The sequence below is a fragment of the Lissotriton helveticus genome, chromosome 2_2 (genome assembly GCF_964261635.1).
Source record: "Lissotriton helveticus chromosome 2_2, aLisHel1.1, whole genome shotgun sequence".
NCBI classification, from domain to species: Eukaryota; Metazoa; Chordata; class Amphibia; order Caudata; family Salamandridae; genus Lissotriton; species Lissotriton helveticus.
The window spans coordinates 253,258,812-254,300,672 of record NC_136060.1 but is presented as its reverse complement, the minus strand read 5'-3'; the positions used below and the strand labels follow the sequence as shown (position 1 = coordinate 254,300,672).

Here is a 1,041,861-nt window from a genome sequence, read left to right as displayed (position 1 = left end):
TCCACGCACAGCACTGGTTAACATACTAAGCAGACGAAAGCGGAAGAGTCGTAATCCAGTATGTTGAGTCAGTGCGACACTGACCCCACTGACTTGAATACTTATAGAGATTAGTTGTTTTGTCTCAACCAAGAGGGTTGGGATTTACTTTATGGGTGGTGCTTTTATATATGTTTTTTATTAGGATTCACTTGCTACCAGCCGCTTGTGTCTGGAATCTATGTCTTTTCATTTTTTCCTCATTGTACAAGCATAAGGCGCTTACACATTGGCCTAGATTACCAAGACTTCATTTGTTTTCTTCAATTTCCCTTGTTTTTCATGATTATTTCATTACCTTCACAGCAGGTGTAGTGTTTCTTGTTGATTGGTGGATGAACACATCATTAAATCTTCACATTATCAATTTTAACTTGACTCAACTGATGTTAGCGGTCTAGAATACTGGTAACCGGAAGTGGTGTACACGCAGGTAATGTGATTGAGGTTAGGAAGTGGTGTGTACGTTGGTTACGCTGGTAACCATGCAGACGCTGACCAGCTTAAATAGATTCCACAGCAAGCGGCAACGCGACCTACTGGAAAACGTACACTGGACCGATTTGATGACCTTCTTGACAACTCTTTCAGTTAGTAACGTATTGGGAAACGTCTACGGCGTTCTTTTGCGGGGACTAACACCCTTTGTGGCGATTTGGCGCGGGGGCTTACACGCCTTTTGACTGGCCATTTTACCATTACTATTTTAGCTATTAGAACGCAGCGTCTCACTTAATATGCTCATCTTCTTTGATGGAAACGTCTGTCGATTTTGTTGGGGAAGGTTCACACGTTTCATGGCAATATCTTGCGGGGGCACACAATCTTCCTGGTCGAATTTATCAACACCAATTGTCAAGCTACTGAAATTCTATGTTTGCTTAATGTGTTCATCCCCATGGATTTTAAATGCTATTGAGTTGATACACGTAACTTTACTTTTACCTGATGGGCGCAACTATTACTCATTGTGCTCCTTTGCTTGCTGCATGGGACTCTAGTATTGGCATTTCACTAATCTGCTAACGAAGTGAGTATGATTTTATTAACTCCTTGTGAGTACGAACATTGGATAATCCTATATTTTTGGAACACTTGTGTGTAGATAACATTATGTTGATTAGATACTCCTCAAATTACCCACTTTTAAGAAACGTTTGTTGTAGCTTCATGCTCTTTACGGACTATGAACGCAGTGGCTCATGGGCTAGGTTTGATTGCGTTAGGACGCTTTCGTTTCTTATCGAGAAAACCTGAAGCATTAACGTTGCATTGCTATTCATGATTTTAGACTGTTTTACAGCTCTAGTACAACTGGTCTCCCTTACCTCGCCTTATAGGTATATTTACCAATGACTCTGAAGGCGCCGGGAATTGGTAACACACTGAGGCCTTATGAGATACCTTTGTCACAAAAAGTCGCCTTTGTTGATTTTATCCCACTTACACAATGGAGTCTCTAGTATTTATGGCTTCGTACTATTTAGGCTGCATGATTGAGCAGTACTATTACTCGTTCAGCTCCTAGGACTAATTGCCTTACCTTTCTGATTGAACACTGATTCTTGATAATCTAGGCATTTCATTGCGATGGCACGTGCCATACCTTGCTCACAATATCTCCATTTTTGTCTAGGCCTGGGAACTTTGGAGATATCGTTTATCACTAGTCACTTCCTCACACTGTGGTCACCTTTAGCGCTCCTCATTTCCGTTTGGGGATCCTCATTACAGGTTTTTATCAATCTTAAGTCTTCTTAGCAAGACCTTTGGGTTTGGAACTACTCATATGCTGCACTTTCACAGATCACAATGAGGTCACTTTCATACAGTTTCAATCCACGCGGTTGGTTCTTCTGACGCAGATTTTGCTTTTTCATTTTCCTTTCTTTGGGCATAACAGTCCAAGTTCACTTCACCCATCTCTTTAGCGTTCTTCTTTCATAACGTTACTGTTTAGTAGGATTTAAAAACAAGCTATGTTATATGTATTAACAGCCCTGAAGAAGCCCTCTTGAAGGGTGAAAATCAGCTGTATCTTAAAGGATTGTTTCAAATAAAGGACTTGCATCGGAAACCAACGACACTTGCAAAATAACTCCTTTTTTTGTGTCTTAACCCATTGTTGTTCTTTTGTGTTGCCTCTCATCAGCTCTGTTGTTCTTTTGTATTTATCTGTGGTCATGTGGCAGCTGGCCATTTGAGGTGGGCAATACTAGTGTGGAATAATTTTTGTGACTAGCCTAGGTTGTGCAGTTGCCGCTAACCCTGCTGCCTTTGGTTATGTGGAAGGCTACGTTCCTTCCTGTGTACATCTAATAGAAAGAACAGTACTGTTTCTACCAGGGATAAAACTGCACTTATTTGGGATAAGTACATTTAGGCATCAACTGGGCTATATGGACTGCCAGCACCAATGACAATACATTAGCGTGTACCTTTGTTGGCGACAGAGGTATGAAAGACCCCCACACAATTACTTCTTTGCTCCTCTTGGGGATCTCTATCTAACAAGACAGAGCCACCCAATAGTCCCACAAGGACTGGGTATGATCAATAACACAACAAATTGTCCCCGTAGGAGTTATTTAAATAATATTCTTCAATATATGTTAGTCACCAAAGTGATCTTGTACTTATACAACAGCAAGGAGGATACAGTATGATACAGTTATTTTATTTTCTCAACAAAAAAGTTGTATCTTGTGTTTTGTATGGCAACAATAATAATACTACACAATGTACATACTTTTTTCTGTAGTATTAGACACCTTATGTTTTTACATGGAGAATTGCATTACCATGTGAAAAGGATGAAATTTATAACATATTCCAATCATTGTGACATATTACAAACAATGATACAAATGAAACGGTGTCATGCGTCGATGTTTCGGTCCCTCGTCGGTTAAAGCAAATCCATCGGACCATCATCAGGACCAGTTGCACATTTGAATCAACAACCTCCAGCCGGAGGTGAAGAAAACCAAGAAAGACAATGTTGTTCAATCAATAAGAACAGTTTCCAATCAAATGCCTAGATGGCGTGTCCAAAGTACTATTCTGTCCACATGCAGCAACTGAATCACTAGTAATGAAAGACGTAGTGTCCCTGAGTCTCACTCGGACAATCGTAGTGACAGCTTCAGAAATGCTTTTCAGTGCACCCTCAGCGACTCAATCACTGGTAACGGAAGCGTCCCTGAATTCCACTCGAACAATCGCGGTGAATTCCACTCGAACAATCGCGGTGGATCAGCACCACTAATGCCTCTAACATGATGTCTGGTAAGGTTACCCTGGGCAATACTTCTTTGAAGAGCTCTTGCTAGCCGGGCGCAGGCAATTCAGTACATTCTATATGGAATTCAGTTAGCATACAGTCAATGCAAGGTGCCTTTAATATGCCCATGTCCCTGATTGCACCACCTATTTTTTCCTGTTTTTGGAAGATTTAGAATTCTCAAAGCTTGTGTACTATAACAGGATATCCGGACTCCCCAAATTAGTATTGGATCTAATGCCTATCAAGTTGGCTTTCTTGCTCCTTCACAACCCTGAAATAGTCAATGATCACCACCTTGCCTGTTCAATCTGTGAGTAGCTATAGTAGCCCAGATGCCACACTTGAACCACCTACCTTCAGCAATAAATAACCTACGCAGATATAGGCAATACACTGCTCATTACCTCACTAATCTTTCATTTGCATTCAGAATAATTCACAACTCATTAACCCAAGTGTTACAGTGACTTGGGTGTATGGCAGGTTTTGTCAGTTGTGAGTCTTTTTCTATATAGGCCATCTGCTTAAAAGTGTAGAGCATGACTGTGGCATGAGTTCTGGTGATCATTGTGAGTCGCACACCATAATTGGTGAATATCAGGTCTGAACTGAACTTTAACAGATTTTTTTCAGTGAATTGCATTTCTTTCATTGAATTGCATGCGTTATTTATAATGTACCACATTCACCTGGCATGTAGCCTTTCTATATTGCATGGCCTTCAGTCCGGCCCGGCTCCCAGACCACTTCAGCTGTTTGTGCAGCAAGGGTTGCTTAACACCAGACTTAGGGACCCTCCCAATGAAGCACAGTTTGATAATTGTTAATTTCTTTAAAATTTTTATTTTTATGGCTAAGAAAAATAAAATATTTGAATAAAATAGCAGTTTTTAAGCATTGGAAAAACTGCAAGCTTGCAAAAATAAATCACACTAACCAAAATGTACTGGGAGGGCTATTGAGCCTGGTGTTACCTCAAACTCACAGTTGAAGGGTATTGGCGAGTGTCAGTCGTGTTGCGAGTGCGGCCACATGGAGGTTCTTATATATATATCTCTGAACCCCTCAACAGTAATTATGATTTTATGGTTGTGTTGATCTTCATTACCTTCCACTCCCAGAGTCTTAGGAAAACCTGCCAGTTGAGCCAGTAGCATACAAGTTGTGTGCTTAGTCTTTCAGTTCTATTGAGTCCCAATCCTTAGCAGGGTCCTTGAAATTCCCGGATTTACCCGATATGTTTGGCTTGGATAAGTACCATATATTTGACACCAAATTCTCTCAATCTTCGTTTGCATTGGGTTATGTTTAGTTGCTTGGAGCAATAGAGTGCAGTATTCAACTGTTCCAGCGGAAATCCCATGGTAATCTTGCTTTGGAAAATCTAGGAAATGTGGCACCATTACCTCTGATTACCGTTACCCTGATTTCCGCTAAAGGTCGATGGATCTTTGCCACCGTTTATGACCAGGGAGCTTCTAGATGAACATGAGCAATTCATAAAATGCAAATACACGTTTTAGCCAATAAAGAGAGTTATGAGCAGTTTTAAAGGGATTTATTTTCCAATCAAAATTTAAGAATCTCTGACTCTTCATTCAGTAGTCAGGTATCAATCAGGTTACAGAATTGATAACAGAAAAATTAGGTTAGCACAGAGCATCATAATTTGCAAACAGCAAGTTCCATAAAGGAAATAATCCCTATTCTAAGACAATGGGGCTCAAATGATGTCAGTCAGAACTCCGGAAAAGTCCCAGAAGCAAGAGTGAGTTTGCATAAGCCAATCAATAATTAATAATTGCAGAATCTCCCATGAATGGAAACAAAGAATGAAACAAATAAGCCTTGGCAAAGCCAATTAGTCAAAGCACAAATCAGAATGGAACTAAACCTGCAAACTAATCTGCCTACGTCTGCCTACATTCTGCTCTCCATCAAAGGTCTGCCTTCTCCTTCACTGCATCTGTAAATCACTTCTGCTCTCTCCCTTTCTGCATCGGAGTCTGAAACTCCCTTACAGCCTTGCATCTCTAAATCTCTGTCTGTCTCAAAGGGCTACTAAAGTCTTCTGCCTGTGTTCTGAAAAGCATCCTCTCGCATCCTCTTCTCTCTCCTCTCTGCTCTCTGAACGCGTTTATCAAATAATAATGTTACAAAGCATGTAACGTGACTTTCCTTCCTCCAACTGCAATCCAGCATTCTCCAAAAAGGATGCCTCCACCCAACTGCAGATTTCATACAGTCATCTCAGACAAGCAAAGATCCTTCCCACGGTACATTCGGCATTTTATTTAATACAATTTAATCTCCTAACCTTCCTTTTAAAAGACATTTTATTTCTAACTACACGCAGAACGAGAACTGCAAAATAAACTTTTTTTTTTTACCTGAGCAAGAAACATTAAACTTGGTAATGCACTTTTAAAATACGTGATTTTCTACTCTCACTAAAGCAAAGAATTAAATTAGGCTTTGTTCAACATTTCCAGCAACTACAGAGATAAAACTCAGACCAAGGCCACAGCTGCAAATCATGCCACTGTTCTCACACAGAGAGCAACATTTCTTTGCTTATCTTTAAGGTTGACAGAAACTAACAGAGCAAGCTGAATCACGAGCTGAATGTCGTGCTAATTCAAATGCAAGTTATTTTCTACTAATGCACATTTAACAGTTTTCACAAGTTAGAGTCACATTTTCATAGTGAGAACAACATCTAACTAAACACATTTAAATCAAGCTATGCATTACTTGCACATGGGTTACATAAATTGCTAAATATAAGTGTCTGGCTGAATTCTGTGAATTTCAAAAGCTCATGTTTTCACTCTGTGGCACAGCATATCACGTTTCAAAAGCAGCTCTTTATTTCTAATGCAAAGGCAGGTTTTCCATTAGTAAAGAAAGCACAGGTTTAGGCTCTTCCACAACCATCACCTCCTTGCCTGCCTTCCTCGTCGCAGTCCTTACATAACATGAGAAGTTCTCCATACCAAGTACTAGTTACACTTTGGAAGTCTTTATTCCTTTTCTAACGATATGACCTACCTCACTCTACATAATACCTTTTTTTTGCGTCAGTAGATACTATTTTTACTGCTGTCTCACTTCAGAGACAGCATCACACACACTGCAGCTTTAAATGTATTTTAATGTACTGGTTTTGTTTGTTTTCTTTTCTGTACTTACTCTCATCCCTATTTCACCCGGGATAAAGATTCAAGGATCCTGTATGCACTAGGCACCATGGAAGCCCCGCTCTAGTGTGGTAGGTGGAATGAGGTGGGATCCATCTACATGGTCTGGTTCAATTGAAGGCTCAGCAACTAATGAGCACTTCCCTCTGTAAGAGAAATTGGTCATCTGTGAACAATCCTTATGGAGTCCACCCTTATGGATCTCAGAGGTTGCTACAGACAATGACTGTTAGCTGACAGTGGGCTTTTTAAAGACAATTTTGCTTTGGGGAGGGGGGGGAGAACTCTAAAAACAACAACAGAGGTGAAGAAGTGTGCAGCAAAGTGGCACCATTTGGAAGATGATGAGTCAACAAATTAAGCTGGTAACCTTTCCATCTCCAAAGTGGACATGCAAGGCATGATTGATTCTGCAGTATCAGTTGAATGAATAAAAAAAATCCCCTTGTGAACACGCTGCCTACTTATTCTCCTGGATCTCTCCCAAGCGTCCAACACGGTAAAAAATTATAACCCCATCCTTTTTTCAAGAAGGTTATCAGGCCCGTTTTAAATTGGTTTGCCTCATTTCTACACAATAGATCACAGAGAATCAAAGTCGACCATTCCCTTTCTAACAACACCCCGGTCACAATTGAGGTGCCTCAAGGATCTGCACAATCACCCACGCTCTTCAACGTGTACATGGAACTACTAACTGAAATTGTGAACCGTTCAAACATATATTATCAATTGTAGGCAGACGACATTCATACATACCTAAACATTTCCTCACCTGATGATATCAAAACTCTTAATTCTGCTCTTGTGAAAAGTCAACATTGGCTAACTCACAATCACCTTATGCTAAATACCCTCAAGACGGAATTCCTACTGATTTGCCCCCTCAATCATCCTACCCCCATTTAAGACTGGCTCAAACATCTGTCTTCAATTGCGCTACATGTGTTGTGGATTCCACCAGATCTTTAGGCATAACGCTGGACAAACACCTGAGCATGAAAGACCACATCAGTGCAACAACTAGAGGAGATAATCACCAACTTAATACTTTAAGGAAAATCAAACCATTCCTGCCTCCCAACGACATGCAGCTAGCAATCCAGTCCCTTGTTATCTCTCGCTTAGATTATGGAATTGTGACCTTGGCTGCGCTCCTCAAAGCTAGTTTGGCCCCTTTAATCCATCCCATTGTCATGACGAGCTCAGCTCATCATGAGCCACGGTTGCTCTGTGCTCATGACGAGCTGAGCTCGTCATGACCGCCATGGCGCTCACACGCGGGGATAATTCCCCTGCTGTGCTGAACCTTCCACGAAAACGAGTGTGGTCACGACGAGCTCAGCTCGTCATGAGCACAGCGCCACCGTGCTACATGACGAGACGAGCTGGTCATGAGCACCGGGGCGCTGCACGCACCCCCCTGCCCCAGCACAGCAGGGGAATTACCCCGCTGAGCAGCGAAGGGGTTAAGGGCTACCCTGAACTCTGCTGCCAGACTAATCACAGGTTCTAGAAAACGTGATCACATCAAGCAAGACCTAATTCAACTCAAGTGGCTCCCTTTCGAAACAAGGATTCTTTTAAAGATAGCCTGTCTCCCACACAAAGCACTATACTATAACACTCCAGTGTACCTGGCAAATAACTTTAACTATCTAGTTTGAACCGATCCCTAAGAAGTTCGAATAATCTACTGCTGAAGCCTCAAAAATCCAACAAAAAGAGAACTTGCAACTGATCCTTCTCTGGTCTTGCTCCAAGAATATGGAACTCTCTATCTCCCGAAATCAGAACTGACCCCTTGATCGCCACATTAAAAAAATAAGTCAAAGGGTTGCTCCTGAATAGCTACTTGCAATAATAGTCCTGAAGCCACCCAAACACACTGTATTTCCTGTTTACTGCACTGTTTGTAATGTCCTACAATGCATTTTATACTGCATTTACCTACCATGCCCATGGCTATTCTTGGTTATATTGCTTGCTTTCATGAACAAGCGCCTCTGATACACTCATGGGTCATATCCGTGCTTTATAAATCCTTTCAAATAAATAAATACAAGAACAGGCGATTCAGAAAAGGAGAGTGATCCTATCAATATGTGCAATGTGCGAATTTGGAGGAGGTATTTGGACAGATAAGAAGCTGGATTTTCAGTGAATTAATAGGTGAAATCCACATCCAGTATGATGTGCCTGCTACAGATTCTCTACCTATGTATAAGGCAGTAAAATACATGTTGTGAAAGGAATGGAATGACCTGGATAAGTCAGGTTTCTTTGTTTCCTGTCAAAAACGATACCACTTGGACAATTTTATGTAGGAATTTAAATTCAAAAGGTAAAGTTAGTTCTAGCGAGTATGGCCTCTTTGGCTTCAAAAAGAAGCTCCATTGGGTAAAAAAAGGTGGAAGGTGCTCTAAAAAGAGAATTTGTGGCCTCTAATTTTACACTGAGGGTGAGCACTTTTACTGCATACATGGCTCAGACATTACTGAAGAACTTACATTTGCAATATAATCAAATATAAGGAAAGAATCCTCCCTCTTTGTTGGTGTCAATGAAACTTTTCTCTTGTTGTTTTCTTTCAGACTTATGGTATGTTTTATTTTATTTGGTCTTCAGCTACTACAGCTGGTACATCAACCACTGCTTTCCAACATATATGGCTGTGGAACACCCTTTTAGAATTGTAACTGCTAGACGAAGATCTTTTATAAGAAGACGTCCTGTTCAAGCCTTTCAAGATACTAGACATCCCTTTCAAAGCCAGGCCTGAGGTCAGGGGCTTGCTTTGTCAGGAAAGTCTCGGCCAATTTAGAATTCCAAGCAAAATCCAAAAGCATGAATATATGTGTATGTATATGGTGTTTCAATAGCAAAACCTAGCCAAAATGCAGCGGAGCACTGTACATGGTCAAAGACGGGCATAAATGCAGCACATAAGAGGAGAGGAAGGTGGGTTAAACATGGTTTATGTATTGTGATGTAGTATACTTTAACAAGGTGAGTCTTCAACTCTTTCCTAAATTGGAGCAGTTTTGGGGTGAACTATACCAGATAATCCCTGATTCCAGTAGTAGAAAGAAACTAACATTTATAACCTATGTGGAAAACATACATAAAAGGATATGTATCTTGAATTTAATAAAATATGGTAAATCCTTATCCTGAGCCTCAGTTTCTAATAACCCTGCTTACCAGACAAGATCTACATCATTTGGCCTCAAAAGAGGGATTTCAGTCTTTATTGACGAAAGTGGCAAATGGGCAATAGCCCCAGTGCTTCTGCATCAGTGGGAACAAGGAGTCTATTGTTTTCTTTTCAAGCTGGAGGAACCTTTCGCTCTGGTCTCGATTTAAAATGGATCAACTTGCTTATAAGATATGAAACATTTGAAATAACTTTCCAGATGGTAATCAAATTACTCAGAAGGGGACTTTAGGGTGACTTTGGACTTGCAGGACATGTATTTCCAGAAAGATCATCTGAGATTTACTGCGTGTTCCGGCTTCTTTCAGTTCCAAGTCTTTCCTGCTCTTCAGCCTGTCATAAGTGCCCACAATTCTTCCAAAGGTTCTTGCATCTGTGGCATGCTGTCTTACAACTGGAAGGCCTTCCGATACATCATTTAGATGAGTGGTGAATAGTGGACAAGGAGAAGGTGTGCTGCAGATTAAGCGACATGGGACTTTCAATGACTGTGAAAAAGTGTCCGCTGTCACTAGCCTAAGAAGGAACCCTTATATGATCAGTGTTCAGAACAGATCTGGAGCTATTCTGAACAATTCAATAGACCGAAAATAACGACAGTATATAAGACTCCTGTAAGGGGCTAGCTCACAGGACACATCAATTATCCCTTGGGCTTGACTCGATCACAAACCATTAATGCAACATCTGGTGATTCACTGAGTTCCTTGATCTGTGAATTACAAGTTGCAGATTCAAGTGACACAACAGACTGCACAGTCCCTTCTATGGTGGTTAAATTCATTCAATCCAGGTAGAAAACATTGTTTGCCAGCCCCGTTACCAGCTATTTTGACTAAGGATGCGAGTCTAGCAGATTTGGGAGTAATCTTAAACAATCTGCACATGCAGGGAAAATGGGCACAATCAAAAGTCCAGCAGTCCTAAAATTGGACGGAATACGCCGATTTTGGGATCTCAGAGGTTTCTCACTCCTACCTCAGGAGAGGAGAGTATTCATCTGCACGAACAATCAAGTGACGAAAGTGTGTGTGAATCACAATGTACTTATGGCCAGATTTATCACTTTCACGCAGTGCAAGACAGCTTGCTGCGCTGTGTGAGAGGGCAGGAATGTGCTATATTGAACATTATATGGTGCATATCTATCCTTTCCTTGCTGTGGCACATGATGTGCTGCCTTGCGCCAATGGAAGCACCCTTGCAACATGGTGCAAGGGAGACTGTGTTGAGTTTTTTCCTCTTTCTACGGGTGCTGCAGAATGCATTACATGTAGAAAGAGGTAATAAACAAAGAGAAATAAAGATATTTCCCCTTGTTACGCATTCCCTGGGAAGGCGTAGCATTTTGATGCAGTCCCGGGTCTACCATTAATGGTAAATCTTGGAATGCATCAAAATCCATGGGTTGATGCATGGAAACACCCACGTTGCACCCAAAGAATACCTCCCTGGGTCAGAGTAATGCAAGGCAGCAACTTGTGCTGCCTTTTATTACCCCAGATTTACCAAGCACTACAAGGCCGCGTAAGGTGGCCTTGTGTTACTTGGTAAATCTGAATTTAGTGTTGGTGTTGCTCTTGCATTAACTTACGTTGGTGTTGCTCTTGCATTAACTTACGTGACTTAAGGGCAACACAACACTATAATAAATCTGGCCCTAAGTGTTTGAAATTAGACTCTGGTCCAGAAGGGGAACAGAATCTTACATCTTTGAGGGCAGCAAACATTCCAGGTCATAAGAAGATATGCTGAGCTGGGTTTTTCCTTTTTCAACAGATCATGTGTTTTTTCTCAGGGAACATTTCAGTTTCTCTGTCGGAGATTTCCAGGCTAGGCTATATGCGTCACTAGTAAACGCCATGCTTGCCCTGTTTTGTATTGTCACGCATTGTCATGAGGCAGAGTTACTATATCCTTCAGATGGCAATACGACTAATAAATGCCTTTTCCCTATTCCTCTTCTCCTGAAGTTGTTAAAGATGTTTTTGAGGTGGGGTTGGCGAATGCAGGCAATGTAATAACTCCATTTTGGCCTCTATCATGGCTTCCCCCTCTAAGGTAGCTGGCAGTAGACCCTGTAATAATTTTCCCAGTGTCCCCATCTCCTCTAAGATTCTCTATTCTTTTACATCGGGCGTTGAGCCGCCTTCGCCTCATGCGGCGTGGGTTGAGAGAAGGGGACTGCAGGAAAGAGGATGTTCCAGGGAAGTGTCAATCTTCATACAGTCTTCCAGAAGGGAGTTCACAATGTCAAGTTATCTAAACCTCTGGTCTAATTTTTGGAAATGTTGTAAGAAGATCAATATTTCTCCAACGTCAGGGCAACTAGATTTGTTGTGGGGTGCTTTTTCAAAGTGGACCAGCCCTTTCTTCATTAAACTCACAGTGGAAGACCATTAGGTGTTTTAGAGAAGCACGGGGATTGCTAAATTGTATCCGTGGTAACACAATTGTTCAAAGGTTTTCATTAAATCTGAAACCCACTGCCTATTCCCCAATGAAGATTTCACCATGCCCAAGCAATAGGTCTTCTTGTTCTTCATTCAGGAATTAGAGAGATGGTACATTCTTCAGACACCCACTGAGCTTTTTTCCATTTACCTGAATATGGCGAAGGATTTTAGGGGCATATTATCAAGGGGGGCGATAGGGAATTATGGCCGCTAAGCAGCGATAATTCTATCGCCCTATTAGCAAGCTGTCGCTAACAGCAGTTAGGGACAGCTTGTAGGCGATAGCAAGCGGTTTGGGGCCCACTTTGCATGTCAGCGATATTTATCGCTAATGACATGCAAAGTGGGCGTACCCAACCTGTTAGCGACTGAAAGCAGTCGCTAACATCTCTATCGCCTATTACCAACACAGGCGTAGCGATGGAAATATTCTCGCTAAGCGCGAATATCTCCAAAAACTAACGCCTGCTCAGACCAGTTCTTAGCCATTATATCCAATGAGAGGTTGATATAATGGCTAAGACCCTGTTAGCGATAAGGCATGAATATCGCTGTATTCTCAGCGATATTCACGGATTTTGCCGCTATCGTCTGGAATTTTATCGCTTTTGAGATAAACGTTGCTAATAGCACGTTATCTCAGCGATAAATTCCGGTGATACGTGGCGATAATTTTTTTTCGCTAAGCCTACTTAGCGATAAATATCGCTATTTGTGGATAATATGCCCCTAAATTTATAAGATTCTTTCCCTGTTGCATATGGTCCTGTATGGAAGGGTCTTAGATTGGCAATAAAGTGGGATTACCAGTCGATTTGGGAGATGATTCCAAAAGAAATCCCAATATGATTTGTCTGTGCAGCATCTACATCATGGGCAGAAGCAAAAGGGTATCTATACAAAAAATGTGTACAGCAGTAACTTGGGCCACTCCTAATACATTTGTTTTACCCTACACGTTAAATGTTCAATAACCTAAAGAGATGCTTCTCTGTTCGGGTGTTATACAAGCTATGGAATTAGTTTTTCTTTTGTTCACATCTAAAAATAAATGTAGGGGCATATTATCAAGGACGGGCGTTAAAATTATCGCCGCTTTAGCGGCAGAAAACGACTGCTAAGGCCGCAGTGCTTTATAATGTGCCCCTTAGTTTCTTCTGAGAACTATTACTGCCTTATGTCTTGTGCATACCTTTGTACATCCTTATGTCATGTGAGGATGGGGACAAGGGAGACAGACGAGGAGGTAATGTTCATATTACTTACCAATAACCTTCATTATTCCACGCCTAAGGGCCCGATTTTGATATTGGCAGATGGCCGATTCTCCATCTTGTCAAGAGAGTAAATTACTCCGCCGCCCTTACAGAGGTGCCACCTGACAATTTTTGAAATGTCCATCTCCCCTGCAGACATTAACCTTTGACAGAAAACACTGTAGAGGCAGTTCCTGCCAATACTATGCAACTTTGCCAGACGGCTACGTCCTGCAAAGCTACAATTTTTTTTATTTTCAAAAAAAAATCTCAAAGCGAGATTTTCTTTTTTTATAATAAAAAAAGAATAACGCTCCCTCGCCATTGGGGTTTCCTCTTATAGCGAGGACGGCATTGAGCACTTTGCAGTGCCCATGCTTCCAGGTTTTTTTTCTGGCAGTGATGGGCATTGAAAACGGCTATGCGTCCACCCATCTAAATTAAGTGGGCCGACGTATCGCAAATCCTCTGTCAGCCCTGAAGATACAGGGATTAATAAGCTTGGTATGACCAAGATGTGCTTGGGCAGGGCAAGGGTATTGGAAAACAAAAAAACCTTGTAAAGTGAACCTAGAATTTGGTATAAGATCTCTTGCGAGGTGGAATGTACCTCTATGTTATGTTATGTAAGGATTGGGGCGATGATGATGAAGGCTCAGAGTAATGACTCTCACTGAGTGCCACTATTATAAATAATCAATTCTAAATGTGGTTATTCATATCTATGACAGAGCAACAGTGAGAAACAAGAGTTGTTTCCCATTGCTGGTACATCATAAAGGAATTTGAGGGCAGTCTGAGAGTACCACATGGTGTTGGTGTTGTCTGTGAGTTCCTGAATCCAACCTCACTTTAATGGACAGAAGGCCATCAGCGCCAGGCATAGCCCACAATTCCAACAGGTTGACATAGACACAGGTCTCCATGGGAGACCAGAATCGTCCCTTCTCCAACTTTCCTAGATGACCTCCCCAACTCACATGTTACTTGCAGTGTCACTATCTGCAACTCTGAGTGGGGCAGGGAGAGGGGTCTGCTGCTGTCAGGAGGTTTTCAGGTGCCTGGAGGTAGTCTACAACTGCCTGTGTTAGGCCCACCTTCAACCGCCAGTCGTCAAAGTAGGGTAAAACTGTTAGCCCCCTACCCTCTGATACACTGCTGCAACCACCACTGCCATTTTTGTGAACACTTGAAAGGCGCTGTGCCAGAAAAGAGTCACCTACCTCTGGCATGTGGCGCCTGGCAATCTGTCTGTTTACCGGAACATGGGTTAGATCTCTTCCTCAAGAGGATGTCAGTCAACGCCTCATTAAATAGAAGTAAAGGCTCAGAAGAAGTTTGAACAGGTTGTAAACCTCTGCTAAAACATTAGTTTTGACTCCCAAAGTGGGCAACTGCATGCCTAAAACCTCTGCCACATGTCCCACACCTATAGCACAGGAGGCACTCTCTTCTGTTGCTGGTCCAGGGGGAACACAATTGAGTGTCTGGGTAAGTGTCCAGCACAGTGGTATTTTGTAAGTCCGGATATAAATTGCCATACTCATAATGTTGGGAAAAATACTCACCATTATTATCCCCAAAGGAAGACTGGCCCTGGGCAGAGTCTGAACCGAAAAGTTGTTAGTGCAGCACCAAGATAAGGGCAGTGATCTGTCTGAATCTGAATGGACTGGGGCCTGGTGCATCAATATAGTGTCTAGCAACCTCGGTCAAGACCTAAATGGATTTAGTTAAAAGATAGCAAGGATTCATCAGAATGGAGTTGTCCTCTTGCAGTGGCAGCATCGGGACTGGCATTGTTCTTGGTGCCGGACTGGAGGCCTGCTCCAGCATTGGAGCGTAACCAGAGGAGTGTTCTGAAGGCACAAATGGTGCCAAGGCCCACACTCCACCGGTTACCCCAATTGAGACCTCTGCTGAACTGTGAGCCCGAAGGCGTACTACAAGGGGCCAGACGGATTATGAAATGTCGCAGTGTGGTCTCTCGAAAGACCTCAATTTGTTGCATTAATAACTTTGAAGAGGAGAGTTCAAAACTTACAATGGACTTCACATAGTATATATGCTTATCTTTCAGACATTGTATTTTGTCTGCAAGTCATTTTATTAGTCGTGGTACAGTTTTTGTCCAAATAGCAAATCACAATGCACTGTTTTATTTACAGTGTGTACTCATTCATGAGCAACACTCATGTTCTTAATAATCCTTCTAGCACCCCTAAAAGTAGAGAATGTCTTGTAAGGGTAGTTGTGATAGCGTCCCTCCCACCCCCTCCCCCATTAATAACCACCATCCAAGTGGTTTCCCGGGTTTGTTTGGAAGCTGGAGATTAAAGTTTTGAGGAGCTGGGGGGACATAGAGATGATTGGCTGGTTTAAATACTTTCCGATTCATCAGATAATAGGTTCAGCCCCACACAATTTTTTGATCAAGTACCTGCTTACTCTCATATTCTTTTCCTCAGTCTACTTCAATGATTTTGGAATGGTTTCTAAACGCATCTTTGGATGATACAATTTAGGCAATTTAGAGCAGAGGGTGGATTTTCAGTGATGCTGAAAGTTCAAATTTGACTTTGATTGACATTAAGATCTTATTTTTTGATTAAGAGCTGATAAATTTGGGTTTAAGTTTACAATTTCCTCACAATTGTAGGTGTTTGGTTGCCAGCCAAACATTGTTTCCAATTGTCTAATCGGACTCCTTAGAACGCTTCTTATCAGTGTAATATTATTCTTAAGTTTTGCTTTAAATATGTGTCTTTTTGCCCTCTTTAAAGTGTTATGAATATTATTTTGATGTACTTGTACTGTAGAGTGCTTTGACAGTACAGACTATTCAAAGGGTAAAATCTTTTAATGGAATCCACGGATACAATAGAAGTTGTATCAACCTGGGGTGGTGTATTTTGTCTTGTACACAATTCTGCCAACCAAAGATTTTTGCTCCAGTGTTTCCCTTTTTGAATTGCTAAACATACCAGTTATTGTTTGGTTTAATAGCTCTGTGAAGATCATAGCTTGAGGATGATAACTAGGGAATTTTCCAAGATCAGCATTTATGGTTTTACATACATCATGCCAGAAGTGGGAAGAAAATAGTGTACCTCTTTATTTATTGAGGACTCTAAGAATGCCATCTTGGGCGATGATATGTCATGCAAAACGGTGAGCCAATTTTAAAGCCTTAGGCACCTTGCCAACAGTATAAAGTGTCCTATTTTAGTGAGGTGATCAATAACCACTAGAATTACTGTATGATTATTACTAAGTGGCATTTTAACGATGAACTCCATAAAAATAGTGCACCATGGGGTTGGTGATATAGGAATGGAATGTAGAATCCCAACCAGCTTTTGGTGATCTGATGTGAATTGTGCACAAATACCACAAGTTGAACAATGATTAATTACATGCTTCTTTTACCCTTGGCCACCAGAATCTTTTAGACTCTAACATGACTTTCTAGGTCTGTGTCAATCATCCAAGTAAAGAATTATTGTGGCAAGACGACTAATGGGACAAATAAAGTTCCACCTTGAAATGGCAGGCCATCCGTTTCCGTCGTTTTCGCCGCCATATTGGGTGAGGGTTACAGGAGGCGACGCAGTTCAGGCGCCATCTTGGTGGAGGCGCCAGTGGCTTGCCCTCACAGGACGTCCGCGCTCGAAGGTGGAGTCCATAAAAGGTGGGTCCTGCCTTGAGAAAGGGTGACTTGCTAACTTGCGCACTTGCGCTGCTTTTTAAATTTATTTCATACTCTGACTGGCATCTGGTTTGCTTTTAAAATACTCCTACAGCTAAATTGTTGTTGCACTCGATCTATAGCGCCGCGCTGCGCGATTATTAGACACAGACGCTTGTCGGCACTCTGCCTTACTAGAAATACCGGGCATCCCTTGTTAGCACTTACCTGCACTTTAATAGTTGTTCACCCGCATTTGCAGGACAGAGGGACTTCAGGGAGGGTGGGTCTGCATCGCGCCGTCGTTTTCACCGCCATATTGGGTGAGGGTTACAGGAGGCGACGCAGTTCAGGCGCCATCTTGGTGGAGGCACCAGTGGCTTGACCTCGTCCGCGTTCTACGGTATAAAGGATGGTGACCTCTCAAGCGCGCAGCGTAGGCACGCAGCGGGCGGGACGTAGGCGCACTAGACGTGCGCCAGAGGTAAGCCCGTTTGCGCCCGTTCGCGCACAGGTCGCGCCGGGCGCCGGTGATGCTGCCTCCCAGCTTCCCCCCCTTATTACCTACACGAGAGACGAGCTTCTAAGTATGGACCCTTCTCTAACACCGAGCTGTCAGGCTCATAATATTGTCATCCGTCAGGAAACGTTATCTTGTGGGTTGCTGAACGTTAAATCGCTCAGCAGACACCACGATGAAATCGCATTACTTATTGAGTCACATGATTTAGACTTGCTCTGCATGACAGAGACATGGACTACAGCAGACAGTTCGGTTGAACTGGGTCTTGCCTGCCCTCCGGGCTATAAAATCAGACATAAGCCTCGGGTAGGGACTAGAGGGGGGCCATAGGTCTGATTTACAGAGAAAGTCTAGATGTCTCTCAGCTAGAGATAAGAGAAGTCCTGGGGTGCGAACTAATGGGCTTCTCTTTAAATGGACAATGAGGTGTTCTGTACTACGGGTTGCTGTGCTACAGACCCCCGGCTAATGCTCTGTCTGCTATACCTGAGTTGATTGACTTGATCTACGAGCTCTCCAACTCACACACCAGGATTTTGGTCCTGGGAGATTTTAATCTGTGGCCGGATGGATCCATGGATCTAGCTTATACAGAGCTGGTTCAGTCCTGTCGCAACATCCATCTGCAGCAACTGGTACTCACTCCGACTCATTCAAAGGGTCATGTATTGGACATGATCCTGGCAGATGCCAGTCGGGTGTTGGTACGGAACATCATCCCTCAATGTTGGACGGACCATTCTTTGGTCCTTTTCTCCCTGTTACTGCCTGCTGATTCTTTGAAGAGGGGCAGGAGAGGAGCCACCTCAAAGCTGGGTAGGCAATGGTCTAGGCTCCTGAAACAGTCGAGTCTGCCAACCCTGCTAGCGGAAGGCTTCTCTCTGGGAGACAACGTGGAGGAGAGCTATCTGACTCTCTGTCAGAAAATCTCCAACTCACTGGACGAATTGGCTCCACTACGGAAAATTAGAGACAGGACTAAACTGGCGATGCCTTGGTTCTCTAAGGAGCTTTTTCAGTTGAAACTCCAGTGTAGACGCGCGGAGCGCCATTGGAGGAGACAATATCTTGAGTCTGACAAGGTTGTCTTCAAACAGGCGCTATTGGTCAACAAAACTGAGATTAAGTGCGCCAAAGCTAGTTTCCTTGAGGAAACACTGCTAACAGCGGCTAATAAATCTCAGGCCCTGTTCAAGATTGTTAGGGATCTATCTCGCCCCGCATGTGCCTCTAAGGACATCTTGGCCTCCCAACTGCTCTGCGATTCTTTGGCAAAGGCCTTTGAGGACAAGATCTCCCTCATTCTGAGTAATCTCGGGACCCCGGTCACGCCATCTCTCCAGGCTACGCCTCACCCTGTAGGGGGGCCCACTCCTGATATCTCAGAGCCGGATGATAGGCGGGCTCAGCTGAACAGCTTCCCTCTTCCCTCTTATGAGGATTTCTGCACTGTGGCGGATGGGATATCGTCGGGTTCTCCTCTCGACCCATTGCCACATAAATATTGGAAATTGTTCCATGAGGAGCTTTACCCCCCTCTTCATGCCATCTGCTGTCAGTCCTTTAGCACTGCTCAAGTTCCGGAGTGTTGGAAGCTGGCCGTGGTATCGCCACTCCTGAAAAAGGACACTCTGGACCCCACCTGCTCAGTGAATTATAGACCTATCTCATTGCTCCCTTTCCCTATCAAGATCTTGGAGAAACTGGCGACAAAACATCTGTCCAGTTTTGTGGAGACTAACATCTGCCTGGACACGGCCCAGTTTGGTTTCAGGCCAGCCCACGGTACTGAGGCCGCATTGGTGACCGCCTTGGATGACCTTCGTTCGCTTGTCAACCATGGTCGAGCAGCCTTTTTAGTGCTGCTCGACATGTCGGCCGCGTTTGATACGGTCAGCCACGCCATTCTGATCAGGAGACTAGAGGAGATTGGGGTTTCTGGCTTGGCCCTTGACTGGTTGGTCTCTTACCTTGGTAATAGACACCAGATGGTAGCCTTGCCGTTCGGACATCAGGAGGGTAGGGCAGGGCATGCCTCAAGGGTCGGCCATTAGCCCTATTCTATTCAATCTTTACCTCCGTCCCCTGATCAGTCTAATCAAGTCCTATGGCATTGCGGCGATCAATTACGCTGATGACACGCAACTTATCTTCTCGTTTGAGGGTAAGGATGCTGTGTCACAGGAGACTTACCATCGCTGTATGTCAGCTACCGCAGAATGGCTGAGCCTGGACTCGCTGCAATTCAACAGCTCTAAGACCGAGGTACTGCACTGCTCTTCGGACCGCGTCCCTCGGCCTCTGCCACCAGACTTCTGGCCTTCCTCCTTCCAGAGCACGGGGGCAGTGGCAGTGTCCACTCGGAACCTGGGGGTGCTGTTCGAACCCAATCTACAGCTGGACGCTTTTGTCAATAAAACTTTGGCAATGTGCATGCTGCTGCTTCGAACTTTGCGGAAGATTCTTTCTTTTCTCCCGGGGCATGCCCATCCAGAGGTAGTGCGTAGTATCATCTTAAGCAGGCTCGATTACTGCAACGCGCTACTTCTGGGCGCGCCAGCCACCCTGATGGGAAAACTGCAGCGGGTGCAGAACATGGCTGCTAAGCTGGCCCTCTCCAGACGGCGTCTTGATTCATCTTCCTTGGCGCTCATGGATTTCCACTGGCTGCCAATTGCCTAGCATATTGATTTTAAAGCACTATGCCTTGTTTTTAGGGCTTTTCATGGCCAGGGACCATCTTCGCTGCAGACAATGTTCTCTTGGTATATCCCCACCAGATCCCTCCGCTCCTCTTCCGCCTGCTTGGTGGTCATTCCTAAAATCATGAGGATGCGGATGGGTGGACGTTCCTTCAGGTTCACTGCAGCTAAGTTGTGGAATGCTTTACCACTGCCATTGAGAAGTAAGGAGGACCTTTCCTCCTTTAAAAAAGGATTAAAAACATACCTTTTTCCCAGGTTGCCGTAAAGTCTAAAGTAGCATAAAGTTGTGAATGGTTGATCAAGTCAAGCGCCAGGATACCCTTTGGGTGACAGTTTTGCGCTATATAAGTATGCCATACAATACAATACAATACAATCCTTCAGGATCTGCCTGTAACCACTAATCAGCATTAAGGGTTTGCACCTTTAATTTCAATAGGAAATTGTCAGACTAGCCAATTACACTTATTTTGATTTCTTGAGGCTTTTTCTTGAAGTATCAAAGAGGGTGTCTTAGTCTAAATCTACTGGATTTCCTATTCAGGAAATGGCATCTGCCTTACCATTTTGGCAGTAAGTGATCAAAATCAGAGAAAAATAAAGACCAGCATCTGTCACGTGGGGTGAGGGCTCTAGCTGACAGTAAAAATTGCAGATTACAGTGGTCTGCGTAGATTTTTCAGTTATGCTTAAACTTAATTAGCATGGTGTAAATGTTCATGAATAGTACACCACTGGGTGCAACTAGCCAGTTTCTGGGTGTTTTTGGTATAACGCATCTTTTAAGGCGTAATAAGAGGCATCAGCTTTTAGCAACAAAAAAAAAGGCGATTTACATGAGGATGTCTTTCCACGGAAGCATGAATACAGGTTCATTTAGTTAAAAGAAAACCTTTTCTGCTTCCTCATCCCAGATAAATTGAGTTTCCTATGTTTATATGCGAGTAATTAGTTGAAAAGTTGCCAAAAAATACTGATTGAATAGCTTATAAAAATTAGCAAAACCTAAAAACCTTAGCAGGGTCTTAATGTTAGTGGGAGTAATACTTGTAAATCAATAATATAGCCCACAAATTCTACGTTGGCTATATGCAAAAATCAGGTTTCCAGTTTTGCAAACAAGTGATACTCCTTTAATGTTTTTAGTACTGCCTTCATGCGACCAACATCGTCTTGCTCTGAATTGGAATATATGAGGAAATCAAATATAAACAATACAGAAAAGATCCATGTATCCCCATAGAATGTCATCCACAAAGAATTGGAACGCTGCTGGCGTGTTGCAGTGTTTGAAAGGCATGATTGGATACTCAAACAGTCAAATTTGGTACTTAACACAGGTTTTCGCTACCAACGTTAGCTAGAGAACTGGTTGTTTTATTTGGTGAATAGTACTGTAATGAGGGGTAGAGGGTGAGGTTTGTTTTATAATAAACAGAGTTATGGCTCTGTAATTATCACAAGAGCACAGTTTTTCTCCCTTCTTGGATACAAAAAGGAGAGACGATGTGGCCAGGTGTTGTGAAGGTCTTATAAATCCAGTAAAACAAGTTACCTTCTGTATCGCATTATCTGATAGAGACAATATCTAGCTGTAGATTCCTTACCTTTGAATTTCCTAGGCGTCAGACTGGATCCGGAAACATTTGTGTGAGCAGTACCCTTGTGTGCTGTCGGGTGGTTCCGTGTGACGTCGCCGGGGTCGTTGGCATTGGTTGTGACATCGCAGTCATCTATATAGGCACCACCGTTTGACATCAGCCCCTTTTCACTTTTTCCATGTCAGAAGTGCAGCGCCATAAAGTGAACTGACCTGTGTGTGTCACAACTAGGGGTCTGAAAAGAGAGCAAAGCTAGCCCTATCAAATGAGTCCTAAGAGAAAGAAGGCATTGTTTAGTCTTTAAGGAGTCTGCAGCTAAATATTGTCTCTACCAGATAATGCGTTACTGAAGGTAAGTAACTTGTTCACCTTTGAATAAATACCCAAGCCATACCATCCTGGCGGTGGGCTGCGGACCGATTTTCTACACTAAAAAGTCCTGCAGGACCGAACGGGAAAAAGGCCTGTCCCTGCAGATCCGACTGTCCAGGCAGTAATGCTTGGAAGACATGTGCAGAGATGTCCATATTGCAGCCTGGCAGATATCCAGGACAGGGACACCACAAGCCAACACCGTGGTCACAGCATTTCCCCTGGTAGAATGGGCCCATAAGCCCTCAGGAAGCTGCTTCCTAGCCAGAGCATAGCAGAGTTTAATACAGATAATGACCCAGCATGAAATGGGCCATTTCTGCACTGCCCAACTTTTTTTTAGCTCCCATGTAACCCACAAAGAGTTGGCCGTCCACCCGGAAATGTTTCTTGGGTTAAAGGAACAATGACAACGTTCTTTATGGGTCCAGACAGTGGAGATGCTCTTTTTTCTTAGAGGGATGCGGGGGTGGGGGCGCGCAAAAAAGGAGGACACCGTGACTGATTGCCCCAGATTTAATGGGGTCACCACATTTGGTAGGAATGAGGCACAGGTGCAAAACACCACCTTATACAAAAATGTCATCATGTAGGGCGGCTTGCACAATAAAGCCTGCAATTCACTCACCCTCTGGGCAGATGTTATCGCCACTAGAAAGGCTGTCTTGATGGTAAGCAGCCAGAGGGGACAATTGTGCAAAGGTTCAAAGGGAGCACACATAAGGTATGTGAGAACCAAATTAATGTCTTAATGTGGCATGATAAAGGCCGTAAGTGGAAACCTATGTTCAAGACCTTTTAAGAACCTATTTACAATAGGGGATTTGAACAAAGAGGGTTGGTCCGGCTGCCGCAAGAAAGCGGACACAGCAGAAAGATAACCGTTCAGAGTACTCAAAGCAGAGTTCTGCTGGGCAAGGGCAGGAATAAAGAGAAGAATATTAGATAGAGAAGCAGAAAGAGGGTCAATAGACTTTTCCGTCTAATATTTTTATAAATTATTGCCAACAGCAGGCACATACCATCTTGGTGAAGGGCAGCCCAGCCGCCAAAATAACTTTACGTACTTCGGGAGGAAGGTTGAAATCTATCAACTGTCACTACTCAATCTCGACGCAAGGAGGCGGAGAGGGACAGGTTCGGGTGGAGGACCGTTCCCTGCTGCTGTGATAGAAGATCCTCCTGAAGGGGTAGCCTGATTAGAGGATCGATGCTCATTCAAAGAAGCTATGAATACCAGACTCTCTGTGCCCAGTCCGCAGCCACAAGAATGACTTGTGCCAGGTCGTTCTTGACCTTCTTGAGAACTTTGGGCAGAAGTGGTATGTGCAGAAAGGTGGACAGAAGGCCTGATTGACAAAGAGTCTCCAAGCAAAAGCTGCCTTGGAAACTTCAGGGACATTGCACGCTCTCTTTGTAGGCAAACAGATCTAACCAAGACTCTCCCCACTGCTGAAAGAGACCTTGCACCACCTCCAACTGGAGACATTATTCATGATCTGCTAGGCACTGATGGCTGAGTTTGTCCGCGTTCAGAGAACCTGCCAGGTTTTAAACCACCTGGATTAGGTCCTGCTGTTCCAGTCATGACCAGAGACGCAGGTCCTCTTGACAAAAAGTCCACGACCCTACTCCGCCGAACTTGTTGCGGTACCACATGGCGGTGGTGTTGTCCTTGAGCACTCCTCTTGACAGAGGGAAGAAAAGCTTTCAATTCTAGCTGGATCACTCAAAATTTCAACAAATTGAAGTGTAGCCCTCACTCCACCGAAGGCCAGTGGCCCTGATCTCCACCTCTTCCAGATGGTTGCCTCATCCCATCCTACTGTGAGATGTGGTTGGGGAAGTGAGAGGGGTCTGCCTCTAACCCAATTGCGGTTTGTCAATCACCACTGCAGGCCTTTCGCAGTCCCTTCTGAGATCTGAACAACATCAGTGAGATTTCCCTGATGCTGTGCCCACCGGAACTTGTCCCACTGCAGAGCCTGCATATGCCACTGGCATGCTTTACTTACAGGATGCATGAGACACAACAGCCTTGGAGTTAGTCTCACCGAAATCCAGGACAGAGGCTAAAATATCAGTATCATAGCCTGAATATCCTGGACTCACTGCTCAGGAGGATAGAACCGAAACTGCACTGTGTCCAGAACAGCTCTGATGAAAGGGAGTGTCTGAGAAGAAGTCAGGTGTGACTTTGGTATGTTCATAGAGAACGCCAGCGAATGCAGGAGGTTCGCCATAGTCTGAAGGTGGGAGACGACTGCCTGGTTTGAGGACACCTTCGACAGCCAGTCGTCGAGGTAAGGGGAAGACTGACACCTTTAACCAGCGTAAATGAGCTGCAATCACCGCCATCACCTTGGTGAAGACTAGAGGGGCGCCGGTTAGGCTGAAGAGGAGCACGGTTAACTGAAAGAACTGGCGGCCGACCTTGAACTGCAGGTAACGCCTGGGGCCTGGTCTAATGGGGATGCGAAAATACACATCCTGCAGATCCAACGCTACCACCCAGTCAGACAGGACCTGAGCCAGAGTGAGCATCTAGAATTTCTCCTTCTTGAGGAAGAGATTGACAATCTGAAGGTCTAAAATGGGTCGTAGTCCCTTGTTCTTCTTCGGAATCAGAAAGTAGCGGGAATAACAGCCACTGCCTACTTCTGAAACCGGACCCTTTCTATAGCTTCCTTGGCCAAGAGAACTGTAACTTCCTCCGGGAGCAATTTTAAATGATCCTTGGTGAGCCATTCCTGATTTGGCAGAATGGGAGGAGGAAAGGAAAGGATGAAAATAGCCCTCCTGAATGATCTGCAAGACCCACTTGTCCAATGTTATGACTTCCAGTTGGGGAAATGATGATGGATTTTCCCGCCAACTGGAGTGATGTGGTCTTGCAGAGTCAGACTGGGAGAAATTGGAGGCTGTGGCTGACGAGGGCAGAGAGGCCGACAACTTCTGGATTCCATTCCTAGGTCAGAATGAACAGCGTCCACCTCCCCCCACAGCTTGGGAAGCCTGCGAAGGATGGTGGCTAGGATAGGGCTGATGCTGCTGGAAACCCCTTCCGTTGCCACAAATCAAGCGAAAGGTAGACTGGCCACAAGGAGTAGTACAGAGGCCAAAGGATCTGTCCGTAGCTCGAGAGTCCTTGAACCTCACTAGGGCAGAATCCGCCTTTTTCCCAAAAAGGCGTGTCCCATCAAAGGACATGTCCATCAGATTTGCCTGGACATCCCCTGAGATGCCAGTTGTCCTAAACCAGGCGTGGCGCCTCCAGGCCACTGTTGTGGAAATGGATCTGCCCAGCGAATCCATCGTATCAAGGCCACACCTGATGGTGAATTTTGCTGCTTCTCTACCATCCTTAACAGCCTGAAAGTGAACAGCCCGGTCTTCCTCCGGGACTTGTGGCAGCACTTGTGCAACCGTCTCCCAACGGGAGTGGGAGAAACAGCCCAATAAGCACCCAGTATTAACCAACCACAATGCCAGGTTGGAAGAAGAAAACATTTTCTTCCCAAATGAATCCAGCCTCTTGGATTCCCTATCTGGAGGGCCGTAAGGGAAAGCGTCCTGGGATGTAGAGACCTGCACCACCAAGCACTTCGGTCAGGATATTGTCCTGACCTCCAATGAGGGCAACTCCAGGCCCTTAGCTTGCGGGCAACAGAGGATCGTGTATACTGTCGGAGGGCGCACGCCTGTGGCTGGTCAGACTGGAGTGGTCATCTACCCGAGGGGGCTGGGTGAGTCCTGGAGGCACCGCTCCTCGCCCCCCCCCCTCTCCTGGCACTACTACCCTGGAGCGGCTTGAATACTACGGTGAGCACTGGGGAGGCCCCTGGTCCCTGAGAGCTTTGTGGCTGTCTTGGCGAGCGGAGCGGGGCAACACGCGGAGGGAGGAAGCCTGAGGTCCCGGGCACTTGAAGAGACCCCCCCCTAATTGATACCTGAACCACCTGCGATATCTCGGGGGAGAGCCCTGCGGACGGCCCCCATTCCCTCACGCTTGCACGTGAATTGATAAGACCGCCCTTGACTGCTGGAGGGAGTACCCAGCTTTTCAGTTGGTCTGCGCTACCTACATCGCATCCAGAGTTGATCCAATTGACCCTGTTTAAAGGCCGGAGTGGTGACCCTACAAGATCCGGTGGAGAGACTTGGCGGAGGGCTAGTTGGTGCAGCACTGCGCAGTGACTAGCTACTGGAGGCGGAGTGTGTGGGACCGCACCCTTGCGGTTGACAGGGGCAACATGGGCAAGGGAGACAAGACACAAACTAAGCTCCCCTTTGAACAGCGCAGAGCGAAGGCCCCAGACTCACAGCAGCCCGAGCTAGGGCAGCAGAATAGGAGCCCGGAGGGCTCGATCTACTCGGACATAAAGGAGCTGCTAGTTACCATGGAAAAGGGTCTTCAGGACAGCATGGCGTCGCTGGGAACAAAGATGGACTCCCTAACATATCGAATGGAGCGGATGTCAGAGAGAATGGACAAGCACGCGGAGCGATTGGACATGTCGGAGCGACGCCTGACCGAAGTGGAGGAGGCCCAAATGGAACTTGATAAAGATCGTAAACAAATTGGCAAGCTCCTACAGGTTATACAGGACAGGTCAGAAGATTTGGAAGCTCGCTCTAGGCGCTCTAATATACGTATCACAGGGGTCTCGGAGACAACGCAAACTGGAAAAATGGAGCTGTTTGTAGAGAAACTGCTGATCACGCTGCTGGGAGATGATGTCTTCTCGCCCATGTTCATAGTGGAGAGGACCCCCCGAGGCCGATTATAGCAAAACTGCTAAACTACAGAGACAGAGACACTGCGCTAAGGGTGGCCAGAGAGAAGAGGAAGCTACAATACGAGGGAGCAGCCATCTCCTTATATCCGGACTTTACTGCGAAGGTGCAGGAGGAACGCAGGCACTTCGCCCCATACAAACAACAACTTCGAGACGTGGGTCTGGACTACGCCATGCTATACCCGGCCAAACTAAGGATCAACAGACAGGGACACACTCACTTTTTCACCGACCCAAAAGACCTTCACAAGGCCCTAAAACCTTGGACTAAGGAGCAGAGAAACAGCCCTAGAAGTCAGACTGGAGAGCAGGAAACCGCCAGTTGCCTGGAGGAGCAGGAATAGGCACAATGCTCCCCTGTGATCTTTGGTAGCCTTGCCAGTGGATGAGCTGAGGCGGGGATTGTGAGTTGATGTGACGTTGGGTGCCAAATTGCGAAGCTCGCTGCTCGCCAGATGGCTGGGAGAGGCATGCAAGCGAGGGGCTCACGAGAGCGGCGAGGCCCCGAGTCCTGGTGAGATCTTTCCAAGTTACTTACTCTTGTGTGCGGACTGGTGTCTTCACTTAACAGATACTGGGGGGGCTGGGATCTCCTTATGTGCGTTACTGGCGAGCGCCGTGCTCAAACACGAGTTGGGGGGATTGGATGTATAATGGTGGGGGGCTACTGAAAGATGCGCTATGGCCCATTGCTTAAGGCTCACGTTGGATGACACAAACGGGGTGATGACGTTAGGAGCGAAACTGAGGATCGCTTCTGTCAGAGATCGTTACTAGTTATTGTTCTGGCGACCTCTGCCCTAGCGCTGTACGCACTGAGTCCCGCGTGGGACACTTTGGGATGTTTGGGAAGTTTCCGGGGGGGGGGGGGGGGGGGGGGGAGTACAGAAACGCGGACCCGGGAGGGTACACACATTACTCAGCCTACCACAGGGTGCACACTAGAATAGATTATTGGTTCGCCACCCCGGGGACGAACCGCAGCATTAGGAACTGCTCGGTATTACCGCGTACGCTGTCCGACCATTCCCCCATACTACTGACACTGGAGGCCCCGGCGAGGAGAATTCCCCCATTTACATGGCGGTTTCCGCCATATTCGCTCCTGGACCCAGTTTTTCGCGGAGAACTGGCATAGGCAATAGAAATATTTTTTGAAAAAAATGTAGGATCGGTGGAAGACTTCCAAACTGTGTGGGAAGCAGTCAAAGTCTATATACGAGGCATTGCGATGTCTAAACACTCTAGTGTCCTGAAGGCGATAAGACGCCGATTGACGGAGCTGGAAGCAAGGCTGCAAGCCCTTGAGGAACAGCAGCGAACCCGACCGGACGTGGCTATGGAGGAGGAAACCAAGAACCTTCTAGTAGAGTACCATGACGAAGCCGACAGGGAGGTCAAACACATGGGCAAATATGCCACGGCACGCACATATGGAGAAGGTGAAAGACCTGGCTCAGTACTGGCTAACATCCTTAAAGGCAGGAGAGGGAAGCCATTAGTCTTGGAAATGAAGGATACGGATGGCCACAGTGTCACCGATGAGGCGGATATAGCAACTATCTTCAGAGACTATTACTCGGAGCTGTACTCCTCGAAGTGCGGGGACCTGTCAGCTGGAATTCTCGACTACTTGGAGCACATAAAGCTCCCGTTTCTCACCGACTCTCAAAGGGAATTCCTCATGTAACCTATACAGAATGACGAAATTAGGGAAGCCCTGGCCTCAATGCGGTCGGGGAGCGCGCCCGGCATGGATGGTCTGACAGTAGACTTTAACAAAACATTTCTGGAGCAGCTATTGCCGCATATCTCTACTTTGATGAGCGATATATGCATCCAGGGAAGCATGCCGTGCTCCATGAGAGAGGCAATGATTGTCACAATACTTAAACCGGATAAGGTACACGACGAGTGCGGGTCATACCGACCCCTGTCGTTGCTGAACGTAGACACTAAGCTTTATGCCAAAGTTCTAGCGACTAGATTGGCACGGCTCGCCCCCGAATTAGTGGCCCCGGAGCAAGCAGGGTTTATCCCTAGCAGGAATTTGACATATAATATAAGAACTGTACTAGGAACGATTCAACATGTCAAGCAGGACGTGACGGCAGCGGCTATATTCCTTGACATGGAAAAAGCCTTCGACTCGGTGGAATGGCCGTTTCTGCTACAGGTATTGCGAAGGATGGGAATTGGGGAGCCTTTCCTGCAAATGGTCGGCGCCCTTTACAAAGGACCCTCGGCTAGAGTGACAGTAGGTAATGCTATCTCGCGGCCCCTCTACATAGGCAGAGGAACCCGCCAGGGATGTCCTCTATCCCCATTGTTATACGCTTTGGCGGCGGAGCCATTGGCCTGTGCACTGAGAGAATACCACGGCTACAAGGGCATACGGTTCCCAACCTACAAAATAGTAGTGTCCATGTACGCGGATGATACGCTGCTATACGTGCATGACCCCGCTGTGAACCTCCCCCCGCTGCTGAGAGAGGTGGTCCACTTTGGAGCATTCTCTGGACTCAAAGTCAACTGGGCAAAATCTATTGTTTTCCCTCTTACGACTGTGACAAGGCAGATGGAGACGGAGTACCCCCTCCAGTGGTCTGAAGACCCGATTAGGTATCTCAGAATAACAACTACACACGGACCCGGACCTGCTCATCAGCCAAAACTACGGTCGAGCGATCAGCAAGCTGGAAGATGATATAGCGATTTGGAGTAAATTTCCTCTCACTCTGATGGGCCGCATAGCCATCATGAAGATGGTGGTCTTACAGCGGTTTCTGTTCCTCTTTAACGCCCTCCCGATAGTGCTATCTAAGGCCTTTTTTCAGAGATTGACGAGTCTCATGATCAACCTGGCGTGGGCGGGAAAGCAGCCCAGGATCAAGTGGTCGACACTCACTCTGCCTTATGGCTTGGGTGGCCTCGCAGCCCCAGACCTTGAACTCTATTATAGAATAGTTCAGGCGTCGCATCTGCACACCTGGGTCCACGGAGACAAGATGATCCCGCATGTTCGCATGGAGCGACTGTTTGCGCATCCGCAGCCGCTCCCGGCCACGATCTGCATGCCCCTGGACCATAGAACTGGAGTGCTAGACTCCATAACTGCCACTAACCATGCATGGCACTCGCTTCTACAACGTCAGGGAGGCGCGTTACTATACTCACCAGATATGCCGCTGGATTGGGTGCTCTGGCTCCCTTCTATGGGTGAGAAGGGTGTCATGAGAGAGCTGGCGAAGCTAGAACTTCAACGAGCCGGCGACCTTTTCCAGGACGGGGTGGCCAAAACTTGGGATCAAGTGAACGGCGATTGCAGAGAGATTCCTACGCTGCAACGATTTCAATTCCATAGGGCGCGTAGTGCTCTTTCGGAGCTGCTCGGTCCGGACATGGCGGAACCCCCAGACGTCCCTGAATTGACATATGTCATCAAGACCAAGGAGCCCCGGAAGCTCCTTACGAATCTGTATAAGATAGCTAGTTCGCAAGGGGAACACCAGCTGATGAAAGCGAGACTGGCATGGCAGAGGGACCTGGAGACCACGTTAGACGACACAATATGGCGATACTGCTGTGAAAGCACGAAGCGGATATCGCTTAACGGACGACATAGGTTAATCCATTTCAAGTTCCTGCAAAGGGTGTACTACACCCCGGAGAGACTTCACAGATATGGGCTGAGGCAAACAGCGGACTGCGGACGTTGTCACGCTGCTAATGCAGATTTCATGCATTTGGCGTGGAACTACCCGGGCATCCAGACTTTCTGGTGCGACGTTTTTTCAGAAATGAGTAAAATCCTAGAGGTGGATTTGACACCGGAGCCGGGTTTGGCACTCATTGGTAATTCCAAGCGGCTCCCAGTGGCGATTCGCAGACTTGCGGACATGGGCATGTTAATGGCTAAGAGAGTAGTAGCACACTGTTGGATGAGAGGACCGCTTCCAACCAGAAACAGATGGGCGCGAGGCATGATGTACTGTAGCACCCAAGCGGAGACTTATAGCGAGTTGCTGCCCCGCAAGAGTCGCCCTAAAAACTTTTGGGCTCTGTACCAAACTTACCTGAGTGGGAGGGAGTGGGAGGAATCTGACAGTCTGGGGAGGGGGCCACAGAGATGCACGGCGGGCAATGACGCGGAGCCTTAGGGGGGATCCATACCTGATCCAGGTATTGCTTCATGTAGTGAGACAGGGGCGAGGAGTGGTGCAGGTACTGATTAGATAGGCGGGGTGGAAACGCGGACGCACTGTACATTCCAGGGCGGGCTGGATCACTGCAGCAGGGACGGACATTCTGGATGGGTTAGCACAGATGGGAGGTAGACACTACTTGGAAACACGTTGAGTGTAGTGGTGGCCGTGAAACAGACCTAAACGACACTATGGAAATTACACCCTTAGTACACACGGTGAGCGCAAGGAGGGAGGGGGTGGGGCGGAGACAGGGCTATTGAACGAGTTGGGAGTTAGTTTTAGTTCAGTTAGGGCAAGAGCACACGTGTTATTAATCTAAGCCGTAGAATCAAGGAAAGGGTACGTAGGGATGTAATCTTGGAATAAACAATGAAAATATGCATGACAATCGCACCCCCATATTTTACTGGCAGTGATGACGGAGTATTGGTCAGCTCCCTTGAGAACTACGCCGCCGGACCCCCGGGTTGTCGGCTGATGGGCTGTGTAAGCATGTCTATTGTAAAAGTTGAAATGAAAATGAAAATAACGCGGCCGGCCCTTGAGGTTGTAGGCCCGGAGAGGTGTAACTGAAGCTCGTGACAATAAAAAAAAAAAAATCGATGTCGGAATCGGCATTGAGCAAAGTCGTTCTGGCTCCGTGTCATCGGGATGAGGATGGAGTTAGCATCGCTGATGGGCACCGGCGGCACCATAGGCATCAATTTTGGGTCCGATGCCGGAGAAGGTCGTAGCGGCATGACCAGCGTCAACCCAGATCGGATCCTTGAGGCTCCACCGGCCCCATGACCAGAAATGATGGCGTAGAATCAGACAGGGCCCCTCCCAGCCCTGCGGGCCTGGAGGCTCACCGGAGGGGTCGGCCTGCTCAAATACAAGGCACATGGCCTCTTAAAACTCCTTAATCTGAGTGGAGGTCGTACTGGCTCCCGGAAAGGGGGGAGGCGTGAAGTCGACCCTGGCTCCAGAACTGCAGAACCGGGCCTAGAGCATCAGTGCCCTTACCTCCTTTGTCAACAGACAACATTCGAGGCGAAGACGAAGTATATGCATGGTGATTTTACAGCATGCAAAAACCATCATCAGAAGGGCCTCCCCTCTCAATCTATCGGGATGTCTATAATTTATAATAAAAATTAACCTTTGCGATGTGCGCGGTAGATTAGTGATGATATGGATATGTAGATAGTGCTGTTGCCCCGTGGATAAAGATAGGACAACCTTTGTACCTAGTGCGTAGAGAGGCCTAGTCCATAATGTTCAAGGCATTGTTATAATCTTGTGCGAAGCTGGATGTGTAAACAAAGTAGATTCAGAGAAACTAATCAACACTGTCGCGCATGCAAATGTGTGCAAAAGTGTACAGCTGAAATGTATTTTTCTAGTAAGCAATGTAAGAAATAAGCTGCTTCGCTACATGGCCTAACTAGGGGATATAACCAAGGGGTATATGTCAAGGGTGTCCCCTTTCTCCAATTTTGTTTACTTTCTTTATTGAACCCCTTGTGGAACAACTCCTTAAAGTAAATATATGGGTACTAATAGAAGGGATAACTAGGCTTAAATTATTCGCAGACAATATTATTTTATATTTACAGCCTGACAAGGACAATATTAGGGGAGCTAATTAGGGCAGCTATGCAGACAATAGCAGATTTCACTAAAATTGGAGGATACAAGATAAATCAAAGTAAAACAGAAGTTCTGCTTTTTAATGTAACATTTGCAAACCTTCCAGACTCATTTCAGTCACAAACAAGGTCACAAAACCCAATAAGATGTCTGGGGATACCAGTCATAAACAGCTTTTTCAGCCTGTTTCACTTGAAGTATGAGAAAATGCACCCACAAATAAAAGGGTTGCTTGAGAGGTGGTCACTGCTTCCCTTGACGATAATAGGGTGCAAAGCCATGATTAAAATGTTGGTGTTACCATTGCTGTTATTCCTTTTCTCTAATTTTCCAATAAAAATTCCTAACAGTTTTTTTCAGGAATTAGATTCAGTATTATAGAGTTGGAACAAGAAATCATCCTAGGTAATGTTGGGGTCATTCCAACTTGGGAAATCACAAGGTGGGCTAGCACTTTCCCATAGGCAAAGTTACTATCAGGCTGTTTTAGTATTAAATTACTTTTATTGACAAAATACAGAGCAAGAAAAGACCCACTGTCAAAGTCGCCTACAACCCAGCAGGCCGGTGGTAGAAGGAGCAGTTGCACAGGCAAATCAATGACCATGAAGGGGTATCAAACATTAAACACAGCAAGCCACCTACAATCCAACAGGGCCGTGTCTTAAGGAAGGCAAAAAGCGGAGAAAGGGGCTGCTCGCTATCACACTTATCACTAAGGCAGCCAAATGCCATCAATCGTGGCCCACCCCAGAGAGGTAACCTCTCTACTAAGCAGCCCTAGTCCACCCCAAAGCCCCCTCAAGGAAAGCACGGGGGGTCAGTGTAGCTAGCCTCTAAGTACATACCCCAATACTACCCCCTGGACCACTCACCCAAGTCGGGCCAAGGCATAAAAGGACACCCATACTGGATCCCTTCCGACCAACCGTAGGCTAGGCTCGCAATCTTATCGAACATTGCCAAGAAAAGGAAACCAAAGAGCCCCCCGCAAAACCAACAATCTACCCCCTTACCATACCCCTCTTCTCCCCCCCCCCCTCACCGCCTCCCTGGTCCATGTCCACCGGACACTTTCAGCTACCCAGCAATAGTCCCTCTACTCCCACCCTCCCCATCAGTAAACTCCTACCCCGTGTCCGTGAGGCGCAACAGTTTGAGGTATCTGGGGCACGTAACCACTTGGAATTCGGAGGCCAACAGAGACAGGAAGGGCCGCCACAGATCAGCGTATTTGGCACTCTCCCCTGCTCTGGACAACGAGAGTTTTTCCATTCCAAGCACCATCCAGAGGCGATGGAGCCACCCCTGGTAAGTGGGGACTTGAGTCGAGCGCCAGAGTGCCAGTATGTTTATCAGGCTGTTTTAATGGATTTTTTATATAGGTATTTAAATGAATGTAGAGCATGAGATAACTTATTTTTAATTAAGATGTTTCAGGAATCAGAAGTATGCTATTTTAATAAAAGCTTTTAGGCTAAACTGCCAAAAAAGACCAGAAATAAGTTTCTACAGGACACTTTTGGGCAGAGAGCACTTTGAGTATTCTTTTTAAGTCTCCTTTTGATGGATCTTCGCTATTGCTTCAGGAAAGTAGGTTTTCTGGCTTTTTTTTATAGCAAATAGTGAGGTCAGATTCTGGAACTCGATAGGTTTTAAAACCTTTGCCGATTTTATCTTGCGGGGAAAATCTATTTCTTGGGAAGAACTACTTGCTAGGAGTGGCCTACAATGCAAGAAACATTTTTTAAGCTTTGGCCAGATTAAGCATTTTTTGCAGGCTAATATTTAGAGTGAGAGCCATAACCGCACCCGGAACTGCACCCGATTAGCAGGGCTCTGGTAAAGAGTAGACTGTTAGGAATAGGAAACTGGTATAGACTGCTGCATTGTCTATCCTCCCAGGTAGACCTTACTAATTTTCTTTCCAAGATAATGTAGAAAACACAGTCACCTGTCAGAATGTGACTGGCATTCCATCGCCGAGATGGGGAATAAATCTCTTCATGCTGCAAACTTTAAAATAAGGTAATTCCTGTCCAGATGAGTGGCATATTACACCCTAGAAACTCTTCATAAAACGTATGCAGCAGTACCAGATAATTGTTTTCGCGGTCATCAACATGGTGCAGGAGGTTGGCTCCATACGTTCTGTACATACCCGCATCTGTCTAAATTTTGGCATGAACTGTTTTAGGCTATTAGTCAGTCCTATATTTCCAGAGGCAAGTCTCATGTTATTTGGGGTTTCTAAAAGAATCCAACAATTAAACAAGGTAAACAATACTTTATATCCATAGCTTTGACGATTACATGCTCCTTTATCCTCCAGAATTGGAGAACTGATAAGATCCCAACAGTCCAGGGCTGGAAGAGCAAAATGCTTGGGACTATGAATTTTGAGGAGGTATATGCAAAGCGTGTAGGGGGACTTAAAAGGTTTAATGCCACATGGAAATACTTGGAATAATGTTAATGTATACTCAAAGCTTTACACTTTATTACAAAGGGTTGGCCTCTCAGTTTATCATTAATATACTAGAATTTGGCCTTTCAGTTTTTATTATTAATATACTTGAACTTGGCAATTAATTAGAGGAACGGAAGTTGAGCTATCGAAACGAGGTCTTGCATTTAGATCTACTTTATGCATTACACTTTCGACGCACGAATGCACTTTTTCTTTAAGGCACTGTAATGTACTAGGAATGTGATTGGACATTTAAAATACGACTAGAGAATCAAGTACAAATGTTGCATTTTAAATTGCCTATTTGCACATATTGTAGATGATGATCAACAGCTTGGAAAAAGATCAGACTGGTGTTATATTTATAAGTTTTTTACCCGTATAAGGAAATTTGTTGATGTCATTTTTTGTTCTATTTAAAGAAGCTTAATGTATTTATCTATCTCTGCACTATAAAAATGGATTCTCAGTCTATATCTTTCATTTTCTAGAATATGGCCTTTCAGTTTATATCATTAATATACTTGAACTTGGCCATAGATTAGAGGAGCTGGGGTTGAGCTATTGGAAAGAAGTCCTGAATTTGGATCTACTTTATGTATTGCACTTTCAACGCACAAATGCACTTTTTCTTCAAGGCACTGTAATGTACTAGGAATGTAATTGGATATATAAAATTCGTCTGGAGAAACAAGAACAACTTGCACTTTAAATTCCCTATTTGCACATATCTGAGATGATGATCAATGATTTGGAAAAAGAGCTGACTGGAGTTATTTTTATAAGTCTATAATCTGAACCAGCAGACTTGTTGATGTCATTTTCTGTTCTATTCAATCAATCAATCAGGGTTGCTAAAGCGCAGGTACTCACCCGTGAGGGTCGCAAGGCGCTGGGGGAAGAGGGTGGCTCCATTGAGTGCTGGGGTCATGCCAGGTCTTGAGGTCCTTCCTGAACTGGGGCTATGTAGGTCATTGCCGGAGATGGAGGCAGAGGGTGTTCCAGGCTTTGGCTGCGAGGTAGGAGAAAGACTTTCCTATCGTTCTGGTCTTGTTGATACATGGGACGGTGGCCAGAGAGCTGGGCTGACTGGAGGTGTCTTTTGGGTGCGTCGAAGGAGGCGGCTGTTCAAGTATGCAGGTCCGGTGTTGTGAAGGGCCTTGTATGCGTGGGTGAGGAGTTTAAAGGTCATTCTTCTTTCGACAAGGAGCCAGTGGACATCGTGGCAGTGTTGGGTGATGTGACTGTGAAGGAGGATGTCGAGGATCAGTCAGTCTTCGGTGTTGTGGACAGTCTAGTGTTTGAGAAGGAGTTGCTTGTTGATTCTGCCGTAGAGAGCGTTGCCGTAGTCCAGTCTGCTGCTGATGAGTGCGTGAGTGACAGTTTTTCTAGATTCAGATGGGATCCATCTGAATGTCTTTTGAAGCATGCGGAGGGTGTTGAAGCAGGTTGAGGATATGAGCGACGAGTCTAGTATGATGCAGAGGTTTCATAGGTGGTCCATCAGGGTGGGGGGATTTCCGAGGGCACAGGGCCACCAGGAGTAGTCCCATGCAGAGGGGGTGGAGCCAAGGATGAGAACTTTTGTCTTTTCAGAGTTGAGTTTCAGGCAGCTGTTCTTCATCCAGGTGGTGACCGCTTTCATCCCCTATTGGAAGTTGTTTGGTGATGTTGAGTTTGTTGGTGGGGGGAGAGGATCAGCTAGGTGTCATCAGTGTAAGAGACCATGTGGAGCCCGTGATTCCAGATGATGGTTGTGAGGGGCCATGGGGTATGAGCCCTGGGGCACTCCACAGTTTGTTTCTGTCGGTTCCGAGAGGTACGGAGGAAGTCTGACCCGCTGAGTTCTGCCAGTGAGGAAGTAGCGTATCCAGTCGAGGACCTGGCCACGACTGCCTGCACTGTGACGTTCGGTGGATAGGATGTGGTGGGATATGGTGTTAAATGCAGACAAGAGGTCCAGGAGGAGGAGGGCTGCGGTTTTGCCCTGGTCGAGAAGGGAGCGGAAGTCATCGGTGGTGGCAAGTAGGGCGGTCTCGGTGCTGTGGTTGCTTCAGAATCCGGATTGGGAGATGTCAAGAACATTGTTCGTTTCAATGAAGTTTGCTAGCTGGGATTTGATGGCCTTTACGATGATCTTGGCTGCGAATAGAAGCAGGGAGATAGGCCGGAAGTTCTTGTGGTCCATTGGGTCCGTGGAGGGTTTCTTCAGGAGGGGGTTGACTTTGTCGTGTTTCCAGTCATCAGAGAAGGTGGTGGTCTCAAAGGGGGCAGTTGATCGTCCAACATAGTTCGGGTGCGATGGCAGAGGCGACACTGTGAAAGATATGATGTAGGCACGGGACTGTGGGTGCTTCAGAGTAGATGCTTTTCATGGTCTTCAAGTTTTTTCTGGCGTGAGCAGGATCCATTTGAGCAGGGTCTGTTGGGTGGCGTCGCATAAAGGGAGAGCTGAAGGGGTGAGGTGGTTTTGGTTGTCAAAGTTGTCGTAGATCATCTTAATCTGGTGGAAGAAGGTGCTGAGTCTGTTGGAGAGGTCTTGGGATGGTGGGATGCCTGTTGTTTCGCTGCAGGGTTTGGCTAATTCCTTGATGATTGAGAAGAGCTCTTTTGTGTTGTGTGCGTTTGTGAGGATTCTGTCATCATGGGATTTCTTCCTTGTGGATTTGATGAGATGTTGGGGTGCGGTGGTGAATGCTTTGTAGGCAGCGTGTGTTTCCAGGGTTTTGTTGTTCCTCCATGTCTTTTCAAGTCGTCTGCAACAGTGTCTGGTTTCTTGGAGTGCTGGGGTGAACCAGCTTGCTTTTTTGATGTGTCTTCCGGTGGCTTTCTTTTTATTTAAAGAAGCCGATTGTTTTTATTTATTTATGCTCTATAAAAATGAAAAAAAAGTTTCATGGCTAAAAAAGGGAATAAAGACCTCATCCCCCAAAGGAAGAGAAAAGAAGAAATAATTCCTCTAATCAGACAAAATTCACAAATAAAGTGGAAATTGTATAGCAGACCTTTGAGCGATCAAATCTGTACCCCATCATTTGAGGAGGAAAAAGAACCTTCGTGAAAAGGATGGAAAAGAAGTCCTCAGCCTCCTCAAAAATCAATCCTTAAAAGAATGGAATTATAACGTCAAAGGAACACACTAAGGAAACTCTTAGATGAAAATTAGCCACAACACCAACCAAAATGAGGAGTGAGGTGGTGGTCTCTGAAGAACAACCAGAGAGTAAGAAAAATGCAGTGGTTGTAATCAGAATTGGTAAATGAATAATGCCTATTGGAAGCAAGGAAAAGAAAACTTTCCAGATAAGACAAGACATCACATCCTCTCAGAGATTAAGTAGAGAGTGGGTGACCAAGACAGAGTCACCAGACCACAGAAGTCTTGAGGTAGAGGTAAGACCCGAAACACTGCATTAGACGGACCTACGCTGAGTCATAATCTAACAAGGAACTTGAGAGAGCCGTGGCAGGAGACCTTTCTGTCAAAGCAGAGTAAAATATGAACAGCAAGAAGGGCTATGCACCATAAAAAGTCATAGCTTCAGGCTACAATCCTGCCCAGGCCATATGTCTTGACCTCCTTTCCAATACTTCCTATAGGGAAAGAAAGCCACATGAGAGCCGCGGGGGAGAAGTTTCCATCTCACTGGTGCGCTGCGGAAGCCGCAAACACTTTTTGTTCCAACACAGTACTGTAACCCCTATAAGGGACATTAAGCATACACAGGAAAAACGTAAAATGCCCACAAGGCATCCCTTCAGAACAAGCATAAGCACAACACAAATAAAATAGCCAAAATAAACTCTAGTTCCAGCAAGAAACCCATGAGTACGGGTGTACATAAAGTTACAAAATAAAAACAAGAGGTTTTGCGCTAGAGAAAAGCAGGGCTGCATACAACTCCATCAAGGATTACAGCTATCTTTTCACTGTGGAAATGTGGAGAAAACACACTTGCTTAGCCTTGACCACACGGATGAAGTTAGGCTGATTAATACGTTGCAGAAGTGGAGCTTCAACTCGGGCACCTTGATTTCTGTTGAGGTTGAATTTTTGTGACACTGACCTACCCGGCACCAACAGCGATCAGCTTGTGCACCAGGAACGTCCCGAAGACAATGCTGATGTCGCGTTTTGTGTAGCAACATCAGCCTGAAGCCCCGCCCACTGTAAATCGTGCTTGTTGACCACAGAGAAGCATTAATTTTAAACGGCATACACTTCAGGACAGTAATAATTCAACGTCCTTACCCACAGATGCCTCGTGACCGCCATTGCAGACGGACCCGGAAGCTCTTGGCCGGCCGGCCAATCCGCTCGCGGCCGACCGGAAGTCCCGCCTCCCCAGGTCCGCGAGCTGCCGGCGCATGGAGCACCCTGCCGTCCGGTGTAGCCCGGGTCCCCAGGAGGGGGCCGGGGAGAAGGAGGAGTGTGGCGCCTGTTGCGGGGCTCCTCTGACCTGAGGGAGCCCCGATTTAGATGGAGACGCGCCGTGAGGAGCCCCGCCGGAAGAGCGCAGTTGGTGAGTGGGGCCCAGGGCTGATGTAAAGTGCGTGCGTGCCTGTTTGTATGCGTGGGGGGGGGAGTGTGTGCGTGTGTGCGCGAGGGAACGTGTGTGCACATGCGTGACTGTGTGTGATTGAGAGAGAATGCGAGGTAGGGGATAGTGTGCCTGTATGTGTGCCTGTATGGGTGCTGTATGCCTGCGTGTGCATGCGCGCGCCTGTGTGTGTGTGTGTGTGTGTGTGTGTGCGTGCGTGCATGCAGAGAGGTGGGGGCTGCCTGTGTGTGAGCAAGGGCTTTGCGCATGCGCAGCTACCAGACGCTCGCTCCCGAGGTCAAATCCGACACTGAAAACGCTCGTAACACTTTGGTGTCCACTCTCCTAAATACGGATCACATTAGTTGTCGAGCTGACAGCATTCATGCTTCGCATGAATGCTAACGTCAGCTCGACCTAAAAAAGTACCTGCAGCAAACAGGAATACCTCACTCTGGGCCAGATGTAGGTAATTTTATTTTACCACCTCTTAAATACCGAATCATACCGATTCGGTATTTAAGAAGTGGTAAAATAGAAGTACCGAGATGTAGGTAAATACAGATGTGCATTTACCGAATCGGTAAAATTCGGTATTTACCGATTCGGTAAATACCGACCGGTAATGCCCATTCATTCCTATGGGCTTTGAAGCCCATAGGAATGAATGGGCATTACCGATTCGGTAATTACCGAATCGGTAAATACCGAATTTCACAAGGGTGCAGGGGGTGTCACTTTGACACCCTCTAGCACCCCCAAAACAGGTTCGGGTGCCATGAGGCAGGCATACCTGCCCTAAGGGCAGGTCTGCCTGTCATATGGCACACATGTGCATGCACACCGGAATCGGTATTTTACCATCAAATAGGATTTGATGGTAAAATACCGATTTTTTAATGCTTGTGGGACTCAGAAGAGTCCCACCTACATATCAATTTTACCGAATCGGTAAAAATACCGACTCGGTATTTTACAGAATCGGTAAATTTACCGATCGGTAAATTTACCGATTCTGTAAAATACAGGGCCCTACATCTCAAATTGCATTTACCGGTCGGTAACGGCCGAATTCGGCCGTTACCGACCGGTAAATGCCTACCTACATCTGGCCCTGGGTATCACCCTGGAAAGGGAAGTCAGAAAGAAAAACCCAATGGGCATCGCCCTTTGAATGGCTCATATGGTCCCCAAAACACACAAGATGATGGACGGAATGTTGTACAATGGCAAAACATTCACACCCAGTCACAGATCTGGGTTTAACCCATCGTTATTTTGCTCACCAAGCCACCCCAGTTCAGACATGGCCATATGCAAATCAGTCTTGACCCTGTGCCTCATGGGAACAGTCCAGACCGAACTGCCAAGCCATGTCTTCCCTGGACCGGAATCAAGCATCCTAGGACCGGTTTCTGGCTATCAGCCGTCTTCAGCCAGGATAGCTCGACTCCAGTGGCGTAGTGAGCACGAGACCCACGTCTGGGCATACCCTTCCCACATAGGGTGAACACACAAGATGATGGACGGAATGTTGTACAATGGCAAAACATTCACCCCCCCGTCTCAGTCTCAGATCATATGGTCCCCAAACCAACTATTACAAGAGAACTAAGAAAGCAGTCAGCAGAGTTAAGAATCTGCTTCACCTGACTATCTCTAAATCTCGGCAAAGCAGAATCAGCCTTTCTGTCGAATAGCTAGACGCCATCAAAAGGCATATCAATCAAAGTGGCCTGGACCGCATCTGAAAACCCTGAGGTGTGCAACCAGGCCAGATGACGGAGTGCTACTGAAGAAGCCATTGCCCGACCTACAGAATCAGTGGTGTCCATACCACAGCAAATAATCAGTTTAGCCGCCTGTTGCCCGTCACGTACTAATGGGACAATAACGGTCCCTGTCTCTTCCGAGCAGCAGAGCAGCAGGCACTCCAACGGATCCCATAATGCAGGGACAAAGCATCCAAGGACACAGCAAGTATTAATAAGCCACAGTGCAGAACAAGTGGAGACGAAAATATGCCTGCCACAGGTATCTAATTATCTGAAAGAGACAATTAGTTATTGATTGCGTACCTTGTGAATTACCCCCAGGCGTCAGACTGGATCCGACGAATTTTTCATCAGCAGTACCCCTGCACGTCGAAAGGTGGCGTCTGTCGGCTCCACATTCGTAGTCAGCTTTGTGGTCGCTGGGATGACGTTGCAGCAGCTACGTAGACGCCGCCCTCGCATGCTGACGTAAGTTCTTTCTTTTTCCACGTCTGCCAGCGCAGATCCGGAGAGAGAGGTACCTCCAATTACTTTTTGACTGACTTTTTTTAGCGACTTTTGTTGACACAGTTTTGAGTCCTCGACTCCTGGTGCTTGTAGGGATGCCCAGTTTCTAGGCTTACAGGTCCTGCTGACGTTTGATGTCGGTGACACATCCGCACAGCGTGTGCATGTTTTGCATGCAACACAACTACGACTCCAAGTCGTGTTCCGACTGACAGACCATGAATCAGGTCTTTGCGGGAGCGGTCCCGAAAGCTTCTCGATTCCCGGCAGGCCGCTACACGCCATTCAAGTTCTCGGTCGCGCAGGAGGTCGAGGGACCAATCGCGAAGCCACCACCACCAGTCCTCTTCGAAGTCTTCGCACTCCTCAGGTAAGTCAAAGCACAAGAAGAAGTAGAAGAAGCATCGTCGCTCTTCAACTTCTCCCCATCCATCGGCCAACGCGACGAGGGATGCGGGCAGTGCCCCTCCCGCGGCTCCGCGAGCAGAGCCTGCTTGGTCAACTTAGAGTTTCCCTCCCTTCTAGGGACCCGGAGCGACCCCTGCCCAGCTTCGAAACTTTTACGAAGCGATGCATGCCATCTTTGGGCAGCCTGACTCCACCCATGCCCCTTCGGGCCCAGCGGACTCAGCTGGGGGTCCTGGGCCTACGATACTGGCGGCTCTGGCCCTAGCACCTCCGGGTGCCCTTGGATCTAGGCCTGGATCCGGATTGGCGTGGGTCGAGCATTTAACACCCCCCCTGGCGCCGATTCTTACGGCGCCGATTCCACCGGCGCCGCTTCCACAGCCGACGCCGTTTGTGTCCCCAGCCGGCGTCGGCCCGGCCTCCACCCTGATGTGGACACAGAGCCGGACCAGTGTCAAGCGACACCGGATCCGGCGCTGACGGGTACTTTTGTGCCCTTGTTTTACCCTGGTGTCCCTTTCACGCCAGTTTGGCAACCAGAGGAGGACTGGGCGGGGTCCGGAGACCCTTTGACTGACCAGTTGGATTATGACCCGGACTGGAGAAAGGAGCTGGGGGAAGCCAATGGTCTTGGCATGTTGTCTCGTCCTACCGTGGCTACGGAGGAAAAGTCTTACACAGTGGTGTTGCTTTGGGCGGCCGAGGCTCTCAACCTCAAGCTACCTAGGACTAACCTCTTGACAGAGGCGCTTCAACCGGCAGCAAGCTCTTTGGAGCTCCTTCTGCCGTTTAATGAAGCCCCAACCAACATCCTTTTGGGCACCTGGTCCAGGTCCAACACAAAGGCTCCTGTGGATAGGATGATTGCCGATGCTACCGCCCTGCCCAGGAAACCCCACTTTCCTCTCCCAACACCTCACTCCTGAGAGCTTGGCGGTCCAAGCCTCAACGTCCAAAGGCGCATTCCCTAACGCACCACCTAATAGGGATTCCAAAAAGCTGGACCTCCTTGGGAAGAAGATGTTTTCTTCCTCCAGCTTGGGAATGCGGTTGGTAAGTATGAGTTACTTACCTTCGGTAACAATGTATCTGGTAGAGACATTGTCTAGCCGCAGATTCCTTAACTTAGAATATTCCCAGGCGTCAAGACTGGATTCGGAAATTATTTGCAGCAGACCCTGCCCTGACGTCGTCCTCGTAAGTGATGTCAGCGAGGTCATATAAGTCCGTCCCGGCGCGCTGACGTCAGTTTCCTTCCTTTCCGCTTGCAACGCGGATCCGGAGTGTGCTCCTCAGGCCTGTTTACAGGCCTCATTATCGACGCTTCGTGTCGGGAACAGTGTGCAATGCCTTCGGACTTTAAATCTAGTAATTCCTGTTCGGCGCAAATGTCCGCAACGGACCCTCATCTTATTTGTATGTGGCGTCTAGGCGAGCACCATAACTCCACCAACAGTGAAGCCTGCCATGGTCTTGAAACCGAAGTCTCGGCGGGAGGGCCGTATGAAGCGTCTTTCGGCACGGCTGTCCCTGTCGGAGTCGTCTCGCCCCCGGCCTCGTCGTCGACTGCAGGTCCCTCTACTGTTAGGTTCCGCCATCGATTGCCCTCTGGTCCGGGGCCGTCGTTCTCCACTTGGTAAGTCAAGGCGCTTGTCACCTAGGTCATCAACCTCACCCTCTTCTGTTGTCAGTGGCACTGGTCCCCGAACTTTCCGCTGACATCGTTTTCTTCGGAGAAACTTTTCTGCGGCACAGCGCGGAGCCACCAACAAAAAACTGTGAAAATATGAGAACAGTGTGCGAGGGATGAAAAATCCACGAACAAAGAAAGAGGATGGTGGAAAACACCATAATAAAAGACAGATTTAGACACTGCCTACATATAAGTGAAAACTTGTGTCAAAGAACTCCGCAAGCTAAGCGAAGACCCTTCCCCAAGTGCAACAAGGGAAGAACATCTCAACAGACCGAGATAGACTGATATTGCCATGTAGAACCATGCTGTTTAGTAAGAACGGAGCACAGAAGAACAACAGTCCGCCGTAAGTAGGTATGAAAAGACTGGCCCTTTCCCTTTAATAATGGAGGTTGAAAACAGAGCACAGCCAACGCCAAAAGAGGACGACCAAGAGGAGACCAGGACCCTGAGTCAATAGAGAAGACGGAAGGAAGGGAAGGTAACTGGAGAGGAAAAGGAGCTTCCTCATGGCATATTACAGGAAAGAAGACCCTCAGCAGAGGTTAACTGTATATGGAAACACTCAGAGAGTAGCCACATCCTGTGAGAGATAACCCAATGGCAACTGAAGAGGCCAGTGGAGAACACCACTCGTCAAGGTTCTTTGCAGAACGGGGAGGCTGGGTGGGCGTTAAGAAATCTGCAGCTAGGCAACGTCTCTACCAGATACATTGTTACCTAATCTAAGTAAGTTATACATCTGATAGAGACATCTAGCCGCAGATTCCTTAACTTAGAATAGATACCACAGTCATACCCCAAAGGGAAGGTGGGTCTGCGACAGAACAACAGAAAGGGACAAGCATCCGATCGGCAACAGAGTGACGGATAAAGGGGGGAAAGCTGTGGTGGAAAAGCCAGACAGCAACCCAAGCAGCTCGGGAGATCAGAAATAACGGGATGGTAGATATCCTAAAAATGCAAGAATGACACTACACCATACCCGTATAAAAATGACAGGTAGAACGGCATGAGCCATATACCAGAGCAAAGAGAGAGGAAGAAGGACCACTCTCCGCTGAATGGTGCACGATGAGTACACCGACCCAAGCTCGAAAAGAACTTGAAGAGATGCAACCAGAGCCTAACAGACGAGCCTATAGAAGGAAGCCGAAGATGCCTGTGTCAAGAGCCCAAAGGCAAGAGGTAGAACCTGAGCAATGCGTTGGGAATAGCCAGCGGGGCAAGAAACACGCCAAGTGCACACCCAATCCCAAAAAGGGGAAAAATAGGGGCAAATAGCATCAATTCTAAACCCGCTGAAGTAGGAAGAAATATGCAGCAGGCAAACGGCCATAAAGACCTTAAAGTGGCTTACACAAGAAGCATAAGAGTGCCCGACCGGGCAGTATGAAGCCAAAGTGAGAAACAACCCACAATATAGACTTGCAGGCAGTAGTCAAGAACCACTGCCATCAGAAGAGCTGTCCCGTAGGCGTACCTTGAACAATAGTAGGTGATAATTTGGAAAAAAGCATATCCGAAGGGAGTGGCCAAAAAACACCAAGTTAACGAATAGTGGGAAGAGTCTCAGAATCCGAGACCAAACACTCTAGAAAAGACACATACATCATCGAACACCAAAAAGGGAGCATATGTGCAAATTGGGAAATCACCCCATTAAGCAGAAGCAAGGAGAAACCTATGGGCAATTTGCAACAACTCAGAAAATCTCCCCCAAATATGGAGATATTGGTCCAGACCTCGCAGCCTCTAAAAGAGGTGGCGACGTAGGAAGAGGAATACCCAGGCAACCGGCACGTATACATAAATGTATAAACATATAATTATGTAGAGACAGAACCAGCCAGGAGCATGAACATGTCCATACCGGCTCATCCCTAGTACAGTAAGGGCAGGCAGGAGCCATTTTTTAAGAGGAGACCATGAAACCTCCCAACGAGGTGGATGACCATGGCGTAAGAAGATGGCCCAGGGGAAACATAGAACACCGTCCAACGGACCACCAAGCGAGGTCTGGAGCCCACAGGATCCCCAGGCCCAGGTGAGATAAGCAGCGCTATATAATAGCATAGAAGTAACCCACATGGAGTATGCATTCTCCAAACAACGGGGAACACCTCTTAAGGCAATAACCGAAGCCAAAAGAGCGCAGTAACAAACCGAACCCCTGAACATGAGTTCCGAGCCGTATGACATTACCGAGCTGAGCCACCGGCTCATTACCACAGTCAGAAGACACGGCAACCTGTGGAACACGGCCACAGCAGGCCAACAGGCAGCTCAAAGCAAAACGCATCCAAGGGATGCCAATAAAATGATAATCAACCTTAATCCACAGAAACTGCCAATGTTAAACACAGAGGGCATCTAAAGGATGCGAAATGAAAAAGTACCACCACGGAAGACAGGCCTAAGAAGACCTAAGTGGGAGGACGAAAGCCCGCAAGGAGCCGGCGAACCCTCGATTCGGCCTGAGCATCAAACAGCAAAACCCCATCAAAGGGTAAGTCAACCAGAGGCTCCTGGATATTTTCAGGGAAGACGCTATCTAGCAACCAAGCGTGACGCCTTAAGGCAACAGAACTCGCCATGGCTCGGCACAAAGAATCAGCAGTACCTAAAGCTGAACGGATTGTGAATTCGGCCTGGTCACGGCCATCATGGATGGAGTGAAGGAGATCAACGTGAGCACCTTCGGAGGTGGCAGTAAGTAAGGGTCCCACAGGGCAGAGGTAGCCCGAGCTAAAACACACACTGTATTTAAGGACCAAAGGGCGGCACTAGTGGATGCAAAGCTGTTCCTACCCCAGGATTCAAGCAATCGGGACTCCCAAAGGGAGGAAGCGTTAGAGGGGGCAGAGAAGGAAAGGCAGTCTGCAACACAAACCCCTGCGCATCTGGGGCTCAAAAAGACAGACCGGATCATGTGTAGCTGGACGGTGGCGGTGCAAAACTGAACGAGCCACTGGATCACCTGAAACAGGTCGAACCCAGGTACCCAAGAGGGCATCATAAAGCAAAGCCTCAAAAGGCAAAACCGGCTCCACATTGCCTGACCTATGGTGGAGGACCTCAAGCAAGGGGTCCACAGACAAGGGGGCAGAGGGGGTTGCATATTCAAAATGCGGGATGCCAAAGAGACCACTCTCAAAAAAGCTGCACACCATTGGTAGCCCTTCGTGGAGGGGAAAACAGCTCATCAGTGGGAGAGGGTTGTAGGATGACCCTCCCAAAACACTGAGGGTGCGCCCAATGCCCCACAGAAGGGAGCCCCATGGAAGAATGAGGATCCTGAGGTGGCTCCTGGGGAGGCGAACAGCCTGCCGGAACTGGGAGGGCCTGAGGAGGCTCCACAAATTCCAAGGGGGCACTGGTAACACTAACTCTGGTGACGCTGGGCCGGAGGGCGGCGCCAAACTCTCTCCAGAGGCCTCTATAGACGAAATGACAAGTGTCGACGCCAATTGTGCCTCGTCAGACGCCGACTCTGCAGTCTCCGGCGTTGAGTCGGTGCTGAAACTATGACAAGCTCCCCCTCTCAAGAAGGAGAGGGCACCGGGTGGAGCAAGGCAATCTTCTGGTGCTGCCCTGGCACCGGCTCCGCCTCATCCAGAGTGGGCTCCGATTCTGGAGAAAGGAGCCGAGCCGAGCCTCCGGTGCCAGGACAGCGCCAGCTCCGGACAGGCGACCGCCTGCCCTGAAGGCTGGTGTGTGCTCGTCAGGGCTATGAGCAAGGGCAACCACCGGCGGCGACACAGGGAGCCCCGTGGGGCTATGCGGCGCGGTAGAGGCGCCGGGGGTAGGAGAGGGGGACCCAGCCTGGCCGCACCCTAACAACACCACATCTCCAATGTTCCTGGGAGGCAAGGGCTCAATTGGCGCCGGATGTGAACCCACCGGCGAGTCCTTCGGAGACCCCACAAGAAGCGGAGGTCCTGAGGACATCCCAGGAACGGCAGAGGACACAAGGGAGGCCTGCAAGGCCGTAGCATAGGCCTCCATTTGGGCCCGAGTCACCCCCACACCCGGAAAGGGCAGATCGAGCGTTGGGAGTGCACGCACGGAAAGTTCGGGAACCAGTGCCCCTGACAACAGAAGAAGGTGAGGTCGATGTCCTAGGGGACAAGCACCTTGACTTACCAAGTGGAGAACGACAGCCCCGGACCCGAGGGCAATCGACGGCAGAACCCAACAGCAGAGGGACCTGCATTCGACGACGAGGCCGGGGGGGGGGAGGCGACTGCGACAGGGACAGCCGTGCTGAGAGACGCTTCATACGGCGCACCCGCCGAAACTTCGGTCTCAGACCTGGGCAGGCTTCACAGTTGGTGAAGTCATGGTGCTCGCCTAGACACCACATACAAATAGGATGCGGGTCCGTTGCAGACATTTGCCGTGAACAGGAATGACAAGATTTAAAGCCCGAAGACATCGCACACTGTTCCCGACGCGAAGCGTCGAAATTGAGGCCTGAAAACAGGCCAGAGGAGCTCACTCCGGATCCGCGTTGTACGCAGAAAAGAAGGAAACTGACGTCAGCGTGCCGGAGGGACTTATATGACCTCAATGATGTCACTTACGAGGACTACGTCAGGGTGGGGTCGTGTGGCGCCGCCCCCTGGCACGCAGAGGTGCTGCTGCAAAAGATTTCCAGATCCAGTCTCACGCCTGGGGATATTCTAAGTTAAGGAATCTGCAGCTATATGTCTCTATCAGATAACACAATGCAGGCCCCGTTTGTATAGGAAAAAGCTATGATCGACCTCAGACACGGAACAAGTAAGGTATAAAAATTAACCGAGTAAGTTGGCGAAAGGTTATCTACCGGGTATTGATTTACTGAGCGTAAAAATCCAATGCCAGATCATCCCAGTACCTGCACATCAGCCAACGTTATAAGGAAACAGTATGAATCCACTCCGAAGTCAGAAGTGGAAAAGCACAAATGGACGGATGGCGAATAGCAAACAGATAACAAAGGTCTGTCCGAACCACAAGATTAGTGGTGTACCTTGATAAGCCTGTAAAAATATATTTTTAATTACAATACACACGATCGATAAAGAATAGCCGACATAAAATGATGTATAAAACAACTGTGAGTAGCCGTAATGTGAGCAGTACTAACTCACCTTGGCATCAGTTGGGACAGGGATCATGCAACGGCGGGGTATCAATATCTCACAGCAACGCGCCTCGAGAGACGCCGCATTTATGCAAGTTGCACGTGTACGTTCATGGATTGTCATAAATGAAAATGGGACCAGTGCAGGGCAGTTGTTGCAAAAAACTAGGCAAATGAAGGCGTCGCGTTTGTATGATATGAACAAACACGATTTATCATGGCATTTGAACAAGATGTGGCATAAAAGCATCAAGAGGGAAGTAAAGTCCACAAATTGTAAAAAAAGAAACTAAAAATAGGACTAGTGCAGGGCATTTATGGCAAAAGACTATGGTTTCTGATGCCACTTCACAAGTATGCACCCGGCTTCCCTGGTGTAGGTATCCTGGTTCCTGGGGTATTCACGGGTAGGGTGGCTCTCCAACCTTTTGTCTTCCACTGGATTCTTTCAGGGTCCACTGGGAAGGGTCCTTCTTTTTTGACTTACCAATTGAGTTGAATTGAGCACACAGTCGGTTTTCTGCTCTGCGTACGACCTCTGCGGTGTTCCTCAGGTGGTTCCTTGAGTCCCCAGCACTTCTTTGTTTTCTGGGTACAGTCTTGACTTGAGTCGTGGTTCGCATTCCACTATTTTAGTATATGGTTTGGTCTTCCCCTGGAGACACTTGTGTATTTATGCTACTTACATGTTTTAATTGCTAAGCATTATGTGCATTGTGTTATATCTCCAGATAGGAGATATTGTTATGTGTTAGTAGGTGTATTATAATAAAGACCTATAAATGCACTGTGTGGTTCTTTTTCACTTAATCTGTACCAATAAGATTAGGATCTGGTAAAACAAGCTGCTTTACACTCCTGGACCAAGCCTGAATTTTGCTCTCCACATCTACCACTTAAAGACCTTTCTAAGGTTGTCTAAGACCACTAAAATCACCATAAGGGTTCTCTAGATTAGTGCAGCGTGCTACACTTACATAAGTGAACACCATATACAAAGCCAGCCTCTCACAGCCTGTCTATTCATACCAAGCTACCGAGGGGTGAGCAGGTGTTTCCTAAAGTGTTTAACTCCCTTATCCCGACTAGAAACCAGGGTCCCTACTTGGACCAAGATGTATACATATGTCAACTAGAAACCCCCATTTCTAACATTGATAATGCAGCTTTGTTATGTACTTGATATTATGATGGCCATGCAAGAAGGGGTATGTGCCATGATTGGAACTGCCTGCTTTATTTTATTCCAGCTAATTTTGCGAATAATGGAACTTTGCCAGAGGCCATACAGACTGCACAATCTGCAGAAGAAAATGGTAGACAAAGGAGGTGTCCCAGATAATTGGTTTAGCGGGTGACTATCATTGCTGCAATCCTGGATGTCGGGTTTGTTAAGAGCCTTGTAGCCAACTAGTGTGGTCCTATTATTAATTTATTGTGCAATACAGTTAAACTTAGCATGTTGTAGAACAATAGGTGCATAGGCGGGAGGGAGGTTTCCAGTTAGGACACCAACACAAGTAGTAGATTCTCAGGGCAACATATAACTTCTAGTGGCAAGTGTAGACCAATGCTTAGATCCATTAGTTGAAATATCAATTAGAGGGGGGAATGCTGTGGAAAATATGAAAGCATAACACCACAACAGAAAGTGTCACACAGTTATACGTGGTAAAAAGGCAGTGAGGCTAAAAACGTGTGTTGACAAGATAGGTGAAGAGTTCACTGAAGACCATGATAGAATCAATAACTTGAAAAGGTTGCAGGAAAAGACCAACTCATGTTTACCAAGTTTGAAGGAATTTATGGCTTTAGCACATTAGCTCACCTGCACATATTTTGTGTTTTCAAATAGACTGAAACTTGATTAGACAATAGGAGCAGGAGATTCAATTAGCCAAGAACACACACAATCTGATAAGAGGTCTTAGGTGCACAATGATAAAGCGCACCAGTCACTAAAAATGCATTTACCACAAATATACATGATTAAAGAATAAATAATAGTTGGTTTGTTAAGCATTATTAGAACTGCAATAAAGTATGTGTAGAGAATTAGGTTTAAGTCGAGGGTCACAGGTGACCTCATATTCTTTATGTTTAGTATGCACCAATGTATAACTGTCTGACTTATTTTCTGAACTTTTTTAACTCCCATTGTTTAACTCTGTAGTCTGTGAAGCAGCAAATTGTGACTGGCTGCTTGCCTGGGTGAAGACGGTCTATCTGCCTGTCGTGACAGTAAAAAGCTGTTTTTACATTGCCAAACAGGGGTCTGTCTTTTCTTCATTTTTAAGTTACCCTGCAACAAAGGATGGCTCAAGCAGTGTGAGGACAAACTGTTAGATACACTGGGGCATCTTGAAAGAATATTTGATAGGATGGAAGAAGCATATTTAAAAGTAACTGACTTGGACCTCAATTTATTGAGAGGAAGGTGCCAGCATTCTCTATGTTTTTTGGGTAATGCAAATGCAGGGTTGATTACGGAAAGACGCAAGGCAGTCCTCCTGATAATAAATCCTAGTGAAGCCTAGTGAAGATGCTAAGGGTTTGCTGTTTGAAGACAGAATGATTAAGGCCTTAGGTAAGATTGCACATACGTTTACGGCTTTGAACAATGGGTAAGGTATTTGGAGGTACCAATAGTTTTTATGGCAGGGGTAGGAGGAGAGGGCCACCTCCATGCCAAGGATCTGGTAGAGGATGTTATAGAGGATCCTGAAGTAGTTATGGATTGTATCCTCAAAAGGGAAGAGGGTCCTGAACAAGACCATCTAGATGATGTGGACCAGCTCCCTATATTGGAACTGGTATGAGTTTGAGGATTATTTCTGTTTTTATCCAGGAAAAAGTGGGAGGAAGGTTGAGACTTATTAAGGAACAATGGAGAAGGCTCACAAACGATGTTTGGGGTTGGAGACGGTTTCAGGTTACCAAATAGAGTTTAATTCAGAACCACATCAGTTGCAGGATCCAAGGAAACTTAGTTTCAACAAAGATTAGAAAGAAGTGGGTATGAAGGAGATGAAATGTATGCTAGAAAAGCGTACAGGTAATGAAATAAATGACAATCAGATTGTGTTTGTGAGCATACTGTTTCTTGAGAAGAACAAGGGTTGGAACCCCATGGTACATTTGTGAGGAATTAATTATTATGTGACATACAGTTATTCCAAACTAGAGAGTGTACATCTTTTGAGAAATGTTACAGGAAGCAGATTGGTTGGCAAATATGGATCTGAAGGGTTCATTCTTTACAATACTGATTGCAGTAGGAAGACAACAGTACTTGCAACTCAGATGGAAAAGCCAATTATATCAATTTCTTTGGCCACCTTTCAGGTTGTCATCAGGCCAAAGGTGATAAGTTCAATAGTAGAGTATTTCAGCGAGACAGCGTAGGACGCTGGCTTAGTATATGATGCACACTTATATAAGTGTAGCACCCTGCACTAATCCAAGCAACTCTTATGGTGATTTTAGTGATTTAGATAACCTTAAAAAGGCTCTCTAAGTGGTAGCTGTAGAGAGCAGCCTCCAGGCTTAGTCTAGGAGGAGTATAAAGCAGCTTGGTTTACCAGAATCCAATCTTTAGTATAGGTTGTCAAAAAGAACCACACAGTGTACTTATAAAAATAGATATTTATTACAATCACTCACTAAAACTATACAATATCTCGTACCTGGAGATACACTGACAATGCACACAATACTTTAAAATAAAAGAATAAGCAGCACCAATACACAATGGGAGACCAAACCATTGATCAAAATAGTGTAATGCAAACCACGACAGTAGATGAGACTGGACCCAGTAGGAGTAGTGAGTCAGGCCCCAAGATACCACCCCAGGTGAGAGTCGAGGTATCCCACGATAGTCGTATGCCAAGAGAATACACAACCGTGTACTCAATACTACCCAGGGTACGTTGCGGTTGCAGTCTTGAAGAGGAAATGACCCTTCCCAATGGACCCCGAAGAGATCCCATGGAAAACAGAAGGTTGAGGATCCACCCCACCCATGGAAACCCTCGGAATCAAGATACCTACAACCACTGTCGAGCACAATCGAGGTCTTCAGGACAAGACCGCTGTTGAAGAAGGACAAAAGAGTCTGTTGGAACCCGGGTGCGGGTCCGTGCCGAAAGGTACCTGTAAGCAGAGGGGACAGAGTCTATGCCACACACCGAGACATCCAAGAGGCACAGAAAACGAAGGCCACTCTAGTTCAATGAAACAGTTCAGTTGATGAAGAGGCTTCAAGTACGGGGACACCGAATCGGTAGCTCTGCCCGAGCAACTGTAATGCTGAAGATGACAGAGACCGTCCAACCAACCGTATCGGCACAGGTCAGGTATAGGAGGGCCCAGACTCATCGACAGGACCTTTCGATGCGTCTGACTGCGTTGACACAAGTCGGTTGTGGTAACCAATGCGGTTACCATGTGATGAAGCGATGCAACAACGCGATGCACAGGGGTTTGATTGCAGGGCGTTCTACGAGGGATGCTGGCCTCAAGTCAACGAGAGCACAACTCAGACCTCGAGAGAAGGCAGAACCACCACATGTGTTGCTGAGCCTTTTGGAGTCCGTGGGAGTCCAGGCTCGGCAGATCGGTCGATCGTGTTGCGGTGCCTGCGGATGCAGGGGATTGGCTCCTTCACTTCAAGGGAGATTCCTTTGGATGTCTTTAAATGTCCACAGGCCCAGGATGGAACCTGTATGGAGCACAGACACTAATTGTGCAGCGGGTTTGCAGGACAATGAGGCCAGGAGCAAAAGCGAAGAACGATGCAATCAGTCTGGTACGGTCAGCGCGACTCGGCCAGGATGTCCAGATGGTCAAAGATGAAGTAGAGTTGTACGAATCTAGGGTCCCACTCTCAGGTAAGCCCTTAAGTACACACAGGAAAGGGTTGGGATGATTCATGGGTCCCTCCCAGAGGGGCTGGACAGTGAGCAGGGTACTCCTATGTCCTTTGTCCAGTTTCGCACCAGAGCAGGAGCCAATGGCTTCCTGAGGTGGTTTGAACTGGTGTATGCAAGGAGGGCACCAAATGTGCCATTCCGGCAGACTATGTGGTGCTGACAAGTGCCGCCACCCCAGCCTAATACACTAAATCCTCCCTGAAACCTATTGTCCTACCTTCTCCTGCTTGGGCTCGGCCCAGCAGCAGGAGGGCAGAATCGTGTCTGTGGTCGGCAACAGCTCTAGGTTGCTTTAAGGCTCGGTAAGATTGGTTATGGGGGCATGGCGGGCTCCCCAAAGGGGCCCTACCGCGGATGGAATCATATCTCCAACACCGGATATAGTGTTGGGGTATAATTCCAATATATTTGACGTCATACATGTCCAGGTTCGTTCCAGCCAGTTCAGAGGTGGTCATTGTGTAATGACGCATGGCCTCTCTATATCATAATGGCTGATTCACTTACAAAGTCTGGACAATGGACTCCGGGGTTTGTAGGGGTGGTCCGCTCATTCAGGGCCACCCTCACACTCGGAACCAAGCCTTTGGGACTAAAGACCAAGTTACTTACCTTCGGTAACGATGTATCTGTAAGAGACCTAGGTTAGTTATAGATTTCTTACTTTAGAATTTACCATAGGAGTCAGACTGGATCCGAATAATTTTTTCTCTTAGCAGTACCCCTTAGAGTCGGTAGATGGCGTAATTCATCTCCGCATCCGTCGGCGGCATCGTGGTTCCAGGATGCCCCTGCACGCTGTCAGTTCTCACATGACTTTGAACGCCAGAAGTGCAGAGCCATCAAAGACAATGACCACTTGTGCACCAAAACTAAGGCCGTGTAAGGGAGTCCCTATCCCTAGAAATCAGTTCGCAGAGCAGGGAGAATAGGTGGGTCGGTAAGGAATCTATAACTAACCTATGTCTCTGACAGATATAACGTTACCAAAAGTAAGTAACTTGTTCAGCTGAAAGACACAGTTCTAGATTCCTTACCTTAGAATAGACACCCCAGCAATACTGACCCGGAGGAGGGTCTGCGAACCAAGTTCATACCGGAAAGTCCTGAAGGACTATCCAGGCAGCAATGTCTGGTGAATGTGTGCATAGATGCCTACGTGGCCACCTGGAGGATGTCATTAAGGGGGACTTCACGTGACAAAGTAGTATTTGCTGCGGTAGCTCTAATGGAATGAGCCCGCAGCCCCACTGGAGGCTCCTTTTACGCTTAAGCGTAACAAATCTTTATATAAAGGCCAACACATCTTGAGATGATATGCCTATGGACAGCCCGACCTTTCTTGGCACCCACGTAGCCAACGAAGAGTTGATCGTCCACTCGGAAATCTTTAGTGTGGTCAAGGTAGAAGAACAGCACATGTTTTGGGTTCAGATGGTGGAATCTCTCCTCTTTGGAAGAGTGCGGAGGTGGAAAAAAGGTGGGCAGAGGGATAGTTTGTCCTAAGTGAAAAGGAGTAACTACTTTTGGAAGGAGCGAGGATCTCGTCCTAAGCACCACGTTGTCCAGGTGCACAGAGAAGAAAGGGAGCTTAGAAGAAAGAGCCTGAAGCTCACTCACCCTGCGAGCAGAGGTGATGGCAACAAGAAAAGCAGTCTTTAGAGTAAGGAGCCTGAGAGGACAGTTGTGAAGAGGCTAGAAGGGAGCATATGTAAGAAAAGTAAAGACAAGGTTCAAGTCCCACTGAGGCATTAGGAAAGGAGCTGGAGGAAAGAGGTGATAATGCCCTTAAGAACCTATTAACAATAGGGTACTTGAACAAAGAGCACTGATCTGGTAGCCGAAGAAAAGCAGAAATGGCTGCCACATAGCCTTAAAGAGTGCCCAGAGCAGAGCAATGCTGGGCCAACTAAAGAAGGAACAAAAGAACCTCAGAAAGAGGGGCGGAGAGGGGATCCAAAGCCTTTGCTGTGCACCATGCCACAAACTTGTTCCATCGACAGGCGTATACTGTCTTAGTGGAGGGACGCCTGGCTGGCAAGATGACATTACAGACTTCAGGTGGAAGGTCAAAAGCTGTCAACTGTCACCGCTCAATCTCCACGCAAGGAGGTGGAGGCTAGATTGGTTCGGGTGGAGGACCGCCCCCTGCTGCTGCGACAGAAGATCCTCCCGAAAGGGCAGTTTGATCGGAGGATCGATTGCCATGTGAACAGCCTTTCTGGGTACCAGACTCTATGTGCAGAGTCCGGGGCCACATGAATGACTTGGGCCCTGTTGCTCTTGATCTTCTTCCGCGCTCGGGGCAGAAGTGGTACAGACTAAATGCGTATAGGAGGCCACAGTTTCACTCGGGACGAAAAGCTCCACAAAGCGAGTGCCGCCTTGGAAACTTCAACGCGCAAAACTGCTGACATTGGGAGTTCTCTATGGTCGCAAACAGATCTAACCAAGGCTGTATAGAGTTGGTAAAACATTAATTTCCTTTCCAGTTTATCTGCTCATACTAAAACATACATTTCCATGTGGCACATGTAATCAATCGGCATAACCTTTTTATCGACAGCACAGTGCCAAAGTTCCAGGTTCATCTTCTACAGTACATGTTCCTACCATACCCCTTTATTTCAATGACACTGATATGTTGATGAGAGTCTAACAAGGTCCAGAGATCCATGATGCTTAGTTTACCAACTAAGGCTCCAAGCTCTGTGGGATCAGTGGTAATAAACACAGTTTGGCCTAGCTCTGAAAAAGTGCCTGCCCACAGATATATTGTGTTTGTTTCATTATTGCTGAGATTTCACACCTTGTAGCATACATCAACAGTTCATCCTACTTGTGACCACTGACTTCTTGTATTGGACATGCGTGTAGATATACATGTGATATCAGATGTAGACAAGATGTCAACAGTTCATTGCTATCTCCACTGTAAGAGAGTAAGTGTGTGGTCAAGGATGGTAAGAGTTCAATAATGCCCAGATCCTCTTAATTATCATAGTTGTTATAGCTTCCATTGTTATGTGCTCCCCAGACTTTTTATTCCTATTCTGTTGTGTGGTGTTTGGAGAGGACATTCATAGTCTGGCTGTGAATCCTAACAGGTATTACACTTGTATGATGCTGCATTTGCTGTCTGGCATTGTTGAAAAGATTTTCCATCACCAGACAATTAATGATGTACAGACACTCATATAGTTTGTTGCCTTAGATACTCTGTCACAACGGACATAAATTTTGTAAACACGTTTGGAACTGGCTTTATTCAGAAAGAGGAACTATGAATAGATGTTTGCCACCTATAAGAAACCAGAGATGCAATATTTTTACATATAGATGTGAATACATGGACCTATTTAGATGTGAAAATTGAAAAGAGGTCTCAGCAAATATAGGGAAAGTGGGAGAGCAGTGAGAAATCTGCAGTAAAATAGAATAAACACCAGAAACCGCATTACTGAAGATGAGTAACTTGTTCTTCTGATGGATACTTTTAAAAGTAGATACCTCACATTGGAATAGATACCAAACCAGTACCTCTCAAAAATGGAGACCAAAATGTCTTGCTGGACAAAGACAGTGGAATGTCCTTCCTGCCGGACCTGGCTGTTAAGTTAGTGCTTCATGAACATATGCACTGAACCCCCCCATATCACAGCCTGGTGGATGTCAAGGACAGGCACTCTGTATGCCAAAGCAGTGGTAGCAGTGTTAGCCAGGGTGAAATAGGACCTTCTGTATACTGCTTCTTCACCAGTGCTTAGTATATCTTAATGCAGAGGATATCGACCTTTATAGGATCCTCTTCTACATAACCTTCCCTTTCTTTGCTCCAGAGACCAACTTAAAAAGGTGATCAACCACTTGATGGTCCTTGGCGTGAAATGTAATATAGGGTCTAACTGACGGAGCCACTCTTCTCCTTTTGAAGGGTGTGTAGGAGAGCAACGAACGCAAGTAGATTGATGGATTGCCCAAATTGGTATGGAGCCATGACTTTTGGCAAGAATGTGGTCTCCATCCTTAGCATCATCTTGTCTAGAAAAGGGTGGTGTAGGGTCTGAATGTGCCTGAAGTTCACTCAGGTGTGAAGCAGACACAATTGTAATGAGGAAAACAGTCCATGTTGCAGTGAACAGGTATGTATCAGCTCGAAGGGTGCACACATGAGACATAAAAACCTAGTTACGGTCCCACTGTGGCATCACAAATGGTTTGGGAGGGAACATATCTTTCAAACCTTTAATGAATCTCATCACAATAGGTGACTTAAACAAGGATGGTTGGTCTGGCAAAAGTAGAAAGGCCAAAAGTGCCAACAAGTAACCTTTAACAGTGGCCACTACAAGGCCTTGCTAGGCCAAAGATAAAACAAAGAAAAGGATATCTAACAGTTTAGCTTGTAAATGGTCAGTCTTACAAATGCCACACCAGGACATACATTTGTCCCAGGACCAGTAATGAATGGATTTCATGGAAGGGCACCTGACAGCAAGGATGACATCCACCATTTCAAGCAGCAGCTTAAACATATTCAGTTGCCACTGATCAATCTCCACACAGGTGTAGATTGTGCAGGTTCGGGAGGAGAACCTGGCCCTGTTGCTGATTCAGAAGGTACTCGCTAGGAGGTCCTGGTACCACACACTCCTGGCCTGATAGTGAGCCATTAGGATGAAATGGGCCTGACTGCTCCTGATCTTTCTCAGAAGTAGGTGCAGGAGAGGGAAGGCGTACTGGAGTCCTGTGTTAAATTCCAGCCAGAACACACCTCCTATCAAACAAAATACTTACTTTCGGTAACGCTTTATCTGGTGGAGACAATATCTAGCTGAAGATTCCTTACCTTTGAATTTCCCAGGTGTCAGACTGGATACGGAAATGTTTGTGTGAGCAGGAGCCCTGTGCGCTGTCTGGTGGCTCCATTCGGCTCTGTGTGGCGTTGTCGGCACCCGATGTGACGTCATGGTCACCTATATAGATGCAACCCAGGCGTGCGAACATCAGTTACTTACACAACTTTCCATGACAAAAGTGCAGACCCATGAAGGGACATGATTGCTTGTCCAAACTAGGGCCCTGAAAAGGAAGCAACCTTAGCACTATAAATGTGCCCGCAGAGCTACAATCTATAGCTAGATATTGTCTCCACCATATAATGCGTTACTGACGGTAAGTAACTAGTTCATCTGACAGAGAATTCTAGCTGCACATTCCTTTCCTTTGAATAGATACCCAAGCCATAGCATCCAGGCAGTGGGCTGCAAACAGAATGGCTAAACTAAAATGTCCTGCAGGACCAAATGGGTGCGATGCCCATCCCTGCAGACCTGAATGTCCAAGCAGTAATGCTTGGCAAACGTGTGGAAGCACGCCCATGTTGTTGCATGACAGATGTCCAGGACTGGAACACCATGAGCCAACTCCATGGTTGGAGCTTTCCCACTGCTGGAATGGATCCGTAAGCCCTCAAGCGGCTGCTTTTTAACTAGGGCGCTGCTGATCTTTATACAGAGAATGACCCAGCGCAAAGTGATTCGTTTCTGAACTGTCCAACGTTTTCTTAGCCCCTATACAGCCCACGGATGAGTTGGTCGTCCACCCGGAACTCTTTTGTGCGGTCAAGGTAGAATGACAACACTCTTTTTGGGTCCAGACAGTGTACTCAGTCCTCCTCTTTAGAGGAAGGTGGAGGAGCATAAAAGGCAGGCAGGGTGACAGATTGTCCCAAATATTATGGGGCCACAACCTTAGGTAAGAAAGAGGCCCTGGTGCAAAAGCATCACCTTGTCCGGGAATACCATAAAATAGGGAGGCTTGCATGATCAAGCCTGTAGCTCACTCAACCTCCGGGCATACGTTATTGCCACTAGAAAGGCTGTCTTGATGGCAAGCAGCCGGAAGGAACAATTGTGTAATGGCTCAAGGGGAGCACACTGGAGGTAAGTGAGAACCAGAATCAGATCCCAATGAGGCATTATGAAGGGCGAAGGGGAAACGTGTACAAGTTTCTTCAGGAAACTATTTACAATATGGTACTTAACCCCTTGGCCGCGGCGGTAATTCCGCCGCGGTGCTGAGGTGGAGGGGGGCTGCGTGGCCCTGCCATGCTCATGACGGAACCACTCCGTCACAAGCCACGGGCGCGCTGTGCTTGTGATGGAGTGGTTCCATCACGGCCCGCCCGCTCGATAAAACTGCCGCGCAGGCGCGGAATTCCTGCAGCGTGGTTGGGGCGGCCGCGCCGTGACGGAACCACACCGTCACCAGCACAGCGCGTCCGTGGCTCGTGACGGAGTGGTTCTGTCACGTGCACGGAAGGGGTTAAATAAAGAGGGTTGGTCAGGCAACCACAGGAATACAGACAGAGCAGAAATATAGCCCTTGACAGGGCCCAGAGCAGAGCCCTGCTGGGCAAGGGTAAGAATAAAGAATAGAACATCAGAAAGAGAGGCAGAAAGAGGGTCAATAGTCTTTTCTGTACAATATTTTAAATTTTTTTTGCCAACAGCAGGCATATACCGTTTTGGTGGAGGGCCACCTAACTGCCAGAAAAACTTTACACACTTCAGAAGGAAGGGCAACTGTCGCTGCTTTATCTCCACGCAAGGAGGCGTAGAGTTGATGGTAGGGGACCTTCCCTGCTGCAGTGATAGAAGACACCTCCCAAAGGTGGTAGCCTGATTGGAGGATTGATGTTCAATTTCAGGAGCTCGGGATACCAAACTCTCCATGCCCAGTCCTGAGCCATAAGAATTACTTGGGCCCGGTCATTCTTGATCTTCTTGAGAACTCTGGGCAGAATTGATATGGGCGTAAAGGCGTACAGGAGGCCGAGTTGCCTCCTTGGAAACTCCACGGCGCAGAACTGCTGACACTGCACGTTCTCTTCAGAGGCGAACAGATCTAACCAAGGCTCTCCCCACTGCTGACAGAGGCAGTGCACCACCTCAGAGTGGAGCCGTCATTCGTAATCTGCTAGGCATCGACAGCTGAGCTTGTCTGCCCTAGTGTTCAGACAACATGCCAGGTGTTGAAACACCAGGGTTATTATGCCCTGCTGTTCCAGCCATGTCCAGAGATGCAGCGCCTTTTGACAAAAGGTCCACGACCTCACCCCGCCCTGCTTATTGCGGTACCAAACGGTTGTGGTGTTGTCCGTGAACACTTGCACTAACTTCCCCTTGACTGAGGGGAGACATGCCTTTAATGCTAGTCAGATAGCCCAGAGCTCCAACAGGTTGATGTGGAGTCGAATTCTGGCAAAGACAAGATTCCTCTGTTCTCTACCTCTCCCATATGGCTGCCCGATCCCAGGAGTGACACATCTGTCACTACTGTGAGATCTGGTTGGGGAACAGGGATGGGTCTGCCTCTGACACAATCACGGTTTGATAGCCACCACTGCTGGTCCTTTGCAGTTACCTCCGAGATCTGGAACACATTGGATATATTCCCCTGATGCTTTGCACACTGGAACTTCAGTTCCCACTGCAGAGCCCGCATATGCCATCTGGCATGATTAACCAACAGGATGCAGGAGGCCCAGCAGCCTCAGAGTCATTCTCACCAAAATCCAGGATAGACTGAAACATCGGTATCATAACCTGAATATCCGGGACTCGCTGTTCAGGAGGATAAGCACGAAACTTCGATGAAAGGGAGCATCTGAGAAGGAGTCAGGTGTGACTTCAGCATGTTTACAGTGAACCCCAGGGAAAGCAGAAGGTCCTCCATAATCTGGTGGTGGGAGACAACAGTCTGGGCTGAGGCAGCCTTCAACAGCCAGTCATCGAGGTAGGGGAAACACTGAAATCCCAAACCTGCGCAAAGGAGCTGCTACCACCATCATCACCTTGGTGAACACCTGAGGGGCGTTGGTAAGGCCAAAGGGGGAGCATGGTGAACTGAGAGTGCTTGTGCCCACCTTGAACCGCAGGTAACGCCTGTGGGTTGGCAGGATGGGGATGTGAAAATACACATCTTGCAAGTCAAAGGTTACCAGCCAGTCTTCTCGGTCTATGGCAGACAAGACCCGAGCCAAAGTGAGCATCTTCAATTTCTCCTTCATGTGGAATCGTTTGACGGTTCAGAGGTCTAATATAGGTCGAAGACCTTTGCTCTTCTTGAGTATCAGAACGTAGCAGGTTTAAGAGAGGATGTGGCCTTCCTGCTAGAGCTGCTGACTTGGCTAAGCATCCTGTGATTCTGGGCAAATCACAATCTCTCTGTGCCCAACAAAAATGAATGTGTCCTTGTGTAACGTAACTGGTGCTCATGTAAAGCGCTCCACTACCTTCGGGTCGAGTTTGCGCTACATACATCTGCAAAAAAAACAAAAAACGCTGCCTACTACTGATATCGGAATCCTCTATAGCCCACCTGGCCAGGAGAGCTGCAACTTTCTCTCAATGTACGAGCAGATGAAACTCCGCCAGCTGTTCTTGAGTGGCCGGTAAAGGAGGAGGAAAAGATTGGAAAGGAAAAGATTAACTATTACGAATACAAAGCCCATTTGTCTGATGTAAAGGACTGAAAATAACAAAGGGAGAGAGAGAGAAAAAAGGGTGAATTCATTCTCACTGGCCAGAATTTTATAAACAAATGGAATCCACTAGTGGGTGTGTGTGGTCCCTACAATGGTGGGGAGCACGTAGTGTTCTTTAAATACCCCTCACACACCAAAAGGACCCTTGGTGTCATGCTTCATCATTGGGGTCTTCGCACCCCTCTACGGGATGCGGCGTGCTGCGACCTACGACTACCCAGTGGCTCTAGGTTGATGCCTGAGCGTTTTGAGGAGTTTGCAGGCACGGGGGAACCTGGATAAACCTCCAGGAAGACCCATCGTCTCAGGCATCGGTTCCATTCTGGAACCTTTGTCTAGATTTGCAGATGCCTTCCTTCGACTTCTAGTACAAACTACGGACACATATCTAAAAGATACCAAAGCCGTCCTGCAATTACTGAACAATTTGCCCTTTGATCCAGAGACCCAGTTACTACTAAGCCTCGATGTGGAGAGCCTGTACACAAGTCTGCCCCACGATGAGACACTTTCCATCATCGAGGAAGTGCTTTTCACCACCCCCTGGAAATACCAGACACCCATGGGTGTTGTACTAGAATGCATCTCCATAGCACTGACAAGGAACTTTTTCGAATACAATACAACGCTGTACCTCCAAAGCCATGGGACCAGCATGGGCAGTACATTTGCTCCTAGCCTGGCCGGCTTGTATGTACATCACCTGGAAACCAACAAAATCCTACACACAGACAATCCATTCAGAAATAACATCCTGACCTGGAAGAGGTATATAGATGACATTCTTGTCATCTGGCAGGGTGACTTGCAATCCGTTACTGATTTTATGGCATGGCTGAATACTCAAAACACCTTCTTGAAATTCACAAGTTTAGTCTCCAAAGAGTGTTTCTGGATCTTAATATCTATGCAGACGGCGGAACACTGAAAACCACCACTCATTTTAAGCCCACCTCCAGGAACTGCCTTTTAAGATTTGATAGTTTCCATCCGCGACATCTCCGGGAGAATCTCCCATATGGCCAATTCCTCCGCTTAAGGAGGAACTGCACTGACATTGGCAAGTACAGAGCCCAGGCCCTAGAACTCAAAACGAACTTACAACAAAGACATTACCCGGACCGGGTGATCACCACTGCGATGAAACGAGCCCGTAACAATAATAGAGAGGCCCTACTTGAAGACAAGGTCCATAAAGAAAAGGACCAGATGAGACCTATCTGTGTGACAACATACAGTACACATTCTAACGAGGTCTCAAAAATCATTAACAAACACTGGTGCACACTGGTCTGTGGAGAACTAAAGTTTGAGAAACCCCTCTTTGCACACAGATGAGGGAGAAACCTAAAGGACATCCTAGTCCACACCCGGCCCCAATAAAACAGCAAGAACTAACATTACATGGCATACAAGGACACCACCCCTGTGGTAATTGCAGAAGCTGCCACTTGACCAAAATAAGCAAACATCTCAATTTCAGAAATGGGACCAAATGGGACCAAAAAACATTTACGAACTGCAACAGCAAACACGTGGTCTACCTCATCACCTGTCCCTGCGGTTTGGAGTACGTAGGGATGACCACCAGAGCTTTCAAAATCAGAATAAGTGAGCACAAGAGCAATGCGAGATGCAAGAAGAGTACTACTAAAATGGCAACCCATTTTTTGATGGAACAATACTGCGTGAATGATTTAAACTGGACTGTAATCAAGCAATTGCAGTTAGAAAATTGATTGTTTGAAAAGGAACAGCGCTGGGTGTTCCGCCTGGGGACACATATCTCCGGTCTCAATGATGATATCCCATGGGGGCAACTACGTTGACCTAGGGACATTGATCCCCTAGACCTCTTTAAGCATAAGGAGGGTTACGCCACAACAAATCCTTACACCCCTTTTTTGACCCCGGAGTAAAGAGCAACACAATCTGAACCCCACCTTTCTTTGGCACCCAGAAATCGAGGAGGTCATCCAACCACGGTTAACCTCACCATAGGGGCTCAAACACCAGATTGATACCCACTAACAAGCAACCCTTGATGATTGGAGGGGGTAGCAATGGACCACCTGGTCCTCAATCCTATTTATTTATGGACTTTCCAGTGGGTAGTCTATGTAATACCAATCGGTCCTCAACCAAGACGGGGCCATAAACATGACTCCACACCGCACACGGGCATGCCAGGAGCAGTGGACACGTGTCCTCGCATCCGCACATGCTCTCTAGCAAGGGCGCTAGCCATTGAGACCGGCACATGCGCATAGGCATCGCGCTAGAAGGGATGCTACCTATTGAGATTTGCGCATGAGCGTTGACATCGCGCTACTCACTCACTACCTGAAGGGTACCGAGCGCGGCAATTCAGAACAGATAACCATGTTTGGGCATAACTTTACCTTCCGGTCTCTAAGGCCAATTAGTGCTAAATTGGTCAGATAGTCGTGTATATAAGCGCGAACCCCGACAAAACACTCATTTCCAGCGGAGCCGCGTTCGGGGCAGCAAGGCAGAGACTCTTCCTCGCAATCGTGAGTAACAAAGAGGGTAACAAGCAACAGAAAGTCCAAACCTGTAAGTAAGCAGTCTGAGGTGTACTTTTTCTTACAGGATAAATAGTGGCTCGATATCTTCCCCACGTTAAGAGGCTCATGAGGCACATCATACCGTGACAATAAGTATGCATTTATCAACTATTCTAAAACCAGTGCATCATTCCCCCCATAGTACCTGATCACCAGAACCATATTGGTCAAAGTAAATAGAGCGTGTGTTTTATGTTATGTATGTCATGTCTTTGTCCCCATTTTTTACAGGGCGCACATCCACTGTTAGCATGACAATATTTGTCTAGCAGCTGCTGCCCATACACTTTTTTCTTAGGTCACTGAACCTGGAGCAGTGTAATCACCTATGAGTAATGAGAATGAAATATATTGTTTCTATCCATGTCTCTTTTCTAGGTTTGCTAATCTCGGATACCTCCTTGAGAAATTGATTTAGGTACAAATTAACCTTTATTTATAATTTTCACTTTTCTATAGAATACATATTTTGTATAAAAAAAACGTGAGTAAGGTGGGGATTTGTGCCCCCCGTCCTGAAGAAGGAGTTCCACTCCGAAACATGTTGACGCACACATGAGGTGATGTACATTGTATTACATAAGAACCTCAGAACACACTATTTTAACAGTACCAGCCCGGGGGCCCATTAACATTTTTTGAGTACACCCCACGAGTCAGGTACTTTTTAAACATCACTTAATAAACACTCCAAACCCCACCACTCACCTACGATCACAAACAAACCTCACACACACCACACATAGATTAAAAAAAGTGCTCCCGCGTAGTCGTAGGTCGCAGCACGCCGCATCCCGTAGAGGGGTGCGAAGACACCAATGATGAAGCATGACACCAAGAGTCCTTTTGGTGTGTGAGGAATGATGTCAAGGACTGCCAATGAAGGCAATGATGTTGGATTCTGCCTCAAACTGGTCACCCATGGTCTTGCAGAACCCAACTAGGAGGACTTAAGCAGCTGCAGCTGCCTGAGGGTTGGTGGTGGAGGACTTCTGGCTACCATCCCCATGCAGGACGGTGGCTTGGGTATGGCTGGCGTGATTGAAAGCACGTTCCATAAACACAAAAGGGGTGAAAGGCAGACTGGGTGCAAGGTGTCACTGGGAGGCCCAAGGACTTGGTCGTGCCATGCAATTCCTTGACCAACAAACAAAAAGGGTTTGGCTAGAGCGCAGTAAGGCCGCGCCTCAATACTGATCAACAAAACAAAATGCCAATACTGCTCGGTGATTTATCTAGTTTGGCAGAATAATGGAACCACAATTATCCTGAATTAATTTCAGTCCTGATTTAATCTTGAAACTGTTTATTTATTTATTCTTAGTTATTTTGTATCAAAGTGCCATATTTTTGACAATTTTTCAAGTACTCAAACAATTGAAAACATCATATTTACACGGGGAGCTCCTATTTATGAAATTAGTCTGTAAATCTATGTACAAGAGATCAGAGAAAAAAAAGAAAAAAATACAATGTAAGTGAAACACTCTACATCCGTTACACAACAATTGAAACACCTCACATTCCGTCACACTCGTAAGCAATATTCATTCAAAAGACAAAAATTAAAGGAAAAGAGAAAAGAATTTTGTGCGGGTGTCCCTCACCTACAATTCTAACAGGTGGGGAGGCTGTCCCTGAGCTAGTTAGTCAATTTGTTTGAACAACTAAACATAGGCCATCATGGATGATCTAATTTTTCTATTTTTTGAAAATACAAACACATGTATTTGATTGAGCTAACAAAAACAGGGGGGTCGACGCGTTTCAAATCCCCTTAGATGTGGGGATTATCCTCAGGACCACGTGAAGAAAAATCTGGAAGACAAAAAAATTACCATTCTTACTATCTTGCCCTATTATGCCTCCTTTGACTTTCACTCAGCCACTCCAACACTCATGCTGTACCTGTTAATTTTCGAAATCCATTTCAAGTTCTGTTTCTGTAGAGATTAATACCACGTGAAGCAATGTTGTCTAAGAAAGAGAAAAAGACCCAAAATCGCATGTCCTACATCTAACTAGCTAAAAAAAGCAATCCACCAAAATTGGCACCTAGTAAAAGACCTTGATACTCAATTCATGAAGCACCTCTGTTCGCTTTTTAAAAAAAATAAGAGCATTGCGAACCAGATTGTACGAGCCGCACTCCCAAAAACAAAGATTCAAACCTTAAGAGATTATGTCAACCTGCCGCCAATTGTAGGACACCACAAATGTGGAACATGCATCTGCTGCCCGTCAACCATAGAAGGAGACCTTTTTCAGCATGACAGAGTGTCTTGGAAACATGAAAAATTTACAAACTGTAAAACGAAATACGTCGTCTATGGGATTTTATGCCCCTCTAAAAAACTTTACATCGGCAAAACAAATCAAGAAATCAGACAACGTATTACCCAACATAAATCAAGGATTCGCAAAAATGTCTTGACAGCACCCTTAATACAACATTGGAAGGACTGTACTCATACTGAGAACGATCTTAAATGGACAGTGATTTCAAAAATTGAGTCAGACCCTAGGGGCGGGGACCTGGAGGCCAAACTATCAAAAAGAGAGACATTACTTATTCTGAAATACAACACTGCAATCAATGGGCTCAATAAAATGTCGGAACTTTATCATCTGTAAACCAGCTAACATGGCAGACACAGAAGATGAGATTTAAGCGTAACAGGTACTTGACAACATTAAAACTTAAGCAGACTCGTGAACAAACTCCTTTCAACAATTGTGAACGACCAAATAGTTTACTTATCATAGGGCAACCTTTTAATCTCCCCCTTGTTTTGATAAAGTGAATCTGCACTCAAGACACCTTGTCATAAGAATTAAGGTACTACATTTATATCCGAGGAGATCAGCCTCGGATACAGACTGTCCGACATGTTATGCCAGCAGAGGCTTTAAATATTTACCAAATCATTTTATCCATGATGTACACTTTGGCACAATTAGGACAGCTCAAAGAACGACTTTGCTGTTGGAATTAGAAATATATCCGCACCAAGACAAATACTAGTCCAAAGAATTGCCATCAATTTGTCAAAGAAACTGACAAGGAACTACATTTCCCATCAACCCCAAAACATCGCTAACGCTTATTACATGCGCCGGAATCGAAAAAAGTACTGACATGGCAGACTATGGACTAAGATGCTGCCGATAGGAGCTCTTTTCTAAATCTGACGGTAAGAGCCTTGAAATATATTCCTCGCAAAGCGTTCTTCATAAACCAGACGGGACTTATTCAAACATAGCGGCTAACGTGGCTGGGCCGATCTGTCCACCCCGGTCTCCGTCCTTTTGATAAAGCGAGCGCACTCACGCCAGTAGGAGATAACATAGCACCTTTCCCATAACAACGGCACTTGTTTCCGAATATATGTTTAAAACAAGAGTCTTAGCCTTCTTCTGTTTTCTTCAGGTTTCACGGAAAAGAAAAAATACGGAATACAAAGTTTTTTCAAAACAAGAAGCGCTAAAGGTAAATACCTCTTGCTAATCACTAAAGAGTAAAAGAGTTTGCTCCACATTGATAACGGTTATTAGATACACGTCTCTGCATTTTTGCAGCTTGTTTTTCAAATCCCTGTGGACTTCACACGTCCAAAACGAACATAATCAGTGCAAATTCCTCAAAAAATTCCTGCCACCATTAAGTGAGTACAATATCCGATCGACAACTGCGAAATGCTTGTTTAACAACTTGAAGTGTATATATTTACGTCCATGTTTTATTAATCTCTAAAGAAACAGAACTTGAAATGGATTTAGAAAATTGACAGGTACAGCATGAGTGTTGGAGTGGCTGAGTGAAAGTCGAAGGTGGCATAATAGGGCAAGATAGTAATAATGGTCATTTTTTGTCTTCCAGATTTTTCTTCACATGGTCCTGAGGGTAATGCCCACATCTAAGGGGATTTGGAACGCGTCGACCCCCCTGTTTTTGTTAAGCCAATCAAATACATGTTTGTATTTTCAAAAAATAGAAAAATTAGATCATGCATGATGGCCTATGTTTAGTTGTTCAAACAAATTGACTAACTAGCTCAGGGACAGCCTCCCCACCTGTTAGAATTGTAGGTGAGGGATACCCGCACAAAATTCTTTTCTCTTTTCCTTTAATTTTTGTTTTTGAATGAATGTTGCTTACGAGTGTGACACGGAATGTGAGGTGTTTCAATTGTTGTGTAACGGATGTAGAGTGTTTCACTTACATTTTATTTATTTTTTCACTGATCTCTTGTACATAGATTACAGACTAGTTTCATAAATAGGAGCTCCCCGTGTAAATTGGATGTGTTCAATTGTTTGAGTACTTGAAAAATTGTCAAAAATATGGCACTTTGATACAAAATAACTAAGAATAAATAAATAAACAGTTTCGAGATTAAATCAGGACTGAAAGATTGGTCCATTCAGGATAATTGTGGTTCCATTATTCTGCCAAACTAGATAAATCACCGAGCAGTATTGGCATTTTGTTTTGTTCATGCAATTCCTTGAGGCGCTCCAGTGCTGAATCAGCCTTCTGTCCGAAGAGATCAGTTCCATCGAAGGGCATGTCCATAAGTTGGCCTAGCCATCACCCGAAAAGCCAGATGTTCTCAGCCAGGCATGGTGCCGAAAAGCCACTGTCGGCAAAACCGCTCTAGCAAGCGAGTCAGTCGTATCCAGACCACACTTAATGGTGAACTTTGCTGCATCTCTGCCATCTCTCACTGCCTGGGAGAGGATGGCCTGGGCCTCTTCCGGGACCTGGGGCAGCACTTGCACAAACATTTTCCATTGGGTATAGGAGAAACTGCCCAAAAGGCACCCGGTGTTCCCTGACCACAATGCTAGGCTGGCGAAAGAAAACATCTCCTTACCAAGAGCCTCCAGCCTCTTGGATTCCCTGTCTGGGGGAGCGGCAGGGAACGTGCAATGGGAAGTCGCGGATTGGACTTCCAAGCTCTCAGCGGTGGGGTTTTGGCTGAAGAAACTAGGATCACCCGGGGCAGAGCAATGGTGTTCACAGAAGCCCCTGTGCGATGCTTGGGTCAAGTCCCTAGAAGGACATACGTCAGTGCTTCATTGAAGGGCAAAAGGGGTTCAGACGAAAAAGCCCCAGTTTGAAGCACTTCAGTCAAAAGGTTAGTTTTGACCTGCGCCGAGGGCAGCTCCAGGCCCAGGACCTCTGCTGTCCTCTGCACCACCATTGCATAAGATGCTCCCTTCCTCCCTAGCCACTGTAAATGGAGAGAGCATACCAGATTCTGGAGAGGTGTCCAGTCCACTGGCCAATGCTAGTTCCTCTACCTGTCTGAATTCTCACCAGGGTTGTACAATTGGAGTTTTAAAGGACCCAGTGCCCCTGCACTCTTCCCCCATGCCTGCAAACTCCTCAAAACGCTCAGGCACCAACCTAGAGCCACTGGGTTCCATCAGCGCCAGAATTGGCATCGACTGCTTCCACTCCAGCTCAGAGATGTCGGGGATGAGAATGGAGCTTGTGGCCCTGGGGGCATCGACGCCGGGACCAGAGTAGGTCCCGTTGGCATGCTTGCCACTGATCCGGACCCATGAGACCCCCCTACTGATCTGAGGCGTAGGCTTGGAACCAGGTGGGGCTTCCTGTGACCCCAATGGGCCCAAAGACGCACCAGAGGGGTCAGCCTGCTTTGATACACCACGCATGACTTTGTAAAACTCTTTAATCTGAGCAGGGTCACTCCGCTCCAAGAAATGAGGCAAAGTTGAAGTCTGCCTAGGCTTCTTTTTGTGCTGCTTCTTCCCCAAGTGTACTGAGGATCTCAAGTGCAACAAAGACGACTTGGGGCTCCAAGAGCGGTCCCATGACCATCTTTTCTTCGATCGGGACAGAGAACTCCTACGATCCGTGCTAGCTGGCGTCAACTTGCAGGCCGGAACGAGCTTTAGCAACTGCTCCCTCAAAGCCTTTTGGGCCATGGCCCAGCAATCCGAGCACAACTGCAAAAACCCCGGATTGAATTGGAGACGCTAGGACACCAGCACTTTATCAGAGTGAAAGTATCAGAAAGCACGCACACGTGCATCACCGGGACTGATCCAGGGTTTACTATCCTTTTTACATGTGATAGTTGCAGTTGGGAAAATTTCCCTTTGTGTACCCATCTTGGCGTCATGACCTACATTATACTTTTATTAGCTCGTACCTTTTATTCTTGAAAAGCAATTGCTTCGCCAAGACTTATCATACCCTACCGGGTTGGAATTATCACCGGCTTTGGGATGTTACTGACTTTGGATTCAGCCACAGAGCACTGAAGAGTCTGAGAACACTGTTTCTCTGATAAAACACGTGTCGGCTGGCTGTGTGTTTTTTGTTAGATGACCAATTAAAGAAATCAAAGACTTCGACATTGGATTGGTTCCATTTGCTTTCAAATCACGTCGACCCGATGTATTACTATACTGTAGGAGTGCGCAGGACTGTTGCTATATGTATTTGTGCTTGGATTCTCCTTCACAGATTAAGGGGTTTGAGGGTCTCCCCTTCCCTGTCAGCACCATACCAAATTGTTTCTACCTTAATACTTTACATTAATATTGGCTGAGCGCCACTACTTCCTGTCTACGAAAACCCTGTCCGCTTTACCCACAACTGCAAGTAGTGGTCGTGCTCGAGACCCTATAAGCACACAAGGTGCTGCTTGGTTATCAACTTGGCGCAGTGACAGGTGCCACAAGGCTTGAACCCTGCCTTTCTAGAGGACATTCCCTTGAGACACAAGAAAAAATCTTTGACTAAACGTTAGAAAAAATCTGTCAAAAAGAGACAGAGTGATAGCTTTTCTCCCGATCACAGCTAACTGGGATGGAAAGAAAAGAACCGACATGTGTGCCTGGGTGGAGCCTATCTAGGGCACCGCAACATCACATCTGGCGGCATGTGGAGATGAATGAAGCCATCAGATTGCACGTAGGGGTAGTGGTCATGCAAAAGTTTCTGGATCTAGTCTGATGACTGGGAAATTCAAAGGTAAGGAATCTGCAGCTAGAAGTCGCTATCAGATAAATGTTCTTGTGGAAAATCCAACATGCAAAACGTACAACTTTACACGCTCTTGACAGTGGTGAGATTTATCCCAGGTTCTCCCTACTATTGGAAGAAACCCTGTGCCACCTAGGATTGTACATGCCACTCGTCATAACTTGCTCAGTTCATCCACTCTGTCATTAGAGGGACCTTCCCAGGTGCTTGAGGCAGTACCATATGGCAGTGGTGTTGTCTGTGAGACCCTTCAGCGTCCTTTTCTTGGTAAACAGGAGGTAGGCATTCAGAGCCATACAAATGTACAAAGACTCTAGCAAACTGTTGTGGATCCTGCCCTCTGCTGGAGACCAGAGTCCTTGGATCTCCCAGATGATATCCTTAGCCAGGGTCTGGTGGCTTAGTGGACTAATGCATCCACTTTATGGGCCTGTGTTCAACCTCATGATCACAGGCTCAAATCCCGGCGGATTCACTCAGCCTTTCATCCATCTGAGGTCGATAAAATGAGTACCATTGAGGTGGGTTACAATAAACATGTGTTATTCAGCGCCAAGATACCCTTTCTGGGTGATAGTGCGCTTTACAAATACACATGTTATGTTAAGTAGATAAGTGTCCATCACCACCGTCAACTCTAGAAGGCATGGGAGAGGTGCCTGCTACTGAACCAATTGTGTTCCAGCAGTCAACACTGCAAATCTCGAGCGGTCTCCTCTGAGACCCGAGTGGCATTGGTAAGATTGCCTTGAAGTGGGCCCATTAAAACTTCAAATTTAATTGCAGAGCTCACATTTGCCACCTGGCATAGCTGATGAAGTGGATGCAAAAGGCTAAGAGGCAAAGAAGCCTCAGAGTAGCTCTCACTGTGATTCATGTGCCAACGCAGTGGCAGCAGCTTTAGCTCTGGTGCACTAGGCTCTAGGATCTGATGGAATACGCTCTCAGACCTTATGTAGGCTGCTTCTTAATCAAGGCTGAAACCTAAAGATGATAGCCTGAATGTCCGGGACTTGTCGCAGTGGAAGGAAAGCCCTGAGCTCTGGTCAATGACCATGTCTTATAGGGCCCGTTTGTAATTATCCAAACAAACCGCATTTTCGGATTGCAATGCAACACTGAGATAAGAAAACATGCTGCGAAAAGCCTCAGTATCCGTATTCAATTATGCGGATGACCTCCAGCTCATATGCTCTCTATCCCATTCCCCTGACTCTAAATCTAATTTTCAATCTACTATGATCTTTATCCGGGACTGGATGAATTACAACCACCTGAAACTAAACCCAGATAAAACCGAGCTGGTTTTGACAGGTGGTTGCTCCAGTCCCTGGTCCCCCCTCTTTTGGCCCTCCTCCCTTGGTCCCCCTCCAGCCCCTTCCTCCTCCGTCAAAACGCTCGGCATTAAGCTCAACAACCAACTCACTTTGCACTCCCAGGTAAGCTTGGTGGTTTCCTCCTCTTTTCTTTCCCTCCGTACTATCCGCAAGGTCTCCCGCTTCTTCTCCTTCACTGCCCTAAAACTAATCGTACTAGCTATGGTCGTCTCTCGTTTAGATTATGGCAATGCCCTTTGCTAAGGCATGCCTGCCTATAGCGTACAACGACTACAGCTAGTTCAGAACCAAGCCGCCCGCTTGGTTTACAACCTGTCCAAATCCCATCACGTCACCCGCCTCTTAAAATCCTTGCACTGGCTCCCCATCCGTGAGCGCTCCCAGTTCAAGGTGGGTTGCCTCACTTTCCAGGCTCAGCTAGGCTCCGCTCCTGCTTTCATCTCCTCGGAGATTAAAGCCTATGCCCCCGCCAGGGAACTACGCTCTTCCTCTCAACACCTTTTGATAGTCCCCCGCTTTCGCCGTAAAAAATGGGGAGGCTCAAAATTCTCCACCATTGCCCCCACCCTCTGGAACTCCCTCCCAGCCCACCTTAGATGCTCTACCCAATACTCTCTTTTCAGAAAGGGGTTAAAAACCTTTCTGTTCTCTAAAGCCTTCCCCCAATAAATCCCCCCTTGTCCCCCTCCCGTTTTGCCTCTCAAGGCGTCAGTAAACTGTAGCGCCATGAAACCGCCAGGTGTACACGCGCTTTAGAAATAATTTAAAACTCAAACTCAGTCCGCTTGGACTCCCTATCAGGAGGAGTGGTTGGGTTGTAAATGAGTTAAGAATTACCTTCCTGGTTGAGGCCTGTATGATAAGACACTTTTGGCTGGGGTGCATGATGAGAAAATCTGGCTCGCCAGGAATTGGTTTGTAACTCTAGCCACCTGCCTATTCACAGATGGTAAAGAACAAAACTGTGACCAAAGTGTCCGTGAATGCTTTGTTAAAAGGAAGCCAGTGCTTAACTTGCCAAGGCTGGAAAATCTGTTACAACATTTTATTTGGTCTCATCTGAGGGTAGCTGCAATTTAGTGTCTCAACTGTTTCCCAGACCACCACCACACGAGGCACTGTCTTCTGTTGGAGCAGTCTAGGACTGCTCCAATGAATAGAAGCCTCTGCGTAGGAGTTAGGTGGGACTTCAGCTCGTTGATAGTGAACCCTAGAGATGTCATGAGGTTTGCCATCATCCAAAGGTGGTCCACAATTTAATGTTGCAAACCCACAACAAACATCCATTGTCTAAGTACAGTTATCCTTGACCTCCGAAGATGGTAACGACCAGTGCAATCACTTTCATAAACACTTGAGGAAGGTTGGTGAGAGTGAAAAGGAGCATAGCAAACTAAAAATGCTCCTGGGCTACTTGAAACACAGGTAATGCCTGTGAGACTGCAGTATTAGTATATGATATTCATAGATACCATCTGGACACCATCTAGTCACCCGGATCAAGAGCCGACCGAATTTGGGTACCATTATCATCTTGAATTTGAAGGTCCAGAATAGGCCAGAGGGGACTGACCTTCTTCGGAATGATGAAACAATGAGCACAGCAACCACATATGAAACAGGCGGCAGAGAATAGCCAGTTCAACGATCTCTAAGACCCATGTGTTGGACATTATGGATTGCCAGCCTGGGTTAAAATGTTGAATCTTGCCTTCCACCACTTGGACATATGCCACTAAGACCAACTAAAGTGATTTGGTGACCAGTGAAGCAGGAGAAGAGGAAATGGAAGACTGATGACCCCTACTGCCCACCCGCTGTTAGAAAAACACACGTCCACAGCCTCAAAAGGACTGGGCTGCCTGCTGCATTAGATGGTAAGGCTGCTCGTCTATACACCAGTCCTCTTGAACATCCTCTAAACATTCTGAATTGATGCAGAAACTATATGTCAACAGTCCTAAAGACCGTGCTGTAGCTCTCCTGTTCTTAAAGCGCTCCAGCACAGTCTGTCTTCTCACGGAAAAGGCGAGACTCATTAAAGTCTAGATCCATGAGGGAGGCCTGTACATCGGTCGAGATTCCTATGGAACACTTGTCCACAAGGTAAACACGGATACGGACTGCTCTTTCTAGGTAATCTGTAACAGCCAGACCTATGCGGATAACATATTTGTCTGTGTCCTGTCCATCACGAATTGTCTGGCCCAAAGAGGCCCTACCGTCTTCTAGGACTGTTGGCAATATCTCACTGACCATGTCTTATAGAGCCTGTTTGTAATAATCATGCACTTGCTAAAAGCCTTGGTCCGCTTGGACTCCCTACCATGAGGAGTGGTTAGGTTGTAAATGAGTTAAGAATCACCTTCCTGGTTGAGGCCTGTATAATAAGACACTTTTGGCTGGGGTGCATGATGAGAAAATCTGGCTCACCAGGCATTGGTTTGTAACTCTAGCCACCTGCCTATTCACAGACGGTCAAGAACAATACTGTGACCAAAGAATCCGTGAATGCTTTGTTAAAAGGAAGCCAGGGCTCAACTAGCCTAGACTGGAAAATCTGTTACAACATTTTATTTGGTCTCATCCGAGGGTAGCTGCAATTTAGTGTCTCAACTGTTCCCAGACCACCACCACACGAGGCACTGTCTTATGTTGGTGGCCCAAGAGGAGGGTCAAGCTTTGTCTCAGGTGAGGTGTTAAGCCTACTGGGATTCAGTAAACCAATGCAGAATTATCAGACTAGTGAAGAGGAGGCAAATCTCCTCCCATAAACAATCATTATCATCATCATCCTGAGGAGCCCTCTGTCATAGGATCATAGTCGGAACCAAAAACATAATGGCACATCTGCTGGTAGGTGTGACAGGGCGGAAGCAATAGTTTAGAGTCAGGTTGCATTATGACTTGTGGCGCTTTTGTGATTTCATAGTGCAATATTGGTCCGGCTCAAGTCAAAGTAAGTTTGGGGTCCAACATCGGCATCAGCACCAGTTACCCTTCTGGCTCTGGCGGCGTTCGTACTAGCGTTGATGTAGCTGGAACCAGCGTGGATCTTGGGCCAGAGTAAAAGTCTGTATTGGCATTGTTATAGGCCCGGTAACAGCTCCAGAGGGCACACACTGTGCAGGGGATGGACCCACTGGCAGTAACAAGTCTGGAGGCCCCTATAGTTCCCTGGGGCCAGGAGGCACGCCAGAAGGAGCTGCAAGTCCACTGATAATTTGCATTGAAGGCTTCGATGTAATGCAGGGTTAATGATGGCATGGAAAATTCAGGGCACATTCGGACCAACTGAGTAATTGGTTGTGTGGACGTGCACCTAGAAGGGATGCAACATTCTCTTTGGAGTTGAAGTGGTGGGATTGGTTAAGTTCTTCTTTGCTTTCTAATACTTGCGCTTGGAGTTCAACTTACCGGAGGATTTAGAGTGCAAAGAGGACACTCATGGGTGCGGCCTTGGGACTGAGCGTGTGCCCTTGACAGGGACTTACAGCTTCACCTCCTGGTCTTGGATTGCCTTTAGGTGCCTTTATCACTTGACTTAGAGTCATGGTCCTAGCCCAGGTACCAAAGACACCCATTGTACAGGCCAGAGACAGACATCTGCTTCCTGCAGTTGTGAAATGGACTTGAAACCTGAAATTGTTGTGAGGTGGAAGAGGGAAGGGTTCTTTAGCACACTGGTTGTTTTAGAAGCCATTGAGTCCTAGCCCAGGTACCAAAGACACCCATAGTACAGGCCAGAGACAGACATCTGCTTCCTGCAGTTGTGAAATGGACTTGAAACCTGAAATTGTTGGGAGGTGGAAGAGGGAAGGGTTCTTTAGCACACTGGTTGTTTTAGAAGCCATTGGAAAAACTGATGTAGTTGGGTGAGGAGCACCGGCTCCACGTCAGAAGGGATGTAAAAAAAGGAACGGACGTCAATGTGCAGGGTTGTCACTTGGAAGTGGCTCTGCTCCATAATTCAGGGGCTGTGTGAAGTCAGCACGAAGGCGCACTGCTCCACCTAGTGGCACATGGGAGCAGTCCAATGGAGAACGTTTTCCAGATCCAGTTTGACACCTGGGGAGTAATTTAAGGTGAGGAACCTGCAGTTAGAAGTATACATCAAAAAAGCTGGTATATATGCCATCACTCTCTTTCAAAAATAGTAGAGTTATTTTGCATTCATTATCAGGTGGGGGTGCTGTTGTTGGAGTAGAGCGATTGGATCTTTTGGGGAGAGCAGAACAAGCAGGGCACTAGTACAGCTACCATTTCTAGTAACTTCTGTGCTGTTCTGTCCTCAAGTGGGGTTGAACCAGCGGATGTAGGTAGGTTCTGGCCCCCAAGTACAATGGATTATTTGATAGGGTTGTGGAAAATGTAGTAATGAAGTTTGTATTTACTAAGAGGTTTGCTGACTGAAAGCGCATTTCGTCGTCTACTCGAAGGTAGCGATCTCTTGAAAATATTTAGAAGTTGTAATACCGCACCTTGTGTTCTGAGCTTTAATGTAAGTGGTGTTTTCAACAAATATGTAGTATTTATTAAATGTGAGTGGTGAATTCCTAATGATTTAGGAGATGGTAGCTGACCAGTAACATTGACAAACACAATATAAAGCAGGTATTACATTTCCTATCATCCTTCAAAAAACAGGGGTTTTCATTTCACATTAATAGGTCCTTCCACTCTCTGAAGTAAATATAATTTACATTTCAACTTTAAGAATAGCCAAACTACAAACCTACATAAACAGAGATTTATTTTTCATTTAAAAAAAAACACAGCAAAGGGCTGTATTTGTACCCACAAGAATTTCAAAACTCGTGAGCAACGATACACACCTTACCAGCGCAAAGTAATACATTTTCTCTTCAACAAAGATGAAGAGATTTTCTTTTCCATTTTGAAAAATATATGTAGTCACATACTTGATGGTCACAAGAACATTAATGTAATGTTATTAAATAAGCATGAGGTAACAAGACTCGAGCCACTTAATTGCTACAACGATACAGGAGTAGTGACCAAAAGGATGAATGCACCCTTATATAACTGGTCAAGAATCTAGACTAGATTCATTTTCTTCATTTTCTTCAGCTGCATCGAGTGCACCACTGCAAGTGCTATCTTGGTTAACTGCAGATTGATTCAGCTCTTCCTCTCCTCCAGTGAAATTATGAGACACTTCCTCCTCCTCCTCTTCTTCCTCAGCCTCACCATCATCCTCTGCATCCATCTCGAATACTCTGACATGGCGGAGATTGGAACTAAGCTGAAAACAGAAAGCAGTTCAAAGAATTAATAAATGTACCACTGAGTTCATAAAAATATGTACCACTGAGCTCTTATAAAACAGGATTACAAATTAAAATATTTGAGTAGGACGAAATCAAAATATTAATACCCACATAGATGTTTAAAGTTCAAATTATGAGTTTAGACTAGTTTATAAAATAAGCACCAAAAGGTTGCGCACCTCCAACTGGATACAGTGACATACAACCCAGGCAGAATTTGATCCAAACAGTGATGAAATTACGAGGGTCATCAAACTTATTAGTTGGAAGCACACACCATGGTATACTAATCTTGCGTCTTCCACCTTTAGCACCACCAAGAGACATAATTGCTAAATTTTATTGGTTAATGATGAATGCAGTCTTGCAGGCAGCAATGCAAACCGGCTTGATAAAATATGAAACCATAAAAATAAAAACTATTTCTGTCTGTAAATGAAATCTAGGGTTGAGTTTTGACCGTGTCCAGGGAAAGCTATGTGAAAGCAACCTGAAGAACAAAAGAATTGACTCGATGCACAGCGAATTTTAGCAGGATATATACGGTATTTTTGGGTGCAGTCACAGTATCGTCGCGTATCCCACGGCGTAGAACTATAAACTAAATGGTAGTGGGATCAGTGGGTCACTGTCCCATCCTGTGGCGCACACACTCGTTCCTCTTCTAAAGAAAGAGGTTCCAAAGTTTATTCTGCAGTTTCAAATGTGCTTTTATTCAGCAATATTTAGTTAATTTCTTCTAAAATAACTCATTTGTTCATTTTTGCAGCATTTTTACAAATGTTTGTTACTTATTTAACATATCAGCACTGTCCTTTTGTTAAGCATCTAATGTATTTCGAGGCATATCCGCCTCTTCATCAGGGAAAGGATACTGTTTAGATCTTTCTATTATGAGAATCTTATTGGTGGATTCCTTGATAATTTCTTGGGGGTATCCTCTTTGGTGAAATTTCTGGGCTACTTCAGTGATTCTCAACATGGATTTGTGGGAGTCTGATGTTATTCTTTTGGCACGCGCCATTTGGGAAAATGGAAGGTGTTTTCTGAGGTTAGGTTCATGAAAACTCGAAAAATGAAGCATGTTGTTCCTGTCTGTGGGCTTCGTGAATAGATCTGTCTCAAATCCTTGAGGGTTGACTGTGACTTTGACGTCCAAGAAGTTAACACTTGTGTCAGATATTTCCCAAGTTAATTGGATCCTTTCATCAATCAAGTTGAATTCAGTTAGCAGGTTTATTAGTGTCTCTTTGCTGTTTTTCCATACGATAAAAATATCGTCAATGTATCCAGTTAGTAATTTCAGGTTATCCGTCCATTCCGTTTTTGAGAAAATGTGGGTTTCTTCAAATTGTTGCATGAACAGATTAGCATATACGGGTGCTGCCGAGTTGCCCATAGCCATGCCCACCAGTTGTAAGTACCAGGTATCTTGGTATTTAAAGTAACTGTGGTAGAGAGTGAACAGCATTAAATCCATCAGAAATGTTTGGAATCCACTTTCTATGGAGGAGTCTAACAGGGTTTACGCTTTAAAATGCCCGTGTGGAAAACTCTACGTCGGGAAAACCGAACGAAAAATTAAGACAAGGTTGATTGAACATAAATCGAACATACGATTAAAGAACAGTAAGTCTGCTGTAGCAATGCATTTTCAAGAACACACCCATAATGTTTCCCAATTGAAATTTATAGTATTGGAAACCATCGTGAAAGTTGAAGGTAGAGACAATACCAAATATCTCTTGCAACGCGAAAATGTTTGGATTCAAAGACTATCGACCCAGAAGCCATCTGGGCTCAATGAAAGAATTGAACTCTTTTGGTATTTATGATCATGAATGATGTTATCTCATGAATGGAGCTATAATGGGACACCTGTGTATACCCACGTTAAACCATGGATACTTGTTTCCCACTGTTATTTTTTACTGTGTTTAAGTTTTTATTATTATTTTTTTACCTTGCCCGTTATATTTTTATCCGTATCTTTTTGACAACTATATTTGGTAAATCCATCGATATAGATTTCCACTTTGACATTTACTTATAGGCTACTTCCCTAACACACGACCTAACACGGCCACTCGGAGGCTTTCTTCACTCTCCATGACCACGTGATCGTAACTATCCCACATGACCCGATCACTAAACCGACACTAACATTCCCGCTCGGATCACCGCGGAAGCTTGGAACACCCTCGGCGAAACCAGCACTTACTAACAGGTCAGTCCCCAGACACCCCGGCAGCCTCACGGCGCGCTATAACTTTGAGAGTCTTCACCTAAGAGACACGTATTTTCGCTCTTACAAGCATTCTTTGATTTACAGATTGCATGACTATATGGAAAAGCGGCGCACGTAAGCATGACGATGATAATCTCCTACCACTTTACACAGGTTCTGGGATAATTTTTTTAAGGTGCTACCATAATACAACACGCTTCCAATCACAATTCCCTCTCCCCCACCCCACGTTTATACCCCAAACATCACCCACACCCCACGAACTAAGTCCAACATTCATCTCCACCCATGTTTTATATTTTTCAGTATCCTTTCCCTGATGAAGAGGCGGATATGCCTCGAAATGCATTGGATGCTTAACAAAAGGACAGTGCTGATATGTTAAATAAGTAACGAACATTTGTAAAAATGCTGCAAAAATGAACAAATGAGTTATTTTAGAAGAAATTAACTAAATATTGCTGAATAAAAGCACATTTGAAACTGCAGAATAAACTTTGGAACCTCTTTCTTTAGAAGAGGAACGAGTGTGTGCGCCACAGGATGGGACAGTGACCCACTGATCCCACTACCATTTAGTTTAAAGCAACCTGAAGAACATGCCATTTCAATGAAAATTAAGAAGTGGCAGCAGACGACTAAACAGTTTACTGCGCTGATTTTGAGGAGGCGAGGGGACTGGCAGAAAGTGTGATGCCTTGCCAAAACAGGACCTTCAGAGCAGGCGTGTGACGGAGATCCGATGGAAGTGTACAGGGAGCCAACATCAACAGATGCGAACAAGCTTTCACTGATAATACACAAACGAGGGGGCAGAATTAACCCACACAGAAACACTGGGAGATCTATTATTAGGTCGAGCTCTGCAAGATCGGTTATATCTGTTTAGTAGGGTTTTGGCACACCCACCAACTTCCATTAGTTATCTGTAGCATTCAGAAACGGTGGCTTGCAATTGGTGCTTTGTTGTAAATGTCCCTACTTTGTGTGCTTGGATCATTCCCTGGCGATTTCACTAAGAGAATATTTAGGTTGGACATCAGACTGTACAGTTGTGAAGGCCCCCTCCTTGTTCCTCTCAGCTGGGCATTGCAGCCTTATTTTCTAGGTGGAGCCTCGTATTCAGGTAGCGTTTGTGTGCTTGTTCAGCTCTTTGCACAGTACAATGGCCCGTCTCCCATATGCGCATCGCAGCCTCAGAGTTCCTTCTGTTTTTTTTCAACTATGTTAGATAAGAGAGCGGAAGGCACCAAGATAAGGCTGCAGCGGGGAGGGCACATTGGGACAAAACAGCATGTCACCCCCGGGCAGGTTATGTTATACCACACTCCTCTTTGTGTGAGCCGAAGACAAAGCTACACAACTGAGACGCATCCTTTTTAGGTCTCGTCTAGCAGTGTTCATGCGCTGCTTGGAAAAAGACCTTTAGCCATCGATGCAGTTTGTGTCCCAAAAACGTGCACGCGTTGCATTGCCTTCAATGGCAACGCGGAGGGAGGGTGGGTCACGTGCACTGCTGGCCTGGGCACCTCACAGGCAGGTCTTTTTCACGTGCAATGCTGCCCAGAGCACCTCACAGGTGGGTCTTTTTCATGTGCACTGCTGCTCAGAGCACCTCACAGGCGGGTCTTTTTCACATGTACTGCTGCCCAGAGCACCTCACAGGCGAGTCTTTTTCACGTGCACTGCTGCCTAGAGCACCTCACAGGTGGGTTCTTTTCACGTGCACTGCTGCCCAGAGCACCTCACAGGCAGGTTTTTTTCACGTGCACTGTGGCCCAGACCAGCTGTCGGGCGGGTGACGTCAGCTCTCTCCTATCGCATCCTCAGCTGACTTCCAAACTCCTGCAGCTTTCAGAGAACCGTGCCAAGACCCTGATCTCCGGACTGCTCGCCTACTTCCCACACAGCACTGCTTTTGTACTCCACCTTCCCACCCTCCGGTGATTCATTCTACGACCTCTGGAAAGTGCTTCACCTCCCGAAGTGAGTGACAGGTAAAGCAATACAGGCAAACAATGGCAACGTAGATAGCAAGCAGTCGCACTACAGAAAATGAAGAAATGATCTGATATTTTGATCTATGGAGTAGCGTAGGATGAGATCTGATCACCCCTGTGTAGCCCAGCAAAAGCCAACATAACAGCACATCCTCGGCAAGGTTTGGGATCGATACATCCGTCAGGCGGGGAGCCCTGTGACACTTTGAGAGAACTCCAAAGTACCCTTGTGGAAGGGAGGCCATCTCCGACGGGAGCTCTCAGGTGTAAACACTGCTCCTCACTCACAGACTCGTTTTGTGTGTGATCCCTAACCATGATGAGATGCACAGACATTCTTGGCAGACAACAGTGAACATTCACTCAAAGCCTAACACCAACTTACTCAGGGCCCAAAGTAGACCATTTACTACAAAGCATGGCAAAGATATGTTAAAATCACAAAGCATGCTGGTGTGTAACACCAGTCATTATACTGTGTGAATAAAATTTCACACACAAAGAGCATTACCTACATCTTGTACTAAATACATTACGTACATCTTGTACTAAATACATTACCTACATCTTAGGCACTTCCTCAACCCTGAAGATGTAACCGAACCCTAAACTTAACTGTAATCCATCCCTTACCCTAAGCTATAACCGTACCTTTAGTAGCCTATCTCATCCCTTATTCTAGAACCTTTAACTCTATCCTTACCCTAGCCCGCTTTACTATAACTTTTAGGCCTAACTTTACACCTGTCCACCCGTTACCCTTACCCTAACCTTACAATTATTGTAGTCCACCTCTAAGCCTAATCTTTAACTGTACTCTTACTCTAGCCCACGTTACTATAAGCTTTAACCGTACCTTTACACCAGTTCATCCCTTACCCTAACCTTTAACCATACCCTTATGTTAGCCCACTTCTTACACTAACCTTTAACTCTATCCCTACATTAGTCCAACCCTTAACCCGAACCATTAATCCTACCATTACTCTATCCCATCCCTACTCCTACTCCTTATGTGGACCCCTATGCCTATATTTTACTTTAACATCCGGCACAGTCCCATGCAACAAATTGCAATAAAGACATTCTTTCGTTATCATTGAACACATACTATCAGTAAATGGCTGGACTGTGTTCTTTGCACTAGCTCGGACTGGTGTATATGGCCAGAGTTTGTTTACAATGACAACACGGAGGTAAATGACTGAGACAAGACCCAACATTCGTGTCCTGACAAAAACTGAAACCCTCCTCTTAAAGCACCCATAGAGGCTTACAGAGCCCTGGCTCAAATCACCCCCTTTTCCTCTTGGCCAATAGTTTGCAGTAAATCAGATAAGAGAGAGCACGATGTAGGCGAGCAGATTACAATGGAGGTCAGGGAGCAGAAAGAGAGCACCACAAATGCAACAGAAGGGAGATTACATGAGGGAAAAATTGTAAAACACCTGCACTCTTGTGGACTGCTAACACAAACAACAAGCATTGGCATAGCCAATAGGTCTTGCCTTTGGGACCTTATAAGTATTTAATTATGCAGCACAATATCCTTGGTGCAACATCAACTGCTGCATGGCTAAACACTTATAATGTCCCAAAGGCAAGACCTATTGGCTATGCCAATGCTTGTTATACTTGAGAACGGCCTGAGTGTCAAAAGTCTTTAACTTTTGGTACACTGACATCTCTGGGTACATTTGCGGTTGGGGGGTTGTGTCATGTCTGGTGAGGTGCACACATAAGACCCAGGCTACCTACACACAAATTGCCACCAGGCCAGTATTATAGCAGTCCTACTGAAGAATTCAGGCTAGAGGCCAGCGCCGGCAATGATGAAATAGGGCAGTGCACTGACGGTCTATATGTGTACTTTCCCATGTGCGATGACGTACCCTGCTGCTGATCCCCTTTTAGACGAGGCGGGGCTGCTGCTGGAGCAGCTTCAGGCCATCCATCACATTAAGTACTGATCTCTATGTCCAACGGGGACGGAGTGGTTACATACCGACACCCTGAGGTCTGCGGAAAGCTGGGGCTGCTAATACTCACAAAGGGCTGGAGTACAAGTGAAGTGTTGATCACCCAACCTACCTGGATAGTGCTCTTCTCGTGGCACTGGTTAATAGCAGATTTAATCTTAGGGAAGGAGTGAACATACTATTTTAAATGATTGTGATATTTCAAGCACATCACTAGCATTTATGAATGACAAAGGTCACCCGTTCTTTATAAATAAAAAATTTTACAGACGCTTTTGTTCCGAACATGTCATGTTAAAAGCTTTCTCATAATTTCAATAATAAACATCTGAGCTGGAGACAAATGTTACCAAGAGAGTCCCACCTAGATCCACATATGTGTTGGTCTGCATCAGTGTGCTTCGTTTATAACATGTCAAATTATGCTAATTTGTCAGGATCACACAGCGCAGCAAAAGCTCTCTCTGTGACTCTTAACAATTTCCACCAACTAGTTTCTTTTTCATTTCAACCGCCTCGTGAAATTTCAGTTTGTGTCTTTTCTTTTTTTATTTCAATATACTTTTTCTTTTTTTCTATCAATGTTTATCACTGCTGAGGCTAGTGCCTTTGCTTGGGTGGTGGGGAGTTATATGGCGGCCTCTAAATATCTGACATGTGCACCATTCACTCATTTGCATCCAGGACAGTAGTAGTCTGTCTGTAGGTCACATGATGTAGGCAGGTATTGCAACGTGTGTCTTTGGGATGGCCTACAAACTGAATATTTATTTTTCGATGTCTGTGCAGTCTGTGGAGAATTATAGATATTTTTAGACTGTGCTTTTATCAGTCAGGGTTGATAATATTTACATCCCGCAACCACTCCTCAGAGCGTTTCCTCTGCAGGCAGCTCGAGCTGATAAACAATCCTATTTATCTGCAGGGTTCTCGGGGGCCTGCACCTCGAGGAGAGAGGGAAAGGTGAACAAGCTGCCACATCACATCTCCTGGTGGAAATTGCGCCATTTAAGCAGTGCTTCTCAGGAGATGAGGTCGTGGTTTCTGAAAGCACATTGTACTAAAACGCTGCTTGTGCCTGCTAATCAGTGGCAGCTCCTACGCTAAGGCGGAGGAGCATCACCCCACTGCTCAAAAGGAAAAATAAAATAATAACGTATTGTTTTATTGTTATTATCATTTTTTTTCCTATTGCAGTCAGTGGCTTGCGGACGGCGCTGGTCAGATCAGGGGCAGGAGTGGTTACACTCTGTAAGTGTGTATGACTGCTTGGACAGCACTCTTGGGACGGCCAAACATTCTTGCGCATCTTGCATCTTCCTCATCAGGGAGGAACATGCGAAGGCTCCCTGTCCCAATCCGAGCGCTGAACCACAGCGCTCAGACCAATCACAACGCTCCAGCGTTGTGATTGGCTCAGGGGAGCCCAAGTGCTACCTGCTGCCAGGGGAGACAGGAAGAAGGAAGAGAACGGAGGACATGTGGCGTTTGCAAGTAAGTGTATTTGTCTCCATTTTTTCACCCGTCCCTTTACCCCCGTCGGGTAGCAGTAGCTACTGCTGCTAATCGATGTGTGTGAACAATGTCCCCACCGCAGCAGGCAGGACTCTTACCCTTTGATCCCCAGCTGTGCATACGGCATTTCTAATGACCTGAGAGGCAAGGGAGGGCTCATTTGGCAGGTTCTGTTCAGATGACGATGAGGCTGGCCCACTGTTTACTGTTATAATGCATAGAACAAAGATGAAACTGGGTCACATGCAAGGGTGTATTTTTGATTAAACATACAGTGCCATAAGGGTGCTATCATTACATCACCGTAGTGTACATAGGCAACTCTCTTCATTGCACATCCCAGAGAAAATGGCTATTACACATGGAAGGTATAGCCACATATTAATATTGTATATTCTGAAATGCATTGTTTATGCAAAATACGAGGTGATCAGTATTAGAACAAACTCTGCACCAAATAATGAATGAACACTTTAGTCTGGTACTACACAGGCATAATATCCAAAGATGCAAGATTAGGTCATTGTCCTCCCATGTCCTTCACATCCACTTTTCCCCTCCCATACTCTCCCTCCCTTACTGCCGCCACTCAGCATCATTTATTTTTAACCGAACTCTTTGATTGTCCCCTGCACAGAGTGCTTGCTCTCAGTGGAGTGTCATCTGCAACATTAAGATCCATCTCAATTGTGCTTACTTTTAGCCAAAAGAGTGCACTTATAGAGCCCTGTTTTTTAAAAATAAATAAAAATATGACCTGTTTTTGTCTGCAGCTATAGTTGTAGCTTGTGTTACATCGCCTTCATATTTTTCTGTGAAATTAGGTGTGAATATGAAAAATTATGTTCCAGTGCAAGATGTGAGCGTGCACACTTTATAACAGTATGCATTTCGTTCTTAAAGTGTTGATTTCCATCAGGAACAGAGAGTGTTGAAGAATTCATGTATTAGTTCTTTTACGTCCATAACAATATAGCGATGCATTCTTTTCAGGTGGACTTTGCCCATTTACATCATGTATTGGGTAATTTTAAAGGAAAATTCTACTTACCCAGTATGCATCTGTTCTTGGCATATAGAGCTGTAGAGTCATATGCTTTAGCATAGCTCGCCATCTGGTGTTGGGTCCGGATGTTTGCACGTTGTTTTTGTTCGAATAAGTCTTGTAGTCACGAGGTAGGTGACTCCTCCTTTCGGTGATAGTGCGCATGGGCATCGACTCTATCCCCAGATTGTTTTGTCATAAAGGGTGATGATGGAGTTAGTAAAGTAATAAAAGAGATGTCCATGGAGATTGTATCCAAGTAAGATATCACTGCAACAGGTAAGGTACCCGGGGAGATGGGTGGATGAGTACGACTCTACAGCTCTATATGCCAAGAACAGATCCATACTGGGTAAGTAGCATTTTCCGTTCGAGGCATATGAGCCGTCGATCATATGCTTTAGCCTTGACTATGAAGGAGTTATTTTTAAGCAGTGTCTTAACCTGTAGCTGTTGCAGTGTTTTGAAATAGTGTTCTTAAAACTGTCTGGCCCACACTAGCCTGTTGTTTTGCTAACAAATCCACTCACAATAGTGTTTTGTGAATGTTTGTGGTGTCGACCATGTTGCAGCTTTGCAGATGTCATCTATGGGTATGTTTCCTAAGAATGCCTTAGAAGCCCCTAGTTTGCGTGTAGAATGCGCCCTAGGGGGAATTGTTAGAGTGCGTTTAGCTTTGATGTAGTATATTTGAATGCACTTAACTATCCACCTTACAATGCCTGATTTTGAAGTGGGATTGCCTTTATGTGGTGTAGCAAAAGCCATAAAGAGTTGTTAAGTTTTCCTAAAGGGCTTTGTTCTTTATATGAAGTAAATCAGTGCTCTTTTGAAATCTAATGTGTGAAGGGCACGTTCTGCCACTGAATCTGGTTAAGGGAAGAACACAGGCAACTCAACAGATTGGTTGATATGAAAGGCAGATAAGACTTTAGGTAAGAATTTGGGGTTAGTTGTAAGGACGATTTTGCTTTGGTGTATTTGCAAAAAAGGGTCCTCTATGGTTAGTGCCTGAAGCTCACCCACGCTCCTTAGAGAAAAGATGGCTAAAAGAAAGGCTACTTTCCAGGTAAGAAATTGTATTTCGCATTTGTGCAACGGCTTGAATGCTGGGCCCATGAGTCTTGTAAGGACTATGTTGAAGTTCCACACTAGAGAAGGTGGAAGTCTAGGAGGAATGAGTCTTTTGAGTCCTTCCATAAAACCCTTAATAGCGGGCACTCTAAAAAGACACAAGTGCTGTGTATTTTGCAGATATGCCGCTATTGCAGCGAGATGTAAGAGTATGGATGTGTATGCTAAGTTAGAACGTTGCAGGTGCAATAAATGACTAATGATGTTTTCTATTGAAGCATCTAGTGGATTGAGACGATTGTTGTTACAAAAAACAAGAAATATTTTCCACTTTGCTGCGTAGCATGCTCTTGTGGTCGGGCGTCTAGCCTCTTTGATACCATTCATACAGTCTGGCGGAAGATTAGCCAAACTCTAGGGTTTCAGGTGCCAAATCGCAAGGTTGTGCTGAATGGGATCTGGATGTCTTATCTCTCCATAGTTCTGAGTAAGGAAATTGGGGGAGGGGTGTAATTTTTGGTGGGGAACTACTGATAGTTCCAACAGAGTTGTGAACCACTGTTGTCCGGCCCACGTGGGAGCAACTACGATAATCGTCAGGGAGTATTGTTTGAGTTTCCGAACCACTAATGGAATGAGTGGGAGAGGTGGAAAAGTGTATGCAAATATCCCTGAACAATTCATCCATAGTGCACTGCCTTTGGAAAATGGGTGTTGGTGCCTGGATGCAAAGTTTGGGCATTTTGAGTTTAGGTAGGTGGTGAACAGGTCTATGTCTGGGAAGCCCCACATTTGGAAGAACGGGAGAACTTGAGGGTGAAGTTCCCATTCGTGTATCTGCTGTCGTTGATGACTGAGCAGATCTACAACTTGGTTGTGTACTTCTGGAAGATGTTATGCAAGGAGATATATCTTTTGAAGTATGGCCCATCTCCAGATGCTCTGTGCTAACTGTGACAGCTGTAGAGAGTGCGCCACCCTCCCTGTTTTTGTATGTAGTACATGGCTGTCATGTTGTCTGTGCGAACCAGGACAGCTTTGCCTACTAGATGAAGTTGAAAGGCTTTCAATGCTAGAAAAATTGCTAGCAGTTCTAGCAGTTCTAGATGGTTTATGTGGAGTTGTTTTTTCGCAGAGTCCACATGCCCTGAATGGTATGTGCTCCTCAACCAGTGAGGGATACGTCTTCTGTTATCACTATATGTGGAACGGGATCTAGAAATGGCCGTCCCTTGGAAATGTTTAGTATGTTTGACCACTGCAGAGAGCGTTGAGTATGGCCATCTATCAACACCAGATCGGATAACTGACCTTGAGCCTGGTTCCACTGATGTACTAAGCATTCCTGTAGGTGACACATTTGCAGTCTTACATATGGAACGATTAAGATGCAAGAAGCCATCATTCCAAATAGTTGTATGAACACTCTGGCTGGTAGTAAGTGCTGAGGCTGAAACTGTGAAATTAGAGCTTGCTTGTTGCGAATCCTGACTGGGTTGGGGTACGCTGGAGCTTTGCAAGTGTCTATTGTGGCCCCTAGATAAACTTGCGCGTTGGATGGTTGGAGGTGAGACTTGGTGGGGTTTACGGTGAACCCCAAGTTGTGAAGCAATTGGACTGTCCTTAGAGTGTTTGTTGTGATCTGGCTTTTATCAGCCAGTCGTCCAGGTAAGGGAAGACATGAACGTGCGGTCTTCTTAGATAAGCTGCCACTACTGTAAGGCACTTGGTGAAAACCCAAGGTGCCGTAGTTACTCTGAATGGGAGGACTTTGACTTGGTAATGCTGTCCGTCCACTACAAATCTGAGATATTTTCTGTGAGCAGGGTGAATGGGGAATATGGAAATAGGCGTCCTTTAGGTTTAGAGTGGATAGTAAGTCACTGTGCTGAAGCAGTGGGAGCTCCTGTTGGAGTGTGACCATGTGGAAGTGGTACGACTGTATGTAGAGGTTCAGCTGCCTGAGGTCTAGTATAGGCCTGAGAGAGCCGTCCTATTTGGGAATTAAGAAATACAGGGAGTATACCCCGGTCCCTTGATGTATTAACGGAACAGGTTATAGCGTGTTTTGGTAACAGAACTTCTTATTTTAGGTAAGCGTGATGTTCCGGTGACATTGCATGTGCTCTTGGAGGAATACTTGGTGGAGAGTTTGTAAGCTCCAAGCAGTAACCATGTTGGATAAGTTGTAGTACCCACTTGTCTGAGGTGATTGAATTCCAGACAGGAAAGAATTGGAAGAGACTTCCCCCGACAGGAGTGGGATGATCATGGGGCAGTGGAGGGAAGTCATTGTTTGTGGGGGAAGAGCGTGTGGAATTACCTCTTCCTCCTCCTCTATTATTGTTCCTTCTATAACCTCCTCTAGAATATCCTCTGGGCGGGGGGATTGATTGTTGCCCTTGTAAGAGGAGGAAGCATGGTCAGTGGAGATATTTTTTGAGCCACCCCTGTAAAATGAGCAGTGAAAGGAACCTCTACTGGCCGGCAACTGTAAAGCCCCAATGGACTTTGCGACCTCCGTGTACTTCTTCATCTTTTCCAACATGGTATCAACAGCTGGGCCGAAAAGATGCTCTTGATCAAATGGCTGGTTAAGGATGGAGGTTTGCACCTCTTTCTTAAATCCAGAGATCCTGAGCTAAGCGCGTCTGCGTAATAATACACTTGTGTTGATTGCACGAGATGCTGTGTCTGCTGCGTCCAGTGCACATTTAATGGAGGTGTTAGTAATAAGTTTACCCTATTGTATAAGGTCGATAGCTTTAGATTTGTATTTGTCAGGCAGGCGTTGTATTAGTTTTTCTAGCTCATCATAGTGAGCCTTGTCATATGGGCTAGTAGTGCCTGTGACGCTATTCTTTCGCCTGAGGCACCGATAAGTTTGGACTCCTTGTCAGACAGAGGGGTGTCTCCTACTCTAGGAGTGATAATTCTAGCCCTTATGGGATCCTTAAAGACCTCATCTGTATGTTTTAGCATACCTTTCAGCATTGGCAAGGTATGAGTTGTTATTTGGGAGAAAGAAAGTGTCTCAAAAAGAAAATCCTCTTCTAAAGTTTCTTTGTGAAATACTACCCCATGGTAATGAGCGGCCCTCTTAAGGAGCACAAGATAACCAATGTTGTCATCAGGAGGGGAAGGTCTAGAGGGATACAAATCAGGGTCATTGTCTGTATTTGGGTCAGTGTGGTAATCATCCCAAGCATCAGTGTCCTCATCCTGATCCTTGTCCCCTTCATCCCGTGGTTCAGGTGTAATAGGTCTACTTGGTGAATTGATAGGTGTAATGAACAAGTTAGGATTAGGAGGGGGGAAGGAGGTGGATTGTAAGGAGGAGAAGGGTTAGTGCCCATATTCTTCTTTTTAGGAGGGGCATGGTGGTTGTCTGGCAAGTCAGTTTTTAGTTTCTTTGAAATGGTTGCTTGAATATGTCCTGTTTTAGGATTTATAACCATTTTTTCTGTTTTGGGTCAAAAATTGGCTCATTAGATGGAAGCTCTTTGAGGGAAGTGCCTTTATCTTTCCTTGGAGATTTCAGCACCGAAGATTTCGGCTCCGAGCTTTGGGTGTTGGTAATTTTGTCTCAGTGTGTTTGGGCTTGCCAGAGTCCTTGGTTTTCAAAGATTTCGACTCCGAGTGTTTGTCTTTGGAAGATTTCAATTCCAAATCTTTTGTTTTGGAGGATTCAGGCACGGAGTCTTTGGCTTTGGATGGTTTCGGCTCAGAGTCTTTGGACTTGGGATGTCTCGACTCCGAGTCTTAGGGCTTGGAGGGTTTTCGGCCCAAAGACTTTTGGCATAGCAGGTGGAACCTTCGGTTGAAGCCGAAGGTGTCGGTTCGGCTTTGGAGTGGAACTGGCTCGAGCCAGAGCCCGAAGGTGGGGCATCGAAAACGTGTTGTCGGTGCCGACCTGAACCAAAAGGTGAAGGAGGGACCTGAGCCTTTGTCTTTTGTGGAATGGGCTCTGGGGGATCTGTACTAACGGTACACTGCCCCGCAGTGATGTCTTCCTCTTCCTCCATGTCGGAGTTGGCTTTGGACACAGAGACCTGCTCTTCTCCCTCTGGCTCCGAAGCTGGAGGTTAGATGCCATAATCTTCTCCGAAGATGTCCGGAATGGAGTCGCTCTGGTGCTGCATTTCGTGGCGTCGAGCCGTACGATCACGAAGTGTCTTTTTCGATCAGAAGGATAGACACACGTCGCAGCTTCTTTCATCGTGTTCCAGGGACAAGCACAGGTTACAAACTTCGTGCAAGTCGGTGCATTTAAATTAAGCACAACACCCAGGACATAGTTTAAATGGAGTCCGTTCCATTGACTGCTGACGCGGTCGGCAAGGGTAGGCCCAGCGGCCTGCCTCGAGGATTCCAATGGAAAGTTTTCCGAAATAAGATGATGCATGTCAACTGATGGGTCGCGATCGATAACAATACCGTCAAGGGTAGTGAAACAAGGGTCGTTGGTGAAACATTACCAAGATATCCATGATCTTATTGAGAACAAATCTCCTGATATCTTTTGTTTGACTGAGACCTGGCTACAGGAGGCTGATACGGCTAGTCTTAATCTGGCCTTCCCCTCCGAGTACTCGGTTTACACGCTTAATCGCGCCACTAGAGGTGGAGGAATAGCGCTTGCTGTAAGATCCTGCTACCCTTGTGATTGGAGAGGTCTAAAAATCGCAGGCTGTGAAAGTGCCTTATTTAAGATTTCCATCACCCCCCATTTTTCCTTCTCTGGCATGTTGATTTACCTCCCCCCAGGCAGCGACGTGGCATTCAGGGAGGCCCTTCCAGACGCTATTAGCACGCTGGCTGTAGGGTGTGCCAATTTCTCTATTCTTGGGGATTTGAATCTCCACTTTGACAATCCGACAGCGCCCGACGTGAGTAGCACCTTGGCCGATCTTGAGGCCTTTCAATTGTCTCAACTGATCACTTGTGCCACACATGCAGGGGGACACACTCGGGATCCCTTTTTTACGAATCTTGCAGAAGCAAGGGTCTCAACCCCTTCTCCTTTGGCCTGGACGGATCACTTCTTAGTGACGATCCAGTGCCCATTGTATGAGTGTCCTCTCAAACCCATGATCCGAGTTGTACCCAGACGACACTGGAATAAATTAAAACTTGAGGATTTCCATCGCCTTCTGTCTGAGGACCCGTTGGGCCCGCTAGACACTGTGAAAACGGGCTATGACCGTTTCTGTGAATGGGTCACCCGGGCCCTTGACTCCCTCATTCCGGTGACTTTGAGCAAATGCGGATCAAGGGACCCCAGTCCTTGGTATGATGGATCTCTGCGTGTACTGAAGAGTACGTGTAGACGTGCAGAGAGAGAATGGCGTAAAACTTATGACACCAGCAAAAAAGCCCTGTATCTGGCCACCATTAAATCCTACCATCGCGCTGTCTGTAGAGCTCGTGCGGCATTCTATGCTCTTGAATTCCGCAACAGCATTAATCCATCTAAAACTATTTTTAAGGCTCTCAAAGAGCTGGTGGCAAAAAAGGCCTCTGTGAATGCAATGTGCTCTACTTCACATTGCGAAATCTTGGCGGCCTTTTTTCTTGGGAAAGTCCAAGCCATCTACCGAGCCTTTCCCACGGCTATGTCCCTTGGCGGAGGGCTTTTTAGCCCTCCAGTGCAGGATGTTTTACACTCTCTTCCCTGCCTTCCACCTGAAAGCTTCAAGAAACTGGCTCAGCAAGTTAAGTCTGGATCTCCGGCAGACCCTTTAAGACCGGCTTTGTTTAGAGATCCGGCATCCTTCGATCTTTTGCCGGTCTGTTCCTTGATTAATATCTCGCTTGCATCAGGTGTGGTTCCCGCCAAGTGGAAACAGGCAGTGGTTATGCCCATCTTGAAGAAGCCGTCTCTGGACTCTGGAAAACCTGAGAACTATCGTCCAATATCGCTTCTTCCGTGGCCGGCAAAAGTAGCGGAGGCGCACGTGAACACTGTTCTCTCAGACCATCTTACGCGGGCCAACATCCTGGACGTCACGCAGAACGGCTTCCGTGCTGGGCACAGCACGGAAACGGCCCTCCTCTTCATGGTGGAACACCTGCGCACTGTGCTGGATTCGGGTCAAACGGCGGCGCTTGTTTTGTTAGATCTTAGCGCCGCCTTTGACACCGTCTCGCACAAGGTTCTTTTGCAGTGCCTGGAGGAAGCTGGCGTCGTTGGTCCCGCACTTCAGTGGTTCCGCTCTTTTCTTGCTGATCGATCTTTCTGCGTGGCCGTTCCGCCCCACCAGTCAAAATCTTACCCTCTGGATCTTGGGGTTCCTCAGGGATCTTCGCTGAGCCCCACGTTGTTCAATCTTTACGTGAGGCCGCTGGCTGAGGTCGTCAAGCAGTGGGGTATGACCATGGTGTCATACGCTGACGACACTCAGCTGGCGGTCACACTCAGCGGGGATTCTTGTTCGGATGCCCCAAGATTCCAGAATGGACTTCGGGCGGTTGCCAGCTGGATGAACTCCAACTGTCTCCAGTTGAACGCAAAAAAAACGGAAATCATGATCATCGGCAAGCAAACGGCACTCTGGGGTGATATGTGGTGGCCCTCAGAGCTTGGTGCCACCCCGACTCCGGTTTCGGAGATAAAAAATCTCGGGGTGTGGTTAGATCCGGCCCTTAGCTTTGTCTGCCACACAAAGAGAACTGCTGCATGCTGTTTCAGTATCCTGCGAGGCTTAAGACCTGTGTTAAAAAATGTTGACGCCTCGACCAGGCAACTTGTGGTGCAGGCGACGGTGATCTCTCGGCTTGATTATGCCAGCTCCCTCCTGGTAGGGATAAACCAGGCCGAAATCACTCGCCTTCAACGTGTGCAGAACGCGGCCGCTCGTGCAGTGGTGGGCCTACCCAAGTTCTGTTCCACTGCCAACACTCTGCGCTCTCTCCATTGGCTGCCGATTAAGCAGAGGATCCAATTTAAAGTGCTCTGTCTGTCATACAAGATCCTCAAGGGCTCCCCTGCCCAGATTCTTTTGAATCTCCTGTCTCCCTATGTCCCGGCCCGCTCTCTACGTTCGTCGGACCTCGAACTTGCAGTAGTCCCCAGGTTCAAGCTTAGCCGTGCTGGCGGCCGCTCATTTCGAGTATGTGCGGCGGCTCTGTGGAATTCCCTTCCTTCAAAGATTCGTGCCCATGATGATCTTTTTTCGTTTCGTAGGGCCGTCAAGACTTTCCTATTTCTCTAAAGCGCTGTACTTTTAGTTTCCCACTTTTTAGCTGTGTTATGTTGTTACCTTGTCTGGCGCCAGGACACTCCTTCGCTGGAGCAGCTGTGCGCGTAATAAATGTACATAACATAACATAACATAACATAGTGGATTGCGCCTCGAAGGAGTCCTAAAATGGTACAGAACGGAAGTGCAGCAACACAAATCCGAACCAGATGGCGGGAAAAAAACAATCTGGGGATGGAGTTGTTGCCCATGCGCACTATCACCAAAAGGAGAAGTCACCTACCTCGTGACTACAAGACTTCTTCGAACAAAAACAAAGGGCAAACAACTGAACCCAACACCAGATGGCGATCTATGCTAAAGCATATGATCTACAGCTCATATGCCTCGAACAGTATTATTTATAGGCATTTGTGTGCCATAAAAGGCAGCACTCCACTACATAATACTCCACAACACAAAATTCCATTCCACATAATTACACTCCAAAATACACAATCCCACGCCACATAATTCCAGTACATTCAATACCACATAATTGCTATCCACATAATTCCACAGCACACCATGCCACATAATACCACTACACAAATCCACTCCACACAATTCCACCCCACACAATTACACACCTAATCCAATGTAACCCACATAATTACACTACACACACCATGCATACACTCCATAATGCATAAGTAAAAAACATTGCCATTTACAATGCCAATAGCTCCAAATCCAACAAATGAGATACTGATTGCATTACCAATGCTTATTTAGTCTGGTGTGATAATCAGAGCACTTAAAGATGAATAAGCAGAAAGCAGGAGGAGTAATTAAAATAAAATGTACTAAACATCTGGTCATAGTTGTCTGACCCACAAATCAAGGTAAGAATTAACAGGAGACATTCAATTTGAGAAGGGATAGTACCAAAACGGGAAGGCAGGAAGGGTATATCCTTTGAGGTAAGTAGTGGTATTTAAAAAACAGGGAGGTACTTTATTTGGTGGTTGAGTTTGAGAGGTGTAAAGGGTCTTCAGGTCTTTACAAGAGACAACAAGGCTGGTGATATATGGATGTTAATCTGGAAAGCGCAATGGGGGGGGTGTTGGAATTCTGTGTGGGGGTTCACTATGTTGTGATGCTGCAGATCATAGCATAGACAAAGAAGGGACATACATTGGTATATCAAAAAATAGCATGATGCAAAAGCTTTTAAGGGCATGGATTTGGCTGACAAGTACAACAGATATGAGGGTAAGGTGAGGATGATGACAGATGTCAGAAGATCGAACACTTATGCACAAAAGTACAAGCATATCTGGGCAAGGTTCATTAGGCGCTTTTGTAACAGATATATCATATGACACATAAACACAAGAAACTAATCATAGAGTAGAGGAAGCAGACTTACTGCACACAGACTCGAGATGGATGCCAATCTGGCTGGCCCAGGGATCCCACTGCAGGTGCAGAAAGGGGTCTGATTTAGGGTAACGCTATGGGTCTGACTCACAAAAAAGTAGTAAATCAGCACCAGTAGCTTGAAAAAGTTTGCACAGGGAGAATAGAGTCTCCTGTGAGAATGCACACTTTTGTCCTCCTGGTCCTCTCTATGGAAAAAATATTTTCCCCCGGTGCGGAAGGCCTTTACCCTTGGCTCCCAGCAACTGTATGGGTGATCCGTTTCCCTACAATCTTGGAAGGAGAGTTACTCCAGCCATTTATGACTCTTTCGAGGGTGGAAAGAAGATGGAATGAGTTTGTTAATGTCGACATAGGCCTACGTACGACTTCTTGAGTGGGATTTACGAATGCAGTGTTGTGTTGTTTCCACTGATCAGCAGGAACTGCACGTTAGAGGATAACAAACTTAGGATGGTGCCAGACTGATTTCATGCACCCCGTGGGATATGTTGTCCCTTGCACCATCTAGCTCACAGTGCCACCATTAGCCTCCGTAACCTGGAGAGGGAGCAAACAGTTCTGGCAACCACTGAACATGACAACTCTGTTCCCTCAGGAAACGTGGTGATGGACTTAGAACTTTTTGCTCCGCCACTAGTGCTCTTTTTTGCTCAGAGAAATACAAAGAATACACGAAAGGGCGTTTTCAATATTTATTGAACCATAGTAATTCTTGCATAAAAAATAAGAGCTGTGATGATTAATAGACAGAAGCAGAGAAAAGTTATAATAAGTCTCAACATAGTGAATAAAATGGAGTCCCATCTAGACCCCCGCCCCTCCTCACCACCTTACCTAGGGCCCCTCCTGGAAAGACTCATAGTAAAAAAGAGCTTTCCACAAACTGCATGCTTATTAACTGCAGATCTGCCTCTATGCATCCAACTGAACTAGCAGGACATAGACATTGCGTTCATTACGGAGACTTGGCTCAATGATGAACCGGGTTTTACCATCATTAACAAAGACAGAAAAGATCAACGAGGGGGGAGGTGTAGCTTTCATTCATAAGGACAACATCGCCATCATGGAAATGGATTCTTGTAAGTGCAGCTCCTTTGAATGCCTTACTGTCGAAGACGAAGGATAATGGATCATTACTCTGCCAACTCCTCTGCCCCCCACCAGGCAACACCACTGGATTCGGGAAACATTTGGCCGACCTGATTGCCCTCTGCGCACTAAGGGACACTAACAACCTAATTCTTGGCGACCTAAACCTACGCAAGAATGAAACAAACAACCCGTTAATTCAAACGCTATCCAACCTTCTCCGTGACAACAACTTATCACAACACTGCTCAGAGGCAACACACTTTAAAGGAGCAACCTTGGATGCCTTTATTGCTCAACAAGACTCAATTACGATCAACCACATACTCCCGGTGGGACTGGTCGGACCATCACTTGATCTTATCCCACATTAACCAAAAAATGCTTTCTTAGCCACCCGCGCAAGACCTCCCCCTCCCCCCCCCCAAATGGGCTAGAAACCTTACCCTGAGTCCCATGGCCGCCATAGAAGAAAGGATACGCTCGCTCCTTCCCAGTGACAACGACCACATCACCACAACCAAACTCACCTCACTCTACAACTCAAATTTGGAGCCCATGCTTGACCAACTAGCCCCCCTGAAGCTAAAAAAAAGCAGTGCCATTCCGTCCAGATCATGGTTCAACAACGACATCAACTCCGAAAGGAGAGAACTAAGAGCCACAGAAAGACGCGGGAGGAATAATCCTACAATCACCCTCCGAGAACAACTCAAAACAGCTTGCAGGAAGTATAACAACCACATCAAGAACAAAAAAAACTCGTTCTTCTGTTCCGTGCTGGATACTGCAAAAATAGGCCCAAAGAGCTATACAACATCATCAGGCAACAAACCTCTAAGTCCGCTACTTTTTCAATACAGGCGTCCAAAGAACTTTGCAACAACTTTGCCAACTTCTTCAACGACAAGATCACTAAGATTGAACTCTCACCAGACAACAACATCACGCCCTCACAAAGAACAGCTCGTCGGATGTAGATGACTTCGCCCCTTTCCCTCTACCATACCCTGGCTAATCTTCCGCCCCATGCAGAAAACCGAGATAAGCAATCTCATCTCCACCACCAAACCCTCATCTCTTATCCTAGACCCCATCCCACCCCAACTGACTAAAAAGCTGAAGCTCTCCCTTGCACAGCTCTGGTGCACAATCATAAAGTTGGGCAAGTCACGCCTCTCTTGAAAAAACCCAGCCTTGACACAGAGATCTAAATAACTTCAGACCGGTCTCCAACCACCCTCTTCTGTCCAAAACCCTTGGACCATATCAAACTCCTCGACTCCCATCAGTGTGGCTTCAGAAAAGGCTGCGGCACGGAAACCGCGATCCTTAACATCATCGACGACATCCACAATTCACTCGACTCAGACCAATGCTGCCTCCTCATTCTCCGTAACCTATCGGCAGCATTCGACATGGTAGACCACAAACTTCTCATTAGGACTCTCCAAGAAAGAGCCGGTCTTGGCGAGGTGGTCCTCCTATGGTTCTCCTCTTTCCTACACAACCGCACCCAAAAAATCGAAATCAAAAACTTTACATCAGACCTGCATCCAGTCAATAAGGGAGTTCCCCAGGGCTCAGTGCTCTCCCCGCAACTCGTCTCGAACAAAGAGGAGAACCCACAAACTTCTGAATGGCTACAAGCTATTGATGCGCTCAACGGCAACCTTACCATGGCCGGCTCTGTCAAATCTCTAGGCATCACGCTAGACCCGAAACTCGACATGTCCATACACATCAAGAACTCAGCTAAGCGCGCATTCCTTAACCTTAAAATTACTGAACAAGATATAAAAATTTCATCCCGTCCAATGATCTCAAACAGGCCACTCAAGCATTGGTATTATCAAGACTGGACTACCGGAATGCAGTCCTCTCAGGAATAGCAAAATCACATCTTGCTCCACTCAAAACAACGCTCAACGCGGCAGCCAGAATGGTCACCGGAACCAAAAAATTCAACCACATCTCTCCTGCACTCAGAGACCTCAAGTGGCTCCCAGTGGAAATGAGGGCTAGTATCTGAACAGCCTGTCTCACTCACAAAGCCTTGCACACGGGCAAACCCGAATATTTGGCGGCTAAACTCAAAAAAGCCGGTCAGGCCAGAAACCTCAGAAGCTCGAACTCTCTTCTACTAATCCCGCTGAAAACTCGAAAACAAAAAACTGTGGCTCGATCCTTCGCCGGGAGTGCGCCAAAATCTGGAACTCCATTCCCCCTCACATCAGAACTATCCCCTCCTTTGTAAAATTCAAGCGTCAACTCAAAACCTTGTTCCTCGACCGCTCCCTAGGGAAGATAGGAGCAGCCAGAGCCCGAAAACAGGCCCCATGTCAGCAAGACCTCGAAGCAGCACTCTCCGCCACCTATTATTGTTTTATGTGATTATCTGCATTGTATCTTAAGTAAAGCGCTCCTATACCCCCCGGGTCAGGCCAGCGCTATATAAACTTCTTAAATAATAAAAAAATAAATAAAAATCTTGTTGAGACAGCTTATATATGCATACCGATAAAGTATTATAACAATCTAGTGTACTCCTACGGTGCTAACCCTAACCTACATGTCTAGGGTGTGAGTGTATGATTTGCCAAGAAAACCCCCTTTTGGATGATCTAACTCCTTTACCTGGTGGGTATGAGTGTAGGACCCGGTTGTGGTCTCGAACTGGACATCCCTCACAGAGAAGTCAGGCAATTGCTAGTCGAAACCTTTTTTTTTATATACTTATTTTCCAGTTATTAAAATATCATACACACATAACAGGTCATCAAATATACTGCATGAATTTACAAATATCCAAATACATATCACAGACATTTCAGCATTGGTAACATTATATTGCATAATCCATAGTACAGAGATCATAATGAAAAGAAGGCAGAGATGTTCCCAGTTTTTTCTGCAATCTCTTATAATGGTTCATAAAATGGTGTGGTCATACACGGGAGATAAATTCACAATGAGTGAGTGTTATCTGAAGTGTCTACTGTAAGGAGATAGTTCCTCAGTGGTTGGCAAATATCACTGGGTCTGGATGTGGGTGGTTGCAGAGTCGCATAGAGATCACTGTTTGTGTCACTGTACATCAGGCTTTTGATCCACGCATCCATGGTGGGTGGGTGTTTACTTTCCCAGTGCATGGCAATCTGTCTTTTGGCAAGAAGGAGGGCAATAGCTACAAATCAGCGTGATGATGTAGGTACATCCCGGATATAGCCCATAAGGGCCAATAAGGAGTGTTCAATAGTAAATTGCATCATATGGGCGAGTATAGTGAAAATTTCCCACCAGTATGATGCAATCTTGCTGCAGGTCCAGGTCATGTGGGCAAATTCTGCCAAGAGGGTGTGACATTTGGGACACTCAGACGATCATGTTTGGCCAATGTGAGTTCGTTTGGAAGGGACAACACACAAGATGACGGACGGAATGTTGCACAATGGCAAAACATTCACCCCCAGTCACAGATCTGGGTTTAATCCATCATTATTTTGCTCACCAAGCCACCCCAGTTCAGACATGGCCATATGCAAATAAGTCTTGACCCTGTGCCTCATGGGAACAGTCCAGCCCGAACTGCCAAGCCATGTCTTCTCTGGACCGGAATCAAGCATCCTAGGACCGGTTTCTGGCTATCAGCCGTCTTCAGCCAGGATAGCTTGACTCCAGTGGCTTAGTGAGCCCAGATCACTGTACTGGGGTGAAAGTATGACAATGTTCTGCATTCTGTCCATCACCTGTTGTTTTTGCATTTGTCACCCAGAGTGGGACGGGTATGCTCAGACGTGAGTCCCGTGGTCTCCATGCCACTGGAATCAAGCTATCCAGGCTGAAAACCCGAAACCGGTCCTTGGATGCTTGTTTCCAGTCCAGGGAGGACCTGGATTGGCAGTTCGGGCTGGACTGTTCCCATGGGGCACAGGGTCAAGACTGATTCGCATATGGCTGGGTTCAAACTGGAATGGCATGGTGAGCAAAAATCGATTAATTTAGGCCCAGATCACTGTACTGGGGTGAACGTATGACAATGTTCTGCATTCTGTCCATCACCTGTTGTTTTTGCATTAGTTTGGCAGAGATAACACAGACTCGCTGTAGAAAAGTATAATGTAACTTTTTGGGACAATGATTAAAGGACACCAAACGGTCTGTACACAGCTTGCATACCGTTTTTGGTCGGGCAAAGAGTATCCTAGATCCTGCTCCCAGGCATCCCGCAACCCAGAGTCCTGAGGAGGAAGCAGTGCCAAACTAATGCAGTATAACTTGAAAATTAAATGATCCCCATCAGTGTCTGAGATAACCAATTTCAAAGGTGGGAATTCATCCGGCTATAATGGGTAAGTCGGAATCTGAGCCCTGAGTGCACCTTGAGGCCGCTGCAAGATAAAGTGATCCATATGGAAGGCAGTGTGGAAGTGTGAATCCTCCGTGTGTGTGAGAATACATGACCATTAGGAAAAGGATCACCAACCATACTCAAGCAGCATCTTGAAAGGGTGCGTTGGACCAGCGTTTCTTGTGTAATCGGCAAACAAGGGTTAGCAGCAAGGGGAATAGCAGTGGAGTACAATAAATTCCCTCCCGTCATCCCAATCAGTATTTTACAGGCCAAAGAAGTTGTGGATACTGTTTGGTTATCATGTGGATCTCGCTGTAGTCTATTCGGCAACAAAGCTGCCAATGGCGTTGGGGCAGCTAAATCTATCTCCGTCCTAGCATATGGAAATCACACATCTGGATGATACCACTGGCAGGCAAAGCTGCACCGAGTTACCAAGTAATAGAGAAGTAGATTGGGAATTCCGAAGCCAACCTGTTCATACGGGAGGATCTTGGTATCCCACTCAATGCACGGCTGCTTGCCCTCTCCACCCCCCAGATAAGTTGTGTTAAAATAGTGCGACCTACTGCAAAAAATTCATTGGTCAATGGGATAGGGCTATTGTGAAAGAGATAAAGAACTTGGAGAAGCACTACAAATTTAATAATAGCTTTGCGGCCCACCATTGAAAGGGGGAGTCGAAGCCATTGCTCAACCCTGATGGTCAACCTATCCACAGCTCAGCCGTAGTTTAGGCATATGATTTGTCCCTTATCCCTGTGGATATGTATCCCCAAGTAACTGGCAGACGTGTCACACATTGAACAGTCATCATTTATTTGTTTCGGCGTTTCTGTCAGAGGGAACAGGACAGATTTACCCCGATTAATATGCAGTCCTGATAAAGCCCTGTGTCATTTTATCATGAAGAATTGGCGTGCTATGCCAAAGCTTCAGCATGCAGGGAACTCTCGAAGTCAGCAGAAGTGTCTCCTCTAATTATGTTAGGAAATCAAAGGCTATATATGGAAAAGGGCATACTTGCCTTGGGCCGAGATTGTGATCAGGCTACATTGTTTGTATTCTACAGATAGCTGGGTCGCCATATGAATGTAATAATAAACACATTTGCATCACGCATGTGAGGGTCTTGTACCGAATGCCAAGGCAGTGTGATAGAGTTCTCATGAACTGTTCGGTGTCTGCAAGGTAAGTGCTTTCAAGAGACTAGTCCAAGTGTCATGAATGCAAATGTGTGGCAAAGAGAAGGCAACTTTAGGAAAGGATCGTGTACATGTAAGAATGTAAGTATGGCACTAATTCCTACTGGACCTAAGTTGGGCACATGACAACAGATTTCTCCAAACTCAAGGCAGAAATGTCTGCATTCATAAGTGCATATATGCTGCAAGTAAACCCTCTGGTTATCCCTGGCAGGCATAACATAGTTAATTTTTGTTGTAAACTTGCATTCACAAGCAAATTTATATTTGTAATTATAGCACTATTGTCTGATTGCTAGTCAGCTGCTTGGTGCTACGTTGCTGTGGCTTATGAAATTTCAGGAATATGATAGATTTACTCCGACAAAATCATTCTGAATCGCAAACTCTCTCCCCTAATCTCCCCAAGATTGAGCATGTCTTACTGGTTAAGTTATACCTAGGCTTAGAGTAACACACAACTACTCACAGAAAAGGTTTTGTGAGTCTGGCCCAGATATCCAGGTGTAACTTACATCTACGGTGGGAATAAGTCACAGATACTCATGGAAAAAAATGTGTAATTCAGACTCAGATAGAATGGCTGAAAAAGATAGACCAAAACGGTGAAAGAGATTCATATAGAAAAGGAATGAACAGCACCTTTAGAGAAAAAGTTTTAAAGAGACTGAATGAAAGAGAATACAGGATATCCACATAGGTTGCACAGGAAAAAGGGTGAATAACAACAAGCAAGCACAATTCATACCCGGATGAAACTGGTTAAGGCCCCATGAAGAGGAAGGGCAAATGAGGTAAACATGGTAAAAAATGGATTAGACAGATAAGGAGATAGCGAGAGATGAAAACAAGCATTTCCAATGCAATAGATCTCGCATTTACGCGAGTTTGAGCTATTGGCATTGTAAATGACAATGCCTTTTATTTAGGTTTTGGTTTTTAAAACATAAATAAACAACAGTGAGATTTACAATGTCAGTATTTAAAACTCGCTTAATTGCAAGAACTTTTGTACTGGAAATGCTTGCTTTAACTGCGGTTTAGTTCACATAGCATGTGTTTTCTCATAATAATGATGTACAGGGTACGGTCTGATGTCACGGAATTAACAGGGGTGATAGTTTCACTTTTGCGGCATGTATCACAGTCACATGTCACATTTTTTCACATGACAGTTTACATTATGTTAATCTAATTTATCCGTAACCAGTGTAGATTGAAGAATGCCTGTGAAAAGGTCAAATACATTTTACCCAAAAGATTGGGTCAAATTAATACAGCTCCACTATGTGCATAACACTTACTTAAAACCCATGAATGTATCGGGGCAATCCTTCAGCTTGTTGGCGATGTGGCATTACAAGTGCAGATATCCCACATAGGAAGGGAGTTTAAGGGTGGCTGAGACCGAATGGTAGTATATACATACACACTAAAGATGACTACCTAACAATGTATATTAAGGATTTTCCCCACTAGAAAAGCACATAAGATGAAGATCTGGATGAAAACATTGGGTATAATATTAGCTAAAGGAAGTATTTGGTGGCTCTGAAATATGAACGATGGGAAAAAACATTGAACGCGATATAGCTGATGAACAAACACCAGGAGAAACTAAAAATAGACTAACAGAGTGGACAGAGAAACCCACAAAATTGACAACACCCTCCCCCAAATGGTAGACCATGATGACTCAATTAACGTAAAGCAATCATTACCAACATTATTGAATTGTATAGAGATGTGTACAAGGTCAACACAAGCAGTAAAACGCATACTACTGATTCTGTATAGGTGACCGTGGATTAAAAAGAAAAGTCTCTCCCGGGAATCCGCCAACGGTTACTCATTTGTCCTAAAGTAAGCTGTATGTGTAAGATGCCCCCAGCAAATATAATGGAAAAAACGTACCACTACCACGAGGTTTAATCACAAAAACATCTATTGCAATGCCTTCATACTGCAACAAGGTCGCCATTCCATTATGCCATCTCGGCAGGTTTATGCACCGTGTGCATTTAAAGCTTCCGTAGTACGTAGGGCAAGTACCACCTGCTCCTTACAACAGTACAAAAAGTATGAGCTCCAGCGCAGATCTCCAGCACAGCGCATTGTGCGCTCTGGAAATGTATATAAAAAGAAAACATATTCAACTCCTCCCCTCGCCCACACTCCTTTCTGCTTCCTCTCTCCTGTACGCCCATTGGCCCCTCCCTGCCCGGCAGTGTGCTTTCTTTGTCCCCTCCCCCTTTCAAGGCATCTCCCCAGAGGGGGCTTGAACAAGCAGCTTAGTCTCCCAAAGCCAAAATACTGCAACATAGATTCCAAGCAAGGGCTGAGCCTTAGGGGTCAGTCAAGGTCAGCTCAGCTACATGAACTGCTGCCCCCACCTCAGCCCCCTCCTCAGCCCATTCATCGACGCTCCAAACCAGTAATGCACAGGGTTAGAATCAAAGGACAACTTTTTAAACTCAACAAGTGTGAAAAGCGTGTCTCTTTTCCAACCCTCTGGGTCTTCAAGCTCTTTGAAACAGATTAAAGGTGGCATAAGCACTAAACATGCGGTTACTATAACATGCCTATGGTCCATTTGCGAATTTGCCGGATTTCTGCATGCACCCAAAACAGTTTCATTTCTGGAGATATGTAGGACTAGAATGTTTTGCGAGAAACCAGGTTAGAAAATGGTCAATATAACAAGCATTTGCAATGCAATAGGACTCACATTTATGCTATTGCATTGCAAACAGGAGTGCGGGCGGGCAGGGGGGCAAGAAGGCACGGACTGCGGGGGGAGGGAGAAGGCACGGGCAATAAGAGAACCTCATTAAAGAAAATAGTGCTCACAATCTAAAGAACACATACCGTGCAACACTCGAAGTAAAGGGGCCAGTAGCCATGGCCGTCATAAGGAAGGACTAACAAGCCTATAAATCAATCGGAAAGCAGCATTTAGGAAGGACAAAGACACAAGCCAATAAAAAAGATGGGCAGGGCTTCTGTCACGTAGTGAACTACCAGATATCAACTCCAGAGCAGCTTGCTGGCTCAGGGCCCAAACTAAAAAGGGTAACATTGAAACTGAGCAAAATAAAGTTTTCGATAAGTATGCACATGTGGCTCCACTTTGTTGATGGTGAAATGCAACCCAATTCTTAGAATGATTCTTAACTTAATAGCTTTTCTAATCATGATTAAAAAACTTACAAAGAATGTAAAGTAAAATGTTTCTGTAAACACAAACTTCTCTTTTCCATGGAAACACTGATCTGGATGTAGAATGAAACATAAAAAAGCTTTCCCATATTACTTACCACACAGGCCACTTTTCGAATTCCATTAACCGAAACATACTGTGCTTTCATATTTTCCAGGACTCTCCACTGATTCCCCAGAAAAACTGTGTTCGTAGGAATATCATCTGTGTGTTCATCTACCCTACATAAATGTATTCAATGAAACAAATTAAGCTGAGCCTCTGCATAGCCTAAAAATGCTAAGTCAAGATCGCACGACAATAGAATGATTATAAGAATAAACATTGCAGAGTGATTTTAAAACCAGTTACTTAAGTACAGTCTGTAAGAACAATCTGCCTGCTAGTAGTGAAGAATCAAAACATGGAAGAGTAAGGTAATTACAATGGCAGTAAAAATCTGCAGTAATCAAGGTCTGGCGGCTGTGGAGTATATTATAGAAGGTTAACTGAGTCATAGTTCCAAGTAAGCAAGATGATGGTAAAGCCCCACTTAGCCCATAACCAACTGGCATTCTATTCCACCAACACTCTACATCCACGATCACCTCACACTCTGGCTGAGCAGCAGGGTCATGGAACTCTGGGGAGGTTGCATAGCAACGGAAGTAAGTCACAACAAAATCCTTCACCTTTAGTTATAAAATTAGCCTGTTTCAAGTGTGAGGTGCTCTTTTGAGTTTGGGAGAAACTATTGCACCCTGATTTAAGGCACTTAGATCCCTGATGATATCTCTGGCATGGGTCGGGAAGCAGCCCAGAATTTGTTGGGAGATGCTCACCTACCACATGAACAGTGCGGACTGGGTGCTGTAGACTTTGAGCTATTTTACAATTACACACAGGAGCAATTTGCCCATTTCTGGCTGCAGTCTGCGCAATATATGACACATGGCAGTGGAACGAGACACAGCAAATCCATATACACTACATTCGATAGTGGACCGGGCCCCCCAAGTTAACCGTACAGAAATAAATAGGGTGAACTGCGCGGTGTGGTCCTGGGATAGGATTAGTCAGTGCCTGAAGCACCAGATACTGTCCTCTCCGGTTCGATCCTCACCCACGAGCCATTTGTACAACTCACGGAAAAGAAGCAGGCACTTCATATAATCCAAGACAACAAGGCTGGAAACATTTTCCAGAAGGATTAGCTACTTACCTGTAATCCTAGTTCTGTTCCAGGGGTATCCTCGTCAAAGTCATAAGCACATAAACATTCCCACCCATGTGCGGGACCCCGGAAACACAATCATATAACTAACTAACTAACTAACTAACACACTAACTAACTAACACACTAATTAACTAACACACTAACTAACTAACTAACTAACACACTAACTAACTCACACACACACACACACACACACACACACACAAACACCCCCCCTTCCATACCCTAGAGCTGCCTAATGCTGTACGGACTTCCCTGTATATCTTAAGCAATACATTAAAAACCAGGGATAAAACAACAGCAAAGCATGTTTGGAACGGTTTTAATGCTTAGCACAATCCCATAGATAGGGCTGAAAGCATTGACAGCTCACAGGCTGCATTGCAGAAAACATTTCCCAAAAAGGCTTAAAAGCTAACTCATAGCAACATAGCAATAAACTGGCACCGTGTCTTTAAGGCAGCCATGACCCCCAGCTTCCCATCATGCCTCAGGAGTGACAGTTAGGTCCGTTCTTCTTTGCGGAGACTCAAAAGCCATGGCACAAAGAGCTGACAATTCCTTAAAAAGACAAGGTTCCATTGCCCGGGGAGGCGGAATGGTTGCTTATGACTTTGATGAGGATTACCCCTGAAAGAGAACTAGGATTACAGGCAAATAACTAATCCTTCTCTTCCAGAGGATCCTCATAAATAATCATAAGCACATGAATAGAATAGCGAGCCTCACCTCTTCCACCTGCGGGCAAAGGAAAAAAAAGGCCCTTAATAATCAAGCTCAGATAGCTAAACTTGGAAAAACACAGATATCTCATTATCTGAATAGATTCCTCAAGAAGGCTTGGCCTACTGGAGTATCCGCCCTGGAATCGGATCCAACAAAATAATGTCTTGTGAAAGTGTGCACCGATCTCCAGGTTGCAGCCTTACAGATCTTTGTTATTGAAACATCAAGTAAGAAGGCTATTGTAGCCGCTTTCCCCCTAGTGGAGTGTGCTTTAGGTGACAACAATAGGGGTTTATTTGACAACTGGTAGGCCAATTTTATACAGGACACTATCCATCTTGAAATGAACCTTTTGGAAGCTGGGAAGCCTGTCCTCAAGGTACCATCATTTAAAAACAATTGATCTGATCTGCTTATGGTCTTTGTTCCCTTCAAATAGAACTTGAGCATTCTCTTACGGTCTAATGAGTGAAGGGACCTTTCTGCAGGAGTGGCAGGATTGGGAAAAAAGGAAAGAAGAGAGATTGACTGATTAACATGAAAATCAGATACAACTTTTGGCAAAAATTCAGGGTGAATCCTTAACACTACCCTGTTGTAGTGAAAAACAGTATATGGTTCTTTGGAACATAGCGCTTGGATCTCATTTACTCTGCGCGCTGATGTTATTGCCACTAGGAAAGCGGTCTTTCATGTCAAGTGCTGCAACGTGGCCTTATGAATGGGTTCAAAAGGAGGACCCATTAATTTAGAAAGGACTAGATTCAACTCCCAAGGAGGAGAAGGAGGCAAAACAGGGGGATAGACCTTCTTCAACCCCTGTAGGAAATCCTTAACCACCTGCAGTTGAAAAAAGGAAGGCTGGTTGGGAGACTTTCTGTAGGCAGTAAGGGCCGCCAAGTGCACTCTGATTGATGGATACTTCAAACCTGCTTTGGCTACATCAAGGAGGTAAGGAAGAATTACCTTTTCCTGCAGGATTAAAATGATTACCTGTACACCACAAGTAGAATCTCTTCCACTTAAAAGAGTACAATGCCCTTGTGGAAGGTCTCCTTGCCGTTTTCTGAATGTGCATACAGTCCTGCGGTAAATTCAAGTGTCTATAATGCAGGACCTCAGGAGCCATGCTGCCAAGTTCAATGAGGGAAGGCTGGGATGGGGAATCTTCCTGTCCATCTTGGTCAACAGGTCCGGTCTGTAAGGTAGCCTCTTGCGGGGGAGTACCGACAACTGCAACAGGTCCGGGTACCACCACTGACGCGGCCAATCCGAAGCTATCAAGATCATCGTCATGCTAGATTGCATGAGCTTGACACCACCTTCGGGATCAGAGGCAGAACGCAAATATTCTGGACCAATCCATCAAAAGCGCATTCCCCTCGTCCCAGGACAGTGGAACCTGGGTGCGAAGGCGTGGCATTTTTTGTTTTGGTCGTCTGCAAACAAATCTATGGAAGGTTGACCCCATTGATGGAAAATATCCGCCACCACCTCGTTGTTTAGCACCCAGTCTGGCTGATCTTCGAAGTGCTGACTGAGTGCGTCTGCTCGCACGTTTTGCTCCCCTGGTAGATGCACTGCCGTGATGGAGAGGACTCCGGCCAGTGCCAAATCGTTTGAGCTTTCAGGGAGAGCGGGCAAGAACACGTACCACCCTGTTTGTTGAGGTAATACATGGTGACCGTGTTGTCTGTTTGGATCAGAATCGAGTTGGCCTTGATTGAGGGCTGAAAAGCTTTCAGAGCTAGGTGGACTGCTCGCAGCTCTAACATGTTTATATGATAGGACTGTTCTTTGATGGACCACCGGCCCTGCATCTGCAGGCAATCCATGTGTGCTCCCCATCCTTGAAGAGATGCGTCCGTTATCAAGGATTGCGCCAGAACTGGTTGATGGAAGGAGACTCCCACCAACACCAAGACGTTCTTCGGTCGAGTTCACCATAGAATGGACGACCTCGCTGTTTGAGAGAGCACAATACGGTCTTCCCAGTGACCCGATGCTTGGTTCCACTTGTCCTCTAGGTCCTGCTGCAAAGGCCTCATTCTCAGTCTGGCGTTGGGAATGAGAAATATTCAAGAGGCCACTGATCCTAGCAGAGATGCCACTTGCCGGACCGTTGGGTGATCTGTCTGAAGAAGAGTCTTGCACTTCTGTTGCATCGAAGCAAGTCTCTCCTCCGAAGGAAACAGTCTTCCTATGTTTGAATACAGAGTGGAGTCCAAATAATGGATTGTCTGGGTAGGCCGGTGAACTAATTTTTCCATGATCACATGAAGACCCAGCCTGCGGAGAAGCATCGGGCAAACTTGAAAATCATTCCTTACATTCCCAGGAGATAGCCCTTTCAGGAGCCAATCATCTAAGTAAGGGTAAACAAACAAACCTCTTCTGTGCAGAGCAGCCGCCACCACTGCCATGCAGTTGGTAAAGCCTTGTGGGGCAGATTTCAGCCCGAAGGGCAAGACCTTGAATTGATAATGGTTGCTGCCGACTACGAATCGTAGGTATTTGCAATGACGTGGCACGATAGGTATGTGGAAGTACGCATTTTGGAGGTCCATCAAACACATCCAATCTCCTGCTTGCAGATGTGGACATATTTGATGAAGCGCCAACCTGCAAAACATTTCCTTCAAGAAGAGCTTGTTCAGCAGTCGAAGGTCCTGGATAGGTCTGAATTTGTGCTCCTGATCTCGTTTTGGCACAAGAGAATACCTGGAATAAACTCCCTTCCCTTGCTGAGCGGGAGGAACCTCTACTATGACCTTTTTTCGTAGAAGGGTTATCACCTCCTACCGAAGTAGCTTTAGTTGGTGAGGATGAGATCTTTTCGGAGGAATGTCCTTTGGAGGCACACGAAAACATAGTGCATATCCATTGCGCAGTATACTGAGCACCCAACGATCTTTTATTATGTTGCACCACTCTTTCAGATGATGTGATACACCTCCTCCCACTGGAGTGGGCAACGGCGCCAGAGGAAGCTCCTGCCGATTGCTTCCCTGCTGATCTGGCCGTGTTAGAGGGTTGCTGCTGGTGACCTCCTCTACCTCTGTTCGACTTACAGCCTTGGAACTGTGATTTGCCTTGGTTTTTGCTTTGGGACCATTGAGGGGTTTGAACCCTCTGTTGCTAGCCCTTGCGCTGGTTGGGTCTGTATCTCCATTTGAATTCCCTCTTCTTTTCTAATCCCACCGCCTTGAGAGTGTCTAGTTCAGCTTGCATCTTAGCCATCTCCTCATCGGTGTGAGCGACGAACAGGGAGGAGCCAGACAAAGGAAGGTTAAGAATCCTCTGTTGTGCATCTGGTTTAAGAGCTGTCAGTCTTAACCAGGCCGACCTCCTAGCGCAAATCCCATGCGCATATGAATGTGCCGACAGAGTAGCACCATCCGCTGCCGTGCAATCATCTGGTTGGCCACAAGGGATCCCTCTGTGATGACCTCCTCGAAATCCTTCTAATCTTCTTTAGGAAGCTTTTCCTTGAAACGTTCAAAGGAGTCCCATAAAGCTCTGTCATAGCGGCCTAATAAAGCTGCTGTGCTAGATACTTTTAGCGATAATGCTGCAGACTCGCAAACCTTCCGTCCCCAAGAGTCCTCGGACCTAGTATCTTTGTCCAGAGGGACTGACGAAGACGCCGCAACTGCGTGCGTTTTTCTTGCCGCTGCGATGATCACAGAGTCCGCAGGCGGATCTGATTTAAAGAATACAGGGTCTGTTCCAGCCGGCTTGTACTTCTTCTGAATTCTTGCCGGTGCAGCCTTAACTGTGGGCGGAGTTAGGAAAATGTCCATTTCTGGTTCCAGAAGACCAGGAACCAGAGGGAGCAACGGTCGAGACACAGATTTTTGATGTAACGTCTCAAAAATCACCGTTGTTGCAACCTGAGGAAATGACATCTCAATGTTCAGTTTTTCAGCTCCTCTCTGAAGCACATCATGGTATGTATTTATGTCATCTATCAGAGATACTCTTCATAGAGGACTATCCGATAGAGTGGGTGAATAGTCCCTTTTAGAGGAGCGAGTGGAGGAGGAAGACCATGTAGGAGACCTCCTTTTGTGACGGGAACTGGACGGTCTGCGCTCGTGATCTGCCAGCACGGTCCCTACGTCTAGCAGAAGATGATCTATCCACCTCTTGCACTAATCGTTGCAGAGGTGATCTGTGGAGAGGGCTGGTATATTCCTCTTCTCGTCGTGATACTCCTGTAGGATTTTTGCTCCAGTGATGAAGGGGAAGGAGCCATCTTGAAGATAAGTGAACAGAATTGGAGGCCCCCTGTGATGTGAAGGTGATCTTTGTTGCGACCTTTCTGAATGCCGCTCTGAGGATACAGATGGCGAATGTTCTTGTGAAGGGCGTCTCGAGGAGTGAGAGGAAGAGTGCCGTGATGTTGATTCTGCCACCAAAACCACAGCACCCTCTACAGACCTTACTGATGTGGGCCTTGACGTCGAGCGTATGACCTGCTCTGACGGAGCCTTTCTCGACGCGGACCAGGACCTCGTTCTCGACGTTAATTCCCGCCAGGCTTGGAACCGGTCTCAACGTCTATTCTCTGTTCCTCGATGTCGATTGTCTCGCCGCCGACGTTGGAGTATCTCTGTGTCTCGACGCTAAACATCGGCGAGCCGACGACGGCCGAGGACTTCTGCTCTTCGACGCGGATCGTCGCCGGGTTGACGACGGAGGAGGGCTTCTGATCCTCGATGCCGATCGTCGTCGAGATGACGACGGCAGAGGGTTTCTGATACTGTCGCAGATCGTCGCCGAGTTGACGATGGCGGAGGACTCTTCGACGCCAAAGGGACCTTCGACGTCGAACGCTGAGATGATGACGGCGGTGGACTTCTGTCCCTCGTCGCCTGGTTGACGACAGCGGAGGGCTTCTGATCCTCGATGCCAATCGTCGCCTAGATGATGACGGCGGAGGGCTCCTGATCCTCGACGCCGATCGTCGCCGGGTTTTACGACGGCGGAGGACTTCTGATCCTCAAAGCCGATCGTCGCAGAGTTGACGACGGCGGAGGGCTTCTGCTCCTCGACGCCGATCATCATCGGGTTAACGATGGCGGAGGTTCACGATTCTTCGACGTCGAATGTACTGACGTACTTGAATGTTGGTGTTCTCTCGACAGCGAGCCCGCCGTGGACGGTCTTCTTTTGGACATATGACCCACCGGTGGTAGCTTTTTCAGCGCCGAGCCCGACACTAAAGAGGAAGAGTGATGAATCCTGCTCCGAGAAGGAGATCTAGCCCTTTCGGAGCCCTTCCTCACCGGTGACCTGCCTCTGGAAGAAGTTTTCTCTTTTTCTGCCAGTCCAAAAAAACGTGTTCTTTCTGTCTTTCAGAGTCCTCTTAGATAAAGACTGGCAATGAGGGCAAGTCTTGGGAACATGGTCCTTGGGTAGACAAAGTATACAGAAGAAGAGCAGGGGTAAAAAAGAGATGGCATATATGAGTGGAAAAAGTGCCATATCCTGTCAAAAAAAGACAGAACCTTACTTCCTAAGATGTAAAACGTCGAAGTAAGGCACAATTTCCCAGAAAAAGTGAAGATTATTTCTGACAAAAATCAGAAAGAAGTGGAGCTGTGTAACCAGGGTCCTTCCTGAAGGAGCCGGAAAGAACAACTGACCTGTCACCCCTGAGGCATGATGGAGAGCTGGGGGTCATGGCTGCCTTAAAGGCACGGTGCCAGTTTATTGCTATGTTGCTATGAGTTCGCTTTTCAGCCTTTTTGGGCTATGTTTTCTGCAACGCAGCCTGTGAGCTGTCAATGCTTTCAGTCCTATCTATGGGATTGTGCTAAGTGCTAAGCATTAAAACAGTTTCAAACATGCTTTGCTGTTGTTTTTTCCCTGGTTTTTGATGTATTGCTTATGATATACCCCAAACCAGCCTGGCTACTTGCTTGGAGCAGGTGAAGAGCTGGATGACGAAGTCATGCCTGAAGCTCAACGGGGATAAAACTGAGCTCATGCTTCTTGGCCCCTCAGCTCCCTCCACCTTGGAGCTGTCATGGCCTACTAGTTTAGGTGCACCTCCCACACCGAAAGAAAATATAAAAAGTCTTGGGGTGTGGCTGGACAAATCCCTGACCTTCAATACACAAGCAACTAAATTGTCAGCGACTTGCTTTGGTCTCATCAGGATGATGAAAAAAATCCTCCCGCTTCTACCTTTTGACGCCAAGCAGGTCGTTTTTCAGGGCCTAATCCAGTCCCGCATTGACTTCAGTAACGCCCTGTACCTAGGGGCGCATGAATACTGCCTGCAAAAATTGCAGCGGATCCAGAACTGTGCAGCACGCACACTCCTTGGAATCCCACGCAGAACTCCGATAGAGGCTGGGCTGAGAGCTCTACACTGGCTCCCTGTCAGAGAAAGAATTAAGTTCAAATCCATGTGTATCACCCATCAAGCTTACTGGAAAGTTGGCCCAACAATCAGCCATTCTCTGATCACCCCTTACTATCCAAAGAAAGAGCTTCGCTCCTCCCATGCCTTTTTGGCAGCAGTTCCCCAGATCCGGAGATCCAGGGCAGGAGGCCGGTCTTTTTCCTACAATGCGTCCAAGCTATGGAACTCACTCCCCCTAAATCTAAGTTCCAACCCTAACCTGCTGACCTTCCGAAGACAGCTCAATACCTTTCTTTTTAATTAACTAAGCCCACCCATGGACCGATTCACCGGATGGCTCAATCTAGTTCCTAGCGCCTGGACGCCTCAGGGCAGCTGCTGCGCTTAACAAAACCTCTTTTCATTTCATTTCATTTCATATACAGGGAAGTCCTTACAGAATTAGTCAGCTCATGGGTATGGAAAGCTGCATTTGCTTTTTTATTATATGGAGATACATATATGTTTATCAAATATAAGATTGTGTTTCCGGGGTCCCGAGCATGGGCGGGAATATTCATGTGCTTATGACTATGGATGAGGATCCCCTGGAAGAAAACGGCAGGTTCCTTGACTGTCCGGGCAAGGGGGAGAGGAGGCCTTGACAGTTTCATTTGTGTACCTTAGACACCGGGCTTTGTGTAGAACTAATTACCCTTCCGTTTCTGCAGGAGCCCCAGGCTAGAAAGGCACTGGAACTACTAATCATCAATGCATCTAGCAGATACTTGGTTATAACACTCTACTGTGCAATACAAACAGAGGTCCCAGTAGCCCGCTCATCCACTGTAAATATTAGCATCAATTATATCATACCCCTGAGTTTTGGCAGGCGTGGGAGAGTCGGACTCCTCACATCGTAGATGCAGAGCACTGGGATAAAGTATTTAGCCGAAATTTGCAAATGATCGAGGAGCTGCTGCAGGCATCCGTGAAAATGGAATGGTTTGGATGCACCATAGCACTGAGGAAGGACTCGCAGCAATTTGTTTCCATTGCTCTGCTTTTGTCAAAACATCAAGTGGCCTGCATCTGGAGCAGGGAGAATGATCCTACAGCAGAAAAATGACTAAAGGACATGGTTTACTGCAATGCCCCAATGGAACTATACTACTCTACGATACCAGTGGCCAGCAAGTACAGTGATATTTGGGGCCCGCTACAGATGTATTTGTAGAGTGAGTTAACCCAGGCTGCATAGGAGTGATGGTGATGGGAACCAGAATGAGGGATTGGCTTCTCTGCTCAGGTCTGTTTCTTGTAACTTATTGGCGTGTTCGAATCAGAGCTAGAATTGGCTTGCTGCTGTCTCCAGGGAAGGGGGGCACTTTAAAGCGAAAACCCATGAAGTATTGCACTCTGATGGTTTTGGTCAGGATCCCATTCTGTCGATATGTGCATTGGATATGATCTCATTGTCGTTTCCTTTTTAGGGCTCGCCTAGCGACGCATCACATGCGAGATCTATTGTTGCCGCTTTCTTGCCGAAGGGAGACAGAACATGTGACGCGCCCGGACAGGCGATGTGCACGTGCACGGCGCGCGCCCGGACAGGCGATGTGCAGGTGCACGGCGCGCCCGGACACGCGATGTGCACATGCACATCGCCTGTCTGGGCACGTAACATGTTCTGTCTCCCTTCGTTTCAGCACAACCCTCCTATCCTGCTCTTTCACAGCAACAGCTTGTTTCGATTCCTGCACAGAATTGAAGACTCGGGAGAGTCATATCGCCCCTTTCCTCCCTCAAGACTTGGAATAATTAGCCTATTAAACTTTGTGCATTTGCAGTTTATGCCATTGTGCTCTGTCATGGATTTGGCTTTTTTCTTTTTTTAAGGTATTTTTTAACCCAAACCAGGATGCAATGGGTTAAATTTGTGAAGTTAGGGAAAATCATATTGACATGCTCTCCTGGCGGTTAGTAGATGTGTTTCCCTATGCAATGCCTTTGCCGTATGCCAACTCTGAGGCAATAAATTGTGGTTTTCTAATGTCAGTGCTGTTGAATTGTGGAGTGATCTTTGCCCTATTGTAACAAATGTGCGAATACGGTTCCATAGCACTGTTGCTTTAAATAACACATTGGGTTACTTTTTATTTTCACTGGTATAGCATGAAAATACTTGCACAGAGGTCCTGCGTGGTCTGCAAAATGCTGAGGGTCAGAGCGGTGCAGTTTACACGCGCTTCTTAATTGCACAGAAGGCTGGGGCATAGCTGTGAGCTGCCTTGCAGGCCAAAAAGGCAGAGGGACAGGGGCAACCTGCAAAACAGTTTGCATTGAGTGGGTGAAGGGCTGCTGGCAGTGGCTTGACTGTCACCTCATGGAATGCGAAGAGGGCACTTTTTTTGTAACACCTGTCCCGCCCAATGACAACACCGCACCACCCTGGGGCAAGATAGCTGGGGGGCGAAACTTACAGAATCGGAGATGTGTGTGGGCAAATAGTCACTCCCAGCCCTAGGGCAAAACGAAGAGTTAATGTAAAAACTCGCCCTTCACGCATTTGAATTAAGGAGTCAATAGTTCCGAGGGAGATAATCTAATTCCCCCGCACTCTGTGTAAATGAAAGCTAAGTTAGGGGAGAAATATTCCTTTTTGCCCTTTGGCCCACACACTTTGACGTCAAATTATATAGTTCAAAGTTACACCCACAACAGTTTAGTTTTTCCCACAAAAGAGATATATTTTACTTGAAAAACCTCTGACTGCATGCTGTTGAAGACCCGGTGCTACAAGTTCATCACAAGATGAGACAGAAGAGAAATATAGATGGATCCTCAGCATCCCTAAATAGTGTCTCAGGAATGATTTGCATTGGGCATCAAGGCACCAGCCAAGCCACCAGAAAGACAAGAAGACCATCCTTTAAAGAACTCTTTTGGAACATCCAAGTCACAGAATGGCCATATCCCATTTGCATGAGAGTTAGTTACCAGTAGCCTGGACATGCCAAATCAAGACCATCAGAAGCCCTAATCACGCCCTCCCGCCCTCCAGCTGGGAGCAATTTTCACATTACATCCTTGAATAAGTGAACTGACCAGCACAATAAACTAAGGAACTATTGGCAAATAGACAACATCTTTTAAGGGGGTTATCATGAAACAAATTTGCTGCCTGAATAACTGCTATGACCATCCTCCGTTTAGCACTTTGAAGTGGGTACAAGGGTATGTATTATTTCTCTACCAAATTCCTAACTGATGAAAGAAATAATAAAGAAAGAACGGCAGCAGTGAAAGCTGTATAACTTTCGAAACGTCACATACTGATGAATTTCCCTTAATGTTCCATCACTTTAAAATCTGTATGACCACCGTTTGAGCACCCCATCACCTTAAACAAGCATTTGCAATGCAATAGGTCTCACATTTGCAAGAGTTTGAGCTATTGGCATTACAAATGACAATGCCTTTTATTTGTGTTCGTTTTTAAAACAGACAAAAGCCATTGTCATTTACAATGTCAATAGCTTAAACTCTTGCAAATGCGACACCTATTGCATTGCAAATGCTTGTTGTTTCTTTCCATTTGTTATGCTTTTTACATAGTGATGTTCTGGATTTCACAATATGGCATACTTGCAATTTTGAATAAAATAAACGTTAAAAAAACAAAACTATTGCAACCGGAAGTTTAAATGGTGGGCAGCGCTTGATTCTCATAACTGACAAGATCTCTTCTGAAATCAGTAGTCAATTGAAGTGCAAAGTATGGTCGACCATGTAGCAAAGCAGAGGTCACTGTGGGCAGGATCTGTGGGGCACAACATGTCCATACTTTTTAAAGTTGAAAAAACTGTTACAACCATTCTGGAACAGTTAATTTCAACAGTTAGGATGCCCCAACTGAAATGGACGGAAGGGAATCTCCTGGGCTGTGGAGCTGAGGAACAGCTAGCTAACAAGAAATTAGCTTTCTTACCAGGGTAACTGCAGCCTCAAAGAAATGTAAATATATCCTTCTGATTAATCTGCAAATATAAAGGCTACTGGGAAGCCAGCATTGGCTATAACTGATGAAGGTATGTGCAGTCTGATTGTGTTACTAAAATCTAGATTTTCCAAATATTTTTTATCTTATAACTACTTTTTTGGACATTTTGTGAACTGCCTGTTTTATACTGACTTGCATATTCATAGTGCTTTCTGTCACAAGCTGCATCTTCGTAGCACTAAATATCCACAAGTCACTCTTTCCCACTGCCTCAACCAAGATTCAGTTCTGTGGTTCTCTTGTTACTCACACAAACAGCCATCTGCAGTGATCACATAACCAATAGAGATTTCATAAGGTATAATAGTGAGTTTCTTACTTATTAGTTTTATATGCAGTTACCTGAAGATGGAAGTCCAACAAAAAGGTTACAGAATAGGTTGTTCTTTTTAGCCACGCCTTTGGCCACACCCTCACTGACACCACACCCATTGCACTCAGGATCATAGTTCCCATACAATTTTAATGTACTTGACTGCTGGGCTGAGTGAGGAACTGGGTAAATACCAAGGCTGCAGACTGATGCGAAGCCACAAGGAGAATCTGGATTACTTTACACAATAAGTAATAGAATCTGCTGGGCCTCCTCCAAGCATGAGAGAAAAAGCACATTCATGTACTTGACTATTTTGAAGTAGATCCAACACAGCTTAACTTGTGTGGCAGTGGAAAGAGAAACCGGCAAACTATGTCAACACAAAAACCCAGACAGAAACAGCTTGGTCAAACCCACGGTTATCAAGCAGTGCAGTCTTGTTTTAGCTCTACAGTTTGTACTACCAAACAAAACAATTTTCTGGCAGTAACCTTGACACACACATTCTCTCCAAAGGCCATTGATATATGTTAACCTAGTTTCTACCAGTTTATCATCATCCTTTATTCGTTTGCAACAGTTTTAATAGTTTCACTTCCATTTTAAGGAGGTCGAGGAGACCATAGAGTAAATATAATTAGAGAAATGAGAGGGATAACTTCTTATACACAGCCAATCCAAGGCAGCTCTTTGTCAACAATTATTTTCCAGAGACGCAAAGCAAAAAAGCATTATGGTATTCACATTAAAACGGAGATTTAACTTCAAAACTAACACTGCTTCGGATTATATTTTACTCTGGTCATTCCCAGTCTGCAGAGTCAAATAAGCGGTTTTGGGAGCACTAGAGGCCAGTTTCCTCACCTCTGATTACTCAGGGAGATTTTGATGACCAGAGCCTCTGCTGCCAACAATTCGGTTCAGCTCAGAGACCTTGATTATGCCTCTCAGAATATATCTGTGCCATGGCAGATGCTAGCATTATCAGTCACAGCTGCAGGTCAAATTGTTCCTTATTGTAGTAGGCAGAATCTCACAGGGTTGCACTACAGGATCCACTGGTGCAGTCAACTGCGTCACCTTTTACATGAGAGATGGAAGTGTGGACAGTACTTCACTGCTCTTCATAACTATTCAAGCCCAAATCCAAGTATGTACTCCAATAGACAGATCAACTGAGTTTCTGAGGGGCGACAGGTAACACTGCCTCCCTGAAGGTCTTAGAATATCCCTTCGGGAAACATGCAGCAATGGAGCCCAAAACACTGATGTACACAACATCTCAAATATGGGATATGGTTTTTGATTGTTAACAGGTGACCACTACAATTCACATCAGCAGTTGGTGATGCAAACATGGAATTATGTAAGGAGTTGGAGGAAGGTAATTGCCAGCAGTTAGTTTCAGAGTCTTATTGTCTCAACAAAGTAGGTCTTCTCACCAATGCATGCTTTCTTAAAGGGTGGAACAGGCAGAAGAGGTGGCTATCTTGGGTGGAGAGTCCTCTTTACACATATCACATATCACCAATGTTCCACTTACATGCAGCTTGAGGGAGGAGACATTGACAATTTATACCGAGTTAGCAGCTTTTAGGGCTAGAGTGATGCAGTAGTAGTTTTTATGTACATTCTGTATTTCCCATAGTCTTCGTATTAAGAGAAGAGGGGCTCCACAGTAACGTCAAATGGCATTGTCCAGGTGTGACTGCATGATTACACCTCATAGGCGTTCCAAGTTCCTGTTAACAGAGGGTAGTAGGCAAATTATTTTATTTCCCATAGGCGCAGAGGTGAGTTCCAGATATTAGATCATAATCCACTGGTCTACACCTCAGATTTTCTTGCCAAGGGTACTGTTGTTTTAACTCTCTATCCAAAGGGGTTTGAAGGAATTGCACTAGAATTGACTTCTTGATTTCCAAAGTAGGTAATTAGAAATCTAGCACTTATGCTGATCTTCACACTACTACAGCAAAAGAGGGGCTTCATTCAGTTGGTAGCCCAAGTGACAAGTCATGCTCTCTCTTTGGTGAGGTATCTAGTTCACTGCCATTTTGCAAGTCAAAGTACAGCCCTCCATCAGTACAATGAGGGGGGAGAGGGGGCAGAATGTCTGCCTAATCATCAGCGTATTGAGGGTCCTTAGGAGTGTAATTGACTGCATTGGAATCTAAGAGGTTCTATAATCTCTGTTAGTACTGGCACTGAGGGAGAGGATGAGGGTCTGGCCGTAAAACCACTGGTTGCGCCTTAGTTCTTTCATAGACCTGGCAACCAATGTGTGTTTGTGGTCAGAGACTGGAGTCTCAATTGGATCCGGTACTAGCACCAGTGGAGTTGATATTGCCATGAGTACAGAAGGAATTGGTGCAGATCTGGGGCCGGAAAGGGAGTCTGGACTGGCTTTGATACAGGTCAGGAACGGAGTCTGAGGGGACAGTCAGCATCGTGCACACCGGGTTAAGTCCATTTAGATGCCCATTCGACTACTTGAGGCTTAAAGGCAAGCCCGATGGAGCTGATAGCATCTGGAAAATTTTGCAGCATTGCCCCAATATTCTGCAGGGTAGTCACCAGCCGGGAAACACTTTGTGCATCAACCTTGCAAAATCTCACAAGAGCTCAAGTGGCAGGATGTGGTTGAGTCTTACTTGGCTTTCTTGTGCTTGTGGCACATTTTCAACTTGGACTCACTTAAGAGTTTGAGGACTTCATGTGAGACCAACCTTGGGACCGTGAACGGCCAAGTGACTTCAAGCAAGAGCAAGACATATGTTTCAAATGCTGCCTTGAGGGTGGACTTATTGCATGGCTTTGATTTGTGACCGGAACCCAAGCACCATAGGCAAACATTGTGTGGGTCTGAACCCAACATCTGCTTCCTGCATCCACAGTACAGCTTAAATTGTTTTGTTTAAACGGGCAATATCTGCACTGGCACACTGTCTGATTCATTTTGGAGTCATTAGAAAACCAATAAAGTCGAAGCTCGGATCTGCGTCGAAGCGCACCGAAAGAAAGGAACTAAGGTCAGAACACAGGAGTAGTTAGTTATATGAGAGTCTGATACATCACTTCTGGAGCAGTATGAAGTCATCACAGAGCCATTTGGTGATATGTACTGCCATTTGGGAACCACTTAAGAAAAATCTCTGTATCAGGCCTAGGAACACACTAAGGATCAGGATTCTGCAGACAAAAGTATACATCAGAAATAAATTGTATGGATGTTCTGTCTGATTTTTCTCTTCCTCATCTAGCCGCCCTATTATTTACCAATTCATTAGCACCTGGAGAGTTGTGTTTCGCCTTCTCTACTGGACTTTCCTCCGTTTCTGAATGGTCTCTCATTTCTGCTTAAACACACTGACCCTTGTTCATCAGGACAACATTGTCCTCCAGGCCTGCATTTAATAATTAGTTGTTTATCTTCTTAAAGTCTTACTATTGTTCATCTTTAATTTACCGCCAAATTCAATGGAATCCCCCTTTGTGCTGCCTGAACTGCTTTGGGCCCTCCATTTCCAGCTCTTAGAATGCATCCATTGTGGTTTCTTGGATTGCAACTCTCCAGCATTTATCTATCACTAACAAATAAAAGGCTCTAATGTGGAAGGAAATCTGCTACCAGATGAAGCAACAATAGTGAACATTACCTCCAAGATTATAGGTCTTAAGTACAAAGAATGACCTTAAAAACCTTGCAAGAACATTATGTTTCACAATTACACTAGAGTTTACACAGTAATACACAAGAAATGAGAAGAGCCAGTGTTCTGGAACCTACTTCTCAGAGCAGTTTAAGGAACTGAAGTTCTTGGTTGTGTGAAAGGGACAGAGCAGCTTTACCTCTATGTAAGGTGGTGTGTCTACGGGAACAGATTCCTTTCTCTTGCTTCTCTTTTAACAGTAACAAAACAAAAAGGGTGTGTACAGCAAAGCTGCTATATGTGAGTCTAACTACATTTTCTAGTGTTTTAATGTATTTTTATATTAGAAAATAACAAAATGGAAAGAAAAAGCTTGTAAATTAGCATTATATCTTCATAGATAAAAATATGTATTCCTCAACGTTGTAACAGTGCTAGGGGACCCACATTAGCTCAGATACCCGGATAGTGAATGTTCATGAATATGAATGAATATTCCATGTCGGAGAACCTGACCAGTAAAAGAGACCAATTAGTTCTCTCAATTACTCATGCACTAAACATCTGTTATTCAGTGCTGAAATACCCTTCTTGCTGAACGTGCGCTTTACAAATGCACAGTATGTAATGCAAGTTCAAGGTATGAGCGAGGTTGAGACCACATGACTTCAAAGAGCAAACTTTAAAGTCCTCCCTTAGGGTATGGGTGTGTGAATCTGTTATCAATGCCATTCCTGCAAGAACATCTGAAAAAAGAGCTGCACATATGGGTGAACTTGTGGTTAGACAGGGATTATTATCTTATGATCTCTACCAACAAACTGCAATATGCCAATATAGCTAAAGCACTTGTCACAAGCCTCCACTTAAGAAGGGGTGTAGACGCACACAAAAAACGTTTGACAATGAATTAAAATAAGTGTTAAAAAAGCAAACTGAAAACAAATGGGAGACAACAGCTTATCATTACAGCTCTCATTACATACAATTTTGATTGGGAATATTAATCGTTGTACCTTTGATTTGAATCCAAGTTAAACTCCTTTTCTGCGTCTTTCTGGATGTATACTGAAGATAAACTTAGCTGAGAAAGAATTCGGTCTTTTCCTTCTTGCTCAGCACTGTCCTTAAGAACTACTGTTATGGTTTCATCATCGTAGAAGTGAGCATCCAAACAACAGTAAAAACTGAACACAGATAAAAAGGATTAATGAGTAATGAAATGCAAAACAATTATTGTAGCAGCACAAAATCTTTATGTGAAACATTAAAGTGTAAATTGAGAAGTTAAAATAAATTGTAGGTCTTTCAGAGCCATTCACACACCCACATCTAAGTCATATTTATAAAGGTTTACCATGATGTTTTTTAAACGTATCTACCTTTTATAAGGTGTATTTATTTGTTAGTGGCAGCACCTGGACTCTCAATTGAATCTTTCAGCAAACCCTCCTACAAAGCGTGGCAAGGCATCACAAGGTCTGATGTGGTTGGGGTGAGCGGGAAGGATTTGTTTTGCTTCAGCACCTGTTGGACTTGGTACTTTCTGCAAGGTCATACTTTTTGCCTTCACTCTCCCGTTTGCTGAACCGTTTTGTTTTGGCTTTTAGAACTCTTTGCTCTCTCCCTAAAACATGGTAGAAGAATTCGCTTGTAGCCAATTGGCATATTTATTTTACTTGTAAATCCCTAGTAAAGTGGCTCTACCTGTGCCCAGGGCATGTATACTAAATGCTAATAGTGATCCTGCAGCACTGATTTTGCCACCCACCTAAGTAGCCTTTTAAACATGCCTCAGGTCTGCCATTGCAGCCTGTGTGTTAAGTTTTAAACTGCCTGTTCAACCTGGCAAAACAAACGTTTTGCCAGGCCCAAACCTTCCTTTTTAATACATATCACTCCCAGAGTAGGCCCTGGACATTGCATTTAAAAGTAAGACATGAACTTTTCAATTTTACATGTTATGGTAGCAAAAAACCCTATAATTCCTTTTTCATTACTGCAAGTTGACCGGTATGCGAAGGAGGCACTACAGGTTCAGAGCAGGCTCTGCCCAGAAATGCTGGCCAACCCCCTGCCACCTCTCAACCTTGAGGCAAAAACTTGCTAAAACTAGCATGTTCTTGAGAAGGGAATCCCTCTCTCACACATAGATAAACACCTTAGGGCGTGTAGACACATAGTCTGTACCACACACTCACTAGTTTAATTGCACTCACATTTTTAGGTCCTGAAGAAAGCCAGCATAGATATAAGGCACTGGCTGAAACATGTTGACCCATAGGATGTGGGAGGTCGTAACTCGCCTCTAACATCCAACAGCCTTATTTTTAACCGCTGACGGAGGCCCAGGTATTAAAGTCTAATTTACCCTCGGGTACTGGGACCTCCGCCTAGCCGTTTTAAAATTTCACTTTCATAACACTCTTCACTGCACACTCAGCAAAATACCTGCTCCGCTGTAATCAGGCGTCGAAGCACACCCGGGACACGCTAGGTGTCACTGGGTGGGGCCCGATGATGAAGCATGCCACCAACTAGGTTGGTGGGTGAGGGCTTTCTGAACACACTCACCAGGTGTTCTCACTCCATGACAAAACATACATGAGTCTCTTTATTTATTTATTTTCTTAATTATGAGCTAGTCGTCTTTTGATTAAAATCATATATGATCTCGGGGATAAGGACTAGCTATCTGGTCCTCTCTCTCTCTCTTGATTACGCATTAAGTTTTAAACTGCCTGTTCAACCTGGCAAAACAAACGTTTTGCCAGGCCCAAACCTTCCTTTTCAATACATATCACTCCCAGAGTAGGCCCTGGACATTGCATTTAAAAGTAAGACATGAACTTTTCAATTTTACATGTTATGGTAGCAAAAAACCCTACAATTCCTTCTTCATTACTGCAAGGCCCATAGGTTATCATTGGAGTTACCGTATTACAATGAAGCAGTGATAATTCCAGAATGGGAGCTGCTCATGTTTGGTGTCTTTGGAATATTATTGAAAACGTCTCTCCTATAGTGAAGTCTGATTTTACATTTGAATTTTGAAAATGCCACTTTTAGGAAGTTGTCATTGTCCTGCCTTAGCCATTAAGTGCCTGCAGCCTGTCACATGGGCACATGCCTGGGAGGACCTGACAGTTGGGCTTTTTGTATTCCTCCTGGACAGCCACACACAATAGATCGCTTAGGTGTGCCTGGATTGGCCATTGCTGTCAGGATGGAGGGCGAAGCTAGGCACAGCCCCATTTACACTTGAATAGGCTGTGTCCCATCTCCATACAAAGGGATTCATACCCCTTGTAGTTACAATGGAGCCACGAAAGGGAACGCAAGATGCCCGGGAACATCAAAGGGAAAGCTCTAGAAGTTTCTCACATTTCAAAGGAAGGCCCAAGTATAACTATTGGACTCTAGATACCAAATCTTCAGAACCTGTGGATACTCCGCCAGGAAGGACTGCTGTGCTGCTGAAAGCCTTGTCACTCTGCTGCTCTGAAGGACTGCTGCCATTCTGTGCTGACCTGCTGCCCTCTTGCTTTGCCTAGGAGAGAAGGACTGGACCTGCATCTGCTATACCCGGGACCCCAAAGTGACCCCAAGGGCTACTTGGCTGGCCTCCTGACTAGAGCCTTCAGGACAGAAGGCTCCACAATCGTGAACCCAGCACCAGGACTCCACCACCTGTGAGTCCTACCCTGCAGAGGGACACCACCCCAGTCTTGGAACCTTGGAAGTGGCCTTGAAGGTTCTAAGCTGGCAGAACAGACATCTCCTCTGCGGCACCATCCCAGAACTGATACATCACCTCTGTCGTGGAGGGTTCCCCAGATGCAAGGATCTGCATTGACCTCACAGCCTGCCTCTGAACTGGGGCCTGTGTAAAGCTCTCCCGCTTCAGGCCCTCACTTCCCTAATTTCTTGTTGATGGCAGGCTCAACGGTGACTCAGTTTCTTACATCGCAACCTTGCATCGATTCCGAAACTGGCACATTTCCTCGACTGTGCCATACATCATCGACAACAGACTTCGCATCACAAGCCCTCTTTAACAGCGACGCAAAACTTCCCATCACTGCACTCATGTTCAGCGGGCCTAACTGGGCCACTGAGGCCAGCCGGTGCTCTATCACAGTCTGCCTGAAATTGTAACTTTGTACGAGTTTGAAAGTTGCACATATACTTTACACATTGCCTACAGGCTAAGCCTAACTGCCCGGAGCCAATCTTCCAGAGGATTGAGCACAGGTTCATTTGGGGTTTGCTTGTCACTTCACCCTGACAAGGATTGTGGTTGCTGCCCGAGTCAGGTTTCACTCCCTCCCCCCTGAACCCCTCACCCCCACCAACCAGTAACCCAATTTCTTACAGGACTGAAACTATGGAATGCTATACTGAATAATATTCATACAAATATGAAAACTAATTCATTGCCCAAGCTGGCAATTTGTTCAGAAAGCCTAATTAAAATGTATCTATGTTGTATGAACCTTCAACACAATAACCCAATGTGTAGGTCTGTTCTGTGAGCTTAAATAGCAAGTTACTTACCTTCAGTAAAGCCTTTTTTCTGGTAAAGAATTTATCTAACCATAGATTCCTTACCTTAGAATATTCCCTAGGCGACTGACTGGACCCAGGAAATCTTGAGCAGTATCTCTGCGTGCTGACAGATAGCACAGACTGGTTTGCATCTATGTCGTCCACGCCGGATGTGACGTGCATGGGATGCTTATATAGGCACAAGCCTGGCAAGGTGACATCAGTTTCTTTTGTGACACATTCTGCTCTCACAGACGAAAGCCACATCAGAACAGGTTACCAGTGTGCTGTGTCCAAGAGGACCTTCCATCTGAGGAAGTGCAGTTCGCAGAATGGGAAAGAAAGAAGGATGGTAAGGAATCTGTAGTTAGGTCGAGTGTCTACCAGAACAGCATTACCAATGGTCAGTAGCTTTCTCTTCTCCAAGAGAATTCTAACTGCAGATTAGAATAGATATCACAGCAATAACGTCCTCGGTGGAGGGGCTGCAAACAGACAATCTAAGAAGTCCTGCAGGATCGAGAGGGCAAAGTGCTCTTCTCAACTGACCTGTACTTCCAGATGGTAGTGCTTCATGAAGGTAGGAAGTGGTGTCTATACAGCTGCCTGGCAAATATAAAGGACAGGAATCCTGCACATTAACACAGTAGTCGCAGCCTTGGCTCAGTTGCAGTCAGCCTTCAAGTCGTCTGGCGGTTTCTAATGCGTAGTAGATCTTTATGAAGAGTATAAACCATAGAAGAGATGTTCCTCTTTTGCCATTCTTTACTCCAGCAAATCCAATTACTTTTGTAGGAAGCATATTATTCCTATTATGCACGTCATGTGCAGGGGACTTAAGATATGATGTGAAGAATCCTCATGCATAATAAATGAGGCTAGTTTCAAGGAAACCAATCAATATTTAATCAGCACATAACTGGGTAAAAGGTTATTGCTAGAACATCAGAGCAAGGTAGGACAAATGTAGGTAAAAGGTGCCTTCTCTACTTATGCCTAAGTTAAGAAACATAAAACTTTGCTAATGCGTAGCTGATCTTTATGCAGAGTATATATCATCGAAAAGATGTTCCTCTTTTTTATAGCTTTGCCCTTCTTTGCTTCAGCAAATCCACCTTATAAGGGTGAGGCGGAGCAAAGAACACCGGAAGGGTGATTGCTTGACTGATGTGGGAAGTGGTCACCACCTTGGGTAGAAAGGAGGCACATGTGCCGAGAAACAGTTTGTCCTGGAAGAATGTAGTACATAGTGGTGAACCGAGAGAGCGAGATCTCACTTATGCCACCAAGAAGACCATTTTGAGAGCCAGAAGCAGGGGAGGACAGCTTTGCATAGGCTTAAAAGGGGAACCCATAAGGAAGTTAAGAACCAGATTTAAGTCTCACTGGGACATAATGAAAGGAGAAGGCAAAAACGTGCTGCAAACTTTTCAGAAATAAGAGATAATATACAGGGACGGCTGATCTGCCCAAGAAAGCAGAGATAGCTGCCAAATAACCTCTACCAGTGCCAGGTCTTGACAGGGCAAAGAAAGTACAAACAGCAAACCTTCAGACAGATGTGCCTGAAGAGGGTCAATGCACTTTTCTGAGCACCAAGCCAAAAATCTGTGCCAAAGGCAGGTTTATACTGAATTTGTTAGGGGAGGTCTGACTGCCAGTATAACATCCACAACCTCAGAAGGAACTTCAAATGTGCAGGTTGGAGTGTAGTACCCGGAGCTGCTGCTGCAACCGGAGATCATCTCAAAGGGACAGCCTGATCAGAGGGTGGATGCTCAGGCCCAGAAGTTCCAGATACCTGTTAGACTTGGCTTTTTCCGCGGGTTCACCCCCAGACTTTTTGGCCTCCTTTTTTTGACCTTGTTTTTGTTGGTTTTATGACTATAGGCACTTTACCACTGCTATTCAGTGCAAAAGTGTATATGCTCTCCATGTAAATTGTGTTTATGATTTGGTGTTTCCATAATTGGCTTGTTTGATTTAATACAAAGTCTCTAGTACAGTGCACTGTGCGCGCCCAAGGCCTGTAAATCAAATGCTACTTGTATTTGTAACGGTACAAAAGGGGGTGGTGATGGACGGAGCATCTGAACCAATCAAACACTCACACCCAGTCAAAAGATCAGGGTTTAATCCATCACCGTTCTTTAGCCCACTCTGCCACCCCAGTTCAGACATGGCTATATGCAAATCAGTCTGACCCTGTGCCTCATGGGAACAGTCCCGCCCGAACTGCCAAGCCATGCCTTCCCTGGACCGGAAACAAGCTTCCGAGGACCGGTTTCTGGTATTGCAGCCGTCTTCAGCCCAGCTTGCTTGAATCCAGTGGCAGAGTGGGCTAAAGAACGGTGATGGATTAAACCCAGATCTTTTGACTGGGTGTGAGTGTTTGATTGATTCAGATGCTCCGTCCATCACCACCCCCTTTTGTACCACTTGTATTTGTAAAGCACGACATTCATCCCAGAGGGATATCACGGCGCTGAGGTATAGTGGTGCCGGGGGTCGGCCCTGATTTCAGATAAGGCGATAGTTTTTGGGGGAAAGGTGAGCTCTAAGTTTTTTCCTGAAGATGGAGTAGTCTTTGATAAGCCTAAGTTCTGCTGGAAGTCCGTTCCAGTGCAGTGCCGGGAGATACGAGACGGTGAGTCCCCCTGCCCTGGTCTTTTTTATCCTTTTAGTTTCAGCTAGCACTTGCTGATGTGACCATAGGCATCTGAGAGGGACGTAGAATCGGACTTTGTTCTGGAGAATCTTAGGGCCAGTGTGATCGAGTGCTTTGTGGGTATGCCCTAAGAGTTTAAATTGTGCTCTTTGACGCATGGGCAGCCAGTGAAGTTGTCTCAGGCAGTCTGTGGCCGAGCTGTATTTATCCTTGATGCACACCACTTTGGCTGCAGCGTTTTGTACTACTTGCAAGCGTTTGAAGAGGTAGTCTGGCATGCCTTGAGTGGAGTGGTGTGGCTCACTGGTTAGAGGCAGCAGACCCGGAAGCAGAGGACGGCCCGGGACCAGGGTTCAATTCCCGACGCGGCAGGGTCGTGGACCAGGGTCAGCGGTCTCGATAATTCTCGCTTCGGTGCCTACTCTAACCAGGGATCACACTCGGCAACTCTGGGCATTAGCTTGCCTCATCTCCACAACGGCCCCCACATACATCGGGGATGCCTGGTTTCACCTTGGAGATACCCAGCAGGGATCATCTCACAGGGAAAGCCAGGACGGGTTGCCCAGTGGTCTACAGCGCTGGGACGCCCCATTGCTGGGGTAGCCATGCGCTTTACAAAATAACCTAACATGCCCACGAGAAGGGCATTTCCATAGTCCAGCCTGCTGACAAGCATGGCCTGTGTGACAGCTCTCCTGCTTTCCAGGGGGATCCAAGGGAAGAGCCTTTTTCGAAGCTTTAGTGTAGCGAAGCTCTTTCCGCACAGTATTCGTACATGGTCCTGCATAGAAAGTTGGTTGTCGATGTGAACCCCTAAGTTTTTTGCACACTGCTTAGGTGCTGGAGCATCACCAAGTGAGTGGGGCCACCATGATGCGTCCCAAATATGATTGGCTCCACAAAGAAGCAGGATTTCGGATTTGTCTGCGTTAAGCTTTAAACAGTGATCCGCCATCCAGTTTGCCATTTCGGTGAAACAGTTATTGTGTTTGGTCCTAGTGTCCTCTTGCCCGTCTCCTATGGCTATTGTTAGTTAGAATGTGGCCCCTTATTAGGGAACTACTTTAAAATTGTATTTTCAAAAAAAGAACAATTGGATTTATTTGTCACCTGAATGAAGTTTGTATTAATTTTTATCTTTTTCACGAACCCCTCCACATCACTACCCCTTTCACTTTCCCTTTTCTCCTTTGTACTTGTGGGTACATTTATTCTTAAAAACGAAAAAAAAAATCTGAATATATATCATACAACCAGTAATAAGGTGTGTGAATAAAAACATTGTACTTTAGATTTGTTTCTTTTCTCCTTTTTTATGCTATATATTGTCTCTAATTTCTCTAACTTTTTCTCTTTCCCAGTCCGGGACCCCTATATTTCTAACAATGGCTCCACCAAGGAGCAGGATTTCGGATTTGTCTACGTTAAGCTTTAAACAGGGATCCGCCATCCATTTTGCCATTTCGGTGAGACAGTTATTGTGTTTGGTCCTAGTGTCCTCTTGCCCGTCTCCTATGGCTATTGTTAGTTGCGTGTCATCTGCATAAGAGAAAACTCCGAAGCCCCGCTTCGTCACAATTTTTGCCAGGGATGAGACATAGGCATTAAATAGAGTGGGGCTCAGGGATGCTCCCTGCGGGATGCCATAGCTCTAAATTGTTTAGCTTGATGAGAAGGCACCCAGTTGCACGGTTTGAGTTCTGCTGTTCAAAAACGAGCTAAGACATTGTAGGGCTTTACCGTGTATCCCTTTTCTGTGCAGATCTTCTAGCATCAGCTGGTGGGAGACAGTGTCGAATGCCGCCGACAGGCCTAAAAGGATCAGGGCCACTGCCTTACCCTGGTCTAGTAAAGCTCTTACGTTATCCAGGACAGCCAGGAGGGTTGCTTCTGTACTGTTAGTGGCCCTGAAGCCCGCTTGGGAGGGATCCAGCAGGAAATTGTCTTCTAGATAATTGGACAACTGTCCGTTGACCAGTTTCTCCATTATCTTGGAGAGGTATGGAAGTTGGGAAATTGGCCTATAGTTGGCTGGTTTGGTCACATCTGAGCCCGCCTTCTTCAGTAAAGGGCTCACTATGGCCTGTTTCCAAATCTCTGGGAAGACTGCGGTTTCTAGAGATTTGTTGAATAATTGCGTTATGAATGGGCTAAGGGTGGGTATGATCTGCCTAAAGATGAAATGTGGACAAGGGTCAAGGGGGGATCCCGATTTAACTTCTCCCATGGCTTTAACGACTTCCTCTTCAGTGAGCGGGGCAAAGATTTCCAACTGTGCATGGGCGTTGGGATGAGGGTCTATGCTTTCCCAGTTGTTGGGGTCAGCTGAGGCATTGGTATTGAATGACAAGTATATTATGCTTATTTTGTCCTTGAAGAAGTTAGCTCTCAGCCGATGGATGAAGGGTTTGGGACATGCAGGTTGGTTTGCATAATTGTCGTACAATTTTATATAGCTCCTTTACTGAGATGCTGTTTTTGTTTATTCTTTGTGCAAAATATGTCTTTTTGGCTTTCTTAATGGCATGATTATAGTTACGGATGTCTATTTTGTAGGATAGTTTGTCAGTATCTGATCTGGACATTCTGTTCCAATGCCTTGCATTTCGTTTTTAATGCCTTGAGTTCTAATGTGTACCATTTTGCCGTTATAATTATTTTCGTGAATTTAGATTTAATTTTGGGAGCACACAGATCCAGTGTCTTGGAGATCTCTGTTTCTAGATTTACTGCACTCCTGTCAGTGGGAAGGGTGCCTAAGGCCTCCAAATTATTGGGGGAGAAATGTAGCTGGAATGAGTCAGAGGTGACTAGTTTCCGGGATCTATATGCTCCATGCGTACGTATGGGAGCTCTAATTACAGGTAGGGTGAATGAAAAGGTGATCAGTGAGTGATCAGTCCATGTGACAAGTTTGATCCCCTCGACCATGGTGGACTCAATATTGGTGAATAATAAGTCCAGGGTGTGACCTGCATTGTGTGTGGGTCCTTTGATCCATTGTTTAAGTTGGAGGATCAGCATATCATTATCCAGGTGTGTGGCAACCGTGTTGTTGGGTTTTTCGAAGTGCACATTAAAATCCCCAACCACCATAAACATTTTATATTTTAGGCATGCAGGAAGTAGCTGAGTGAGTAGCTTTGTGCTACAGTCTGCTTGGTAGCCAGGTGGATTATAGATTACGGCTCCACCCAGTAAAATGTGATTTCCTTTGGAGACTTGAAATGGAAGTAGTTTATGCTCTCCGATCTGGGTTACTGTGATGGGGAGACAGTTAAGGCTATCTTTAAATAGGGTGGCGATTCCCCCTCCCTTCCGTCCCTGACTGTCTTGCCTTGGTATTTTGTATTCGGGGGGGGGGGGGAGAGGTGGAGGGGGGGGGGGGGGGGTTTGTAGGGCGCTTGCAATGTCGGGGCAGTAATTTCCGTCCAACCATGTTTCGGTAATAAAAACTAGGTCGGGATTTATCTCCTTGATGGTGTCCCAGATCTTGAATGAGTGCTTGGGTACTGACCTAGCATTGAAATATAAGCATATAAGGTTCGTCTGGTCGCCCATTTCTTTGTGTGGTTGTTCAACTCGTGCTAAACTGCACCATTTGCAGGTTATACAGGAGAATAGCCCTTCCAGGAATTCTGGAGACACTTTTATACATGCTGTGTGCGCGACAGGGGGAAGTCTGGTAAATGCCATAAGTGCGTCTCTTGTATAACTTAAAGGGCTCTTGGAGTCTTTGTTAGAAGGAGCAGGGGTCCTGGCCCTGGTCCCGGCCGGGCACAGACGGGCTTGCCTTAGGCGCTCGCTGCGCGCTTCTGCTGAGCACACATAGGCACATCGGTCTAAGTAGGAGGGCAGGCGGAAGCACTACTCTGCCCCCTCTTGACCAGAAGTGACCTGCGAGTGGATTGGAATCCGGTTACCACGCCCTCCACTCGAACAGTAATCAGCTGCGGGGACCGAGGCGGGAACCAGAAATCAAAGCGCTGTTTACACTGCAGCACTGGTTTTGGCACCCACACAAGTAGCTTTTCAAAGGTGTCCTAGCCCCTGCCACTGCAGTTTCTGTAGCAGTTTTTAACTGCCATATCGGCCTGGCAAGTGCACCCACTTGCCAGCCCCTTCCCTTCCCTTTTCTTTTCCTACATCTAAGTCACCACTAATGGAGGCCCAATGTAGCCCCAGTGCAGTGTATTTAAAAGGTAGAACATGTAGTGGTGTATTTGTTCATCTCCTAATAGTAAAATACTGTGTATTTCATTTTCACTGTTGAAAGGCGATCTCTCTCTCCCATAGGGTAACATGGGAGCTGCTTGGTAACGCTTTAACAAGGTAGCTTGCCAGTGGGAGCCGATAGAAAAATAGAGTTTAGTATGCCTTTACTCAGGATTTAAAAATACATCTTTTAGTAAAGATGATTTTTATATTGTGTTTTTGAAAACACCACTTTCAGAACATGGGTAGTTTCTTGTCTAACTATCCTGTGTGTCTCTGCCTTTTGTGTATTACCCGTCTGGGTTTTGAGTGACAGGAGAAGGGGATGGGCATTCACACTAGACAGGAGACAACCAGGGGACAGGGGGTGATGGGGGCAGGGGAAAGGTGTGTCCTGCCTTTCCTGGGTGACTCTTAGTCAGGCTGCATAGACCTGGCTGCATTTAGAGTAGCAGGAGAAGTTGTTGCTTGCACCTGAATGGACTGTGGCTGCCTCTCACAAAGCTGTCTCCACCTCCTGTGGTGAACCTCACCTGAGCAAAGGTAAACTGGTTTATGTGTGCCAAAGGAAGAACAATAGTTACTTACCTGTAATCTGCGGTTCTCCAGTATTGGTGTCTTTCATAGATTCACATGCCTGAATCATTCCCGGTCATCTGAGTGGGAGTCCCACGGTATATAAAAAAGCAATAAATGTGCCCATAATAACGAAAAACCTTGGTAACATGAAAACCAGGAAGTAAAATAGCCCAAAGCTACCAAGAAAAAGTTCCACATCTATGACTATCATAGTCATTATACATAGTCCAAACCACAGCCAATCAGGCGACAGCACCCACCAGAATGTTCTCCTCAGAGGCTCAGGCTTTCAGATTTTCTCGCACAAGAGTGTAACCAAGAGATAAGAGCATAAACCAGCCTCTGAGGGGAGGTGGGCGGGTTGCATGTGAATCTATGAAAGACACCAATACTGGAGAACCAGAGATTACAGGTAACTATTGTTCTTCTCCATTATTGGGGTGTCTTTCATAGATTCACATGCCTGAATCAGAGTAGATAGCAGTACCCAAATAATGCTTGGAAGACGCTATTTGTGACATAAATCTGCTTAAGAAAGCATATGTAATCACATACTAGAAATGCTAATATGCATAAATACATGAAAATTTGCAATCACATGAGCATGTACTCAATATTAGACAAGATAATAAGCATCTGAGCAGCAGTACAGAGGGGGAGGGAAACAGAGGCTCACCTTATTTGAAAAGATTGCGGAGAACCGCCTGCCCCACTGATGTATCAGCATTGCTGGCAGCTTCCAAACAGTAATGCTTGGTGAAAGTGTGTCTGCTGGACCAAGTTGCTGCTCAGCAGATTTGCTGAAGAGGAACACCAGCGAAAAGAGCAGTCGAAGAAGAGACCGCCCTCGTAGAGTGCGCTCTTGGAGTTGTCTGCAAAGGTCTTCCAGCTTGTTGATGGCAAAAGTCAATAGCGGCAAAAATCCATCTAGCTATGGTCTGTTTAGACACCACCTGTCCTTGCCGCATTCTTCAGTAGGCAACAAACAATTGATCGGATTTACGAATGGCAGAGGTCCTTTGTAAATAGAACTTAAGACATCTATTAATGTCAAGGGTATGCAATGCCCTTTCCGCAGGGGATTGCGGGTTAGGAAATAATGTTTTTAAGATGACTGGTTTGTTCAGGTGAAAATCCAAAGGCACCTTGGGCATAAATTTGGGATTTGTGCGTTGCATTACAGAATTGGACGTGAATTGCAAGAAAGGTGCATTTACAGTGAAAGCCTGGATGTCACTGACTCTTCTTGTCGAAGTCAATACTAGCAGCAGAGAAACAAACTTATTTGGATCGCACTCTGATAGGAGGAGAAGTTCGGTGAACAAGAATTGGCGAGGCCACCTGGGAGCGATGAGAATTAGACACGAAGGTTCTCTCTTCATCTTCCGGAGAACCCTGGGAACCAACGGTATCGGAGGAAAGGCGTAAGCATATATTTGAGACCAGTTCATCGAAAACGCATTCCCCTGAGAATCCTTGTGGGGAAGCCAGCTTGCAAAGAATAGGCATTTGTTGTTCTTCTTGGCCGCAAAGAGGTCCAGATCGGGTTGACCCCACTGTTGGAAGACTCGATTCACCGTAGGTTGATGCAGTTCCCATTCGTGCGTGGACACTGTGGACCTGCTGAGGGAAATCGCCAGAACATTTGAAACTCCCGGCACGTGAACTGAGAAGAGATTGATCTTGTGCCGTATCGCCCAATCCCAGATTTCTTATGCTTCTTGAGAAAGAAGAGCCGATCTCGTTCCTCCCTGTTTGTTCAAGTAATGCATACTTGTAGTATTTTCTGTGCGAATCAGCACTGTGGCTCCTAGAATGATTGTCCGAAACGACTTCAGGGCTAAGAAGATGGCTCTTAGTTCTAGTAGATTGATATACCACTTCTGTTGTTGAGGGCTCCATTTTCCGCTGACCTTTAGCCCTTGAAGATGTGCTCCCCATTCCTCGAGGGACGCGTCTGTGGTGATTGTAAAATTCGGTGCGTCTTGAAGGAATGCACATCCCTTCTCTTCATTTCTTTTTTGAGTCCACCAGAGGAAGGCCTCTCGCATTCGAGGCGTGACTTGAATAAGAGCTTAGAATGATCCTGAGATCTGTAACCATTGCTGGTTGAGTTCTTCTTGTAGGGGCCTCATCCTGAGGCCGCAGTTGGGTATCAAGGGGATGCAAGAAGAGACCATTCACAGAAAGGACTTGAAATGTCGGACTGAAACTGACCTTTTTGATCTTAACTTGAGAGCCAGCTTGCAGATCCTTTGCTGTCTTTCGTCTGATACAAAGGCTTGAATTAATTGGGTGTCCAAAGTTGCTCCTAAGAACGTTTGCCTTTGCGAAGGAACAAGATGCGATTTGTCGAGGTTGGTGGAGAGACCCAGCGACTGAAACAGAGACAGACATCTTTGGACATGTGCATTTGCGTCTGAGAAAGAACTCGCCTTGATAAGGCAGTCGTCCAAGTAAGGAAATATTTGAATCCCTTCCAGACGGAGGTGCACTGCTACTGGAGTTAGGACCTTTGTAAATACCCTGGGTGCCGCTCGTAGTCCAAAGGGAAGGACTTCGAACTGGAAGTCCCTGTCAGCCACTCTGAAACGCAGGAATTTTCTGTGCCTGGGGAGAATGGGAACATGGAAGTACGCATCCTGAAGGTCAACGGTGAACATGTGATCCCCTGCCGACAAAAGTTGAAGAATTTCTTGAAGCGTTAACATCCGAAATAACAATTTGTTGTATTTGTTGAGGGATCGAAGATTTAGAATGGGACGCCATTCTCCAGATTTTTTCTTTATTAAGAAAAACCTTGAATTAAATCCTGTTCCTCTCTGCAATTGAGTGACTTTTTCGATCGCTCCTTTTTGTATCATCAAATTTATCCGGGAAAGCAGCTCTTTGAGATGAGCTAGAGGTGGGCCTTTTAGAGGGAAATTTGGAGGAAACTTTTCAAATTCTAGAGCATGGCCTTTGGATACAATGTCTAGGACCCACTTGTCCGATGTCATTGAGGACCAATTTGTATAAAATGTTGAGATTCTTCCTCCAACCTTTACATGGGGCTGCGGCAAAAGCGGTGGCAGGTGGCGATACTCATTGTTTCTTGTTTTAATCTTTTCTGCTGTAGGAAGGCTTCCTTTTGTTTTGAGAATAGGGAGTGTTGCGCTGGCCATGCCAGTTCCGGACCGGATGTGGCTAGTGCCTTGCCATCCGGCTATGTCATTGTCAGACAAGATAGAGACACTGGGAAAGGTGGCAGGATAGCGATTATTTTTAAGGCCACTCACTCCTGTCAATTGGAAGCCCTCCCATTCTCGGATTGCGAAGCCGCACTGTTTAAACTAGCGGTCTCCCCCAAATGACATTATCAGGAATGCTTATCTAACGTCCTCCTGATAAATCCACCCAGTGGCTATCATCGTTTGCTGAGCGAGTAGCCCCATATGCTCTGAAGTCAGCCAATTTCACCATCTTGGGGGATTTGAACCTCCATTTAGAAGACACTCAAAATAGCTTAAGTATAACGTTCTTATCCGACTGTGAGGCCATTAATCTAACATTACGTAACCAAGGTCCAACCCACCAGGCTGGTCATTTACTGGATCCTGTTATTTCTAAAATCTCGCTAGATTGTAATATCCCTGCTCTCCCCCTTGAGTGGTCCGACCACTTCGCTATTTACTTTAGCCTGGTCGCAGAGACTGCTAAGAAAGCGACTTTCTCTGGCGCCATGGGTAGCTATAGAGCCTGGACTAAGCTGAATATCCCCGCGTTCAACGCCTCATTATCTGCTAGCCGCCCAGATACTAAGCTATTGTGCACTTCTTTGAATCAGGAAGTATCCCACTGGCTGACCTCTAACATTAACCGCCATTTGACGTTATATTCCAGACGACCTATCTCACATCTTCCTCCAGCCCCATGGTTCACGGACGATTTGAAAACACTGAAGTCCAAATGAAAACACCAGGAGATATCTTGGAGAAAAACATATGCCCTAAGTGATAAACTGACATACCGATCAGCACTCAGGCAGTACCACCGAGCCTGCAGAAAGGCGAAAGCCTTCTTCATTTCGGAGTCCATCAAAAGTGCCACTAGTCGGCCGAAAGTTCTTTTTTCAATGGTGAAGAAGCTATTAGGCTCAAATACTTCCCCTACCAGGGCCTACCCCACCTGCTTTAGGGGAAACTGAATGCAATGAAATCGCATACTTTTTAATATCTAAAGTTGAAACAATTTATAACTCCCTCTCATCGGCTCCCTCTAGGACACTTCATGACCCTCCCATTCTGGGTACACAGGGTTCTCCATCTTCGGTGGTACAGATTTCAGAGTGGCCCTTGTTAGATCAGAGTTCGTTTCTCACCTGTATGGCCAAGGTAAACTCTGGCTCTCCCCGGGACCCAATTCCTATGGACATTCTTCGACAGCTATCTCCTGACCTACTTTTGGTCATTCAAGAGCTCTTGAATTCTTCACTACGGGAATCCACTGTCCCGGACTAATGGAAAAGAGCCATGGTAGTTCCACTCCTAAAAAAACCTGGCGCAGACCCCAAGACGCTTTCTAATTTCAGGCCTTTTTCTTTGCTGCCTATGTTCTCAAAGATCTTGGAGAGGCATATTAATAAACATCTTACCACCTACGTGGAGACTACAGGATTTTTACATCCGTCCCAGTCTGGGTTCCGTACCCACTTCTCCACGGAGACCATCCTCTTGGGGGTCACTGAGAATCTACGCTCCCGCCTCGATCAGGGTGAAACCTCGGCGCTTATTCTTTTAGATTTAAGCGCCGCATTCAATACGGTTTCGCACCTTGTCCTTTTGAAAGCACTGAAGGCGGCCGGGGTGACTGGTCCTGCTCTGGTCCTCTTTCTTGAGTTGCCGATCATTTCAGGTCGTTTCTTCTAACTACTCCTCCTCTGTTCGTTCATCTGCGCATGGGGTGCCTCAGGGGTCCTCACTGAGCCCTATGCTCATCATCATGGAAGATGCCGGTCTTCCCCTCTACTCATGCGCAGACGACACTCAGATTATCTTTTCTCTTTCCTCGGCTGAGTCAGGTACTCCGTCTGTTCTTAAACAGGGTCACAGCCGAGTGGCGGAGTGGATGCAGACGAACCTCTTATAATTGAATGGAGACAAGACGGAGGTGGTTATTCTGGGCAAGCATAAGCATCTTTGGGGCCCCCACCAATGGCCGCCGGAAATGGGCCCTCCACCCCTTCCTGTTGCGCAGGTACGAAATCTTGGCTTTGTTCTGGATGATTCGCTCTCCATGCGGCACCAAGTGGTCAGAGTGGCGGCCACCTGTTTCCATCTTAGGGTGGCTTCGGAAAATCCTCTGGATGCTTCCGGACTCGACAAGGCGCACCGTAGTCCAGGCTTTGGTCACCTCTCGCCTGGACTACAGCAACGTGCTTTACCTTGGAGTTACTGTGGAGATCCAGAGGAAACTCCAGCTTGTCCAAAACTGGGCCGCGCGCCTTTTATGTAAGGTCCCGTGGAGATCTTCCATTTCCCTCTTTCTTAAAGACTTACACTGGCTCTGCATTGAAAGCCGAGTCAAATTTAAGGCCCTCTGCTTTATGTATAAGATGAAGCAGAGGTTAGCTCCGGCCTATCTTCAGTCTCTTGTCCAACAATACTCTCCATCTCGCCTTCTCAGATCCTCATCTCAAGGGAACTTTCTGATTCCACGCTTCAAATTGATGAGAATGGGCGGACGCTCCTTCTCTTGTTTGGCTCCAAGGCTGTGGAATTCTCTCCCAGTCGCGCTGAAACTTGAGCCATCTTTGATGAAATTTCGCAGAGACCTCAAAACCTGGCTCTTCCCTCAATGATAATTGTCGGATTACCTTAATGCTACCTTAAGCGGCGCCGGGAGACCCCATGTGGGTAGCTGAGCGCCTTATAAATGTAATTACAAATACAAAATATGATTAATATCTTTGTGATTGGTAGCGCTGATTTCCTTGAAACGATGTGTATGACGTCTGTTGACTATAGTTTCCTCGATTAAAGAACGATCCACGTCCTTTCGCACCCCCAAAGGGCGGCTTACGAATTGCAAGGTATCAAGAGATCTGGCTGTTTCTGTGTCTTTCTGGATGGTTTGCAGGGCTTCCTCTACTTGTGGACTGAACAAAGCCTCTCCATCGAACGGCATGTCGAGTATCTTTGCCTGTACCTCCTGGCGAAACGAAGTAGCCTTCAACCAGCCTTGCCTACGTAGAACAGCAGCACCCACTAGCTGTCTAAAACCTGTGGAAGCGACATCTACTGCCGAATCAATAATCTCCACAAATATTCGTTCTCCCTCTTGTAGTATCTTCAAAGCTTCAGCCTTTGATGGCTCTGATAGCATATCGATATATGGTGAAATGTCTGACCACATTTGTAGGTCGTACCATCCCCGAATGGCTAATGAATTGGCCGCACGGACCGTTGTTGCTGGCATGGTGGAGACTCTTTTTCCAATTGAGTTCACCCGCCTGCCGTCCCTGTCAGGCGGGGTTGTGATCGGAGAAGATGGATTCCTAGCCCGCCTTTGAGCAGCCTGCACAATAACGGAGTCAGCCTTTGGGTGTCCTATGAGGCATGCTGGAGACTTGTCGGGCGCTTTATATTTCTTGTCCAATCGGGGCAAGACTGGAGGAATAGACGCAGGAGTTGACATCACTTTCAACCCCTCCTTCCATATAAAACCTATAATGGGAATTGCCTGTACTTGTTTCCAAGGCTGATCCTTAAAATCATTCAGGAAGCATTCTTCTTTCTTCGTCTCCATAGGAATGAGGAATCTTTGGGTAGCTCTTTCCATGAGGAGGTGTAAGCCTCCAATGTCCACTGGAGGAGAATCAGCAGGTGCCAGAGGTGATGGAGAAGGTGTTTGAATTTGGTACTCATCCCACTCCGGCAAAAGAGATCTCTCGTGCACTTCACCTTCTTCCCTATCTTCATCATCCGATGAATGTGGTTCAGGAGAATGATGCAAAGCCACCGGCGAAGGTGGTCTAGGAGATCGGAATTCTGAAGTGGAAGCTTGAGCAACCGGTGTAGGTGGTAGGGACCGATTCAGATGGCGGGAACCGGCGGTAATAGTCGTCTAGCATATGTTGAAAATTATTCAATAAGGCTATAAGCATCTGAGCTTTAGGGATATTATCAGTAGGTGAAGCCACAGGTTCAGGAGAAGGTTGGTCATCCTGATCATCTTCCTGGAACTTTATGAACAACTCCGAAGGGATTCTAGCTCTTCAAACCCTGTCATTCACCTCAGAATCCTCTTCACTTTCATCTGAATCCAGTAATTTCTCAGGAACCTGTGGAGAAAGATGTAATGGAGATATGGTACCAAGCGTGGAACCACGTCTCTGCAACAAAGAAGGTGTCATAGACGGCGTAGATTTTAAGGCCGTAGATGGTGACCAGACTTGAAGCTCCGTACAAGACAATTTTTGCGTCAACGGGAGTCGTCGACGGGCCAGTCGATGATGGAATCGTCACTGAAGGAGAAAACGTCGACGAGGAAGTGTCTGTCGACGAAGTTGTCTTAGACGACGAGGAGGGCTTCGTCGACGATGTGGTCTTCTTCGACGATTTGGTCGTCGACGACGATGTAGTTCTCGGCAATGAGCTCGCCATCGACGAGGATGAAGTGGCCGTCGACGAGGCCATTGTCAATGAGATTTTTCTAGTCTTGGTCGTCCATGGTACGCTGACGATAGGTACAGACTCTTTCGTCGACGAGATGGGTCTCACAGAGACGGAGACCAACGTCGACGGGGATGACGCCAATGACATAATCATCTGAGGCTTAGGTGAGGAGAAGGTCATCAACGATGTCGATGTTGCGTCAACGGGAATCTTCGTCGAAGGGGTCGTCGACGACATAGTCGATGACAGGGTCTTCTTCTGATGGAGTTGGCTTAGGAGGTAACATTTTCACTGACCTTCTCGGGGGCGTGGAAGGCAAAGGTTTGCCCTTGGCAGGTGGAGTAGCCTTCTTAAAAGTGGCAGGCCCTTCAGAACCCTTAGAGGGTTGTTGTTTCCTCACCACCTTGACCCCAGGAGAAGATAAAATCTCTTCAGCAGCCCTCTTCCTAGAGGACACAGATGACCCAGAGGCAATACTTCCCACCTCAGTAACTGGATTGTACTGATCTTTAAGCTTCTGTAGCCACAGAAGTAGACGGCCCTCTATGTCCCTGAGGGTTTTCTGAGGGAAGGTCCTGCATATCTTGCAGTCTTTCACTTGATGATCCGGGTATAGGCAATAGATGCATTTCTTGTGGGGATCTTCAGAGAAAAGCCGGAGCTTACCACAAGGTTCACAAGGCCTGCATAAGGATTTCTTAGAAGAAGACATCCTAAAAGTAGAAATTCCTGAAGAATTGAGAAGAACTGAGCAGAGCTCAGGGAGACTCCCTTCACACGACGTGCGGTAGAAAATCAGAGTCTGAGCCTCTGAGGAGAACATTCTGGTGGGTGCTGTCGCCTGATTGGCTGCAGTTTGGACTATGTATAATGACTATGATAGTCATAGATGTGGAACTTTTTCTTGGTAGCTTTGGGCTACTTCACTTCCTGGTTTTCATGTTACCAAGGTTTTTGGTTATTATGGGCACATTTATTGTTTTTTTTTTTTTTTATAACGTGGGCCTCCCACTCCTACGACGTGGAATGATTCAGGCATGTGAATCTATGAAAGACACCCCAATACTTGTTTGTACCACTTTCAAAGGAAAATGTGGTATAAATATTGAAGCCCTGACCCCAGAACTTTAGATTACTGCTGGACTAAGGAACCTGTTAGAAGGAAGAGCTATGAGAAGAGACTAACACTTAGCTGGGTCGGCCTGCAGTTGCTGCTTCTGTGTTGGGTGAGGAAAGGGCTGGACTGTTCTTTCTGCATACTAAATATCTCCAAAGACTTGATGTAGAGCTTGCCTCCTGTTGAAGTCTCGAGAAAATCAAAGACTTCAACATTTTCTGGGTACCGACTTCTGGAACTGGATGTTTTATCTGCCACAGAGGAAAAAGTTACCAGACGCTATTAACGACGAAGCAAACGCTGCCACCGAGCCTCTGCTTGAACAGTGACCTGTGGGCACTGCACTCTCAACCGCCTCACTTCACACTGCCGCCCTGGAATCCCCGCCAATGACACAATTCCATCACAGACGCCGCTGCCTGCACCGTGATCTGTGGACACCCCTTGTGGAGAACACAGAGCACCGTCCCACTTCACACCACAGCCCAGGTCTCACCGATGTCGCTGCCCGCACCATGGTGTGGGGGCACCGCTCATAGGTTACTCCATGCACCGCCCCATCCCACACCCCGCACACTGCATTGCCTCGCACCGCAGCTTTGGGTCTACTGACGGCAGCGCTTCAGCAATGACAACGCCGCTGCTTGCACAGTGACCCGTCAGCACCGTAACGAGCACTGAATCACTTTGCACCACAGTCCTGGTCTCACCTATGCTGCTGAAAGACTGTCTTCAAGCCACTGCCTGCACCGCGACCTGAGGGCACTGCACATCGCACCGATCCGCTTCACATCGCAGCCCCAATGCCTGCTGACGTTGGTGCTCCGACTTCAAACTCAGAGTTTTACCTGCAAAGTGTGTGACTTAAAGTTCCCGATGAATCCTGCACAGACTCCAGGAACAGACGCCTGCTGACGCCGCTCCTCCGTAGCTCACTGCAAGGCCCAACGGCCTGTATCTCCAAAGATACAGTTTTTTACGGGCTTCCTCGGCACCATAGCTGGCCTGCGACACTGCGGTAAGCCAGAACTGTTGGACTTGTTTGCTCACTACACTGTAATAGCCCCGGACGGAGCTATCGACTTTAACCCCTTCCGTGCTCATGACGAGCTCAGCTCGTCATGAGGCACGGTGCTCGTGTGCTCATGACGAGCTCAGCTCGTCATGACCACACCCATTAACATTATGGTCCAGCACAGAAGGGGGAAGTCCAAGAGCAGCCAAGGTGTTAAGGAACTGTATATAAAGTCTATTTTTGCTTTACTGGTATTTGGTTCAATGCATGTTGAATTTGTATCATTTTGGGTCTTATTTAACACCGATTAATATTTGATATTTTTCTAAAAATGGTATGGTGTCCTTTTGTAGTGTTTTCACTGTATTACTGTTTGTTATATGCAACTGTTATCTGCTTTACAGATTGCCTCTGACATAAGCCTGAATGCTTGTGCAAAAGCTACCAAGGTGGTGAGCAGGGGTTATTTTAGACGTGTAATTCCCTTATCTGGGACTAGATTAGTGGATTTTGAATGGATTATGTGCATACCCTAGCAAACTGGAAAACCTATTTCTAACAATACTAATGTCTCTGTGCCCAATCTAGAATCACTAGCATGGCAAAAGCCCAGTTGGTCTTGATCTTCTTGAGGGCCAGAGTCAGTAGTATCGTGGAACTGCGTACAGGAGTCCCATGGTCCACTCCAGGTGGAATGAGTCTCCTTGCGAGAGCAGCTTTGGAAACTCCAACATGCAGAAGTGCTGACACTGTGCATTCTCAGTGGTGGCGAACAGATTAAGCCATGGCTCTCCCAATTCTGGTTATAAATAGTTTATTAGTCAATTAAAACCATAAACAAGATCATACAGTACGTAAGGTTTAAAATTACATACAAAAAAGATTAAAAAAGGGATTTGTCATACATCTATTACGGTCACTGAGCATCGTGTCACGAGTCCTTTACTCTCTTCATCTTTCCCTCCCTAGGTATTTAAGTAGAGGTGCCAACTACGGATATAAATTGGATAAAAGTGTCTGATCAGGGAATGGTCTTTTCCCTAGTGTATAAAGTGTAAGATTGCCATACAGGCGGCAGAAGTTCCCTTAAGTAGATTAATATAGATAATTAAAGTACTTATTTGCAGGACTGAGGCGGGGATATATACGATGCCAGATGAGCTTTGGTTCCCCCAGTAAAAGTGCAAGTGTGCTATACTTCGCATCATTAAAATGCCAGGATAAGGAATATGCTACTTACCAGTATGCATCTGTTCTTGGCATGTAGGGCTGCTGACATTCATATCTATGCATAGATCGCCGCCTGGTGTTGGGTCCGGATGATTGCACATTGTTGTCCTGGAAGAGTCTTCGAAGTATCACGAGATAGGTGGCTCCTCCCTTGGACTACAGTGCGCATGGGCATCCTCTCCATCCTCAGATTGTTTTTCGCCATTCTGGCAGAGGTGGAGTATGATACTGTAAGTGATGACCATGCCTGAGAATAATTTTGAGTGCTACAGCTGCGACAGGCACCGGGGAGGAGGGCGGGCGATATGAATGTCAGCAGCCCTACATGCCAAGAACAGATGCATACTGGTAAGTAGCATATTCCGTTCGAGGCATGTGGGCTGCTGAATTCATATCTATGCATAGAATAAATAGCAGTTTCCTCCTTAGCGGTGGTTGCCCGTGCCAGCTGCAGCAGTCTGAAAAAGAGTCCTGAGAACAGCCTGACCTACAGCAGCTTGCTGTTTGGAGTGTACATCCACGCAGTAGTGTTTGGTGAATGTATGTATGGTGGTCCATGTGGCTGCTCTACAGATATCTTCTAGAGGAATGTTACCTAGGAAAGCCATGGATGCCCCTAGCTTGCGTGTGGAATGCGCTCTTGGGGGAACTGTTAATGTGCGTTTAGCTTTTTGATAACAGATTTGTATGCACTTAACAATCCATCTGGCTATACCTGACTTGGAAATGGGGTTGCCTTTGTGCTGTGGAGAGAAGGCAACAAACAGTTGCTTAGTTTTCCATAAATCTTTTGTCCTGTCAATGTAATACAGGAGAGCTCTTAACATCTAGTGTGTGCAGTGGTCGGTCTGCCACTGACTCTGGATTGTGGAAGAATACTGGCAGTTCTATTGTTTGGTTAATGTGGAACTGTGACACCACCTTAGGCATGAATTTAGGGTTGGTACGCAGCACTACCCTATTAGCATGAATCTGTATGAAAGGCTCCTGAATAGTTAGGGCTTGCAGCTCACTAACTCTTCTTAGCGATGTGATCGCCACGAGAAAGGCCACTTTCCATGTTAGAAATTGTATGTCACAAGAGTGAAGAGGTTCAAAAGGTGGTCCCATTAGTCTGGTGAGAACTATGTTTAGATTCCAGACAGGTGAAGGCGGGTGTCTGGGAGGAATTACTCTTTTGAGTCCCTCCATAAAAGCTTTAATGGCAGGCACTTTGAAAAGGGAAAGGTGCTGTCTGTTTTGAAGATAAGCTGCCATTGCAGCTAAATGTATCCTGATGGAACTATATGCCAGATTGCATCTGTGTAGATGCAACAAATAACATATAATGTTTTGCGTTGATGCATCCAGCGGATTTATGTCATTATTGGAACAATAAATGACAAATCGCTTCCATTTTGCCGCATAGCATGCCCTGGTTGTAGGTCTTCTAGCCTCCTTGATAATGTTCATACAGTCAGGGGGCAGGTTCAGGTAGCCAAACTCTATGACCTCAGGAGCCATATTGCAAGGCTCAACTGTTGCGGATTTGGGTGCTGAATGTCTCCACGGCTCTGAGTGAGGAGACTGGGTGTGAGTTTTAGTCGTTGGTGAGGCACCACTGAAAGTTCTAGGAACGTGGTGTACCATGCCTGTCTTGCCCATCTTGGAGCAACTAGGATGAGTGTCATTGAGTGCTGCTGCAGTTTGCGCGCTACCAGCGGTATGAGCGGTGCTAGAGGAAAAGCGTACGCAAATCTGCCTGACCAGTTCATCCATATCGCATTACCCTGAGACTGCGGGTGTGGGAACCTGGCGGCGAAGGTTTGGCATTTTGCGTTTTCCTTTGTGGCGAATAGGTCTATTTCTGGATGACCCCACTGTTGGAAATACGGTTGTAGCACTGAGGGATGTATCTCCCACTCGTGCATCTGATAGCTGTGCCTGCTGAGCAGGTCTGCTATCTGGTTGTCTTTGCCTGGGAGGTGTTCCGCCATGAGGAACATGTTGCTTTGAATGGCCCACTTCCACATGCCCTGGGCTAGGTGTGATAATTGTGGAGAGTGTGTCCCTCCCTTCTTCTGGATGTAATACATGGCAGTCATGTTGTCTGTCCGGATCAGCACAACTTTGTTGCACAAATGTAATTTGAAAGCCTTCATCGCCATGAAGATTGCCATCAGTTCCAGCAGGTTGATGTGCATTTTCTGCTGCTGCGTTGTCCATAGTCCCTGTACTGTATAATGGAGGACATGCACTCCCCAGCCCTGGAGAGATGCGTCCGTCGTCAGCACTATCTGTGGTACAGGTTCTTGGAACGGTCGTCCCCTGCAAAGGTTTTGTGTGTTCCACCAATGCAGAGAGTTGTATGCACGACCGGTCACCAACACTAGGTCTTTTAGATGTCCCCGAGCCTGATTCCACTGTCGCGCCAAGCATTCCTGAAGCAGACGCATGTGTAGCCTCGCGTGAGGGACTATGAAGATGCAGGAGGCCATCATGCCTATCAGCTGCATAAACACTTGCGCTGGGAGTGAGTGTTAGGGTTTGAATTTCTGAATCAGCAACTGCATGCTGTTGATTCGTGCTGAGTTTGGCCGTGCTGTTGCTGCCAGAGTGTTTATTTCCGCTCCTAGGTACTGTTGTACATGTGCGGGGTGAAGATGAGATTTTGGGTAATTGAGTGAAAATCCTAGACTGTGTAGGAGGTGAATCGTGCGGGACATGTGGCTGGCACATTGCTGGTTCGAATTCGCTTGGATAAGCCAGTCGTCCAGATAAGGGTAGACATGGATGCGTTGTCTCCGAAGGTGCGCAGCTACTGTCGCTAAGCACTTGGTAAACACTCTGGGGGCTGTAGTGACCCCGAAAGGCAGGACTTTGAAGTGGTAATGCTGGTTGTTTATGGTGAACCTGAGATATTTCCTGTGTCCTGGGTGAATTGGAATGTGGAAATATGCGTCCTTTAGGTCTAGGGTTGCTAGGAAATCTCCCTGACTGAGCAATGGTAGAACTTGTTGCAAAGTGAACATGTGAAAATGTTCTGACAAGATGTATTGGTTCAGGGGTCTGAGGTCTAGAATGGGCCTGAGAGATCCGTCCTTCTTTGGGATTAAGAAGTACAGTGAGTACACCCCTGTACCCTGTTGTTCTAAAGGCACGAGTTCTATGGCCCCTTTTTGCAGCATACAGATGACTTCTTGCTGCAATAAGTGCATGTGCTGTGCGGACATAGGATGGTGCCTTGGGGGTTTGTTGGGTGGAGTGGAGGTTAGCTCTAGACAATAGCCGTATTGTATAAGTTGTCTCACCCACCTGTCTGTGGTAATGCTTTCCCAGACTGGCAGGAACTGCTGAAGTCTTCCCCCGACCGGTGTTATATGGTCTGGGGGCAGTGACAAGACGTCACTGTTTATTGGTGGCTGAGGACCTGGCATTATTATTTCCACATCCTCTGCCCTTGGTGCTGTTTCCACGGTATCCACCCCTATTGGTTTTGTTATAGGTGGTCTGTGTTCCTACCTTGTTGTATTGGCCTTGCTGTGATGCTTGACCTCTAGAGGCTCCCCTGTTACCGGAGCGATGAAAGGAACCGCCCCTGAACTGTTGTGACTGCAGAGCTCCCATGGACTTTGCTGTGTCCTTTTGTATTTTTTCTAGTGTTGTGTCTACATCGTGACCAAATAGAAAGTCGGGGTTAACTGGCTGATTGAGGATAGTTGTTTGGATCTCTGGCTTGAAACCAGAGATGCGGAGCCAGGCATGCCTTCTGAGCATCACACTTGTGTTGATGGCCCTAGCTGCTGTGTTTGCTGCATCTAGCGCACATTTAATGGATGCATTTGAAATCAGCTTCCCCTCCTGTATTAGCATTTCCGCGCCCTCCTTATAAGCATCAGGCAGGTGTTGTAGTAGCTGCTCTAATGTGTCGTAATGAGCCCTATCATATCTGGCTAATAGGGCCTGTGTATTTGAGATTCTCCAAATATTTGCCGCTTGAGCCTCTACTCGTTTGCCAGAAGCCTCGAAGATTTTGGATTCTTTGTCCGGAGGAGGAGCATCACCACTTGTTTGAGAGTTCGCCCTCTTACGAGCATTAGCCACCACACAGGAGTCCTATGGGAGCTGGCCTTTGATATACGTAGGGTCTACAGGCGCAGGCCGGTATTTCCTTTCAATTCTTGGGTTTACAACCCTTGCCCTTGTGGTTTCTTTGAAAATGTCACCAGCGTGTTTAAGGACACCCTTTAGCATAGGCAATGTCCTCACTGATCTTTCTGATGTTGAGAAAGTGTCAAACAAAAAGTCTTCTTCTACCGAGTCAGCATGCATTTCCACATCATGGTTAGTAGCTGCCCTTTCAATCAATGCGTTAAACGCAGCAGTATCTTCAGTAGGCGAGGTTTTGACTGTATAGGACTGAGTGTCCGGCGTGGTGTGTGGCTCACCAGGGTCAGTCCAGGGTTGAGACTCCTTTTGATCTGTGTTTATAGGATAAGTAAATTCTTCCTCATTGTATCCTTCCCCCACATCTTCATTGGAACGTGTGGGAGAATAGGTGTATTCCTGTCCATAGGACTCTACAGGTTCAAAAAGAACAGGTGAGGTGGCAGAGTCCCTTTTCTTTTTGAGTGGGATCTTGTATAACTCCATAGGATTCTCTGGAAAGATCTTTCTTTTATAAATAGTGAGTCTTCCAGTATCGGAGTCGATGAATAGTTTTGACTGATTATCATAGGATGGCGCTTGGGCTTGGAACACAACGTCCTCTTCTATGGGCTGAGTCCTTGAGGCTAACGACACCTTTGTGGCTGTGTCGGTGCTTTTTTGTGGGTGGAATGCCTTAGGTCGTGCGGTTGGGGGCAGTCCGTACTTAATTGGTGACGTAAGCATAGTAGACGGACCGACCTGCTTCGAGGGTGGCCCCGCCTTTGATTCGACCGACTTTGTTTTACCACTAGTTTGTTTGTGGCCATGCGTCGACTCGATCTCTTGGTGCGCAGCAGGCACGCTCTTTTGCTTCGATTTGACATGCTGTTTCGGGTCGAGTTTGGTCTTCGACTCGAAGGCCTTGACCAGCAGTGGCTTGGAAGCTGGAAGCTTCGGATCGAGAGTCTTGTGAGCCTTGAGTCCCTTGTTAGTGTCGCCATCTTTGGACGTCGACGTTGACTGCGTCAGTGCGACATGTTTGACCTTAGATACAGGCTTCGGCGCCCCGATGTTCGGGCCGACACCTCCTTGTGACCCCGAGGGGTCGATGACACTTTTCAATTTGATTGGATCCGATGAATCCGAGGTTGTCGATCCGATGACTGTCTTTAGCAGCTTCGGTTTCGATTTAGCGTCTGTTGGTTTCGGTTTCGATTTCACCGCTGATTGTGGTTGATCAACTGATGGCTCCTTAGAAATATTCTTAGCCGGGCCTTGACGCGGGCTATAGAATGTGGATTAAGATCTTGGCTAAGGTCTTCCGGCGATGCCTCGACCTGAGCCTTTGACTGTACAGTGTCAATATCGGGCCCCGCGCTTGCGGTTGGGTCTTGCTCATCGCTGGAGTCGTCATCGACGGCTCCGATGGCCTGTGCGTCGTCTCCTACCTCGACGACGTCTTCATCATGGACGTAGACTTCTTCTTCGCCTTCATCATAGTTAGAGTTTTGTTCCGATGCAGGATCCGACTGCTGCTCAGGATCCTCTCGTTCAACGCCCACGTCGTCTTCAGCCTCGAAGATGTTCTCTAGGTCGGGCGCTGTTTTCTGCGCCGACTGTCTCGCGGCGCGTCGAAGCCGAAGTGTTTTCTTTGACCTGAACCGAGAACAGGCCATGCAGCTGGCCTTGTCGTGGTCCGGTGAGAGGCATTTATTATACACCGGGTGCACATCGATGTGAGGGTATTTAGAGTTGCAAGCGGGGCACAGTTTGAACGGGCTCCGTTCCATGTTGATCGTTGATGGGGCCTTTGGTGTCGAAAAAGGCAAGCGGCCTTCGACGTCCGGCTCGAAGAACTGGAGAAAGTACATGGAACCGAACAAAAGACAATACCGACGCCCCGAAGGCCTTTTGGCCGTGTGAAAAAAGTTTTATATCGATTCCGAACTGGAGTCAAGAAAGTACATCCGAACCCAATGGCGGAAAAAAACAATCTGAGGATGGAGAGGATGCCCTTGCGCACTGTAGTCCAAGGGAGGAGCCACCTATCTTGTGATACTTCGAAGACTCTTCCAGAACAACAACGTGGAATCATCCGGACCCAACACTAGATGGCGATCTATGCATAGATATGAATTCAGCAGCCCACATGCCTCGAACACAAAGTAGTTGCCTAAGCTTAATGGGATAGGGAACAGCTGATTATGGCGATCCCTAGCAACCCGTCCTTGAAGATTATCTACTCATGTTAAGTTTGCCTTGGGGGGCTACTTATTTATCACATTTTAGAGTTAGAATTGGGAACCCCATCCAGATTACTCACCGCCCAACCTATAAGCTGATCATCTTTTTGAAAATATTCAACAACTGGGTTAGTCTAATGTTCAGCATTGTATTGCACGGGTCCATAAACTCCACCAGTGCAGGCCTACATGACCTAATTCCCCGTTCAAGGAACTCCCGTCTTAATAGAGATCTTCGTTGAACCATCAATACAGGACAGATGCATACAATGTGTAGCAATGTTTCATTCCCCAGGTGGCATAGATGGCAGGATCGATCTTCACTTAAACCAGCCATCCTCTATTTTGGCATGAGGTCTAGTGTGGGTATTTCTCCCAATCTTAAAGCATGAAATGACGGTTTGTTTTTCCGGTTGAAGGGTGCTGCCAACAGGGATGATTCTCTTGGAGTGGAATATAATTTCAACACCAGCCACCCATAATGACGTCTAGACAGGCTTTCCTTATCTGCCATCGAGCTTTGGAGCTTGGTTGATTTATTTACTAATTTCTTAAATGTTTGCCCAGAGGTATTAGAGGTCCATAGGTCACCCAATTCAAAGCATCCTAAAGCTATTTTCAAGATATTTCGTGTGAGCGCCATTAACCCCTTGTAAATTGGTTTTGGTCCAGACTAAATTAGCCTGGGTGTTTTCAACTGCTGCTCGCAGATTATGACAAAGCTTTACAAACGCCGACGGCCTAGCAAGTGTCTGGTTTCTAAGTAGGAATTCTAACCGGAGCTGTGCAGGAGAGGGCGACCTAGGGAACCTGAAGGATTGTTTATAGGATCTTACCAATTTGTCTAGCAGAATAGCCTCATCACCTAGCACTATCTCCGATCCGTATGCGAGGGTTGGCAACAATTTGGCTTTCATAACTGATCCCTTGGGTTTCAGATCAGGGCCTCGAATGGATCTGGCCAATGACAAGAAGCCATAATTAATGGCCTGCACTTTCTCCCTTATCACATTCTTCTGGGAGCCAAAGTAGGTGTTCGTGTCTATTTTCACTCCTAGGTATACGTAGAGTTATGTTATGTTATATGGGAATTTATGTAAGTGCACATTCACCTACAGGTCTCTTGGCGCTGAGGAGTCTGAGCAGAAAAAGAACAGAGACAGGCGGGCAGAGGATCAGCTAGTTGTAGGCCAGGGTGAATGACTAGGTTTTTAGAAGTTTCCTGAACAGCATGTAGTCAGCCTCAAGCCTAATAGGAGTAGGCAGTGAATTCCAAAACTTCAGGCCCAGATAAGAAAACCGGGTCCCTCCAATTCGTTTCCGTTTGATTCTAGGCACCGTCAAAAGATTCAGATGCTTCGATCTCAGATTACACTGAGGCAGGTGCTTATTGACGCACGAGAAAATGAAACTTGGGCCAGTTTCTTGAATGGCTTTAAAGAGAATACAGCCAATTTTAAACATCGCACACTGCTCTACTGGAAGCCAGTGGAGATCTTTAAGCAGGGGGGTGATGTGACACCTTCTGTCCTTAAGATGTATGATTCTAGCTGCTTGGTTCTGAATCAATTGAAGACGGTGTCTCAGATATAATGGAATACCAAGATAGAGGGCATTTTCTTAAATGATTCCATAATCAATTTTTAAAAAAACAACATTTTTATTGTTTTTACAGCAAGAGAGAACATACAATAAGCATTTCAACATCGAGCCACACTCCCCCTTTCCACCCTCCCCACCCATTCCACCCCACTCACGATTCAGAACCCAGATACCATCTCCCAAGTGTTCAGCCAGTGCAGTCTTCCAAGTCCGCTGCAGGAATGGCTCCTGGTCCCATTAGCCCATACCCCCTTAAGCAATCACACGCAGAAATGTTAGCGACCCCCTAGAGCCCTCCATCTAGCCCATGATACTGTCGCCATTTTCCCCACACTTTTCAGAACTTCTTCGGGCACCCTCTGGATTTGTATGTGACCCTTTCGGCTGCCATGTAGAGGTCCATACCACTCCTCCATTCCTCTATCTGCGGTGTGTCTGGCGCTCCCCATTTCCTGGCTACATCCCGTTTGGCCACTACCAGGGCAAGCACCAGAAAAATCAGCAATGGGCGGACCAAGTCTACATCATTGGTCATCCCCAGCAGTATCAACTTTGGGTCTGATGGGATGTCCGCCCCTAATACCTATCCTAATTCGGTTAGTACGGCTCCCCAGTAAATTTGAATACGAGGACAGGACCAGATTGTGTGGAAAAAATCTTCGCTATCGTGGCCGCAGCGTAGACAGCTGGGGTCAGGTGTCCTCCCCATCTTATACAACCTCACTCTGTCAAAATAGGATCTGTGTAGAATCTTAAACTGGATCAAACGGAGACGCGATTTAATCGCCACCTCCCTAGGGTGCATCAGTACTACGCCCCAGTCCACGTCATCCATGTCTCCCACTTCCCGTTCCCATTGTGTTTTAAGGCCCTCTAGTGTGTTTGGTCTGTTATTCATGATGGTTTTATATGTTAGTGATACTGCCTTCTCAGGGATCCGTTCTTGTAGAAGGCGACCTTCCAGTGGGGCGTATTCAGGGAGCGGCTCTGTCAATGTCCCCTCCAGCCATGTCACAGTTGCATATATTTAAAAAATTGGGAGTGTTGGAGCCCAAATTCTGTTTGTAGGGTTGAAAAGTTCTTCAGCGTCCCACTTTTGATTATGTCTCCTAGCGTGGAGATGCCTATGGTGTCCCATCCCTGAAACCCACTCAGCTTGCTAAGTTCCTTTAGCCATGCGCAGTCCCACAGCGATGTCTGCTTTGTTGGTTTGCGGGCCCAGTTAATTGCCTTCATCGCCCTTTTCCAGGCCCCCAGCGTTATTCTAGTCGCCCGCAGTAGTCTGGCCTGCCCTTTTCCTTCATATATGTAGTATATACACGTGTGGGTACCCATAGTGTGCCTTTCAAGTGCATAAGTGGGATGTGTGGCGGGTGCATGTATCCATTCATTAATGGGGGCCAGGTGTTCCGCCCAGTAGTAGGCCTCCAGATCCAGCAATGAAATCCCCCCGTCATATTGGTGCCTCTGTAGGGTCGATAGTGCCACTCTCGGTTGCTTACCCAGCCATAAATAGGACCGCAGTTCCGCATGGACTTCTTTGAAGACCTTGCATTTCATGGGGAAATATTCATTTTGAAATGCATATAAGAACCTAGGGAGCAAGACCATTTTAAACATAGCTGCCCTCTTGAGAATCGTCAGAGGAAGCGATTGCTATCTGTGGGCGTCCTCTGTAAAGTTGCGTACGACGCGGTGAATGTTTTGTTTATAGGAAAGGTTACCGTCCGTCGTGATAAAGATCCCCAAGTACATAAAGCCTTCTCCAGTCGTCTGCAGTCTTTCTGGCAGCGTGGGCCATTCGTCCCTTTCCCGGGGGTCATAGAGTGTCGATTTGTGCCAATTGATCTGATACCCGGACCTGGCTCCGTAGTGGTCCAATTCGGTAAACAATGCCGGTATGGTGGTGTCCGGTTGCGTAACATAAAGAAGGACATCGTCCGCGTATAGGGACAAGTTTTCCTCGTGTTCCTCCGATCCCCCTATCCGGAAGCCAGTAATCCCTACGTTCTGTCTGACCGCGCAGGCCATCACTTCAATTGAGAGGGCAAACAATAGGGGGGACAGTGGACATCCCTACCTGGTTCCCCGTTGTATGGGGAAGGCCCTCGACAGTACCCCATTAATCCTAACCCTGGCACTAGGGCCGGTGTAGAGAAGGCTAATTGTATGCCTATACTTGGGTCCAAATCCCAAGCGTTCCAAGACACCTTCCAGAAAAGGCCAGTGGACAGCATCAAACGCCTTTTCTGTGTCCAGGGACAGGAACCAGTGAGGCTTCATCCTATCTCCTACTTCCTGGAGCCAATTATGGGTCAGTCGTAGATTATATCTAGTTGCCCTCTCTGGGATGAACCCCGTTTGGTCAAGATGTACCAACCCTGGGATTAACCGTCTCAGGCGAAGAGCCAGGATTGTTGCATACAGTTTCACTTCTACATTTAAGAGGGAAATGGGGCGGAAGGACGAGCAGTCGTCTGCTGGCTTACCCTGCTTATAGATTGGGACAATTGTGGCTTGTCTGAGGTCTAGCGGAAACTGTCCCTCGCATTCAGCGTCCAGGAAGAGGCCTAATAAGTGGCGAGTCAGGCGATCTGCCGTTTTCTTAAAGAATTCCGCGGGGAAGCCGTTGGGACCCGCGGCCTTGCCCGTGCGGAGCATGGCCAGTGCCACCCTAACTTCCTCCTCAGTTATATCTGTCTCCAGGTCTGTTTGATCAGCCTCTACAAGTTTCGGAAGATTGATATTTGCCATATATTGCAGCGCCTCCTCTTTAGTCCCGTGGTCTCGTGCTGCGTAGAAGGCCTCATAGCACTCTGCGAACGTGTCCGATATCCTGGCATCTGTGCGGGCCCACCCACCGCGTCCATCCTTTACCTTCTCCACCCCATCGATCATCTCTCTCCTTCCTGCTTAGCCACGCCAAGAGTATCCCGGATTTATCTCCTACATCATAGATACGGTGCAGAGTCGCCTGCGACTTTGCCTCCCCTGTCACTAGTTGTTTATACTGAATTTGCAGATCAGAAAGGCCTCTGAGTTTCCCCGGGTCCCTGCTGCGCAGGTGTTCACGTTCCATCACCAGTATCTGTGCTTCCAGATCCTGGATTTCAGCCTGAACTTTTTTCCTATCTTCTGCCAATCTACACTGTGCCCTATCACGGAGGACCACTTTAAGAGCCTCCCACAAGACTACCCGCGAGTCCACCGAGCCTATATTCTCTGGCAGGTAGACCTTCACATCCGCTCTTAGTCCCTTCAGGATCGTCGTGTTTTGCAAGTCCCATGCCGACAGTCTGAGTGTCTTGGGCCCCTCCCTCCTTTTCCTGCCCACCTCTAGTATTAATGGGGAGTGGTCGGACACCCCACGGGCACAGTATTCTGCTGTATCAGATACCTGTAATGTCTGCCGCGCCATGAAAACGTAATCTAGGCGCGAGTATACTTTGTGTGCTACGGAGAAGAAGGAATATGCCTGGACATCCGGATGGAGCTATCTCCATACATCTAGCAGGCCAAGCGCAGTCATAGATTTGGCTAGCGGTGTGACAGTCTGTGGTCTGTCGCGGTCTCCCGATCTATCTACCAAGGGGTTCATCACGTCATTAAAGTCTCCCCCAAGGACTTGAATCATGTCTGAAGTGTTAAAGATAATATCAGAGACTCCCTGTAGCGTACCTGCCTGAAGTTTAGGTGGTGCATAGGCTGAGATAAACGTGTATTCCCTCCTACCCCAATGGCCTCATACTCCTACATATGTGCCCTGCTTGTCCGTCCACACCTGCGCTACTCTCATAGGTGGATACTTCTTAATTAAGATTGCCACTCCTCTAGAGCCTGAGGTAAACCCTGCATGAGCCAGGACTTTATATTGCCCCCTTGCTAAGAAGGCGCATTGAGTGCCCTGTAAGTGCATTTCCTGGAGGAGCAGTACATCGGCCCCAGATCGTTTCACATAGATGTTGACCAGTCCCCGCCTGATTTTACAACCTAGGCCATTTACGTTCCAGGTTAGTACTTTAAATCCCTCCCTGGGCGTGGTGTCTCTGTCTGGGTCACCCATGGGCGTGTCTTTGGATTGAGGTCTGACTGCATCCCGTGTCCCCTGGCGTGAGTGTGAGTGTGGTGCTCGTGTGTGCTCGATAAGACATGAAAATGAACAAACCTCCCTCCCCCCACCCCCAACTCTCCCCCCGTAAACGTACACCATTCCCCCCATCCCCTGTCCCCTTCCATTTCCTCAACTCCCCCCAACTGGAAACAACCGCAACTTCCTCCCCTGCCCCCCCTCCCCACCACCCCCTCTTCAGTCTCATCTTCCGTAGAACCAAGACTGTTGGCGGAGAGGGTCTGTCGCCCTCCCTCAGGACCCCCCTTCTTAATCTACAATCGCAATATGTGTTGCGGGTACGTGCTCCTTCCCCGCCCAGTTAACCTGTCATGTCTATGAACATCAGAAAAATAAACAGCAAACAGTAGATAAAAGGGGTGTGTATAACTTGCGTGTCCCTCCATCGACAGGCTGCTTCTGAGGTGCCAGCCCGATCCCCTCTCAGGAATGTGAGTCCTGTGTTTCGTTGCCCAGTTCTGCGGCCACGCCTGGCGTCTCCTGTTCCAGTACTCGAATGGCAGTCACCAGCGGATGGTGGTGCCTCAAGAAATGGAAGTGTGCAACCCCACTGTACAATCTGTAACACCCACATGTCTGAGGTGACTGTTTGCCATGCAGGAAGAAAGTGCCGTATCCCACCAACGAAAGCATGACAATGCACCAAGGAGGGTGCACTAAACAGATTATGCGAGGTGATAGTGGGAAGGGTATGAATGGACAGGACAGAGCCCTTGCCGTCCACATGGCATGTGGGAGCCTCTACCTCGGCAAAAAACAATCTGGGGCCCATGTTGGCCTAAGGGATATGGGTGGTATTGGCGAGGCTACAAATGCCCAACCATAGCAACAAGAGGGATGAAAGGAGGAATGCTGGTGGTGTGGGGCAGCGGTCAACCCTAAAAAGAGGAGCCATGACTCTCCTGTTCTTTAAGCGCTCAAGCACTGCATCCGCCGTGTCGTCAAAAAGGCTCGAGCCATCGAACGGCATGTCTAGAAGGCTTGATTGGACAAATCCCGAAAAGCATGTGTATCGTAAATAAGCAAGGGGTCAGAGCCACACTAGCACCTACTGCCCTGCCAATGGAGTCAGTGCTGTCCACTTCACACCGTATTGTGAATTATGCTGTGTCCGGGTCATAGGCAATGGCCTTGGTAAGAGTCGTTCGGGCTTCGTCAGGGACCATAGAGTGCATTTGCGCCAACGAATCCCAAAGCATGTATGAATAGCGGCCCAGAAGACAAGTGGTATTAACCGATAGGATAAAGTTGGTGGAGGAGAAGATTTTTATTCTGAACATGTCTAGCCTTTGACTCTCTGTCAGGAGGGGCAGTGAGGAAAGCCCTTGGACTGACTGCTGAGGAGGCTTGCAACACCATACTCTCTGGAGTGGGATGCTGGGTCAAAAACGTGGGGTCCCCTGGAGCCGGACAATGGTAGCTGGCCACTTCGCCGTTTACTGGGCCCCCTAAACAGGGCTTGGACCAGGCCCCCAGGAGGACGTCCGTAAAGGCCTCATTAAACTGAAGCATGGGTTTGGAGCTTGTCTGTCCCACTTGGAGGACCTCTGTCAATAAATTAGTTTTCACTTTATCCACTGGTAGCTGGAGGTCAAGGGTGACAGCTTCTCCTCTGATCACCATTGCAAAAGATGCGCTCTCCTCAGTGGCCGGACCAGAAGGAGTGACTAACCCAGTCAGGAGAGGTGTCTAGCCCATTGGCATCACCCAATTCCTCATACCAGTTCCCTTCAGGGAAACCTTGGGCAATAATGTTGGCGGAGTCAAAGACCCTGTACTCCACTCCTACTTAAATTCAGCCTAATCAGGGCAGAAAGGTTGCCCAGGGTGCACCAATCTCAACATCAGACAGCCTCTATGTGGCACCATTTTGGAGTTGGAAAGAATGACTGCATCGTCACACAGCGTCGGCAGCGCAGGAGGATCATATGTCAGCAAAGGTCATGGAGCCAGAGTGGGGGAAGTCTGGGCCGGGGCGGGTCCAGATCAGAGGACCATCCAACAGTAACCGGATTGGAATGCTCCCGACTCCATGTGGCACGAAGGAGCTCCAGAGGGAGTTGGTTGCCCGAAGATCAGGGACATTGCTATATAATACTCCTAAAGTTGGGCAGGAGTCGCTCTGGCGCTTGGAAAACCAAGAGATGGATTCGATGCCGGCTCCACAGAAGTGGTGTGGAGCGGGCCTTGAGGCTCGGGGGTGGTCTGGCGCTTCTTTTCTGGATTTGGGAGGGTGTGAGAAGTCGAATGGCATTTCGACGTATTCTTTCTTCTTGGGCTTACCCAACGAAGATTTGGATTTCGATGAAGACCTCTCAGGGAATTACTCTGTGAGATAGCCTGTGAATAACAACAGGACCAAGACGATCGTTGGGAGCGGGAACAACATGGATTTTTTTGTCATGTCATGAGCAGCTTCATCACTCCCTCACGAATCGCCTTCTGGTGCATCAAAAGACATGTCTGAGCAGGCTTTGGAGTTGTGACCGAAGTGGGGAACCAATAACAAACATCTGTCTGTGGCCACCCCCGCAAGATTTGAAAACCATAGGTTTCTGAGGGGTCACAATTCCCTACTCACTGGCAACAGTAAAAAGAAAGCTTGACAAAAGTTGAGAGAAAGCTCGTCAATGACCAAGGCAGCTCTCCATATCAGTGACAGTTGGTGAGGAAAGAAAGGAACTGATGTCAGTGTGGTGGGGTGGCACATATGTAGGCTTCACACATCACATCTAGCGTTAACGTGGTGCCGTTGGCACCATTTGCCTGCAAACAGAGGTAATGGTCAAGATTTTCAAGATACAGTCTGACGCCTGGGGAATGTATAAGGTAGAGAATATGCTGTTAGAATTCTCTTCCACAAATATACAATTTTTGTTTGCAAACATGTAGACTTTTTTAGTTTTCTTTATCGAAATATGTTATCTACCTGAAAAACCTATTTTATAGACTCATTGGGCCCGATTCACAGAACTAACTTAAGACAAAATCCTAAACTTACTACCATTTTGGTATTCACAGAAGGCACTTACTCATTTTGGTATTTACAGAAGTTAGGAGTCCTAACTTTAGTACTCCTAAATGCCTTCTGTGAATACTGAAAGTCTTAAAGTTAGGATTTTTCTTAGTTTAGGAGAAATAAAGTTAGGAGTCCTAACTTCTGTGAATAACAAAATGAGTAAGTGCCTTCTGTGAATACCAAAATGGAAGTAAGTTTAGAATTTTTTCTTAAGTTAGTTCTGTGAATCGGGCCCACAGTGAGCATCTTTAGACAACACAGAGGTAGTTATGAAGAACACATCAAGAGACATTCTGTCTCAGTGAATAAATAGCAACTATAATCAGAAACAATTCTAATACATGGCAATTCTAGGAGGCTGGCTAATGTGCTACCAGCAATGATGCAAAGGGCTGAAGAGGCATCAGCTTGCCACCAAAACATCAACTCGAGCCAGATTTCAAACCTGGCAGCAGCAAAATGTCATTTTCCTTGGGCACCAAAAACTCTTTCCCATGCCCTATCCCCTATTAGTTTCTTGGCTTTCTTTCAACATTACATTTTTCATGTATTTCTTGCCTTTTTTTAGATTTTACTGTGTTTGAAACGGTCATGTCAGATAGGCATAGGAAGTTCTTAATTTCAATCTTACTGAACCTGCGTTTCCCTGGTGACAAGCCAGAAGCGGGTGGAGTAACAGGGAGTCTGGTCTCGCCTGGGTGTCTGGTTCCCAGCAACAGAAATGTATAATTCTAGTAACTTCTGTTATAGTGCAATGGGTTGATCAGAAGGACAATTTCCTCTACTACCAGATGGAGCAAAAACTTGGGTGGAATATTTATTAAAAAACAAGTTGCTCACCTGTACACTGTGATTCTCCAGTATTGATATAGATTCATGTGCGGTTCCCACCATGACGACGGAGAAGATAAAAGCATGTGAAGCTATGAAAGATTCAATACTGGAGAATCATGTGAATCTGTAACTGACATCTGCTGTCGGCAGTCACAGCACAGTCAGAAGACTAGTCTTTGTGAGAGACATTTCCTCAGCACACTATCTAGAAAATAAGTATTTTGAGATGGTAAAAGCCAAAGCAAAGGTGCGAGTGGAGCTCTTAATTTCCACTGAAGGGCGTGAAAAGAAATGAACTGATATCAGCATGCAGGGGTGGCACCTCTGAGCGGCTCCAATTCGTTACTTCATAGGACAGTACAAGGTCTCATAGGACCCAGTAACGCAACCTATCAGCGCGCATAAGCAGTTGCTTTGAAAAGGCCTGGATAAAGTTTAGCTTCTAGGTTAAATTCATAATTTGAGAAATCACTCATAAGGCAACCTTTTTCTGCCACTGGATGACATGAACATTATATTTTAGAATCGTCATTACCTGGCCCATCGTTTTATGAATGACTAGTATATAGTTCAGTCCATGATGTGCAGGGCCTCAAGAATTGTGATCCCAGCCTTCCTTCATTTAAGGGGGAGGGTCTCAGTCAGGGTGCCCAGAGCAGCCACTCAAAGGATCTAAACCCTACTCCCTTTGGTGTCACCACCTTATAGGCATTCGGAAGGCATAGCAGGAGAATCTCTCTTTTCCTCGGGGGGGGGGGGGGGTGGAGGCAGTTAGTCCCTCTGTTCGAAACAATCCTGGGGAACCTGACCCTGCTAAACATACCAAGTTAGATCCTACCCACCACATACCGTTTAGGGACACAGCCTCAGGTCCAGTCTCCTAAGGGGCACAGTCTGACGTTACCTGATGGCATGAACACACACCTTAAATATATACTTGATACTAGAGGTTTTAGCGTGTGTCAGCGAAGCAAGAAAGGTCCCTAATTTCTCAAAGGAACCAGTGGTGGTGAAATTCAGTAAGTCTTTCAGAATCTCTCAAATTCTTATCCAGCACAGGGCTAGTAGAAGAGAAGGGTAAGCCTCACCTTGTCAGGGTACTTCTTGGGCAAACTGCATCTGAGGAGTCCTGTGCACTTGGAGAACAACGGGTTCTTGTTAACGCTTGGCTCAGGGTCTGAGGGCTAACTGTAAAGGAATGCCTATTTGGAGACCACTTTACCAGTAACCCTGAGCTTGTTTCCTTACAACCCTCAGATTAGGGCACCTGGCCTGGGCACACTTAATTGCTCCACTGGAAGGCCCTAATCAGCCGATGATTCCTGTAGCTCTAAAAGTGAAAAAAAAATCCAACATGTGCTCCCCATCAGGTGACAGGTGATACCTGGCCACCATCAGGTGACAGGTGATGCCTGGCCACCTGCCTATTCACTGGCGTGGCAGAGAAGTGCTTTGACCTAATGCCCATACAAGCATCAACGAGGCCTCGTTAAAGGGAAGCACTCATGCATGCCTAGATACTGCAGACTGCCTGGTGGAGGTGAGTTGGGTAATTCTAGACAGGACATGGCCAAGTACGTTATTCATGCTTGCCTAGATTCTGCAGACTGCCAGAGGAATGCACCAGCTTTGTGCTCCACTGTCATGCGTGGATGAGTTCCCCCTCGTGTGCTCAGTATGCTTTTTTCCTTGAGGTGGTGTTGGACCTTGATCCTGTGCTGTCTCGAAGTCTGGCTGGCTCAGACATCTTGTCTTGTCCTTCTGAGTTCAGCCTCTTCACGATGTACCACTTTAGGGACAGGAGGTTGTCCGGTAGCCTGTGCTCTGATGAATAAGCTGCCACCAATCTGGGTCTAATGAGGTTACTGCTCCAAAAGCACTTTATGACCCAATGTCAACCGTGGACTTCTCCCTTCATCGCCATCTACACCTGGGTAATGGGTTAGTTGAAGTCAGTTCCACGAAAGATTTCTTTAGAAAGAATAATTTTGTGGGATCTAAATGCACTCTCTCTTTCTACCAAAGTTCTATAGGACTCACTCTCTTACGTTTTACTTTTAACATGAGCAATCAGGACAGAACAAAAAAAACGGGGATGCTTCCCAAACATCCATGTCAACCACTGGCAAATCTACTTGATCTACTTTAGAACTTTCTGTGGTGGCAACAATGAGGGTAGAACTCACCAGGTCCTTCACTGTACATTTCATCTTAAAGTGACATTCCTCGTCACACCTAAGGCACGACAGATCTTGGGATTGGAGAAAGAAGTTTCACTTCCATTCCCTTTCTGGCCCTGTCAAGAGGACATTTTGTCCTTGGGCTTCTGGTCTGCCTGGAGGCTCTGGGAATTGTTATTGCCAGTGCTCCCAGGCTTTTGGCTAGGCATCTTGCAACTTTTGTTTCCCATGGAGCTATGAGACATCTGCCCCTTCTGCCCAACACTTTTGACAATCCACACGTCAACAGTTATTACCCACTCCTTGTGGTCAAGTTAGCAATATATTGCTTGAGAACTGGTAAACACTCCTCCCAGAGTTGTTCAGACAGACAAATTATGGTTAAATAATTCAAGTCCCTTGGACTTCAATAATTTCACCCAGGGATTCCTGTTGCGTTCTGCTGCCTGCAGCAGGGCCTCAAAACAAACTTCTTCTTTCTTGCCATTATACTTGAGATTTTTTCTTTACTTGGCTGGCGGCAGTCCAAATCTCATTATCCCAAGATCTGGCATACCTCTATGCTGCAATCTCTCCATATCACCGAAGTCTAAAAATGTTTTGTACCTACTTATGGGAAGTTGACTTTGCATAAATGTCTCTTGCTTATTATAACCCACGTTCTCAGATGCTCACGCCAATGTTACAGTTTTGAGACATGCCCAAATATCTGCCCAAAAAGCGCAGGAGGGCACAACCTCATTTGCTGGTTTTATAGCGCTTGAATCGACTCCAGATGGAGTATCTCTGCGCTTTTGGTGCCGGTTAAACAGGAGGTGTAATTTGAGCAGAAGTTAGATCTCATTTTTAAACAGAGCGGTTTTCAATTGTCTTCTGAATTTTAAATGTTCAGTACACTGTCTCAGGGACAGAGGGAGTCTGTTCCATAATGTGGGTCCTGCAATTGATAACGCTTTATTCCCAAGCCTCGCTTTCCTGGCACGGGGCACCACTAGGAGCAGATTATTGCTTGACCTTAGTGGTCGGGTTGGAATGTAGGGAATACATTTGTTTTCAAGATATGCGGGCCCTTGTCCATGTAGACATTTGTGGATCAGGCAACATATTTTAAATTTCGTTCTTTGCCGGATTGAGAGCCAGTGCAGTTGCTCAAGGAGGGGTTTAGATGGAGTTCTTGGCGGAGCATTAAGAACTAGGCGGGCCGCTGTGTTCTGAATGACCTGGAGCTTAGCCAACACGCCTTCATTGGCAGAGAGCAGCAGGCCATTACAGTAGTCGATCCGACTTAGAACAAGTGCCTGAACTAGCGTTCTCCTAAAGGAATCCGGCAGCAGAGGGAAAACCTTACGCAACAGGCTGATGGTGTGGAAACAAGAACCCGAGATGTAGTTAATGTGTTGTTTTAGTGATAGTTCTTGATCCAAACGGACTCCTAGGTTTTTCACTATCTGTTTGGGTTCGGGGGCTGCTCCCAGGTCCTGTGGCCACCAATCCGGGGCCCATAGCATCCTGGCTTCTCCAAACAGCATGACTTCAGTCTTGCTGACGTTGCACTGAAGGCAGTTGGAGGACATCCAGTGTGCCACTGCCTTCATACCTGATGAGAAGGAGTTTCTTACTTCAGCGGAGAGGGTTTTGAAGGGGAAGAGGAGCTGTGTATCATCAGCATAAGATACTGGGATGAAACCATACTTGCGCATCACTCTAGCCAGGGGTGCCACATAAATGTTAAAAAGGGTCGGGCTTAGACAGGAGCCCTGTGGCACCCCTTTTGATATCTCCACCTCCGCTGAACGATATGCACCCATGGTGACACTCTGGGTGCGATCGGATAAGAAACTCCTTAACCAGGCAAGGGCTTTGTTCTTGATACCAGCGTTCGACAACCGCTCAGTCAGGATGGAATGTGACACGGTGTCGAACGCTGCTGACAGGTCTAAAAGAACCAAGATCACTGAGAAGCCCTTGTCCTGGTACATGTGCAAGTCATCAGTGACTGACAGAAGGGTGGACTCAGTGCTATGTTTAGGTCTGAAACCTGACTGAGAGTAGTCCAGGCCCCCAGCAAGTTCGATATAGCTGGACAGATGGTGGTTGACATGCTTCTCAGTCAGTTTCCCTAGAAAAGGTAATAGGGAAATGGGCCTAAGATTTGCTAATTCGGTCCACGGGGTCGCAGTGTTTTTCCTAATTGGTCTAACAATGGCTCGTTTCCATTCTCTAGGGACATTGCCTGTGCCAAGAGAGAGATTTACCAGTTCCTCAATCATGGGGCAGAGCTGTTCAGCTAGGGCGGGCATTATTCTAGCCGGGATAGTATCATCTGGGCTACCACTTTTGATCTGCGATATCAAGGAGAGGATGTTTCCGGAAGAAATAGGAGGGAAGATATCAAGTGAATGAGTATCCTGCTTCAGTTCAGCATCTATTTGGGGAAGCGCTATATCTGTAGTGGTAGTCTTGTTAGCGCTAATTATTTTCTCTTGATTTTGTCTATTTTGTCGGTAAAAAAATTGGATATTTCATTACACAGCTGTTGTGATGCTAACTCAGATGATTCACATGCTGTTGGTTTAACAAATGTTTGAAGAATTTGATATAGGACCCTGGGTGAGTTCCCTGCAGCTGTGATTTGTGAAGCAATATGGGTTTTTCGTGCTACACGGATGGCTTTATGGTAGATGGATAGTGAATCCCAATATTTATTCTTGTCCTCTGCCAGATGAGAGGTTCTCCACTTCTTCTCTAACTTCCTGGCGGTTAGTTTTAGCGTCCTTAGATGGTCCGAGAACCAGATTTCCTGTTTCTTTGCAGGTCGGGGTTTGAATAGCTTCATAGGGGCAATTTTGTCTATCGCATCCCTAGTTGCACTTTCAAATTTTTCAAGTGCGTCTTCAACATTTTCAGTGGGGAGGATGGGGAGGGGTTTGAACTTTCCTTTGAAGGAGTTAGCAGTAACTTTGTGCCATTGTCTGCGTACACTAGGTAGGGAGATCGTGCCTGCGGGGGTAGGGTTAAAATAAGGAGTGTAGAATTCAATAATAAAATGATCAGTCCAGTTAGCCTGAATTGCAGGTAGGCATGAAACTGACAAGAAATTAGATAAAATCAGGTCTAGGGTGTGTCCTGCCTGATGGGTGGGCCCAGAGTTACATTTTGTGAGTCCTAATAAGGATAGATCTGTTAATAGAGTTTGCGCTTCACTACAATCCAGCCTTTCGCTGTGTACATTAAAATCCCCTACTAGTATGAAGTTGCTCTCATTATTTATATGAGGGGCAAGTAACTCAATCAACATATTGGAAAAGTTTGTGCAGGGCCCGGGAGGACGGTATACTAGGGCACCTTTTTGACTTTCTTTGGGGGACAATATAATTTTGAAAACTAGTAATTCAATTTCTGGGGTACTCAGCTCATCTAGAATTGAGATGTTAATATCTTGTTTATGCACAATAGCTATCCCACCACCTGTTTTTATGGGGCGGTCCAGTCTGACTATTTTGTAGTCATCTGGGATTCCTAGGGTTATAGCAGGGGTAGAATGTGGTTTTAACCATGTTTCTGTGAGATAGCACAGGTCAGGTTGTTTTGAGGAAATTAGGTCCCAAACTTCAGCAGTGTGTTTAGAGAGTGACCTAATATTACAGAGGATGTTTTTCCTCCCCGAAGGAGTATGGTTATAATCAATAGCAGCATTGCTAGGCAGTTGATATAGTTTATGATATTTAGTATTGATATTGTCTCTCGTTTGAGTATAAAACTGATTGTGGCAGTGGAAGCAGGAAAAAGGCCCTTCTACCTCAGGGAAAACATCCCTTCTGCAGCCCAGTAGCGGCGCAGATTTAAGTTGCAGCAGTACCTGAGGTGTGTATGTAAGCCCTCTTGGAGGATGCCTTGGTAAATCGGTTGATGCAGCCCCCATGGCCCCTGTGCCCCGTCCTGTCGCGGACGGGCGCAGACGGGCAGGTCTTTGGCTTGTCTTAGGCGCCGTCCAGGGCGCCCTGCTGCGCGCTCGTACCGACGAGGGGCTAAATAGCCCTCAGAATTGAGCAGCTAGAGCGCTAACCGCTCGACTTTCTGTGGGCGGCTGGCTCTTGCCTGCCCCGCCCTCCGCACTACGGTATTGGCTACCGAGTCGGACCGGGGCGGGCAGGCTGGAATATTGAGCACAGACGGCTGGGAAATGTTATGTGAGCCCTTAGCGGCACCGGCGAAGTGCAATGTGCAAATGGCAATACAAAGTGCAAAGGTACAGTTAAAATTATTATTCAACTTTAGCTGCTATCCGCCGCTAGTGCTAAAGTGCTAGGCTCAATTAAAAGTGTATTTTTAAAATTAGTAGTCAATTTTAAAATCAAGCAATTTTCAGAGGGTTAAAACAGTTTCCCTGCAGAGCATCCGCTCTAAGTATGTTTCAGGCGCCAAGCGGGGTCAGGAGATGCTGCCACCATCGTCCCTTACCTCATTTGGATTTAAGAATCCAGGAAGGGGCTCAATAACTCCTGATATATGCTATAGACGTGGCTGTGGATAAACATCCTGCTTCCTAATGTATTGATTTTAAGAACACTGGCTACCCTCTCCTACTTTAGCTCTAACCTCCCTTTTTATAGCTCTCAGCACCCTTCAACCATGCACCTTCTCTTTACCAATTCTTCCCATCTCCTTTTCCCTTCCCCACTCACTATGAGATAGCCTAATTTTCCCTTACTAAAACTGCCTATATATCTCATCATCATTGGCCTTTTATTGAAGGAAGATTAGTTTAATCTTCTTCAGAGTTAAAGCATCTGAAGTGGGTGGCATGCTAGGGTAGAAGGATTACAAAAGAAAAGAAGAGGGTAAAGAATCAGGGGACACTGTCCTAGAACACCCTGCACTTGGGGATGGCAGGGTGAGAGGGGAGGATGTGGGGTGATTAACTACTATCCCTTCAACCAGGCACAGCAGTACTAATACTAACTGGAACCAGCCCTGAGTCTTCAGTGGTGACTTGTCTAAGAGCTCATGCTTAGGGCAAAGAGCTGACCTTGTGTAATATTTTTGAGCTGTAACCTCATGCCTTTGTTAAGCACCTTCATTTCAGCTACCTTCATGGCCTGCGGCTCACATTATCTCCAGACCTTAGAAAAGATATTTTATATATAAAATCCTTGAATTATTACTGGTATCAATCCTTCATACTAGCCTATCAATTCAACAGCTGACACCAATGTGAGGACTTTTCTTGAGTTCCTACACAAAGCAGTAGACATTACTGATTGGTAGGATTACTGTTGTTTACTACTGCTGCTCTCAAACTCAATTTTAGCACTTGATTCTCTCAGGGCTGAGCATTCAAGGCTTATTTTAAGAAGTTGTTTTGGGTTAAGAAACTCAGGAAGTTCTAACACTCCAGATAACAGTTTGTAAACGGACTGTCTGGTCAGTTTTTATCTTTATGAAGAAAACGTCTATTACAAGTAATTAAATTACAGTACACTTCAAGATAGATGCACAATTTTATTTGCGCATCTATCCAGTGTCTAACACCTTCTGGGGAACAGAACCAATCCCAAAATGGAAAGAACCTCAAATGTTATCAAAGCACCATCTCGCTAGGCCCTCAAAAACAGTTTAATATTGAGCCCTTTGGTCAATGTTATTCTAAGGAGAATATTTTTAAAGTACATGGCCACCTTTGTACAGATAAGTTTGAGTAACGGCATGCAGGCAAGGATACCGGTACTCAGAATCCCATTGGATTCTTAAGTTAGTGAGAGTTTGTACGCAGATGTGGTAGTTTCCACTACTTGCCCCCAAAGCCAGCGTAAGTACCGCAGAATCTACCAGCCACTGTAAAGGTTTTCCATCTCATAGAGGGATACCCATTTTGGTTGGTAGCACTTCACTGGATTAGTGGCCTGTAGCCACTAATCCAATGGAAAGGACAGGTGACCGCATCTTTGACTGGCAACATCTGTGGAATCAAAATTGCAAGTATGATGATTCTGGGTTCAGGGCTTCCTATTCTAGACTTCTCCCTTTCATCTTTTACAAAGATTAGGCTGCGTAATTTATATTAGTGAATCAGGATCCTAAGGTTACAAAAGGAGGGCTCGAGATCTGATTTTAAAGAAAACTGCATTTTGGTGATAGTGAAATGAAATCCAAATCAGCATATTAGAATTGGGTCACATGGATGATCTTAGGGCAAGAAAATGACTTAAAAAACCCAATATTCGTCTCATTTATGGGGCTTTGGAGTAGTGCATCAAAGTGCAAGGGAAAGAAAGCACAGTATTTATATATGCGTTCCTGTCCTTTCCTCCTGCGCGGGCACTGTTTCGGCAGTCTTGTGCTAAGGCAGGCACCCTTGCACCATGGTTCAAGGGTGCCTCTGTTGCATGCAGGATTGTATTGCACAGGAAGGGGCACCCTCCTGCATAAAACAATCCTGGGAGGCTTTTTCCTCTTTCCACTTGTGCTGCACAATGCAGAAAACATGGAAAGAGTACTTAACGAGGAGAAATAAAGTAATTTCTCTTTGTTGCTCCTCCCCTGGGGAGGCAAAAGGTTTTGGCACATACCCAGGTTTACATGGTTTTGTAAATCTGGGGAAGCGTAAAAATCCATGGCTGTTGTGTGGGAATACCCAATCCAATGCGCATGGAACGCCTCCCTAACGCAGAGTGACGGAACACAGAGATTTGCGCTGCCTTGTCTTACTCCATATCTATGAAGCCATTCAAAGCCAGGCAAAGTGGCTTTGCGTGATCTCATGAATATAATTTTGCAGTTTGCGCCGCCAGAGTGTCATAAAAAATGAAGCTCTGGCGGTGCAAGGGGCTCATAAAAATGCTCCTATGTGTGGATGAGGACATTGATCATAACACAAAATGGTGACATTATTACCATTCCGTTTCTCATTCTGCTATCTTGTTCACTCCCTCTGCCCCGCCAATTCAATGTAAAAGTAAAATAAAAATATATATATATATATATTTCCAATTGCTTTTATTTTTTTTAAACGATGTGTGCATCAATTCGGAAACAGCAAAACGGATGATGTGTAAATTATAAGAAACACAGTGCTGGCCAAAGGACCTCTATATTTATACATGATTGTATACAGGCATTCATGACAAACATCTGCAAAATAACTGCAAGACAAAACATTTGGAACTACATTAAACACAAAAATAAAAGAATTAATTAACATTAAATCACCTTTCGTTGGAACTTTCATCTGCACTGTCCAAGGAGTTTCCAAACTCAATTGCTAGTAGCCCATTTGTAGTAGACCTAAGGGAGAATGTTATGTTAGTCGTTTCTTCTCTCCAAATGCAAAAGATATTCGGGCACATCTGATGCAATATTCCACAAAACATACTCAAAACAAATTACAAATTAGTGCATCATAAGCATGGATGATAACAGATGAAATTCAAACTGAAATAAGTATTTATTTGTGGTTTTTGTAATATGCTTATGCAGTTAGGTGGCCTCTTTTTTAGTATTTACTTATTTTTACAGGTGCACAAAAATATTCTTATTGCGAATAATATTCAATTCATCATCAATTCCATTTATAAAGTGCACGTGCGAAGTCTGAAATAGGGCAAAATATAGATCATAAAACAGCACCTAAATCAGTTCCGATAATATTGTTTCAAAAACGAAACTAATATAGAATGCCGGAAAATGTTGAATACTAAACTTTCCTCCTCCAAAAGACCAAAATGTGCATCAAGATACTGTGTGCAATTACAATTTCACAAGTGTCATATTATAATAAGCTCTTCCTCTAAAGTGCCATTTCTGAACTCAAAGTGCTCAGTGCTAAATATATAAATATCCACATATAGGTACAAAAGTGCAAGTTTAGCCCATTCTAAAGACAATAAACAATTTCAGAAGCAATCAAGTGGCAAGTGCTGAAATATACAAAAATACAAATCACGATGCTACGTACTCAATACAACTTCTAAAAGTGATGTGGTAACAAATTATTTCTCTAAAGTGCCAACATAGAGATCATAATACTAAATACGATTTCAGAAGTACCGAGTGATAAAAACATCTTTCAAAAAAATTCCCCTTTCAAAATTGCAGTGCTGAATTCCATGTACATAAATAGTCACCTATATTTAAAGTACGTTTGGTTCGTACTAAAGACACTTATCGTCTTATTTCAAACCTGTATAAATAAGGCAAAATATTTCCATATTTTTGCAAAGCTGCTACCTTTCCCCACGAGCTTTGCATAGAGCTGCTCCCTTAAATATACTTTATTAACCTTATCTATCTACATTTGCAACTTTGGTGGTTCCACAGATTTCCACATTGCCATAATGATTGATCTTGTGAGCAACATTGCCACCAACGCCGAGCTGAAGCGGGTCAAACACATAAATGTTTTGAGCAGTTGACACAAAACAGCATTCACATTCACTAAATACACTTTCCTAAAAGAACTGCACAGCCCTCTCAACACCTCTTCCCAAAAAGTTTGAACACTATTGCATTCCCAAATAATATGAATCCAGGTGCCTGAACCAGTGCATCTGGGACACTGCTCCAATATATTGGCATTCCATTTATGTAACAAGGCAGCGGTATAATATACCATCCACTGGAAATTCAGTTGCATTTTGCTACAATTAGGAGCACGTAATACTCCGAAGTTACGGGCTGACACTTCCAACCACTGAGCCAGAGTTAAGTTCACCCCATTCTCTCATGACCACTTGGGTTGCATACTTAGATAACTGGGTCTGAAGATCTAGGTTAAGCCATTTTACCCATTGGGTCTGTTTTGTATAAACCTGCACAGAAGAACAAGCATTTGCAATGCAATAGGTCTTGCATTTTGAGAGTTTGTGCTATTGGCATAGTAAATGACAATGCCTTTTATTTATGTGTTGATTTTTAAACATAAATAAAAGGCTTTGTCATTTACAATGCCAATAGTTTAAACTGTGGCAAATGCAAGACCTATTGCATTGCAAATGCTTGTTTACTAATGCACCTTCAGAATCACCCTGGGAAGGGCGGAGGGGCAGAAACATAAACACAAGTCCATATTATGATGTGCATTAAGTTAAAAGATAGAATGTAGCTTCTACCGATAACATGGAGGAACTTCTCAGCTTGGAAACCACTGCTAAATGCAGCACGGTGTCTTCTATCTATTTGTTGGTATATGCATTGAGTGAAATCAGGTGTGAACGTGTGCAGTGTGAGATGCCCCCTCCCGTCCACCCTCCAGCCTCCTCGGGACGTCATACAATGAAACCCACCTAGCATGTCAGACCTGGGAAAGAAATGATTTCTCTAATGTCTCTAGCACAGGCGCATAGAAGGACGCTCATTATTCATCTCTAAGCCATGTTTAATCATTGTCCAATTAAGCATCCATTTCGTTCAGAAATGTACTTTGTCTTTCCTTAAACATTGCTTGTATTCAGATCCGCAGAATCCATTGTAATTAGTTCAGTGCTTTTTCTTCCCCATTGTACTTTGTCGGGAACAATTTGTTTCTATTTAAACATTTGAAATTATTATAGTAGCCAAGCAAAAAGACTCCCTACTACCCCTGATGGAAATGTAATCAACGGGGATTAAGTTACCCCAATTCACAGATGTTCGTCACAAGTGGATAGTGTGTGGTAGGGTCTATAGGTCATCCAGCTTGAAATACTAAATAAAGCAATAGAAAGCATGTGGGCTCTGCTGAACTTCTGGGGTCTTATGACAGCGAGCTGCCACAATAGGGGGCTCTTGGGCCAATAACCTAACAACTATATTCACAACCTCAATCCACGTCGTGCTCTGCACCCCAAACTGTAGAGAGTCACGGTATCATGGTAGCCAAGACCCAGTCTCATTAAAGAACCACCTCCTGGTTCAGTGGATACGTTCACGCGGTTACATCTGATTTCAATATCCACTAGTTTTTAGAACTCTACTAAACTGGTCCTGGTAAACTTCCAGTTGTATCGTGGGACTGGTTATTTAGTGCGTATTTATCTTTTGTGACGTGCTTCTGGTGGGCGCGGTACAGACAGGTAGAATATTTTATTGCGGATTCGGAGGCGAGGGGGTAACTTTTTTGCATGATTAAATCTTGCAAACTTGGTCTAACGGCATCGTAGCTCTTTAAATGAGCACCAGTCACATTACACAGGTTCGGATTCATGTATTTGTTAAACACGGGGAAAATAAGTGATGTGCCCAGAATCACAGGATGTTGGGCGACGCCAGGACTCAAACCTGGTTCTCCAGTTCTAAAGTTGTAGTTAATTGCTCTAGTCCGGCTCACACAGTTAGGCCCCTCCGCCCTTGATTCGAACTTTGTTACTTGTGACCCTGGTGTGTGTAGAGTGGTGCAGGTAGCCATACAGCTCGCACAGGCGCAGCCGTACCCCTGCATCCCGGGAGATCTCAAGTTCAAGTCAACATCAGGATATATCACACTGTCGGGTGGGCGGCAGTATGTAATGGGGTGGGTGATGAGCTGTGAGGCTTTCAGTGACGTGCACCAAGAATACTCGATGAGGCATCTCTGAGCCACGCACGCTGTATTGATAGCAGCGCTGCATACAATCTAGTGCATAGACGCAATTCTGTAACTCGAATTTTGGATTACAGAGCAAGTGAGGAGGGTGTGTTTTAGCACGCTCCTCTGTGAAGTAAACCTTCTAGTGGCACGTCTAGGTTAACAAGCGCAGGCCAGGCAGCCGCTGTAAACAAGCAACTGTGTGTCTGAGAGACAGACGGAAGGGCAAACAAATAGTGCTTCCCTAGTAATTAAAGGAATTAGTGTAACGCCGTGGGTAAAAGAGCCAATCCCACAGGGCGTAGATAAATGGAGACAGGGTGGCAACAATGACGTGACTACTGTTACGGATCGGGTTCGAGAAGACGGTATGGCGGCAGGAATCGTATAGAGAATAGGCACTGGTGAAGCATGGCGAACCTGTCAGATTACTGTTTTGGACTATTAGCATAACGAAGAGCGGAGACGCGTTACGGAGCCGTATAAGAAGAGATAGGCTTTACGATTGTTTTATTCGTGTTGCACTTAAACAACCACACTTTGAGTACAGAGCAGATTTCCAAACAAACCCTGATCTGAATTGGAACCTACAGCACTGCTTCATGTTTCATCTGGCAACTGTATACTATTATAACTTGATTGTGAAATTTAACCCCTGATGAAGGGTTCATTGTTGAACCCGAAATGCATTGGGTACTTCTTTAACTTTCTGTTTTTGATTTGTTGAGAAAGTAATGTATGAACAAGAAACTCAGGAATTGAATTTTTCACTGAATTTATTAGTGTATTGAAACTGTGAATATATATAAAAATGAGTTCTATCGATATTGCAATGATATGATAAACCAGTATTTATGATGAGAAAATAATCTGGAATATGAGAAGAGTAAAATAAAAGTTTCATTTTGAATATTTGATTAACACAGAGGCCTTCTGCCCATAGCTGTGCGATAGGCAGCGTAGGGTATCCCCTACGCTCTGTTTAAACAATGAGGGAGTGACATGCCTTCAGTGCAATCATTGCACTGACTTTGGCATAATTTGTGACGCAAAACAACGCGCATGAATCAAAAGTTGAGGCGGAGCTAGGACGAGGCTTTTGGAATCATATCGATTCCAAGAAGCCTCGTATGACGAGAACAGCGCATGCGCTGCTTAAGTCAGGCCGAGGCCTAAAAAAGAGCCTCAACTGCCTCTTGAGTTGTTTAACTTTGCAGTCGCTGGAGTTTCTTAAAGAAAGACCTGATTTTGATAGTTTGCCAACTTATGCCCCTTTAAAATTTTCGGAAAAAGCAGCCAAGCACTCACCCATCCATTCACCGACTATTCCCAAACTATATTTCTACGATATTGCAGCTCTCCCTTTCTGCTCCACTGGGCACCAACACTGAATAAAGCTTTCGGCAAGAGTAGTTGGGACTTTTAGTCATCAAAACAGTGGTTTCTGGCTAGTTCTACACCCTGTAACGTCCAATACCTAGCTTTTGGGATTCTTCGCAAGAGAATGTGGAGATATAGACAGAATGAAGTTTCATCAGTCATGGCACAAAGAAAATACCTAGCACAGTTCAGCAAATGTGCTGCTAAATAATATAATTTGAAATCTGGTAGGGCTAAAACCCACCTTTGTCCCTCAGCGAAGACAGCCTTGACATACTTATTCTTGGACTTCTCTTATTCCATATAAAAGCAGTAACCAGTCATTTGAAAAAAGTTATTATGCCGCATGCAGAGAATAGATGTACATTTTTTTAATAAAAACGTAAAATATGCATTTTAACCATCACCATCCTACCGATGATTGAGATTGGCATCTTTTCCCACCTTTTCAATAACGTCTGGGTCTTACAAAACAAGGCAGGGTTATTTAATTCATACAAATCCTCGACCCTTATACCCAGATACGGGACAGGCTTTTGCTGATACACCTTCTGAAGATCTGAAGGAAAAACAGAATCTCTGTCTTTAGACATTTATACGGTATGCTGAGAGCCGTGAAAATTTGGAAAAGTTGCTAAATAGTTATTGAAATACCCCTCTTTCAAGTGCTACAAACAGCGCTAGGACATCCGCATAGTTTAGTTTCCAAGTTCTAGGCAATGCTGCCTTAACTCCCACACTTTAGCAAATGCAGGAAGCAAGAGGCTCAGTACAAAGAGCAGAAAGCGTTGGGGAATTGCCTAGTGCCTCTAAAAATGAAAGGGTTCCAAGACCTTACCATTAAGGGATACTGCCACAAAAGCTCCCCAAAACAAAGACGCTATCAACCTTGTGAAATGGAGTAGAATCCCCATAGCCTCCATTTCCAAGTCGAAAGCCTTCTCTGATAAACAGGACCACTGCAGGAGTCTTAATGAGATTAAAATAAGCAATTGCTTCTGTTAAAAAGTGTGTATTATAATATAGTTGATGACCAGTAAAAAATCCAGTTTGATCTTTCTCAATTAACAAAGGCATCCCTTCCGCAAATCTTGCTGCTAAACTTTTCAGCAAAATGTTATAGTCTAAATTCTGTAGAGTAATTGGACAAAATGAGTTAACTTCCTCTGGGTTTTTATCCCTTTTAAGAAAGCAATTTAGCAGGCCTTTTCAAAAAGATGGTGGGACCGAGTCGCCAGTCAAGATATTCTTAAATAAGGCAATCAAAGGTGCTGTCACTTCTAGAATCGGTGCTTGATACCACTCTGCAGGGAACCGATCCTCTCCCGGTCCTTCCCTCTTGACAAGGATCCGACAGCATCTTCTTCTAATTGGGATATTGGACGCACAAGATTTAATATTGTATTGTCCGGAAGCTTTGGAAGAATGAAACCATCCAAAAACACCCCCACCGTTCTACCATCCGTCAATGGGTCAGCTGCATATATACTTGCAAAATACCAGCAAAATACCCTCTTAATTAACAAGGCTTCCCTAACAAAGGCTCCCGTTAATGGTTCTTGAATTGCATCTACTGTAATTTTAACTTGTCTGGCTCTAGCCCGCCCGGCTATCATTTTTCCACTTACTTCAACCTCCTCATACAATTGTTGCCTTAAAGTTCTAGCAGTAATAATTTGCTTCTCCAGAAGAAACAGTTGCAGCTTATTCTTAGCCTGCTTTCTCTTTTTGAAATTAATTCCATTAGGGAGCCGAGATAATTCATTTTCTACTATTTGAAAATACCAAGACAAGTCATTAGCCTTTCCCCATGCCAACTTATTTGAGAAAATTTGAACGGCAGTGATCTCTTCCGTCATAGTAGCTTTAAAAGCTTCGCCGATTTGATCTGACGAGGAACTGTGTTGATTTTCATAAAAAAACAAAGATGCCAGCGCATTCATTTTTGCGAGAAAAGATTGGTCTGCAAGTAATGCCCTATTAAAAACCCACCTCTTAGTCAAAGGAGTCCTATTATTGGGTCCCAAATGAATGCTTATAGCTGCATGATCCTCTCCTTCAGATGGAGACCAAAATGTTTCCATAGAGGACGTCCAGTATACCTTGGGATACTTCAAACTAACTGTGCTGATGCGCGAGTGCTGACTACCAGCATATGATTTTACACAAGACCGCACCAAGCGGATACTGTACGTTACCCGAGTACTCCAATGGCGTCTCCTGACTCAGCAGGGGACTGCAGCTTATTCCTCAGCAGAATAAGTAATCCTTGGCAACAGCAGACAGAGCCTCCGCAACTCAAGCATTCCTACCAGTGACCATAGCACCAAAGTCTACTCTTCTGTTACTCTGCTCCAGAATCCTGCAGTCATGCAGACTTATTGTTGGAGAATTGTTATACTTCTTTCTGCCCTCTTCAGGCACTCCCAGCCGTAACCCCTGCCTCAGAGCACAGCACATGTGTGGGCGTCAGGTGTAGAATCCATGGAAGGGCCAGAGGGGGAAACAACAAAACTCTGAGCTCATCTTTGGCCCCTGCTTTTCAACAATGCTGCCTGCTCAAAGCCGCTAATAGCCAAGCCAGAAAAGACAGACAGCTATTGAACGCTGAGCATGGATCATCACGTTGGGTGGGGGAGGTGGAATTAGAAATGATTGTCACACGACCGAACAACATATCCTCACCAGGTGGCATCTTCAATGTATTTTTTGTAGAGGTTATTACTAGTGTATGAAATCTCTGGTAAAACGAGGGCTGGCAAAGTCAACAGGTCTGGCCTTGCCATGCATTTTTTTTAATTATATTTTTTACAAGCATATTTATCAGAAACTAACAGATTAAAAGTAAAAATACCATCATATAAAATTGTCAGGAATAGGCTTGAATAGAAAATAAGTAAGGAATTAACCATTGCAGCAGGAGGCCATCATTCAGTGGTATTGTGCTTACTTTACACTTATGTTTTCATTTTGTGATAGAATCTGACTTCTCGTTACAGAAAGGTTTCAGTGCAAAATACTTTCCTTAATTCTGTACATTATAAACATTCTGCAATCTGGATTATGTCACATTTACAAATAAATGTAAAATACTGAGTATTATAGCAGCCTTTGATGCTTGAAGGCACGAAGATCACCACCAGGAATTGGTTTATTACCTTTTGAAAACGTAGACCTTATAATAAGATAATCAATAGACCAGCACCACCTAATAAGACATTACATGGATAGATATGCCTAGGATAAGATTTTCTCTAGATAAAAAGAACTTACATTAAGACCATATGAGTATGTGTTCATCACACAATAGACCTTTATAAAAATATATCTCCTACCACAAAATGCATTACAGGTATATGTGCCCTATAATGATATCCTCTACACACAGCAACAGACACACAGACACACATTATGTTATTTCCCTGCAAGCCTCTGTTCGTTGCTTGTAGTGCAGATGGTTCACCTTCTCTGCATACTCCTGCCTTCTAGTGCTCGGATGTTCGCAAGCAGTTTTTCTTCAAAGAAGACTTTTGAGTCACAAGGTCTTGATGACTCCTCCTCTGGTCGTAGATGCACATGGGCACTGACTACATTGTCAGATTGTATTCTCCCAACGGGTGAAATTAGTAATGTAGTGGGCAGGAAAAGAATAGCATCCGTGCATGTTGAAAGTTAAAAAAATGTAAGTCAAAGATATCTGTAGCAGGGGCGTGGCTTGCCCGCCATCGAGAGAGGACGGCTTCTTCGTGAGCTCCGCTGCGGACAATCAGCGCGGATGCCGTGAGAGCCGGCTGTCTGGGTTGCAGTGTCGGCGGAAGGTGCGTGGACCAAGAGGCTACAGATGTGCGGCGTCTACATGCGGCGGACCGGCAAATATTTGCTCCGGTAATTTCAACTTCTCCCGTAACACGGGCGGCCGCCTGTTTTGTATGCCGAACTCGCGCATGCATATATTCTAATACGCTGCTTCACTTCATATGAATACTATCTAACTCTGAGGGTGACACCTGGCCATATTGTTCTCTTTTTGTGCAAGTCTCCTGATGCTCTTTGCCACGTGCCTCTTACCTCTCAGCTCTTGCTACCCTACATTTGGTCTCCGTGAGGAAATCCGGCCGCCATTTTAGGATTGCCGATTTTGAAGTGTTCTCCTTTCCTTCTCTACCGCTGTTTATCCTTCCTCGCCTCTTACTTGGAGGAAATGCCTGATAATATTTTTTGCTTGTGTGCAACTCTTGTTGTTCCTGACCTCTGGCCTCTTGCTCCTGCGTTGGTAATGTCTTACCCATGTCCTGTGAGGATAACACGGCCGCCATTTTAGTCACGCTGGATTTGGAATATCATCTCCCCTCTTCTTGCTGTTTATGGCGCAAAGAACCTTAAAGTGACAACGTTTCCACATTGTATTACTAATATATCTGTGCTGGCTTTTGTGGATGTTCCCTATATGGTTTGTGGTTTTTATTTCCACAGTATAGCAGGTCTTTTTGCCGTTCTCACCACTGTGAGTGACTAAGCTCTTAAGTGACGTGCATTCCTTTGCCTGCTTTTTTTTTGCTGCCACATTTCACCACTTTTGTGTGCCTCTATTACTACTTAAACATCTCTGAGCCAGTGCTGTCTCCTCACCTACATAGGTTCCTGCTGTTTTCTGTGGTGCTCACCTTTTTCCTACTTTCCTATGAAGCGCTCTTTGGTAGGATTTCATCATCATGGCGAATGACTCTATTACTCCAAAACTGTCACATACTGGAACCAAACCTAAAAGGCCTAAGAGCGACCCGCCTTCTCCCATCAAGTCATCCTCTAACCCTGTCTTGGATACTATTCTTGAGGAAGTGCGTGGCCTCCATCCATTCATGATTGCCACCAATGCGAAGCTTCAGCAGATTGAGGAGCGCTGGGTTATCATGGAAGGCAAGGTTTTGAATCTGGAACAACGTGTGAGCGATATTCAAGACGCCTCATCTAAAATCCCATTATTGGAGCAGGAGATCCACAAGCTCAAACTCCACACATAGGATTTAGAAAATCGCAATCGTAGGAACAATCTACGCGTTTATGGTGTTCCGGAAAATGTGGAGGGTTCTGACAATGGTGTCTTTCATACGGAAATTTCTACAGGAACTCTTGGATCTTCAGCCAATGTTATATCCTCTAAATATCCAGAGAGCCCATCGTCTTGGCCGTATTAATTCCAACTCTACCAAACCACGTGGCATCATTATGCTTTTCCTCAAATTTACAGAGTTAATGTCTGTTCTGAAGGCCGCCAGGATCAAACGACGTCTCCAATGGTCTGGGCATAACATTTTTATCTCGCAAGATCTTTCATCTGCTACGAATGCCCGGCGCAAAGAATTCTTGAATCTTCGTCCTCTAATGAAACAACTGAACATTCAATATGGAATCCTATATCCATGTTTTTGCAAGATCACACATGATGGCCGTACCAGATCCTTTGATGATCGGCAGAAGCTCCACACTTATCTTCAGAGTGTTTCTCCTTCCAATATGGATACTAATATATAATGTCTCTCCTCCTTTGTATTCTTCACTGTAACTCTTCTTATTTTCTTTTTTGACCTCTTTTGATCCTTTCCTTTATCTTGATCCTCTTCTTGAGGTTTTGCTCTCACATTCTTATTTCTTCCTGTTATGTATATGTCCTTTTTTTTGGTAGCTCATGGGGTATGTCCTTTCTCTGGTGTATTCTCGCCTCAAATGTTTTGGTCACTCTCTTTTTCTCCGATCAGGCCTTTGTGCCTTGATCTGTTCACTCTTTTTCTTTTTTTTACTTGTCTCTTTTTCCTATTCCTTCCTCTTCTTTTTTCCTCCTTCTTCTTGCCTTCTATTCTTTTTCTCCCTTTTTCAGTTCCATTCTTTTCCTAAGCGGTCTCTACTTCTATTTTTGTTCTTCATGTTGTTATTTCTTGTATCTATTGGTATGTTTGGTCTCAGTATTGTGAAAGTTCTGGGTGTTCCCTTTATCAATCACTTATGTATTTTTTGTCTTCCCTTTTGTAGTTATCTCCTTGCCATGTGTCTGCTCCATTTGTCGCCCATTCTCCCTACCCACCAACATGTTTCTTGGAACGTGCGTGGTCTTGGTCATCCTGTCAAGCGTCAAAAGGTATTGTCTCATTTATCGAAATTTCATTCACAGGTTGTTTTTCTTCAGGAAAATGTCGAATCTGTTAAGTTGAAGAGGCAGTGGGTGGGTCAAGTTGTGTTCTCCCCTGCTGTTAATAAAAATGGAGGGGTTGCTATATTATTTCATAAATCTTTAAATGTTCAGATTATTTCTTCTCAAAATGATGATGAAGGACGTTGGGCAATGGCTAAGGTTGTCATACAAAATAAGACGTTGGTATTACTCAACATATATGGTCCAGTACGCCCTGATCCACAATTTTGGAAAGACATCAAAGTCCTGATTTCGTCCATAGATTGTCCTGACTTTGTCATAGCAGGTGATTTTAACCAGTGGTTAGACCCTTTTTCAGACAGATTATCCTCCAGTAAATTTCAACCCGATAAATCTCATAAGAGTTTTCAATCTGCTATTGCCTCTCGTCCTTTATATGATTCTTGGAAAATGTGTAATCCGGATTTGCTAGAATATACTTTTTTTTCCAATGTACATCATACACGCTCGAGAATTGATAACATTATGATTAGTAAGTCTCTTTTGCTCCCCATTCAAAAATCTGTCATTGGTTCTATTTTTATTTCTGACCATGCTCCTGTTTATTCTACCCTAGATCTCTCCCTTATTTCTTCTAAATTTAGTCGTTGGAAATTTAATTCTTTTCTTTTATCTGATGCCAGTTTTATGAAAGAGAGTGTGGGGTTTTTTACTGAGTTTTTCTCCTTTAATAATCCCTCGGACACCTCCATTCCCAACACTTGGGATGCCTTTAAGGCTGCTTTCCGAGCATTCACTATATCCTACGTTTCTAAAAACAAGAAACTTAATAGACAAAAGTACGAAGACCAGCTTCAGGTGATTAAGCGCCTTGAACATTCCTATTTTTCCTCCAAATCCTCCTCTGCCCTTCAGGAATTAATCCTTGCCAAAACAGACCTAAACAAAATTATCACCAATGAAGCTTGTCACACCCTTCTCAAAATCAAATCTAAATTCCATGGTGCCAGAATAAAGCAGGGAAAATGTTGGCGAATTATTTAAAAATCAAATCCGAACGTAAAACTGTTGGTCCCATCTTTAATGATTCCACAAATAAATTGGTTATGTCTGATGAGGACATTGCTGAAGTATTTCATAACTACTACCAAGCCTTATATACTGATGACACCCACCCCTCTGAAGTACACTTAACGTCATTTTTTGAAGACCTCCCTTCTCCTCCTTCCCTTCCAGTGGACTTTGCTCACTTGGAACGGGAAATCACTCTTCAGGAAGTCACTACTGCCATTAATTCTCTCAAAAAGTCAAAGGCCCCTGGTCCAGATGGTTTACCTGTTGAATTCTATTCTTCTTTTCACTCCTTTGTTGCACCAAAACTCCTTCAATTATTTAATTCATTCATTTTAGATGCCAAGGCCTCTGGATCCTTTTTGGACGCTCTAATTGTCATTATTCCCAAACCTGACAAAGATCACTCACATTGTAAAAACTATCGCCCTATATCTTTAATTAATTACGACTGTAAAATTGTTGCTAAAATCCTCGCTTCTCGTCTTGATTCTATTATTCCCCGCTTAATTAATACTGACCAGGTGGGGTTTGTGAAAGGTAGACTTGCTGCTGACAATGCCTGCCTGTTTTCCAATGTCATTTCACACAGTAAAAACATTAAATTCCCGTTGGCGGCTCTGTCCTTGGATGCTGAAAAAGCTTTTGATCGTATAAATTGGCAATTCATGTTTCATACCCTCAAATGGTTTGGTTTTGGTCCCTCTTTCATATCCTTGGTTAAACTCCTCTACTCTTCTCCCCGTGCCAGTATTTTTGTCAACAACCAATTTTCTAGATTTTTTTCATTGTCTAGAGGCACGAGACAAGGATGTCCCCTTCCCCCTTATTATTTATTCTCTGTCTTGAGCCTTTCTTAGAACGCATTCGCTCTATTCCTAATATTACTGGCCTCAAACTCTCTTCTACTGAAACTAAACTGTCTGCTTATGCAGATGATGTCCTGATATACATGTCCGATCCTGAATCTTCCCTCCCACACCTTTTGAGTGAGGTGCGTTTGTATTCCTCTATATCAGGATACAAACTCAATTTATCTAAAACGGAAGTTCTGCCCCTAAATTCGATCTGTTTCCAGTATATGTTTAACAATACGGACTTTGCATGGTGTCCTTCCAAAATCAAATACCTTGGTATATGGTTTTCTTCATCCTTAACGAACACCCTTAAATTAACTTTTGACTCACTTTTTAAGAAAATTCAATCCCTTCTCAAATTTGGTCCCCCTTATTCCTTTCCTGGTGGGGCAGACTAGATACCATCAAAATGATGATTACTCCACATGTTCTTTATACTGTCTCAATGCTCCCTTTTAAAATTCCCAAATCCTATTTTTCACGTATTAACTATTTGTACCAAAGTTTTGTGGAACAACAAACGCCCTTGAATTGCAATGCACAAGTTAATTCGACCTAAACCTGAAGGTGGTGTTCGATTTCCTGATTTTAAAACTTACCACTCTGCCTTTTTGATTAAACAGTCCTTTTCTTTGGCATATGACTTTGCAGAGAACCCTGTTCCTAAATGGGTTCTCCTAGAACGCTCCCTTTTGAAAGATTTCTTATTTCAACATATTGTTTTCATGTCAAATTGTTCTTTTCTAACCAAATATCCTATTTTGAAATACTCCCACTCACTGTTACATACTGTTTTCTCCTCTACTCTATCTCCTCTTCAGTGTTTCTTATCCTCTACTGTGTGGTACAACAAATTCCTTAGATATAAAGGCAAATCCTTTTACTATAAACATTGGAAAGAAAAGGGTATCTTTTTTGTACATCAATTTTTTGATGGTCCATCTCTCATTTCCTTTTCAGTAATGCAAAATTCATTCCATTTACCTTCATCGTTTCTTTCTGAATATACCATTATAACGTCTGCCATTCAGTCACATTTATCTTCCTTCTCCTTGCCTGTTGATTTTCCTTCTTTTATCCCTACCACCCCACTGTATTCTTTATTTTCTATTCACCAACCCAAAGCGGCTCTTGTTTATTCAATTTTGTTATCAAATGTTTCTGAACGCCCTAAATCAAATGTAGAGATCGCTTGGGAGACTGACCGAGATGTCTCCCTATCTGTTGCATTGTGGGATCGGTTATGGTCCAAACTCTTTAAAGTATCTAATGCTGCACGTATTACTCAATCTTTATTCTTTATATATCATAGAGTTGTTATTACCCCGGTTAGTATCCATAAGTTTTCCCACACTTCCTCCTCATTATGTTGGTCATGCTCTAAGGAAACTGGGACTCTTAAACATCAATTATACGAATGTTCCTCTGTTCTATCATTTTGGACTGAAGTATGGAATATCTGCATGCCAATGTTTTCTTGCTCCACCCCATTATCTTTATTGAACTTTTTTTTAGGTTCTTTATCTGATGATATTGTTATTGTATCCTCTTTTGCTAAACTATTTGGACCTGTTTATTGCGCTTCCATTCAAAGTTATTTTCTGTCCCCCTAAAAATCAAATCTGATCTACTCTGGCTTCCGTTTACCACTTATCTTTCTTCCAATTCTCCTACTTCATTACTTTCTACTAATCCCACGTTTTAAATTCTTATCTTCTCTTTCTTTTATTCTTTTCCTTCTTTCTTCCCTTTTCCTTTCCTCTTTTCTTTTCCCTGATCTTTCCCTATCCTCTTTCTCTTTTCCCCTCTTACTTATAAAATTATCCATGATTACATATGTCATGTATACTTGTCATATGTATTTTTTCCCAACATGTACGACATGTTTTTTGTATTGTCTTTCAAATGATAAATAAAAGTTTCTAAACTAAAAAAAAAAAGATATCTGTAGCAAACACTGACTTGCGGGGAGGTGTGTGGGAGAATGTGAATCTACAGCACTACAGATGCTTACAAGGTAAGTAACATAATCCATTCGTACCATGTGTGGCTATGAATACATATGCTCTGCATCAACTGTAAAACAGTACTTTCCTAAGCAGTAGCTAGCCAGTGGATGGTGTAGAGGTCTGAAACAGGGTCCTGAGGACAGTGTACCAACTCTGGCCTGCTGCCTTTCAAGGATGTCCACACAATAATGTTGTGTAAGTGTGTGTGGAGTAGACCATGTGGCAGCTTTACAAATAACTGCTAGGTATGTTCCTCAGAAAAGCCACAGTCGTGACCTTCTTTAGTACTGTGCGTGGGAAGATCTGGTTCTTTTAGTTTTAGTGTAACAGGTTTGGATGCAATTGACAATTCATCTGTCAACCCTTGTCTTAGTAATGGCATGTCCATTATGAGCCTGTGAAAACACTACAAATAGTTGTTGCGCTTTTAGGAGTGATGTGGTCCTATCTATATAATACATAGGAGCACTTTTAACATGCGTGGGAGTGCTCTTTTGACTACTGAGCAGAGCTGTGCATAAACAACTAGGAGTTAAATTGTCTGATTAAGGTGGATTCGTTCAAAGAACCACTCTGTCGTCATTGTGGACCTAAAAAAAACGGTTCCTGCAGTGTGAAGGCCACAAGGAAGGCAAACTTCCAAAAGAGAAATTGCAAAGGGAATGAATGAAGTTGCCTGAAAGAGGGCTCCATAAGTCTCCATACTGGGGCTAGTAGCACCCTGGGTGGAATAAAATGTTTAAGGCCATTCATAAATGTTTTAACTACATGGATTATGAAGGTGGAAGAGGGTTTCCTGTTTCTCATATATGCTGCAATGGCAGCTATGTGTAGACTAATTGATGTGTAGGCTAACACCGACATTTGTAGAGTAGAAGGTAACAAATAGTGACTAGTACTAAAGAGGCAAGAGGGTTTATGTGGTTTGGGGTACAACAGGGGATAAAACACTTCCACCTAGCAGCGTAGCATGTGCATGTAGTGGGCCATGGGCTTCTTTCAGTAGGTCTATGCCCTCTTTAGGTAAACCAAGGTAACCCAAATCTAGGGACTCAGGTGCTAAATCACCAGGTTGAGGTGTCTGGGGTCTGGGTGCCATGGTACTGTGTGATAAGGTCAGGCCTGTTGGGGAGCTTCTCTTGAGGGGCAATGAAGTTGAGTTCCATGGTTGTTTGTCCCATGTTGGAGCCACCAGGATGAGGGTGGAGGAAGAGGGAAAGAGTAAGCAAAGACCAGGTCAACCAGAGAATATTGCCCGTGGACTGGCGGGTGTGGAAACATGGTGGTGAAGTCTGGGCATTTGCGTTTTTGTACATGGCGAAAATGTCAATGACTGGGATGCCTCATAACTGGAAGTAAGTGAGTAAGACTTGTGGGTGGAGTTTGCATTCATGGACATGTTGCAGCGTCTGAGCCCATCCGTGTCCAGTGTCAGGAATCCTGGCCCAATCACCTCCCAGTGATACTCAGCAGCACTCCATAGGTCGCTAGACCCCAGACGACATTCTCCCAACTGAGGTACTGCCGCACCGCACCCCACACCACTGCAGGAGCTTTCGCCAGTACCCACTACCGGTTCTCCAGCAGCCACACCCCTCAACGCAAATACTAACAACGCCCTCAACACTTCTTCCCAATACACACGCCACACAAGCACCAGAACCTTCAACCCCACCACATGCCACAGCAAACCCGTGCGTCAACACTCACATGCATGTATGCTTATCAACACACAATCACTCAGCGAAAACACAACCGAAATATGAGACCGACTGAGTAGAGGCACACCCAACATCCTCTTTATCACAGAGACCTGGGTCAACCCCTCATCAGCTCCAGACATTGCCACAGCAATCCTAGATGGCAACAGGATCGCTCGACAGGACCACCTTCACAAGCCAGGAGGACTCACTATCATCTACAAGGAATCTATCAAATACACAGCATCCACAGAGAACGGCACCCCATTCATGGAATACCAGCACTTCAAACTGCAAATCTCAGAAATCTTCACCCTGAACTTCACCCTGGCCTACTGACCACTAAGACCATGAGCCACCTCATCAGCAGCCTTGTTGCCCCGTTCACCATTGACTTCAGAGCCAACATTCTCATCAGGGGCCTCAACTTTCATCTAAAGATCGAAAGGACCACTGCTCCACATCACTCCTTGAAAGCTTGAGAAAAATTCGGACTCACCCAGCTTGTCCCAGTACCGACACAAAGCAGTAAACACTGTACCCCATCTTCACCACAAGCGACCGCATCAAACACAACTCCCCACATCGCTCATATGGACCGACCACTCCATCATCCACTTTCAAATCAACATACTTCAAGTCAACACCCCTACCAGATGCAGCATTCAAAGCTGCATCTAGGGCAAAATCACACAAGTAGACTGGCTCAGTGCCCTCCGCATGGATCAACCTAGCCCCACAGACAAGCTCGACAAGGACATCAACAACTAGATCAAGAACAGTGCAACTTTCTTGCACACACCAAACCTAACAAGCATAGTGGATCATACAAGCAGGCCAGCTGGTACACAGAAGACCTCCAAGACTCTAAACAGCTTGAAAGTAAAGAGAGCAGACAACGCCACCGACAGGACTACGGAATAACGGCTGTACTCAGACGTTATCACCAGCAAATAAAAGACACTAAGGGAAAAAAGCACTGGGAAATCTGCAGAAATCAACGCCCTCCTCAAGAAGCCCACAGCGACCCGAATCAACTGAGCAACTTCCAACCCATCTCCCTGTCCTGCCAAAGGGGCTCTATATGACTTTTCAAAGGTGAATATTTTAGGAACGCCTCTAGGGTTCAAGGTCCCAAGTATCCAATACTCCAAGAATAAATCCAGAGGAGCCCTCTGCCCTCCGCAGAAACCCTGAAAACACACTTTGTGACAAGTTGTCCAATCACCGCCTTCCACCCTTACCTCGAGTGTTCATGTAGATTCCTGCAAAGCTAAGAGACTTCCAACTTAATTCAAAACCGGACCAATTTTAAAAGGTGGTCCGCAGTTTTAAGCGTTTATCGCAACTGTTCTCTGTATGTAGGCTTTTAGGAGAAATCGCTCAGCTGATTTGTAGTGTTTTCTCATTCGAGCATTATTGGGTACTTGTGAGAAAGTGCCCTCTTTCTTGCATGGTATGCTCCTTTTTTTGCTGAATTGCTTATGTTCTTCGACTGAGTGTGCCCTGGGCTCCTGCTAATCAGGTACCCAGGGCCTATGATCCTTCCCTAAAACTGCACTGAAGCCTAAACCCAATTGGCATCTCTGGCCACATGTCAGCCCCTGGTAAATGATACCACAGGTACCCAGGGCACTGTGACCAGAGAAGGCCTCTAAGGCTGCAGCACTTAATGTGCCACCCTTAGAGGCCCTGTACCCTGACACTCACACACTGCCTCTGCAGGCTGCGTGTCTTGGTGTATAACAAAGTGAAGAGTCGACATGGCACACATCACTGTGTGCCATGTCCACAAACGACTGTCCTGGCATACATCAGTCACCCCTCTAGCTGGGTGCCCTATGCCAGTGGTGAGGGTACAGGTGCATGAGCCCTGTACCCCTACAGTACCCCTGAAGACTGGTAAGTTTGGAATCAAACTTCTCAGCACATTAAACCCACACTGATGCTAGTGTGGGATTTAATGTAAAATGCACCACAGAGGGCATCTTATAGATGCCCCCTGAAATTCGACCAACTTCTAGTGACCTGCCTGAGTGGCCGCTTAAGCTGCCACCACCAGACATGTTTCTGGACCCCTGGGTCGAGAGCTGCTGCTCTTGGGGGCCTGAAACAATGCACATCCTGGGGCGAGGTGCCAAGACTCCTCCCCCAGGATGGGCAGGGTTAACATAGGAGAAGCTTCAAAAGGTATTTCGCCCTTGTGAGCCTCTTCAGACCATTTGCTGCTCTCAGCAACTGGCCCCCACTGGTTCTACCCCCCACTTTGGGCGGGAGAACCGGCGGGAAAAACAAGTGAGGAAGAGAGGTGTGCCCACCTCTGCCAACTCCACCCCTAAGGTGGGGGAGGCGAGGTGAAGCAATACCTTGAGTCCCCACCATCTTGAGGATGGGGGGGACCCAGCCAACCAGGGACAAGCTCCTGCCCCCTCCCACTGGAGAGTGGCAGAATAGGGCACCCCAGGGAAGGGACCCATTGGTCCCTACCCTTTACCTACCTGTAACGCCCCTAAATTTAGTATTCAGGGGGCACCCTGAACCTTCCTTCCTCAGATCCAGAAATGACAAGATAAGAAGAAGGACGTAGAGCGTACAGAGCTAACAAGAGGATGACGCCCACTGACTTGGCCCCAGTCCTACAGGCCTGTCTCCACTAGAACCTGCTCCTTTGAAATCCTGGTTTGTCCTGCAGCCAGCAACCTCAAAAACCCTGGAGGACCTGTCTGCCTTCACTTCAAAGATTGAATCTCCTGTGAACATCGGACTTGTTCAAACTGAAGCTTCTGGTGCCAGCCAGAGACCACAAATCCAGCCCACTCTGCACCGCTGAACATGGTCGAGCTCGAGTAGAAAAACAACACGAGGAGGTCCCCCCGGCGATCATGACCTGAGGTCCAGTGACCCCTGACCTGCCTCGATTGGAAACAACAGGGCACCCGACCTCAAACCAGCACCCTGCACCCGGCCGCCCTAGTGCCGCTGAGAGTGCACCTTTGGTGGTACTTTGGTCCCCAACTTGCCCTGAGCTAAACCCTAGGAGCTTTGCTCCCACAACCTCGTGGCCTGCTTGCCAGCAGCCACCAACCGCAGACCCCCTATCCTCCATAGGATAACATTGGGCCTCAACACTCTGCACCCGGCCGCCCTGGTGCCGCTGAGGGTGCATTTCCAGTGCATCACTGACCCTGGGAGACCTCTGAGTCTAACCCCAGAACCTTAACTCACACAGTCATTTACTTAACTGCAAACCGATAATCTGGTTTTCCTTCATAGGATAACATTGACAATTTTCCCTCCAAAAAACGACTACGTGTAGAGTTTTGAAATCTGAAAATATTCTTTAAAAATCGCACAAACAACAAAAACGTAGTTACTCACCTGTTTCCAGGAAATGTCCCAGTGCTGAATTTAGGTGTCCAGCACTGAGTAAGAAAAAGTAACGTAAAAGTAACTTACCTGTAATTTACAGAAAAAGCCTATTCATTCCAATGGACTGTATTTGCTAAGTGTTGCATACTACTGCTCCCCTGTAAATCAAACAAAGTACAATTTCTATTGCCTTTTCAAACTGTTCTATATCCAGTAACTTATTACTGAAAAGTATTTAATGCTTACCTGTGCCAGGCTTGCTTGGGTCTAAAAAAAAAAAACAACAGTATATTTTTATACAAAAATAATTGGCCTAGAGTTCAGTTCTTGAGTGTCTGTATTCATTTGCTGACTGTGTGTGAACATCAAATTCTTAACACTGTCCTCTGATACTGCCTTACTGCTCGACCAAGCTACCACTATTAGAGAGTATGGTTCTATCCTCTGCCTACCTCTGGGGACACTTGGACTCTATACACACACTATACCTCATTTTGGTGTAGTATATATAGAGTCAGTTTCTTACAGCACTTTAACTTGTGCTTTTTCAATTATCCAGAGGGGATGCTAATCACAAACAGGGAAGGGAAATCTAACTCCCTTTTTAACAGTAGGCTGTCCATCGCATCCTAGAACATAGCAGGAAAAAATAAAGAGAAATTGGCATTAATCCTGGAGGATTCCCCAGCGCTGGTCACACTTCCAAGAAACCTGGGCAACAAAGCCCTTTGATCTAAATGATTATTTTGTTTACGACAAAGTAGCAGAACCGGTGACTCTGGGTCACCTTAAAGGAGGATTAGCAATTTTGCGGCATGAGTACCACTTTTGGAACAACGAAGAAATCCCCCCTGATCATAAAAATATCCAATGCATAAAGGTTAAAAGCTGGCATGTCGGAACGGACACTTCACCTGACCTAATAACTTTTTAACGCTTATATTCCACCAGATCCCTCAAACGATGGTCTTATGGTAAAAGCATTTGTAGAAATAAAAAAGGTGGTGGAAGAAAGAGGACTCCCTCCTGTTTTCGGTTTAGGAGGCTTTACGGGAAAATATCTAATGATCTCTAAGACAAATGTGAATATGAAGAACAAGTATAAGCTCTAACAAAGCCCTACTCCCCTATTCCCCCCCGACATCGAGGCAGACAAACAAGGGTAAATCTTATTAACTTCTCTGCCCATAGTAAAAGGTGTCATCCTAAATGGACGCACTGAAGGAGACATACCGGCAACATTAACTAGAAAAGGCAACTTCACCACTTCTATTTTAGGCTACATGATCTGCAGTCAAGATCTGTTTGTTAGAGTCGCAAAATTAAGTATCAAATTCCAACAGGGAAGTGATCATGCAACACTAAGACTCGAAACTGAAATAACACTGCAAAGCATCTCTCCGGGGTCCATTATGCATCTACAAATTTCGGTACTCATAAATCACGCCCAAGGGCGATTATTATAGGCATCCACTGCCTTAAACAAAATCAATTATGCAATCGACAATGCAAAAGTACTACAATTCACGTATTCCTTGGACCCAGTAGCAAATTTTGAATTATTGCTTAATAAAATTATGCACGCTCTACAGGCATCTCTAAAACATAAGGACTCTGGAGCAAAATCTCACACAAGAAAGAACCCAGACATAAGAGCTACCGCGTTCAGCTAATTTAACTGCAATTTCTACAGTTTTCAGAGACAAGAGATCAAGAAATTAAACATCTAAAAAAATGCTGGAGGAGGGAAAACAAAAAATTAGAAAATCGCAACAGGATAAAAACTGGGTCGAAATTCAAGTTGCAGCAAAACAAAACAATACTCGGGTGAACTGGAGCTTAATAGCCAAAGAAACAGGAACTAAGAAACCCTTGCAAGCTTCACCAGTTCCCCCGACGGAATGGGAATTATATCTAAGTAATCTATATAAACCAAATCGGAATCAAGAAAACCGGAGTCAACCAATAAGTAAGCAGCGGGAAAATATTCAAAATACTTCTCCCCCTGTAGCTCGCCAAATAGAGTACAGTATAAAGAGAGCAAGATTGTCTGCTGCAATGGGCCTGGACCAAATTCCGATGAAAGTACTACAAAGTAAACCTGAGGAATGGAGTAAGTTTTTAGCACCACTATACATTTATTGCTACTCTACCGGTAAGGTAATATTTTTAATGTTTGGTTAGTTAAAACCTTTACAATTTCCATGTAAAAAACGTAATAGCAGCAAAATTATTGTTTCTAAAACCATGTAAATAGAACATATAGAACTTTCATGAGTTATATTAGCATTCACAGAGCAACGGCAGCGAAATTCATATTCTAAAACCATTTAGATAAAACATATAAAACTTTCTTAAATTATATTAACAAGCACAGGGCAGTTGTCAGTAAATGTTTACACAGTCCGTAAGTTAAGAAAAGCGAGGCTCAATTCACAAAGAGAAAGAGAGGGACTGTTCAATCATCAGTTAGTTATTAACAACAGTAAAAAAGAATTTGATGTTAGCTTTAAGGGGCCATGAGGCGCAAAGATTAGGCAGTCTGGTCACTTGACGCAAGAGCTTTTGCCCCTGCCGCTTCCATGAATTGAACAACGCAACATTCTAGTTGTACATCTCCACCTCCAAAACATGCCTTCACAGCTTGTCTGCAGGTTCTTATCTGCTTACTTTCAAAGAGTGGCTTTAATAACTGTCGCCGTTCGGCCTGTAGATTTCTGCATATACATAGCAGGTGTAATACACTTTCGATAGCGTCCTCGCATAGGGGGCATATTGACTGACCCTGAAGTCGCTTCCATGGGGGAAGATGCGGTAAAGATGGTAAAATGCCCAAACGAAAGTGAAGATATTTTCTTTCCTCTTTCTATTAAAGCCCGTGCCTAAGTATGGTTGTGGAGAGGATTTATCATAGCTCTGAACCACAAACCATCCGTGGGATCTTTCTGTGAGTGTCCCCTTGTCTTCTACTAGTGATAGTTTTTTCACTGTTTTGTTGACAATTTGTTTAAAACAAGGATAGGACCCTGAGGCGGCCCAGAGTTCCACGAGTCCCAGACGATCTATAGATGCCGTCAAATAAGACCTTGCTGCACACTCCCTCTTTAGATGTATTTCATACCATAAATGTGAATTCAGTGTGCCTGCTACAGATTTTTTTATCCTATACCAGGTCTTAGAATAGGATCCTTTACGGGCTATTTCCTGACTTTGCATGCAGAATTCTAGCCCTATTTAGGCTGGCGAGACGTACTTTGGTAATTTAAATATTATTCTGGCAGCTCTAGAAACAGTTCTGTCCAAAGTCAATGCATCTCTTTTCCTCAGACACTCACTCCCATAAGTGATTGCCGGGATAAGTTTCGCTTGCCAGACTTGTAGCAGTGGGATAAGGCTAGGGCCGGCCGTTTTCTGGTTGATCGATTTTATGGCTACCGCGATCAAGCTGCCTCTTCTTTTAATTGCTTCTTTTTGCAGATTGAAAAGTCCCCTTATTATCCAGGGTCACACCTAGGTACTTATACTGGTCAACTACTTCAATTGGTGAGTCTGCTATATGCCATCAGTATTTGGAAGTTTTATTTTTCTGATGTATCCTGATAACCTGCGTTTTGTCATAGTTGATGGTTAGTCCATTAAATGTAGAATATCGACTAGTTGTGTCCAATAAGCATTGGAGACTAATGGGGGTCTGGCTGATCAGTACGAGATCGTCTGCATACAAGAGGTTGGAAAGTGAGAGCCCACCCAGCTTTGGCGGATGAGAGTTGCAAGTATCCAGTTCTAATGAGAGGTCAGACATAAATAAGTTGAAGAGCATAGGTGCCAGAACGCACCCCTGTTTTAGCCCCATGGTTGATGGAATTGGCCTGGACAAGTACTTTCCATCCCCGAGCTTTACTTGGTCCCAAGTATTTGTATGAAGGAGTATTAATTGATTTAGGAAAGCAGATGGTATTTTCATTTCCTTGAGTTTGTGCCAGAGTTTACTTCTATCGACTTTGTCAAAAGCTGATGAATAGTCGATGAAGCACGTGAATAGAGGTAGTTTTGCTGTCTTAGCCCTGTCAATCAGTAGGGATAATGCCAGAATATTAGTAGATGTCCCCATGCCCTTGCAGAAGCCTGTTTAGTTTGTTGGTATAAATGATTGATCTTCGATCAAGGCTGTTAGGTAATCCAGAAGGAGGCCAGCATAATATTTCGTCTCAATGTCAATTAAGGCTACAAGCCTGTAATTCTTTACTAAGTTCTTGTCCCTTTTCTTGTATAATGGGGATATAATTGAGCCCCGCTAGGAGTCCGGGATGATGTCTCCTTCTGCTATTTGGCTGTACAGCGGCAGTAGAGTGGAGGCCCATTATTCCGGGTCCAATTTGAATAGAATCGGTGGAATCCCGCTTAGGCCTGGGGCGCCATCCCTCTTGCCCTTGGCTATGCTATTCTTGATCTGTGTAGTTGTGAATGTAAGATGATCGTTCCTAGTTGGAGATTTTAAATGTGGATAGGATGGCTCTAGAGTGTTGGAGATCTGCCTCCGTGTAGCATTAAAGTGTAGGTGCAGATGCGAGGCCCAGGCTTCTTCTGACAGGTGGGAGTTTACTCTTTGCACATTCTGGTTGGCTAAGCTATTTATTGTTCGCCAAAATCTTGCGCTGTTGTTAGTCTTGGAATCGTGCAATAGCCTCGCCCACAAGTTGTCATCCTTTTCTCTTTTTGCCTGGCAAATTTCTTTTTTGCTTTGAGTTGCGATAACTTCCTTTGTAAAAGGGGATCATGGCCTGTACGCCGAAGATTACGCATTAATTTATTTATTGAATTATTGCGCTTACGGAGGTTTGAAGTTTTGCAATTTAGAAATTGGGACTCCTGACGGACTGGCAAACTGTTTGTAATTGAAGAAGGGGTAGCGCTTTTCTTATTCACTTCTACCAATGTTATGGTTAGATGTACCCAGTATGCTATCATATTTTCATTTACGTCTGTCCGTTACTGTTGCTCCCATAATGCCTTTGCTGTTGATAATAGTTCCTCTGGATGATTAGTTTTAATTTTTAGCCTCCTGAAATTGTCCGTGTAAATGGACTCTAGGTCCTCTACTGGCATTTCTAATGATGTTCTAGATAGACTTGTAGAAATTTCTTGTGGCAAGTGATCGCTTTGATCTTGGGCCACATCTTTAAGTCTTTTACAAGGTTCTTAGCGTGTGGTGTTTGTCGCTTCTTGGGACTCGGCTCCTGGCAAGGAATGTTCCAGGCGAGGTATTGCTCATAGAGGAGCTCGTCCCTCTTCTGTGGCCCCATCAGATGCATGTTAAAGTCCCCCGACATTAATAGATTTGTCATGGATTCTTCTGCCAGTAATCTAGTTAATTCTGCCCCTACTATTTTTGCTCCTTTAATTTTGTCGCATGGGTGTATGTAGATGTTGTTGTTTGATATTTCATTCCCTTATGTCCACTCTAAGTGCTTTAATTGCATTAGTTGGGGATGTGAAGGTCTCTACATCCTTAGTTGATATTATTTTCTTTATTGAAGAATAGATTGTTAATCCCCCCTTTAGATGTTCAAATTTGGAACTTTTCACTGCTGGGCTGTGATGGGTTTTAAATCCAAGTAAATGAAAGGGTTCTTCTAGCCATGTCTCTTGGAGTAGAATAAGGTCAAAGCCTTGAAAATAATCCAAAAGCTCTTTGTCCGATGCTTTATTGCCCAGACCGCTTATCTTCCAAGAGCAAATTCATAAGTTAGTGTCCCCTGGCAGTGTTTCGTTTGGCCTAAGTCAAGTTCTCTCGACTTGTTGATTTATGGTCTTAGCTAGCCATGACCAGTCTTCAGACTCTAGTATTTGCTGTTGGTCCTTCCTTTCAGCTGGTCAAGCCTCTGTGCTACGGGTGCATTTCAGCGCAGATTGCTGTTGTGTGCCTTCCGAAGTAGGAACTAAGTACCCTTGCTCTCTTATACTTGGAATTAATGGATCCGGGTAGCCAGGCTTTTGTTCAAGTTGTATTTTTATCCCCCATACTTTTAGTTCTGTTTCTTCTGCTAAAATCCTCCTTGTTATTTCCTCTGAGACCCAGGATGTCTTGGTTATTACTCTACCGGGAAAATCCCTAAATCATGGAAGGGGAGCATTGTGATCCCAATCCACAAGAAAGCATCTTGGCTGCAACCAGGTAACTACCGACAAATTGCATTGTTGGACGCAATAGGGAGGATTTTCACGGCAAGTGTCATGGACCATCTTAAAGATTAGGCCTTTCCTTCTGGAGCGATCCCTTTCAATCAGGCTGGGTTTAGACAAACATTCGGTAACAGATAAAATAGCAGTTTTACAGACAATTATCAACAAATACGTGGTCTTAAAATCGCATGTCGTTTATGCCGTCTTTGTCGATTTTTCAACAGTGTTCAATAGAGTGGACAGAACGACACTCTGGAACAAACTCAGAAATCAGGGAATCCCGGAAACTCTTCTTCATTTAATTATCTCACTACATTCAGAAACTTGGTGCCAAGTACAGATTGGAAAAGAAAAGGGACTTACTCGCCCAATAGCCACACCAAATGGTCTCAGGCAAGGTTGCCTACTGGCTCCTCTCCTTTTCTCATTATACCTCAGTGACCTCCCGCACAGTTTTTTGCTGGTTGTCAATTTCCCTTAGAAGATTGCATCATCTAACATACACATAATGATTTATGCCGATGATGTGGTAATTCTCGATCTTACCACATTCGGATTACAAAGGAACTTAGATGTGCTAACAAGATATACAAGAGAAAACTTCTTGGTTCCAAATATAACAAAAACGAAAGTAGTCTCATTCAGAGGGAAAACATTACACAAAATTCAGCTGGACATTGGGAGGAGAAACGATAGGAGTGGTCAAAGAATATACCTACCTGGGGCAAATATTCACTCAATCATTACTAAAGTCTCCTCACCTGCAGCACTTGAGTCGTAAAGCAGACATTCATGTGGGGGCGCTCCAACGATTATATTCTTCTTCCGGGCAAAGGCACTTATTTTCCTTACTACAGGTTTATAGCTCTAAGGTTCTCCCTATCTTATCGTACACTCTGGAATACATTCCAATTGCCCAGTGGTTTCAAATACAAACAAAAGAAGGGAAAATCCTTTGCAAAATGGCTAAGGTCCAACAAGCTGTCCCTGCACAAGCACTGCGTTTGGAATTTTCTTTAGTCACTAATATACTAAGATGGGCTTACAATATTTTACATGCAGATCAAGGCACTTTAAGATTTTTACTAAAAATGAAGACATTCAAGCCCAAATCTACAAAATATACTTTTAGCAAAAATCGGATTATTGCTTTGAAATTATCAAAATGCACAACCGTACTCTTGAAATATTGGACTCCTGCCCAATAGAAGCTTTTCCTGAAACATATGACATAGAGGATCAGCTTCGAATTGGACATTTTGCACTGTTCTAAATTGCACCATTTTGAACTTTATGCAGAATCAATTGTATACAAACAGGTTCAACAATATATTCATTTTTCCTTTGGGCATGGATTCCGGCATTGTATAATTTTATTGCGGCTTGGGATACTCCCTTTTAATTAATTGACTTTTAAATGGACTCATAAAGAAAATGCTACCAGTATTTGCGATCTCTGCAATGGAGGAGTGCAACTTGAAGCGCGTATTGTCGGTGAGCCCGGACTCAAAATTGGTTGAGGCTAGAAGGCGCTATTTAAAAACAATCCAATTTAGATATAACAGCGCATCCGTACAGAGCATAATCTCGCTTTTTAAATCTCCCCCAGATGAACTTGTGTGTTGTACCCTGTTAACATTTTTTAAAACCTTTTAAAATGTGTATTGATTGTTTTTGCGTATATCGTTATAACAAATGTTTTGCTTGAAATTTGTTGCTCTCAGCAGAGAACTAAATCAAATAAATTTAACTAAGAGACTTACAACTTAAAACTGCAGACCATCTTTTTTAATTGATCCTGTTTTGAATTATGCATTTATCGCAACTGTTCTCTGTATGTAGGCTTTTAGGAGAAAGCGCTCAGCTGATTTGTAGTGTTTTCTCATTCGAGCATTATTGGCCATTTTAACTTGTGCTTTTTTAAATATCCAGAGGGGATGCTAATCCTTCTTGTATGTTATGTGGATACACCGTATAAATTGATTTGTATATTACCACAATGTTGCATCTCTCTGACACAAAATATTTAGAATTCAGACAACTGAGGCAAAGCATGATTTTTCTATTATTGTCTGTCTTCGGAAGATACCTGCAATAAGCTGTCCTATTAAGGAGGAAGTTTTTATATTACCCAATAACTTCAGAAACGTATTCTAATTAAACCCATGTAAACATCACAATATCAAGTATAAGTTAACATATACATTATGTTTATCAATATCCATAATTTTATAACTAAAAAGTATGTACAATATGATAATTGATATAAATACTTCATAATCTAGCAATCACTTGATTGGCTATGTCATAATCAATCTTAGTGGTTCAGAGCCATGTGAATGTTAGGGTGACTATTGAGGCAGCCCAGGTTTAGCTTTGCCTTATTTAGGCTTTGAGATGCCCCTACATGTAGGTCTCATTTGTACTCTGGGAAGAGGGAATTCAGGAGAATATTCTTTTCTGATTCTTACAGTCTCAAACATCACAGCAGACAGATTGGAGTATGGAGTAAAGCTGGAAGGAAAATCTGGCTCACTAAAAATGTTCACTGAATACCTACTGAACTGCTAAGAACCTAAAATAAAGAGTAAAATAGTAATACAATAGGTAGGAGGAATGTGCATTATTCGTTGCCAAAAGATTTGGAAACCCCTAGTTACGTGACTTACATCTATGACATCAAGCGAAGCAGAATTTGGGTATGTCAACAACTCTCCTATCTGGATTTATTTTGTCTCAAGAAGAATTTTGCAGACTAGACATATGTTTGACCTCATACCTATAATTCTTCAATCTCCCTACATTCTAAAAGTATTGGACCCCTTAGACATGTACTTTGACTCTGAGGTTGAGGATGTAGATATTGTTAGTGACTCAAAATGAGAGCGATTGATTGGATGGAAGTTATGGATACTGCATACTGGATGATTTATTGCTGATAGGGGATTGTATGGGGGGTGCACAGTTCGCCTCACAAGAGCCTGGGGAGAAACTGAATGTTTTTATTGATATTTTACCTGATTATACTGAATCACCAGAGATGAAAATTTGATGCATTAATTTCTCTGATTTCCCTAGTGTATTATTGAATGTTTTGAAAATATAAATGAAGGTATAAAATCTATACTAATATTATAAAGAGAGCCCTAACCTTTGAGGCGGGTAATCTCAGTAACCACAGCACCAATCACAACACCCAATACCGCATTGGAAAGGGCGGTTGCAGCAGAAGGACATAGGCTATACAGATGGCCACCATATACATTTGAAAGGTAAAAGAACCTTGCCAGCAAAGTAGTCCCTTGTGGGCGTGTGCGGGGCGCGGCATGACGACACAAAAAAGAATTCCTTAAACGTGTGCTTTGTGCTTGGGGGCGTGACAAAGGCTGGGGGCATGTGCTAGGGGTGTGACAAAAATGGGTACGGCAATTGCGCAAGAGCAAGGGGCAAGACAAACGACAATGGGCGCGGTAATTGCGGAATTGCACGGGAGCAAGGGGCGTGGCCAATGGGCGCGGAAATGCACGGGAGCAACAGCGTTCAATGGGCGTCTGAGATCAGCTGGAGGCGCGCCAATTGTGCAGGAGCAAGGGCCGTAACAAATGACAATGGGCGCGCCAATTGGGGAATTGCACGGGAGCAAGGGCCGTGGACAATGGGCGCGGCAATCAGCCGCAACAATCGCGCCACATTCCTAAATTATGATGCCAATCGCGCACCTGGGCATATGCGTTCAATGGGCGTCTGCGTTCAGCTGGAGGCGTGGTAAGTAACCGTTCGCTCTACTCACTTGTGGGCCTGCACGTTGTGCTGGCACACATACTGGGGCCGAATGCAGTGTGTGCCTTGTGCTTGGTCCGTTTCAAACAGACTGGGGCCGAATGCCGATGGTGCTTTACTAAATTGCCTTTACGTTCCTGCCTTCTCACCATGTGGGTCCTAAATAAATAATAACACCTGGAAATAACTTTCAAGGGTCACATAATTCGCATTGTAATATGGTCGCCGCTGGAGCCGGGCCTCAAGCGGGGGCAAATGCCAGTGAGCGTGCCTGCGGGGACAATAACTGCAGTGTCTCCTGCGCGCTGTCATTCAACTCTCTGCATAAACAAATTTACACACGGCGCCCAACATCAACCAGGGCTGAAGCCGGCCTCGAGCAGCGGCTGACGGCACTAAGCGGCCCTGCTGGCACACTAACCTTGAAACTGACTGCACTTTCCCACACGCGTAGGGTCTCTAGCGCAACCTGTCACCCTCTCAACTCTTCATACCCGGACAACGTCGGGACGGGCTGTGTGTGTGTCATATATATATATATATATATATATTACCTACTGGCGGTCGCCAGTAGGTATATATAGTTAGGATTTTTTCTCTATGGGATTTTTGAAAATTCTATGTCTAATAACTTTGGCGTTTGTGGACGGAATTGGCTGAAATTTTCAGGAAAATGGCACATTTTGTTTCTGAGCAGCCCTTGAAAATTTGGGGGGGGGTTCGTCAAGGGGGGGCCGAGAAAAAAGGGGGGTCCCAAAACGTGTTTTTAACATTGAGTTTTCCATAGGGCGGTTGGCCTCACTTTTAGCCCGAACGGCTGAATGGATTTGCACGAAACTTGGCAAAATTGTAGGGACTGGTAGCCCGATGTGCCTTTTGTAGGTCTCAATATATGTGCTCCAGTGGATTTTGAGAAATTAACGTTTAAAAAAAGATATATATCTGTAACAGCGGACCGGGCAGCGTCCCAGGACGCGTACTTTGCGCGCAACGGAGCTTTGTGAAGCGAAGCTGATTGGTTCTCTGGCGTCTGTCAACATTCCAAAAAGTCCGTAGCGGCCGCCATCTTGTCTCTCGGTAGGATCGAGAGACAAGAGGAGGCCAAAACGAAGGGGGAAATGACCATAAGGGGGCATAGTAGATCCTCGCTGACCCCCTAGGTTTGATGTGGAGGTTTTAAAAGGGCCCCGCGGGGCAAAAAAAATAATAATAATAATAATCGAACGGCTGAATGGATTTGCACGAAACTTGGCAAAATATTAGGGACTGGTAGCCCGATGTGCCTTTGCTAGGTCTCAATATATGTGCTCCAGTGGATTTTGAGAAATTAACGTTCAAAAAAAGATATATATCTGTAACAGCGCTCCGCTTCGCGTAACGGAGGTTTGCGAAGCTGATTGGTCATTCTGTCACTGGGCTATAGTTGGGCTACATCTGGCTGATATTTGGGCTACATTTGTTTTTTTGTGTGTCTGGCGGCCATCTTTGGGCTACATTGGGCTACATTGGGCTTCATTGGGCTACATTGGGCTACATTTGGGCTCCAACATATATATAGGCCAATGTAGCCCAATATATATTTTTCAAAGTTAATTTTCGTAAAAACCACTGGAGCATATATCTTGAGACATAGCAAAGGCACATCGGGCTACCAGTCCCTACAATTTTGCCAAGTTTCGTGGAAATCCATTCAGCCGTTCGAGCTAAAAGTGAGTCCAACCGCCCTATGGAAATGAAGGAAATGAATGGGTAATTTGTAATTAGCAAATAGCTAATCGCAAACTAGGAATGGTAAAGAATCGCTATTTATTCCTTAAAGTTCGCTATTTAGGAAATGCAAAAAACTTTGATGATACATATGGCGGTTCATCTCTAACAAGATAAGAAGCATAGGGATACATTTATGATGACTGGCGCATCACCAGGGATGTGTTAGTCATTCTGTGCCGCTGTTCCGTCATCTATGGTGTGCTGCATTTACAATGCGGCGCATCATGGGGCAAAAACAGCACAGATGCGTGATGTATCTGTGCCGTAAAGGTGGCGCATTGCTGGAGTTGTATCGCAAGTGTGATGAAGCTCCAGCAAGGGTCGGGGGTGCCCCTGTCGCAGGGTTTCTGTTCTCACACAGAACTGTGGACAGAGGATTGGAACCTCGGCGAATTAGGGTGTCCCAAAACTCACGTTAGTAATCAAAAACCCCTTAGCAAGCTAGGTACAGTGTCACATTGGATATAACAAACTCTCAATGTTTAGACAATCCAGAATATGAACTTATAGTACCTCAGGATACGTGGAACTCATGAACAGTCGGTCGTTATATATTTCTTAGAAACCAGAACATGGAGTTAAGAAGAACACATGTGTATTTGAAATGTTTATTTACTAATGCCGTCTTCTCAGGCGTAGTATCTTAGATAATACAAGTACACATATTATCAGTAGCAAAATTACCAGCATAGTTACTAGTACATAAAAAGCGAATGGTGACAGTATGTTAACATGCTGTAAATGAATAAGAGTTAGCAACACTTATAAGCAGCCGCGGGCCGTGGAGGGAGTTACGGTGGGGCAGGGAGGCGGGGAGGGGGAGGGGCAGGGTAGAGAGGGCTCCACCCTGCTTCTCCCCCTCCCCGCCTCCCTGCCTCACCGTAACTCCCTCCACGGCCCGCGGCTGCTTATATCTCACCCTCCCTAATACACATATTATATTATTTGCTAAGAAGGTCTCTTTGTGTTGGTTTAGGGCGTGCCCATACTTTAGTGTCTTAGATTTGAAGGAATCACATCAGCATACACCAGCTCTCTCTTCATGTGAACCGCATCAACTGTTGTGTATGTGTGTTTGGCAAAGCAATATAAAACCCGCCTCATGCCCAGAATTGGCAGAAGTTGCACTTATGTTATGAGTATGAAGTCGTGGAGATCAGACCTCATAACAATTCTGTATCGTGTTGTTCTTGAAACTTTAGCACTCGCTGTACAGATATAGTTTAACAAGCAAAGCAGATAGTAGAGCAATAACATATTATTCTCATGTAAACCACGATGAACTACTAGGTGGAAAGCTAAAGCAACAACTAAGTGTCGTGTGCAGAAGTTGCAAAAAAGGAAAAATGGCGTTTAAACCGGTAATGAGCCCATGCTAACTTAACACGGTGTAAAGATATCCAGGACCTAGATGACACCTCCCCATGATCCGGAAACGAACTGAATAAGATAATAGAAGTGCCATCTCATGAGAGCAGATTGCAAGTTTATATGTGGACGGTCCGCAAGGTAAAGCATTAAAAACTAGGAAAATTTAATGCTAAAGAAAAATAAAACAGCCAAGTACTTTATCGAGTCTTAAGCCAATAGGCAAGGTAAATAATAAAAACTTGAAAAATAAGTCAATGAATTGTCAATGAAATGCTAGTACTCAGCATATCAAACATGAAAAAGGTCTATGACATAACTGTGTATGCAAAATAAGCTGCAACAGCCTCCAATAGGAAGTCACCGTCTTCATCCGAAAACAGTTCAGCCATCCAATTTAAAAGCGGAAAAGAACATACGTGCTCTCCCAGCACCGGATCCTCTATCACCATCAGAGGACAGCTCGGTGGGTTTTCAAGAAAGCTCTGTTCCAAGAAAGACTGTGCTGCCGCCAGTAAATTCCAGGGACCAAGTAGTCCATGCATCAATGCCACAGCCATAATCCTTTCGCCAGGACAAACCAACTCGTGAGTAATGATAGGAGTCATCAGCTGATTAAAGTCGACGTCAGGAGAAACCGGTCCGCAGAGACACAAATCAATGGCCCAATCGAAATCACAGGTCAGGCAGTGAAATACAGGCTGGACACAGGTGAAGTAGGAGAATCGAAAAGATAATCCATATGCCGTGCTTAATATCGCCAACGGCATTGTGCCATAATATTCTAGCATGCGATTGCGGAACAGTGTCAGCAGCTGCAGGGTGGGAGGTTGCATAGGAGGGACATCCATATTTAAAAATGTAAAAAAGCACAAGAGCGTCCGCTGGTAATGCAAGTAAAAATGCCAATCCACGAAGCAGAGTGGAGAAAATAGAATGAAAGAAAGCAGGGATGACGCCAAAGATTTTCTCAAATGAAGTCACGAGACCACTGGTAACAACTTTAAAAAAGTGCGCCAGGGCCTTTGTGGAGGATGCGTTAAAGATAGTCCGAACCATCTTGCTGAAATTGAAAGGCAAATCTGAATTGAGAAGGGTCTGCACCTCTGTACGGGTGTTCGCTATGTGAAGCACGAAAGTTTCACGGGCCGAACTCAAGGCCACCTCTCTCTGAGACAAAAGAGCTCTTATTCTTGCCATGCCGTTGAAATCTCTCCCAAGGTTGGTATTTGTGGCCAAATTGAAAACTCCCTATGTTCATGTGTGGGAGGAAATAGAACATTTCTGCAGCAAATAACCCGTTCACTTACTGTTACGATAAAAGGAATACTTTTAATTAACTCAGAACAATCTTCATTATTGAGCATCAAATAACTACCATTTTCCAACAACTTGAACGTGGGGATGATAGCAGGAACTGGCGTGCCTTGCAACACGCAAGCCATATTTGGTCGGTGTTTGTTGCATGAACCGTGTAACTGTATGTGCCTACACATTAGTGAATGATCTGGCGTCTCAGTGCATTCCTCTCCATTCAGATAAACTTCTTGATCATCTTTGAAACATCTGTATGTGTATGGAAGCGACCAGACCTCATGAAGAAAAGCACTACCTAAAGGTTCATAACGACCTATTGGTATATATTTCATACAATTTGAAAACTTATATAAAGCAAAAGGCAGCGTTATTAAACCGTGGATAAGGCACGTTGTCAAAAAACCCGCAATCCTCTGCTGATGATGTCACTGAGCATGTCATGAATGATGTAATATGTGACATCATCAGCAGTGGATTACGGGTAATAGTATCTCTAGTTTACTCCCCTATAGCTGTCTTTCTTTTAACATAAGTCTCTGTTTCCTTCCCTTATACTTACTGTTTTTGGTTCGCTTCCGGTTCGCGTACCGGCGAGCGAACTGGGAAGCGAACTAAGAGAAATAGAGGTTGGCACAGTTCCAAATATTGTACCAATTTTTTAATAACGGGGAGGTAGTTCTGAAAAGAACTTTTTTTTTTTTTTTTCTGAACATTTTTTTACTTTTTTTGAATTTTTCTGAACAGTTTTATATTTTTTTGGGTTTTTCTTGGAGGGGGCAATGAAAACGATTCATTGTAAAGGGCTCAACAGGAGCAACAAAACAAAAAAAAGTATTTATTATTTTGGGCGTTTCGTACAAACTTGCATATGATAGTCAATAGCTCTGTTGATCAGAGTGATGCTTCTTTCTCCGTAGCAAATGAATCCATCGCAAAATACGCAGATGTGTTTTACTTCACCAAATCTCATTTGTATATTTGGCACCATCTCCCTGCCCTCTGGTCCCGTTACTTCCGGTACAACAGATCTTCTGGCCATAATAGGGAGATTATCTAGGTCGTTCCGAAACTGTGCAGCACTGTAGTTGTTAGGATGCCACCTAGTCATATGGCGATGCATTGTGTAGTTTCCGAAACTGTATTTTTTCTCGGTTCCTCTGGACAGTCTATCTTGACATATAAGGCAAGTTACGTATCTTGCATTTACTTTTTTCTGACCTTTGGGAATTTTAAAAAATTGCCAAATTAAGTTTTCTTTCCGGTGAGACGTCCTGGGCTCCTCAGGCAAAAACTGCCTCTCTTCGTGCTCGTCGTTCTGTTCCTCTTCTTCCTCTTCTTGTTGAATTATAACTTGAGCAGGTGGTCCACTCTTCCTTGGAGGTGGTGGAGGTGGTGGGGAAGCACCAGCTGAAGCTACTAAAGAAGCCATTGCTCAGTGATCACAAAGGGTCTTTCTCTCACAATGATGAAAGTCAGAGTGAGGAAAGAAGGAGGGATTTTCATCATTTGGGAAAAACAAGAGTTCTCAACCAATGAAAAGTGTTCATTTTAGATTATATGACCTAGTCTTACATCATTAGGAAACCAAAAGTGAAATGAACCAATGAAAAGTGGTATTACCAAGTCACATGACCTGCTGTGTTTACGTTAAGCGCTTTGCAGGGCCTCCCGGTTTGCTTCCAGAAACCTGCGCTTTGCGACTCGCTTCGCGTACCAGTTCGCTAACGTAGCACGTCATATGACGTATCACGCGACAACGTGAAACGTCATGCGGACGGGAGGCGTCACGATGTTGTTTTCTAACGCGGCACTTGCGGTAAAGAAACGTTTACCGGCTCGCGGTCTATTTCGCGGCATCAAGGTCAGCTAACGGGAAGCTTCCCGATTCGCGAAGCGGGAACGAAGAAAAAAAATTATAAAAAAAAAAAATTATTCATAAACATATAAAATATATTTTTGGATTTAAAGAAGAATACATTTTACAGCTACAGATATTAGCTGTTAAAAAACCAATGAAATTCACTGAAAAAACCATAGGTTATAGACCATATATAGTTAGGAATTAGCATTTACAAAACCTTGAAAATTCACTGAAAAAACCATAGGTTATAGACCATATATAGTTAGGAATTAGCATTTAGAAAACCTTATTTTACTCACACAAAACCATTGAAATTCCATATATAGTTAGTTGCACTAACTATATATCGCGCATCCGCAATCCACTGCTGATGATGTCACATATTACATCATTCATGACATGGTCAGTGACATCACTGATGACATCACTGATGACATCTCAAATGACATCACTGATGACATCTCATTTGACATCAATGACCACATCACTGATGATATCATTCATGTGACAATACAATGCATCTCCTCACATTTTAATATAACCTCTGTTACAACCAGTGTTAAATACAGAGTATAATTTTTGAAACCATTGACACACCAATACTAGTTACTACATACGCACTCACTGATTCCTACGTCTACACACACATTCACTCATTCATCCATACAATCATTCATACATACAATCACTCATCTTTACAACACTATCATATGCACTCATACACCTATACAGACATTTACACTCTGTTGCTCATCCATGGAGTTACTCACACACCTAGTCAGTCATGCAAAGAATCAATCACACCTCCATTTTCTAATCTATACAGTTAAACATAGAGCACCTTACATTTTCAAACATATACTAACACATACTTACTCTCTTATACAATCACTGATACAAGTACACATTGATCTGCACAGAGTCACACACCTCCCAACCAGCCACACACACACTCAGTCTCCCATACAAATACTTGGCCAACCAATCAATAACCCATATAGCCACTCATATAGCTACTGATCAACACATGCAGCAGCTTGCACAACAACAGACATACTGATGCAAACTTTCACACAGTTTAGTCACTAACCTATGCATTCAGTAGGACGCATTTAATCACTCACTCATACAGTCAACCACGCACCTACTAAAACCTTCATTCAGACACTTATACATCTACTCATTCTTCAATATGTAAAACATATTTTAACTTTACAGAAACATACAGTCACTGGATGTTGTCATCAGTGATGTCATCAGTGATGTCACTGACCATGTCATGAATGATGTAATATGTGACATCATCAGCAGTGGATTGCGGATGCGCGATATATAGTTAGTGCAACTAACTATATATGGAATTTCAATGGTTTTGTGTGAGTAAAATAAGGTTTTCTAAATGCTAATTCCTAACTATATATGGTCTATAACCTATGGTTTTTTCAGTGAATATATATATATATATATATATATATATATATATATATATACATATACATATACACTAATATATATATATATACATATACTAAAGTATTATATATATATACCATGACTACTCTAAAACAGCAGGGGTCTCCCCTAGCCACTAATGAGGTATTGGACCCATTTAACCCCTCCCACACTGCTGATATTTCAACTACCCTGGGGATCGATACTGGAGAAATTACCCTCACTAGTTTTAAAGCTAAATTGAGATATGTTCCAACCACGGTCAAAGACCATATTGATGTCTTTAGCGACCTGGTAGCCCAAGATCTCCTAGATCTCGTAAAAAGACTACACGCAATGGGAATCTGAGTAAGGCAGTCAATAATTTACAAAATTACCAGGAGCTTGTTATCAAACCCTCCGACAAGGGAGGTAATGTAGTTCTCATGACTAAGGATATGGATACCAGAGAAGCACTACGCCAACTTAGAGACTCCACATGCTATGGGAAAGTTGATAAGAAATACCTTGCAGATCTGAAGAATGTGTATCCAAACAAGCTCCAGGCGTGGCGTGAAAGGGTTTACTAACATGGGACGAGAAACAATTTCTCAAAAAAAAACAAAAAACAACACACTGTACCTTCTTCCCAAGGTCCATAAAAAAAATGCCAACAACCCACCAGGAAGACCCATTGTGTCCTGTAAGAACAGCCTCCTCGAGAACACCAGCACATATGTCGATCCCTTCCTTTTCCCTTTTGTGAAAGACCTCTCGTCCTATCTTAAAGACACCACAGATATCCTACATAAAATAAGAGATGTAACATTGGGGAAGAATCACTGGCTGGTGTGCCTTGATGTAGAGGCGTTGTACACAAGTATTAGGCATGACAATGGCAATAAGGCTTGCAACTTCTTTCTCAAAAAAACACAGGGACGAGTTTCTAGAACATACTCTCATGCTCTAGGATATGAATGAATGAATGAATGAATGAATGAATGAATATACACTTATAAAGCGCATGGCTACCAAAGGCTTCCCAGCGCTAGAGACAGAGCCTAAACCGAGAAATGTCGGGAGATTCAGGGGAACAACAGAGTCTTCAGACGTTTGCGGAATAAGAGATGGTTGGCCTCAAGCCGAATATGATCTGGTAGCCGATTCAAACATTTCGCTGCGATGACAGAAAATAGACGGCCACCGTTGCGGACTCGGTTAACTCTGGGAAAAGGAGCAAGATGTTTCTTCTCAGAGCGCAGTGATCTTTTTGGGAGGTATGGGGAAATGATGGATCGGAGAATCGGCAAAGCACTACCCGAAAGTGACTTATGGGCGATGCACAAGGTCTTGAATTGGACTTTTTTGTCCACTGGCAGCCAGTGCAAAGAGATAGTATGTGGCTTAGCAGATTCACGATTATGAGCATGCATGATAACAATATGTCTGAAAGAGAATGATTTTGTCTTTGAGAGGGAACATTACAAGCAGCTACAGGGGACATCCATGGGCACCTGCTTCGCCCCCAGCTACGCCAACCTCATGGTAGGCTGGTGGGAGAAGCAGGTGCTCTGGAATGACCAAACTGAACATAGGATTTTTTGAGTGTTGAAATGGCTGCGGTACATAGAGGACATTTTCTTTGTGTGGAAGGGGTCTGAGAATGAACGAAATCTCTTTGTTGACTGTCTAAACTCGAACAATGTCAACTTAAAATTCACGGTACACTACAGCCAAGAATCCATTGACTTACTAGACCTTAAACTAAGTGAAGAAAATGAAAGAAACCTGTTCAGGAAGAAAACTGCAGGAAATTCAATTCTGCACGCAGCCAGCTTCCATCCGCCCAGCTTCAGGTGGGGTATCCTTTACAGTGAATTCTTTTTTTCTAATTCTTTTTATTAAGGTGAAAAAACCAAAGCAGTGGTCAACAAAGTCCCACCTAAGACTTACATGGCGCACAGTGGATCGCACAGGGAATACAACATTACATCAGTTGCATGGCATTTACATCACATCATTTTACATCCCTTAGATTGCTAAATCAGGTAGTGAGCTGCGAGGCTGGGGTGGTTCACAAATAGCACCTCTGTATTCGTTCCATTTATCCCATACCGCCCCCATTTTTTGGGGCATCTCCGGGCCATGTACACTGTCCTCTCCTGGAGCATGCACCAATCCATGTCTCGTTTCCACTCAGTGAGTCTTGGAGGTGCGACTGCCCCCCCAGTGTCTCGCGATGTTACGCTTAGCTACCACCTGTCCAAGCGTCACCCAAAGCTTCCCTCTCGCCGGTAGATCCGTTGGCTCCCATATATTCAATATGCAACGTTTCGCCTCTGGGCGCAGTTCCACTCCCCAAACACCCTGCATACACCGCACCACTTTTGCCCAATATGACTGTAGTATCGGACATTCCCATATCATGTGAAAGAAGGAGCCAACCATTCCGCAGCCCCTCCTCCTACACCCATCATCCTCGCTCCTACCCATCCTCTTTAGCCTAGTGCTGGAAATGTATACCCTGTGCAGAATTTTAAGTTGGATGAGCCTTAGCCTGGACGAGATTGCCACCTCTTTAGGGGAGGCTAGCGCAGATCTCCACTCCTCCTCGTCGATCTCCAGACCGTCTCCCCTTCAGGCCCAGGAGTAAGTCAGGTAGGTTATTGATAAGCTTCTTATAGGTGAGTGAGATTGCGTGTTCCTGCATGGGACCATCTAGCAGCCTATCCTCCAAGGGGGAGGCCGGAGGGGGCACAGTACCATGTGGAATGTTCTTTTGAAGTGAATGACGGACTTGCAGATACCTAAAGTAGTCAGTGATCGCGAGTTCAAATGTGTTTTGTAAGTATACGAAGGATTTAACCCCTCCAGCGTCCCAGAGGTCCTTTACCTGAGAGATACCAATGAGGTCCCAGTTTCGGAACCCCTTGGTGCGGCCCAGTAGGCCTAGTCGTTCAGAGACCCAGGGTGGGGTGGCCATGGTGAGAGTGTTGTGCTAGCCCATGTTGCGTTGGACAGCGTGCAACAATTGTACCGAGTGAAGGGTCGGCCCTGTAAGTGCATGTCTGACAGGCCTGGAGTAGAGCGCTGCTTCGTGATTCCCCCCCGGCAAGAGCCACCTGTCCTTTTCATACCCCGGATCGTTACCATCGCAGTAGGTACCTTGGTTAATAGCTGAGAGATGCGCAGCCCAGTAGTACCTGCGGATATCGGGTAGGGCTATCCCCCCATCGTACCACCCCAGAGTCAATTTCTGCAGAGCAATTCGGGGAGCACCGGACCAGAGAAGGTTCCTCTGCGCTGCCTCAATAGCCGCGAAATAGGAAGATGGCACAAGATCCGGGTAGTTCTGCAGGGCGTACAGGAACCGGGGCAACGCCATCATTTTAAACAGAGCCGCCCGGCCCAACAGGGAGACCGGGAGCTTCTGTCAGGTGCTGGCATCTCGCTTAAGTCGTTGAAGGGGCGGGACCAGGTTACTATCGTACATTATGGCCTTGTCCTTGGATATAAAGATACCCGAGTATGTGAAGCCCTCAGTGACCACCTTAATGGGACACTCGCGTGGTAGCACAGGGGGGCTACCATGCAGGACGTAGAGGAGAGACTTACTCCAGTTGATGCTATATCCGGAGTTCTTGCCCAAGTTCGTAAAAATGTCGAGTGCTCCTATTAAAGACCTCCGGAGCCGCGTGATATAGAGGAGGATGTCGTCAGCGTACAACGAGTCCACCCAGCCATCCAGCCATCCGCCCTTCGAAGCTCCTTTAGGAATACATCTTGTCTGATCCAGGTGGCCAACGGCTCAAGGGAAAGGGCAAACAGGAGGAGTGAGAGCAGGCATCCCTGGCGTGTCCCTCTCTCAAGGGAAAAAGCCTTCGAGACCTTGTTGTTCACGACCACCTGGGCGAGTGGGTCCGCGTAAAGGAGCCACACCCAAGAAATGAAACTGGGGCCGAAACCCAGTTTGCGGAGAACTGCCATCATGTACGGCCATTCGAGGGTAAAGAAGGCCATCGCGGCGTCGAGAGATACCACAACCGCATCCTCGCGTAACGTATGAACCCTCCCAACACACCGTTGAGTCGACGGAGATTTAGTGCCGTGTTGCGGTGGGGCATAAATCCAGATTGGTCTGGGTGGACCAGTGTGGTGAGGACCGGTTGGAGTCTATTTGCCAGGATTTTTGCTAATATCTTGGGTTCTGCGTTCAGCAGGGAGATAGGCCTATACGAGGCACACAACTCCCTGGGTTTCCCCTCTTTAGAATTGCCACGATTGTGGCCAATCTGTGGTCGCGAGGCAGTATCCCTTTGGACTTACATCATCAAACATTCGTTCCAGATAGGGGCTGATGCCGTCAGGTTTGAGCTTGTAGAGCTCGATCGGAAGGCCGTTAGGCCCGAGCGCCTTGCCGGGATGGAGATCCCCGATAGCGCGCTCCACCTCTGTCGTGGTGAGTGGCGCCTCCAAGAGATCGCGTTCTGCGTCGGAGAGGGTCGGCATCTTGAGGTCCGCCAAGAGTGCAACCGAGTCTTCCTCTGGACGATCAGACCCCCGTTTGTAAACTGTCTTGTAATGACGGGCAAATTCAGCGACTATGTCGTGGGGTTCCGTAACTATGGTGCCGTCCGCTGTATGAATCTCAGCCACTACTTTACTAGCCTGATGCTTCTTATCGAGCCAGGCCAGGAGCTTACCCGACTTGTCTCCCTGGTCGTAAATCCTACCCTCCCTAGTGGTAGCCATCTTCTTTGCTGCCTCTGTAACCATTGCCTGGTACTCAGCGGTTTTCAGGACAGCCGATGACGCGCCCCGGGCGTGTCCTCCCTGCGCGCTCTCTCTTCCAGAGACCCAAGGTCAGCCTCAGTCGCAGCCAGCTGCGCCTCCCTTTCTTTACGGCAGCCAGCAATCGCCGATAGGGCCTTACCTCTGAGGACTGCCTTAAAGGCCTCCCATAATGTAACCGCCGAGTTCACAGAGCCGTCGTTGCTATTAAAATAGTTGGCTATCGAGAGGGTAAGTGCCTTACGGAGGTCTTCACTCCGGAGATGCCAGGCATTGATGGGTGTAACGCATCCCTCCCGCCTATTCCCAACGGTGAGGTGGGCCAGAACTGGTGAGTGGTCAGAGATACCTCGTGCCAGGTGTGTTGTGGTGCGGACTTCTGTGTCACGATGTAAAGGAGTGAGGATATAGTCCAGGCGGGAGAAAGAGTGGTGTGGCCCCGAAAAGAAAGTGTACGGGGTGTGCCAGACGTCTGAGGCCAAACGTCTCTAGGAAGTCCCCAAGCCAACCCTGCCCCCGGGGCATTTCACTGGGCGGATGCCTGTCCAATGTACCGGAAACTACCGCGTTAAAGTCCCCCCCTACGAACAACTACCCTTCAGGGAGAGACAGGAGGAGTGTACCAAGGTCTGTGTAGGCCTGTGTTTGGAGACCCGGTGGGATATATGTGGAGACCAGTGTAAGCCTGCGCCCTTCCCATTTCCCCGAGACTGTGGCAAAGCGACCATGCGGATCTGTGTCAGTGTGGTCTGGTAGGAAGGGGAAGCCACGGCGGAGGATACCCACACCGCGGGACCTCGTGGTGAAGCCTGAGTGTACTGCCAAAGAATATCCACACCTATTTAAGGCGTGGCAGGTGTTTCCTAGCAAGTGGGTCTCCTGTAGCATCACAGCATCGGGCATGTTTCGCTTGATGAATTGTAGTTCCAACCCGTTAACGTTCCAGCTCAGCAATTTGAGACTCTTGTCCCATTTCTCAGCCATTTCCAAGTGTCACTGTCAGCTCTGACCATGGGACCTCTGCCCGCCACATAACCTTCTCTAATTCTTCCAAGTGCGAACAAAAAACCAACTCCCCCCTCCCCAAAACTCCTCCCTCCCTCCACCCCTTACCCCCCCTGCCCTCCCCCTCCCCGTCCCCAAACGACCAAGCATCTACCTCCCTTCCTAGTCCAACCATGTCTCTGTCCCCGCCCCAAACAGGTCCCCCCCCACCCTGCTCCCTGCTCTGTAGGTTTCAAATTACCCACTCCCCAATTAGCAGAGCGCCTTTCGCCCAACCCCAGACCCGGAGTAAGGGAACCGCCCCCTCCCGAGGAACTCTTGTAGGGAAAACGTGCGCCGTCCCCAACTCCAGCTGCCGCACCGGGGCTGCCCCCACTCTGGTTAAGCCCCCGAAGCTGTGGAGCGCCCATAGTTCGGCAATAGAGCCTTGGAGTCACTGGGCGAGTATAAGCGCCCCCCCTATAATGGAATCAAAGATCATTAACATCACCCATTCAATGTACATTACAGTTCAGCAGGGCATGGTCCCAACATCGTAGTCTTCAGCGTGCAGCCGTGTCTCTGAGAGGGTCTCCCCGGGGACTGGCCGATCTGGAACGCCACGAACGCTGGCCCTGTGCGACCCTGTCAGCAGCGGATCCAGGGGACGGGCCCGACTCTCCCTCCATGTGCCACGTTCTTGTTGCGTTTGTTCGGACGGAGCTGCCGTGTCAAGCCACTCTTGGATTGCGCTGGCGTGGTGAAGAAGAGGGACTTGCCCCAGACGATGATCCTTAATTTTGCTGGGAAGAACATCATGTACTTGATGCCATGTTCTCGTAGCGCCGCCTTTACGCCCAGGAAGGAGCGCCGTTCCTGTTGGACTTGCAGCGTGAAGTCAGGGAAGAACCGGATTGTGGCTCCCTCATACTGCAGGTCGCCCTTCTGCCTTGCCACCTGGAGGATAGCGTCGCGATCCCTATAGTTCAATATTTTGGCAGTTATCGTCCTGGGCGGAGCCCACTGGTTTGGGTCTAGGTACCTGTGCTCGGTGCGCCCGTTCAATCGTGAAGATCTTGGACAGCCGTGGAGGCTTCAAGTGGTGGAGGATCAGGTCCTCTAGAAACAGTTCCACGCTTTGCCCTTCCGTTCCCTTCTGCACACCTACCACTCGGATGTTGCTACTCCGGGCCCTCCCTTCCTGATCCTCGAGCTGGAGGGCCATTTGGCGGTGTTGGTGCACAAGCTCATTGATCCGCCCTTCCAGCTGTTTTTCCGAAGCCTGCAGCGCTTTAATATCCGTCGCGTTTGTTTTAGATCTCTCCGTGATCTTACCCAGGTCCGTACACAATAAGATCACTTCAATGGAGATCTTATCCATTTTAGTCTCCAGGTTGGTGCCTAACGAATGTATCGCGGCCATGATGGAAGTGAGGGATGGCTCCGTCTGGCCCCTCTGGTCGTCTGCCGGCGCTCCCGACTGTCCTTGACCCAGCGGCACCGCATACTTGTCCAGTTTATTGACCTGGGTGGCCGCTCCCCCTTTAGGCCTCATGATGATATAGTGGCACCCCCTTGGTCCAGCTACCGGACGAACAGGAGCCGAAGGTCCGCAGGGTGATGGTAGAAAGGTCTGGTGAGGTCGCCCCCCCCGCTAGGCCCGTTGCCTCCCGCAGCAGGGAGGCCCCCGCACGCCACAAGCACACGAATCCGCGGCGGCACAAACAACCTCTTTCGGGACCCCACCCGCCAGCCGAAGTTCAGGGCAACCTCGTCCGTTCCTCCACCAGCACAACTTAGTACCTCTGTCCACATGCCCTGGATGTCCCGGCCTCGGGGAGCGTCCCACCGTGTGCCCAGATCCACACCACCAGCGCTGGATCTCTACGGCGCTCTCCCACGGGGTCCCCACGCTCTCCTATGTTATGTTATTGCAATTTGTAACGCGCACAGCTACTCCGGAGTGTCCCGGCGCGATGCTACAGGAGAGAGAAAGAGAGACCAAAAGAAAAAGAACAGAGCAACCAGATTAGACAAACAGATAGGTCTTCAGTTTCCGTTTAAACAAAACTGTGTCCTGGATAGAACGAAGCTCAAGAGGGAGAGCATTCCAGGCCGCACTGGCCTTCACAGTAAAGGAACTGCCTCCAAGCCGCTGAAGCCTATAACGAGGCACTCGAACCAGGCGAAGGGACTTAGAGCGGAGAGCCCGTGCAGGCAGATACAAAGAGAAGCGTCTCTGGAGGTATAGAGGACCAAGCTTATGTAAGGCACGATGTGCCAAGACCAAAGCTTTGAACTTGACTCTGTGCGCCACGGGGAGCCAATGAAGAGAGTGCAGATGGTGTTGAACACTAGTCCTAGACGAAAGGCCTAGCAGCAGTCTGGCCGCTGTATTCTGCACGACCTGGAGACGCTTGAGCAAATAAGCCGGAATGCCGATGTAAAGGGCGTTTGCATAATCTAAGCGAGAAAGAATCAAGGCACAGACTACCGTCTCTTTCGCCGCTTGCGGAAGCAGTTGGAAAAACCTCCTCAGGGATTTTAAAAGACCAAAGCAGCAGCCCGTCAGTTTGTTGATGTGAGTCAAAAAGGAAAGAGACTCATCAAACCACACCCCCAAATTGTTTGCAGGCTGCCCCGTGGAAGATGGTGGGAGTGAATCAGGTGGCCAGAGGGATTGACGAAAGTTAGACGGAAATTTGCCAAAGAGCAGAATCTCTGATTTTTGTTTGTTGCATTTCAGCTGGGCGTCCGCCAACCAGCTGAAAACTTCAGCGAGGCAGTGCTGCGCCGTTGAGACAGAAAGCAAGCTCTTGTCCCAGGTGAAGAGCAGCTGTGTGTCGTCGGCGTAAGCCATGACCTTAGCCCCAAGCCCCTCAGCCAAATACATCAAAGGTGTAATATAGATATTAAAGAGGAGGGGGCTGAGGACAGAGCCCTGTGGTGCCCCGGTTGTAACTGGTTCAGGCTGGGAAGAACACGGGGAGGCCAGATCTGCTCTATACGGCCCTCCAAAAAGGACTTAAGCCATGCCCACACTGTGCCGGAGATACCAATCCCCGCAAGCGGAGCCAGGAGAAGGTCATGCGGCACAGTGTTGATCGCTGCGGAAAGATCCAATAAAACAAGAGCTGCTCTTCCGCCAGCGTCCAAGCACTCCCGAATAGCTTTCCGATACCTCCACTAGCACCGTTTCAGTGCTATGGGCGGAACGAAAGCCAGACTGTGCAGGATGTAATAATGCCTCACTTTCCACAAAGTCTGATAATTGTTTATTAACAATTTTCTCACAGACTTTAGCAATGGCTGGGAGAAGAGAGATGGGACGATAGTTTGCAGGATTACTATGATCCAGAGAGGGTTTCTTCAATAAGGGCAGAATTTTAGGCTATGGCCCCTATGGCCCCCTCACCTCCGGTCTCTCCTGGTCCATTGGGCCCGCGGCCCGCAACGTCCGGCAATACGCTGCTCGGGCCCCGGCCTCCTGGGAAACTCTTGCGGGGCACGTACACTAGGTCTCCGGACCTTTGCCCCAAACCTCACCACTGCGGCAGGGATAGGAGGTGCAGGGATATAATGTCCAGTCTCCAGGGCAGCGCGTACCTCCTATATCCGGGGGCACTCCTCTTTGCCACGTGGGCCCGCTGCACACTATCTGCCGCTATAGTCCAGTGGCTCCCTCCGCCATGTTTTCCGGCGCCTCCGGGGGAAAGCGGCACGTCCTCCTGCCCCTATGGCTCCCAAGGCCCAGCGGATGTTCGAGCGGGCCGCGGACCAGGCGCCGAGCAGGCAGCAGGACCCCTGGTCGGCCCGCCTCCGCAGGCCCAATCGCCGAATGCAGGCCCCAAGACGGGGCCTCGATTACAAAGGCTCCCGGCCTCGGAGCTCCAGGCCGTTCGGCACAGCGCCGCCGCGGTCAAAGGAAGGGCCGTATCCTGGCTCCACGGCGGCCACAGACTCTGCTCTTCGCCCCAGACACGGGCGCCACATACCAGGGTGCCAGGGCGCAGATGGAGAAGCGCCCTGGCTAGGATTTATGCCGGATCTTTGCGGGGACAGCTACGATCCCGGCAGAGCTCGGGTCTTAGGCGGCCATCTTCGCTGGCGCCTGGCCACGCCCCTACAGTGAATTCTTGAGGGCCAAACGCAAGTGTAGCATCACCTCAGCGTATGAACACACCAAGCGGGAAATGAAGGTAAGATCTAGAGAAAGGGGATACTCCAGGAAAGCATTGGCTCAGGCAGAAAAGCGAGTGGAAAGAAAGTCAAGAGATGAGATCCTAGATAAAGTCAGGATCACCAAGATCAGTAAGAATACCGCCAGAAAACTAGTCAGATTCATCACCAGATACTGTAGCCAATCTAACCAGATACGCAGTATCCTCAGGAACAGATGGGACATCTTCAGGCAGGATCCTATCCTGAGGAATGAGGTAGGCACCACACCATTGATAACATACATGAGAAGCACATCCCTGAGAGATATCCATATACATAGTCATCTTAATCCCTCAGGCAAGCAAAGGGCTTTTGCAAGTGAGGGAACTGCAAAGCGTGTACAAATAGCAGTAATGTACTGGAAGTCACACCATTGAGAACTAAGATCCTCTGGAAAATCCCCAAACGTATTACTGGCAGTACAGACTTTGTGGTGTTCGCCATAATATGCCCCTGCCATCACTGGTATTTTGGATCCACGACCTTCCCAATAAAAAAAAAGCATCTTAAGAGCACTGGCGGGCGATCACCAACCGTGACCAGAGCTACAGCACAGCAAGACACTTCTCAAGGGAACACGGGGCTGACTGGACAAAAGCAAAGTTCTTTGGACTGGATACAGTCACAACCAACCCAAGAGGAGGAAACCGCATAGCTGCCCTATGCAACCAAGAGTCATGTCTCATCCTCCTAGCAGCACTAAGGTCCCAGATAGCCTGAACCAGGACGAAGAATTGCATTCTCATCTGTAGTGTCACACTCCCCACAGAAGCATTAAGGCCTTGGCGTATCTCTCGGCCCGACTTCTTCCTCCTTCTCTTATTTTAACCACACTTTTTCTTTATGTCAAACACAGGCACAATGTTATTTTTTTATAATACTGTATGAGTCTCAATTCAACAACCTACTGTAAAAGTTCATTAATGCCATGAACAATTGCAATCTGATATGCTATGCTATGTCGCTAATGTTACTGTATTTCTGATTTTACACACGACTGCTGCTGAGAGTCACCTTGAACTACACGTTCGTGATAGGATTAGGGTACCGGAGTCTATCGGGGGATTGTGGGGCGGTAAGGAATCTAATACTAACTACTGTTTCTTACAGATATATCGTTACCGAATGTAAGTAACTTGTTCATCTGAAAGAAACAGGTTAGTATTAGATTCCTTACCTTAGAATAGATACCCCAGCAATACCAACCCCGGTGGTGGGTCTGCGAACCAATAATCACACCAGAAAGTCCTACAGGACGGAACGGCCAAAGAAGCCATCCCTCCGGTTTGGCTGTCGAGGCAGTAGTGTCTTGCAAACTTGTGCAGAGATGCCCACGTAGCTGCCTGACAGATGTCCTGCAAGGGGACTCCCCGGCCCAGGGCAGCGCTAGCCGCCGTGGCCCGAGTGGAATGGGCCCTCAGCCCAAAAGGAAGCTCCTTCCTCGCCAAGGAGTAACACGCCTTGATACACAAGACGACCCACCGAGAGATGGTCCTCTTGTGCACCGCCCGTCCCTTCTTAGCGCCCATGTAGCCAACAAAGAGTTGGTCATCCACCCGGAACTGGCGTGTACGATCTAGATAGAACGAAATTGCACGTTTAGGGTCCAGACGGTAGAGCCGCTCTTCCTCTTTAGAGGGATGCGGTGGCGGAAAGAAGGTGGGCAAGGTGATGGACTGCCCGATATGGAAGGCCGTGACAGCCTTGGGCAGGAAAGATGGCCTAGTCCGCAACACAACCTTGTCCAGATGGACAGAAAGGAAAGGGGGTGTAGATGAAAGAGCCTGGAGCTCACTCACTCTCCTGGCAGAGGTTATGGCAACCAGTAAAGCAGTCTTCAGAGTAAGAAGGCGGATAGGACAGTTGTGAAGTGGCTCAAAGGGAGCGCACATCAGAAAGGTAAGAACAAGGTTTAAGTCCCACTGAGGCATCACAAACGGAACAGGAGGGAACATGTGTGTGATGCCCTTTAAAAAAAGAAGTTACAATAGGGGACTTGAACAAAGAAGGTTGATCAGGCAGCCTCAGAAAGGCTGAAAGGGCAGAAAGGTAGCCCTTGATAGTCCCCAGAGCAGAGTCCTGCTGGGCAAGAGAAAGAAGGAAGAGAAGAACCTCAGAAAGAGGGGCAGAAAGTGGATCCACAGCCTTTGCTGTGCACCATGCCACAAATTTGTTCCACCTGCAGGCGTATACCGATTTTGTGGAGGGACGCCTGGCTGCCAGAATGACATTACAGACTTCAGGAGGCAAGTCAAATGGCCTCAACTGTCGCCGCTCAATCTCTAAGCATGGAGGTGGAGACTGGACAGGTTCGGGTGGAGGACCGTCCCCTGCTGCTGCGACAGAAGGTTCTCCTGAAGAGGCAGACGAACCGGGGGATCGACTGACATACTGAGTAGCTCGGGATACCAGTACCTTCGTGCCCAATCCGGAGCCACAAGAATGACTTGGGCCCGGTCGCGCTTGATCTTCTTCAGCACTCTGGGCAGAAGTGGTATAGGCGGAAAGGCGTACAACAGACCGCAACTCCACTCGCGACGAAAAGCGTCTCCGAGCGAGTGCCGCCTTGGAAATTCCAACGCGCAGAACTGATGACATTGCACGTTCTCTTCGGTGGCGAATAGATCTAACCAAGGCTCTCCCCACTGCTGAAAGAGGCCTTGCGCCACGTCCGAGTTCAGACGCCATTCGTGATCCATCATGCACCGACGGCTGAGCTCGTCCGCCCTGGCGTTCAGAGAACCTGGCAGGTGTTGAACCACCAGGGTCACGCCCTGATGTTCCAGCCACTGCCAGAGGCCAAGAGCCTCCTGGCAAAGGGTCCACGACCCCACCCCGCCCTGTTTGTTGCAGCACCACATGGCGGTGGTGTTGTCCGTGAACACCTGCACAACACTCCCCCGGACAGAGGGGAGGAATGCCTTCAGTGCTAGACGAATCGCCCGCAGCTCCAAAAGGTTGATATGGAGCCGGGACTCCGCCGGAGACCAGAGGCCTCTGATCTCCGCCTCTCCCATGTGGCCTCCCCAGCCCTGGAGGGACGCGTCCGTCACAACTACGTGCTCCGGTTGGGGAAGGTAGCGGGATCTGCCGCTGACCCAATCGCGGTCCGTGAGCCACCACTGCAGCTGTCTCGCAGTGCCCTCCGAGATCAGGACATGGTCGGATAGGTTGCCCTGATGCTGGGCCCACTGAAACTTCAGGTCCCACTGCAGAGCCCGCATCCGCCACCGAGCGTGATGAACCTGAAGGATGCAGGAGGCCATCAGCCCCAGAAGCCGCAGCGTCAACCTGACCGAGACCCGGGATAAAGGCTGAAAGATCGGAATCAGAGCCTGAATATCCCGAACCCGCTGTTCGGGTGTATAAACCCGAAACTGCGCCGAGTCGAGAACCGCTCCGATGAAGAGGAGCTTCTGAGAGGGCTGCGACCACCGCCATCACCTTTGTGAACACCCGTGGGGCGCTGGTAAGGCCGAAGGGCAGCACGGTAAACTGAAAGTGCTCGCGGCCAACCGTGAACCGCAGGTAGCGCCGGTGGGCCGGCAGGACGGGGATGTGAAAATAAGCGTCCTGCAATTCCAACGCTACCATCCAGTCTCCTGGGTCTAGGGCAGCTAAGACCTGAGCCAGTGTCAGCATCTTGGGGAGTCGGAAGAGCGATGACGTCTCTTCGACTTCTTGTGCTTACCTGACGACTTCGACCCTGAGGAGTGATGTCGACTCCCGGAGCTACGTTGGCTCCGCTCCCGCGACCGGTCCCTCGACCTCCGTCCGGACCGGGACCTCTCTCGGCGCGGGGCCGACTGCCGGAGTTCGAGCCGCTTGCGGGACCGCTCCCGCCTAGCTTTCGAAGTCAGGGCCCGGCAGTCGGAACAGGTCTTGTCGTCGTGGTCGACGCCGAGACAGTGGAGACACAGACGGTGAGGGTCGTGACCGACATCAGTCGGTCGCAGTCCTCACAGGGTTTAAAACCTGGCATCCCTACCGGCACCGTTCGGAGTCGAAGACTCGAAAAATGATCAAAGAGATCAAAAAAGTTTAGTAAAAAAATTACTAAGGTACCACTTTTTCCGGATCTGCGCTGCTGGCGCGGAAAAAAGAAGAACTGACATCAGCACGCGGAGGCGGCGTCTAAGTACTCCGACGACGTCATCACGGCGCCCACGACGCCGACGACGGACGCGGAGCCGCAGACGACGCCTACCGACGCGCAAGGGTACTGCTACGCAAAAGTTTCCGGATCCAGTCTGACGTCTGGGGATATTCTAAGGTAAGAAATCTAATACTAACCTGTTTCTTTCAAATCTCCCAACTTAAAACGCGCCACGGCGCGCGTTCGCACAGTGCCAAAGGTAGGGGGCGGGGCCTGAGCTGATATGTGTGCAAACACGCCCTGTGGCGCCTTCTAAGTTGGGGAATTAATTCCTCTTCAATCCTGAGGTCCCCTGGGGGCCAATTAGCCCACCAGGTACCTCCAGTAAGGGCCACGGAGCTGCGTTGCAGAGTGTTGTAAAAAGGGGCGTGGCCTCTGAACACCTCTCTGCAACGCAGCTCTCTGGCGCATACTGGAGGTACCTGGTGGGCTAGTTGGCTAGATTGAAGAGGAATTAATTCCCCAACTTAAAACGCGCCACAGGGCGTGTTTATTGACATTTCACCTCAGGCCCCGCCCCCTTCCTTCACCATTATTGCAAACGCGCCCTGTGGTGCCTTTTAAGTTGAGGAATTAATTCCTCTTCAATCTTGAGGGTCCCTGGGGGCCAACTGATAAGATTTGTGAAAAAATCCTCTGAAATTCATCGGTAAGTATGTGGTCTCATCAGAAAGCATAAATTCTACCTTTGCTTCGTAGAAGCTCCGGTCCATAACCACAAGCTTTTGAATCAAGACCCTACCTTCGAGTTTCAGGAGCTTTTCTCACAAATCTTATCTCATGCCAAGGACATGGGCTGGATCTCTGATAAAACGTTTGAATTTCTATACTCCAGGTTCCACGTAGGCCTTTGCCTGGTCTTATTTGTTACCCTGATATACAGGGCAGTGAATATTTGCCATTAGGAACGGGCAGTTGACCCGACAGAGTTTTTATGCGTCATAGTGGAGGTATTGTGTCCGGTTTTGATTTTTTTCATTTTGTGTTCGTCATCAACATGGGTTGTCAGCATGTCACTTTTAGGGGTTGATTTAGGCATGTACAGTTGGGTTCAATATCTGCGGATGACTTCGATCTATTCAGTCACATAATAATTCTATCTCTCTTTCCTAATCACGCTATATTCATGTCATATACCCATGAAATTGGTAATTTTCGGTTAAACACCACTTGTTCAGCACCAGTTACTTTCTTTAAGAGCCGTAACTACTAACCATCCATGAGAACAAAGGCCAATGCACGCACTATTGTTCTTGTAACAGATAACAAGGTTGCTTTATTGTACATATGCCATTTGTAGATTTCCCCTGACGAAGGGTGATTGTACACCCGAAATGCATTGGGAGTGATGAAATCCACGTCAGAATGTATTACTTAATTTATGAATCAACAGGAGAGTTTGTTCAAACTTTCATCTGTGAAGTTGAAGACGCGCATCAATATGAAAGTCATTCTATTTCATTTTTGTAAAATTGAAGAATTTTTTGTGCAACTGATAACTCGTTAATCTTGGGTGTCACTAGTGGTTTAAAGTTATTGATTAACATTGTGTTAAAGCACTCGCTTGGAGTGCATTAGGTAGTGCGCACTCTGTCTACGACTTACAGTCCTAGATTTGTTGTTTCAATTTGGAATGGGTGGCAGGGTGGAACCACCACAGAGGGCGCACACCAACTTTGAGAAGTTTTGATTCAATGGTATATTAGGTTTACCATCAGAACATTGAGTGCATCACCACTGTTGTATGATTCACAAATAGAACACATGCCATTTAAAGCTCAACAGCTTGGCAATTAACACATATGATCAACCACAATACACCAAAGAGAAGCCATGGGAGTGATGGCGCTTAGGGGCAAAAAGGAGAAATTGAGACAGAGGAAGCCTGGTACTAATCAGGAACTCATACAGAGCAGCAGAAGATGTGGCTAGAATTCTATCAAAGCCACATGGCACAGTTGCTCATGCTCGCCTTTCTAGTATATAATATAACATAGAATGAGACATATGTGGCCGTCACTAGATAAAAACTAGTATTTTCGTAATACACTGGAGAGATTCACTGACAAAAATGGATTTACGTTCTCCTCTGATCCTAATCTTCACCTATGTTCTCCAATGCTTCAAATATTTTGTTTTAATTCGTGCCCTGTTCTTCCTCCTCTTTTCCTAACATTTTCCTTTTAATCTTAGTTCGCAACTCCTCGTTCAGCAAACAAAAAATGATCACTTCAATCATAATTTAGGGCCTGATTAGGATGGCGGTGAGACTGCCACCGTCAGCCCATCGGTGGCGGTGTCACCGCCACCCTAAGCAATATCCCTGCCCGCCACTTTAGGATGGCAGGTGGTGTGTTGGCAGTCGGAAAGACCAACCGCCAAGCATTTGACGGGCTCCTTGCGTTGGGGGTAATTGTATTTCTTACAATGGTGGCAGTGCCTGCCAGGCACTGCCGTAAGGATTACAATGTCCCTTTCCGCCCGCCTCTTCATGGCAGGTAAACCGACACGAAAAGGCAGGCGGAAAGGGACTTTGGGGGCCCGTAGTAGACATGGGGCCAGCATATCTCTGCACCATGTGGCAGGGATATGTGCAGTGTCCCCTTTTTGGCTTGCGGCGTGTGCTGCAGCCAGCAGTACATGCTGCAAGACCAAATATAGGCATTGTGACCGCCGTGGTGGCGGTCACATTGTTATGTCTAAGTTGGGACTGCCGACAGACTGCCGGGCGGTCCTGGTTCTGATACAATGGCGGATAGAAGTCCGCCCGCCATCGTAATCAGCCCCTTAGCGTGGAAAAATATCTTTATTTTACATTCCTTGTGCTTGGCTATTATCGAACACAGCATAGGAGATGAAACTAGTTCTGCATGTTATTAACAAATAAGACTTAGTATTCCTTTCACGTGTCAGCACTTGCACAGAAACCACAAAAAAATAAAAAGCTTTAAGCCCTATTTGAATAATGAACTGAAAAGGTGTCTTGGGTTATTACAGAAGAGGAAAAAAACTTGGGTTTTAGGAATTCAAGCAATGAGGTAAATATTACAAGTTTTCTCACTGGTAGCACGACCCTCTTATACCAATAGGTATATACTGAATTTCACTGTAATCTAATGGGACAACCCAGTGCAGTCCTGGTATTTGAAATTGCTCATTTGCCATTTAGGAATCTTAAAAAAAACAGTATTCGCAAGATATTTCAACGGAAACTCAGCCCAAGCATAGAAAATATGAACTCTTAAAAAAAGCCTATTAAAATTAACCAGGCTTGTTGAGAAGCAGCATACCGGGCAAAAATGTATTAATCATTTTATAATTTGCAGGAAGACTGACTCGTGCACATTTTCAGATTATGTAAATACGTTAGACGATTGCAACAAGGGAGGATCATGTACAAACATACTCTGCAAGAGCGGACAAATGATAATAAACTCCTCTATGTTGCTGGACATCAAGGTTTTCTAATGCATTATCTATATTGTTTTGTTCCCTCCTCCATTGATAGCTGTTATAGAGTGGAAAATATAAAGGAGCTCTAAATTGAATGGTGCGTCCGGGCCCAAATGAGCTTCCTGCTTTGCTTAAAAAAATTAAAAAAATAAGAACGCACCCATGCACCTTTGTTTCACCGTAGTACAGATGGAGTGAATTCTGGATAGCTTCAGGGGAGAAAATCTTCTTCCAATGTACAAGATGTCCTCCATTCAATTTCCTCCAACTATCAGGTTTGACAATGTGGGCAAATATTTTTTATGGATTTTTCTGGTTGAATTAAAGCACTGGGTAAAAATAAAATAAACATGCACCCTACTACCAGACAGGCTTCCAGCTGAACTGTGAGGCAGAAGGTAATATCATAACTCGTTACGGTAACATATTCTACAGCCTCACCAAAGACACTTACTGTATATGTTTGTTTTAGGGACATCCTTTCATGGTACAGGCAAGGGTTTGTTATGGAGTCGATGGCAGGCTATCTTATTTCACAGACCTCCACTGGGAGTCCATCCATACCTGGCGTTTTTTGGCGGTTCAGAGATTTAATGGCTACTCGTATTTCCTGCTGGGTAATGGGGCCCTCTAGTTCCCGTCTAGCATCAGCAGTCAGGACTGGGAATGGAAGGTCAGTCAGGAAAGCAGCAATTTGCTCAGGGTCAACTTCTGTGGGTCGGTCGTATAAGGTAGTCAGGTGGTCCCGAAAGGCTTGGTTGATCTCTGTTTGCGTACCCACTATCTGACCATCCTGTGTCCGTATCCTAGTTATTACCGGGATGTCCGGATGCTCCCGAACCAGGCGAGCCAGCAACACCCCCGACCTGTCCGCCTCTGGGTGCTGTCGACGTAGTTATTCCCTGTGGTCTATGACGCACAGCGTTTCAAGAGTGTCGGCATGGTCTATGTTCGCTAGTTGTAACTCCTCCCTTTTAGTCGGGTCTAGTCCCACCTCGCTTTCCAGTTTCTGTAATCTATCCTCTATATCCCGCAGTTTCCTGAGGAGTTCCCACCGGGCTCCCACTAATTGTCCAATCGCTGCCCCACGTATAACTACCTTCATTGCATCCCAAACCATCAGATTCGTAGAGGCAGTGTCCCAGTTCTCTGTGAAATATCTATCTAGTGTCTCGGACAAGGAGGTCCTGAAGGGGCCATCCTCCAATAGGAGCGGGTCCAAGCGCCAAGTAGGAACCGGGGTAGGGACCCTGCCCCATCGAATGTTAAGCGTCAGGGGCCAATGTTCCGAAAAGGTTTTCGCTAAATTTTCTGGGCCTTCGATCCTGGCAATCAGGGCGTCTGAGCATAAAAATCTGTCAATCCTCGTGTGAAGTGCGTGTATATGTGAGTAGTGGGAGTTCTCCTTACTCTCAGGGTGTATGGTCCGCCAGGCATCCTTCAGTCCCCATCCAGTCGCCCATCTACAGAACACGTCTGTCAGTCTGGAGACCCCTGCCACTTGCAGGGGAGGGTGCGATCTGTCTTTGTCAATGTCCATGATCATATTCCAGTCCCCCCCCAATACCCAGGGGGTGTCTGACCAGTCTGCTAAAGCCAGACCTAAATTCTGCAGGAATTTGTCTTGATCGAAATTCGGAGCATATACACATCAGAGTACTACAGGCGTATTATCTAACGTCCCCCTTACTAAGATGTACCTTCCTTGGTCGTCCACCCTCCTTTCCACCTCCAAGAACGGTGTGCCATGTCTAATCCAAATGGTCGCCCCTCTAGAGAAGGCAGAGTACGTCGTGGTGAAAATTGTGCCCCTCCATTTCCTCCTCATCTTTATAGCTTCCGAGGCCGTGAGGTGTGATTCCTGAAGAAAGGTAATCTGCGCGTGGTGTCGCAGCAGAAAAGCGTGTATCCTATGTCTTTTTTTAACCGCCCCCAGCCCCCTCACATTCCAGGTCGTGATCGTGTACTTCCCCGCTGTGTCAGCCATAGTCATGTGTGTACTTGATGTGTGTCCTCGCCTGCCCGCCGACGTGGACCCTGTAGAAACTCCACCAGGAGACTACCCCCCACCCATCCCAAAACCAAAAAGGAACCATAGCGGCAAGCACCATTACAGTCTTTACTCTCAGCCCTTCGGGCTCCGCCAGCTCTACAGCACCGTCGTGGGCATAATTACCAATAATTAGAGGGGAGCCAAAATCCCTGATCGCCCGTGCTTTTCGTATATATTTCAGGAGTGATCTTGCCCAAACAGGTATAGCGGCAGTGTACATTCCTAGGTAGCAGTGACATTCACTCGTGTTACCCCTACCTCCCTCCTCAGAACCATTTGTAGTAACAGTATATTATATAATCAAAACACATAGGTAATACACTACGGTTCGTGCGCCAATCATCCGCTTCCGGTCTGTTCCTCCTCCCCACAATTGTCCAACACATCATCTGCCGTGCTGGGCGTGACAGTGGGAAACAATAGGACACTGTGGTCCGAGTCTGAATGAACCGTACTGTCCTCAGAGTCCGTCAATATCTTCTGGGTGTCCTCTCTGAATGTGCCTGCCACCGCCAAAGCGTCCATTTGTTTCTCCTTTTGTTGTGTTTTTGATGGTCCGCGTCCTCTGCTGCCTCGCCTCGGTTTGGGAGGCCCTGCCCCGCGTCCGTCTCGGGTCCCGCTCGATCCTTCAGCCTCCGAGTCCTGCGAAGGGCCTTGACTCCCGTCTATACCCATCACCTCCAGCCATTCCTTGGCATCAACAGCGCTCTCAAAGAAGTGCGTTTTCCTGTCGTGTGTGACTTTTAAGCGGGCCGGGAATAGCAGAGCATACTTGAGGTTGGCCTTTTGTAGCTTCTTTTTCACCTCTAAGTGGGAGGAGCGTTGTTTTTTAACCATGTTGGTGTAGTGCGGGTAGAGAGAGATTTTGTGATTGTCATACCGGATGAGGGATTTCTCCCGGGCCTTTTGTAGCAGTACATCTCTGTTCCGGTAGTTAGAAATTCGTACTATCAACGGGCGGGGGGGGGGGGGGGGGGGGGGGGGTGGGATGGGTGCTCGTCCAGGGTCAGGCCTGCCCGTCGGGATCCTGTGCGCTCGCTCCACGCAGAAGTGTGGTGATAGTCCCTCCTCCGCTACATGATCTCTGAACAATTGTTCCATAAAGTCCGCGGCCCGGGACCCCTCACATCTCTCCGGAAGGCCTATAACGCGGATGTTATTCCGGCGGTTACGGCCTTCCGCGTCCTCCACCCGGTCCAGAAGAGAGGTTACCTGCGTTTGGAGTCGTTGAATGGAGACCGTGTGTTCTGCCACAACAGGTTTGATCTTGCCGAGGGAGAGGCCTTGTTCTTTCACTCTATCCGCTAATTTACCGTTGTCCGCCTTCAACAGGGATAAGTTGGTCGTTAGGGTGCCCATCTGTAGCTCTAGGATCGCCCTGGAGTCCCTGATCTCCTTCAGGATAATGTCCAATTTGTAAATCGGCAGCCCTTCCGCCGGACGCTCCGCCACGGACTGCTGAGATGCCCCCTCGGCGATGGCTGGCGTCATTGCGGTGGCCGTCGCCGGTCCTCCAGAGTTTTCCGCCATCTTCACCCCGCTTTCGGACCATTGGTGCGGGGAGGGGGGGCGCGACTCGGGGGTGGAAATCTCTCCACTCTCAGGGCTGGTTTTGCGGCACTGTGCATCCGCCGCTATCGGCTGCACGGGAAGCCGTTCCCCAGTGCCTCCACGCTGGCAATTCTCTCCGTGTGTCCCGCACCACTCCTCCGCTCAGCACCCCCCCACCTGCCTCCGGGGACCCCCCGGTGGGCTCCGATCACGCCTCAGGGCCCCCAGCACCGACCAGGCGAATGTGAGTCCGGGCTTCCGAGCACTTCCGGCGATCCCTCCTCGCTCCTCACTGTGGGTCCCGGCTTTCGGCGTCCCTCCTCTGCTCCTATCTCGGTGGTGCGGGCCGATTTTCCGCTCTTTCGTCGGCCGCAGAGGCGGCAGGGTTAAGATCACGCCCCCGGTCCGTTATTTCATCACCTCGGGGGTTTCCGAGGCAATTTTCAGCAGGATTTTGGCCCAATCAGTGCCGGAGCTCTAGCGGCACGCGTCCGTGCTCATGGCCTGCAAGCCACGCCCCCCACACCGTAGCACCTTTAACTTCAAGTCATAAAGGCAAAGTTCTTGCTTCGGCTAGCTGTTTACCCAAGCAAAGTGAACAGACTTGTATCAGTACTGCACTTGCAGAATAGTTTTTAGCCTCCTCCTTGCAACTGTACAGGTTCATATCAAACTGGAATTTGGTTTAAATATGCATGTCAGAGCACAAAATAACATTAGCATCTGAGGCCTCGCTAAACAGCAAAAACAGTAACAGAGTGATGCAAAACGAATCCTCTATTTACAACACTTGATGAGCTTACTTTGATGAAGCACTGGACAATATGAATGTCATGGCAGAATTAAACAAAAAGGTTTTCCAAATCAATTTCATTTAAGGAAGATCATGAGTCCTTAACCGCATGCGTGCGGGCGGAATTCCGCCCGTACGCTGGGTTTTGCGGATTCGCATGTTACGTGACGAGCTGGGCTCGTCATGAGCGTGCGAGGAGGCTACGCCATGACGAGCCCAGCTCGTCATGAGCGTCGAAGGGGTTAAGAGGGCAAAAAGTACACTTGGCTTGTTAAAGGTTCATATAGGATTGGACAAAATCAAGCTTATAGGTATCTTAATTAATATTGATCAACTATAAATTTCTAAGATTAAGGTATAACCTCTTTCTGTGTGGGGAAGTTTGAGTCGGGTGGAAAACTGGCTCACTAATCATGAACTGTCAGCTGTCAAAACTAGGATTGTTTAATGCATAGGTTATGTCTTTGTTCAGCCCTCAATGGAGAGTAGAGGATAGTGTCGGTTCCTTGGTTATAACTTTCAAGTAGTGTCAGCGTGCAGCTGGAAAGTAGTTTTGTGATATATTTGGATGCTGCTGTGAGGTTTCTTTGACAATCAAGTTCATGAATTTGTATAGCACACAACTCACCCAGAGGGTCTCAAGGCGCTTTTGGGAGGGGGAGCGTTATTTATCGAATAGCCAGGTTTTAAGTTACTTTCTGAAAGAGAAGTGGTTCTGTGTGAGGCGGAGGTGAGTGGGGAGAGAGTTCCAGGTCTTGGCTGCCAGGTAGGAGAAAGATCTTCCTCCCATGGTGGATCTGTGGATGCGCGGAACTGTGGCGAGCGCTTGGTTGGAAGATCTTAGTTGTCGGGTGGGTGTGTAGAAGGACAGTCGTGTGTTGAGGCATTCGGGTTAGTTTGTAGAGGGCCCTGTGTGCGTGGGTGAGGATACGGAACGTTATTCTCTTGTTGACGGGAAGCCAGTGGAGGTCTTTCAGGTGGCCGGTAATGTGAGCTTGGCGAGGGATGTCCAGTATGAGTCTGGCTGATGCATTTTGGATGCGTTGGAGTTTATTCTGTAATTTGGCTGTGGTTCCGGGGTAGAGGGTGTTTCCATAGTCCAGTCGGCTAGTGACCAGTGCGTGGGTGACCGTCTTTCTTGTTTCGGTGGGGATCCAGCGGAAGATTTTTTTAGCATACGAAGTACGTTGAAGCAGGAAGATGAGACGGCGTTAACTTGTTTGGTCATCGAGAGGGAGGAGTCAAGGATGAAGCCTAGGTTGCGTGCGTGGTCCGTGGGTATGGGAGCTGTGCCTAGGGCCGGTGGCCACCATGAGTCGTCCCAGGCAGAGGGGGAAGATCCTAGGATGAGGACTTCTGTTTTGTCTGAGTTGAGTTGTAGGCGGCTGTTTTTCATCCATTCGGCTACTTCTTTCATGCCTTCATGAAGATTGATTTTGGCGATGTTAGGGTCTTTGGTGAGGGAAAGGATCAGCTGGGTGTCGTCAGCGTAGGAGATGATTTTGAGGTTGTGTTGTCGAGCGATGGATGCGAGGGGACTCATGTAGACGTTGAAGAGGGTGGGACTGAGTGATGATCCTTGTGGTACTCCGCAGATGACTTCGGTGGCCTCTGATTTGAAAGGGGGGAGGCGGACTCTCTGGGTTCTTCCGGCAAGGAACGAGATGATCCTGTCCAAGGCTTTTTCTTGTATTCCGACGTTGCTGAGGCGTTGTATGAGGGTGCTATGGCAGACTGTGTCGAAGGCGGCGGAGAGGTCGAGTAGGATGAGGGCAACTGTTTCTCCGTTGTCCAGTAGCGTTCGGATGTCGTCTGTCGCTGCAATGAGGGCGGTTTCGGTGCTGTGTTTGGCTCGGAAGCCGGACTGTGAAGAGTCGAGGGAGTTGTTGGATTCCAAGAATGCGGCGAGCTGGTTATTGACGGCCTTCTCAATGACTTTGGCAGGGAATGGGAGGAGGGAGATGGGGCGGTAGTTCTTAAGTTCAGAGGGGTCTGCTGTGGGTTTCTTCAGGAGGGCGGTGAGTTCTGCGTGTTTCCAGCTTTCTGGGAAGGTAGCGGAGTTGAAGGAGCAGTTGATGATATCACGGAGATGGGGTGCGATGATGGAGTCTGCTTTGTTAAAGATGTGGTGGGGACAGGGGTCGGTAGGCGAACCTGAATGGATGGAGTTCATTAGGCGGATGGTGTCTTCAGTGGTGATTGGGTTCCAGGCGCTAAGGTTGTTAGGAATCGGTTCAGGTTTGGAGGTGGGCGGGGTGGAGTGTTCTATGGAGATGTTCTTAAAGCTGTTATGTATGTCGGCGATTTTGTTGTAGAAGAAAGAGGATAACGAGTCGCAAAGGTTTTGGGAGGGAGTGATGTCGTTTGAGGCAGCGGTGGGGTTGGTAAATTCTTTGACGATGTTGAAGAGTTCCTTGCTGTTATGGGCGTTGTTGTCGAGTCGATCCTTGAATGCTGATTTCTTGGTGGCTCGGATCAATTGGTGGTGTTTGTGGGTGGCTGCCTTGAAGGTGGTCAGGTTGTCAGTGGTTGGGTTTTTTCTCCATGTTTTTTCGAGAGTGCGGCATAGTTTCTTGGATTTCTTAAGGTCATCGCTGAACCAGGGGGCCTTTTTGTTACCTTGTTTGATCTGGTGGTTTTTCAAGGGTGCTAATTCTTCAACACTGTGAGTGATCCATTTTTTGAGTTTGGTGGCAGCTACGTTTGGGTCCGATGGGAGGGCGGGAGGGTTATGGTTGAGCGATGTGAGGAGTTGGTCGGTGGTGATTTTGTTCCAGTTTCTTCGAGGAATAGGATGTGGGGTGTTGTGGATCGTGGTGGTTTTGTAGCTGAAGTGAACACATCTGTGGTCTGTCCAGTGGAGAGCTGTGGTGTGGTCGAAGGAGATGTGTTTGCAGGAGGTGAAGACAGAGTCGAACGTATGTCCGGCTACATGGGTGGGGGTGTCAACAAGTTGTTTGAGTCCGAGGTTAGCCAGGTTGTCCAGGAGGGAGGTGGTGTTGCTGTCGTTTTTCTTTTCCAGGTGGAAGTTGAAATCTCCCAGTAGAATGTAGTTCTCGGAGGGGAGGGCATGTGGGCTGATGAAGTCAGTGATGTCTTCGCTGAATTGTTTGCGGGTTCCTGGTGGTCTGTAGATGAGGGTGCCTCTAAGTGTGGTCCTGGGGTCGGTGTGGATCTGGAAGTGGAGATGTTCGGCGGTTGCAAGGTTGTCGTCGAGGCTGGTCGTGATTCTGATGGTGTTCTTATGGACGATGGCTAAGCCTCCTCCTGTTTGGTTGGTGCTGTCTTTTCGGATGATCTTGTATGCGTCCGGGATAGCAATGGCTATGTCGGGTGCTGATGATGCGTTCATCCAGGTTTCTGTGAGGAAGGCGATGTCCGGTGACGCAGTGTCTAGTAGGTCCCAGAGTTCAGTGGCGTGTCTGTGGACCGAGCGGGTGTTCAGCAGGATGCACTTCAGGTGCTTAGAGTCGGAGCTGTGTGTGGAGGAAGAGGGTTTGGTGTAGGTCTTGTTGCAGGCGAACTTGCAGGAGTGGCAGGCGAAGGGACCATGGGTACGTCCAGGGGCGGCTTCGTAGCATCGAGGAGTGCGTCTGGGGTTAAGGGCTAAGAGGGTGGCGGCGTCATACGTAATGCGGGAGGAGTGCGGTTTGCGGGGGCCTGGCGCTGGGCGCGGTCCAGGCGCGGACGGGCACAGACGGGCTTACCTTTGGCGCGCATGGGGCGCGCCCGCTGCGCGTGAACGCTGCACGTAAATGCATCTGTCATAAGTGGAGAAGTGGAGGGGCGAGGGAGGGTCAGCTGGGAGGCGGGTGCGAGGTGTAGGGGACGGTCTCCAAGGCAAAACAACAACAAAATGGCCGGAGCAGCAGCAAAAACGAAACTAGAGAGAGGCTGGGCCAAAATCAAGCAGCTTCTGCGATTATTCAATAAAGCGCTACAGATATACAAAGCACAATTCAGTAAAGCGCTAGAAAAATTCAAAGCACAAACTTCTGCTGAATAAGAGCAACACAGCGAGCGCTGAGAGTATAAATATTAATGCAATTCGGCAGGGCTTATCGCAGAATAGCGCGATTGTACACAGCAGCCAGCACAAGAATACTTATCTAATGAGGGCAATGCGCGCAGCCTAACGATACCAGGAGTAAAGCAGGGAGCCAAACGATGCCAGGATTAGAGCAGGGAGCTTGGGGAGCGACCGCTACTGAGAGCGTCAGGACGGTCACAATTGCACTTTACTTCTGTGTGTTTTGTTGAGTTTTGAACTGGCAGAGCTTAGTAATAGTACTAGTTTTGTAAGGACCTAAAATATTGCTTTTGGTAAGAGTATGTCCTATAAATGCTGGCCTTAGGCTCTGCAAGAATAGTTTAACGTTTTTTAAAATATTACAAAAAGCTTTGCATATAAAATGCAACAACCCAGAAGTAAAAAACTAATCCCAATCTTCACAAAACAGAAGAATTATAAAACAGAACAATTAGAAGCTGGAAATCAAATGAGCAGGACACTGTGTTTTCGCTCACCTTGACAGATCGGTTGGCCGCCTCAAAACGTAGACTTTAGACTTTGAGCTTTCTAACATGGTAAACATCACATAGTGCAGGCCAGCTCGTTTGTCATTCCAGCTGTAATGAGAGATGCAAAAGCATGAATTATGAGACAATGACATAGGACAAGTGACTACTAGATTATAAAAGAAAAATACTTACAGAAAGGGTAATTTGAGCAGTCTTGGTAACGATTCCTCACTAAAACAAAATAACAAAAAATGTTTGTTAAATGAAACTTCACATTCCTTACAGCTCATCATATTAAACAACCAACCAATACCCATTGGACCAGAAAATGGTTAATACTAGAAAAAATGGTTAGGGGTTCTACCCACCTCACCCTCCCGTACCTGAGCAGGAGACATCCAAAGATGAAAAAGTAGAAACAAATGGTACTGAAGGGATCAATCCACTTTTAATTATCAAACAAGATACAATTAATTGTCTTGTGATTTGCGAATTATACGCAGCGTAAAAATATATTAATTCATATATACATATAAGAGTGAACAGCCAGAGAGGCACAATGTAAACAAATAACACAGTCTATATACAACACATCACATGTACATTATATACAAATACACAAAACACTTACAATACCAAAGACACTTCTCTGTACCCTTGAGACAAAAAAAATGTATATATACACCAATTTACATATGTACCTCCTCTTAATTTGGGGTGGAGTACACAACAAAGCACCAGGGGGTTGACTTATCAACCTAGCCTACATTTGTGTTGGTGCACCTAGGAAAAAATCAAATTTTCCTTAAATTTTTACAGGGGACTCGGTGTCGACGCAGTCGCGGTCGCGTTTCAGCCAGATGATATAGGCTTCATCAGGACATGGGTACTATTCTTCACGGCCCTGGCTAAACCTCGGGCTGGTATCGCCGGCTCCCTCACAACCACCCAAATGGGTGGGGTAGGAACCACCGTCTTGGGTCTCTTCCCGTAGACTCTTTATATCTTCACAGTGTCCGCCCAGATAGAGAAAAATATCTGAAGTGGCTCAAGTCTCGCAGTCTTCCTTCAACATCCAAACAAGGTCCGCGGCACGTATAAATGGTTAATAGCAAGGTTTGAAATGGAGGATAATTATAGGTGTACAGGCACATAAATGAAGCTACAAGGTACTAAAATTAAAGTTAAACACTGAACTTAAATCAACATGCATAAGGCTTGAGAATTCAAAGGGTTCCCATCATTAAGGGATTTTATAAATCAAAGGGTGAATTCCCAGAAAATACACAACTATGGCTCCATCATAGTGGCATGGGCTTTTACAAAACCAATGGTCTTCCATAGAACCAAGCATTACATTTAATTTAATCCTCTACGTCTTTTCTTAGAATAATTAAGTGAAGCATCTGGTACACAGAGTTCGAATAAAGTAGTTGAGTTATAACCTAATTCAAAGAACAGGTCAGCAGGACAAACAGTTTTAGGAGCAGCACCAAGCTGCAGGACAAACAGTTTTAGGATTAGTCACAAGCCCTTGCTATGTGATGAATTTGTGGTTGATGATGGTTCGCCTAAGGACAGCTGCGAGATCCATAGGAGGGCATGATACACTTTGTTTCAGTTCACAGGTTAGACAATGAAGGGGTTTCCAGTGTGTCACAACAGTTGTAAACGTCCGACCCCTTTAATATTTTTGCTTCGATTTCAAGTAAGTTGCCGCTTTGTTCTTTTAGATTTGCAGGTTTAGCTCAAAATGCATACCTCACCTTACAAAAGGTGAGGTATGCATGAAGGCTTAAATCAGAGATAGAAAAATGCAGAAGAAAGTTTCAAGCTATCACTTTCACCTTGAGGACAGATGACAGAAGTAGCCATGAAATTAGACTTGTCAATGTGTAGCTAAACCTTCTCGGACAAAGGGTTTGGGCAGGGGATTTCCAATGTGTAAGGGCTGGCATGAGAGTTATGTTATGAGCTTTTAAACACACTTCAATGTGCATTGACGTAGGCTGTGTCAGAGTAAACCGGAAAAGGGGGTGTGAAGTTTGTTTACTTTCAACAGTCATTTTCCTCCAGGGAATACCTTTATAGGTTTTCCTCGCCTGCTCTAGTCCTCGTTGCTGATGAAGGAATAGGCATCTGGGTGAACATTCTTCTATATTCCAGTCATATGTCCATATGGGCAAACTGTATGTGCTCTGAAACCATGCAGTCGAATTGCCATCATTACCTGCCCATTACCAATACAGAATGGGTGAAAAATTACGGAGAACAATCTGTTTTAACCAAGAGTTGTAGCCATTAGGACAAGTGTGTCTAGCTCACTCTTGCTCTTGATGTTTACTCTAATAGTGTATGCTGTGGCGACTCTGGTTATTAGTGCCTGCTATTGCAGAACCAGTATTTCTTGTTATTCTTTGTGGCAAAAATTCTATGTCTGGGTAACCCCAATAATAGGAGACTTTCTGCAGCTTAAAAGGATTTCCCTCTTTATCTACTCAGTGTGGCTGACCATGTGTTGCTTACCCATGGCAAGTGATATTCTGATGTTGTGGACTTTCAATTACTTCTACAGTATCTCAGCCTCTTTGGATAGGATGGGAGATTTAATTTCTTCTCTTGTTGATGCAGAAGAAAATGAAACTTTCCAATTCTAGTTCTCCTCCAGGGGGTATCTTCATGGTAGAGAATAACGGAGGAGAGAGCCCCTTAAATGCAAAGGCTCTTTAGTACATCCTAATAAATGGCTAGAAATTAACATTTCCAAAGGCTATTTGAATAGAGGAAACACTTTACTGCCAGAATTTAACAGATGAAATCACATGAATGTAAGACTTTACCATGATATTAATAGTCAGTTGATGGTGGACTAGGGCCACTATTCTGGTTCTGCCTGGATACTGCTTATGATAACGTGAAATATTCAAAATGGTTTAATGAGAATGTTTTAGAAAATGTTGTTACAATTAGGTCCTACTCACAATCATCATTTGGTTAAATAACTAGGATGACAAAAGGTGCATTGGTGAATTTGTACTGAATGTTATTTATATAGTGTCTAGTTCAATCTGAGAGAAGCACTTCAAAGAGGTCTGAAAACCACATACTTAATTAGAAGGAAAATGCTACTTACCCAGTATGCATCTGTTCTTGGCATATAGAGCTGTAGGGTCATAGATCGCCATCTAGTGTTGGGTCCGGATGTTTGCACTTTGTTTTTGTTCGAAGAAGTCTTTCCAGTCGCAAGGTAGGTGACTCCTCCTTTCGGTGAGAGCGCATGGGCATCGACTTTATCTTTAGATGTTCTGAGTCGGAACTTCGCCGAAGACGTCCGGTGCGGAGCCGCTTTGGTGATGCATCTCGTGACATCGAGCCTGACGGTCACGAAGTGTCTAGTTCGATCGAAACGATCGACACACTTCGCAGTCTTTCTAGTCCTGTTCTGGGGACAAGCAAAGGTTGCACACTTCATGCAAGTCGGTGCGTGGAAATTTAGCACGACACCGGGACATAACTTGTAGGGAGTCAGTTCCATCGACTGCTAATACGGTAGGCCCGACGGCCTGCCACGAGTTTTCTGATTGAAGTTTTTTCGAGGTGAGATATGCGACAAATAGGGAACTCAAATCGATAACAATACAGTCCAGGGTAGTGGATTGCACGTTGGAGGGGTCCGAGAAATGGTGCTGAACCGGAGCACAGCAATACACATCCGAACCCGATGGCGGAAAAAACACAATCTAAAGAAGGAGTCGATGCCCAAGCGCACTATCACCGACAGAAGTAGTGACTTACCTCGTGACTGGAAAAACTTCTTTGAACAAAAACAAAGTGCAAACATCCGGACCCAACACTAGATGGCGATTTATGCATAGCATATGATGTACAGCTCATATGCCTCGAATATGTAACTCTCCAATCACCCATAAATAATATATCACAACAGAATTTATTTCTGCTATGCTATATATCAATTCAACAGGGAATTCTAAATAATATGAACAAATAAACAAAAGTTAAAAAATAAAATAGTGAGAAAATAAGATTTAGATGGCGATTTATGCATAGCATATGATGTACAGCTCATATGCCTCGAATATGTAACTCTCCAATCACCCATAAATAATATATCACAACAGAATTTATTTCTGCTATGCTATATATCAATTCAACAGGGAATTCTAAATAATATGAACAAATAAACAAAAGTTAAAAAATAAAATAGTGAGAAAATAAGATTTATTTTTTGTTAATACCTCTTGGATAATTTGTACAATTTCAGACAGGCTGCTTGCTGAACTGATTTACCAATGATATCCTAAAAGAAAAGGACAAAATGATAAAAATATGTAAAATAAAATGATAAAGTAAAAATATTTCGGCATGCGTTTTGTAACCAACCTATACAAATGAAGAATCACTGCATATATATCTATACACATTTGCTGCCTAATTTCACAATACAACATAGAATAACCATCAGAAAGAAAATCATACATCATGAAAGGCACACATTAATATAAGCTAAATTTGTATAATAGGATAACAATGACAATTCATTACTGGGTCTTGGCAAAGAAAAGGAAATTCAGTCTAAGTTTTAACTTGACAGCATTTTAACAAAACATGTAACAGAGTCAGTCACATAGTACTTGAGGACATAAACGATGGGTTGGTAAAAATTGTAATTCCTCTCCGCAAGACAGTTTTTAATGAATCTGAGAATGGTTAGAAGAGTTTTGGGAACAGAACACAGATTCTACTTATGCCGATTGACTTTCAGGGTCTTCAAATTACAACGATTAGCATGATTACATATGCAGCCCCTAGCTATGCTGGCACCGCTGAAACAGTAAACCTAGATAGCCTATACTAATTTTTCCGATTTCCATTTGGATCGCTTATCAGACACTTTTCATTCTTCTTACTCTGCATCATAGGCTAACTTGATTACATTTGTATATCTAAGGCATACAAAGAAAATCTGTTCTTTGCCACTTTTCTCAATTTCTTCATCATTCTATTATCACTTTTTCTACACCTAAGTTCCCTCCCCTTCATCTTCATCTTCTAATCCTCGTTTAGTCCTACATTGGCAATACAGTCTATGTCTAGCTATTCCTAGATGTTCTCCAGTGCTTTACACCTGAATATGCCCATATCTACAGCATGGGAGCGGAATCGTTATGGGATAGTATAAAGGTAAATTGGAAGTTCCCTGGCTGCTATCACTGAGAAGGCTCTGTCACCAAAACATTACAGTTTAGGTTCAAGAGATGTCCAGAAAAAACTGGCCACATAACACTGGGCACCACTGTGGATGATGAAGATGAAATTTAGATGTTACGAAGTGGGCAGCTTTGCCATAGACAACCCAAAATAATTAAATAGGATCCACTTCATAATGGGCAATCGGAGGATGGTTCGAAAATAAGTGAAATGTGATCTGGAGGGTACAAGTAATAAGCAGTGCTGTGGCATTCAGCAAAAGTTTGATACGTTTTATGAGCTTCTCAGGGATTTCTCTGCTAACAAGAGTTACCATTATCAAAACAGGACTGTACCAAGGCCACAGCAAATTGTGTTGACAAAGTGCAAAACGGTCTACGGAAATTTAAGTTGCCAGAAATTCACACTGGGGATCTTAGTGCGCTAACGTTCTAAAGAGATCTCTGAATCCATGTAATGCCTAGACTGTGTACTACTTTTGGGGACACAGAGGGTGGGGTGTCCATTATCATTGCCAGCTGATTCATTTCTATTTGTTTCTGGTGAAAAGAATCTCTGTTTTGGCAGGATTACATTTCGAGAAATTTGCAACCATCCAGTGCTGTACTGTCATAAAAGAGCTGGAGATGGGGATCTGAGCTAAGGTGGGATCAAACTGAATGTCCTGTGAGTTTGAAATCTGGAATAACAATTGTATGTCATCTGTATATAAAAGTCACATGCGTACGATCAAAATAGTCTCATTGCAGGAAGGAGCTGGGCCTATGGAGTCATATGGATGTTAAAGAAGTGAACTGCACCCTGCGGAATGCCACAGCAGATGGATTTGGAATCATACTAATATGGAAGAAGAAGAATACTCTAAGTATGCGTGGTAAGAAAGGACCTGATCTACTTGATGGGCATAGACTAATCATGGGGAGGAGTATGGAATGGTGAACCATATCAAAGTCCACAGATAGTTCCAACAGGACCAGTATGTTGGTGCCTCAAGTGTCCACTACCAACTGATGGGAACCTAAAACCGATGTTAAAACCAACTCTGTACTGCGCACTGGCCTAAAGCTAGTTTGTAAAGGATGGAGCAAGTTGTTTGATTGTACAACTGGTTATAGCTGTGATAAATTCACATTTCCTAGTGTTTTAGCAAATATTGGCAACATGGATGTACGGTAGATGTTGTTGGTAATCGAAAGTTAAATGTGTCTTTTTTTAAGAGAGGCTCGACTATGGCAGATTTCAAATTCTTTGACACCACTCATTGGGCCAAGGAGTGTTTGAACAAGATGATCGAGTTAGAAGCTAGGAAAGGAGCAAGCTGTTTTACAATTCTAGCAGGACATACATTTGCCAATGCACCAACTAGTTTAGAATTTGTGAGTTTCTGTAACCTTTGAGACTGAAACCAGACAAAAAGAGAAGGTTTTTTGTTTTTTTTACACATCTAGTGGAGTAAGAACAGCCCAATTAACTGAACTGGTTTGTTGGAGAAGGTATTGTCTAATACATCAAACAATCTATCAGTTTCTAAAGCTATCACATCTTCCAGTATACACTTATCTGAACAATTTGGGAGCTTTTTAAAAATACAATGCATTCAAGCGGTTTGCGCAGGTTGAAACAATCCCTAGACTGAAAGCACTTTACAAGTGGATACGACTAACCAACAAAAGGGTTAGTAACACTTTTCTGGTCGACCCTATTCCAGAAACGCTGGGGTGAAACATTTGCAGATGCCTACAGGGCTTTCTCCACAGGAAAGTAAGGGTTCTAAAAATGATCTGTCCATATTTTGTAGTTATTCGCAGTTTTTTGTAGATTGGATTAGAACCAATGGGTGGAAGGGCAATTTACTAGCCCATGATAACAGTTGACAGAGTACATACATATTGCAGGACAATAACTACAGCAAACATGTCCCAATAAAGAGTGTGGCACACTGTATAAAACCTTAACCAAAATGATTAGTGGCATACTGAAACAAAACATCCAAAAGAGTATAAAAAACATATGGACATAATTCTACCAAGAATTACAAAGAGTACACTGAGAATCAAAAACAAATGTCAATGCTGCTTGTCTCTCTGTAGTGATATGATGTTGAAACATATATTTACATTTTTCTCATTGATTGTTTGACCCGCTTAGGATGGCCTGTAGATACATCTTTTGAGGAAACAAGAGAATAGGGGATAAGGAGGTGATTTGACTAAACAGGAATGTGTGTATCTGTAGGAAGCTGGCTCTGCATATACTATAACAAAGTGAGGTATAGTGTGCACAGAGTCCATTGGAACCCCAAAGGTAGGCGGAGGTAAAGTTAGATAGCAACTCACTCTCTATTTGTGGTAGTGTGGTAGAGCAGTAAGGCAGTTTCAGAGGACAGTGTTAAGCATTTGTTGAACACTCTCAGTCAGCTAATGAATTCACACACTCAACGACTGAACTTCAGACTAATAGTCTTTGTATAAAAATATTCTTTTAGTTATTTTGTTTTCTAGAACAAAGCAAGCCTGGCACATGTAAGTGATAGGTACTTTGCAGTAAATATACAGTTGCAATACAGTTTGGATTTGTAATAGTAAATGCACTTTGTTTTGACTTACAGTATGGTTTCAGAGAAATGCAATACTTTGTAAATACAGTACATAGACTTGAATGGGCATTTCAGTAAAACTACAGGTAAGTTACTTTTGAGATTACTTTTCTTACTCAGAATAGTATACCTGGATACTACTTTCGGACATTTCCTGCAAACAGGTAAGTAAAATCGTTTTTGTTAGTTACTGCAATTCTAAAGAATTCCTTTAGATTTTCAAACTCCAAACTTTTCCAAGAAAAACAGTCAATGTTATCCTATGGAGGAAAATAGTGTTATCAGTCTTAGGTAAGTATTTGGTAGTGGGAGTTGAGGTTCTGGGGGTAGACTCAGGGGTCCCCCAGTGTCAAGGATGCACTCTTGTTACACCCTCAGAAGCACTAGGACAGCAGAGTGCTGAGGCCCATTGTTAGCCAATGAGAGATAGGGGGCTCCGGTTGATGGCTGCTGACGAGCAGGCCATTTGGGTGTGGGAGCAAAGCTCCTGGACTTTAGCTCAGGGCAAATGTGGAAACAAAGTAGAAACAAAGTAACACCAAAGGTGCATCCTGAGCGGCACTAGGACGGCCGGGTGCAGGGTGCTGTTTCGACTTCGGACGCTTTTGTTGTTTTCAAAGGGGAACCTCCCATTTGCAAAGGCACTGCAGGCTTGGGGACGAAGGTCTTCTGAGTGCGACCACCACTTTGAGAGGTAAGTTGGGAAGTTAGGGCCCATCGGTTAGGGCACCCAAGGCCGTGGGGCGTCAGGTGCAGGGGTGGCTTTTGGGGGTCGGATCTTCTTACCAGCTCCTGGTCCCGGTTGGGGAAGCCTTTTGGATTTAGGCTGCAGGTGTCGTATGGAGGCTTGAGGTAGGTCAGGGGTTGCCGGATCTCGGGTCAGGATCGCCGGGGTGATCTCCTCGTGGTGTTTGTCTACTCGAGCCGGGCCATGGACGGTGGGTGCAGAGTGGTGCAGATTCGCTGTTTCCGGCCAAGGCCAGAGGTTGCAGATGAACAAATCCGTTGTTAATGGGAGACAAAGTCTTTGTGGTTGAAGGCAGGCAGGTCCTCCGGGGTTTTCGAGGTTGCTGGCTGCAGGACACACCGGGATTTCGCAGGAGCATGTTTAAGGTAGAGACAGCCTGGTAGGGATTTGGCCAAGTCAGTGGTCGTCTTCCTCTTAACTGCAGCACGGCTGTTCGGTCCTTCTTCTTTCTTGTAGTTTCTTCTTATCCGAGGAAGCAAGGTTCAGGGTTGCCCTTATATACTAGATTTAGGGGTGTTACAGGTAGGTAAAAGGCAGGGACCAATGGGTCTCTTCCCTGGGGTGGATACACCCCCTATTATGCCACCCTCCAGTGGGAGGGGGGCATGAGCCTGTTCCGGGGCGGCTGAGTGCCCCCCATCAGCAAGATGGCATGGACCGAGAGTTGTGCTTCACCTCGTCTCCCCCACCTGAGGGGTGAAGTTGGCGGAGGTAGGCACACCTCTCTTCCTCACTTATTTTTCCAGCTGGGGACCAGTTGCAGAACCCTGCCCACCCACCCTGGGGGAGGATGCTTGGCACCTCGTCCCAGGATGTGCATTATTTCAGGCCCCAGAGAGCAGCAGGCTCTCGCCCCAGGGGTCCAGAAACATGTCTGGTGGTGGCAGCTGAAAGCAGACACTCAGCCTGAACACTAGTGGTAGGATAGTTTTCAGGGGCCATCTCTAATATGCCCTCTGTGTGCATTTTTCATTAAATCCCAACTGACATCAGTTACATAAAGGTACCACAGAACTACTCAACCAGAAACTTTGCTTCCTAGATGTCTCTGGACCCCAAAGATTCAGTGAAAACATTATCCTTAAAACAGCAGTCATCACAAAGCAAACTCCAAAGCAATCTATTTCTGCAAGTGTCCCTAGAACTCAATACCTCCTGACATCAGGACACTTGTGATTAATCATTTGAAATATATCTGAAAAACCCATTAATACAGAGCCACACCATCACTTAGCCATCTCAAATCAATGAAAATTGGGTCACAAGCTAAAACTGCTCCATGAAGCCCAAAATCTGTCAATATGGATACACTGATCTGTAACTTTATTTTTTACTTTGCTTAATAATCACCACTCCTTTCTATAACTCTTCAATCTATATTGTTGCAGATACCTTTTCTACTGCAAAACTATTATGGGAAATTTTAGGAGAACTGTAACCTTCCTGTTTTCTTGGCCATTTTCTCCACTACAGAGCGCTCGGCTATCCGCTGGCTTTGACAGCGCTACTGAAAACTGCCAAATAAATGAACAAATAAGTTCAATAAGTTATTCCACAAATATAGTGTGGTTTTATGGATGAGAGACAATGTACTTTAATGGGGTTTGGGTCATCCTCCTTTCCATGACTTTTGCAAAAATGGGAAGGTTAGAGACCAGGCAAAAATTATACAGTTTTATGTTATTGGAGTCAACGAACAATATTATATTCGCGGGGCGAAGTGCTCGATGAAGGTTTTCATATCCATGCCCTGTCCAATTTCTGACTGGACATTGTTAAGTCAAAAAGAGAAAATAAATGCAGAATTGGAAGAAATACTGGCCAGGAGAGGCAGACTCTAGGCACACACACTAAAAGGAAGTTAGACACACAGAAAATAAGAGACGGAAACTTTGCAAAAGAAATACTATAGGATGAATAGGGCACAGAGACATAATAATAGAGGACAAGTGGAAAGAAACTCGCAAGAGATGGGAAAACATGCTGTGCATACACACTGATGGAGCAGTCTCACAAAGCAGGTCAAAGGAAGGTGTTTGTGGCATCTGAGACTATATTCACATTAGGAGAGCAGCAAGATATTTTCAAAACAGGCGATGGAAACTAGAAGGGAAACATTGGTGCATAGATGAATGTAATTTACTGTGAATTTTCATATTAAAACAACTACCACTGCAGAGCCACTGTATAAAATAATGTTTTGTTTCTCCCTAAATTCCCTAAATAGCTGCAAAAGCAGTACTGCTGAAAAGTTTAAGGTACTTTGCTAGTTAGGGCGAGTCATGGCTACAACGCCTCTGGTACATAAAAAATGAGGAACACAAATTAATATGGTTCACAGACTGCACATACCTGACATACAAATCACACTTAGCATCTATTTAACTATCTCTGAACATTCAATACACTCATATCATTTGCGAAAATACTTACAGCTGGTTTTTGCAAACACTGATCAATAATTCCCTGCATCTGCCTTTTAACAAAGTGTAATGATTTCTGAGGATGATAAGGAAACAGCAATGGACTTTCTGCAAACAAAAACAGTTATTTGTAGCAGGAATTGAAAATAGATTGTGCCAAAATAACGTGCACAGAAACAGTTGACCAACACCCTTCGGCCACAAGTTAATTTTAAAAGAGTGCCTTTAAAGGGCTCCAAGAACCTGACTGTATTGGAATCAATGTACACTTATCAACTTTATTTATTTAACTTAAAAACAGATTCAAAAACCATCTTAACCTGTACTCAAGATTACCTCCCAAAGTCTATCATGGCCAGTGTAGGAAATTTGGCCTTTCTGCGTGGTCACCCCTAATTTTAATCCTTTCACTGGACCCTATATTATTACTGGTTTTTAAGACTCTGTACACTGCCCAGTGTGCATGCTGTGACCCTTAAAACATGGAAAAACTGGTTAATCCCTATTGGCATGGTTATGTTTTCCAACAGCCTATGGTGGCGAAATACACCCATATCATGAAAAGTTAACTGTCACCTGTGGAATGCAGCACTTATTGTGCCAGTGTGACTAAAGAAAAGATAGATTCAGGCCTAACACAGAAGCCTGACTGCTGCAGTGTGACCTGTTAAAATAATCCTTTCTGACAGGTAACCCTCTCCCCCTTTTAAAAATTAGCAAGTCAGCCTTATGAAAGCCTTGAAGCCCACAAGTTAGGGTGCATGGCAATTAAGTTTGGGGCACGTAATATGGAAAATATTACCTACACTGTAAGCATGTGTTCGTAGTGTTTAGTGCTGTAGATTCACATGCTCTGCATAGTGCGGACATCCATTGATGGGGTCAGACATTTGCAAGTTGTTTTTCTTGGTAAAAGTATTTAGATTCACAAGGTGTAGTGACTCATCCCGTAGCTGGCCACACGCACAGGGTTAACTCTATGTTACATTGTTTTCCGTACAGCGAGTGGGAGTAGTATGGCTCTGTGAGTGAACACTATATAATGCACATGTGCATTGCACAAAAATGATAATGGATTAAGGAGTAAAGAGATATGTGTTCACAGTCAAACATGTCTAGGAAGGAGAGTGGGCATCTAGGAATCTACAGCACTACATGCTACAAACAGATGCTTACAGGGTAACCAATGCCTGTTGTCTGGCTAGAACATCCATACAATAGTGCTTAGTAAATGTGTGGGAATTTGACCATGTAGCCCCCTTGCATATGTCAGTTATGGAAATGTTCCCTAAGAAGGCCACTACTCTTTCAGGTAGTGAGCCCTAGGAGTAATGGGGAGAGCTCTCTTGGCTTTGAGATAGCAAATCTGAACACACCCCTAGCAATCTAGCAATTCCTGCTTAGGGAATAGGCTGCCTCTTGTGAGGCTCTGCAAAGGCCACAAACAATTGGTCAGCGTTGAGAAAAGGTTTAGTTCTAATACATGAGAACACGCTTCACTTCTAGGGTATTGAGCACTCTCTCAGCTACAGAGTCTGGCTGGGTGAAGAAGACTGGGGACTCTATAGTCTGGTTACGGTGTACTGGGGAAATCTTCTTAGGAAGGAACTTGGGGTTTGGCCGGAGTACTACCCTACCCTGTCCTTGTGAACTTGTATGAAGGGATCTTGCTGACAGAGGGCCTGCAGCTTACTAATGAGGAGTAAAGAAGCTACTGTCACATGGAAGGCTACTTTCCAGGACAGGCACTGGAGTGGGCAAGAATGTGAAGGTTCGAATGGGGAACGCAGGAGCCTAGTAGGCTAATAAGGTTCCACAGTAGCACTGGGGAAACCCTAGGAGGAATGACTCTGAGATCTTTCACAAATGCCTTGATCACAGGGATGTGAAGGAGGGAGGAATGCTCCCTTTTTTGCAAGTATGCAGCTATAGTCACTAAGTGGAGGCGTACTGAAAAGTAGGCTAGGCCTGACCTCTGGAGGTGGAGAAGATAGCTGAAGAGATCTTGAACTGCAGGTCTTAAAGGATCTAGCTTCTTGGCAATGCAGTAGTAGACAAATCTTTTCCACCTTGCGACATAGTATGCTTGTGTAGTAGGTCTCAGGGACTCATGCAGGCCATCCTTGCATTCTTGAGGTATGCCCAAGTAACCAAATTATAGACCCTCAAGGGGGCTAGATCAAGTTGTTTGGGACCTGGATGCCTGATCTGGCCTTAGTTCCTGGTGAGTAGGTCCAGCCTGTTTGGGAGCCTCTCTGGGGGCCGATCAACATCTCTACTAGGGCTGAATACCAGAACTGCCTTGCCCAAGTGGGGGCTACCAGAATGAGAATTAGTTCATAGAAGATAAGTTCATTAGAATGAGTTCATAGCATATGTGTTTGATGCATAGCATAATGATAGTTTATTGCATCTTCCACATCACCAATGGAGGTGGAAAAGCATAGACAAATATCCCTGACCAGTTGATCCATAGTACATTGCCCATGGATCAAGGTTGTGGGAGCCTGAAGCTAAGTTGGGGCATTTTGCATTCTCGTGGGTGGCCAACAGTTATATGCGCTGTGAGTATTGGTGCAGGACCTGCGGATGGAGTTCACACTCGTGGACTTTCTGACACATCCTGATTAACAGGTCCTCGGGCACTCTTTGTACTGCCTCTATGGTCAGTAACGACTGAATCTGTTTGATAAAGATGCTCTGCTTCAGTCTTGCTGAAAATCCACAAATGATAAATATTTTACTTAATATTTGTAAACATAGTGTTTCCATAAGTTGGATAATAGATACATCTAACTAGAACGCAAGGGAGGAACCTAGAGTGAAGGCATTTAGCCGTGATGATCATCATTTTGCCTCTCAGCGTCAGGTATGTCTTCTCATTTACTGTACTGATCTTTGTAGTTGTTTAATTCCCAACAGTGAATCCTCTGTATTGTTGACAGGTATTTGACTCATTTGCAATATTTACCTTTTAAATAAACGCTGCTCTGAAGAAAATTAAACCACTGGTTTCCCTCAGTGTTAGGTGGTGACATCAGGTGATCATCTTCATCTTTCAAATACTACAACAAACAAATCACACTCAGATTAGTCTGTGTAATACAATTGAAATGGAAAAAAGGGCACAAAATTACTTCAATTGGTCTTTTTTGTTCTCAATCTGTTTCTTGATGGATGTAATTTTGTTTGCTGTGTTTTAAAAGGGGGGGGGAGTTATCTCTTGTGGGAGCCTTTCCTTTGCTATTCCATGCTACACATTTTTCTGAGCTCTTACTTTTTTAGCTTCTTCATATTTAGATTTTACTTGCACATCTAATATTTTTGCATTGCACCTCCCTGTTACTTCTAACCAGGCATGCTTATGTAAAGATTCTCTTGTTTGTTTTCTCCCAAGATGCAACCTTTTTTGGTTATAAAGTTACATTTTAATTTCCAAACATGTAACTTATTGTTATCTGTCTTTAATTCACATGTTTAAAGTGTATGCAATTAGATCTATGTCGTCAATACATCCTTTTCAAATAGTACAGCTAGGATATGATGGAAACTCTAACCAGTAATTTTGTGGTTATTAATGATGGATGAATCAGATTCTACTCGAGATATTAAATTATAAAACTAAGCTCATGAAAATGTGCTCAAAAAAACTAAAATAAACAAGGTATGCTACCTTCGCAGTAGATTAAATGCTGATTAAATTGAGTCTGCAAGTTAAAGTTATAGGCTGGTTACACTATCTGTGGTGTTAATCATTACTAGGAAAAAACTCTATAAGAAATGGCAAAAGGCACTTATCTATAGCCTTTTTGGGAAGTTGGTTAGACTCATGTAGGCTGTTATCAGATATTGGAAAAACTCAAAATGCCCTCTAAGAACATCATCGGTAAGAGGAAATACAGCATATCTTTCCATATCTTACACTGAAAATAATGACACTACTTCATAATATGTCCTGGACACAAGTATCCAGACATTGGCAAAATTAAATAAAATAGCACGCTCCTTTTTAATTAATCTTCTCCAACAAGTATCTCGAGAACTACGGGTAGCTCTTCTGTGAGCAGCCAGGCTGCTAATATAGAAGCTTTTGCTTGGTTGAATTAATATATGTATACCAACATTAAAAAATAAGTTACTTACCATCGGTAAAACCTTCCGTAGTAGCAACTAGATCTAGCAGCAGACTCTTTTCTTTAGACTTATCCCACGGCACCAGATTCAATCCGGAAATCTTTCTACAGCATTACCTCTGTACGTCGGTAGAGGGCGCTGAGCAACTCGGTAATTACATCGTCCACAGTATTTGATGTCATTAGAATCCATAAAGGCCCTCCCCTGATGTGCGGACGTTAGTTTCTTCTGCAACTACCTTCTGTGCTAAAACGTGGAGCCACATATAGAAACTGCTATGGAGAAAGTGTGCCAAAAAAGAATACTCTTTTTGAAAGGCGCTTACATCAGTATTATCGGTTGTTTGGTGTGTTTGATATTTATCTTTTTTTAACTACTTTTTTACCAACGAAAAGCAAAAGGGTGTATAGAAGGGATCTGGAAGAAAAGGAGAATCATTTCGCAGAGCAGGGAGGATATGAAGGTCAGTAAGGAATCTGGGGCTATATCTAGTCTCTACCAGATAAGGCATTCCTTACCTTGTAACAGATACCCAAGCAATACCATCCCAGAGAAGGGCTTTCTAACTGTTTCCAAGAAATATCTTCAACTAGGTTATCCGGTTTCCATAAGAAAAAGAGAGACCACATGCCAAGAAGGGAGTGGTGGAAGAAAATCTCAACCCAGAATACTCGGGCAGAACCCTGCACGGAACTGAATCTGCAGCTGCGCAAAAGCACGGGAGAAAATGCATGTCAGAAGAACAAGACAAGTGGGGAGAACACTCCATATGAACATGGCACTATAACGCCCCCCGGAAGAGCAACTGGACCAAGAGACCGAGGCGGAAGGAAACGCAGCTAAAACTACAGGGCCAGCCCCCAGCCATAGAAGTAGGCATGGCATAGGGCTCCAAAAATAACTGTTAAAGCATCGTGAGCAATTTGCAGAGGCTGCTCCCGTAGGGGGCTCGAGAGCCGGCGCCATAACCAGCGCTGTGCCCTCCCCGGCAAACTAGTGGGGGCAGTGTTTGGCGCGAAAAAGACAAAGAAGCCAGAAGAGGCCCCCCTACCCTGCCCCCCGCGGCAGCTTCCGGGATAGCGCCGACACCCCCAGCCTATGGGGAGGCAGGGTGGGATACAAACCCCCCAATGGAAGGGGGACTCCCTGGAGCCGAAGGCGAGTCGGGGGGCACATAACCACTGCTCCCCCTGGCAAGCTCCTATCTCACGGAGCGGGTGGAGCAGCAACAACGGCGGAGCCCAATCTTGTCCCAACCACCCACACCTAAGGAACAGCAATGTCGCAGTGCTGAGGAAGAAGCAAGGCGTGGCGAAGAACTACGCCGATAGCGGTTGGTACGGAGGCACACCGGAGGGCGGTGTGCCAGAATAGGTCCACTCACCTTCAGATGCCGCACGGCTGGGTGAGTTGGCCTAAGGACAGGTGGGTAGGATCACCCACTCTGGGATGCCTCACGGCTGGATAACGTGGCCTACTGAATGGGGGGGTAGCAGACGGAGACGGCGCTCGCAGCCCAGCACCCGCCGGACGGCAGGGCACAACAAAGTCGGACAAGGTAGCGAGATGGCCTAACTCCGGGACAGAAGCTACTCCCTACCCGTGCAAACGGGGCGCAAAAAATCCAACCTACCAAAGGAAAAGACCCAGAAGGGCCAAGAGACAATGCCAAGGAAGTTTTGGATGACATAGCATGATTGATGCAAAGTATATACATGTTTCCTTGTATTCCTAATAAAACTGCGGCCAACAAATGACCACCACAAGATAAACGTGTGCGTTGGCTTTCTTTCATGATAAGGAATACAGTATGGGGATATATACAACATGCAAGAGGGAGTGGGACAGAGTGCGAGGGTTAAGCAACAATCATGGCCATAGACCACATTAGGCAAAGGAAACATTTCAAGAGAGAGGAGGCTCTCTGGGACTATGCAGGGTAGAATCCCAAGAAAAGAAGTTATAAAATACATATTTAGAGCGGTATGAAATATACATATACCAAAAGCAAAGGAAAGTTCTCGTATTCATGGGACAAACCGAGCCAGGCCCACAAGCTAGGGAACAACGTAGGTGAGGATCCTGATTTCACCCATGATCAGTCTTAGTAGCCCATAGTACAAGAGAGATGAGCCGCCAAGGGGTGAGAACTGCAACCGCGCCCACAATAAGTGGAGAACCCTCCCACCCCCCTGAAAAAGGATCCTAAGGGGAGCCCAACAAATATTGGCCATCGAAAGGCATGTCCACCATGGCGGACTGAACAGCTTCAGCTAACCTGGAGGCATGTAGCCACGCACGTCGGTGAAGAGCTTCAGAAAGGAACATTCCCCCACCCAACAAAATATGAAGTATCCATGCCACCACAAACCAGCAATGTAGCTGCCTGATGGCCACCCTGGTTTAGAGTGTCCTGACAGTCATCAAGGACAGAGGTGAGAATGCGTGAGACTGAATCCCACTAGACATGAGAAAAACAGCCCAAAACACAAGTCGTATTAAGGGACCGCAAAGCAGAGCTGGTAGCAGAAAAGATATATTGGCCCAAAGCGTTCAGCCCTTTAGACTTCCTGTCGGGAGGAACGTCAGGCACAGCACCAAATGCAAGGGAGGATGTAGCAGACTGAACAGCAAATCTTTCTGGAGAAGGCGAACAAAAGAGGCAGGATGGTGCCTATGACGAACAGACTGGTCCACAAATGCCCTGGAAACGGGCCGAGCCAAAGTGCCCAAGAGAATATCAAAGAGGGTTTCACTAAAGAGAAACACAGGCTCAGTCCTCAGTTGAAGAAACCTTAGTAGGGGATAAATGGTCACTTCCACAGAAGAAAGCGGCAACCCCAGAACCATATCAACTCTCCGCAAAAGCTGATCTAAAGTTGAGCTAGCTTCCGAAGCGAGGTGAGGAGGAGAAAACAGGCCAGAGTATGGGGAAAGAGTGAAGGCCACTAGCATCACCAAGGTCAGAGACCCAATGAAGCTCATGAGGGGTCTCATCTATTGGAGAACGCACATCACCAAAATACTCCTATGACATTGAGAAAAAAGCAGGGTGCTCCCCGAAAAGTGGAGGAAGGTAGTCAGAAGAGGACTGATCTACCGGTTCCGTTACTAACATCGGCCGGCATTGGGAAGACAACACCTCGGCATTGGGGAGAAGAGACAAAGTAGGGGCAAGCAGTGTTGACGCTGGACTCTGCGCCGACAGATCCCATATAGGCGCCACAGGTGGGAACCCCGAGCCAGAAGGAAGTTGAGCACGGACTCGGAGGGCTTCGCTGAAACGGAAGAAAGTCCCATCGGCGTGTAGTCAGTCGAGGCATCACCGATCTCTGATGGGCCGAGAGGCGTGCCATGGGGAGGTTGAGAGCCAAAGATGGCATGAAGGGAGAGATAGCATTCCTTCATCTGAGCCACAGTCACCAGGGTGCCAGGAAAAACTGGAAGGCGTGGAACAGACACCCGCTTTGACTCCGATATCGGGGGAATATGAGCGAGTCAGGGACACTGCATGTACGTGTAAGGTCGGGGAGGGCCGCATAGCCGACCGCCCACAGCGTGACTTACTGTACGGATATGGAGTGATAAATTGACCATTGCCTCCATTTGGCAAACTTGACTCCATTTTCTGTGCTGACTCCATCTTGTGCAACAGACTCTATTTTCTGTGCTCGCACGTAGCTGCAAAGTGGGGAGGGCATGTTTTTGCTCTTCACTTGTTTTTCGCTCTTCACTGTTCAGAGTGAACTGGAACATGATGTGTGGGATGTGTGCTTGGTACCTTTCAGGGAATGTGCGGAATGTACAGCTCTGTCTCGGAGTCAAAATACAGGCGCCTGGCCAGCTTCTGTCTTGATCTTGACACAGACCAGTACAGCCAGCTCGGTTTTCCCAACAGAAGGGGGCGAGGTTTCTAAAATCTTCGCCTCACGTTGAGTAAAGGTATTAAAACTGGAGAACTTCGGGGGGAAGAGGGGGCAGGTAGAAGCTCATCACAGAGTAGACGTACTGCTGTGAAACTGACGGAACTTGGGTCCCCATCGAACTCCTTCCTGGGCTGTCGAAGGGCTTCTCCAGCTTGAGTTGGCAAGGATGTTGCATGATCGATCGGTGAGGAGTTCCATACTTTATGTACATCATTTCTAAGTTTCTTTGCTCTTTGCTACATGTATATATGCTGCATTTTATTCTGGTTTTGCACTTGAATTACTTGATATTTGGGAGTCTGCATTAACTGATGTATTTTGCTTTCCTTTTTAAAAAATTGAATTAATAAATGTGTGTGTTTCACTTTAAATGCACCTGAATGTGTCTTCTTGCCTCGCCTTAAGAGAGTGCTGGGTTTTGGTTTATCGCCTCGTCTTTTGGAAGTGCTGTTTAACGTGTGTAGTTTAAAGGTGGAGTGGTGCATTTGCCTCCTCTTGGGAGTGCAGGGTCCAGGTGTGTCCTATTGTATCACTACATCTTGGCGTCACTTGTCAGGATTCGAAAAGAAAATTAAAAGGGGAAAGAAAAATGTTTTCCAGAAAATCGAAGGCAGATTCCCATATACCAGTTGAAATACCTGGATGGGAGGTAGTTCCATATGGTATGCTTGCCCATGAATGGGCTCATTGCGCTGGTCTGAGTAAGAATTGGAATGTGTGTTTAGCGGACGCTAAGCCAGCACAAGGGTTGTGTGTTTGCAAAAAGTGTCAGTCGAGAAAGAAAAAGAGTTTAGCATTTTAGGACGAAGGGGTTGGATCCTCTTTTGTGTTTATCGTAAAATGCTTGAAAAATGTGTTCGGCAGCAGCATGAACATAAAAAAATAGAGAAACTGTTTGTTGAAGTCAAAAATACCTCTACGATGTTAACCTGTCAGAATAAGTTAATGCAAGACAAGTTGGAAACTTACGAGACTGTGGCAGAAAAGGCTGTGGTTTGTATCGCGCAATACAAGTACAAGAAAAGGAGGGGAAGGGTTAACAAGAGAAAAGTATGCTTAGCTATTGCAAAGGTAGGAATTGACTGGGACCCTGTAACGTGGGATGGAAATATTTCGGATTATTCAGAGTTTTCAGACTTTGGAGGAGTGTGCGGTCAAGCTGGCAGCCAGGGTGAGTTGGAAGAACGCAAAGTGGTTCAGGCGCAGCCCATATATCGTCGGAAGATACAGGGTGGTCCAAATTATCCACAGGGGATTGCGGTGGAATGGATGGAGGATTTTACTCAGCAGGAAATTAATGACATCTCAGACAGAATCTGACAAAGACCTGGAGAATCTCTGCTTAAATGGATGGTGCGGTTGTTTGATATGGGCGCCTCTGGGGTGATGTTAGATCATGGAGATGCAGTCAAATTGTGTACACTCAGCACTGATTCTACAGTGCAGGAGCAGTTTAGGAATTACAGTGATAATAATCATATCAACCTGTTGCAATTGGCTGTGGTTGGATGTAGTCATAAATACCCAACAGAGTCAGACTGGCCAGTAAATGATAAACCGTGGTATACACAGAGATACTATACAGAGGCTTGAGGAAGAGGTGATGAAAACTGCTGTTTTCCTGGATAATGCACATAGTTTGATGGATGGGCTGTTGAATGCATCTGTGCGAAATAAAATAATCTGTTTGGCTCCCCCTGTTTACAAACATGTGATGATGACTTTGCTAATTATTCAGACTGGTAATACTTTGGCGCAGGTGGTTGAGGCAGTCCGTGGGTTTGGAGAACTGGGGGACTGGATAAAGATGGAAAGAGCTTCGAGTTCTGATACTCGTACAGACAATAACAGGCTGTCTAGAAGAGACATGTTTTTGGGTTTGTTGAATGATGGAGTGGAGAAAGAGAAGATAGATGGAATAGAGACTAAAAGTCTGTGGGAGATGTATCGAAAAAGAGGTTTGGATAAAAGCAGGAGAGTGAATAAACAAAATAAAATGCGAAGAAAGCCAGAGGTAGATGAGGAGGAAAAGGAGGGTCAGAGAGATGCCCATTTGAGCACGAAGGAAGGGAGAGATTCAGAAACTGAATAGCTCAGTGAGTACCGAAGGGAGGAGGAATTCCACCCTCGAGGATATGACAGGTTGTACCCGGATTCGACCTGGGCAAAGGCTTACCGATTTAAAGCAGATTAGGATATAGGTCAAGCTCCTGTACAGAGATGGCCTCGCAAAGACAATAGACCTTATGCTGACATAGAACTTCATGGGAAACATCGTAATGTTCAGAGGGCCCGAGCCCTAGTAGATACCGGATCGGAGGCCACTTTGATCTATGGAAATCCCAGAAAGTTTAAAGGACAGTATTTCACAATCACAGGCTTAGGCGGAAAAGAGACACCAGCAGTTCAGACAAAGGTCCAAATGAAAATAGGGAGAATTCCAAAAATAGAGTACACTGTATTGATTGTACCCCTCTCTGAATATATTATTATTATTATTAAGTATTTGTAGAGCTCCTGGCTACCCTTATGCCTCCCCGCGCTATCAGTGACAAGAAAAGTCGGAAGGGAGGCTGATTATGGCAAGATTTTAAACAGCTAAGTCTTCAACTGTCTATGAAAGGTAAGGTGGTGTGGGGTGGAATGTAAGGAAACGGGAGGGCGTTCCAGAGCTTAGCTGCATTATAGGAGAACATGCGGCCCCCAGATCGTACTCTTAATTTTTGGGACCACTGACAAAAATTGATCTGCAGACCAGAGGCGTCTTGTGGGTTGGTAAAAGGCCACCAGAGATTGATTTATCTTGGGACCAGTTCCACAAAGTGTTTTATGAGCTATACACAAAACTTTGAACTTGATCCGCTCTGTAGTTGGCAGCCAGTGAAGTTTTTAGCACAGGCTTCACTGACTCACCTTGGGGCACAGGCGAGAGAAGCCTAGCTGCACAGTTTTGTACCACCTGTATTTTCTTTATAGTGGCTTTTGTAGTGCCCAAGTAAAGGGTGTTCCCATAGTCCAGCCTTGAGAGTACCAATGCCTGTACTATCACTCTTCTAGCCTGGACTGGGAGCAGTGTGAGGATTTTCCTTAACATTCTGATAATTCCAAAGCATGTGGAGGCTAGCTTAATTGCTTGGCGGTTGAAGTTAAGAGCTTGATCTAACCATATCCTAAACTTTTTATCTGCTCTTTGGGACTTGGTGGAGGACCAAGGCATTTGGGCCAGCTTATTCCTGCTGACTCTATAGCCACCCCGGGTGGTTACTTAAAATAATTAGCTCCGTCTTGTCTCCATTGAGTTTGAGACAAGACTGATCCATCCACAAGGCCACCGCTTCCGTACATGCTTCAATATTGATCCGTGACTTTATAGGGTGCTTTAGGGCTACTACCAATTGCGTATCATCCACGTAGGTGACAATTTGAATCCCATAAGGTAGGACTAATTCGGTCAGTGATTTAAGGTATATATTAAAAAGAGTGGGACTCAATGACGAGCCCTGAGGGACTCCACACGAGAGCTGTAAACATTTTGAAGTACACTCCCCACTCGAACACCTGGACAGTTCCATCCTTCAGGAATGATGTAATCCAAGACAGAGCCTTACCCAAGACTCCGATCACTCTGAGCCTGTCAATCAGAATATTATAATTGGCATTGTCAAATGCAGAGCTCAGGTCAAATAGGATGACCGCCACTGTCCCTCCTTGATCAAGAATCTTTCTGTATTCCTCCACAACTGCTAACAAAGTTGTTTCTCTCCCACGGTTTGAGCGGAAGCCTGTCTGGGCGGGATGCAGAAGAGAGTGGTTCTTCAAGTGCTCAGAGAAGAGTTTATTTCCATATTTTTCCAGTATTTTACTGGTCACCGTAAGTAAAGAAACCGGTCAATAATGCTCCACACCTCTGGGCCGTGGGTAGGATTTTTCAGGAGTGCCTTTATCATGGCTTGTTTCCATGTCAGCGGTACCTGTCCACTCGCTAACGAAGAATTTAAAACCTCCAACAAGACCGGGAGCACAGTTCCTTCTACCTTACGGAGTTTTTGAAGGGGTGCCGGATCAAGGTGGGAGCTTGATTTAACCTGGGCAAAGAGTTGTGATAGTGTGGTCATGCCCAAACCTGGAAAGGCTACCAGGCTGGGCGTGCTACTGCTCACGAGGTCTGTATTCTGCTCCCGCTTATCAATACTTCTACTTTGAGGGAATGTATTATAAATATATAAAAAAATTATTAAAAAACTCTGCAAGTTCATCGCATTGTACTTCTGCGGTTCGTGGGGGGGTCCGGTGCGCAGTATGTGGTCAGTTTTTTTGTGATTTGTGCATTTGCTGCTGCGATTATTTTTTCTTCGTAGTATAAGGCTTGGGCTTTGTTTATTTCGGATTGATACATTTTTATGGCCTCTCTATATGTCTTTTTTTTTGCATTGTGATCTTTTATCCATGCTCTCTCTAAATTCTTACAGTTTTGTTTTAATTCTCTTAATTTAGGTGAGTACGATGGAGTATGTTTTTCCTTAAATTTTCCCATGATCCATTTATGTGGGATCGTAACATCCAATGAGGATTTGATCCAATGGTGGTAGTTATCAGAGGCTATAATTGTATTGGTTTCTTCCACTGGTCTGGATCTCGCCAGCATCTTGGACCAAGCCTCTGTCGATAATTTTGCCCAGGGGCAAACCCACGATTTGTACCTTTATGTCCCCACTCTTTGAAATGAGGGATTTCAGATCATCGGAATTAGGAAATGGTCAGATCATGGCATTGAGATTGGGCTTTCACTGTGGAGCTGTTTGTCATTTGAAAAAAATGGGTCCAAAATATGACCCTTTTCATGTGTGTGGCTAGCCAAGATTTGTATTAGCTGAAAGGCCTGGAGACTACGTAGTAGGTCTTCTGCATCCCCCTTGAGGGTGTTCTCTACATGTAGATTCAGATCGCCTAATAGAACAAAGTTAGGTGTTTTACATGCTAATCTGGTGGTGGAATCTATTAGTGTTTTTATAAAGTCACCACAAGGGCCCGGGGGATGGTTGACCAGGGTACCTGAAAGGGAACAAGTTGCTGTAAACAAATTGAAAATGACATACTTTCTCAGTCTAAAATAGTTCCCGTCTCAACATGTCCCCTCAAGTGATTTTTCAAAATAATGGCAATTCCTCCTCTGTCTGATCTTAAAATATGATAGCTAGGTGCCAGCACTTTTATTACATCTCCTTATGCAGCCAAGTTTCTGTGAGGAACAGGATCTCTGGTTGTTCCTCCGCTAGTAGAGTATTGATTTCTCCCGCATGTTTCGTGAGAGACCTACATAATATAATATATTATTGGAATTGATATCTTGAAGGGAATGACTCTGTATTTGGAGGATGGGTACTATCAATTTGGATAAAAAAAGGTACATTTCAGTTGGTCCCAGAAGAGTGGATTACTTGAAGATTCCTCCCGTGAAGGTGCCCCAGGCAACTAAGGTGATTAATTTGAAACAGTACCGAATTCCAGGGGGGCATGAGAAGATCAGTGCAACCATACAGGACTTGATAGAGGCAGGAGTGGTGACTAGAATCACTACCGCCTGGAATAACCCAGTGTGGCCTGTGCGCAAAAGTGACAATACTTAGCGCATGACAGTTTATTATCGCAAATTGAACAAGCACACACCTCCTTTGACTGCCGCTGTCCCAGATACTGTTACTTTAATTGAGAGAATACAGAAGCATCCTGGGACTTGGTATGCGACTATTGATATTGCCAATGCTTTCTTTTCTATACCAATAGCCCCTGAATGACAGGAGCAATTCTCATTCTCATGAAATGGCAGACAACTCACGTTCAGAAATTTGCTTCAAGGGTGCTTGCACAGTCCTACCATCTGTCACTGGCTGGTGGCGGAGCACTTCGATGAGGTGCCAGTTATTCCAGGGGTACAGCTATGCCATTACATTGATGACGTGATGATACAGGGAGAGACACAAGAGCAGGTGCAGATTCAGCTGGAAAGGATTGTGGAGCATTTTCAGAGCAAAGAATGGGAGATAAATCCCACCAAATTACAAGGACCCTTCCAAAGTGTGAAGTTTTTGGGCATTCGTGGGAACTGAATGTGGTGGTGTTCAGGCTGATGAAAGAACCTTTCGAGCCTATTCACAAGGCTTCACTGCAGCACCTGTCTTGGAAGGCGGCGTTCCTCGTGGCCATTACATCGGCCCGCAGGGTGAGTGAAATTCAGGCATTGTGTTGCAAGGAACCTTATACTGTGTTTCATGCTGCTAAGGTTGTTATGCGTACTCACCCTAAGTTCCTTCCCAAGGTGATTTCCGATTTTCATGTTAATCAGACTATAACATTACCAACATTTTTCCAGAATCCTTCCACTCCAGCGGAACGGTCTCTTCATTCCCTGGATGTCAGGAGGGTATTGAAATTCTATCTGGATAAGACCAAGGATATTCGTAGATCCGACCAATTGTTTGTCAACTATGGGTCAGTTAGGACTGGTCTGGCTACTTCGAAGCAGTCCATGTCTAGGTGGATTGTGTCATGTATCCAGCTTTGTTATCAGAAAGCGAATACGACCTTAGGGGGTAAGCCTAAGGCTCATTCTAGCAGGGGCAAAGCAGCTACAACAGCTTTGCTTCGAAATGTTCCCATTGCAGAGATCTGCAGGGCGGCCACTTGGAAGTCGGTCCACACCTTTGCTAAGCATTACTGTCTGGACTCTGATGCCAGAGCAGATGCTCAGGTCGAACAGGCTTCGCTGCGAAATCTGTTCGCATAATAGTGGTGTTGTCTATTTTTCTCCACCGCCGGGTTGTTTTTTGGATGGGCTTGCCATTCTATTCACTAGATTATGACTATACACAGAGATCCCCTACTACAGAAGAAGTAGTTTCTTACCTGTAACTCCAGTTCTGTGGTAGGGGTATCTCTGTTATAGTCATAAGCGCCCGCCCTCCTCCCCGGTGGAGAAAATGGTACTGTGATGCATGCTACAGGCCTTGCTTTATGCACCTTCAAAAAGAACTGAAAGTAAAAGGAGTGAGCTGTGCATGCTGGGATACCGAGGGTCTCTAGAGAGTTCCTTAAAGGCACGGTATCCTTTTTCCAGACACATAATGGCAGCCTATGGAGGCTTGTCTGTCCATCCCTTCCTCTCTATCATTCCAAGGATTTGGTGAGGGGAGGAAAGTTTCTCTATGGGTGAAATTTGACAGATTGTGTTGAATGTGTTATTGGTGTAATATCCTTGGCATTTCTAGTTGAAGTACTGGACAGTGTAGCCTTGTAGGTACAGGCTGCATTATTGTCTTGAATTTTCTCTTAAGTGTCTATGCAGGACTGCATTGAAGACAGCTTAAGAGATTATTTTTAATTGCTCCGGGATCCACGCACATGGGCGGGACTATTCACTAGATTATGACTATATACAGAGATCCCCTACTACAGAATATAGGGATACATATTCCCCTAAATCGGATTAAAACTGCGATCTTACAATGTCCTGTTTGCCAACATGCCAGACATAGACCAGTCCCACAGATAGTGAGAGGCCAGTTGGCAGAGGAAAATTACCAGCACAGATCTGGCAGATTGATTACATTGGGCCCCTGCCAACTAGTTGAGGATGTCAATATGTGTGCACAGCTGTAACACATACTCTAGAAATTAGATAGCATTTCCATGTAAACGTGCTACTCGGTTGAACACATTGAAAACGTTAGACTTGCTGATTTTGTATTATGGAATTCCATTACAGATTCAAAGTGACAATGGGTCTCATTTCAAAGGCAATTTGTCCAGGATTATTATGTACAACACAACATTGAGTGGGTCTTTCATAGTCCGGATTACCCAGAGGCTGCAGGTCTGATTGAGCGTATGAATGGATTGTTGAAAGATCAATTGAGAAAGTTGTCTGATGGGTCATTGAAAAATTGCGAGATCATTTAAATGAAGCACTGCAAATACTGAATAATAGACCCTTAGCAAATGCAGAAACCCCTTTGATGCGAATGCTAACCCCAGCCATGCAAATTCAGCCTCATGTAGCCACCAATACCATTCTCTACTGGGAGACAGCTCCTGGAGCTTTGGCTCCGTACCGGGCAACACCGGAGTCTGCAGGTCTTGATCTGCATGCTTTAAAACTGTACAGACTCAAACCAAGGGATATAGCACTCATTGAGACAGGAGTGGGAATCCAGATTCCCCCAGAGCACTTTGTCGTAATCTATCTGGTTTGGCTCCTAAGGGCATTCAAGTGCTGCAAGGGGTCATTGATGCAGACTAGCAAGGTGAAATCAAGTTCATCCTACTTAATAGTGAAGACGCTAGTTTGATAATACATTCTGGAGACAGAGTTGCTCAAATAGTGATCATGTTAGTATACGGAGGGATAGTCAAGAAGGGGACTGCCCCATCCCTTCTCACCACGCGTGGGGAAGGAGGGTTTAGCTCTACTGACAAGAATCCAGGAGCCAAAGTGTGGGTAGAATCTCCAAATGGTCCCCCCGAACAGGCAGAGGTTATTGCACCAGGAAAGGACAACGTCCTGTTAATCATGAAGTCAGGGCAGGAAAAATTAGAACATGTACCTGCTGATAAATGTTACTTGGGAGATGGAATAATACCTGTTTGTTCTCTGTTCTTTTAGATCACAGCATGGCGTATCTATGCTCTGCTTGCACTCGCTGGAGTGTGTTTGGTCGTGTTCGAGTGGGGCCGGCAGGGACTGGGTGCCCCTTACTCCGAAGTGGCCAGCCGACCAGGCAAATCAATGGCACTGCTGACTCGGCCTGACAATGCTATCCTATCTTGCAAAGACAGTCCTCAACAGGACATACTTTGGCATGACAAATATGAAAAGCAACATGGATATTATTTCCACGTGCCTCGTAGCTATACCAACCCTTGTTGATGTGCTGTTGCAGACATTCAATGTCACAAATGCAGACTAGGCAGTGGAGGAACATGATGTGAAAACTCACTTGTCACCTAATGAGTTTTGCCGATTTTGTCCAGAAACTACTGATGATGATTGGAAAAATCGGACACAAGTGGGAACGTTCAACATCTCTGAGGGCGACATTTGCTATAACTTGATTTGTGACCCCATTACCATTGGTAAATGTGCACAAATACGGCTTGAAGGAAGTGAATTGCGAATGATGTGGGAACAACAAACTCTATGCAGAAATAAAAAGGAAAGGACATGCAAAAATGTGCAAAACCACATGATGTGTAAAAATTTAGTATCTGCTGCCTGTCATTTCAGGCATGTCAAATTGCCTGTAGGATGGTTATTCTCATGTGGTAATGTTACATATACATATATTCCAGCAAATATCACAGGTCGACAGTGTGCCTTTACTAGATTAGGCCTAATGATGTTCCCATTAGTTCCATCATCACATGTTCGGAATACCAGAGAAGCTGCTCAACTCAGTGAACACTGTGATTCAGAAATTCATTTATTATCAAGTCTGATTATATTACTTTAGCTGCTTCAATAGTAGGAATCCCAGGTATAACCATTTATAATTCTAGGGCCGTTAGTGAATTAGCATGTTTGATGGGGAAAAATATTAATCATACATCAGTTGCTTTAGCAGAATTATTATTAGATGTGCGAGGGGCAAGAAAAGCTATATAACAGAAGAGAGCCGCAATTGATTATTTACTCTTAGAACATACAATGCTTGTCCTATACACACGCTGGTGTCCAGAAGATATGTATCTGGTATTATATCTTAAATCATTTGTCACAATATATGTAGCACACAACACAGTAGAATCAATTCCTGTTGCTTTTTCAATAATCAGTCATTGGATGTTCTGTTCTTCTTTAATTTCACACGAAAAATGCCCAGCCAACACGTGTTTCGTCGTGGGGAGTATCCCACATGACTTCTTCAGGGCTACAAGAGAGAAAATTGTTTAAAGGATCAGCCGATCCCTTACCAATCTCTCAGAAGGGGGCGAGGTTTCTTCGCCTCAAGTTGAGTAAAGGTATTAAAGCTGGAGATCTTCGGGAGGCTGGTAGAACCTCACCACAGAGTAGATGTACTGCTGTGAAACTGACGGAACTTGGGTCCTGATCGAACTCCTTCCTGGGCTGTCGAAGGGCTTCTCCAACTTGAGTTGGCAAGGATGCTGCATGATCGATCGGTGAGGTGTTCCTTACTTTAGGTACATAATTTCTAAGTTTCTTTGATCTTTGCTACATGTTGATATGCTGCATTTTATTTTGGTTTTGCACTTGAATTATGTGATAATAGGGAGTCTGCATTTACTGATATATGTTGCCTTCCTTTCTAAAATATTGAATTAATAAACGTGTGTGTCACTTTAAATGCACCTGAATTCGTCTTAAGAGAGGCTGGGTTTTGTTTTATCTCCTCATCTTTTAGGAGTGCTGTTTAACGTTTGTTGCTTAAAGGTGCAGTAGTGCATTTGCCTCTTGGGAGTGCAGGGTCCAGGTGTGTCCTATTGTGTCACTACACTTACCAGGCGACATCAAGGACTAAGGACTTCGGTGGTTGGCCCTCGACTGGATCTTGGAGAAAGAAGATTGTGACTGACCACTGTGTCGCCACTAGCATTATGCAGCTCTCCTACAACACCGATGGCTGAAGACACGAGCAGTCACAGAGGCCACCTAGACACCACATGCTAGCAGGATGAGGGCTCGACATTGCAGACCCTAGGACCTCGAAGATATCCAGAAAAATGCACACTGTGTCATAGACAGTGTCGAAAGAGGCCAAAAAGGGCCAGCAGTACTTCCTTCCGGATCAAAGTGGAAAAGAAGAAACTGACGTCAGCACATCAGGGGAGGGCTTATTTGGACTCCTGCGGATGGGGTCATTACAGAGTCGCTTGGCGCCCTCTACCGACGCCCAGAGGTACTGCTGTAGGAAGATTTCTGGATCCAGTCTGGCGCCTGGGGATAATTCTAAGGTAAGGAATCTGCAGCTAGACATCTCTTTTAGATAAGTGTGTATTTGAGATGAAAATGTATGCATTTTCAGAACTCATTAGCTTATGTTTAGAGAAAAGTGGTTGCGTTTCTGAAATATATTTAATGCTTATATTTGAGTGATAAATCATGCAGTGATGGGTAGAATTATTACAACTATTATTACCTTGGTGTTAAGTGCACTGCAGCTATGGTTGATATATATTACCCTTTTAGAGGCATTCCAAACTGATAAAATGTTTTTACATTGCTGCTGACAATCTTGCATGGGGTGGCTAATAATGTAATCTTCTCTGATGTGGACCCTTTTACACCACTAAGAAAATTAATATTTAAGGATGATTTCCGATGAACATATGTATCTCTTATTACAGAAAAGGATGGCGGCCCCCGATATGCTTAGCGACTATGATTTTACTCAAATAACAGGTGTCAAGTACCAAGTTTGAATGCTATACTTGGCAGGAGACATTCATCATTATGGGTCATCAGAGAAAGTTCATCTAAAATGTATAAACAAAAATGAAGGAATTTCCGACTGCCACCATTTAATAAGCTAGTGCTCGGATCAATAGACGATAACTTGTTTAAAGTGTGTTTAAAGCGCTGCTAAAAAATGGGAATGAAATTAGTACAATTGCATATCTGGAGGATATCAGTTATTTCTGCATTTAAGCACAGACTTTACATTCACTCACTCTTGATTAAGCAACATGCAGTCTGCCACTGGATTATGGCCTCTTGCCCAAGTAGTCGACTGCAGCTGGGTATTGTCAACTTACATTTGGTAACTAACAATTGTCTAACTAAATACAGTTTCCACCAACAAGCTAAGTAAATGTTGAATCAGAGAGTGATCAATCATGATTGAAGAAAATGGCCCACTGCAAGGAGAAGAAGAGTCATCGGAGAGAGATATAAACTAGTTAAGTTAAATGGCACATATACCCCAGGCAGTCCACGTGCTGGTAAATTACTGTTTGGCCCTTTGAGTATTTAGGGTTAGACAGTATTTAAATAAACTATTGGCACTTTAACCTAGGATAACACCTCTATATGCAGATTATATGATGTATATGATTTTAAAGAACTAATCGTTTTACATCAACATCCAACCAGGTACACAAATATAGAGAAAGGGTTTGCTATTCTAATATCTTTTGTCCAGAGCCTGAAAAGATTTAACAAATGTATGAGGAACAAAGAAACGTGCAGTAGAGGAGGTATGAGTGTGCCAAACGATAACACTTCTGCTTTACCTATGCACTGTGGAATCTAAAGAATAGTGTTTTGTGATCAGCAACCATTTTGAATTAACCACATCGGAATGAAGGCATTGATGTAGCATCTTTAGGAGTTTGTTCTAGTTTTAACATACTACAGTGGGAACACCTATCAGAATCCAACATGATGGGATCAGCAAGTGAGATTACATCCCTTAGCAAATGGCAATATTAGCACTACAGTTCCTTTTCAGTCATGAGGATTAATGCAGTAACCAACACAAAAAAAAATATAAACCTCACCTGACCAACTCTTTCAACGTTGAAATATTTTCCTTTCTGATCATAAAGATCAGGTGCCTGGGAAAAAAAAACCACACACAGAATGCTTAATATCACTTTAGTTTCCACTCAATATAGATATATATAAAAATAATATGTCCTTATTGTTTCTTTTAAAGGCTGGCAGTATCTTCCAGCAAGCCTGGCCACTTTACTTCCCAAGATTAAAACAATCAGATTAAGGAAGTTTGCACTTGTGACAGTGGACCATTAAAGAAGCCTTTGATAATAACTCAAAAAAATATTCAAAGTTGAATAGCTCCAAAGAAACACAACTGAGCACAGGTGACACTGTCACGTAAGAACACAATTAAAGAACTGAATTTTAGGAAAGCACTATACACCCAAATGAAAAAGATGCACAGCACTTGTCATATCACAACCCTACTTTAAGTTCTCAATGCCAAAGTCTGAGGCTGTGAAAGAGCTTTTTGTTGGCAAGAAAATCAGCCACTACTTCTATGTGGGCTGCAAGATGCATCCAGTCACACTTAAAATTGTCCCAAAATGTGAATTACTTTTTTACCTTCATAGTTGGTTTGTGCAGCAAAAAGCAGAATTATATGTAGATCCATAATTCCAAGCAAATGTGTCTAGGGTGATTACTACAGTTTCCCAAGTACTGGATAATACTTGTTTAAATGTAAAATTCAAAACAGTAAGCCATAGATTGTGGGTAATACAGCCTTTTCTATTAGTATTACCCATCCTAAATATGAGAACTATTAATTTATAAATGAATTACTTAATTCGGATAGATAAATAAAACGACTAATGTCAAATATAGGCTGTGTAAAACTAGACTTTGGAAATTCGATCTTACCTCATTGAAGTGTTCAGTCAGGAAATCAGCTACAAAGGTAATGTCTTTCTGAGTCATCTATCAAGAGAAAAGGTCCTGTTACTTGAAAAATAGTTATCATTTCAATTGTCTACAGGTAACCAAGTACCCAAAGTTTTATTGTGCAGGATTGAATGCTCCATTTTTGTCTTTTCTAAGCTGTGTGTTAGTATGCTGATAAAGAAGAACTACAAACATATTACAGCCCAGCAGGGGTGAACTTTGGGCCACATCCCTGGTGGTGTGCAATTACTGCAAGCAATTATTGATGTGCATTGTTAACAGATACTCCACTATGCTGCTACTCAAGGTTTGCAAGACTTAGCTGGTGACCAGAAACTGAGCTTTGAGGTGAATCAGGCACTCATAATTTTGGAGGCAAAAGGCAGTGCAGGTCACGGATGACAGAGGCGGTTAGGTTAGGGTGGGATTGGGAGGGGGGGTGAGGGAGTTTTCTTGAATTGATATGCACAATATTGTAGAAGTGAGCTCTACACCATATGTCAATGTACAGGTTTAAGGCCCAGGCGGTAAAGCAACTGGAATTGTACAATGGCTTCATCAGGAGCGTGGGACAATGCACAATACTTTATTGTAAGTGGTTTTGTCTATGTGACGTTGAAAATGCTCAATAAAAACAATTTTCAGAAAAAAAAGGCAGTGCAGCAGTTGGAGTAAAGGCAGGACTCAGGTGCTCTCTCTATATCAGACCAAGGTTGGAAAAGCCCTTACATTTTTTTTTAAAACCTCAAATTAAAAATCTTAAACTAAAGTACTGGCCAAGTAAAACAGTGAAAATATAAGAGGCTCAGCTCTAAGACGATTTGGACACAAATACGAATGAGGAAGGTTTCCCTACAATCAGGAAAACATGTATTTAGGGGAGGCATTTTTAAACAAAGTACAACCACCTTCTATTTCATACAGACAGTACTTTGATGAAGTGGTTCTTAATCTGTGGCCCAGAGGCCTGCGGACCCAGAGACATCCGCAATGCCTACTCAGCGGTTCAGCGGCTACTTAGAAAATTAAATATTATCAAAAGATTAATAAACTATATATAAATGAAGAAACAAAACGTAAAATTAAATTGTTTTAAAATATTCTGTAAATATGAGGGAATTTGAAATTGGAGGCTAAAAATTAAGTTGGTAGCCTTAAATTGATTTGTGGGAGCAGTGCAAGTGCACCAAACAGAATGCAGCATGGACGATGGGTGGCCTCAACTGAATTTAGAAAATCTCCAACCTACCCATTAAAATTTTAATATTTATTTTTTTATAATTGTGATTTAAATAACATGTAATTTTTGTATTTGTTTGATGAATGCTTATTTCTGTAGTTTTGTGTACTGTTTTGCAGTTCAAATCATAGAAATTGCTTAGGCAGGAGTCCTTGGATCCCAATAATGAAGTAGTAGGGATTCCTGGACTCTAATGATTCAATGAGGGTCCCAGCATTCCAATAATGATTACGCGAGAGTCCACAGAAGTCAAAAGGTACAGAACCACTGCTCTAAAGCTCAAACCCTGCATCTTAGAACCAATATGGATAATATAGCATTATTAACAGTTTTATCAAAACAGGGATGAGGATGAATATGTGTGATAGCCAGAAATAGGCAATCAGCTTACCCAACAGTAATTGAATCATTCACGTAAGGACTAAAGAACTGAATAAGGAGAATATGTGCCCTTGAATTGGCCTATCGCCTTAGATCGGAAAGGACTACTAGAACACATGGGTAAGTTAATATACATAAAGCGTATTGCTCGTCAGGTAAGTCAAAGCTTCATTTGACAGATATTTCTAAGTGAGGGACAATACACACATCTACTAATAAGGATATTTAAGCATTTTCTATCCAACATAACATTTTAGTTGTTACGACTATACCACCATTTGAGAAGAGGAGTCATTAGTATAAAAGTTAACTTTCCAATTCATATACAGGTTATGATCTGAAAACATGAACAACGCATTTTAGTGGATTAGTCATCTGTGTAATATTAGCCTTCACGTTTTAGGCAGATCTTTGTTTTGCAACCAGTCATCAGCTTTTCACATTAAATGACATTATTGTCATCCTGCTACATCACACCCCCTGTTTCTCACCTGGACGCACAGTCCACAAACAAAAAGGTAGCCACCAAGAACCCAATTTTGTCCAAACCTTGCCCACCTCTGAACGTTACGTTAGGATGCAGGATTACCATTGAATTCTAAGACACAAGAACATTAGAGAAGTGTGGAACGTTGAGAACACAATAGCTTTGATAAGGTGCTACTGAATAGAGGATGAATGTAAAGAAAGCTTATAGGGGGAGCGTTAGCAGCTACATACAATTTATGCCTAGGATCACTTCTATCCAACACCAAATAGCTAAAAGGTGGTGTGTAACTTTTCTCCTGGCAAGAAATGTTTGCCTTAAACTCATGAAGAGGTAGTCCAGGAGTGTAAAATGGTGATATACGAGAATGAATAATATATAGGGACACTATACCCCTCTGCCTCAATACAAATTATTAACATGGCTATGAGACCACATTTTGTGAAAAAGTAAACTATCATACAGAAGGCAGAGGTGGGCTGTGGTCTGCGTTCTCACAAAAGGAAAATAGAAACATCTGGCAATAGCAGGGCAATTGAAATTTAGTGTGAAACATTCAAAAGGAACACACAAACAGCTATAGAAATACAAGGAACATAATGTTCACAAAGTATTCATCAGCAAGCTTTACCTTATTGAGCTCTGGAAGAACATGATCCTCTGACATTCTTAGCATAGCTGTTGAGCAACAAATATGTTTAATGTGTTTCTAAAGTACAATATCATTTTCATAAAAGGCGAATGAAGGTTAAGAACAATGGCATAAGTCAAACATTTAACACGCTTCTTAGCTGAAGTGCTATGTTACTACACTATATTTCCTTGCAATGAACTTAACTGCTGTGACCAAAGCAATATTGCATAAGGCCAATAGGTACAAATAACAGCAGCAGTTAAACAGAAATAATGTTTAGTTTATACACTACTCTTTGCAGATTTCTAACTCTCTAAATTATTCACTGGCACTGAAATAATTTGCCTTTGTTACATGAGAAGCTAAATCTAAGAGGGCATTATGCACCAAAGCCCAATAAAAACCTGTGCAGCTATGACAGGCTCTACCATTTTTTGTATTCTCCTAAAAGTCATCATCACCTTCTATTTGGCAACAGATTGTGGAGCCTTGGTCCTGAAAGATGTCTCAAACTGTTCATTTGTTGGCTGTAGCCAAGTGTATCCCTGCATCAGGAAGGGGTAGTCTCTCCTTGTTCTCCTTGAGTTGACGTTCCAGCACGCAGAGTCTCTGTCTAATCTATTTCAAAACTCCTGCCTGTTTCGACATACAACAGCCCCGTATGACCACTTTGAACGCCTCCCAGAGCGCACCCACTGTTACAACTAAGCCTTAATTTTCGCAGAAGTAATTACTAATATCCTGCCAAATCTCTTCGCGAAACACTTGGCCTAGCAGGGCCTCGCTGGTGAGCCTCCACGAAAATGGGTGCTCTGTGCCCTGGGGAGCTCCAGCTGTAGTAAGTATGGGGCATGGTCTGAGAAAGTTCTGGGAAGAAGAGATACCTCCGAGGTCCACACCCCAATGTCGTGGGACCACACCCAGAAATCCAGCCGAGATCATGCACTGTGCTGCGTGATAATGCAGGGTCCCTCTAGTCTATCCGGGTGTCGGTGTCTCCATATATCTACGAGATCATTAGTGTGGATCAGTGCGTTTAGTACAGCGCTCGCCCTGGGATGCAAGCTACAGGACGCTCGGGTCTATCCATGGAGTCATTTAGGACGGCGTTAAAATCACCCCCCTACATGACTGTGTCACATTTTAAGCAGGCTATGATTGCCCAGATCCTGCGGAAGTAATCGATGTTTGGCCCGTATACGGCCGCTAGAACCAACTCAGTTTCACAGAGAAAGCCTTTAAGAACAATAAACCTGCTCTTTGTGTCAATGTGAGTGTGCGTTGCTGTCCAATTCAGTCCTCTGCGCATCAGTATAGCGACTCCACATGAATAATTGGAGTAACCTGTGGAGTACGTCTTGTTCCAGTGGCCATGTCATAATTTAATGCTTGACACATCTAAGAGGTGCGTCTCTTGCAGTAAGCAGCAATCCATCTTATGGCGTGTCAAGTATGCCTGTATTAACCTTCCTGTGGTCATCCAGACCTCTGATGTTCCAAGTTAGAAGCTTCAGGGCAGTCATTTTACATCATTGGGGTGGGTATGGTGTATATCATATTCCCCCCTATCGACAAAACATATGCTTTGCATTGCTGTGTTGCGCCCCCTCTCCTGCCACCCCCCCACCCAGTCCAACCCCCCAACTAGGTTGAGTACTAGTATCCCACCTTCCCCCCCCTTCAAAACCCCCAAAAAAGGCATGTAACAACTGAGTAAACTTGGGAGATCTCCCTTGGGGTGAGGTGGCGCCGGCTAACACCCTAGTTAGAGACCTGGTGGCTGGGGGTCTCCACGAGAGTGTGACTTAGATTAACAGAAATACATCAATCTGACCCGCCGTCCGGGGGTATATAATCCTGTGAAACAGCAACGGTCAATGTATTTAAACAATGGCAATGATGCATCTATTTTTCCATAACCACCTCCCTGCAGTGTACTGAACGGAGTGCAAAGGTGAGTGGGCACATGTTAATCATTTTTGCTCAGTGTTCCATCAGTGGGACTTGTGGATTTCGCATGTCGATTGGTTCCCGCAGCGTGTTTTGCAAACTTTAAAGCGTATTTCACATCAGTAAAGAAGTGCTGTTTTCCATCATGAGTGACTCTGAGCTTGGCCGGATAAAGAAGGGCATATGTGATATCGGCCTGTTGGAGGAGACGTTTGACTGGGACAAACTCCTGCCTAGCCGATTACACCGCAAGAGTAAAGTCCGTGAAAATGGAGATTTGGTTTCCTTGATGTGTGATCTGGCCCATTTCTCTGGCTGCCCGCAAGATGGCGTCTCTAACCCTGTAGTATAAAATGCGGGCTTGGGTAGGCCGTGGCGTGCCACCTACAGGAGGCTTACGGGCCAGAGATCTATGGGCTCTCTCCACTATTAGAGGAAATCCGCAAAAATGTTGCGAAGAAGCTTTTCGACAAAGTCCTGCGTTTTGCCCATGGCTGTTGTCGCGGGAATTCTGGTAATGCGCACGTTATTGGGGGGGATCTGGCCTCCAAGTCCTCATTCATGGGCTTAATAACTTCCAGGACCCTCTCCATGTTTAGTAATTGTTCGCGGGATTCAGAGTGGACCTCATGCACATCTGAAACCCAGTTTCAAGTTGGTCAAGTCGGAGCTCGTGCGTGTCCAATTGTTTTTTCAGTTGATCGAGAAGGTCAGTGAGTTTGTCAATTTTATTGTCTATAGTTTTAAGGCTGGAACCTACGTCCTGGAGTATGGAACGCATGTCATCGCTGCCTCCCGTCGCCCCCCAATCCCTGCACATTTTCCGGTTCAGGCTCTGAGTCTGTAGTTCTGGTGCGCCTCGTATTTTAAAAGGGAAGCTTGGGCTGTCTGGTACCTGTCTTCTCCATAGCTTTATTAGTGCATGTTACCAGTTTTCGGGGGAAGGCCTCTTGCGCTCGCTGGAATCCCTGCTGCTCAGTCGTGACGCACACACCAGCCTCACCTAGCGCGGGGTCCAGCAATGAGATTCTGTGGTAGCAGGGCGTACGGCAGCAGAGCCAGCAGCAGCTTCGAAGGGCGGGCTATCAGGGATTGGAAACCCAGGAGACCACCTCGGGACGTTGGGGGTGCTAAAACCTTTTTGAGGGGGGGGGTCAGGGGGGGGTTATTGCTCCAGTGTGGTTGGTGCACTATGTACATAAAGGTCCTAGTGCCAGCAACGCCGTCGCAACTGCGGAGCCCTGGAGTGCCTCAGCGGCACATCAGCCCTCTCGTTGCCTGTGTGGTGTGGGCCCCCTATGCAAGTCCACAGCTGAGTCACCCGACGTCATGGGACCCACACACGCTTCCGGGCCGGGGATCCAGCCAACACTTACAGTCATTGCACAATGCGGAAGCTGGAGCTCCTCTGTTCCGCCCCAGTCGTTCCGATCACAATCCCTGCCGGCGAGAGGATTCTCATATGCAGCACGGCCCAGTCGGCAGAGATGGAGTCACTCGCAAAAGCTCTCCACGCCTCTCACCATCTGAATGATGTGTCTGTAGGGCTCGCGGCCAGCACCACAGTCATGGAGCAGCCACCGTACTCAATACTTTATAGCCAGTCCGGAAGGAGGGCAGGCTGGATCTCTCTGCTCATTGGGGTATCCCCACTGTTGCGTGTCAACATACACACCAAAGCGCCCCGGGCACGCAGCGTGCGCACTCCGGCCGGGGTGCGGGCCAAATATCTCGTAGCTTTTGAATGGCGCCTGTCCCGGCCTCCAGACTCGGCACAGTTGGTGCCCCATTAGACGGAGTCTCTGTTGCAGGTGAGTTTCAGCAGTCACACTCTCAGTATTAAGCAGATTGTTCACGGATATTGGCCCAGCCGGCGGAGCCCTCTCAAGCAGCGGCCATTTCGCTGCTCGGCTAGACCACGCCCACCCGATCTCCTATATACTTGCAAACTTGCCGTGCAATTGAGGCGAATTCCGACGAGCCAGTACGATGCACGTGTCGGACAGACGGATTAAGCCGAAGTTTCCGGCTCGCAAAACACCCGGGAAGCTGCCTTTGGGGGTCCGCGTCGGACCCCCTGTCACCCAAAGCCTTACGATTCGGACACAGGGGGAGACCCAAGGCTCTGCGCGTACCCACTGTAGGGGGTGCCCTTGTGTGAGACGTACCCATTCAGTCAATGGGAGCCCATGTACGCATAGTACGACTGGCTCCCAATGACTTCTATGGGAGTCTGACCGAACCGAGTCCGGCAGCATGCGGCCACATCGTACTTGCTCAGTAGGACTGCAGGAGTCCGGTCCGGTCGGAAAACACTCCGAATCCGGCTCATTCGGAGTGCTTTCCAACCCAGATCGGCATCGGCCCCTTAACGGTATACAGTTTCAGTGTTAATCTAGATTTCATCCATGAGGTATCTAATTTAGGGCGTCTACCAGATCCCATCCAACAAGGGCTACGATCAGGCTGTTTAGCCATTTTGCAAGACCTGGAACACATGCAAAGAAATTGCACTCGTTTTTCCGTGCATGCATCTATCCAAAGAGGAGAATACCTGGCCACACCTTCAACTCAAGATGGAAGTTGCGAGTATATGGCTTAGTATAACAATCATGTGGGACGGAATATAAAATGAACAGAAAATCACTAATGAGTACTTTATGGAGTATATGCCATCCTTTACAGGAGACATTCTTAATCTGCATATGCTTCTCTACTCAAAGGCTGAACTGCCTTACTGCAATGATTTGTGGAAGGGCCAAAGAGACAGCGAATAAAAGAAGAAAATATTACTTCTCAAAAGGGCATTTAGCATTAGTCACACAACACACATAGAAAAGCATGCATCCATTTTTTTTTATTTATCATTTATTTATTCAGTTTTATGTAGCGGGGACCATACGTAAAGCGTGTCAAATAGATAGTTTAAAATAAATAAAAACCTTTGCTTCTTTGCATTATGTTTTATTGAGGACAAATCATGAGTTACTAACAAGCAGGACTCTTATCTATTAGCTAGTTTGTGTACAGGTTATTCAGGCCAAAATTGTAGTGAGTGGCTGTTCAGCCCACCTATTTTCATGGACATGCCACAGATCTTGCAGGTTATTATTCAAAGTACCTATACAGGAGCACAGAAGACAATATTTATGAGTCTCCGATTTGTTTGTTATTCTATATGCTGACCTGCACAACACTATTTTGGTGCCATGCAAAGCAGTACATTAAGATTTGAGTGAAGAGGTCAACACATTCTATGGTCCTTAACATTGTCTGAAGTGCTTGAAATGGACTTTCTTCTCAGTCTCGCACTTGCTAGCTTCTAAAATGAAAGGAATAGAAAAACGCTGCAGGTTTTTCAGCTGTATATCTATAGAATAAGCGCTACTCTGTATTATTAGTAGCTTCTATGTACGAGGTGTGGACGGAGGTCCTTGGGCTGAACCCTATCACTCAAAATAGGTTAGAGACAATGTAGGAGAGTTAAACAAAATACAACATACCCCTCGTCAATAAAGTGGCTCCATACACAAATGATCATGTAACAGTTCTTTAATTACTTAGGGGGCGATTCCGATCTCGCTCGGAAGGTCCCCGAATGCGATCAAGCCGTAAAAAGTACGAGCCGTACGAGTGTTCTCCGCCAGACTCGTAGAGCTGTACGAGCGAGCAAGTACAATGCGAGAAACGCAAAATTGCTGACCGAATCGTTTCCGGGTCCAAACAGCTCAGTACGCCTCGTCTGTAAGCAAACCTGCCGGGCAATGGAGGCGAATTCCAACCGAGCCAGTACGATGCACGTGTCAGACAGACCGATTGAGCCGAAATTTCCGGCTCGCAAAACACCCGGGCAGCTGCCTTTGGGTGTCCGCGTCGGACCCCCTGTCATCCAAAGGCTTACGACTCGGACACAGGGGGAGACCCAAGGGTCTCCCGAACACAAGCATGTACGGTGCGGATGGCACCGACGCGTACCCACTGTAGGGGGCACCCTTGTGTGAGACGTACCCATTCAGTCAATGGGAGCCCATGTACGCATAGTACGACTGGCTCCCATCGACTTCTATGGGAGTCTGACCGAACCGAGTCCGGCAGCATGCGGCCGCATCGTACTTGCTCAGTAGGACTGCAGGAGTCCGGTCCAGTCGGAAAACACTCCGGATCCGGCTCAGTCGGAGTGCTTTCCATCCCAGATCGGAATCAGGCCCCTTAACGGTATACAGTTTCAGTGTTAATCTAGATTTCATCCAGGAGGTATCTAATTTAGGGCGTCTACCAGATCCCATCCAACAAGGGCTACGATCAGGCTGTTTAGCCATTTTGCAAGACCTGGAACACATGCAAAGAAATTGCACTCGTTTTTCCACCCATTTTTCATGGAAAACGGGACCCTAACTTATTTCAGTCTGTGGCTCCTCCCAACAAGGCAGGCGTTCAAAATCTCCATTTACATAAAACATTTTTATGAAGACTTGCAATGTTAAAATCACTCCTGAGAGCCTCGTGTATACAACATTTCTCTGTACACAACTTCACTTATACGGCAAATTGTTTGATAATGAAATCTAAAAAAAGTTTTTTAATCCTGTATGTGAAAATCTAAGGTATTTATTTTTTCTTACAATATGAACAATAGTATGGCATTTCTTCCATACTGTCCAAATACTCTCACAAAGACGCCAACACTATGATGCACATATCACAAGTAACTATTGAATAAGTAACTACTGAATACAACCAACATGCCAAAATTAATGTTGATGGTGCTGTGCCATTTTAAGAGCACTAGGTAACGAGAACACACATTGATGTTTCTTTCTGGAGACAGTGCGTCACTTAATGTACATATCCATTCTCTGATTTCTTTTAAATCAGTGTTTGCGTTTAATACCATCAACAACACGATGGTATATCCAGCATCTTACTACAACATACAACACTACATTATCTGAAGGATGATATTAAGAGCAACACTAAATGAACCATGAAAGCATGCATTTATTTACAAATGAACGATAAGATATGACCCAAAGGTAATCGGAAAGCTACTTTATACAAGGAGGGACGAACAACAATGCATATGCCTGACCACATAATGTGGTCAAGCATATGCATTGTTGTTCGTCCCTCCTTGTATAAAGTAGCTTTCCGGTTACCTTTGGGTGAAAGTGTTGTTGATGGTATTAAACGCAAACACTGATTTAAAAGAAATCAGAGAATGGATATGTACCTTATGTGACGCACTGTCTCCAGAAAGAAACATCAATGTGTTTTCTCATTACCTAGTGCTGATTTTGCCTTACGCACATATACATTTGATATACATCTTTAGACACTCAAGACGTAACCTGGACCTCCTCTATTTAGTTATGCTATCTCTCTATATATTAGACCCAAGAACGATACTGAGAATACATCAATAAATAATTTAAATAGTATAAATCAATATAAATGAGAAGATTTGAACTGCAAGCTCACAGTAAACAATTCTAAAGTGCACAATGGGGGACATTTGTGTCAGATTGACCGACCTACTTGATTAACTACACCTACTTCAATTATAATCCAGAAAGTGCGCAGGCCTAACAAACCTAGTTCGACAGAATGCTGGAATTTCCATATATATTGCACTTTATCTAGTACAGAAATGGTCACTCATAATTGGATTTTTCTTTGGATCTTTTTAGTATATGTATAACCCTAACCTATGGGACAAGCTTTTCATATAAAAAGGAAAATGCTACTTACCAGTATGCATCCGTTCTTGGCATGTAGAGCTGCAGAGTTGTACACTTAGCATTAGATCGCCACCTCGTGTTGGGCTCGGATGATTGCATGTTGTTGTCGTCTTGGAAGAAGTCTTTGTTGTCACGAGATAGGTGACTCCTCCCTTGGACCATAGTGCGCATGGGCATCGGCTCCATCCTTAAATTGTTTTTTTCCGCCACTGGGTTTGGATGCAAGTTTTCCGCTCCGGCTAGAAAGACACTTTTCCAGCACTTCGAAGCGCAAAACACTTCCTAAAACTTTCCAAACTAATTTCGATACGACTAACATCGTCTCGACTCCATCAGCTCGATTCCGGTCGTCGACGCGGGTCGTTGGGCCTATCCACGCCATGAGGCCTACACCTCATGGAAAGGACGCTATTCAAAAGATGCCCCAAGTGTGCAGCAAAGTTTCCACGCAATGACCACCACGAGCTCTGCAATCTCTGTTTATCGCCAGAACACGACGAATCCAGCTGTACAGCCTGCGCGTCCTTTCGATCCAAGAAAACCATCAGAGATCGGAGGGCCCGTCGACACAACATGCAGAGATCAGCTGCGGAAGCGGTGGATTTCTTTGACGAGGAGGTTCCGCTCATTCCTGAAGAAGATTCCGATGATCTCCAAATCGTATCAGAGGCAGACGACTCAGATGACTCCATTCCATCGGGTCAGCGCGTGAGTACTACTGCCCCTGCACCACACACTGCACCCAGACCGAAGGCAAAGGTCAACATTCCGCCTCCGGTGCCCAGTCGCGACCGAAAAACCCCTTCGACAGCCCCGCCATCGAGCCCGTCTCCGGAGAAAATAACTAAGCCCTCCGGTAGCTCGGTACCGAGCAAGCCGCACGTGCCGATCCCACCAGCTCCATCGGTACCAAAACCGAAAGAAGTCTCGGCTCCGAAACCGTCGACTTCTAAAGACAAGGGTACGAAGCCAGCGTCCGACGCCTCAAAGCCGACGAGACTAGCTTCCACTCCAAAGCCCTCGAAACAGCCTACAACACCGAAAACAACCTCTTCGGTACCAAAAGCTACGCCAAAGGACACTAACAACTCCTAAGGCTAAAGACAAGCAGCAATCTCGTCCGGTACCGAAAAAAACGGCACCGACAAAGGTTCCACAAGAAGAAGAACTTTTTCAGCCAGATCCTCTGCAAAAGAAGATCTACATTGACCCAAAAACAGGTCATGTGACCACTACACCACACAAGAAAAGGAAGGCAGATGAAACACCCACACCTGTAGTTCCTGCCAAGAAGAAGGACTCTGCCACATCCCCTATGCACCCTTCTTCACATATACTTCCTACTCCTTCATCTCCTTCTCCTCTTAACAATTCACCACAAATGTCTCTTTCACATTCTCCTCCTTTATCCTCACACTCACCTCAAAATGTTGATGAGTATAGTTTAGGAAGAGGGATAGACACAGATGAGCCATTCCCATTCCCTATAGATGATACAGACTGGGAGTACCCAAACCCACAGGATACACCAGATATTCCTGACCCACAGTCATACCCATCAAAACCTTCTCCCCCCAGAGGATAACATTGGCTTTGGGCACCTACTAAACAGAGATGCCATTTACCACGGAGTCACTATGCGTTCTGATGAGGCAGAGGAAGATTTTTGAACAATCCCAAAGATCTGTGCAAATTCTGTGCAAATTCTCCCTATGATCAAGGGGGTCATTAAACATGCTCCAGAAATGTTTAAAGACCCTGTACGTACTAGGATTTTAAACCCTAGAATTGAGAAAAATATAGGCCTGCACCTGCAGATCCAACCTACATTAAAGGACAACTACCATTAGATTCACTAGTTGTGTCAAATGCTAGGAAGAGAGCAAACTCACAAACTTCAGGCAAGGCACCCCCACCGGATAAAGAATCCAAGGTCATAGATGCCTCAGGCAAAAGAATAGCTGCGCAAGCTACCAACATATGGCGAATAGCTAATACACAAGCCCTCCTTTCCCGATATGATAGGGCTCATTATGATCAGTTGGAGAAACTGCTGGAACATCTACCTGACCAATATAAAACACAGGCAAATGATCTTATACAAGAAGGCAAGCTTATTTCTAATGCCTCAATCAAGTGCGCACTAGATGTAGCAGCTACTGCATCTAGAGCTGTAAATACTAGTGTCATACTTCGAAGACATGCGTGGCTACGCATTTCAGGGTTTAAACAGGAAGTACAAACTACCATTTTAAACCAACCATTTAATCAGAACCAATTATTTGGACCAGAAGTAGACACATCACTTGGAAAAAATGAAGAAGGATACAGACACTGCCAAATCTATGGGAGCTTTACAGTCCACACAAACTAGAGGTTCCTTTTGTCGCTCCTTCTACAGAGGGGGCTCCAAACACACAATACAACGTCCTTCAAATCCAACACACAAACATCCTCTAACAAGGGATATTTTAGAGGAGGATATAGAGGGAAAAACAACAAAGGAAGAAGTCGGGGTAACAACAGTAATCGAACCTCTTCCACCACAAAACAATGACTTCCCTCTGCTCCCCCAACAGCATTCCACTCCTGTGGGGGGCAGATTAACGCAATTCCTGCCTGTCTGGAACTCCATCACAACAAACAAGTGGGTAAGACAGATTATCCAGTATGGCTACTGCCTAGAACTTACAGCAACCCCTCCACACATACCACCCAGGCAACGTCCAATGTCTACAGAACACCTTACTCTGCTCAAACAAGAGGTTCTGTCACTTCTACAAAAGGACGCAATACAAATAGTTCCTTTACAAGAACAGGGAACAGGGGTTTATTCGCTGTATTTTCTAATTCCCAAAAAGGATGGGACACTAAGACCAATTCTCGACCTCAGGCCCCTCAATCATTACATACAATCAGATCATTTTCATATGATCACTTTACAACAAGTGCTCCCACTGCTGCAACAAGGCGATTTCCTCACCACACTAGACCTGAAGACCGCATATTTTCACATTCCTATACATCCTGCTCACAGAAAGTATCTAAGGTTTGTACTAGAAGGACAACATTATCAGCTCAAAGTCCTTCCATTCAGGGTGACAACATCACCACGAGTATTCACAAAGTGCCTAGCAGTAGTAGCAGCACATCTCAGGAGACAACAGATACATGTCTTCCCATATCTGGACGATTGGCTCATAAAAGCCAAGTCAGCCAATCAATGTGTTCAACGAACACATCAAACAATTCAAACATTGCACGACTTAGGGTTCACAATCAACTACACCAAGTCGCACCTGCAGCCCTCTCACATACATCAGTATCTAGGGGCTACAATAAACACGTCTACGGCTCTAGAGTATCCCAGTCCAGCAAGGATACAGAGCATTCAAGCCTTAGTCACAACCTTTCAACAACAACAAGCTCTGCAAGCCAGAGTGTTCATGAGACTAATAGGCATGATGGCATCTTGTATCTTCATAGTACCATATGCAAGACTCCAGATGCGTCCATTACAGGAATGTCTAGCACAACAGTGGACTCAGGCTCAAGGTCAACTAACAGACCTGGTTTTGGTAGACAGCCGCACACATCGCTCTCTGCAGTGGTGGAACACCAAAAACTTGACAAAGGGGCGGCCGTTCCTCGAACCTGTTCCACAAATAGTGCCCCCAGCAGACGCATCTCTCACAGGATGGGGAGCCCATCTCCTACATCATACAACTCAAGGACCATGGAACAGTCAACAAAAATTGTTCCATATCAACCATCTAGAGCTGCTAGCAATATTCTTAGCACTCAAAACTTTCCAAGTACTAGTACAAAACAAAGATGTCTTGATCCGGACGGACAACATGGCAGCCATTTATTATATACAAAAACAGGGGGGGACACACACTCTCTACAACTGTCCCAGCTCGCACAGAAAATTTGGAGATGGGCCATTCCACAAAACATATATCTGTTGGCAGACCACCTTCCAGAAGTTCACAATCAGATAGCAGATCTGTTGAGTCGGCAGACACAACAAATTCACGAATGGGAACTAAATCTGCAGGTTCTTCAACCATTCTTTCACAAGTGGGGTCATCCAGACATAGATCTGTTCGCCACACACGAAAACGCAAAATGCCCAACCTTCGCCACCAGGTTTCCACACCCGCTGTCCAAGGGCAATGCTATATGGATGAACTGGTCAGGCAGATTTGTGTACGCTTTTCCGCCACTACCACTGATACCATTAGTAGTACGCAAGCTCAGACAACAGTATCTCAAACTAATCCTAGTAGCTCCCACATCGGCACGTCAACCGTGGTTCACCACACTACTAGAACTATCTCTAGTTCCACACCAAAAGCTACAACTGACTCCATCCCTGCTAACGCAGAACCATGGAGACATCCAAGATCCAGACCCAAAACAACTTAATTTGGTGATTTGGCTCCTGAGGTCTTAGAGTTTGGGTATCTTAACATACCACCAGACTGTATGAACATTATTAAAGAGGCCAGGAGACCTACTACCAGAGCTTGTTATGCTGCTTAATGGAAAAGATTTGCCATTTATTGCCACAATAACCAAATTGATCCCCTGAATGCTTCCACCCAGAATATCATTTGTTACCTTTTACATTTACAAAGGTGTAATTTGGCATACTCATCCATATGTCTGCACCTTGCAGCATTTGCAGCATATTTACAAAATAGACAACATCTGTCCCTTTTCAGAGTGCCTGCAATTGAAGCATTTATGGAAGGATTAAAAAGAATTATCCCTCCCAGGTTGCCACCTTCTCCAGTATGGAACCTAAACATTGTTCTTACAAGACTCAGAGGACCCACTTTTGAGCCTTTACAAAAATGTGAACTGCAATTCCTCACGTGGAAAACAGCTTTCCTTATTGCCATTACCTCTCTGAGAAGAGTGAAATACAAGCATTTACAATACAAGAACCATTTTAACAACTACATCGTAACAAAGTGGTCTTAAGAACTAATCCAAAATTCCTTCCAAAAGTCATTACTCCTTTTCATTTAAACCAATCCATAGAGTTACCTGTGTTTTTTCAAAACCCAGACTCTGTGGCAGAAAGGGCTCTACAAACATTAGATGTTAAAAGAGCCCTTCTCTACTATATAGATAGGACTAAGTCTTTTAGAAATACAAAACAACTGTTTGTGTCTTTCTCTCCATCTCATAAAGGCAACACCTTCTCTAAAGGTGGGATTGCAAGGTGGATTGTAAAATGTATACAAATATGCTTTCAAAAAGCAAAGCGCACATTAACAGTTCCTCCTAGAGCGCACTCAATACGCAAACTAGGAGCCTCTATGGCTTTCTTAGGAAACATCTTCCTAGAGGACATTAGCAAAGCAGCAACATGGTCTACAACACACACCTTCACTAAACACTACTGTGTTGATGTGCAAGCCAAGCAGCAAGCTGCGGTAGGCCAGGCTGTCCTTAAAACTCTCTTTCAAACCACTGCAACAGATACAGGTGACCACCGCTAGGGGAGACACTGCTACACAATCGATGCTAAGTGTACAATCTGCAGCTCATATGCCTCGAACGGAAAATGCTACTAACCAGTATGCATCTGTTCTTGGCATGTAGAGCTTCCCCGGCCTCCCCGGGACCTGTATCTGTTCCAGTTTTATCTTACTTAGATGCACACGCATGGACATCTTTTTTCTTTACTGCCACTAACTCCATCATTTCCCACCATGGCGAAAAACAATCTAAGGATGGAGCCACCAGGTGGCGATCTAATGCTGAGTGTACAATCTGCAGCTCATATGCCTCAAACATATTTTTTCTTTTTTTGGCACATAAGAGGACCTGGTGCTGTTCGATAAACACATAGTTCAGATTTTCACTCTACATGTGGGAACAAATTACTCTATGGCTCAAAAGCCATCTTGCCACTGGTATACCTCTTTTCTTTGGTTTAGGGCTAAAATGATTTTTTCTTTTTTTTTACATAACGGTACACACTTAACCATCATATAGATTTTATATTAAGAGCTTTGAAGGTGCGTGGAAGACGGAATAAAAAAAAAAGAGCAGAGTGCGCAGCTATCGTCGCCTAACAGAGTATGAAAAGTAATTAGCAAAGGACCTAAGACTCCGAAAGCACTCCCCACCAGCATTTAATCCTTTCAATTATATAATATTGAGTATAAGACAGTATCCCAAGTGGATAAAAGCATTTGACAATTTGAATGACAGTGGCTCAATACTAAGATTAAGCATTTAAGTCTCTGCTGAAAACAAGAGATAGCACAGCCCGTACAGTCAAAATCAGAGACCTAGCACTGCTCATGGGGCTGTGTGACAAGATATTGCCCACTCTTGTGCCTCAGGATTACCAGGTTCCTGGAATTGAATTCTAAAATATATTTATTAGACCTGTCAACGTTAGGGTGGTTCTCCCCCAAACCTTCTGCCTTACTCCTTCAAAGTTTTGCTGATCTCGTTTTTGTTTGCCCTAAGTGCACTTTACAAATGCTAACTAGTGCTAAAGTGGGTGTGCTTATTCCCTAAAACATGGTAAAAATGTCTTATACCCAATGCACATTTAATTTACTTTTAAGTCCCTAGTAAAGTGGTACTATGCATTCCCGACACAGGACTTCACATCGCAAGCCTTCATCGATGACCTCCTTGACGATGATGCAAGACCTAGCACCTCGCTGTGTGGTGCATCCCAGAAGCAGGACCTAAAATCGCAGCCCGCAGCTTCTAAGGACCGCCGCTGTGCGATGCATCTCCAACGCAGTACTTTGCAATGTTCCCCAACCAGGCTATAAGGTACTTTGTTCAGCTGACTTAACTTTGTCCCTTTATCAAGCCCATGCTCCATCACAGTTGGCCTGAGCTTGTGACTTTGTGCTGGCCTGGTGCAAATAGAAAACTACAGCTGGCACTTTGTGCTTTTAGGCACTAATTTCACTTAAATCTTTAAAATTTCATATCACCCGTTCTACTGATTGGATTGTCGTACTGTTCTCAAATAACTTTTTGTAAATATACTTTATAAATTGGTTTGAGATTTTTCTTGTATTGTGTTTTCACTTTATTACTGTTTGTAAGTGCTGCATAACGTCTTTACACATTGTCTCTAGGTTGAGCCTCAGTGTTTTGTTCCAAGCTACAAGAGGGTTAAGCACAGGTTAATTTGCTTGTGACTTAACTCGGACAGGAATTATGGTTGCTGCGGTCATGTAGGTCCTACTAATCCATAGGATCAGCGCATTGTTTGGACAACAAACTAGGGGCTTGGTGTCAAGACTGATTCCGGACACCCCTGCAGGATATGTTGGCTCATAGACCAGGTAGCTCACAGTGCCTCCGTAAGCCCCCACTAACCTACCAGGGAGCAAATGGTTTCTGGCAACCACTGAACATGACAACCCTGTCCCCTCGGGGATCGTGGAAATGAACCTTTCGCTCAGGAACTCGTGCTCACTTATTCTCAGAGAAGTATACAGAGAATACACAGTGGGATGTTCTCAATATATTTATTGAACCAACTTTAGTCTCGTACAGAATACATGTGCTGCAATCATTAATAGACAGTACCAGATAAAAGTGATTACAAGCAGCAAATGCGTGAATCGTAGATATAGTTCCACCATGGTGCTAAAACAATGTATATATGCAGGCATATTAAACAAGGCAGTAATTGAGCGTACTCCTACTATGCTAACCCTACTCTACTCTGTGTAGGTGTAGAGCCACGAATCCCCACAAAGGACGATCTAACAGCATTACCTGGTGGGAAAGAATGAAGGACCCCATCTTGGTCACAAACTAGACACTCCTCATGAGAGGCCAGACTCCTGTGTGGTGATTTCTCAGAAGGCACAGACCCAAGGTGTCTCTGGAAGTGTCTCCTCTGCTAATCTCTCAGGAGGCTCATATGTTATAATATAAAGCAGCCTTGTGATGTGCGTATAGATATGTGATGTTATGGATACGTATACGTAGATAGACGTGTCGCCCAGTGGATGTAGATAATGATGACATTTGTACTTAGTGCGCCACAAGACCTTGTACATGATGTTCAGGGCGTTGTGATAATGTTATGTGAAACTAGATGTCTAAACAAGTTTAGTTTTAGGGAAACTAATCCCACATTGTCGTTCACGCAAATATGTGCAAATGGTCACAGCTGAAAATGTTATTTTGTGAGGACAATGTATGAAATAAGCAGCTTCGCAACATGGGCCTAGCTCGGGAACATAACACAGCTTGAGTAGGCTTTCATCCCTCCCCTCCACTCCCCACCCCCAAACTAGTTACACATTTTCCTACAGTATTCTTTAGGAATGAGCATTATAAGTTTAAAGCAATCAAATCTAGGGTCAAGAATAAATTAATAGTTCTAGCCACAAATGGCAAAAAGGTTAACTATCAATCCACAACTGAATCTAACTTTGCAAACACAATACTTGTAGTTAAGGAGGTAGTACATTAGCTCTGCAACCTGTAGAAACCACTACCTTCTGGCTTAACCATTATGCTAAGGCTTCAAACTGATCTTTTTCTCACCTTCCAGAGCAAGCAATCAGCTGCACGACAAGTGGGGGCAGTGGTGCAATAACACCCTAATAACGAAAATCCCTCACTAATTCATAAACAAAATACTAAGCTACAAATAAAATAGCATGGTAGCAAAACCAGATACATGAATACAATTATTTTCTGTCCAATAAAATCTAGGAAAATCAATAGATTTGAGAACATTATTATGTGGTACAGAAAAATGTACAATTAACAGGAAAAATCTGATTTTGTACCACCATATGTGTCTTGGTGTATAGAAATATATCAAAATATATAATAAATGAAAACAAGATAAGAAGAGATTATTTCACCTACCAACATATAACCATCGGAAAAATGCTTTGAAATTTTTCATACTACTGTCTATAACTCTGTAAAATAAATAAGGTAGATTAAGAAGAGAATTAAACAGGTGAGACAATGTTTGCAGGACACATTGATTAAAAGATACTTACTGCAGAAGTTCATTTGCTTTCAGTATGAAAGAACCCACAGCAGTAATAGCATCTGTTGAACAGAAAGAGGTGGGTAAAGGATCTGCTGAATAATCACAGCTGCATTTGCAATCAGTTAGCAAGAACAACAACACTAACAACTACTTGCATATCACATATTACAAACTAAATTGTCATTAAAGGCTCAAATAGTACGTTCTACCAACCTAAGTGATACTTCTGGTACCCACCTTGGATGGATGAAAGTTTGAGCAAGCCTGATGGCTTCAAAGGCGTATCTCGAAGAACTCTGAACAGGTGGTGGGTCCACTAAATGCTCTTGCTATTCTACATGTAGAATAAGGATAATTTTTTACAAATTGTTTTTAGATGTAGTCGCCGGCCCACCCATTTAGTGAGTAATGTAGAATGCTACTTATTTGTTACTTTCACAGCAGCTTTCATCTAGCAAATGCATATTTTTGTAACTACTTCGGCTACCTGGATAGACATTCTCACTTACTGTAATGTGCATTGGAACAAATGTGGTAAAAAGATACAACTAGTTCCATGGTGGAATTAGATCACAACTGACCTCCAAAAATAAAGTCTGACAATGCAACATCTTCACACTCCACTTCACTGACCCCCTTCATCTTCCACAAGCTGACCCACCATTTTTACTTTTGATGCCAATGATGCATCTCTTCTTGTACACTAACCTCTACTCCTATGCATCCCACCTATCTGTTCATTTTATGTAAACGAGAGCTGCCTCCTCAAGGTCTGCTCCACATTCTCTGACTTCCTCTTCTACTAATACCTACCTAGAAGCAAATATCTGACCGCCTTCTTTGACAGCTAGCTACATTTTATCTATTGTAGGAAAGTGCCTCTTTTTGACAAGGTCACCCACACTTTCTGCCTGGTATTTGATGTGATTTCAACTTGAAGTGCACTGGGTCCCTGCTAACCAGGTCCTCAGTGCCAGATCTCTTTCTCAAAACTGTACAATTATTCCAATGTGCAATACCTTTTGTACTCTCTGTAAGTCCATAGTTAATGGTACCCCTAGTACCTAGAGCATGAGGTACTAAACAGGGTCCCTAAGAGCTGCAGCATGAATTGTGCCAACTCTCATCAACCACATGCAAGACTGCCATTGCAGGATGCGTGTTTTGGCGCAGACAAAAATGAAAACACGACATGACACCCTTCATGAGTGCCATGTGCCCTACACTGCATGTAATATTTTTAAGTCACTCCTACAGCAGGCCTTACAGCCCTGAGGCAGGGTGCCTAATATTAAAGTTGAGGGCAAACTTGTATGAGCAGATATACCCCTGTGCTGGTCAGTTCCGTCACTGCCAATGCAGTGAACAGGGAAGCCATTTAGAACATGTAATGGACACAGGTGCAAACGAGTTCCCCAGCTACATGATGACTTCACTGAAGGTAGGGATATTTGTTATCAAACATCTCATATTAATAAACCCACACTGATTCCAGTGTGGGATTTATAAATACATGCACCCTGCTGGCACCTTAGAGGTGCCCCCTGAAAATCTACCAGCCAGTGGTGTGTTGGCTGCCTGGTTTCTGCAAGCCTGCCACCAGAGACGAGTGAGCCTTTGCTCTGCGGAGGTCAGAAACAAAGTCTGCACGGAAAGAGTTTGATAACACCCCCTCCCACAGGATGACTTGCTAATTAGCAGTCCAAGGCAGGGGAGCTTCAAAGAAGCTACTGCCTTTGAAATAAGAGTCTGGCTCCCCTCACAGGAGAGGCAGCCAACCTCCTTTGTCAAGAGCCCTTTGGCCACTGGACAGGTGGGAAATGAACTAGTCAGGTAGGCGTACCACCCCTAAGGTGGCCTAATCCAAGGTGGATATGACTTTTTGGAAGTGGTCATCTTTGTGATGGCAAACTTAAGGGTTCTGGGAGTGGGTTATGCCTACTTCCCACAGGAAGTAGCTATATAGGAGGCCCAATCGTTAGTAGCCCATTGGGTACTACTATGCACTCTCCTAACGCCCCTTAACTAAATTGTACTTACCTTCGGTAACGTGATAGCTGGTAGAGACACAGTGTAGACGCCGATTCATTAACTTTTGAATTTTTCGCAGGCGCTATTCTGGATTCTGACATTTTTCAGCAATACCTGCGTCATATGGCTCTGCGATGATGTAGACTTCAGTCATGATGTCAGTGAAGCCATACAAGTCCCCCCCGGCGTGCAGCCGTCAGTTTCTTCGCCAGAATGCGGAGCCACCATAGAAACATCAAATGGTATGTTGATACCAGACTTGAATTTTTTATTTTTATTTTAAACAACAAACTCAAGAAAACACAGGGCTACATGCAACCCTGCACCCTGTTGAATAAACCCTATGTAAGGTAATAAAACAAAACACTCTATAGACCATTCATAAATAGTAATGAATGGCATGGTGTAAGAAAGTGCCCTCTTTTTGCATGGTGCCCCCACTTTTTGCTAAACTGCTGTTGTACTTTGAGTGTGCCCTGGGCTCCTGCCAAACAGCTACCCAGGGCCTATGTTTTTTACCTAAACTGCATCGAAGACAAAACCCAATTGGCCCTCTTTGACCACAGGGCAGTCCCTTGTAAATGGTACCACAGATTCCAAGGGCACTGTGGCTAGGGAAGGTTCCTAAGGGCTGCAGCACTTATTGTGCCACCCTTAGAGGCCCAGTACCTTTATACACACACACTGCCTTTGCAGGCTGCATGTTTTCGTGCAGAACAAAGTGAAGAGTCGACATGGCACACATCCCTGTGTGCCATGCCTACAACCCACTGTCCCGGCATAGGTCAGCCACCCCTCTAGCTGGGTGCACTATACCAGTGGTGAGGGTACAGGTGCATGAGACCTGTACCCCTACAGTGTCTAAGCAAATTCTTAGACATTGTAAGTGCAGTGATGCCATTAAGAGTATATGGTGCTGGGAGTTTGTCATTACGAACTCCACAGTACCATAATGGATTTACTGAAAACTGAGAAGTTTGGTATCAAACTTATCAGCACATTAAACCCACACTGATGTCTGTGTGAGATTTAATGAAAAATGCACACAGACGGCATCTTGGAGATGCCCCCTGAAAAACGACCTAACACTTGTGTCCAGCCTGAGTGGCTGCTCGCCAGCTGCCACCACCAGACCTGGACCCCGGGTTGAGAGCCTGCTGCTCTCGGGCATCAGAAACAATGCACATCCTGGGATGAGGTGCCAAGCCTCCTCCCCCAGGATGGGCAGAGTCCACGAAGGGGAAGCTTCAAAGGTTTGCCGCCTTTGTGAGCTTCCCCAGGACCAGGTGGGGAGGCGAGATGAAGCACAACTCTCAGTACCCGCCATTTTGCAGATGAGGGGGATGGAGGGGCGGAGGGGAGTCATATACCCCTCTCCCAGTGGAAAGTGGCATACTTGGGGGTGTACCCACCCTAAGGAAGAGACCCATTGGCCCCAACCTTTCTTTACCTGGAACACCCCTAAATCTGAATTTAGGGGTACCCCCGAACCTTGCCTCCTCATACAAAAAACAACCAAGAAGAAAAGGAGAGGGAGAGGGGTTGGCCTAACGGCTAAGGCGCTCGACCTCGGAAACTGGGTTCGAGTCTCGGTAACGACGCCAAAACCCCCTGTGATTCTGGGCAAATCACTTAATCTCCCCGTGCCTAAAAAAAAAAAAATGAAAGTGTGTCCTCATGCAACGTAACTGGTGCTATGTAAAGCGCTCAGATAACTGATTCGGTTCGGTTCTAGTTCGCGCTATATAAAACTCCGAGAAAAAAAAAAAAAGAAGAAGTAGGAGGACTGAACAGCCGTGCTGAAGCTAAGAAGTGGAGGACGCCCACTGACTTGGGCCTAGCCCTAGCGGCCTGTCTCCACCTTGAAACTGCAGAAACGAACCTCTAGTGTGTCCTGCAGCCAGCAACCTCAAGAACCCTGAGGACCTACCCTGCCTTCCAAAAGAAAAGACATTATCTCCCGTGAACACCAGATTTGTTCACCAACAGACTCTGGCTGCGGCCAAATCACCACACCACACCACGCACCACACTGCACCTGTCGCCCTTGCCCCGAGTTTGAGTGGCCCAACACCACAAGGAGGTCTCCTGGCGATCCTGACCTGAGATCTGGTGATCTCTGACCTGCCTCGAATACCCCAGCAAAGCCTGCAGCCTCTTTCTGGAGGATCTCCCCAACCGCGGCCGGAGCTGGTAAGAGAAACCAGACGCGTAAAGACACCCATGCACTCGAAGCCCGGCCTTGGGTGGCCCAATCGATGGTGTCCCAGCATCCCCAGGCATCCCAACTTGCCTCTTCAACCGGTGGTCACCTCCAGAAGATCTTCGTCCTGCACCAAATTTAAAACATCTTGCCACAAAGATGTATATATTGGCATAGATATATATACACAAACATAAATGTGTCGCCAGATACTCCATCTGGCCCGGCAATCCACGATTTCACTGGCCAATAACTACTGCCAGACTGCAAGGATGTATAAAGCTTGCCCTCATATGGCCGTAGTCTGAAAGACTAAACACTACTTCTTGACGTAGATAACTTGAAATATCAAGGCAAGCGAGAAAAAGGGAATCAACCGCATCTTTGATTACAACCTGTTTCTTTTCTTTTCTTTTTTGAAGAAAAAAAATTGTATAACATATATGACAAAGCCATGTATATTCTGTATACCTAATAACAAACTAGAACTGAGAAACTGTTCTAAAAAGCACTTTACAATAATGTTGAAATATGCCAACGCATCTATTAGTGAACTTGTCAACAACAAGCACATACAACCACATCTGTGATACAAGATAAATAGGATTGTAAGTTCAACAACTATGTGAAACAGCAGCACATTATATCATGCATACCCTGTATATAAAAAGCCACTCTGAAATGAGAAATTCAGCAAAAATACGCAACCCAGTGAAAAAAGGTTACTACACCACCAAAACAACATCGTAAGAAAAGGCTGCCTGTCAAATGGTGGTATAAAGAACTGATACCAATAGAAACAATAATCATGATTCCTCACGAAGTGAGGAATGCAGAAAATAATAGGTACATCCTCTCCAGAAGACAGGTAATGCCGATCAGACAGAACCACGTATATCAACAATATAATAGGACGAAGAAAAACTTACTATAAAGTCAAAATAAATAGGCAATATTGTCTGAGTTCAAGCACAACAAGCCATCAAATTTACATTGGTCTTGGGACAAGTTGGCCCAACCCGTGCATCATAAACCTTTTGCTGCCAATTTACAGCACCACAAAATGGATCAGGGATAGGAATTACCTGCAGTTGAGGTAATATTTATGCCTTCACTAGACACTGTTCCTTTGCCATAAAGGAAGAACCTGCAAGCAAACAGCATTCAAATAATGCAAGCATATGCTCTGAGACAGAGCAACGCATAAACTTTCTGAAGCACCCGATTACTCCAAGAGCAGAACCAAAGAGTCATTAAACACCAGCCTACAACTGGCAACTTGCATACTGAACTGCTTCATAGAAGCATACAACGATCCGCCTCCATACAGGAAGTCACTTCAATTAATGATAGCCTCTTGAGCAGAAAGCTCATCCTGGAGTACACATGGTAGTACTGAAACCGAAACTGGACATATACAACGTTCTAATAAGGCTACTCCTTGATCAACAAAAGCATATATCCCAAGCCTAGTGACAAGCAAAGCAACACAGTGACAGAAAATGTAGGACTACGACTCTGTAGTTCTTCGTTTTCCATGGAAGAGCCTAAACGCAGCATCTGCCTGGTCCCCAAAAAAGATGGTCACCATCAAATGGTATGTCGGCCAAAGCAGACTGGACAGCTTCAGAAAAACCCCAAAATGCCAACCAAGCCCTACACCTTAGCACCACTGTGGATGCCATGGCCCGACCCACAGAATCCGTCATGTCCATGTCACACCTTATGGTAAGCATAGCAGCCTGCTGACCATTTCTAATCAAGTTGCCTACCTCAGCACTGAGGGTATCCGGAAGAGATGGGCACATGTTTTGTAAAGAATCCCATAAAATCTAGGAAAAACGCCCCATCACATAAGACGTGTTTGTAGCTCACAAAGCTAAAGCAAATATGTTATTACCACAAGTATCACGACCCCTAGAATCATTACCCACCTGGGTCTTTGGAGTAGAATATACATCCTGAGAAGACATTGCAGCCATAGTCACTAGGCCACTAGTAGAAGGATGTCTATACAAACAAACTAGGTCCCCAGGTACAGGCAAATGCCTACATGAAATATCACGGTCCACTGACACCCCCGACTCAGGCTTGGCCCAAGCACCTAACAAAATGTCAAGTAGGGCCTCACTATACAGAAGAACAGGCTCTTCTCCAGTCTGTCCCTGGCAAAGGTGTTACGAACAAAGGGTCTGTACACCTCTGCACCATGGGCAGTGACACGTCTAAAACTGCAGCCACTTTCTTCAGTATGTCTGCAAAGTAGGAACTTGCCTTCGTGGCAAGACTAAGGGGGGGAAAGCAACCCAGAGGCTGGCGAAAAATCCAGCACACTAACTTCACAAAGAGCTGTAAGCCAGCTCTCCACCACCTGGAACATGCTGGAGTCGGAAATGGGCTGAAGTACTGCACCAGTCGATAGAGTTGGACCTCCCAACGTCTCTTCCTGAAAAGGGGCCACAAACTGTACAATCCCCTCAGGTTGCATAGCAGACTCCACATCCGATGCTGTATGACGCCGAAGTATGCCATCATGGGGTCGACTGGTGCCGCTGACGACAATGTCGGAATCGGTTGCTCAAAGATCGACCTCGTAGGCAAAGATCTTGAAGGACTTTGAGCCTGAGCCAAAGCGACGCCAGCCGACGGCGACCGGTGCTGATGCACGAGTTACTTACCTTCGGTAATGATATATCTGTAAGAAACAGTAGTTAGTATTAGATTCCTTACCTTAGACTAACCCCCAGGCGTCGGGCTGGATCTGGAAAAGTTTGCGTAGCAGTACCGCTACGCGTCGATAGGTGTCGTCTGCGGCTCCGGGTCCGTCGTCGGCGCCGGGATGATGTCATCAGAGTACTTAAACACCGCCCTTGCGCGCTGACGTCAGTTCTTATACACAGCTTTTCCGCGCCAGAAACGCAGAGCCATGATAAAAACCAACACTGGTGCCTTAAAAACTAGGGCCCTGAAATGGGATGACCTTAACCCTCGATATCGGTTCGCAGAACGTGGAGGATGGGTGGGGCGGTAAGAAATCTAATACTAACTACTGTTTCTTACAGATATATCGTTACCGAAGGTAAGTAACTTGTGCATCTGAAAGAAACAGGTTAGTATTAGATTCCTTACCTTAGAATAGATAGCCCAGCAATACCAACGCCTGGGGTGGGTCTGCGAACCAATGATCACACCAGAAAGTCCTGGAGAACGGAACGGCCGAAAAAGCCATCTCTCCGGACTTGGCTGTCCAGGCAGTAGTGTCTTGCGAACGTGTGCAGCGAGGCCCACGTACCTGCCTGACAGATGTCCTGCAAGGGGACCCAGGGCAGTAGTAGCCGTCGTGGAATGGGCACGTAGTCCCACAGGAGGCTCCTTTTTCGCCAGAGAGTAACAAGCCTTGATGCACAAGACGACCCATCGAGAAATGGTCTGTTTGTGCACCGCCCGTCCCTTCTTAGCGCCCACATAACCAACAAAGAGTTGGCCATCCACCCGGAACTGACGTGTGCGATCCAGATAATATGAGAGTGCACGTTTTGGGTCCAGACGGTGGAGCCTCTCTTCCTCTTTCGAGGGATGCGGAGGCGGAAAGAAGGTGGGCAAGGTGATGGCCTGCCCGATGTGGAGGGCTGTGACTACCTTGGGCAGGAAAGAGGGTCGCGTCCGCAACACAACTTTGTCCGGATGGACAGAAAGCAAGGGAGGTTGAGAAGAAAGAGCCTGGAGCTCACTCACTCTTATTATTATTATTATTATTATTATTAATTAAGCAGTTTTATAGCGCGCTCAATTACTCCGGAGTATCCTGGCGCGAAAAGAAAGGAATGGAAAAGAGTTGAACAGCAAAGCCCTGAACCGACCTAACAAACTAGACAGCCAATCTAAATAAATGGGTTTTTAGCGCTTTCTTAAAAGCCATGAAGACAGCAATACTACGCAGAGAAGCCGGGAGCGCATTCCAAGCGCGCGCGGCCTTCACTGCCACAGAGTGTCCACCCAACCGGACACGCCGAAAGCGCGGAACCTGCAGCAGATGTTGAGCTGCTGAACGCAATTCTCGATTGGGGGAGTACCGCACGAATCGTTTCATCAGGTAAGCGGGACCCCGCCCATTGATGGCCTTATGGGCCAGAGTCAAAATTTTAAAGGTGATCCTGTGCGGCAACGGGAGCCAATGCAGACCCACCAGGAAACTCCTAACGCTGATCCGCCTGGAGATATTACCCAGTAATCTGGCGGTAGCGTTCTGGATAATCTGGAGCCGCCCTATCAGGTAGGCCGGAGAGCCACTGAACAGAGCGTTGGCATAGTCCAGTCGCGAGAGAATTAAAGCTCTCGCGACTGACTCGCGTGCAGGGGCAGGCAAAAACGGAAAAAACTTTCTAAGAGACTTCAAGGTCCCAAAAGCAGCCTCCAGTAAGCCTCTTAATATGCCCCTCAAATCGAAGGTCTTCCCCAAACCAAACCCCAAGATTCTTGGCCAAGGTATTTGAGGTACTTGGGATGGAGAAGCCGTCCGGCCACAACAGGATCCTAAAATCAGGAGGGAACTGGCCGTAGAGCAGGATTTCGGTCTTGTCCTCATTACACTTCAATTGAGATGATGCTAACCAATTGAAAACAGAGGACAGACAGTTCTGGATCTGCTTTGTTTCCAGAGCCTCTCCAGGCCAGGTGAACAGCAGCTGTGTGTCATCAGCGTATGCTATAATTTTGGCACCCAAATGTTCGGCTAATTCAATCAGGGGGGTCAGATATATATTAAAAAGCAGAGGGCTCAAAGTCGAGCCCTGAGGGACCCCAGTCAAGAGAGGTCTAGCCGATGATGAATGAGGAGGGAGCCATACCTGTTGGGATCTTGCCGTCAGAAATGAGCTCAGCCAATCTAATGCAAGATCACTGACACCGATATCGGCGAGCCTGGCCAGGAGGTGTTGATGGGGTACCGTATCGAACGCGGCAGAGAGGTCCAATAAAATCAGAGCCGCTCTGCCGCCACCATCCAAACACTCCCTGACTGCCTCTGAGATTTCCACCAGGGCCGACTCCGTGCTGTGAGCAGCGCGGAACCCGGATTGGGCCTCGTGGAGAGCTCCGGATCTTTCCACAAACTCATTAAGCTGCTGGAAAGCCAATTTCTCACCAATTTTTGCCAGAGCAGGCAGCAACGAAATAGGCCGGTAGTTGGTCAGTACCGCAGGGTCGGCTCCGGCCTTTTTGAGCAAAGGCAGGAGTTTAGCTTGTTTCCACTCTGAAGGCAAACTGGCAGATTTAAAGGAAAGGCCGACTAAGTGGGTCACCTCCTGAACAACCACATCGGCAACCGCAGCCAACACTCTAGCTGGGCAAGGGTCAGATGGTGAACCCGATTTCAAAGATTTGATCACAGCAAGAGTGTCAGTAGTTGTAGGCAGGACAAACTCCGTCAACCTGGCCGATGGAACCCTCAGAGGGAGAAAGATATCAAGCGAGGCTGTTAAAGGACTGATGGCAACAAAATTAGATTGAATAGCAGCTATCTTGTCCTCAAAAAACCCGGACAGACTCTCGCACCAGTCTTTTGAAGCTGGAACTATCCGCTGCTCCGCGTGAGGGGCAAGAAAGCTATTCACAATCGAAAAAAACCTCTCGGCTGCTATTTTTGGCATTGGCGATTCGATTGGCGTAATAGATACCTTTGGCCTTTTTAATACAAGCATAATAATTTCTCTGTTCCTTACGTAGTATTTCCTTGGCCAAAGGGCAGTATGATTGACGCCAATCCCGCTCTAGTTTTTTGCAGGACTGTTTATGGACACGCAACTCCGGGGAAAACCAAGGTTTAGAGGGAGTGGCGCGCAGTCTGCCAACTCTCCCTTTGGAGGAGGCTGCAACCCCTGCCGCCATCCAATCATTGAAGGACGACACCGCTATGGTAAGGTCGCTTCCCATCGCGGGCCGGCTCTCGGTCAGGGTGGCCGCCAGAGTCTCATTATTAATTTTATTGGCACACAGTGTTTTGACCCTCTCATTGGAAGTACCCAAAGTTGACCAAGCAAATCTAATTAGCTGGTGGTCAGACCACGGCAGAGGTTCCGGGGCATCAATCTGGAGAGAAAAATTGGAGCAAATCACATCCAGGGTGTGCCCACCCGAGTGCGTGGGTAGGGAGACCCACTGAGACAAGTGCGCCATATCCAGAAAATCGAGCAAACCTTTACTCTCTGGAAGATGCGCTTCCTCAGTGTGAATGTTGAAGTCGCCCAAAAGTAGAAAGCTGGGAAATCTGAGGACACGGGGGGTAATAAGATCACTCAAAGCCGTAAGAAACGACCCAGCCGATCCCGGAGGCCTATATATTAGAGTGCCCCCAAGAGTAAAGTGAGGGGAAAGGACCACTGAGAAATTCATCCCTTCGCCCCCTTCAAGCATTACCGGGGGGTCAACATGAAGAGTTAGTGAGTCTCTGAGAATAATAGCAACACCTCCTCCTCTCCCCAGCGCTCTATCCCTCCTGTATATTTTATAGCCGCGGGGAACAGCTAACTCGACATCCGGAGCACTGGCCGCAGTGAGCCAGGTTTCCGTCACAAACAAAAAGTCGAGCGAGCTGTCCACAAGAAGCTCGAAAATATCTGCAGCATGCTTACACATCGAGCGCGCATTAACTAAGGCAGCCGAGAAAACATGGGAGGCCGGCTCCTGGGGAGAGGGGGCAGGGAGTGTTTCCACACAACAAAACCCACAGATCGAACAAGGGTTAAGCCATGGACGGTTCCCAGTGCCACCGCCAACATTCAGACACCCTACAGAACGCAAGGATAGCAACTGCTCTCTCGTGTACATAAATGTGTCGCCAAGCTCAGTCCGAGGCTGTAGGGCAGCCCGTCCTGCGTCCGTCACGGCCGAGGCGCGGACGGGCGCAGACGGGCTGACCTTTGGCTTACCTTCGGCGCGCCTAAGGCACGCCCGCCACGCGTGACCGCTGCGCGTCAGAAAAGGCATGATGTTTTTATAGGAGCGCGTCACTCCCCCGGCTAGACCGCTGCCACAGGTTCAGCCGGGGAGAGGACTCCTGGTAAGATGGCCGCCCGCCCTCCACACAAACGGCACACAGCCGCGATGGAACGGGGCCGGGTAGGCTCACCTCAACACACAGTAGAAGTCAGGTAGGTCTGACAACGAGCCCCAAAACGTTTTTACTAATTTTAAGCAGCCCCCAGCAGTGAGACAAACTGACTCGAAGAGCGAGTCCAAAGAATGTAAAATAAAACCAAAAGTCGCAATCACAGTTGGTTCAAGCGCAGAATAAAATTATTAAAAATTATCACAGATGCGTGCACAGACGAAAAGCGGTTCAGCATGAGCGCTGCCACCACCCACTCTCACTGCCCAGCTCTTTGTCCAGCAGCTGATTTTATAGGAGCGCGTCACTCCCCCAGCTAGACCGCTGCCACAGGTTCAGCCGGGGAGAGGACTCCTGGTAAGATGGCCGCCCGCCCTCCACACAAACGGCACACAGCCGCGATGGAACGGGGCCGGGTAGGCTCACCTCAACACACAGTAGAAGTCAGGTAGGTCTGACAACCAGCCCCAAAACGTTTTTACTAACGTTTTTACTCTCCAGGCAGAGGTGATGGCAACCAGGAATGCAGTCTTATTAGTAAGGAAACGAGGAGGGCAGTTATGAAGTGGCTCGAAAGGAGCGCACATCAGGTAAGTCAGAACAAGGTTCAAGTCCCACTGAGGCATCACGAAAGGAACAGGAGGAAACATATGAGTGATGCCCTTCAAAAACTTATTTACAACCGGGGACTTGAACAAAGAGGGCTGATTAGGGAGCCTTAAGAAGGCGGAAATGGCAGAGAGGTAGCCCTTTAGAGTGCCCAGAGCAGAGCCCTGCTGGGCAAGAGAAAGAAGAAAGAGGAGTATCTCTCAAAGAGGGGCAGAAAGGGGATCCACAGCCTTTGCTGTGCACCATGCCACAAATGTGTTCCACCTGCAGGCGTATACCGATTTTGTGGAGGGACGCCTGGCTGCCAGAATCACATTACAGACTTCAGGAGGCAAGTCAAATGGCCTCAACTGCCTACGCTCAATCTCCACGCATGTAAATGGAGACTGGACAGGTTTGGGTGGAGGACCGTCCCCTGCTGCTGCGACAGAAGGTCCTCCTGAAGAGGCAGACGAATCGGGGGATCGACTGACATGCTGAGTAGCTCGGGATACCAGCATTTTCGTGCCCAGTCCGAAGTCAAAAGGATGACTTGGGCCCGGTCGCGCCTTATCTTCTTTCAGCACTCTGGGCAACTCCACTCGCGACGAAAAGCGTCTCCGAGCGAGTGCCGCCTTGGAAAATCCAACGCGCAGTACTGATGACATTGCGCGTTCTCTTCTGTGGTGAATAGATCTAACTAAGGCTCTCCCCACTGCTGAAAGAGGTCTTGCACCACGTCCGAGTTCAGACGCCATTCGTGATCCATGCACCGACGGCTGAGTTTGTCCGCCCTGGCGTTCAGGGAACCTGCCAGGTGTTGAACCACCAGGGTCACGCCCTGATGTTTCAGCCACTGCCAGAGGCGCAGAGCCTCCTGGCAAAGGGTCCACGACCCCACCCCGCCCTGTTTGTTGCAGTACCACATGGCAGTGGTGTTGTCCGTGAACACCTGCACTACACTCCCCCGGACAGAGGGGATGAATGCCTTCAGTGCATGCCGGATCGCCCGCAGCTCCAGAAGGTTGATGTGGAGCCGAGACTCCGCCGGAGACCAGAGGCCTCTGATCTCCCCCTCTCCCATGTGCCCCCCCCAACCCTGGAGGGACGCGTCCGTCAAAACTACGTGCTCCGGTTGGGGTAAGGAGAGGGATCTGCCGCTGACCCCATTGCGGTCAGTGAGCAACCACTGCAACTGTCTTGCAGTGCCCTCCGAGATCAAGACATGGTCGGACAAGTTGCCCTGATGCTGGGCCCACTGAAACTTCAGGTCCCACTGCAGAGCCTGCATTCACCTCCAGAAGGATGCAGGAGGCGATCAGCCCCAGAAGCCGCAGCGTCAACCTGACCGAGACTCGGGATAAAGGCTGAAAGATCGGAATCAGAGGCTGAATATCCCAAACCCGCTGTTCGGAAGGATAAACCCGAAACTGCGCCAAGTCTAAAACCGCTCCGATGAAGAGGAGCTTCTGAGAGGGACACAGGTGCGACATCGGCACATTGATGGAGAACCCCAGCAAGTGCAGGAGGTCGGCCGTAGTCTGGAGGTGGCTGACGACTGTCTGGGGCGAGCCCGCCTTCAGTAACCAGTAGTCGAGGTAGGGGAAGACTAAATCCCCTAACCTGCGCAGATGAGCTGTGACCACTGCCATCACTTTCGTGAACACCCGTGGGGCGCTGGTAAGGCCGAAGGGGAGCACGGTAAACTGAAAGTACTCGTGACCTACCATGAACCGCAGGTAACGCTGGTGGGCCGGTAGGACGGGGATGTGGAAATAGGCGTCCTGCAAGTCCAACGCTACCATCCAGTCTCCTGGGTCTAGGGCAGCTAAGACCAGAGCCAAAGTCAGCATCTTGAACTTCTCCTTCCGGAGGAAGCCGTTGACGTTCCGGAGGTCAAAGATAGGGCGTAGGCCCCCTATGCCCTTATTGGGAACCAGAAAGTAGTGGGAGTAACAACCACACCCTACTTCTGGCCCAGGAACACGCTCGATGGCCCCCTTGGCCAAGGGGGCAGTACCTTCCTCTTGTAGAAGTTGCAAGTGATACCCCGACATGCGATGGTACTGCGGTGGCATGGCTGGAGGGGTCGCCTCGGAGGGGAGGGTGTAGCCCCTTCGGACTATTTGCAGCACCCACCTGTCCGATGTGATGGAGCGCCAGTGGAGGAGGTGATGGCGAACACTGCTCCCCACTGGCGTTAAATAGGCCTGAAAGCTCGGACTAGGAAGGCTTTGAGGCGGATGCTGCGGGGGTGGATGTGGACTGGCCGCGCCTTTGTCCCGTTACCGCCACAACGGTAACCACGTCCGCCACCGCGCTGAATGTTAGTCTGCAGCCCGTGGCTGGCAGGACATGTGGGAGCACCCCTTCCGTGGCCACAAAAACAGCGCTGGGCAGACGATTGCTGGCACGGGGCAGACAGGCCCAAGGACTTGTCCGTAGCCCTGGAGTCCTTAAAGCGTTCCAGCGCATGAGCTGCCTTGCCACGGAAGAGGTGGCTGCCATCGAACGGCATGTCCATGAGGGTGTTTTGGACATCGGCCGAAAAGTTGGCGGACCTCAGCCAGGCGTGGCGGCGAACCGCCAGACGTGGAAATCGCTCTTCCTAGCGAGTCCGTGGTATCCAGTCCACATCTGATAGAGTACCGCGCTGCGTCCCTTCCCTCTGCAAGGGCTTGAGCTAGTTTCGCCCGGGCTCCCTCCGGGCACTCAAGCAGCACGGCCGCAACCGTATCCCACAGAGAGTGGGTGTAACGGCCCAAGAGGCACGCGGTGTTGACTGATCACAACCCCAAACTAAGGGAGGAGAACATCTTCTTTCCGAACTGTTCATACCTCTTGGATTCCCGATCTGGTGGTGCCGTCGGGAATGCGGATTGGGAGGTAGAGGCCTAGATAACCAGACTCTCGGAGGTGGGGTGGGTGGACAAGAAACTAGGGTCGCCAGGGGCTGGGCGGTGGCGCCTAGCGACGTTCCTATCTACAGGAGGACCTGTAGTGGGCCTGGACCAAGTGCCCAACAGGACGTCTGTGAGAGCCTCATTAAACAGCAGTAGAGGCTCTGGGGAGCTTACCTGCGGTTTAAGGACCTCTGTGAGGATGTTGGACCTCACTGTTGCGACGGGGAGTTCAAGAGCCAAGGCCTTGGCTGCCCTCGTCAGCACCACACTATAAGCTGCCCCCTCCTCCGTAGCCACGGTAGGAGGGGAGACAAAACCAGTGTCTGGGGAGGTATCCAGGCCACTGGCGTCCCCTAGTTCCTGTGTCCAGTCCTCATATGACTGGCACTCATGTGCCAGAGGGTCCTCAGTCACCCTCGCCGTCCATGTCCTGAAATTCAGGGATAAAGGATGGACCCAGATCCTCGAAGAATTTTTCTTCGGACGGCGTTGAATGCGGCGTCGAGCGACGCCGGATCCGGACCGAGGGTTGGAGCAGGGACGTCGCCATCCAAGGACAGTGCCGGGGGTGACACCCTAGGGGTCGACGCCGGCGGGGTCGTAAGGTCGACCAGCGGCGACCCGGATCCGGAACTGGATCCGGTGGGGCCTTGCGGCGTCGGGACCGAAGTCGCCGACGAGGCCGGGAGACGCGGAAAAGTCTTGTGTACGGCTTCCTTAGCTGTCGAGGGGGAAAGAGCCATGGGAGATGGAGTCTCCACTCAGCAAAGTCCAAGAATGCCGTGACTTCAACCGTCCCTTACCTTTCAACTTCCCTTGAGAACGACGTCCTCCAGACCGGCTCCGGCTCTTAAATCGAACCTGTAAATGCTCTTCCCGGGACGACGAAGTCTAAGGCTAGGAAGCCTCCAAGGATTGCGATACACATGCTGCCATCAACTTCAAACACAGCTCCTTCAATGACTTCAGTTTTAGTTTCCTGCAGGAACCACAATTCTCAGCGTCGTGGTGCTCACTTAAACACCACATAAAGGTTTGAAATCTGCCGACATTAGACAAAAGCACACTGTCGCACCGACACCAACTGTTGAAGTAGGTCGATCAGAGGAACCGCTTCTCTGGATCTGCGTTAATGCACGGAAAGAAGCAAATGACTTCCGCACCCCAGAGGAAACTTATATGGCTCCGCAAACTTCATGACCGAAATCTACGTCATCGAAGAGCCGTACGACGCCATCCCCTAGCGCTAAGGGGTACTGCTGAAAGAGTTACAGATCCAGACTGGCGCCTGGGGAGAATTCAAAAGTTAAGGAATCTGTGGTTAGAGGTCTGTATGAGATGTCAGCATTTAGGGGAGCGGCGAGCACCAGAAAATCAGATCCTACTGACCTGAAAGAAGCAGATGGACGTGAAGAGTTGCAACTGCAAGAACAGAAGACCCATCAACTGACTTTGTGCCTATCCTGCTGGCCTGCCTGCTGACTTCGACATTTGCACCAAAACACAACTTGTCCAGCAGCTGCTGAGTCCCCAAAGCCCCGGAAACCTGCTAGTACTTCACCCAGGAACCAAGACCTCCTGTGAAGCAGTGGAGCTGCAGGCACCCCAGTGGACCTGCTTCCCTGCATCCTGCAGGCACCCCAAGACTCCTGAGAGGACTTTGTGACCGCAAAAACCCAATGTCAAAAACCCAATGTCAAAAGACATCACTGCATCCAATACTCCAAGCCAGAGTTGAAGTGGGCAAATGGTGCCATTGTTGTTCCCCAGCCCTTCAGAGACCGAGTCCACCGTGGTTTCACCCTTAGTGAACTCTCCAACATCGCCTGGAGCAAGGTCCTGTCTACCACGACTGTTCCCAGTAAGAAAACCCAATTCCTAGGGACACTTCTGCACCAGTCGCCTCTGGGCTGTGGAGAAGAGTGCCAAAGGTGTCCCTATGTCCCTAAGCATCGTGAGGCCAGAGGCCGGTGTTGGTTCAGCCCAACTGGCTCCCCAGTCAAAGACTGCATACTCTTTACACCGCGACCTATCCCCATAGAGTAAGACTGGGCACCCAATAATATTTTACACCCCTGCACCCGACCACCCTAGTGCCGCTGGTGGTGTTCTGCTGGTGCTGCCTTGGACCTTACCATCACTCAACCGAACTCCTGGAAACTGGTCCAGTAAGTCACTCTACTGTACCTGAATGCCACACTTGCTTTTATTTATTTTATTTATGTTCTTGTATAGCGCAGGACTCGACCCCCTGAGGGGTATCTCCGCGCTTGCGCTTTTACCAAAGAGCCTAACCATGATCATAGACTGTGAGGGAATCAGTAATTAATATTTTAAGAGGCCGAAAATAGATATGTTTTTAGGGTCTTCCTAAAAGACTGAAGGTTGGTGATTTGTTTCAAAGTAGGGGGGAGTGAGTTCCATAGGATGGGGCCTTTGTAAGAGAGAGCTCGACCACCCTGCCTAGCTTTCCTAATCCTTGGAACCTGGAGCAATTGCTGACTACTAGAATGCAAAGTGTGTTCGGGACTGTAAGGGTTGAATTTTTCATTCAAATACTTGGGTCCAGTGCCAAACAGACATTTATGTATTGTGCAGCAGATTTTGAATTTTACACGTTGCCTAACCGGCAACCAGTGGAGTTTGTCCAGGAGCGAACGTGAGGCAGTCCTTGGCTGGGCATTGAGAACAAGTCTTGCGGCAGTATTCTGGACCACTTGTAATCTTTGTAGTTGTTCCTCATTGGCCGAGATGAACAGGCCATTACAGTAGTCCAGCCTCCTGATTACCAACGTCTGGACAAGTGTTTTCCTATGGTTATCAGGTAGGAATGGAAAGACACGTCGTAGCAGTCCGATGACACGGAAACAAGATCCTGCAACTTGATTTGTATGTTCTTTAAACAAAAGTGCCTTATCGAGCCGCACACCGAGATTTTTTACGGTCTGTTTGGAGTTTGGTGCTGGTCCCAAATCCATGGGCCACCATTCTGGAGACCACAGAAGCGTGGCCTCCCCGAACAGCATGACCTCCGTCTTGCCTACGTTGCACTGGAGGCAGTTTAAGGCCATCCAGTCCGATATTTCCCTCATTCCGTCCGCAAAGGATTTTTGTATTGCGGGCGTGAGGGTTTGAAAGGGGAATAGAAGCTGAGTGTCGTCAGCATACGACACCGGGGTGAACCCATGTGCTCTTACAATGTCTGCCAAGGGGGCCACATACACATTGAAAAGTGTGGGGCTTAGACATGAGCCCTGTGGCACTCCCTTGGTGAGCTCCCTTGAGATGGAATGATGGGAGCCCAATCTGACTCCTTGTAGGCGGCCCGAGAGAAAGCTCTCCAGCCAGGACAGAGCCACACCTCCTATGCCCACCTCCCTCAGACGACCGAGAAGTATCTCATGTGACACCGTGTCAAAGGCAGCGGATAAATCTAACAGCACCAGAATCATGGAACTCCCTCCATCCAGTGACATCCTGATGTTATCGGTCACTGAGAGGATGGCAGACTAGGTGCTGTGATTGGGCCTAAACCCGGATTGAGAAAAGTCTAGACCCTCCGCTGCCTCGATGTACTTAGACAGATGGGTGTTTACATGTCTCTCGGTCATTTTGCTAAGGTAAGGCAGGAGGGAGATGGGTCGGAGGTTTGAAAGGTCTGTCCATGGAAGTGCCGCGTTCTTTCGGATAGGGTTCACCACCGCTTTTTTCCACTCCGTGGGCACATGTCCTGCCCTGAGAGAATGGTTTATTACTGCTTGGATGTGAGGTCCAAGCAGAGTGCTCAGGGAGGCAACCATTTTGGCGGGCAAGAAATCATCGGGAGACCCCGATTTTATGTGACTAATAAGGGAAGGAAGATCTAAGTCACTGACTGCTGGAAATGTCATAAGTGAAATATCTCCATGTATGGGCAGAGTAGAGGGGATAGAGATGTTACTCTTTTGGCTGGGAGCCCTCATGATTTTATCATAAATCAGATTGATTTTATTTTCAAAAAACAAAGAAATTTCATCACATAGGGATTGGGAAAAATCATCTGGGCTTTCACATGCTACTGGTTTTACAAACGCCTGTAGTATTTTATATAGTTCCTTGGAGGAATTGCCCGCCTCTGCGAGTTGCTGAGTGAGGCTGTTCTTCCGTGCCAGTTTGATATTTTTATAGTAATTAGACTGGGCTTCATGATGTGCTTTCTTAGTTTCCTCTGTTCGCGTTTTCCTCCATTTCTTTTCTATCTTCCTACACCCCTGCTTCTCTATTCTGAGTGCTTTGGTATACCATACTTCCTGCTTGGAGGTAGGGTATTGTTTATGTAGCTTCAGAGGGGCTAGTCTATCAATTGCCACTGTGAGAGAGTTGTTAAATTTGGATAATGCAGACTCTACATTATCCTTTTCTATGCCCCCATAGGATAGCATTGCAGCTTCACTACCTCCTAGAATTGCACATTGGGATTGCTAGAACAAACCTCTGTCCATTCATAAGGGAACCCCTGGACTCTTTGCACAATATTTTGATACATCATATAAGGTGTGAGCTTCCTACACCCACTAATGCAGCCACATCTAAAACCTCTAAGCTAACTTCCACCAATCTCCATTTTTTCTTCAGTGTCATAGTGTATCCTTCACTGACCCACTTGCCAAATCCCCACCCACATTATGGAAAAGACCACTACTTGCAGTGAATGCCACTATCAATCTCAGTTGAAACTTTCCTTCTAAGCTCATACACACATGAATAGATACACAGGAATGGCTACCTGGCTTGGGTCAGGGTCCAAACTCTAAACCAACCTGATCTACTCATCACACCAGAGTCTGGAGCGCAAAGTCCATGCCTGGTGCTAGGGGCGTTGATGCACAGAGCCCAGGAAATTCAGGGTGGGAGACCTATCTCCAGTAGAGGGCCTGGCGAAATGCAACCTAGCAGGTCAAAAACATGAATATATAAAGGGCAAGAGAGCTTAGCAAACATGAAGTACAAATGATTACAGGGTGAAGCACAAAACACAAGCCCAAGAATATTCTATTACCCAACCCACGCACACCCACTCCGTAGAAGTGTTTTTTGATTTTACCTTCAATTTTTTTGCTATCCAGTCCCAGTGGCTTATATTTTTGCTTCCACAAAGCCATCCCTTTCAGCTCACTCAAGTGATACAATAATGCCTCCGAACCACTGCAAAAGCACAAAAGAAATCCATAATAGATATTTCTTCACCATGTCATCTAATTATGTGTGTTCATTTATTTATTCAATAGTAGTGCAATGAAAACAAATATACGTTTACCGTTATTATTAAATCAAGTTAGATACTGCATTCTGGGTTGCCAGGTGGGAGGTTTCCAAGTAATGGGGTAGAGGTACTTTAATGACACATTGGGGCTGGATTAGGGCTGGCTTAGACACTTAACTTATTGCAATTAGCAGCAAGAACAAGATGAGAAATCCCTGCCTTAGAAATCTACACTCAAAGACATCTGGTGACTCTTGCGAGGGGGGATACAACATTTATACTCATGTTACAGGTGATGCATTGTGCCAATACATATGATTTTACAAAAATGATAAAGTGTACTTCTTTAGTATTTCATGACTTCTAAGACGTTTATAGTTGTCAGTGTGTATACTTATCAAACTTCTATAGTTGGTAATAAACATACGCAGTGGTATGTAGTAAAATATGCTACCCATTCATTATAACATATTGTCAGTATTGTAATTTTACAATATGTTGTATTACGTGAAGGAAAAAGATTAATAAAAAAATGTTGAATCAAATTTCAATGTAAGAAAAAAATTATTCACAACTAAGAAATGCTTGAAAGTAATTACTTAATTTGATTAACTATGCATGCAAATAGGAATAATGTGCTTTTCAGCTGAAACACATTAAGAAGAAAAGAAACATTCTTTAAATTAATTTAAACACCTTTTATTTTCTGCTGCACTCTATTAAGGATAGCTCCCTAGATTCTACATCTGTGCTGTGCCAAATTTGATCAAAGCCACTGAACTCGAGTCCCAATAAGGGTTCTGCCTCGCCCCCGCAACAAACAGACTCTCTCTCTCTCCTCCAGTTGCCGGACGCCGACTACAATCTGGGAAGCCAGGTCCACCAGTTTTCCTCCCCGGACTGGCCCTTTAACTTTCCAGAGGACGAGGAAGACCACGCCCCCAAGAGGACGGACAACTGCAGTCTATGGCAGCATAAGAAGGAAGAGGCCGGCGAGAGGTGTGTCATCGTCCAGAAGGAGGAAGCTGAGGAGACCTGGATGACTGAAGACGCGAGAGGAGCTGGAAACCATAAGCCCGGAAACCCCACAGAACATCTGGAGGACGATGCGCCCTGCCACGGCCCTGGAGGGACGTGGCTACAACAGGTGCTTGCCAGGATTCAAGGAGTTAGGAGTGGGGAGGGGAAACTTGGTTCTACCGGTGAGGTTGGGAATCGAGTGAGGGTGGGCGGAGCTGTTCTGGGAGGCCCTGCACCTTGATTCTTCCACCTCTCTGCCCTGGTGTCGGTTCTTCCTACCCCTCTCACACAATAAGTTGTACTCGGGTGCGTGTCCCTCACTCTCCGTTCCCCTAGCTGGTTAAAACCCAGCCCTAATATTGGTTCCTTTCTTTTATTTATTGGCCCGAGTGGAAAGCAGAGGAGAAGCATAACCCCTGAAGAGGAAGCCATTGAACTACCTCCTTGAAAGTGCTAATTCCCTACCTATCTACCTACCTACTTACTTGAATGAAAAATAAAGTACACTAAAGCAGCAAAGAACCGTGTTGTGTCAGTTTCGTCCCTTCTGCTACCGACACGTGGTGGAGAATGCAGGCATAAGGAGACCATTGTGAGCCCAAAATGGAGGCCCTGATCCAACACATTGTGGAGGCCAGAAAAAGCTCGAGTGGGCGGTAGATAGACAAATGTCCTCTGCCCAGGCAGATAGACATGCTAAAGGAGATGATGAAAGGCCAGTTGGAGGCTTTACAGAAAGCGGGCAAGGAACCGACCCAGGGTGGTAAAGGACTCAAAAGCTCGGAAGGAGTTACCCCTCCGCCCCCACCGTATCCTTGGAGAAGTATATCCCTGGGGAGGACCCAGATGCTTTTCGGTTGAACTTTGAGAGAGCCGCAAGAGCATCAGGGTGGCCTGTAGCCAAATGGCCTTTCTTTTTTGGCCCAAGTGCTGACAGGAGAGGCCCATGCGGCCTACCAAGTGGCCAATTCAGGGGGAGTGACACCTTATGAAGAAGTGAAAGAGATCATCCTAGATCACCTAGGTATGGATGCCGAAACTTACAGAATGCCGGTCAGGAAAGAGAAGGGGGCTCCTGGGGATAACCCAAAAACTCCGTATTTGAAACTTAAACTGGCCGTGGATAAATGGCTGAAACCCACAGATCGGAGTAAGGAAGAGATTATGAACTGCAATTAATTGAAGCACTCCCGTATCCAACCCAGCATTGGCTCAGGCAACATGCGAACCTGACACCCGAACAGGCAGTAGACATGCCTGCATCCTTTTCACGTGCCCAACCCTGTGGGTCCTTTTGGGAAACAGAAAACCCCCCATGAAGCATACCAACCCCGAGAAAACCCCTACGCCCCATAAAAGAACCAGAGAGAACCAGGATACCAAAACTCGATACATCGACTCCAAGTGGGCCGCAGTGTTTTTATTGCAGTGATTGGGGTCACATCGCTCGGGCCTGCCCCAGAAAAAGGACAGAGGAACCCAATGGATGTGAGCTACGTCCCGAGGAACCTGATGTACACTGAGGAAATGGGAGCTTGTTTTTATGTAAGTCTGTCGCTTAACGGGGATCCCTTCACTGCCCTACTTGATTCTGGCTGCAGACAATCAGTGATCAGAACAGAACTAGTCAGACCTGAACAACACCTCCGGGGGACGAGTAAGCACATGGTACATCCATGGGGACATCAAAGCATATCCTACAGCACGAGTTCCTCTCAAGTGCCCGGGGTGGGAGGGCGGGGGGGGGGGGGGCTTTCAGTAGTAACCGTTTGGATTCTTTCTACCCTCCTAATCTAATCCTAAAATAATCCTCGGTACAGATAACCCCAAATTTATGTCCCTATTTCTAGGCAAGGTACGGGAGGGACGAACCAAGGCTACCCATACCAAAACAAGTGTCTCAAGGGCACTATTTACACAGGAACCCTGGCAGAACGATAGGGATTTCAAGTGGGCACAAACTAATGACCCTACCGTAGCGGGGGCTTGGCAACAAGCCTGCACACCACTTGCCACTCCGACCCTCATATATCCCTCCTTCCAGCAAGTCATGGGTCTAGTCTATCGGATTGAGGCGATCAATGAAGAACCAGAGTTATTGGTACCCCGGGATTTCCGCCAGCAGATTTTGTCTTATGCCCATTACGCGCCGCGTCTAATCAATGTCCCCTTTCCCTTACAGACTGTGCGGACCTCTGTAGCGGCGCTCCCCTTTCTTTCCCGAATCACGACCGATACAGTGAAACTCACATGAGTATTCTGGGTCGCGATGACACGGTATTTAATTTTTTATACCCTCTGTCACGAATTAATGCTGTTTCCTCCGTTTTATGTACCTGGTTTTTCTAGTAACTTGCTGACCTACACGGCGGCCTCATTGTTCTATGCGAACTAAGTCACGATATCGCCCAGATATTATGTGAGTGCTAAGATGTTTATGAATTATTACTTTTCGTGAATTTAATTCCCATATAGATGTTCGATAACTTTACACACGTCCGTTCTGCTTATTTATTGTTGCGGTGTACAGTGTGTTCTCCTCGGATTGGAGCCGGCTGGCCCAAACCTTCATGCCTTTTCCCATGGTATACGGCCTTTCGGTGTTTCTTATTCCAATTTTAATTCTCCTTGTTTGTTTAAGTGTATCACTCACCACACTTCATTTTTATAGATAACCCTGCCCCTCCACACCTCCCACGTCCTGATACCTAATTTCCAGTTGGGGTCGAAACGTCGACAAACCTAAACCCCTACCAGCTTGCGCAACTAGCATTCAAGATATCCATACAAGCGCATGGAGCATGGTTTTGTTCTAATTATGCTATGAACATTAATGGTCCCTGTTGTAGCTGGCTCTATGGTGAAGCCAGGGCAGATTATCCTATTTATTTTTGAATTTAGGACTAGCATTGTTCACAGTATAAAACCTGCACATCCTTTTACCCACCTACTCCCCTATCCCACTCCTCCACTCCCTGGGGTACTTATGTAATTGTATGACTAAAATGTAATGTATATATGACGCATTGCACCCATGTGCACCTTGTGATTAAATAATATAAGCCAAGCAGCAAGCTGCTGTAGGCCAGACTGTTCTTAAAACTCTCTTTCAAACTACTGCAACCGATATAGGTGACCACCGCTAGGGGGGAGATACTGCTGTATAGTCTATGCTAAGTGTGAGATCTCCAGCTCATATGCCTCGAACGGAAAATGCTACTTACCAGTATGCATCTGTTCTTGGCATGTAGAGCTGCAGATTCTCACACGCCCACCCACCTCCCCGGGAGCTGCATCTGTTCCAGTTTCTATCTTAATTATATATACATACATGGACATCTTTCTTCTTTCTACTCACTCCATCATTTCCCATCATGGCGAAAAACAATCTAAGTATGGAGTCGATGCCCATGCGCACTATCGTCCAAGGGAGGAGTCACCTATCGCGTGACTACAAAGACTTCTTCCAAGACAACAACAACGTGCAAGCATCCGAGCCAAACACCAGATGGCGATCTAATGTTAAGTGTGAGATCTGCAGCTCATATGCCTCAAACCCCCAGCAGTACCTTTACAGTCTTTACCAATAGTTGGGAAACCCTTTGAGACAGTCGGCATGGACCTCATTGGCCCATTAACCCAGTCCACGAGGGGGTTCCAGTACGTCCTCGTCGATTACTGCACCCGCTTTCCCGAGGCTTTTCCTTTAAGAGCCCCCACCACCACTAACATCGCAGACAAACTCCTTGAATATTTATCCCGGGTAGGATTTCCCCAACAAATCCTTACAGACCAGGGCACCCTCTATATATCTAGGTTCTGTCACAGGTCTTCCGGTTGTTGGACGTGAGACACATAAAAACCTCGGTCTATCATCCGCAGACCGATGGCCTTGTGGAGAGATACAACGGGACGTTGAAGCTTACCTTGAAAAAAAGATGCTGATAGAGGAAGGGAAGCACAGGACTGTTCATCCTTCGAGATGTTATAGGGCAGGCAACCCCGGATTGGGAATGACCTAGGAAGCCTGGTAGAAGGAGTCCAATGGTACCACCAAGCTTCTCAAATATACCCAACATCTTAAATCCAGGTTAAGGAAGCTGCGGGAACTGGCGCATGCTAACCTGGAGAAAAGCCAGACCCAACAAAATCGTTACTACGAAAAGGGAAAAAAGTGGAAATCTCTACAAGTAAGCGACTGGGCCCTGGTACTCCCACCCAGCTCGTTAGCCAAAGTCCAGAGTGAATGGAAGGGACCCTATAACGTAGTGGATACTGTCTGTAACACCACCTACCGGCTCCAAATGGGGCCCAACCGGTTGCAGACGTTCCACATTAACCTTCTAAAAAAATGGTTGGGCTCTCTGCCTACCACCAACCAGCTTGCCCTTGTTCCGAATGGAGAATTATGCACCCTAGAACACCTTGTAGTTAATGAACATTTGACAAGGGAACAGCAGGAATCCCTGTTAGACACTCAAGAGGAATATGCACCCCTCTTTTCTGACCTCCCGGGTAAAACCTCTCTGGTGGAACACCGTATCTAAACCCCTCCCGAGAAGGTGGTACCCTTACGGCCTTACAGGATACTGGCCGCCCGAAGGGAGGCGATATCCGCAGAAATTAAAAATATGCTGAAGATTGGAGTAATACGCCCCTCTCAGAGCAACTGGTCTTCGCCCATAGTCTTAGTACTCAAACCAGATGGCAGTGTCAGGTTCTGTATTGACTTCTGACACGTGAATTCCATCTTCAAACTGGATGCCTAACCCTTACCCAGTGTTGATGAGCTCATAGAAAGGCTGGGGTACGCCAAATAAATTTCCACCTTAGACCTGACCAAGGGGTACTGGCAGGTTCCCTTACGTAACACTGATCAAAAGAAAACAGCATTTACCGCTCCGGACGGTCTTTTTGAATTTACGATATTGCCCTTTGGCCTTCACGGCGCCCCCGCCACGCCACATTCTAGAGGCTTATGAATAGAGTCTGGTACTCACATCATGCATACACCTCAGCCTATCTGGATGCCATCATCATCTTCAGCCCAACATGGGAGAAATACCTAGAACATTGTCATCTTATATTCCGTGAGTTAGGAAGGGCAGGGCCCGCATGGGGTTTTCCAAGGTAAAATACCTGGGGTACTTACTAGGAAATTGGTGCATCGAGCCACAAAAAGAAGAGAACAAAGCTATCACTGAGGCTCTGCTCCCATCACAAAAAAAGAAGTTAAGGCGTTTCTGGGTCTGTTAGGATACTACAGGAGATTCATCCCTCGGTACTCCGACGTAGCTGCCCCTCTCACGGACCTGTTGAAATAAGGGACCCCAAAACCCTCCTAATATCCCCCCGTTCATCATCAGTCATAGCAGCATTTCAAAATCTGAAGGACGCCATCACCCAGAGCCCTGTCCTCATGTCACCGGACCACACACGCCCCTTCATACTACAGACAGACGCCTCTGATAATGGTATTGGGGCGGTTCTCTCCCAGGTCTCTGAGGATGGATAGGAGCATCCCGTCCTGTTTGTCAGCCAGAAGCTCTTCCCTAGAGAACAACACTATCCTGTCCTTGAGAAGGAGTGTACGGCTGTCAAATGGGCCATCGAGAAGTTGAGATACTATTTGGAGGGAAACAGGTTCACACTTTATACTGACCACGCCCCACTTGTGTGGATGAGCAGGAACAAAGGGAACAATCCACTGGTGATGCGTTGGTTTCTCTCTTTACAGCCCTTTGCCTTTGACGTGCGCCATAGAAAAGGTGCTCTCAATTCTAATGCGGATTTTCTGTCCTGGTTCCCATTCAGCCATGAGGGGGAAGACACTGGGGGTGGGATGTGTCGGAAGTCACTGACTTCAAATCCGGATAAGGGTTCTGCCTCGCCCCCGCAACAAACAGACTCTCTCTCTTTCCTCCAGTTGCAGGACGCCGACTTCAACCTGGGTAGCCATGTCCACCAGTTTTCCTCCCCGGACTGGCACTTTCCCGAGGACGAGGTAGACCACACCCCCAAGAGGACGGACTGCAGTCTATGGCAGCATAAGAAGGAAGAGGCCGGCGAAAGGTGTGTCATCGACCGGAAGGAGGAAGCTCAGGAGACCCGGACGACTAAAGACGCAAGAGGAGCTGGAAACCAGAAGCCCGGAAACCCCACAGAACGACCGGAGAACGCTGCGCCCTGCCACGGACCTGGAGGGCCGTGGCTACAACAGGTGCGTGCCAGGATTAGGGGAGTGGGGAGAGGAAACTTGGGTCTACCGGTGAGGTCAGAAATCAAGCGAGGGTGGGCTGAGCTGTTCTGGGAGGCCCTGCACCTTGATTCTTCCACCTCTCTGCCCTGGTGTCGGTTCTTCCTACCCCTCCCACACACTACGTTGTACTTGGGTGCATGTCCTTCACTCCCTGTTCCCCTATCTGCTTAAAACCTGGCCCTAATATTGGTTCCTTTATTTTATTTATTGGCCCAGAGTGGAAAGCAGAGGAGAGTGAGCGCCAAGGAGGAGACGCATATCCCCAGAAGAGGGCACCATTGGACTACCTCCGTGAAAGTGCTAATTCCCTACCTACCTACCTACTTACTTGAATCAAAAATAAAGTACACTAAAGAAGCAAAGTACCGTGTTGTGTCCGTTTGGTCCCTTCTGCTACCGACACTCCACTACTGGTAATGAAGCAGCTGGAATTCCATCACTAGCTCATTACTGCACAGGACTAATCGCACTGCAGCACCCCATCAAATACAAAAGAGATCTTTGTCAAATAGAAGATGAGAGGCTGAGACCTGGGCTGCAAGGAGGAATAATGAACGACAGAAAACAACAGTGAGGGCATGGGAAAAAAGGTGAGATTCCTGGTGGCAATCAGACCTAGGACCCTCAAACACTCCCTCCGACCACGATATAAACCTCAGAATCATTACTGACAACAAGCTCACCATAAAATCACAGATCAATGCCGTCTCCTCTGCCTGCTTCCTCAATCTACACATGCTACGTAAGATCTTCAAGTGGCTACCCCTACACATGAGACACACCGTGACACAAGCCCTCATCCGACTGGACTACGGCAACGCCCTCCACGTAGTAGTCACAGCACACATCCTACAGAGACTTTAAACCATACAGAATACTGCAGCCAGACTCATCATTGGCCTTCCCTGACAAACCCACATCACATCCCACCTCAGGCAACTCCACTGGCTTCCCATACAGAAGAGATGCCAATGCAAGCTGCTGACCCATACACAAAAGGCTCTACACAACCAAGGACCTGCCTGCACTTCCACCAACAGTCTAGAAAACTATGCTCCACCTCAGTTTCACTTGCTATACTCCTTGCATCCACTGAAGCAGAAGTGGAGGACACTCCTCCTCCCACATCACTGCATAGACCGGGAACAGCCTCCTCACACCACTCCCGACCATCACCTCACTTCCGGGATTCCGAATGGCCCTCAAAACCTGGCTGTTCGAATATGCCTATGGAACCTGCAAGCATCTGGATACACTATCGGGCGATTAGCCGCACTTTATAAATCCTGATTGATTGATATCAGATGGATGCACCCTGGGCAATGAATAAAAAAAAACTAAAAACAGACCAGAGGATGAGCACAGACTAAAGGGATGAGGAAATGAGGAACTTCGCAGGAAAACGTGGGAAGGTAAATGAGATTATCCAAGTGCAGCAGCAGCAGGAGATTTTTAGCAGGTTGTGTCAGGAAAAGGCACTATGCCATCACAAACAGAGTGAAGAAGCACTATTGGCCTACCACAGTTGAGTATACCCAATTAATGGTTGTTCTGCTTTTCTGTAATCCACTTTTCCTTTTTGCTCCCTTTTGTTACAGTGCCTTAGAACCTGTAACATTTCAAAAACTTACTTTATTATACATTTTATTTTTCCAATCATTATCTTGTAATTAGCATGATCACTGTACTGTACCAGATTAGGAAAATGTGGGCGAGTCAATTCGTAATTCTTAAGTTAGCTGTGCCTGATCTCTGGCACATTTACAACAGTTTTGTGCCTAGATGTAAACTGTGGTTTTTATGAAGAATCCGGAGCTCACTCTTGACAGATTGGCTCTGCATTAATGTCTGCCTTAAAAACATATGCAACTGCAGTGACAAAAAGACGACAGTTGGTAAATATCCAAGACAAAATTTCCAAACCAAGTTAGCTATGATCAATGGATATCAATCAAAAAATCTAATGTGCATATTTTGTACACTTAAAGCAGTTTTTGAAATTGAGAAATTTACACAAACCCGAAGCAGTGCATCTCGAAAATCTATACTGGGGAGCAGGAGTGAATTTTGTTTTGGTAATAAAACTAGCAATTTCCCTCAGTTCAAAACGGATACTTTTTAGAAAAATACTTTCATTCCGAACACAATCCTTGGCCATGGAGTGGAAAGTGACCTACACTCACTGTTGTAGGTTCAAGTAGAATAAAGATGTGTATCTGAAGTAGTGGTTGCTCCCTCTGTATTGTCTTTTTTCTGCTGTCGTCTTCTCTATCTTTTTAGGTAAATAATACTCCCTCTGACTCTTCTCTATTGCCCAGTCCACACGTTCTTTTCCACATCCTGATCATTTGTATTCTGTTTCACCTCCCTGCTGGTGCGTCATGATGTGCTTTTAATGATTAGTTTACCGTTACATGGTTGCTTACTTTGGTTACATATAACAATACCATGCATATACTTTGGTTATATGTAACAAATACTATGCATTCTACTGTTCTGCGAGGGGATACCTGTAGCTTTTACCAAGGACGCTGTAAAATACTTTTTCCTTAGGACTTCTGCTCGTTCCCAGCGTTGGGAAAAGTTGAAACACAGCAGCAAAGCCCTTCCTCCTATTATAACCTCAATCTTTCTTCTTGCAGGGGTAGCAAGGAGCTATCTGTCCAAGCTTCAAAAAGCAGCCTTTTATACATGTATATATGTGGTATTTGTTTGGTGTAAACATAGTTGAAAGACATAGGGATGGGGTGCTCTAGACAGTTAAAGGCAAAGATACAGTCAGAGTGTGAATGGAGGAGTAGCAGGTTTCTAAGAGCAAGTGTAGACTGTTACAGCTTCGTGATGTAGTGCTGTTTATTTAAGGTGGCAAGTCTTCACTTGTTTCCCAAATTAGATTTGGGCTAGGACAGTCTTGGAATGTCATTGCAGAGCCACGTGGCATAGACAGGAAGGCCTGTTGCCTTACTTTTATTTTGTTGCAATTCTTTATTTCCAGTTTGAAGGTGTCATGACTATGGGTGTAACAAAAGTCCCTGGTAATGGTGAGCTTGTAAGGTGTGCTGGTTACAGAGGCTTTGTGGATTTTTTTTTTGTGTCAAAATCTTTTATTGAAAACACTTATAATAAATACATAAATATAAAAAATATAATTGTCAATTTACATTTTAAGTATATAGATTATCACATAAAACAGAAAATTAGAAATTTACAGAAGGTATCATGTTATGAAGAAGGTGCTAAAAAATTAATAAGCTATAGTAAGTTAATAAGTATATGTAGTTCAACATACAAGTATCATTGAGATAATAAATGTAAAGATATAGAAAAAAGTGTAAAGTGGGGAAAAAGTGGAAAGATAGAAGGGAGATTGTTAGAGAATGAAATGTAAATAGGAGAAATAAGCGAAAAGGAAGTATGAACATATAGATAAGTAGGGAAAAGAAAAAATAAGGGTAACAAATAAATAAGTATAACTAAGTAGAGGAATACATAGGTGGATATTAACATAAATAAAAGTATACAAATAAGTAGAATTTAAATAGATATACGTTTATACAGAGCTATATATATGTAAAAATAGATAAAGATATAGATATAGACTCCTTGTCTTAGCATAATGAGGTAGAAGGTAAAGAATATATGAAAGTAGAGAAAGGATGCTTAGGGGTCTTTAGGAAAGAGGTTCCATACCTGTTCATTTAGAAGTCGGTATATAATACGTTCATGAGGCGCTGTTTGAACCATCGTTACAAGCCATTCTTTATTCGAGGAAGGTTTAGATGATTGCCAGTGTCTTAAGATACATATTTTAGCAGTAAAGAGTGCAGTGTGTAAAAGGTGACGTTGTGGACGTGTAATGGAAGGAAGAATTCTAAAATAATGCAATAAAGGAATAGAAGTGATAAGTGGAAGACGAAGGGATAAAATAGTTTTCTGTAGTGTAGTCCATATGAAAGTCCAATAATTCAATATAGAGGGACAATCATGAAGTAAATGGGGAAGATCACACCTAACTTCTGAGCATCTCCAGCATTTAGAGTGCAACAATAATCCTGCTTTTTGTAATTTCATAGAGTTTCAATACCAGTCATGCAAGATTTTAAAAAGACAGAATTTCAAGTGCGCTTCTCGGATGCCTTAATCAAGATCTTCTAATATATCCAACCATACATTATCTTCAATAGTAATGTGTAGGAGTTCCTGCCATTTCATTTGAAGAGTTTTAGCAAGTAGTTGTGAAAATAACATCATAAAAGCCTGACATCACTCCCTTGTGTCGTCCCCATACACAGAGATAATCCAATATTGGTGAGGGATTTAATATCCAGGGAGGAGAACATAAACATCTTCTTAGACAGTGCTGTAGTTGTGAGTGTTGTGGTATTTGATGTGATGGAAGATCAAATTCTTCATGAAGCAAGTCAAATGATTTTAGTTCCCCATTTGACAAGACCTGATCAAGTGTATGGATGCCACATGATATCCAAATAGGCCACTGAAGTGCTTTACTATTTATTCGAATACTTTCATTATTCTTAAGTGCTGCTTTATATGCAAGCGGTGTGATGTTCGTATCAATCGATGTGCTCAATGCCATGCTTGATAAGTAGCTTGCATCACCGGATGTGGGGCGGAAGAACGTGGATATCTAAAACCATAAAGAAAGTTAAGGCCATCGTTTAGATTAAGAAAAGTATGTTCTATTTGAACCAACTGTGGTGGGTCGGTATAGTTTGGGAGTAAATAAACTATGAATATGTTAACCAACTTGGATCCATTTAGCAAACGTAAAAAGCTTGGATATTTTATGGCTTACCCCATATATTTTTTAACTCACGTTTTTGTATAGATGTTAACTAGTGTATAATTGTTTTATGTTTCACCCTTATCCCTGAAGAAGTCTTAATGTATGAGACGAAACGCGTCGGCTAAGAGAATCCATTTGTGATCTTGGATTTTTCCTGACTTGTATTTTCACAATAAAGAACTTTGGAAAAAGCAAATTTCACTGAAATCCAGATTTATTTTTACAAGACTATATACTTTGGCACATATTATGGACCTTTGAAATTGTACAAGAAAACACTTTTGGATGGGTGCCGATTCCTTATCGTTGATAGTTGTGAAAGGTGTAAGGCTAAGGAATAATGTTCCAAAGATGGTAAACCCAAACGTCGAGCCATTTGACGTCGAGCCATTTGTTTGGTGGCAACTAAATGAGGACGGATAGAACCCCAAACAAAAGACCTAATACGATTATCTACTCGACGTAATGAAGATAAGGGGATAGCTATCAGGAGCTCTCCTAATATGCAAGTAAAACGAGGCTAGGTGACCATCTTAACAGCCTGTACCCTTCCCCACATAGAGAAGCCTAAAAGAGACCATTTAGCAAAGTCAGTTTCCATTTGTGTTATAAAAGGATTGAGATTATCTGAGACCATATTGGATAGGCCTCTATTAACTAGAACGCGGAGAAATTTCAATTGTGATGATTTCCAACAGAAGGGAAAGCTATCTATTGAAGCTTTTGTGGTACCAGGAGAAAGTGTTAGAGCCGTGCTTTTATCCCAGTTCACTTTGTAACCGGAATGATACAAATAATTGTTTTGTCTTTCTAAAGGATTTAGTCAGGGCTCTCCTTACATCTAAGGTGTGGCAAAGCCCTTTCTGCAACAGAGTCTGGGTTTTGGAAAAACACAGGTAGCTCTACTGATTGGTTAAGGTGAAAAGGAGTGATAACCTTTGGCAGAAATGTTGGATTGGGCCTGAGAACCACTTTGTTAGGATGTATTTGAAAAAATGGTTCTTGTATTGTGAATGCTTGTATTTCACTAACTCTTCTGAGAGAGGTGATGGCAACAAGGAAAGCTGTTTCCATGTTAGGAATTGTAATTCGCACCTGTGTAAAGGTTCGAAAGGGGGGCCCCATAAGTCTTGTAAGGACTACGTTTAGGTTCCACACTGGAGCAGGTGGTAACCTAGGTGGGATTATTCGTTTTAATCCTTCCATAAATGCTTTAATTGCAGGTACTCTGAAGAGAGATAGGTGTTGCCTATTTTGTATATAGGCAGCAATTGCAGCTAGGTGCAGGCGTATGGAAGAATAAGCCAAATTGGACCTTTGTAGATGTAAAAGGTAACAAATGATGTTTTGGATGGAAGCATCCAATGGATCAATGTCATTATTGTTACAGTATAATGCAAATCTTTCCCACTTAGCGGCATAACATGTTCTGGTAGTGGGTTTTCTAGCTTCTTTAATGGTGTTCATACAGTCTGGTGGTAGGTTTAAGTAACCAAACTCTAAGACTTTAGGAGCCAGATCGCCAAATTCAGTTGGCTTGGTTCTGGGTGTCTTATTTCTCCATGGTTCTGTGTTAAGAGAGAGGGTGTGAGCTGTAACTTTTGATGTGGAACCAGAGAGAGGTCTAGTAGTGTGGTCAACCACGGTTGACGTGCCCAGGTGGGAGCTACTAGTATTAATTTGAGAGACTGTTGTCTGAGTTTGCGCACTACTAGTGGAATGAGTGGGAGAGGTGGAAAAGCGTACGCAAATCTGCCTGACCAATTCATCCATATGGCATTGCCTTCGGACCGTGGGTGTGGAAACCTGGCGGCGAAGGTTGGGCATTTTGCATTCTCGTGGGTGGCAAACAGATCTATCTGTGGGTGTCCCCACATTTGGAAGAATGGTTGAAGAACTTGTGGATGTATTTCCCATTCGTGAATCTGTTGTGACTGTCGACTCAACAGATCCGCTATCTGATTGTGAACTCCTGGAAGGTGTTCTGCTGCCAGATGTATGTTTTGAGGAATGGCCCATCTCCAGATGTTCTGTGCGAGCTGGGACAGTTGCAGAGAGTGTCCCCCCCTGTTTTTGTACATAGTACATGGCTGTCATGTTGTCCGTCTGGATCAGGACAGCTTTGTTTTGTACTTGTAATTGGAACGTTTTGAGTGCCAAGAATATTGCTAGCAGTTCTAGATGGTTGATATGGAACAGTCTTTCTTGGTTGTTCCATTGGCCCTGTGTGGTAGAGATGGGCTCCCCATCCTGTGAGGCAATGCGTCTGTCGTGAGCACTATCTGTGGAAAAGGTTCTAGGAACGGCACTCCCTTTGTCAAGTTTTTGGTGTTCCACCATTGCAGAGAGCGATATGTACGGCTGTCTACCAACACCAGGTCTGTGAGCTCACCTTGAGCCTGATTCCACTGTTCGGCTAGACATTCTTGTAATGGGCGCATTTGCAGTCTTGCATGTGGAACTATGAAGATGCAAGACGCCATCATGCCTATTAGTCTCATGAACACCTTGGCTTGAAGAAATTGCTGGTGTTGAAAAATGGAGACTAAGGTCAGAATACTCTGTATCCTGGCTGGACTGGGATACGCTGGAGCTGTAGATGTGTCTATGGTAGCTCCTAGATACTGATGAATGTGCGAAGGCTCTAGGTGCGACTTGGTGTAGTTTATGGTAAACCCTAAGTCGTGCAATGTCTGGATTGTCAGCTGCTTTGTGTGTTGTACACATTGGCTGAACGATTTTGCTTTTATGAGCCAATCGTCGAGGTAAGGAAAGACATGTATCTGTTGTCTTCTGAGATGTGCCGCTACTACCGCTAAGCACTTTGTAAACACTTGTGGTGCTGTTGTCACCCTGAATGGAAGGACTTTGAATTGATAGTCCTGTCCTTGTATGACAAACCTTAGATACTTCCTGTGAGCAGGATGTATAGGAATGTGAAAGTAGGCCTCCTTTAGGTCTAGTGTTGAAAGGAAATCGCCTTGTTGTAGTAGTGGGAGTAGAAGTTGTAGAGTGATCATGTGAAAATGATCTGACTGTATGTAATGGTTCAGTGGTCTGAGGTCGAGAATCGGTCTTAGTGTCCCGTCCTTCTTGGGAATTAGGAAGTACAGGGAGTATACTCCTGTTACTTGTTCCTCTAGAGGAACTATTTATGAGCCAATCGTCGAGGTAAGGAAAGACATGTATCTGTTGTCTTCTGAGATGTGCCGCTACTACCGCTAAGCACTTTGTAAACACTTGTGGTGCTGTTGTCACCCTGAATGGAAGGACTTTGAATTGATAGTCCTGTCCTTGTATGACAAACCTTAGATACTTCCTGTGAGCAGGATGTATAGGAATGTGAAAGTAGGCCTCCTTTAGGTCTAGTGTTGAAAGGAAATCGCCTTGTTGTAGTAGTGGGAGTAGAAGTTGTAGAGTGATCATGTGAAAATGATCTGACTGTATGTAATGGTTCAGTGGTCTGAGGTCGAGAATCGGTCTTAGTGTCCCGTCCTTCTTGGGAATTAGGAAGTACAGGGAGTATACTCCTGTTACTTGTTCCTCTAGAGGAACTATTTGAATAGCATCCTTTTGTAGAAGAGCTAGAACTTCCTGTTGAAGCAGACCTATATGTCTGTGGACATTGGACGCTGCCTGGGTGGTATGTTTAGGGGGGGGGGGTTGCTGTGAGTTCTAGGCAGTAGCCATGTTGGATAATTTGTCTTACCCACCTGTCTGTTGAGATGGAATTCCAGATGTGATAGTCTGCCCCCCACATAAGTGGAATGCTGTAGGGGAAGCAGAGGGAAGTCATTGTTTGGGAATGGAAGAGGAGCGGTTGTTGTTATTACCTCTACCTCTTCCCTTGTTATTATTGCCTCCGTATCCTCCTCTAAAATAGCCTTTGTTAGAGGAGGTTTGTGATTGTGTTTTAAAAGATGATGTTGTATCTGCGCCGGTTTGCTTAGAGCCTCCTCTATAAAAGGAGCGGCGAAAAGAACTTCTAGTCTGTGTTGATTGTAATGCTACCATAGACTTAGCTGTGTCTTTCTTCTTTTCTAGCGTGTTATCTACTTCCGGCCCGAACAATTGGTTCTGATTGAAGGGCTGGTTTAAGATGGTAGTTTGTACCTCTGCTTTAAAACCTGAAATACGTAACCACGCATGTCGTCTGAGTATTACAATAGTGTTGACTGCTCTGGATGCTGTGTCAGCTACATCTAGTGCACATTTAATTGAGGCATTAGAAATTAATTTGCCTTCTTGAATGAGCTCTGCTGCCTGATACTTGTATTGATCTGGGAGGTGCTCCATAAGCTTTCCTAATTGGTCGTAGTGAGCCCTGTCATAGCGTGAGAGCAGGGCTTGTGTGTTTGCTATGCGCCATATGTTAGTGGCCTGCGCAGCAATACGTTTCCCTGATGCATCTATAACCTTAGATTTCTTGTCAGGTGGGGGCGTATCGCCAGAGGTCTGGGAATTGGCTCTTTTCCTTGCATTAGACACTACTAAAGAGTCTAGTGGCAGGTGTCCCTTAACCCCTTCCATGCTGGGCTGATTCTGCTCCTGTGCTGAAGATTTCAGCGCGGGTGTGGTCATGACGGCCCCCAGCCGTCATCAGCACACGAGCACTGTAGTCATCAGCATGGAAGGAGCGAATATAGACTGGATCAGATGGTGCTGGTTTATATTTCTTTTCTATCCTTGGATTTAATACCCTACATCGTACTGGGTCTTTAAATATTTCTGGAGCATGTTTAATGACTCCCTTGATCATGGGTAGTATTTGTGTAGACCTTTGTGACTGCTCAAGCGTATCCAGTAAAAAATCCTCATCAATGGCATCAGAGTGCATTAAAACCCCGTGGTAAAGGGGTGCTCTATTTAATAGATGATTAAACCCAATACTATCCTCTGGAGGTGAAGGTTTAGTTGGGTAAGAATGGGGATCAGGATTGTCGGGCACATAATCTGGATCTACATCTTCATCTAAAGGGTATCCTTGTGGTTCTGGTATGTCATGCCCCCCACCTAAATCATACTCTTCATCAGTGTGGTGTTATAATGCAGGAGATTGAACAGGAGAATGTGTAGGTTCAATGTAAGGGGGATAGGAGAAGAAGAAGGTGAAGGAGAGGAAGGGTGCATTGGAGAAGTTGCACAGTCCTTCTTTTTGGCATGAACCACAGGTCTTAATGGTATGTCTGCTGGGCTCTTTTTGTAAGGGATAGCTTCCACATGTCCAGTCTTTGGATTGATATGGACTTTTTTTCTGTTTAGGATCTGGTGTAAACAGTTCTTCCTCTTCTACAACCTTCTTCGGAGTCGATTTTCGGTCGGTGCTGATAGGGGTTGTTTTACTTTTTTGCTGTAGGAGGCGTTATTGAGTCCCGTGGCAAAGTTTTCGGTGCCGAAGGCGATTTCGGCTTGGTAGGAGTCTTTGGTACCAAGGATGGAGATTTTGAAGTCTCTGGCTTTCCATCTTTATGTTTGGGACCGGAAGGCTTTGGAGTGGAAGCTCTTTTCGGGTCCGGTACAGTCTTTGGCTTCGGTACAGATGCCTCTTTTGGTTTGGATGCCGAAGGGTCTTTGTCTTTGGGCATCGAAGGTCGTTTCGGCTTCGGTGTCGAAGAATCCTTCGGTGTCGAAGGATGTGTGTGCTTCGGTGCCAATGGAGGAGGTGGAATTGGCACATGTGGTTTTGTCGGTGCCGAGGCACCGGAAGGCGTAGCCGTTTTCTTCGGAGCCGAGCCAGAGGGCGGGGCGTCTGAGGGGATATTTCGGTCTCGACTGGGCCCCATTGGCGGAGTGCTGACCGTCGCCTTTGGTTTGGGTAGTGTCTGTGGTGCAGGGGCAAGGTTACTCACAGGTTGTCGAGATGGAATCGAGTCGTCTGAGTCCTCTGCCCCCGATATGATCTGAAGATCAGGCGAGTCTTCCTCAGCGACGAGTGGAGCCTCGTCCTCCGAGATGTCTTCGAGTGGATCTTCGTCCTCGGAGACGTCTTCTTCAACGATCTCCTCCTCAAAGATGGCCTCGAGTGCTGGCGCTGATCTCCTCATTTCGTGTCGACGTGCCCTCCGATCCTGAATGGTCTTTTTCGATCGGAAGGATGCACAAGCTGTGCAGGTTGACTCGTTGTGTTCCGGCGATAGACAGAGGTTACAAACCTCGTGATGGTCACAATGAGGGAACTTTGCTCGACATGACGGGCATCTCTTTCATGGAGTTCTTTCCATGAGGCGTAGGCTGTACGGCGCCGGTAGGCCCAACGGCCCGCTCCGATGCACCGGAATGTAGTTGATGTCGAAAGTAGTTTCTTCGATGTCGATGGTGTTTGTATAAAGTTTTTGCGCTTCGAAGTTGCTGAAAAGTCTTTTCTAGACGGAGCGGAAAAATTTCTTCCGAACCCAGTGGCGGAAAAAAACAATCTAAGGAGGGAGCCGATGCCCATGCGCAGTTGTGTCCAAGGGAGGAGTCACCTATCTCGTGACTACAAAGACTTCTTCCAAGAAGACAAGCATCTGAGCCCAACAACAGGTGGCGATCTAATGCAAAGTATACTATCTGCAGCTCATATGCCTCGGACCGACACTTTGAAATGTTTTCCATATTAAAATGAATACGTTTCAATAAAAATGACACAATGTAAATTGAATGCTATCATAACTAGTTTCCTTGAATTTCCTTTCTTCGGAGATCATAGCAACGCGCGACGGGTAAGCTAGTATAGATATAGTTTAGAATCACCGTTTGGCATAGGTGTGCCTTGTATTTGTGGCGAGTGGCGAATTAAAGAGGCAAGAGTTTCTATTGCTAATAGAAATAAAAGAGGAGGAAGGGGACAACCTTGACGGGTGCCTCTACGAATTGGGAAAGGGTCTGAGAGAAAACCACCACAGTTAACCTGAGCTATTGGGTTATCATATAGAAGATGAACTTTGGAAATAAATGAATCACCTAGACGTTTCATGGTTCCAAACAGGTATCTCCAGTCAATTTGGTCGAATGCTTTCTCTGCATCTAATGAGAGAGCAACAGAATCCTCGGTCAACTCGTTTGCAGGCCATAAAGTATGGGCCAAGGTTCGAAGGTGGTTTCTAGATGAACGACCACGAACAAAATCCACTTGTGATCAGTGTATAAGAGAGGGGATAACTTTGCGGAGGCGAGCTGCTAAAATACTTGCAAAGATCTTAACATCAGTATTTATTAATGATATAGGTTGATTACTACTACAGACTAGTGGATCTTTACCAGGTTTTGGAATGACTGCAACTAATGCTCTATTAGAAATAGTATCAATGGCGGGGTCAGCTAAATCAGCATGTAGCATACATTACGAGGAAGGAAAGAGGGCGACTCACGCAGTTTTTCAAAAGTGCACATGGCATCATATATTTAGTAAAGAAGTTTTTAGAAACAATACAGTGGTATCAGCACTGTGGCATGAATTGCATAGACAACCCAATTTGGACTTGGTGCACAAAGGTGCTCCTGACACATATAAGTGGCGACGCAAGTGACAAAGTGAAATCGGAGAAAAGGCGTGTAGTGACATAAGGTGAACATATGTACAAGTAACTGTGTGGTTCAGCACAAAACGATTCACAATAGTTGCGTAGGAATAGGTGGAGCGATTTAAATAGAACCACACGGAGTAAGGGCGCCTTCAATTGCACAGAGAAGTCGACGGCGTTTCGATCCTTTGGACTCGGGATCCACTTCAGAACAGGGCTGCTGTTTCGGAAGTGCTGCACAGGAAGGGAAGGAGAAGTGTCAGTATAGTGGCGGCAAAGGGCTGACACTTCTCCTTCCCTTCTCCTTGTGGTTCTATTTAAATCGCTCCACCTATTCCTACGCAACCATTGTGAATCAAGGTCCGCAGAGCAACATTCCAAAGTTTTACAAAGGCCTCTCGAAGCTCGAGGGGATTTAAATCCCCTCGAGGTTCGAGAAGCCTTTGTTTTATTTGTTAGAACATTCTGCCCTCTAGTGGCAGAATGTTCTAATAGCCTTATAGCCCTTCGTATCAGGGCTATACCAGTTATTAAAGTCCCGTCCCTTGTTAAAGTCCCTCGCCTTCGGCTCGGGCCTTTAACACAGGAGCGGACCTTTAATACCCGGTATATAAGGCTATATTAATTGAAAGCCTTTATTATTAGGGTGAGTGCTATAAGTAAGTGTTGTACGCTCCGATTGCACTACTGACAGTGGTTCCAGAATAAAAATGTGTACACACATTTACAGAGTTTAGCAATATGAGGCTATGTATAATGCTCACAGAATGCTCTCTGGTTTCATGCAAGTATTTACAGAAGCTTGAAAGAAAGACTGATGATAGTTTGCTTTCAAAATAAAAATGTTCATAAACAAATCAAAGCAGGAAAAAAATATTTAGCTAAACTATTGTAAAATTTCAGGTGCCAATTCTTAGCATCATCATTTAGTAACATGTGTTGATGCATGCTAGTATTTAACAAAAATATTCATAATGGAAAATCGGTGTAACCAGTTTCAATAAGAATATGGGAAACAAAAATAAACAAGCATTGGCACAGGCAGTAGGTCTGAAATTGGTGGTCAGCCTTTTAGTTTTGTCAATGTGTGACTTGTTTTGGCATGGTTCTTGTAAAACCTTATTGATGTGGGACCTGCCGGGCCCTCACCATTATAACAAACATTGGCAAAAGCAAAAATAGTTTTTTGGTCTCAAAAAGCACACACTGCCACAGTAGTTACTGGCATTGAACAAAACTACTTTGTGTGCCGACATGCTCCTTGAAAGTGCAGAATGCTGTCACTCACAGTGAAGCCAGCCGATACAGAGAGAGACAGAATTTTAATAAACACAAAAGCTCACAGTCAACACCAGACCAAATTAGGGTCCCAATATTAGAGAAAGTCTTAAAAGTGCACCCATTATATACCCACTAAGTGCAGCTGTATGACTTTCGGGAATTCCCAATAATTTTCAGAAGTAGGAATAGAAATAGTACTCCTAGAAAATATTGGTTAACTGCATTTTAGCATGAGCAAATCTGCATATGTAGATTTGCTCATGCGAAAATCTGATTGTTTGCAAGTTCACTTTCCCTCCAACCACGTTGTTCCCAACTCTGGAATAAGGTTTATGTCTACCATTGTCAGGTACAGATTTCGAACATTTCTCAGTATGGGAAAAGATTAGAGAAGAGTTGCTGAAAACCGTTAAAACATTGTAGGTTAGTAGGTTTGCACAGACTCAGATGGGCATTCTAACCGTGGAACTGTTGCTTACCGATACCTTCAGCCCTAGTATGTAGATCTGTTAATGTTATGTTATGTTAAATTGATTTGTAAAGCGCGGCTAACACCATTAGGTTTCTTGGCGCTGCGGAAACATGGCAGCATAAGGGGATTGTAAGTATTCAAACACTACTATGGTATGAGCCCTGGCATAATCAGAGAGGCTATATCAGAGTTCTTATATACTGAGATGGCTGCCATAGTTTTCGCTGAACTACAAGGCACCGAAGAGGCAAGTGGTTTTGGTACAGGACAAGTAGATTTATGAAGCAACCTGCACCATGGACAAGTAGATCTTTTATTAAATTCCACACCCCTGTTAAGCTTTTTACTTTGCAGGTGTTCAGAAATGTGTTTCGCAGGTCCTTGAGCAATACTCTGACGTGTTTTTTTTATAGTTAGACAAGTTGCAAATCCCACCCCATCATAATTATTAATAAGTCAAGCATAAGTAATTTAAACTGTGAGTTTTAGCGTAGCTGACATTATTCAGAGTCAGAAACATTGAAGATGATCATAAGTAATGACATTTACAGAAGGGAAACCTACTCACTGAAAACGCATAGCAAGCTAGTATGTTATATATTGAATACTTTACACATGTGCAATTCCATACCTTTGCAAGTGGCTTATGACAAGCTTCTGTATACTAGAGTAGGAGGACTCTATCGACTGACCAAGTTTCTTTAGGCCCTGACAAAAACAGTAAAATAAGACTTATAAAATACATCTCAGCTACAAAACTAAATCAGTAAAAGTCTGAAAGGTGACCGATTAACCTACCTTAACAGTTAGTTGACTCATTAATAATGCTTGAAGCTCAGGGCTGCAACAAAAAAAGTGTCATATTCATATTCTTTTTCTTCATCACGATATTAGTAGCAAATACATACTGCACACTTTACATAACTTAGTTTTAGTGAACCGGTTTAAAGGAAATAGGGGTTTAAACAATCTATTGCACCGATCACCATTAGTTAAAGCTCTCACCAAATTTTGTAACGCTTTCAAAAAAGAAGTAATAAAGGATATGAAGAGGAAACAATATGTCTGTTAGAGATGTGAACAATTAACTTTTTTTCAACAGAAGGTTATCTACTGGATCACTCTGAAATAATGTGGAAACGTGAGGTTGTTAACAATAGTACATATTTACTCCATTGGAACAGACAATCATTTATGGTGATGTTTGCGGCAAAGTACCCCACACAATTATATTGTGGAGGAAATGTTTCTGCCACATGGAAACAGCTGATTTGGTTGGCAGCCGTCTTAAAGAGCAAAACATTACAGCACTGCAATTCTTATACACTAAAGGAAACACACATATTAAGACATGTAGCAACTGTGCATGCAAAATGTGACCAGCTTAGAATGCGAGCCTGCGTTGTTGCCACTAATCACCTTTCAACTGGAATTCAGTCATAATTTGTATGCAAACTAAAAAGAAGGATACAATGTTTGCATTGCAATCTAGAGCACCATGACTGTGTGGAAGAACACATAAGCACCGTAGTTTATAATAGAACTCTGCAAGAAATTCTCCACAAATGTAATTGTTAAAATGGTTTCATGTTGAAAATGTATTTTAAAATAAACTTTTTTCCTCACAGATGGTGGAGATTCATTCCCGGAGAAAATGGCTGACACTTTCCTACAAAACAATGTATGCAATGTAGAAACGTACAGCAAATACCGATTTTTTCGCAACACTTTTGCAAAATTATGATGAGTTTACCAACTACATTATGATCACAAGCTAGACTCCCCGCTTCCCACAAATACTACTGGTGAAGCAGAAAACCCTTCACTTACTTCAATGGAACTTGCAGGAAAATATATTCGTTATAAATTGGTTACCGGCATTATCATAACATTTCATAAATCTTGGATGGAATTTCTGCTCTGGCTCTAGCATACTGCAAACTAGATCAGATTTTGAAATGCATTTATTATAGTGGAATCTGTATGCCAGGACTTCCAGATTCAAGTGCCATACAAACTCTCTCTATATATATATACATATACATATATATGCAAAAAAGAAGGAGAGAACTCTGGGTAGGTCTCAGTTTAGGTGGAAAGCAGCTCCTTTTAGAGCACTCTCAACACCAGCGACACTCTAGATCTGCTCACCTCAAATGTCTGTTTTTCTATCAAAGTTTTTAAGCATATGATTAGACAGTGCTATCCATGCCGAGATAGAAAATGACAAAGTCTTTCGCCATTTAAACAGCAAAGTCTTTAAGCATAGGACTAGTACAGTGCAGTCCTTGCCGAGCTGTCAAATAACAAAAGCCATTTATCACTCCAGGCACAATATTACAGCTTTGAATTGGTAAAATACCAACTCAAGCCAACCTGAAATGATTAAAAGCAACCCCTGACACAGTGTTTCGCTCTAATTAGAGCTCTTCAGAGAGGTATAGCTTTGTCCAGACACAAGGGAGCACCCAGTATTAAGTCAAAACAAAACCCTTTCAGGCATAGAGTGACGCATAAATTATGCAAAAAAGAAGGAGAGAACTCTGGGTAGGTCTCAGTTTAGGTGGAAAGCAGCTCCTTTTAGAGCACTCTCAACACCAGCGACACTCTAGATCTGCTCACCTCAAATGTCTGTTTTTCTATCAAAGTTTTTAAGCATAGGATTAGACAGTGCTATCCATGCCGAGATAGAAAATGACAAAGTCTTTCGCCATTTAAACAGCAAAGTCTTTAAGCATAGGACTAGTACAGTGCAGTCCTTGCCGAGCTGTCAAATAACAAAAGCCATTTATCACTGCAGGCACAATATTACAGCTTTGAATTGGTAAAATACCAACTCAAGCCAACCTGAAATGATTAAAAGCAACGCCTGACACAGTGTTTCGCTCTAATTAGAGCTCTTCAGAGAGGTATAGCTTTGTCCAGACACAAGGGAGCACCCAGTATTAAGTCAAAACAAAACCCTTTCAGGCATAGAGTGACGCATAAATTATGCAAAAAAGAAGGAGAGAACTCTGGGTAGGTCTCAGTTTAGGTGGAAAGCAGCTCCTTTTAGAGCACTCTCAACACCAGCGACACTCTAGATCTGCTCACCTCAAATGTCTGTTTTTCTATCAAAGTTTTTAAGCATAGGATTAGACAGTGCTATCCATGCCGAGATAGAAAATGACAAAGTCTTTCGCCATTTAAACAGCAAAGTCTTTAAGCATAGGACTAGTACAGTGCAGTCCTTGCCGAGCTGTCAAATAACAAAAGCCATTTATCACTCCAGGCACAATATTACAGCTTTGAATTGGTAAAATACCAACTCAAGCCAACCTGAAATGATTAAAAGCAACCCCTGACACAGTGTTTCGCTCTAATTAGAGCTCTTCAGAGAGGTATAGCTTTGTCCAGACACAAGGGAGCACCCAGTATTAAGTCAAAACAAAACCCTTTCAGGCATAGAGTGACGCATAAATTATGCAAAAAAGAAGGAGAGAACTCTGGGTAGGTCTCAGTTTAGGTGGAAAGCAGCTCCTTTTAGAGCACTCTCAACACCAGCGACACTCTAGATCTGCTCACCTCAAATGTCTGTTTTTCTATCAAAGTTTTTAAGCATAGGATTAGACAGTGTTATCCATGCCGAGATAGAAAATGACAAAGTCTTTCGCCATTTAAACAGCAAAGTCTTTAAGCATAGGACTAGTACAGTGCAGTCCTTGCCGAGCTGTCAAATAACAAAAGCCATTTATCACTCCAGGCACAATATTACAGCTTTGAATTGGTAAAATACCAACTCAAGCCAACCTGAAATGATTAAAAGCAACCCCTGACACAGTGTTTCGCTCTAATTAGAGCTCTTCAGAGAGGTATAGCTTTGTCCAGACACAAGGGAGCACCCAGTATTAAGTCAAAACAAAACCCTTTCAGGCATAGAGTGACGCATAAATTATGCAAAAAAGAAGGAGAGAACTCTGGGTAGGTCTCAGTTTAGGTGGAAAGCAGCTCCTTTTAGAGCACTCTCAACACCAGCGACACTCTAGATCTGTTTACCTCAAATGTCTGTTTTTCTATCAAAGTTTTTAAGCATAGGATTAGACAGTGCTATCCATGCCGAGATAGAAAATGACAAAGTCTTTCGCCATTTAAACAGCAAAGTCTTTAAGCATAGGACTAGTACAGTGCAGTCCTTGCCGAGCTGTCAAATAACAAAAGCCATTTATCACTCCAGGCACAATATTACAGCTTTGAATTGGTAAAATACCAACTCAAGCCAACCTGAAATGATTAAAAGCAACCCCTGACACAGTGTTTCGCTCTAATTAGAGCTCTTCAGAGAGGTATAGCTTTGTCCAGACACAAGGGAGCACCCAGTATTAAGTCAAAACAAAACCCTTTCAGGCATAGAGTGACGCATAAATTATGCAAAAAAGAAGGAGAGAACTCTGGGTAGGTCTCAGTTTAGGTGGAAAGCAGCTCCTTTTAGAGCACTCTCAACACCAGCGACACTCTAGATCTGCTCACCTCAAATGTCTGTTTTTCTATCAAAGTTTTTAAGCATAGGATTAGACAGTGCTATCCATGCCGAGATAGAAAATGACAAAGTCTTTCGCCATTTAAACAGCAAAGTCTTTAAGCATAGGACTAGTACAGTGCAGTCCTTGCCGAGCTGTCAAATAACAAAAGCCATTTATCACTCCAGGCACAATATTACAGCTTTGAATTGGTAAAATACCAACTCAAGCCAACCTGAAATGATTAAAAGCAACCCCTGACACAGTGTTTCGCTCTAATTAGAGCTCTTCAGAGAGGTATAGCTTTGTCCAGACACAAGGGAGCACCCAGTATTAAGTCAAAACAAAACCCTTTCAGGCATAGAGTGACGCATAAATTATGCAAAAAAGAAGGAGAGAACTCTGGGTAGGTCTCAGTTTAGGTGGAAAGCAGCTCCTTTTAGAACACTCTCAACACCAGCGACACTCTAGATCTGCTCACCTCAAATGTCTGTTTTTCTATCAAAGTTTTTAAGCATAGGATTAGACAGTGCTATCCATGCCGAGATAGAAAATGACAAAGTCTTTCGCCATTTAAACAGCAAAGTCTTTAAGCATAGGACTAGTACAGTGCAGTCCTTGCCGAGCTGTCAAATAACAAAAGCCATTTATCACTCCAGGCACAATATTACAGCTTTGAATTGGTAAAATACCAACTCAAGCCAACCTGAAATGATTAAAAGCAACCCCTGACACAGTGTTTCGCTCTAATTAGAGCTCTTCAGAGAGGTATAGCTTTGTCCAGACACAAGGGAGCACCCAGTATTAAGTCAAAACAAAACCCTTTCAGGCATAGAGTGACGCATAAATTATGCAAAAAAGAAGGAGAGAACTCTGGGTAGGTCTCAGTTTAGGTGGAAAGCAGCTCCTTTTAGAGCACTCAACACCAGCGACACATATATATACACACATATATATATATATATATATATATATATATATATATAAAAACACAGCTAATAAGAACATTTGTTACTTACCTGTAAACAGGTGGTTCTCCAGTATTGGTGTCTTTCATAGATTCACATGCTTGAATATTCCCCGTCGTCGAAGTGGGAGTCCCACGGTAAATAAAATAGCAATAATGCTAATAAATATATATATATATATATACATATAGTATCATATAAGTAATAAAACAGATAAAATATGTACTGAAAAAAACCTTTACAAAGGTTACTACATAGAAATGCATTAGAGAGAAAAAACTCATTTGCAACATATCAGTGTCATTATGTTAGTCCAAACTGCAGCCAATCAGGCTCAAGCACCCTCTAGAACCTTCTCCTCAGAAGCTCAAACCCTCAGATTTTCGTAGCACTAGTAATAATAGCGCATGAGGAGAACAGAGCCTCTGAGGGGAGGATGGGTGGGTCGCATGTGAATCTATGAAAGACACCAATACTGGAGAACCACCTGTTTACAGGTAAGTAGCAATTGTTCTTCTCCAGTATTAGGGGTGTCTTTCATAGATTCACATGCTTGAATAGAATAGATAGCAGTAACCTCCTAGAGCTGAGATTGCAATATTTCCAAACCATTGAAGAACAATATATAGCATAAAAGCAAGGCAATCTCAAGAATGGAGGAGGGAAAGAGGCTCACCTTATTTGAAAAGATGACGAAGCACTGCTTGCCCCACTGCGGTATCCGCTTCGTTAACAGCTTCCAAACAATGTCTGGTAAAGGTGTGCCTGCTGGACCATGTCGCTGCACGACAAATCTGGTGTAGAGGCACTCCGGCAAACAATGCGATGGACGACGCCATCGCTCTCGTAGAATGTGCCCTCACTGGAGTAGGTAAAGGCCTGCCAGCCTGCTGATGGCAAAATGATATGGCTGAAGAGAGCCATCGTGTTATTGTTTGTTTAGTCACTGAGTGTCCTTTGCGCAGTAGTCCATATGCTATAAATAGCTGATTGGATTTACGGAAAGGGGCTGTTCTTGAAATGTAGAATTTTAGACAACGTTTGATGTCTAAAGAATGTAGTCGCTGTTCCGCAGGGGATTTAGGATCCGGGAAAAAAGTCTTTAAGAAAACTGGCTCGTTCAAATGGAAGTCCGTAGGTACTTTTGGAAGAAAAGAAGGATTGGTACGAAGTGATACTCCATCTGGTTTGAACTGTAAATATGGAGGTTTGATAGTGAAAGCGTGCAAGTCACTTACGCGACGAGACGAAGTCAAAGCCAAAAGCAAAGCCACTTTCCAGGTCAGAAACTTGAGGTGTGAGCGATGAATTGGCTCAAATGGAGGTTTCATAAGTTGTGATAACACCACGTTGAGGTGCCACGCTGGAGGAGGGCGCCTTAACGGAGGGAACTTCCTGAAAAGTCCTTTAAAGAACTGTCGAATGATTCTGGATGAACAGAGAGACGTAGATCCATCATGACGGTAGCGTGAGATAGCCGCCAAAAAGACTCTCAATGTGGCATGTGAAAGACCAGACTGAGCAAGACTTAAAAAGAACGGTAACAGTTGGTCTGGAGTGGAACTGATAGGGTGTACGTTGGATGCTGCGCACCAATGACAGAAACGTTTCCACTTTAACCTATATGTCTTGATGGTTGATGGAGCTCTAGCCGACGCTAGAATGTCTCTACAGTCTTGAGGTATATTTAAAGAGGCAAATTCAATGAATTCAGGTTCCATGCCCACAATTGAAGCGTTGATGGGTCTGGATGACAAACTTGTCCGCTGTCCATTGTCAGAAGATCCGGACGTGGATGGAGACGAATGGGTTTGCATTGGGACATTAGAAGGAGTTCTGAAAACCACGCCTGTCTGGGCCAACGTGGGGCGATTAAAATCAAGCGGTAGGGTTGTCTGCGCATCTTCCACAACGTTCTTGGTACCAATGGGAGTGGTGGAAACGCATAGGCAAATAGGCCGGTCCAATCCATGAGTAGGGCATTGCCGCTGGATTCTGGATGTGGATGCCAACTGGCGAAAGTCTGGCACTTCCGATTCACTGGAGTTGCAAAGAGGTCCATCTTGGGATGACCCCATTGGTGGAACACGAGGTCCAGAGTCGGCTGGTGTAACTCCCATTCGTGAGTGGATGACGCAGACCTGCTTAGGGAATCTGCCAGTATGTTTGACGCTCCCGGCAGATGGACTGCTGTCAAACAAATGTGATGACGAAGTGCCCATTCCCAAATCTTTTGGGCAAGACGAGACAGGGGCTGAGATTTTGTGCCTCCCTGTATGTTCATGTAGTGCATGCTGGTGGTGTTGTCTGTTTGAACCAGCACCGATTCTCCGTGCACCACTGGTAAGAAAGCCTTTAGCGCTAGGAAGATTGCCAGCAATTCTAGTCTGTTGATATGCCAGGTCTTCTGAGTCGCTGTCCATTTTCCTTTGATGGAAAGGTCCAGGAGATGGGCTCCCCATCCGTCCATGGACGCATCCGTGGTCAATGTTAGATCTGGAGGCTGGGCAAGGAAGGAGGCCCCTTGGATCAGATTGGTTCGTTGCTCCCACCAGAGCAGACTGGTCTTCATGCAAGATGTGACTGTCACCTGGTCGTTGAACGACCCCGACACCTGTCGCCATTGTAGGTCCAATTCCTCCTGAATGGGGCGGGTACGTAACCTGCAATTCGGGATCAGTGCGATACAAGATGATGCCATTCCCAGAAATTATTTTAACATTCGCACTGAAACTGACTTTTTTGATCTGATGGTGGAGACCAGATGAACTATCCTCTGTCTCCGCTCGGCAGAGATGAACGCTTTTGACACGTCCGTGTCTATAACAGCTCCGAGGAATGTCCTGTGTCGCAGAGGTGTGAAATGTGACTTCTTTACATTGATGGTCAACCCTAGAGAATTGAATAGGGTGAGGCACAAACGTGTGTCGTGATGCAGCTGGCTTGCGGATTGGGATTTTAAAAGACAATCGTCCAGGTAAGGAAATATTTGGACTCCTTGAAGACGCAGATAAGCCATGACCGGGGCCAGAACCTTCGTGAACACACGAGGAACTGATCTGAGGCCAAAAGGTAGGACTTTGAACTGATAGTGATTGTGTCCCACTTTGAACCTCAAGTACTTCCGATGCTGAGGAATAATTGGTACATGAAAATAGGCGTCTTCCAGGTCTATTGTCGTTAAAAAATCGCCGCTGCAGAGAAGCCGCAAGACTTCTGACAACGTTAACATCCGGAAGGACTGTTGTTTTAGGAATAGATTGAGATACCTCAAATCCATAATGGGACGCCACTCCCCCGTCTTCTTTAGAATGAGGAAGAACCTCGAATAGAAGCCTTTCCCCCGCTGAGATACAGGAACCACTTCGACTGCACCCTTTGTTAATAAAAGTAGAACTTGATGTTGCAGTTCTTCCAGGTGGGGAGGTGGCGGACCCGAAGGTGGAGATGGAGGAGGAAACTCTGTGAATTCCAAGGCGTGACCCTTGCGCACAATGTCCAACACCCATTGGTCCGATGTTATTTGAGACCACTGAGAGTAAAACTGCGAGATTCGACCTCCAACATCCTGCTGAACTGGCAAGTCATTGCCGCTTGTTGGCGTTGTTGGCACCTCTATAATTGGACTTTCCTCTATAGGGTCTGGATTGTTGTTGACGAGAAGACTGCTGATTTGAGTACCGTTGGTTTCCCTGATTGTACTGGCGGTACTGTGACTGTCCTCCTCGGGAAAAATTGGACGAGGTGCCCCGTCCCCGTGCTGCACGAAAGGGCTGTTTCTTAAATTGTAAGGATCCAAGCGATTTTGCCGTGTCGGTATCCTTCTTAATGGTTTCCAAAGAAGCATCGATTTGGGAACCGAACAAAGATTGGCCATCATACGGCATATCAATTATCTTTGACTGAACCTCTTGCCTGAAAGATGTAGATTTTAACCATCCCTGGCGTCGGAGCGCCGCAGCACTGGCAAGGATACGGAATGCAGTATTCGCAATATCCACAGCACAGTCTATAATCTCCTCCGAAGCTCTTTGTCCATCCTGAAGGACCTGGAGCGCTTCCGCTTTGGATGACTCTGGAAGCTGTGCAAGGAAGATGGACACGTCTGACCACATTTGTCGGTCGAAACGACCCAAAATAGCGAGAGCATTCGCAGCACGGGCTGAGGTGGATGCCATGGATGAAAACTTCTTTCCGATCGCATCCAATCGTCGACCCTCTCTATCGGGAGGGGAAGTGACAGGCGCTGCAGGATTGCGCGCACGACGTTGTGCTGCCTGAGTCACCACAGAGTCCGGCTTTGGATGAGAGAGTAGACAAACAGGCGAGCCTGTTGGAGCCTTGTACTTTTTCTCCAATCTAGGTATTTGGGCAGGCAAAGAGTTAGGAGCCTTCATAATCTTTTGCCCTTCCTTCCAAATAAATTCTATAATTGGTATGGTATGCACCTGCTTATAAGGCTGATTCTTAAAATCATACAGGAAACATTCTTCGTCTCGCTGGACCCTTGTCAACTTGAAGCGGTCCGCCGCTTTGTCCATAAGCTTATGAAAACTAGCGATGTCCACAGGAGGTGAATCACTTGAAGTGCCCTGTTCTGGCGAGGGTGTTTGAACTCGCTAATCATCGAATTCCGCCATATAAGGATCTTGCTCACCATCTGTATCTGGATAAACCTCTCCTTCCTCTCTCTCTGGTTCTGAGTCAGTGTCCATATGTGGATTAGGAGATAGAGGAGCGCTCAAATGTATTGACGGTCTAGGTGGTGATTGTAGAGGTTGATGCGAAACTGCTACCTCAGCAGAATCTTGAACCGGAGTACCCTGGGGGGTAGGTGGAAAGCGTCTATTGTAATCGTCCAACATGTGTTGGAGGTTAGAGAAAAGCGTCATTGGAATAGACGTCATCGGAATTTGCACGCATTGGTCTTCGTGCTGATCTACGTGCTCATCTACTTCTTCTTCCTCCGAAGTAGTGTCCTGGCATTTAATTATCAAATCTGATGGACTCCGGGCGTCCCCATAAACAGTGTCATCCGGAACTGACTCAGTCTCATGGTCTGATACAAACAACTGAAGTGGTGGTTGTGGAGCAGGGGATTGTAGATGGAAAGCAGAATCTTCCTCCCTATTGAATGAGGACTGTACAGCAGAAACTGAAGTGTCCAAGGGCACTAAAGGCATGTTGGCGTAGGATGAAGAACCAGAAGTTGCTGTCAACGCAGATCCCTGCGTAGACGATGACGATTTGGAAGCAGTCGTCGTAGACGGTGAGTCTGTAGGCGTCTCCGTAGACCTAGAAGGCTTAGGCACTACTGTAGCTGATGTGCTCGTCGACGAGCTCGTCAACGATGTTTTCGTCGACGATGTAGTTGACAGCATCTTAGATGTCGACGGCGTCTTCGTCGACGGCGCCTGCGTCGACGGCGTCTTCGTCGACGGCGCCTGCGTCGACGGAATCTTCGTCGACGGCGCCTGCGTAGACGGAACCTTCGTCGACGGAATCTTCGTCGACGGAATCTTCGTCGTCGCCGTCGACGGTAGCTGCGTCGTCGACGGGAGCTTCGTCGACGAAGGTAATGACGACGATGGTTTCTTCGTCGACGATGGCTTCTTCGTCGACGATAAGATAGGGATCGTCGACGGGATTGAAGAGACAGAGGCTTTCGTCGACGTGCAAGCCGTCGTCGAGACTCTCGTCGACGATGATGACGCCGACGTCGTCGTGACTGTAGTCGTAGACGAAGCCACAGCAGCCAATCTCGTCGTCGGAGTGGTCGTCGACGAGCCCGTCGACGACCGCGCTGTTAAAAGTGTAACCACTTTAATAGAAGCTGGAAAAGGCGCCTGAGAGCCAGGTCTCGTGGGCGTAGTTATAACAGGCACAGAAGTAGTAGGTGGCGCTGCAGCCACAGTTAAAGCCAGCTTTCTTTTCTTTAGGAAAGGAGATGGTAACTCCTGAACACTGCCACGCTTAGAAGCCACAGAAGAAGGAGCTGACTGAAGGCTTTCTGCATCAGAAACAACGTCTTCCTTATCTTGAAGGCGCTTAAGCCAAAGTAGAAGGCGACCCTCCCTGTCCTTAAGGGTTTTAGGATTGAAAGTTCTACAGAACCTACAATCAACCGCTTTGTGAGCAGGATACAGGCAGTAAATACATTTGTCATGAGGGTCCTTCTCAAATAAACGCAATTTCCCACAGGAGGAACAAGGTCTAAATAAAGACTTCTTACTTGACATCTTGTGAAAAACTGAGAAGAGTAGAAATGTGGAAAAAAAACTGAGCAGAGCTCAGGGAGACTCCCTTCACACGACGTGCGGTAGAAAATCTGAGGGTTTGAGCTTCTGAGGAGAAGGTTCTAGAGGGTGCTTGAGCCTGATTGGCTGCAGTTTGGACTAACATAATGACACTGATATGTTGCAAATGAGTTTTTTCTCTCTAATGCATTCCTATGTAGTAACCTTTGTAAAGGTTTTTTTCAGTACATATTTTATCTGTTTTATTACTTATATGATACTATATGTATATATATATATATATATATATTTATTAGCATTATTGCTATTTTATTTACCGTGGGACTCCCACTTCGACGACGGGGAATATTCAAGCATGTGAATCTATGAAAGACACCCCTAATACTGGAGAACAATACATCCCCAAGATAGAATACTTGGATGCCGAAGTAATAGGAGTCCTCTTGTTCTGATCTTAAATGAAAACTCTTCAGGTTTTCTTAAACCTAAAAAAGTTAGTGATGGTGCGAAGACAACGTAGTGTAGCTCCTTTTAAGTGTCACCAGTTTAGGACCCTTCGAAGAAAGCAATATTCCCAATGGTTTAGCAAACTGAAAACACCTAGAAAGATACTTGGGTAACAGGCCATATAAAAAATTTCAGCACAATGCACAGTACTTTGAACTTTACCTGTGAGCTACTGTAACCCAGCCTAACTGTTGCCTCTGGTTAGAAATATCAACCTTATTGGAAAGGCCAAATAATAATCTAATGGCCCTCATTTGGGATTGTGGAGCATTAAAATAAATTGCTAACCAATAAATATTCTTTGAAAAAAAGTTTCAGAGCTAACGCAAGAACCGTTAGTTATTACACTTCTCACTATTTCCACAATACAAAGAAGGCTTTGCAAAATATCCAAAATTTCAGCACAAGTTTTCCCTAAAAAACAAATGTTGTTTTCCTTGCGTCATCTGCCCCAGACGTATTGTTTAAAATACTTTTATTTCTTTTTTTTTAAATTAAAGCTGGTGGTGTAATAGAAGTTCATACACTACTGCAGCCCCAATACCCTGCCAAAAATTCTACAATTACTCAGAGCAACTAGAGTATCAGTGAGAAGAAAAATACCTTGCTTTACCCCACAACAGCAACTGCATGAACTCATCCTGTACAGACGTTTCAGTGTTTTTTTCCTATAAAAAAAAAGAATTAATCACATGTACTCATTTAAAACTATTAATTCTGTAAAGTAGAAAATGCAGTTCATATTTTACAGCTATAACTTGATACCATTACAATGAATTTCAAACATATTGGCATTCAATAGAGTACATATATATGTAGAAAAGAATGCAAACCTTTATCAAAAGTGTCAATTGGTCTTGCCATGCAATTCTGTTAATACTTTATTTGTTAGATTATAAAGAAATTAATTAATTTTGTCACTCATCTAATTCTGTATGACATTAACCCATTTGACATGATCCACATTTACACGCACAAACATGAACAGAAAGAAGGACTGAAAAACAAACAATTATATGTTTCCACAGATAATGATTGTGTCGGTACAGATTTAAAATAACAATAGTGGTTCTTAAAAAATCATTTAGAACATTTGAATAAATATAGTCTGTAATAAGTACTATATTCCGCAGTGTCCAGCCGGACACACAATTTTAATTAATTAAATGTTTCCAGTATTTTCAAGAGCAACCAACAGTACAGTGGGGTACAATCCTACATCCAGTACATGAGAACACGACAAACAAACAAACATTAGGATTTTCAGGCAAAAGAGAGAGGAAGCTTTTGGTCAATGTAAATACAAAACAAGCTATCCATAATAGTCTGTGTGAAACTATTCAAGAGGTCGACGACGTTTCGATCCGTTTAGACGTATAATGGGATCATCATCAGGACTGTTTAAATCACATGCTTGAATATTAGATCTGCCTTGGCTCTGATGGAGTCTCTGGGCGTAGTATCTGCACCTTGAAGAAAATTCCTCAAAATCGATAACTGCGGGAAAAGTATCCAATAATGCGGGAATCGTTCGGGGGACAATGCCTCCTACACCGGCGTCTGTGACCATGTTTGGGTTTCTGAGTTCTAAACAGCAGTGTAAAGAGTAAAAGTTAGCCACACTGCAGTGGGCTAACTTAGGTATGCCCCAAAAACCTCTGTTGCAGTTAGCATACCCCTAGTGGAAATTACCCTAATGCCAAAAGCAGCATTCTATTTTGCAAAGCATAAAGTATCTCAAAGCAAAATATGATTCATGAGGAAACTGTTGGACACGGGACAGGTAGAAACTAAGAATCCTATGAGATTAGAGTCTGTGCAGCCTTTCCTCTTTCTTAAAGGAGCAAGAAGAAAGAAAAACTGCAACAATAATGACTGCAACAGATTAAATTCTGATAGAAACAATGGTCTCAACTGTAAAACAATTTTTACAGATAAAAACATGAATATTACTTTGGTTCAGAGAAAAGTGTTTGCACATTGTCTATTGATTAAGCAGAGTAATGGTAGTAACGGACCTGAGAGAATAAGAAGGATAAAAAGATGCGACGGGCTAATACAGTGTTCTAGAATATCAGAGAAGCAGGTCTTCATTTCTCGTTCTGATGAAATAACAATTGTCTCTTCAAAATGCATTTTTGCACTACTGATCCACATGACAGAACTGAGAGGGAGGGGGTTAATAGTAGAGGTGAAAATCCCAATTTATAAGGAACCTGTTTCCTCTGAGTGGAAGTTGCCACCTGTAGGCTAAGATATACATTTGTCTTACCTCCTGGGAAGCAGAAATTATGTACACAACCTCCTGAAGTTCTAACTAATGTTCTGATGATGTCAGTCAGCTCACTCTATCTTGGTTTGTATTTTATCTTCCTGGCCCGGTGAGCAGGAAAAATATGCTCCAGTTCCCTGAACCATATCTTTACCAATTCACAGAAAGGTTTGTCAGAACCTATACCCCCCTCGATTATTGACATAGTGTAAGGCACTAGGAGTAAGGAACTGTACTACACAGAGAGAAGAAAGCCCTCTATGTGAATTCACAAAGCCCTCCTATAGGAAAGTGCCCCTTTCTGTCATGGTCATCCCCAATTTTTGCCACTAGTACTCCTGTTTTTCGACTAATGTACACTGGTTCCCTGCTAAACCAGGCCCCAGTGCCAGTGCTCTTTCCCCTAAAAACAAGGTAAAATGGGCTAATTGGGACACACTTTAGGCCCCCTGCAAGTCCCTAGTAAGTGGTATCCCTGGCACGTACGGCCTGGGTACTAAAGAGGGTACCCCAGTGCTGCAGTATGTATTATGCCACTCTAAGGGGTCCCCACCTACACAATGCATGCAGGCTGCCATTGCAGACTTCATGTCATAGTGCACATCATGAGTGAAAACACAACATGGCACACTCACTGTGTGACATGCCAAAGTTACTGCATGTAATATATGTAAGCCAACCCATAGAAGGCCTTGTAGCCATAAGGCAGGGTGCATTATATTATATGTTATATGCATTTATAGAGTGCAACGGTTACCCGAAGATGTCCTGGCGCTTAGCTCAAACAGTCGGTATAGCCTTACATTTGAGGGCATAGCAGCATGGACAGCTATGCCACTTTGCTGTCTAGTTCAATTACTAGATGGTACAAGTGAACAGGGAGGCCATCTTAAGTATATGTACTGGACCCAGCCATTAAGGATTCCCCAGCTACATTATGCCTTGAAACCTATGGTGCTTGGTATCAAACACCTTGACTTAATAAATCTGTACTGTTGCCAGTACTAGATGTATTATGACATGCACCCAGAGGGCAACTTGAAAGGCGCCCCCTAAAAACCTACCAATATGTAGTGTGCTGGCGGATTAGTATCGTCCAGCCTGACACCACAGACAAGTTTGACACACTGCAAGTGACAATCCACACTCTCTGAAGCCCGAAACAATGCCTGCACTCCCATTCCTAGTAAGAAGTGGGCGGGGGGGGGAGGGGGGCGGGGGCGGGAGGGTCAACTAACGGGCGGACCTTGGCACACCCAGGAGCCCCAAGAGTGTTATCCATGTGAACCACCTTAAACTCTATCATGACAGGGCTGATGTGACCATGCTGTTGGTAACTGATGAGGACCAAGAACTAGAGAGTGCACCTCTCCATGACCTCCTCTCCAGCAACCCTCAAGATGGATATGTTGAGGGAGTTGTCTTCTCAGACACCTTCCCTGCCCAACAGCAGACTGACTGCAGGCAAGTCCTAAGGCAGTATGCTGGGCTCAGTTTTCTTTGACCCCTGGTCAGACAACCTGGTGTATACATGATGTGGACACTGGGGACATTCTACCTGTCAAAAATAAAATCTACAGGCAGTTGGGCCAAGTAGGAGAAAGCATCAGAGTGAAGTCAGCAAGATTCTGGAATTAGGGGTCGGGTGACTGAACCATCTGATAGCCCTTGGGACAGCCCAGTGGTCTTAGTCTCCAAACCTCATTCCAAGGGATGAAAACCAGAGCAGAGTTTCTTTGTGGACTACGATAGATGCCTCAATGCGGTCACTAAGACAGATGCACACCTCATTCCAAGAGCAGAAGGGTTCGTAGTCAGATTAGGGACAGCCTAGTTTCTCAGTACTTTCGATTTGACATCAGGGTACTGGCAGACTAGGCTGACCCTAGGAGCAAAAGAGAAGTCAGCATTCTCGAAACTAGATGGGCTTTACCAGTTTACTGTGATGCCTTTTGGTCTAATGAATGTTTACCAGCCTTTAGAAGGTGGCAGGGCGAAGTACTGGCTGGGTTAAAGTCTTTTAATGCAGTGTATCCTGATGATATTGCGGTCTATCGGGATCACCGACCCCCCCTTGGAAAGATCCTGGAGGCCCTGCAGCATGCAGGACTCACTATCAAGACAAGCAAGTGACAGATAGGGCAGGGCTCTGTTATATACTTGGGCCACGTTGTAGGTGGAGGCCAAGTACAGCCCTTCCAGCCCGAGATCAGATTTTGGACTCCAACAATCCAGACTCAAGCCAGTGCATTCCTTGGCTTGATTGGGTACTACAGGAGGTTTGTGAAGGGGTATGGCACCCCTCACTAAACTGACCTCAAAGAAGCAGTCAAAGAAAGTAAATTGGACAGTGAGCTGTCAAAAGGCTTTTGACACTCTAAAGGAAGCAATGTGCTTGGTACCCTTTCTAAAAGCTCCGGATTATACAAAGCAGTTAATTGTGCAGACTGATGCCACTGTGCATGGGATAGGGGCAGTTGTATCCCAGACCAATGATGATGGCCAGGACCAGCCTGTTGCCTTTATTAGCAGGTGGTTCCCCCCCCCAGGGAAGCCTTTGCTGTGGTTCGGTCCCTGAAGAAGCAGAGACCCTTCCTTGTTCAGACTGACCACAGGCCTCTTGAATGGCTTATGCAGCTGAAGGGAGTAAACCCAAAACTGTTGAGGAGGTCCATCTCCCTACAAGGTATGGCCTTTATAGTGAAACACAGACCTGGGACTGACCATGCCAATGCAGATGGCCTTTCCAGGTTTTTGACTTAGACAATGAAAACACCCTCTTGGGAAAGGTTAGTGTCATTCTCTTTCATTTAGGGTGGGCGGCGCAGGGGGTTGTGTAGGTAAGTGACCCTTTTGGTCATGGTCACTCCATTTTTGCCTCTGGTACTTTTTCGACTGGACCCCTGTTAACCGGGCCCAAGTTCTAGTGTGCTTTCGGACGGACTGTGTGATTCAACGCTCGGCTTCCCGCTGCCTAATTCACTGCAGTTCCAGCTCACAGTTTGCAGGTTGCAGAGAGCCAGCCCGGCAGGAGTGAGGAGCGAAGTGCACCGGAGGCGCTGGTGGTTTGCCCTGCTCTGCCGTGCTGACCGGGGCGGTGGGGCAGGGTCCGGCTGAGTCACAGAAGCCGAGGGGCTTGCCTGCCCGAAGTGCCCGCCCGCCCGTGTTCAGCGTTTAACCTGTCCGCCAGCCTTCTCCCGCCAGCCTTCTCTCGGCAGCCTCACCCTGTGCCTGGACCAGCGGTGCAACAAGCTGCCCAGCGGGAGCCGGGACAATCAGTGGCTGCGGCAGGAAACATAAGGAAGCCAAGCAGCCAAAGTAGAATCACAGAACTGAACCACAGAACCACCGCAATCACCTTGCATCACCCCGGGCAAGGGGGTCGCCTCACCGGGGGCCACGGTGTGGAGAGAGAGAGAGAGAACCAGGTGAGGCAGTCTCATCGTTAGCACTGAAGCTGTTGCTCCCAGGGCCGCAGAGAAAGAATCCATCAGGCCCCGGGCCCCCCAAAGAGCCGAGCTCCAAGCCCCAAGCACCGTTTTCTCTTTGTACATACTGCAAGCCTCCCCCGAACCCCCTTAAGCGAACCACACCCGTAGCGGTAACCAGGGTGGCAAGGGGGGGAGCTGGGGTCGTGTGCTCCGTGAAGGAGAAGGGGCAGGAGGAAGGAGGCGAGGAGAGAGGCGTGGGCGTTACGGCCTGCGGTTCAGGTCCCACCACACTTTGCTCGCAGTAGTGGTGGCACGGCCAAGACCGCAGGGGCCCAAGCAAACGCCTCAACTCCACCTGCCCACCGATCCATCAACCTGCTACATAGCCCCCAGAGCAAACTTGTTAGCCTATTGAAATATAAAAACGCTCTAAGGCCAAACAAAAAAGGGAGCGCAATGAGATCTGGCATGATCAGGCAACAACCAAAACCCAACTCTACATTGAGATCGCGGAAAAGAAAACTGGGGAAACCTGAGTCAACATCTCCAACAAACTCAAATAATCCCAAGGAACTCAGTTCAAGTACAAGCAACAAAAACATAAATAACATAAATAATACAGAGGCCTCACCCCTTACAGTAATGGAAACATCAAATTCACCCACAACCCATCCGCTAAACAAAAACGAACAAGTCAAGGTCCTTGCTGCCTCACCCTCCCTAATTACTGCCCTCCAGCTACCACAACAGTCACAAAGACTTGTACAGCCTGTACTACCTCCAATACCGCCAGAAAAAAAAACTTGCATTAACGGATCCAGTCAATCTTGTAACGATCGACGGAACGCCAGCAAAGAAAAGGATATGTTCACTTCAACCCAAGATTTATACTAAGTTCTCCTTTCTTAAAGACCCTGGAACAGCTATATTCTCTACGACTGGGAACATTAGAGGTCTTCAATCTCCGCTTTTAAGAGACGAGCACGACTCCAGCCGCACGATTAGCAGCCAAGTAGGCTTACCCAGCCCAGGGGAAATTTTGCACCCACCCACTACTGAGGTAGTGACTATCATCCCTACACCAACTTCGCCTAAAGCAAGAAGAGCGGCAGCATCCACCCCCCAGGTAGAACACGAATTAACCAACTCCAAGACTTGGGAACTGGCGTCTGCCAGTAAAGCCTCCAAAAAAGACTTGAGCATACCACTGAGGCCAAGTCTCCAGATATAGTGGCAGACCCAGATCCAGTACAGCAGGGTGAGATCCACCCTAGCAAGATCAGCCCCCGTCACTTCGGTAAACAAGACGCGACAATGGAAATCAAGGCTTTGATACACAAAGAGGATGAAAGGGAAGTTCTACCACCGCCCCAATTAGTTAGCAGTTCCCCAAACTCAACAAAAGAAATTAGAGACATTCGAGCAAAACCATCATCAGCAATTGAAGAGCAACAAAGCGATCCCAAACTATCGCCAATGCTTAACACCCCATCGACTCTACCCAAGTCACACCAGTCAAACTTCAGTAGCATCACTGAACAAACAACGGCGACCAATGAGCCTGCAGTGCAAGGGGCCGCCCAGGGCGGCACTTTCCTACTGAACAATGATTCCCTGCCCACTAAGAACTTTCCAGACAATGACAATGACATGTCCTCTATAGCGGCACAGGAGTGGGAAGAACTAGTGGCTACCTATAACCGTCACCCATCTGAATGGAAGCCCACTGCCGACGCCTTACCAAGTCCCGAGAGAAGTTACAGCCCAGGAAAAACAGTTCCCGAATCAATTTGGGTGACAATCTTGAACACTCTGCAACACTCGGCTACAGCCCTGGACTTTCAATCTCAAAAAATGGACATACAGCTTTGTGTTTTGCAGACAATGGCTTACTCAATTGCAGGAATTGACTGGAAAATCTCGGAGCTAAATGGCCTCATAAGGAGGGGCCAAGATGCCATCCTTGCGGCCCAACCAACTCTATCCCAACCACTACCTTGTGACCCAATTTTAGACAAACTATCATCCTTACCTACGATGTTGGGGGCACTGATAAGTGACCTAAAATCAGCAGTTCTACCAATCCAAACCTCGCAAACTTCCGATCCACCCCCAGATGTCCCAATGACACCAACGAGCTTATTGACCGAGCACCCAATCGAGCAGAGGTCAGATATCATTGTATCCTCAACCGAAACATTAACGTCCAGACCATTGGCAACTGAGCTAACCACCACGTCTGCGACTATAGTCGCATCTTTCTCAACAAACGCTCAGGAATCTTCTAAGACTCGGAGAAAGAACAAAAGGAAAGGAAGGAATCGGGCCCCAAGAAGCTCAAGTAAGAAGATAGAAATATATTCTAACTCCTCTCCTCTAGCAGCAATTGTCACTGGGTCTCCGACAGCCGATGAAGTACAATCTCCTCAGTATAAGGCCTCCGAAACTGCATCATCAGCATCCCCATCGGTACATTCAAAATTGACAACTATCGTTACTAAGATACCTGCACAAAAAAAAAACGTAAGCAGAAAATTTTACAATTCACAAGAACTGAGGCGGCACAAAACTCTATTAACATCGAACCAACACCACCTGAGCTTGCTCCAACAAGAGGAAGAGTGGACACCGCCACGGCTTTCAATACAGAGTCCTCTCTACATTTGACACCTATACCGACTAGCATCACCCGGAACCTGCAGAGAGCCACCAACCAACGCGAGCAGTTAAATGCCTCAGTCACAGCAGGCCCAAGCAACCCTATTCAACCTATTCAACAGGGTGACAAGAGACCACCGCCGGATCCAACCAAACCACAGTTTTTGAACAGTCCAACATCAATCCTTTTCATTCCAGAATACACATCCCGCGGCAGAAGTGATATACTGAATAGGGGAAACATACTAAGGCTCATGCACTCACTAACAAATTTATCAAACATCAGTTCATCTGATCTCTTGGAAATAGAGTTCCAGTCAAACACCGAACCTCATCGCCCAGACATTACAAAAGCAACTTGGCACTCACTTGAGACAGCACATAAAATCATGGAAGAAACAGCGACGTTTCAGCAATGGGGATAGAGCTGATACTCGAAGAAAGACCTCGCTACCCTACTCCTTTTCTTCCTGTAGCCAGACCTCTAGTACAAAAAAGTACTACCTCAATATTAAGAGGAGCGAGAAGCAGCTCGCCCGGGCCGTGCTCCCGAGACTTAAAAAACCCCAACTCTGAACAACATCAAAAGCTAAGCAGCTGTAGTTACGAAAAACTGCTCACAACTGGAACTCAATTCAACGCACATTCGCAAGTTCAACTGTCAACAATTGACAGAAAGGGAAAGAACTCACCAATCCATCAGAAGGATATATGGACATTAGAATTTGCTCCTGGAACATCAACGGTTTGGCGAGTAAAAGAAATGATCCCGAATTTCTAGAATACCTGACCACATTTGACCTTATCCTGCTCCAAGAGACTTGGGAAGAAAAGGCATTTGAGCTCCAAGGGTTCACGTCCTGCTGTATTCCGGCAATTAAAAACTCAACCTTTGGCCGAAGATCAGGCGGACTGATGCTTTTCTCATCAATATCGACAATAGGCGAAATTGAGGCAATGGACCTGCACATTCCTCCCCCAAGCGTCATCCAGGTGGCAAAGATCCCACTTCGGTTATAGAAGCAACCCCAAGCTGTAACTATAATTAATACATACATTCATCCCAAAGACAAACAAAAAGGTGCGAAAGACCTAGCCAAACTGATGAAAAAAATAATGGAAGAAAGCGTGTCTGATTCATTCATCTTGACAGGCGACTTCAATATGCTTCTAATTAATAAAGAGCAACTTAGCGACCTTACCCAAGACCTGAACGCAGCATGGGGTGTGCCGACACAAGGCCATATAAAAAACAAGAACCCAACGAAGCACTCAAAAATCCTACTTCGACATCTGGAACAACTTAACTTAAGGGCCCTGAACGGCCGCTACCCTGACGATGATCCACCAGTTGCCACCTTTCACGCGAATAAACAACCCTCCCATCTTGACTACATGTTCACATCTCTAAACATGCTTTGTCGGGTAAAGTCCTTTAGAATAGGTACGAGCGACCTCAGTGATCATCTGCCACAAGAGGCCATAATAAAAACTACTTCCCACCTGGAAACCGAAACCTTTATAGGCTTCGACACAGATACTGTCCCAAATTTAAGACGGCTTCGCTGTAACGCCAGGAACATTGATTCAATTAGCTCCATGGCGACAAACCTCTTCTCCCAAGCTACCAGCTATGCATCCAAGGCATCGGATGTCTGGGACATCTTCATCAAACCATTAGGGAGAAAATGGTAAAAAAGGTTCCCAGCAATCCACGTCACCATCAGACGCCCCTTCGTGGGAATCACTCATGTCCAGAAACGAAACTTCAAAAAAGATTAGTAAATCAATTACCGAGACAGGTGCGAAAGGATCCAACAAATTACAGCTTGCAAACTGCCCTACGGGAAGCTAAAACAAAGTTGAAACGGACAAAATGGGGCAACCAGAAGCGAAGTAACGAAGAACTATGGGCGAAGCTAGTTTACGAGGGGAAGCAGAAGAACAGCTCCAGATTCTGGCAAATGGTTAAAAGAATACAGAATCCTGACCTCCCTAGTCAAAACTCGCACATAACTGAAGAAGTATGGTCGAAATACCTACTGACGCATTTTAATAACGATGGTACTATTGACGAGGCTGCTACAAACAAACCTTGCTTAAAAACCACAAAGCACAACATAGAAGCAAACCTCAACCACTACACTCCCACAAATCCCATTGAAACGGGGGAGTACATCGCCATGAATACACCAAAATTCGAAAAATCAAAAATGGAAAAAAAGTCAACAAAGGCATTTGAGTCAAGGCCAAAGACAATCCTCCCACCAGACATCCAACGACAAATATCAAGGGGGAGACCAACCGGTGCTCCTGGGCGGAACGGCCTACCACCCATGCTCTACAAATCAGATGTCGAATTTTGGAGTGCATCTTTAGCACCAGTGTTCAATAGTATCAGACTCTCACAGACCCTTCCTGAGTCCTGGCACGGTTCAATTATCAGCCCAATACATAAACAAGGTAGCAAGAGGCTTCCAAACAACTATCGCCTTATTGCTCTCCTAGATGTGGAGTCAAAATACTTTGCTGGCCTTATCTTGGAGGAGCTTACATCATGGGCAACTGAAAATTCCATCATGCCAATCAACCAAACGGGTTTCTGCAAAGGCCAAGGGACCACAACTAATCTCATGGCACATCACTGCTGATGGAAGCAGCAAAAGAAACTAAGTCATCCTTATTCTTTTCATTTATTGACTATACCGCCGCATTCGACCACGTGGTCCGAAACAAACTTTGGCTGAAACTGGACAATTTGGGAATACCTAAACACCTACTAGACCTCCTAATACTGCTCCACTCAAACACCTGGATCAAAATCAAACTTGGGGCTGGAACACACCTTTCAAAACCCATAAGGACAACAAAAGGACTAAAACAGGGATGCCTACTTGCACCGATCCTATTCAATCTTTTTCTAGCCGATCTACCGGGCCAACTAGACAAATTCTCCAATCATGCACCGAAATTAGGGAAAATCACCCTCTCAAACCTGTTATATGCGGATGATCTGCTGTTGATAAGTCGGACTCCAATGGGCCTCCAACACCTTTTGAACACAACCCATGCTTTTTCAGTAAAGAATGTACTACAAATAAACTTCAATAAATCAAAGGTGATGGCTGTGAATTACAGGAAAAAAAAGAATCCTTTCTGGCACTTGAATGGCAAAAAGCTCGACCAGGTCATTACATATAAATACCTAGGAGTAATCCTGGACTCAAATAATACCTCTAGGGCGCAGCTCAAGTCCTTGCGAGGGAAGGCTATAATGACCTATTTGGCACTAAAATCATTGAAGGTCAAACTACCTGACCTTACACTTAAACCTCTTCTTGAAATCCTGAGGGCCAAATTAAAACCGACTCTCACTTACGGGAGTGAATCACACCACGGTAAGGACGCGGCGTTGCTGGACACACTCATAGCCAACTCATACAGGGCTATCTTTAATCTTCCCAAATACGTCTCCCCGGCTCAGATTCGACTGGAATTCGGTATCTTGAAACAAACCCTAGAGAGGCGGAGTGTTTATGCAACAAACTGGCATAAGATTCGCAATGCAGATGCTGGATCTTTATGTGCAAATGTATGGGAAGAATTACTTCGGCACCGCAATTTCGCGCCGAGAGCCTACTTATACGAATCACTCAAAGTTTTAGGCCTGACTGACATCTGGGAAACATCAATAGATCTCTTGTCTTTTAAAAAAGTAGCCAAAAAATCAGCTAGTATCATCTCAGCGATGGAAGACAAGAAGGACCTAGCAAACAGAGCACATGGATGGCTAACGGTGGGTGACTACGAAAAACTGCGGCCACAAGCGTACTTCAGCATCGGCATGAAAATAAATGTTAAAGAAAAATTCTTAAAATTATGCCTCGGGGTAATTCCCATACTTCCACATCTTCCGCCTTGGGAGAGAAACAACCCTTCACAACAGTGTCGCATGTCCAAAACCGGCAAGGAGGACATAGTTCACGTGATTTGCATCTGCCCTAGCGTAAAGGACTTGAGGTACAATCTCTTACGTCCTTTCTTCAACCTACATGCCGTTCGGACCTGCAGACAGGCAGTCAAACTGTGCTTCTCTACTAGTGACATCAAGTTGAACTGTCAAGTTGTGAAGTTCTTTGACATAATAGGAAATAGACTTAACCACGCTAGATGAACTTTTTAAATTCCTCGAGGGTAATCATAAAACTGTTAACAATACTGTAATTTTATGCATCCTAATTGTGTTATGTTTAAGTAACAACAATTATTGGACGTTTTACAATTTTGTAAAGATTTTAATTAATCATATACAAATAAAATATTTTCTTACTTACCCCCTAAAAACAAGGTAAAATGGTCTAATTGGCAAACACTCCAGCAGCCCTGTGAGTTCCTAGTAAGGGGAATCCCTGGTACCTAGGACCTGGGTACTAAAGAGTGTCCCTCAGGGCTGCAGCATGTATTAGGCCACCCTACGGGCCCCCCTCCTCTCCAAATTGCTTGTAGGCTGCCATTAGAGACTGCGTGTCATGGTGCAAACCATGAGTGAAAACACAACATGACACACCCACTGTGTGCCATGCCAAAGATACTGCTTGTCATATATGAAAGTCAACCCTACAGCAGGCTCTGTAGTCCTAAGGCAGGGTACATTATAGTACATGTGAGGGCATATCTGAATGAGCAGCTATGCCCCTGTGCTGTCTAGTACAGTTACTAGATGGTACAAGTGAATAGGGAAGCTATCTTAAGTATATGTACAGGGCACTGGTCATTACGAGTACCCCAGCTACATTATGGCTTTACTGAAACCTATGGTGTTTGGTATCAAACACCTTGTCTTAATAAATCTGTACTGTTGCCAGTACTAGATTTATTATGACATGCACCCAGAGGGCACCTTAGAGGTGCCCCCTGAAAACCTACCGGTCTCTTAATGTCCTGGCTGACTGGTATCGTCCAGTCTACCACCAAAGACATGTTTTGACCCCGCAGTTGAAAGTCCACGTTCTCTCAAGCCAGAAACAATGCGTGCTCCGGAGGAAGGTGTTCACACTTTCTCCCGCAAGATGGACAGAGATTTAGCATATCAAGGCTGGGGGCTTTAAAGCCCTGCAGTATTTGATATGCGACCCAAGCTACCACTAGACCTGGGAGATGCAACCCTCTACCCTGAGGCCCATTTGGCACCAGGACAGGCAAGAAATTAGCTATGCAAGTAGGCGTGCTGCACCTCCAGGCTAATGCAAAAACAACAGTTGATGGACAGAATGCAGAACAATGTCATACATTCACCTCAGTACAGAGATCTGAGCCTAAATCCATCAATTTTTGCTCACCATGCCATCCCAGTTTGAACCCAGCCATATGTATATCAGTCTTGAACCTGTGCCCCATGGGATCAGTCCAGCCCGAGCTGCCATGCCAGGTGTATTTCTATCTAACTCTCCTTATTTTTACTGGAAACAGAATTGATTACAGACATCTTCCAACAAACAGCAGCCAAAACTTTCAACATACAGGGTACAAAAATTTGTAAATTAGCTTTAGCATTAATAGGATTGGTCTACCTGTACAAATTTGGTTAGTCTGGAATCCATTTGCATCAATATTTCTTCCCATGCTTCACACATGCATGACAATGACAACTTCAGATACTGAAATGACAAAATAAAATGGTTAGTTCACAGAGTTTTCCTAATGATTTTGGGAACAGAATGTATATAAAAGTACTATCTCATCAAATACTGATGCCAATATTTAGGCAGCATCTCTAGTACAACCTGCGAGATTTTTTTTTTACCTCTAGCAGAACCAGCTTTCTCATTTCCCCAACAGTGAAATTTTGTGGCTATTTCCCTAGTTTCTACCACTCAAGCCTACAGTAATCACATCAAGCGGATTGTGAACAGGCATTCAGAACTGGATGATAAGCACATAATTCGAAATGCATCAGAGCAATCAGAAAAATAAACAAGCACAGGCATATTTATGCAATGTAGAGTAAAATGGCAATTAAATAGCAGTCCCCATTTTGAATGATACCAAACTTTCAAGATCTAATTACAGCTATAACACAGTGTGGCAAGCAAAAAACATGACGGAGAGATACTTAATCAAATATGGGCTACTGCTAACAAATTGAACATGCAATTGGCAAGTCTACATTCCAATTATACAAAGCCTGTGTAGTTTAACAGCACCTGATTTCAGAGACTAATTTACCAGTACTTCACAAGTCGGGAGGTTAAAAAAGTAATAACACTGCAAATGAGGCATTACTAAACCCAATGTTTTAATGAGTTCTAATTCAGTTTGTTAATGGATAGCTATTCCAGAAGGAAGAAAAACGTATGGCAGTATCAACCACCAGCTTTTGCCTGATTACTAGATCACCTGATTCATATTTACAAGACAAAGCTTACTGGCTACCTTAGCCTCCAGTAAAGAAAATGCACATCCACACACCACCAAATTATTACATGGCCTGGAAAATCAGCTATGTATGGAAATCATAACTGGTTGCACCAAACCATAGCAATGCTATACTACACTGCCAAAATAAAAATACATAAAATTTCAACCACGCTCTTCCTGTTTGCCAACACCTTAAGCATGGGGAATTTTGAATTATTGTTGAAATGACAAAAACACAAATCCAAAATATGCATGAGTAGAGTGGTAAAAAAGTACTTCAATGAACACGTTACCTGTAAGAGAGTTGAAATATGTGTAAATTTCCGGGCCATCCGGGTGACTTCTGGCAAATAGTTTGAGAGTAAACTGGTATCTAGCTGAAACATAAAAGGAAAGTTTGGTTTACATTCTGGCCATTTGCGCTTTTTAATACTATAATGTTTACTAAGTAATCTACATTAGATTGTGTGCAACATATGTGACAATATCTAATTAAATATCCATCTAGTTTTGTATTTGTTGAATAATGCGGATATGTTAATATGGTAGACCTTTGGTATCGAAGCTCAGCAGTCCAGCAATGTACTTATCAAATACCTAGAGCACAACCCAGTGGTTACTATGGACATTTGGATGGAACACTTGAGCATGGAACATAGAACATTTCTGCTGTTTGCTGAGAACTGTCCTTATATATTTGGATAATGTTTCATCATAGGATGTTTCATATTCATGTCACATGTTTTCCATCATTAGATTGCACTGGCATGTGAAACATCAAATGACTCCACATCGCTGCCAGTAAAGGAGTCATTCCTCCTAGAGGTTCAGTTGTACCTAAAATGGTGGTTCCTTATAAAGCCATCACTGGAGACTTAAAGGGATATTTAGTTGCAGCGGTGGGTCACTCAAGAATGTTGGTACTTTCCATGATGTCCTGGCCATGGGCCCAACTATACCCATCATCCCCAGTGTCCACAATACATGGAACATTCTCAGTGACCCTAAAAATACTACAATACAATACTTAATTGAATCAAGTTCTTTCGCTCATCGGAGCTTCACAGAGCCATTTTTGGGAGATTTCTGTTTCACTGTCAATTGCTAAAGTGGCTAAACATTTACCTTTGAGTTTCGCAAGGCGGAATAATTTTTTGTCATGCAGGCCCATTGTAGCACTGAACTGTGTTGTTCAAAGTTTTGAGCAGGGCTAACCACTAAAATATAGACAGGGAGATTGTGTCTTTTTAGGTTTCGCCTCGCCGAAAGGCTGCGCAAGCGAAAAACTTTTGTTTACAAGTATGGGGCTTCGTTCCGCCTCTCTGTCCCATTGGCTAGCTCCATAAATGGAGGCTAGCCATTGGAACAGAGATGCGTCACTCATTCCCCGAGCAGATTCGTGGGCGTTCCCGCGATTTTTACTCATCCCGCCCCCTTGCTATCATCATGAGGCGGTGGGCGGTGTTTTTTTTTTTCTCCTTCGGTTTGTTTTGTTCATTCCAGGCCGACCGCCGCCGGAAGAAGTCCAGGTGAGTGCCCGTTCCCCCCCCCCCCTCCCGCTGACCGTGTGCCATCCATCTATAGGTGGTAGAGCGGTTTATCTCACGAACAGTCTGGCCTTGTTCGGGTGCCCTCCTAGTGTCACGGGGTAAAACATCTTGTACACATTTTCTCAAAAGAAACACCTGTCCCTCCCAGCAGTGCCTGCTACTACTGAGCCGGAGGCGCTCACAGATGCAAACAAGGGTTATATTCTAGACTGGGAGAATGCTGCATTCCTCGGTGGGGATAAAGGGCGAGGTGGGCATGTTCAATTAGTTTTGGTATTCTTGCACGAGTGCGTCAGGAATGGCAGGAGCGTGCCTAGGATCAGTTATAGCAAGCATGAACTGGTTGTGGACTTTAACACAGCCGTATTTTGTCTACCCTGTGTGTTTCCAATGCCGTTGCCCCAGGCCAGCAATCCCACAGTCACTTTGCTGCACTGTGCATTCCTGCCCATGGGCGGAGGCGGCGGTATTGTCCGCTCCATTAGCGGCTGCAGCCTCGAGTGCACGAATGGTGTCAGGGCGGAGGGCGCCAAGAAACGAGAGGGATGGCAGTCACCGCACTACCCTTCCAGGTGTTGTAGTTTTCTAGCGGCAGCTTCTGCACCCTTCCTGAACCTTCCTTCCTAAAAGTTAGGTATTAGCTTTCACTTAATTCCCACTGGGAGCTCACTGCCCTTGTACTCACCCCAGTATTCTGCCGCCTCTCCGCCGACATCCTTCTGGGTCTCCCAGTGGCGCTTCGCTGCCGTCCTGTCTGCACACTTCCACACAATCTCCCGGCTTATTCGGGCCTCGGCTGTCGCTATACTGCAATACAGACCTGCTACAGAACTCCCCAAAGTTACTGAGATAAACAGCCTTAACCGTCACCTTCATAGGCATCGCTGAGGCAGCTCTGGGTTCTCAATTCATTGTCTCAAAGAGGAGTTTTGCGATCTGTGCAGCCCGCCTCAGAGGTGCCACTCCGGATGAATTGGAGTAAGTATCACTGGTTTGGAGGCGAAGCCCAAGACTCACTCCTCTGTTTCTTCGTAGCCCGGCGGCTTTTCACCAGCTTGTCCGTGCGCTTCAATTCTGTGTGGCATGCACCCCGGCTCTCCTCGCGGTTGTTTAATTAGGCTTTTTCGCACTTGCATGTCGCAATAATCACGGAAGAGACCCTGCTACGAGGTGAGGGTGCCTGTCTTCAATGGACTCCCACTGAGAGCGAGGGCCCCCAGGGGAGGCTACGGCAATTACCCCGTACTTTAATAATAATTTATCAATCACTGTGCTTTCATTTACTTGTAAGTGATTTCCTCCTGTTTGATTTTTTAGGTTTGTTTTTCAGCGGGGAAAAAATATCCGCTAACACAGGCTGTTTTACCAGTTTAATGTTTTTTTTAAATGTGCAGCACAGTCTGATCTGATTTTGTGAACCTACACCACCAGAGCAGCTGCCAGCTGGGTCTTAATTTTCATGCGTAGTCTGTGTTTCAGGGCCTATGCTCATACAATCCTTGGCTTCTGTGCCGATGCTTTCAAGAGCAGCACAGACGTATTATCACTCAACCAAGCAGCACTAGTTTTATTGAATTTCTTATTGACGACATCCCTTATTTGACATCCCATATTTGTTGAAAGATGCGAACCTGTAGCCTCCAACTTGGCTGCATAGATGTTTGCAGCAGGCTAAACCCACTGAGCTGTCCTATTAGAATTGGGTTGGCGGCGTATTGCAAAACTAACCACCCTTCTCCCGCAGAATGTGATGAGGTGCCCGAGTCTCCACTGTCTCACAGATGTTAATTGACATTGGGTTGAATGGGGGCCCTTGAAGAGTTGGGGGACTGGGGCTGTGTTACGCTCCTAAATTAGATCATGTAACCAACACGTTACATAGAAAGCTCTACAACTGTAGCTTAAACCTACTGAGGTGTTATTGTGGGTTTGACCAATGTAACTTGCAAAGTGTACTCCAGGGGCGTCCAATGTAGGTCTCGGAGGACTGCACTATGGCTAGACTTGGTGTGCGAGTATCTCTGTAACAGACTAATATATATATGCCCGTTTCGAGTTCATTGTTTTCATATATATATTATTCTAAACAGTGGAAATCGGCTATGCGTTTTACCTATTTTGGGCGCCTACGTTTAACACAGACCTCTGCCGGGGGTGTTTACCCCAACTGAGCTAACGGAGTTTGACTGAATCCTTTACATTGAATTTGTTCGGTCAGACCAGGTACTTAGAGCTGTCAGCGCCATAACCTTGTAAGCAGGGGCATGACCTCTGGGTATGTTTCGAAATCGAGATGCTTAGTCTGGGGAAACCTGATTTTATCATGAAACGCTTTAGTAGCTGCTTCCGGCTTTAGGGGCCAGCCCAGCTCTGGACTTTTATCTTGAAGTGTATATTTGTAGATATATGCGCCTGCGAGGGGGGGGAAGCATTTGCAATGCAATAGGTCTCTCATTTATGCGAGTTTAAGCTATTGGCATTGTAAATGACAATCCCTTTTATTTACGTTTTAAAAACCAAAACATAAATAAAAGTCATTGACATTTACAATGCCAATAGCTCTAACTTTTCCAAAGGGGAAACCATTGCATTGTAAATGCTTGTTCTAAAAAGTTTCCCATCTTGTTTTCCCTGGTTCTCCAGAAGGCTTCATACTTTCTGAAAAGTCTTTTTAGACCGCAGCATGGGTTAAATGTGCATGAAGGCTCCCTAAAACTGTATCACATGTCAAGAGCAAAATGTTCAGCTGCAACAGGTTTCTGGAACTTCTCTGCAGCCCACAGAACAGTCAACTCCCCCAGACAAGTGAAGTGTCGCATAGACAGCAAAACGTAACCGTCTCGAAGACACAGATTACAGTTTTACTAAAGTACGGCTAAAACTCCCACAGGGCTCGAATTGCAATGAAGAGTAAGGCAATCTCTCAATCTATATTGGGCTGGAGTGGTGATGCATGAAAAGGAATAAGGAAATAGAAATTTATAGGACTCTCCCTTAAAGAGGCAAACACATTTGGTACGCAACTTGTTGCACAAGTACCTTATAGGGCAGAGAGATCGGAAGTCAGCTGTGAAGACAGATGTTATATCTGCTTGGATTAACACAAGTGAAATCGTTTTTTGTACCTATTCACAGTATTACCAAAGCCTTTGCACTATTGCACAATAACATACACAGCTATTTTGTATTTCAGAGTTATATGTTGCACATTTAATAAGCATAGATTCGCTTAGAAGTTGGCACAGACAAGAGAGAAATGCAGGTTTAGTTAACTCAGCTTCCTAGCGTACCCCACTGCATTTTCTTTCAAAAGTATTCTCTTATCTTCCCACAAGAACAGCTAGGCACCTTGCTCGTTGGTATCTATCTTGATTTTAGGTTTAATAATGCGTTCTTTCCTCCACAAACTGTATTGAAGATGATGTATAAACGTAGAATAAAATGTACTGAAGTTAGTATTATATGCTCCAATGGTCAAAGAGGTGAAGCGCTAGTCAGTTGCCTTTGCGTAACATTTGCGTAACACACTTCTAATACTTTTGCTGTTAGCTATATTTTTGAAAATTAATCATGATAGACTTCTAGGAGCTTTAGCAAGTATCTTTCACAGCTACTGATACTTTTGGGGACAAGATATTAAAATATGAATGGAAGTGTTACAGCAAAGATGTAAACAAATATCATTTTGACTTCACCACAGCAACTCACCTGAAAATAAGTGACATCAGGCGCAGTAGTGTTCATTGCAACTTCGGTAACCACAGACAAGGATTTCAAGTCGTTAGACATGCACAAACTAAGGCAAGAGCCAGTAACCTGGAAAGGAAAATGTTGTGACTTGGGCATCATTGGAAGAATGCATGTGGTAAAAATATTTTCAAAACTATCTACAGTGTTGGCCAAGAGATTTAAGTGTTCATTCACACAACGCAAATCCAAGAGATTATGCAAGTGTTGATCTGGCAAAGCAGGTCTTTCCAATTACATTCCGGCTTTCACAGGTTAACCCACCCATTGATATGATCTTTGACCAATCTGCCCACCACGCCATTAAGTATAAACAGAACCTAAATCGTACATCTTTATATATTAATGAATTAAGTCCTTTCTAGTAACATGTTACTAAGTACTTTCTAGACCACATGTTAAACTGAGACAGAGGTTGTGGAAGTGATTCGTTCACATTTTAAAGCAGTAACTCTGACTCAACTGTCTTTTGACAAAGATGGGGAAACTGGAAAATGGGTATCACTTTGGGGGTTACCAAAGATGGTTTCTTTCTCTATCACCCCGTATCAAAAACTAGAAATTCTACTTACCCAGGCAAAATCAAAACACAGTATTCCGGCTTGAGCTCTACATCAGTAACACTTTGATCCAATGACACTTTCATAAGGAAGAAGGCAACAGTCATGCAATAATAAAAGTTACGTACTTGAGTAATGAAACAAATAAAATTAAAAGAACAAGTGTATGGGAAAAAATCAAAGTAAGCTGTGTCTACACAGTGGTGTGTAATGCATACCCATTCACTCTGCAGATTTGGGCCTCATAACATTGGTTGCCCAATTCATTGCTGGAGGTTCTTGCTTTACTAAGAAGGACAACGAAAGATACCACTAAGTCTTCTGCCCTGCTTAGGGCCACCTAAGCGACACTCTTTCCAGGTCAGAGCGGCTGAGCTTTGGAATTCTCTTCCTGTTGAGATGCGATTGCTTGCTGATCTTCTAGCTTTTCGTAACGCTTTAAAAACCTTTTTGTTTGAATAATTTGCCTTTGTCTTCTTCATTGTTATGTTCCCTGTAGGTGTTGCTTATTACTTGCCATGCGCCAGGACGCCCCTTAGCTGGGGCAGCTGTGCGCAGTACAAAAGTCCATAACATAACATAACATAACTCCACAATTGTGCTGTGTGACCCAGCACATTCTCTGCTATGTTTTATGAAGTAGAGTTTGAACAAAGAAGTACGGGTATAGGAGAGAAGGTGTGGCTGGTGTAGGAAGCTAGCTCTGTATATGATATTGCCACTAGGTGTTAATACCGTGCACAGAGTCCAGGTGTTCCCCAAATGTGTACAGGGCTCAATGTAAAACCCAAAGTGCTCTATAGGTGGTACTGTGGGTGAGCAGCCTTAGGCCTAACATAGAGGCGAGTAAGACATTTATTGCACAACAATAATCAATAATGGACGCACAACTCAAGGAGACCCAGACCAATTTTAGCTATAAATATACTTTGTTTGTATTTTATTTTAAGACTAAGATTTTCGTAATAAGGTAAGTATGTTTTTAATTTTGTCAGGACCAGAGGCTCAGATTATGCTGAACTCTTTCCATTTATTCCGCTCAGCAGCCTTAAGAATAACATATTTGAAAAAAAGACTACAAATCCCATGAGTCTGAAAATATTAAACAAATAACCACAGAGATAGTCCCATATAAGCAACATCAAGGCATAGCACTTCCTCTTTTTCGCTGCTCAACAGCCAGATAAGTGTCTTCCTTAATGTTGCTTCATTGGGCCTGAGGGCTATATTGCTGTGTGGTCATTATTATTATTAATGTTACTGTTTCCTTTGGGGAGATTGGATAATTGTTAATGCCCGACGGCGTTTGCTTTTGTGGCCGGGTCATTTCCTTCCATTTAGGTACCAGGCGTTCTCTCCACACGCGCTATCTGCGCGGGCTCCTTTAGTCTCTCCCGAGTCTCCTGTTTCACTGGAGGCTCAGGGAGGGGTTTCCCCAGCACCATGCTGTGCGGCAGAGATCCCATATATCCCTGCAGCAGGATGCAGACTCAGGACGGCTTTTCCTGCGTGTCTTTTGGCTTGGGACCCGTGGCGCCCCAGTGACCCAGTAGGAGGCGTGAAGCACGCACTCGCGTCAGGCGAAGAGGCACGCCTTTCCTTTACAGCATTCCACGATCTTCAGTGCGGACAGCTTTCCCTTCCGATGACGAACAGCAGAGCCGGACTGGCCGTAGCAGGCACCGGGCAATCCCCCGGTGCGCCGCACGGGCGGGGGCCGGTTTTGGGCCACTGGGGGCAGTTTTTGTTACAGGGCCGTTTTTGCAGCATAGCTGGAAAATCGTTCCTGTAACAAAATCGGCAGAAAACCGGGCCTGGCAAAGAGCTCGGCGGCATCCCCAATCCCCCGTGGGGGGGGGGAGGGGGACGGGCGGCCAAGCACTTTGCCAGAGCCGGTTTTAGTTCCCAGGCCAGACCTGACGAACGGTCCTTAATTAAGCTGAGCGCGCCGAGGCAACGAGTCACTCCCTTATCGCTTCCAGCAATCTGTTTTTTCTTCATTATACACGTGGTCCAGTGAAGTGGCTAGACTGCAGAGCTTCTCCCTTACACAGCCAGTGTATCTAGAAGTAGGTTAATCTATAATCCAACAAGCTTTGGCTAAGGCAAATCGTCTTTCTCCGTTTCCTTACACAATACTGCATTGATCCATCAGCACACTTATTAATTGGTTTACTGGTTGCCTGACCTCTAGATTTTTCACCTAATCAACCATGGCAGGTGAGTTTGAGGCATTTTGGGAGTCGGTGGAGAAGCATTCATTGTTCCCAACCTATGAAGAACTAGTGGATGCCATAGATACATCTTTGGAGGACGGCATCTTCAGCCCTTGAACACCTGAGTTCACGAATAATTGAGTTGACGGTGAGGCGCAGTGTTGGATCCACAACTGGCGAAGGTTAAAGGCTAGGACCTCCTACGGCCGCTGTGGGGAACTCCAAGGGCAAGAACAAAGCCAAGCCCAATCTCACCACTAAAGCGACCGCTCCGGTGTCTGATGCATTTGAGAGGCTGTGCCACGCCTTCTTAAAAAGGCGACAGGACGAAATGGCTCAGGCCCATTCTAGTTGGGTAAAACCCCAGAGGACGATCCCTACCCTCAACAAGGGGTGGATGACACAGAGGATCCGGATGAGGATTCGAGCGATGAATCAGGCCCAAGCAGAACCTCGCGACCAGAAGGGGGCACCAAAAAAAACCAGACTGGATGATACTACTGGCCACAACTCCTCGGGTATACGGGGCATGCTCAACCCAGAGAATATTTACCATCCCCACTCCGCAGACTCGGTTCCCGCGCCAAAGGAAGCGTAATACATTGTCAGCCGCACTCGGAAACCCATGGACCAAGAGGTCCGGGCCGCTTTAGGGCGGAATGCCCCAGACCCTCCCTGGCCAATAAGGTGGCGAGCACACAGGACATCGATCCACGAATGACCACCTTCATAACTACATTTATTGAGGCCCCTAAAAAAGGGTTGGACCGTTTCTGGTGGGATTTTGCCTAATCTTTGCTGGAGTGCATTCCTGTAATCTTCAGTTGTGAAATTGGTGTTCTATACACTATTGTTTTATCACTCAATTTTCATATATTCTCAGATTTGTTCTAGTGAATTGTTTGAGGAGGGAGATGTGTGGTAATCACATGTGCTCTGTTTAGCACAGGTATGAGCTTGGGTACTAGGATGTCACTAGCTGCAGGTTGCCCGGGTGATGGAATGTGGCTCAAGACTCTGGGGAAAGGAAAGTGACAGTTAAAGGAAGAGAGGTCAATGGATGGATGGGATTTTCCATCAATAAAGAACTTAAACTCTGGCAGTTCTCTGCGTCTTCTTCTACCACCCTCTTGCCGTGTGATGATTGAACTTGAACTTCCACACCATGGTTTCAAAAAAAGTCCTGGATGAGGTTGCAGAGCATTTTAAATATTTGTACGTGTGAAACCTTTCCTTAGATTGTGCCACAAATGCCTGAAGTCTCAATTCAATTGTGATATTCCAATATGAATACTGAGGAGAGGGAAGACATGAGTAGACTATAAGGTGTTTGCATTGACGAGCTTATGATATGTCAGTTTAGTTTTCTTTTAACAAAAATTAATTGAAAATAGCATACCTCCGTTATAGTTGCAATCTTGTACATTCCATAGGCATAGATCTCTATGGCTCCAGAGTTTCCGCCAAGAACAAGGACATTAAGCCTAAAATGAAAATACATTGTAGCGATAAAATAAATGTAGGCTCAGTCAAAGTGCCACAGCAGTTGCTACAAGTTTAGTGTGTTGTTTAAAACAACTTTATGAGAGAGGTCATCCACGCCATTAGGATTGTTTAGCTTTATATGGAGTGCAAATGTTTGTTGAAAGAGCACCCTTTTCAACATTTAAAAAAAATCTCCTGCTAAAGCAAGCTTTTTTTTATCACAGCTGTGTAGAAACTTAGTTACAGCTTTTATAGTGGTACATTTTTTCACTTATCAAATTTGTAAATTCGGCTAAACAGACTGTATTTTGGGCAAAACATTCCTTTTTAACTGGCTTCAGTAAGTGGAAGTCAATAAAAATGATCTACTCCGAGGAGTTAGCAGTTGCAGGGAAGCCAATGTAAAGAAAAGCAGCGGTAGCAAGAACAATGAAGCTGTGACTGTTCTAGGAGAATCATGGGTCAAGGTATACATAGAAAACAATAATTCACAAACAACACATTTTAGAATGATTTTAGAGCACTACCATCAAATCCTGTGAAACAAAGCTAGCCAATATGTAAGCATGTATTACAGTTAACACATAGGTCTGACTACTGAAGTGCTAATTGCCCACAGTGATACACATAGCTGATGAGTGATACAGTGAATATAAAACACATTTGACTCAGTTCAAGGTAGAAATTCGAAATCCATAAATGAAGGTAGACTGGGTCCCACCTCGATTCTTAAGTGATTGTACTGTCTGATTGTTTCAAACTCTTTAAATTAGCTGTAAGACATAGTCGTTTATAGGGTACCTACACATTAATGCAGGGATGAATCAAGACTGTGCCAAAGACCAGGCCCAGAATTTCTACTGTTTACAGAGCAAGATCTCAGATGTCATTCTGTGTTCAGAACTAAGAGCACCAGCCTGCGCAAACCATCAATGTCAATGGTGGGAGGAATGTAAAGAAAGCTGCAGTTTTTCACAAACCTAGATTTTGTACGAGGTCCATCTCGTTTTCGAAACCTTGAGTTAGCCTATGCTGAGTTTGCCTTGGTACAACCCACCCATCACCACCCATACATTGTATGACAACATACACCCTACACTCTACACACTGTTCACCAACACTACACAACTTAATTGTAAGATAATTAAATAGGGATCGCTACTTCGAGGTGACCTCTACGTTGTCTGGCATCACACGATAAGTTAAGCATTTTAAACAAAAAGAAAAGTGAGTTTAATTCAGAGTCAACACATTACAAACAAAATGTGTAACTAACTTAAATATAATATTTATTATAATGACTTATTCTATATATTATCACACAAAGTCATACTTATTTATTTATTACATTAACATTTTATTTTCATTGGCTAAAAAAACATAAGAAAGGATGGAGGCAATATTAAATGATAAATTACAAATATTTTTTTTAATTACAGAAAACCAATAAAATGAAGTGCAAGTTAAGGAATAAAGGCTAGAATGATTATGGGTAACTAAATTTTAACCTTGGGTTATCATGGGCGAAAGAGCACATCTCCAGTCTTCCTTCTCAAAGAGCAGGGCAGGCCTCAAGCAGCAGGGCAGGGCAGTCATCTGGTGAACAAGTCTGGCCTCAAGCAGCACGGCAGTCCTCAGGGGAACAAGTCAGTCCTCCTGTAGTGTCCACATGTCCAGTAGTGTACTGAAGAGTAGCTCTGGATATCCAATATTTATAAATAATGTCAACCTTTTAAGTGAGGGATTCCCTATACTATCCCCACATCTGGTTATGGAAAGTGGTTTCCTTCCTTTGTCAAGGCTCCATGATGCTTAAGGTGCCAAAAGACCGGTGTCAGGTTCCTTTGTGTGTGCAGGAGGCAAAGCCTTTCAAAATATAAGTGAGGCTGGGAACAGCTCCACTCCAAATTTCAGGTAGGATGGCCCATCCTGAAGAAACCAAGGGCTAGATGTAGGTAACTTCAATTTACCGACTCAAATACCGAATTTTACCGATTCGGTATTTATGAATCGGTAAATTAGAAGGAGGGAGATGTAGGTAAATTCTTTTTTTGAATTACCGATTCTGTAAAAATCGGTATTTACCGAATCGGTAAATACCGATTCGGTATTGCCCATTGATTCCTATGGGCCTTGAAGCCCATAGGAATCAATGGGCAATACCGAATCGGTATTTACCGATTCGGTAAATACCGATTTCTGCAAGGGTGCAGGGGGTATCACTTTGACACCCTCTAGCACCCCAAATACAGGCACGTGTAACATGTGGCACACATACATGCCCTAAGGGCATGTCTGTGCGTCACATTGCACAGTGTGCATGCACAGATGTGCATGCACACCTGTATTCGGTATTTTACCACCCAATAGGATTGTGTGGTAAAATACCGACTCTTAAGGGCCTGTGGCACACTGTGAAGTGCCACCTACATCTCATTTACAGAATCGGTAAATTTACCGATTCTGTAAATGAGATGCCCCCTACATGCCAAATCCTAAATACCGGTCGGTAACGGCCGAAATCGGCCGTTACCGACCGGTATTTGGGCTCCTACATCTGGCCCCTAGTCCCCTTTGGTATCACTGTCTGGAAGGAATAGACAAAGCCCAATAGCAGAGCCATTCAACGCGCTGCAACCCAGAACAGTGACAGAAGGCACGAATGGTTAGGACAGAAAAATCACAAACACAAATGGGCAGCTAGGATAGAGTTGCCAGAAGGGACAGTCATGGGGGAAATCCCAAAATTTTGGAGTAGAAGTCTCATCCACTTAATAGTGACATGCTTCATCATCGGCGCTTATCCACGTCCTGTAATAATAGCACACCAGGGTGGACTCAACCAAAAAGAGTTCTTCTATAAATTGTAACTGGATATGTGGCAGGGATCCAGGAGGTAGGCGGTACAAATGTCTCAGGGTAAACCCAGGGAAATTTCCTTTAATAAGTGTGTGCCTTAGACATAACTAAAAACAAAGATGTGGTCTTGTAGTTGAGTTGCAATGTCTCAAAAAAACCCTAGTTAAGCCAACATGTTTCGGCCCACCTTAAAAGCTCGAATTGGTCTAGGACTTCCGCGTTACAAATCTGAAAGTGGGCTATAAGATGCACTGACTAATGGCCTATTATCACAGGAGGATATTGTAGTGTTTATTGTCAAAGTATGTGGAGATTGTTTTGTGAACCCTTTGTGAACTCTTCGACTTTGAATTTCAATATACATTTGATATAAATACATATACCAGTGCTCTGAAATTCATTTTCTTGAACAATGGAGTGTATAACCTGTAATTGAGTTATGATGCCAAGCTTAGACATCCCATATGACTGACATATTAATATGTTAAAATTGTTCCTTCAAACAAATCCCTTGTTGGTACTGTTACCTACCGACGTTCTAAAAGTATCATTTTAAAAATTGTGGCTTAAAATCCGACTTTACCATTAAAGACTTTAAACTAATATTCAATTGAATCTAAACATGATATTTCTACTTTCTCCCAATCAAAGGTTAGCCCTCATTAAATTTAATAAGTTCACCTTATTTTATCCAAAGGAAGAAATAGGCCTTACAGTAGTGAAAAATTAATTGAAGAGTTTTTTTTACTGCTAAGGCATGTAGAACTTAAGAACATATGTCCTACTTTTTTTTAAATACAATGCACCCTGCCCTATGGGCCTTTAGGGTCTTGCTTAGGGGTGACTTATATGTATTAAAAAGGATGGCTTAGGCATGGCAAAAGGGCTTAATTTGCCAAGTCAAAATGGCAGTTTAAAACTGCACTACAAACGGCAGAGGCAGACCTGAGATATATTTCAAAAAGCTACATCAGTGGGCGGCATAATGAGTGCTGCAGGCCCACTAGTAGCATTTAATTTAAATGCCCTGGGTACATGTAGTACCATTTACTAGGAACTTATAAGTAAATTAAATGTGCCAATCAGGTGTAGACCAACTGCACATGTTTTAGGGGAGAGTGCTCAAGCACTTTAGCACTAGTGAAGTGCACAGGGTCCTAATGCCAACAAAAATGGGTCAGCCACAGAAGGGAAAATCTGGCGGAGACCTTGCAAAAACAGTCAGGTCCTACACAGATACTGATTTGACCTTTCACCACAACTTTTGTCTCAAGTACATTGTAGGAGAGTAGGGTCTGCTTTCCTATTGTCACCCCATTTTTTGCTTTTTGCTTCACTGTTTTCGACTTAATGTGGCTGTGGGCCTGCTAATCAGACCCACAGCCCTGCTGTTCTCTCTCTAAATTTCACACCATTTACTTTAGGTACATCACCAATTGGGATTTGGGTCACTCTTATGAGTCCCTGTACAGTGTACTATAGGTACCCAGGGCATAGGAGCACCCAAGGCCTACCAGGGGCTGCAGCATATCTTTTGCCACCCCTGGCTGGCCATCCAAACTGACACAACTGGCTGATCATTCAGCTGGGGCAAGGTTGTGAATTCACCCCTTGCTTAGATATAGTATACCTAGGTCTAAACTTATATCTAGACACATATACACCTATAAGTCACTCCTATGGCAGGCCTTAACAATCCTAAAGGCAGAGTGCTTGGTTTTATGTGAGATGGTGCTCTAGCATGAGCTGAGCCTGTCTGCAGCTTTCGGAACCATGTCCTTATAGCTGTTCTAGGATATTGCCATACCATATACTCTTATGTGCATTATGTAACTCGCGGTCAGATGCTAACTTTGGTTTGGCTTTATCAAAACATGTCGTGTAAGGTGTCATACGCTTTGGAATACTACCCCCTCACCAGTCCTGGCGACGGGGGTAGCATTCCACCCTTCTAGAGGGAGAAGACATGTTACTTCCATTAATCCTGGTTAAAGTTAACCAGAGCCTCAGCATCACAAAATGGATGCTGCTGCCACAGACACAAGTCTGACCTCCTGCTGCTGGGAGTCCTTCCAGCGAGGAAGGCTTGGACAATATGTTTCCTGTCACAGGGAGGTGCTAGCACCACCCCAGACAGGCTATAGTATATTGGGACAGGGAGGGCTGAATAAAATGACACTGCCTGGGGCACACAAGGTGTCCCATGCACAGTCCAGTTCAAACCGGTGCTGGGGCACTCCAGCCCCAGCTCTGGCGCGAAACTGGACAAAGGGAAAGGGGTGTAACCACCCCCTTCCTGGGTCCCACCCATAGGAGGGACCCAGCAGGTAATCCAGCCCCTAGATTTGGTATATAGGTAGGAGCGGAGTCCCAAGACTTTAGATATATCCTGACAAACTCTGATACGAAACTCTGGACCTTCGACATCCTACTCGACGTAGAAGACTGAAGAATCTCCCTTGTGATCAAGGAGTGACCACCCTGTGCAATCAGGCACCGTCAAGCGCTCAATGGTTTGCTTTGTCGTTGCTCCCGCCGGAGCTTGAACACAGAGCCTGACAAGACCCGGACTTCCAGACATCCAACAGCCCGATCCACAGCCACAGCAAAGCTGAGACCTGTGGAGGCGACGAGAGACGTGGGACCGGCCATCTTGGAAAGCCAGCGAATTGCTTTCCGTGCAACTTCTGAGGCACCATCGAAGTTGTGCATTGGGGATTGAGAAGCCCCAGCCCCGAGCACCAACTGCACCGAAGATCACCTCTCCACACTCACCGAGTGCTGCGTGGGGCCCTTTTGCCTTTTCCTGCTCGACGCGTCTGTCCGGTTACTTGCCCGTTGGCTAGTTGCCGCTGTGACGACGAACCCGAAATCTAAACTGCTGGTTGGTTGCTCCAGACTGGCCCTTGCTTCCCTGCGAAGGAGAAGCCCCTCAGTCCTTGCTGGCCTGAGTAAGAAGTCATCTTCGATTCCTGTGTGGGTTGCATTTGCCAAGGCCTGTTGACTCCGAATCGAGCACCGACACCGCCAACAGCGAGAGCCTTCGTGGGACAGTCCGTATCCAGCTCCTGGTCGTCGTCGACACCTCCTGGTCCACGTGGCTGCAGAGACAAGCTTCACAACATCACCTGATTGCTTCCCGACATCGCCTGGTTCCTTCCTGGTCACTGGCTAGTGACCCAGACTCTGTCCCCTCTGCTTTCAGGTACTCTTCATCCTCGATCCGCCCTTGGATCCAACCGGACTCTTCTCTCCTGGTCGCCTGCAGCATCTTTTCTCCAAGGCTCCATAGAACTCCACGACGAAACCCAACACACTTTGGGACCTATGCACCCGCTTCCTGTGGGTGAGGTAACGCAAGTACTGCGGTGCTCCTTTGAAGATTAACTCTCCTAGTGTCCTAGTTTCAAGTGGTTAGCTTCTAGTCCAGTCGGAAGACTCCTAATTCTTTAACTTTGTAACTTTACGCACCCATTGACTTCTATGTGTGCACGCGTGCGCAATTAGACACTGCACACGCATCCCGTGGGCCTCCTGCTCCCTAACAACTGTTAGTCCAGTGTAGCCCCAGCGATTCCCAAGGCCCTAGGCCTTACCATTGTTCGTGACGTGGTTCTTATACCACTATTTTAGTATATGGTTTAGCGGGCCACCAGGGCCTATCCGTATTTGTGCAACTTATTGTATGTTATATTAAGTTACTTGTTATGCGGTTGTGCCTCTGCCCTCATTAAGAGTTCAGAGAATTGTTTTAGAAATAAATACATATATATTTTGAATATATAACCTGTGTGGTGTCCTTTCATTTGGTATTAAAGGGATTGCATATGGTAAAACAGCTAGCTTCATATGCCCTCTTGAGTTTAGCCTAAGACTGCTTTTGTCCATGCTACCACTAGGATAGCTGGTCTATAAGGTTGACTTTACAACCATCACCATAAGGGTTGTTTGGACTGGTGCAAGGTGCACACTAGAATAGTGATCATCATATACGAGTCCAACTTCTCACATACATCTTAATGTTGAGGTCAGTAAAGAAGACCAAGAGGTCCTCAAAGTTGGCAAGTAAATTAAGAGCGTTCCCAAATCATCATTGTCTTGAATGAGGAGACTTCAATTAATCTTACTACATGAGAGAGTAGCAGTGAAGCCAAGAATAAGAACTTGAATACTGATGGAAGTGAGACGAGGTTCAATCTTTAGAAATAGACACTGCAGAAGGGATATCAATGCTTTCTATCCTCATTATGAAGAGCCCTGAGGCAAACATCCTCCCTAGACCTCATCTGGTTTAGCTGTGTAAAAAGTTGGCGGAAATCCATGCACATATGGAATTCATTTTTGTTTATTTTCCCACCAAATTATTACTTGGTGAAGAGCGCTATCATCCTGACTGATGAGACAGGAGAAGGTAAAAATAACTGAACAAACGTCCTCCTTATATCTATCATACCAGAAATAAATGATTATAAAAACAATGGACTAAGACATTAAGTGAAAGAAAAAAGAAAAATTTATAAAAGCATAGTGGTCTGAAGCCACTTTTGAAAAGCACTCTTCTAGACTACCTTACACAAATGTAAAAAACAGAACTTCTTGCCTCCTCTTGTGTTTTCGGCTCGAAATTTAATTTGAAATTTAAATAATACAAATATTCGCAAAACATGTTTTCAGGGCCGGCATAAATACTACTGGTATTAATTTCAGAAAGTACATACTGCATTTAATTATTAATATATTTTCTAAATGTTAATGTGAGAAGGTAATCCATTCCATTAGCATGTCTCTCAAAGGGAGCCATGAAGGCAATTTAGCTGAACACATCAAATGCACCACATACAATGTAGCTACATAGGAACATCATTCTAAAACTTAACAAAAAGAACAAGATGAGTGTAGAAAAGGTGCTCTACTGTACCCTTTTAATATCACTATTAAATATGTTGCAACGGGGGGATGTGGGGAGGGTTAGGGTTAAGCATGAAATGTTCGAAAAGTCGTCACACTGCAGTTACATTCAATAAATGCTGCAGCATGCAATACACCTTCAGTCTCTTTACTATATATACTGCCACGTTTTGACTGATTTCAGTCTGATTCATGGCACCTGTCAATAAGGTAACTTAAAGTGGGCTTTTCCATAATTTTTGGATTGTAATCGATAGGTGTTGGGGAACCCAGGGCGTAGTTCGCGTAGTAGCGCTACACGAAGTGCACTTCGCACTACGCAAGTTACGCGAACTGCATAGTGCACTGTGCAAAATGCTGTTCATACTGATTGCACAGTGTGGACAAGCAACGGGCACTGTGCAATCAGTGTGCACCGCATCTTGCACAGTGCAAGCGTACCGTTCGAGTAGATTTCTACTCGAGCAGCAGCTTTCTCAACGCGGACTGGTAGTTTTTCATCGCGAGGTCACTAGCATACGCAACCACTCGCAATGAGAAACCTGACCTCTCCGTGTTGAGAATCTCGCCAGGAGGTTTATTTTTCACGCTCACGATCGGCAACTTGATGTTGCTGATCGCAAACGAGGAAAAAGTCTCGCCGGGATGTCATTTTGCTCGCTCGCGGTCACCAACTTGACGTTGAGGACCTCGAGCAAGCAAAAAATTACGCTACGCTATGCGTGTTTGCACTGTGCTACGTGCAATTTGCGTAGTGCGAAGCAGCGCAAACTTTCAAACTACGCAAGCATAGAGTAGTACTTCGCCCAGGGTTAGTGTTGGGATTTGAGGTTAAGGAGAGTTTCCTTGCTAATGAAACACTCTACGCTGCCTATTAAATAAGGCAGGGCTGGATAAGCCAGACGAAATAAAAAAAGCACAATCCCTAAAGTAGCACAATACAGAGCGACAAATCACTTGCCAACAGAGTATGTCCCTTATATGCAATGTCAACGTTCTCACATGCCGCCACAATTCGACACAACGTACACTGTACATAACCTTGAATATCTTTTTATATAAAATATCCTATTCATACAGTGTTAGTACTATACCATGGATGATCTGAAACTATTTACAAACAACTTCTGTAAGTGGATACGATAAACGGCCACAATCAATTAATTCATAACTTATGACTAGTTATTTACCTCACGTCACCCAAGAGTTTCAGAATTTCATCAGCCTTTTCTTCACTGAAATTGAAAATATTTGTTTAACTATAACAAGATAAATCAATATATGATTAAAATAGTCACATAGAAAACACATACATTTGTGATCTCACCTGAAGATCTTTGCTGTAGCACTGTAGCTGAACAGAAAACAAAGGTTTCAGGAGTTAGTACTTTAATTTCGGGAAATCAATGAGAGGTGTAAGCAGGTCAAATGGTTAAATACGTCAACAGCTCAAAGGAAGTAAAGGATCTCTGGTTTATTTATGTATTTTAAACATTTATAAAGCGCACTGTGAACAGACTGGTATCCTGGCACTGAGGAGAAAGATGTTTAGAGGGAACAACCATGAATGGCGTACTAGTGCTGGTATCTACTTCTTTGGAAACAACCAGGTCTTCAAGGCTTTCCTGAATCGCAATAAGTAAGAATGCGCTCTTAAAATAGGTGGAAGTTCGTTCCACAGTTGAGCAGCTTTTATTGAAAAGGCTTGTCTGCCTTGTCAAACCTTTTTGAAATCTTGGTACCTGATGAGATTTGCAGTGGTAGATCTTAAAGATGTCCCCGTAATATAGCGCTTCAGTCTATGTTGCAATGTCACTGGGACCCTATCTTGGAGGTCTATGAACACGGTGCACATAGACTTAAACAGAATCCTCTGTTCCACAGGGAACCAGTGGAGTTCTCTAAGGGCAGCATATGTTGAGGAGCTTCGGGGTCCATTTAAAGTTAACTTGGCAGTTGCTGTCTGTGCTCTCTGCAGTTTCAATCAAATAATTCGGAGTTCCAACAAGAAGCGCATTACTATAGTCAAGTCGATTAAGTATAATGCTCCTCGCAATTAAGGATTTAGCATGCACAGGTAGCACCAGGAACACTTTTCCAAGACCACAAAGTTGTGTGGGGCAAACCCCTGCCATCCTGTTGATGTGCATCTCAAGAGAGAGATGTTTGTCAAAGGGACTCTGAGATTATGAACATCATCATAAGGGCTAATCTCAGTCTTTGTAGGTAGTGGCCAAAAATTAGGGGGTTGGAGCATTGGAACTTAACATGGCGAGCAACAGAGGAATCCTGTCTTATCCCCATTTAATTTGAGGGAGTTTGCATTAATCCGCTTCACCATATCTACCATGCAGGACTGAAAAGAATTTAGCACATCTTGCTGATTAATAAGAGACAGGGTCAGCTGTGTGTCACCAGCACAGTTAATTAACGTAATAGGATGTATTTTTATTAGAGAGATTAATGGCTTCATATATACACTAAACAATATCGGACTGAGAGCAGAACCATGTGGCACTCCATGTTAGATACATCTAAAGGCCGATCGATAAAGGGGCAAAGCAACCGCCTGGCAATGGTCCTGCAAGTAAGATTTTAACCACTCTTAACACAGTACTACCCACACCCAAAGACGCTGGTGTTGTCAGCAGGGTGTGGTGGTTAACAGTGTCGAAAGCTGCTGACAAATCAAGGAGGATTAACACAGTGGACTGACTACTGTCTGCCCTCAGGCGTATCTCATCCATGGCACTCAATAAAGCGGTCTCTGTGCCATGGCAAGGCCTGAAGCTGAATTCCTCCAACAGGGAATACATTTCCAAATATGAAGAGAGAAGCCTACTCACATGATATTCTAGTATCTTCACTGGAAAAGGAAGCAAGGAAATTGGCCTATAATTACTTAAGACTGCTGGATTTATTTGATCCAGCAGTCTTAAGTAATTATAGGCCGATTGGAAAGAATTACACACAATCCTTGGTCAAAATACAATAATTTAAAAAATCATACATCAAAATCTATTTCTATTTAGAAATCTATTTCTACACAAGAAAGTGAATCACATTATTCACAAAGTTACACAAGGGACCTGCTTATCCTGATGGACAACACTATTTAGTAATTAAGGGGGCGATTTAAGTCTTGTTGGACTGGTTACTGTGACACAATGGTGATGGATATCCCACCCGCTGAAATAATAATCCCATAGGATATAATTGGATTTATATTTTGGCGGACGGGATATCAGTCACCACTGTGAAAGAGTAACCCATCCACCAATGAACTAAATCAGGCCCCAAGGCTGGCTGCTTTTCATGTATGTATAGCGTTTGAGATGTGTGCATAGTGCAAACAATAATTAATTTGGAACAGGCAGTATAGACTGAAAATGAAGAACAATTTCCATGTTGTTAATCCCCATTCTCTGTATTTTCATTACTGATGATGGTCAGCAACATTCTGTGTTCACTGTGCATGTGATGTTTTAACCTTTAATATTTATGTATTTCTATTGCTTTAATGATAGAATATATTTTGGCAGAATGCTCCTGGCCTGCTGGTTGCCTTTTGGCACTTAATTCAGAGTAATTCAGTGAAATAATGTATATGTAATAGCATTTTTTTAATCAACAACCAACAGAGCAAAGTAACGTTAGTTAGGATTTATCAATGATACAAAGGGGACATAGACACATTTTCTGTAATACTTACTTTTTCGGCAATGCTGGTAGCTTGGGTAAAAGGAGATTAGATTCATCTTCTGTATTATAAAATGATGTAAGGGCACTGAAGGAAGAAAATAAAACAGTCAAAGATGCTTCTGGCTATGCTTCTCAAAGACATCTGGGGACAGCTCAGATTTAATTTTCTTGTACACTTCTAAGATACATGTTGATACTGTTTTACAAAGGGGAAACCTAGTATAATTAATGACGAAGCTATAGCTTATTCCACACAACACATTCTGGTTACCTCCAAGGACATTCAGTGCCCATTCACTGCGCCCTGAAGCATGGGACACATGCTGACTTCTGCACCACGAAGGACAGAGTAAGCGAATATATTTCTCCATAAAGCATGGCACACATGCTGACTTATACACCACGAAGGACATAGGATGCTCATGCATGAAAAAATGTCTAGCCCCGACTAATCATGTCTGACCCAGGACAGTTCAAACTCGCTCAAAATACCAGCTGCTCACTCTGTCAAATTACTCATCACACTGTGAGCCTCAACAAACCCACCTCATGTACCAACCTCTTCATCCTCCCTCACTTCCTGGTCTTTGGGGACGCTGCCATGCACAGCACATACCAAAAATATACCCTGCTTCACTGCTCGTCACTTGGGTAAGTCAACGACCTATTTACATGCCAACGCCTCACCATGCACAAATAATGGAGGGTGAGGGAGTTACTCTCACAAGTGTGGGATTGGTTGTAATAGTTTTTTGGTGCATTTTGAAGGGGGAATGATCTGCATCTTTCATCCAAAACAAAGGACAGTGCTTCAATGTCATAACTATGAGTTGGCCAAGAAATAAATAAGATTAGGGAGTTGGAAAACACCATTATAGAGTGGAAAGCACCAACTACCTCAGCTGTAAACAGTCTGGAGCCACATTCTCAGGCTCACACTTTTGTTGGTTACACTAAAACTAGCACTAACCAGATAAAGCCATTGGAAGACAAAAACGTAATCACTGCGACCAAAGTAAGTTAAGGTCCAGTACTCACCAATGTAACTGCTAAAATCTTTACAAATACCAATAATAAGCACAGAAAGCAATCACCCTTTAATCTAGATGTGCATAGATGCAATGTTTCATCTGGCAAAAGAAACGAGGCAATATTAAGAATCAGACGTTCACCAACATGAGCCACGCTGAGACAAATGCAATAAGTAACATTCCCCAACCTCTGTATAAGCACACAACACAACCTAATACTTCAGCCCACTTCACAGGAACATGCAGCAATAATCATTATTCTTGACCCAGAGACACCCGACTGTTACAAATTCTATATGACTGCCCCAACAGCCCCATTCCCCATTGATAAAAGTATATTATTTTTACATCCAACAAACCTGTTTTCTTCAGTAATTTCCATCCAGTGCATGCAGGCAACCGGTGAGCTCACCGTCAAGGTGTGCAAACTTTCAGGTTTTTCAACGTCACACAGTATAACTCGCATGGTGTCAGAAAGTCCAAATGCCAAGACTGGAGAAAGAGGAAAATTGGTACTAGGTATTCTTCAACAATAAGTGTATTAAACTTAAGCAAAGTGTGACTTTTTTTGGATAATTGCTAAACATTTAATAACCACGGACCATGAGTCTTTTGATCCTTAAACATTTCCTAGAAAGAAAAGACTTCATGCTGATGGCAAATATGCATTGTTTACAGTATGTTTTGAATAGCAGCACTGGATATTTCTAAAAAAAATAGACAAGTTAAAAAAAGAAAAACTCTCAGAGATTAATTTGTACTAGTGGTAGCAGGTGGTGGGCACCGTCACTCCAGCACTCATTTTGCATCATCAGACTTTCACTAGCGCAAGAGAAAAAAGGCAGACAAGAGAGAAAGAAGGAAGAATAGGATAATCAAGCGGTCACAAAAAAGGCTAAGCTGGGGTGATGGGATGATAACCGCAGGAGTGAAATGAAAAGACAGAGCATAGGGCGTTCGTTGGTAGAAAAGGACTGAGATATGATTAAGACTTGATATTCTGCAGGACAGGCAATCAACAGTGCCGGCACCAGGCTCCTCTCAGAAGCTCTAGACACCAGCATTTGTGTTAAGAAAGGGCACTAAACAAGCAATACAAATGTACAAGTCATCTACAGTTCTTACCACTGGTCTAGAACTCAATGGTTTTACTGGTTAAAACTCTCACACTTACATTGGTAATACAAGGGACCTTGGGAATTCTCTCAAACTCATTACGGCACAGTGAAATGAAATGATAATAGTGTACGGTGTTACTAATCAAGGTATTAATGAAATGAAACTGTCCAGAAGAGGTCATCAAGGAAATATAAAAATACTGATTCAGAACAGATTTTACTGTTCATAAAAGTTTTACACCTTGTTACATGTGTGTGGATCATTGTGGAAAAGTCACTACCTTCCAATGACTTGTGACTCGAACTACGAACTGATCAAAAGAACAGTCACATATCTATTCCTGTGGGCTATAGTATACCGGGGAAACCCAGCACTATCACAAAGGTCCGTTACAAAGAATGCACACTTTAGAATTAATATTTTCAGCCGGCAAGAGATCACTTACTTCCACATTTATTTTTATGTTGTTTTTATTTGTGTCTTGGTCTAGAGTGATAGAGCAGTAACACCTTTTCACCTAAGCTAGGGCTTTTAACTTACTTTCTACTGCGTGTTTGGCATACTTACTGATGGTCTTTTTTTTTTACTCAAACACATGGTAAAAAGAATTTACTCTCTTCAAAAAATGTATCATATTTTACACAGTAATTGATGTCTAACCAGTACACCTTCATTATCAAAAATAGATCTTTAGTTTCATGAGATGTCTTTTCTTCCATATGGATGTGCAAACGCAGTTTCAAATCAAGAATAAAGTGCTTTACCGCATGAGGACTAATCTGGAAGGGAGAGATTTCTTCTACTAAACTGAGTGAATGGCTTACTTGCCTTTAGCTCAAGTTCCAGACGATTGGGCTTTTTCATAAACATGTAAAACTTTGAAATAATTACCATATGCTCCATATAGGATTCCAATGCAAAGTTACAATATAGTCGTAAGACGGCTGACAAGTAGTAGAATGGGTTGGAGGTTAAGCTATAAAATATATTAATGCTAAATAACTAATGTTACAGTTAACATACTTTTCTCCATTACTGAACGTATTATAGGTTTGCAAAGGATTGTGAACACTGTTCCAGGCAGTGAGAACCAAACAGGGTAAGGGGTGGGGGGGAAGGGGAGGGGGGTAGCATTGACTTCATCTAGACTGGACCTTAATTAGTGGCCGGCTAATTTGTATTTCACACCCTTGTATTAATGACTAGGCAATAGAACTCACAGAAAATTGTTTCAAGTGTAATCTGTAGTTTTAAAAGTTGTGTACGGCACCCAAACACCGACCTCAGTAAAGGCTTCATGAGTCTTTGACTAATGGAGGAATTATTTCTAAATGTCAAGATGCTCAGTTATTTTCCACATCTCAGCAGAGAGTCAGGCTAATAGACAGGCAAACAGGCTGACAAAACCAGACAGTGCTGCTGCTAAAAATGACATTTGAACAAGGTTAACATACAAAGGAAAAAATAAATAGGAAGCCTACTTAAAAATAGACATGTTTTTGTTCTCTTGAATTGCCCTGATAACACAGGAGTTATGGTATTCTGAAGCGCTTGAATTGAATGAACAAGTTTGTTTTTGAGGAGCCATCACACATCATATTACAATAATTGATCTGTGTCCTGCCTACCATGGGTGCCCTACCCTAAGATAATAATATGGGTTAATCATTTTAGTTTGAGTTAACAATGGGGAGAATAAATTACATAAATTGTTTGCCTTCTTTTTTTTTTAAAAATCTTTTTATTGACAATTTTTACATAATAAATGCATTCCCCCCTCCCCGCCCCCCCCCTCTCCCTGACCAAGAACAAGTAAACAAAAAAAAAGAATAAGCGACTTATTATATACATAAATCAGAAATGAATCCAGTATAGTGTGCATTTCCTGAGAATACAAAGAAAGATAAATGATAATAATATATAGACTTATTATATACATTGATCAGAAATTAATCCACTATAGTGTGCATTTCCTGAGAATACAAAGAAAGATAAATGAGAATAGTGATATATAGACAAAATACAATCATGCATGTCTCTGGATCCACAACAAGAGCGGTGACCAGATACGCATGCCCCTCAATCTTTTTTTAAGCACCTTTGTTTCTATAAATTGCAACTTCCAGACTACAAGTCGCTAATAGCCTAGCCCTCCATTGTTGAAATGCAGGTGGATTAGGATCTAGCCAGGCTGAGGCAATAGTAAGTCGAAGTATAGCCATGGCCACAAATATCAACCCCTGAGTGTTTGTCTGCAGTTCACTATTTGCTACCCCCCAGCATGATTTCCTCCGTTGAGATTTCGATTCTTGTTTGACATACTTCTGATAAAAATTCCGAGATATCTTTAATCAAGTTTGTGAACGTGTTGCATGTAGCAAATATATGTGTAATATCAGCTCCATATAGTGCACAACGAGGCCAGGTCGTTCCCTTCCCTGTTCCCCATTTGGCGATTTTCTTAGGGGTGTAATATAGGAAGAAGAAAGTTTTATAAAATTGTGCCTGTAGCTTTATCGACATTAGCGAGTTAAGAGCTAATATTAAATTCCTCATGCAGATCTTCAAACCTCTTAAGACCGCCTTGTTTATAAAAGCAGCCCAATTGCACCATCCCTGCCGAGACCCATCTGTTTATACCGCTATCATGAAATATTAGAGGCAGATCATTATTACTGCTCACTGGTGTGTAAAATGAAAATCGCCCAACCCCCAAGATCTTACGAATGCTGCTCCATACTTTATAAGCCCCTACAATAGTCTTAAACTTTACTTTCTTAAAGTAGTTATCGTTTGTATGTCGCCAAAAGCAACCAGCACAATCTTCTCCTAGTATAAGTTCTTGAGGGGAAGGAATCTCTTGATTGGTACTGTCATTCGAAATCAATTTGGCACAATATTTTAGGACAGTGGCCCAATAATACAATTTGAAGTTCGGTAGGGATAAGCCTCCCTTTTCCTTTGGTAGTACCAATCGTTTAAGGGCCCGTCGGGGTTTCTTATATCCCCAGATAAAACTTGAGAGCATAGAGTCAATAATCCTAAAGATTTTGGGGGAGAACTCAAGGCAAATAGTCCTAAAGAAATATAAAAATCGGGGGGAAAAAAGCATCTTTATCAAATTACAGCGGCCCCCTATAGTCAGATGTAAATTATCCAATCGGGCCATCTTCTTCTTGGTTCGAGAAATCAATGGGTTTAGGTTAATATCAATAATATTTTGTATTTAGGCACTTATTGTAACGCCTAGGTATACGGCCTCCTCAGTTACTCTTGAATCCCCCATCACAATCTTGTTGTTTAGCACAATCTGGGTTTTATTAGAATTCAATTTATATCCACATACCAATCCAAATAGGTGTGCTTCCTCTTCTATGACCGGCATGGCTAGATTAGGGTCTCTAGTGACAAGCGCGATATCATCGGCGTATGCCAAGGTTTTGGTATTATGGCTACGTAGTTGGATTGGTAATATAGCTACACAATTGTCCAAACAACGAATGAATGGGTCGATATATATCGCAAACAAAAGAGGTGAGCAGGGACATCCCTGCCTAGTTCCTCTCGTGATTGCAAAGTTCTCTGACAGGAGCCCATTGACCAATACTCTAGCACTCGGTTTATTATATAATCCTCGAGTAGCCATAATGAATTTGTCGTTAATTCCACTATGAGACATTGCCATCCATAAAAATCTCCAGAAGACCCCATCAAACGCTTTCTCTGCGTCAAGGAGGATAAGCGCCATAGGGTCTCCTGTTGACTCTGTATAGTCAAATAGCGAGATCACCCGTTGAACATGGTCAGTTGTTGACCTTCCTGGTATAAAACCATGTTGATGTTTTGATACTATTTTATTTATTATTGGTGCCAATCTGGCCGCCAGAAGTTTCGAGTAAATTTTTGAGTCCCCATTAATTAGAGTAATTGGGCGATATGAACCTAAATCAGGAAGACCACAATCTTAGCTTCTGACCAGGAGGGGGGGGTTCCTCCCTCAAAAATGTGGGCAAACAAAACCATCATTATTATTATTTTTTTTTTATTTTTCCAAAACCTTTATTGCACTTTGCATATTACACAGCGGAATGCCTACAACCCAACGGGCCGGCCGCTATTTCGTGGTCGCTATTCACAGTGCAGCACAGTAACATGGCCCATAAAGCAATAGATAAATAATTGTGCGATGGAGCGTGCTGAAAAGTAAAAGTGCAGTTCGAGAAAGCAGTATCAGCGATAAATGCGGTTTTGATGGCATTTTTATAATTTTCTGAAAAACAATAAACTCTCAACTTAAACTGATAGGAATGACAGTACGGTCTGGCATGAATCAATGCAGTTCGAAGTGTAGATGCCCCTCTGAAGAGGCCGTTTGCAACCTCAAATCTCAGCAAGGCCACGTCCCCGCCCACCTTGTGATTCCCATCGTCTCCTGTCCCACCTTTGCAACCCAAGGGGAGGAACGCGTGTAGTGGTTATGGCCGTCCCCACACCCATCCACCCCACCTAATTACAACCCACTTCATCTTCTTCACCTGAGTCTTCCTGATCGTCCTCCGACAACGGATCACAAATGTCCCCTCTATACTCATTCCATTTCAACCAAATCTTGTTCCATTTTCTTGGGCAGGCTCGATTGGAGTATACTGCCCTCTCGGTCAACATCACCCTATCCATATTCAGACACCATTGGGACTTAGTCGGCAGGTCTGCTGCACCCCATCGCTGTGCTATGTCACGCTTTGCCACCATTAACCCCGCCGTGACCCAGAGCTGTTCATATCTGGAAAGGTCATTAGGCTCCCATATATTTAGTAGGCACCTCCTTGGGTCAGGGAGCAGGGACCTGTCTAATGTTTGTGAAAGTGTGCGGAGTATTTGCTTCCAGTACTCCTGGATCTGGGGACAGTCCCATATGGTGTGGAAAAATGTGCCCTCCTCCCCACACCCACGAAGACAGTATGGATGAGACACCCTATGTATGCGATGTAACATGGTCCTCGTATAATAGACCCTGTGTAGGATCTTGAATTGCACTAATCGCATGCGCGCTGAGATGCCCACTTCCTTGGGGGACCCAAGTGCTTCATTCCATTCGTGTTCGTCCATTTCGTGCACGTCCCCCTCCCATTTCCCCTTAATGTGGAGTGTAGGATCCGGGGCATTATTGAGTAATTTTCGGTAAGTGAGCGATGTTGCCTTTTCCAACATGTAGTCAGTGAGGAGGCGATCTTCCAGTGGCGAGGACTCAGGTATAGGTGTATCGGGGGGCAGGCCGCGAGCAATGCATGCCGAATTTGAATGTACCTGTAAAGTTCCCTGTCTCCAAGTTCATGTATTTCTTTTAGCCGGGCAAAGGGCATCACTGCGTTTCTCTCCCACATATCCCCCACCGTGGTAATTCCTATCGAGTCCCAGTGTGTAAATCCCTTAGTATTCCTCAGATTGCCCAGCGCCCGAGAGTCCCACAGCGGAGTCATCTTGGTGACCTTCCCCTTCCAGCCCAGCGCCGCCGTTGCCGTGTGCCACAACTGAACCGTCAATTTAGTGGGGCCCAGTAATGTCCGTACCTTGCGGCGATCATACAACGGGCCCAACAGACTGTTTGTGCCCAACTGTGCCCAGTCGGACTGGAACGCCGGCTCAGCGTGCGATGCGTGGATCCATTGATTAATTAGTTTAAGGTGTGCTGCCCAATAATACAGTTTTAGATTGGGTAGCGCAATACCCCCGTCATACCAGTCTCTATGCATCTTGGATTGCGCCACTCGTGCCGGGAGGTTCCCCCATAAGAGGTTGGAAACTAGAGCCGCCACTTTCTGGAAAACCCTAGGGGGCACCGGATAGGTTGTATTCTCAAGGACGTATAAAAAACGTGGCAATGCCATCATTTTGTAGAGAGCCGCCCTACCTAGGAGCGTTAGCGGAAGGCCTGACCAGAACGTGACATCCCGTTTAAGCCGGTGTAGGTGAGGTTTCAAATTTTTATCTATAAATTCCGCCGGGTCCTTAGTGACATGGATACCTAGATATTTAAACGACGAACCCGCCACCTTCAGCGGGCACGTGCTGTCGAGGGTCGGGGCCGGACCCTGCAAGACATACAGTTCCGATTTGGCCCAGTTCAATGTATAGCCGGAAACCCTGCCATATGTGCAGTAAAGCCGGTATCCCATCTTCGGGGTCAGTTAGATAAAGCAGCATATCGTCTGCGTACAGGGACAGACGGTCCTCCCAACCCCCGGTCCATGTTATACCCCTGAGGAGGGGCGAGGCCCGTATGAGGGTCGCAAGAGGTTCCAGAGAGATAGCAAACAGCAGGGGTGACAGAGGGCATCCCTGCCGCGTGCCCCTTCCCAACGGGAACGTGCGTGAAATATGGCCGTTGGCCACCACGTGCGCCATCGGGTCAGTGTACAATAGTTTGACCCATGCGATGAAGCGCGGACCAAACCCCATGTGTTTCAGCGTCTCAAAAAGGTACTCCCATTCCACCAAGTCAAATGCCATTTTGGCGTCAAGTGCTAAAATTACTGCTGGCGCGTTAATAGAGTCCGCTCTAGCCAGTACACCGTGCAGTCGTCTCAGGTTCAGCGCCGTGTTTCTGTGTGGCATAAATCCGGATTGGTCCGGATGTATAATGGACGACAGATGGGGCAAGATTCTTTGCGCCAGGAGTTTAGCCAGGATTTTCACTTCAGCGTTTAGCAAGGAAATGGGTCGGTAAGAGGAACAGTCCTCCGGCAGTTTGCCTGGCTTGGGGATAGTTACGATGGTCGCCGCGCGCTGGTCCAGCGGAAGTGAGCCCCTCTCTAGACAGTCCCTGAACATCCCTAAGAGATGAACACTGAGGGTCTCTGGCATTGCCTGGTACCATTCAATGGGTATTCCATTCGGTCCCATTGCCTTACCCGGGTGCAGGGCTTTAATTGCCAATTGGATTTCATCGGCAGTGATGTCTACCTCCAATTCACTTGACGCCTCCGGAGACAGTGTCCGGACTTCGATCGGAGCCAAGAGTGCCCTGGCTCTCTCGGGTGTGATCACACATTCCGGGGTGTATACCCGTTCAAAATGATCCGCAAGGAGCTCTGTAATATGCCTTGGGTCAGTATGTGTCACCCCACTCTCATCATTCAGACGGTGGATCCCCCTGGAGTTGCCCTCACGCTTGTCAAGCCACGCCAGCATTTTCCCCGCTTTGTCCCCCACCTCGTAAATTCTATTTTGGGTATCGGCTATGTATCCCTTTGTTAGCTGGCGCAAGTGGTCATTATATAGCTGTTGCTGGAGGGAGAGGGCGTGAAGGGTGGAGGGAGAGGGGTGCTGCTCACGAGCCGTGGTTCGTTCCTGTAGTGCCACCTCCAGATTAGCCAGCTCCTGGGATTGTTGCCTCTTGTGCCCAGTTATGGTGTTGATGGCCTGCCCCCGCAGGACTGTTTTATAGGCCTCCCAAAGTGTTTCAGGGGAACGCACTGAGTGTACGTTTTCATGAAAGTAGTGTGTCGTTGTACGTTTGAGAGCTTTGCGAACTTGTGGAACTGTAAAGTAAGTTGCATGAATGGGGTAAAAGCGCTTACGCACACTAGTCTGTATGGAGAGTGTCAGTGTGAGTGGTGAGTGGTCCGAAATCCCCCGAGGGTGAATGGCCAGTGCATCCACATACCGGAGGCCCTCTCCCAACGACAGGAAGTAGTCAATACGGGAGAGGCTGCCATGTACCGCGGAGTGAAAAGTGTAGTGTTTCAAGCCGGGGTGTAAGTGCCTCCAGATGTCTGTCAGTCCCATGGCCGCTGTGAAACGCTGGAAGTAAGTACTTCCCCCCGTCGGGGCCGGTGTGGGGTGTTTATCCAATTGCGTGTCCATTACCGCGTTGAAGTCCCCCCCCAGAATGATCTCACCCTCAGGAAGAGTCAGAAGGAATTCCCCCAGTTTTGGGAGGTGGACCGAATGTAGTGCTGGTGGAATGTATACTGACACTAAGTTAAAGAGTGTCCCTTCCCACTGCCCCTGCACGGCCGCGAAGCAGCCTTGATCATCAGTCTTAAAGGATAGGGGCAGGAATCGCGAGTTGTTCTGTATGAGAATGCCAGACCCCCTGGAGCCGGATGTGAACTCAGAATGGACCCACATTTTGTAACCTCGCCTATCCAAGGCCTTTGCAGCCCCCCCTACCAGGTGCGTCTCTTGCAGCAGGACAACGGTAGGACGTTGCCGCTTGATGGCAGTTAGTACCAACCCCCACTTAATTTTATCCCCTAAGCCTCTCACATTCCAGGACATCAAACTCAGGGGTGGGCAGCGTGAGTCAGGTGGCGCTACTCCTCCTGTCGATACAGAACCGTTAGCCATTGGGGATTACGGGGTGTGTGATGCAGCGACCAGGCAATGCAACTGGACCAGTAGCCCTGCCGTCGCACAGCAAGGAATTCAGAGACATCACGGGGGCATATCATCGCTGTCCTTCCCCACTAGCGTGCATTGACCCTCACATACCTTGAGACATTGACTGCGACCGTTTGCGTACATTCCTAACATGAACATTGCAAAACAAACCCCCCTCCCTGCCCCCCTGCTCAACGGACTTAGAACTGCCCGCCACCCCAACTGTGCAGAGTGCTTTTCCCATCCCACAACCAGAGTACTTGCGTGTAGGGGGGAGAGCGTCTCCCCGGGCGGGCGGCCTCCCTGTAGGCTTTCGGGACAGCCATGCCAGTGTCTACGTGCAGCAGTTAAAACGATAAGTCAGTTTGGTGATCGGCGACTGCATAGCATGCAGAGTCCAGGGCCGGGATTAGTCTTCCTCGCCTCCCCCTTCGAATCCATGGGAGGGCGAGTGTTCCACTCCCTCCACTCGACCAGATGTTTGTGAGCCGGTTCTGCTACCTCCTCTACGGTCTCGATCGGGTCCGTGTGGTCTGCGCTGTCGTCCAACGGTGCTCCAACCCTCAAGCCAGTCCCGGGCAGCACCGGGGGAATCGAAAATCCACACTGTTTTGTCTGCTACCACCCGCAGCTTAGCCGGGAATAGCATTGAGTACGGCAGTTCTTTCTCTCTCAAGGTCTTTTTTACTTCCAGGAACGTTCTCCGTCTCCTAGATACCTCTGCCGTATAATCCGGAAAGAAAGCAATCTTCGAGTTCTGGATTTGAATGGCCGGCGCTACTCTGGCGGCTTGCAAAATGGCGTCCCGATCTCGGAAATTGAACAATCTTGCCAATATCGGACGCGGCGTGGCTCCTGATTTGGGTTTTCCCCCCGGAACGCGGTGGGCCCTTTCGATGGAGAAGAAGTTCGAGAGTCCCTTGGGCTGGAGCCGATTTTTGACCAGGTCTTCCACGTAGAGATCCAATGCTCCCGTGTCCTCCGATTCCGGCACACCTATAATTCGGACATTATTGCGCCGGGAGCGACCTTCCTGGTCATCCAGTTTGTCCCTGAGCAGTTTGTTATCAGTTTGCAGACGTTCCACTGCCGTTTGCAATTCGGACACATCCTCAACCAGCGATTTAGTGACCACTTCGACCTGCTTGACCCTCTCGTTCATTTTTTGGAGATCCGCCCTTATCAATGTGACTTCAGTTGCCGTGGCACCCACCGTTGTTTGCACCTGAGCCAATGCTGCCAGGACATCATCCAGCGTAGCCTTTCTTACCCCCTCGGAGTCGGTCACTTTTCCGGCGGCCTTGCGCTGGTCCTGGGGCGGTGAATGCCTCTCATATGCAAATTTGTCCAACTTGGCCTGGGTTGAGGTGTTTCTGGGGCCCCTTTGGGACATGGTACTGCCGTTAGGAAAGCAGCCAAATGGCACAATCGACCGTGTCCGGATTGAGCAGGGCCGCCCCTTCGTGCTTCGGCGGCTGGTCGCGTCGAGGTACGTGAGCACCGCGGGGGGGATGGTATCTCCCCGCAGGTATGCCGTGGTGTAGTGCTCACGTAAAGTTAATGCACAGGCCAGTTACTGAGTGCCCACCCTTGCAATGGGGCCGTCGGGAAACCTGGTGGTGTGCTGCAAGTGGCGACCAGCACCGGCCGGTGTCGCCGTGGTATGTCTCTCTCCAGTGCCCCCTCGATGGAGATGCCGCCCAGGTACTCGCCCCTCTGGTGGCGCAGCCTGCGTATGGTTCCCGTGCCTCTGCTGGGGATTCCGCAATCACCACTGTCTGTGGACCGCCGGGGCCTGGTGCACTCCGCGGGTGGGGCCGGAGAATGGCGGCATCGGGTCCGACGTGCGCAGCGCCTTTCGCGCCGTCGGTAGACACTTGCGTGGCCGGGGAGTGCTGTCGGGCGGTGTTGTAGCGCGCCCACGCTCCTGGGGTACCGGGGGGAGATCCGCGGTGTAATCGGGGTGACGCGCTCGGCGAGCCGGCGCTTCCTGTCACTCACCCCCGCCTTCAGGACACTTCCGGCCGGATCCGAATGTACTGCGGCTCCGCGGCTTCACGGCGGAAGGCAGGCCCGGCTCCTTCCCCGTCTCCGGTCAGTGATTGTATGCCCATTCGGGCCGTCGCCGCACCCAGAATTGTAGTACTGCTCGCCGCACGGACTCTGGGTCCGGTCCGCCCTTTTCCGCCAGCGATGATCAGGATATTTGCACGGATTGTTGCGGAAAGCCGCCTCTTCCCGGGAGCCTCCCTAAGCTGCGGCCGCCATCGTTGGCTGCTAGCCACGCCCCCATCATTATTATTTTTAATAGATCTGCAAATTTCTAATAGAAATCCGATGGTATCCCCTCCAGTCCTGCCGCTTTCCCACTATTTAATGCTTTTATAGCTATCAGGATCTAGTCCCAGTTAGGTAATTCATCCAGCATTTCCTGATCTTTCTTCTCAAATCTAGGGCCTGGATTTACATCTAAATATAGATCTGGATCCCCCAATCCACTTATAGGTTCTGTATAGAGATCTTGATAAAATCTCTGAAATGCGGCCCTTACTTCATCTGGTTCTGATTTTAGGCCTAATCTGGGGTCTTGGATTTCTTTAATAGTACTTGCTGATGCCTCTTCTCTAGTACGCACCGCTAGCTGGTGCCCAACCAGTTAGCTCAGCTCATATACTTTTTCCTTATTAACTGATGCTTTGATGATGGCTTTTCCCACTATTATTTCTGTAATAAGATTTCTTGCAACGGCTACCTGAGATAATGCATTATCCAGCCCCTGGCCTTGTTGAGCTGCAACGATCAGGTCCTCCTCGGCTTTACCCAAGTTATGATGTAATGCAGCTAGGTGGTATTTCCCTTCCTTGTTAGACCTGAGCGAGAATTGTAGTGTCTTGCCTCTTATGCCCGCTTTAAGAGCGTCCCATACGATTGCTACAGGTGCACTTCCAAGGTTATCTGCAATAAAGCCCGGAATCCACCCCTTCATGTGTTCGCAATACTTTTCATTCTTTCACAGAGCCCTTTCAAACGTCCAGCTCTTAATTGGGTGATTATTCAAAGTGTATGATAACTTTAAAATTAACGGGTTATGGTCTGATAATAGACGCGGTAATTTATCTATCATACATACACTTTTCAATGAGTTTGATATAAGCATGTAATCAAGTCTTGCATGTCGCGAGTGTGGGTATGAATAGAATGTGAAACCAGGGTCTCCCCAATGATTATGTTGCCACCCATCTATTAGGCCGTGTACCATACACAAGTCTTTTAGAGCCGGAAAACTCTAGGTTTCCTACCATAGTATTTAAATTCCGGACCCGTGGTCCAGTCCCCAGGGAGATGTAGGTTAAGATCCCCACACATGATAAGAGGTAGGGGCCAATGAGCGAGCTCATTGGAGACGTTTATTAGCGTCTCTGGTTCATCACAGACACTCCCATAAATAGTGCAAATTGTTATTTTATTTAAACCCTTATTATACTTGCATTCGGCGATTGCCCATCTTCCAAATTTATCAGAAAGTATTCTGTCAAATTGGAGCCCCCCACCTTTTGCTAAAATTGCCACCCCCTTAGTTCGGACTCCCTGTGTCGAAGCAGTGATGAGGTTATACCTCAATGATTTCAATAAATAATGCTGAGATCCTTTGATATGAGTTTCTTGTATACAGGCAATATTAGCTTCCATTAATTGTAGTCCCACCGCCACCTTCTGTCTTTTTTTGATATCATTGAGTCCGCAAATGTTTAATGAAACAATTTTTAAATTAGCCATAATGTAGTAAGAATTATTGCTATGTGCCTAGCGTCATATCCATGTCTTTGTTTCCTAGTCATTGCACGATTGTCTGTGACTACAATAATACAGTCTTTTTCACCCTTCATGTGATTGACATTCCTTGGTCCTATCCCCCCCCCTTCTCCCACATCCCACCCTTGGTTCCCCCCACCACCCCCACCCCTTACCATCCCATGAGGCATCCTAGATCCCGGGTCCTAGGTGCGGGCGCCCGTATGGTCAGATCGCCAGAGCGCACCCCGCGGCCTGGACAGATTTGTAGAGATTGAAGTTACCCAAAACCTTTATACATGTTCAGAATGAAGTTACCCAAAACCTATATACATGTTCAGAAAGTGTTTCAACATATGAATTTTAAACTTAAACTAATGATATACTCCACCCTGCTTATCCCTTCTAGTAATCCCCCATACTTTCACAAAATGATCATTTCCTTCTATTGCTTCTTTATATGTTATTTAGTTATTTCCCCGAATTTCGGGTCTCCATCTCTGAAATTTTTTTTAAGTATTCTTCGGCTTGTATTTCACTCGTAAAGCTTCTAGTTGAACCTTTAAATATAATTTTCAGCCGTGCCGGATTCTGTAGAAATACCTTAGCTCCAATTTTTTCAAATGGTACAAATAATTGGTGCATTTTCTACCTTCGCTCTACGGTGGTGTGAGCGAAATCTGGTCTGACAAAAAATGTAAACCCTTTATGTTCCCTTTGGCTTGTGGGTCTTGCAAGATCATAGATTGCTTCCCTGAGAAGGAAGTTCCCAAAGTGAATCAGCATAGCCCTGGGATATTGGCGTGGCTTGTAAGAGTATTTCGGTAGAGTCAGAGGGAAGCGATGGACACGCTGGATCTCTCTATCCATATCCCAAGCCTTCAATTCCGGGAATGCTGTTTTAATTAAAGTAATCATTGACCCTCTAGCTTCATTTCCTTCAAAACTTTCTGGGATACCAAGAAACCTAAGATTATTCCGTCTGGATCTGTTCTCGTGATCCTCAACTTTCGCCATAAGATCTTTAATTATTCCATCATGTTCTTTTTCTGTCTTTTGTAGTTTGATGACGTCGGTTTCCAGGTTTTCCGTGCAAGTTTCTACTGTGGGCATTCTCTCCGAGATCTCAGTACAAATATTGTCGACTTTTTTAACTGCACTTTGCAATTTATCAATGGCAGCACGGTTCCTTTGGCTATCTTTTTTGACATCCCTATGAAAGTTCTTTATTGAGCTCAACACATCAATTAGTGAGGGCTCGCTTGTCGTTCCAGATCCGCAGCCGTTTTCTTTTGGCCTCCTTCTTCTATCTCAGCCCGAGCTGCGTTTTTGACGTGGTGTTTCTCCCATTGATTTTACGATCTGGCTGTGTCACTTAATTCACTTGACTCACTTGATATGGACATCCCTGTTTCATATATATCTGAGTCAGAATCTTCCTCGGAGAATGATTTATTTTCTAGATGTAGATCTTGCCCCAATGGAAGCATCTTACTTTGATCCAATTGCTTAGACATCATTGCTTTTATCATTGTGGGTGCCCTAGACCCTTCAATGCTCACACTTGGAGCTACGATCTGGTTACCGATGTTCGGATCTCGCCTGTCATTTTCACCCTTCATCGATGTTCTCTTGGGGCACACCAGGGCTATCTACACAAGTTCCGCTTGAGTGTTTGATCTGTGATTTTTCATTCTTTAAGGCGTTAGTCGCGCCATCCTTATATAGGGGGCTGAAGATATTAGAAATTCTAGACTGAGAAGTAGTCGGGGAACCTGTATTTTTTGCGGTAGCCTTTAAATTTTTTATTGTCTGTAGCGTCTGAGCTTTCTTGGCCATTAGCTCCAATTTGGCGTTTTCCTCGATATCTCTCCCCTTCTCGAGTTCTTTCTCTTTCATTTTTCGTTTTGCTTTCTCCTTCTCTAGTTTTTTTTTGTTGCATTTTTCTCCGCATTTTTATTTTTAATTCTCCCACTCTCGTGAAGTTCATTTCTTTCCAAATCCTTTTCCTTTGCTTTGGACCCTCTAGTTTCAGGGCCTCTCTGTCTCTCATTGGTTATTTGTGAAACATATACCGTTTCCGTTTCCACATTTTGTGGGGGTTGATCGCTTTCCAAATTCTGAGTGTTTTCAGGATATTCCAGTCTTTCTGGGGTTTGTTCCTGGGCCTCACATGTTCTTTGCTGGGCCATAGCTTCCCTTTCCACCTTTCCACCGTTAAGTTCAGCGTTACTCAGCATAGTTGCTTGCATTCCTGTTCCGACATCTCCGATATCATCGGCAGCAGCATCTCTTTTTTCTCTTCTCTCCATGTCTTGCTTTTGGCTGAGAGTCTGAGCTTTTTTTTTTTTTTTTTTTTTTTTTTTTTTTTTTAGGTACTGTGTCTGTGCCTGCAATTACCACCAGATTTGGAGTTGTGCTGTTTTTTTTTTTTACCTTCTCTGCTCCTTTTGATATGCCAATAGATTTGCCTTCCCGGTATTGTTTGTGGTGCTTTAATTGCCTTACTGGCTGTCCAAGCACCCCCTTTAAAGGTGCTGTGATGTATACATGAACTTTGCCAGTCTATTTTAGGGCCATAAATGATCACTGATATTTCAATATCAATAGCAATCTCGGCTGTAGCTGTTGCCGATTTAATTTCACAATTCCTTTTGGTTTCTCTAAGGCTCTCCTGAGAGTCCCATCGCTCCTGCCACACCGAGCTTCCAACAATCCTTTTACGATACATTCACTGCTTTTTGCCTTCCTTTTACAGCCTTTTACCGCCCCCTTCTGTTTGTTTCTGTTTGTTTGTTTGTTTGTTTCTTTTCTGTGCTGGACCTCTACGTCTCTATGTTACCTCGGCAACGAGAGACGCAAGCTACGCAGTGCGCGTGGCATTTACGGCACCCGTCCCGTGTATGCAGATGACGGTGCCGGTGATCGAGTAAAGCGCTCCAGCAGTCGGAGGTCACCCGGTAAGAGTGAAGAGCGAAAGGAGATGAGGGTTGCAAGGTCTGAATGAAAGAGCAGAACAGAGCAGGCTAAGAGCGGGCAGTCAAGCAAGCGTACAGGAGGAAGGGAGGAAAGTAAGTTGTTCGTAGAGTCTTCCCTAGCGTTTTTTCCCTTAATCAGAGCTAGGCTCTATTCTCCGCTCCTCCCAGTACATGGCTTATAGCTCAGGAACCTCCCGCCTCGACCCAATTCTTTACAGTTCCTTACAGGCAAAGTATGCAGCCCACATTCCACATCCCAAAGTTCCACATACGTGATATATGAAAAAGTTTGGTTCAATCAACTCACAGTTTTTTTATCCTTTAGTTATGAGCCCCCTGCCTCTGGACACAGAACCACAGCTACAATCCACAGCTATGACCCTGTTACAACCCTGCTACGATCCAGGAGCAGAGAAAAAAGGGGACATCTCCAATCTTATCTCCAAGTATGTGCTCCGATACCAAGCATCACGACAGATCATGTCCGATCATATCCAAGCGACGGTTACGGCAGGATAGTGATAGGGTTGTGTCAGGTACTTTTTTCACTCAGGCCTCTATATCCTCCTTATGGATGTCGTCTCAAGTGCTCCAGGACCAGAGCCAGAGTTAGAGCCAGAGTCAAAATCTCATATAGGCTCATATACATCCGACATCTGGGGTTTTTTCTCCGAGGGCCATGAAGAGTAAAGCAAAAAATATGATGTCCATCTTAAACACAATCTCCTTCTCATGCGATCAAGGTTGTGGGGTTTAGAAGTTTTACGATGGAGTCTGCCCAGGCTAGCAGAGCGCTGCTGATGCGACCGCTCACTCAGACGCCATCTTGCCTCTCCGCGCCACCTGCGAAATTGTTTGCCTTCTACTGGTGAACAAAAAGATCAATGTGTGGTGCCGCAAACCACTATCACCATCCTATATAATACTTTGACTACTCAAAACGAACATGAACCTGCTGCGGGGTGACAAAAATCTAGTAGACATTTTAGCTTTTTATGGAGTGTAATGAGATCATCCAAGTAATCAAATACTGAATATAAATTTAACAGATAAGCATGACAGGCTGCCTTTAAACCTAGGTATTCAGCAAACAGCTTTTGGAATACGTAAGGGTCGTACCTGTCCCACTGCCAGTTTTTAGTTCTTACTTACAAGTGCTTTTGAGATGCAGTTTTCTCTTTTCACATGAACCGTATGGAGGGACCTCTCAAATACTTTGGAAGACTTATGAAAAAGTTTGTTAAGTATCACAGACGGTGTATGATGAAAATATAACACTACTATCAAAACTAACAAAACGAAAAAAAATTATTGCTGTGGACCCCAGGAAAATAATGCTTGCATTTCATTAAAATAACTGGCAGCTAATGGGACAAGAGAATTGAATTTCTAGAATACAAATGAGATGTACGTATGTATGGCTTCAAAAGAAGCATTCACAAGTGTGCTAAAGAACACTAGCTTTCCATGCCATGCTGAAGCAGACTGTTTCAAATGTGGGGATTTCTAAGCAGCTACTTCACCTTGAATAAAAAGCATCAAGCTCAGTTCCCTATGGAATGTCGAAATGCTCGCTGACTTGAAACTTTCAGATAGCTACTGAACACCTCCTTTTTCAATAAAGTGCAAATAAAAGAGTGTGATGACAATCTACTTTGTAACTGTTAGTCTTCATACACTAAATGCGAAAACACTAACTTTTTGAGCATATATACCCCTGTTAGAAGTAGATCTGGATTCCTTCAAGTTAACATGAATTCACTACTCAGATGGGGATTCTCAAATTGTTATCTGTAACTAGCTAGCCAGGCAAAAGAAGGCAGACATATGGCATAGGGCATAGGGCATGGCCCTTATGACTGCTTAAAGTTTCACGGAGGTGCTCATGGCACCCTGTGAAGGGCTATTATTAAACAAATTAAAAACAAAAACAGGTTTGTGGCCTTTGGTTAGAACAATGACGGAGACGCGCGAGTGCGCGAACAAAGATGGCCGCCGCGCTCCTACTCTAGGGCGTTTTTGCGCCCATTTTATCGATTACAATGACGATTCCTGTCAGAGCACACAAAGCGGTCGGAAAGTTTAAGGATTGCCTACCAGTATTGAGTAGCGAATTTCGCGGTTTTTGGAGCCCTGGAAGTTGCTTTTTCCACAGACCCAGCCCACCTCCGAGGTACAGCAGGGTTTCTCAGTCAGAGGGGCGGAGTGCGATTCTAGGAAAGGGCCTGGCTTAGGCCTAGCCATGCCCCCAGCCCATTTTAGCTGCTGCACCAGTTGTTTTTCCATTCATTTCCACAATATTTGCTGCATTTTGGATTGGATTCTTTTATTTCTGCTGTTTCCATTTTACTTTTTGAGAAAATGAAAAAAAAAGTTACTGTTGATAATAAAAGGAGGCAGCAAGTTTCTACAGTCCATTGCGTCAGAAGTTAAAAATGTACGCAAGGAAATGGCTAGTTTATCCATGAAAAGTTCAGATAATTCAATTAAAATTCAGGATAATAAGGCTAAAATTGACTCTTTCACTCCTCTAGTGGCAAAAATGTCACCTTTGTGTTCTCAATTGCTGAATTTGGAAAATCGCAATAGGCAGTACAATATTTGCATTTTTAATTTACCTGAAGATGTTGAAGGAGCTAACTGCAGATTATATTTGGAAAATCTGCTTCCAGGTCTTTTGCAGCTTAAATTTCCTGAAAAATTTGAAACAGATAAGGCACACAGAATTTCTTCCCATCGAAACCCTCATCACTCCAAGCCACGACAAATGATCTTTAAGGTTCTTCGTCACCATCACATGGTTTTAATTAGAAAAGCAGCAAGAGAAATTCCTTCACTGGTGGTTTATGGAAATAAGATCTTTATTCATCAAGATTTTGCCAAAGAAACTGTCGCAATTCGCAAGGAATTTTCTGCTTTCCATCCTCTTTGACGTCTTGGTTTCAAGTATGGACTTTTTGACCCTTCGACGATGCGTATTTGGAAGGATAATTTCTCCAAATCTTTTCAACGTCCTGAAGATTTGAGACATTTTATTAAAAACAGTCTCAGCATTCAATGGATACTCATGACTCCAATACTGGAGTTATAACAGCTCTTCCTTTTCTGACAAGATACTAAGACTTTCCTCTGTAGGGCTCCAGCGGTTCCGGTCATACTTGCAAACCGTGTGTGCGTTTCACATTTGACATCTATGTATTCCGTTTGTCGTTTTTTCCATGTTTTTTCTTTTTTCCCTATCCTTTGGTTTGTTTTGGAGCTACTTTTTTTCTCTTCTTTTTCTCATCCTATATCTCCTCTGCTTTTCTTGGTTAATGTTCATAATCTGAAAGTAGTGTCATTAAATGTCAAAGGATTGCGTCATCCAGTTAAGCGTACAAAAATTCTAGATTACTTAGGAAGGTATAACGCTGATATTTGTTTTATTCAGGAGACTCATATTGACAACACAATTTTAAATTATATGAAAAAGAAATGGGTTGATATGATTGTCTCTTCTCCTGCTACTGGTAAGAAAAATGGCGCGGCTATTCTGTTTGCAAAAAATATTACACTGTCAAATTTTAAGCAAACATTCTGATGCTGATTGTAGATATATATTAGCAAAAGTTAAAATTCATGATACACTCTTATTTGTATTAAATGCTTATGGTCCTACTGCAGATGATCCTAAGTTCTGGTCCACTCTTGCTAAGAAGGTCTTAAAGGTTGGAAATGTTCCTTTAATTGTTGGAGGGAATTTTAATATAATTTCTGATCCTTTATTGAATAGACTTTCGCTTACTAAATTTCATCCTTCTAAAGTGTATTTCGCGTTCAAAGCTTTTATTCAAACCACTAAATTAGTAGATATATGGAGATTACATTTCCCCACAGAAAAAAAGTTATACTTTTTTCTCCAACCCTCATAGCTCCCATTCTCGAATTGATTGCTTATTAATTTCTAGACACTTAATTAATTCTGTTACAGATCCTCGAATTGGTAACATTGATATCTCTGACTACGCCCCGATTTCATTACTTTTGAATTTAGAATCAATATATACTAAACAATCTAGGTGGCGAATGAGCACTGGTATTGTATTAAATGAAAACAACAAACCAAAACTTTTATCAGCCATTAAAGATTATTTTTCATTACCTCTTTGATTAACAGATGGGATATATTTAAAACTTATATAAGGGGGGTAGCGATTTCTATTATGGCACATGACAACAAAATCTTCAATGCGTCCATTAAAGAATTACAAAAACAAATTGCGAAACATGAAAGACTCTTTATTAACACTAATGATCCCCAATTTAGGTTTACACTTCACAAATTGCAATATGAATTTAACTCCATCCTTAGTAAGAGAGCAGGCATTCAAATTTCTAATGCTAAATCCAGATTTAGTTTTAACGCCAATCGATCTGGCTGACTTTTAGCTAATTATTTACGCATAACAAAAGGACACAAATCAATTCAATTCAAAGTTCTCATGGAAGAATTGCTTTTTCTCAAAATGATATTGTTAATGAATTTTTGAAGTTCTATTCTACATTATATAACAACTCTGATTTTCATGATGAATCTTTAATTGACTCCTTTTTTAACTTCCTGTGATTTACCCAAGATTTCCCAATCTAATAAAAATGGACTTGACTCTCCCATCACTAAAGATGACATTTTATTAGCCATTAAATCCCTTAAAAAACACAAATCTCCTGATCCTGATGGGATACCAGCAGAATTTTATGAAGAATTTCAATCACACTTGTTACCTTTTTTATTTCAACTTTTTACGTTTTTTGGGTCCACAGGTACGACTTCTGGTTCATTCACAGAAGCTTTAACAATTGTACTCCCAAAGCCAGATAAAGATCCCACTCTCTTCTCTAACTATCGCCCTATATCTTTGATTATTCAAGACTGTAAATTATATGCAAAAATACTCGCTACTAGATTAGGACCTATTTTAGATTCCGTTATCTATCCCAATCAATCTGGTTTTATGAAAAATAGATTCTCTGCTAAGACCAGAACTTTACTTCCTGTTATTGAATAAAGTTCTACTTTACCACTCCCCTCAGGTATTCTAGCCTTAGATGCTGAAAAAACTTTTAATAAGATTCATTGGCAATTTTTATTTCATACGTTATCATCTTTTAATTTTGGAGATTCTTTTATACGTATGGTTTCAGCTCTGTATTCTGCTCCTACTGCTCGTTTATTTATCAATGGACACATTTCACATCAATTTTCTCTTTTTAGAGGTACGAGGCAAGGATGTCGACTTTCTCCTCTTTTATTTTTAATTGCCATCGAACCTTTCCTCTCTTCAATTACAAAATGTGATGAGATTAAAGAAATCACTATTAAGGAAGTTCTTGTTAAATCCCTCGCATATACAGATGATGTGCTTTTATTTATTAGTGACCCTGTGTCCACTTTCCGACCTTTACTTAATATTATAACAAATTACTCTACAGTTTCTGGTTATACTTTAAATACAAATCAAACAGAATTTTTCCCTTTAAATATATATTGTACTCCTGACATGCTTCCCATGAATGGTATAATTTGGCAAAAAAGTAAGCTGAAATATGTCGGGAATTTATTTTCTACATCCATAAAATCAACAATTACTTTAAATTGTGATTTTCTCTTTAAATTATATTAAAGACAAAACGCCTAAATGGTCTTCACTACATCTCTCATGGTGGGGTAGATTGGATTCTATAAAAATGACTTTAGCGCCTAAAATCTTTTATTCCCTTGCAATGCTCCGGACTCCATTCCCACTGAAGTTTTATAAAGATATTGATACATTTTTGTCTACGTTTTTATGGAACAACAAATCGCCTCGTATTGGTCACAAACTACTAAAAATTACCAAGCGTAACGCTGGTTTTGGTATTCCTGATTTTTTTCTTTATCATAAAGCCTTTATTTTAATACAAAGTTCACTGTGGTTTAATCACTCTTCATTAAATAACCCACCGGCTTGGTTATCTATTGAGAAATCATTAGTAAATCCTCACCCACTTCCTTCTCTAATAATAATGTCTAATACCACATCATTTTTCCATAAATCAGTCATTATTAAATCTACTAAAATGATGTTTAATGATTTAGAGTTAACTTTTCTCTCCCCCATGAATACTACTGCAGATATTTGCCTTTGAAATGTAAATATTTGGTCTTCATGGATTAAAACAGGTTTTTTTTTTATCTTAAACATGTGTATACCAATAATACTTTCATTTTGTTTGAAAATGTACAATCCCGATTTGGTTATCTCGATCCCATGTTACCAAATACCACTACTTATGCAATTCAATTTTAGATTCTTTTCCAGATGCTATTCCATCTAATGTTGCTGCTGACTTATCAATCTACATTCAAACGGTTTCTTCTTCTTCGCATGGTGTTTCTATTTTATATAAAAAGTTATTGGACACTCTTGGTAACAATATAGATACGCTGTCAACTTTTTGGAATAATGTACTGTCACTTTCTCTATCTACTGACACATGGAAAGATATATGGTGTAATGGCATATCTGGTTGGCTTCCTGTTTCCCTCTATCAAACTAACTCTTATATTTTACTTAATAGATTATGGACCCCTTTACGGTTCTTCCGTGCTAAACTCCTCCCTTCTGCAGACTGTTGGCACTGTAAATTAGAATCTGGTACATTGCAGCATATGTTATTTGATTGTCCTTTAATTTTTAAGTGTTGGTCAGATGTTTGGGCAATTATAACTAAGATTGTAAGCATTCAAGGAGATATTTCTTATAAAATTGTGATTTGCAAATCTATTATTTTATCACAAAACTTAAATGTTTTAGAATGTAAACTTTTCAATGTTCTCATTTCAGCAGCATTGAAATCTATTACTTATTGTTGGAAAGATAGTTCCTCTTTATCTGTTCATGCATGGTTTTCGTGGGTTCTTTTTACTAGAAGAGGTGCTCAATTATCTATGAAGGGGCTCATTCATAATTCAATTTCTTTTCAATCTATCTGAATGCCTGTTGATATATATTTAGATATTAAGTAGTGTATGAATATTTTTGTCATCTTGGTTGACTTCATTTTCAATTAATGTGGTTTTTCTCTATTATAGTAGCTCCGTTCAATATTTATGCTCCCCTTTTTATTTTCATATGAAAACGTTATTATATTTACCTAATGCAATTTCTTTATATATCTTGATAGTTACATTGTAAGGTGCTTTAGGTATTTTCGTCCTATGGTAATTTTTTCTGTATTGTCTTTATGTATTACCTGCATATAAATTTCAATAAAATATTTTGAACAAGAGAACAATGACTACCCTCATGAGATGGAGATTTATTTTCATTCTGCATACTATTCTAGGACAATGTTTATTGGATATTCTTACCATGGAAATTTCTCTCTTGAGAATTTATTTGTCAAATGTTTAATTAAAAAGATATTTTTCTAACTCTTCCTCATGAAATGTTTTAATCCGCTCACTGTTTTTTGTTTTTACTTGGTGTGTACATGGCTAGGAGGCCTTAATCCAAAAGCGTGTTTATGTCCATTTGTTGTCTTCCAGGGGATCTTCAAAACAAAATAGAATAATTGCTGAATTTCCTATAGGAGGAGGAATCCTAACACAAAGAGCATAAAGAACCATTGTGCCATATATTAAAACATGCATAGAACAAAGTAGTATATACATCGAACCGGAGAATCAGAATCAACCCTGAAAAATGTTTCATAAAACATACTTCCTTTTCACCTCACAATATATTTTCATCCAGGATTGAATAAGTGCAGTGACTCAATGAAGCAAAGCCAATAGTTATCGCCCATGAGAGATCTATTAGCTTTGTCTATGTTTTTTTAGATTTGTTAGAGCATTATGGCAGAAAGAGAAAAAAAAAAAGGAGCTATGGCGTGGTCCACGTGTCAATCATGATGGCTGTGTGCATAAGTTCCTAGTATAACATTTTCATTAATGGCAGCAATTAATGTTATTGCAAGCATGCACATGAATAAAGTGGTTTACATTGTAGCGATATAAGCCTAATTATCGGACGTCGAATTTGTTGCGCTGTCTGCAACGTTGCAGCATTTGTTTTGACTTTTTGTTTTAGCGGCGTCACAGTTTTAATGATGAGTGCATGTGATTGACTTTCAAATCTCATACTTAACACCTCCATTGCGGCGGCAAATTCGCCGCGGTGCGGGCGTTCTAAAGGGTGGGCGGGGCTGCGTCGGCCAACGGTCGTTCGCAGCACCAGGGAGGGAGTGCTCCCGTCGGCTGTTGGCTGACGGGAGCACGCAAGGTGTTAAATCATACTTCTGTCCCTACAATGGAAAAAACACATTTCAGGGCATGTTTACAAAGAACATTAAGTGATTTTGATTTGTAGCTAAAACATCAGTTTGAATGCTAACTGTGCGATTTACTTCCAAACCATGTACGTGTTTACACTGCTTTTTATGTTTATTAACATGCACTTATACATACTATTTACAGTGCAGTGATAGGAGCGTGATGTACAAGCGTGTTTTAAAACTCATTCATAGGCACTCGCAGGTAAAAGTAATATGGGCACCTAGAAATAAAGGTATAATATTGAATGTAAATACAACTCTGATTTGCCAAGGCAACCTTACTTTTAATTGTGAATGGGCGTGATTTTAGTCTGATGATGCGATGCTGAACAATGTCAAACATTCACCCCCAGTACATAGATCTGTGTCTAAATCCATCATTTTTTTGTTTACCATGCCTTTCCAGTTTAGACCCAGCCATATGCAAATCAGTCTTAAACCTGCTCCCCAGGAGAACAGTCCAGCCTGAACTGTCAGGCCAGGTCCTCCCCAGACCGGAAACAAGCATCCTAGAAACAATGGATTAAAACTCATATCTCTTGAATGGGGGTGAGTGGTTCAAAAGTTTCAGCACTCCATCCATCATCTTGCTGTGTTTGTGAATACTAGCCAAGCTTCTTTGTATAGAACTACAATTTTAAAAGGCAAATACATATCAAATCTTTATTCTCACTGAGACTGCAGTTTGTTGTGGAGATTTAGGCATGAAGTACTAAACACAAAAGAAGTAGGTAGCTAACAGTTAATGTAACAGCAGTGAAAAAAGCGGTCCGTAATGGAGAACCAGAGATAGTGTGTTATGTTAAATTATGAAGGAGGTCTAGAAGTCCATCCTTAATGGAAGTGGATGTCTCACACACAATATTTTGTCATGCTTCATCATAGACATCCTCTCCCCACCCTGGTAAGATGGTACTACCAGGGCGGACTCAACCTCCGCAAAGACTTCTGGTGGTAGTTCTTGCATAAATCTTACAGGATAAAGCGGGATCCAGTTTAATTAAAAGTGCCATCAGGTTCCTCGGTTATCACCTTTATTAGTGAGAAACTGAGGTATATTAAAAACAAAAGCAGTCGATGGACCTTACAGAGAAATGGTGTCTCTGATCCATCTCTCAAAAGACCAACATGTTTCTGCCCATGCAAAGAGCCATAAAGGTCTGGGGCATTCGTCAGGGCTGTTGGATCCCTAAACCTAACATAAAAGTGGTGTCCTCAACGTCCTACATTACTAGGGAAAGGGGATGCATCTAAGGTGTGCCCAATTGAGACCTACCTAAGACAATATCATGTGTAGCTCTTCATGTACCCTTGATTACCATCCGGCAGGGAGCGGACGTATTAGATGGAGCAGGAAAGCGGTCCTTCTGATGAATGTGTGACTACGAAGGCCACCACCCCTCCCTTTGACCAAAAAAAACCCCTTGTGACGCGGCTAGTGTTGACCGTGTCACAGCTTCGCTGCATAGGAGCAACGCTGCAGTATAAAAAGGCTAAAAAAATTACAAGTAATGTTACGCCGGCAAATATTTAAAGGAAACTACTATGACTAACAAAAGTAATAAAGCAATGTTACACCGGAAAAGGATGGCATGCGCCTAGGGGCATAAGTGAAGGTGGATATTCGTGGCCAGTTCTCAGAGTTCATGCGCGCGCAGCTGTACAGAACGCTGGAGTAGTTTTATTACAATATGGGTTCAGAGGTGTAATTTTCCGGTATAACACTACTTTTATTAGTGGTGGGACATCATTTGAATGTAAACATACGCGTAAGGAGCTTACACTTAAGCGATATAGGCGTTATTACCCGCTATCGCATTTGTTGCACTGCCTGGCCGTTTTTCATTTTTGCTGGGTAACGTTACTTTTAATTGTGAGTGCGAGTGACCGACTTTCAAATAAGCGCTTAAATCACACTCCTGTGGGACAAAACTAAATGGAAAATTGGAGCTTAAGTCACTGCAATGTAAAAAACTTATGTATGTGCCTGTTTAGTAAGAAAAACAAGCGACGTAAAGGCTTTATGTAAGCGCCTGTTTTCAAAGTCTAAAGTCAGTAAAGCACACTGACAATTAAAAGTAATACTGAACAGGCAAAGTAGGGTAAAAATCAACTCATGCATGCCATCTGCAGCCTACAAATCTATAGATAGCCAACTCCACTAAGATAGTTCTTGATATCTGGGATCAAATAGCTGTTAAAATGGGCCTCACGACGTTCCCATCCCCTAGTACCCCGAATGCGGAGAATCCGGATTTCACACCTGCGATGGCTCCAACCTCGTTCCCCGAATGGGAAAGGGCGAGTGCAGGACACTGGGAGCTCTTGTCATGAAGGGCACCTTTAAATCCTGTGAATAATGTAAAACTGAATATCACCTCACCAAATCTTCATGCCTCCCAACATCTCCAATTATGACACTGGGCCCAACAAGCCTCTTATGCCCTGGCCGCTATGCAAACCCTTACACCATTTGAGAAGATGATTCGCTCATTCAGCGACACTTAAAGACCTCTAATAGGTGCTACGAAACTGTAAACCCCTCAAAACCCATCCTACTCAATCTAGAAGGGAAACAGCACTGGGAACCCCCATAACAGGTAATTGTACATTGTACAAAAAGGTATAGTGGAGTTCCAGAACATTGTAGTAGATAGCAATTGTACATAGAGGAGATAGTACGAGTACTCATCATTGCATTGCAATTGTACTCCTTTTCCTTCCTAGCCTACTATTTGCTGGTGAATGTTTTGTGTATATACGATGCCGGAGAAAATATCACACATGTACCTCAGCAAATAAGATGTGAGCTGTAGTTAATGGCTGCAATGATGAGTACTTGTACCATCTCCTCTATGTTCAATTGCCATCTACTACAATGTTCTGGAACTCCACTATACCTTTTTGAAAACGTAATAAACAGATCTGAGTAAAAGAAAGTAATAACATACAGGACAATGTAGGAGAAAACAAAACCAAGCATAGAAAAAAATGCACTCTAGTACAGTGCTCAACTGCGAATAAAAGCAGCAACAGGCTGGAGCGATGACAGCAACAAGAAATAGAGCGGGAGGAGTGTGGGAAGTAGAAAAAAAGTACCTCAATCAGAGAGAAACAAGTGGAAGAACATTAATTAAAATGAAGCAATAGGTACTTAGCCATGCTTCAGGGAAGGCCAAAATGAAAGAAGAGAAAGTGAGATTGGCATGAGCTGGCTAATTAGGAGGCAGCAAATGAGAATGACAATGAAGCCAATGAATGGTAAGCAATGGGCAGTCTCCAAGGCCCTTGTTGAATACAATATCTCTCGCAAGCAACAGCACACGTGTGCTGCCGCAGGAGAGACCTAATAATTCTACAAGTATACTTCAAGATACTATACTGTATAACATCTGTCTGTATGACTGGCTGTTTTTCAGTCTAATCTATCCACACTATAGGGGTAATGTTACTGTAAACCATCCCAGACATAAACCTGAGTACCATCAATATTGCCAGAAAATTACATTGTAAACAACAGAAACATTACTTTTGCCATCTGGTCTCCAAGCAAGTGATGTGACTTCCTTCCCAGTATTTTCATTAGGGGGTAAACTCCACACTCTCTGAAAGTTTGCAAGTCGATGAAGCAAAACCTGGAAATCCGATTTAAGTGAAAAACATTATATCTGACACAAATCTGTGACATAAAACATATGTTGGATCTTATTTCAAAGAATTAAATATGTAGACATGAATCTCAGTAAATGCAGTAAACAACAAATAAACATTTCTCCAGATGGACTACCCACAAGAAAATACACATTGTTTACAATTCCCAAAACACAAAGAACTGTTAGCCTCGTTTTCCTGTGAAGGAAATCCACAGTTCTGTTTTACTTGTGATGCAATTTTCTACGAGATTATTGATCTTACGTCAATAGACTTAAAAAAAGTTCATAATACCATATATGAAATTCATATTTATGTACAAATTATACGGATTCATATTTAACTGAGAATTGTGGTTATTACTCTTCATACTTTCGGCTGCAGTTTTCTGAGTAACAAGTCCAACTCTTTCCAAAATTCTAAAAATTATCAAAATACTCACACTTCAAAAGCTTGCTATATATATATAAATAATGACTGCAGAGCGCTTTTGCGTTATCGCTAGGTGCGTCAGAATCAAGATATAGATATATCAGGTCTTCTTTCTCACTGCCCTATGTCGCTATTGCACTTTTATGTAAGGCTTTCCTCATTGCATCCTTTGTACATTTCAACCACACACAGTGACATATTAATGTAAATCATATGTTCTATCCCGGACTACACACTATGCACTTAAGCAATGCTGCCTAAGTCAGGCTCTCTAGTCTAGATAATCACACACACCAAATGCTTCGCACATAGACAACACTGCAATTCAACAACCTTACAAACACTTGCCTATGGCATGCTACGGTAGAATATTTATTTATTATTAAATGGAAATGCTTTCAACTTAGATTTAAGAAGCCGAGGGGAGTGCTATGCTTCAACATACGCTTTTGTTTCTGCACGGCGCCGGCCAGCGAGTGTGGATATACAGACCAGACCCTCCCCCCTCCTCGCACCCCAGGCCAAGGAAAATCGTTCAACAAAAACAGAAAACAAGCATTTACAATGCAATAGGTCTCGCATTTACGAAAGTTTAAGCTATTGCATTGTAAATGACAATGCCTTTTATTTATGTATTTAAAACCGAAACATAAATAAAAGGCATTGTCATTTACAATGCCAATAGCTCAAACTTGTGTTAATGCGAGACCTATTGCATTGCAAATGCATGTTTTATCTAGGTCGAAGTCTTTTCTCCAGTCCTTTTCTGCTCTCTTACTGACCTTTTTTAAGGAGAGCAGATGCTCATTAAACCATGGTGCTTTCTTGGTCTGGTGTATTTGAGAGGGCGTTTTTTTCAAAGGAGCTTTAATGAATAATAATAATGAATGGCTAATAATGAAAGGGGGCGGTAGCCTGACATGTCACGAGGGCCTCTATTCGGTTTGGGGAGGGAGGTAACTATCGCTTGCATAGTTGTTAATGGAAAAGTGCGCTTCTCAAAAGCCGTCTTATAGAGGTTCTCTAGGCATGGGCCAGTTTATCAGCATATGCCGAATAAAATTCAGCCGGTAGTCCATCTAAACCTGGGGTCTTATTTGTGGGAAGATGCTTGATGGCTTCTTTTATTTCAGTTTAAGTAGTAGGGGCTTTTAAGTCTGATTGAGAAGCTGCTGTCAGTTTAGGGTAGGTGAGGTTATTCAAAAAGGTTGTAATGTGTTACTGCAATGCAACAGCTGGAGCACTGTACAGGATTTTATAGTAGGTACAGAACGCAAGATTAATCTCTTCCTGCGTAAGCACAACAGTACAATTTGGGAGAGATATTTCCGATATCGGGGCTGGGGGTGGAGGAAGCATTATGTAGGAGGTTAGCCAAAAGGGTGCCCGATTTGTCTGCCTCTTTATGACTGTACTGAGTGTATGCGGTGTAATCTATCAGGCAAAGTTGTTAAAGAAGTTCAGCGTGTTTAATTCTGGCTTCTTGTAGTCGTGCTTGGTTAGTCAGATCAGTGATAGCTGCATTTTCCAAATTAATAAGGGATTCTTCCACCATGATAAGGCTCTTGCGCGTTTCCTGCCGCGCACCTACAGTTACCCCTAATGCCGTGCCCCTAATCACTGACTTAAAGGCATCCCATTCCACTCGGGGGGAAGATGCAGAGTTATAATTTTCTGAAAAATAATTAGTTATTGTTGTACTTACTGTATCCTGAAAATCCACATCCTCCAGAGTTCGTGGCCAGAGTCGCCAGGTTGGGACCGGGGTAGGCACCCACCCCATTCAAGAATTAATTCAAGTGGGTTGTGGTCGGATAGCATCTTTCCAAGATACGTGGAGTCAAAAATTTGGGATACCAAGGACATTGAGCAGAAAATCCTATCTAACCTAGTATGTGGCATTGGTGAATGGGTAGCGTTTCAATGTGCATCTGTGCCTCGTCCGAGGTAAAAAGTGCTATGTACATGGAATCCCAATGCAATACTAGAAAGGTCTCTCACTGTACCTTTGTGATATCACCATTGCATTATGTTAAATCTTATCAACTTGGCTTCGTGAGATCATTAATAAAGCAGATTATCAGATCTTCCTCACAGTCCTATTTCACATGGTTAATGGTGCTTTATAGCAGGTCTTATACACTGTACACTTATGTAACATCATCAGTGATGGGCTGTAGCAAGTATTCTGCACAAGGCATGAATGGAACATGATTGCAGATTAATTTATAGTGGTTTTTTTTTCACATGTTGAGGCATCAATACTGTTGCATTAACCTACTTCTCACATTGCCCTGTATATGTCTCACAATTCCCATCAGTTAGGTATAGCTTGATTTCAGTGGCGCAGTGAGCACGGGACTCACATCTGGGCATACCCTTGCCACTTTGGGCAGTACATGAAACATACAAAAGGCAATGCAAGGAATGCTTACAGTTTGTCTAACCACATGCAGTTGTTTGGTGTAGCATCCCAACTCATCGTTCATTTGCTCCTGCAGGTCAGGAGCAGGGTCAAGGCTGATTTGCACATGGCTGTGCCCAAACAGGGGTGGTATGGTGAGCAAAAGAATGCCACTGTGGCAACCCTCAGGGGTTTGCTATATTACCTCTATTATTTAACATCTACCTAACCCCCTTACCAAACGTGTTTAGATCATTCAACCTCATTTATCACAACTATGCAAATGAGACCCAAATTATTTAAAAAATTGGATAGCCCAGAAGGTCTCTACAATTCAAAACTGGATGACTGCCTTTGTGCCATAAACAAATAGACAATGAATAATAATAAACCGCAATACTGAAGAGAAAGACATTACGACCTGCGGACTTTGGCAAAAATACCAGCCTACTGCCACATGGCCTAAGGAACCCGAAGCCCCTCCAACAACATCAAAAGAAGTCAGAAACATAGGGGTGACCATGAATTCAGATCTATCCTTGATATGTTAACATCACAAACAGTGCCTTCTACACAATAACACTCTGTTGCCTCTTTCCATACTTGGATACCAATATAAACTGCAATCTCCAAGCCATCCAAAATGCTGCAGCAAGACTTCTTCTCTATCTACACCCAAGAGAATTCAGGCTTCAGTCATGCAATCACTCCACTGGCTACCTATAGCTATGCCAATGTTCAAAGCACTCTGCATTGTCCGCTGAATCTCCCAAGGAAAAGGACCGCTATACCTACAAGTTACATTCAAACAATACAAACAAAACAGAACACTGCACTCCAGGCTTGCACCACTCCTCACCATACCTCATCATAAGAAATCCTAAAGAGGCACAGCTTTCTAAGCACAAGACCCCAATCTCTGGAACGCACTACCAACAAGCATTAGAAGCATCCAAGTGCATATACACTTCAGAAGATAGTTGAAAACATGGCTATTTTCAAGATAAGTACACCATCCCACATCACAGCAAAGAACCCAGAAAGACAGCCACCCCCTCAAGCGCAATCTTTAGCTTACAATAAACTCAGAGACTGGGTCAAACAATCCAATCAGCAAACTGCTTTCAATTTGCTGGTAAGCTAAGTAGCGCTGAACTACGGTTTGCTGGAGCATTATATAGTTATGTAATTTCATACATAACATTTATGGCCCAGGATAATACTAAGACCATAATGCTCAGTAGTTGGCAGCCAAATGTAACTTATACCTCTTACATCCACATAAGCCATATCTTTTACGAGGTTGATCATAGCCAATAATAAACAGCCCAAAAACAATAATCACCAAATGAACATGCATGGACTAACCAATGTACACTGCCAGACAATTTGGAGGACTATAATCTAGTCCATTAATACAGGTCCCAAATCTCTATTCATTCTCACCACTTCTTTACATCTCACAATGACACTCAGATAGGGGATGATAGTAAAAATGCCCATCCCAACTATACACAAAATCTCAGATCAGACATCTCAGTGCAATAACCAGCTAAGCAGACTACAATCAAAAGAAATATCATAAAGTGACCTGCAAAGCTTTTCAAAACTGCCAACACACTGACAATCGTAAAAATGTGTGCGTCTCTCTCACACTTCATAAACCACCACACTGATACACGCTCCGCTCCATATTATGATAACTGCACCTCAGTGGTCCTTACTTACTACATGAAAACATTTCCACATAGGATCTTACGTTTTCTATGATCCTATGTGGGGAGTGTTTCCATGTCGTGAGACACCCTTCCAACCACTCATTTTACATGATGTGCAATGCCCACTGGACTAAAAGGGCTTCAGCCCCAGACCCCCACACCACTCCACCCATCCTCCCACCCCCATCCTCAACCATGTGCCTTAGCCCAGGATGCTGGAGCTTCCAATACACAGAGAGTTCTTTAGCTGATTTGTGCTGACCTGTGCTGCAGTTGGGACCTAAATGACATCTTCTCATTTTGCAGCTCATTCAGAGATTCAACTGCATAAAACAAATTATAGAACTGTGATCCTGAGTACAGAGGGCGTGGGTCAGACACTTGGTTAAAAGAGAACAAAATATTCTTCACTATTTTGTTGGCCTTTCACCTTCAGATAAATGCATATGAAAAACAACACACACTTTAAATAAAAATAAATGCAACTTAAAATAACTTGTGTGACATGCATTCCATATGTTGGAACATCTCAATTGGTTAACGTGATCGCTGGATATGTCTGTGTGGGAACCCATAAAGACACAAAACTGAACCCTTGTAGGTGCACTCTCGAATAGTGCCACGTGTATGTAAAGTGCTACAAGGTCCTGGCCCGTGACTTAAAAACACTATGAATATGCAAGTCAATTCAATTCAATTCAAAGAATCTTTATTCGGTGATTAAAAATCACCATAAAAGCACACACATATATACATAGTAAAAAGTCATTAAACATTTCCAAGATCCTTTGTACAGAGTATAAACAAAGCATAAGATACAAACAGTGAAACAGTGTAAAACACTTAAAAGGCATAAAATTTGAGACATTTCATTCTTCTCCCCTGGTATGTCTTAAACGGACCGCTACCTTAATAAAATTCATAATACTACATAATGTTAAGGGGTCCGAGGCTTTCTGTAAAAATACTAATGCCTCCCTAGCGTGGGTCAAATTGTTTTTTTTTAAGAGGTTTACAAGGAATCTGCGTCTGGGCATTGTATAAAAGGGACAAAGTAAAACAAAATGAAGGGAGTCCTGCGGAGACCTGTTGTCGCAGCCGCAGGGCCCCTTCTGTTCAATTGATGTAGCAAAACCTACTGGTGATGCCAACATGAATGGGAGTAGGTTCAGCCTGAAACGGCACATCAAGAACCTGTCCTGTGCGTTATACATGAGGTACAAGTATGGTCCCATACCCTCTGCGCTATTCACTAGGTTATGGGCCCTCACTGTCTTTTTACACCCTTCCGCCTCAGCTCTGCATAGGTTTTTCCGCTCTAGAAAATTTTTCCCTACTTGCAACTTATTCTGGGCTACAATTGTTGCAGGGTTAGTAAAGAGGTTCCCAAAACCTAGTTCCTCTAAGGTGTTCTTCACATAATGGAGCCAAGGGATGCGCATACATTTGTCCCTCCCCAAACAATCTGATAAGATTTCTCTACTGAGTGACGCATCAGGATTGACCCAGATTTTTAACCAGGCTACTATGGGCCTCAATTTTACCAGGTCTTCTATATATGGCCTCCCTAACTCCCTGTGGGCAATTAATCCAGCGGTGCTTTGGGGTACCCTCAAGATTGATTTCAAGTATTTGTTTTCTTCCCGTTGGATTCTTGTGGTGTTAACGAAGCCCCATACTTCTGCCCCATAAATAACTTTGGAGCATGATACAGAGCTATACAAGTTCATCACCTGTTCCGGGGACCATCTTCCTAGCCTCCTGCCATATCTAGCTATTGCCCCGTTAGATGCGATCATTTTACCACAACGCTCCTCCACCAAGGAATCAAACTGTAAGGCGCCATCAAATGTTACACCAAGATAGGGAAACGTTTTGACCTCTTCTACAATGTGACTCCCTATTGTGTAAGTAAATTTGGAGGTAGATTTTTTCCCCGCCCGGAGCACATAGGATTTACCCAGGTTAACAAAAAGGTCCAGGGCACCCATGAACTTAACGAATCCATCGATCAAGATTTGTAAGCTCTTGGGTGTACGTGCAATCAGCACCGCGTCATCTGCATAAAGCAGAACAGGAATATGACGCAACCCGACCCTTGGGCAATCAGCTTTTAAACCTAACAAAAACTGCTCCAAATTATTAATATACAGGGAAAACAAAAAAGGGGCAAGGATACAGCCTTGCCGAACTCCACTCATACAGGGGAATGAGTTAGTCAATCCCCCCTCCCTATTGTAACGGACCATAGCCGTAGTGTCACTGTGCAATTCCCTCAAGATGTTAATTAGGCCACTCTCAATCCCCGTACTAAACATCATGCCCCACAATTTCTCCCTATTAACGTGATCAAATGCTGCTGCCAAATCCATGAAACCCATGTAAATGGATTCATCACTAGCCATGGTATATTTGGCAGTCAGCATGTAAAGGTTCAGGCATTGGTCACTAGTGGACCTCCCTGTCCTAAATCCGTATTGAGTGTCCGAGAAGATGTTATTTTCTTCGGTCCACTCGGACAGTCTGTTAAGAATTGCCCTTCCCAAGAGTTTTGCTGACACATCAATCAGGGAAATCGGGCGGTAACACTTGGGGTCGTCCCTATTGCCCTTCTTAAAAAATCGGCATAATTACCGCTTTTGACCAGGACGGAGGCAGGCCGCAGGTAATAGCAGTGTTAATGACCCTTGTCATTAAAGGGGCCCAAAGTTCAGTGTTACTCAAAAACAGATCTGGGGGAATCCCGTCGGGCCCCGGGGCTTTATTTTTAGTCAGACCCTCAATCCCTGCGGTGATCTCCTTAATAGTGAATTCAACCGGTGGAGCCTGAGTTGAGGTAGCCAATAACTCTACAGTGGTACCAGACTTGTGGTTATACAGACTCCTATAATGGGTAACCCACTGTTCTGGGAGGATATTAGCCCCTATCTCCGGGGTATCTTTTTCCTGGAAAGTTGGGTTATTGATAATCCTCCAGAAACCCGCTTAAACACTATGAATATGCAAGTCATTATTTAACATTTTTATTAAACTAAGAGTGAGCAAGCCACTGAAGGTTCATGCCAGATGCCTGGCTCTGGCTTAGTTAGAGGTCCTCTTTGAACCTGAGCATAAACAAGCCGAGCTTACATGGGTACTCAAACTTCCTGTGCCAAGAATTAAAGACAAAGCATTAACCTTTCATCCTAAACATGAGAGAGAAAACTATATCAGGCCTCGAAAAATCTCAAAAAGTGTTGCCAGACCTGCAGTTCTAGTGAACTGAATAATCTACCCAACCTAACTCTAATGCTCTTGACCCATAACTGGTCTCTAATTGTGTTCTCCTTTGAAAATAATATATTTCACCGAGCCGCAAATTTCTTCATTATTATATTCGAGAGCACCTTCGAAAACGCGAGTTCAGCATGTCTGCTGTACAAAAAACTTGTGTTAATTTAAACCTTTGCTCCATGTAGAATGTATAAGAAGGTACTTGCAGCATTCAATTTAAATGAAATGTGATGATTTTAATGTAACTCAACGTATGGAGTTTTTTTAGAACCTGAATAAGAAGTTTGTTTTAAAAAAAATAAAAATGAGAGTAATATAAACCTACGTGTGTGGAAAAAATATGTGAACAGGTCATTGAAATCCTAGATGGTTATTAATATATTGTTGTGGGATTGGTCAGAATCTAATTGAGAAACACAGAAAGGAATTTTTGTTTATCAGCTGTTCCATTGGCTCCACGGCAATTGTAAATCAGATTGGAGGCAGAAAGCAACCCTGTCATATTCCTTGGCCTATGGTAAAAGACTTAGAAATCAAACTTCCTATGCGTAGTCGAGATAAAGTGTTCATGGATGGTAACCTTGTATTAGCTAAGAGGCGCCCTCCCAAGACCATGGCCCTCAGCACTTCGAATAAGTAGTCCCAAGATAACGAATCAAAGGCCTTTTCAATGTCTAATATAAGACAAGGATAGGGCAGAGAGGTCTGATCCATAACGTGAAAAAAACCTGATGTTATTAGATGTGTTGCCCCCTGGGACAAATCCATTCTGATCCGGATGGATCAGTGTAGGTAATAACTGCACATATCGCTCCGCTAACACCTTAGCGAGGATTTTATAATCTGCCCATAATATAGCTATAGGCCTATATGAGGAGAGGAGAGTCGGGTCTCTGCCAGGGTTAAGCAAGGGAACGAGAAGAGAAGCTGGGAGTGAACCTGTTGTAAGGGCTTCCTTGTAAATTTCAACCACTAAAGCAGGATGTGATTGTAAATGTGCACTATCAGCACATTTTCTATTGAATTTGCCACAACATTGCCCACTGAGGTGCAGTTTTACTGATAAAGCTATATAGATATAGTATACATTACAAAATTCTCTAACTTTGCTCTCATAAAAAGGAAGTAAATATCAGTCTTTGGGATAAAATAAACAGTATTTTGTAAGAAGACATAAGCTGACATTTGACCAAGGTGTTTTTTTGTGTGCAATTTTAAGCACTATGGGGCACATGCATCAAGGGAAATTGCTTTCGCATATGGTGTGAATCGCAAAATTCGGACGTTTGCGAATGCAATACCCACTTTTGGGATGCATTATCATTTTTGTTATTTTCGCAATTTAAGAAATCGCAAAATTGAGATTTCTTAAATTGCGATAGCATTTAAGGAATCTCAAATTGAGATTCCTTAAATGCAATGCATCAAACTTTCAAAATTTGCGAATTCGCAAATAAGGGGTGCAAATTACCATGAAGTTGACCTTCATGGTAATTTGCGAAAACTTTGAAAAATGCACTAAAGTGCATTTTTCAAAGTTTCTGTGTGTGTGCAAAATGTACTAATGGGCACATTTCAGGGGTGCAACAGGGTGTCCTTTGGACACCCCTGCACCCTTGAAATTGCATTCTTAATTTGCGAATTTCTAATGGTGAATCGCAAATTAAGAATGTCATTCCCATTCATTCCTATGGGCCTCTAGGCCCATAGGAATTAATGGGGAGCTATTCCTTGATTGCGATTCGCAATTTGCGAGTCGCAATTAAGGAATTTTAAGAAATCGCAATTTATTTAGCAATTTCTTCATGCATTGCCATCTGCAATTCCTTATTTTCCGCAAATAAGGAATCGCAAATGGCAATGTTGATGCATGTGCCCCTATATAGTGTAAAATACAATCCCAATTATGACGTGGTAGAAAAGGAACACGCAGGTATAGATAGCATCATAGCAGGATCATGCAAGCATACATTATTGTGTAGTAAAACGTGGCGGCAACAAAGTGCAGCTCTGAGCGTTTGCCCTCTCCACTCTAGTATAACATTGGAGGGGTCCCAAGTCTCGTTATGTTCCATCACGCATCTCTTTCTCCCCAGATGATGCGAGATCACTCTTTCTACAAGGCAATGTTATGTCATCTGGTTGTTGTCAAGGAATCTGAGATGCAGCAGGAAGAACTCTAATAGTGCTTGAAGTTCTCTCCAGGTCAGCCTCCGGGCCTTTAGGTGCAGGGTTTGTGTGGTCCGGCTGAGCCATCTGTTTGTAGAGTGATAAGTAGGTAACAAACAGAACTCAGATATCTGTTGGTCTCTTCCAGAGTGGCAGGAGTATCCAGTGGCTGTCTAATTGTTCATGGCAGTATATGGTGTCCTGCATCCAGCCCTTGATTTGGAGAGAAGGTCGTCTCCCCCAGTGCATTGCCACTTGGCAATGTTATGTCATCTGGTTGTTGTCAGGGAGTCTGAGATACAGCAAGAAGAACTCTAATAGTGCTTGAAGTTCTCTCCAGGTGTGCCTCGGGGCCTTTAGGTGCAGGGGCTGCGTGGCCCGGCTGAGCCATCTGTTTGTAGAGTGATAAGTAGGTAACAAACAGAACTCAGATATCTGTTGGTCTCTTCCGGAGTGGCAGGAGTACCCAGTGGCTGTCTAATTGTTCATGGCAGTATATGGTGTCCTGCATCCAGTCCTTGATTTGGGGAGAAGGTAGTCTCCCACAGTGCATTGCCACTTGGTGTTTAGCCAGGAACAAAGTAGAGTTAGTGGGATAAGGATGTTTACAACTCAAGACCTGGCTGTTCGAGCAGTAGCATACCCCTCCCCCCAAGCGCCTTGAGACCCTCACGGGTGAGTAGTGCGCTATACAAATGGCATGATTGATTGATTGATTGAGAGCAATCAGGTGACGCACCCCTTTTCGGAACAACTCTGACATATCCTAATATTACTATAAGCAAGGCCCTGGGTAGCCGGAGGTCGATGACCTGGTCAATTGTGTTGAGAACCATCAACCAAATGCAGCCACGTCCGTGCACTCCCATGCTAGATGAATACGTTCTGTGTTGAGCATGCCACATCACCTGCATCTGGTGTCCTCGGCTAACCCTCATTTTGCATAGTGAAGCAGGGGTGCGATATAACCGGTGTACGTAATTGAAATGTATCAGTCTCAGCCTGTAGTTTGGCGAACATGGACTCATCAGCGAGCAGCGGTATGACCACTCGTCATCCCCCAAGATCGGTGTCCAAGTCTCGCTGCCACAGGGCTCTTGCCTTGGGCTTACACACAGGGGTATTTTCCTGCATGATGATGACGTATAATAGGATGATAAGCTTGCGCTGGGTTGACACCTAAGTAGTACATCAAGGACATGAAGCACTGAGGGTGTGAATGACTTGTACAGTGCTCTGCATGCTGCTCTAAGCTAATGAACTAGGAAGACGTCCAGATGCGTGCTCCCAGGATCTGCACGCACATTATATGTACTAACAAATGTGCTGTATGGGAAGAACTTCTCCATAGTGGTGAGGTGCAGTTTGCCCAGTTGCGCACTAACCAGTCGGCCTTCTGTAAGTGGCAGAGCTGGGTTGGATATAGTGGGGGATTGCATCTGCGTACAGATGGTCCTGATGGGCTCTCCACCTTAGGCAGTGCCTGGTCCATATTGTACAGTGCACTGTGTCCACTTCGGTCCTGGGCCGGGTCACCAGTAGGCAAACACCAGTATTTAAGGGATCATCATGCTTAACAATGACACGAGACCTGAACTGCGCTGCACTGTACCAGTAAAGGGCAAACTTGGCTTGAGCACAGTAATAATACAACTGCAGACGAGGCAAAACCAACCCGCCCTGCCCAAAGGGCTGCGTCAGTACCTTTCACGAGACTCAGAGCTGCCCACCCACCCACACAAGACTGATTTGGTTAGAGAGTATGCAGTTGAAGAAGTGGCGAGTTAGTGGGATAAGGATGTTTACAAATAAATACAGGAATTTTGGCAGAATCACCATTTTAGCAATGGCAACTCTGCCAACTAAGGAGATCAGCAGCCTGGTCCATGCATGAATTCTTTCTTCCAGCCACGTTAGTGCCATTCCAAGTTTATTGCAACATTGGTCCTCTATCTCTCTCCTACTCAGTATGCCTAATTATTTGACAGATGTGTCAGTCCAATTCAATGGGAACTCAAGGGATGCCCTGCGATTGGGGGAACACAACCAACTAGGCCCAGTTGATTGTTATTTTTTTTAAATCATTGCAACCATGCTCATCACAGAAAAGGTTACATCAGGACTTGGAGAATATCTCAAGACATACATGGCATGTGTAACATGGCAGTATCTCAAAGCAGAACATTAATCATAGCTGTAGGGGAGCTTTTACAACCCATCTCTTATAGCACAGCAGTCGCCCCTCCACCCACCCACATTCAGTCATCGGTCCCCCTAGTTCTTGATCCTTTCCTATCAACACCCCCTGTAGGTTTGCAGGCTCCCTACACTTTTTCCCACTTCCTGGGACAGCCCCGGCTTTAATAGACCACATTTTCTGGACTTTAGTACTAATTTAGATTGGATTTCCAGTCTGTTAGTCTGGGTGGATGTGCACTGTCCCATGTTCTCGCTATGTTTTGCATGGCCACCCCTGCAGCCAGCAACAGCCAGATCCTCTGATATTTGAGCCAGCTTTCTTCTCCCAATATCGTTAGCAGAAACCACTTTGCGTCCCTGGGGACCTCGACAAATGTTACATGGGACATAACCCTAGTAACCTCCCTCCAGTACTGCTGTATCGCCTGGCATTCCCACAGTATGTGAAAAAATGTATCCTCTTGGCCACATCCCCGGAGACACTCAGACGAGAACGACCTCCCAATTCTAGCGAGTCTGGTCCTTGAACAATAGGATTAATGTAGAATTTGAAGCTGGACCAGGCAGAATCTAGTGCTTATTGCAATCTCGCTTGGGCTTTGGATAGCCTCCCTTCAGCTGTCATCTTCTAAATCACCAAGGTCCCCCACCCAGACCTCCCGCAGGGTCACTAGAGGATCTGGGGAGATGTTGACTAGTTTCCTGTATATGATGGAAATCACCTTATCTGGGATGTGATCTGTAAGGAGACGCTCCTCCAGAGGCGAAGCCTTTGGTAGCGGTTCCCTCTCTCATATTCCATAATGGTGCTATATTTGTGAGTCTTCCAATCCAGTCCAGGAACCTTCTGGCCTCCCTCCATACCCTGACTACTGTCTGAGTGTGGTGCGATAGCCCTCTCTCTTTCCTCTTTTTTAAAACAGATTTTATTTGCCAAAAGATCACAAACAACGCAGATCTCTGAGCCCCAGAAACACCTGCCGCATTCAAGATACAAGAATTGAATTTGACCATTTTTCATGAAAATAAGGAGAAAATAAAGGCAATACAAATAAAATCAACCCTTAACACAACAACCCCCCCCCCAACCGCACACACTGCCATCTATTCCGGAGCAACATATCTCTTGCACAGCTGCCACTGTACAACATAGGACTTCTTCAACCAGTGACACCTATCCCGCCCAAGGACAATGAATGAATCACGAAACGAACCAGTACAATAAAGGAAATAAGTAGTCCAGGCGTGAGAAGGAGCCGTGGACCGCCGAAAAATAGGTGTATCTCTGCATTGTACCATGCAGCCTACGCCAGGGGTCGACCCAATCGAGACTCGTCAGTAGGGAATATATTTGGTGGGATGTCTGACCTCCAACTGATGTCATTCCAGTTGCCACTCACAACCGCCAAACCCTCAGGTACATCTTCCCATATGGGCATAATTTTCTATGCAAGACCCCAGGACAAAGGCGGGGGCATAAACGTTCTCCAGGACCAAAGTACCTCCCCACACCATACCCGGCACGAACAAATATCTGCCCTGTATGTCTCCCGATAACTTAACATGTGTGTATGCAACTCCTCGATGTATCAAAATAGCGACACCCAGTACCCCTAATAAACCCAGCGTGGAAGACATGGACAAATTCAAAGCACTGGAAACGCAATGCCTTTGTTCCCATGAGATAGGTCTCTTGCAGCATTAGCATATCAGCATTGGCGTGCTTGGCCAATTTCAGGATTGCCCCTCGTTTGATCTTATCAAGCGTCCCTCTAACATTCCATCTGAGGACCCGGAGGACCCCAGAGGTCTCCTGTGTACTATCTGTCATTCCTGTCCTGTGCGGGCCCCATGTAACTCAATGGCATATACAACAATTCCATAGAAACTGACGAGCTCCGGAACTCTAACGGGCAGTGCAAGAACACAAACCCCCCCAACCACGCCCCAACTGACCCCTTCCCCACCCTGTACCTCAAGAACTGCAAAATACCTGTCGCGGCAGGCTGAGCAGGCTGACCCCAACAGGAGGTCCCACCCCTCTCCCACCAATGGATCCCCATGTCACACCCCATTGTCAGTCCCCACAGAGAGACCAGCCTTCGTATGTGCCCCTCCGGTCAATGCGAACAGTTAAGGTGAAGAAATTACGCAGTCCCACTGCGATCAGTCTGCCGAAACATGTTGCCTTGAAGTCGACCTCTCACGTGCAGATGCACCCACCGACTGGGAACGACGCCTGGACTTTGAACACTTGCCACCTCTCCCCCTCTGCTTGAGCTGGCTTCTGGCAGGTCCACTGAAAAAGGAGTCGTACTCCCTCCCAGGTGGTGTATGAGGACGCAGCCGTACCGTCTCGTCGGTCAAGAGGAACACCTCCTGCGATGTATCAAAGAAGTGTGTACGAGACTGGTACACCACACGCAGCCGCGCCAGATACAGCAAGGCATAGGGGAGCTTGAGCTCCCGGAGGCAGGCCTTGGCCGCCAGAAAGGACTGCTGCCGCTGATGCACCTGTCGTGTGTAATCTGGGATGATCAATATACGTGTGTTATCAAATAGCAACGGCTCCTTGGCACGGGCCTGCTTCATGATGACATCCCGGTCATGGTAGTTAAGAAGTCTAGCAATGAATGGCCTCGGGTAGGCTCCCAGAGGGGGTTTCTGCATCAGGGCCCTATGTGCTCGTTCCACCACAAAGCACCTCAATAGCTCCCCGGCGGGAAGCCAGCCCTCTAGCCATTCTGTAAGAAACCGCTCCACGTTGCCAGTCTCGCAGCCCTCCAGGAAGCCCACAGAGCGCAGGGTATTGCGCCGCGCTCTCCCTTCCGCCTCCTCCGCCCTCTTCGCTAGGCCCCTTTCTGCCGTCTCGAGAGATGATATCTTTTGCTGCCGCTCAGTAACCGCATCTACCACTCCGAGACCCTCGTCTCCATCTCTGTGATACAGGTAACTGCGTTCCACAAGTCTTGGAGCAGCAGCATGACATCGGAGCCAACCGCCCTGATTTTAGCCTCTAGGGAGTCCCTGGACTGCGTGAAGGAGGCCATGAGGGCAGCATTGTCTGGCACTGTGCTCGAGGACCCCCCTGTCGCTGCTGCCTGGGACCCCTGACCCGTGAATTTGTCAATCGTGCTCTGCTTGGTTGGGCCACCGCCCTTCTTATCCCTAGTCATGATGGCCCACTCACCCCCACCAAAGCCTAGGAGAAGGCCGTCAACGATCACAGCTCCCCGTTGCAGGCAAGAAAGGAAATCGCAGTCAAATAGAGTCCGATAATACGTATCTCTTCTGCCCCCGCCGCCCCTCTTTCAGCAGCTCCAGGGACCCAGCAATGCACCCCACAACAGAGCGGGCGGAGTCCTGGAAGGTATACCCCAGTCCATTTGGCTCAATGACACATCAGGAGGACCCCCAGCAGGGCCCCCAAAAGACGATCCTACATACACTCCTCCTCCTCCACGGCCAGACCGCCAAACCCCCAGCGGATGGACACAGGAAGAGCTGGGGGGCGGTATTGAAGCCCAGAGAAAATTAAGGGGAGGAGCAGGCCCCAGTCCAAGCCCCAAATGCTGTGTTGGGCTTTCATCACAACCCGGGTTCAACCTAACTACCGCCACTCAGCAATGTGACAAGATGACGATCATTCGACTGCGCCACTCCCACCCTGCACCAAAGCGGCCCCGTAGGGCCGCCGAGCCCCACTGCACCTCGCACAGGAGTCTTGATCTCAGAGGGCCGCCCGCCCCCTGCAATGTCGCCCGCACAGCCCGGCCGGCCGCTGGTCGACGGCGCCTGGTATGTAATATAGGAGGGGGGGGAGAAAATGAGGCAATGGGTGCGGGCCCCACTAGAAAGCTGATGGGCCGCCTCTCGAAATCTCCATGCACCCTCAGGTCCCGCTCAGTAAGGCAAAGTAGCGGACATCCCCCCCACTGCGGCCCGACCAGACCGCTGAAACACCAAGCACTATGCGATGGGAGGCGGGGGAGAAAGAGAAAAGGTACCAGGGCATGGGGAGGAAGGGGGGTGCGCACCACTGTCCGGTCGTCCCCCAGGGGGACTCGCAGCTACTCACGAACACCATTCCCCGATGGATGAGGGGGCTCCAGACGTTGCACCAAGCCCCTGTGCCTGGAACCTCCAGCCGGGCCTCCGCCATTCAGGGACTTGGATTCAAAATGACAGCCGGCCAACCGTGCCACATTATCTCCGCATTCACTGTGGCCCGATATGGCCGCCGAGCCGCACCACACCTCCACGGGAGATCCCAGGGCCAGTCCACCCCGGATTGCGGATCTCCGTTCCACTAGCCCCGCGTGGTTTCAGAAACCTCTGCTGGGCGGCCCACCAACACTGACGCCGCTACTCTGTCCCTGCACCTCGGCTGAGGTGCCAATCGACAACCCGGCTGCACTTAGGGCCCCATCTCCTGACTGGCCGCAGCCCTCTCCAGGCGCCGTACAGCAGTCACGGGGCACTTCTGCGATGCCGAAACCAACTCAGGCGTCGGACTGTGGCTTCAGATCGGCACAGAGCTGCACAGGATTAGAAACGGTGACTGGAGACGCAGGATAAATTTAGGATATCAGACGGAGCGTTCTTAGCTCACGTCCGCCATGATATCTCGCTAAGCCACGCCCCCCTCTCTTTCCTCTTTTGGTAGAGGAGCATTTAGTGACTTCCGCGTCACATCACTTGTCTATCCACACTATACGCCGGTTCTCTGCGGTCTGCGCAGTCCCAGTCATTTATCACCCGCAACTCAGTCACCCAGTAGTATTTAATGATACCTGGAATTGCCAGTACGACCTTATAGACCCCTCTCTGGAGTTTAAAGAGCGCTATTTACGATGTCCACCTTGCCATAGAAACGTACAGACCACATTCAATTTAAAGAACTCCTGTGGGCCTATATAGGGAGTATTTTGGAGCACATATATCAACCATGGGAGCGCCATCATTTTGTACAATGCCGCTTTACCAATAAGGGATAGCAGTAGCGTGCCGCAGTGTTTAACATGTCCTCTCAGTCTCTTCAACAGTGTAAGGAGGTTTTTGCTCATAAATTCCTTGGGGTCTCTAGTTACATGGATCCCCAGGTATTAGAAACTCCCCATCGCAAGAGCTTCCATACACGATTGGAGGATCCTCACGTTATCACCCGCTAGCGGGAATACCAGCGACTATGATCAGTTAATGCGTTATCCCAACCCTACTGATTGAGATGGATTGAACAGACATAATATAATGTCATCCGCATATAATAATGTACGCTCCTCCCAGTCACCATCATTCTCTGCAGTAACAGGTCCTGCCGGATCCAGGCGGCAAGTGATTCAGTTGATTGTTATTCTTGACAGTCCTCCAAATCAAATGAACACCCGGAGCACCAGCGATACCTTAATTGTGAGGGTGACATATACACAGTGTGTTATCGTCAGCATACATAAATATAATTAATTGCATAGATGTGAAATTTAACCTGCACTGCACTTCATGGTGTTGCAGGTGAGCTGCCAGGGTTCCACATCTGTTTCACATAACTGAGGCGATAGGGGAAAACTCTGCTGAGTACCCATAGTGAACATTTGAGTGAGTGCACCGTTTATGTAGTAGCCTTCTTGTAGAGCAGTGTGATCAATTTTACAAAGGTACAGCTCATGCCAAGTCTCTCCAGCAGGATGATGATGAGGAGGAGGAGGAAACAAGCACAAGCGCAGGTTAACGACTGCAGAGCGCCCCAGTACAAGTCCTGGCTGGTCAGGACGTACGATATCTGGGAGCAGTCGATTGTCAAGCCCTGGCTGGTCAGGACGTACTATATCTGGGAGCAGTCGATTGTCAATCAGCTTAGCTAGATTTTCCATTGTTTACATTGATCATGGAGAGTGGCCTGTAGGAGACACATTACTCAGGGGGCTTGTCAGACTTCAGTATGGTGACTATTATGGCCTCTCTAAGACTAGGTGGGGGACGACCTAATCTAAGTGCCTTCTCATTGACCACCATAGGTGTGGTGCTAGGATATTTGTGGGTATTCTTTACAGAAAGAGGTTGGCAGAACATCAGAGCCAGGCGCCTTGTCTCCAAGCATGCTGCTGATGACTTGTTCTATATCTTCCACTGTGAAAAGGCATGTCATGTACTGCCAACGTGAGTCATCTAACCACAGTGCCTGTAGGAAGTCTAAGTAGGTATGCAGTTGTGCCAGGGTGGGCGTCACAGTGGTCCCGGAAAAGGAGCTGTAGAAGCGGAGAACGATTTGAGATAGGGCGTCATTATTGGTGTATATCTCGAATTACTCGCTCTTAACCCGTTCGATGCGTCGGACGTCCGACATCACGGTGGGCGCCCGAGCCACGCCCACTCTTTATTCCGCCCGCACCGCAGCGGAATTTGAGACACGTAAAAGGGTTAATCTGAGGGACATGTACATTGGCCCATGGTCTACAGACAATTCTGGCCAACGTCTTTCGCCCTCCCCATACATCGAGCGGCGGCTTCTTTGCTAAGGTATCTGATTTCTCTGTCAACTAAGCCACCATATTCGATAATTTTGGTCTTGATGCTTCCCAAGACCGTACTATTTGTTGTCACATAGTGTTGTAATTCTAGAGTTCGGATTTTCCTCTCCAAGGAGGCCATTTGAGAGTGGAATGCCTTTAAAACTCCCATCTGTTTAGTCAAGCAAGTGTCCCGTATCACCACTTTGAAAACCTCCAGCAGAGACAGATTGGGAGTTAAGGGAGAAGTATTCAAGGATTGCAACTCAAATTTCTTCGCAAAACATATGGTCTCCGATGCGAATAGCGGGAGCCTCCAAGCGAACTTAAAAGGGAGTTATATACTAGATGCTAATGCAGGGAGAGTCTTTATAAACAAATGGGATTAGAGTAGAGATAGGTGGTATACAGTGAAATCATTTTATTTCGAAATTAATACTTTTTCTTTTGACCTTTCTATTAGTTCGTATTTAGGCCTCTGAACAATGCTAAAGACTACACTGCACGTGACTCTTCGCGCAGGCACAATGATGACAAGCCAGACGCAGTGATTTCAAATCTTGAAACCCGTCCAAGGCCGTTCTTGGTACATGACCTGGGAACCAGCTGGACATCCTGAAAACTCAATGGACAACTGTAAAATGTATACATTGTTGTTGATAAAAATTGTGTCGGTAGGAAATAAAGCTTGGGAAAACAAATTAATGGGCGGGAACATAAAACAAAGAACTAAAGAAAATTATTAAAATTCAGCATGGTGTGATGATCATCCCTTAGCTTATCCAATCAGAAGTAGGAGTTTCATAAAGTTGAAACATTTAGGGGTGGTACATGCCATTAGAAAGGTAACATTGAGGTAGTTTAGTTAGAACAGTGCGCAGTCGCAGCTAGACAAACGCTGCAAGACCGGGATGCTGTCCGAATGCTGATCGAATATTTGAAGAAGCAGACTTAGAATTTTAAAGACAAATAATTAGAAGATCACGGAAGAATCGAGGAGGTAATATAATTAGAAGACGATCGCAGAAGAATCGAGGAGGTAGTCTAATTAGAAGAAGATCACAGAAGGATCAAGGAGGAAGTTAGTGTCAGAGAGGGGTGAGACGCAGGCCTCGAATCCAGAAGATGTGATCTATCCTGAAGTCCCCGTCACCTGATCTTTCCCACGGGACCCATTAATCTCTTGGCCAGAGGGGTCTGATATCCACACCATCTTAGGTAAATATATTTCTGTGTATTGTGTCAATGTGCTGCTCTCTCTATCCTCTTTTTCCTGAGGTACTGTTGTTGTGAAAATCTCATTGAAATAGAATACTAAAATTGGGTAAACTGATCTTACTTCCTCGGAGAGATGGAGTTCATACTGTAAATTGTTTGGCTTATATGATTTTAAGATAAAACATTTAAACTTTTACAGAGTCTGTGGTTATTTAATGAAATAGAAGATAAATTAACCTATGTCATATCACCATCAACTAATTCCAACTAAACAGGTCCATTGCCTAAAGAAAAGGCTTTTTGATCAGTGAAAAGATTAGTTAGATGATATAGGTAACTGATCCTAATTAAAGCATTTATAAATTTGTTTACCCCCAGCGGTGATAACCAGCCTATATGAGTGAGTGTGTTATGGGCCCAGATGAATATATTGTATTGTATTGTATTGTAATTGCATTTATATAGCGCTTACTACCCCTGACGAGGCGTCTAAGCGCTTTTTCGGCGGGTAGCACGCTACTCCGGGACCCACAGAGGATTAGTATAGTGAAACATGCAAGTACATTTTAAGTGGTGACCTGACCTGACTCTGGTCGGTGACGGTCGCTCCACCTGCCGCGCGCCTCCCCGTGAGTGTGCCCGGTCCACCTACCTGCCTGTCCCTGCTCGCTTCCAATGCTTGTTTTCTTTCCCTGTGCTAGTTTCGCTTCTCGCCGTCTTCTCGCCCTCCCCGCTCCCTGCCGCTGCTCCCCTGCGGCCCTCGCCCCCCTTTTGCCTGGGTACCCGATCCCCTCCCCGCGCCACCCCGCTCCCGCCTCCCAGCTGCTCCTCCCTCCCTCCGGATACTTAAGTGGTTGTAGCTCGACGGGGAGCTGTAACCTGACTCTGGTCGGTGACGGTCGCTCCACCCGCCGCGCGCCTCCCCGTGAGTGTGCCCGGTCCCCCTACCTGCCTGTCCCTGCTCGCTTCCAGTGCTTGTTTTCTTTCCCTGTGCTAGTTTCGCTTCTCGCCGTCTTCTCACCCTCCCCGCTCCCTGCCGCTGCTCCCCTGCGGCCCTCGCCCCCCTTTTGCCTGTGTACCCGATCCCCTCCCCGCGCCACCCCGCTCACGCCTCCCAGCTGCTCCTCCCTCCCACTCCGCCCCTCCCACTACGCCATTTATGGCGGAGTCCGCATTCACGCGCAGCCGTCACGCGCAGCGGGCGCGCCAAAGGCAAGCCCGTCTGCGCCTGGACCGCGCCCAGCGCCAGAACCCCCGCAGATGCCAGCACACCGGCCGCACCTACGACGCCGCCACACTCAACGCTCTAAACACCGGCCCGATCCCCGGCTGCTACCGAGCCACCCCTAGACGCACCCACGGACCCTTCGCCTAGCAATCCTGCAAATTCTCCTGCATCCGGAACCACATCGCACCCGCCAAGCCGAGCACCAGCTGCAACCTACTAAACGCCCGCTCCGTCCACAGACACGCCGTGGAACTCTGGAACCTGCTCGACACCACATCTCCAGACGTCGCCTTCCTCACGGAAACATGGATGAACGCTTCCTCAGCGCCTGACATCGCCATCCCGGACGGACGGATACAAGATCACCCGGAAGGACCGCGTCAACCAGACAGGAGGGGGCATCGCCATCATCCACAAGAACACCATCCGCATCACGACCAACTCAGACGGCACCCTCTCAGCCGCCGAACATCTTCACTTCCAGATACACACCGACCCCAAGACCACCCTCAGAGGCACCCTCATCTACAGACCCACAGGACCTCGCGCACAATTCAGCGAAGACATCGCAGACTTCATCAGCCCGCACGCCCTCACCTCTCCCGACTACATCCTCCTAGGGGACCTCAACTTACACCTGGAGAACAACGACAACACCACCACCACCACCACCACCACCCTGCTGGACAACCTCGGACTCAAGCGACTGGTGAACACCCCCACCCACTATGCCGGACACACGCTGGACCCTATCTTCTCCTCCAGCAAGTACATCTCCTTCAGCCACTCCACCGGACTCCACTGGACAGACCACGGTTGCGTCCATTTCAGCTTCAGAAGAACCACGACTCACCACCACCCGCAACAGGTTCCCCGCAGGAACTGGAACAAGATCGTCACCGACCAGCTCACCACATCCCTGAACCAGAACCCTCCCCCCAGCTCAACGGACCCCAACCAAGCAGCCAACAACCTCGCACAGTGGATCACCAACTGCGCCGACGACCTCACACCCCTGAAAAAACATCCCAGCAGGCCCGGCAGCAAGAAAGCCTCCTGGTTCAATGACGACCTCAAGAAATCCAAGAAGAACTGCCGTACCCTCGAGAAAGCCTGGCGCAAAGACCCGACTACTGACAACATGGCCGCCCTCAAGCACGCCTCCCGCAAACACCACCAGCTGATCCACACCACCAAGAAGACGGCATTCAAGGAACGACTAGACCACAACGCACACAACAGCAAGGAACTCTTCAGCATCGTCAAAGAGCTCTCCAACCCCAGCGCAGGAAACAACGACATCACTCCCTCACAAGACCTCTGAGACTCCCTCGCCTCGTTCTTCCACAGCAAGATCGTCGACATACACAACAGCTTCGGACCACAAACCACGCACCCAGCCACCGAGCCGATGCCCCCCACCAGCACCCTCCGCGCCTGGACCCCGATCAGCACCGAAAACACCATCCACACGATGAACACCATTCACTCCGGATCATCAACCGACTCATGCCCCCACCACATCTTCAACAGGGCCGACTCCGTCATCGCACCCCAACTCCGGGTTATCATCAACTGCTCCTTCAACACCGCCACCTTCCCGGAGAGCTGGAAGCATGCCGAACTCAGCGCCCTCCTGAAGAAACCATCAGCAGACCCCACCGACCTCAAGAACTACCGCCCCATCCCGCTCCTCCCTTTTCCTGCCAAGGTTATCGAGAAGACCGTCAACAGTCAGCTTGCCGCCTTCCTCGAGACGAACGGACCCCTCAACCACTCGCAGTCCGGCTTCCGAGCCAACCACAGCACCGAGACCGCCCTCATCGCAGCCACTGACGACATCCGAGCCCTACTCGACAATGGGGGAAACAGCGACCCTCACCCTCCTGGACCTCTCCGCAGCGTTCGATACCGTCTGCCACCGCACCCTAGTACAGCGCCTCAGCAACATCGGAATCCACGAGAAAGCTCTAGAGTGGATCATCTCGTTCCTCGCTGGAAGAACCCAGAGAGTCCGCCTCCCCCCGTTCAGATCCGAGGCCACCGAAATCATCTGCGGCGTACCACAAGGATCATCACTCAGCCCCACCCTCTTCAACATCTACATGAGCCCCCTCGCAGCCATCGCACGCCAACACAACCTCAACATCATCTCCTACGCCGACGACACCCAACTGATCCTCTCCCTCACCAACGTCCCAGCCACCGCCAGAACCAACCTACACGAAGGGATGAAAGACGTAGCCGAGTGGATGATGAACAGCCGCCTGAAATTGAACTCATTCAAAAGGGGGTGGTGATGGACAGAGTATCTGAATTAAGCAGAACACTCCTACCCAGTCAACAGATCAGGGCTTGATCCATCACCGTTTTTTAGCTCGCACTTGTGGTGGCCGAAACGATTCAAAAGGGGGTGGTGATGGACAGAGTATCTGAATTAAGCAGAACACTCCTACCCAGTCAACAGATCAGGGCTTGATCCATCACCGTTTTTTTTTTTCAAAACCGTAAATCCATCACCGTTTTTTTTAGCTTGAAATTGAACTCAGACAAGACGGAAGTCCTCATCCTCGGATCATCACCCTCTGCCTGGGACGACTCCTGGTGGCCCCCTGCCCTGGGCAGGGCACCCAAACCAACGGACCACACACGCAACCTGGGTTTCATCCTGGACTCCTCCCTCTCGATGACCAGACAAGTCAACGCCGTCTCATCTTCATGCTTCAACATCCTACGCATGCTCCGAAAGATCTTCCGATGGATCCCCACCGAAACCAGGAAGACGGTGACCCAGGCACTCGTCACCAGCCGACTGGACTACGGAAACACCCTCTACACCGGAACCACAGCCAAACTACAGAAAAGACTCCAACGCATACAGAACGCCTCCGCACGTCTGATCCTGGACATCCCCCGACACAGCCACATCTCCGGACATCTGAGAGACCTGCACTGGCTCCCCGTCAGCAAGTGAATCACGTTCGAACTCCTCACCCACGCACACAAGGCCCTCCACGACCTGGGCCCCAGGTACCTCAACAACCGCCTGAACTTCTACACTCCCACCCGTCAGCTACGATCAACCAGCCACGCCCTCGCCGCCGTCCCACGCATCCGAAGAGCCACCATGGGAGGAAGATCCTTCTCCTACCTGGCAGCCAAGACTTGGAACTCCCTCCCCATCCACCCCCGCCTGACCCAAGATCACCTCTCCTTCAGGAAGTAACTCAAGACCTGGCTGTTCGAGCAGTAGCAGACCCCCAAGCGCCTTGAGACCCTCCGGGTGAGTAACGCGCTATATAAATGCCTTGATTGATTGATTGAAGTGGTGGATAGGTTAGTCAGTTATTTGGATTTGGAATGATAGCAGAAGGATAGAGTAGGACAAAAGTTTGTATTTATTTATCGCTCGCTTGTTAACGTATGCTATTCAGGGAGCCTATAAAGGGTTTAGTGGTGAATTAATATGTCGAAATATGAGGTAATTTAAGTGGTGGATATTAGTCTGTTATTTGGAATGAGAAGGATAGCGGATGGATAAAAGGGGAAGAAAGATTTGCATTCATATAGCACTTGTTACCCCTGATGGGTGTTGAAGCGCTTTTTTGGCAAGTAGCACGCCACTACGGAACCCATAAAGGATTAGTGTTGAAAATTAGAATAGTACAAATATGAAGTAATTTGAGTAGTAGATATGTTATTCAGTTATTTGGGCAGTATATTAGTATAGTTGAATATGGAATATGGAATTTGAGAAGTGAACATGTTAGTCAGTTAATTTTGATTGAAAAAGGATAGGGGAGGGATAAAAGAGTGAAGGTTGTTTTTTTTTTTTTTAAGTCAACTGATGGAAGGATCATTATATATTTGTTAGTGATAAAAGGTGGACTGTTAGGTGTAATTACAGCAGGGAGAGTGTGTCTGAGTGGGATGTAGTTATTTATGGTTTTGGTTGGCGTGTTAGTAATGAGTGTATTTGTTAGTGGTATAGGATAGAGTTGTGTACTGTTTGGGGGTGCTGGTGGATATGTGTGGTAGTTGGGATAGTAGGGTGTGTAGGTGTGGTTGGGTTGGTGGTGCATGCTGGTACATTAATCTGTACATAGTGTTGTGCGTGGTGTATATTTGGTGTGAGTGTGTTGCTCTGTTTGTGGATGGTGTGGGCTGGGTATTGCTAAATGAGAAAAAGGGCAGCATTTCTGGCCCTAGTCCCGACCAGTCTTGAACAGGCTCAAACAGGAAACTGCCCTTGTCCTCTCTGCCCTTAAAAGGCTCAAACAGGAAACTGCCCTTGTCCTCTCTGCCATTAACAGGCTCAAACAGGAAACTGCCCTTGTCCTCTCTGGCCTTTTTTGTAGCCCTAGTAATCAGGTGACCCCTTCAGCCAATGGGAACCCTAGCCCTAACACTATCCAATCACAACACTAGCCCTAACATCTAGAACCAATAGGAGACCAGGACCTTGCAGCCAATCTTAACCCTAGTCCAAGCACCCAATCAGTTCAAAAACCCTGATCTTTACGTCCAATAAAGGCCTTAGCCCTACCACTAGTCCCAACCCAAGTCCAAGCAGCCAATGGTACAGTTAGCCCTAGTCCCTACTTCCAATAGAAAGCCTAACCCTACTCTTAGTCCCACAACTGGTCCAACAACTAATCACACCAGAAGCCCTAAATAGATACTTCCAATTAAAGGTCTAACCCTAGCCCTAGTCCCACCCTACTCCCAACAACCAATAACATAGGAAGCCCTAGTCCCTCCTTCCAATAGAAATCCAAACCCTAGCCCTAGTCCCAACCCTGCAATGATTGAATCACAGACCGAGAAACCAATCAGAACCCTCAAATACACAACCAATGAGGACCCTAACCCAATAGAAACACAAGATACAACCACCATTCAGTGTACACATGTGCCAACCACTACCACATCATATAAGGTCCCAGCAACCTCAGACAAGGTTTACTGGCCAGGGACTTGGATGCTTGCTCCTGTTCAGAATCTCCTAGGAGACAGACAGGCTCAATCCACAACTTTGGACTTCAGCAGGTAAAGGCTTCACTAACTCGATATTTAACAATACTGTTTGAATAAAGCTTTATTCCCCCTGCTGGTCAGAAAACGAAGTGCACAGGCCCCAGTAAATACAGTTTAAACAGCTCACAGCTGATGTAGAAAATCCCTGTTGGGGGGGGGGGGGCTGGCCTCACTGGCTTGTGAACACAAAATGGTGGCTGGGGGTGCACTGTTTGAGCACACAGGCCTAAGCACAGAGCAAAGGAGAAATTTGGAGGGAAAACAGATTTGTCACCAAGGAATGAGAGGGACAAACTACAGAGGTTGGACTGCAAATCCCACAATTCAACACACTAAAGGAAGGCAATCATGGGCAGGGAAAACCACACATTTAAAACACAACACTGGTGATAAAATATGCAATTACAGGCAGGCTAAAACTACAATTTTTAAACTTTGAGGCCCTGCTGATAAGGTCTGAAGAAGCAATCTTATGTAGGACTGAAGACTTAAATCAACAAAATGAAACATGGCTACTTGGTTGAGAAATTGGAGCAAACTAAAAGGGGGCATTTACAAATTAGTAGGAGTTTGTATTGGTTCTTTGGTTTTCCACACATCCACCTAATATGTCACTGTTATTTGGAGCTGTCCAACCAGAGCCTAAGTAACCGTGCTTGTGCACTAGTCGCTGTTCAATCCTAGCGTCACTGCTGCATCCATTAAAAATGCTGAGGACCGCCAGCATACTTGCTTAACATTCTGCAGACTCGAGATGGCATGGCCAGCCAATCAACTGCATGAGAGCACACAGTGCCGCTTTTCCCTCCTCCCAAACAAATGGCAGTTGTCTCTTACCTCGCCAACCTTATTGGCCAGAGCGATGAGATCCCGCTTGGGGGACCAAGCCATAAAGACGATCTCATGAGGAAGCTGCTTCTCTCCGACCTGCCGAAACGACGCAGGCATGATGTGCACAGCAAAGCTAGCAACAACTTTCCGGCACGGGAAGCAGCGTAGCCGTGACGCTCACGTCACGTGACGAAAACTTGCCACTAGCATAGCGAGCACATGTGCGCGGAACCCCAGTCCCGCCCCTTCAAGTGACAGCTTCTTTCCTTGGTTTATCATTGGTGCAGAGAGTAAAGGGGCGGGTCGAGGATCCCAAACAGTTCAAGTAAAGAAAGCACTGGAGTTTGGGTTTGTTGATGCCAGGTTACCCTGAGGACCCGGGAGTGTGGGAAAGCTGCCGAAGACAGGCAGAGCTGTTATAGAGAGATCATTTAGAGTTCTGAGGAAATAGTGAGTGCGCCAGAGAAGCAGATTGTGGTGAGACTGACGGCCTGATGAGAGACCAGGGGCAGGGAGGAGAGTTCGTTCAGGTATATATTTTCACATCCTACTAATGAGCATTCCTCTTTCTTGTCTTCTTTGAGCACCAAAACAGGACAGTTAGCGGCATTGGTTCTTTTAAAGCCATAATTGAATTCCTTCCTACATTTCAGACTTAAAATTCCAAGTCCCAAAACGCACCCAGAACGGCCCTAACAAACCAAGAACGTTTGGGGTGGCAGGTGCAATGGGGATCTCTGTCTCGAGCTGCAAAGCTGGATCTCTATAATGACATGGCAGGATAGCCCTCTCTAATCTTACTCATCAGTGACCAGCCACGTTTGTTTCCTATTGGTCGAGAAACGGGAGTTACTGCAGCAGTGATATCATGCATAGCTGTCAAGGTTTCTGATTGCTTATTTGTGACATTTTCAGAATTTCAGTGTATAATGAGTGACATTCAACGTCTATGAGTAACACTTTCTTGCGAGCAAAATCAAGCAACAAAGCACAGGGAAACATATGTTAATATCAGAAATTACACCCATTTGCGCAAGGAGAAACTAAGAAGATGTTAAAACTGCTGCAAAACTAACCTAGTGCCCTTATATAAGCGTGTTGCCTGGAAGCAGTGCGTCATTATAGCCAGGTCCCAGGTTCTGGGGTTTTTAAATGGAAGGGGAAAATGTGAGAAGGCTACATGCATGGGGTGCTACCTGGAGGTTGTGTGTCACTGCAGCCAAGCCTCCGATTCAGCGTTTTTTAGGGGAAAATATGAGAAGGCTACATGCATGGGGTGCTACCTGGCGGTTGTGTCACTGCAGCCAAGCCTCCGATTCAGCGTTTTTTTTAGGGAATCAGAGGGGTGTGAGAAAGCTCCATACGCCCAAAGTAGCACTAAGCATGGTTCAGCAGCAGGCAGTGTTACCTATGCTTTAATATCATCTTCTAAGAATTACAAAGCATTAGCATGCAATATCAGAAATGGATACCCATCTATTGATCACATTGTTCAGTGTAAAACTGGTGTCACCAAATTGTGTGATCCTAGACAAACTGTTGATTTCACAGAACCTTCTTTATGTTCATTATCACATATGAGAGTGCCTTAAAATATGTGTCATACAAAAACATGTTTGTGTAATTTGGGATGTTTCCAACTAATCATGCAATAAAGTTCCTTCATATATTTGAGTTTAATTGTACTCTGCACATGTATAACATGTCGCAGATTTTGTACAAATGAATCAGAGGAAGGACAAGCCTTCTGCGATTACTAAATATTTTCTAAATAACACCAGGGCTAAATGTTGTAAGTAAATCACCTCTGCACAAAATGCATGCCATCAATTTGTTTGTGAGGTGCAAATTGGAATACTGTTGGTTGCTTTTAGTTGCAGTTTTATATAGCATGCATTGGAGCACTTCCCATGAGCACCAGTTATATTAGAGAATGTCAGATTTGGTTTTAGGAACAGGAAGAATAAGTCATTTGTGCATATTCTCACGATGTTGAGCCAATGCTCAGACTTGAATCTGAGTCCCAAGTTCAGAAGTCTATAGCTCTGGCGGTAACATCACATCCTTTCCCATGTCTCATGTTTGATTTAATGGCCTATAATGATACTACAGTTGTAACGGGAATAAAAAATTAGCTAGCTATCACACCAAGAATTTTCAATTCTATTAAGGACACGTAGGCGAGGATTCTGCTTTCTCTTTCATTTATTGCTACTCACAGCAGCCAATGAAACTTTAGTATTATGTAAATAAAACTACATTTCCCATGATGCACATGAAACACATCACATCCTGTCAGACCCCATAAGAGCCACCATGACCGGAAATCCACCTCTTTCTTTGCTTCGAACAATAAAAGTCCATCAAACATAACTCAAGTCCAATAATAACATCCTCCAACGTGGAAGAACAATCCATCTGGAAATAACATCTTCTTAACAGGAAGCATATTTAACCCATCTTCTTCTCAGAACCTGGAAGAATGAGAGACAGGAAACCCGTAATTTCTTTTTATACAGAATAAAAACTAACGGGTGGGTAAAACATTACTGTACTGTAATATAACCAGGTGGAATAATCCTCGCCTCCGTGTCCTTAATAGAATTGAAATTCTTGGCGCGATAGCTAGCTAATTTTTTATTCTATTACAGAACCGGAGGCTTCGTATTATGCTAGTTTAACGCTGATCAAATACTACAGAGGAAATATCACCCATCGGTTTATAATAAAACTGCTTAAAGGTAGATTCGGAAGACCAATCAGCAGAATGCATAATGTCCTGAACAGTAGAACCCAACATAAAACTTTTAAAGGCCATGGCGCCACAAACAGAATGCGCCCCGAACACCTGGGGGTCAACACCCACCTCTTGCATAACAGATTTCAACCATCTGGCTATCATAGCCCCAGTGACAGCTTTGTAAGGTTTCTGCAAAGCAATTAATAATTGCACTACAACAACAGGCCGAATGGACCTGGTGCATTCCTCGAAGGCCCTAAGACATTGAACTACACAAAGTTTAGCGTTGCTAGGAAAAGCATGATATTCCACACTCCGAAACATTGTCTTAGTTCTGGAAGTAATGTTAAAAGAAACTCCTTCAGGAGTAAATACTCTACCTGTAATGTTCAAAGCCTTAACGTCAGATGACCGTCTACATGCTGCGGGACAAGAGCATGGCCAATTTGAACGAAAGTTGTTTCCTGGTTAACATATAATTTTGCGGCCATTGATTAAACAAGGAAAGAACTAGCGAGACGTCCCATAAGGAAGTATACTTGGGTTTGGGTGGATTCCCTACTCTAGTACCCTTAAATAGTTTACATATTAACGGATGCATCCCTACTGGTATGCCCTCAATCTGGGAGTGACCTGCCGAAATGGTGGAACAGAAATTATTAATGGAACGATATGCAATCCCTCGGAAGCCTTCTGAGAAAGGAAATTTACAATGCAGGGTAAGTCTACCCCCACGGGATCCATGTGCTGTTCCACGCACCAACGAACCCAGCCCTTCCAAGTTGAAGAGTATCTCTTCCTAGTTGAAGGGGCCAAAGCCTGGTTGATAAAGGCTGAAGCTTGTTCCGAAAAGCCAGGCATTTGCCAACATTGCCATAAAGTCTCCAGGCCATCAGGGACAACTTCCCCAACATTACCATCGGGTGCCTCTCTCCCTGAGGACCCTGGAGCATCGTCGGGGACTCCGGAATCCTCCTGGGAGAGTCGCAGCTCGCCTCCAATAGCATCGGGAACCAAGGCTGCAACTTCCACAGGGGAGTCACTAGGATCTGTTGCATTACCTGCGAGACAACCCTGGGAATCAATATGAACGGGGGAAAGGCATAATTCAGAGACCAGGACCAGTCCAGAGTGAAAGCAACTGTCACCAGAGCTTACGGATCCGGTCTCCAGCTGAAGAATCTGGTAATTTGACGATTCAGTCTGGACGCAAACAGGTCGATCTTGCATGTCCCCCAGATCGCCTGCAGCCAATGTACTACCTGGGGTTGGAGTTGCCAATCACTGTAGTCCTTGAGATGTTGGGAGTTCCAGTCCGCCGCTACGTTCTACTGGCCCGGAATATATTCGGCTATGACCGATATTTGGCGACTTAGGCAATAGTTCCAAAAGTCCTTAGCTATCTGTACTAACATGGAGGACCTCGTGCCTCCCAGTTTGTTGATTTAACGAACTGCTGATAAGTTGACAGCAAAAGGATGCAACACAACACTTTCTTGGGTGACAGAGTTCGGATCGCGAACGACCCTGTGAGAAGCTTTAAGCAATTGATGTGGAAGTCTAGTTTGCGAAGGGACCAACGCCCTCCTGTGGAAATATTTCCGCAGCGAGCCCCCCAGCCCCAGCGGCTGGCGTCAGACTCTATAACGACCTCTGGAAGGCAGCCGAAGATGGCTCTGCCGTTCCATGCTTCGATGTAGGCTAGCCACCACTGAATCTCCTCCCGACCTCTGATGAAAGAGGTACCAGGTCCGTGTAGGAAAGTCCCTTCTGCAGGTGTTGAATCTTCAACCTTTAAAGGGCTCGATAATGAAGAGGCCCTGGTATGATCACTTGTATGGATGATGCCAACAGGCCCACTATTCTGGCAATCACTCTCAGAGAGACCGTCTGTTTGGATAACAGGGAACGTAACTCTTTTTTGATATCCCGAAGTTTGGAGCGTGGAAGGCTCAACTGAGCCGTGTGAGAATTTATGACGAAGTCCAGGAAGTCTATCATCTGGGAAGGACACAGTACTGACTTGGCTTCGTTGACCACGAATTCCAAATCCTGCAACATAGCAATGGTCATGCGCAAATGTTGAACCGCCACTGTCGGCGACTGCGCCATGATCAGTATATTGTCTAAACACACTATCATGCGAACCCCTTGTTCTCTGATGTAAGCAGTCACTGGCTTCAACACCTTGGTGAAGCACCATGGTGCCGAGGAGAGTCCGAAAGGAAGGACCAAATATTCGTACCATTGGTCCCGCCATTGAAATTGCAGGAACCGGCGATGTAGAGGAAAGATCGGAATGGATAAATAGGCGTCCTTCAGGTCCAGACGGACCATCCAGTCCCCTTGTTCCAGGAGATCCGCCAACAGATGGATACCTTCCATCTTGAAATGCTTGTAGGTCATGTAATGATTGAAATCTTTTAAATTGAGTACCAACCTGTAACTTCCGCACCAGAAAAATATTGCTGCAGAAACCGCGATGGCCCTCGTCGCAACACGCTATGGCGTGTTTCTGCAGCAATTTTTTTGATTTCTGAATCTATAAAGGCGCATTGTGTTTGGGGAAAAAGACAGCTGTCTGGGCTGTCTTTCCTGAAAAGGAATCTGAAATAAATCCAGATGAAACCCCTGAACTGTCTGTAAAATCCAAGCATCCTGAGATAGTTGAACCCAATTGTGAAAGAAAAACTGAGTACGACCTCCCCAAGGGAAGTGGGAAGGGGTCTTGAGCACTCAGCTGAAGATTCTGGGGCACCTCTTGTTAAAGCGTTGCCTGGTGGGGTAGAAAGTTCCCCCACGGGTGGAATCCCAGTCACCCCTGCCTCGACCGAAGTCACCTCTCTGAGGACCTTGCGAGAACTGCGGGCCAAATGAGCGTCCCCGGCCTCGTCCGGCCCTGTTAAAAACACCAGCCTGAAAGACTCTCTTGATCCCCGACTGGGCCTTGTAGAGAGTCATGAAGGTACCAACGTACTTGGCCACGTCCTTTACGAAACGTTCCCCGATTAGGTTACTGTCCGCCAAAGGACCTGGTTCTGCTGCCGCCAACTCCGTGAAGTTGGAATCCATCCGCATTAGGAGGGATTTTCGGTGTTCCGTGGAGATGGCGCAGTTTGCATTACCCAAGAGGCATATCGCCCTCTGGGTCCATCCCGCCAAGACATGAGGCTCCATCGCAGTACCAGATTCCTGTGCCTCTAGCTCTTTTTCCAATATCTTTGCCAAGGAGCCCACCACATCCAGGAGTTTGTCCTGGCACCCACGCCAGGCGTGATCAATACCTTTTTTCGGGTATTTAGCAAACTTTTTTAGGAAAGTGAAGAGACTGCAGTCAATGTCCGGAGTTTTAGCTACTTTATCAGAGGTATCTGGTCTGGGACACTCAGAGCAGAGCCTATTCCGCACCTCCTTGTCAAAGCTTCTGCGGAGGTTGTCATGCAGGTATGCAGCAACCTCGGGGGCTGGCAACCAGTCCGAAGACCTTGGGTGAACAATGTCAGCTGGATTGAAATTGAAGGGAGTGGACACAGGTTGTGGAGGATCCACATTCTTGGACTTCCTGGTCCTCTTCTTAGGAGCAGACTCATCCGGAGTGTCAGTAGACGTGGTGTCCGCATCAGTATCAGTAACTGGGTCCTTGGATCTGCCAGTGTCAGGAGGAGGCAGGGAGGACAAAGTATAAGAGTGAGGCCAGGTCTTAGATTGAGGTTCAGGAGCCGAGACGTCCTTGTGAGTACCTGCAGGAGCAGTGAAACCATGGCGTTTAGCGAATTTTTCTAATTGTTTAGTGATAGGTTTCAATGCAGTAGCAAGCGCCTGCTGCACAGTTCCCGGAACTGCTTTCTCCAGGGCCTTGTTGACCGACTCCTGGAAAGAGGCGTTCAGGGCCTCAACAATCTTGTCTTCCAAGGAAGGATTTGTAACTTCCTCTTGATGTATGGTATCATCCTCCTCATAGTGGACCCAGTCCTCCATTGTGGGGCAACATTTCTAAATGTATTTGCTCATAGGCAAAAGGCAGAGAGGAGTAAGGGGGGAGCCAACCCACAGAACAAAAAGACAAAGGTACCTAGCTCCTCAGCATAAGCTGTAGCACAGTTCTTCCAGCCCTCTGGGCGTAGTTGGAGCCAAACGAGCAGTATTGTATCCAGGAGGTGTGCACCCTCCAGGCCCAAACGTTTTTGAAGCCATCCAGGCATAGAATGCTGCTCTGTGGGGAATATAGGGAGAAATGAGGAAAGAAATGACAAAAAACGGGCAGTAGCGGTGTGCGTAGCCCAAATCCTACCAATTATAGCCCAATTGGGCTACACACATCGAAACCTTGGTGAAACCGAAGTGGAAGGCTCCATGCGCTTCCGGCTGATCTGCGCATGCGGTATTAGAAATTAACATCTGCTGTCGGCGGAGCTGTACTGGGAAGCTCCCTGAGTGGGAGAGAGTGAGACTGCAAGAGGGGTGATCCCCGACAGCAGCGGTAGAGTCGCGTTCAAACCAGAAACAAATCGCGAAGTCTGCGCTATTAACCCAGCAAATACATAATTTGAACCATACAAATCACAGTAACAGCCTAGATAAACAAAGCGCGATAACGCGCTGCAATGCAAACACAGCGCGTGCCTGATACAAACAATAATTTTCATATGGCAAGCATTAGAAAACGGAATACACTTATTGTAGGAAGTGGAATCTGACTATATGGTTACCCCCACTTTTTGCCTGGTGTTTTGCTATTTTTTGACTTAGTTGGACTGGGATCCTGCTATTCAGGGTCCCAGTCTATCTGCTTTCTCTATAAAATAGATTCCATGTACTTTAGGTACATACCAGATTGGTTACTGGGCTACCCTTGTGAGTCCCTGTAGATGGTACCTTAGGTACCCAGGGTATAGGTACCCCAGAGGCCTACCAGGGGCTGAAGCATGAATTATCCCACCCCTGGGAAGCCTTCCAAAATGGCACCACAGGCCTGCACTTGCAGCTTGGGTAAGGTGGTGTAAGCACCCCTTACTTAGATATAGTATATCTATATCTACCTTTACATATAGACACATATTAACCTATAAGTCACTCCCGTGGCAGGCCTTGACAATCCTGAAGGCATATTGCTTGGTTTTGTGTGAGAGGGTGCCCTAGCATGAGCTGAGCCCCTCTGCAGCTTTCGGAAAGATCTCCTTATAGCTGTTCTCTGATATAGCCATACCATATACTCTTAAGTGCATTATAATCCTCGGGTTAATGCTAACTTTGGTTTGGCTTTATCAAAACATGTCGTGTTTGGTGTCAAACACTTTGGAATACTACCCGCCGCCAGTCCTGGCGGCTTCGGTAGCATTCCACCCTTCTAGAGGGAAAAGACATGTGCACACTGGTATACCCGGTTAAAGTTAAACAGAGCCCCAGCATCACAAAATGGATGCTGCTGCCACAGACACGAGTCTGTCCTCCTGCTGCTGGACGAAACTCCGGCAGGGGAGGCCTGGACAATAGGTTTTCTGGCCAGGGAGGTGCTAGCACCTCCCCAGACAGGCTTTAGTGTATTGGGGCAGGGTGGGTTGCATTCAGGGAATGATTTTCAGACGCTGCCTGGGGCACACATGGTGCTCCATGCATTTCCAAGTTCAAACCGGTTGCTGGGGCACAGTGCACCAGCTCTGGTGCGAAACTGGACAAAGGGGAAGGGGTGTAACCACCACCTCCCCAGGTCCTCCCATAGGTGGGACCCTAGAGTTAGTCCAACCCCTAAACTTGGTATTAGTATAGGAACCCAGTCCCTAGGACTTTAGATTACCCTGGACGTAACTCTGAAGAAGAAATCTCGGACCTTCGACTTTTCATTTCAACTGAAAGGCTGAAGAATCTCCCTTGTGGTCAAGGAGTGACCTCCATGTTCAAACAGGCACCAAAGAAGCATCTTTGCCGGTCTGCATTTTCGAGGCTCCCGCCGAATCCCGAAGAATCTGCGACACAGGACACAGACTTCCAGACATCTCTGAACCTGACACGAGTTCCCAGGAGAGCTGAGACCTGTAGCTGATAAAAGAGATGTGGGACCGGAACTCCTGGACATCCTGCATTTTTGCAACTGCACCTACTTACCGAAGTTTCCCGAAGTTGTGCATGGGGGTATTTGAAGCCCCTGCCCCGAGCACCTTTTGCACCGAAGTACAGAGGCCAGCACTCCACGAGTGACCCGTGAGTTCCCTTTCTTCACTGCAGCTCGAGGCTCCTTCGTGGTTCCTAGTCCATTGGCTAGTGACCCCTCACGAAGGCCAATCCTTTGTTTCTTGAGCTTTCCTGATTGCTCCAGACGTGCTCTGACTCCCCTCCAAAGGAGGAGTCCCCCAGACCTTGCTCGTCTGAACCGAAGCCAATCTTGTCCCCTTGCGTGGGTTGCTGTTGCCAAGGCTTGTTGGGTCCAATCTGGATTCCAACGCTGCAGCACTCGACATCCTTCCTGGGACAGCTCGAATCCAGCTCCTGGTCATCGTCGTCGCCTCCTGGTCCTCGTGGCTGAAGAGTCAAGCTTCACCTCTTTCACCTGAAAACACCGACGTCGGCTGGCATCTCCTTGTCACCATCCTGGTCACTGGCTAGTGACCCAGACTCTGTCCCCTCTGCTTTCAGGTTCTTCACATCTCCGATCCACACTTGGATCGACCCGTACACTTTTCCTCTGGTCGCCTGCAGCAGCTCTTTATTGGAATCGACGACGAAACCCGACACCAAAAGACACCTATGCACACGGCATCCCTGGGTGAGGTAACACGAGTACTCCGGTGCTCCCCTGGGTCTTGAATCTCGAAGTGTCCTCGTCTAAAAGGGTTACATCGTAGTTCACATCTAAGTGCCTTTATTCTTTAAAATTGTAACTTGTTCGTTCTCTATAGAAAGTCAATGGTGATTTGCGGCTTTGTTTAGACAATGCACGCTTCCCCCGTGGGTCTCCTGTGTCCCTACCTTGGGTGGTTCCTGGTTGCCCCAGCGGTTCTACAGGCCCCAGGCTGGCTTTCTAACCCTCACATGGTTCTTATACCACTATTTTAGTATATGGTTTTTGAGGCCCCTAGGGCATAAGGTATACTGTGCAACTTATCGTATGCTAATTAAGTTCCTTGTATTGTACTTTTACCTCTGACCTCATAAAGAGTCCAGAGGGGTTGTGTTTAGAATAAATACATATATATTATACCTTGTGTGGTGTGCTTTCATTTGATCATTCAAGAGATTATAGACTGGTAAAACAACTTCTTAACTCGCCTCTAAGTCTTAGCCTGAAGGCTGCTCTCCACAGCTACCACTAGGATAGCTTTCTTTAAAGGTTGACTTTAAACCTACCATCAATAAGGTTCGTTTGGAGTGGTGCAAGGTGCCCACTAGAATAGTGGACATCATATGCCAGGCCAACTTCTCACACTTATCTTTCTGCGTGAGCAGCAAAGAAAGAGAAGGATTTCTGGTCATGGTTGCTCTTATGGGGTCTGACAGGATGTGATGTGTTACATGTGCATCATGGGAAATGTAGTTTTATTTACAAAATACTAAAGTTTCATTGGCTCCTGTGAGTAGCAATAAATGAAAGAGAAAGCATAATGGGAAGCCTCCGGTCCTGTAATAGAATCTAGTGTGCATATAGGGTACACATGAGAAATAACTTGCCTCTCAGCAAACAGCCAGTAAAAAACATGTCATGCAGATTAAAAACAGTGCTTCCTGAAAGTGAATGCTTCTTTCCTGGTGTTCCTTCTTTTAATGACTGCTCCCCTCTGTGTCATCTGCTGCTGCCTCTTTTGCCATAAGCTCGATGTGTGCTTCCCACTGTCGCCATCTGGGCACAACCCCACTGCCTTCCTCACAGGTATTGCGCCGTAAAATCATCCGACTGCATGATGCCTGCTCGACCATCTCCACACAGTACACTGTGAGGGGTCACTCCACCTCTTCTCAGGCACTGCAGGATACAATGTTTAACAAGGTACAGGCGACTCCATTTATTAAGGATCCTTCTTGGCGTGAGGTTTGCTGTTTTATCTGGACATTGCCAGTGAAACCGGAGCACCAGACCAAATCAAACAGGCCTGCAAACAGCCTAGCCAAGATAAATCACTAGACACACTGTCCTGCACATCTACCCCTCAGGACTCGACTGGACTGGACAGGCAGCAGGCTAGTAATCAAAAAGGAAGCTGCCGCTGTGAAGTAATTCCTTTCAATGTAAACTTGAAGAAGCAGACAAAGCAAAGGATGGAATTTGAACCAGTAGGTTTATTCTTCAGTATAAAACAGCATTAAACAGGAGCACAGCTGTCCCAATGAAAGTCCAACTGCTGAATGACCTATTCAGCAGTTGGAGTTTCGAGGGAGAGCATACATCACGAGCGATGCACCTTTGAAGGTAATCATACCTGAAGGTGCACACGCCGTGGAACACTACAATGACAAGCATGAAAGTAATAAACATAAAAGAGGAACAGCACTCTAAAAACATATGATAATACTAGAGCTCACAGGGTATGGGGGAAATATGACCGCACCTATCCTCTAATTAGGTTGAGGTAATGTATTTGGGTGCCACGGACCTGAGACGCAATACCCCTATGTCCCCTATGGATTACTCCTCAAAAACAGTTATAAACAAACAATAATCCGACACACCATTCAGTAATGCAAATGTTATAAAGGACAAATTTTTCAGAAAATGAATCAGCAGGTCGTTGTTTAATTTCTATATTCAAAACTCTTCTTTAAAAATGACACAAAATAGCCAACGCGTTTCGTCCATATGGACGTCTTCAGGGCAAATGTATTCTTGCTCAGTCCTTTTTCCAAAATATGAATGTTAAGTTTTTCAAAACACGAAAGGGAGTGGAGATAGCGATCTATCAATTGTTTCCAATGATTTCCTCAGTTTATATGTGATGTCAGATCCCAAGCGCTATAGTAGCAAGTTTGATATTCTCATCCATCAATGATGACGGTACGGTTTTTAAACCTAGTTTAACTTGTAAAGGTAACCATGTCGGTCCTCGGCTGCAAACGTCCTGCCGTATTTTGCCACTTCTGGGCTCAGTGCCACTGCACCTGCAGTTGTCTGCACGGTAACTGCACTTGTGACTGCCTGTTTAGTAGTAACATGTAGCAATATTAGGTGTTTAGTGGGGTTCCTGGAGCTTTTGGTCCTGCTGCTACTGCACTGACTGCATCATTCAAACCATGACCCTGTTGTCTGCAAGGTAACTGCACTTGTGGTTGCCTGTTTAGGAATAAAATATAGCAATATTTGGTGTTTAGTGGAGTTATGACAACTTGTGGCCGCTGTGCCACTGCACCTACTGCACCATTTAAATCATGCCCCTTTCAGTTGCAAGTTAACTGCAGTTGTGACTACCTGTTTAGTAGTAAAATATAGCAATATGATGTGTTTAGAGGAGTTCTGACAATGTTTTGGCCCAGAGCCACTGCACCTGTGGCACCATTCAAATCATGACCCCTATAACTGCACTTGTGACTTCCTGTTTAGTTGTAAAATATAGCATTATTAGATGTTTAGAGGAGTTATGACAATGTTTGGCCCTGGTGCCACTGCAACCGCTCCACCATTTAAATCAGGCCCCTTTTAACTGCATGGTAACTGCAAAAGTTGTCTTGGGTGTGAAAAGGTTCACATTTTTTAGGACAGCCTTCTCAAAAGTTAGGATCTCACTGGGCATCATGGCCATGGTAGGAGTGAATTTGGATGGGTTTCTAAGTCGGGAGTCTGACACGTTGGTACTTTCGCTGTTGTTGAAAAAAGAGTGTAGTCTACTCTTCCTGAACAAGGTATGGAGTTCTCCAGAGAGTCTGAATTGGTCTTCCTTGGTGTTTGGGACAAAGCCTAATGCTTTGTGGAGGACTGCTGTTTCATCCGGCTTCAGCTGTCTGTTGTACATGTTGACAATTAGTTTTACTTTGTGGTCCGACTCTTGGTTTGTCGTTGGTTCCCTGGGTCCATCTATTGGACCTGTTTGTGATTGTTTCTTCTTCTTCCTCTACCTTTGTGCACTTCCTCTGTTGCAAAAAGGTTGAGGGGTTTGGTGTTAGAAGAAGGGTTGTGTTGTAAATTCATACTTAGCTCTATATGGCTTCTTGATGTCTTTAGTCCTTTCTTTGTGTTTCTATCTTCTTACCTAGCTGTGTTCTATCTGGTGTGTTGTGATTCTAGCCTGTCAATAGACAAAAACTAAGTAGACTGGCTCTTCGTTTTTGTCTATTGAAGGGGGGAAGGTGGTCATAGTGATCTTCATCTTATTTCACTTCTTGATCCTGATTCTTTTCTCCCTGTTCTGGAAGTTCATGAGGTCTTCGACCTCCTAAGTGTTTTACGTTTTCTTCTTCGGGTTGTCCATGCTTTATCTTCTTATGTGTTTGAGGTTTTCATATGTGTTGTTTGTAAGGGGAGAAGATGTGTTGTAAATTCATACTTAGCTCTATATGGCTTCTTGGTGTCTTTAGTCCTTTCTTTGTGTTTTTATCTTCTTACCTAGCTGTGTTCTATCTGGTGTGTTGTGATTCTAGCCTTGGCAGTTGGTCTGGTCAGCTGTGAGATTTTGTGCTCTGTTGTCTTATCTTATTCCTTGTAACTTAATAAATCCAACTTAACTACTGGAAGACGTGTCCTGCTGCCTACTTAATTTATGTACAACAGGTTGGAAAGGTGGTTGGGGACCGGAGAAGCCGGGATACCATAAAGGTGGTGCTCCTGTGTATCCTGGTGGGTGGTAACCAAATATGGGTGAAGCTGGTAAGAGTTAAATAGTCTTCTTTTCTATAAGTGTAGACCCTCTCTCTTTCGAAATTCTTAATATCCTTCTGAAGTTAGTTGATCTTTTTCATCAGGTAGTCCTTGTGCTCATTTGTTTCCATATTGATCTCTGTTAGTCGTGATTTGAAGGCAGATATGTTAATGCTGATTTTTAGGCCATTCTCGGCAATGTTGATTCTGATGATGAGTGCCTCAGAAAGTCATTTCGCATTGCTGATGATCAGAATAAACCAATCCTGCCTGCATTTCCATGCAATTTGTCTCCATTCCTGTCTGAACACAAGGTCTTCTAAGAAGAGGCGTGGAGCCACTGTTACGAGAAGACCATTGGGGCTCTGTTGGCTTGTAGATATTGTCCCAATGGCCCCTTGCATAGCTATTGTGACTTGTTGCTTCTTGAGTGCAGAGATTGAGTTCCAGTCTCCCTGTGGGGTACTAGTAGTAGGTTTACCATCTGCCCCAGTAGAGATGGTGTTCCTAGGATTTCTGACACAATGTCTTCGCCAAAACTAAGCCCCAGGACCTGGTCCATATTAGAGGCGAGTAAGAGAAAGGATTTCAAAGGAAAGGAATAGATATGTACCTCGGCTGAGCCACCGTGCTAACATAATCAAGAAAGGAGAGGGGATAGGGAGCTGGATGAATGTCCAGCGACTCGTGCTCCTGAATAATTAATAATTTATTAAAGAGAGTTGCTGTTCCTATGAGAGAGATGTGGTAGATGTTGTTTTTCATACAGAGGAAGTCAGAGAGACTTTTACTTGATGCTTTATCAGGAGGCGGTGCTCCTCGTTAGGCCGGTGCTGCAATGTCCTACGGGTCCCCAGAAGGGTCACTTTATCGGAGATCTTTCGTTTATCAAGCCGTAAGGTGTTAGGGGGTCAGTATTGATTTGTAATGGGTGGGCGGTCAGTGGTGGGTTAAAAAATGACTAGGGAATTTTCAGATTGAGTAGATTGAATCAAGAGGATCCCTCTGTCATGGTTAAAAAAACAATGGGTTAAATGCTGCTCAAGGATAGTTATGACCCTCAGTAGCTGAAGTGATGTTGTGCTATTTATCAAAGTGAAATGCAATACGTCGACATGTTTCGCACTTCACATGGTCACAGGAGGAGATCTCTAGCGCTTCTTCAGGACCAAAATGGGGTGATAAAGGATTTTTAACCGCATTTTTCTCATTTTTTAAATAGGTAGTTAATTTGTATGTCTGATATTAGCCAAGACCTTTTGGTTTTTTTTCTTCTTTAAAAAAGCATATTTATACATACATACATAGAGAGAGGGACTTTCAGCCATCTCTCTTCATCCATTGGTCTTTTGTAGTGTTGCTGACATTTTGCTTATTCCCAACACAGCAGACAGCATAGGACATGGGCCACCCCTCTGCAGCCAATGCCTCCCTTTGCTATGAGTGACGGTTTTTTGCTCTTTCACTAGTATAAATCCGCCTAGGTAAAAGTCATCCTACAACCAAAAGTGCATCTGTAGTCACTACCAGAGTGAAGTAAGAAGGAAGTTCTTAAAGGAGGGGCTGCAGCATCCAGCAGAACTATCCAATTGGTAATAACAAATGTTCTACTGCTCTGTGCCTTCCTCCCCAAGTCTCCCGATAAAAATGCTACTTCACTTGTATTGGTAGGCCTAGTGTCCACAACAGGAAAGGACCAAAACGCAACGTAAACACATGACATTTTTCAACTAATTTCTCCCTTTTTTTGCAGTGTGGGTAGCTTGTGTCTCCCCCGGTTTTCCTACCCAGGAACCCTATTAAACCTCAAACTTTGTCTAAAAAAGCACATTTTCCTCCAATTCTGCCAGGAGAACCTCTGGAATCTGTGAGCAGCCCCTAATTTCCTATCACTCAGCGTTCCTACACGTCTCACTAGGAGACTTCTATGGACATTAGTTTTATCTGTTCCTCTTTGAAAGAAAATTAATTGTCAGAATCTTACACTCTTCAGAAGCAGACTCAGTCCTAGAGCCATGTTCGGCAGCAGATTCAAAAGGCAAACCAACAACCTGCTGGGCATTTAGCCTACCAGCAGCCATAACGCTTACTAATAAACCTGCCATAAAAACCCAAACCACTATAAACAACACTGCATCAATTTAGAACTCAATAAGCTGTGGCTGTATCAAATAGTAAGTACAACTATTGAAATATAATAATCTGGAAAGAAACTATCCATGCAAACCACAAAATGAACTTTCTACTATAAAAAGATACAAATTTCTTGCTACAGACAACTAAACTGAAGATCAACTGTGCATACTCAGTATGTACACACCTAACCAGCAATGTCTAAATGGTACTCCCTTCGGAGGCCTAACTTGTATATTATAGCATCATTTGCTTAATTTAGGAGCATCAACATCTGAGGAAGTGGATCCTGTTCTTAATGGTGATCTTACTAAATGACAGTAGTCAATCAAAGCTTCAACTGACTCTCTTTTTTTTAGTACAACAATTGTGGCTAGAAGGCTGGCAATTTAGAGTGTCAGGTGAAGCCTAGGACTACATTTCCTTGACATAGAGCTTTACTTTGTTAAGGTGTATACTTTCTTTCACTGTATTCTGAATCCAGGTTGAAGATCGTTGCTGCAGAGTCTATGGGCTGGCTTAGTGCATGCTTTAACTTATCGAAAACTTCATTAAAATCATGGTATTGAATAGGCACAGTTTCTGTGCAATATATCAGAAACAGCACTTAAGGATGATATTTGAACTTTGAAATAAGAGCAAGAGCATGTGCTGAATCATTATAATATCCTTCCTCCAGTGAATGTTAACATTGGGATGACTCTACCAAGCTATCCCCAATATTAAATGAAATGTGGCACGTCTATCAGACAGAAGGCAAGGTTCGTTGTATGTTCAACCTAAAGGTTCACCAGAAGGGTTTGAAATGTAACGGGTCCTAATGGCAGCTAGTCCAATTGTTGCAATTTTTCTGGAGCTGTCTTTGTGGAGGCAGGCCTTGGACTGACTCAGTTTAGTACAGATGTGAACTAGTGTCATCACCAATCCAAACATGTTCTTTTAAATGTGGATAAGTGAGAAATACAACAAAGAAGCAGCTGACACACCCACACCCATGAAATTATAATGTAATTTAATCGATAGCAGTACTTATTATATAAATATTTCTGATCCTTAACAGTAAAGGTCCACGTGTCACATGAATTCAGATAATAAACAGTGCTTCACATGTGTGTGCAGGTAACAAAGATGACATCCCTTGCGTCCCCTAAAGTGATGCTGGATACCACTTCCTGGCTTGCCCAAAGAATGAAGGAGAAGGGCCAACATAGTGACATACTGTATTCTGCATGCAGAGTCTCATAGATTTCAAGAGACAGTCTTTTACAGATAGTAAGCTGACAATCATTCTCATTGATTCAGTGTGCAAAGAGTTCTAGACTTGGTGTGTCTTTCAAACTGAGCCAGAACCGCAGTCCGCAAGGGCATGGCAGCCATGTGTGGTTTATGACCTAGAAGCATTGATGAAGGTCACACTCCTGTAGCGCTCTCTAGGCTCCAAGGCCACAGAGGAACACTCCTGGATGATGTGATGTATTTGTTTCCGCAGTACGTTTAGTAAAAACATCTTCCTGTTCTCTGGATGTCAAATTTTGATGTCAAACCATTAGCAGATATATTTCATTTTTACGTTTTTACATTTCTACCATCATTCTCTTATAATGTATGTTTCTTTTGTACATGTTTAATAACCTGCTACCTTGGCTGTTTTCAGATTAGGGAATTTGGGCCTGAGTAAAAGTTATATCCACCTTATTCCAAGCACTTAATTTATTTATTTAAGGAGTTGTATATAGCGCTGGCAAGACTCTATGGCATTGAAGCCCTTTACCAACATTGTTAGAGGTAGTGTTAGATAACTCTGATTACAAAATAAAATCTTGTTGAAAAATCAATCAAACCATTTCCTGTAGACGAACAAGCATAATGTACAGCTCAGGGGGGAGATTCCAGATGAGATACGAGTTGTTTGCTAAGCATTGGTAAAAGCAGTGTTAGATAACATTGATTAAAAGTAAAATCATGTTCAAACATCAAATAAAGCAATCCCACTAAAGGAACAAATTTAATATCCAACACAGGGAAGAGATTCCAGATGAAATACGAGTTGTGTGTGAAGGATTTTCGCCAGAAGGGCTAGGTGCCAATTTAAGAGAAGATCTTTTAATTGTCTGATGAGTCTTTCGACAGAATGATTCATCCTGATATATACGGGAGGACGTTCCAGATTTTGGGGGCATTGCTCGAGAAAAAGTGATTAGGGTTGTTTGTTTTGGGGGGCTGGGTGGGGGCAGGGGCAGCGAAGCAGAGTGTTGGTTCTCCTTAGATTTCTCTTCTGGCCTGCCTCTGTGAGTTCAGATGCAAGGTCGGCTGGTTTCTCGGTTGAACGACTTTGTGAGTGAGGCAAGCAGTTTTGAAGTAGCAACAATCCTTCCCTCCCTCTCCAGTAACCTTCTCTCCCCTTGCCTAGTTTTTTTCCTCACGTTTATGCTATGCTTTTGTACTCATGTAATTCCAGTAACTACGCTCCAGTAACTGATGTAACTTTGTAACCATGTTCCGAAATAATGTTTCTTCCTCATGTAAACCGCTCTGATACCTCCGGGTCTAGCCAGCACTATATAAAACTCAATAAATAAATAAGTAACTAAAATAACAATCTTTCCAGGGCCATTTTTGATTTTTTAAGGAGGGTGAGATGTGATTGTGTATTTTTACCCCAGTGACCATCCTTGCTGCAGCATTTAGTGTGGCTCTTAGGGGTGATGTTGCGTGAGGGTTGCGTTCCCATAGTCCTGTCTTGTCAGAACCATAGCTTGTATGGCGATTTTTAGATCCTTCCAGGGGACGGTGGGCTTGATTTTATGAAGGAGTTTTAGGTTGTAGAATGCACTCTTTGATGTGTTTTTTATGTGTGGGGACTCATGCTGAGAATTGGGTCCAGAGTTCAGATTAGGATATGATGCACTTGTAATGAGGTGTATGGGATATCCGTCATATTTGCGACAGAATAACCTGTCCGCCAAACTCTAAATCAGGCCCTTAAATTAGGGAGTGGGAGCACCTTGATGTTTCTTTAAGTTGATGAGTTCCCCTTGGGTCCTAGTAGTTTCTCTTCTCTTCAAAATTAAGTGGACCTGTTTAGCCTGCTTGCCAAAGTATGTTTCTCCATTTGTATTTTTCCCACTACAAATATAATTCGCAACTCTTAATCCCTAGTCTGCTATTGCACCATGCACTTAACACCACTACTCCCTAATATATAAATGAATCAGTGAAGGCCTGTACAAAGTTGGGTTGCTGGTTGACTGGGGTGTGAGCTCTTGTCAAGCAGCAACCATAACCATTCTCAGGGTGAAGTCACAAGCAACCCTAAATTAACCTGTGCTCAACCCTCGGATAGCTTGGCACAGAGCAGTCAGGTATAACTCAGAGGCAAAGTGTAAGGTATTTGTGCAACACTTCAAACCATAACACAGTGACAACACACCACAAAGGGATGCCCACATCAGTTTACTAAAATAGAGTCTTTTTTAATAAATATAACAAGATCGCAACAACAAAAATCCAGTCAGTATAACTGGAGGTATTCAATGTGAAAGATTTCAGTAAAAATAGGGCCAAAAAGCACAAAGCACCAACTGAGGATATCTGGTTGTGCCGGACTGGCACAAAGTCACAAGTTCAGAACACCCACAATGAAGCACAGGTTGGCTACAAAGACTCAAGCTCGCCGAACAGAGTACCTTAAATCTTGGTTTGCAGAACGTTGCGAGGACCCGCTCTGAAGATGCGTTGCTAAGATTCTGAGATGCAGCAAGGCTGCGTTGTGAGGTTGTGTGTCTTTGTCGAAGATCCTGTCTACAAGGGCTTGCGATGCAAAGTCTGGTGTCAAGGATGCGTCTCACAGTCGGGGCAATGCATCGGTTCTGAGGAGCTGCAAGGCGGTGATTCGGAGTCCGATGTCATCGTTGGGGCTGCCGTTGATAAGGGATGCATGGGCCATGCACAGAGAGTCTGTCGCGCAACGGTGGTTCCAAGGAGGCGACGGACAGTGAGAGGGTCTTTGATGCAGTACTGATCATGGTAGCAGCGGCGATGTGTCGGTTCTGATCGGGGTTGCGCTGCGCAGTAGAGGAGATGTGTGAGTTCCGCTGGATCCACAGAGGCTGGCAGAGCTCATTAAGCCCGCTTCCATGGGTCCAAGACTGGGGCGGCACCACTTGGTTGGCAGGGTAGACTCACAGATGGCAAAATCTGAAACAAGGTTGTTGGAAGCCTGTTGTATCCCTCAGGAGGCCAGCGAACTAGCCCTTGGAGTCACTATGGGGTTCTGGGTTCAAGGGATGCAGGTCCACTCCTTCTCACCTAGGCACAAGGTCAGCAGGTCATCACAGCAGTCCAGCAGAGTGGCAGTTATTCCAGCAGCACAACAGTCCTTCTTTCTGGCAGAGTATCCACTGGTCAAAAAGTGTATTAAGAGGTGGTGTCTAAAGTCCAATATTTATACCTGGTACCCGTCCCCTGGAAGGTGGGAGAAGCTTCTAGAAATTACCTTTAAAGTCCCCAGGCATCCTGCTTTCCCTGTCCTGGCTTCCGACTAACTACATTGGGTATGCTGCCCTTTGTGTGGAGGCTGGACAAAGCATATTTAAGTGTAAGTGGGGCTGTGCCCGGCTCCTCCCTTCCATCCTGCCAGTGATGCCCCATCCAGGCACACATATGGTCCCTATTGTGTGTGGCTTTCATACGACGTATACATAAAGCCCAACTGTCAATTACACCTTGTCCTGCATCAGATGCACCTTCTCCTTCACCAGCACTACAACCATCACTTCGCAAAGCACCACACCGACCTCTTGCCACACCACACAAGAAGCGACCCACTGACTCCCCTGCCTACTCCTCAACATGTGCTCTATTTGCAAGCACGCCACACGAGTTATGGGGCCTCACCACCAGCCTTGCAGCCAACATCATTTTCTTCACCAAGACCTAGCTCAATCCTGCATCTGATATCTCTGCAACAATCCCTGATGGATATAAAATCATTCACCCAGACCGCTTCAACAAATCAGGAGAAGGAATAGCCAAAACCCGCAAAGAAACCATAGAGTGCACCACCACCACCAAAAATAACACCACTCCCATGGAACACCTCAACTTCAAGCTCCACATGAGCGACAGGACAACCATCAGAGGCACCCATGCATACCGGACCATGCTCAATCTTTAGCAACACTATCGCAGACTTCTTTGCACCCCTAGCCCTGGACCCCAAGAACTACAACCCACAACACCAACAACAACACTCCCCACCTCCTCCCCTTGAAGCATCTCCATCCCGGTGTAATGGTTTGGCCATTTCTTTCCAGAAAAAAGTCTGAATATATATGACACAGTTCATTTAACACACCAGTCTGATATCTTTTCTAGGGAAAACGTTGCACCCCTAGCCCTGGACTCAAGGACTACATTCCACACCCATGACACCAACGACAACACCGCCCACCTCCTCCCCTTGAAGCATCGTCGGCCCAGTGTAATGATTTGGCCAATTTTTTCCAGTAAAAATTCTGAACGTCTATGACTTAACCCACCAGTCTGATATGAACTTTCCTAGGGAAAATGTGGCAGCTGTTATCAGTCGGGTTCTTTCAGAATTCCTCAACAACTATGATATTTAGCACCCCACACAGACAGGATTTTTTTCATATCATGGCACTGAAAACGGCCTTATTGGCAATGGTAGAAAAGGCCAAAACGCATGTAGATTGAGGAGGATCAGCTGCAATTATCCTCCTTGTTCTTAGCTCAGCTTTGGGCACAGTAAATTATGATATGCTGGTGGAGAGCTGGCGTAGTGCTGGAATTGGGGGGTCAGCCCCAACCTTTCAAATAAAAAAAAAGATAGGGATAATATCTGATAGATAGAGCCTGTCAGATATTTGATTCGGATTGTACTTCAGAGAGCCTACCTCATAAATGTAGAGTGCCCCAGGGCTCTTTGTTGGGCCCTATTCTTTTTAATTTATAAATGAGACCACTGGCTGCTGTTGTCCTCCCTTTGGGGATTCCATTGATCTTGTATGCAGGCGACAAACAGCTGGTCTTTTCTTTGCCACAGACCAATGACCTTGCTTCGCCCTCTTATCTCTCTGCCTAGAGAAGGATGCCCAATGGATGGAGAGCTCATGCCTTAAATTAAATGGGGAGAAAACAGCTCATGCTCTTGGGTAGCAACTCTGACCCACTTTTATATCTGCACAGGCCAAACCACTTGGGCCCTCCTCCAAATCTAAAACCTGCCATTAAGAGTTTAGAGGTGTGGCTGGACTAGTACTTGAAATTCGACTCACAAGATGCAAAATTAGCGGCCACATGCTGTGGTATACTGAAGATGCTGCGTGAAGTCCTTACTCCCCTCTTTGTTTCTAAGAGATTGGTAGTCCAGGCGTTCACCCTCTCTCATCTGGACTGCGGCAATTCACTTTATCTAGGAACTCCTGAATCTACTATAAAGAAACTGCTGCATGAATCATATATAATATACTAAGAAATCAATTGGTGCAACAAGCCCTTCACATCCTTCATTGACTCCCAGTGGCAGAGAAGATAAAATTAAAATCTCTCTGCATTGCCCGTAGAACACTCCTTGATAAAGGGCCATCAATCTGTCAGCCTCTGCTTTCCTCTAATTGACCGGGTAGATCCTTGCATTCCTCTAACACCCATTTGGCTAAGAGCAACAGGAGAGCAAAATATGAAAGGAGATCCTTCTCTTTTAATGCAGCAACGCTGTGGAATAGCCCCCCGCCCTCGCTCTGGAGAACTGTCTTTCCATAAATCAGTAAAAACCTGGCGTTTTCCTGAACATTTCCCTTAATTCCCTCTGTGTGGCACGATTACCGACGTCACTGGGACGTCTTCTGGTAGCCATGAGCAATACAAGTGCTCATAGAATAGAATGGACCTCCTCGACAATACGAGCAGGCTTGGACTGACCCAAGTCATCTGCAACCCCACCCACACCACAGGACATACGCTGGACCCCATTTTCACCTCTAACAACCGTGTCAAATACAACCGGTCACAGAACTCAATTAGGCCTATCACTCCATCATCCTCTTCAGAATCTCCAGCCCTTGCACTGCCACCCCAAAGACGCCCACCTCCCTCACCGCAGCTGGAGCAAAATTTCAGAAACCAGCTGGACAAGCATACTCAACATCTCCAACCCAGGTGCCGCCACCAACCTGGAAGAGAGAATTAAGAACTTCAACCCCTGGTTCACCAACTGCGCCGACAGCATCACCGCCATCAAGAGCAACAATCAAAGAAGAACCTCCAAAATGGCTAGCTGGTACACCCAAGAACTCAGAACAGCAAAATATGACAGCAAACAGCTGGAGAGGAGATGGTGAGCCAGCAAGGACGCCTCCAACAGGGCAGCTTTAAAGACCTCCCTCAGCCTCTTCCACTGCCTGCTGAGGGCAACCCGGGGATCCTGAGATGCAGAGCGCTGCTCAGGTGAAGACGCTGTGCTGACCATTGAGGTGATACGGATTCTACCCTGGGCGGAGGTGTGTGGGTCCCAGACCGTGCTGCTGTGGAGTGAGATCCCAGCGAGCTGCCCATAAACCCGGCAACCTTGGCCCCTTGCAGCCGATTGGGATTGCTCCCGTGCCTCGGTGCGGGGACTGGTGCCGGGCCGGCAAAGATGCTGAGGGATGGCAGAGGAAAACAGCACCTCTCAACCAGCCATAAACCCTGACCCTTCCTGCAGTCGCAATAGGGAGAGAGCTGGCGGCAGAGGTAATCATATCTGCACTCACCATCAGAGCTGAGGAATCCTGGCAGGCTTGAAACTGAAGAGGGCGAGGAGGTGAGGCCAGGCTGATCTACGCATAGGCCGGGCTGTGCTGCTACTGGGTAAGGTCTAAGCACACCATCCATAGACCTTGCATCTGCCGCCTACTGTGATCTAAGGAAACCTCTGCAGCGCTTCACTATGAAGGCCAGTGCCGGGTTGGCAGGACTGCTGTGTTACAGGAGCAAAGACTGACTCATGCCAACCCGCTATCACACTAACAGACTCACTTTACAGATACCACTGGGAAGAGGCTGAGCTGCTGAGGCAAATGAGGCTGCACTCATACTCTGGCCTAGACCTTGGGGACAAGGCTGTTTCACTCGCAGTGCGGTGTGGCAAGACGCCCCCCTTCTGGGACCCTCGTTCACTCCCCTGCTTGGGCGCACTCATACCAGGACCGGCAAACTCCAGACATACTATATCGCTTCAGCCCAATTGACTAGGATAATACACAAATGCCTACTGTCCTCCACGCTCTTGCTCAGATGGGGATCCTCTCTTTGATGTCACTGGTCCGACCTTGTGGAAATGGACAGGACTGAGGCCAAACAGGATAGACTGCCTTTTGAACCCCGTAAATCTGCGTGAGCCCCAACCGGGGATGCGGAAACCACCATGGCAGATAGACACCAGCCCCCCCTCACAATCAGAAGACACATATATAAAATCCCAATTGCTTACAATGAAAAAGAGCCTCACTTCCATTGAGTCCAAGATGGACTCCATGAGCATGCTAATAAACTTTACCACGCAGCGTCGCGAAAAGCATGATGGGCGCATCAGTGAGACGGAGCAGAGAATATCCCACCTAGAAGACCAGGCTCAGGTAAGGGAGAGCAACTACAGGGCATGAAGCCCCCTCTGAAGGTCATCTCCAACAAAAAATGAAGATTTGGAAGTGCGCTCGCGTCAAAATAACATCCGCATTCTTGGAATCCCTGAGTCCACAGCAACCGGGCGCATGGAAGACTACGTAGAGAATATGTTGGTAGAATTATTTGAGGCTACTTCTTTCTCCAAGCAGCTGGTTGTGGAAAGGGCACATCACACATTAACTGCTAGACCTCCTCCTGGCTCTACTCCCAGACCCATTATTGCCCGCCTCCTCAACTACAGGTACCGCAATACTGCACTGAGACTGGCGCAGGAGAAACGCAATTTAAGCTATGGCAGCAACTTCATCTCCATATACCCTGATTTTACAACGGCGGTACAAGAGGCCCACAAGAAGTTTGAAACGCAAGCTACAAGAGGCCAACATTTCCTATGCCATGTTATACCCGGCAAAGCTCCGCATATCCTTCCATGAAAGCAATATTTTTTTCAATACTCCTCAACAGGCCCAGGAATTCTTGAAACGAGCGACTCGATGTACATCCTCAGAGTCGGCCAAGGAAACCGAATGCAGCTCCAGATCTGCATCCCCATTTTCGGACATTGGATGGGTTGATTTGTATGCCTTAGATACTTTTACATATCCCCCTGAGCCTGAGAAGAAGGATAACTACATGGAGGAATGACATTCTATACACTTTCTCCCCTTTTTTTTTCTTTTTGTCTCTTTGCTCTCCTCCCCAGACACATCTCCTCTCACAGTACATAGCTACCCCAGCTGGTACCTCTCTGCAAAGGAACACACCAATTAATCCGATCAGAACTATCCAGATGCTGTCAAGGCAGGGGCAGACTTTGAAGTCTATTCTGCTCCTGGGCACCCTCGTTAACATGAGGTGACCTGCCAGGAGCTCCGGCGAACACCCCCAGCGGGAATTCCCTTTGACAATGCCATGGGCTTAGTTGTTACTGCTTTGCTTTCTATTTTTCAATAATACAACTTCTCCCAGCTTTCTCCTTCTCAACTTCTCCCCCTCCCCTTCGTTCTCAATCACACTAATTCTTCTCCTTTATCGCTCTCTCTATTCTTTTCAAACTGTCACATTTTTGGCACCTACTTATTGAAGTGCCTCACTGGCTATCCTTAGCTGGAATGATCTTTAAATGTTTGTTCCTGTTGGGCATTATGGCAGGATTGGGCCGCTGGTGTGGGAGGTGTGAGGGATGGGGTTAGCGTAACTAGTTGTTGGAGGGTGCTAAATTTTTATCCATGTCCGTATACATGCTCATTACTGCACCCGTACTACATGCAGGCCCCCATGACAAATGCACATGCCTAATTGGCACCAACAATCAGACCACCATGCGGGCACCACCAGACCCCGGGATAACCCATCTATTCATTTGTTGACCTGGAATGTGCATGGACTACGGGATCCCTGCAAGCGCAGACATATTCTCGGATACCTCGACAGGACAACAACTAATTAGCAATGCTACAAGAAACGCACCTTGATCCCTCAGCACTGGTAACCTTTGCTATGAAATGGGCTTTCTACAGGTATTTTGCCTCATGCTCCATATATGCCTGAGGGACAGCTATACTGACAATTCTTACGTTCAGTATCTCTCATCTGGCACCATACAAGAGCCCTAAGGTCGGTATTTCGTAATGTGGGGACACACAGCCACACGCTCTGGCACACTGGTAAACTGCTATGGGATCAATGTAGATGATGCTGATTTCTTTAGTAAGCTCTGTGACTCATATTAGACATTGGCCTTACACACTTAATATGGGAAGATGACTTTTATACCATGCTAGTTCCTAGTATGGACTGATCATGCCGCAGTTCAGGCCCCCACTCCGAAGAAGGGAAGCATCTTGCTGAAATCATGTCGGACCAGGTATCAGATGCATGGAGGACTTTACACCCCATGCGACTGAAGGGCACCTTTTATGCTAGTGTACATTCTAGTTGATCTCACATTGATTACTGGCTATTATCATAGGGGACTAGGCACTTGGTTAGTCAGTGCAGAACATCTTGCACAAACATATTCGGATCACTCCACGGTGCTGCTGCAGTTAAGGCCCCCAGGATAAAGTCTGCCCTACCAGTTGTGGTGGCTCAAGCCCACTACTCTTCTTGACGACTGTTTTTGAGCAGAGCTCGGGCAGGAAATACCTGACTTCGTTCCCAGAAATCTAGATTCAGTCCCAACACTAGCCAGCGTCTGGTAGGCCTTTAAGGTAACCATATGTGGTACTTGCATCGCAAAGGGCGGGGGGATCCTGCGAGACATTCGAAAAACTCTCAAGTAGATAGAAAAAGACATTAAAGATATAGAAACCCAAATCGCAGGCACACCAGACGGACAGAGATGGGCTTAAATTGGAGAACTGACAACGGAATACCAAGCCATGGCGGAGGGGGAAGACCTCTTCAGGTCTAAATACCGGTGAACCTTCAGGTGTGGGAGGGCACTGGTGGAGGCAGTAAGCTTTCCATGGTTCTCCAATTAAGTTCTCACAGTGGAAGACGCCAACAGCTCATTACGAAGAGACATTGAAGAGATTGTCAGTGCCTTCTCAATCTTCTATTCATCCCTTTACTCCACACGCTGGACCAGGCATATAGACGTGACCAGTTACTTTGAGGATAAAGCCCTTGGATGGCTCAGTGATGCACACAGATAATTCATCTCCACGGATATTGAGGAAGAGGAAATGCAACTGAGTTCCGGCAAGGCACCGGGGCATGATGGCCTACCGGCTAACTTTTATAAATGCTACTTGGAAGCTTTAGTTCCTATCCTAAAAACAGTATGCACGAAGCATCGATCATCGCCATTCTCAAACCAGGGAAGACTGCCACCACATGCAAGGCCTACATAAGTCTATTTTTATCAACTCAGATGCAAAAATTCTGGCTAAGGTATTAGCCAACAGGCTAAGCTTACTAATGGAAGGCTTGGTCCTCCCGGACCAAGAGACTTCACACCGGGGCGTGCCACCTCCCTTAACTTATCCACCTCCCATAACTTATGCACTCTATTCTCCCTGATCCAAACTTAGAAATTAAATGAAATGAAAAGGCGATTTATAGAGTGTAAACTATTACCCAAAGGTGTCAAGGTGCTTACTCATTTAAGGTTGAAAGTTTGACAGACCTAACAGCTAAACAGCCAGGTCTTTAGTGCCTTCCTGAATGTTAGCAGATTATTCTCATGTTTCAGGTGCAATGGGAGGGAATTCCACAGCCTCATGGCACCCCACAAAAAACTTCTCCCTACCCAGGAGCATTTGCTCACCCTGGTTACAACAAGATCGTTGGACGAGGATGAGCGAAGATTGCGCGCTGGAATGTAAAACAACAAATTCCGTTTTAGAAAACCTGGTCCAATATCCTGAGTAGTTTTAAATACAATACATAGCGTTTTAAACTCTATACGCTTTTTTATTGGCAGCCAGTGAAGATCCTTCAAAGCCGAAGAGACTGATTTATATCATGGGATATTCAGTAAAAGCCTGGCTGCAGCATTTTGAACAACCTGAAGTTTGGCGAAGCATTTTTTACGAAGATCAATGAAAAGCCCGTTGCAATAGTCGGCTCTCGAGAGGACCAGTGTAGATACCACCAGCTTACGGAGCTCAGCTGGAATAAATGGGAGGATTTTACGAAGAATTTTCAATGTGAGAAAAGAAAGGGAGGTAACCTGATTGACATGATGGTCAAATGAGAGTTTAGAATCAAATGTGACTCCCAAGTTCTTATCCTTGGTCACAGGCGTAGGAAGTGGTCCCAATTCCAGGTGCCAAAGATCTGGTGACCAAAAGCTAGTATGAGCCTCAAAAAGTAGTACCTCCGTCTTACTGGAGTTCAATATTAGCAATTAGTGGCCATCCATTCTGCCACCTGGTGAAGGCAGGAATGGAAATGCATCACACTATCAGTGGGAGATCCTGACACTGAGACAATAATCTGCGTACCATCTGCACAGGAGACAGCAGAGAACCCCAGCGATCTAATCAGTTTCGCCAATGGTGCAACGTAAATATTAAAACGTGTGGGGCTCAGGGATGATCCCTGGGGTACCCCACAGGGCAGCGTAAAATTTGATGACCTAAAATTATCCAGAGCCACAAACTGTTCTCTGCCAGAAAGGAAGGATTCCAATAAAGTAAGAGCCTTCCCTTTGATACCGATCCCCCGCAGAACTTCCAAGAGTTTCTGATGGTTCACGGTGTCAAATGCCGCTGAGAGGTCAAGCAGCACAAGTGCTGCACTGCCCCCTGAGTCAACAGTTTGTCTAATCATTTCAGAGGCTGTAATTAATGCCAATTCAGTGCTGTGATGTTTACGAAACCCTATTTGAGTATCGTCAAGGAAATCATTCTTTTCAATATATTCAGATAGATTATTATTCATGTCTGTCTCTGCCATTTCAGCCGGTAGTGGAATCTAGCAATTGGATGATAATTCTTAGGATTGGTGTCATCGAAATTAGATTTTTTCAATAGGGGGAGCACAGAAGCCAGCTTCCAACAGGTAGGAAAGATACCAGATAAGAACATTTTATTAAAAATAGGCATCAACTGAGACGCCAATATTTCAGGTAAAAGGTGAAAATTCATGGGAGGGCAAAGATCCAATGGGGAACCTGATTTAATAGATTTCATCAGATTAATTGTTGCTTCAATTGTCAATGAAGGGAAGATTGATAGTTCAGGAGTATTGCTAATATTGTTGCCCTCCACACGACTGCCTGACGCCGTGCAGCCATTCTTAGATTTTACTAGGTCTACGTATATAGCCGTTGTTCCATGAACCCTTGGCTCCATAAAGCTATCGTAGACCTCCTTCACTTTCTCCTGAAAGTATGTAGCCACTTTGTCACAAAACTCCTGAGTTTTTGGAGAGTCAGTGGTCACAGCACATTTAGCTAGTTTTTTCACTGTGGAAAATAGCTCTTTAGAAGAGTTTTTAGCTGTCAATATTGCCGTAGTAAAATAATTAGCTTTTTCTTTGCCGATAAGTTTTTTATATTCCAATAAAGCTGATTTATTATTTAAATCGGTGCCTCCACTCCCAGCCCCAGTAACGATTACAGTATACAGGTGGCGGTGTGTGTGTTGGTCGCTGTATTGCCATATTGTTTTAAGCTGTACCTTTGCTGATTTTAAAGCATTTATGATGAACATGTAACTTTGCCTATTTGCACATTCACTCTTCAGTCCGCGGCTGATTTTAAAAGCGCGCCGGACTGATCACTTTTAAACGCTTATTCTTACCTTTTGTTTGCAATACCGCATTTCCTACACTTGATTGCCCTCGTGGTCCCGGTCCGCCCCGGCTTGTGCCGTTTGTTGCGGAGGACCAGTCCGAGGTGCGCACTTCCTGGAGCCTGACACCACTTCCGCCCTGCGCTAGTCCTTGCAGGTGAGCGGTCTAGTGGTGCCGAGCCCGCTCTATTATTTAAATCGGTGCCTCCACTCCCAGCCCCAGTAACGATTACAGTATACAGGTGGCGGTGTGTGTGTTGGTCGCTGTATTGCCATATTGTTTTAAGCTGTACCTTTGCTGATTTTAAAGCATTTATGATGAACATGTAACTTTGCCTATTTGCACATTCACTCTTCAGTCCGCGGCTGATTTTAAAAGCGCGCCGGACTGATCACTTTTAAACGCTTATTCTTACCTTTTGTTTGCAATACCGCATTTCCTACACTTGATTGCCCTCGTGGTCCCGGTCCGCCCCGGCTTGTGCCGTTTGTTGCGGAGGACCAGTCCGAGGTGCGCACTTCCTGGAGCCTGACACCACTTCCACCCTGCGCTAGTCCTTGCAGGTGAGCGGTCTAGTGGTCCCTCGCCCTTACTACTTAATGGGGGAATGGAGGAAGCGCTGCGGACGAGCGCAGCGGGAGCGCCGACTTCGCGCCGAAGTCGCGCACAAGTCAAGCCCGTCTGCGCCCGTCCGCGCCAGTGCGTGCCCAGGGCCCAGCCTCGCTGCCCCAAATGGTGTCACGTATTCCCGTACTGCTCTATTGCGGCTGCGGCGTCCCCCATGTACCTCGCACCTTGTGTTTAACTGTCACAATGCGCCCATTTCATGTCCTTCCTGCAATCTGTCACTGGAATCTTCATCCTCGCGGATAGACTCTATGTCTTCTACCTTTTGGAACCCTGCCCCCCCGCGCAGTTCTCTCCCTTTTAATCTACCCAAGCCCGGTCCCCTCCTGAAATTTATTAGTATTAACTGTCGTTCTCTCGCAAAACACAAGAGAGACATTTTTGATCTTCTACAGACAGTTAGCCCAGCGGCCATGTTTCTAACGGAAACATGGTTAAATGACAGCTCTGGCCCTGACATCGCCATGGCTCTCCCCAATGACTACACCTACGTTGGGCGTAACCGGCCTCTTAAAGAGGGCGGGGGAATTGCCATCATTTTCAGGAGAGAATTCTCCTGTAAATGGGAAGACCTTGAGTTCCCTAACTGCGAAGCTGGTCTTTTTAAATTATCACTTTCCCCACACTTCACTCTAACCGGCACGCTGATTTATCGTCCCCCTGGTGCAGCGAGTAACTGGGCTTCTTCCCTCCCGGATCTTGTTGCCCCACTCCTTGCACAATCCAATAATTTTATGGTTATTGGAGATCTTAATATTCATTTTAATTCTGCTTCATGTGCCATTTCCACACGTCTTTTACAGGATCTGGCAGCTTTAGATCTCCATCTCCACAACTCTGACCCCACTCATAAGGCCGGCAACCTTTTGGACCCTATCATTTCTAACCTTTCGACCATTTCGTATCAATCCTCTATGCAGGTCCCTTGGTCGGATCATTTTATTGTAAATTTTTCTATTGAAATGGCTTCCTCTAACCCTTCCATGCCCACCCATCCCCATAAAGACAGTAGGAACTGGAAACGCCTGGATACAGACAAACTTAATCTGTATCTCTCTAATTCCAAGTCTTCATTGTCCACTAACTTGTCTACCAAGGAGCTACCCTCTGTTAAACGTTGGTTGACTAATGCTTTGGATTCCTGTCTCCCAACGCAAAAGAACAAATTACATATTCTTCATCCACCTGCTCCCTGGTTTACTGACGTCCTTCGCCTAGAAAAGTCCAAATGCAAAAAATTGGAACGCATATGGCGCTCCAATTATGATGCTGGTCAGAAAGCGGAATATAAGGCCGCTCTTAAAAACTACCATGCGTCATGTGATAGTGCCAGAGCTTCCTTTGCGAACACCACGCTCCTTACGGCACAGAATAGACCTAAGGCTCTGTTCAAAATCGTGAAGGAGCTGTCAGGTGCATCTACTGTACCCAAGGCCCCTACGCTCGATACCCCCCAGTGTGAAGCTCTGGCCAATTTCTTTGTCGAAAAGATCGAGAAGATCTATGATTCCTTTAATTCCTCTCCTGCTGTGTCTACCCATGTTGTTTTACCTACATGTATTCCCCCACTTGTCACCTCTGCCTATTGTACTTCCTCGCCTCCCCAACTCCTTGCTTGGGATCCCATTTCCCCTCTGCTTCTAGGGAAATATTTACAGGACATAAAATCTGGGTCTCCGCTTGACCCCATGCCCCCTCAAATCCTGAGCTCTTTGGACCCTACCCTACTCCTTATTATTTTGAAGGTCTTGAATGCTTCCCTTTCTGAAGCTATCGTGCCCAACGAATGGAAGCACGCCATGGTGGTCCCACTATTAAAAAAGGCCAACCTAGACCCTAACAACCCATCTAATTTTCGCCCTATTTCGTTACTTTCATGTTTCTCTAAAATCTTGGAGAAACATGTTAATTCTCTGCTTAATTTTCATGTGGAATCCTCTAACTTTCTTCATGGCTCTCAATCCGGGTTCAGGGCTGGCTTCTCGACTGAAACCACTCTCTTAGGTGTGTCAGAATCCATCAGGCAAAAAGTGGACAACGGGGAGACTGTGGCACTCATCTTGCTTGATTTGAGTGCCGCATTCGACACCGTCTCCCATTCCATCTTGTTGTCCACCCTGAGAGAGGCGGGTGTTGATGGTGCTGCCCTGGCCTGGATCGCTAACTTTTCTATCTAATCGCACGGTTCAAGTCTTTTCCTCTACTTCTGTTTCTTCTACCTTTCCCTCTAATCACGGTGTTCCACAGGGTTCTATTCTCAGTCCTCTTTTTTTTAATTTATATGTGAGACCTCTTGCTTTTTTGGCGGAACAGGCAGGTCTCTCTATATATTCCTACGCTGATGACACTCAAGTCATCTACTCTCTCTCCACCAACAAGCACCTCCCTTTCTCTTCTCTTCAAGCTGGACTTAAACAGATTTCGGCATGGATGTTGGAGCACAAATTAAAATTAAACGGGGAGAAAACAGAACTGCTTCTGTTTGGCCCTGACATCCTGCTCTGGGGCCCACAACATTGGCCGCCGGAGATGGGCCCGCTTCCCGCGCCTACTCCTGCTGCCCGTAACCTTGGGGTCCTCGTGGACAACCAATTGTCTTTCAGGCAGCACGTCGTGAAAGTCTCTGCCACCTGTACTACCATCATCAGGTGGCTTAGGCAAATCTCATGGATGCTGCCGGCTGACACCTTGAAATCTGTAGTCCAGGCGCTTGTCATCTCACGCCTGGACTATGGTAACATCTTACTTTTGGGTGCCTGTAAGGAGGTCACTAAGAAGTTCCAGGTAGTACAAAATATGGCTGTTCGCCTTATTTGTAATCTACCCGCCAGATCCTCAGCCTCTTTCCACATGCGTAACCTACATTGGCTGCGGATCGAGAGCAGGGTTAAATTTAAGGCACTATGCTTCATGCATAAAATCATGACCGGAAAAGCTCCTCCTTACTTATCTAGTTTGGTGCAGCAATATCTTCCACCGCGCACACTTAGGTCTTCCACCCAGAATAAGTTCAGGATACCACGCATCAAGAGATCAAAAATGGGAGGTCGCTCATTTTCTCTGTTAGCTCCCTCTCTTTGGAACTCTTTACCCCTCCCTCTGCGTTCTGAAATGTGCTTCCTTACCTTCCGTAAGGGAATCAAGACCTGGCTTTTTAATATGTAAGTTCGCTGATTTGACTCCATCCCCATTTTTGGCATACTGTTTTATACTCCCAGCGCCGGGAAACCCACGGGTAGCTGAGCGCTTAAGAAATGTAATAATAAATAAAATAAATAAATAAATAAATATAATCAGCTTTATTTTCCGCATTGGAAAGTAGTCTCCACCTCCTTTCTAAACGGCGACATTTCTGTTTTTGTATCCTGAGTTGTTCAGTAAACCATGGCTCAGTAGGTCTAGACCTATGGCTGCAAATACATTTAGCTGGAAGACATTGGTCAATTGATTTAATTAACCATTTGTCAAAAGCCGCTACAGCTTTATTTGGATCAACTACTGGTGGTAAAGTATTTTGTGCTAGGGTGTCATAAAGCACACCCACGTCTAATTTATTCCACGTACTAACAGTTTTTCGCTGTCTGATTGTATGATTCTTTGTATGGTGGCTAGGGGTGGGGAATAAAAACATAACAGCTTTGTGATCCGACCAAATGACTGGTATTGGCGGAAAACATTTCAAATGGTCATTGTTAGAAAAGATTCCATCCAGAAAATGCCCAGCCAAGTGTGTGTCACCAGATACCCGCTGGGTAAGTCCCATACTATTTGTTATATCTAAAAGGTTTACTGCATCGCTATCCCGAGGGTCTTCGAGGTGAACATTGAAGTCACTCAGAAGTGTAAAATTGGGTGATTGAGACAAGACATCCAGAGAGGTGCCAATATCCTTCAAGAAACTGGCCTGTGTGCCTGGTGGGCGGTAACATAATAGGGCATTGAAGGTATAGTGGTTACCAATTAGTAATTTTAAAAGTAAGGACTCCAAATGCGGGCCATTATGCTGGGAGGTAAAAATCCCTTTCCAAGTACATGGAAACAGAACATCCAGTCCTCCGCCTCTTTTACCCACTTGATCGTGCTTGGGTAAAGAGTACCCGGGAGGAACTGCCAGTGCTAGGTCTGGATCAGCAGAAGCATCTCCCCAAGTCTCTGTGATAAATGCTACCTTGATCCCCTGTGCTTCAATAAACAGGGCAAATTCAGCCGCATGTTTGCACAGTGAGCGTGCATTTATCAGACACCCTAATATAGACATGGTGTCATTACTCCCAGTGGATAGTTCCCTAATACTTCCAGATAACTGTGCAGAAATTGGGCTATTGACTAAGCACCCACAGGTTTCGCAGATAACGTGAGACTTTGTGCAAAAAGTATTAAAATCAATAAGTGCATTGCACCTACCCTATTTGTTCAAAACTCGTAGTTGTTCACCAGTGTACGCAATCCTGGAAGCATGTTTGGGGTAGAGCCTTACACCGGCAGCGTCCCTGGCCCTAGGCACGGGCCAGGCGCAGACAGGCTTGCCTTTGGCTTGCCCGCTGCGCGGCCGCCATGCCGTCATGCTTGTATCCCCCCGAGGCACCCTCCGAGACAGGAAGGCACCCTTCGAAATTCCGGGCCAGACAATGTCCTGATGGCCAGGCGGAAGTGCAGTCTCTCCGTAATCGAACCTTGTGCCCAGCCCAGTGATGTGCAAGTTCACTAGGGCTGAGTGCGGGCGGATATAGAAGCAGCAAGACAGGTATAAAAAATCACCAATTCAAATTCCCCCATTAAACAACAACACCAGTTCGCAGAGAAAGCTACCACAATAAATTTCCTAAAGATCCTAATTGCAGCGATTCAGCCCCCTCAATCAATTCCCACAAAAGTTTAGTAAAAAGATTTTGTTTTTTGTTTTAAAAAAACCACAAATAAAATAGCAATCAGAGCAGAGATTCACAGGTTAGGCATCATGGCCGCCAAAGCCCAAATGAGCAGGACTCGCGGGCGCTTACGGCCGTACTTAAATCCCCCCGAGGCACCCTCCAAGACAGGAAGGCACCCTGCGAACTTCCGGGCCAGGCAGTGTCCTGATGGCCAGGTGGAAGTGCAGTCCCTCCGTAATCCGACCTTGTGCCCAGCCCAGTGATGTGCAAGTTAACTCAGGCTGAGTGCGGGCAGATATAGAAGCAGCGAGACAGGTATAAAAAATCACCAATTCAAATTCCCCCATTAAACAACAACACCAGTTCACAGAGAAAGCTACCACAATAAATTTCCTAAAGATCCTAATTGCAGCGATTCAGCCCCCCCAATCAATTCCCACAAAAGTTTACTAAAAAGAATGAGTTTTTTGTTTTTAAAACAGAACACAGATAGAATAGCATTCAGAGCAGAGATTCACAGGTTAGGCATCATGGCCGCCAAAGCCCAAAATAGCTGCGGTGAAGGTCTTTCTAGATGCCACCAAAGCCTTCGATTCGCTTGAATGGGACTATTTGTTTGCAGTACTGCGGAGAATAGTATTTCCCCCATTTCTATCCTGGATCGCCCTACTATACATTGAACTGCGTGTACAGATCATTGGTGGTCGATATAAAACATTCCCAGTCTCGCGAGTCATCAAGCATGGGTGCCCCCTATCAACCCTCCTGTTCACGCTAGAAGTTGAGCCACTTGCACCTAAACTCTGACAACACCACAGAGAATATGCGCTGCAATACCCTACTTGGCGTCTACTAGTGTCGCTCTTCGCCGATGACATAGTGCTCTACATCCGAGACCCACATGCCAGTTTGAATCCCATACTCAGAGAATTCATCCGCTTTGGAGAACTGTCTGGGATAAATATAAACTGGAGCAAATCTCAGATATTTCCCCTCACTCCCAATACCCCGCAATTTGCATTAGATTATTCACTAACGTTGTGCGACTGAGAGGTAAAATACCTGAGGGTGATAATCTCCAGGGAAAGGGAGGAAACACTGCGAGCAAGGTACACAATCTAAATATCGAGTTTGTAATATCGACCTACAGAAATATCGAGTCTGAAATATCGAAGGTACAGAATATCGAGGTCAAGAATATCGTTGGACAGAATATCGACCCTAAGGTAAGTAATATAAATTTTTTTTATATCGATGTAAGTAATATCGAAGTCAGTAATATCGATATCAAATATATATCAATGTTACTAATTTTGATGTTACTAATATCGATATTTGTATTATTGTCATGTATTTTATTATGTATTTAATATGTATGTGTTATATGTTTTTTGTTAAGTATTTTACTTGTTTTAAAATATATGTGTACTATTTTTATATATTAATAATGTTATTTTCAAGTCAATTTTATGTTTTAGTACTGGAGCGAGTTGTGGGTTTATAGGGGAATAGGGTGGGAAGTAATTTAAATATATTAAATACATTCTTTTTTTTTTTAGGAATTACAAATTAATTGTAATTAATTTTTGCGTTTACGTTTTGTAGCTGGTAGTGTGTTTATAGGGGAATTGGGTGGGAAGTATTTTAATTGTAATTAAGTAATGATTTATTTTAATTTATTGGTATTGATAATTCATTTTTTATTAATTGGCAATTCATTATTTTAATTGTTAATTTATTTTTTAAATTGGTAATTAATGTTTGTAATTGGTAATTTATTTTTTTAATTGGTAATGAATGTTTGTAATTGGTAATTAATGTTTGTTATTGGTCATTATTTTTTAAATTGGTAATTAATTTTTTTAATTGGTAAGTAATTTTTGATAATTGGAAATTATGTTTTAATAATTGGTAATTAATGTTTTTTAAAATATTTTTTGGTATAAAAATAATTTTATTGTTTAAAGTTTTTTAATTGCTAATCAATTTTTAATAATAAATGTTTTTTGTTTTGAAAAATATTTTATTGTTCAATATTCATTTTTTGTAACTAATATTAATTAATTCATATTTATTGGTATTTATTGTTAATTTATTGTTAATTCATTATTCAATTGTAATTATGTTTTTATTAATTATTAATGGGTATTTGTAAATGATGTTGTTATTTAAAATTTAAATTATTCATTATTTTAAATACAAACATTATTTATAAGTATGTTATATTTAATTTCTATGCTATCCAACGCATCCCTACTGTTGCACTCTGTGGAGTGGGAATAGTCATTTTTACCCCTACGCTATCCAACGCTTTTCCTACTGTTGCACTCTCTGGAGTGGGAATAGTAATTTTTACCTTCCCGCTATCCAATGCTTTCCCTACTGTTGCACTCTTTGGAGTGAGAATAGTAATTTTATCCCTAAGCTATCCAACGCTTTCCCTACTGTTTCACACTCTGGCATTGGAATAGTAATTTTTACCCTCACGCTATCCAATGCTCTCCCTACTGTTGCACTCATTGGAGTGTGAATAGTAATTTTTCCCCTACGCTATCCAACGCTTTCCCTACTGTTGCACTCTCTGGAGTGGGGCTAGTAATTTGTAATGTGACCCCAAGCTTCTCCTGCTATCAGGAGCAGGCCCCCTTCCTGTCTCCCCTCCATTTTGGCGAGATGACAGGCGGGAAAGGTCAGAACAGCCCAGAAGGTGTGCACATCTGTCAATACCACCCCTCAGGTGGGGGAGGCGAGGTGAAGCCTACCATCTTGCAGATGGCAGGCACTCTCCAACCAGGATTAGGTATAGTGCCTACTTCCCCACGTGGGGTGAGCATATCAAGGGTGTAGTCGCACTAAGGTCACCCCCTAAAACGCCTCCTAAATACACTATTTAGGGGGGCAGCCCTGAACCAAGAAGACAAATTCCCACAAATTACAAGAAGGATGAAAGAAGACACCCAGCAGAGGAGACTGCAGAGAAGAACAGACTTTTTCCCAGCCCAACCGGCCTGTCTGCAGTGTTGAGAGATCCTGCTCCAAAATTCACCTTGTCCTGCAGCCAGCAGCCTCCAGAACCCTTGGTAGGACTGATAACTTTCATCAAAGACCAGATCTCCTGTGAACAGCAGCACTGTTCAATAGAAACTCCCAAGACAGACTCTGACACTGCTGAGGGCAACCAAACCCGATGCCTGGAACCACCACTGCACCCGACGCCTAAGACCCGAGTCAGAGTGGCCCACCGGTCCCAGTGAGGTCCCCCAGTGCTCCAGTCCACCATGGGTTGAGCCCCCCCAGGACTCCCCGATGTTGCCTGTAGCCTCTGCATGGAGACCCCCCAACTGCGAGTGGTCCAGTAAGGTGAAATCCGACCTCAAAAGACACCCCTGAATCCAGCTGCCCTGTGCCATGAAGAAGAGATTCCAAGGTGCACCTACGTCCAACAAGCCCTCTATCTTACCTGCTTAGCTGTTGGTTCCTTCTGAAAGTCGTACTGGACCGAGCCTGCAGCCTGCAGCCAAAAACCAAAACCGGCAATCCCAATTGAAAACAGGGCACCCAACGCCAAAACAGCACCCTGCACACGGCCGCCCCTATGCTACTGTGGGTGCACCTTGTGTGCTAACTGGATCCCTATTTGCCCTGAGCTTAAGTCCAGGAGCTTTGCTCCTACTACCTTGTGGCCTGCTAATGAGCAGCCACCAACCGTAGGCCCCCTAACCCCCATTGGATAACATTGGGCGTCAGCACTCTGCTCCCGGCCAGCCTTGTGCCGGTGAGGGTGCTTTGAGAGTGCATCCTTGACCCTGGCACAACCCTTGTTCTAACCCCATCAAAAACCAATTATGGAGTTTGTTTGTATAAAACTCTAAGAAACTGGAAACATACAAAAACTGATTTACTTACCAGTGTGAGATCTAGGTATATCACACAGAGTAGAAAAAGTAACTTAAAAAGCAATCTGAAAAGTAACTTGAAAAGTAATCTGTAAAGTAACTGAAAAGTAATTTAAACTGCTTTACTAACAAATGACTTACCTGGGACCAATCCAATTGCATTCACATTCAAACTGTATTAACCTGCATTATTCTTGCAAAGTGATTATACTTACCTGTACGAGGCTGGCTTTGTTCTAGAAAATGCAATATAACTAAATAATATTTTTATGCAAACAAATTGGTCTGAGTTCAGTCTTTGAGTGTGTGACATAATTTCTTGCCTGAGTGTGTACAATAAATGCTTAACACTACCCTCTGATAAAGCCTTACTGCTCGCCCACACTACCACAAATAGAGAGTAAGGTATTATCCACTTTTACCTCGGTCTACCTTTGGGGCTCCACTGCACTCTGTGCACACTATACCTTACTTTGGTATAGTATATATATAGCCAGCTTCCTACTGCAAGTCTCTTCAGTTATCCGTTGCCTGTTCCGTTGATGATGAGTGGTTTATTGCTGTGGACCACTGCGGTACCAGCTGATGGGTATGACCCCTTGCACTTTAGTCCATATGAATGTGAGGGTGTCAGTCAGTATAAGGGTATTATTATGCAGCCTGTATGAACTACAATCGACTTTCTGACCACTGAGTGTTATAGGATTAGTATCAGTGTGAACCAGGATGGATACCTATTTATATTCTATTGTAATTGCATTTATATAGTGCTTACTACCCTTGACAAGGCATTAAATCGCTTTATGCAGAGCAGCGCACTGCTCCAGAACTTAAGGTTATTGTTTGTTTCTCAGTGGGTATTAGGATTAGTTAGTGCTGTTAGGGACACCATTCTATTAATTAGCAAAAGTTTCTACAGGGTAGATTGGGTTAATAGGAGGCATGTGTGATCTTTAGTGGGAGGGTTATGAATTCATGCAAAAGGTTGGCGGTATTAATAGATGAGATTCTGAAGTTTAGGTTTTTTTGTGTTGCAGGAGTGTGACTTTAAAAGAGAGGTTTTGATCTTTTTAAATGGTGTGTGGGCAATCTGCAGAAATACAATTAGTATTGAGGCAAACATGCATTTTATTTGAAGTAGGCCGTGCTCAGAGAGAGGAGGCAAGCTGAGGATGGACAGCAAGGAGAGGTTCATGTGAAAGAAAAAGAGGCAGCCACTGGAATTTTAAAGTCAATGTCAGTTTTGATGGGAACACAGAAAATGTTTTGAAATTGCATGCAATTTGAGAATACAAAACAGTAGAAACATTATTTGTATTTGAGATAGCTATATTACGTATGTTTGAGTACTAGATTCAGGCATACAATGCCCTTGAAAAGACTACCACTAGACCATCGCTTTGGCAAGAATAGCTCATCTGCTCAAGGAAAATATTGAGAGGTTTAGGCTGTGCCTAAAGGCAGCACCAACCTTCAACACCTTGTCTGGAGTAGTAGGCGCTATATAAATAAAACTACTATTACAATATCAAGTGAGAGGAATATACAGGGCAAATAATACAAACATCAAAAAGGAGATTATGAAAATGCTGGAGCGGATGCCTTTTGATGTGCACCTTTATAGTTTGGCGTACAGTAATAATTATGAAAGTGAAGTGGGATCCCTTTAGGATGCCCCTGGTTGTGGCATGGCTCAAAATGGGAGGGGTGGGGTGTGGGGCAGATGGGGATAGTTTCCCAGACAGTGGAAGTGTATTGCATATTGTTGTATTTGATTATTGCTTAGTTTTTGTCTTGCACTTTAAGAGTCATGTTCTATGTAGACTCTTGGTGGGGACAGTGTTCTGTGGTTCTGTTCTTGGCTGACAGTTGCCTGCTAGCCTTTATGGGAGCACCAACTATTCTCTGTTACTTAAAATAAATACCAGTTATTGATTCATTAATTATTGCGAGTAGCTTACTTCCCTTACAACAGATGGCGACGATTGGCTAGTAGAGCAAGGAGAAGTACAGAGTGAGGTTGAACCTCTGTTGGTGGAGAAAAGAACAAATACGCGTGAGAAAGAGTACATTTCCTGGAGGAGAGTACTAATTGGAACAAGGACTGGAGCTGCGTTTGGAAAAGGAAAATATCGGCGAGTGGCACGCTTAGACAATATCGATGAGTGGAAAGAAGATCTAAGGAAGAAGACAAGTCGAAAGGACGGTAATTTGGAGGTTGCACTTGTGGCAGTGTTTTTATCTCTATTGAAAGATCGCTGTTGGTTGGAAGTGTGTAGCGATTTGGAAGAAAAGAGATTTGGGCTGCAGATGCGAGTTGGAGCATTGGAAGTGGAAAGATTTTAAAAGATGCTTACCGTGATGTTCCGTTGAACATAGAGCGTTGACCAGCGCGCGTTGAGGCTCGAGTCAACCCTTGTGCCTGTTCGTCTTCAGCGGCGTCTAGAGTGCGGCGCAGCACGTAGTAGAGCAAGACAACGTGCGAGCTGACCGAAGACGCAGAGGAACGTGCGTGGTGACGCTGAACGTAGTGGTCATTTTGGAAACTAGGTGTTACCTAGCAACGCGGAGAGCTTCGCAAGAGCCGAGGAGAGTATCGTTGCGAAGGAAGAGTGCGGACACGGTGTACCAAGTGTGACCAAAAAATGTACTCAAAAGTAATTTGTTGAATATTGGCATTCCGTCGTGTGTTGGGAAGGACACGAAACGACGTGGAAGAAAGAGGAGGTTTGAGAAAGTGCAAAGAGAAGAAGAGTTGTGTTGAAGGTTGAAGTACTCTACACTTTGCGCATAGACTTCAGTGCCTTACAATACACTATGCGCAGTTTCTTTCCACAATTCGCGTTGTGGTTTCTGCTGTTTGGAACTGATATTCACATATTGCTTGCTGATTAATAACTGTATTTACTGTGATTACACGCATTGCTTAGTGCTGTGATAAGGATGGAGAACCAGAATGTTATAATGCCACCTTTATTTTTACAGCAGAGTGGGGATCCGCCTATTGAATGGGACGAATGGATTGAAATTTTCGAGAATTATATAGAGGCGTTGGATGGGAAGGAGTTTACTGCTGCAAGAAAGAAAGCATTATTGTTAAGCACTTTAGGTAAGGAGGGCCAGCATGCTTTTAAGTTTTTGCCAACTGGAACTAATGCTGAAGGAAGGGTGATCACTAATGTGTACCTTGAGGCGAAGGCAAGGTAAAAAAACCCTATTCGAAGGAAGTAAATATTGTTATGGTTAGACACAAATTTTATACACAACCACAGAGGCAGGATGAGAATATTGACCAGTTTGTAACGTGTTTGCGTGAGTTGTCGATAAAGTGCAACTTTGGGACAATTAGGGATGACATGATTAGAGACCAGCTTATCGTTCAGTGCAGGAATAAGAAAACGCAGGAGAAATTGTGGGCAGCGAAGAATCCTTCTCTGCAAAATGCAATTGATATAGCTAAAGTTGTGGAGGAGTCGAGTGCATGTATGAAATGGAGAAAAAGGAATATCAGAAGGAGAATGGGGGCGCAACAGGTGTGTCTTGCGTGGAACAGGAGGAGAAGGTAGCTGCAGTGTCTGGTCGGAAGAGTGGTGGGAGAGGTGACAGGAGTGTCAAGAAGTATAGTGTGAGTACTTAGAATAACCCAGACCAGTACAGGAATCAGGAGAGAATGTGTCCTAGGTGCGGAAGCACGTACCATACGGCTGAGTATAAGATGTTTTGCATTAGACAAGGAGTGCAAAAGTGTGGAAAGAAGGGACACTTCTATAAGATGTGTAAATTTAGTGGTAGAGCGAAAGTGGCAGTTGTACAGAAGGAGAGTGTGTGCGTGACATCGGGGTGTAAGGTTGAAGGGGCTAACAAGATATTGTGCATAAGTGATGAGGAGTTGGAAGTGGAAGAAGGGAGAAGGATGAGGCCTAAGGCTATGTTTGTTATTGAGGGGAAGGTGATTGAATTGATGGTGGATTCTGGTTCGTTTTGGACGATCATTCCCGAGTACTTGTTTAAGGAAAATTGGCCTGATGTCATTTTGGAGCCTAAAGACATAAATCCAAGTGGGTACCAGGGTGAGAGGATTGATATAATTGGATACATGCTAACTGATATTGTTTTCCAAAGTAGGAGTGTGAAGGGTAAGGTTTATGTGGCTCATTCTGGATCGCCGATTTTAGGGTGGAGGCATCAGTATGACCTGCACATTATAATAAACCCAAGGGCGAAAAATCAGGTCATGGTTGTGAACGAGATGACGACGGAGTCGATTGTGAACGGTATGTCCAATTTGTTTAAGGAAGAAATTGGCGCACTGAAGGGGTACGTGCATAAAATTATGCTCAAGCACAATGCGATTCCCATGCAGCATAAGGTTAGGAAGGTACCCATTATAGCTAGGGATGAAGTGAAGAAAATGTTGTGTGAGATGCTGGAGCAGGGTGTCATTGAGCAGATAGAAACCACGAGCTGGATTTCACCTGTAGTTATTTCGACTAAATCGGATGGGAAATATAGGTTCTGTGTTGATTTGCGCACGCTAAATCAGAATATAATCGTGGATAATTATCCTTTACCGATTATCAATGAGTTGATTCTGCTGCTGAAAGGAGGGAAATTTTTCACGAAATTGGATTTACGTAGCGCGTATCACCAGATTAGATTGCACGATGATTCCAAGCCGTTGACAGCGTTCATCACTTCAGAAGGGGTGTTCCAGTTTACGCGCATGCCTTTTGGGCAGGCGTCTGCCGCTGGTGTTTTTCAGCGTATGATGGGCTCAGTTTTGGAAGGGATACATTTTTTTGTCTATTTTCAGGATGATGTTTTGTTATTTGGGGAGACAAAGGAAGAACACAATGTGATTTTGAATGAAGTTTTGAATAAAATGGAGCAGGCTGGTTTGACTTTAAAGAAGGAGAAATGCAAGTTTGCAGTTGAGGAGGTGGAGTATCTGGGTTATACTTTGTCTGCTGAACGGGTAAAACCTAAACGTGATTTATTGGAATCTATTAGAAAGGCGCCTGCACCTGTTGACAAGGATCAGTTGAGATCATTTTTAGGACTCATAGAATATTATGCGAAGTTTGTGTGAAACTTTGCTGATAAGACGGAAAAGATATGAGTGTTATTAAGAAAGGGTTGTAAATTGTTGTGGGAGGAAGAACAGGAGATGTTTTTCAATAATATTAAGAGGGAGATTTGCGAAGCGAAGATTTTAACCCCTTTTGATACCAGATTGAGGTCTGTGTTGACAGTTGATGCGAGTGCCGTTGGGATAGGCGCAGTTTTGGCACAAGAGCATTCTTCTGGTGTGAAGACTGTGGCATTCGCTTCAAGGTCTCTCACTAGTTCTGAGAGGAACTACTCAATTATGAGAGGGAGGCGTTGGCAGCTGCGTGGGGCTGCGAGTATTTCAGAATGTACTTGTGGGGATTTCAATTCAGGTTACAGACAGATCACAAACCTTTGTTGAGGATCTTGTCGCCGGGTGGTGCAGGGAAGGGCTCTGCTAGGTTGGCGAGATTGGCTGCACGCATGCAGGATTTTTTGTACAAAGTTGATTACATATCGGGGTGGAAGAATGGACAGGCTGATGGGTTGTCGAGTCTTCCTCTGCCATGGCAAGATGTGGATAAATCTGGTGTGGAGTTATCTTTGTGTGAGGGTTCTGTTGCAGCTGTTGATGAGTTAGTGCGGGTGTGTGCGGGTGCCATTGAGAAAGCACAGTGGAATGAAAGTATGGCTAAGGATGAGATGTTACGTAGTGTAAAAGACTTGATTGTGAAAGGCACAAGACGTGAGAGTACGCTTGCTGTTGCTGTCAGACCTTATTTGAAGGTTTTGGATGAGTTGTCCATTTATGATAGGGAGGAAAACATAGTGATGATTTGAGATTTTTATTGTTCAAATTGGCGCATGAGGGACACTTCGGGCAGTCTCTTACCAAGAAGAGAGCAAGAGAGTATTTTTGGTGGCCTGGGATGGATCAGCAGATATCTGAATGGGTTGAGAGGTGTGCCGAGTGTTTTGAGAGTGAGAAGAGATTGAAGGTGGGCAGCCAGGTGTCTCATGGTAAGATAGATGATCCAGATTCACCTTGGCACACGGTGTGTATGGATTTTATTGGGCCTTTTAGCGGATTTGGGTTGGAATTAAAGTTCGCACTTGTTATCATTGATGTTTCTTCAAAGTGGTTGATTGTGAAGTTCTGTAGGGAAATAACAACAAAGAGTACTATTAGGATTATGTCTGAGATTTTTGGTGAAGAGGGATTCCCTGTGAAGCTGATTACGGATAACGGTACGCAATTAACTTGGGAAGAAATGGTGTTTTGTTTGAAAAATTGTGGGATTGTACATTGTAGGACATCACTGTATAACCCACAAGGAAACGGTATCGTGGAAAGGGCGAATCATATGGTGAATGGTGCTATTCAGATGGCTCTTATCTTCTGGTAGTAATGTCAGAGATATGGTCAATGAGTTAGTGTGGACGTATCGTACCACTGGTAACAATGTTTCGGGGAAGGTGCCATTCAATTTGATGAAAGGGCGATCTGCAGGTACAAAACTTGTACCGGCGTGAATGAAGGATTGTATTGGTTATGGCTGATTTGGGTGCTCATGGTTTGGATGATGGAAAAATTGTGGGTGGTGATACTAAAATTTCAGTCAATGATCTTGTGAAGGTTAAACCAAGGCCTGTCGTTTGTGGTTTAATTAAGTTCAGAGGTCCGTTTAAAGTAAAATCTGTTCATAATAGATTTGTGATTTGTGACTTTGTACAACGGAGAGCATTGGAACCTGCGAAGAGTTGCATTGTACAAAAAGCATATGAAGAATGTGGATGGTGAAACATGTATCCCGGGGGAGGTAGGAGAGAGCATGGAGGACAGGAAAAGTACCCAGGAGATTGTATATGACCATGCACCTATTCAAAGATGCAGACGTGCTCCAAAGTTTTTACGTGATTATTACTGTGGGAGTCCTTGAAGTGTTTGTATCACTTTGGTTTTATTTCTTTGTGCAGCTGGGGTTCTTAATATATTGTTATCTTTGTTTGTGTTTTTTTTTCACTTGTTTTTGTTTTTTGTTTATAGTTTATGTATGAAGAGAAGAGGATATGTTGTATTTGATTATTGCTTAGTTTGTGTCTTGCACTTTAAGAGTCATGTTCTATGTAGACTCTTGGTGGGGACAGTGTTCTGTGGTCCTGTTCTTGGCTAACAGTTGCCTGCTAGCCTTTATGGGAGCACCAACTATTCTCTGTTACTTAAAATAAATCCCAGTTGATGATTCACTAATTATTGGTAGTAGCCTACTTCCCCTACAACACGTATATTCCTGTAGCTGGAGAGTGGGGACCCAGACAATGAAGGGAGGACGATAGAGAGAGAGAGAGAGAGAGAGATACTTTTAGAAGTTCCATGAACCTTATTAGCTAGAGACTGGTGATTAGTTCCTCCTGAGCACTGCTATTTAGTAGAGAGTAGGGATGAAGGGGGGGAGGGCTCTCGCTTAGAGCCAGCCCCAGTGCTGCCAGAGATCGAAGAAGCTCCCAGCTCCCAAAGAGGCCGTAAGGCAATCTTTCACACATGGGGGAGGGGGTGGGGTGGACGAGTGAGAAATGTGATCCTCCAGCTCCTGACCGGAGGGTAGTGAAGGTGTGACGTCTTCTGTGGCATCCTTGACACTTAAAAAAGAACCAAACCTAATAGGGTTTGTCACGAGACATTGGTTGTTGTGTCTTCCTTACTCAAATTGGCAATGGGAGAAACAGCTAATTTAAACTGAACAATCCACTATGAATAGTAAAGCCAAATATGCATTCTTAAAAGCAGGAAAAACAATCCTAAGCATAAATGTTATTCAAGCAGTACTAAAAATATGTAGCAGTGTGGAAGCAATATTTTAGCTTCATCAGAAGTAATCCCTGTGCTCTTAACATGAATTGGAACAATGAACACTGCAAGTGTGTTCTAGTATTGGGCTCTCACCAAGTGACATCATGTATATGTTTTATTGCTTCTGGTTTTCAATGAAATATTCATTGAAAAAATACCTTGAAATGAGTGATTTGAAAAGCATATTACAAACCTTTTTCGAGTGGAAACAAACAGTAATAATTTTCCAAATCAAGAATCACTTCAGACCAAGACATTCATCGTGAAATTTCCATTGTACAATTCAGAACCATCATTTGCCGTGTCTACGATGGCAGGTGTGCATGCAGGTTTAGAGCCAATTTTTGGTTAAGCATGTACTACCTATTTTCTTTCCTGTAGTTTTATATAGCGTGAACTTGATCCAAACTTTTTTGTTAGGCACGGGAGATTAAGTGATTTGCCCAGAATCACAGGATGTTGAGCACCATTGCCGAGACTCGAACCCGGTTCCCCAGATTTGAGATTGACCGCCCTAGCTGTGCCAACTCACACAAGAAATGAACAGTTTATTTTCATACTGATGATGCATGGCATTCTGTTACTCCAGAGCTTAGTACATTGATGAGTTTACAGACAAAGCATTTCAGTGTGGCGCATCTATTGGGGATCATGGGAGAAGAAACTAGGCCCAGAGTGATGCTGACCAAGAGGAGGTCAACCCTAATATTTGCAAAGACAGAAAACAAGTCAAAAACAAGACAAAAGCAATGGCAGATGATTGAAAGTGTACCTGCCAAGGAATGGTAAAGTGTCTTGAAAGTTCAAGCAATGCATTGACTGGTTCCAGGAGGGTAAGCTTACCTTCTGAGTTCAGGGTCAGTAGTGTTGATTAACAAAATCGTGATATGTCACTACATAGTTACCCTAAAGTCTCTGGGTCAGCTCTTCCACTCAGGGAGACCAACTTTGGAATTCCTGACCCGTTGGATGTAAGCCACAATGTAAAATGGTGTCTTGCATGGAATGCAGACTTCGGTTGTGCCAGCTAACTGGCAAGACAGTTGAGTGCTGTACTCCCCAATCACATAGAGACGAATACAGAAAAATGAAAATAATAAACAATGGTGCAAAGAGTGAGTGTGCACATAAGGCAGAGTAATCATTCAGCTCACCTGCACTTTCAGTAGTCTTTCTAGGGCAGCCCTCTTTTGGTCTATGATAAGTGCTAGACAGTGCTTCAATGTGATGCGTGTGCATCTTTGGACTCTCTGGGCAGGTTCGGTGCTTCCATGCAGGAAAGATCAACAAAATCGTCGAAGCATGCCATCAGACATTCAACAGGGATTGTCAGTTAGGGGTGGGCGGAATTTGCGTAGTTGCGCTACGCAAAGCTCCACAAAACAGTAAAAAATCTCTGCGAGCATGCAAAAGTTCAGCGAATACGCGGAATTGCTTGTTCCGCCCGTTTGCAATGCTTTTTCCCTGTTCGCGAACGCTGTTTGCGTGCTTGGGGAGAAATATCTTGCGAACACGCATTTTGAAAGTGCGAACAAGCACAAAATTCCGCAAAGCTGCGGATCGCGGAATTTTCGGCAATTCCGCGTTCTCCGTGGAACGCAAATTTACCCAAATTCCGCAAGCGGAACAGGATTTACTGCCCAGGCCTACCGTCAGGCTTGTTCCTTGCCAGGAGGAAATAAGTCACTCGGCTCCTTGCTTTCAAAACTGAAAAGAAGCTGCAGTGCCGACATAGGTCTAACTCCAAAAGGTGTTGAACAATCTTGAAGAAAGCTCATATTCATATGTCCAAACTTAGGTAGTTTACCAAATCTGGCTGCCAGTCAGAATCAGTGCATGCTCCAGATTCAAGCCATTGAGCTATTCAGAGAGGAGTCTGGGAAGATTGTTTTGCTAGAATGCTATGCCTTTGTTCCTGTCTATGTACAGATGACCGTGTATACCTTTCAGTGAGCTTTCCTAGTGGGCAACCCTGTGCATTCCTTTTCAGACAACCCTGTGTGGGGTATGGGGTTGCTCTCTTTAGGCAGCACCCATTCCAATTTTGCAACGCACATTCTTTTAAAAATAAGTGTTTGCAAACAGCTACAGTAACCCCAATGATGGATGCATCTGTAGTGAAATCGTAGCATATACTGTACGCACATATATGGGTAAATGTAATCAGGCATTGCACATGTAATGCACTTAATATTTGGGAATATGTTAAACACGCAAATAATAATAAACACCCCTTACTGGCTCAAATCTCTGGTCTTCATTTTGCATGTGGAAACAAGCATTCAAACACCCCCTCCGTCCCCCTGCATACACCCCAACTACAACTCTGTATCCTAATTGCTGTAAATATGTCTGCTACCAGCCAGGTCTCACTCAGGGAACACCAAAAAGTTATATCCAAAGAACACTAATTTGCAGTTTGAGGGGGACTTCGGGTTCAGAGGTCACACAAACGGTAGCCATAAAAAGCCAAATGAAAATGTAACATTCAATAATTAATTTAAAGAAAATGGTGGGAAAGGCACGTTGTGTCTGAGAGTTCCTTTGTTAAACCATCTCTGTCAATTAACAAAAAAAATTGGGAGAAATTAATTTCTCCATTAACGTGCATGCAAGTGGAAAATTTTCCGAGTGAGATAAAGGTAAAATAAAAGCATTCTGTTGCTTCAAAAATTGAGTTTCCTTCCTAAAGCGGGAATGTTGACTTGTATACTCACAGGTCCACTGTATACCCACCTGGGGCCTTATGAGGTCACCAGATCTAAGCCTGATAAATCTGCCCTTGGAGATGTACGAAGGGGCAGGTCGCAAATTGTGCACTGACATTTTGAGCCCTGTCTCTAATTTTTCAATATGTCTTCTGTACTAATATGCCATTTAGCAAAATCCTCAATCGCAGTGGGTCGGGGGCAACCTCCTTAATGAATATTAATTAGACCAAGGTCAGTTGCTATTTGCAACCCCCCTACGATTGGCTAAAGGATTGGCACAAGGATGATGGCTTTCAAAAAGCAGCAGACCACCATCACTGTTTTCTCATTCCCAAACCGTAAACTATTTTTTTTTATTTAAGAAATTAGCTTGTGGTCCTTAAAGGAACCAGTGCTGCTTTAAAAAAAAAAAAAGTTTCCTGTTTGGCAATGTAGCGAAGAGCGGGGGGTTGGTTAGGAGGAGGTGAAGGTGGTCCCCTGGACCACTGCTTGCTGCCCCACGATCGCCCCTTTGAAATGAGACGAGGTACTAGGGCAAATTTTCCTCTTTTCAAATCAGGTACCACTTCCTTTGAAGTGTTGGTATCTGTTCTTGTAGTTGCAGACCATTGACACATTCCATACCGAATCACATTTAATAAATACTTCCCCTTTGTAACCCCTTCCTGGTTGCGTTTTGGTCTGAATCGCTCAACCCATTTTTGAGTCTGAAATGTATTTCCAACTCTCAAAATGAGTCTAGTACATTGTTAAAAAACACTTTTTTTTGCCTACCCAGTTTGCAAATTGTGAGCATGACTGCAAAAACAGAAAAACACTTCTTGGTCTGGGTAATAACTTCAAAACCACAAAGTGCTTCTGTTAGAACTGGGGGTCTCTAGTTGGCAGAGGGAGGTACCACTGTCCTAATAGGGACCCTTGCTTCTAGTCAGGGTAAGGAGAAAACACTCTTATATAACCCCTGCTCACCCCCTTGGTGGCTTGGCACGAGCAGTCAAGGCTTATCAAAGGCAATGTGTAAAGTATTTGTACCAAAACCCGCAGTAACACAGTAAAAACACCACAAACTGACTCCACAACGGTTTGGAAAAATAAAGGTATTTAATCTAAACTACACAAGACCAAAACGACAAAAATCCAACATACACAGTTCAAGAATATGGTTGCAAAAGAGTTCTTAATGTTAGCGTTAAAATAATCCACAGTTGCTTGAAAAGTTCACAGTTGTGTCACGCTTAGCCAACAGTACCTTGAAATGCGACAAAGTTCCAAAACAGAAGCTGGTGCGGTGGAAAACAAGTGATGCGTTACTCCTGAGACCCTGGGGTGGCACTAGCGACAATTCAGCTGGATGTAGCGGCGTGTAGTTGACGAATCCGATCTGTATGACGAGGAAGCGATGACTTGTATGGATTCCGGTGTGGACATTACGTAGTGAAAAATGCTCGCAAAGGCACGATGCGATGATTCTTGGGTGCTACGACGATCTCCGGGGCGACAATGCGCGGTCCAGCGGCGATCTTCCTTTCGCAGCTCCTCGATGCGATGGCTCTGAGACGATTCTCGCAGCGACGTGATGCGTTGATCTCACCCAGCGGCGACAGGCTCTGCGATGATGTTTGCAGCGGTGGAAATCTTCCCGCTAACGAAGGATGCAACGTCTCCGGGCAGCGGCATCGCAGCGTAGCGACGCCTGCCACGCAAATCCAGGAAATAAGGTCCTGCGGCATCTGCAGACGGTGCCGATAATTCTTGCCGAGTTCTATGGTGCGGTTGGTATGAGAGGGAGTAGCGGTACGATCGTGAGTAAACTTTTCCTTTGTGTTTGACCCTGAGGCACCCGGTTCTGGTTTGGGTGTGGTTCAAGCTTGATCCGTTCCTGTGTACATGCGGCTGCGTGTATCTTGCAGTCTCTCTTCGGTCCTAGCTCTTTGGAGCCAACGTTCGTTTTTCCCTGTTGGAGGAGAAAGGCATCCGCTTTCTCATTGCAGGGAGAATCCTGTTACCGGTCCGACCTTATTTGGATTTGAACATTTGGTACAGTACTTGCTTTGGTTGTTCATCATCATTTTCTCACGGATGTCAGAGCGGTTTGGGCTCAAACCGTTATGTGAGTATCTCGCTTGTTTCTTGGTCTATGAAGGAGTCACAATGACTTTTGTATACGTTTAGACTTAAGAACACTTCGATTCTGGGAAGGAGCTATTTGAGGGTGAATTAACCCAATGTGTTCTTCTTTGATTTCTGTCCACAACGTTTCTTCATTATTTTATTCAGTTCAGGAGAGAAACAACAGGGGGGATCTGATCAGAGGGAGTGGTGCAACCCTAAACAGAACACAGAACTATTGTGGTATGTAATGTACGTTTGTTGGTGCATATGCGACCCTTATATAAGTATAGGATTACATTGTGATATTCATTGTTTCCTTCTCGTTGGTTGCAGTCCCTGGTATCACCCTGTGCCTATTCTCCTGTATTCAAAGACTCCATTATTTTCCTTTTCAGGTAGGGGTTTAGAAACAAACAAACGTTCTCAGTATAAGGAAGGTTGCTAGAGGTTAACCATGTGGGGTTAAGGGGGGTGTTTTCTAAACAACTGTCCTTGTCATTTCAGATCTCCTTCCCCGCTGTCCCCTTCCTTTCCCGCCCTCACGGAACTATTCTGGTAGTCTGTGTTTATTACTTCAGGCTCCAGGATCGTTGTGTGAGAGAGGGTACAGGCCATTTGACGCAGCCCCGAGGAGCATAGGAGACGGTGCCTGACATAATTATCGGCCCAAGAATACTGTTCTCCTCTTGGCTGTGTTGAAACGGAATGGCCACGTTAGATGACGTTATGGCAGCCCTGGCCTTGGTTCAGACAGAGCTGGCAGCCTCCAACAGAGAAGTGGCGGCTTCTAGATTTGAGAACGCGCAATTAAGGGCCAGAATTGATCGTTTACAAGGGAATCCTTTTGACGCTGGGTCTAGCCCTACACCTACCACCTCCTTAGTAGTAGAAATGCCAACACAAATACCATTAGCTCCCCCTGAACGGTTTTATGGGGACAACAAGAAAGTCCAGGTGTTTATGACCCAAGTGTTACTGCACTTCATGTGCAAACCGAAGATGTTCTCAACCAATCAGGCCAGGGTGGCTTTTCTAATTTCCTACCTTGGGGGGGAAGCAGCACAGTGGGCGGTTCCTGTGGTTAGAAGAGACGACCCCCTACTCTATGATTGGGATGAGTTCAGAGTAGAATTTGAAAAAAACATTCGATCGCAGGGCAGAAACTTTTTCAGCTGAAAGAGAACTGCTAGTCCTTAAACAGGGCAACACAGAACTAGTGACATATTTGAACAATTTTCATCGCCTGATGGCGGAAACCGATTAGCCCGAAGCTAAACAATCTGCTTTGTTTTATCAAGGCCTGAATGATGAAATGAAGGATGTGTTGGCACACATCGATCCGCAACCCCGTACCTGCTCTGCTCTTATTGAACTTGCTCTACGTCTGGATCACAGGATGAAGGAGCGAAAAGGTGACCATAAGAAAAGAGATCCACCAGTGATGGCTTATGATCGAGGAGGAGTAGGAGAAAAACCCGCCTCTGCGCAAGACTCGATGGAGATAGGAGCGGTGAGGGCTTCCTTGACACTCAGTGAAAAAGAACATCGTAGGAAACAAGGCCTCTGTTTATATTGTGGCAGAAAAGTGCATTATCTATGGGAATGTCCGGTGAAGCCTAAAACCGGAAGATAAAAGACCGGTCAAGTCGCAGCAGGAGCTTCTGACGAGAAGTCGGAAAACCCCAATGCTTGAGGGTGGAAGGTGGGGAACCCTCAAGCAGGAACATCATTCCTTCGATTACGCCTGGTTGCGATCAGGAGAAGAATCACTTGTTTTTGGCTATGTCTTTGTTTGTTGAGACAGGAGAAAAAGAAGTCAACGCTATGGTGGACTCCGGGGCGACCGGATGCTTTATGGACTATGCAGAAGCCGAAAGGCTGGGAATACAACTTATCACCAAGAAAAAAACAGAAATGGTATACGCGGTGGATGGCAGTGAATTGGTAGCCGGGCCCATCAAATATCACACACCTGAATATAAGCTCATTCACAACGGTACCCACCAAGAGATGTTCTCTTTTAACGTTATCCAAGCTCCACAATACGGCATCATCTTAGGGCTTCCCTGGCTCCAAAAACATGAGCCATATATACATTGGACATCTAAAACGATAAGTTTTGTATCTGACTTTTGTAAAGAACAGTGTATGTCGGTGTCGGAGTGCCCATCCCGGGCCTTGGCCTCGTTACACAGTATTGCCACTGCTGCGGAGAAAGAAGTGGTATTGCCTTCCTGTTATATGGCTTTCGAAAAGGTGTTCAGTGACACACAAGCCGAAGCTCTTCCCCCACATAGAGCCTACGATTGCCAAATAGACCTTACTCAAGCATCAGTTGTTCCAAACAGAAGACTCTATGCTCTTACGGTGCCCGAGAATGAGTACTTACGTGCTTATCTGGATAAATATCTGGCAATCGGGTATATACGACCTTCAAGATCACCTGCGTCTTCGCCTTTGTTTTTCATCCCTAAGGCGAACGGAGACAAGAGATGCTGCATTGACTACTGAGCCTTGAATTCCATCACGATCAAGAACAAGTACCCATTGCCGTTGATCCCTGTCTTGTTGGAACAAGTAAGAGCAGCTAAAATATACACCAAGCTTGACCTGCGAGGCGCGTACCATCTCGTCCGTATAAGACATGTGGATGAATGGAAGACGGCCTTTAAGACGCGGTATGGGCTCTTTGAATATCTGGTGATGCCCTTCGGGCTTTGTAACGCCCCAGCCGCCTTCCAATTTTTTTTGAATGAAGTACTGAGGGAATTCTTGGATCGTTTCGTAGTCGTGTACATCGACGACATCTTGGTGTACTCAGACACAACGGATGATCATATGACACACGTGAGCCAGGTGTTAAGGGCCTTGATGCTTCATCATCTCTATTGTAAAATCACAAAATGTGAGTTCCACGTGACCACGGTTGAATTTCTAGGAGTGATACTTACACCATCAGGTCAGGTTATGGCGGAGAGAAAAGTTAAAGCTATAAAAGAATGGCCCCGTCCTTGTAACATCAAAGACATACAGTGCCTACTGGGTTTCGCCAACTTTTATAGACGTTTTATATGTGGTTTCTCTGCCTTAGTGACCCCTTTAACTCGTCTCACAAAGAACGTTCCGTTTCTCTGGGATGCTGAAGCACAGGGTGCGTTTGATGGATTGAAGGATGCTTTTACCAGAGCTCCTGTTCTGACTCATGCCAATCCTGAGTTACCCTTCTTGGTGGAAACAGATGCCTCCGAAGTTGCGTTAGGGGCTGTTCTATCTCAAAGGCATGCAACAACCGGAAATCTACACCCTATTGCTTTCATGTCACGGAAACTCAGTCCAGCGGAGATAAATTATACCATAGCGGAAAAGGAGTTGCTGGCCATATGGGATGCGTTCTTGGAGTGGAGACATTGGTTGTTAGGAGCTGCACACCAAGTTACGGTCTACACCGACCATCGCAGTCTACAGTTTATACGAGCAGCCCGTCATCTCACCCTCAGACAGTTACGCTGGATGTTGTTTTTTGAGGAATACAGATTTGTAGTCACCTACAGACCCGGAGTCAATAATAAGAAAGCGGACGCACTGACCAGGCAAGAAAACCCTGCTATGCATGCCATAACAACAAGCAGATCCATCATCGATCCCTCTAAGGTGGTGTGTGTTGCTCAAACAGGAGACTTTTTACAGGCTGTACGATCAGGGATACAATCCTGTGTCTGGATAACCTGGCTTCGACACCATCCCGAGTGGAAAATGAAACGTGGGGTAGCCATGAGGGGGGTTCAAGTACTTGTACCTACAAAATCCCTGCAAAGAACTGTGTTTTCCTGGTGCCACGATACACCTAGTGCGGGTCACATGGGACACGTGAACACCCTTGTGAAGGCTTTGAGACAGTTCTGGTGGCCGTCCATACAAATCGATTTGTGTCGATGGGGGAAAATGTGTATGCAGTGTGCCCGAATGAAGTCTGACCGTCAACAACCCCAGGGATATTTACAACCTTTGCCCACACCAGAAGCGCCTCGGGAGAGCTTCTCGGTGGATTTTATCGTTGGACTCCCTAAAGACCAAGGCAAGACGGCCATCCTGGTAGTGGTGGATTATCTTACAAAGATGGGACACTTCATCGCTTGTGATCAGGTCCCTACAGGGGGTCGCCTAGCCCATCTTCTGTTGGTGCATGTGGTAAGGTTGCACGGACTCCCGAGGGTGATAGTATCAGATAGAGGGGCCCAATTAACTGCTCGCTTTTGGAAAGTCTGGTGTTCTGCATTACACATAACCTCTTCTTTGTCCACTAGCTTCCACCCCCAGACCGATGGCCAGACAGAGAGGCTGAATCAATCCCTGAAGCAATATCTCCGTTGCTATGTACAGACCAATTCAGACTTGTGGGTGGATTGGCTGTGGGTGGTGGAAAGGGCTTATAACAGCACTCAACATTCATCCACGCGCCATTCCACTTTTTTCTGTTCGTACGGTCACCATCCTAGGGTTAATCCCTTGGTGCTCCCGAACGACACGGTTAGGCTGGCAGACGTCAAAACAAGATTGTTGCGCATTCGCCGGATACTTCTGGCGACGCGTCGGAATCTTGTTCAGGCCAAGGAGAGGTACAAAGCGCAGGCGGACAAACACCGTAGGCCGTGCCCTGAATACAAGAGGGGCGACCTAGTGTGGTTGTCTACTAAGCACATTAGGTTTAGGAGACATAGTGTGTTTAACCCCAGGTTCATTGGCCCTTACCGGGTGGTGAAACAGGTGAATCCCGTGGCGGTGAGGTTGCGTTTGCCTGCGCATTTCAGAATCCATCCTGTATTTCACGTGTCACTGTTGAAGCCCTCTCTTGTTCCTGTTCGCCGTGCTCCCTTGCCTATCTGGGTGCAGCACGATCGGGAATATGAGGTGCAGAAGATTCTTGACTCTAGATGGGTGAGAGGGCGCCTGCAGTACCTGCTTTCCTGGAAGGGTTATGGTCAGGAAGAGAATTCCTGGGAGCCGGCGGGTTCGGGGCACGCACCTAGAATTGTGTCGCAGTTTCATGGCCTGTATCCTGATAAGCCGGCTGCTGGACAGCACCCCTTGTGAGGGGGGATGTACTGTCAGGATTTCAGCCATAGTGCGCCGCTGTCCGCATTATGCGTGGCATTTAGTGACTTTCGACATCAAAACTACGTTACCCAGAAAGCCGAGCGGCAACGCAGCGTAGCGAAGCCTGCCAGGCAAATCCAGGAAATAAGGTCCTGCGGCATCTGCAGACGGTGCCGATAATTCTTGCCGAGTTCTATGGTGTGGTTGGTATGAGAGAGAGTAGCGGTACGATCGTGAGTATACTTTTTCTTTGTGTTTGACCCTGAGGCACCCGGTTCTGGTTTGGGTGTGGTTCAAGCTTGATCCATTCCTGTGTACACGCGGCTGCGTGTATCTTGCAGTCTCTCTTCGGTCCTAGCTCTTTGGAGCCAACGTTCGTTTTTCCCTGTTGGAGGAGAAAGCCATCCGCTTTCTCATTGCAGGGAAAATCCTGTTACCAGTCCGACCTTATTTGGATTTGAACATTTGGTACAGTACTTGCTTTGGTTGTTCATCATCATTTTCTCACGGATGTCAGAGCGGTTTGGGCTCAAACCGTTATGCGAGTATCTCGCTTGTTTCTTGGTCTATGAAGGAGTCACAATGACTTTTGTATACGTTTAGACTTAAGAACACTTCGTTTCTGGGAAGGAGCTATTTGAGGGTGAATTAATCTAATGTGTTCTTCTTTGATTTCTGTCCACAACGTTTCTTCATTATTTTATTCAGTTCAGGAGAGACACAACAGGGGGTATCTGATCAGAGGGAGTGGTGCAACCCTAAACAGAACACAGAACTATTGTGGTATGTAATGTACGTTTGTTGGTGCATATGCAACCCTTATATAAGTATAGGATTACATTGTGATATTCATTGTTTCCTTCTAGTTGGTTGCAGTCCCTGGTATCACCCTGTGCCTATTCTCCTGTATTCAAAGACTCCATAATTTTCCTTTTCAGGTAGGGGTTTAGAAACAAACAAACGTTCTCAGTATAAGGAAGGTTGCTAGAGGTTAACCATGTGGGGTTAAGGGGGGTGTTTTCTAAACAACTGTCCTTGTCATTTCAGATCTCCTTCCCTGCTGTCCCCTTCCTTTCCCGCCCTCACGGAACTATTCTGGTAGTCTGTGTTTATTACTTCAGGCTCCAGGATCGTTGTGTGGGAGAGGGTACAGGCCATTCGATGCAGCCCCGAGGAGCATAGGAGACGGTGCCTGACCGCGACGATCTCGACCTCTGTAGCGGTGGGAATTTTCTCGCTAGCCTGTTTGCGATACATTTTCTGTAGCAAAGTCTCTCAAATCTTGGTTTCCAGCTTCCCAACACAGGTACAACTTCCAGAGGCACCACACATGGGCCACGCACTCCAGGAATGACACAACTCTCTCAGTAGAGTTCAGGGAAGTGGGGGTGAAGTCCTTTTGTTCCTGGGACTTCATAACAGGGAGCCAGCTCTCTCTCAGGCCCTTGGAGATTCCTTCAAGCAAGGGGACACAGCACAAAGCAAAGTCCTTTCCCTCCCCTTGGCAGCAAAGCAACAGCAGGTCAATCCAGCAGAGCAACAGCAGGACAGTCTTTCTTCTTCAATTTCAGCTTTCTCCTTGGCAGAGGTTCCTTCTTGATTCCAGGATGATCTAATTTTCTGTAGTCAGGGGTCCTGTCAGGGGTCCTGTACTTATACCCCTAAAAGTCTTTGTTCCCTTTGTGCAGGAGGGCTCTGAGCCCGGTCTGAACCAGTTCTGGGTGTTTCTTGAGCACTTTGTTTTCCTGGTCTCTTCTTTCCTTTCAGGGAGAGGGGCAGGGTCGTCAGCCGCCCAGCAGGAGGTGGAGCCAGCATTGTGGCAGGCAGGCCCAGCCCTATTCAAGTCCAGGTGCTGCCTCCCCCCCCACCACTCTAGATGCAGATGGAGCTATTCAGCCCAGGGATGGCCCACTCAGACTTTGGCAACCACCCAGCCCCTGTCCCTCACAAACCAGACAGTCAATTCACAAACAGGCCAAGGCACACAGGAAGGTCAGACAAGAGAACAGCAACTTTCTAAAAGTACTGTTCTCAAACACAGGATTTAAAAACCACCTTTCCTAAAAGATGTGTTACTAAATTCTGAGTTCAGGGATACCAGACTTTTATGTCATACCTTGCTCCTATGGGAAGATATGCTGGTAGCCAGCATTCCCCTTCATAGCCTATGGGCAAGGTAGCCTTACAATAGTGAAAAACAAAAATGGCTGCCATTCACTACCAGAGCATGTCACCTGCACTAGTAAATGTTCTACCTTTCACATACACTGCACCCTGCCCAGGGGGGGTACCCCGGACCTTCCATAGGGGTGACCAATGTGCACAGAAAGGGAAGGGTTTGGCCTGGACAGTGGGGACACTGACCAGGAAGACATGGCAGTTCACAGACTGCACACAGGCACTGCGGTGGCAGAACTGAGACGCCATTTTAATGATTCTCATGTGGGTGGCACAATCAGTGCTGCAGGCCCACTAGTAGCATTTGTATCACCAGCCCTGGCACACTCAGTGCACTTTACTAGGGACTTCTTGGTGAGACAAATATGCCAATCATGGATAACCAATTACAATCACAATTTACACAGGGAGCACTTGCACTCTGACACTGATCAGCAGTGGCAGAGTGCCCAAAGCATCTAAACCAGCAAAAACGAAATCCAGCACAGCATCAAAAATACAGGAGGTAGAGGCAAAAAGATAGGGGGAAACCACGTCCAGGATGCCAGGTCTAACAGCTTCTCATTTCAAGCTTGGAAAGCAGCCCAAGTGGAGGCACTGAACAGCTGCCTGTGCAATTCCAGCATGCCACATCTTTCTACCCCAGCAATGACTAGCCAAAACCCAGCGAAGGAGGCAGAGGTAAGAAAAAACAATCTGGCCGGGGATGCAGCAGAAAATCAATACTGTAGTTGTAACCCAGTACTCCATCGTCAAAATCAGGAAGAGGCAGTGTCGCCTCAGGTTGTGCACAAATGAAGGTTGCTATGCAGCTGAGCGAGTCCTGAGCTACTGGAAATGGCCCCTCTACTGTGTTCCCACCCACCACACTGGAGTCAATGAAAGAGATGTGTGGGATTTGCAAGTATTGATACATTAGCACCTGCAACACTTCAAAGTCAGTGTAAAAGGTTTTGTATTTTAACATCTGTTACCCTAAAACTGTCTTCTATGTGCATTAATCAAGACACATAATGCAGAGATTTTAGTAGAGTCGTAAAAAAGCCCATCATAGTGCATTAAGGGACATGCAGTAAAAAATTAAATCACTGTAGTCCGAATTAGAAACGTATTAAACAAATGATAGTAAAATAAAAGATGGGATTTTCCCTCATATCAAATTTAATTGTAAGTCCATTTTGTAAACAGATCAACCTGAGGAAAACGAGGATGACACAAATGTGGAGGGACAGGTTGACTCGCACATGGTAGAGGAAGTTACCATATTCCTAAACAGTCAGCCAACCACACCTCATTCGCACCGTAGCAGTGCTTCATACTCCCTACAGGCACCATCGATGGATGAGGATGATGTTCAACAGCCTCATAGTCCAATCCTGCAGTCAGTTGTGAGGCCATGACAGCAGCGTGTCCAAATGCGTGCTTGTAGTCATTCAGGCCCAGGTAGACAGACGGAGCAGTTCTACAGTCCTCGCGCTGCATCGGCACGCATTAGAGATCTCGATTTATTCTTCAATTCAAAGATCCATACACGTTCCGACGGTACCATCGTGTCCTCGGTACAAATATTACATGCGCAGGCTGGAGCGGATGCACAGCCTGCGCACCTGGCATTCCACCTGACATCCACTCGTACTGCTAACAACCCGAGTCTACAGTTGTTTTAACCGTATCTAGGACCCTAATTAAATATTCCCGATTCATGCCCTTATGTGGTTATAACAAATAATATCCTTATAAAGGCATAAGAATCATATCCATATTTAGTCATAGCCAATTCAGTCCAAATACGGCAAGGCTACTCCCATAGACTCCTAGAAAGTACAACGCGTTCTTTAAAGAAACCAAGCCTCCAGCAGCCTGGGAATACCCCCTGCTTTTGTTTTGATTTGTGCAAGAACTCCTGGAGTCCAGAAAGAACTGTAAGTTCTTAGTGACGTCTTATGTCCAACCTTATGTCAAACCCGGCACCTTTCAGGTATAAATATACCAGCATTTGCCTTAAGCAAACACACAGTGGTTTGGAGCAGAGCGGCTATCTACTTGCCCGACGCCCAGCTGATGCGAGTGCTGAAGGAAGCCGACCCTCCCATTTGACGCACTGAGAGAGACGCTGTCTTTTCTCCTGCCGAGAAAATCAGCTCTAGTGTTTCCAGTCACCCTTGCAGGTTGCTGGGAGATCGAGTCCTGAGAAAGAGATACCAGACCTCCTTCATTCTATAAACAAGGTACGGAGCCGGTTAGATCCTTAAGAGAATTCTTGATGCAGATTCTTGGCAAAACTATCTTAACTTACTTACTCCTTCCCACGTATTAGGCTTAGGTCAGGTACACCGGGGTAGGCGTATTTTAGAAACACCAGTTGAGCACGTTTAGTCAACCTTTTATCATTGTATGTATTTTATCCGTTTTAAGTATCATATGGCTCAGAAACCATATCAATGCTTTTACAGTATTATTTCATAATACTCCTTTTACTGTACACACTTTACTTTATGACAAGTATTGCAATTGTGGCAATTCACTTCTCTTGCATGAGAAAGAGGACTGCTGAATGAATAACAACTTTTATTGAAAACGCCCGTCTCTCTATTTCTCTGCACTCTGGTGAAACTAAGCATGCACGATTGACTGAGTGAAATAGCGGTCTATTGTTTTCACACGACTCTGGAGATATACTCCTTATTCTGGAGGGAGCAAAGTTGTCATGTTTATGCGGTTGTCCGAAGCTAATCCCTTCTTGTCTATTCAGGGAAGTTAACACCTCCTTGTTCACTCGAGAAAGTTTTTAGTGACCTCTGAGCTAGCTGGCATTCATAATTAAGTCTAACATATTCAGTAGAGACCTAGTCGACCTCAGTCCTACGTCTAAACTATTGTTTGTTATTCCAAAGCGCAGAGCCTATTGGGAATATAGGAACTACACTACATGGCGCCCAATGTTTGGTAAGGCGATAATCTAACGCAAGATACTAGAGTAACTCAGTCGTGCTTTTCACACAGACCCCTTTCTCCCGTAAAAACTCCAATAGACGTCTGGAGTGGGTAAAAGGTTAATATCCGCCGGAACTTAGTAGGATGAGAATCCTATGTATTAGTTTTTGGTTTAGTCAACGTTGAAGGATACCGTGTTCCAAAATATTGTGCACCTAATCTTTGTTTCCTTGAAACTTGCTCTGCAAAAAAAAACAAAAAAACCTTTCTGTCAGTAAAATGGGGGAAAGTGAAGATGAAAGGGAGAGAGCTAGGATAGCAGCTCAACTTCTAGCAGATGACACAAGTCTCCAAAATGAAGACCCGAATGCTATAATCATTCAGGTAAATGTAAGAAAAACTATAACTATGAAACTTATAGAAAATGGAGTATCATCAAGAGGTGGTACAGTCATATTTGTGGTAGAGGCCCATGAATATCGGCAGACAGAGGTATTCTATTCATGGATACATTTTCCTGAAGCAAATCCGATAACCCACGATTTCCACTATTACAAAATAGAGGAATCTCCAGAGGAATACGCTCCTTTCGAGGATGTTGAAATTCCACTAACATACCAAGAGCACCCGCTCTGGTTTAATGGCACCCTAAAACATCAAAATCACATCACCAGGCTCGGTCTAGGTAGACCAGGAGCCACATGGCCGGTTCTAGCCAGCTATACACCACATCCCGACATTGGAAAAATGTCAAGCGAAGAACTTTTAGTTAAACTAAAAGAATTAACAACAGCATATAGAGAATTAGTTCAATTGACAATTGACGGTGTAGTGAAATTGAAAGAAACAGATATAGCAGAACAACCTTTTGAACTTGCCAGAATCATAGAAAAATACTATGAAGAACTAGGTAGAGATAGTTTGGGTGGGAAACCACTAAAACCCCAACTAACTGAAAATCCTGAAAAAACTCTTAATAAAAATAATCTCAATACTCCAAAAAAGAGGTGGGAGGGTAATAAACAAACCACTCCCAGAGAAAAACAGTTTCAGTCCAGAGGAAAGTCTCCTCAACGGAGAGACAGATCTCCAGAACGAGGAGGCAAGTCTCCCCACAGGGAGCCCTCTGAAAAAAGATGCAACCTTAGAGATAGGGATAAAATAAGAAAACCTGATAGATATCAAGATATTGATACATGTCCCTCTCGATCTTTTCAGACTTCCTCACAGAAATCGGAAAAAAGAGGACGGTCAGAACACAAAGAAGAGCACGTCAAGTCCAAAGACAAGGAACCTGCTCATCAAAGTAAAAAATTACAATATCCAAGAAAGAAGGTAGCTAGTATTTAAATAAAACATGCCGAGAATTTTGAGGACACAACTGAAAAACGGAGAATGGGCCCAGACAATGCTAGACAGCGCAGCAGAAGTGAGCATAGCTCGCAAGATCCTGATGAATCTTCTGGAGACAGTGGACACGAATGAATACATTCAAGTGGAAACTGCAGACACCAGAGTTAGCATGCCCCATAAATTATACGAAATAACAATACGCATAGAGGGGGACAAAACTAGGAAAATAAGAGGTCTCTTTTGGGATAACTTATCGAAGGGCTATGATATCCTTCTAGCAGAAATAGACTGGCCACCAGAGTTTATCAGGGAGTGCCCACATGGCGAAGAAATGATTATGCCTGCCTTCTCAAATCAAATTCCAATTCATAAGAAATACACATTTGCAAGAAAATGGGCAGTAGCCCAAGCCCCTGCATTATATAAAAATCATGTAGGATGGGATGAGGATTCTCCTCACCACAAAATTCTGTTAAAAAATCAACCCACTGCACAAAGTCAGTATCCAGTTAAGCAAGAAGCTAAAAAACAAGTCAGGGAGATCTTAGATCAACTTGAATATCAGGGGGTGATTGAAACATGCACCTCACAAATGAACAATCCTTTGTTTCCTGTCTCCAAGCCAGACGATTCATATCGTCTAGTTTTGGACTACAGACACCTAAACTCTTGTTGCAAAACATTTGCAGTACAAAACTCGCACAGTGCAGCACTAATGAATAACATCGTGCGCAAAAAATATAAAATGACATTAGATATCTCAAATGGCTTCTTCTGTCAAAACATTGCACCAGAAAGCAGGTACTTGACCGCTTTCTCATGTATGGGGGCACAAAAACAATTTTGTCGTCGCCCACAGGGATTCAAGAATAGCCCAGGATTATTCTCAGCTAGGATAACAGAGTTACTACAAATGTATGATGATGAGGCATTATCTTATGTCGATGACATCTATCTTACAGACGACGACCTGGAGACACACTTGAAAAGAGTGAACACCATAATACTTGGGTTCGCAGCTGAAGGGTACAAATTCAACTTTAAAAAGTCACGAATTGCCCATCTAACTGTCCTGTTTTTAGGATATGAATTATCAAGTGAAGGCAAAAGCTTAGCAGACAACTTCTTAGAGAAGTGTGCAGTACTCCAAGCTCCAAAAAATGCTGAAGAACTTACAATCAATTCTAGGTTTCCTGAATTTTGGAAGTACATACATTCTAAATTATGCAGAGGGGGTTAAACCTCTCTACGAATTAATAAAACCTGATTTCAAACCAATTAATTGGACTAAGAAACACACAGAAATTTTACGATCATTACAAACAGACATGTTAACTAAAACAAAACTTCAAACACGCGCAAACGAACGCAACCTTGTAATACGAGTCATCCCAGAAAGATGCTTATTCACATACCTGACCTCTAATGAGCGAGAAACGGTACCAATAGCTTATAAATCACACTTGTACACACAAGCTGAAATGAAATTCAGTTCTACTGAAAAGATTCTAACTGCGGTTCAAACTGCTATAGCAAAAGAAAGAGCCCTCGCACAAGGTAAACGTATAATAATCGTTACACCGGTACCTGCCCTAGAAGCAGTAACAAGAGCAAGCATTCCCAATGCTAAAGCTTTACATCCGAGATGGATACAATGGGTTAATTCTCTTGCTGCATCAGACGTATAATATATACAGACGGTTCAGCACAACCCGCAGTTGGGGGTAAACAAGCATACAGTGCTGCGTGCGCAATTGTTAAAGGACATTGGCACGAAGAAAAATTCCGACCGATGGTCACTAAAACTGAATCACTCAGAAACTGTACAGCTCAGCGAGCTGAAAAAGGATCTTTAAAGATGGCACTTGAAAATGCCGATCGCGAATTCCTGACACTTATAGTGTGCGATTCACATTACTGCGTCCGGTCTTACAATAACGACATGCAGACTTGGATCAAAAATGGTTACAAAGATGAGACAGGTGCCACAATAAAGCATAAAAAGCTATGGGAACAAGTAGTTCTTTTAAAGAAAGAACTACAAAAGACTCACGTGATACATACACTGAGTCATCAACGTGATGGCGTTCACGTTGCAGGGAATTCATTGGCTAACAAAGCCACAGCGGCAGCTATCAAACCAGCTTCCGTAGCCACAAAAAAGCGTTCTAAAAAACAAATAGACGGTGAAACGCTGCTAGCAGTAAAAGCCTCATTAGAAGGCAACTATGCGGCGTTACCTCTAAATTATCCACTCGGAAATACATACATAATTGATGCAAACTCCATTCCTTTTGCTCGAATCCCTGGAGTGGGGGATAGAGTAATTCCAAACACGAACAGGAGAGCTTACTTGATTCAAGAAGCACACATGGGAATGGGTCTGAGGCACCAAGAGATCTTGAAATCTCTAATAGAATTACAATCACAATACTGGTGGCCGGGGATGAGAGTGCAAATTTATAACTTTGCAATGAATTGTCAAAACTGCAATAGAGATCGCAGTTGTGAACCGGACCAGACAATTGCCAGGACACCTTTATTAGAAAGCATTAGGCTATCTATACGCAGAAATCCATACAGAGAAATACGATCCCATAATTATTAAGACGAGATTCATTTAGATTTGCGAGTCTTTATCGGCACATACGCAATTGGCATGCTACATTCTGACCAGGGTCCTGCGTTTAGCTCTCGAGCTTACAAGGAGGCCATGGCCAGCATGGGCATTGCATTGTGGTACTCTAGTCCATTCCATCCCGAGTGAAATGCAGTAGTGGAGAGAAAAAACCGGGACATAAAGCAATCTATAACAGCGAGGGTATTAGGTTTGGGTGACGGTGGGTCAAACATCTAATAAGTGTCCAACGTAGTCTTAATAATCTGCCAAGAAATTCTCTAGGAGGTATCACTCCTTACGAACTTTTGTTTGGTACTAGAATGATCATCCAGGACCTAGATTGTCACACTTCAGTGGTGAAACAAAAAACCTTTGATATAAAAGATCGTTTGGCTGTTTTACAGGACTTAAATGAAACAAGGAGAAGTCGAAGTAACAAAAAGGTAAAGCCAACGGCCACTGAAGAAAAAACACTTGTCCCAGCAAGAGCTGTCTGGATTCCAAAGATTGGGGATCTGGTCAGAGAAAAAATCAAGGTGAAGAAGGAATTTGGGCCTTCTTACAGAAAAGCAGTACCTGTCTTAGCTGTCAGCGGAACAAGATCAGTTGTACTACCGCCCCTTGCTGGTAAAAAAGAGAACAGAGTTGTATCAATCGACCTGGTAAAACCACAATCATGTGGCCAATAATAAGTAGTAGGCCCAGTGGACTCCCAAGAAATAGCAGAAGACAAAATCTTGCTACAATACGAGAGGTTCAAACTGAGAGACTAATCACATTTGATAAACCTGCAGTAAATAAACAAGCATTTACAATGCAATAGGTTTCGCAGCATTAAAGTTTGAGTTATTGGCATTGTGTATGACAATGCGTTGCATAAATTTTTTAGCAAACTTTGAATTGGTGAGCAGTGAGAGTGTGTGCAAGAGTATACTGTTGCTTACAGCTGTTATTATTCACACAGCTCTGATGATGCAACTCACGCACGGGGCTGACGCAGTTATTATTCACACAACTCTGATGATGCACCTTAGACACGGGCTCACAGCTGTTATTATTCACACAGTTCTGATGATGCACCTGAGCACGGGGCTGACGCAGTTATTATTCACACACTCTGATGATGCACCTCAGCACTGGGCTGACACAGTTATTATTCACACAGCTCTGATGATGCACCTCAGGCACGGGCTCACAGCTGTTAGGCCGACGAGTGCATGCGAGGTGGGCGAGTAGTACAGCGGGTCTCACACTATAGGAGGCACGGTTAGAGGGTAAAGAGGCTGGAAAAGACAGTGGCGTGGAATGAAAGTGGGAGGGCTCGGTAGGTGCGAAGAGAGGCTGTGGCTTGAGGGAGATGCGTTGTTGAAGTATGCGCACTGTGCAAAAGGAGGCTGGTATAATGTGTGAGAGATGGGCTGTCAGTGCCAGTTATATTCGGGGGGTGGTGAATGGCTTGCGATGCATTTGCGGAGGGTGGAGCTCGTAGTGTGGGTGGAATAGCAGAGGAGGCGGGCTATGCTGTGGCTTGGGGGCAGGCATTTTTAGGAATATGTGAAGCGCTGTGGTTAGAGGAGGGGTGGTTTGGTTTGTTGATCTGTGAGCGCTAAGGAGATGGGTGTCTTGTGTAAGGAGGTGAACAACGCAGATAGCTTGGAGCTTCCGTGTGAGAATGCCTGTCACGCCATGGAAAGGGAGAGAGGGCGGGAAAAGACAAGCAGTGATGCAGTACTAGTAAGACGCCCCTAGAGGAGTCCTCTGGGAAGCCGTGAGAGTTTTGAGAAGGTAAACAGCCACTCCCGCGGGGGCGAGAGAGTTAGGATTGAGTCTGGGTCAGTTTTAGGGTGTCAGAAATAGATGGACAGGTCTGTCTACAGACAAAGACAGGACGTTATCGGAAAGCGAGAGACGTGTAGCAGAACGGACTAGGCCTGGACGGACAGAACCTCTTCTTTCATGACAAACTCACCGTTAGCACCAGTACGGCAAGCTACTTCCTGGTAGACGGAGATGCGCATCGTGACGTTGCACAAATGGAGCTAGGCCGAACTTATGTGACGGCTACCAGAGGCCGGAAGTCGTTGCGTTTTCGGCAGCGGTGGTGTGGAGCAGCAACAGAAGATGGCGGAGTATCTTGCATCCATCTTCGGTACCGAGAAGGACAAGTAAGAACCCCAGAAAGAATTACAGGCTTTTGTAAAGGATGTGAATATGGTACTGGTGGCTCCGGAGACCTTGGGGTGGCTAGGAGCTCACAGGACAGAAACGGGTATGCGTGTGTGTATGCGTGGCGGCGGCGGGGGGGTTCTCTACGTGTGTGTATGCGCGGTGGCGGGGGAGGAGGGGAGTCTGTGTGTGTGTGCATGCGTGCATGCGTTTCTGCTTCCAAGGAGCCATGGGAGACAGGAAGCACGCGTGACCTGATCTGTTCACGCGCGCGTGCACATCACTTGTCTCCCTTGACTCCTTGAAAGCAGAAACTATTGCAATAGGTTTCGCTGCGACGATCGCGAAGCGATCGGTTCGCAGGTGCGAAACCTAAAAAGGACTATGCAACAAAGCCATGGAACTTGTGCCTCTTGAAACCCAAATTGCAACAGTTTGTCAAGAAACACCAATCTACAAAGATGTAGCCTCTGAACATACAGAATCAAAGATTAATGACAATCCGGAAGCAATTCCAACAATTGACAGAACTGTATCTGGCTACTTCATCAATTTCGATGACTTTTCTGATGACCCAAGTGAACATGAAGAAACTCCAGCAACAAAAACTTTCAAAGAAAAAATGACTGAACTCTTTCATCAACTCAAAGAAACATATCTGATTTCACCATGGATTGAATTATGGATTGTGTTAGGTGTACTTTTCCTCCTTCTGTGGCTCATCTTGGTTTTAAGTTTGGGTAGCTTTATTGATGGAAAATATAGTGCAATGGACACAGCAAGTCAGAACATCAACTTGGTCCTAAAGCCTCACAGATCTTCTCACATTGAAAAAAGAGAACTGTCATCAGTGAACATCACAGCCAATCCTATACCTGGGGGTGTAGCATGGGACAAAACTGATTACGAAATCTATGGCCCGATTGAGCTCTTGAAATATCCACATCAATTCAAGGTTTCCTTAAGTGACTTTGTGACACCAAGTACTTTCTCTGATGATTGGGACTTTGAACATATTAATAATATGATGTCAGATTTAGAAATGTCAGCAACATTTCCTGCTGTTTCTTTGTCATGAAAACATGTGAGTGGTCAACTATAAATAAGGAATGTTTGCCTGAAGCATAATATTTGGTATAAAAAGGGATGACTGGCTTTGTAAAATTAAGCAGTCTCCTGAGAACATACACCGTGTTGTACTTCTAGGGATCTCTGTTACTGGCTGCAGCTAATAAATTTGATCTTTGACGTCACCAAGAAGTACCCCGTGTCTCTGTACTCTAAGACAGGTGGACCCGGAGACTAGGGTGTTTCCCCTGGCGCCGCTGGGTTCTAAAAACCCAGTTCTTCATTTGGCGCCCAACGCAGGGCGACTTCAGCAGTACCGGTCCAAGCCTGAGGTTCGTGAGGAGCTTCGTGTGAAAATTCTGGAGGAAGGCCTGCCACTTCATCGACCCCTGTATGTCGTCGTGGTCCGAAAGTCTTTGCTGCAAGGTTCCCCGCTTTCCGACGGCTACAAAGGACTGCTGCCCTGACTGTCGCCCTGTCTTGGACCCTTTGATGATTTGTAAAGCGAGACGATAGACGGGTCTTCTGGTGCCGACATCGATACCTCAATTAAGTATGAGTGGAGCGTCTCCCAGTCCTTGGTTTTTGGGTATTCCCTTGGGATCTTTTGATTTGGAACTTGCAAGTACCAAAGCCGAGGGACTCGTGTATTCACGAGATTATCGTGTTTGATATTCCCTTGAAGTTTGAAGCTAGACTAGTGAGCGAAGATGCCTGGTCTTAGCAGACTTGGAAATTTGTTTTGTTGTGGTCGAAATAGGGATTCCCGATTGGAGGACTCGTGTCCGGTTACTCCGATTGGAACTCCAACCTATGAGCTCTATGTGAAACACGGCGTGGGCCCCATCACATATAATGAAGTTTGGATCCGATACACTAGGAAGGATGGTGTCCTAAAGTGGCCCCAATATGGTAGTTACGACACGGAAATTTTAGATAATCTAGAGGTTAGACTTTTTAAGAAGAAAGCCCGCCCGGCGATGTTTGACTCTTTCCGCCTATGGCGGAAGGAAGCCAAACAGAAAGAAATTAAATTAGCGAAGAGGAATAAAAGAGAAAAGGGTATCACGATAATGCAAGCTGCTATGCAGTATAAAGATAACGAAGAAGAACAAGCGAGTGAGCAGTTGCACAGGCAACGTAAAATGGCAATTGATAAATGCTATCCGGTTCTGCCGCTTCTTCAGCAAGATGCAGCGAAGGAACTTGAGAAAGATCCTTTAATGTCACATCTGTTGAGCTCGCCACCCCCATATGCGCAGAGTGCTACAGCACCTCCGCAACCTTTAGTGGCGCAACCCTCTTGCTATTGCACAGCCGCCAGCGCCTCTTCAGCTGGCTCCTACTCCTCTGGTGCAGCCTTCTCAAGGGCCGCCAACTTTGCTACCTGCTCCGTCTTTAATTCCTACGACTTTTCCACCTGTTCTCGCTGCCTCCTCTGCTACTGCTCCTACATTAGCTTCCTCTCAATCCGCGTTATCTCCTGTCCTGTCAACTTCTCCTTCTGTCCGACAGAGAATGACGGATACTGTTACTAGTCTTTTGTCTCCTTTCTTTGGGTCATTAACTACGACCCCCGTTTCAGAGCGTAAACAGTTGCGTTGCCTACTGCCTGATTCTAGAGAGAAGGAAGTATTGGATCATTTGGCGCATAAATGAGTTACTGACCCTACAAGATATGAGTTAGAGTCTGTTATGGATGTCTTCCGCCAATGGGAAGTACCGAAGCAGAGATATGTTTTCGACAAAATGTGTGTTTTTCTTTGTGAAGAATTGGAAGATGGTGATTTGGGACCCAATCCGCCTAAGTTGTGCCGTGTACGGTTCGAGTTTGCGAAAGGCACGATTGTGGGTCTCGACGTTGAAAGAGCGGTGGCGACACTGCTTTCATTCAGGAGCTAGTCTCCTTGTCGGCCGTTGTTTGAGCCTGATCCTTCTGTTAGGAGGAAAGTGAGACAGTACCCAATGAGGGAGGTTCCTCCGGTGTGGAAGGAAGCAGTTCAAGCTGATGCTGTTAATAATATTGAAGCTGCACCGGCTCATTTTCAGCGTGTTTGGGTACATGTTCCATGGAAGAGAGCTGAAGTCTTGGCTCTTAAACAAACCTTACCTGACCCCCGTAAAAATCCTGCAAGGTATTATAAGGAATTATCACAGACCGCAGACTCATGTGTTATGAATTTAGCTGATATAGACATGTTGTTTGGAAATGTGGTCCCACAGCCTTTATGGGGATTGATTCGTCACACGGATCATGTGCAAGAGTTAGGTGATACCTGGGTTAATATTGCTGCTGCGGATGGTCGACAAGTTGGTGGTGCTAAACCTGAGCCTGTAGTTGCAGAACTCCCGGGTAAGATCGTTACTTACATTAAGACTTTAATGCCTGCGATGCGTGTAAATTGGGAAAAACTGTCTGCGTGTAAGCAAAAGAAAGATGAAGGCGTGTCTGATTTCTTCACCAGGTTGAAGAAACATTCTGTCATACTCCCGCTGAGCGCCGCTGACTTGCATGGGACTACATCTCCCAGAATTCCAAGGGGAAGCAGGAAGTGATAAAGGAGACCTGCAACCTGAAGAGGGCGTCGGATATTCGTGTTCCTTCCAGGATTGTTGTGGCTTGCCTTTGGATGTGCCTGTTGTTCCTGCCATTCTGCCTAGCACTCATCTGTTGTGGCATTCAGACGGCTGTCTGATTCTTTGGTCTTATCCTCGAATTGCCCTCCGTTGGGGAGCCGTCTTGGCTCATGCGGAGGACGATTGTTTTTGCTTCGTGAAGGGTTAGTTCCTTAACCCACTCTTTACCGCTGTTTGTTCTGCGCCTTTGCTTCCGTGGAGAGCGCAAGTTATCAGGGCGGACTCCGCTGTGTTTCTCTTGTCTCGGCTCTTGGTTGGAGCGCTAATCCTGGTCTCCACCTGCCAGTGGGCTGTTGCTCCTTTGCCCTCCGTTGGGGAGCCACTTTCCTTGGCTCATGCGGAGGACGAAATCTCTACTAATTCCCACCGTCGTTACCAGGCTTGGTAACCCCTCTGTCGGCTGTTTGGAAGCCTGACGTATTGCTACCCCGGCTGGGGTTCTTTCTTTGGAAGTAATTTGGAGAACGGATTGGAAAGGTCAAGTGGGTGACATAACTTTCATTGCTCGGTTCTTCGTGCTTCTTGCCAGAGAATCCACAAGGTACTGTCTTGTAGAGTTTATTCAGGGTGCCTTTAACCCACCATTTTGTGTTGTTTACACAGACATTACTCTTGGCTACACCTCTCAATTTTGAAGCCCCTTATACGTGGTGTCTAATAAGAAGGGGGTACGTACGCATTATCTATATATATATACATTGGCTCATTCAATCACGGTATGTGCATGTATTCATGAAAGTGTGCTTGTGTTCACAGGTGTGGTTGGTGTGGTCCCTATAGATATATACGCTGAAGTGGCTAAGGGTGAAGAGACTTATCTTCCCATGAGACCTGGTGTTCTTTATTGTTTACAGGTACATGGATATATGGTCATAGTTTCTAGTATTTATTGTTTGGTTCTTGTGTATGAAAAAACAACAGAAGAAGAGGTTCTTACTTTCCTTTTCTTTGTCGTTTCAGATCTCCCTCCCTGCTGTTCCCTCCCCTTCCCCGCGGGCTTTATTGCCCCCGTCTCATCCTTCCTTAACCTTTGGCTACTGTAGCATTCAGGGTTTGGATAGATCAGGAGGTGGCCTATCTTTGCATCACGCTGATCCTGAGGACGTATCCGGATAACAGAATATCCGACCCACGTATTCACGTCCTCCTGTTCAGCGGGTGTGAGAGATGGCTACGTTAGATGATGTGTTAGCAGCCCTTGTAGTGGTGCAGTCTGAACTGCTCTCCTCCAGACAAGAAACCACGGAACTGCGCAATAGAGTGGATGCGCTTCAGCGAAATCCTTTCAATGCGGGGACTTCTAGCCCCGCTGCGTCCAGCCCAGTAGTAGTGGAAATGCCTGCTACGGTTCCTCTGGCTAATCCGGAACGGTTCAAGGGTGATGCAGGGTCAGTCCAGGTTTTCCTATCTCAGGTGATGTTGCATTTTACATGCAAACCTCGATCCTTCCCCACTAATCAAGCCAAGGTGGCTTTCTTAATCTCGTACTTGGCAGGGGACGCGGCCCAATGGGCAGTGCCATTGCTCCAAAGAGACGACCCGGTTATTCATGACTGGGAAGCATTTAAAGATGAGTTCATTAAGGTCTTCGACCGGAGGGCGGACTCTTATGCTGCAGATAGAGAGTTGTTGCAGTTGCGTCAAGGGAATCAGGATGTGTTGACGTACTTAAACTCCTTTCGGAGACTTGTTACAGAGACGAAGTGGCCTGATGCCAAACAAGCCTCTCTGTTTCATCAAGGTTTAAAGGAAGAGATGAAAGACATTATCGCCCAGATAGACCCTCAGCCAGCCACTTGCGAAGATCTTATCAATCTTGTTTTGCGTCTTGACCATAGAATGAGGGATCGCAAGGGGGATACTAAGTTGCAGGGGAGAACAGTCCCTTTATCCGGGTCTTCAAAGCCGGTGGACAAGGATACAACGCATGCGGCTGAACCCATGGATGTGGGGGCTGTTCGAGCAGCTCTTTCAACCACTGAGAAGGAATTGAGGCGTAAGCATGGGTTATGTTTATATTGTGGAAAAAAGGGACATTTTGTAAGAGAATGTCCGGTGAAACCTAAGACGTCCAGATTCCGCAATTTCAAGGGTGTTTCCTCCGCGGTCGAAAGACCGGCGGAAAACTAGAAGGCTCTGGGGTGGACGAAGGGGTTCCTTGGAGTCAGGCATATATCCCTTCCCTGTATAAGAATATCGTAGGAGGGCAGCATTTGTTTATTGAGGTGTTGCTGATGGTACATACCAGGTGGACCCCTGTGCACGCCATGATAGATTCGGGTGCTACAGGTCTGTTCATGGACTTGTCTGAAGCAAAGAGAGCCGGAATAGTGTTGATTCCCCGAAAGACTCAGGATGTGGTGTATGCAGTGGACGGTAGACGGCTGGATTTAGGTCCTGTTGGACATCATACCTGTGAAATGGAAATGAGATACGGGGATCATAGGGAGAACGTTCAGTTCAGTATCATTAAGGCCCCTCAGTATGGTGTTATCCTAGGTATTCCATGGCTCAAGAAGCATAATCCGGTCATTGATTGGGCGGGTGGCACCATAACGCTAGAGTCCCCGTATTGTAAAGACAACTGTTATGAAAGGTCTGAAAGACCTTCGTCGGCATTAGCCTGTATCGAACTCGTGGCTACAGCTGCGGAAAAAGAGGTATGTTTGCCTGAGGTGTACCAGGAGTATGCGAGTGTTTTTGATGAAGTGCAAGCAGAGACACTCCCCCCACATAGGCAATATGATTGTCAAATAGATCTGGTCCCTGGGGCGGTTGTTCCTTGTGGAAGGTTGTATGCACTGACTGAAACCGAAAACGCGCATCTGAGAGAGTATCTGGATAAGTTATTGGCACTGGGGTTCATACGTCCATCCATGTCCCCTGCGGCATCGCCCCTTTTCTTCATCCCGAAGGCCAACGGGGAGCTGAGAGCGTGCATAGACTTTAGGGCCTTAAACGCTGTGACAGTAAAGAACCGGTACCCCCTTCCTTTGATCAGCGTGTTGCTAGAACAAGTCAGGACTGCAGTCATATACACCAAGTTGGATCTAAAGGGTGCTTATCATCTGGTAAGAATGAGGAAAGGGGACGAATGGAAGACCGCTTTTAAAACCAGGTATGGGCTCTTCGAGTACACAGTAATGCCGTTCGGACTCTGCAACGCCCCTGCGGCGTTCCAATATTTCCTGAATGATGTTTTGAGGGAGATATTGGACCGATATGTCATTGTGTACATTGATGACATTCTCATCTACTCGGAGTCGGAGGAGGCTCATGTAAGTCATGTGCAAAGAGTGTTATCCATCATGAGAGAAAACAATCTGTATTGTAAATTGAGCAAGTGCGACTTTCATGTGTCCACCGTTGAGTTCTTGGGGGTCATGCTCAGCCCCCAGGGACAGGAAATGGCAGAGAGAAAAATCAAGGCTGTCAAAGAGTGGCCTGTTCCTATGAATGCGAAGGATGTGCAATGCTTCATAGGCTTCGCCAATTTCTACAGGCGCTTTATTCACCAGTTCTCCAGAGTGGTGGCTCCCATCACTCGCTTGCTACGAAAGGCACAACCTTTTGTGTGGGATCCTGCTGCTCAGGAAGCGTTTGAGAATCTGAAGGAGGCGTTTGTTTCTGCTCCGGTGCTCGCTCATCCTAACCCGGAGAAGCCCTTCATCGTGGAGGCGGATGCCTCGAGTGTAGCGTTGGGTGCAGTGTTGTCTCAGAGACACGATCAAACGGGCCAGCTTCATCCTGTGGCATACATGTCTAAGAAACTGAACGGGGCGGAGTGCAATTATTGTATTGCCGAAAAAGAACTGCTTGCGATCAAGGTGGCATTCACGGAATGGAGACATTGGTTGATGGGGGCGAAACATCTTGTCACAGTATATACAGACCATCGCAACCTACAGTTTATGACCGCTGCCAGACATCTCACTCCCAGACAACTTCGGTGGATGCTTTTCTTTTCTGAGTTCCATTTCGCTATCACGTACAGACCTGGGGTGGCCAACAGAAAGGCGGACGCCTTGACTCGCCAATCCTCCTTACGTGATCAGGAAACAAGAGAGGGCCATAATCGCGCCAGCACAGAGATTGTGTTCCATTCAGCCCGATGCCTTTCTGGAAGGGGTACGGAAAGGGGTGAATACGTTCTATTGGAGGTCCTGGTTGCGGAGCCACATCGAATGGAAGATGCTAGATGGCTTTCCGGTGCATAAAGGACGGCTTTTGATCCCTACCGTGCCTCTTCGAAAGCAGGTGTACGAATGGTGCCACTGTTCCCCCACTGCGGGTCATCTAGGGGTGGAAAAGACGGTGGAGTACATCAATCGTAGGTGTTGGTGGCCATCTTTGAGGAAGGACGTAGCATCCTGGGTGTCCAAGTGTGTGGTCTGTGCGACGGTCAAGGCTGATCACCGTCGCCCGGCGGGGCTCCTCCAGCCATTGCCCACGCCTCGTGTGCCTTGGGATCGGATTTCTATGGATTTTGTGGTGGGCCTTCCTAGAGACCAGGGGTGTACCGCCATCATGGTGGTGATTGACTATCTGACGAAACTGGGTCATTTCATCGCTTGCCCTCAAGTCCCTACTGCAGGACAAGTTGCTCACCTGCTGATGGTCCACGTGGTGCGTTTGCATGGGTTGCCGTCTGTCATCGTTTCGGACAGAGGCGCTCAGTTCACAGCGCAGTTTTGGAAAACCTGGTGTTCGTCTTTGCATATTCAGACAGCGCTGTCCACCAGTTTCCATCCGCAGACGGATGGACAGACGGAACGTCTGAATCAGACATTGAAGCAATTCCTGAGATGCTATGTGGATCAAGGAAAAGAGAATTGGGTGGACTATCTATGGTTGGCGGAAGTGGCCTATAATAACGCTACTCATAGCTCCACTCAGGTGTCCCCATTTTACTGTACTTATGGTCGTCATCCTCGATTCCTTCCTTTTCTACATCCTGTATGCGAGGAGAAGGTACCCGAGGCGGCTAGAAGGGTAGTCCACATCAAGGAGACTCTGGCACGGGCACAGGGCAATCTCGTTGCTTCCAAGGCAGCGTATAAACGTACTGCGGATAAACATCGCCGTCCGGGGCCGTTGTATCAAGTGGGTGATCTGGTGTGGCTGTCTACTCGGAATATCAGATTCCGCAAACATAGCGTGTTCAACCCTCGCTACATCGGACCATATCCTATTGAACGTTGTATCAATCCGGTGGCGATGAGGCTGAGACTCCCGAGGCACCTGCGAATGCATCCGGTGTTCCACGTGTCATTGCTGAAACCGTCTGTTTCCTCGGTGCGTCGTCTTCCTCCGCCTTTGGCTGTTATGGGCGGTTTTGAGTATGAGGTGGAGGACATTGTGGACTCAAGGTGGCATGGTCGTGGTCTTCGTTATTTGGTCTCCTGGAAAGGATATGGTCCGGAGGACAATACGTGGGAGCCGGCTTCTGGAGTGCATGCGCCTCGTCTGGTTGCTCGGTATCACAGGAAGTATCCGATGCGTCCTGGCCCATTGCGGCGCTCTTAGTGTGGAGGGGGATGTACTGTCATACTCCCGCTGAGCGCCGCTGACTTGCATGGGACTACATCTCCCAGAATTCCAAGGGGAAGCAGGAAGTGATAAAGGAGACCTGCAACCTGAAGAGGGCGTCGGATATTCGTGTTCCTTCCAGGATTGTTGTGGCTTGCCTTTGGATGTGCCTGTTGTTCCTGCCATTCTGCCTAGCACTCATCTGTTGTGGCATTCAGACGGCTGTCTGATTCTTTGGTCTTATCCTCGAATTGCCCTCCGTTGGGGAGCCGTCTTGGCTCATGCGGAGGACGATTGTTTTTGCTTCGTGAAGGGTTAGTTCCTTAACCCACTCTTTACCGCTGTTTGTTCTGCGCCTTTGCTTCCGTGGAGAGCGCAAGTTATCAGGGCGGACTCCGCTGTGTTTCTCTTGTCTCGGCTCTTGGTTGGAGCGCTAATCCTGGTCTCCACCTGCCAGTGGGCTGTTGCTCCTTTGCCCTCCGTTGGGGAGCCGCTTTCCTTGGCTCATGCGGAGGACGAAATCTCTACTAATTCCCACCGTCGTTACCAGGCTTGGTAACCCCTCTGTCGGCTGTTTGGAAGCCTGACGTATTGCTACCCCGGCTGGGGTTCTTTCTTTGGAAGTAATTTGGAGAACGGATTGGAAAGGTCAAGTGGGTGACATAACTTTCATTGCTCGGTTCTTCGTGCTTCTTGCCAGAGAATCCACAAGGTACTGTCTTGTAGAGTTTATTCAGGGTGCCTTTAACCCACCATTTTGTGTTGTTTACACAGACATTACTCTTGGCTACACCTCTCAATTTTGAAGCCCCTTATACGTGGTGTCTAATAAGAAGGGGGTACGTACGCATTATCTATATATATATACATTGGCTCATTCAATCACGGTATGTGCATGTATTCATGAAAGTGTGCTTGTGTTCACAGGTGTGGTTGGTGTAGTCCCTATAGATATATACGCTGAAGTGGCTAAGGGTGAAGAGACTTATCTTCCCATGAGACCTGGTGTTCTTTATTGTTTACAGGTACATGGATATATGGTCATAGTTTCTAGTATTTATTGTTTGGTTCTTGTGTATGAAAAAACAACAGAAGAAGAGGTTCTTACTTTCCTTTTTTTTGTCGTTTCAGATCTCCCTCCCTGCTGTTCCCTCCCCTTCCCCGCGGGCTTTATTGCCCCCGTCTGATCCTTCCTTAACCTTTGGCTACTGTAGCATTCAGGGTTTGGATAGATCAGGAGGTGGCCTATCTTTGCATCACGCTGATCCTGAGGACGTATCCGGATAACAGAATATCCGACCCACGTATTCACGTCCTCCTGTTCAGCGGGTGTGAGAGATGGCTACGTTAGATGATGTGTTAGCAGCCCTTGTAGTGGTGCAGTCTGAACTGCTCTCCTCCAGACAAGAAACCACGGAACTGCGCAATAGAGTGGATGCGCTTCAGCGAAATCCTTTCAATGCGGGGACTTCTAGCCCCGCTGCGTCCAGCCCAGTAGTAGTGGAAATGCCTGCTACGGTTCCTCTGGCTAATCCGGAACGGTTCAAGGGTGATGCAGGGTCAGTCCAGGTTTTCCTATCTCAGGTGATGTTGCATTTTACATGCAAACCTCGATCCTTCCCCACTAATCAAGCCAAGGTGGCTTTCTTAATCTCGTACTTGGCAGGGGACGCGGCCCAATGGGCAGTGCCATTGCTCCAAAGAGACGACCCGGTTATTCATGACTGGGAAGCATTTAAAGATGAGTTCATTAAGGTCTTCGACCGGAGGGCGGACTCTTATGCTGCAGATAGAGAGTTGTTGCAGTTGCGTCAAGGGAATCAGGATGTGTTGACGTACTTAAACTCCTTTCGGAGACTTGCTACAGAGACGAAGTGGCCTGATGCCAAACAAGCCTCTCTGTTTCATCAAGGTTTAAAGGAAGAGATAAAAGACATTATCGCCCAGATAGACCCTCAGCCAGCCACTTGCGAAGATCTTATCAATCTTGTTTTGCGTCTTGACCATAGAATGAGGGATCGCAAGGGGGATACTAAGTTGCAGGGGAGAACAGTCCCTTTATCCGGGTCTTCAAAGCCGGTGGACAAGGATACAACGCATGCGGCTGAACCCATGGATGTGGGGGCTGTTCGAGCAGCTCTTTCAACCACTGAGAAGGAATTGAGGCGTAAGCATGGGTTATGTTTATATTGTGGAAAAAAGGGACATTTTGTAAGAGAATGTCCGGTGAAACCTAAGACGTCCAGATTCCGCAATTTCAAGGGTGTTTCCTCCGCGGTCGAAAGACCGGCGGAAAACTAGAAGGCTCTGGGGTGGACGAAGGGGTTCCTTGGAGTCAGGCATATATCCCTTCCCTGTATAAGAATATCGTAGGAGCGCAGCATTTGTTTATTGAGGTGTTGCTGATGGTACATACCAGGTGGACCCCTGTGCACGCCATGATAGATTCGGGTGCTACAGGTCTGTTCATGGACTTGTCTGAAGCAAAGAGAGCCGGAATAGTGTTGATTCCCCGAAAGACTCAGGATGTGGTGTATGCAGTGGACGGTAGACGGCTGGATTTAGGTCCTGTTGGACATCATACCTGTGAAATGGAAATGAGATACGGGGATCATAGGGAGAACGTTCAGTTCAGTATCATTAAGGCCCCTCAGTATGGTGTTATCCTAGGTATTCCATGGCTCAAGAAGCATAATCCGGTCATTGATTGGGCGGGTGGCACCATAACGCTAGAGTCCCCGTATTGTAAAGACAACTGTTATGAAAGGTCTGAAAGACCTTCGTCGGCATTAGCCTGTATCGAACTCGTGGCTACAGCTGCGGAAAAAGAGGTATGTTTGCCTGAGGTGTACCAGGAGTATGCGAGTGTTTTTGATGAAGTGCAAGCAGAGACACTCCCCCCACATAGGCAATATGATTGTCAAATAGATCTGGTCCCTGGGGCGGTTGTTCCTTGTGGAAGGTTGTATGCACTGACTGAAACCGAAAACGCGCATCTGAGAGAGTATCTGGATAAGTTATTGGCACTGGGGTTCATACGTCCATCCATGTCCCCTGCGGCATCGCCCATTTTCTTCATCCCGAAGGCCAACGGGGAGCTGAGAGCGTGCATAGACTTTAGGGCCTTAAACGCTGTGACAGTAAAGAACCGGTACCCCCTTCCTTTGATCAGCGTGTTGCTAGAACAAGTCAGGACTGCAGTCATATACACCAAGTTGGATCTAAAGGGTGCTTATCATCTGGTAAGAATGAGGAAAGGGGACGAATGGAAGACCGCTTTTAAAACCAGGTATGGGCTCTTCGAGTACACAGTAATGCCGTTCGGACTCTGCAACGCCCCTGCGGCGTTCCAATATTTCCTGAATGATGTTTTGAGGGAGATATTGGACCGATATGTCATTGTGTACATTGATGACATTCTCATCTACTCGGAGTCGGAGGAGGCTCATGTAAGTCATGTGCAAAGAGTGTTATCCATCATGAGAGAAAACAATCTGTATTGTAAATTGAGCAAGTGCGACTTTCATGTGTCCACCGTTGAGTTCTTGGGGGTCATGCTCAGCCCCCAGGGACAGGAAATGGCAGAGAGAAAAATCAAGGCTGTCAAAGAGTGGCCTGTTCCTATGAATGCGAAGGATGTGCAATGCTTCATAGGCTTCGCCAATTTCTACAGGCGCTTTATTCACCAGTTCTCCAGAGTGGTGGCTCCCATCACTCGCTTGCTACGAAAGGCACAACCTTTTGTGTGGGATCCTGCTGCTCAGGAAGCGTTTGAGAATCTGAAGGAGGCGTTTGTTTCTGCTCCGGTGCTCGCTCATCCTAACCCGGAGAAGCCCTTCATCGTGGAGGCGGATGCCTCGAGTGTAGCGTTGGGTGCAGTGTTGTCTCAGAGACACGATCAAACGGGCCAGCTTCATCCTGTGGCATACATGTCTAAGAAACTGAACGGGGCGGAGTGCAATTATTGTATTGCCGAAAAAGAACTGCTTGCGATCAAGGTGGCATTCACGGAATGGAGACATTGGTTGATGGGGGCGAAACATCTTGTCACAGTATATACAGACCATCGCAACCTACAGTTTATGACCGCTGCCAGACATCTCACTCCCAGACAACTTCGGTGGATGCTTTTCTTTTCTGAGTTCCATTTCGCTATCACGTACAGACCTGGGGTGGCCAACAGAAAGGCGGACGCCTTGACTCGCCAATCCTCCTTACGTGATCAGGAAACAAGAGAGGAACGGGCCATAATCGCGCCAGCACAGAGATTGTGTTCCATTCAGCCCGATGCCTTTCTGGAAGGGGTACGGAAAGGGGTGAATACGTTCTATTGGAGGTCCTGGTTGCGGAGCCACATCGAATGGAAGATGCTAGATGGCTTTCCGGTGCATAAAGGACGGCTTTTGATCCCTACCGTGCCTCTTCGAAAGCAGGTGTACGAATGGTGCCACTGTTCCCCCACTGCGGGTCATCTAGGGGTGGAAAAGACGGTGGAGTACATCAATCGTAGGTGTTGGTGGCCATCTTTGAGGAAGGACGTAGCATCCTGGGTGTCCAAGTGTGTGGTCTGTGCGACGGTCAAGGCTGATCACCGTCGCCCGGCGGGGCTCCTCCAGCCATTGCCCACGCCTCGTGTGCCTTGGGATCGGATTTCTATGGATTTTGTGGTGGGCCTTCCTAGAGACCAGGGGTGTACCGCCATCATGGTGGTGATTGACTATCTGACGAAACTGGGTCATTTCATCGCTTGCCCTCAAGTCCCTACTGCAGGACAAGTTGCTCACCTGCTGATGGTCCACGTGGTGCGTTTGCATGGGTTGCCGTCTGTCATCGTTTCGGACAGAGGCGCTCAGTTCACAGCGCAGTTTTGGAAAACCTGGTGTTCGTCTTTGCATATTCAGACAGCGCTGTCCACCAGTTTCCATCCGCAGACGGATGGACAGACGGAACGTCTGAATCAGACATTGAAGCAATTCCTGAGATGCTATGTGGATCAAGGAAAAGAGAATTGGGTGGACTATCTATGGTTGGCGGAAGTGGCCTATAATAACGCTACTCATAGCTCCACTAATGTGTCCCCATTTTACTGTACTTATGGTCGTCATCCTCGATTCCTTCCTTTTCTACATCCTGTATGCGAGGAGAAGGTACCCGAGGCGGCTAGAAGGGTAGTCCACATCAAGGAGACTCTGGCACGGGCACAGGGCAATCTCGTTGCTTCCAAGGCAGCGTATAAACGTACTGCGGATAAACATCGCCGTCCGGGGCCGTTGTATCAAGTGGGTGATCTGGTGTGGCTGTCTACTCGGAATATCAGATTCCGCAAACATAGCGTGTTCAACCCTCGCTACATCGGACCATATCCTATTGAACGTTGTATCAATCCGGTGGCGATGAGGCTGAGACTCCCGAGGCACCTGCGAATGCATCCGGTGTTCCACGTGTCATTGCTGAAACCGTCTGTTTCCTCGGTGCGTCGTCTTCCTCCGCCTTTGGCTGTTATGGGCGGTTTTGAGTATGAGGTGGAGGACATTGTGGACTCAAGTTGGCATGGTCGTGGTCTTCGTTATTTGGTCTCCTGGAAAGGATATGGTCCGGAGGACAATACGTGGGAGCCGGCTTCTGGAGTGCATGCGCCTCGTCTGGTTGCTCGGTATCACAGGAAGTATCCGATGCGTCCTGGCCCATTGCGGCGCTCTTAGTGTGGAGGGGGATGTACTGTCATACTCCCGCTGAGCGCCGCTGACTTGCATGGGACTACATCTCCCAGAATTCCAAGGGGAAGCAGGAAGTGATAAAGGAGACCTGCAACCTGAAGAGGGCGTTGGATATTCGTGTTCCTTCCAGGATTGTTGTGGCTTGCCTTTGGATGTGCCTGTTGTTCCTGCCATTCTGCCTAGCACTCATCTGTTGTGGCATTCAGACGGCTGTCTGATTCTTTGGTCTTATCCTCGAATTGCCCTCCGTTGGGAAGCCGTCTTGGCTCATGCGGAGGACGATTGTTTTTGCTTCGTGAAGGGTTAGTTCCTTAACCCACTCTTTACCGCTGTTTGTTCTGCGCCTTTGCTTCCGTGGAGAGCGCAAGTTATCAGGGCGGACTCCGCTGTGTTTCTCTTGTCTCGGCTCTTGGTTGGAGCGCTAATCCTGGTCTCCACCTGCCAGTGGGCTGTTGCTCCTTTGCCCTCCGTTGGGGAGCCGCTTTCCTTGGCTCATGCGGAGGACGAAATCTCTACTAATTCCCACCGTCGTTACCAGGCTTGGTAACCCCTCTGTCGGCTGTTTGGAAGCCTGACGTATTGCTACCCCGGCTGGGGTTCTTTCTTTGGAAGTAATTTGGAGAACGGATTGGAAAGGTCAAGTGGGTGACATAACTTTCATTGCTCGGTTCTTCGTGCTTCTTGCCAGAGAATCCACAAGGTACTGTCTTGTAGAGTTTATTCAGGGTGCCTTTAACCCACCATTTTGTGTTGTTTACACAGACATTACTCTTGGCTACACCTCTCAATTTTGAAGCCCCTTATACGTGGTGTCTAATAAGAAGGGGGTACGTACGCATTATCTATATATATATACATTGGCTCATTCAATCACGGTATGTGCATGTATTCATGAAAGTGTGCTTGTGTTCATAGGTGTGGTTGGTGTGGTCCCTATAGATATATACGCTGAAGTGGCTAAGGGTGAAGAGACTTATCTTCCCATGAGACCTGGTGTTCTTTATTGTTTACAGGTACATGGATATATGGTCATAGTTTCTAGTATTTATTGTTTGGTTCTTGTGTATGAAAAAACAACAGAAGAAGAGGTTCTTACTTTCCTTTTCTTTGTCGTTTCAGATCTCCCTCCCTGCTGTTCCCTCCCCTTCCCCGCGGACTTTATTGCCCCCGTCTGATCCTTCCTTAACCTTTGGCTACTGTAGCATTCAGGGTTTGGATAGATCAGGAGGTGGCCTATCTTTGCATCACGCTGATCCTGAGGACGTATCCGGATAACAGAATATCCGACCCACGTATTCACGTCCTCCTGTTCAGCGGGTGTGAGAGATGGCTACGTTAGATGATGTGTTAGCAGCCCTTGTAGTGGTGCAGTCTGAACTGCTCTCCTCCAGACAAGAAACCACGGAACTGCGCAATAGAGTGGATGCGCTTCAGCGAAATCCTTTCAATGCGGGGACTTCTAGCCCCGCTGCGTCCAGCCCAGTAGTAGTGGAAATGCCTGCTACGGTTCCTCTGGCTAATCCGGAACGGTTCAAGGGTGATGCAGGGTCAGTCCAGGTTTTCCTATCTCAGGTGATGTTGCATTTTACATGCAAACCTCGATCCTTCCCCACTAATCAAGCCAAGGTGGCTTTCTTAATCTCGTACTTGGCAGGGGACGCGGCCCAATGGGCAGTGCCATTGCTCCAAAGAGACGACCCGGTTATTCATGACTGGGAAGCATTTAAAGATGAGTTCATTAAGGTCTTCGACCGGAGGGCGGACTCTTATGCTGCAGATAGAGAGTTGTTGCAGTTGCGTCAAGGGAATCAGGATGTGTTGACGTACTTAAACTCCTTTCGGAGACTTGTTACAGAGACGAAGTGGCCTGATGCCAAACAAGCCTCTCTGTTTCATCAAGGTTTAAAGGAAGAGATGAAAGACATTATCGCCCAGATAGACCCTCAGCCAGCCACTTGCGAAGATCTTATCAATCTTGTTTTGCGTCTTGACCATAGAATGAGGGCTCGCAAGGGGGATACTAAGTTGCAGGGGAGAACAGTCCCTTTATCCGGGTCTTCAAAGCCGGTGGACAAGGATACAACGCATGCGGCTGAACCCATGGATGTGGGGGCTGTTCGAGCAGCTCTTTCAACCACTGAGAAGGAATTGAGGCGTAAGCATGGGTTATGTTTATATTGTGGAAAAAAGGGACATTTTGTAAGAGAATGTCCGGTGAAACCTAAGACGTCCAGATTCCGCAATTTCAAGGGTGTTTCCTCCGCGGTCGAAAGACCGGCGGAAAACTAGAAGGCTCTGGGGTGGACGAAGGGGTTCCTTGGAGTCAGGCATATATCCCTTCCCTGTATAAGAATATCGTAGGAGCGCAGCATTTGTTTATTGAGGTGTTGCTGATGGTACATACCAGGTGGACCCCTGTGCACGCCATGATAGATTCGGGTGCTACAGGTCTGTTCATGGACTTGTCTGAAGCAAAGAGAGCCGGAATAGTGTTGATTCCCCGAAAGACTCAGGATGTGGTGTATGCAGTGGACGGTAGACGGCTGGATTTAGGTCCTGTTGGACATCATACCTGTGAAATGGAAATGAGATACGGGGATCATAGGGAGAACGTTCAGTTCAGTATCATTAAGGCCCCTCAGTATGGTGTTATCCTAGGTATTCCATGGCTCAAGAAGCATAATCCGGTCATTGATTGGGCGGGTGGCACCATAACGCTAGAGTCCCCGTATTGTAAAGACAACTGTTATGAAAGGTCTGAAAGACCTTCGTCGGCATTAGCCTGTATCGAACTCGTGGCTACAGCTGCGGAAAAAGAGGTATGTTTGCCTGAGGTGTACCAGGAGTATGCGAGTGTTTTTGATGAAGTGCAAGCAGAGACACTCCCCCCACATAGGCAATATGATTGTCAAATAGATCTGGTCCCTGGGGCGGTTGTTCCTTGTGGAAGGTTGTATGCACTGACTGAAACCGAAAACGCGCATCTGAGAGAGTATCTGGATAAGTTATTGGCACTGGGGTTCATACGTCCATCCATGTCCCTTGCGGCATCGCCCCTTTTCTTCATCCCGAAGGCCAACGGGGAGCTGAGAGCGTGCATAGACTTTAGGGCCTTAAACGCTGTGACAGTAAAGAACCGGTACCCCCTTCCTTTGATCAGCGTGTTGCTAGAACAAGTCAGGACTGCAGTCATATACACCAAGTTGGATCTAAAGGGTGCTTATCATCTGGTAAGAATGAGGAAAGGGGACGAATGGAAGACCGCTTTTAAAACCAGGTATGGGCTCTTCGAGTACACAGTATTGCCGTTCGGACTCTGCAACGCCCCTGCGGCGTTCCAATATTTCCTGAATGATGTTTTGAGGGAGATATTGGACCGATATGTCATTGTGTACATTGATGACATTCTCATCTACTCGGAGTCGGAGGAGGCTCATGTAAGTCATGTGCAAAGAGTGTTATCCATCATGAGAGAAAACAATCTGTATTGTAAATTGAGCAAGTGCGACTTTCATGTGTCCACCGTTGAGTTCTTGGGGGTCATGCTCAGCCCCCAGGGACAGGAAATGGCAGAGAGAAAAATCAAGGCTGTCAAAGAGTGGCCTGTTCCTATGAATGCGAAGGATGTGCAATGCTTCATAGGCTTCGCCAATTTCTACAGGCGCTTTATTCACCAGTTCTCCAGAGTGGTGGCTCCCATCACTCGCTTGCTACGAAAGGCACAACCTTTTGTGTGGGATCCTGCTGCTCAGGAAGCGTTTGAGAATCTGAAGGAGGCGTTTGTTTCTGCTCCGGTGCTCGCTCATCCTAACCCGGAGAAGCCCTTCATCGTGGAGGCGGATGCCTCGAGTGTAGCGTTGGGTGCAGTGTTGTCTCAGAGACACGATCAAACGGGCCAGCTTCATCCTGTGGCATACATGTCTAAGAAACTGAACGGGGCGGAGTGCAATTATTGTATTGCCGAAAAAGAACTGCTTGCGATCAAGGTGGCATTCACGGAATGGAGACATTGGTTGATGGGGGCGAAACATCTTGTCACAGTATATACAGACCATCGCAACCTACAGTTTATGACCGCTGCCAGACATCTCACTCCCAGACAACTTCGGTGGATGCTTTTCTTTTCTGAGTTCCATTTCGCTATCACGTACAGACCTGGGGTGGCCAACAGAAAGGCGGACGCCTTGACTCGCCAATCCTCCTTACGTGATCAGGAAACAAGAGAGGAACGGGCCATAATCGCGCCAGCACAGAGATTGTGTTCCATTCAGCCCGATGCCTTTCTGGAAGGGGTACGGAAAGGGGTGAATACGTTCTATTGGAGGTCCTGGTTGCGGAGCCACATCGAATGGAAGATGCTAGATGGCTTTCCGGTGCATAAAGGACGGCTTTTGATCCCTACCGTGCCTCTTCGAAAGCAGGTGTACGAATGGTGCCACTGTTCCCCCACTGCGGGTCATCTAGGGGTGGAAAAGACGGTGGAGTACATCAATCGTAGGTGTTGGTGGCCATCTTTGAGGAAGGACGTAGCATCCTGGGTGTCCAAGTGTGTGGTCTGTGCGACGGTCAAGGCTGATCACCGTCGCCCGGCGGGGCTCCTCCAGCCATTGCCCACGCCTCGTGTGCCTTGGGATCGGATTTCTATGGATTTTGTGGTGGGCCTTCCTAGAGACCAGGGGTGTACCGCCATCATGGTGGTGATTGACTATCTGACGAAACTGGGTCATTTCATCGCTTGCCCTCAAGTCCCTACTGCAGGACAAGTTGCTCACCTGCTGATGGTCCACGTGGTGCGTTTGCATGGGTTGCCGTCTGTCATCGTTTCGGACAGAGGCGCTCAGTTCACAGCGCAGTTTTGGAAAACCTGGTGTTCGTCTTTGCATATTCAGACAGCGCTGTCCACCAGTTTCCATCCGCAGACGGATGGACAGACGGAACGTCTGAATCAGACATTGAAGCAATTCCTGAGATGCTATGTGGATCAAGGAAAAGAGAATTGGGTGGACTATCTATGGTTGGCGGAAGTGGCCTATAATAACGCTACTCATAGCTCCACTCAGGTGTCCCCATTTTACTGTACTTATGGTCGTCATCCTCGATTCCTTCCTTTTCTACATCCTGTATGCGAGGAGAAGGTACCCGAGGCGGCTAGAAGGGTAGTCCACATCAAGGAGACTCTGGCACGGGCACAGGGCAATCTCGTTGCTTCCAAGGCAGCGTATAAACGTACTGCGGATAAACATCGCCGTCCGGGGCCGTTGTATCAAGTGGGTGATCTGGTGTGGCTGTCTACTCGGAATATCAGATTCCGCAAACATAGCGTGTTCAACCCTCGCTACATCGGACCATATCCTATTGAACGTTGTATCAATCCGGTGGCGATGAGGCTGAGACTCCCGAGGCACCTGCGAATGCATCCGGTGTTCCACGTGTCATTGCTGAAACCGTCTGTTTCCTCGGTGCGTCGTCTTCCTCCGCCTTTGGCTGTTATGGGCGGTTTTGAGTATGAGGTGGAGGACATTGTGGACTCAAGGTGGCATGGTCGTGGTCTTCGTTATTTGGTCTCCTGGAAAGGATATGGTCCGGAGGACAATACGTGGGAGCCGGCTTCTGGAGTGCATGCGCCTCGTCTGGTTGCTCGGTATCACAGGAAGTATCCGATGCGTCCTGGCCCATTGCGGCGCTCTTAGTGTGGAGGGGGATGTACTGTCATACTCCCGCTGAGCGCCGCTGACTTGCATGGGACTACATCTCCCAGAATTCCAAGGGGAAGCAGGAAGTGATAAAGGAGACCTGCAACCTGAAGAGGGCGTCGGATATTCGTGTTCCTTCCAGGATTGTTGTGGCTTGCCTTTGGATGTGCCTGTTGTTCCTGCCATTCTGCCTAGCACTCATCTGTTGTGGCATTCAGACGGCTGTCTGATTCTTTGGTCTTATCCTCGAATTGCCCTCCGTTGGGAAGCCGTCTTGGCTCATGCGGAGGACGATTGTTTTTGCTTCGTGAAGGGTTAGTTCCTTAACCCACTCTTTACCGCTGTTTGTTCTGCGCCTTTGCTTCCGTGGAGAGCGCAAGTTATCAGGGCGGACTCCGCTGTGTTTCTCTTGTCTCGGCTCTTGGTTGGAGCGCTAATCCTGGTCTCCACCTGCCAGTGGGCTGTTGCTCCTTTGCCCTCCGTTGGGGAGCCGCTTTCCTTGGCTCATGCGGAGGACGAAATCTCTACTAATTCCCACCGTCGTTACCAGGCTTGGTAACCCCTCTGTCGGCTGTTTGGAAGCCTGACGTATTGCTACCCCGGCTGGGGTTCTTTCTTTGGAAGTAATTTGGAGAACGGATTGGAAAGGTCAAGTGGGTGACATAACTTTCATTGCTCGGTTCTTCGTGCTTCTTGCCAGAGAATCCACAAGGTACTGTCTTGTAGAGTTTATTCAGGGTGCCTTTAACCCACCATTTTGTGTTGTTTACACAGACATTACTCTTGGCTACACCTCTCAATTTTGAAGCCCCTTATACGTGGTGTCTAATAAGAAGGGGGTACGTACGCATTATCTATATATATATACATTGGCTCATTCAATCACGGTATGTGCATGTATTCATGAAAGTGTGCTTGTGTTCATAGGTGTGGTTGGTGTGGTCCCTATAGATATATACGCTGAAGTGGCTAAGGGTGAAGAGACTTATCTTCCCATGAGACCTGGTGTTCTTTATTGTTTACAGGTACATGGATATATGGTCATAGTTTCTAGTATTTATTGTTTGGTTCTTGTGTATGAAAAAACAACAGAAGAAGAGGTTCTTACTTTCCTTTTCTTTGTCGTTTCAGATCTCCCTCCCTGCTGTTCCCTCCCCTTCCCCGCGGACTTTATTGCCCCCGTCTGATCCTTCCTTAACCTTTGGCTACTGTAGCATTCAGGGTTTGGATAGATCAGGAGGTGGCCTATCTTTGCATCACGCTGATCCTGAGGACGTATCCGGATAACACATTCATTGACCACAGTGGTCAAGACATGAGTACTGAAGGTGGCCAACAGTTGTTTGTTGGTAAGTTTGTACATAATTTGCTTCCCGAGTTATGTACCAAGTTGAATGATTCCGAGAGTTCGTGGGCTGTTTCCTCATCAGCATAGATATTGGCTACTGCACAATACTACTAAAATAGGGATAAGGATGAGAAGGATAGAGCAGAGAAAAAGACTAAAGAGTTGAAGACGAAGGTTCTTTTACAGCAGGCGTATCCGCCTCGTGGTAGTCAGCGTGATTATCAGCAACCTCAGCAGTTTCAGAGAAACTCGCAAAGGTTCGAGTCTTCTCAACCACGTTTTCCTGTAGGCCCTAATCAATGTGCATATTGCAAAGAGTAGCTGCCCTGTTTTGTTACAGCGTATGAATGGTGTTTCTGGTACAAGAGGTCGGGGTGTTCCGCAAGCTTCTAGAGGTAGAGGACGTGGAGGGTTCCCCCAGAACGTGCGTTCCTTTACTCCTCAAAATTCAATGAATAGTTTTGATCAACAGAATAACGCGTCTGGTAGGACGACTCAGTACTATACTGATGACTACTATGTCGAAGGTGAGAATATGGAGGGTAATGATTGCTAGGACAGCCATAGACAAAGAGAGGGAGTTGTTTCAGTTCCAGTAGATCAGAGTGGACCTTATGTTGAGGTGATTACATCAGGTGTGTCAGAGCCTTTTCTGTTGGATACTGGTGCTACGAAGAGTTCTATTATGCACTCTAAACTCCCTGGCGCACCTTTGTCTGGCGATACAAATGTTTCAGTAGGTTTTTCTGGCGCCCCGGTTAGGAACCCGATTTCTAGTCCTATGTCTCTTTCTGTTGGACCTTGTGAATTCGAAGCACCCCTTATTCTGACGACAGTTTGTGGTGAGAACTTGTTGGGATTGGATCTGTTGAAAAGATTGTACGCGACATTGTATTGTTCTCCTTCGGGAGTACAACTTACATTGGGTAAGAAAGTGGTCTCCCAGATGTATTTGTCGAAGGATAAACTTCCGACAGAATTGTCGTCTCTTCCTGATATTTTGTGGGCTACTGGTCCTAATGATGTGGGTCTTTTGGAAATACAGCCATATGTTGTGACGTTGAAAGCGAATGTTAAAATGCCACGCATTCCCCAATACAAGATCTCTAGTGATGGTGAAAGGGCGTTGTTAGCGATCATTCATGACCTGATTGAGAAAGATGTAATTGAAGAAACGAGAGGTAATGTGTGCAATAGTCCGGTTTTGCCTGTTCTAAAAAGGACTGATTCCTCACAACCACCTGTATATAGGTTCGTGATCGATCTTCGCAAAGTGAATAAGATTGTAGTTCCGCAATTTCCTGTCGTCCCAGATATTACTGCCTTACTGCACATGATTCCAGCTTCAGCCCCGTGGTTTTCGGTGATCGATTTGAAAAATGCTTTCTTCAGCATCCCAATTGCCGAGGAGAGTAGAGATATTTTCGGCTTCTCTTTAGGAGGTCGAAGCTTCCGGTTAAAGCGCGCTCCTCAGGGCTATTGTGAGAGTCCATCAATATATAGTCAGGCTTTGAAAACAGCTTGATACGATTGTTTTACCTGATGGTGCTGCTCTTCTTCAGTACGTCGACGATTTGTTAGTCGCTGTCGATACTGAGGAAATTTGTAAGAAAGCCACTTTGTCACTGTTGCATCGTTTGTCTGATTTCCATCACAAGGTGTCTCCTTCGAAATTACAGTATTGACGACAAGAAGTGACCTACTTAGGTCATCTCTTATCGAAGGAGGGAAGAAGACTGACCCCAGAACAAATTCAAGCGATTGTAAAATTGAGTCTGCCTATTACACAAAGAGAAGTGCGTGCTTTCTTGGGTATCACGTCATATTGCAGACAATGGATACCGAATTTTTCTCTACTGGCCAAACCTTTGGTGGCATTAATTTGTAAAGATACACCGAATCCCCTCCCGTGGTCCGATGATTGTCAGAACAGTTTTTCTGAATTGCTCGATGCATTGTGTTCGGCTCCTGTGTTGGGTACTCCCGACTACAGTAAACCCTTTACTCTGTATGTCCAGGAGAGAGAAGGATGTGCGTTGTCAGTGTTGACACAATCTTTTGGGGACAAGCAGCGTCCATGCGTGTATTTCTCGTCGACTTTGGATCCGGTAGCTAAAGCGTTGCCGAGTTGTCTGAGAGCTACAGCGGCAGCAGCTGTTTCTATTCGACAGTCTGCTGGTTTGGTGATGAATAATACGTTGATTGTAATGGTTCCACATGCAGTGGATACTTTGCTAAACAGGACCAAGACACAGCACTTAACTAGTGCTCGATTGTCGGGTTATGAGTTGACACTTTTAGCAAGTCATGTGCACATAAAGAGATGCAACACATTGAATCCAGCTACGTTGTTGCCGATTGTAGCAGAGACAGATGTTTCTGAACAGCATGATTGTTTTCTCAGGACGGAAGAGGAAACGAAAGGGAGAGTAGATCTTAGGGACACTCCTCTTGTGAAGTGTGATATTGATATTGATATTGATATGTATTTATTAAGCGCTCGTACGCCCGGGGGCTTCATGGCGCTATAGACAGGAACACAACGCGTCAGTTAAGAATAGAGAAAGAGCGGCTCAGCAGAACGCCTGAGAAAAAAGCCAAGTTTTAAGGGAATGTCTGAAGCTGAGAATGTTATCGCACAGTTTTAAATGAAGGGGGAGAGAGTTCCAAAAGGTGGCTGCAAGATGGTCAAAGCAGCAACCTCCGAGACGCTTCCTCTTGTAAGAAGGGACAGTCAGAAGGGATTTATGCATAGAGCGGAGGTTGCGGGGAGGATTGTATCTATTGAACAGGTCTCTAATAAATAGAAGACCAGAGTCATGTAGAGACTTAAATAGAATACACCCAGTTTTAAAAGCTACCCGTTGCTCGACAGGCAACCAGTGTAGCTGTTTTAACCCTGATCTAACAGACTGCCTTTTAGGTAGGTTAAGAATGAGTCTGGCTGCCTGGTTCTGAACCAGCTGGAGGCGCTTTAACTCTCCAGCCTGGAGCCCGAGATAAAGGCTGTTGGAAAAGTCCAATCTGGACAGAACCAGGGAAATGACGATCTGTGTGAGGGCCTCCAAGGAGAAAAGGCAGGCAATTTTCTTAATTTTCTTCAGCTGGAAAAAGCTGGAAGACACCACTGCGCCGACCTGCCTTTTCAGGGAGAGATCCTCACTGATAAAAATTCCTAAGCTCTTAACTGAGGATGACTTAGACGGAGGGACTCCCATGCTGACTGGCCAGAAGCTAGGATTCCAACTAAGTGCACTCTGCCCAGGCAAGACCAATTCGGTCTTGCCTGGGTTGAGTTTCAGGTGACTGTACCGGTACCGGTAAACAACGTTTACAACGAAACTTTTACCACGCACTACCATTACAACGCAGGCATTACAACGCAAACCATTACAACGCATTGTGCTGGGGCGCGCTCTAGGATAGGGAATACGTTTAATTTTCTATCCAACACCTTCCCTAGTGTCCACGGGGACTGGAGTTGGAATAGAAAATTATACTTACCACTATCCAGCACCTCTAAGCGCTATGCGTTGTAAAGGTTTGCGATCTAAAAACCGCGTTGTAAAGGTATGCGTGGTAAAAGTATGCGTTGTAACGTCATACATCCGATGGTACCTTATGGGTGGATGGTTCATGCTTCAAGCTTCCAAATGGTGATACGACTGCGGCATATGCTGTTACGACTTTGCATACGATTGTTGAAGCTGCACGTATCCCACATAATTCAGCTCAAGCAGCAGAGTTGATTGCACTTACGAAAGCGTGTGTGTTATCAAAAGGAAAGAAAGTTACCATATATACTGACAGCCAGTATGCGTTTAGTGTGGCTCATAGTTTTGGACGATTGTGGAAGGAACGTGGGTTCCTCACTTCTCATGGAACTAAAATTCAGCATGGTCAGTTGGTGAATGAACTTCTTGAGTCACTTACTTTGCTGTTGCAAGTTGCGATTGTGAAATGTAGTGCACACAAGAAGATTACCGATGATGTTGGTCGTGGTAATGCGTTTGCTGATGAAGTTGCAAAAGAAACGGCAAGAGATGTAATGAGTCGAATGTATGTTGCGGGTCCGGCGAGATGGGTTCCGGATTAAGGAATGTGTGAAGATACAATAGAGAGTGTGAAGTCTATTCAAGCTGAAGCTACAGAGAAAGAGTTGAGTGTGTGGAGAGAGAGTACGGGTAAATTAGACGCGAATGGTTGTTGGGTTGAATTGTCAGAGCATCAGCGATGGTTGTTACCCGATTCGTACGTGCTTGCAGTGGTTACAATGGCGCATGGTATGGCCCATATCAGTGCGAAAGGGATTTGTAAGTTGTTGGCTCCAGTATGGCAAAATGCTGGAATTCCTAAGTGTGCAGAGAATGTGGTCAAAAATTGTATGGTTTGCCTGAAGTACAATCCTGGCAAGGGAACTCCAACTCCAGCTGGTCATTTTGCGCCTCCGACGTATCCGTTCGAGGTTTTGCAGCTAGATTTCATCCACATGGAGAGGTGCAACAATTTGAAATATGTACTCGTGGTAGTCTGTGCCTTTTCAAGATGGGTAGAAGCATATCCCCTGAAAGATAATACTGCCTTGTCCACAGCTAAAGCCCTTGTCAAATAATTTTTCCCTAGGTATGGTTTGCCGAGAATGGTCTGGAGTGATAATGGGAGTGAATTTGTGGGTCAAGTGATGAAGAGAGTGTGTGAAGGCCTAGGAATTCGACAAAAGTTCCACGCTGCAAATCACCCCCAATCAGCTGGTCTAGTGGAGTGCTATAATGGCACCCTCAAATTGAAGTTGGCCAAGATACAAGCGAGCTCTGGCCTTAAATGGCCTGACGCTTTGCCATTAGCACTCTTGTCGACTAGGATGACTGTGCATTCACGAGTGGGACTTAGTCCTTACTAAATAATTTTTGGTCGCCCGGCAAACATATGGGGAGTGCCGAGGCCGACGAAATTTAGCGAGATTGAACACCCTGTATTGCTTGACTATTTGTATGACTTGACGGCTAAATTGCGTGTCTTACACCAAGAGGTTCATGATACACTGCCTCAGGCTTCTGAAGATCCAGGGCATGCAATCGATCCTGGATCGTGGATACTGATCAAGAACTTTCAGCGGACAAAGAACGATCAACCCCGCTGGATTGGTCCCTTCATGGTGCTTTTATCCACGAGAACTGCAGTACGAGTACAAGGGAAGAAAAACTGGATCCACGGCGTGCATTGTAAGAGGGTTCCTTTGCCTCTGCCGTATGACCAGTGGGTCCAGGAAGGCATTCCTGATTCTGAGACTGAAACTGTGCCTCGTTATCTGCCTTTTAGCGATGCACGTTTAATTGGGACAAGCTCTGAGCGTAAAAGTGACGATCTTTTGCAAGAAGCCGTGCCACCATCAGTTCGACTGGACACTACGGAGCCTGAACTCTTATTCCGCTATCACACAACACCTGGCAAAAGCCGTTATAATTTGCGACCAAGAGTCATGGGACTAATAAAATAAAAATCCTTTTCTTTACTATTTTTGAAAGCTCAGCTCTCCCATCTGAGAAACTGTTTTGACCGATTTTTGTGTTTCAAACCGCCATCCGGGTTCAGCTGTATCGCGGCGTCAAGTCTTTGGAGTGCAAACCAAAGACACAAGGTCGACGGTTCTGGTTGGTCCTAGGGCGTTTCCCTGGACTGACAGACGCATTCCTTAGCACGGAACACCCTACCCCCGTGAGCAGCACGGTTAGAGGATGGAGTTTTTTGAGATGGAGAGACCTGTTGAAGAAATGAATTTTAGAGCCAAACTATGTGAAATAATGAGTAGAAAATGTTTTTTAATACTGTGCCTTTTCTTGTTGTTTAGCTTAATGATGTTTTTAATGGTGTATGTTCTATTCTCTTTTCAAGTGACGTTTGCACCCACAACACAGCCCGTACCTTCTTCTACTGTTTCTTCACATTCTTTTCATCCTCTGCCTGAACATGAGTCCATTAGGAGATTGGAATTTGTTAATAACTCTTTCGTTCAGCTTCTGCACCAACACCAATTAGTAGTGAACACGACTAACTGTTGGGTGTGTGGTCTTATGCCTCCTACTACTGATAAAGGTATTCCTTATCTGGTCCTGCCATTCAGCTACAATGGTTCTGTATGGGCATACAGAACGATGTTCATCTATGCTCGTGAAGTCCACCCCCTACGTTCTGTGAAAGATAATCTAAAGAATAGTGCTCTAGTTAAGGAAATAGTCGATATGATTAAGGGAGCTAGTTCCTATGAGACTATCCCGAAAGGTGAAACACTAGCGTATATTGGATGGAACGTGACTGGATATGGACGAGTCTGAGCGAGAACCAGCGAGCGAAAAGATCCTCTCCGATTTGGATTGTACCCCATCAGGGCCTTCTATGTCTGCAAGGTAAAGGCAAGAATCCGAGAGCTCAGTTAGGGAAAAGTATCTGCACTGAGACGTATGTTTTTGCGTCCCAGACTTCCCCATCGTTCCTGGCAACTAAGGGTACCTATTTCATCTGTTATGATAGAGCATACACATGGTTGCCCCCTGATTTCTCGGGCACATGTTTTGTCTCGTTCCTGTTGCCTCCCACCTATACAGCTGCGGCAGATTACCACAAGACAAGAGTAGTTAGAGGTGTCCTCAGTAAGGAAGATACTGCAGGACAAGAATTAGGAGATTTCTTGAAGGGTTTTCTGCCGTTTTGGGGACCTATGGTAAACAGCAGGAACATACGGCAATTGACGAGAGTGGTTGAGTCCACCGTAGTTGAAACTGCCGGTGCCCTTAGTAACTTGACTGCTGAGCTCCAGTCGGATCGTCTTATTACTCTTCAGAACAGAGTTGCGTTAGATGTCATACTTGCAGATCGAGGTGGGGTATGTAAAGTGATCCAATCAAGTTGCTGTGTTTTCATTCCAGACAATGCTCCGACAGTGTACCAGGCCATTTCCAAGCTGCACAAGATCTCGGAGTCTATACATGTGGACGAAGGAGATTGGTCGTTGATGGGATGGTTCTGGGAACTGTTATCCACATGGGGATGGAAGATTCTGATGGTCATTGGGATGATCTTAGCCATCCTTTTCCTGTTCTGTCTTTGTGTACAGTGTGCTCCTGCTATATGTGGTCTCTGTGCTACATCGTGTGTAAGGAAACCTGTATCAAGAGACGTGCTAAGTAATAGGATGATGCTACAGCAACATCTTGATGACCTGATGAGTATAGACCTGGACTCAGACTGACATGGGTTTAGGTTATTGCCTATGTAAGGGCAAAAGGAGGGTCTGAGGTACTGAGATTCTGAACCCGTTTCATAAAAGTCGTCGTATCATGACGATTTTGGTATCAGCGGACCGAAAATGGCGAGTGTAAGATGTACGAGTGTTTTCGTCATGTTCGCGTGATGGATTCACGACGAAATATGGGATTTCGTTCTGAACCCTCGTGTTCCATTTTGTGTATGGCAGCCATTTTGTGGTTGCCCTCACATAGGCCGATGACAGTGGCCGGACGAGTCTTCAAGCACACGTACACTTTAGCTGACTTCTGAATGACCTGAGCGAGCGACCCTCTTGCCCGAAGCCAAAACTTGTTAGGCCAGTTCCTTTCTCAGTAGCTGATCAAGATTACGAAGTAAGGCGCAGGACACCATAAACCTTTTCATTGCACACAACTATGTCTTATCTTGCTCACACCTGTCTCTGCTCCTTTCTTTATGGTCCGTTTACGAGGGGGATGTGCCCGTTTTTATTATGGGTTCGATCGACCTGTCTGATGAAGAATGTTGGGTTTGACCAATAATTGATTATGGGCTGGACAAACTGAGAAATGGGCCTGTCATCATGCTCCTGCTGTTTCTTTGTCATGAAAACATGTGAGTGGTCAACTGTAAATAAGGAATGTTTGCCTGAAGCATAATATTTGGTATAAAAAGGGATGACTGGCTTTGTAAAATTGAGCAGTCTCCTGAGAACATACACCGTGTTGTACTTCTAGGGATCTCTGTTACTGGCTGCAGCTAATAAATTTGATCTTTGACGTCACCAAGAAGTACCCTGTGTCTCTGTACTCTAAGACAGGTGGACCCGGAGACTAGGGCGTTTCCCCTGGGCCGCTGGGTTCTAAAAACCCGATTCTTCAACACTACCATCAGCAGTACCTATGGATATCGATACTTTGCTTGGTTCGGTAACGGCTCATGCAACGTGTTGTCCCCAGCGGCTACCTATTCTGATGACGGCATTCGTGAGACTTCACCATTACCATTAGGTGGCGGTGAAGTACGAGATGAAAGCAGCACCACACAGGTACAACCTTCTGTGAGCACTGCTGATCCAGACATCGATGACCACCGAGGACACAGCCCGCACGATGAACACCATCCACTCCGGAACACCGACCGACCCCTGCCCACACCACGTCTTCAACAAGGCCGACTCCACCATCGCACCCCAACTCCGGAACATCATCAACACCTCCTTCAACACTGCCACCTTCCCGGAGAGCTGGAAGCACGCCGCGCTCAGCGCCCTCCTGAAGAAACCAACAGCGGACCCCACCGACCTCAAAAACTTCCGCCCCATCTCGCTCCTCCCTTTTCCTGCTAAAGTCATCGAGAAGATCGTCAACAGACAGCTGGCCGCCTTCCTCGAGACGAACGGATCCCTCGACCCCTCGCAGTCCGGTTTCAGAGCCAACCACAGCACGAGACCGCCCTCATCGCAGCCACCGACGACATCCGGACCCTGCTCGACAAGGGGGAAACAGTGTCCCTCATCCTCCTGGACCTCTCCGCTGCGTTCGTCACTGTCTGCCAGCGCCTCAGCAATATCGGTATCCAAGAGAAGGCACTGGAGTGGATCATCTCGTTCCTCGCCGGAAGAACACAAAGAGTCCGCCTCCCCCCGTTTCGCTCCGAGGCCACCGAAGTCATCTGCGGCGTTCCGCAAGGATCTTCACTCAGCCCCAACCTGTTCAACGTCTACATGAGACCTCTTGCAGCCATCGCACGCCAGCACAACCTCAACATCATCTCCTACGCCGACGACACCCAGCTGATCCTCTCCCTCACCAGAGACCCCGACACCGCCAGAACCTGCCTACACGAAGGGATGAAAGACGTCGCCGAGTGGATGAAGGACAGCCGCCTGAAACTGAACTCGGACAAGACGGAAGTCCTCATCCTGGTATCTTCGCCCTCCGCCTGGGACGACTCCTGGTGGCCCCCAGCCCTGGGCACCGCACCCAAGCCAACCGACCACACACGCAACCTGGGCTTCATCCTGGACTCCTCCCTCTCGATGACCAGACAAGTCAACTTCGTCTCCTCATCGTGCTTCAACACCCTGCGTATGCTTCGCAAGATCTTCCGCTGGATCCCGACCGAGACCAGGAAGACAGTCACCCAGGCACTCGTCACCAGCCGACTGGACTACGGAAACGCCCTCTACGCCGGAACCACAGCCAAGCTACAGAAAAGACTCCAGCGCATCCAGAACGCCTCCGCCCGACTCATCCTGGATGTCCCCCGACGCACCCACATCTCCAGCCACCTGAGGAACCTGCACTGGCTCCCTGTCGACAAGAGGATCACGTTCTGGCTCCTCACCCACGCACACAAGTCTCTCCACGACCTGGTCCCCTAGTACCTCAACGACCGCATGACCTTCTACACGCCCACCCGCCAGCTACGGTCCACCAGCCTCGCCCTCGCAACCGTACCACGCATCCGAAGAGCCACCGCCGGAGGAAGATCCTTCTCTTACCTGGCTGCCAAGACATGGAACTCCCTCCCCATCCACCTTCGGCTGACCCAGGACCATCTCGCCTTCAGGAGACAACTCAAGACCTGGCTGTTCGAGCAGTAGCATACCCCTTCCCCTAAGCGCCTTGAGACCCTCCCGGGTGAGTAGTGCGCTATACAAATGGTATGATTGATTGATTGATTGATTAATGATTGCAATGATTCTCACATTTCCACTATTTCAGCTTTTTCGAACTTGGTCGAACTTTCACCTAGTGTTGTAGACCAATTTTTCGCAAGCCTGTCTGATTTGATGTTCTCTCCTAACAACGAGAATAACTTTTAAAACAACGAGCACACAGCGTTCCCTGAACTCTGAATTCGGCCGTCAGTTTTTGATTAACAACACTACTGAAAACATTTGGAACTATTTTTTCTCCTGAAAGCGAAATTATATTTCCATTTCCAAAATATTTACTTGTTTTTTGGCACATGGTACTCTGCTTAAAGTAGAACTATTCTTAGAGAACAGAACTTCTATTCTTAGAGACTCTAGAGACAATATTTTGACTTAGCCTCTAGCACATGTACAATATTGTATAAATATGTGATGAAATGGTCTCGACCTTCTCTTCTGTATTAAGAGCCATTTCATAAATGTAATTTTTGCAATTCATTCAGCCGATATTTATATATGCATTATCTGAATGATACCACTGCTTGAAAGACGTACAGTATAAATACTCATTTTCGTGTATATACCATATACCATTTCAAATACAATTTATGTATTTTGGGGTGGGTTGGAAAACACATGCATCGTTATATGTTTAGTATTGCTTAGTATTTAGTAATGATGGACATTATATGTGGAGTGGGTGTTGTAAACGTATCTAGGACCCTAATTAAATATTCCCGATTCATGCCCTTATGTGGTTATAACAAATAATATCCTTATAAAGTCATAAGAATCATATCCATATTTAGTCCTAGCCAATGCAGTCCAAATTCGGCAAGGCTACTCCCATAGACTCCTAGAAAGTACAACGCGTTCTTTAAAGAAACCAAGCCTCCAGCAGCCCGGGAATTCCACCTGCTTTTATTTTGATTTGTGCAAGAACTCCTGGAGTCCAGAAAGAACTGTAAGTTCTTAGTGACGTCTTATGTCCAACCTTACGTCAAACCCGGCACCTTTCAGGTATAAATATACCAGCATTTGCCTTAAGCAAACACACAGTGGTTTGGAGCAGAGCGGCTATCTACTTGCCGACGCCCAGCTGATGCGAGTGCTGAAGGAAGCCGACCCTCCCATTTGACGCACTGAGAGAGACGCTGTCTTTTCTCCTGCCGAGAAATCCAGCTCCAGTGTTTCCAGTCACCCTTGCGGGTTGCTGGGAGATCGAGTCCTGAGAAAGAGATACAAGACCTCCTTCACTCTATAAACAAGGTACGGAGCTGATTAGATCCTTAGGAGAATTCTTGATGCAGATTCTTGGCAAAACTATCTTAACTTACTTACTCCTTCCCACGTATTAGGCTTAGGTCAGGTACACCAGGGTAGGCGTATTTTAGAAACACTAGTTGAGCACGTTTAGTCAACCTTTTATCATTGTATGTATTTTATGTATTTTATCTGTTTTAAGTATCATATGGCTCAGAAATAATATCAATGCTTTTACAGTATTACTTCATAATACTCCTTTTACTGTACGCACTTTACTTTATGACAAGTATTGCAATTGTGGCAATTCACTTCTCTTGGATGAGAAAGAGGACTGCTCAATAAATAACAACTTTTATTGAAAACGCCCGTCTCTCTATTTCTCTGCACTCTGGTGAAACTAAGCATGCACGATTGACTGAGTGAAATAGCTGTCTATTGTTTTCACACGACTCTGGAGATATACTCATTATTCTGGAGGGAGCAAAGTTGTCATGTTTATGAGGTTGTCAGAAGCTAATCCCTTCTTGTCTATTCAGGGAAGATAACACCTCCTTGTTCACTCGAGAACGTTTCTAGTGACCTCTGATCTAGCTGGCATTCATAATTAAGTCTAACATATTCAGTAGAGACCAAGTCGACCTCAGTCCTACGTCTAAACTATCATTTATGTTATTCCAATGCGCAGAGCCTATTGGGAATATAGGAACTACACTACACAGTCTCTTCATCTTCCGATACACAGCCAATAATGACATTGTGCATATCCATGGTTGCCCGCCCTTTCTCCTCACAATAGGCACCTGGCTGGGTCCCTTGTGAGTATTCTCTCTATCCTTTTTTTTCATTTTACTGGTGGTGCACATCCTTCACGAGGCTGCGCAACCCCCTTGACAGATGTCCCTATACCCCTAGGTCCTGATGAGACTCTACAACGCACACAGGATCGAAAAGCTGTCGACAGCTAATTAAAGCGAACTATTCCAATCAGCTCTGACCATTTCGTCCAGAAGCTGGGATTTTTGTTAAAATATTGATGGTCGTCTTTAACTGTTGTGGAAACCAAGCTTTATATGTCACGAATTTAACACTCATGTTTTTAGATTCCATTAACACAAGGGACACAGATCACTATTGTATTTCGTCTTCTGTACATAATTCGTATAATTTTTGAATGATATAAAATAATCATTGTAAATACAAACAGAGGTGTTCATGGTCTCCTTTCCTTCTGACATCATTTTTACTCTTTAATATTGCGATTGTGCATATTATTATCAATATAGACTAGTAGTTTTTTCTACAGGAACCATTGTTTCTGCTACACTTATACTCCATACAGGCACCATCGATGGATGAGGATGATGTTCAACAGCCTCATAGTCCAATCCTGTAGTCAGTTGTGAGGCCATGACAGCAGCATGTCCAAATGTGTGCTTGTAGTTGGCACAGTGAGACATCTCATGGCAACCAGGCACCCTTGTTGTAAGTTACAACAGAAAATCCCCAGTTGTTTGGTGGCCTTGAGGGTTCCATCCTGCAAATTCAGTGTCTGCAACATAAGCAGATGAAAATAGTGAACAAAACACTGAAGAACATTCAGCAATACATTTCATTTGGTTTCAATAATGTGGCCAATCATTTGGCAGAAAACCAAGCAAAGTTGGACACTAAAATAGACAGCTTCACCAATGCCCTTGAAAAATTATGCCAACAAATGGTGGTGGATAACGCCAATCAAAGGCATGGAGAGAGAAGCACTGCAGCACAAATGAAGGTTTAACCCATGCATTTGTGACGAATGCCACTTCAATCTTATCAAGGCAGACAGTAACTCTCCAGGTGAAATGGGCCACTTTAGTGGGGAACTCTCAAGGCACTTAGGGCAAATTACTTCTGCAGTTAAGGCACTGCAAATTTCCCAGATAGCTAGGGGGTAGTCGCTGTGTATCAAGACAGTGAGGAAATCTCCAGTGCTAGCAGCATCACTGCCACAGATGCACACTTAATGTGATCAGGGCCGTGCTGGGAACCGAAACCGGCCCTGGCAAACTAATCGGCCGCCGCCCCCCTGGAGGTGAGCTGTTTGCTAGGGCCTGTTTTGCTAATTTTGTTACAGGGGACCAATATTGTCACCCCCGGTAACAAAAATGGCCCCCAGGGGCTCAAAACTGGCCCCTACCCTGGTGGCCCACTTGGTAAATGCCCGGTGCCCGCTACGGCCAGTCCGGCCCTGACTGTGATGCAGCAGCAGCCATACTCCTGCTGCTCAACATGTGGGCACAACCCATTCAGGACGCAGCCACAAGAAGCAGTGAGTGGCACAGTGCATGAGGTACCAATAGTGCTGTACATTTGAGCTTTCGGTGATGTAACCCACATTGGATGTGGACATTTTGTTACATACATGTGACAGTTAAAAAACTGCTTTGAAACATTTTAAGAAAATCTGACAATAAAGGTTGCTGTACTTTGAAGCATCAAACAAGTGTACAATTTATTTTGCTTGTACTTTGACATATGACTTACCGTGAAATGTAGTTTTTGGCAATATGGTCCTGTCGCCATCTCCCCTCCACTGCTCTACTCTCTGTAGGCTGCTAAACAGGTGGCTCAGGACCTTCATCCTCCGAATCTGAGTCTGACAGAGTGATCTGTATACCTCTCCTAGTCCTAATATTGTGTAGTATGGCCTATGTTCCCACTATCTTGCATGCGGTTTCAGGAGCATACTTAAGGCATAGCAAAGTTTATGTAGGTGCAGGAAACAAGTTTACAGCAGCCCAAATGTCCTCTCAATCACAGCCTAGGTGCCACTTTGTGCTGTGTTGTATCACCTTTCATTTTGGGTTGTGGGAGAGAGGCATGGTGTCAAAACCCAGAACTGTAGGGCCTATGCACTATCACCTGAAACAAACAAGCATATAATTGAGCCTTCTTTCATTTTTCATTTGATTAGCACACACATATGTGTCACTACTTTTAATATCATCATCTAATAAATAACCATTATCAAACTACTCTCTTTCCATCCGTCTGTATATTCCACTGTCCATAAACATGAAGGAGTCATGGGTGGTTTCTGGGTATTGTGACACAATATGAGTTATTAAATTGTTTGCATCACACACCACTTAAATATTGAGGGAATGTGTGTTTTTCTTGTTTCCCAAAAATATTCAAATTTTTATTATGTTACGGACCCCAACAGAGATCCACATAAAGAATACGGTAAATCAACCTTATCTTCAATTCAGCAGTATTAAACAAAGACACTACAATCACTACAATCAAAAGATAAATGATTTCATCCATTCAAAATTGGCACACTGGGATTCATGGGTATAACCTTCAGATGACCTAAATCTGCTCAATTGACAAATCTATTGCAACAAACATTCACAGGGAATATATACAACCTCATTAAGTACAAATATTCAACATCAATACGAATACAATGCTCTACTATAAAGTGCCAAGATTTAATATAGTGCAAGTACTCAAAGAAATCAATGTAAGCAGTTTGATGCTCCAAACAGTAAAGATTGCAGTATACTCAATATCTAAATACAAGAAATAAAAAGTACAAATTAACAGGTAAAGTGCTCTGGGGCAAAACAATTAACACATTTGTCTGCTCAGATAATACAGTACCTAAATCCCATTACATCTGTCAAGCATCCAACTTAACACATAGCATGTAACGTACTGAATAAACTTGTGATTGCATTATAACATATACTGCCATCTGCGGTTTGAGTAAAAGATAAAGGATAAGTGCCTATGTAATCACATAATGTAAAACACATTTTAAAACATTTAAAAAATGTAACACATTTAGTGCAAACCATATCAGTTGGGGGCGGGAAGGGGGGTAAATTAAACACTGGCGAGCCTCAACTGCTCAAGTTATGTAATGCTTCAAAAAGATCAGTCTCAGAAAGTGGCGAGTTGCAAGATGAAGGGATGGGCATACAAAAATCACATGGTTTAAGTTATGAACATGGCTCAGGCAACTATCCCAAAACCTCTCCTCCCTTGCTATGCCTTCCCATGATCCAGTGATAGCTCGTAATGGAAGCAGATTTAACCTTAACAACAGGATTATTCTCCATACTCATGTGGGAGATTCTATAAAAGATATTAAAATTAACAATACATATTCAAGATGGGACGGAGGGCAAAAATTAACATGTTTTCCATCTATACACCCTATGTTGAGGAGGAAAGTTAGTAGTCCTGTAAAATTTGAATATTGTGCCTTGAATTTCCGGTGCATTTTTGGGTAGGCATATGTAGCGGTTGATATAGAGAAACATGGCATCTAGACACCAGGGAGGGAAATATGCAAAAGTGCTCTTTGAGACACCACACCAGCAACAGCAATCACACTTTGTTAACTTCAAGATGCCAAAAGGTCTAAAGAGCACAACACGTGAACATGGGTGATGGTAGCATGGCTGTGCAGAGTACTGCTTCCTAGATGTGGGTTAAAAATGCGCAATAAGCACTACTTAGCCTTTATTTCTCAAAAATCTCTACCTCAGTTAGTTGGAAAATGGTTAGGTTGACTGTCAAAATCCTCTCCTGTCTCCACCTCCTCCTCTGCTGAGCATCCAGTATTCACATCCACCAAGCAATGACACACAAAGAAGTCATTTTGGAACCCCTGATGCATTCTGGGTCAGCTTTTATGGTATAAACACAGTTTTTTTATTTAAAAAAAAAAAGTTTGCAGTTTTATGTAGCAAATTCTCGACCCGAAGATATTGGATTGGAGTGCTTTACATGAGCACCAGTTATGTTGCACAAGGACACATTCATTTTTGGTAGGCATGGGGAGATTAAGTGATTTGCCAAGAACCTCAGGGTGTTGAGCCGACCTCAAGACTCGAACCTGGTTCCCCAGATCCAAAGTCGGCAACTCTGGCCCTTAAGCCACACCCACCTGAATTAAATTGATGGTATATTGCAGGTGCAAATGGGCCTTTTTGCAACTAGTTGAATTGCGACAGCCTTAAACGTACCCTTCGCGAGTCACAATTATAGATTCTATAATTTTGATTTGCAAACTTAAGTCGCAAAACTTAGCAATTCCCAAAACGGTTGCTTCATAAAAAAAAATAACTGTGAATGGCTTTCATACATCGCAAATAGCCACGTTGTCACGTGCAAATCCATTTGCAAGTCGTAGATGCTTCGAGCTTCTAGGCCCTGGCCCTTTAATGTTTAAATTGATTGACTGGATGACAGGGCAAGGAAGCTGGACTTGAAGGGATTTTTTTAAAGAAAATGTGTAGGGCTTGATTTACCGAGAAACATTACTCAAAGGGTGCTCAGCGGCAGTATTGATAACACTTGCCTACTCATACTTGTTATCCAAAATATTAATCTTCCTCAATTATTGTCCGAGTGCAAGTTGTCTTAGTTTCCCGATGCGCTTCCTTCAAAGTATGGAACGCTTATTATTAAAAAAACGAAGAGCAATAGAAAATGAAGTGTAAATGTCAACCTGTTATTTAAATTCTATTACAGGACCGGAGGCTTCAGATTATGCTTCTCAATCTTTACTGCATAAAACACAGCAGCCAATGAAAATGTATATTTTCAGTAAACATTAACACAAAAACTTCATTACCCATGAACACCCATGAGTATAGGCACGCCCCCACAGTCCATAAGAACCCCTTACGTGCTCCCATCATCCTCTTTCTTTGCTGCTCACAAGCCAGAGTTAAGTGCACCTTCCCTGTCCCCTCACTCTGCTTGTCGGTTTGGGGGGTGCTTTGAGGGATTATTGCGTTTCTGGTGTTTCTAATGCCTGTTTGAATGCTGCGGCTCAGTCCGCTTCATAATTGAGGACGTTGGTGTATTTCTGGTTCTGTGTTATTTATATGTTATTTCGGTTTCTATGTTATCGTGTACACGCGAGGGTTGCACTCACCTCGCTGTACACTCATTACTGGGCCGTCTCGACGCTGGGGCAGCTTCCGCTGGGGAGCGCGCGCATTTTCAGCGCGATAACAACGGTCTTTGACCGGCGAGGGGCCGCCGCGTCTCTTCACATGGGCCCGTTACCGGCAGCCTGAGGGCGCGCAGAGGCTCCCTAGTACGCCCTGCGTTCAGGCCGGGTGGCTCACGGCCGACGCGCGCGCCCAAAAGCGCTGACCAATTGGGCTGTTTTCTAGTAGGTTTTGGTAGCGTTTTGGGCGGCGCGCCTCGGCGTGTTTCCTTGGCAGACAGGAACGCGCGTTTTGCACGTTCCACACACCGGCTTGCCTCTTGTTGGATCGCCAAGCATACTGGTTGTAATAATTTCAGGGTCCAGAGTGGGCACACGCTCTGTATAATTTCAGGACCTAGGTCTCTGGCCTTGCAGAATACAGCTTTGCTGAGGGGGTTTGGGTACAGTTGTGTATTGATTGACTATTGTGTGCAGTGGGCTGACCCCCCCCCCCCACCACCCCCAAGAGCTGCCAGGGTTTATCCCTTGTGTTACCTTGCCATTTCAACACCATGGAGAATTGGGTTAAGTACCCTGAGGAGGAAGAGGCAGATGGGGAGGAAACTAATGAAGGGCAGCAGGAGGCTGTCCTAGAAGATAACTTTGTCGAAGCTTTGGATGCCTCGGTCCAAGCTTCCGTTGATAGAGCCATGGAGACGAAGGTCCCACAGACTGTGCAACAGGCACTCGCAGTGGCCCTGCGCCCCATTCGAAAACAGTTGGAAGGCTTTGCTAAGCGCCATGGCTATGACAAGCGCAAGAAGCAGAAGCGCGATGTTCCTTCTACCTCTACTTCAGTTTCTGAGGAGCGCCAAATGTGGCCGCATGCGCAGTCCTTGGCTTCCCTACCGGTTAAAGACGTCCCTACTCAGCCACGTTCTGGCGGCAAGGCGAAAAGTAAGCGTCAGGTTGTAGTGGACACGGATACCACCGCCACTAATACAGATACCAATACGGACACTGATACCTCGGAGGAGCAGCCTCCGCCCCCTAAAAAAGCCAGACCGGCTCCCAAGACAGTGGAGGACAAGGCCTCTAAGGCCTTCCACTTCGATCCTTCGGACATCATTCACCCTCGGTCTTCGGACTGGGTTCCGCCGGCGGACGTCTCAGATTACATTCACGACCACCTCCGGAAGAGTTTTACACGGGAGGTACGCAACCGGCTGCGGTCGGAATGCCCGCGTCCTGATATTCCGGACAATGTCGCTGACACACCGGAAATTGACGCAAGTATGCTCACTTTCTTAAAGAAATTTTCAAAAGACCCTAAAAGAGGGTTGGACCGCGCCTGGCGGGGCTGTCAGGACAAAATGCTTGATGTCATTGGGCCCCTGGCAAAGATATTGGAAATGGCCCTGGCGGCCAAGGAAGGGGCGACACCGGTGGACCCGGACATCTTGGCTGAATGGACTCAGCGCGCCATTTGTTTTCTGGGCAATGCCAATTGCGCCGTCTCTTCGGAGAGGCGCAAGTCCTTGCTTATGCGCATGGACGGGAACTTGACGGAACTGGCGGAAGCGGAGCCGGGTCCCCTGGCTGGGGGATGTCTCTTTGGAGACCGTTTTGTAAAAGATGTCACCAAATATGTCGGTACTTTCACCGCATTGGATAAAGCCCAGAGCGGTATCAAGCGCGCACTCACGCAGGGTGTTTTCAACAGGGCCGGGCGAGGCGGGGGTCGCTCGTCAGGCCGAGGGTTCCAGAGAGGCTCCCAGAGAGGTGACTTTGGACGCGGCCGCGGTGAATGGGACTCTACCCGCGGTGGAACCCTCTATCCGTCACGAAGAGGCTTCAACAAAGGACGTTTCCAGTCGGGAAACAACAGGGCGAATTTCAAGGCCCATCAAAGTTCCGGTGAGTCTCACAGATGTGTCTTTCCTTCCATTGGGGGGTCGCACGCAGCATTGTCTGCTGCAATGGCAGGTGTTGACGCAGGATGCTTGGGTCTTGCAGACTATTCAGGGGTTCAGGCTGGAATTCTATTCCCCTCCTGCGCAAGCGTCCTCCCCGCCACCTCTCCATTTTTCCCAACTAGATCATAGTTTTATAGAGGCAGAGGTGGCAGACTTGCTGAGGAAGGGCGCGATCGCTATTTGCCAGAGAAGCCCTCGCGGCTTCGCCAGCAATGTCTTTCTAGTCCAAAAGAAGGGAGGTGGCAACAGGCTTGTACTCAACCTCAGAGAATTCAACCAGTATCTGGTGTACAACCATTTCAAAATGGAGGGTATTCACATGTTAGCGGATTTGTTACAAGAAGGAGATTGGTTAGTGCGTCTAGATCTGAAAGATGCATATCTTTCTATTCCAATTTTTCCCCCGCACCGCAGATTCCTGCAGTTTCATTGGAACGGCCGGTGGTACGAGTATTTAGCTCTTCCTTTCGGTCTATCCTCGGCTCCCTGGTGTTTCACCAAGGTCATGAAACCAGTGGTAGCCTTCCTCAGAGAACGGGGGGTGCGCATGATCATTTACCTAGACGACATACTGATCATGGCACAGGATCGGTCGGTGTTGCTTCAACACTTGACCATGACTATTTCCTTGTTGCAAAGCCTAGGGTTTGTGATAAATCTACCGAAGTCAGTGGTGACCCCGGCTCAGGTGATAGATTTTCTGGGGTTCACGATCAACTCCCTCACGGCGCAGCTGCATCTTCCACAAGCGAAGTTGAGGGAGCTGAAGAAGGAGATCAGGAAATTACTGGACAGTCAATTGGTCACGCTCAGAACCCTGGCCAGGATTGTAGGGGTCCTGGCGTCGTCAATTCAGGCGATATTCCCGGGTCCTTTACATTACAGGGCTCTCCAGCGCCTGAAGATCAGGCACCTTCAGAAGGGTCTCTCATATACGGACTCGGTCCCGCTTACGGACGAGGTCCGGCACGAACTCCAATGGTGGCTAGGCCATGTGGATGCCTGGAACGGCAGGGCGATCTTCGGGTCGCGCCCAGACGTGGTAATAGAGTCGGACGCCAGCAGATGGGGCTGGTGCGCGCGCTGTGGAGATGTTTCCACAGGCGGCAGATGGTCATCACAGGATCTGGAACTCCACATAAATTGTTTGGAACTATTGGCGGGATCGTTCGCGGTCCGCACGTTATCCCCGAAGCAGACGTCATGTTGCATCCTCCTGCGTCTGGACAATGTGTCCGCAGTGAGGTATATCAACAAGTTGGGCGGCACGAGGTCGTCTCTTCTTGTCCAAATAGCCAAGGAGTTCTGGCACTACTGTCTGCAGAACCAGATATCTGTCATAGCGGAATACATACCAGGTCAGGCCAACCATGTGGCGGACTGGCATTCCAGGCACTTGAGGGATTACAGCGACTGGAAGCTGCTTCCCCAGGTCTTTCTCTGGTTGCAGGCGATTTGGGGTCCTTTTCAGACGGACCTGTTTGCCTCCAGGTTGACTTATCAACTTCCCCGGTTCTTCAGTTGGAGACCGGATCCGATGGCAGCGGCAACGGATGCCTTTCTCCAGGATTGGTCGAAGGGGATCCAGTATGCCTTTCCCCCCTTTCTGTTGATCCCCAGAGTGATGACTCAGGTGATACGGCAGAAGGCGGAAATTGTCATGGTAACGCCGTGGTGGACATCACAGGCGTGGTTTCCCAAACTGTTGCAGTGGAGCTGCGATCGCCCCCGGCTACTGACGGATTTGAAGTGGTTGTTGCAGGGCCCTCGTCAGGAACAGCACCCGTTGCTGTTGGAGGGCAGGTTAACCCTGATGGCATGGAGGCTTTCCGGGAACGATGGCAAATGCCAGGAATTTCGGACAAGACTGCTGACTTTATCAAACAAGCTTGGGCACCTTCCACCAGGAAGCGATACTCCGCTGCCTGGAAGACCTGGGTGGATTGGTGCGTGGGGCGACATCTGGATCCCGTGGGGGCGGAGTTACCCCAAATTTTGAATTTTCTCTCTGAGAAAGCGGCAGGAGGCCTAGCATATCGTTCGGTCAACAATTTTCGCTCAGCCATTTCGGCGGGCCATGCCCAGGTGGACGGTAAGCCAGTGGGCATGCATCCGGTTGTTTGTAAGTTGTTGAAAGGCATCAGGGTGGCCAACCCTCCCAAACCCAAGTATACGGGTTTGTGGGATGTATCAGTTGTAATTTCCTTGCTCAACAGATGGCCGGTTAATTCTCTCCTGTCCAGGAAGCAATTATGGGCTAAACTGGCCATGTTGCTTTGTTTATCATCTTGCAGACGATCTTCGGATGTCAGAGCACTCGACGTAACAGGTAGAGTGTTTACCCCGGAAGGGGTTTCTTTTCATATTACAGGTCGTACTAAAACATTGTCTAGACATATCTCTTATAATGCTTTTCCTGAAAATGAAAAACTTTTTGTGGTCCAATGTTTGAAGACCTACGAGGAATGTACGAAGGCCTTGCGGCCGCAGGGCTGTTCACAATTGTTGATTGCTATTCAGAAGCCCTTTAAACCAGTGGCGGCTGCCACTATTGCTAGATGGCTTCGGTTCATTATGAAGGAAGCTGGTGTTGATACAACCATCTTTGGTGCTCATTCAGTTAGAGGCGCAATGGCGTCTAAATCATATGGTTTAGGATCAAGTATCCAAGATCTCATGCGTTGTGCAGATTGGTCCTCCGATTCTACGTTTAAAACGTTTTATTATAAGCCGGTGGGAGATATTACTTCAGTGGTATTTAATCAGCGTTAAACTAGCATAATCTGAAGCCTCCGGTCCTGTAATAGAATCAAAAATTTGCTAGCATTCGCGACAAGAATTTTCAATTCTATTAAGGACACGGAGGCGAGGATTATCCCACCCGGCTTAATGTACTGTATGTATTAAGCTTACCCACCCTTTTATGCAAGGATTACGGTGGTGTTATTTCCTTTATTTCAGGATCTGATAAGAAGTCGGATTAATCGACTCCGGAGGTCAGGATGTTCCGCCTGAAGATGTTCTTCCACGTTGGAGGATTGTGACTGTTCAAGCTTTGTTGGACTTGTTTCGCCTCAAAGAAAGAGGATGATGGGAGCACGCAAGGGGTTCTTATGGACTGTGGGGGCGTGCCTATACTCATGGGTGTTCATGGGTAATGAAGTTTTTGTGTTAATGTTTACTGAAAATATACATTTTCATTGGCTGCTGTGTTTTATGCAGTAAAGATTGAGAAGCATAATCCTCGCCTCCGTGTCCTTAATAGAATTGAAAATTCTTGTCGCGAATGCTAGCAAATTTTTGATTCCCTCCAAGCTCTGCCCGCTTAGTTTCTGTTTGTCGGGTAGTTACAAACACACACAAATTGATTCCTAGCATAGGCTTTTGAAATAGTGAACACTAATAACATCAAGCACGAACTAGTAATGTCTAGAAGAATGCTGACATCTGCTGGCCATTTCGTGCAATTAGCTTTCTTCAGTCCCAGGCTAAGCTAAATCATCATTGGGATAGTGATTTGTTTTGAAATATGATATTGAGTATTGATTTAATGCTGTACACGTTTTCAGGTCACTTTTCCTACGTGTTAAGGCCACCTCTGAAGTATACACTAAACGTCAAATGTCCGTGGTACCATAACTTCTTCCTGTAATCTGTGGCGACATCTGATCCCACAGCTTCCCTTCAAGTGGCAGAAACTGTCATAGAGCAGAATATCAGGGGCCCCATTAGGATGTCGGGCGGATTGCCCCCGCCAGGCTGGCGGTAGCCACCGCCGGCCTGGCGGGGGCAATCCGCCCGCCATCCTTGCTTCAAAGACCCCGCCATATTAACATGGCTGGGGGGTCCACGGTCGGACTTTCCGCCCCGGGAAAACGGTTTATATGGCGGCGGTGTCTATCAGACACCGCCAGCCATATTAGGATGCTCAATTTTCAATGCCGCGTGGTGCCTGCCATGTTGTGCATGGAAGTGCACTGCATGCCTTCCTACCATTGTGGTGGGCGGTGCTGAGTGCACCACCTGCCACAATGGTAGGAATGCTGGATGCGCCTGCCACTGTGGCGGGCGCATCCTAATGCCATGCACGGTACTCCGCCCTTTATGGTGGGCGGTCCCTAGTACCGTGAGGATGGCAGGCAGGCAAAGTCCGCCCACCATCCTAATGGGGGCCCAAGTCTTTAAAATTGTGCTACCATAAGACAGTGAGTGGCAAACAAGTCAACAGCCAAATTGTTGGAAAGATTAGTGTATGTATGTAAATATAGTTAAAATGTTCCACCGTTTTGCTTTGCCCTTGTTTCTCCTTGTACAGAGCTGCTTCGATAAATTACTGTAAGAGGGCAACCAGCGTTTTACGAAACACCTGAATCGCCTGAAGCGCCCTGAGCCGCGCTACATAAATTCCTCATTGATTGATAGAATGAATATAATGCAATCCGTACAAAACATATAATTCGTGATTAGTGTTATGGAAATTTACTTACCTTTCACATAAAAGTTAGTGAGTACAATTAGACCCATAATACTTACTGTCCTGAATTCTTCAATGTTTACATGCTGTGTTCCTGCTTTGGAAAGGCTCTTAATCCATATCAGCACTCTCAGACCTTCAGAGCCTTCTAACTGTCATCTAATTTCAATACTAGCCTTCTATCGCCCAGCTCCTGGGGATAGTTTTCACTCTCCAACTCTAAAGCTTTTTCGAAAGTAATCTGTTACTGTATAATAGACAAACTGGATTTCATTCCAATTGTGGAGGCATTGTGGTAGTGGTGGTGTCGGTTTTGAACAAACTTAAAATAATGGGAGACAAAGGTAGTGTCGTACACTGATCTGTCAGCGATCGCTGAGACGAGACTCACTTCCACTACTTGTCTGAAAATACCATTAATGGCTCAGATTTTCGGTGGAACCATTCCGTCCTTTTAAATAGAGTCCAGGTGGTTCAGCCGAGCATGTACTCCCCAGTGCTATACCTGTCTTTTGGGGGTGGGGCGGACATCCATTACAATGCACACATTACATCATAATGCCTTTACAACGCAGGCATTACATCGCCAGTGCCATTACAACGCATTTTTATTTTTATAAATATTTTTTTGAAGTCTTTAATTTTTGGTTTGGGTGGTGTTTTAATACCCATGTATTCATTTTAATACTTGGGTATTCATGTTTTAAAATAGTTGAGTGTTTTAAAAAATATACTTATTTAAAATATTTTACATTATATTTAAGAGGGATTGACACCCATTCCCTGTGACAGGATGCTAGGGTAACGGGGGTTTTGGGTGGGGGAGTGTTTTGATATCCAGGTATTACATTTGATGATTATGTATACATTTTTAATAATATTAGTACTTTTTAAACTTATTTCAACTTTTTAAAATAAAAAATAAAAAATAATTGGAATAGACACCCATCCCCTGGGATGGGATGCTAGGGAAAGAGGGGGTTTGGGTGGGGCAGTGTATTAATACTCAAGTATTAATTTTAATATTTATGTATTCAATCTTACTGAAAATAGACTTTTGTTTTACAAATGAAGGGAATGACACTTATCCCCTGGGACGGGATGCTTGGGTATCTGGTGTTGTGGGTGGGGGTGTGTATCAGTGCACATGTATTCATTTTAATACTTCTGTATTAATTTGTATTACTACTTGAGTAATTTAAAAATTAAATAATATAGCAAAACGTATTTAATTTTACAAAATAATTTAATTCTTTTTGAAGTGGGTTTGACAACCAATCCCTGGGACGGGATGCAAGGCTAACAGGGGTTTTGAGTGGGCTAATGTATTAATAACCATATATATATAAATTCCTGTGTATTAATTTCTACTGGTGTATTTTTTTTAAAAGTAATTGCTAAAATAATAAACAATTTTTTTTAAAAATAGAAGGGATTGACAATCATCCCCTGAGATGGGATGCAAGGGAATCAGGGGTTATGGGTGGGGGAGTGTATTAATAATCAGGTATTAATTGTAATACTTCGGTATTAATTTATAATATATTTTTAATATAATATTTAAGGAGCTAAAAGCAATACAATAAATAGTTAATAGAATAATTAATAATATGTAACCATGCTTAAGTCAGAGTAAATCTAGTTAATTATTTAAGATTAATAAAAATATCAAATATAAACAATATGTAATAAAGACAACCCAAAATGAATTTTTTTAAAGATGATTTCTTTAGAAAAAATATGACAGTCAATTTAAATGGTAAAAAAAATATGAAAATGAATTAAAATTTGTATTGTTAAAAAAATCAACATTGCAACTCTACTGTACGTGAACGTATTTATAAAAAAATTCTTTTAGGTTTTGCCCACGGTTTCCAATTAAAATCAATGGGAGAAAATGTCCTTTTTTCTTTTTTACTAATACAGATGTCGTTGCCGGTGTACGTAACCTTCCACAGTCATTGGAGCGTCGAGATCAAGATCGGATAGAAGGAAATTATAAACAATACTATTCCTAAGTCCAGCGCGCCCCCTACAGCAATGTAATAACTTGCGATTTAAAGATTTTGCTCACTAACAATGTGGTTGTTGTAATGGCATGCGATGAAATTGCATGCGTTGTATCATTCTATATTCAGTTAGAACTAGGATAGTAGTTTTTTGTATGTTTTGAATGTTTTAACCCACATTTTCATTCCTATGCAGGTAGTCGTTGTAGGCCCAGGTCGGGTTGATTGCTTTCTTGACACTTTTGGTTTAAGAAATTTACTTTAAAGACATTTTTTTAAAAGAAGGATTTTTAAAAAAAATCCAAAGTATAAAGAAAGCAATCTTTTTAAAATGTGTCACGTTTTTTCGTCTAGATGGAAGGTTCAAGAACACAGATAACATTATTAAACATTTGCTGAATGGATTTTTGTGATATGGTTGATTACTGTGTATAGGGGATTGCATCAATGGTTTACTCGTTGCAAATTTTGCCCAATACCTAATTTTTGGGGGATTTTTTTTAGATTTTTTGGGGATGCGTTTTTTAGGTGTATATAGTATTGTTTGCAGCAGCAATTTACTGTACAATATGGCTATGCCACACTGTGGTCTTTTTTTGAAAGTTTGTCTCTGGTTTTGGATTTCAACATGGTTTTTGGGTTACTTTCTCTGGATTTATGGACTACACAAGACTTTTGGTGAAATGTGGGATTGTACTTAAGTCCAAGAGCCTAAGAAAGATGACAAGTTAATGTAGGAAACCAGAAATTTAATATATTTAAAAAAATGGCAATTGAATTTGTAAAAATGATTTTCAAAACAGGCAGATAAGGTTGAATAGGGGTTAGGGTAGATTAGAAATATAGGATGTGTGCAATATTTTCTAGGTAGTTTGAAGCCCACATCAACGAAAATTATTGAATTTGACCCAATTTTGTTCTTTTTGAAATTCCAGGGTTCAGACTATCAGTCAATGATTGCGCTATTCTCATTTCTTGGAAACTTTGCTCCTTCTTCAAAATTTCCAAAAAATGAAACAAGTTTGGGTGAGGTTTTCCAATATATTTGTTGAAGGAGTTATGCCATCCCTCTACTGCATTGTTTGTTTTTACTCCTCTCTCTAAGCACCTGACCTGACCTGCTTAGATGACCAATCCATGTGTCCTCAAATAATTTAGAAGGGGTGTCAATATTTTACCGTTTGTAGTAAAATATTCAGATTCATTAATAGATGTGTAGTATTCAGTCTGGAGGAACACAGCAAAGGGTTGTTATGTTTTTTTTTTTACTTGAATTGGCGTTTACTGTTTGATATGTAAACCTCAATTAAGGATGTTTTTTAAATTTTCTCCAATATGCCTGTGAAAAGTGAAAAAAAAAATCCTTCAATATGGGTTTCTGGATACATTTTGGTGATGGTGTTAATCATGGGTAATTCAAAGTCAATTAACACTTTCCTAGGACTTTTGTTCAAGGTTTTAGCTTTTACCAAATGATAAACATTCAGTGTATGTTGAAGTTTGCTTATCAGGGAGTAAACTATACACTAAAGGTATTATTGTGTTAAATAATGTTGGAATGAATAGTGTATATTTGGGTGAAGGGATGGGGTGTGAAAGTGCCAACCATTATCCAAATATTACTAATCTCTAATTTCATGAGGTTATGCTAAATATTGTATTCTTTTCTGAGGGTTTTTGTTATCATGCAAAATAAAGGTATTATTAGTAACAGTGACAGTTAGTTCAGGTTATCAGAGTATGTTTGGGGTGTTACACATAGGGTTTTACTTGCCTATTTTTTACGATTTATAGTTCTGTGTAAGTTTGAGATTCTGGGCATACAACTTGCTACATTCATAGGAATGTTTTGGGATACCTCCCTCAAAACTGAGCCACATGGTTCATTGGAGGCATTCATTGGAGGTGGATGCAAAGGTCTTTCATTTGATTTATGATTTCTCTAATCTCAATCTCTATTGCAGAGGCAGAGTGGTTATGCCCTGTGGTCCTTTCAACAGTGTCACCAAGAGTAACCGTTCTGCCTGTGCAATGGGATGAGTAATATTGCACACACCTTCAATGACACCTCAGCTTAGTTAATCTCTCCTTACAATAAACGTAGCCATTTGTACTTTAATAACCTATTGCATCTGTTGGATTTCAGGTATGTTGCTCGTCTTCCAGTAGCCATCTTGATTTTTGTCTGCAAAAAAATATTTTAAAAAAAAGTTATGACATTTTTTATTGATTGCATCCTGTGAAATAATACATTTAGGTTGATTGTTTATTGATTGCCTATTGCATTTTGAAATAACATGCTGTTTATTAGATTGTTTGCCTTTTATTATGCATGCTAAGATTGTATGGCTTTGTTTTCTAGTTGAGTCCTGCAAAAGGAATATTAGGTTTTATTGTCTTTTTGTAATTTTACTCACCTTTTCAAGGTTTTTCTTGATTATTTGCTTGTCCTTTTAATGGTTTTGGACTTTTTGCTGGTGGTTGGGTCTCAGTTCTGGTTGTTGTTTGGTTTGTCTGAAAGATAAAGCTAAGGGTACAGATTTTTTTTAATGATCTCTGGTTAGTCTGCTTTTGCAATTTGTTATTTGGCTTTAACGTGTTTTTTGTTTAACTCTATTTTTGGAAACGTATGGGAATTGGGCTAGTTAGGTTGGGCTGTTTCTTGAGGGTTTCCAAATAATTCACAAGTGAAAGGCCTTTTGATTTTTTAGTTAGTGCTGGAGAGGTTTGGTTGAAGTTCAGCTGCTGGTTATTCTTCGATGGTTATTTTTGATGAAAAAGTAAACCTGTGAAAATAATTATTGATTATATGGTCAACTTTAAAATGAATATGTTGTCAGAAGAAACAAATGTCAATTAACTTTATTTTGTATATCATCACTTTTCAACACTTTCCAAGAGTCATGAAAAGAAGCAACAACAGAGGATTGAGGCAAAGAGTACCACACCTGACACTTAATGTAGCTCAGTAGTTGGGTGATGGTGCTTGACAACCAGAAAGTGCACCCCTCTACACTTCCTATTGGGACAAAGTCCCAAAGAACATGAAAAAAGAATGGAATCAGCACCCATCAAATCACATACATTAATTCTCAATTCGTTTAAACACAAATTGTACTCAACGACTTCAAAGAAACGTGTCTTAAAAAGACGATGGTTTCTTTACATGAGCGTCGATGAGTTTTGCGGGCCACCCTGCAGTTTATTGATTATGTTACTTGAACCAACATCTAGGATTACTGACAAGTTACCTCTTTGCGAGCCTGATTACCATTGGACCCTTAGAAATAAGATTTTATTTTCTAGAGACCAACACTTCCAAGCCGTAACCCACGTTGAGAAATATTTGAAAAAATGTTGTTTATAGAAATAAGCATACCATTGGATTCTTAGATACGGCAGATCATTAATAACTAGAGCCCTGAAGAAGTCTCTTCGGAGACGAAACTCGTTGGCTAAATGGTGTAATGGATTTTATGAACATTTTATTCAAATGATTCCAATAAAAACAACAAGTATTTTCGTAAAGAACAACTTGGACTGGACACATTTCTCTGAAGTCGTCAAGTACAATTTGTGTTTAACCTAATTGAGAAATAATGTATGTGATATAATGGGTGCTGATTCCATTTTTTTCACTTTCCAAGAGTCAAGCACCATTACATGTTAGAATAGTAATTTTGTCCCCCACCACTGTCCAGCACCTTGCCTGAGGCAATAACTTGGCGGAGTTAGAATAGTAATTTTGCCCCCCACCACTTTCCAGCTCCTTCCCTGAGACAATCACCTGGTGAAGTTAGAATAGGAATTTAGCCCCCCACCACTGTCCAGCACCTTTCCTGAGGCAATAACCTGGCGGAGGTAGAATAGTAATTTTGCACCCCACCACTGTCCAGCACCTTCCCTGAGTCAATCACCTGGTAGAGTTAGAATACTAATTTAGCCCCCCACAACTGTCCAGCACCTTCCCTGAGACATTCAATTGGTGGAGTTAGAATAATAATTTAGCCCCCCACTACTGTCCAGCACCTTCCCTGAGGCAATCACTTGGCGGAATTAGAATAGTAATTAGTAATTTACCCCTTCCTCTGTCCAGCACCTTCCCTGAGTCACTCACCTGGTGGAGTTGAATAGTAATTTAGCCCGCCACCACTGTCCAGCACCTTCCCTGAGGCAATCTCCTGGTGGAGTCAGAATAGTACTTTAGCCCCCACCACTGTCCAGCAACTTTCCTGAGGCAATCACTTGGCACAGTTAAAATAGTAATTTAGTCCCCCCACCATTGTTCAGCAGTTTCCCTGAGTCAATCACATGTTGGAGTTAGAGTAGTACTGTAGCTGCCAACCACTGTCGAGCACCTTCCCTGAGGCAATCACTTGGTGGAGTAGGAATAGTAATTTATCCCCACCACTGTCCAGCACCTTCCCTGAGTCAATCAGTGGATGGAGTTAGAATAGCAATTTAGCCACCACCACTTTCCAGCACATTCCCTGAGTCAATTACCTGTTGGAGTTAGAATAGTAATTAAGACTCCCACCAGTGTCCAGCACCTTCTCTGAGTCATTCTCTTGGCGGTGTTAAAGTTGAAATTTAGGAACCCCACCACTGTCCAGCACCTTCCCTGTGTCAATCACCTGTTGGAGTTAGATTTTTAATTTAGCCACCCACTACTGTCCAGCACCTTCCCTGAGGCATTCACTTGGGGAAGTTAGAATAGTAATTTAGCCCCCCCACCACCGTCTAGCACCTTCTCTGAGGCAATCACTTGGCGGAGTTAGAATAGTAATTTAGCCCCCCCTCTGTCCAGCACCTTCCCTGAGTCAATCACCTTTTGGAGTTAGAATAGTAATTTAGCCTTTCACCACTGTCCAGCACCCTCCCTGTGGCAATCACTTGGCGGAGTTAGGAGAGTAATTTTGCTCCTCACCACTGTCCAGCACCTTCCCTGAGGCAATTACTTGGCGGAGTAAAAATAATAATTTAGTCCCCCCACCACTGTCCAGCACCTTCCCTGAGTTAATCACGTGTTGGAGTTAGATTAGTAATTTATCCCTCCACCACTGTCCGGAACCTTCCCTGAGGCAATCACTTGGCGAAGTTAGAATAGTAATTTACCCCTCCCCCACCACTGTCCAGCACCTTCCCTGAGGCAATCACTTGGTGGAGTTAGAATAGCAATTTAGTCCCCCCCACCACTGTCCAGCCCCTTCCCTGAGTCAATTACCTGGTAGTATTTTCATTTTTGTTTTTGGTCTTTTTTTGTAATTAAAAAACGTAGTTTGATATGCACTTACTTTTAAATGGAAATATAGTTTCCGAATAACTGTAGTCAACTTGGAGCTGATTTTGAAGTGCTGCAAATAATTGAAAAAAAATGTTTAAGTACTTGATATATATGTTTTCATTCTGAAGGTGTTTTGTGTTAAACATACACTTACTTCTGCCAGTAGATGGCAGTGTACGACTTAAAAGTCATGTCAAGTCTCCTTCTACTACTTCTGTGTGTAGTCACCATGTAAGTCAGTGCACCAGTGAGAACAAAATGATAGGTGGCTTCTTTTATACGTTTTTTAGGGGTAAACGAGAATTTGAAAAAAAAATATGTTTTGGAAACAATTTTTTCTCGTGAATCAGAACCTGACAGAATGTATAATTAATATGTGTAGTGTGAAAGGTTGGTTTATATGTTCCATTCTAGAATGTCAGCCGTTTTGAGTGTATGATAGGTCAGGTGCTGTAATGGAATTAGTTGAAGGAAACCCGTTTTCTATGCTTTCTGTGCTTTGTATGTAAATTCTGTTTATGACACAAATTGTAGAATGTATTTTTTAAAATGATGTTTTTACATATGCTTTAAATTAGGTTTTTTAACCGTCAAACTAATTTTTGGAAAATTACGAAAATTATTATTACCTATGTGTTTGAATATTTTAGTATTTTAATTAACACTTGAGTATTAAAATTAATACCTGGGTGTTAATGTACTACCCCACCCAAAACACTTGTTTTGCTTGCATGTATGGTTGAAAGAAAAAAATACCCATAATTTTAACATTTTATATTGTAGACTTATTATGCTTTGTAATGGCATGCGTTGTATTAGTATGCGTGGCAATGGTTTGCGATGTAATGGTACTTTTAATTTAACTGTATGAATTTGCTTTGTAATGGTTTGCGGTGTAAAAACATGTGTTCTAATGGTATTTGCATTGTAAAAACTGTGATGTAAAAGTATGCATGTTATGTTATGTTATGTTATTTATATTTCTATCGCGCACAGCTGCCCCAGCAAAGGGGCGTCCTGGCGCTTTTGACAGGCACTGTAACATAACACACATTAAAAAAAGGGGAAGTTATTAAGAAGCGGGAAACAGGAAGGTTTTGATCGCCTGTCTAAAGGCGAACAGGTCATTGAGGGCTCGGATGGATACCGGCAGCGAGTTCCATAGCCCTGCTGCGAGCACCCGGAATGAGCGGCCGCCCATTCTACTCAGTTTAAAGCGGGGGCAGACTGCCAGATGGAGGGCCTCTGATCTTAGTGATCTCCGAGGGATGTAGGGAGTAAGTAAATTGGCAAGTGCCAGCGGCGAAGAAGATTTCAGAATTTTAAAGGCCAGACACAGCGCCTTAAACTTAATCCGCTGTCTGACCGGAAGCCAGTGAAGGGCCAAGATGGTACCTGACACAGAACAGTGTCTGGGGAGGCCCACAATGGCTCGCGCCGCGGCATTTTGTACCCTTTGGAGCCTAGAGGCCTCCGCCTGATTCATCCCCAACAACAGCGAGCTGCCGTAGTCCAGTCGGGATAGAATCGACGCCTGGACCACAAGCTGTCTAGTGGGGGGATCAAAATACTTCAGGACCGGCCTTATACCCCGCAGAATACCATAGCACGTGGCGGCAATCTTTTTGGTGTGATCCATAAAAGTGAGCGCGGGGTCCAGCCAGATGCCTAGATTTTTCACTCCCGACGCTGGAATTGGAGTAACGCCCAACTCTGGTGGCCACCACTGGTTTCCCCATAGCTCAGCGTGCTTCCCCAACACCAACACCTCAGTTTTGGTGGCATTCAACTGTAGGCAATTGGTGCGAAGCCAGCTTGCTACTGCCACAAGTCCAGCACGGAATCTGGGAGCCTCCACCTCAGGGTCTCCACTAAGTGTCACCGCCAGCTGCGTGTCGTCTGCATATGAGGTCATCACCAAACCCCACTGTTTGACGACCGCAGCTAACGGTTTCACATAGAGGTTGAACATTGTGGGGCTCAACGAGGAGCCCTGTGGGACTCCCAGCTCCAAGGGATAGATGGTAGATTGGCCTGGTGGTATTGCCACTTTAAAGGATCGATCAGACAAAAATGATCGAAACCACTTGAGAGCGATATCAGCGACTCCAACTTCCTCTAGGCGTTGGATCAGTATATGGTGGGACACAGTATCGAAAGCAGCGCTAAGATCTAATAATAAAAGCGCTGCTGTACGTCCTGAGTCAAGGACTAGGCGAAGATGTTCAATGATGTAAAGTAACGCCGTCTCGGTACTGTGTCCTGGCCGGAAGCCATTCTGACTGGGATCCAGTATCTGATTGCGAGCCAGATACTCAGACAGAACTGAGTTGACGTGGGCTTCCGTTACTTTAGAGATCCAAGGCAATAGGGAGATAGGTCGGTAGTTTTCTGACAGCCGCGGGTCAGAGTTGGCCTTTTTTAGTATAGGAGTAACCACCGCCTGTTTCCAGGCGGTGGGGACTACTCCATTAGACAGCGACATATTGATGAGATTCAATATGGGAGCTCGGCACAGCGGGGAAAGCGTGTTAGTAAGAGCCGGCTTCAGCGGGTCCAGAGGAGAGCCTGATTTAACCCTAAGGCTAAGTTTGTCAAAGATCTCAATAGACAAATCTGGTATTATAGCCAGGGTCTCATACCCCAAAGGATCGGGGTCAACTACCTCAGGAGTCGGCTGACATAGATCAAATCCTCGGTAGATTTTTTGCACTTTCTCCAGGAAGAAGGTGGCAAGGTTCTCACAATGGGAGTCTGTGCAGATCACCTCTGAGGTGGCTCTTTTTTTCATAAGGTCTTTCAGGACCTTAAAGATCAGTTTAGATGGATTAGTGCTGGCTGCAAATTCCTGAGCGTAAAATGCGGCCCGTGTTCTGCAAATGGCCCTGTGATAGAGCTTTAGAGCCGCAAAGTACCGGATTTTCAGAGTAGGATCGTAAGATCTTCTCCATTCCCTCTCTGTTTTCCGGCAGGATTTTTTCAGCTCGGCAAGAGACTCATCATACCAAGGGCTAGCTGTTTTTGCCCTACATTTCGACCACTTCAAAGGTATAAGGGAGTCAAGAGCCTCAGAGATCCAAGTGCAGAACTGTTGGTAACCTTGGTCCACGTTGACAAAGGCGCTCAAAGGTTTCTGTTCCAGTAAACTGTAAAAATCTTCAAGTTTGAGCTTATGCCAAAGCCTTTTTAAGATTGGCCTGTCCACTGATTTAAAAGACTTATCGTGGATAGGACAAAAGGCTTCCACTAGCAAGTGATCCGTCCATCCTATCTGCATCGGGTCTGACATCTTCACCCCCTCAAGCGTGGAAAAGAAGGGGTCCAGAATATGGCCCCCTGAGTGGGTAGGAAGAGTGACAAGCTGGATGAGTTGAAGGGCTTCAAGATCCGCCAGCAGAGTGTTCACGGTTGTGGACGACCTATTATCAAAATGGATGTTTAGGTCCCCTATGATGTTAAAGTTAGCACAACCCATCGCTATAGGGCTAACCATATCGGCCAGTGCGGACTTGAAGACAGAGTCATTGCCAGGTGGGCGGTATATGAGCATACCGCTGAGCGTAAACTGATGGCTAATAGCAACTTTGAAGATAGCACTTGTGATGGTATGCTTTGTAACATCATATATTGTTTAGGGGAGTTCTTCAGGGTTCCTCAGTATCTCCCCTCTTGTTCAACCTATGCTTGGGCCCACTGGTTTGTGTAATTCAAGGGATAGGTTGAACTTTTACATGTATACAGATGGTAGCTAACTTCTTATATACATTAGAAATGGTCAAGCCAATATTAGAGTATTACTTCTGTGATCTTAGGGCAATTGCTGGAATTGGATGACTCAGTACCACCTCTTATAATTGCTTCAAATCGGAATTCATATTCGCCTGTTACTCTCCTAGTATCTGTGACAACCTCTTACGGCGACAGTCCATCAACACTTGTCCTGGCCTGGTTTACCAAGTGTGGAATCTTGATACTCCTCTGGTTATGAACTCTTCCTTAGATGGGGTTGCTCCAGGTGTATCTAAACATTTGTTTACAACTCTGTACCTTACAGTGTATTTTTCCATTATTTTATTTCCAAAGGACACATCTTTTAATTCACTCATTGACTGTATAAAACCAGCTTGTTTTTTAAACCAGAGCTAAAAACGGTGCGAAACTCTACATATTCAGAACACTGCAGCCACAACCATTTTTTTGTACAAATATGCCCATGTTAGCACAAGGATTTGTTTCCCGAAAGAAGAGGATTAGCTAAATCATTATGCCCTATACATATTTTATACAAATACACAATTTAAAATCATAGTTTTAGGCATGAATTGGAACCACTATGAACCCTTTCATAGGCTATGTTCTGCATCTCCTAGCTCTTGGAGATTCCTAATTTTAAGCTTATTTTACTTGGTGGCAAGTGTTTCAGAGGCCAGAGTGCCACTCTCTGGATTAAACTTCCTCAGTTGATCAAGGATGGAAAAAATCTCCTCAAATGCGAGAAAATGGTAAAAACGTGCTTTTTTACAGTTAATTTAGTCTTCCTTTCTACTGTGCAGTACTTTACTGGAACTCCTATGTGCTTTAAATTAACACTTGTCAGACTGTTGGGGATGTGCCTGCCCTATGCACCTCCTTGTTAAGGCCAGTACTAACATTCTCATCAACAATACTAGGATTAATTGATTAAAATGCCGGTCTTTGTATTCTAATTCAATCATTTTCTATTTTTCAAGTCACAAAGTTGTAGCAAACACAGTATGCATTTTTAAAATGACTTTTAATGTCTAGTGCTGATTTTCATGTACTCAATAATAGAATTGTTTGGCAATAAATACTCAAGTTAAACTTTGGTCAGTGACATAAATTATTGTTTTTATTGCTCAGTAAAAGGAATGAGTAGTTCTCTTGTGTTTCATGACAGATATTGCCATTACTGTCATTTTGGTGAAGTGACACACATGATAACCTCTGCCTCGCAGGAGGTATTCATGTGTGTCACTTCAACACTCACTCACTACCATCCCAGTATTGATACTTTCTACGACCAAGTAACTAGTGGCCTATATAAATTAGAAACACTAGAGAGACGTAATACCTCCATTACACATATTATCACTGCTAGGGAGAGACTTGCCCTGGAAAAATTGAGTACAGATAACACCATCGTCATCAAGGAAGCCGACAAGGGCGGAAATGTGGTCGTGATGAATCATCATGACTACATGGCTGAAATTCAAAGACAACTGAACGACACTAATTGCTACCAGCGCATTTCTGCCAACCCTGTAAATAAAATTAGCAGTATGATAACAGCCAAACTTACCGAGTGGCGAGAGATCTGCCTCATAAGTGAGGATGAATTCAGATACCTGCGGGTTGATAAACCAAGACACCCGTGTATATACATTCTACCAAAAATTCACAAGGGGGCCGCCTTTCCACCTCGCCGCCCCATAACCTCTGGAATTGGCTCATTGACGGAGAAAATTTCTGAGTTTGTTGACCTTAATTTACAAAAGCATGTCATCAACCTCCCGTCCTATATCCGTGACAGCAAAGACATTCTAGCCAAATTTAATGGTTTACAATGGTCTGAAGAACTCTCCTTTGTAACTTTTGATGTGGAGAGCTTATATACCTGTATTCAGAGTAATTTTGGTATAACTGCTGTGCGATCCTTCCTAGACAAAGAGAGCTGAATTACACGATTTCAACGAAATGCTCTTGGAAATGATTAATATCATCCTTGACAACAACTACTTCCTACATGACGGTACTTGGTACCACCAAATCTGCGGGACTGCCATGGGTTCGAAATTTGCGCCTTCGTATGCCTGTTTATTTATGGGCTGGTACGAGCGGGAACATGCATGGTGTAATCGTGCCTCCCCCTGGACAGAATATATTGTGTTTTGGGGGAGGTACATTGACGACATCATAGTCCTATGGTCTGGAACGAATGAACAATTAGCGTCCTTCCATCTATATCTTAACGATAACAACTGCAATGTCAAACTGACCATGAAACAGGGAAGAGAAAGCATCGATTTTTCGGACATTCATTTCTACATTAAAGATAATGTTGTCCAATGCACACTCTTTAGGAAGGAAACGGCCTGTAACGCAGTACTACGTGCTGAAAGTGCTCACCCGCAGTCTGTGATTAATAATATCCCCTATGGAGAGATGGTACGGATACGGAGAAATTGTAGCCAAGAGGATACCTTTGCCAATAACATCCAAGAAGCAAATAACAGATTCCTGAAGAGAGGTTACAAAAAGAATATTGTGCAGACAGCGGCTGAAAGGGCGACCAAACTCAATAGGGAAGATACCCTATGCATAAAACAAAAAAAATCCCAAATCAACTCGAAAAAAGGACTGCCCGGTGCGATTTGTAACCCAGTACAATACTAACAGTAACAAAGTGTATAACATCCTCAAAAAGAATTGGGCGACCCTTAAAAGCATTACTGGATTAACAAATGTAATCACTGACCGACCACAAATAACTTACCACAGAGGAAGATCCCTGCGTGATACTCTGTGTAAGAGTTATTTGACAAATGTCAAGAAGATATGGTTTCCACCGAAACCTAGTGGTTTTTAAAATTGCGGATCATGTAATATATGCCCTTTTGGCCGCAATAAGACTAGCGAATTTGCATACAATTCCTCAAAAACATATAAGATCAATGAATTTGTTAACTGCAATACGCCATATGTGGTATACATACTGGGCTGTAATTGCAACATTATATATGTTGGTAGCACTGTTCGCCCATTAAAGATTAGAACCCAAGAACATCGCAGGGCGATAATTAACAAGGATATTCGGTATCCAGTTAGTGCACACTATAATGACAATCATCCTAATGATTTAACCTTCTGGTTCTTCGGTATTGATCACATTCCGCAGGATGTTCGGGGGGGAGACCGAGAACTGGCACTCCGACAAAGGGAAGCAAAATGGATTTGCCGTTTGAAGGCCACTCAAATGGGGCATAACACTGATAGGGAACTTCATTTTTTCTTGAACTAATACTGTGACTTTCCAAAAAGAATCTCATTAGATGTGCTTATATGGGGTTCTATTCTGATATAAATCCCCGGACCACGCTTATAAAATGATGTTTTCCAAGTGGGCCTGGACAGATGTATCTGCTTTTCATTTATTATATCCTTTTAAATGCCTTTGTATATATGTTCACCCCTTATTTGTGTGGTACCAAACATGGTTCTTCCTGTTTATACATGTGATTCTAACCTGCTAGTTCATTCAATGTTAGATCCTGAGACTGTATAACCTCTTAATCAAACATTAAGGGGCTGTGTATTATGCCCACTGATTCTGTGACAGGTTACTCTAGGGCTACCATCCCCCTGTTTATAATCATACGGTGATAAGCTCCTTAATACATACTTCAAGACTAATTTTACCTTGTTGTTATGCTTCAACATCTTCTTTTCACTTTTTGAGCCAGTATATTTACGCTATCTCAGTTACCCCTTTGGGTATGAAATTTCGAAATAACTCTTTTCTTTAGGAACACATCAGTGGGTTATAAATGCTCTAGTACGCTTGTTATTTTCTATCCTTTTTGAATCGGGACCGTATTATTTCCCGTATCTCATTGAACCTACACTAAATCATGGCGCCTGCTTAGTATTTCAAGCCGCGCTCGGTCCCGTCACATGACGGGTATCGGTTGGACGGGGTTCGTTTGTCTACTCTTAATACTTTTTGGCACTTATTTGAACCCGGGCTGCAATATCTCTATTATTCCATTTGAACCCCCACTACAAGATGGCACCCGGTCAGTATCTGAAGCCACGCTAGATCTCGTCACATGATAGGTGTCAAGGGGTGGGACTCACTTGGTTAAGCAGGTGAACTCAATTCATATTCCGAAATATAAACAGCATGGCGTCCGCTGCTTTTTTGCAAAACGCCGCGCATGCCGAGATTTCAGGAGCCGAGACCCTATCACAGGTATGTTTGTTGGACATGGAGACGGGGGGCTATCTGCACGCTAACATCCGCTTATCCTAGCCTGGTAATCCCGTGTTTTGAATCGGGTTTCCTTTAATACCTTAGGTGCGGTTCTCCGCGATTCCTACTTTGAATTTGGGTCACTACTTGACCAGTGGCGGGCGGAGTACACGATTGATTACGAAACCTTGGAGGTCCTCAACGTGGGAGTACGTTTATATGCTGCACTGGATTCATATTTTGGTATTATTTACATATTTTGTAATGTAATCACTAATGCCTCTAATATGCTACTTTTAAATAAGAATTGGGTTTTTTAATAACCAAAGATACGTTTATATGCACTTTTTCTATTTATAACACCCATGAAATAGGATCGTTCCCGACGTCTTATGAATATAATTTGTGTTTCTCCAATACGTAACCTGCAAAACATATACTCATGTAACAAGTGGCTGTCTCCCTTTAACCCTGACTCAACCCCTAACTCATTTCTATTTACTTTATAGAACCTCTATGAAAACTCTATGATCCGGTTAAACTTAATGTTAACCCTGCCTTGGGGCTGTTACTAGGTAAGGTGGTGATGTTCAGTACGTTTCTTACTGATTTTAGGATATACATTATATTAAGTTAGCTAAACCCTCTAAACTTAGTACCCAATTGGGACTAGAAAATAGCGTACGGTTTATATTGGATACATATGGTGGTTATTCAATGTTCTCAACATTAAATGGTACATTGTACCAAGGGTTTTTAGATATCTACAATACTCTACCATCATGTATGCGGTCCAACCTTTTGCTGAATTTGTCTTCTCAGGAATCCTTTTCTTACTATCCCCTACTGGCCACCCGATCTGATTTTCACTACAGTTCTTGGACTTGGATTCTATTATACGAATAAGAACCACTTGAGACGACGGCTATCAAGGCTCACTTTATTCAGATATTAAGGTATATGTATACAAAGGGTGGTAAATGAATACCTTAGTGAAACCAAACAAACCCACATCGGTCTCCTTTCACAATTTTAGCATAAAATTTATAAAAAATGTTACTTATAATAATTTGATTCTCCTTTTGCAGGGCTCATTTTACCAGCCCAGATGGGTATTTATTTTATACTATAAGTACTGTCCCCACACCGGGTTTTGACCTTTATCTTGGATCTATTGTGCGGTGCATTTTTAATCGCCCTTGTTCCATCTTACCTCATTTAAATAAACCTTCTAGTCTTACTTTAGGCTACCACTTTGTGACGGTACAGATTATTGCGCTGAGCCTTATTCAATCCGACTATCAAGTCCAGCCCCTTAACCTTACAAGTATTCGGTAAGCATTCTCAGTTCATGGTTCTTCTTCTCCACCTGTTTCATGCTGTCATTCTCCAACTTCCTCTTGTGTAGGCTCTTTTGTTATAAAACTGTTAACAATAGTCTCTCTTCATTTGAAATGTAGGACTTATTTAAAACCTCTACTCCGTGGGAATCAAAATTTAGTTTTTAAAACAGACGTGATAAGTTTCCTTAAAGTAACTACTTCTCCCTTAAATGTCACCACACCTCTCTTGTCACGTACCATATCTTGTGTTGTATATGGTATCATCTAGAGTTGTCCTCTTAGGTAACAAGATGTTGTAAATAATATGTATATTAGTATGTGTTACAACAAAAATTTGTGTTTTAAAACATGTTTAGTACATTTTGTGGTAATCATTGTATCCTAGGATATATCACTACAGTCTGTGTCAGACTGAATTTTAAATCACTTTGTTTCATGTCAGTTATTGTTCTTTGGGTTACTTATGTTTAGTCTTTGTTAACACTTTATGTGTCACGTTGAGTGTATATTTATGTTTATATATGTTTGTAATCTTTACAGCCCTGACGAAGTTCCCAAAAGGCAAAAAGAGGAAAGAAACGCGTTGGCTGTGCCTATGCTTCACAAATATTTTTTGAATAAAGAAGAATTTACGTAAAAATTACTACTGATACTGACTTTATTCGAGTGCACCTTCCATTCTGTTTTTGGTATTCCACTCACATATTGATGCTGATGACATCACATGATTGAAGGCCTTTTTACCCGGAGCTCATCAGCAGCCTTTTTGCTGCTGAGGTACAAGGGAAAATGGAAGTAGGAGAGATTAAGAAAGTACAGAGGGCTGAAAGTATGACTATGTGTTTATATATGACAGAGGCTTAGAGAGGCCAGATGTGGGTAAGGGAATTAGGAAGTGTACACTGCCATTGGGTATTTTGCACCAAGCTAGTAATTGTGCCTTTCTTTGAAGGCAAGTCGAATGGCTAGAAGTTCCTTCTCTGCCATGGTGCAATTTTGCTCAGCAGGTACAAATTTCTTAGACAAGTATGCCACTGGATGAAGTGGATAGGACTTTGTTTTTCGGGAGATTGGCCCCCTCTATAATTGGCTAGCTGAGCTGTTATGAACAACTTTTTCAATTCCTGAAATGTATTGCTAGCTTCTGCTGTCCATGTGAACTTGGTACTCTTCCTTAAGAGTCTGGTCACGAGAGTTGCTTTGGTTGAAAAGGGTTAATGAAAATGTCTGTAAAGGTTAGCGAATCCCAGGAATTGCTGGATGTCTTTGACAGACTTGGGTGCAGGCCAGTCCATGATCGCTTGCACTTTCCATTCTGCCATTGTTATACCTCGAGGGAAAAGAATAAGCCCTTAGAATTCCACCGTGATCATGTGGAATTAAACATTTTGGCAATTTGCAGAACAGACCATGTTGTTGTGGAGTCATTAAAATAATCTGAACATGCTCTTCATGCTCTTGACGGGAAGCAGAGTATATTAAAATATCGTCAATATAGACGAATATGAAGTGGTCCAAGTAGTCGTGCAAGACATCATTCACAAAAAACTGGAATGCCGCTTGTACACAACACAGCCCAAACAGCATGACACAATACTCTAAAAGGCCATAACGAGTTCTGAATGCCGTCTTCCATCTATCTCCGGCATGGATACGCTCCATTTGGAAGGCTCCTCTCAGATTTAACATTGGGTTATGGTACCTGTGCGTACCTGAATGAGGATCACTGGGATCAGCGGTAATGAATATCGATTCTTCCCAGTAATGTTGTTGAGTGCATAAAAAAATCGATACAGGTGCGCAATTCGCGCTGTCTTGTGACACGAAGAAGAGGAGATATGCTGCCGGAGACTTGGATGGTGTAATGAAACTGTTTTTCAAGTATTTGTCCAGGTAATATCATTGGTGTTGGTTTTCCTTCTCATGGGATCTTTGCACCGGGAATTAGATCTATTTCACAGTTGTAAGCGCAATGGTGTGGCGCTAGCCTAGCAAAATACATCCGGGAAGGACTGATATATTTCAGGTAAGTCGATGTCCTGTTTTGCTGCTGTTGCTATGAAGTGAGCGTTGGTTTCCATGATTGATTGTTGCTCTGGGGAACTGACATGAGTATCCTTTTGTACCAAACATTCTTGGTAACCCCTTTCGAAATGCTTATGCTTCTCTTAGCCCAATCAGTGGTGGGGTTATACTCCATCAGCCGAGGCATACCCAAAATTACCACGAACTGTGGTGCATCAATTACAATTACATCAGAGGAAATAGCATCTTTGTGAAAAGTGTCCTCCAAATGACACAACATAGGTATGCCGATTGTAGAGTGAGTGATTATCTGGACGTGAGTAGTGTGTCATCCGCTGCTCAAATTATTTCGGGCTGTTACTTGGTAGTGGTGGGAATCTTTAGTTTGGAACAGAATGCTGAGTCAATTACATTTCTGGTAGCCCCAGAATTAACCATGACCACCACTTTCTTCTTGATTAAATCCTTTATTACGAAGCGAACATTGATTACAAGATGGGGTGCAGAGGTTTGCAAGATATTTGCAATAGCTTGATCAGGGGCCTCCAGACGGTTATACTCGGGGAATGCTCCTGTTTGCTCCCTGAGCCAATTAGTTTCCCTGTCTCTTACTAATTTCACTGGGGAATCAGCCTTTGGGATGTACTGGGCACTCCTTCACGAAGTGCCCCTTTTTCCTGCAGTACAAACACAAACCATTTTTGCGTTGAGAGTCCTTTTCTTCTTGTGTGAGAGGTTTTCATAGGTCTTTGATCTCCATGTTCTCACTAGTGTATTGGGGAGTAGTATTACTCCTTCCTTTAGACCGTGTATAGGTCCGAAATGCCGGTCGTCTCTTATCACCTTTCTTACCCGAGAGGCAGTGATCCAATTGCAGAGTTAGGGCAATAACCCAAATTCTTGGCTGCAGGTCTACAGGAGCTATGAGATCTTGAAGTTCGTCCCTTAGTCCCTGATAATACAAGGCCACTCTTTTATCTCTGGCCAGTATGTTTCAGCCACTAGGTGGTTGAACTGGGTCAGGTAGTGTACAAGATTTTTGTTGCCCTGTTGAAGTTCCAGCAGTTCTCTGTCTGCTGAGCCTGTGATCGTTTGTCAGTCAAAGACCCTCTCAAATTCAAATTTGAAAAGTCTCCAACTGTAAAGCAAGGGGTTGTCAGAGTTAATAATAGGTACTGCCCACATTGCGGCGTCGCCAGTAAGATAAGAAATCAGGAATGCGATACAGGACTGAGTGTTAGGAAAAGAAGTTGTCTTGACCATGAAGTGCAGTTGGACCTGTGTTAAAAAAGGGTACTGTTTGATTTACGGTCTGACACCTTAGGCCCAGGTGAAGCCGTTCCCATGGACTTGTTACTGTGTTACCATGCTTGTTAAGGTGGCGGTCTCTTGTCTGGCATCCGACACCTCCTTTTGCATGTTGCTGGGCATAGCACATATATCCATATGAGTGGACATCTTGGCAACACTGCTCGGGAGGAACTAGAATTCGTGGGCAAAGTATTTTGTAACAGTTGCAGTTCCTCTGGAGTAGTACCCTCCAGAGGCCCACCTTCGGGCAGCTCCAACTCTGCGTTTTTGTATGACAGAGGTTCAGAGTGGCCAGATGAGGGGAAGGGAATTAGAGAGGGTACTGCGAAGAGGAAGATCTGGAACAACGCGCGAAGAGTTACTTTTCACTGTTTCTGCACTCACACAAATAACAGTAAGTTAGGGAAAGATTGTTACCTGTGAAGTAAAAAAAGACAACTTCTTTGATTAGCAGCTTAGTAGATCTTAGAATGTCCTGGTTTATACTTCCCACTGGTCTCTTTGCTAAGGACAGGTTTCCTGCCATTTTGTACTCTCTGGTTGTCTGGTGTTTTTACGTAAATCAAGTATTCTCATAAATCAGGGTAATTGTAATACGCGCTCCAGGAAAATCTTGCTGATACTGTTTCTAAACGTGGTGCCTTGAAGTCTCAAACTGGTATCACTACTAATACTCCAATGGACTCAAATGCACAATCTTGGATTTAAGCCTTGTTTAGCAAGCCATTCATTCATCAACTACCACGTTCTCATATGATGTTTGCACAATCTACATCACTGATTGCCACGATATCAGTAATGTGCCCAAGTCTCATAAGGTTGTGCCCTAGGTTTAATAAACCTCAAGTAGTTCCATACAATCTCTGAAAGCAGTCTCAGAAACCGCTTCAAGAACAAGCCTGGTTACATCACGAGCATTCCTCAAACAATATGATCTCTACATTATATGCAGGCGTCTCCTTTCCTGCTTCCATAAGTGCTCTGTTCTGCAGCCTACCATTTCCTGGGGAAGCGCAGATGAGTCCTCCTGAGGCTAGACTCTCCTGCACTGGCATACGGCGTGTTGGCTCTCCGGCTCTCAATACTCTGTACCAGGCAGCTTGTTAGGCTGCTTTATATCGCAGCAATTCCAACAAAGATGGCAACCGCAATAGGGGCACTAAAAACTAAAAAAGGTCACAATTAGATGGCCGCACTGGTCACTGAAAACAAAAAAAATTACTGGCCATTTGATTGGCTAAGGCAATGTGATCTTCAGTCTGACACTGCAAAAAACAGAGTGGTTGGTTGTAACTAGCACTGCCGTTACAATACATGTAATAGTTCTGTAAAGTCAACAGGAATCACAACAAGGCAATAAAGGTTTCAGTAACGATGCATGTGTACAATGGTGTTGATATGTTCATGGGGGGTGTTTTATAAACATACTAGCTTACCCGTTGCGCATTGCTGCGCTCTCTGAAGAAAGGAAATTCAATTAAACTCGTTATGATAACATTCAATTTCCATTGTGTCATTTTTATTGAAACTTATTCAATTTAATATGGAAAACATTTCAAAGTGTCGTTTTAATTCTATTTATTTATTCGAGTGCTTGTGGATACACAATTTTTTTGTTTTTCCGTCTGGTGCGTACATCAGTATTCAAAAGATTATAAGGGCCCTGGGGGGCCAATATTTAAAACACTTTTATGCCAGAAACCTTCACGGGAGTGTACTCAACAACTTCCCAAAGTTTCATGGCGATCGGATGAATGGTGTAGTAATGCATAAAGGACAAACTGACAGACAGACAGACAGACATACTTTCGTTTTTATATATATATAGATAGGCAGTCTGGTGTGTCTTTATTTTGTACTTCTGCCCCACATGCTATATGCTGTTGGTTCCTATAAAAATACCATATGTTACTGAGGCATATCATAGTAGAAAAGCTGGGGAAGGATCATGACACTATTTTACTTTTTGTGGCTGATGCTGCCTTCAAGGGTCCTGAGACAAGAGGTAGCATGGCATTAAGAATGGAGGCTTGGCAGTTCAGGCTGGACTGTTCCCATGAGGCACAGGGTCAATACTGTATTGCTGGGTCCAAACTGGGGTGACTAAGAGACCTAAAGAATGATGATGGATTCAACCCAGATCTATGACTGGGGAGTGAGTGTCTGAAAAGTTTCAGCACTCTGTTCGTCATCTCCTTGTGTTTGCTTTGTTTGCCCTAAGTTGGCAGGGTATACCCAGACGAGTATCCCTTTCTCACTTTGCCACTGGATTCTTGCTAGCCTGGCTGATGAGGGGTGTTACCCCGAAACCGGTCCCAGTATGCTTGTTTCTGGTCCAGGGAGGACCGGGCCTGGCAGTTCAGCTGGACTGTTCCCTTGAGCACTCCATACATCATCTCTTTGCGTTTGTTATGTGAGGGAAAGCCAGTAGTACATGTCGGTTCCAATGGCTACTCCTTCTTGATTCTCAAGGAACCATTGCAAATTTTGCATGCAAAGTATATCAGGTATGTAGATGTTGACAACCTCCAGGCTCTTCCCATGAACATAAATTGTGCCTTTGTGTATGGAGTGTGCAGATGTTTCAAGTTTCACATACCCTAAAATGTACAATGTGCCAAGTTTCACAGTTCGGGCAACTTACGTTTCCCAGTTTCTACATTTGTATATGACCTCCAACAGACACCCTCAATCAAGGGCTCCCGGTGAAATGGCTAGATTACTCAAAATGGTATTTTTATCTATCTTAGAATGTCTTCACTTTAAAACCTCTGCCCTTACAGGCACCCGTGGCAAAAGTAGTTTTTACAAACAAAGAGGAAAATGTGTCTTAAAGTGATTACTTTTAATACATCACTGCTGCTTCATTTACAGGGAAAGCAGGCTTTATGAATGTGGATCCTTTCTATTGACAGCAGTCAACAACTAGGAACTTCCCTGAAATTGGCAAGCCACACTGGGTAGACTGAAGTTAATGGTGTTTCAATGCATGCCTCCTTCTAAACTGGTGGTTGCCTCATCTTGAATCCTGACCTCTTATTGGAAGTTTGAGAGTTTGTGGAAAGCCTCTTTGAATAGTAGGTGCTCTCTTTTAAAGTTTACCTGTGTACCTTAAAGGTTAACTTGCTTCCAGCCTTAGTCATTGGGCAGGATATCCAAAGAGGCCTGTTAATCGCAAGCACATTTCTCTGGTACAGTACATGCTGCTGCAAGGTATCTGGCTTTGAAGGTTATAATCAGTAGTATGGCCTTTCCATAACCAAATCTCCTTCGCGAATGATCTGAAATAATTTGTGTGAATATGTGTTTTCTCTTTTTGCAGGTGAAACTGGAATTAGGTTTCTGTTAATTTGTCTTTGACTTATGGGAAAATAGTAGGATTCTAAGAGACAGGAGCGGCCCATGGCGAGGGCGAATAAATATTTAATTTTCTCTCATCGTCGTCTAACGAAATCCCCTCCCCACCCCCCAACTGGACACACGGCTCTTACCTGCACAGGCCGCTCCTGCTAAGAGACTGGGTACAATGATGAGAATGGTATCTTTATCTATGAGTTTGTTGAACGAAACAATGGGGGCAGTAGGATCAGTCTTGTCTTGTGTCCTGCTGTAGATTCTGCTACATGCACACTTTGATTTACACAACAAGCTGCATGTGGTATCTGCTCAGCCCTCACTCACCTCAGCTTACCTGTGAGAAGAGTACACAACTATCCCTTAACTGCTGCAACGGGTCTCCTCAGGGTAGTTTGGTTCTGGGCTTCTCGGCAGATAAACACTTCTCCTTAAAAGGCCTGCCTTGCAGCTTCTTTCTTGAGTTCTTGGGTCCAGGCTTATTCCCGGTGTCGAAAGGGAGCCAATTACCAGCAGAGTGTCGTCTCTTGGATACAGGTTCTCTATGTTACCCTGGTATGCAGCTCTGTCTTGGAAAAAAAGTTTATTCCTGCATGTTTTTGCTGAACAAGAATACCAGCATTCAAGACAGAACTGACCAATCAGCTTCTTGCATGTCAGACATTTAATGGACACATCGCCTCATGCTAGGGTCATAGACAACAGGAGACTCTTCTAAGCTGGTTCCTACAGGCTCAGGTAAGATGTTTATTGCGTCCCAGCCAGCGGGTGAAACTGAAATGTGGATTCTTGTAATATGTTCTTCACTTATGGGAATCAAGTAGGATTGCAAGAGGTGCTGTCTGCCCAGCACTCTTACCTCCAGCCTGCCTGCAGGAGTGCCTATGTAATTGAAAGTATGCTATTTACACAGATCGCTGAGGTATTTGAGGAATGCTTTCTGTGTTTCCAGGGTTGTGAGATTATGGGGCTCCAATTTTGAAAATGTGAGTCATTTACTGCTAATGCTGTGGGCTCCAGTGCTATTGAATGCCAAATTGAATTACCAGATATTCTGCTTTAGAATTCAGCTCTCAATAGTACACAGGCGGAGCACTCCAAGGCTATCTGAAGAGGTTAGAAGGGTTATAGACAGTGAGGACACAGTACACATATCATACCTCTCAATAACTGACTGTCCATTCAGTGCTTTCCATTCCAAAATGAGCACAAGAAAACTTTAACTCCTTAGGTTCTTACTAGATGACCCCAAACATTATTGCAGTACATATGTGCTAGCAGCCGCGGCCGGCAGTGGGAGTAAATGCAGGGCGGTGATGTGGGGAGGGGGAGGGGCAGGGTGGGGGGTAGTAATGTATGGATTACGGAGTTTTACAGGTAAGTAAACATTTAAATAAATAAAACGAAAATGCGATGCAGTGCGCGCAACAAAATTAGTTTTATTTATTTAAATGTTTACTTACCTGTAAAACTCCGTAATCCATACATTACTACCCCCCCCCCGCCCTGCCCCTCCCCACGTCACCGCCCTTCATTTACTCCCTCTGCCGGCCGTGGCCGCAGATGCGGAGCCAGCACCAGTCTATCCTGAAAAGGCCGTGCAACTCAAAACGTTGCTTATTCCACGGCCTCGTTAAAAGTAAGTGCTCAATACACAAAGAATCTCCGCAGTTGTGGCAGAGTCTCTGCACTCGTGTCAGAATCTCCGCACAGTGCACTCTGCAGCGCGCCATGTGGAGATTCCGCAGGGCGGTGAGGTGGGGAGGGGGAGGTGCAGGGTGGGGGGGTAGTAATGTATGGATTACGGAGTTTTACAGGTAAGTAAACATTTAAATAAATAAAACGAATTTTGCTGAGTACACTGCATCCCAAAATGCGATGCAGTGCACGCAACGAAATTAGTTTGATTTATTTAAATGTTTACTTACCTGTAAAACTCCGTAATCCATACATTACCACCCCCCACCCTGCCCCTCCCCACGTCACCGCCCTTCATTTACTTCCACTGCCGGCCGTGGCTGCAAGTGTTGAAGGAGGGCTACTTGCTATAACTGATTTGCTGGTGGCAGAAAACTGTGGCATTTGTTGGCCTAGCAAACTCCGCAGAAAGAGATTGGTGGAGCAGTGACTAGTTTAATTAACCAATCAATCATTTAATTTGTTTAATTATTTGCCAAATTGTGACAAGGGCCTTTTAGTAACACTGGTGGAGTAGCTGGTTGCATGATGACACAGCTCCTTCTCGCATTCTATGAAACTGTGTCTGTGAGGGTTCATTGATCTAATTTGGGTATTCAGAACCAGAAATGAGCGGAGTCCAGCTGAAACCAGTGGGTTGCTGCCCCTTTGGATGTTGTCTCAGCATTGTCAAGATGGTAAGTAAATGCCTATTTGAAGAGGTATGTTTTTTTTTTCTTTAAGCAGTAGGATTCGAGATCATACATAAATCTCTCTACGGCTGTAACCTGTCAAGACAAGTCAAGTTCTTACCAAGAGAGGTATTTCTTTTATCAAGTGCCCTAGCCACTTGATTTTCTGAAATGCATCATGACAGACATGGAGCACAGTCTTTGTAACTTGGGGGAGAAGCAAGGTACCTTCCCTCATATGCTCCCTGGAAAGGCCTTGTATCTACTAGAACCCATAGCTTGACCCAAGCCGTTCAATCAATCTATTAGAAATGGGATCTCTAGTTGGCAGTGGTTTGCACCCTGTCCAAGTAGGGACCCTCACTCTAGTGAGGGTAAAGGATGCACACAACTCACCCCCTTGGTAGCTTGCCACAAACAGTCAGGTTTATGTCAGAGGCAATGTGTAAAGTATTTGTAGACACACAGTAACACAGTGAAAACCCAACAAAATGAGTCTGTGCCAGTTTAGCACAATAGCCAATATTTATCTGAATAAAACAAGACCAAAACAACAAAAATCTAACATACACATATCAAAATATCACTTTTAAAAGGTTAAGCAAGTTTAGTCCATAGAAATCGATGGATGCGTTTGTTTTAGCACAAAGTTCCTTGGATGCGTCAAAAATCAAAGATGGTACAAGGCATAGTGGAGGTGAGGCACCAGAAAAGCAAAGCGATGTGTCAGTTCCTTACTACTCAGGGGAGGTGATGCATCGATTCCTTACCAGCAGGGGAGGTGATGCATCAGTTCCTTACTGATAGGTAGGGGAGGTCATGCGTTGGTTGCTTACTGGCAGTAGAGGTGATGCAACGGTTCTTTACTAGCAGGGGAGGTGATGCTTCACTTTCCAAACACGCTGCCTCGATTCCTTACTGCGGTGCTGTGTCAATGAAGAATTAGCGTTGAGGGACAATGAGTCTAAAATCCAGACATGATGCGACAGTGGTAAAACAGGTGCTGCGTCAATTTTCCAGCTGCAAACTAGGTGCTGTGTCAGAGTCAGAGCGGGTGTCACGGATGTCGGTGACACGGTGCTCAAAACTCATGCTGTGGCGATTTTTCTGACAGGCTGTGATGGCAAGCTGGGACCTGCGGAGAAAGCCATGGTTGATGCACCGATCAGGAACCACACATCAGGGCAGGCAGTGGCGATGCATCGATCTTTTGCAGTAATACATCAATAAAACAGGTGCTGGGAGTCGATGCGTGGATTTTCTCCTTAAGATCACCCGGGTACCCTTCCAAGGGCCCAGGAACTTGATTTGGAACCACTTGGAAAGTCAGGACACTCAGCAGAAGAGCCCAAGCCGTGGTGGGTGAAGGCTTTGATGGCCCTGAAACTTCTTAACATGCATGCAAAAGCCCTTGTTGAACCTTAGACGCAGGATGCAGAATGCAAAGTCTAGTCCTTTCACTCTTAGGACAGAAGCAACAAGCAGCAGTCCAGCACAACAAAGCAACAGGCAGAGTGGCAGTCACTCCTACATCATCCAACCCTTCTTCCTGGCAGAATGCCCTCAGTCCAGATGTGTTCTGTTTTTGGGGTGTCAGAGGTACAATTCTTAAACCTCATTCTACCTTTAAAGTAGGCAAACTTCAAAGGAAAATCTTTGTAGAGCACAAGACCTTGCCTTTCCCCGACCTGGCTCCAGACATACTACAGGGGGGTGGAGATGGCTTTGTGTGAGGACAGGCACAGCCCTATTCAGTTGTCACTGACAACTCCTCCCACCACTCTAGCTCAGGAAGGCCCATCAGCCTGGCAATGACCCATCAGGATATGCTAGGCCTACTTCAGCTCCCTTTATGTGACTGTCTAGAGTGAATGCACAAGACTCCAACTGTCAGCCAACCCAGACATGCATTCTACAGACAAGCAAAGGCACAGAATTGTTCAGCAAGAAAATGCCCAATTTCTAAAAGTGGTATTTTCAAACACTCAATTTAAAAATCAACTTCACCAAAAGATGTATTTTCAAATTGTGCGTTCAGAGACCCCAAACTCCAGGGCCAGATGTGTTACCCTTCCATTTTGCGATTCGCAAATTGCGTTGTTTTGAGATTCGCAATTTGCAACTCACAAAATGGAATTTACAACAGTGTCTCAGACACTGTTTGTGATTCCTAATGGGTCGCAAAGTGCCTGCCTCATTATTATTCATGAGGCAGGTCGCAATTTGCGACCCATTGGGAATGGCTGGCACCCCCAGGAATGTTGTCCTGCTGGGGTCAGCAGACCACCATACCTGTGTCTGCTTTTTAAATGAAGCAGTATATTTAAAAACTGCATCCCATTTCCTTAGAGGAAAACAGGAAGCATTTAAAAAAGAAAAATGAAATGTTTCTGTTTCATTTTTTTAAGAGTAGGCAGTGGTCAGTGGTAACACTGCCTTCTCTTAAAAAACATTTTTGCTACCAGTCACAAAAGGGGAAGGGGTCCCCTAAGGACCCCTTCCCGTTTGCATGTGGCTTACCATCTACTTAAAGAAGGTGGTAAACTGCGAGTGTTTAGCGACCACAATTGTTTTTGAAAAATAATCGTACCTAGAAGTGCAACTTGCTATTAGGAAGGGACGCCCTTGGCACGCCCCTTTCTAATAGCGTGTTGCATACCCTATTTTGGTAAACAATTACCGACTCGCAAAATGGGGTTTGTACATAGGGCAGACCTATTGTGCGGTCGCAAACAGGCTGATTTTCTGTTTGCGACCGCAAAAAAACATTTGTACATCTGGCCCCAAATCTCTATCTGCTCCCAATGGGAAATTACTCTTAAAATATATATTAAGGCAATCCCCATGTTACCCTAAGGGAGAGATAGTCCTTGCAATTGTGAAAAACGAAATTAGCAATATTTCATTACTAGGACATGTAAAACACACCACTACATGTCCTACATGGTGCTGCCTTGGGCCTACCGTAGGGGTGACTTACATGTAGAAAAATGCCAGGTCGAAATGACAGTTTAAAACTGCAATCAAAGACACTGCAGTGGCAGGTCTGAGACATGTTTGCAGGTCTACTCATGTGGGTATCACAATCAGTGCTGCAGGCCCACTAGTAGCATTTGCCTTCTTGTGGCACTTTACTAGAGACTTACTAGTGAATTAAATATTCCAATCATGGCTAAACCAATCACCAATACAATTTAGACAGAGATCATATGCACTGTAGCACTCCTTGACAGTTGTGAAGTGCCCAGAGTCCTAAAGCCAAGACAAATAGGTCAGAAAAATAGGAGGAAGAAGACAAAACGTTTGGGGATAACACTTCAAAAAGGGTCAGGTCCACCAAACACCCATTAATGCAGTTATATCAGTAATTCCTGGTCCTCCATTAAAAGTTGACTTGCAGGATTTATCCATTGATACCCTACCTCCTCACCTCCCCCATTCAAAGACAAAGGAGTACATTTATGTGAATATATTGAAGTAATCTTTGAGATTTTTTGAAAGGGTAATTTTGCAGTGAGTAAAGCATTGTGGTAGTGACACCATTTTATAGAGAGCGATCCGACCTACAAGGGAAATGCTGCAAGAGAGTGACAGCTGTTTAAGACAAACCCAAGAGAGTCCAGCTGTGAGGTTGTGTTGTGTACCCAGGACCTCAATTAATTCCACACCATATATGGAGCCTGATATTTGAAGCCTCTGTTTTCCAGTCTGAGATTTGAGGTTCAGCTGGATGCCTGCTCACTACCGTGGTCCGGGAATTGTATTGATTAATTCCCCTGGAGGACTGAGAAATCCCTGAGTATATGTAGGCACAGATTTACTAAGATTTTGCATCAGGGTTGCATCACCTTTTTGGTGTAGTCCCAACGCAAAATCTATTTGGGGATTTACAGCTACCTTGCGTTACCTTGCATCAAATAGGCGTTATATGGATATAGTGTGGGCGTTTGCGTGCACCCGCCCATGTATTTTGACGCAAACCTATATTTACAAAGACTTACAAACATGAGTCTGCGCTAAAATTGTGCGCTTACCCGAGGCTAGCGTAACAAGGAGGAAAATCATTATTTCGCCTTGTTTTTTCTTCTTTTCATTCTGCATCACAGATACAAAGAGGAAATAGCCTCAAAGGATAGTTTTATGAGGATAGGTAGGCATTCCTTCCTACGAGAAAACCATCCAGCCCACAACGCAGTCTTCCGTGCAATATGGCGCAAGGGTGCCTGCTTTGCACTAAGCAGTCTACAAGTATGCCAGACTAGAAGAGAGCAGATTTGTGCCACATCTTTATAAGCAGGCTGCAGTTCTGCTCTCTCCCTTTCTCACAACACAGCGCAGTAACTTCCCCTGCTGCACTGTGTTGTGTGAAATCTTAGTAAATTCCTTGCCAAGTATTGAGATAGCTCAAAGGTCAAATAATTGGGGTAGGCTCAAATATAAAAGCAAATTACTGAATAAAGATACTCCATCTTCTACACTGGATGCAATTAAAATCATTAATGAGAACATCCAACCTTGAAACGCTCCATGGGCGGCTCCATCATCTCGAATGGTGAGGAGAATGGACTCCCCTGACTGGTGTGCCTTCCTACGGGGAATGGTTTGATAGGACTTCATTCACCCTAACCATAGCATAATATTCATAAAGACATTGCATGCATTTCCTAACGTAGTGTAAGTAAGTAAAATATCTTTATTCGATTGTTTACATATAACAATCATAAAAGTACATTTCATAAACATTTAAGGACGCAATAAAAAATTATAAGAAGAGTAATATCACATAGACATGAACACAAGCGTCAATACATAGTTATAGTTAAAAAGAGATAAAAATACAGTAGAAAATATAAATACAATCAGTAGCAAAAGTAATTAACCTTCCATACTTTTTCTGTGTTTAAGTGCTAGTTTTAAAAAGCTACATACAAACATAGTACATTCACTATTTAACATTTGGAGGTAATAAAGTGCAGGTCTGAATTGTACAAAGTTCAACTGTTTAAGTAAAAGTTTTAAAAACAAGTTACGGGGGACTGTATAGTACTGACAGAAAAATAAAAAGTGTGCCAGATCTTGCGGAGACTTATTGTCGCAGCCGCAAGCTGGCAACACTTGTCCTCTATGTGCCCCACTTGGTACAGCTAGCAAAATATGGATCATATCGAATCGAAACCTTGTTAGCAAAAAGCAATCATATCCGGGCAAAGGCCAAGCTAGGTAGGGTTCCATATATGGACTCGTTTTTGTAAGAGCATGCAGTCTCACGCTATTTTTCTTGTACTCGCTCTCCTCCCTCGCCAAATGTCTGGATAACATAAAGGTGTTCTTCACGAATGTTACATCAGTTTTAGTTATTGTCTCAGGGGCTAGAAAAAGTTCCGGCCGACCCAGTTCAAGGAGACATCTTCTAACATATTTTATCCACGGGATCTTAAGCCTCCCTTCCCACTCTAATGCCTCTTGCAAGATGTTTCTGGTGAGGGGTATATCTATGTTTAGCCAGCTATTTAGCCAGCATAACAAAGGATTCACAGCTAATTTGTCACTTAGATAGGGCATACCAAGTTCCTCATGAACGGAGAAGTTTGCCGTGCCCCTAGGTAGCCTTAAGACCTGCTTTAGAAAATTATTCTCAGTAACCTCTAGGGCATCTAAGGATTCTGACCCCCATATTTCACTCCCATAGCATGCGACTGCAGTGCTTTTGGCTTGGTATAGCTTCAGAACAGCAGCCACCGGGCTGTTACCCATTTTCTTAGCAAAATCCACTATTGCTGCATTTGCGCGCACCACCTCACCCTTTTTCCTTAGAATTGCTGGCGCCCAAGTTAATTTATGGTCGAAAAGGACACCAAGATACGAAAAGGTCTTGGTTGTCGGTATTTTTTCGCCATTTACAAAGTGGGGGTATATTTTTTTGGGGATTAAACCTGTCATCATTGTAAAGGATTTCGAATTGTTGATGCTCAGGCCTCGGGAGTTCATAAATATGAAAAAAGAGTCTAGCAAGGTTTGAAGACCGATCGCCTTTCTGGAAATTAGGACGGCATCGTCCGCGTATAGCAGGACGGGCACGCCCTTCTTTCCTATATATGGGTAGTCTACCAGTTTTTAGTAGGTGCTCCTCCAATTCATTGATATAAAGATTAAAAAGAAAAGGGGCTAAGATGCACCCCTGCCTAACACCCCGATTTATCCTAAAATCCCTGGTTACTTTCATATTTTGGGTATAACGTATGTTTGCTCTTGTGTCCGAGTGGAGGTCAGCTAGAAAATTGACCAGGTTTTGCCCCACTCCCATTTTTTGCAGGACCTCCCAGAGCCTGCCTCTGTCTACGCAGTCAAAAGCAGACGATAAATCCATAAAGGCCATATGGATGGTCCCTTTTCTTGCTATAGTATATTTGCTATTTATTAAGTACAGGTTCAGACATTGAGTTATCGTAGAATGACCTGGTCTGAACCTGTATTGTATTGGCGACAATATGTTGTTTTCATTGGCCCATGCTATCAGCCTGTTTAATCAGCGATATAGGTCTGTAACATGTTGCACTGCCACGATCGCCCTTCTTGAATACAGGCACTATAGACGAGGACCCCCAAGATTTTGGGCAGCCAATTAAGATTCCGGCATTTATAACTGCAGTGAGAACTGGGGCCCATAAAAGGGTATTTGATTTAAATAAATCGGGAGGAATGCCATCAGGGCCAGGTGCTTTATTGCTAGTTAAACCCTGAATCCCCTTTTCTACCTCCCCACTGTAAAACACAACAATTCTTCATCAGAAGTTTTAAAAACAAAGTCCGCTTGTGGCTCGTCACTTTTAAAGATTGTACTATAATGTGATATCCACTCTTCTTCGGGTATATTAGTCCCAAGCGTAGGATTGCTGGGGTCATCAAACAAGGGCTTGTTTATGATACTCCAAAACTTAGAACTATTACCCAGGGTTGCAGGGTCGCACAGAGATTCCCAAATGCCTGCTTTCACTTCTTTTTTCCGAGCTGCCAGGACTGTCTTGTATTTAGATCTCAAAGTCTTTATAAGAACAGAATCTCTTGGGATAGCCTTGAGGGTTTTTTTTTAAATTCGTCCGGCCTTTGAGCATGCTTGATCAAACCATCTTGGTTGGTGTTCATGGTGACCCTTCGTTGGTATGGTTAGCAATTGTCCAATTCTGTCAACCACAACGGAGAAGGCAATTAGGGTCGCTTCTGGCAAGGTGGTAGGAGAGACACAAAGGCCTAATTCTTGACCACAGCTAATGTTGATTGAGCTGTACAGATAGTCACCGTTGACCTTTGACCATTTCAAACGTCGGTTTCCGTTTATTGGTTTTAAAGAGCCACAATCAGGCCGTGGTTTCCTGTGTTCAAAGAAGCCTCCGCCAATTTGGATGGAAAGAGGATTGTGGTCACTGAAGATACTTGTTTGGATTTCAAAATCGGTGACTAAATCGACAAGATCTCTCGAAAGAAGAATGTGGTCTATGTAAGAACCATTTCCATAGCCTTTATACGTAGGGACATCAAAGATGTGAAAATCCTCCGACATGGACATTGCAACAGTTAAGTTCCTGTCATCAATTAAGTTATTGACGTAAGTGCCACGCGACGAGTGGTCAAAATGGAAGCCAGACCTGTTATTACAACCCAAGAGGCCAATAGGTGTCGTTTCAGGATTGCCACATGGATGCGCATTAAAATCTCCAGCAATGAGGGTGCTTCGAGGCAAGCTTACCGCTTTTGCTTTCAAGAAATTGTGTAGATGGAAGATGTTACACTCCCTATTTGGAAGTACAGCATTATAGAAGTTAATGAGGGTGAGTGCCCTTTTACCACTCCTAAGCACCAGGGCTTGGATATGTCTGTTGTCAGATGCTCTATTTGAAACCTGGCAACTAAGTGCGAGGCTAATATAAATTGCCAGGCCCCCCTTTGATCTTCCACTGTTCGACGGAGCTGCCGGTTGAAAAAAACTTTGAAAACCCTCAATATATACATTTGCATCCTCCAGCCATGTTTCTTGGAAACACAGAACGGTATAGTTTTTTATAAAAGCCATCCATATTGGGTCATTAACCTTGGCGGCCAGACCAGCTACATTCCAGGATAGAAGTTTTATAATGCATGGTGCTGTGAGGCCTAAACCTACTACCTGGGCCTTGTTTATAGGTGAAGGTATCACTTGAACCCCTCGATCGATCGTTGTGTCTGCTTGCGTTTCATTACTGGTAGATAAAAGGTTTGCGTCACTAGGGACTGTGCATTGAACTGGACTAAAAGGATGTGGGAGACTGCGCCCATTCAGAATCAGCATGCTCTCAGAGTGTTGTACTAAGGGAAGTGCCCTGGATGTTTCACTAGCCTCTTGGGTAGAGATATGTGTGCGCTCCAAGGCAGTGCTCTGTGTTCTATAAGAGAATGCTTCCCTAAATGATGACTCAAGAGGGGTAGAATGGGAGGGCGAAGATACGAATTGTCAGTCAATCTCATCCAGATAATCTGGAGCATAAAGAGCGTTGAGATGGGAACCCCATATTGCATATTTAGATGATGTGGGTATGAGTAGTGCTGCTGTTGAGGGCGAGATAAAAACTCCCTTCTCTCTTGTTGTCTTATGTGATAGCTATTTAGCCTACTCTGCCGTGGGGGTTCCTGTCTATAATTAGTGAAGTTCATTAAGGTGGTTGGGCCATAAGGCCATGTGTTTTCCCTAAGTTGATAATCAGCTATTGGCTCGAGCAACCCCCCCTGACCATAAGTTAACTGTGATTGTGTTATATGTTGGCTAGGGTTGTTTGAAGGGTAAAAATAGCTCAAGTCCATAGTGCGGATCAGACTATTCGTCACACCGCTTTTCCAGCTGCTAATAAAACTAGCTGCACGACTGTCACCGAGGGTTACCACAATACAATCACCCTCAGTCGATTTAAATCTGTTTCCCACCCAGTCTACCCTTCTCACATGTGAGATATGACCATTTATATGTTTGGGAATCGGTCTATGGGTTGTCAGCCAGTGGCTCACCTTGTTTTTTAGATCCACTTGAGATTCTGCCCTCTCGCCCGCTAGTTTAGGTACTCCGATCATAACGATGGTATACGGGCTGGATTCAGGTGGAAGATTTATGTGGAGTGGTTTTTTAGCTACCACCGGTTTTAACAGTTTATCACCTGTTTGGTTTGTCGTATACTCTGGTTAGATGTTTTAATTTGTCTCGTTGGTTCTATATGAGTTGGTACTAGTTTGACCGGGGAGCTCTCGGCAGCCCATTCGCATCCCTCAATTTCCGTGTCAAGTAAGGATTGGTGATTACTCAAGGTGTCAGCCACTATGTGGGGTGGATTAACTCCTCCGTCTAAGATTGTTACCGGTTTAATAGGAGGGTTCTTTTCCTGACATGTTGGCAAGTTGTGTTTGTTAACAATGTTAACTGTGACTTTCTTTGCCCGTGCGTTTTTATTGCTAGTTGAAGCAAGGGAGCTACTAGCTGGTATAAAAGTAGAGGTTGATTGTGGTGCGTTCAGTATTTTAAGCAAGGTGGAGGATGCATCATTTTGAGCCCTTTCAAATTTCCCTAGTGCCTTCTCGATGTTTAGAACTCTCTCACTAATAGGCAACAAAAGGGACTTAATTAGGGTTTCTAGTTCACCCAGAAGTAATTTGTTATTTATCGTTGTGTGATCTACCTGATCTGTGTAATGTATAGGCGTGTTTGTAGGGACTGTCTGCTCTTTGCTCAGGAGCGGACCTGGATCTTGACTGGTTATAAATGGACATGGAGTCGCTGTTTTGGAAGCAAATTTAGCCAGTCTAAATATAGACCAGATGTCCTTGGCTGAATTATGTTGTTTAGCCTTAAGCCGAGACATATTTTTGACTAAAGATGTTTTTTTTTTTACTTCGTATCCCATGACACCTAGTTGTGTTTTTCATCGCATGACTCGTTCCGGGTGAAGGTTTTGTTGTTATAGATGTTAAACCACCCATTGAAGGGGCCACTGGTTCTAGATGGACTATGGGCGACAAACATGTGTTAATACCATTTTCGCTAAGCAGCAAAAGGCTATTATCCCTGCTATTGCCTGTAGAAGGTATAATCAGAGCTGTTGGTGTGTTGTCTCTTGTTTGGGGACTAGGAAGCCCTGTAAATGACAGCATTAGAATGGACTCTTGAGAATTCGTTGTATTGTCCAATGTGTTGACGTTTTCGGTAGTATGTAAAGAAAGATCCGGGAAACACAAGTCTGGAGTTAGTGAGAGGCGTCTTTCAGAGTCCTGGATGGCATCCGCCACTACATTGATCGTTTTCTGTAGCATTAGATCTATGGCAGTTATTGTAGGAAGAGGGGTATTGGAGACATCTTTGATTCTGGTTGCAGATCTTGTGGCCACGGGGGTATTTCTAGTTTTATGCATCTTGGGCTAATTTTTTAAGTCTGACAGTAGTAGTGTTAACTTTACCCCTTGAGTGTAGACTGAGATAGAAGAGGTACGTAGTGTCTGCATCCATCTTTTAAAGTGAAGCAAAAAAGTAGTCCCACTCTCTAATATCACAACCTTTCTCAATATTGCTCCTGTAATCACCACTGGACCCTCAATACTAGTGCAAAATAAAACCTGTGTATTTTATGGACCGTCTTGCCATGAAGCCACATTAGTCTGGGTGTAATAGCGATCAAAGTCTCCTAAGCAAAAGATTAACTATTTAGCAAAAATGTTAGCATCCGCTTTGATCAGTAAAATGGCCCTGTATGCCACGCACAGTTAGCGGTGTCCGACTGCCAGTAGCTGGTATCGGGCATTTCCCTGGAAGGGTGGGGGCCGGTTTTGAAGCTGTGCTGCAATATTGTCCCCCAGTAACAAAGTAGCAGTGCACCAACCCCCCCACCCCCCGAACCCTACCGGCCGCCCCCCCACCGTCCGCTTAGCTGGCTGGGTCCGACAAAATTGCCCAGGCTGCTTTGATTCCAAGTCCGGCCCCGACAGTTAAGCTGGACCACCCATCTTTGACTGTCTCACACAGTTCTGGGGCCAACAACTCAGTGCCAATTGATTCCTTTATCGTTTTCCACATGTGAGGGACGGCTTTGCACCCACACTGCCGGTCTCTCTGGACATTCACTGGTGTTAGGACAGTTGAGTCATTAGGACATGTGATGCCTGCAGGGAACCGTCATGAATGTTTAATGGTGGGAGGAGAAGTTGGTTCTGTGTATTCCTTTGCCTTAGTATATTAATTATTTTATAAGAAAATGAGGCCATTTGGTGATGAATGGACTTTCAGGTCTGTCTGAAATAATTGTGAATTTTTCACAGGGAAGGCCTCATCTATGGTATCTGCCATTCCTTTTTAGGTCTTGCCTATGCAGCGCGCATGCGCTGCATAGGGAGGAGACCTCTTGAAATCAGTTCGGTTTTCCGCTTAAAACGTGCACGCGTTGCATTGTCTTCAATGGCAATGTGTGCACGTTTGGCGATTCCCTTGCGGGAGCGAGCGGCTCTATGTGTTACCAATTGGTGCGCTCGCTCCTGCAAGGTAAACGCTGCGCATCCCTGCTCTTGGCCGCACTCCCTCCCACTTGTGAGCTTGTTTTAAATTTCGGCTAAGTGGTGTTGCTAGCACTGTCGTTCAACTCTGTTTGTTTGCACGGGTTTCTTGTCGAACTGCTCCTTTTGCTGATTTACGAAGAGTATATACTGAGGGTCCTTTCTAGCCCCGCCTTCTTTCTTGATGTCCTGCATGTACCAGAATGTTAAAAGAATAAACTAAAAAAAAAAAACAGCCTGGATGAATACCTCACATTCCAGATGCTGTAGTTTGAGAGTTCTGCATTATTTCAGCAGTTATGAGCTGGCACCAATCTGCACCTGAGCTTAAGTGGCCTTTTCAGTCTCTCGTCAGCACCTGTTTTAGTGGGAATTTAATGTGTTACTTTTCGCATTTGAACCAACGTCTGAGAGCATGGCTACGGTCAGCTTGAACAAACTGTCCGTGGCGCGCGGTTCCTTCAGAGTTGTTAGTAAATGTCTTCACGTCATAGCAGAGTACTGGTCCGCGCAGAGCTCGGCTGCCTTAGTGTCAGGGCCTCTGTCGCAGAGGTTGGGACCTCTCAGAAGTACATCTACTGATCGCATGGAGACGGACGCCTGGCGCTGCGCACTGAAGTACATCCACGGGGGCACTGAGGTGGTGCGCTGACACTGCTCATCACTCGCACCGCGTGCTGGAGTGAGCAGGGTCTCCTCACTCTTGGAATGCATCTGCGTCACATCTGCAACAGATCTTCGCATGGTGCTGGGCGGCCCTCGGAGCTGCGAGCGTGGATGTGAGCTGCGCGTGACATGGTACGGGCGAGGCTCGTCGGTGAGAAGACGCAGTCTACCCGCTTCTGCCTTCGTTTGTGACTCCTGCTGTTAGCCCTCAGGGTGAGTGGGGGAGGGTAGCCAGACAGGCTGGGGGAAGCAGCTGTTAAGAATGTGTTGCTGTAATATAAAAGAAAACAATTATACTTGAGTGCGTTTTTCATCCGAAACTACTCTCTGCGGTTGAACAAGTGTTTTTTGGACTGCCCTCTCATATACCGTTACACATTGACTGCAATTTTGACAAAACTCACGTGGGCAGTGTCTCATTGCTCTGAAGGGTAGAGGCAGTTAGTACCATATTGTCTGGATAATTTTAATTAGAGGTTCCCCATGCTGCGTAGGTGCAATTCTGCCGATGGACTTACTTTTTGGGGCTGTTTTCAGGCTGAGGGACTTTCAGTTGAGTGAGGGATTGCATGCATTCACCTAATGTTCATTGCAGAGGGCGACGTCTCGAGGCGTTGGAGAAAATTATCTGGTTCTGGGAACTCACATTTAGAACCTGTGGTGGGTTTGGGTGAGTCATTTGCAGAGCTTTAAGTGGATTGAAAAACTCAAAGGGGCGTGGCTGATGTAATTAAGGGATTGGCTTAAAACCCCCTACGGAAGAAATCTGTTCATAGCATAGTGTGCCCTCCGACTGGTATTTTACTGTTTCTGTCATTACATGCAGACATATAATAAACCAAGTACCATTATGCCGACTACAAGCCAGAACTATTGGCTTTGCCAATAGTTCTTAGTTGCATAAGATACATAAGAAACAGGGAACCTTAGGTGGTCTAGATTTTGCTGTTACCAGACTGTTCAAGACTGGTTGTTCACTAACAGGAGTGAAAGTACAGAGAAGGCGTGCCTGTGACAGTCTTTCATGTCCCTCAGTAGCTGAGTGGGAATCTATAGAGTAAGGTGTTCTAAAGGTTTGCTAGCTTTTAGCTGTTTCGACCTTTAGCCAAATCATTCTATGGGGACTGCAAGGGTCTGACTATGTTGGTTTTGTTGTATAGAACACTGAAAAGGCTTCAGTTCTGAAACAACGAGACGGTGAAAGAACAATAATGAGGCTTTGAAGTTACCCCAAAGGCAGTGAAAGGTGGCACTGCTGCAGATTTAAGATTTATTTTTTTCAGCGAGAGTGAGGGTAAAAAACCCCGACAGAGATGTGTCTCAGCATTTGCTTTTTAGAACTGTCTGTGCTGAGAAACTGCAGGACCCGGCCCACTTAAAGCCCTGCGCATGTGGATGTCGAAAAGCCACGAAGAGACCTACATATGTCAAGGTATCAAATTGTCGTGTTTGCAGCCAGTCAACAGCGCTACTAAGTTACAGCATCAAACGACCTAACACTGTATAAATGGCAACAACCAAACAAACATTAGTGGGATGTTTGGTGATTACCGTGAATTTCCATATAGTGAGAAATATACTGCCCATTGGATTTGTTATATTTATTTGTATATAGTCAGTGATTTTTAGGTCTCACGCACCACTCCTGGGCTCTCTCTCTCTCGCTCTCTCTCCTCTCGCTTTCTCTCTCTTTCTCTCTGTCTCTCCCGCTCTCAAATTCTCTCTCTCACTCTCTCTCTCCCCCTCGCTCTCTCTCCCCCCTCTCTCGCTCTCTCCCCCTCTTTCTCTTTCTCACTCTTTCCCATTCTCTCTCTCTCTCTCTCTCTCTCTCTCTCCCTCACGTCCCGCCATGTCTGTGGGGCGCTCAGTTTCGGACTCTTTTATTGAGCACATCAGATGCCTCCCATTTGTGGTGTGTTTTACTCACCTTAACTGAATGGCATTTCCAAAAGGGATCTTGCGGTCTCACCTGATCCTTATAAACCTAATGATGTTAATTGGTTAATTAAGGGGTGTGTTTTTCATGCAAATAAAAGGGTCCTGGTGTGTTCAGGACGACGAACAGTCTATCCTGTGTCTGGTGATTACTTCCTCTGACGTAACAGCTTGGCGACGAAGGTGGGATCGTGTGGCTGTTCTCCCGCAGTGCACCCTGTGCTGGTGGGGAGCTGCGGTGATCCTTCCGGGCTGTTTTTCTCCAGCGTGCCATCTTGCTGATTTCCAGTGTTTGGGAGGTGGTGGTGCCTTCCAGACGGGTGCCCGGTGATCCTGTTTGCCGTCTGTTTGCTTCTTCGGCGGTGTTTGGGGGCGTGGCCAGCCTTTCTTGACGTGCTGCTGCGGTGGGCCGGCTGGCTCGCGGCAGTGACAGTGCGTTTGCTGTCATTTGTTGCAGTGATAAATACGGAGCTGTGGGGACGTTTGGATTACGATTTGGAGTACAAGGAGAAAAGCGTCTTGTGGCAGGAGCACTTTTTGATCATTAGGAGAGGACTATTGCGGTGCATTAGCTGCCGGCATTAACCTTGTGCCTAATATCGCTGGAATACTTCTGGCATTCACATTGTGCCCTGATATTGCTGGAGTACTGCTGGCATTAACATTGTACCCAGACTGTCTACCTTGGTACAGGACATATACGTAGTGGCTATGTTATTTATGGTTTGCTGAATAGTATTGAATCACAGTGGTTACAGTGATCCATTTAATCGGGGTGTATTATGACAACTATACCCCCAGTGGAGAATGTCCTACTAGATGGTCCGTGTATAAGGCCAAGGAAAACCCTGGACTGCCAGATGCACAGCTTGTGGGCTATATGCCTTTTCAAAAGTTACCTTTTTTCATAATCATGCGAGTTGAGTGTGTGAACACATTTCTTTTAATACTCAAAATTATACATACTAATAGACAAACATAATCAGAACATTACTAGAAGTGCATTACTTTATGCAAACAAGCACTAATTATACATTCAAACTGAAAAAGCGTTCTTGAAACAAATTTTACAATTGACACTATTTTCGAATTGCATTGATAAGCAAACTAAACATTATTAAACTTTTGTGCGTTTGTCCCAATGCATTTCGGGTTCAAACTGAACCCTTCTTCAGGGGATGCACAGTTCACGAATATATCATAAGAGTCTTGAGCTGATGAAATTCTGATTTAGAAGTTTCTACGGGACCTAGAAAAACAGCAACACATGGATATGTATCCAACACTTACATTTTTTACATACAGCTCCTGAAGAAACGATAAGGCTAGGGAGCCACAGGAGGAAATGCCTTCACATGTGTGCAAAAAAGTAAATTCAATTGTGAATTAATGCTGCCAATATAACCGAAAACCCTACACAAAAAGCGAAGTGCGAAAGAATAAAAAACCTCTGCCAGAATGTCGGTGATCAAAAGAGCAGAAAACGTGCAAAATGTGCCAATCACCCTGTGTAGTAGAACATAGCCAAGTACGTGAATTATTACTCACAGTGCCTAACAAAACGCTGTGAGCGTTGTTCACCTCGGACCTCTCCTTGAGGTACTAACTTTCCACACTATACCCGTACTTCCTGTTAAGAATGACATAGAATATCAGGACCTCGTGTTACAAAAACTTAGTATTGGATTGCCATATACACTACACAACGCTTACCAGCTCAAGCACCTATTCTTCATGCTTCCAACGTCCAGTACGACGGGGAGCCTGTGGATAAATGCAAGGATCTTAAATTAACTACTCAAGAGTTACCGATGGATAGATGTAAACGAACTCCAACACGCTGCCGGTTACCTACTTGAATATTTGGCAGTCGGACGCCACCTCGCTCACAAACACTCTCTCCTCGAGTCCGCCCAAACGATCACGTGGTGCGGAACTCGCCGGAACTGTTAAAACTCATGATGAAAGTCGAAAACAGACTCAGCCTCGTGTATCTATGACTCAACTGGGAAGCACTATAGGAGTAGTAATGGAAGTACAACTCCAACTCGACCAGCAAGTCCGCCCATGCCAATAAATCACACTCGTGATAAAAATAAAAATAAAAATAAACGAATTAATAGGTGATTACACCGTAGTGTTTATACTTTCAGAAATATCTGTAGTACCCATATTCCAGACTACGTGTCTCCAAGAGGTTTATCCAAAACACGACAGAATCCCTATTCATGTAACATAGATAAAGTGTCATACTAATTTTTAAAAAAAAGGTGAAAAGTGTGCTGAATCTTCCTGTGAATGGTGACAAATGCACTCAAGTGAAGGAAATTCCAATGCACCCCCGTACAATCTATATAGTCATAGTTCCCCTTTATAAAAAACATAGTAACTCATAATGGTCGTTAAGGCCACCTGGAATGACTGTCCCCAAGGTCTTAATCCAGACTGTTTCTCTCCTTGCTAAAACAGTTTGGGTGTCCAACCCTGGGATTGCTACAATACGTTCCAAGACTGTATATCTTAATTGGGGAATGGTATGTTTCGCTTCTACCCAATGTCTAGCCAATGTAGAGTGAGTATTCTGATTTCTTATGCGGCTTTTATGCTCCTCTATGCGTGTTTTGATTTTTCTACTGGTTCGACCCACATACACAAGTCCACAAGGACATTTAATTGCATATATCACTCCCTCTGTAGTGCAGTCTGCATTATGCCTGAGTTTGATGCTCTGCCCTGTGTGAGGGTGCATGAATTGATTTCCTGTGATAACATTGCCACACTGTCCGCAATTGTAACACTTCATCATGCCTCTTTCTCGGACTCTATTAGTTTGTTTCATGGGTTTTAACCATTCTCGTAAGTTTTTAGCCCTGGTATGCGCAAACAGTGGGGTGCCATGAAACACTTCTGTGAAATCTGGTTCGTTCGCAATGATTTCCCATCGATTCCTAATGATGGTTTTGATCTGAGATGTCTGAGTTGAATTTTTGATGACGAAAACCTCTCTTTTTTGTGGCATCTTCACTCTCGGTATCAAAAGATCATCTCGTGTTTTTTGAGAAATTGTTTGAACTGCCTTTTTCAAAATGTCTTCTGAGTAGCCACGCTCTTCGTACAGTTTTACTTGTTTGTCTATCTCCTCTTTACATTGCACGTCATTCGACGTGATTCTCTTAATGCGCATCATCTGCGATATGGGAAGATGCTTCTTTAGACTGTATGGATGTGCACTTCCAAACAGAAGGGCATTATTCACATCAGTGGGTTTTCTGTATACGGATGTTTCCAAGCCATTGTTCATTTTCCTTATTTCGATGTCCAAAAATGTATCTTATCTTTACTTATGTCATACGTGAATTGAATCCTTGGGTTTGCAGGTGCTCTAGTAGTGCTTGACACAGACTACTACATTCAAAGTGTAAATGCACATGTACAAGATTTGGATACCTATATTTTAATGGAACAAGATCCAACGAGGGAATTACTGGAAACTTTGGGTATCTTGTTACAAAACGCTGTTGACTCTGGTGTTATTGATGAGAACACGAGAAAATTCTTGTACAATCCCAACCCTAAGGTGCCGACCTTGTACATGTTACCAAAGGTACATAGCACAGGACCCTACCACGGTTTAGACCGATAGTGGCTGGCTGCGGATCAATACACGAACCTTTGGGGCACTACCTAGACTTCTACCTTCAACCGCTCGTACAATCCTGGATTACGTATGTGAAAGATACGACAGACTGTTTGAGTAAGTTGGAGAAACAATGTCATCTTTTTTCACAAGACATTTGGCTTTGCACTATTGATGTGGTTGCCCTATACACATCCATTGCACATGATGAAGGAATGGAGGCAGTAGAATGGCGACTGCTAAACACCGAGATTGAACAAAAAAAAGGCATCTTTCTATTGGAACTACTGCATTTCGCATTGTGTCATAGTTATTTCTCTTGGCAGGATAAGATCTACATTCAACGGACCGGTACCGCAATGGGATTTTCGGGAGCGCCATCCTATGCAAACACGTATATGTCCTATTTTGAGGACCGATTTGTGCTATCAGATCCTGTGTGGCAAGCTCATTCAGGTCTTTTCATTCGATACATAGATGATATTTTAGTTCTCTGGACGGGTACCAGAGAGCTATTGGAGGAGAGCATATTGGCATTAAACACTGTGAACCCAAGGATTCAATTCACGTATGACATAAGTAAAGATAAGATACATTTTTTGGACATCGAAATAAGGAAAATGAACAATGGCTTGGAAACATCCGTATACAGAAAACCCACTGATGTGAATAATGCCCTTCTGTTTGGAAGTACACATCCATACAGTCTAAAGAAGCATCTTCCCATATCGCAGATGATGCGCATTAAGAGAATCACGTCGGATGACGTGCAATGTAAAGAGGAGATAGCCAAACAAGTAAAACTGTACGAAGAGCGTGGCTACTCAGAAGACATTTTGAAAAAGGCAGTTCAAACAATTTCTCAAAAAACACGAGATGATCTTTTGATACCGAGAGTGAAGATGCCACAAAAAAGAGGTTTTCGTCATCAAAAATTCGACTCAGACATCTCAGATCAAAACCATCATTAGGAATCGATGGGAAATCATTGCGAACGAACCAGATTTCACAGAAGTGTTTCATGGCACCCCACTGTTTGCGCATACCAGGGCTAAAAACTTATGAGAATGGTTAAAACCCATGAAACAAACTAATAGAGTCCGAGAAAGAGGCATGATGAAGTGTTACAATTGCGGACAGTGTGGCAATGTTATCACAGGAAATCAATTCATGCACCCTCACACAGGGCTGAGCATCAAACTCAGGCATAATGCAGACTGCACTATAGAGGGAGTGATATATGCAATTAAATGTCCTTGTGGACTTGTGTATGTGGGTCGAACCAGTAGAAAATGAAAACACGCATAGTGGAGCATAAAAGCCGCATAAGAAATCAGAATACTCACTCTACATTGGCTAGACATTGGGTAGAAGCGAAACATACCATTCCCCAATTAAGGTATACAGTCTTGTAACGTATTGTAGCAATCCCAGGTTTGGACACCCAAACTGTTTTAGCAAGGAGAGAAACAGTCTGGATTAAGACCTTGGGGACAGTCATTCCAGGTGGCCATAACGACCATTATGAGTTACTATGTTTTTTATAAAGAGGAACTATGACTATATAGATTGTACGGGGGCGCATTTGAATTTCCTTCACTTGAGTGCATTTGTCACCAATCACAGGAAGATTCAGCACACTTTTCACCTTTTTTTTGAAAATTAGTATGACACTTTATCTATGTTACATGAATAGGGATTCTGTCGTGTTTTGGATAAACCTCTTGGAGACACGTAGTCTGGAATATGGGTACTACAGATATTTCTGAAAGTATAAACACTACGGTGTAATCACCTATTAATTCGTTTATTTTTAATTTTATTTTTATCACAAGTGTGATTTATTGGCATGGGCGGACTTGCTGGTCGAGTTGGAGTTGTACTTCCATTACTACTCCTATAGTGCTTCCCAGTTGAGTCATAGATACACGAGGCTGAGTCTGTTTTCGACTTTCATCATGAGTTTTAAAAGTTCCGGCGAGTTCCCCACCACGTGATCGTTTGGGCGGACTCGAGGAGAGAGTGTTTGTGATCGAGGTGGCGTCCGACTGCCAAATATTCAAGTAGGTAACCGGCAGCGTGTTTGAGTTCGTTTACATCTATCCATCGGTAACTCTTGAGTAGTTAATTTAAGATCCTTGCATTTATCCACAGGCTCCCCGTCGTACTGGACGTTGAAAGCGTGAAGAATAGGTGCTTGAGCTGGTAAGCGTTGTGTAGTGTATATGGCAATCCAATACTAAGTTTTTGTAACACGAGGTCCTGATATTCTATGTCATTCTTAACAGGAAATGCGGGTATAGTGTGGAAAGTTAGTACCTCAAGGAGAGGTCCGAGGTGAACAACGCTCACAGCGTTTTGTTAGGCACTGTGAGTAATAATTCACGTACTTGGCTATGTTCTACTACACAGGGTGATTGGCACATTTTGCACGTTTTCTGCTCTTTTGATCACCGACATTCTGGCAGAGGTTTTTTATTCTTTCGCACTTCGCTTTTTGTGTAGGGTTTTCGGTTATATTGGCAGCATTAATTCACAATTGAATTTACTTTTTTGCACACATGTGAAGGCATTTCCTCCTGTGGCTCCCTAGCCTTATCGTTTCTTCAGGAGCTGTATGTAAAAAATGTAAGTGTTGGATACATATCCATGTGTTGCTGTTTTTCTAGGTCCCGTAGAAACTTCGAAATCAGAATTTCATCATCTCAAGACTCTTATGATATATTCGTGAACTGTGCATCCCCTGAAGAAGGGTTCAGTTTGAACCCGAAATGCATTGGGACAAACGCACACAAGTTTAATAATGTTTAGTTTGCTTATCAATGCAATTCTAAAATAGTGTCAATTGTAAAATTTGTTTCAAGAACGCTTTTTCAGTTTGAATGTATAATTAGTGCTTGTTTGCATAAAGTAATGCACTTCTAGTAATGTTCTGATTAGGTTTGTCTATTAGTATGTATAATTTTGAGTATTAAGAAATGTGTTTACACACTCAACTCGCATGATTATGAAAAAAGGTAACTTTTGAAAAGGCATATAGCCCACAAGCTGTGCATCTGGCAGTCCAGGGTTTTCCTTGGCCTTATACATATACCTTTAGCACTCGGTAGGGAGGGGGCACTTCCCTTACATCCAGAAGCACGCTAAGATTGCCAATTTAGTGACAATATAGGATTACTGGTACTTTACAAGGTGTGCAGATCCACTCTCTTCAATTCATAGTCATACCCACAGTGCCCAACAGTGTATCAGCACCCACAGAATCAACATGTCTTGGCAGGATATTGCAAACCTAACCACAAATCAGGCAAATACTAAGGTTTACTCTACTGAAGAAGCTGAGACTATATATGCTTTAGTTACAGAAGTTAGGGAATTTGGAACAGCTACGGGTTCCACGACACAGCAACTAAGACAGCTAGAATACTTAATGAGAAAGGAGGTAAATCAACGCTTACACGCTACAACCTTGATAGAATATCATAAAGTTAGGCGTATACCCCGAGGTTTGAGAATTGCTCTCCGCCCGATGCTCTTTAAATTCAACAAGTCTTTTATGGCACGTTGGTATGCCATTTTGAACAAATGTTCTCTGGACCTTGTTTTACTTCTTATCGAGGAAATCTCATCACTGTTGGATGAACTCACCTTTGATATCAATAAATTGAAAGATGAAATCAGCCAACGTATGGAACAAGAAAATTGGAGTCAAGTATTAGAGAAAATCAACAAGGATCTTGACAGGCATGCTAAAGAAGTTCATGAAAGAAAAACCCGCAAATTTCGTCGCGATACAATAGATTATAAATTGGATGAAGTGTATACGTGGGCGAAAAAATACGCCCAAGGGAGGGTTTTTAAGAAACCCGGAGCTACATCATCCTAAGAGAGCATCGTCACGGACCAGGATCTTTCTTTACAGAGGCCTCCAGCCTCTTCGGCAAACACCATGGCGGCAACAACTGAACCAACTGCGACCACTACAACAAGTAATGTGTCTTTTTTAGTGGAAGGTTGCATGACCAAAATTCCACCGGACAAAGCTTCCACAAACCCCGAAGAAACATCCGGCGCGGACAAACCAAAAGTCACCAAGGAACAAGGACGACCACAGAGGCAAGTGAAGAAGGGAACTCCCTTGTAATTAACATCTCAAAGAGACACTTGAGTGTAGAGGAAATGCGGATACTTAACAAAGGCACATCGTTTGTTCCATCCTATACATCGAACTCACTTGAAACGGAAATAGCTCTCTTTAAATTCATAAGGAAGTTAAGATTGAGGTGGTTTTTTTCCACCAATCCCACCGTAGATGAGTTGACACCAGAAGAACGGAGATTTAGACCAAAAAGTAAATTCATGTCACCCATTTCGCACAAAAGTATTGACACTTTTGAGACATTGGTCAAAAAGGACTTGGAGAACATAAAGTATGGGACTTTACAACACACCAATCTAACTGTGAAAGAACAACGCACTTTAAACAAATTGAGGCAGGATCCGACAATCACTTTTCACCCAGCTGACAAGGGAGGTTCTCTAGTAGTGCTTGACACAGACTACTACATTCAAAGTGTAAATGCACATGTACAAGATTTGGATACCTATATTTTAATGGAACAAGTTCCAACAAGGGAATTACTGGAAACTTTGGGTATCTTGTTACAAAACGCTGTTGACTCTGGTGTTATTGATGAGAACACGAGAAAATTCTTGTACAATCCCAACCCTAAGGTGCCGACCTTGTACATGTTACCAAAGGTACATAAGCACAGGACCCTACCACCGTTTAGACCGATAGTGGCTGGCTGCGGATCAATACACGAACCTTTGGGGCACTACCTAGACTTCTACCTTCAACCGTTCGTACAATCCTGGATTACATATGTGAAAGATACGACAGACTGTTTGAGTAAGTTGGAGAAACAACGTCATCTTTTTTCACAAGACATTTGGCTTTGCACTATTGATGTGGTTGCCCTATACACATCCATTGCACATGATGAAGGAATGGAGGCAGTAGAATGGCGACTGCTAAACTCCGAGATTGAACAAAAAAAAGGCATCTTTCTATTGGAACTACTGCATTTCGCATTGTGTCATAGTTATTTCTCTTGGCAGGATAAGATCTACATTCAACGGACTGGTACCGCAATGGGATTTTCGGGAGCGCCATCCTATGCAAACACGTATATGTCCTATTTTGAGGACCGATTTGTGCTATCAGATCCTGTGTGGCAAGCTCATTCAGGTCTTTTCATTCGATACATAGATGATATTTTAGTTCTCTGGACGGGTACCAGAGAGCTATTGGAGGAGAGCATATTGGCATTGAACACTGTGAACCCAAGGATTCAATTCACGTATGACATAAGTAAAGATAAGATACATTTTTTGGACATCGAAATAAGGAAAATGAACAATGGCTTGGAAATATCCGTATACAGAAAACCCACTGATGTGAATAATGCCCTTCTGTTTGGAAGTGCACATCCATACAGTCTAAAGAAGCATCTTCCCATATCGCAGATGATGCGCATTAAGAGAATCACGTCGAGTGACGTGCAATGTAAAGAGGAGATAGACAATCAAGTAAAACTGTTACGAAGAGCGTGGCTATTCAGAAGACATTTTGAAAATGGCAGTTCAAACAATTTCTCAAAAAACACGAGATGATCTTTTGATACCGAGAGTGAAGATGCCACAAAAAAGAGAGGTTTTCGTCATCAAAAATTCGACTCAGACATCTCAGATCAAAACCATCATTAGGAATCGATGGGAAATCATTGCGAACGAACCAGATTTCACAGAAGTGGTTCATGGCACCCCACTGTTTGCGCATACCAGGGCTAAAAACTTACGAGAATGGTTAAAACCCATGAAACAAACTAATAGAGTCCGAGAAAGAGGCATGATGAAGTGTTACAATTGCGGACAGTGTGGCAATGTTATCACAGGAAATCAATTCATGCACCCTCACACAGGGCAGAGCATCAAACTCAGGCATAATGCAGACTGCACTATACAGACCCCCCAGGATATTGCGGCATGGATTAGCAAATTTAGCGGCACAGATATGGAAATTTAGCGGCACAAATATGGAAATTTAGCGGCATTTTTGCGGCACTTTATTTTACTCATAATCATTCATTTTCAGCCTGAAATCAATGGAAGCTGTTGTAGCAAAGTATTCCACTTTGAAATAGGCATGTTTAAAGTGTCTGCAGCTCTAGGAAGCACAGCACCAGTCCTAACCTTGTGGGAGGGAGCTGTATTTATCCCTGGGATGTTCTAGTGCCATGTATGCACCCCTATTGGAGCATTGCTGCCTACGCATCCGAGAGGCAGGACACCTCTTCCTCAGGCAGCCTCTTTTGCCAATTGTGGGTGCTACTGATGCCCAGCAACATTGGTAGCAACATATTTGTTTTTATTTGCTACAAAGATATTGGTAACAGATGAAAAATGTGACAGTAAATCAGTTATAGGTTACTCAATTGGTTACATAGAGGCTGCATTTTAAAATACCTTACAGGGTTAAGATACCTGTTGTAGAGACCATTGAGTGCCCTACAATTTCGAGGGGATTTTAATAGAGGTAAAATAACTTTTGCTCCAAGCCCTCCTACTGCCTGCACGTTGCTGCACCCAGCCGAATACAAACAGCTTGCAGGCGCTGCTGAATTATCAGACAGCATTTTTCTCTGGGAAATTAGCTGCCGGAAGTGAGATCAGGTGGGTTCCCCCTACTTTCCAGCAGTGGTTGCCATCTCCAAAGAAATTGATAGTTCATGTAGCCTGATAATTGTAGTTTTCTTGTCGGTTACTTTGAACAGTGCATTCAGCACAGACAGAAACCTTTTGTCATGCAGCTACAAGGTTCAATGGCCACCGCCCGTCTTCCCTTTCCTTGGAATTGTGTGAGCATGAGTATTGACACCCTGATGCCTGCAAAGGCCTATCCAATAAGGCACACATAATGACATTGTAAACAGCTGTACTTTCAACACAGACCAAAAATAATTCTATTTCCATTTCAAGCGTTCACTCATTCCTTCTCTCTCTTAATTTTCTTGCTTTTCTGTTATTTTTCTCAATCCTTGTCGTTCCTCTTCCTTTACTCTGTTTTCATTGCCCCATCCCTTTCTCTGGCGCCCAAGTTAATTTATGGTCGAAAAGGACACCAAGATACGAAAAGGTCTTGGTTGTCGGTATTTTTTCGCCATTTACAAAGTGGGGGTATATTTTTTTGGGGATTAAACCTGTCATCATTGTAAAGGATTTCGAATTGTTGATGCTCAGGCCTCGGGAGTTCATAAATATGAAAAAAGAGTCTAGCAAGGTTTGAAGACCGATCGCCTTTCTGGAAATTAGGACGGCATCGTCCGCGTATAGCAGGACGGGCACGCCCTTCTTTCCTATATATGGGTAGTCTACCAGTTTTTAGTAGGTGCTCCTCCAATTCATTGATATAAAGATTAAAAAGAAAGGGGGCTAAGATGCACCCCTGCCTAACACCCCGATTTATCCTAAAATCCCTGGTTACTTTCATATCTTGGGTATAACGTATGTTTGCTCTTGTGTCCGAGTGGAGGTCAGCTAGAAAATTGACCAGGTTTTGCCCCACTCCCATTTTTTGCAGGACCTCCCAGAGCCTGCCTCTGTCTACGCAGTCAAAAGCAGACGATAAATCCATAAAGGCCATATGGATGGTCCCTTTTCTTGCTATAGTATATTTGCTATTTATTAAGTACAGGTTCAGACATTGAGTTATCGTAGAATGACCTGGTCTGAACCTGTATTGTATTGGCGACAATATGTTGTTTTCATTGGCCCATGCTATCAGCCTGTTTAAGATGATTCCCCCCACCACCTTGGCAACTGAATTAATCAGCGATATAGGTCTGTAACATGTTGCACTGCCACGATCGCCCTTCTTGAATACAGGCACTATAGTCGAGGACCCCCAAGATTTTGGGCAGCCAATTAAGATTCCGGCATTTATAACTGCATTGAGAACTGGGGCCCATAAAAGGGTATTTGATTTAAATAAATCGGGAGGAATGCCATCAGGGCCAGGTGCTTTATTGCTAGTTAAACCCTGAATCCCCTTTTCTACCTCCCCCACTGTAAAACACAATTCTTCATCAGAAGTTTTAAAAACAAAGTCCGCTTGTGGCTCGTCACTTTTAAAGATTGTACTATAATGTGATATCCACTCTTCTTCGGGTATATTAGTCCCAAGCGTAGGATTGCTGGGGTCATCAAACAAGGGCTTGTTTATGATACTCCAAAACTTAGAACTATTACCCAGGGTTGCAGGGTCGCACAGAGATTCCCAAATGCCTGCTTTCACTTCTTTTTTCCGAGCTGCCAGGACTGTCTTGTATTTAGATCTCAAAGTCTTTATAAGAACAGAATCTCTTGGGATAGCCTTAAGTGTTTTTTTTTAAATTCGTCCGGCCTTTGAGCATGCTTGATCAAACCATCTTGGTTGGTGTTCATGGTGACCCTTCGTTGGTATGGTTAGCAATTGTCCAATTCTGTCAACCACAACGGAGAAGGCAATTAGGGTCGCTTCTGGCAAGGTGGTAGGAGAGACACAAAGGCCTAATTCTTGACCACAGCTAATGTTGATTGAGCTGTACAGAGAGTCACTGTTGACCTTTGACCATTTCAAACGTCGATTTCCGTTTATTGGTTTTAAAGAGCCACAATCAGGCCGTGGTTTCCTGTGTTCAAAGAAGCCTCCGCCAATTTGGATGGAAAGAGGATTGTGGTCACTGAAGATACTTGTTTGGATTTCAAAATCGGTGACTAAATCGACAAGATCTCTCGAAAGAAGAATGTGGTCTATGTAAGAACCATTTCCATAGCCTTTATACGTAGGGACATCAAAGATGTGAAAATCCTCCGACATGGACATTGCAACAGTTAAGTTCCTGTCATCAATTAAGTTATTGACGTAAGTGCCACGCGACGAGTGGTCAAAATGGAAGCCAGACCTGTTATTACAACCCAAGAGGCCAATAGGTGTCGTTTCAGGATTGCCACATGGATGCGCATTAAAATCTCCAGCAATGAGGGTGCTTCGAGGCAAGCTTACCGCTTTTGCTTTCAAGAAATTGTGTAGATGGAGGATGTTACACTCCCTATTTGGAAGTACAGCATTATAGAAGTTAATGAGGGTGAGTGCCCTTTTACCACTCCTAAGCACCAGGGCTTGGATATGTCTGTTGTCAGATGCTCTATTTGAAACCTGGCAACTAAGTGCGAGGCTAATATAAATTGCCAGGCCCCCCTTTGATCTTCCACTGTTCGACTGAGCTGCCGGTTGAAAAAAACTTTGAAAACCCTCAATATATACATTTGCATCCTCCAGCCATGTTTCTTGGAAACACAGAACGGTATAGTTTTTTATAAAAGCCATCCATATTGGGTCATTAACCTTGGCGGCCAGACCAGCTACATTCCAGGATAGAAGTTTTATAATGCATGGTGCTGTGAGGCCTAAACCTACTACCTGGGCCTTGTTTATAGGTGAAGGTATCACTTGAACCCCTCGATCGATCGTTGTGTCTGCTTGCGTTTCATTACTGGTAGATAAAAGGTTTGCGTCACTAGGGACTGTGCATTGAACTGGACTAAAAGGATGTGGGAGACTGCGCCCATTCAGAGTCAGCATGCTCTCAGAGTGTTGTACTAAGGGAAGTGCCCTGGATGTTTCACTAGCCTCTTGGGTAGAGATATGTGTGCGCTCCAAGGCAGTGCTCTGTGTTATATAAGAGAATGCTTCCCTAAATGATGACTCAAGAGGGGTAGAATGGGAGGGCGAAGATACGAATTGTCAGTCAATCTCATCCAGATAATCTGGAGCATAAAGAGCGTTGAGATGGGAACCCCATATTGCATATTTAGATGATGTGGGTATGAGTAGTGCTGCTGTTGAGGGCGAGATAAAAACTCCCTTCTCTCTTGTTGTCTTATGTGATAGCTATTTAGCCTACTCTGCCGTGGGGGTTCCTGTCTATAATTAGTGAAGTTCATTAAGGTGGTTGGGCCATAAGGCCATGTGTTTTCCCTAAGTTGATAATCAGCTATTGGCTCGAGCAACCCCCCCTGACCATAAGTTAACTGTGATTGTGTTATATGTTGGCTAGGGTTGTTTGAAGGGTAAAAATAGCTCAAGTCCATAGTGCGGATCAGACTATTCGTCACACCGCTTTTCCAGCTGCTAATAAAACTAGCTGCACGACTGTCACCGAGGGTTACCACAATACAATCACCCTCAGTCGATTTAAATCTGTTTCCCACCCAGTCTACCCTTCTCACATGTGAGATATGACCATTTATATGTTTGGGAATCGGTCTATGGGTTGTCAGCCAGTGGCTCACCTTGTTTTTTAGATCCACTTGAGATTCTGCCCTCTCGCCCGCTAGTTTAGGTACTCCGATCATAACGATGGTATACGGGCTGGATTCAGGTGGAAGATTTATGTGGAGTGGTTTTTTAGCTACCACCGGTTTTAACAGTTTATCACCTGTTTGGTTTGTCGTATACTCTGGTTAGATGTTTTAATTTGTCTTGTTGGTTCTATATGAGTTGGTACTAGTTTGACCGGGGAGCTCTCGGCAGCCCATTCGCATCCCTCAATTTCCGTGTCAAGTAAGGATTGGTGATTACTCAAGGTGTCAGCCACTATGTGGGGTGGATTAACTCCTCCGTCTAAGATTGTTACCGGTTTAATAGGAGGGTTCTTTTCCTGACATGTTGGCAAGTTGTGTTTGTTAACAATGTTAACTGTGACTTTCTTTGCCCGTGCGTTTTTATTGCTAGTTGAAGCAAGGGAGCTACTAGCTGGTATAAAAGTAGAGGTTGATTGTGGTGCGTTCAGTATTTTAAGCAAGGTGGAGGATGCATCATTTTGAGCCCTTTCAAATTTCCCTAGTGCCTTCTCGATGTTTAGAACTCTCTCACTAATAGGCAACAAAAGGGACTTAATTAGGGTTTCTAGTTCACCCAGAAGTAATTTGTTATTTATCGTTGTGTGATCTACCTGATCTGTGTAATGTATAGGCGTGTTTGTAGGGACTGTCTGCTCTTTGCTCAGGAGCGGACCTGGATCTTGACTGGTTATAAATGGACATGGAGTCGCTGTTTTGGAAGCAAATTTAGCCAGTCTAAATATAGACCAGATGTCCTTGGCTGAATTATGTTGTTTAGCCTTAAGCCGAGACATATTTTTGACTAAAGATGTTTTTTTTTTACTTCGTATCCCATGACACCTAGTTGTGTTTTTCATCGCATGACTCATTCCGGGTGAAGGTTTTGTTGTTATAGATGTTAAACCACCCATTGAAGGGGCCACTGGTTCTAGATGGACTATGGGCGACAAACACGTGTTAATACCATTTTCGCTAAGCAGCAAAAGGCTATTATCCCTGCTATTGCCTGTAGAAGGTATAATCAGAGCTGTTGGTGTGTTGTCTCTTGTTTGGGGACTAGGAAGCCCTGTAAATGACAGCATTAGAATGGACTCTTGAGAATTCGTTGTATTGTCCAATGTGTTGACGTTTTCGGTAGTATGTAAAGAAAGATCCGGGAAACACAAGTCTGGAGTTAGTGAGAGGCGTCTTTCAGAGTCCTGGATGGCATCCGCCACTACATTGATCGTTTTCTGTAGCATTAGATCTATGGCAGTTATTGTAGGAAGAGGGGTATTGGAGACATCTTTGATTCTGGTTGCAGATCTTGTGGCCACGGGGGTATTTCTAGTTTTATGCATCTTGGGCTAATTTTTTAAGTCTGACAGTAGTAGTGTTAACTTTACCCCTTGAGTGTAGACTGAGATAGAAGAGGTACGTAGTGTCTGCATCCATCTTTTAAAGTGAAGCAAAAAAGTAGTCCCACTCTCTAATATCACAACCTTTCTCAATATTGCTCCTGTAATCACCACTGGACCCTCAATACTAGTGCAAAATAAAACCTGTGTATTTTATGGACCGTCTTGCCATGAAGCCACATTAGTCTGGGTGTAATAGCGATCAAAGTCTCCTAAGCAAAAGATTAACTATTTAGCAAAAATGTTAGCATCCGCTTTGATCAGTAAAATGGCCCTGTATGCCACACACAGTTAGCGGTGTCCGACTGCCAGTAGCTGGTATCGGGCATTTCCCTAGAAGGGTGGGGGCCGGTTTTGAAGCTGTGCTGCAATATGGGCCCCCAGTAACAAAGTAGCAGTGCACCAACCCCCCCACCCCCCGAACCCTACCGGCCGCCCCCCCACCGTCCGCTTAGCTGGCTGGGTCCGACAAAATTGCCCAGGCTGCTTTGGATTCCAAGTCTGGCCCCGACAGTTAAGCTGGACCACCCATCTTTGACTGTCTCACACAGTTCTGGGGCCAGCAACTCAGTGCCAATTGATTCCTTTATCGTTTTCCACATGTGAGGGACGGCTTTGCACCCACACTGCCGGTCTCTCTGGACATTCACTGGTGTTAGGACAGTTGAGTCATTAGGACATGTGATGCCTGCAGGGAACCGTCATGAATGTTTAATGGTGGGAGGAGAAGTTGGTTCTGTGTATTCCTTTGCCTTAGTATATTAATTATTTTATAAGAAAATGAGGCCATTTGGTGATGAATGGACTTTCAGGTCTGTCTGAAATAATTGTGAATTTTTCACAGGGAAGGCCTCATCTATGGTATCTGCCATTCCTTTTTAGGTCTTGCCTATGCAGCGCGCATGCGCTGCATAGGGAGGAGACCTCTTGAAATCAGTTCGGTTTTCCGCTTAAAACGTGCACGCGTTGCATTGTCTTCAATGGCAATGCGTGCACGTTTGGCGATTCCCTTACGGGAGCGAGCGGCTCTATGTGTTACCAATTGGTGCGCTCGCTCCTGCAAGGTAAACGCTGCGCATCCCTGCTCTTGGCCGCACTCCCTCCCACTTGTGAGCTTGTTTTAAATTTCGGCTAAGTGGTGTTGCTAGCACTGTCGTTCAACTCTGTTTGTTTGCACGGGTTTCTTGTCGAACTGCTCCTTTTGCTGATTTACGAAGAGTATATACTGAGGGTCCTTTCTAGCCCCGCCTTCTTTCTTGATGTCCTGCATGTACCAGCATGTTAAAAGAATAAACTAAAAAAAAAAAACAGCCTGGATGAATACCTCACATTCCAGATGCTGTAGTTTGAGAGTTCTGCATTATTTCAGCAGTTATGAGCTGGCACCAATCTGCACCTGAGCTTAAGTGGCCTTTTCAGTCTCTCGTCAGCACCTGTTTTAGTGGGAATTTAATGTGTTACTTTTCGCATTTGAACCAACGTCTGAGAGCATGGCTACGGTCAGCTTGAACAAACTGTCCGTGGCGCGCGGTTCCTTCAGAGTTGTTAGTAAATGTCTTCACGTCATAGCAGAGTACTGGTCCGCGCAGAGCTCGGCTGCCTTAGTGTCAGGGCCTCTGTCGCAGAGGTTGGGACCTCTCAGAAGTACATCTACTGATCGCATGGAGACGGACGCCTGGCGCTGCGCACTGAAGTACATCCACGGGGGCACTGAGGTGGTGCGCTGACACTGCTCATCACTCGCACCGCGTGCTGGAGTGAGCAGGGTCTCCTCACTCTTGGAACGCATCTGCGTCACATCTGGAACAGATCTTCGCATGGTGCTGGGCGGCCCTCGGAGCTGCGAGCGTGGATGTGAGCTGCGCGTGACATGGTACGGGCGAGGCTCGTCGGTGAGAAGACGCAGTCTACCCGCTTCTGCCTTCGTTTGTGACTCCTGCTGTTAGCCCTCAGGGTGAGTGGGGGAGGGTAGCCAGACAGGCTGGGGGAAGCAGCTGTTAAGAATGTGTTGCTGTAATATAAAAGAAAACAATTATACTTGAGTGCGTTTTTCATCCGAAACTACTCTCTGCGGTTGAACAAGTGTTTTTTGGACTGCCCTCTCATATACCGTTACACATTGACTGCAATTTTGACAAAACTCACGTGGGCAGTGTCTCATTGCTCTGAAGGGTAGAGGCAGTTAGTACCATATTGTCTGGGTAATTTTAATTAGAGGTTCCCCATGCTGCGTAGGTGCAATTCTGCCGATGGACTTACTTTTTGGGGCTGTTTTCAGGCTGAGGGACTTTCAGTTGAGTGAGGGATTGCATGCATTCACCTAATGTTCATTGCAGAGGGCGACGACTCGAGGCGTTGGAGAAAATTATCTGGTTCTGGGAACTCACATTTAGAACCTGTGGTGGGTTTGGGTGAGTCATTTGCAGAGCTTTAAGTGGATTGAAAAACTCAAAGGGGCGTGGCTGATGTAATTAAGGGATTGGCTTAAAACCCCTTACGGAAGAAATCTGTTCATAGCATAGTGTGCCCTCCGACTGGTATTTTACTGTTTCTGTCATTACATGCAGACATATAATAAACCAAGTACCATTATGCCGACTACAAGCCAGAACTATTGGCTTTGCCAATAGTTCTTAGTTGCATAAGATACATAAGAAACAGGGAACCTTAGGTGGTCTAGATTTTGCTGTTACCAGACTGTTCAAGACTGGTTGTTCACTAACAGGAGTGAAAGTACAGAGAAGGCGTGCCTGTGACAGTCTTTCATGTCCCTCAGTAGCTGAGTGGGAATCTATAGAGTAAGGTGTTCTAAAGGTTTGCTAGCTTTTACATTCTATGGGGACTGCAAGGGTCTGACTATGTTGGTTTTGTTGTATAGAACACTGAAAAGGCTTCAGTTCTGAAACAACGAGACGGTGAAAGAACAATAATGAGGCTTTGAAGTTACCCCAAAGGCAGTGAAAGGTGGCACTGCTGCAGATTTAAGATTTATTTTTTTCAGCGAGAGGGAGGGTAAAAAACCCCGACAGAGATGTGTCTCAGCATTTGCTTTTTAGAACTGTCGGTGCTGAGAAACTGCAGGACCCGGCCCACTTAAAGCCCTGCGCATGTGGATGTCGAAAAGCCACGAAGAGACCTACATATGTCAAGGTATCAAATTGTCGTGTTTGCAGCCAGTCAACAGCGCTACTAAGTTACAGCATCAAACGACCTAACACTGTATAAATGGCAACAACCAAACAAACATTAGTGGGATGTTTGGTGATTACCGTGAATTTCCATATAGTGAGAAATATACTGCCCATTGGATTTGTTATATTTATTTGTATATAGTCAGTGATTTTTAGGTCTCACGCACCACTCCTGGGCTCTCTCTCTCTCGCTCTCTCTCCTCTCGCTTTCTCTCTCTCTCTGTCTTTCCCGCTCTCAAATTCTCTCTCTCACTCTCTCTCTCCCCCTCGCTCTCTCTCCCCCCTCTCTCGCTCTCTCTCTCCCCCCCTTTCTCTTTCTCACTCTTTCCCATTCTCTCTCTCTCTCTCTCTCTCTCTCTCTCTCCCTCCCTCACGTCCCGCCATGTCTGTGGGGCGCTCAGTTTCGGACTCTTTTATTGAGCACATCAGATGCCTCCCATTTGTGGTGTGTTTTACTCACCTTAACTGAATGGCGTTTCCAAAAGGGATCTCGCGGTCTCACCTGATCCTTATAAACCTAATGATGTTAATTGGTTAATTAAGGGGTGTGTTTTTCATGCAAATAAAAGGGTCCTGGTGTGTTCAGGACGACGAACAGTCTATCCTGTGTCTGGTGATTACTTCCTCCGACGTAACAGCTTGGCGACGAAGGTGGGATCGTGTGGCTGTTCTCCCGCGGTGCACCCTGTGCTGGTGGGGAGCTGCGGTGATCCTTCCGGGCTGTTTTTCTCCAGCGTGCCATCTTGCTGATTTCCAGTGTTTGGGAGGTGGTGGTGCCTTCCAGACGGGTGCCCGGTGATCCTGTTTGCCGTCTGTTTGCTTCTTCGGCGGTGTTTGGGGGCGTGGCCAGCCTTTCGTGACGTGCTGCTGCGGTGGGCCGGCTGGCTCGCGGCAGTGACAGCGCGTTTGCTGTCATTTGTTGCAGTGATAAATACGGAGCTGTGGGGACGTTTGGATTACGATTTGGAGTACAAGGAGAAAAGCGTCTTGTGGCAGGAGCACTTTTTGATCATTAGGAGAGGACTATTGCGGTGCATTAGCTGCCGGCATTAACCTTGTGCCTAATATCGCTGGAATACTTCTGGCATTCACATTGTGCCCTGATATTGCTGGAGTACTGCTGGCATTAACATTGTACCCAGACTGTCTACCTTGGTACAGGACATATACGTAGTGGCTATGTTATTTATGGTTTGCTGAATAGTATTGAATCACAGTGGTTACAGTGATCCATTTAATCGGGGTGTATTATGACAACTATACCCCCAGTGGAGAATGTCCTACTAGATGGTCCGTGTATAAGGCCAAGGAAAACCCTGGACTGCCAGATGCACAGCTTGTGGGCTATATGCCTTTTCAAAAGTTACCTTTTTTCATAATCATGCGAGTTGAGTGTGTGAACACATTTCTTTTAATACTCAAAATTATACATACTAATAGACAAACATAATCAGAACATTACTAGAAGTGCATTACTTTATACAAACAAGCACTAATTATACATTCAAACTGAAAAAGCGTTCTTGAAACAAATTTTACAATTGACACTATTTTCGAATTGCATTGATAAGCAAACTAAACATTATTAAACTTTTGTGTGTTTGTCCCAATGCATTTCGGGTTCAAACTGAACCCTTCTTCAGGGGATGCACAGTTCACGAATATATCATAAGAGTCTTGAGCTGATGAAATTCTGATTTAGAAGTTTCTACGGGACCTAGAAAAACAGCAACACATGGATATGTATCCAACACTTACATTTTTTACATACAGCTCCTGAAGAAACGATAAGGCTAGGGAGCCACAGGAGGAAATGCCTTCACATGTGTGCAAAAAAGTAAATTCAATTGTGAATTAATGCTGCCAATATAACCGAAAACCCTACACAAAAAGCGAAGTGCGAAAGAATAAAAAACCTCTGCCAGAATGTCGGTGATCAAAAGAGCAGAAAACGTGCAAAATGTGCCAATCACCCTGTGTAGTAGAACATAGCCAAGTACGTGAATTATTACTCACAGTGCCTAACAAAACGCTGTGAGCGTTGTTCACCTCGGACCTCTCCTTGAGGTACTAACTTTCCACACTATACCCGTACTTCCTGTTAAGAATGACATAGAATATCAGGACCTCCTGTTACAAAAACGTAGTATTGGATTGCCATATACACTACACAACGCTTACCAGCTCAAGCACCTATTCTTCATGCTTCCAACGTCCAGTACGACGGGGAGCCTGTGGATAAATGCAAGGATCTTAAATTAACTACTCAAGAGTTACCGATGGATAGATGTAAACGAACTCCAACACGCTGCCGGTTACCTACTTGAATATTTGGCAGTCGGACGCCACCTCTCTCACAAATACTCTCTCCTCGAGTCCGCCCAAACGATCACGTGGTGCGGAACTCGCCGGAACTTTTAAAACTCATGATGAAAGTCGAAAACAGACTCAGCCTCGTGTATCTATGACTCAACTGGGAAGCACTATAGGAGTAGTAATGGAAGTACAACTCCAACTCGACCAGCAAGTCCGCCCATGCCAATAAATTACTCGGGATAAAAATAAAATTAAAAATAAACAAATTAATAGGTGATTACACCGTAGTGTTTATACTTTCAGAAATATCTGTAGTACCCATATTCCAGACTACGTGTCTCCAAGAGGTTTATCCAAAACACGACAGAATCCCTATTCATGTAACATAGATAAAGTGTCATACTAATTTTTAAAAAAAAGGTGAAAAGTGTGCTGAATCTTCCTGTGAATGGTGACAAATGCACTCAAGTGAAGGAAATTCCAATGCACCCCCGTACAATCTATATAGTCATAGTTCCCCTTTATAAAAAACATAGTAACTCATAATGGTCGTTAAGGCCACCTGGAATGACTGTCCCCAAGGTCTTAATCCAGACTGTTTCTCTCCTTGCTAAAACAGTTTGGGTGTCCAACCCTGGGATTGCTACAATACGTTCCAAGACTGTATATCTTAATTGGGGAATGGTATGTTTCGCTTCTACCCAATGTCTAGCCAATGTAGAGTGAGTATTCTGATTTCTTATGCGGCTTTTATGCTCCTCTATGCGTGTTTTGATTTTTCTACTGGTTCGACCCACATACACAAGTCCACAAGGACATTTAATTGCATATATCACTCCCTCTGTAGTGCAGTCTGCATTATGCCGGAGTTTGATGCTCTGCCCTGTGTGAGGGTGCATGAATTGATTTCCTGTGATAACATTGCCACACTGTCCGCAATTGTAACACTTCATCATGCCTCTTTCTCGGACTCTATTAGTTTGTTTCATGGGTTTTAACCATTCTCGTAAGTTTTTAGCCCTGGTATGCGGAAACAGTGGGGTGCCTTGAAACACTTCTGTGAAATCTGGTTCGTTCGCAATGATTTCCCATCGATTCCTAATGATGGTTTTGATCTGCGATGTCTGAGTCGAATTTTTGATGACGAAAACCTCTCTTTTTTGTGGCATCTTCACTCTCGGTATCAAAAGATCATCTCGTGTTTTTTGAGAAATTGTTTGAACTGCCTTTTTCAAAATGTCTTCTGAGTAGCCACGCTCTTCGTACAGTTTTACTTGTTTGTCTATCTCCTCTTTACATTGCACGTCATTCGACGTGATTCTCTTAATGCGCATCATCTGCGATATGGGAAGATGCTTCTTTAGACTGTATGGATGTGCACTTCCAAACAGAAGGGCATTATTCACATCAGTGGGTTTTCTGTATACGGATGTTTCCAAGCCATTGTTCATTTTCCTTATTTCGATGTCCAAAAATGTATCTTATCTTTACTTATGTCATACGTGAATTGAATCCTTGGGTTTGCAGGTGCTCTAGTAGTGCTTGACACAGACTACTACATTCAAAGTGTAAATGCACATGTACAAGATTTGGATACCTATATTTTAATGGAACAAGATCCAACGAGGGAATTACTGGAAACTTTGGGTATCTTGTTACAAATCGCTGTTGACTCTGGTGTTATTGATGAGAACACGAGAAAATTCTTGTACAATCCCAACCCTAAGGTGCCGACCTTGTACATGTTACCAAAGGTACATAAGCACAGGACCCTACCACCGTTTAGATCGATAGTGGCTGGCTGCGAATCAATACACGAACCTTTGGGGCACTACCTAGACTTCTACCTTCAACCGCTCGTACAATCCTTGATTACGTATGTGAAAGATACGACAGACTGTTTGAGTAAGTTGGAGAAACAACGTCATCTTTTTTCACAAGACATTTGGCTTTGCACTATTGATGTGGTTGCCCTATACACATCCATTGCACATGATGAAGGAATGGAGGCAGTAGAATGGCGACTGCTAAACTCCGAGATTGAACAAAAAAAAGGCATCTTTCTATTGGAACTACTGCATTTCGCATTGTGTCATAGTTATTTCTCTTGGCAGGATAAGATCTACATTCAACGGACTGGTACCGCAATGGGATTTTCGGGAGCGCCATCCTATGCAAACACGTATATGTCCTATTTTGAGGACCGATTTGTGCTATCAGATCCTGTGTGGCAAGCTCATTCAGGTCTTTTCATTCGATACATAGATGATATTTTAGTTCTCTAGACGGGTACCAGAGAGCTATTGGAGGAGAGCATATTGGCATTGAACACTCTGAACCCAAGGATCCAATTCACGTATGACATAAGTAAAGATAAGATACATTTTTTGGACATCGAAATAAGGAAAATGAACAATGGCTTGGAAACATCCGTATACAGAAAACCCACTGATGTGAATAATGCCCTTCTGTTTGGAAGTGCACATCCATACAGTCTAAAGAAGCATCTTCCCATAACGCAGATGATGCGCATTAAGAGAATCACGTCGAATGACGTGCAATGTAAAGAGGAGATAGACAAACAAGTAAAACTGTACGAAGAGCGTGGCTACTCAGAAGACATTTTGAAAAAGGCAGTTCAAACAATTTCTCAAAAAACACGAGATGATCTTTTGATACCGAGAGTGAAGATGCCACAAAAAAAGAGAGGTTTTCGTCATCAAAAATTCGACTCAGGCATCTCAGATCAAAACCATCATTAGGAATCGATGGGAAATCATTGCGAACGAACCAGATTTCACAGAAGTGTTTCATGGCACCCCACTGTTTGCGCATACCAGGGCTAAAAACTTACGAGAATGGCTAAAACCCATGAAACAAACTAATAGAGTCCGAGAAAGAGGCATGATGAAGTGTTACAATTGCGGACAGTGTGGCAATGTTATCACAGGAAATCAATTCATGCACCCTCACACAGGGCAGAGCATCAAACTCAGGCATAATGCAGACTGCACTATACAGACCCCCCAGGATATTGCGGCATGGATTAGCAAATTTAGCGGCACAGATATGGAAATTTAGCGGCACAAATATGGAAATTTAGCGGCATTTTTGCGGCACTTTATTTTACTCATAATCATTCATTTTCAGCCTGAAATCAATGGAAGCTGTTTTAGCAGAGTATTCCACTTTGAAATAGGCATGTTTAAAGTGTCTGCAGCTCTAGGGAAGCACAGCACCAGTCCTAACCTTGTGGGAGGGAGCTGTATTTATCCCTGGGATGTTCTAGTGCCATGTATGCACCCCTATTGGAGCATCGCTGCCTACGCATCCGAGAGGCAGGACACCTCTTCCTCAGGCAGCCTCTTTTGCCAATTGTGGGTGCCACTGATGCCCAGCAACATTGGTAGCAACATATTTGTTTTTATTTGCTACAAAGATATTGGTAACAGATGAAAAATGTGACAGTAAATCAGTTATAGGTTACTCAATTGGTTACATAGAGGCTGCATTTTAAAATACCTTACAGGGTTAAGATACCTGTTGTAGAGACCATTGAGTGCCCTACAATTTCGAGGGGATTTTAATAGAGGTAAAATAACTTTTGCTCCAAGCCCTCCTACTGCCTGTACGTTGCTGCACCCAGCCGAATACAAACAGCTTGCAGGCGCTGCTGAATTATCAGACAGCATTTTTCTCTGGGAAATTAGCTGCCGGAAGTGAGATCAGGTGGGTTCCCCCTACTTTTCAGCACTGGTTGCCATCTCCAAAGAAATTGATAGTTCATGTAGCCTGATAATTGTAGTTTTCTTGTCGGTTACTTTGAACAGTGCATTCAGCACAGACAGAAACCTATTGTCATTCAGCTACAAGGTTCAATGGCCACCGCCCGTCTTCCCTTTCCTTGGAATTGTGTGAGCATGAGTATTGACAACCTGATGCCTGCAAAGGCCTATCCAATAAGGCACACATAATGACATTGTAAACAGCTGTACTTTCAACACAGACCAAAAATAATTCTATTTCCATTTCAAGCGTTGACTCATTCCTTCTCTCTCTTAATTTTCTTGCTTTTCTGTTATTTTTCTCAATCCTTGTCGTTCCTCTTCCTTTACTCTGTTTTCATTGCCCCATCCCTTTCTCTTCTCTTTATTTCTTTCCTCCTCTTTCTCTTTTCTCGTTTTCAGTTTTGTTCTTCCTTTCATCATTTCTCATCCCTATAATTCCCACTCCAGTGCTTCTTATAATTATCATTCTCTTTCAAATCCTCTTTCCTCCTTACTCGCTCTGTTTTCTTCTTCATGGTTTTTTCTCTCTTTTTCACTCCAATTGTCTGCCTCAGTTCATTTCAGTGCAAGCTCTTCCTTTCATGCCTTTCCCTCCTGCTTTCAGTTTGTCCTTCCTGCATCTCTCGCACATTCACTTCCTGCACTTCTCCTTTGTCTTCCCATCTCTTCTATCTTTGTCTCTCATTTATATCCCATCTCCCCACCTCTCGTCCTCTTCCTTCCTCTTTGCCTCCCTCCCCCATTTCAGCTCTCAAGCTCTCACCGCCCCGTCTATTTGTGCTTGGGGAAACTTTTACTCATTCTCCTCCCATCTCTTCTGCTCCTCTCTTCCCCATCTCATCCTCGTTCTGCCCCCCTCAAGGCCTCTCCCTTCCCTCCCCTCTTTAGCCTTGGCCTCCTTTCGCACACCTAATTCTTCTATCTCATCCCTCCTTTGCCATCTCTATCTCACCCCCTCACCAACTCACACTCACACCTTCCATTTCTTTTCAACCTTCCCCTTTCTAGCTCCTTCACTCTTCCTTCACATCTCACACTTCTCTCCCCTTCTTGTCTCTTCACCTTTCCCCCTCCTCCAATCTCTCTTCCCCTCGCCTCTAAATCATCCAGCCCTCCCCGTTCGTGCCCCTTCACTCTTTCTCCCGCTCCGTCTCTTCCTCTTCCTCTTCCAATTCCAATCCTCATCTTCACGTCTCATTCGCAGCTCCCCCTCTCCACGCCGCTCATCTTTCTGTCTCTCGCAGCTTATTCTTCAGTTAAATGCCCGCAGCTTATTCTTCAGTTAAATGCCCGCAGCTTATTCTTCATTTAAATGCCCGCAGCGTATTCTTCAGTTAAATGCCCGTAGTTTATCCTTCATTTAAATGCCAGAAGGGTATTATTTATTTAAATGCCCGAAGTTGTCGCTGGTCAAATCGGCCCTCCTCTCCCCCGCACCTCCTTCGCCTGCTCCCCCACAGGATGCTCAGAGATTCACCATGGGTGGGAGGGGGGCGGGGGTTACCTCTAGGAGTGAAGCCGCCCCCTGCTCCCCACGAGGGCGATTTGCAGGAATACACACATGGGGCCGACATTCCAGCAGGTCTGGCGAGATCTGCTAAAAATAGACCTCCCCCAGCTTCTGAAACATTACACATTGTTGAAACGTTTATCTTATCTGCTGATGCATGCAAAGGCCTAACAATTTGCCAACACATATTGACATTGCAGACAGCTTTCCTGTTAGTACAGACACCTAAAAGGGGCCTCCTAACAAGAGAAGACCAACCGTCCAAATTTCGCGGGCAGTTTTGTAAAAATCGCAGCATTTTTACAAAACTGCAGATTTCGCGATTTTTTTGCAAATCGCGAAATCGCGAAATCCTGGAGGGTCTGACTATAGAGGGAGTGATATATGCAATTAAATGTCCTTGTGGACTTGTGTATGTGGGTCGAACCAGTAGAAAAATCAAAACACGCATAGTGGAGCATAAAAGCCGCATAAGAAATCAGAATACTCACTCTACATTGGCTAGACATTGGGTAGAAGCGAAACATACCATTCCCCAATTAAGATATACAGTCTTGGAACGTATTGTAGCAATCCCAGGTTTGGACACCCAAACTGTTTTAGCAAGGAGAGTAACAGTCTGGATTAAGACCTTGGGGACAGTCATTCCAGGTGGCCTTAACGACCATTATGAGTTACTATGTTTTTTATAAAGAGGAACTATGACTATATAGATTGTACGGGGGCGCATTGGAATTTCCTTCACTTGAGTGCATTTGTCACCAATCACAGGAAGATTCAGCACATTTTTCACCTTTTTTTGAAAATTAGTATGACACTTTATCTAGGTTACATGAATAGGGATTCTGTCGTGTTTTGGATAAACCTCTAGGAGACACGTAGTCTGGAATATGGGTACTACAGATATTTCTGAAAGTATAAACACTACGGTGTAATCACCTATTAATTCGTTTATTTTTAATTTTATTTTTATCACAAGTGTGATTTATTGGCATGGGCGGACTTGCTGGTCGAGTTGAAGTTGTACTTCCATTACTACTCCTATAGTGCTTCCCAGTTGAGTCATAGATACACGAGGCTGAGTCTGTTTTCGACTTTCATCATGAGTTTTAAAAGTTCCGGCGAGTTCCGCACCACGTGATCGTTTGGGCGGACTCGAGGAGAGAGTGTTTGTGATCGAGGTGGCGTCTGACTGCCAAATATTCAAGTAGGTAACCGGCAGAGTGTTGGAGTTCGTTTACATCTATCCATCGGTAACTCTTGAGTAGTTAATTTAAGATCCTTGCATTTATCCACAGGCTCCCCGTCGTACTGGACGTTGGAAGCGTGAAGAATAGGTGCTTGAGCTGGTAAGCGTTGTGTAGTGTATATGGCAATCCAATACTGAGTTTTTGTAACACAAGGTCCTGATATTCTATGTCATTCTTAACAGGAAGTACGGGTATAGTGTGGAAAGTTAGTACCTCAAGGAGAGGTCCGAGGTGAACAACGCTCACAGCGTTTTGTTAGGCACTGTGAGTAATAATTCACGTACTTGGCTATGTTCTACTACACAGGGTGATTGGCACATTTTGCACGTTTTCTGCTCTTTTGATCACCGACATTCTGGCAGAGGTTTTTTATTCTTTCGCACTTCGCTTTTTGTGTAGGGTTTTCGGTCATATTGGCAGCATTAATTCACAATTGAATTTACTTTTTTGCACACATATGAAGGCATTTCCTCCTGTGGCTCCCTAGCCTTATCGTTTCTTCAGGAGCTGTATCTAAAAAATGTAAGTGTTGGATACATATCCATGTGTTGCTGTTTTTCTAGGTCCCGTAGAAACTTCGAAATCAGAATTTCATCATCTCAAGACTCTTATGATATATTCCTGAACTGTGCATCCCCTGAAGAAGGGTTTAGTTTGAACCCGAAATGCATTGGGACAAACGCACAAAAGTTTAATAATATTTAGTTTGCTTATCAATGCAATTCTAAAATAGTGTCAATTGTAAAATTTGTTTCAAGAACGCTTTTTCAGTTTGAATGTATAATTAGTGCTTGTTTGCATAAAGTAATGCACTTCTAGTAATGTTCTGATTATGTTTGTCTATTAGTATGTATAATTTTGAGTATTAAAAGAAATGTGTTTACACACTCAACTCGCATGATTATGAAAAAAGGTAACTTTTGAAAAGGCATATAGCCCACAAGCTGTGCATCTGGCAGTCCAGGGTTTTCCTTGGCCTTATACACATACCTTTAACACTCGGTAGGGAGGGGGCACTTCCCTTACATCCAGAAGCAGGCTAAGATTGCCAATTTAGTGACAATATAGGATTACTGGTACTTTACAAGGTGTGCAGATCCACTCTCTTCAATTCATAGTCATACCCACAGTGCCCAACAGTGTATCAGCACCCACAGAATCAACATGTCTTGGCAGGATATTGCAAACCTAACCACAAATCAGGCAGATACTAAGGTTTACTCTACTGAAGAAGCTGAGACTATATATATGCTTTAGTTAAAGAAGTTAGGGAATTTGGAACAGCTACGGGTTCCACGACACAGCAACTAAGACAGCTAGAATACTTAATGAGAAAGGAGGTAAATCAACGCTTACACGCTACAACCTTGATAGAATATCATAAAGTTAGGCGTATACCCCGAGGTTTGAGAATTGCTCTCCGCCCGATGCTCTTTAAATTCAACAAGTCTTTTATGGCACGTTGGCATGCCATTTTGAACAAATGTTCTCTGAACCTTATTTTACTTATTATCGAGGAAATCTCATCACTGTTGGGTGAACTCACCTTTGATATCAATAAATTGAAAGATGAAATCAGCCAACGTATGGAACAAGAAAATTGGAGTCAAGTATTAGAGAAAATCAACAAGCATCTTGACAGGCATGCTAAAGAAGTTCATGAAAGAAAAACCCTCAAATTTCGTCGCGATACAATAATTATAAATTGGATGAAGTGTATACGTGGGCGGAAAAATACGCGCAAGGGAGGGTTTTTAAGAAACCCGGAGCTACATCATCCGAAGAGAGCATCGTCACGGACCAGGATCTTTCTTTACAGAGGCCTCCAGCCTCTTCGGCGAACACCGCGGCGGCAACAACTGAACCAACTGCGACCACTACAACAAGTAATGTGTCTTTTTTAGTGGAAGGTTCCATGACCAAAATTCCACCGGACAAAGCTTCCACAAACCCCGAAGAAACATTCGGCGCGGACAAACCAAAAGTCACCAAGGAACAAGGATGACCACAGAGGCAAGTGAAGAAGGTAACTCCCTTTTAATTAACATCTCAAAGAGACACTTGTGTCATGTATTCCTATAGGTTCTGAATCAATCCCCCTATTCCTGACCCTATTCTAGTTAAACAAACCAACAAGTTAACTAGCAGTCAGCCCATGAGGCAGAAAATCCCCATGATGCAGATACCGTTATCTGACGCAGTCACACTACGGCACAGGAACGTGTTATCTGATTAGGTCATAACGCTTGCGATCTAATTAGACAAGCGATATTCCTCCAGCCCCTGATAAGGCATACGGAGTTCTCATAACAAATCAAACCTATGACAACCTGGGCAAAACCCTGCGGCCATTGTTTTGATTTCACCGAGAACTTTAGTAAAAGAATGTGCTAACGAGCAAGTCGTATGACATCTTTATTGACGTATCTATGTCCATCCTTACGTCAATCTCGGCACCTTAAAGGTATAAATATTACCGATCTTGCCATATGCAAACACACGCGTGGTGACGAGACGGAGCAGCCATACTTGCCGAAGCCAAGAGCAGAGCAGACCCCGCTGGCGCAGCCCCGCCTTTCTGACGCGCTGAGAGACGCGCTGCTTTCTCCTGCCGAGAATCCAGCACCGGCGTTTCCGGGTAGCCCTCGCAGGCAGCCTGGAATATCGAGACCAGAGAGAGAGATACCATTCCTCATTCATCCTAAATTCCAGGTACAGAACTGAATAACCCCTCACAGAGAATTCTTTAGTTATTCACTTGGCAAAAACAAACTTAACTTAAACTGTAACTATCTATTCCCGCCCACGTATTAGACTTAGGTCAGGTACACGGGGTAGGCGTATCTAGAAACACCAGTTGAGTACGCTTAGTCAAATGTATATGTGTATGTAATATATTTTATTCATTTTAAAACATCTTATGGCTTAGAAACCATATCAATGTTTTTACAGTATTATTTTATACTATTGCTTTTAATGTATGCACTTTACTTAACTATAAGTATTGCAATAATATCGATCCATTTCTCTTGTATGAGAAAAGAGACTGATCAATAAATAACACCTTTTTATTGAACACGCCTGTCTCTTCCTTTTCTCTACATTCTGATGAGACTAAGAATGCACGTACTGACTGAGTAAAATAATTTGCCTTTTGTTCACACGACTCTCGAGATTGACTCTTGATTAGGGGAGAGCAAAGTTGTCATGTTCTATGGTTGTCAGAAACTAAATCCCTTCTTGTCTAATCAGGGAAGTTAATTCCTCCTTGAACATTCGAGAAAGTTTCTAGTGAACTCTGAGCTACGCTGGCAAACCCAAAACTTTAGGTCTAGTATCGACAGTAGTAGACCTAGTTAACGTCTGGCCTAGGCCTTTACTGCTGTAGGTATTATTCCAATGCGCAGAGCCTATTGGGAAGATAGGAACTACACTACATGGCGCCCAACGCGCTTGGAAAGGGCGATAAAACTAACGTAAGACATTTAGAGTAACTCAGTCGTGCTTTCTCACTCAGACCCCTTTTCCCAAATACTCCAAAGACGTCTGGAGTGGGTGAAAGGTTATATCCGCCAGACCTCGCAGGAGGGAACTCCTATGTATGGTTCTTGGTATAGTCAACGTTGAAGGATAAACAGTTCCAAAATATTGTGCATCTAATCTTTGTTTTCATAAGAAACCTGATCTGCAAACAAACAAAATAACCTTCAGGACAGTAAAATGTCAGAAAATGAAGAAGAAAGAGAGGCAGTTAGATTAGCAGCTGACATAGCAGAAGCTGATACTGCACTACAAAATGCAGACCCGGATATAATACTCATCCCGGTCATTAAAAGAAAATCTATAACCTTGAAACTTATAGAAAATGGACTGACACCTAGAGGTGGCACAGTCATATTCGTAATTGAGGCACACGAATATCGGCAGACAGAGGTATATTATTCATGGATACATTTTCCAGCAGCAAATGCTGTAACAAAGTACTTCCACTATTACAAAATAGAGGAACCTCCTAATGAGTACACTCCTTTCGAGGAGGTGGAAGTACCACTCAAATTCCAAGAGCATTTGCTCTTATTTGATGGCGCCCTAAAACATAATAATCACATCACCAGGCTCGGTCCTTTAGGTAGACCAGGAGCAACGTGGCCGGTCCTAGCCGGATACACACCACATCCAGACATCAATGGGATGTCTGCAGCAGAGCTGTTAACACAGCTAAAACAATTAATAAAAATTCATAGACAATTAGTTCAGTATGTGATGCGGACTTCAACAATTCAGCCAGCGATTAAACTTCCACAGCTGACCCCTCACCAGGGGAACACAAATAAAATTACACCACAGAACATCCAATCCTGCCTAGGTAAAGTACCGGCTAAACGGGAACAAATACCATTCTGGTTGGCACAGAAAATTACCCAAATAGAGGCGGTGTTTCCTGACACCACCCCGCTAGAAAAACACAGGATTCTGACTATCTGTCTCCCAATGGGAATCGCACCACACATAGAGGACTGTGACACTTGGGGTACAGTCTTTGCTTCCATCTACACAAAAACGCACGGTGTTCCATCCATTTCGGTGATACCAGATGTGCTAAAACAAATTCAAGACGAATACGGTCCAGAACCCGCTTTAACTCTTGGTATGAAATTACTGAAAGACTTCAAGCAGGTCTCGGCTATATTATTAGCCAACATAAAAGGTGAAGCAGCCAACGTGGCGATCCGCCAGAGGTTAAAAGAGACAGATATAGCAGACCAACCAGCTGAAATTGCCAGAATCATAGAAAAATCCTATGAGGAACTAGGTAGAGATAGTTTAGGTGGAATACCAGTAAAACCGCAACTGACTGAAAGTCCAGACATTTTTTTTTTTAATAATAATTCACCAAAAAAGAACTGGGATGGAAACAAACAATCCAATCCTAAAGAAAAGAAATTCCAGTCCAGAGGAAGGTCTCCTAGGCGAAGAGAGAAATCTCCGAACCAAAGACACAGGTCACCCCAGAGTGACCCCTCTGGGAAAAGATATAACCTTAGAAATAGGGATAATATAAAAAAACCTGATAGATATCAAGACATTGATACGCGTCCCTCTCAATCTTTTCAGACTTCCTCGCAGAAATCGGAAAGAAGAGGACGATCAGAACAAAGAAGAGCACGCCAAGTCCAAAGACAAGGAACCTGCTCAACTAAAAAAGAAATTACAATTTCCAAAAAAGAAGGTAGCCAGTATCAAGGTAGTTAACAATGCCGAGAATACTGAGGACGCAACTGAAAAACGGAGAGTGGGCTCAGACAATGCTAGACAGCGCAGCAGAAGTGAGCATAGCTCGCAAAGTCCTTATGAATCATCTGGAGACAGTGGACACGAATGAATATCTTCAAGTGGAAACTGCAGACACCAGGGTTAGCAAACCTCACAAGATATACGAGATAACATTACGTATAGAGGGAGATAAGACTAGGAAAATAAGGGGACTATTTTGGGATAACCTCTCCAAGGGTTATGACATCCTTCTAGCTGAAAAAGACTGGCCACCAGAGTTTGTCAGGGAGTGCCCTCATGGCGAAGAAGTAATTATGCCTGCCTTCTCAAATCAAATTCCAATTCATAAAAAATACACACTTGCTAGAAAGTGGGCAGTGGCTCTAGCACCTGCTTTATATAAAAATCATGTAGGATGGGATGAGGATTCTCCTCCTCACAAAATCCAGTTAAAATCACAACCTACTGCACAAAGGCAGTACCCAATTAAGCAAGAAGCTACAAAACAGGTAAATGAAATACTAGATCAGCTAGAATACCAGGGGGTGATTGAAACTTGCACCTCACAAATGAACAACCCTTTGTTTCCGGTCTCCAAACCAGACAATTCATATCGTCTAGTTTTGGATTACCGACACCTTACACATGTTGCAAAACTTTTGCAGTGCAAAACTCACACAGTGCTGCACTAATGAATAACATAGTGCGCAAAAAATACAAAACAACCTTAGACATCTCTAATGGATTCTTTTGTCAAAACATAGCACCAGAGAGCAGATATTTAACTGCATTCTCAGTAAATGGCACTCAAAAACAATTCTGTTGGTTAGCCCAGGGGTACAAGAACAGTCCGGGGGTATTCTCAGCGAGAGTAACAGAATTACTACAACTATATGATGATGAAGCATTATCTTATGTCGATGACATTTACTTAACAGATGATGACTTGGAGACTCACTTGAAAAGAGTGAACACCATAATACTTGGGTTCGCTGCAGAGGGTTACAAATTCAACTTTAAAAAATCCAGAATTGCCCATCTGACAGTCCTGTTCTTAGGATATGAATTATCAAGCGAAGGCAAAAGCCTGGCTGACAATTTCCTAGAGAAATGTGCCGTACTCCAAGCACCTAGAACACTAAAAAACCTACAGTCGATTCTAGGCTTCCTAAATTTCGGAAGAACATACATTGCAAATTACGCAGAAAGGGTCAAACCCCTTTATGATCTAATTAAACCAGATTTTAAAAAATCCAATTGGACTCAAATACACACAGAAATTCTGAGATCCTTACAAACAGACATGCTAATTAAAACAAAATTAGAAACACGTGATAACACACGCAATCTTGTGATTCGAGTCATCCCAGGGAGATGCGGATTCACATACCTGACCTCTAATGAGGGGGAAAAGGTACCAATTGCATTCAAATCACACTTGTACACAGAAGCTGAACAGAAATTCAGCAACAAAGAAAAAATTGTTCATGCAGTTCAAACCGCAATAGCTAGAGAGAAAGATCAAGCGGACGGTAGACATATCACAGTCAGAACAGCAAAATCAGCCTTTGAGGCACTAACAACACCGTGGAATTTACCAACAACAGCATTGAATCCGGAATGGATACAATGGGTGAATTCTATCACAACGGACAAAGTATACTACTACTTTGATCCAGAACTAGAAGAATTAAAAAATCTAGAATATGAAGAAACATATCCTCTGCCAATCGACATTCTGCCTTTACGACATTACGCCTGTGTAATCTATACAGACGGACATGCTCAACCCTCCGTTTGGGGAGAACAAGCATACAACCCCACATGTGAGATTACAAAAGAAGTGTGGCGCGGAGGTAAACTAAAACCTCTATTAACAAAGACACACTCAGTAGAAAGTAATTCAGAACAACAAACTGAAATATTAGCTTTAAAAATGGCGCTAGATAATGCGGATCGCGAATTCCCAACACTTATAGTGTCAGATTCATATTACTGCGTCAAATCATATAACAGCGATTTGCAGACATGGATTCAAAAAGGTTACAAAGATGACACAAATGCACCAATAAAGCAGAAACTGCTCTGGGAACAAATAGCTCTTTTACAAAAAGAACTACCAAAGACTCACGTGACTCACTCACTGAGTCATCAGCGTGATGGCGTTCACGTTGTAGGGAATTCATTGGCTGAAACAGCCGCAGCGGCAGCCACTAAATCGGCTCCCGTAGTTCGAAAAAAGCGTACATTAAAATACATTGACGGTGAAACAGTGCTGGCGGTGAAAACGTCATCAAAAGGCGACTGCTCAGCGTTACCGATCAACTATCCACTCAATTATACATACATAATCGATGCAAACTCCGTCCCTTTTGCTCGAATCCCTGGAGTGGGGGATAGGGTGATTCCAAACATGGACAGGAGAAACTTGTTAATCGCAGACGCACATATGGGCGAGGGTCTCAGACACCTTAAACTAAAAGATTCTCTGGAAGAATTACAATCAAGGTACTGGTGGCCAGGCATGAGCCTGCGTCATACCATGTTTGTAAAAAACTGCCCAAACTGCAACAGAGATCGCAGTGGGGAAAGAAACAGTTTAATACCTCGTCGTTCTACTCCAGAAAAAATCAGGAGTAAAAAGGAAGGGTTGCGATTAACATATACAGGCTAGTTCCACTTATAATGTAGATCACCAGCACTCGGCTGACGTCCGGACTGTTATACAAAGATTTGCGAGTCTAAATGGCATATACGCTAAGAGCATGCTACGTTTGACCATTGTCTCCACTCTAGCCCTCAAGCCTGAGGGGAAACATGACCAAATGAGCATAGCCCAGCGGGAATCTTCTCGCTTCCTTCCTGAGGGTACGGGATGGTGTAAAGAAAAAACCAAGGCATAAAGCAATCTATAGCGGAAAGGATATTAGGTTCGGGAGCTGGGTGGGTCAAACATCTAATAAGTGTCCAACGTAGTCTCAATAACTTGCCAAGAAATTCTCTGAAGGGATTCAGTGCGTACGAATTATTATTTGGAACTAGGATGATGATCTCTGACATTGATAGTCAGACTTCAGTGGTGAAAGAAAAAACCTTTGATATCAAAGACCGTTTGGCTATTTTGCAGGACTTAAACAAAACAAGAAAAGACCTGAGCAACATAAAGTTGAAACAACAGCCAACAACCACTGAAGAAACACCACCTGTCCCAGCAAGACCTGTCTGGATTCCAAAAGTCGGGGATCTAGTCAGGGAAAAGATCGCGGTAAAGAAGGAATTTGGGCCTTCTTACAGAAAAGCAGTTCCTGTCTTGTCTGTCAACGGGACAAGATCAGTTGTACTACCGCCACTTGCTGGTAAAAAGGAGAACCGAGTTGTATCCATCGACCTGGTAAAACCACAACATGTGGCCGATAACAAACAGTAGGCCAAGTGGACTCCCAATAAGTAGCAGAACACCAAGGTTTGCTACCAGTACAGAGGTCCTAACGAAGAGGCTCATCACATTCGAAACGCCTACAGAAGAACAACAAGGACTATGCAACAATGCAATAGAACTAAGACCTCTGAATACCCAAATAAAAACATTTAGCAGAGACACACCAATCTATAATGAAGTACCAAGTGAAAATGCAAGAAACAGAAATCGTGAACCAATTGGAACAATTGACAGAACTGCATCCGGCTACTTCATTAACTTCGATGATTCCTCTGAGGGCTTCAGCGAATCAAAGACACAGCCATCATCAAAAACCTTTAAAGATAAAGCTAAAGAACTTTTGAAACAACTGAAAGAAACATATCTGATTTCTCCATGGATTGAATTTTGGGTGGGTTTTGGTGCATTTATCCTCATACTTTGGCTCATCATGATACTAACTTTGGGACGCTTCATTGAGGGAAAATATGCAAAAATGGACACAGCAAGTCAGAAAATCAACTTGATCCTCAAACCACACACATCTTCACACATCGAGAAAAGAGAACTTTCTTCAGTCAACTTCACAGCCAATCCGATACCTGGTGGGGTAGCCTGGGACAACACTGACTATCCAATTTATGGTCCGGTCGAGATCCTGAAATATCCACACCAAATTAAGATCTCATTGAGTGACTTTGCAAAACCAAACTCATTTGCTGATGATTGGGACTTCGAAAGCATTAATAATATGATGTCTGACTTAGTAATGTCTGCTAAATTTACCAAACATGATTATTTGCAGGGTTCTACAAATTATGACAGTATGTATTGCTATAACCACTATGGTAACCACTTTTTACATAGATCTGCACAACCTAGAAATGTTTTAAATTATAATCAATGGGAACATTGTGCAACACCTCCAAAAGGGAGCTCAAGAACCGTTTACGACAAATATTCATATTTTTCAGGTTTTAACACAAGTAATGCTGAAACATTTTATTTTAAATTGTCGAACAAGACAGGAACCAAAACCATGATAACCAACACAAAATTGTTATATTCAGACTCATTTTTTGAACAAATGAATACTTTTGGATTTGATTATTGGGACAAAAATGTTGAATTGAAAAGTGTTTGGGGTACAAAAGAATGGCAAGTACAGGGTACAGAAGCTTTGTTTAGAGCCTGCATGATCCCAGAACAAATGATATTTTTAAATGACACTGTTCAACAGACCACCTGTCTTGGCTTAGCCAAAATCAAAGATTTAAATAAACCTAATCTATTCCAAAGCCAATAATGTTTAGCAATAACTCTGATACAGGTGAAGAGATAGACGTAAACCATATATTAAACCAAAACAGAACACATCCTGATTGGAAACAGTGGTTGATCTGGCCCACAGATACTAATAACTGTCAAGACAGATTCCTGAACAAAACACAGGGGTTCAAAATGACCAGGCCAGACCCTAGATATCCTCAAAGACATCACCCAGGGATAATAACCACCTACAGTGTGGGCAAATTATGCCTTCAATGGCTTCAAACTTCCACACTGGCAGAAATTAAGCAACACCTAACTTTACTTACTGATGGTGCTGACTTGCGTGATTTCACTTTGGGACCACGCAAACAGCGTCAAAAGCGTTTCATAGCAGCCTCTGTATATGCAGCATACAATGAGGCCTGGAAGGTTACTCAAATTGAAACAGCAGAGAGAATACGGGAAATTGACCGTATTAATTTGGAAAAATCACTTTCTGTAGTGGACAATGGGTTAATGACTCTGTCCTCCAGAATTTTTTCTTTGGACAGCATTGTGTCGTCAGCAATCGATATATTATCGCAAGACTTACTGCTATTACAACACGGTCAGTCACAATTGCGTTCTATTGTACAGCTTGGCTGGACGTTACAAAATTTGCGTTCAGGCTATGTGCCTTGGCGTTTAATCAACACAACGTCACTATTCCAAATCTTTAACCTTACTGATAGACAAATCAGTATGGCGCAAAAGGGTGCTGATTATACAATCTTGAGCATTGAAAAACTAGAAAGATTACCAATGACAATGTCAGAACGACCTGTCAATGAATGGATAATACATGGGATAATAAATATTCCAATCTCAACCTTCAGGTTTCAATACTGCCAAAAATATATACAGGCTGGCATGTACGAGAAATTGGGAAAGGGGTACCTTAAAACAACATGGAACCTGCCCTATTCACATGCATGTGTCAGTAATAAAGGACAGAAAGTGTTTCTTAGTGGCAACAATTGTGCGATGTCACTGAGTGGCACACTTCTGTGTAACGGAATTAGTTTGCATGGAGCCTGTGAAGGGAATTCATACAACCTTTCATGTCACCAGCAAGGCGCACCTGCAACAGAAATAGAACCATTCTTTCAAAGACTCTATAATGGGAGTTACATTCTTATTGTAGACCGCAGATGTTGTAGTCTTATGCCCGGGACTCCTTATCTAGTAACTACTACTGCGAAGGTCAAGTGCTGTGGACGCACATTGTTCCCCAGCTCCTTCCCAGACAGGGAGGCAAGGGCATGGCCCGATTTGAAAATTACTTCTATTCGAATAGATACTTTAAGCAGAATGAAAACAGTCCTTCTTCAGACGCCTACCAGGCTCTCATCATCAAAAGAAACGTATGATCTACAAGTCGCAAGGACGACTGCAGAGATACATACATTATTATCAACTAATTCCCCCGTACATTTCGCGGAAATCCTGAATGAAATCTTAAATATTTCTGATACCAATGGGGTCTCAAAGGTATTTAAGACAGTATTTTCGATGGCATTAACACCATTCAAAGCCATACTGGGTATTTTTCCAGATTTCGTCCATTCGATTTTTGGCGGACTTCCCCTGATCCTGGGACTAATTGCAGGAATCCTATTCTTAGTCCTTATTTTTCGTTATGGCAACCCATGTCACAGACAAAACTCTTGCGACAAGGGAAGAAACAATCCTAGCCATTGGATACCGGGACCGGATATCAAAAATCCTGGGACTCTCCCGGCTTAGAGACCTGAACATGACTTGGTTTCTATCATTTCGACCAATGTGGCAAAGATGTGTTTTACCTGTATTGAGGTGTCTGCTATGCGGAGAAGAATGCGTGTTAGACACCTGTCTGACGCTACAATCGGATGCGCCGATGGATGCAGAAACATTGTTGAGCCCGATCAAGGTTCATGCTTTGTGCTGCCCTCAAAGGCTACCAATCCTGATGACGGCATTCGTGGAAGCTTCACCACTACGATTGATGGGTAGTGAAGTTCAAGATGAAAGCAGCATCGAACAGGTACGACCTTCTGTCAGTAATGCAAATCAGAATGTCAATGGAGACAATCATGCGCAAGAATGCATGATTACACCTATTTCCGAGTTAGTGGAACTTTCCCAGGAAGCTGTTGACAGTTTTTTCGAAAGCCTAAATGATATGATGTTCTCACCCGAACAGAAATAGAGACTTTTGAGCAAGCTCGCACACGGCGTTCCCTGAATTCGGCCTTCAACTTTAAAAATAAAGTCACATGAACATTTTCGCTCCAGTTCACGGACAGCAGTTTTTCCAGCAGCCCCAAATATTTTTGCATATTTTTCGGGACACTATCTTCTGCTTAAAGTAAGAACTATTCTTAGAGAACTAAGGTTTCTAAATTTTAGATAGCTTATAGACATTAGCTGCCCGCTGGCATGTTCATAAAGATATTTTATTCTGTGATGGAATGGTCTCGAAACTTTTTTCTGTAAGAAACCATTTCATGTGTAATTCTCATATACCAAATAAGCAATAATGTATACAAATGCGATTACTTTGGCATTTTTCTACAGCTTGAGTGCATACCATATATATATGTCTGCAATTTTTTTCAGTATATTTGAAAATTTCAAAATGCATTTATGTATTTTGGGGTGGTAAGGTATACACACTACTCTATAGTATGTTGTACTATGTTATACTATGCCTAGATTAGTAAATATGTCCATAGTTAGCGTGGAGTGGGTGTCATGTATTCCTATAGGTTCTGAATCAATCCCCCTATTCCTGACCCTATTCTAGTTAAACAAACCAACAAGTTAACTAGCAGTCAGCCCATGAGGCAGAAAATCCCCATGATGCAGATACCGTTATCTGACGCAGTCACACTACGGCACAGGAACGTGTTATCTGATTAGGTCATAACGCTTGCGATCTAATTAGACAAGCGATATTCCTCCAGCCCCTGATAAGGCATACGGAGTTCTCATAACAAATCAAACCTATCACAACCTGGGCAAAACCCTGCGGCCATTGTTTTGATTTCACCGAGAACTTTAGTAAAAGAATGTGCTAACGAGCAAGTCGTATGACATCTTTATTGACGTATCTATGTCCATCCTTACGTCAATCTCGGCACCTTAAAGGTATAAATATTACCGATCTTGCCATATGCAAACACACGCGTGGTGACGAGACGGAGCAGCCATACTTGCCGAAGCCAAGAGCAGAGCAGACCCCGCTGGCGCAGCCCCGCCTTTCTGACGCGCTGAGAGACGCGCTGCTTTCTCCTGCCGAGAATCCAGCACCGGCGTTTCCGGGTAGCCCTCGCAGGCAGCCTGGAATATCGAGACCAGAGAGAGAGATACCATTCCTCATTCATCCTAAATTCCAGGTACAGAACTGAATAACCCCTCACAGAGAATTCTTTAGTTATTCACTTGGCAAAAACAAACTTAACTTAAACTGTAACTATCTATTCCCGCCCACGTATTAGACTTAGGTCAGGTACACGGGGTAGGCGTATCTAGAAACACCAGTTGAGTACGCTTAGTCAAATGTATATGTGTATGTAATATATTTTATTCATTTTAAAACATCTTATGGCTTAGAAACCATATCAATGTTTTTACAGTATTATTTTATACTATTGCTTTTAATGTATGCACTTTACTTAACTATAAGTATTGCAATAATATCGATCCATTTCTCTTGTATGAGAAAAGAGACTGATCAATAAATAACACCTTTTTATTGAACACGCCTGTCTCTTCCTTTTCTCTACATTCTGATGAGACTAAGAATGCACGTACTGACTGAGTAAAATAATTTGCCTTTTGTTCACACGACTCTCGAGATTGACTCTTGATTAGGGGAGAGCAAAGTTGTCATGTTCTATGGTTGTCAGAAACTAAATCCCTTCTTGTCTAATCAGGGAAGTTAATTCCTCCTTGAACATTCGAGAAAGTTTCTAGTGAACTCTGAGCTACGCTGGCAAACCCAAAACTTTAGGTCTAGTATCGACAGTAGTAGACCTAGTTAACGTCTGGCCTAGGCCTTTACTGCTGTAGGTATTATTCCAATGCGCAGAGCCTATTGGGAAGATAGGAACTACACTACACTTGAGTGTAGAGGAAATGCGGATACTTAACAAAGGCACATCGTTTGTTCCATCCTATACATCGAACGCACTTGAAACGGAAATAGCTCTCTTTAAATTCATAAGGAAGTTAAGATTGAGGTGTTTTTTTTCCACCAATCCCACCGTAGATGAGTTGACACCAGAAGAACGGAGATTTAGACCAAATAGTAAATTCATGTCACCCATTTCGCACAAAAGTATTGACACTTTTGAGACATTGGACAAAAAGGACTTGGAGAACATAAAGTATGGGACTTTACAACACACCAATCTAACTGTGAAAGAACGACACACTTTAAACAAATTGAGGCAGGATCCGACAATCACTTTTCACCCGGCTGACAAGGGAGGTGCTCTAGTAGTGCTTGACACAGACTACTACATTCAAAGTGTAAATGCACATGTACAAGATTTGGATACCTATATTTTAATGGAACAAGATCCAACGAGGGAATTACTGGAAACTTTGGGTATCTTGTTACAAAACGCTGTTGACTCTGGTGTTATTGATGAGAACACGAGAAAATTCTTGTACAATCCCAACCCTAAGGTGCCGACCTTGTACATGTTACCAAAGGTACATAAGCACAGGACCCTACCACCGTTTAGACCGATAGTGGCTGGCTGCGGATCAATACACGAACCTTTGGGGCACTACCTAGACTTCTACCTTCAACCGCTCGTACAATCCTGGATTACGTATGTGAAAGATACGACAGACTGTTTGAGTAAGTTGGAGAAACAACGTCATCTTTTTTCACAAGACATTTGGCTTTGCACTATTGATGTGGTTGCCCTATACACATCCATTGCACATGATGAAGGAATGGAGGCAGTAGAATGGCGACTGCTAAACTCCGAGATTGAACAAAAAAAAGGCATCTTTCTATTGGAACTACTGCATTTCGCATTGTGTCATAGTTATTTCTCTTGGCAGGATAAGATCTACATTCAACGGACTGGTACCGCAATGGGATTTTCGGGAGCGCCATCCTATGCAAACACGTATATGTCCTATTTTGAGGACCGATTTGTGCTATCAGATCCTGTGTGGCAAGCTCATTCAGGTCTTTTCATTCGATACATAGATGATATTTTAGTTCTCTGGACGGGTACCAGAGAGCTATTGGAGGAGAGCATATTGGCATTGAACACTGTGAACCCAAGGATTCAATTCACGTATGACATAAGTAAAGATAAGATACATTTTTTGGACATCGAAACAAGGAAAATGAACAATGGCTTGGAAACATCCGTATACAGAAAACCCACTGATGTGAATAATGCCCTTCTGTTTGGAAGTGCACATCCATACAGTCTAAAGAAGCATCTTCCCATATCGCAGATGATGCGCATTAAGAGAATCACGTCAAATGACGTGCAATGTAAAGAGGAGATAGACAAACAAGTAAAACTGTACGAAGAGCGTGGCTACTCAGAAGACATTTTGAAAAAGGCAGTTCAAACAATTTCTCAAAAAACACGAGATGATCTTTTGATACCGAGAGTGAAGATGCCACAAAAAAAGGTTTTCTTCATCAAAAATTCGACTCTGACATCTCAGATCAAAACCATCATTAGGAATAGATGGGAAATCATTGCGAACGAACCAGATTTCACAGAAGTGTTTCATGGCACCCCACTGTTTGCGCATACCAGGGCTAAAAACTTACGAGAATGGTTAAAACCCAAGAAACAAACTAATAGAGTCCGAGAAAGAGGCATGATGAAGTGTTACAATTGCGGACAGTGTGGCAATGTTATCACAGGAAATCAATTCATGCACCCTCACACAGGGCAGAGCATCAAACTCAGGCATAATGCAGACTGCACTATAGAGGGAGTGATATATGCAATTAAATGTCCTTGTGGACTTGTGTATGTGGGTCGAACCAGTAGAAAAATCAAAACACGCATAGTGGAGCATAAAAGCCGCTTAAGAAATCAGAATACTCACTCTACATTGGCTAGACATTGGGTAGAAGCGAAACATACCATTCCCCAATTAAGATATACAGTCTTGGACCGTATTGTAGCAATCCCAGGTTTGGACACCCAAACTGATTTAGCAAGGAGAGAAACAGTCTGGATTAAGACCTTGGGGACAGTCATTCCAGGTGGCCTTAACGACCATTATGAGTTACTATGTTTTTTATAAAGAGGAACTATGACTATATAGATTGTACGGGGGCGCATTGGAATTTCCTTAACTTGAGTGCATTTGTCACCAATCACAGGAACATTCAGCACACTTTTCACCTTTTTTTTAAAATTAGTATGACACTTTATCTATGTTACATGAATAGGGATTCTGTCGTGTTTTGGATAAACCTCTTGGAGACACGTAGTCTGGAATATGGGTACTACAGATATTTGTGCAAGTATAAACACTACGGTGTAATCACCTATTAATTCGTTTATTTTTAATTTTATTTTTATCACGAGTGTGATTTATTGGCATGGGCGGACTTGCTGGTCGAGTTGGAGTTGTACTTCCATTACTACTCCTATAGTGCTTCCCAGTTGAGTCATAGATACACGAGGCTGAGTCTGTTTTCGACTTTCATCATGAGTTTTAAAAGTTCCGGCGAGTTCTGCACCACGTGATCGTTTGGGCGGACTCGAGGAGAGAGTGTTTGTGATCGAGGTGGCTTCCGACTGCCAAATATTCAAGTAGGTAACCGGCAGCGTGTTGGAGTTCGTTTACATCTATCTATCGGTAACTCTTGAGTAGTTAATTTAAGATCCTTGCATTTATCCTTAGGCTCCCCGTCGTACTGGACGTTGGAAGCGTGAAGAATAGGTGCTTGAGCTGGTAAGCGTTGTGTAGTGTATATGGCAATCCAATACTGAGTTTTTGTAACACGAGGTCCTGATATTCTATGTCATTCTTAACAGGAAGTACGGGTATAGTGTGGAAAGTTAGTACCTCAAGGAGAGGTCCGAGGTGAAGAACGCTCACAGCGTTTTGTTAGGCACTGTGAGTAATAATTCACGTACTTGGCTATGTTCTACTACACAGGGTGATTGGCACATTTTGCACGTTTTCTGCTCTTTTGATCACCGACATTCTGGCAGAGGTTTTTTATTCTTTCGCACTTCGCTTTTTGTGTAGGGTTTTCGGTTATATTGGCTGCATTAATTCACAATTGAATTTACTTTTTTGCACAGATGTGAAGGCATTTCCTCCTGTGGCTCCCTAGCCTTATCGTTTCTTCAGGAGCTGTATCTAAAAAATGTAAGTGTTGGATACATATCCATGTGTTGCTGTTTTTCTAGGTCCCGTAGAAACTTCGAAATCAGAATTTCATCATCTCAAGACTCTTATGATATATTCCTGAACTGTGCAGCCCCTGAAGAAGGGTTCAGTTTGAACCCGAAATGCATTGGGACAAACGCACAAAAGTTTAATAATGTTTAGTTTGCTTATCAATGCAATTCTAAAATAGTGTTAATTGTAAAATTTGTTTCAAGAACGCTTTTTCAGTTTGAATGTATAATTAGTGCTTGTTTGCATAAAGTAATGCACTTCTAGTAATGTTCTGATTATGTTTGTCTATTAGTATGTATAATTTTGAGTATTAAAAGAAATGTGTTTACACACTCAACTCGCATGATTATGAAAAAAGGTAACTTTTGAAAAGGCATATAGTCCACAAGCTGTGCATCTGGCAGTCCAGGGTTTTCCTTGGCCTTATACACATACCTTTAGCACTCGGTAGGGAGGGGGCACTTCCCTTACATCCAGAAGCACGCTAAGATTGACAATTTAGTGACAATATAGGATTACTGGTACTTTACAAGGTGTGCAGATCCACTCTCTTCAATTCATAGTCATACCCACAGTGCCCAACAGTGTATCAGCACCCACAGAATCAACATGTCTTGGCAGGATATTGCAAACCTAACCACAAATCAGGCAGATACTAAGGTTTACTCTACTGAAGAAGCTGAGACTATATATGCTTTAGTAAAAAAAGTTAGGGAATTTGGAACAGCTACGGGTTCCACGACACAGCAACTAAGACAGCTAGAATACTTAATGAGAAAGGAGGTAAATCAACGCTTACACGCTACAACCTTTAATAGAATATCATAAAGTTAGGCGTATACCCCGAGGTTTGAGAATTGCTCTCCGCCCGATGCTCTTTAAATTCAACAAGTCTTTTATGGCACGTTGGTATGCCATTTTGAACAAATGTTCTCTGGACCTTATTTTACTTATTATCGAGGAAATCTCTTCACTGTTGGGTGAACTCACCTTTGATATCAATAAATTGAAAGATGAATTCAGCCAACGTATGGAACAAGAAAATTGGAGTCAAGTATTAGAGAAAATCAACAAGGATCTTGACAGGCATGCTAAAGAAGTTCATGAAAGAAAAACCCGCAAATTTCGTCGCGATACAATAGATTATAAATTGGATGAAGTGTATACGTGGGCGGAAAAATACACGCAAGGGAGGGTTTTTAAGAAACCCGGAGCTACATCATCCGAAGAGAGCATCGTCACGGCCCAGGATCTTTCTTTACAGAGGCCTCCAGCCTCTTCGGCGAACACCGCGGCGGCAACAACTGAACCAACTGCGACCACTACAACAAGTAATGTGTCTTTTTTAGTGGAAGGTTCCATGACCAAAATTCCACCGGACAAAGCTTCCACAAACCCCGAAGAAACATCCGGCGCGGACAAACCAAAAGTCACCAAGGAACAAGGACGACCACAGAGGCAAGTGAAGAAGGGAACTCCCTTGTAATTAACATCTCAAAGAGACACTTGAGTGTAGAGGAAATGCGGATACTTAACAAAGGCACATCGTTTGTTCCATCCTATACATCGAACGCACTTGAAACGGAAATAGCTCTCTTTAAATTCATAAGGAAGTTAAGATTGAGGCGTTTTTTTTCCCACCAATCCCACCGTAGATGAGTTGACACCAGAAGAACGGAGATTTAGACCAAAAAGTAAATTCATGTCACCCATTTCGCACAAAAGTATTGACACTTTTGAGACATTGGTCAAAAAGGACTTGGAGAAAATAAAGTATGGGACTTTACAACCCACCAATTTAACTGTGAAAGAACGACGCACTTTAAACAAATTGAGGCAGGATCCGACAATCACTTTTCACCCGGCTGACAAGGGAGGTGCTCTAGTAGTGCTTGACACAGACAACTACATTCAAAGTGTAAATGCACATGTACAAGATTTGGATACCTATATTTTAATGGAACAAGATCCAACGAGGGAATTACTGGAAACTTTGGGTATCTTGTTACAAAACGCTGTTGACTCTGGTGTTATTGATGAGAACACGAGAAAATTCTTGTACAATCCCAACCCTAAGGTGCCGACGTTGTACATGTTACCAAAGGTACATAAGCACAGGACCCTACCACCGTTTAGACCGATAGTGGCTGGCTGCGGATCAATACACGAACCTTTGGGGCACTACCTAGACTTCTACCTTCAACCGCTCGTGCAATCCTGGATTACGTATGTGAAAGATACGACAGACTGTGTGAGTAAGTTGGAGAAACAACGTCATCTTTTTTCACAAGACATTTGGCTTTGCACTATTGATGTGGTTGCCCTATACACATCCATTGCACATGATGAAGGAATGGAGGCAGTAGAATGGCGACTGCTAAACTCCGAGATTGAACAAAAAAAAGGCATCTTTCTATTGGAACTACTTCATTTCGCATTGTTTCATAGTTATTTCTCTTGGCAGGATAAGATCTACATTCAACGGACTGGTACCGCAATGGGATTTTCGGGAGAGCCATCCTATGCAAACATGTATATGTCCTATTTTGAGGACCGATTTGTGCTATCAGATCCTTTGTGGCAAGCTCATTCAGGTCTTTTCATTCGATACATAGATGATATTTTAGTTCTCTGGACGGGTACCAGAGAGCTATTGGAGGAGAGCATATTGGCATTGAACACTGTGAACCCAAGGATTCAATTCACGTATGACATAAGTAAAGATAAGATACATTTTTTGGACATCGAAATAAGGAAAATGAACAATGGCTTGGAAACATCCGTATACAGAAAACCCACTGATGTGAATGATGCCCTTCTGTTTGGAAGTGCACATCCATACAGTCTAAAGAAGCATCTTCCCATATCGCAGATGATGCGCATTAAGAGAATCACGTCGAATGACGTGCAATGTAAAGAGGAGATAGACAAACAAGTAAAACTGTACGAAGAGCGTGGCTACTCAGAAGACATTTTGAAAAAGGCAGTTCAAACAATTTCTCAAAAAACACGAGATGATCTTTTGATACCGAGAGTGAAGATGCCACAAAAAAGAGAGGTTTTCGTCATCAAAAATTCGACTCAGACATCTCAGATCAAAACCATCATTAGGAATCGATCGGAAATCATTGCGAACGAACCAGATTTCACAGAAGTGTTTCATGGCACCCCACTGTTTGCGCATACCAGGGTTAAAAACGTATGAGAATGGTTAAAACCCATGAAACAAACTAATAGAGTCCGAGAAAGAGGCATGATGAAGTGTTACAATTGCGGACAGTGTGGCAATGTTATCACAGGAAATCAATTCATGCACCCTCACACAGGGCAGAGCATCAAACTCAGGCATAATGCAGACTGCACTACAGAGGGAGTGATATATGCAATTAAATGTCCTTGTGGACTTGTGTATGTGGGTCGAACCAGTAGAAAAATCAAAACGTGCATAGTGGAGCATAAAAGCCGCATAAGAAATCAGAATACTCACTCTACATTGGCTAGACATTGGGTAAAAGCGAAACATACCATTCCCCAATTAAGATATACAGTCTTGGAACGTATTGTAGCAATCCCAGGGTTGGACACCCAAACTGTTTTAGCAAGGAGAGAAACAGTCTGGATTAAGACCTTGGGGACAGTCATTCCAGGTGGCCTTAACGACCATTATGAGTTACTATGTTTTTTATAAAGAGGAACTATGACTATATAGATTGTACGGGGCGCATTGGAATTTCCTTCACTTGAGTGCATTTGTCACCAATCACAGGAAGATTCAGCACACTTTTCACCTTTTTTTTAAAAATTAGTATGACACTTTATCTATGTTACATGAATAGGGATTCTGTCGTGTTTTGGATAAACCTCTTGGAGACACGTAGTCTGGAATATGGGTACTACAGATATTTCTGAAAGTATAAACACTACGGTGTAATCACCTATTAATTCGTTTATTTTTAATTTTATTTTTATTACAAGTGTGATTTATTGGCATGGGCGGACTTGGTGGTCGAGTTGGAGTTGTACTTCCATTACTACTCCTATAGTGATTCTCAGTTGAGTCATAGATACACGAGGCTGAGTCTGTTTTCGACTTTCATCATGAGTTTGAAAAGTTCCGGCGAGTTCCGCACCACGTGATCGTTTGGGCGGACTCGAGGAGAGAGCGTTTGTGTTCGAGGTGGCGTCCGACTGCCAAATATTCAAGTAGGTAACCGGCAGCGTGTTGGAGTTCGTTTACATCTATCCATCGGTAACTCTTGAGTAGTTAATTTAAGATCCTTGCATTTATCCACAGGCTCCCCGTCGTACTGGACGTTGGAAGCGTGAAGAATAGGTGATTGAGCTGGTAAGCGTTGTGTAGTGTATATGGCAATCCAATACTGAGTTTTTGTAACACAAGGTCCTGATATTCTATGTCATTCTTAACAGGAAGTACGGGTATAGTGTGGAAAGTTAGTACCTCAAGGAGAGGTCCGAGGTGAACAACGCTCACAGCGTTTTGTTAGGCACGGTGAGTAATAATTCACGTACTTGGCTATGTTCTACTACACAGGGTGATTGGCACATTTTGCACGTTTTCTGCTCTTTTGATCACCGACATTCTGGCAGAGGTTTTTTATTCTTTCGCACTTCGCTTTTTGTGTAGGGTTTTCGGTTATATTGGCTGCATTAATTCACAATTGAATTTACTTTTTTGCACACATGTGAAGGCATTTCCTCCTGTGGCTCCCTAGCCTTATCGTTTCTTCAGGAGCTGTATTTAAAAAATATAAGTGTTGGATACATATCCATGTGTTGCTGTTTTTCTAGGTCCCGTAGAAACTTCGAAATCAGAATTTCATCATCTCAAGACTCCTATGATATATTCGTGAACTGTGCATCCCCTGAAGAAGGGTTCAGTTTGAACCCGAAATGCATTGGGACAAACGCACAAAAGTTTAATAATGTTTAGTTTGCTTATCAATGCAATTCTAAAATAGTGTCAATTGTAAAATTTGTTTCAAGAACGCTTTTTCAGTTTGAATGTATAATTAGTGCTTGTTTGCATAAAGTAATGCACTTCTAGTAATGTTCTGATTATGTTTGTCTATTAGTATGTATAATTTTGAGTATTAAAAGAAATGTGTTTACACACTCAACTCGCATGATTATGAAAAAAGGTAACTTTTGAAAAGGCATATAGCCCACAAGCTGTGCATCTGGCAGTCCAGGGTTTTCCTTGGCCTTATAGACATACCTTTAGCTCTCGGTAGGGAGGGGGCACTTCCCTTACATCCAGAAGCACGCTAAGATTGCCAATTTAGTGACAATATAGGATTACTGGTACTTTACAAGGTGTGCACATCCACTCTCTTCAACTACTAGATGGTCCACCATCTACTCAGGCTGCCCGCTGGAAGGAGTGGGTGGACTGCTTGGAGAATTATTTTGATGCCATCGATTTGGTGGAGGACCGAAGGCGTCCGATGTTCCTGCATCTTGGAGGGGCGGCGATTCATCGTTTCCCTTCCTTCCTTCCCTTGGCAGAGGGCCAGTGCTGATTTTGGATGCTTACCTGATGGCCGGTGTTAGACCTGCCTGGATTTTTTGCGTAGGCCCTCCTCATTATTCTTTATTTTGTCCCCTTTTTGCCCCTCATTCCCTTAATATTTTTGTGTCTACTACTTTTTTTTAGGTGTTGGTCAAGGGGATAGGTGTTCTTTCTCCCCCCCCATAATCTTTTACCTCAGGCCCAGAGGCCTGTTCTGACAGGAAAGTTGGAACCACACAAAATGGTGGCTGCCAACTGCCCTAACTGTCGCACTCAGAACTTGGCCATAGCCTAGCATAGGGCATTCCAGAACCTTCTGGTCCATTCTGGACCATTGAAGGGCAGCCTATAAAAGGCGGAATGCGGGGCAGCCATTTTGTCTACCCGTGAGAGTCAGCTGGAGGATAGGCTATCTTGGAAGGTGGGGGAGAGGCTAGTGTGAGGGTTGATCTCCTGGACTGGGAAGCAGCCTAGCTAATCCACTTCTCTACTCCTCCTTTGGGATCCTTGTCTTGTCCCCGCTGTGGCTAGTTAAGGGAGACCCTGGGCGCCTGACTGACCCCTAGCTTCCAAATAGTGGGGTGTGAACAGGAGAAGGAGACTGTGGTGCTGCGGAGCACAGTCCTCTGCCCAGTGGAAGGAATTCTGCTGTGATTCCCTATAACTGTGGAGGGTTAATTCTGGTGGCCCTCACCCTTTTATTCAGCCCTCAAAACCATCCTGCCTGGTTTTAGTGACTGTCCCTTCACCCACTCGTCCCACAGGAAGTCACCTCTCACCTCCTGAGGAGCGGAGCTAGCGCCTGGTGAGCTGTCCCAGCCCCGTGGTTGAGTGCCATCTGGAAGGGGCAGTGAGCGCTGATCGCGCCGTGAGCGGGACCCAAGGGGCGCCTTCCGCGCTTCTGTCATGTGGCCGTGCAACTCTCGGTTGCCAAGGGGAACCCGGTGAGACGCTACTGATCAGCGCCTTCGCGCATGCTTAGTTGTGACTGAAATCCCCGGAAGGAGGGGCAGAAGAAGTAGGCAGGCCCAGTAGTGAAGCGTCTGTTCTGCGAGCGAGCGCCGTGGGAGGCGGCGCCAGCCAAGCGCTACCGCGCATGCCGCAGGAAGTGTGTTCCTAGTGATCGGCGCTGAGGAAAGGCACCAGGGGGGTTTCCCAGAGCGCCGGTTACCGCTGCAGCCCGGTGAGGTAATTTCTCCCTCGCTCGAGTGCCACCCAGAAGAGCCGGCGCGAGCGAGAGGGGAGAAGTGAGGAAGTCGATTGCCTACTGGGGAAGGTTGCCAAAATCCTTTCCCTGCTCGTGCACTGCCAGAGGAGCTGGCTCGAGTGGGAGAGAGGAGCTGAGATGCTCTGGAGGCCGGTGAGCCTCGCCGGTGCTGGGCATATTTAACCTGACACGTGGTCTTCACCACTCGCTCTCTGGCCATACAGGACCATCAAATGCAAGTAAGGAGAGTAGCGAGAGGGCAGGGGAGAGAGTCCTGAACAGAAGGGGAATAAAGTAATCATTTGAGAGAGTGAAGCGCTCTTTGGAAATCCTTGGATGGCCTGAATATCACGTTGTTCTAATTAGATTGGTCATCGTATCAGCTAACAGAAGGGAGAAGGAAGGAAAGGAATCTTCCTTGCTAGAGGAGTTCAGGCTTCATCCAAGGAATAACTGTTCTTTAATTGGAAAGGTGACAAGCCTAGAAAGGGGAGTTGTATGGTTTTTCAAAGCAAGGATCCCTAAAGATCTGATCTAATGTAAAATGCTGATATTGCCTCTTTGAAAGTCATAGAAAGGCATAGTAGAGAAGTTTAAATAATTATAGAGCTAATGAGATGTACTGCTAATACTGTTTAGTGTGGTAATTTGATACTTTGAAAGTGCCTTTATTGATTTCCTGACAAATGTGATGAAACTTGTAATTTAAATAACAATTTGCTTAGCAGTTCGAAAAGTATTATTGCTGATTCTAAAGTCGCCTGATATGCCTTAAGCTGTATAACTTGAAAGCAAAGAGAATATTATTTTTATAAAGCAGTACTTATTTTCCTATACTTTGGTGTAGTGTTGTTTTTGTGTGCTATTGCGTGGATTTACTTTTGGGTGGTCTGCAATCTTAACACTGTGCCTCTGAAATGTATGTCTTGCCCTAGGCCAGGCTACCCCAGGTTCTAACAGCCGGCATATGTTGATTGTGATCGACGATTTTTCTAAATATCCAGAGGCGGAGATTATGGACAACACCACCGCATGTCGCACAATTACGCTGTTTGATAAAATCATGGCGACTCATGGTTTGATTTCTAAATTGCGCACTGATAATGGACCACCTTTTTCTAGCCGTGACTTTTCATCACATTTGCAGACTAGAGGTATTGTGCACCGGAGGGTTACTCCTTTATGGCCTCAGGCTAATGGAGAAGTTGAGCGCTTTATGCGGACACTTAATAAAGCCACTAGAATTGCCCTCACGGATCGTCAGGATTTGGATTGTGCCATATTTCTGTTCTTGAAGGAATATCAGATGACTCCTCATTCCACCACAAAAGTCAGTCCGATGTCCCTCTGCATGAATCGTCCTATTAATGATTTTGTACCCCGAATGGAGACGATTCCGTCAAACTATGCAGTTGCAGCTAAAGAGCTGGGGAATCGGCAAGTGAAGAATGATAAAGTGGCATCCCTACATGGGGCTAAGCCCCGGACATATGTAGTTGGTGATCTTGTAATGGTGAAGACCCGGCATTGGAGAGGGAAATTCAGTTTACCCTTCGAGCCTGAGCCTTGGGTTGTGCAATCAGTTCATGGGACAAAGATCACTGCTATGAGGGATGGTGTAAATATTTCATGGAATGTATCTTTCTTTAAATCATATCGAGCTCCTATGACGATTCAGGACTATGGACGTGTGTTACCATCTGATGTGGACTCTGTATGTTCAGAGAACGAATTTAATGATATGGATTCATTACCCCCCATTGTTTCGTTTTCAGATAATATAACATCTAGTCAAAGTGGTGAAAATCCATCTGTGTCACCCTCTGATATGGTATCTGAGCCTCTTCTTATGTCTTCCCCTACTGAATGTTTGTTACCTGAGTCTACTTCCCAACAACGGGGTGTGGGGAGGTATCAGTTACGACCATGTCCTGTTCGTTCTACATGTCTAAAGAATTATGTAACATGCTTACAATGAATATGGGTTTTTCTCAATTTTGTTGGATTTTTGGAGGAATGTGGTGTTTCACTCACCTTAACTGAATGGCGTTTCCAAAAGGGATAGCGTGGTCTCACCTGATCCTTATAAACCTAATGATGTTAATTAGTTAATTAAGGGGTGTGTCTTTCATGCAAATAAAAGGGTCCTGGTGTGTTCAGGGCGACGAACAGTCAATCCTGTGTCTGGTGATTACTTCCTCCGTCGTAACAGCTTGGCGACGAAGGTGGGATTGTGTGGCTGTTCTCCCGCAGTGCACCCGGTGCTGGTGTGGAGCTGAGGTGATCCTTCCAGGCTGTTTTTCTCCAGCGTGCCATCTTGCTTATTTCCAGTGTTGGGGAGGTGGTGGTGCCTTCCAGACGGGTGCCCCGTGATCCTGTTTGCTTATTCGGCGGTGTTTGGGGGCATAGCCAGCCTTTCATGACGTGCTGCTGTGGTGGGCCGTCTGGCTCACGGCGGTGACAGCGCGTTTTCTGTCATTTGTTGCAGTGACAAATACGGAGCTGTGGGGCCATTTGGAGTACGATTTGGAGTATGAAGAGAAAAGCGTCTTGTGGCAGGAGCGCTTTTTGATCATTAGGAGAGGACTATTGCGGTGCATTAGCTGCCGGCATTAACCTTGTGCCTAAGATCGCTGGAATACTGCTGGCATTCACATTGTGCCCTGATATTGCTGGAGTACTGCTGGCATTAACATTGTACCCAGACTGTCTACCTTGGTACAGGACATATACGTCGGTGGCTATGTTATTTATGGTGTGCTGAATAGTATTGAATAACAGTCATCACAGTGATCCATTTAATCGGGGAGCATTATGATGACTATACCCCCAGTGGAGAATTTCCTACTAGATGGTCCACCATCTGCTCAGGCTGCCCACTGGAAGGAGTGGGTGGACCGCTTGGAGAATTATTTTGATGCCATCGATTTGGTGGAGGACCGAAGGCGTCCGATGTTGCTGCATCTTGGAGCGGCAGCGATTCATCGTTTGGGGCGGTCAGTATAGGAAGGTACTCCCCGAACATATGATACGTTGAAACAAGCCCTGACTGCCCATTTTGAACCCCTGGCGAACCCTGATTATGAAAGGTTCCTGTTACTCCAGGCTCTGCAGTTACCTGATGAATCTGTGGACATCTTCTTTGCTCATCTGCGTACTTTGGCTAGTACTTGTCGTTTGCCAGATGCTGCGGACGAGATTAGGGCCCAATTCATACAGGGATGTTATTCCAGCAAACTTCGTGAAGCAATATTGCAAGTGCCAAATATGCCAATGGTTGACATGTTGACCCGTGGCAGGTCTAAAGAACTTTCGAAAGTTAGGGCCGCCCATATGGATGCTGCCCTTCAACATGCGGTGAAGGTGGAACCAGTAAACGCTGTGTCAACCAGGGTGTTTGATAAAAGATGATGTCTCGAGGCTAAATGGAGCGACCCCGGACTTGCTATGGTTGTGGGGGTTCATATCCTCATAAAGGGACTTGTCCTGCGGTTGGGAAGCGGTGTTCCAATTGCAGTAAAGTGAACCATTTTGCAAAAGTATGTCGTTCTGCTCCTGCCCGAGGTTCTGTTCCTTCATCCTCTGCCCAGGTGTATTCAACTGCTTCGAATATGATGGAGGGCGATATGGATGACGATGATGAGACTGTACATATTTTACATGCATTGCAACCTGGAGGTGTTGTGAGGAGAGGTTTGCCCAAATGCAGTGTACTAGTAAATGGTCATTCGGTGCCCGCCTTGATCGATACTGGTGCAACTATTAATGTGATGGCTGAATCTATGATGATGGGACCGCCAATGATACCTGTTCTTAGTAGAACATCGACCAAGGTGTTTGCCTTTGGAGCTCGTGAACCTCTTCCACTGGCTGGTGTTTTTTCCGCTGAGATTTCACATGATTCTCATGTTGTGAATACGCTGGTGTATGTTACCAAGACTGGTCAAGGCATGCTGTTGAGTTGCCAGACAGCCGAAAATTTGCATCTGGTTGTCTTCGCATTGGCTATCCATCAAAGGACTGTTGATGACTTGCTGGTCCAGTTCTCTCCATTGTCTGATGGTATCGGCTGCCTGAAAGACCGGATGATTAAACTACATATAGATGAGTCGATACAGCCTGTGGGGTTACGTCATCGGAGGGTGGCATTTCATTTTCGGCCAAAGGTGGAGACCGAGTTGGCCAAATTTGAAGAGGCTGATATTATCGAGAAGGTGGAGGGCCCGACTCCATGGATATCTTCTATTGTGGTTGCACGTAAGACTAAGCAGCCTGGGGCGGTCCGTATTTGCGTGGATATGCTTTTGCCTAACTTAGCGATTAAGCGCGAACGGCACCTTACCCCAACTATTGATGATATTGTGGTGGAAGTTAGTGGGTCTCGTTGGTTTTCGAAAATGGACCTTCGAGCCGGTTACCACCAGTTGCTGCTTGACCCTGCTTCCAGAGCAATTACAAAATTTTCTATGCATGTGGGTTTACGGAGGTGTAAACGCCTTACTTTTGGTATTCCCAGTGCAACGGAAGTGTTCCTGGACACTATTCGTGGGGTTTTGTCTGGACTGGATGGTGTAATAAATGTCAGTGATGATATTTTGGTGCATGCCCCGACATTGGATGGACATCTTAGCCGCCTTACTAAAGTGTTTCAAAGGTTGTTAGATCATGGACTCACCCTGCATAAAGAGAAATGTGAGTTTCTAAGGAGTGATATTTCAATCTTTGGTTATCGCTTTTCACAAGATGGTGTGTCTCCTGATCCTTTGAAAGTGTGTGACATTCGGTCCACTTCTGCTCCTGTGAATGTGTCCGGTGTAAGGAGCTTCATGGGGACTGTCAATTATTGTGAACGTTTTATTCGTGGTCTGTCTGATCTAACGGCTCCTTTGAGAGAACTCACGAAGAATAACGTTGCCTGGGACTGGGGTTCAGAGCAGGAATCTGCCTTTCAAGCTCCTAAACAGGCCCTATCTGCTGATACTACGTTAGTGTATTTTAATCCATTACTGGACTCTGAGCTCTCTGTGGATGCAAGTCCAGTGGGATTGGGGGCTGTGCTTTCCCAGCGGCAGATGGATGGTGAATTGGCTCCAGTGGCATATGCTAGTCGTGCTTTGACTGCCACTGAACAGCGATATTCTCACATTGAAAAAGAAGCCATTGCAGTGCATTGGGGATGTCGTCATTTTCATTTATATTTGTACGGCCAGCCTTTTGTTGTTTATACTGACCACAAGCCCCTCATTCCTTTGTTTATGGGTTCCTCTTCAAAACCTCCTCCCCGTATTGAAAAATGAATTTTGCAGTTACAGGATTACTGTTTTACAGTGGTTTTTCGTCCTGGTGTTATGGATCCCGCTGATTATCTTTCCCCGCATTTTCGTCCTGCCACAGTTGCTGAGGAACAGGATGCTGATGAGATTGAGGAGTATGTGCGATTGGTGGTGGAACGTTCCAGGCCTCTACCTATTTTTATGGAGGAGATTGTGCGTTCCACAGCTTTGGATGGGTACCTTCAACTTTGCCTGTCCGCTATTGGCACTGGAAAATGAATGAGCTGATGTCTTCCTCTAAATGTCGTACCATGGACGCAAGATCAACCTTGGCATCTCTGTTTCAGGTGCGGGGTGAGTTGGCTTGTTCCGCGGAGGGCTGTCTTATGAGAGGTCCACGATTGGTCATTCCTGCATGTCTTCAACAGCAGGTGGTGGATCTGGCTCATGTGGTTCATCAAGGGGTTGTGAAAACCAAATCCCGTTTAAGATCAAAGGTATGGTTTCCTGGATTGGATGCTCTGGTGGAGGATACAGTATTGGGATGTGCACTGTCAGGCTGCTGGGGGAGGGGATGCTCCAGCTCCCATCATCACAGAAGGAATTCCTTCCTTCCACTGGCAGAGGGCCAGTGCTGATTTTGGATGCTTACCTGATGGCCGGCATATGTTGGTTGTGATTGACGATTTTTCTAAATATCCAGAGGTGGAGATAATGGACAATGCCACCGCATGTCGCACAATTCCGCTGTTTGATAAAATCATGGCGACTCATGGTTTGATTTCTGAATTGCGCACTGATAATGGACCACCTTTTTCTAGCCCTGACTATTCATCATATTTGCAGACTAGAGGTATTGTGCACCGGAGCGTTACTCCTTTATGGCCTCAGGCTAATGGAGAAGTTGAGCGCTTTATGCGGACACTTAATAAAGCCATTTGAATTGCCCTCACGGATCGTCAGGATTTGGATTGTGCCATATTTCTGTTCTTGAAGGAATATCGGATGACTCCTCATTCCACCACAAAAGTCAGTCCGATGTCCCTCTGTATGAATCGTCCTATTAATGATTTTGTACCCCGAATGGTGGCGATTCTGGCAAACTATGCAGTTGCAGCTAAAGAGCTGGGGAATCGGCAAGTGAAGAATGATAAAGTGGCATCCCTACATGGGGCTAAGCCCCGGACATATGTAGTTGGTGATCTTGTAATGGTGAAGACCCGGCATTGGAGAGGGAAATTCAGTTTACCCTTCGAGCCTGAGCCTTGGGTTGTGCAATCAGTTCATGGGACAAAGATCACTGCTATGAGGGATGGTGTAATTATTTCACGGAATGTATCTCTTTAAATCATATCGAGCTCCTATGACGATTCAGGACTATGAACGTGTGTTACCATCTGATGTGGACTCTGTATGTTCAGAGAACGAATTTAATGATATGGATTCATTACCCCCATTGTTTCATTTTTAGATAATATAACATCTAGTCAAAGTGGTAAAAATCCATCTGTGTCACCCTCTGATATGGTATCTGAGCCTCTTCTTATGTCTTCCCCTACTGAATGTTTGTTACCCGAGTCTACTTCCCAACGACGGGGTGTGGGGAGGTATCAGTTACGACCATGTCCTGTTCGTTCTACACGTCTGAAGAATTATGTAACATGCTTACAATGGATATGGGTTTTTCTCAATTTTGTTGGATTTTTGGAGGAATGTGGTGTGTTTCACTCACCTTAACTGAATGGCGTTTCCAAAAGGATTCGCGCGGTCTCACCTGATCCTTATAAACCTAATGATGTTAATTGGTTAATTAAGGGGTGTGTTTTTCATGCAAATAAAGGGTCCTGGTGTTTTCAGGACGACGAACAGTCTATCCTGTGTCTGGTGATTACTTCCTCCGACGTAACACCCATGTCTCTGCCGCCCTGTGGTGTTCAGCATTTTGCGGTTTAAACAGTTCACATTACATAAGGCACAAATTGCAAAGGGAGGTCTGCATACTTTATAGAAATGATGTACATAGAACAACTTTATGTTCAATTGTGTCATCAGGACAAGGGAGGTATAAAATTTGATATCCTTGATATCATAATGAATGAGCATATTTCTATAGTTTCCTCCACCATAATCAATCTTGGGCCGTTGGGGTAGTTTATCCAATTGTGCCAGGAATCCTCACTTGGTAGCAAAAAGAGAAATACAACTTTAATCAGCAATTGAATAAACAGTAACTGGGAACAAACAACCTCAAACATAATTCTCACTAAAGTAGTGAGATTATAGTCAGACAGCAGGACCATGATTGCTAAAGAAACAAGCATTGGCATAGCCAATAGGTCTCACCTTTGGGACCTTAAAAGTGTTTACCCATGCAACAGTTGATGTGATTGCACGAAGGATATTGTGCTGCATAACTAAATACGTATAAGGTCACAAAAGCGAGACCTATTGGCTATGCCAATGCTTGTTCAATATTGTCTTGATCTTAAAAACACAAGATTCCCTCACTCAGGGGCTTTCAGAAATTGTGAAATGTGTGACACACTGATAAGTTTCTGGCAATAAACTTGAACAATAGTCTAAAAATGTACTAGATAAATGTCAAAACGATAACTGGAAGAGAGTAGAAGATGGGAGGGTATTTGAATGTTGTGAATGGGGTACACCTTATCTGTAGGAATGCAAAGTGCACGCACGAAGGCCTCCTTTTCTCCGTTCCTTTCTCTAAACACTTAGTTACTCATAATTGTTCCCCTTGTAGGACTTTTTGCGAAACTAAAGAATGCAAGGGAGGTTGTGTTTTCATTACAACATCTAGCCTGTTATTGTTCTCAAGGAAATCATATGTTTGGTAAAAAGAACGTAGGGACATTTGTAATCTGCCCACTGCACGAAATCATTTTGTGGAATTGCCTAGTTTTGAAAGGTTAAAAATAACTTGCCATTTCCACGCAGAGTTAAAAATAGGGAAAGATATAACGGTGCATTCTTTCTTCTTTAAATAAATGTGAGCACAACAAGCAGGCTTTTGGAGGTTGTGGTGGGCACAGAGAAGGCCTTGTTTTTAAACCTTTCAACAGGAATAAGGCCCGGGTAATTAATGTGCATGGCAATTTCACCCGTTATGTAAAGTTATATCTTGAGTCAAAAACAGACAAAATAAAGAAGGATGTTTTAAAAAAAACATGTGAACAAAGGCCTAATTTAGGAAAAACTTGCGAATCACTGATGTGTCATTAAATCAGCTGAGAGCACAAAAGAAGGCAAAGGGGAAGTACAAAAGCACGGAAACCACACAATTGCAAAACAATAAATAATTATGGGATTTTCCTAGATCCGCCCTGTGAACCCCTTCACTTCACTGCAACTGTTAGCCTCTAATATCTGTCAGGTAACAGTTGCAATGACAGTGCGAATATCTCCAAATGGCTTTTTATTATCATTTCTTGTTTTTTGGTAGCCATTCTACTGAAAATAAAAACACACGCAAAAGACCTAGAATCAGGTACTGAGTTGCAGCATGTCAAGCAGTATTACTACGGATTACTACATACTCCCACCCACCCATATTTTTGCTCTGCCCTGCAGGTGAAAAGAAGTACATAAAACAAATCTATAAACCGAAACAGTCTTTGGATACACAGGAGGTCAACAGGTGACTGTCCCTTAGTGCACACAAGACGCCTCTAGGTTCTGCGTTTCCAAAGTTGACCACATAGATGGGTGAGCACCTGGGAAGATTTTACCGGTTTTAACGTCATAATCTGCAACTGAGACACCTCTCGAACTCGTACTACTTCTCCTTAAAGGGGTGGCAGTGTGTATGCATCCATTCTTGGACCCTATTTGAACCCCTACACGCTAAGACAGCACAAAAACAAAGTCGTTCTTCAGCAAGCTGAGTTTCTGGTTCAGACTTGTGGAAGCCACGGATCAAGGTTTTGGGTGCCTACATAAGATTGAACGCAGCTTCCCTGGGTGCAGCACATTCTTTGTAATACAGCACACTGTCTATGTTTATGCCTGGCACACCTTTTGAAAGGTGCACCTTGGCGCAAACAGGGAAAGTACGCGGTACACGTAATAAGGCCCCTTTTCTGCATAATTGTTGCCCATATTAACTACGTCATCATGAGACTTATGGTTTAATCACTACACTAACATTATTTCTCTAGATTATTGTATTGCTTTCAACAGATCTAAACTATATGAACCATTCCTAATGGTTGTACCGGGATATGTCCTGTAGCCCCTTTGTGACAATAGCTGCCCAAAATAATGTGCCAGTACAAATCTGTATTGGCTGTCTGTGTACATAGTCACACTCAATTAATTTACTAGGGAGAAAGCTCTTGTCAGGGCATTCAACTCTCCAACTTGTGCTGAAGGTACATCAAACAACCATGATGCTTCAGTGATTTAAGAAATGCAGCAGACTACATAAACTGCTTACAGTATTCTTGATGGTGAACCATCTGCAAACAGAGTCCGAAAAGTCATTTCAAGGAGAACATCTTTGATATCTGGTTTTGGCTAAGTAAGCCTGAGTGGAATTTGCACACTGCGGAGTTCCGCCAGCAGTGGATTTTGTTGATTCACACTGCTCGCACTGCTTTTTAGCGCTAAGAGTTTACGCTGTTCTGTAAAATCAGCACTAACGGCACTATGTGTTGTGCTAGAGGGCGCTGCTGCTTTCTGCCGCCCGAATAGACATTCTGCTAGAGCAGCAGCTTCCTCAAGACAAATGGCAAATTTCTCAACGCGATCAGTTGGACCGCAATGACAAATCTGACCAGGAGGAGGTCTACCATGTTATTTTTTTTCGCAAGTGCTCGCCAACTTACTTTTGGCGAGCCGCTCAAGAAAAAAAACTCTGCTCTACGTCACTTTGCGGAGTTTTTCAGAACTCTGTGCTGAGTGGGCAAAACTCCACAAACTCTGCCAGTGGAGCAGAATTCTTCGCCCACCCCTAGTCTTGGCACATAATTCTGTTACAATAATACAATCATGGTCGGGTCTTTATCATTATCATCTTCATCGTTGAGTTTGATTTGACCTATATTCTGACTAGATTTGCACTTTTTTATCAGTCCTATCTCCTTCTTGTGAAATTCCAAACCTCTTCTTTTACAGGATGTCTCAAATCAAGATCAAGAGGCAGGTCATCTTTTGTAAGCACTAATAATAGCTGAACTCTTTATTTTAAACATTGAATCCCCATCTTGGGTTTCAATTGCAACACCATCCGGTGTGCAATAAATTAGGCAATTCATCTTCCAAAGCAAGTCTCTGCCAAGTAAATTAACAAGACTTGAATCACGGACGAATTGGTGATTTTTCTCTGTTAACTTTATTTTAACTGGAACATCTGCTGTGGCCTGGTTAGTAATCTGTATATAGCTGATTACTACAACTAGAATTTCTTTTCTCAAGAGGAGTAGCTTTAAATTCTCCGTAGAATTAACCATGAAGCAGGTAGCACCGGCATTGATTGGAAATTATACGGGGTGACCATTCACCTCACCATCTATGCATGGTCCTCTCTAGTCTACCTCTGGGGCTGCACCACACATGCAGTACACCTCTCCCATCAGATAACACTATTGTGAATTTGTCACATCTGGTGAAAACTGGGGAAAATCATTGCTCTGAATCAATGGATTCTGCTTTTATGTTATATTTTATGGTATCTTGTTTATCATGTCTTGCTGCAACACTGGAGCTTTGGGTATGTTCGTATGGAACTTCCCCTGATTTTTCAAATTCTGCACAGATGTCAATTAGGCTGAAGTAGTAAACTGCATCTGATTTGCATTTCTCTGCATCTTGGGAACCCTGGGGCACATGCATCAAGCTAATAACCAGTCGCAAACCGGCCGATTCACAGCATCGGCCCCTTTGTGACCGGTAATTAGCCATTTGGGATGCATCAAGCCCAAACCCATTCGCAAGATATGTAATCGCAACATTTGCTATTACCTATTTTGCGAATGCATTTAGGAAATCGCCATTTGCGATTCCCTAAATGCAATGCAGAAAGCAATCTCAGATTGCGACTTTGCATTAAGGAATTGCAAATTACCATCAACTTCAAGTTGATGGCAATTTGCAATTCCTTAGAAAAATGCAAAAAAATGCCTTTTGGCCCCCCTAGCACCCTTGAAATATCATTCGCAATTTGCGATTACCTATTTGGTAATCGCAAATTGCGAATGGATTTCCCATTCATTCCTATGGTCCTAAATGAATGGAAAAGCATTCCCTATTAGGGATTTGCAATTTGCAATTCGCTATTAGGAAATGCGTAGGAATCACATTTTTTTTGCGAAACCTACATGCATAGGCAATTGCGATTCCTTAATAGCGATTCCTTAATAATCGCTAATAAGGAACCGCAAATGCCCCTCAATTTGTAATTTGATCTAGATTCTGTCTATGTTTCCACTTCCAGTGCCTGATTTTCACACAGATGTGACAAACAGTGCTCATTTAACAAACTGACATTGACAGTCTTTCCAGAATTGAGCACAAACACTCTACCTTGACCCTGTGCCTGCATTTGCACCATATCACTCCCTGCTCCCACTCCTTGCATTCCTTGTGTTCCATTCACACCAGAATTTTCAGGAGGCACACAATCTAAATCAACATTCATCATCTGATTTCTGTTGCTTTTCTGAATGTGCATCATCTGCACAATCATCAACTTCTCTTAGACTTTTTTATGCTTTGCATCAAAACACTCACTTGAATACTTGGCATATTTCAATATCTTATCAGTACTCCTTGTCTGCCAGCACATTATACTATGCTGAATAGGGACTCCTTCTCCGGTACCTTCTTTTTCAAGTGCTCAGTATTAGCTTTGCATTTTGATTTGTATCTGTAATGATTTGTATTTTTCCATAACCAAATCAACTGGAGCATTATTAGGCAGAATCTTTGTTGGTTATTCTTGTCAGCCAATACATTCTTCCCACAAATCACAAAGAACAAAAATTTCAAACAACGTATCCTAATCAGTCCTGAGCTCCTTCAAAATTGCCACCAGTCCATTACGTTCTTTATACCACTTGTAGGATTCCTTTCTAAGTTTTGGAAAATTTGTCATGAAAGCATGGAGATCACAACTGAACCAAAGAACATGCACATAATTCCCCTCTTGAATATTTTGTAAAGGAAATCCCGTAACTGATTCTGGTCCTGAATCACTCATGACCGCACTTGCTTTCTTCTTTCAGTCATCCCAGCATTTTCTCAAATCTCTGCAATATTTTTTGTGCTCAACTAAATCTCTACAATTAACTTGTAAAGTTACTAGGCCCATGTCTAAGCGGAAGTTCAACCGGTCAGTGCTAAGGGTTGTAGCAGCAAAATTTCTGCCTTCAATCACATGTGGCTCGGAAATGATGGCCACCAAAGACTCTAGACCTTGCCAAATCAAGATTTTTTTAAAAACTCTTCACAATTCCGCAACATATTTCCCAAGCGCAAATATGCTTGGAATACGAATGAACAAACCAAATACTGGCCAGACAAGGGGTCCTGGCCAAATATTACTGGTGCATGAGGGATGCTGAAGACAACACGCTTGCCCATCTCTGTTGGGAAGAGGTCGAAAAACAGGCTAGGCAGACCAATTCCACATGCAAGTTTCTTAGGCAAGCGCTTCTATCACTAAATCTGGAAGAAGCTTGGCATTCACCAATGTCATATCTTGTTTAACAAACCACCAACAGAGACGTCAAACAAGCATCACTGCTAATAGACAAAGCATTAGTGGCTGGCAAAAGTCATGCCTGGATCGTGATGCCAACATATAACCAACTGAAACAACAATCCTATTTACAAGAATGTTTCAGGGATCATTATAAGAGGAAACTAAGCTTATTGAGGTTGTGGTGGTTTCCGAGTAAAGACCTCACCCCAAAATGGTTACGGACCTGGCAAACTCTGGATTGTCGCCTCTGTGATAAGGGAGTAGAGTCGTTATTGCATCTATTATGTATCTGTCCGGCCTTACAAAATCAAAGGAAGATCCTTCTGAGGCCAATCCTAAGAGAAACACAAGTCAGGACCTGCAGGGTGGCTGTGATAAAATGCCTCAGTGGGTCTTCATTACGACTTTCCTGCAAAACAATAACATTCCTGACATTTGCTGCTCAAGAGCTCAAAAAAAGGAAGGAGCAAAAGAGGAACTGAGACATATGGACACCTTGCAGCCGGACCCAGATCATCTTTCATCCTCTTCACAGCCACCCTCCCCCTCTTCTTCTCTTTTATTCTAAGACACTGCAAGCATTTTATTTAAGATAAGAGGGGACAGTTACATCTAATCAAATGTAAGCCCTTATGTGTGCAGCACCCCTTGTTATAACTGTCATTTGCTGGCCCCAATCTTTTAATGAGTGGGCCACTGCCTTATAAAAGTACTACCCCTGTTTCCTTTTATCTTTGTATATTTCAATACGTTCTCCCTGTTTTTACTTATCATGTATATCTGTGCAAAGTCGTCCAGGACACGGGGCATGTTTTATGCTGTTTTACGCTGATTCAATATGTTGATGTTTATCACATGGTGGTAAGTTCCACCCTTTTACGATTTTAACAAATCAAATAAAAGTATATATATGGTACTAGACCCAGGTCTGCTATTTCTGCTTCAGTTAATTCCATTTTCAACTTTTTCTGTAAACTCTTTTTTCAAATTATATCAACCCCAAATACATCAACCAAATTGTCGAGATTATTATGTGCTTCAATTGCACACGTTGATGCTTCTCTGATCAAGTATCTCAATTCATTCGAATTTTATATCAGTATTTTTCCTAAACCAATTGTTCCCTGTAAAATTTATCAAAATTCAATTTTCAAATTAGCTGTGTTACTTTCTCTCTTCCAGATGGTGTAGTAGCTACCACTTCTACAACAGAAACAGCAGTTTCTGTATCCAAAGCAGTTGTGTTCCCACTACCGCCAGGTAAAGTTCGCAGTGCACTTTCAAGCAGAGTACTTGCACTTGCCCTTGGTACCTAAAGTTTTGTTGTTCCCTGGGTACCTATAGTTGGCTCACCAGTCACATCCATATCAGATACTTTCAGTCCCCGTGCTAGTTCGTGTGCACCATCTGTGTAAGGAGAATGTCTAGAATCTCATAGGTATTTAAGAAAAAATATCCGTCTCGTCTGAATCAATTTCCTCATTTTGGTTACATTAGTCAATTTCATAATCCTTGTCTTTCTTTTTGTCTGATTCATCAACTATTTTAGGGAAAACTTACACATTTTACCATGTCTTCACTCCATACTTTTTTCTGAATGCCCCACTTGATTCCATCCACTGGCTCATTTAGCTTCTATACTGGCTCTTCATTCTCTTTCTCGCTTTTCCTATGGCTATTGAATCCCATTCATTCAGTGCTTCAATTGTATAGGTCAAGATTGCATTTTTCTCTCAAAAGTTGCCTGTCCTAGGAAAGAAAGCCCTCTTGTAATAAAGGTCTCCTGCAGGGGAAATTGCATGTCTTCATCACCAGAAGTATACTCATGCAGTCTTTTAGCCATGCATATGTATAAAGTCTGATATTTGTCAACGTTTTGGATGCAGTGGAACCTTCTGGAAGAATTTTCTGTCCCTCCATAATAGTTGCATTAATAGCTTTAGGCTTTTTCAATACAGCACCAATTATTCAGACTAATCTAAAAATCATTAAAAACAGAAGAAATGAGTAGCAACCAATCCCAGTGCAGCTATGGCCAAGGTCAACCAAATACAGCGCGGCTACAGCAGCACTAACCAATGACAGCGCGCCTCCATGATGATGCCTTTCCAACCCTAGCGCGACTTTCAGCATCAGTCAGCCAATTGCAGTGTGACTTCTCTGTGAGTAGGAAAAACAATACAATGCCTTTCCCCACCAAACATACACAAATAAACAAATACAATCTTATCTGCTCAGCCTTAACAAGAGAAAATCAGGAGAGTAAATGAAATGAATCTCACAATCAATAGAAATAGGAACAGTACCTTTCGGACTGTTGTCAATCACAAATTCATACTAATGTGCACTGAAGAGCAAGTACCAACAACACAGATTAAATATGCAAAACCTAAAAGAAAACTGGTTAATTTAGAAACATCCCTATGCAGTGTAATAGTGGCACCTCACAAATCACACTACTACTTTACAGACAAGTTCTAGAATATCTCAAGATCTTAGAATATGGTGAATCTGATTCGCTTAACCAACAAATAACAAAAGCAAAACCTTTTTGGCGCAATTCAAAAATATGACAACTACATCAAAATCACAGTGATCAACTCATCAACTGAACCAAGAATCAACAGCACAAACTCAAAGAAGTCACACGCAGTGAAACAGTTCAGGACGCAACGCCAGTGGCGGCTGCCGTGAACAAAGGGTGGGGGGAGGTGGGAGGCACGTGTGAAGGGAGGGTTTAGAAATAATATATTATTTTTAAAATAAAAAATGTAACTTCAGCCTCCTGCTGCCTCCAGCGTTGCACCGCCTCTCCTCTTCTTCCTGGGTTCCAGCAGCTCTGGGGTAGACTCCCCCCAGAATGCTTCAGGGGTTCCTTAGGCCTCCGAGAACCCTTGGTATTGCATTACCTAATTTGCAATTTCCAATTCAGTAATCCCAAATTGGCTAATGCAAAATCATTCACACCAGGGGCCTTTAGGCACATGGGTATGAATGGAGTAGTATTACCTAATAGCGATTACTTAATTGAGATTGCAAATCTTAAGGAATCGCTATTTCCTTAAATACCATTTTGTATTCCTTAAATTTTGATTACCTTAAATTTGCTATTTGAAAAAACACAAAATAGATTTTGATACATGTGGCCCATAGATCTGTGTGTGATGCCATGTGATTTCTCAGTAGTGTGTAGTGTGTGTCACGTGGAACCTGGAACCTGGAGAAGCTGAGCTGTTAACATCATGCTTCATGTGAGACAGTGACTCAATTATCTGATTACTTAACTGCTGTACTGATCTATAGGGTAATAGGTATTTCGACATCTGACATGTTTATATGTAAATCTTTTTCTTCCAGACAAAAGCCCACCTTCTTTAGCTGGAAACGTTTAATAGATGTTCCCCTGGACTAAACAATGGATTCCGCAGCAGTAGAGATCAGGGTGATGGAAAAATGGTTATATCATATTTGAGATGTTTTTGATCTCTATCACCGTTTTTTTATTTCATGTTTTGCTGTCTCGCTTCGTGTGTTAGTCAATGCACCTCCTAGGGCAGTCTCCCAGCTAAAGTATGATCTCAGAAGCACCAATGCCTGTTGGCCCTTGCCTTGTACCATTCCAAAAGGTACTACGAATGCAAGGCCTGATAATACAGCCTCAAGATGGTATCCTCAGACTGCACTTTTTGACTGACTTCTGCATGGTGCCTGCTATAAACCTGGATTTCTTTCCTCCCTGTATAAAGATTGAGTAGATGCTCTGTAGCTGTACTATGTATTTGTGATATGCCTCTAGTGGAGTGGCATGAGATGCGAACAGGATCTTTTTATAGAACCCTTTGGAAAAAAGTATACGTATAGCAAACATTCAATTAATAAATGCCAGCTCTCTCACAAAGAAAATTAGATAAAACAATTGCAAAAAATGCGACCTTAAATGTACTACTATAGATGTAGCAACACATTTTATATTGATATACAAAATTGTATTTATTTGGTTTAAATAGTTGCACCAAGCATTCTTATTTCATTAAATACATTCATTTTCAGTTTTGATAATGATTTCAGTGAAAATAAATTACTAATAAACAATTCACATTAATACAGAAAAAACAAACAGACCATAAACATAAATTACAACAAGTCACACTGGACCGGTCAATATTCTATTGTAGTAGGCAAAGCGGTTGGTTTTGATTACGCGCGTTTCGGCATTCTGCCTTGATCAGGTGACCGTCATTCGCACATAAACTGAACAGGACAAAAACTAGGAAAAAGGATACAAAAATATATATATATATGTACATATAAGAAAAAAGGTCGCATATTATAAATTTCATACCCTATATACAGCTATCAATAAGAGAGACTAGGTCACTATTTACAAACAATATATACATTATATTACACTATTTACACAAAAGCAGCTCATTTGTTATAATCCTTGTTACATATCAACTTAGGTAAATATCCTAGACAGATCACAGGGTCCTATGCATGTCACATAATCTATCTACTCGTATTCTCCTAATCTTCTACCTGACCCATGTATCACATATAGATACTAGACACTGGATTATAGTTGTAACTTTATAAAACATTAACACAATATGGGACATCTCAGGATATATTGTCATTTCTCTTCTGACCACTCCCAACAGATAGAATATAGAGACAGAGACCAATAGCACTACATAGAACATAGGGATAGACAGAGAAAATCAACCAGCGTTATTGATGTTATCAAGTATCCGGGTCTAATTTAAGCTGACTGTATCTTTTTACCTCGTTGTAGGGGATTATCACATTCTAAATATACTTACATGGGTTATATATCAGGCTGATTAGAATCAATCGTTTTTCTTAAGTCTTCTATGGTATCATCATCTGACTTCTAGTTATATTGATAATTCTTATTAAACATACAATCGACCCTAGATGCAATAGAGATAGACAAAAGCAATACTTATTTAGTATTAGTTTTTAACCTATAAAGAGTCTAACATCTATTTCTCCTATGGAGTTCCCTATAAAAGGCTCACTTGTTTTATATATGGAAATGGTCATAGGAAACATTTAGTGGATTCTAGTTTCATATTAGAAATTCCTATCGAATAATATAACACTATACTGTACTTTTTTATTCCCAGGAGCATGGATATTTATCATATTCAATAGGGGGGACCGGATCCTAGGTCAAAAAAGATTCAAATCAAAGATCAGGGTACTCAGTCGGTGAAAGACATCGACGATCCTGGATAGCAGATAGTCCACATTCGCCTACATCAAAGAGAATATAAATAGATGCGAGTCTAATTATTGGCACTGACATAGCCAGTTATATCGTCCAAAACACTAGATGTTCTATGTCGGTAATTTACCTCAGAGTGGATTAATGTGTGTCATATTGGTTCGTAGTCAAAAACAGGTTTGTATATTTCGAAAACGGCAATATTCTACCAAAGTTTAAAGATAGACAAACATATTAAAATAAGGTTACAGCTCCAGTGTGGTTTGAACTCCAGAGAGATAGTTAGAATTTACGGTACCTTTAAAGGCAACGAATTCCTTGTTGTGAGCACATTTGAGCCGCAGTATTGGACCATATGATTATGCGTTGTCTGATAATCCTAAAAAAACGGAATACAAAACAGGAAGAAAGGAGGGGGGGGCTAGTATCGGCCATTATGTCCTAAAGGTAGTATTTCAAGGTACGCCGTCCTGCCGAAAAAAGCCTTACCTTCGTATAAGCCTTAACGATCAAAAGCCAGATCTCCCGATGGTATTCTGTATAGCATACACCCAGCGATAGCAGGAATGGAAGTGACTCCTTTCCTGTATATATGCCCAAAACATTCCCGCCTAATAGATACATAATTGCATACACCTGACTAGATTCGGGCGCCTTCACGATGATGTCATCACTATGCGATATTTCGGCATAGAGATAAGGAATAGGCTACCTGATGAAATATCCGATAAGGAAGGGTAGTTTATTAATTCATGGCTGCATACCGATGTATGTTTAGACCGCATTATGTGTCTTTTTATAGAACCACCATCTTAAACATGGCTATTCTCCCAAATCAGTGCATGGATTGACTGTGCCAGCAATGCAAATCATGCGAAACAGTGTGTAATGGCGGAAAGTTAGCTTTGAATATTGCTGCCACAGTTTCTGCTAATTTGGTATCACTAAATGTCTAACTGCAGAGTTATGCCATGCCATATGCATGACTGCAGGATGTGCGCTGTAGGAAACCGTCTCTTGTGTTTGATTTAGTAAATCATAGTGTAGAATAGGAACCCAGGTCACCCACAAACTGCACATAACAACTGACTTGCCTCTTAGTTCACTATTGGCATTGTTATCAGGGTGGGGGGAAGAATTAATCTTCCTAGATTCATGTTTGAAAACTATAATTAAAAAATAAAATGACTTCTCTATGTACTGATATAATGGATGCGCTATGGTGAAACAGTTCCGCATTTTTGTGAAATATTCTTTTTGAATTTTGAAGAGACTTTATTATAGTTTTTCACATTTTCTGAAAGATATCTTTGAAACATGAAACTGTTCCTAAAGTTACGCGGTGCAGGCCACACTATTTCCTTCCTTTCTTAAACTTCAATGAACCTATAAATAAATGCTTGCCTGTTTATTTAACATATTTTAAATGATAGTGCTTAAAAACTTAAAAGCAGTCCAGTGCCCCTGTTGATGTTGAGCAGGGGTCAGCATGTAAAGGTCAGAAGGGCCCAATACGCACTGGGCCTGACTTTGTGTATCACTATATTAAACTGTTCTCTCAGACCTCTTACAGGCTTTATTGCCCCACATTGAGGAAGCAGGAAACAAGCATGTGATCTGAAAACTTCAACATCTCATGTGCTGCTTCTCTTTGCAGGAGCCTAGCTATGGTTGAGTAATATAATTTATATCCTGGAGTTTGAATTATGTGCTGCCAGGTAGTATGTATGATCTATATTTTGTGGTGAATGGTGGTGCAACCTCCATGCGTCAATTAAGCTCTGAGTCTGTAAGTCATCAGTGGCCTTCTCTTTAGAGTATAGCTGTGCACCCTAGATCCAGACCTGAACGGCCTTGTGTTTTCTCTATAACAATATAAAATCAATAACAATTTTCCGATCCCCTCCTGTCACTAAAGGCCCTATAGTGTTGGCCAATAGCTTTTGGATTGTGTGCCTCATATACACATCCTGACTCTTGTTCTGTGCCACAGAGATTGCTTATCTGGGAATCAAGGGGATGTCCTACAAAATGGACACAAATATGGGGACAGTGGAATGAGTATAGGGGAAATATCGGTGACTCCTCATCCATCCTCAGCCATAGAATGAACAGAACACCTTAGAAGAGTCATTTATTTATTTTTTATTTTATTTTAAAGGTTTTATATAGCACTGGCTAGACCCGGAGGTATCAGAGCACTTTACATGAGTATCAGATCATAGTTACAGGTTACATCGTTACAAAGGTTACACAGTTATTAGAGCATGGCAACATAGTTACTTGTAAGGTCGAGATAAACAATAAGCACAAATACATAAGGGGAAAAGCAGGCAAAGGGAGAGATTCAGGGGAGCGGGTTGGAGCAGGGGAAGTTGACAGATAATGAAGGCGGGAAAGAGGAGGGGAGGGTGAGAGACACCGCATGGAAAGAGGAGGGGAAGGGGATTAGACGTAGACGGAGTTGGGTGAGAAAAGACAAGAGCCGAATCAGTGTAATGCTCTGTACAGTAAATACTGTGTTACTTTGTTTGTATTTTATACATAATGTTATCAATAAAAAGATTTTTTTTTAAAAAGAGATTGCTTATCTGGAATAGATTGCTGTAGGGAGAAAGACTTTACCTGGAGACATTTGAATACCCAACTCTTTTTGTTTCCGTTTTTGCTGACGAGAAATATTGTGCACAGAAACTTCTAATACACATACTTCAGGCATCTCTGGGTGTAAGATGCATCCCTTCGAGGTAGAACATTTCTACTGAGGCCTGTGGTTGATAAGGTCATAATTATGTGCATCTTAAGTCTCTCTTTCCATTTCTCAACTGAAAGATGTATGTAAAAGTTCCATAAAATATCTATTCTTGCCAAGTTGTAGGCACCCAATTACCTGTCCCTTTTCCCTCACCTCTCCCCGGACTACACTTTCCTCATTTTCTCTCTGTCTTTTTCTACAATTAAACCCTCTTTTGGGAACAATAGTGACAAAAAAACCATCTTGAACATTGTTCCCTCTACCTCCCCCATACTCTTGCTTTGTTTTCATATGTGTTTGCCAAATTGGGCCACTGTCTTTATTTGTTATCTTTTCTTGTAAGGTCAGGTCTATAACCGCCTTTTCCCTTCCACCGTTTGTCCATTACAACAACATTCAGTATAAGGTGCTTTTTTGCCTTGGCAGTTTTTTCCTTCTAAAGTTCATTCTTTGATGTATTTACTCACCTTTGTGAGCTGCACCATTTTCCTGATAACCCTCAGACATCTGGACATATCTTGTCTGGCACCTCTTGCCTTGCCACTTGAAGATCAAGCAGAATTTGTATTCTATTTTGTGGAAAGGAGATAATTAAGCACAGGACGGCAAAGCTTCCTTTTTAGATCTCACCTAGGCAGTGCATGCGTCGTCTCTTCGAAACATGCTGTATCCACTCTGCGGGCTTACAGCCTGCCCATCGCTTTTGACACGTTACTTTGCATGTCCCTCGAACAGGCTTGCTTCCATGTGGTTAACCGGTATTCTTTGTCCCTCGTTTATGTGTGTTGCTCCCTTCCATGGAGCATGCCCTATTATTTGTAGCCTTTCACTTCTGTACATTTGGGTTAGTTTCAGCACGCTATTTTTTCATTTGTTTCTGCCAGTGTTTTAGAAATGTAGTCTTTTCTTCCTCTGTCGTGTTGTTTATTTTTTTTATTAAATGTGCCACCCGACGGGATTTCAGGTAACACCAAGTATTGCCGTATTGTTTATCAAAGCAATTTTAAACTCTTCATAACATTGGATTGAACACCCTTTCGAAACAAAACACATTCAACCAACTTCAGCCTTTTTAAATTAGAGAAGTTAACAGCACGCCTTGCTATCTTGTGTTAAAACTAAAAATTAAAACACTTTTGAAAAATGCCTCCGATGTGCTTTCTGACTAAAAAGCACTCACCTTAGTTTTTGTTTGTGTCTGTCTGCCTGTGTTTTAGGTAAGTAGCCTTTTCTGCCACTGTTGTGTTGTTGTTTGCCTTTTGATCAAAACGTGCTCAACAGACAGGAGCTATTTGTTAAATTAGGTTATCTCACATCAGCGATTGCCGTATTCAACTAAAATAATATTGTTAAACTTTGTAAAGATGAAGCAGACAAACTTTTTCAACAAAACACGCTCATCCAACATGAGCTCTTTGTTAAATTAGTGACACTAACTTATAAGCACTGTCTTACAAGTGCCCTACTCAGTCCCACCTGGTTCTTCAGAAACACACTGCCTCCCAAATCACAGACTGTGCCATAATATTATTGGCTCTTCAGAAGGAATACACTGTCTACCACATAACCAACTCTGCACCAGTGTTACAGTCCATTTAGAAACTTTGATCAATTTTGTAAGGTCTCTGACTCTGCCCAATATTACCAACATTTTACATGAAGAGGTGCCCTACCTGTTGGGAGATCTTTGCTAAATTAGGTTATCTAACATCAAGCATTGACATAGTACTTTCAAAATAATATTGTAAAAGCTTAGTAAAAAATGCACCCAGCTTGTAGCAAACGTTTGTTTAATTAGGTTAGCTAATAGGAAAGATTTCTGTATTGCTTTCACAGAAAATGCAACAAAGGTGTCTTGTAGGCACACATTACACTTCCTAAAACACAGGCCTTTTTTTATTTGCATTTGGTGGAGGGGTGGCGCAGGATGTTGCATTCGGCCTTTGGGTTTCAGCAAGCCTTTTGCTTATTTTAAGCACACTTTACTGTAAAGCGTTCACACCTCGTACATGTTTTGTGGTTGCTACAGGATGGAGGCAGCCCTGCTGTGACTGGACTGAGTAATCAAAGGCTGTGTTTGATTAGGTGGGTGGATTCCCGTATGGAACAGTAATTAAGCTTTTAACAAATATAAAATTGAAAAGGAAGAAAGCAATGAAGATAGTTATCACTGTTGTAAATTCCATGTGTTTTTGCGATTAAAAACATTTGTTTTTGTTCATAAAGCATGTAATTGTATGCTGTTTCTAAAAGAAATATAAGGTAATTAGTCATATAATAGATTTGCATGCTATTCCACCCGGCTGGTCATTTTAAATATCTGCGGTTATCGTTTAATTTGTCTTGCTAAGTAATATAGTTTGCCGAATTGCGTAGTGTGGCAGTGATAGTTTTACCTTTGAAATACGCTGCAATGTGTTCCAAAATAATTTGTTATTGGTTTGTTTATTGTCCCAATAATATTCTTTGCAAAAAGTGTCAGAGAATGCACTGTGGATATTTTTGTTTGCACAGGCAGGCCAGAGACAAAATAAAATGATTGAGTTACTCATTTAAGAAAGAAACTATTTTCAATGTATGAATAAGTTACTTTCAAACTACCTTTTTTAAAAACATTACTTATTAACTATCAATGCCCATCACATTCACAATAATAATCATATAAGCACATAACACTAAATACAAACAACCGCAATCTGCATCACTCCATCAATAGACCATGCTGTTACAATAAACCCCAAAGCAATATAACACACACCTGTACCAACTACCACAGATCTCACCACACCACTCTTAACAACTCACACAACCCTTGATTCTGAGGGCAGAGGACAGAAGCTGGAAAGAGTAGGAGCGGAGGGGGGGAGGGTTGGGGGAAGTGGGAGCGGGAAGGTAAGGTCAGGAGAGACACGGGTGCTTTAGTCCAAAGTCCGGCTGGGTAGGTGATAGTCAAAGGAGGGAGCCCAAAGTCAATCTCCCCCAAAGCTAACGAGGTAGCTCCACCGGGCATCATCCAAAAGTATGCAGGTGGCCCCTCAATTCGTATGCCCCAAGTCCTGCAGTAGAGCTCCAGTCTGCACTCATACACCACTCGCGGTCAGTACAATACCAGGGTATCAATATTGCATTGGGGGAAGGGCGCAAGTCACGCAGTACAACGTACCATTGCAGCGTGCCATTGCAGCCTGCACATCACCCCACCTCCGTGCTCTTACAATGATGCCTGTGTCCCATCAAGAACTCCTCTTCCAGTCGGCAGCTTGCAGGTGCAATCCCCACAGTCTCACATCATCTCGGCCTCCCTGACCAAACAGTGGAGGATCAGGCAAATACAAAAGGCCGGCATACAGGGGTACGTTAATTATTGTTGCAGCCACAAGGTGGAGCTCCAGGCGTAGACAGTCTAGTCAGTCCTAGCACACAAAACGCGGCCGCCATATTAGAGTCAGGCAGAGGCTAAGGGGGAGAAGTCCTGCCGAGAAGGTTCAGGTCTTCACTGCCGCACGACACCGCTCCATCAGCGTCCGATCTTGTGTTCAGGCCTTCAGATCGGAGCTCACCCCTCGCAGAACAGCGCTGGCACCGCCTATTATCGGGCAGCAGGACAGACCTATATTTCGCCTCGGCCGCCAGCCGCCGCCATCTTACATCGGGCACAGGTCTGTGCATATAATCCAGCATGCCCGCCACAGTTCAACAATATGCCTCCTCTCAGATCCGCCAGATCTCTCACCATTGAAGAGACCTCGGTGCAGGCAGCAGAAGACAACAGGCATTTCCTCACTGTGAGGCAGGAGTGATAATCGCCATTTTGTGCCGATCGCTCATCCCGTTTCTCGCCAGCTTCAAATATAGTTTTACCGCTGACATAAGGCAGTCAGCCGATATCTAGGCATTCAAACAGGTAGCGCTGAGGTTCCGGTAAGCTAATTCAGGCAATTTTCAAATTTTACCGTGCTGGCACCGCCAATTATCGGGCAGATTCCAGTCCCCTGGTGGGGAGCGCTGAGACTGTACAGTAAAGTAAACCAAATAATGTTGACCATCTAGCCATATAGTAAATTCAAAATGCCCATAAGACATATTATTACTTTAGTCTCAATATGTAGAACCTGTCAATAAGTAGACATGATAAGTGGAGGCCACAATTCCTTAGGTCACTCTATGGCTTCTGCATATTGCATAGCCTAATCTTCACATGTTAAATTATTTTGTGTAGCATTTTTATCTTAACTAGCTGATTTTCCTTGACATGAATCAAATCCTGAGATTTCCCAAGTTTGAAACATAATCTTATATTCTTACACTTCATTGCACCTGATAGCAGTTCATCAACTTTCCTAATTTTCAGTTGTCTAAAGACATGAAGTAAAAGTGTCTTTCTTTGTAAAACGAAATGTGTACAAAAGACAATTTAGGGCCTGATTTAGACTTCGGCGGACGGATTACTCCGTCACAAACGTGACAGATCCCGTCCGCCATATTACAAGTGCGACAGAATATAATGCAGTTGTACCGCGGCAAACAGAATATTCGTCACATTTGTGGCAGAATAAGCCATTTGTTGAACTCTAAATCAGGCCCTTTAATACCGCTAGATCATATTCACAAAAATTCATAGAGGTGATTCTCCTAAGCTCATTTAGATTTTGCTTTTAAGCGTTTCCAGTTAATAAATAAAGGCATGTGCCCCACTGGCTGCTGCAGCCACCACCTCCTGTTGTTTCTGTCATTTATGTTGTTTGTCTTTTAGGCACCGGTTTAATTTTCCGAAGGCGTCAGTGGTCCTCATATGATTAAGATTCTTTTGATTTTCACAGATCTCTAAATCTGTTTTAATAGCCAATGCTTTTACCAGGCTTTTAAGGGTTTTCTTCCTACTTAACAGTGTACTTTCTCCCAGTTTGATGGGACTAGTGTTGTTTGGTTTGTTTGAGGGTCCTGAGTAGATCTGGAATCGATCCTCTGGGCCGCAGGGAACAAAACCTGAGACACAATTCCTTAATTGTTTTTTTAATTAAATGTTGACTGAGAAGCCGCATACTGTTATTCAGCACCGTTTCAATGAGGAGAGCTGGTTACCAGGTACAATCGATACATTCACATCTAAAAAAAAACAAAACTTTTTCTTGTTACAATGAAAATATTACCATAAGAAATGAAGCAATCATACTATAACGAGGCACTGGAATAGTAGTATTGAACCGTTTGGATTCAAATGTTTTCTCTATTCACATACCTGAGTGCAATATTTTTAATGAACACAATGTGAATGCACCTCTTTGCAGGTCTTTTGTGGTGTCTGCGTTTGTAGCATGTGGAACCACAGGAGCTCTTGTTCTTTTGTCATCAGATTTATACTTGTATACTGTAACGGCTTGGGTCCATCACGGGTTCAGGGGTGTGACCAGGGTTCACTTCACCAGATGTCCACTATCTCCTCTCCTTCTTTATACTTCCCACAGAACGTCGATATTGACTTTGAAGAACAAGAGAAGGAGACAATACAGTGGCCCTTTAATTCGGACTGGAACAACGAGTGGGAGGAGTCACAGCCGGACGTAGAGACGTCATATACGGAGAACGACGAATCAGCAGTGTGTTTTTTCACCCGGAGGGAGAGAGTTGTCGAGCGGAGCGAGGAGAGCGGAAGAAGCAAAGCGGAGGAGAGAGCGGGAGAATTCGAGGAAAAGGAGACGGGAGGCGGAGAAGCGGAATCGGAGAAGGAGAAGCCAGAAGGCCACCGATATCACGAGTCGCCCAGCCATACACCCGGGGGGGGGGTGTATGGCTCACACAGGTACAAAACAAAATCAAGGGCTGGGTCAGTCGTAGGAGTGTTTCTACCACATACCCTGGGTATTCACACATCCCCGGTTTTGTGCCCCCTACCCTGAGCACTGACCCCTCACTTCGGCACTGTATATAGTTGTGTTGCACGGGTTGTTGCTCCCTCACTCCTTTCCCCCTAGAGTAGTAAAATCAAGAGGACATTTGACTTACACCATATTATCTCATTCTGTTTGTACCGAGCGGCACGACGGAATCGGACGAGACTACACCCGGAGAGAACCCGTCAACCGGAAACTACAGAGCCCTGTCCACGAAGAGCCGAGCGAAGCCGTTCACCGCGCCGGACTGTGCATTTCAAGCAGAAGAGTTCTGATTTATTGTATAGCAAAATAAAGCCCAAAAAGACTAAAACCCATGTGTTACCTTTTCATCCTGCGCCCGTCACAGTGGTGGAGAATGCGGGCATAACGACCATCTCTGGAGAAAAGATGGAAACAGTTGTTGAACAACTCGTGAAAGGCCAGGAAAGAATTGAATGGGTCATAGAACAACATTTAGTATCCGCCCAAGCAGACAGAGAAATAATTAAGAAAGCGATTGAAGAAAAACCAGCACAAACCTGGGTTGATCCCATTGCAAGGGGAGGAACAACCGAAAGACCCCTGTCACATGGGGCACCGGCCGTGTCTCTCCAGAAATATAGAACGGGGGAAGATCCCGACTCATTTTTACAAAATTTTGAGAGGGCGGCTAGAGCTTGTGGCTGGCCCGTAACTAAGTGGCCTTTCTTCTTAGCGCCCCTACTGGGAGGAGAAGCTCAGGCTGCTTACCAAGTGGCAAATCCAAACGGAGATACCACTTATGCAGAAATAAAAAGAATAATACTAGACCATTTGGGGCTAGATGCGGAGGCATATCGGCTACGGTTTCGAAAGGAGAGAGGCACCATCGGAGAAAACCCTAAAACATTATTCGTAAGACTAAAGATGGCCGCCGACAAATGGCTTTCACCCTCCACTAGTAGCAAAGAAGAAATCCTCGACCGCATATATTTAGAGCAATTTCTCGAGGCACTCCCATATGCCACGCAAAAGTGGCTTAGCAACATCACAATTTAACCACTACTCAAGCAGTAGAGATGGCGTCCTCGTTTTCTCGAGCACAACCAAAAAATCCCAATTATGATTTTGAGAGAGAGAAAAAAATGGTGATACAACCTGAATTATTTTTTTCTAGAATAAAAGAAACCCCACGACCACGTACATGGAGAACAGATAACGGTGGGCTGTCGGGGCCGCAATGTTTTGATTGCGGACATTGGGGCCATATAGCCCGCTCATGTCCCAAAAAGAGAGTCGATGAGGAGCCTATGGAGGTCAGGTACCTTCCCAAAACAGTTCTCTACTTAGCGGAAATGAGTGGCGCTTTTCGAGTAAGTGTGAAAGTTAATGGGTATTCTCTGCAAGCCTTGTTAGCCTCCGGCTGTCGCCAGTCGGTCATACAATCACAACATGTGGCCTCATCCCAATACATTCCCCGGGGTTCCGTTAACATTAAGTGTGTTCACGGAGATATAAAACCATACCCTATAGCCAACATTTCCATAGAACCAACATCAGGGACTCCACATGTGATAAAGGTAGGCGTGATGTCCTCGTTACCCGAAGATTTAATCATTGGGACCGATAATCCCGGCTTCCTACAAATGTTTAAAAAAACTTTGGAACCTGTTCCTGATATAAAACTCACCGACAACGGTCGATCGGACACAAATGTCAGAGAGGTATCTGCCTGTCCTGAGGTGGCTACCCTAAACTTTGCAAAATTATCGATACATGCAACATCTCCCACCCGCGGTTCCACCAAGGCAGCGGGATATGACTTGTATAGCGCATATGACTATAAAATACCCGCCAGGGAAAAGGCTTTGATAAAAACGGACATTCAAATCGCAATTCCGCCCGGTTGCTATGGCAGGATTGCTCCTCGCTCCGGTCTAGCTGCTAAGCACTTTATAGACATTGGAGCCGGTGTTATTGATGAGGACTATAGAGGAAATGTGATAATTCTCCTTTTTAACTTGGGGACAGAGACTTTTATGGTCCGGAAAGGGGACCGAGTGGCACAGTTGCTCTGTGAACAGATAGCCTCCCCCACATTACGTGAACTAGATAAATTGGATCACACAGATCGTGGGGCTGGGGGTCTTGGGTCTACAGACCTACACAGAGAGCCGATACCAGCTCTGCTCTCGCCTGATCCATGGGTTCTCGATAGGAGTTTTAGATTTGCACAAACTGGTGACTCCACTCTTTTCAATGCATGGGAACAAGCCAACCAGAGGCCCGAGGGTTCCGATGGTTATCCCAGATTTTTGATTCGGGATGATCTGCTTTACAGAATAGGAAAGCAGGGAGATTCACCTCAACTCCTAGTGCCCGTCTCTTTCCGAGATCAGGTACTTTTTTTGGCCATAGCCATCTGATTGCTGGCCATGCAGGGGCCAAAAAGACAACTCAAAATATCATCAAACATTTTTTCTGGCCAGGAATATATAAGGACACTAAGACATACTGTAGTAAGTGCGAAATATGCCAGAGGTTGAACATGGTTAAACCGCCGGCTGTTCCGCTTCAGCCTTTGCCCATTATTGGGAAGCCGTGCGAAAGGGTTGGCATGGACCTTATTGGTCCATTGCCCAAAACTCGAAAAGGGTTTCAGCACATCTTGGTCGTGGTCGACTATGCCACGAGATTCCCTGAGGCTTTTCCCTTATCTGCAGCCAATTCGAAACAAGTTGGTGATAAAATGGTGGAACTGTTTAGTAGAGTCGGATTTCAAAAAGAGATTTTGACGGACCAAGGTACACCGTTCATTTCCAAATTGATGAAAGACATATGCCGCACATTGGACATTCACCACATCCGTACCTCTGTCTACCATCCTCAGACGGACGGTCTGGTGGAGAGATATAACCGCACTCTCAAATCTACCCTCCGCAAGATGATGGAAGTTAGTGGGGACGAATGGGATAGGATGTTACCACTTGCTTTATACGCCATAAGAGCTCAGAAACAGAGCAGCATGGGTGTATCAGCCTTCGAGCTGCTGTACGGGCGTCAACCCCGCTCCCTTTTAGAGATGACTAAAGACGCATGGGTAAATGAAACACCCGAGGAAACTGCTGCGAGCCTGGACTATGCTAACAGTCTTAAATCAAAAATTGGGAAATTGAGAGATTTGGCTTTAGCTCACATTGAAACTAGTCAACATAGACAGAAAGTTGCTTATGATCGAGGAAAGAAATGGAGGCAGCTACAAATCAATGACTGGGCCTTGGTTCTCCATCCCTCCTCCACGCACAAATTCAAGGCGGAATGGTTGGGTCCCTATAAAGTGATCGGGGTAATAGGTCGAACTAGTTACAAATTGCAAGTTTCTCCTCACAAGCAGCAATCCTATCATATCAATCTTTTAAAAAAAATGGTTGGGTCCTCCTCCGTCCGAGATTCATCTGACTGATTCGACACGATCGGCAGTGTCTACATGTGACCAGCTTGTACATAATGATGAACTAACTGCACTCCAACAAAAAGAACTTAAAGAAACGCTGGAAAACCATGGTGATGTCTTTTCTAATCTTCCAGGGAGAACGTCTCTGGCAGAACATTGTATTGTGACTCCCCCAGGCAAGAAGGTTAGGATTAGGCCATATCGGGTTCCTGAAGCTCGGAGATCAGCTATCAAAACTGAAATTGACGAGATGCTCCGCCTTGGGGTAATACAACCTTCCAAAAGGGATTGGTCTAGCCCCATAGTCATGGTACCTAAACCTGACGGCAGCAGACGTTTCTGCATGGACTTTCGAGGCACTAAATGACATTTCGCTCTTTGATGCGTATCCTATACCTAGAGTGGACGAGCTCATTGAAAAACTGGGAAACTCGAAATATATCACTACCCTCGACTTGACCAAAGGGTATTGGCAGGTTCCCCTTAGGCCTGAAGATATGAAAAAAACTGCCTTTTCTACAGATGAAGGACATTTTGAATTTACCGTATTTCCCTTTGGGCTGCATGGAGCACCAGCGACGTTCCAGCGCCTAATGAACACTGTCCTATCCGGTTTGTCTGATTTCACATCTGCCTATCTGGACAACATTGTCATATACAGTCCGGATTGGCCAACTCATCTCTGTCATCTTCTTAAAGTACTGGCGGCTCTCCGAAATGCTGGGCTTACGGTTAACGCAAAAAAAGTTACGTCGCCGTTCAGAAGGTTAAATATCTGGGTTACATATTGGGACACGGATTAATTGAACTACAGATTGAGAAAGTACGTGCAATTGCTGAAACTCGATTTCCATCTACTAGGAAGGAAATGAGGTCTTTCTTGGGACTTGTTGGTTATTACCGACGGTTTATTCCACAATTTGCAGATTTGGCTGCCCCCCTTACGGATGCCCTGAGGAACGTGGGAATATCCTCCACGCCTGTGCTTCCTACTGAACAAATGCTTGAGGCCTTTAGATTATTGAAGTCTATTCTCACATCTACGCCTGTACTATCATCCCCCGACTTCTCTCGCCCTTTTTCTCTACATACGGATGCATTGGATTATGGCATTGGGGCTGTGCTGTCTCAAATAGGTGTTGATGGCCACGACCATCCTATACTGTATGTCAGCAGGAAGTTGTTCCCACGTGAACTGAAATATGCAACAATTGAGAAAGAATGCCTCGCCATAAAATGGGCTGTTGACAAGTTGGCTTACTATCTTGAGGGCCGTCGATTTGACCTTTTTACTGATCATGCTCCACTACTGTGGATGGCTCGCAACAAAGCAAATAACGCTAGAGTCCTATGTTGGTTCCTATCTCTGCAACCATACTCCTTCTCTATTCATCACCGCAAAGGCACAGATAATGTTGGGGCAGACTTCCTATCACGTCACCCACTCCCCGATCGTGAGTGTCCTGAGGGGGAGGTGTGTAATGGCGTGGGTCCATCACAGGTTCAGGGGTGTGACCAGGGTTCACTTCACCAGATGTCCACTATCTCCTCTCCTTCTTTATACTTCCCACAGAACGTCGATATTGACTTTGAAGAACAAGAGAAGGAGACAATACAGTGGCCCTTTAATTCGGTCTGGAACAACGAGTGGGAGGAGTCACAGCCGGACGTAGAGACGTCATATACGGAGAACGACGAATCAGCAGTGTGTTTTTTCACCCGGAGGGAGAGAGTTGTCGAGCGGAGCGAGGAGAGCGGAAGAAGCAAAACGGAGGAGAGAGCGGGAGAATTCGAGGAAAAGGAGACAGGAGGCGGAGAAGCGGAATCGGAGAAGGAGAAGCCAGGAGGCCACCGATATCACGAGTCACCCAGCCATACACCCGGGGGTGGGGTGTATGGCTCACACAGGTACAAAACAAAATCAAGGGCTGGGTCAGTCGTAGGAGTGTTTCTACCGCATACCCTGGGTATTCACACATCCCCAGTTTTGTGCCCCCTACCCTGAGCACTGACCCCTCACTTCGGCACTGTATATAGTTGTGTTGCACGGGTTGTTGCTCCCTCACTCCTTTCCCCCTAGAGTGGTAAAATCAAGAGGACATTTGACTTACACCATATTATCTCATTCTGTTTGTACCGAGCTGCACGACGGAATCGGACGAGACTACACCCCGACGGAACCCGGAGAGAACCCGTCAACTGGAAACTACAGAGCGCTGTCCACGAAGAGCCGAGCGAAGCCGTTCACCGCGCCGGACTGTGCATTTCAGGCAGAAGAGTTCTGATTTATTGTATAGCAAAATAAAGCCCAAAAAGACTAAAACCCATGTATTACCTTTTCATCCTGCGCCCGTCACAGTGGTGGAGAATGCGGGCATAACGACCATCTCTGGAGAAAAGATGGAAACAGTCGTTGAACAACTCGTGAAAGGCCAGGAAAGAATTGAATGGGTCATAGAACAACATTTAGTATCCGCCCAAGCAGACAGAGAAATAATAAAGAAAGCGATTGAAGAAAAACCAGCACAAACCTGGGTTGATCCCATTGCAAGGGGAGGAACAACCGAAAGACCCCTGTCACATGGGGCACCGGCTGTGTCTCTCCAGACATATAGAACGGGGGAAGATCCCGACTCATTTTTACTAAATTTTGAGAGGGCGGCTAGAGCTTGTGGCTGGCCCGTAACTAAGAGGCCTTTCTTCTTAGCGCCCCTACTGGGAGGAGAAGCTCAGGCCGCTTACCAAGTGGCAAACCAAACGGAGATACCACTTATGCAGAAATAAAAAGAATCATACTAGACCATTTGGGGCTAGATCCGGAGGCATATCGGCTACGGTTTCGAAAGGAGAGAGGCACCATCGGAGAAAATCCTAAAACATTATTCGTAAGACTAAAGATGGCTGCCGACAAATGGCTTTCACCCTCCACTAGTAGCAAAGAAGAAATCCTCGACCGCATATATTTAGAGCAATTTCTCGAGGCACTCCCATATGCCACGCAAAAGTGGCTTAGACAACATCACAATTTAACCACTACTCAAGCAGTAGAGATGGCGCCCTCGTTCTGATTTATTGTATAGCAAAATAAAGCCCAAAAAGACTAAAACCCATGTGTTACCTTTTCATCCTGCGCCCGTCACATATACTAATACCATGTATATGGCCCAGTGTTGTGAATCACTGGGACTCTAGTACGCACTACGCGAATTATATTATTCCTTTAAACCATTTTGTGCATTTTGTCTAATGCAATTTATTGTATTTCCCAACAATCTTCATCAACATCATCAATTATATGATACAAAGTTTTTCACAATGTCATGAAATTATACATAACATAATCCAAACACAGGTTTACAAACGAAAATCAAAATTAAAGGGACAACCCAATGCATTTCGGGGCGACAATGCCCCTTCGTCAGGGGTCTGAAAAAAAGGGGGGATACAAACAAGGAGAATATTAATCATACAAGCTAAACACTATTTGATCTTTTGTGTCAGCAAAATTGCACTTTGTCAAAGCTTACCTAAGTCCTAAGAAGTAACATGTATCCTGTGTCTACTTTATGTGAATATTTCAAGCAGATATCTGTGAAAAAACCAAAAACTAGGGTACATAAACATGTCCAGTTCTATTAACAGTGCTGACCTATTGCACGTCAGATTATTTAGACAACCTCACGACAATTAATGCTTTACCTGCGAGGACGTTTCTGGCAGCAATTCTATAATGTGGAGAATAAAAAAGTGATAGAGAAACCCGAATGACCACATGTCAACGAAATGAAATGCATATGCGTTTTTTTTAAGCAAAGTAAATAGAATGGTGAAGCTCACCTGCATGTTATGCGAGACTTGCTATCACGTAGAAAAAACCTGTATTAAACAAGCGGCTAGCGTCAGTACACGTATGCATTTATATGCTTACGTTTATAAAATAATACACAACAGAGATGTGTTTACCTGCGAGTCTAAACGTGCAGGCTTCGATCTCGCTGCCTTTTTCTCGTGAGTACTGTGAAAAAATGATGATGAATAATAATGATAATTCTATCATATTTCCGCAAACTAAGCAAGAATCCAAAAGGGTAATGCTATGCCTTATGTCAAGTCAAAGCTTACCGTCCGCTAGATGTAAAGTTCTTTTAAAGACCGTTCCTCCGCCGTCTTGTTTGTTAACTGAAACCTCTGGCGGGCGCACAAGTCCTATCTTACTTTTTAACCTTCATGCTGGTTGAAAAGTAGAAATAGCTAACAGACTACTAAGATCACATCGATTGTTTTTATGAAACGCGCATCTACATGAAATTCGCACTCCTACAACGAGTGAGCTCAAAAATCCCGAAATGTAAAAAACGTGAAGAAAACAAATTCCGGTATCTTCAGAAAAATATCCATAGTATTCGTTTCTAAAATACAGCGTCAGATGTTATCTGTGCTCACGCTTGATAAAGCATTTTCAAAGAAAAAAAAGGGGGAGGCTTAGAGTGATGTTTCAGACTGCAGTGCATGTGCGTGTTGTCTGTCCTCACGGTTAATAAAACTAATGTCCAAGCTTACAGTGCGTGTGAATATTACACCCAGACTTTGGATTTTATCACAATCGGTGCATCAATTTAAACACATATTATAGTCCATGCAAAAATATGAATAAAGCATATACATACTGCTACTACATAATCTTGCGTTGCAAATATTTACTGCCACATTTTTCTTATTCCTGCCTATTTACAATCTATATACACATGAAACCTCATTATCAATGATGTTAATCTACTTGAAACCCAGTGCCTATCTGGACAGTCCCATGATCATTTTATGTGGCCACTACTGTGTGACTTTGTCTAATGTGGTGAAAGGATTTTTGTGCGTGACTCTGCATATGCAAATGTTTCCTAAGTTAAATTTAAAGAAAGCACGACATCTCCATTTTATCATTCAATCCTGACGGAACCATCGTTTGTAATTTCCGAATCCAAAAAGCTTCTCGTTGCAGAAGTATCTTTACGTTGTCCATGCCCAGTCTCTGGGGAACTATCTCAATGATCTGAAAACGCAGCTGAGCAATATTGTGATTTTTTTCAATCCAATGTTGTGTGAGGGGCGACGTTAAGCTTTTGTTGCGTATTCGGCTTTTGTGTTCACTGAGTCTCAACTTCATTTTTCTATCAGTTTTACCGATGTAAAGTAGCCCACATGGGCATTTGATCGAGTAAACAACGTGTTCCGAATCGCAATTTGTGGAGTGCCTAAGCAAGATCTTCTCTCCTGTTCGAGGATGCAATAGAATATTGCCTGTAATCACATTATTGCAGTTCTTACAATTAAAACACCTTGATGTTCCTTTGTGTATCAATTCTTGCTGCAATGTAATCGGTTTATTGAGAAGTTCTCTTAGGTTTTGTGCTCTCTTATATGCAAACAGTGGACGTCTTTCAAATAGTGTGCCAAAATCCTTTTCAGCCAATAGAATCTCCCATCTCTTTGCAATAGTCCTTTTTATGTCTCTGGATGCAGTCGAATACTTTGAGACAAAAACCATTCTGGTATTAGCAGTTTTAGTTTTCCTTTTCAGTAATTCTGTCCTTGGCGTTGTTTTGATTTTTTCTAAATGTGCCTCGAGCAGTTTTTTTGGGTAACCTCGATCGAGGTATTTCTGTTTCTGTTCTTGTAAACTTTTGTCACATTGCTCTGAGTCAGATGAAATACGTTTGATTCGCATGAATTGCGAAACTGGCAAGTTGTTTATCAAACTGGCTGGGTGAAAGCTAGAGTACAATAAGGCTGTGTTTTTATCTGTTTCCTTTTTATATAATCTTGTCTGGATGGAATTATCTTTGATTTCGACAAGAATATCTAGAAATGATAATGCTGTATTGCTTACATTGTAGGTAAATTGGATTCTCGGATCCACAAGATTCAAACTGCTGATGTTATTGAGGAGTTCAGATTTGGGACGCTTCCAAATTAAAAAGATATCATCTATGTAACGTCGAAAATAAATTAGACCTTGCTGCCATGTTGGATCCTCAAGAATGTAATCCAGTTCGAATTTTGCCATATATACATTGGCATATATACATGCCCCCGGGAAACCCAAAGCTGTCCCCGTCAATTGGTTATAGTACTTATCTTGCCACACAAAATAACTATTGAGTAGACAAAATTCCAACAGTTGTAGTATCAAGATTTTCTGTTCATTTGACTTGTCTGTTTTCAAGAGTGCCCATTCCATGGCCTCTATCCCTTGTTTATGCGGTATGGACGTGTATAACGCCGTTACGTCTATGGTACAAAGAGTCCATTCCATACATCCTGTCGTATCCATATCTGCAAGACTTCTGAGGAAGTCTGATGTATCCTGTAGATATGTTGGCCAATTCTGAATGAATGGTTGCATGTGTGTATCGATGAAAATCCCCAAATTCTCAAATATCGATGAACAGCCTGATACTATCGGCCTGAAAGGAGGATCATTGATGCTTTTGTGTATTTTAGGCAGAAAGTAGATTCTTGGTCTCCTTGGGTATATTTGCCTTAAATATCGCTTTGTGGTGTTGTCTATCCATTCCAATTCCTCAGCTTTATTCAAAATCTCATCTAGTCCTTGAACAATTTTGAGTGTTGGATCTTGTTCGAGTTTAGCATAGGTATTAGTATCGTTCACATGTTCATCACCCTTTCGTGTGTAAAACACCGAATCCATTATTACAAGACCTCCACCCTTGTCGGCCTTCTGTATTATAATTTCCTTGTTCAATGCCAGTCGTTTATGGGTGCTTTGTTCTGCTCGGGTCAAATTATTCAATTTCCGTTTGTAGTTGATTTTGTTCAAATCTGCTTTTACCAAAATCTCGAACGTGTCCAAACTTTTGTGTGATACTGGTGCCATAAACTGACTTTTAGGTTTGAAAGGTCTGTCTATTTCATCAGTTTTTTCCATAGGGTTTACAATAGTGAAAAAATACTTCAATCTGAGAACTCTCATGAATTTAAAAAAAGAAATTTCTGTCTCCAACTCATTTGATTGATATGTCCTGACAAATGAAGTGCCCTTGTTTAAGAGTTTCTCTTCAAATTCAGAGAGTGGATATTTTGAAATATTTACTACGAGATTTTTGTTTGACTCCGCAATCCTGTTTTTTTCAGTTGTTCTCTCTCCTTCTCCTTCTCCCTTTCTTTCTCTTTCTCCCTTTCTTTGTCCTTTTCCTCTTCTTGTCTTATTTCTTGTTGCGCAAGATATATATCCGGTGGTTTGTGGGATGCTTGGTCCTTTTCTAAAAAAGAAGTAGATGACATACCAGATATACCTTCGGTGACATTAGATGATTGGGCTGCTGGATGTGATGATTGTGGTATTATTGATTTACGTGCTGTGTTAAGTTCGCTGTCCGATACCACACTCTCTTCTGAAGAAGCTGTTTGTTGTTTCCTGCCGGTAAACCTCCTCTTTGCATAAACTTCTGCCCATGTGTATGTTTCATTAAGTTTATAATCGATAGTATCGCGTTTAAACTTTCGCAGCTTGGTTTCTTGTAACTCTTTTCCATACTTGTCTAACCGTATATTGATATCTTCCAAAATTCTTTTCCATTGGTCCTCATCCAATCTTTCGGATAGTTCTCGTTTAGTAGTAAAGATTTCTTCCTCTAATTCTCGTATTGTTTTGGCAAGTTCTTCGACCAGCAACAAAATCAAATCCAATGAACATTTGTTCAAGATCTCGAACCATTTTTCCATGAATTTTGGATTACTGTTAAGCCTGTATAACATTGGCCTGATGGCCAATCTTAGCCCTCTGGGGATTCTTCTGACCCGGTGGTATTGGATCAGGGTTGTCGCATGTAGGCGCTGGTTCAACTCACGTCTAGTTAGGTATTCAAGTTGCTTTAATTTTTGTTCAATTGATCCTCCTTGTGTATCGAAAGTCTTTGATTCTTTGATTAATTTGTAAATTTGACTTGCCTCATCCGCTGTATAGGCCTTAGTGTTTGCACGATTATCAGTGATCGAAGCAATTGAGTCAAGCGACATTTTTGAGTGTGGTGCTAGATCCCTTGAATGGCAGTGAAAGTGAAATATGAATGAAAAAAGGGGGTTCTGCACTCGTATTTGTATTCAATTTAGAGCGTTTAAACGATAAGTGTGCTGTACCAGATTAGTGCCTGCCCACTGGTACCCAAACCATGTATATGGCCCAGTGTTGTGAATCACTGGGACTCTAGTACGCACTACGCGAATTATATTATTCCTTTAAACCATTTTGTGCATTTTGTCTAATGCAATTTATTGTATTTCCCAACAATCTTCATCAACATCATCAATTATATGATACAAAGTTTTTCACAATGTCATGAAATTATACATAACATAATCCAAACACAGGTTTACAAACGAAAATCAAAATTAAAGGGACAACCCAATGCATTTCGGGGCGACAATGCCCCTTCGTCAGGGGTCTGAAAAAAAGGGGGGATACAAACAAGGAGAATATTAATCATACAAGCTAAACACTATTTGATCTTTTGTGTCAGCAAAATTGCACTTTGTCAAAGCTTACCTAAGTCCTAAGAAGGAACATGTATCCTGTGTCTACTTTATGTGAATATTTCAAGCAGATATCTGTGAAAAAACCAAAAACTAGGGTACATAAACATGTCCAGTTCTATTAACAGTGCTGACCTATTGCACGTCAGATTATTTAGACAACCTCACGACAATTAATGCTTTACCTGCGAGGACGTTTCTGGCAGCAATTCTATAATGTGGAGAATAAAAAAGTGATAGAGAAACCCGAATGACCACATGTCAACGAAATGAAATGCATATGCGTTTTTTTTAAGCAAAGTAAATAGAATGGTGAAGCTCACCTGCGTGTTATGCGAGACTTGCTATCACGTAGAAAAAACCTGTATTAAACAAGCGGCTAGCGTCAGTACACGTATGCATTTATATGCTTACGTTTATAAAATAATACACAACAGAGATGTGTTTACCTGCGAGTCTAAACGTGCAGGCTTCGATCTCGCTGCCTTTTTCTCGTGAGTACTGTGAAAAAATGATGATGAATAATAATGATAATTCTATCATATTTCCGCAAACTAAGCAAGAATCCAAAAGGGTAATGCTATGCCTTATGTCAAGTCAAAGCTTACCGTCCGCTAGATGTAAAGTTCTTTTAAAGACCGTTCCTCCGCCGTCTTGTTTGTTAACTGAAACCTCTGGCGGGCGCACAAGTCCTATCTTACTTTTTAACCTTCATGCTGGTTGAAAAGTAGAAATAGCTAACAGACTACTAAGATCACATCGATTGTTTTTATGAAACGCGCATCTACATGAAATTCGCACTCCTACAACGAGTGAGCTAAAAAATCCCGAAATGTAAAAAACGTGAAGAAAACAAATTCCGGTATCTTCAGAAAAATATCCATAGTATTCGTTTCTAAAATACAGCGTCAGATGTTATCTGTGCTCACGCTTGATAAAGCATTTTCAAAGAAAAAAAAAAGAAAAAAAAGGGGGAGGCTTAGAGTGATGTTTCAGACTGCAGTGCATGTGCGTGTTGTCTGTCCTCACGGTTAATAAAACTAATGTCCAAGCTTACAGTGCGTGTGATTATTACACCCAGACTTTGGATTTTATCACAATCGGTGCATCAATTTAAACACATATTATAGTCCATGCAAAAATATGAATAAAGCATATACATACTGCTACTACATAATCTTGCGTTGCAAATATTTACTGCCACATTTTTCTTATTCCTGCCTATTTACACTGTAATGAAACATACACATGGGCAGAAGTTTATGCAAAGAGGAGGTTTACCGGCAGGAAACAACAGCCAGCTTCTTCAGAAGAGAGTGTGGTATCGGACAGCGAACTTAACACAGCACGTAAATCAATAATACCACAATCATCACATCCAGCAGCCCAATCATCTAATGTCACCGAAGGTATATCTGGTATGTCATCTACTTCTTTTTTAGAAAAGGACCAAGCATCCCACAAACCACCGGATATATATCTTGCGCAACAAGAAATAAGACAAGAAGAGGAAAAGAACAAAGAAAGGGAGAAAGAGAAAGAAAGGGAGAAGGAGAAGGAGAGAGAACAACTGAAAAAAACAGGATTGCGGAGTCAAACAAAAATCTCGTAGTAAATATTTCAAAATATCCACTCTCTGAATTTGAAGAGAAACTCTTAAACAAGGGCACTTCATTTGTCAGGACATATCAATCAAATTAGTTGGAGACAGAAATTTCTTTTTTTAAATTCATGAGAGTTCTCAGATTGAAGTATTTTTTCACTATTGTAAACCCTATGGAAAAAACTGATGAAATAGACAGACCTTTCAAACCTAAAAGTCAGTTTATGGCACCAGTATCACACAAAAGTTTGGACACGTTCGAGATTTTGGTAAAAGCAGATTTGAACAAAATCAACTACAAACGGAAATTGAATAATTTGACCCGAGCAGAACAAAGCACCCTTAAACGACTGGCATTGAACAAGGAAATTATAATACAGAAGGCCGACAAGGGTGGAGGTCTTGTAATAATGGATTCGGTGTTTTACACACGAAAGGGTGATGAACATGTGAACGATACTAATACCTATGCTAAACTCGAACAAGATCCAACACTCAAAATTGTTCAAGGACTAGATGAGATTTTGAATAAAGCTGAGGAATTGGAATGGATAGACAACACCACAAAGCGATATTTAAGGCAAATATACCCAAGGAGACCAAGAATCTACTTTCTGCCTAAAATACACAAAAGCATCAATGATCCTCCTTTCAGGCCGATAGTATCAGGCTGTTCATCGATATTTGAGAATTTGGGGATTTTCATCGATACACACATGCAACCATTCATTCAGAATTGGCCAACATATCTACAGGATACATCAGACTTCCTCAGAAGTCTTGCAGATATGGATACGACAGGATGTATGGAATGGACTCTTTGTACCATAGACGTAACGGCGTTATACACGTCCATACCGCATAAACAAGGGATAGAGGCCATGGAATGGGCACTCTTGAAAACAGACAAGTCAAATGAACAGAAAATCTTGATACTACAACTGTTGGAATTTTGTCTACTCAATAGTTATTTTGTGTGGCAAGATAAGTACTATAACCAATTGACGGGGACAGCTATGGGTTTCCCGGGGGCATGTATATATGCCAATGTATATATGGCAAAATTCGAACTGGATTACATTCTTGAGGATCCAACATGGCAGCAAGGTCTAATTTATTTTCGACGTTACATAGATGATATCTTTTTAATTTGGAAGCGTCCCAAATCTGAACTCCTCAATAACATCAGCAGTTTGAATCTTGTGGATCCGAGAATCCAATTTACCTACAATGTAAGCAATACAGCATTATCATTTCTAGATGTTCTTGTCGAAATCAAAGATAATTCCATCCAGACAAGATTATATAAAAAGGAAACAGATAAAAACACAGCCTTATTGTACTCTAGCTTTCACCCAGCCAGTTTGATAAACAACTTGCCAGTTTCGCAATTCATGCGAATCAAACGTATTTCATCTGACTCAGAGCAATGTGACAAAAGTTTACAAGAACAGAAACAGAAATACCTCGATCGAGGTTACCCAAAAAAACTGCTCGAGGCACATTTAGAAAAAATCAAAACAACGCCAAGGACAGAATTACTGAAAAGGAAAACTAAAACTGCTAATACCAGAATGGTTTTTGTCTCAAAGTATTCGACTGCATCCAGAGACATAAAAAGGACTATTGCAAAGAGATGGGAGATTCTATTGGCTGAAAAGGATTTTGGCACACTATTTGAAAGACGTCCACTGTTTGCATATAAGAGAGCACAAAACCTAAGAGAACTTCTCAATAAACCGATTACATTGCAGCAAGAATTGATACACAAAGGAACATCAAGGTGTTTTAATTGCAAGAACTGCAATAATGTGATTACAGGCAATATTCTATTGCATCCTCGAACAGGAGAGAAGATCTTGCTTAGGCACTCCACAAATTGCGATTCGGAACACGTTGTTTACTCGATCAAATGCCCATGTGGGCTACTTTACATCGGTAAAACTGATAGAAAAATGAAGTTGAGACTCAGTGAACACAAAAGCCGAATACGCAACAAAAGCTTAACGTCGCCCCTCACACAACATTGGATTGAAAAAAATCACAATATTGCTCAGCTGCGTTTTCAGATCATTGAGATAGTTCCCCAGAGACTGGGCATGGACAACGTAAAGATACTTCTGCAACGAGAAGCTTTTTGGATTCGGAAATTACAAACGATGGTTCCGTCAGGATTGAATGATAAAATGGAGATGTCGTGCTTTCTTTAAATTTAACTTAGGAAACATTTGCATATGCAGAGTCACGCACAAAAATCCTTTCACCACATTAGACAAAGTCACACAGTAGTGGCCACATAAAATGATCATGGGACTGTCCAGATAGGCACTGGGTTTCAAGTAGATTAACATCATTGATAATGAGGTTTCATGTGTATATAGATTGTAAATAGGCAGGAATAAGAAAAATGTGGCAGTAAATATTTGCAACGCAAGATTATGTAGTAGCAGTATGTATATGCTTTATTCATATTTTTGCATGGACTATAATATGTGTTTAAATTGATGCACCGATTGTGATAAAATCCAAAGTCTGGGTGTAATATTCACACGCACTGTAAGCTTGGACATTAGTTTTATTAACCGTGAGGACAGACAACACGCACATGCACTGCAGTCTGAAACATCACTCTAAGCCTCCCCCTTTTTTTTTTTTTTTTCTCTGAAAATGCTTTATCAAGCGTGACGCTGTATTTTAGAAACGAATACTATGGATATTTTTCTGAAGATACCGGAATTTGTTTTCTTCACGTTTTTTTACATTTCGGGATTTTTGAGCTCACTCGTTGTAGGAGTGCGAATTTCATGTAGATGCGCGTTTCATAAAAACAATCGATGTGATCTTAGTAGTCTGTTAGCTATTTCTACTTTTCAACCAGCATGAAGGTTAAAAAGTAAGATAGGACTTGTGCGCCCGCCAGAGGTTTCAGTTAACAAACAAGACGGCGGAGGAACGGTCTTTAAAAGAACTTTACATCTAGCGGACGGTAAGCTTTGACTTGACATAAGGCATAGCATTACCCTTTTGGATTTTTGCTTAGTTTGCGGAAATATGATAGAATTATCATTATTATTCATCATCATTTTTTCACAGTACTCACGAGAAAAAGGCAGCGAGATCGAAGCCTGCACGTTTAGACTCGCAGGTAAACACATCTCTGTTGTGTATTATTTTATAAACGTAAGCATATAAATGCATACGTGTACTGACGCTAGCCGCTTGTTTAATACAGGTTTTTTCTACGTGATAGCAAGTCTTGCATAACACACAGGTGAGCTTCACCATTCTATTTACTTTGCTTAAAAAAAACGCATATGCATTTCATTTCGTTGACATGTGGTCATTCGGGTTTCTCTATCACTTTTTTATTCTCCACATTATAGAATTGCTGCCAGACACGTCCTCGCAGGTAAAGCATTAATTGTCGTGAGGTTGTCTAAATAATCTGACGTGCAATAGGTCAGCACTGTTAATAGAACTGGACATGTTTATGTACCCTAGTTTTTGGTTTTTTCACAGATATCTGCTTGAAATATTCACTGACACAAAAGATCAAATAGTGTTTAGCTTGTATGATTAATATTCTCCTTGTTTGTATCCCCCCTTTTTTTCAGACCCCTGACGAAGGGGCATTGTCGCCCCGAAATGCATTGGGTTGTCCCTTTAATTTTGATTTTCGTTTGTAAACCTGTGTTTGGATTATGTTATGTATAATTTCATGACATTGTGAAAAACTTTGTATCATATAATTGATGATGTTGATGAAGATTGTTGGGAAATACAATAAATTGCATTAGACAAAATTCACAAAATGGTTTAAAGGAATAATATAATTCGCGTAGTGCGTACTAGAGTCCCAGTGATTCACAACACTGGGCCATATACATGGTTTGGGTACCAGTGGGCAGGCACTAATCTGTTACAGCACACTTATCGTTTAAACGTTCTAAATTGAATACAAATACGAGTGCAGAACCCCCTTTTTTCATTCACATATACTAATACAGCATTTTCAGTTGCAAGTCATTATGTAAAAAAGGTAAATGAGGCAGATCATGGAGTCGATCAAGATGGCTGCGCCCTGATTTTGCTCCATTGTGACACCAGCTGTCCTCTCCCACCTGCAGGGCCGGACTGGCTACCGGGCAGTTGGGTGTGCTGCCGAGCTGGGGGCTAATTTCTCTGTGGTGTGGGCTTATTTCGTTGATGGGGACCTGCGTGCGGTATGAAATAAAAAAAGCAAAACAAATTTCGTTTTGCACACACAGGTCCCCATCAACGAAATCATCCCCCTGCTCGGCAGCACACACAGCTGCCCGGTAGCCAGTCCGGCCCTGCCCACCTGGCAGGCCACCAGATGACCACAGCCATTTTCTTCATTGTGGCAGTGAGTCCTATGACCCTGCTGCCTCGCTGGGCTTGCGCTTGACCCCATGGGGGCTGCCCAGGCACCACACGGCCACCTTAGTCTTTGCAGGGGAAATCCCACCAGGGAGATGCCCCACGCTGCAATGTGGGTGAAGTCGGCATCCTGGCCCAGGTCCCAACCTGACACACGCCACCACCCAGCAGAACACTTCAACATCCTCTACTGCTTAGAGGGACCCACAAAGAGGATTGCTCATGGGCATGCACCACTCCAGGACACTGGGTTCTGAGGCTCTACTAAACCTGTTTGAGGTGGATGCAACTATGACTCCCTATTCCTGCAACAGAGACAGCGGCCTCACACTCCTCCACAGATAAAGCCTCATCATCTGGTACAGTGCTGAGCAACTTCATGCTGTCAGGCGGTCCCAGCAGACATTCGCTTCAGCAGCCCCACCCCTAGCCTAGAGCAGGGTGGTGGGGCAGAGGGCATAGTACTGTGACTCTTGTTGCTATGAATATCTGAGGGCTTATCTTCTCTGGGAGATTGGACTTTCCTGTCCGTACCATTTTATAGGACCTGCTCGGGGGGACCAGCATTCATACTGCGATCTCTGGAGACCCCATTGTGGGTGGACGGTGCCCTTTCTAGCTGGATCACACTTCACGGGTACATATATCAGTCCTCCCACCTTCTCCTTGGATTCTTGTTGCTAAATGCGCCTGAGAGGCGATGGACCTGTTCTTTTCCTGGCAGTGGACACCAGAGACACGATTGGATTTCACTTTGGGGCTGAAGGACACGCGGACACACTGGAGTCCCTTTACTTCCCTGAGTTGGCCCAGGCCTCGACCTCTACAATTGCGCGGCGTTCTTCACACACTGGGCTGCCCATCTGGCTCATCATGGACACTTTTGTTTTGGTTGTTTCCACACTACCCAGGACCCATATGCTATATTCTTTTATTATTCTTTGACGGTCTCCGCTGCTCTGGATGTCCTGTACTGTGTTGATCCCTATATGTACTTTCTTCCACTAATAAACAATGAATACATGTTACAAAAAACAAAACACAAAAAAAAGCTAGAATATTTAAGCCAGTGACCAGTGTAACAAAAATTATTCACCGTAGATGTTAGGGGATTTGGAATAAATTGGGAAGATAATTGAGGTTCCCTAAAGTGAAAGCCATCTGGTAAAAGACCACATGTGCACTGATAGTACTTAGCCCTGTTGCCGGTAAGTGCTGGTGCTTGCTCCCAGTGCTCTGATGGTGACCATCATCATAGTCTGCAGTGCTGGGTAGTAATAGTAACAGCACATATATAGTGCACTCTAGCATAGTCTGGTTCTCATCTCTTGTAACAGGTGTTAATTATTACCAAACCTGTGGCCTTCGGGTTAATCGGAGATCTCTACAGTGGATTCAGTAGTCCACAAAGCTATCTCACCAGCACCAGTGAATCGCTTTTTCTCTGCAGTTCTTGGTCAGGCGCCGAACAGTGATAAACAACACTACGACCGCGTGCTGTGCTGCAATGCTCAAAAACCTGCCAAAATGTCATCGACCTTGGAAAGTCCAGTGAATAGAAGACTGCGTGCTCATTTAGTGAGCAGCTTGGTTATTGGCTGACTGCCTTGCAGACTATGTGGACCGTAGTATCCACTGGCAACACAGCTCATTAAGTGCACACCCCAAGCGTAACAGATCCTACTCAGATAGTGCCACCAGCTGCCTTGTCAACCCCTATATGATCTGTTAAGAGAGGCCTCTAAGCAGCAAGTATTTCTTTACAGCATGGCTGGGAGGGAGAAAATGCAGATTGGTGGCAGGGCTCGTACTGGTGCAGGGGTGTTGCGCACAATATAAAAAATTAAATAAAAACACTTACCTTGTCACCGGGTCACGCATCTCTGCTCCTGCTATCCTCCTCTTGACTCGAGGAACAAGAAGCACCCTGGTTCGATGCTCAGCCATGGAATGGGGGGCCTGGGCATGTTCTCCCTGCAGGCTCTAATGCAAGATGACTGTTTTGGGCAGACCGAGAGGGCCGATCAAACAGTCATATGCACTTTGGAGTGGGAAAACCACTCCTCCCTTCCCTGCTCCGAGAGCAGAGCAGCTTCGACCACCCGCCCGCTCGCAAATCAGCACAGAAACATACAATAATAATAGCCCAAAGTTATTATCATTTTATGTTTACTTTATGTTACACTGCTTAAAAGCAGTGGGGAGACGCTCCTCCACCATAGCGGAGGAGCTGCCACTGCACTATCACGCTACAAGAAAACATTCATATTTAGCGATGCTACGAGGGAAGTGTGCTCCTACAGTCAAATAGCCCTGAATGCAGGCGCGCAACACCCATTGGGCTCACTGGGCTTCAGCCCCCACACCCCCCTCGTCTTCTTCAGCCCGGGCTAATTTGACACGCACTGAAATGATGAAAGAAGGCTGCGCGGAGCAGAGAATGTCATTTTTATGATGCTTTCTGAGGCCCAGCAGCCCGAGCCAGCCAGCCTCTGAACAGTTTCAGTGAACCCCCTGCCCCCACCTCTTGTTTTCATTTACTGGCGCCGAGGTGATATCCTTGCCTGAAGGCAGGGATTTCACCTAAGCACTTGATGTGTTCAGCATGGGGTGGGAGTGGGAAGATGCACACAGCAGGGGGAAAGGGACGGCCAGTGCAGATGATGCTTTTCCTTTGTAAAGGAATTTCTGCTGGAGTCATAGCCCAGGGTTTGCTGATGCACTTGTATGGATGTGTATTACATACAAGTGCATAGACAGCAAACTCTGGGCTATGAGGGCAGCTGGAATTAATTTACAAAGGAAAAGCTTCACGTGTACTGGCAATCCCTTTCCCCCTGCTGTCTGTGCACCTGTAGGGAATTCACATCCACGGCGCTGCTCACCAGATAAATGGTGAACAGGGCCATGGATCTTTCTCTTTTTGCATCCGAGGGCACCAACGACCAGAAGCAGAGGAGACCCTGGCAAGGAGAAACCAGGAAACATTTGACCCACACCTATCTACACTGTTAGATCTTTGGGAGGGGCTGGATGCCAGGACGCAGTGCTGCTGATTAGCCCAACTCAACTGAATAGTATCAGAAGAGCAGGCAGCCGTTTTTTTATGTAAGTTTCAGTAACTTTAATGCATTCTTCCACACAGCATTACCTACTGCCTGCATATCTAGGTTACTCTAAGTGAATGTTGTTTTTGACTTACATACATGGAAACGTCAAAGAGGAGAGTCCCCTCCGAATATGCAAATGTAGTGTAAGTTTGTAGTGTTCATTTTTTGGGGTGCTAGTGGGTAACTTTAGGATTCAGGATGGGCGTGGGTTTTGGGGTGCCAAGAAGTAATTTTAGGGTTCAGGGTGGGTTAGGGATTGGGGTGCCAGGGGGTAATTTTAGGGTTCTGAGTGGTTATGGGTTTTAGGGTGCCAGGGGTAATTTTAGGGTTCAGGGTAGTAATGGGTTTTGGTGTGCCAGGGGGTAATTTTAGGGTTCTGGACAGGTATGAGTTTTGGGGGCCAGGGGTAATATTATGGTTCAGCGTGGGTATGGGTTTTGGGGTGCCAGGGTTAATTTTAGAGTTAAGGGCGGGTATGGGTTTTGGGATGCCAGAGGTAATATTAGGGTTCAGCGTGGGTATGGGTTTTGGGGTGCCAGGGATAATTTTAGGGTTCAGGGTGGGTATGGGTTTTGGTGTGCCAGGGGGGTAATTGTGGGGTTCAAGGTGGGTATAGGTTTTGGGGTGCCAGGGGTAATTTTAGGGTTCAGGGTGGGTATGGGTTTTGTGGTGCCAGGGGGGCTATTTCAGAGTTCAGGGTGGTAATGGACTTTAGGGTGTCGGGGGTAATTTTAGGGTTCAGTGTGGGTATGGGTTTTGGGTTAATTTTAGGGTTCAGGGTGGGTATGGGCTTTGGGGTGCCAGGGGGCAATTTTAGGGTTGGTATGGGTTGAACGGTTATAGGATTTTAAGGAAATGTGTGTGTGTGTGTGTGTATATACACACTTTACTAAAAAAATAAAGCCATTTACAGGTAAATATAAACCTATATATATATATATATGTGTGTGTGTGTATGTATATATATATATATTCACTGAAAAAACCATAGGTTATAGACCATATATAGTTAGGAATTAGCATTTAGAAAACCTTATTTTACTCACACAAAACCATTGAAATTCCATATATAGTTAGTTGCACTAACTATATATCGCGCACCCGCAATCCACTGCTGATGATGTCACATATTACATCATGCATGACATGGTCAGTGACATCACTGATGACATCACTGATGACATCATCTAGTGTCTGTGTGTTTTTGTAAAGTTTAAATACGTTTTACATATTGAAGAATGACTGGATGGATGGAAGACTGAGTGTGTGTGTGGCTGGCTGGGAGGTGTGTGACGCTGTGCATATCAATGTGTACTTGTATCAGTGATTGTATAAGAGAGTAAGTATGTGTTAGTATATGTGTGAAAAGTATGGTGTTCTGTGTTTAACTATAGATGAGGAAATCGAAGTGTGATTGATTCTTCACAGGACTGACTAGGTGTATGAGTGCATATGATAGTGTTCTAATAATAACTGACTATATGTATGAGTAATTGTATGGGTGAATGAGTGAATGTGTGTGTAGACGTACGAATCAGTGAGTGCGTATGTAGTAACTGGTATTGGTGTGTCATGATGTCATCAGTGATGTCATTTGAGATGTCATCAGTGATGTCATTTCAGATGTCATTAGTGATGTCATCAGTGATGTCACTGAAGTATGGTGTTCTGTGTTTAACTGTATAGATGAAGAAATGGAAGTGTGATTGATTCTTTACAGGACTGACTTGGTGTGTGAGTAACTCCATGGATGAGTGGCAGTGTGTGACTGTCTGCATAGGTGTATGAGTGCATATGATAGTGTTGTAATAATGAGTGACTGTATGTATGAGTGATTGTATGGGTGAATGAGTGAATGTGTGTGTAGACGTAGGAATCAGTGAGTGCGTATGTAGTAACTGGTATTGGTGTGTCATGATGTCATCAGTGATGTCATTTGAGATGTCATCAGTGATGTCATCAGTGATGTCATTTGAGATGTCATCAGTGATGTCATCAGTGATGTCACTGACCATGTCATGAATGATGTAATATGTGACATCATCAGCAGTGGATTGCGGGTGCGCGATATATAGTTAGTGCAACTAACTATATATGGAATTTCAATGGTTTTGTGTGAGTAAAATAAGGTTTTCTAAATGCTAATTCCTAACTATATATGGTCTATAACCTATGGTTTTTTCAGTGAATTTTCAAGGTTTTGTAAATGCTAATTCCTAACTATATATGGTCTATAACCTATGGTTTTTTCAGTGAATTTCATTGGTTTTTTAACAGCTAATATCTGTAGCTGTAAAATGTATTCTTCTTTAAATCCAAAAATATATTTTATATGTTTATTAATAATTTTTTTTTTAAATATTTTTTTTTCTTCGTTCCGGCTTCGCGAATCGGGAAGCTTCCCGTTAGCTGACCTTGATGCCGCGAAATAGACCGCGAGCCGGTAAACGTTTCTTTACCGCAACTGCCGCGTTAGAAAACAACATCGTGACGCCTCCCGTCCGCATGACGTTTCGCGTTGTCGCGTGATACGTCATATGACGTGCTACGTTAGCGAACTGGTACGCTTACCGAGTCGCAAAGCACAGGTTTCTGGAAGCAAACCGGGAGGCCCTGCAAAGCGCTTAACGTAAACACAGCAGGTCATGTGACTTGGTAATAACACTTTTCATTGGTTCATTTCACTTTTGGTTTCCTAATGATGTAAGACTAGGTCATACAATCTAAAATGAACACTTTTCGTTGGTCGAGAACTATTGTTTTTCCCAAATGATGAAAATCCCTCCTTCTTTCCTCACTCTGACTTTCATCATTGTGAGAGAAAGACCCTTTGTTACCAGTGAGCAATGGCTTCTTTAGTAGCTTCAGCTGGTGCTTCCCCACCACCTCCACCACATCCAAGGAAGAGTGGACCACCTGCTCAAGTTATAATTCAGCAAGAAGAGGAAGAAGAGGAACAGGACGACGAGCACGAAGAGAGGCACTTTTTGCCTGAGGAGCCCAGGACGTCTCACCGGAAAGAAAACTTCATTTGGCAATTTTTTAAAATTCCCAAATGTCAGAAAAAAGTAAATGCAAGATACGTAACTTGCCTTATATGTCAAGATAGACTGTCCAGAGGGACCGACAAAAAATACAGTTTCGGAAACTACACAATGCATCGCCATATGACTAGGTGGCATCCTAACAACTACAGTGCTGCACAGTTTCGTAACGACCTAGATAATCTCCCTATTATGGCCAGAAGATCTGTTGTACCGGAAGTAACGGGACCAGAGGGCAGGGAGATGGTGCCAAATATTCAAACGAGATTTCATGAAGTAAAACACGTCTGCGTACATTGCAATGGATTCATTTGCTACGGAGAAAGAAGCATCACTCTGATCAACAGAGCTATTGACTATCATATGCAAGTTTGTACGAAACGCCCCAAATAATAAATACTTTTTTTTTGTTTTGTTGCTCCTGTTGAGCCCTTTACAATGAATCGTTTTCAAGAAAAACCCAAAAAAATATAAAACTGTTCAGAAAAATTCAAAAAAAGTAAAAAAATGTTCAGAAAAATAATAAAAAAAATATAAAACAACAAAAACAATAAAAAAAAAAGTTCTTTTCAGAACTACCTCCCCGTTATTAAAAAATTGGTACAATATTTGGAACTGTGCCAACCTCTATTTCTCGTAGTTCGCTTCCCAGTTTGCTCGCCGGTACGCGAACCGGAAGTGAACCAAAATTTTTTTTTTAAAAAAAGAACAGTAAGTATAAGGGAAGGAAACAGACACTTATGTTAAAAGAAAGACAGCTATAGGGGAGTAAACTAGAGATACTATTACCCGTAATCCACTGCTGATGATGTCACATATTACATCATTCATGACATGCTCAGTGACATCATCAGCAGAGGATTGCGGGTTTTTTGGCAACGTGCCTTATCCACGGTTTAATAACGCTGCCTTTTGCTTTATATAAGTTTTCAAATTGTATGAAATATATACCAATAGGTCGTTATGAACCTTTAGGTAGTGCTTTTCTTCATGAGGTCTGGTCGCTTCCATACACATACAGATGTTTCAAAGATGATCAAGAAGTTTATCTGAATGGAGAGGAATGCACTGAGACGCCAGATCATTCACTAATGTGTAGGCACATACAGTTACACGGTTCATGCAACAAACACCGACCAAATATGGCTTGCGTGTTGCAAGGCACGCCAGTTCCTGCTATCATCCCCACGTTCAAGTTGTTGGAAAATGGTAGTTATTTGATGCTCAATAATGAAGATTGTTCTGGGTTAATTAAAAGTATTCCTTTTATCGTAACAGTAAGTGAACGGGTTATTTGCTGCAGAAATGTTCTATTTCCTCCCACACATGAACATAGGGAGTTTTCAATCTGGCCACAAATACCAACCTTGGGAGCAGATTTCAACGGCATGGCAAGAATAAGAGCTCTTTTGTCTCAGAGAGAGGTGGCCTTGAGTTCGGCCCGTGAAACTTTCGTGCTTCACATAGCGAACACCCGTACAGAGGTGCAGACCCTTTTCAATACAGATTCGCCTTTCCATTTCAGCAAGATGGTTCGGACTATCTTTAACGCGTCCTCCACAAAGGGCCTGGCGCACTTTTTTAAAGTTGTTACCAGTGGTCTCGTGACTTCATTTGAGAAAATCTTTGGAGTCATCCCTGCTTTCTTTCATTCTATTTTTTTCCACTGTGCTTCGTGGATTCCCATTTTTACTTGCATTACCAGCGGACGCTCTTGTGCTTTTTTACATTTTTAAATATGGATGTCCCTCCTGTGCAAGCTCCCGCCCTGCAGCTGCTGACACTGTTCCGCAATCGCATGCTAGAATATTATGGCACAATGCCGTTGGCGATATTAAGCACGGCATATGGATTATCTTTTCGATTCTCCTACTTCACCTGTGTCCAGCCTGTATTTCACTGCCTGACCTGTGATTTCGATTGGGCCATTGATTTGTGTCTCTGCGGACCGGTTTCTCCTGACGTCGACTTTAATCAGCTGATGACTCCTATCATTACTCACGAGTTGGTTTGTCCTGGCGAAAGGATTATGGCTGTGGCATTGATGCATGGACTAATTGGTCCCTGGAATTTACTGGCGGCAACACAGTCTTTCTTGGAACAGAGCTTTCTTGAAAACCCACCGAGCTGTCCTCTGATGGTGATAGAGGATCCGGTGCTGGGAGAGCACGTATGTTCTTTTCCGCTTTTAAATTGGATGGCTGAACTCTTTTCGGATGAAGACGGTGACTTCCTATTGGAGGCTGTTGCAGCTTATTTTGCATACACAGTTATGTCATAGACCTTTTTCATGTTTGATATGCTGAGTACTAGCATTTCATTGACAATTCATTGACTTATTTGTCAAGTTTTTATTATTTAGCTTGCCTATTGGCTTAAGACTCGATAAAGTACTTGGCTGTTTTATTTTTCTTTAGCATTAAATTTTCCTAGTTTTTAATGTTTTACCTTGCGGACCGTCCACATATAAAGTTGCAATCTTCTCTCATGAGATGGCACTTCTATTATCTTATTCAGTTCGTTTCCGGATCATGGGGAGGTGTCATCTAGGTCCTGGATATCTTTACACCGTGTTAAGTTAGCATGGGCTCATTACCGGTTTAAACGCCATTTTTCCTTTTTTGCAACTTCTGCACACGACACTTAGTTGTTGCTTTAGCTTTCAACCTAGTAGTTCATCGTGGTTTACATGAGAATAATATGTTATTGCTCTACTATCTGCTTTGCTTGTTAAACTATATCTGTACAGCGAGTGCTGAAGTTTCAAGAACAACACGATACAGAATTGTTATGAGGTCTGATCTCCACGACTTCATACTCATAACATAAGTGCAGCTTCTGCCAATTCTGGGCATGAGGCGGGTTTTATATTGCTTTGCCGAACACACATACACAACAGTTGATGCGGTTCACATGAAGAGAGAGCTGGTGTATGCTGATGTGATTCCTTCAAATCTAAGACACTAAAGTATGGGCACGCCCTAAACCAACACAAACAGACCTTCTTAGCAAATAATATAATATGTGTATTAGGGAGGGTGAGATATAAGCAGCCGCGGGCCGTGGAGGGAGTTACGGTGGGGCAGGGAGGCGGGGAGGGGGAGGGGCAGGGTGGAGCCCTCTCCACCCTGCCCCTCCCCCTCCCCGCCTCCCTGCCCCACCGTAACTCCCTCCACGGCCCGTGGCTGCTTATAAGTGTTGCTAACTCTTATTCATTTACAGCATGTTAACATACTGTCACCATTCGCTTTTTATGTACTAGTAACTATGCTGGTAATTTTGCTACTGATAATATGTGTACTTGTATTATCTAAGATACTACGCCTGAGAAGACGGCATTAGTAAATAAACATTTCAAATACACATGTGTTCTTCTTAACTCCATGTTCTGGTTTCTAAGAAATATATAACGACCGACTGTTCATGAGTTCCACGTATCCTGAGGTACTATAAGTTCATATTCTGGATTGTCTAAACATTGAGAGTTTGTTATATCCAATGTGACACTGTACCTAGCTTGCTAAGGGGTTTTTGATTACTAAGGTGAGTTTTGGGGCACCCTAATTCGCCGAGGTTCCAATTCTCTGTCCACAGTTCTGTGTGAGAACAGAAACCCTGCGACAGGGGCACCCCCGACCCTTGCTGGAGCTTCATCACACTTGCGATACAACTCCAGCAATGCGCCACCTTTACGGCACAGATACATCACGCATCTGTGCTGTTTTTGCCCCATGATGCGCCGCGTTGTAAATGCAGCACACCATAGGTGACGGAACAGCGGCACAGAATGACTAACACATCCCTGGTGATGCGCCAGTCACCATAAATCTATCCCTATGCTTCTTATCTTGTTAGAGATGAACCGCCATATGTATCATCAAAGTTTTTTGCATTTCCTAAATAGCGAACTTTAAGGAATAAATAGCGATTCTTTACCATTCCTAGTTTGCGATGAGCTATTTGCTAATTACAAATTACCCATTCATTTCCTTCATTTCCATAGGGCGGTTGGACTCACTTTTAGCTCGAACGGCTGAATGGATTTCCACGAAACTTGGCAAAATTGTAGGGACTGGTAGCCCGATGTGCCTTTGCTATGTCTCAAGATATATGCTCCAGTGGTTTTTACGAAAATTAACTTTGAAAAATATATATTGGGCTACATTGGCCTATATATATGTTGGAGCCCAAATGTAGCCCAATGTAGCCCAATGAAGCCCAATGAAGCCCAATGTAGCCCAATGTAGCCCAAAGATGGCCGCCAGAGACAAAAAAAACAAATGTAGCCCAAATATCAGCCAGATGTAGCCCAACTATAGCCCAGTGACAGAATGACCAATCAGCTTCGCAAACCTCCGTTACGCGAAGCGGAGCGCTGTTACAGATATATATCTTTTTTTGAACGTTAATTTCTCAAAATCCACTGGAGCACATATATTGAGACCTAGCAAAGGCACATCGGGCTACCAGTCCCTAATATTTTACCAAGTTTCGTGCAAATCCATTCAGCCGTTCGATTATTATTATTTTTTATTTTTTTTGCCCCGCTGGGCCCTTTTAAAACCTCCACATCAAACCTAGGGGGTCAGCGAGGATCTACTATGCCCCCTTATGGTCATTTGCCCCTTCGCTTTGGCCTCCTCTTGTCTCTCGATCCTACCGAGAGACAAGATGGCGGCCGCTACGGACTGTTTCGAATGTTTACAGACGCCGGAGAACCAATCAGCTTCGCTTCACAAAGCTCCGTTGCGCGAAAAGTACGCGTACTGGAGCGCTGCCCGGTCTGCTGTTACAGATATATATCTTTTTTTAAACGTTAATTTCTCAAAATCCACTGTAGCACATATATTGAGACCTACAAAAGGCACATCGGGCTACCAGTCCCTACAATTTTGCCAAGTTTCGTGCAAATCCATTCAGCCGTTCGGGCTAAAAGGGAGGCCAACCGCCCTATGGAAAACTCAATGTTAAAAACACGTTTTGGGACCCCCCTTTTTTCTCGACCCCCCCTGGACGAAACCCCCCCCCCAATTTTCAGGGGCTGCTCAGAAACAAAATGTGCCATTTTCCTGAAAATTTCAGCCAATTCCGTCCACAAACGCCAAAGTTATTTGACATAGAATTTTCAAAAATCCCATAGAGAAAAAATCCTAACTATATATACCTACTGGCGACCGCCAGTAGGTAATATATATATATATATATATATATATATATATATATATATATATATATATATATATATATATATATATATTACGCTCCATGGGGTTGTCCAAGTAGCGGGTAGCACCCGAGCCTGCGTGCGCCTTCCCCAAAGCGTTAGTTGGTATGGGCAGTTGCGTGTTTGAAATAGGCCCGACGCGTTTCGGAAATTTATTTTCCTCATCAGGGGCCAGCAGTAAAGTGCATGACGTCTACCATCTCCCTGTATGAAAACACATATTGTGCTTGTGGGAGATGTAGTCCATATATCCTGGATGGATGCACTCTCAAATTACTGCTCGTTCCAAGGCTCTACCATGAGCCCCAAACATCACTCCTGTCCTCATCCATCACGCATCTCCACATACGAGACTCCTTGGATAGCGAGTCTCGTGGCCCGCAACTGCCCATACCAACTAACGCTTTGGGGAAGGCGCACGCAGGCTCGGGTGCTACCCGCTACTTGGACAACCCCATGGAGCGTAATACATTAGCGGCGGTCCTGCCGCTGGGTTGCACCACCCCGAAGAAACGGGGGCCACGAGACTCCCTATCCAAGGAGTCTCGTATGTGGAGCTGCGTGATGGATGAGGACAGGAGTGATGTTTGGGGCTCATGGTAGAGCCTTGGAACGAGCAGTAATTTGAGAGTGCATCCATCCAGGATATATGGACTACATCTCCCACAAGCACAATATGTGTTTTCATACAGGGAGATGGTAGACGTCATGCACTTTACTGCTGGCCCCTGATGAGGAAAATAAATTTCCGAAACGCGTCGGGCCTATTTCAAACACGCAACTGCCCATACCAACTAACGCTTTGGGGAAGGCGCACGCAGGCTCGGGTGCTACCCGCTACTTGGACAACCCCATGGAGCGTAATATATATATATATATATATCTATTGCGTTTATACTTACCTGTAAAATAGTTATATTTTAAAACGATACCTTAACTCATGCTCACATTGACTTCTATCCCAACATATACTGCCTGCTAAAATTATTTCCCACTTTGCCAGTGACAACCGCATCCCAAGAAAGGTGCTTCAGTTGTCTTCGCAGACTGAAAACCTATCTTCGGTCAACAATGGGGCAAGAACGACTCTCTGGACTTGCAATGATAAACATTTCACGAGCACATTGTCCTCCTATAGTAGCAATTGTTGACGAACTGGCGAAAAAGGGCCGTCGCCTTGAAATGGCATTGCGAAAATTGGTTATATTGTGTTCCTAAAGTGCTTTGTAGTAAAATATATTAAATTCGCCTTTTTATTTAATACATTCGGTTCCTTTTTCATAAGACAATAGCATATAAATGCATCAAATTAACAAAAATGGGTGCTCTAATTGTTGTCCAATTTCAAATGCAGAATTCACCACATGTTTTCTCCGCTTGACCTGAGCATTAATCGATCCTGATTATCTGCCATTTTAGCCCTGCCCCATTGATTAACATTAGCCACGCCCCTTCATTTGCCATGTTAGCCCCCCCGAATGTGTAAATGAAAAGCCTGTTGTAGGCCTGTTCTGGCAATATTCCCTCTGGGACTCGATAAACATTGGGACTTATGTGCTGAAATCTCCATGATCGGGGCGGAATCTCAGCAGGGCGCACTCTCTGCAGTGCGTCATACAGAGTTTTCGTCTCGAGTGCGGAGATTCTGCCCTGAGTAAGGAGACTCTGCACTCATAACTTTACTATACCTAAGTCCCTTCGGGTAAAATAGGAGACCTGAGAATGCGGCACAGTACTTCTTGCTGGGAAGGATATAACATTACTACCATATTACATTTCTGTGAATTGTTGGCAGTCGACCTTGAAACTGGGTCCTGTCTAGCCCCCAAGAAACTCCCCCACTCACCCTGAGGTACTATCCAGCTAAGTTTGTTTGTAACCACACACTTAATAGACACTTTTAGATACATTCTAAAGGCTCCTAAAGGTAGGAACACATGGAAGCAATTTGGTTGAATGGGGAAGCAGGGGTTAAAATCATATCTCCTCATTCCACAGTTTCCGACTAGCCTACTACTTGGGTGGTAGTGGTTCTGCGTGCAAGGCCAAGTGACTACTCTTTCCTTGCAAATGTTACTGTGTTGTGGGCCCTGCCTATTATTTCCAGCATGTTTAGATGCATTGATGAAGCTATGATTTGATGTTGAGTCTCCTATCTCCATGGCTACCTGTATTGCGCATATTGCTATCCTCCCCAATGTTTTCATATAATGGGTAAAAAGGAGAAGTAGACAATTAGACCTTCTCTTTGGGTCCTGAGGCAGTGGGTGGTTACTGGGCAGTATTCACGGTGGCTACTATTATTTACCATTGGTGTTTCAATGAAGACTACTCATTCCACTTGCATGACTTAGTTTATTTATTTTGTGAACTTGTGTCACCAAAGTGACAATAGCAAGCAGTTAAAACTTACTTGGGTCTGGTGATGTAATAAAGGGAAATTGGGCTCTATAGTGCAGTCTGATATTCTACCGTGTCAGTGTAGCAAATAAAGTGGCAAGGAGAGAAGACACAGCCTCTCACTCAATGGTGTATTAGGGAGGTGAAGGGAAAACACAGCATGAGTCCACCTGTATGGGGCTTGCTTATATTCCTGTCTGGAGGTGGTCTAGCCTGGTAATATGAGTTGGAGAGTGACTCCATAATTCGTATGATCTGATAGTTGACATGCAAAAGGCACATGCCTGACCATTTCTGTATTGAGTACTAATGAGGTTACCCACAAAAAGCTACCCAACCTGGGTCACAATTGCAGTACAGTAAATAAATGGTTGCAATAGCAACACTTACACATGAACACACAATATATTAGCATTCACAAAGCCTTGTTTGCATGAATTGCACAAATGCAATGTATTGTACAAGTCATTAGCATCTAATGTGATTATAATTCAAAGCATTGATCATTTAAGGCAACACAGTTGCTCAAAACATACAACGATGCGTTTTGTATTACAGGGCTCTTCGTGTGGGAAGAGGGAGGTATGTGGGTTGAGGGTCAAGTGAGAAAGTGTAGGTGGTGGACAGGGAAGAGGTAGCGTGACATATATACAATTCATGCAAACAAGGCTTCTGAGAATGCTAACCCCACAGATTGACCCTGTTTGTCAGCCATGAGAAATTTAACTCCCTTTTGGCAACCTACTATCCTGAACATGAGCTTAATGACTCATAGACCATGTACAAGAAATTGGCAGGAGAGACATCGGACATGAAGCTAATTCCATTCCAGTTCTGGTTGATCCCTCCAGAAACAGATGCCCTACTAGATGAATTAATAGGAATCTGGTTGATATCTCACTAACCTTCCCAACATACAAGCACACCCCCTCTTCTAGCCTTCACTTACTACATAACGGCAGGCCAACCACTAAACACAAAATGGAGAACACTGACTTACTGTTAGATTTTGGTCTAGATCTTATGTCACTTACAGGGACATGGCTCAATGAATACTCCCAACCGGCTATGGTCTCCTCATTCCTCCATAGTATAATATCATACACCCGGACAGAGAAGACAAAATCGATCATGGAGTTGCGATCATTCATGAACAATCCACCACTTGTAAAAGAGTATGAGCAGACTCTATCCTCACTTTCCCATACCTTACTGTAAACTTCAAATTGGAGAATTAGAAATCCCTGAGACTTATCATCTACCACCCACCAAGGGACAGCAAATTATTTGAGTAGCAATGCATGTAGTCCATCACTTCAAAACTAATAATGCTCAACCACTGTCATTTATTCCTTGGTGATTTCCACATCCACTAGGGAGATTCTAAAGACAGGTCTTACCTAAACCTCTCCTATTATTACCTCAGAATGGCTTGACCCAACACTCGTTAAAATCTATGCGTATCAAAGGTGCCACTCTGGATTTGGTATTTGCAGAAAAAGCCCTCACCCTCAGCACCGACCCTTTTGCGGTTGACCAGATGGGCCACCTCCAAATCTCCTCTGACTGCCACTTCTCCAAATCTAGGATTTGTGATCAACCTAACAAACTCATAATCTGAACTAGTGATACTTAAACATCAACCGGGAAGAACTAGAGTTTTGTTTAGACTCTAGAACTCCCTACTAATCAAAACAGCAGGATGTAAATACAGCAACAACTCACTTTAACAACTCCTTAACTGCAGTCATTGATGATGTTGTGCCCGGAGAAAAAAGGTTCAACAGGAGAAGACCACATCCATGGTATACAAAAAACCTGAATGAAGAAAGAAAACCTGAGACTGTGGGAATGTTCATAGCAACACAACCCAAAGAAACAATATAGAACTTCTTCAGGAGGTAAGAAGATCCTACACAAAATATGTCTGCAAAGAAAAAGTTCAGTCCTTAGGATTTCAGATCAAGTCAGCTAAAAATAGAACTAGAAAATGTTTCAAAACAGTCAAACTTGCATCAGGACCTGTACCGCTCAAATCATAGATATGAAGATGAAATATAAAGAATTTACACATTTCTTTGGTACTAAAACAAAAACATCGAATCCTTCCTCCATGTGTTGACCATCAACACTACCCCCCACTGCACCCCCTTTAGCAAGGATATTGTCTAAAAACTGGTCAAACTTTAGGGACATCTCCTAGATGGATCTTAGAATACCATCGCTAACATAACCCATGTAGCCTCTTCTTAGACTCACCACCTGACAATCTAGCTATATCAAAGTGAACTGTCCTACTGCATCACTGGTTTAGTATTATAACCCTCTCTCTACAATAAAGACATTTTTCAAAAGACTATCTAAAAAATAGTGCGTCTCTTCTCTAATAAAAAAACCCACTTATGACCCAGATGACTTGAACAACTACTATCTGGTCTCAGGACTCTTTCTTGTCCAAAATACTGGCGTGCTGTGCCAACTCACAATTTAGTCTGTAAAGGAAAGCAATGTGGTTGATGAATTTCCGTCAGGGTTTCAAGAAGGTTGGAGCACTGAGACAGACTTCTGACAAATAATGGATGTTGCCCATAGAAGCTTGGATAACGGATATTTATGTTCTTACTTGATCTTTCTGTGGCAGTTGATACGGTCAGTCGTATCATACCATATGAGCCTTGAGGCAAAACTTCTTTGGTGGACCAAGTCATACTTGTAGAACCCCTCTCAAGTGATTAAAGTAGAATGCGCATTCTCAAACCAGGTTGCCAGTGTGAAGTTATAGTTAGATCAAAATTTCCATAGAAAGAGCATTTTCTGTTTTGCTGATAACTTTGGTGCTGATTGTCGATTCTTCACAAAACGATCCAAAAACACATGTTCATGCGCCACAGCTTTCCCGGCAAATTTCAGGGAGATACATCAAACGGGGACCAGGGAAAAAAGCGGGGTTGGGGGTCCAAAATTTAATTTTCCCATGGTAATTGCCATAGGAAATTTTGGAAGCGATACAAACAAGCATTAGAAATGCAATAGGTCTCGCATTTTCTTGAGTTAGAGCTAATTGCATTGTAAATGGCAATGTCTTTTACCCATGTACTATGGAGTACATGTGTGTGTTGTGTAGTGGAATGATTTAGGTTTGATTGGAATTGTTTGTTGTGGAATTGTGTGGCACGGAATTGTGTAGTGTGGAGTAGATTTGTGTAGTGGAATTATGTTGCATGGCGTGCAGTGGAAATATAAGGATAGTAGTTATGTGGTATTGAGTTTACTGGAATTATGTGGAGTTGGATTGTGTGTTATGGAGTGTAATTATATGGAATTGTATTTTGTGTTGTGGAGTGGCAATAATTAACTGAATCGAACATTACCAGATCCAAACCTAAAGTAAGCTGTAAAACATTCAGAATATAAAAAATGATTAGAGAACACAAACTGAAATTTCAGAAACAGAGAGGGGCTTTACTTTCACAGTACTGCACATTGGCCTAACAACTACTACTGCTGGAATGGACATCAGGTATTCTGTGAACAGAGGCAGGGATTGGAACAGAGGTAAAGATAGAACAAAACCTGGAAGGTCACTGTCATGGTGGCATGGGTCAGAGACAGTCAACCTATCCTCTCTCTGCACATATACATTATTTTTACAAAATCCTGCCATCCAGTGAAAATGATAATGACGAGTGTTGTCCCGAAGATGTTCTGGATTCCTGTACTGGTCAGGTAGAGATCACATTGTCATGTAGCTCAGGGTATTGAGGCACCTTCAGTCATAAGTATCCAGATACATTCATCCAACATACAAGGTGCAATTGTTGAAAGAAGACCTGCATCTTTCATTCTTCTAAGGTTGGTACATTTTGTATCATTGAGCTGGGTAGCATTACACAACAATCAAGTGACAACATCTAATACTGTTTTTATTAGCCATATGGTTGTTACTGGTATAATTTCACAATTAGACATTGGCCTGCATGCTTTAAATATATACAGAGCAGAGTAAGACTTGAGTCTCTTACATACAACGAAGAGTGAGAAAATAAAACATCTTTTTTTCAGGATATCTCTTTGCCACTGTTAGACCCGGGACCCCTGGTTAACTGAGGTAGGAACCTTAGGCCAAGTAGGTACCTGCGTTCCAACGTCAGGGAAAGGAAGGTCACCTTCTCAGATAGCCCCGCTCACCCCCTCGGTAGCTTGGCACTAGCAGTCCGGCTTACCTTCAAGGCAAACGTGTAAAGTATTTGCAACCACGCTCACAATAACCCAATGATGACACTACAAATAGACTCTACGTGAGTTTTATAAAAACGAGTATTGACTTTATATAAAAATGGATACGATAAGACCACACAATATAAATCCAACATATGAGGTTGTGTACTATTTCTCCTGGACTGTTGTTAGGCCAGCCAGACCTTGCAAGTTCTGGCGGTATTAATGAGCACTTCTAAACATTCTCCTGTACTCCTAATATCATGTCATACAGTTTGTGATTCTAGAATAAGGCACTATTTCAATGTAAAAGTACTGCAAGATGTAACGCAGTAATCAAACACTGCAATGAAAAGAATGCAATGCGTAACGCAACAATCAGGCACTTTGCAAGGTAAAATAATGCAATGCGTAATACAACCACCAGGTATGTTGTTATGCAAAAATAAGACAATGCATAATACACTAATCAGGCCATTCGTTATGCAGGAAAAATGCATTGTGCAATACGCTAATCAGGTAGTTCGTTATGCAGAAACAATGCAATGCTTCATACGACAATCAGGTAGTTCGTTATGCAGATAAAATGCCATGCGTCATACACTAATCAGGTAGTTCGTTATGCAGGAATAATGCAATGCATAATACTCTAATGAGGTACTCCGTTATGCGGAAATGATGCAATGTGTAATACGACAACAGTCAGGTACTCCGTTCTGCGGTAATGGAATAATGCGTAATACAGTCAGACCTTAGGCGGGCTCTCCACCTCTCCTGCTGACTTGTAGTTTGCCTCTCAACTGTTGCCCCCAACACCGGTACGATGTAATCAATAATGCTGCTCCGCACTCCGGCCCCTGTACTGCCACTCCCTTTGCAATATGGAGAGCGATACGAGCCGAAGCGGAGGCTTGCACTGCCAACACCAGAGAGAGGGCAAGAGCGTCTCCCTCTGAGCCCGCACCCCGCCCCAGGAGTTGACACACGTTACCTGGGGGGTGTTAACGCGGGATTTCTGGTCTATTGTTATAGATCTAGATCCCAACTCCGGTCGACTGAACCGTTGGTACCTGTCATAGAGTAAAAGGTAATCCACCACTAGGTCAATCAGTTAATAACTTACTCCACTCTAAAGAACCACCTAAGCTTTAAAAGTTTAAAAGTTTATTACAAAGCCAAACTTAACTGGAGATACAAACATCTCAATATAAGGTTGAAAAGATATACGGGTATCAATACAAACATGAATTTTCTAAATGCTCTTAGTCGGCAGAAGAATATTACCAAAACCAATTCAAAAATCATCAAAGTTACAAGAATAGACACAAGCTGTAGCTTATGAGTCATTTACAGAAAGGAAAGAAATCAGATTAGACTGTCCCTACACTAGACTAAGTGACATCCCTACTTAGCAAGATCTTAACCTAAAAAGGTGTCAGCAGTGGTGATTTCCAAAGAAGATCACACACTTCCCTTAGTCTTTGTTCCAAAAACGATGTCTCGCAGTTCCCTATCTGCCTACCCATCCGCTCTCTTAGGTTCCTCAGATCATCTGCCTTAACTCCACCCAGGGGTGCTGTCCCTAATACAAAATCACATTTACAATAGAAACGCCCTTTGGAGACACCCCTTAGAGACACCCCTCACGTGGTGTTGGTTCTGGTATGTTCCATGCTGGTACTCCTCTGGGCCCATCGTTAGCGTTGACCTTGCTTCCCAGGCTCCTCTCCGGCAAGACGGTACCCCCAGGAAATTCCTGAAGACTCCTCCAGGCCTGTGCCTGGCTCTCTTGAACAAAAGTCTATTCATCACTCTCTTGATTAAAACCTCCTCGCACCTGCAAACAGACACTTGTACTGTGGGCCCCAAATTCCGGCCTCCACCATATCTTTAAGTCGTAAACCACTCGAACAGGCTCCACAGTTTGTGCCTAACACGACCTTTCTCTAACGAGCACATGCAGATCAAAAGAAATGACTTTGTCTATTCAGGCCTATTAGAATTACATGAACGGGCCTGTGCACTCTGTAAAACATTTAATTTCTTAGTTTAAACAGTATTCTAACTTATTACACACAATGATTATATGAAACACTTCTATAAAACATATTTTTCAGTTTTATGATCGATAATACTTTGAATTACAATAACATCAAAATCCACCATCGTGTAAGAGTGTAACAGCATCTTGTACTCTATGTGAACTGCCATGTGGCCTACACATTTCTACGTTTAGCAGCATTACATTTTCCCCTACCACCAACACATAACATGGGATTTCAACATCATTCTAACATCACTACAAACATCTACATTAGCTTTTCACACTTGATATAAGTATTCTATTTTAATTAAACACTCTTATGTATTTTCACTCTATAGATTCAACACTCTTATAAAATGTTTACTAAACTAATACAACGTGCTTGTAAATATGGTGCACTTCTATATTTTTCTTGATTTGCGCTCTCTCAATCCCCCCTTTGATGACTTTTAGTAGTCATCATCATTACAACACCATCCCTGAGGTATGGTCTGAGTCAAACTGAAGTCGTTGCAGTACCCCCTCGTTTCATCATCTCTAGAGCCTTTAGACTCCTGTATTGATTATCCTGCATCGCAGTCAATCTCCTCTCTTGCCTTCTCATGGTTCTTTGCAACCTGTTTGATCTATACCATTGGTACAGTCGCATCAATCCCCACAAGGTGATAATACAGATCACTATTATGATGATAGGTTTTAGTATGTACCAAATGACATTCTTTCCTAGGTTGGCAAACCAACCTCCAACTTTACCCATTCCTTGACCTACTTTTTCCCACACTGTTACCTTTGTCAAATCCTCAATTTCATGGTGTATTTCAGTAATGTTCCGAATGTACGTTTCTAAAGGTTTTGAGTTGTCTGGAATGTAAGTGCAACATTCCTGGACCTTCAAAGCCTTACAGACTCCTCCCTCTTTGGCTAACAGAACATCTAAAGCAAGTCGGTTCTGAAGAACCATTGCCCTTATCGATTGCATCTCTCCCTCCACCAGCATTAGTGACCTAGCAGTACTGGCGGACAACCTATCTACAACTGTTGCCAATCTTCTTATCTTGACATCATTTAGTGCTATCCCTAAAATAGGAAACATAGCACCAAATACGTCTCCGACTACCTCCTCAGCGCTCACATCCCTTCTTCCTCTAGCTTGAGTTCCTCCCTCTATAAGTTCCAAATCCTTAGCATGGTATATTTTGGGGAAGACAATTGCCAAATAACATGATCCATACCAATTATCTGGTAGTTTCACGTATGCATTTCTTCCACAGACAAAATATACATTTGGGATCACCTGCATTTCCTTCAAGAAGTCTTTTGAGTAGTACTCTAATTGGAAAGCATGTTCACAACTTACTTTTCCCACAAACACATTCTCGTAATAGGTTTCACCCCTATGTATACACAGTTTCCCCTTTTTCTCTCGATCTAAAGCTATTGGACCATTGCTACCCTTTCTTTGGTGTGCCCTTTCTTCCTCGGTCCAATCTGTTTTCCATTGACCTGAAGCTTTTAAAATCTTCTGTCTCCGGTATCGATCATCCACTTGTCCTACAAACTTTTTCTCAATTTCTGACACCTTACAAGTCAAATTATTTCTTCTAGCGTGTGAAGTATCTAATGTTTTCCAGGGAAGGAAAAATTTCTGTAATCTGTCTTCACTCTTATAATAATCCCATTTATTTAAATGCTTGTAGTTCGGCACTTCTGGTAGAATAGCATAGAAGTGTGAAAAATAGTATTCAAACCCATCACGTTCATAGAATATACTAAGCAACAAACTACATGTGATTCCATAAGTCAATGGAAGATGATGATATCTGATACCTTCGTCTACAGAGGCTGGCAATTTCATACAAACATAACAATTTTTAGCCTCCATAACATCGATATATTCATAAAGCAATTTAGCATACGCATTCGATTTAAAATTTCCCTGTGATTCATCTACATGTAACCTACGAGTCTCTGCTGCTAGCAAAGCTTTATCTTTCTCTGTATTGTCCCCCTTTTTACCAGCAATAGTAGGTTTCTGTGTCGATACAATTTTTGCTTCCTTTGCAGCCTTTTCTTCATTTTCATGTCCCACTACATATGATATAGTAACGACTAAAACTATAAGAAAAATCACTCCCACTAAAAGTGTGCCTACTATACATTTGGCCCTGCGGTTCGAGTTGCCAACCTCCATGATCTCAAACAGTGTAGTTCCAGTTTTCTTTCACAGCACAATGTCTCTTTTCGAACCACACCTGGAAGCTGATAATCTTCTCCGCAAGATCAGTCTTTGTGTTCTATAGCAACAGACAACCCTAGCCCTTCTCCGTCCACTAAATGGAAGTACCTAGTTTCTTCTTCTTCCACTTGGCGCTAGGTTATCTCTCAATTTGTTTATTTACAAAGTCTTTCACACAGTCTTTTAGCAATCCGAAATTATACGTGTTCCAGCGACTCTAATCACGGCTTTTAATATTTCCAAACGAAGAAGGACCTCCCCAAGTATTGACCTCCTTGGACAACAAGTCGGGAAATCTATTCTGTTTAAAACCAGGTCTCTTATTCCACTCAGATAAGGAGGATATGGGATATTGAGTGTCAGCAACCCTTCGACTTCCACTCCCGGTATCAACAACACTATTGCCACTGTTATGATGGGGTCAGTACTGATCAGGGTCACTTCCCTCACCCTCCCAGTTCCCTGTACACTGGACATCTGCAGCGAGGTAGGTCCACTCAGGAGTAGCGTATCTTCTGCAAGGCACTCGTACCCTCCTCGATCTTCTCGGACCTTCCTGTTCCTGTCCTTGTGCACTTTCGTCCAAATCCGAGTCTTCTGATACAGGGGCAAGAGTTTTCTCTGGAGCTGGCTTCAAGCTTGGCCTCTTCTTTCTTTCAGGCCAACTATCTTCTCCACGCTTTGCGGTCTGAGCCGTATTCACAGCAACTTTCTCCTTCTGTGGCAACTTCAGTTTCACTGCCGTCCTGTCCTTCTTCTTCTTGTTCTGTAGCGCTCCCAACTTCTTCCGACACCCCCACAGCTTGACTGATCCCCTCTAGTGGTTCGCCGTCCACAGCTGGATTTTCATCTGTGAGAGGAGCTGTTTCTTCCAGGGGTACTGGAACTCTTTGGGTATGGGAAGCGTGAATCCAGTTTGGCAGCCCTCCACACTTCACAGCGGTATTCGTTGTCAGGATAACTTGATAGGGGCCCTTCCAACGCACGTCTAAGCAGTTCTTCCGGACGTGCTTCTTCAGCAAAATCCAGTCACCTGGGCACAAGTCGTGACATAGATCTCTTGAAGATGGAACTTCAGCATCCTGCACCTGAAGAGACACAGAATGAATGGCGTCAGACAGACCCTTGCAGTAATCCAGGATCAGGTCATCTGTAATATTCAACAAAGCTGTAGTTGGTATAGACGGAAGTCTCATTGCCCTCCCCATTAAAACTTCGTGTGGAGAGAGACCTGTCCTCCTGTCTGGTGTGCTACGCATACTCATGAGTACCAAGGGCAGAGCATCAGGCCAACTTAAGGAAGTCGATGAACATACTTTGGCTATTCGGGACTTCAAAGTGCCATTGATCTGCTCCACGATACCTGAAGCCTCTGGTCGATAGCTGCAGTGCAACTTCTGATCAATGTTCAATGCAGAGCAAAGCATTTTCACAACTTCACTGTTAAAATGAGTTCCTCGATCTGATTCCAGGGAGGTCGGCACCCCGAAGCGCGGGATCAACTCTCTAAGCAACAACTTTGCTACTGTGAGTGTGTCGCACCTGCATGTAGGGTATGCTTCGACCCATCTGGAAAATATGCATACAACCACCAGAACATACCTGAGGCGGTTGCTTTTTGGCATCTCAATGAAATCTAATTGCATTCTGTTGAAAGGCCCCCCAGACCTCCCAATGTGACTCATTGTAACTGGTGTTCTTTTCCCTACGTTCAGTTGTTGACAAGTAACGCATCTCCTACAGACTGCTTCTGCTGCAATCCTAAACTTAGGGCAATACCAAGTCTGCCTAAATACCCTCAGCATGGCATCTCTTCCTAAGTGTACTGGACCATGTATCTGTCGTGCCATTGGATTAGCAAATTCCTCAGGTAATACTGCCCTACCATCTGCTGAAACCCAGAAGTCCATTTCACTTTTCACACAACCTGCTGTTTCCCATGCCTTTTTCTCAGAATCAGGTGCGTTCTCTTGCATGTTTTTTAAATCCTCCCAAGTATCAACTGTTTCTAACACCATATTTAACTCTGTCTTTTCCTGAGCCCCACCTACTTCCACCTCCGTGAAAGAATATCCGTGCTCAGCACAGTAACGGGCAACTTCGTCTGCATATCTATTGCCCTGCGACACAAAATCTGTATTTTTGGTGTGGGCTACGCATTTGACAATTGCAATTGCAGCTGGACCTTGTAATGCTTCTAACAGCAGTCGCACAAATTCCCCATTTCGTATAGGCGAACCAGAGGAGGTCATGTAACCTCTCTGAGACCACAACTGCCCAAAATCATGAACTACACCGAAACCATATTGGCTATCCGTATAAATGGTGACTCTAATTTTGCTACCTGCTATACAGGCACGCGTCAATGCAATGATTTCTGCTACCTGAGCGGAGTGTACTCCTTCCAGGCAAGCGGCTTCCACAACTCCAGTAATGGTGCAAACAGCATAAGCTGCTCTCAACCGACCAGTATCGTCTCTTAAACATGAGCCATCAACAAAGAAAATTTCATCAGGGTCGATCAACGGCTCATCCACGATATCTGGTCTTGGCTTCGTGCATAGTTCAGTCACATCAAGGCAGTCGTGATCTTCACATTCCTCGCCTTCAATATCATTTGGAAGTGGCATCAATGTAGCAGGATTCAAAACAGAGCACCTCTTAAGGGTCACGTTCTCCGCAGCAAGTATAACTTGCTCGTAGCGCGTGAGCCTACTACTGGTCAAGTGCTGTGTCTTGGTCGTGGTCATTAACAGTTCTACAGAATGAGGTACATACACCACTAACTGGTGTCCCATGACAATATTTTCACACTGTTCAATGCTGACACCCGTAGCAGCAACGGATTTGAGACATCCGGGCAACGCTGCGGCTACTGGATCTAAGGTAGCCGAAAAGTATGCAACTGGTCTACGGGCATTTCCATGAATCTGTACCAAAACTGACAAAGCACAACCTTCTCTCTCACAGCAGAAAAGTGAAAATGGTTTTTCATAGTCAGGCATTCCCAAAGCCGGAGCGCGACACAAGTCCTCTCTCAGCTGTAGAAACGCCATCAAACAATCCTTGTCCCATGGTACCGGATCACTCACCTCCTTGTGCGTCAGTTTTTGTAAAGGTTTTGCTTTCAGTGAAAAGTTAGCAATCCACTGTCGGCAATAACCAACCATCCCTAGGAACATCCTAACTTCTCTCTGTGTCGTAGGCGCGTTCATCTTCATTATCGCCTCTATCCTATCTGGTGACACTTTGCGCTTTCCTTTTTCTATCCTGTGACCCAAGTACTGTACTTCTGTCAGACAGTACTGCAATTTGTTCGGAGATACCTTATGCCCATTTTCAGCTAAATGGTTCAGCAAGGCAATGGTATCTGTCTTACAAGCCTCTTCTGTTTCTGACGCAACAAGCAGGTCGTCTATGTACTGGACCAGAACCGAGTTCTGCGGCAGTACCAGACTTTCAAGGTTTTTCTTCAACAGCTGGTTGAAAATTGATGGGCTTTCTGTATACCCTTGTGGGATACGACACCATGTTAAAACGCGATTTTCCAGCTTAAAAGCAAAAAGGTACTGGCTCTCCTCATCCAATGGGATTGAGAAGAAAGCCTGACAAAGGTCTATCACTGTGAACCACTCAGCTTGGAATGGTATTTGAAACAATATCACTGATGGATTCGGTACCACTGGACAACATGAAACAACTATATTGTTAATCTTTCGAAGATCCTGCACTATTCTAAATTTCCCACTAGGTTTCTGCAAACCCATAATCGGGGAGTTGCATGGACTTCCCACGATTTCCTTCAGTATTCCCTGTTGAATCATAGAGTCGATTACGGGTTTTATTCCTGCAATCGTCTCCGGGGTCAATTTATATTGGGGCGTTCTTGGATATTCAGCATTTGGTTTTACCATGATCTTCACTGGTTCTACTCCTTTGATCAGTCCTATCTCTTCTCCAGTAAAATCCCATACCTCTGATGACAATGCATCTCGTAAGTCCCAAGGAAGGTCCTCCACAGTCAGGGTAGGATACAGTTCTATGCATGTTCTCGAATTCGTAACTTTAAAAGTAGCATCATCATCTGTAGTCTGTACCTCCACTCCCTGAGGTGTGCAGTATATTGTGCAGTTCAGTTTGCACAATAAGTCCCTTCCTAACAGACACACAGGACTAGAATCACATACCACAAACTGATGTTCATCCGTGTAGTTTCCTATTTTCACTGATACTGGTTCCGTCAAAGGGCTATTCATTCTCTTATTTGCCACTCCTACCACCTGAATCGTTTCCCCCGACATTGGTAGATCTGGAACCACTGCCGATCTCAAAGTTGATCGAGTAGCTCCAGTATCCACCAAGAATGTTGTAGGACACCCTGCCACTTCAGCCTCAACAAACGGTCCTCTTTGATCCACCTCTAGAACTGCCCCGAGGGTACAGTCCTCCTCTCTACTTACTCGTCGTCCCGTCAATGGATCAACGTAGTAACACTCTTCTTTACTTGTGAAAAAAGGCATTTGTCTATAGACCTTTCCCCCTGTCGTAATCTTTGGTGGCTGCGGGAACTGAGCTCGTGGAGCCGAAGTCCCCCCTTTGGCCACCTTACCCTTTGTCACTGTCACCCTTTGGACTGGAACTTCCTGAACTTCCTCCTCTAGTACTTCCAGTTCTCCGTTTTGAGGGTTATAGGGACACTCACGTCTCCAATGTCCCACCTGGTGACACTGATGACACTTTGTCGTTTTTTTCAATGTAGCAAAGTCTATTCTAGGTCTCGGATTTTCCTTGTTGTCCTTATTCTGACTGTTTGATTTCCGTCCCATTGTCCCTGTTCCCTGTTGCTGCTGTCCTCCCTTTCCAGCTGACTGCATCTGCACCATCATCAGTTTCTCCTTTAATTTCTTTGCTTTGGACTCTATTTCGTCACTGCAATATCTTGCATATCTCAAAATCTCATCCAAGGGTTTGTTTCGCCAACAAATTAAATGCTGCTGAATCATCAGACAAATATCAGGTCTCAACCCCAAAACAAACTTTGATACAAACTGTCCTATATCCTTGGGGTCCATTACATCTAGTCCACTGTATTGTTTGAATGCTTTCAGCAATCGCTCGTAATACTCATGGACTGTCTCCTTTGGTTCCTGTCTTGTTCGGTCTATTTTTACCCAATCTATGTCTTGTGGTGGCACCTTCTCCTTCAGCCATGTCATTACCCTATCGTATTTCAACATTACTGTTTCTGACGGTCCATTAGTACGAGTATCCCTTGCTGGTTCTGTAGTTGGCCACTCGACACTAACCTTGCATGCTATCCACAAGTCTCCTGGGACCACAATGTCAAACAAGGTGTTCAAATCAATCCACAATACTTTTGAGATCTTCACAAACCTCTCTACCTGCTTGTACCACTCTACAGGGTTCTCCCTTAACTTCGGAAATGAGTTGGTAAAGGCAGCCAAATCTCCCCTACTCCAGGGTACGTGTACATAATTCCCATTCGCTATTTCTCGCAAAGGGAATGCCTCCATCTGCATTAGCCTTCCCTCCGGAGACATCACATTTGCACTCCGTCTAACAGTTCCCTTTTTGGACCACCTCTCTTCCCATTTATCCAGGTCTCTCCATGCTCTTATTCCTGTGATCAACTCCCTTATGTGTGTCTTTAATCCAGTTGTCCTCCTTTCATCTAAGTCCTGATCTGAATAATGGAACCTGTGGTTACCCTGTAATGCCTTGGTTCTGGACAGATCTACCATATACTTGTCTGCCAGTTCAGACAGTTTCTCATGAGTTGCTCTGGCCTTTCGAGTGATGTCCTTTGCCATGAACAGCAGCTCATCTTGTTCGTACATGTCAATCCTTTCTGAAGACAATGTACCATCTATTATATCGTCCAAATCAGATCTTAAGCTGGTCACATCGAGTCTTTTGGCTTTTATTACAGCTTTCAATATGCCATCTCTAGAGAGTCTATTTACATCTCTCCCATCACAGCTCTGAGTCCTACGTCTAGGCTCAGGCGAGTTATGGGGAGTCCTCCCTTGCTCCCATCTCTCCAGGTCCCATGCAGTTCCATCCTCTCTGGGTGTATGGTGAAACACTCCTCTATTTCCCATAATCACATATTTCTCATTCTGCATGGTTTCTCTAGGTGTATGGTAAGACATTCCGTTATTCCCCATTTCTTCACCATTTGCCGGTGGTCTCTGATCACTCGACACCTGGCAAGATCCTTCACTGTTCCCAGTGTTCCCACGATTCCAGTGCTGTACGTTATCATTAGGTGCATGGTGAGTGCACCTAAACCTTTCCCTGTATTCTTGGGTCCTTTGGTCTCCCTCGCCTTGAATGAAACGAGATGTCTCTCCACACTCCGTACTTCTGCCTCTTTGCTCCTGCCCATTTCCTCTGTCTGTATGACGTGTAACTCCTCTACTCTCCTGACTTTTACCTTCCCACTCCTGACTGCTTTCGCTAGCCCCGCAGTGAGATAATATTCCATTTCCTCGACTTCCCCATTCTGTTTCTGCTCTTGACCTGCTGCTCGGTACTCCTGTGGACCCATCCCATTCCCTCAAGTCAGCCCTCAACTCCTTGTAGGATTTCGGCCGTGGTCCCCTCAGGTCCATCGATCCTCTCTGACCCCCCTGTTCTGTTACGGGATCCACTGCTGACTCCAATGGGGTGCTCCACGTTATCGGTCCCGGCAATTGCCTCCAGGCATTTGTCGTGTTATTCCTTCTTTCCATCTCAACTCTCTCTCTCTCTAGCCGTACCTGTTCTTCCTCTCTCCCTTTCTCTGGGTGGTAAACCGACACTACAGGACCTATGGTAACGGGTACTTGAAGAGCATCTGGCAATCCATAAGACTCAACCTTCTCTGTTGCTGGCATCTTCTGCACCACAACCCTTCCGACTACTCTCTGTATAGGACTATGTTGAGGTATCTCCTCACCTTTGGTAGGTACCCAATCCGTTATAGGGAGTGGCCTGTTCTCTTCTATGTCAACCCTACCTTTCCTTGAGAGCTCAGTACCCTCTATCTCCCTATTGTCCGGAGGTGGTTTATCTATCAACAACCTATTTATTAGGCCGTCCTCCGACTCGCTCTCATCATCCTCTTCTATGGGTTTCTTTCCACCTGTGACCTCTCTCATGGGGTACAACTTATCCACCTCAATCACCTGTACCCTCCACTTCTTGGCTTCCGCATCCCATTTGGCATCTTGCACTGCCCTCACTGATCGCCGTACCCTTTCCTGGCGTCTGTTCTGACTCCTGTCGTGCGCCGCCCTAATCCATGCATTAAGCGCCTCAAACTGTGTTGGTCTAGGCAAAGGTCTCAATGAGGACATAACTGCTTTCAACTGATGTAACACTTCTAATCTAAACGTTCCGTATTTCGGAAAGGTCAGTTCCTCATTCCCCTCTGTAATCTTACTCCAAGTCCCAAGCCACAGTATAGTATGCAACCCAACATTCGTTGCCATATAGTGAGCTGGTGTACCCTCCGGCGGTGCCTCTTCCCCGGAATAAGATTCTCTTCTTTTTCTCTTAAAAATCCCTCTCAAACATTTAAAACACTTCATGTTCAAAATCTACGAATTTCTATTTTCTCCGCGTTCGTTTACTTCCTGATGACAATCCACCAATCTCAGCGCGGTTTTCGCTAACTGGCCTATCACAGCGCGGCTCTTCGCTGACGTCACACCAACCGCCCTATCTCAGCGCGGCTTCACACCAACCGCCCTATCACAGCGCGGCTCTCGCTGACGTCACTCGTCCCAGCGCGGCTTCACACCGACCGGCCTATCACAGCGCGGCTCTCGCCGACGTCACTCGTCTCCCCTTCGCAGCAGGTCCCCTTCTTTCTCCGCTCGTCTCCCGATCATGCATGCGTCCCATTCATACTTCTGAAAAATGATTACTTCCGTCCAAGCGATCACTTTCCTTGACTGTACGTCCACAGTCTAACTGTAATTGTCACCTTAACTGACGAAATGTCTTTCCGTGTACGTCCAGACAATCGCCTTCTCTGATAGGTTACTTGCACACGGTAACTTTCGACCTGCGTCCGTTACCCACACACTCACTCTTGCATTCCCCCTATCTCGGTCCTGCGGGCGATCAATGGTACCTCATGACCCCCTTTTCTCTGGTCGACAACTACTCTGGGTGTTCGATATACCCGAACCACTTAAGCTCTTCCCCGAACGTAAGATTTTGCCAGGTTGCGCGTGCTCACAACCCTCTCTCATTCACTCTACAGGCATTCAACTCCGCATGACATTACAATACAGATACAACACAAAACACCACAATCTGTCCACGCATGACCCTTGTTATACTCACTCTCGTCCGATTCTGCTGCTTTTCTCTCGCGCCGTCAGCACCCTCTTCGGTGGGCCACCTCTCGATCTCTAGGGACCTTGGGGTAAACTTAACCTAGTCTAGATCACCTTCCTCAAGAAGGTAACCATCCTCACTCTGCTACCAACTGTTAACGCGGGATTTCTGGTCTATTGTTATAGATCTAGATCCCAACTCCGGTCGACTGAACCGTTGGTACCTGTCATAGAGTAAAAGGCAATCCACTACTAGGTCAATCAGTTAATAACTTACTCCACTCTAAAGAACCACTTAAGCTTTAAAAGTTTAAAAGTTTATTACAAAGCCAAACTCACCTGGAGATACAAACATCTCAATATAATGTTCAAAAGATATACGGGTATCAATACAAACATGAATTTTCTAAATGCTCTTAGTCGGCAGAAGAATATTACCAAAACCAATTCAAAAATCATCAAAGTTACAAGAATAGACACAAGCTGTAGCTTATGAGTCATTTACAGAAAGGAAAGAAATCAGATTAGACTGTCCCTACACTAGACTAAGTGACATCCCTACTTAGCAAGATCTTAACCTAAAAAGGTGTCAGCAGTGGTGACTTCCAAAGAAGATCACACACTTCCCTTAGTCTTTGTTCCAAAAACGATGTCTCGCAGTTCCCTATCTGCCTACCCATCCGCTCTCTTAGGTTCCTCAGATCATCTGCCTTAACTCCACCCAGGGGTGCTGTCCCTAATACAAAATCACATTTACAATAGAAACGCCCTTTGGAGACACCCCTTAGAGACGCCCCTCACGTGGTGTTGGTTCTGGTATGTTCCATGCTGGTACTCCTCTGGGCCCATCGTTAGCGTTGACCTTGCTTCCCAGGCTCCTCTCCGGCAAGACGGTACCCCCAGGAAATTCCTGAAGACTCCTCCAGGCCTGTGCCTGGCTCTCTTGAACAAAAGTCTATTCATCACTCTCTTGATTAAAACCTCCTCGCACCTGCAAACAGACACTTGTACTGTGGGCCCCAAATTCCGGCCTCCACCATATCTTTAAGTCGTAAACCATTCGAACAGGCTCCACAGTTTGTGCCTAACACGACCTTTCTCTAACGAGCACATGCAGATCAAAAGTAATGACTTTGTCTATTCAGGCCTATTAGAATTACATGAACGGGCCTGTGCACTCTGTAAAACATTTAATTTCTTAGTTTAAACAGTATTCTAACTTATTACACACAATGATTATATGAAACACTTCTATAAAACATATTTTTCAGTTCTATGATCGATAATACTTTGAATTAGAATAACATCAAAATCCACCATCGTGTAAGAGTGTAACAGCATCTTGTACTCTATGTGAACTGCCATGTGGCCTACACATTTCTACGTTTAGCAGCATTACATTTTCCCCTACCACCGACACATAACATGGGATTTCAACATCATTCTAACATCACTACAAACATCTACATTAGCTTTTCACACTTGATATAAGTATTCTATTTTAATTAAACACTCTTATGTATTTTCACTCTATAGATTCGACACTCTTATAAAATGTTTACTAAACTAATACAACGTGCTTGTAAATATGGTGCACTTCTATATTTTTCTTGATTTGCGCTCTCTCAGGGGAGTAAACTCACTCTCCTCTCCTCGTCCAGCTGCTGGGCTTCCAATGCAGCTTTGTGAATTGGCAACAGTGGCTAGGGTCGGCAACTCAGCTCCTCCGGGACTGCCGGTCTGTGGCACTTCAGTTACGAAGATTACAGGCTGCCACAAAGCACACGCACACAGCGTCGCTGAGTCATCATTAAGCTTCAGGTGCATGATCACTGGACACCCCATACTCAGGTCTCAGGCTGCACGAAGATCACGCACACCACATCGCTGAGACTCCCTTAAACTCCGGTGCACATGTTAACAAGACAAATCCTCACGAAGGTCTCACAGTGCACAACGCACCTGCAACCAGCGTCGATGAGACTCACTTGGATTCCGGTGCACATGATAACAAGGCAAATCCTCAGGAAGGTCTCATGGTGCAAAATGCACACGTACACAGCATCGATGAGACTCACTTGGATTCCGGTGCACAGATAACTGACAATCCTTGCGATGGGGTTCAGGCTGCACAAAGCACACGCACACCTCATCGCTGATCCTTGCTTGGACTCCAGGTGCCCAAGATCATAGGGCACGCCTTATGAGGGTCTCAGCTGCAACAGGCACGCACTCACAGCGTCTCTGAGACTCTCATGGAAACTTTTATGTTCCTGTGTTTCCGAACAGGGAGCCAGCTCACCTCGAGCCCTTGGGGATAAGTTACTTCAAGACATGGCACACAGCAAAGTCCTTCAAGCAGGGGGACACAGCACACATCAACGTCCCTTTAGCATTTCCTTGGTTAAAACAGCACACTGCAGGCCAGCCTCAGAACACACAGCAAGGGTCAGTCCTTTCCTTCAGTCTCTTCATTTGTTTCTTCCTTGGCAAAGTTCCTCTTGACCACGAAGTAGCTCCAGTCTTGTTCACACTTGATCAAGCCATTCTCCAAAGTTCAGGGGCTTCAGCTCTCATAGTTATACCCCTCAATGGCTTTGAAGTCTTTGTGTTTCAGGGGGCACTGACCCCTTTGAAATTAGCTCTGGGTGCCTACCTGCCAGTGACACCTTTCTTCCTTTGATTAGAGGGGGGTCTGGATTCTCAATCACTCAGCAGGAGATGAGCCAATTGTTTTATAGCAGAAACCCAGGCCTCTTCACCTCTAGGGGCTTCTCCTCCCCTTACACTCCAAATGCAGGTCAGCTTATTGCTGTCTCACCTCCTCCCCTGGGTCAAGACATTCCTCAGATCCTATCGCTTTCAAATCCAGACAGTCAATTCACAGCCAGGCAGAAATGTTAGAGCACAAAAACTCAGCCACTTCTAAAAGAGTGGCTTCTGAACACACAATGCAAAAACCACCTTCATAAAAAGATGTGTTATTACATTGTGAGTTCAGGCATACTAAACTTCACCTTTCCATCTTAAGCCTTTGGGAAGATAGGCTGGAAAACATATTGCACAGCCTCCCCATTCTGTCCTATGGACAAGATGGCCTCTCAACAGTGAAAAACGAAATGGAGATTATTTCACTGTCCGGACACGACACACACCTTAGTACATGTCCTACCTTTCACATGTTATGTTATGTTATGTTATGTTATGTTATGTTATGTTATGTTATGTTAGCCGGATTTATAGAGCGCACAGATGCCCCAGCAAAGGGGCGTCCTGGCGCTACACCCATGCACCCGTCCATGCACTACACCCTATTCAGGGGTACCCTAGATCTACCATAGGGGTGTCTGAGGTGCATAGAAAGGGAAGGGTAAGGTCTGGCATGTGAGTGCACTTGACAGAACAACATGGCAGTTTAACAAACTGCCCGCAGGCCCTGCAATGGCAGGCCTGAGTTCTCTTTTTAAGGCTACTTGTGTGGGTGGCACAAATAGTGCTGCAGGCCCACTCGTAGCAGTTGCATTACCAGCCCTGGCACACACAGTGCTCATTACTAGGGACTTTACCTAGTAAGGCAAACATATCAATCATGGACAACCAAATACCATTACACTTTATACAGGTAGCACTTGCATTTTGACACAATTTTGCAGTGGCAAAGTGTCCAAAGCATCTAGGTTGGCAACACTATGTCAGAAAAAAGGTCTAAAGGGAAAGCAAAAAGTTTAGGGACTTTAGCCAAAAAGGGCCAAGTCCTACAGCCACCTTGTGAAATGACATACTGAGAATAACTTGATTTGCTGTGATGGGCTGCAGAATGTTGGAAAAGGTGTGGGAACATCTTGCTCTACTGGGTTTAGCTTCACCCTGATTAAACAGAGGGGATGAATAAAGTGAGACATTTGGAGCCATGTGCAATGTCGAGGGGGGAAAAGTTACCAATGTCCAATGCTCACTACAAACTGCCCAGCATATATCCTGAAAGCACGCACCACTGAGGTGATTGGTGAGTAAGGAGCTGAAGGAAAATTGTAGCAGTGGTTAGAGGGGGACTGAGGCTGTAGGGGGCAGAGAGATAGGACCATGGTGTTTACGGGTTAAGAGTGCCCTAAGGCTGCTGCGGATTGGGTTAGAAGAGCTCCAAGGCTGCGTCTAACTCAGCACAACTGAAGCTGAAAGATGAGGCAGATACTGCCCATAACCAGTGGCCGTAAAGTCTGTGTTCAGTGCTGTCCCATGTGTCTGAAGTAGCCGAACAGGAAACCGTTTCATGGACATAGAGGGCTTTTTTGTTACAAATCGAAAATGACTATCCCATTCCAACATACTGTGGGCTTGGTTGAAATGATTTCTCTTCCATGTTGGTCATCACTGCCACTTGTTGGGATACTCAGGGAAGGTATCAGGGATACAACCTATACTTACACGCGTCTTTATTCTAGGAGAGTAGCAAATATTACAGGAGTGTGACCCATATACCAAATCAGGACTGGGTAAGGAAGGTGCATACATGAAACAATGTCCCGATAGGTAATGATGTATAGTCAATTAATTATGCATGCACATAGCATTGCTAGCAAGGAAAAAGGAGAGCACTCTTTGAATTGAATACAGATAGTTAATCATCTTATATTGTAATACAAGTTCATGGTCAGTAGTATACAGTTTCAAGCAGCACTGCATAAATTAATTTAGTGACAACCATACTAAACTTGGTGCTCTAAAAAAGTGACTGTAGTGAAAGTGGCGACGCAAGTGAAAGAGTGGACAGCATGGACGGTGCACTGTGAACAAAGTGCAAGCAATTTACAGTGGGTGGCTCAGATCGTGTGACAAGGTGATATCACAGATTACAGACTTTCTTTCAATTGTTTGAACCACATTAGAAAAGTACGCCTATTAATAAGCTGTTAAGTCGACGGCGTTTCGATCCATATTAGTTCGGATCGTCATCAGGACTTGGTTGTCAGAGTCAGGGTGTGCTGCAAGGTAAAGGAAAGTGGTATCAGGGGCAGGTTTAGGGAGAGCGGGAGGAACGTGGGCAGGTTAGGTCGGGTTTTACCTGGAGTTCAATTTCAGATGTGAAGGGAGAGCATCCTCTGGGGATTGCGCTGGAGCCTATACACTGTTGAGAAAGGGGAGCCATAAGTGATACAAAGGACGGGTATGTGAATATAAAAACAATTGTGGGTAAGGAATACTAACGGGTCTCGATGTGCTGGACGGCAGTCAATAATCAGCCGGTATGCGTGCACGAGTCCTGCAGAAGGGGAGACAAGTGCAAGGCATTCAAGGTATTACAATATAAGATGATTAACTATCTTTATTCAATTCAAAGAGTGTTCTCCTTTTTCCTTGCTAGCAATGCTATGTGCATGCATAATTAATTGACTATACATCATTACCTATCGGGACATTGTTTCATGTATGCACCTTTATTCTAGGAGGGCATGATAATGAGGGAGGGCACCGAGCAAGACCAAGTAAAGCATGTGAAATGTAAGCAGGAACAACATGGTTACGTTAATGCTTTTACACTTTAGAAACCACATGAGCATGAAGAGGGTCGCGCGGGGCTTGGAGACTATTGTGAAGCACTGCTAGCGGTGGAGAAGCACAGGGAGATTATGGAAGATAATAGTACTGTCTCCTGATTACTCCCTGTATATCAAGACACTTTGGACTTGTGTCTCACATTTCCTGATGGTGTGTGTGTAGTGTGCCACGCGAGGTCCTCTAATTTTCACAAAACAAAAAATGAAATATCCAAACGAGTCCTGAAAAATAATTACTAGAGCGGAATGGCTCGTGTCAGCACCGCGAGTGATCACATGATCGCTGAATGCTGGGGATTGTACTTGTGACCCTCTTGCTCACTGCAGTCGGTAACAAACCAACTATAAAATGTACGGTAAGCTTGATTCCTTACTGTAGAAAGGAAACATAAAACCTTAGATAGGAAACTTCCACCCATGAGTAAAAACATTCTTTCAACATATGAAACAAGGAGCTTGGAAGAGCGTTTTTGTTTCTTTTACCGAAACTGGCTATTAATAAATCTACAATTGACAACTGGGAGGAGAGGGGAGGCCATTGCACGCCTTAACAATGTGATGACCAAACAAAATGTTCACCTAGTGAAATCGCCAGGGAGGGAGTTAAACACACAAAGGAAGGGCATTTGAACAAATGTACCAATAACAACCCAGCATTTTTAAATGACACGGATAACATTCCAATAGCAATTGCTAGGTGTGCCAAATGCCCATAGAAGAGATGCAACAGATCTCGCAGGCAGCGCAAGCGCTGTCAAGGCTCGACCTAATAAAATAGACTAATAAATCAATCTCCTGTGTTTCTCAGTATATCACTACTTAATTTTATTGATACCTTTTTCTTTGCCTCTATTCAAGTGAAATAATCTCGTCATTTATTTAAACATTTGCACATTTTCTTAAGGGCATTGGCAGTTCTTTAAATAAACTACATTCTATAGTCCATTGTGCTTCGTACCTTCCTTTTTTAAAACTTCTTTACACCATTCAAAGGACCAGTTATAAACATATCGGCCTCATCTACGGGTGCAGGTTTGTATCTATGGTGATGCTGATAGAGGTTCTACTATCACAAGGTTCATTGTGGAGCCTTCACTCACCACACTGCCTCCCAAAATTCATAACTATCAAAGGACCCATCGAGGTTTCTCATGAAGGAGAGGGATCCCTTTACTTCTCTTTATCTACTTTAGTGAGATTTATCATTGGTGACCACCTAATCCTTTGAATTTTAAGAAATTGGATGAAGTGGTCTAACCCACATATTGTGGTATGCTTCATCATCATCCACCTGATCCCATCCTGGTAGGATGGTATTATCAGGGTGGACTCAACCTCACGATTGTTGAGGGACTTCTTAAGATATAGTGATATTCTAGATAATACTTTGGGAGTCCAGTTATACTCTAGAAATACCTTAAGGTATACCACAAGGATTACCTTTATTGGGTGGTACCTGAAGTTTAGATAAAAATATTATAAAGTAAAATTAATGGATGTTATTGGGTATAATGTCCTATGCATCCCCATGGTTTGCCAACATGTTTCTGCCTCTTTTTAGCCATGCACTGGTCTCGGGCATTCTTCAGGGTTCTAGAAATATCCCCAACATATTTTAAGTGTGAAGAATCAAAGGCAAGGTTCTACCTTCCAACCCTATTGGGTTTTTCCTATACTTCCTGGTCTGAGTAGGGGTGGTGCCTCCTGTAGTCACCCATTTGTCAAGCAGGTATGCCCATAATTTACCTATCCAGCCCCTGTCCTGAGCCGAACTGTGGAGTGAAAGAGGTGCCCCACTCTTCGGACGCCTTTAGTGCTAAATGTAGTAGGGCATCCTTCAATAATTAGTTGGTTCACACTGGCCTCCAAACAAAATATGTGAAGGAGATTTCAATGAATAACAACAGGTCTTTGACTCCTGGAAAACACAAAGGTCAGTCTGTGACACGCTGTCAGGTACATGGTTCCTTGACATAGGTTGGACCGATGACCCACTTGCTTTTCATCGAGCCATGTACAAAAGATTTGGGTTTAGATTACTGGTGGTAGTAGCATTTCTATTATGAGCACAGCTACTCTGAGATTTGAGCAAACTAGAAACATTGGTTCTGTCTGACTTACGGCTTTTTCAAAAGCTTTAGTTCTTGACATGGATTAGGCCCACGAGACTGGCAGAGTTCACTGTGCTGTATGTCTTACTCCTTGAGATTCAACAAGATGGTTAGAAAATTCTCTTCCATGTAACCCCATGCCTAAACAAGATTTGCCATATTTTGAAAACAATGGAATTCATTCATTTTCAGCACAACAAATACACCAATAACATCGGACCATTTAACATCAGATCCTCCAAAAGACAGAACCGAGACATTTAAAAAAAGGATTGTGTTTTGATCATTGATTTGCTTGATACCTTCTCCTTTGGCTTCTACTGTGCTTTGAAGCTTTACATAGCTACAGATATGCCTTGATAAATGAAAAAGTGTATTTTATGTACCTAGGTTTGTTTTATGCCCATTTTACACTGCTCAGATACCTTTTTTGCAGGAATGTGTAAAGGAGCACAGGGCCCTGGTCACGAGTTCCTTGCCTGGTCGCAGGTGGATTTGGTAGTGCCGCACGGGACAGCACAACATGAAGTGCTTGTTGGAACGGTGCATTTCAAACTATCTCCTGAGTTATATAAAATTTGTGTGAAATTGAAGAGGGAAGTAGTTGCGAGTTCCAGATGGATAAGAAACTTGTTTAGGGTGGATGACCGTATGTCTTTGGTTGGCCAATATGACATCTTTTTGGGGAGGTTAGGTTGCCTTAAGCTCACAGTGAGGGCTCATGAACTTGACCTATGGTTTTGTTGAGAGACACTGGAGAGACATCTGAGTAGGCAACAATTGTCAATTGTTTGGTGTGCCTTAAGCCAAGATTATGCAAGCAGCAGGATCTTTCCACTTGGATATCATCCTTACCAATAAATTAGGTGCCCCCAATTGATTCTAGCGAGGACTACTGTTTGAACAAGCACACTATTTTAAGGAGCATCGGGGGGTGGGGGAGGAGACGGAGGACGGCACTGCTTTGACACAACGTTTTTAATGAAGTTGCTCACAAATGGTATCAATGGCAGACTTGCATCCCACATGACTTTAAAGTGTGACAAATTATATTTTATTAACAAATATATATTTTTGGTGCATCTACTAAACTCATAGTACTGTCTTAAAACAGCCACTTCGGATGTGTTAATATTATCAGCTGCATGAATGACCAGGATACTGCATTCCACTTCCATAGAAAGAAAAAAAAAACCTGAATACATAGGATTTGAGAACACAATATGTTTCATATGACCCCCTTGGGTGAAACAACTTTCACAAGCCAAGTCAGACACCAGGAGAACCTGATCTCGGGTCATAGTGTATGTACTAAATCAAGTACATACCTGGCGGTCGGTATCTGTAGACCCGCGCGCACCGCATGCCTGATTAACATTGCATACCAATTACCAAGTGCAGAGTAAAATGCGCAGGGACAAATTAGATTAATCTCCCCTCTGGGACAACTGGGATGACACAAGCAGAGAAAACAACATTACAATGCACCGGACTTTACACCCTTCAAAAACAATATCAAAGTGGGTAAAGGCATTTGTATTTTGAACGTTAATTTAACATGCAGTCGTGTGCATGGGGGAATCTTTATAATTGATATGCATTCCATGATTTTGCCAAAGTGATTGCTATACTCTCTTATACTTATTTAATAGGTACCAAGCAAGTTGTCTTGTCTCATTTCAATTGCATTCTCTTCAAAGCAATTGGGTTCTCCCCGACAGAACCATTGTAGCCAGGATGAAACAGGCAGGACAAATAGTGTTCTTAATCTACATTTAGCTTGTCCATGTTTGTAATATGACAGGACAACAGTCTACAGATAATGAGTCTAAACCTAAAACAGGCTGCACCATTCTGTAGGACACCCCATTTGTAATGATATCAAACCATTGGCGTAACCCAAAAGGGTGGGGGCCCCGTTCCATGTAGAGAAGCCTCAATCTTCCATGTCTCACAGATATTCCTTGGCCTTGAGCTGAATGGGGACCACTAAATGGTTGAGGGCTCTCTGCGCCTCAGATGCTTGCATTGCACCTCTGTGTTAAATCACACAACCTGCAAAGCATGGGAGGGTTCGACAGCATCGTCAGTACTATATGGTCATTGTTTTAGGCGTGTCAAATGACATATGGGTCACTGTACATCCCCTGCTTTCATAGCCATACCTGTGACAGGTACAGGATAAATCTTCTAGCTTTATCATTAGGCCCTCTTTCAATTTACATTCACAATATGCAATTCGTGGTAATATTTTGTGACTATTTACTAAGTGTAACCGTTCAATTTCAGTGGGCTATAAATACCATTATTTACATTAATCAAAACAGAAGGGCATTTGTGATGGCCATATTTATCCCTGCATCACCAGAACTTGTGCTTTGTTGTCGACTACTATTTAAATTCTAAAATGGTAATAAGTGGTGCTCACCTTTTATTCTGCCCGTGCCCCTGTACTTTGAAGAGCCCGTCTCAGCGGACAGTTCTCAGGCTCGCATGATTTCTTCATACAATGGATGTTAGGCTGTGCACGCAGAACGCCTCCTCAGGGTAAGTCGCAGCAGCCCCTGACTGTACCCAGATGGAGGACTTAAATTAGGGGCGCCTTTTGGAGCCAGGCGGGTTCTTCTATGAAGAGCAATTACGTTCTGTGCGGAAGGAATGAATCCCAGAAGGGGGTGGGAAGGCCCAGATGACGCAAGTGCGGGCGGGGGGCGAAGGGGGCAGGAAGGCACGGACAATGGGAGTGCGGGCACGGGAGAGGAAGAATGGGGCGAGGAGGCATGGACAACTGGAATGTGGGCAGGGGAAGGGGTAAGAAGACACAATCAACAGGAGGGAGGGGGGAGTAGAGAAGGCAGTAGGGGAACCTCATTAAAGAAAATAGAGCTCACAGTCTAAATAACATGTAGCGTGTAACACTCAAAGTAAAGGGGTCAGTAACCATGGGAGGATACAAATGACGACATGGGCGTAACAAGGAGGCTTAACAAGCCTATAAACGAATCCGAAGGCGGTATTTACGAAGGACAAAAACACAAGCCAATGAAAAATGTGGGCGGGGGTTTCCTCACGTACTGAATTACAGTAGATCTTCACCTGAGCAGTGCTTGTGCACTGACAGAAGGCTCGACCTAAAAATGGTTGAATTGAATTGCACCAAATTTAGCAGAAAATCAGAACCTTACTCACAAACCATGCTCTTCATTATTTCATGTTAATCCATTGAGCTATTTGTAAGAAATTTGCAATTACATTATAGTGATATCTCATTGGCTGCTCCCGCTGCATTCCAGTGTTACCATAGAACCAAAAAACAGAGCTATTGGACTTGGCCTTTATTCAGGGTCATCCCCAAACGTTTTGCCTTCCTCCTTTTATTTTTTGCTGAATTCCCTTTTGTTGACTTTAGGACTCTGTGCACTGTACCACTGCTAACCAGTGCTAAATTGATGGTGCTCTTTCCTCTAAACATGGTAATATTGGCATATACCCAATTGGCATACTTAATTAACTTATTAGTCCCTGGTAAAGGGAGTTACTTATGAGTCCCTAGTAAACTGATTCTACATGTACCCAAGGGCTGTACATTTAATGCTACTAGTGGGTCTGCAGCACTGATTGTGCAACTTAAGTAACACTTTAAACATGACTCAGGTCTGCCACTGCAGCCTGTGTGTGAAGTTTTAAACTGCTATGCCAACCTAGCAAAATAAACCTTTTGCCAGGCCCATGATTTCCTTTTTAATTCATATAAGTAACCCCTAGTGTAGGCCTTGGGCAGCCCAAAGAATAGTGCAATGTATTTAAAAAGTAAGGTATGTACTTTTAAGTTATACATGTCCTGGTTGTGATGTTGTGCGTCGATTTAAATACCGTATATAGGTTTTCCGACGTATGCCCTTATATAGGCACAATTCAGTTTGCCCTTATTTAGGCATAGAAATCCAATCCTCATTTAGGCATTATCCATGCTAATGAAATACAGGCATGCCCACCCACATCCATCCATCCACGTCACACCGAGTTCTTGGAAAAGAAGACTATTAAGCCTTTAGGACTTCCCCTTGCTTGGATTATTTCTTTCTTCAAGAACTGATTTATTATGCATGAACATCTATTCCTTAGGGGTTCATTCATGACGTTCCTCTGCCCGACTTTTACGTCAATAATGGCTTTCCTAAACACCTTCAAGGTATAAATATACCTTCACTTGCCATGGCAAGTCACGGCTGCATACTTGCACGGCTCGCCACAGCAAGTATGGAAGGAATTCGAGTCCCAGCCCGATGCACTGACCAGATGCTGTCATCCTCCTCGCAGAGAATCCAGCTCCAGTGTTTCTGACTCCCCTTGCGGGGTGTTAGAGATCGAGACCCGAAAAGAGATTCCAACCTCTCTCATTCTAAGGTATGGAGCAGACTAGAACCTTGAGGGACTTTTGACAAATCTTGGCAACACCAATCCTAACTATAGCTAAACTAGACTATAGAAAAACAGCACCTACTTCTTACCTCATACTACACTTAGGTTAGGTACACTGGGGTAGAACTAACTAGAAGCACCAGACGAGTATTTACATTTTAGCCTGTGTTATTTATGTATGTATTTTTATGAATATATGTCATAACTACAAACCATGTTATTGCAGGATTATTTTATCTTACTGCTAACGCTGTACATATTATACTTCGCATTCTGTCTTACGATTATAGCAGTTCATATCTCTTGCACGAGAAATATGACTGTTCAATAAACCCTTTTTATTGAAACGCCCGTCTACCTATTTCTGTGTAAACTCTGGAGAAACGAAGCATGCACGATTGACTGAGTGAAACTGTTATGTATTGTTTCCACGATTCTGAGACTGTTCTGATTCTAAGGGAAACAAAGTTGTCATGTTTATACGGTTGTCTGAAACTAATCCCTTCTTGTTCATTCAAGAAGTTTCTAGTGACCTCTGAGTTAGCTGGCACACACAAGTAATTAAATTTAATGTACTCGATAGAGGCATACTGACCTCAGTCCTATGCCACAACTATATTGTATATTATTCCAATGCGCAGAGCCTATCAGGGATATAGGAACTACACTACATGGCGCCCAACGGTTTGGTAAGGCACTAATTTAACGCTAGATACTGAAGTAAAACTCCATAAGACGTCTGGAGTGGGTAGGGATAATATCTGCCATAGCTGAGTAGGGCGAACATCCTATGTATTAGCTGTTTGGTTTGCTCAACGTTGAAGCAGTGTTCCAAAATAGTTTGCACCTTATCTTTGTTCCCTTGAAACTTGCTCTGCAATTTTCGTTAAAAAATGTCAGAAAACAGCACAAACACTGGAACCGGTGGAGCTGTAACTGACGAAGTCGCAGCAGCTTTTGATTATACAGGTTTTAATGAAACCGATGAGGGTGTTATAAACATCCATCCAAATTTAAGGAGAGCCATCACTCTAAAACTTATAAAACATGGTCTAACACCTAGAGGTGGTAGAGCAGTTTTCATGATAGAGGCACATGAATCTTTTCAAACAGAAGTATTCTATTCATGGTTAGTATTGCCAGAATCAAATCCAGTAACAAAAATGTTTCACTTCTACAAAGAAGATGAACCACCTAAGGAATATATTCCTTTCGAGGATGTTGAAATCCCACTCACATACCAGGAGCATCAAGTCTGGTTTAAAGGCGCCCTAAAACATTTCAATCACATTACCAGGCTAGGTCCACTAGGTAGACCAGGAGCAACATGGCCGATTGTAGCCGGCTACACACTTCATCCTGACATTGAAATAATGTCAGACGAGGAATTACTCACTCAACTAAAAGAGTTAATAAAAATGTACAGGCAATTAGTCCAATATGTAATGCAGACTTTCACAGTCTGACCACCATTAACCATTCCAAATCAAACCCCTCACCAGGGAATACACTAAAAATGAGTCCACAGACTTTGCTTGTAGTCATGGGTAAAATGCCCACAAAACGTGAACAAATTCCATTTTGGATAGCTCAAAAAATGACTCAAATTGAAGCGGTATTTCCTAATACCAGCCCTTATGAGAAACACAGAATTCTAAAATCTGTTTACCAATGGGGATAACACCACATCTGGAAGACTGCACCACTTGGGGCACAGTCTTTGCTGTCATCTACACTAAAACACATGGACTTCCATCAATTGTGGTAATACCTTATGTCCTGAAACAAATTCAAAACGAGTATGGGGCAGAGCCTGCTCTGAATTTAGGTATGAAGTTACTGAAAAATTTTGACCAGGTCTCAACACTAATATTATCTGATATTAAAGGAGAAGCAGCATCAGTGGCAATCCGCCAGAAATTAAGGGAATTTGATGTAACAGAACATCTACACAAACTACCCAGAATAATTGAAAAATCCTATGAAGAATTAGGCAGAGACAGTTTGGGTGGGAAACCAGTTAAACCACAACTGTCTGGAGGGCCTGAGAAGGACTCTATTAAACAAAATCCTACCTCTTCTAAAAAGAAGTGGGAAAATAACAAACAACATTCAAAAGAGAAATTTCCTCAATCCTGAGGTAGGTCTCCTCAAAAGGAGCCCTCTGAAAAGAGGTATAACCTCAGGAATAGGGATCATTTGAGTAAACCTGATAGGTATCAAGATACTGGTACACGTTCCTCTCGTACCTTTCAGATATCATCACAGACATCCGAAAGAAGAGGACGGTCAGATAAAAAAGAAGAACGTGTTAAGCCCATTGAGGATCAACATGTTCAGAAAAACAAATCAATACCTCAATTATCCAAAAAGAAGGTAGCAGGTCTGAAGATCAGACATTCTGAGAATTCTGAGAACACAACTCAGGAACGGAGAATGGGCTCAGACAATGCTGGACAGTGCAGGAGAAGAAACAATAGCTCGCCAGAACCTGAAGAAACTTCTGGAGACAGTGGACTTGAATGAGTACATACAAGTAGAGACTGTAGACACCAGGGTTAGTTCTCCACAAAAGTTATATGAAATAACACTCCGGATGGAGGGAGACATACCAAGAAAAGTGAAAGCACTCTTTTGGGAGAGACTTTCAAAGGGTTATGATATACTTCTCGTAGAACAGGACTGGCCACCAGAATTTGTCAGGGAGTGCCCACATAGCGAAGACATCATTATGCCAGCTTTCTCCAACCATGTTCCAGTACATTTAACATATACTTATGCTCGGAAATGGGCAAATGCCCAGGCCCCAGCATTATGCAAAAATCATGTAGGATGGGATGAGGATTCACCTCATCATAAGATCCAGTTAAAAAATAAACCTACTGCACAAAGGCAGTACCCAATTAAGCAAGAAGCTAAAAAACAAGTCAGGGAGATCTTCGATAAACTTGAATACCAAGGGGTGATTGAAACATGCACCTCATCAATGAACAATTCTTTGTTTCCTGCTTCCAAACCAGACAATACATATCGTCTAGTTTTGGATTACAGACACCTAAAACATTTGCAGTACAAAATGCACCCAGTACAGCTTTAATGAATAACATTGTGCGTAAAAAATATAAAACAACATTAGATATTTCTAACAGTTGCTTTTGTCAAAACATAGCACCTGAAAGCAGGTATTTGACAGCTTTCTCAATAATTTTGTTGACTCCCACAGGGGTTCAAGAACAGCCCGGTGTTATTCTCAGCAAGGGTAACAGTTACTACAAATTTATGATGACGAGGCATTGTCATATGTCGATGACATCTATCTAACAGACGATGACCTGGATAGGCACTTGAACAGGGTGAATACCATTATACTGGGCGTTGCCTCTGAGGGTTATAAATTCAATTTAAAAAAATCAAGAATTGCCATTCTCAACGTCCTTTTCTTAGGATATGAACTATCAAGTGAAGGAAAAAGCCTGGCAGACAACTTTTTAGAAAAGTGTGCGCTGCTCCAACCTCAAAAAACGCTGAAAACTTACAGTCGATTCTAGGTTTCCTGAATTTTGGAAGAACATACATTCTAAACTACGCAGAAAGGATTAAACCTCTCTACGAATTAATCAAACCTGATTTTAAAATCACACATTGGACACAGGAACACACAGATATCCTGTGTTCACTTCAAGCAGATATGTTAGCAATAAAACACTTACAAACACTTGTAAACTTACGCAACTTAGTCATTCAGGTCAATGCGGATTCACCTACTTAACTTTTAACGAAGGTGAAAAAGTCCCAATTGCATACAAATCACATTTGTACACACAAGCAGCAATGAAATTTACATCAACAGAAAAAATTCTGACAGCAGTTCAAACCGCTGTAGCAAAAGAAAGAGCCCTAGCTCAGGGGAGAAATGCATTATTGTCGTAACTCCAGCCTTTGAGGCAGTTATAAAAGCGAGCATTCTGAATGCAAAAGCTTTACATCCAAGATGGATACAATGGGTTAATTCAATTGCTGCAACTAATGTCGAATATGTTTTTGACCCTTATTTGTAAACACAAGCATTCCTGCAATACAAACACGAAAGTCCTCTGCCTACTGAGATTCTCCCTCTTGACCAGTACGAATTTATAATTTATACTGACGGTTCTGCACAACCCGCTACGGCAGTAAGCAAGCTTATAGTGCAGCATGCGCAATCGTTAAAGGTTGTATGCCCGATGGAAAATTTAGACCAATGGTCACAAAAACACAATCTATAGGAGATTGTACAGCTCAGCGAGCTGAACTACAAGCATTCAAAATGGCACTTGAAAATACGGATCGCGAATTCCCCACACTCATAGTGTGCGATTCCTTTTACTGTGTTCAATCATATAATGAATATTTGCAGAATTGGCTTCTAAATGGTTTCAAAGATGCAAAAGGTGGCACAAACAAGCACATAACGCTTTGGGAACAAGTAGTTTAGTTGCGAAACAGACTACAAAATACTCACGCGATACACACGCTGAGTTATCAACGTGATGGTGTTCACGTTGAAGGGAATTCATTGGCTGATAAAGCCGCGAAGGGGGCTGTGCAAACGGCGTCCGTAGCTGCAATCACTCATTCAAAAATGAGTATAGCCAGTGAAATAATACTGGCTGTCAATGCTTCAAGCAAAGGCAGCAGTGCAGCGTTACCTAAACATTTTCCACTCAAATACTCGTATATAATTGATGCGAACAATGTTCTGATTGCTCGAATCCCTGGAGTAGGGGATAGGGTAATTCCAAACATGGAACGTAGGACAGCTTTGTTTTATGAAGCACATCTGGGAGAGGGTCTGATACATCAAGGGATCTCTAGAAACTATATTAGATTTAAAAGAGATGTACCGGTGACCAGGAATGAATACACTGATTAGCATTTTTATCAATAACTGCATAGATTGCAACAGAGACCGCAGTACAGAACACCACCAGACACCTGACTACAACATAGCTAGCCCAGTACAGACACCGTTGTTAGACAGCATTAGACTATCTACATGTAAGCGTCCCTTTGGATGAATGCAATCCCATAAACACTAGTTCAAGATTCCTATGGATGTGGCCTCAGCGGTCTGCTAAAGCTCGAACTGTTATAAAAGGTTTGCGAGTCTTTATTGGCACAAACGCAATAGGCACACTACACTCTGACCAGGGCCCTGTGTTTAGCTCTCAAGCTTAGGAAGAAGCCATGGCCAGTTTGAGCATAGCATTGCGGTATTCTTCTCCATTCTATCCTGAGGTAAATTCTGTTGTGGAAAGAAAAAACCGGGACATACATCAGTCTATAACAGCTAGGGTATTAGGTTTGGGTGATGAGTGGGTCAAACATCTTTATGAGGTCGAACGATCATTAAATAATTTGCCAAGAAGTTCTCTAGGGGGGTGTCACTCCATATGAGGTCCTATTTGGTACTAGAATGCATGTACCGGACCTTGACATGAAGGGCACAGTGGTGGAAAATAAAGAATTTGACATTAAAGATCGTTTGGCTGTTTTCCAGGACTTAAATGAACTAAGATCGAATCAAACCAACATGTTCCTGAAGTCAACCACCACTGGGGAAAAAACAGCTGTCCCAGCAAGGCTTGTCTGGATCCCAAAGCTTGGTGATCTAGTCATGGAAAAGATCGCTGACAAGAAGGAATTTGGGCCTTCTTACAGACAACCAGTACCTGTCCTGGCAATCCACGGATCAATAACAGTACTTTTGCCGCCCCTTGCTGGTAAAAAGGAGAAAAGATTTGTGTCCATCGACCTGATCAAACCACACTATGTGGCCGATACTAAGCAGAAGGCCAAGTGGATTCTGACAATGTAGCAGACGCACTCCTCTAGCTACATTTCAATAGGTTCAAACTGAGAGACTCATCACCTTTGAAGATTCTACGGTGAGAAATGAAGGACTAAGCAACAATGCTATGGAACTCATTCCTCTTGAAACCCAAATAACAGTTTGTCCTGATACACCTGTCTACAATTAAGTAACAAGTGATCAACTGGTTCCAGCGATTTCAACGAATCCTGATGCAATTCCAACCATTGACAGAACTGCCTCTAGCTATTTCATTAACTTTGATACATTTTCTGAGGATCCCAGCGAACCTGAAATGACGCCAGCACAAAGAACTTTCAAAGAACAAGCAACATATTTTTTTCATCTTCTGAAAAAGGCTTATCTAGTTTCACCATGGATTGAACTATGGATTGTTTTGTGAATATTCTTCTTTCTACTTCGTTTAGCTCTGGTAATAACTCTGGGTATGCTGATATATGAAAGATATATTCAAAGGTACACAGCAAGTAAAAGAGTAAACTTACTTCTCCAGTCACACAAATCATCCCATCGTGAAGCAAGAGTCTTGTCAGCAGTGAACATCACAGACATTCCTATTCCAGATGGTATAGTTTGGGACAAAACCGAATATGACATTCTTGGCCCTTCTGAACTTTTGAAGCTTCCACACTTATTTAGAATTTCTTTAAGTGACTTTATTACTCACCTTTTCTGATGATTTGGACTTCAAGACTGTTAATAACATGATGTCTGATCTAGAAATGTCTGCAGTATTCACAAATCATGAATATTTGGAAGGTTCATCAGACTATGAACAAATGTTTTGTTATAACCATTATGGTCATCATGTCTTGCATAAATCTGCATCACCCAGAAATGTATTTATGTATAACCAATGGGAACATTGTCCTACACCTCCAAAAGGTAGCTCAAAAACGTTTGCACGCCTAGAGGCAAACAAATGGGCTTAGCGGTGGGGGCAGCAACACAACATATATTGTCGCTATGGGGCTCCACGCGAAAACCCACACACTCTGGGTGGCTTCACAAGGTATGGTACTCGATGGGTATGGAAAGAATACAGGCCTCCCTAACTCAGACTCAAGAAACATTCCTCGAAACCTGGCAACCCCTGGTAGATTTACTAGCCGAGGAATTCAATGAGCTTACCTGTCCGAAATACCTCAGAGTCCTACGACTGGCTGACGAGTTCCGGACAGCTTCCGGGAACCCCACTTCCGGCTCCTCAGCCAGGAAGGCTGGCACATAGTTCCACTGCAGATGTCCACACCGGGGGGGGGGAGGGATAGGAGGGTGAGGGGTAGGGGGACAGAGGGTGGGTGGGATCAAGGGGGGGTTATACTGTTGGGGTTGTTTGGGACATGGCCGGTCCACATCCAGTCCACACCCGCCCACATGGACACACTGTCTTACCCAGCTGCCCTGGCTCCTTGTGGGGGTGGGGGGACGCAAGTCTGAATGGGGGCGTGCCCCCGACGTGCAAATTTGTCCATCCGATGTTATGTCCTCTTTGTTTGAAATACAATAAAAATGATTTAAACAAAAAAAAAATGTTTGCAAAGAAATTTCCATATTTTTCAGTGTTCAACTTGTCAAATCCAGAAACGTTTTTCTTTAAAAATATGAACAAGACAGGAACGAAAAATATGTTAACCAATACAAAACAGATTTATTCTGCAGCCTTTATTGCCCAAATGTCTAGACAGGGTTTCGACTTTTGGAAGGATAATATTGAGACAAAATCTGTCTAGGGTACAAAAGATTGGCAAGTGCAGGGGGTAGAAGCTTTGTTTAGAGCCTGTATCATCCCTGAGCAAATATGTTTTTGAATGACACTGTCCACCAAACATCTTGCCTTGTGATAGTCAAGATCAAAGACATGAACACTCCGTCCATACCTGCACCTGCAAGTAATAGCACTACACAGGGGGAGGTCGACGTACATACTATTTTACATCACAACAGATCAGATCCAGAATGGAAAAAATGGTTGCTCTGGCCCACAGACACAAACAGCTGTCAAGATCGATTCCTGAACAAAACACAGGATTTCACTATCAATAGGCCAGACCCAAGCTATGTTCAAAGACAGCATCCAGGGGTAATAACAACAAGGGAAACTTTGCCTTGATTGGCTACAGAAATGTACACTAGGATGTGAAACAACACTTAACTTTACTTCAAGAAGGCACAGACCTTAGGGAATTCTTGCTAGGTCCAAGAAGACCGCGTCAAAGACGTTCCATATATGCCCGTATCTACGCTGCTTATAATGAAATATGGAAGTTTACCCAAGCAGAAACTGCAGAAAGAATACGAGAAGTTGATCGTATTCATTTAGACTAATCTCTCGCTGTAGGAGACAATGGGTTAACAACTCTGTTGTCCAGGATATATTCATTGGACAGCATTGTATCCGCTGCCATAGACATTATGGAACAAGACTTGGTCATGTTGCAGCATCGGCAGTCTCAACTACATTCTATCATGCTATTAGGCTGGACGCGACAAAACCTGCGTGCAGGCTATGTGCCTTGGCGTTTAATCGACACTACGTCACTGTTTTCAGAATTCAATCTCACTGATAAACAGATCCAACTGGCACAGAGGGGAAAAGACTATACGGTGCTGTGCATTGAAAAACTTGAAAATCTACTATTCACGTTGGCAGAAAAAACAGCTACTGAGTGGATCATACATGGTAAAATTACTCTGTCTGTTACAACTTTCCATTTTCAGTATTACCTATAACATATACTGGCAGGCAAATATGAAAGGTTGGGGAAAGGATACATCAAGACAGTCTGGGATTTACCTTACACATACAGATGTTGGAGTGGGGGGCGTGAAGTGTTTCTTAGCGGTACAAACTGTGAAAACGCACTAAGCGGTTCTCTCCTACGCCAGGGTATTCATTTACACAGAGCCTGTAATGTTTCCACTACAAACTTATCCTGCCACCTGCAAGGTTCACCAGCTGCAGTGATTAATCCAATTTTTTGACAACTTTCAAATGGAAGTTACCACATGTTGAAGGATCACAGCTGCTGTGGCAAGTTGCCAGGTATCCCATATCTAGTAACGGTTACATCCAGGGTCACTTTCTGTATGCAAGTCTTGTTTCCCTAAATAGAGACAGCCAGGGAGTCGCCTTTTGGTCCATTTGGTGCCTACTGCCTGTCTTTCAACCCAGATCTGTGACTGGGGGTGAATGTTTTGCCATTGTACAACATTCCGTCCATCATCTTGTGTGTTTTGCTGTTCACCCTATGTGGGAAGGGTATGTCCAGACTTGGGTCCCGTGCTCACTACGCCACTCGAGCCAAGCTATCCTGGCTGAAGACGGCTGATAGCCAGAAACCAGTCCTAGGATGCTTGATTCCGGTCCGGGAAGACATGGCTTGGCAGTTCAGTCTGGACTGTTCCCATGAGGCACAGGGTCAAGACTGATTTGCATATGGCCATGTCTGAACTGGGGTGGCTTGATGAGCAAAATAACGATGGATTCAACCTAGATATGTGACTGGGGGTGAATGTTTTGCCATTGTGCAACATTCCGTCCATCATCTTGTGTGTTTTGCTGTTCACCCTATGTGGGAAGGGTATGCCCAGATGTGGGTCTCGTGCTCACTACGCCACTGGAGTAATGCTATCCTGGCTGAAGACAGGCAGCGGGGGAGACAGACAACAGCAGTCACAGACACAACAATGAAAGTGCAGTCACTACAACGGGAGCAATGAAAGAAAATACAGGCTATACAATGGAGAATGAGCAAACCTACGGCCTACCACTGGCCACCAGGGATGAGGCGCAGGTGGTAGCCTGCGGGTGGTGGAGGGCCTTGAACTTCCTCAGCAGCGGCAGCTGGGGCAGGGAGACACAGACGGTGCTGTGCGGAGGGGGATCGACCTACCTGGAAGGGTCAAGGGTCGCTCTCCTCACCGCGCAGCGGCCGGCCTAATTGGGGAGGTGGGAGGGAGGAGCAGCTGGGAGGCGGGAGGTGGGGCAGCGAATGGGTAGTCAAGGGGGCGGGGCCGCAGGGGACGCAGCGGCGATGGGCGACGAAGGAAACAGAAGGCAAAAGGGCAGAACAGTTGAGGTGGAATAGAGTGGCACAGAAGGCAGAAAGGTCACAAAAAGGGCCAAAGGTCACAAAAATACAGGGGTAAACGAGTGGCACAGAAGGCAGAAAGGTCCCTAGAAAGGGCAGAAAGGTCACAAAAACGGGGGGAAACGAGTGGCACAGAAGGCAGATAGGTCACAAGAAAGGGCGGAAAGGTCACAAAAAACGGGGGGAAACGAGTGGCACAGAAGGCAGAAAGGTCACAAGAAAGGGCAGAAAAGGTCACAAAAAAACCGGGGGAAACAAGAGGCACAGAAGGCAGAAAGGTCACAAGAAAGGGCAGAAAAGGTCACAAAAAAAACTGGGGGAAACGAGAGGCACAGAAGGCAGAAAGGTCACCAGATAGGGCAGAAAGGTCACAAAAACGGGGGAAATGAGTGGCACAGAATGCAGAAAGGTCCCAAGAAAGGGCAGAAAAGGTCACAAAATAATGGGGGGAATCAAGTGGCACAGAAGGCAGAAAGGTCCCAAGAAACGGCAGAAAGGGCACAAAAGACGGGGAAACAAGTGGCACAGAAGGCAGAAAGGTCACAAGAAAGGGCAGAAAGGTCACAAAAATCGGGGGCAAACGCTTACTCTGTTTGCCTACCTCATCCTCTTCCGAAATTATCCATACAGAGGTAGGGCTATAGTACCTCACAGATTTAGTCACACTCCACCCCCTGTTGCTTTTGCGTTCCATCTGGTCCAAAGATTATACCAGTCTTACTAAGTTAATTATTTCAGATTGTTTGTCTCTGAATAATGCACAGACTAGTCCCTGGCTAAGGTATATTAACTTTTTGTATAGTAAATTATTTAAGATTCCTGTTCGGACTAACCCCTTATCGGTAACATCACTTACCGAACTGTCTATCCGTGAAACTTTTCTGATTTACAAAATGGAAGCCGATGGACTGTAAGAGAAGGAAATCAACGGTCATGTTTTATCTATCACCTTTGTTACTGGATACTTCTAATTTGGTATTAGTCAGATTTAGACTGGGAATTGCTCATCATTTAGTTGTCTTCCCTAATATGAAAACTTACCCCTCAGATATGACCCCTTGCCTATATGACAGCCAGAGCAAGCAAAGCACTATGTGCTTTATATTGTTCTGTGAATTTTACTCAAGGTTTAGACGTTATTACCTAAAACCACTTTTACTTGCCCAAGGTATCAGATCGTTTATCGCTCCTTTAAAATATATATTTGAGTTAAATGATATAAGTTCTGTCTTAATGCAGCACTTTTTTCATCAATGCGTTCAATATATGCAAAATTATTGTCCCACTGATAAAATGATGACCTAGCAGAATCTAGATCGACATCTTAGCTTTTTACCTACTTTTTATGCGCCTTTGGCATGACTAATTATTGTATCATGTTGTATATTGGGTCTTGTCTTATCTTATCTTTCTTAACTCTTTATATTAATTATGTACAATGTAATTAGTTTTTTATCTTCTCCTGAATACTTCTCAGACTATATCTTTTTAAATCAGGGATACTCCATCTTCTTCTAGAGATTGGATAAAATTTACGGAAGAACAATATATGTATTGTGGATTGGTCAGCAGCAGTGCCACACAGGCATTTACATAAAACTCTCGACCAATCGTTTAGTACGGGAAAACTTAAAGATCTATGAAGAATATTCATTCTTAAAGCGTGTTAGCAAGAACCTCTCACAGTCATCAATCACTAATACATTATATCGTTGTATGAGTGGCGCTGCCAAGACCGTATAATGAGCTTGAATCGTTGGTTTCTTCAATTCTGTTGTGATTCTAATTTCTCCCAAATAACACACGCAGCTAGCTTTAAGATCTTTCCTAGACACGTTACACATGGGGGTCGATTCCGATTCGGGAAAAAGCGCTCCGAATAGCGGTTCGGAGCGTTTTTCCCCGTACGAGTCGTACCCGTAGGCGTCCCCATACGAATCAGCAAGTACGATCACAATCTAAAGCGTCACTCCGTACGGCTCGTAAAAAACGCCGTACGAATCGAAAGTCCATACGAATTGCAGTCGGATGACGCTCGACGCAACGTCCGACCATGAAAAGAGCGCGTCTCCCGAACCAGGAAGTACGATCCGTGTAGAACACACTCCGTACGACTCTTTGTCTACGAGAGCTCTAAACTACCGTAAAACCACACTCCGGCACGAACCGCACCCCGGTACGCGACAAGCAGGACATGAACGCCATCGTCCGTCTCATCCCTATCATGTACGGCCACCACCTCGTACTTAGAAACCGACGACGGCGCAGAAGGTGAGTACAACGAAATCCAACATACCTGTACGTGTTGCCACATGCGCACATCTCCATTGCACGACTGTCATCTCTGGGTACGTTGGTCCACACACTCCCGCACTTCACCAGTGTAATACGTGCTGCATGTACGCCATCCAGCTGGGGTACGGTACGTCAACGACCTCGGGGTACGGTACGGCACCGCACAACACCAGTGCAATACGGAGGCGTGCCGCACCTACGTCATCGAAGTACGTCACCGCACCTCACCAGTGTAATACGTGCAGCATGTACGCCATCCAGCTGGGGTACGGTACGTCAACGACCTCGGGGTACGGTACGGCACCGCACAACACCAGTGCAATACGGAGGCTTGCCGCACCTACGTCATCGAAGTACGTCACCGCACCTCACCAGTGTAATACGTGCAGCATGTACGCCATCCAGCTGGGGTACGGTACGTCAACGGCCTCGGGGTACGGTACGTCACCGCACAACACCAGTGCAATACAGAGGAGTGCCGCACCTACGTCATCGAAGTACGTCACCGCACTTCACCAGTGTAATACGTGCAGCATGTACGCCATCCAGCTGGGGTGCGGTACTTCAACGACCTCGGGGTACGGTACGTCACCGCACAACACCAGTGCAATACGGAGGCGTGCCGCACCTACGTCATCGAAGTATGTCACCGCACTTCACCAGTGTAATACATGCAGCATGTACGCCATCCAGCTGGGGTACGGTACGTCAACGACCTCGGGGTACGGTACGTCACCGCACAACACCAGTGCAATACGGAGGCGTGCCGCACCTACGTCATCGAAGTACGTCACCGCACTTCACCAGTGTAATACGTGCAGCATGTACACCATCCAGCTGGGGTACGGTACGGCACCGCACAACACCAATGCCCAGCATCAGAGTGTGTGTGTGGCTGAGACCCCCACCAGTGCCCACCAGTGCCCAGCATCAGAGTGTGTGTGTGGCTAAGACCCCCACCAGTGCCCACCAGTGCCCAACAGTGCCCAGCATCAGAGTGTGTGTGTGGCTGAGACCCCCACCAGTGCCCACCAGTGCCCAGCATCAGAGTGTGTGTGTGGCTAAGACCCCCACCAGTGCCCACCAGTGCCCAGCATCAGAGTGTGTGTGTGGCTAAGACCCCCACCAGTGCCCACCAGTGCCCAGCATCAGAGTGTGTGTGTGGCTAAGACCCCCACCAGTGCCCACCAGTGCCCAGCATCAGAGTGTGTGTGTGGCTAAGACCCCCACCAGTGCCCACCAGTGCCCAGCATCAGAGTGTGTGTGTGGCTGAGACCCCCACCAGTGCCCACCAGTGCCCAGCATCAGAGTGTGTGTGTGGCTAAGACCCCCACCAGTGCCCACCAGTCCCCAGCATCAGAGTGTGTGTGTGGCTAAGACCCCCACCAGTGCCCACCAGTGCCCAGCATCAGAGTGTGTGTGTGGCTAAGACCCCCACCAGTGCCCACCAGTGCCCAGCATCAGAGTGTGTGTGTGGCTAAGACCCCCACCAGTGCCCACCAGTACCCACCAGTGCCCAGCATCAGAGTGTGTGTGTGGCTGAGACCCCCACCAGTGCCCACCAGTGCCCAGCATCAGAGTGTGTGTGTGGCTAAGACCCCCACCAGTGCCCAGCATCAGAGTGTGTGTGTGGCTAAGACCCCCACCAGTGCCCACCAGTGCCCAGCATCAGAGTGTGTGAGTGGCTGAGACCCCCACCAGTGCCCACCAGTGCCCAGCATCAGAGTGTGTGTGTGGCTAAGACCCCCACCAGTGCCCACCAGTGCCCAGCATCAGAGTGTGTGTGTGGCTAAGACCCCCACCAGTGCCCACCAGTGCCCAGCATCAGAGTGTGTGTGTGGCTAAGACCCCCACCAGTGCCCACTAGTGCCCAGCATCAGAGTGTGTGTGTGGCTAAGACCCCCACCAGTGCCCACCAGTGCCCAGCATCAGAGTGTGTGTGTGGCTAAGACCCCCACCAGTGCCCACCAGTGCCCAGCATCAGAGTGTGTGTGTGGCTAAGACCCCCACCAGTGCCCACCAGTGCCCAGCATCAGAGTGTATGTGTGGCAAAGACCCCACCAGTGCCCACCAGTGCCCACTAGTGCCCAGCATCAGAGTGTGTGTGTGGCTAAGACCCCCACCAGTGCCCACCAGTGCCCAGCATCAGAGAGTGTGTGTGGCTAAGACCCCCACCAGTGCCCACCAGTGCCCAGCATCAGAGTGTGTGTGTGGCAAAGACCCCCACCAGTGCCCACCAGTGCCCACTAGTGCCCAGCATCAGAGTGTGTGTGTGGCTAAGACCCCCACCAGTGCCCAGCATCAGAGTGTGTGTGTGGCTAAGACCCCCACCAGTGCCCACCAGTGCCCAGCATCAGAGTGTGTGTGTGGCTAAGACCCCCACCAGTGCCCACCAGTGCCCAGCATCAGAGTGTGTGTGTGGCTAAGACACCCACCAGTGCCCACTAGTGCCCAGCATCAGAGTGTGTGTGTGGCTAAGACCCCCACCAGTGCCCACCAGTGCCCAGCATCAGAGTGTGTGTGTGGCTAAGACCCCCACCAGTGCCCACCAGTGCCCAGCATCAGAGTGTGTGTGTGGCTAAGACCCCCACCAGTGCCCACCAGTTCCCACCAGTGCCCAGCATCATAGTGTGTGTGTGGCTAAGACCCCCACCAGTGCCCAGCATCAGAGTGTGTGTGTGGCTAAGACCCCCACCAGTGCCCACCAGTGCCCACCAGTGCCCAGCATCAGAGTGTGTGTGTGGCTAAGACCCCCACCAGTGCCCACCAGTGCCCAGCATCAGAGTGTGTGTGTGGCTAAGACCCCCACCAGTGCCCACCAGTGCCCACCAGTGCCCAGCATCAGAGTGTGTGTGTGGCTAAGACCCCCACCAGTGCCCACCAGTGCCCAGCATCAGAGTGTGTGTGTGGCTAAGACCCCCACCAGTGCCCGCCAGTGCCCAGCATCAGAGTGTGTGTGTGGCTAAGACCCCCACCAGTGCCCACCAGTGCCCAGCATCAGAGTGTGTGTGTGGCTAAGACGCCCACCACTGCCCACCAGTGCCCAGCATCAGAGTGTGTGTGTTTAACACCCCCCCCACTGCCCAACAGTGGCCAGCCATTACAACAAAAACCTACCATTCTTAACCACATTACCACCAGGAGATTGACACATGTCAACATACCTATATTTTAACATCACACCACCTCCCAGGCACACAGCAGTCACAGACATTTTCACACAAACTAAAGTTCAGAAAAGGAAAATATTAGCTTTATTCAGCTGGTTCCAAATATAAAAGCAAATAAGAGTCCTCGCTCATTAAAGGCCAATGGCCAGTCCAAAGATGTCTCTGCAACAGTCTGTGCCTCCATGGGTGTGCACACACCCAAACTTGCCTGCACATGGCATTTAATCCGCTGTGGGAACTATGGGGGCACCATCTGTGGAATCCTCTGGCACCGCATGGACAGGAGAGGGAAGGACAGGTGGAGTGGGTGCAGGTGTAGTGGATTCATCCACACTGGTTGGGGCATCGCCAAAAGTAGATTCAAAAACATGGCTGCACACCACAGCCAGTGCAGAAAAACTACCACCTGAACCCGGGGACACATTGGGGGTGGAGGTACAGGGCTGCGAGTCAGTTCTACTGGATGTGTGGATGCGTGTGTGAGGTGTCTCCCCTCTCCCTGGGTGTGTGCCTACTTCCCCTTGAGAATGGGTGCGTGGAGCTTTGAGCTTCTTATGCTGTGTGTGTGAGCTGGGTGTGTCTGACCTGTGGCGTGTGCGAGTATGCTGTGTAGGTATGTGAGAGACAGAGGTGGATGGGTCTGAAGGATGGGGGGGACAGATGCTGCTGGGTGTACAGAGCTGCCGTCAGTGTTGACTCCATGGCAGCCACACTCCAACGTAGATCAGACATGGCCGATGACATGCCCTCCATGAACGACACCACCTGTGTAAGCAGTTGTGTATGTCCATGGAGGACAGTCAGCATGGATGTCTGACCTACTGCAATCTGCCAGAGTAGGTCCACAGTCTCAGCACTGAGGGCAGCAGGGGACACAGGGGCAGGGGCTGCGGTGCAGGGAAAAAAGGAGACACGGGGTCTAGCACGGACCCTAGGGACACTAACGACTGAGAGGGTGGAGATGGTACTGGAGGAGGGGAGGGCAGCCAAAGAAGAAGATGTGACCATTGCTGCATATTCCCCCTCCTCCTGAGAGTCTGACTCGGAGTTGTCGGCATGGTAAGATGTGTCAGTCACATGTCGTCCGGCCTGCAGACTCTCCTCATCCTCCGTGCCACTGCCTCCCTCTGACTCCTCATAGCATGTGGCACTGTCGCTGGGTCCCTCTGCCTGGTCCGCGCCTGTGTCTCCTTCAGATTCAGATGCTGCTGCTGTGGGCAAGGAGAACAACAAAAACATATCAGTCACCTGTACACATCAGACATATAAGCTACAATACATTTTGCCTCATTTCTAAACATGGCATGCATTATGAGTCACATGACACAGAACTCTGCTCAATGCAAAGTCTAGTTGTGGCCAATTGTGAGAGACACAACGCTCAATGTATAGTAGGATACAAGCAACAGGCAAGGAAAACACTAGTATGAGAGACACAATGATGATCCACTGCCTGACAACAGGATAGCTGATTATGCATCCCAGCTCATTTTCCCACCCTGCCACCCAAACCCAGACATGGACATGTTTGAATTGCTTACACCTTGTGCCACATGGGAAAAGTCCTGCCTGAACTGAAATCTGATGCCATACTGGGACATGAATCAAGTGTAACATCACCTCACACTGGCATCACAGCTGTTGACACCCAAAGCCACATTGTGTGGCTGACCATCATTATTAGTTAGAAACAACAATCTAAGTATTTGGCGAATATGCACACACGCACTGCCCAGTGTGACTATGCATGAGCCCAAAATATTGCACATGTACATTGTGCACCTGTATCCAACACATGACAAATCGAAAGAGTACCATGGACAAAGGCCACTGAGGCTGACTCGTGCAGAAAACACATGTTGACACTCAGGATCCGTGCCAAAGTATTAAGAATGGCAGACACAGTGCACATGTGGTGCTACATGTAATGTACCAACAGGTGTCACAGAGCCACCTCCAACATGATGATGTGCAAAGGAAGATGCATACTGAGACATTGCACCATAGGAGTACATGTGAAAAACAAACCTCAGCCAAAGTGCAGGGCAAATGTGGAGTATGGCTAAAAGTTTAAATAAGCAGCTGCAGAAACTGGGACATTCTAATGCCAATGCATGGAGTGCCTGTCCGACCACACCACTCAAACTATGGGAGTATTACCATGCCTTGGAGCACTGCAGGGAGCATGTGACACACATGACAACAAACAGACATGTACCTACCCCCTACTTGCTGCTGTCCCTCCTGCAACTGCTTATGGAGGTCTGGGAACACCACTTCCAGAACCCGGAGCATGTGGGAGGTGAGGTGGCGGGTGCCGCCATGCCGGCGTGGAGCTTCCAGATGCAGCTGGACTCTGGCGATGTGGCGGTTCCAGCACCGGATGTCCTCCCACCTCTTCTTGATGTTTCTGAGCCTCCTGCGAGGCCCCCCCTCACTCCTGACAGCCCTGGCGATGTCCAGCCAGATTTCACCCTTCTCATAGGTAGATACCTGTCACAAATGTAAAGTAAAAGAGCATCAGCACACCTGGTCCATGTCCAAAAGACACACATATGTGCACAAAATACTTGATGACAACAGGGCATCGTAGCCTCCACACATTTGCATCATTGTCCAGGAGTATGTGGCCTGTGAGCAAACACTGCTGCAGTACATGCCATTGAAAGGCTACAGATGACATGACGTGCGCTAAACACTCTTAGAGCATGGCACTCACAGAGCAATGTATGCTACATCTGGATGCACTGCAGCCCGTGACACGCTGTCACACACCCCACTACAAGAAATAACCCTCTTGACACAACACTGTACACCCTGGCATTCACTCCCAACAACATTGCATCTAAACACCATACATACACAGTGGCCATTATGTCACACACACAACAGGTGCACACTCCAAGGTATTGCACACATCACTCACCTGATCCCCTGGTCTCCCATACAGCTTGCTGTAGTTTGGCAGGAGGGCATCCAGCAGGGCCTTGTTCTCAGCATCAGTGAATGCAGGTGCCCTCTCCATGCTCAGCAAATCAGGGTCCAGAGGATTCAGAGACAGCAGCTGTGGTTACCACACCAATGATGTGCAGGCAAGTGCCCTCCCACAGCCACATGCTGCCTTATATCTGTGCTGCAGAGGGTCTGTGAATCCAAGGAGTAGTGTGTGATAGTTAGCATCCTATGTTCCATCCAATCACATCACACATAAGGCCATGACACACATATGCATGGTTTGAAAACTGAGCCTGAGCTGAACAACAACATTTGCAACATTGTATACTTTTGCCCAACTGAATTTCCTTCAACACCTGTAGGAGGCTCAAAAAACTCTGTATCCATGACAACCTGTTTGCATTTTGATCAGTACACTGTTCCCCTAGATGTTGGCTATGTATTTATTCAAATTCCCACACAAGTACGGTGACATTGCCGTTGCGTATGCAACCCATCCAATGGTGTTACGAGGCGTACACACGCACGTACCATTGGGGTACGCTTGGCTCGCGTATGGCTGAAATGCAATAGGGTAACGAGGCGTACACACGCACGTACCATTGGGGTACGCTTGGCTCGCGTATGGCTGAAATGCAATAGGGAAACGAGGCGTACACACGCACGTACCATTGGGGTACGCTTGGCTCGCGTATGGCTGAAATGCAATAGGGAAACGAGGCGTACACACGCACGTACCATTGGGGTACGCTTGGCTCGCGTATGGCTGAAATGCAATAGGGAAACGAGGCGTACACACGCACGTACCATTGGGGTACGCTTGGCTCACGTATGGCTGAAATACAATAGGGAAACAAGGCGTACACACGCACGTACCATTGGGGTACGCTTGGCTCGCGTATGGCTGAAATGCAATAGGGAAACGAGGCCTACACACGCACGTACCATTGGGGTACACTTGGCTCGCGTATGGCTGAAATGCAATAGGGAAACGAGGCGTACACACGCACGTACCATAGGGGTACGCTTGTCTCGCGTATGGCTGAAATGCAATAGGGAAACAAGGTGTACACACGCACGTACCATTGGGGTACGCTTAGCTAGCGTATGGCTGAAATGCAATAGGGAAACGAGGCCTACGCACGCATGTACCATTGGGGTACGCTTGGCTCGCGTATGGCTGAAATGCAATAGGGAAACGAGGCGTACACACGCACGTACCATTGGGGTACGCTTGGCTCGCGTATGGCTGAAATGCAATAGGGAAACGAGGCGTACACACGCACGTACCATTGGGGTACGCTTGGCTCGCGTATGGCTGAAATGCAATAGGGAAACGAGGCCTACACACGCACGTACCATTGGGATACAGTGTGTCAGACATGCTCAAGTGTACGATTTTGTAGGCTGCGTCCCTGTCCTACCCCATGTCACCATTGGGAGAGTGAGTCCAGGAAATCACATAGCAGGGATGTAGTCTACACTCATGTCTAGGATGTGGATGCATACATCAGCATGGCATCCATACATCAGCATGCCCAAGGTGTGGCAGACATAGAAGAAGCACAGGGACTGTGACTTTGTGACTCAGTTGATGTGTGAAGAGCTTGCGAGACATGTCATCAACCATAATTCACATGTGCATCACATGCATTCAACACTTCACACCGGAGTAAAGTCTGCAACATATTGTGATGCACATCAACACTGGAATGCCACACCATTCAGTACAGGGAACTGGCACATGATGACAGCAACATGCCCACTGTCACAGAGGTCTAATACCCGCTCAGCATGACCCTGTGTGACCACGTCATGTGTGTGCCATGTGCGACATTGTGCATGATGTTAGCATATGACATTTACAGGTCAGTATCATATTACTCACCTTTGAATATCCTCAAGAGTCATCCTGGATATGGCAATTACCGCTCAGCACTACACTTGTGTGTCGGTAGGCATGGCCTGCGGCTCAGCATGTGTTGTTGGCGTTGTGTGTGCCGTGATGATGTTGTCTGAGTACTCAGACGTCACCTCTGCGTGCACACGTCAGGAACTTTATTTCACAACACAAGCGCTGGTCCTGTATGAGTGTAAGCTTAGTCATTTTTCAAGCAAATTCATAGTACGTTCACTTCAGACCATTTCACTTGGATTGTCTGACTCCGGACGGTGCCAGTATGGATGTCCGTTTCTAAGCCTGTTAGGAATGCCAACGACTCATGTTGGTGACTGACCCTCACCGTTGGTGTCTCCACTGTTTTCACGTCAAGCACAACAACAAGAGCTGCTCCAACTGCTGGGAACACACCTATGAATCCAGGTGTGATTGGACCCACAAGCCGCTCAGACTCCAGCAGTTGGCCCTGCACCACTATAGCTCATGGTCTGGACGTAGGACGAGTGCCTGGGCTTGGGTGTTGAGACATCAGAGCCCCTGAATTACACATCAGTCCTCCAGGGCTGAGTCGTCACGTATCCCAAATGAGTCAAAGATATGTCATCGCACTTCCAAATCCCCACAATGCACGTGCAATGCTGCATGTGATCCGGGTGACACCGGCCATGCGGCTCTGTTAGATTAGCTGCCGTCGTAGCCTGCACCACGACCTCCGAGCCCTGCCCTGCATGTGAAGCAGGAGGAGTCAGTGCACTTCCTCATGTCCATGATGTCCCTCAACCCAACAACGGCCTCCGCGTCGGCTCCTGGCCCAGCGGACCCGTCTGGGGGCACGAGCGCGTCTGGTGAATTGCCCCTGACGCCATCACTCGCTTTGTCCCTGACGCAGGCGGCACATACGTCCCGGAACCGCTGGGACAGGCAGGATGTGAATGGTCACCCTGGTCCTCGCTGGTTCACCTCACAACCTCACTGGCAACAGTCCCCCAGGTGTCAGCCTTGGTGCCGTTCTTGGGTGGTGCTGTCCCCAATACCACACACTGTACGGCTCCAGCGTGGAGACTGTGCGGCTGAACACCGCTATTAATGCTGCATGGGGAGTAAAACTTCAATGAGCCTGCCACAGCTCATTACAATGGGTGTTAATGGGTATTTGTAGGGTCATGAAGACCCAGTGGCACGTGAGTGTCAGTCCCAAGACGACAGGACAGGTGGACTGGGGGATGCGAGTGGTCTGGACACCTAGCCTGACACTGGTGATGTCTCTACTCCAAACGTGTTTCTGGATGAGCGGGCAACGTACAGTGTAGTGTTTACGTGGGTGGCCGCAGCCTTGCCCCTTCATCTCCCTGTTGCCGCCGTGAGGACCAACCTCCTAACTTAGGTCCTTCAACTCCACTCACGCTCCGCTGTGCCTCTGCATGCCTATCTTCAGGAATGTACTGTATCTATATTGGCCAGCATGTACAGGCACGCTGCATGTTTGGCTGTAGATAGGCACGTTGTCAGACGCCCACTCCCCTCCCCAGACTGACCATGTTCCCTGTCCTCCCATCCCACCCCAGAGAGCATGGGCATCCAGGCCCCCAAATCACAGACCACATTCCCGTTAGCTCCGCTGTAGAGGGCATCTAAGAGGTATGAGCACTACGGAAACATGTCTTCATCCTCCCTGAGTCTGGGAGTGGGCTCTTCCTACATCACATGCCTCTTTGTCTGGTACCCACACTCTCTGTGGGACATGGTTGTGTAACTGCTGGCAGAGTGTGCGTTGAAGGTACGCGCAATACTTGGCCACGCCCTTGTAGGATGCCAATCACCCACACTGTTTTTTTTCCGATGTGGACTGGATAGCCCCGACTCACTGGGCAGATTGATGGCATCCAGGGAGGCATATTTGTCAAAAGCTTGTCATGTATTCAGAGTCGGGATTATGCGAATAACTACTGTTCCTTACTGATATCTTGTTACAAAACGTAAGTAACTCGTCCATACAGTTCAGTACATGTGCTGTAGGAGCATCTATGTTGTGTCCTTGGCGTGATGACCTGGTTTGTAATGTACACACACCATGCCCCGTGTGTTAATTACCCACTCATATGTGTGATGGCAGCACATACCATTTATCACAAATCTAAGATTTATGATGTATGATGATGGTCATGTAATAGTTAGGGAATGTAAACACCGCAACATTACTAAGTCAGAACTGTGCAAATGATGGCACATGTGGTGTGTGTGTGTGTATTGCTGTCAGCTGTCTGGATGTGCAGACAAGCTGCTACTCACATTCACATGACGTGTGTCACTGACATGATACATTGTCATGCCCACTAAGACCTTTCCATCAGATCATTTGTATGCATGTCATATCCATTCCACACACCACAGGTCTTTTACTTTTCACGGAGGAGTGGCTGGGAGCTGGCACATGTTACATTAGTGTGTATCCCACGCCACACTCCAAATTGTCTAGATTATTTGAAGCAGTGTTGCTTGTGCCATGTACATTGTTATTGTCTTAGTCAGACCGTTGAAGACATTTTCTATAAATTGTGTATTGCAGGGCACCCCCTCTGGAATGGCCGTTGCCTGACTTGGAAGCCATGAGGGAGTGCAATTGCATCCGTCGTTATCGCTTCAACCGACAGATGATCAAGGACCTGACGGACAGGCTGGAGGCTCACCTACAACCAAGCCACAGGTATCCAACTGCGCTGACACCCAAGGTAAAGGTGATGGCAGTCCTCCATTTCTTTGCCACAGGTACGTTCCAATTCACCATAGCTGATGTGGGAGGGATGTCTCAGACTATGTTTAGCCGGGTATTGGGTGATGTATTGGCAGCTATGTTGCTGCACCTGGATGAATTCATTACATTCCCTACTCCAGAAGAGTTGACAGATGTCAAGGGAGAATTCTATGCCCTGGGCCGCATGCCACATGTAATTGGTGCAATTGATTGTACACATGTTACTCTAGTGCCACCACAGGCTCAGGAGCAAGCGTATCGCAACAGGAAACACTACCACTCGATAAATGCCCTGATGGTGTGTCTTGCCAACATGATTATCTCACATGTTTGTGCATGTTTTCCAGGATCGTGCCACGAGGCGTAGCAGGGTACCACAGATGATGCTGCAGCTGCACAACCACCGGGCATGTCTTGTTGGTGAGTATACCCTGTCAGCTATGTATGTCAGTATGTCACAACTTCATGATCTGCATCATATTACACACTCATTTCCATGATGTCAATTTGCAGGAGACGCTGGATATCCAAACATGCCGTGGTTAATGACTCCACTACGCAACCCCAGGACAGCTGCAGACCAGCGGTACAACAATGCTCATGGGAAGACCAGGCGGGTGATCGAGCGAACTTTCGGACTCCTGAAGAGCCGGTTCAGGTGCCTGGACAAGACAGGCGGAGCCCTCCAATACAGCCCACGCAAGGTGTGTGACATCTTCACCATGTGCTGCATGCTACACAACATGGCAGTGGAGAAGGCCATGCCACTCTACCTTGATCCTGATGAGCTGGAACATCCGCCCGTTGAGGATGAAGGCCTTGCCCAGGATGCCAGCGACGAGGAGGGTGAAGATGATATCCGGAGTCACCTCATCCGCAACTTCTTTTCATGATGGTGAGTCATAGCAGCTGTAATCTGAAACATCTACAATAGAGTTGCATGGGTAGCATGCTATGTATGCAACAGACTGTATGCAAGCTCACTTGGATGTTTGTTGTGCAGTGTCACACAGGTGCAGATGTAATACAACACACATACGTGCTATGTGTGCATTTTGAATGTACAGGTGTACTACAACATCTGGATAATAAACAGGACATTGTCAAAATGACATGAAACAGAACTTGACCCCTTGTGTGCCACTCTCACCCACAGCTCGCCCTGCCTGTTGTCCGTTGGGGTCATCGTGGTCATCCTGCTATTGCTCATCATGATTGCAACATCTGCCAAATCAACGGAGCATGCATGGACATGTGGAGTAGTCAATTTGGGTAAGGACTCATATGAGGCTGTTTAGCGTTGGTATGTTTTGAAACGTGTGGTACATGTTCATGTGCATGTAGTGAGACCATGGATACGTGCAACTACAAAATGTTACTTATTACATGTATGCCCACTCCCATGACAGGATAGTCACCCCATCTGACTGTCATCTGTTGTAGTTAGAGACTCTGGTGAAATCATCTATGTGTGTAGACATTGACACTGCTACATTGCATATACCATAGCTTTACATTGTGTCAGAGGTCACAACCACGGACTCTGTGGGGGATTGCAGCCTCACTGTGTGCATTAGAATGTGACTGGATCCTCTCCTCCAGCTTGTGGGCCAGTTCCGTTTGATTACCATCAAACCATGTGGTGTAGGTGTGGCACAGTCTATGTTCCACATGTTCAGATAACTGTCCTGTCATTCTGTTTACATGGATGCATTGCCCCTTGTTGCAGTATATCATGTCACTGTCATGTCGTTACCGCAGTGCAGCTCGAAAATACAGCTACACCAGCCTTCACAGTGAGTAGCAGTTCTGTTTTGATTCACATGATGCCATTAATGTTTAGCATGGGAAATGACAATGTTTGGGTGATGCATATGTGATTTATTGTGTAGCACCAGTGGAGTGCGGTCATTCCCATCAATCTCTAGTCCCGTGCAGCATTACTGGGCAATGCTAGGGTCTCATTATGTGGCTTGGATCAACATCACTTGCACTTTAAATCTTTTAAACCTGCATATCATGTTTAGCATAGTAATGCACACTTGACAGATCAAAAGACTGGCTACTGAGTGCCTTCATTGCATGTAGATCATTAGCTTCGTCATCATATGTGATACTTACAGCTGTTGTGGGTCAAGTCAAGTTGGGGTACATGGCCCCTATGGGTACCCATAATCACATGCAGACTTTACAGTTAGCGTAAGTAGCATTGCCATATGTTTCCATGAGTTTGTAAGGTCAACCTCATCTGAGCCAGTGAATGATTTGTAACAACATAGATCTCATTGCATTGTAGCTCACTTGAGAGCGTAACACATGACTCGAATGGATGACATACTGTCCTAGGTTTTATGTGTCTGTGTCATCGCATCGGATCTCATGTGATACCATGATTACTCATCTAAAATTGTCTACAGTCAGTAAACTTCACAGGTGTGACTGGTACAGTGTAGCTAATGATGTTTTTGTAGTGTCAGTGACATGAGAATGTACTCCTAATGGTTATTTACCTCTGTTTCAGGTCTCCCTCCCAGCAGTTTCCATCCTCTCCTTCCCTCGCCTGATCACCCTTTTGTGTCTGTCGTTTGTACTCAGACCAAGGGGCTATTTGGAGGTGGAACCCTTTGAGCATCACACCACTCTGATGAAGTAAGGTACGGCCAGTCCTTGACAGGCTTGTAGCCAATAGTACTGCTGCATTACAGGTGACATCATTAATAGTGTTATTTGGAGTTCTTGCCAATGCTCATGTATGTTTGATAATGCTCTATGGGCTCACAATGTAAATAATCATGTTGTGCATGACGTCTGACTTCTACAGATAAATGTGCCGCCTTGATGTCAACGCACATGTCCTTCTAATGTGCATGTATACTATTTACCATGAAGTTAGCTTATGCTTGATATGTGTTTACCTGTAAAGTGACCACACGCATGGTGTGGGGGAGGCTAGAATACTATGTTGTGTGTGAGGTAGATGGCTTTGTAGTTGCTGTTTGGCTTTGAACACACTAGCTGTAGTGTACACCTGCTGACGCTGTGTGTCTTGTGCCCCACTTGTCCGTAAGGGCCCTGATCCAGTGGCTGTGATTTTTGGTGATTACTGTGCCATTTTATTTGCTGTGACCCTGAGTGAGGCTGACACTCCTGCCTTCACATACACATGTAACTTTGTGGCTTGCAAATGCCCTTGTGGTATGTGCTTGTTTTGCAAGTTGTCGCACCCCTCCTGCCAGCATGTCTTCACTCATTGCTGCTGCTGCATATACAGCCACCATGCCGCGCACATTATCCAGGGACCCAGAGACCTACAGGATGACCCTCCTTCCATCCATTTATAGAGCATGCTCCTGCCACCCTACACACAGACTACCCCAGACATTCACCCTCCTGCTATCACAATGCTTCTAACTCAGCCATTGCAGCTGCTATGCCTGTGTGTGCAACACATACTGGCACGACTATGGCAGATTCACATTACATTGGGTCTATGTACCACCAGGTCATGTGCCGTGTACAGCACACACACACCTTCCATAGGCACAATATTGTACAGTGTTACCTTGTCAACGCCACAGCAGCAAAAACATAGCTGTCACTGTCAGTCAAGTAGCCACAGGGGAGACAAACCATGTCCACGTCTCTTGGGTGTGGTGTGATTTCCCCATTCTGGTGTAGGTATTTGTCAGATGTGGGTAGTTGTTCTGTATGCGTTGCTACCATTACAGTAGTATAGTACTTGTAGCTACATAGGGGTAGGTCACCTATTCAGGTGTGCTTGTGTAGAGTGCTACAGCCCATTGCCCACAGTCTGTCCTGCCAACCTTGTCCTGTGCGCCATTCATCACATCCACAGTACTGCATCATGCAGACGATAGTTCACATACCTGAGGACACAGTTGTAGGTACTCCTACGTGGGCAACTACTTTTGTCACACTGATCTGTACACCTCAAAGTGACTCTCCTGGGCCTGCCTGTGATAGCAGTTTTGGGCTCCAAACCCCCCTCCAGCATTTACTATCCCACACAGGTGTGTCTTTCCATCCATGTATCTAGTTGTTAGGATTTTTCCCCCAATGTGTGTCCACACTCAGATTCTGATCCAAGTGTGTGGTTGGCTGCTGTTTGTCGGATACCCTTGCATTTCATACATTTGCACACACATATCAATGTATGCTGTGGTTCAAAGATAACTCACCACATGCGTATGAGGATTAGTATATTTATTGGGAGATCTTGTGCAGGAAACGTGAATAAGTGCTGTACAGAAAGGGGTGGAATCCAAAGTTCACGGCCGGAGATGAGATGCCTTACAGTTTCAGTCATCAGAGTCCAGGCCACAGTGCTTGGCATCATTGGGCAGACTGTGACTAGCATGTCCATGTGGGAGAGTCTCATGGGGGATCCTGTTGCACCCAGGGGCAATATGCCAGGTCCAGTGTCCTAGGAGATGTGCATGGCCCACAGCCCCTCAACGTCTTAGCCGTGGACGACCCACCTTCCTTGGGGGACCCTCAGGTGCTGGCCTGGACGATGCATGGGATGCTACGTCAGAGAGTACCTCCTCCTCCTCCTCTTCCCTCCCTGCGACTGGTGTCACACTTTGCCGTGATGTTGCTGGCCTTGTGACACAGGGAGGGTGCTGCATGTTGGCAGCTATCTGACGTAGCGATTGGCTCATTTCCCGTTGCACCGTCAAGAGCTGAGCCAGACTTGCCTCCACCCGTCCATAATGTAGGTCTTGCCTGGCTATTTGCTCTGCCTGCTGTTCTTTCACCTGGTTGAGGGCCTCCGCAAGCTGGCCTATTTCCCTGGTGTCCCGCCGGTATGCCTCCAGGATGTTAGCGAGTTCAGGCATACCGGGTGCTGCAGCTGACTGACCAGAATCTCGCCTCCGCCTTCCCCCACTCCCACCACCCTGACCCACACAAACACGGCCTGCGCTTGTGGGCACATCCAATCGACGGGCCCCCCGAGTGCTGCCAGGGTGGAGGTCGTCTGCAACCTCAGGGGCGCCGGACAAAGGGTGTCCCTCATTTTCAGACTGGCTCTCTTGTGGATCATGGGCAGGGCTGTGACCTGTCTGCTGGGATGTGGTGGGAATGGGTCCGGTGGTTGGCTGAGATGTAGCTGGTACAGTTGCTGCAGGCGTTTGGGATCCAGAGGAGCCAGGTTGGTTGGGGTCATCCACAGTGCGTTGAGTGGCATCGCTGTCGGTGGGGTCTGGGTCCTGCTGAGCCTGGGACTGGGATCCTTCTCCCCCCTGGTTGGGGGGGGGCACACGTTCCCCTGTGTGTGGGAGAGACAGACACTGTTAAGGCACTATCAAGTGACATCTTGTTTAGTTATCCATTATGAGAATCACAGTTCCACAAGCTTTACATTGTTGACATAGTTCTGTTGTGTATGTAGTGGTAGTAATTTGACATGTACTCTGGGGTATTTTCATTATTCCATTCTCTTGACAATGACTGACACAGCCATTGCTGTGTCTTGTATTGGCGGCACAACACATGTAAGGCATTGGTCATGTTCAGGCAACATCCAGGATACGGTGTAAATCCTTATGTCTGCGTCAACCATGCACAGAGTTTAGATACAGCATGTTGATGTAAGAGACAGAGCATCATTAATTTGCATGACATCTACTACTTTGGATGTCTTTTGCTGTACCGTGATGGCCAAACAATGCCAACACCCCTGGACCTCTACACACATTTATAGATCATGGATTTTGAACTTGGCACTTCTGTAAGACGCATTACCTTGTCAATACCCATGTCCATGTTGGTACTTCAGTGCATCCACAACGTTAATGAGATGGGGCACGTGCATTGTTTGAGCGGCACAATGGACTTGAGCATCTGAAATGTGCATGTATGAGTAGTATGAGTTATCATATGAGTGAGTGTTTTGTTATGGTACATGACAATTGGGACAGTGTTGCACTCCAAAGCCTGTCCCCAGGGGATGAGTTTCTGTAAGGCGGGTGTAGGTTAGGCCATGGTAGTAGTTTGTGTGTGATTTGCAAGCGTCCATCGTTCATGATTTGGCTGCCCCCTGATGTTGCATGCTGGCATATTGGTGGTTTTGTCTTCATGCACAGGGTGTGTGACCTTGTCCTGGTGTTTGTGTTTGCTGTGATCACAGGAGGGACTTGTGCTGCCTACACCTGTGGCCATTGTGTAATACAGAGGTTTCCGATATGTGTGTCCTGACACAGTACAGTGTTGGCTGGAAATGGTGTGTGTGTTGCAGGTACTTAGTGGATGACTGCTCATATTTAGGAGACATCCCTACACATTCTGCTCTATGGTGTTTGTAAGGCCTGTGCAGTGCTTGGGTGCAACTGTGTGTGTGCCCAGGGAGATGCGGTGAGGTGACAGTGGGAGGGAGGGCGACAGAGGGAGAGGGCGACAGAGGGAGAGGGCGACAGTGGGAGAGGGCGACAGAGGGAGAGGGCGACAGTGGGAGAGTGTGACAGTAGGAGGGAGGGCGACAGAGGGAGAGGGCGACAGTGGGAGAGGGCGACAGAGGGAGAGGGCGACAGTGGGAGAGTGTGACAGTGGGAGGGAGGGCGACAGAGGGAGAGGGCGACAGAGGGAGAGGGCGACAGTGGGAGAGTGTGACAGTGGGAGGGAGGGCGACAGAGGGAGAGGGCGACAGTGGGAGAGGGCGACAGAGGGAGAGGGCGACAGTGGGAGAGTGAGACAGTGGGAGGGAGGGCGACAGAGGGAGAGGGCGACAGAGGGAGAGGGCGACAGTGGGAGAGTGTGACAGTGGGAGGGAGGGCGACAGAGGGAGAGGGCGACAGAGGGAGAGGGCGACAGTGGGAGAGTGTGACAGTGGGAGGGAGGGCGACAGAGGGAGAGGGCGATAGTGGGAGAGGGTGACAGAGGGAGAGGGCGACAGTGGGAGAGTGTGACAGTGGGAGGGAGGGCGACAGAGGGAGAGGGCGACAGAGGGAGAGGGCGACAGAGGGAGAGGGCGACAGTGGGAGAGTGTGACAGTGGGAGGGAGGGCGACAGAGGGAGAGGGCAACAGTGGGAGAGGGCGACAGAGGGAGAGGGCAACAGAGGGAGAGGGCGACAGTGGGAGAGGGCGACAGAGGGAGAGGGCGACAGTGGGAGAGTGTGACAGTGGGAGGGAGGGCGACAGAGGGAGAGGGCGACAGAGGGAGAGTGCGACAGTGGGAGAGTGTGACAGTGGGAGGGAGGGCGACAGAGGGAGAGGGCGACAGAGGGAGAGGGCGACAGTGGGAGAGTGTGACAGTGGGAGGGAGGGCGACAGTGGGAGGGAGGGCGACAGAGGGAGAGGGCGACAGTGGGAGAGTGTCACAGTGGGAGGGAGGGTGACAGAGGGAGAGGGCGACAGTGGGAGAGGGCGACAGAGGGGGAGGGCGACAGTGGGAGAGTGTGACAGTGGGAGGGAGAGCGACAGAGGGAGAGGGCGACAGAGGGAGAGGGCGACAGTGGGAGGGAGGGCAACAGAGGGAGAGGGCGACAGAGGGAGAGGGCGACAGTGGGAGAGGGCGACAGAGGGAGAGGGCGACAGTGGGAGAGTGTGACAGTGGGAGGGAGGGTGACAGAGGGAGAGGGCGACAGAGGGAGAGGGCGACAGTGGGAGAGGGCAACAGTGGGAGAGGGCGACAGAGGGAGAGGGCGACAGTGAGAGAGTGTGACAGTGGGAGGGAGGGCGACAGAGGGAGAGGGCGACAGAGGGAGAGTGCGACAGTGGGAGAGTGTGACAGTGGGAGGGAGGGCGACAGAGGGAGAGGGCGACAGAGGGAGAGGGCGACAGTGGGAGAGTGTGACAGTGGGAGGGAGGGCGACAGAGGGAGAGGGCGACAGTGGGAGAGGGCGACAGAGGGAGAGGGCGACAGTGGGAGAGTGTGACAGTGGGAGGGAGGGCGACAGAGGGAGAGGGCAACAGAGGGAGAGGGCGAAAGTGGGAGAGTGTGACAGTGGGAGGGAGGGCGACAGAGGGAGAGGGCGACAGTGGGAGAGGGCGACAGAGGGAGAGGGCGACAGTGGGAGAGTGTGACAGTGGGAGGGAGGGCGACAGAGGGAGAGGGTGACAGAGGGAGAGGGCGACAGAGGCAGAGGGCGACAGTGGGAGAGTGGGACAGTGGGAGGGAGGGCGACAGAGGGTGAGGGCGACAGTGGGAGAGGGCGACAGAGGGAGAGGGCAACGGAGGGAGAGGGCGGCATAGGGAGAGGGCGACAGAGAGAGAGGGCGACAGTGGGAGGGGGAGACAGGGTTGGAGGCAGGTTGTTTGTGCTTGTTCACTTGCTACACTGCCTTACTGTGTCACAAAATATTGTATCTCAGGAAGGTGTGTCCACAACATGATATTGTTTACGAGCTGTGGTCTACTTTCTTGTGTGATATTTCCCTATCCCTGTATATTGGGCATGGTGCCTGGGTGAGGCCCTGGGGCATATGGGATGAGAGCAGCCTCCTATCCTCCACCTTCCACCCTTAGTGGGTCCCACTTGCAACAAACCACTTTTAGTTGTGTCCTGCTAGGACTCATGGCCACCCACCCCATGCTGCTGGGCACTGTTGTAAGTCCACCAATGTAACATGTATTTTTTGTACACTCACCAGACTCAACGGCTCCTTCGATTCCATGTACTCCCACGGGTGGCAGCAGGGCCATGACTTTCTCCTCCAAGGGCTGGTATACAGGAGGTCTGCGGGGACCACCACCTCCAGTGTAGTGTGCATTGGCGTAGTCCTGGTCCATTTTCTTCTTGACCATCCTCCGCAGATCATACCACCTGGCCTGGCATTCCCCCTTGGTGCGCCGGATGGGTGCAACAGCATTGACCCGGTCTACGATCCTCTCCCACAGGCGTGTTTTTTCTACCATGCTGGTCTGGCTGACCAATGCGCCAAACAGCTGTGGCTTGACTCTGATGACTTCATCAGTAAGTATCTCCATCTCCGGGTTAGTGAACTTTGGATTCTTGGGTGTGGTCATGGTGTGGGGTGTATGTGATTGAGGGGGTGATGGTGTGTATGGATGAGGGTGTGTGGTTGTGATTGTGAAGGGGGTGATGTGGGTGTAGATGTGATAGGGTGTATGTGTGGAGGTATGTGGCAGCAATAGTTGGTGAGCTCTCTGTTTCTTTGCAAGAATGGGTATGTTGCAAAGGATGATGGGTTGTATGTGTGGAGCCTTTTATTGGTCAAATAGTGGGTGTGGCTTAATTTGAATTGGTTGTGTGTGTGTTATATGGGGTGGGTGTTAGTGTTGACCTCTGTTTGGCTGTGACCAGGACATTGATTCTCTATGGTCTGTACACAGGAAACATGTTCAGTGTAGTTGTGCCACTTGTTTGCAAAGTCCTTGTGCTGGTTTGGGTGTTGGCATTATATGTGCGTGTCGTACTTGGGCGTGCGATTGACTGGTACGGGCCGTTGGCGGGTGGGGGTGTTCGCGTAGGCTTGTTGGGGGTGTGTGCGTGTCGTACTTGTGCGTGCGATTGACTGGTACGGGCCGTTGGCGGGTGGGGGTGTTCGCGTAGGATTGTTGGGGGTGTGTGCGTGTCGTACTTGTGCGTGCGATTGACTGGTACGGGCCGTTGGCAGGTGGGGGTGTTCGCGTGGGCTTGTTGGGGGGTGTGCGTGTCGTACTTGTGCGTGCGAGTGACTGGTACGGGCCGTTGGCGGGTGGGGGTGTTCGCGTGGGGGGGTGCGTGTCGTACTTGTGCGTGCGATTGACTGGTACGGGCCGTTTGCGGGTGGGGGTGTTTGCATGGGCTTGTTGGGGGGGTGTGCGTGTCGTACTTGTGCGTGCGATTGACTGGTACGGGCTGTTGGCGGGTGGGGGTGTTCGCGTAGGCTTGTTGGGGGGTGTGTGTGTCGTACTTGTGCGTGCGATTGACTGGTACGAGCCGTTGGCGGGTGGGGGTGTTCGCGTAGGCTCGTTGGGGGTGTGTGCGTGTCGTACTTGTGCGTGCGATTGACTGGTACGGGCCGTTGGCGGGTGGGGGTGTTCGCGTAGGCTTGTTGGGGGGGTGTGCGTGTCGTACTTGTGCGTGCGATTGACTGGTACGAGCCGTTGGCAGGTGGGGGTGTTCTCGTGGGCTTGTTGGGGGGGGTGTGTGTCATACTTGTGCGTGCGAGTGACTGGTACGGGCCGTTGGCGGGTGGGGGTGTTCACGTGGGGGGGGTGCGTGTCGTACTTGTGCGTGCGATTGACTGGTACGGGCCGTTGGCGGTGTTCTCGTGGGCTTGTTGGGGGGGTGCGTGTCGTACTTGTGCGTGCGATTGACTGGTACGGGCCGTTGGCGGGTGGGGGTGTTCGCGTAGGCTTGTTGGGGGGGTGTGCGTGTCGTACTTGTGCGTGCGATTGACTGGTACGAGCCGTTGGGGGTGTTCGCGTAGGCTTGTTGGGGGGGGTGTGCGTGTCGTACTTGTGCGTGCGAGTGACTGGTACGGGCCGTTGGCGGGTGGGGGTGTTCGCGTGAGGGGGTGTGTGTGTCGTACTTGTGCGTGCGATTGACTGGTACGGGCAGTTGGCGGGTGGGGGTGTTCGCGTAGGCTTGTTGGGGGGGTGTGCGTGTCGTACTTGTGCGTGCAATTGACTGTTACGACCCGTTGGCGGGTGGGGGTGTTCGCGTAGGCTTGTTGGGGGGGTGTGCGTGTCATACTTGTGCGTGCGAGTGACTGGTACGGGCCGTTGGCGGGTGGGGGTGTTCGCGTGGGGGTGTGTGCGTGTCGTACTTGTGCGTGCGATTGACTGGTACGGGCCGTTGGCGGGTGGGGGTGTTCGCGTGGGGGGGTGTGCGTGTCGTACTTGTGCGTGCGAGTGACTGGTACGGGCCGTTGGCGGGTGGGGGTGTTCGCATGGGGGGGGTGTGCGTGTCGTACTTGTGCGTGCGATTGACTGGTATGGGCCATTGGCGGGTGGGAGTGTTCGCGTAGGCTTGTTGGGGGGGTGTGTGTGTCGTACTTGTGCGTGCGATTGACTGGTATGAGCCGTTGGCGGGTAGGGGTGTTCGCGTAGGCTTGTTGGGGGGTGTGCGTGTCGTACTTGTGCGTGCGAGTGACTGGTACGGGCCGTTGGTGGGTGGGGGTGTTTGCGTGGGGGGGTGTGCGTGTCGTACTTGTGCGTGCGATTGACTGGTACGGGCCATTGGCGGGTGGGGGTGTTCGCGTAGGCTTGTTGGGGGAGTGTGCGTGTCGTACTTGTGCGTGCGATTGACTGGTACGAGCCGTTGGCGGGTGGGGGTGTTCGCGTGGGCTTGTTGGGGGGGTGCGTGTCGTACTTGTGCGTGCGATTGACTGGTACGGGCCGTTGGCGGGTGGGGGTGTTCGCGTAGGCTTGTTGGGGGGGTGTGCGTGTCGTACTTGTGCGTGCGATTGACTGGTACGAGCCGTTGGCGGGTGGGGGTGTTCGCGTAGGGGTGTGTGCGTGTCGTACTTGTGCGTGCGAGTGACTGGTACGGGCCGTTGGCGGGTGGGGGTGTTCGCGTAGGGGGGTGTGCGTGTCGTACTTGTGCGCGCGAGTGACTGGTACGGGCCGTTGGCGGGTGGGGGTGTTCGCGTAGGCTTGTTGGGGGGGTGTGCGTGTCGTACTTGTGCGTGAGCGAGGGGTACGCGTGTGGTATGTGTTGACGCTGCTAAATGTGAGCCGCATATAGCCGTACGAATCATTATTCAAGTGCGATAACTTTGTTCCGGACGATTCGCTGTCAGGCTTCTCGTACAGGATCATACTTGTTTGTTTGTACGGGCTGGTTACGAATCGTACGGTAGGATTCCCGATGCACGTTCATACGGATCATTGACTGTGATTCGGACGGTTTGGTGATAATCGTACGGAAATAGACGGGAACGGATCGGAATTCGCAGGTCGGACGTAAAGTTCCCATTCGTACGGATTCGGATACGGATGCGAGTCGTACGGCAGAATATTTTACTGGATCGGAATCGAGGCCCATGGTGTCTGGATTATTATAATATTCAGGGTGGCCTAGTTGAAACAGAAACTTTTTAATGTATGCTAACCACCTTATGTTTTTGACCCCATCTATCGCCAATACGTCTTTCAGAATGAGGTGATTAAAATCTGTTTCCTTTGAAGTCCAGATTCTGTCAGAGGAGGACTGGCTGAATCTTAATAACGTCCTCCAGGTATGGCATACTTAGTTCTTGGTGGCATATATATGTAGACGTACTGTCTGGTACTGCCAAGAGGGACCTGAAAAACCTGTGTTCTGCAGACTGTAGTGAGTTTACCCTTTCGTACCCCCAGATTCCAGCTCCATAAGTGACAATTGCCACGCATTTTGCCCTATAAATCCGTAACAATTCTGATGAAATGTAGTAAGGCCATCAGAGATTTAATAAAAAGCAGTCATCTTACTTTTATCGCTTGACATCATGTGCCAGTTTGGTCGAATAATATCCCTAAATGAGAGAAAGATATAGTATGCTCTATTGCCTTTGAATAAATAAAAAGTGTATTGGGCTTCTTTCTCGAACCTGCTCCACAATTCATTGCAAATGTTTTCGAGCAGTTCACAGTAAGTCCCAAGTTAGACATAAAATTTATAAAAACATTTACAACATCCTTGCACTCCCGGACCAGAGCGGCTTCTAGTTCATATATATATAATGTAAAAAGGAACGTTGCAAGGATACACCCTTGTCTGACTCCTCTCATTATTTAATGTGCTTAGTGCATTCACCCCCTCCCATAACGGAACCTGGCCCTTGCCCCTGACTAAAGTTGCCTTAAAAATGTAATTATTAAAACGTCAACTTCCATCCCCTCTAAAACCAGTCACAGTTTTCCATGACCCACGCAGTCAAAAGCCGCTGTTAAATCAATAAAAGTCAGGTATAGCCTCTACCGTTTTGCACTGATGTATTTGTCTAATAAAATGTGTAAATTCAAACCCTGTTCGAATGTATCCAAAACTTTGCCAAAACCATATTGTATATCGCTTAATACGTTTTGATACTGCGCCCATACCTGTAACCTGTCCAACAAGACTCGCCCCACAATCTTAACTGTAGAGCCCAGTAATGAAATTGGACAGAAACAGGCTGGGTTTGACCTGTCACCCTTTTTTAAAATGGGGACAATTATTGAATCAAACCAGGTCAAAAAAACCTTGTGAGAAACATGCATTAAAAACATGTGTCAAAAGTTGCCCCATAGAGATAAGTTTGATATAAAAATATCTACCAGACTTTGAGTAATGGGTGTGTTGACTTCACTTAAGGTGAAATTTAAAAGTAAACCTGTATGTCTTACAAGTTCTCTATTTCGGCCCCAATTGATGACAATCACTGTTCATCTGTCTGTGAGTTATTATATAACTTAGCAAGGTGTGGTATCCATTCGTGTTCAGGGATGCCAGTCTCTATGGTTGCTTTGTCACCTTCGGCTAAAAACGGTGTGTTAACCGCCTTCCAAAAAGAGGAGGAATCGCGATTAACAGAAGCTACATGTAAGCCTGCAAAGCTTCCTCTTTTAGGGCCTTCTTCCTTGCTTTTATTGCACTCTTATAATCACTTCTTGACAATCCAATCTGTTTTCGTTTTTTTTTCTGTTGCATATAGAGAATTTTTAAGCTTAGAATATGCTTTTGTACAATTATTGTTAAACCACCCTTGCTTACATTTCGTATTTTTACTTGCTTTCACATGCAATGTTTCCTTAATAACGCTTGTGATGACAGAATTTTTTATTAAGATTTCCTGGTGGGATGACTTCTCATCTAAACAAGATCAAAGCATTTCTTTACATTTCATGACCACTTTATGGGTGAATACCTCTGGGTCCACATTAACACATTTAAGTGCATAACCATTTTGTCTATTCAATGTGATATTTTCCACGATATGCGTGGAAGTGCCTCTGGTATTTATGATATCATCAAGCACCATCACGTCAATGCCAATAGGAAAATGGTCGCTTAGTGCGATCTCATGTGTGGTAAAATCCTTGATACGGGTGAAATGTCTGCTTGATGCTAATACAAAATTTATGGTTGAGAAAATACCTCAGCCATGAAAATTAGGTTGAAAAGGGACAGAGGGCGAACATAACCTATGTCAAGTGAAAACATATTGGGCTAGATGTAGGTAAATAGCATTTACCGATTCGTAAATACCGAATCGGTAAATGCTATGTAGCTAAAAATTCGGTAAAAATTACTGAATCGTTAAGATTCGGTGTTTACCGAATCGGTATTTACCAATTCGGTAATTGCCATTCAGTCCTCTGGGCCTGGAGGCCCATAGGAATGAATGTCAATTACTGAATCGGTAAATACCGATTCGGTAAAAGGGGGAAAACATTGAAAGGTGGCAGGGTGTCATTTTGACACCCTGTTGCACCCCTCAATTGTGTATGGGTGCACATGTGGCACACATACATGCCCTAAGGGCATGTATGTCTTCCACATCGCACTGTTGGAAAAGCAAAAAAAATGCCTTTTCAAAGGTTTTCATTATTTACCATCAACTTGTAGTTGGTGGTAAATAACGAATCCTTAACTGAAGTATGCACTAACTTGAGTGCACCCTACATCATGGATTCGGTAATTTACCGAATCGGTATGGTAAGAATTCTGTATTTTACCGAATCCTTAAATTACCGATTCGGTAAAATACCTAGGGCCCGATGTAGGTAAATCCCATTTACCGATTTTGAAATACCGAATCCTACCGATTCGGTATTCAAAAATCGGTAAATGGGATGTAGGTCCCAACATCTGGATTCGTTACCGAATCCTTAACAATTCTTAAATTACCGATTTGGTAAATACCGAATCGGTAATGCCCATTCATTCCTATGGGCTTTGAAGCCCATAGGAATGATTAGGCATTACCGATTCGGTATTTACCAAATCGGTAATTTAAGAATTCACAAGGGTGCAGGGGGTGTCACTTTGACACCCTCTAGCACCCCCAAAACGGCCATGTGTGCAATGTGGCACACAGACATGCCCTAAGGGCACGTCTGTCTGTCACATGGCACATGTGTACATGCACAGATGTGCATGTACACAGGAATCGGTTTTTTACCATGGATTTGTATTCTATGGTAAAATACCGATTCTGTAAGCCATGTGCTGCCGGAACATAGGCTACCTACATTGCATTTTCGGTAATTTTACCGAATCGTTATCATTACCGAATCGGTAAATATTACCGACTCGGTAAATTTACCGATTCGGTAATGATAACGATTCGGTAAAATTACCGAAAATGTGCCCCTACATCTCCATAGCCCTTTACCGATCGGAAACGGCCGAAAATCGGTATTTTCGGCCGATTCCGATCGGTAAAGGGCTACCTACATCGGGCCCCAAATCCTTAAAAAATGCCACCTACATCTAAAAAGCCCAATACCGGTCGGTAACGGCTGAAATTCGGTAATTTCGGCCGTTACCGACCGGTATTGGGTAACCTACATCTGGCCCATTGTCATTTAAAAAATTCCCACACAGACTATGGGGAAAATTGGGGGAAAACAGAATCTTTCTCGTATGTTATGCCACAAACCCCCTTATTAGCATACTGACATATAGATTAATTAAAATCCCCGCCCCCATATAATGCAAGTCTCTTTGGATGGACATGAGTGTAAAAGAAACAGGTCACTGCTCAGCTGTCTTAAAATTCTCCCAACCTGCTCTGGTGCAGCACTGTTATACAAATTCACTAAAAATTCACTTTATCTATCTGAAGAGTATTGATTTGATAAAACGGATCTGACACATTTAAAACAATTTTTCCTATGTTCAAACAGTTAGAAATATAAGTGCTGAGACACCCCCTTGCTCTGCCATGTAATGATGGAACTGCTGGGGTGTGGAGTGTTTTATAGCTGCTAACCGCTGAATTTAAGTGTTTTACACAAAAAAATGACAACATTACCTTTTAACTGACATTGTAACCTAGCCCTAACGTCACTCTAACCTTTTGTTTTTTTCAGCAAAGATATACCTAAGTTGAAATTTTCTGAAAACATAAAATAGGAATTCTTTTATATTTTATATTTATATTTATATTTTATTTCAAGCAATGTTTAGTAGAAATGGTGTGAACTTTTCTTGGGAATGGAAGGATCCCTTCTTAGGATGAAGGTCTTTGCATGTTTGATCAGCTGTGCAGTCCTGCTCTGTGGCTCACACTGTGTTTTTCCCAATGTGCCCTTGACATTGCTGAGGCCACTGAATATGCTGCTCCTCCAACAGAAAAGGCACTTTAATTCTGAGATGTGTCTAGAGATCCTCTTGGTAAAATCTGTTGAACCAACCAAAGCTACTGTCGATCACTTGCCCATGAGTGTTTATTGTGTCGCTATATTAAATGTTGAAACGTGGATGGTGAGCACCCTTTACCCCATCTCTCCTTAATCGAATAGGTCTCCACAGACTGGTGGGAAGTGGTGGAATAATTAATGCTAAGATTCAAATGCCTGCTCTGCCACCTACCTTTTTCAAATCAGTACAATCTCGTGAGTAACAAGGGCTTCATTCATGCCTTTGTCCCCCTGCTGCTGACCTTACTCTGTCCTCAGGCCTCTCTCTATGGCAGGTGTCTCTCACTGCCCGCCAACTGGGCAATGCTCTTTCCTACCAGGATGGAGCTACCAAAGCTCACTTCAGTTGCTGTCCAGCGGGCCACACAAGGGGAGGCAATCTGTGTGTTTCCTCATCAGTGTCACAAGGCCACCACACTATATAGGTCCTGGAGTGCTACCCAGTCTCCCAGCAGGCATGCATCAACTACTGGACCTAATCCAGCAGGAAAGTTACACCTGTCCCCTGGGCGGGGCAGTTCAGGGTTGAGGCGGGGGTTGATGGTCAGGTGCCTCAGCTCTGAGGATCCAGGAGCTCTGGTCCCACACCATAAGGGTCTGCAGATGTTTCTCAGCCTGGCCAATGGACCATGCAGCAAGGAGGCCTGCTGCAATCCCCATGCTGTGAATCCATGTTATTGGTGCCCCCAGGGCTCTTAAAGGTTTTGCCAGCAGTGATGGCACAGCAGGGAGTTAGCAGACTTCTGGGCAGTCTCTCAGTTCCCACAAATATTGCCAGGTTGGCTGCATGATGGAGGTTTCTGTATTGCTTGAAAGAGCAAGTGTAAAGCATGTCTGCCATCATGTGATGTAGGCTATGCACCCACTGTTCTCACTCTTGATAGCTGCCCTGAAACTTGCCAGGCAACTTCTATCTATGCAGACATGGTTTTGTGCAACACACTATGTTATCCATTAAATAGGTGAGGTCCCTTTTCAAGCAATAATGAAAGACATCCCTCAAACTATCCATTGTCTTTGAAGTAAGACACCATATGTAAGATGATGAATTAGGTCTTCACTATAAGAAACAGCAGATCTTTATTAAATTCAATTTTACAATCACGTGAAGAGAGACTAGCATCAGTGGAGCAGAAATTGGCATAACTGATATGCAGGAAACAAGATCACTGGCACCTACACGATAAATTGATTGATTTAGAGGGTAGATATAGAAGAGACAATGTCTGTTTCTCAAGTAAGTTTGAGAAAGTGCTGTTACATGGTGACCCTCCGTGCCCTCTTCACACTAGACCTTACAAAATGGTTTAGACTCACCTTTGGAGTTAGAGGGAGCACATAATCAGAGTGATGGACTCGTATGTAAGATAGGGGATGAGATAATACATTGATTCCTACACCATCAGAATGCCCGTTAGGTTGTGATTACCACCAATAAATATATACCTTTTCTACATAGAGAACATAAAATACATATTTTCCAAAACTTCTCATTTGAAACTAACTTGAAATAAAAGAATTCTTGCCCCTTACACTCTGCCTGAGAAAGTCAGACATTTTGCTCTGATTACTTGACATGTGACTATGTTGGTCATGATGGATGGGAAGATCAATTAATTGAATGGTCCCAGTGAGGAATAGGGTTGTTGATTGAGAGTGGGGGTCAATCAGGGGTACCACAAAAAGTCACACAATTAACCTGTGCTCAACCCACTGGTAGCTTGACACAAAAGCTGTTAGATTTAGAGGTGATGTGTAAAGTATTTATGCAGTACTCAAACGGTAATAAAGTGAAAACACAACACACGAAAAATCCCACACTAATTTATTGAAGTAGTATTAAAATGTAATACATTATTTGACACCAAACAACAGACATCCAATCAGTAGGACTGGAGTTATGAATTTTTAGCGATTTGAATGTAATCTAGCACCTAAAAGATCAAAGTGCCAACCGCGGACATCTAGTCGCGCAAGGCTGGGCAAAGTTAAAAATTATGGCCGACCACGATGGAGAGAGGTTTGGATACACAAGGTCGATTGGGCCCTGCCCCCGCTTACCTTTAGACTTAGAAGAAGTTTCATGGAACAGACCTGGGATGGTAAAGTTCAACAGAACAAGGCAAGGCCGTGAATGAGGCATCATCATCAAGGAACCACTGGAAGAAGCTGCAGTGAAGATTACTGCGTTCGGCTTAGCCTTTTTTTGGACGTCTAATATCTTTATCAGAATAAAACTACAGGCTGTATCTGACAAGGGCGCCAGGAGGCCGGATACCCTTTCAGGTAGGAGACTTGCCAAAATGTTTATTTTGCTAAGTCTAATTGGAAGTTAAGAACTGTATACAGGCTGCAATGAAAGTCCTGGGACATATTTTAGGGGCTACTTAAGTGGTGGCAAAATAAGTGCTGCAGTTCGTTCTGGACTGTTCCCATGAGGCAGAGGGTCAAAACTGATTTGCATATAGCTGGGTCTGAACTGGCTGGCATTGTGAGCAAACGAACTATGGATTTAACCCAGATCTCTTGACGGGGGTGAATGTTTGATTTGCTCTACATTCCGTCCATCGTCTGTGCCTCTTTTGCATGCCCACTAGTAGCATTTAATTACCTGGCCCTGCGTGCTTTGTATTGTATTGTATTTTATGGGATTTATAGAGCGCCAGAATCACCCCCGTGTGGAATGTGTATGGCATACCACTTTACAAGGGATTTATAAGTAAATTAAATATGCCAAACATGGGAAAGCCAATTTTACAATGTTTTAGGGGGTGAACACAAGCTCTTTTGCGCTAGTTAGCAGCCCTAAGCCCTGTAGAAATAAATTCAGCAAAATGGGAAGGGAGAAGGCAACATGTTTGGGGGACGATCACTCTAAGGCTGACAGGTCTAACAACCCCAGCTCCCCAGAAAGACTGTTGAGCTTCTTATACTCCTCGACAGTGGTCATGCATCACTGGGTATCTGGAGAGAGTAACAGTGACCAATGATGACCTGAGACTTTAAATAAATCATGATCATCCTCAATGACTCTTGAAAGTTTTAATTGCTGAACATGCCACTGCCACCATGCGCTGGTGCTTTCATTACTTACAGTGGTTGGTACACTCTATGACTTGTATGACCGACATGAGACTGGTTATGTTCTTATGTGTATTTGCATTATTCGGTTACCAATGTTTGATTATGCGGTGTATATTGCATAAGAGGCAAGCACAATGGGTGATATACACACTGTTCCACTACCTGGCCCTCACATTTTATTACAGTAATCCCTAATAATGACCTCTGTGTGCCCTACTTTATACGAAGGTTGGGGTGTATGGACTGAACGCATATCCTGTTGGACATAACTAAGGTGTAGTACACTTAGGACATGGACACCCCTTTCCCCTTTGACATCACAGTTATCTCCTCCTAAATCCATGGGCACTTGATGGATGGGCCAGCTGAGTTTACTGACCACAGACCCATCCTACTAAAGTATTTGACACACAGTTTGACTTTTATTTGGTTCTGCTTTGATCCTCTCTTAACACACCAATACTCGCCTCTCCTTCATGTACTAACAATCTGGTCAACTTTCCTCGTAGCTGTACAGCCATTCTGCTGCATACCATACTGATTGCTCAGGCCTGCTACCTATTACACGCTCTCCTTGGCTTCAGTTGCTATACTAAATGATTTTCTCTTTGTCATACATTCTACCAGTGGTGGATAGTATAGTACAACTTAGAGGGGAGCGGTGGGGCCCACACACACACATGCACATTCACAATTATGCATTCACATGCAGACACGTACGCACACAACACTCACTCACAACTACACATACATTCATATAAACATGCACACACCAAACAGACAATAAAAACACAATGCTTACCTTATGCAGCTCTAGGGAAAGGAAACCTTGGAGGCGCCAGGAGAGTAGGGACTGCTGACTTTGTCAGCCAATGAGGTAAGGCAGCAGTTCCCCTACCTCATCACTGAGTAGGAGGAGATCAGAGAGACTGCTGATCCCACCCACTCTGTGATGAGGTGTCAGTAATAGACACTCAGCCCTGGGCACTTCTGGGCTTATAGCTGAAGCGCCCAGGTACAAGGCTATCTCTGACGCTCCACCTCATCTTGAGGGGGAGGGGCGCGAGGATCTTTGCTGAGCTGAGGAGGACACGCCCACAGGACCTGTGACATCCTCAGACTAGCAAAGTTCAGCTCAAGCAGCGAGGAGTCTGCGCATTTAGTGCATGTCTAGCTTCTGACTGCCTGACCAAAAAATAAAGAGTGTCTGTCGGGCGTACCTTTGCTCAGCCTGACAAACACTCTTTATGTTCAAAAGGGGTGGGGGTGTTGCCCCTCCACCCTTGAGAGCGGGCAGCTGCTACATTCTTCAAAACCGCACACTTGTCTGTGACCGACAAATGCCCAGAAACAATGCCTATTCACCATGCCACATTCTTTTTATAAGCCATCAGTCCCAGGAACTATAGTGACCCCTTACACGTTACATTACCTTACTCTGATGAACATTATCCAGGGTGAAAACCAACTCTTATTGAATATAAATTACATAATTTGTTATATTCCCGAGTTAGGCCCATGTAGCAAGGCTGCCTATTCCTTACATTGTACTAAGCCTCTCTACGCACTAGGTACAAAAGTCGTCCTATCTTCATCCACGATGCGATCGCACTATTCATATATCCATAACATCACTAATCTAGTGCATTGATCGCGAACGCTGCTTTCTATTATAAATAATAGGCATCCCGATAGATTGGGAGATGAGGCACTACTGCAGACACTGAAGGTTCTTGCATGCTGAGAATCCACATTCTGTTTGGGGTGTCCAACTCAAGTCCAATACGGGATCCTTCACTCTATCCGTTCAGGTAATGGGGTTGGTTCGTCCCTTGGGGAGAATCTTGGCTCTACACCTGCAGATACTCTAGGTACACTTAGAGTATGGTCTGCATCGTAGGAGTACGTTAGATTACCATATTGCATATATGCCTGCATATAATAATTGCTACAGCACTATGGGAGAAATGTATTTACTGTTCACTCTTTTGGTGCTTGTAAGCTCATTTATTTGCTTCTGTCTCCTAATCATTGCAGTACATGTTCAGGGAAGACCTGGCTTGGCAGTTCGGGCTGGACAAGGCACAAGGTCAAGACTGATTTTCATATGGCTGGGTCTGATCTGAGGTGGCGAAGTGAGCTAAAGAATGATGATGATAGATTCAACCCAGATCTGTGACTGGGGGTGTCTGAAAAGTTTCAGCGCTCCGTCCATCATCTCCTTGTGATTGCTTTGTCCACCCTAAGTTGGCAGGGTATGCCCAGACGTGGGTCCTTTGCTCACTTTGCCACTGGATTCAACCTAACCTGTCTGATGAAGGGTGTTACCCAGAAACCGGTCCCAGGATGCTTGTTTTCGGTTCAGGGAAGACCTGGCTTGGCAGTTCAGGCTGGACTGTTCCCATGAGGTACAGGCTCAAGACTGATTTGCATATGGCTGGGTCTGATCTGAGGTGGCAAAGTGAGCTACAGAATGATGATGGATTCAACCCAGGGGGTGAGTGTCTGAAAGGTTTGAGCACTTTGTCCATCATCTCCGTGTTTGCTTTACACGTTTTGTATGCAAGAACAATGTTGGTTCAATAAATAGTATTAAAAATGTCCCACTGTGTATTCTCTGTATATTTCTCTTAAAACAAGTGAGCATGAGTGACTGAGCAAAAGGTTCTGTACTGTTTCCCCGTTTCCTGAGCAATCCGGGTTGTCATGTTAAGTGGTTGCCAGAAACTGGTTGCTCCTTGGTAGGTTAGGGGGCTTACAGTGGCACTGCGAGCTAGCTGGTCTATAGGCCAACATGACCTATGGGGGTGTCTGGAACCAGTCTAGACACCAAACCTTTACTTTATGTTGTCTAAACAATGCACAGATCCTATGGATTACTAGGAACTACACGATGCGGAGCTGCCAATGTTGGTTAGGCACTTATTTAACAGTCAATCTGAGTAGTTTAGTCGTGCTTTCTCAGAGACCCCTACTCACACTAAACCAGAGATGTTCATAGTGGAAAAAGGGAATCTGCATCCGCTGAGTAGGTACGTCCTATGTATTGGCTGCAGATTTGATCAAAGTTGAAGGATTAAAAAATATTCCCATATTACACAAACAAAATCTCAATAAATTCATTTTTATAAAAACGTTTTTTCACTTTTACAATGCCCTAACATGGAGACAGCGCTATAGTACAAGAAGATGCTCTCAATATTTCTGAAAATTGCAGACAGGCAGTTACTATGAAATTATTAACTCATGGCCTCCCGGCCAGGGGTGGAGATGCTACCTTCCTGATTGAGGCACATGAAGCATTCAGGCCAGAGGTATTTTATTTTTGGGTTACATTCCCAGCGAGAGCACTTACTTTAAAGATGAGACACCAGATGATTACTTTCCATACGTGGACACAGAAGTCTTGTTAAATTACCAAGAGAATATAAATTGATTTAAAGGTGTCCTCCCTAACACCATAGAAAACATGAGACTTGGCCCGCTCAGTAAAGAAGGATCAACCTGGATGGTCTTAGCTTTGTATACACCACACCCTGAAATTCATAGGTTAGGAGCAGCAGAAATACACGCACTACATGAAGATTTTGTTAAAATGTATAGAAATCTTACACAATACATAATGTGAACACTTATAGTTCAACCTGTGAGGGCTGCTCAGGCTGCATAACCTCAATTGAACAATTACAAGATCAGGGAGGTCTCCTTACAAATCCAATTAGGGACATGGAGCAATGACCAGTATTAAGAAAAAGTCCCTATGTTTCCAAACCTGGAAAGGCATGTACAGTGCAAACCTTCAAAACTCACAAACCCCTTAATGCCATAAACACATTTCTAATAAACCACAATAATAGACAAATATGATCAAAAAACAATTTAAAATGATATTTGAAAAAAATTTACAATTTTTTCAATATTTAAAAACAGTACTTTCGTACACAATTAAAGTGCCATAAGATACAGTTAAAATTGTGTCAATACACATGAAGAACAGTTAAAAATACAAAGTTGTCGACGCAGCGTTTCGGTTTGGTTATAACACCTTCATCAGGACAAAGTTCTTATAAAGAAATGGATTTTTTTCAGCCTCAATTAATCAATTTGAGGTTTTCTTCTTGTATTAATTCGCATCACCTTCCAGAGGATAGGCACGGTTAGTTGGATGTCAGGGTGATTCTGCATCGTACCCATTCCTTTAAGTATGTAGTGCCTTTATTTTCTTGCAGAGGTCAAGGGAGCCACCGTTTTGTAATGATGCAGAGCTGGTACCTCGTGTTTGGGAGAAAGAAGGAAACGCAGCTTGTGACTGGATACTTTTGATAATTGCGCTATTTGATAGGCGCTTTTAAGTGTTGTCACGTCCTCCTTCAATTTGTCTTAGACGCCTGGATTTTATGAATTTCTTCAGTTCTGACTTAGAATATGCGGCCTCCCTGCTCCAATAGCGCAATTGTCAAAAGTATCCAGTCACAACCTGCGTTTCCTTCTTTCTCCCAAACAGAATAGAGCGCCTGAAAGTAGATATTTGACCTCATTTTCAGCGCTAGGGCCTCAGAATCAATTTTGTCATTTGCCACAAGGGTATAAGAATAGTCCTGGGCTGTTTTCAGTCAGAGTAATAGAGTTTCTTCAGAGTATTGATGAGGGGGTGATATTTTATGTAGATGACATTTATCTGACACACTATGAATTAATGGAACATTTCGCTAGAGTAAACAACATAATACTGAGGTTTGCTTACCTGGGCTACAAATTCAATAAAAATAAAATAACTCAGTGTCCTGTTTTTGGGAATTATCAAGTGAAGGCAAAACCCTAGCAACACATAATGATATTTTACGTTCTGTACAAGCGGACATGCTAGCTTCAAGCATTAACACACCCGTGCCAACACAACTAATATCTGATCCGCGTAGTCGCTGGACCAACCGGGCACACCTACATCACTTTCAATGAAGGTGATACGGTACCTATAGCATACAAATCACATCTGTACACAAACGCTGAAATACGTTTTCCATCCACTGAGAAAATTCTCAAGCTGTACAGACTGCTGTAATCAGAGAGAGAGCCCTGGCTCAGAGAAAACGCATAATTGTAGTTACCCCAGTACCGACTCCAGAGGCAGGCACTAAAGCAAGCATTCCGAATGCTAAAGCTCTACATCAAGGATGGATTCAATGGGCTAACTCTTTCACTGCAACCAATGTAGATTACAGATTTGACGCTACACTGCAAACACAAGCATTCCTGCAGTACAAGCAAGAATATCCACTGCCAAATTAAATAATGTCTCTAGATCGATAAGATTGTATTATTTATACCTATGGATCTGCTCAACCTTCTGTAGGATCGAAATAGCAATATTCAGTGGCATGCACAATTATAAAAGGGCGCATGCGAGATGAAAAGTTTCTTCCCGGAATAACACATACACAGTCCCTAGGGGACTGCACAGAGCAGTTGGCAAAAATAAAAGCCCTGATACTGGCACTACAAAATACATATCGCGAATTCCCTACACTTATAGTGTGTGATTCATTTTACTTTATCCAGTCTTACAATGAATACCTTCACTATTGGGGCCAAAATGGGTTTTGAGATTCCAAGGGTTGTACAATGAAGCACAAGATGCTTTTGGAACAAGTGGCAAAGCTGAAAGAAAGCCTGCCACGGGCTCATGTAATTCATACATTGTGTCATCAGCGTGTAGGAGTTTACGTTGAAGGGAATGCAATGGCAGATGAAGTCACCACGGCAACATTGCAGACTGCTGCCAATGCTGCAATTACTCGCTCTAGCACAAGAATAGACAGAACAACTACAATAACTGTCAATGCCACGTGCAACTGATCAGCACCATCAAAAGGCTTTCCACACAAGTACTCCTACAGGTACGATGCACAAAATATTCTGTGTGCTCAAATTCTACGCGTGGGAGATAGAGTAATACCAAACACAGATCTCAGATTGGAATTGATAGTGGCTGCATATGAGAGTGTGGGTTCAGCACATGCAGGGATTACTGCTACAGTTTAATTACTGAAGCAGCGTTACCGGTAGCCAGGTCTCACTAAAGAGACCAAGGACTTTGTCCTCAAATGCGACATCTGCCAGCATATGGAGGGCTCCACTGTAGCACGTCCACCGTAAACACCTTTATTGATTTCAGACAAACCTCTTGCATGTGTCTATTTGGATCCTTACACTCTAACGGGGATTACAAGTAAATGTTGGTGGCAGTAGATTCATGCTCTAGATTCCTGTGGGTTTGGGTCCAGTGCTTGGCTGATACCCAAACTGTTATAAAGGATTTGCAAGTGTTTATCGTGACATACGCAATTGGCACACTACATTCTGACCAGGGCCCGGCATTTAGCTTGCGGGCTTACAAAGAACCCATGGGAAGTTTGGGTGTGGCCTTGCGATACTCCTCCCCTTACCATCCCACGTGAAATTTGGTCATTGTTAGGAGGATCCTGGACTTAAAGCAATCCTTAACAGCTAGGGTACTTGGCTTGAGTGGCAGTTGGGTCAATCACCTATTATGTGTCCAGAGGACATATAATAAAATGTCAAGAAAATCCTTGGGGGGTTGTACACCAGTTGAGATCTGGCTTGGGGTTAGTGCATTTGACCTCAATGATCATTTGAATGTTTTACAGGAATTAAAAGAATACAGAGCTTTACAAAGCAACGTCCAAGTGAAACGCACCGTCACTGGAGAAGTGAAAGCAGTATCAGCAAGACCTGCCTGGGTCCCAAAGATTGGGGATCCGTTCAGAGAAAAAATGTAGGACAAGAAAGAATTTGGGCCATCATACAGAGTGCATGTACCTGCCCTGGCTGTCTAAGGTACCAGAATTGCACTTCTTCTGCTGCTAGCCAGTCGGCGAGACAAAAGGTTTGTCTCTGTTAATCTGATCAAACCACACTATGTGGCCAGTTATCAACAGTAGGCCGCATGGTCTCCTGGGTAGCCGATGATCTCCTCTCAATACCATACAGGAATTTGAGAGAGAAGCTTTAAAAACGACTGAATGCTCCCCTTTCCAAAGAGAGGCTGTCAACAAAAATGGGATGATGCTTCTCCCCATTGAAACAACTACAACAGTATAGTCATCCAGTGCAGAAATTTCAGTAAACTTGACGATATCTATGTCAACATGCCACAGATTGAGTCATTTCCCAGTTCTACAAAACCTGCTGAGTTGCCAAAAGATACCAGACTGCGTCTGGCTACTTAGGGCCATATGTATCAAGATACCCATTTGCGATTCTCAAATAGCGATTTTTAAGAAATCGCTAATTGAGAATCGCAAATGGGTATGTATTTACAAAATCACATTTTTTTTGCGATTTCTTAAAATTCCTTAATTGCGAATCGCAATTAAGGAATACTTTCCCATTCATTTCTATGGGCCAGGAGGCCTATAGGAATGAATGGGAAATTATTCTCAATTTGCGATTCGCAATTTGCTAATCGCAAATTGAGAATGATTTCAAGGGTGCAGGGGTGTCCAAAGGACACCCTGTTGTACCCCTGAAATATGCATGGGTGCACATGTGGCGCACATACATGCCCTAAGGGCATGTATGTGCGTCACATGGCACTTTGAAAAATGCAAAAATGTGCATTTTTCAAGGAATTCGCAATTGGTGGTAATTTGCGATTCCTTAAGGACATTTTGCACATTTGTTTTGCTTCATACATTGCATTTAAGGAATCGCAAAATTTACGATTCCTTAAATGCAATTGCAAAATAAGGAATCGCAAATTTTGTGATTCCTTATTTTGCACCAGATTTTACTTAATACATACCATGTAGAAAATTCGCATTCGCAAAGGACGAAATTCTGTGAATTTCGGCCTTTGCGAATGCGAATTTGCTTGATACATATGGCCCTTAGTGCATTATGATGACTTTTCATCGGATCCAAGTGAACCTGAACTGCCAACACCGCCACTCCCTTTCAAGCTACGAGTTTATTTACTCTTTGGCTGAAATAGGCATACTTTGTTGCTCCCTGGATACATCTTTGGGTTACAATTGGATTACTTTTCCTGCTACTCTGGATTAGTTTGGTGACTGTCTTTTTTCTACTTCGGAATGGACATTATCTCCCAGAATGCTCTTCAGTCCAACATGTGAACTTCGTACTGAAACCACATGCATCATTGCACCATGAACTAAGGGACCTGTCCCTGGTAAACATTACAGCGGTTCCAGTTCCTTAAGGAAAAGTGTTGGACAGGGTATGATGTATATGGTCCCACTGAACTTTTGCAAATTCTATATTTGTTTAAGATTTCTTTAAATCATATCATCATCTCTAGTACATTATCTGATGATTGGGACATAATTTGCTTTCAGATCTAGAGCAATCAGCAGCATTTTGTAATGATGAATTGTATGATTGTACAAGTAATTTCACTCATATGTTCTGCTATCAACAAATATGGTCACCATTTTTCACACAAAGCTAGTATCCCACGTGCTGTTTACAATTACACCCAATGGGAACAATGCGCAACACCAACGAAAGGTAGTTCAAAAACATTTGTACACAAATTTGCATATTTTTATGGTTTTGACCCATCAGACCCAGCCTCCTATTACTATGGGCTTACACCTCCACCTGCAAAGAAGAATATTCTCACACACACCAAGCTGATTTACTCTGCTTCCTTTACTTTCCAACTGTCTGTACAAGGTGTTGACTTTTGGAAGGACAGAATAGACACACATCTGTCTGGGGAACAAAAGATTGGCAAGTTCAGGGAGAGGAGCTGTTATTTAGAATATGCCTCATACCACATCAAATGATTTTCCTGAATAAAACAGTGCAACAGACTTCCTGAATGAGTTTAGCTAAGGCAAAATATTTGAACATACCTCGTATTCCCACATTTGAATGCTTTGAACAACGGCAACAATACAAAAAAAGTACAGTGAGGATACCTTAGATGCCATGCTCTGCAATGAATCATGCAATACATCAAACTCCGATCAGCAAGGTTGGTTGGTTTGGCCTCTAGACACAGATACATGTCAGTCACCCCCAGAACCAAGCTTCCCTGCATAGTTCTTCTTCAAGAGACTCCTCACTCTCTTAAGGAAAAAGGAAAGTTATAGCATGAATGGGGTGTGATGGATGCTTTTTGCAAGCTATAGTCAACTTCTGCCCTCCGAATCCTTTCTCACAACTAACTTGGTTCTCTACCCGTTTGTTGATAGACCTGGCATACAACACCCCAGGGACAGACACTTAATGCAGAATGTTATGCTGTTCAGCAGAACAATGAGGATTTGTCTGTAGAAAGGGGTTATTCTTCACCTCATGAGTTCATAGGATGCATTCCCATATAGATTTTTTCTTAACATCAACCTCCATTCTCCTGAACAATGTCTCTTATCATGACATAGTTGTCACTAGCTTGCATATTGCCCCATCAGGCACCTAGCGAATATTTGCATCCACATATAAGATACTTGACAAATTAAATTTCTGACATCCCAATATAACAGTCATAACAATATAACAATATACTCTAAGACTGCTAATTAAAGCAAAATATAAACTTAATTCTCTACCAATTTGCAAAGCAGAATTTACCTCACAAATTAACTTTTTGACAAACGAATAGCGTAGGAAGGTGGAGTATTATGTGGTGACACTGGTTAGGCTTCACCATGCAATACTGTCACAAACCCCAAAGATGGTACTTGAATTCACACTAGTAAATCTGTAGCCAGTCCTAAGAGTGTGGTAAAAAGCAGTCATGCTTTACTAGAGAAATATGTGTTAAGCATTTCAGTGTATAAAATGGGTGATAAGTAATTGACACAACTCGAGAGAAATCCGACACCAATATATAAATGTGTATTTTTATTTTAATTTAGACACCAAAATGAATGGAAAAGCATACATATAAATGGTGTTATAGATTTTTTTTAAGTATAAAAACCAGTGCAAAATAATACAGTGAAACTTTATTATTGCGGTCAATGAAAAAAAAAACACTTGGTCACTTGTAGGTCGAGTTGCATGTTACCCTTGCAGGTTAAAGGTGATATGGATCCCAGGACAAAACCACAACGTCAGTGCCACTGAAGTGCTTCCTTATCTGCTGAAAAAGTGCTGCGGGTAAAAATATGCAAAAGCACAACAACAGGGTGGTTGCTGGTGTCCGTCAAAGGTCAGAAGGTGTTCCCTGTAGGTACAGCATCGAGTACAGGGCTTGGTTGCCGGACTGGTGCCTAACAAGCCTTGGCAGCCGTAAGTAGAGCCGAAAGGTACTTCATCATTATGTGGTTCCGAGGAACGAGGTAGCTGCATGTAACTTGGTAGAAGGCAGGAGGACAGTTCCCACAATGCACTAGACCATCTGTATTTGGTTGACCCCTCGGAGGTCCCGATGGCCATCAATTCTTTGGATCCGGAGCATTGTTTTACCTGCAGTTTGCAGGAGACTAGTGCCACTTGTCCATGGGGGTCTGAGGGTGCATCAGGCTTCCACATGGGTCCCTCATCTGGAGTAATGGAGAGATAGGCTACGACGAGTCTTGATCAGGAAGTTTTAAGAGCGCTGCCACTGGTGCAAGGCATCTCTGTTTTGCTTTATTCAAGTCCTGTTGTTTCAGGTCTTGTTTGATGGAGGCTGATCAGAACTGAGGTACTGGTGTTTGGGATGTCCCTTAATCCCTAGATTTTGGGGAGTTAGCGGTATGAAAGCAAGTAGCCCAAATGACTACTTGTCCCTACAGCTAGTCTGCGCATGAGATGACCACATTTGGGGGTGTGGGTCACCTTGCATACCCAGAACACTCCTTCTAAAAATGACAGAAATCTTATTTTAGGGTACAGACCGGGCTGCCCACCCCAAAGGTGTGGCTAGCCTTCTGAGGGTGCACACCTCCTTGACTAACTAATTTCCCACATGTCTAGGTGCAAATGTGCCTGAGGTAGGGCGAGGGCTGTTTTCTCCTCTGGGAGTGTGCCCTGGTGATTTCTTTCCTGCCCAGGCCTTACTCACTCCTGGAAATTATCACACTGCCTGGCAGGGTCTGAATCCTGTTTTGGTGGCAGCAGGCACTGGAAGTACGGGCTTGCCAGCCAGAGCACAGAGATGCTGGGGCAACCAGGTGGGCAACCTCTATAGTAGCCACCTAGGTGAATGCCACATTATTGTCAGGGATGAGAAGGTAATGTTATTTAAAACCAAAACATGACATATTTAGGCTGTACCATAGTGGTGCAGCCAACCTCAGGTTTGCCAGGGTTCCAGCCCATGTTATCCTATGGACCGTGTATCACTTATAGTGTCCTTTAATGGTAAAGGTTACTATGGATTAATATAAATTTAGTCAACAATAGAGGGGACTGTGGGGCTTTTTATTGAGGTCCAGTATAGGTGCCCAGTCAGATCCTACTATCTAAAGGTATGCTGATCCTCTTGTAGTGGTGCCTAGAGAATAAAAGTCAGTAGACCAACCACCGTCATTCGTAATGACAAACTTGGTGGTGTCTGACGTGAGAAGGAGAGTGGAGGAATTCCTTCTTTCGGAACTAGGGTCCTCACAAATCCAGCAAGCTAGGTGTCAGGCTTCATCATATGGACCTGTTCCTCGTTGGGTCGGTGCTGCAATACCCAATGGGCACCTATAGAGGGGCTCTTTAACGGAGATCCTTTGTTCCGCGCTGTATGATGAAGTGGGGGTGTGTGGCCTGTAATGTGTAGATATAGTGGAAAGGTGATTTAAAAGATGTAAGATAGTCCAAATAAAACTTTTATTCTGGCTGGCTATACACCTCAATAAAACAAACAGAGTGGCAGCTTGTCTGACACAAAGGGTTCAGTTAAAGCTATGCTCATCTTTCCAGGTCAACATGTTTCATGCCTAATGGTCAGTTTGATCCATGGCAATTCTTCAGGACCTATTCAGTGAATCTATCAGCACCTTGTGGTGGGGCTGCTTGCTACCTACCACGTGTATACACTACGGTTTAAATTCTCTGTAGGGGTGTTCAGTAACCTCTCTAGATTGAAAGCGTCACCTCAGTCGGTGCACGGTGGACGAAGTAGACACCTGGAACATGGTGTCCCTTCTGTTGGGGAATGAGGCGGAATCACCTACCCCTCCTCGTCGGCACTGGATCAGAGGTAGCAAGCAGCCCCACCACAAGATGTAGATGGATTCACTGATTAGGTCCTGAAGAATTGTGTGCTTACATTTTACATGCCCTGGTAATGAAAATCCCCCGGAGTCGTTTTCACTGTAGCAATGCTGGTTCTCCAATAGGAAAACATTGGGTTAAACTGTAACAACTTACAGGGCCTAATTTCAGTTTGGAAGCAGCTAGAAAAGTTATTCAGGGACTCATTTTGTTTTTAAAAGTAATTTAAAATGCAGCTTATTCATCATATCAGATATTATATTACTGTTTTGAAAATCACTTGTTTATAAAGTTGTAATTTTCCTTCCTAAAGCCAAAAGGACCTTTCTGCCAGTATTCAGTTTCAGAATGCACTCCTCCTTTCTCCAAACTGCAAGAAGTGAAACTTAGATTATTTGTGCCAACTTTTTGCCTAGAGAACTGGGATCGGCATTGAAGTTGAATTTCCCATTGGCATCAGCTCACTGGTTTGCCCTGCTGAAGAAGATCTGACTTCCAGCTAAGAATTCCAAACGCAGAAGGCTTCATCTGGACCAATACCAAGCAGCATTTTATTGATATTGAGGTCTTCCTGGGCATGAACTTCAGACTTGCTTAGAGCTTTCCCGCCTTCGTTGAAGACCACACTGAGACTCCACTCTTCAGTAGCCTGACCTCATTGAGCCCAGCTTTGGATCCAGCTTGCTGCACTGATGATTTGTTGACATTCACTTCTCCTCTATAAAAAATGTCCATGTCCTAAGGTAAACTTTCCACTGGGAGAAACACAATCCCTGTATCCGACTGACAACCCATTGTGGTTGACATTAACTTTTGTTTTTACCCACTGACCTTCCCTATTGGCTTTGACCCCACCTAGCGTGACCATTTAAGCATGATTGGCGCTTTGTGCCTTTTTGGCACTATTTAATAATTTAAAATGTTTACATTTATTTCTCCAGTTCTTCATTTTGGTGTAATTTTATACATTACATTTGACTCTATTTCCCTAAGTTGATTTCAGATTTTTTTTGTGTTGAATTTTTACTTTAAAAATGTTTGAGTACTACATAAATACATTACACATTGCCTCTAAGTTAAGCCTAACTGCTTGGTGCAAAACTACTAGAGAGTTAAGCCCAGGTTTTTTTATTGACTTTTGTTGTTCACCCTGACAAGGAATGTGATTAATTTTTAGGGTCAATGCTCGCCCCCTCAACTAATACTCCGATTTCTTACACTCTGCCATAATGATAACCACTCTGAGCACACTGAGACCATAGAGGAGAGTGTAGTATTTCTGTCTATACTAAATAAACAGAGGCTGTTGGTGGAACAGATCCTAGAGTGTCACATATGTGAAAAGGAAGTGGGCAAAGTCATCGACAACATGCACACAGGAAAGGCTCTGGAGCAAAATGCCTTCTCTACTGAATTCTACAACTATAAAAAAGTAAAAGGGGTCCCTTTGCTTTGCAAAGTATTTAAAAAAGCGATTGAGATTGGTGAGGAACCAGTGGGGACCAAAAAGGCCTTGATCTCCCTAATCCCAAAGATGGACAGGGCTCCATTTGCAGTGCCAGTTCCAGAGATGACTGTGACAAAAGGCCTTCATTTTTGTAGGGTAGGCAATCTGTTTAGCATCACAGAGAAAATGGGACTACGGACAGATTGCATCCACACATGAAATGAGTGGTCAACTGGGGGTCTTCATGTCACCAATCTTTATGGTACTGATGGTCACCATACAAGGTTCTCTACTCTTCCCTCTACTGTTCCTTTTAGTACTGCAGCCATTGGCTAAATCAAGCAGCCAAAACTGGAGCATACAAGGTGTAAACACACTGTCAGGGGGACCAAAAAATTAAGCTTTATTCAGACGACATATTGGAAACCCTGCCAAGACCGAATACATCCAGACCTGCACTCATATAACACATCTCATAATTTTACATGTTTTCAGGCTACAGGAAACATAAAAGTGTGAAGCATGGCCGTTGAATAAATATACCACTAAGATGTCTCTAGTATTTTCTCCCTTGAAATAAAATGCCTTTTGTTGCTTAACAGGGGAATGGAAAATATGGTGCGAGATAAATGTTCTCTGTTACTAGCGAAACTGTCTGCAGACCCTCTTTTCCAGATCAAAAATGCAATTATTATTGTAGGGAAGGGTTTAAATAAATAACATTATTTCATCACCATTTCATTATATCTCTGCAGTGATAGGACAATTTCTACTGACTGACTTATTTCACCCACTAGATGGGAAGATGACATCCTTTGTTTGGGGCGTGAATAGATCTGGATTGAAGTGTGTTAAAACACCATGTGTCCAAAGAAAAAGGCACCTTGTGGCTCCCGCATATTGAGAATTGTTGGTTTGCATATCACCTGTCACAGACTGTCTCCTGTCCTAGGTGGGGTACTTCGGAATCTTATAAGGCGATTTTGAGGTGTCCCTGACTCCACAACCGTCTGCTCTGTTAGACTTTCTTTTGTATGTTAGAGGTCTTAGACATATTGCATCCTTCCTATATTTTTCACAAGTGATCATGGTGATAAATATATTTCTGCACTCTGTCCGTATTTTTGAAAACTGTTACAATCTGCTATTCTTGTGATGCATTCTGTGCATTGTTCCCTGCTCTGCCAGTGTGTACTGCCATGAAATGTTGGTGTGTGACTGGAGGTTAGTGAGCACTTAGCTCGAGTGGTCTGAGCAGAGAGAATGCTGCTCCTGGTTGGGTATTTTACTATGTTACCTGTAAGTCTTCAATAAACCTAAAAACTGTTATTCTACATGAACTGGCTACCGGACTCTGGCTTACCAAGAGGGATTTCTTTAAGTACAACTAAAACCCTCCAGTTTAGAGTTCCTGCAAAAAGTATTGCAAGATTACATTAACAGCATAAGTAGAATGCTGCTGCTATTTAAAAAAGAAAAAAAAATTAGAATGCTGCTGCAAGAGGGTTCCTTTGATCTGATGTCCGGCAGTCTAAGAGACCTGCACTGGCTCCTAGTGAACAAGAGGGTGCCCTTCAGTTCTGCATGTGTGAAGCATTGCATTTACTATCCAGTGTTAGGAGTTCATGGCCACTCGGCCACAAGGGAGACTGGTGGACATGGCCCTTTTTGCAGGGTCATCCCTGATCTTTTTACCTTCCTCTTGTATTTTGTCTGACTTGTTTTTGTTGGTTTTATGGCTCTGGGCACTTTACCACTGCTGATCAGTGCTAAAGTGCATATGCTCTCCCTATTGTAAATTGGTGAATGGATTAGTGATTTCAGGATTGGCTGGTTTGGTTTAACTGTCAGACCCTAGTACGGTGCACCAGGAGTGCCCAGGGCTGGTAATCCAAATGCTGATAGTGGGCTTGCAGCAATGGTTGTGTCACCCACAGAAGCAGCCTGTAAAAGTGTGTCTCAGGTCTGCCATTGCAGAGCCTGTGTGCAATCTGGTACTGCCATGCTGACTGGGCAAGTGCACCCACTTGCCAGTCCCTAAACCTTCCCTATTCTTCATATCAGGCACCCCTATGGTAGGCCCAAGGGCAGGGTGCAATGTAAGTATAAGGTAGGACATGCCCTGGTGTGTGTGGAATGTCCTAATAGTGAATTACAGCTATTTTCGTTTTTCACTATTGCAAGGATACCTGTTAGCCATAGGCCAGAATGGGCAGTTAGATTATTACATTTTATAATCCTAACTGACTCAGGGAACTAGGTAGAAATTCGAGTTTAGTATGCCTGAACTCAGAATTATAAAGTACATATTTTGGTAAAGTTGTTTTTAACATTCTGTGTTCGAAAATACCACTTTTATAAAGTAGGTATTTTCTTGTCTAACTATCCAAGCCTGCCTCTGCTAGGCTGTGTATTCCTTGTCTGGAGTTTGAGTGACAGGGGCTGGGGGATTCCAGGAGGCAGGGTGAGTTGGCCCAGTGGTGAATAGAGAGATCTGCATCTAGATGGAAAGGAGAAGTTGCACCTGGGACCTGAATAGGACTGTGCCTTCCCTCCACAATGCCGGCTCCATCCCCTGTGGTGCGTCTGATGTCTCTGCCCTGCACTGTGAAAGGAGAGAAGGAGCATGTCAACAGAGTGCTCAACGGCTGTGCCTTTCCTCCACAATGCTGGCTCCACCTCCTGTGGGGAGTCTGATGTTTCTGTCCTGCACTGTGAAAGGGAAATAGGAGTCATGTAAACAGAGTGCTCCAGAACTGGTTCGGACTAGGCAAAGGCCCCTCTGCCCTCAGAGGACAAAGGATTTTGGAGTATAAGTATTGGGACCCTGATCCCAAGGATTTAGATCACTATTGGACTACAAGAAGAAACTTTTGCTGAGGAGAGGAACCTGAAGAAATGGAGGAGAGACTATTCCTAAGCTGAAATGCTGCTTGGGGGATTGGCCTGCAGACGTTGCCTGACTGCAAAAGGAAGGAAAAACTGAACTTTGTGTGCTTTTTTTTAAATTATGAAGGATCTCCAAGGGCTTGGAAGCGAGCGTAGTCTTCACTAGCCTTTGTGGATTGCTGCGGGAACTGCTGTTTCAGTGGCCACAGAGGCAGGGAGCTGTGATCGACTTTCACGACCGGCCCGGTGTCCTGTAGGCACCGCATTGAACAACGTCCGCATCGAACAACGCAAGCTCTGAGCTCACCGACTACGTCCTGACGCCGTCACGAGCCGTTGCCTGCTCCGCGACTTGTGGACACCGCGACGTGCAATGCCTCGCTACACCAACTCGTACTGGTCTGACCGACGCGGTCACTGCTGCTGACTTCGAGTCTTGCGAACCATCGGAGTTGGGCACTGCCTCGCACGATTCGCGATGCACCTCCCAACTCGTACCGCTGTCCGGACTGATCAACGCCAGCTCCCAAACTCCAGCCGTTGCCTGCACCGCATCGAGGAACAATGCGACCTGCAACGCTTTCTTTTCTGCAACGTGCCGAACGCCGAACACCGAACACCGGCTCGCATGCCAGTGCCTGCCGCACCAAGTAAAGGTACTGTGACCGAGTCTGTCTACACTTGAGGGGGCCTGGATCGACGTGGTCCACTGGATTTGTTAGACTCTGTGTTATTTCATTAACTCTATAGCCGGACAGGGCTACCGACTCGCACATAGCTCTGATTTAAGCATTTTTTAACACAAACTCTTGATTTCTAATAGTATTGTGGATTTGTTTTGTCGTTTATGGTCTTGTGGTAAAACTATAGAAAAAGATACTTATTTTTATAAATATACAACCTGTGTGGTGTCCATTTGTAGTGTTGTCACTTGATTACTGTATGTGTTCACAAATGCTTTACACACTGCCTCTGAGATAAGCCAGTCTGCTCGTGTCAAGCTACCAAGGGGGTGAGCAGGGGTTACTTTAGGAGTGTACCCCCTTTCCCTGACTAGAGGTGAGGGTCCCTATTTGTCACAAGTACCTACCTGTGCCAACTAGAGACCTCCAAATCTAACAGACACACTCATTTCTGGCTGGAACAGATCATGCATCAATAAGGTACAGTATTACCGACTCATTTCAAGAGCACACCTATGGACGAGGGGATGCTGGTGGTCAGGAAACCTAGGACACGTTGTGCACCAGCAGTGGTTCCCTGATGCATTCTCGAGCTTACAACTTCCCTCAGCAGTCACATTCGGGGTGAAAGTGGCACAGCCTGCACAAGAGCGCGTAATATAGACTATATGGCCCTTTAGGACCATTGTGACTCATTTTGATTTATTCCGCCGCCATGAGTTTGTCACCCGTCTTTCTTCCTTCACCATATTCGTTTTCTTCACAGTTTCTTTAGGTTAGCATTATATCAATTTGCTTTTTTCTTCAGTATTTGTAGTGTGTCTGTTACTTTTGTATTCTGAAGCTTGACACCACCCCTCAAGATCCAAGTGGGTGCCACCGAAACTTTTCCCAGGTAACTGGTAATCTGTCCTTTTTTGTACTACTAGGGCAGTGCTGTTTCCATACCTTTTCCTTTACGTATTTGGTTATTTCGAGTCGTATTGTCCTTTAGGATAACAGGTCTCCAGTTAGGCTATAATGCATCATCTATGACACTTCCTGTCATGGTACCAGATATCCCTACCTCCCCCTGCCCGCCCCTCCTACTCCCCAGCCCCCTCACCTCCTTATGCCATGTCACTCTTTTTGCGTTGGGCTTTTCTCCAAACTGCGCCCTATTATTTGAGGCATACAGTCAGAGGGAATGAAATGTGTGGTGCTGTCTCCGTGTTCACCCCTATTTGCACCTTAGTCCATGACGTCAAAGACACTCATTACTTTTGACAAGTAAGTACAAACCAAAAGAAACCTCTGAACTCAAATTGAAGCCTGCTAGATTGAGTAAAATTTCTTCGCTTTTCATGGTGTGTTTCAGTGAACGGAGAGAAAATGCCAACATCCTCAGTTACCGCAAACGCCTAATAACTCCGGTGGTCTAATTTTGGGGATTTGCAGCTCCTTCACTTAAAGCATGTCGTTTCGGCTTTCCAGTGCAGGGTGAACTGTGCTTTAAAAATGGCCTCCTAGAATAAAATCAAACTTCTCTACTACATTCCTCTATATAGAAACCTTTTTTTTTGTACACACATTAGACTGGAAACAAACTATAAAACTCTTTTACTTCAGCCAGACCTGAAAATCGTTACAACAATTCAGTAACTCGGGCTCTTATGCTGGTTTTATTGTGTATTTGCTTTCCAGTTGTTTTGAAAACACGGGCTTACATCATGTTCTGCTCAATTCCTCTCCAACCTGTAATCTTTTTCGATTAGGTAAACATCAAAACAACTGAAACATTAATAGCACCCTTCAGGGAGGCATGGATTTTGAACAGGGCACTTGCATTCCGTAAATACTCACTGTTGTAACTATTTAGGTATGTCTTACTCAATTTTAATGTGCCCTTGACAACTGATTTGATATAATCCCCTTGTAAACCTATTTACTCCGAAGATGGGTCATGTTCACGAGGAAGTCTGCAGCACAAGTGCTGACTTGTTGCTCAGTTTGTGACAGTGGTTATATATAACCTGTATGATGTTTTCACTAAAGGGAGGGTGATACCGTTTCAGAAGCTAGTCATTGTGGTGGATTCTTATATAATCATGGAATGAGGAAGTAGGGCAGAAACATGGGAAACATGTTTGTGTTTCCTGGCAGAGATGGGCTAGACACCTGAACAAACGTTTCTGTACAATTAAAAACTATATTGTTCGGTTGCATATGCCACTCTCAGAAATTCTGTTACATTTTGCAAGGATTAATATATAAACTTCACTGGGTAGCTCCTTCGTGGCCCTTTGGATTGCATAGATAGGGCAAACATCAATTCAGAGTGAAGGCTCAGACAAGGTAACACACTCATCGCCCTCTACTTAGTTGATGATAATATAGAGTGGGCATGCAATAATGCCCGCGATGCTTGGGCAATTAATTATTGTTGTTGTGAGTTCTGACTACTTTTCAGCATAAGTGCACATACACAAGAAATACACACTTATTTTTAAACTCTTTATCTTAATCCAATTTTACTGCAGAATAAATTAAACAAAATCATTGCAAAAATCATTAAAATCCTTAGGAGCGCATAAGCATGTAAATATGATCTTTTCTTATACGTCGTGTTGGAAATGGGATCCCTGGCTGGCCAGGGCTTTCGCCAAAGTCAGTCAGAGACCACCACACCCAAGTCAGGGCAAGGGAGTTACACGCCAAGATAACCCCTACTCACCCTCTAGGTAACGTGGCGCGAGCAGCAAGGCTAAACTTGGAGGCGATGTAGGCTAAGTATTTGCGCACGCACCCCAGCAACAACAACCAAAGGCCCACCACAAAGGAAACTCCACACAAGGTTATATAAAAATAGCCTTTGTATTACACCAAAACACATTAGATAAAACACACACTTTACAATGTGCCAGAGGCACGGGCAGAATTTACAGGGGATATTTACAAGACAGGGCCACCTGGGCCACTGTCAGGAATCAGAAGTAGCACTTTCAGAAATAGCACTTAGTACATAGAATATAGCACAAAATAGCACACAACCAGTAATCACTGGTAACCAGGATCTCACTAGCACCACCTGTACTAGGGAGAAAACAACCACCTATGTATCACAATACCTGTAGGGGTGTAAGAACATACACATGATGCAATGCATGACATACATTCAGAGGTGTAAGCAAAATGAACAATTGCGCCAAGCTCACAAGTCACCACCTGTGACTGTCCATAGGCAGGAACACCAGAACTGTCCCAATGTCAGGGCCTAAACGTAGCAGTTGCCCACAAAGTGCTGGGCAACTGGTGCAGGGAAAGTTAGGGCAACGTTGGAGCCTCTCTGGGCTCAAGAACCACCACTGTGGCACTGCGGAGCCTCACTGGGCTCCTGGACAAGAACTGGTGCCCTGAGCCTCTCTCAGGCACTTCTTTCCAGGACCACTGGGCCCCAGAGCCTCTCAGGGCTCTCACAAAACCAGCAGGCCTCCTAGAGCCTCTCTGGGCTCGGTAAACAAATAGCGCCTCGAGCCTCTCTGGGCTACAAGTAAATCAAACTTCCCCCATAGAGCCTCTCTGGACTCTTAAGCAACAATGGCCGCCGTTGGAGTCCCCCTCCTGGGGACTCGAAGCACAATTGGGGCACCTGGAGCCTCCCCTGGCTCTGTATCAACTGCGGGGTCTGGGAGTCCCTCACGGGGGACTCAGGACACAAGGAAATGCCCCAGAGCCTCTCGGGCTCACAGAAAAGCTCCCGCTCGTTGGAGCCTCTCTCAGGCTTCGTTGGAGTCCCCCTCCTGGGGACTCGGGAATCACTTGAGGCCCACCCGGGCCTCTTAGCACAAGGGACGCGCTCCGAAGGGGAGGGGCGGGCACTCACCGGTCTCTTGCCGCCGGTCTTCTTTCTGGTGTGGCCCAGCGCGGGGTAGGCTCTCGCCTGGGTCTGGATTCAGTTACCGGTCTCCTCTTCACTGCAGCAGGCGGGGCTCCCCCTCGGTCCCGGGAGCCCCGAGAAGGCAGGCGCCGCTCTCTCTTCCTGGTTACACGTCAGGTCCCGGGCCAGCAGCCAATCAGAGCGCGGCCCGGGAATGACGTCAGAGGTGTCCCGCAGTACCGCCCCCGGCCTGCCTGACTTCCTGGTCGGGCGCCGGGCAGCGGATGGAGCGATTTGCGGGCAAATGCCGGGTGGGCACCGGCTCTGGGGAATAAAGCGCTTCCAAGCGCAACAAGGGGGATTAACACAGCGCTCCCAGCGCTATATTCCGAAATAAAGGGCTCCTCCAATCACGGCGCTGATCGCCCGGCGAGCCTCCCGCAGCCACAGCCAATGGCAGCGCGGCTCCCGGGTGACGCCAGCAGCTGCTCCTCGGCTTCTCCCCGGCCCCGGGCTGCAGCAGGGATTACGGGGACGAAATCGAGGTGGGCACTCGAACTAAGTCACTTAAAAGGTGAATCTGCGGCGTGGGCAGCCGCCAGCGAGACAATAAAGCGCTCCCAGGCGCTCCTCAGGAAAATGAAGCACTCTTAAGCGCTAGGGGAGAAATGAAGCGCTCCCAAGCGCTAGCACAAAGTCCAGCAAAAGGTCCTCAGGGCAGGCAGGGGCAAGGCTGGGCCCAGAGCCAGCACACTGGGTCTCCAGGCAGGGAGACACTCCAAGTGGCGGTCCTCTGGCCCAGCGACAGCAGCAGCAGCCCCCTCAGGATCCTGGAAGAGAACAACATCTGTGGGGACACAGCCCCATTTTTATACAGTGCATTCCTTTGTCTGAGGGTGCAGAGTGGGGGCGGAACCAGTCGCAGCTGGTTCTTGAATACTCTGTTTACCTCAACCACCCTCTCTATTCACTGGCAGGGCTTGGGTCATTAGACACACCACAGGGGGCGGAGCCAGCATTGTGTGGGGAAAACCCAGCCCATCCAGGACACAGGTACACTCCTCCCACACATTACTCATGCAGATCTCCTACTCACCACCGGGCAGACCCATCCAGACTTCCTGGAGCCTGGCATGCCAGCCAGCTCCAGCCAATCACACGCCAGCACCCTCACAGCACACTTACAGCCATGTCTAGAAATGGCGCTTCGCTACTAGACACATACATGCTGCATACACCATCTCGCAGCATTCACTCTCACGAGTTCACACATACCAGACTCAAGCCTGTACACCCCACGCATCAGGAACTACCAGGGACACATACATTCCCCATGCATTCCTATGGGCGGGCAGGCCTAGCTCAGCACATGCACTCAGAGTGCGCACGCACTTTCCACTGGGACACAGTGAAAGTGCGCAGAATCCCAAAAATCACCATTGCCAGGTCACCATTTCAAGCAAAAAGTCTAGGGGTGAACCTGCCCTAAGGGCCCAAGTCCAACACAACCCTTCCAGCCAAAACGCAGGGGAGACCAATCACCACCGTGATGGACTTTCCTGCTTGGGGCGATAGAACACGGACGCAGGCCCGCAACTGCAGGGACACCCTCCTGTTCTACGCCACGGTGAACCCATGGGATTCCCTCTAAACACACTGTCTGGACCAACTGGGCTACCCCACTGGTACTCCCAAGTTGTCCGCGGCCAGGACCAGGCCCGGGGCCACCCAGGTGCCACTGGTCCATGCCAATTCGCAGAGCGGGGGGTAGTAACCCCTGGCACATAGGAGCCATTTTCCACTCTTCCTGTCTGCAAGACAGGACTAGACTGCCACTGGTTCTCCAGCCTAAGGCCTACAACCTCAGGCGGACCAGGAGTCTCAGGGAAGGCTCTCCTCCCCTTACCTCTTCTTCTAGGGTTCCTCCTCCCTCTGCGAGGGGTACCCCTAGAACGCCATTCCAACCCAGGACTTATCCACTCAGGTTGCACCGGGGTCAGAGGTGGGCTCTCCCACCCTCTGCACCCCCTTCCAGAGGTCTGCCCTCTCCCACCTGGAGAAGTTCCTCTGGAAGAAGAACCGGTCAGGACACTGGTTACAGTCGTCCTACCCTTCAGGTCAGGCTGATCCTGAACCTGGCCTTCCAACCTCTGGTCTACAACCTTCGGTGGAACAATTGCCTGGCACTCCAGGACTTCTGGGGACTTACACTCCATCCCCCTGAGGCTAACAAATGAGACATATGTTGTGTGACTGTCTGTCTGGCGCAGATCTCCCGCCCTCTGTCCACCTGACAGTGCGTGACGATCCCCCAGACCAGAAGTGGCGCCACCCGGGTCACTACACGGGAACCTAGCCCAACTGGGTAGTCCCTGACCCACTGGTCCTTCCACTGGGGAACTCCCCCAATCACTCCTCACTCTGGACTCCTGTACCCTCCCTACCGGAGCGGTACTGCCAGACTCTAGAACCACAGGAGCTCTGGTTACAGACGCTCCAGGTCCTCTACTCACTAGGAGATCTTCCTCAAATGGACTAACAGGACAGCCTAGGTCCCCAACCTGGTGTTCCCTCAAGAAACCATCCAAGTCCTGAGGCAGGGCTTCGGGCGTCTGGGGAACCTCGGTCTCCCCCTCACTCCTGCTCCACTGAGCCAGGCAGTGAGCCCCTACACCCTCCTCGCTATCCTGGGACCTAGCTGGGCTACACTGAGCCTCCTCCACCACGCTGGGCTGGAAGATACCTGAACCACTACTTTTGGAGTCACTCCCTAATGACTCTAGAGAACCTTTAGCACTCTCCCAGCGGTCTGCTTCATCTGCAAGCTCACTTGGACTAAGAGATTCAGACTTCAACAGGTGCTGGTGCAACTCTGGACAAACAACACTGAGCAACTGCTCTTTGAGAAACATATTCAGTACTCCGTCTCTCTCATCATCCGAGCTAGCCTCCAGCCAATCCCACATTGCATCAGAACAGTCATCCATAAAAAAAACCCAACTCTGATGAGGCAGTTTCCTACTGCCCCTGAACTTCAACCTTAACTCCTCCTCTTGGGAACAAGGGACCATACGTTGGGCACGGGGTAGGGGACTTTCTGCACTGAAGTCTAAATAGCTGCCACCACTGGACTCAGCCCTCCCTGGGGAATCCAGAAAATTAAAACTGCGCGCAGGGGATAGTCTATCCTCCAGAGCTACTTTGCCTCTGGTGGAGGCCCTCTCAGCCTCCTCTATCCTTTCCTGCGCTAAGACCATCTCGGTCTCTAGCTGTTGCTTCCTAAGCTCCAGCTGCGCCATAGCCTGGGCATGCTCCAACCTGAGCTTTTCTAAAGCCAGCTGGTGCTCCCTTTCTCTCCTCCTATCTTCCAGCTCCTCTGGGGACAGGGAAAGGGATGAGGCGCTGCCTCCTACACTGGACCCAGCAAGGGACTCCCTATCTATGGGGTCCTCACTCTCTACTGGCATCCAGGTGCTGTCATCTTCTTCCTCCTCTTCTGAATCTTCAGGGCTCCCGACAGACCCACCACCCTCCTGGTGTGGGGCCCGGGCCCTTTCCTCACTGCGCTCAAGATCCCATTGATCCTCTTGCCATTTGACCATGCATCTCCTAAGTGCATACCATCCTGACTGATCCGCCCCTATGCCTCTCTCTTCACAGAACTTTCTCAGCTCCCACACACCATATGTGGCTAGATCATTGAAATCAAAAACAAGATCCATTCTGGCAGACGTTCTAGAGAAGAGATCACACAGGGAACCTAGGAGTCTGAGCTAACACAGGAGTACACAATTCACAAGGTCTCAGCAAGCTCTCTATCCTAGAGAACTCACACTCACTTGCCTAGTGCCACACACCATTCATCCACACACAACCCTCCCCTCGGACTGGTAAGGCAGTTTCTACCACCCCTGATTCCTCAACCTGACCACAAGTGACACAGGTACCGACTCTGGGCGCAGGGTAGGGGACAAATGTACTGACACAATTGCACAATGATACCTTCAGGAGAAGAAAATATGAAACTTCCAAAAAAAACAATCCCCTAAAATGTGGTCATCTAAAATGCAGAGTTTTGTGGTATGGCCAGTTGCTACTAAGGTACAAGGCAAACACAAATCCTTATCCCACCGCTTGCCGCCAATGTTGGAAATGGGATCCCTGGCTGGCCAGGGCTTTCGCCAAAGTCAGTCAGAGACCACCACACCCAAGTCAGGGCAAGGGAGTTACACGCCAAGATAACCCCTACTCACCCTCTAGGTAACGTGGCGCGAGCAGCAAGGCTAAACTTGGAGGCGATGTAGGCTAAGTATTTGCGCACGCACCCCAGCAACAACAACCAAAGGCCCACCACAAAGGAAACTCCACACAAGGTTATATAAAAATAGCCTTTGTATTACACCAAAACACATTAGATAAAACACACACTTTACAATGTGCCAGAGGCACGGGCAGAATTTACAGGGGATATTTACAAGACAGGGCCACCTGGGCCACTGTCAGGAATCAGAAGTAGCACTTTCAGAAATAGCACTTAGTACATAGAATATAGCACAAAATAGCACACCACCAGTAATCACTGGTAACCAGGATCTCACTAGCACCACCTGTACTAGGGAGAAAACAACCACCTATGTATCACAATACCTGTAGGGGTGTAAGAACATACACATGATGCAATGCATGACATACATTCAGAGGTGTAAGCAAAATGAACAATTGCGCCAAGCTCACAAGTCACCACCTGTGACTGTCCATAGGCAGGAACACCAGAACTGTCCCAATGTCAGGGCCTAAACGTAGCAGTTGCCCACAAAGTGCTGGGCAACTGGTGCAGGGAAAGTTAGGGCAACGTTGGAGCCTCTCTGGGCTCAAGAACCACCACTGTGGCACTGCAGAGCCTCACTGGGCTCCTGGACAAGAACTGGTGCCCTGAGCCTCTCTCAGGCACTTCTTTCCAGGACCACTGGGCCCCAGAGCCTCTCAGGGCTCTCACAAAACCAGCAGGCCTCCTAGAGCCTCTCTGGGCTCGGTAAACAAATAGCGCCTCGAGCCTCTCTGGGCTACAAGTAAATCAAACTGCCCCCATAGAGCCTCTCTGGACTCTTAAGCAACAATGGCCGCCGTTGGAGTCCCCCTCCTGGGGACTCGAAGCACAATTGGGGCACCTGGAGCCTCCCCTGGCTCTGTATCAACTGCGGGGTCTGGGAGTCCCTCACGGGGGACTCAGGACACAAGGAAATGCCCCAGAGCCTCTCGGGCTCACAGAAAAGCTCCCGCTCGTTGGAGCCTCTCTCAGGCTTCGTTGGAGTCCCCCTCCTGGGGACTCGGGAATCACTTGAGGCCCACCCGGGCCTCTTAGCACAAGGGACGCGCTCCGAAGGGGAGGGGCGGGCACTCACCGGTCTCTTGCCGCCGGTCTTCTTTCTGGTGTGGCCCAGCGCGGGGTAGGCTCTCGCCTGGGTCTGGATTCAGTTATCGGTCTCCTCTTCACGGCAGCAGGCGGGGCTCCCCCGCGGTCCCGGGAGCCCCGAGAAGGCAGGCGCCGCTCTCTCTTCCTGGTTACACGTCAGGTCCCGGGCCAGCAGCCAATCAGAGCGCGGCCCGGGAATGACGTCAGAGGTGTCCCGCAGTACCGCCCCCGGCCTGCCTGACTTCCTGGTCGGGCGCCGGGCAGCGGATGGAGCGATTTGCGGGCAAATGCCGGGTGGGCACCGGCTCTGGGGAATAAAGCGCTTCCAAGCGCAACAAGGGGGATTAACACAGCGCTCCCAGCGCTATATTCCGAAATAAAGGGCTCCTCCAATCACGGCGCTGATCGCCCGGCGAGCCTCCCGCAGCCACAGCCAATGGCAGCGCGGCTCCCGGGTGACGCCAGCAGCTGCTCCTCGGCTTCTCCCCGGCCCCGGGCTGCAGCAGGGATTACGGGGACGAAATCGAGGTGGGCACTCGAACTAAGTCACTTAAAAGGTGAATCTGCGGCGTGGGCAGCCGCCAGCGAGACAATAAAGCGCTCCCAGGCGCTCCTCAGGAAAATGAAGCGCTCTTAAGCGCTAGGGGAGAAATGAAGCGCTCCCAAGCGCTAGCACAAAGTCCAGCAAAAGGTCCTCAGGGCAGGCAGGGGCAAGGCTGGGCCCAGAGCCAGCACACTGGGTCTCCAGGCAGGGAGACACTCCAAGTGGCGGTCCTCTGGCCCAGCGACAGCAGCAGCAGCCCCCTCAGGATCCTGGAAGAGAACAACATCTGTGGGGACACAGCCCCATTTTTATACAGTGCATTCCTTTGTCTGAGGGTGCAGAGTGGGGGCGGAACCAGTCGCAGCTGGTTCTTGAATACTCTGTTTACCTCAACCACCCTCTCTATTCACTGGCAGGGCTTGGGTCATTAGACACACCACAGGGGGGCGGAGCCAGCATTGTGTGGGGAAAACCCAGCCCATCCAGGACACAGGTACACTCCTCCCACACATTACTCATGCAGATCTCCCACTCACCACCGGGCAGACCCATCCAGACTTCCTGGAGCCTGGCATGCCAGCCAGCTCCAGCCAATCACACGCCAGCACCCTCACAGCACACTTACAGCCATGTCTAGAAATGGCGCTTCGCTACTAGACACATACATGCTGCATACACCATCTCGCAGCATTCACTCTCACGAGTTCACACATACCAGACTCAAGCCTGTACACCCCACGCATCAGGAACTACCAGGGACACATACATTCCCCATGCATTCCTATGGGCGGGCAGGCCTAGCTCAGCACATGCACTCAGAGTGCGCACGCACTTTCCACTGGGACACAGTGAAAGTGCGCAGAATCCCAAAAATCACCATTGCCAGGTCACCATTTCAAGCAAAAAGTCTAGGGGTGAACCTGCCCTAAGGGCCCAAGTCCAACACGTCGTATATAATCATTATGCATCAAACGTATTGCCATAAAGATGGCAGTCTTTCGTGTCATTGTGTATAAGCACGCTTTCGTAGCTTGGCTTCATTTAATCATTGGCCTGATTGCGAGACGAGGTGAGTTATGAGTCTGCGATAAGAATTGTTATGGGACAATACCCGAAGTGAGCTCGAAGTGGCTCAGTCCGGGCCTCTCTGCTCTCCAGTCTGGAATGTTGTTGAAGTCTCAACCACTCTGACGTAGAGGGCTGTGGACAACTGTTAGATGTTCTCTAAGCTGTTTATTTTGTGAAAGATAAACCTCATGATGAAAGGTGAGAGAAATAACAAGAATTCCTTTGCACCCTCAAGTGAAAAACTAAAGAGGTTATGCTTTCTCCTAAGCACAATCTTTTGGAAAGAATGCGTGAATATGTGAACTAGCAACAAGCTATCAAAGCATGGGATACATTAGTGCACAAAAATAAAATGCATAATTATTTTTTTTTAAAAATGACTTAATGTGGCCTAAGCAAAAGAGGAAATGCACTATTTAGGGGGCTGAAAAAGATACATGAGGCTAAATATATATGAATTCAACAGCTTCTATGACACCGCTTAATTAAATTTCGGTTTGCTTAATGGTTGATTTAGGGAAAGTCTGTTATTTTGACATGAGCTACCAATATTTTGTTCTGACATTTTTATAATTATTTTTATTTGCAGTGATCACTGGAGGATTTCAAGGCGCCCAAGAAATTATACCCTGCAGTATTTAGCGACTATTAAGAAATAAGAGAAAAAACAGGAGCACTCTTTAGTAAGGTGCATAAAGTGTCGATATACTCGTTTAGTGTGAGCACTTACGTCCTCAGTATACTGGGAGTCCTGAAATAGCACCGAAATAGTGCAGTTTTGTGCCACTATACCGCAGTTGGAGAACCAACAAGGTTGAGTAGCCGTACAGGATCATGGGATATGTGGTCTGTACCCTCTAGGGTGGTCACATCAACAGCAATTCGAGTATAGACTTGGGTTTGTCTGCTACAGTTTCTGGGGCCACCTATCCCCCTCAGGTAGAGTTCTAAAAACACAACATGTTAGTTTGGCTTCTCTCATGCGTCTGTCATGGGTTCGCCTCAGAACTGTCCAATCCTCATTTGTGTATTCCTTGTGCAGAATTAGCCATAGTCGGCTTATGTTATGTTATGGTATGGTTATGTGCCCCTTTGCAGATCATGGCCTTCATCTCTTAAGTCAATTGTAAACCTAGCTGGTTGCTTGGGGCGAGTACCTGGGGCTGGGCTGTATTGCCTCATGCCCCAGCGTCACCAAAACAGTACCTGGGTTTTTGCCGGAAGCCTTTTCTATTAGCTTATTTGCTGCTTTTAAGGCATCCCTCTCACTCACCTATTTTTAAAAAAAATTTATTTGTGAAGTTTTATATTGCACTGGCTAGACCCGGAGGCATCAGAGCACTTTACATGAGGATGAGAGCGTTACAGGTTACATAATTACATCAAGTTACAGGCTTCAAGTAAAGACATAGGAGAAAACAAAAACATGAGATGTGGGGGAGGGAAGTAAACACAACGGGGTGACGAGGAAAACAATGTCAGATGTCTAGCTGGGCAGGTGTCAGCCGAGGGGGTGAACCAGAGCCAAAACTCCTCTGTAGCTGCATAGGACAGCTCCACCGGGCATCGGCCAAGGTTGCTCGGGTTCCGAGGTAAGTACAAACACTTGTATTATCCTCCCAGGGGGCATCGTCAAAGTTCTATCGAAAGGCACCGGTCCTGGTGAAACTTGGAAGCGCCTTTGCCTACGTTCTCCAGCTGGCCACCAAACTCTAACCCAGAAAGCCATGACAAAACTAAGGTTAAGCTAGTCACCAGGTCACCCCCAAGATGATCTCTCAGCCATTCTTCTGCACAGACCCTGCTTCACATTCCTTCACTGGGATCACCTCAGCCAGTGGAGGCTTGTTATACCCTGGCTGGGGGTCCTGGGATGTAGGTGTGCTGAAGTCTGCCGCCTTTTATCCTCCTCCCCTAGGCGTTCTTTTCTTTGCTCGCTCAGGTAGAGGTGGAAATGCCTCCATAGGAGGGACCCGTGTCCTCCTGGAACGTTCTTGTAGACTCCCAACGGTATGTTTTCCAGGCATTTTATCAGAATAATAATCCTTGTTTAATGTGTCTTTCTAGGGCAAATGTGCAACACAGAATGTACCTTCCTTCAAAAACAATATGCATAAGAAATTGCTCCCCGGCACCAATGGGATAGACTATATAGGCATGGATTCTCCAATAAAAAAACTGCAGTCCAGAAAATACCTGTGTTGAAACCAAAAGGGTTACAAGACCGACAACATGCAATTATATGGCCAGACATTTTATGAAAAATTACTAATCACAACAAAGCTCCCCAGAAAATCAGGCTCCACTGCGTTTTTGAGATAAGCCTCACCTAAATATTGAAATACAATTTCCCACTCTCCCCCACACTACCAAGCTACCTCGGGCCAGCAATCACTGTAATGCATGAAAAGATGCAATTAATTATTGTCAAGTGGTGCCACCACTGTACAGTCAGTACCCCAGCACCACTTCAAAAACAGACCTAAGCAAAGCTGCTGTCTACCTCAGTCGCCAACTTGACCCTGAGGGCATTCCATGCCTAACCTCTCTGTGCACCAGTGACAGACTGGATCTTCTGCAATAATGTAGGCTGAACCTCACAGCACCGTACCCTTCCTTGTCAGTGTCCACACAAAATCTCCGCTGCCAAAACTATCCTGGTCAAATATTGGGCTCTAGGCTGGGGGGAGGCATAACAGTAGCCAGACAACGACTGGGCATGGCAAACAGGATCTCGGGTAAAGAAACAGGAACTTGAGGTTAGAGAGAGCAGTGAGTGCGTCCGTAGGCAGCAGAGCAATACCAACAAACAACGAAGAGGCTGTGATTGCCCTTCTGGCTTATAAGTCCGCTTTCCTTGCTCCTGCAGCCCTCCAGGGAACCACACTGGCCCCAACAGCTAATAGGTGCAGGCCGTGGATTCCTGGGCATACGGGTTAAGAGTGTGACATCCAAAATTCCAACAGCAGTGGCCATTCAGCATCCCTCCCCTATCCCCTCAAGTCATATGAGTCCAAGACTTTATGCTGGGTTCCACCACGACAGTGAAACTCATCTTGTCCAGAAAGGGCAAGAGCCCATTTTTATGGGACAACATTTTGAGCTTTAGAGGTCTGGACAGTCTCCAACTAACAGCAACTCAAGTTTTTCCAAATCTTCAGTCATGGATGCATAAACATTCTGAATGGCTAATAATAATTATATTGGTATTTTTTGCTACCCATTAAAAGTTGGTAAGCATCTTTTCATTGTCCCTGGCTACCAATATAAGAATTGTCTGTCACGAACATCAGCATGGTATGAGATATTTATGGTCAGGGAAGGAGAGGATTCATTACAAGAGCTGATCAAATTAGGTGGACATAAACATAAAGTAAATTCAAGGTTCCTCACATTTAGTCATACAGCACATTATATTTTGAATATTGATTTCTCTTATTTAATATTGAATGCAGATATAAATAATGTTCTATGCTTCTAGGTGGAAGGCGGAATGGTGAGTGTTTGGTATATCTTTCACAAACCAAGATGTGCCCACATAGTGAAGACCTCATTCCTAATAGGAATAAACCTAAACTAGAATATGGTAGCCATCTTTGAACTGTAATATATCAAGCTGCTACCAGCAGCGGTGCGTCCATTGGGGCGTAGGGGCGTAGCCCCTCCAGCCACATGGACCCGCATCGCGGCCGCAATCCTCTTCCAATAAAATTACTCACAGAACAGAAGTGTACGAGTCAGCCGCCGGGACACACCCGGCGATTTCGGAATGTGCAGGGGGGGTGGCCTGCTGCAGCTTGAGTGACAGTACACTCAGGCTGCAGCAGACAGACGGACCGTAGTGCGCAAGTGCGAGTTGGGATTCAACTTTCCCAAGCATGCGCAATGAAAGTTCCCCAGCGGGGCCCAGGGGTACTTCTTAGCCAGCCTAGCCCGGGTTTGAAGGGGCGACAGGGCGAGCAGCAAATGTGCCCCCTAGCGCCAGGATTGGCTGGTCCAGTGCAGCAGGCCAATCACTGTGTGATTTCGGGACGCCCGCCGCTGTGACGTGTAGCCTGGAGCTGGAGCTCGCCTCGTGCGCAGGCAGCAGACAGTGTGTGTGGCTCCCGCCTCACCGTCGTCACGGTACAGGTAAGGCCACAGTTAGTGCGTTATATGCGTTCGCATGATTTATGCCAGTGTCTTTGAGCCCTGTGTGTAGTGTTTTGCACTGTCATCTGCGGCCAGGAAGTCTTCGGAGGTGTCTTTGTGGTCTGTGGAGGCCGTTTCTACAATTAGGCAGCACTAGCTAGGGCGGCAAAAGGGCTAGGGCGGCAGAAGGGGGAAACATTTTTTAATTCGAAGGAGGCAGCACCTGCTTGCACTACATGCTGCGTGCGCAGCGCACCCTAACGTAGTGCCATTTTGCTGGAGTGGGCCGGCGGTATGTAACAATGTATGTGGGTGACTTGTCCCCAGGGCCGTCAATCTTGTAGTGCAGGAAAGCGCTACCAATGACGGCCCTGGGCATTAATTTTGCCAGTCCCCGAGAGATGCTTAAAAAGTGACGGTGACTCACGGACGTGGGGGATGGCTGTGTGTGTCGGGCTGTGCAGTAGCAGGAGGCCGAACGTTCTCATGTTGGTTGAGTGACACGCACCTCCAGGCGTGTGCCATGTCTGTTCAGCATGTTGCGGTGAGAGCAAACGAGGCAGGAATGTGAGCAGGCCTGGATGTGACGTGGTCCTGTGGGGTCTGTTCTGTGGTCCTGGGGGGGGGGGGGTCACCTGACCTGAGGCAGAGTTGTGAGGGCAGTGGGCACGCAAGTAACAGGACAGTGTGCGCAGGCAAATCAGCGAGGTGACGGTAGCTGGGTTAGGGCACGGTGAAGAAGAGCAGCAGATGAAGTAGGCCAGTGAGGGTAGGTGGAACACTGTGAGAGCAAGCAATGCAGGGCAGTGAGAGCTGATGGTACATTACAGTAAGTACAGGTGGGCAGTATGGCGAGTGCAGAGAAGGTAGACTGGGGGTAGGTGCGGGTAAAATGGAGCAGTGAGAGCAGACGAGACAAGTCAGGAAGTGGAGAGGAGACAAATGGTGAGGGCAGGTGAGTCATGGCAGTGAGTGAATGCATGTAAGTGAGAAGAAGTGAATGAAGGTGAGAGGGGTGAAGGCAGGTGGGAAAAGGCAATGTGATAAGGTGAGACAGAAAGTCGAAGCTGGAGAACATTTGTGACAGGACAGTAAGAGGTGGTGAGACAGGGCTGTAAAAACAGATGAGGAAGCACAGCGAGTGAAGCAGGACAGTGGGAGGCAGAAAAACATAGTTGCGGTAGGATGGGGTAGTGTAAGTGAGACAGGTCAGTGAAAGCAAGGGGATAGTGAGGTGAGGTGAGACAGGAAAAGAGTGAAGATGAGGCAGGACAGCAAGTGCAGCTGTGTGTTTTTACACTGTCACCTGCTGCCACATAGTCTTCAGCAGTGGCTCTGCTCCCTGTGTGTTGTACACTGTCATGTGCAGCCACAAGCGTTTGACTGTGCCTCTGGGCTCCCGCTGTTCTACAGTCTCACAATCTGCCAGGTATTCTTCAGCGGTGTATCTGTGTGCGTTTAACATTGTTACCTGCTGCAGAGTAGTCTTTGGGAGTGTCTCGCTCGCTTCTCTGAGTGTGTTTTACACAGTTATCTGTACTAAACAGGCTTCCGCAGTGTCTGCGAGCTCTGTGTGTTTTACACTGCTACCTGCTGCAATGTTTTCTTCGGTGGTATGATTTAATAGCCATTCAGCACACAGCAATGTACTTGGCATCTGAAAAAGATTAGAATGTTTCTTTACTACTGGCAGAGCGCAGATGTGGAAAATGCCCCAATTTGAAGCATTTTATCCTTGCTACTTTAAAGTACACAGGCATGCTCTTGCTCCTCTTTCAAATCTCGTCCCATGTGCTGTAAGGTTTCTTGAAGCCACTGGGCAGAAGGTCTTGTGGCACATATTAAGCAGATTAATGTACCTTGTTTACACCAGGTCATGAAAATCCTGCATTGTTTGGGCTCTACATGGATCCCTGGCTAGAGTAGAAACTAGGTGCCAGATAATGCACATTCTGATTTTATCATGTCAAATTTTCACTCTCTCAATTTTCTATTGGACATCTTCTGAAACCTTTACAGGTGTGGTGGTAGGTCAGTCACACTTCAAAGTCTGTCCTTACATGCTGATGGGCACTTCTCTTTCGCTCCCTGTCTTTGCTTTTACCATTCTTCCCACTTGTCTCTCCAAGCACTCACATTGCCTTAAGTGACTTATCTGAAGCTAAATCTTGTAATTGTCTGAAAGTGATTGGGAAATGCTTCAAATTGAGTTTTTGTGAATACATTTGCATGCAAAAAATTGAACCTGCACAAAGATGAATATTTAACAGACCTACAGCAGTAATTGAAAATACAGGACTTTTCGTCCTATTTCTCGTGAGTATCCCACCAGATGCTTCAAATAAATTCCTTTCCCTGTCCACTAAAAAAGCACCCTAGTGCGTGGCATATATTTCTTTGCTTGGAAGGTAATCTACCATCTCTCTGTGCTGATCAGGGCACATGCCTTCTAGAAGCTGTTCAGCGAGAAGGTTTGTTATCTGTGAGGTGCACTGGCACCGACTGAATAGTGTCTTAGTTATTTATGCATGCCGAACTGAAGTCCCAGAGGGCTTGATTCAGGCCACAATTTTCAGGATTCCTCCTGAAAGTCAACGAGATTCGCAGGGGTTCTTTGTATGTACATATACCTTATGTGGATGTCGGGAATATGCGCAGTTTATCAGTTTGGGTGAAAGGGAAAGAGACGGGGACATGGATATGCATGCGGTGTGGCTTTGCTTTTATTTGATAATGCATGGACAGATATAGGGGTCAGGCAGGCTTGTTTGATTAGCCGTCCTTCCTAGGAAAAAAAAGCTCTGTTCAGGAGGGCTTGCCACTTGTTGGAGGAATAGGCCAAAGTATTTCCCTGGGCTGTCACATTTTGAACCGAATTGTAGGAGAGTAATGATCTGCGTTACACCCTTCTTTTTTTCAGAATCCTCCAAAACGTGGGTGGAGGTGTTTTATAGTGTCGCCTGCTGGCAGATATTCCTCGGTGTTTCTGAGCTCTGTGTGTTTTACACTGTCACATGTCGCCGGGTATTCTTCATTGGTGCCTCAGAGCTGTTTGTTCTAAACTGTCACCTGCAGCCAAGTATTTTTCAGAGGTTTTGGCTTTAACTCTCAGCTTTGGGTGTTTTATAGAAGCAGCTCCAGGCAGGTATCCTGCCGCGGATTTCCTTGTGTTTTATAATGTCACCTGCTGCCAAGTATTTTTCAGCCATGTCCCTATGCTCTGTGTGTTTTACGTCACCTGCTGCCAGGTTTCAGCTGCATTACCTCTGGGTATTCACTGTCACCTGCTGGCAGGTTTAGTTCGATTAACTTACAGCCTAGACATGATGATTTACCTACTACAAGCAGGATTTTCCATTTGCTCAGCGCTGGCTTGCCCATCTTGAGTCGCACAGAATTTGGTTTGACTTACATTTATATAAATTAAATATATATTGTGAAGTATATACAAAGGTTGAGTGAGTCCCTGTCTAATAGCTTAAAAAGCTCCGTTGAAGGGAAATTGATGAACTGGGTGCTAAGTGGTCTGATCTGGGGTGTGATCACTTTTGAGAATCACCGGCCGGCTTGGGACGAACTACAAATGAGGCATCAGACACTGGATAAGCATGTACCTCATCTATGCTTGGGATACACTTAAAAATAAGAATGTGTCATTTTCCAAGTGACCTGAATGTTATAGCAAAGAAAGTTGTTCAGCAATTATGTGGAACGTTTCTGTATGACCGAGTAGCTGATCCAGTCCATGTTTTTCTTTGCATTCTGGTGCTTGTTGTCCCGGCTTTATAAAGGCATACACATGACTGAAAGTCCCAGATTTAATGAAAAACAGTGGCTGGAGTAAGCTATTCCCACGTGGACCTAGAAAACGTCAGAGCTCTGGAGTAAAACTGTCAGAGCCTACAAGCTACTTGAATCCATTTGTAGGCAAGGGATTCATTGCACTACTATACATGTAGTCTGAACATAAACAGGTCAGATTAAAAGTAACCCTTAACACGTATCACCAATTGACGTTGATGGATTTAGGATTTCAAGGATTAGGCAAGGTTTCATATCTGCTAAGTGGCTTCCTAGTTTGCAACACTTTCACCCAGTTCTGCCAACATCACTGCCAATGCGGGTGCTACCTGACAACACTTCTAAAAAAGAAAAACAAAACTACACGTATCAAGTTACAAAGTGTCCATAGCTATTACTGTTGCTCTTGATGACGGCATATTAGGTGGCATATAGCCTATTGGCAGCTATTGGGTGGCTATCATCAGCAGGACACTTAGAATTTTCACTGTGATCTCAATCTTTGACTACTTTTGAGGTTTAATGTATAGTTTGGGGGTAGGTTTACTGGACAGACAGGAAAACATTTGTTGACATCTGTGAATGGCTGATCCCAGAGTCCCTGGGCAAGTAATAGAGAGCTGGTCTCATTATGTTGTCTGTTAAGATGCAAACGTGGCATTTAACTGGGGTTCTGCATTGTGTGACTAGGCTGGAATTAGAGGAAAAAGTTAACCATGTCCTAATGAGTTTTGTGATGTGTGTTTATCTGAAATGGGAATTAAATAAGTCGAACAAATGTTATGTCGTTTTTTATGTAAGATCAATATTGTGGCAGTTTATATTTTTAAGTCTGTTACAAAAAGTTTGTCATCTGGAATTATTATATTATAAAGGTGTGTTAAATGTATCTGGGTTTCTGTTGAAGTGCTCCGTATCCAGTGGGCTGTGTCCTTACCCATGAGTTTCAGAATGGTGAACTACACACACTTAAAGTGGCCAGTCCAGTGTGGAGAAGAAAATTAGATCTCTTTATCTAGGCTTGCAACGCTAATACCTACTAGCTATAGGCATTCTAGAATGTTACTTTGTTTAATGTCAGCTTGGATTTTGAGATGTATTCTGACATCTTTCACCGGATTGCTTTTTAACTCCAGTGTTAATACTTTGAAGATGTGCATCGCCTCCAGTTTTTGAAAGCGCTAATGGCGCTCATAGTAATTGGGGTTCTACACTGGACAGAAGCTACGTTGAAATCTCTTGTGTCGCACAGTGATGTTTGATGTCCTTCACAAATAGTACTTGAACATGCATTTTTATGGCAGTGAATTTTCTCAAGAAAATGTGATTCTTAAGCATAGAGCAATTAAAGTAAGATACGAGAGTCCGGAATTTCTCAGCAGGTCGCAAATAGTCTCTACCAATTTTAGCTGAGGTCATGGTCGTTATTCTTGAAACAGATGTTGACTTTCATGTCAGTGAGGCTTTTGTTTTCATAAGTAATATTTTGTACACATGTAATTATTTGACATGGTTTTAAAATTATTTTTTTATATTCGAAGTATTTAGTCTTTTAATGCTCCCTGTGGAGGATGTCGGTTGCAAGATTAACCTCCCAGCTACTGATGGAGACGCCACAATGCTGTGGGTCGAGGAATCTGGAAGATGCATAAACATTAAATATATAGGATAGTGCTTTATGGGTGTTGCCCTTGAGCAGAAATCCTCCCCTTATGGAGGTCACTAGTTCCCTGTTTATCAGTCTAGCCATTGGCCAAGTGGATGGAAGCTGTGCCTATTTAATATGCAGCAAGTCCCTGTGCTCCCAAATTGTTAACCAGCCACTATAAAATTAACCAAGTATGTTGCCAACAGGTTTAATAGTTTAGTCATGCAGTCTTGTAACTGTAGAATTGGATGATGTTTTTATGTCCTGTCTTGTATGCTGTGTATCCAGCCCTGGTTGTGGAGGTCGCACCTGCAGGTTGAATCCGTAAGTAAGAACATTGTCTGCTAATGGAGAGAACATCTAGAGTATTGTGTCCGGGGCCACTGCTCCAAAAGATAAATAATGCAGATTGAAGACAGATGTGAGGCAAGCCATGAAGGCTGTACAATGCTCCTCTGATATTTTATAAAGAAAGATGAAAGGACAGGGTGGTCAAAAGGTGGACAGGGGGCATGGGGTGGGTACAGGTGGTCATTATTCCCCAGGATTTTCCAGGGCCCAACGCCCATACTGCCAAATGTATTCATGATTTTTGGAGCAAGTCTGGTCTGTTTATTAATGATGACACAACCAACACAATTATGCTACTAGATGGGGCCAGACGCTTCAGCTGCTCTCTTTTCTTTTGCTCCAGTACCATCGGGTCGAGTTCGTTCTATATAAAACTGCAACAAAAAAAAAATCGTTTCACATAGGATGGGTCATGAGGTCTTGCGGTGCAGGAAACCCATCTTGGGGAGTGGATATGAGATAGCACAGGGTTGAAGTCACAATGTGAGGAGTGGACATGAGCTAGTACAGGGCAGGAGCGACATTCTGAGGAGAGGACATGGGGTGGTACAGGGCAGGAGCGACAATCTGAGGAGAGGACATGGGGTGGTACAGGGCAGGAGTAACATTCCATTGAGAGGTCACTGAGACTCTCAGTGACCTCTCCATGGGATGTTACTCCTGCCCTGGACCACCCCATGTCCTCTCCTCAGATTGTCGCTCTTGAGACTGTGTAGGAGTCTCACCCTTTGAAGTGGGCATGAGGTGGTAGTGTATGAACCATGCTTTATAAATCTTTGATTGATTGATTGACATTCCAAGGAGTGGCCATGAGGGGACACCTTGCATGAGTCTCATTCTGTGGCGTGGATATGAGGTAACACTGTGTAAGAGTCAAAACCCTATGGGGGATCTGGTCTTCGCCACTGACTGGACTCAACACGATCTCATGTAGATTCCAACAAGTAGAGTGAGCATCAGAAGACTGATGCATGCTTTGTCAAGCAGGCTGTGAACCAAGTGACATGGGGTGGGCAGATTGGACTCCATTTGAACGAGGGTACGCTGGACTTCACGTGACACTCTGCAGGCCACATCCATGGGTAGTGAATGCATGAAGTTCTGTGGTTATACTGAATAAGCAGCTACCTATGTTATGCCATCTATTAATGTAATAACTGCACTTTCACAATTGCTTTATTAACCTTCCTGCTTTCTCAAATTTGCTTGAAAATGCACGATTTTTCTTCTTTTTTTTCAAAATTTTCTTGGGGGGGGTTATCCCCCCAAACCCCCCTTTTGGGGTTCGTGCACCCTCGCTGCGCTCGCTCGCTGCGGTGCTGTATGCAAATCACTTTGCGCCCCGCCACTTTCAAATCTCACCCACCGCCCCTGGCTGCTACCCTGAAGAACCTCGCTTCCCTATGAGCGTATTTCGCCTGCTTACGTCTTGCTCATTTTCAAAATTGAATTGTAGTACGATCATCTTTGGAAATAGTCTTGTTGTATTCTTCAGTGGAACAGATTGTTGTTGGACTACCTCCATCGGCGTCTGTATGGACGTGGACTTTTTCTTCACAGGCTGTATTGTTTCATGAATAATTCTATTGAACCAAAGTTATGTTTCATCTGTGGACCAACAATGTGCCATAACTTCAGAAGACTTTGAAATACGGATTTGATCTGGCTTTCAGAGCATATTGTAAATTAAATTCAATATTTTTTAAGGTAGCTAACGTTTTCACGTGCATATATTATCACACCACAGAGGATTTAGACTTGAGACTAACATTTGACAATTATTTGTTGCAGGCCAACTGTTTGTATTCACTAGCACATGTAGTTGCAGAATGTTACCCAACTTTAAATGATATGTCATATGCAGTATTTTAAATAGTTTATTTCAAGGAGACTCTATAGAAATATTGCTTGCAGGACTCGAACACAAGAGATGAATCCATTCCAGGTCCAAAAGAGGGTGTGTGCACTGATGTGTGCTTATTCCCAATCCCCCTTCCTCCACTGATCTCGGGATTGTCTTTTTAGCCTCCGTGGAATACAAGGGGGCGGGCGGTGGATGAGCGTTGATGTCCAGGCATCCCCACAGTGGAACAATGAGTCTCACGGTCCCTATACACAGTTTCACTGAGTCATCTGAACTTTTGTTGAGGCTCTTAAGTTTCTGCTGGGAAAACATTTGTCCATGGCCTTGGGTTCATTCAATGCTTGGACCAGGTCCAGTATAACGGAGCAATTATGACTTGAATGAACACTGCAGCACTGGTTGTAGCATAGAGATGGTCTGACATGAAGCACAAACAAAAGACACAGCTGAATGAGACCTACACCCCAGGTGGCGTGAGGAAGGTAGCCTGCTCAAGAGCCAGGAGGGTCTGCAGCCCGGCTAGTCTTGTGAACAACCACCACTGAAGAGTTGTGCCTGTTGTTGAGCCTAAAGCAGGTGTTATTCACTTAATTTTTCATAGTTAAGGGTCAACCCATCCTCTTGACTTTAAGTAGACATTCAGAGCCTTTGAAATGGGCTGTGAAAATCATGAACAAACACTTGAAAATAAAGACCACCTCACATTGAAAGGAAAACGTAATCTTTTTGTGCTAAATTGTCTATTGTTGAAGAACTTATTCCCCCGAAGCTGATAAATGCAAATCATTTACAGCGTCTCAAGAAAATATCCAGACCAATATAGGTGTGTGTGATTGTTGTTTTAGCGATGTTATTTCAGCACTTCAGAGCATGTGATTTATGCCAAAATTCAGCTAAAACTTTCACAATTATGACAACAGGCTTTGTTATGGGAGCCACCATTTTAACAGGTATTTGATAACGGTTAATGCAGGAGATTTTTGTGGGGGCTAGAGCGAGAAGGACCAACTCCAGATATAAAGTTGGTAAATTTTATCAGTCTACAGATTGAATATCTTTGCAATTAACTATGAAATAAAAATGGTGGCTTGTAGATGAAACCGGAATTAAGACTCCGGCAAATATTATCGATCTCTAAAAAGCTTTGCACACAAAAGTCCACCAGTGAAAGGTAAGGCCACTGTTCTTTCCTTGAGATTGGATTACATTTTGCAGTCTATCTTTGTTTGTCAAACCTGGTTGCTAATGAGTGCCTACTCAAAGATCATTGATCTCCTGTGGCTCGCTGTAAAGACCTGGAACTTTTTGCCTTTGCACCTCATGCATTCACCATCACTGCCGCAATTCAGGAAGGACCTTAAGACTTGGCTCTTCGACTGAACCGCAGACCCAGACCCCACTATCCAGTGCCTTGAGACCCTCATGGGTGAGTAGTCGTGCTTTATAAGATTCTGATTGATTGATTGATTATGGCCAATTAGATGAAGTTAAACCCCTGTCTTTCTTCTGCAGGGCTAATACTAACAATACTAATACTATCCCCACAACTACTATTTACTCTATGTATTTATTTTATTCATAATTTTTAATAAAATGTAGAGCTTGCTTTGCAACAAAAGATAATAAGTTGTAAAACCTGCCTGTGCTTCATTACTAATCCAAAAGCAATCGTCATACTCTGATCACATTCTGCTGTGAATACTGCTAATAATACCTCTGATATTACCGAGGATGGTAGCTTGTAAATCCCTTATAACCTGTGTCTCAAAGAGTTGCAATAACAAGTTCTGCTGTTTTCATTATGCTAGCCTGGCTGATGAGGAGTGATACCCCGAAACCGGTCCCAGGATCCTTATTTCTGGTCCAGGGACGACCTGGCTTGTCAGTTCAGACTGTTCCCATGAGGAGCAGGGTCAAGACTGATTTGCATTTTTCTGGGTCTGAACTGTCCTGTGGAAGTGAGCAAAAGGAACAATGGAATTAACCCAGATCTCTTGACTTGGGGTGAATTTTGATTGGTTCCTCATTTTGTCCATCATTTGTGTGTCTTTTGTTTTCATCAGATCCATGAGGGTAGTAGGCTCCTTAAGTTTCTATTTGCCCAGCTGTGAAGCACTGTGCATTTGGCTATATGTCACATGGATGCTCACCAACAGACCAGACCAGACATAACATGTAGGACACTCACTCAATACACTCCTGTGTGGGGCTCATATAGAACCCTGAGGCCACAGCTGTGGTAGGTGGGATGTTCTAAAAACCAATAGCTAAATCAGTACCCTATCCCAACATTATCAGAGCTGTCCTGCTATTAGAGGCAGTAAAAGTTCCATGTCCCCGCCTTTTCAACAAACTTGACCCTGCCTTAAGAAGTAGCACCATTTCTCTCCAGTGAAGGCAAGAACAGAACGCTTCTAATTTTAAGGAAGCTTTTAGCGTTGCACTGGCCCTTTCTGACAGGGACCAGGCCCTCCCACCATTAAGGTATTTCTAAGACCTGATATCTTGATATGGACAAAATAAGTCACCGCAGCCTTCAGCCGTCTCAAGGGCCTGAATTTCTTGGACTACAGCCTACACTGAACCTACCTGCACTTCAGTTCAGTTCAGTGAATCTTTATTTCGATGATTAAAAATCATCATAAAAATACATCATAAAATTACATAGTATAAATCAGCAAAGATAAAATAGATTACATTTCTGAACTATACAATATTAAAAATTGAATTAAAAAAGCATTTAGTTCATCCCAAATCAGTGATAGAGCACAGAGTACGCATGTCGGTTGCTCTTTGCAAAAATGTTAAGGCAGATTTAGCATGGCAAATTGTTGACTACTTTATGATATCTACAAGAAATCTGCGGCGAGGGATTTGATAACAAGAACATAATAATACAAAATGAAGGGTATCTTGCGGAGACCTATTGTCGCAGCCGCAGGCACCCTTCTGCTCAATTGTTAGAGTAAAACCAGACGGGTAAGCTAAAATATTAGGTAACAAATTGAGCCTAAAATGGCACATTAAAAATCTCTCTTGTTGATTGTGCATTAAAAATAAATAAGGTTCCATACCCTCTCCGTTGATTACTAATGAATGCGCAGCTACAGATATTTTAGTAGAGTCAGTTTGTTTTCTGCTACAGTCATATTTGTCAAATAGCTGCTTCTGAATCCGATGTCTACAGAAAGTATCAATCGTTTTCGGGTCAGTGAATAATGCTTGATGATCAATGCACTCTAGAGTTTCTTTAACAAATTTAAGCCAGGGGATGTGTAGACACCTATCTCTCTGGAGACAATCTTTAAATATTTATCTACTGAGTTTAGCTTCTGGGTTTAACCAGATTCGGAGCCAGGTCAGGATGGGTCTCACTTTAATCAGGTCAGAGATATACGGAATGCCCAACTCCTTATGTACAATTGCTGCTGGGATGTTCTGTGGTGATTTCAGCAGTTTTCTTCGGAATTTATCTTCCTCTACTTGTATCTGGTGTACATCCCTAAATCCCCACACCTCTGCCCCGTACGTGGCTTTGGCAGTGCTAACGGCTCTGTACAGCGTCATTACTTGTTCTGGTGACCAACGGCCCATCCTACGTGCAAAGTTTAAAATGGTGCCGTTTGCTGAAACCAGTTTCCTGCACCTTTCCTCTAGCAGAGGGGCAAACCTAATCTCTCCATCAAACAAGAGACCCAGATACGAAAAGGTGTTCACAGTTTCTAAGGGATGTGTGCCTATTTTAAAAACACATTTCTTGGTTTTTTTTTTCCTGCCACCATAACAAATGACTTGGTAAGGTTCACCGAGAGATCCATATTCTCCATGAATCTTACGAATCCATGGACCAGATGTCGCAGACTCATCGCTGTTCGTGCAAGCAGGACCGCGTCATCCGCGTACAACAGTACTGGTATATGACGTGATCCTACTCTAGGGCAGTCAGTCTCCAGAGCCGTCAGTGAACTCTCCAGGTCATTTATGTAAAGGGAGAAGAGAAAGGGGGCCAGGATACACCCCTGCCTCACCCCGCCAGTGCACGGGAAGGGATCAGTACTTACCCCCCGCGCTATAGCGGACTTTGGCAGTGGTGTTCCAATGTAATTCCTTTAAGATGTTTATAAGGTCTGGGTCAATTCCCAATTTGAACATGAGGGCCCAGAGTTTACTTCTATTTACATTATCGAACGCAGCTGCCAAGTCCATAAACCCCATGTACATTGTTCCATTGCCCGTTTTCGTGTATTTAGCAACTAGTAGGTAAAGATTGAGGCATTGATCACTAGTTGATTTACCTGCTCTGAAACTGTACTGGGTATCTACTAGTGTGTGGTGTGTTTCAGTTCACTCAACAAGGCGATTTAAAATTGCCCTGCCTAGTAGTTTAGCTGAGACATCTATCAGCGAGATTGGTCTGTAGCATTGCGGGTTGTCCCTGGACCCTTTCTTGTAAATAGGGACAATCATCGCTGTTGACCATGATCGCGGGAGCCCAGTTTTTATTGGTGCGTTTAGTACTCTAGTCATAATCGGTGCCCACAGATCGATATTGCTCAAATAAAGGTCTGGGGGGGGGGGGGGGTGCCATCCGGGCCTGGTGCCTCATTACGCGTCAGGCCTTGGATTGCCTTTGTAATTTCTAGTAAAGAGAATTCTAAATCAGTGGGTCTCACCCCCTCCCACGCTCCAACCCTAACTATCTCCCCCTGTTGGTTGTATAGACTCTTAAAGTTGTTAATCCATTGCTCAGGGAGTATGTAGGTACAAATGACAGGGGAGATGGAATCTTGATAGCAGGGTCTATTAATAATTCTCCAAAATTGGGTATAATCCCTATTTTCTCCTGCTTCCCTCAAGTCTGCCCAAACTTCCTTTTGCATCGTGCTCTTTCTTTGCTTGACATGCATTTTATAGTTACGTCTACATAGGGTAATTCCATTCTTGTCTCTCGGGGACTTCTTAAGGCTGAGTTTTAGCTCCCTCAGAGCCCGCGAGCAATTAGAGTCAAACCATCTTGAGGATGGCAAGTCCTTTATAGGCCGCTTGGTTTTTAATAATCCATCATCTACCCTGGTTAAGGCTTCGAATGCCAGGACCACATCTCTGCCCTCTATTGTTAGTTCGAGGCAGGCCTCTATTTGTTCTTTTCCAGCTTTCACTAGGGAGCTATAAAATTCTTGACCATTAATCTTTGCCCATCTTAGGCGCCTCCCCTGGTCAGTTGGGCGGATTGCAGTGTCTTCACTGGCCTGTCCTACTGGCAGGCCGTTATATTGTATTTCAAGGGTTAGGGGGTTATGATCACTAAAGGGACTCCTCTCCGTTCTTACCTCTTTAATTTGCTCTTTAGCAAAGGCAGATATTAGAATAAAATCTATGATGGAGGAGCAACCTCTCCCCTTAAACGTTGGTGTAAGCGTGTCCCCTGTTTCCAGTGCCAACAGGTCCATTGTGTGGGTAAGGGTGAACCTATCAAGTAACATCATAAGCAGGGTTCCCTCTTTGTTGTGTTCAAAGTGTGGTCCACTTTCATCAGGACAGGAGGACCAATCAGGGCTCATGGGGAGTAGTTTTGGGCACAAGTGACAATTAAAGTCACCTATCAACAGGATAGTTGGTTCAAGGCCCCCCCTGCCTTCGGTCAGTTTCACCGCTTAGTCTGCTCTCCAGTTCTTGTAACACAGGGTAATTTCCCTCAACTGGTCCTGAGTTATAAAAGTTTAATATTAGGAACCTCTGTCCCTGTCCCTGAAATGCCACTGCTTGTATGGTGTCTGATACCCATGTGGGTTGTGACCATGTACCTTTTAGATCTAGGTCAGCATATATAACTAACCCTCCCTTCGCCCTCCCTGATCTACCTTCCTGCGCTGGCCTAAAAAAACATTTATAGCCCTCCAGTTGACAGGAATTGCGATTCTCCTATTAACATGCCTAGAGAATCTAGATTTCATTAAAGACACGGAGGCTCACATTATGCAATGACTTTTAATTGCAGATCCAAGCCAGTCGCATCACAATACAAAGGTTCCAATAAGAACACTGAGATAAAGTAATACACAAAACATAGCAAACATCAGCCTCTTTTAAATCAGGCGAAAAAAGATGCAGTAGATTCCAGAAGATTCGAAGTAAAAGACAAACGAGAATGAAGAAGACAACCAGTCGGCTTCTCGGTGATGAAACATCCAAAGTAGCTTAACTAGAAGGATTACCTGAAAGAAAGGAGACAATGAAAATTGTATCCTAAATAAAAAGGTAATCATAAACAAACAAATCCTAAAAAATGAATTGAACAACCATAAATAACATTTCAATATAAATATAAAATACATTATATTCAAGTGACACTCAGAATATAAATATTACATCCAGAACCAAACAGGGAACGGGATGGGCGGGATAATGTGAGCCTCCGTGTCTTTAATGAAATCTAGATTCTCTAGGCATGTTAATAGGAGAATCGCAATTTCATTACAAGAACGGAGGCTACATTATGCATGTTGGTAGCCCTGTAAAACTACATTAGACATGTGTTCAATAGGTTTACAATAATGTCTTCCAAAGGTATTAGCGTTAGACCAGTCAACAGCTTTAAGGATATCATCCAACTTACTTCCGGACCAAAGAGACTTACTTGCCATGGCACCTCTAACAAATGAGCTTGAAATTTGGATATATTAATACCAGCTAGAGACATAGCAGATTTAACCCATCTGGCAATTGAGGTGGAGGAAATAGCCTTATGGGGTTTGACAAAGGAAATGAGAAGCTGATTCTCATTAAGCGGTCGAAGGTTAGACATTGTCACATCATAAGCTTTCATACATTCAACTACACAAAGTTTCGGACAAGGGTCGAAACGAGGATAGAAGATTGAGTCAGACATGGTTTTGGTTCTTCTATAGACCTCAAATTTTACTCCAAACAATTTATAGGACCTATTAGAGATCTCCAGAAACTCTATGACAGGAGAGAAGGCAAAGAAGAGTTGCGAGTTTAATAGATACAAACTTTCTGTTCAAAAACAAATTATTGGGCCAGGAAGTGAAGAGATCTAGAATCAAATTCGCATCCCAGAGTGTATCATATTTCGGTTTCGGGGGTCTTTTAATACGAATACCCTTCATAACTCTACAAACAATTACGTTTTTCCCGACCGTTTTGCAGTTAACGAGAATATGACCCGCAGAGATTGCGGATCTATAACAATTGATTGATCTATAACTCAATCCCCTGTCAAAGAGTTCAGCTAAAAAATTTACTACGTCAACGATAGGTGCCTGTATGGGATCCAAATCCCTCTCCATGCACCAACGAAACCAATATTTCCAGATATTGTTGTATCTGTAATGGGTTCCCGGAGGCCAAGACTCTCTGAGGAGAGTAGAAGCCGATGTCGAAAGTCCTGAGACTTCGTTAGATTTCCTGACACTCTCCAAGCAAGAAGGTTCAAACTCCCGGATAGGATCAGAGGGTGAGGATCTCCGTATACGTCTGTAAGGAGATCCTCTAGAGAAGGAATCAGAAAGGGAAGATCGTAAGTTAGCTCCAGAACTGTGGGGAACCACGCTTGTGACGGCCAGAAGGGAGTTATCAGGACTAGAGAGCATCGCTCTTGCCTCACTTTCTGCAAGACTCTCTGGATCATTGCAAATGGGGGAAAGGCATATGCACTGATCCCTGACCAAGATTGGAGAAATGCGTTCACTGCTAGAGCACCGGGATCGGGCATCCTGCTGAAGTAAAGCTCTAGTTGAGAGGTGAGATGGCTCGCAAAGAGGTCTATTTCGAATGCACCCCAGCAAGAATTTAGTGAGTCGAAGACAGCGACGTTGAGTTTCCAATCGCTGAAGTCCGAAAGGAATCTGGAATTCCAATCGGCAGATACGTTCGATTTGCCTGGGTAGTATTCTGCTTGGAGGGAAATCTTGTGTTCTAAGCAGAACATCCAGAGTCTCCTTGCTAGATTGGAAAGGTCTGCAGATTTCGTACCTCCCAACCGATTGATGTAGGCCACTGTTGAAACATTGTCCATTTTCAGAATAACCAATCTCCCTTGAATTGAGTGCTTGAAACTCATAAGGGCGTATAGGCCAGCAGTAAGTTCCAGGAAATTGATGTGGTGAGATGACTCCTCCTGAGACCAAACACCACCCGTATTCTGGTCTAGGAAACAAGCACCCCAACCATGAAGGGAAGCGTCTGATTCCAGCACAAAATCCGGTTCTGAACCGAAAATTGCTTTGCCATTCCAAGCCTCCAGGTTTTCCAACCACCAGTTCAGTTCCGCTTTGGCCTCCAAATCTAGGGTGATTCGGTCTTCGTACCAAAGTCCGGACCTCAGCGCCCTTCCTTTTATACTTTGCAAGGCCCGATAATTCAGAGGGCCTGGGAAGATCGCTTGAATGGAGGTAGATAAGAGACCTAGAAGTCTTGCCAGTTCCCTTAGGGGAATGTCCTCCTGTCTTAAAACGTGACGGATCTCTTTCTTGATCTTCGAGATCTTTGAAGGAGGTAAAAGGAGAAGACACTTGGAAGTATCCAGAGTGAAACCCAGAAACTCCAGTGATTTTGAGGGGTTAGAATAGACTTCTCTTTGTTGACAATGAAACCTAGACTTTCCAACAGATTCATAACTGAATTCAGGTCGAGGCGAATCTGATGCAGATCTTGGGACATTATCAGGATGTCGTCGAGGTAAATAATAAGTCGTACACCCCGTTCTCTTAGGAAGGAGGCTACTGCTCTCATTACCTTGGTAAAACACCAAGGCGCGGACGAAAGCCCGAAGGGGAGCGCTTTGAACTGATAAAGATGTTTTTTCCATAGGAATTGTAGGTAAGATTGATGTATTTCCGCCATCGGGATCGTGAAATAGGCGTCCTTTAAATCCAGTTTGACTAACCAGTCTTCTTTTTGAAGAAGGTCTCTCAGGAGATGTATTCCTTTCATTTTGAAGTGCCTGTAAACAAGAAATTTGTTGAGGCCCTTCAAATTTATAACCGGTCTCCAACCTTTTCCTTAATTCTCCACAAGGAATAATGAGCTTACAAAGGTTAGAGAGTCCAAGGGAACTTCTATTATCGCTCCTTTCTGGAGCATAGAGGAGATTTCTTCCTCTACTATTTTCTCTTTCTCTAATGAGATAGGAATATCCCTTGGTAGGGAAGTTTGAACGAAATCTATCATAAAGCCTGTCACTGTGAACAGAACCCAAGGGTCTTGAGTTATTTCCTCCCATTTTTTTGAAAAAAAAGTCTCAGCCTGCCTCCCATCTTTGGAGGGATAGAAAGAGAAAGTAAATGAGGGGGACTTACTTGGAGGGTTTGACGAGAATGAAGCTCGTGATCTTGCTCCTTTTGCTCGATTTCCTCTTCCACAGTTGGAGGTGTTGTAGTAATTATTTTGATATGCGCCTCTTCCAAAGGGGCGTGATCTCTGATAGGGCCTCTGGTTAAAGCGGCCAGAAGAAAGGCCCCTTCTCCCGGCCCTTCCAAAAACATTATTGTTGAATACTCTCTTTATATTCTTCTGGCCGTTATCAAGCGATGTAAAGGTCGAAACGTATTTTCCCAATGATTTTAAAAGCTCTTCACCAAAGAGCAGTCCTTTCGGATTTTGAAGAAGGCTCCTTCTGTAGTAGGGGATCTCTGTGTATAGTCATAATCTAGTGAATAGTCCCGCCCATGTGCGTGGACCCCGGAGCAATCAAAAATAATCTCTTACAGTGTCAAAAAATGCAGAAAATGCATAGACACTTAAGAGAGAATTTAAAGACAGATAATGCAGCCAAAAAGGCTACACTGTCCAGTACTTCAACTAGAAATTCCACCATAAAATCCACAAAACAGCAAAGCCTGTACAGATTTCCCTTGCTTAACAGCAAAATCCCTCAGGAATGATAGAGAGAAGAACCTGGACAGACAAGCCCCATAGGCTGCCATTATGTGGCTTAATTAGGATACTGTGCCTTTAAGGAACCTTCCAGAACCTTCTCTCAGTATCCCAGAATGCATAGCAGGTCCAACTTAGCCTCAGTTCTTTTTTCCGGCTCCTGCAAGCAGGACCCTGGAGCATTGAGCTCTCCCTTTTCAAGGGTTTGTGTTAGTGTTTTACACTAATTTCGATTTTTGGTACTTTTAAAGTACTTTGGTGACTTTCTTTCTGTGTTTCTGCACTCTTTTTTGTCCATAATGCCTGCATTATTCGACAAATGCCCTGAGTGCTCAAGGAAGAAGGCCAAGTCAGACTCCCATGAGGTCTGTATTCTCTGCCTTCCCTCTTCCCACATTCCTGAGGATTGTGTGATCTGCAGAAGCTTCTCTGGAAGGACCCTGAAGGAGAGGAAGAAGATCAGGCTTCAGGGACTTGAAGAGAGAAGGTTGAAGGCACGAGGTGGGTCAGGAGGGGCTCCTTCTACCCATGCTGAGGCCTCTGGGGGGCTCCCCAGGGGCAGGAAGACCAGCCCTCGCCCAAGATCTCCGTCTGGGTCAGTTGCGCTGACCACGACGTCGAGGGGACAGTCGACGGCCAGTTCCAGGTCTCCCCAGGGCTCTGGGTCGAGAAAACGTCGCCCGTCGACGTCGAGGAACGTGTTCCGGCCGCCGTCGAAGCCGGTGTCGATATCCTCGTCGTCGCTGTCGGCGTCGAGTGGTCGACATCGGAGGGCCCGGCGTCGGCGCTCGCCGTCGAGGCGACACCGCCGTTCGCCGTCGAGGACATCGTCGTCGAGGGGATCCTCGTCGTCGAGGTCGCCGTCGAGACGGAAGGCGTCTCTGGCGCCGAAGAGGTCGACGTCGAAGCATTCCAAAAGACCGACGTCGAGACGGTCAAGGAGATCGACGTCGAGAAGGTCAGAGAGGTCGACGTCGAGAAGGTCCAAAGGGTCGACGTCGAAGCGATCCAAGAAGTCGACGTCGAAGCGATCCAAGAAGTCGACGTCGAGGCCGGCGAAGAGGTCGAGGTCGCCGTCGAGGCACCATCGCCCGTCGTCGAGGTTTCGTGGCTCGTCGATCTGGTCGGGGTCGACGTCGAGACGGTGACACGGTTCGACGTCGAGAAGTGTGATTCGGTCGACGCCGAAGGACCGTTCGACGTCGAGGGGACATCGGTCGTCGTCTGGGCACCGGTCTTCAGCGTCTGGAGGTCCTAAGGACAGGCCCAGGACTGTGGGGGGCTCCCCACGCTCCGGAAGAGATGGTGGCTCGCCAGGAACGGCGCATTCCGGGGTGGATACTCCGATGAAGCCTTCTACACCTCCTTCGCGGCCTGCTGTGCCGAAGGGTCCGCCTCCGAAGGCCCCGACCCCACCTCCGAAGCCGGCTCCGCAGACCCCGCGTCCGGTTACTCCTCCACCCCCGGTCCCGCCGAGGGCGGTGTCGATGCCTAAGTTTCCGACGCCTCCGAAGAAGACTCCTAAGAAGCCTAGGACTCCTGACCCTGGGAGGCCGAAGGAGCGTCCGAGGCCCAAGAGGTCGAGGTCTCGCTCGGGGAGACGGGACAGATCGAGGAGTGGGCATGGATCTTCCTCACGATCCAGGCGTCACCACAAGAGACGTCGGTCCAGGTCACGTTCTCCCTCTGGGACCCGTTCCTACTCGCCCACGCTGTCCGATTCGCCGGAGACTAGGGTGTCTCCGATAGACGATATAAGCACATTTCAGGAGGTTCTCCTGCGTGGAGCGGCGAAGTTGGGCATCAAGGTTGAAGCACCTACGGCTTCTACCTCGGTGATATTTGAGACATTACACAAAAGGCACTTGTCTCGCCCCCTGTTACCTCTGGTGCCGGGGCTCCTTGAGCCCGCCGAACAGCTATTCCTGACGCCGGCAACGGTGAAGTCTGTACCTTCCAGGATCCTAAAAAAGTACAGGGCTCCGGACTCAGACCCAGCCTTCTTGAGGAAGGACCCGGTACCGGATTCGGTCATCGTGACTGCTGCGCGAAAGCTTCATGCCACCTCCCCTGCGTCCACGGTGCCTCCGGACAAGGAGAGCCGCTGGATCGATTCTGCTGGTCGTAAGGCGTGTGGGACATCCGCCTCGTCAATGAAGGCCGCCAGTGACTCGGCTTTGCTGGGACGTTACGACCGGTCCCTGTGGGACTCGATGGAGCAGTTCGCAGACCTTGTCCCTCGAGACCGCAAGGAGGACTTTGTGGAGATCGTCCAGGAGGGGATGCTGGTCTCTAATCAGGCCATCGGCGCCGCAGCGGACATATCATTACTGTCCGCGCACGGATATTGCCACGGGATTCACCAGAGACGCCACGCTTGGCTCAGGTTGACGTCATTGAAACCGGAAGCACAGCAACGCGTGGCGAATCTCCCGTTTTCCGGAGATACCCTCTTCGGGAAACACGCGGATGATGAGATGGCCAGGATGAAGGCCGAGGCGGAGACCCTGACGGCAGTGGGCTTGGAGAAGCCCAAGGAAAAGAAACCCTTCCGACAGTACCAACGTCGGTTTGGGTCGCAGGGTCGTGGAAGGGGGCAGTCTGCTGGACAACATCAACAGCAGCAGCAGCAGCAGCAGTACAGGCGGCCCTTCCAGAAGCGACAGGGTGGTAGAGGTCGTCAACAGTCCTCTACCGCGACCAAGGGCCCGGCCGGGTCCCGTCCCTGAGCTGTTACTTCCCCCTCGTCCGTTACCCGCTGCGGTGGGGGGAAGCGTTCAATTTTTTCTGGCAGAGTGGAGAAAAATTACTCAGGACAAGTGGGTGCTGAATATTGTTTGCAATGGATACAGTCTACGTTTCACCAGCCCTCCTCCATCGATTCCTCCCGTCAGCTCGCAGTATCAACTGCGCGAGCTTCAGGCGGAGGCGGACGTTCTGCTAAGGAAAAGGGCGATCGAAGACGTACCTCTGTCTCAAAGAGGAAGAGGTCTGTACTCTCGGTTCTTTCTTGTCCGCAAGAAGGACAGAAACGAGTTCAGGCCCATTCTGGATTTGCGGCAGGCAAACAAGTGGATTCGCAGAGAAAAGTTTCGCATGCTGTCGTTGCATCAGATCTACCCTCAGCTGCAACGAGGAGACTGGATGTGTGCCATAGATCTACAGGACGCATACTTCCACGTGCCCATTGCATGCAAACACAGGAAATTTCTGCGCTTTCAAGTCGGCACCGATCACTATCAATACACGGTGCTACCCTTCGGACTGAAGTCTGCACCCAGGACATTCTCAAAATGTATGGCAGTGGTAGCGGCACACCTGAGGAAGAACAAGGTGTTTGTCTACCCGTACCTGGACGATTGGTTGATCAAAGCCTCCTCCTTCTCGGAAGCTCAAGCACACTTCCAGAAGACGTGCGTTCTCTTGAACAAGCTGGGGTTGCACATCAACATGTCCAAGTCGGTCCCGATTCCGGTACAGTGCATCCAGTACTTGGGGGCCTCCATCAATACGCTGTCAGCAAGCGTGTCTCCTTCGGAAGAGCGACGTTTATCACTCGTTCGGAAGGCTCAGGCTCTCATGAAAACTCCGTCTACGACTGTGAGGACGGTGTCTTCTCTACTGGGATCGATGGCCTCTTGCATCTTTCTCACTCCTCACGCACGGCTACAGATGAGACCTCTGCAGGAGTGCTTGGAGGATCAGTGGGACCAGAGGAGAGGTTCTTGGGACGACAGGATACAACTGTCTCTACATGCTCTTCAGTCTCTAAAGTGGTGGTGCTCGAAGGAGAATCTCCTCAGAGGCGTTCCCTTCCACAAGGACATTCCCACACAGACCATCGTGACGGATGCGTCTCTCCAAGGTTGGGGGGCGCATTCCGGAGACCTGCAAATTCAAGGGACGTGGTCCCCGACGGAGTCCACGTACCACATCAATTTCCTGGAAATGAGAGCTGTTCACTTGGCACTGAAGGCCTTTCATCCGTCCTTTCAGACCAACTCTCTGCTTGTTCAGACGGACAACACGACAACGATGTATTACCTCAACAAGCAGGGGGGCTCGAGATCGCGCACTCTGTCGCAGGAGGCGCAGGCGATCTGGCACTGGCTTCTGGCTCGAGGACTGTCGATAACGGCCACCCATCTGCCAGGTGTGCAGAATGTTCAGGCAGACGAACTGAGCAGAATCGTGCAGGAAAACCACGAATGGGTCATAAACGACGAAGTACTAGGAGAAGTCTTCGCAAGGTGGGGAACTCCAGACGTAGATCTGTTTGCCACCGCCGAAAACAGCAAATGCCGAGGCTTCGCCTCCAGGTACTACCAGCCGGGGACGCTGGGGAACGCGTTATGGATCAACTGGTCGAACAGCTTTCTGTACGCTTTTCCACCAATTCCCCTGATTCCGGCGGTTCTCATCAAGCTGTCTCAATCCAGGGCGAGAATGATTCTGATTGCCCCGGAATGGCCCAGACAGTGGTGGTTCACGGACCTGCTTCACCGATCTCTCCTTCCTCACATGAAGCTGCCGTGCAGGCCGGACCTTCTCACGAAGTTCGGGGGGCGGATGGTGCACCCCAACCTTTCGTCTTTGAGTTTGGCAGCATGGCTCCTGAAATAGTGCAATATGGCCATCTGAATCTCCCAGAAGATTGCATGGACATACTGAAGGAGGCTAAGCGACCTTCCACTAGGACTTCCTATGCTTACAAGTGGAAGAGGTTTTGCATCTGGTGCAAGTCTAAGAACTATGACCCTACGTCATGCAAGGAAGATGTCATCCTTCCATATCTGCTTCATCTGGCGCAGTCGGGCCTTAATGTCCATTCCATTAAGGTTCATCTGGCTGCTTTGACTGCCTACAGGAAAGGCCCTTCACAGACTTCCTTTTTCCAGATCCCTGTGATCAAAGATTTTTTGGAAGGCTTGAAGAAAGTGTTCCCTCCTGTCAGGCTTCCTTCGCCTTCATGGGACTTGAATGTGGTGCTGTCCAGATTGATGAAGGAGCCTTTTGAACCCATTCATAAGGCTTCGTTGCAGCACCTGTCCTGGAAGGCGGCGTTCCTCGTGGCCATTACATCGGCCCGCAGGGTGAGTGAGATTCAGGCATTGTGTTGCCAAGAACCTTATACTGTATTTCATAATGCTAAAGTTGTTATGCGTACTCACCCTAAGTTTCTTCCCAAGGTTGTTTCTGATTTTCATATCAATCAGACTATCACTTTGCCTACGTTCTTTCAGAATCCTTCATCTCCGGCGGAAAGGTCTTTACATTCCCTGGATGTGCGGAGGGTGCTGAAGTTTTATCTTGATAAGACTAAAGATATTCGTAGGTCAGACCAATTGTTCATCAATTATGGCTCAGTCAGGACGGGTCTTGCTACCTCTAAACAGTCCATCTCTAGGTGGATTGTGTCCTGCATTCAGTTGTGTTACTGCAAAGCTAATAAGACCTTAGGGGGCAAACCTAAGGCTCATTCCACCAGGGGCAAGGCTGCTACGACAGCTATGCTCCGTAATGTTCCCATTGCAGAGATCTGCAAGGCGGCCACTTGGAAGTCGGTCCATACCTTTGCTAAGCATTACTGCCTGGACACTGATGCCAGGGCAGACGCTCAGGTTGGGCAGGCTTCGCTGCGGAATCTGTTCGCACAGTAGTGGCGTTATTTTATTCTCCACCGCCGCTTGGTGTGGGGATGGGCTTGCCATTCTATTCACTAGATTATGACTATACACAGAGATCCCCTACTACAGAAGGAGTAGTTTCTGTCCTGTAACTCCAGTTCTGTAGTAGGGGTATCTCTGTTATAGTCATAAGCGCCCTCCCGCCTCCCCGGTGGAGTGTTGTTCATGATCATAATGCTACAGGTCTGGCGTTTTCTGCGCCTTCAAAAAGAACTGAGGCTAAGTTGGACCTGCTATGCATTCTGGGATACTGAGAGAAGGTTCTGGAAGGTTCCTTAAAGGCACAGTATCCTAATTAAGCCACATAATGGCAGCCTATGGGGCTTGTCTGTCCAGGTTCTTCTCTCTATCATTCCTGAGGGATTTTGCTGTTAAGCAAGGGAAATCTGTACAGGCTTTGCTGTTTTGTGGATTTTATGGTGGAATTTCTAGTTGAAGTACTGGACAGTGTAGCCTTTTTGGCTGCATTATCTGTCTTTAAATTCTCTCTTAAGTGTCTATGCATTTTCTGCATTTTTTGACACTGTAAGAGATTATTTTTGATTGCTCCGGGGTCCACGCACATGGGCGGGACTATTCACTAGATTATGACTATAACAGAGATACCCCTACTACAGAACTGGAGTTACAGGACAGAAACTACTCCTTCTCAGCCATATCTGAGAGTTTAGGGTCAAGTTTATAAAGGATGAGCCTACGCCTTTCTGCGTTAATGCTTGTATTAGCATTACCTAGGAGAATGAGGGCTCTTTGACTCCATTCCCTTATTAAATCTATATTAAGGGGTGTACCTTTAAGGTAACATTCTTCTGCGGAGTCAAGAATTCTGCGAAGTGGTCCAAGCACATCCAGTAGGCGATCTTGGCACCCTTTAAAAGCTTTCTCTAGGCCTTTTCTAGGATCGTGTCCAAGTCTAAACAGATACTTAATCAATTCCGGATCTATATTAGGGGCATAACATGCTTTTTCATCTATTGAGGGTCTTGAACACTCTGCCCTTAAAATATTCCTTGCCTCTCTTTCAAGAGGGAAGCGAATCCATTTTTAATAAATTTAGAGACATGTTCCTGTGGAGACCATTGCGAGGAACGAGGATGTTTTAGATTAAGAGGGGAGAACACCTCCTCTCCCATGGGGTTTAGAATACTGTCCTTCGAGGAAGGAGTTTCGTCCTCCTCATCAAAAATTCCTACATCCCCATCATCTAAATCCAGAACGATCATCATCATCATTATCCAAGCCCTCTGGGAAGTCTTGAGCACTTTGAGATAGTGAGCCGCTAAGGGCATCCAAGGTATTTGGGCCGCGAAGGGCTCCCGATTGTTGTGTGTCATAAGAGACAACTCTATTAGTTGAGGTGCGAAGACCTTCCAAATATTTTGTGGTGTTAAGACCACCAATAATAAAAGAGGTGCTAGGACCTCCCGTGCTCTCATTGGTCTCGGTAACAGTGTGGTTAGTCTTCTTTGTACGTTTAACCCCAACTTTCAGTAATCACATCAGACACATCTTCCTGAGAGGGAATTGGTCTTTTATAGGGTACAAACTGAGCAAAGGTCTCTCACATACAAGTTTTCATTTCTTTTTGAATCATAATGCGAAAATCTTCCTTATTAAAATTAGGAAGTGTTGCATTGTTCATATCTGACTCTGAGTCATTTTCCATCTTGCCCCTTCTTTTTTTTTTCTTTCTTTTTTTAATATAAATAGAATTTCCAATTAATCACCCCCTTTTTTTAAATTTTTTTAATTTATATAAATGATATCTTTTTTAAGGGCATATATGGCTGAAAACGAAGGCCAATGTATAAAATGTGGTGTTTATGCAGCAGTAAGAGCGTAAAAGTAGAATAGGATAGGTATTTCTTAATATTTCGAGTTATTTCTTAATATTTCGATGGATACAATGACGAATCAATGATCCTCCTGTGAAACGCGGTCAAAACAGCTGATTTCCAACTGTCGGTGAGTGAGGAAAGTTCCTAGGCGGGACACTCACGAAACGTGACGCTCGCCAAGGAACTTTCCTCTAATGCGCATCCTGCCATCTTCGCGATCGGAGATCAGTTTGGAGGAAATGCGCTCAGTCTATCGTTTCCAGCAGCGGCGCTGGGATCAATTACCCTGGCAAGTACAGTGCTTAAATCAATCATTCAGGGGCAGCGCTTCACTCTAGGAACAGCGCGAGGAGTTCAGCGCTCGTTTTTTCACATAAGCGCCAAGGTTAACTACAGCGTAAGGCACTCAACACACGTTTCTTTTTTCATTTTTTATTTTTAAATGTTTAACACAAGTGCTAGGGGTAACAGCGCGAGGAGTCCAAAAAAGCTCCTACAAGGTTCAAAAACCGCGCAAGGTTCGGGGGAAAAAACGGCAAAAAACGGCAATAATGAGCATAGAGAACAAAGAACCTGAAGGTTAAGGCACACATTTATGATCTAACTGTAGGGAAAAGGCGTATTAAAGATAACCTTAAAAAACAGAGGTTATACAAGAGAGGGAGAGGATGATCTCCATAAATTGCTGATCATGGGGAGGAGGGGGGGGAGGTGGGAATAAAGCCACCCTTCATGCACACCCCCAAATACAACTCTATATAGTTACCAAAACACAATATTAATGAAAGTATGGAGAGAAGATAGTAAGCTACTTATCTGCTTGGAGCCGCATTTAAAAGAGGCTGATGTTTGCTATGTTTTGTGTATTACTTTATCTCAGTGTTCTTATTGGAACCTTTGTATTGTGATGCGACTGGCTTGGATCTGCAATTAAAAGTCATTGCATAATGTAGCCTCCGGAATCGGGGTCTCGAGCCCATGTCTCTTGTAAGGCTATAATGTGAGAACCCGTAATGTACTCCCTCCACTCCTTATTTCCGAGTTTGCCCCCCAGGCCCGCTATGTTCCAGGACAGAAAGACTAACCCTGCCCTAGATACTTTTCTTCCCTCTGGAGTCTGGTCATTTAATCTGCGCACTACTTTTTTATGGGTCTCTAGGACACTAACAACCTCATCCCTCTGTAATGGGGGTTCTTCTGTCCGCATAGCTTCCCCACTTCCTTGTACCCCTTTCACAGTTCGAACAGGTCCAACCCCCATTGCAATATTTGTTTGCTCATTGTCTATAGGGAGAAGTCAGTCGTTTTCCTCGAGCGACTGCAAAGGGGCAAATCTATTTCTCCACTGTGGATAATCTCGGGATGATAGGAACTGGTCGGGGTGGCTCAGGGTTCTGTCCCTTTGGTTGGTTGGTAACCTCCCTGAGCTCCACAATGGGTAGTTTAGGTTATTCACGCTCAGTCTCCTTGGGTAGAAATACCCCAGGGAAGGGTGCAAATTGTACTGGTGTGATTTCTATTTGAATTTCTCAGTATATATTCCACCAGATTAATATCTCTGAAATTTGCCACAATTCAATCCCCTCTTATGTCTTTTTTCCTGCCTCCTAGCCAATGTACTCTTCTTACATGTAATATCTCCCCCCTTTCCCCGTTATTCAAGGGCCTGTGGATATTCAGACCACTTTGCAATTTTTGAGTGTATTTGTGTGTGAGATTCTTTTTCTGCGGCCCTGAGTTCTGGTACCCCTGCAAATACTATAACATAGGGGCTTGCTTCTGGGGGTAAATTTATATGTGGTGGAGGACTTTCTGGGCTATGGGATAAGTCATAGTCATTTTGGGATGAGCTAGCTGGACCTTGGCTTGAGTAATGGTCTTCCTGCCCCGTTTGTGTAGTTAGTTGCTGTTGGGCTTTATCTGTATATTTAGTGCCAGTCTTATGGTTTGGTCCCATCTCAGGGTGTTGCGGGGCTTTGGGGGGGGGACATGTACCTGGGTGATCGGGTGTTGGATGTTACTGACAGTTATTATTGGTCGCTATATTATCAATGGCCCCATTTGTGGGTTGGTTTGGAATTATGGTAGAGTTTTTACTTGTCGGGCCCATTGCCTTACCCTGTTTGGTCAATTCGTTGGCTATTTTGTCCATCCTGCTTATAATCGGTTTTAACTGGATAACAACAAAAGCTTCTAGATGTTTTTTGAGTTCTCCGATTACCTCTTCTATCCACCCTGGTGGACTTACATTGATTGACCCACTATCTTCTGCCGAGCTGACCTCTTGTCTGTTCTTTGATCGACCCACTCCTATGTTTGATTTGTTTTTCTTTTGCTGACCCTTACCAACCCCCCGTTGTTTGGGTTTACTGTGAGTGGTAAGGTTATTGTGCCCTAGGTTTTCTGCCCCAGATTGTGGTGCTTGTTGTGCACAGGGAATGCCCTCAATTGAGTTACTTGCTAACTCTTTGTCACCAGTCATATTTGGGCTCTCAGATAATGTTTGATCCCTGGATTGTGTGGGGGTGACTAATATGGGAATTGGTGAGGAGGACAGACTCCTTTCCATACGCTCAATTTCCCCTGATACCTTCCTCAGCATCAGATCAATTGCCGTAGGTTTTTTTACTTTGATCGGTGGTGCGATATTTGTTTCAGCCATAGTTTGTTCTGGGGTGCCCGCTAGATGTGCTTTGCTCGTAGCCGAGCGTGTTTTGAGGGATTGGACATGGTAAAAGATTTGTTTAGCTATGTCCCCACTCTATCAAATTTATGATCGTAGCTTCCTTCTAGTTTGATAACTCAGTGAATCAAAACCCGGCTATGTTTGCCCTTCTCCCACTCCTCCTTCTTAGGCAATACAATTTCTGCAAAGATAAGTGCCCCAGTCAATGTCAACAAATGCCAGTCCAAATAGAAAGTACCTTTTTGTGTTAATCAGCAGTCAAGGGGGGTGGCCCGTCCCGTCCCTGGTCGACCCGGACGGCCACAGACGGCCCGCCCTTTGCCCGGGCTTAGCCCGGCGCGCGTCCTGCGACACGGAGGGAGCCTCCTCTCTTTCAGCGCCTCCGGGCGCGCAGATGCCGGAAGTATGCCGCTTGACCTGCTGGGAGCTGTAGTTCACCTCTCCGGCGGCCGTGCAGGTGGATGGCAACGGCGGCGGGAGGAACAAACAGCGTGTGGGCCCCAGCAGCGGCGTGTGCAGAGTGAGTTTGTCCGCCTTTCACCAGCACCCCGGTGTCATGCGCTATGGCCTCCGCTCCTCAGTGGGAGCCTCCTCTCTTTCAGCGCCTCCGGGAGCGCAGATGCCGGAAGTATGCCGCTCGGCCTGCTGAGAGCTGTAGTTCACCTTCCCGGCGGCCGTGCAGGTGGATGGCAACGGCGACGGGAGGAACAAACAGCGTGTGGGCCCCAGCAGCGGCGTGTGCAGAGTGAGTTTGTCCGCCTTTCACCAGCACCCCGGTGTCATGCGCTATGGCCCCCGCTCCTCAGTGGGAGCCTCCTCTCTTTCAGGGCCTCCGGGCGCGCAGATGCCAGAAGTATGCCGCTCGGCCTGCTGGGAGCTGTAGTTCACCTCCCCGGCGGCCGTGCAGGTGGATGGCAATGGCGGCGGGAGGAACAAACAGCGCGTGGGCCCCAGCAGCGGCGTGTGCAGAGTGAGTTTGTCCGCCTTTCCCCAGCACCCTGGTGTCATGCGCTATGTCCCCCGCTCCTCAGTGAGAGCCTCCTCTCTTTCAGCGCCTCCGGGCGCGCACATGCCGGAAGTATGCCGCTTGGCCTGCTGGGAGCTGTAGTTCACCTCCCCGGCGGCCGTGCAGGTGGATGGCAACGGCGGCGGGAGGAACAAACAGCGTGTGGGCCCCAGCAGCGGCGTGTGCAGAGTGAGTTTGTCCGCCTTTCACCAGCCACCCGGTGTCATGCGCTATGGCCCCCGCTCCTCAGTGGGAGCCTCCTCTCCTTCAGCGCCTCCGGGCGCGCAGATGCCGGAAGTATGCCGCTCGGCCTGCTGCGAGCTGTAGTTCACCTCCCTGGCGGCCGTGCAGGTGGATGACAACGGCGGCGGGAGGAACAAACAGCGCGTGGGCCCCAGCAGCGGCGTGTGCAGAGTGAGTTTGTCCGCCTTTCACCAGCACCCCGGTGTCATGCGCTATGGCCCCCCACCATTAAGGTATTTCTAACACCTGATATCTTGATATGGACAAAATAAGTCATCGCAGCCTTCAGCCATCTCAAGGGCCTGGATTTCTTGGACTACAGCCTACACTGAACCTACCTGCACTTAGTAACCGCAGTGTGGCGGCATGTTGGCGCTATTCAACACCTCTTAAATAAATACATACATGCATCCTGCGTTCATTTGCATATGCTTTCCATTTGGATAGGTCTGAACCGAACATAACAAATGAAATCGCACCGGGATGAGACCTGCTGTCATCGCCAGGTCACGAGGAGGAGACCGGAGTGCAGTGCACCGGCCACAGTCCGTGCAATCGATTATTTCAAGGGAATGATATCAGCACTGAATGCGCCACATAACCTTGGAGTCATTAGCTGATGGAAAATACTGCCTGGAATTCTCCCGCATCATCACTCCCCTTTATCAGTCTAATTTTACTCACTCTGCTGGAAATAAAGATAGCGGGTTATCATCGATGGACCTTGTTATTCCCAGGCATGGTGTAAAACCTCGGTAATGGTTCAAGCTGCTGCGTACTAGCATGCGCGTGTGCACGGGGGTCAAAGGCCGCGATTAGGGGATCTCTGTTGATGTTTACTTAAGGCGTCCGAAAAATCAATGCGCACGAGTGATTAGCGCCTTTCTGATGATATGTAAAGGCCAGACAGAGAGGTGCATTACCCTTGGAGTCAATTACAGCAGAACTAATCAGTCAATTAAATACTAATGACAATAACGGGACACGTCTAGGTCACCTTCCAGCTTGACAGAGGCCCTCAAAGTATTGATGTGGTTGGTTAATATGGAATGAAGGTATTTCAAAAAAAGAAAAAAAAGTCTGGCCTTTTGAACAGGATTCTTAGAACACACCATCTTAGAATACTAAACGTACTCGAGGTAGCCCTGATGCAGAAGGAATGCAGCACTTTCAAAGCTGATCGGGAAAAGCGAATGACCAGGAATAATGTTTGAACTGGTTATGCCCAATGTATTATTAGTGAAATATTATATCAAATGTGTATAACATTTAGGGTCATATTATGAACGTTTTTGGCAAAGCCAATAGGCAACGCCTTATTAACCTATTAACTTTTCCAATAATTTTACTGATGCTGTGGAGCATTGGCAAGAAAAAGAAGAAAAGACACGCTGACTTGGCCGCTTGATTCCCTAGCCATGTGCATACATGATGACATATGTAAACGTATGCCTCGCCAGGCATGCACGTGTCTACCGAATGACGCGTTGGCCATTTTATTTACTAATCGAAGATGGCGGCCACCACTTCAATCAGTAAATTAAAAAAAATCTGATTAACTGCGCTAAAGTGCATGTTTTTAAAACTATGAGAGGTCTGGTAGCATATTGGGAGCTGTGTGTGTTAAAAAAAAGTATGAAAAAGCATTTAAGAAATAGTTGGTAGGCAGGGGCGGATTGGCAAGGCGGGCATTCGGGCATGGGCCGAAGGGCCGGTGCCTCAGTGCCCTCTGTGGGCCGTTTTTTTCTCCCCTGTCCCAGTCCACAGAGAGTGGACCAGGCCCGGACTGGCCATAGCGGGCACCGGGCAATCCCCCGGTGCGCCGCATGGGTGGGGGCCGGTTTTGGGCCCCTGGGGGCCGTTTTTGTTACAGGGCTGTTTTTGCAGCATTGCTGCAAAATCGGCCCTGTGACAAAATCGACTGAAAACCGGCCCTGGCAAAGAGCCTCTGCAGTACCCCCAACACCCCCGGGGTGGGGGGGGGGGGCAGCCGAGTACTTTGCCAGGGCCGGTTTTGGTTCTCAGTCCGGCCCTGGAGTTAAGTTACATGAATCAAAAGTGACAATAGTGAGCAACCAAAATACATGAGGTAGCAATCGGTACATTACAGGAGGAAAAAGTGATATGTGTGCAGGTTACAAAAGCGTACAATGTACAAGTAGAGGTATAATACTGCAATAAATGGCAGACACTCTAGCACAAGAACAAACGTTACGTAGGCAATGGTGGCACTTGTGCAAGTATCTAAAGCAAACAAAAGTGAGAGGTAGCATACAGTGTGATACCAGAGAAAAGTGACGTGTGCAAGTTACAAAAGGGTACCATACACAGGTACAAGGGTAATACTACAGTAAATGGTAAACACTCAAACTGCCAGAACACACTGGGAAGGCACTTCCCAGGCTCCAGCTTCACCTCAGCCTCCCCCCTGGCTACCTGGCTACCTTGGATGACCCAGAAAGCTGTGTTTTGTGCTCCCCTGCCAGGACATTTTCCCGAGGCCTGGAGGGCTGATTAATTTACTAATTGCAGGGGCCTTACCTCTGTTCATGTGCTCCTGAGCTGAAGGTCTGGGGAGGGCTAAGTAGGTTAGTAATAGCAGGGGCTTTGCTGCTTTTCAGGTGCTCCTGTGCTGGAGGGCTGGAAAAATTTTGTGACAGAAAGGGGCCTTGCTATTTTTTTTAGTTGCTCAGCATGTAGGCCATTGTCACCTTGGCCCTGTGTCCTGTGCAAGAACAGTATCCTCCCACTTTCATTCCTTGTCTGTGCAAATGGTGTTTCATGAAAGGGCACGCCCCTTGAATGTGGGCCACGCCCCTTAAATATGGGCCGCGCCTCTTGAATGTGGGCCACTTTTTTCGTCAGTGCCCGGGCCGAAGTGTGATCCCTATCCGACCCTGTTGGTAGGGCAAGTGACAGGGAGCGGGCGGGGGAGGAGTGCAAAAGCAGTACATGAGGAAGCGGGCAAGGCAGGTGAGAAGCATACGAGGGAGAGCAACACGTGGCGGTGTGGGTGTTTAGCAGGAAGAGAAGCACATGAAACAAATGCATTCTCACTGAGTGCATAACTAACGAGAAAAAGTGGTTCCCTAAAAGTGAGCATTGAAGGAATATTATCAGCCAGTCAAAGGGATGGTCCAGGGAGGGAGAAACACAAGGTGGGACAAATAAGGCATCAAATAAGAACCAGGCAAATAAGAGTGACAATCAACCCATCCAGTGGTAAGCAATGGGCGGGCTGCAGGCCAACTCTACGTTCTTGTCAATGCAACAAAAAATCTTTGCAACCAGGTAGCTTGCGATGTCCCATTGGCAAGACCTAAAACGTTCTGCATCTAAACCCAAGCACAGATGAGATATATGTTCTAGTTGTAAGGAATCCTGCGGTTTTTAGCACATGATGTAACTCTGTAACTGCTAGTTAGCGAATGAGCTGCAGATAACACAGCTCAGAAACACAGAGCAATGACTATCTCTGGGCCCCATTCACAAAGGCATTTTTGGATGTAAAGATACGTTTGAGGCAAAAATGACTTCATTTATGCCTGTCCGGAAAATCACAGTAGTCTTGATTAGGTTTTACTATTGTGTAACTTTTTGCCGCAAATAGGTATGTTTGTTTACATAGTAGCAAACCCCACACAATGGATTCGGAGTGGAGGGAGTAAGACGTAGTATGCCTTGTAAGATTGTAAACACCCACACATCTTTAATTTTGTGAGTATTCTGAAAACACTGATCTGACCCTTTCCACCCTAGAAATGGTCGGAGATTTAATCCGCCAAAGGGCTGGGGTAACTCATAGCGTGGTGTAGAAGCTATCCAAACTTAGAGGGGATATAGGGGCTATGGTTTCTCTACATGGAAAAATGTTTTACCACTGGAAAAATATATAAAAATCGCTTGTAACGGAGTGCCCTGTCAAACAAATTTTAAATTAGGCTTTTTTAGTGTTCGGATTACGACTGGACTGAATATAACTCTCCATGGGGATGTTGGTATTTGGTTATTCTTGCTTGTTTGAAATGTCAATATGTAAAAAAAATATATTTTGCATCTCTTTGGTCATGGTTAAAGTTATGCATGGTTGTGCTATTGGCTAAATTCTGCACAGCTGCTATAATAGTTACATCTATGCTCAACTGAAAAGTTGTGCAGAGCTGAAGTGAGAAACAGAACTAGACACATCTGTTGCACACAGACATAGTGGTGTTTAAATGTGCTCCCTTGAGCTAATGAGCTCTGGTTGATGCACCTGCACCCATCGTGTGGTACAGAGACCTAAGAAGACTTTGGGCAGCATTTCCAGCACCCTCAAAAAGAATGTGTTGCTCTCTACTGCAGAAGGACAACTATCCTGAAACATGTATCTAGAGATACACAGCACTGGCTCCACCAACAAGGGGGAAAAACGAAATCCTGTCATCGAAGTAAGTGTTATCATGCACTACATTTACTATGATGCATCAGGGCAAACTGAGTGCTGGCATGTGGGGCAGTGTGCGTCCACCCTCCTCGTATTTAAATGTCTAACAGCTTTTGTAGTAGACAGATTTGCACTGTTTAAGTGTTGACATATAATCACAGTTACTTATATGCACCCGTGTACGTCATCAGAATCATGTGCACCCATAGTTATAGCAGTGGTGAGAGTAGTATAACTTCATGTGTACCAACAGAAAGAGCAGATGTATTTCTTTTTGCAACTCACAGACATGATCAGAAGTATTTCTAGAAAGCTGCATTAGTGCCAGATTTTCAGACGTTCTACTGGCAATGTCATGTGACATTTTCATGTTTCTTTTTCCTCAATGCTGATTTCTACACTCCTCTGTAAGGAAAGGCAGACCTGCGGTGTATTTTCTTTTCGTTTTTATTTTTTTCATCACAGAAAAATATGTTCCCTAAGGTGAAAACCCTTCCACAAAATCTCTGACCATCTCCAGGGTGTAAATCGATTGAAGAGGAGGTTGCGAATGCTCTCAAACTGGAACGTTTCAGTTGGTGTAAACCACAGTTTTATTCATGCACTTCTGACCCCTTGCTTGGGGCTTCCCACCGTGCAATTGTACACAGTTGTGGTACACAATTATGCAGTAATAAATGATTCTTCACCTAATAGGTGTCCTTGTGAATATATGCATCTTTAGGTTATAAACATAGTTTACAGCTAAAAATGACTTTGTAAATTAGGCCCTAAGTCTTGCATCTACATATATCAGCAGTGGCCTGGCTCATAGTTTGTAGAGCCCTCGGTCAATCGATGAAGTGCCAGTTCAGACAGTCTGCACCGTTTGCTTCTACCAGAGGCCAATCCGTGCCACCATACCCTCTATTCCAACCACCCCTTCCCTGAACCTCCCTCTCCTCTGCCTGTGAGCTGCCCGTTGTGTATCAGGACCAGTGTGGCATCCCAGATACATGGGCCTGCTTGTATGGTGCTGATTCTCTGTCATCTGCTTGACTCTTTCTTGGTTGCACACTAAGACTGTCTACTATACTGATGGATGCTTTTTCCTTTTTTTTAAATCAATCTTTATTAATAATTTTCTAATTACACCCCCAGTGCCCCCCCTCCACAACCCATTCCAAGCAAATCCCAATACATCCATCTTCTGTCCTTAAAAGGTTACAGGCTGCTTCAAATGCCACCAGTCAACGAGGATATTATATACATAGCGAAGAGGGGCAAGAAGTAAAAGAAAAACAACAGTAACATATATTCAGTCAAAACAGAACAGAAACCCAAATTGATCTTAGATTACCCCTGCTAAGTTGTCACAGTATATTCCACCAGGCATTGCTAGCCGTCCCCCTTCAGTACCCCCATTACTCACTACTACCTCTTCTTCCGTTCCTACCCTACCTTCCATGGCCCTAATCGAAGTCTTCAAAGGTGCCCATGCTTTCAATCCTCTTTTCTTAGCTGTTCTGCCTTTCCAAGCATAGACTGCTCTTTCTATATGGTACATGGCTAAGAGTTGAACCATTCAGTGATGACTTAAAGGTGGAACAGCGTCTTACCAACCTGTGGCCAAACAGAGCCTTAATACTGCCATTTCTATAAACATAAATCCTGTGCATGTGGTGGGTACTCACTCGCGCACTCCCCCTAACATAATTAATTGGGGAGTAATTGATATTTGCAACCCAAACCTTGTCTCTAACATTCTACCGACATCCCTTGTTAGGCCATCTAAAATAGGACAAGTGGCAAACATGTGTACGAAGTCCACCCCATAACACCCACATCGAGGACAGTTCGTCCCTACAACTCATTTCACAATCTTCACTGGGGTGGTATAGAAGTTAAACCATGTTTTAAAATGCTGCATTTGCAGTTTGGCCAATCTTAAAATTGAGTGAGCCAGGCAGCGTCTTCGCATTCCCCCGTTTCTACTTGTAGCGCCTTCTGCCGCCTTCTAGTGTGCTTATCCATATCATCTGGCATTGTACAATTTAACATCCTGTATAGTGTACCCACCGAGGACTTAGACTTGAGAAGTGAATCCATCACATCAAACCTAGAAAACCCACTGTCCCCCCTTTTTTTCCTCAAGAAATCTTTAATCTGCAAGTATTATAAAAATTCCCTATACTCCAACTCAAACTTGCTTTTTATCTCATCAAATGAATAAATACCTGCATCTCCCACAAAGTCATCAAGAATAGCCGGGCCACGTTAGTTCCAGCGCTTAACATGTACATCCATGAAAATATTAGGTAGCAGTGGATTATTATTCAGAGGGGTATATCAATTCAAATGACCTAACCCCAATTTCTTCTGCACCCTTGTCCAGATTCTATACTCAGTAATCAGTGTTTTCAATTTTACTCTTTTCAAATATCCATAATCTAGTTGGGACATGAGATAGCCGCTAGTCTCACCTACCAGTAATAACTCATAAATCAAAGGAAATTCGCCCACCCAAGGTCCACTCCCCCCTTCCCCATGTAACAAAACTAACATCTATTGTAGGGCAGAGGCCCAATAATACAATTGAAAATTTGACACAGCCCATTCCCCACGTTCCTTGGGAACCAACAAAAATTTTAGAGCTCTTTTGGGGCGCGAATAAGCCCACAAGAACCTCGAAACCATCTGACTTTAACTCAGTTCTCCGAATCAGTGGGCTCAACTTATTTTCCACAATTTTCTCTATATCTGCTGTAACATCCACACTGAGATACCCCGCATTTGACACCACCCGCCTATCGTTCAGTTGAGCCTTACTATTAACAAAAATGTGCGTTTTATTTTGATTTAGTAGATACCTTGAAGGATATCCAAACTTCATAGCGTCCATCTCGATTTCTTTTACAGCACCATTATGTTCTGCAGTAACAATTGCTAGGTCAGCTGCATATGCTTACATTTTAGTCTCCCATCCCTGACCACATATCGTTATGATTGAGATATTGCCCTTTATTCTCCTACTCAGCGGGTTTATGTAAAGGGCAAACAACAAAGGAGAACAGGGACCACCCTGTCTCATGCCACGTTCAATGACCACCAATTCAGACTTGCCTATCATCACTGAGGTCCTGGCCACCGGATTTCGGTATAAAGGTTTAAACGCTGTAATAAACCCAAAACACATGCCTTTTTTCCATAACTACCCACAGAGGAGACCCTGGCAAATGCATTCTCTGCAACGAGTAAAAATTAGTGACATAGGTTCACCAGATACCTTAGGTGCGTCAAATTATGTAATAACCCTGCGTAAATTGTCGAATGTGCTGCAGCCAAGGATAAACCAGTGTTGGACTGGGAAGACTGTCTTCTTTATTACCCCTGCAAAATTTTGGCATACAGTTTTACAGCACTATTGACCAAAGTAATTGGCCGATAGGACCAAAGTTCCTGCACGGGTTTCCCTTGTTTGGGAAATACTATTATATTAGCCTGTGCCCAAGACTCTGGTGCATCCCCCCTGCTTGTGCCTGTAGAAATACTTCAACCATAAGAGTTTGCAAGCAGGAGGCAAACATCTTATAACATTCCCCAGGGATCAGATCCGTCCTGACCTCTTTCCCTGCTGGAACCAATAGAATGGCCGTGATAACCTCCTCACCCGTGATTGGCCCATCCAACAGCTCTTGATCTTCTACCATTTTTACCTCATGCATTGTTAAATCTAAATACTCATTCATTTATTGAGACTCCTTACTGCCCTCCTCAGAATACAGATGCTGATAGAATTTTTTAAAGGAGGAGCATATTGTAGCCGGGTCGGAGACCATCCCACTTTGAGGATCCCGAATTTCCCTGATCTCTCCCTGTGCTACCTTTTTTCTTGAGTACACTGCCGACAACCGCTGCACCCTGTCATTAAATTCATACACCTTGTTCTTCCTGGCTGCGTATTTATCCGCTGCTTATTTAGCCGAAATATCAATTATCTGAGATTTGGTGACTGCAAATCTCAATTAGATCTTTTCAATTTCTTCATCACTGGAAATGGCCTTGATCAGTTGTTTTTCTGCAGTTATTAAAGCCTCATACAAGTCTTGCATTAGTTTTTCCTCCCTCTTCCGACGGGTCCAGCTATATCTTAAAGTCTGCCCCCGGATTCCTGCCTTAAGAGCATCCCAGACAACCCTTAACCGGGCGCTCTCTATATTTATTCTCCGCAATAAACACCTGGATCCAATTATTTATGTGATTAACATATTCCTCTTCATGCAATATGGCACTTTCAAATAACCAGCTACACACCAGGGGAGAACCTATCCCCACCTCCACCCCTAGTTCCAATGGGTTATTATTAGACATAACCCTGGGATATTTATATTAGCAACATGCCTAGACTAATCCATTAGAAATAAAAAATATAATCCAACCTAACATGTACCCAGTGCGGGGCAGAGAAAAACGTATAACCAGGGTCATGTATTTCCTTCTCAGCTCATACATCAGATAAACCATGAGCCACCCCTATATGCACCAGGGATCTAACAACCCTTGGTTTGTGGCCTTGGTACTGTTTGGCGAGTAAACAGCCTTCAGACGAGAGAATCGGCTTCCATCTGAGCGACCATTTCAGACTTCTCTACGTCAGTCTAAGAGAATTGAATAATTAAACCTTGGACTGCGGAGCCACGAATGTCATTTTCCTCCAGCGAATACAAATCAAGATCAGATCCATTCCAAATATATCTGGATCGGGTTCACAATTTGGCGCTTTGTACCCACAGTAACAAAACATAAAAGAGAAAGGTTTATAAGATTCCCTTCGATTGTATGAGAAGAAATTGTTGGTCCTGAAGAGAATCCCCACAAAGGGAGGGATTCGAAAAGCGTAGACCATGGCATTTAGGCCAATCAAAAGAGAAAACATCTGTGTAAAACTTGATTTTGTCCTAGATTTTGTTGATGGCCTGTTGTTCTTATAGTTATTTCTTGGTTTTTGTAAATTGTTTGAATTAGTGTCTTTTCAGCAGGGAGGGCTTTTGTGTGATAGAAGTTTGTTTGGCGGTATGAGTGTGGTGATTAGTTGTAAATGACTATGAATTAGGAATAGAGTGTTTGATGTATAGGGAGTGTGTAGATGAATGTGTGTGAAGGGGAATTTCAAGTGGGCTTCCAAAGGGTATAGTAAAGAGTTGTTGGTTCTTGAGTATTTATAAATAAGAGTTGTTCTTCAAAAATAGATGTAAATTGGTGAAACAAAGTCTTGCTAAAATCAAACTGAAAAAGTGGTTACGATGGCATTTGTTTGATTCATTGCTCTTTGGTTAAATAGTAAAAAAAAGGTGCAGCACTGGCATTGTGTTTCGTTAATTGTATTATTGGCTTGGCATTGCTGCGCATAAACCAAACCCTGTGTTGGTATTTCTCTTGGTACTGTTTGACACCTGTCTTAAATCCACCTCCTTTGATGTTAATATTAAATACACTGCAAACAATAGGAGGGAGCGGCCACCCAGCCAATTTATTATTATACCAATCAAATACAGTGAGGTCCTCTGCCACCGGCCCATACACAGAGCATAGTGTAAATGATTTATCATCTACACAGCATAACGCAATGGCCTATCAATCAAATTTGTCTGCCCTAATACGTGGAAACTTACACCTCCCTTTGTGAGACAAAATGGCTACCCACTTATGCGCGTTCCTTGTGTGCTGTTACTAACAAGTTTATAGCCCGCAAACTCTAATTCCTTTCGCCTGCTTGCCTCAATGTGCGTCTCCTGAAAACATACAATATCTGCTTACAGGTATTATATGTCCTCATTGATCCTTTATTTTTTGGGGGGGTTTAAGGCCACAAATATTTATTGTAGCAATTCGTAACTTATTCATCTATGCCATAAATGTTGCACTCCGGCACTTATCCAACCAGTTACCCATAGCATCCCCCATCCTTGGAATGCTTGGAGCCTCCCCTCCCCTCCCCTCCAACAACGGTCCTCTCCCTATCCCTCTGACTGCCTCCCAACCCCCCTGACCCCTGGCCCTCCACCCATGCCCTGAGCAAATAGGTCACACATGACCCTTATGATGCCTCCTGCTTTCCCATCACCCCCTGCCACCCCCCAGCCCGATCCCAACTACCACCACCACTCTAGTGATCCAGCCTTTAGTTAATATATACATCCTCACAATATTAGGTTGACCTCTGAGCCCTATCCATTAGGCTCATTAGACCCTAACTTGATTCGAAATTACCACCACTTTAACATCCCATATAGGCTCTGGTTTATCCTATCCATGCCATCAATGCCCCCCCCGCCCCACCAACTCGAAATCTCCTTCAGAAATTCCTAGGCTTAAATTTCAGAGGTGAATACCCATGATTTTCTTTAAAAATAACTTTAAGGTGGGCAGGGCTTAACATATAGACTTCACAGCCTAGTCCCTGAATGGGCACAAGCAATTGCCGCAATCGCCACCTTCTTTCCACTGTCACGTGGCAAAGTCCAGCTGAGCAAAAAAAGTATGTCTATCAAATATACGCTTAACCTCTGATTAAGCCTTCTCAAAAATTGACTAGCGCAAGAGAAAGTTCCCAAAGAAGATCAAAATGGCTCTAGGCTTCTCATTCTGCATGTATATGGTACAATGGTATAAATGGCATGTATATGGTACTAGACTAAAAATGTCCTCTATGTTTACAGAAAATAATCCCCTGATGAAGGGCAGAGCCCGAAATGAATTGGGCATGATAAACCTTAAAGAGCGTTAAATGAACATATTGTTGTATCACTGAAAAAAGTAATCTGACACAAATGATCATAAAACAACAATGAATACAATTGATGTGAAATACAATTTCGAAGATTGATTACATTATTGAAATTTAAAAGAGTGCAATTGGAGACGTCCTCCCGTCCAGGGAGCAAAGCAAATCAATCATTCGATTTGTCCTCTTACTTAGGAGGATTTACCAATTAACTCCAACGACTGACAAACCAACTGGGATAACTTATACACAAGGTGTGCGGCGTCCTTTTCCATTTGGATGTAGTACCTATTAATGGGTCATTTTGTGGGCTTTTTGTGGTATGAAGAAAGACATTGTGGGAGCTATTATTCTGAAACCCTTTGACTCCAATGACAAAGTAATGCTTGAGATGAACGCAAGAATGTACAGTTTAGAGGGAGTGACAATGCAGTTGAAGACTTTCCGTTGAGGGTGCTCCTAGGGGCTGCAAATTTATTATAGAAAAAGGAACCTTGACTTTTTCTGTGGGCAGTGCAAAATTTTGGCACATTAGTTTTGGCTGATAAAATTCAAGGTGAGAAATGACTATATACTTCTGATTATAGGTCTTTTGACAAATTGGTTGTGCTGGTTGCAGGTATACTCCTTTGATATCAAATACATTCATTTCTAACAGGGAAACATTGCTATTATTGGCAATAATAAACTTTGGTATTTGCCTATTTATAGGCATCTTTAAACAATGCATGATACAATAGCAAAATGCACTGGAAGGATACAGGTTAACTAAACTGAACAGTGTGACCGAAACGCAGTGTTTGTTGATGATTTGATATCTGTGACTGACTCTGACAAGTAAAGAAGATTTGCAAACTCAACATCGGATTGGATTTAACTCTCTCCCACACAGACTCACGACGAGTTGAACTTTTAAGTAAATTGATTGTGCTTGTATGTTTGCTTGTTTTTGCTCTGAGACTGAAATGTTCCTGGGTGAGGCAAACGCAAGCATATTGTGGGAAGGCATCAATCACATGAGACAACTGAGACAGACAACAAAGCCCTCCGGTCATGAGCCAGGGGCTGTTCTAAAGCCCATTGTATGTATATTAAAATCAGTAGGTCTGGCCAACAGATAACTACAGCTGTCTGGAGCCAAAACCTAAAGACTTCACTATTTGCTTAGATTGTTAAGGCTCTCCGCTGCCGACCATTCACTGTGAAGCCCATAGTGGGGTTTGCCATGTATGAACGAAATGAAGATGCGGATATGATTGCCTCGTCACACTTGTGCATAAGCCAGAGGGGTGCTGCACATGGGCGAGGCACAACAACAGTTCTTTAAGCTCAACCCACTGTCGTTACTTCTTTCACTGAGCTGCACTCTGCTAAACGGTATAGAGTCAAAATATCGAGTTTTTAATGTCGACTAGACACAATATCGAGTAAAAAATATAGAATGGCCGTAATATCGACTAGACATAATATAGACAACAAAAATATCGACTAGAAAAAATTAATATCGAATAGAATGGACATAATATTGAATCAAAAATATAGAATGGACATAATATCGAATCAAAAATATAGAATGGACATAATATCGACTAGACATAATATAGACAACAAAAATATCGAATTTAAGGTAAGTTAATATTAATTTTTATTTTATGTGTAATATAATTCTGTAGCGGGTTGTGGGTTTATAGGGGAATAGGGTGGGAAGTAATTTAATTATAATTAATTAAATATGTTAATTTATTTATTGATATTTATTTAGAATTAATTGTTAATTAATTATTAATTGGTAATTAATTAAAATATAATTGGTAATTAATTATATTTGATTAATTGATGAATATTTTAATTTTAGTAATTTATTTTCTGTAGCGGGTTGTGGGTTTATAGGGGAATAGGGTGGGAAGTAATTTAATAATAATTAATTAAATTTGTTGATTTATTTATTGATATTTATTTAGAATTAATTGTTAATTAATTATTAATTGGCAATTAATTAAAAATTAATTATAATTGATTAATTGATAAATATGTTAATTTTATTAAATTATTTTCTGTAGCGGGTTGTGGGTTTATAGGGGAATAGGGTGGGAAGTAATTTAATTATAATTAATTAAATATGTTAATTAATTTATTGGTATTTATTTAGAATTAATTGTTAATTCATTATTAATAGGTAATTAATTAAAATATAATTGGTAAATAAATTTAATTGATTAATTGATAAACTGTCAATTAATTTATTGTTAATAGGTAATTAATTAGTATTATTAGGTAATTTTTATAATTAAATAATTTTAATTTGTATTTATAAATAATTATTGAATATATTTTATACAATTGTAAAATATTTTAATTAATTTGTAATTGGTATTACTATTTATGTTATTTATATTTATATATGAAGTCTTTACTTTCCCTACTATTGCACTCACTGGAGTTGGAATAGTAATTTTTACCCCTACACTATCCAACACTTTCCCTACTGTTGCACTCTCTGGAGTTGGAATAGTAATTTTAACCCCTATGCTATCCAACTCTTTCCCTACTGTTGCACTCTCTGAAGTTGGAATAGTAATTTTAATCCCTACGCTATCCAACTCTTTCCCTACTGTTGCACTATCTGGAGTTGGAATAGTAATTTGTACCCCTACGCTATCCAACGCTTTCCCTACTGTTGCACTCTCTGGAGTTGGAATAGTAATTTTAACTCCCACGCTATCCAACGCTTTCCCTACTGTTGCATTCTCTGGAGTGGGAATAGTAATTTTTACCCCTACGCTATCCAACGCTTTCCCTACTGTTGCACTCTCTGGAGTGGGAATAGTAATTTTTACCCCTACGCTATCCAACGCTTTCCCTACTGTTGCACTCTCTGGAGTGGGAATAGTAATTTTTACACCTACGCTATCCAACGATTTCCCTACTGTTGCACTCTCTGGAGTTGGAATATTAATTTTTACCCCTACGCTATCCAATGCTTTCCCTACTGTTGCACTCACTGGAGTTGGAATAGTAATTTTTACCCCTACGCTATCCAACACTTTCCCTACTGTTGCACTCTCTGGAGTTGGAATAGTAATTTTAACCCCTACGCTATCCAACGCTTTCCCTACTGTTGCACTCGCAGGAGTGGGAATATTAATTTTTACCCCTACGCTATCCAATGCTTTCCCTACTGTTGCACTCTCCGGAGTGGGAATAGTAATTTTTACCCCTACGCTATCCAACGCTTTCCCTACTGTTGCACTCGCAGGAGTGGGAATATTAATTTTTACCCCTACGCTATCCAATGCTTTCCCTACTGTTGCACTCTCTGGAGTGGGAATAGTAATTTTTACCCCTACGCTATCCAACACTTTCCCTACTATTGCACTCACTGGAGTGGGAATATTAATTTTTACCCCTACGCTATCCAATGCTTTCCCTACTGTTGCACTCACTGGAGTTGGAATAGTAATTTTTACACCTACGCTATCCAACGCTTTCCCTACTGTTGCACTCTCTGGAGTTGGAATAGTAATTTTAACCCCTACGCTATCCAACGCTTTCCCTACTGTTGCACTCTCTGGAGTGGGAATAGTAATTTTTACCCCTACGCTATCCAACGTTTTCGCTACTGTTGCACTCTCTGGAGTGGGAATAGTAATTTTTACCCCGACGCTATCCAACTCTTTCCCTACTGTTGCACTCTCTGGAGTTGGAATAGTAATTTTAACCCCTACACTATCCAACGCTTTCCCTACTGTTGCACTCGCAGGAGTGGGAATATTAATGTTTACCCCTACGCTATCCAATGCTTTCCCTACTGTTGCACTCTCTGGAGTGGGAATAGTAAGTTTTACCCCTACGCTATCCAACGCTTTCCCTACTGTTGCACTCGCTGGAGTGGGAATATAAATTTTTACCCCTACGCTATCCAATGCTTTCCCTACTGTTGCACTCACTAGAGTTGGAATAGTAATTTTTACCCCTATGCTATCCAACGCTTTCCCTACTGTTGCACTCTCTGGAGTTGGAATAGTAATTTTAACCCCTACGCTATCCAACCTTTCCCTACTGTTGCACTCTCTGGAGTGGGAATAGTAACTTTTACCCCTACGCTATCCAACGTTTTCCCTACTGTTGCACTCTTTGGATTTGGAATAGTAACTTTTCCCCCTACGCTATCCAACTCTTTCCCTACTGTTGCACTCGCTGGAGTGGGAATATTAATTTTTACCCCTACGCTATCCAATGCTTTCCCTACTGTTGCACTCTCTGGAGTTGGAATAGTAATTTTAACCCCTACGCTATCCAACGCTTTCCCTACAGTTTCACTCGCAGGAGTGGGAATATTAATTTTTACCCCTACGCTATCCAATGCTTTCCCTACTGTTGCACTCTCTGGAGTGGGAATAGTAATTTTTACCCCTACGCTATCCAACGCTTTCCCTACTGTTGCACTCGCTGGAGTGGGAATATTAATTTTTACCCCTACGCTATTCAATGCTTTCCCTACTGTTGCACTCACTGGAGTTGGAATAGTAATTTTTACCCCTACGCTATCCAACGCTTTCCCTACTGTTGCACTCTCCGGAGTTGGAATAGTACTTTTAACCCCTACGCTATCCAACGCTTTCCCTACTGTTGCACTCTCTGGAGTGGGAATAGTAATTTTTACCCCTACGCTATCCAACGCTTTCCCTACTGTTGCACTCGCAGGAGTGGGAATATTAATTTTTACCCCTACGCTATCCAATGCTTTCCCTACTGTTGCACTCTCTGGAGTGGGAATAGTAATTTTTACCCCTACGCTATCCAACGCTTTCCCTACTGTTGCACTCGCTGGAGTGGGAATATTAATTTTTACCCCTACGCTATCCAATGCTTTCCCTACTGTTGCACTCACTGGAGTTGGAATAGTAATTGTTACCCTTACGCTATCCAACGCTTTCCCTACTGTTGCACTCTCTGGAGTTGGAATAGTAATTTCAACCCCTACGCTATCCAACGCTTTCCCTACTGTTGCACTCTCTGGAGTGGGAATAGTAATTTTTACCCCTACGCTATCCAACTCTTTCCCTACTGTTGCACTCTCTGGAGTTGGAATAGTAATTTTAACCCCTACGCTATCCAATGCTTTCCCTACTGTTGCACTCGCAGGAGTGGGAATATTAATTCTTACCCCTACGCTATCCAATGCTTTCCCTACTGTTGCACTCTCTGGAGTGGGAATAATAATTTTTACCCCTACGCTATCCAATGCTTTCCCTACTGTTGCACTCTCTGGAGTGGGAATAGTAATTTTTACCCCTACGCTATCCAACGCTTTCCCTACTATTGTACTCGCTGGAGTGGGAATATTAATTTTTACCCCTACGCTATCCAATGCTTTCCCTACTGTTGCACTCACTGGAGTTGGAATAGTAATTTTTACCCCTACGCTATCCAACGCTTTCCCTACTGTTGCACTCTCTGGAGTTGGAATAGTAATTTTAACCCCTACGCTATCCAACGCTTTCCCTACTGTTGCACTCTCTGGAGTGGGAATAGTAATTTTTACCCGTACGCTATCCAACGTTTTCCCTACTGTTGCACTCTCTGGAGTGGGAATAAGAATTTTTACCCCTACGCTATCCAACTCTTTCCCTACTGTTGCACTCTCTGGAGTTGGAATAGTAATTTTAACCCCTACACTATCCAACGCTTTCCCTACTGTTGCACTCGCTGGAGTGGGAATATTAATTTTTACCCCTACGCTATCCAATGCTTTCCCTACTGTTGCACTCTCTGGAGTGGGAATAGTAATTTTTACCCCTACGCTATCCAACGCTTTCCCTACTGTTGCACTCGCTGGAGTGGGAATATTAATTTTTACCCCTACGCTATCCAATGCTTTCCCTACTGTTGCACTCACTGGAGTTGGAATAGTAATTTTTACCCCTACGCTATCCAACGCTTTCCCTATGTTGCACTCTCTGGAGTTGGAATAGTAATTTTAACCCCTACGCTATCCAACGCTTTCCCTACTGTTGCACTCTCTGGAGTGGGAATAGTAATTTTTACCCCTACGCTATCCAACCTTTCCCTACTGTTGCACTCTCTGGAGTGGGAATAGTAATTTTTAGCCCTACACTATCCAACGTTTTCCCTACTGTTGCACTCTTTGGAGTGGGAATAGTAATTTTTCCCCCTACGCTATCCAACTCTTTCCCTACTGTTGCACTCGCTGGAGTGGGAATATTAATTTTTACCCCAACGCTATCCAATGCTTTTCCTGCTGTTGCACTCTCTGGAGTGGGAATAGTAATTTTTACCCCTACGCTATCCAATGCTTTCCCTACTGTTGCACTCTCTGGAGTGGGAATAGTAATTTTTACCCCTACGCTATCCAACGCTTTCCCTACTGTTGCACTCTCTGGAGTGGGAATAGTAATTTTTACCCCTACGCTATCCAACTCTTTCCCTACTGTTGCACTCTCTGGAGTTGGAATAGTAATTTTAACCCCTACGCTATCCAACGCTTTCCCTACTGTTGCACTCGCAGGAGTGGGAATATTAATTTTTACCCCTATGCTATCCAATGCTTTCCCTACTGTTGCACTCTCTGGAGTGGGAATATTAATTTTTACCCCTACGCTATCCAATGCTTTCCCTACTGTTGCACTCACTGGAGTTGGAATAGTAATGTTTACCCCTACGCTATCCAACGCTTTCCCTACTGTTGCACTCTCTGGAGTTGGAACAGTAATTTTAACCCCTATGCTATCCAACGCTTTCCCTACTGTTGCACTCTCTGGAGTGGGAATAGTAATTTTTACCCCTACGCTATCCAACGCTTTCCCTACTGTTGCACTCTCTGGAGTGGGAATAGTAATTTTTACCCCTACGCTATCCAACTCTTTCCCTACTGTTGCACTCTCTGGAGTTGGAATAGTAATTTTAACCCCTACGCTATCCAACGCTTTCCCTACTGTTGCACTCGCAGGAGTGGGAATATTAATTCTTACCCCTACGCTATCCAATGCTTTCCCTACTGTTGCACTCTCTGGAGTGGGAATAGTAATTTTTACCCCTACGCTATCCAATGCTTTCCCTACTGTTGCACTCTCTGGAGTGGGAATAGTAATTTTTACCCCTACGCTATCCAACGCTTTCCCTACTATTGTACTCGCTGGAGTGGGAATATTAATTTTTACCCCTACGCTATCCAATGCTTTCTCTACTGTTGCACTCACTGGAGTTGGAATAGTAATTTTTACCCCTACGCTATCCAATGCTTTCCCTACTGTTGCACTCTCTGGAGTTGGAATAGTAATTTTAACCCCTACGCTATCCAACGCTTTCCCTACTGTTGCACTCTCTGGAGTGGGAATAGTAATTTTTACCCGTACGCTATCCAACGTTTTCCCTACTGTTGCACTCTCTGGAGTGGGAATAAGAATTTTTACCCCTACGCTATCCAACTCTTTCCCTACTGTTGCACTCTCTGGAGTTGGAATAGTAATTTTAACCCCTACACTATCCAACTATTTCCCTACTGTTGCACTCGCAGGAGTGGGAATATTAATTTTTACCCCTACGCTATCCAATGCTTTCCCTACTGTTGCACTCTCTGGAGTGGGAATAGTAATTTTTACCCCTACGCTATCCAACGCTTTCCCTACTGTTGCACTCGCTGGAGTGGGAATATTAATTTTTACCCCTACGCTATCCAATGCTTTCCCTACTGTTGCACTCACTGGAGTTGGAATAGTAATTTTTACCCCTACGCTATCCAACGCTTTCCCTATGTTGCACTCTCTGGAGTTGGAATAGTAATTTCAACCCCTACGCTATCCAACGCTTTCCCTACTGTTGCACTCTCTGGAGTGGGAATAGTAATTTTTACCCCTACGCTATCCAATGCTTTCCCTACTGTTGCACTCTCTGGAGTGGGAATAGTAATTTTTAGCCCTACACTATCCAACGTTTTCCCTACTGTTGCACTCTTTGGAGTGGGAATAGTAATTTTTCCCCCTACGCTATCCAACTCTTTCCCTACTGTTGCACTCTCTGGAGTTGGAATAGTAATTTATCCCCTATGCTATCCAACGCTTTCCCTACTGTTGCACTCGCTGGAGTGGGAATATTAATTTTTACCCCAACGCTATCCAATGCTTTTCCTGCTGTTGCACTCTCTGGAGTGGGAATAGTAATTTTTACCCCTACGCTATCCAATGCTTTCCCTACTGTTGCACTCTCTGGAGTGGGAATAGTAATTTTTACCCCTACGCTATCCAACGCTTTCCCTACTGTTGCACTCTCTGGAGTGGGAATAGTAATTTTTACCCCTACGCTATCCAACTCTTTCCCTACTGTTGCACTCTCTGGAGTTGGAATAGTAATTTTAACCCCTACGCTATCCAACGCTTTCCCTACTGTTGCACTCGCAGGAGTGGGAATACTAATTTTTACCCCTACGCTATCCAATGCTTTCCCTACTGTTGCACTCTCTGGAGTGGGAATAGTAATTTTTACCCCTACGCTATCCAACGCTTTCCCTACTGTTGCACTCACTGGAGTGGGAATATTAATTTTTACCCCTACGCTATCCAATGCTTTCCCTACTGTTGCACTCACTGGAGTTGGAATAGTAATTTTTACCCCTACGCTATCCAACGCTTTCCCTACTGTTGCACTCTCTGGAGTTGGAACAGTAATTTTAACCCCTATGCTATCCAACGCTTTCCCTACTGTTGCACTCTCTGGAGTGGGAATAGTAATTTTTACCCCTACGCTATCCAACGCTTTCCCTACTGTTGCACTCGCTGGAGTGGGAATATTAATTGTTACCCCTACTCTATCCAATGCTTTCCCTACTGTTGCACTCTCTGGAGTGGGAATAATAATTTTTACCCCTACGCTATCCAACGCTTTCCCTACTGTTGCACTCTCTGGAGTGGGAATAGTAATTTTTACCCCTACGCTATCCAACGCTTTCCCTTCTTTTGCACTCACTGGAGTTGTTACAGTAAATTTAAACCTCTTGCTATCCTATGGTAAAAAGATTGTATATGTTTTGTTAATAATATGTATAAATATACATATATGTATTAAAAATAAATTAATTTTTTTTAAGTTATATTAATTATTTTTTAATGTTACGTTTATTTAAGTATTTTAAATAAGTTAAAAATAATTTTATTTTTTATTATATTACTTTTAAATTACTTTTAAGACATTTAAAAAAATCGATATTTTGACGGTCTATATTTTTTACAGTCGATATTTTGGAGTCGATATTTTTGTACTTACCTGTTTGAAGATAGGAAGTCGATATTTTGGCAGTCGATATTTTTACCTCGATATTTTGTCATCTCGATATTGTGACTCGATATTCTCTCAGTGATCCCTGCTAAACACCACCAGGACCTCGCCATGCTCTACAGTCCGCTAAAATAACTGATCATAGCTAGTAACACACGACCAGCTCAAAACGTTGCATGTGGACTCAAATGGGAAATAAAGTCCGTTTTAAAGTACATCTGAAGAACTCACAATTGCTTTCACTTAACTACTAATAAAATGTTTCATTTGAGTGCAGACTTTTATTCAGGGGCAGCTCCTCCATTATAGCGGAGGAGCATCACCCCACTGAAATGCTCCCAAAGACGAAAGTTAATTCATTACCATTTTATTTTTTATCACCCCGTCCCTAGCGGAGTGTCAGGAAGGGCCAAGGTCTGCTGAATGGCAGCAGGGAGGAGGGTGGGCTGCCTTTGTAGTTGTCCAAAGTGCGCATGTCTCTTTGGCCTGTCGTCTTGTGATTGCCAGTTAGACATGCGCACTTTAAACCTCTCAACCCTGCTGCCTTAAGACAATAAGTGCAGGCCTCCAGTGTAATGTAGAGCACTCCCTCCAGTCAGGGTTCTGCTCTCATGCTGGCTAACAACATGAGAGCAGGGCAGGATTGGCTTGGGAGCCTGCCCCGAGGAGAGAAGACGATTGAGGACGTTGCTCGCGTCGCAGGAAGGTAAGTGTGTTTTATTTAATTTAATGTATATCTTTTTTTTTGTGCCACCTGCCCGACCACTCTTGGGACATGCCAGCCGCCACTGCTTTTATTTCGAGAAGCCTTGCCTGCCTCCCCAAGACCATTGATAACTATTTGTACCGCTCGAGCTATTTATTTGTAATTCTTTCAACACATTTTTGGGAGGTGTTTGTTTTTGAAGTGTTCATTGCTGTTTGTCAAGTAATTGCACTGATATTCTTTCAGGATATGTTCCAAATGAAATGACCTGTTGTAGTGACCAACAACGTTCATGGACTGGATTTAAGGGTGTATAACTCATTGTTAGCTAACTTCTACGTGTGTAATTCAGTGTTTTAAAAAGATCAATTATTTATGGGACATTTCTGGGTCTGTGGGTACATATTTACAGAAGCTGTGAGTACTAGGATGCTAGTTAAACGGCACTGTGTTGTGCCCTTCTTCCCTCCTGTTAGCACACACGACTTTAAAAAACAACCATGCCAAAGAATTGTTTGCTATTTTTGAACACCTGCAATGAATTTAGCGCATTCTACACTCATGGAGGGGGAAGCTTGGAGTGCTTTCTTTTGCCTTTATTATGTACTTCTCCAGGTCATAAAGAGCATGTACTTAGATATAATACCTCCAGGCGACTCAATAAGCTTTAATCATAAGCACGCTAGTCTCACTTTTTGCAAAAGCTGTGCCAACTCCCAATGGTCCGCAATAAGGGATCCCTATTTGTAGGCCATTTCTTGGCAGTGTTTATTTAGCCCCTCCTTAAGAGATGTTTACGTCTGCTATGAAAACAGCATTAGTGGTTTTCCAGAACTTGTGTGCTGAGTAATAAATTAAAACAAGTGGTTTGGGTCGGGCCCTTAAACCATTGTTTGCTAGAAGAATCATTCACATTCGGGACCAATCCAAAGGGCAATATACACAGAGTAGTATTTATCTTTCAGCTAATGCTTTGTTTGAAGTGGACCCTTTTCAGAAGGGGTTCAGGAGAAATCACAAGACCGAATCAGCGCTTATAGCTACAGCGAAGTCCATTCGTAGGCAAGTAGACCAGCGAGGTGTGGCCATCCTTGTTTTGCTAGACCTGTCAGCAGCCTTTGACTCCATCTCTCCATCTATGCTGCTGCAAAGGCTGGACAAAAATATTTACAACAAGGGGTGCAAAGGCTGGGGCAGGCCGGGCTGAAGGACGTGGCCCTTAAGTTGCTGTATGTCCTTCCTGTGGGGTAGAACGATTACAGTTAGTTGCATAGACTTCAGAGCAGAACCCTCACCCGCCTACAAAGGGATGTCTGGGGGGGTTCATAGGGGCCTTCTTTCCCCCCTCCAGAGAGGGGGCGCACCTTTGTGAAGAACTTTCAGTGCACCTCCTGACAGCTTCTCTGCTTCTGTGCCCGCATCCATAATACAATGTGGGCGAAAAGGAAAAGAGATTTTCTCATTTGGATGGAGCAGCGTTCCCATGCAAATGAGGAAATGCCCTCTTCCAGATAAAGCTGGCACTACATGTGCAGCAGTGATATCTGTATTACAGAAGGGACCGCCCAAGAGTCTGCGGCCCCTTCTGTAATACCAAAGTGCCTCGGGCACACATGCCCATTGCACCAGGTCACTGAAGAGGCAAGTTCCAAGATTGGGCACGCTGTCTGAGAACGCCCAAGTCCCAGATGGAGCCCTTCCCTGGGCTTTCACAGCACCTGTATTGCACCAGTGGCGAGAGATAGTGAAAACCCTTTGTTCAGCTCTCAACAGGCAAGTATCAAAGTACTGGAATGTCGATTGCTTGATAGGATGGGAGTTTCTGCACGCTATAACTTGCCTTTGGCAGATAATTTGCATAAACTGATTCATTTCTTTATCATTAGATCTCCTGTCAGGCTCCTGGACTTCTAGCCATTATATTAGATACATCGGCGCCAGGTTCCCTTGTGGGATAGGGCGCAGTAGACATGCACATTACATATTTCTGATCCCACTGACTTCATTCTTGGTGATAACTCTGCGATCATTTTGACTTAACAATCTTTCATTTTTGAAACTCTTGGAAAATGTGCTGTGCGTGTGTCTGTCATCAAAAAGAATAATCTGTTTGACCCAGAGGCCAAGCAGAGGTGGATGGATGAATGAATGAGTGAACGAAATACTTATTAAGTGAAAAACACCACAAAGTCATCTTGGCGCTAGGAGAGTGGGAGAAAAAAGGAGCAAAATAATAGCAGTGTCTTACAGAATAGTGTCAACTGATCTTAACAGGTAGGTCACAATTGTCTTTATATATAGCAAAAAGCTGGTTGCTGATGGGGTGCTGAGCCATAAAGCTCTGACTTCTAGACTGAAGACACCATAAGGTGGGCGGGGAAGCACTCCATGCCATCGCACATTAGCATAATAACCACAAAATAAAAACGAGCCTTTGCAATGCAATCGGTCTCGCCTTTGGGACCTTATATGTATTTAGATATGCAGCACATTAGCCTGGGTGCTGAAACATCTACTGTTCTTTAACATGGAGGGAAAGTAAGCACCAAACTGCCAGGTGTAGAAACACATGGAGAGAAATATTGCCTTTCAGTGGGAAATGGTATAGTCCAAAGCTCTGTTTTTAATGTAAAATCATGGTATTCATCGGTCATATCACTGAAAATACAAGATTTGAAATAAATATTATCATCTACGGGTGCTTGTGGAAGATAATTTCTATGGACTGGAATCTAGAGAATGCTATAGTGATTCTGGTATTTTACTGACCTCTACTGGTCGTTTCCTATCAAGAAAGTTAAATAAAGGCAGTTGCCAGAAAAATAAAAAGAAGAAAGTCCCTCAGCAGAAAGCAATTCTGGTATTTTACTGACCTCTTCTGGTCATTTTCTGTCAAGGCAGTTAAATAAAGGCAGTTGAACAAGCAGAAAGCAATTCTGGTATTTTACTGACCTCTACTGGTCGTTTTATCAAGACAGTTAAATAGAGGTAGATGAACAGAAAACAAAGTCCCTAAGTGGAAGCAGACAAGTCCTAGGGCTGATCTCCAGAGCCCACAAAGTACATACACATATAAGTATATACTAAAGTATACACAAGAGGTCTCGAATGCTCGACCTAAATATACAGTAAAAGGACTGAGATGAAGAAGCCAGGCTAAAAACAGAAATATAGGGAAGATTTCTAACGGCTGGGGAGGAGCTGGTATAGAGAGGGCATGGATGTGAAGAGACCATGGTTTCACAATTGTTCTCATTTGGTTTTAGTTTAGTTTAGAAATCCAGAAAATTTATTCATATGCCTTCGGAGGCTGTCTAGAAGTATTGTATTGTATTGTTTATAAAAATAACATGAAAAGATTGTGCAGCCCTTGCTGGGCAAGGTACACCACAAGTAGGTTTTGAGAAGTCGCTTCCATCTTAAAGAAACTTCACTTCCCATATATAAGATTTTATTTATTTCGCTGAATCACAGCAAGCTACTTGTGTAAGGTTGCAGTTTTTTTAAACATGGACTTCACGTTTTGTGAGCTGAAAAGGCAGCTTATCGAGTTAAACGCTTGCTGCTGATATCTAAGTGACACAAGGATCAAGTCCCGATGCCTGATCGACATCCTGTGATTCAGGGCAAATCATTTCAGGTGTGATTTGGTAATATTTTGTGCTGGGTTTGCATAACATAAGTGAGGCAAACCAACAAAAAATGTTTTATTAATTATTTACTTTCCAGTTCACTAAAAGTAGTGCAAAGTAGCACAAAGTGCTGCTTTGCATTATTTAGCGTCACAGGAGAGTTACATGGGCATTCCCATGCAATCAGCCACCCTTTTTGTGCGTGAAACCCTATCTACCTAAAATGTGAGACAGGGTTTTGTGTTAAAAAAGAACACCTTTTGATACCAGGTGTTAAAAGGAAAACATGTTTCCCTTTCTTCCTTCATATCAGACTTTGCATGTGTGCTGCACAGTACAGCACACACAAAGCAGGAAAAGTTTTAGAAGATGTATACGCATATAATTTGCACTGAGAGGGAACCCTTCCCGTACAAAACCTATGCTAGACTCTCGCACTCACCCTTGAACTACGGTGCAAAGGTGTGTGCATGGCATACAGCAGCAAAATTCTGCACTGGCGTTAGGGAGCGAGGAAGAGTGTGCCATATCTCTGTAGATATGGCGCTCTCCTGCCTCCCTGTCACGCAGCACAGCATTTTGGCTGCTGCGCTGCATTGTGTTGGAAGGGGGAACAAGGGTACCCTCTCACTGGGAGCCTGGGTGTGGAGAATAAGAAGGAAAACAACTGCTCATGTGGGATAATACAGAAAGACTCTTGATAGAAATAACACACAATGGCAATATGGGGAGCGGACTGGGTGTCAAAAAAAGAAGCTGTCTACACACGTGTCTGGTATGATATTTCATTACATTGTTTATATAGACATAAGGACAACTTAATACATTATACATACAAAAATATATACATAATAAACAGGTGTTTTTAGTGTCCCAGTGAAATTTATCATAGAACCTACGCTACTCTAGTGACATTACAGTGGCATATACAAAAAGACGGTTTCTATTTTTCATTTGTTTCATCAAAGAAGAGGCGACCATGTAGTGTATGTACAAATTGGTCATCAACAATTTAGACAATAGGAAACTGTTGTTTGTGGTCTGCCTCTTTGTACTGTTGACGGCGTTTCGACCCTTTGGGGATGTAGGTTCTCCTCAGGACTGAACAGTGTGGGGACACCTGAAGAGGGCATGCCCTGCTACTGAGAGAAGTGGTGGCACCATGATATCTTAGTGAAAAAAATATAAAGACTCACAAGGGTCCCAGTCGGGAGCCCAAGTGAGGGTGAAGTATGCAGGCACATGTGCTGATAGAACCGTCCAGAAGGCTCTGTTGAATCAATGTAACGGTGGTTCAGGAGATGCAGGGGACAGAGAACGCACAATGGCGCTCCAAGCCCGTGAGAGCTGTGTTCAGATTTGCTTGGTGAAATCGTCACCTTTGAGTATAGTCTTTCGTGGAGGCTCCTTATGCTGTAATAGGCGTGACAGCAATGCGGGCTCTCTACGCGGTCCGTTTGTGATACGTCTTCTCCTGAGGTTTGGTGACCGTTTTGTAAATCTGCCGCTTAATCTCCCTGCGTTTAAGTAAAAAAAAAAAAGAAGAAAATCTGACCTTGTGTAAAGTCATTTGGTGGTCATGTAAAGCGCTCCAATGTCTTTGGGCCAAGTTCCAGCCATACAAAACTTCACAAAGAAAATCAAGGTCATTATTGTTCAAGTAGCCGTGCAGACGATCCAGATACCAACATAGGGCTGCTTGTTTCAAAATGACGTGTCTAGGATGGGGCCTTTTTAGGTGTCGCCTATGCAGTGCGCATGCGCTGCATATCCAAAAAGACCTTTAACTATTGCGAAGGCTTTTCAGCCAAAAACGTGCATGCATTCCATTGCCTTCAATGGCAACGCGTGCACGTCTGGCGATTCACTTGCAGGAGCGAGCGCCGCCTTATGGTAGCAATTATCGCTTCCGCAAGGGAATCGCGCGGGCCCCCCTATTGGCGCGGGAGGCTTGTTAGCTGCATAACTAAACACTTACAAGGTCCCAAAGGCGAGACCTATTGGCTATGCCAATGCTTGTTCAGTTTGGGCTGGCTCAAGGATTTCCAATGCCCTAGCCAAAATGCAATATTGTTGGCATCGGGCCACAATAGTTTTTTTGTTCAGCGAGCTCACTTCACACCACATTCTTTGCACACTGCATGAATTACCTTAGATCCGTGCTACCCGCACTTTTTAAATCAAAAGAAGTATTGAGCCTAACCTGAGAGCTTGGAATCACAGCCAGTCCTACGATTGTTCCTTCTAATGGAGGCACACCTTCGAAAAAAGGCCTTTTTCTTCCACACTATATCAGCAGCCCACAAACCTCCTGTCCCCAACCACACGCTTACTGCACTGCCTGAATAACCACTTATGTTTACTCCACAGTGTGGCACCCAATCTTCATCTTCGCAAATGTATGTGACTTTTTTACTCTGTCAACACACCTCACACATAAAACACCTGTGTCACCTTAACCCTCTCTGTGCCTTCCGTATCTTCCCCCTTACTTAATACCCACCTTATTTGCCAAGCACAGTAACTCCCTCCCTTGAACCTGTAACCTTGCTGTCACCCCATGTGTACCTGTCTCCTCATTGTGTATGCCCTCATCCACAGACATCCTAATCACACTTTGTTGTCTCACCACTGAAAATTACCACAATCTGTTGTGTCAGCCATCCTCATGCATCTGTAATCTTGCTGTCTATACAACCTCTCTGTAGATGTCATTCCTGCGTAGACCTGCCCCACAGCATCTGCCACCCCTTATTCTTTGTCTCTACTCCACTTTGGCTCTGCCAAACGCCATTTTTTCATACCCTACGCCTGTACCTGGAACCCCTGTAACGTTTCACTTTATCTGTCCCAGCAATCGTACCTGTCAGCATCTCCAATGTTTATGCCATCCACCATAGTTTCCACATTCATGCTTACGTCTTACACATTATAGCAACAGTATTCACTGTTTGTCACACCACTTTATTTCCCCCATTGTGTTTTTCAATACCACTGTACCCGTAACCAACCAGTCTGCCCCATTTTCACTGCATCTTTCACCCCTTTATATCTTCAACCCCAATGCACATTATTTCTCACCCCCACCATACCGGCCACCGCCACTCTGTCATCTATTTACCATCTCTGTCAAGGCCAGCTGCATCTATCTATCGTTTACTCCTCTGTCACTTCGACAATTCGTGGCCATGATTGAATAATCCTATTGCCACATTGCTTCACCCACACTTTCCCTTACTTCCACTGTATCTGGAAGCAGCTGTGTCTACCACATCTTCGGGGACCCTCGTCCCACATTGTGTCTGTCAACCCCCACCTTTCACCTACGCAATGTGTTGATTGCCCTGTTAAGGTTTTACCTGCACAGGGCTGCTGTGCAACATGTCTAAAAATCATTAACAAAAGCAATAGATCTGGCATAGAAGAAACCTATTGGCTTTGCCAGTGCTTGTTTGCATTGCAAGCAAGGCTGGACTGGCTGTACTGGGCATCAGGCGTTTCCTCAGGAGGCTGGCAGATGCAGTTTTAAAAGCACCAACTGCAAAGTTCCTTGTATATCCAGAGTCTTCAGGCAACACTAAAAATAACTGGTGATTAATGTATCTGCTGGAGAGAGGGCAGTTTTGAATTATCTAAGGAAGCACAGAGGGCTAGCCCCTTTGATGCTGATGACGGAGCGGTTCCGTCATCAGCATCGGTTGGGCTGTGCTGATGACGGAACCGCTCCGTCATCAGTACAGCCCTGGGGGGGAGCGCTGGCGCTCCCCCCCCTGGGGCATCGATCGTGCTCATTTTTGGAGGGGTGGCAGCGGAAGACTTTCCGCTGCCACCCCCTGGCCCCCCATGCTTCCTGGTGACGTCAGCGCGCACAGCGCGCGCCGACGTCATCAGGAAGCGCTGGACGCGCTGGAATCCATTTCATTCCAGCGTGTCCAGCACAGAGGTTGGTATTTGCTGCTCCGGTGGGGCGGGGGGGGTGTTTTTCGGTGCCTTGAGGCATCGGCGGGGAGGAAACTGTGTTTCCTCTCCCCTGATGTCCCAATGCAGGGCAGTCCTGGTGCACGATTGCGCACAGCGTCACGATCGTGCACCAGGAAGGCCCCACTAAACACCAGGGATTGTGTTTGTGTGTGTTTATTTGTGCAGGAAGTGACCCCTTGGGCAAGGGTTGCTTCCTTTTGGGGCCAAATAAATTTTCAGACTTTTCTGCCCTCATTGGGGCAGATCGGCCATTTTTTTGGCACCCAGGGGGGGCAGAAAAGCCCATTAGACACCAGGGATTTGTTTATAATTGTAAAGGAAGCGACCCCTTGGGGAAGGGTCGCTTCCTAGTGCCCCATATTTTTTTTTTTACTTTTCTGCCCCCCCTGGAGGCAGATAGGCCATTTTTTCGGCCGCATCTGGACCTGGGGGGGGCAGAAAAGCCCACTAGACACCAGGGATTGAATTATATTTATAAAGGAAGCGACCCCTTGGGCAAGGGTCGCTTCCTTAGGGGGATAATTATTTTTCAGACTTTTCTGCCCCCCCTGGGGCAGATCGGCCGTGTTTTTGGCTGATCTGCACCCAGGGGGGCAGAAAAGCCCACTAGACACCAGGGATTTGTTTATAATTATAAAGGAAGCGACCCCTTGGGGAAGGGTCGCTTCCTAGTGGCCCATAATTTTTTTTAGACTGGTCTGCCCTTCAGCCGTTTTTTGGTCCGCGTCTGGTCCCAGGGGGGGGGGGGGGGGGGGCAGAAAAACCCACTAGACTCCAGGTTTTTTTTTTATAGTGAGCGACCCCTTGGCCAAGGGTGGCTTCCTTGGGCCCACTTGTTTTCAAAAGTATGTTCTGCCGTGTCTTTATTTGGCCTCTCTGCCCTCCTTAGGGTTGCTTCCAGGGGGCCCACGTTTATAATGATTTATATTCTGCCCCCCTTGGGGACAGACACCCCATTTGTGACATACCCTGTGACATAGCCTGTTGTAATGTGTGTTGTTTTTGTTTCTTCTAATGTGTATTGTTTTTTTTTCTCTCTTTAGATTGTTGCAGTGTGCGGTTCCGTTACTGGTGGTTCTGTTGTTCTGCTGTTTCTGTAGTTGCATGTGTTTGGTAAGAGACCTGTTTTTTGGTCAATTGTAATGTAATTGTTTATTTTGCAAACTGTGTAGTAATACAAGTATGTTTGGTTTCTGTTTTTTGTGATTGTAAAACATGTTTTGCATTTGTTTTTGATGTGTCCTTCTGTAGATGTAAGTTTTTTTTCTTCTTTCTAGTGGGATATCGTTGCCTATTTGCTGTGTCTTTGCAGAGTAGGTGCTGGTGAGTGTAGTTGTCTCTTGTAAGTGAATTGTATATTTTTTCTAAATATAGATATTTGTGATAAAGGCTTACATTTTTTTTTATCTTACTTTGCACAGTGTTGGGGTTGTTGAGTTGTTGTGTAGACTCCTTTATTTATAAGGATAATGGCTAGCCGCCGGATTACTGCTCAGCAAGTGGTTGGAATGCTTTTTGATTCTTCCTCTGACCATGGTCCAGAGACTGACTCTGATTCTGAGCCAGAGGTGGGAGGTGAAGATTCAGGTAGTGAGTTTTCTCTACACATGGCTTCATCTGATGATGAAGACACTCTGAGTGCTGATGATGCTACTTTTGGTGTGCATGATGTGCCTGTGGTTGCGGAGGACATTGCTGTGCCTGTGGTTGCGGAGGACATTGCTGTGCCAATAGTGCGGCAAGAGACATCTGGGCTGCAGCCTGGGGCTGCTAGACTTCCAGTTGGTGTAGTGAGACAAGAGGCAGCTGGGCGGCAGCCTGCGGCTGCAAGACTTGACGTTGAAAGTTCTGACCTCTGGGTTGCACCAGGCATGGTGCAGCCGGCATTGCCAGAATTTACTGGTGTTCCAGGGTGTAGGGTGAACACTGAAAACTTTTTGCCAATTGATTTTTTCAAGTTGTTTATGGATGATGTGTTTTTGGCAGAGATTGTAGAGCAGACTAATTTGTATGCTGAATTTTTTTTGAGGGTGAACAGTGCCAGCCTTAAGCCCCACGCTAGAGCTACCCGGTGGACTCCCACAAATTTGGAGGAGATGAAAAGGTTTTTGGGTTTAACTTTTTTGATGGGCTTGCTTAGGAAACCATCAATGGCTTCATATTGGTCTACTAGTCCCTTGATGGCAACAGCTATATTTCCGGCAGTCATGAGTCGTGATAGGTATTTGCTTCTGCTTCGGATGATGCATTTTGTGGACAATAGTCTTGCTTTGCCACGAGATCACCCTGATTGTGACCGTCTTTTCAAGATTCGGCCTGTCATTGATCATTTTGTTGATCGATTTCCTGAGATCTTTTATCCTGGGAAAGAAATTGCAGTGGATGAGTCTTTGCTGTTGTTCAAGGGCCGCTTGATATTTCGGCAATACATTCCTAGTAAGAGGGCACGCTATGGAATCAAACTGTATATGCTGTGTGACAGTGAGACTGGATATGTCTCTAATTTCAGGGTGTACACTGGTAAGGAATCCAGGATTAACCCCCCTGGTTGTCCGTCGACTTTTGGAGTGACTGAGAAAATTGTGTCTGAACTTGGTCGTGGATTTTTTAACAAAGGCCATCATTTGTATGTTGATAACTTCTACACTGGTGTGCGGTTGTTCAGGGAATTGGCCAAAGTGGACACTGTTGCTTGTGGCACAATCCGCTCAAACCGTAAAGGTTTCTCAAAAGAACTTGTTTGTCGAAAGCTTGCTCGGGGACAGTGCAGTGCATTGCGTTGTGAGGAGCTTCTAGCTGTGAAGTTTTCAGACAGGAGAGATGTCTACATGTTGACTACAATACATGATGAAAGCACTGAACCGGTGACTGTTTGGGGTCAGGTTGCAGAAGTGCACAAACCTGTGTGCATAATGGACTATAATAGGCACATGGGTGGTGTTGACAGAGTAGATCAGAGGTTGGAACCGTATGCTGCTCTTCGTAAGGCTTACATTTGGTACAAGAAGTTGGCTATCCATCTTTTCCACTTGGCAACCTTTAATGCTTTTATTGTGTTCCAGAAATCTTGCCCCCAGTCAAAGATGACTTTTGTAAAGTTTCAGGAGTCTGTAATAGGCAGCCTTGTTTTAGTGAAACAGGCAAGTGTTCCTAGAGTTGGAGTGGTGGAGGATGTTGCCAGATTGAAAGATCACCACTTTCCTGATACAATTCCTCCTACAACATCAAAAGACTTTCCCAGTCGGAGATGTAGAGTCTGTTGGCGAAGAGGTTTGCGGAAGGAGGTTCGTATGTACTGCCCTGACTGCCCTTCAAACCCCGGGCTGTGTGTACCTGCTTGTTTTAGATTGTACCACACGCAAAAGTATTTTTGGGAGTAACAATGAGTGGTAAAGTGAACTGGTTGGTCTTATTGTTCAGTTTCAAAGTTTGCATTTGTGTAGTCTTTTTAGATTTAGTTGTTGAGTTAGTAGATTTGTATCAATTTGCAATTTGTTTTTGTTTTTCTTTTATTTAAAAAAAAAAACTAAAGTATGATGCATGGTTTGGCGCATGGCTGCCGGTGTCTGTGGACTGGTGCTTGTCTGGCGGTGTCTGTGGACTGGTGCTTGGCTGGCGGTGTGCGTGGTCTGGTGTTAGGTTGGCGGTGTGCGTGCTCTTGCGCTTGCCTGGTGTTGTGTTTGGATTTGTCCTTGGCTGGTGGTGTGCGTGGAGTGGCGCTTGGCTGTTGGTGTGTGTGGAGTGGCGCTTGGCTGGTGGTGTGCGTGGAGTGGTACTTGGCTGTCTGTGCACGGAGTGGTGCTTGGCTGGTGGTGTGTGTGGAGTGGCGCTTGGCTTGCGGTGTGCGTGGAGTGGTGCTTGGCTGGTGGTGTGTGTGGAGTGGTACTTGGCTGTCGGTGTGCGCTGAGTGGTGTTTGGCTGGCGGTGTGCATGGTCTGGTGCTTGGATGGTGGTGTGCGTGGAGTGGCGCTTGGCTGGCGGTAAGTGTGGAGTGGCGCTTGGCTTACGGTGTGCGTGGAGTGGTGCTTGGCTGGTGGTGTGTGTGGAGTGGTACTCTGCTGTCGGTGTGCGCTGAGTGGTGTTTGGCTGGCGGTGTGCATGGTCTGGTGCTTGGATGGTGGTGTGTGTGGAGTGGCGCTTTGCTGGATGGTGTGCGTGGAGTGGTACTTGGCTGTCTGTGCACGGGGTGGTGCTTGGCTGGTGTTGTGTTTGTGGAGTGGCGCTTGGCTGGTGGTGTGTGTGGAGTGGCGCTTGGCTGGTGGTGTGCGTGGGGTGGTACTTGGCTGTCTGTGCACGGAGTGGTGTTTGGTTGGCGGTGTGTGTGGAGTGGCGCTTGGCTTGCGGTGTACGTGGAGTGATGCTTGGCTGGTGGTGTGTGTGGAGTGGTACTTGGCTGTCGGTGTGCGCTGAGTGGTGTTTGGCTGGTGGTGTGCATGGTTTGGTGCTTGGATGGTGGTGTGGGTGGACTGGCGCTCGGCTGGCGGTGTGTGAGTAGTTACTTTCTGTTGGTCACTACACACACTGCTAGTTGAGTGACACTCCACGCAGTCCATCATTTTGTGTAGTTGCAATGTCAGAAATGTGGGCGTGTGAAAGTGATGGGCCCTTGAATGGCGCTGTCTGCTGGTGTGAGTGTTGAAATGTGATGGATCCGTGGCTGGCGGTTTGAATGTTTTGTATGTGTCACATGTACGAAAGGTGTATGAATGGCCTGTAAAGAGGTTGGTGCCTTGATGTGGCTTTACAGCTCACGAGCTGTGAGTCAGTGGTTCAGTTTATCATACTTTCGATTAAACGCAGTGTATTTCATTTTTGTGAAATTACTTGCGAATACAATTGTATGTACTGAATCATCACTCACCCTCATGCCAAATCCAATCAGTATGTGTGTGTGCTTGCGGATTAGATGGCTGTGCAGTAATATTTGTCTTTTATCTCTTTCTGAAGTAGGGTGTACCTTGTCCCTTATTGTGATTGTTGTAATGTGTTGCTTTTCCTTCCGGATGGTGTCAATGGTCTGGTTTGTATCAGGTATGAAAGGTGCGTGAATGGCCTGTAAAACGGTTGGTGCCTTGTCGTGGCTTTACAGCTCACAAGTTGCGAGTCACTGGTTTGGTTTTTATGCAATTATTTATTGACGGAGCATTTCATTTTTTTGAAATATCTTGTTAATCAAATTTTATGTACTGAACCATCACTCGCCCTCGTGCCAAATCCAACCTGTATGTGTGTGTCTTTGAGGAATAGATAGCCGTGCTTGAATGTTTGACTTTTGAGTAACTCTGTTAAGGTGTACATTATAGCTATAATTAACTTACTAAATTTAGATTTTATTGTTAAACCATGGGAGTATATGGTCATGTCTTTCTGGTGAATTCTATTGTTGTTTTTTATCCACAATCTCCAGCAAACTTGAAATTGTCTGTCACAATTTCCATGCAATATTGTCCCAAGAGTCGCACGCTCTCAAATTGAAAACTTAATTTTTTCAAAACAATTTGGTTTTGCAAGGGGCTTCCCATGAGTTTTTGGGCCGGGGCTTGGCGGGCATCTTTGGAAACTACCAAACCCAAACAGTTCTGAAAACTAGACACCCGGGGGAGTCCAGGGAGGTATGGCATGCATGGGTCCCCCAATGTTTTCCTACCCAGAAATCCCTGCAAACCTTAAATTTAGGTTAAAAAACCCACTTTTCCATACATTTTTGGGTGGGATCTCCCTGCCGGCACAAATGTCCTACCACCCAGGGTTCCCCTTGTTCTCCCGAGTAAAATGATACCTCACTTGTGTGGGTGGGCCAAAGGCCTGTGACTGAGGTGGGGTGCTTAATTTGTCAAACTTAAATACTACATTTTTTTAAAAGTCATTTTTAGCCTGTTCTGTTTTGGGGCACCCACACAAGTGAGGTATCATTTTACTCGGGAGAACAAGGGGAACGCTGGGTGGTAGGACATTTTTGCCGGCGCGGAGATCCCACGCAAAGAAGTTTAGAAAAGTGATATTTTTACCTAATTTTAAGGTTTGCAAGGAATTCTGGGTAAGAAAACATTGGGGGACCCATGCATGCCATACCTCCCTGGACTCCCCCGGGTGTCTAGTTTTCAGAACTGTTTGGGTTTGGTAGTTTACAAAGGTGGCCGCCGAGCCACGGGCCAAAAACCCAGGCCCCCCCCCAAAAATCAAGGTAGTTTTGCTATAGGGTATTTTAAATTCACCACTGTACGATTTGGACCTTTTCCTGTTGCAGCCACTATGCCTACCCACGCAAGTGAGGTACCATTTTTATTGGGAGACCTGGGGGAACGCTGGGTGGGAGGAAATTTGTGTGAGCCCAGTAATGCCACGCTTCCCACACAAAAATGTGTGAAAAATGTGATTTTTTTGAGCTATAATCGAGATTTGCAAGGGATTCTGGGTAAAGGAACGTTGGAGGACCCACGCAAGCCATACCTCCTTGGAAGCCCCCGGGTGTCTACTTTTCAGAAATGTGTGGGTTTGGTAGGTTTCCCTAGATGGCCGTCTAGTACGGGGCCAAAAACCCAGGTAACCCTTCTTGCAAAAGCTGGTGGTTTTGACATTGTCACCATTGTCAAAACCTCCAGCTTTTGCAAGAGGGGTTACCTGGTTTTTGGCCCTGTGCTAGACGGCCATCTAGGGAAACCTACCAAACCCACACATTTCTGAAAAGTAGACACAGCCGGCTTCCAAGGAGGTATGGCTTGCGTGGATCCTCCAACGTTCCTTTACTCAGAATCCCTTGCAAACCTCAATTTTAGCTGAAAAAATCAGTTTTTTCACACTTTTTTGTGTGGGAAAGCGTGGTATCACTGGGCTCATACAAATTACCTTCCACCCAGCGTTCCCCCAGGTCTCCAAATAAAAATGGTACCTCACTTGCGTGGGTAGGCATAGTGGCTGCAACAGGAAAAGGCCCAATTCGTACGGTGGAGACTTAAAAATTACCTTTAGTAAAACTATCCTATTTTTTGAGGGGGTCACCTGAGCTTTTGGCCCGGGGCTTTGCGGGCATCTTTGGAAACTACCAAACCCAAACAGTTGTGAAAACTAGACACCCGGGGGAGTCCAGGGAGGTATGGCATGTGTGGGTCCCCCAATGTTTTCCTACCCAGAAATCCCTGCAAACCTTAAATTTAGGTTAAAAACCCCACTTTTTGGGAGGAGCTACGCGCGCATCCGAGATGGCCGCGTGAGCACAGGGCTCCCGAGGATCCTCGCTACCTCCCGCATTTATCCTGTATAACATCCTGCTTTGATGGAAGGTCATTGAAGTCACGGCCCGGCTGATGTACTAGCAGGTTTTTGGGTCGGAATCGGACGCGGGGTCCCCGAGTTCTGCCGTCTTGAAATTTGTGGCCTTTCTCCATGGAGCAGCCTGGACCTTGAGTTGTAGCAGTGCCCAGGTTGTAATTTAACAACAACGGCTTGAGGGGATCAGACCGCAGCGTCACTTCACTTTCGGTTTTGTTTCTCCAGCGCACTGTCTCCTATCTGCGGTGTGTCTGTTGATCAGACGAACACCGATGCCAGCTCACTGAACTTCGATCTAACGACGGTTCGGTTGTGTACTCAAATTGGCCCAACTTTGCCTCCTGTATTCCTGTGTGTGAATTTTGAGGAGCCATTTGGACCAGATCCCAAGCCTCCCTCCGGGACACCCGACTCGCCATGACAGGCAAGCCCGAGGGTGAAAAACGGAAAGTCAAGACCACTATCCGTGGAGGTTCAACCCAGACTAATGTCGTGGATCGCTACACACTTTCTAAAGGATCCCCGGGTGGCGCACCTAAGGCCCGGGAGGGTGCTGTCGACGATCCTGCTGTCTTGGCGGACTTAACACTTCAGGACGTGATGGGCACCATTGCTGGTATTCAGTCTTCTATTGGCCAACAGTATGAAGCCCTGGCTCTGAAGTTGGACACGGTGGCTATTGATGTCAACCTCATTCGGACTGATTTGGCCAAGACGAACGAGAAGGTGAAATCCTTGGACCTCAAGACATCCAGCCTTACCACGGATGTGTCTGACTTGCAAACAGAAGTGCGCAACCGTAGGTCTGCTAATGACTTTTTTGCTCGTCGCTTAGAGGATTTTGAAGGCCGTGCATGGCGCAACAACGTGCATATTATTGGGGTCCCGGAAGATTCTAGTTCACTCACTACTGATCTTTGAGTGGAGGACCTCATTCTTAATCATCTTGCACCCAAGGGCCTGAGCAAATTCTTCGCCATCGAACGTGCGCACAGAGTGCCAGGGGGACAGGCGAAACCCGGTTCCCCCCCGTCCGATTATTGCACGGATCTTCAACTTTAGAGATCGCGACGCCATTCTGCAGGCGGCACGGACTGGCGGCCCTACGCAGTTCGAGAACGCTGCTGTGAACTTTTATCCGGACTTTTCTCAATCGGTCCAAAAACAACGAATGGGATTTCAAGGAGTGAAACGGCGGCTAAAAGACATGGAACTAAAATACGCTATGTTATTCCCGGCTCGACTGCGTGTTGAATATGACAATCGAACATTCTTTTTTGTAAGGCCTGAGGAAGTGAGTGACTGGATGGACACGTTGCCGGCTCGCCGTGCTGGCCAGGAACATGCTGGTGGTGCTGCGGGGGGACTGATGAACCAAGAATGACTATGGTGCATGTGTCCAGAACACTATTCAACGTGTTTGGCTGAGGCTCATTGACTTCTTTGATCAATCCGTCCGTATCTTGGGAGGTGGCGGGAATGCGGGGCCCCTCTCCTCCTCTGGGGTTTTCTTTGTGTAGATTAGTTCTTTGTTTGTAATTGTTGGGGCGACAGGCACACTGCAAATTGGGGTGGCTTTTGAGTCAGTGCAGGGGTGCAGGGTGGGGGGAGTTGTGTTGGGAACCTTGGGGGGAGGGAGGGCCATGTTTTGGGATTGTTTGTTTTTTCTTTTTCAAGGCAAGGTACTTTCATTATCTTTGACATTGGTGTGACGCTCGTTTTGCGATGGAAGTTTATTGTGGATCTGGATGGGGTAGAGGGTTGAGGGTATTATGCTGGAATGTGAATGGGTTGGGTGATCGTATAAAGAGAGGGGTGGTTATGCAGCTATTGCGGCGCCTTTTGCCCGATGTTGTTTTGCTACAAGAGACGCACTTGATAGGAAATACTTGTCACGCTCTTAATAGACGGGGTTATCGTCTTTCTGCCCATTCTGGATTTACATCTAGTTCTAGAGGAGTGGGTATTTTGCTTAGGGTTTCCCTCCCCTTCGAGGTTGACGATGTGATCCTTGATGCCAGGGGTCGATATGTTGCACTTGTTGGGCGGTGGGAGGGAAAACCAATTTCGTTGTTGTCAGTGTATGTTCCTCCGGGCTTACAATCCACGACATTTACGGACCTGGGGCGGATGGTTCTGGGTCTCCCGGAGGGTGTTTTGATACTGGGTGGTGACTTTAACTCCGTCATTTCTGGCAGAATAGACCGCTATCCGCCCCGAGATCTTCCTTCTGCACAATCCTGGTTGGGTGACTTCCTGGAAACATTGGGACTTATAGATTGTTGGAGACTAATGCATCTAGAGCAAACACAGTTTACTTTCCACTCGGGAGCTCATGGTAGTCTTTCTAGACTGGATTATATCCAGATACCGGCTGCCCTGTCCCCTTCGATTGGAGAGATTAGACACTTGGCCCGGGATGTATCAGACCACTCCCCCATTTGGTTTCATTTCAATCTCAGCACCGGCGCCGGCGCCGAAGGGAGGGTTGCCCCGATTAACCCTTGGCCCTTGGCATCTTCTTAACCCTAAGCCCCAACCAACTCAAGCACCTCTTTATGTAGTGCTGGAACAGCAACCCTGGCAAAATAGAACCGGCTAGGAACCTTCCATTTAGGGGCCAGTGTTGCCACGAGTTCAAGAAAACCCACATTTTCGACAAACGAAAAAGGGAGAAGGTCCACCACTAGCATTTTAGCCAGCTTAGTGTTATACAGGCGTACAATTGGGTGGTTGCGTTGAAATTGCACATCTGAGGAGAACATGGCTGAAATGGTGCGCTGGACAAATTTACTGGATGATGCTGATGCCTTCTTCGACCCACTTCTGCTCAGTGTTGACATTTTCCGCATTGGTGTGTCTCCCAGACTCTCAGTGTGCCTCCTATGTGTTCCGGAGGGTGTGGTGCTGCCAGGGGTACTGGGTGCAACCGGACAAATGTCTGACGCTTCTTCTACCTCCCCATCATCTTCAGATGAAACACCTAATATGGGTATATTTTGGCCACTTGCCCTTTGGGATTGCTTTCCCTTGATGTTTGCTAGGTGCCCAAACCATTCGATAGCGTGCCTTCTTTCAAGATGACCTATCTGGCCTCCGGTTCCATAGTTGGTACCAGTCTTAGCACGGCTAACTCCAGTCTTACAAATGCAACAAACGGCTATGTTATCATACTTTGCATGGACACTAAAAACGTTCCAAACTGGGGACTGGAAACTTCTGGTTTTGCCGCACGAGATGATACTGCCAATGCCAGATGAAGCAGTGGTGGATGAGCCTTGCAGGCATCTACTGGGTTGTGCAATTATTGCAGCAACCCTACTTGAGGGAGTCGAGCTGGATGGAGTCCCCCTCTGGGGAGAAAATATGGGAGCTGTAGGTTTTGTTGAACTTGTTGTACTACTTGACTGCGTTGGTGGTGCTACCAGTGCCACGTCGCCAGGGTCACGCTCAGCATGACGTCGGGATAGGGTATAAATGTCTGTCTGCTGCATGGCCGGTGTGGCTGGAATGACGTGTGTGATGACTAGGTCATTGCTGTCATCCTGTTCAACATGGCCAGGACCATGCCTCAAAATGGCCCCCACCAACATAGCCAGCCCCCAACCCCTACTCCAAAAAGTCAAAAAACACAACACCAATCAAATCACCACAATCCAATGCCATCCATCAAGTTTCAGAAGGTTTATACTGCCTGCTGGTGGTTTTCTGGTGCAAAATTGCAATTTCTGCAATTTCGCGAGTGCGAGATTGTTGCTTCACGACGCGAACGTGGCGAATAACCAGCAAAACAGACGGATTCTGGGCCCCCTGGGCATGATAAAATCACAGCACACTGGGTGCAGGCCTATGGCACAAAGCACACAAACTGGCTTAAAAATGGCCCCTAAACCCCCACCCACACGGGACCAGGCAATAAACTGGCCCCCACCCACATAGCAAGCCCCCAACACCACCCCAAAAAGTCGTAAAACACACAAAAATCACAACAATCCAATGCCATCCATGCCCTGGCCAGAATAATGTTAAAATTAAAGAAAACAGTTGTATCATGCATGCACCCATAACTAAGCCTGGTAGTTTTCAATTCATGTGCAGAATTGTAATTTTTACAATTTCGCGAGTGCGAGATTGTTGCTGCGCGGGACGCGAACACAGGCAAACATTTTTTTAAAAATCCGATTTTCGGGTAAGTTAGAGGCCCCCTGGGCATAAGGAAAGGAATCAGAGCAGACTGGGTGGGCATAGGGCACAAAACACACTGCCTGACTTCAAAATGGCCGATTGACCCCATCCACATGGCCAGGACCTGCAGGACCATGCCTCAAAATGGCCTCCCACACATAGCCAGCCCCCAAACCCACCCCAAAAAGTCAAAAAACACACACAAAAATCACCACAAACAAACAACATCAACTTATCAACTTACTTGTAAATCAAATTTCTAATCAAAAAGTAATCCAAAAGGCCTCAAAGCCAAATCTCCAGCAGCATCCACAAAAAGTAATCCTTCTCAGTCAAGATCGAATTCAAAGTGGCCAGGAAATGGACTAAGCAATGGGAGGAGCTTGCTGGACAGGAAGAGGAAGTTGGAGACTGGGTCACTTCCTTCACCCCTCCCCAATTGTAATTTTTGTAATTTCGCGAGTGCGAGATTGTTGCTGCCCGCGCCGCGGCCCGCGAGTAGTGCGAACACAAGCAAAAAATCCGCCGCGCGCGGATTTGCGTATTTTCGCCACATCCGCGAGGTTCGCGGATTGCGGATTTACCGAAAATCCTAAAAATCCGCGAGCGGAATGGATTTTGCGCCCATGCTTAGTCTATACCTCGGTATCCGACAGGCCCGAGGAGGATTCGCAGTTGTTGCTTCGAGATATAGCACTTCCCTGTTTGTCGGAATCGGATCGGGACTGTTTGGATGCCACGCTCTCGGTGGATGAGGGGGCTCTCGCGCTATGCTCCATTCGTTCCGGCAAGGCTCTGGGTCCCAATGGTCTTCCTGTTGAACTGTATAAATTACGCCCGGATACTCTAGCTCCCTATCTCCGTGATATGTTTCTGGCTGCGCGAGACAGTGGCTCCCTCCCCAGAGATCAGCGTCTTGCTACCATTGTGGTGATCCCTAAAGAGGGTAAACCACGTGACCGTTGCTCGTCTTATAGACCCATTTCGCTCTTAAATGCGGAGCCTAAAGTCCTCGCCAAACTGCTTGCTAATCGTCTGATTACGGTTATTAGCGATCTGATTCATCCGGATCAATCGGGTTTTATCCCGCACCGTAACACAGCATTAAATTTGCGACGTTTGCATGGTGTTCTCGCGAGGGCCCCGACGCTGCGTGAACCGGCCATCTTGGCGTCCTTGGACGCCACGATGGCCTTCGATACAATCGAATGGTCTTATCTCTGGGCGGTACTCGCCAAATTTGAATTTGGCGCTGGTTTTTTTGGTTGGGTCAAACTCCTGTATGAAACACCACTGGCGCAGGTGGTGGTTAATGGCCGTGTCTCCATGCCTTTTACTCTTGGGAGGGGCACGCGGCAGGGTTGTCCGTTGTCCCCGCTCCTCTTTGCTTTAGCGTTGGAGCCCCTCGCCGCTTGGCTACGGTGGGAACCTTCGATGAAGGGTATACGCTGGACGCCGGAATTTGAAGATCGCATTTCCTTATACGCGGATGATATATTATTGTACCTTACATCTCCCCAAAAATCGCTCAACGTATTATTTGACATCCTTAACTCCTTCGGGAAGAACTCGGGCCTTATCATTAATTGGTCGAAATGCTACATTTATGTACTTGCGGGTGATGTCCCCCGTGTGCCGCGGGGCTCTCCCATCCAGTTGTCTCAGTCTGGCTTTAAGTACTTGGGTGTGTTTATCTCGTTGGATCCGCCGGTTCGCTATGAACGCAACTTACTCCCCCCACTTCAAAGGTTGCGCTCCGATGTAGCACGTTGGCAAAAATTACCGTTATCTCCCCTAGGGTGTGCTGCCCTTTTCAAAATGATGTCCTTACCGCGGTTCCTATACGCACTTCAGAATAGTTTCGATGTCATCCCGTCGAAATATTTTCGGGAAGTAGAATCATTGCAGAGGCAATTAATATGGGATGGGCGTTCGCGCATCGCTCTTCCAAAATTGACACTTCCCTGGTATGATGGTGGTATAGCGCTACTGGATATTCATAGGTATTATTGGGCCTCCCACCCTGCTGCCATCAACCACGGGATGTATGGCCCGGCGTTGAATCCAGCATTTGAAATGGATAAGTGGCTGCTCCCGGGTGGTGATTACTACAGGTCGCTTTATTCGGGACCCTCGCGTTCACGACTCTCGGGACCTACCGCTATAGCCGTGCGGGTATGGCATAGCGCAACGGCGGCTATGGGCTGGAGTGATAAACTAACTGGTGCAACTCCACTCTATGCCTCTGCGAAGTTGGGTGGCCTGTGGAAGACGAAGGGATTTGATAAGTGGGACACGATCGGTATTAGTAAAGTGCGTGATCTGTGGGTTAAAGGAGAGGTGAAGACCTTCTCGGATCTGCAAGTAGAGTATGAACTGAGTGACAGGGAAAAATTTCGCTATGTCCAGGTACGCCAAGCCCTGCACTCTGTGTTGACAGTGGGTAGTGATCTTCCGGAATCCTCCCCCCTCGAAGACCGTATATTAGACTGTTATGTGCCAGACAGTACTATCTCATTGTTTTATAAAAAAATGATTAATGACCGATCGAGTCTGCTTGATCGGCTTCGAGAAGCTTGGATTGCTGATGGTATTGAACTAGATGATGAGGACTGGCAGTCCGCGATCTCCTCTCCCAGGGAGGTGGCGATTCCGGCCCGCCTCCGTCTGGTCCAACTCAAGATCCTCCACAGAATCTATGTCACCGGTCCCCGTCTGATCCACATGGGCTACTCCACGGATGGCATGTGTAGACGTGGGTGTGGTCTCCTTGGTACCTATCTCCATATTATATGGGAATGCCCTGAGGTGGTGCGATTTTGGAAATGTATACATGAGGTGATGGATGAAGTAACGGGTGTTGTGATGCTGCAGGAAGCCCGACAATGTTTACTGAATGTGTGGGGTCCTAATGATTATGATGTGTCGCAACTTCGGTGGGTGACTCTTGCCAATATGGTTGCTAAGAGGGATATTGCACAGTTGTGGGGGTCCCCGAGGCCGCCTACAGTGACTGCTTGGAAAGAGAATCTGGACTGGTGCATGTTCAGGGAGAAGACAGTTTATATGGCAAGAGGCAGACCCAAAAAATGGGGTAAGATTTGGGACCGGTGGAACTCATACCATGGAGATATCTGTACGCCCCCACTCACTGCGATTCCGAGTCCTTCCCAGTCGCCCTGACCTACATTCCTTCTAGCTGTGGTATATTGTACTGTTCATATGCAAGTCTACCTATGGCACCCTCCCCTCATCTGTATTCAAAATCTTTTCTCCTGTTATCATATCTCTCCCGTCCTCCTTGAGCGCAGGCCTAATGGCTGTATTATTGCTGTATTGCCTTGATTGTATGTTTGATGTGTTGTTTCCTTTGTTTTATATAATAAAAAGTAAAAAAAAAAACCACTTTTCCATACATTTTCGGGTGGGATCTCCCTGCCGGCACAAATGTCCTACCACCCAGCGTTCCCCTTGTTCTCCTGAGTAAAATGATACCTCACTTGTGTGGGTGGGCCAAAGGTCTGTGACTGAGGTGGGGTGCTTAATTTGTCAAACTTAAATACAAATTTTTTTTAAAAGTCATTTTTAGCCTATTCTGCTTTGAGGCACCCACACAAGTGAGGTATCATTTTACTCGGGAGAACAAGGGGAACGCTGGGTGGTAGGACATTTTTGCCGGCACGGAGATACCACGCAATGAAGTTTGGAAAAGTGATATTTTTACCTAATTTTAAGGTTTGCAAGGAATTCTGGGTAGGAAAAAATTGGGGGACCCAGGCATGCCATACCTCCCTTGACTCCCCCGGGTGTCTAGTTTTCAGAACTGTTTGGGTTTGGTAGTTTCCAAAGGTGGCCGCCGAACCACGGGCCAAAAACTCAGGTGCCCCCCCCAAAAATCAAGGTAGTTTTGCTATAGGGTATTTTAAATTCACCACCGTACGATTTGGACCTTTTCCTGTTGCAGCCACTATGCCTACCTACGCAAGTGAGGTACCATTTTTATCGGGAGACCTGGGGGAACGCTGGGTGGGAGGAAATTTGTGTGAGCCCAGTAATGCCACGCTTCCCACACAAAAATGTGTGAAAAATCTGATTTTTTTTAGCTATAATCGAGATTTGCAAGGGATTCTGGGTAAAGGAACGTTGGAGGACCAACGCAAGCCATACCTCCTTGGAAGCCCCCGGGTGTCTAATTTTTCAGAAATGTGTAGGTTTGGTAGGTTTCCCTAGATGGCCGTCTAGCACGGGGCCAAAAACCCAGGTAACCCTTCTTGCAAAAGCTGGTGGTTTTGACATTGTCACCATTGTCAAAACCTCCAGCTTTTGCAAGAGGGGTTACCTGGGTGCCGGCAGAGCTAGGGTTCAAAAACAAAAGGTAGTCTCTTTGCCCAAAAAGGGCAGGATTTCACTGCCAAATTGAGGTGCGACCACGTTGCGTTTTGCGCTGTTTCCTGTCGCAGGCACTTGGCAGACTGTCAGGGGGTTCCTACCTGCCACGGCGCCGAAGCTGATCAGTGTCCCTCTTCCTTTCCGCCTCGCCGAGTGCAGGACTGCCACGCCCCCTCTACGGATGCCTGGATGCACCCAGTGCCGAGAGCCGAGTCAGTGACGTCGTTCCCGGATGGCCAATCAGCGACTGCGACGGCGCTGATAGCGCGACCGTTTGAACAGAGCAGCGCGACTGCGGAAGCCGGGAGGAGAGCGCCTGTGGAAGTCGCCATTGCGGAGGAGGTCGTTGTACGAGGAGTTCCCGAGGAGGACGCTGGACGCGGAGTGCCCGAGGAGGACGCGGCGGCCATCAAGAAGCCGGGAGGCCAACGGAACCACGCTCCGCCCTGCCACGCTTCACCTGGAGAAGTGTGGCTCCACAAGGTACGGGCGCGTCTACGGGGAGTTTTCAACAAGGAGGGAGGGAACGGGTAGAGGGTAGCGGGGTGGGCTCATGCGGGCAAGTTGTGCGCCGCGTCACCCCCTTCACGCATTGTAGAGCACGGTTGTGGCCCTGGTGATTCCCCCCACTTCCCTTCCCTCTCACCGGTCTTGCTCCAGAGCACGCCAGTAATCAGGCGTATCTTTTTCTTTGTTTTACTTTGAGAGTATCGGAACCAGAAGACCCGGGGCAGTACAGAAGACGGAAGGAATTGCAGAGAGGCGAGGGACTCGAGACACTGCAGCCTTTCTACGTGCTTCACTGTTTGTGCTCATAAATAAATACCCAGAAGGGACTTAACCACCCCTACGTTTGGCCATTGAATCTTTAATAGTCCAGGGGAACCGTCACACAGACCCAGGAAAGTGAGGTACCAGTTTTTTTCGGGAGACCCGGGGAAACGCTGGGATGGTGGAAATTTGTTGATCCACGCAGATTCCAGAACTTTCCACCACAGAAATGTGAGAAAAATGCATTTTTTGGTCAATTTTTTTAGCTTTGCAAGGGATTCTGGGTAACAGAACCTGGTGGTAGGCAGTCGAGTCACCCCATCCTGAATTCCCCTGGGTGTCTACTTTTCAAAAATGTATAGGTTTGCTAGGTTTCCTTGGTTCCGGCAGAGCTAGGGTTCAAAAACAAAAGGTACTCTCTTTCCCCAAAAAGGGCACGATTTCACTGCGAAATTGAGGTGCGACCATGTTGCGTTTTGCGCTGTTTCCTGTCACAGGCACTAGGCAGACCCAGGCAAGTGAGGTACCATTTTTTTCGGGAGACCCGGGGGAACGCTGGGTGGATGAAAATGTGTTGATCCACGCAGATTCCAGAACTTTCCACCACAGAAATGTGAGGAAAATGCGTTTTTTTGTCAACTTCTTAGCTTTGCAAGGGATTCTGGGTAACAGAACATGGTTACCCCATCCTGAATTCCCCTGGGTGTCTACTTTTCAAAAATGTATAGGTTTGCTAGGTTTCCCTAGGTGCCGGCAGAGCTAGGGTTCAAAAACAAAAGGTAATCTCTTTGCCCAAAAAGGGCAGGATTTCACTGGGAAATTGAGGTGCGACCACGTTGCGTTTTGCGCTGTTTCCTGTCGCAGGCACTAGGCAGACCCAGGCAAGTGAGGTACCATTTTTTTTGGGAGACCCGGGGGAACGCTGGGATGGTGGAAATTTGTTGATCCACGCAGATTCCAGAACTTTCCACCACAGAAATGTGAGGAAAATGCGTTTTTTTTGTCAATTTCTTAGCTTTGCAAGGGATTCTGGGTAACAGAACCTGGTGGTAGGCAGTCGAGTCACCCCATCCTGTATTCCCCTGGGTGTCTACTTTTCAAAAATGTATAGGTTTGCTAGGTTTCTCTAGGTGCCGGCGGAGCTAGGGTTCAAAAACAAAAGGTAGTCTCTTTCCCCAAAAAGGGCACGATTTCACTGCGAAATTGAGGTGCGACCACGTTGCGTTTTGCGTTGTTTCCTGATGCAGGCACTAGGCAGACCCAGGCAAGTGAGGTACCATTTTTTTTGGGAGACCCGGGGGAACGCTGGGTGGTTGGAAATTCGTTGATGCACGCAGATTCCAGAACTTTCCACCACAGAAATATGAGGAAAATGCGTTGTTTTGTCAATTTCTTAGCTTTGCAAGGGATTGTGGGTAACAGAACCTGGTGGTAGGCAGTCGAGTCACCCCATCCTGAATTCCCAAGGGTGTCTACTTTACAAAAATGTATAGGTTTGCTAGGTTTCCCTTGGTGCCGGCAGAGCTAGGGTGCAAAAACTACAGCTAGGCACTTTGCCATAAAAGGGTCAATTTGTAACTGCAAAATTGAGGTGAGACCACGTTGCATTTTGCGCCGTTTCCTGTCGCAGGCACAAGGCCGACCCACACAAGTGAGGTACCGTTTTTATTGGGAGACTTAGGGTAATTCAAATTTGTAAGTCAACTGTTATTACCAATTGAGTTTTCATGCATTTCTCCCTTCCCAATGAAAGACATTGTGTAAAAAAAAAATCTTTTTAAAAAATGACCAATAATTCTCATGCTAGTATGAGTATTCCCAATTTTGAAAATGTGCAATTATATACTGTTTCTAAACTCTATAATTTGTACCCAATTCAGAAATACATAGGTGTCTTTCATACAGATTTTTCCATGTATACATTTTCCAAGACAAAGTGCTCTATACCCAGTAAATAAAAAAATACCATTGCAAGTTGCTGTTCAGTTTTTGGATCTAGGTTCGTCGGGTTCTTGGTGAAACTACAAGTCCTATATATCCTCACAACCAGGAAGGTCTAACAGATGTAACGGTATATTGCTTCCCAAGAACTGTCAAAATTACGAAAAGTTAAGGTGAAAACGTTGAGACAAAAGGCTGTTTTTTTCAACAAATTTTCAATTATTCCAATATTTAACTGTTAGTTTCTATAAAGAAACCTTCATAGATTTAGACAAATGACCCCTTTCTGAATTCAGAATTGTGTCTACTTTTCGAAAAATGTATAGCTTTCCAGTATCCTTTATTGCTTTCAAACTCATTTCTACCATTAACTGGAAGGAGGTGGAAAGCTCTAAAAATAGCAAAAATAGGCTATGTCCCAGAAAAATGCCAAAACTGTGTAAAAAATGTTGGTTCTCTGACAAAAGACTGTCATTCCCTAAAAGCTGGGAAAATAGAGATTTCAGCCCTACAAACCCTTTTTTGATAACATTTTCAGGGAAAAACCCAGAGGCTTTCATTTGCAGCCTGTTTTTCCCATTTTTCTGAAAAAAAACAAAAATTTCACTATATTCTGGTTAATTTCTGGGACCCCTCCAAGGGAATCCACAAACCCAGGGCACCTTTAGAATCCACATGATGTTGGAAGAAAAGGACGCAAATTTGGTGTGGATACCTTATGTGGTCAAAAAGTTACAGGGGCCTAAGCGGCACTACCCCAAATCGCCAAAAAAAGGCTTAGCACAGGAGGGGAAAAGGCCTAGCAGCGAAGGGGTTAATATGCCTGCTGCAAAGGACATGTACTATTAAGATCACAGAACAGTATTCTATGTGCAAAGCTCAGTGGGTTACTGCTTTTGTCAAAGAGGCCCTTGTCACAGTATAGTTCATAAGTACAATCATAAACTAGCACAGTGAGCTAGGAACTGCCATCAAAGAGCTCCATGCAAACGCCATGGTACAGGTTAGAAAGCTATGCTTTTCCCCCCGTCTTTCATTATTTTACTAGTAATGCCAACCCTAACCATTGTGTTACGTTCTGGATTCTGGATCTGATTCACAAAGGGCCTTTGCTCTCGTGGTAGAGGCCGCGCAGTAATGGGGGAGTCTCTGCGCTCGGGGTGGAATCGCATGAATGATTGTGGAGATTCCACCCGAGTTCAGAGACTCTCATGTGACTGGGGCCCCCACCATGAGTGCAGAGGCACTTCGTGAATCGTGCCTAGAGAGTTTGCGCCTCTCCAGACCAAGCACTCTTACACAAGCAATTGCAATGCAATCGGTCTCGCCTTTCAGACCTTATATGTATGTATCTATATAGCACATTAGCCTGGGTGCTGACACCTCTACGGTTCTTTAACATGGAGGGAAAGTAAACATCAAACTGCATGACACGCCAGGTATGGGAACACTTGGAGAGAAGTATTGCCTTTCAGCGGAAAATGGTATAGTTCAAAGCTCTGTTTTTAATATAAAATCAGGGCCTTCGGTGGTTATATCACTGAAAATTCAAGATTTGAAAACAATATTATTGTCTATGGGGTGCTCGAGGAAGACAATTTCTATGGACTGGAATCTAGAGAATGCTTAAGTGATTCTGGTATTTTATTGACCTTTGTTGGCCGTGTTCTATCAAGAAAGTTAAATAGAGGCAGTTTCCAGAAAAATAAAAAAACAGAAAGTCCCTCAGCAGAAAGCAATTCTGGAATTTTACTGACCTCTGCTGGTCGTTTTCTATCAAGACAGTTAAATAGAGGCAGTTGAACAGAAATAAAGTCCCTAAGCAGAAGTAGACAAGTCCTAGGGTTGATCTCCAGAGCCCACAAAGTACATACACATGCAAGTATAATAAGTATATACTAAAGTATATACAAGAGATCTCGCATGCTCGACCTAACAAGCATTTGCAATGCAATAGGTTTCACATTTACGCAAGTTTGAGATATTGGCGTTCTAATGACAATGCCTTTTATTTATGTTTTGGTTTTTAAAACATAAATAAAAGGCATTGTCATTTACAATGCTGATAGCTTAACTCGAGAAAATGCAAGACCTATTGCATTGCAAATGCTTGTTTTATCCTTACAGTTTTATATAGAGCAAACTCAACCCGTAGGTTTTGGAGCCCTTTACATGAGTACCAGTTACATTACACAAGGGCACATTTCTGCGGAGATAACGTGATTAGAAGAATCACGGGATGCTGAGCCGATGCCGATACTCGAACGCAGATCCCCAGTTCCAAAGTTGGCAGTTCCGGCAATTACGCCACATCCTCTCCATGGAATGGTACAGTACTCTTCAGAAAGGAAGAGTTTCCTTCAAAACATATTCCTTCCTCTTCTGGACAACAGGCTTAATGTAGGATTTTCTCTGCTCAGACTTGGATTTTCTTCAGAATGCACAGTTCTCTTCAGTGCAAGAGGTCCCTCTTTGCAATGACAGCATGATTATTCTAAATGTAACATCTCTACACGAGAGCAGGGCACCATCGGAGTGAATTGGGTCTCTTAGATGGCAAAAGCTCTCTTTGGAAGGAAACAATACTTCGATTTTCCAAACGTGTCAACACACATCGGAAATGGCTGAGCTCTGTTTGGTTCGGTTCAGCAAGCTTTATTTAGTATGTACAACAACCAGAAAAGCAATAACAGTTATATACAAAATAGATACAATTGCTAAAAATCATATTTGATCATACCGAAAAATCCAATTAGTTATATATAAAATCAATTAATAATAACAATACTTTTCTCACATAAATTGATCTTAGGATATATGATGCAACAAAGAAATATATTCCTGGGTCCTTTAATGTAACAGGTAAATTCATAGCAGCATGTGTTGTTCTCACATTGTATTTTTTAAACAATGGCTGAGCTCTCTTCAAAATGCTGCACTCTCTTCATAAAAGTAGGACTCTATGGGAATGCAGGGCTGTGTTCAGAAGAGGTTGGCTGTCTTCAGGATGCGGATGCAGGCTTGTCTTCCACTGCTGTTCTCCTTCGCCTAGAGTCCCCTCCTCCTTCTGAAGACGCTGAAGGGATTCCTCTTCCTCAAAAGTAATCCATAAAGCACTCAAACTTCCTGCCTACTCCCACTCCGTGACTGACTTGGCAACTTCAGCAGATAATTTGCATTTAAATCGAGCCAGTAGCGGACCAAAGCCCGGCAGCCTCTGATCCTGGCGCTGGTATATTTGGAGTGTTCGCACGTATTCCCTAAATTCGGCTATGCCAGAGGTGAGTGTCTGACTCAGGATCACAGGAGCACAAGCACAAGGCATCTCTGAATTGAATTATCACAAGTGCTTCTGAAGGTAAGGATTTGCAATGCAAAAGGACTCGCATTTACGCTAGACCTATTGCATTGCAAACGATAGTCATTTCGGACAACGGGAAGGCACAGACAAAGAGTTGGGGGGCGATAAGGCACAGACAATGGGAGTGCGGGCAGGGGATGGGGGAGAAAGCACTGACAATGGGAGGGAGTTGGGAGTAGAGAAGACAGTAGGAGAGCCTCATTAAAGAAAATAGTGCTCACAGTCTAAATAACACATACTGTGTAACACTCGAAGTAAAGGGGCCAGTAGCCGTGGGAGGTGACAAATGAAGAGGAGGCGGTACTAAGGAGGGACTAACAAGCCTATTGATGAATCAGAGGCCCGCATTTATGATGACAATGACACAAGCCAATTGCAAATATGGGAGGAGAGTCGGCAGGGCTTCTATTCGCTACTCCTCTACAATAAGTCTCGCAGCACATGCGTGGTGGCCCAGGCTAGACCTAATTACTCAACCTGCAATTAAAAGGCCGGTTGCAACCAATTTAGGTAGAATTAATAGGAATGAGTGATAAAATATGATTGGGCATATTTGGCCTTGGCCCAAATATGCATACATTTTACTCAACTGTTTATAATTTTCCGTCGCCTTCCGTGCATTCATTGCCTCCACCATAACAAGAGTTGCTTTGTCGATTTTCGACCCCACGGAAGCGGGTTGCATTAAATTATCCACTCCAAACCTCCTGTTTGTATTGTAGAAGGAAAACAAAGCTGTGTGCGGTTTCAAGAAAATGTATTCGTAGTCACTCGTCAAACGCTTTTGTTGCCAACACCCACCTACACATGCACCAACAGTACCAGGCATGATACAGCTAGTGCCCACCCTCCTCCCCCTCCCTCCAGGCCATTTCCGGCTCCTGATTCTCCTGATTTATCTCCCTCCGTTACACCTGGCCCTCGAATGGGCACCCCATCAATACTACTAGCAGCACCTCACCGATACTGCTCACGCTCCCCCTACCCAGCATGACCAAGACCACTCCTGCTTCTCACACTCCCTCGGATACCACTACATGCTGGACCATAGCTCACCACCCCCTCTCCCCCCCTGTTCCCCTTCCTTCTGACTCCTCTGATTCTTCCCCCACCCCACCGATGCAGCCAATAGCGTTACGAATACTGTCTCCATACATTACAACCTAGCCCCCTCCTACTCTTCCAAATCTGATCAAGTACACAATTCAACAATGGAACCCACTCCTCCCCCTCCTTCCTCTACTCACAATTTCTCACCTTTGAAGGACAAGACGCACACCGCCCAGCCTTCCTCAACCCAATCCCCTGCACTACCCGGTCCATCCCGCGACTTCCTTAACACCAGCTCAACCTCTATACAACTCTTCCCTCCCTCTTCTCCTCCCACTCATGCTCACCGAAATGGTATACCCTCTCTCCAACCATCTACATCACTTTCTCTACCACACACACACACAACCACAAAATCAAATGCACACACCCCGATAATACCACATTCATCTAACAAACTGACCCCCTTTGCACACACACTTAGCGCATCTCCCCACCCCTCCTCAAACCCAGCAGACACTAGTCTGGATGAGATCATGTCCACACTTTATCTTATCAAAGAAGACCTTCACGCTCTTAATACCAAGCTATCGTGTCATTCTTGGCTCCCAAAGTCCAACGCTCCAAACAAATCCCCCACACGCTCTCTCCGCACAAAACATATTGCTCCCAGGTGGATATCAGTTCCCTCACTTAACTTACCCTCCCGCCCTTTGCATACCATCAATCATCTCTCCAAGGAAGACCTCCTTTCACTCCTGCTCTCCTACAAATCACCCTCTACCACCTCTGATCCTCCTCCATACATGCCCATACCCTCTATCCTCGCTAACCCTCACAGGCCCACGTCTCACAACAACAGAGGAATCATCACCAATAATCTCTTTAAAGTCCCACTCATCCAGGAACCCACCTCCTCCACCGTCTCCCCACGCCTTAAATGCTCACTCTTGAATTGTAGGTCGGCATCGAAACATGCCACAGACATAGCCGACCTCATTATCTCGACTAACCTTGACCTCATCATACTCACTGAAACATGGCTTACAGACACCTCCTCGCCAATTATCGACATTTTGGTTCCCCCTAACTATGACGTTATCAGACTAGACAGGCTGGGAGGCAAGACAGGAGGTGGCATTGCGTGCATACATCGCAGCAACATTACCATTAATAGAGCCTTACCAGCGCAACTCCCTTCTTGTGAATACATCAGTCTAGACATCAACAACAATGGTAAGCCTGTCTGCTCGCTCCACGTCATCTACCACCCACCTGACGAAAACCTCCTTTTCACAGAACACCTCATGGACCTGATCACATCACTCACCGGTCGTAGTAACACACACATTTTCCTAGGTGACTTTAACCTCCACTGGAACGACCATAACGACACAGTAGTCAACAGCCTTAAAAACTTCCTCAACGCCTTAGACCTCATCCAACTGTGCAACAGTTCAACTCACAACAAGGGCGCAATCTTGGATCTAATAATTGCCAAGAATGAGGCCACCCAATTGGAATCTATCCTCCCTTGTGATTGGTCTGACCATCACATCATCACCTTCTTCATCAATGAAACAATCAAACTGACATCTGCACAAGTCACAAAACCTAAGGTATGGAAAAGGGACTGGAAAAAACTCAACACAAACTCTTTACCCCCCCCCTCTAGTAAGAAGCTACTTCTACCCCCCGCTGGAACTTCCAACGTAACGGACCTCACCAACCACTACCTAAACTCCATGACCTCGATAATTAACAAATTTGCCCCCTTACAACTAAAGAGAATCTCCACGAAAGACTCTAAACCCTGGTTCAACGGGCTCCTGAACGATGACAGACGCTCCCTCAGAACTGCCGAACGCAATTGGAGATCAGTACCATCCGCCAATCGCCTCCTGACGCTAAAAAGAAAGAGAAATGCTTACTTTCGTAAGGTCAAATGCACCAAAGCAGTCTTCTTTCGCCAACAACTTGACCAGGCAAAAAATCGCCCCGAAAAACTTTTTGAGTTGATCAAAACGCAATCTAAAGACCAACCGCAAAGGCCACCTGAATCAACTCACCCACTACCATCTTGTGATGACTTTTCTAATCACTTTAACACAAAGACGGAGATCATCAAGAAAGACCTCCTCAAGGAATTAATTTCTCACTCTGGCCCCCTTAACAAATCCCCCCACCTACCCCCTAATGCATCTCAACAAATCCCATCAGAGCTTTCCCTGAAAAACAACGCAACATGGTCTCACTTCCACCCCTACACTGAGGAAGTTATAGGAAAATTTCTCAGTGCCCTGAAGCCTTCCAATCATCTCACAGACCCTCTCCCCGCAAATGCGGTCAAAGACCTCACACCTTGGCTACTACCCATATGGACCAAGATCATCAACAGCTCACTTCAACAAGGATGCATCCCAGACGCTCTAAAGGTTGGACAAGTATCTCCCATCCTTAAGAAACCCACAGCTGACCCTACGGACCTCAACAACTACCACCCAATCTCCAACATTCCCACCCTGGCCAAACTTCTAGAAAAATATGCTCATCACCAACTGTCTAAACATATCGACCACTTCAACCTCCTAAATAATCACCAATCCGGCTTCCGTGCAAATCATAGCACAGAATCAGCCATGTCACACATCATAGATGATGCTCTACAACTTCTCGATCAGACGAAGCTTGTCTCCTCATCCTATTAGACCTCTCCTCAGCATTCGACATGGTCAAACATGATCACCTAATAGATCTGCTGAAACACAGAATGGGTCTCTCAGGACCAGTACTTGACTGGTATACATCATTTCTGCATAACCGAACTCAAAAATTCAAAGTTAACAACACACTGTCCAAACCAGTTCCTGTTACTTAGGTGTACCACAAGACTCCTCATTATCCCCCACACTCTTCAACCTCGTCATGGAACCACTCACCGATCTGCTACAAACATCCAACGTGCAATTCCACATGTATGCAGACGACACTCAACTCTCCCTCAAAATCAACACCTTGGACGACATTAATTTACTCAACAATACTCTTAAGAACACCAAATCATGGCTAGCACTGAATCACCTCAAGCTGAATGCCTTAAAAACTGAATTCCTCCTTATTTCCCCACCCACCAAAGTCCCCACTATGCACAAGTTGATAAAACACCTCACAGCACTTGATGTTCAACCAACCATCTTGGACTCAGCGAAATCACTCGGTATAACTTTGGATAGTAACCTCAACATGCAGAAGCATCTTAGCAATGCTACGAGGGGAGCAAACTTTCAGATCAATACCCTAAGGAAGCTAAAGCCCTTCCTACCCCCCAATGACTTCAAGCTAGCGGTTCAGGCCCTAGTTTTACCTCGACTGGACTATGGAAGCGTCTCTTTATGCGGTCCCCCCAAGACCACTACAGCCCCCCTAAGAGCCTCTACCAACGCTGCAGCAAGACTAATAACCGGCTCAAAAAAAAGGGCCCACATCTCCCCTGATCTAAAATCTTTAAATTGGCTGCCATTTGAAGCCAGAATCCACCTGAAAATAGCTTGCATGACGCACAGGGCTCTACATTACAATGCGCCCAGCTATCTCACACAAAAACTCACAATATCTGAAGGTTCAAGATCAACTAGGAGTGCTGACAACCTCCTCCTGAAACCACAAAAATTCAAAAAGAAAAAACGTATACTCGCTCCTTCTCCGGAATGGCACCTAGGATCTGGAATGCCCTACCTCCAGAAATAAGACTGAACCCATCCTCCTCTTCCTTCAAACTGGAAGTAAAAAGAATCCTTATGGCCAAATTCACATAATTATTGCCTCACTTGACTTTGGATCCCGCATGTACAGCCCTGCTCCACGTAATGTTGTTGTCTTTGTCATCAATTTACTATCATCTCCCATCCATTCTTCTTTCCCACCCAGTCAATGCTTGAATCCTTCTTTTCACAGCTGTGCACCACTTATTTTTGTCTTTAATGTTCTTTTCATTCATCAAACCCAATCGGTACGGTGTCACACCTTACTTGTCCTTCCCCTCCTACCATTGACTGTTCTCTGCTGCCACCGCTTCTCGTCCTCATTATCCTGAAATGTTGGATTTGTCAATTGCTTTTATGCCATCCTTATGTTTACATTGTATTTTATTGTGTTTATGTCTATACACTTCTCTACTGTGAAGCGCTGTGATACCTGCAAGGGTCTTGTTCGCGCTCTATAAAACTTTCAAATAAATAAATAAATAAATAAGTGCGTTGCGCCCTTGTTCACTGACAAGGATATTTAAAATTTGCAGCCATTTTAACACAGTTCACATGTGATTTAAAAAAACTACAAAAATAGTGCATAAGTGAAAAGACTCGTAATTTGCATCCTTGTTAGTGCATTGGAGTTGACATTGTGAACGCCTTTGCCTTTTGTGACATACTATTTTGATCTCACATTACTTCATAATTAATACCTAATGTATACAAAATGTAATCGTCATGCTTTGCATAGTATTTACACATTTTATCAATTGCGCAATACTATTTTGCAAAATTAAGCCCCAGTGGGCAATTGCTCTTGGCGTTCTTTCTATTATGTCCCAGTGGGCTTATGCCAAACTTCTTTCTTACAAGAAAAACTACAAACCACCAAAATCATTCTATGTGAATTAAAAACATTTCATAACATGTTACTGTAAATACCTTACTGTTTTACCATAAAGAACCTATTTTCCCTCTACAGATGCATGTACAGGTCTTCTTCCATATTCAAACCTTCCTACTTTTTTTAAATTTAGTTCTATAATATAGCGTGACTCAAGTCTCCTCAACTTCTTTTCCCTATTTCCTCCCCTTGGATTCTTTTCTACAGCATCGATCATATAGTATGTTAACCCTCGTTCATTCTTGTTGTGAAATATTTCAAAATGTCGAGCGACAGCGTATGATCTATCTCCATTTTTTACTGCTCTTAAGTGTTGGAGAATTTGTTTGTGTACCTCCAAGATTGTGCTGCCTACGTACCTCAAGCCACATGGGCATTGAAGTACGGAGACAGCAAAATCTGTCTTACAGTTGTTTTTGCCTCTAATTCTCTTTAAGTGCTTACTCAAGCCTGTCTTATATGTCTCAGTATTTGTGCCATGTTTACACTTGGTACATTTTACAAAACCTCGACGTTTAGCTAACTAAGTAGTTTTTGGTTGGGATTTCTTCAGGGTATTTTTAACCACACCTTGCTTAAGAGATTTTACCTTTCGAAATGTGACCCGCGGTCTACGGGGGACTGTTTTTCCTAGAATCAGGTAATTCCTGATCACGTGCCAATATTTATTCAAAATACCTCTCAATTTTACATGCTGAGCACTGTATGTAGTTACAAATCTGGCTTGTTGAATGGAATCTTCTTTTTTGTTTTCTTTTTATCAAAAAGGATATCTACTTGTTTCTTTCCATCTACTTTTTGGATTTCTTGGTCAATCCATTCATCTGGATATTTCCTTGTCTTAAACCTTTGTTTTAAAACCTTCATTTAATTTTTTAACTCTGTCTCATTACTGCAATTACGTTTGGTCCGTAAGCATTTAAGGACCTCTTTAAATTTACCGGGTGAAAGCTTTTGGCATGTAAGAGCGTGTTAATAGAAGTGGGTTTCCTATATAGCTTCGTTTCCACCTTACCATTTTCAATGTGTCTAAATAGATCTAAAAGTTCACACTTGTTCTGCTCACTTCACTGGTAAATTTCTAATTTAGGTCGTTTTGTTGTAATTCAAGGATGAATTGTTTTGCCTGCTCTTCGGTACCTTTCCACAATAAAAAAAATCATCAATGTATCGACTCCAGTGTAGGATGTGATTTTCCTATTGATGTTGATATTGCGATCAGACCACCTGCTCCTCCCACCAGCCCATATGCAAATTAGCATAGCTGGGGCCAAAGCAGGTGCCCATCGCAGTCCCACAGATTTGATGAAACAATTCATCATTAAGCAAAAAATAATTGCTGGTTAAACACTTCTCAATCATCATCAGCAACATTTGAGTATGGGACCATAGTGAGATTGGTCTAGTACCCAAAATGTATCTCACTGCTCTTAAACCATCCTCGTGACGTATACTCGTGTAGTGTGGACACGTCTATGGTTATTAAAAGGTAGTCATCTTCCCATGGTAGATCATATATGCCCTTAAGGAAATCCCCAGTATCACGGGCATATGTAGGCAAAGTTTGGACAAGCGGATTGATGAACAAATCTACATATTTGGATGTATTCTCTAAGGCACTACCCATGGCAGATATGATTGGACGCCCCGGGGCATCTACAAGTTCTTTATGAACCTTGGGAATCAGATAAAATACCACTGTTATTGGCTGACCAATTCTTAAAATGTTTAACTCATCATGAGTCAATATCATTGCTCATACCTACTGGTCAACTGTATGTTATTCTTGTCATTGCTAGAAAGCAACACTTTTGCATCTACTCTTGCACTTTTTGTTATTCAACTGTTTGCATGTTTCAATTAGGTGCTTTTGTTTGTCCCAAAGGACTATATTTCCCCCTTTGTCTGCATTTCGTACTATGCAGTTCTCATTCTCTGTTAGTTTTTTAATCAGAGCCTGATATTCTTTTTGTTTTATGCCATCTTTATTTTTTAATTTATTTCCATTTGTTTGTCCATTTAGTGTTTTCAGTTCATTTGTGACCAGATCACTAAAGGCATCAATCCCAACTTTTGCCCCCATGGGGATAAAACACGAAGTGGGTCTAAAGTTAGTTCTTACTCCTTGTGCAATATTTAAGCCTTCTTCCAAAGCCATATTTTCTGCCAAACATTGTACTGCTTCCAGATGTTTGATCCACATCCATTGCCCTTAGTTCCATCATTAGAGCGAAATCTTCCACTTGCAATCCTCCTTCTCCACCAAGCACAGTATCTTGATTTTGGCTCATTCTCTGTGTCAGGTTTACAAGAAAGTGCTTTCTTAACTTTAGTACTCTTATGAATTTAAAGAGGTCAATCCTTGTTTGAACATAGTCCATATCTGTTTCAGGGCAGAATGATAAATCCAACTTCAGAATCTCAATTTCTTTCTTGGTTAGAGTCACTTTTGTCAAATTTATTATGGTAGTTTCATTTGATGCAATTTCTTCTAGTTGTTCTTTTTCTTCTGCAATTGTTGTCCTCCTCCAGCAGGCTGCCCCCTTCCTCCTCTTAGTCCTTTGCCTCTTCCTCTTGGTGACTTTTGCATCTGTCCTGGTGGCCTGGGTCGCAGATTGAATCTGCGTTCTTCTCATAAAAAATCAAACTCATCAATTACCGATGGTATTCCCCCTTGCGCTGTCACCTCTTCATCTAGGTTTGTATCCACTTCAGAGCTTTGCATACCGCTCTGTTCAGAATGTGATGGTTGAATGAGCTTGCCCTTTTGCGCCTGCTCATTGCGCCTTATTGATTCAAATTTCTTTACGAAGGTATAAATTTGGCCTCTTTCATAATCTAATTTGTCCCTGAAAAACTTTTGGGCTTTCCGTTCAATTTAGGTAGAACTAATAGGAATGAATGATAGAATATGATTGGGCATATTTGGCCTTGGCCCAAATATGCATAAATGTTACTCAACTGTTTATAATATCCACAATTGTTGTAATGCACATGATTTCTATATGCTATGTAGATATATAGGGTATAATGTTAAGGCTTGGTAATGGGGTTAATTTGCCAAGTCGAATTGGCAGTTTAAAACTGCATACTGGCTGCAATGGCAGACCAGAGGGATGTTTTAAGGGGCAACTTAAGTGGGGGCACTATAAGTGCTGCAATAGTAGCATTTCATTTACAGGCCCTGGGTATATGAAATACCATTTTACTAGGGACTTTTAAGTAAATTAAATATGCCTATTAGGTGCAGGCCAATTTTACCATGCTTTATGAGTGAGGACAAGCACTTTAGCACTGATTAGCAGTGGTAAAGTTCACAGAGGCCTAAGACCAGCAAAAAGAAATTTCAGAAAACTAGGAGGACAAAGGCAAAACGTTCAGGGGAAGACCACCCTAAGGCTTCCAGGTCTAACAGTGAGACACCTGCCAGTTCTCCTTTCCTCCAAAAAGGCTCTAACAACATTTTACATTTTAGGGGATCAACCACGCGTAGACACAATAAATTAGTGAAAGATGATACATCCACTGCCATAATGTCATTGCAGTCCAAAACTGAGAGCATATTGCCACAGATTTTTCTAACTTGGACTCGAGAACTGAAAGGTGCCCAAGTGGGCAGGGCCGTACTGGGAACGGAAATCAGCCCTCACAAATTTTGACAGACCAGCCCCCGTCCGACACATAGCAAGCGAGCACAGCGAGTGAGCCCTACTGCTACTACAGGGGATTGGGGGATTCTTCCCCCAAGAATATTTTGGAAAAAGACAGACCAAAATGGTGAATTTTACAGCACATTTTTCATTACATATTCAAGTGTATCAACTTTCAAAGCACAGTAAATAGTAGATGATGACCTTAAAGAGCACCAGGTTACCCACCCAATCATATGTACCCATAGACATTCTTTCAGAGAGCACCAAAAATAGACACAAGTAGTGAATCAGAGAGAACAAAGTAAAAGTGAGAGCAGCACCCACATGGTGTGTAGCGAGCAAGCGTAACAGTTAGCAACCACTTCTAGGGCTTGCGCTAGTGGTGACATATGTAGTAAAAGGGTATATTTTTAGGCCTGGCAAAAGGTTCCACTTGCCAGGTCAAAATGGCATTTTTACAACTGCACAGGCAGACTGCAATGACAGGCCCTGGCCTAGACACATGTTTAAATAGGCTACTTACGTGGATGGCACAATAAGGGTTGCAGGCCCGCTAGCAGAATTTAATTTACAGTCCCTGGGTACATGTAGAACCACATTTCTAGGGACTTACAAGTAAATTAAATTTGCCAATTCGGTGTAAGCCAATTTTACGTTGTTTAAAGGAAAGAGCGCAAGCACTTTAACACTGGTTAGCGGTGGTAAAGTTCACTGAGCCCTAAGAGCCAACACAATGGCCTTTTTTGATGTAATAAAGCAGATCAAATCCGAATTTAATTTCACACACACAAGGCTGCATGACACTTTACACATCGATCCATGGTAATTAGTAAATCAGTTGTGAGAGACTTCACAACTGATTTACCAATTACCATGGATTGATGTGTTGTGTACACCCTGTATGAGTCACTCCAATTTGATGCCCTATTTAGCAGGGGCTCTGACTGATGACATTTTGCACCACTTGCCTGCTCTGAAAATTAGCCGCAATGTCACAGAGTAAATTTGAGGTGGGTCCCCCCTCACAGAGAAGCTGCCGCAACAGCCCAGGTTTTCCCACAGTCCGTGCGCTCCACCAGTGATGCCCACAAAGCCTTCAGTACCGTGACCAATGGGCCAGCCACCCGACCGGCCGTACTGTGGCTGACAGACGCCTACCAACCAGCAGTCAGTGGTCACACCCACGGCGAGAGAGAGGGCTCACAAGACCACATGGGGAGGCCATTGTCTGCCCACCAATGTGGCCTAGAGAGGAGGGGATGGACAGCGAGATAGATGGAAGGGTAGGAGCAAAGGTGCAAGGGATGGATGGATGGATGTATTGAGGTAAGGATGGATGAGTGGGTGGCTTGATGGATAGATGGATTAGGTAGGTAGTCATGTAGGTAGATAGACAGATAGATGAAGAGACTCCAGCACCACCAGTAAAATGTACCTTTAAATGTGGATAGACACTAGACAGACAGCCTGACTGACTGACTCCGGTAACACTCATAGGGTTTACATTTAAATGGGGATAGATAGACAGACAGACAGATAGAAAGACAGGCTGACTGACTCCATAGAATCCATAGCTTGGAAATGACCTTATATGCGTACAACAGAGTATATCGAAGAAAGAACGTGTGAAATCAATATTAAGGTACAAACAAAAAAATAGGGAATAAACAAAGTTAAACGGAGTAAAATCAGGTCTCAACAAATCAATGCATAGAAGTGTTACTAGAGAAACACAACACAGATCACAGGAACAGACCAGCCTCTAACACAGAGAGGACAGTCTTTATGGAGGTAACTGGGAAAAGATGTGCTCCTAAACAGTCAGACCCCTGTGTTTAAAAACATTCTAACTGGTGTTTAGCACTCAAGCCCGGGCTTTCCCACAGTCCGTGCACTCCACCAGTGATGCCCACAAAGCCTTCAGCACTGTGTCCAGTGGGCCAGCCACCCGGCCGGCCGCACTGTGGCTGACAGACGCCTACCAGCCAGCAGTCAGTGGTCACTCCCATGGCAAGTGAGAGGGCTCACAAGACCATATGGGGAGGCCATTGTCTGCCCACCAATGTGGCCTAGAAAGTAGGGATGGGCAGAGGGATAGATGGAAGGTTGGGAGAAAAGGTGCAGGGGATGGATGTATGTATGTATTGATGTATGGATGGGTGGCTTGATGGATAGATTTAACAAAGTTAAACGGAGTAAAATCAGGTCTTGACAAATCAATGCATAGAAGTGTTACTAGAGAGACACAACATGGATCACACGAACAGACCAGCCTCTAACACAGAGGGGAGGCACACAGGACATCTTTAGGAAGGTAACTGGGAAAAGATGCACTCCTAAACAGTCAGATCCCTGTGTTTTAAAACATTCTAATGGTGTTTACCCTGAGCACATCTTCAAAGCCGTGAGTGTGACTCAAGCAAGACTCATCATGACATTTAAATAAGGTCATCAAACATATGCCCCTAAAACTACAACTAGAGTAGTCCTCCTTGTGGCCTGCTTGGCGTGAATGCGCACGCCTTTTGCGGTCACACCACCCCCAGGGTTTTAAAGCGCTATGTTTTGGTAACGCGAAAAGAAATGGTGGTATTGGCATTTCGCACCATTTTATCCCTTTTTTTTCTCAGGCCCCATTCAAAGTGCGGATAATGGACTCTGCATAGCAACACCTGTTGCTGCTTTTTAGTAACTTTTGAACCGGTCGAGCTAGAAACATTTATTTTTGTTAAAATTTGCACATTATGTAGCAGATGGTGGATTATGTGTCAAATGTGGCATATCCATAAATATGTGAAAACGCCACATGGGGCCCCTCATTCCTGCAGTGACTCGGTGGCTTAATACATGTAGCTTTTAACATAGTTCAAAGTCACACAGAAACAATAATTATTTAGTTCCTTATGTGCAATCTGTGCCTAGAGAGGGGTAATAGGGGCGCTATGGGTCCGTCCTTGGGTGTGAGTGCCTTGTAGTTCAATCTAAACCCCTGATTTGCCCTCACAAAACAACTTCAGCTGTATCAGCCCTGCGTGCTGCTCGCCTGCTTCGAGTTCGACCTCATGGCCTACAGCCAGGAGGCCAGCCCAGGCCCAGCCACCACTACCACCTTGCTCCAAGCCTCTCCGCCCTAAGCCTGGTTACTTAGGCCCCGGCCCGGTTCCGCGACCGCAGCGCAGTGGATTTGTGAGCACTGCTCTGGAAATCCACTGTGCTGAGGTTGCGGAACCGGGCCGGGGCCTAACCAACCAGGCTTTTACTTTTAATTCCGGCCTGGTCTCGACGCCCCCAGTGCCTGCCTGGCCAATGGCCATGAATTGATCAGGGATCCCACCCTGAATCAGGGTGGCATGCAAATACAAACAAAACGATCACTCACCTGCGGGCGCCGGATGGCAGACACATGGGGGCAGGCTAGAAATAATGAAATTATGGGGTGCCTCCAGGCTCCGCTCCAGCCGCTCTTTCTCTGGCGTAGTGGCCTCCTCTGCCTCGCAGTCACGCACACTTTTTATTGCGAGACCTCAATGTACTTGCGCATGATCACCAGACTCCAGACCCACCCTAAGGGTGAATGACTGTACGTACCGCGGCGAGCAGACCCGGCAGAGGAGACTGAAAGAGAGTAGACAATCAATCACTGCGTGCTGCGCACTGTGCATCATGGACCAGGTGCAGCCAGTGGCGGTGGATTTTTACTAAATATTAATTAGGCTAGAAATAAAATTTGGGTGATATCACGGATGGTGCGTGCAGCACCACCAGCAGCTGCATTTTATGCAGATAGTTGTGCTTGTTTGCTCGGTCACGCCGACCTCAGGGTCCAAATCGGCCCCAGCAATAAAATCAGCCCCCTGTCACAACACAGGCCACCACCCCATCCAGCCTACCGGGGGGGATTGCCCTGTGCCTGGAATTACCAGTCTGGCCCTGCAAGTGGGCCATGGATTCTTCTATTCACTGCTCTGACTTTATTACAGTGCATAATCAGTGGCTTGACATCACAGCAGTGCACAACCATTGGCATGAGTTTGAAGCAGTGTACACCCACTGCTCATTACATGCTGTCACAACTGTGAGGGATTATTGTATGATGTTCTAGTAATATTCACCCACTGGTATACTGTCACAGGTGTGTACTTTCAGTGCAACAGTACTGCATTGAAACAGTTGTCCTGGCTAACTCCCTTTCTTCCATGTAGAGAGACATGATAATGGGCACTTCCTGTTCCTGCACACAACTTTAATGTCCATTGCATTTCATAAATGCCAACAACTCAATCCTTTATCTCCAAGTTCTTTTATTTCATCATGGTAATCAAAATGTAATCAATTCTTCAAGCTTTTGGGCAAATCACAAGGGAGACGCTTACATCTTCACTGAATTCTAAATGAGGCAGAAATGCTAATCCAAGCCTTATTCTGCGCCACGAAAGTGTGCGTAAGTTTTTATCCTCATCCATAAAACTTGTTTACCCAATCCATTTTGGGCCTTCTGTCCGGCCCTTCGTCAGGAGTTTGTATATCTAAAATGCAAAACACATTGTTTAGACTATGCTTAGTACAATCCCACTCAATACTAAATGCAAATGTTAACCCATGGCGCTTTCCCAAATCAACGTTTTCCCGCTAAAAAACGTAGCTTAATGCTACACCTTACAATGGGTGCCTCTACTCTCCTGAGTGTCTTTCACCCTTTGTGCCCCTTACATTGCAACCTCCGTACCCCTCACATTGCAACCTCCATCAAAGTTACCTAACCCCCACCTTTCTAACATTTTTCACCTCTCCCGCAGTCCCTTTGAGCAAGTGCCACCTCTCTATTTTTTTTCTGTGCCACCCCACCTTACAAACGCCTGTAAACTATCAGTTGTAAACACTTCCCAATTCCTTCGTCATTGTGAATTGTCCATACCTTTCAAAATGTTCGCGTTCTCATGCTTTCAACTCCTCTTTCACCAAACCGGTATCAACCTAATGTTTTTCACACCATGAACCGAGCTTCTTATGCCACAGTTTGTATCCGCCCCTCTGATGCACCTGTTCATAATCAATCGCCTGCTCAACCGTCACCTTACTCCGTTCTCTCCCCTCCTCACTTAACCACCGCCTCCAAAACCCACAATGCACTCCGTGTGTAATCCTATCTCTTCGGTGTAAGGCACCATTTATCCTTCTAGTAGCGAAACTACTATCTCTATCCACATCGTCGTACTGGGTCCACATCATTAATGGCCCGCCCTCCCGCATATGTTGAATCTAACGTTGATTATTTGATTTACCCATGCCTACAATATTCCAAACATCTTTGTCCAACCACACTATTATACCGCACCAATATTTACGTATACAAGTTGAATTACAAGCTTTAAAACATAAGTCATTTTCTATATGTGGTGCATCAAATACAAATCTCATGAAAAATGTTGAGAACATGTGTTTATACAATTGTCCCTCTTGTGGTGTTTTCAATTTTAAAGAGTTTTTTTCAAATTTTCCAATGGGTGCTCCTTGTCCAACGGGCTGAAGTATTCATATTCCACTGTAAACGTGACAGAGTGCACACATTTCTTTTTAACGTTTGCTTTATTTATTTATTCCATGATATTCTCTTCTGTCGCGTGCTCCCCGGAAAGCGTGGACAGCCCGAAGCCGAACTGGTAGCGATGCTGCACTGAATAGGGGCAGATTCCACCCCAGCCGGGTGCACAACTTTATTGTCCATTGCATTTCATAAATGCCAACAACTCAATCCTTTATCTCCAAGTTCTTTTATTTCATCATGGTAATCAAAATGTAATCAATTCTTCAAGCTTTTGCGCAAATCACAAGGGAGACGCTTACATCTTCACACTTATTCTGCACCACGAAAATGTGCGTACGTTTTTATCCTTATCCATAAAACTTGTTTACCCAATGCATTTCGGGCCTTCTGTCCGGCCCTTCGTCAGGGGATTAAATGTAAATGTTAACCCATTGCCAACGTTGATTTGGGAAAGCGCCATGGGTTAACATTTGCATTTAGTATTAAGTGGGATTGGACTAAGCATAGTCTAAACAATGTGTTTTGCATTTTAGATAAACAAACCCCTGACGAAGGGCCGGACAGAAGGCCCAAAATGCATTGGGTAAACAAGTTTTATGGATGAGAATAAAAACTTACGCACACTTTCGTGGCGAAGAATAAGGCTTGGATTAGCATTTCTGCCTCATTTAGAATTCAGTGAAGATGTAAGCGTCTCCCTTGTGATTTGCGCAAAAACTTGAAGAATTGATTACATTTTGATTACCATGATGAAATAATAATCCATATTTTGTATAGCGCACAATCACCCGTTAGGGTCTCTAGGCGCTGGGGGCCGTCGGGAAGATTAAGCAAGCTATTGCCCAGAGTCACATGGTGCTGGGCTAACCTGCCGCCGGAGCCGGGGATCGAACCCTGATCCCCAGATTCCAGCGTCAGTCGCCCTGGCCGTGGCGCCACACCTCTCCCACTAGGTAGAAATAAAAGAACTTGGAGATAAAGGATTGAGTTGTTGGCATTTATGAAATGCAATGGACATTAAAGTTGTGCACCCGGCTGGGGTGGAATCCGCCCCTATTCAGTGCAGCCTCGCTACCAGTGCAGCTTCGGCTGTCTGCGCTTTCCGGGGAGCACGCGACAGAAGAGAATGTTGTTGAATAAATAAATAAAACAAAAGTTAAAAGGAAAGGTGTGCACTCTGTCACGTTTACAGTGCACTTCCTGTTCCTGCCATCTCCTGCTCCCATCTTCCTTCAGTCCACCTGCATTAGTTCTGCTGCTGTGATAAAATTAATGCATCATTCTTGTGCGTGATTCTTTCTTTCAGCCCTGAACCCTTCCCTGTAAATGCATTCAGTTCTGGACATTTTGTTTTGTCTTTTCTCATTCTAGGTAGAGTTTTATGGTGTCAAACATAGTAGCCCTTCTCCCCTCAGTCACCAGCACATATGCAAAATGACTGCATAAACAAAACCACAATAAGAGATATGACAAATATTTGTTACCTTCATAGTGTGTATTTTTTGGACCTGAGGTAAACTACATATTTGGTCACAGATCTAGTTTTGAACGATTCTTCCAGTTTCATTTTGGACAGATCCTTGACCCCCATCACCAGTGGTATCAGATGATCGTTGAGACTGTTGGGACTGAACTGTTCCCTGGATGGTAAATAGGCATGTACCCCTGCCTTGAGTAACCCAACTTGTTGTGATATCTCAGATTCTGAGTTTCTGTGGGCAAGCTCACATGCTAATACAGCATGTTGCCTGTGTGTATGTTAAGTATGTGTTGATTAAAGCATGCCTAGTAGCAGGACGCCGGGTGGATGGGAGTGTGAGATTGCTGAGCCCAACAGGATAAATGTTGGAGTTCCCCTGGTTTTATATGGCACAAGATTGAAGTTGTGGTACAGCCTCCCCAGACCGTGGTATTGTGTTGTCTTCATTCCATAGCTGAATGATGTAACCTGGGACTCTGATATATGGGAGAATGGAGACAAAATGGCATAGCAAGGGATTACTGATATACTCTCATTTCGGCTAATGGTGGAGGAACGCGGGTGAGTCGTCAATTGCTGTTGTAAGAGGAAGGGAGGATTCTAAGCAGGGCCTGCACCTCTTTTGTATCTCTCTGAGTCTTACTTCATGAAGGCTGAAGGAAGCCATGTGCAGAGATTTCAGACATCATTGTGCTCATGTTTTGGGTGCTCCTGTCTGGCACCAGTATTGTCACTACCTTCTGTCAGAGACAACACCTTTTAAAAAGTCTGCTTTGTAGAAACAGAGTAAGAAGTTAATGGGGAACATCCCAAACCAGTTCCCAGGCATGTAGGACTGGGATCTACATCCCCCTTCTGTGATGTGTGTGTGTATATATAATTAGGACCTAACCTACCCTACTTGGTTCCAGTTCAGTATTCTTCCAGAGCAAGGAAGGGAGTGCTCCGCAGGGTACTAAAGAACGTCTGAGGTCCTGGACTGGTGTCTATCATTCAGCCAGTCTTCCAGAGATAAAGGCACCTGAAATCTGCCAATCATGCTGAAAGAGCTGTGGGTCTACCTGTGAATTGGGCACCTGTCTAACTTTTTGATAAGGGGGTGAAGTATGTGTGGCCCACTGGAGCTGACTGCCTGAGAAAGGAGAAGCCAAGGCCATAAGAAGGACAGCGGAATGTTGGTGGAAGAGTAACTTGAGTTGGCCTTTGTCTGCTCAATGGTCGCTCGACTTCTCTGAGTAATTCTACATGTAGCATCATGAACTGAACCAGCTAATTGATTTTCCCCTGCCTCCTTCCAGTGTAACAGCTTCAGTAATTGTAAGCAGCGGACAGCAAAACAGTTTTAGCACTACCTTCAGCGTACCAAGACTAGCGGCTTACTCCATGGGCCAAAGGATGGAAGACAACCTTCTGGAGTGCGAAACCTGCCCGATAGGAACTGACTTTCACTGGAGCCAATGCCCCTTCCCTGGATGCTATGCAAAGAGAAGGAGGTGTGCTGCCTGGCTCATTAATTTCTTCCACAGGGGCATCTGATCCTATGTGTGGCTGCATTCCACACACTTATGCTTAAGCCTGACAAGAGCCACACATTTCAGGCAAAATCATCACCTGAACTGAACTTTCACTGAGATGTTTACTACAGACAAATATATGGGATCCATGCTCTAACAATAACCCTGCTTAAAGAGGACTGTCTAGTAAAGGAAGTATCTACTGACCAATGGGTCATTGAAACCACAGAAGTTATTCATCTGCTGTCAAGGTGAAGACACATTTGCTCTTTCAGCTAGTCTACTGTTTTTTCAGTAGATAATCTCTGTAGCGTGTGGCAACCTGGTGGTGGTTAAAATGTATAGTGTGTAGTATTTTGTTTTGGTGTTCGTATAAATTGGGTTACTGCTTGACTGGAGTGTGAGCCCTGATCAGGCAGCAACCACAATCCTACTCAAGGTAAGGCATAAGCAAACCCAAAATTAACATGTGCTCACCCTCTGGTAGCTTGGCACAGAGAAGTTAGGCTTAACTTAGTGTAAAGTATTTGTGCAACACTTCAAACAGTAAAGCAGTGAAAACACCAAACTCAAAAGGATCCCACACCAGGTTAGAACAATAGAGCTTAATCTAATAAACAAATCAAGACCACAAATCCAATTAGTAGAAAGGGGGGTGTTGACTTTTAACATTTTAGGTAAAATAGAGTCAAAAAGCACAAAGCACCAACTGTTATTTGGTCATGCCATACCGGGGTAAAATCAAAAGTTCAGACTGAATGCGATGGAGCACGGGCCAGCTACATGGACCCAGTTAGGCCCACTAAACAAAGTACTTTAAATCCTGGTTCGTGGTGCTTTGTGAGGATTGGCGTCAAAGTTGCATCATGCAGCCGAAGCGATGTGTCAGTTACGAAATGCGGTTAGGCTGCGATGTGAAGGCCTACCTTGGCGTCAAGGAGCCCATTGATTGGACTTGCGATGCGAAGTCCAGTGTTGCGGATGCTGCACACATTCAGAGCGATGCGTTGCTTCCGAAGAGCTGTAAGGATTTATTGCAGAACCTGGTGTTGTTGGCGGGGCTGCCATCGATGAGAGATGTGAGGCCATGCAGCTCCAAAGACATTGCAGTATGTGGCGGTGATGTGGGTCTCACAGAGGCTGGTAAAGCACCTTTAAGGCCACTTCCTAAGGGCCAGGACTGGGGTGGCACCACTGGGCAGGGTAGACTCACAGATGGCATAGTTCAGGTGCAGATGCAAGGTTGTTGGATGCCTATTATGTCCTTGAGGCTAAAGATCAGGAGGCTATCCAACTAGGCCTTGGGTTCTGGGTTCAAGAGATGTCCAACCAGTCTTTCTCATCCAGGCTGGAGGGCAGCAAGTCATCACTTCAAAGCAGGCGTCTAGCAGAGTGCAGTTCAGCAGAGTAGCAGCCCCTCAGCAGCACAGCAATCCTTCTTCCTGGCAGAGTCAGAGGTCTGTCTTTTATACAAAGTTGTGCCTTTGAAGTGGGGAAATGCCTCTGGAGGCATGCATTTGAAGCGCACAGATACCCTGCCTTCCCTGCACGGGCTCCAGACTACTTAAAGGGAGTATGCTGTCCTTTGTGTGGAGACAGGACACAGCCTATTCAGGTGAATCTCCACTCCTGATCGAGGACCTTCAAAAGAGACGGAACTCTTCTGATGCAGCCCTTACCTTTTGTTTTTGCTGCACTCAGCCCCCAGAGGAGCTCTTACAGAACCCGAAACATAAAACCTGATATTAATATGGAGTAAAGACACAAAGAAGAACAATTAAGGTAAAGTGCAGTCACCTGAGAGAATAGTCACTTACATAGAAAGGTTAAAGTGGGACTCTGGGGCAACTACCCTTGTGATATAATCTGAAAGGAAAAAAGGAGAAAGATTTAGGGAAAAACACAAGCAAGGTCAAATCTAACCTGTATATTTGTTCAAAAATACTAAACTTTGTATTGTGTATCATAGCAAAGCAAAGGCATTCATGGTTACATATGTGCTAAGTAATTTCTTTGTTGTAGAAGTACTGAGAAAGTTTGAACCTTAGAAATTTGTGCCTGCGAAACTTGGGAGAGATTTTGGGTGATTTAACATGAGTCGTTTCTAAAGACAGTACAAACTCACCCTATTGTGAAAAGTAGAGTTTGTCAGTACTGAGAGAAATACGATATAGAGGAGTTTAGGAGGTTCTGTTTCTGCCCTGGGGACTCATTGTCCCATACTGCTGTACTACCGGAGGACAAGGGGCGGTGCGCTATTCCCCTGCACTGTTATGCTTCCTACTACTGCTTGCGGGGTGTTGAGGAGGTTCTATTGCTCCCGTGGGGACTCGTTGTCCCACACTTCTGTGCTACATGAGGAAGAGGGGCCGTGCCTGATTCCCTCATGCCTTCTTAAGTACTCTACCACCTCTTGCGTGCTGGAAGCTCCAGAGGTTCTGTTGCTGCCCTGGGGACTCATTGTCCTAAACTTCCATGCTAAAAGAGGAGGAGAGGCCATGCCTGATTCCGCTGTGCCGGGTGCTCTTACGCACCCTACCACATTCTGTGCTGCAGAAAGTTCAGGAGGTTCTGTTGCTGTCATGGGGGCTTGTTTTCCCTCACTGCTGTGCTACAGGAGCAGGAGAGGCCGTGCCTGATTACCCAGCGACACGCACTCTTAAGCACCCTACCACCTCCCATGGCTTGGGAAGTTCAGGAGGTCTGTTGCTCCCCTGGGTACTCATTGTCCCACATTGACGTGTTACAGGAGGAGGAGGGGCCTTGCCTGAGTCCCCCGCGCCACACGCTCGTAAGCTCTCTGTTATACTTGGTTTCTGTTTTAATGCTGTTCTATTCAGGGCTGCACGGTCTTTCTTCATGTAATGCACAATTGAATGTCGAGGACGTTTGACCCCACTGGAGTCAGTCAGTGGCTGGCGAAGGAGGAATCACGCTCCGTGTTGCTGTCTGTTAATAAAGCCATACTTTATTTCTTCAATGGTGTGAGAGTGTCACTATTACATTTTGGCAACAATCGCCAGCCACTCATGGTGACACTGGGACGATACGGAGGTGTGAGGTGAACCGCTGCTGGTCTCTGACTACGGCCTTTCTACGGCCTTTCTGTGCACTGCATAAATCCTACGGCTGTGCTGTTCTCCTGGAGGATGACTAGACACAACTTGAGGGCGCAGTAAGATAGCGGTATAGTGCGCTGAGGGTTGCTAGTCTATTGTTGTAGTAAAATCGCTTTAAAACTACTGGCTGCAGTGTAAGTTAAAACCAGTGCGCAAGAAGGTGGATGGGGTCCATCGCTTCACTCATCAAACGTGCTTCCAAAGAGCACTCAGTGCTAATGTGCGATGGTGCTGGACTTGCCACTTACCTTCATATGGGAATGGAGTTGTAGTCAGGCCATCCCCAAGCTGCATTGAAACACTGAAGTTATGGTAGCAGCAATCCCTCAGCTCCTCTCTGGATGTGACCTGTTACAGGAAAGGACGCAGCTCAAGCTTCCTCAGTTTGATGAAAGAAAGAGGTGTCACTCTCCTTGTGGCATGTTGGAGGACTACTGTTCATGGCAAGAAGTTGTGATTTAAAAGAATATTATTTATATAAGCAGAGCATGCCACCTTTTAGAGTTCAAGGGTACAACTTTAGTCTGGTCAGTTCTACCTCAGGTGTTTTAGATTTTGTCTTCCGGAAAAGAGTCAAACTCAATTCTGCACCAGCTCTTCTCCTCTTTTTCTCTATTGTAATTCCACCCCCATTTCTGGCGCAACCCGGTCAACCATCCATGCAGTGGGAAGAGTGGATTGATATTTTTGATAATTACATTATATCTCTTGATGGGCTAGAATGTACACCAGAGAGAGGAAGAAAGCACTGTTGTTGGGCACCATAGGGAAGGAGGCTCATCGCATCTTCCAATACTCACCCCAGATGCTAGGTAATGACAATAAGCCAGTCGAGGATGTTTTAAAGGAGGCCAAGTTACGGTTGGAGAAAAGGTTTGCCAAGGAGGAGAACACTGTAGTGTCTAGGTACACATTCTACACCTGACCTAAAAAAGCTGGCAAATTTCTAGATGAGTTTGTCTCAAGTTTACGTGAGTTGTCAATAAAGTGTAAATTTGGACATATGACCGATGAGCTAATCAGAGACTAGCGGATTGTCCAATGTCATAGCAAAAAACACAGGAATGGCTCTGGGCTGCAAAAAACCCGACCTTGAAGAATGCCATCTCCTTTGCCAAAGTAGTGGAAGAATTTGAATATGAAGGAGATGTGTAAGAAGAAGGGGTGGAAGGGGATGTAGCAGCTATTGGCAAAACAGAGGATAGGAATAAATGTATCATCAGCAAGTACAATTCCAGAGCAGAGAGGGTTATAAGAGCCAAGGGCTGTTCCAGGTGTGGTAGTGCGTACCATTCTAGTGATTCAAGATGGTGCTTTGCTTCAAACAAAGAGAGCAAGAAATGTGGACATAAGGGTCACTATGCCCATGTGTGCAAATATTCCACCAAATCCCGCGTCACAGTTGTGGAGGAGTTCAATGTGGAAGGTGACAATTAAGATCGTGTATTGATGGTTCCTGGGAGTGGAGCCAGCGAAACAAAGCTTTGTCCGAAAGCATCTTTTGGAATTCTTGGCAGACAAGTGGAACTGATGGTGGACTGTGGTTCGTTATATACTATCGTGCCAAACTGGATGTGGAAGAAAGAGTAGCCACTGGTTTTACTCTTACCTAAAGACCTTGATCCTAGGGGGTACCAGGGAGAGAGAATTGATGTGTTAGGGTATTTTTCCTCTCCCATTGAGTTCAAATCAAGACAATTAGTGGGGAAGAGCTATGTGGCTGAAGATGGTCCATTGATTTTGAGATGGGATCAATTTAATCTCCACATTATTATTGATCCTCATGCTCCTTGCCAGGTATTATGCATGGCTGACGTTACCACTTAACAGGTTTGGGGGAGATGGAAGATGTGTTTAATGAGAAGCTTGGGGAAATGACGGGGTACACACATACAAATGTGTTAGAGGAGGTCACCATCTCGGTTATACACAAATGGAGAAGACTACCAATAATTGTGAGGGGTGAGGTAAAAAAATGTTAGAGGACATGCTCAGAGAAGGGGTCATTGAGCCTGTCGAGGCCTCTGAATGGGTCTCTCCTGTGGTAATTACAAAGAAGATGATGGCAAACTTTGGTTCTGTGTGGACCTTCGCAGTTTAAACCAGCATGTGGTAACAGATACTTTTCCACTCCCCAATATCAACGAACTGTTGTTGTTGTTAAAAGGTGGTAAATACTTCTCTAAACTTGATTTAAAAAGTTCCTATCACCAAATTAAGTTGCATGAGGAGTCTAAAAATCTCACAGCTTTTATCACCATGGAGGGTACTTTTCCCTTTATGAGGATGCCCTTTCGACTGTCCTTCGCATTGAGCATTTTTCATCAGATTATGTCCGAAAAATTCAAGGGGTTGGATAACGCAAACATTTTTCAGTATGTCATCCTAGTCTTTAGGGGTCAATCCAGGAACACAACAAAACTTTGGAGGAGGTCTTAGGTAGATTGAGTGTGGTGCGTCTTACCTTGAGGAAGGATAAATGTAAGTTGCTGGTGGAAGAAATAGAATACCTTGGTCATACCATTTCTGGGCAGGGTGTCCGTCCCACAATTGACTTATTGGAAGCAATCAGAGCTGCACCTGTTCCCCGTGATAAAGATCAGTTGCCATTATTCATGGGTTTGATTGAGTACTGTGCCAAATTTGTTAATCATTTTGCGGGCAAAACGGAAGCCCTCAGAATGCTGTTGAGGAAGGGGTGCACATTTGAGTGGAGCATTGTTCAACAAAAAGCATTTGACTTGATTAGGAAGGACATTTGTGAGGCAGGTATTCTTGCACCTTTTGGCACACATCTTAAAACATTTTTAACAGTTGATGCAAGTGCATGTGGTTTAGGGGCAGTTTGGTCCCAGGTGCATAGGATTCTGCAAAAACTGTAGCATTCGCCTTGCGCTCTTTGATGGAATATGAGAGCAACTATTCGGTCATTGAGCCAGAGGCTCTGGCAGCAGCCTGGTGGGTCGAGCATTTTAGTACCTTTTTATGTGGTGTGAACTTTTGTATTCGCACTGACCACAAACCCTTGGTCAAATTATTGAGTCCTGGCTGTGCTGGTAAGGGCTCTGCTAGGTTGACCAGACTAGTTTCTAGGTTAGAAGAATACCGTTACCGGGTGGCACACATACCAGGGTGGAAGAATGCGCAAGCTGACTGTCTATCACGCTTGTCTTTGAAAGATTCCAGGGAGCATAGGCATAGTGTTTTTGCTTGGGATCAGGATAGAGCTGTGGCTTTATTTTGGGGATGCGGAAGAATGCATTGGCAGCTCATTCTCAGCAGATGAGTGGCGCAAGTTCATGGATCAGGATGAGAACACAGAGGGAGAACACAGTAGCTCCTTTGGTGGGACCGTTTGTGAAGATCTTGGATGAGTTGAGTCTGAGTGACACTTAAGTTCTCATGAGAAATGACAAATTCGTGCCACCTATTGGATTAAGGCCCAACATTATTAAGTCGACTCATGAGGGGCATCTTGGTCAAACTACGATGAAGAAAAGGGTGAGAGACAACTTTGGTGGCCATGTATGGATGAGCAGATTACATCCTGGGTGGTGGATTGCAAAATGTGTAGGGAGAGCGAAAAAAGACTGGTTGTCATGCCATTTAGGGGCACATCGATGATCCGGGTGCAACTTGGAGTACTGCGTGTTTAGATTTAATTGAGCACCATTCGGGGGGAGGAGGATGGATTGAGAAACGCATTGGTTTTAATGGCTGATTGTCAAATATATGCCTGAGGTAACTACTAGAAGGACTGTGGACCAGTTGAAGGTTATCTTTCAAGAGGAAGGGTTACCTCGTGTCCTGGTTACAAACTACGTCACGCAACACGTTTCGCATGAAATGAGATACTTACTGGATAAGTGTGGTATTACACACCATCGCATGCCACTATAAAACCTTCAAGCCAATGGTATGGTTGAGCGTGCCAACTGCTTGGTGAAGGGAACCATATATCTGGCTATACAGAGTGGGAAGAACATCAAGGCAATAGTGAGTGATATGGTGTGGGCCCAATGTACTACTGTCCATAGTGTGACTGGGTTTCCTCAATTTGAGAAAATGCGTGGAAGGAAGCCAGACATTAAATTTATACCAGCATGGCTCACATGTCCTAGTCATGAAGAAAACTAAGGAGAAGAGGTCAGGGTTGATGATAAAGGTGTGTGTCCTGGTGACTGGGTTAACATTAGACATGGCCAGCCTTGCAAGGGTTTATCTAATTTATGAGGCCTATTCAAAGTGAAGAAAATGTTTGACAATAATGTGCCTCTGGACAACGGTAATAAATGGAACAAGCGCAAAGGGTATTTCAAAGGGGAAGGAGTGGGCAGTAAAGTGATCAAACATGTGTGCGTCGGTCCTCATGATGGTTTGAATGGGTTCATGGTGATGAGGGATGAGGAGTTCATTGGAAATAGGCATGGTGGGCTAGAAGAATGTAGAGTTGGTGATGCTACCGCTCCTTGTCCCAACGACCTTTCTTCTCACGAGGGGGCCAGAGGTCCTCACTCTTCTAGATTTCGCAGTCCTCCTCGCTATTTGCAGGATTTTGTGCAAACGTGATGAGGGCTATTCTTTGTTTGGGGAGTTTTTAAGCATTGTATCTCCTTTTTGTGGTAACTTTAGTAGACCTGTTGTGGGTAATTAACTGCAATGTGCTTTGCTTCTTTGTTCAACCTGCTCCTTCTTGTTTTTCCTTGCCTCATTTTTTCTTGTTCTATGCTGTTGGGTAGAAAGGAGGGGAATGTGTTATACTTGGTTTCTGTTTTGATGCTGTTCTATTCAGGGCTACACAGTCCTTCTTCATGTAATGCGCAATAGAATGTCGAGGATGCGTGATTCCACTGGAGTCAGTTACTCCATGGCTGGAAAAGGAGGAATCACGCTCCGTATTTCTGTGTGTGAATAAAGCCATACTTTCTCGCCTTAATGGCATGAGAGTGTCACTACTACACTCCCCACTACCTCTTGTGGCACAAGAAGTACAGGAGGTTCTGTTGCTGCCCTGAGGACTTGTTGTTCCACCCTGCCGTGCTACAGGAGGAGGAAGAGGAGGAGGAGGAGGAGGAGGAGCCATGCCTGATTCCCCCGCACCACATGCTCTTAACTGCTCTTAAGTGCCCTACCAAAGCCCGGGCCAAGGACGGGCCCATCCATACCCGTCAGATCCTGGAGGAAGCTGGGCTGGGCCCTCCTCTTGGCTCAAGGTTATAATCTTGGCTGGCCTACTTGCCTAGTTGTTTGAATTTGTTGAACCATCTTGAACTGCCACAGGTACTGTGACTGTGTTGCCCATGTGTATTTTGTGGCCGTCTTCTTGATACCTCTGCACAAATTACTCTGTAGAGGAACATTACATGCATGCCTGAGTGCCAGAGTGTTTGTTCATCTGTTGAACTCTACTGCTCTTTGTTGCTTCAATAGGGTATTAAATGCCCAAGGAAATTGCAGATGAGGGAGGGTTTCTGCTTTTATCGGACTGCGCCATCTACTTCACCCCCCAGCCATTCCTGCCATTGAGTTCAGTTCCCTTGCTGTAATTGTTCAATTATCAACTGCGGGAAAGGCGGTCTGGGGCTCACATGCTGAAAGCCATGCAGACTGGGAAAGGGCCAAGTAGAGACATTCAATAGCAGCCGCGGGCCGTGGAGGGAGTTATGGTGGGGCAGGGAGGCGGGGAGGGGCGGGGCAGGGTGGAGAGGGCTAAAAACCGGCACCTGGATAATTACAGGTAAGTAAACAATTTAAATAATAAAACGAATTTCGTAGCGCGCACTGCATCGCAAAATGCGATGCAGTGCGCACTACGAAATTCGTTTTATTAATCAAATTGTTTACTTACCTGTAATTATCCAGGTGCCGGTTTTTAGCCCTCTCCACCCTGCCCCGCCCCTCCCCGCCTCCCTGCCCCACCATAACTCCCTCCACGGCCCGCGGCTGTTCAATAGGTAGAACACTGAGGCGCACTGAGGCATACTAAGACCCTTAACACCCACAGCCAAAACCTTTCTTTTTGAGCCACTGGTGGCAATTGATTTAAGACTGTAACCAGACTGATATATCCTTCTGTAGTTCATGTTTTGAAACTGCCTGCCAATTTAGTCCCAACCCCAGGTGTACACTAATCCATCTGCTATATTGCTTAATGTTAACTAGCACCAGGAGTGGAAATATCTGTTCTAGGCATTTATATAACCGAGCTGTAATTTAAATATCAGTATCCGACCCTGGAGAAGGGGTGACATGTGATTAATAGTGGGATACAAGGACATAGAGATAATTAGTAGAAGAGGTTTGGAAGGAGGGGGCCATTAGGGTTTCCTTTCACATTTCCTAATTGTGTTGATTTCTCTTCTCATAAGCACAAATCAATGAGTAACAGTGAATTCAAAAGTGGCACTGGTGGCCGTGTCGACGTTGGTTCCTTTAAGTTATGTAAATAATGTTTTGGTTATTATTTGATGCTATTATTGAAACTTTGTTTTTTTGTTCATTTAAACATAGTGTCCCCTGAAGATGGGACTTTGAGTCCCGAAATGCATTGGGCAATGGAAATTCTCTACTGTGGAACATACAGACGGCACACATTTTGTATGATGTTTATTGATTTTGTTTGAAATTTGTTTTGAATGCATCAATCATGGTGAAAAACAATTTGCTGTGAGAAAACATTTTCATAATGGTGTACATATTATGGTAAAACACTGTCAATGAGCATTTCAGTAGATGACATTGATTGCTAAATACACTTGGCAGTGCACACAGGTTTTTCAGGCACAGATTTTCCTGAACACTCCTACTGTTGATTTCTTTTCTCCCAGACTTAAGCAATCCAGACCTGTCAGTGACACCCCTAAAGGGTCACTTGGAAGAAGTGAGAGATAGAAGAGTTTCAGGTACATTTGGGGGTCAAAACAGGGGGTAGGAAATAGCCAGTCTAAGCAAAGGCAGAGTGAGGACTAATGATGTTTTTCTGTATGCAGCAGCAAGCCCACCACATACATAACTATCACAAGAGAGATTAACTATCAATAAATCAATAAAAACTTTATTCGTTTTTTACAACCAGAAAAGTATACAGTAAGCAGCAAATCAAACAATAAAATATCAATTAGAACCATAAAATATACAATACATTTCTTAAGCTTATAGCTCACAGATCCTTAAAATAAGAGATAGATATCTTACAAAAAGATTCTTTTAAAAACAAGCTGACCTTTCTTGGGTCATTTCGACCTTCTAGTATGTCTTACACCATACTTCTATCCATAAATACTTCATACTCCCTATCGCTTACTAGATCTCTAATTCATCAATGCTCTTTACATTTAAGGAATTCTTTAACTTTAACTTTAATCAGATATTTACCAATAGCAAAGGCTATATCTAAATTCATCATTCCCACTAGGAGATTTACAGCTTGCATCCTATTTTTAATATCATATTATTTTTAAATCGGGCCTAAAATCTCTCTTCGTAAATCTAACGTCCTCCAGCAGTCTGACAATATATGTAAGATATCACACGTAGTACCTAAAGTGCAAGTGCATTTTCCATTACTGGTTATCATACATTTCTTTACCCCTTTTCTCATATAAAAAGGGTTTATCCCAATTCTCAAACGTAGCACTTCAAGCCTTAGCTGGCAACTAGGTAACCTGTCGATATACGGATAATGTAGGTCATTTTTCCAGGCTGAAGCCATATGGGAGACTGAATTTTTCCGTGATAAGTACTCTTGATCAAGGATTCGAGACACTCCTAAGCCCATATTCCTAAGCTCTTTCTTGTCTAATTTAGGTTCAAGGGACTGAGAGTCCCACTTTAGTTGAAACACACCATAGGCTTCGTTAATTGAGGCTCTCGTCTCTTTTGCCCAGGACAGTTCAATATTGGCAATTTCATTTTTGCACCACTTTGAGATTTTTAGGTCCTCACCCAAACCTAGCCGCTGCCAGAAACATAAAAAAAGACATACAGGCTATGATACTCCATGCGAAGGTTCCCACTTCTAATCTTGCCGCCTGTACCATAGACGAACTTGGTAGCGCAAACAAACATTTAAGGATATTTCCCTCCTCTTTATCCCAGCTATTTTTGGCACTTATATATCAATCAATCAATCAATCACAGCATTTGTAAAGCGCGCTACTCACCTGGGAGGGTCTCAAGGCGCTGGGGGAGAGGGGTATGTTACTGCTCGAACAGCCAGGTCTTGAGCTGCTTCCTGAAGGAGAGATGGTCTTGGGTTCGCCGAAGGTGGGTGGGGAGGGAGTTCTAAGTCTTGGCTGCCAGGTAGGAGAAGGATCTTCCTCCGGCGGTGGCTCTGCAGATGCGTGGTATGGTGGTGAGGGCGTGGCTGGTCGATCGTAGTTGGCGGGTGGGCGTGTAGAAGGTCATGCGGTCGTTGAGGTACTTGGGGCCCAGGTCGCGGAGAGCCTTGTGTGCGTGGGTGAGGAGTCTGAACGTGATTCTCTTGCTGATGGGGAGCCAGTGCAGGTCTCTCAGGTGTCCGGTGATGTGGCTGTGTCGAGGGATGTTCAGGATGAGTCGTGCGGAGGCGTTCTGGATACGTTGGAGTCTTTTTTGAAGTTTGGCTGTGGTTCCGGCGTAGAGGGTGTTCCCGTAGTCCAGTCGGCTGATGACGAGTGCCTGGGTGACGGTCTTCCTGGTTTCAGTGGGGATCCATCTGAAGATCTTGCGGAGCATGCGCACAGTGTTGAAGCATGAGGGTGAGGTGACCCGCCCTGACCCCCTCAGACGCGGTCGCTCCTGACGCTGCTCCCTGACCTGCCTAATGCCAGTGGTATCGTAGCGATTGAGTCCCTGATCGCTATTTGTTGCCTCGCATTGCCCATAGAAGCATCTGTGCCTGATTGCAGCTTAAATTCATATCGTAGCGCTTATAATCGTACCTGACTGCATAGCAATTTGTAATTGTAGCGCTACAGCGAAAGTAAGCTTTAAAGTGATTCACATTGTGCTGCGCTGCCTTTTGCCTGTAGACCTGAGCTGTGCTTGCCTGTGCGGTGCATTTGCCATCATCAGAGCGTTCTTGTTGATTGTGCCCCATCGTGTTTCGCTTTTGGCCTCCAGCCATTTTGTTGATTTGCATCCTTGTTGTTCTGCATCCCTGGCCGGCCCTCCACCACGATCCCGCCTCCCAGCTGACCCTCCCTCCCACTAATTACTTAGGCTCCGCTCTTGTGTTGTTGCGCTGTGACCCGCCCTGACCCCCTCAGAAGCGGTCGCTCCTGACGCTGCTCCCTGACCTGCCTAACGCCAGTGGTATCATAGCGCTTGAGTCCCTGATCGCTATTTGTTGCCTCGCATTGCCCATAGAAGCATCTGTGCCTGATTGCAGCTTAAATTCATATCGTAGCGCTTATAATCGTACCTGACTGCATAGCAATTTGTAATTGTAGAGCTACAGCGAAAGTAAGCTTTAAAGTGATTCACATTGTGCTGCGCTGCCTTTTGCCTGTAGACCTGAGCTGTGCTTGCTTGTGCGGTGCATTTGCCATTATAAGAGCGTTCTTGTTGATTGTGCCCAATCGTGTTTCGCTATTGGCCTCCAGCCATTTTGTTGATTTGCATCCTTGTTGTTCTGCATCCCTGGCCGGCCCTCCACCACGATCCCGCCTCCCAGCTGACCCTCCCTCGCCCCGCCCCCTCCACTTCTCCATTTATAACAGATGCATTTGCGCGCAGCGTCCACGCGCAGCGGTCGCGCCCCATGCGCGCCGAAAGTGCGCCAAAGGTAAGCCCGTCTATGCCCGTCTGCGCCTGGACCGAGCCCAGCGCCAGACCCCCTGGCCCCCGCAAACCGCACTCCCCCCACATAACGTATGACGCCGCCACCCTCTTAGCCCTTAACACACTTGCAGCTTCAGCATATTCATTTGTTACTTCATTGTAGGTTGGTGTGTCTCTACTAAATGTTTTTATTTGGGTTTTCAGAGGTGTGAGTTCCATTGCATTGTTGCATAGTCCTTGTTGTTGTTCTGTAGGCGTTTCGAATGTGATTAGCCTTTTAGTTAGCACCTCTGTACTTGTAGCAAACCTTGGTGTTCTACTACTTATCGGGAGTCCACTTGGCCTACTGTTTGTTATCGGCCACATGATTGTGGTTTTACCAGCTCGATGGATACAACTCGGTTCTCCTTTTTACCAGCAAGTGGCGGTAGTACAACTGATCTCGTCCCGTTGATGGACAAGACAGGAACTGCTTTTCTGTAAGAAGGCCCAAATTCCTTCTTTACCGCGATCTTTTCTCTGACTAGATCCCCGATTTTTGGAATCCAGACAGGTCTTGCTGGGACAGGTGGTGGTTCTTCAGTGGTTGTTGGCTGCTTTTTCAACTTTATGTTGCTCAGGTCTTTTCTTGTTTCGTTTAAGTCCTGTAAAATAGCCAAACGATCTTTGATATCAAAGCTTTTTTCTTTCACCACTGAAGTCTGACTGTCAAGATCCAAGACTAGCATCCTAGTCCCAAACAGTAATTCATACGGACTGAATCCCCTCAGAGAATTTCTTGGCAAGTTGTTTAGACTACGTTGGACACTTATTAGATGTTTGACCCACCCAGCTCCCGAACCTAATACCTTTGCTGTTATAGATTGCTCTATGCCTTGGTTTTTTCTTTACACCATCCCGTATCCCTCAGGAAGGAAGTGAGAAGAATCCCGCTTCGCTATGCTCATTTGGCCGTGCTTTCCCACAAGCTTGAGGGCTAAAGTGAAAACATTGGTCAAACGTAGCATGCTCCTAGCGTATATGCCATTTAGACTCGCAAATCTTTGTATAACAGTCCCGACGTCAGCCGAGTGCTGGGGTCTACATTTATAAGTGGAAACTAGTCTTTATTTGTTAATGGGACGCATTATTTACACTTGTTTCACTGATTATTGTTTAGCCCTTATTGCGTGAAACGCCATGGTATTACCCCGTTCCTCTCGCCGCTGCGATCTCTGTTGCAGCCCGGGCATTTTTTTACAAAAATGTGATGATGCAGGCTCATGCCTGGCCACCAGTACACTGATTGTAGTTCTTCCAGAGAATCTTTTAGTTTGAGGTGTCTGAGACCCTCGCCCATATGTGCGTCTGCTATTAACAAAGTTCTCCTGTCCTTGTTTGGAATTACTCTATCCCCCACTCCAGGGATTCGAGCAAAAGGAACGGAGTTCGCATCGATTATGTATGTATATTTGAGTGGATAACTGATCGGTAACGCTGAGCAGTCGCCTTTTGATGACGTTTTCACCGCCAGCATTGTTTCACCGTCAATGTATTTTACTGCACGCTTTTTTCTAGCTACGGAAGCCGATTCAGTTGCTACCGCTGTGGCTTTCTCAGCCAATGAATTCCCTGCAACGTGAACGCCATCACGCTGATGACTCAGTGAGTGTATCACGTGAGTCTTTGGTAGTTCCTTTTGTAAAAGAACTACTTGTTCCCAAAGCATTTTATGCTTGATTGTGCCTCCTTTTGCATCCTTAAAACCATTCTGAAGCCAGATCTGTAAGTATTCATTGTAAGACTGAACGCAATAATACGAATCACACACTATGAGTGTGGGGAATTCTCGATCGGTATTTTCAAGCGCCATCTTGAATGCTAGTAGTTCTGCTCGCTGAGCTGTACAATCTCCTAGAGATTGTGTTTTAGTGACCACTGGTTTGAATTTCCCATCGTGCCAGCGACCTTTTACAATCGCACACGCAGCACTGTAAGCTTGTTTACCTCCTACTGCGGGTTGTGCTGATCCGTCTGTATATATTATACAGCCGTAATGTTCTAGAGGCAGAATTTCGGTCGGCGGCGGACATTCGAATTCGTATTGGAGAAACTCTTGTGTTTGTAAGTTAGGATCAAATTCGTATGCCACGTCTGTTGCAGCAAGAGAATTAGCCCATTGTATCCATCTCGGATGGAGCGCTTTAGCATTCGGTATGCTTGCTTTTGTTACAGCCTCTAGGGCTGGTATCGGTGTAACGATTACTATTCGTTTACCTTGTGACAGGGCCCGTTCTTTTGCTATAGCTGTCTGTGTTGAAGTAAGAATTTTTTCCGTTGGGCTAAATTTCATTTCAGCTTTAGTGTACAAGTGTGATTTGAATGCAATTGGTACCTTTTCTCCCTCATTAGAAGTCAGGTATGTGAATCCGCATCTTCCTGGGATGACTCGAATCACAAGGTTGCGTGTGTTATCACGTGTTTCTAATTTTGTTTTAATTAACATATCTGTTTGTAAGGATCTCAGAATTTCTGTGTGTTTTTGAGTCCAATTGTTTTTTTTTAAATCTGGTTTTATTAGATCATAAAGGGGTTTGACCCTTTCTGAGTAATTTGCAATGTATGTTCTTCCGAAATTTAGGAAACCTAGAATTGACTGTAGGTTTTTTAGTGTTCTAGGTGCTTGGAGTACGGCACATTTCTCTAGGAAATTGTCAGCCAGGCTTTTGCCTTCACTTGATAATTCATATCCTAAGAATAGGACTGTTAGATGGGCAATTCTAGATTTTTTAAAGTTGAATTTGTAACCCTCTGCCGCGAACCCAAGTATTATGGTGTTCACTCTCTTCAAGTGAGTATCCAAGTCATCATCTGTCAGGTATATGTCATCGACATACGATAATGCTTCGTCATCATATGTTTGTAGTAACTCTGTTACTCTCGCTGAGAATACTCCTGGGCTGTTCTTGTACCCCTGGGGTAACCGACAGAATTCTTTTTGAGCGCCATTTATTGAGAACGCTGATAAGTATCTGCTCTCTGGTGCTATATTTTGACAAAAGAATCCATTAGAGATGTCTAAAGTTGTTTTATATTTTTTGCGCACTATGTTATTCATTAGTGCAGCACTATGCGAGTTTTGTACTGCAAAAGTTTTGCAACATGAGTTAAGGTGTCTGTAATCCAAAACTAGACGATATGAATTGTCTGGTTTGGAGACAGGAAACAAAGGGTTGTTCATTTGTGAGGTGCAAGTTTCAATCACCCCCTGGTATTCTAGTTGATCTAGAATTTCTTTTACCTGTTTTTTAGCTTCTTGCTTGATTGGATACTGCCTTTGTGCAGTAGGTTGTGATTTTAACTGGATTTTGTGAGGAGGAGACTCCTCATCCCATCCTACATGATTTTTATATAAAGCAGGAGCTTGAGCTACTGCCCACTTTTTTGCAAGTGTATATTTTTTATGAATTGGAATATGATTTGAGAAGGCAGGCATAATTATTTCTTCGCCATGTGGGCACTCCCTGACGAACTCTGGTGGCCAATCTTTTTCAGCTAGAAGGATGTCATAGCCCTTGGAGAGATTATCCCAAAAAAGGCCCCTTATTTTCCTAGTCTTATCCCCTTCTATACGTAAAGTTATTTCATATATTTTGTGAGGTTTGCTAACTCTGGTGTCTGCAGTTTCCACCTGAATGTATTCATTCGTGTCCACTGTCTCCAGATGATTCATAAGGACTTTGCGCGCTATGCTCACTTCTGCTGCGCTGTCTAGCATTGTCTGAGCCCACTCTCCGTTTTTCAGCTGTGTCCTCAGTATTCTCGGCATTGTTGAATACTTTAATACTGGCTACCTTCTTTTTTGGAAACTGTAACTTTTTATTTGGATGAGCAGGTTCCTTGTCTTTGGACTTGACGTGCCCTTCCCTGGGTTCCGATCGTCCTCTTCTTTCCGATTTCTGCGAGGAAGTCTGAAAAGATTGAGAGGGACGTGTATCAAAATCGTGATATCTATCCGGTTTCTTTATGTTATCCCTATTTTTAACGTTGTATTTTTTCACAGAGGGCTCCCTTTGGGGAGACTTGGGTCCTTGGTCCGGAGATCTTTCTCTCCGCCGAGGAGACCTTCCTCTGGACTGGAATCTCTTTTCTTTTGGATTGGATTGTTTGTTTCCATCCCAGTTCTTCTTTTGACTGTTTAGATTATTTTTAATAAATATTTTTTCAGGACTTTCAATTAGTTGGGGCTTTACTGGTATTCCACCCAAACTATCTCTACCTAGTTCTTCATAGGATTTTTCTATAATTCTGGCAATTTCAGCTGGTTGGTCTGCTATATCTGTCTCTTTTAACCTCTGGCGGATCGCCACATTCGCTGCTTCTCCTTTTATGTTGGCTAGTAATATTGCCGAGACCTGCTTGAAGTCTTTTAGTAATTTCATACCAAGAGTTAAAGCGGGTTCTGGACCGTATTCGTCTTGAATTTGTTTTAGCACATCTGGTATTACCGACATGGATGGTACACCATGTGTTTTTGTGTAAATGGAAGCAAAGACTGTACCCCAAGTGTCACAGTCCTCCACGTGTGGTGCGATTCCCATTGGAAGACAGATAGTCAGAATCCTGTGTTTATCCACAGGGGTGGTGTCTGGAAACACCACCTCTATTTGGGTGATTTTTTGTGCTAACCAGAATGGTATTTGTTCCCGTTTAGCTGGTACTTTACCTAGGTAGGACTGTATGTTCTGTGGTGTAATTTTATTTGTGTTCCCCTGATGTGGGGTCAGCTGTGGAATTTTAACTACAGGTTGGATGGTTGAAGTCCGCATTACATATTGGACTAGTTGTCTATATATTTTAATTAATTGTTTTAGTTGTACTAAAACATCTGCTGCAGACATTCTTTCGATGTCTGGATGTGGTGTGTATCCGGCTAGGACCGGCCACGTTGCTCCTGGTCTACCTAGTGGACCGAGCCTGGTGATGTGATTATTATGTTTTAGGGCGCCATTAAACAAGAGCAGGTGCTCTTGAAATTTTAGTGGTACCTCCACTTCCTCGAAAGGAGTGTAGGTATCCGGAGGTTCCTCTATTTTATAACAGTGGAACTCCTTTGTTACAGCATTTGCTGCTGGAAAGTTTATCCATGAATAGAATACCTCTGTCTGCCAATATTCGTGTGCCTCAATTACGAATATGACTGTACCACCTCTTGGTGTCAGTCCATTTTCTATAAGTTTTAACGTTATAGATCTTCTTATGTTGACCGGGATGAGTATTATATCCGGGTCTGCTTCTTGCATAGTATTATCAGCTTCTATTACTTCAGCTGCTACTCTAGCTCTCTCTCTTTCATCATCACTTTCTGGCATTTTACTGTCAGGAAGGTTATTCTGTTTGTTTGCAGATCAGGTTTCTTGTGGAAACAAAGCTGAGATGCACAATATTTTGGAACAGTGTATCCTTCAACGTTGATTGAACCAAGAACCATACATAGGAGTTCCCTCCTGCGAGGTTTGGCGGATTTTACCTCTCACCCACTCCAGACGTCTTTGGAGTATTATGGGAAAAAAGAGGTCTGAGTGAAAAAGCACGACTGAGTTACTCTAAAGTCTTGCGTTAGTTTTATCGCCTATCCAAACACGTTGGGCGCCATGTAGTGTAGTTCCTATTATCCCAATAGGCTCTGCGCATTGGAATAATACCTCCAATAGTATAGACCTAGACCAGACGTTATCTAGGTCTTCTACTGTCGATATTAGACTTAAAGTTTTGGGTTTGCCAGCTAGCTCAGAGTTCACTAGAAACGTTCTCGAATAGGCAAGGAGGAGTTGAACCTCCCTGGATAGACAAGAAGGGATTTAGTTTCTGACAACCATAGAACATGACAACTTTGCTCTCCCCTAATCAAGAGTGTATCTCTAGAGTCGTGTGAAAACAAAAGACAACTTATTTTACTCAGTCAGTACGTGCATTCTTAGTTTCACCAGATTGTAGAGAAAAGGAAGAGACGGGCGTGTTCAATAAAAGATGTTATTTATTGATCAGTCTCTTTTCTCGTACAAGAGAAATGGATCGATATTATTGCAATACTTATGGTTAAGTAAAGTGCATACAATAAAAGCAGAATTATAAAATAATACCGTAAAAACATTGATATGGTTTCTAAGCCATACGTTATTTAAAATGGACAGAATAGATACATACACATATACATTTAACTAATCGTACTCAACTGGTGCTTCTAACCACGCCTACCCCAGTGTACCTGACCTAAGCCTAATACGTGGGCGGGGATAGAAAGTAGCAGTTTAAGTTAAGTTTGTTTTGCCAAGTGACTGACTCAAGAATTCTCTGCAAGGGGTTATTCAGTTCTGTACCTTGAATCTAGGATGGTTGAGGGATGGTATCTCTCGTCTGAGGTCTCGATATTCCAAGCTGCCTGCGAGGGCTGCTCGGAAGCGCCGGAGCTGGATTTCTCGGCAGGAGAAAGGCAGCGTCTCGTTCTCAGCGCGTCAGGAAGGCGGGGCAGCTAGTGGGCTTCGCTCTCTGCTGGGCTTCGGCAAGTCTCGCTGCTCCGATCTCGTCACCACCGCGTGTGTTTGCTTAAGGCAATATCGGTAATATTTATACCTGTAAGGTGCCGAGATTGACGTAAGGATGGACATAGATACGTCAATAAGGATGTCATACGAGCTGGTCGTTAGCACATTCTTTTACTGAAGTTCTTTGAGAAATCAAAACAATGGCCGCAGGGATTTTCCCAGGTTGTCATAGGTTTGATTTGTTTTGAGAACTCCGTATGCCTTATCAGGGGCTGGAGGAATATTGCTTGTCTAATTAGATGGCAAGCGCTATGACCTAATCAGATAACGCGTTCCTGTGCCGTGGTCTGGCGTAATCAGATAACGGTTTCTGCATCATGGGATGGCTGCTAGTTAACTCGTTAACCAGAATAGGGTCAGGAATAGGGGGATCGATACAGAACCTATAGGAATACATCACAGTTCGTTCTGTACTTTTAGGCGCCTTCTTACTTTCAAATGAGATCTTTTGTTGTTGTTTATCTGGCTTGCCCATGGTAGGAGCCTCCGACAGCTTCTTATCCGTCAGTTGTCGCGTGGATCTGGTGGTTCTGACCGTCGCCGCCGCCTCCGGTCCCCTTGCGGCAGTTATGGGGCACACCTCCGCCAAGTGGCTCGCCAGCTCTCACCTTTGTCCGTTTTATTTGTGCTTGTTTTTGTTTTCGAACGGTGCCCCCTATTCTGATCGTTGGCTCCCCTTGGGCATAGGCCTCGGTGCAGTAGTACAGTGCCACCACGCGGGCCGACTTTTGCTCTGCGGTCCTCGTGTACTCACGCAGAACCAATACAGCGGAACTGCTTCCATGCAGCGTATCTTTCTGTCATGAAGCGTCGTTGTGGGCTGCGTGCATTCTGGGTTATTGATCGTCCGACGATGTATCGGTTGTTCACTTTAAGACCGTGCATCTGTCACACTGTTCTTAACCAGGAGTTCGTTCCCTGTGTCATGTGCCAATTGTAAATGGTGGGGCATTGATTCTCGTGATTCACTTTGTTATACTGGCCCTTACACCCTGCAATGTCTAGGAATTTTCAAAGAGAATTGACTCGCCAGGCTGGGTGCCTATTTTACCTTGTTGGGACCCAGTGCGTGTTACTGAGTTCATATTCATATATGTGCGCCCATATGCAATAATTGTTCAGCCTTTCTGCGCTCCCAGAAGTCGGTCCTCATCCGATAGCCCTCCTTTGGTGTGTGTTCGAGTGGTTCGATACCGGGAGACAGCTATTTAGTAAGGTGGCGCCCAATGCCCATGGGGTGGTGTTGTTCCTAGGGCTGTCGGCGCTTCCCAGCCTCTGGCCTCTTGTGCGACACAGGCGCCGAGATTCCCACACTCCAGCGCCTCTTTACCCCAATCGTCCTTGCAAGCGCAGCTTCACTTGGCGGATTGCCCTTTGTCGGCGCGGACAAAGCGCATACCTCCCGGTTCTCAGCGCGTTGATCCGAGCCCCTGTTATACGCCTTCGTTAGCCCCGTAAGCACTTTCCTCAGGCCAGATAGGCTTAGATTATGCGCCTGCAGTGGGCGCCGCCATTTTGTTTTGTAGGGGTCGGAGTTTCTTAAAGGGGCCAGGTAGTTTCTCCGACATTGTCACTTGTCAGATCCTTACTTTTTTCACCTCAGTCCTCATCCGTGTTGGTGTTCTGCACCTCCGATCCGTCTTTGCATTCAGTTTACGATGTGCAGGTCTACCAGTTAGACGCTGTTTACACTTCCTTTCGTGATGTCGTCCGCCATCTTGAGTCCGCTCTCCGAGCACTCATGCCACTTTCAAAGTTTTCTAGTGTAAATCCTTCTGCAATGGTCACCACAAGCGTCGCATTCAGTGCTGGGAATATTCATAACCACAATCCTTCGGTCTGCGGCGGTGAGGGGGGCTCCGGACCAGCTCAGACAGCGTTTCTTAAGCCGTCCGGCGGAGCTGCGTTCTTAATCAGCCATCCCGCTGTGCGCCCCCTCACAATCAATGGTTTAGCACCAACCGTCTTCAAATCAAAAACAAACCGGCTGCACAAGTAACAGCGTGGTGGTAATCCAAGAGGGGTGAGTCTAGTACCAAAAAAGGACACAGTCACTTAAAGAAGCATTTATGTAACACAAGCTAGCGTAATCAAATACCAGCACACAAACCACACCGGCAGCAACTGAGAAATCATTTTTATGTTACTCCTTGTGGAGGACTTTAAAAGATATATAAAATTGTGTGTGGGGTTTGCCGGTTAAAAAGAATAACCAGATAATAAGGAGTTAGTACCAACACGAGAGAAAGAACAGTATCTATGATATAATGTTTGAAGTTTGGGGAGAAGGGAGCAAATGCCAACAGAAAGGTCGGCTAAAATGTAAACCATGGCACAGCAAAAGTGCTAAAAAATGCAGTAGTGGACTATAGGAAGGCACCAGTGGGAACAAGTGGAGTGTTACATACACATGGAAGAGACTACTGTAAAAACTCAAGCTACAGCAAGTTAAAGGACATTCCCAAAAGAAGCGGACTAAGCCCCTGACCCTGAAGGGTGGGGACTAATAGAGACCCTCAAAAGATATACTCAAGGAAATTCATACAATCAAGAAAAGAGAGACAACCACATACACTCGAGAGACACACAGAAGTTAAGGGGGCTCAGCAGCAGGAACTTCACTCTTATTTGCAGTATAACACAAGGACACATTAATTTTTGGTAGGCATTGGGAGATTAAGTGATTGACTCCCAAGGTAAAATCCTCAAACACACAACAGGAAATACTAAAGGGACAGCATTGACAGACAATATACTGAGCAAGGTCCCTTTGTGCATACACCTAACACACGGGGGAAGAGGGACAGAAGAACCCCCACCATGCCTGGACAGGGGTGGCAGAGCGGCTCTGATTTCATTGGACCTCTCTGCCGCCTTTGATACGGTACCTCACCAACTTCTCCTGGCACGACTGTCAAGCATCGGCCTCTCCTGGTCAGTATGGGCCTGGCTGGAATCCTTTTTGAACTCCCGCTCCCAGCAAGTCTGGTTGCCCCCTTATTCCTCCTCGGTCAGAGAGGTTCCGACGGGGGTCCCTCAGGGCTCGACTCTGAGCCCGCTCCTTTTTAATATCTATATGACCCCCCTAATCTTCCAGGCTGAGGAAATGGGCGCTAAGATTATGGCCTACGCCGACGACACTCAGCTTCTGTTTACCTGGGACGATTTGAACACGGACACTACAGCTGTGCAAAAATGCCTTGCCGCTGTATTTACATGGCTTGCCCATGCTAAATTAAAATGTAACGAGGGGAAATCAGAAATCCTACTATACGGGCATTTCCCCTCACAGTTCACAGAAGCTTTGTGGCCCTCTGATTTTCCCCACCCCATATCTGTGGGTGGACCTGCCAAGAACCTAGGTATTTGGTTTTGGGACGACCTAAGGTTCACGGAGCATATAAAAAGACTCACGGGCGTCTGTTTCGGGACCCTCAAGTCCCTAGGCAGATTCTTCTCCTTGCGCCCCCATCCAGCTAAGGAGATGGTAACCCGGGCACTTATCCTGTCTCGATTGGATTATGCCAATGCGCTCTTCCTCGGCATTCCGGCATACCTGACCAACAAGCTACAGCTTATCCAGAATGCTGCAGCAAGACTTCTTCTCGGCATTTCTAAGCGAACCAGCATAAGATCACAAATGTGCTCACTCCACTGGCTGCCAGTGGCCCAGAGGATACAATTTAAGGCCCTTGTCCTAACACATCAAGCCTTACATGACCTGGGTCCCCCCTACAACAAGAAGAGAGTGGCTTTTTACATCCCTCAGCGATCTCTAAGGTCAGCTGCCCAGCGACTAATGATAGTCCCCCGCTCTCGTCTAGTTAGGATGGGTGGCCAATCTTTCTCAGTTAAAACAGCTATCCTCTGGAATGCCCTTCCCCCGGTGCTACGCCACACTCAGGACCTAAGCTGTTTTAAAAAAACTCCTTAAACCTCATCTTTTTACACCGGCCTATTAATTCACTTTTCTTGCCACCAGTTTATTACTTTCGCGCCGGGATACTTAAGAGTAATTGTGCGCGTTACAAATACCAATATAACATAACATAACACATACCCGCTGTCTCACATTATGCACAGATTTGACCACCACCACCATCTCTCGTCTTCGGAGTTGGGGGAGTGGGCTGTGTGTAAACACAGGGGCGCGTGGTGATCACTGCTGTTTGTTGTTGTAGTTTGGGAGTCCTAGAGAGCCCAGCTGCTTCCAGGACATTCGACGGCAGGAGCATTCCTCAGTATATAAGGTGAGCTCTTGGCTCTTTCACCCTCCTCTTGAGTTTATGGCCAGAGTGCATTTCTCTAAAAAGATGTACGGGTGGTTGGAAAGAACAGAGAACAATAACAAGCTTGCAAATACACGAGCAGAGCCAGGCAAAGTAAAACAAGATGGGAGGAGGGGCTTTGTTACGCTGTGCGAGGAAGAAGCATGCGATGGTCATCAAATCACTGAGTCCTGAGTAGTCAAGCACACCTCTCTCCTGTGACCAGGTGCGACAAGCGTGTGTAGCAAACAGCTTTTTCCCCCTGCATAACGTGCTGCACATGCTCAGAACATAAGACGCTACTTGCTACTTATCAAAATACCAAATTGCCATCAGCAAAAGGTTAAAAACAATACAGGCACTGCTCGGGAAGCACGACGTGGAAGACAGCACAAACAAATATGTGGCATTAATAGGAGGTGGGAGGGAGGAATAATATATACAAATGTAAACAGCTATGGTGCCAAAGCTGTACACAGAAAACAGTAAGAGGATAGGAAAACAAGGAAAAAAATAGTCCATCAAAGAACAGATAAAGAACCATAGCGGAATGATGCAGTACTTAGTCCCTGCTGCCTGGGAAGAACAGAAGAGAAAAGGAGGGACAAGGAGGCTGACCACTAACAAGCAAGGATTTTTAAAAGATACTGAAATATACAATTCAAAAGCAGGGGATGGCTTTAAGCCCACAAGAGAAGTACACTAAAGTATACAAGTGGGCATACACTCGACCTAAAAAAGAAGGTACCTGCCACCCTCTAGCATCACATTGTGCTCTCCAGCTCCACTCCTCTTCACTGCAGGCAGGCACAGGCTCCTATACTGCCCTGGGGCCAATCCTGAAGCTGTTCTAATGCATGCATGCCTCAGCAGTCTAATATGCGCAGAGACACCCTTGGGTAGTTGTGCGCAATAAAAATCTCAAAAACATAAACATAAACATGAAAGCAGCTTCAGGATTATCCTGAGTGCTGATTATTTGCACTCTATGATGGACTGTGAGCCTGTGCCAGATCTCACCAATCCCAGCATGCCGCTGGGGGTTGGAGAGAGCTTCACTGCGCATATGGGTTTGGTCGGCCTGGGGCTGACAGCCAAACACACATGTGCAGTAAAGGCAGTGCCCAACACTCTCTCTCCAGCCTGGCACCACGCTGGCCCACCCCTAAGACTTGGCACAAGAAAAATAAAATGCTAATAAAACTGGTTTTAAATCCGTTTTATTATTGTTTTATTTTTCATGTGTTTAAGGGTGCTGGCAGGGGGAGGGAGCACCTCCGCCATAGCAGAGGTGCTGCCGTTGACTCTCTTCCATATCAGAATCTGCTTCCTCCACCTCAGCTTCCCCGACTGGTGTAGCCATTGGTAACATTTTAAGTACCTTTCTACCATCTAGACCCAAATTATGTTTTAACATGGCTTACCCTAAAACTTCCAAATACATTTCAAAGACGTCTTTCCAGTCCTCTCACCCCATTATTGGCACACATGGGTCCCGTAAAAACATGGGTGAAGCTGATATACTTTGTACTGACATTTTATACAATATTCCCTTATATTACTCCTCAAAATGCAAAACAGAAACAAAATAAACAAATGCAAATAACGTAGTCACTGTTGTCTCAGGTTTGTGTTTTTCACACGGATATCCAACTTTCCTTTAATGCACTATGTCCCACTATTGTACTGCAATAGTCCTTTTACTAATCTCAGATTCCTTAGTCCTATTTCTTTTACATGATCTACAATGGTCACACCCACAACAGCATACCAATCCTGGACAGTGATAGTGGAGTTAAGGCAGGTTACAGAGCAGAACCAATATCCCCCAGCCGCAATCCAATATTGGTTTGCGAGGTAAGTTAGCCCTTTATTCATTATTATTTTCTTTTTCTCCTTACGTTATCGACACAGTGGCCTCCACACTGAAGTTCCAGGACTCACAGCAATAAAGCCGAACTTGCTGCTTCCTAGAGGGTGCTGTAGAGTTGTGGGCCCTAGGCTCACATGCTACTAAAATGATTCACATTGACACCGTGGACATGCTTTGTTTAGTGGACATGAGCACATGCTCTCTGGCCTTTTGTTAGCAAACTCACGTCACTTGTGACGCCTGTGTTAGATGGGTGTGGGGTGTGAGTGTGGCAGCCCCCGAGGGAGTGGCTGATACAAGTGCCTGCTGAGGCACTAGAACAGATCCAGAAGGACACACCATTCCTCCCAAACATTATTAAAACAAAATAAAGTCCAACCTTTGAAAAACAAAAAACAATGCACAGCACCATTGAGTCTCTTCAGGCCACCTGCCGGGCAGTGCTGGGTCTCTGAACCGCACGACCATGAGGTTTTAGTCCACCTCAGCAATGCAGTTCAGACCGGCCTGGTCTCACTCTGTTGGAGACTTTTTACACAGTTTAATAGGGGTGCATCTGGAGGGGTGGTGGAGTCCACTTTGGAGATCTTCTTGAAGGTGCTCAGGCTCCAATGGATAGCCAATCTGCAAAGACTGAAGATGACGTTGATGAGTTGAGAGTCTTCCTTGAAGATGATGATATTTACAAGTGTTCCTTGGTAGAGCAGTGTGATATCCTTTAATCTCCTCTCTACGATGTCTCTTAGCTGTCTACTCTTCCCTTCTTCTGTTCTATGGTTCTCCTACATCACAGTTTGGAATGTTTATATGTCATAGTGCAATAGGACTAAAGCAAGGCTGGAGGCTGTTGTGACAGTTGTATAACCTGGCTTGATGGGATCTTCTGTTAAGAATAAACTACTATCAAATGATATTGAAGTTTGGAGCCTGTTTCTTCAAAATACATATCTGGCTAAGTCGACAGCTCTTTAATCTTCAAGTAGATCTCAACACCAAGGAGAAGTTCAACTCAATTTAGGAGAGCGGTGAGAATAAGAAGTTTATTTTTAACTTTCATGTTGTCTCTTCATTTGACATTAAGCGCATCCCTAAACTCAACCTCATTTTTTGTAACTCTCATTATTATCTTACCTACAGCCTGCACCTCTCTTATTTTACTTTGAGGGTTGGGAGCAACGCAACACATACTCGCTCTTCTTTATTTCAAAATGAAGGGCTTGGAGGTAATCGATGTAGGCTCACCCTTGTGCGAGAGTACATGAAAGCTGTTGGTATATTTGGTAATGTAAATCGAGGGATTCCTAATATTTTGAATGGCGGTTAGCCTCCCTTGGGCCCTGCGCGAGTCTGCATTCAAACTTAAACACTCACCTCACCTTTTCCTCATGATCTTTCCTATTGTGACGCCGCATGCTGCAGCCATCTGGGAACGTGCCTTCTCCCTTGGAGGAAGATTGAACTTCGTCATGCTCCCTACGTTGAGTGTCTCTACGTTGCTGATGCTGAAACTTGGTGGCCATCTTTGTTGCTTCAGAGCTGGATTGTTACCTAGCAACAAGCTGTCCAGCACTCTTCAGCGATACGCACGCTTGCAGTTTGTGTTTCGCTACTTCTGGTGGTATATTCTTCCGCGATGCTCACGCTTGCAGTTTGTGAGTTTCCCTGCTATTAGTGGCATATTCTTCAGCGATACGCACGCTATTTTTCAGCGATACGCACGCTTGCAGTTTGTGTGTTTCCCTGCTATTGGTGAACAGCAAAACACACAAAATGATGGACGGAATGTTGCACAATGGCAAAACATTCACCCCGGTCACAGATTTGGGTTTAATCCATCCTTATTTTGCTCACCAAGCCACCCCAGTTCAGACATGGCCATATCCAAATCAGTCTTGACCCTGTGCCTCATGGGAACAGTCCAGCCCGAACTGCCAAGCCATGTCTTCCCTGGACCGGAATCAAGCATCCTAGGATCGCTTTCTGGCTATCAGCCATCTTCAGCCAGGATAGCTTGACTCCAGTGGCTTAGTGAGCACGGGACCCACGTCTGGGCATACCCTTCCCACATAGGGTGAACAGCAAAACACACAAGATGATGGACAGAATGTTGCACAATGGCAAAACATTCACCCCCAGTCACAGATCTGGGTTTAATCCATTGTTATTTTGCTCACCAAGCCACCCCAGTTCAGACATGGCCATATCAAAATCAGTCTTGACCCTGTGCCTCATGGGAACAGTCCAGTCCGAACTGCCAAGTCATGTCTTCCCTGGACCGGAATCAAGCATCCTAGGACCGGTTTCTGGCTATCAGCCATCTTCAGCCAGGATAGCTTGACTCCAGTGGCTTAGTGAGCACGGGACCCACATCTGGGCATACCCTTCCCACAATTGGTGGCATATTTTTAAGCAATACACACGCTTTCAGTTTGTGCATTTTCCTTCTACTGGTGGCATATTCTTCAGTGATTTGCACGCTTGCAGCTTGTGCGTTTCGCTTCTACTTCAGTAATTCTCACTCTTGCATCCCCTGTGATTTGCTTCTAGCAACCAGCCGTGTAACATTCTCCAGTTATTCTCACTCTTGCTGCTTGTGAGTTTTGTTTTTTACTCTTGGTTTAACTGCATTCTTTCATTGTCACGTCTTGGATATTAACAATTTTATTTATGTGTTTTGACTGGTCGTTTACACTTAGGCCATAATTCATCTAACTTTGCTATTGAATGTAGTGGACGTTTTTTAAAAAAAAAGGAGTAATCTTTAATCGCTTGACATTCCTCAGTACATGTTTGGTGCAATGCAGAACGTTACAGCTACTCCTTTTTTCCTCGCTCATCCCGGTGAACCCCCGATCTAATGGAAGAAATGGAATAAAGTTTTTGAAAGAAATGCAAGAGTTTCCAGAGCTTTATTGAGTGTTGAAAGAAAGACTTCTCTGCTGCTTAATTGCTTACGCTCTGAAGGGCAAGATGTTTTTGATCATCTGCCGGAATTTCCAGCCTCTGAAGCAGTGGGTTTAAATGATTATGAAGTGTTCATTACTAAGCTAGATAAGCATTATCTTCCTAAAGTAAGTACAATTCTGGAAAGATATCATTTTGGCAAAAGGATGCAGAAAGAAGAGGAAACGGTAGAAGGTTATTTGACTGATTTAAGAAAACTTGCTTCTTCTTGCAACTTTGAGGTTCTAACTGATGAACACATCAGTGATCAATTCATGCTAGTATGTAATATGGATAAAGTAAGAGAAGAATTGTGGTTACGCGACAAACCCACACTTGATGAGGTTGTTGCTATGGCAAAGAGAATGGAACATTCACTAAGTGTGTAGCTATCATCAAAAGAGATAGTTCAAAAGACGTTAAAGTTCAGATTGTTAATGAAAAGAACTCCAACACTAAGTTTAAAGAGAAGTCAGTAATAAACAAATGGAAATCCTGCAATACATCATTAGCTTTTAAATGCTATAGGTGTGATAGGGTTGGGCACCTTGCCAATGATAAAAGATGTCCTGCTCTGAGTCATATCTGCAGTAAATGCAAGAAGAAAGTAAATTTTCCGTCCATGTTTAAAAGTACACTGGACCCTAGAGTTAAAAAAATTGAAGTGTGTGAAGATGAATGTGCTGATACCAGTCCTAATGATTTTGAATGTGGTCAGATTGTGTCCAAAATCGGAAGAGTGCGTTGCAAGAAGTCTTGTCCCCTTGATGAAATATTGGTTGAAGGAGAAAGTACACGTGTTTTATTCGATTCTGGTGCAAAAATTACCATAATTTCAAATTAATTGTTTAGCAATAAGCTGAAACACAAGATTAGCTTACATAAACCAGTCATTACTCCTTTGGCTTATGGGGGGAGCCAATTAAATTACATGGATATTTCTTAGGACTGGTTGAATACAAAGGTAGAATGATTTCAGGGAAAATTTATGTTTCTAAAAAAGGTGACAGCATTATTAGTTGGATACACCAGGGTGATTTACGAGTATATCTTGATCCTAATTCGAATCGCCAGATTCTTTTGAAAGACATGGTTTGTACTGTGAGGAAGTTTGATGATGATGAGTTTACCAATGTTTTGAAAAATGAATTTCCAAAAGTTGTTTGGAAAAGGTCTTGGTTGCTTGAAGGGATATCAACACAAACTTAAACTGAAAAACAACACTATCCCTGTTGCTTGTAAAGTCAGGAGTGTACCATTCTCGGTTAGGAGTGATAAGGAAAAGGAGATTATCAAGTTTAAGGAGAATGGAATTATAGAAGAGGTTGAGGGCACTGAATGGCTAGCTCCGGTAGTCGCTGCCCATAAATCCAATGGGGATTTACGTCTATGCATTGACTTGTGCCAATTGAATAAACGTGTAGTTGTGGACAGGTATCCACTTCCCAACATTAGTGAATGACTTGTCTTGTTGGGTGGTGCGAAAATATTTAGTAGTATTGACTTAACCTTAGCTTACTATCAAATAGAGTTGGAACAATCCTGCAGAGATCTCACTGCTTTTATCACACCATTTGGCACCTTTAGATTTATTAGGATGCCCTTTGGCTTAGTCTCAGCTTCGTCCATTTTTCAGCGTTCTATAGAAAATGTCCTTAGTGATCTGCCTGGCATTTGTATTTATCAAGATTCAAGATGACATTCTTGTTTTTGGTAAGGGTGGGCGTAGTTCGCGAAGTAGCGCTACGCGAAGCTACGCGAAGTTCACTTCGCACTACGCGAACTTCACGTAGCACTACGCGAGCTGCGTAGTAGCATGTTCACACTGTGCAAGATGTGTTTTCAATGATTGCACAGTGCGGACAAGCATCCGGCACTGTGCAAGCATTGAAAACGGCATCTTGCACAGTGCGAGCTGTAGTTTTCTGCTGCTCGAGTAGATTATTACTCGAGCGGCAGCTTTCTCAACGCGAACAGGTAGTTTCTCATTGAGAGCGGTCGCAAGCATGCGCAACCACTCACAATGAGAAACCTGACCTCCTCGCGTTGAGAATCTCGCCGGGATGTCATTTTGCTTGCTCGCGGTCGCGAACATGACGTTCAGGACCACGAACAAGCAAAAAATTACCGCTGCACTACGCTACGCTGCACTACGCATGTTCGCACTGTGCTACGTGCAGCTCGCGTAGTGCGATGTTGCGAAAACTTCGCAAACTCCGCGAGCGTAGCGTAGTGCTTCGCCCAGGGTTAGTTTTTGGTGATGATACAGAAGAACATGACATGCATCAGAGGTCTGTTCTTTCAATATTGTGTGAGTGTAACTTAACTAAAAAAATAGAGAAATGCAAGTTTAGAGCAGATTCTTTGAATTATCTGGGTCATAATATTTCTAGCAATGGATCTAAGCCAAAAGAAGATTTAGTGACCACCATCCATAACATGTGTTCTCCATCCTCTAAAGAAGAGCTTATGAGTTTTCTGGGCATGAGTGAATATTATGCGAAATTTGTTAAAGGATTTGCTGATTTGACCACCAACATGAGATCTCTTTTGAGAAAGGGTGTTAATTTTGGGTGGTCAAATAAATGTCAGGAGGAATTCACTCATGTTAAGGAGCGTTTGTGTAATGCTTCTTTCTTACAGAGTTTTGACACTAGGCTCAAGCCGATCCTAACCACGGATGCTAGTGAGAAGAGTTTGGGAGCCGTATTGCAACAACAAGGCCCTCAGGGTTTGAAAACCATCATGTTCCTTTCTCAAAGTTTGAGGGATCCTGAAACTCGTTATTCGGTAGTTGAGCGAGAATCTCTTGCACTGTTCTGGGTTGTGATAAAACTTAAGAGATTTTTGTGGGGTGTGGACTTTGAGATCAGAACGGATCATAAATCTTTAGTTGAGATTTTTGAAAAGAAAGGTCTGGATTTGATCTCTAGTCGCATAACCAAGTAGATTATAGGACTTCAAAAATATTCTTTTTCTCTCAAGTACCCGGGTGTTGACAATAGAATTGCTGATGTTCTTTCATGTCTTGTCTCATGTGAGAATGTTGAAGATGATGATGTGGATTCAGAGAGTGATTGGGTGTGTGCACTAGAGCTTAGTCATATAACTGAACAAAAAAGGTCTGAGATAGTTGAAGTTGATGTGGCTCTCAAAGAGGTTATGTTGTTGTTACAAGGTAATTGCTCAAATGTTAAAATGGGTTCTGAAGCGTCTAAACCCTTCTGGTGTGTAAGAGATGAGCTATCAGTGGATTAAACCATTTTGTTTTGTGGTACCAGATTAGTTCCTCCAGTGAGCCTCAAGAAAGGTTTAATGCACCTGGCTCATGTCACTCATCCTGGGATTACCAAAATGAAAGAAAGGTTGCGTTTATCATACTGGCGGCCAAGGATGTATCAAATGATTGAGAGAGAGAGATACGTGAGTGTGTCCCTTATAGCATAAGTGACACATCCAAATCACCTAGGGTACAACCCATGATCTTGAGGACACTTCCCAAACATCCCTGGAATGATATTGCATTAGACATTTTGGGACCTGTTCATGGCAATGGTTCTCAAGCGTTTCTTTTGGTGGTTATAGACATTTATTCCCATTGGCCTGAAGTGTTTTTTTGTCCAACGTTGATTCTGAATCTGTTATCAAATGTTTGAAAAGACTGTTTTCTAGAGAAGGGATTCCAAAGACTATGTTAACTGACAATTGTGTCCAGTTAATTTCTAAAGAAATGGAACAATTTCTGTCATCTTGTGGAATTGTACATAAAACATGTTCTCTCCATCATCCCAAGGCAATGGAATGGTAGAGAGGTTTAACAGAGTCTTGAAGGAGACCATTACTTTGGCAAAGTCTTTGTCTCTGGAGTGGAGAGGGGAAGTTATTAAAAAGGTAGAGGAATACAGATTGACACCTCATTCCACTACAGGACAGACACCTTTCTTGCTCTTTCGTGGTAGAATACCCAACACTTACCTTGAGCCTTATTGAGTCGACAAATATTATTGTTCCAAGGGAAGGGAATGTATGCATAATAGTGAGGAAGTACAATTGAGAGAGAAACAGAAAGCTTTGCAAAGGAAGAGTTATTTTGATAGGAAAAAAATCTGTCAAGAAATTAAAGGTGAATGTAGGTGAGTTGGTTGTGATCAAACGACCTGGTATGATTGGTAACATACATTCAAAATATCTTGAACTCATGGCTGTCATCAAGGTCTTTAACAATGCACCAAAGACTCAAGACCATCGTGTTTGGAATCTCAATAGAGTGGTGGTGGTGAAAAGTAAACCTGATTCAATGGGTGACGTGATGGTTGAGCGCAATTTTGATCTAACCAGCTTTTCATCTTCTTGTCTGCAAAATTGCCATGGTTTGATGAGTTCACGACGGTCTTCTAGATTGATTAAACGTCCAAGTTACCTCAATGAATATGTCTGATTATTCATGTTTGTTTTATTTAGTCTATCTATATATAGTTTATTATTTCCAATATGTATGGTTTGTTAAATTTATGTTTAGGGTTATTTACATCATATGCACTTTGTTTAGTACATCCTATTTTGGGCTTTTAGTCTTTATACTGTGTTTTCTGAATTTGTGAAGAAGGGAAATGTGTGATCTCCTTTAATCTCCTCTCTATGATGTCTCTTACCTGTCTTCTCTTCCCTTCCCCTTTTCTATGGTTTTCCTACATCACAGGTTGGAATGTTTATATGTCATAGTCCAATAGGACTGAAGCAAGGCTGGAGGCAGTTGTGACTGTTGTAACCTGGCTGGATGGGATCTTCTGTTAAGAACAAACTACTATCAAATGATATTGAAATTTGGAGCTTGTTTTTTTAAAATACCACAAGCAGCTTCATGCTTTCCTCTTATGCCAGGACTCCCTTCTCACAAGCTGTCATGGGACTCTATGGAGCCTCTCTTAGGATACGCTAAGGCATCACTGAGGAACTGCCAACAGGGCCACAACTAAGGCCAAAAGCAAAGGGTGATATCTCAGGCTCTGTGTGCTCTGGCCATCAGGACTCAGGTTCACATGCCATCACCAGTTAGTCTTTGGATGACCAGTCTCTGACGGAGACCTCCATGCTCCCCGGTGCCTCTCGTAGAGCTGCTGCAGACGTATATCTCTTGTTGGGATTCTCCTCCTACTGGAATTCCCTTTAAAGTCCTTGCCCCAGGATTGCCAAATGACTGCGTTAGCTGTGCGGGGTATCTCTTAGGCCTCGCAAAGGGGTCCCTGTGGAACTCCAAACAGGGCTATTGCTAAGTCTCATGCAACCCCATGGGTGAATAGTCCATTGGCAAAGTATGCTCTCTTCGGCAGGCCTCAGGTTGACTGGGGCACACAAAAGGTTTCTGGGTGGCCAGCCTCTCACAGTCTTGTGGATCTCCTGACGTTTCAGGTGTTTGGATCCACTTTGGTGATGCGATGCTCTTTAGGTGTTTCTGGTGATGCACCTGGTTAATGATGACGATTACCTTCTTACACTTGGGATACAGGTGGCGATATCTTGCTTGAGATTATATCTTCGAGTGAGGAAGACTAGAGGGACTTCATGGCCACTTGCTGTTATCTTTTGGTGAGTGCCCTTCATAGCCAGGATGCCATTAATACCTTGCAACCGGTGACAGTTGACTGGTGGTTGCACTGTGAAGCATGTGGTCTGGACACAGATCGCGTTTGCTGGCGGCTTACAGTTGGACCTCCAGCAAAGCTGTCTCCAGTGGCGTCTATGCACCCCTGTGGTCTGGCATGTGTTGATGGATGCCTTCTCCAGTAGTGGCATGTGTCCTTGGTCTTCTCCCTTTTCTCTCATGCACCTGTGGTGGGCGTTCACCCTGTGGCATTGTGCCACTCTCTTCTCCTCTTTTACGGTATGGCATCCTGCCATGCTCTTCTGTACTTGCAGCCAGGATCCTCACTCTAATGTGGCAGACATCACATGTCTCATGCTCTCGCCACATGGACATCTCGCTGGTGGCATTCATTTCTTAGGATTGTGTCTTTTCTTTGCTGTGGACCCGTCACAGGTCTGTCCTGTCAGTAGGACATACATCTCCTCCTCGTGGATCTCTCACAGGTACCTTCCCCTCCTCAGGGATCTTATTGGTGCTTTTAAGAAAGCGCAGAGAGGCAACGTAAATATTTCAAAATGCACAAATGCACAGTAGACTAATTAAACCGGACTCTTCGATGATGTTAACTATGATCCTTTAATGAATTCTTGGACCACATATGGTGTAGGATGATAGAATGGTACAGCCAAAAGTGCAGCCAATGCGTTTCACCCTAAATAGGGCTTCCTCAGGGCTGCAAGCATAACATAGATACAATCATATATTCTGTTGGTAGCAAAAAACAATTACATTGTACATAGCAATATAATAACATACTCTTCAAAATTCACACGTTTGACATTGCTACCAATCTCCTTATTGTAATCATCGTTTGGATATCTTACACCAATGATTAGAGTTCATCTGCACGTGAGAAGACCCGAAAGAGCCAGAGAAATAAAAAGGAAAAACAGAAAGTTTGTGAACACCCCATGAGTTCTTGAAAGATTCAAGAGAAAAGCCCGACAACAAAGCCAGCATTGAACAATGAGCTATCTAGACTATTTCTAAAAGTTGTCATACAGAGTTAAATGTTAACATCACTAAAACAAACCACAACACTTACATACACATTTGACACTAACTAGTGCTACCCAATGTGGTCCAAACACCACAACTAGACTCAGTCCTCACCAGTAAATGAGTGCTCCAATCTTTTGATGGTCACTGAGGTCCCAGGATCATTTTGTCATACACTATCAAAAAAAATAACAAACAAAAAAACACAATATATATAAATATATATATATATATATATATATATATATATATATATATATATATATATATATATATATATATATATATATATATATATATATATATATATATATATATATATATATATATATATATATATATATATATATATATATCCGTCATTTCAGGAAGCACAAAGGAGGAATCCACACAGAAGATCAATAGTTGAAACGCGTCTGGCTTTTGTTAAAAAGAGATGCCTGTATTACGAGCGAGATGACTGCTGGCAAGTTGTTCAATTAAAGAAAGCACTTCAACTATTGATCTTCTGTGTGGATTCCTCCTTTGTGCTTCCTGAAATGACGGATTTATGCGGCTTGCACGGCTGGCGAGGAAACCCACTGCTGAGAGGCGGGCCCGTTCTGGCTTCACACTGAGGCTAGAAGTACGGGTGGAAGAGGTGCAGGAGCCTGTTCAGGGCGGGAACCTGCATCAGTGTGTTTGGACTTCTACAAAGCAGGGCAGTCACAGCTCTCTTAACAGGACATCAACTCACATGAGTGATTATTTTGGGACAATTAAGAGTGAAAAGCGCACCCACTTGGGAATCATGTACACACGGACTACAAATACCATGAGGCTGCGAGAGCGCCACGCCTACCATGGCAGGTGTTTGGAATATAAACTGAACGTGTGTAGCGAGAACTTTTCATTTCTTCCCGCTGCCACTGAGGAAAGGAGGTAATATCCTGAAACGCGTCTGGCTTTTGTTAAAAAGAGATGCCTGTATTACGAGCGAGATGACTGCTGGCAAGTTGTTCAATTAAAGAAAGCACTTCAACTATTGATCTTCTGTGTGGATTCAAAGTGATCCTTCACCACAATGCGCTCAGCTGCGGGTGCTCTGCAAAGGGGCCGGATCCAGGCCCATTTAAACAATTTTTCCAAGGATGCGGCACTCAGGTAAGGTACTTTTTCACAAAAACAGTCTTTATTCACTCCTCGCTCGGAGCGAGCGAGGAATGAATAAAGACTGTTTTTGTGAAAAAGTACCTTACCTGTGTGCCGCATCCTTGGAAAAACTATATTACCTACTGGCGGTCGCCAGTAGGTATATATAGTTAGGATTTTTTCTCTATGGGATTTTTGAAAATTCTATGTCTAATAACTTTGGCGTTTGTGGACGGAATTGGCTGAAATTTTCTGGAAAATGGCACATTTTGTTTCTGAGCAGCCCTTGAAAATTTGGGGGGGGTTCGTCAAGGGGGGCCGAGAAAAAAGGGGGGTCCCAAAACGTGTTTTTAACATTGAGTTTTCCATAGGGCGGTTGGCCTCACTTTTAGCCCGAACGGCTGAATGGATTTGCACGAAACTTGGCAAAATTGTAGGGACTGGTAGCCCGATGTGCCTTTGCTAGGTCTCAATATATGTGCTCCAGTGGATTTTGAGAAATTAACGTTCAAAAAAAGATATATATCTGTAACAGCGGACCGGGCAGCGCTCCGGTTCGCGGACTTTTCGCGGTACGGAGCTTTGTGAAGCGAAGCTGATTGGTTCTCCGGCGTCTGTGAACATTCCAAACAGTCCGTAGCGGCCGCCATCTTGTCTCTCGGTAGGATCGAGAGACAAGAGGAGGCCAAAGCGAAGGGGCAAATGACCATAAGGGGGCATAGTAGATCCTCGCTGACCCCCTAGGTTTGATGTGGAGGTTTTAAAAGGGTCCCGCGGGGCAAAAAATAATAATAATAATAATAATCGAACGGCTGAATGGATTTGCACGAAACTTGGTAAAATATTAGGGACTGGTAGCCCGATGTGCCTTTGCTAGGTCTCAATATATGTGCGCCAGTGGATTTTGAGAAATTAACGTTCAAAAACAAGATATATATCTGTAACAGCGCTCCGCTTCGCGTAACGAAGGTTTGCGAAGCTGATTGGTTCTCCGGCGTCTGTAAACATTGCAAACAGTCCGTAGCGGCCGCCATCTTGTCTCTCGGTAGGATCGAGAGACAAGAGGAGGCCAAAGCGAAGGGGCAAATGACCATAAGGGGGCATAGTAGATCCTCCTTGACCTCTTAGGTTTGATGTGGAGGTTTTAAAAGGGCCCCGCGGGGCAAAAAAAAAATAATAATAATAATCGAACGGCTGAATGGATTTGCACGAAACTTGGCAAAATTGTAGGGACTGGTAGCTCGATGTGCCTTTGCTAGGTCTCAATATATGTGCTTCAGTGGATTTTGAGAAATTAACGTTCAAAAACAAGATATATATCTGTAACAGCGCTCCGCTTCGCGGAGATAAAATTATATCTGTATTACCTAGCTGTTGCTAACACCAGTTAGCGACGGCTAGTAGGAGATTGCGACCATCTTGGGCCCCACTTTGCATGTGAGTGATATTTATCACTAATGACATGCAAAGTGGGCATGCCAAGATGTTAGCGACTGGAAACAGTCGCTAACATCGCTATCTCCTATTATCAACTTTTGGAAATATTCGCGATAAGCGCGAATATCTCCAAAAGCTAGCACCTGCCTTGAGCAGTTCTTAGCCATGTTATCCAATGGGAGGTGGATAACATGGCTAAGAGCATTAGCTCGGTAATGCATGAATATCGCTGAGTTTTCAGCGATATTAATGCATTGCGGTCGTTTTTTATCGTATTTGCGATAAACCTTGATAATAGCAAGGTTTATCTGCGATAATTTCTGACGATGCTTAGCGGTAAAAAAATCGTTGCTAAGCATCGTTAGGGATAAATATCGCTTAACTTTGGTAATATGCCCCAACGTCTGTTAACGTTCGATTCGAAGGAAATCAGGAAGTGTTGAAAAACATTGTCTGCGCCATCTTGTCTTTTTTCAAATGCCACACTTTTGTCGTGCACGGCAGTCATTTTAGATGCCTTGACCAGACCCACTCTGTGCACGCTGTCGATCCTTAGCATGGCTCGCCACCCTCACAAGCATCTCCCCCAGGCAGTGGTCACCCCCGCTCTCTGTCTTATGCATGGGTAATAAACCTCCCCCCATCTGCGCTGCTCTTCCCTGAGAATCACACCCTGTGCCCGCCCGACACCTCCCTTTCGCCCTATTCACTACCGCACCCTCTGACACTCCTTTTCCTCTGTGTCCGATTGTCCAGGCCGGTCCTAGGGTATCAGCTAGCCCTGCAGATGTAGTTTATGGCCCCAGCTGTAAAGAATCACCCCTCTTCAAAGGAGTTATAGTAGATCAAGGCCCACACTCGATGAGATCCGTCACAGCAGACGCGTTCCTATTATCTGAAAACCATCCTGTATTGTGATTGGGGAGGGGACCGAGCCTGAAGCGGAAGATTCCAGGGATGACTCTTTGTACATCAAAGTTTTTACAATTATGTGTCACATTAAAAATATATAGCACTCCGACAAAGTAGTAAGATTATAAAACTTTAATAACTTATAAATATATACAAGAAACAAAAACAGTAATAACATATAAACATTTTTAGGGAAAAACAACGAAGTAGCGTTCGGCTGTGCGAATAGTCCCAACGCAGCACAACGTCCAGATTTCTGGCGTGGGGCGTCGCGGGGGGTGGGTCATCAGTAGCAAACTGTTGTGCGAATAGTTCCAAGGCAGCAGAACGATGGCACCAAGGTGATGTCCAGTAAGTTGCCGCACTGGTTTTGGTATCCTACAATGCTGCTCCGAATAACGGCGTGGGGCGCCCCGGGGAGGCGGCGTGAACGGGCCTCTCCAGGTGGAGTCTCATCTGTTGTAGTGGGGCGCCCCTTTACCGTTTCAGTTGCCATTCCGTCCGTTTTTGGTCCACTGTGTCAAAAGCCGCAATTCAGCTGAGTTGCGCCCACTCTTGTGGTGCAGCGATAGGCGGCTGTCACAGGACTCTCAAAATGGCGGCAGGCTGTTTCCTTTTTGGGCCTGGTCCACTGAAATGGCCCTGGGACACCTTGGAAATCGGACGCTTGTCTGCTAGGTCTTGGACCCCATTCTCGAAAGCGTCCCCTACGCCTTGAGGATTCATCAAAAGTTTTGGGGGCCCCCGACTCCTGTAGGCTTCTGGTGGGGAGCGGCTGCCATGATTGCTCGTGGAATGACCACGACGGAGCTACGAGATGGTGGTGCTCTCATGCTGACGCCAGCTTCAGTCTGAAACATCCAGAAACAAGGTGGGGCTTTCATCGTTTGGGAAAAAAAAAAAGTTTTCATCCAATGAAAAGTGTTGTTTTTAGGTCATATGATCAAGCCTTCCATCATTAGGAAACCAAAAGTAAAATGAACCAATGAAAAGTTTTATAAACAAGTCACATGACCTGTTATGCGGCATAGGGTATAAAATGCGGAGAAAATACGTTGGCACGTGAGGCGGCGTCAGTAGCGGACCGATGTGCGAATAGGCCGAAGGCAACACAACGCGCCAAGATCCGGATGGCACCGAGGTGGTGTCCAGCAAGTTGCAGCACTGGTGTGGCCATCCTACAATGCTGAAAGTCGGCGTGGGGCGCCCCGTTGGCCTGTGAGTTTGCGTCAGTAGCGGACCGATGTGCGAATAGGCCGAAGGCAGCACAACGCGCCAAGATCCGGATGGCACCGAGGTGGTGTCTAGTAAGTTGCCGCACTGGTGTGGCCATCCTACAATGTTGAAAGTCGGCGTGGGGCGCCCCGTTGGCCTGTGAGATGGCGGCAGTAGCGGACCGATGTGCGAATGGGGCCAAAGGCAGCGCAACAATATTTTCGGAATAGAAGACACCACAAGGCGCTGAGATGCCAAGATCCGGATGGCACCGAGGTGGTGTCTAGCAAGTTGTGGCACTGGTGTGGCCATCCTACAATGGTAAAAGTCGGCGTGGGGCGCCCTGTTGGCCTGTGAGATGGTATCAGTAGCGGACTGATGTGCGAATGGGGCCAAAGGCAGCGCAACAATATTTTCTGACTGACACCACAAGGCGCTGAGATGCCAAGATCCGGATGGCACCGAGGTGATGTCTAGCAAGTTGCTGTACTGGTGTGGCCATCCTACAATGGTAAAAGTCCGCGTGGGGCGCCCTGTTGGCCTGTGAGATGGTGTCAGTTGCGGACCGATGTGCGAATGGGGCCAAAGGCAGCGCAACAATATTTTCTGTATGGACGATACCACTAGGCGTTGAGATGCCAAGATCCGGATGGCACCGAGGTGATGTCTAGCAAGTTGCTGTACTGGTGTGGTCATCCTACAATGCTGAAACTCGGCGTGGGGCGCCCCATTAGCCTGTGAGATGGCGTCAGTAGCGGACCGATGTGTGAATAGGCCGGAACCAGCACAAGGCGCCAAGATCCGGATGTCACCGTGGTGGTTTCATAGTTGAGAGGCACTTCATCTGCAGTGGGGCGCCGAGATCCGGATGGCACCGAGGTGATGTCTAGCAAGTTGCTGTACTGGTGTGGTCATCCTACAATGCTGAAACTCGGCGTGGGGCGCCCCATTAGCCTGTGAGATGGCGTCAGTAGCGGACCAATGTGTGAATGGGGCAAAGGTAGCGCAAGAATATTTTCTGAATAGAAGACACCACAAGGCGCTGAGATGCCAAGATCCGGATGGCACCGAGGTGGTGTCTAGTAAGGTGCACTGGTGTGGTCATCCTACAATGCTGAAAGTCGGCGTGGGGCGCCCCGTTGGCCTGTGAGATGGCGGCAGTAGCGGACCGATGTGCGAATGGGGCCAAAGGCAGCGCAACAATATTTTTGGAATAGAAGAGACCACAAGGTGCTGAGATTCGGTTAGCACCGAGGTGGTGTCTAGCAAGCTATGCAGCTGAGTTGCGTGCGCACTTGCGGCGAATAGGTCGAAGGCAGCATAACAATGTTTTCTGAATAGAAGACACCACAAGGCGCTGAGATTCGGTTACCACCGAGGTGATGTCTAGCAAGTTGCCGCACTGGTGTGGCCATCCTACAATACTGCTCCGAATAACGGCGTGGGGTGCCCGAAGGGGGGGGGGGAGGCGGCGTGAACGGGCCTTCCTAGGTGGAGGCTCGTCTGCTGTAGTGGGGCGCCCCTTTACCGTTTCAGTTGCCATTCAGCTGAGTTTCGGCTGCTCTTGATGCTACAGCGACAGGAGGCTGCAACAGGACTCTCAAAATGGCGGCCTGTTCTTTGGATTTGGGCCTGGTCCACTAAAATGGCCCTGGGACACCTTAGAACTCGGACGCTCGTTTTTTTTTTCCTTTCCTGTACATGCAAAAAAAGGTAAATGCCCGGTACGTTACACGCTTCATCTGCCACGATGAACTCTCCAGAGGAACCGAAAAAAATATAGTTATGGTAACTATACCATGCATCGTCATATGGAGAGGTGGCACCAATTAATTATAGTGCTGCATAAAAGAGAGATTTGGAGGAGAACCCCTGACCTGCTAGTACATTCATCAAAGAAGTGGCACTGACAGCATCAGAGGCAAGGGAAACGGTCCCAAATATTTAGAAGAAGTTTCGAAAGATTAAAATGACATGTTTAGATTGTGGCAAATTAATTTGATGTGGACAGATGAGTGTTACTCTAATAAATACAGCATATGAACATCATCATAGTCGATGGTTGGTAGAGACATTTTGACTATATCCTGGACCTGCCCGTCCTCGCCCAAAATGGCGCCGGAATAAATGGGACTCGTAACTCCTTGTTGTGTACTGGTTGCAGAACCTTGAAATCACGAGATACGTATGCAGTTTTGAAGCACATGGCGGGCGGGGACGAGAATTGATTGAATATTTCGACATCCCTATTGATATTAAGTTCTGATGTGTTATTGATTACTGTACTATTGAAAGTTCGAATTAACGTCACCCATGGTACTTGCCCGCAAATGTATATCTAGATAATTTTATTGTAACTGGCCCTGTCGTATTTTAATTATAAAATGTACGTCCACCGATTCCGTTAGACACCTTAGTTCTTGCAACCTAATGGCCCGCCCGTTACGTTCCTCTACAGTGTAAATGTCTACTCATCATATACGATTACAGTTTGCTCCGTGGCCGGCCCACGTGGTTATAGGCTCGTATTTGTATAATGAAATTTTCACAATAAAGGTTTTTAAAAGAAAACATGGTAGTAGTATATACATTGGTAAAGTTTTTAATAATAGTCACTGTTTTAGAATCATTAAAAGGCAAGTGAAATAAAGCAGACCAATTACATGAAGGGTAAAAGGTATAATACGAAGGAACGCAGTAAAGATAAATGGTCAAGGGCTGTTGTGTTTTCTATTCCTGCAACATAAAGTGATCGATAAGAATCTCATATTCAGGCGTATCGGCGACTAAGACAGCAGGTCGACCCTCTTTTGCTCAACGGCTCCGTCATGGGACGAAGAAACGCTCTTTTTCTCGAAAAAAGAATATATTTTACTTGCAGGACAGTTGTAAATTTTCCGGGAAAGTACATTAGCCTGGAACATTATAACATATATTTAAGAAAAAATAATGTTCGGAAGTAATAAAAAGCGTAATTTTTAGGTCATATGACCAAGCCTTTCATCATTAGAATAAGAAAAGTAAAATGAACCAATGAAAAGTTTTATTAACAAGTCACATGACTTGTTATGCTTACGTTACGCGCTGCGCGCCCCGGATGACTTCCGGATGCGCTAACGCGGCGCGTCATATGACGCATTACGCGACAACGCAGGTCCAGAATATAGTCAAAATGTCTCCACCAACCAGCGGTCGGAACACAACCCCTTTCAGCAGGCTAAATAGTTCTGTTAAATGACAACAGAAGGGACAGGCAACAAGAACCATTAGTCAAAGAGGGGATGGCTAGTTCTTCTCTACCGGGTTACATTGGGGCGCTACCGGAACTGATCGAATTGGTAGTCTACAGTGTTTCTGGATGTTTCAGACTGAAGCTGGGGTTAGCATGAGAGCAGCACCATTTCGTAGCTCCGTCGTGGCCATTCCGCAACCAATTATGGCAGCCGCTCTTTATCGTTATTTTGGGCGGGGTGGGTGGCGGAGCCGAGCTGTTTTGCAGCCATCATTGTGTGGAGTTCAGTTCATTTCACTAGTTTTGTATTTGTCATGAGGGGTTGTTCCTAATGTTTCTATTTTAGCGAGGTCAAAAAGAGATCCCATTAGTGGCCTACTGATTTTGCTCGATTCCTTTTCTTTTTTTTTTTACACGATTTTTCGTTATCTGCAAAGACTAAACAGAGTATTGCGACTCTGTGTTTGTTTGTAAATAGAGAATGAACCAAAGAGAACCAATTCTAAAACAGTAAATACTTGGATAACAATCAATCAAATGGAGAGAGAAGCAGGCACGACGTATTACAACGGGGACAAAGGCCTGCGTTAACTACCCTTCACTATGTGCAAAGAGAGAGTACTCCTAATAGAAATGAGGGGGGGGCACCATTCAAAGCAGATCAGTGTGCATAAACACGAAAATGTTTTCACTTACCACGTACTTGACATTCGACAGCTTATGATATTTGCTATTAAAAAACCATTGAAATTCACTGAAAAAACCATAGGTTATAGACCATATATAGTTAGGAATTAGCATTTACAAAACCTTGAAAATTCACTGAAAAAACCATAGGTTATAGACCATATATAGTTAGGAATTAGCATTTAAAAAACCTTATTTTACTCACACAAAACCATTGAAATTCCATATATAGTTAGTTGCACTAACTATATATCGCGCACCCGCAATCCACTGCTGATGATGTCACATATTACATCATTCATGACATGGTCAGTGACATCACTGATGACATCACTGATGACATCTCAAATGACATCACCTCCAAATATATGATGCCTTGGGCACATTAAACAGTGGGTCTGGAAAAATGTCACACTCCATCTGGGCTGCAAATGACACCTTGCAACACGACCTTCCTGCCCTTCACGCCGCTTGTCAAGTAACTGCAGCTCGGTCCACTTCTATGTGGCAGGGCTCTTCCACGATTGGGAACAGCCGTCAAAAATCCACATTCTCACTTTTACCCCTTTGAAGAGCCATCATGCAGTTAGGTAAAGGAATCTTCGTTTTATTTTTGCAAGGAAACAGCGCAGTGGAAGGAAACAAAGTCCAAAAACATTCATGAGCCTGACGCGTTTCATGCTGCATTAGCATTTCCTCAGAGGCTTTAGATTCAAACACTGCATGAGGCATCAGCATCTTTTGAAATCCTTAACACCTGCCTCAGTGGGCGTTGGCTCTCCCAGAGCCTGCTGGTATTAGTAGTTCTGTAAATCTTGCTCCAGTGAGCTGCCATTTCACAGTGTACTAATTCGAAAATATTAAAACCACAGTGGGTCTGGAAAATGTCACACTCCATCGGGCCTGCAAATGACACCTTGCAACATGACCTTCCTGCCCTTCACGCCGCTTGTCAAGTAACTGCAACAATATGACCATATTCTCTTTCATAGTAACACAAGCATTACACAGTCATAGAAAAGGTGCAATTCAACAATACCTTCTATTTGGTACGTAATTATTCCATGCTTGCAAGTATCCTCATGGAAAAACCTTTCAATGTGTCTTGCACACTCCTCAAAAGTCCAAAGTTACTACAATGAAATACATGTAGTTACCACCAATGCATAACAAGCAAAATAAAACTTTCATCAGGTATATGTTGGAGTACCAGCCAATTGTACCTCTGAAACGATGTATTAGGTCTCCAAATCTGTAGTGCAATCCAGGTGCTAATTTCTTGTGTTCACTATGATAGGTGACACTCCTAGAGTTGTGAAAGAATATACATAAATATCCCATCACATTGTCATTATTTCAATCATGCACAGTTTCAAACAAATTGTCTTATACCTCTTACTACAACTTGATCAAAGCCATGTGGGCCACTGTTCTCACATCTACATATTCCCTTTATTATAATATTTGTTGACAACTTATTTCTACTAACAGCTGTACCTTCAACAAGGTTCCCAATATTGCATTCAGTTTATTGGTTTGAAATTATATCTGCAGTCCCTACGTTCCAAAGAGGCACCCTTGGCTAGCTGAAATTTCTACATTGTCATTATCAGAATATTATCAAAGCAACCTATGGAGACAAACCATCGCGCTGAAGAGCATAATTTATGATTGATTATAACACATACCGGTCTGCTTGGTGCCCCATTACCTGAATGGAGGGTCACTTGCTTCCAATCTTCCTTGCTCGAGAGCATAGTGCTTACGCCTTGAGAATGCGCTGTTGTGGCGCTTGCTCTTGCCTCCGTTCAAGCATGCTTGGCAGGGTTGGTCACTTTGTGTGACATGCTCAATATTGGGCCAACAGTGGCCATTCTGTGCTGTGGCAGGCTGGTGCAGCCTGTTCCATTCAGCATTGCTTCTTCCTTTCGGAGAGGTCTCTCTCTCCCGAGCTAATTCCCGTGTTGTCAGGTTTCGGGGTGCAAGCTTCAGTGCACCTCTGACTTTGCGCTCTTGGTCCTTCATGGTCCTCACCGTGGGCGCCTGCTCGGTAGGATTCTGACTTCAGTACCCATCGGGCCTGTCCAGGCCCCACCTCTGCTTCACTCCTGTTTACTCTGATATCTAGGTAAGAGGACCTTCAGGCACACCTTCATGTACCTGCACCAAATCCCAGCTAATTACTCACTGGTGCGCCTTCTTTCCTTCGCAGCTCCATTCTTGCAGTGGGGTCAAGCCTGACTGTTCCGCCTTTACCCCCCTCCTCCACCTCCTCTTCCCACCCAATCATTCAGGTAAATGTCTACTGCCATTTCCCTTCCACTCCTTCTCTCCCCCACTACCCACCCCATCTCCCCCACCCTCCCCATTCCCAGTTCCCACTTTCCTCTCTCCCTCTCTTGTACAGCACCTTCATTCTGTAATCCGGCCTGATGATGATCCTAAATCGCTGGGATCGAAACACCGTCGACATACCAGCGCAACGTCTAGCACCTTTTACTGTGGTCCACTGAAAAACTTTAGAATACGTGTTAAAAATTCATGTGAATAACTAACTGTGAACCATAGTCCTTCTATATATATTTGTCACTTCTCCACCTTGCCCCGTTGCTGTTTTTTTACTTGTCACCTGTACCATTTAACTTTGAGTGTCACAAGCACTTATGCGCACAAAGTTTTCGGGTTACCTGTGTATTAATTACTTACAGTGCTGATACAACTGTTCTCAATTTATCTTAAACCCTTGTTTCCTTACTTTGCAAATGTCTTGCAAACCTCCAAATATATGATGCCTTGGGCACATTAAACAAACCATGAGTCTCCCTACCTTCCTTTTTGCAATGTTCTGTGCATGCTTGATAATTAATCTTCTTAATCATACCAGTTGAGACATTGTTGTTTGTTTATACTTGGTCTTTCATGGGCACTCTCTTCTGGTGCCCGTTTTCCTGGCTTATGGTGGTGCTATTCTTCTCCTGTGGCATCTGTGGTCGTGAGCAGGGATGACATCTGACTCAAACTGCCAACTCTCAAGAACTGACAGTCCCAATGGGGAGCGTAGGGGGAGAGACGCAGTGTGCGCTTGCTGGTGGCTTACATGTGGTTCTCCCATAGAGCTGTCTCTAGGGACATCATTCTGCCTTGGTGTCTTGTGTTTGCAGGTGCACTCTTGTCATGTGGTGGTACAAGTCCTCATACTTCTCCTCTTGTTGATCTCTCCAGCGCACCTGTAGTCGTCCAGTTCTTCAGGATGACAGGACTGTCACTCTTCTTTTCCTTCTTGATGCGATGTGCGCTGGTGGCACTTGTCTTTGCACCACGTCTCTTTCACGGACACCTGGCGGACAACTAGGCTCCGACTGTAACATTGTCTCTTGGAGGGTGCTCTTGGCTGGCTCCTTGTATACTTGTTCTGCTTTCCTTATGGAGGCAGTAAAGAGCGGCTTGGGATCACAGGGCACTGCAAGAGCTCCTTCCGCTTGGTGCTTGGCACTTGGCACTCAAGCACCTGGCAGTCTCAAGTACAGGCTGTCCTGCAGGGCTGTCTTGTTCTTCACTCCTTAAGGCCCGTGTGTCACATACCAAACTGCTTCTTAAGTGCTGCAGTGGCAGCAGGTGACCACCAGGGGTGCAATCAGCTACCGTCCTGGCTCAGCATGGCATGCGATGGCTCAGCACCTGGCATGCCGTTCTTGTGTTTCCAGTGCTTGCTGTCATGGATGAGGTCGCTGATCCTGCAGCATAGTGATCATCAGGGCGGCTGGTGCATTTCACGCGGTCCGTTCAGTGTGAGTCACTTACAGGCAACAGGTGCGGGGATCCCTGGGCTGCTATCCCCTCAGGGCACACTATAGCTGCAGCCAGCCAGGTGGGGTTATAACCGCTCTGTGGTATTGTATAGAGAGGCGCTGGGAGCCTCAGTCTGTTCGAGGCTGGAGTGGTGTCCATCCCTCTGCTGGCTCAGCATGCCATCATGTATGTTCCTGGCACCGCAGAGCCTACTGCAAACAGGTGAAGTGCCACAGTTGCAAGGCAGCTGTCAGTGTGGTTTACTGGTCTGAGAGAGGCTATTACCAACTCAATCCTGCTGGACGGCACCATTGCTGTCATCTTGGCTGGGGCCGGTTCATACAGGTTAATGCAACCAGGGTGCAGTGTCTCGATCAGGCCCTGCAGACAGGTACCATTGTGCAGTGAAAGCGCTTTACCACCTGGCAAGCCCTGGGTGGGACACAGCTGAATGGGGCAGCTTCTCAAGCGGGTACAGGGGCAAATCACTCTCATTGGCTGATGGCAGTTTTCTCTAGGCTTTGCGCCTTGTTGCTCAGGTTGGTGCTTCGGACTGGCACTGTGAGGCGGCTTAGGAACGGCTTTGCTGGGGTGTACCGGTGCTTTGCTGGGAGGGCACTCCTCCTCCCTGGGACAAAATTGCAGCAAGCATTGGCACCTCACCAGGTAGAGGTATGGTCTGTCATACCTTGAGAAGCAGGGCCCTTCTTTCATTGGTGTCCTGCCGATAACGCTGCTTCTTGCCGCTTTCACTTTTTCGCGCTGCCCACCTCACACAGAAATCGGTGGCAGCAGGTGTGATTAGGTGCAAGAGGGTCTCTGTTTTCTCCCTCTTACATGGCTAAGGGTTCACCCTCTTCTAGGGGTAACAGGTGCAGTTCCCCTGGCAGGCTATGGTGGCAACATCTTTAGAGCTATACACACACCTCATTCATTGCAGAGGGCCGCAGGCAGCATAGCATGTGGGAACTAGAACTGTTGTAATCATGACGGGGTCCGAGTCCATGGTAAACTCAAGATGGTATTTATTCAGAAAGTAGGTTCAGGATAAAGATACAGTGAGCCCCATCAGGAGCAGCCTTCTGCTGCTCAGCCCATTCTCCCAACTGACAAATTCATTCACCTCATATTAAACAAAAATACAATGCAATGATACACGTGAAAAGCACATCAAAGAGAAAATAACATGCACATAAAACTGAAAAGGTACCATTGCAAAGACCAGTGAATGGTTGAGGGCAAACCAGAAAAAATGGAAAGTAAAGAAAAACACAGTACAGTGGGCTTACAAGTTAACTTCCAAAAATGCAAGAAAGCACAGGAGAAATAGAAATTTGCATGAATTGCAACAAAAGTCAAAACAACAGTATAACGTCAATGCCCATCTACATACCTACAAAGAAGAAAAACAATATTTAGGAAGAAAGACAACCTTTACACACATCCACTCCCTTTCCACACAAAACTCCCACCTTATCACACAAAACCAAACAAACCTACAAACTCCTACACCACGCACAACCAACCTACCCCTGAGACACAAACATATCAGCTGGCCAGGGCCGAAAATGAACGTGGACACCAGTGGAACAAACCACAACGGTGCAGAAGAAAGCACACCTCAGGACACACAAACTCAACCAGGCCAAAAACTCCCGAGCTTAAAGGGAGGGAGGAAAGAGAGGACAAGCACACGAAAATGCTCAGCAAAAGTGCAAACCAACAGGTGAAGAGAACTTCACCAACCAACCAGACAAAAGGAAGACTCAAGTGACTCAAAAACACAGTTGACTCCAACCAACGCCCACAAGGGAGGCAAACCTAAGCCAACCCACAACCACAAAAAATAGTGGTATGCCAGAGAGGTTCACAAAGTAGAGCCATCTCACATACATACCCCCAACAGTGAGAGATACATACACTCCCACAACAACAACAAGGGATAAATTACAAAACATTGCCCACAAAGGTAACACACAAATGTTACCCTCAACCACGAAAATAGTGGTAGGCTAGAGAGACTCAGAATCTAAGAGCCAACTCATACACATACCCCCAACAGAAAGATACACACACTCTCAGAACAACGACTAGGGTATTAACCAGAGTGACTCCACATGTGAAAATCAGCTCAGCAACACATTCACAGGTGGTAACAGAGTGTCAAAATCACACAAAAGTCACTCACAACGCACCACCAACACAGTGACCAACTTACAACAACCCATGCCCACCAAAATGTGGAAGACCAAAAGGGTATGAACCCCTAAATGACAGCCCACTTCCCAGCACTTTTAAAATAAAAAAAACACTTTGATGGTGAAAGACCCCCTTCAATGAAGTAAGCAACATCAATTTTAAAAATGTCCCAACATTTCACCATAAGAAATTTAAGATTTCCCAAAACGAACATTGTATAGACACCGGAAACAAAGAAAATGAACAAAATGAAAACCAAACAACAAAGCGTCTTTCATGTTGGGAAAAAAACAGTAAACCTTACATTTTCTGGAGAAAAGTCAATTTATCAGCTATCCACTGATGGAGCGAGGGTGAAAACAAACATTTTTGTATACCCCTCTAAAAATCTCTTTCCCATAACAGTAATATGTATTAATCGTGTGGTTTTGAAATTAACCAACGTAGAATAGAATGCGCACACACAAATACACGTGGGATACTAATTTGCTTATGTTGCAAATCTTAACCTACTAATTAAGTGAAATCGTTATACTAACCTGGTACGCAAATGTCATAATCTAATGAAAATCCATGTGTATATGCTTTTGGTATGTCTTATTGTGGCAGAAATGATGGAGAATGGTAAGAAAACCACGCCTAATTGTTGCTAAACTGCTAGGTAATAACTAACAGGGTTACTTTAGAATGGGGGGAGGTAAACAGAAGGGCTATACTTCGAAATCTAACGTTTAGTTGTGTCTGTTTCTATAATAGTTCCCATTATGGCCCATGGGGCCTGTAATGAAATGGAGGTTTGCGAGAATCCGAAACTGTGGTGATCTACGCATTCACGACTGTGCTCGAGAGAAGTGCAAGCAGCCTGAGCCTGTACAGCGTGGGTCAAGGACAGCATGGCCACAGAGTGTTGAGAGTGCCAAAAATTTGTATGACCGCGTCGTGAGCATGGGAATAAACCCCAAAGTGACAATTTAAAGGACACAAGTGAAAAAACAATCAAAACCTTATTTGGAGGTTATGCTCATCCACCCCTTACACGGACCAATGAGAGAAAGCGAGGACCCTAAAAGTTTCAAATCTTAGATAGATAAGTTAGGAAAAAAGGGTATAAAAGAGGACGTTTGGAAGTAAGAAAAAAGCTTGCTTTTGATTTTATTTTCGCACCACGACATGCTGTCGGACTGACGAACTTTCATATGGTTCAAGGACTTTGAAATTTTTCTTGCCTTTAACTTTTGATGGGTGCGGAGTCCGGATGGGAGGTGAACAGCAAGAAAGAATAGAGAGGTGGTTTTTGGGAACATTGCTGTCCTAACCCTGATGTCCATTTACCGAAATCTTGGTAATATTGTCTCAATGTATTTTTCTGAACTATTCTGCTAATAAATGTAAACTGTTTGAATGTAACTTCTCTTTCTCTCCAGGTTATTAAATGTTTCAGTGAATATTGAAGTAAGGCTAAATAAAATAAGATCATGCTAGGAGAACTAGTCTCTAAATATACATTGAATAAATGGAGAATTAAGCTGGTCTTGTTGTCCATTAGTTAACTTTTACTAGCTGATCCATTGACCAAATGGTGGGCTGTTTTAATGTCTCTTGAGGGTAAAACCATGGTAATATTGATAAACGGCAAATGTATATAGTGTATAAATTTTAGAATGAAATAAGACACTCCGCTAAAATCCAGCAGCTCTCCTCTAGTCTTCACTAATCCTGGGGGCAGAGTGATTTTGTGCGTATGAATGACTTGCGGTGTTATGGGTCCAACTGATGAGTAAAGTGTGAATAGCTCCTAGGAAATATAGTCATGGTTTGTAGGTTTTGTTTAGAGCTGTGCTGGATCACCACCAAGATAGCGTAGGCAGAATTCCCAGAATGTCACATTAGCAGATGAAAGCAGGGACGCTTTGTGGCAATGACAGTGCAACAGCACACATGAAAAGAGTAAAGTTAAGCGTTGAGTCAAAAGTTTGCTCACCGGAAAGCTTAACAGCTCTCCAAAGTTCAAAAAAATGAGGGGAGACTTAATGTCCAGAGGGAAAACTGTAAGAAGATATCCTAAGCATAAAGTTCAAAGACGCAAAATGGCGGCACGCAGAATGACGGAGAGCCGGGTGGCTCCCAGCACGTCAGTACAGGACAATGTAGATGATGCCATCCACTGCGCTAGAAGGAGACAGGACTCACGCTGGAGCCAACGGATGGAGAAGAGACGGTTGCAGTTAGGTGACAGTTGGGAGTTGATTTTGAAAACATGAGGCACAGGAACGAAAAGTTTAGTCCGAATTACCTCAAAAGTACCAAACACCGCACGGATCCACAAAGGAAACATAGGCGGGTGGAAACTTCTCTTCCCAAAGTCACTCCTGATACGAACTCCAGGGACACAAAACACCAGTTGCTTCTTTTGACGTGAAACTCCTCATCTGAAATCCACTTTTGACAAAAACTCTGGTAACTCCTCACACATGTTGTTCCACTTGACATGGACACAGGCGACACTTGAGGCCAGATACACCTCCATAACCTGGACTCAAAGCCCCTTACCCGATGCGCCTCCTCAAGACACGAACAGAGGGGACTACTCTGTCCACAAAACAGGAAGTGCGGGGTCATCTCTCACCAGTTGCTCTGTGGGCTTGCCATCGGTACTTCCACATGGAGCTCTGGGGGCTAGTCGCTCTTCTCACCAGTTGCTCTGTGGGCTTGCCGTCGGTGCTACCACATGGAGCTCTGGGGGCTAGTCGCTCTTCTCACCAGGGACACCTCTTCAAGTAACAGCTCCCCAGATGTTCTTCCCTACACCGACAAAGGGAAAGACCGCAGGCAGCAGAAACTGCAGCAAGATCTCCCAAATGGAGGCTGCGTCAGACCGGTAAATGGTCGAAAGGAGACCAACTTGCAGCTCCACTCCTCACCACAGCTCCAATAAACAAGAGCAGGGAGACACAACAGAAACTGGCACACAAGGGTTGGGCCAACCGATGTTGTGGTCACTGGTGGGGCTCAGGGTGCCAGGTAGCTGTGCCAAACTTAGTTACAGGAGAAGTTTCTTCAGGTTACACTTCTTCAGTTACAGATAATGTGGGCTCATAGTACCAGTCCTTTAAAGTTGCACGCATAGGTCCTCACCAGAAAAAGTTGCCAAAATGTTGCAATCATGACGGGGTCCGATTCCATGGTAAAGTCAAGATGGTATTTATTCAGAAAGTAGGTTCAGGATAAAGATACAGTGAGCCCCACCAGGAGCAGCCTTCTGCTTCTCAGCCCATACTCCCAACTGACAAACTCACTCAACCTACAGGTACAACATGAACCCTCATCACCATTGTAGAGTTGTGGTCCCTGGGCCCACATGCTACTAAAATGATTCATACAGACACCGTGGGTATGCTTCGTTGACTGGCCATGAGCACGTGCACTCGTGCCCTTTTATTAGCAGGCCCACATCACTCGTGATGCCTTGTTGGATGGGGTGGGGGTGAGTGTGGCCAGCCTTGAGAGACTGCTGGTGCAACAAGTGCCTGCTGAGACACTAGAACATGTCCACTACAGGGGCAAGCGCAGCCCACAGCAGATACAAAGTGTGTTCGTCTGCCCCAAATAATTAACTATATGTCACCGCTATTTTCAAAGCGCAGAGCTTGCCAAACCCAGCAGTGTTCCAGCTTCACCTGCCTGTACAGACTGCTGTTTAAATCCTTAGGGATAGCAGCTTAAAGTCTTTTACGGTTAAAACAGTCTTCAGTTTTTCAACAGCACATAGCCTTCGTATTCCACCATTCCTGTTACCAATTTTTAAGAAGTAATACCACATGCTGAATGTAAAACCAGGTTTATTGTAGCATACAAGTAATGGGTGATATTCCTGGCAGGGGATGACCCACCAACTGTCTCCTCCCAGTTTCACCATTCCAAAACAGAACCCTCCGGTATCCCAGTAACCACCACACTACCCAGCTGCATCCTATATTGTTGTGGCACTATACAACAGTAAACAGTAAAGTCAGTGACAGTCCTTGCAAGTATAACCAGTAAAGTCAGTCTTTGTTTATCTAAACTGTAGAGTAATGTCTTGTATGTCTAACCAGTAGAGTCAGTCCTTGTATGTGTAACCAGTAGAGTTAGTCCTTTTATGTGTGACCAGTTGAGTTAATCCTTTTATGTGTAACTAGTTGAGTCTGTCTTTGTATGGGTATCTTGTAGAGTCAGCCTTTGTTTTCTAAACCGTAGAGTCATTTTCTGCATGTCTAACCAGTAGAGTCAGTCCTTGCATGAGTAACCAGTAGAGTTGGTCCATGTATGTCTAAACAGGAGTCCACTATTTCCATTAATAGTTAACTAGGTTAGGGACACTGATAAAGGATTAGGACTGATAGCTTGAGCACCTTGTCTTTTATGGCCTTGGAGAGCAGATCCCCTGCCTCTTGTCTAGCCTTATATTATATGGTGTATTGGGCTGTTTTTTCATCTCTTAGTTATCCATCAATTTAAACTGGGGTAATAGGATTCTGGACTGCTCTGCCTGAAGAATTGCGGGTGCAGAAAATTACGCTGTTTAACCTTCTGAGACAGATGAGAGAGCTTTAGGATGTAAGTGCAAACATTCAAACAAGTGATTAAGAAGGCAGGAGATATCAATTTGCTAGCAAGCCCTCTAGCCATCATAACAGTGTTCTCCCTATGCAGGGGAGAACACTGTTTACTGCAAGTATTTGGCAGGTCCTGCATGCTATAGGTACGATTCATCCATTTTATATATGATGTTGTGTTTCTTTTATCTGAGCTGACATCACAAATCTGGTACGTTCTAGTGGACTAGTGGACTTTAGATCCGAGGGTTATAGCTGGGGGAGTGAACTTCAGATTTTCAAACAATGACGCTGACATATAATGTTAAAATACATTACACTATAATCGTGCCATGCCTGGTTCCTTCTCACTGTGCTATTATTGTGTGCTTGTGTATCCCTTCCCCATGGGTCCGTTCCCTCCCTGATGCCGCCTGTAGTCCTAAGTGCCGCTAATGAGGTCGTCGATCTGCGTACATACACTGAAAGGATGCAAGTTATGTGTTATTGTTTTAATGTATAAACTGGAAAAATAAAGTTTAAAAAAAAATACATTACACAACAAGCAGGGTGCAAGAGGGGGAATAAAGGGGCAATGGAAAGGGAGACCCATGCAGATTGGTGGGGTACTAAGTGAGAGAAAACATATTATTTTGTAAAATAACCAACATTGTTGAAGACTTTCAAAACAGAGTGGGAAACGTGTATGTGCGTTTTTGTAAACATTCCTGTTGAAATCGACAGACACCTACCACCCCTGCCTAAAATCAGCCATACCCAACTATCTAGCAGAAAATAAATGTATTAGGGGGGTGTAACCAGGGGTGGCTCCTCCATTTTAGTGGAGGAGCTTCGACCCACTTAATTGCCCCCCAAAGAACCAGAGATGAAAAATCAAATTGTAATTAATTTTAGTGTCAGGACGGGGAGGGCCTGCTGAGTGACAGCAGGGAGTAGTGGTGGGCAGAAGGCTGCTTGTGCACTGTTTAAAGTGCGCATGTCTCTTTGGCTGGACATCTTGCAACGACCAGCCAGAATGCGCACTTTAAACCTCTCCACCCAGTTCTCTTAGACACCTGGGTTGAGAGCAAGTGTGGACCTTCAGCACACTGGTGAGCACCGAGAGAGGCCCCTCCCTCCAAAGAAGGCACTGCTGTCATGCTGGTTAACAGTATGTGAGCAGCTTCAGGATTGGTCAAGGCAGTTTGCTGGTGCCTGCAGTCGGCGAAAGAAGAAGTCTGAGATCTGGAGTGAGGAGGACGTGTTTGGTAAGTATTTTTTAAATTTTTTATTATTTTTATTTTCCATTTCCCCATCCCCCTCCCTGCAGATGCCAGCCACCACTGGGTTGAACACCCCAAACACCCCCCCTGGAGCAATGTCCCAGGCCATTGGTGCCGTACACCTCTCCAGCCATCCGGCTGTTTGCTGGCATTAGGATCACTAGTAAATATGGAAGCAGCAGGCAACTATCTCATCTGTTACAGGTTGACCCGCCTGTGAAAGTACTAAAACAAATGCAAAGTCCTCTATTCAGCATAAACAATAATGTTAACTGGAGACCTTCAAATACTATCTATTTTAAGGTCGCACTTTTACTGTTATGTTATCACCATTTACTTTTTACTTAGTACTTTATAGCACTTGTACTTCAGTTTGGACCCCACCCTGGGATACATGTGACATAACACTGCTGATATGAAGCTAAATACTTCATGGGAAGGATGACGGTATCTGCATCCACAGCAATTTCTCAAGTAAAGGTTATTTAAGGAAGAGCGACTCCGGTGGTAGCATGAAGTGACTCATTATAGGGCATACTGTCTGTTTGCTGTTGTAAATAGAGGGGGTTGAGATTCAAATTAACAGAGAGAGTCAGGGCCGGACTGGGAATCAAAACCGGCCCTCGCAAAGTGCTCGGCTGGCCCACCAGGGGGTTAGGGGTGCGGCCAAGCTTTTTTTGATTAATCCTGCTCACCAGGCCAAGTAGAAATAGAACACCTCAGTAATCAATCCACAGGGTATACTCACTGAGAGAAAGATGGATGTCTACGTTTCTGTCACATTTTAGTCTGTATTTTTTTGTTTTAAATATTTGTTATAAACACATTTATTCTAAAGTAAAATTAATATCAGAGAATTTAGTCTAAACACAATCTGCCATTTTAATGTAATTAATTATTAAAATAGCACTGTTTTTTGCAAGCACAAATTGGTTTAAATGCTTGTTGAACACTTGGTTTAAGTTGTATCAGGTTTGTATAATTTCCACGGCCCCACAGCCCTAGTACTGACTTTGGCGTAAATCAATCTTACATGTCCACTATCCTCTTGGGTGTCAGGTCCTGGTGCCACAGATTGTACATCTCTGAATTTTAAAAAACAGTAATGACTTCATGAATCCACTTCAATGTGAATCCTTTATTTATTTACAGATTATTTCTTCTCATAGTTTCTTGCAAGTAAATTAACTTAGGTTATTATATTTCCTGCTTTGTAAAAAATCCCCAAAGCATTTAGAGATGATGGCTTTTCATCAAGGGGAAGCACTTAAACATTTCAATCTGCGGATAAAACAAGGGCATTTCTTTACAAGGAAGGTATTTAGTTTCCACAGAATTTCACTAATCTCCATGTATAGTCTCACTTAGTGGCCAGCAAGTTGTACTTTCATATAGAGAAGCTTAGTGAGAAGAAGGTATAGATGTGTCCACTCTTGCAAAGTGCATCTAGCTTCAAAATTGATAAGCTTGGCTATCTCTGGTTCTGTAATTGCACGTACGTTTTAACGTGAGAAATTATTCTTTAACTGAATTCTTGGCGCCTCGATCTTTTAGTTAATATAGGAAGACTTTTCTTTCATTATCAAAGTTTTGCAGGTAGTGAGCTCATGTTTATATCTAAGTTTTTCTAAATCAGGATACTCCTTCTCCAGATACGTTCTACCTTTCTGCATTTTTTTTCTTTGGGCCTCTGTGTACCAAGGAGATTAGGGAAGGCGTCTCCTCCTAACAGAGGCCTTTGCTGAAGCTAAGGAGTTGACAGCTAAAGTTAGCCACGAAACGTAGTTATCTACTGCGATTTTGAGTTCCTCAGGTATTAAAGGTAGTGAAACTGCTAGTGCCTGGTTAAGTTGTCCTGCCTGTAGCTTAAGCCAAGGGCATCAAAGTAATTTCTTGGGGGTGTTCCGCCATGTTGAAGGGGTTGGGCTAGAAGAAGATTGAATCTTACTGCTAGGTAGCCCATCCAGTCTAATGGTAAGGTCGAGATATCTGACAAGGAAGGATTGTTGGTAAATATACCATTGAGACGGTGCCCAGCAGAATTAGGGGTGCCTACAACTACCTCGGAGAGACCAAGACTGGCTGTCAGGTCAAGAATAATCTTCCTGTCATTATCAGTAAGGTCCTCAAGTTGGAAGTTAAAGTCTACGAGCAATGTAAAGTTTGGTAAACATTGATGTACTAGGGAAAGATTCTAAAATAGTGCTAAAGTCTTGGAAGAAGATGTAAGCAGAGCCTGGTGAGCGATAAATACGTAGACCATTACAATAATGGGTTTTAGATAGTTCAGTATTGAAGGAGAGCGTTTCATACTGTTAGTTGAACAGGATGAAAAACAGCTTGAAAGTGGTATCAGCAAAGGATTGCTAGCCTGCCTCTCCTTTTTAGTGGTCTGTCCAACCTATGTGCCATGAAGCCTCGGGAGGTGGCAGCAACGAAATCTGGGCCTGAAGACTGATCAGCGCAGGTTTCTGTAATGAAAGATGACTAATGCATGGGAGTCAATCAAATCTGCAACTTTGTGCTCATGTTTGATGATTGATCATGCGTAAATTAACGCACAACGCCATTTTTTGGAGCTAGAAATCTGAGTAGCAGTGAGGGAGAAATTGTCCCAAGGGATGCGCTTTCTCCCGCTGGGCACCTTATGAAGTTTACAGTCCTTACAGTTTAACATAGAGTGAGCAGACCAAGCGTTTACCTACAATATTGTGTGCTAAAAGTTAATTTCTAATGTAGCAGAGTCTGGGAGTCCAATCTGAACCAAAACCAGTAAGGTGACGGGCCTTGAGTGTGATACGGGCGCGGACAAGCCCAGACGGGCTTGCCCGCGGCAGGCCAATGGCGCGCCCCCTACATGAACTCACTGTGTCTCTGTTAAAATATCCTGCCATGGAAGGGGGACGTGGCCGAAGGTGGAGCAAGACTGCAGTTGGCGCATCAGCAAACAACAGGTGGGTCAAAGGAAAAGTTGACGGGGCCCAGCCACCCCAAATCATGCAGGCAGGGTTCATTACTGCATAAAATACTGGCAAACCAAAGGTGTAAATTAAAATAAAGATGTGAAAGTAAAATCATAAAACGAGTAAAAACAAGAATTTCCAACCCTACTAATATGGTATAATAGGAGCCAGGCACCTCCTCAAACAAAGAGCACAAACATGCTAATACAAGGAAATCAATAGGGCGTGAAACGGGGCTTCTCACCAGCTCTTGGCTGAGAAATCCTTTAAGCCAAAAAATTTACTTAAACCTTCATTTCTTCTGGGGACAGGAACAGATCACTCAAATTGTGTCGATTTAAGTTCAGGCTTGATGCCATCACCACTCACATTGTGATATCAATATTACAAAAAAAAACGAATTAATTCTTGCTTCTATTTTCATGTAATACCTCATTTCTGCCTTTGACCAATATGTCATCACGGTCTTTAGATGCTCCAGCGGAAACTAAACCGAATGACATCAGTTTAATTTGGAAAATACTGGTTGGTATCAAGAAATTAACTGCAAGGCCTTGATTGCTGTTGCAGCAGAATTCTATGGTATGTGTCAAGTAAGAGAGTAGTGCTAAAGATCTTTGCACCACTGATAATCACTAGCATTTCTGGTATGTTAGGTTGTCTATCCATCTGTATGTTATGGTCGAGATCCCTCAGGTTCATAGAGGAGGGGGTCATGCCACGAATCTTGTACATAATTGGTAATGATGACATCTGTAATAAAGGTTACACAGATCTATTACTCATATTTTGTTTACCTTCTCAAATTCTCCCATAACTGCCTACCTGATAGAAATTGGAACATTAAAAACGTTGTGTGCAGTACAGCTACAGAGTTAAGGTTTATATATTCACAAGTACCTACAGTTTCCCTAAATTCTTAACAAGCACATCCTGAATTTCTGTTTGCCACACAGGTGACACTTCTTAAGTCTTTGTCTTTATTTCATAGTCCTATAATTCAACCACATTATTGTTGCTATTCAGGTCCAACTTCATGCATAGTTTCTTTTTGTTTCCGCTATGCAATCCTACCTAGTTTGCGTAAATGTGCCTATTAGCTATTCAGCCTAAAATTACATTGGTCTCAAATGTGTGCTTGCATACTGAGTATTACAGAAGGGGCAGTGCAACCAGCTGCATCTCATTCTGTTATAATCTGGAGCTATAATGGATGCACAAAACTTGCAAATACCCGCTGCACTCCCAGAGCTCTTATGTAGTCTGCCCTCTACTTTTTGTGCTCACATAGTTATATTTTGCTGTTACAAAGATTTGTAGAGCACATATAATGCCTCTTGGTGTAAGAAATATGAAGAGACTAAGCAGAGGTGGCCAATTTATTTTGGGAAGAGGAACGTTTACATTTTTTAAAAACTAAGGTCTTGTGATGTGGTATAAGAAGGCATTCCATATGTTCAGCAAGAGCTGAACACAAGAACAACCATAGGTGCAGAGCTATCACAGGGACAGGAGAGTCATTTGGCATTCAATATTATTATGGCCCAGACGCCACGCTGTTGCAGCGCCCCACACTCCTGCTTAAAAAACACCCTTTAGAATTGAAAAGTATTAATGATGAGGCAACTGACATTGAAATGCCACTAAATGGTGCAGATGTTGGACTAAAAAGCAGGAATACCTGTTATGTGTGCTCGAAGGACATTCTTGATGCTTTGTATCAGGTGTTCGTGCCACCTGATATAAAAAGGACGGCACAATACTTAAAAACATCCTGCGTGACGGCATACTTTACATGTCTTCTGTAGAATGAGAGGCAATGCTGAGACTGAATTTAGCATCTTTGTGGGTTTGTAAAGTGGAAATATATGGTGCATGAACGCAGTGGTCCCATCTATAAAAGACCTGGTAAATGTGACCAAGAATAAAAAATTCCTTGTTGGCAATAGGCCTGGGAGGAGTTTGCTGAGTCGTGATGCGTGGAACTCTGCAAAGTGATCATGGAACTCCGCCGCATTATGTGGAGTTTCGCGGGTAAATGTCGAATGTAAATGTCAGAATTTGTAAAGCGCACAGCTACCTCCACCGGAGGTGTCCCGGCGCTGTCCGTATACCGCTTAGGAACCCTTCCTGGCTTTCCTGGGAAATGTCCGCTCCTGGGCACCCCCCAGGTGCAGCCAGGCATCCCAGCGCTTTTGGGGCCGTTGTGGAGACTAAGCAAGCTATTGCCCAGAGTTGCAGCGTGGGACCCATGATCAGAACAGGCACTGAGGCGAGAATATCCAGTCTGGGGAATTAATGAGCCGAAGACCCGCCGAGGCGGGAATCGAACCCTGGTCCCTGGCCAGAGCTCTGCATCAAGGTCTGCCTGCTCTAACCATTGAGCCACACTTCTGGTGAGCAGAGTTTCCCTGTGTGCCCCCTTGCCTTGCGTTCCACGTCAAACGAAACGCAGAGTGCGTCATTATGTTGAAAATTGCACGTAAATTGCGCCACGTGGTTTGCATGGGTGCGGCCATCTTGTTTGCTCTGTTCTGTTCATGGTGCTGGGCCTATTTTTTGATTTCCCTTTTAATCCTTTCGATCCTCCACCCTCCTAATTAATCTACCCCTATTTTTTATTTATTATATTAGTTTGTGTCTTTGTATTTTGTGTTTTTTTCAACCTTTTGTGTGTTTTTGTGACATTGTTGTACTGTTTTAATTTTTCCTTTACTTCCTTTGTATTTCACTTCCTTCCTTCCCATGCTCCCCCGCCCAGCGCCATGTCAGAGCTGGGCACAAAGGGGAGTGGCGGCGCTAGGCCCCGCAATGCAACCAGCCGCCTACTCTGGAAACGCCAGCGCCGCCACAGTTTGCTGCCCCTGGCTACACCACCTCCCCTCCATGCTGGTGGCCGACCAGGCAGTGGGTGCCCCCTGCAGGTGTGCCCTCTGAGCTGGGGAAGGGTGAGCTGGTTTGTGTGACACCCCAGCCAGGTTTCGCGCACCGTCCAGCAACTGACATACTGCTGGGCGGATACCTTTGTCCAAGAGCAGGACCTGCTTGACCTGCTCGGTGTCGATTCCGGGGCTCAGTGAGTATTAATTATTTGTTGTGCTTTTGTTCTACAATGCTAAAAAAATATCCAAATAGCATGCTGCTCACACTTTTATGTTAGAAAATTAATATTATGTGATCCAGTTACAGCTAGGCAGGTACTTGCCGCTACCTTTGATTTGTGACTCTTTTAAAAGAGCCAAATACTACAACAGGGATAGCATGTTTGGGAACAGAACCAAACAGGTTGAAGACAAACTAGTTTGTGTCACGCGCCACTCTAATTTAGAACACAGATTAGGACAAGCAGTGAATTCCCAATGGCATTTTTTAAATATTGACTCAGACGAGAACAAACTACCTAGACCCACCTTTGCCTTCAAAAGGAACCCGAATTAAAAAAATCTTTTGGTTCGAGCTAAATCCACAAATTGTGAGCAATTTTGCCAAAAAGTCCATCTGTAGAGTGAACCGGATCAGAGGTAATCATAAATGTGGCACTTGCCACGCTCTGCTAATGCCATTCTATCCGATAAAATTACCATTGGGGACAGAACCATTTTTTTTTTAAATGACGATTTGCAGGACTTCCAACATCATCTACTTGATCCAATGTCCCTGTGGACTAGTTTAAGTTAGGGAAACCGTATGGGAACGTAGAGTGAGAAAAGGGGAACACAAATCCAACATTTGTAATCAATGGATAAATGCCCCACTTGTCCAACATTGGGCCATTTGGAAAAAGAACTCCAGTGGACCATACTTGAAAAAAATGGTTCCATTGAGAGTAAAGGGTGATGTAGTTTATCATAAAGAAAGGGAAGTATTCCGAATTTTTCACCTTAATTCACATAAAAAAAGGTCTGAACAAAACAACTCCTTGGGAAAATGCTTTATAATTTCAAGCTTATCTGTAAATGTATTCTTTAAAAATGATAAAAGAAGGCACTTACCTGCTTGTGTGCTGCCTCCCCTGCCTGGCCGATCTCCTTCGTGCTCTTTGTGTCTTTTTCATTGAAAAAACACTACTTTGTACGTATTGCAGACTTAGGTGGTTCATCTGCATTCTCCTCTCGAATGTCCATCACTGTTGGATGTCTGTCTGCATTGGTCTGGTAGGTAAGCAGGAGTGTTGGACTCAGCTTTCGCTTTTCGTTCCTGCGAGAGATCGAGAAGAACTATGGATTTGATGGAGCAGATTTCATCTGGAGTCAGGCATTGTTTTATTATTGTGCTTCAGACAGACTGCATTTAAATTGCCACACACATTTTGGTGCAAGTTAAAACACATGGCCCATGAAAAATATGAAAGTAAGGCCTAGTCAGTCTGAAATGCTTGTGCTGAATTAACCTGTGTTTTTGCAGTGTAGAGAAAAGTGGCCTTTTTAGCTTTGAAGATTAATAGAATGTGTTTCTCTCTTCCCATCTCATTCCTTGTAATCTAAATTCACTATTCCTGTCTTAAAAGACTTTGACTTGTTGCATATTTTGATAAACATTTTCAGTTAATAACACCTCTTTTTATAATGTGTGTGAATTAATAAGCACCAAACACTACACATTGGGCTAAATGCTTGTTTTGCATGAAAAGCTATCTAAAACACTAAAGCATGTTGCTGTGTGCGCTGCATTAACTGTGTGCAATGTATTAACTGTGTGCGCGGTATTAACTGTTTATGCTTTTAAATTTTACACTAAATGCATAATATTGCTATGTTGCACATTGCACATTTATTTTGCATGTTGTCATAAATAATAGAAAAGCTGCTTGAAAATAATAGCTTGGCTAGGTAAACATTTATAAGGGGTATTAGTATGAGGGAGGGAAATATAATGGGCTGATTTACATGAAATTAATATTCTCTTTGTGTTTGCTTTGTTTTTGGGCCTAAGAAAAAATGGCTGCCTGTGAATCCTGCAAGTCTATGACTTGCATTTTCAGAGAAGAGTGCATACCCAGACTGTGGCAGCTTTCCTCAAACCACAAAGGAGTCAAGGCCATTTTGAACTGTACATTCTTGTGACTGTGCCAATGTACCAGTATTAGTTAAAGTATCCGTCCTGCTGAGCAGTAACAGGAAGGGAGAATTAGAATGAAACATTTTTCCTAGTAAATTATGCAAAAACAATATAAATGTATTTACTCATGTATACTTCTTTTGTTAAAACTGGTGTAGTCAGGATTTTAGAATGAGTCAGATTCTGAGACCTCTTGCCATCATAACTGACCAATCACGTACAAGTTTTCCTGAACAATGAAACTTTTTTGTGTAGTCTGCCAAGAATTAGAGTATAAATATTGACCTCTCTGGAAGCGGGGTTGGCTCCTTGCCCATTTTGGCTACTAGGCTCATTAGGCTTCAGGAGAGAGTGTGAGTTCTTGAGAGAAGGAACAGATTAGACCGGACATTCTATGGGTTAGGTACGATATCGTCACGGGTGCAGCCTTGGGCGTCCAAGGAAAGTCAGGTGGGGGGGTTCCCTGGTAATTTTTTTTTCAAAGAGTCCTTGCACGTCATATTTTGGCACGGCAGGCCACATTCCTTTGAGGTCTTGGGGTGGGCTGTTTTGCTCTTTAGACACAGACAGGAGCAGAGAGTGCAGCTGATTAGGATAGAATTAGATGCTAAACTTTAAGTTTATGCTTTGACTAATTAATTAGGTCTGAAAAGATTTATTTGACTTATGCATTTATTCTCTTTATGGGAGATATTTGCAAACTATTTAATTATAGATTAGTCTTGCAAGACTATTTTTCTTAGAAACTCTTTAAGAATTTAGCGACACATTTGTTTTCCTACATGTAATGCTTATATGCAGAATGTAATGTGTTCTGTATTATTGCTATTTTTCCTGTTTTCCAAATTCTGTAACCTGATTGATAATTTACTAATGAATAAAGGGTCAAAGAAAAATTTACTTTTGACTAGAAAATAAAACCCTTTAAAATACTCAACAACTCTCTTTATTGGCTTAAAATAATAAGACTGTTCATCTTTATTTAAAGTCTCCTGAAGGTAATACATGGTGTGAAGGGTCCAACACCTTTTCAGCGGTAAATTAGAGGTAGCATGAGGGTTTTGCATTGAGAAACTACCAGAAGATATTACCGCTCCATCAGTTTTTGGTAAGCAGAGGATGGTAATTATTGATTAGTTTGGTGATTAGGGATTATTGATTTCACCATCAACTACTTAACTAATGGATCATTGACCTTAGGAGGGAAGGTAAATGATTTCCCAAGTTAGATAAAATGTCCAAGTCCTGATTCCTGACTCCAATGCTCAGAACCTGAAGACTGGCAAAGCAGTACTGGAAGGTGATGTAACATGGTGATTGCTGGAGTGGTGTGATTATTGATTACATGTTTTAACTTTTCATGTTAAGTTAGTGTCTTGTTCTATGTTGTTTGGAAACACAGGTATGCACACCTGTGGGAGAATCCTGCGAAGGAATAGCGGGTGGTAAATGGAAGCCACACTGCACTGAGGTTACTCGTCTGTTGGAATAACACTGAGAAGCTAGGTAGGGATGGCGGTGTTAAATCTGGGACTATTTTCTGTGTGAGTGATTGATAGCAAAGAGTTCGCTGCTAGCATTTGGTGTGATATCACCTAGAAAGTGTCACACTGAAGGAGTAGCAGGTTCTTCTGAGCTTGAGTGACAGCAAAGAGTTCGCTGGTAAAACTTTGGTCTGATATCACCTCGAAAGGGTTACACTGAAGGAGTAGAAGGTTCTTCTGAGCTTGATTGACAGCAAAAGGGTTCGCTGGTGAAACTTTGGCCTAAGATATATCCTAAAGGATAAGTCCAAAGGAGTAGCAGGATCTTCTGAGCTTGAGTGAAAGGTAAGCGGAAGGGATTTACCTGTAGTGTTTGAAGATTAAACGGAAGTTCTTACTTTGTGAAGAGTAAGCAGAATGTGTTACTCGCAGTGAATATAAATATATCCTTTATTTAGCACAACAGACAGAGTAGCGAATGTATTTATGTTGTTACTTAAAGAGTTATTGATTAAGAGAAATATTGCAGTAAGATTTTGAGGAGGGTCAGTGGTAGGAGTAAAACTGACTCAAATTGAGACTGACAGCTTTTTTTTTAATTAACTTTATTTTTGATATTTTCCTTGACAAAAAAACAATCATACCGGGAAATTTCAGTGCATATTCCATACATATATACGAAAATACATAGTTTGAGGTAATACAGCAAATTAGTGGACGAGTAGGCCACCCACACCAGGAAGAAGGCAAAGAGTCATTATTACAACACAGTAAAGGCAGGGCTATAAGCATCAGGTTTTGGGGTACAAGTCAGATTACGATATCATCCGGAAGAGTATATTATCAGATTAACACATGAGGCCATTCTACAATATAGGAACCATAGCTGTACATAGAGGGGAATTCAGGTTGCAGAAATATAACAAGTAACAGTTATCACATCTTATCATTACAGTGAAGTATCCATTTCTACCTCAAACAGCATTAGGATCCACATCTACAGTTGAATCACCATCTCCCTCACTACGCGATAGGAGATACGTGGTCAAAGGCCCCCATACATCTTTAGGCCTACTGGATAGCAAAAATAGCAGTCTGCTCTTCGCAGTATAGAACATCAGTAAGCCAGTCCTTAAACTTCGGGGCTGTCCTCGTCCCCATCGACATGCCACCCTTCTTTTGGCCAAAAGGAGAGCAATATCAAGCAATTTTCTGTACTTTTTAGATATAGGCAGGGTGTACCCCACCAGCATGATCAGGGGTTTGGTATCTAAGGTCTCCCCTACCATTGTTTCCAGGGCCTCATGTACCTGCCGCCAGTACTCCCTAACAGCAGAACATTCCCAAGATAGGTTGAAAAAACCCCGCACCTTCAGCATGACATCGCTCACATCTATCATCAGCCAAACGGAATCTGAATTTCTTCACCGGTTTGTATAGTACAATCGTTGCAAAAATCTATAATGAATAATCTTGAGGCTGCAGCTAGCAGAGATTCTGGCCGTACTGCTACAACAATAGGCCCACTGCTCATCGGTGATCTCAATTGCTAAATCAGTTCCCCATTGTGAATGGGCAGACCCTTCGAACCCCTGTCGCTGTGCCCGAATATGACACTATATTCCAGATACTAGGTGTGCTCCATCCTGTGAGCCCAGCATATAGTGTAGCGGGGCCAGGTTGACCGGCTCCTGGGGGAAGTCCGGCAGAATCTCTTTCAACCCTTGGCGCAAACGTATGTAATAAAAAACATCAAGGGGGGTGAGTCGGTGGTCTTTAAAAAACAAGTCAGTGGTATGGAATTGGCCATCCGTAAAGAGGTCACCCCATGTGTTCACCCCCAGTCGTTGGCATAGCTCTTGGAAACCCTTTTCCTGTAGCAGTGTCAACTTAGGATGATAAGACAAGGGCATCCGTGCTGAATAGATTAAGGTACAATTTAATACTTTAGCTATGCGTCGCCACGCATCTATCGTGCAAGTGACAGTCGTAAACAGCGTCTCTATGGCCGTAACAGGGCCTTGTATGAGCCCGCTCAGGGGGAGAGGATTCGCCACCAAGGCTTCTGCTGCCAGCTGTGGCATAAAAGGCGTGGGAAGCATCCAGTGGTAGGCATAGTGTGCTTGGCCGCTCATATAGTAAACTTCAAAATCTGGCAAGTCGAAACCTCCCCTGTCATATGGCTGCACCAATACTGACCATCGAAGCCTCGGTTGTTTACCTCCCCAGAACAATTTGGAGAACCTGACCTTATGGGCCAGGCGGCGCAGGGCACGCCTAAGATCTCTGAGTTCACCTGCCTCGACCGACAGAGACACGAGAGACTCTGTTAGGCGTAGAAAAGTAGATTTATTAGCTGCAGCTAAGTACAGTTATCTAAGAAGTGAAGAAGTACCACACAGGTAGGTTCTAAAGAGACTGCCACTTCAATCTGTGGCGCACAGTCTATTATACAGAACAAGTTTACAATGACAACTCCCAAAATACACAAAACTGACAAATAGGAATAGTCCGAAAACAAGCTATCGGATGTCTAAAACACACCCTCCTTTCAGACCCCGTGTGCTCTCCTTCCCTCAGGTTAATCAACACTAGTGCCCGTAATTCAATTTGCAGGTGGCAAAACATGTATAGAATGCTTCAAAAGAAGGGCTATGTAACAAGAGAACACACAAAGAGAATAGTGAAGGCCAGTTAAACAAGATAAAGTAGAGAAGAATGGTGGGACCCAAACAGTGGAGTAAGACATGGATTAATCAGTCTAGACATGGCTTTGCGAACTCGGCCAGACCCTGACATCAGTATCGCACACAAGGACAAAGGTTGTTCTTTAACGGAAAAAGACATGGAGCAGCTGTAAAGGCAGAAAGACCATTTTACCGCGTTAGCCGTGCTGCCTGAGTGAGGCAACATAAAATGGCGGCTAAACACAAAATGGCAGCTGTAGCGAAGCGGGGCCGAAAACTACGTAACCTCAGACCCTCCTTTTGCCATGCTCAGGCAATGCACAAAGGAACCCATGTTAGTCTGAGTCGATATCAATGGTCATGAGGTCATTGAGATGTTGTTGCACCATCATCTTAATATGTTCTGTCTGCTGTGCTACTGGTTTGGAGACACAGATCGTGGCACAGAGTCCACAAATGGCTGGTCACACTGTAGACAAAGACAACAAGAAAAGACGATTGCTAAAATCATTCCAAGAAAAGTTAGCACTTTCCATCCCCAAGTGGACAGTAGTCCCCAAAACCATCCCATCACAGACCAATCTCCAGTATCTTGGTGAATAGATTCAGAGATTACATGTAGCTTAGAGATGGCTTGGTATACTGTAGGGGCATTGTCAGGAATATAAATGCAACAACTAGACCCAATCAGTTTTCAGAGTCCTCCTTTATCTGCAAGGACTATGTCTAAAACCATTCTATTCTGTAAAGTCATAAGTCAATCCGCCTGAAGCTCGGCGGTCAAATTCTTTAATGCTCCGGAAGTTACATTGATTGTGGCATCAACCACGCGGACCAACTGTCTGATATTCTTGCTATTGACCATCGGACCCCAAAAGGGAAGAAACCCTTTCAGGAAATCCCCTCCTTCTTGTCCTGCTGTATCTTCCGAATCTACAACTCCTCTACGAACTCTTTTCCTATGATAATCAGCAGGAGCAGTATATGTAGGAGGGAGGAGAAAAGCTACATAACACGTTCCCGAGAAGTATGTGGGAAGCCATGTATAAGCTTTGTCATGACAGATAAAATATGTACCTTGAGATGCCACCAGTGGTGCAGGAGTAGAAGGAGTATAGACATAAGTATGGGAGCAATTACTCCTCTCTTGCTTACTTTTGGTATTCTGGCCATCTATCTGCAAGCACAAACGACCTCTTTGGGGTAGTACCCAAATTGGTGTAAAACTCTGCTGCTTAACCTTGTCAGTGAGGCTGAGAGTATAACGAGTTATATTCCACCCATCGTATGCTCTCTTCTCATCTTTGGGAATTTTGATAACGTCAGCAATCTTTGCCATCGTTACAATACCCTTTATCAAAGGACTGTGACTGAAATCCACTCCACCATTATAGGATCCACCAGAAGGATATCAAAGTAAGTTCTGGTATGCATTGGAAAACATAGCCAAATAGGCCCAAGCAGAACCTTCATAAGAAAATTGGAGGACTAGATATGGTATTCATCTCTGTGTATTATGTGGTATGAGACCACAAACCCAACAATCAGTAACATTTACTATCAATTGATGCTGGTGTAACAGTTGAATGAACGAATTGTTAAGGTATTCCATTCTTCTCATTTGTTCGTGATCTGGGAGTGAGTAAAATTTATGCGGGAAAACAGTAGTAGAGGGAGTTAGAGGGACCGAAGTGGGAACAGGTACTAACTGTAGAACGTGAATAAGCCATCCTATGCATGCTAATAAACTACATAAACATACTAAAATATATAATGCTACGCCACAATGACTGAATAATAATTTCTTATAATGAGCTCTTTTCATCATTTTAACATCACTTCCTTTCCCTGTACTAGCCATTACTCTAAAGGCGTTGCTCACGATAATCTTCCTTAATCACTTGGCTGTGATTGTTAGCCGTCCTATGACACTGCAAGTCCTGTTGACCTAGTCACTATTCAGGTCACAGCTCAAGACTCCTACCGTGACCCTGCAACTTGATGGATAAAGGAAAAAGGAACGTTTCTTTTTAACCGCTTCAGCGCGGCGCAGATTCCTGTAAGACGTCATCGTCTTCCTTCTCTGAGCTAGTCCAATCCAGGCGTGCACTGCTGAACGGTACGAAGTTGGGTACCTTCTCACATTCGCTATCACCAACACCTTCTCGGACCCACTGGTCATAAGGTAAAGGCAATGGTACCCTTTTGCAATGCACGCCGTGGATCCAGTTTTTCTTTCCGATGACTTTGACAGCTGTACGAGTTATGAGTAACACTTGTCTCGGCGGCCCCCAACGAGGTTCCAAGTTCTTTTTCCTCTGGAAGTTCTTCAGACACACCCAGTCCCCAGGCTGGATGGAGTGTCCGGGATCTGAGGAGGCCTCCGGCAAAGCGTTTTGGACCTGTTGACGAATAACATGCAATTTAGTGGTGAGATCATGCAAGTAATCAACCAACAACGGGTACGGAATATCTGAGTACTTTTTGGGTCTGGGGACTCCCCAAACATTAGCTGGGCGTCCGAAAACAATCTTGTATGGGCTAAGCCCCAAACGAGAATGAACAGTCTTTCTAGTTTAAAGGAGTGCCAAAGGCAAGGCATCAGGAGAAGAAAGGCCTGTGCTGGCCTGAATCTTTGCTAATTTAAGTTTGAGAGTGCCATTATAGTACTCTACCAGACCCGCTGACTGAGGATGGTTCGCCGCATGGAATTTCTGTCTAATGCCTAAACCTACACACACCTTTTGCATAATTTGACCTACAAATTCACTTCCATTGTCACTCCAAACAATGCGTGGCAAACCAAAGCTCGGGAAGAATTCTTTCAAAAGTATTTTTGCAGTGGACAAGGCAGTGTTGTCCTTTAGGGGGTAGGCCTCTATCCATCTGGAAAAGGCACAAACCACCACCAGGACATACTTGAGATTGTTGAAGCGTTCCATATGGATATAGTCTATTTGCAGAACCTCGAATGGGTATGCAGGGGGTGCAAAGTGACCTGCTGGAGTTGGAGTTCCCTTTCCTGGATTGTGCATCAAACAAACAATGCAGTGTTTTACCACATTTTCTGCACATTTAGGAATACCTTCATTCTGCCATACTGGTGCTAAAAGCTTGCATATACCCTTTGCATTAATATGGGCTGGTCCATGAGCCATAGTAACAGGCAGTACATACGCATCTGGTAACAACCATCGTTTATGCTCTGACAATTCCGTCCAACATCCCATACTATCCAACATTCCCGTACTCTCTCCACATACTCAATTCTTTCTCGGTGGCCTCCTTCTGAATCGCTTTCACACTTTCCACTGTGTCTTAACACATACCACCTTCTGCGACCCATCTTGCAGGGCCTGCAACATACATGCGACTTTCAACATTCCTCGCTGTTTCCCTCGCTATTTCATCTGCAAATGCATTTCCTTGACCCACGTCATCAGTAATCTTTTTATGTGCACTGCACTTCACAATCGCTATTTGAGTAGGCAAAACAAGTGATTCAAGAAGGTCAGTTACCAACTGACCATGCTATATCTTGGTGCCGTGGGAGGTAAAGAATCCTCTTTCCCTCCACAAACGACCAAAACTATGGGCAACGCCAAATGCATACTGACTGTCAGTATAAACAGTCACTCTTTTCCCTTTCGCCAACACACATGCTCTTGTTAACGCAATCAATTCTGCAGCTTGCGCTGAATTTTGCGAAATGCGTGCCGTTTCTACCACTGTGTACAAAGTCGTTACTGCATAAGCAGCTGTGGTTTCGCCATTAGGAAGTTTGAAACAAGACCCATCTACCCATAGGATCCCATCCGGATCCACAAGTGGTGTATCCTTCAGATCTATTCGACCCTTCGTTTCTTCTTCAGTGCGAAGAAAACAATCATGCTGATCTTGTACATGGTTCGCATCCAAAATAGGCAACAATGTTGCTGGATTCAGAACATTACATCTTTTTATGTGTATATGGCCAGCTAGAAGTGTCAACTCATATCCAGACAAACGGGCACTCGTTAAGTGCTGAGTTTTCGTCCTGTTAAGAAGAGTATCTACTGCGTGTGGGACCATAACATTAAGAGTATGATCTAACACTAATCCAGCAGATTGACGAATAGAAGTTGCCGCTGCTGCTGTTGCTCTGAGGCAACTAGGTAATGCCTTAGCTACTGGATCTAATGTTGCCGAAAAATAGGCACACAGCCTTTGTTTGTCGCCGAATTGTTGCGTCAGGACTGATAATGCGCAACCTTCCCTTTCATGGACATAGAGTGTGAAAGGTTTACTGTAATTCGGAGTACCCAACACAGGAGCAGAACACAAGGCAGTACGTAAATCTGAAAAACTCTTCTGGCATTCATCAGTCCAAGGAAGAGGCTGGGGCATATCTTTAAGTGTAAGTGCCAACAGATGTTTAGCAAGTAGGGAAAAATTTGGAATCCACTGTCTACAGTAAGAGGTAATGCCCAAGAAAGCACGCACTTCTCTTTGTGTGGACGGTACAGGCATCCGTGCAATTGCATGAATACGTTCTGGGGTCAATCGCCTTCCCTCCTTCGACAAGAGATGACCTAAATAGGTAACTTCTTGTCGGCAATATTGTAACTTAGAAGATGACACTTTATGGTGTAAATCAGACAAATGCCGCAAGAGCGACACAGTTGCAGTTTTACAGACATTTTCCGAATTAGCAGCCACTAACAAATCATCCACGTATTGGATAAGAGTAGCACCTGAGGGCAAAGAATAGGTGTCAAGCTGAGATTTCAAAGCTTGGCTATATAATGAAGGACTTTCACAATAGCCCTGGGGTGCACGCCTAAACCGGAAGCTTCGGCCTCCGAGAGCGAAGCCAAAGTGATCCCTACTTTCTTCAGCAATTGGAATGCTAAAGAAAGCATTCTTAAGATCAATAACCGAAAACCAAACCGCTGAAGCAGGAATCATAGTAAGCAAGGCAGTTATATCTGGCACAACAGGAAACTGAGGGACAACAATTCTGTTGACCTCTCGAAGATCAATTACAAAACGGTACACAGGTGGCTGAGAGGGATCAGTACATTTAAGAATAGGTAAAACAGGGCTATTGCAAACATTCCCTCTAGTCTCTTCAACCACACCTTTCTGAACCAAATCATGAACAATGGCCAACAAAGCTCTCTCACCATCACTAGATATTTTATATTGAGGAACACGTGGCATCTTAACATTGGGTTTAACGGTAATCACATATGGCGGAATTTGCAATAAGCCAACATCATTCGGACCCGTAGCCCAAAGTGTGGCAGGAAGTGAACGCAATTCAGGTGGTAGCTGTTCTTTAGGTACATACATCGGAGAAGTCAATTTATCTCCAAAAGTGAGGTGCACACCAGAGGCTGAACAATACAGCGTAGCATGTAAACGTTTCAATAAATCCAAACCCAATAAATTCTCTCCGCAACCTGTTGTCAAAAGAAGCGGAGCTTCCAAGTCGTACGGACCAATAGAAATGGGCAAACGACAAGAAACCGGATTTGAAACTGGGGCGCCAGAGAATCCTACAGAAACATTTGTTAAGCCAGACAAAGGTGCCCCAGGGAGTTTATAATGCATTATGGAACTTCTCATTGCACCAGTATCCAAGAGAAATGGTTCTGTAACACCTAATGCCATAACATTAACATAAGGTCCTTCCTGATCTACTGGAACTGATACAACTCCCTTACTTTGCCTATGGCTGTCCTAGCTAGTATGAAAATCAACGTCCTCATTATCGAGACAATAGTCATCATTGTAATATTGTGCAGATTGAGAAGTCTGCTGGTCAAAGTAATTTGTAGAATCCTGAGGGGGAGAGGGACGTCGTTCCTGAGTCGACGCACCACGACCCCTACCTCTGGATATGGACCGAGAATCACCACGACCCCGTGGTGCTAATGGTCCACCATACCGCTGCAATAAATCAGACAAGTATTCTTAAAATGACCATCTTCCTTACAGTAGGCACACTGATTAGGACCCAATGGAACTCGTGGAACTGAGGGTACCGGTTTCTGCAACAACCTCTGAAACTGCGGGGGCTGTTGAAATTGGGGTTGAGCAGAACGAGGGGGATAAGCCTGTTGCAGGAGGACCTTCGTTTTTAATTCTTTAGTCTTTTTCTCCGCTTTCTCCTTATCTTCCTTATCCCTATTCTCATAATATTGAGCAGTAGCCAATATCTGGGCAGTGGAAGAAACAGCCCACAAACTATCTGATTGCTTCAATTTATGTGATAATTCTGGAAGTAAATTAAAAACAAATTTATCTACGAACAATCGCTGTTCACCTTCAGTACTCATGTCTTGACCACTATGGTCGATGAAAGTCTCCTCAAAACGAGTAAAGAAGTCGGAGACACTTTCATCCGGCTTTTGCTTACATGCCGCTAACTTATCACAGTTAACGCTCACCGCAGGCAACATAGTTTTCATCAAGTCTATTATTCTTCCAGGTAATTCCGTAATCAAGTCATCCGGTTTGGCACCACCTACTTGTCCTGCATCCGCAGCTGTAATGGCAGCCCAATCACCACCTAAAGCTGCAGCATGATCCTGCTTACGAATCTTGGTCCATATTGCTTGTGGGACAACATTTCCCATAAGTAAATCAATGTCTGCCAAATTCATAATACAGGCGTCAACAGTCTGGGACAACTCTTTATTATACCCAGCAGGATTCTTACGGGGGCCCAGTAAAGACTGTTTAAGTGCCAATACTTTTGACCTTTTCCAAGGGTCATGTACCCATATACGCTGAAAATGAGCAGGAACACCTGGATTAGCACCTGCTTGAGGAACCTCATCTCTCCATATCGGAGGAACCTCTCGCATTGGATATTGTGTCGCCTTACGACGAACTGCGGGATCAGGTTCAAGAGAATTTTGAGAGAAAAAGGCGGATCGAAAAGTAACAAGCTTCTGAACAGCAAGCTCTACAGCGGGACCCACAATAAGTCCCTTATCAAATTGATCCTGTATGTCGAATAAATCCTGAGGAGGTGAGTCTAGATCCATATCTCCCCATTCTTTAATCAGAGTATTGCACATAACATTAAATACGTATCTCTATGTGGGCGCGTTCCATTGCAGAAAAGTATCTAAAATATCACGTACACTGTACTGTACACTACTCATAATCCAATTACGAGCAAGAGAATCTAATTTAGTCCGTTCTTCCAAATCTGGAAACTGACTACGGGATTGTCTCTTAGACGACGCAGGAGAAAAGTAAAGAGGCCCAAGAAAAGGCGACAAAAGACCTGAAACAGTATCGACTAAACGTTGTCGGGCTGTAGGGGAATCTGACACTAAAACAGGAGATAACGTATTCTGTAAAACAGAAGAAGAATCTGTAGCAAAGGAAACGACAGATAGAGGAGGCTGAGGCACAGAAGATTGGGGTACAGATGTCGCTGGCAAAGGGGATGGAACTGGAATCACAGGAATAGGCAATTGAGCAGGAACCAAAACAGCTGGATTAACAGCAGGTTGTAATGGTGGTGCATTAGCATCTAACACATAAGGTGGAGGTAATGTCAACAAATGGGACATAAAAGAATCGTCATCGGGTGTTTTACTCTTCGATACAGTAGGTAACACAGGATAACATCTATCTATTGCCATACGATGTTGTCTTTCCGACACCTCAATCACCTGATCAGCTTCGTCATTTTTAAATTGTTGGGCAGCCTGTAGAATCGACATACTATGCTCTTTCTTATCTTTCTTCATTTGCTTAATTTCTTTCTGCTTGGCTTCCTTACGCCATAGGCGAAAAGAGTCAAACATTGCCGGACGGGCTTTTCTCTTGAATAGAATTGTTTCCAAATTATCTAATATATCGGGCTCAAAAGCACCATTTTGTGGCCACTGTAAAACACCATCCTTTTTAGTATATCGGATTCATGTTTCATTAAAAACAATAGGACCCAGACCATGTTTTGAGTAAAGCTCGTAAGTAGGAGTTCCAACTGGAGGAATTGGACAAGAATCCTCTAGCCGGGAATCCCTAGAACAACCAAAACAGCAAAATTTCTTAAACTTACTAAATCCATGCATTTCGTAACGAACTGGACTTCCTTACAAACGTCAAGAGATTTTCAGACAATAGAGTCACAGAACAAACGTACTTTCCCCTTGGCTTCGGTTAGCGCGCTAATCGAATAACAAAAACAAAAACAAAGAGAATGGGCGCTACCCACAAATACTTAACTAAATGTTTTTCTCACGCCAACAGATGTCCGTCTAACGTCTCGCGATACCAATCATCACCAAAGGGCCAAGGCAGGGCGACAGTCAGGGCAGCAGTCGTCAGCAGCCGTCGGGAAGGAGTAGCCACGCTTCAAAAGACCTTCGGTCCACTTCGACATGCAGGGGTCGCTCACGTGGTTCGCGAAATCCTCCGGAATATTCTTGCGAAGCTCCTCACGACTCTCGGGCAAAAACTACTACTGCTGAAGTCGCCCACACGTTGGGCCGCCAATTGGAGAACCTGACCTTATGGGCCAGGCGGCGCAGGGCACGCCTAAGATCTCCGAGTTCACCTGCCTCGACCGACAGAGACACGAGACACTCTGTTAGGCGTAGAAAAGTAGATTTATTAGCTGCAGCTAAGTACAGTTATCTAAGAAGTACCACACAGGTAGGTTATCAAGAGACTGCCACTTCAATCCGTGGCGCACAGTCTATTATACAGAACAAGTTTACAATGACAACTCCCAATATACACAAAACTGACAAATAGGAATAGTTCGAAAACCCGTGTGCTCTCCTCCCCTCAGGTTAATCAACACTAGTGCCCGTAATTCAATTTGCAGGTGGCAAAACATGTGTAGAATGCTTCAAAAGAAGGGCTATGTAACAAGAGAACACACGAAGAGAATAGTGAAGGCCAGTTAAACAAGATAAAGTAGAGAAGAATGGTGGGACCCAAACAGTGGAGTAAGACATGGATTAATCAGTCTAGACATGGCTTTGCGAACTCGGCCAGACCCTGACATCAGTATCGCACACAAGGACAAAGGTTGTTCTTTAACGGAAAAAGACATGGAGCAGCTGAAAAGGCAGAAAGACCATTTTACCGCATTAGCCGTGCTGCCTGAGTGAGGCAACATAAAATGGCGGCTAAACACAAAATGGCAGCTGCAGCGAAGCGGGGCCGAAAACTACATAACCTCAAATTGACTCAATTCAGTTCGTAAGGTTTTGAAAAAGATAGCTCCCGGGTAATAGGGAATGTTCAAAAAGAGATACAAAAAGCGTGGCAGCACCACCATTTTAATGAGTGAAGCTCTGCCCGCCATAGACAAAGGAAGGGATAACCAGCGATCTATAGTGGTGGCCAACTTAGTAATAGCGACCCCATAGTTAAGCCGAATCGTCTCTTCTCTTTCTCTGGATATCTGTATACTCAGATATCGGATATCGGAATGGCACCATTCCAAAGGGAAGTCTAAAGGGAACTCCGTCACTGCGTCTGTAAGTGGGAAAAGTTGTGATTTATTCCAATTTATCTGTACCCCAGACAATCTGCCAAAGACTACGTATTCCCGCAACAAGGGATTTAAGTTGTGGATAGGATCCGTAACGAATAGTGTCATGTCATCAGCGTATAGCGATACACCTATCTGACGCTGAAGACAGTGAAACGCACCAACTGGATGCAGTTGTCGGAGTCGGCAAGCAAGCGGCTCTATGGCTATCGCAAATAGGAGGGGGGAGAGTGGACATCCCTTCCTAGTGCCACGTGTGATATTAATCGAGGGGGATAAAAGGCCATTTATAAGTATTTTAGCAGAGGGCTGCGTATATAGCTGTTGAATCCATGAGATGAAGAGCTTAGGAAATCCCATGCGGTGCAGCACAGCAAATAAATAGTTCCATTCAACTGAATCAAACGCTTTAGTAGCGTCCAGGAAAATTGCTGCCACAGGGAAGTCCGGAGCCACCGTCCAAATTAAGGAGAACAAGGTCCGCTGATTGTGGGTAGTGGAGCGCCCAGGGATAAAGCCAGATTGGTCTGGCAGTATAATTTTGGTCATCAAGAGGGACAAACGGTTTGCCAACACCTTGGCCAGTATCTTTGTGTCACAATTTATAAGGGAAAGTGGGCAATATGCATCCCACGATACTGGATTTTTACCTGGTTTTAAGAGGGACGTAATCATGACTTCCCGGATTGAGCCGGGAAGAATCCCCTCAACTAAGGATTCCTCGAATACCTCGCGGAGGATGGGAGCCATTATGTCAATATACGCCTTGTAGAATTCCGCAGGAATTCCATCTAGGCCTGGGGCCTTACCATTCTTCAAAGACATAATCGCTTCCTTGATTTCATCTAGCTCAAAAGGTGCGCTCAGGAAGGTCCTATGAACATCACTGAGACAACATAGGGCAACATCATCAAGGAACTCTTCAAACCGTGTATCCCCGAGGCCTTGGTGGTATATAATGAGCTATAATATGACACAAAAACATTTAAGATTCCCTCAGTATCTCGGTATATCTGTCCTTCTGGGCTAGCAATTTCAAGTACGGTATTAGTAAAATGTGGATTGCGGGTAATGGTGGCCAGCACCTTGCCAGGTCTGTTGCCCTCATAGTATTTCCATGCAGTGAAGTGTTTGCTTCTGAATTTGGCCTCTCTAGCAGCTTCTTCCTCATATTGCGTCAGCTTAGTCCTAAATTCAGTGTGTGCTTGTGTCATGTCCCCCCCCCCGCCATCCGGTTTTCTAACGCCTTCATTTCTCGGTCAAGAGTATGTATCGTCCTTTGGATATCACGCAGGACGCCAAAACTTTTTGATATACAGTAGCCCCTGATCGTTACATTGAAGGCTTCCCAGATGACCTCCACACTGTCTACTGATCCCTTGTTCCGAGGGAAAAAGTCAGCTATTTCCTCCCCCAGCTCCTTCGAAATAGCTCATCTAACAAGGCCGTGGGCTGCATCCGCCATTGTGGTCTGGGGCTATCCCATCCCGGCATACGTACAGAAATTATGACTGCACTAGGATCAGAGTATGTTCTGGGCAGATGTGCCGCCCGTACCAAGCCTGCAGCAAGGCCCCTGGTCAACAAGAAGTAATCTAATCTCGCCCAGGTGCCCCGTCGATGAGGTAAAATGTGTACCCTCCTGGTGCACTGGATATAGATGTCGCCAGCCATCCTTCAGAGCGCCTACTTCTATTATCCCCAGCAAAGCCTCCCTGGATCTAGCCTTGTATAGTGCAACGCCATCAGCCCTATCCCGGGTAGGTATCAAAGCAACATTAAAATCCCCGCCCCATATGACATGCATTGAGCCAATAGCCACAATCTTACCCCAGAGTGAAGTAAAAAACGTTGGTTTGTCAACATTGGGGGCATAACAATTCACCAAGGTAACCGTATCCTACCCAATGCGTCCCCATACAATGACATAACGTCCGGAAGTATCTAGTGTCTCACCCAGGACCACAAAGGGCACTGATCGCTTTATCAGAATAGCAGTGCCCCTAGCATAGTTGGAATAGGAGGAGAAAAGACGTATGTTCGCCCATTTAGCAGCAAATTGCGGGTGTGAATGCGGGGCCCAATGCGTCTCTTGTAACATGGCAATATGAACTTGATGCCTTTCCAGATAAGCAATGACATTTCGGCACTTCCGAGCATCATTAAGTCCCCGAATGTTCCAGGAGATAAAGTTCAGCTGAGGTTCTTTACCTGTCCCTGCCATATCTCTAAATGTGGTATGCATCTGTGGTGTGGTGCATGAACAGTGGCATGATCATCTCGCAAATGAACCAGCACATCCACACATGGAATACGCATCTGTCCCACCCCCTCTGTAGAAGAAAAAAACCCGTTTCTCCACGCCTCCACCTCCCACTGCAGCATCCCAATCATGCCAGCAAGAGCTCCTCCCCTCCCCTCCCCCCGGAACCATAGTGAACCAGATACCAACTGGGGTACTCCCATTGTGATAACCATCTAGATGGCATACGGCAACCCTGCTGGTGTTAGGGGAATACGCAGTTCTAAGCGATTCCCAGAATTAGCAGGGGTGTCCGGCATCTCAGGAAAACAAAAATCAAACATAGGCTTAAATCCCACACTTAACCATTAACTGTCTTTGTACATATACCCCTGGCATAAACCATCAGTCAACATAGCAATAATACGTTACAGTCTTGGAGCTTCCACCAGTCTCTCAGCCATCAGCGCAGCAGAGGGGTCACAGGACACCAGAGCGAGGAAAAGAAGAAAAGGACGGGGTACGTGGGTAAATGTGTGACCCCCCTTTCACTCCACTCCCGATAGTGACTCCTCTTCAATCTCTTCGACGTCCTCCGGTGTCTTTTTGCGTTTCCTCAGAGCTTTTAGGAATTTATCAACCTATTGTGGCGTGGTGTGAAATGATTGCTGCCCTTGGTACGTGATGTGCAATCGAGCCGGGTACAAGAGGGCATAGTCCACCTGTTCCTGGCGTAATTTCTGCTTTACAATATTGAATTTGCGACGCTCCTCCTGCACCCGGGCAGTAAAGTCCGGGAAGATGGTGAATGATATGCCGTCATAGTTGAGCTGCTTCTTCTCTCGTGCCACCTGAAGGACAACGTCACGATCCCTGTAGTTTAACAAATGCACTACTATGGGCCTCGGAGTCATTCCTGGTCGTGGTCTTGGGCCTGCTGAGCGGTGCGCCCGTTCGACAATAAATTGGGCTGAGAGGGCTCCTTCGGCAGTTATTGCTGTTAACAGTTTCTCTACATAGTGTTCTAGGCGGCCCGTGTTGGTGCTTTCGGGAATACCTAATATCCAAACGTTATTCCTTCTACTGCGCGCTTCAATGTCCTCATTCTTGGCGTCTATTATGCGTATCAACTTGTCCATTTGGGTAACAGCTTTCTTTAGCTGCTCAGTGACGTCTTCAGAGTCAGATATACGTTGTTCCGCCTCCTTTAGTCTGCCCTCATGAACGTCCAGTTTGTGCGCAATGTTATCCATTCTAGTAGTGAGCGTATCTACCTTTTCCGCTATAGTTGCAAAGCCCTGTCACATTTCCGTGAGGATGGTGCGCTGTTCAGAGTTTGGGCCCGGCGATGATTCTCCTGTCGTCTCCACTGACTGCTCCTCCGCAGCCTCGGGTGGTTTCTTGGCAGCCCTTCTGTTGTCAAAGGTGATACGGGGTTGCCTGGAATCCGGCCTACCCATTGCGTCCTGTGCAGTAAGCACCCGCCAATGAGCGGTGCAGGCACGGTTTCAGGTGTCGCACCCAGTGCCACAAGGGTATCCAGAGTTATTATTGCAGCGCAGGCCTCAATTCCCAGTGTAGATGGAAGAAGAGGGCCGCTACAAGCTTCTGCAGCCTAACTGTGGGTGGCACCTTGATGAAAATAGTCGTGTCTCTAGCTGTTATGGCACTAAGCACCAGCAACAAAGTTAAACTGAATAATAAGAAGACCGACCAGTTCACTGTGCCGCAACGCGGATAACAATGGCTCCCAACAATGCAGGGCAGGAGAGTAGACATGGTACGATGAGTAGCCCCGTTGTAATCCGACAGGTCCAAAAAGGCAGTTCCCACTCAATATTCAAGCTTCCGCAGCACCTGCCGCCATTTTGTGCATTTCCAGGGTCAACAGTTATACGGTACAGTGAGCCCAGTTGTATCCTGTACGCTAGCAACGCTCCTTACATATCACCGCTCAATTCTATTCCTCAGAGGCTTCAAGCACTATGCATATAAGACTCGCGGCAATCCCCAGCGCTCAGCAGGTCACCGTTCAATCAGAGCAGGCCTGAATTCTGGGAAGTCATGATTTAAAGCGGTGACATCGATCAGCAATCTGGGCAGCAATAGATGAAATCCCCAAGTTTGGATGTATAGCGCGGGCAGGGACGGCGCAAGCTGTATCACCGGAACACTGCGCAGTTCAATTCAGGTCCACCGCGACCGCTGCCGCCATGTTGTCACCGCGGCCCATCTCCAGTCCTGAACAGTAGTTTCTGCCGTAATTAAGAAAAGGGCCGAGCCTGCAGTCCGCTTCCAGGGCCGTCGGAAGGTGATTGCTCTGTTCTCAATCGCCACAGCTATATGGCGGGCAGGCCCAGGCAGTCCTTCCAGCCGTCTCAGACTCGCGGCCCACTCACCACATGGGAGCCGCGATACTTGTGTAGCTCCGATTCCCCGTCTTTACGCTCCGGCGCGTGCTTGCCAGGTCCGCACCGCCGAACAGCCAGGCAGTATATGTGCCGACGCTCACCAAGCACACCAAAAGCCCAGTGTTTTGTCGTCAGCGGGTCTTCAGCCAGGTGTGCATGATGTCTCCACGCAGTTTTAGGGTCATTTAGCCCAGGATAATTATACGATTTTCTGCCGGACGGCGGGAGCCTCAGAGTGCTGCGGCCATTCCGCTTGTGCGCCACCTAGCGCCCCCCGAGACTGACAGCTTTGGAAAAAAGAAATTGCATTGAACTATTGCAAAAATGAAAATGTTTGAAGGTTTAAAGAAGCTGTTAGGAAATAAAGTGAAAACATCGTTTTTTATTGGTGATGCTCCTGAAGGAACAGCTGTGCATTTTATGTCTACCGATTTGGGACAAAACACATGTATGTGGGTTCACCAATGGTGCAAGATTACTAAAAAAGAAGGTGCTTTGAGGTTTCCAAAAGATGGTACATTTGAATTGCAAATTATTGACAAATTAAGGGAAGTGTTATGTGAAATAAAAACGCCATCTAAAGCTGCACAATTTGAGGCCTTAAGCATGTGGGAAAAAGCAGCAAGAGAGAAAGCAAATGAGGATAAAAAGTTGCAGGAGAAGGGAATTAATGATGATAAAGAGCTTCAAATAAATAATGATTCAGGGGATTAAATAATGGATGCATTGTTCACTAAGTGTCCACCACTTTATGTGGTTCCCATTAAAAATCCTGAAAATAATGTACCAATAAGCAGCACAGTGGCTACTGCTTCTGTTTAACAGAGAGAAAAACAGATTGAAAGAACTGTGCAACAATTTCAGATTGAACCATTACCTGTTGATTCAGAACTGACAGTGCTACCGTCAGATGTTACTATTTCAAATGTGACTGATTCAGTCCAAGAATTGCTAACTGCAGATGCACAGATAATGCCTAGAACAATTATAACTGTCCCAATTAATATGGTCCCTACTGAAAAAGTTCAAAGAGCTGCTGAAGGAGTGATTTTGCCAGGGTGTATTTCAGAAACTCAGAATACAAAAATTATTGAACAGAAATTACCGCAAGCACTAAAAGGTGAGGGGAAAATGGCCTTTACAACATCTACAGCTCAGGATAAAATAAATATATTTGAAAATGGAATTTCTCAAACCTGCTTTGAGGAAGTAGCCGTGATTAAAAAGATAGAAAACATGGGAGTACATATTAACACAGGCCCTGAAAAAGAGAGACAGCTTAGTGTTTTAAATTCAACATGTGAACATGAAGAAATTAATAATCCCTGCTGTTTAAATAATGAAAATGTGAACTGGTGTCAGGAAAATAATTAATTTCCCTGAGTAAGGAAACAGCTGCATGTGCATTAACTACACATAATGGACTGACAGATTTGGCTCAAAAATATGAAACTGATGTTTCAGGAAGTTTTCTGTTTCAGAAAAGTTTCAGGGTATACATGGATGATGAGGCAAATGAGAAAATGTGTTCTTCAGGAATGCAATTGCACATTGCAGATTTAAAATATTTTTTTAATGCAATGGGTTTGAGCAATTAGGAGACAATTAAGCAAGAAAACATGAGAAGAAAAAGAAACCACCAGACCTTGCAAGGAAACTGGATAAGGAAATAAGCCACCAGATATAATTGAGAAAAATAATAAACAGAATGAGGGAGAAGCTTTTGCTTACTCATTGAGAGAAAAGGTGAGAGAAGTGCATGTTCCTATGCCACAGAATAAAAGTGAACTTGCAGCATTTCTGAACACATTCCCACAATTGAGGGACAATATTGTGCTGTGGTACCCACAAGTTGATGGATTTGATGACATTTTAAAAGAGTTGTGCATTCATTTGGAAATGTTCTTTTACATTGCCATGCAGACTAAATTGTGGTTTGAATCTAAAGTTGTTGTGAAAATGCCAAGTGAAGAGACAATGAAAAGGGTTTGCATGAATGCACCATCATTTTCTGTTGTTATGGAGAAAAACATAGCCGTGATTACTTTCCTGAAGGGCAGAGTGCCAGCAAAGGATGTTGATTGTGTACAGATTAAAAGAACACAGGAAGGAAGTAAAGGTGTTTTGGTTTGTGCAAATTCAGGTATGGGTGTTGTACTGCTGGAAAATGTGTCCTTTTGCCATCTTTATAACAGATTTGAGCAGTGGAAGAAGAAATATAAATTTAAACATGATGCACAAAAACATGGAGAATTGCAGATGCAAAATATGCCAGTTAAGCAACTGCAAATGTCAGTTCAGAAACAGGTACCAATGGCAGGAATTTTGCAAGCACAGATGGTCCCAAAAATATGGGAAATACTAAAATTAATTTAAATAGGTTGTCCAGAGCAAATGTGAATTATTTCAAGAGACAAAATCAAAACCCAGTTCAACAGGTTACTGTGTTTGCAAATGGGAGTTCTAACCCTCACAATTCTGAATTTACCAATTCCATTGTGATGGCAGTGGAAAGTCCAGATTTAGTTGCAGGAGTTTTAAAGAAAGAAATTACAAACCCAGTTTTAGAAGAATTTGCCCCAAAATTAGCCCATTTGAGGAAGATTGCAAAACTGTTGTCTGTGACTCTGGCCTAGCAAGAAAACAATTATTTGCAAATTAAGCAGCTCAGATTACTGTACATCAGATAATGGTATTATTTAGATTCCTGATGAGGATGTACATTTTAAAATGGCCCAACAAGAGACAGCTGTAGCATTATTTTCAGAAAAGACAGTTGAAAAATTACCTTCTGCTTTTGAAAAAATAATAAACACAGAAATAAGAGAGTTCACAGAGAAGGATGCCAGATTAATAAAATGTACAGAACATGTCTTATTCAAATTAGAACCAGATGACATGCATTCAGGAATACCATCAGTTGCAAGAATTTTACCAATAAAATGATGTTTGATGGAACTGGCTGAACTCGGACCTACTTAAGACGCCGGTTCCGCCTGCTCGATCCTAGACAAGGTTAGTAGCAACGCTGCGCCTGCTGTACACGACGCGCTGCCTCGCGCTGCCTCGCTGTGTAAACTGCGCTAGTATGCGCTTTTAAAATCGTCGCTTAGTTATTTTAAATAAAAACGAAATTGCTGCAATAATTCTTTTATAGCACACATAGCGCTTACCTGCATATAAACGGTAAAAATCACCGCTGTTTGGCGGACCACTTAGCTCCCTACACCCACGCACCCAGCCATCTTGGTGGTAGGCAGGGACAAAAACGCGGCGCCATTTTGGTGAGCGTCCTAGTCTTTTGCCTGGCTGAACTCGGACCTACTTAAACCTGCCAGATGCCGCGCAGCAGGAACGCGCAGCGGGAAAGCCGGACTCACGCCGGAGTCCAGCCAGAGTCCGGCCCGTCTGCGCTCGTCCACGTCGAGGCCGCGGCGAGGGTAAGGGAGGTCGCCCCTACATTTACACCTGTAGTGAACTCCAGGGATTGGTTGGGTTCTCTTAATACTCATTCTCCCTCTTGTTACAATCTTTTGAATCCAGACAAATGGAAGGATACAGTGGTATGTTTGCATTGTAGAACTGAGCTTAATCCAATACTAGGCTCTTACGCTCATCTGCACCCTACTATCCTTCGAGGGGGGCTTATTAATGCCAGATCGCTATGTAAAAATGCTCAGCATGTCCATGATCTGATCATTGAAATGGACCTGGATTGCCTATTTGTCACCGAGACATGGCTTCGGCCGTGGTGCAATCCGGACTTAGCTGTTGCCTTGCCCCATGACTTCTCAATTCAACGATTGGATAGACCAGTGCAGCGGGGAGGCGGCCTGGCCATTATCCATCGTACCACCCTCAAATGTTCCACATTTGAACTGCCTGACATCAAAGAAGCTGAGGCCATGGCTTTCTGTCTTACTATTAGTGACACCCTCTCTTTTTCTGGTGCCTTAATCTATCGTCCACCTGGCCCGCGGACAGCTTTTCTGGACAGTGTGGGAGACACTCTGAGCGAGCTTACTCTTAGGTTCGCACATTGTACAGTATTGGGAGACCTTAACCTTCACCTGGACTCCACTAAAGAGCCAGGAACTAGTGATTTTATGGATATCATAAACACACTCGGCCTTACTCTGCTGACATCGGAACCCACACATGCAGCAGGCCATGTCCTGGACTGCATTTGTACTAATATGGAGAGTTTGTCTGTTAAGGTTCCACACACCTTGACATGGTCAGATCACAAACTCATTCCATTCAACCTTTCTGCAAAACAGAAGGTTCCGATTCCTAAGGCAGACTCGAGTATGGCCGTCGATAAGCCAAATTGGATTAACGCCCTGGCGCGCCCACTGCTCATTGAGAAGCTGAGGGCTAGCAAACCCGGTCTAACAGGGTGTACTTTAACAGATAACCAGCAATACTGCGAATGGTTAGCAACTTTTGGCTCATCCCTAGATGTAAGGAAAAAGTGTGGCCACACACATGGTTCCATAAACAAAAAGAGCGCCCCCTGGTTCACATTAGCTCTGAGAACGGAATTAAGTGCAGTAAGATCCCTGGAGCGCAGATGGCGAAGGAAATATGAGCCAGCTGCACGTCATATCTATACAGCTGCACGTAACAACTATCACGCGGCAATTAAGCTGGAAAAAAAAACCTACTATCTGGAGGCTATTTCTTCCTCTGAAGGGGGACAGAAGGAAATCTTCAAGATAGTTAAGAGTTTTACTAATCCCATCGCGCTTTCCCAGGAGATCCCCCCCTCGCAATCATTGTGTAATGATATAGCTGATTATTTTGAAAAGAAGGTCGTGGATATTGTCAGGGATTTTCCAGCGAGTTCCCCCATTCCGGCTAGTCCGGACAAAATGAGGACAGATGCCTTGACATCCAGGACCTCTTGCTTGGAATCATTTGTACAGGTCTCCTTGGAGGACTCATACCAAGCCATTTCGGCTATAAAATCTGGTTCCCCATTTGATCCATGCCCGCCCATAGTTCTTCGAACTCTGGTTGCGGATTTAAATCCAACAATCAACAGTATCATTAACTCCTCGCTGGCTACTGCTGTAATCCCAGATGATTGGAAATGCGCAGCGGTTATGCCGCTGCAAAAGAAAGCCCTGTCAGACCCAACCACCTTGTCTAACCTGCGACCAATTTCCCTACTACCGGCAGTATTTAAACTGACGGAGAAGTTTGTCAATTATCAGCTGTCAAATTTCTTAGAGGAGAATAACATACTTCACTCCAATCAATCGGGGTTTCGGTCCAAGCACTCGACTGAGTCCGTCCTCTTGTTCTCGGCCGAGACACTACGTATGGCATTGGACCAGGGGAAGAAGGCCGTCTTGATTTTACTTGATCTATCGGCGGCCTTCGATACGGTCGCCCATTCAATCTTGACCGACCGTTTGAAGAATGCAGGTGTAGGTGGAACTGTGCTGGCATGGCTTACAAATTTCCTGTCTCTGCGTCGTCAGGTAATAGTACTAGGTGACTACAAATCGGAGGAAAAGACTATCAACTCAGGGGTCCCACAGGGCGCTAGTTTGAATCCTGTCTTATTTAATCTTTATATGGTCCCCTTGTTAGAGCTGATTGTGTCTTATCAGATTGAAGTCATAGCGTACGCTGACGACACTCAGCTGATTCTGGTGCTGGACAGGGAGTTACCGGGGGCAGAAGAAAACCTGAGGAACTGTCTCCGGGCTACGTTTGAGTGGATGACCAACAATCACCTCAGATGTAACTCAGGGAAGACAGAAATAATATCTTTTGGTCCTCTAAACACGTTTTCCCCCTCACAATGGTGGCCTGAGGGCGCTGAAGCTCCCCCTAACACTATTGCCTCTGCACGAAATCTGGGAGTCAAATTTGATGCCCAACTTTCTTTTAAACCGCAGGCAGTAGCTGTGGCGGGCTCGTGTTTCCAGATCATCAGATCACTGAGGAAGTTTTTTGATCTGCTGCCCCTGGCGGCCAGGAAGACTGTTGCAGTGGCCCTTATAACATCTAGACTGGACTACTGCAACAGTCTTTATGCAGGCACCAATAAAGCGGTGCTGCATAGGCTGCAGATGGTTCAGCATGCTGCAGCTCGTCTGGTTTTACGTTGGCCAAAAAGATCATCTGCTTCGGCAGCACTAAAAACTCTACATTGGTTGCCAATCCCCAAGCGAGTTCTTTTTAAAATTCTCGTGATTGCCTTCAGAGCCTTTCAGTCCCAAGGCCCTAAATATCTTCGGAGGGGATTCCAACGCTACACGCCAACGCGATGTTTGAGGTCTGCTAATCAAAATCTTTTAGTTGTCCCTAGATTTAGATTAGCCACTAAGGGAGGGAAGTCCCTCTTTGTGTTAGGATCTAAAGCCTGGAATAAATTGCCAGCTCAGCTCCGTTGTATAGTCAAGGAGGCTGACTTCAGAAGATCATTAAAAACATGGATCTTTTCGCTCTCTGACGTAGCTTGCAGAGCTTTGGTGTAATAATTGTACAGTGTATTACTGCCTTCTGTCTACCAACTCACTATCATCAGGGTTGGGTGTGGAGCGCCAAGATGCTCCCCGGAGCGATAGCCGCGCTATAAAAATGTGTGCTTACATTACATTACATTACATTACATTACAATTGATTGGAAGTTTATGTAACTTTCTGATCACAGATTCACAGAAAATAAATGAAAAGAACAGAATAGTGCAGGAGATTAAAAGCATATTTTTTCCATGTTGTCCTGTGGTACCGAATCCAGTCAATATATTTTTTCACATTCCATGTGCTGAAGAATGGATTACTTTTATTGATTTTTGCCAAGTTCATGTCACAGTGCCATTGCATGAGAATAGTCAAGAGTACTGTCAAAAAGAAGATGAATGTCTGGGACACAACATTGGAAAGGGAGATAGAAAGGTGTCACCAGAGATGGTGGAAATGATTTCCAAGAAAAATCCACCTCAAATTCAGAAAGTAGTCAGGACATTTTTGGGAATGGTTAGCTGATGTAGAGAGTGGTTACTAAACCTTTCCCTAGTGGCTAAGCCTTTACTGAGGCTGACACACAAGGGTGTATCCGATCCGCTTCCATTGGACAACAATTGCCCAAAAGCATTCCTAGAGTTGAAAGAGAAACAATTTCGCGCCCCAGCACTAGGAATGAAAGCTTATTTGAAAGAAAATACATCAAGTTGCACTGAGGGGGTGGGCTGCACTCTCTCATTGCCTATTAAAAAAGATGGCTGTGTTCAAAGGTCTGTGATGTATTGCCCAATGACCTTTGACCCTAACTTCACAGAAATGTCAGCAAATGAATTGGATTGTGATGAAACTGAATATGAGTGTCTAAATATCATGAAAATATGCATAAAGCCAAATTCAGACTTTAAGGATGAACGTCTGAGTCAGCCCAACAATGTTCATATTGTAGATGGCCCATGTTTGAAAGCTGACACATTAAAAGCAGCACATGCTGTGCTCCTTATACATGATGTTGTCAAAGCTTTATGGCTTTCAGTAGTTACCTCAGACCAAAATTCGAAATTGATTGCCCTTACCATAACATGCAGGATATCTGCTCAAATGAGAGTCACTTTTGTCATGGGAGAGAGAAATGCTAATTCATTTGCACAAATTTGTGTTCTGTTAGCATATACATTCAATTGAATCTTCACAGTTGCATTAAAAGAGGCTCAAGAAAATGTTTCAGAAGCAGAACAACAGGGTTGTATCAGAACTATTTTTGAAAAAAAATTAAAACTGCAAAGCGGCAAATGTGTTATTGCAAAAACTGATGCCCAGGTATAGATTGCCAGTTTCTCTGAAATCAGATCATAATGAAGTCTTAAAGATAATGAGTGCAGAACAACAGATTGGACACGGAATGGATTGTAGCTATCTGCCTGAAGTGTCAAGCATAATAAAGCAACACAATGGCAGCACTTTTGCAAAATACTGTTTTTCAGCATCACCAAAGTGGCTTAAAAAACATTTGCAAATGCACTTGTGGAAAACACGGATGAGAACATTAGCCATTGCTGTGTAGGTCTGGTTAATGTACAGTGCGCAGTTTCTCACCAGATTGCAGCTGCTTCACAAGATCTGCATAATGGGTGGTGCAACGACTTTGATCTGAGAGATGCTGTGGTGAAACATCTGAATCTGATCAAAGTTAAAATAAGAGTGAAAGGCCTTGGTTGGAAAAAGTGCAAAAGGATTGATGGTGCTCTGTCAGAGTTTCTCAGCACCTAAGTAGTCTAATTTGCATGGAAAAGGTACAGAATGCCACATTGTATGAGCCATTCTGATGGCAAGCTGTTGACAAAGAGCAAAGAAATGCTAAAACTGTCCTGTTGAATTCTCCTTTTATTATTTTTATTTATTTTAAAGAAGACTAACTGTTACAAAAAGCTACTTACAGAACTCTGCACTAAAACATTTGAGCTTGGCTATATATGATCTGATTACAGACCAAACTTGTGTTTGCCTTAGAAATAGAAGTAAAATTGTTATATGCTCAGCTTTTGCAATAAGATATGTCACTATTGAAATGAAATATGTGTGATGAATTCTAAATAATTTTATTATGATTTGAATTATCAGAAGGGTGGATTGATGGAGCAGATTTCCTCTGGAGTCAGGCGTTGTTTTATTATTGTGCTTCAGACAGACTTCATTTAAATTGCCACGCACATTTTGATACAAGTTAAAACACATGGCCCATGAAAAATATGAAAGTAAGGCCTAGTCAGTCTGAAATGCTTGTGCTGAATCAATATGTGTTTTTGCAGTGTAGAGAAAAGTGGCCTTTTTAGCTTTGAAGATTAATAGAATGTGTTTCTCTCTTCCCAGCTCATTCCTTGTAATCTAAATTCTATATTCCTATCTTAAAAGACTTTGACTTGTTGCATATGTTGATGAACATTTTCAGTTAATAACACCTCTTTTTATAATGTGTGTGAATTAATAATGCACCAAACACTACACATGGGGCTAAATGCTTTTTTTGCATGAAAAGCTATCTAAAACACTAAAGCATGTTGCTGTGTGCGCTGCATTAACTGTGTGCGCTGTATTAACTGTGTGCGCGGTATTAACTGTGTGTGCTTTTAAATGTTACACTAAATGCATATTATTGCTATGTTGCACATTGCACATTTATTTTGCATGTTGTCATAAATATTAGAAAAGCTGCTTGAAAATAATAGCTTGGCTAGGTAAACATTTATAAGGGGTATTAATATGAGGGAGGGAAACATAATGGGCTGATTTACATGAAAATAATATTCTCTTTGTATTTGCTTTGTTTTTGGGCCTAAGAAAAAATGGCTGCCTGTGAATCCAGCAAGGCTATGACTTGCATTTTCAGAGAAGAGTGCATGCGCAGACTGTGGCAGCTTTCCTCAAACCACGAAGGAGTCAAGGTCATTTTGAACTGTACATTCTTGTGACTGTGCCAATGTACCAGTATTAGTTAAAGTGTCCGTCCTGCTGCGCTGTGACAGGAAGGGAGAATTAGAATGAAACATTTTTCCTAGTAAATGTTGCAAAAACAATATAAATGTATTTACTCATTACGCTTCTTTTGTTAAAACTGGTATAGTCAGGATTTTAGAATGAGTAAGGATTCTGAGACCTCTTGCCATCATGACTGACTAATCACGTACAAGTTTTCCTGAACAATGACACATTTTTGTGTAGTCTGCCAAGAATTAGAGTATAAATAGTGACCTTTCTGGAGGCGGGGTCGGCTTCTTGCTCATTTTAGCTACTAGGCTCATTAGGCTTCAGGGGGGCGTGTGAGCTCTTGAGAGAAGGAACAGATTAGACCAGACATTCTATGCATTAGGTACGATATGGTCACAGGTGCAGCCTTGGGCGTCCAAGGAGAGTCAGGTGGGGGGTTCCCTGGTGATTTTTTTTTTTAAAGAGTCCTTGCAGGTCATATTTTGGCACGGCAGGCCACATTCCTTTGAGGTCTTGTGAAGGGCGGGCTGTTCTGCTCTTTAGACACAGACAGGAGCAGAGAGTGCAGCTGATTAAGATAGAATTAGATGCTAAACTTTAAGTTTATGCTTTGACTAATTAATTAGGTCTGAAAATATTTATTTGACTTATGCATTTATTTCTCTTTATGGGAGATTTTTGCAAACTATTTAATTATTGATTAGTCTTGCAAGACTATTTTTCTTAGAAACTCTTTAAGAATTTTGCGCCATATTTTCTTTCCTGAATGTAATGCTTATATGCAGAATGTAATGTGTTCTGTAATATTGCTATTTTTCCTGTTTTCCAAATTCTGTAACCTGATTGATATTTTACTAATGAATAAAGGGTCAGAGAAAAATTAACTTTTGACTAGAAAATAAACCCTTTAAAATACTCAACAACTCTCTTTATTGGCTTAAAATAATAATTTCATTTTTGACTGTTCATCTTTATTTAAAGTCTCCTGAAGGTAATACATGGTGTGAAGGGCCCAACACCTTTTCAGTGATAAATTAGAGGTAGCATGGGGGTTTTCCATTGAGAAACTACCAGAAGAAATTATCGCTCCATCAGATTGTAAAACAGAAACTGTATTGTGGAGTCAAGGAGAAGGACAAAAGGAAGGTAAGCTTCATGAGGAATGCACCAAGAAGATGCAGAGGCAGAGCAAAATAAACGAGAGGACTCAGAGTTTCACTTTTGCCACCAGTGCAACACACACACTCAGCAACCGTTTGTACTGCACTCCTGTTCAAGAACAACTAGACAAACTGAAATGCAGTATTTTGTATAGGTTTTTGTTTATTAACTAAAGTGACTGGTCTGGTCTCTGAAGAACCAAAAAACAGAGTGGACCCTGCAAGTAAATCTCACTAAGTGTGTAAGGGCCATTCAACTCCCAGAAAAGTGATCACCCATCATTCAGGCCCTAACATTTCAAATCATCTAAATCATGTTTACCAATTATTGTTAAACACCCTCCCTCACTGTCTGCCACCATAGGAATCAACAATCATTACTCATGATAATCACTCAATAATATTTCTCTCATTGCTGCAATAGTTACCTGTTCTGATCCAAGCACAGTGGTAGATACACAATTGTATCTGCTCTTTCATGCAAGCAACAGATTGGAATGTGGCAGTCTTATAAATCAAATTATCTTCTGGAGAAGCCCTTCAAGGTGATAAAAAACAGAATGATCATACGAGTGGACCATACAGGTTAAATTTTACTGAGTAAAGTAAAGTAAAGGCCAATCACCTCCCAGAAAAATGATCACCCATCATTCCGGTCCCAAGCATTGCAATCATCTCAATCATGTTTACAAATTACAGTTGAACCCCCTACCTCACTGTCTGCCACCACATGAATCATCAATCATCACTCACAATCATTCACTCATTGTTGCAATAGTTGTAGTTACCTTTTCTAAACCAAGCATGGGTATGTTAGGTAGTAGGTACACAATTGTATCTTTGGCACAGGCAACACATTGGAATTTGGTATTGGCACTCTTGTAAATCAACGATCTTCTAGGGCAGCCCTGTTAAGTGATGCGAAAAATTATAGTCATGTGAGGGAGGCAGGAACTGTCTCCAATGACTTGAAGGAATTATGGAGGCTTCTTCACTCCAAACTGGTACAACTGCAATCCGGCAACATATGTGACAAAAAATGGTGGGGCACCATAAATCTGATACAAACATAATTAAACTTATTTTTTTGTTGCAAAGAAAGCAGTTTGATGAGAATGAATTAAAATGTTCTATGGTGGCACTGGCATACTCAGTCCGGGAAGTAGATTTTGTCCTCAAACTCAGGTGGTTCCCTCAGAAGTTGGTCAGCTAAAACACACTTGATTCTGACCAATCCTCTTCCTCCTGTGCTGTTTCAGGAATGGTATAATTGTGTGGTATGAAATGTTGGTTCATTTTGATCATAGTCAGATGGCTCTGCGTTTTGAGGCAAGAAACTGGTTCTTCTCACTGTAACAAATGCACCGTCTGCACTGAACACATGCTCAGCAGACACATTGGCTACAGGACAAGCCAGATACTGTATTGCCAGCCTGCTGAGCTCTGGCCATTGACTCATCTTCCCATACCAATACATCAATGGGTTTTAATGCACATCGACCTCTTTTGGATCATCCAGATACTCCTGGAACATCCTCTGGAAGGTTATTGGTGCTGCCACTTGCTCCAACTTTTTTACCATCACCTATGCACTGGACTTAAGCCAATGCCGATTGATACCAATACAATGCCGAGTTTCAGTCTGGTCATCTGTTGCTGGTGTTGTTGGCTGCTGTGAAACATGGCAGCCCTCTGTGGAAGTTGAAGGCAGCACCCCAGAATTGCAGGGTGGGATTCTAAATTCCAGGTCTCCAGTTTGCTCAACAATCCACCTCTTGTATTTTAAAGCTTCCCCTTCAGAACAAGGAAGGCAAGTGGGCAGTAGCCAAGCGAAGGATTAAGCTCTCAACCAAGGCATACACTTCTGTGTTTTCATTCAAACCTGCGAGGGTGAACCTTTTAGACACTTTCTTTAACTTGTCCTGTAGCAGAGGCAACAATGGCGTAACGTGGCCCATCGTTCTGTCCTTCTTCGTCCTAACTTCCTGTGTGAAGACCTCAAAAGAGAGTAGTATCTGTGTCAGACTTTTGACTAGCCCCATTTGTCAGCATACATGGTCATAGCTTTCTAAATTGCATCACCTCCTCCTTGAATGACACAGTCATTAGTTGGTCTATATTGCTCAAATAGACGTTGCACCATGAAATAGGTCGAGTTCAAATGTGTTGGCACCTCCTGTATCAGGGCTTTAACTGTAGTCTATTAGCACGCTGAATAATCTGCAACTGCTTGCGGGCTTTAAAAGAATAGCTGAAATGAGTGCAGATTATTCTGTAGTGATGAGTTTGTTTGCTGACTGTTTTTTTTTTTTTAGAAAGTTTTGCACCACTAGGTTGATGCAATGGGCTAAACACAGGACCCTGAAATAGCCACCGTCCGCCATGGCCTTGACTGTTTTACTTCCATTGTCCATGGCAACAAAGTCAATTCTGAGACCTCTGGGTCGCAGCCATTTAGACACCTTGCCGTTTAATTCGTGCTAGATGTTTGCAGCTGTATGTGTTTTCTCCATGGCAAACATGATCACTGTTGCATGCCGCCAAACGCTCTTAAAACGTTCGTCAGGGCCAAGTGTAGATGGATTTTGCTTTACCCCCGCCAGTGAGATCCAGTGTGCAGTGATGCACCTGTAATCAGTCACCTGACAACTGGTCCACATATCTGTCGTCAGGTGGATAGTGTGAACAACACTTTGCTGCAAACGCCTTTCTAGCCAATTGCAGCACATTGCGATGTAGTGCTGGAACAACAACTCTGGCAAAATAGGTCGTACTTAGGATCTTCCATTTTGGGCAGATGGCTGCCACAAATACTAAGAATCCCACTTCTTCCACAAATGAAAAAGGGAGTAGGTCCAGCTCTTACATTTTTGCCAGCTTCCCATTGTACAAACCTGCCTAGGTGGTTGCATTTGTAGGCCCCTCCTGCCTAAACAGGCCCGTAATAGCAGTCTGTATTTTTTCCTTTTCTAGGGTCACTGACACAGGTGGCTTTTGAGAAGTAGGTGGTGGTAGACTAAGTGCACCTCGTGGTGGGGTACTCACTGAATGCAGTGGTGTCTCTATCTGTCTCTAAATCTTGTGACATTATGAAGTCGCTGAGGTGGGTGATTCTACTGGTTTTCTGCTTGGCACAGGGCCGCATTGGATGAGGATATCATCATCTTCTTCCTCATCATCACCTCTCACCATGATTGGACTTGTAACTGATGTTCCCCGGCTTGCCTCACTTCCAACACCATGTTCAGTAGATTTTTTAAAGTGCTCCTCCCACCTGATTGCGTGATTTTTTAACATATGGGTAATTTGCTCTCCAGTACCATAATTTGAACCAGGCTTAAAGCTGTGACCTGTGCAGGTAAGAGCGGTGGGGATTCAACAGACGGCCACGAGGGAAAATTAAATAAATAATTAATTTTCCCTCATTGTTGTCTGTTGAAATCCTCTCCACCCGGCCCCACTGCTCTACCGCTCTTACCAGCATGGGCCGCGGCTGCAGGCTTACCTTGATGAACACTTGTGTGGCAAATGGTGCATATTGCAAAGTTCTCCTCATCTTTGATAATTAGTAAAAAAAGAAGTCCCATACTGGGGAGGAGTATGCCTTACTGGGCCACTGTCAAAGTCTGAAGTAGAACTGGATGTAGGTGGGCATGCCGTCGATTGCCTTTCTGCTGTGCATACTTCTAGTTAGGTAGTGGTTAGTGCAGTTCTCAGGTGGGTCTTTGCATACATGGAGCTGGCAGCATCTGTGCCACATCCATCGTTGCAGGTTGCATAGCAACCTCAGACTCCTCTTTGCCACCTTCCACAATGACTAGCTCGTCGTCATCATCCTCCTTATCATTACCTTCTTTAATTCTAAGGCGTTCAGGGACTTTTCTTTTCCTTTGCATCTCCTGGTGTCTCTTGGACTCCGGTGGAGTTCATACCACCTCCCTATCATCATCATCAAAAGTGGTGCTTGAAGATTGTGGAATAGTACCCTTCCTTTTCCGTGCTGGAGATCTGGGAGCTAATGATTATAAATGAAGAGGTTCTTGCTCGGCAGGATGCTCGACCTCCAGTTCTGCCCCATAATCAGGAATATGTACCACTGCTGGCTGAGGCTGCTGTCCGTTTTGCTGTTTCCTGAAATGATTGAGTACTTCTTGGCGAAAGGGACAAATCGAATTCAACATCACTGCTCGCTGGTATCGCCATGAGTGCAGTGGCTGCCTCACTGACAGTCATGCTCTTTGACTTAGGTTGGGGTGGTACTGTTGATGCAGGAGTGCTGCTCCCAGCATGCTCCCCGGAGGTCAGTGCGACAGGCACACAATGTTGTCTGAAATAGGTTTTGGCAGACATGCCGCTGGTGGAAAGCTGCGTCTTCTCACTGACCATTTTCTTGGCAGCAACATTCTTTGGGGCCATCTTCAAAGCTCTCAAGTGGAAGAGATTGGAGGACTGACTTGTGACATCACTGTACACGCCTTCTGTTTGGCAGTACTGCGGGTGATCTCATCTTCTATTGTGCACCTAAAAGCAAACAAGCAAGAAAAACATTGAGTGAAGTGTGGCATTGTAGTTTTAGTACGGACAAAATCAATATTAGTATGGATGGTTACTTAGATAATAACCACTTTAAAGTCAAACCACACCATCATACCACAAAATGTAATTCCCCATCAGGATAACACACAACATGCAGATAGAGCTCTTTCCTTTATGTCCATATATTCTAAAGTAGACACATGTGGCACTCAGGGAACAGAATGGGTAAATGGAATAATAATCTTTCTACAAATGGAGGTTAGTGTGCGCCTATGGCAGGCAATGTGGTCCAGTGTGAAATGGAATAATCATTAAAAAAAAATGAATGATGCTGATGTGTCTGCAGTGCACCGCAGCCAGGGTGCCCAGGAGGAAATGCAATTATTCCTTGAAAAAACTGTAAGCCGTTGCACGTCTATGCACCTATGGTAGATGGATAGATGGATCAACCAAGGCAAAATCGAAAAAACACAAAAAAACTACATTTTTTGTACTTAAAAAAAAATTTAAAAAGCAAAACGAAAATATCTCTTTTTTTAACCTGAAAAAGTTACAATTTAAAAACATTCAGAAATAAAATACAAAAAAAAGTTAAAATTAACAATCAAATATAAAAATACATGCATTCATGCAAGCCTTTAGCAAAAGCACCCTGGCTGAATGTACAAAAAACAGCCGGCCAGTGCCACATGGTCAAACAACAGCAGGAAGCAAGGAGGCATGGGGAACAAAGAACACATGCAAGCCTATGGAAAAACACACTGCTCTGGCTGAACGCACAAAAGAAAGTGGGTTGTGACATCCTGGCTAACCCCACATTTGATTCTGGAAAGTTCTTCCCGTCCCCTGCCAAGATTTCAAGTAGTCTGGGGGGACAAAAGGCTGGTGTCAGGTTCTTTTGTGTGAGCGCTGCAGGCAGCCCATTGAAATGTAATTGAAACATGGAACATCTCCGACTCACACATCCTGGCAGGATGGACAATCCTGCCAACATCTAGCTCCCCTTTGTCTCTCTGTTTGGGAGGAATAAACAAAGGTCAACTGCCAAGTTATTCACAGTTATGTGCCCCAGTACACAAGCAGCAGGCACCAAATGGTGGGGAAAAAATGTCAACTTTCAAAAAGGAGCATTTTCAGAATTGTTACTTAAAATCCGACTTTACCTTTAAAGAGGATTTTAAATCACAATTCATTGGAGTCCAAACTTGACATCCCTATTTTTTCCCAATCAAAAGTTAGCATTTAACAAATGGAACACTACATCAATAGTTTCATTAAAGATTACGCCCCTGTCCCACCTAAATACGTCAGAGATAGCACGTATATGATAAATCTGTTAGAAGGTATGGAATATAACCCCATGCAAGAGATGTTAGTTACTATGGACATTTGTTCGTTACTAGCAGCCCGTCCCGACCTTGTCCGGGAGCAATCAGGCTTCCCCCACACCCGCCTGCCCCGACATTGTCCATGGGTCCCTCGGAGCCTTACCTCAGCCGCCGCTCCTCCCCCGCGCTCCTAGGTTCACCGCTCCGCCGCTCCTCGCCGCTCCTCCCGCCTGTCCGCCGGTCCTCACCGCCTGTCCACCACTCGTCACCACTCCTCCCCCACGCCATGTCTGCCATTCCTGGACGCCGCTCCTCCCCGCGCTCCTGACGTCAGCACGCAGGTCGCGGCCGGCGCTACTTCGAAGGGACTACTTTTCTTTTAAGGTACATTTTTTAAATAACGCATATTTTTATAGTTTATATAGCCTATGTCCATCTGCACACCCTGATGATTACAATGATGTATCGGGTGTGTGGATTGGCGCTGTGGTTCCCTAGTTTACCCGCCTCAAAGGTTCAAAGTTCTTGCTTTATAATAGTAGTATAGATATACGAATATCCCACAGATGGACAGCCTTAATGTCATCAAAACAGTTTTGGACTCCAGTCCAGCTCCATTCGAAGTTCCCACTGAGTTTATTACTGATCTTTTAGAAATAGCACTCACAAAGAACTATTTCAGATTCAACACTAACTACTTCCAACAATGTTCAGGGACATCAATGGGAGCTATTTTTTCACCATACCTGGCAAATCTCTATGTAGGTGGCCTTGAAGGAAAATACATAAACAGCATAACCAACCTTTTCTTCATTAACATCAGGTGCTGGAAGCGCTACATCGATTACATTTTCTTTATCTGGGCAGGCCCTGAAGAAAATTTAGTAATGTTCATCACATACCTAAACAAATGTCAGTCAGCACTGACGTTTACATACTATATAGACAAAGAGATGGTCCCATTCTTAGACCTAAAAATGAGATGCAGTGACAATCAACTTAATGTAACATTGTATCAAAAACCGACAGACAGAAACACACAGTTACAATACAACAGCTTCCATCCCAGGAATCTGAAGGATGGGGTACTGCTTCTGCGGTCACCTAATGCGTGCAGACCTTTAAGAGAGGTATATACAATTCTGGATGATATAGCGAACTGCCACCTGTAGTACCTTAGTACTCCTACAAGTGCGTAGTTTAAATGGAATTCTTCACACTGTCATTTGTAATTGTTTGTTGTACATATACACACACACGCTTTTAGATCGGTTCACACAGTGAAAGTTCTTGGTGAGTGACACACGATCTTATTTCTTTTAGAGTGGGCGCCTTTTCCCTGAGCTGTTGCTAAGTAGAGGTGTGGCCACTTAGCCAATAATTTTGGGTAAATGAAAAATTTCCACAAATGCATAAATGTTTGCTGCGGATGGACATTCGGCTATTCCGGCATGAGCACTATGTATTACATTGATAGTGATGGATTAGAGTTTTAATTGTTATGGTTCTCTGTCTTTGTCTCACCCATACAAATAGCTTCAGTAATCCCAATCAACAATACAAAGGATCACTGGTTGTGTATCTTTTCTTTCTTTATATATATTTTTGTCACATAGATCACGAGCAGCAGATTCATTTTTTTAGTCTGGGCCTGAAGAAAGTCTCGATACTTGGTTAAGATCACTCAGGCAGAAACATGTTGACCGTTTATGATATATAGCAGTTTTAAATCAATACTGCTAATTGCACTGCTTTTCAATCATACCAGTGCGAGCAAGGCAATAAAAAGTTTTTTGCCCCACTAGGTAGTTTTAATCTCACCACAGCACATTCACACATTTACTTCTTTTGTGCTGCACCTTCACCACACCTGAGATTCACATATGGGATTTTAGCATCCAGAGGAGGTTCTGACTACTCAAACAAAACATCCCAGAGCTCCTTCCCCGCAGTGAGGGAGTTGTAGCCCTCAGTGGGACTAGGTTTCCCACTGGGAGGAGAAACCCATATGATGAAACATTCCACCTATGGTGGGTGAGGGCTTTCGTCCTGAAAGGGATCTCCCCCTGGCTGGGGATTTAATGAAACTATAATTTCCTAATCCTTCAAATTTTTTGGAATACAATATTGCGCGTTTTTGGAAACCTGAGGAGGTTTTGTGGTATAATTGTATTAGGGGATATTCTCCTTGCAGGTCTATAAATTATCTCCCTTAGACCCCCCCCCCCTCTTTTGTTGTGTTAGCACAAGAGATAGCGAAAGCCAAGATACCTTCCAGAAGTGGAGATATCTCACTCTTTGATCGATAAATGTGAATCCATCCGCAAAGGATTGAACAGCCTTGAAGAATGGCGCAGATTTATCAGCTTACACTAAGAAATATAACAACACAGAGCAGATCTCGCACCACCAGCTAGACAGGGCCCTGTCTACACTTCCCAGGAATTATGTACATGCACTGTATATGGATCAACACGAGGACTGTATATTTACATGCACTGTATAAATATTGGCACCTTGATTGTACTATTCAATGCTACATGTTTATTAACTAAAGTACTGGTTCATGTAATCAATATCATGCAGAGGAGACAATGGTATGCACCTCTCTGCTCAAATAGGCTATGAGCCTTGATAAGAATTAATAATAGATTATTCTTACACTATGGCCACTATAAGATGGCCTCCGTAGCTACTGTATATAGATTCACATGCACTGTATATATTTTGGCACCTGGTTTGTACTATTCAATGCTACGTGTTTATTTACGTAAGTACGGCATCATGTGATTATTATCATGCAGAGGAGACACGGTATGCACCTCTCTGCTCAAGGAGGTTGTGATCCTCGAAAAGACATAACAATAAGGTAATCGTACACTCCGACCACTATAAGATGGCCGCTGTAGCTACTGTCTTAATCAACCTGGCTGTGCTCGTGCTGGCGTGACTAATTTCCAGCAGAAACCCTTCTCTATTTAAATCACTCATCAGTCGGCGTCCCATACTCGGTACAACCGCTCATTGCGAGGTCCGACATGGTGACGCTTAAGTAAGTAACCTTGAAGCTCCTGGCATGAGGCAGGCATGCTTGCTGTACCGGTATTTACCCTTCTTACGCCTTGATAATTGATTTCTTACAATTCGTCCCAGAACTTATGAGTGATGAGCATTGGGTTTCTAGTGTTAACCCTAGATGCAATCCAGTAATCCTGACCACTACTTTGTTTGGAACTAACCTGACTGGTGAGTTTGCCTGCATCATCTTACTTCCATGCTGCACGACGCTAGTATTGATCAGTTAACATTCACCCATGGCATTCCCTTGACTGCAGGATCCGTAATTCTACTTTTCCTGTGCGTTTGCTCCCCATTCCTCACCCGTTACCCCTCCTTACCTCCAGGATATGCATTGTGCTGTACTGATAAGCCATAGTGCGCCTTTAGGCTTAGCCCTTCTCACCAACACACTGTATTTCTACCACCCTAATTTCAATTTCCCTTCATTAGTCCCCAGAAACGCTGTCCTGAAGAGACCCCATATCGCGAGATGAACAAAACGTCGTCAACACTAACAAAAGAGAGACCCTGAATGATACATTTTCCATTGTGTGAAGCTTGTCCTTTTGATTATTACCAATAACCTGTTCCCCCCGCTTTTCACATGTTTTCACTTAGTACTCACCAAGATAGGAAGATAGGTTATGGTCACTTCACTGGGGCTCACAAATCACTTCTGATGTGCTGACAATGCAAACCTTCCAATTAATGTATAAGGAAGTACAACTGTGGTAAAGACTGTGACTGCAAAATAAATCTTACTTACTTCGGCTGAAGTAAGCACTATCTTGACTAATTGTTGTGTTGGGCTTTTTTAAGAATTCTCATAAGATACTGTGTAATGTATACATACTCTCAGGTACTTCACACAAAGTGAGGACGCCAGGATTGATCCCAGGTTGTCTGGTTTCACATAATGAAATTCAAATACTAGATGTACATGCTTCATTTGCCCTACACCCACCTTTCATTCCCCAAAACCACCACCACTGCCCCGCTACCCTGGTGGCCTCAAGGCGCCCCTCAGTCACTCCACAGGCCAAACTTTTTGGCCCTTGGGACATTTTTTGTGAGTACCCATGTCTTACAAAGTTCAAAATGCTTCATTGCTCCTTGAGGCTACGTACTCTTGAAGGTCAAACTGAACTTTCTGTCACTGAGATTGAGAGAGATTCCCCACACTAGACTACTTAGTCAAATGATTCTTTGCTGCACATTGTAAGCATCCGCTCCCAACTAGACTATGCGCAGAGGACCCTGCTAAAGAAGGAGTTTAAAAAAACTAGGGATTAGATTGTGCAGATCGGCAGTAATAGAATTGTTTGACCCCCAGAACGTAACACTGAACATTTCATTGGTCAAATTCATGGTCAGCTTTAAGGACCTTGTCAAAGAGACATTTGCTACTTATTCTGAGAATGAGGCTGAGTTAAGATACTGGAAGGCCTGATGGAATAGACGGGTTTCTAGGAAACTGCAAATTTATTTTAGCCCCTACCTCAGCATCACGAAGAGCCTATAGACATGCCAGGATGATGGGGGCTATGAGCTTCGTCTAGCCCCTATCCCGTTTTACTGTTTCTGGGGCACCTACCTGAACTTACCTCTTAGCTGCTAGGCACAACTCACACTTTCTCCACCGTGTAAGCACTCCAGCACTTTATCCAAGTTCAATGAAAAGCTCACATATAATGATCATCTGTAATTGATTTGTCTTAAATCACCCCTTTTTGGTCTAATGTCATGAATTAGTTGATTTTAATGGATCTTAGTTATATAGCACTTTATAGCATGCACTTTATTGTGAACTGTTATTTTATTTTCATAAAGGTTGTTGAGATCCCTCACACATTGTGTGTTAAACTTGTCCTGCAATGATTTTTCCCCTTGTGGTGAATTGCAATTTTAAGTCTGCAGTAGTCATAGAATATCCCTCATGGTCAAAACGTATTTATATGTTAATTTTAATGGTACATAGCCATATAACACTTGATAACACACGCTTTATGACAAACTGTGACTTTATATTTGTAAAAGTTGCAGAGATCCCTCATGCACTATGTGTTAACATGTGTTTTAAAGATCTTGCAGATCATGGCAATTTGAGATTTTAAGTCTGCAGTAGTTGTACTGATCCCTTTTTTTGTATAACACTATCAGGACATGTACAACTTAAAAACAGATATCCTACTTATTAAATACAATGCACCCTGACCAATGGGATGATGTATACGTTTTGAAAAGGAAGGTTTAGGCCTGGCAAAATGTTTATTTTGACAGGTCCAAATGGCAATTTAAATCTACACTATAGGATGAATGTCAATTCACCAAAATGCCAGTTAGTGGAAGTGACATCACGTGCCATTTAAGCTGTATTTTCACTCACATACACACATGCCTACACATACACACACATTCACATTCAGGGCTCCTGGCTCAGTCTCACTTTATTTAACATTTATGTTGCTCCATTAGCGGGTTTACTTAAAAAAGTAGGCTTCATACCTATTTCGTGTGCTGATGATACTCAGCTCTTACTTTCATTTGACCAACACACTCTCAATGCCCAGTCTACCTTCTTGGAAGGTGTGATTACTATCGCTACTTAGATGAGGAATATTTTCCTCCAGCTTAATGCAGGGAAAACCGAGATCATGCTATTTGGAGATACACCATTGCTGTGGTGCCCAAACTGGTGGCCAGAGGACGTAGGCGCCGAAATTGACCATGAAGGAGCACGTTGCAACCACCACAGGCTCCTGCTTCCATTCACTAAGCCTTTTACGGAGAGTATTCCCCTTCCTCCCTTTAACCACACGGAAAACACTCATTCAGGCACTAGTGCTGAGCCGCTTGGACTACTGTAATGCCCCTGTGATCTCAGCAAATGAGTCCTTGCTGAGCAGATTACAAGTAGTCCAAAACACTGCGGCCCGCCTTGTTTTGAACTCTCCCCCCAGAATTGCCTCCCTCCCTCTCTCACAACACCTTCATTGGCTCCGGGTACGCAAACGGATCAAATTTAAGATATGCTGTATAGTGCACAAAACCTTGAACGGCAAAGGTCCCATATATCTTGCAGGAAAATTCAATCAATACCTGCCACCGAGGTCCCTTCACTCTAAGCCAAATATCTACTTCTTGTACTGTGCTTAAAAAAAATCATGCTTGGGTAGGAAATCTTTCTTTCACCTGGCTCCTTTCTATTGGTATAAACTACCCATCCATCTTCGGCAATGCCCTGATCACCTTCAATTCAGAAAGCTCCTCAAAACTGTACTGTTATAATCTTGTCTTTCCTCTGGGCCTACTGCAGCTCCTCCATAGCGCGGAGATACCCCTCTGGGGTGATTTGATCACTTTATAAATGAATAAATATCCAATATCAAACATACATTTACAGAGTCGCTCTCACTAAAAACACACTCTCACCTGCAGACATGCACACAACATACATTTAAAAGCATATATTGTTCTTGTATGAATTTCTTTGGAACTTATTATATAATCTGAATTTTTGTGTAATCATGTAAATCGTATTATTTAATGTTCCTTTTATGGTTTTCCTTGTGAAATACCGAATAAAGAAATTTATATATATATTTTTAGTTGTCTTAGCTGCAAGGGAGGTTCATATTCCAGTTCATGGTAATCGTTTTTTAATTGCATTAATAATGAGTAATGACACATTGTTAGAATTAGGGATCTCTAGTTGGCAGAGGTAGACACCTTGCATAGTAGGGACCCTTGCTTCTAATGAGGGTAAGGGGATTACACCGTTTAGATAACCGCTGCTCACCCCCTTGGTAGCTTGGCGTGGGCAGACAGGCTTACACCAATGGCGATGTGTAAAGAATTTGCATCCAATGCACAGTAACACAGTGAAAACGCCACATAAGAGACACCACAGCAGTTTAGAAAAATACGTAATATTTATCTAATATTGACAAGACCAGAAAACAGTAATTCTCCAACATACACTGTACATAAATAAAAGAAATAGCAATGGCAATAAAAAAAGGGACCCGCTCATAGAGAGAGCACAGGATTACTCACTCCCATGGCTGTTATGCGGTCCCTGTGCTATTTCACTGCAGCCTCACAACTCCTGTGACTGCTCCTTTTAGCTGTGCAACAAGAGCTCCTCTTGTTTGCTTCTGCAGGGTCCTGCAGCTCCGGCCTCCTGCTCCGGCTTCAGGCAAGTACAAATGCAACGCGGGAACCGAGGAGTGTCTCCAGCCTCCTGCTCTGGTTTCAGGCTAGAAACATGCAGTGCGGGATCCGAGTCAAGTCTCTCGCCTCCTGCCCCAGTTAACAAAAGGCAAAGGCTGCGCCCCTGCTGACCTTTGATACCAGGGTGCTTGTTGATGCTCAGGCCAGGTGCAAGGCTGCCAACCCTTACTTTTTCTCTGGTTCTGACACAGAAAAGGCAGGGCTGGGCTCCCTTCTCAGCCCGCACAGTGGTTGCCTTGGCATCAAAGGGATGCTCGCAGGGCTTTGTGGAGCGCTGGCAAGCGTTGCTGGATGGGGCTCATTTCACATTGCTCGTCCCAGCCTTTTGACCCGGCCCACGTCTGCACCATGTTTGCGGCGGTTGCTGGGCAACGAGGAAGGGGGAAAACACACAGTGTTTTGGTACTCACTGGCTGTGCTGGTAAGCAGAACCCCTCGGCCTCAGTCATGGTACACATTTACACAGTGCCTCTAGTGCTGGTGATGGGGAGGGGGAAAACAGATGTTGCAGAGTGCACTGTACATTTTCAAGATGAGCACCGGGACGACTTTGTTTTCCCTGAGTCTTTCACAACAGGTGGCAAGCACACATAGGTCCTCAGAGATCTTCTCATACAGGATACCACAGCAGGGCAAAAAGTCAGTCCTTTTCCTCTGTCCACAGGTAAAAGCAGTGATTGCAGGCCACCCCACCCCTTGCACAGCTCTTCAGCTTTTCTTCTTGGCAGCGTCCTCTTGTTTCCAGAATTGATCTAAGGTTCTGTGGTTTTAGGTCCATTACTTATACCCCATTTTCTCTTTGTTCTCTTTGTGGCAAGGGTCTCTGAGCTCAGTACAAAACAGTCCTGACCTCCCTGGTCCAGCTTGACCACAGGAAGTGGAGACAGCATTGTGCAAAGGAGACACAGCCTATTCCGGTGCCAGAAAAACTCCTTCCACCACTCTAAATGCAGACAGGGTCTAAAAGTGGCATTTTCAAACCCACTGAAAGCTGTGTTATTGAATACTAAGTTCAGAGAGCCTAAACTCTAGTTTTTCATCTTGTGACAATGGAAAGATACACTTAGAAAATCTTACTAGGCAGCTCCCATGTAAGTCTATGGGACAGACAGCCTTTCAACAGTGAAAAACGAAATGCACAGAATCCCACTATCAGGACATGTAACACACACTATTACATGTCCTCCCTTAAACATAAACTGCACCCTGCCCAAGGGGGTACCTTCGGCCTATCTTAGGGGTGACTTATATGTAAGAAAAGGGAAGGTTATGGCCTAGCAATGGATGCACTTGCCATGTCGATATGGCAGTTAAAAACTGTGCATGCAGACACTGCAGTAGCAAGTGTAAGACACATCTGCAGGGCTACTTGAGTAGGTGGCACAAACACTCTCTCGCATGCACGGTGGCTCTGAAGTCCTCCTGGCAGAAGGCCGCCTAGCAGAATCAGGAATAGCAGGAACTGCTCTTGAATGGCTGAAAAATTTTCTCAGCCACAGGAAGCAAGTTACGATACTAGGAAGCCATTGCTCAGATGAAAAAGCGTTAAAAACAGGGGTACCACAGGGCTCCAGCCTGAGTCCAATACTTTTTAACCTTTACATGACCCCTTTGATAGAGCTCATTACATCTTTCCACATCAGCACGATATCGTATGCTGATGATACTCAGCTCATCCTCGTCCTGGACAATAACACTACAAAGGCAGAGGAAAATCTGAGAGACTGTCTTGCTGCGACATTTGAATGGATGAGAATTCACCATCTCAAATGCAATTCAGGCAAGACTGAAATCCTCCCTTTTGGCCAACAAAACCTTTTCTCCCCCAAATCTTGGTGGCCTCAAGATGCAGAAGCCCCCCCGAATACCATCACGACTGCCCGTAACCTTGGAATACGGTTTGATGAGGCCTTATCTTTCAGACAACAAGCAGGCACTGTGGCGGGGTCCTGCTTTAACATAATCAAGGGCCTCAGAAGGTTCTTTGACCTTCTCCCCCTGACAGCCAGAAAGACGGTAGCGGTGGCCCTCATTACTTCTCGTCTGGACTACTGCAACAGTCTTTATGCAGGCTCCAGCAAAGCTGTATTGCATAAGCTGCAGATGGTCCAGAACGCCACCGCCCGTCTTGTGCTGAGATGGCCTAGGAAGTCGTCTGCATCAGCAGCACTTAAGATCTTGCACTGGCTGCCTATCCACAAGAGGGTACTATTTAAAATCCTATTAATCACCTTTAGGGCCTACCACCAGTTGGGCCCCACCTACCTGTCCAAAAGGTTTGGAAGATACGCACCTTCTCGTTCACTTAGATCCTCCAACCTAAACCTACTTGTGACTCCTAAATTCAGACTCGCTACAAAAGGAGGAAAAACCCTTGGAGTACTAGGAGCCAGAGCCTGGAACAAACTCCCACTCCAACTGCGTCAGATCCCGTCAGAGAACCTCTTTCGAAAGGCTCTTAAAACTTGGATTTTTAAAATCACTGACACTTTCTGCTTAGCTTTAATTTAAAACCACTCCTCCAGATATACTTGACACTTTCTTATTAGTTTTCATTTGGCTCACTAGTTTTTATTCCACTGCGATACGAATGATTAGCGCCAAGATGCTCCGTGGAGTGTAAGTCGCGCTTTATAAAAATAAATTTACATTACATTACATTCATTCCGGACTGTGGTTACACGGTTCTCCCTACCGAGAGATTCACCCTCGCGCTTTGGCTCTCTCCCCGTCGCCCCCCCACGATATTGGGCTGACACATAACGCCCAACCTTTTTGAAATCCTTGTCAAAATGACTGATTCTATAAATCGACATATTGACTGTATACTCCCGGTTTTTTATCTTACCTTGAAGTGCCCTAACTACACCTTTCAGCATTTGCCACAATCGATTCACCAGTCCTTCGCCTCAGGAATTCCCCTCCTGAACTGTGGTTGGTATTAGTTAAGCGGTTCCCCCTACAGGGAGATTCATTCTCATGTCTTGGCTCTCTCCCCTGCTGGGGCACCACACACGCTATCCGGCTGACACGTAAAGCCCCAGCTGTTGGCAATCCTTGTCAAAACTACCGATTCTATAGATCCACATATTGACCGTTCACCCTCGGTTTTTGATCTTACCTTGATGTGCCCTAACCACACCTTTCAGCATTTGCCACTATCGATTCATCACTCCTTTGCCTCAGGAATTCCCCTCCTCAACTGCGATTGAAATTAGGCATTTTAGGGCCAGATGTAGGTAGGCTTTTACCGGTCGGTAAAGGCCGAAATCGGCCGTTACCGACCGGTAATAGCCTTTTCCTATGTAGGGTGTATACCGAATCGGTATTTACCGAATCATCATTTACCGATTCGGTATTTACCAACTCATCATTTACCCATTTGGTATTTACCGAATCGGTAAATGAGATGTAGGAAGCACTTTAAAGAGTGCTTTTGTGCTGTAAGGATTCGTTATTTACCACCAACTATTGGTTGGTAGTACATAAGGAATTCCTGTGTAAATGCAAATGTGTGCATTTACACCTGTGCCATGTGACAGACAGACATGCCCTTAGGGTATGTATGTATGCCACATGTGCACACCAGCACTATTCAGGAGTGCAACAAGGTGTCAAAGTGATACCCTGTCACCCTTGACTATTTCCCTATTTTACCGAATCGGTATTTGCGATTCGGTAATTGACATTCATTCACATTCACAGGAATGAATGGCAATTACCGATTCGGTAAATACAGATTCGGTAATTACCGAATCTTAACGATTCAGTAATTTTTACCGAATAATTACCTACATAGGATTTACCGATTCTAAAATACCGAATCGGTAAAACTCGGTATTTTAGAATCGGTAAAATCTATTTACCTAATCTAGCCCTTAGTCTCATGCATAAAATTAAGTCCGGATGATGAGCCCCATATCTTTATATGGGATTGAAACGTCGTCGACATACAGTACCATAACTATATATATGTCTTGGTTTCATAAAATTGACCGTATTGGTACTCTAGGAATTTGTGACTAAAATTGTTCATTATATTTAAAGTTGCTACAAAAATGTCTGCCATGTAAATTCATTTTTCAGTTTCTCCTCATTGTTTCCCACTCACAGTTTTTTTTTCGTTGTTTTTCTTGTGTTATGTAATTGAATAAATACTTGCATATTTTTCTTTTGAAATTGTTTTGACATAGAATTTATTGATCTTCTATGTCAGGTATTTCGTTCTTATATTATCTTTAGGGTCCACTTGATCTTGCACTTTACAAATGAATTACCAGTAAATCAAATATGCCAATTGTGGATGACCAATCATAATTACAATTTACACAGGGAGCACTTGCACTTTGACAGTGATCAACAATGGCAAAGTGCCCAAAGCATCTAAGCAAAAAAATAATTCAGCAAACAGGCAAAAAAAATGCAGTAGGCAGAGGCAAAAAGTCAGGGGAAACCACATGAAGGATGCCAATTCGAACACATAGTATTCACTATTAGTATAATAACAAATTGACAGCAAACAAAGTGGAGCGCAACTGATGTCCATGAGGGCAGGCTGAATATGTAATTATGTTACTGATGTTGCTACCTCTGAGGCCAGGGGTCACACAAGCAGTGGCAGAGGTCACAAGGGGCAAGCCAGGGGCCATAGCTTTGACCCCCATGCAACCCCTAAATGATGTCCATGCACTACAGGGTGCAGTGGCAGGCCTGAGACCTGTTTTAGAAGTCTACCATAGCGGATGGCACAATGAGTGCTGCAGGACCACTAGCAGTTCTAATTTACAGGCCCTGGGTTTTTGAAGTACCTCTTTACTAGGGACTATCAAGTAAATGAAATGTGCCAATCAGTTGTAAGACAATTGTACCTTGTTTTAAGGAGGGAGCACAAGCACTTTGGCACTGGTTAGCAATAGTAAAGTGCACGGAGTCCTAATGCCAGCAAAAGCAAAATTAAAAAAATAGGAGGAGTCAAGGCTAAATGTTTGGGGGAGACCCTGAAGAGAGGGCCAAGTTCAACACTACTCTTAACAGTCAGTGTACGGTGTCAGAGCTCTTTACATCACACACACATTACACAGTTAATTAATCATTTGTGTGGAAAGCAGTCTGTAGAAAGTGTTACATAAAACAATGTGGCTTACATGGTGTAGGAATCACGTCATCCATACTAGTAGGCAGAATATTTTAAATGTCTTTGGTCTGGAAAAGCACAAACTCGGGATTTAAAACATAGCACAGTGGTTGAGGTGGACTTTACGAATAAAAATTTATTTCCAGCTTAACAAACCTTTTTTTCAACATTAGAATAATGAAAGACTAGGTAAACAAATATAACTTTCAAACCTATACCATACACTTTGCATTGAGCTTTTTGATGACAATTCATTAGTCTTTGTGCTATTTCAGGATTGTAAGCTATGAACTGCAAGTAACAAAAGTATCTCTGTAACAAAGGCAGTAACCAATTTAGCCATGCACATACAATTCAGCTCTGTGATCTGCATGGTGCACGTTCTTTGCAGCAGGCATATTAACCCCCTGTTCGACTTTATGATGAGCCAAACCTGTCACTAGAATAACAACCTCGGCTCTCTCTAGAGGAAGAACATTAATCATTAGAGTTATGTTGACATTTTTATTGTTACCTAAATACTGCTGGGTACACAAGGAGCTCTGCTTAAAAGCTGGCATTGGCCTCTGTGAAGAGTGTCATGATGATCGAAAAACATTGAACTGGAACGCGGCCCGAAAGATCGCCAGTGGTAAGATCGTTCAAGCGACCTATCTATCCATCACCTTGTTTGTTGCAGTCAATTTGCTTTGAGTGTTTTATGTTTCACGAAATCTAGCATGTTATATTCTTGCAATTTACAGAATTTCACCTTCTGCACTGCCAGCTACTGGACTTATGTTTGGCTGTGTTGTGGGATAAACAGTAGGTTCTGCGTATGGCGAACTGTGTCATCCCAGTAAGTTTCCTCTGCAGGACTCGTCCGTGGTTTTCTGCCAAGTGTCGTGCCATGCTGGAGAGGATTGTGGTGTGATTCTTGGATGCAAAAGAGCTGCTTTAATTCCCTGTAACATATTTAATAAAAAAAACAGAAATGATGGAAACGGTAGGGGATCAAACTAAAGATGGTGGGCTCAGGTGGTGGCCATAATGCTTTGGCTGTAGACTGTTGCCACCCACTCTAGTGCGTATGGGCATCCATGTCCTGGTAATGAGAAGCAGAAAAAATGGGCAGAGGGTGAGTGGCTACACTGAAAGCATGGGCAAAATCCACAAACAAGACCCATTCTCCCCAGACCATGCAAGGTAGTGCACCACTGGCGGGCACTCAGCAACTGTACATCAGTATTTATATCTGGCGTTGCCATGGCAATGCGTTCATCTGCAGCACCTCCCTTTCATCATGAATCACGTCATGGATGTGATGATATCATGTGGGGTGACCAATTACTACAAAGAGAAAAGGCAACGGGTCTCACCACGGTCCTCTACTAATAGAAGAAGTAGACACTGCTGCCTACATCGACAGCCTGCACTATGTATGTACTGATCACACCCCCAAATCAATGTTTGTAATGTGGAAAATGTGCATCCATCCGTTTATTTACATTTAGAGAACACATTCTTCGTAATAATGTTAATAGTAATTCAGATATTCTGAACCACCTTGAAACGACTGATCAGTTAAGGAATTAAATTGGCTCTAAACGTTATGAATTGGAGACGGGCATTTTTATTTCAGTAATATGTTTTCATGCGTGGCATCGTCGCCAGGGGACACGATTGTAAATAAAGAGTTCATTGTTAATTGTATTCGAGTATTAATGATACCTTGATTTTCCATAACTGTATGCATTTAACCAGTAGTGTATACTGAGCCGAAAGTAAACGATCTGGATATCTCTTGCATGAATATCTTTCCAGGTAGTGAGCAAATAATCTCGCCAGTTTAAACAGATATGTCTAAAATCAATATGCTATCTTAAATTGGCCATTGCACAACCAACGGGGTGTGAACTTTACACTGCTTGCGTCAAGGAATGTTGGGGTTACGCATTTTCAAAGTGATATGTCATATTCAGGCGGCGTTTAGAAATAATTTAAATTATTAGAGTACATTTCCCATTTCTTTTGTAATCAAGTTCGATGGATTTAATCTTTGTTTCAAGGCAAATGCGCTAACGCACTAATCCCGATGTTTTTCAAACACTTTCAACACTTATTTAAAAACAAGGCGGACAAGGTGGCTGTATACTCGGCTGCCGGGAATTATACTGCTATTTACATGCCCTCTGGCTAAATTATTATGTACTATTTGACCAGCAGCCGTGTAAATATTACCCGCCCGCAGACTAAATCGCCGCGATTATGTACTATTTGTATGGCGGCCATGTAAACAGCAAAGAAACCTAATTATTTATGTAGCTGCCGACTAAATAGCAGAGATCATGTACTATTTGGGCTGCTGGTTAAATAGCAACCATCATGTACTATTTTGCTTGCGATAATGCAAACACCAAAGAGATTTCACCATTTGCCGACTAAGATTGTAGAATAATGGACTATTTCACCAACGACCATGCATTCAGCTAAGAAACTACATAATTTTCATGATCTCCAAATAAATAGCAGAGATTTTATACTATTTTCCAACAGCCATGTAAATAGCAAAGAAAAATCTCTATTTACCCGGTCGCTGGTTAAATAGCAGAGTGTACAATTTGGGCAATTGCTGTGCAAATAGCTTGGAAAATTCACTGCTTATCCGGCCACTGGCTAAATGGCAGAGATTATTTATTCTGATCCACCTTATCTTTCTGGTCCTCTTGACCTGGTCATTCTGATTGCTCATCTAATTCCTAGCTCATCAGTGTCTGGTTCTGCGTGTTCCCTTGTTCCACCAAGCCTCTCATGTCCTGGTCCTCCTAGGCCTTGTCTTCCAGTTTTGTATCATCTTGGTCCTCCTAGCTCTGTGCCTTGTCCTCATAGTCCATCTGGCACTGCACCCAATTGCTGTCAGGGCCCTCTTGGACTTTCTGAGCCCAGTCTTCCTGGTTCTAGGTGTTCTGTTCCCTACCCTGTTTCTGCTCACCAGGTTCTGGTCTTTCTACTCCATGTGTTACTCGAGCCCTAGATTATGGTCATGGTTAACCTAGCACTCCTATGCCTGTCCTGTCTTCCTAATGCTGATCCTTCTAATTCTACTTGCTCTGGTCCTGGTTCTCCTGGCTCTGGACATTTTGGTATCCTTGGTACTGGTCCCTTCATCTTCTTTGCTCAGTCTGGTCCCATGATCCGAATGGCTATAATCCTCATGCTCCTTATACACCTAATCCTCCAGAATTCGGTCTTGATCTTCCTGCTCTTTGACCTACTGCTTCTACACCAAATGAACATGGTCCTCCTTGCTGTGGTAGTCCTGACATCTATCTGCCTGCATTCCCTGGTTGCTGCTGCTGTATTGCCAGTTTGAAATACTAACAAAGCACAACACCCCTTAAAAACATAATTAAAGTTATAACAATGCCTCCTATACCAAACCCAAAAAGAACCAGCCCTGAAAAATTATGAAAAGGAAGATCATGAACATTAAACAATGTTTTTTCATGAGTTATGAAAACATGCTTCCCAATAAATTCCTACAGGCAACTAAAGAAGTTCCGACCGCTATCTAACTGTTGGTACCCAACTAATTTCCAGCTCGTGTACAATTGGGCTGCAGAAGACAATCCACAGAGACACAGTGGCTTATCATGACACATTTACTGGCATCTCATGGAACATCTGCAGCATTGAATTCAGGAGGAAATCCAAAGAGCTTCTGCAGACATCTTGTGGAGCTTCAGGTAGAAGTGCATAGAGATTCTGCAGGCATTTCACTGAACTTCTGCAGCTGTTTAATGAACCTTCTGCAGTTGCCTTGTGGAGTTTCTCTAGGTATCTCTTGGAATTCTGGAGGCAATGCAGGAAGCTCACTCACCAGCTTCAAGCACTTTAGTGAGCTCATTGTAGAGCCCCATTAAGTGCCAGCAGCTGCTACACTTCTCAGCCATAAAACCTGACTGAGCTCCAGCAGTTTCCAGACTCATCAGTCACGAGACACCACTGGAATCCTGCTGGGACCCCACTAATCTGTTATAGGATTCCCGTGAAGCTCCTTTAGGTACCTAGCTGAGCTCTTGTAATTAATCCACATATTTCCTGCAGGCTCCTGTAGATTTCTGTGTGATCTGCACCCTCCCTCACATGTTTAAGAGCTTCCATCACTACATTCTCCTTTTCTCATTTCCTCTACCACTATATCCCTCTGACCTCCTCCTTCACACCATTTTCATTCTCTTTCCCTGCTTTTTTCCCTATTTTGCTGTTTTTTTCATTCCTAGAACAAGAAACAGAGCGGCACTTTGGGCCACCTCTCTTGGGCTGCTAGTTGCTAATGGGCAGCCCTCTAAAGCCGCTGCTCGATTGAAGTGCCTTTCACATGTTTTAGCACACACATATTGGACAGGTTTACCTTTTGCAGTCACCAGTAGTGACTGGTAACAAATGAGTCCATGCAGGGGGTCGCACTAGTTCCTTGCAGGTGTCTGTCTCTAGCCACTTCCAAGCTGTTCTGAACCCTGGCCCTCCAGCAGTGGGTGGAGCCAAAGACGGCATTGTGGCTCTGCACATGGTAATGCCATGGTGTTATCCTTTATGGTGCTCAGTGCTGGAGCAGCATCTGTGGTGCTGTGCCACGAACAGTGTCATTGAGGCTAAAACGGTGTCACTGCAGGAAACTGGCAGTATTCCGTGGTGATGCCATCTGACACCAAGCTTTAAACCTTGGCAACAGAATTCTTATGTCATCATCTTTATCCAACTATCACATAGGCAAGCTCCTAGGCACCAGGCGAGTTAATGCCTTGGTGCACCAAGTTCTGTTAAGCCTACACATCTGCAGGTTAGGGTAGTCATTGGATGGAAAGTGGGCTGTTTCTCTGCTGACACTGGTTGATTGGCTGATGGATGCTATGACCTTTGGTGTCCGCATACGTTTGTCATGATTGTCTGCAGGACCATCACAAAGAAGCCAGAGCACCTCTACTGCTGATTAGGTGCAGTGAACTGCAACAGAATCGCCTCCTCACATGCCACAAAAATGCACAGAAATCCTGGCTCGACTGTTCTCTCTTTTGCTACTCCACACACCACTCACATTCAGGAAGAGGAACCAAGTATGGAGCAGCAGCCCCTGCAGCACAAACCAGTCACCAATGTAAGACCTCTGCAGTGCTGAATCCACTAAGGAGTTTGCAATATATTCATAACGACTGTGTGTGATGGTGGGGAATATCATATAAAGTGGATCTTGCGTGATGGTGATGCCTTTCTCTCCTGGCCATCCTGCATAAACCATCTCTAGTGTCAAAACTCAGGGCCTCATTTAGTTGTTGTTGACGCGGGGCAGCACATCATGTCACTTTGCTGCACTGCTCTGCGCCAAAAGGAAAGGGCAGGAATGCACTGTGTTAATGAAATACGGTGCATTCCTGTCCTTTGAGCCTGCGCTGGTGCACAAATAGGTGATCTACGCCAACGCAGGCACCTTTGCACCATGGTGCAAGGATACTTGCGTTGTTGGCATGATTCTTTTGTGCAAGACGGAACACCTTTCTGCCCACACACACATAGAGGCTTTTCCCTCTTTCTGAGTGTGATTCAGAATGCAGCAAACATATAAAGAGAAAAACAAGGAGAAATAAAGTTATTTCTCCCCGTTAAGCCTTCCCTGGGGAGGCGCACAATTGTGCTGCATTACCAGGTTTCAGATCCTTGTAAATCTGGGAATGTGTCAAAACCCATGGGTATTGCATGAGAAAACCCACCGCACCGCCCATGGAATACCTCCTTGACTTAGAGAATAAGCAAAAGCTGTGACTTCAAGTCAAGTCAATTCAAATACTTTATTGTTTATGATTACTTAAAATCGTTACAATTTACACTTTAAAAATGTATTAAACTTAATCTTCCATTAAATACCACTTGTCTGCAATTAGCTTGGCAATATTTAAAATCTGAAGAACGTTATTAAAAGTGCATAAAATGTTGGCTAACCGGTCAAACAATTAGCAAAAGTGCTTTTTTTCACAACTTTACAAAGAACTCAAGTGACTGAAATTATCCAAAGGTTAAATTATTCGTAATAAAATGTCCATATAAAATGCGGAACTTTACAATAAGGTTTGGTTAGCTGCCGTTTTTCTGTATTGTTCCTGTTATCCTGTGGATTAGGATTTCAGTCCGCTTGCTACTTTTGCCATGTTTGAAAAGCCCCAAGCCGTTCTTATTCATACTTTATCAATGTCCTCTATATTGGCTTGTCTTAAAAGTTTCCTTACTATTGCCAGATATTTTACCCTCCGGCAAGCCAAGATTATAGAGGAACTTTCCAACCAACTATCACGGCTTGCCTGCATGTGTGAATGTTCAATTTGTTAAAAATCGGTTTTAAAAGCCCCCTCCTTATTTCCGTAACTGTGGGGCAAGCACACAGAATGTAAGTTAACATTTTATTACAAAAACTGCATGGTCGCCTGTGTGCTGCTTGTTGGTTGTTTTTCCAGGACGGTTGTAGATCTTTCGAGTCATGCATGCCCAATTGGTAATTGGTGAAACTCTTTTTTAACTCTGCACTAAAAAGAGTTACTAAGTAAGCCTGAGGCTTTGTTGACATGTAGGAGTTAATCACAGTCCACCCATGCCTGCATTTCGAGGTTGTTATTTTATCTTCTAAGAAAGACTTCTTCTTTGCAGTCTTATTTGCCAATTTGCCAAAAACTGCCCGGTCTATCTGGCTGTCCCATGACGTTTGTATGTCAAGTTCCGCCAATGATTTTCTCAGATAGGCTCCCCATGAGTGTGGAATGTCTTGATACATCTGGATTTTGATTTCGTTCCAGCATAGATTGTTAAATGACCCCAGTTCAGATGCACCGAATTTGTGGCATAGTTTCATGAAGCCGCTCATGTTCCGGAATTTCTGATTTTGAAGGCCGAATTCCAGCCAGACCTGAGCTGGGGCAGCGGACCTTGGTAAACTAAATCAGCTTTATAAATCTTCGTCTGAAGTTCGTTTAGCAGTTCCACCTCTTTGCCACACAAAACTACTAGGGCATATGACAATGCCGGTATTATTTGTGCTGCCATCACTTTCAAAATTTGTGCATGGTTCGGGCAACCCAGTTCTTTGTTTAGTAATCTGTATGCAAAAATTCACGATTGAGATTTTTCTTTTAGGTCCATTTTGTGTTCCCTGTGTGTTGAGCCTCTCCCCATTTTTAAGCAGAGGTGTTTGTAGACTGCTTGTTCTTCAATTATAGTTCCTTTTACGAACCATTTGAACTTGTTTTTTTTAGGGTCCACAAGACGTACAACGTTTGTTTTGTCTTTCTTTTATTCCAAGCTGTCTCCGTCCAGATAGGTGACTAGGTTGTTTATCGCTCTTTGTAGCCTGAAGGGGCTTTGGCTCAGCACTACTATATTGTCTGCGTACTATAGGAAGGGTATTGGCTCTTTTGCTAAGTTTGGCGGATGGTAATTGGCTGCTTGCATGTGTTTACTGATATCTGCCATAAATAAATTGAATGAGCTCGGGGCTAGGACGCAGCCTTGTTTTAGGCCTTGCTGTGTGTAAATACTGGTGGTAGTACTAAGTCCATTGCCTAGTTTCACTTTTGCCCAAGTGTCACTGTGCAGGGCTATTATTGCCTCCAGTAGTTTGCTCGGTAGCCCCCATGCTCTTAATATTTCCCAGAATCGATTTCTACTTACTTTGTCGAATGCGGCTTTCAAGTCGACAAAACATACAAACAACCGTGTTTTCTTTTTTCTTACTTTTTCAATTAAGAGTGCCAACATGGCCATGTCTGTTAAAGTGCCCATCCCTGGTCTGAAACCGGTTTGAAACATGGGAATTATACTTGCCTCGTCCATCCAATCTTGCAGGTGGAGTAGTAGGCATGATCCGTACAGTTTGGCCTCAACATCCATCAATGATATCAATCTGTAGTTTTCTGGATTATTGTGGTCTCCCTGTTTGAATATTGGATGAATAATGTTCCCTTTCCAAGATTTGGGGACGTTGTTCTGTCTGTAGATCTGAGTAAAAAAAGGCACGAGGTAGTCAGCCCAAAAGTCCGGAGCGTGTTTAAATAGTGCATTGGGCAGTCCATTCGGGCCTGCCGCCCCCTCCGTTTTTAGTTTTTTTATTATTCCTCTCAAATGCTTTATGTCGATCAGATCATTTGAGTCATTGCAGCTTACTGCTTGACCGGTATATTCTTTGACTTCAGGTCTTAGATCTTTTGGGGCTTTTGAGAGGTCTGTTGCCGTTGCGTGTTTGTCGTTCCTCGCACTGCTGTACCTATTATGTAAATGCTATATCCAGATTTTTTCGCCAAATCTTACTTCTTGTTGTAATTTTCTTCCCTTTGTCATGGTATTTATAATGCTCCAGAATTCCCTACTGTTTGGCAATAAGCTTGCCCACAATAGTTTTGTCCAGATTTTTTCTTTATATTCTGTCTTTGCTTCCCTCATCATCTTCTTATATTTCTTCTGTAGATCCTTTAGTTTATACTTGTCTGTTTTCTTACCCATTTTGGCCACCATTGGCATGGGTTCGCGCCTCTTTTGCCATCCTGCTCTTTTAATCTCGTAGAGAGAGGTTAAACCATGGATCCTTTCTGATGTCTATCCTTTTTGTGTTTCTATTGTTGGCTGGAAAGTTCCGGGTAAGGAAGAGACACAGATCTTCCCAAATTTTTATTTGATTTTCTTCTGGCGAGGGGCCTGTTTGACTCATATTCTTTGAAAGTGTCCATTATGGTCGTCATGTTTAGTCCTCGCCATCTTAATTTCCTCAGATTAAACTTTGCTACATGTTGTCCCAGCGTGTTTATTTTTTTCGCCCGGGCCAGGTTTATATTAAGGTTTGTGTTGTGAGGGAGGTGGTCACTTTCTATGCATGTGCAGACTTGAAATGAGTCTATTCTTGGGACTAGATTACTGCTAATGATGGTAAAATCTATTGTAGATCAACTTTTTCCATTTGAGCACGTTGTTGCGGCTGGCCTATCCCCTATAGTGTTACCATTCAGGATTGACAGGCGGTACTTTTGTAACTTTTGCGTTATTATTTGGTAACCCCAGTCCTCCTGCCTCTTTCTTTTATTCTGTTTCATTACGTTACTTTTGAAGTCTCCTGAAATAATCAAAGGTCAGAATTCGTGTGATTTTTGCAGTGCACTGATTAGATTCATTAGTATTGTGAATTTTCCCTACTGATTTTTTTTTCAGGGTGAACATATACGTTGACTAGTATTAGTTGCCAGTCTAGCAGTCTAGTTTGTTTGAGTTTCGCTTTCCGGTAAAATTTGTAACTTGCAGCCAGTTCACCCTGGCATCTAACTCTTCTGTTTGCCAACCATGCTTTTGTAATATATATGTTGATAAGCCTCCACACGGGTGACCAAATCTTGCAAATTTTTCTGTTAGAATGTGATGTTCTATGTAACCTGATATTGCTGTTGGGTTCATATTCCACATTTCTTGAAATAGTATTATATTGTTCGAGGAAGGACAGAGTTTCATGGTCATGCCCCATATTTTTAAATCCGTGGACGTTCCATCAATAGATCTTTATCATGTTCTGCCTTCCATCCCTCAATATGTGGACCTGCCTCAGGGATTCTGTTGACTCCTGCTCATAAACCTGAACTATCAGCCTCCATCTTTTGTCAATCGTAAGTGAGTTTGACTGTTGGTTAGGAACGCGTGTTACTAAGTACTTTTGGCACCCAAGACCAGTCTGTACTGTCATCTGTAGACTGTTCAAGGTTTGATTGCCTCCCTATTTAGTTGCCCTCTTTTGAATTTGTTGGCCCCGGTGGCGTGGTGGATCTGGCGCCGTGTAAGCATGTTTTTTGCTTTATCGCAGATGCGTACTCCAATTTTTTAATCTTCTGATTTGTGAGGAAGGGGTAAGGGTACCGTGGGTGTTTATGAGGCATCAGTATGATTCCCCAGAATTTGAATGTTGATCGTCTTGCGTATATCCTGTCCAATAGTTCCTTTGAGGAACAGGTAGTCAAAGTCTCTTCGATGTCCGGGGTTACCGCGGAATGCTTAAATTCCACGGCTAAAAGATCATGCTACGGTATTCCTTTTAGTTCTGGAATTTCTTTAAACAACCTTAAAAGGTATTTAGTATGTCTTTCCTTTGCTTTTGTGCAATATTCTAGCACAAATGTCAATTTCAAAGCATTCTCCCACAAGTTATTTTCAGAGCAAATGGCACTTCCCGAACTTTCCGCTTTTTCTACCTGAGTATCTTTGGTGTTTGTGATTTCATTATCAATATGTCTGTCTTAACTCCTTTGTTCTTTGCTGATCTTTTCCTGTAGAGTATCCGGCTTTTTAACTTCCTTTAACTCTTGCTACAATCTTCCTGCTTCCATATGTATTACTAACCCTTTTGGTTCGCTTTGCTGGTAGATAGAGGGCATTGACTTGAGCTGCCTTGCCTTACTACATGTCTATGAGGCCATGCAAAGCCAGGGAGGGTGGCTTTGCATCGCCTCATAGATATGATTGAATTGACTGCGCCAATGGCGGGTCAAAAAAGTAACGCTCCGGCTGCGCAGGTGTCTTGTAAACAAAGCCCTGAATGTTATCAGTACGCAAGGAGGTTTCCAGCTCCTGCTGTGTGCAGCCTTCTCATTGCTGGCTTCTGAAAGTTGTTTGTTAACGTTTAGCACATGCACGCCAGTAAAATGCTGCAAAGACTTTGTGTGCACTTGAGGTAGAATGCGTAATGCTGTACTGCCTGTAGGCTAGAGTGTGTTCAAAAAAGGTGCAAATTTACAAAGAGCTTGCACCGCCATTGCGTTATGTTTTTGACGCACTGGTGGTGTTTTCTTCCGGGCTGACGACAACCCAGAGTGTAGGTACCGGGCAGGGAGTCGCGTGTGTTCAAAACTGACACCGCATGAAGGTTTCCCGCGTCGTCAGAAACCAAGGAGAAAGTATTTTCCTCTCGCTATGTTTTTTTGCTCCTGTGAATCTCAGTGAGCTGCCACGGGCAACAACCGTGAGTTATATCTTTTTTCACATTAAGAGCTTCGCGGGAGGGTGCGCCTTAGCGCGCGCACACCACCGGAGGACCATCTTTCTTATCATATTTAGGTCCTGACGAATGCTGAGCGAAATTGCATATCTAGCAGCAGAAACATGTTGACCATCTATTTTTATTAAGGACACAGGTTTCCTAATATAGAACCTAGACTGTCCGCTCACACTGTTTTTAAACCAATACGGGTTGACCTTTATTAAAAGTTTTTGTATAGGTTTCAACCTAGTATTTTTTAACTTTGCACTCACAGTTATATTCACATTTCAGTTAGAGCACTGTTGCACTCAACACCATCCTGCTCCGCTGTAATTCAGGCGTTGTAGCACGCTGGGGAGGCACTCGGCCACCCCAGCGGGGACCCAATGATGAAGCATGTCACCAACTAGTGGTGAGTGAGGGTCCTTTTATAAAGAGAAAGACTTGTCTTTCCCTTTTTTATAAACACATAGGGGCATAGGTTGCCTCTAGTGCTTATTGGATTCACCTTTGTTTTTGGGGGGTGTCATTAACTAAATAAAACTAAAAAAAAAATTATTTATCCTTTTTCATGGAGTCACTCCTTAGTTGTTTATGATATATTGATTGGGGTACAGGAGTGCCTACCCTTGCTATGATTACGTATGGTAATCCCCATTACTCTTGGTCCTACTCGTCCTCGACCCAGTCATTACTCATGAGGTATTCCACAAGACAGGAAACAAAACAGGAAATGCTTTTAGGCTCCACCCCCCCTCCTGCCAGGTGCTATATCACTCCCAACCACCAGAAGCACATCCAGACACACCAAGCAACAAAGGCCTGGACAGGGAGGGAGGGCGGGAAGTATGACTGGGTCGAGGACGAGTAGGACTAAGAGTAACGGGGATTACCATACGTAATCATAGCATTACCTCTACGTCCCTCGTCCTCGACGCAGTCATCACTTATGAGGCATACCAAAGCAACGCCCAAACAGGCCTTTGGCAACCCAAACACAGATAAACACAGCCCAGACACAAAGGAGTGCAGCAAGTGAAAAATCTTTAATACACGAACAGAACTCATGGCGGAGGGGGAACGCCCACAGCTTGCAACACCCCACGACCAAAATTGGTCCGGTCAGACAGGGCACAATTCAACCTATAGTGCCTCACCAACGTGGGCTTGGAGGCCCAGGTCCCAGCACAACAAATCTCATCAAGAGACACACCATGGTAAGCAGCCCAGGAGGCAGACACGCCCCGAGTGGAACGCGCCTGAACACCCACAGGACAAGGCAAACCAGCACCACGATAGGCAAGAGTGATGACAGCCTTAATCCAACGACCCAAGGTGAGCCTGGAAGCAGCCTTACCCTTACCAGCCAAACCAAAGGTGACAAAGAGAGAGTCAGAAGAGCGAAACACCCCAGAACGAGCCACATAAATGGACAAGGCACGCCTCAGGTCCAAAGAATGAAGCAACAACTCAGAAGGAGAAGAAGTAGAAGGACACAAAGAAGGAAGAACCAGCTCCTGAGAGGAATGGAAACGGGAGCGGACTTTGGGGACAAAACCAGGATCCAAAGAGAGCACAACAGCGTCATCCAGAAAACGCAAAAACGGGGGGGGGGGGGGGGGGGAACAAAGTAGGGCCGTAAGCTCCTCCAACCGCCTCGCAGAAGTGATGGCCACCAGAAAAGCCACTTTGTAGGACAGAAACTTAGGGTCCACAGTCTCCAAAGGTTCAAAGGGGGAAGACTGCAAAACACCCACCACCAAGGAGCGATCCCATGGGGGTACCATAGAACAAACAGAAGGAGAAGAAAGAGAAAAACAACGAAACAGACGAGAAACCAACAGGCCATCCGAAGGAAGAAAGGAATCCGGGTCCCGGAAGGCCCGGATAGCGGCCCACTGGCCCCTCAAGGTAGACACAGCAAAGCGCTTCTGAAAGCCATCCAGAAAAAACTGAAGGACAGAAGACACAGGGCAAGAGGTAGGAGACAAACCAGACGAGGAACACCACCCAGAGAAAGAAGACCAGTGCTCCGAGTAGGAAGACAAGGTAGACGGCCTACGAGAGGCCTGCATCACAGAAATGATGTGGTCGGGCATACCATGGACCCCAAGAGACAACCGTTCAACCTCCAGACCGCCAAGGAGAGGGGAACCAGAAGAAGGGACGGGGACCTCAGAGGAGAGGGGTAGCGGGGCAGGAGCCAAGGAGGGCCCACCGCAAGGCCAAGCAGCAGAGGAAACCAGGACCTCCTCGGCCAGTGAGGAAGAACAGCCACCACCTGTGCACCCTCCCGCTGAACCTTCAGCAAGAAGGCCGGAATCAGAGGAAAGGGAGGAAAGGCATAAAGAAGCCAAGGAGGCCACCGGAGAGACAAGGCATCCACTCCCCAGGCACCCACCTCCGGAGACTTGGAGCAGAACAGGAGAACCAGGGCATTGGACCGGGAGGCGAACAAGTCCAGACACGGAGTCCCGAACCTGAGGCAAAGCAAGCGAAAAGTCCGGGGAGCCAGGCACAGGGACAGAGATGAAGGAAACCTCTGGCTCAACGAATCCGCCACCATGTTGTCCACACCCCGAATATGCTGAGCAGACAGGGCCAGAAGATTCTTCTCCGCCCAGTCCGAAATGGAGCAGGCCACCAGATTCAGGGAAGAACTGCGGGTCCACCCCTGGTGATTGATATAGGCCACAGACACGGTGTTGTCCGATCTCACCAGGACATGGCAACCCCTCAGATGAAGTTGGAAAAAACGGAGCGCCCTCTCCACCGCAGACAACTCCCTCCAGTTGGACAACCTGCGAGACTCCAACGGGAGCCAACGAGCCTGAACAGCCCAATGGTCCAGAGTCGCCCCCCAGCCGGAAGCTCTGGCATCCGTGGTCACAACCAGAGGAGGAGGCAGACGGAACAACATCCCCACGGAAAGGTGGAAAGGATCCAGCCACCACTGAAGAGCAGACACAATGTCCAGAGTCATAGGCACAGGAACCGCATAATCCAGGACAGGAAAGGGGACCCACCGCTGCACATGCCACAGCAGAGGGCGCAGATGAACCCTGGCCCAGGGCACGGTGAAGACAGAAGCAGCCATGTGGCCCTGAACCTCCAGCCACTGAAGTAGGGGAGCCGAGGTCCGCAACAACAACTTCCTCAGCAAAGACTGAAGGCGACAAATCCGGGCCTCCGGCAGGAACACTTTGCCCAACACAGAATCGAACACAGCACCGATGAAGGTCCTCCGAGTGGCAGGCTCCAGGTGGCACTTCGGCAAGTTGATCAAGAACCCGTGATCCCTGAGCGTAGACATGGTCAAGAGAAGGTGGCGAGACATGACCTCCAGGGACGGAGCCTGAACCATCCAGTCGTCGAGGTACGGGAACACCGACACCCCCAGGAGATGGAGATGGGCCACCAAGGGAGCCACCACCTTGGTGAACACCCTGGGGGCGGACCGAAGACCAAAGGGAAGGACGCAGAACTGCCAGTGCTGGCACTCCAGACAGAAGCGCAGGAAACGCTGATCCCTCACAGTCACCGGGACGTGTAGGTACGCATCCTGGAGGTCCAGAGTGGAGAACACCCAACCTACTTGGATCAGTGGGATAACCTTCTGGAGAGACTCCATCTTGAACGGGATCTTCCTCACGAACAAGTTCAGACCCCGAAGGTTGATGACCACCCGGAAGCCTCCCGTTATCTTCGGCACCACAAAGATGATGGAGTAGACGCCCAATCCCCTCTCCGCCAGCGGAACAGGGACAACTGCAAGCTTGCGGACCAAAGAACGAACCCCGTCTGACAAGGCCAGACGGCGGGAGGCATCCCAAGGAGAAGGGGTCCCCACCACCCCGGTGGGGGGAGGGGGGACAGGAACTCAATCCGGTAGCCCCTCGACAAGACATCCAGCACCCATCTGTCGGAGGTCGTCAGGCGCCAAGCAGGAAGGAACTGGCGAAGCCTCCCACCAACCAGAGGCGGACCACCAGCGAGAACGTCCCCTAGGCTGGCATAGTCAGGAACGCTGTGGACCAGACCCGGCACCCCTCTGGGACTTCTTCTGAAACTTCCGGGGAAAAGACCGGGCAGCGCCACGCTGACTCTGAAACGACGACTGCCGAAATCTGGAAGGCTGGCGGAAAGACCTGGCACCAGAGAAGGATGAACCCCTACGGGGTTGAAGATCACGAAAGAACAAAGAATGCTTGCGCTCCTTGAAGACCTTGTGCAGTTTCTCCTCCAGCGAGTCACCAAACAGACGGGCACCAGTGAAAGGCAGCCTCAAAGCCATGGAAAGCTGGGCCGCGTCTGTCTTCCAATCCCTCAGCAACAGGTTACGACGGGCAGCAACAGAGGAACCATAGGACATAGCAGAAGCCCTCACCGAATCAAAGGCGATGTCCGACAGGAATTCCGCCTGGCGTTCCATAGACTCCAGCAACTCAGGACAACTGGCACCCTCCTGCATGGAGGAAAACAGGGACTTGAAATCGGTCAGCAGAGACATACGCCCCATTAACGCCAGAACGAATAGCCAGGTGTGAGGCGGCATAAGATTTCTTCAGGGCAGAATCCACCTTCTTGTCCACTCCGTCCTTCAGAATGTTATCATCCGCCATAGAAGGACGACCCACAAGTCTCCAAGATAAGCCGCTTGATCCGGTCATCATCACCCCGCCGTGCACGCTTCACAGGAGGGGAGGAGGAGACCCCACTGGAATCAGGGGAAGAGGGAGGCACAGAGGAGGAATGCTTCCTCTTACGATGGTGCTTCCCCATAGTAACACACCCAACACACACAGCAGTAGGAATGAAATGAGCACTACAAGGAGAAACACGACCTCCCAAAAAGGCACATAAATACAAGCAGGGCACACCCCAATTAACCCCCCCTAGGGAGGACAGGTCGAGGCCAGAAAACGGCCAAAACGAACCAGCACAGGTGACAAAACAATCAAGGAGGCAAGCCCCCCGACCCCCCAGCCAACCACCAACAGGCCCGAGGTGAAAGGGGAGGGGCGGGCAAACCCAAACTGCGGACAAACAGCCGGCGTGGCAGATAGAAGGTAAACCAGCGCCTAGAAGAAAAGCACTCACCCATGCCGCCGGCAACGCAAGCGGAGGACGTCCAAACCCCCAGACGACCTCAACAGGATCGACCACCAAGGACCGGCGCGCCCGGAGCCCACCCGGAGCCCACCCGGGCATCCGTCCGACAAGTGCCCGGCAAGGAAATGAAGACCCGCGCATGCGCGTCCTCACGCATGTGCAGACTCAGAGAGTAGCCGTGCGATCCCACGGAGCAGCAGAGGAAGCCCGGCTACAGGATCAGAACCGACCCGGTACCCCCGGAGAGGGGCAGGGGCACTGCAAACCCCCCCCCTCCCAGAGAGGAACACCGGAGGAGACACCCGGGCCCCCAACTCACAGAGGGGGTCAGGTGCGAGTCGGGGCAGCAAACGTGGAGCATCGCGCCACAGCAAACAGAGTGCACCGCCCCTACCTGCACGCCGACAGCAAGAAGGCAGGCCAGCCCCATCCAGGAACACCTCGCACAGCAGGAGAACCCAGGGCAACAGCAGCAAGGACAACAGGGCAGCAGCAAACCAGGACGACCTGAGAAGCCAAGCAGCACAGGTCTCCCGAGCCCAGGAGGAGACAGGGAAGCCCAGCAGCCCCACTCCAAGCTATCCCACGACGGTCCATGGGAGCCCCCCAATGCCCAGCAGAGGAGGATCCAAAGAACAAAGATGCAGGTAAGTGCCCGGCACTCACCCCATCGTCTCCCATCAAGTAAACCACCGACAGGAAACAAAACAGGATGTGCTTCTGGTGGTTGGGAGTGATATAGCACCTGGCAGGAGGGCCTAAAAGCGTTTCCTGTTTTGTTTCCTGTCTTGTGGAATACCTCTCTCTTGTTGATATTTTCGGTGTTTTCTTTGCTCCATATTTACAAGGTAATTCATCTAGGCAGATGCATCACTTTTTGCTTGCCTGCATTGGTTCTAACCTTCATCGGAATTGGCTGCGTCACTAAAGAATTATTGTATGCAAGGTAGGCATTCCATGTAAAATCCCCCACAAAACTGACGCAGTGATATTTATGACTTTATGGAAAAGTGCTGCATCGCCGGTAAGCGGCGTGCTGCGCTTGAAATGTGTCGGAATTCCTACGCCTCTAAAACCAAAGCATAGGAATAACGCATTGGTTGTGGCATGGGAATCTGACTAGCTGAAGTCACTTCCAACAATGTAATCTGCAAGGAAAACAGGCAAGTGCACATAAGGTAGGTGTCACAGTAAATGTCACATTACACAACATAAATGACACATAGTAGTCTCACACAATATGTCACACATCCGTAGGTGTAGCGGGTCACAGAAGTACACTTTGCCCACTTCTATGCGAGACATACAGGACCAATGTCATAGAGTACAAGGTGAGTTTTTTCACCTTTTCACAATCTTATTACATTGGTCCGCATACAGAATACTACTTGCATCAGTCAATATTGGCGCATCACCTCTGTTTTTTTACGCATTGCTGTAGTTGAATCAGTCTTATGACCAACTACAGCAATGCAACACTTTTGGGCCTCATGCCTTGCAGCATCCTTCCCACATATGCATCAGTATTTCTGAAATATCCATTGGTCCTGGCTCCATGAAGTCCCATATTGTAAATACGGCGCACCCATGGAATTGAAAGGATTTTTGCGGCAAGTGCAAGAAATTTTGACGCATGGGTGCGTTACAACAGCGATGCGCCATTTCTTGTAAATAAGGCGCCAAGTGTTTTACCTATTTTTAGAAAATGTTTGTACTTGCTGTTAATTGAAGATGTTTTATAACATGAGTTGTACACCCACTGAGGACATGTTTTCGATCTACACAGTACACCATAATAATCCAGAAAGTATAAACAAGTCATGCAATACCCCGTTAGTGCCTCTGGGAAGTGAAATCCAACTTTTGCTCTTAGTTCTTCCAGTGCAATAAAAACAGCAATAGGTCTGACTTGTAACTGAAAGAGCAATAATGGTCAACATTGATGAAACTGTATTGATCCATAATAATGAAATTAAGATTTTTCTAATGACAGAATTAGTTTTTGTTAGACAAAAAGAATGAGCCTCTCATGGTATTGCCAGCTGATTTGACTCTTGAAGTTCTTGATGCCACAATAAGATCAAAGGATATAGTAAAATCGGCAGGAACCATTTTAGGAAACATCCTGAAAGATTTAAATTTTGGACTTAATGACAATCTTTGTGATGCCCAAGAGCTCCCCAAATCATGGGAGTCAATAAGAATGCCTGATGTTTTTACATCATTGCTTAATTCCAGCAAAGCAAAACTGTTACAAACTAAAGTTCTTGAGTTCGGAACAGAAGCCAACAACATTGATGATGGCTTTGAAGATATAAGCAAAGTGAAAGAATCCCATGAATCAACAGGCTAATGCTGTGCAAATGGACTGTCTTTTCCAAATCATGTTTTATGAATTACATCACGGCAAAAAACAAACAAACTCCGCTACATGTGATGACTACCCACGCAAATTATTGAAAAAGCACAGAGCTAATCACTTCAATGAATAGGATTGGTGTATCAACAAGTTATAATGACATTGTAGGGAGCGGGCACTTGTTAGTAGCTCATTCTGTAAAGTCTTGTGAATCCAACAGCCCACCACTTCTAAGTCACTTTACCAGGAAAGGATTTACAATTGCTGCTCTTGATAATTTTGGTTTTGAAGACAGCTCTTCTTTGTCTGGAACATCCAGCACACATGACAATGCTTTTTCAAGACTGCACCAATGAAGTTATGTTATGTTATGTTAATATGGATTTTTATAGCGCGCGGCTACTCCATGGAGTGTCCCGGCGCTTTTATTGAAAAAAACTAAACAGAGAGAACACAACACAATCAAATAAAACAGACCCAGCATAGAGAAGAGGGGGACCCTAAAGGGCGAAAAGCCAAGTTTTAAGGCCCTTCCTAAAGTTCAGCAGATTGGAGGTACTACGTAATGCTAGGGGCAGAGTGTTCCAAAGCTGCGGCGCCAAAAGCTTAAAAGAGCGACCTCCAATACGAGCCCTTTTTACTCGTGGGACCACAGCAAGGAACAGTGATTCAGACCTCAAGGATCTGGCCGGATGGTAAAAGGCAAGCCTCTTCTGGAGATATTTGGCTCCCGAGGCATGAAGAGCCTTATGGGCCAAGGTCAAAGCCTTAAAAACTATCCTCTTGCAGATAGGCAGCCAGTGAAGCGACTGCAAAAGACCAGACGCTCCGGCTCACCTATTCAGACCAAAAATGGCCCTTGCGGCCGAATTCTGGACCACGTGCATCCGTTGCAAAAGATATTCCGGCAAACCGAGATAAAGGACGTTGGAATAGTCCAGTCTGGAGCCAATTAAGACCTGCACCATCGTCTTCCTATGTTCCTCTGGGAGCAAAGGAAGAAATTTACGAAGCATCCTGAGGAGGCCAAAACATGTTCCCGTAAGGCCAAGGATCTGAGATCTTAACGCCAGACCATTATCAATCTTAACCCCCAGGTTCTTAGCCAGCTGGGACGAGCCCGCTGGGGGGAACATGTTAACAGGCCACCATTCCTGCCAATCTGGCTCTAATGGACAACCGAAGAAGAGTACCTCAGATTTATCTGAGTTGCACTTGAGGCTGTTTAGCTGGAACCACTTAAACACAGCCCCAAGGCATTCACGGATACTCTCTCCATCAAAATCTTCTCCTTTCCTGCCCATAAGGAGGAGCTGGGTATCGTCGGCATAGGAAACGATCTGGGCCCCAAAAGACTCGGCCAGTGCCGCCAGAGGGGTCATAAAGATGTTAAAAAGAGTCGGGCTCAAGTAGCTGCTGGAAAACAAGCTGTGTCAGCTGTAGGCATAAACAAACAAAGTTGCAAACTTATAACCCAACTGCCTTGCCAACTTGTGCAAAATCACTACAAGCCATCAACACATCTCAGTCTACCAGAAAGTTTCAATGTAGCTGAGGACATGGAACTTCTTCTACCTGAAGCTGTGGTCCGCAAAGCTGATTTAACAGAATTTATATTGTTTATTCAGTGCTGGCTGAAGGATGAAGAAAAGCCTGTTTCTCCGTGGGCAGGAATTCATGCTCTGATGTCCCAGAATACTGTACCACTGAAGAAGGTTGGGGTTTTACCAGTGATACCATCTCCAGTCACAAACCACGCAACCCTTGACCCTTCTAGGGAGGTCGCTCCCCCTCCGCACAGCACCGCCTGTGTGTCCCTGCCCCAGTTGCCGCTGCTGAGGAAGTTTGAGGCGCTCCTCTACCCGCAGGCTACCACCTGCGCCTCATCCCCGGTGGCCAGTGGTAGGCCATAGGTTTGCTCATCCTCCATTGTATTGCCTGTATTTTCTTTCATTGCTACCATTGTAGTGACTGCATTTTCATTGTTGTGTCTGTGACTGCTGTTGTCTGTCTCCCCGCTGCCTGTACGTAGTCTGTGCCCGTTCTCTCCCTCTGTTCCCCTCATGCCTCTCTGCCCGGTTTCCCTTCAGCTCCCTTCGCTGCCCCCGTGTCTCTCTGCCCAGTTTTTCCTTCTGCTCCCCTCGCGGCCCCCGTGTCTCTCTGCCCGTTTTAGCCTTCTGTTGCTTAGCTGCCCCTGCATTTCTGTGACTTTTCTGCCCTCTGTGCCACTCGTTTCTCCCCGTTTCTTGTGACCTTTCTGCCCTTTTCTTGTGACCTTTGTGCCTCTGTGCCACTCGTCTCCCCCCATTTTTTGTGACCTTTCTGCCCTTTCTTGAGACCTTTCTGCCCTTTGTGCCACTCGTTTCCCCCCCTTTTTTGTGACCTTTCTGCCCTTCCTGTGACCTTTGTGCCTCTGTGCCACTCGTTTCCCCCAGTTTTTTGTGACCTTTCTGCCCTTTCTTGGGACCTTTCTGCCCTCTGTGCCACTCGTTTCCCCCAGTTTTTTGCGACCTTTCTGCCCTTTCCTGGGACCGTTGTGCCTCTGTGCCACTTGTTTCCCCCCGTTTTTTGTGACCTTTCTGCCCTTTCTTGAGACCTTTCTGCCCTCTGTGCCACTCGTTTCCCCCTGTTTTTTGTGACCTTTCTGCCCTTCCTGTGACCTTTGTGCCTCTGTGCCACTCGTTTTCCCCACTTTTTTGTGACCTTTCTGCCCTTTCTTGGGACCTTTCTGCCCTCTGTGCCACTCGTTTCCCCCAGTTTTTTGCGACCTTTCTGCCCTTTCCTGGGACCTTTGTGCCTCTGTGCCACTCGTTTCTTCCCGTTTTTTGTGACCTTTCTGGCCTTTCTTGGGACCTTTCTGCCCTCTGTGCCACTCGTTTCCCCCTGTTTTTTTCTGCCCTTTCTGCCCTTTCCTGTGACTTTTGTGCTTCTGTGCCACTCGTTTCCCCCTGTTTTTTTGTGACCTTTCTGCCCTTTCTTGGGACCTTTCTGCCCTCTGTGCCACTCGTTTCCCCCCATTTTTTGTGACCTTTCTGCCCTTTCTTGGGACTTTTGTGCCTCTGTGCCACTCGTTTCCCCCCGTTTTTTGTGACCTTTCTGCCCTTTCTTGTGACCTTTCTGCCCTCTGAGCCACTCGTTTCCCCCGTTTTTTGTGACCTTTCTGCCCTTTCTTGGGACCTTTGTGCCTCTGTGCCACTCGTGTCCCCACATTTTTGTGACCTTTTCTGCTCTTTCTTGGGACCTTTCTGCCTCTGTGCCACTCATTTCCCCCCATTTTCTGTGACCTTAGTGCCCTTTCTTGGGACCTCTCAGCCTCTGTGCCACTCATTTCCCCCGTTTATGGTGACCTTGTCTGCCCTTTCTTTTGACCATTGTGCCTCTGTGCCACTCGTTTCCCCCCGTTTTTCCTGACCTTTCTGCCCTTTCTTGGGACCTTTGTGCCTCTCACTCATTTCCCCCCATTTTTTGTGACCTTTCTACCCCTTCTTGGGACCTTTGTGCCTCTGTGCCACTCGTTTCCCCCTGTATATTTGTGATCTTTAGCCCTTTTTGTGACCTTTCTGCCTTCTCTGCCACTCGTTTTCCCCTCAATTGTTGTGCCCTTTTGCCCTCTATTTCCTTTATCGCTCCTCGCTGCTGCATCCCCTGCGGCCCTGCCCCCCTGTGTGCCCATTCGCTGCCCCCACCTCCCGTCTCCCAGTTGCTCCTCCCTCCCACTTCCCCATATAGGCCGGCCTCTGCGCGGTGAGGAGAGCGACCGTTGACCCTTCCAGGTAGGTAGCTCCCCCTCCGCACAGCACCGCCTGTGTGTCCCTGCCCCAGCTGCCACTGCTGAGGAAGTTCGAGACCCTCCTCCACCCGCAAGCTACCATCTCCGCCTCATCCCTGGTGGCCAGTGGTAGGCCGTTAGTTTGCTCATCCTCCATTGTATTACCTGTATTTTCTTTCATTCCTCCCGTTGTAGTGACTGCATTTTCATTGTTGTGTTTGTGACTGCTATTGTCTTCTCCCCCGCTGCCTGTACATGGTCTGTGCCCTTTCTCTTCCTCTGTTCCCCTCGCTGCCCCCGTTTCTCTCTGCCCAGTTTACCTTCTGCTCCCCTCGCTGCCCTCATGTTTCTCTGCCCGGTTTTTCCTTCTGCTCCCCTCGCGGCCCCCGTGTCTCTCTGCCCGTTTTTACCTTCTGTTGCTCAGCTACCCCTGCATATCTGTGACCTTTCTGCCTTCTGTACCTCTTGTTTCCCCCCATTTTTTGTGACCTTTCTGCCCTTTTCTTGTGATCTTTTGCCTTCTGTGTCACTCGTTTCCCCTGTTTTCTGTGCCCTTTTGCCCTTTTGTGACCTTTCTGCCCTCTGTGCCACTCTTTTACCCCTCAATTGTTGTGCCCTTTGCCTTCTGTTTCCTTCGTCGCCCCTCACTGCCCATGCCGTTGCATCCCCTGTGGCTCCGCCCCCCTGACTGCCCATTCGCTGCCCCCGCCTCCCACCTCCCAGCTGCTCCTCACTCCCACCTCCCCATACAGGCCAGCGGCTACGCGTCATGCCGCTGGTGCGCGGCAAGCCCGTCTGCGATCGTCCGCGCCTGGACCACGCCCAGCGCTAGCACCCCAGGCCCCCGCACCTGCCATGACAACCGCCGCCATTATGATGCCAGCACTCTGCACGCTCTCAACCCCGGACGTACCCAAAACTGCTTCAAGGCCACCCCTAAACGCACACACGGTCCCTTCACCCAGCCGGAACTGCAGTTACACCATCCACAGAGCCGAGAAAGACCTCAACCACCTCCGATGCATACTACTGAACACCCGCTCCGCACGCAAACAAGCAGTCGAGCTCTGGGACCTGCTCAACACAACCTCCCTGGACGTCGCCTTCCTGACAGAGACCTGGTTGAAGAACTCCTCAGCACCAGACTTTGCCATAGCCATCCCAGATGGCTACAAGATCACCTGCAGAGACCGCTCCAACGGAGTCCGAGGAGGAATCGCCATTGTCCACAAGAAAAGCATCAGGGTCTCGACTAGCACAGATGACGCGCTCAGCACTGCCAAACACATGCATTTCCAGATCCACACAGACCCCAACTCCACCCCCAGAGGCACCCTTGTCTACTGACCCCCTGGACCCCACCACCAGTTTTGTGACTCCATCGCCGACTACATCAGCACGCACGCCCTGACCTCCACCGACTACATCCTCCTCGGAGACCTGAACTTTCACCTTGAGAACAACAACGACAACAACTCCACTACCCTGATCGATAACCTCGCCAATCTCGGACTGAGCCAACTGGTCACAACGCCCACCCACTCCGCCGGCCACTCACTCGACCCCGTCTTCTCCTCAAGCCCGCACGTCTCCGTCAGCCACACCACGGAACTCCTCTGGACCGACCACCGCTGCATCCACTTCCCCTTCCAGAAACCCACCCCACACAACCGCACCCAACAGATCCCTGCTGGAGCAAAATCACCGAAGACCAACTACATGCAAACCTCGCTCTCAACCCACCCACCGAACCCTCCAACACCGACGTTGCTGCCCACAACTTCAGACGCTGGATCGAGGACTGCGCCAACACCCTCGCCCCGCTGAAGAAACCCCCCCCAAAGAGACACCAGCAAGAAGGCCAGCTGGTTCACAGCAGAACTCCTAGATTCCAAGCAAGCCTGCCGGAAACTAGAGAAGAAATGGCACAGTGAACAAACTCCGGACAGCCATGCAGCACACAAGGACGCCATCCGCAACCACCACCACCTCATCAGGGCTGCCAAGAACTCCTTCAAAGACCACCTCGACAACAATGCACACGACAGCAAGGAGCTCTTGAACAACGTGAAGGAACTCTCTATACCTCAACACCAACGACATCCCGCCGTCGCAAGCCCTGTGCGACTCCCTCGCCACCTTCTTCCACCGCAAGGTAGAAGACATCACGACAGCTTCAACACCCAGACAGCCCCAACAGACAGCAGCACAACAGACCCTCCACACACCATCGACCACGTCCCCTTACTAGCCTGGACCAGTGTGAGCGTCGATGACACCATCAAGACCATAAGCACATTCCTCTCCGGCTCTCCGTCAGACCCATTCCCGCACCACGTCTTCAACAAAGCAAACAGCTCCATCGCACCCCACCTACGCAATGCCATCTCTCCCTTGAGACCGCAACCTTCCCAGAGAGCTGGAAACACCCCAAGATCAACGCCCTACTCAAAAAACCCAAGGCAGACCCAAGAGACCTCAAGAACTTCCGACCCATCTCTCTGCTCCCCTTCCCGGCCAAGGTCATCGAGAAAATCATTAACTGACAGCTAACCCGATACCTCGAAGAGAACAGAATCCTGGACCCTTCCCAGTTAGGGTTCCGCAGCAACCACAGCACCGAGACATCCCTCATCACCACCACTGACGACATCAGGACCCTGCTAGAAAACGGGGAGACTGCAGCACTCATCCTCCTAGACCTCTCCGCCGCCTTCAATACCGTCTGCCACCGCACACTACACGCATGCCTCCACGCCGCAAGGATCCGACACAAGGCTCTGGAATGGACCACCTCCTTCCTCTCCGGCAGAACCCAGAGCGTCCGCCTCCCCTGTTCCATCCTGAAGTCACCGAGATCATCTGCGGCGTAACCCAAGGATCCTCCCTCAGCCGGACACTGTTCAACATTTACATGGCCCCGCTTGCACTCAGCACCTGACAGCATGACCTCAACATAATATCCTACGCCGACGACACTCAACTGATCCTCTCCCTCACCAAGGACCCCATTACTGCCAAAGCCAACCTCCATGAAGGAATGCAGACTGTCGTCGACTGGATGCAGATCAGCCGTCTGAAGCTGAACTCGGACAAGACGGAGGTCCTCATCCTCGGCTCCAACCCGTCAGCCTGGGACGACTCCTGGTGGCCAACAGCACTGGGGGCAGCCCCGACCCCATCCGACCACGCACACAACCTGGGAATCATCCTCGACTCAACGCTCTCAATGACCAAGCAAGTCAATGCCGTCTCCTCCTCCTGCTTCAACACCCTCCGCCTGCTCCGCAAGATCTACAGATGGATCCCGACAGATACAAGTAAGACAGTCACCCAGGCCCTCATCAGCAGCAGACTCGACTACGGAAACGCCCTCTACGTGGGAGCCCCGACCAAGCTCATCAATCGACTACAATGCATCAAAAACACCTCGGCACGACTGATCCTCGATGTACCATGACACGGCCACATCACCCCCCACCTGAGAAACCTGCACTGGCTCCCCGTCAACAAGAGGATATCCTTCAAGCTCCTCATCCACGCACACAAGGCACTCCACAAGACCTGCACAGCCTACCTCAACAGACGGCTCTCCTTCTACATCCCCAACGGCCAGCTACGCTCTGCCGACCTCTCACTCGCCACCGTCCCGCGCATCCGAAGAACAACCACACGGCGGGAGATCCTTCTCCCACCTCGCCGCCTAGACATGGAACACCCTCCCTCTGAGCCTATGACACACCCAAGACCTGCTGACCTTCAGGAGGACACTAAAGACCTGGCTGTTCGATCAGTAGCTTCCCCCAATCCCCCCCAGCGCCTTGAGACCCTCACGGGTATGTAGTGCGCTTAACAAATGCCTGATTGATTGATTTGATTGATTGACAGTGCACATAGCTCTAAAAAATTCCAAAATGTGTGTGCTCAGCTTGAAGACCAACCTATACTGCCAATTTTCTGTATATCGTAGCTGACATTTTTATGAGCAACACTGTAGAATTTTATGATCTTTATCCAATGATGGTCGTTTTCTACGTGACAAAAGTTGCATTGCAATGTGCAGGAAGTTATCTCAGTGGATGTGGCATAAACAATGCACTTATTGAGGTTGGAATCTTTGGAAGCAAAACTGTCCAGTCAATATTGAGCGGAACTCAATATGTTAGTTTGTTACAATGTATGCTCATCATATCTGAGGCTATAGAAACATTGCTTTGGAATGCTTCCTGGAACAAGAATGACAAATTAGGTTTTGCATCTCTTATCTCGGAAGTGAACAAGGCACAGAGTGCACTTCATTCAAAAGACATATTAAAAATCCAGACAATGTTAAATACACTCAGTTCAAAATCAGAAAACCTGAAAAACATGTTCATAGAGTTTGTCAAAGAATGTGAAGAAAAATTTGAAATTTGCAGGTACTGGGGAAATGTTTTACACATGATAGCTCTATTGAAAAACTTGGTACATGCTGATTGGGAAGGTGATTGGGAGCTGCACGTAAAGACTGTGGAGTCACTGATAATTGTGTTTCGGGAATTCAATTGCATAAACTACCTGAGATATAGGGCCTGGTATTTGGAAACAGTGAAGAAGCTAGGAGTGGAAAAACCATACCTTTACAGAAAATTAATCCAAAGACATTTTGTGGTGAAAGACAGAGAGGGAACGTTCAATGCTTTAGCTCCAGATTACAGAAAAGCTCCTAGGGAATTGTTGGTCAGACACATTCAGAGAGATGGCAAATTCGAAATTAATGGACCATCATAAAACTGTTTCTTACCATGAAATTTTGGGAAAGAGAGGGGAACTTTTTAATGAACATGTTGACAGCCTTCTCCAATTTCATGCAGCAGCAAGAAAACCCCTTTGAAATGACTGAGCCTGTGCGACTATACAACTTCGTGACCAAACAATATGAGAATAATTATATAAAGACATGTCTGCTGGATGTGTTGGGACAAGGATCGAAACTATACGTAGAACTAAAGTAGGAGAGATTTGTTTTGGAAGAGAAAAAGCTATTTGACATAATCACTAAAGCTAAACTTCCACGCTTTAATTGCCATAGTTAGAGTTTCATCCAACCAGCCACTACAGAACAGTTTACAAAAAACACAACTTTCGCAAGCCCATAAAGAGATGGGTGTAGCAAAAGAAAGGGGTGAATTTATCAAGGACATTCTGTCGCATGATCTTCTTCCAACATACACATTATTTGATGGAGAGGCTGCCAACAAACTAGGAAGCACAGACTTATACAAGAACTCCCCAAAAAATGTTCACCTGAAGAATGTCAGTTTGAAAAGGTGTCCTTGTTGAATACTGCTGTTGTTGTGGACTATATGTCACAATTGCGAATAGTCAAGATTGTTTTCATGCAAAACTTCGGAGCGGTCATTCAGACTTTTCTACAGATATCAAAGTCAGTGTGCAACCTAACTGCTGAACCTGTGAAGTTTCTAAATGAATTTTCTGAGATAGAAGAGGAATGTGACTTTAAAGACTTAGAAAAATACCTTGTGCGTGTGTGGAAAATGAGTTCTGACTGTCACACATTTGACGATCTTCGGTACAGTGAGTTCAAAAGATCAGTCCTGCTAAGTGACCTTCCACTGATGTCATATTCTGTACATGGACAAATTAAAAGAGCGTTCTACTTGATCGGAAGATGTGTAAATGTTTTGGATCATACGAATGTAGTGAAAGATCTGTGCGAATTTGGTTGCGAAGATATTGATAGGGTGCTAAAACGTACAACATTTCTAAAGCCTCTACCACTCTACCACAGAGCTTACACATACATGTACTTGCAAAACCTGTGATACAAAAAGAAGTCCCTGTCAATAAGCTCTTCCAAAATGTTCAACATTCTGCAAATGTACCACAAGTGATTGCCATAACAAATAAATAAAGTGAACTATAAAAATGTTTCTACAACAGAAGTGCTAAACATAATTTTTTTTTCATTTTCATATTCAGATCATAAATATTGTTTGGTGTATAAATAAAAGGATTAACATCATTATTATTTGTTTCATTTCTATATATGTATCTTCTTCCATTATAGCTCCCAGTTTGAAAAATGGTGGAAGGGTTGCTCTCAGGAGTTTTTTTCACTCTCTATAAGACTACTTGACCCCCAAAACCTGTTTTGACACCAAAAATGAAGTATATAGGTCTCATCGTTCCTGAAATATTACATCATCACTGCTACACAATCAATTCAATTACACATCCACCATTTTTAAAAATGTAATCTAGAAAAATTTGGTCTGGATCAGTAATATCTACCCAAGCTAAATTACTTCTCTAATGATCCAAAAACACAAATCAAAAATGAAAATCTCTGGACAACATTTTCTTTACGGAGTTATATCCGGGGCCGGGATTATGTCATGAGGTTCATAAAATGCTCCTAGCACCGCAGGAGCTGGGAAGGATCAAACACATTAGCAAAGCTGTTTAAAACCTTTTGAGGATACTTAGATTCAGAGACCTTGTAGAATTAACTATTGGTGTCAAACTAGCAGTACAAAGACATTGTGATCTCCTCCACTCTGCAGTTGCAGAGTTTAAGTACTGTACAATCCAGACACAACCCTGTTTCCTTAAATATCCACTACCAACCATAGGCGTTCTTTATCAGCTTCCCCATTGAGCCCAATCAAAGCAAAACAATTGGTACTGAAATACGACCTTCAAATAAGCCTATGGAAACAGGCACTGGCCTTTGAAGCAGTTGTTTCATCACAAGTGCAATGGAATCATACTCACCCACATCACAGAAGTCACCTGGACTGACCACACCATTGACCACTTTGTCATCTCTGACGCCCAGTTCACCATCCCCATGCACCACTGCGCAGCCCACCACAGCTGGAGCAAGGTAACCAACACACAATGGACACAGGGCCTCAGTGCCTCACAACCCGAACCATCAGCTGACTTCTACCAGGCCATCCGGAACTTTTTGCCTGGATCATCAACTGCGATGACAGAGTCACCCTGCTGAAACCAGCAAAGGCCATCAAAACCTCAAATCTAGCCAGTTGGTACACCCCAAAGCTCAGAACCACCAAGCACAGCTGCCACCAACTCAAGAAGACATGGCGCACCACAAAGAAGACCTCTGACAGGGTTGCTCACAGAACAGCCCTTAGTGAATACTACATTTGCCCTAAGGAGGCCAAGAGAGCAGCCATCACTTCTTGCATCAACACTGCTGCCACCGCATGGAGTAGATCTTCAAAATAGTCATGGAATTCTCCAACCCGACAGCCTCTGAGAACACCATCCATCCCTCCCAAGAACTCTGCGACACACTGTCTAATTACTTTCACAGCAAAATCGCCACCATCTACAACTTCGACCCCCAACCCACCTCACTCAGCTTCAACAACCTCCACCTATCAGCAAACACCAACCGAACAATCACCACCTGGTCTCCACTCACCACCATCACAGCCATCATGATGCCCATCCACTCAGAGGCTCCCACTGACCCCTGCCCCAAACATTTTCTTAAGCAACCTTCCCGGATAGACGGAAATACGCAGAGGTCAGACCCCTTGTAAAGAAACCCTCAGCTTACCCCCAGCAACCTCAAAAATACTGACTGATTTCCCCGCTCCCCTACCCAGCAAAGGTACTCGAGAAAGCCATCAACAAACAACTTACGGAATACCTAGAATACAACCACCTCCTTGATGCCACTAAATAAGGATTCCATGCCAACAACAGCACCGAGACTGAACTGATCACTGCAACAGATCACATCAAAACTCTCTTCAACTGTGGAAAAACAGTGGCCCTAATCCTCCTCGACCTCTTCACAGCTTTCAACAGAGTCTCCCATCACACCCTCATCGACAGACTCCATAACATCAGCATACAATAAAACACCATCAAATGGATTGCTACTTCCTTTAATGTCGCACACAGAGCACCCGACTGCCCCCCTACACCTGCGCACCCAAGGACATCGTATGCGGCGAACCACAAGGATCATTCCTCAGCCCCACTGTGGGAGGGCTGGGCAGCACAGAAATATAGGATGCCTGAGATGTTAGTTTATTTTGGCTTTTATTTTGTGGACGACACACAAAATAAATGTATTGATATCGCGAATAACAAGCCTTTGGCTGGCCACTTTGGGTTGTTGTATTCTTATGATGGCTGTCTTCTTCTCTATTTCTGCTTTCTTTCAGGTATGTCTTCTGAGGTTGGTCGTCCCTGGTTGCTCCAAGAAGAAAAGAAGGACAGTACGGTAGGTTATATGTGGAGAGGTTTACTGAAAAGGGATAGGTACCATCACCACACCCCTGGGTGCAGAGTATCTGACTATCTCTTCTTTTTAAGGTGGTAAAAAGAAGAAGAAAGAAAGAAAACCAGTCTATTCCTCTTTCCCCTCCCTCTTTTCTAACTACTCTTCCATCTCTTCATAGAGAGGATGGAATACTGTTTAGGGAGAACAAGAGGATAGGCAAAGCTTGACCCCAACAATCCCTTCACAATATGCCCTCTCTAAGGCATTGTTTATATGTTCCTGGTATTTGCTTCACTGGTTACTTATTCTTTGTCCCTTCTCCACTCCCTTGTCATATTTTCTTCGCACAAACAAACAAAAAAAATATAACGACAAAAGAAGTTGCAAGCCATTTCGGCGGGACGGTTGAGGAGTGACATCAGCGAGAACCTGGAACATGCGGTCCTATGTGTTAGTTTTTCACTCATGCAGCCCTTCTGTTATACCTCAATACCATTCCCTCAATTACCTCCCTCCTTGCGTCTTGTTCCTGTAGCTTTTCCACTCCTGCACCTGCAAGTACCATGCAAGCTGCAACTCTCCTGAGTTGCGGCATGGAGTCAGGCTTCCCAGGGTGACCACCACTCTTCCCTCCAAGTCTCTAGAGTGTTGTCATCTTCCAGGAGTCTCGTTTTGCCTTCCTCAGCTCCTTCGGCACTCTTCTCCGCTCCGGTCAGGCTCGTCTTTCCATCGTCGGGTTCCACGCTGCTTTCCTCCGAGTCTTCCGGGCGCCGCCCCCTTCCTTCTTCATCGGGTCCCTTTGTCCACCACCGGCTTCCGTCTTCCTGTAGCAATTTGTTCTCTGGGTTGAGGGCTCTGCTCCCTTCTTTCAGCAGTAGCTCTGTATGGTCTCCTTTAACGCTGTTTTCCTCTTCTCTGTTGCAGGGAAGGTGTTGCTGGTGGTATCTGCCTCGCTTATCCGGCAGGAGTGAAAAAGGTAGATGAAGAGCTGTTGGTGTCATAGGGCTCTATTTTGGTGGGGGTGACAGGGTGGCTGCGGGGAGGGAGAGCGGGGAATTGCCTGCCTCACATCCCCTTCCATAACTTTCTTGCTGGCAAGAGTGTCCTATATAGGATATAGTGATAGATAGTCAGCATTTGTTTGGTGTCTTCCTTTGCTATGATAAGTACGAAAGCGGTAGGGGTGAAGGGCCAAGAAACACCTCAACACTCTGTCATTATGTCCTTTGTTACGGGCTAACCATTCTAATGGGGCATGGTCTGTATATAACACAAATTCCCTACCCTCGAGGTGGTATCGTAGGGACTCGATGGCCCATTTAATGGCCTGGGCTTCCTTTTCTATTACGATACAGAA

General features: G+C 45.0%; 1 protein-coding gene and 1 long non-coding RNA gene across 2 annotated transcripts; one reads left to right on the top strand and one right to left on the bottom strand.

The window, feature by feature from the left end:
• Nucleotides 1-78,682: 78,682 nt before the first annotated feature.
• On the bottom strand, nucleotides 78,683-434,245 carry ANAPC4 (anaphase promoting complex subunit 4). The gene is made up of 28 exons (XM_078678375.1): nucleotides 434,078-434,245; nucleotides 406,935-407,040; nucleotides 379,133-379,265; nucleotides 377,753-377,827; nucleotides 375,368-375,394; nucleotides 375,231-375,275; nucleotides 366,188-366,272; nucleotides 361,974-362,081; nucleotides 357,009-357,092; nucleotides 355,869-355,955; nucleotides 342,541-342,605; nucleotides 330,508-330,550; nucleotides 330,341-330,417; nucleotides 308,210-308,310; nucleotides 288,304-288,355; nucleotides 288,164-288,219; nucleotides 271,584-271,630; nucleotides 268,824-268,880; nucleotides 267,962-268,018; nucleotides 250,363-250,456; nucleotides 247,402-247,499; nucleotides 240,652-240,713; nucleotides 236,588-236,626; nucleotides 236,402-236,503; nucleotides 172,298-172,372; nucleotides 124,940-125,110; nucleotides 107,692-107,815; nucleotides 78,683-79,210 (listed from the first exon to the last, which is right to left on the bottom strand). Exons 1-28 carry the CDS (start codon nucleotides 434,186-434,188, stop codon nucleotides 78,995-78,997), a joined length of 2,397 nt encoding a protein of 798 aa, XP_078534501.1. The 5' UTR covers nucleotides 434,189-434,245; the 3' UTR covers nucleotides 78,683-78,994.
• Nucleotides 434,246-434,524: 279 nt separating this feature from the next.
• Nucleotides 434,525-564,941, top strand: LOC144821793 (uncharacterized). Its single transcript, XR_013608443.1, has 3 exons — nucleotides 434,525-434,601; nucleotides 549,616-549,731; nucleotides 564,856-564,941. It is a non-coding gene; the product is annotated as an uncharacterized LOC144821793 (long non-coding RNA).
• Nucleotides 564,942-1,041,861: the final 476,920 nt, after the last annotated feature.

Coding starts and splice junctions, on each gene's coding strand:
- ANAPC4 (XM_078678375.1), bottom strand. CDS start 434,188: ATGCCTGCGTCGTTTCGGCAGGTCGGAGAGAAGCAGCTTCCTCATGAG. Junction 375,395..377,752: donor CTACCAGCATTGCCGAAAAA/GTAAGTATTACA, acceptor TTTTCTGTTCAG/CTACAGTGCTACAGCAAAGA. Junction 330,551..342,540: donor CTGTTGTGGGGTAAAGCAAG/GTATTTTTCTTC, acceptor TTTTTGTTGCAG/CCCTGAGCTTCAAGCATTAT.